The 1,153,433-nt window shown below is 38.6% G+C and overlaps 3 protein-coding genes across 5 annotated transcripts; 2 read left to right on the top strand and 1 right to left on the bottom strand.

Annotated features, from left to right (window-relative positions):
• The first annotated feature begins 14,278 nt into the window (after positions 1-14,278).
• On the top strand, positions 14,279-182,709 carry LOC134535042 (uncharacterized). The gene is made up of 105 exons (XM_063373878.1): positions 14,279-14,738; positions 18,389-18,774; positions 20,895-21,050; positions 21,427-21,726; positions 22,855-23,038; positions 25,307-25,460; positions 26,785-26,866; positions 29,258-29,438; positions 31,090-31,297; positions 34,198-34,481; positions 35,979-36,169; positions 40,751-40,918; positions 42,965-43,108; positions 44,452-44,533; positions 45,487-45,980; positions 46,275-46,430; positions 47,615-47,914; positions 49,965-50,148; positions 51,291-51,447; positions 53,316-53,397; positions 54,157-54,373; positions 58,392-58,883; positions 59,998-60,188; positions 60,886-61,053; positions 61,135-61,278; positions 61,372-61,450; positions 61,860-62,353; positions 65,807-65,962; positions 67,543-67,842; positions 68,372-68,555; positions 70,742-70,898; positions 80,081-80,162; positions 80,930-81,146; positions 82,251-82,742; positions 84,005-84,195; positions 85,816-85,983; positions 86,974-87,117; positions 87,206-87,287; positions 89,317-89,810; positions 92,145-92,300; positions 92,965-93,264; positions 93,923-94,106; positions 96,670-96,826; positions 97,180-97,261; positions 97,929-98,145; positions 100,275-100,766; positions 101,984-102,174; positions 102,847-103,014; positions 103,850-103,993; positions 105,581-105,662; positions 107,748-108,241; positions 108,824-108,979; positions 109,562-109,861; positions 110,451-110,634; positions 111,741-111,897; positions 112,260-112,341; positions 113,490-113,670; positions 114,129-114,336; positions 118,666-118,949; positions 120,815-121,005; positions 121,503-121,670; positions 123,135-123,278; positions 124,183-124,261; positions 124,836-125,078; positions 125,862-126,145; positions 127,458-127,613; positions 128,696-128,995; positions 129,960-130,143; positions 131,208-131,364; positions 132,577-132,658; positions 134,256-134,436; positions 135,120-135,327; positions 136,101-136,384; positions 138,186-138,376; positions 139,202-139,369; positions 141,828-141,971; positions 142,239-142,317; positions 143,225-143,534; positions 144,701-144,884; positions 145,788-145,943; positions 146,580-146,879; positions 148,017-148,200; positions 149,349-149,505; positions 150,796-150,877; positions 151,273-151,441; positions 152,449-152,644; positions 154,200-154,486; positions 155,804-155,994; positions 156,974-157,141; positions 160,219-160,362; positions 162,873-162,954; positions 164,134-164,639; positions 165,424-165,582; positions 166,832-167,131; positions 167,755-167,938; positions 169,191-169,347; positions 170,785-170,866; positions 174,567-174,735; positions 175,142-175,346; positions 175,983-176,266; positions 177,642-177,829; positions 178,437-178,604; positions 179,501-179,644; positions 180,151-180,229; positions 181,897-182,709. Exons 1-105 carry the CDS (start codon positions 14,628-14,630, stop codon positions 182,269-182,271), a joined length of 21,528 nt encoding a protein of 7,175 aa, XP_063229948.1. The 5' UTR covers positions 14,279-14,627; the 3' UTR covers positions 182,272-182,709.
• A 5,995-nt stretch (positions 182,710-188,704) lies between these two features.
• LOC134535044 (aminopeptidase N-like) lies at positions 188,705-225,442 on the top strand. The gene is made up of 16 exons (XM_063373880.1): positions 188,705-188,853; positions 191,995-192,226; positions 195,508-195,728; positions 198,663-198,821; positions 200,008-200,301; positions 202,906-203,089; positions 204,998-205,151; positions 209,389-209,470; positions 212,233-212,416; positions 217,538-217,736; positions 219,064-219,341; positions 220,323-220,519; positions 222,914-223,081; positions 223,823-223,966; positions 224,291-224,369; positions 225,140-225,442. Exons 2-16 carry the CDS (start codon positions 191,996-191,998, stop codon positions 225,365-225,367), a joined length of 2,802 nt encoding a protein of 933 aa, XP_063229950.1. The 5' UTR covers positions 188,705-188,853; position 191,995; the 3' UTR covers positions 225,368-225,442.
• Positions 225,443-230,523: 5,081 nt separating this feature from the next.
• Positions 230,524-924,156, bottom strand: LOC134535045 (CUGBP Elav-like family member 4). Of its 3 annotated transcripts, XM_063373881.1 has the most exons (13): positions 923,557-924,156; positions 435,997-436,045; positions 386,125-386,256; positions 328,393-328,472; positions 262,417-262,560; positions 259,304-259,442; positions 257,532-257,687; positions 253,789-253,863; positions 249,340-249,438; positions 246,742-246,819; positions 243,741-243,899; positions 242,970-243,130; positions 230,526-233,541 (listed from the first exon to the last, which is right to left on the bottom strand). In XM_063373881.1, exons 2-12 carry the CDS (start codon positions 436,043-436,045, stop codon positions 243,003-243,005), a joined length of 1,239 nt encoding a protein of 412 aa, XP_063229951.1. In that variant the 5' UTR covers positions 923,557-924,156; the 3' UTR covers positions 230,526-233,541; positions 242,970-243,002. The 3 variants fall into 3 exon arrangements, with proteins under 3 accessions (XP_063229953.1, XP_063229952.1, XP_063229951.1); XM_063373883.1 differs by lacking the exons at positions 246,742-246,819; positions 253,789-253,863 and having other exon boundaries at positions 230,524-233,541; XM_063373882.1 differs by lacking the exons at positions 253,789-253,863; positions 923,557-924,156 and having other exon boundaries at positions 230,524-233,541; positions 257,532-257,699; positions 259,304-259,433.
• Positions 924,157-1,153,433: the final 229,277 nt, after the last annotated feature.

Consider the following 1,153,433-nt stretch of genomic DNA (forward strand, 5'->3'; position numbering starts at 1 on the left):
GTGATTTATACTGTTGCAAATTAGATGCTAAATATCCATGATCAGGGTACTTTCGCAAGAAAAAAATATAGTATGTTCGCTCATTAAACTGCATTGAGGTATGCCTGCTCTAGGTTTTGTTCTATTTGGATTCAGGACGCGTTTGTTTCCGCACTGGATGACTATAATCGGTGTGCTGACGGTAATCATGTACCTGAAACAAAACAAGTTTTAGCACACGGCTGTTCTGGAAATATCTTTGCAAACAGTACACATGGGTCAGCTCACGATAAAATTAAAATTTCATTTAAACGTGGGTACAGTAGCATACGTGCTGGCCTGTTCCGAAATAATGAATCTGACATAGCAAGTTTGTTTATTGGTCACTTTCTTGTCCAGCTTCAACCAAGTTGGATTTCTCCGATGTTAAGAACTAAGTAAGTGTTCTCAATTGACTGGAAGTTCTGTGAACTCCTCACAAGTGATCGTAATCTAAATCGAGCGTGTGTGAAACTTGAAGAGCAAATATTATTTCTTTTACTAAGTAACTGATGTGTAACATTTTAGTTTCCGGTATTCGGCATTTGGTGGGAGTCATTTCGTGAATGGAACGGAAGTCGCATGGAACGGAAATATGTAACCATGGTGCTGCCAACTGTGGCGGATAGCTCAAACCATAGTTCACACAAAGCCAAAAGGAAACTTTATACTATTACCTGTTCAATGAATTTTAACAAGGTGGACAGTATTTAAAAAATATAGGGGAGGACGGGGCAAGTTGGCGATGTTAAGAGTTCACCATTTTTTATAATTTTAATTTTGGAAATACGATTTCCTTCTTTCCAGACACTATTAGAATAGTCTTTTGTCGTGGTGTAACTACATGAAAAAATCTATATTTCTATATTATATCAAAAATTCTGCCCTTTTAAAAATATAATGCAAACATGCCATCTTGCCCCGTTACCGGGGCAAGATGACTTTGACTACGGGGTAAGATGACATTTTTGACACAAGTTTAAACATATTTATTCTTAGAATGCAAACTACTGTAAACTAACTAATTTAACATTGTTACATGCGTTTTTAAATATAAGGCATGTTATTAAAGGCTTGGTTTGTTGAAAATTACAATTAATAGTTAACTTACATAACTAATTCAGATTTGGTGTTTTATAAACAATAATCGCACACAAATTTTCCTCCTTCAAAGTTCGAGCAGTCCTCGTGCCACCATGTGTGGCATTAGCAACACTCGATCCAGTCTTCTGATGGAGGATTGACATAAATCTCATCACACACTGGACACTGCACTTCGGATATTTGAGCTGAAGTCATGCCTGTCGAAAGTTGGAGCTTCTTGGATTTTTCTCGAGAATCGAGCTTCAGTTTCTTAGTAACAGTTCCTTTTTTGGCTTCTCTAGACTCTTGTCTTTGTTGCTTCAAACGTTCTTGTTCTATCCTCTGAGCTCTCCTCTGAACCAGAATCGCTTTCATGGGTGAGCTTGTGATGACACTTGCATTTTGCTTATGAGATTATAAAGCTCAGAAAATCAAACAAAAGTTATAAAAGAGTTGTATGTGGATACCACAAAAACCGTATAAAGCACTTGGGGCAAGATGACGAGTCGTCATCTTGCCCCAGTCAACTTGCCCCGATCAGCAATGTTATTAGTATTGGATTTTTTCGCTAGGAAAAAAATAAAAGGTTAACAATATATAGTGGTTAAGAAAAGTATATAGTCTAAGGTAATAATGTGTGGCATTGAATATCCAAATATCTTACCTGTTTGTCCATGAGATATTACTTCGAAGTTCTTGAAAATTGCAATACGTCAGACCAAATGTACGAACATCATCTAACAAACAACTAAATGGTGGCAGCGGCTTCACTGTGCGATTCTTTAGTGCCCACCAGTGTGGAGCGCTAGTAGTGTCTGTTAGGTGGTGCTATCTAGTGCCATGACGTGGAAATAAGTCATTTGTCATCTTGCCCCGCTCGTCAACTTGCCCCGTCCTCCCCTATATTCTTGAAAATCAGGTACAAAGCTGGAGTTTAGTATTTATTAAAAGTCTTATTTTCGCTTTGATCGGAGCCGTTTTATTATACCTATAGATTAAAATTTCGGTCTCAATAGTCAACGTGGCTGCTCTGCGGAGAATAATTCTAGCGGTGGGTGCGGAAAGTACGTGTGATTCGTGTCCAGAACTTCAGTTGAAAACAAAATTCACCTATAGGCCTATTTATCACGCTCGGCTTTATTTTAAAGGATTCAAAGTTAAGTTTCGTTTCCATGTTACGTATTATAAGTGTGTACTTCCAACATGAGAACACATGGATGTTCGTTACCGAGGTTAGATGTTACACGTCTCTGGCGAATATTAAAATAATCATTTACGTGTTTTTGACGTGACAACGTCTAATAAATCGATGAACGCCGGCTGCACGCACGAAAAAGGATGAATCTTTGTCCCGTTACGCTTTGTCCCGTTACGCTCATCGTACGCTTGCGCCGTATCTATCTCTCTTCCACTCGATTGGAACAACCATCGATTTGACTTTTTCGAGGCACATTAAACTTGAAACACTCCCATTCGTTTCCTACTATTCCTATCATCGTCCTATCCTTAACAGATTAGCTAACACAGATTGGAAGAAGTTAAATAGCAAACATATATAAAAGTGATAGTTAAAATAATCTCTACGTTAAAGTAATAAACATATTTGAATTAATGAGTGCAAATAAAAGTAAATTTATCAATTAAATTATTCTAGATTTAATTTCACTCCTTTGTATCCATACAAAATAGTGATAATTCAAAAAATGTTTCAATTTTATTCATAAAAGTATTCAATCATTTCATCAATGTTTTGTTATGACGTTGTCACGTTAAACTATCGTCCGTAAACCGACTTTACAGACAACCAATTTTTTTTTAAATATTTTTTTAAGTAATTATTTGTCCACGATACACGTAATCGTAAGGCACAGAGGAGGTACGCTCTTAGAAATTAAAGTAGATTCACGGTTTTTACGATGAAGAATTCACCACGTGCAAACCAAGAGTTTTTCATAATTTCAGGTAACTGAATATTCGTGAAAACTATGTCGCGTGTGGAATTCTGAGTTCTGTTCATGGGTTACGAGCACACGTAGAAGTAATAAGAGAGTTGTTTTTTTTTACAGGAGTCCTTACAAGTTTTTGGATGTTTTGATATTTTAACCACCATTATTCTTGTGGAGCCATGTTCGAAGTAAGTAAACATAGCACCCGTTATTTAACAAGACACCAGGTACATTTACGAAGATCCCTAGGCAATTTTCAACCAACGTTTTCATAAATTTAATGGGGGGGGCGGATTTTTTTTTTTAACATTGTGTCACTCATTCGTCCTCCGAGTTGTTAACAACGGTCTTACCTGTTATCTACATACACGGAGGGGGTTATTTTTCGGATTACCCGGTAGGATTACGCAGCCCGCCAGATAACAGTTATACTGCCCCTTGTTCAGGTACCGTTAGAGAGCTCGGGTCTATATATACTTGGAGAGTTCTTTGCTATTGTTCTGCCGATCCGGCCTTTAGGGTAGGGGTGCGTGGGTGACTGTCGGCGCACATGAGACCGCTTCGCAAACAGTGACATCTCAAGGTAAGGTGTTCCACTTGGTACTCTCACCTTCTGAAGCAAAACAGAAGTCATGTTTTTTTTGACGTGACAACGTCTAATAAATCGATGAGCGCCGAATGCACGCACGAAAGAGTGTCCCGTTACGCGCATTGTCCCGTTACGGTGTGTCCCGTTACGCTCATTGTACGCTTGCGCCGCATCTATCTCTCTTCCACTCGATTGGAATAACCATCGATTTGACTTTTTTGAGGCACATTAAACTTGAAACACTCCCATTCGTTTCCTACTTTTCCTATCATCGTCCTATCCTTAACAGAATAGCTAACACAGATTGGAAGAAGTTTAATAGCAAACATGTATAAAAGTAATAGTTAAAATAGTCTCTTCGTTAAAGTAATAAACATATTTGAATTAATGAGTGCAAATAAAAGTAAATTTATCAATTAAATTGTAGATTTCATTTCACTCCTTCTTTGTATCCGTAAAAAATAGTGATAAATCAATAAAAATGATTCAATTTTATTTATAAAATTATGCAATCATTTCATTAATGTTTTGTTATGACGTTGTCACGTTAAACTATCGTCCGTAAACTGACTTTACAGAAAACCAATATTTTTTTAAAATTAAAATGCAACCGTGGCATCACCAATATGAATCAGCACATGTTAAAAGGTCCTCACTCCGAGAAACCCAGTTTTGAGAAAAAGAAAACGAATAAATCTGTCTCCAAGCAATCCTTTTTAACGTACGTTAAGAATTTCACCTAGCTAACATTAGCTAACCCGCGCGTGTGACTTAATCCCTTTAAGCATGGATCGTTGAAGCTATCCTATAACTTGCTTAACTCACTTTGCAAATTTTTTTGTGACTGAGGCCCTTTTTGCATGTGCCGATTCAATTTTGTTTTACATTTTTAAGGAGAAATTAAGCACTTAAAAAAAATACTCGCTTTGTGAAGTATGAACCAAACAACATTTTCAACTTGGAAGAGTTGGAAAAAAAAATCTATACAAATATAAACTCTACCGTAGTAAACCTTTGCATGAACTAAATCAAAACTCATATAAAAAATAAATACACAGAAATATTGTGCGTTAGTTAAACTAGTTGCGTAGAATAACCTCCCAATTCTTTGTATATGAAATCTTCTAAATTAATTTTTTTTGTGAACTTTTAGTAACTTTTTATTAAATGAACGATTCGTACTGCCATAATGACCTAACAATAAATGAACAAACAATTAAACGATTGACCGTTAACTTGCAGCATAAACACATTAAACCACTTGAAGTATTGTACTTGAAGTAATGTGAATAGCACTGATTACACTTTGTCAAAATCAGATAAGAGTTTTATTTTGTAATTAAATATAATATATTTTGTACATTCATGGATGTAATACAAATGTATGAAGGTACTGCCCTAGAGGGAATGGATTTTAAAGGCATAAGATAACCTTAGTTAGAATTTACTTAGTGATTTCTCAAGGCCAGACTTTCAAAGAATATTATTTGGCCAATGTTTCAGTTTTTCAGCCCTGACTAAGCCGTTTCTTTAAAGAAGCTAACTACGTAGTACATACATACGAGCCGGGTAACATTGATACAATTTACTCCACACACCAATGCTTATAATTATTTTATTATATTTTGCTTGAATATTTAATGATAGTAGATGGAATTATTATTTTATATGAAGGCGGTTTCTTTCGACCTCCGATTGGCTATAAAGAAGGACAAATTTACATAACATAATTATTTTATCACCAAAAGTACAGCAGGTTCATACTTATTTGTTTAAATAATCGCCAAAACGATCGAGGCATTTGCCAAATCGAAACACAAGTTTCTCGATGCCTTCTTCGAAGAAATCAGTCGCCATTGAATAGAGATATAGGACCAGCGCCTGGATCTCCTCCTCCTTCACGACGCCACTGTGAGGCGGGTGGACTACCATTGCGGCGCATTCTGCCCCCGACATTCGCAAATCTTTCGATAATTCTTGGCGCGGGAGCACAATCCCCAAGCAAACCACACGATGGAATGCCACCCTTCCTGCACGGTTGATACCAAGGGCTTGCGCCAGCTTTTTGAAGATAAACTATTTACCGAGGGGCTACAATTTCCGAGCGTTACGAAAATTCAGATCGCACGAGAGGAATAGTTAGGTGCGTGGTGGGGGAACCGGTAAGAGCAGGAGAGTGAGTCAGCGGCGACGCCACTCCAACGCACGCGCTAGCGGTCGAATGGGAAGTTGCTAAAAAGGGGAGGGGGGTGGACAGGTACCTACGTAGCGGAGCATGCTATATGCTAATTGTAACGGCCGGAAGGGGAGATGGCAGGGAAGAGGTAGAAGTGACGCAGCAGTGATGCTATGGAATTCTCGTAAAGCTGCTTATGATTGTGTACTTCTCTTTTTCTTTTTTCATTTGAGCTCGTACCCGAATATTTACTATTCTCAATTATTATCTCTTGTCCAATTAAATAAAAAATACCAATAATTTATCTCTGTCTGTACCTAATAAACAAGAAGTTTCACTTCTGTCGCACGTGGACTCCACGTGGACACCGACGCACCTGTAAAGTAACACCTACGTCGTTAAATTGCAGACTCATATTCATTGCATTACGTAAACATAATTTATTCGGATTTCAACAACGCTGGACTCATAAAGACCGCAGGATTTCGCGGCCGTTTTCTGGAGTTGCTGGACTTCGACCCTGGACACAAGCGAATCCAACGCTAAATTCATCTTTAGTGTTATTAACCTTTGAACTTTCGACAAATAAATAAATTACTAGGGACCGGAAAAAATCGCGGGTTTAATGGCCTGTAGGATGAACTCCATAGTTCTACGTACACTCGGTCAAATGCCACTCATTCATTGGCTGCTGTCTTGTGAAACATCCCAACGTAGCAGCCTGTGATTCGATACAGCTTTGGTTGGGTGTTTCTCATTGGCTCAGAGTCATCCAGGTAAGCTGTGAGCCAATAGCAGAGGCAGCACTGAGGCATAACTATTTGTATTTTAGCCTATCGCGAAATGAATTCGCGATTTTTTCCGGTCTCTATATACTACCAAAACCATTGGTAAAAATTTAAGTTCATGGTTGGCTTAAACATGATTATTTGAAGTTTTTTTTTAATATTTCCCGGATTCTCCTTTTCTCTGGGGGATTTTATAGCATTAGGGCCCCGCAAAAGTAAACGGCCTAGGGACCCATATCTAGTTACACATCATGATTAGGAAAATATTCTTAGGCCTGAGACACACGTTGGTCCTTCCGTAACAAGAAATCCTCCTACACATATAGTACCCGTCAGTACCCGGACCGCTACGAAATTCGTGCATTAAGTTCTTGTCCTTAAGCATTTTGTAAAATCGTTTGTAATACTTATTTTTTTTTACTTTTCTGTTTACAAAACATGTTAAAAATACAAATTGTAATAATTGGTTTATGTCTTTCGAGGTTGTGCAGGATTTAGATGTGCACATTTTGTTATGAGGAGAAATGTGTACACACAATAAATGTCCTGGTATCTTAGCATTATGGTTTTTAAATTACCTTGGATTTGTATACATTTTATAGACAAATGAAAACAAATAATGGAAAATATTGCATATTTTATGTTAACAATTCTGAAATCAAATTATGAAGAAACTTCGGCCTTGAATTTGCCCAAAATTGTAAAATATATATTTTTTAAGAAACTGAATCAGCATGACGGAGTTTGGTACGCTCTCTTGAGTCGGAAAGAAACCAAGAACACCGATTACCCAACCTCACTGGCTTAGTTTGTACGGAAATTATACGTTGTTCAATTTTGGCAAATTTAAGTCTGCTCTTTCTTAAAACACTTATTTAAAAGAAATTTAAAAAAAGAAGCTGCTTCCAACTTTTTTCCTTCTTTGTTTTCATTTTTCTATAAAGTGCATATCAACAAATAACTAATATTGCGTATTATTAATATGCCAGCACATTTTTATATCGTCACATTTTTATTTTCAATGCTTCAAATTTTACTTTTAAACAACCTTTGAAGTTTCATACATTGTTAACTTATAACATATTAATTTTTTTACTGTTTTGAAGAAAAAAACCGCGGAAAAAAAATGTTACAAAAGATTTCACAAAATGTTTAAGAATATGAAAGTTTTGTCCGAATTTCGTAAGGGTACTGTATTACATTTCAGCTGGCTGTAAGCTTGGTTAGGGGAAATAACGTGAGAAAGATTTGCTCCAAATGAGCACTGTTCCTAAAATAATTCCTTTAAGCGTCATGTGCCTTGTGGTGTGTATGTGTGTGTGTGTGTAGGTTCACCAGCAGGATGTCGTGGTCCTTTGGGCTACTCCTGCGGACACCGATCCTCATCCTGGTCTCAGCCTGCGTGGCTACGGAAGGACTCGACAAAGACTTCATCAGGTACGAGTCGCCGAACTTCACCAACCGTCGCACTGAAATATGACGCGATTGCAAGCTGAGCTACTGACAGGCCCTCGTGCGGTCCCTAAAAAAAGGAGGGGGGGGGGGGGGTTGTCTGTAAAGTCGGTTTACGGACGATAATTTTACGTGATAACGTCATAATAAAACATTAATGCAAAATTGCATAATTTTTAATTTTCAAATATCATTTACTGTTTTTTGCAAATTTAATTTAAATATTTTTTTAATTTAATCACGAACAGTTAGTTATAAAAGCCCGCCTTAACCTGTTTGATATTATAGAAGATTTTCTCGTACGGTGGTTGGCCGGTTCTTGCACGCTCGGCTCAGGCGGAACGTGACATTTTTTTCGTGCGTGCAGCCGGCGTTCATCGATTTATAAGACAATATAACGTCAAAAAAATTGCTTGTGCCAAAACAAGCCGAATTAATTTGTTCACTTTCGCAAACGAAATGATTTAAATAATATTTTTATAGGATGTCCCAAAATTCCCGCAAGATTTGCAAGCAGTCATATATAACGAAATTAGCACAAGAATATGACCAGTTAAATTTTTCACTCTTGTAGAGCACGAACGCACAGGTACATAACCTTATACTATATACTTTATTGATCAATAAAATCTTTAAATTTTTAATCAAAACCTGTGTTTCCTATTTAATGTCTTAAAAAACTAACTTGAATGGATATTTTGATTCGAATTAATATTTAAAAAAATAATAAAGAAAAAACTATTATTAATATGTACATCAAATATCACAGAGAAAAGTGGTTACCCAACCAGCGATAAGTCCATAATTTTACTTGAAAAATATGAGACTTTCTTATTTTTTGATTGCGTTTACTTAGCTTCTGTTACAGATCAGTGGAGTTATATGAGAACTAAAGCCTTTCGTTGTGAAATTTAATATCAATCAGTGGAATTCATTGAAAAATCAGTAAAAATCCACTGAAATTTAGTCACTAAATTTATTGGGTAAGATTGCAGTTTCAATTGATTATGCATTTAAAGTGATCTAATTTGAAGCAAATGGAATGCTCCAAATATAGGGAGTATTTTCTCATTCATAGGATGAACTTATTTTTAAATTTATTGTGGCCAAATTTATTTCATTTATATTAGGCCACGTTTCGAGTTAACTAAATATTTGAAGTTGTGTACGATGATTATTTAAAGAGGTTGATATTATTGTTTTCAGATGAGTGTAAATATAATTATCATATGTACCTAGCTGTTGCCTGTATCTTTCAGGGCCAAAACCTGTGTTGTGTCAAGATAGTGTACAGTAAATATTAAAATATCTAATTGTTTAAAGTGGGACTTGCCCTTGTTAAAGAAAATAATGGGCGTGTGCAGAAAAGTTTCTTTATCTGGAGGCTCCCAAAAAATTGTAAAAAATTTAATTTACTTGATAATTTTTGTAATGTAAACGTCATTATTATCGAAAAATAAATAACTAACAAAAACTCAATTTGTATGTGTCTCATCGGAAAATGTTGTGATGATGTGGGAGTAGAATTGTAAAATTAACTTTCTTTATGGGCATCTCGTTAGCTTTAATAGGATTGTGAATTTTAATATGAAAACGTCAACATAGCAAACGTATTTTATTTTTTTGCAGAAATGACGACTTCCCTAACTCTGACTATAAAGAATGGAATACAGTGAGTGAAGTTGAAACTGAAACCAAAGAGGTAAGTTCACTAAATTCTTATCTTCATGCAAGCATTATAATTTTTTCCTATATAATTTTTCGTTACTTTTGGATGCAGAAAGTACCACGCAAATTAAATCGCACGACAAATTTATTCAGATTTGAATTTGCCTGAAGATGCAAGCATTCATAAAAGAATGGCGTTTAAAATAATTCATGATTTCTGGCATTAGTGCTGTCCTTGTATCGATTAACTCTGTTGCCAAATATACACCAGCATCCAGCAAGCAAAAAGGTTTAAGAAAAAACTTTGTAACATAATGCAAATTTTTTTTGTAAATGTACCTTACACATTGTATTTTGTAAAGTATTTTTCTTTGTAGTATTTCATCAAGAGCATCATGTGATAATATTAATTATTTAGTTTTAAAGGTGCGGTAAATGAAAGTCGCCATTTTGTTTTCATCTGTTATTCTCAACAATTTTTTATAATATTTAATTTTGTTTTGCTCTTTAATTGAAAATTGAATGCCTTGTTATAAATAGGGACAGACTGCTACTAATAGTTTCTCCTTATAAATGTTTGGTCCTTAACATATAATTTTTTTATCAGAATGACTATTGTGATAATACTGTCATTAGTCACTAGTTTATGGTCTTAAAAAAATCCACGAACGATAAAAATTAAACACAATAAAACTAATATTTAAAAATGGTATACCTAATTAAAAATTATTATGAGTAGAGTTTCCGTTTGTATGTTTCTTATAAAAAAATATACAATTATTTTGCTTAAATCTCGATGAAATTTTGCACACTTGACATTCGAAACACGAGGATGGGTCACTGTCTATGTGATATTTCGAGAAACCCACCCCTTAAAACAAATTTTCATTATTTATGATGGAATTTCACCCATTGTATTTTTGACACTTTCTTCGTCTCAGTGGTTACATTGTGGTGGCATTGTTGATGCCTTCTGCGTATCCATGGCAACGGCTTTAACGAAGGCAATGGCGTACCCACGAGGAGGGGCGTGTGTAATGAATGAGCAGTGCGTGTGTTTTCTTCCATGCAGACTACCGTAGCGAAAGCACTAGTACTCCAATTTGTCAGGGATGTATCTGTGTTAGCGAGGCGGGATGATAAGCGCGACGCTCGCTGGTGCTTCTAGCGCGGTGTCGCCTCTGGACCGGCGCGCAGTCTTCTCGTCGTCACAGGACAACTGTGAAATTTGAGCGGTGACCGTAACATTATATGACAGAGAAATGAAGATAAAGGTTTCGTGCACGTGCTTTCACGAATCTGTACCGGTTTTTTTTTCCAGCCTAAGCCATTTTTAACTCTTCTAAAAACACAGTTTAAAAACATAACCCGGTACTACTAGCTCGCTGTAGGAAAGGTTTTGATGGAGATAAAAAAACTGACGAAAACTAGCTTCTACTGCGCAGCTTAGGTTGCCCCCTCCCTTCTTTGCGACAGAGAATTTCCGTCACTCCCCTCTCTGTCGCAAAGAAGGAAGTGGGGAACCTAAGCTGCGCAGTAGAAGCTAGTTTTCGTCAGTTTTTTTTTATCTCCATTAAAACCTTTCCTACAGCGAGTCAGTAGTAACAAAACTACTTATAGTCCCTCAGCGTATTATAAAATGCTTTTCATAAACAGTCCCCTCTCGGATACCTTGAGTAGTGTTCAAATTTCGTGCCCAGGTAGGCGGGGCCCTTTAACGAACCGCGTAGTACCAACCTGGCAACAATGGTAGCCATTCGCTCAGTGCTGCGATCCAACAAGGAGTTTTGGCGCACCGAGTGTTTTTGTGGGGAGTCTTGTGGTTGCACTGCGTCGGGGGACATCCCGTCCCGAGTCAGCACTGCCGCCACCGCAGCAGAACTAAACCCCCGTATCTTTCGTTATCATTGCTTCGCACGCGCTGCGACTGCAGGTCTGGCCCTTGGGGTCGAGAGACCTAATATTCACTAACCCCGAGGCAGACACACCACCCCCTCCTCCGAAACGAAAAATAAAGCTACGGCCACACAGGCAGGGTGTACTTTCGTACTAGATCTAGTACTTTTTATAATTTTTTTAGTGCTCTAGTACTTTTAGCTCAGATCTAGTACTTTTTCTTCTTTTTTTAATATAATAATATTACAGTAACTCCAATATGTTTTATTATTAAGCGTAATTATTTTAAAAACTTTGGAATGTATGTGTGTGTGGTGTGTGATATTTAAGTTCGAGCATTGCAATGTCATAATAACTTCCTAAATAGTTAAAACCATAACAAATTATAATTTACTACTTTTTTTTTAATCTAGTACTTTTTTCTTGCCTAAGTTGATACGAAATATTTTTTCCTTGTGGACACCCTGCACAGGGCGCTATGCTCGCTATGTTCGCGATGTTCGCTACGCGAGTAAAATTCGGCCATCTGCATCTTAAGTGTCACCTGCCACACAAAGCTGTGTTCGCTATGTTCGCTATGTTGGCGACGTCGCCAGGTGTTTGGTTCTCGGCTATTGTTCTAAAACGTCGCTGACTTAAACAGAAACAAAAAAAAAAAAAAAACACCCGTTTCCGCGCGGAATTTTGCTGCACTTCTGCATTTGCTTTTTATGAAGTTTAAATTATCTCAGTATTGTGTTTTAAATTGTCGAGTCGACGGAAAAGTTAATTAAAAGATTCCAAAATTATTCATGTTTATGTTTATGAAATAAAGCCATGGAAGAATATATAAGACCGGATATGCAGGACAATGTCTGGTATTTTATTCCAAGGGAATATTATCAAACTCAGTTGAATTTATCCTGAAATAATCCAAAAATTTGGTTTCATCCTCACAAGCAACTGACTCCTCAAATTATGAAACCCTTCAAATTATCTTGTTTTTCATATTAAATACATGAGCTCTTTTTTATGACAGCCGGCAGAATATGATCATCGTTGGTATCATCACTCGAATCCCACGGTGAAATAAAATGCTCTATTTAAAGGAAGGAAAGAAAAAAACATTAAACAGGAGATTTGGTGTTCTTCAAAAAAATCAGTACGAAAACCTATCCGGGAAATGTATCCCTATAAAAAATGAAACACTGTACTGAAATGTAAACCGACAGTAACGATAGATAAACTATGAGCGAACTTAAAACGCCGGCAGCGCTACGGAAACAATTGAACGCAAGCGGCTCGATTAGTGCCGGATTACAAATTGTGCCGAACTATATAATGTTATTGTAAAAAAATTGAACTAGTTTATAATTATTTTAAATTATAATTTTTGTAAAATCCGTTTTTTTTTTCGGAAAGGGGAAAGAAAGTTTTCGTACATCTATGCGATATTAATAAAATTAAAGTTTTGTAATTTTAGGTTATTGACGTATATGACGTATAATATTTAAACTCGTTTAAGGAGTATTAAAAGTCTTGAGAAATTCCATTATTTATTTCTAATTATTATAGTTAGATCAGCTGTATTTAAAATACTCTAAAATCCTGGAAATGTATCTCTTTTTAAATTCCGATTGAGGATTTTGGAAATGTTCGATACTGATCGGGGGTCAATGAATATTAGGCTTCACGCTGCAGCTCTTAGGATGCTGGGTCAGTTCGTCACTGTGCGCCAGAAGATACAGTCACTAACATCTTCTAACATCTTACAGCAGCGCGGCCATTTTAGCTTATTTCTCGCTAGTTCTAGCGTATTCTAAAATGAAATTGTTTGGCAGAGTAATATATTTTTCTTAGTGGGCGGCGGAATTTTTGGTTGATTTTTATTTAAAGACATTTTCGGACCTACTTTTGAAGGAACAGACTAGCATTTACCTATGTAAGTAGCAAACATTTTATTTTATATATTTGTGATATTTTAACTATAAATAAAATTCCGTTGGCGTAACCTTTAGCGAGTAACGCAGTTTCCATTGTTGTCAAGCGGAATTTTAGCCGAATTGGTGAAAAAGTGTACATCGTATTTTGAGTTCAGAAATTCGCAACCCACAGTGGATGGTAAGTTATTTAACGGCTGTGTCCGTTAATTGTTGATCGCCGATGCATCGTCCGTGATCGTCGGCAATAATGGAACGATGAGAAATAAACAGCTGTGTCTGCTCATTAATTAATTTCTAAACACTTCGGTAGTGCTTTACGTTCATAAGAATAAAAAAATCCTTAAATTAATAATTTTATATCTCTGATTTTTATTCTCCAATAGGAGAAGTATTAAAATGTAATTAAAATATTTAATATGTAGTAAATAGTTACTTCAAAATAGATACCTGACCTGAGTTTATTAGCAATAACTTTTATTTAGAGGAATGTTTGGTTACTTTATACTGAAATACGTGAGAAATTTTTATATTTAATGTAGTCCTACTCTGCGATCCAACAAGGAAGTTTTAAGACAACAAAATTGAATGGCAAGCCATAACTTTCACTGACGCTACACAACTTCCGTAGTGCCATTGTTCTAGCCTCGCACGTGTTAAAGTTAAAGCTCCCATTCTAGTCTCGCACAGGGTGCTGCTTACAATACCAGTAGTGCCAATTGTTTATTCTGTGATACGTACGTGATAGTGCTTGGCAGCGACTAGCGTTGGCAGAACAATAGTTGTCGTTACTTGTAACGTCGTGTCAGTGAAATGTATATTTCGGTTTTCGGTAGCCACCTAGAGAATATTAATAGCAAAGCACTGCCAATGTACTCCAATAATTGTTTTGTTTGTACCAACATAAATATAGGAGTCATTGGAGCAAGTAGTAAGTAGAACGTTTTTGTTTATAATTCAAATTGCATAGAAAAAATTTAAGAACTCGTGAAACTTTATTAAATTGGACAAAAACTCACAAACGATAAATATTATTTTTTTGTTATAAAAAATTAAAACACGTGTTACGCGCTTCGAAACTTGTAGAGCCCGATGGAGAAATGTGCAATCTGCATTAAAACGCAAATAACGGTGGCAACGCCTCAAATCCAAGAGAAAAACTGCCATTTAAAAATCATAGAAGGGGGATCCCGACAGGACATGGTTGTTATTGTTTATGATTTGATATTAACATGTTTGTTAAAATAATGTAAGAATATTGCGTGGGTTGCTCTCTGCTTTCATTTTCACAATGACTTTGTTATAACAAGTAGATATTAGTGGTAGAAAATTTAAGACTTCTGTTGTCAAGCAACCCACAATTTTTTTTAAATTAAAATTAGTTTTGTTTATTACTTGATTCTTATTTTTACCTTACTGAATATTTTCGTCATACTGATTTGTAGTTAATTCTGTCGTTGAACAAATTACTTACATTTAAAGATTATCTTTTACTTTTTAGTTCACACAAAAATTTAAGCATGTTTTTTTAGTTTTAAATATATAATTGTATTTGTTATATTTAATTAATATTGAATTAAATTTATTTTAAATTCCTTGAAAGGCTCTACAAAATCAATTTTAAAAGTCCCTAAAATTTCAGGGGCATGGATATATAAAAAAAAAAGCATGATTATTGCCCATATAATGAAAGCAGTGTTTTTTTTTGCCCCTATGCCCCTTTAACCCCTTCTCTCTTTGGGTCATAGACTTGAAATTATTTTATTGTCATCAGAATTACAAATACTTACAAAGTTTTAAATTGTTACAACAATTAGAAGTAGGTTAAAATCAACTTACAAGATTGGATTACATAGTCAGTTACGAGTGAAGTTAATGAACATTTGTTAAAAAGTTTTTTATACAATGAATTAGTAATTTTAGATTTCAGGAGCTTTTCTTTGTAAGATAAAATAATTTATTTTGAGTACGTACTTATTAGGTACTGATATTGTTTGATTTTCTAGTAAAGACAGAAAGTAGGATGTTGTATGCCTTTCATTTGAAAATGTTGAGAACCAAAATAACTAAAGGAATAAAAATAATATCTTTTGGCACAGCCTACAGGCGTAGATAGATTTCGAAGTACCTATTTGTTCTGGATATATTTTGGAAACTTATAAAATTTTGGAACATTTTAATAAACTTAATGTACATAACCTCTTCATGTTCTCCAATATTATAAAATGAATAATTAAACATTTTCTCATTTTCCATGCATATTATAAACGTTTATAACTCAATACATCCAGCATTGAATAGCTTAGAACGAATTACATATTATCTTTGAATATATATACTGTATAGAAGTCGCCAGCCCAGGTTAAAATTTCTAATATGGTTTTGAGGTAGTTGGTTAATTCACCGCCGCAATCGCCACCATCTCTAGGGCATCAACTTGTGGTGGTCCCTAGCGGACAAGTGTCGAACTCTTCAAACACCCCTTCCCCTCCCGTTGAACGATCTTGAGCTGCAGTGAATGATAGGTGGGGGGTGCGGGGAATGACAGCGGGCGACAGTGCTGCGCTCTAACGTGTAAATAACAACTAAGACGATACAGGGCGTTACGGCAGCGCCCTGCAGCGGTGACGTTCCCAAGCTGCTCATCATACGCTCCTGAAAAACGTAGAGTAAATCCTATCCACTCGCGACTTCTATACAGTAGCCTATATATAGGTATTCAAAGATATTATGCCAACTAAGGTATTATTCAATTTTTTTGACCTTCAAGAACTATTTTTCATCCTTTGCCCTAAAAATGTGGTCATATGAAAATTTGCTTTGGACAAAGGCTTAAGATAATAATAATAATAATAATAATAATAATAATAATAATAATAAGATGATTTACTATAAATTTGGATGGATTTGATACTAAGAAAGTTTTGATTTTTTTTTTTTTTTACTTTCAACCCTTGTTTTTACAGTAATAATTTGTTTCATCAATAACTGTTTCTGCCAAAGTTTTAGATGAATTTTAGTATTCATACACTAAATCATAATGAATTTTATAGTATAGTACTTTTAAACATTGTTATTTCCACCCCTTGCAATAATGGTTGGTTAGATTAAAAATTATTTTTATCAAAGTTTTAGACAATATTTAGATAGTTAAACAAAAATAAGAATGGAAAAATAGCTACATTTTAGTGAAGTTTTATATTTTCTTATTCCAACCCTAGGTTTTTCTTATTCCTTGTAATAATTGTTTGTATTATCAAAAACTGTTTCAGGCAAAAGTTTTAAATAAAAACTATAAGATTTACACACAATTTGAATGGATTTTATGGTGTGCTTACTAAGAAAGTTATGAAAATATTTTTGTATTTTAATTCCTTTTTATCCACCCTTTGCGGTGGTTGGTTGTATCAGAAATTGTTTCAGACAAATGTTTTAGGTAATATTTGTAGGGTTTGCAAAAAATGTTAACGGATTTGATAGTGTGCCTACTAACGGAGTTATGAAGTTTTTTGTTATTCAACCTCTGTTTATTCCACCCCTTGCAGTAATGATAGATCGTATAGAAAATTATTTTAGATGAAAGTTGTAGATAATAATTCATTGTTTTTCAATAAATTTTAACAAATTTGATAGTGGTATGGAAATTATGAATTTAGTTTTAATTGTACCCCTGTTTTTTTTAACCCCTGCAGCAATGGATTATCTTATCAAAAAAATTTTCAGATAAAAGTAGTTAAAAATTATAAGATTTACAAACAATTTGAACGTATTTGATGGTGTAATGAAAAGGTAGTTATGAATTTGTATTTGTATTTTAACCCCTCTTTATCCACCTATTGCAGCAATAATTACTTGTACAAAATTTGTTTCAGACAAAATTTTAGATAATATTTATAAGGTTTACAAACAATATGAATGGATTCAATATTGTAATTACTAAGGGAGTTATTAAATTTTTGTCTTAAACAGCCTGTTATTTTCCACCCCTTGGTAAGTCTTAACAAAAATGTAGTTATACAAAAATTTTTGGTATCATCCCTACGAGATATAATACGCTCAAACGAATGTGATATTCATCATATTATAGGAGTTATATTACCTATAGAGATTTTTCTGTTTTTTGAAAAAACCTTCCCCAGTTCTACCCCTTTGATGGGTATTGCCCATCAAAAACTCGACTGAGATTTTCATTAATTATATTTTATGTATCAGTTTGGAAGTGATTTGTGAAAAATTACGGCAGTTATCGTATTCCCTATGTATATAAACTTTTGAGTTGACGATGGTTTTGGGATCTGTAGACCATGAAATGAAAAACCATATAAAATTTTTCGGGAAGTCGCACCATGGTAACGGTTACAAGAGGTAGTAGTATGTAAACGTACTTCCAACAAGATGTTAAAGAGTGTGGAGCCGTGAAGCTGACTGCCATCTTGGATTATGACATCACAGCCACTGCCTTGGTGTCATAATTATCAACAAATTTCTCAAATGCTAACCAAAAAAATTCTCAAAATGACTAAAAATTGCTCTAAGATTTAAGCTTTTAAGGCAAATTGCCCTCGTTTTCCTAAAAAAAAAAAAATTCAAGAGGGGCAAATGTCCCTAAAGATGTTTAAATTCTTCATTTATATTCGTATAGCAAGCATCTGAAGGGGACCTTTGACCTTTAATATGACACCTAGACTGAAATATGATACCGTGAGTGTAATTTGATACCTCGATGATGTTTTCAAAACGGAAATAAAAAAAATATTAAAAAAATAAACAAAAAAAATGATCTTGTTGTTTGGTCTGCCTGTTTGTCAGCCTGCAGTCTGTCAGTTGTCCGCCAGTGACTTGTGGTGCCGCAGGCGGGCGATCCGGGGAGGCTGCCGACGACTCTGCTGCCGGAGCGGTACGCCATCTGGCTGGTCCCGCACCTGGACGATGGCTCGTTCCTGCTCGACGGCTCAGTGGCCGTCACCTTCCGCGCCACCGCCGCGGCCAGCAACATCACCCTGCACGCCGAGGACATGGCGATCACCGACGGCTCCGTCAGCGTGGTCGCGGAGGGCGGTTCCGCGGTGGCCCTGGACGGGTGGGAGCTGGACGGCCCGAACCGGTTCCTGGTCGTCAAGCTGGGCGAGCGACTGTCCGCGAACCAGCGGTACACGCTGAGCCTCAACTACACCGGCAACCTCAGGGACGGCATGAACGGCTTCTACCGCTCGTACTACTACCAGGGTGCCGAGAAGAGGTAACTAATCCGCTCTCCTACATCCTTGCCTGCAGGAGGTCTACGAGCAGAGACATGTGTATTTTACTGGAAAATTTTATTTTGGACCTAAACACTGAAGTCTAAATTAACTTGTAATTTTCAAATATGTTATGTTTAATTATTCTGTTATATCAATCTACTTACGGTAAATTCAGCACTTCCTGTGGCCATGACACCCATGGCCTGGCCCAGTCCCTTCCGTTTGCCAAGCGGGGTAGGATGCAATTAATTTTATTATTGTTAATGATCATTAGAGGTGTTATTGTGTTATATAAACATCTATGTTGTGACTAAAAATAGCCAAGCCATGTTGAACATTTTCCTACAAATAGTAACAGCAAGAATAGTACATAATTTGTTAAGAAATGTTTTTTTTTTTGTGCAAAATGCATGTATATCATTCTTAAGGTATAGGTTTTGAGCACTATGGCATTGCCTCTTCATTTTGATGCTCGTGCAATTTTTTTTTTCATCTGCGATGCCTCACCACATTTCACTGAAGGTGTGCTACATCCACCTATACCATTTACAGAATGTTATTATGAATCTATTTTGTACACTTTATAACTTTGTAATAAATTAAACAATTATTAATTTTTTTTAGACAGCCATAAAGGTTTTTAAATGATTTCCATAATTAGTCACCGTAATAAATTTATTTGAAATTTTAAAATCAATTGTTTTCCACTGAAATTCTGTTAATCCTTTGGTGTCCCAGCAAGGCAGCAACATTAACATTTAATAGCAGATGAGGTGTAAAATTACAATAGGAATTTTCATTTTTTATTTTTTGTTACCCACTAAAAAAATAATAGAAAATTTGATATGTCAAAAATTATATAACATCACAAATTTTTTAATTCCTGATATTCATTGCTTTATGATTTTTCATTATTCTGTCACAGATCGCACTACCCATTCCATACGAAGAGCACAATCCAGGCCCCATAAACAGGTCTTTATTTCTTGTTCCACCTTTTTCGTTGTTACATTAACATCGTTTGCACCAGTTAATTAGAAAAAGTTTTAATTCTGTAGATACTCTTCGAAAAATGGTTTCGTTTCAATGTCAATTTTTTTTTAGTTTATTTAATTGCTCGTTTGTTTGCAAGTTTCTCTAAAGTGACTTAAAATACGTTTCGGAACGAGTAAGCGGAATAAAAAATACAACGGATACATAAAAAGCAAATTTGATGGTAGGCATCCACAAAATTATTTTCCTTACCCAATTTTTTTATGGACACTATAATTTGTAGACTTATTTGGTAAGTGTTTAGATCTTTTGCTTCTTACCATGGTGATCTTGTTTCAATTTTTTGGTGGGGTCGAACATGGAATATTTTGCAAGTGAGAAACTTGCTCGACCTTGTCATGGGCTTATGGTTTTCCTTTGGTTACTCCCATTGCTTTTACCCATACATTCCTTCCGTGCTCCTTTCTCGTCTTATCACCCATCGTTCTCTCTAATGACTTTGATGGCAGCGAGTCAAGCCCATTCATTTCATCTCTTTTCCTTACCTATTTATGTAGTAGGACTGTGTGAAGCTTCAACTATGACTAAGCAAATCAGTCGAAGCTCTTTTCAATATTGGATTTGACTTTGCCAGGAAATTTCCTATTCATTTTATTTTAAGCTTTGGTTGTGATGCAAAGCTTCAAGTCTGATGTGGAACTTCGCATTTGTTGCAGAGTTTTAAAATATTCAAAGCTGAAGGTTCACTCGTGAAAATATTTTTTTTTGTGTAAAAAAAAAAGCACTCCATTTACTTTTATGAATGCTTAATATTAATATTATACACGGTTATTTTATAATTTTTATTTAATGATGTTATATATAGGCCCCAATTGGTTTAGCATATAATCAGTTCAAACACTGTTAAAACTATAATTATTATTACTTCAATCCTGACTTTGTAGATATTTTAAGCATTCAATTTGATATTCACTCCTCATCAAAAATATAGTATTCACACAGGCCTATTATGTAGCCTGCTTTATGCCTTGGGATTTTAAAACTTTATCCCACCTGTATGGCTCAGCTCAGATAAAATCTGTTACGTAAACAATCAAGTGTCTCAATAGAGCATTAATACTTCCAGGTGGCTCGCTGCAACTCAGTTCCAGTCGACCGCCGCTAGGAAGGCCTTTCCCTGCTTCGACGAGCCTGGCTTCAAGGCAAAGTTCCAGGTCAACATCGCCCGTGATTCCCAGAGAACATCGCTGTCCAACATGCCCGTGCTGGAGACAGTATATGAGTGAGTTACACTCTTCGCTTTGACCATTTGTGTCATTTAGAAATACAGTAAATCCCTGTTGAAAAGTTTCTCAAAGCACTCGGCAAAGCATTGCCAAGGATTTTATTTTCTTGCTTTTTTAAAGCACTCATTCATGGTTTCACATTTGTTGTTTTTTCCATTTTACTGTTATTTGCATCAATTTTTATTGAACTACTGTGAAGTGCAAAAAAAAATTTAATTCTATGCTTAATTTCTATTTTGAAAATATTTGATATTCCTGAATTATTTTATATTGATTTGAAATTAGATTTGCTTGGAAAAAAAAGAGGATTCGCAAAACTCTAGTGAGTGGAACGTGTGCTGTACCTGAAGCCAGGATGTGGCATCTTTGCAGCTCGGGCCTGAACCTGACGTGGGACCGCTTCGAGGAGACGCCGATGCCGATGGCGACCTACCTGGTGGCCTTCCTGGTGTCGGACTTTGCCAGCGTGACCTCGGCAGATGGCCGGCTCAGGACGTGGCAGCGAGGCGACGCCGTGCGCCAGGGCGACTACAGCGCGACGTTCAGCCCCGACGTCCTGGCGGTGCTGGAGAACCTCACCGGGGTGGACTACTTCCTGCCCAAGCTGGACCAGGCGGCCGTCCCTGACTTCGCCGCCGGGGCCATGGAGAACTGGGGGCTCGTCAAGTACAGGTGCTTCAAGGGAGGGCCCTGCCTACCCGGGAACACACACGGTGTGCAGAGCCTCAGTAACGACCGCAACATTTGAAAATTTGCTTAATACCCGAGTGGGGTCTGTCACGAAAACCATTTAAGAATATGCTGATGCGTTCTATTTCCGGATTCAGTTTTTAAACTGTATTTTTAGGAGAGTAAAAAAAGGGCCAAAACATGTAAATTTTCCGAATATATTTTAGGAATGGGAAATCCAGTACAGATCTGTGTTAACACTCAAGGGACTTGCATCACATCATCATCTTCATTTTTCCATCATATAATGTTACCGCTCAAATCTCATAGTTTCCCTATGCACCAGTCCACAGCTTTGCGCTTATAGACGATCCCGCGCTAGAAGTATAAGCAAGCATCGAACTTATCATTCCGCCTCACTAACACAAATTTACTCCTCACTAGATGGGCTCCTTATATGTTCTCCCATTGGTCACTTCAAAGATTGATAGCAACAAATTCAAACCCTTTACTACACCTTGTAAACAGACTTTATCTGGTTGGCTGAGGTTATTATTCTTGTTTGAGACCTAAACTCTCTTGTGCCTGATATAACTCAACATCTATGCCTGCAAGGCAATCAGTATAAACCCATTTCAAAGATAATTTTAATATCCTGATTTGAAATAAATTAAAATTTGGGTATAGAAAGAATTTTTGTTCATTTTCTGTCCAAAACTATTCAGGAACCGAGAAAAAATTTGTTTTGTGATGAAACAATTCTTACTAGAGCATGCAGTGAAGCACTACAATTCTGATTGTAACCGGCCAACTTGTAAAAAGAAAAATTTTTCAAGCTTAAAGATCTGTACCCTTGCATCTGTTACATGAAACCGCGAAATAATAAGTACAATTTTAATCTTTCTGTAATGTCACATTGTAATTTTAATATCCCGTAGAAAAAATAGTATCAAAATTTAGTAGTCATTGCTTTTCACTGAGAGATTTTGACGTGGATAGAACCAAACAATTAATTAGCTGGTGTGTTAACATATAATTCTATAAAGGCAGTATTATTTCGGGGATTGGACTAGACAGCTTTCAGCCAAGTAGAAATGCACTGTGCAAACTCTTTGTTTCCCTCGTCTCCAGGGAGCGCAACTTGCTGTTCGACGAAGGGAGCTCGACGTCGTCCAACAAGCAGAGGATAGCCGAGGTGATCGCCCACGAGCTGGCGCACATGTGGTTCGGCAACCTGGTGACCCCGGCCTGGTGGTCGTACCTCTGGCTCAGCGAGGGCTTCGCCACCTTCTTCCAGTACTTCGGCGCGGCCCAGGTCAGCTACTCACGAGTTTCACTGTCTTTTCTGATGTGGTCGGTCCAAAGACCTTCTTCCAGTACTTCGCCACGGCCCAGGTTAGCAACTCACTAGTTTCACGGTCTTTTCTGAGGTGTTCGGACCAAAGATCAATTTTTTTTGGAACACCTGCCTGTTTTCCAATTTTTCATTTGATCTCTTCAGTTGTAAGTAGCTGTTGCAGGATTTGTCTTGCGTTATTTGTATCTCTTCCCTAAACCTTTGATAGTTGTGTGCAGCTGACATTTGTGCATAAACACACATGCCCTGTGTCTGTCATCCTTATCTTCACTTTAACTCTCTAAACACATCGTTTTTAACTTAAATTTGTCAAAACTATTTTTTGCACATTCTTGCCGATTAAGTTACGCCCACTGTAGTAACTAAAGGTTTTACAAAGTACCGTATTTACCCGAATATAATGCGATGGCTTTTACCAATACTGCTAAACCTAAAAGTAATGGTTGCATTTATGATCGCAAATTGTATCTTGAGGTTGAAAGATGTCAGTTCACAGCGAAAGGAACAGCTTAGTTGAAAAACCACACGCTCTGTCTCGCATCTGGATCACTTAAGCCACTTTTAGACTGCTGGTGTATAACTGAGCCTTGGAAGTGGGAAGAGGGAAGTCAGCAGGCATGACATGAGACAAGATAGCACTTTGGAATTCAGTTGCTAGCCGCTGCACCCCTCTCCCTCTCTTACACGCAACCTTCCTGGTGACCACCATGTAGCACGGCAAACTATGCTGTCAGATGAATGACTTATGAATAGAGACCTGCAAAATTCGCTTTTTCATTCGGTGATAGGCTAGAATTCAAACACATATACCTCTTAGATAATTTTGCTATTGGCTTACTGTTCATCTGGACGAATATCAACCAGTTATAAACCCTCAACCAAAGAAGGATCGAATCACAGACAAACCAGCTGAGACGACTTACAAGTCGGCAGCCAATGAACTTGCGTTATTTGCCCGAGTGTACAGGAGTATGTGCAGTCTATCCTGAAGGCCATCGAAACCGCGAATTTTGCAGGTCTCTACTTATGAATTACAGCCATGAAACTTGTAACGTTGCCAGGCCCTGCCCTCCCCTAGCTTTTACAAGTATTTGTTAAAAGAATAAATATTGTTTTTTATCTGTACTGCAGTAGATCAGCTGATTATATAGCCTTCAGGGTCGTAGTGACCTAGTTTTTGATACTTGTATCTTCTTATTTGTAATATTCTTGTAACTAACCTTTGATATTTAACTATTGTATTTTATTTAGAAAAGCCTCTTTAACATGTTTCTACTGACTTTCACTTGGTTGGCTGGGTTATTGTTTATGTAAGAGAGTTTTTTAATATTTTCTTTTCTTTAAATAGTTGCTTTTAAAATATATAAATTTTATTACTTATGTGGTTCGTGGTGTCTAGAACGTAAGACTGCGCTATGGGTAGAAAGACAATAATTTATCGCATCCTGTGTATGAGAGAGACAGATGTGAGCAGAGACTGTGGGAATATCTGACACACACACTTTAAACTAGAATTTGTATGACCCATACATGTGGCGTAGGTCCGGGTGGTCCACTGGCCCACCGGCATTTCTTTCCCGTGTATCTGCGTACCTAGACTACACAGTCACTAGCGGCATTATTTCGAGAAGTAACTGAACAGTGAGTAGCGTGCGGCGAAAGTGAGTGTTTCCTGCCGGATATAGCATGTAAACAACATGTAATAATTTTGTTGTTGAGAAGAATAAAAATGGAAATATATTTTGAATGTTTTCATTTGATAATTATCATTAATAGTTTCCAGTCAAGTAACAGTCATAAATAGAATTTTACACCCCACTACCTGGTAACAGTCATCGAGAGATTTTCCAAGGGTTTTATTTTGTGTAAGGAACAGTCGTTGTCTTAGCCGGGTACGATTGTGACCTGTTACAAACTCTTTTTCTTTATAATTGCAGTCTGTTTGTTCCTTCTAATTGTCACTTGCTGTTTCATTAAAGGCTATGAAAAAAAAAAATCTTCTGATGGAAAGTGACACCAGAAAAGCTGTTAGTAAATATGGTATAAATTTACCAATTTAAATGCTTTATAATTTCTTTGTGTTTGAATTGTGATTTTTACTCCATAAACTAATAATCAAAAATTTTGGGGGTCACATTACATTCAGAGTCACAGTATTGTAGATTAAATACGGTAGTTCAGTGTCTGTACTGAAACCATTAAGCTGAGTTCACTTGGTACTTGCAGGTTGAGCCTGAGATGAGATTGGATGAACAGTTCTTGCTGCTGCAACACCACACAGCACTCCAGACTGATGCTGTTCTGTCGACCCATTCTATTACCAAGGTGGTGTCCTCTTCAGAACTTGGCACCATCATATCACGGATAGTGTATAATAAAGGTAATGAATCGATATATATATAATTGGGTATTGGTAGGTATGTATGTATGTATGACATTGATAAACTCCGACACCGTTTGACCGATCTCCATGAAAGTTGGCACATCAAAGTGTGTTTTCATGGAGAAGGTTTTTAATACCATCCAATTTTTTTGTAACTCGCCGCTAGATAGCGCAACAGTGCATCAGCTTCTACACAGTTCAACCTATCACCATGAAAATTAGTATACATACATATTTTAACACGGAGAATATTTTTGCGATATCCATTTTTCTATAACCAGCCATTAGATGGCACTGCAATGCATCAACTTCTACACTGTTCAACTGATCACCAAGGGTGAACAGAAAAATCATAGGTCACGGATATTCTAAACAGCAATTGTGTGTCATTTCTCTATGTCCACCACACTGTCATATAGCACTATCCATTTTTGCTTTAACTCGCGGACAATATATCACCCTGTGTTCAGCAGGGGCAACACCTGGTTCTGCAGCTAGTAGTATTATAATGAGCAAACTAATGTGTACATCGTGCTATCTAGTGCTGCTTTTTTAGCCATATATATGTGCGCGCGTGTGTGTATACCCTTAATAAATTTTACATTTATGCGGAGAGAATATTTCTTAACTAAACTATTCTTACATCTCATGCATTTACAAAACTAATTAGTTTATTCTATAAAATTAAACTAGACATATCTTCAAGCAGCATGTGTGTTAGATCAAGCAATTCTGTCGTCTGTTTTAGATATTGTCAGAGCAATGGTTTTTATTTTTCATACTTTAATATGTACCTTTTATAGAATGTGTAAATGGTTTCTTTCAGTATTATTAATGTTAAGTAAATTTTATTCCAGAAATAAAAATATGTAGTATGTGTTAAGTTGCATTCAAAAATACATAACTTATTTTATTATACTCAGTGAACTGCTTTAAATTGCTATCTTCAGTACACTTAATTTACTTAAAATGAAATAGTTTATGAAAATTTCATAAATTAATATTTTAAAAAAAAAATTAAGGTGTGTCTATAACTTTCACTAAAAACAATACAGGCATTTTAACATGCTCAACGTATAAAATATTTATAGATTTTCGTGCTAGTTTACAATCTGTGTTACAAAAAATATATATGATGAACACTGGGCAAAATAAGTTGTTTTCTATCGACTTAGCTCAACTTTAAGAATTGCAAAAAAAAAAAAAAAAAAAAAAGCTCAGTCAAGTTTTCTGTTTTTTGTTAATTGAGAAATAAGGTTTAGTGTAATTTTTAGTGTCTCCTCTTCGATTATACTGATTTATTATCTTTCTCTGGTTACAGCTGCATCAGTCATTCGTATGGCGCAACACTTCCTAACCACTAGTGTCTTCTATGCTGGCTTGAACAGATACCTCACAGAACGGTAGGTATTTGTAAACTATGAGTAACAAAAATAAAGATGAGATCAGGCTTTTGCTGCCATTTTCGTAGTAGTCTAGTCTATCAGGTTGAAGCTGCATATTGGTTGCTTGCTGCAACGTTCGGCAAAATTTTGGTACTGCCATAATGTGGCTTCAACGTTTGGGGAAAGGCTACCAAAAAATAAAATAACCATATAGTTTATTAGCCTAGTCAAACACTTTAGTAAAGATGTCGTCAAGCACATAATGTTTTTAATACACATAATTTTTTTTGGAAAGGTTTGTTCATTAGAAGAAAACATATTAATTTTAAAAAAAGAGCAAAAATATTATTTTGTAAAGTAAAACGGACACGTATCGTTTTAAATTTCGTGACAAAATACTATAAAGCATATGGTACTCTCTTATTTAATCAAAGAGTGTACGCAAATTTCATTTCTGGGTGGTTGAGGGGGGGCACAGTACCATTTTGCCCGTTGTTTGAATTCAAATATTTCCCATATGTTGGTTGGTGCTAATGATAGATACAGTAAACTCCCGGTATATCGCGCCCCGATTGATCGCGGAATCGGGTATATCGCGGGTCAAACCATGTCCCCCAGTCAGAAATGAATAATAATAATGGAATAAATGGTTGACAGCCGATTAGGATAATTTTGCGTTGTAACTAACAAACTAAGCATCGGGCAGAAAAAAGTCTAGGCGTAGAAAATGTCCGCAGTAAAATTCTAAACAAGATATCTCCGTACATTATTCCTCTATCTTGTAGGGTTTTCAAATTATGGTCCAATCCAGCCCAGTGATATTTTCTGAAACACTAGTTCTTAACGTCGCTTTATCTCACAAATGAAGCATCGGACAGGGGACCTGATAAAGCCCACCGTCCAGCGACATTATCCAGCGTGACTCGGCTGGGGATTGATGTTGGATAGGCTTGGTTGTCGGCAAGCGCTGGGTAGGGAGAGGCGAGCCGAGAATATGGAGAGAGGTAGAGATTATAGCGGGCAGAAACAAGACGAGGGGGAGTGGGGGAGGGAATGTGTTCACGCAGCACACAGGCAGAGCATGAGTCACTTGACTGAGCAGCGTCCCTGCGTACAAGGCAAAATCAGGTAGTCCGGTGTTTAAAATTCCACTCCAGAATCTTAATTGGTACTTTACTGGACATCTGTATATAAATGTTTTGTTACAACTTAAACCTACAGACGTAATATTATTGGGTAATTCATTGTATTATACAAGTTCATCTTTTTACTTTGGTATAATGTTTTAACATTTAATAGTAAAGTAAATCGGCTAGCGTATTTTTAATCTTTGCCCAGGAATTCCCAGTGGTCCAATATTTACGTGAACCATACTGTACCACTTTTGCCGTGAGGTAGTAAACAAGTCCCGGAAATGTTTATGTGTAGCGGTCTCCCGACCTTTAAACAGTGGCTGGGGAATATAACACTTGCCGATCCGAGCCACACACACTCAGCAACTCGACTCAGCTTTTGGTGAAATAAGTAAAGACAAAGTTTAACACGGTTTTTAATACGGCGTCACTGATTGCGCTAAAATTAAATTGGCACAATTTTTGTTTCCCACATGTGACCATTTATAATTTACTGTAAGCATGGATAATAAAGTTTAACCACTTGACACGATAGACGATTCTTTATTTTTTATTGTACGAATGCTAGAATCGTTTTTCACGTATCTGCTGCATACTTCTGCAAAAGACACGCTATCTGTAAGTACGTAAATCTAGAATTTTTATTTTGTCAATCAAACTCGGTACTTTGCGATTCATATTCGGTTTGAAGTATCACTACGGCCTTTCTTTTTAGAAGACTTTGACCACAGAATCGTGTGTAACCGCACACACTGCACTTACTTTGTTACGGACACTGACGAAGCAGATACTGTGGCTAACACTACGAGACTGGCAGCAGCTTGTGTGCCGCACGTGTATGGCGGCGTGTGGCGCGCTCGTAGGCCGTGCGACAAACTGTGCGCGGCACGCGGAAAAATAAAAACAATTCAACATTTAATATTTATCTTTAAAATTTATTATTTTTATTTTGTCACCCGTGTTTAGTGGAAACTGCGGATGCAAAGTCCGCACAAAGGCGGGGCCGTCTATACTGTGCGTGCTTGCCGACCTATTAGAACACAGGCGGTGTTTTATGCCTTTTGACCTTGGTCACATCGAAACATCGCGGTTATGCAACAACGCGGGTAAAAGTTATGTCCCCCGACAACCGCGTTAAATAGGGAGTGTACTGTATATATATTTGGGGAGGGGGGGGGGGGACATGTTTTATGCGTATAACCCTGTATTTAGTTATCATGTGATTTTCTTATTATTATAATCAGATCTGACCGGAATTTGGTCTGTTGACCGGCAGGGGCAACGGGACGGTGGTCCCTGGAGACCTGTTCGCGGCCCTGCAAGAAGCATACTCTCAGCAGTCCGAGGGAGAGCGGGTGGACGTCGCCCATGTGCTGGACTCGTGGACCAGTCAGCCGGGCTACCCGGTCCTCACCGTCACCAGGGACTACGCCGCCGGCTCGGCCAACATCAGCCAGGTGCTCGGTCTGCCTTCGTCGTCTTCCCGGCGTTCAGTCTCGCCAGCACCAGTGGCGGATCCAGGATTTTGGTTTGGGAGGGGCTTTACCCAGCTGAGGCTAGGTTTTATCAAGGGAAACACTAAAACAATAGTGGACCCAGATGCTTTTGGAGGGGGCTTGAGCCCCTTAGCCCCCCCCCTCTGGATCCGCTACTGGCAAGCACTAGCAGTCTTTTATGAAAACTGATTCAGTGTAGCCCTGAAAAACATTTGTGCCCGCCATTAAAGTTCCGTAACTGTTTGGCTGGCATGTTGCAAGTATAAAATAAATTTTAAAAAATTAAATAAGTGAAATGTATCTGGAATGATGGCACTAAATGTACTGTTAAAATTGCTTTCAAACAATGGATGATTCTGCAAGTTTTCAAAAACTTAACAGTGGTAACTAATTTTATCTTGATCATTGCTTAGGCAAATGTAATTACAGTTAAAACTTGTTTATCCAAACTAACTTGGACCAAATCCGGACAGTCACTTTATTTTAATAATAAGCAAAATAAATTTTTTTAAATAAGCAGACTTACCGTTTACTACTAACACTATCATCTAAGAGTTTTATTTAAAATTCCTCTGTTATAACCTCCTCCTGATTTATAGTCCCTTCTACAAGTGATAGATACAAGCATTTTTTTTGGGAAGGGATTTAAAGATAATAATAATTTTTATCATGAAAACACTTTGGTCAACAACATCATTTTCAACGTGCTTCACTGCCCTTGTGGTTTGTGATTGCCTTCAGTCATTAATATTTAGTGTAACTGGTTAGAGTTATGGTTTGTGTGTAATTTAAACTAGAACAACCTACTTAAGATTATTACGGATAGATGAAGTAAGCTTCCCTTTAAAATTGTGAATTACTGTTAAACAGCATGATGCATCTCATGACTGCAAATGTAAAGTAGGACGTAGAAACCCTGTCCATTCTTAAATGAAGTACATTATCTTAGGTAGTAGAGTGTTCTAAATGATGCTCCCATAGTTCACCGTGTCTCATCACACTTATCATGCCACTCTGTTTGACCTTGGCATAGCACTAGTCGTTAGCAGGGTTGCCAAAAGAAGGGGTTTTTTTTTGGGGGAGGGGGGGGAGGCACAGGGGGACAATACGCAAGACCAGGGCACCAGGAAGGTCAAATTATGTTTAGATATTTTTTTAATGCATGAATTTTCCCTGAAAGCAGGATGATAATTACAAGTCATTTGCTGATATAAATCATGTGAAACCTTATGCAGTACTCATAGATAATAGATAACGTTTACAATTATGGCCATTGATAACATTTATAATCTTTAGATTTATTTTTAAATTTTGGGTTTAGAAAATGGCCCATTAGAAACTGAGAGGGGGACCCAAAAATTAATTGCCCACGGATGTGTCTCTGATGGCCCTGGTCATTAGCATTAGCCACTGTGCACAGAGTACATCCAGACCGCCAGTGATGAAACTCTGTTGTTCAGCTTCACCAGTGTGTATTCTCTGGTTCATGATGGATAGTTTTTTTTTCACTGCTGATCCTGTCAAACTTACACACTGTAACAGGTAGCTGATGGTGGCGAACTTTGTGAATACCGATGCGTTTCATAACAAAAGAAAAATTTGCTTGTTTCAGAAACGATTCCTCCTGTGGAGTGAAGAAGCAGCAGCTGATGGCACCGACTACAAGTGGTGGATTCCCATCACCTACACCACGCAACGAAGCATTAACTTCACGAGCACGGTCCCTCGGACTTGGCTGAACGGCACAGACAAGTGGAAGGTCATAGCCAGTTTGGGGGCTTTGCGCAGCCAGTGGGTCATATTCAACTTACAAGAGACAGGTTTGTGTATGCAAGGACTAACAAAGCTATGAATCATAACATAAAAATGACAGCAATCAGTAAATATAGCTAAGTTCTAATTTTGTATATGGATAGACTCATAGGGTTTAAAATTATTTTGTTGTGTAACAGGTTATTAATGGTTTTTTTTCTCACCATGGAGGAATTTACGTTAATGAATAACACATTAGATGTATACGAAACTTTGGAAAGTCTTAAGTCGATTCAAGGATTTATTTTCTTCGACTGACTGCTTTTTACACCTGAACCATAACAAACTCTGTTTGTTCCACATGGCAAATCCGAATTAACAAATTACTAGTGATGTGTAAATTAATGATTAGTAGTTTGAGAAAATATAAGATGATTTAACTCTATACTTGCACACTGTTTTATGCATTACTAGAACACAATCTTCAGCAGGGATTTAAAAAAAACACATCGACAGAAAAAGTGAAAAATTAGAAAGTGTTTCTAAATTTTCGCAACCACCTGTTCGTACTGAAAAGCAATAAATGTAATGTGATAAACTTTAAAATTCATGTAAATATTAATCTTGGTATTGCACAGACGTAAGTATACAAACTTTACTAAAATTGTAGGACTACTTGTTAGTGAAATTTAGTTACTGCACATCCCACTGGAGCACTATTGTAATTACCATGTTTTACCACATAATCATCGCATGCGCATAATCATTGCACTTTTATTTAATGTCATCAAAATTTGGAGAAAATAAATTATTGCATAAACGTTGCATGATGTTTTTGGTCCCACTGTTAGACTCCAAGAGCTATGTGTAGATTTCCCGTATAAAACAATTTATTATAAAGTTGAAATCTAATATTTGTTTGTATATTACCGCTTACTTATTTCATTATCAGAAATATTAAGTTGTCTGATGTGTAAATATTCTTTTAAAGACTTTTCAAACTTTATAACCTTTATCTGTTCATCTTTGTCGCTGCTGTGTACCGCTTATTAAAATGTAGCCAGCGCTAGTTGACATCATTCATGTTTGGTTATGTTGATTCCCGTATAGAGCGCGCGTACATACTCAAATATCGGTAGGGTTCTGTGAATATTCGAAATTTCCGAATTCGAGTTCGAATTTTTTGATATTCGATTCGTCAATTCGAATCGAATTCATTTTACAATAATTCGACTTGCAAAATCTGGTCCGGATACACTAATATAAGACATCCCCCCCCTCGCCCCCAATGTTTTAAAGTAATGTAAAAAGACAATTACATCTTTCACTTACAAAAATTATACAGCGAAACCCCTTATTTACGTTACGGTTATTTACGTTTTCCCGTTATTTGAACCATTTTATTTCTGTCCCGTTTTAACCTCATTTGATGTAATGCAATAAATTCCCGTTGTTTACAACGCGCCTATTGCTTTACGCAGTTTACGCCGTTCGTTCTGATAAAACTGCATACTAACTTAATTAATCATATTACAAAGTAAATCGTGTTTAAAAAACGTTTTTAAAAGTTATAAACTTCATCTTTAACGTCTCGGGAGTCGCTTTATACCGCTTATAAAACGTAAGCAGCGCCAGTTTGGTTGTGTTGATTCCTATATTCCTGTATAGAGTGCACGCACGTAGTCGAAGATCGATATCGATAGCTCGCAGACTGCATGCACGCACCTATTGCTTTACGCAGTTTACGCCGTTCGTTCTGATAAAACTCCATACTAACTTAAATAATCATATTACAAAGTAATCTGATGTGTAAATCGTATTTTAAAGACTTTTTTAAAAGTAATAAACTTCATCTTTGACGTTTCGGGAGTCGCTTTATACCGCTTATAAAACGTAAGCAGCGCCAGCTTGGTTGTGTTGATTCCTGTATTCCCGTATAGAGTGCGAGCACGTAGTCGAAGATCAATATTGATAGCTCTCAGACTGCATGCTCGCGCGCGCTCTGTTAGGAACGATCATTATGCGTACAGTTACAAATCACGTTCTTGTTACGGGTTAATTTTTTTTTTACGTTGAATAAAATAGTTTTATTGCATCACTCATTATCATTAATTTAAATTATTTGGCGTGCTCTCGCAAAGTCTACGTTTTATTTTTTAAATAAACGCACTTTCCATGAACAGGTTTTGTTTTTATGGATTATTTTACATGTTTTTTTTTTGCATAATAGTAGCATCCACGGTCTCACCCCTAATTTTCAAACTTGATTTTAGAATAAAATGTGCGATGCTTAAGTGATAAAAATGGTAAATTTGTTATTTTTTTTTGTACAACTTCCTTATGCTGTGATATTTTTATTAATATTTTTATCCTTGAAAGTCAAACATGCTAAATAAGGTAAACTGTGATACTTTTTATGGTCTTCCCTTTATTTTCACTTTCCCGCTTTTTTTTTTTTTCAATTTTCTTTTTATATTCTCAAATTCGATTCGAAAAAAATTCGAAACTCGTGAATTTTTTTGAAATTCGATTCATAAGGAAAAATTACACGTTGTAGATGTCTAAATATCGGTATGGATAACTTGCCATTTGCATGCAACATGCGCAATATATCTAGTGCCAAATTAACTACGTTTGATATTCCGCACTCTTTCGTGGTAAGTGTATACTACGACACTAGTTATGCGTTAGTTCCGGCTTATGTTCGGGTTACAGATTTTTTTTTTAAATTTAAATTTTAAGAAAGTTTTTTGTTGCATGGCTTATTAATTTAAATTGTTTGGCATACTTTTGTATACTCTACTTTTTAAATAAACATACTTTGCTTGAATAGGTTTTGTTTTTATGTATACTTACCTAGAAAAAAAAGTTTTTTTTTTCGTAAAAAATCGCACCTTTACTTTTCTAACTTTATTTTAGTATAAAATGTGCGACGATTATGCGATAAAACACGGTATTTGATCCGAAGGCTTCTACCGCGTGAACTACGACGCGGAGAACTGGCGCCTGCTGGCCAGCTACCTCGACTCGGAGTACTTGGACGAGATCCACGTCCTGAACCGCGCCCAGCTGCTGGACGACGCCCTCAACCTGGCCCGCGCCGGCCAGCTCGAGTACAGCGTGGCGCTGCCGCTCACGCGCTACCTCGCCAGGGAGACCGACTACATCGCCTGGTACCCGGCCCTCGCCGCCCTGTCCTTCCTCGACCAGAGGCTCCGCGGCCTGGGGGAGTACCCCCACCACGTCTTCCAGGTGATGCTCGCAACTACCGTTTACACTCCCATATCCACTGGTCACAAAAGAAACAATTTTGATAACCCTCCTTAACTCTGGGAGAGTACCCCTACCATATCCATCTTACAGGTGATGCTCGGAACTACCATCCACTTCCATATCAACTATTCACAACAGAAACAATTTTGATAACCCTCCTTAACTCTGGGACAGTACCTCTACCATATCCATCTTACAGGTGATGCTCGGAACTACCATCCACTTCCATATCCACTATTCACAAAAGAAACAATTTAGATAACCCTCCTTAACTCTGGGAGAGTACCCCTACCATATCTATCTTGCAGGTGATGCTCGGAACTACCATCCACTATTCACAAAAGAAACAATTTAGATAACCCTCCTTAACTCTGGGAGAGTACCCCTACCATATCTATCTTGCAGGTGATGCTCGGAACTACCATCCACTTCCATATCCACTATTCACAAAAGAAACAATTTTGATAACCCTCCTGAATACTGGGAGAGTATCCCTACCATGTATTCCAGGTGATTCTCGCAACTACCATGAAGTTTCAGGGGATAGCCCTCTGGAATCCCATTGCACCTGTTAAGATCTGTCATATCCACTTCAGGTACGTACTCACAATACCGCAGCGGTCTGCCGGACTGGCTGGTAGAGCTTAAACTTTCTCTGGCAATTAACCTGGCTAGCGCATGCCGTGCTGTGTCGTCCTGCGCTGAAACATTCAAGAGTGTTACTTAAAGTGCTTTTACCTGCATATTTGTTCTCCCTGCTGGACTGAGAGCTGTTTTGTAAGGCCGGCCTAGTGGTTTTTATCATTTATCGAACAGCATAGGAAATGACTCGGCACCTGAACAAAGGTTTTGCAAAATTGAAACACCAAGAATTTAAAATTACTGAAATATTATTGAAGAAAATTAGATTCATATTTTATGTTTTAAATTTTACCGATACCAGCACTGAATGAAAGCTAATTTATTTTTCTTTTACATATTTTATTTTCAATGTTTTGATTATTTAGTATTAATTTTATTCCTGGTAATTGTAAGTTTATCATTGCCCTGTATTCTGCTGCTACTAATTGCTTAATGTAACGGCTATATCGGCTGATTCAAATGGGCACACCACTATCTCTACCATAGCTGATAATCAGTGAGGGCTCCTGAATAATTTAGCACTAATCAGTCTTTCCTAGGAGCTTGTATTAACGGTGTGAAAATGAGAAACTGTAAACACTAACAATAATAATCTTTGAATGGCCCTAAGAAACAAAATCTAGCTAATTTATGTAAAACACACAGTTAAAAATTTAATTAACCTCCAATTGTGTGCCTTTTGTGGTGGGAGTCACAATCTACTAGTACCACAAATTTAATTTTTCCGGAGCAGTTTTTAGATGGTAGTATTGATAGTTTTTATTTGAGATTAACTCAAATGGTGTTAAATAACCGGGTGAAAAAAAAATCCGAACCATGCTTGTTTGCTTGCAGACGTACATGCTGAAACTTCTCGACCCGCTGTACAAGTCCCTGGGTTTCGAAGAACGGCAAGGCGATGATCACGTGACGAAGCTGCTGAGGAACTTGGTGCTCTCGTGGGAGTGCAACTATGGACAACGGGACTGTGTGTCCAAATCCACAGAATTGTTCAATAACTTCATGAACAATGCTACAGGGTCCAGGTAAGTCAGAACTTGTTTTTTTTTTTCGTACTAGTGGACACCAAACAAAAGGATAATCAAATGTTGCCTAGTTGAAAGTATAAAAAACATGGTGATTTTTGAGTGGGTTACTTGTTGGCGACAGGTGTGGCTTAAATGTTCAATTTGTCTTAGATTTTAGTGGGAGTTCATCTGTTAAAATAAAGTTTTACAATTATAGTATTATAAGAACCATTTGAAATTTTTGACTGCACATGAGACAGCATTTGTAAGTCAATTATTTTACAAAACATGTTGAAATCAGTTCTCTAGTCTGACACGTGCATTAAGACCGGAGTGGACCTGACTCGCGTGAGGGAGAAGGCGACTGTCCACTGAGGTGTCCTAGCTGTGGCCAGTTGTAGTTATCCCGACAGAGGACAGCAGGTCTACGGGAAGGTTGCATGGTGCTTCTAAAATAGCCTCTTGACACCGTTGGCAACCCTTTGCCTCCTCGTGGCACCTGTGGTGTGTGCTGGAAAGGGCTCTGTCGAGGTGCACCTCAGCCTTCGAACCTCCTCGGTGGGTTTGGAAGAGGTAGGTAGGCATCCTACGTGCCTCAGCCTTTGCGTCATCTAGCATGTGATCGTTTAGAGTAAAGTCATATTAACTGGCTATTTTAGGTTTTATTGTGTATATAGCTCTCATACAAATGAGTTACAGTAATTCTAAATACAGTAGAATCTCCTTATAGCGAGCACGGTAATAGCGAGAACACGGCTATAACGAGGTATTTTTGAGGAATTTACGGCGTGATCGCTTGAAGCGCGCTTTTGTTATTTGTCTGCTTTATCTCCACCCATCTCGCTCGCCACTAGACATCTTGCCGTTGACGCCTGTCACATTCTTCAGCCGTGCAGTCGCCACCTAAGTGCGTGGCTTTAAAAATAGAATCCTATCCTTTCTTTCTTTTATCAAACTTCCGGTAGTTATCTGTGCCGTGTGTAGACAAAGTTTGAGATTGGAACAGAAACAATGTAAGAAAGTATTTTTTTACAAATTAGTAATATGTATGTTTTTGTTTTTATAATCGCGTATATTTTCACGTTTTTTTTTTTTGTTATCTTAAAAGAGATAATATTAAAAAGCCGCTCTAATGAGATTTAATTGTTTCTTGGTTAACAAAAACTATTAATTGTTTATATTCTATTTATTATTATTTACGCGACGTCATACTGCACGCGTAGTACGCAATAAGACTGGATTCGTTGCTGCAACATAACATAGCAAATTATGCGGTATCAGAAGTAACGAGTAACGTAACGATAGTAACGAGTACTAATTGTTATATTAACGAATACATACGGGTACGCATTTTTTCGTTACTTTTACACCTCTAGTACGCACTACCGCATTTATTTCCGAATCGGTAGGACAGTTTTCACTTTTGTTTCGGTCAGTTGTTGGGGTATTTGTCCGGGAAAGGGGTGGTGATGGTTTGAGTTTAATCCCAAATTTATTTTCTAAAAAAGTTGACAGGTTTCTTTAAATGAAAAAAAGTATAGTTTTCCAGCGACTATTTCATTTGAGGCGTACGTGCGTTGCCGCAGCCGTACTCCTGCTTTTTTGTAAGGAATTAAATAGTCGCGCTACACTAGCACCACCTTTTAGCAACATCCCGAACCAACATGGCCACCAGCAGACAGCCCGCGCCGTCAATAGATAGCAGGACAATGCTGCGTCGGCCGCGGGCTATGCTATTCTTACGTGGCGTGGTAGGGTATTCTGGTTATTTTGACGCAATCGGTGATCGCATCCGTTCTTATGGGGTATCGTTTTAAAGAGAATTCACTCATCTGCTCACAGAAATTAAGATTTCGTTAATATAACCTGTTATTTTCCAATTATACAGGTTTAAACACAATTTTATGCTATTTTCGGTTAATTTTTATTTTTTGGGGGCCAAAATCTGTCCAATTCGGTTATAGTGAGGACACGGTTATTAGAGCTGGGCCGATCACCTATTTTGCCGATCATGCCGATGCCGATCATCTGCTGCCGATCTTGCCGATCTTCTGAGCCGATTAGAGCCTTTCAAGTACCTCTGATTACACGTTGCTTTTGACGGATCACTATAAGCGGTGAAGTATTCCCAGACAAAACTACTTTTCATTGACATGATTACTTAAAAATCACGACATAAATTTCACGGACTAGCGATTATACAGGTAAGCCCAGAAGGTCTTGTCAAGCTTCTCAGACACCAGCGTGCAGCTGGGTTAAGGCCAAGGTCATGTGACGTAACATCTCCCGAGGCTTACTGCGCCTTGGCAGCAGATGGATAAAAATAGTAAACTCCCCATTATTCGTGTTCATTGGGACCCGCCGATGCCCGGATAATTGAAATTCTGTAAAAAAAAATAAATAATAAACCCGGATAATCGGTTAACGGTAAGGGCCGCCTTCGAATTGTTGTCTCGGCTTAAAAAAATACGGCACTGCCTAGCCATTAGTTCACTGTCATTTACAGCAGCCGAAGAGAGAAAGATAAGATCGTGCTGACCTTGTACACATAAATTTTGGGTAGCTCCCCACCCCCCTCCACCCCTTCGACCAGCCGAATGCCAGACAGACACGTCACTCGCCAGGCGCCTGCCGTGCGTTGGCGGGCGGAAAGTAACTCAGCAGCACGTGAAACAACATTCGAACAAACGGGAGACCGGAAGCAGAAGTCAGGACATCTCCCTCAAGTTTAAAGAGTGACAAATGTGACAGTTGAAAAAGGGGGGGGGGGGGGGGGGGGGGGGGGGGGCGACACAAAGGGTCGGTACAAACAGCGTTGCAGATTTTGGCGGCCCACGCGATGGCTTGCATTGTTTGCCGGCCGCCGGCCCGCGTGACGTTAATTTTAAGCGCTGACAATTTTAGCTTCTCTTTTTTTTCTGCACTTTTAAATCGTCCCGGATTATCCGATTCCCGTATTAGCGCGTCACGGTGTAAGGAGGTTCTACTGTGGGAAACAAAACTCTTCATCAACCAGGTTTTTATACAAAAGAAAGTTAAGCTCTATTTCCCGCTAAACAGGATAAGAATATTAATTTCGCTAAACAAAACTTTCAATAGGCCATATTTAGCGAGAAAAAACTAAATAGATGAATTCCCGAAGAGTAGTTGTTTACTAACCACAAAACTACTAGCGCCATTAATCCGTACGAATTCCGTCGCGCGACGCGCGTCACTCTAATCTCTGGCGTAACATAACCAACCTAAACAACAGTCGCCATTCGCCATTCCGGTAATATTAACCGTAAATGGTAAACCAATACATAGTTTTCGGTTCGTAAATGATAAATGACTTTGCAAATAGTATAATGGAAAATTATTTTACCGAAAGTACCGTAAATATACGTGGAAATTGATACTTAGGTATGTAACTGTTCAATGTTTATAAAACTTACGGTATTTGTTTACTTTATTGGTATATTTTTTTCGTGTGTGGTTAGTTTGAAATTATTAAATCCTATTATTTTTTGATGAATAATCAAATTTTCTTCCCGAAAAGTACCGTAAACAAACATGGAAAGTTGTTAGGTATAGGTAATTATTCAATGTTATAAGTTTGCAGTAGGAGACCAATGATCGGCTCAAATAATCGGCTACGTTTTGCCGATCATTATGATCGGCAAAATTAACAAAATCGGCCGATTATTACGATCGGGGATCGGCATCGGCCCGGCTCTAACGGTTATAGCGAGGATCAAACCCGGAACCGTGACACCTCGCTATAACGGGACTCTAGTGTACAATTAAAAAGGCATGAAAAGGCGTAACTGCATGGAATTGATATTTACTGAGGTCCAGAACACCCTGTTACCGTGACCAAGTTCAGAGATCATCGAATTCGAAACAATATGTTGGTAAACGTGGTTAAGAAATATTTATGTGAAACATCATACCACTCCAAGTAGACTCCGAAGAAAGACGAAAATGATTAGGAGAAGATTAAACTGCAGATGGAAATGGATCAGTTATGAATAATTTGATGTCCTTGGTGTGCGATGAGCATCCTACCTCAGGTGGCAATCATAAGAGATTGGGCGGAGTGCAGAACACAATAGTATTTTTTAAGGTGTCCGGCCACTGAAACTCGTGCTGAGGGTGTAACTAAATAAACCCTTCAATAAAAACCTAAAAATTAAATATAGAACCGGTTACAATAATGCACTAAAAGGATGTCCTCATGAATTCTTTAAATTTAATGTGTCATGCTGTTTCCCCTCTAATGCACAACTTCCATTTTCTGTATTCATCTGAATGCTGGACAGATCTGTTTTGAAAATAACCTCGAGGGAAGCAGTAGTACAAAGTCTTTTTGTTCACTGCATCTTTTACTCTTCTGGAAAGGAGGAGGGGGCAGCACATGCCCCTGTGACAGACACCCCCCCCCCCTCCTTTTTTTTTTCCTCCTCTGGATCCACCCCTGGTGTGATGCATGAAGATTTTTAGTGTCATGCAATTTATGGGTGTGAAATGTGATACGTGAATGTGGTGACAAGGGAGGTGTGTGTGATTTGTGGTGCAAGGAAAGTGACGACGTGCGTTGTGTGACCTATGACTGTGCAGTGTTCCGCCGGACCTGAGGTCGGTGGTGTACTGCGCCGGTCTGCGTCATGGCGGGGAGCGGGAGTGGCAGTTCCTGTGGGACCGCCTGGCGAGCACCCGGGTCGCCACGGAGGAGGGCCTCATCATGACGGCGCTGGGCTGCACCCGGAATGAGACTCTCGCTCACAGGCGAGTGGAATATTGTCCTGCATCGCAGAATTGGGAGTTGCTTCTGCACACATTGCTAAAATGCTTTTAATTCCCAGTAAACATTTTCTTTATTGTAGGTAATGGTATTATCACCATACAAAAGGTTTTGAGCAGTCCTAACAGGATTTTCTAGATTCTGAATTAATAAGATCATCGTTAAGGGGGCCCGCTTTTGCTTCTAAAATTGTGACTGTTAAGGGTGGTTGATAACCATAAGCTTTACAACTATGTTTTTTTGAAAACTTTCTATATATTTTTAAAGTTTTCTGCTCATTGTATGCGTATAGGCCCAAATATGGCCAGTATACAACATACAAGCAACCTATCCAGAGATGACTTGTGACGCGCAAAACTCTCAGGCTGTGTGTGCCCCAGCTGTGTTTTTCCGCGGGCCCTCCTTGTGAATCCTACAGATTTGCACCCATGCTTGCTGAGATCGATAATCCTCATGAATGCTCATGGTAGAATCAAGAGGCATTCTCTTGTCACACTCCAGACCTCCCTGGCTAGTGCAAAATTCGGCTTGAAGTGGACATTCGTAAACACTTGCATGAATAAGTTGGGTGCTGAAAAATCAAGTTAGTTCCAAAGAAATTGTTACTGTTATCGATTTGTTATTAAAATAATGTCTCTCAGACACTGTTGGATTTGTAAATAGTGCATACCCTAGATTTAAATTAACTAATCCAAAGTGTTGGATACTTGCAAAATTCAAATATGGCACCATTTTGCTGCCATTAACTCAAGCGATCCTGGTGGCCACCAGGAAAGACTCAGTGGTTCATCTGGTACTGGCGTCATCGGACGTCCGGCTATCGTTTTTTAATTTTATGTTATCTGGTAACAGTTTCAGTACGAAACAGACACAAACTGATATTAAAGTATTTTTATTCATAGTCGTAGAAGTTTCACAGTCATTGTGCAAGCCATCTTGTGACCACCCAAACAATTATATGCAAGATTTACAAACACAACCAAATATTGAACATTTCAGTTCAAGCCTTGTGCTTTAACTACTCAATCGCCCAGTAGTCAAACTCCTCACCTACCACTTGAATACCAAGTCAGTCTATCTACCAAGGCTCTTTGCCAGTGCCCTGACAACTCGAGGGAAGGGACAGGTAAAATGGTCTGGTGACCTGGGTTCAACTCTTGCGCCTTGCCTGATTATTCAGTGACATTGATACGCTCAGAAAAACAGTCCACTGCGGATCCACCACCATAGTTTCCACATCCTAAACGCTTCGGCAGTACAGTAGTCATTTCTGAAGATAGGGTGGTCGGTAAGGAACACTATAACAGTACACTACAACACGCGCATGGTCGGCGGAACCTCTGTAGCTGCAGCTACCTCTCGCATCGTCTCTTCCCTGCTCCTACCCTGCCTGGCATTATGCCCTATGGCGACCAGAGTGAGGGGAGTGAAGAGATGGGAAGCCCTCCAAGCCTGGTTGGCCAAAGAGTAAAGCCCTGTCCACATGAGAACCAAGAACGGGGCCAGCAGCATCCCTGCAGCCTTTGAGGCCCCTTTCGAGTCACCCCAGCAACATGGAGGTCGAAAAAAAGACTCCACCTCCTGTCTGGTGCGAGTTCACATGGATCCCCGTGCCAGTATCCCGACTACCACCGACTCCGCCACAAAGCTACCCGGAGGTCCGGTAGGCCGGTGATATTGCCCAGGTACCCAGGCCTACTAGAGAAGGCTGACACAAGGGCCCGCCCTTGTGATGCGGTTGAAACCCACGCCATCCAAGAGGCCACCGGAGCCACCAGCTCAACCGACAAAACCGCGAGCCGCGGCCTGGGACGAGAGCTTCTACCCGGCCCGTGCCCTGACAGGCCAGTTTCCAGAGCCCCAGCCCCCAGGTCAGAGGAACTGGACCTTTTGAGCCTGCCACCCAGCTGTCCTCTGGCAGCACAGGACAAAATAAAGGTCGCCTGACCGCCGCTTCATCCTCAGGTGGGGTGACGAGGAAGGAGACACATCTTTTATGTGTTACGTGGTTGATTTTATGGTTTTTACAGGTACTTGGCGAAGACTATAGAGTCAGACTCAGGAATCAGAGCACAAGACATTTCCAGTGTTGTTCCTGCCGTGCTGAGTCAGCCCAGTGGTGTGGATTTCACCATCAGCTACCTTGCCAGCTTTTATACAAGGATAATGCAATAGTAAGCACTGTATTTTTATCGTATTATTGAGGCATTAGTGCCATTATAAATTTGTCACTGTTATCTTATCACCACTAAAGAGCCTACAAATTCACAATAGTTTGATAACAATTCAGCCATCGTACTTTCTTCTACTTATGTGATAGCAGAATGTCATAAATTTCTAATCATTTAAGAAGTGTTTAAGCCAGGGACAGTAAATGAACAACCAAGGACACAAATTCAAAAAAGAGAAAATTTAATCAATGTCGGATTCATTAAACAAGTGTCTATTTATTGAGTATGTGTAGGATGTAGTAAAAAATAACATGAACATTTTAGGATCAATAAATTTACTACTCATAAACACCACCTTACTTACAGTGGTATCACATGTTTGCACATGTGATAGTTGACCATTTAACTAAAGGTTTTGTTGAATATGATGTATGATAAAGGTCGAAACAAACATAATACTTTGTATCTTTGGATAATAAAAATGTGAAGCATTACAGTCATATGCCTGGAATTGCCCTTCCGGTCACCTGTTATTGCGTGGTTCAGTAACAAAGAAATTATGAGTGTAGAAACACTATTTATTTTTTTAAGAATACCGCATGTAATGCAGAAGCATTACCCCTGCGTTTAGGTCGCTTCTATAATTTTGAACCCAATAAATCTAACTTTCTCACCACAAAGGTCACCTTCGAACTCAACAAAGAAATTCCTGTTTAAAGGTTGGCTTGCCAAACCGACTTGCAGAGCTCTGGGTGTTAAGACACCATTTAAAAACAGCTCAAGATTTCATAATAGTGTGAATATGAATAGCATTTAAGAGCCATTGCACTTGTCTATAAAAAGTTTTGTTTTAAGGGTTTGAGTTTAATGCATAATTTTTGAAAAAGACTAAAACAGGGGTTTTTACTGGCGTTTTTAGGTATTAAAAATTCTTAACATGGAATTGAAAGTCGCATAGAGGCGTATTAATAAACCTGAAGACTGCAGGTCAGCTTGGTGCCTAGCGCGAAGCTAGTGTTACCCAATAGCGTCTCTCCGCTTTTAGAGTTCATGCGCCCTGCAAGACGGACCCTTAAGATGCACTTTAATTTAAAAATTACAAAAAAGGTGCTCTGTAGAATGGAATAAATTTGGCAAGTGGAAGAAGCCGTTGATTGTAACATGGAACCCATATTCAGAGTACAAGGTCAAAAACATTTGTGCATCTTAAAATTGAGTAAATCCAGTATGTTCTTCGGAACTCTTGCTAGAAGTCAATCTAATAATAAAAATTTACTACAAGGTTTTTCAGAAACACTTTTACAAAAATGTGTATTTATAATGTTTATAAATATTTCTGTTCACAGCAATAACAACTCGACTGGATCGGTCAGCTCTTTAATATCACAAATAGCTAACTATGTGACCACAGCAGAGCAACTGCAAAAGGTAAGACCACAATTTAAACTGCATTACCATGCCTGGTTATAAAATTTTTTTTTAAATTTTAGTAAGTTAATAATGGTCAGTCTTTCAAAATTTAAAATTTCTATTAACACTCTAGCCAATGCTTATAACAAAGAAAATAAAGGATTTGATCAAAATTGTAAATTTAATGAATAATGAAATTTTTGATCGAAACAAACTAAGCAATACAAAAGCTTGATCACTTTAACTGCAGAAAATCATATTTATCAAAAACTGTCTTTGTTATTTGGGCTAATTTGAAACAAAAGACATTACAAAATGAGGATGGTAATGTGGTATTCATTTGATTTGATAGTGTATTGATTTGATTTAACAGTGTATTGATTTTTAAATTTTTATATATTTGAACATGTCATATTTAAAACAAGTAACTGATTTTGCTAAGAACTTAAATGTTTAAAATTATTCATTTTTTGCTTGATCTTTTATATATTACCACTATCACATATCTCTTTGTCTTATTCATTTTGACTTTTATATAGACAGATTTTTACTAGATATTTTTTGAACATATGCTTTAATTTCTACCACTGACAAAACACTTTGCAAACCATGTAACATATATTTATTTTTGCCTTGAGTTTTCACATAACAAATAGAACACTTCATCCAGTAATGATATGGGATCGCTAGTTGTATGATCATTGTGAGAAATGTATCCACTAGATAATTTTATTGAAATTTTCTTCCTCTCCAGTGCAGACCATCACTATGCCTTTGAATAATGTATTTTCGTGTTACCTTTCATGGGATGATGGATTTACATGGGTCTTTATTTCACAATTCCGTCAATCAGTACATATGCTGCACTCTCAGGTGTCACATAGGTACCTAGGTAATGCTGCATTTTTTTTTGCATTTCAGTTTATGAATTTAACATTTTTTTAAATTGGCATTTCAATGACTGTTCACAGCTGAAGGAGGTAGTCGCCAACATCACGGCCGACATCGGCTCCAACACCCTCCTCAGCAGCCTGCAGTCGGCCGAGACAAACCTCCAGTGGCTGCAGACCCACGGAGCCGCGGTGTCCGACTGGGTGAAGCAGCAGGACTACCGACTGCCCACCAGCATCCTGCCCGAGCACTACCACGTGGTCCTGAGGCCGAACCTGGACGACGGCACCTTCCAGTTCGAGGGCCGCGTCAACATAACCTTCGTGGTGACCGGCAACACGGACCGCATCACGCTGCACGCGCACGACCTGGAGATAGAGGAGGACACCATATCCGTGGGCGTGGGCGTCGCCGCGGTGACCATGGACCCGGTGCGACAGTTCCTGGACATCAAGCTGGAGCAGGAGCTGGTGGCGGGGAGACGCTACCGACTCCACATGTTCTACAAGGGCTACCACCGCGAGGACTTGGCTGGTTTCTACCGTTCCTATTACTTCAAGAATGGTGTGAAGAGGTAAACAACTTAACAGCAAAAATATACGAATGAATCTTTACGAATGAGAAATGTGGTTGTTTTTGCTTGTGACTGGTTCTGGTTGTTTTCCTCAAAGTATTTCAGTTTTCTCTACCAAAGAATTCTACGTTTCTGGAATACTATAAAATGTGAGCCCCAGACGGAAGTTTACAACTAGTGAATTATGCCTCAACTTTCATCTAACAGGGATGATGGTTATCATAACATGATGCTTCACTGACCTGATCTTATTTCAGTAGGAAACATGCCGATGTTAAACATTATCTTTTCCAGGTGGCTCGCATCCACTCAGTTCTCACAGACCAGTGCCAGAAGAGCGTTCCCTTGTTTCGATGAACCTGGCTTAAAGGCAAAGTTCAAGATCGTCATAGGACGGACAGCAGACAGACATTCCTTGAGCAACATGCCGCTTGAGTTTTCCGAAAATGAGTGAGTACTGCAAAGCTTTTTCTATTGAATTTTTTTCCTTCAGTTGTTTGCAAAATGGGTTCATAACCTGAGAAGAATTCAAATGTAACTTCTAAGAAAGTACAGTAGTAGTTGAAAATTTAATTTATTTGTTAAATTTGTGGCTCTTTATCCTACAAGATTTTTCTTTAAGTTATTTCTTTTTTTTTTCTTCATTATATTGCTTTACCATCTACTTTTTGTCTGTTTTGTTGTTGTAAATTTTTATTTATTAATATTTGATTAGACCTTCATAGCACTTTTTGTTGCAATACCAATTTCATAAAGACAAGTTTTCATTGTTTTATTTTTAGGCTGATATAAATTTTTAAATAAGAGATTTGTTTATTCATAAATATTGCATATTTCATACAAATATGTCACTTAAATGTTTCATAATACTTAATTCGCCAGATCAGTTTATTGGGACTGACACATGATGCTCTTTCACTATATAATAAATTGTAATTAGCATTTCTAACTACTCGGAACAATAAAAATAAATCTGCAAGTAATTGTGTGTTTGAAAAATGTATCAATGCCGTAATGTAATAAATGAGTTAATAATAACAGTTAAAGTTCAAAAAAAGTAAAAAAAAAATTAAATTTGCTTAGTATATTAATTTGGTACAACCTTCATGCTAAATATGTTACATTCCTCGAGTTTAATATGTTAAAAGAATACAGTTTTTGTGATTTAAGTTAAATTTTTGATTAAATATGCTGATTATTTCATGATTTAATTTGCATTGCGGTGCTTTGCAGTGTATTGACTTGCATTTCTGTGTTATTTTAGTTTTATCGCAATTCACCATTTAATCTTGTCCTTACAAATTCAGTGTGAGGTGTCCAGAGTTTTAACCCCGGGTGGAATATGAATATATGTAGTTATTGACCCCCTGATTAGCCTACTGGCATAAAAATGTAGTGAATATTCCTAATAACAGTAGTTTAAGATACATTTAGTTATACTATTAGATTTGCGTAGCTTTTATAATTTATGTTACTAGATATCGCTTTTCTTATTTTAAGTATAGTGGATTTTTTTTTGGGCTGCATTTTTCAATCCAAATAATTATATGACACAACGAACACTTGAAATAAAATAATAATTTAATAATTTGATCCAAATTGATTTTAAGAAAACAATTTTTTGAATGTTCCAGCGAGTACGAGAGCATAGTGTGGGACCACTTTGAAGAGACGCCCATGCCTCTGTCCACGTACCTGGTTGGGTTCGTGGTGTCGGACTTTGTCAACGTGAGCTCGGGCGACGGCTTCCACCGCACGTGGCAGCGGCCGGATGCGGTTGGCCAGGCCGCGTACAGCGTGGGGCTGGCTCCCAGGATCATGGCCGCCCTCGAGAGCTACACCGGCCTCGACTACTTCCTGCCCAAGCTGGACCAGGTGGCCGTGCCGGACTTCTTCTTCGGCGCGATGGAGAACTGGGGGCTCGTCACCTACAGGTGACGCCTGCAAATGCTCTCTTCACTTGAATTTTTAATGAATCTGGCTTCTTTCTAATTCGTTTATGACCTTAAGAATTAGGGATGTGCGAATCCTTAATTTTCAGTTCGGTTCGAATCCAATTCGAATTCCTGGCAATATTTGAGATATGAATCCGATTCCGAATATTAAGCACAGAATAATTAAAAATAACTGATTAATTTAAATATAATGTGTGTGCTCTTTTTTCTAACTGTAACTACTGGCAATTATTTACTACACTGAGATTGAAATGTTTATAGTTATGTAAACTTAATTAATAATAAACACTTTAAAATATGAAAACCAAAACATATTCGATTCTCCAACTCAATCGTAATAAACTGCACGCCACAGGGAAATCTCAGTTTTATAAACGTTTCAGCAAACAAAATTTTTTTTTCTCTAATAAATAGCCAAGACATTTTTTTTCTTGTAGGTATGTAATTGTTTTTAGTTTATAGTTTGCTATACGACGAAATTCGTAATTATAGTTTTAAGCCCTCAAAATCTCGAAATTCTTTTAATGTCACAATGTTAATTATTTAATTTACATATCTTTCTTTGATACATCAAATTATAAATACTTATGTAATAGTAGCCTAATTTTATTTTTCACTGCTAGTATTTTTGAGCCGTATTAAATTAATTTAAACTTTTGTGAATATTCGTAATACTGTTCGAATCCATGTATGTACGATTCCGGGTTCGGGTAATTGTGGATTCGAACCGTACCCGAAAATATCGGGTACTCGCACATCCCTATTAAGAATCTTGTGGGCAGCGAGTTCATTAGACATGTTGACGTACAGCAGCACAAACCAAGGGATTTGGGAAATAAATCGGCTGTCGTACGTGCTAACCAAGCAAGCAAAAGTTGGAATAGTGATTTCAAGCTTAACTATAAGTTTACTGAGTCCAAGTCAATGCAAGAGTTGTCCAAACTTATCTTATAACGTTATAACTAAGTTGACATAGCAAACTTAATGTTTGATGCTTTTACACACGATTTTAAATAAATCATAATATGGCTATACTTAATTGTTTGTAATTTTTTACTACTAAAAAAAATCCTTTTTAATGGTTTTATGAACTGAAAAACTTTTCTTTATATCAGTGGCAGCTAGTAAAAGTACAAAAAAATGTATTTTTTACCATTTTTTTAATATACTTTCTTGTGTAGTATTAGTCTTCAGACTATTTATTTTTAGTATATTTTAATATTAGTAATTTTTTTTCAACACCCTTGAAAAACTCAGGTTTCTATGGTTTTGGGAAAACCTAACTTTTATTGATTTAATGGATGATACACTAAAAATTAAGAGTTTTGAAGAAAAAGGCTGAATACTTACGGTTACATAATCAAAAACTGTTTACCACATGATTTTATGCTTTGCGTACATGCTACGACTGACATAAAAATTGGCCTTTAAGTTCATATGAACCATTAAATGAGAATTTGCTTGGTAAAAAAAAAGCTTTCATAAACAATTATATTTAAAATTATATGCAAAACACAAAAATTTAGCTGCAAAATAGTTCAAGACACTACCACCTTAAACTCGTTTTTCGCAAGCCAATATGTTAATAAGCTGCAGCTTCACTCGCCATGTTGGATTATTGCCTTTTTCATGCCATTTTTTTTTGTCTAGGATAATTTCTTCAAATTCTCCCTCGTATAAAAATTGATTTTATGTTACAAGCTATCTGCTATTTCAAAAAAAAAAATTGAGGCAAATATTCATAAGCATTAAATAATTTTGCCTCACTAATTTGATTGCTTTTTCTCATTAGACGTCATTTTCTGAGTTCCTGCAGCTAGGGAATGCTCGCGAATGTACTTCTGTGGTCCCATATTCAAAACATTTCTTGTTAGCTGTGTGGAATCCAACATGACAGACAACGCTGAGCATTTAAGAGCCGGAACTTGTTACGTCTTATAGCCACTGTGCAGGGAGACCGGGAGTCCTTAGCCTTTTTGGGTCGCAGGAAAACCATCCCACCCCTCACCGTGTTTGGTTTGCCGCGCAGGGAGCGAGCACTCCTCGTGGAGGAGGGCGTGACGCCGTCGAGCTACAAGCAGGCCGTGGCGACGGTGATGGCGCACGAGTTGGCGCACATGTGGTTCGGCAACCTGGTCACCCCCGCCTGGTGGGAGCACACCTGGCTCAAGGAGGGCTTCGCCCGCTTCTTCGAGTTCTTCGCCGCAGCGGAGGTGAGGCGGGGGCCCCTGCTCCCCGGAACACTTGTGGGCAGTGTGCGTTTTGTGAACCGTTCTACGTGGGCCGAGGTGGTTGAGTGGCCACACCACTTACTCCTCACCACGGCAGTCCGAGTTTGATTCACAGGGGAGTCACATCCAGATTTTTCACTAGTGGTAAATGTTTCGAACATTGCCATGAGTCTGCTCCTTTTTTTTTTATTGTTATTCATTGTAATATGCACAAAGACAAAGACAACCATAAAAAAAAACAGATATACAATCCACATAGGATAGAAAAAACTATGGACAGACACAATGATATTAGCATTTTAAAACAAAAGAATTGAAAGGTTAATATATGATCATCTGTTAGGAATGTGGCTTGAATAGAATTGATAATAATGTTAATATTTGAGCGAGTTAATTAATGTCCAAAAAAAAATGTTTTTATTCATTGTATTGTTGAGTTCGAAAACTTAAGGTTTATTAAAATAAAAATTTTCTCACGGTATTCCTGTTTTTCCCCGCCAACAAATTCCGTCGATATTTCATACCCACCTGATCCCAACTCACACATTCCGCAGGTTGGCAGGAACGTCAGGTCTGCTGTTCCTCTGAGAGGGCAGCTGTCTCCTACTAGTGTTAGCCACATGCCATCCATGTAGACCTGCCCTTAGTGCGAAACTAAAAGTGCCGTATTTACTCGGTTTAAAAACTGGTGTAAGTTATGTTAGGTATTGACAATATAACTCACTTTATGACGTGTATTTAAAATGAGTACATTACTAAAGCACACTTTTTTATTTAATATTTACATGAAATCAATTACCCATGCTTATTATCACTTTACTGTCTGCACATTCCCAATATACTGTTATGTCATAAACTGGAAATCAATAGTGAGTCATTTTCTACATTCACACCGGCATCCGAAAATTGGATATTTGTAACGTAATATATTGAAAACTAACGTGTGTACAGAAATAAAATTTACTGTTGTGGTATTATATAAGGTAACTATTTAAATTACAGTGGCTAGAAAAAAAAATTAAATTTTTTTGAAAGATCAGAAACACCTTTCCCTTCATGTTTTCCATGACAAGTAAGTAATGCTGTTCAGAAGTTGTAATTTTTTCCATTCCTATTTTTCGCAGGTCGAGCGGACTTGGCAGCTGGAAGAGCAGTTTGTTCCGTTACAAGTTCAGACAGCTCTGTCCGCAGACGCTTTAGAATCTGCGCACCCGCTCAGCAATCACGTTGACACGCCATCTTCAATAAGGGAAATGTTTGGCACAATCAGCTACAATAAAGGTAGATGATGCTCGAAAAGAAGTTACAGATGTGTCTAATCAGTAGAAACAAGTTTATATGGAGAATTGCAATAAAACCTAAATAACACCTATAATATATATAAAATATTATTTTTTCAGTTGCATTTCGGTTACCTAGTGTACTGACTTGCTTATAGGTGTTATTTAGGTTTTATTGCAATTCACCATATAATCTTGTTTCTACTGATATATATATATATATACACACACACACAAAACACTAACTCAATTCACAAAACTGTTTTCTTTTAATATAGTAAATTTAAAGAATGTAATTTATTCAGCATTTACGAAAATGTGTTTACTAAATAGATCGCAAAATTTTAAAACATTTTTTTATTTTGCAGCTATTTTTAGTAACTCATTTTTACATTATGACATTGGTACGTTTTCAAAACACTCAAATACTTTGTTTTAATTGTTTCAAGTAGTTAGCCATGCTTATTACGAATCAATATATTGTAATTATTACAAAAGTGTATCATATATTGATCAAAATAGCACAGTTATAGTAAAATAAAAAACATTTAAACATTGATGTGTAATATTGGTTTAATATTATGCTAGCTTTATGAACAAACAAATTGCATAAAATATAAAATTTATAACACCAAAATCTCTTGCTTTCAAAACGAATTTGGCCTAAAAATAAAACCTTAAAATATTGTCTCCATTAATAAAGTAGTGGTCTTTGTCATGCCATTTTATAGTTGTTGTTTTTAAAAATGTTTTGCTTGGTTTTCTTGAAGAATTGAATGGTGAAAAAATCAGAATAAATCAGAGGTGGATCCAGAGAGGGTTATGAAGGCATGCACCTCCTTCTTCTCTCTCCCCCCCCCCCCCCCACCTCACTATCACTGTTTTCCCAACAACCCCAATCCCCAGAGGAATAAGATATTTATCCACTGGGTGAATTGACTTCTGATGTCAATTTTTAAAACTATTATTTTAATTTTAAGTACCTATGAAAGATAGCTGTCTGGATCTAATTAATATCTAGGTTAAGTTGTTAGTACTTATTTTTAAGTCAGTTAAGCTCAATATTTGGAAATCTTTGAACTGTTATTTTGTTGTATGATTTATTGACATCCTTATCTATTTTTATTTAAAGATTTGTTAACTTGTAAAGGGTGTTCATTTGGCTGTCTAAGCAGTCACACATTAACATTTTTTTAATATGTCTGAAGGAGCTTCACCCTTCACCCCAACAGATGTCAACCCTGTACCCACATGTGCAGCAAACATTCGCTTAACATCAAAAGGGACATTGTATCGAGATAGAGACAAGATGTTAGTGTTTTATTTTTTAGTCCAATTTTGTGTTTAAAACAGAATATGTCGGTGTTATTGTTTTTATTTGTATAAATACTGTTTTGTAATACTTACTCCACCAAAATAGTGTACATATTTGTATTCTGTATTTTTCTGATGATATAATTTCTAACGAATTAGTCTTAAACAGATGTGGTTTAAAAGTGATTCAATAAGAGATGCACAATAAAATATTAAATTAATTTTCCTGACCTATGCACTTTGGTACAATTTTTGTCTGGAAATAATGACATTCCTTGAATTTCAAACATTAAAAGATTACTTTTTTCATTTCAATTAAGTTTTAGTTAAATGGAGGTTAATTCCATGATATAACTTACATTTTGGAGCTGCTATGGTGTATTAACTTCCATTTCGGTGTTATGTTGTGTATTGACATGATTTTATTCATTATTTTGGTTTTATTGCAATTCATCATATAATCTTGCCCCTACGTATTGATGCTATCATAAAAGCAAAACATTAAGCTTAAGACAATAATTTTGGATATTAATTTATAATTTTTGTTTGTTACAGGAGCATCTATAATAAGAATGATGGAGCATTTTCTAACAAAAGAAACATTCAGCCGAGGACTGAGGAAATATCTTTCACGACAGTTAGTGTTTTTAAATTTATCTAACTAGAAAATCTACACACTAGGAATGAATAAAGTTATTGTTAAATAACCTCCTGAGTAAAATTTAAGAAACCACTTGTTTAGTAAGATTTTAAATTCATTAATTTTTTTTCAGTGATTGTGATTGTGTAATTCAGGCCTGCCGATTCCCTTAAGTGGATTCCTTGATTTTAAAAAGCCATCACGGATATTTACAAATGCAATTTCCATCATACCTGCACATACTTCATCATTTGTTAAACAAATATTGTAAATGGCGGAGAAACACAGCATAGTTTTCCTTTTGTTTATGTGCGTATTTCTCAACAAAACTTTACCATTGCACAAGATGGCAACTTCTTTGAATAAGGTGCAGAACTTTAGCAGGTTTTACCTAGCAAAAAATGTATATAACTTAGAAAGTGATGCAATGCCTTAAGAATATTTCAAAAAATTTGCTTCACTATGTAATGTTCATTGCAATCTTTGTTTGCCAGATAAATGCTACTGGTACTCTGCTATTTGCAAAACAACACGAATGTGCCAAATTCGTAAATAAATATTTTTTTCTTTAAATTATTATGTCATGGTTACTCGCTGGATAATGCGGACAGCATAACTTCTTTAGCTTAATTTGTAAATATACCTTCATTAAAAAATGAAATTTGCAAATGGAATAAAGCATTTCAGACTAATTGGTTTTTGTTTGTTACCTCATTTAAGATGAAAATAAACTACAATTTGTGACCGATGTTTCAGTGGAAACAGTACTGCAGTGCCTGATAATTTGTTCGCCGCCCTCCAAGAACAGTATGACGAAGACACGCAGAATGGAACCCAGTACGGTCAATATACCTCGGGCAGAATTTTGCCGATATTTGTGAAAACAATCATGGACACATGGATTTTGCAGAAAGGGTATCCTGTAATCACAGTGACCAGAAGCTATACTGCAACAACAGCCACTGTCACCCAGGTAAAGTTACATCACATAACTGCCAGTGAAGGTATTAGAAAACTTAAATATTGTATGACGTGAAATTCAACAAAATAACAACGTATATGTTTAATGAAAAAATTTTAAAATACTTAATTGCTACGGACACGTTTCTATGGTGGATTGCGATAAAACTGAACTAACACCTGAAATTCAAGTTAATACTCCACAAAGCACAGAAATACAATTAAAATTATGAAAATAATTAGCATTTTCAATCAAAACTTAACTGTAATTGATTAATACCTAAGTAGTTTTTAATAATTAAAATCAATGAAAGTAATTTATATAGTATGATGTTTGTACCACAATTTAATATACAAAATTTTTAATATTGCAACAGTTATCAGTTACTAACTTTTACATTAAGACCTTTGAAAATTTTTCAAACACGGAAATACTTAACAAATTTATTTATTTTATTCCAAAAAGATAGACATGCTACAAATAATATTGAAAAAGTGCATCATGTATCTATCAAATTGACACTTTTTTGGAGAAATTAGTACTATGGAACATTTAAGTATCATATTTGTTCAGTAATATGCTATCTGTTTTAATAATCAGATCAAAATAAAAACAATTCCAAAATTAAAATTAAAAACAAAATTGGCATGAAATGGAAACTGTAAAATCTCATCTCATTATTTATTACGTATTAAGATAGTCTAAGTAAACATGTATATAAAATTAACTTCTGAAAAAAACAAAAGATTAAAATCTCCACATGTCATATGAGATGATTTACAAGAAAAATATTCTAATGAGTAAGTTATTTTGCACCAAACTGCATTTTTATCACTCACAAAAAGTTTTAAATTCTTGAAATATATTTGATTTAACCAATAATTGATTTATGTTATCAAAAAATGCCTATACAAAAAATTAAATTATTGTATAGTTATGTTTTCCATAGTTAAAGTTTGTGAAGTGTTTTTAACTTTTTAACGTAAAATCAGCCCATTCCTGAAAATACTAGATCTATTACGCAATATGCTTAAAGTTCTTTCTGTGTATAAAAAATGTGTTGAAATGGAAATAATGATGTGCAAAATACATCAAAAATGATCTGTGATATTTATGTATATATTTACCTTTTTCAACAGGTAATGGTGATTAAAGCCTTTTTTTTTTCTTCAAAGTACAACATATAACTAGTTCGTACACTGCTTCTATGAAAAATTTATATTGGTATTTAGTTTATTTTAATTAAATCTGGTACTAAACTACAGGAAAGCTTCACTATAAAGAACATGAAGGGACCAAAAAATAGCTGAGTTTGTTATACTGAAGTTCTTTATACTGAAACATAACCATTGTTATAAATATGTATACCGATAAAAACATGAAACACCTTAAGTGTACTAAGGTTCAGTAGCTGTCATAGGCGTGCGCAGGACTTCAGTATTGGTGGTGCCAGATTACACAACAGCCCTGTCATTCACGGACCCCGAGCCTAAAGCGGGTGGGTCCGGGGGTCCTCCCCCGGAAAAATTTGTATTTTATAGCGCAAAATGATGCTATTTAAGGTGTTTCCGAACAAAATCATTAAATACGCAGATGTAAAAATTTTAACATTTTTTATGACAAATTATGGCTTTGAACGTTGTAATCACCAGGAAAACTACTAAACTATTTACAGTTTTAAGCTTTGTTAAGCCATAAAGTAAATTGCAGAAATTGTTTGCATGGAATTCATGCTGGTGGCTTTGAAATACCGTACTTATATGTTTTCTGAAGACGCCAAATAAATGCTAGAAAAAACATTCTCAAATGTTAAGTTTTAAAATCAACAAATGAAGGGAGTTTTTGTAACATACCTAAAATATGCAAGATATTAAAATAATAACAATACACAAATAAGAGTGGGCAAAAGTTTTAACTTTTGGAATACAACAAAAACTCTCTTTTTTTAAATAAACCCTGGCGGACGGCGGCTATTATTCCGTGCGCCTGCCGAGTGAACAGTGGACACCGAGCGCGCATTCTATGTAATTCGAGGAGAACTATGAGAAGTATTTACATTTCAGAAGTTTCGTAGCCGCGCAGCCGCGGCCCGCGTGTACAACACAAGTAATTGCAACTGGCTTGTTTCCGTTAGTATCTTTGAATATATTCAAAGGTTAGTATAGTTGGTTCGATTGATAATTGATATACTGATAGTGTTATGAGCACATATCTGTAACTCTACACGATTGGAAAACATATTTTTTTTGGAAATAATACGGATTTTTGTAAGTATGTAGGTATTATTTGTGCTTGTAAAAAACAAAATAACGTAAATCCTAATGGTGGTGCCAAGGCACCTGTGGCACCTACCGTGCGCACGCCTATGGTAGCTGTCATTAGTCTATGGCCGCTTGAAGAACCTGTTCACATACTCTCTGCTGATGCTTTATCTATGGTCAGTAGACACGTTGTAGGCAGAGCTGCCAACCTCAAATCACACCCATCGGTAATGACAATTATATGAAAAAGTATGTGTAAATCATGCACGATAAATTTTTCCTGAGGAATTATGACACACACAAGATAAAACAAGGACAAGAATATGCAAAAAAAAAAATATAGGCCTATGTATAAGAATACAATGAAAATTAATGAATCAAAGAAAAAAAAACTATTTAAACTATACAATCATCTGAATATGTAATATTGTCAATAATTTTACAGGAAATTTTCAACCTTGCAATTCAAAGTATTCAAAGTTATACTTTTGAACAACTGTCTTTTTATTTGCTTCTTTTATCCTGGTTGGATAAGAACTGTCTTATAAACAAACAACAGAAGACAAACAAAAGAACTTGTAAACAATAACTCTGCGTTCGTTACTTTCGTTTCTTCAGATGTAGCGAAAAAACTATGATATGGATTTATTGCTCTTCATGACTATAAAAAGATCCGCATGTTTCTTTGATTCAATATGCCGTCTACAGTCATCCCTTCCACCATGTGCAATCGAAAAGTCACACGTGCATACATTAAAATAGCGTGGTGTTCCAAAACATTTGAAGACAAGCATGGCCATTCTTTTGAATAGTTAGGTCTTAGGTCGAAAGTTTTGAAGAATTGCGTTCTTTTCTTTCTCCCCCAGATACACTTTTGTTTTGTCACACGCTTCATTTCTACAACCAGCACTGAAGAACACAACACTATTGAAAAACGTAAAAAATTTCACGTCTGTAGACACGACAAAAACCCTATGATGAAAAAAAAATGACTATCAAAAAATAAATTAAAACAACACAGGTTAGCCAAAGTACCGTACAAACATTATCGTGATGTAAGTAGCCAACAAACGAAAAGTCCGAGAATATGTACTAGTTGTATCGTACAACGGACGTAATACCATCCCATTATTATTTCAAAACATGAGAATTATCTACTTATTTCGACAGTACATGCTACATGCGGACACATACTAGTTCCGTTATTTGCGCAAACACGTGATGTATTCGAACTGCGTTCACGAAACAGCGCAGCAGAAACTGAATTTTTTCCGTTACCGTGCAGCACAAAGCCTTGTTTCCGTAATAAACCAGCGATGTTCCGTAATTCCGTAATTCGGTGTTAAATCCGTAATAATTACAGAAAATCCGTGATGGTTGGCAGCTCTGTAGTAGGTAATGTTTTTGTTTACGTACACGCTGTTACGTTTGAATAAGAAAATTAGAAATAAAGTACAAGTTTTTGGATGTAATTTTTTTCAAAATTTGCCTCAAGTTTGTTCGTTCAAGTGAATATTTTTGTTTCAGGAAGAAACAGACAGTCGTAAAATTCGTTAAGATGAAATAAAATTCAAGGTTATTATATACGTTTTTGGCGGGACCAAACAATGAGTTCGGTTAAGTGAAGTGTTCGTTTAACTGAAGTTCGTTGTACTGGTGCTTTCCTGTAGTTACATATAAACAAATACATCATTACATCAGTTGTGATGTAGTGAGATGACCTTCAAGTGATTTGAGTTTTTTTCATTCCATGATCAAACTGTTCACAGAGTCGCTTCCTTCTGCGGCGGGACGCGGGCAGCAGCGACACGCGCACGTACCGCTGGTGGGTGCCCCTGACCTACACCACGCAGGCCAGCCCCAACTTCACCTCCACCACCGCCGACCACTGGCTCACCGGCCTGCAGGTCAGTAGCTGGACCATCAGCCTGGCCGCCAGCCCCGCCCAGTGGGTCCTCTTCAACATCCAGCAGACGGGCTTCTACCGCGTCAACTACGACGCCCGCAACTGGGCGCTGCTGTCCGACTACCTGCGCTCCGAGTACCACGACGAGATCCACGTGCTGAACCGCGCTCAGCTGCTGGACGATGCCTTCGCGCTGGCTCGGGCCGGGAGCCTGGACTACGGCACGGCGCTCCGGCTGTCCCGGTACCTCGCCTTCGAGACGGAGTACGTGCCTTGGGCCGCCGCCCTCGGTGCCTTCAGCTACATCGACCGCCGGATGATGGGGCTGGGAGAGTACGAACATCACGTCTTCAAGGTGAGGATTATATTGGTATTCAAAAAATTAAAAATTGTTTTTTAAGCCTAATGACATGTAACATACAGAATAAACAGTGGAAATACAGCTCCAGAAGGTATAGCCCAAAGTTAATTAACTATTGGTGTATTTATTGACTAGTATTTACACTTGTTCCTAAATTATAACAATTTTAATGACTATCCACAAAACTTATCTCACTTTAATACATCCACTATTTACTCTCCCCATTGGAGCCTATCTCAGCAGTGGCTCTCTGTACTGTTCATGTATTACCATTGTACCTCGGTCCTAACCCACTGCTTTTCACTCCTCACTCGTCTGCCGTTCCAGATGCTTCACACACGAAGCTCGTTGCTCGTTCCCTGATATCGCTCGCTAAGGGGCTTACTCACCCTTTTCCCTTCACCGCAGCTTGTGGGTCGGCCTCGCCTTTTATACCTCTCCTGTCCTTTTTTAGGCCAAATTCATTTTTAAAAGAGGAGATTTCTGTATTATTGTTTTTTATGATTTCTCTTTATTTATAATGACATATTATTCAACAAATATGAGACTTAAATGTTTCATGATTCTTTATTTACCAAAGCAGTCATTTTGACTGATATATGATGGACTGATGTAGTATAATAATTTTTAATAAGCATGTCTAACTACTCGAAACTAGAAAATAAAATTGGCAAGTATCCGTGTATTTGGAAAATGTGTTAACGTCGTAATGTAGAAATGAGTTAATAATAACAGTTGCAAGGGGAAAAAAAGGAAATTTTTCAGACATATTCAGAACAAATATTTTGGTACAAATATCATGCTAAATTAATTACATTAATTGAATATAATGAAATAAAATATTACGTTTTTGTGATTTGGGTTAAGTTTTTATGAAAAATTCTGAATAATTTCATGATTCTGTTGCATTTTCACCCTTTATGGTGTGCATTTAGTTGCATTTCGGTGTTATATTGTGTATAAACATGCTTTTTCCTGTTATTTCAGTTTTATCCCAACTCACAATATGATCTTTCCCTTGTTGATGACTCTATAAACAGCTTGGAGTATACAACTTTTAAGTCTTTATGAGGAGAATGAGAAGAGTGTCAATGCGTGTGTTTTGCAGAGCTACGTGCTGAAACTCCTGGAGAACGTGTTCGCCTCCCTGGGGCTGGAGGAGCGGTCCGAGGACACCCACGTCACCCGACTGCACAGGAACCTGATAGCCTCCTGGGCCTGCAACTACGGAGTCAAGAGCTGCACTGACATGGCGAGGAGCGAGTTCGCCAAGCTCATGGCCGACCCGGACAACTACATGTGAGTGTGGTGTGACAACTCAGTTCTCTGTATACGGCATTTGGTAGGAGTAACTTTGTGAGTTGCGACGTAATTCTCATGGAACCAGGGTGCTGCCTTCTGTGGCATACGGCGTGAACCATAGTTAACAAACGAAATCGTTATAGTATTAACTGTTTGGTGAATTTTAACAATTTGGGCAGTATTTTAATAAAAATTCTTCAAAAATCAGGTTACGGGAGCAGCTGCTCACACCAGCACGATTCATTCACCGTACTTACGTTTGTGACAAGCCTGTACCTCCGCCGTGGAACTCTCTCACTAACTATTTGCAAGCGACTACATGTGAAATTCAAAGTCCCGACCTAGTGACCTCGATCACAAGTAAACAATTTATGAACAACTAACAAACTGAACAGAGACGAAGGAGGGTTAATTAAGTTTTTGCAGTTGCATTTATGCCCTCCAGAGGCGCTATCGCACATTATTATGAATTAAGGACAACACACAGGTTATTACTAAGTCGGTGGCGAAAATTTTTAAACCTAAAATTTCTCAGGACCACTTAGCTTGTTTTCATGAAAAAAAAGTCCAAGCTTTCATATTATATACAAGATTCGAACCATGGAAGAACTCATGTTTGAAGTTAACACCAGAATGACAGCACTGCCTCAAAAAAAAAGTAACTCAAAATATTTATATATTTTTTCTATTTCAGAGTGAATGCTGACTTGAAGACTGTGATCTATTGCAATGGACTCCGCTATGGCGGTGAAGCCGAGTTCAACTTCCTGTGGAATCGCTATCTAACACACAACGTGAATTCTGAACAAGTTCTTATTCTAGGAGTGATGGGTTGTACCAGAAATGAAACGCTTGCACACGGGTAAAAAAAAAATTTAACTAAGACAGGTGTATTGTTATTTAAGGCTGAATCAGCTTCCTAACTAGTTTTCTTTTCCCACAGCTTCCTGAGGACATCACTGTCAAATGAATCCAACATCAGACAACATGACCAGTCGTTAGTGTATTCATCCGTTCACAATAATTTTTACGGAGTTGACTTCACAATCAACTTCTTACGAGACAACTACCAGGAAATAATACATTCGTAAGTTTACAATAATTTGGTATTAACTCATTGGTAACATAATAGACAGTTCAATACAATAATTTTTTCGTGTATCTTTGTTTTATTTCACAGAAACAATTCCGTCAATACCATTTCTTCAGTGGTATCTGGTATTGCTGGTGCAATATACTCAGAGGAGCAACTGTCTAAAGTAAGTTATTACATAATTAAATTAATTACCAAAGTATCCTCTGATCGATAAAAGTATACTTTTTTTACCTGATAATCTTCAAATTTACAGCAGTAATGATTATCAAGTTTATAGATGTGACATATAGTAGCATAGTAGGAAATAATTAATAAAACAAAAAACAGTAACTAAGGGGATGCCCAAATGAATATCATGTTGTCCAGATGTTCAACTATCAGTAATCAATAGGATCCAAAGCAAATTCAAAAGTGCAGTTATACATAATGTTCTGAGTAACTGTTTTAAAATTAAAATTTCAGTCTAACTGACGCTTTTATTTTAAAACAAAAGACGTCTGATTCATGACAATCTTTTTTTTTTCTTAGATATTCGTGATTGCAAAATAAATTCACACTTTATATTCTTGCAGCTGAAGGAGGTAGTCGCCAACATCACGGCCGACATCGGCTCCGACACCCTCCTCAGCAGCCTGCAGTCGGCCGAGACAAACCTCCAGTGGCTGCAGACCCACGGAGCCGCGGTGTCCGACTGGGTGAAGCAGCAGGACTACCGACTGCCCACCAGCATCCTGCCCGAGCACTACCACGTGGTCCTGAGGCCGAACCTGGACGACGGCACCTTCCAGTTCGAGGGCCGCGTCAACATAACCTTCGTGGTGACCGGCAACACGGACCGCATCACGCTGCACGCGCACAACCTGGAGATAGAGGAGGACACCATATCCGTGGGCGTGGGCGTCGCCGCGGTGACCATGGACCCGGTGCGACAGTTCCTGGACATCAAGCTGGAGCAGGAGCTGGTGGCGGGGAGACGTTACCAGCTGTACATGTCTTATAAAGGGTACCACCGCGAGGACATGAATGGATTCTATCGGACGTACTACTACAAGAATGGTGTGAAGAGGTATGATGATTTGTTTATTTGGTACTGTTCCGTTCATATTGCACTTTTTCTTCTACATTATTTTGCTAGATAATACAGTGAAACCCCTTATTTACATTACCGTTATTTACGTTTTCCCGTTATTTGCACTATATTCTTCAGGTCCCGTTTGGTTCCCATTTAATCCAATACAATACTTTCACGTGAATTACGTCTCAAAAATCGAATCCATCCCGCTATTTACGTCACGTAACAACCATAGTAGGCTTAAAAACATAGTGAAAAACGTAACTTTTATAGTCGGCAGTGAACATTTTAAATCGCAAAATAAACATATTTTATAACATGTAAAGTTGCTTTTATTTCTAAACATATAATAATTCAAGTCTAGGCGTGTAAAAGTCCGAGTAATTATAGCAGGAGACAATCTAAAATGTACTAGGGAAAAACGTAAACTCACGAATGTATAAACGTTCTGCTACTATATTTATGTCACAACTTAGCCGAAATACTGGTACGAGACATAAACTTCACTAGATAAAATGAGCGGAGTCTTTGTAACTGTTTTAAACATATTTTATAATTTCAGAAATATTGTACAGTTGACGCATATTTTTTAAACTAACCATTTATTTCTGAGGATCTAAATAATTAATTTTTGGTATCAAGACATCAAGATGAACGTAAATTTGAACACGTCACGGAAGCGAGAAATCTGGTGCGTATACCAAGAAACTGGTACACGGGAGATGGAGCTTATATTTTTTTCCGCTAAGCTCGCATCTATTGGCTGGCTGCTGATGGAACGTCACGAGTCTGGGCGGAGCTTTGAGTGAGTTATACTGCGCATGCGCAGCTCAGAGAACAGACGCCGTGCCGTAACAACAGCTGATCGAGTACAATGACCATTCTCCGCGCACGGCGCGCTATTGACAGTAAATTTCCAATTTGCGGCCTTCTTTTTTTTTTTTTTTTTTTTTAATTTTTTTTACTGTGGTGTAATGCGTATGTGTAATGTAGCCCGTATTTGTTATGAACGCTGCAGGATGCGAATGTATTCAAATTAACTTTAACGTATTTCTTACTTTTCCCTTTATTTACACTTTCCCGCTTTTTACACTTTTTTACGTTGTCCCCATGAAAAGTGCAAATAAGGGGTTTTGCTGTATGTTATAAGTACAGTAAAATCCCGCCGATGTGACCCCCCTCTGATGAGTCCATTCCGTTTATACAACCGTTTTTTGAGAAACCGTGAAAAATTTAAACAGAGAAAGTCGAAAATTTGAGGAAAATCGGCTGAAAAACATGTCTGTTACACTTTGTTGGGCGCTATGTGTTCACGTTTATTTTGGTGGGAGCTGTACTATAAACAGGCATACAAAAGACGGCTAAAAATAGATATCACCCCTCTAGACTGTCCACGCGGCAGTGTCTAGCCGAGCTCTGCGCATCCACTATCTCACGAAAAGCCATCTCAGCTGTCATGTTATCTTACCCGCCCGGCGGCTAGATGTCATACGTGACATGACGCGACGCGACGCTTACCTCTCCCATCCCCTGCTAATTCTTCAAGGCTCATCTCTCCCAGAGCCACAAACCATGAAATACACCCCCCCCCCCCCCCTCTTCCTTTACCAACTAACATTTCAACACATTCCCTCCCTTATCTCAACCTTCTGCGTGAGAAACTGTCAACATCCTCCTCCCCTCCCACACCGCGTGCGACAAAAGCCAGGTTGTATAGTCCATTTTAGGTAAAATAAATATTTTTATGGGCTTATATGACTGTCGTTCGCCGTTAATAAATACTTTATAAGTTTACGTTATTATGTTACAATTTGTTTATTAGTCACACAGCAGTTTCTGCTGAAAAATCAGTAATACCTCAAATTTTATTGAATAGAAAAATTTAGCAGGGCCGTAAATATATTTATTTTACTGCATAGTTACTTTTCCATCTGCATTCCAATGTGTTTTTTTTTCTTTTCTTTTTTTTACGCTGAAAAGGGACGTGGAAAAGATAATTGCTTGAGCTGTCAAAATAAACATCGCTGACGGCAAGGGCGGGAGCGCATCCTGTCGGTCTGTCGCTGTGATTATCTACTCCAAAAACATGTCACTGCATTTCAGGATAGCATTGTTCTTATATCTTTCGTTTATAGCCGAATGTTTTCTACCTGATCCACACAAGTTCCTTCGCCACGTTTTGAACGAAATTAACAACCAGCCGGCTAGCATAGCCGAACTCGCGTGACGCGAATTCATTTAGCGCAAGTATTTTATGTATTTGGATATTTGGGGGGGGGGAGGGGGGGGGGTGGTGTGTGTGTGTAAAAATTGGCCCGAATTCTCTATTGCGACCATTCCGTTTATAACTCCGTTTTTCCGGGAACCATGAGGGGTCGCATCAGCGGGATTCTACTGTAGGTGAATTGTGAATTTCACATTTCCATCTATAGAGGAAAGTTGGGAAAATAATTTTGATATAGATTGTAAAAATTTGCAGTGAAACTTATTTACCGTGTTTTATCGCACAATCATCACACTGTTTTTTTTAATTAAATGTACTTTCCATGCGATATGTTTTATTATTACGAATAACTTAAAAAAAACATGCTTTTCTTGCATAAAAATCGCGTCTTTACTTTACAAACTTGATGTGTGTGAAATTATGCGATAAAACATGGTAGTAGCTAATGGAATGGTTTTCTTTATTTGTTAAGCCTACTAATTTGAATTTGACATTGCATTTTATTTCCTTAGTTCATTTTAATTTGTGAGAAACATGTCATTTCGTACATAAAATAGTCTACTAGATTTTGAAATGAATAAATTTTTGCAGTTTAACAACTTGTTATTCATATTAGATAAATATTTAATCTATTAATACTGTGAAGCATTCATAACATCACAAAATATTATGAAATATTTTTGAAGTTATTTATGTAGTATTTTTTTAATTATCTTGTAGTTTTAGCTATCTAAGCATTTATAATTTGAAAACAGAATGTATTGTGGTATTTCTACTAAGGTAAAATATATTTGAAACTCTTTGCTTGAACTATGTGTAATTGTTAATTTTCAAATTCATTTTTTTAATTTGTGGTTCAGGAATTTTTTGAATTTCTCTTATTTGTCGTTGCCAGTCATCATACATTTTTCCCAAATGTGTCTTATTGTGTTTTACTAATTTTAGGTAGATTTAGAATAAATACTACTTATTTGTTTTTGCAAAATTGCAATTAGTATTTTCTGAAAATGCAATTTCTAAGTGGTAATCCCACTTGGTCAGTTCAGGTGGAAGATATTCACAGTGAAGAAAGTGTATACAGTTATAATGATGTGGTGCCAGTTTATGTATGCATGTGATTTATCAACAAACTTAAGGAATTTTTTTTCCCACCCTACAGTACTCGTAAAAAAACTGTCTGGGTTTCAATAGCACCAAATGGTTGTTTTTCATTGCATCATCAGGTGGTTAGCCTCGACCCAGTTTCAACCAACAAGTGCTAGGAGAGCATTCCCTTGCTTCGATGAGCCTGGATACAAAGCCAAATTCAAGATAACCATAGGAAGGACAGAAGACAGACACGCGCTGAGCAACATGCCTCTGGAATCGTCCGATTACGAGTAAGCCAGCAAAATTATTAATAAATCTCTTAAAAATTTTTAGGTCCTTATAGTTACCAGCATACTCTTCTTTGTAACCATCATTAATCATTCAACATAAAAATGAATGGTTTGTATGTAAATTAAGTGTTGCAATTTATCCTGCATTATGATAAGAGTATGATAATGAGTAAATAACAACACATCATGTACAGTAAATACATATTCAGATTGCTTTCTTTCAGTAGAAAAGAGAATTTAAGCCAATAAAACAATAAAGGATAATAAAATTTTAGACAATGTTTATTTTTGTTTTAGCCAGAAAATATCTTCAACTGTGATTGCTAGAAAATTATGGATAAAAGATTTATTTGCAGGAAGCATCATACTTAAGTCCCTACATATATCCAGAACCTACCTTTTGATTACAATCCTTTTAGTACTCTAAATTCTTTGTATAATTCCCTGCAATAACATTTCTCAAAATATCCTACTAATAGCCTTTGCACATGAACATTATTGGTACCATTGTCATAAAAAAGTAACAAAATAAATGCCTATTGTTTACCGTCCATATAGCTGAAAATGATGGCCACGCGCACGTTAAGTGAAAATAAATTAACAGTGAATGACGAATAAACTTGGCCAGTGTACCTTAGTTACTGTAAATGACCTGATACACATTAGGAAACTTAAATATTACGGCACAGCTGCTTGACGTGCCAAGCATAACCCTTACAATAGGGTACAAAAACTCTTTATTATTGTTGTACCAGGCATATAAATCATAGTATCAGGGATATGCTGAGTTTCATGGATTTATAAAAGATTCTAGCTATGATTACATTGTACCACACAACATTTTTTCCCAATAAAATTCATACATGTTTTCCAATATTTTGGGTCAATATTTTTTTTTTCTATCATAGAAGGCAATCACTGAAAATCGTGTTACATTAATTATTGTTCTGGGAATAAATATTGAGTGGTTGTTTTGTTGATTCTTTGATTAGAACGTAAGTGTTCCTCACAACAATCAGGATGTTTTCGAGCAAGTAATGGGTAATGAACTAATGATTACTGTTGAAAAATGTAATTTTTTCTGTATTTGTTTTTTTGATTTAGTGGTTATCAAGCAGGAAAATCTCATAACTCGAAACATATTAAAAAAAGGTGTTATAGTTGATATTATTCTGACACTTGAAGGGGAAAACATCTTACGCCATGTTGTCTTAAACAGGTTTAACAGTATTGTTGTGGTGAGTGCAACATGTCTATCTCCAAATCACAAAGTCACATAAAGATACATGTTTCAAATGTGTCAGCAAATTTGTCATGTAAAATATGTTTATTTTCTGAGTTAAAAAAAAAATTATTTTTGTACTTAGTCAAACATTGTTTATTCCCAGTAAATATAATTAATTTTTGTACAGATTTTTTTTTTATATTGAGACCTTAGAAAGGTCATTTACATTGGATAGATCAATTGCGCAATCATTAGGTTTTGATAATAATTATTTATTTTTGTTATTTTTATTTGATTTTTATTTTTAGTTTTAGATAGGAGATACATGTTTTTTGTGGTTTGATGTATGTTTCAGCGAGCACGATAACGTAACATGGGACCACTTCCAAGAGACGCCCATGCCGATGTCGACGTACCTGGTGGCGTTCGTGGTGTCGGACTTCAGCAACCTGAGCTCCAGCGACGGCTTCCACAAGACCTGGCAGCGGTCGGACGCCGTTGGCCAGGCGCGCTACAGCGTGGACTTCGCAGCCAAGGCCTTGACTGCCCTGGAGAACTACACCGGGGTGGACTACTTCCTGCCCAAGATGGACCAGGTGGCCGTCCCTGACTTCTCGGCCGGAGCCATGGAGAACTGGGGGCTCGTCACCTACAGGTGAGAAGCACGATTTTAAACTTACAGCACGGTTCATCTCGGTGTGGAATAAGCATGCCTGATTACTGCAAGACCACAGAGGCCTCTTAATGCATTAAGTGCATTGACCCTAATTTATCAACTGCAAGTCAAATTTAAAAAAAAATTTTGTTCCTGAAACCTCAGTAATTTCAACTTAAACATAGGTAGCTTTACCTATGTTCGTGTTGACAAAATTTTAGAAGTACTGTTAGATCTTAATTGTTTATTGGCACTCACTTTAGTTTTATTAAATTTATTTTCATTGTAAATGTTAGCATACCTTGTGAGTGGAATGCTTTAAATATGTGGTTTTCATTCATATATTACAAAATACACCTTAAAATATTGCAGTATGATCATAGTTGCGACCCATGAAGAGTAAGAGTGCCGAACAGCAGACTGAAACATTGCGCCCATATCACGTATGAGAATTGTCATGAAAGTGTTGAATCCTTGTGTACCTTCAGTTACACCTCTGTAGCAGATGTTCGGCTGTGCTTGTTCCCAGGGAGCGGATGATTCTCCTGGAAGAAGGAGTGACGCCGTCGAACTACAGGCAGAGCATCGCCACGATAATCACCCACGAGTTCGCGCACATGTGGTTCGGGAACCTGGTCAGCCCCACGTGGTGGGAGCACTCCTGGCTCAACGAGGGCTTCGCGCAGTTCTTCATGTTTTTCACCACCGCTCAGGTGAAGTGTGTCTGCGCTAGCCTCAAAGCTCTTGGAATCTACCTTCAGAAAACTTATTGCAGGCAACAGCAAAAACTACGGCAGTGTCTTAAAAATTATATTAGTAATAAGCAACATGTTTCCTAACATTTGGTTACAATAAGTGTTTCCGTTTAATGAAATTCCCATTTATAACTTGTATAACAAAGTATGCATATCTACACAGTTTTTTTTTGTAAAATTTTGGACAGAAGTGACAAGTTTCAAGGTCAACAAATGTTCAAAAAGTGAGTTTAAATTACACCCGCCCTTTGAAGTAATGCTCTAATTCGTCCCAAGAAAATAGACCACTAATCAGATACATTTTTGCCATAAGAGTGCATGTTAATCAAAATAATTGGTTTTCCAGCTATTGAAATCTGTTTACTGCCATATTACATATTTAAAAGAACAAAGAAAACATGTAAATTACATTTTGAGCATAAACACTTTAAAAGAAATACTATATAAAAATCACAGGCAGTATAATTGACCTGTATGCAGCCTAACAAATCTCACATATCCTTATTAAGCACAACATGTTTAAGTTACAAAATAATAGTATTATTAAAATGAAAAATCTTTTTTGTTGTTATTTCAAATTAGATAAATTAAATTTTACATTTTCTATTAACAAAATGCTTTCTTAATCTGGAAATGTAATTGGCGATTGTTGTTTATCAAATGTATGTCTGCCAACTTTGCTTATTGGTGTGCCACTTTCCCCCCCCCCCCTCTCCTCCTCTCCCTCAATCCCTCTCCACTGTTCACATATTTATGACCTTTCCAATTCCCACTTAGGAACAAGACAAAGAAGACTGCTATTTTTTATACCCTTGTTTCCCTTACCTCCATTGAATTTTATTTTTTTTACCCATCGTTTAGCCACGGAGAGAGAAGAGGCGGCAAGGCTACGCTTTGTCAGTCCCATCTATAAAAAATAGCATGCCTGTTACCGTGTGGCTGGAGGAATATAAAAGGAGCTCTTACAAACACCAGCGATAGCTGTAGTTTTGTCACGGTATGTTCAGTTCAAAGAGTGGGAAATCTCGTTCAGAAACAATGATGATTGGGCATAGTTGCATGAACACCTGTCAAGATAGACACGTTAATTGTGTGGGTGCCAGTTCACGGGACATTTACAACAAATAGAGGGAGGGAGTACGGTCAACATTGCCACATGCCCTCACACCGTGCACACATACACAAACACTTTTGCTCTCTCTCTCTCTCTCTCTGTCTGGTTTATTTTTTGATTTTCCCCCTCCTCGTCTTGCCTTCGCAGTGCATCAGTGCTGCGACTGGTCAGGTGGCAGACACAGCACACATAAAATAACTGTGCTGTTCACGGAGCTTCACACGTTAGCTGAGATATTTTGATTAAATAATTTATACTTACTCTTGAAATTATATCTATTAAAAAAACATTATAGGTTAGTTATTTATGCACATATGCTACGACTCAGTACAATTTTTTATTATTTAATCCAAAGTAAAATATTTGCATGTGGGTTGCAGTAAATATTTTAAATAAAAAATGTGTCCTATGCACGGGTAAATACGTTATTTGCAAAATATTTAAGATATATAATTTGGTGTGACATTGTGACACCTAATGATAATTTTTTTTAAAATATTTTGCAATATAGTTTGTTTCTCTCTAAGATGAACAAATTTAAATATAACACTAAGACCTAACTTTTTAAGTTTTCTCATAGTACTCCATTTTAACCTCCACTACCATCATTACTCTGCTGTCCCTTCTTCAAATCTCATTATCATATAGTGCCCTTCTAAGAACGACATGTAGATCAGTTGCCTCTACTATGTCTTCATTTATGTTAATCCTAATTGACCTACATAGAGATGTTCTTTTTACATTTAGTGATATTGAAACTAAACATATCCATATTATCTTTTGTCCATGTTCCATACATGAATATTTTTTCCTATCAAACAGTTTAAAACTCTAAATACAATACAATATTTTCAGGGCATAGCTCCATTTTCTTGATAATGTTATAGTGGAATATCACTACTAAGTACCTCACTTTTTAATATTTCTCACTTTTAAGTATATAATTTTGCATTTATTAACATTGCAATATAAAGTTCTTTCATTATTAAGTATGTTGTAGTGAGATTTCACTGTATTGCTTTTTGTTTAGATTGAACCTACATGGCAGATAGACTACTTGTTTCTAGTTAACCAGTTGCATGGAGCTTTATCTGTGGATTCTTTGGAATCTTCGCACCCCCTAACAACACATGTTGACACACCATCTTCAATAAGTGCGATATTCAGCACAATAATCTACAGCAAAGGTAAGAAAGTACCTTCAACTTCTACAAATAAGAACGTTTTCACAAGTAGTATGTGATGTTTAGACTAAGCGAATCAGTCGATGCTCTTATTAGTATTCAATTTTAGGAAATTTTCGCTGTCCATTTTATTTGAAGGTTCGGTTGTGATGTAAAGCTTTGCGTCTGATGTGAAGCTTCGTATCTGTTGCAAAGCTTTAAAACATCAAAGGCCTAATATTTGCTCAAGAAAGTATTTAGTTTTTTCTTCTCTTTTTTTTGTGTTGTATATGTTCTGCTTGAATAATGTTGGTTACTTAAAAAATCAAAAGAAGGTGCTCCGTTTGCTTTTATGAATGCTCAGTATTAATACTATGCATGGTTATTTTATAATTTTATAGAAAGATGTTATATTTAGGGCCCAATTGGTTAACAACTTAATTAATTCAAACATTACACACTTAAAGTAAATATTTTATTAAAAAAAAAGTGTTATTAGCCGAGAATAATACTCCCAATTCGATTCAACTTTGCGAATATTTTAAACATTCAATTTGGAAATTTAGCTGTGCAGCAAAAAACTATGCATTTGCACGGGCTTAGTATTGCCATGGTACATTTTTCAGTTTTGAGAAATTAACACATGTCAAAAGTGTGCCTAAATAAACTTATAAGAACACATAACCAGGAAACCATCAGTCTGACTGAGTCTCGTTAATGTAGTGGGGTAGTACAGAGTTCAAAGGATTTTATTTAACCAGCAGAAGTTAGCAAGATAATCAAGATGAAAGAAAGTGTTGTAACTGAAGCACTATTGTCGTGGTAGGCACCCCCTGTGTCACACCATCACAAGTTAGACACCCGTCTGGGAACAGCCTTCCTCAAATTATTATTTTGCGCGCTGCTCCAATAAACGAGTGCCCCAAAATTCTTAAGTAAATTATTCAAAGACCTTTTGGAAAAGGAAGAGAACAGAGTAATAGTATTTAAAACGAAAAACACGTAATTACTTGCAATGCCAACAACTTTAATGGGACTACTTGCGCATGAACATGGCAGGCAATTTAATTGAAAACAAAATCTCAAAAAGATTACAATAATGCCTATAACCTTTTGCCCTATAGTGCTACAGAGGCCTTTAATAGAGCCACGTTTTAGTATATACCAATAAATAAATACCGTAATAAAATCAAACATTGATGACAAGCAGCTCCAAAAATATATATATATATATGTATATAAATAATGAATTACAATTCTTTTTAAATAAAAGTTAATAAAAATAAATGTCACTCTAAAATGTCTTAATTACACCCGGGTGATTTTTAATTTACGACGCTTCGCGGCAAGCATGATACAAAGTTCGTTAAAAATGGGTACCACGATGGAACATACACTCGAAGTTGTGATCAGGGTCTTTAGGCGGAAGTTATTTTTCGGATTATTCACTCTTATTTCTTGGCCAAGTCTAAATCAACGCCCCGGGGTTACAGGGGCAAGGGTTCGGAGCTGGAATCACTTACTTGGATGAACGATGTACGTCGAATCACACCCCGGACCTCCTGGCCCGGAGTTTAGCGGGCTGTAATTTAGCAGAGGTGCTAAATGCTTCATATTAACTCGGCATTCAACGGAAAATGTAGCGTTAACTCTTCTTCTTCTTGGCAGCACCCGTGACAACGTAAGTATTTCCCAATGCTCAATACACGTCAGCTGATTTTATTTAAAAAGTATTCGCGAGTCCGCGCCGGCCCAATACCACAAGCCATCATCGCGCTCGTAACGCCCGAAGCGCATACGCGTCACCCGGCGATCAGCTGACGAGTCCCGCACAGCTCATTCTGGCCACCTGACGTATTTCCCCCACCACCTTATAGTCTTGGAACAGTCCATTTGCATGCTCACAGCGGGGAAGCGTCGCACACAGTATTTTAATTAAAAGTCCAAAACGTTATTATTAAATATTAAGAAACTAAACCATTAACGTAAAAAATAACATAATATAAAAACATATTTAAAAATAAGATTTACAAAACATATAACAAACCAATACTTTCTTTAAAAAAAAAGAAAGGGGCAAATATTAAAACTAAAATAACGTAACAGCCATAATTCAAAATTACTTAAAATAAATATAAAATCAAGTGGCCATGCCGCCTATGGCCACAAATCTCCCCGGCCAAAAAAAAATCTGAAAATTGTAACTAAAATACATAATCTTACAGCTACCTAAGTTCCACATAAGTCTTGAACACTTAAAGCAACATATAATAAGGCAAGTATGAAAATTAGAGTTCGAAAGGAGAGTATTAGAAATAGTCTCAAGGCACATTTAGTATGCTTCACAAGATAGAACAACACGTAATTAAAACACACTCGTGGAACAGGTACAACTATGGTAAACTTAAATCAGTAAACTAAATAGAAATTTAATAAAATTTTCCAAAACTTACATACTCATTTCCTTTTACCACAAAATTTCTTAAGATGCGTAATATGTGCTTTTCGCACTCTAAACTTATTTCCTACTTCTTCAAGCAACACTGTTGCTGGACCTAGAAATTTCTTAATAATAAACGGCCCCCCATATGGACTTTGTAACTTAGCGGCACGGAATTTGGCTTTGTTGCTCTGCCAAAATTGACGGCATACTACTTCTTGACCCACAGTGAAAGGATTGGGTAGCCGGTCTTTGTCATATTGAGACTTCATTTTAAGCCTCACTTTATCCAAATTTGCAGCAACTTGGTCCCACAGCTGCTCTAATTTTCGGGGGCTGTGTATAAGCAAATTATCGGATTCCAACCCCCAAATATTTAACAATGGATGGCATAACTCGCGTCCTATAAATACATGCCCGGGGGTAACTCCTGTGGCACCATGCCTGGTCGTATTAAAAGCCAAGTTTAAAAAAGGTAAATATTCATCCCACTTGCGTTGATCGCGTTGGTGAAAAATGGTTAGGGCAACTTTAACGTTTTTGTTTACTCTTTCTACCAAGTTCGGGTTTGGGAAATATGGACTAGTATTAATATGCTTTATGCCCCAGCTTAAACACATACGATTAAAGGTTTCACTATTAAAGTAACTAGCATTATCCGAAATTAGTTGCTCTGGGGCCCCGAATAAACTCCACACTTTTTCCACCAAATTCTTCACCACTTGAGCACTTTTCATATCGCGCATGGCCAAAAATATACAAAATTTACTAAGACCATCTACCAGAATAAGTAAGCAATTATTCCCTTTCATAGACCTGGGTAAGGGACCAAAAACGTCAATAAACGCCCTTTCCCATGGTCGAGTAATTTTCTCCACAGAGTATTTTCCCACTTTAGTGTTACGTGGCTGTTTGGCCAACTGGCAAAGTTCGCATTGTCTCACATACTGCTCCACGTCAGACCAATAAAATTTGGCCGAAATTTTTTCAAAAGTCTTTTCAATACCCCCATGAGCCCCTACTACTGAGTCATGAAAATATCTAATGACCATATTAATTAATCCTCTCGGCACATATACTAACCTTTTTCCATTTTTTACTAAATACACTTTATCTTTAATTACCTGAAAATCTTGAAATTTAGGTTCATGAATACCCGCTCGGATATCCCTAATTTCCGGGTCCTTGCTTTGCCATTCCTTCAAATCTACAAAACATTCGGGAAATTCGCCCAACACGTTACAAACTACCAAATCCTCAGCTTCACTACTCGCATCTAAATCATCCGCCTCACTATATTCTTTCTCAGCCTCAAAATCTTGAGGGTCATACATTCTGGATAACGCGTCGGCAACATCATTTTCACTACCTTTTACGTGTCTGATTTGGAACTTAAAACGGGTTAGGCGCATTATCCATCGCCCTATTTTCCCTAATTGGCGGGGGTGGGAAAATAACCATGTGAGCGCCTGGTTGTCGGTACAAAGCTCGAACTCGGCATGTTCCAAAAAATTTTCAAAACGTTCTACAGCGAAAATACAGGCCAAAGCCTCTTTCTCATAAACGCTATATTTACGTTCATGCCGATTAAGGGTACGACTGACGTACATCACCGGTTGCGACCCTTTAGGACCTTCCTGTAATAACACCCCGCCCAATGCTAAACTAGACGCATCCACCTGCACAATAAATTTTTTGTCAAAGTCTGGCAACGAGAGTATAGGTGGTTCCGAAAGGGCTTTCTTCAGTTCCTTAAATGCTCTATCTTGCTCCTCTCCCCATGTAAAAGCTACACCTTTTTTCTTGAGATGATTTAAAGATGCACAAATTTCCGCATAATTCGGAATAAATCTACTAAAAATCCCTACCATTCCCAAGAAACGCATAACCCCTTTTACGTTCTTAGGGGGGGGAAAACGCACGATCGGTGCCACTTTCAAGGGGTCCAGTTCTAACTTCCCATTTCCTACCACAAACCCGAGAAAATGTATTTGGTTTTTGGCCCAACAAACTTTGTCAGGATTAATGGTAAATCCCGCAGATCGTAATTTCTCTAACACTACCCTCACGTGTTCAACATGCTCCTCTAAAGACTCCGAATAGATACAGATATCATCAAGAAAACTAAGCACAAATTTAAACTGCTCTTCATTCAAAATTTTTCCCAGAATACGTGAAAGGCATTGTGCACCAAAATTTACCCCAAAGGGGACTCGTTTCCACTCGTAATGACCCCAGGGGGTGACAAACCCCGTGTACTTACGACTGGATTCGTGCAACATACACTGGTGGAAAGCGGAATTCAGGTCCAAAATCGTAAAAAATTTAGCCTTACTCAAATATTGCAATAGAACTTCTATTTTCGGCATGGGATGGGGATCTAATAGCACCTTCTGGTTCAAAAATCTATAGTCCAGCACAAGCCTGTATTCCCCTGGCCTTTTCTTCTTTACTAAAAATGCGGGAGAGGCATATGGTGAGTCAGAATGCGTAATAATGTCCTGTTCGAGTAAATCTCGAATAATACCCTTAAATGCCTTCATTTTCGGGGGAGCACACTGGTATGGGGCACATTTTATTGGCACTTCATCGTTTACTTTAATGACATATGGGGCCAACTCACACTTCCCTATCCGAGTAGTAATAACATCCTTAAATTCCTCTATTACCTGCTGTATCTTGTCTGCCTCTCTTTCACTTAACCTTTCCCGTGCTTCTTCTATCCCCCCACACACCATCTTTTTTTTCTTAGGTTTTTCTAGCATTATTTGATGCCGAGGTTCAAAACCAAAATTCAATTTTCTCTGTTTACAATCAATAATAGCCTTAGTGTCGCTCAGGAAATCCATACCTAAAATTAAATCAAATATCAAATTAGGTATCACGTAAAATTTTCGATCCCATGAAAATTTTTCAACTTTTATGTGCAAAATAACGCTTGATTTACTTTCGTATATCTTACCGTCCGCCAGTTGAATTTTGAAGTAACAGGGGTTCACTTTTCCCTTCCCTAATCCTTTTTTTATTTTCATGCATTCATCCGCAAATTTTTGATTCACAAAACTTTGACTGGCTCCCGTATCAATTAGGCTAGTAACCTTCCTATCACCCACTTCAACCTTCATACAAAAATTATTGATATTTCGCATTACCATTAATCTGTGTTTTTCTTTAAACCTATATTTCTTATCACGCGATTTTAATCTACACCAGCACGCGAGATGTCCCTCTTGCCCACAATACCCACATTTAATAATTTTCAATTTCTCGTGACATTCTCTCGCTAAGTGTCCTAACTCATCACACTTAAAGCATTTAACATTTTTTTTATAACTATTCCTATTGCCTCCATCCCTGGGCCTTCCATCTCTCTGGTTACAATTCCGGCTTAAATGCCCAAATTTCTCACAAGAAAAACATACCTTATTCTCAACCTTTGCTCCCTGACGCGGCATTAAATTACCCGCATCATTTTTATTGTCTTTAAGTATACAACATTTAATAAAATCTTTTTTTCTTTCCCTTAACTCGTAACCCGGAACCTTCTTCTCGTGTTTACATTGCCGCACATAATGCCCTGGGGCATGGCATCGGTAACATGTTCGCGTAATTACCTTTTTCTGAAAATCCACCCTCTCGGGCTCAGCAGTATCAGTTTTTATACCCTGAACACTATCTCTCTTATTATCAAAGCGCGCGGTCCTTTCGTACTCTACCCGCGCGAACATTAAATTATCAACTTTCACGCCCCACTCTAATAATTCACCTACCCTTTCTGGTCTCTTTAGGAATGAACACTCCCTACGAACTTCGGGATTCATATTCTCCAAAATTAGACTCACTACTTCTCCCTCCAAAAAATGATCTTCAAAAATTTTCGCATATTGCAAAATTTCATGCACGTAACTGCCCATTGACTCATCTCTTCTTTGAAACCGATTCACATATTGATGGATTATCCCGTATTTAACCCGTCTAAGACACAGGTTATCCCAAAGTAAACCCTTAACCTTTTTCCAATCTAAATTTTCCGCGAGTCCGCGCGCGATAATAGTCCGTCCCACACCTGTGCATTTACCAACTATGCATTTAAAAAGGCTGGTCGCGCTCGTAAAAATGCGCAATTGCAACAATTCCTCTACGCTTTTACAAAATTCTAGCAATTCCATGGGACCACCCTTCTGCAAAAGAGGCAAAGAATCAATCTCTTTGATTAATTGGTTAGCTTCTATTTGGCTCACCACATCCCTTTCATCTGTGCAAACAGGCTGAATATTATCGCGTCCCCCATCTGAATTTTCTTTTATAATTTCTATTAATTTAAGTCGTAGTATCTCTATGTCATCATCGTCTTCGACCACTACTCCTGCCGCTTCTAAGTTAGCCATAATTCCGCCCCGCTCAAGTTCATATACCCAATTTACCGCCATGCTCAAACACAAAATAGTCGCAAATACTATTAGAAATCTGCTCTTCCCAGCAGAGTGGCGCACTTTGTCGTGGTAGGCACCCCCTGTGTCACACCACCACAAGTTAGACACCCGTCTGGGAACAGCCTTCCTCAAATTATTATTTTGCGCGCTGCTCCAATAAACAAGTGCCCCAAAATTCTTAAGTAAATTATTCAAAGACCTTTTGGAAAAGGAAGAGAACAGAGTAATAGTATTTAAAACGAAAAACACGTAATTACTTGCAATGCCAACAACTTTAATGGGACTACTTGTGCATGAACATGGCAGGCAATTTAATTGAAAACAAAATCTCAAAAAGATTACAATAATGCCTATAACCTTTTGCCCTATAGTGCTACAGAGGCCTTTAATAGAGCCACGTTTTAGTATATACCAATAAATAAATACCGTAATAAAATCAAACATTGATGACAAGCAGCTCCAAAAATATATATATATATGTATATAAATAATGAATTACAATTCTTTTTAAATAAAAGTTAATAAAAATAAATGTCACTCTAAAATGTCTTAATTACACCCGGGTGATTTTTAATTTACGACGCTTCGCGGCAAGCATGATACAAAGTTCGTTAAAAATGGGTACCACGATGGAACATACACTCGAAGTTGTGATCAGGGTCTTTAGGCGGAAGTTATTTTTCGGATTATTCACTCTTATTTCTTGGCCAAGTCTAAATCAACGCCCCGGGGTTACAGGGGCAAGGGTTCGGAGCTGGAATCACTTACTTGGATGAATGATGTACGTCAAATCACACCCCGGACCTCCTGGCCCGGAGTTTAGCGGGCTGTAATTTAGCAGAGGTGCTAAATGCTTCATATTAACTCGGCATTCAACGGAAAATGTAGCGTGAACTCTTCTTCTTCTTGGCAGCACCCGTGACAACGTAAGTATTTCCCAATGCTCAATACACGTCAGCTGATTTTATTTAAAAAGTATTCGCGAGTCCGCGCCGGCCCAATACCACAAGCCATCATCGCGCTCGTAACGCCCGAAGCGCATACGCGTCACCCGGCGATCAGCTGACGAGTCCCGCACAGCTCATTCTGGCCACCTGACGTATTTCCCCCACCACCTTATAGTCTTGGAACAGTCCATTTGCATGCTCACAGCGGGGAAGCGTCGCACACAGTATTTTAATTAAAAGTCCAAAACGTTATTATTAAATATTAAGAAACTAAACCATTAACGTAAAAAATAACATAATATAAAAACATATTTAAAAATAAGATTTACAAAACATATAACAAACCAATACTTTCTTTAAAAAAAAAGAAAGGGGCAAATATTAAAACTAAAATAACGTAACAGCCATAATTCAAAATTACTTAAAATAAATATAAAATCAAGTGGCCATGCCGCCTATGGCCACACTATTTATCTAGCATCATACGGAAAGGATCCTGACTGCCGCACCACAGGCTCCTTGTCCGAATCTCGTGATACGAGTGGTCGCTCCTAGTCTCAAAAGTGACATGAAAATGTAACTTCAGTGCTGCAAGTAAAGGTAACACGTGACCATGACCCATGAGTTATAACTAGGAACAAGATTATTTGGTGGATTGCGGTAAAACCGAAAAGTGTGCCAATACACCATGTAACGCAGAAATGCAAGTTAATATACCATTTAGCACTGAAGTGCAACTAAAATTGTAAAATTTATCAGCATTATTAATAAAAATTTTACTCAAATAACAAAAACATAATCTTTTCATATAATAAATTCATTTATTGTTATTTAGCAGTAAGTTTGAATCAAAATGAATGTACTAAGTGGACTGGAATTTTTTTTTTTTAATCTGGCAATTGTTGTAAGTAACTCACTTTTAATTTTTTTTTTCTTTAGTACCTTTTTCAAACACACAAATACTTACAAATTTATTTTTATTAGTTCAATATTACTATTAAATATTATTAATTTGTTTAATAATATGCTACATTCATGAATCAACCGAATTTACAAAAATTAATATAAATATTAACACCGAAATCTCCTGTTTTAAAAACATAATTAACCTTAAAGTAAAACCACATAATCTTGTTTGTAGTTATACCTTGTCTTTGCCCTATTATTGTAGGCTTGACTGTTGCCAATGAAGGATAGAGAGAAACAGTCACTAGATGGTATAGATGCAGTTCATTCACGGGGAGAAGAAAGAAGATGGTAGTGAAAAAGCAACATTTGGATGTGTCCACGTATTATTAGATTCTAGTTATGAATTCTCTTTTGCTTTAGGTAATGCCTTATTCATACTACTTACGAATGTAGGCAAATAATTCAATTTTTTTCCAGGGGCATCTGTCATAAGAATGATGGAGCATTTCTTAACCAAAGATACTTTTCGCAGGGGCTTGAACAGATATTTAAAACAAAAGTAAGTACAAATGTTATTATTCATCACATTTTCAATTTTCTTTTTCTAAGGAGTATGTTTGAAAAATATTGCAGAATTGCACAAGGACCTGGTTCATTAAATTGATGTAAGGCTTGGTCTTATATGACCATGATAATTTTTTACATTTTGTGGCCATAACTATTATTCAAGGGCTATTTCTAAAATTTTAACTCAATACCTTCAGTGGTGGGTAAAAGGATTTATTGGGGTGGGAAGGTGTAAAAAATTTTAACGAACTTTGAACACAAGTATTAAAAAAAAACTTACATTACTATTCAACACTAACATATAGGCCTGTAATAAGAAGCTGTAAGCGACGCGCTTCTCACACTGTAACATACTGTCTTCTCTGATATTTTCTTATTTTGCATGTTTTTCATAACTTTATAACACCCCTATCCCCTTCCTCCCTCCACCACTGAATACCACTATTTCATTTGTTGTTCTGTCATTAATATTTTCAACAGTTATTTGCTAAGTATAATATAATATAATAATTATTAAAACCTTGTGTGATTTGTATACCCATTCATTACATTGCACTAAATGAATCTCTGGTGAAAATATTTGTGAGAGAAAAATAATTTCAAAGGGAGTTACCATGAAAGAATTTCAGTTTTAGCCCCTTAACTAATAATAAAGACAAGAAAATGAAAAATTTAACTTGGTGTGTGAAACTGAGCCTTGATACTTTCAAGTAAACTAAAGGAAAAAAATTAACTAACAAACACTGCATAACATTTCAGCGCCAACAGTACGACGGTTCCGGACTATCTCTTTTCGGCCTTGCAAGAGCAATACGATGAAGACACTCAGATGGAAACAGAGGCTGGCCTGAATACCACTCACAGAAATTTGCCAATATTCTTGAAAACGATCATGGACACGTGGACATTACAGAAGGGCTATCCTGTTGTTACAGTAACAAGGAATTATGCTGCACGAACTGCCACAGTAACTCAGGTTGGTTGTTATATTATAAGGATATGCACCTTCTAGTATTGTTTATTTAAATGCTGATATATTTTAGAATAGAAAATTTGCTTTCCAGATCAATTTATATATTGGTTTTTATTACGATAAACATACCTGTCCACCATTTTTTTCTATGTATATCACTTCATTTACAGGTACTTACAATTCATAGCACAAGTGTTTACCATCCAACTATGGAAAACAAAAATTACCTATCTCGACTTTCGGCATCTCTCAATTATAAACACACATTATGCAAAGGGGCTTATTGGAGAATGGCTTACAAACCGTTTTGTTTGAACAACCTGGAAAATTTGAAAAACACTCATTACAGATTTATGACTTCTTTCTTCAGTGGGTGATACCACACAACCCTAGTACACTGAAGTTGCTTGGTCGTATTGAGATAGTATTTTAATTACTGAAGGGCTGTACGAGTGATTCTTTAAGGACATAATAGTACTCACTACTATAATGCAATCATTATTTAAAATAAGACAAAAACAATTCTTTTTAAGCTTTGCATTTGTTTGAAAACAGGCAGTAAAATAAAATCACTGAGTGAGAAATGATTATAAAATAAAAATATATGCAACGAAACCTAACAATAATTTTCTGTTGACAATAGGTTAATTCTATTTTAATTGTTTATTTTCAATGAATATAAGTAATTTTTTTTTTTTTCATTTAGGAGCATACTCAATAAAATTTATTAATTTTTATGTCAAGAAAGTATTGTATAGGTTATATATGGAAGTTATTGATTTCCTTTGTTACCAATGAAATACTTTTTCATAGCTAGCACAAAACTAAGACAAATAATAAAGATGTAGTTCATCATATATTTAACAGTACATACAAATTTATCACTTTATCTAGAGAAAATTTTGTATTTCTCAGATTTCATTGGTAGGTTTTCTAAAATATTTTCAATTCTTTTCAGAACATAGTTCTTTATGGAATGTAAGGGTTATGCCTATGAGTATGCAGGTACAAAATATACAAGTGTTTAAAGAATTTTTTATGTAATTAAGGTTGTGCTCACATAAATTTGGCGTAAAAAATGTTTTCACATGGCCATGTGATCCACAGAGTCGCTTCCTGCTGCGGCGGGACGCGAGCAGCAGCGACACACGCACGTACCGCTGGTGGGTGCCCCTGACCTACACCACGCAGGCCAGCCCCAACTTCACCTCCACCACCGCCGACCACTGGCTCACCGGCCTGCAGGTCAGTAGCTGGACCATCAGCCTGGCCGCCAGCCCCGCCCAGTGGGTCCTCTTCAACATCCAGCAGACGGGCTTCTACCGCGTCAACTACGACGCCCGCAACTGGGCGCTGCTGTCCGACTACCTGCGCTCCGAGTACCACGACGAGATCCACGTGCTGAACCGCGCCCAGCTGCTGGACGACGCCTTCGCGCTGGCTCGGGCCGGGAGCCTGGACTACGGCACGGCGCTCCGGCTGTCCCGGTACCTCACCTTCGAGACGGAGTACGTGCCTTGGGCCGCTGCCCTCGGTGCCTTCAGCTACATCGACCGCCGGATGATGGGGCTGGGAGAGTACGAACATCACGTCTTCAAGGTGAGTTATAATAATTTTCAGTACCTTCATTATGATTGGTCTTCTTTTAAATTCTTTATTATTCTAGTAAAACTTGCTCTTAAGATTTTTAGTAAATTTAGAAATTTAGACATTATTTAGTCAGAAGAGTAAAATCCTGGGTAATAATGTATCTTTCCAAAAATTATATAGATTCCCTAAGTAGGAAAACTTTGATTCAAAAACAAATTCTTCTCAAATAATATTTACTTAATATAATTCAGGTTTAACTACACATTTATGGGAATTTTTTATTCAGTATTTTTTAATGACAATGGATTTTTTTTGTATTCAAAATGTCTCACTTCATCTGTGCTGGTGGACGTAGCTTTATTAATCGAAAGAGACTTGAACATCTCTGAAATGATTGTAACATATTATCATTCTGTTAATCCAAAATTTTTCATTCTTATCCACAGAGTCATAGAAGTGTAAAATAATAATAAGGTATAACAATAATTTTCAAATCTTTTGCTCACAATGCACATAAACATACACGTGGCCTGTCGGGTACCAAATAATAACTCATCTTTTCTTTGTAGTTAATCAACTCAAAGATACTGTACTACCTGAGTCTAAGTGAAGTTTTCAGGCTCATAAGAGAAAATGGAGATAGCAACAACTCTCCCATTCATGTCGGAAGTGTCATCGTCCTCGTATGCAAGACACTGAAATTACGTTCTATCCTTTTCACCATCCACAAGGAAGCCATTGTAGGTTTCAACACAATTTTTGCAAGGAAACAATTTGTGGAATTTTTGAAGCAAAACTTCTTTGGGGTAAAATTTCAAAGCTGATTATTAATGCAACGTTTTCGTGGAACATTGCTGTGAAATGTTTCCGACGCAAAAAGGACGGAGATTGGGCTGCGGACGGTGCAGAGAACTTGTCGAGCCCCTATGCCTTGAGCAAGCTCCAATTGGCGGCGTGCAGCTCAGGTTGAACCCTGCCATGCTGCAGGGATAGGCGGGTCACGGCGGTAGGGACCCGCCTGCGCATGATGCCATCCGACTTGTTTGGGCCGCGGGCAACAGTACAGGGTTTGGGCTTATTTTTGAAGTGAGTAATAATTTGGTTAATTCGTGTTTGTTTAGAAAATTGGCTTATTACTCTCTTTCTCTCTCTATATCTGCCATTTTAGCCCTTACGATATACTTACGAGTCGAGGTTTGAATCGTCAAAGAAGTTTCACTTCTATCACCTGCACTGAGATACATGCGCTACTTATATTTTTGTGTTTGCAGAGCTACGTGCTGAAACTCCTGGAGAAGGTGTTCGCCTCCCTGGGGCTGGAGGAGCGGTCCGAGGACACCCACGTCACCCGACTGCACAGGAACCTGATAGCCTCCTGGGCCTGCAACTACGGAGTCAAGAGCTGCACTGACATGGCGAGGAGCGAGTTCGCCAAGCTCATGGCCGACCCGGACAACTACACGTAAGGCACTGAGATTGTTAGCATTGAAATTGAGCATTTTCTTTCAAGAGCCATTTTTTTAAGTTCTTTATTCAACTCATAGGCTCTCCATTCCCAGTTGAAACTACCATTTTGTAAGGGAGCCGGTGTCGATGGTATCTAGGTCAGAGCAGCCAACATACAACTCGGTGTTCGTGGATTCAAGTCCCACTTCGGTAATGGTAGTATCAGGAATGTACGCAAAATTTCATTTGAGGGTGTAGGGGGATTGAATCTCTTTGCCACCTGTTTGCTTTTATATAATTTGTATTTGTTTGTGGGAATGATAATTTTATAAGAATTTGGGGAGGGTAGGTGATATCCGTCCCCCAAATCACCCCTGCACATACCCTTGAGTAGTACAGTGAAGGGTGTTATAATTCTATGTTTTGGCACGTTCTGTAACTTATTAATTTATTTATTTATTTATATTTGTACAATGCTTAACAAGTGTGCAAAAATAAGAACAAATACATTCACATAAAGACAAAACAGTGCACAAAAAATAATACACAAAATAAGACTGCAGGCACCACCCGCAGGTGGACAGCACGTACAGGGCTGGCACCATAAGCATGCAGTAATCCAGTGCCACTTGAGCAGCTTGCGTTCAGATTTTTTTTTCGGGTGGATGCCAACTGTTGACCTCGGCCCCCAGGTCACATGATGGTGCTACTGACGTTTTTAGTTCACCCAGTGTTTTTCATTACTGATGGTTTTCATTTCACTAAAGCGTTTCCTTCATTATTATGGGTTAAATGTCGCAATCAACATTTTCAACTTTGGTATTACTGTTAAAATTATATTGCTATTCAGTAATGATTATAAAAGTCTTTAACTCTGTGTGGTACATATTTTTAAAGTGAAACTTCGTTTGGCGCGAGGAGAGTAAAATTTAGAGGCCGCATTTACGCAACGTTTTCGTGAAACAACGATGTGAAAAGGACAGAGAATAGGTACTTGTTTCTAATCATTCTGTAAAACAGCATTTCTGTATTTTAAGTAGTTTACCAATTATTAACAGTTTTATGATTTAGTTTGGTTGCATTTAAAATAGGTTGGCTATGTTTAAAATATTGTAAACAACATGTGAATGGTTGCTTACGTATCTTTCATATTTTAGTTACCATAACTTAGAATATAAATTTTAGTGTAAATATCAAGAAATTAAACTCAAAAATTTAACTGATATTTTGGCTATAATTTTTTTCAATTTTATCCTTAAAATACTTTCCTTAAATCCTATTAATACTATTAGGTTTTTTTTAGAAAATTGTCTTCTTTCTCTCGGCCATTTACCCCTTACGATATACTTACGAGTAGAGGTTTTAATTGCCAAAGATGTTTCCCTTCTATCGCGTGTACTGAGTTACACACATTCTTATTTTAATTTTTACTTCCATATTTAAATAAAATTTCGATAAAATGGGAAAATAAAATTTCAGTTAAATGGGAAAATAAATATGTGTATTTTAACATGAGAGATAATGTTACTTTAACTCTATGGCAACAGCAGCTAGTTATTGTAAAGAATCTGAGATACTGAAAAAATGTTAAAAACGCCATCAATAGAGACTAAACAAAATGTGTTTTTTGCTCCAGTATTAATCCAGACCTGAAGACAGTAATTTACTGCAATGGCCTTCGATATGGTGGAGAAGCGGAGTTCGACTTCCTATGGAATCGCTACTTAACTCACAACGTGAACACGGAACAGATTCTGATACTGGGAGTTATGGGTTGTACCAGGAACGAGACGCTAGCTCACAGGTGTGTATAATACCATATGCAGTGTTGTGTCTGTTGAACTTTAGTCCTCAAAAAAATTCCCTTGTATTTTATATTATGTGTGTACATTGGATGAAACATTTTGGATCATATATGCAACAAATTCTTAGCATTGTGTTGAAGCTGCTTATGAGAGCAGTACAAATATGTATAATTATAACCTATGTGAGATCAGCAATTTAATTATAGCATCTTAGTTGTTCAAGTACTGTGGGTTGTATTGACAGGTAAATTGTTTCATACCTAGAGATACAAAAATAATTTCATCACTACACAAGGTATTTTTTTTCCTCCTTTATTCCTTAGTAACACAGAAAAGTAGGTTTTAAGATAGTAACCCACAAAGAAATTTATCACTTTAACTGCAATTATTTCCCTGATTTGAAAAAAAAATTATCTTCCTGTTGTTTATTTTTCTAAAGTATTATAGAAAAATTCCAAACAGTTTTTATTGAGTACCTTTTAATATGTACTCAAATATTGTTCTTTTGAACACCACTTCCTTATTCCATTATTATTTGGGATGTGTTATTGGGCTTCAAATAAGTCATTTGTTATTTAAAATAGTGCTCTCCTTTTAATTTTAATCTTCAGCTCTTTAGCTTAATTTTAGTTTATAATTTTATATTTTATGTCAAGTTCGATTTGTTCTAATATGTCTAGCTGTCAATGCCATCCAATAGTAAAACCATTTTTTATAATAGTTTATACAGTGACTGATTATGTCCATGTCATGATATAAACTATTGTAGCAGCTTATACAAAAGTGATATTTTCATAACGTTATTCCTTTAATTTTTATTTTCTGATAAATTACTCATAATTGTTATGTTTAACTACTTCCAAGAATGTGCAACAAACACATATGATTTGCCTGAATCTGAAATTTTTTTTTACTTTCTTAAAACGTTAATCAAAATGAGCTATTAGTTATTTTAGAGTTTTATGAAAATGAATTTATTATATTTTCAGGCATTTGCAAAGGACGATATCAAACGACTCATACATCAGAAGTCAAGATATGTCAACAGTTTATCCATCTGTCTACAACAACCATTATGGAGTGAACTACACTATTAGATTCCTGAGTGAAAACTATAATGAAATAATTGAATTGTAAGTGAATTTTATTTTAATATTTTAATAATGTTAGTAATGTTTTTCTTTACTGGGTATTATTATGTAAGTTTTTTCTTTCTTTCAGCAACAACAACTCAACAGCCTCCTTATCTTCAATTGTATCTGGAATTGCAGGAGCCATTTATTCAGAGCAACAGCTGGATTTGGTAAGTTTGATTACTTTAAGTGATAAACCTGAAAGAATTACCAGAATAAAAATGAAAGTAAGTGCGGTCTGTCACAGTATTGCTTTTGTTTAGCAATAATTTTTTTAAATGTTGAATTGCTTGCTAATGCAGATGAAGTAATATTTGATTGTGCACATTTATGAAGATTGCGGTTGCCAGTTATTCTTTTTTTTAATGTCATGACTTACAAATGTAAGCAAAATTTCAAATAGTTTCATACAGTCTAACATTGAACTTTAACTATCGGTACATATTATTGTATTGCAGTATTTTATATAAATAGACAAAATATCTTAAATACTGGCATTTTCAGGCAATATTGTATTGGTTTTATTCTCCAATATCAACACTGTAAAGTCTAGAGAAGGTTTGTAGCGTTTAAACTGCGGTGTTTCATAATTTCACATAGTGATGGCCCGATATCCAAAAACCCGATACCGATACCAATTCCGATATTCCCAAATTTTACCGATCCGATACCCGATATCCGATATTCCGATAATAGGCCTATCTCATTTCTAACACTGATTCTATAAAATTGTGGTTCTGGAGTATTGTTAGAGACAATAATGAAAAATGTTAAATATTAATAAAACATACTTATGTGAATGTATATTATTTTTATTAATTGTAAAATATTGTAAATTCACATTAAATGTAAGCTAATAATGAAATTATTATAATGGCCTACAAATAAGCTCACTAAATTCAAGGTCAAAAATTAAATTATTTTTCAAGGCCAGATAAAGCAATATTCTGGTGTAGGTATTACCTACAGTATGCAAAAAATATATTGTAACTACATACAAGGAAACAAATTTCAGATTTTTGTGGAGAAATGTTAGCATTTGAATGTGTTCAGGTGAAAGGCGATTCCGTTTTTTGGTACAAATTCCACCTGCAGAGCTAAATAATCTTTCAGAATGAAATCTTGTAGCTGTCCGGTATTAGTCTCTAGTGTAATTTTTATAATGTATGAATCACGAGTCACTGCATGTACTTAGTCCAGTGTCTCAACTGTAATCTATAAAATATACCGTCCGAAAAACATCAAACTTTTGTACCCTTTGTAAAATTTCATCATGGTAAACGACACGCTAGAAAGGAAGGTCTTCAATTAGCAAATTTTGTGACAATTGTTCAAGTTTATCACTCCATTTATTGGTGCGAAAACACGTTAGAAATATGTGAAAAGTAATACAACTTTGAAACGTACTGCAGAGTTTATAAAAACCACACATCTTTATTTATGTGGTTGACAATGCACTCAATATAGCCAACATAAAACCTTTGCTGCAACTTACCCTACTTAAACACATTTCATATTTTAGCTTTTGTAAAACTTACGTAACGTCTTTGTATAGAACAGCAGTTGGCGACCAGGAAACGACACGGAAAGAAAATGCCTGTTATCAAGCAGCAACTTTATTCTTCTTCATGTTTACTTATAGCTACACCACTTATTAAATTAAATATCGTAATTATTTTCATTTATGTTTTCTATTTCTGTACACTTAGTGAACTTCGAAAATTCATCAAGCGAAAACATTTTGCGAATATCTGAAACGAATAAATATGCACTAATGACTGGGATTTGTGTACACATGGAAGAATTGTACCATCGGGATGCATTGCAGTCTCAGAAAGAAAAAATAGGCTTGAAATCTTGAAATTGTTTCTGTGGAAAATATGCTTGGAATTACTAGGTAATATGGTGATGGTGTCGTGAAAAAAGGTAAATTACGCCCGCGGAAAATAAGCTTGGAATTACGGTTAAGGTTATGTGAGAAGTATTATTGGCGAGAGCAAACATCGGTTACCAAAATATCGGAAGTATTTACCGATGTCCGATATTGAAAAATGTGCCGATATCACCGATCTCCGATATCGAATATCGGGCCATCACTAATTTCACATTCAAATAACTTGTTCTATGGGGTCAATTTTATAGGATTAAAGGATATTTTAAAAGCACACAGTCATCAAATTTAACTTTAATTTCTTGCAGCTGAAGGAAGTAGTCGCCAACATCACGGCCGACATCGGCTCCAACACCCTCCTCAGCAGCCTGCAGTCGGCCGAGACAAACCTCCAGTGGCTGCAGACCCACGGAGCCGCGGTGTCCGACTGGGTGAAGCAGCAGGACTACCGACTGCCCACCAGCATCGTGCCCGAGCACTACCACGTGGTCCTGAGGCCGAACCTGGACGACGGCACCTTCCAGTTCGAGGGCCGCGTCAACATAACCTTCGTGGTGACCGGCAACACGGACCGCATCACGCTGCACGCGCACGACCTGGAGATAGAGGAGGACACCATATCCGTGGGCGTGGGCGTCGCCGCGGTGACCATGGACCCGGTGCGACAGTTCCTGGACATCAAGCTGGAGCAGGAGCTGGTGGCGGGGAGTCGTTACCAGCTGTACATGTCTTATAAAGGGTACCACCGCGAGGACATGAATGGTTTCAGTAGATCCTACTACTACAAGAATGGAACAAAGAGGTATTAGCATGTAAAACTAGTATTAATACTCATTGCCCGTAAACTAAACAATTATACTGATATTCAACCAGTTTTTAGGCAAACAGTAGAATCCCGCCTTTGCGACCCCCCCTCTGATGCGTCCATTCCGTTTATACAACCGTTTTTTGAGAAACCGTGAAAAATTTGAGCAGAGAAAGTCGACAATTTGAGTAAAATCGGCTGAAAAACAAGTCTGTTACACTTTGTTAGGCGCTGTGTGTTCACGTTTATCTTGGCGAGCGCTGTACTGTAAGCAGGCAGGCATACAAAAGACGGCTAAAAATAGATACCACCCCTCTAGACTGTCCACGCGGCAGTGTCTAGCCGAGCTCGGCACGTCCACTGTCGCACGAAAAGCCACTGCGGTAGCTTCTGCGAGAGCATAAGAAACTTGTCCGGCCAGGCTGGCGGTAGCGGCGGCTTGACGTCATATGTGACGTGACGCTTACCTCTCCCATCCCCTGCTAATATTTCAAGGCCCATCCCTCCCAGAGCCACAAACCATGTAAAAACATACCCCCCCCCCCCCCCCCCCTTTTCCAACTAACATTTCAACACATTCCCTCCCTTATTACAACCTTCTGCGTGAGAAACTGTCAGCATCCTCCTTTCCCACACCGCGTGCGGCAACATTCCAACGTGTTTATGTTTCTGTTTTTTTTGTACGCTGTGAAGGGACGTGGAAAAGATAATTGCTTGAATTGTCAAAATAAACATCGCTGACGGCAAGGGTGGAAGCGCATCCCGGTCTGTCGCTGTGATTATCAACTCTAAAATAAAAACATGTCACAGCATTTCAGGATAGCATTATTCTTATATCTTTCGTTTATAGCCGAATGTTTTCTACCTGATCTACACAAGCTCCTTCGCCACGTTTTGAACGAAAATAACCACCAGCCGGCTAGCATAGCCGAACTCTCGCGTGACGCAAATTCACTTTATTATTTGGTGGGGGGGGGGGGGGGAATTGGCCCGATTTCTCTATTGTGACCATTCCGTTTATAAGTCCGTTTTTCCGGAAACCGTGAGGGGTCGCATCAGCGGGATTCTACTGTATGTTTATTATTAAGTTGATTGTTAGATACATATATATATATATATGTAGATTGAAGGATACATACATTAATTTTTTGTCAAACAATAATTGTATGAGAAGTTAATAAATTTTTGCTTCATTTATAGTATGTTTTTGACAATTAGCAGCATTTTTCTGTGATATTTTATTTGTGGATAACAGGTTTTATTTCTTAAATGTGATAGTTATCCTGTAATTGCTTTCGCACTTCTATGTAATGAAGTAAACATAAACAGCCTTGCTTCTGGGAGTAACAGGTTCGTGGCACCAATATGTATTATTTTTGGTAACATTTAAGCCATTTGGGTAATGTTGTGCAAATATGCAACAGTATTATCATTATGTAAAAGGCAGTTTTTTTTATATTTTTATTTTAAAAGAAGTTTTATTGTGGAAGGGAGTAAAACCAAAATGTTCTCTTCTAATGTATATCCAAGTGTCAAAATGAAGAAAGAGAACCCTAAAATAAATATAAATGTGAAACTTGGAATAAAATAGTGAATTTGAGTGTAAAGCAGTCTCGAACTTAAGACAACCTTTTGTAAAACACTTTTGAGTATAATGCAACCTTGATTGTAAGTTGATTTTAATTAAAGGATATGTAAGACAACTGGTAGTTCAGAAAATGACTACAAAGTTAGTTGAAAATCTGTGTGGCCAAGCTCACATTAAAAATAATGTTTAGTTTTTATTTAGGTCTCTTGACTTATTTTTATTTATTTATTTTTGCATCAATAAATTCTATGAGTATTTAATTTGCATTTTTTTATCATTTGTAAGTTTTTTTAGTTTACATAGTGGTAAATATTGTTTTCTTAATACATTACATGTACTTTTAAAAGAAAAAATTCATTTTCATTTCATTTTCACAAAAGTCTTCTATCATTTCATTTTAGTTTCATTAAAGAGTATTACAATAGTACAACCTTACATTTGAAAATTATGTTTATTAACTTTTATAGTTTTTGTCATCATTGGAAAATAAAATAAATGCTCTAATTTGTCTAATTGAATTAAGTTAAATAAAATTATTAGTAACTTTTTAAACAATATTGCAGCTCTCGGTCATTTAAACAAAATATACATTTTTGGATATGCTGTGTAGCACATAGGCCTTATGTATAGGTCTTAGTATTTATCAAACTAAATTTCTTTTAAGACTTGTCAATAAATTTATTTCTCATTCCTTAGTTACATAAGTTTTGTTAAAAAATGTTTTTCTCATTTCTTATTCATAGGTGGCTCGCTTCTACTAAATTTGAACCTACACATGCTAGACGAGCCTTCCCTTGTTTCGATGAACCAGCAATGAAGGCAAAGTTCAAGATGATAATTGGAAGGACAGCAGATAGGCATTCACTGAGTAATATGCCTTTAGAATATTCTGAATATGAGTGAGTACAGCATTTGTAACGTTTCTCATCACATTTCAGAGTTTTCAAAGGAATTTTTGTGTCGTGTGGTCTGGCACTTAAGTTAAACAAATCTGTTGATGGAAGAAACAAAATCTGTTAGTAAAACATAAGTTGGATCATTCAGAAATTTAAGGTTTAGAGTGTTGGTTCTCTTTGCTTTTTTTTGTAACAACTTTTTGTAGATTAATATTTGTTAAATGTTTTAATAGTAAATTTTTCAAGTAGTGATATTTTTTTCTGGTTTGAATTTTAATTTTAAAATGTATCAGGGTTTTTTTGTTATTTAACTATGTGGTTTTAAACTTAAATGAAACTTTCAGATTCACTCTGGTACTGGGTGGTGTTTTTGAGGTTTTTGCCAAGCGGCGACAGTTGTGGTGCAGCGTTAAGGCACACGCATGGCGACAAGTAGAACAGTCAGAGTCAAAGTCACAAGAGTAGCGCGAGCGCTCGCGGAGTGTGGATGTGTGTGCGAGAGTGTGTGTGTGTTTTTTTTTCAATAAACCCTCATCATTATTTGACAGAATTCATTGGAAGGTGTCAGAAGCAAAAGTTTGACAGTGAGACAGGGCCTTTACATTTTAAGTTGACCAACAGACAGTTTTTTTGAAGGTAAACGATATCCCACCTGGTTTTGTTGCAGTGAGTACGATGATGTGGTGTGGGATTACTTCCAAGAGACGCCAATGCCCATGTCCACGTACCTACTGGCGTTTGTAGTTTCGGACTTTGAAAACATGAGCTCCAGCGATGGGTTCTTCAGCACCTGGCAGCGGGCAGACGCCACTGCTCAGGCCCGGTACAGCGTGGATGTGAGTCCGAGGATCATGTCGGCTCTGGAAGAGTACACAGGGCTTGACTACTTCCTGCCGAAGATGGACCAGGTGGCTGTTCCAGACTTCCAGTCGGGAGCTATGGAGAACTGGGGGCTTGTCACCTACAGGTAAATTTCGTATCGTTGCCCCTTAGATGGTATTCATTTGTGTTTTCTGTTCAGTATGATGTTTAACAATGTTTGTTTTAATTTATATATATATATATTTATATATATATATATATATATATATATAGTGACAGTGTAATATATATATAGTAGTTTATATATATGTGTATAGTGTAAACATGAATTACTGGTTAATCCAAGTATAGTGTGGACGGAGAAATGCTTATCTGTACTTCTGATTTTGTTGGAGATTATTACTCAATATGTTCTTTGCAAAATGGGATAATTTGTATTTTTTTAGGTAATTTTCTTACATTTAATAATAATTGTAGATCAATATATTTTAAACCAAGATATAAAGTAAAATATTATTGGTGACATATGTATTTATATACTAATTTAGGCTTCATTATTATAGGGCTCTTGTATTTAGAAATTGGAGGGATACTATTAACTTTCTTAAACAATTGGCTTATTATATCTCTGACATGAATAGAAAGCCTTAAGATTTTTAATTCTGTTTGTTATACAATTATCAATTATTTAAACACAAAAACAAAGTCTAAAAATATCACAGTAGTTAACTGGTATGAATAATTACAAATTGAAGAAAATATCAACAGTCAATTCCTTGTATTGTGTGTGATTTGTCTGATAGGGAAATTTATCTGCTGTACGAAGACCTGGTATCACGGATTGTAGACAAAGTGAATATCATGACTATCATTACCCACGAATTCGCACACATGTGGTTTGGTAATCTAGTCAGCCCAAAGTGGTGGAGTTGCATCTGGCTGAACGAGGGTTTCGCCCAATACTTCCAGTACTTTGCAGCATCGAAAGTAAGTACAGATTGTTAGATTTTTTTTACCCTAAAACAATGTAAACATACTGATACACCAATTTAAACAGTATAAACAGAAAATATTTTAATAATAGACATACCATGTTTTATTGCATAATCGTTGCACATTTTATACTAAAATCAAGTTTGAAAAGTGGGGTGCGATTTTTAAGCGAGAAAAACATTTGAGGTAAATTACTCATGAAAACAAAACCTATTCATGGAAAGTACCGTATTCACTCGCGTAATGTCCGCCCTCGCATAATGTCCGCACCCTTTATTTATATATCCTTAAAAGAAAAAATTAAAAATTCGCATAATGTCCGCACCAGTCGTCTACGGCGGGCAACACAACTTTGGCCACCCCTAAAGGACGCAGTACGAATGGAAAGTTGACGACTCTGTAAACAAAGCCGTGACCTTCAGCTGTCCTTTCTCTTCTGTCCTGAAAGGGTGGGGAAATTCGTTGAACTGAACAAAGCACGGTAACGGTAAACACAGCTGACCAACACGCACGCAAGTTCAAGGCATGAGTTTCGCGTCGAGTTTTGTAGTGTAGAGTACAGAATGGGTAAATATAAATCCTTCACTGCGCGGTTTAAATTAAGAGTTGTTCGTTATGCTGACGAGCATGGGAACAGGGCTGCTGAAAGGGAGTTTGAAGTGCACGAAAAAAGTGTTCGTCAGTGGCGGAAAATAAAAGAACAGTTGCAGTCAACAAATGCAACACGGTGTGCGTTTCGCGGACCCAAGGCTGGGAAGTTCCCAGAACTTGAAGTTAAAGTTTTAAACTATATACCTGAATTAAGAAGTAATGCCTGTGCTGTTTCGTATGAAATGGTTCAAGTAAAGGCACGGGGGAAAAAATTAACATCACATTTGCTGACATGGATCAGTCTTGTTTTCTGTTGAGGTAAGACACGCAGCGCAACGTAAAAGAAACGTAAAAGAAACGTCAACTTTAATTAGTGTGTACCCTGTTTTACGTGTCAGGACAGAACAGAACCCCTCTTTTGGAATCCCTCCCTCGGCCATTCTCACGCTCTAAATGTTTCCTTTCCCTTCCTCCTTCTCTACGTCACGAAGGCCATCAGTTGCCGGGTGGGAGGGGGGGAGTACAGTGCGCAGCAGATGTGGAACTGGTGAGTCACTGCGCTGTTGCCAGCTCGCTGGTTCCCTACGCGCCGCACGTAAGGATATGGTACGGCTAAAATATTGCAGCCGTGCCGTTAATAGCCGTTTTAATCCATCACATATTAATCACATTAATAAGGCACACGTAACCACAGTTATTTCAGTGTAGCGCGTAATTTTTTTTAATGTTCCAGCGGGTGCGAGACAGTTACCGGTGGCAATTACAGCAAAGTAAACATGGTCTAAGCCGGGTTGTTTGCAAGCGATCCCGCAGCAATATTCTTTTAAAATACGTAGCTAGTTAAATCCAAATTGATTTTAGATACGTTTTGTGCCTTTTTAGTAATAATTAAGACACAAAATTTTGTATTTTTGTTTTTCCTCGCATAATGTCCGCACCCCATTTTTTTGGCCAAAAAAGTGGTCAAATTACTGCGGACATTACGCGAGTGATTACGGTATGTTTAATTAAAAAGTAGAGTATACAAAAGCATGCCAAACAATTTAAATTAATAAGTCATGCAACAATAGCATATTTTATTGAACTTTAAATATAAAAAAATGGAAACTGTAACCCAAAATGTGAGCCGTAAATAACGCATAACTATCATAGTTCACACTAACCACGAAGGAGTGCAGACTATCAAATGTAGTTTACTTGGCACTAGACAGAACGCGTGTTTTGCATGCAGTTTGCGAGCTATCAATATCTATATTCTGCTACGCGCGCGCACTCTATACGGGTATCAACGTCACCAAACATGAATTATGCCAACTAGCGCTGGCTAGATTTTTATATGTGGCACACAGCGGCAACGAAGACAAACAGATAAAGGTTATAACATTTGAAAACTTCTTTAAAAAGAAAATTTACACATCGGAAAACTTTGTATATCTTTTAATTAAATAAGTAAGCAGTAATATCAGAACGAATGATAGAATTCAACTTAAAAATACATTGTTTTATAAGAGAATAGAAGTTCATGGGCAAGTCTTGCATGAAAAAAAAATTAAGTAAAACTTATTTAGAAAATGACAGGACCAAAACATTTGATTATATTGAATGAGAAACTGTATTTTGCTGGTATATCTTAAACGAGTTTTACTGTAATAGTAATTACTGTATTTTCCCATTATAAATACCAAACTATCTGACAGAAACTTGAAAACTGATTGCTGTTGCTCAGTGCTTTATTCTGTCATGTTAACTACCTATACAAAGCACTCAGAATCTAACAGCGGGACCATAACCATCATGTGACTACTATATGAGAATTTCTTTCCAAATTTTGAGACCCTAAAATAACAGTGCAACAATTATGCGATGAAACACAGTGTATAATCAAAAGGATTGATCTGTGTAGTATTAACATAAAGTTAGCTCATGTAAATGCTATCATTCATTAATGGATCATTTTTGGTTTCAGGTTGAACCATCGTGGAGACTGGATGAATTATTTGTCCTGGAGCAAACGCATACTGCCTTGCAGTACGATTCATTGGAGTCCTCTCATCCTATGACTTTTGATGTGGATACGCCAACAGCTATTAGAGCAATGTTCAGCACTGTCAGTTACAATAAAGGTACCCACTATTCAGTTCAAAACTCTTAGGTCATGTATTGTACTAACTTAGTTGTTAAATTATTGTCTCAGTGGTGTTCAGGAAGTCAAAATATTTTGATTTTATTTATGGTTGTAAAACCATCACGTTTTACAATGCCTTCAATAAGATATTGACTAATTAATTTTTTTTTTGTGTCTGAAATGAGTAAAATGCTTATCAAGCTTGGATGGAATATTACTGAAAGAGCTTGTTTTGAAGAAAGCTGTAAATTAATTTACCACAAAGCAAAACTAGTCAAAGCTTGTGTGTAACTATTTTACATAGTATGTACAGTTTCATCCAAATAAATAAGAATTTTTTTTTCTTTCCAGGAGCATCTATAATTCGGATGATGGACCACTTCTTAACATCCAGTACATTACAGCTTGCTCTTCATCGTTACCTTGTGAACTAGTAAGTTTGTTAGAATAAAATTGTATGTTTGCAAAATAAAACATAGGCCACTAGGTAGCTAATTCAAACAAATAATTAAACATGTACAGTAACTTAAGTAATAAACAGGCTCGTACTTTTAGAGCGACCACACAGAAAGTTAGGTTAAGCGAATCTGTTTATTCGTTGCTGTGACAAAATTTATTTGCTTTGTAAAATATTTCAGTTAATAAGATTTTGTGGTGAAATCTAGTTGTATTCATTCATGCAAGTTAATATGTTGAGGAACAGCAAAAACAGTATAAGGCTTTAGATCGTCACATAAATATTTGACCTCAGTGGCGTAGCCAGGATTTGTGTATGGGGGGTGTTAAGAAGCATGCCCCCCCCCCCTCCCCTCCCATCTGTATTAAAGCGGGTGGTGGGGGGGGTCCTCCCCCGGGGAAATTTGGATTTTAAGGTGTAAAATATTGCTATTTTAGCAGTTTTCGGTACTTAAATTTAAATATTGTAATGGTAAAAATTTTATTAATTTTTAATATGAAATTTGTTTGAGTGATGAATAAGAAATTTAAATAAAGATTTGTTGGTAAAGGGGGTGGGGGGGGTTAACACCCCCCCCCCCCCCCCCGGCTACGCCCCTGTTTGACCTTAAAGATGAGAAACGGTCTTGGCAAATGTGGTGCAGTGGGAACGCGTCGGCCGAGCCCGATAACCTCTTCGAAGCCATCCAGCAGCAGTATGACGAGGATGTGAGCAAGGAGGCACTGGCCGGTCTGGACACAGCGCACAGGAACCTGCCGATATTCGTCAAGACGATCATGGACACTTGGACTCTGCAGAAAGGTTACCCCGTCATCACCGTGACAAGGAGCTATACAGCGACTACAGCCACAATCACGCAGGTTGGTGCCGATGTGAGAAGTCATATTTCTATCACTTTTAAAACAGTGTCCTAAAAGATACGTTTCTGTAACTTAAATACTGCTTGACGTTAATGAATTCCTTTATCAGTGAAATAACATTGTTAGTTGCATAAATTTTTCGTTTCGAAACAATTAATTATATTTTAGTTATAATTTAAAAATATTTAAAACAAAAAATGGAATTGTATTATGTAACTACGGGCAATTCCAATTTTATTTGTAGTATGTTCTTATGGGTATTATAATTATGTACTTAACTGTTAAAAATAATTTTGTTAAAACAATTATTGTACCTAAATGTTTATTCTTTCTATGTAAAATACAACTGAATAATACGTATTATTTACTAAATTGGATACAAAAATGTTATATTTAAAATAAAAAAAACGCTTTTATAAGTGTTATACACTAAAAAGTTCATATGTTATAGTTTTAAAATATCCTCTTTAGTCAGTAACGGACTATAAAAAAAAAGGCAGTTTACTAGAAGCCATTGAAAAGATCCACTATCCACTTCCTGGCTGCATCATCAAATCAGGTCGATGGTACCAAATTGTTGTATTGTCATCCGGATTACATATACAGTAGAATCTCGTTATAGCGAGCACGGTAATAGCGAGAACACGGCTATAACGAGGTATTTTTGAGGAATTTACGGCGTGGTCGCTTGAAGCGCGCTTTTGTTATTTGTCTGCTTTATCTCCACCCCTCTCGCTCACCACTAGACATCTTGCCATTGACGCCTGTCACATTCTTCAGCCGTGCAGTCGCCACCTAAGTGCGTGGCTTTAAAAATAGAATCCCATCCTTTCTTTCTTTTATGAAACTTCCGTTAGTTATCTGTGCCGTGTGTAGACAAAGTTTGAGATTGGAACAGAAACAACGTAAGAAAGTATTATTTACAAATTAGAAATATGTATGATTTTGTTTTTATAATCGCGTATTTTCACGTTTTTTTGGTTGTTATCTTAAAAGAGATAATATTAAAAAGCCGCTCTAATGAGATTTAATTGTTTCTTGGTTAACAAAAACTATTAATTATCAAATATTGTTAATTGTTTATATTCTATTTATTATTATTTACGCGACGTCATACTGTACGCGTACGCAATACGACTGGATTCGTTGCTGCAACATAACATAGCATGTTATGCGGTATCAGAAGTAACGAGTAACGTAACGATAGTAACGAGTACTAATTGTTATAGTAACGATTACATACGGGTACACATTTTTTCGTTACTTTTACACCTCTAGTAGGCACTACCGTATTTTTATTTCCGAATCGCTAGGGCAGTTTTCTTGTAACTTTTGTTTCGGTCAATTGTTGTGGTATCTGTCCGGGAAAGGGGTGGTGATGGTTTGAGTTTAATCCCAAATTTATTTTCTAAAAAAGTTGACAGGTTTCTTTAAATGAAAAAAGTATAGTTTTCCAGCGACTATTACGTTTGAGGCGTACGTGCGTTGCCGCAGCCGCACTCCTGCTTTTTTGTAAGGAATTAAATCGTCGCGCTACACTAGCACCACTTGTTAGCAACATCCCGAACCAACATGGCCGCTAGCAGACAGCCCGCGTCAATAGATAGCAGGACAATGCTGTGTCGGCCGCGGGCCAAGATGCTATACTTACGTGGCGTGGCAGGGTATTCTCTCTGGTTATTTTGACGCAATCGGTGATCGCATCCGTACTTATGGGGTATCGTTTTAAAGAGAATTCACACATCTGCTCACAGAAATTAAGATTTCGTTAATATTACCTGTTATTTTCCAATTATACAGGTTTAAACACAATTTTTATGCTATTTTCGGTTAATTTTTATTTTTTGGGGGCCAAAATTTGTCCAATTCGGTTATAGCGAGGACACGGTTATAGCGAGGATCAAGCCCGGAACCGTGACACCTCGCTATAATGGGACTCTAGTGTACGTTCAAAGTTTCAAATGAAAGTGACAATTATAAGTAGGTTAAAAATCTACTTCCAAGAATAGTTTACATAGTTACAAGTGAAGCTAATAAAAGTATGTTAATGATACATAGCCATTATTTTTGTAGTGAAAAGAGGGAACCTGTTGGATTGAATACTATGATACCCGTTTATTTCTTCACAGAGTCGCTTCCTGCTGCGACGGGACGCGAACAGCAGCGACACGCGCACGTACCGCTGGTGGGTGCCCCTGACCTACACCACGCAGGCCAGCCCCAACTTCACCTCCACCACCGCCGACCACTGGCTCACCGGCCTGCAGGTCAGTAGCTGGACCATCAGCCTGGCCGCCAGCCCCGCCCAGTGGGTCCTCTTCAACATCCAGCAGACTGGCTTCTACCGCGTCAACTACGACGCCCGCAACTGGGCGCTGCTGTCCGACTACCTGCGCTCCGAGTACTACGACAAGATCCACGTGCTGAACCGCGCCCAGCTGCTGGACGACGCCTTCGCGCTGGCTCGGGCCGGGAGCCTGGACTACGGCACGGCGCTCCGGCTGTCCCGGTACCTCGCCTTCGAGACGGAGTACGTGCCTTGGGCCGCCGCCCTCGGTGCCTTCAGCTACATCGACCGCCGGATGATGGGGCTGGGAGAGTACGAACATCACGTCTTCAAGGTGAACTTCTTTTTGCACTCGTTGTGATCTTCTATTTTCATATCCTGTGGGGAAAAAAAGCCACTTAGTTATTCAGATTTTAGTCATACCTTATGCTTCTTACTGCTTCATTTTTTAGAGTGTAATAGTAAAACTAGAAAGGGTCTTCTCTCTGCAGTGTACAAATTGAACCTACCTGCTTCCAGTAATATTAAAATAGTATTAGATTATAGTAGAAATTTATACATTACTTTAAATTAGAGCTGTACTGATAGGAATCGGCAGAAGCTGATTTTGACAATATTTAGTTGAATCGGCATTTCTGCCGATTCATGAAAGGCTTGTTAATTTTTGGCCAATATTATTAAAAGTAGAAAGTGCCTGTCACATAACCAAAAAATCCACCAATAACATTTTCAATTTTCATTCTACTACATACTTTGAACTCGCATTATTTCTTTGCTACGTGAGCCAACCATACATATCAAACTTAAACATCCTATGTTTTAATAATGTTCTTGTATGTAATACATTGTAAATAAATATATCACCAGCACGGTAAAGTTAGATAGAACAAAAACTTGCTTTAGTTAGAGCATGGCTACCACTACAAGCAACGTAAAATACAAACTGTTTAAACTGCACAGAAATGTTCGTAAAATCATGATGGAAACATTTTTGCATTAACTTTTTTAAATTGAATAAAAAATAATAACCAAATAATATAGGTCTTCACATAACGTAAATTACTTTTACTGTTTCTCGTGCAAAGCGGTCACATGAAACATATTTCCGTAGAAGTGTTTGGTACTGTAAATTTTTACCACTGCACGCTTTAAGATGGTGTTGGAATTCCTGTTCTTGAATTGTAAACTTGTACAGAGTCTCGCAGTTTTGCACATTTAAATTCAGTTTTTTTTAAATTTATATATTTAATTTCTATTATTAAATAATCATTTTTGTATAGTTACATAATTTAATTTTACAACTGCTGTTAGTAAATTCACGTTTCTATAAGCAACTAACGGGTCGTCAAAAAACAAATGAAAACAAGCTGAAAATAAGAGTTAAAAAAAGAATATATGAATAAAGTGGTTGTTTAACCCACTTTTATCAACTTTCATTCTACTTTGCATCTCTAATGTTAATAGTTACAAAGAAATATTTCCCAGTTTCTTTCAATTACAGCACGGGAGAGTTTTCCCCAAACACACACGGGCTCTCAATGCATGTTGCAGGAGTACGTCCTTGGTTTAATGGAGAACGTCTACTCGGAGCTGGGATTCGAAGAGCTGGCCTTCGATGACTACACCACCAGGCTGCTGAGGAGTGCCATCCTGGGGTGGCAGTGCAGCTACGGGGTGAAAACCTGCACCGAACGAGCTAGAAGTGAATTTGCGGCATTCATGTCCAATCCAAACATGCACCAGTAGGTAGCCTCTGTTCAAATAAATGTTTGTAATGAAAATAATCAGCTAGTGGCAAAAAGGGTATATAGTCAAACCATAATAATACAAACCTGAAGGGATCATAATTTTGGTACTTTGCAATAACGAAGTTTGAATTAACTATACTATTATAAAATTGTATTACATTTTGTATATAATTTTTGATCAAATTCAAATATAGTTAAAAAATATTGTTCTCATTTAGTACAAGCATAACACACCTTTAAAAAAAGTAGAATATGCTCCAATGTAATGTACATACATTTTTATACATACAGCACAATTATTTTTATTTTTTTATTGATTTTTTTTTATTTTAATAATTGTACAATACAATTTTAGGATGGCTACCCCTGTGGGTCATAGAAATATTTTTACTGTATTACTTTTTAAAGGATTTAAGACAGATGAATAAAGGAAAAGTTTAAAAAACTTCCTTCTTCCGGTGCCTGGCCACATGCACTGACCATATCTATTGTGTTCTTGTTCTGTTTTTGTTCAAGCTTTTTTTTTTCTTTTCTGTTTATTGTATTTTGGTTTTTTTCGTGCCCGCCATTAAAGTGTCACAGCTGTCGGTCGGCATGTCACAAATCTAAAATGAATAAATAAAAATGAAATAAATATAATTACTCTTTTTTTTATATTGTACACAGCATACCACCGGATCTGAAACTAGTGGTGTACTGCAACGCCCTTCGATACGGTGGCGAAGAGGAGTTCAACTTCTTGTGGGATCACTTTGTCACCCACAATGTGAACACAGAGCAGATCCTCATTCTTAGAGTTCTCGGCTGCACCAGAAATGAAACTTTGGCCCACAGGTAAATTAATTTTTTTGATGACAATTTCATAAAGATGTCTGAACTTTATTGGTGTGTAAATTATGGGTAGGGAGAACATTTTGGGTGAGTTACAATAAACCTAAAAAAACATCAAAATGTCGCTGAAAATAAATACTGGTTCTTTTATTTTTCATTTTTATTGGTTGTCCTTCCTGTATGAGTGGAGAAACATTTTCCCAAAGTACTTTATGACTGTGGGCCAAGGCATGTTTGGCAAAACCAGATCTTTAAGTTTTGCCCTTTATATTGTGTGTCTCTGTGTTGTCGTTGTGTGGTCCACATTATCTGTTTATCGCTGTATTGTCCAAGGTCTTTTTTTGCCTTTCTTTACTGTTCTTCTTGCTACTTGTCTTTTAGCCCACTGTGTTCATCTGTGCTGCAATAGTTTTTTGACTTACTCCTTTCACTGAATTTTCTGTGCTGCATTTATATTTAATTTTTTTTTTACCTTTGCTGTTTTTAGCTGTTTTCTTTGTTTTTGCATGTTCGTCTGTTTTTAAATCTTTTTTTGTTATCAAGGTTTTTTTTTATAACATACAGTGTAACCAAAAATTGCATATGTCCAAAAATAACATCTTGAATAAATGTCATGTTTTTATAATAAATCTGCAAAATAATTCTTAATAGAAAATATTTTTAAAACTTATGAAGTAAAGTAACCATTAACTTTTTATTTACATTGTATATTGTGTTGTATTAATCAAGAAATTAATACCTACTCTTCGTACAAAAATTATGAAAATGCATACAAAATACATGTAGTTTTAGTTCCGATTCACCACCAAGCCTCACCATTGTGTCTGTTGCATTCTAGGTTTATGAGGAACACCATTAAGAACGACTCTTTCATCAGGGCTCACGACATGACCAGGGTTTACCCATCTGTGTACGACAATCCTTATGGTGTTGACTTTGCCATCAACTTTCTGTCTAAGAACTACCATGAAATATTGGCTTTGTAAGTATGTTTCCAGCATAAGAACTTGTTGTCAACAAAGTTCTATGTTGAAGCATAAAAAAAATTGTTTATTAGGGTAGTTCTAGACAAAGAATAAACTTTATTATTATTAGCAAGCTGTACCCTTCACACAAAATTAAATATAAAGTCCAGATAATTTGTACAGTAAACTCTCGATTATCCGGGCCTGGATTATCCAGTTTTCGGGTTATCCGTGCGACCCTTCAGACACCCCCCCCCCCCCCCTCCCCCCCCCCCCCCCCCCCCCCGCCACCCTCACCCGTCAATTTGTCACACTTTAAACCAAAAAGGAATGCCTTGACTGCTGCTTCCGGCTCAACTCCCCCCCCCCCCCCCCTTTTTTTTTTTTTTTCATTTTCTTTTCAAGCGTTCTTTTCACAGCGCCCCCGCCGCGCTATAAAAAAAAAAGTCCCTCTACCTCTTTTACCATCCCACACTCCTGACGGCTGGAAGAGGCATTTTTCACGCAGTTATTTACATCAGTTCTCCCAGGCACATTTGTTTTTGTAATCATGTCTGGTAAAAGGAAACGTAAAGTGCTAACAATAGCAGAGAAGTTAGAAGTTGTGGACAGGTTAAAAAAAATTAGAAACTGCAGCGAAATTAGCACAGGAATATGAAATTGGAATATAAACCGTGCGAGACATTAATAAAAGCGAAGAAAAACTTTTGCAGTTTGCTAGTAGATCAGACAGTGTGGCAGGGGCTTCTAAACGTAAAAGCATGAAAACATCGACCCACGCAGATGTTGACAATGCTTTGTATGTTTGGTTTAGGTCGTTAAAAGGGTGGAGGGAGATGCTGAGTTGGGACTGCCGCCGCTCTCCCTCCCGTAGCAATAAAGGTGACAGGTGAAGGATGGCGGCAACACAGTGCCAGCATTGTTTACGGTCCATTAAGCTGGGACACGGTATACAAAACCTTTGCTTGTACTCATAGAATTCTACTGAAGAGACACCCTTTTGCCAGTAAATACACCAATTTTAAGTGGTGAAACGGATTATCCGTTTTTTTTTATGGGCATTCAATTATCCGGGCATCCGAAGGTCCCAATTAACACTGATAATCGAGAGTTTACTGTATTTGTTTTCATATATTTAGACTCAAACTTAACCATAATCAAATTTCCAATTTAAAAAATAAAAGAGGATAGAATTTTTCTTCCTTTTACAGAAAAGTATACATACTACCAACAGAAGAAATTTTGAAATGTTTCTTAAGGAATGCAAATTTGATCATTACAAAATACTATGTTCTAAAAGTGAATCATAGTGATATTAACTTTATAGTTTAGGATAAAATGACTGAAGGAACTGGTTCTCAACCTCTAGATTTAAAAAATATATATATTTCGTTATATTTTGCAAAAGAATCTACACCAAAATAACTGAAATTGCTTTGTAATATGATCATGGGAACTTAACGATTTATTTGAAAATTGAATAAAAATTTCCAGTTTAAGATTGCAAAATTTGAAAAAAAAAATTTTATAAATGTTAAGTAATAAAGTCAGTTTATTATTGTATGCACGCTAAACTTGAATGTCATATTTTGCTTTTGTTCCAGCAATAATGACCAGTCAAGTGCTCTTGCTACTGTCATCTCTGGTATAGCAGGATCAATCTATTCTCAAGAACAGCTGAACAAGGTGCATATATTTAAATAGAGAACAGATCTCTGTATGATGAGAAAGCTAACCTCAGAACAATGAAAAGTATTAATGCATAAATACAATAATCACACATGATTGAAACTATTTTACTACAAAACTTGCTGAAAAGAGTTCAGTTAATGGACATTTGTCACCACTTATTTAACTACATAACCATGGAAGTAACTAGAATAGTTTCCACCCGGGGCAAGAACTCATCTTGGTGTCCTCCTCTTACCCCCACTCCCTTTTTTCTTACAAACCATTCAAACCAAAACTTTTGCCGACAACACCTTGTATTGCCACCACTTTTCCAAATATTTTTATTTAACTTAGATGGTAAATAAATGTATATTTATTTGAAGCCATTTCATTTGTTATATATCGCAAGTTGGATTGTACTCGTAAATACAAGTTTTTAAATATTTGACTATATTCATGTTGTATGTTATCTTTCAGTACAAATAATTGTGTGTATCTGCCCTCTAATATTTTTTTTTTTTTTTTTTTTTTGTGTTATAACAGTACGATATTCAAGTAAATAAAACTTACTCTGGCAGTGTAGCACCCTCCCCAAATGCAACGCCCGGGGCGCAAGCCCGTCTGCCCCCAACCTGCCCCTCCTCTAGTTATGTCCCTGTACATAACCATTATAGATTAATTAGAAAACTCGTGATGCTTACTGTCTTTGAGGTGGGATACATAGGGGGAGGGAAAGTCTGGAGTTGGCTGATAGTGAGTGGGAATGAATGAAGTGGTTGGGATTGCTCCGAACAGATACCAGCTAGCGTGTCAGATGTGAAGAACTGCGCGCGCTGTCCCACGGCGAGGATTCTCCGGGTGTTGGCCCTTCAGAACGCCGTTAGCCACACATCACTGAAGTGCAACCAGCAGTGAGCCTTGCAGTCGAACCATCTGGGTTGGAAGTCACACACACACGCTGTCCTTTTGCCTGCGGTGGCTGCTGTGGCCGGAGGGAAGGGGGCGTTGATGGCCAGGTCGACCATCAACCGCACAGACTTTCGACTGGTGATCAGTCCATTGTCACAGCAGCACTTCATAACAATTTTAGTGGCTCTGAGGGAACAAAGAGTATTGATGTAACACTTTTGTATTTTAATTTAATTAAATCGGAGGGTGCTACCAAATAAAGAAAGTCAGGCAAAATAAATATTTTTTTTTAACATTACACATACTTAATGCCATGAAAATTTCGCGAAAAGATCCTGATAGTAGCTGGAAGTTAAAACACTGTAGCATCGTCTGTGTTTCGTGATTGGGTGAGTTACTTTGAGGTGCATGTCGATTGTTACAACAACCAATCACACCAATTCAGTGCGGAAGCAAACCCGTCCTTAGTGGTTCGTGCAAACAAGGCAACGACTTCTCTCACAGACGGCCGCCAATCACCAGGAAGAAACCGCGGGTGTGGGTATACCTTGTTGCAGTCTAGTAGGCGTTCAGATTTTTTCGCGAAAATTTCCTGCCCCTACACATACTGTTACAAACACAGACAGGACCGCGACGCGCGCCAGGTTCAGAGCTGACTGGCGGCCCGGCACGGTCACGTGCGGTCCGCTGACGTGAGGTGTGCCGCGCACGCCTGGCCGGTTTACAAGGGTCGTCGCTACCCCACTTCCCCCCACCGCTCCCCACGCCTGCCTTGGTGCCGTTATCCATCACTGAGCAACCTTGGGAATTCCGCAGGCTGTCAAAACTTGCCTAACTAAGTTAAAGTAATCATCACTAAATAATGGGTTTTTCTCATTAAACTCCAACCACTTAGGTCTAATTTTTGGCTCCTCCCACAGTTAAAGTCATTTCATTATTTCTCCTGTTTCTAGCTGTAGCCAGATCATAAGAGAAGCACAGCAGTATAGTTGCTTAAAATATACTTTTTAACACCGGATCAGTTAGCAGATTCCAAAGATTTATAATGTCACAGTCTTAGAAAAATAGGACGCAAAATATTCACAGTATTCAAATTATTTTAAAGCCAAATATATATTTGTTAGCATTATTTGTGTTTCAGTTTTTGAATTAATCATCATTATAAATTGGCATTTCAATGACTGTTCATAGTTGAAGGAGGTAGTCGCCAACATCACGGCCGACATCGGCTCCGACACCCTCCTCAGCAGCCTGCAGTCGGCCGAGACAAACCTCCAGTGGCTGCAGACCCACGGAGCCGCGGTGTCCGACTGGCTGAAGCAGCAGGACTACCGACTGCCCACCAGCATCCTGCCCGAGCACTACCACGTGGTCCTGAGGCCGAACCTGGACGACGGCACCTTCCAGTTCGAGGGCCGCGTCAACATAACCTTCGTGGTGACCGGCAACACGGACCGCATCACGCTGCACGCGCACGACCTGGAGATAGAGGAGGACACCATATCCGTGGGCGTGGGCGTCGCCGCGGTGACCATGGACCCGGTGCGACAGTTCCTGGACATCAAGCTGGAGCAGGAACTGGTGGCGGGGAGACGCTACCGACTCCACATGTTCTACAAGGGCTACCACCGCGAGGACATGAATGGTTTCTACCGGACGTACTACTACAAGAATGGTGTGAAGAGGTACATATTGCTGTTGTGAATGTATAATTGATTTATTCCTTAACATTTCTTACCATGTGACAATTTCTCAATTATCTTCACATATAAGGTGTGTGTCACTATTATGTGTCATTAGAATCGAAAGTACCTAATCACTTTAATGCTACAATTATTGTCTGAAATGAATACTGGTGGATAAACAAATTAACATATTGGGACCTTGATTAGAATCAAAAGTACCTAATCACTTTAATGCTACAATTATTGTCTGAAATGAATACTGGTGGATAAACAAATTAACATATTGGGACCTTGAAAAGTATAGTTGGCTTCAAATCACTGGAGTTTTGCATACACTAAACATATCTCTTTCTACTTGTGCAGTTGTAAGGTACATACTTTTCTCTGTCTTAGCCTTTATTCAGAACTAAAACTTTGTGTTGTTTCTTTCAGTCAAATAACTATATAATATTATAATAGTATTTATTCTTGACTCTAAATATTAAAAAAAAAAATTTCATGAATGTGTTTTAAGATGATTATTTTTTTTATAGGAGTTTCATGAAAATATTTTTATTTATTTATTTTTTTTTTTTTTTTTAGATGGCTAGCATCAACTCAGTTTCAGACTACATCTGCCCGGCGAGCATTCCCCTGTTTCGATGAACCAGGATTGAAGGCAAAGTTTAAAATCATCATAGGAAGAACAGCAGACAGGCATTCCTTGTCAAACATGCCACTGGAATCGTCTCTGCATGAGTAAGTTTGAATAATTTGTTTGTTTATATATATATATATTTATTTATATTTATATTTATATATATATATTTATATTATGTTGTTCATACAAGCAATCATGGGCGTAGCCCAGGGGGCCATGGGGACGCACAATTATCATATTTTTATGAATTGCGGAGAGACCATATTTAAAAGTTGCAAGTATGTTTCTTCATCTTTGTGTAAATAAGTGTGACAGTCTTTTAGGTACTCTTGCAGTTCATCAACTGATGATGTTTTCTCTCGAAAATTTTCAATGTTCTAAAGCTCTAAACTTTAAATCTGTAGTCAGTCTATTTTATTTGCTGGAAGCTGAAACCCATTTCCCTGTAGCTAAAATTTTTATAGTTGTATATTTAATGAGACAATAGGCTGCAAACAAGAAACTTTAATTTAGTTTGGTTCTTTCGTAGCTACAGTTTTTATATTTAAGTGATTGCAAACGTAGTAATTAGGGTAGTTTTTTTTCAAATGTGGTTAATTAAGTTGTTGGTATAAGCATGACTGTAAAAGATTTTAAGATATTTATTTGTTCCAAAACTAAAAATATTTGACTTGTTGCAGTGAGTACGATGACGTGGTGTGGGACTTCTTCCAAGAGACACCAATGCCGATATCCACATACTTGGTGGCGTTCGTGGTATCGGACTTCAGCAACCTGAGCTCCAGCGACGGCTTCTACAAGACCTGGCAGCGGTCGGACGCGACGGAGCAGGCCCGGTACAGCATAGACGTCAGCCCGAAGATCATGGCCGCACTGGAGAACTACACCGGGGTGGACTACTTCCTGCCCAAGATGGACCAGGTGGCCGTCCCTGACTTCTCGGCCGGAGCCATGGAGAACTGGGGGCTCGTCACCTACAGGTGCATGCTTAGCACTTGACAATACAAAGAAAATGAGCCAGGTTAATTGTGCTGAGAAAAAAGAAAAAGAAGAATAAAACATTTTTTATGCTATTGGAATTAGTGGTATAGTTTTAATCTGTTTCAAGAATAGTGAACATTGAATAGCTTCAGTCTGGATAACTCTTTTTAGAAAAAAATTTTAATTGAAACAGGTTGGATAACATTTCAGTAAAAGTAACTCATGTAAAATAATTTGAAAAAATTGGAACAAATTATATTTTTGGTTTAATAGGGTTTTTCATTGTACGATTATACAAAAAGCGTTCAAATTAAGAGACTCTTTAAGATTATAGCAGACTCCAAATCATTTGAGCACTGTCTCAGTTTTCGTAATTTTTATTCATGTTGAGATCAAACCCATATTTCTAGCCTTATGAGCAATCATGGCTACTGAGGACCCAGGGGAAATAAAAATATTATTTTAGTGGATGGACAAGATAGTGGATGAAATGAAAGGTCGTAATAACCAACGCAATCCTTTTACTAACTGATTATTCGCCGTGTGAGTGACGCGCTGAGGACGTGTTTCTCTGCGTCGTGCACCCAGGGAGCGGATGATCCTGCTGCAAGAGGGCGTGTCCACGAGCTCCGTCCGGCAGACCATCGCCACCGTCATCGCCCACGAGTTCGCGCACATGTGGTTCGGGAACCTGGTCAGCCCCGCGTGGTGGAGCTACACCTGGCTCAACGAGGGCTTCGCGCGATACTTCGAGTTCTTCGCTGCCCACTGGGTACCTATCACCTGGTCTTTCTCCTGAACAGGAGAAAGAAAGGCTGGATGCTGGAAAAAAAAAATATTAGGGTTAAACAACATTCAATTTTTATTTAACCTAAATAAATATTTTAAAATAGCTTCTGTAACCAGGTTTGCTAGAATCCCATTTGCTCTTACAATCATTTTAATAGTTCAATAAATAAAAAATAAATATAAAAATAAAGTCTTGTTAGAAAAAAATAATCAGTCAAATTTTCAATACTTGCTTTAACTTGCTTACAATTAATTGTCTCCTGTGATTTGGCGATCAGAAGGTAACTCAACAACCCAGTTTGAGATCTATGAAATTCTCTGTCATATCAGATTTTGAATCCAGTCATTTCAGTCGGGCACTCTTGACACTTACCACAAATGGTCTTTGATCGTCAGATCACTTGCCTATGTTCAGTGCTAATAAGAGTTTGATAATTAGCTGGTTTAACCCGATTTTTTCTTTTTGTGTGTGACACAGTTGATGGGTGTGAGTTGGTGGGTTTTCTTGGGATTCTCCCATGTTCTTCACCAGTTCATTCTGTCACTGCTTCATACAGTTTACTTCACTTCTCATCTGTTTCTAATGATCTCAGTGTGAGCGACTCATTAAGCTGGAATTTATTTTATTTTATTTATTTATTTATTTATTTATTTATTTATTTATTTATTTACAATTGTTACATGCACATTAACACTCCTTGAAGAGATTGCAAGGGTGTGCACGAAACATACAAAACATACAAGAAACAAAACAATGTTATAATTAAGTTCAATACTCAAAGGATGCAACAAACAATGGACACACACTCAATTCAACGTTCATTAAATCAAACTTATAAAGATTTATAAAATCAGGAAACTATAAAATTTGATGGAGAATATAATAGATTTATACAATTTATAACACATAGAGAGGAAATGATATAGACTGAGATTACACTAATTATGGAAAAATACCTACATGTACTCGCTAATTAATTTTATTCCCAAAAAAAAATTTAATTAGGTAGTACATGTAGGTATTTCCAAGTCGTCAATTCCGCTTTTTATGAAATGTTTTGAGAGACATCTGACATGCACCGTTTTCAGGTTGAAAACACCTGGGATCTGGATGACCAGTTTGTTGTTCGTCAAGTCCACACTGCCCTGTCCACCGACTCCTCGGGCACGGCTCACTCTCTGACAGTCGACGTGGGCAGTCCTTCTTCGATCAGCTCAATATTCAGCACCATCACGTATAATAAGGGTGAGTTTTCTTCCCCTTTTCCCTTTTCCCGTTGTTGCCTTTTTTTTTCCTTTTTTTTTTTTTTTCCTTTTTTCCTTTTCCTGTAGTCAATTCATTCTGAGAGGAAGTATTTAGGCTTCCCGTTGACAAGTTTTTTTTTTTTTTTTTTTTTTACATTTTACGACAAATGCCACAGCAGTATGATTAAGGATTGATATATTTCAACTTAACATTTTTATTGTACACCCTAGAATATACCTGGATCATCTACCTAGAAATTATTCCTCCTTATGTTGCATTGTCGAGTCATGCAAACCTACCAAATAAAATTGAACGTGCTTGTAACTAAAGTTGTTTTTGTTCGTGACACTTTTGTGCTTTAGGCGCATCTGTGATCAGGATGATGGAGCACTTCATGACTCACGAAACATTCCGAAGGGGACTTAACCAATATCTAACGACATTGTAAGTATAATTCATTTATTTGCACAATGTTACCTAAAAATTTTAGTATACTATATATTTTCTTACTTAATGATTGTTTTAAACCATCAATTATGTTTTTGTGATGTGTTAAAATAAATTACAGTAATGTTTTTGTTTCTAAAATTAATTTTAATGAAATATGTAGTTGTAATCACTTATCTTGGCCATCAAATTCTTTAATTATGTTGTAAATGTAAATGTATTACGGTGTGGGTTTCAAACATTTGGTATTTCTGTGTTTTATCGAATTGTGCTTGTGCAGTAATATATGTAATATTTCTATAATTTATGCAGTTAACAACATTTTTAAAGGGACAATTATAATGCTGTATAACCATAAAATATTGTAATACGTATCATAGAATGATACTTGGAAAACCAGGAAATTTTTAAAAATAATATTTATTTCTGTTTGGTGGGAGGATATTGGTGATAGTATATTTTTTATTTACTTGTTTGCTTAAGGATATGCAATGAAATTATTTTTTTTAACCTGAAATAAAATGTAATCTAATCAGCACTGATGTCAGTGGGTAAAAATGAATGGAAAGATTTTATTACATAGACCTTTCATACATACAGGTGAAACTAAAAAAAAGGCATGGTAAAATTACAGTGCTTACTGGCTTTATTTTATAGAAGCCTTTCTTGGTGCTTGTATGCTTGAAGAATGTGAATAGTGAAGTGTTTGGCAGAAAAGACTAGCTATCATCCTCCAGTATGTCAGATAATTTAGAAATGATACCAAACTTGAACAAGAAGTTGGCTCAAGCCTTTAAGTCCCAACAATTATATAAATTATACTTAATAACATTTCTGGTGCCCTTTTATGTACTCAGTTTGCAACTAGATGCTATTACGAAACTCTTTGCTGGTTTGCTTATGAGCTGGTAATGATGCATATTGGTATATGCTAGACTCTTTAAAGTCACATGCTTTTGCTCAGAAATGCATTAGATAACATTCACAAGACTTTGGAGAGTTGTTATTATTAACCGTTTGACACAGACTTTTGGCTCAGGATTTTAGTCACAACAAAGGTTGGAAGCAAGCCATTTGATTGCACGAGTGTGTTGCCTTACGATGGCGATTGGACCGTGTGATTGTTGATATCGCTGTTCCTCCAGCGGTAACGGCACCGCGGATCCGAGCGGCCTGTTCTCCGTCCTGGACGAGGAGTACCTCCGGGACTTCCCGGACCGGACAGTCAGCGTGGGGGAGGTGATGGACACCTGGACCCTGCAGAGCGGGTACCCGCTGGTCACCGTCACCCGGAACTACACCACGGGGGCGGTCACCGTCACCCAGGTGCGTGGTAGCAGTCTGAATGACACCAACAGTACGTCACATTAGCATTGCCTTTAGGCGCCAAATGTGATGCCCTTCTCATTAACAGTTAACCTGTAAATGCACACTGAGACAGAAATATTTCATATCCCACAAATCTTTTTACTAATGATTGTGCCTCCTCAATTGGTGTCAGAAAGACATTGTCTATAATAAATGCTTTGAGGTTCATGTTACATGTAAATATGTGGTTGATATGCAGTCAGTCTCCTTTAAGTACTCCAAAATGGTATGCTTCATGTTGAATTTTCATCCCTGAAAATATTTAATCCCAAAACCCATTTTTCTGCTTTTTCACGGCCGTAAAATTTTAATTAATGCTTATTTATGTTTCTGATTACACTTTCTGGAATAGAAGAATTCATGATTTAAGAATGATTCTGAACGTAAAGTACCTGTGGAGGTTCTTTTGCACACAGGAACAGTTCCTGCTGCAAAGAAGTTCTGACACTGCCGATGTGAGTAGTCGTAAGTGGTGGGTGCCACTGACATACACTTCTCGCCTCGAGGCGGACTTCTCGGACACGACAACGCGGGCATGGATGGCACCTTCGCAGACAAACATCAGTGTTACAGATCTGGTGGCGAGAAGCGGAGACTGGGTCATCTTCAATTTACAAGAGATTGGTGAGTCATGGGGATCCAGTGGCACTGATGTTGTTCATGTGGCTTTGCAAAGCCTTAGAACTAATTGTCCTGATTGCATTGGTCCAAACAACTTGGTTATGGATTCAATACTGCTTAATCATTACTTGTTTTAACATCCTTGTCATTTCAGAATTAATCTTTAGCAAGTTGTGTATTACTGTATGTAATACAAGAGCTTGTTGGTATGTATTTGAATGTTTAGAGAGCAAATCTTTGGGCAAACATTTTATAATGTGAAAGGCAATTTTATTAGAAATACGTTATGTAGTACATATCTTACAAATACCCTTAGCAGTTACTAAATCCCTTTCACCATCTTTTCAAACTTTTTGTCACAGGAAGAAGTGATATCTAATACTTGTGTTTCATATAGGGATGGGGCGACCGAATCCAATATCCGCCGAATCCGCCGAATCCTAGGGATTCGAAGCTTCGGCGGGTCTGATATAGGATTCGTCAAAGGATTCAGTTTTTTACTATTTACGGGGAAAAAATACAGTAAAACTCGCTTACGAGGTCCCGCATGGTAAGTTTTTCCGTATATAGCGTTTAAATTGCCCGAGGTCTCATCATTTACGCCATTAAATGTGTAATATAAAGTCCGTAAATATTTTTTCTGAAACTTCCTGTCTCAAATAATGGCACACGTAAATATGAAGAAAAGACAAATGAACAACAACATACAAAGAAATATGAATGATGTACCATAACTACAGTACAAACCCAATAGTTATTTTAAGATAATTACCATAAAAAGAACAAGATTCGTTGTAGAATACCATAATTATTACAGAAGCATGATAGCTACCATATTTGCACTATAGTTACCATAACAACTGAGATGTATATTTACCGTGATAGTAATGTATTATTTATTTATGACACATTAAATTAAAGAACATTGTTGAAAAAAAAAAAAAAAAGATGTTAAACTTTTATATGTACGGTTGGCACATGTTGCTAAGAAATAATGCGATCTGAAAGAATGCAGTACTACTACGAAAAGTGAAAATGGTACTCGTGGATTTTTAGGTTATGGCAGTCTCTTTCGTTTTTCAGTAATATCGGCTGAAAATTAACAAGCGTACTGTATCGGAAGTCGGCAGAAAAGCCGATTCAACTAAATATTGGCAAAAATCGGCTTCTTCAATACAGCTCTACATTTAATGACATGAGTAAACATATTTCAGACTTCAAGATATTGAAAAAGACTTTAATTTCCATTTAGGTTTATTGTGTATGTTTTTTTTGGCAAATGTAAGTAAAATGCTTTTATTTTTATTACTTTCAATTAATTAAACTTTAATGACCCGTTACAGATATTTATGACACTAATTTTGAGGTTAAGCAATTTTACTAAAGCATTCCAGCCAAGCAGGTTGCCAGCGAGAGACGCTTCTCTTTTGCTGGAAACACTATCTCCAATCATTGAGCTAATTTAACTCCTGAACGTGCAGAACAAATTATTGTTCTGCATGATAGATTAAAGAACAGAATTTAATACTCTGTGACAATCTCTCTCAGAATTATTGTGCTGAAAAGTAGAAATGTTGAAACAATGTGAATTTACTTTTCAAACATGATTTTTGGTGCTAAGTTTGTTGAAGCTCAGTAAGGACTCTAGAAAAATTGACAAGGATGAAATTTTTCCAAAGATATGTTACATTTACACAAACATTAACTTGGTTATGTTAGTTGGATGATATCAGTTACTAATGAACCAATGGAAACAGGTAAGATTCAATGGAAAAAAATGTTATTTTTTTCTAGCAGTGCAAAATGTAAACACACTCTGTAAATAGTTACCCAAAATTAATAAGCCCACTTCATTTTAATATTTTATTCAAACATTATACTAAGTTTAAGATGAAAATAATTTCCCAAAAGTGTAACTGTACCACAAAAGCTCGAGCTCGGCTCGAAGTAAAATTCTTAGGCTCGCAGACCTCTAGCTTATTTATAGAAAAAATCCTAACCGCTAATCTGTACTAAAACTGAAATTTCTCAAGAAAAAATTTTTGTCTTTATATACACTTATACCAGAAATGTACCAAACTACATGTGATAAAGTCAAGGGACTTTTAGTGCAAGCAGAATACATCTCACTTACATTAGATATGTGGACATCATCTATTAAAAGATTCGGGTTTGGGTTCGAGATTCGGCAATTCCAGTCGAGGATTTGAGTTAGGATTCGGATTTGAGGAAATCAGGATTCGCCCCATCCCTAGTTTCATATTTTGCTATTTTACCTGCCTGTTTATAAATACAGTAGAATCTCGCCGATGCGACCCCCCTCTGATTCGCCATTCCGTTTATACGACCGTTTTTTGAGAAACCGTGGATAATTTGAGCAGACAAAGTCGAAAATTTGAGTAAAATCGGCTGAAAAACAAGTCTGTTACACTTTGTTGGGTGCTATGTGTTCACGTTTATCTTGGCGAGAGCTGGACTGTCAACGCGGCAGTGTCTAGCCAAGCTCGGCGCGTTCACTATCGCACGAAAAGCCGTCTCAGATGTCATGTTATCTTACCCGCCCGCACGAAAAGCCGCTGTGGTAGCTTTTACGAAGCGTAAGAAACTCCTCCGGCCAGCATCCTCCTCCCCTCCCACACCGCGTGTGACAAAAGACAGGTTGTATAGTCCATTCTCGGTAAAATAAATATTTTTATAGGCTTATACGACTGTCCTTCGCCGTTAATAAATTCTTTGTAAGTTTAAGTTATTATGATACAATTTGTTTATTAGTCACACAGCAGTTTCTGCTGAAAAATCACTAATACCTCAAATTTTATTGAATAGAAAAATTTAGCAGGGCCGTAAATATATTTATTTTACTGCATAGTTACTTTTCCATCTGCATTCCAACATGTTTTTCTTCTTCTTTTTTTACGCTGCGAAGGGACGTGGGAAAGATAATTGCGTGAGCTGTCAAAATAAACATCGCTGACGGCAAGGGCGGGAGCGCATCCTGTCGGTCTGTCGCTGTGATTATCTACTCCAAAAACATATCACAGCATTTCAGGATAGCATTGTTCTTATATTGTTCGTTTATAGCCGAATGTTTTCTACCTTATCCACACAAGTTCCTTCGCCACGTTTTGAACGAAAATAACCACCAGCAGGCTAGCATAGCTGAACTCACGTGACACAAATTCACTTAGCGCAAGTATTTATCGGAACCCATATTGTTCGGGGTATGCGAGTCCGAGGTGTAATATGAATTTAAAAAGTCTTTTTTACACCATAGACTATTTGAATATGAAATCTATGCGAACAAAGCCGATTTTTTATGTATTTGTATTATTTTTTTGGGGTGGGGGAGGGGGGGGGGTAAAAACTGGCCCGAATTCTCTATTGCAACCATTCTGTTTATAAGTCCGTTTTTCCGGAAACCGTGAGGGGTCGCATCAGCGGGATTCTGTATATGTGTGTATTCATAAATTTATTCTGATTTGCCTGTGTAGTCGCTTGCAGTAACATTCCTGTGTTACGCTCTTTCAGGTACCTAAAATTACTTTCTTTTAGTTGAAACTTACATATCATAGGTAGGGACAAGTTTTTATGGTTTAATTTATAGGATGATTTCATTTTTAGAAAAATAGATTTCAGTGTTTTTTTTTATACATTGTTTTTATGTCTTAAAAATTTGTATTTTCCAACAAAATTAAACTAAAATATTTCTTACTACTTATTTTACCAAAATAGTCTTATTTTGATTGATACCTGATGCACTTTTACTATGGAATTATTAGTAATAAGCATGTTTAGCACAAAACTACTCAGAAAAATATAAATTAATCTGAAATTTTTTGTGTGTTTGAAACATGTACCATCATTTATGTAAAAGTATGTTACTAATGAAAGACATGCAAGTTCAGACAATTTAATATTAATTTTTTTACAACCTTATTTTAGTACAAAATTCATGCTAAATAAATTACATTCAATGATTTTACCATGATAAAACATTACTTTGTTTTTGTAATTTCAGCTTTGTCAAATTTGCATATAGATATCATGTTTCTAGTTACATTTTGGTGCTGAATGGAGTATTAAATTGCATTTTGTTGTTGTATGTTGTATCGGCATGCTTCGCAGTGTTATTTTGGTTGTATCGCAATTCATCATATAATCTTGTTACTAAATATAAGATGTTATAAAAAAATGAACGGTTAACCCAAGCTTTGTAATATTTACTTACACGTGTTCATACACTACTTCTACACGATGGCCGGTGCCTTACAAGTTAGAAGTGCGGCAGACCATACGTTCGTACATAACCGAGGGTTATAAAAATGCCTGCAGGGTTCTACCGGGTGAACTACGACAGCCGCAACTGGGAGCTGATAGCCCGGCACCTGGACTCGGACGGCTACGAGGACATCCACCTGCTGAACAGGGCCCAGCTGATGGACGACGCCTTCAGCCTGGCGCGCGCGGGCGTGGTCGGCTACCCGGTGGCCCTCGCGCTGACCCGCTACCTGGCCCGGGAGGTGGACTACGTCCCCTGGATGTCCGCGCTGTCCGCCTTCAACTTCCTGGACCGGAGGCTGCGGGGTCGCTCCCAGTACGACCACGAAGCCTTACAGGTACAGGGCACACCAGTTCCCGCCCGTGTTCCTGTGATTTTTAGTAGTACCGTAAAACGGGGTGAATAGAAACAGTCTGCTAAGAAGGTATTTATGAATAAAACCATTAATTTTTAATCCTTATATTTTTAAAGTAATTTGCCAACATTGTTAAGAATGATTTTTCATTGAAGATTTAGTTTTTATGAATCTCTAAATGGACAGTTTCTTTTCACCCCGCTGTTTCTATTCACCCCGTTTTACGGTACTAATTTCTGATTTTCATACCATTTTCTGAGAAAAGGCAGTGTTTGATTTGCATGTTGCACGGTTTTCCACAGAGGCTTAAGGGGATTGGGACCTCCAAGATTATAGTGGACTCCAAACCACCTGGTTGGGATCAAACCCACGACCTCTCCATATGAGCTGTGACACGTTAAAAATCGCAGCCACCGAGGACCCCCCCCAAAGGCAGAATAAGTTCACTCTCAACTCGATGTGTTCAACCCAAACTGTAATGTGTGATCCTTGTTCGGTTCACTTGTGTTACCTCATTTTTATCTTCAATCGTTTAAAGAATTACGGCAAAGCCGCCTTATTTACACATACTATGGGGACTAAAGAAAAAAAATGTAAATTGAAGGAAAATGCTTTGTATTAAAGAAAAATTTAACGTATTCAGTAAAATACCGATATAACGAACTTCACATTAACGAAAATATCACTCTAACGAATAATTTGAAATTCCCCTCCAATGACTGTATACATACAAGGTTAAAATATTTCAAATTTACGAAATAGATTTTTGTTACAACGAAAGCATTTTACCAGTTTACTTCGTCAATATCATGCGCATTTACCGAATATTTAGTCTATGCGTCAAAATATTTAATTACTGTCATTCTCTTGGCATAATTTCAATGATTCAAGCATTCAACGGCTTTATTTTGTTGTCTATTTACATTGAAAACGGCATTGCAAAGTTTGATGTGCATTTGTTTTCTTTTTTTCTACCCAAGATATGGCCAACTGCTTTTACTCACGGCCATAGACTTAAAAAAATACACTACTAGTAGTAGGAACTGTATGTTTAGATGTGCGCACTTCACTTATTTTATTTGTGGCGAGATATGGCCAACGGTTTTTCCATAGCGGCAACATTTATGAAAAACTTACACAAAGTTAACTCACTGGAAAACTAGATGCCGCTAAAACTGAAAAAATAGCTGAAAATGCAAAATACGAAATTTTCTTGTTCTAATAAATTTAGCAGTATGCCACCGCTTACTTTTTTTATCTTTACTTTAAAAGGAAAAATTGTGCAGACTCTAAATATTTGTATATTTTACAGCCTGTTTTTAGACCACTTTTTCGGTTTTCCTTAATTTTAAAAACTTAAAATAAAATACTTATGAATATTTTTTCTACAATATTAATCTGAGAGATGATATCTGTTTTAAAACTGCAGCAAACAAGCCAAGTACCAAATTTTTATCTGAAAAATTGTAGAAGATGTTGAAAACACTTATTAACCTGCAATTCCCTATCAAGTCGCTGGACCAGGGACGGCCTTAAGAGCTGTCTACAGACACTGCTTGGAAAATAGAAATGAAACCAGCTGTGAAATTTTTTTTTTAATCTTAAAATCGAAAACTTATCCAGTTTCACCTTTAGTAAAATCGAGGGAGAGAGCAATGTCTACTGTTCTTGTTTTCACTATGCTTCAAGTGGTGTAGGAGCTACGTGAAGTTTCTTTTTTATGATAACTTATGGAACTGCAAATTAGATCGGGACTGATGGATGTCATTCTTTTGGCAGAGCTACCTGCTGGGACTTAATGGAACTGCAAATTAGATCGGGACTGATGGATGTCATTCTTTCGGCAGAGCTATGTGCTGGGACTCATGGAGAAGGTGTACCAGGCAGTCGGGCTGAGGGAACTGCCCTCGGACAGCCACCCCGCCAGGCTCCACCGCAACCAGATACTCACCTGGGCGTGCCGATACGGCGAGCGGGAGTGCCTGAGCATGGCTGCGTCGCACTTCTCCCTCCTCATGGCCGACCCCGACAACTACCTGTGAGCCGCAACTTTATTTTTATGTAAAACATCATCTTGTAATGCAACCGCCACAATTTTTCGTTTCATTTCCTGTCGTTGGTTTTTTAGGAGATTTCTCGGTGGTATTTCTCATGCTTTTTTTTTACGATCTGACAGTGTCACAAGACCGTCACATATTCTCTGTTGTTATTTCTTTGGTGCCACACCATTGTTTCCTTCAATTACCGCAAAAAAAAAGTAATGTGAATGAATTTCTTCCGGTCATCTCCATGTTCGTAACATTTATTCCTCAAAGTAATATTACATCCATATAAAAAAGATTTCTTCATTCAATTTAAAAATTTAATTTTAATTTAACTTAAAAAAAAGTTTATTTGTCTATTCTTTTCAATGTAAATGCTGTTTGAAATATACTTATTCGACAATAAATTATGAATTTGGTGATAAAATTACTTCAATTTTTAACTGTATTCTTATCCATGCTATGTGCATTAAGTTTACGTTGTTATTTGCAGGGTACCTCCTGATCTGAAGAGCGTGGTATATTGTAATGCCCTTCGACACGGTGGTGAAGAAGAGTTTAACTTCTTATGGAATCGCTACCTCACTCACAACGTCAACTCGGAACAGATACTTATCCTAGGACTCATGGGATGTACGAGAAATGAGACTCTTGCCCATAGGTATGTAGGGAAGCTTTGCCATTTTTGGTTGAATGTGTCAAAAAATTACTTTATATTTCAAATAAAACAAACATAAAATAGTTTTTTATTATTATTATTATTATTTTTATTTTAAATGTTTTCCCTATACATGACCTGTGTGAATACTAGATTTTTGATGCATTTGTAATGTTTGAACTGATTTATTAAACATCATCCAATAAAAATATATAATAACCATAATATTAGCTGCGGAGAGCCTTCTTTTGTTATTTTTAAGTAACCAACTTCATTAAAGCAAAGCATGCACAATAAAAAAAAAATTTAATGAGTGATTCTTAAGCTTTCATTTTTATAAAACTTTGCAACAAATGCAAAGCTTCACATCAGATGAGAAGCTTTGCATCACAACCGAAGCTTCAAACAAACTGAATAGCAAATTTTCTGGTGAAGTCAAATTGAATATTTAAAAGCGCTTCGATTGATTCGCTTAGACTAAGCTTTGCTCAGGCCTAGTGTCGGATATCTACCTCTTTAAAATTTTGTCATTGGATTTTTTTGTGACATTTTTTTTTTTTCATAAATTATATGTTGTTTAACAAAGGCATGTTGTCAAATAAATATGAAAGCTACATATTGTCAAGTAACAATTTCATATCACAGTCCCTGCCTATAACTTCAGTAAATTATTATTATTTTTTTTTTTTTTGCAAATGAGAGGTAATAAAATGGTTGTTACTATTATTTAAGCTGTATTCTTTTAAATTTGTTTCAATAGCTCCCTTGTATTTTATGGTTCATTCCAGATTTTGTACTAAGTTTATTTGAGAGTTGTAAAATGTCATAAGAAATCAAAATTTGGACAACATGTGTGAATTTTCCCGCTTGTAGATAACACGTAGTAAATATATAAGAACAAATTTTATGAAAAATAGAAAGTGCAATTACAGGAATAGCCCTTGAAATAAATTAGTCATAAAAATGAAATAATTAATGTAACTTTCGATATTGAGTGTTTATGTATATTTATAAGGTAATAAGCAGCTAGGTGTTCCTTAAGGTTAAAAATTGCTTCTTCCACTGTCACTTGAAAATTAGTTCATATTTATACAGTGGAGTCATGCTTATTAGAACTTATTGGGCCTTAAACCTGTTCAAATTACCATATTTTCAGATTAGCTAAATGATTGCAAAGTTTTTTTATTATTATGTATATTTCTTTCCACTCTTATCTTGTTCAGATTATCTTGATTCCACTGTATTATTGATTTACTTTGGTGTTTATTTTTCATTCATTAAACCAGAGATTTACTCTGAATTTAATTTTTGTATATAATCATGTGCTCATTAAATACAGTAACATAACAGGTTTAAAGTAACAAATCATCACCTTACAGGTAATAGGTTATGTGAATTTTTTGTTGGTTTTGAAGATGCCTCTACACAGAAGTGTTTGTTAAGCCGGGCTATATTTGGTTATTGCAGGTTTTTAAGGCTGCTCATCACTGAAGACAATGGGATCAGATCGCAAGATTTATCAAGCGTTACCAGCTCGGTTGTCAACAACCACTACGGTGTGGACTTTGCCATTAGTTACTTGAATAACAGCTTCCGAGATATAATCCAATTGTAAGTATCTGCGCAGACCGGTGTGTTACCTGATCTAGTAGTAATGCACCCTAAATAATGAAGTGAATGTTGTCCTAAGCGTGGACCAAGCGTAGGTTTTTGGGGGAGAAGGTTTTAAGTGGATTGACCAGATGGTTTTAGGTGGTAGTTTTAAATGGGGGGGTGGGGGTAAGAGTTTTTGAAATGTAATTGCTCCTTATGCTGTTTTGATGCATTTCTGATGTCTAGGTAAAGCATTTTATATTATATCTCCAGTTGTTTTAATTTCCTTGGATTATGCAATTGGGGTAGGGGATGGGGGTGGCATCCATTGCCCCTCCTCTAGAAACGCCATTGAGCTATCTCATGAATATCAACTGACTCAGTCAACAAGCTGTTTATCCCTGTGTTACTAATTTTGTAAGCAGCAATCTCGTATTCAAAAGTAAGCATCTGAATACAAAAGGGATCAACATGAATATAAATTTATAACATGTTTTTTGTATGTACTTAATATGAAGAACAATGGAAATTGTATAAATATATGCTACATGCATATCAAAAATATTTGCCAATGGAAATATTTGTAAGCCATACGCTCTTCCTTATAAAAATAGTTAATTATACTCTCATAAGTTTGTAAATACATGCAGTAATTATTTCCTGGGAATTGGAGTTTAAAATATGCAGACATTTCTTCCCCCGCCTCCTCCCCCCCCCCCCCCTCACCCATCTCCAACCAAAATAAGCTTTTTATTTAAACACTTCTAATTATTTATATATTAATTAAACACAACATTCCTAGTACTAAATAAAAAAAATGCAGTTATGATTTTAATAAAATTAAAATGTTCCCAAGTAAATGAAGTAAATATGTCTAATGAAAAATCAAACATTTAATTTTAACATTGTTTTTCTTTTTTAGCGGTAATTCTACTAATGGTGTTACAAGCCTAATATCATCAATTTCTGGAGCTATTTCTTCTGAAGAGCAATTGAATAAGGTAATACTACAACATATTTCAATTAAAATTCCTCAGAAATTAATTATTCGAATAGTTCAGGATATGATGGTATGTTTTCTAGATAAATATAACTTTTGCAAACTTAAATTAAGTCCCAGTTTGCTAAAATTCAATTTAACAGATAGTTTTACAAACATTTTTTTTATTATTATTGAAAAATTGACAATTGGATGTGAAGTGTTATTATGAATGGTTATTGAAGTGTTATTATGCAAACATTATGTGTACTTACATATCAATATGTATAAATGTGATATGTTATTCTGAAAGATTTGTATTAAAATGGAAAAAGGTAATATAAATTAATATGTCTTACTTTTAAGTGTATCAATTCTGTGATGAAATCAAACTTTTGGGTATGCCCCCAAAATGTTTGAAATGGGATAGTGAAAGATAATTGTACATAAAATAATTCAAGGATTTTTTTTTAATTTCATAAGTATTATCGTACTCAGAAGTCTACAAGTGGCACAACAATTCACAAAAAAATTAAAATTATAAGCTGGAAGTTTTAGAGCAGACTCACTCACACTGTACATATATGCTCTCCCAGCTGAGGCAGTTCATCGACGCGAACTCGGCGGAGCTCGGCGCCGGAGCCACGGCAACCGCACAGAGCAGCGTCGCCTCTGCAGAGCGGAACCTCCGGTGGCTGTCCGCCCACGGGGACACCGTCGTCGACTGGCTGAAGCAGCAGGACTACCGCCTGCCGACCGCGGTGGTGCCGGAGAGCTACGTCATCCACCTGGTGCCGCAGCTCGACTCGGGGGACTTCACCTTCGCCGGCCGGGTGCAGGCGAGTGCAGTAGCGGATCCAAGAGGGGGGGTTGGGGGCTAAGGGGCTCAAGCCCCCTCCCAAAAGCATCTGGGTCCACTATTGTTTTAGATTTTGCCTTGATAAAGCCTAGCCTCAGCCGGGTCAAGCCCCTCCCAAAAACAAAATCCTGGATCCGCCACTGGGCAAGTGGCTCGTGATTCGCTCCAGATACAGTCTAGTTTCAACTCGTGTTATTCACTTGTTTTTAATTATTTACGATTGCCACGTACCTATTCGGCGATAAGCAAAACACATTTTCAGCGAATTTCCACTCAATTATGGCACATTTATTTACGTTTACAATTGTTTATGTATTTTTTAAGGAGCAAGCAGGGTGTCCACAGTTAGTACTTTCGTACTAGATCTAGTACTTTTATAAGTTTTTACAGATCTAGTACTTTTTTCTTTCATATAATATTATTACAGTAACTCCAATATGTTTTATTATTAAGCGTAATTATTTTTAAAAACCATGGAATGTATGTGTGTGTTTGGTGTGATATATTTAAGTTAGAGCATTGCAATGTCATAATAACTTCCTAAATTGTTAAAACCATAACAAATTATAATTTAGTACTTTTTTTTTTTTTTTTCAAATCTTGTACTTTTTTCTCGCCTAAGTTGGTACGAAATATTTTTTTCCTTGTGCACACCCTGGGAGCAAGTTCCAATGTTTATAGTGTCATTGATAAGGTGTTGTTTCTTTTTATTATTTATTTATATATAAAAATTAGATTAACCCAGTCCAACCCTGGCCCGCAGGTGACGGTGCGTGCTGAAGAGGCGACCTCGAGAGTGGTCCTTCACGTGGATGACATCCTCGTCAACGAGACCAGCGTGGCGGTGGTGGCGGAAGGCGTCGACGGGGCGCCCGTGGCACTGGCCGGCCAGCTGCGCGACCCCCTGCGACACTTCTACGTTGTCCTCCTGTCCGAGGAGCTGGTCGCGGGGCGGAAGTACGTCGTCAGCATGGAGTACCAGGGCTTCCTCAGGGATGATATGTACGGCTTCTACAGGAGCTCGTACCGACGAGGGAACGAGACGAGGTGTGTATGTGTGTCCCGGCGCTGTGTTTATTTTAATCTATCTTGGCTTGTTAGTACACAGACAAGTCACTCTGCATTCCAGGAAACATCTTAGTGGTTTAGTGAGCTGATAGCTGGTAGGCTTCTCCGAATCCTGTTTTTTTTTTTTTCCTAAAAAAATATAAAATTATTTACAAGTATCAAACATTTTTCTAATCTAATTTCATCACACAGTGAATACAGAATATCAAGAAAAATTTATTCAAAATACAGTAAAATAAAAAAGGGAAATAATATTTATAGGACCATAAAAGAGAGGTGTAAAATGAGAGAAAATAGAGAAATGTGGAAGTGCATTTTCTTAAACCAGTAAAATTTTAGGTATGAATTTTATTTTGTTATCAACAGATAATATACATAAAAATAATGTATGTATAGGCAGAACAAATCCAGATATCTCAATAAATCATCTTAACTTTATGCATGTTACATTTTTATTTTTAATTCTTTTATTTTAATGAGTCCCACTTAGTGCATATATTGTTAAACAATTATTAAAAAAAAAATCTATTTGATTTGAAATTTTGAATTGAATATTAAACTATTTGCGAATAGTAATTTTTTTTTGCATACCCTTAACAGCCGGGGGAAGAGAGAAAGAATAGGAACAGATGTTATTGAACCAAAAATAACTTAATAATATATATTAGTATCATAATTTATTGCAGCCTTTAAATCACAGTTTTTGATTTCTTTATTTAGTCATTAGTGTGTTTTTTTGTTTGTTTTTTCATTTACAATTTTGCAGGTAGTTTGACCCACTATCCTTAATTATTATCTGTCTTTCCATGACTGTTAATCTTCAGCTGCCTTCTATTTAATACCTTCAGCCTTCATATCCTTTTTTACCTCATTATTTCATCTAGTAGGTATTTTTCCATTGGTATTTGTTTTCTTTTTGCTTGTTTCTGGTAATTATACATTGATTGTTTGTATGAAAGTGTGCAAATATCTTTGCAACCTGTTTCAAGCTAGCATGAATTTATAATTGTGAAGGTGGGGGAGGCACACAGAGCACATATGACCAACTTTAACTTTCAAGATTTCCGGTATATTTTTAGACTCAAGGGAGTTGAGATTTGGGATTGGGATGGTGACAAAAGAGAAGGAGGTTGTCGTATGCTTTAACTCAGGAGCAATAAAGCTCGTAGTTTTGGTAGAAACATGGTGGGTTTTGGGGAAATTACGTCCACTTGGACATTTATACTCTTCGTAATTCAAATGGCCTGTGCTTTACCATCAGGTAATATCTAAATTTGTGTTCGGTTTTCAGGTGGCTGGCGTCAACGCACTTCCAGGCGACGCAGGCTCGCAGGGCGTTCCCGTGCTTCGATGAGCCGGCGCTCAAGGCCACGTTCCAGATCAACGTGGCGAGGACGGCCGACCGGCACACTCTCTCCAACATGCCGGTGGAACGCGTCGAGGAGGAGTGAGTGATTAAGAAGTCAAGGACTTAAGAGGAATGATATAGGAAAGTTTCTCCCTCTCCCTCTCTCTGTGTCTCTCTCACCCCACTCCTCCCTCCTACCCCGCCTCCCCCAAAATCAAACAATCCTGAATGAAGGTACCCTTTTTTTTTTTGTAGCCACATGTCAAAAACTTGCTATCTCCATCCAACTAATTTGTTTTATTTGTCCAAAATTTATTTATTCCATACAGTAGTAGAGTCTCAATTAACTGAGTAAATTTAGACTGTGAGACAATCTTGAATACGCAAATTCTCAACCAACATAGATATTATAACAAAATAGTTTTGGTTTTTCAGTTAGCCCAGTGGTATCATTTTTGAGGATTATATTTTTCCAGATTTTCTTCAGTGTAGATTCTTTCATGTCACTCCATGATTTCTCCAATCAGTAAATGGCATTAGTATTGAGTTTAATATTTTTTAGACTTTCAACATCAGGTAGTTAATTTTCTGGGTCCTCAAAAAAATGTTTCAACAGTCTTTGCCGGTAATGGCCCAAATTTAAAAAATGTATTTTTTTTTGGTTTCGCTAAAAATATTTTTAAATTTTACGGAGTTAATGACCCCGCCTCCCCGGGCATACACACAGTGTGCAGAGCTTTAGTGAAAAATCATGCAATTTGAAAACTGCTGAAGATATCAGACTGTTGTCTGTTTACGAAAAGCATTTACATATGTATACGCTAAGGGTGGATAGTAGTTCTTGAACTGTATTTATGTAAGATGTAAGATGGCTGAAACGCATGTTTTCAGATTAAGTTTTAGGCATGAAAGCACTCAAGGGTCTTACATTACACCTTTATCATCATTTCTCCATCATTTAATGTAATTCTTACAGCCCAAATCTCGTAGTTGCCCTATGCATGATGAGAAGACAGTGCGCCAGTCCAGAGTATTCTGCTTAGAGGTAATACCACGCGAGCGTCTCACCTATCATCGTGCCTCATAACACAAATGGTGGTTTATGTAAATGTTTTATGATGTGCTGAAAGAAACACACGTCCTTGATGTGAACCATGTAAACGTTCCCCCCTCGCCCGCAGCTCCGAGCTGGGGCTGACGTGGGACCGCTTCGAGCGCACCCCGATGCCCATGTCGACGTACCTGGTGGCGCTCGTGGTGTCGGACTTCGAGAACGAGACGGCGGCGGGCGGCTTCTTCCGCACGTGGCAGCGGGGGGCGGTTAAGGCCCAGGCCCGCTACAGCGTCGAGGTCAGCCCGAGCATCATGGCTGCACTGGAGAGCTACACCGGCCTCGACTACTTCCTGCCCAAGCTGGACCAGGTGGCCGTGCCGGACTTCCGCGCCGGCGCCATGGAGAACTGGGGGCTCGTCACCTACAGGTGGGTGCAGTGCGTCGTTCACAGGGAAGGAAGAGGATTTCGTTGGTTAGTTTACAGTCCACTGCTTGCTCTTTGTGTGCGTGATGCTGGTATCACAATAGCGTGACAACGCAATGTGAAGATGACAATGCAATTATTGTGAACAAATGGCTTTCACCAGTGTGACACCCTATAATAAATGATTGTATGCAAAGTGTTTCTTGCTGTTACATAAGCACCAAACGTACGACAGCCATCAGTGCGTGGTGGTTCTTTTAATCAATACGTTTGAAAGAAAAATGCTTCGTTCAAATCTAACATTCGTTGGTGAAAATCACTGTGCATTAACACATTTCAGAGATTTCACAAATAAACAAACCCTTAAAAGTACAAAAATAATACTGTATTTACTCGCTATGTGTCACACATTTTATGCTAGTTTTTTGTTTGATAACATGTGCTGCGACCCTTATGTGAATTATTTTTCTTTCTTTTGTAAAAAAAAAAAAAAAAATTTGCATTGTGTGATTGAACATGTGTGGAATTAACTAGCCTGTGCTGGTTTTTAATAAATATGATTAAAGTACGTATGTAATAACAGTTTCTTATGTGTATTAAAAGATGTATTGTTAATGCCAGTGGTTTCAAGTAGAGGTTATATTTATAGCAGTTTAAAACAAATAATGCATTTAATATTTTTTTTTCTTTCTGGTTGACCTATGGAAACATGAATTGTCAGTTGTGAACTTTACTTTTTAATAATTTTTTACCTAATTCAAACAGGATTTGTCAAATCTTTCTGCTTGTTAAAGTTTGTGAATGAACTAATTTTTCAGATTACTCATAATTTGTTAATCTAGCATATGCTATCATTATAATAATAGCCTTTAATAATGCATGATCATGTAAATCAGGTCTTGAAATGAAACTCTTTAAATAAAACTGAGCTTACCGATAAGTTTTAAGTGAGGTGATTATGCTACAGGGAGCAGAACATTCTGTTCGTCGATGGGGTGACGCCGTCAAGTTACAAGCAAGGCATAGCGAACGTGATCGCGCACGAGTTTGCCCACAAATGGTTTGGCAACTTGGTTAGTCCCGCGTGGTGGAGCTATCTTTGGCTGAACGAAGGATTCGCAAGATACTTCCAGTACTTCACATCGGCTGAGGTAATGTGTACAAAATGGGAAATATGATTTTTGGTAAATTAAAATCTGCATATTTACCTAAACTGGGACATAATTTTTCACTATTTTATTTTCAAGCACGGGCTCTCATTAAACTTCCTTGTTTTACTTGATTTATTATTACATAACTACATTTTAATGACAATATTTTGAATGCAGTAAAAAAAAATTTGTTATAAAATTTATTCAATGTCAAATTACCTGGTTAACTTTACTACTGAAACTTAAATTAACTAGAGTTGTAGTGTTTTTTCTGGTTATCATATGAGTTGTGCTATCAAATTTAAAATGTTTAAGTTTTTAACTAACATAATCTAACAGTAGTTTTATCCTAAAAAAAAAATTTGTGGTGTCCCACTTTTTTTACTTTCTAAAGTGTGTTTTTGAAACAGCATATCAAAACTTAACAGAACGTTTCATTAATTATACGTTCATGTAGTATTAAAGATGTAAATGTGGCGGTAACATAATTTCCTAGGTGCTTCTGCTAGGAATGTGTTTTTTTTTTTTTTTGTCACACCGTGTACAACCTGGGTCACTTACAAGCATGGTGATAAAGGGCATAGGCAGGGAGGGGCAGTTTTGCTCCCCCCCCCCCTCCTCCCTAGAGTCATATATTTATTTATTGCATGTGGGATCCCTGACGCAGTACTTCCACTTATTGCGGATTTTGACGTCCAATCACGGAACTATGGAGTATTATCTATTCATTACAAAAACCGAGAAACTTGAACATGTCTCAAAATCAGCGTTTCATACGATAAATATCGCTCTCTCTTGTAATAAGAAAGTAAGTAATTAAAATTAATATGAATCCTGAAACTTATTTCATATCTCTTAAGTGGTTTGCAAACCTGTGTAATTTTTAAAGTTACTTGACGGATGGATTATCTCGTCACCGTATTAAAGTGGTGTTAATAATTCTTTTAGACTCGGGTATCTGGCATAAACTTCATTAGTGCTTGTTGACCTCTTTTTTGATTTGCGTTGGATGTGGCCGGAGGTTGGCAGCACAAGCTGACGACGAACGTGCTCCCCGAGCGCAGGTGAACCCCTCGTGGAGGCTGGACGAGCAGTTCGTGACGGCCGTCCACCAGGCCGCCCTGTCGTCCGACTCTCTGGCCAGCACGCACGCCCTCTCGGCAGACGTGGGCTCTCCCTCCGAGATACGGACGCTCTTCTCGACCGTTTCCTACAGCAAAGGTTGGCGGCCTTGATTTATTTTCTTTTTTTTTTTAATTTTTTAAATTTGCAAGCTTTGTACATGCGAGCCTGATCTTTTAATAGTGGAACAGATTCTGTACCTGTCTGGGCTCAGTCGACAAAATGGACTGCATAATTACTATTAATAATCACAAACTTTCTGCTGTCGCGCACGGCCGACCTACCGAAACGAAAACAAAATGAGATCGAACTGGTCACAAGATGGCGTGGGAGCAGCAGCGTCATGATTCCAACGCTGCAGGCGGGAAATTCAAATTCAACATTTACACCCGGCCTGAACAGTACCACTAACAAAGAAATCCATGCAGCCAGCAATGCAAAATATATGACACTAAGAAATAAAAAAAATAGTACGACAGTTACTCATCTGCTATAACTGTTGCAAATTACCCATACAATATTTTTACAATTAAATAACTATCAACGACGCTGTAAATATTTTGCCACAATATTACTAGTACAGGTTTGCTAAAGTTGGCGCAAACAGGGAAAAGTTAGTGAATTTTAAGAATTTACTTGAAGTTACATGTTAACTGGTAGACTTGAGTAGGGATATTTTTAAAGTACTTTTTTTTACAGACTCTTACTTATAAATAACATGATAATTTTATCAAACAGTTTAAAATTAGTGGCTCCAAATAAATAAATAAATAAATAAATGAGTATAAAATGTGTGAAATTGTCATATTGTAATTATCATGGCTAACTATCCAATCAGCAGTCAGTCATATTAAACGAATGGCCTCTTTGTTTTCATATCAAAAAGAGTTGTAAATAAAATTTATTACAGAAAAATGGGACTCATTATAAATGCAGTGTACACTTTTAGGGAAAATGTATCAACTGATGTTTTGATGTTATGCAAACTGCAAAATACAAATCACAAATGTGATATTGTTTTATAATTCAGAGTTTTATTTTAACAATCCGACACTGAGCTGCAGTAAATTCAACACACCATTTAGATGTAACCTGATTTTACACTTTTTGAGAAGATTTTTATAACTCTAACTTGCTTCTATTGGCTCTATTTTTTATTTATCTACATCTTAACATAACTAAATGTGGTCTCAAGAAATTGTTATATTGTATTATGTACTTTTAATACTGGCATCTGAGTGTTTAAGGCTCAGTAAACACTGAGAAGTCCAGTCAAATAGTTCCGTTACACTATAAACTCTTACTTTTTAGGTGCTGCTGTGATACGAATGACAAAGCATTTTCTCTCTGATGAGACATTCCAGCAAGGATTACAAGATTATTTAAAAAACCAGTAAGTGTATTAAACTTAATCACTCTACTTTAGCACAATAAGTAACAGCATTCTTAACAAACACCACAAAGGTATTAAAACTATTATGTGTTTTTCATTTTTTAGTTGGATTTTCTATAAAAGCAAGTGTTTTAGTTTTTTAAACTATTATTTACTTTTCATTTTTTAGTTGGTTTTTTTTTTATTACATCAATTTATTATTAAAGTGAGTTTGAGTAGATATTGGCGGCTTTTAAAATATATATTCGATAAAGCATGTTGAAGAACTATAGTACACAATATTTTCAATATCCTACTATGAAAATCAATGATTTTCAATAAAATTGAGAAGTCATTGATGTTTATTCAAAGTCAGTAACTTATCCGAGAAATGAGCAATATGGATGCCTGCTGCCTCCCTTGGATGAGATTGCCGGTTCTCAGGTTTCCTACCCGAAAATTTCATCTTATTCAAAGTCAGTAACTTATCCGAGAAATGAGCAATATGGACGCCTGCTGCCTCCCTTGGATGAGATTGCCGGTTCTCAGGTTTCCTCTCCGAAAATTTCATCTTATTCAAAGTCGGTAACTTATCCGAGAAATAGGTGATCGGCGCGCCTGGTAGTTTCCCTTCTTGGTCTTGGCGCAAAGACACTAGTTACCAGTTTTAGGAAAACAAAAAATCGCTAATCCTGATTATCCTAGTAAGGATAACGGGTCTGTTTAAAATATTTAATTGTCATCGGTCCTTGATAAGTACGCCAAATGTCGAGTTAATCCGACGTTTTGAAGGGGGTCAAAATCATGTTCAAAGTTTCTGTTACATACTAACATACATACGTATGAAGCTTATAAAAGCGTGTTAAAAACCAGTAAGTGTATTAAACTTAATCACTCTACTTTAGGACAATAAGTAATAGCATTCTTAACAAACACCACAAAGGTATTGAATTAATGTGGTTAATTTTTCCTCTCTAAAGATCATGTAGTTCAAAAGTTAAAATAATATGTATTATTATTATTATTATTATTATTATTATTATTATTATTATTATTATATTGACTTAGATTTCAGTGTCAGCCAAATTATAGTCAGTGACCTCTTAGACAATGCAGATAACACCAAGCAGCCAGCCACTTTAACACTGGAAAAAATGTAAGACATTATTCTACTTTCACAGATTGAAACTAAACTTATACAAGTGAAATTAATTCAAATAACTTATTTCCAAATTACTAAAATGGAACATTAGTTTTTAAAAAAAAATTGTACCATTTTTATTGAAAATAAATTACTTTTATTTAGGACCCCAAACTTAAAAAGTTTTTTTTTCTTATCACAAAGATTTCACTTTTATGAAGTTAATATTCCTGGGCCTCTTCAGAAAGGTTTAGACAGGGTTGTACTGTAATATAAATAACAAAGAAAATCATTTCTATCTTAAAAAAAAACATGGTTGTTACCAGTAAAACACAGGTGAAAGGCAATATACACGTTCGTGTGTCAGACCAAAGGATCTGGACCAAGGAGTTCTAAGGCAGCCTCATTTTTTCAAAAGTTCACTGTCGTCCACCGAGGACCATCAACGGCGCTGAACCTCGGTTCGTGTTGCGACAGGGGCAATTCGTCCGCCTCTCCCGACCACCTCTTCCGCGCCCTGCACGGCCGCTACAACGCGAGCGTGGAGTTCCCCGAGGTGGACGTGAAGGACGTTCTGGACAGCTGGAGCCTCCAGAAGGGCTACCCGCTCATCACCGTGACCAGGGACTACAACTACCGCAGTGCCACCGTCACGCAGGTCAGTCCTCGGGGTGTCCCCCCTCTGCCGTGGATCCGTAAGTTGTGAAGCGGGTTCAGGAAATGAAGTTTATCACAATTTTATCCGGTGTGAGTTGCAAATGGGACGAGGAAGGTTTCAGCACCCCCCACCTCCACCCCACCCCACCTCCTCAACCTTGGACTCACCGCTGCATTCGTAAACACTGTACAGAGAAGTGTTTTAAATGCAGATAAAAGTGAGAATTTTTTGGTGGTGATAATTAATTTCTTTGTGAGCCCGAGACAGTAAGTAACTCCCAAACAAAAGTTTAACCAACAGTTGCGTAAAAGTTCAGAATAATACTGTCACCGATGAGTTTTAAATACTTGCTTTGTGGTTGCCAAAAAAAATACCTATGTTTTAAGTGTTAAGTGCTACCCTAATGATTTATACTGAAAATTGATCGAAAAGTAGCTGTACTCCACAATGACTAGGAACAAGATAAAACGTAAATAACACCGTAAAGCATGTAAATACATCATATAACAAACAATATGCGTGTAAATACACCATTTAGCACTGAAATGTAACTAAAAACCTTAAAATCAATCAGCAATTTGACAGAAACTTAATCCAAATTACTAAGATGTTATCTTTTTAATATTGTTTTTACAAGTTTTTTTTTTGCCCCGCATTTTTGGAATCCACGTGCTTGTCGGCAGGCCCGTTTCTTCCTGTGGAGCGACGAGCGGTCGGAGGACGTGGAGACGTACCGGTGGTGGGTGCCCCTCACGTTCACGTCTCGGTCCGCCGCCGGCTTCAACTCGACTGCGACGAGGGTCTGGCTCAGGGGGACGCAGACCAGGAGCATGATCAGCGACATCGGCGCGGAGGCGGGCGAGTGGCTCATCTTCAACATCCAGCAGACAGGTGTGTGTGTCTGGGAGTACTGCCGCTCACTACGGATTATCAGATTTAGACGTCCGTTTACGGAACTATGGAGTGTTTTGTACTTATTACAGAAACAGAGAAAATTAAGGACGTCTCGAAATCAGCATTTCGTACCATAAATATTGCGAGTGTATTATTCTGATAAGCAGGCAAATCTTTTGTGAAGTAATTAACATAAATAAGAATCCTGAAACTTATTTTAGATTATTAAATCTGCAGTTTCTGTATGGAAGTAATATTAATAGGAACCTGAAAAAAGCGAGGTTATGTTTCTCAAAAGCAGTGTTAATTTTCACGAAATTCGCATTGTAATGTATTTTGCATCAATTTTTTAGGACACCAAAGTGTGAAAAAAAAGTTTTACATTATGTTTATTTGTGTCTGATTAGAAAAAAAAATGTGTAATTTTATTTTCACCTGCTAAATAACACAGTCCTTCTATTACTGTTGCCCAGTATATTTTGCACTTTTTAGTATTTAATTATGCAATATATAATTAAAATAACATTGCGTATTGATGTTAAAAACTTAGTTTGTGAAACAAATATTCAAACAGGTTAAAAGTTTCAATGCCATTCATTGTTAATATCTTTTACTTCTTGTGCATTATTTTTATTTCCAAACTTGATACCCAGATTTTGTAGTGAGGGGTGGGTTACATTTTTTTAATTTTTTATTTATTTATTGGAATTTTGGATTCAAGAAAATTGGAATCCCACAAAGGAAATAATTTTTTATTTTTCTTACGGCAGGGTTCTACCGGGTGAACTACGACCTCGCGAACTGGCGGCTGATCTCGGAGCAGCTGAGCGGGGACCAGTGGCACGCCATCCCTCCGGTGAGCAGGGCCCAGCTGCTGGACGACGGCCTGAACCTGGCGAGGGCCGGCCTCCTGGACTACGAGGTGGCCCTGAACCTCACCACCTACCTCTCCCGGGAGACCGACTACGTGCCCTGGTACTCCGCGCTCTCCGCCTTCACCTTCCTGGACGCCCGGCTGAGGGGCCTAGGGGTGACCGAGCATGGCTACTTCAAGGTAAACCGATGAGCTACAATGCTTTCCACTTTACGTTTTTTTTCTCATTTCAATGTGCTTTTACATATTTGGGATGGTGTTTTTTTTGTATGCTGGCTAGAAGTGAAGCAATGAAAAACATTTGCCTATGAGTAGGCCTGTGCGAATACTAGTTTTTTGATGCAAAGCGATTATCAATTCAAATGTTTGAAATATTCGCGAAGTTGAATCGAATTGCGAATATTGTTTTCAGTGAAGCTCTATTACCCTTATTTTTATAAAATACAGGCTTGAAGTAAAAAAAAAAATTGTTCAACATTTGTAATCTTTGATCTGATTATGTGATAAACCAATTAAACCCTATATATAACATCATTCAATAAAAATTATAAAACAATTATGCACTACATTAATATTGAGCATTCATAAAAGCATATAGAAGGCCACCTTTTGATTTTTTAAGTAACCAACTTTATTCAAGCAAAACATATACAATAGCAAAAAATACCAAATATTTTCATGAGTTAATCTTTGGCTTCCAATATTTCAAAGTTACAAATAAAACTAATAGTAAATTTCCTGGTGATTACAAATCCAATGTTAAACAGCATTGATTTATTTGCTTAGTTGAAGCTTCGCACAGGTCTTCCTATGAAACAATAAGCTAAATAAATGTTTAATAATTCTGCACTTTGAATTCTGTGCTTCGAACCGTGCTCCAATGATCTTATTCCATGAATGCTCTTTGGATCATTGCTCTCAACGTTGTGTCAACGTGGGACTACTATACATAATTCGCTCACGTGAACTGAAGGGCATACATTTTTTTATCTCCGACAACAGGAGTGTCGAAGAAATGTTTGTTGAGTTTTTATTGTTTCTCGTCGAGCAAATTATTAATGCGGTTGCCACGGGATAGCACCACATGCAGCCACTGCCTCGTTTTTTAATAAATACTGAAAACACATACTGATGTTTACAACTTATCACAAATCAAAGCAGTCTGACATATTAATAGGTTTTGACTAGAAAAATCCTTTTTTTAATATGGGAAATAATTGTGAAAAAATAAAAACGTTTTATTAAAGCATTTTAAACAAGCATTTAAAAAAATTAAAATATGTGCATTTCACATGAGAAGTGGTTGTAACACTAGAATAAGTAGCATTTTTGTATTATATGATGTAAAACTTTGTAAATAATGCTCTAATATTAAAGTCTGATTAAAATAACCTGCATAAAGTTCGTAAAAATTCCGGACATGACTGCTCACGCAGTGTTTATCCAAATTCACTGTCCATGGACCACCCCAAATGTTGGTTCATTTCGAAGTTTCCAATGATCTTAGCCCGGCACTCAAAACAGAATGACGCAACAGAAAACCACTGATCCGACCAGTTTATGAAACGAGATCACGCTTGAACTCGGATGGTGCAGCGTCATTTAGGTAGCAATTTGAATAGCATGTGTACTTCTTGCAATGGCGTTTTGGGTTCCAATACCAGTGGTGTCGAGGGTCAAAACTTCACAATTGAATTAATTTTACGTTACCGATAGCCTGTACAGTTCCTTGTAGCACTTTTGTCCCTCACACCACATCACTGTTTCCAAAACATTCTCACCACTCTGTCTTTGCAACTTCTGTGTGTCTTATCATATTTGTTCGTTGGAGCAATGACCCCCACCTCTGTAGCCTCTCAATTCAGAGTTTCTGGTTTTTTGTCTCTCTCATATTGAATTTACTTACCTGCCTGAAGCACGTAGTGTACTAGCTTGCGATCGTAAGCAAGATGAGACACCGGTGATCTGTGTGCGACGGCAGAGCTACGTGACCGAGCTGCTGCGGAAGGTGTATGCCTCCGTCGGCCTGGAGGCAGACGGCACGGACGGTCACGTGACACGGCTGCACAGGAACCAGGTGCTCACCTGGCTGTGCTACTACGAGGAGCCGGCCTGCGCGCTCATGGCGAGGAGCGAGCTGCAGAAGCTCGTCCAGAGCCCCGAAACCTACAAGTGAGTTCTTCGCATCTCAAAGTTCCCTCATTTTCCTCCTCGCCGCGTGCTGTGCTTCTCCGGACTGGCGACCCAGGTCTTTGTGTTTGCACATTACCTCTGAGCTGGCTCTCACGGTTTGTTAGGAATCAGCGAGCATACAATAAATATTCTATGTTTGTGAATAACTTGGTATTAAATTCAATATTTCAAATCAAATATTTTTTTTATTGTTTTTTTACCAATAGATATAGCAATTGGAATCCATTGACACAAAAAAATTAATTTTGACAAATTAAAACATATTTGAAGCTAAGAAGAATATACGTAATTTTTTTTATTTGAAAAAATAATCTGGGATTATGATTAAAACATAGTCATAATACTATATTTTTATGATTATATCAATCAGTTGAATAAAAAAAATTCACTAACTTAAAATTGTACTAGTTAAATAAATAATTAAATAATTAAATAAATAATTCAATTATTGAATTGCCCAGTTTTTTAGTTTCTTGCATCTTACATAACGCTGTTATTGTCTCATATATTTTTCTCTTTGTCATTGTAATGTTTTCTGCATAAAATTTTTAGGACACCTTAAGTGTGAAAAAAAAAATGTTTTGCACAATGTTTATTTACATTTGATTAGAAAAATATGTAAATTTTTTGAATAATTAAATATTTGATTTTAAATTTGATCAAATAAAAAAAGAAACAGGATACCCAGAAGCGTGCGAGTTAATGAATGCTCAATAATGTAAATGTTGGGAGGTCTCATAGTTTTTAAACTTTCTAGCCATATGGCATAAATTAATTTTGTGGTCTCGTGTGTTTCTGGTCCAGTGTGGATCCCGACCTCAAAAGCGTGGTGTACTGCCACGGACTGCGCCAGGGAGGAGAGCCGGAGTGGAACTTCCTGTGGGACCGCTTCCTGAACTACGACGTGAGCAGCGAGCAGGCACTCATCCTCCGAGCGCTGGGGTGCACCAGCAACCAGACTCTAGCCAACAGGCGAGTACACGTGTGCTTCGACTGGTTGTTAAAGTCGATAGTACGTTGTGTGTGCAATCATGTTCACATTTTTGTCTTTTCGCACAATTTTGTGAGCATGTGTGTGCATTTTTGTGTACATGCATGTGTTTTTTGGGTGTGTTTTTGTATGTGTGCACATGTGTTTTTGTGTGCACACACTTGTATGTGTGTGCACATGTGTGTGTGTGTTTGTGCTCTCTCAAGACTGCCTCACAACACCATCCTAACTGTGGTTCTCTGAAGATGCGCTGCCTGTGGCTTCATGTGTAGAGGCAAAGCGGTGGTGATAATGCATCTGTTCTAATTTTCAGATTCCTGAAAGTTACTGGTAAAGTGTATGCAAAAAAATTTTTTAAGTTATACTTCTTTAGGCATGTTATAAAAAAACTATTGGAGTGAATTTATATGATGCTCACGCAGCATGCAACAAAATTTGACAGGACGGAAAAAGGCTACAAACAAAAATTATATATGTGCTTTTAAATCTTGTACTTGAATACTGATCCATATATTTAATACTGGTCCATATAATTAAAAACATTTTTTTTATTGTGAATATTAGTGATAGAAATTCTGTTAATAAACTTTTTCGAGTGTATGTTTATAAGTGAAGTTATGTTCCCTTATGTGTTTTTTTTTGCGTTATTATTATTTCATTATTATTTTGTAAATAATTAAAATTTATATTGATTATTTTACTAAAATTATTATTAATTTAATCATGTGTTAATATTAATATTGAGTGCTGAGTATTTATTTAAATTATTTAATTTGTTGAATTTCTACTTTACCAACTGTTAATAATATCACTCCAGTCCTTTTATTATTTGATTTATACTAATTATTCTAATGCAAAATTAAAAGGTAATTCTTTTATACACCAAGTAAGTAAAACTTCTAACATGTGTACATAAGTACACATACCCATTTTATTTATACCCTAGACCAGTGGTTCTCAAAGTGTCCGCCAGGGTGCACTGGTGTACCCTAGAATATTTACAGTTTGCGCTCTGTGGTATTCCAGAGAATAAAGAGTTTAAAATAATAATAAATATAATTACTCTATTATACCCTTTCATTATGAATATACCACATTTTTTTATGTTATGTGCTATTTGAATGACTCTTACATGTTTTGCTCGAACACTGATTTAGTTCAGTACAGCGCTGTAGTTGCTCTTTACTGTTTGTAAACAAGCCTGAATATACGTAAAGTAATTTTTTTTTAATATGTATATTAATAATACAGTAGAACCCTGTTATAATGTTTTTCAAGGGAGCACAAGAAAAAAACATTATAAGCAGGAAAACGTTATAAGCAGGAAATCTCAATTTAGCACTTAACAATGTTCGAGCTTTGTACCAATGGACTCACAAAGCTATGTAAACAACTTTAATGTTAAAACCAAAGATAGTATACTTGATACATGAATTTTCTGAAACAAGCCAACAATTTTTCAACTTTGTCTTGTTCCCTGGTTAAATTTTGTTTGTCTTTAAAGATACACTGCCACATTTTTTGTAAAATTGTCTCACGATTTGTGATGACAACATTAAGAGTGAGAATGTCTACTCCTTCGCCACCTGAAAATGTTTAATTTTGGGATTCCTACGTATGAATGAAAAAAAATATATATATATTTGTAAGCAAAAGAAAACACTTATAGTTATGCCCTCGCTCAATGGTTGGCAACTTAAATATTGTAGGACTATGTACGTGCATCTGAATACCCACTGGAATGGCAAGGAAGAGAAGAGTTGACTAAGGATGCCAACTGACACGTAACTATAAACATTGTGTACCTTCAGTATATTGCATAAAATTGTATTTTAACAAACTTCATGTATTGTATGGCAGTGATTGTAAACATATATAAAGAAAAAATTTTATCGTAAGTGTTGGAATAATTTGGTTTTAAAACATTTTTCCCCCATTTAATGAATGAGAAAGCAAACATTATAAGCAGGAAATTACACTATTTATGAACATTATAAGCAGGAAATAAATACATTGTCCTTATGGGGGAAATATTGGGACTTTAAAAATATGACATTATAAGCAGGAAAACATTATATGCAGGAACATTATAACAGGGTTCTACTGTAATAACATATTTAACAGAAATTCGCCTACAATCATCTGTAGCATTTTACATGTGCCTCGACTTCAAACATTTTGAGAACCACTGCCCTAGACCCTTAAGTCACGTACATCTTCCGCCATTTTCGTCTTGAGACATTCTGTATGTAAATACAACACTAAACAGCAAAGTTACCTTGGAAATGAACCCTAGATTCAAACAGCATATTGGTTATTCAGAAACTCTGTTAGTATCTTGCTTCTGTCTTTTGAATTAGTGTATTGTTCTTAAATACCTTGTGCTCGTTAATGAAGAATTGCATATCATGTTTCCTTAAGGGGCAAAATATTTTGCAGGTATCTGAGGAAAACCATCACAGCTGACGCAGGCATAAGATCACAGGATTTGTCAACTATATTTCCTGCAGTGTACGGCAATTACTGGGGTGTGGACTTTGCCATTGAATTTGTGAAGGAGAACTACGAGGAGATAATAGCTTTGTAAGTATCTTTTATTAATAAACCATCATGCACTGACATGGCATCTGTTCCTGACGAGTCTTTAAGCAACTTGTCATTTCTTGTAACAAGGCAACAAAGAGCTAGTAACACAACACACGTTAAGGCAGTTTCAGATATGTCTGTATTATTTTGTTCCCATCTAAATCCAACTGGCTGATCAGTAGTGAATCAAGACAAAAAGTTATTTTTTGTACTCGTGAACTTAAGTGAAGGTGTTAATGCTTTTATTTTTTTATTTCTTTTCAGCAACAATAATACATCTTCTGTGATCAGCTTGGTATCAGGCATAGCTAGTGCAGTCTCAACTCAAACTCAACTCAACCAGGTGAGGACAAACATCTTCTATGGCAACCATTTTATAAGTTAATGCTTCAAGGTCCCAACAATTTAGGAAGTTCTTTCTTAATAGTTGAGCCCACGACTTTGTTTTGTGTGAAAGTGTGTGCCTCCTGTGGGAGCATTGTAACTTATTGGAATGAAAAATTACCAAAAATTTATTCATGTCATATTTTAGTATTATTAGAGAAAGATTTTATGGTTTTATTTTTAGGCCAATTTCATTTTTAAAAGAGGAAATTTATGTATTATTGTTATATGGTGTAATGACATGCCTTTCTGTGTTATTTTGGCTTAAAAGCGATTCTTCGCTTAATCTTGTCTCTAATTATCATGCTAAATTCTAACAAAATCCATTTTTTTTTGCATAATACTATAACAAATTATATAGACAAAACTTTTTTAAATTATCATTTTTGTACCACTTCTTAAGGCACAGTCTCACAGGCCATGTTAATTGTTTCCATTATTTCGTCTTTTTTTTTTATCTTAAGGCTATTATAAAAAATTTTAATCAATATCTCCCTTGCTTTTGTTGCTCAGCCACAAATATTTTCAACAGATATTCACCTAGTGTGATATGAGTGTAAAAATGTGTGCAAATGAAGATAATTAAAAATACTTGCACCCATGATATTACTTTTTAGCGAACTTCTGTTGATATTTGTGGCGAAACAACAACTTCGAGGGAGGTATGAAGTTAAATATTTTGGAAATAGCCCTTAAATAAAAGTAACACCAAATTTAAAATATACTTCATTATTTTAATATTATATATGCATGACAGAAGATTTTAGTTGTTCTGTATTGAGGTCTTTAAGATCTTGTGCGAAGGTTAGGTTGTGATACTCTGTTCCGACGGAAGAACTAATCGGGGGATATATTGTCCTGAACAGTTGCGGCAGCTCCTTGCTGAGCTGGGGCGGGGAACAGATAGCTCGACCTTGAGGTCCGCGGAGAGGAACCTCGCCTGGCTGTCTACGCACGGCCCCGCCGTGTCGGCCTGGCTGAAGAGGCGCTGGTACCGCCTGCCGGGCGACGTGCGGCCCGTGCGCTACGTCCTGGCGCTGGCCCCGCGGCTCGAGGGGGACTTCACGTTCGCCGGCCGGGCGGAGGTCACTCTCAACGCCACTCGGCCGACGTCCTCGGTCACACTCCACGCCAACGACCTGCTCGTCAGCAGTGTCCACGTGCAATCAGCAGAGGGTGAGTTCGAGGTCCTCGACATGCTTCGTCAGTGATCCTCAATCCTTATGATCTATAACTTCAGGTTTCCTGTGTACAGCAAAGTCCCGCTAATCCGGACTAGATGGCACTGGACATTGTCCAGATACCCAAAGTCCGGACTAAACTGAATTTGCCTTAAAAAGCACGTAATAAAGTTTTAGGTAGGTAAAACTATAATGATTTATTTTTTATTTCCCATAAATACAACTTTTGCTACAGCTTAATTTTATTTTAATACTGCTGTATACATCGACATAAGTTTTTAACCTATGAACTAATGTAGAACAAACAAAACAAAAAAAAAATGTTTCATACAATCCAGACTAACCAATGTCCAGATGAGCGTGGTCTGGATTAGCGGTACTTCATTAAATTAATCCACATTTATAAATAAAAACAACTCAAATCAAAAAAAAATCTAATCTTTTAATGCAGTCAATTCAATATATTTTATTTATTTAGTAGGTAATTGGTATTAAAATATATGTGCTATAAAGATTGAATAAATTTCTTCTTTTTTTATTATCTTGCAACTGTTGTTAGTAACTCAGTTTTACATTATGATGGTACATTTTCCAAACACACCAATACTTGAACATGCATATTAAAAATTATTATATTGTAAAAGTGCATTATTTGTTTAATAATATGCTATAGTTATAAATAAACAGAATTCATAAAAAAAAAATAAACAACATTGAAGTCTCCTGGTTTTTAAAAACAAAATTAGCATAAAAATAAAACAATATTATCTTATACCTATATGGATAGCATTCTATGGTTTGGGATATTCTATAAACAGGCACCATTCAACTGCTTGTACTCAAGAGTGCAAGTGTTGTGATGTCAGGTCGCATTATTGTGCATGCAGGCTTTTTTTAGAGTTTATCATTTCTTCAGTTTTCATTTCAGTACAGTGTTTCTTGTTATTAAGCGGGTTACATTCCACATTTCACTTTCTCACATTTCCGCCCGTTAAATCTGTAGTGATGTTCGGTAATCGGAAGAATCAATATTTCAGCGTAGCCATAGTCCCTGATGTGCCGGGTTGGAAACATTTCTCTGTATTTATAGTTCCTTCATTTGTTACGTTACTTAGTCGGCAGCTCCTGCCTTGCGGTGATGAGTTTGCCCGTGCCCTCCAGGCGGAGGTGACCTGGAAGTCCTCCAGTACACCCTGGAGCCTGCACGCCACTTCCTGGTGATCTCCCTGGCAGAGGAGTTGTCTGTCGGGCAGCTGTACACAGTCAGCGTGAACTACACCGGCCACTTGAGGGACGACATGAACGGCTTCTACCGGAGTTACTACAGCCGCAACGGCGAGAAGAGGTATTGAGACTGCGAGTCCTCCGCACAAACACACGTTGCACTAGAAAAGGGTCTAGTGAAAATGGGATCAATTTAACAATTTAAATAACTTTCACTTTAATTGTGATTTCCAATCCATAAAGTCTTTTTTCGTAAACTTATTATTAAAAATTTTGGGGTCGCATTATAATAATAGTTGCATTATTTTTCGGTAAATATGGCAAGCACAGTAGAACCTTGATTAACCGGGTTAATGGGGAGGGGGGGGGGAAGGTCAGCATGGATAAGCGAAAATCACGGCTGGTCAAATTCATATGTATTTAGGCTATACAATACAGCAAAATTTCGTAATTTATTCAAAACAAATGTACAAGTATTACTGACACTAATTTTTTATTTTTTTTTCCAGAATATGTATGAATGATATTATTTGTAATGACCTAAAAGACACAGTTTTACTTCTTCCCTAATGAATTACACATCATGGGCTAGGATCCCTCCCCCCCCCCCTCCCCCCCCCCAAATCCACAAAACAAAAATATGTTTGATTTTTAATTGAGAACCCGGTTAATCAATGCCCGGTTAATCGGGTCACGGACAATGAAAGTTCTACTGTAGTTAAAACTCTAAATGATATAACAAATATAATGAAACTGTTTGCTGTCCTTAACAGGTTATGTACGAATGACTAAGATTTAAATTTGTTTTTAGTTATTTTTTTCATAATAAATTTCTACACTCAAAGCAATCCTACTATAGTTGTGTATATTTGTTTTAAAATAATTTCATAGGAAGCATATTTTGCATATGTTTGATTAAATTGTTACAAAGGCCACTGTGAGTTCAATTTTTTATTACACTGTTACTGATTATACACTCAAGAGTGTTCGCAGAAGGTATACTTTTTCCTATGTTTGCACATAGGTGGCTGGCTACGACGCAGTTCCAGCCGACCAGTGCGAGAAGGGCATTCCCTTGCCTTGACGAACCTGGATTCAAGGCAACCTTCAAAATAAGCATCGCCAGAAGTGCAGACAGGCACGCCTTATCAAACATGCCAGTATCAAACTCAGAATACGAGTAAGTTTGTGAGTCCTACACCTGTGTCTTTAATTGTAAGGCAACAGTTTTGACATTTTTCAGAAACCCCTGGTTAGATTATCAAAGCTCACTCTCCAGCATTGCATAATTAATGAGAATCAATGACGATAAGATTAACGAGATTATTTGGGATGAAACAGTGAAATACAATCCTGGCATAGGGGCATTCAAATGTTTTCAGTATTTTCCTTTACAGTAACTATTGAGGTGTATGTGCTTACTGAAATACAAAATATACTAAACAAACATTTTTCTGGATCCTGGCTATTTAAAAAAAATTAAACACTTAATTAAAATTTTATTTTGAAAAAAAAATTGAGAGTTTTGACCAATTATTTTTAAGTTATAAAAATACCAAAATTCTGCTTTATGAACTGTTACTATTAGAGTTATACTTCTGTCTCTATAATTAATTAATTAATTGTCCTGGATATAGTCTGCGACAAACTTTTGAACTATTGTCAAAATTGTCAGTTGTGAAAACATGTGGAATTATTATCCTCCTCCCCCATTTTTTTTTTACAGTCTATCTATGTGTGAACAGTCTTTAAAGTTTCTGTGCGTAACCACCCAATGTGGAAAGCTATAACTATCTCTTTACTTTTTCACTTCCAGCGATACTCTGGACCTCACGTGGGATCATTTCGAGGAGACGCCCATGCCCATGTCAACCTACTTGGTGGCGTTCGTGGTGTCGGACTTCAGCAACCTGAGCTCCAGCGACGGCTTCTACAAGACCTGGCAGCGGTCGGACGCGACGGAGCAGGCCCGGTACAGCATAGACGTCAGCCCGAGGATCATGGCCGCACTGGAGAACTACACCGGGGTGGACTACTTCCTGCCCAAGATGGACCAGGTGGCCGTCCCTGACTTCTCGGCCGGAGCCATGGAGAACTGGGGACTCGTCACCTACAGGTGATTGCAGGATGGCTTTGTTTTTAGAGAAGTACTCACGATACTACTCGACATGTTTGAGGTGAAGAAAACGAAGAGTGAAGCTAGTTTTTGAGCGCAATATAGGCGTCACTCTCATTCAACATCTTGCATGAGCCGTAATATATGGAACGCTATGTCATCTTGGAGATCGTATAGCCACAGTAGTAGGGGGAGCACGCCGGTTCTGGGACACTATAAACAAACGACAGGTGCTTGTCTGAGCACGTGGGGGGGCGTGGCACCACGTGGTCGGGTGGGCGTTGCCGGGAGCCACGTGGAGGGGTCCGCAGGGGGTGGTTGACGTCACGTGGAGGGGTGTGTGTGTGTGTGTATGTTTCTAAATGAGGAAGGCAGGTAGCGCTAGTGTCGCGCGCCGGAATTATTTTTACAAGTATAAAAATGTGAGGGCGGGCGACGGTTGGATTCTAACCTTCGTTTCTGGATCATTAGTCCGTCACGCTAACCACAGGACCACGAGACCATGTTGGAGAAAATAATTTCAGATGTTGTATATATGCTTATAAAATATTTTTTTTAAAGAGAAGGTATATTTTTTATAGTGCTAAGCGTGAAATTTAAAAACGGGCGGCAGCCATGTTTATTTTTTTATAGTGTTAAGCGGTAAATTTAAACAAGGCGCATCGGCTGCTATGCGGCCGCCATGTTAATTTTTTTATAGTGTCCCAGAACTGGCGTGCTCCCCCTACTCACAGTACCAAATCACCTGGGTTACCTTTTATTTATGTTTAACCACAAACCTTTCCACGTTATTTTCAAGTTATCAAGTTAATACATGAAAACCCCCAATTTTGTCAGGTAAAGTCTGATGAATGTTAAGATAAAAATTTATCTCTTGTGGCTCAAAATTAGTAAAAAAATTTTTTGGGAAAAGAATGTTGAGGTATTTATTATCGCTTGTTCATCACAGTGGAGGCTTCAAGAGTGCAATTATGTTTGAGTGAAAAATTTTAGGATGAATGTAAGTTGTATTGAAATGCATGCCACTTTATGAAAATTTAAGTTACAGTAAATCAATTATTCAATTATCAATTATTATTGCCATTGGTGTAACCGGGCTCAAGAGATGCTTGCTTATTTGGAGCTGTGGGTCTGCAGGGAGCGGTACATACTTCACGTGGACGGTGTGTCGAGCACGGAGAGCAAGCAGAGGACAGCGGACATCATATCGCACGAGTTCGCGCACCAGTGGTTCGGCAACCTGGTCAGCCCCAAGTGGTGGGGGGACACCTGGCTCAACGAGGGCTTCGGCCGGTACTTCCAGTACTTCACCCCTGCCCAGGTAGCACCCTCCCCCCCCCCCCCTCCGCCCGCGCTGATCGCAGTTGCTTTGGAAATTGTTGATCATTTAACTCCTTCGCAATTGCTGCGTTGACTTGCTCGTAACAGGACTGGAAAGCGCACATTACAAGTTGGAATGGGCCGATTCTACATTTATTCGATTCCGATTCCATTTTGTGTTCTTGTGAAATTCCTCTTCCCTGCCATGCTCTTTAAAAGTCCGGTTTGTTGTGTTTCACTTGATTTACGTGCCTTGGAACGTTTACATTAACATTAAAACATCAGCTGATCACGAGATATTTTCTGTTTATCATGATTAAAATTTACCATGGATTTGATAAACAAAACCTATTGGGTTCACTGCAAATGAAACATCAACACGAACGTAAAAACAGTGCATTTTTAACACAATATTTTTTATACACAGTCAGCTGCTACATGCTATGAACAAACAATAAATCTTGTGCATTTAATTTTATGACTTTATATATGCATAAATTCAATTTTAACCAATTCTATTAAGCAAAAAATATAATATAACGAGAAATTAGCTTTTGCATACAAAAGACTAGAAAAATAAAACTATTATGTTTATGAAAAACACAGTAGGCCAGCCTGCTTTTACTTCTACATGGCATCATGATTGCTTGCCATCGTTGGAAGTTAACATTATTATGTTTACGATTGAAGAGAAAAGTTACATTCAGTTTGTATTTATGAAATTAAATTAGACAATTGAAATGAGATTACACTGTATTCCCGCAAGTACAGAAATACAAATTTACCTGGTTAGTACAGTGTTATGGATTGTAGGTGATTGCAACTGTAATCTTACCTTCAAATAATTTACCCCATCATTTGTACATTGGTGCTAGGCGAGTAGCGCGAACATTGTTAGCTAACTGGCCGGAATGCATGGTAATTGTGGCAAAAAAAAAATCTCTTTGATTTATGTGAATCTATTTTACACATAAATTATCGACAGTTACTTACGACCTATCATTCTGAATATGATATGTTTCCTTGCGTGCTCGATTCCTTGCAGCTTGTTGCGAATTGACGGTTCTGACTCCAGAATCGATGGAATCGAAGCATCGTAGAATCGGCATGCCGCTCCCCAGTTACAAGTGAATGTGTGTTTTTGACCAGGTGGAGCCCAGCTGGAGGTACGACGAACAGTTCGTGGTGAGGCAGTTGCACGCGGCCCTGGTGTCCGACTCTTTGCGGACCTCGCACCCCATGTCGCACGAAGCTTCATCACCTTCCGAGGTGTCCGCCATGTTCAGCACCATCTCGTACGCCAAAGGTAACCCTTCGCCCACGAGCCGTATCCAACTAACTTACCGATAATCACAAGTGGCGTTCCAAGAATTTGTTTTGGGATGGGGTGGAGTAATTTTTTGCTGTCCCGCGCAAAGGTGATTTGAGAATTAAAAATACGGGCAAGTCTTTCAGTACTCACCGATGATGTCTTAAAAATCTAAACCTCGGTAATGAGCAAGCTCATGTGTTCTCATGTTGTTCATATTGCAAATAAACTTATAATATACAAAACTCAGACACAAATTTCAATGTATAACTCTTTAAAATAATTCTGATTGTGATAAATAAACTGATAAATAAAATTGTATCCATTCAAATACCAAAATTTCTGGATGCGAATCTCACACATTCCTACTTCCTGCGCCCGCCACTAGAATTCACTGCCTGAATTGTACACGTTGCATGCCACCATCATCTGCAGATGGCCTCACTGGAAAAAAAATGGAAATTTTACTATTATTAACTGCTCCTATAAAATCCCAGCTTTGGACCTGATTTTCAACAAGGAATTTTATAACGACTTTGGCACAGTGATTGCATTTCCGTTTATTCGACTTCTGTTCCATTCACAAACTTACTTCTACCAAATGCCGAGTATCGAGAGCTAAAGTGTTAACACATCTAAAATTTCAAGTGAAATTTTTTTGCACCCGGTAGAGTCAGTCGTAATGAAAAACGAAATTGGCAATGTTCAAGCGTGGGGCCCTTGATTTAGGAGAGGGGGGAGGTTGATGGAGAATTACGAAAGTAGTGTGTCAGACAACCGTAACTCTTTGCACATTTTTCATTACTTTGTTTGTTACAATTTGGAACCTTCAATCTGTAATTTATGGAAGACAAGTTCATGTATAATTTAGCTATCTATTTACTTGTCTAGAACACAAATGGCACTAGCAGTGTTCGGTGACATATTTGCTTTATAGCACCTCACCTATACACTTTTCAACTTGTACACTTTTACACTTGTTTAAAATTTGTGTGTATCCTACAATTTTTTTTTTCCCTCCAATATTTGTGATGTTTCACTTCTAACACGCATGGTGGCCAATCAACCATATCTTTTAAATGCGGAATTATTTGCTGGATTTTCCTTACGTGATTGTGCAAACAGGCATATGGAATTTCTTCACATTGTTCATAATTTCTGCAGTCAAAAGAATGTTATTTTTTGTTCACTTTATTTGCAGTTTTTTCGCTGATGTGCATTTAGAATTGTTTGATTGAACTAGCAATATTTTGATTTTAATAGAGGAGTTTTTTTTTTTTTTCACAGGGGCATCTGTGATTAGAATGGCCAAACATTTCTTAGGAGAATCAGCTTTCCGCAATGGCTTGAGACGATATCTGGTTATGCAGTAAGTTTTTTAATGTGATTGTTTGCTAAACTCATCCTCATTCACAAACCATAACGATTCATGTAGCGTTTGAACAATATTGTACTATAATGCATGCCTGTAAAGCACTGATGAATTTTTTTTTCACCACTCATTAGAGTATTTTAACATTTAAATTTTGTATATGTAAATTTAAAAAAAATAATTACCTGGTGTTCAAAAACTTATGAGTTACCTACTTCCTTTTTTTTGTTGTGTCTCACATAATATTTAAAATATGCGGTTTCCAGTCACACCATCACACAGAAAAAATTTCATTTTTCATTTGATTTGAGTCACAAGTAATTAATTGATTCAACTTGGTTGTGGAGGAGTTTCACTTGTCTTATTTTTATTTTTATTTCTTCCACCCCCAGTGGTAACGGAACCACAGAGCCGGACTACCTGTTCGCTGCATTGCAAGCGGAGTACAGCGGGTCCGACGTGAACGTCAAGACTGTGCTAGACTCTTGGGTGCATCAGGTCGGCTATCCCCTGGTCACAGTGACCAGGAACTACACCAGCGGCAGGCTCACCGTGACACAGGTGAAAACCAGTTGGTTTATTGGCATTGCCACTCAAATCTATGACTAGAGCCACGGAAATTTCGCGGATTCATTTAGTCGCAAGCTAGAATGCAAACCTCCACACTGTCACACTGTGTTCATGATTGGACCACAGTTATCTGGACACGCCCCTCTACGACCGTGAGCCAACTATGTCCAACTAGGAGAGAAGGAAGCGAATCAGGTAGTGCCAAATAACAAGGATAAAAGTGTTCTCGCTAAGAAATCAACCAATGGGAAAGTAAACATGGGTCGAGCACACCTATAACTTTGAATTCTATCCTGAGGCCAGAGGAATCCGCGAAATTTCCGGGACTCTATCTATGACCATGAAGAAAGAAAGCTTTAATCGGAGAAGCAAAGCCATGAATTCGGTTTCAAGGATCACGTGCGAGAACAGAAAATTAAAGTTTGAAGGTTTTTTACCTATTTCGTTTCTTGGCAGTTACCACATCAAAACCGTTGGTTATAACGATGCTCGAGTAGACACAAAATTCAGTAACCATCAATCATTGTTATCAATAACATTGGTTTTTTAATAAGTCTTACAACACATCCTTACCAAAAATACATCATATTATATTGCATGTCCACAACTGGTGGTTTCAGCATGAATTTTAGCTGGATATTTTATTTAGATTATTACATTAACTTAAACTAATTACCCCTAATTTTTTTTCTGTAATAACTTAGGTTTTTATTTGTGCCTGCTTGAATTTTTTGCATATCAAAATAATATTGCTCTGTAACAAAATGTTTGTTTGAAATGATTGTCTCACATATTTGTTTGACCATATATTATTTTGTTGAGACAAACTGACATTTCTTTCGGTGATCCTGGATCATTCACTTGGGAGACAATGTTCATGATTTTCGCTTCGCTCGCTGTATAATAATAATCCGTTTGGACGGGGAAAAATGATTTTGTTCGTTGGCTTTTGAGGTCACCCACCGTCCTCTCCAGCAATACTTCCCGTGCTTGTCCAGGAACGATTCATCTCGGACGGCAGCGCATCGAGCGACTACAGCTTGTGGTGGGTGCCGCTGACCTACACCACCCGCGGCGAGGCAGACTTCAGCGACACGGCCACCAAGCTCTGGCTGACCAGTTCCGTGCCCAGCGTCGAGCTGGCCAACTTCACCGCCTCGTCGGACTGGGTGCTCTTCAACGTGCAGCAAACCGGTGAGTGCGTCCCTGCTCCGGCCGCGCTCCGTCCTTGGATTAACAGCGTGGTAGACCCCCTGTTGCATTTAACGCATGGTCCTTACATTGGTGTATGGTTCGCTCGTGGAATTGTGAATGTCAGCTGATCCAAACAATGACACAACATGAGTATGTATGCAAATTTATTTTTACCCACTACATATTTAAATTATTTCATCCCTAAACGATGGTAGCTGCTAATCTTTGATATTTTTTCTTTAAGATTGTTATGTAATATCTGTGATGTGCTAATGCTATTGTTTCCCCTTGGCATTAAAAGAATTACTTTAATGAACAGTAGTGATGGGCCAAAATCAAATTTTCTCAAATCCAAATCTCGAATTTGGATCCCAAAGAGTATCTCGAATGTACAATCCAAATGTAGGTTTCAAGGGACAAAAATAAAATAATGCACAGTAAATAAAAATGTTAACTATGGTGTTGAAACATTCAACCCCTTAAATTGTTGTTTTACAAAGTAAGTTTCCAGAATCAATACATAATGTTATTTTATTTATGTGATTACATGTTACATTACAATATCATGGAGGATGTTAACATGATAGGTTTGAAAAAAAATAATTGATCTAGTAATCTTCAGAGGTTATCACTGGTGAATTTTTTAATTTACTATATTTTCCTCTAATATTTTTCATCAAAATTTTTTTTTTTTTCCCCCCTCAAATATTGAATGTTTCAAAAACTAAGCATTTTATGATATTTGAGGATTTAAGGATTTGATAGTCCTATCCCTAATTAAAATTTAATCTTGGATAGGATTGAAAGGTGGTATTAATTAAAAATATTATGTTGGACGTACAACGTCGCTAGTTTGTGCAATATGCTATGAGTAGAGGCAAGATTATATGGTGAATTACAATAAAACAGAAATAACAGGGATATTCCGTCAATACACCGCCAAAAACCGAAATAGAAGTCAATCACACCGCATAACACTGAAATGCAAAGAAGTTCACCTCAATTACCTCTTTATAGCCTTTATAATATACATTTCATTTCATAAATCTTTACATTTTTATTTAAAAACCTAATATATACTAAATAAAAACATTACTTTTTTCTATCTCCAGTATTTGCAAAGAAAAGTAAGTTTTGTTAATAAAAGCTATGTATAGCTAAATCCATACAGCCAAGGGTAAAAAACCTGCAAAGAAAAATCACAAACATTTCATATTGATATTTTTTATTATTGAATTATTTCTTTGCAGATTTTTTTAACTTACTCGCATCAATATATGTAGTATGGTTTAGTGTACACATTTTAAGTGTCTTACCCCTAATTATTGAAACAGTAGATCAAAGTAATTGTGCTTGATTATTAATATAATTACATTAATTTAACGTTAAATTTTGAATGATAATAAAGAAGAAATCCACTTTTTTTAATAACAAATTTTGCGTTTCCATAGGACCATAAAATCTTGGTTGAAGCTTTGTGGTCTTATCAACATCTGGTGCATGCGTTGTCCTCGTATTCACTTCATCTGTATGACGCGTGGGCCTCTGTCCCCAGGCTTCTACCGCGTGAACTACGACGACACCAACTGGGGGCTGCTGGCGCGGCAGCTGGGCTCTGACGGAGGGCTGGCGGCCGTGCACCCGGTGAACCGGGCTCAGCTGCTGGACGACGCCTTCGCGCTGGCCCGCGCCGGCGTCCTCGGCTACCCGGTGGCACTGGCGCTGACCAAGTACCTCGCCCGCGAGACGGACTACGTGCCGTGGTACGCGGCCCTGGGCGCGCTGTCGCACCTTGATGCCCGGCTGCAGGGCGCCAGGGAGCACGAGTACCACATCTTCAAGGTACCTGCAGTCGGTCCTTGTTTTATCAAACATTTTTGGAAGCACAACTTGAATTACGCCTTCATGTGATGAGGTGGCCATCCTGGTTTCCATTTTTTTTTGGATTCCTAAAATTACTCCAGCAAAATGCTGACCTGGGGTTACTTTCCACAGGTTAATACAGTTAAAGGTCTTTAATCCACCATGTTTGGGACCATGTCCATGCCTAACACGGGATTTTGGCAGATTATTGAACTTAAGTATTATTTTAACTGGAATACCAATTCAGAAAAAGTGAAAAGTAACAAGTAGTAACTACAAACTATTGAGTGACCTAAAAATGGTGGCAGCGCAGTAATTTCAAACTGTCAGTAGGCCTGTGTGAAGCTTTAGCTGAGCGAATCAATCAAAGCTCTTTTTAATATTCAATTTGACTTCGCCAGGAAATTTGCTATTCGTTTTATTTGAAGTATTGAAAGTGATGCAAAGCCTTGCATCTGATGTGAAGTTTTGCATTTGTTGCAAAGCTTTAAAATATTGGAAGCTTGCTCATGAAAAAATATTTAGTTTTTTTTATATGTGTTGCTTGAATAAAGTTGGTTACTTAAAAAAAATTTAAAATGTGGCACCCCATTTGCTTTTATGAATGTTCTATATTAATATTATGCATGGTTATTTTAAACCTTGTATTGAATTATGCTATACATACGGCCCAATTGATTAATAACTTAACCAGTTCAAACATTACAAATGTTAAATAATATTTTTTTTTACTTCAGTACTGTACTTTATGTTAATAAAAATGTAATCCAGCTTTGCCGAGAACAATATTCGCAATTTAATTAGACTTCGCCAACAATTTGAACATTTGATTAGATATTCGCTAGTATTCTAGTATTCACTCAGGTCTACCTGGTGGCCAGAGTCAATAGCCGGAATCCACATGATATTTGAATACGAGTGACTTCACTGGTGCGGGATAAAAGAATGTGGCAAACCATAGAATGCCAGATGAATGACCTTTCACAGTAGTTTCCAAACCCCAGGGTTAGGCAGAGACTATCCTGTTCTTAGGAGATTAGGAGACAAGAGTATGACACTATGGGGAGTTTGGTTCCCTTCTGGTTACCAAGCCAGTAAAATATTTTCTTTAGAGTGCAATCAAAGAAGTCTGGGAATCAATGTCGTAGTTCTTGGTCGAGTCCTTCTCTCAATTCGTGTTGTTTCGTGGTTCCGATTTAAGTAATATTGATGTTGACATGACTAACTCAGTGTGGTGTAAGATTTGTGCCCGACATGTTGTCCCATGACTGACTGAGGAATGGCAACGTCCTGCAGACGTACGTGATGGGCCTGCTTCGGAGGGTCGTAGACGAGGTCGGGTTCGAGACAAGGCCAGCGGACGGACACGTGACCAAACTGCTGCGGGGCCTGGTGATGAAGTGGGCGTGCAGCCTCGGGGACCAGAGCTGCGTCGGCAACGCCACGAGGCAGCTGGCGGGCCACATGTCGGACCCCGCCAACAACAGGTGAGACTGTCTGTTCGCACTGTGGCTGAGAAGGAAGGTTCATCCAGGTGTGGGGGACCCGGACGCAGTCCTGGTTCAATTCCTGGAGAATCCCTCTCAGTGAGTTGCTAATTGGAAAATGTGGCAGGTGTGGATTTTACTGTGGTACTTCTCTCTCCCTGCCTGACACAGTCTGTCACATAGCCATTCTCATTTCAAACAACAATATTTATCCTCAGAACTTGCCGAAGTTTATAGATCTTTCTTTCCTTCATTTTATTCTCTTCATCCATGGTTAGATATGATGTGTAGATGCCTATTCATAACAAAAAAATTGTATCATTTACTTCATTGTTTTTTTTTTTTCTCCCATTCTTGAGAGGGAGACTTCTAAACTTAGATGCAAAACTGATAATTCAATAAATTTTGTATTCAACTATTATAATTGTGCCAACATAAACCAAAATATATCAAAAAGATGTTCTCTTACAGTGAAAATCTGAATCGTACATACCCTGTTTCATCGCAAAATTGTCACACATTTTACGGCAGCACCGTGGTGGTTGCAAAATTCCGTGGCATTCACAAAATTACTCCCACCAGATCAGTGGCATAGCCAGGATATGTGTATGGGGGGTGTTAAGAAGCATGGCCTCCCCCCCCCCCCCCCGTATTAAAGCGGGGGGTCCGGGGGGTTCTCCCCAAGGAAAATTTGGATTCTAAGGTGTAAAATAGTGCTATTTTAGCAGTTTTTGGTACTTAAATCTTAAATATTGTAATGGTAAAAAATTTTTATTAATTTTAATATGAAATTTGTTTGAGTGAAAAATTAGAAATTAATTAAAGATTTGGTGCTAAGGAAGGGGGGGGAGTGTTTGAACCCCTAAACTCCCCCCCTCCCCCCCCGGCTGCGCCCCTGCACCAGATGCTGAACGCCGAGAAGGAAACTGGACGGGGCCCTCCGTGGTGCCAGGCCTCGACGGGAGTGTTCTGCCGGCAGGATCGACCCGGACGTGGCAGGGGCGGTGTACTGCACGGGGCTGCGGCTCGGCGGGGCGGCCGAGTGGGACTTCCTGTGGCGGAAGTACCTGGGGAGCGGCGTGTCCACGGAGCAGGTGCTCTTGCTGGAGAGCCTCGGCTGCACGGACGTCCAGAGCCTCGCCCACAGGTGACGCCCCTCTGCGTTGTTATCTCTGGAAGATTTGTGCAACGGGAGTGCGTGACTTGATGTAAGCTTTAGGACATACGCCATTGCTTAGCACGTGCATGTCTGTATAAAAAAAATAACTTAAAAAAAAAAAATACAGACAAAAAACACAAATTAAGCAAAAAAATTGCTGTTGTCAGGATTTAATGCCACACAATACTCCACAACAGGAATATGGTCAACAAACAAAGAAAAACAAAGAAAAATGGAGTAACAGAACGAAAAAACCCCCACAAATGATGACAGCACAAAAATACCGAACCCAAAAAATTCAACACAACAGTTAAAACGAGACAAAAACACAGCAAAACAAAAAGAGGAAACAAACACAATAGTTTTCCAAAAAAAAAAAACGGAAAAAGCCCCACAAATGATGACAGCACAAAAATATTGAACCCAAAAAAATTCAGCACAGCAGTCAAAACGAGACAAAAACACGACCAAACGAAAAGACAAAACAAACACAACAGTTTTCTAAAACAGAAACAAGTGACGTTTCGGGAACTGCTATCTGCTCCCGTCATCAGGCAGAGACGCACATGGTACGGAAACACAGGTGCGACTCTTTGTGTTGGTCGGACTGCCCGTTCTCCCACGTCACAGCGTTTTCCAGATTGTAGTTTCACCTATTGCTTTTCAGTTTTGAATTTGGGGGAAAAAATTTTAGTAGATTAAATAATATTTTTAAAAAATACACTTGCTTACAAATAATCTAATGTATGTACTTCTTGAGAATCTGTTTGTCACGTGATTATACATCTTTAAACATAGTTTATAAGCTAATTATTTTACAAGTTGCAATTCATCAAATTGTACGTAGCCAGTGTTTTTATTTATAAAAATAATTTTTGCATTGTTGTAAAATTTAATAAAATTTCCGACATGTTGCTAAAGTGTGTATGTACGTACATTTAGTTTTCTTGCAAGGTTTTTTCGTTATTAATTTGGGGATTTATATTTGACTTACATTCGGGACAATACTATTCTTAGAGACATGATTTTATTTAGTGGTGCACCGATTCGGATACCGATGAATCGTAATCTGCGATTATGGGTACTTACCGATTAATCGTAAGCGGCGATTATCTTAACGATAACTTTGCCGATTATTTACGTCCCGGCGTAAAGTAGGTTTTTACCGTGTACTATTTTGTTACACATTTTAGGACGAAATACGGTAATATTTGTATATATTACAAAATTCATCTAACTCCGTCATATCATAATTACAGATATTTCGTTAAGTTTAATAAATCTCATTGCCTCTAACAATAAAAAATAAATTTTTCCTACACGTTTATTTACATTTTGTCTTTTGTTCTGTCTTTTGTTTAGTGGCCTTGTACACTACCTATAGCCAGAGACATAAAATAGATGGCACGCAATCAAAATACCACAAACAGTTGCAGTGGATTCTATGACAATCGATCTTTTCGAGTCGTAGTAGCGGTTAAAAATCGTGGTCCCGATACCTTCTAGTTTTTATCACTGCGTTTTACAAACTCGTTATGGGCGTCTTTGGTAACATTATCCGTTTGTTATTTGTATGTGACGTGAAAAGTGAAAAAGTATTTATAATTTTATATATTCAGTCAACATAAATAAAATCACATGTGCTAGAATTGGTTTTTAGTCATTTTTATATAATTATAGTGAGATGGTGAGTAGGGAGAAAAAAAAGTGAAGTGTGGAAACATGTTTCTATAAACTCAAGTGAACAAAATAAAGCAGCATGTTTACATTGTTAAACGGTAATTTCTTGATGCAACCTTATGTGATAGTCAATAATAATGCTAGTTTTCCACAACAAAAACTTACCCATTGTAAATTACAATTATTAGACTGTAGTTCAAGTTGTTTACAATAACAAATATAAATAGAAGTAATTTAATTTACACTTTGCAATGACTTAATAGTGTATTTTATATATTTTTATACTGTTATTATAACCGTATTCTCAATTTTACCTAATCTTGTTATTAAATTCACATGGGAATAAAAATTTTTGCGTGCATTATTACACTTAAAAAAATTTCTTCATTATAATCAGTAACTGAATCGGTATCTGCCGATTATTGCTCTCATAATCGGTAATTGAATCGGTAATCTGTAAAGTCATATCGGTGCACCACTAATTTTATTGTTTTTTGTTTAGGCCAATTTTGTTTTTAAAATGAGAGGATTCCGTATTATTTTTATATATTATATGAAATACATATTTACTTCATAAACGCAGTGTGTTATTCAACAACCTTAGACATAATTTAATACTTAAACCACAATACATTATTTTAACTGTAATTTGAATAGTAAAATAACATTGGTAGTGAGCATTTGTAGCACAGAATTAGGTAGCTCAATAAAAATTATTATTCAAGCATTTATGTGTTTGAAAAATGTACGAAATGCCAAAAACATAAAAATAAGTTAATAAAAGTTTACGACATTAAACAAAATATTGCTTATTTTTCCTCTTCATTCGGTTCATAAATTTTGGTACATACTTCATTATGAATTACATTATTATACTGTTACTGTCAAAACAACTGGAACTGAAGACTATCTATTAAGTCTGATAAAATTTGGCCACGGGAAATCTTAAACCCTTGAAGCATGTAGTTCGATAATGCTTATTTTTATTCATTTGTAATCAAGTATTTATCACAGCATTATTATTTTAACGTAATAATGCATACTCATTATTTAAGGTTTTTCAGAAAATGATATAAGTCACAATGTGAGTATGAGTTACGAGATTCGAATAAGTAAGCAATTCTAATTGGTCTGGAATCTGAAAGTATAAATGAGAATTATTTAAGAGCAGTGTAAAATTTCTGGCACAGTGTTGCACCTCACAAAAAATTTAACAAATTCTAAACCAAAATATAAACATATGTTTCGATAAAAATTAATCTTAGATGGCAGAGAATTATCCTCAGCGACTTTCAGTAATGTTAATGTTTTAGAGAGGAAAGTAACATAGTGGGAGAAAACCTTTTTGTGGCTCATGTACTGACGGGGTTTCTTCTCCCGACCAGGTATCTGAACTTGACGATCACCGCTGAAAGTGGCATCCGCCAACAGGACATCTCTCTGGTGACTTCCTCGGTGCTCAGCAACCCTGCAGGCGTGGACTTTGCCATCTCCTACCTGACTCTGCACTTCCAGGACATGGCGGACTAGTGAGTGGACCTGCTGACACTTAATTTCAGCTCGTAAATTATGGTGTTGAACACTGGTTTTAGAATCATATATGCCGTCAATATCATCACAACTGCTTTATCATTGCAACTGCAAAATATATTTATGTGTCTTTTAAGAAATTTTTATATTATTTTAAGGTTACTGAAAAATTAAATAATTAGGTAAACATATTATCACAATCATCATCCAAAAACTTAGATTTACTATTTTTTTCCAGCTAGAACTTAAAATAAGTTTCTCTGCTAATGTGTTGAGGGTATGTACTTAACTTAGGCCTATAAACCTAGGTACTAGTATATAACATCAAACATTCTTTCAGTTGCTTAAATCTGGTACTGTAAAATTTACATAATTTTTGTTTCAAAATCTTGTTTAAGCTTTAGTTTCATGTTGAAACAATTAAGACGATAGAGCCATATTGGTCTCCAAATGACATAGGAATTGGCTCATGTGTTTGGCCAGAGTCGAGATCTAATCTTCAACTAACGTCACATAGGATGAAGCCTCAGCTATCACTGCTGTGGCCTAACTGGAGATGGGGAAAACTCTTAAAAGTCTGGTTATCCAAAAATTAAAGCTTCAGAAAACTTCATAAAACTAGTTGTCCCTAATAGGCTGGTGCTACTCTCAGATAACCTAAACAACCACATGATTGGGGCTACAAATTTCGCAGTTTCTTATGTTTTTAAAAAAAAAAAAAAATCAAACACACAAGTTTCCAAAAGCTAAACAAAATAATCTATACTCGCTTGTACATACTTGCAGCTTTCCAAAATATTTATTAGTAAAACAGAAAGCAGCATAATTTTAATATGTACAAAATGGCATCTGACAACATCAAAACCTGAGCCCATTTCCTATGTAAAAATATTTATACTTAAAATATTACTTAAAATATATACTTAAAATATATACTTAAAATATAAAAATATTTATTTTTATACGATGCTAAGCGTCTTGCCGTAACGACATAAAACTATATTCATGCCAAGTCTTTACAACACAAGAATACACACATATAAATCCTGAAAAAAATTCATTACAAAAGTTATTATACAAAGTTGTGTGTCGTACTGAGTGGTACTAACTTTTTCAACATTCCATTAATAAAGTGCTACACATGTCCGCAAAGAAACTTAACTTTATCTGGATTCCATGATTTCTCAAATAAAAGTAAATGATCTACAAGTCCAAAGCCTCTCTTTGGGTGTGGTCCCATTTGACTCGCACGTCACTAGTCCAGCTGTGCAGGCGATGACGTCAGTCCTCGTGCACTTTCCTACGTCGCATATTTTTAGCCTCGTCGTCAACCATAAAACAAACTAGGTCGGGAAATCACCTCATCAATAAATGGCAGCACCTACTTGCTTTTTCATTGGCTGCAAATATTTCTACACCCAGTTACCTAGAAATAACTTTGGCTGTTTCGTAAAAGGAGGAAACACTGTCTTTTTGGGTAGCTACAAAAAGTCTTCAGCAACTTACCACTGAAATTTCCAGATAATTCTTGGGCCTAAAATATTTGCCTGAAATTATATATTAACATATAAAGTAGTTCTATGATTCAAAAAATTAATGCACAAAAATAAAGAATTTAAAATTGAATCAATAGGCACAGAATATCAGTTATTTGTCCAACTGCCTGCTTAACTTCAACAAAAGAAAAAGAATGTTTTCTTGAAAAGTTACTTGGCACCAAATTACTAAGGTGGTAAATTGTTCGTTCATTTTGGCCACAAACTGCCACATGCACACACCATGACTGCTGATGTTCTTGTAGGAGCCAGCCACGGTGTTGGTTGTTGTATGTGCCGTCATTATGTCCATTATGCCTTCACGTGTCGCCGTGCAGCCATGAGAACCACCTTGCTTGCGTCGCAGAACCAGTCGCTCGGCGCGTCTTAAATATACTCTTCAGCCGCGGAGGCCGATTCTTCCACGAAGCCTCTTCGACAGCAGCGCCCCACATGCAAGTGGCGTGAAACAAACTAAAACCTCGCACTAGCCGACAAAGATACTTCACTTGTCTCTGTAGTACAAACTAAACTGTCATCCTGGTTAAAATTTAAATATAACAAAATAATACATTATATTTATTGTGTAAATAAACATAAAAACAGTAGCAAAATTAACAGAACAAAAAGATTTTAAATACTGTAAATTCATCAATAAAAATATATCAGCGTTGCTAACCACTGCAAAAAAGCACTCAATTATAAACAAAGTAACTGGTAGGTTACACCGCCACCGAGAATCTAATAAGAAATAATGTTGTTGCTCCCAAAGTTCTTACTAAAACAGTTTCTTGTTTACTTATGATTATTTATTAATATATTTATGATATCAATTAGGAAATAATGTTTTGCATTTGATTTTTAGGTTTGTCGAAGTGTATGCCACTTGATTCAATGAGCACTAATCTCTGTTTAGATGTATTAAAGATATTTTGCTAAATGTTAATTTTTGTGAATTTGTGTTTTCTCAATAGTAACAACGGGTCGTACAACACAGTTCTAAGGCTCATATCTAGCATATCAGCAGCACTTCACTCACAAGATCAACACAATAAGGTAAAAAAAAAAAAAAAAACATAACTCTTTGACATCTCTCTTGAGCCCTCTAATCTAAAAATAATTTTTTGGGTCTAGTACTCAAGATGTACATGTAAAAATTTTTGAGAGCAAAAACCACGATAAAAAAAGGAAACATGATTAATTTTAAATTATTACAACTTAAATGTCATAGTCATCTGTATATTGCCTTTTATTGTAATGTTCATTGAAAATTATTTTGTGTCAATTGGTGATAGTAAGTGTTCAAAGGCACTTGACAATGTGGCAAAGTCAATTGATGTATGTAGTATATTTACAATGTAGAGTACAGAATGATGAATAGGCCATTTGAAGATTCATGAGCTATAAGATCTGATGAAGACTAAATTAAAATGCAGCTGATGAATGGGAGTGTAAACTGAAGCAGATCAGTTTAAAAGTATTCAGATTTAGGAACTATGGTTGAAACAAACTTGCTGCTTAATGGTGTTGAGAATCATATTTGATGCAGAACAGTCAATTAGTTTAAAGTTTGTAGCAATAAATGAAGAGATATGCAATCAATAGTTTCTTTATTTATTTTTGATAATTATTGCAACTCTGCATTTGTGAATTTATATGTCTTGGAGAGTCAGTTTATAGCAGGCCAAGTGATGGGAACATTGTACAGGTATAGTGGCACTCGTGCACAGGGGCGCAACTAAATTTTAAAATGGGGGGCAATATACCTTTTTATAAAGAATCATGTATCCCCCCCCTATTGAAGTTGGGGGTCCGGGAGTCCTCCCCCGGGAAAATTTGTATTTCAAGGTGGAAAATGGTGCTATTTAAGCAGTTTTATTATCTAAAAATTGATTACACAGCACTTTCTTTGCCCCCCGTTTGCCCCCACTTCAAGGTTTCAGAGGGGGGGGGGGGGCAAAATACCCTTGCCCGCCCCGCCCCCCCCACCTGTTGTTGCGCCCCTGCTCGTGCAGAGTAGCTGATGAGTCATAGGACAAAATTTTATGGTTTTAATGTTTTTTTTATTATTATTTGTAGACATCTTAGCTCTTGCTGTACAGCATTTGTTAGGAGTAGTTTTGTGAATGGAATATATACACACACACATCAGTGTTATTTTGGTTTAAGCCAATGATATCCTTTGTGGTTTACGTCATTTTATTTTCTCAGAATTGGCTCTGTGATTTTTTTCAGCTGAGAGAGTTCGTGGAGAGTCACCAGGAACTCCTCGGCACATCGGCCTCGACGGCGCTGAGCTCCGCCGAGGGCAACCTCCGGTGGCTGTCGACGCACGGCCCGACGGTCGTCTCCTGGCTGCAGGAGCAGAGCTACCGCCTCCCGACGTCCCTGCGGCCGGAAACGTATGTCATCCGTCTGGCGCCTGACTTCGCCACCTTCACCTTCGCCGGCGAGGTCACCGTCACCCTGGCGGTCGTCGAGGCCACCGACCGCATCGTACTGCACGCCAACGACCTGTCCGTGGACCGCGGGAGCATCGCGCTGTCGTCCCTGTCCGGCGGCTCCGGCGCGGGTGTCGTCGACGTGGTCGAGGACAGTCGCCGTCACTTCCTGATCGTCAGGCTGAACCGCAGCCTGGCGGCGGGCGAGCGACTAGACCTCAGCATCAGCTACACCGGCCACATGAGGGACGACATGTACGGCTTCTACAGGAGCTACTACCACCTGAACGGCCAGAGACGGTGAGGTTATGACTCAATTGGCTGAACGTATCTGTTAACAGAAGCTCTATGACGATTCCTCGACCTTCATGACTTCATACAAATGTGTTCAAATTCGTATGTAAACGTATGTAAATATATAAAAAATAATGTTTTCATCAGCCTAATAAAATATTTTGCAAATTTATATCCCCATGTAAAAAAATTGTGACAACCAAATATGATAAAAACATTCTTTAAACTGTAATATACAACTTTTTATTAGCTGCATATAGTTTACATCATTCATTCTAATATTATCTTTAAAAAAAATACATAAATATATTTAATCTCGCAAACACAGTTTTTATGCTTAAATCTTACTAAGTTTCTGGCTACAATTGAATTACTGTCCTTTGAAATAACCATTCTTATTGTTTTGGTACATGTACATACATAATATATTGCTGTCAAATCAAGAAAATGATTTATTTTTCCCGGTCTTGTTTCCGCTGTTTCTCAGCAAATTAACGGGTACCAAGAACTGCAAACATAAACCCAGTACCGCTTGTTCCAAAGAAAGCTTGACATCTAAACCTTCCCCTCCCTCCCCCTCATTCAGCCCTTTTTTGTCCCTTTTTTCATGCGCCGATTTTTATCTGTTTACGATGACATCATTGTGTGCACTAGCCGCTTGCAAATAGTGGTTCTGTCCATTGCTAAGGAGATTCGGTGCAAAATAAATACAAATGCCCAACGTACTTACAAAATGACATGTTTAATTCGTTGTAGGTTTTGTGGAACGTGTTATGTGTGCGTGTTGCAGGTGGATAGGGAGCACACAGTTCCAGCCCACTCACGCGCGGCGTGCGTTCCCGTGCTTCGACGAGCCAGCTTTCAAGGCCAAGTTCAACTTCAGCATATCCGTGCCCGCAGGTTACCATGCCCTGTTCAACACCAAGAGTCTAGGCTCGGATGAATCTGAGTAAGTTCGCGTTTCTTCTTAACTGCTTGCTAACGTAATTTGTACATGAACAATTTTAACAGCTTATCAAATGCAATATATTTCACAGTTTTATTTTGTGTCTTATTTAATCGGTTAGTTACAAGTCAACTAACTTCCAAGTCTTTTAGCACAATTGAAATGTCAGTCTTTTATTCTTACATGTAGTAATTAAAAACTTTAATATGTAGGTATTTCCTTTCTTTAATTTTTCAATATTTTATATAGTGTTCAACATTCTAATATACTTTTTTTTTTTGCACTTCTTTGAGACCTAGTGTCCACTAGTTCACCTTTTATTATGCCTGTTGGTCTTTTATTGTATTTAAATTTCCCTAGGTTTCACGTAATTTTAAATTTGTATTTTTTTACATGGATTTTTTTTTTATTTAAATTTTTCCATGTTAGGTAGTTGCAATTTGCCTTGGTGATTTTTTGTTTAAGTTAGTCCAACAGGCAAAAAGTTTTTGGAATGATCCAGTAGGTTATTTATGTGAAAGTAATGTAATTTATATTTCAGTGTTGTGAACTTTAGGAACTATAAGTATTTTCATAAATAGTAATTTTTATAGTTACATGTTTTTATAAGAACTTTTAGCTTGATTATATGTTGGACTTGAATTTGATTGTGATGGATAGTGACATATGAAGGTGCTGGGGAAAGAGGCCAGCGAGGGGAGGGAGGGTTGTAACAGAGCGGTGGATGCGGAAACGTGTATGTGGCGGACGGATGAACTATGCCGCCGTCAAATAGCTGATAGGCAGGCCTATGTGTGATAATTCAATTAACAGGTATTTTCACATGAACTGTTTTCGTGAGCATAACCGTAGGTGAATGGGATCTGCGCATATTGCTGTGGATTTTCTTAGCTAAAGACTTGTACTTTCTTTCCTATTAGGTAAACACAAGCAATATAAAAAAAAAAATATATTAAAAATATTGACCAGATCTTCCCGCGTGTCTGGGCTCCGAGGACTTTTGCCCTCCCTTCTCCCCCCCCCCTTCCCACTTCTACCCATTCAAAGGCCCTCACTGCTGTGCAGGAACTCTGCTAGTGATGGAAAGTGAGAGTTGCAATCCGTATTCTGGTTTCTCATCCTCCATTTTGAACGTCTCAGGTTCCTCCGTGTAACATCTCTTTTGGGATATACTCTGGTGTACTCTGGTCTTCGTCACCTGGCAGAGCTAGGGCGAGGAAGGGTGGTGACAGGCCGCGCCCGTGCCGTGCAGGATCTCCGCCGACGGCAGGAGGTGGGAGCGCTTCGAGCAGACGCCGCTCATGTCCACGTACCTGGTGGCCTTCGTGGTGTCGGACTTCGTGGAGCGCAGCAACGCGGCCGGCAACGTGTCGGCGTGGCAGCGGGCCGACGCCGCCCGCCAGGCGCAGTACGCGGTGAACGTGACGCAGCCGATAGTGAGCGCCATGGAGCGGCTGGTGGGGCATGACTACCAGCTCGGCAAGCTGGACCAGGCGGCCATCCCGGACTTCTCGGCGGGCGCCATGGAGAACTGGGGGCTCGTCACCTACAGGTGGGGGCTCGTCCTTCAAGTACAGTGCATTCACATTACCTATGTTTGTACATTACACTGATGTTTATGGTATTACTCTTCAGAAATATTGATGGCCAGCCTCTACCATACATCGAAAAATTAAGTTTCACTGGATGATACGATCAGTGGCGTAGCCAGGATTTGTGTATGGGGGGGTGTTAAGAAGCATGGCCCCCGCGTTGTATTAAAGTGGGGGGGTCCGGGGGTCCTCCCCTGGGAAAATTTTGATTTTAAGGTGTAAAATAGTGCTATTTTAGCAGTTTTCGGTTCTTAAATTTAAATATTGTAATGGTAAAAATTTCAATATGAAATTTGTTTGAGTGATGAATAAGAAATTAATTAAATATTTGGTGCTAGAGGGGGGGGTTGAACCCCTAACCCCCCCCCCTAACCCCCCTGGGTACGCCCCTGGATACCATGTGTTTATCCAGTGCTGATATTTTTCGTCTTCCCCTATCTATCTCTTCCAGATACATCATTGTACAACCTCATTTTCATAATTTTTTTTGAATACGGCTTGTATATTGTTAAACTATCACATTTCAGTAAAGTAAAAGGGAGGGAAGGAAAAGGTACAATCATGATTACTCTGTTTTGAAAAGGGAACGCCTGATCCTGTGGGACGAGGAGGTATCGACGACAGCAGACAAGAGGAGCATCGCGACCGTTATAAGCCACGAGGTTGCCCACATGTGGTTCGGGAACGCAGTCACGTTGCTCTGGTGGTCCTACACGTGGCTCAACGAAGGGTTCGCTACCTACTTCCAGACTTTCGCCACTACGCTGGTGAGCGCAAGCGTGTGGTGGTCTCGGTCCTTTGTCTTGCCTTGCGCGGGTGTACTTTTGTCTGAAATGTTTTTAATCATTCTGATTCTTGCCGCTTGCCGATCATAGGATGTGTATACCAGGTACAGTAATTTTAAGTAAAAGTCAAGAACATTTTAAAAATGAAATATTAGCCTTTATTATTACCAGTGGATCAGAGAGCTGCACTTGTATTTTGGTCTAGTAAATTCATTTATGTTGTACATGTAAAAACATATGCAATCACAGAGATCTATTTTTTATATTTAAATTTATCTTTGTATGAAGATAATATCCCTGGAAAAATTTTCTAATGTTCATAACCATTTGTTTAGTATAAAATATTTAATGCATTTTAAAATTATATTAACTTTTTTGTAATTTTAGATGCATAAATTTAAAAATAGTGGATGTTAATTAAGTCCGATTATCCATGTTTCCACGCTGTCTTTCTCCAGATTTACCTGTTTGCTGTTAGTTTCACATTCAATCAATACATAATACAGGCAAAGGCTGGCAAAATTAGGGAAGGAGTAATTTCTGTAGTAAAATACATTTACGGTAGTCCTGCTTATCCAGATGACCCCTCTCATCCTGATATGTGGTTAATCCGGATGGGATTTTGAAAAAAAAATTGAATCACACAGATATTTTGTTTTGTTAATCCTACATCAATGTGTTAGTTAAAAATTTAGGATTCCTTATACAAAAGTATAACAACTAAAATTAAACTGTAAGAATAGTTGTATTGTAGTACATGCATTTTAACCAATTTCTGTTTAATCCGTACTTTCGGTGGTTCGGGCAGGATTCGATTCCATATAGTCCATGTTAGCGGGACTTTACTGTATTTAACTGTTCCATTTCGTGTATCCTAATTTATCCCCTTGATATGATAGGCTGATGGTACGATCGTGTATACATTGATTCTGTGGTACATGATGCTTGCTGTTTTAATTAAGAATGTAAAAATATCCTGCCCAAACAAAAGCCTCGAATATCACCTACAATATAAACAAATAATGTCAGGTCTTGTGGAAATTCTTTCTTTTGTGTTCAAAAACAAGTTTTTGTCATGTCCAAGATAGTTGACATGTTAAATTAAAACACCAAGTATCAAGTACCACAGGATTAATGTAGACAGGGTCATGCTATCAGGATGAAGGGATAAACTTGGATACATAATTTTTAATTGCCAAATGACTTGATCTCTTTTATTGTCTCCGATGATTAGGTGGAGACTGACTGGAGACTTGACGAGCAGTTCGTCATCCTGCACCACCAGGCGGCTCTGGCGTCCGATGCCCGCGAGACTTCTCGCCCGATGATCTACGACGTCAGCACTCCATCGCAGATTGCTTCTGTGTTCGACTTTGTCAGCTACGCCAAAGGTGACTGTCTGATGCTTGGTGATTGTCTCATGCCTACTTTTCGCGAATGTTTAATAGCACTGTACTTTATTTAAAAGCCAGAACCTGTCAAAACTCACAATTTTGTTTTAATTCTTGAATGAATATTAGTATCAAAATTAAACTTTATCAATGCTCTAAAATACAGTAGATTCCCAATTATTTGGGTGCAGGTTATCCATTTTTTTGGGTTAACCGGGCCATATTTCACTTTCATAAACAATGAAAACAAAAATAATTTTTTTTCTATTAATACACAATGGCAACAGTACTTGTTCTCTTACCTCAATAGCTATTATTTTTTTTATTGCATAATTATTTCCGACGATGCCCAATTGTTCAGCAAACGTTTATATTCTGCCATCCTGCATGTCAGCAGCAGCTCTAGAGAGAAAAGCCAGATACTTTCAGGGCTAGTTAACCTTGCACCACTAGGATGCGCTAGTGGAAAATCATAGCAAACAACTAGTCGGGAATCATGTTAACAGGTTGTATAATCTTTCTAATAATAGAAAACGTTGAGTTTTATTATTTTTAAATTCTTATTAGAACTGAAATATATCTCGTATATTAATAACATTATTATTTTGTAACTCAGAAACGTTGATAGCACCTACATAGGAAAAAAAAATGTTTTCCCAAACCATATTATTATGTAAACAATGCGGTACGTGAATTTTTAAATTAATTTTAGGTTGTTTAATCTCTAAATGTTATTCAACACATATTTAAATGTATTTATACATTATATACATAGATATTAGTAATGTAAATTAATTATTAATTTTAATGGGAGTAATGTCTTGATTAATATGGTCATCAGCAAGCTGTTTGGAAAACAAATTATTTTAATAAAATACTCTTTTATGGAAAAAACTTACTTGACAAGCGCTCTGTTTTACTGGAACGAATTAGGGTGTTACAATATTGTCTAAATAGTTGGGATAAAAAAATTTAAATAAATTTTTTATATTGCTTTAACTGTATTTTTTGGTTATCCGTGTCATTATCCCAGATAATCGGGAGTCTACTGTACTCTAAAATAGATTTAAATGTTAATGATTTACCATTTGTAAATGTTACAATTTAAAATAAATATTGAGGATTATAAATGTGATCAGGTAGTGTTTTTGTTAATTCACCCTTTGCTATTACTTAAATAAAATATTATCTATATGCATAATAATATTAGTTGAGATCTCTGTTTTTTATATTGTTTTGTGTCTACATTTTAAACAACTCACTTTGTTCTCAGTGATTTTTTTTTTTAGTTTAAACAATTTGCTTTTACAAAAGTTACAGGTAACTGATAATCTTGGACTTCTTTATAAGTTTCATTCCTGGTTAACAATTTTTTGGATCATTTTGTGGAGGAACGGCCAAATACAGCAATGGTTTTTTTTTGTACTATTTATTCAGCGGCATCCGTGATCAGGATGATGGAGCACTTCCTCACACGAGATGTGTTTCTGAAAGGCCTGCACAACTACCTTGGGACGCAGTAAGTTGCACCTGTGTTTTCATACCATGTGCGTCTCTCCTGAGGACGGGAGCAGATAGCAGTTCCCGAAACGTCGCTTGTTTCTCTTTTGAAAAACTATTGTGTTTGTTTCGTCTTTTCGTTTTGTCGTGTTTTTGTCTCGTTTCAACTGTTGTGCTGATTTTTTTTTTTTGTTCAATATTTTTGTGCTGTCATCATTTGTGGGGGTTTTTATCATTCTTTTCTGTTTTGGAAAACTATTGTGTTTGTTTCGTCTTTTCGTTTTGTTGTCTTTGTCTCGTTTCAACTGTTGTGCTAAATTTTTTTTGGGTTCAATATTTTTGTGTCGTCATCATGTGGGGGGGGTGGGGGGGGGGGGGTGTTTCGTTCTCATAGTATATTTTTATTTGTTTTTCTTTGTTTGTTGACCATATTCCTGTAACGAAATATTTTGTGGTGTTTATATCCTGTTGACAACAGAAATTTTTGCTTAGTTTGTGTTTTTTGTCTTTTGGGTATTTTTATTTATTTATTTATTTATTTATTTTCATTTTTTTAGTTTTCTTCTACAGAAAAAGTGCTTAGCAATGTCCAAAAACTTACATCAAGTCATGCACTCCCATTGCACAAATCTTTCAAAGATAATAGCAGTAAGTGTTGCCATTATAAAAAGCTATTTTACAAAATGTACATTGATTGACAATAACTTAATTGTTTTATAATTTTCTGCTTTTTCAGAAACAATAGAGGATAATGGATTTAGTTGGCAAGATTTGACCCATCCCTTTAAGATGGATGTTGGGTTTGGTGTTTTAAAGAAATACTGTGAAACCTCGTTAATACGATATTGGTTAATCCAAAACCCTTGTTATTGCAAACCTATTTAAATCCCCGGAAACATGAATAGGATGTTCAGTATTAATTTGTTTGTATATTACGAAATACCAGAATAATATGGAATTCAAAGTTCCATTGTGACTCAAAACTAGTTTTGTTAATATGTAAGACCTGATAATACAAAACGTTAAAGTGAAACCCCACATTTGCATTCTCGGTAATTACGTTTCCTGCAATTAATGGCAATTTTTTAGGTCCCATTTACGTGTCATTAAATGCAATACAGTATGTTCCCTCAAATTATACCACGAAAATTACTTTCTTCCTGCTAATCACGTCTCGTTTACTACGTAAAAACCTGGTTTTTATTTACGTAGAACTCAGTTGAGATTTTCTCACACAATACAATTTCCCATCAAAAATGATGAAATGTTTTGATCCTGCCATTTTCTCTGTAATATGTACTATGTACGTTATTATTCCTGATGTTGAAGTTGCTCAAAAACTTAGTTTCTAGTTAAAACTGGGTTTTTCCTTCTCTCTCTCTTTCTTTCAGACACATTTTCAATTATCTGTTCCGTCGCTCCAGTGAGCACTGTTTGGCATCATGTATGGTTAGGTTGATGCCTGTATAGAGTGTGTGCACGTAGTTGAGTAATGATATTGATATCTCACCAATTGCATTCCGTTCATGGACTCTGTCTCTTGCTTTCGTGGATAAGTGTGTACTACGACGATACTTATCGGTACACTATGTTAGTTCTGTGTCACATTTTGGTCATGGTTTTTGTTGTCATTTTGTTTTAAGTTGATACAAAAATTTTTGGTTCATAATATTTATTTACTAGTTATAGAGGATCAACTAAAATTGAGATTAAATGCAAAAGTAAATTGTTTGTATTATGTGTAACTTCTCGTTCAAAAACTTTACAAACACCTAAATTTTTTGTACGTGCTTTTTGAACCATGTAATTCAAATAAAATTATATAATTTAATCATAAATAAATTTAAACTTTTTGTGGTTATTTCTTATTTGTGTCCTGTATTTTGGGCATGGCTTGAGTATTGATGATATATTAGAGGAGTTTAGGAGTTTTCCTCAATTTACACTTTCCTGCAATACAGACACTGAAATTGGACAAAGCCACACAACTGTTCAAAGCAAACCAAATCGTTAATTTCTTTTAGCCAAATATTCTTAGTGATCTATTAGCTATGTAATAAGGTGTAGAAACATACCATTAAAAATTGTAAATTATTTAGTGTTAACTTTTACTTAAGAGTATGCACTTATGCAGGTTTGTAGTACGTAGTACAATATAAATTCACATATTTTTATTTTGTTTTGGCAATATGTGCAAATTATGTATGTGCAACGTGGGAATGTATTGTTATTACAAACCTTGTTATTACAAAGTGGTTAAATTTCTATCCAGTCAGGTTTGTATTAATGAGGTTTCACTTTAGGAATATGATTTGATAAATGTGTGATTATTGTAGATAATAAACATATTTTGCAGTTTTTATACCTATTTTTCCATAGCCTAATTTGTAATAATACAGTAGAACCCCTGTCATACACTTTTCAACGGAGGGCACAAAAATGGTGTATGATGCGGGAAAGTGTATGAAAAGGGAATGGCAATAATAAAAAAAAATTTCAATCTAGCATACCAGCCCAATGTCAGATTAAACTTAAATACATAATGTGTAAATAATTGCATCATATTAATGAAAGATATGAATTCATCATTATATATACATATAATAAAACTACCAGAAATGTAAAATACAGTCCATAATCAAGTAAAGCAGTCCTTTCTTGGAGAGGGGAAAGGTCACCAAGCCTAAATTAGAAATAAAAAAATTAGGCTATTGTAAAAAGAAAAACAGAAATTTTTGCTGGTTTGTTTCATTTTACAAACAACTTTATGCAACAGAAACAATTTTCAATAAAATTTTAACTTGAGAAACGTAAAATATAAAACAATCCAATCGTAAGAAAACAATAACAAACAAGTATATTCAGTTCAAAGATTAATGAATGCACAAAATATGAGATCCGTGCCTTGGTAAATCGCGTGCACCATTTTCATAATCATTCGCGCCACTAGTCTCGCTTGGTGCTGGCCATAGATGCTAATAGCGAAGTGCACAGTCTTTCCGATACTATCCATATCTATGGTGCGATAAAGTTATTTTCTTACGTTTGCAAAGGTAAACAATGAACGTTTTTCAAAATAAAAGCATTAAAACGTAATTTATCAGGAGGAATATAACAAAAAAATTTGTGAATTTTAGGACTTTTCCGCTTCGTAAAAACGTATGAAACGGGAAATTAAAGATTTTATAAGTGTATGTTCCGGGAAAGTAAACCATTGTAAATATAGAACTTTCGGCGGGACCAAAATTAATCGGCGTATGACACGGGAAAATGTATGAAACGGGAACGTATCATCGAGGTTCTACTGTATATTTGTGTTACGATCTGCAAACCACAAATGTGACAACATTAAAACAATTATTATACTTGTTGGTTTGTAAATTGTTTAAACCTTAACTTTGACTCTAGTGGTGTATCCCCACTCCTGTTTTTACCTGTATCCAGTTAGTGCGTGTATGTCGCCGCCATTGCCGTTTGTGCAATGTATACCATTTGTAGTTAAATACAATCAGTATTTAATTGATCAACACATTATTATCTAAACTGCATATGTCCAACAATACGGTACTTAAACTTAATTACAGGGCAACACTGATACTGTAAGTATAGTTTTTCTTACAGTTTTGGGCCATTTCAAAAATCTGAAGGTGTTTTGTTGAAATTCAGTGTATCACAAGTAGTGGCTGTGCATGTACCAATCAATATTAATTTTTTTCCAGCGCTTACGGCAACACGGAGCCTGACGACTTGTACTCCGCCCTGCAGAACGCCAGCAACTCGACTGAGGTCAGCGTGAAGACAGTGATGGACACCTGGACCACCCAGATAGGCTACCCTCTCGTCACAGTCACCCGGGACTACAGCACGGGGGTGGTCACTGTCGAGCAGGTGAGAGCTAATCCACTCTCGATCCCACATTATCTCCGCCTTCTTCGAGCACACAATCGTGGCTGCTTTTCCCAAAATGTGCCTTCTTTTTTTTTTTAACACAGTCATTATTCCAACAAACTTAAACACCACTTGTAAAATTCTAAGTTCTTCAGCATATATTTTTTTTGTAACAATTACTACCTGATAATTTAAAGTATGCAGTTGGCTGTGATTGATAGCACAGCTGAAAAAAAATGTAATTAGTTATTACTTGCACTGGCTTGAAGATTAAATTTCTTGAATTCGTAAACTATTCGAGTGAGAGTTTAATTGATAATTTCTTGAAAATACTAAAATATTTTCCATTGTAATTGTGGACCAGTCAAGCGCAGAGTAACAAGTGAGTGTTATTCCTCCTCCCCAGGAACACTTCCTGCTACGAAGGAGCTCGTCCCTCGCTGACGGCCATGATTACAAATGGTGGATCCCACTAAGCTGCACGAACAGGACAATTGCCAACTTTGCCGACACCGCCCCGATTACGTGGCTCCCCGCGGACCGCTCCCAGATCTCCGTGAGTGGTGTCGCTGCCCCTGGAGACTGGCTCATCTTCAACCTGCAAGAAACAGGCGAGTGAAGGAAATATTCATTTAAAAGTACTGCTGAATGCTGAGACCATGAAAAAGCCTGTCCTTGTAACTGGCTATTAGAAGAAAAAAAAGTTTCTAGATATTATTTAACATTATTGACTAGTATAAATATTTTTCGTACCCAAATCTTATTTATGATTACATTTCACTCATTTCATAAAATTGCCTATATTCTCTTAGTAAATTCTTTAGACTTTGTGAACTAGGTGGCAATTAAGTGTGTGAAATTTCATGACTAGTACTGTTTGCCTATGCTTATTCAGAAATTTCAGTAAAGTTCTGGAATCAAATGAAGAGTATTTGAAAATCATCAGTGTTTAAAAGTATTTTTTGGTGATGGACGTTCAAATATATGCAAATAATAAGACAAGCAATTAATAATTTTATTATTATTTTTATGTCAACTATTTTCAGTGCCAGTTCGCTAAGGCAGCACATTCGAGTCATTAAAGTTGGACCCGACAATCAACAGTTCTATTCACCTTGTGAACACAAAGGCATTACCAGTGGGTACAGAATTCATAATCTTGTGGGTCATGTTTTCCTACAACTTATTTCCGCGCAAAAACTGTGTTACGTTGAAAATTGTAACTTTAATATTTGACATGTGCTCAGGCTACTACCGGGTGAACTACGACCTGGCGAACTGGCGGCTGATCACGGAGCAGCTGAGCGGGGACCAGTGGGACGCCATCCCTCCGGTGAGCAGGGCCCAGCTGCTGGACGACGGCCTGAACCTGGCGAGGGCCGGCCTCCTGGACTACGAGGTGGCCCTGAACCTCACCACCTACCTCTCCCGGGAGACCGACTACGTGCCCTGGTACTCCGCGCTCTTCGCCTTCACCTTCCTGGACGCCCGGCTGAGGGGCGCTGCCCCCCAGGACTACCAGCTCTTCACGGTACCTACTCGACAATGAACTTGTCTCTGCTATGTTTTATATTAAAAATACAGTAAACATTTTCACTGTAAGGGTCACCCTGGAACATGGGTCACACCATAAATCTGTCTCCAGTAGAATACAACTGAAGTCTCATGGTCTGTGTCTCAGCTTGTTTGGCACGGGTTCTTCGGGTTCTTCATTTCTCCTCTTTTCATCCTTTAAGGCCTAAGAAAATACTATTTTTTTATACTTGTGTTTCTCTTCCCGCCTATTGGATTTTTCTTTTTTTTTTACCCGTCTACCCTTCCACAAGAGAGAGAAGAGGGCACGCTGCTCAATTTCGGAGTGTTGCAGTAGAAAGCGTGGGAAATCCCACGCCAAAAACAATGTTTGGATACAGTTGAGTCGCAAAAACCTGTGGAGACAGACACGTGATGATTGGGTACGCTGCCAGTTCACTGGCATTTACAACGATGAGAGAGGGAGGGAGAACCATACACACTGCTGCATGGCCACGTGAACTCACTGACTCCCTCCACTTTCTCACTCCCTGCCTGGTTTATTTTTAGGTTTTCACCTCTTGCAGAGCACCAGCCCTGCGGCAGACAGCCACGTCATTTACCAGCAGCCGGCACATGGCCACAGTTCATGATATTTAACACATAGTACATACATTTTGGTATTAACTCCATTCTAAACAATTAATTAAAAGGTTAGGTTTTTGTAATCCAAATAGAGTTAAATACGCTGATAAATTAATTTTATGGTATTTTGTTTCCTTTGGTTTTTATGGTCTAATTTCGGATTTATCGCAATTCACCATATAATCTTGCCCCCAACAAGTTAAAATGTGTTAATAATAAGACAAAAACAACATATGTGTGTGTGTGTTTATATATGTTCCTGAAATAGTTAAACATTTTTTTTTATTTAATGAAATGTGTAATTACGGTTTTTATAATTTTCTTTAGTTATTTTTAGATTCTTGTAATTCATACTGTATGTAAGGAATTTGGCATCTAGCAGTCAAAGGGTAATTTTCTCTCATGATTTAGTTTTTATTATGCACTTATTGCCATTTCCATAATCTAAGTACCAAGTGTCAGATGTTTTCTTCAACTAATGCTAAGATGTTAGGTTACAATTGAGTATCGAGAAAGTCAAACTACCTGACTCGAAACCGCTCGTAGCATGCCGCTTCTTTGATCACCATTGTGTTTCTGCTATGTGATTTTGAATCAGTTCTATCAGGAGGTCCTTTCAGTATCAGCAATTATGTGATGAGAGTGTGAATGTAAAATCCAGCACGACACAGTTCTTCAAGTGAAAGTGTCTCCCAGTGTAGGGTGAGAGGTGTTGTTTGCACGTGGCTGCGGTGTTGTGTTCTTGGCAGAACTACGTCCTCCGGCTGGTCGAGAGCAGCTACAGCTCCCTGGGCTTCGCCGAGGGTCCGGCCGACCACCACACCGCCAAGCTGCTCCGGGCCCTGGTCCTGGGCTGGGCCTGCGACCTGGGCCTGGAGAGCTGCGTCTCCTGGGCGAGGCAGCAGCTGGCTCTGCAGATGGGCAACGCGTCACACACGTGAGGCTCCGGCTCCCTGAATACCAGTAGGGACAAAAGTGTTGGGGAAACGTCTCAGTTGTGGTTAGAATCATAAGTTGAAATTTTAAAATTATTATACTCAACTTTGCTACAGGCTTTTAAAACTTATCTAAAATAAAACCAAAAGTTTTGAGATATCCAGACTCTGAATTACCTGAGGGTCTTGGGTGACTCTGATAAGCTCATGAGTTCAAACCCAACACTTCGGCATGCTCAAATTTACGAGCACTGAGTGGTTTGAAGACCACTATAATCTTGTAGGTCCTCTTGCCTTAAGCCTCGCAAATAAATAAATTAAAAAAAATTTATTGTTCAATTAGGTGTTCTTCTATTTTAAAGTACTTTTTAAAAAAAACAGTAAGCATTAACCATAAATATGAAGCAGTTTTACTTTTTTTTTGAAAATGCTTGCTTGGTTTCCAGCTGCTTCCGATCATTCACACTGCGTCAAGAGTAAAATGTTTTCGCTTGGAGAGTCACGAAGAAAATGAGTGCCTAGTCCTGTAGGTTGTTTTCCTTGGACATCCTGGTGAGTACGAGGTCACTCTTTTTTTTTTTTTTTTTTTTTTTCCTTCCTTCCCCCCAGGATCTTGCCGGACGTGAGCAGGGTAGCGTACTGCACGGCCCTCAGGCACGGCGGAGTCGATGAGTGGAACCACTTGTGGCGTCGCTACGAGGCGTCCAACTCCGGCACGGAGCAAGTCCTGCTCATCAGTGTGTTGGGCTGCACCACCAACGAGGTGATCATAAACAGGTACGTACTGCATGCGAGTTATTTTCCAAGTTCGCAATTTCAATGAACCTCATTCATTACCTATATCATCATAAATTTACGCGGTACTTTTTAATGCAGTTCCTGAAATTTTAAGCATCTTGCTTTTGTATAGTTTAGCAACAAGTTACCATTTGTGCTGTTTCTACTGTGTTATTGTTAGGGACAAGATTATATGATGCATTGTTATAAAGCCAAAATAACGCCGAAAAGCTTGTCAATACACCGAAATTCAAGTTAATACACCATAAAGCAACATAAAAATCATGAAATTAATCAGAACTCAACTTAGATTCCAAATAACTTAATCTTTTAAATGTTAAGTTCATTGAATGTAAATTATTTCACAAAGAAAACTACCGAAAAGTATGTAATAAATTGATTATGGGGGAAAAAAGTGACTTAAGTTTTACATTATGCCGTTCGTACATTTTACAAACGCACAAATACTTGCCGATTTATTTTTATTGTTCCCAGTCATAGACATGCTTATTACAAATTATTATATTGTAAAAGTGCATCATGTATCAATCAAAATGACACTGTTTTGGTGAAGTAAGTATCATTGAACAAGTAAATGTCATATTTGTTGTAAATTTTTCTATCTTATGAATAAACAGAGTTTATAAAAATTAAGAACAATAAAACCAAAAAAAAAAATGGGATTGGGCTAAAAATAAAACCATAAAATCTGCCCTCTTCGTTTTATAATTCATGTTATTTAAACTAACTTGATCCTCTAAAAACATATATTATACCAAAATGTATATAAATTCAGGCCTTTTTTTTTTTTTTTTTTCAGTTGTTTATAGATTTAATTTCTGCAATGTCAACAGTGTTTTTCCCCATGTGTGACGTATTTTTGTGCATGGTCGCAGATACCTGAGCCGCTCTATCAGCGAGAACTCTGGAATACGCAGGCAGGATGCTGCCAGTGTTTTTTCGGCAGTTTACAGCAACCCAGGAGGGCTGGACATTGCCCTTAACTTCCTCATGAACAACTACAAGAGTATTTCAGAATTGTAAGAACCATAGTACATAATGAACACTTTCAATCATGCTGAACTATCACATTAGACCAAAAATGTTTTGCTTGGAAATTTAAAAAAAAAAAATTGCAAAGCCTTATTTTAACCATCAACATACATACCAAGTTTCATAGCTTTAGTTAATATTCTATTAAAATAATAATTTATGCTTCATCTAAAATATTTATGTTTTCTTGATTTAAAAATCTGAACATAATCTTTTTGATGATGATGTAGTTCACACTGTTGTGACATAATTTTTTTTTTTTAATTTAATTTGTATTTAATGTGTATTTGTAAAAACAAAATCTTCTTTTTTTTATATATGTGTGTGTGTGTGTGTTTTTTTTTCTTCTTCTGGATACTATAAATGTCCAACTTGTTTCATTTACCAACGGCCAACGCCATACAAAAATTTTATCTTCCTCTTTAACACGTCCTTCGTTTTAAGTGTGGCAGTACATGTTATTACTTGTGAGCGTGCATTTGTGTTTTTTCAGCTATGGTGGCATGAACTCTATCGGGAATATTTTGACGGGAATCGCTGCACAGCTGTCAAAAAGAGAACAGGCAGATGCGGTAAGCAACTACCATAATGTTTTTTTGTTCCATTATCAGTGTACATAAAAAAAAATTAAAACAAAAGCTATTTTATAGCATGTGTAAAAAAAAGTTAGAAAGCTATAATTTTTTAGATGCAAACATTTTATGTTCCATTACACTACTTTATTTCCTTATATATTACTGATTACTAGGGTTGGGCCAATCAAATCCTTATATCCTCAAATACTATTAAAAATTCTTATTATTCAATGGATTCAATATTCGAGGAAAAAGATTTTAAAAAATATCAAAAGGAAATAGAGTAAATTTAAAAATTTGACACCGATAACCTTTGATCATGTCAAATTTTTTCTTCATACAATATGTACTGAGTTGAAACTGAAATTGTGAAGCAACCATTTAAAGAGTAGAATGTTTCAGTGTCATCGATAATATTTTTAATTTATTGTTCATTATTTTATTTTTACCTTTGACACCTAGATATGGATTCGAATGGTATATTCACGTACTGTCTGAGATTCAAATTCGAGGTTCGGATTCAAGAAAATTGTGATTCAACCCATCAGTACATCATATCATGGTGTCATCGCCTCAGACACATTGAGACCATTTGCAGTTTCTGTAGAAAGCCAGGCCACTAGAGTGTGCACGTGTTACAGAAAGACGTGTGTGATTACACAAAGTCATAGTACGAAGGTGAGCAGTTGCAGTCAGGATATACAACATACACCACGCGTCTGAAAATAAATTACCTCATTTTTTTGACTAAATTTTAACTATGGTTGTATAGCCACAGCAGTTTAGTGGGGATCTGAGTTTTATTCCCTGGAATTTTCGCAAGTGTGAAACGTGGCTGTGGCGAGTTTTCTTGGGGTTCTCCCATTTGTTCCATCGATGCTCCATTAGCATCACATCTCCCCTCATCATCTTTAATGACATCAATGTCAACTAGATGTTAAACTCAAACCATTTCATTTAAATTAAGTATGGCCACGAACCCTGCACAGAGATTAGGCGATGTTGGTTTGCTACCAAAAAATACATTTCAAAATACTGTAGTTGTTGGAAACAAAAACTCTGTCAAAGTCATAAAATTTAATATTGGCAGAATATAATAATGTTTTAATAAAATAAAAAAAATTAATGTAACCAACTTGGCGTAAAGCCTGTTGTTAAGACAAATGACAAGATCTTGACTCAAAAACAACTTTGTCAAAGCAAAATTATTTTTTTTTATTTACAGTGATTTAATTGGGTGAATCAAATATTATTTTTTTAAGAATCCTGAATGGGTAGGGATCCTCCGGTGACATTAATCGCTGTGGCTTGCATGACCACAATTAATTACTTCCAAAGTGGTCAAGTGGGTTGTTTATCTTCAGTAATCTTGCGAGGTCTTGACACCTCAAGTTTCTGTGCATGATAGCGAAACAGTAAAGCTCATTGGGAGGGAATTTTTTAAGTTTTCATTTGTTTTCTCCTCGGTTGTTAAAATCTCTCGCCTCCCACCAAGTCAGCCCGAATTCGATTCCTGCGGGTCAAACTCAAATTTTTTTCCTCCGGAGATCCTTACATACCTTAGACACTGTTTCCATTCTTGTCTCGACACTCCCTGTTGCTTTAAACAACCCCTATGTGGACGAGGCTTTGAACCGTAGTTGATCATTGGCTCGTTTCCGCAGCTGAAGCGGTTCGTGGAAGCGAACGGGGAGGACCTGGGGACGGCCCTCGACTCGTCGCGGCGGGCGCTGGAGTCTGTGGAGGAGAACCTGGCGTGGCTCGCCACGCACGGCGAGGACATCTTCAGCTGGCTGCGGCACGAGGAGTCGATTAGTACCACGACGACATCGACTACGACAACCACCACTCCATCCACCACGACATTGACTACGACTTCGACAACCACCTCGACATCGACTACGACTTCGACAACCACCACGACCACGCCTACCGCCCCCAGCACCACCGCCCCGTCAGCGGGCAGCCGGGTCACGGTGAGCCGCGTCTTGCTGAGCATCCCCTTCGCAGCTGCGCTCGTCAGGTTGGCAGCGCTGTGAGCATCCACGCTGGCTCGCACGATTCGCAGACAGGCGGCGTCACACACGACCTTCCTCATCCGACTTATGGTCGGCCGATAGAAATAACAAAATCAGTCAATATAAAAAAATATTACACGTGTATATGTTACAGTACTATCCAGAAAAAATAATAAGTGGTTTGACACAATAAATATGCTACTTAAGAACTTTCAAACACTATCTGTTTTGAAGCCCAGCTGTACTAAACTCCGTAAGATATTGTAACCTAAACAATGTGCCAAGCTGCCAACTACCTATTCTGTGTTTCTGTATGTGCATGAGAGTGTTAAGTGCAACAGTCATTTTGTACTTTCTTTGTAATTACTATTGCAAACGTTAAATTTTGTACAAAATAAAATGTTATATTTTTGTATTTTGTGTGTGTTCAAAGTAGAAATAAAATATTTATGAGTGTTATAATTGATTCCATAGAGTATGTTATGTACAAAAACCAAATTTTAGTATTTTTGCTACTTGAGAAAGACTGTTTTAATGTATAGTTGACACATTTTGTCAAATGTATGATTTATTTTGCTACCGATCTTCATTGTGTAGTAACTGCACAAAAACTTTACATTTGATTAGACATTTATGTTTTTACAGTGGCCCACATCACCGTATTCTCAAACCACTAATAAAATATCTCGCCACAGCAGAATAATTTTGCTGAGTTAAAATTAGTAAATTAGAATTTTCTGCTAACTAGCAAATGTAACATCATGTCTCATATTTTTACTTATAATTGTATTGGTCAGGATTACAATTTCCTCCTTTTTCTTACATTTCAAGTGCTTTCTCTATTATTTGCCATCTAATACTTAAAATGGTTACGCAATATCGTAGCGGTTTTCCTAAACTGATGTGACAGATCTACCAATATTTCCACCGATAAAGGAGCTAAAAAAATAATGCATACATATTTTAGGTGTAAGACAAGCTAATTACATCTGAATGGAAATGTATCATAAACACAATTGCAAACAAACCTAATTTAGGTAGTGCTAACTTCAAAAAAAAATTTCTGTTGCAAAAAAAAACTTGAGTACAAACACAGTACTAAATATTTGAACATCGATGAAAAATACAATAACCAAACACATGGCTAGCAGACTCCTGGAGCGAGTTGAGGCCGTATTCCTGCGTAGTGTGTCATCTCACTCATCTCCACAAGTAATTACCTACATCGGTTGCAGATGGTTTTAGGAAAAGTTGTGTTTTATATCCCTGGTCAAGGTTTTTTTTTTTAATTTTTTTTTAAACACCTCATTGGCGCTTTGAAACAGTGGTTAGGCCTCTCACTCCCACGCGCCACAACCAATTATCATCACATTTTGCAAGCCCAGTAATTACAAAACCAAAATTCAAAACCGACAAATGCGCACTATCTTCCAAGGCTGATGCACACTCTCTGCGTAATCAATCTACAAACTCTGGCAATTGGAGCACAGGGCAGGCATTACGACTGAAGCAGCTCACACTGGGATTGAAACCAGTTTTTTTTTTTTTTTCAAATTTCATCTCATTTATTTCCTCCCTCTTCTTTATTCATCGCATTGCCCTCGGCAGTGTGTGGGTTCGAGTCCGCATCGCGATCCTGCCAATAGAAACGAAATTTAACAACAATTTAGAAGTAATTTCAGTATCATCTTTTTTACATACATCCACACATAAACCCCATTTCACAACCAGAGTTAAGAGGTAGTGGGCCGCATTCTGCGGCCTGGAACTCTTCGCGGGACCTTGGTTCGATGCTCGGCTCTGGCACACGGACCATGAGGCCCACAGTAAATGTGATGACAATACAGTTTGCGGCACACTGTCGCAGTGTTGTCTGATCCAGCAAACAGTCTGAGCCCTGATAATCAACTGGATATTCTAAGATTCGAGATCGGCAAGATTTGTATTACAAATACTAGCAGTTATGATGTAAAGAATAAAGCTCTAATGGTATCAATATTAGTGGGTGAAAGCTATCAGTGATATCTTTTCAACATCATTCAACCCAGAAAAATGTCTCATCAATCATAAAAAGCAGTATGTTCTAGATAATTATACCTGTCAAGGCTCTCAAGCACTGATAACATAACAACCCAGCATTTGTGCTGTGATAAGAGAGGCTGTTATTAATCTTATTGCTAGTGTTGATACGTTAGTTTGTTTTTCACATTGATTGAATATCAGACTTTAAAATGTGCCGAATTACAATTGTTATTAAAATAATAATAAAAAAATCTTATGTGATTTAGATAACTGGTGAACCAGTTTACAAAACTATCAGGTTAACTCTAAGGTATTAAGTTATCAAAATACTGTATTGTCAGAGGTTCTTTATATGTATGCAAAATTTCAACACATTCAGATTTGGAAAAGTGGGTAAGAATTGAATGGAAAGTTTTAATTCCGACATATAGGTCAAGCTAATAAAAGCGTGTTAAAAAAAAGAGTAATTTGTTGAGCTTAGTCTACTGAGGAAACCAGCTTACTTTTAGCACAACTCCTCTTCTGTTCTAAAGAAGAATAGAGGAAGCTTGAATCTAAGCATCAGAATATCTAGAGTGATTATCACCCATTGTGATATCCTTGCTAAAATATGTGGATATTTCTATCATACCTACTACTTACAGACTCTAGAATATTTTGTAAGAGTGTTGCATCTAAACAAATCCTACCTATTTAAACACACATTTTAAAATGTGTTACTGATACTTAATTTGCATTTGTAATCTAAGTTCTCATGTGTAAAGAACATTAAATTGGCATAAAACAGAATTATTTGACAGGTTTTCCTATGTGCTTTTTACGATTGGTTGGTTTTTTTTTTTATTGTTCAAAACAAACTCTTGATAGATTTCCCCATGGCTGAACCATGGTTTCAAAGAATAGACGCTGTTGTGTCACAATGAAGTTACCAAGTTGCTTAACACAAATACTTATATAATGGATAAAGCTGAACCATTTTAAAACTGGCTTTGTGCTTATGGCCTTCAGAGCGTTGGCTCACAAGGTTCTCGCGTGCATTAAACAATGGCAGTGCATACGTTGAAGTCATTTCAAGACAACAGTTACTTACATGTGTTAATTATAGTCACTGAGCCCTCTTTACACACTGCATTAGATAAGTTGCTGCAGTGACTGTGGTGAAGCTAAAGTTGAGTTGTTTAATTCCTGTCTTCAGTTCTTCCAGACCATTGTGCCAGGCTAAAGTACAGGTAGCCAATGTATTAATTTATGAGACTGGAAAACACAGTGACATTAGCTAATATGGAAGTGTCGCTGGCAATCATACTTGCATCAAGTGTCAGAATGAACTAAACACAAGTTAGGAAGATTTAAATTATGGTTAACCAAGGACGATAGTATTTTTTAAAAGAATGAAGGGGAAAAACTTCTCATTTCTAAGGAATTAAATTGTAAACTTTAATGTATTTTTAATAAATAATTCTTTTGATTATAATTTGGTGATATAGGCTACCTTTACAGCTAAAATATGCAAAAACACAATGACATTATGAAAAATTTACAACAGCATAGGTAAAGAAAATTTTAATGCACAGGAAAGTCTACATTTAAAAAAAAACTAAACCCATATAGTTAATGATTTAAAATAAAAAATTTATCTCGGACCAGCATGGAGATTTGAACTGCCGTCACCCGGCCTCTGTGGAAGGCCCGGGAGGTACCTGATGGGCGCTATGGGCTGCTGTTGTCCGGGGGGGCGCCAGGCTAGTGGGACGCTAGGCCGTTGATGGTGGGTCGTGGGTCCTCTGCCCCCGCATGCCCCGCCAGGTACGCGGCTTGAAGTCTACCCTGAAATCCCCTGAGGCCGCTCGGCTGTGTGGAGGACGGGGTGGCGCGAAATGATCGTAAGCGACACCGGTTATGTTGATTTGCGTTTAATTAACGGATTTCTCTCCGGTGGTGCGCATGGGTGCCTACTCAGTACTCCCGATGCGTACTCTACGCGGTGGCAGAACCGCTACAAACACTATGCGAATGCGCTATGCGGCGTCTGAGCCGTTGTACAGTTAGGCATTAACATACGTTGATTACAGAACAAAACATGACACTAATATGACACGATGAATTCGTCGCGGCAGTCTCGCGGGGCGCGATTACGAGTCCTCTGGAGACGGCCAGTACCGAACGTTAACTTTCTGTGTTCGGGGGCTCAGTGAGCGTGGCCCCAGGGACGTCGGAACGTTTTCATGATTGTGGGGGGGGGGGGGGGCGAAAAGATGTATCATACTTACCTCAGTCCTAGAGCGGGGGGTCCGGGGGCCCTCCCCCGGAAAAATTTGTAATTTTAGATGCAAAATTGTGCTTTTTAATGAGTTTCCGAACCAAAAAATTAAATATACCATTCCAGGAATTTTATGACGTAGTATGTATTAAATACTACTCTGACAGTAGATGTAGTACAATTTAAATACAACACCATCTAGGAATTTGCAATCATTTTACAGTACATTGACAATCATAAATTTGGTTTTCTAATCAATGTGATCACCAATGCAACGTTTCCAACTACTGGTTTCTGAAAAATACTACTATGACCAAACATTTATTCTGGGAAAAGGAGAGGGGCGAAATGCTACTCTCGCACCCCCCCCCCCCCCCCCCCCCCCCATGCATAAAGGCACGGGGGCGACTCGCCCCTGCTGCCCCCCCCCCCCCCTGTTCCGACGTCCCTGCGTGGCCCTAAGTTACACCTTACACTTACTTGAGGTTGCAGCCGGCACGCGTATGAGCCGCGGTCTTGCGAAAGCGCGTTGGCTGGAGTCGGTCAGTGCCGTACGTGGCGTGGTCCGCGACGCGCTGCGGAACCACTAAGGAAAACGGTCGGGATAAGCCCGAGTCCGCAAAATACACGCTGAGTCGACGTGAGCAGCAATGAAGTAAAAAGAAAAGGTTTAGATATTAAAGAGACTACAGAATGAACGATCGGTGGAACAAAGTGAAAGGCTGCTCACGGACACACGTCTTGGCCCGGCGCGGAGTGGTTGGAGACTGCCGAACATGGCCGCATCGCAACGGAGGGAAACTTTCACCTCCTTTGTGAGTCGGCGCCAAAAACTTATATTAACTTAATTTATTCTATTATAAGCTAAAAACACGTTCCAGGTGCCCAATTAAAAGGTATCACCTGGTGATTGGGTGCTTAAGGTTTAACAATGGTTTTAGAGTATTTAATTATTTGAATTGTGGCATCAAGTTGGCGACTGTAAATTTATTCACATATTGTCTCACTGTGAATTGTTTTAGTGGGATTTCTCCTAATCCGACTTGATCATTATCACGGGCACTTTAATAAGGGCCAGTTGCCACGGTGAAAATTAATGAGGTTCGTTGTCCGCTCCGGGCGTGCGGTGCTCGCACGGAGTGGCTACGAAGCACTTGTTTAATGCCTGCGCATTAATAATTATGTCCTAGTGTCTCGTACTTAATTGTTTTATGGGTTCGAGCCCCCGGGGTTCCGTGCCCTTAAGTTTCTTTGAGTCTATTGGGGTCACGCCCGAGGCGCTCGCCTGACTCATTCCCGCTGGACTAGGGGTGCGCTCCGAAAATGGGATCGGGTACTAGCGGTGCTGAGCACGGGCTTAGAGGCCATGGTCGGGACGACGTCAAACTAGCTCATTTAAGTGTTCTTATGTTGCAAATACACTTAGAATTCGAAATTCGGTAACTAAATTTAACGTAGTATTCTTTAAAATCATGCCAAGTGGTAATAAATATCAGCAAATTGGTTTTTTCAACTACGTTTCTGGACGCGAATCACGCTTAGTTTCCACACCCGCCGCTAGAATTCGCTGCTGGAGCAGCTACGTAATTTTAACTATATAATGAAACGGCTCCGATATGAGCGGGGAAAAAAAAATTGAAAAAATACTAAACCTCGGCTTTGGACCTAATTTCCGACAAGTAATTTTATTAAAATACTGTCGATCTTTTTTAAAAATGCAGTAAACAGTTAATACTATAACGATTCCCTTTGCTTTAGTGAACGTTTGGTTCGCGCCATCCGCCACAGATGGCAGCACCGTGATTGTTACACATTTCCGTTCCTTGACTTCCTTCGCATTCACGAAATTACTCCTACCAAATTTCGTATACCGAGAGCTAAGATATTACACATCAAAAAAATAGTTATAACAAACGCTGCGTAACAACGATAGTCACGAACAAGATGTATCATATGTTACTTTAAATTTCATTTATCTTCCCCGCTAATGCATGATATCGAAAGGGTGAGGGGTGGGGGAAAATTCTACTCCGTCACTGTCATTATTTCCCGCGATAGTTTTTTTTTTCTCGAATGAGTGACGTGATCGTCAAACATCCAGCTCATGCGAGATAACTTGTTTGCCGCGCTAAGTCTTCGGTGTTAAGAGATATCTTTATAGAGGCCCAATTAAGATTTGCAAGAGAGACGGCTCCGGTGAGCTGTCATTGGCACAGTCGGCCCGTGATTCCACCCGCTTTAGTCGCTTGGCGTTCCTGCAGGTCGTCAGAGGTGGGGCGAGAGTGAAGCAAACCCTCGTCGGACACATCGGCATCCGGAAGGTTCGTTCTTTTTGATGTTTCTTGCGATGGGGGAAGATTGTGCCTGGTGACGTGAGCAGATGTCCGTTCCCGAAACGTCACAACTGTTTTGTCTTAGGTAGCCAGCTGTGTTCGTCTGTGCTGCACGGAATGTCTGTTTAGTGTCATTGCTGTGCGTCGCTGTGCTGTCCATTTTATCCGTTTAGTATCACTGTTGAGTCCGCCTGTCTGTGGCTGTGTTGTGCAAGGTAGTTGGCTGTCCGTGATGCGAATTTCTCGTCTGTACTGTGGTATTTTTTTTCGACTGATTCCTTCCATGGTATTCTCTGTGCAGTTGGTTAACTTTTGACATCGCCTGCGATTTTTGCGTGTTCTCTCGCTCGCTCTCTCTCTCTCTTTTTGTGTGTGTTGTTCAGTTTTTAAAGTGAAAACTTCTTTAGCCGCGTTGAGCGATTTACGGGTTCACGTCTCCGACATGCTAGTGACGTGTTGCGCCAGACTGGCGACGCGCAACGGCCTGTGTACGTGTATAGGCCTACGCATACATATACTTACACTAATACATCGTATATACTCGACTGTAGCATGTTCTTGTTGGACTCTTTTTCGGTGGGTAAAATCTTGTGAGTTCGCGTCACCGACATACTGTAGCAGCAGTAAGTGAAGTTAAATTGACCGCATGAAAAGTTTTATTTGTGTATACCCAGTGAACACATGACCTGGGTCTGACATCACTGTTAAGTCATAGCTAGGTAAAGAATTTTTACTTAATTTTGACATACCACTGACATCTGTTGTGACTTAGAAATGATGTAAGGATAAATTACATCATGCTGACAATACCAAAATCATTTTCTTACGTATATTTGACGTAGACGTGATGTCATATAACATATTTTAAAACAAAGTTTTAAGTTTTCACTTTTGCCGACAGTCCCCATGACTGGCTATTATTTTTTGTCCGTTATTGAAGTTTCTCTACATACACTGTAAAAAAAAATTCTTTGTACTTTTACAAGAAAAGTCATTGGAAACTAATTTGCCAACGATATCGCTTGTAAAATTGTAAGGCACAGCCTTGTTCTCCATTGTACAAGTGATATCGTTGACAACTGTGTTTGCAAGGATTTTCCTTGTAAAAAGTATAAATATTTTTACAGTGTAAACCAGCAATGACGGATGCAAAATAAAAACATGTTTTAATAAATCCGGAAGGTTCTTAGATGGTCACGAGCGCTTGCGCGTCTCGCTAGCAAGTCGAGGCATCCGGACTATCGTCGATTCAAGTGCAGCTCTCGGACTGCAACTCGTAACTAAACGAGACACATCACAATCTGTAGCCTATGTGCCTTGAATGTTTCTTACAATAGGGAAGATTTATTTAAGATGTTTTATGACGTATAGTGTAACCAGCAATTTAAAATGAAACATCTTAAAATATAATATGTGTGTAGAACGCAGGTCGACTCTTTAATACGCACTGGTTTAAATTGAAAGATTATTAAACATTCAAATAAAATAAAAAAGTAACAAAGTCTTCTACTTGAGAAATTTGCAGGGAAAAAATAGTCGACGGAATAATTCACTTGAAGCATCATTTGTGAACCCTAATAATAATTTTAACTGAGTGAGGATTTTCATTTTCACTTAATGTGGATGTACTCTAGTTATCAAATAAGAAACTTTGTCAGTTTGTACTGTGTAGTCGCTGCGATACATTCTATATTCCAAGTACCTATGTAGACCTTAGTGAAGCTAGAATCCTTGTAGAACCATAGGGAGAAACGGCGATAGTGTAAAAAAAGTGTATAAAAAGACTTTGCACCAATCAAAGATCAGTTTAGCTGTTTATTCGAAGTACTTTGTAATTTTGTTTCTTTATGTGCTAAGATATATTTAAGTATGTGTGTTTTGTGTTCTGCCATTTTTTTATTCCTTCTCTTTTGTGACAAACAGAAACGGCCACATACATTAGGGGCCCGCCCAAATGTACCACATACCAGAGCCTAAGAAGAAACCACGCAAGGGTTAAGGCCTTAAGGCCCCTCCACACCTTTCAATCCAACCCGATCCGATGGCCTAAATGTAGGATGAAAATGGCAAATTGTGTAGCGTGTACGTTGATCGTCCTAACAAAAATAGAAGTTAAAATCCGATTTAGAAAGATCGGACGGTCTTTCGCATCTGACTATGGGGACGTTTGAAGGAACAACAATTTTATAATAGCAACACCAATTTTTGTTTCTACAAAATGGAGTCATTACGAGTGTTTGATCAGGACTGGAGTCGCAGTGGCACTGACTAATGACAAGATCGGAAGAAAGAAATAGTAGAGGGTGACTAACGAACACCCTTCCTAAATTGCAGATCGGATTGGACTGGAAGAAGTGTAAGGCCCGTGACTAACTCACTCACTAAACAGCTCCGTTCACACACGCCGAGTTTACTAAATTTATCGTGAGGCAGGCCACGCACTGAGGAAAAGTTTTAAATGAATTAAGTTTCGTGAAACTTTAATTTCATTTAACCATTCAATGCAAACACCAAAATATCACGAAACCAAACTTTCACATAATTTCTCGACCAAGGTTTAATATTTCTAATTACGCTTGTTATGTAATTTTTTATGAAAATTCCAAATAAAACTGGGTATCATTGACATTTTTTCCATTAGTATTAATGTATTTCGGTGTGTTTAATTTGTAGTACTTTATGGTATTAACTGTTAAGTGATTTTTAACAAGATGGGTAGTTTTATAGTAAAATTCACTATCGAAAATCAAATATTTTCAGGTTTTTTTTGCAGTAAACGGAGCTCCTTCAGCAGCGAATTATAGCGGAAACTATGTGTGATTCGTGTCACGAAATGTAGTTGGAAACACAATTTTTTGTTATATATTTATCATGCTCAGAATTATTTTAAAGAATTATACGTGTCCGAGGTTAGATGTCCTCACATCTGTAGCGAGTACTGAAAGACTCTCTCGCATATTGTTCAGTGTGCGGCCCGCCTCACTCTATTAAAATACTGGCATAGTATTGCTTTTGGAAAGGCTAGTGCAGTGCAATCGACGGAGCGCGTCAAACGGGACAGATGCAAGTGGAACTCCTTCCAGCGAGCCTTGCCCCCACGTCAGTCCCACCGGGCAAGTGTGTCCACAGGATGGCCCTGGCCTGGACTCTGGTGGCGGCGTGCCTGCTGGCATCGTCCGCCGTCCCCCAGTCGACGGACTCCCCGGGCTACCGCCTGCCCCGCTCCGTGGTGCCGGAGCGCTACCAGCTCTACCTGGTGCCCTTCCATCCGCAGCAGTTCGCGTTCACGGGCAACGTCACCATCTCCGTGACCGCCGCTGAAGTCACCGACAACATCACCTTGCACGCCAACTACCTGCAGGTACTCACGGGGGAGAAACTCTTTAATGCCGAGACGGATACCTAGGCCGGTATTCCAAGACACAAAAATAAGATTTTAAATATGCTACACCTGTACACTAATCGTATTCCTAGTGCACGATATGACATGGCCAGTCTCTTATTTTTTAAGCAACGGATTTTGGTGTTCTGTCCGGGGCCGATTGATTGCCCTAATTCCGCGAATGAGCTGAGCTCGCTTTTTCGTTAATTGGCGGAACTGCATCTGGTGCCATTAACACAGATATATTTATTTTTATGAACATCGGGGGACATACCAAACATATTGGTGTGTGTTAATTGCAACTTTATGAAAGCGAAACTATCCTGGAATACCTACATTTTGTACATAACAAGAAATAATCGTGACTTTAAAAGTATTTGAGAAAATTAGTAAGGTGGTTCCATTATTGTGCGACGGGCATGGGCACGGACTGCTTTCTCTAGGAATTTTGCGGTAACAATTATTGTATCGATGGTTGCAAAACGTCCTCTTGGATGCGTTGAAACGAGTTTATTAACCCTGTGCAGGGCACCAATTTTTTTTTAAAACTGTCGCCAATTTGTTTCATTACAGGGATTTGGATATGTTTTGTATACGGTTGTATCCTAATAAGACAATGCTTATTCGCTACCTTACCAAACATCTTGGAATACCACCCCTAGTTTTTTTTTAAAAGTAGTTTTGGGGCCCGACCGCTAGATAGTAGCTTTCATAATATTTTACTAACATACCTACCTTAATTGTAAGAAGTAATTCATATGCTACTATCGGAGATTAGGAAAGGATACAAATGGAGCATTTGAAGGTCAGGTTCGGACAGAAACTGTACAGTCAAAAGGTTCAGACACGACGTCACACGTGGAAAAGTGACAAGTAAGCACTTCACATTAATCACATGAGTCTAGCATGTGCTGAGTTTTTTACATGCAAATTTATCCTTGCAGGACCAACATATACAACCTGGCAGGGGCGCGAATATGTTGGATTCGTAAGGTTGGCCCCATGGAGTTGAGGGGAGTGGTCAGAGAGTTACGCACGAGTCGTCTCTGGATAGGATGCTTCTATATTGTATACTGCCAATATTTTGGCCTATTTGAATGCAATAAACTGAAAACCTTAAAATATATAGAAAGTTTTCTGTAAAACGTGGTTTTGAAGTTTACGTTTACTAACCCTGTTTCAAAGCAGCGACTTTGCAAGTGCAACAGCGTGGTTCGGAGGTGTTTGGGGAGAGGCTATGCCGAGAGACTGAGGTCCGTTCTACAATGACCTTAAACGGAGGCGAATGCTGCAGGGGCAGGGGAAGGTGATGTTGGCAGCTCTGGACTACCTACTGCTCGCTCTGCACTGTGTCCCGCGGTTTCAACAGCCCAGGCCAGACCTTCTCCGCCGGTCCCATTATGGTCGAGGAACGAGGAGGGGGACGTTCTGCTGGTGTGCAGGCGGTAGCTTGTCAGATTGGCCATGGTTGTTCTGCACCGCATGACCCGTGCTTCCCCTGGCCCCGGCTGGCACCATTGCTTGAGTCCCTGCTGGTTTAGGAACTGACATTTTGGCATGTTACTTTTGCTTAAATGTCACCGAGTAGCGAGTAGCCTTGCGGCCCGGGGGGGGGGGGGGGCTGTTGCCGATCCCCTACCCCCCTCGTACCCACCCACTATAGACCACAGGGGACCTGCACTGAGCTGGCTCGCTCACTGTTCGCGTGTTGGCAGAGCCTGAGTCTGAACCCTGCTCGAGGTGCCGAGGACACTGTTTGTAATTTGCTGTGTGACCATCGCACAAGCAGAATTTTGGCGCAGGCCACAGTGACATGCGCCCCCCTACACTTCACACAGTGTGCAAGCCACTTGAAAATGTTTTGAAGTGCTCATAGTGTTGGCATCTATGGCACTGGGCAATCTGTGGGATCCTCGGACGGTGAATGTTGAACATAACTGCACATCGGTGCCTGGGGCCAGGTGCAGTATGTAGACTGGAGTAGGCAGAAAATGCTGTTGGTTAGAGGCACCCTATTTGCGCACCTATGTGATCTACTCGCATGTGATGGCTGGTATTTTTTCGTCTATAAAGGCCTGGAGGAACTCATATGCTTTCACACAGGGCGGGACCTCGCGGACACAGACCAACACCAACTTCTCTTTGTCGGTGCTGTGCCAGTGCTCCGCGTAGTCCGATCTGCGCTCTAAGTTTCTTATTTCCTTAAATTCCTGAACTGTCTTAAATTTTAACCGCAGCATTCGGCCCCGGGTATACCCGATAGTGTAGTCTGCTCTACACTTCTCCTTGCATACTTGGTCAAACTACAGGTACAGTTAGGTAACCTGCTCTACCATCTCGTATCACCAGCGATGTAGCATGCTGGGGTTTGTCTCGTTCGGGGCTGGAACAATGTTAGTTGTCTCGCCCACAGTCATTTCCCCTCTTATTTTTCCTTTTTTTGACGAGGATGTACTCTCTATTGTCATCAGACGCATTGCCCTGCAGATCTAATCTGACTGGAGGGGGTGGGGTTGCTCCCCTCACGACACCCCAGGAGAGCTGGTGGTGCTGGTCACTGACAAACTCTCCGCTGGCAGGCCGAGGAGGAAGGATTGAGTTGCATTGGCAGGTTGGGATTTAACCAACCTCCCAGGTCCGTTCGATGAGGCGAGGGTTGAAGGCCCTGGCTCTGAGGGGAGCTTAACTGTACCTTCCGCAAGGATTACGGATGGGGTGAGTTATGATGAGAGGAAGAAACCTCTTTTTCTGCATTTACAGAGACCGCCTGTTCCATGGGAGGGGTGGAGGTGGCAAACGGTGGGCTGGCACTTGGTAGAGGTGCGGTGAGAGCCGCACTTAGGCGTGACTGTTCGTTCTCACTCTGGGACCAAGTGGAGACATCAAGCATGTGCAGTTCCTCTTACTCTTCGTCCGTGGCTCTATCAATGAACCCACTCGAGTCTCTGAGAAGACTCACCGCTCGGAATGTCTTGCCCTTGTCACACATCCGGCTGAGATCCTTTCACACAAACACCCCGGTCGGAGGGGGGTGCCATGCCGCGGGGCTACAACTGCGGGCCCCGCTGTGCACGCCTGACTAACCCCTTAAGACCGTGCTCTGCTCACTGGTGGTTTGGGAAGGGGAAATGGCTGGCCACCTCTACACTCCCTCATGTACCTGGCTGATCCTTCGGGCGCGGAGCTCGTGTAAAATAGCGACCTGCTAGCCCGAGCGCTGGACAGGAACTGTCCCTCATGTACACGCCCTCGATGTGCAGGTGACCAGGACAGTGGTGAGGACTACAACGGCGCCGGTGCGCGAGCTGGGCGTGGTGAGCACCCAGTTCAGCGGCGACACACGCAACCTGCTCGTACTGCGGCTGAACGAGAACCTGGCTCGGGGTGCGCGGTACGAGCTGGTCTTCGAGTTCACCGGCGAGCTGCGCGACGACATGTACGGCTTCTACCGGAGCTCGTACACCGCCGACAACCAGACCAGGTCTCTCTCGTCCGGCACGCTTTCTTCATTTGCATGTCTTCCTGGACAGTGGCGGATCCAGGATTTTGGTTTGGGAGGGGGCTTGACCCAGCTGAGGCTAGGCTTCATCAAGGCAAACACTAATACAATAGTGGACCCAGATGCTTTTGGAGGGGGCTTGAGACCCTCAGCCCCCACTCTGGATCCGCTACTGTTCCTGGATATGTTACCTGGACACACGTATGGCAGGGTTGGCTCCAGGATTATTTTTTGGGTAGGCCTGGACTGTACCGCAGGGGCTCACGTATAGTTTTGGGAGTCCAAGCTTTAACATGGGGTCTGGCCCCAATATCAGAAGGTGGTCCGGGGAATTTTTTAAATACAGTTGCAAAATGGTAAGTTTTGTGGCAGACTTCCCTCAGAAGGTCAGATGATTACTTCTTGTAATGAAAATATGAATTTACTTTTCTTATAGTTTTCAAAATAAACCGAATATTTAATATGATTTTTTTTAAAAAGGTCTTATTTCCAATTTTGAAATTTTTGGAGTGTCCGGGCCTGTTCGGTCTACCCTCTGGAGCCGCCACTGACATACAGTGTGCAGAACTTCAGAAATATAAATGTCAGCGAGTGTTCCAGTACTCGTCAGAGATGTGTAACATTTGACCTTGGTATCGAGCCAATTCATGTGTTTTCATGTTGCAAATAGCCTTATAATACGAAACTCGGGACAATATATTTAATGTAGAATTTTTTTTTAATAATGCTGTTTGCTATAATTGGACGCAAATCGAGTTTTTAGCTAAATTTCGGGACTTTAAAAAAAATACTAAACCCCAGCCTGCCAAAATCTGTATACTGAGAGTTGATGTTTTACACATCAAAAATAAACCAGCCAATTTGAAAACTGTTCAAGCTATGCGAGCATTTAGGGATACACTGAGGGCGGATGAGTTTTGTTTCCAGATTTTTTTGAAAATGTATTTTTATAATGTTAAAAATAGTTTAATTGTGTGTTTTCAGGATAATTTTTAGGCATGAAAATTCCGATAGAGATATTTGAAAGCACCCAAGGTACTTGCATGACATCTTTATGTGTATTTCTCCAATATCTCAAATCTCATAGTTGCACTACGCACGACGAGAAGACTGCATACCACTCCACCGCCTCGCACTAGAGGCGACACCGCGCGGCGCTTCACTAATTTTAATACATGAATTACACAAGGAATGACATAACGCAAAAAAAAAAAAAAAAAAATTGGTTGCCTGTAAAGTCGGTTTACGGACGATAGTTTAACGTGACAACGTCATAACAAAACATTGATGAAATTATTGCATACTTTATGAATAGAATTGAATCTTTTTTTATTTTAATAATGAAAGAATAAATACTTGAAATTATACTAGTAATCAGATTTTTAAAATGCAAGAATAATTAACCTTTATTGCTGAAATTGTTGTTGTAATAAGCAATGAAAACCACATTAACTTTTCACTTCACTTTATAAACAGTCGAGTGGAAGAGAGATAGATGTGGCGCAAGCGTACAATGAGCGTAACAGGACACAGCGTAACGGAACAATGTGCGTAACGGGACACTTTTTCGTGCGTGCAGACGGCGTTCATCGATTTATTAGACGTCACATAAAAAAAATCACAGTCGTTTATAGAGAACACAATGTGCAAGACATCGCCAATTCTAAAATTCGAAATTGTAAAACAGTAGAAATCAATTTTCTTCCCCATGGCTTCAGTTGATAATAATTCGTGTTGATCAAGAGGACACACAAAAAAGTCATTAATTTTATTCAAAATGTTAATTTCTTTTACAGTATGGAAGTATCATACCTATATAAAAAATTTTACATGAGTTTCGGTGGGAAAGGGTGTGGGGCGAAATGTAATTTCTGCCTTCACACACAGAGATCACTGTTTATTGATGAGAAAAAAAAATCTTGAGCTCGTTGCTCAAGACAGATGATTTTTAATGGATTGCTTAGGGTTTGGAGGGGGGGGGGGGGAAAGAGAGAGAGAGCTCTCGTAGCTGATAGTGTCCATGATATCTCGCATCAGTCAGGGTTTTCAAAGTGAATGTACCTATACTCTGTTCAGGATAAGGTGTCGATTTTTTTGACATTTTTTGACAGGTGCTCAAGCGAACATTAAGACATTGACAGATAAAAATTCTTATTAAATCGACAAAATAATTAATAAGCTATCGTTAAGCTACATGAAAGTGTTTTTTTTTATTACATCACAATATTCAGCGTAAATTTTTATCGTGTTTGCTGAAGTACCTGTCAAAAAAGTCTCGAACTCTTTACAAACTTGTGGCAGAGATATTAAACTAGGCCAGTCAAGAAAGAAGTAACTTATTTTAACTGGTTTTAATATTTAAAGTTATTTTATGATGACACTGTTTAAAAAAAATTAAATAACCTAAATGTTGAACAAATATATCAAAAAATTAATTGAATGAAAAGTATATATTTAATAACTTATCCAAATTCTTATTTGTCTCTGTGCTTATAAAAAATTAAGGAAATGGAAATAGTGGTACAGGAAGACATTTATTCAACTCTGATGCAAATTTTATAAACTAAAAAAGAAATACAATACACAAAGAAGTAAAAAAAAACTTTTGAAAGTCTGTTAATATATTGGTATGCACTATGCAAAAAATGCAGTGTGTCTCACATGAAAGAGGAGACATTAAGAAACACATGTTTGTATTTGAAACGAAAAATAATTAATACATAATTTCTAGAAAACCAATAATTACTTAATTACTTTTTAATTTAGTAAATAAGTAGAATTTCCATTGTAATTTAAAAAAAATACCCAAAAATTACCCGTACAAAATTTGTTGTCCATTTTTTGCAGGGCTTGCAAAGTATAAGCGCTGCTCAGATCGTGAGTTGTGTTAATGATGATTGTTATATCTTTCTGCAGGATGCTGGCGGCCACCCAGTTCGAGTCCACCCACGCCCGGAGAGCGTTTCCCTGCTTCGACGAGCCGGCCTTCAAGGCCACGTTCAAGATAAACATAGCGAGGACCAGCAACATGACTGCGCTGTCCAACATGCCGCTGGCGTCCACGTCGCTGCCAGAGTAAGTTCTTACTTTGCGCGTCAGCAGCTATCACTGGGCAAGTTTGTGCACTGGCATTGCCGAGACTCGTCAACCTTCGTTCCACAAGTCCAAGGCTGGGTTTATAAACTATGCAAGGAACACAATGATGCAACAGCACAACACGCAACCAACCTAAGAAAATAACAGTTGATTATAACGCACACTATTTGCAGGACTTCACCAACCCTATAACTTACAATTTTAAAAATCAGAAAACATTTTTTTTATCCATGATTATTTTTATAGTCCATATTTATCACGAAAACAAAAGAAATTGATAACTTTATTTTAAAGCTAATTTTCTAGCAATGTATGAAAGTTTAAAAAGTGTAAAAATGATGTATACCGATAGTAAAAATCATAGTGGGTTTGGGTTTCTATGCACATGTCTAAACATTTAAAAATTTTCGGAATAATTCTCTTCAAATTTGGCTGTCGAAAACCTAAGCAAAATTGAAATTAATTTGGAAGTTGAACAATTCTTGCATTGTGCTATTGCAAATTGCATAGTTATCTTAAATATTATTTCTGAACATTTTGCATAGTTTATAAACTAGGCCTTACAGTCGAACCACCTCGAGCAATAACGAGTCTTTGCGTTTCCACGGAGCGAGGTGTGACACAATTTCAGACTGAGTTCGCCAGACCACATTGTGTGGGAGATTATGTTTTCGTTGGTTGCGGACCATTGAGCCCCTTGTTGATTCACTCGGCTGCATTTGTGCAGGTTATCATGGTAAATGGGCCGCCGACTGTGAAAAAGAAGAGAAGAGGGGGGATAAAGCCTAAAATACCTTGTCCCTGGTTGAGTTTCAAAATAATTTTTATGCGTGAGGTTACTGTGATAGGGTAAAAATTACAACTGTATGATTGGAAACCTTAGACATTATGTGATATATACAGATAACATTTACAATTATTGCCAGTGAAGTTTACAATCTTCCAATTTTTATAAATGTATGGTTTTAAAAGTGGTACCTATATTAAGTAATAAGGTAGGGGTGAAAAATATTTACTTCTGGGCCCTTTGTTTTGTTTGATGGCCCTGGCATTTACTTGTTTCCTATCATAGTTATTTATGTTAGTAGCTGGAGATAGCATGTTCTGCACCACACGCACTGTAGAATACCTCCGATGAATGGAAGCCTCGTCTCTCTTCCCACAGCGCGAGCCTGGGCAACCGGGTGTGGGACAGTTTCAATGAGACAGTCAAGATGTCCACCTACCTGGTCGCCTTCGTGGTCGCAGACTTCCGGTCACTGAGCAATGGCAGCTTCGCGACGTGGGCACGCCCTGAGGCCGTGAGCCTGGGCGCTTACAGCCAGTTGGTCGGCCCACAGTCCCTCGAAGTGCTTAAGAACTACACTGGTATCGCGTATGCCCTGCCCAAGTTGGATCAAGTGGCGCTGCCCGACTTTGCCGCAGGCGCCATGGAGAACTGGGGGCTCGTCACATACAGGTGCGCAGGACTATTGTTTCGCTTATCTAAACACAATTCATTCAACCATTTTAGAATTAACTAGCTATTGTTCGTAGGCAATGAATGAATTAATTAATGGATATATTCCCACTCTGCTGTACGCCAAGTTATATTGGGAGTGTATCAGGAAAACTAAGTTCCTCAACTTAAGGTTTTAGTAACATACTTATTATAAGAAAGAAATTTTTAAAATTATTGTAAAAAATGGCATTATTTTAGTTAAATATAAGCAGGGGGTGGCCATATCTGCACGATTACAAGGTGTGTAAAGTCTTCTTTTCCCCTCTCTAGTAAATTGAGCATCATGTTCGTTGGATGTCCAAAACATTGGCTAAAATGTAGCATTAAGGAAACAAATTGTAAATGACTTTATTTCAAGAATATCAAATTTTTTAACATTGGAGATTCTAATTATAACTTACTAATAATCATTATAAGTTATTAATTAAACAAATTATAGCACTAATTTGGGCAGAACAGTATTGTGAAGGTGAAATTAATAAACATACATTAAAAAAAAAGCTTTTACCATTGAATAAAATTTAAATTTCAGTTTTTTTTCCAACAGCAACTGACCCCTAATACAACCCTTAAGGGCGTGCCTCCCATTTCAGGTCATGATTTTATATTTATATTAATCACTGATCAACTTTCAGACTTTTTCAATTGTTTAACTTTCACGAAATGAAAAATTTATACAGCACATACTTTTTGCATAATTAGCTGCCAAAGTTATATTTTTAACGTCTTTGGGTTGTACAAATAAGAAGAATTTAATTTATTGCAGAACTGAAACTTTTTAGGTTTAACTGCAATTCCACTGGCTACTTCATAATATGGTTTTTATTTCTATCCCAAAAATTTCTTGGCTGTCATAATCGTTACAAATTTGAGAACTTTGAAATGCCAGGTAAAATTAATTAATATTTTCTGAAAGAAATTCAAACCATTTCTTGAAGTGGCCAGTGGCATTGCAGTTAAACCTAAAAAGTTTTAGTTCTGCATTAAATAAAAATTCTGCTTATTTGTTCAACCCAAAAATGTTAAAAATGTAACTTTGGAGGTTCATTATGCAAAAAGTATGCGCTGTATTTATTTTTCATTTCGTGAAAGTTAAACAATTGAAAAAGTCTACAAGTTTATCTGTAATTACTGTAAATATAAAATCTTGACCTAAAATGGGAGGAACCCCCTTAACACTAAAGTTTATGTTATGAAAATACTGTATTGTCAGAGGTTCTTTATCAGTTTGTCAAATTTCATCACATTCGGACGTCGAAATGTGGTTAAAAATAGAGCGGAAAATAGTCTATCAATACAAACAGGTGAAGCTAATAAAATCGTGGTAAAAAGTGGCTCAAACGTTGTCCCAGCCTGCCGTATCAGGACATTTCCTAAATCTATTATTTTAAGTAATGAAGACATTTTTATATGCGACAATGCAATAGTCATAGAGTAGATAAAGTAGTATTAGCCATGGGGTGGAAGCTTTATAGGAATAACCTTTGTTTATTTTAGCTTTACTGTACTTCCGCTATTAGCGCTGCTGTGCCTTATTTTGAATTTGAACTAACATTTTTGTTTTGTTTTAAATTTTTCGCGCCATTTGTAACCTACTATGATTGTTTATATGTAAAAAACAAATGTATAATTAGATTTTATAAGTTGTTTCTGATGTAAATTAATTTTAATCTCGATATTATTTGTTAATTGCTACCGAATATATGCGATCATTAATTTAACATGATTGAGAAACATTTCGTGTACTCGCTGTTCTGAACAGTCAACATAACCTCAATTCGTTTTCGAATACCTATTAACAATGAGATTAGACGAATTACAAGGAAAGTGACTTACTTTATCATATTTTCCATGATAATGTTAAGATGTGCATTCACACAAAATGTAAAAATGACAAGGATTTAACTGGAGAGTTGCGATGTATCAACGTCTTCAGGTCTGGCTCATTCTCGATGGAACTGAGACTTTCACCCTCGACTGTGTCCCCTGAAAGTTTTAATACGGTCTACGGTACATTTTCTGTAGTTTAATACTGTTAATAACATCTTTAAGGACGGTATTGTATTTACATGATGAATTTTCTTGACCCATACTGCGGTTTATATACTATAATTTAGAATTTCGTTACAGGAAAATTCTATTTCATGTCCTCAGTTATGTAGTGAAAATGGGAAAGTTTACATTGTCGTTCATTCTTAGAGTTCTCTCCTCCAAGCCAGGAGAACATTTAGGCCACTCAATGACATCAAGAATGGCTATGTTTGATTATCCCACACATTTCCCCCTGTCAAAGATCCCTGATCGTCCAAGCGCTGTGGCTGTATGCAACTTTATAATCATGTCTTGTTCAGTAATTGTTCAGTGGAGTCTGGAGTCTGTAGGTTAAGTCGAGACGATGACTCATCGGAGCGTAACGAAAATTGCAACGCTCAGGAGTGAAGTGCTCGATGGTGGATAGGAAATATTACTCTTGGGCAAGTATTAGTGAAGCGATGCATTAACCATATTCCTGCTATCGGTGTAAGTTGTTTGTTTGGTATAACTGTCTCTTCTGGGCGGCAGGGAGACGAACCTGCTCTACGACAACTCGTCCTCCACGACGGCCAACAAGCAGAGCATAGCTGCGGTGGTGGCCCACGAGCTGACGCACCAGTGGTTCGGCAACTTGGTCACCATGGAGTGGTGGCGCTACACCTGGCTCAACGAGGGCTTCGCGCGCTTCTTCCAGTACTACATCGTCGACAAGGTACCGCCCCCGGCGAGTCTCAGTCTCTGACCGCAGTTCTGGTCGTAGGAAGGCGCTGTGACAGTACCAGGTGGGATCTGCTCGTATCATCTCTCTTTTATCTTCACGTGTATGAACCAAGTAGAGATATCTTGGTGATTCTAACCCACAACAAATTAATTAATTTTGACGTGATAACGTCTTATAAATCGATGAACGCCGGCTGCACGCACAAAAAATTTGTCACGTTCCGTCTGAGCCGAGCGTGCAAGAACCGGCCAACCACCGTGCGAGAAAATCTTCTATAATATCAAACAGGTTAAGGCGGGATTTTAAACTAATTGTTCGTGATTATTTATATTTAAACAAATTATTTAAATTAAATTTGCAAAAACTGTAAATAATAATTGAAAATTAAAAAGTATGCAATTTTGCATCAATGTTTTCTTATGACGTTATCACGTAAAATTATTTTCCGTAAACCGACTTTACAGACTTCCCCCCCCCCCCATTTTTTTCTTTCAAATTACTATAATATTACCTATTTAAATTAAAGGGGAGACATATTTTAGTGGTTGTAATTTTATAAATTTATCTGTTATAAAATTTAGTTGGCATTTTAAATTTGCATGGTATTTTGGATTTTGTTAGTCAAAACTAATTATTAGGTATATATTTATGTTAATATACATTATAAGAGTAATACCAGAAAGGTGTTGTCAAAATCAATTTGTATGCAACCAATTATTTCTTCAAGGGGTGGGAAAATTATAGGGATTGAATGATAAATATTGTTATCTCCATTTTGGGGCACAGCATCATATCCATTCAAATTTAGTGTAAATCTTCTAAATATTATGTAGGTGCCAAAATGGTTTGTCTGAAACATTTTTCGATGCCTACAACCCATAGTGTATAGGGCGAATATATGGTTTATTACTTAGATTATGGGACGAAATGGGTATATTATAGCTACGGGTGTTTTCACTAATGGCATAGCATAGAAGAGAACCTTCCTGCACTTGGACAATTTGAAGCTCATTATTATTGAGAATATTTTTACAAATTCTACGAAAATACTGGATGCGTTGAAATAAAACATTTTTATAAATGGTCCAGATGTTTTCAGAATGTTCAAAAAGAAATAGGAAGTTATAAAGTCTACCTCCACCTGTAGGTTGTGCCTAATGAGATTTTTTTATTTTAATTGTATTTGATATTTCATAATATATTAACAAATAGGATATATATACACTAGCTGATGACCCCAAGCTGTGCTATGGAAGTCTACAGGCAGAACCCACTCGCACCTTCTTGGGAGTTTATTTCCATAGAATCCATTCTAATTCAATTTTTTAGGGGGTGGGAGGGGACACCACCTGGAGGGTTTACCGCACATCATAGTTTCTCAGAAATTATGGTAAATTACAATTTTTGATTGTGCTGCTCTTTATTACTCATTCCAAAAAGCAGCAGTAATGTAAGGAGGTGCCATTTTCTTGCATATCCCGAGTGCTGTCGTGTGTGGTATTTGAAGTATTTGATATTCGAGGAAAAATGTTAAAGGAAATTAAGTAAATTAAAAAATTAAACACTGTTGACCAACTCAAGTTTACTAGGTCAATTTTTTTCATATTTATCCTGTTACCATTGGCCAAGATATTGTAATGTTAACATATACAATTTCAATATGTTTTTATTCTGGATACTTTTTGTGAGACAACCATTTGAAGGGTAGAATGTTTCAACGTCGTGGTTAAAAAATTTTTATTTTTGACCCTTGACATCTAGATTCGGTTTCGGGGGGGTATACTTGAGGTACCTATCCTCTGGGATTCGAGTTTGAGAAAATTGTGAAAAATAATGTAGGTACTGCGCAGTGGTTGTTTTTGAAGGTGTTGATAGGACAGTGGACGTGAATTTCCGCAGATTGAGGCGACTTGGCGGATGATGGACCAGCTGCTACTGGTGCAGCAGTCTGTGTTCGAGACGGACTCTCTGGCCGCCGCCGCGTCCTTGGACAGCGACTGCAACACCCCTGGCGAGATCAGCGCCAAGTTCGGCGTCATCTCCTACAACAAAGGTGAGACGCACCGCACGCAGTACGCCTGGAAGCCTGCCAACAGCTGGATTTATTCTTCCGCAGGACACCAGAGAGTGGTCAAGATTATCTTAATATATATAAATCCAGTGTCCTGATGTTTGTTTCCAGTGAACTCTTCACCAAGTCAACCGATTTCGATGAAAATTGGCATTTATGTGTAATTTTTTTCCAACTTGAGAGATAGGATAGTTTTTATTTCCATTAATGGTCTTAATAATGAATAATAAATATTCCGATCGCCATGGGTAAACAAAAAATCATAGATCATAAACATTCAAACAGTAATTGTGTGACATTTCTCTAAGTCCAACACACTGTCATATAGCGCTATCCAGTTTGCTTTAACTCGCAGACAATAAAGCTCCATGTGTTTAGCCCGGGCAATGCAACTAGTATACATATACATTACTAGCTAATGGCCTGAAGCTTCGCACACGCAATTTCAGATTGTCGATATTTTATATTTATTAGAAAACTATGTAATTCCAAACGTTTTTCATTTGTGTATAAAATGTAATTTATAACATAACCATTGAATAATAACATTTTCTCAAATGGTAATATTTTGTATAGATTAATTATACAATTATATACCCACAAATTTAATGTATTCAAGTACAGTATGTATTTTGCTTGATGAAATTACACTTATCTCCTTTTCACTTTTATGAGGTAGCCAATTTTTTTTAAAAAATTGTGTAATGCGAGCATTTTACATTTTAATTAAAAACACGTCATCTTTACAATTTTTGGTCATAGATATCTATGCTCGGAATAAACAAATAATTTCACATTATTGCAGGAAAAAATGAATTATTGAATGAAAAAAATAGATAGTCAATGTAGTGTAAGTACATTCAAGTTGCTTTCAATAAATGTTTGCAGGGCTAGATTTTAAGGAATATTTTAACCTGCCCAACGGACAGGTGTAATCGAAAATTTGCCTGTCCGCCATCCAATTTGCCTGTCCGCTGTTTTACCCAAATAAAAAAATTTTCAAAGTCGCTGAAAAAGTGAGAATAAAAGATTTTTGCTATATTTTGCACCTATTTTTATCACACACTTAACATCCTTATTTAATTATCATTTTCAGACGAGTCTCTGTCTGAGTCACTGCACGAATTACTTTGCTGATTCTCTCTTGAACATCTTCGATAAGGAGGCTGAAAGGGTTGCCGTTTTCTCTGAACATTATGATACCAGAGATTTATTGCTGGTGCTGGATCAAACTCACTTTCAGAAGGTGACTGTATTTGAACATGCATGAGGGCAGACAGTGTGTCATCATTTAGACAGTTTCGCCAGTCTGTCTTTATAGACTTCAGTCTTTACAGACTTGAGCAGCCCGTAACAAAAACTGATCCAGATGATTTTGAATGCGTTTCGCAGACTTTGCAAAACATTTGTTTTGTTTCTGTGTCGTAACGAAGCCAAAGAAACTCGGAACACCAAGACGTTAAAAAGTTACGGGACCGGGCGATTTTGTCATATTTAACATTATATTCTGACTTGTCCTAGTCCGTTTTTGTTTTCTTTTCTGGTGGTTTTGAAGCACCAGTAATGAATTTCCACATTGTGTAACGCAGTTAATTAAATACTTAAACAATTGCTGTGACAAGATAAACTGTAAAAGATTACCGTGTCCTCTGTAAACAAGTAATGTTTATTTTTTGATGCAACAGTTGACAGGCGAATTTTCAAGCAGTCGCAGTCACTGCGGCCACTGTCAGCTGTATCTGGAGTACGCCGTGAAATGTTAACCACGCGAAAACGCTTTTCTGTTAACAAACTATGTTAAAGTAGAGCAAGGAATTAGTAAAGTCGCGATTTATAAAGACAATAAATTTAAAAAATTATATCTTGAAAGTATACAACGGTAAATTACGTAATTGTTGGCTGCACTGGAACGAAATTAATATTAAAACATGGCAACAAAAACAATCATCATCGGTGTGAGACGTTTAGCATCTCTAGCATACGAATACGACTATGTTAGTGAATCATGACGTGAACGTAAGATTTTAAGAATTATGATTCAGAAGATTTCAGCACGGTTTGTACATAACCTACTTTTTTTCCCCGCGGTAAACAATAGCCAGAGTTGTCCGTCACAAAAGAGCAGCCATTATTGTTTATTTATAGATATTGTCAAATACGTTTTATTTGCGGTCGCGGTCGCATAAATGTTATTAATCACCTCTGCTGCATTAGTGCGTGCGAATAACCTCGGCGTCACAAGTTGCACCTGTCCACCGGACAGTTGCCTTTTTTATTTTGCCTGCCCGGACGAGATTTTGCCTGTCCCGGGCAGGCGGACAGGCGCTAAAATCGAGCCCTGAATGTTTGTATTTTGCTTATCAAGAAATATGTCGTACCCCACCCCTCCTCTTATTACCACATTTAAAAGGCCTTTTTAATAGCTGAAATCATGTGAATAGGTTTATCTTAGGATCTAGAATCGCACTAAGGGCTTTTTTTTAATGTCAGTTTTAAATGTTTTACATCTAGTTAAAGCCAAAACTCGGTAATTTCTGATTTAAAATTTAGGATAAATTGATGAATGTCATCTGACATGTATGTTTTAAGATCAGTTTAACAATGACATTTTCTTTACTAGAAAATTACCTCAAATATGAAATCCTAAACCCATAAAACGTAGGTAACATGAGTATATAGGTTTATCGTAGGTTATAGATAAGTACAAAAAGGGATATTTTGTGCCTTATGTACAGAATGTCCCATAACTCAACATCAACTTGATAACAGTTGATAGGTCAGTGAAATACGATACTGAATAAAAAAAAAATTCAAAAAGTTTCGAGTTTTTTTTAAAAGTTTTTAAATCCTCAACCTGCACCAAATTATTAGATTCTGTAAATATTTTTGCTACACAATCATAAATAACTCTACTATTGATAACAAAATATCAAACATTTAATACTTTTAGTGGGTAAAAGTTATTTGCAAGAATTATGTGGAAAAAATAATTTTCAGATCAGTTTGTCTAGTTATACTGTAAAAAAAAATTACTTTGCTGACTTAGCAAGTTATTTAAAAAGATGACTAAAATCTCCTATGCATGTTTAGAAGACTGTGCACCAGTCTACAACCTTGTGCTAGAAGCACCAGCGAGCATCGCATTTCCTTGGAGTAATTTCGTGAACATGGAACATATAAGTCAAGGAATGGAAATGTGATATTAAAGCAACATTAATCCGTATATAGTCACTTTCTTAAACATAAGGGGACATGCCAAACATATTGGTGTGCCTAATGAAACTTTATGGTCATAAAACTTACTTGGAATATATATTTGGTAAACTAATATTGTCGTAGTAAAAATGAATCAAGTTTTTAAAAATTGTAAGAAAATGAGATTACAATTAATAATACATATTCTCCTTCTAATATCCAAACAGGATTAGTAGCACAGCGATAGAGCAAATGCTTGTTAACCTTGAGTTTCATAGTTCAAATCCCTTTACTGGATTATTTTGAATTTTTTTAATAAAATTATAATATGATAATATTTTATAAAGTTGAATCAGCTCAATAAGGTATACAGACTGATTTCAATCGTTTGAGTTAAAAAACATATACTTAGTGTTATAATGATATATTTTAAATCGTTTCATATTAATATTTCAGTACTGCCATAAAAGTATAATTTCAAACATGTGTGGAAACCTTATAGTATTATGTGTTTGGTGAATTTTAACCAAATGGACAGTATTTTAATGAAATGCTGTGTCGAAAATCAGTCCAAAGCCGGAGTTTTATCGGAGCCATTTATAATAGTTTAAAATTTCTTAGTGTTTCATGATGCTTTGCTACATATCTTCTTTTGATAGTGGCAAGCAACGTTAAAGATTCAGGCAGTGAATTATAGCAGCGGGCGCAGATTGTATGCGTGTGAATTGCATCCAGAAATTTTGGTAGGTATGTATTTGTAAAGCGACTATTTTATTTATCACACTCTGCACTATTTTAAAGAATTCTGTGGTAAATTTCGTGTCACAAGTTTATTTGCAACATTAGCAGCATGAGAACATATAAGTTTGCTCGTTACCAAGGTTAGATGATTACACATCATTGGCAAGTACTGAAAGACTCTCACTTTTTTTTTTCTATGACAACCAGTATAAATCAGCAATCGTATGACCATGAATTATTTTCAATCAATGCTTTATTTACAGTTAAATTTTTCCTGTTACAGGCGCTTCTGTGATCCGCATGATGCAGAACGCGCTCACTGAAGACACCTTCAGGAAAGGGATACAAACTTACCTGAACTCACGGTGAGTTTTGTATTTGTATGCATAATTGTATAGAAATGCATATACTTTTTAACTTATTAAATGAATTCGGTTCTTCAAAAAGTACTCAACGTTCACAGTAAATGACGTTTCTCCTCAATGTTGACGAAGACGTGAAACTACATTTCATTTTATCAATCGTTTGGTTCATGATGGTGTAACTATAGGACTTATGGGGAGGGGGAGGATATAAACCGAAAGACTGAATTTTGATTTCAATAATTTCCAGTTTTTAAAAAATTGGCTTCTTTAAAGCATAGTTATATAATTGAATGGAATGTCTGAAGTCAATAATGACATTGCTGCTACAAATAGTTCATCCTGTAAAGCCATTGGCATTTAGTATAAAATAAATTTTCAGGGAGGACTAACCCTGAAGATAATAATTTTGTCAGAAGACACTATTTTATGGTTAGGGCCTGGAAAATTTCGGTGTTTTCAGTATGCAAAAAGCGGTACTTTCAAATTAGAAAAGCGGTGGTTTAAAGTCGGTATTTTCGTTATGCAATGGAAATTTTACCGGTATTTTAAATGTTGACTAAATTGTGCAGTTATTGAATATAATAGTTTATATATTTAATAAACAATCCATGTATACTAGGAATAGGCTAATATGCATAATAACAGCCAATTAAATCCAAAACAGTTACACAAAACAGACACGTTGCTATAGATGTTTGCAACTACAAATTTTCTTTTTTTTTTTTGGCTGCCAATGCCACATGCTTAGCTGACTTTAGGTGTTTGTCAATGAAATCTTTTCTATCCCATGAAACTTTACATGTTGCAAAATTTGCACATCACTGTGCTATTGTCAGTACAATAAAACCCATGTTTCTGACTGATATGCTCGTATTTAATGGAGTGGAGGAACACGGGGTTGCCACTTGAACAAACCCCAGCGCACAAATGAGAAGAAACTTAGTGTGAACTATACCCCAGATCAATTTTGAGCATCAAAACCATACACGAACACGGCTTATGTAAAAATAAGGTAATTATGCTGAAACACAAGACTTGGGTTAAAGGATACTTTAACCTTGTGTGGATCAAGTAGAAAACATTTGGCTATAAACAAAAGAAATAAGAACAATGCTATCCTGAAATGCTGTGTCATGTTTTTGGAGTAGATAATCACAACAACAGACCAACAGGATGCGCTCCCGCCCTTGCTCAAGCAATTATCTTTTCCGGTCCCTTCGCATCGTAAAAAAAAAAAAAAAGAGAAATAAAAACACGCTGACAGTTTCTCACGCAGAAGGTTGAAATAAGGGAGGGAATGTGTTGAAATGTTAGTTGGAAGGAGGGGGGGGGGGAAATTGTTTTTACATGGTTTGTGGCTCAGGGAGGGATGAGCCTTGAAGAATTAGCAGGGGATGGGAGAGGCAAGCGTCGCGTCACGTCACGTATGACGTCAAGCCGCCGTGCGGGTAAGATAACATGACAGCTGAGACGGCTTTTCGTGCGATAGTGGAGGCGCCGAGCTCGTCTAGACACTGCCGCGTGGCCAGTCTAGAGGGGTGGTATCTATTTTTAGAAGTCTTTTGTATGCCTGGCTGCTTACAGTACAGCTCTCGCCAAGATAAACGTGAACACATAGAGCCCAACAAAGTGTAACAGACTTGTTTTTCAGCCGATTTTACTCAAATTTTCGACTTTCTCTGCTCAAATTTTTCATGTTTTCTCAAAAAACGGTCATATAAACGGAATGGACGCATCAGAGGGGGCTCGCATCGGCGGGATTCTACTGTAATGGTACTTTTCGGGGATATATTCGCAGTGTAATATAGAAATGTTGTGGTTTTCGCGAATGTACTTACTTTTCGCGTTTTCATGCGAAATTCGCGCGAATTTTCGCAAAATTCCAGGCCCTAGTTATGGTCTATAAATATTTCTTAACCGTGTGATCTATGCTTTAACAAAAACATGATTTCAATATTTAACAATGAAAAAATGTTGACACAATTACTACCCCTCCCACTTAAAGCAGTTAAGATAAATTATTATGCCATTAGACAAACAAATTAACGTCAAAGGGTTATTCATTTACTACTCTTTATCCAAATTGGTAAATATTTCCATAATACGCATTTGAGCTATTTTTAAGCTTTAGTAATAGTAATACAATTTAGAGATAATCAATTAATTTGACCCACATAAGTGGTACATGTTTTTTCAATTGTTGTTCCAAGCAAGAAGAGACAGCAGCATCTTTCACATCTTTAAAATTTCTTGTTTCTCACCTCTCTTGATGCAAGCGTATTTGTGTTAATGAGGTGGGATGACAAGTGTGATGCTTGCTGGTGATTATAGTGCGTTATCGCCTCTTTAAGTGCATGGCTGAAGACTAGTGTGTAAGTCTTTTAGTCAGGCATAGACCAACTCTGGCGTTTGAATTGTGACCATCACATAGAAATGAAGGTACTAAATGTAATTCAAGTCCCTCGAATGTTTTCAGGATTTTGTACCGGATATTTCATGACCGAAATTATTCTGAAAACACATGTTTTAGCCACTTTCACTCTTATGAATAAAAATTTTATTAAAAAAAAAAAAAATTCACAAAAAGAACTTCTGATACGCCCTCAGCTTATTCCTTAAATGCTTATTGTCCCATTCGGATATCTTGGAAGTTGAAAAATCGTCTGAAGCTATGCATGCCATGTAGGCGGGGGGCTCGAAGGTAGTCCTTGTGATGTTCTCGTGTGGAAAGTTGCGTCAGGGTGATGCATGCCTTGTCGCAGGCGTTTCGACACGGCCGCGCCGAGCCATCTGTACGCTGCCCTGCAGACGCACGCGGCGGCGGACGGCCGGCTGCCCGGGAACTCCACCGTCGAGGGTATGTTCGGCCGGTGGGCGTCGCAGGCTGGCTACCCGGTCCTCAGGGTCGACCGTCACTACGACAATGGCAGCGCCACCGTCTCGCAGGTGGGGTGAGGCCTCGAGCCTGAAGGTTCCGTACAGGCTCCGCTAGAAGCTCACAGCCGAGCCTCCGTGGCAGCAAGTATGGGTGTTTCTATGGAAGAAACTATATCACACGTAGAATTTTGACTGGTTTTGGCCTAGCTTGTTTATTGCATAAACGTGGATGTTTTTTCATAATTGTTGTATGTATAATGCTGTAAGTAAACCATGTGTTCACTCCATTTCAAAACAATAATAAAAAAACCTTCAATCCTTCCAAAAAAAAAAATTGCCATTTTTAAAACTAGGGGCACACCACCATTTCATTCTGATTGAATAAAATCTTCTATCTTTTGCGAAACCTTTCACAGAAATTTGAAAAAAGACTGATTACAAAATCTTCCATGAAAACAGCCAGTGCTCTGCTAATTCTTCCATAGAACCATCCATACTTGCTGCCATGTAAAACCTTCCGAGGAAAATTCCATCGTGTGATAGGGGCTTTAGTGATTAACATCAGTTGTACAATTTGTAACATTTACTCGTAGTTAATCGTTGGGGACTGAAAAATTCTGTTTCGATGACCTCCACGATTCTCGATGTACTCGGGCAAATTAGACCCGCTGATTGGCTAATAACATGAGACACCTGTTAACTGGGATGCTTGTGGTTCAATATGGCTTTTGTTGGGATTTTTTAATTGGCTCGGAGACCTTCAAGTAAACCATAGTCTAATCAATGAAGCATTATGAAGATACACAAATTTTGGATTCTAGCCCAACGTGAAATCAATCTGCAAATTCTTCTGGTCTCTATCTATAGTATTCATTTATACAGTGAGTGGCTATATTCCCCTTCCTCCCCCAAGCTATGAAAAATTTTCAAAATATAAAAAATATAGTATGTTACTGTGTGAGAAGACATGTCACTTACGGCTACTACTGTAGGCCCATATGTCACATAATAGTAATGTGAGTTTTTTGAATACATATGTTCAAATTTAAATCAAAGAATTAAATTTTTAACTTGTGTTTATATTAATATTTTATACTAGGTGTTGGATTTGTGAATAGTGCTTACCCTAGATTTATGTTAACTAATCCAAGTGTTGGACGCTTCAAATTCGAATATGGCGCCATTTTGCTGCCATTAACTCAAGCGATCCTGGTGGCCATCAGGAAAGACTCAGTGGTTCATCTCGTACCGGCGTCATCGGACGTCCGGCTATCGTTTTTGACTTTTACGTTATCTGGTAACAGTTTCAGTACGAAACATCCGGCCCGGAGGACCAAATGATTCGTACTGAAACTGTTACCAGATAACGTAAAAGTCAAAAACGATAGCCGGACGTCCGATGACGCCGGGTACCAGATGAACCACTGAGTCTTTCCTGGTGGCCACCAGGATTGCTTGAGTTAATGGCAGCAAAATGGCGCCATATTCGAATTTGAAGCATCCAACACTTGGATTAGTTAACATAAATCTAGGGTAAGCACTATTTACAAATCCAACTTACCTTTCAAGGAGCCTTCACCTCATTTTGAGGAATCACGTGTTCAAGCACTCAAGCGTTTTCACTACCTTGAACGCAAGATGAACAAAAACCCTCATTTTAAGGCATCCTATGTAGAATTTATGTCAGATTACGTTGACCAGGGTCATATGTCAATGGTTCAAGAACCCCAGTTGACTACACCGTCGTTTTATATTCCTCATCACGGAGTTTTGAAACCAGACAGTAGTACAACAAAGTTACGTGTGGTCTTTGATGCATCGGCCAAGGACAGCAAAGGAACTTCTCTGAATGATCAATTACTTACGGGACCCAAACTGCAGAGAGACATAGCTGACGTTATTCTCTCATTTCGAGATCATGCAGTTGCATTTACTGCTGACATACGACAGCTGTACCGTCAGATTCTAGTTCAAGAGGAATTCCGCGATTGTCAACGAATTCTGTGGCGACCGTCTGATGATGATCCAGTTTGTGAGTACAGGCTCAACACTGTGACCTATGGCGTGTCATCTGCACCCTACCTTGCTATCCGTACACTCCATCAACTGGCTGCAGATGAGAAAGATAGATTCCCTCGGGCATCATCAGTCCTCCTAAAGGACACGTATGTTGATGATGTAACTGGAGCACCCAATGCACGTGAGGCTATCTCATTGCAAAGAGAGTTAATTGACCTCCTCAAGGCTGGCGGTTTTCAGTTGCGAAAATTTGCCAGTAATGATTTATCTTTGCTCTCTTAGCTTTCCGAAGACTTGGTGCAGGGCAGCAAGGCTCTCCCCTTGGACAGCACTTGTTGACTTCCCACCGTCAAAATATTGGGTCTGCAGTGGCAATCTGAAGTGGATGCTTTCGCTTACAATGTTCAACCTACTTCCTCGACAGCTACGAAGCGGAGCATACTGTCCGACTTGGCGCGAATATTTGACCCTCTAGGTTGGCTGTCACCTGTGGTCCTGCTTGCAAAATGCCTCATTCAGCACTTGTGGATTCGATGCATAGATTGGGATGACCCTCCTCCTGCCGACATCCTTGCAACGTGGCAGCGGTTCCAGCGAGAGCTTCCTATTCTGGCTAGCATCACTATTTCAAGATTTGTCCCAGTGACCCAAAGAGAACTCTTACTAGAGATCCATGGATTCTCTGATAGTTCGGAGCAAGGTTATGCGGCAGTTGTTTATCTCAGAGCCACTTCACCTGATGGCTCAGTATCTGTATACCTTCTGGTTGGAAGGTCAAAGGTAGCCCCAATTAAAAGAGTGTCATTGCCTCGCCTGGAACTCTGTGGTGCTTTGCTGCTTGCTCGCACAATGCATAGAATCTTGCAAAATTATGGACCTCATGTGAACCTAGACCAAATATTTGCCTGGACAGACTCTACAGTTGTCCTCCACTGGATCCGTGGATCACCCCATAAATGGAAAACTTTTGTTGCAAATCATGTCGGCCAAATCCATGACCTTGTCCCAGCAAAGCACTGGAATCATGTGTTGTCAGACAGCAACCCGGCTGATTGTGCCTCTAGGGACTTGTTTCCAAGTGAGATAGCTGACCACTCGCTTTGGTGGACCGGTCCATCATAGCTGTATAAGCCACCAGAGGAATGGCCACAACTCACCGGCTTGATGGACAGCATGGATGAAACAGTGATGGAACAACGGATCTTTACCTTGCATAGTGTCAACCCTCTGGCAGACACTACGTTGCTGGAAAGGTTCTCATCTTTAAGCAAGGTCAAACGCATTACTGCCTATTGTCTTCGCTTTGTGCAACGTTTGCGCTTCAAGAAACTTCCCCCCCGTAGTCCACCAGATGCTAATGAGCTTAAAGATGCCATGATGGTATGGGTTCGTTTAGCCCAGGCTTCAGCATTCGCATCTGATATCAAAGCTCTGCAAGCTAACCAACCATATCGGGGTCCACTCTTCAAGATGTCTCCCTTCTTGGATCCTGCTGGCACCCTCAGGGTGGGCGGACGTTTGGAACTATCAGACTTGGCTTACAAACAACGACATCCAATTCTACTGCCCAAGCACCACAGATTGACAGACCTTGTAATTGACCACCTTCACATCCATCTGATGCACTGTGGTCTCACCATACTACAGTCTGCTGTGCAACGTGACTTCTGGATTGCAGGTGCTCGGGGCCTCATTCCTCAACGGCTGAAGAAGTGTACTTTATGCTTTCGAGTTCGTCCTGTACCTCGAAACCCACCCATGGGTAATCTTCCAGTCGATCGTGTCACACAGGCCAAGCCATTTCTCAAGACAGGAGTCGACTATGCTGGACCCTTTAAAATCACCATGTCCCGACTGCGGAAGGCCCGCATCCAGGATGCCTACTTGTGCCTGTTTGTATGCTTCGCCACCAAGGCAATCCACTTGGAGCTGGCCTCTGATCTGACGACAGATGCTTTCATAGCTGCCTTTCGCCGTTTCTTGTCTCGTCGGGGGCGATGCTCTGACCTTCACAGTGATTGCGGGACTAACTTTGTCGGTGCCAGTCGCTTGTTGACTGGACTAAGAGCCTTCATGTCAAGCAAGGATACACATGACTTCTTTGCTCAGTCGCTGGTTGAATGCCAAGTTACCTGGCATTTCAATCCCCCATGAGCACCACATTTCGGAGGCCTGTGGGAGGCAGGAGTAAAGTCTGTGAAGTCTCTCCTCATAAAGAGTGTAGGTGCTCAGGTACTCACTTATGAGGAATTATACACTCTCATGACACAAGTGGAGGCCATTCTCAACTCACGGCCTCTGTGTGCTCTCTCAAATAATCCAAACGACATGGCTGCTCTGACACCCAGTCATATTCTAGTCTTGGGGCCTCCTGCACTAGTGCCCGAACAAGATTTGTCCCACCTCAAGCTAAATCGTTTGTCTCGATGGAAACTCATCCAGCAGGCGCATCAGTCATTCTGGAAGCGCTGGCACCAGGATTATCTACAACAGCTGCAGCAACGACCCAAGAGCCTAACTGACCAAGACATCATCAGTGTTGGCACCTTGGTTCTCATCAAAGATCCAAATCTACCACCACTGTCCTGGAAGCTAGGCCGTATTGTGAAGACTTTTCCTGGCTCAGATGGTGTAGTGAGAGTGGCTGAGGTGAAGACCCAACAAGGCACCTTTCTGCGGCCTGTGGTGAAGCTGTGCCCGTTGCCCGCCCAATAAATGTTTAAAATATGCATTTTGGTGGGCGGATGTTGGATTTGTAAATAGTGCTTACCCTAGATTTATGTTAACTAATCCAAGTGTTGGACGCTTCAAATTCGAATATGGCGCCATTTTGCTGCCATTAACTCAAGCGATCCTGGTGGCCACCAGGTAAGACTCAGTGGTTCATCTAGTACCGGCGTCATCGGACGTCCGGCTATCGTTTTTGACTTTTACGTTATCTGGTAACAGTTTCAGTACGAAACACTATGTATTAAAATGTTTTAATTTGATTGAATTTATACTTTACTTAACGTATTTATAATATCACTCCTGTCCTTTTATTATTTTATTTATATTAATTATTTGCTTGCAAAATTAAAGTAAGGTTTTTATTATGCTAATTAAGTATAACTTCTAATTTTTGTACTTAATTACACTCTCCTATTTTTTTTATAAATTTTGTGTTTACAGATGAGGTTCTTCCTGACCAATGGCACGGTCGCCAGAGAGAGGTGGTCAGTTCCTCTCTCGTGGACCAGCCAGTCAAATGCTCCCGCGGGATTTGCGAACACGACGCCCTCCGCCTGGATCTTGGACAGCCAGTCCAGCATCCAGCTGCAACAAGTGGCGGCCAGCGACGACTGGGTGATATTCAACAACCAGGAGTCAGGTGCGGGATCAAACTGCGTAATGACTAATAACAACAAAACTGACTGTTGTCAAGTACTCAAGTCCTACCTTTTCAAAATTCAATTATTGCACTCTTCGCTATTGCATGATAACTTTTCTGCTTCATACTGCTAATCTATTGAGGGAAATACTAGTGATATTCATGCTTGAAGAATATAAGTTTTTGACTTTAAAAGTTGCGTACCCAGAATCAAAACCGTAAAGTCCAAAGAAGAACAGTGTTACTAAGCAACCGGCCTGAATCCCTCCTGGAACGACGAATGATGTCGCTCGTGTCCTTTGCACGCTTATTACGTCAGTGAGTCTGAAAGCTTATGTCCATTTCCTTCGCTACGCAATGCAATCTGGAGGTCAGTGTGTTTCTGTGGGTGTTAGGTCCAAGAGCGCACGCAAAATTTCATTTAAGTGGAGGGAGTTGGGGGCGATGGAACTTTTCGCCTGTGTTGGATTTCACATTCTTTCCTATTTTTTTTTTGTGAATGATAGATTTTCTGTGGATTGAAGGGGATACATCCCCACTCTCACCCCCCCTTACATATGTCCCTGGTTAGGGCATCTAAAAATAGCACCAAAGGTTCAGTTCCAGCAGTCGAGTCGAGATCTTGATTCCAAAACTAATTTATATTGTTACGCTGGCCGCCAGCTGCCATGGAGTCTTCTCACCCCCCAGCGAGGGAGGTGTGTGTGTCGCCTGGCCATTAGCGGCGTGTCAGTCACAGCCTCCCTCCACGCACCCACTGCATCAGTCATGGAGCCCGGCCAGTAGGGCCTTGGACGCCGTGAGGTCCGGAGAATTCTGGGGCCGTCGTCGGGGTTGGATGAGGTGTGCGCCTTCAGGTCAGGGACACTCACGACACCAAACATGGCATCTGGGTGTTTCCACGCCTGGATTCAGCGGGCAGGACTGTGTGTAGTTGTGTAGCTGGTAATGCAGTCCTCGCCCACAGGCTACTACGACGAGGAGAACTGGCGGGTCAACCCTTATCTTGTTAAGGGAAGTATTATTCCTTCACCCACGGCAGGACTGGGTGTAGCTGGTAACTCAGTCCTCGCCCACAGGCTACTACCGGGTGAACTACGACGAGGAGAACTGGCGGGTCAACCCTTATCTTGTTGAGGGCAGTATTATTCCTTCACCCACGGCAGGACTGGGTGTAGCTGGCAATGCAGTCCTCGCCCACAGGCTACTACCGGATGAACTACGACGAGGAGAACTGGTGGGTCAACCATTATCTGGTTGAGGGCAGTATTATTCCTGCACCCACGGCAGGACTGGGTGTAGCTGGCAATGCAGTGCTCGCCCACAGGCTACTACCGGGTGAACTACGACGAGGAGAACTGGCGCAGGATCGCCGCGCACCTCGGAGGGGATGGTCACCAGAGCATCCACGTGCTGAACCGAGCCCAGCTGCTGGACGACAGCCTGAACCTGGCGAGGGCCGGCCTCCTCGACTACAAGCTCGCCCTGGACGTGACCCGGTACCTGTCCAGGGAGACGGACTACCTGCCCTGGACCTCGGCCCTCAACAACTTGGCCTTCATTGACAGGAGGCTCGTGGGTAGCGAGGCCCATGGGTCCTTCAAGGTTGGTAGCCTTGCATGTCATCAAACCACCAAGATATTAGGCTAAGGAGGTGTGTCAAGTATATACACTTAAGACCAAGGGAAAGGTTTAAGATTGATGAAGTAGTGGCAGAAAATCAAGAGATATTACATTACCTTCTTTGTTTTCTAAATCATTATATGTTCCGACAAAGCTCGGCTCTATAGGGGGTCATTAGGGACGATAGCACCTCTCAAGCCCAAAGTTTACTATAATTTAATTTTGAGTGATCTAATTTTGTTTACCTACATTTGCTAAACATTTTTCCATTAAAAGTTATATGATGCTACCTTTTTTGGCATGCTCTGTTGCCAGGTGCGGGCCATAGAGCGCAAAGGTCGGACACAACTTTGGAATGTAATGAAAATTAGTTTAATGTATCGGAAAATTGAATTTCGTAAGGTAAAATCAGGAAATAATTGTTGATAAACAACATTGGGTTTTCAGCATTGCACATACTTTAATGGTATGCCTTTTTTTTAATAGTGACTGATAGTTTCTCCTGTGAGATAATTGTTGGTGTTTATAATTTAATTATTTTTTATGGTGTCAATGACTACAACTGTAATTATACTGTCAGTAAACACAATTTTACAGTCTTAAAAAAATAATTATATGAAAACTTACGTTCGTATACAGAATAAGCTTTTAATTTTAACGACCCGTGTTGTGTCAGTCTGGCGAAAACCCGGTGGCAAGAATTGCCCCTACTTTCCTGAACTGTGTTACACTCCATTCCCCTATCATTCTCACAACCATTGTATTCCTTCCCCTTCGCTCCTTGAAGACCGGCCTAGAATTCTCCCACCTACTTCTAGGCATCCCCATGGCAACTCACTTTCCTCCAATGCGCTATTATGAATCAGTAGGTTCAAAAACTGTTACTGTAATTATTTTTTTCAGTTGAGCACCCAGCTGTAGATATAGCGCCGAGCTGCCACTCTGTATCTTCACTGCCCGCAGTCGTACGTGCTGGGGCTGCTGCGGCCTCTGTACGACTCGGTGGGATTCGAGGAGGGTGCGGGCGACCCCCACGTGACCGTGCTGACCCGGGGCCACGCGCTGACCTGGACCTGCAGGCTGGGGCTGGACGACTGCGTGCGGCGGGCCAGGGACTCCTTCGGCGCCTGGGCCAACTCCACCAGGCCCGCGGAGACCACGTGAGACGCCAGCTTAGGCCCCATTCCACAGAGACGGATCTGCTGCTTCCACAGTGCATGGAAACCTAACAAATGGCAGCCAATGAGATGGCATTTCAAGGTCACGGAATAATGATTTAATAAAAAAAAATGGGGGGGTGGGTATTATCGCCACACTACCGTAATTTTTTTTTTGCGCGTGAAAACGTCTCTCGTGGACCATCAGGTATGATTTAAGGAAAATAAATAACTCACCTGTTATGAATGTATTTATTTATAACTTTTCCGGTTAATCTTAAAAATTATATTTTACTTTTATAAGTGTAAATAAATATTTAATAAATTTTCATCTTAGCCTCTGTTGTGGCCGACACAATATGTATCTCTACAACAGCGCCCAACGCTCACCCGTTCGATTCAGCACCAACTGGCCTGAGCGCTTGAGCCCTGCCCCGCTGCCTTTGGTGCAGAATTATTTGAAACAAACAATTTGAGAAAGCACAACTTTTCACTCTTCAACTTACAATTTTACTGCCTAGCAAACCTTTCGGAGCACCTCAATATCCACACGACGAGACACAAATTACTTGTGTAACCTTTTCCGTTGCGAAGTTATTACTAATACTTTGGTCGCTTATAGTTAATTTTGAGGATCTTTTTCAACCCCTCTTCCCTGCTCAGTGGCGTAAGTGCACGAACAGGCAATGTACAGTGGTCCATTTTCAGAATGTATACAACGCTGGGTGACAACCCTTCCGGTCACGAAATATATTACAATTTTTTGGCGACAACAAAAGCGTTTCATTGCAAACTCTGGCAGGACCTTAGTATGGAAGCCTTTTTAAAAAAGTTTTCATGTTAATTATGCATAGAGAACATACCACAGGCAGAATTTGCATATGGAACAAAAATTAACCACAAAGCAGTAATGGTACACTAGATATTCATGTATTTAAAATAATTTTTAAAGTTTTTAGAACATAAACATGGCCAAATACTCGGCTTCTATTGGTTGCATGGAGTAACGTAAAGGGAAGAGCTCAGCATTGACAAGCTAATTCGTACGGGTCCGTCTCTGTACTATTGTAGAAATTCTCTTCCATGAGATCAGTCTCATTGTAGAACGGGCCTTAGGGATGTGTAACATATGAGCTCTCTGTACTGCGTTTGATAGGAGTCATTTCGTGAATGTGTAACCACGAACTGAAGTTCACAAAGCCAAATGGAAACTTTATAACTATAACCAGATTTTTCGCCTATATTGGAGCTGTTTTATTATATAGTTGAATATTTTGCTCTGCAAAAATGAAAGATTGTGTAGTTGACGTAGCTGATCCCACAGTGAATTCTAGCGGCGGGTGCAGAACTAGGTGAGATTCGCGTCCAGAAATTTAGTTGGAAACAATTTGCGTTTATTTATCATGCTCAGGATTGTTTTAAAGAATACCATAATAAATTTTGTGTCAGAGTGTCTTCATTTTGCAAATACACTTATAATAAAATGTATGAATTTACTCAATACAGATGTTGGATGTTACACATCTTTGAAGGGTTCTGAAAAACTTTACCAAGGTCGTATGCTCCTGTATACATTAATCCTGTCGAAAGATCCTGAGAATACCAAAAATATCACAATACAAATAAATTATACTAGGTATTGTGGATTTTTATTTTGTATTCAACTTACAATCATAATATATAAATACAACTGCATAAAACTGGAAAAAAATGTACATTGAAAATTGTCAAAACAAAAATACCCTTTTCGTTTATGGTAAATGCACTAACGCGATAGGATCAGGCGCTGCGTAACATGTCTCCTGTTTTATCGTTCTACTACAATATGTATTTGGTTGGGCTCTCCACAAAGTTCACAGTGTGTTGTGGCGAAATAATGTATGGCCCATGGTATGTAAAACTTGTCATTTGGTTTCAGGGTAATGTCGTGTTATACGATACATATTAAGTAACTAGCACTCTCTTTAAAAAAGTAGTCAGTTTAACATTGATAATTGCTACTTCAATAACTTTTTACATGAATTTACTAATAGATGTTGGAAACTATATTCCAGAGGATTAACTTTCTCTTGTTCATTTACTGTACTGACTGACTACTTGTGCAGGGGTAATTTGTAATATTTGAACAATATCACACATAACTGATTAATTATTATTTTTTTAGTTAACTTGAAAGCATGAAGCCATTTCATTTAATTATTTAAGCTGAATTTGAAAACTAGTTTCATCAAGTGACACTGATGTCAAGTGTATGTGTTCAACAAAATGTTTAGTTTTTTGAACTGGGAATAGCATATAGATATACTGCTAGCTAATTGTCATTGTTTTGGAGAATATATAGTTAAACTAATCTTTTATGGACACAGTGTATAATGGAATTATTTTGTTTTATTTTAGAATCTCTGCCAATCTGAAGAGTGTGGTTTACTGCACAGCAGTGGCAAACGGCGGAGAGAAAGAGTGGAATTTCTTGTGGGAGAGATACACCAATGCCGAACTTGCTGCAGAAAAGGCTCTCATCTTAACAGCTCTTGGTTGCTCCAAAACCACATCCACTTTGAACTCGTAAGTGAAGTGCCGCAGACAAAGAATTTGGAGGATATGTAAAAAAAAAATTGTATATACTGTGCTTTTTAATATGGAACCATAGTTTGATGAAATTTTTCAATTTAGGATAATCTTAAGATTTAAATGAAAGTTATATTCATAAAGAGAATTGCGGATTCTGCCACTGCAGAATACAAGTAATATTAGGTTCAAGATTATATGGTGAATTGCGATAAAACCGAAAAGCATATGAATACACAAAATGCAACAAAAAAAAATCGGCATATTCAATTAAAACTCCTCAGATTAAAAAAAAAAAAAAAATCTTATAACATACTAAATAGAATAGATGGAAAATAATTAGCATGGAGTTAGTCCCAAAATGTATATACTAAATAGATTGGGGAAAAAATGTTGCTAATTTCTACATTACAAACGCACATATACTTGCATTGTTCCCAGTAGTTGGACATGCTTATTAAAAATTATTTTATTGTAAAAGTCAATCATGCATCAGTTGAAATGGCACTATTTTCTTAAGTATCATTGAACAAGTGTCGTATTAGCACCATTTTCAACAATCTTTATGAATAAAGAGTTCACAAAAAACACTATTTGGCCTTAAAATAAAACCATAAAATTTGGTCTCTAGTTATAATGTAGAAAATTTTCTTGATTAAAAAAAAAAAAAAAAGGGATAATTGTTTTTGATACCGCCTCACAAAATGCAACTTGAAACAGTTGTCTTGTTCTTCTCAGGTACTTGCAGAAGTCAATCACAGAGAACTCTGGAATCAGGAAACAAGACGCGGCCAGTGTGTACTCGGCGGTCTACAGCAACATGGAGGGGATTGACGTCGCCCTGGACTTCTTGGTTCAACACTTTGGGAATATATCGAGATAGTGAGTGAAAAGAAACCTTTCAGCTGCAGTGGTCAAAAAAGGTTTCCATGGCTACCGAACTTAACTGACGTAGCACACACGGAAATTTCCATAATAACTAGGCAACATTTAGTAGAATACTACTAACCATCAGTCTTTTAAGTTGTCCATATAATTTGAAATTGAAAAATGTTTCAGAGTGAACAATATACATTAAAATATTTATCAATGCTGAAAGTTTGGGGTACAGCATTTAAATGACAGTAATCACCATGTCTTATCATACTGAAAGTGCCATTTACAGTATACATGGCACAGCAATAAATTACGTATTTGTTGTTTCAGCTACGGAGGCATGAGTGCGGTGTCGAACAGCCTCACGGGGATCGCAAGCAGGCTGACAACCGAACAGCAAGTTATGAAGGTGACCAGCAAACAACCAATTATCAAAAAATTAGTTAGTAGTAGTTTGACCCAAGTTCAGGGTGATGACACTAAAGATCTACACAGAAACAGTGGCATAACTTAAGTTTCTGCAGTAGAAGTAAAAATACAGACAACATTATGAATGGATTTTTTTTCTCCCAGCGATTTGTCTTTACGAAAGAGCAGGGGGCAAAATCCCCACGGCCCCGGGTCGAGCCTCGAAATGTTTTCCTGATAGGGTGAAAATTACAAGTAAAATGTTTAATGAATTTATTGGAAACTTTACATTTAAATGCGGTGATAGTAACCTTTACAGTCTATAATGGTAGGGTTTGAAAAGATGTACATTTGGTGATGGCCCTGGACACCTCAAGAAATAAAAATTCCCACAAAGAGAAATAATATTTCAACTGCTTACTTATCCAGACAACAATAGTCTTTTAAGGCTGGCTTGAGGAAAAGTAAACTATTTCTCCATGTGATTAACCTGAAAAGCTTTTGCTTGGATACTATCCTGCGTAAAGCAACAACTGTTGTACCAATACTACATTTCAAATAATGTTAAAAAAACTGAATCTCGTAAAGGAGGGGGGGAACTAGCTAAGATGTACAACATTTGAAACATGTTTATAATTTTTCAAGAGTAGGTGAAGACCACTGAAAGTTTATCAGTCGGTGAGTAATACTTGGCTACACTTGCCACAGTGGTGTGTCGTGTCATACCTAGCCTGCCTAAACATCTCAACATTTCACTCCTCTGTGTTTTAGCTGGAAGAGTTTGTCACCCAGAATGAGGCACTTCTCGACTCTGCAGCGACTGCAGGGAAAAGTGCCGTGGAGACTGCGAGAGCAAACCTCAAGTGGAAGAATGGCAACTACGAAACAATCCAGGAGTGGCTCCGCAAGAACACACCCGTGCCAACAAGCGCAGCTAACTACCGTTTCACACTGACAACTACCTCTCTGCTATGTGTTCTAGTGTGTGCAATAATGTAAGCAAAAGTAATAGATATTTAATTGTTTGTATAGGGGCGATCCTCTTTAACAGGAATAAATATATATCAATATAAATGCATCTTTATTCAAACCGCAAGCAACAATAGTAGTATTGTGTTGTTACTTCTAACTGTACTCGCCAATTAATGAAAAGAAATAAACAAATTACACTAAGTAGAAATAATATCAAAAACTTGGGATTAGTAGACACTTTACAAAACATAATCTGGAACATTTTACAGGGCGGTGGTAGTATTGAAATACTAAGGTCAGCAATATGAGTTGCCACTCAAAGAAACTTCTAAACAATATATAAGAATTCTAAAAAATAGCTAGTTCTGATTTTACAGAAATACAGTACTGGCTAAATAAATGTGTGTATGTTGCTAATACCAGTAGAACTCAGTCATAATATAATATGTAATCTTAAGATGAACACAACAAATGTTCATTTTTCCAGTCAAGCTGAATAATAAACTGTTCTGCTGCAATGTCAAAAGGTACATCAGCTAGTACAAAAATTCAACAATTTTGATAAATACCTGTAGTATAAAGAAACCTTGGGGGAAAGCACAAAAAATTGCAAACCTGAGCCTACTAATTATTTGTAAGACACATAAAAATTAGTTTCAGCGATTGTTATATCATCAGTCTCATCAAAACACTGCTATGGTCCTATGCTCATTAGACTTGGCAGCAATGTTATAACGAACAGGTTAGCAAAGCGCAGTGAAACTGTTACATTCATACAGTAATGGGCAATTTATATTAAAATTTATATTAAAACCTTAAAAAAAAAAGTTAATTTGGTTAGTTTAGGAGATATGATCACACTGGAAGGAAACATGCATTGGGTTCCAAGAAGAAATGAACATTAACATACAACTGATTTCTTTAACTTTATTTTTTTAATTCTGTTATAAAGTTTTTCTTTTGTTCTGCTGAACAATAATTTTGATCCACTGTACCTTCCATGCCAAAATCACATAAATTTTCTCCTTAATGCATAAAGTAGTTCTCTTGAGAGGAAACTCAAAACGGGCTTGGGGGAGGGGGGGAATATACACTGGGTGCCAATCGAAAATTTATCTGCAGCAGCAAGAAAGAGCGATGCAGAGGATAAAGCATTGTTCAGCAGGCGCAAAAGAAACTCCCTCTCCTCGTCAAGTAAATAAACCAAATGCTCAACGCGCATCTAGACATAACCTGTTGCTGCTTTGCAAAAGTCTGATTACAAAACATACGGACTGAAGAGGCAGCCGGCTAGATGCACGTCTTTACCTAAGTTACGCTAGGCATCAACAATTTCAGTGTATTCCCTAGCATATAATATGTATATTAATAATGAATGATAATAAATATATAAATTATGCTATGATTATGATGGCTACCTATTTGTGAATTTTGTTCCTATCAGCTTTTTTTATATATATTTATATATTTTATATAAGTTTTAACAGACTCGAAAGAAAACAACAGGAAGCAAAGGGACGAGTCAGTACCTTGCGTATGATGAGGATGACCAAGAGCATACAATGTGAACGAACAGAAAAGCACCCTAATGTAGGGCATAATATGTAAATGCAACTCCAAAATAAGTGCTGTGTAACGGCAGATCCTGAACTAAGTGCAGAATTGCACACCCATTTCTATCATTACAACTGAAAACCTCCCAGAACTAGCAGATTTTTAATTCCCTTTTAAGTCCGAGAACAAACTGTTATGAAGTAATGTATTTGAGAGTGTCAAGTATCTTGAATACCAGCTGTAACTTTCTTTCCGAGTAAAATATTGTGAAAAATATAAATTGCCTAGAATTACTACACTGCAAAAATCTATACACTAAATCAGTACTAAACTTGTGCATTATCAACTGTAATTTAAACAATAACTGCATGTATCACAACTTTGCCAACAATACAAGATCACCGTTATCAGTATATTAACAAAGAACTATCTGCAGTAACATTAGACACCACTCATTCACTGTTAGATAAAAAATATTGAGTAATTCTGTCTTAGGTTAAATCTCACAGGTGCCAGAATACCAGAATGGCACAGATATAAACATCTTTCAATACACTGCAGTATGCAATAACTTAGTAAGCTTTTAAAACACTTGGTCACCCACATCATAAAATTAATAGTAATGCTAATATGTGTATATATAAAATTGCAATTTATAATAAATAACCTGTCCCCTCAATAATCAATTATTCACTGTAGTAATACACAAAAGCCCATTTTCTAACTGCAACTACAGTAGCACTGATAAACTTAAACCTTTGTCTGTTTACCACACTATGTGAAGTTACATACTTTATATACATTCTCAAGAACACTTAAGTTCCCAATTCAAGTGATGTGTTGAGGTTAGAGTCTAAACTATTTCAAAAACTTTCATTAGCTATTAAACAATCTTAATACAAAAACAAAATTAAATTTTTACATAAACAAACACGTTTATAAAAAAATGTGATTTATAAAACTATTACAACTGGAACACGGAGTGCAAGATATTTTTTGTCTTAATAATATTATTAAAAATAAAATCTCTTTTTAAAAATCAGTGAAATCAGGATAAAAAGTTATTAGAATAAATTATATTCCAAACCAAATACATTTTTCATTTATAAAAAAACTAAAGTATAGAAATCTTAATATCTCATTACTGTCTTTATCACTAAAGCACGTGCTTGTAACATTTCTACACTCCATCCTCAACAAACACCACCAGAATTGCTTCCCCGAGTGTGGGCTAAACACACAACCCTAAATATGAGTTTCAAAAATACTGCATTTCCTAAAAAAAAATCATTCTAAATTTGCCAAGAGGTGAAAAAGTTTTCACTGTCATATTATTGCAGTCTTAAGGAAATATAACTCAGAAAACATCAAGAGAAAAAAATTTTTTAGGTACATCTAAAACCACAAATATTTTAGGAAACCCAATTAAATAAAACCAAGTTCTTTGGTCCCAAAGACAATGTTACTTTCAATAAATATGAGATGTTCTATGCCGTTAATTTGCAAATATCTGTGCTGCATTTTCACCTCTTAACAAATGAGAGAACATGTTCTTGTATGTTCTTGCCTTGTTACACAGTCAGCAAGAACATATCAACACACGTGTGTACACTGTGTAGTTTTCACAAATTAACCATCAACAAATAGCAAAATGAAGGAACAGGCTACATAATGAGCTCTTGAAGTAGGTCACGTCAAGTACGATGTCTCACTAAATTAACTTCAGAAACTTCACTACGTACTGTATACAAACAGTCCGAATTCCACATTTACTCCTCAAATGTGTGTCTGCACAAAATAAATAAATAAATAAAAAAAACAATTTTAATTTAATGATTTTTAGTTTTTGGCACTTGTCTGCATGGTGCCCAAAATGGAATTTGATTAAAATACTTTTTTGTTTCCAGAGCACATTCACGTAACTTAAACCAAATGCTTGTAAGTCTTTCGAGTGCACATTATTTCGGATACTGAACTTTTAAAACCAATCATGGACTTGACTCAATTAGAATGTGCTCTATGTCTTCAGAGTTTAGTTTATCATATTAGAATTACATGTATAACTTTTCAAATATTTGGGATCTGCGATCAAGAATAATATATTTTCACTACACTGTGACTTCTTCAAAATACATTACAAAGTGGAGTTGTTATAAATGATGTAATTATTTAGACACATTATTAATATTATAAATCGTAATGTACATAGCATGGATGGCAAGTTCACAATAAAATTTTAATGGCTCAAGGTGGTGAAAACATTAGTGTTTTTTTTTCTAATAACTGACAAAATTGTTAAAAATATGAAAATGTTTGCCTGCACATGCTGCGAAACATTGCTCTGCATCAAAGCAATGTGGTTTGACGAACTGCAAAAATCAGTTTGGGCTTTGAAACCAAGTTGCGCGTAACCCAGCAACATTGCGATCAAGAGCAGAATATTTATCATGGTCGGCACATCCATTGTATGTAGCATTCAACATGACAGTACAGTAACCTTTAGCACGAAAAATAACCTTAAAAATACTCTTATTTTTTTTATAAAAGTTTTGTTCTTTCCTCCCCAAAAAATTGTTCAGCACAGTTCACTGACATAGCAGGTCCTTTTTTTTCTCTTAAGTTAAAAAGTGAGCACTAACTTCTTTAAGAGTTGTGAAAAATCTATTAAGAGAGTACACCAAAGTTTTTTCTGCTCCATTTTTTTTTGTTCCACAGAAAAACATTTACACAAATAATTGAAAAAACATACCCTGTATCCAAGAATCACGTCTTTTCAGTTTTATTTTCTTATATGGGGGGAGTGTGTTGTGTGAGTATCGACAAATGTGGATCTGCTAATCTTGCTTCCTGCGATAACCCCCATGCACAATCCGGATCATTGCAGTACCTTGTTATTACAGTAGTACGTAATAAGTTCTGTGTGCAAAACAGCTCTACACGAAAGGCAGCGCTTTAATTGAACTGTTGAGAAAGTGGAAACAGTACATTGTTTGTGTACATGTACAGTATCAGAAGAAATACACAATGGCACACAAAATGTACCTACTTAAAACTTGGGCACAGAATCTTCTAGTGGTGGTAGAAGTAAATCAGTGACACATTGTTTAAAGCACTTAAAGAGACAAAAACTAAATATGTATCAATAATAAATCTTTGAGATTCATTCTAGACAGCCTCTATGCATATGAACATGAAATTATAAATATTCATACAAACAGTTGTCATCTTGCTATCACAATACCAGATTGACCAGGAACTTAAATAAATATGAAAATTTTCTAATTAAATTACATTATTTACACTATTTTGATTTGGAAGATGACTAGATCATTATAAAAAGTGCTGGAAACTAGGTAAATAAGTCACACAATCACTGATACAAACTTGTATGCTGTAACTATCAAACTTGAAATATAAGAACAGTAAGCATAAATTTTCTAAAAAATACTAAACATTGTATTAAAATATTTCTGTTAAATTCCACATATGTGATGTTTTAAGAGATTTATATAGACCAAACAGAAAAAAAAATTAAGTACATAAAAGCTTTATATACATTTGGTAAAGATTGACAATAATTTTGCTTAAGGCATAGGAATGTATTCCAATGCACAAAATCAGAATGCATAAATTTATATAAAAAAATTCAAACAAAAAATTAAATTTTAAAGAATAAACAAGTACAGAGTGTTTTCAAAAGCAGTGTTAACTATTAAATTTCACCAAAAACAACACACACAACTTTCCAAGTAAAAAATTACTGAACAAGAACTTATCGAAATTGTGACCAGTTTAACAAAATACTTTTTGACATATTCCACTAAATAAATTAGGTTTAAATGAGTTAAGATTATCATAAACTCTACTACCCACATTCATGTACTGAAACATTTACTTTACTTCCCTCTCAATAAATTACTATAAATAAAAATAAACATAGCTAATTATATTTATTTAAAATAATTATTTTTCTATTAAATATATAACAAAGTCAAACTACTGTTCAAGATGTGTTTGGCTTATATTGCACACAATAGTTATATGCTGATGGTTTATTTCGCAATACGTCAGTGGCAGCTACTAGCAAATACAAAATAAATAAAAAATACAAAAAACTTTTTAGACCTCTATTTTCCCACTAATTTGGTTATTCGATTATCCTGTTACCCCTGTATATCTCATTTTATACTCTACAAATTATCATATGCCTACATTATCTACAAACTATGTTATTCACTCTACAACTCTGCATTTGTCAAGAGCATATAACAAATTTTTGACTAGAGTCATTAAAACCTAATTTCAACAGCACTGACTAGTTATAATTTATTCTAAGATCTCTGCTCCCAATCTAGGTCTGAAGATGATGACTAGACATTTAGTAATTCACTTCAAAGAGTACTTTAGTTTCAATATCACTGTATATACACGAGATTGGAGCCATGCACTTCTTCACTTGCCATAGCAGAGTAACAATTAACAAAATGGCAGGTGTTACGTCAGTACGTTTTTGTTACAAACCAATTTCCTGTCACATAAAAAAAAAGAGAGCAACATTATTGTCTTCCCACTCCCGCACCTTAGCAGTGAAGCAATACGACGGACATTAAGTAAAATAATAATACCATGCATGTTAAAGAACTCTTGATCAAAATGATTTCTTCAGCACTATCACGGACCATCATGGCAAATGCAGTAGCATAGGGTTGGAATGTGTCGAAGCAATGGATATTAAGAAAAACAACACTGTACATTTGCCAACAAAATGAACATCTCATGCTATTTCAAAAGTGGAAGAAACAAGATAAATACCAAATATGGATAGTATCACAAACATGACTCGCAACGCATGCACTGACTTGTCTCGTATAGCTCACCTTCAGCGCCTAGACTGGAAACTTAAAACAAATTAAATAAGGAAGTAAAACTAACTTTAGTGTGTATCACCAAATATGTAAAACACAACAAAATTTCAAATAACCACAGCTTTTTTTCACCGACATTTTCCTTAAAGTATTTTTTTTTTAATGAGCAAACTATAGTACTAAGATAAAACTGTGGCTACATTAAAATGCCCTGAAAATTAGACTGTACATGTAATAAAATTACCTTTTAAAGTTGGTTTATTTTGTTGAAACAGTTATTCTAATGGTATTCAAGAAGGTCTTACACTTTTCCTTCTGTACACATGGGCATTCGTCTACAAACTAACTACCGTACGTGTCTCATGTTAAGTTAATGTCTCTACATGTTGGTACTTTGTTTGAATAATATTCACTAAAACTGTGGTAGAAATATTATATTACTGATTACTCTTCAAATACTTCTTTGATATAAATATTAAGGATTATAGCATACTTCATCTTAGTTTACATCATCGAAGTACATTTAAAAGGGACACTGGATCGGGGTTCAAACAGTTAATACTTGTGCAAGTAGTATGGCTGCTTATTGGTTCTTGGTCTCCAAGCAACTCCCACACCAGCTTTTAAACATCAAAAAACTTGTTCTCGAGTAAAAGGCATGTGCAGGTATCGAGTATTGATAGTCCAGAAAAGAGAAAGACAAGTGAATTCTCTCAACAGCACAAATTTTCGGCAATAAAAATAAATCCTACATTTATAATAATAATAATAATTATTATATTCAATTTTTCATCTCAACTAGGTACAGAAGTAAAATTTCAGACGCTACCAACCAACACACAAAAATGACACCTATAGTTAATTTATCATTATTCTCGACAACAATGATCTTCCGTCAACTTTATATATGCACGTATGTACGAACAGACAGACAAACGAGAAGACAATAAACGGCCTGTACAAGTTTACACATTATACTTTTTTTTTATTCACAGCCCAAGTAGAATTTTTTTTTCGAGCAGTAAACCTACAATCTGTTAACATAAGCTGGGGTGAGTTCGAGAAATTTCAAAATTGACATTTGCTCTGCCCGGCTGGGTTCCCGTCACGTGCGTTTCCACAAACAAGCGTGTGGCCGCGCTGGTTAGTCATGTTAGTCTGCTCCTGTGCATTAGTGCCTGTCAACTCTGAAACTACTTGAATCTCTGATCTGATAGCATATGTATTTATATGTTGACGGAGACCAAGAACTTTAAACAGTACTGTTAAATAGCCACGCTCAATACCTTAATAGCTAAGCAAAAAACTTGTTACTTCCGACTCTTCATCGAGGATAATCATCTTTAAATCTTATTATAATAAATACCCATAAGTTATAAGGTAATAATAATTGTATATAATAATATGATAAGAATATTAAGCTTCTGTTTTCAAACTAACATCTACACTATGTATTTATCTTTACCCTAGAATACTACTAAGTTATTCTCATTTCTCTGTGAGGGCGCACCTCGGAAATCCACCGTCCACTATTCATGGTTGATTAATACTTGTCACCAGGAAGTTTAAAGAATGGTTCACTTTCTCTTCTCGTCGTTAAACCCCATCCTCACAAATTCTTGTGCGCGCTTAACGAAGAAGAACTCCAGTGGAAATCAGGGGGAATCCCAGCAGAACTTTAAATAGTGACTTCTTATTTATTTTTGGATTATATAGTCGTCTTCCAGTCAAAGATCCCGTCATGACCAAACCCTCCATCAAACACCCTGGACAGCTGAAATTCTTTAACAAAGAAAATACAACAACTTAGTCAAAAAACTCCATTTATATCTGCAGCACTAGCAAAAGTTTGTGACACTTTTTCCCTAACCAAAACATTAAAAATAATTTAAAGCTAAACTCTACGTACGTTAATAAAATGGCCAAAACTAGGGGAAAAAAAATTTTAAACCAAGGCTAACATAAACCTTCATGTTACTAATTTTGACATACTGTATTTTTCAGCATATAAAATGAGAATTTTATGTAAGTTTGAAGAGCTCAAAGCTGCACATAAATGTTTGTCTTAATGTACTTAAGTTACTACTGCAAAGAATCCACACAGTGCTGCTGTTACATGGATTCTGAATATGGTAAGAAAGAAGATCAGGAAGTAGTATTTTTAGACTGACATCAACACACAGCATGATTCTGCTTCTAACTCTTGTATCCACGCTTACTACCTCAGTCAGCGGTGTTTGTTATTTATATGCCGCACATTAATTAATTATGTCTATTTTTCTAGCAATTTGAAAACTGCAGGGCCAAAATTTCTAGGCAATGACCCATTTTATCTGTACCCTTCTTTCTCTATCTCTGCTGCAAAGTCCTAGATTCATATCTGAGAACGATCAAAAGAAAAGAAGTCTCAAACTCATGTTTTTATTGCACATGGATAAATAAGTATGTGCTGCTGCTAAGGACTAGAGGAAGTAGCTTCATGTCTTATATAAAGATGAGTTTTATTTTCTAAGCTTTATTAACTTGTCTTATTTGATACACAGAAAACTACAGTATGTATTTCAAATCAAACAACAAAATGAAGAGTGGCCAAAATTTTTAGCACATTTCACTCTTATGTATGAACATATGCTTACATTTTTGTGTAATTTAGGCATGGATATTAATAAGTGTAAATAAATATGTATGCAAACTTTGTTCACTCTTACCCAACATACAGTATAAACAAACACTTTTGTACCACTGCACGACATGAGCTCAATGCATCCTGCATGCCTACGCACTATTTAACAACCGATTAATAATCCGTATTATATAAAAATATTATGGGTAACTTTAAATAGGAAAAATTTGTTTCTGTAGAACATGTGTAATAATTTTGCTCACTTAATCACCTCAATAACACTGTTGGAACCATAGCAAATGGCACTGTACATCTTCAGTTTAGAACAATAATATCACATAGTATTCATGCCAGTTGTACAGAAGAAATTTAATGTATTTTATCACACTAAAGAGAATTTAGTAGCTTATTATTATTCTTTAATAGGCTAAATTATTGTTCATTGTAATGTTGATTGTTGCGTATAGAGAAAGGGCACTATGTTTTAATAATAAGTTTATCTACATTAGGAGATTAATTATATTATATGTTTTTTTTGCATGTTAATATGGTAAAATGTTATGTTGAAAACTTGTCAACGAACATCCGGTCAGCCATGCTGAATTGTGTCATCAGTAGTGATCAAGTATTTGCACGTGCAAGGATTAAATATCATGACCATTAAACCCAACAGTGAATAAATATTGTATAATAGTTTGAAAACCCTGTCTCAGAAGGTAATGTTATGTAAAATTTGTATGTCTTAAGTAAGCTATCGGAAATGTGATGCAAAAGTAGGACCCTACCCTCCCTCCTTTTATGAGAATTTGTTGTGAAGAATAAATTGTATGTTTGGGTCATTCAGATGGATCAGCTGATATATAGCTTAAAAGTCATAGTGACCTAGTTTACATACTTGTCCATTATCATTATTAATATTCTTGTAATTAATGTTGGTATTTAATTTATAAAAGCCTTCAAACTATGTTTTTAATGGTTTTCATTTAGCTGATAGGGTATTACCTATTTGCATTTATGCATTTTGTCAGGATTTTCTTTACTTTCAATATTGCTTTTATGCATATATTTTACATTTTTTTATATGTTTCTAGAATATTGTGTATTATTTTGGTTTGTACCATAGCGACCTCGGGACCTATTTGCGAGATGTGATTTGTGTGATGATTCCGAACTTCACAAAAATAAAACTATGATTATAACCTTCAATTAAATTAACATACAGTTTTATGTATGATTTATAGACCCCGAAAAATGGTAAAGCGCGAAATTCACGAAATAACGCGAAAGTTTTTACTTTTTTTCTGTTTATGTAAAGCAGATTTGCATTAATGATTTAATAACATGTACAAGCAAACAAGGACCTTTTTCTTGTGATCTTGTACTTGTGTACTACGGTAAACAACCAATAATAGCTTAGCTTATCTCAGGTATTTGTTGACATCGAGAGTCAGGTAACAATGAACAAAGTTTGGAAATGTGTAAGTTTTTTTGTATGTATAAACATATTTACATACCTACCCCAAACACTAAAAGTTTTTATGAAAAAAATTCATGAAACAACATTGCCATAAAGAAACAGAGTACACGTCAAATTTTCTTTTCTTTCAATATCACCCACAGATCTGTACGCTCTATGATTACAAACATCATATGGAACAAGTTGATGATGACGTGCGATACAGTGAAATGAGAATGAAAACAGCCACGTACACACAAACAGAAAACAAACAAGTTACGTCAGTAAGCACAAAGCTGCAACCGAAGCATTCCACAGAGACAACGGAACAGCTGAAAAATTTTTTTTTTTTAGCCAGTTCATTATCGTAACATGTACCTGTACTGATTCTACAACAGAACAAGCATACCTTTGTCCATTCCCACCACTGCTAGCAAGTCTCACCGAGATGCAACCACCCACAAAACCATTTCAAACTAAGAAAAAGTAGTTTTATATACTGAATTGAATTGCCTAGATCCATAACTTCCAATGCAAAAATTTTTTTAGTTACAAACGTCTTTTATTTTTTTCCTGGCAAAGTGTATGCCTGCCTTGTGATGTTTTGAAATGTGTGAGAGGATTCACTTCACCCTAGCGGGAAGTCAACAAACATTCTGCACCGAGTGGACGCGGAACGGGAAGTGGACGGACCAGGAAGTAAACACCAGCCTCAACCACAAAAAAATTACGAGCCACTCAAAATACCATGGATCCCCCCCCCCCCCCCCCCCCGCCACCCAACCCTAAGTAAAACATTTGTTGGCTTGGCAAAACCAACTGTTCTGACTGTTTTATTTTAGGTAAGCGTGACTTGACCCAGAATGAAACGAGTGCAGGAAATTATTATTTTGGATAGCAATGCTATGACAAAAAATAGAATTTAAGTTTTAAAAGCTTTTGCAAGACTAAATACTCTTAAACCTTTTTCAGAAATAAACAAAACTTTTAAGTACGAGGGAGAAAAACCATTACGAATATCAAATGGAACACAAATAAAACAAAATTTTTAATTATAATTTTTCTAACACAACTTCAACAACTAAATATAGATAAGTTTGCTAAAATATTAGAAGGTTGGATTGTAATAATTGTACATAGCTCATTGATGTTTATCACAAACTGCTAGACCTGTGCAAATACTTGTTTTTGATGTGAAGCAAATATCTAAATCAAATGTTTCAAATATTCACAAACTGTGAATACTGTGCTTGGCAAAGCTGTGTTACACTTATTTTATAAAATATAGGATGAGGTAAAATAAAAAATAAAAATTTTTAACGTTTGTAATGTTTGAACTGATGAAGCGATTAACCAATTGGGGCCTACATATAACATCATTCAATAAAAATTATTAAATAACCATGCATATCTTAACATTGAGAATTCATAAAGGCAAACTGAGTGCCACATGTTGATTTTTTTAAGAAACAAACTTTATTAAAACTAAACATATACAAAAAAAAAAAAAAAACTAAATATTTTCATGAACAAATCTTTGATGTTTTACATAAAGCTTCACATCAGACGCAAAGCTTTACTTCAAATAAAATGAATAAAAAATTTCCTGGTGAAGTCAAATCGAATATTAAAAAAAAAACTTAAATTGATTCACTCTATTCCAAGCTTCGCACAGGCCTACAAACTGTCCAGTTAAAAATAGAAATTAAATATTTTGAGAATTTCCATTGAATAGGTTCAACTTTGTTATTTTGAATGTAGTACTGAAGTCTTCTGTAGTAACACGCAGAAGACATTCTACACATAAGTTATTTACTGAGTAAGCATTTCTGCTTAAGGACTCAAATCAGTTAGCGAAGCTGCCATGAAACCCAGTACGCAGGATTCCTCCAAACTCAATTTTGCTTGAAATATAATAAATAAAAAATTTACCACGATTGTTAATTTCATCAAAACAAACACTTTCCCAACATAACCGATGTGACTGAAGCTGGTAGCTGTACGTGTTAAGTATAGCGTTACGGAAACACTGACCTGCCAAAACTAAGTGAATAAACACAGCACTGCTAAACAAGAGCCCCAATTCGCCAAAAAATAAAAAAATAAAAAAATAAATTATAACAAGTATAAATTGCAATTACAAAATAATTTTAGAGGCACAGTGACACACACACAAATAACGCAGGTATCCGTAACAGTTGCAGCTAAGTAGGTACGAAACTATAGCAGACTTGTTTGAACACCAACGCCCATTTCCCCATCGGTAAGCATCACAGGACTATCATACAGGCAACACTAAGGTACAAGTAAAGAGTGAAAGTCCATTTGTGGACACTTTTTTTTTATTCCACTCTCACATCCATTAGCTAAGGGAACACTCATCTAAACGGTTAGTTACAACAGTTTCTGATCCTAGCATACATCTAAACCCTTCTCACACCACACAAAAGCATCCTAGCTAATTCTGCAACTATTCCACGACCAAAACAACTCCGAAACACAAAAACAAAGAATCAATAAAAAAATACACAGTAAAATTAGATAATGGGCATTGGTGGAAACAAGCAACTTAAAACACACAATAATGAACATTTATGTTTCCTTATGTGTGTGATGGTCAACTAAAAATTTTTTTTTACTACTATTGAACATACCCAATATCACAAAAAGTGTGAAATAAGATACGGTACATATTGAGACACAAACTATGAGTACGTGAACCTTACACGCAACATGTGCTTTTGGCTCATCATTCAACACGGGGGAAAAAAAACCTACATCACTCGAATCAGCGACATCTCAGCACCAATGAAATAAAAAAAAAAGAAAAATAAAAATAAATATATATATATATCTATATAGGTAGAAAACTAAGACGAAGATGAGACTTGACAACAGTTTGACAACGAACATCGGAAGTGGAGAAAACTTACTGAGTGCTGTTCAGTTTACGAGTAAGGGAGGCAAGCGGGGGGCGCCTGCTTTGTGATTGGACAATCACAGTCACGTCGTGCGTGCAAACGTGGCAGCTTAGTTTCCATGACACTGAGGGGAATGGTGGGAAACAGCAGATGTTAAGGATGCAGTTCACATCACAAGACACAAGAGACAATCTGCTTCAAACAAGTTCATCCAAGTTTTTACATCATGTACTAGGAAACAGTTCAAACATGAGAAATAATTTTCAATGTGGGTTCTCCTCACCTTTTAAACTTTTAAGTATTAGAAAAAATTTCTTTGTAGTAAAACACGATTCTGAGCCAAATTATAATTCTCAATTTCGAAAGTTTTTTCATACAAAATGTAACTATAAAACCTTTAATAAAAAATGGCAATCATATCAAAATAGATTATACTCAGGCACTCACATAGTTTACAAGAGATATTAAATTATTCAGAAGCAGTACTTTTTATATATACAGATAAATTAATTGCAGTAAAATCAGCCTGATATTGCAAAAAATGACAGTATATTTATAATTAAGGTATGTCACAGATCATTAAAATAAAATTCAGTTGTTCTTTCTGCTGACCAAAGCACACCTAATTTCAGTGAATTATTTTAAAACAACTTATGAAACCAATTCATTTCAGATCACTTAGTTGAAATTCAAACAAACATTGCCTCACCACTATGTCCAAGACCATCACTCTTCATTTCCAACACAAAACGTAAATCTGAGGACTGAATGTAAGCTTTTAAGACTTTCAAGAAACTAAAGTGGGCAATGAAACTATACTAAAACCCATAAATAAAAAGAAATGAAATTTGAAGCAGGCCCCAGAGAAAATCACAACCAAATGGAAACCAGATTTTCAACCAATCGTGAATAGAGAGGGGCATAAAATACCTATAACTGATGTAAGCAGAAAAAAATTCTGATTTTGATGGGCAATAACTAGATAAATATTCAAGAATTTCTAACTACTACATAACTCATATTTCAAATTCAGATATATATTTTCAGTCACACTACTAACATCTTACAATCGCTGTGCTAAAAACACTTAAAAAACAAAATTGTAAATGGAGATGGCATATTACGACATACGTAAATTAATATGCATGACATGGCATGACCTGCTTAACCCTGCTAATTCAATTAACACCAGGTCCACATTGAAAATTTTGTAAGTTTTTAACTAACATAACTTTGATTAAGAAAATAGAAAGTTAAAACGTAAACTGTTTGAAGCAGATGTCAATGCTGGAGGTGAAAAGACACTTCACAGGATAAATAAAATATTTCACCAAGTAGCAGATACGGAGTCACAAAAATTACACACCTCCCAAAATTTATTCTTAAAACTATTTTGGTGCGTATCCAGCACAGCACTTGAAAACATCACATTAGCTGAATAAAGGGCAGATCACATTAATGTTTAATTGCCAGCAAATAAACCATTAAAGTACATTATTGTAGTAACATGTTAAGTCTTGGTTTCTGGCAAGTTAAAAATAAAAAAATTACCTTAAAATATGACATCAAAAGTATAAAAACCTAAGTTAACATAACACTCCCATTTACTTGTTGGGAGAAAAAAAACACGCCAATATTTTGATGGCAACATACTAAATATAAGCATATCTTACAACACGTAACTTTAAAACTCAAAATGCTGGTAATTCAGGAAATGCAGCATTAATTTCATTTATTTTTGCTAAAAATATATAATCACTGCAGTCTAAGTAAGTTTTTTTTCCTGTTCAATTTGGCAAGTCTAAAATACTTGTGTTTGACATTTTAGTCAGTCATAATAATGTGCCCTTAATTAGTAGTGAAAGTAAGTTTAAACACAAATTATGAAGACCTCAATTAGTTATTTATTATTGATTCTCAACAAGAAAATAAGTATCAATAGAGGCTTTACAAGTACATTAGAGCACAACTGGTCAGTATTGCTCATGTTATATGCCCGGCTAATTGTAAAAAAAAATAAAAAATAAAAATAAAAAAAATTACCAGTGTATGTGAAACTGCCACTATATAACTCAAGAACTTTTTTTTTCTAAATTTATTGGGATTTCATCTTTCTTAAACCAAAAAAAAAAAAAAAAAAAAAAAAAGTTTGAATATAATTATAAATTTTTTTTAAGTAAATGATCCTCATCCATCATCAATGACCAACTTTTTCCTATCAATAACATAACATTTCGCCTAGGAAAAAAAAATTGATACATTGCCATCAGAATATTTACTTATGTATAAAAAAAAATTATAAAAAATACTTTTTTAGATTCAAGACTCAGTTTACACAGTCCCGGCAAAGCCTTCCTTCAAGTGTAGTTAAATAAAAAATAAGTATCTTGTATATTTACTAACAAAAATTCAGGATTTAAAATAAAATACTATTCAAACCACTTGTCTGCCACTCAACCAGCACTGCTCATTTATGAGTACGAACCATTGTAAAAATATTTGACGTTATATTGCAGTTTCAATTTTTATAGATATATGATAACTTTTGTTATCTAGATTTCTCATAACTATACAATATAATTTGCTGGGGACAACCTGTAATCATGTGGGTGTTTTACATGAAAACCTATTATCAGACTTTGCATGGATGACGTGGACAATGTTTTTGCAACAGCATGAGGCTTCATGTACAGGTACCTTTCTAGACAGTCCGTGCTCCATCCTCCATTTACACCCTACAATATGTTTAATACCGAGAGTATTCCTCTCAGATGAAATTACAGCCAAAATTGGCACCACATAACTACTGCACATAGAATGTTTAAATATATATGCGTGCTCATAAAAACAATTTTAATAAAATATCTTCACTAATACACAACCTATCCCTCACCTAGAACCACTTCAGATTGTGCAAATTCATTTAGCGCGATTTTAATTTTACTGCCCCAGTCTCATATAGCACGTATGTAAACTTCAGTTAGCACGAAGTCGAGCACGATGGCACAAAGTCTGTTTCAACTGTAAACAACACATGTGCCGTGGGATACAGTTAGCCAAACAAGGGGGGGAAGAGATCCGCGCACAGGTCTGTCTACACTATCGGCTGTTGTACAAACATCAGCTATGGCAAGTTAAATTCCGGCCATGGAGTGTAAAGGACCAAGTGTTTTTACGTCCGCGCGAATGCCACCGTGCCGTACCGATATCGCCTGGCCACAGACCGGGCAGTGAACTCAGTCTAGCCAATGGCAGGAAATTCACTCAAACAAAAGCAACATCTGCCCATTCAGCTGCCGGTAACTGTACGTGCTTGATCACTCATAATTCATCGTGTTCAAGTATTTGAGACAAAACTAGAAGTATTACGGCGTGCAGATTGTCATGAAGGCCACGCTTATGTTGTTGCACTTTAGTTTTAAGCAAGTTAACTGTGCACATAATCATACGAAATAAGGACTCTTACCAAAAGTTTATATAAGTCTGATGCTGTTGGTTGTACTAGCGGGAATATATTTGACATTAGATACCGGAAAAAAAATGAACAGATGATTCACATGGAAAAGCTTGTTAAATGAATGTTGCAATGAAAAAAATAATCATTGGCCTGACAGGATTGGTGTGAACCAGGTGGTGATACAGTAATGGTGTGACATATTTATTGTTGAGTGTTAAGTCTACGCAGTTATATTACGTAAAGTATATATTCTTACACAATTTTGGAACACATTAAATAAATTAGCCTTGTTATTTATGGAAACTAATGCTTCAGAATACGCGATTTCAAATAACATGAGAATTTTTAGGAACGAATTAGTCGTACTAAGTGAGGGATAGGTGTACTGTGTAACTAAAAAAACATAAAACCATAAAAAATAATTTCTGGCATACTCAGTAATTAATAATTAATGATAAAGAATCCTAATAATAAATGTTTGTGGCGAAAAGAAATTTGCAGAAGATCAAGATTACAAATGTGTTTTTGCACAAAGGTTAACCTAGAAAATTACGTTATTTAATATGGATTACCCAAACATTATTATTTTTTTTCATCACAATGATCTTGACTGCAAATGTAGTTGCATAGTTCCAATAAAGAATATTGCATATTAATTTAATGTAAGTACATCATTTCTACGTTATATGTTAACTTGTGAAAAGATGGAAAGTTTTGCTGGTGGTAAATGCGGCGGACAGAAGGCCAACGTACCGGGTAGCGTCAGTTCCTAAATTACAGAAGAGGTTAGTACGGGCGATTGGCGTCCTTCGGCCTCTTCAGTTGGACCTTTAGCCGCTTCATGCCGATCTGGAATCCGTTCATGGCCTGGATTGCGGCCTGGGCACTCGCTGGGTTGTCGAATGACACGAATCCTGCGCAGGAAAACTTACGTCAGCTGGAGATATCATGACCGAGTGATTAAGAACTGTTTAGACTTACAGACAGAAATGTGTAGCAAAATTAGGAAATGCCTTAAAACAGAAACATTTATGTGCATGCTCGTATTTCACACTTCATTGAATTACTTATACAATAAACAATTCTATTTTCTTTATTTTACATTTTGCCCCTGTACTCTCTAGAAAAGTACACCAGAATCCTGACATAAGGTTCTGGCTTACAACATACTTCTGTTCGATACACTATCATTTTACAATCCTAACATTTCCTTCATAAGAGAAAGAAATTTTCCCTTTGCATTACATTTCATGTTTTAATATTCCCTGCTTCTAATATAGTAAATAAAAGGTTTTAATTGTAGTAATGTTATTTATCGTTAATATACTGATCTTTTTTTTTCCTGGGATTTGGATGGACCTTCATTAAAGAAACATTACAGTCATCAAAATTGAATTTGGCAAAAAAAAAAAAAGTGGTTTTTGGAATTATTTGGAATTTTTAATTCTGGCTAAGTAATCATGATCCAACATGTTGACTTAAAGTAAACATATAAAAAATAAAAACATTAACAAGGAACTTTACCGAAACATTTGCTCTGGTTAGTGGCTCGGTCAATGAACACCTTGGAGCTGATGACGTTTCCGAACGGCAGAAACATCTGCATCAGTTCAGCGTCGCCAAACTCTTGAGGTAAGTGGTAAATGAACAGGTTGCATCCTTCTGGGCCCGAGATCGAGCAACCTCAAACACACAGAGCTCACACTATAGCCTCTGGACGCTTTCGGCGAGGCTTTGCAGAGCACAAACACAACAGAGAATAATTCCCCCCCCCCCCCCTCCACCCCCAAGTGCTGCAAAAAGTATGTCTTAATGGTGAACAATAAAGCTATGAGCTGGATCAAGCTTAAATGGACATTTTTAAGACACATTCTCAGTATTAAGATTTCTGAATCCTTTTAACACCTGCCAATAACATTACTGTGAGCCTAGTCATGAATGTACGCTTTCCTTCACCTTGGGCAGAAATTGTGATATTCGCCCCTTCCCTACAGCTTAAAAAAATTACCATACCTGGCATAATTTGTTTTGTACCCATGTACAATATTAATGACAAAATTTGCTGAGCTTCATTTCTCCTTGCTTGAGGTCTCTTCCTGTTTTCAGCTACGATTGATTGTTTTGACATAATGGTGATAATAAAACCTAGATTAAATTCCGACTAGCAATTCCAGTAACGCATGTGCGGCACACGGTCGCACGGAGTATGATGTCTGAACTCAGAATAACCTATCGCTACACTGGAAATGGAATGGAAGTTGATGAACGAAGTGTAACACAATAGCAATATAAACCTGTACGTATATAGTCACTTTCGTACACACTAGGCAACAACCAAACGTTTTAATGTGCCAAATGAAACTTTATATGAAACTACCCTGGAATATGTATGGCAAACTAAAACAGTCATCACAAGATTTAAAAAAACAAAGGAAAACTGGAATTATAATAACTACATATAAAAGAGGCTTAATAATACAACGGCAGAGCACGCGCTTAGTATCCTCAAGGGGCATCGTTTGAATCTCGTCGCTGGAAAGATATGTATAGTATATATTTTTTTTACATTATTAAAAACACTACAAAATAATAATAATGTTGAATCAGATCAATAAGGTTAAGGTTTGTTTGTAGGCAACAGCGTGGTAGTGTTACCTTGCCTGTAGCTGCAAACCCCTGACTCCATCCATACAATCTAGCTTTCAGTGTTCAAGGTGACACAGATCCAGTTACTAAACCAACACCTGTCCAAACTTTTAAATTTATATATATGCACACAATAATTTTCAATAGTCAGTATGAAAACCTTTTTTCCTGAATTTCACTGAAAATATATATGGTGCATTCCCTATTTTTTAAAAAAAAATTAAATACCATTGCATTTTCTTCAGCATTTAACAATCTAAAAAGACAATTGTAAAGATATTGCTCACATAATATAATTAATATCTAACTGTTCACTGTGCAAGTTTTATGCAGTAATTTAATAATATAATCTAAACACACGACTAAGTATGTACGTATGTTTGCGTGACACACAAATCAGAAAATCATGTAGTTTCTGCATACACAGAACAAAGCATCTAATATTTATAATTGCAACAATTATGCCATACTTTTTATCTGCTAAAATGTATACCAGAAACAAAATAAAAATGCAATAAAGAAGAAACGGCAAAACAACTTTATGTTTATATTTGGCGGCTCTAGAGGATCAACACTATTTACAAACACATAAATTAGTAAATTAAAATTGTTACTGACACACAGAGGGAAACATGATGAAAGAATAATAATATTAACACTAATAAACCAACCAGATAGAAATTAAAACCCATCACAAGGAACTGTCCAAATCCGCTGCACATTCCCACTGGCAACAGATCGTTGCAATATTCGTGGAAGGATAAAAACACAAACACACACATGTTTTTAAAAAATAATAATGAAAAGTGCTGTAGACATTCACAAAAACTGCAATGAAATAAACAGCAACAGAAACCAAATATTTCAAATAAAAAAATAAGAATCAAGACACAGACAAAAATAACAATGCAATGCAGTATGCACCACAAGACAGGGAAAAAATAATTAATCTTATTATATTTATAAACACCCAGCTTAACTGTCTCTTGTTTAGTACACACCTGAGCGATACAGCCAGCGCGTGCTAGATTAAACCACGGAGGTCCGTACACAGAAGTTAGACCAGGGCTTGCCAAAGAACATAAATACGGAGGCCGCGCATCTCGCAGCGACCCCGAAACCACGTCACGGATAAATTTTCAGGCAAAGCACGCCCAAAACTTTTGTGTACGTACCTCCGCCACACTTCTCAAAACTAAGCCCAAACAAATAAAACTTTTGTCAACGCTTGTTTACTCCCCTACACAACAATTTTAACACACTAAAGGTTTACCTGGGTGCAAAAAACAATGGCAAGAGGCAAGCGAGCTGTTGGATGAAAGATGAATACAAATAAATGGATTCTCAGTGCATAGTTTTGAAATAACAAACTGAATAATTGAAATTTTTGATTTATGTAAAAAAAAAACTGTTTGTTGGTATTGGTATATTTTATTGCAATGAAAGGGAAGATGACAATTTCTTTCATTAATAAAATAAAAATCACATTTGTTGACAATGATGGTTTTTAAGAACATTTACTTATAGTAAATAAAACCACTGCCAACTAAAATATTTACACTAAAAACTGCATTTAAAAATAAATGTGTTAGTGACAGTTGCACTATCGCATGCAGCATCAGAACATGTTATAATTTTTCTTTAACATCAGCACAAAAAGTGTACTTGCATTTATACCACAAGATTTAGGTGAACTATAATTTATATGGCTCGTATGGAATCCTTGACGTTTCAACAGGTACGGGTCTACATAGAAAGCATTTACGGGAGAACGCCCTTGGAAAGGACAGGAGTACGGAAACGGCGGGAGTTTTTGCACCCATGCTGAGTGTTCAGCGTTAAGTTAAGGCGTTAAAAGAGTATTATGGTAGCTGCTTACCTTCCCTTTGCGTAGGGGGGACGGTGGACATCGGTTGGGGAATGGCCTGTGGAAACTGGCTGTATACCGCGGGGTAAGCTGCCAGAGAACATACCAACATAACCACCGTGTTCATTAGCAAGGACATGTCAAATTAGGAGGGAAGTTGGCTTTGGGGCAGCAGGAATTTAAAGTTCAAGTAAAAAAAAAATATGTTTTTTTATAAAGTTTATGAGGAGCAGCAGTATGCCAATCAACATGAACAAGATAACAAGGTGCCATCAAAAGCTTTGAAATTCTTCTGCAAGTTAATGTTATTAAAAAAAAATTACAAAATTTGTAGGAAACAAAAAAAATTCATCATATGTTGTGTTTTCGGAAGGAAATATGTGTATATTAAAAATTAATAGTAGAGGTGTGACTTTTCATCCTTTGAAAACTATAAATACAATGATTCTACATTGACTTAATAGTGTCGAGTATTGTTCTAAACCTTCAACATTTAGGTCGTGCTGGAAGATTCAACATGCATAAATTTGGAAACTCTATGGAACTTACTATTTTGTATCGTTTTATTTTTATTGTATGCATCATTTTTGTGTAAATATTTATTTTAATACAATTATTAGTCTTCTGCGAATACTGTTCCTTTATTCGAATTGAATTTCCGAATATTTACAAATATCAAATATTTGTGTGATCAAATTTTAACATCCAGTGGAAATTTTTGTTTTGCACTTCACAGGAGGCAATGAAAAATTTATCCAAAATACAGAAAAATAAAAAAAGAGATATTCATCGAAGGATTACACGAGGTGTAAAATATAGGAAATTTAAAAATAAAAAAAAACCTGGCAATTCATTTTCTCAATGTTAAAAGTTTCTCACTGATTTTTAAATTTATTTTGTGATACTTAAAAGCATGGCACATTCAAAGTACTAAAACAAAATAAACTGTCTCCCATCAGCTTTTAAAATGCACAAGTTTATAACAGACTTGCCAATACTGTCACTTCTAACATAAAATAAAAAATATAAGTTCCTTACTTGAACTCTTAAAAGTACAGCATATAAAGTAAAGTTATGTTTACTACCTAATTTCCAATATTTAATAATAGATTTTCCAATTACCGATTTTAATAATAAAATTCATACATGTTAAATATTTTTCGTGTTGAGAAAAATTCTGCAGAGGTTTTTCTGTACATATTTTTGTATTTTGGTGACTGATAAGAAGTGCCTGATAGCTTTTATGCACTGCATCTTGTTCATGTAGATAGCTGCAAGATACGTAAGAAAGGATTCACATTATACTGCAAACATGTGGCTGGGATGGGTGAGATAGTGTGCTTTTATTTGAATTAGCTTTTCAACATTAATTATTTAAGTGACAACAATTACAAAGAGTGTCTGGTGTGTTTAACTAAGACTTTTTTATCAGATATTATTTTTTTGTTTAATAATTATACCTTATACAGAAGCACTTGAAGATAGTTTAATTTATGTTTATTACGATAGTAATCAAAAGAGAAGAAGCAAAGCAAAATGCTGATTAAGGCAAGCTTACCAACAAGCATGCATATTACACTCAGACCAGCTAACCAAAACATGCTAGATCGGTTCTAGCAAACACCAAGTAGACACACCAAAAATTAACAGCAGATAACAGTTGAGTTCAGCTAGTTTTACAAACTTTTAATGAATCTCACATATATATTAAATTACTGCAAAATTTCTTCATGTACCAACTAGCTTTCTTAAAGGAAAATTAGTTAGCCCAGTGGCTGCTAACTAAAAAGTCTGCAACGGTGATTTCCTTAAACTGTTACTCAATGAAGAAGTTTCCAAACAAACATAAATAAAAGGTATTCAAATAAGTATTTTGTTAGTTTGCCAAAAAATTTTGTGAATATATTAGAAATATCCGAGTTAATAACATCTAGAAACAATACATTATATATGCTGTTATTATCCAGGAAACAAAAATGTTTTAAAAATTTGATTTGAAACCCTTCCCTATCCATTTAACCAGGTATACTAAACTCTACGCATCGAAAATTACCAATCCGAACAGATAGAAACAAACCATCCCCATGTTAATTCAACAACCACTGAGCAACATCAAAAAGCAGGACAAAAACAACACAAGAAGTGAAGTTCGCGTATTACCAAACAAAGCATGCATCAATTATTAATAAGCAAAAATCACCGTCAGAAAAGTATCTATGAAGCAAAGGCCGGACACAGTGAACACACATGCAGCAAACAAATAACACGTCAATAGGGACTAGGATGTCCTAGGTACAGAAGACAAACAGCAAGTTTTTTAAGGCCAAGTTCACGTTAGACCAGGAGGCACACGTTTTGTATCGCCAGCACCTTAACCACAAAAAAGAAAAAAAAAGTGAATCTCAACAAAATTGCATACTGTAAAATAATTACTGAAACAAATAATTAAACGAACTTCCCGTTACGATTAATATTTCTTTCAGCCGAGTGGTTTCGCACCATCTTGTAGCTGGCTATTTGAAATGGTGAAGTGCAGCGGGGGTCCAACGTGAACGGCCGTGAACGCGGGAGAGAGCGAGAGAAGAACGCGTAGGGAGCAGCCAGACTTACCGACACCCGGGTACGGCTGCATGCCGGGGTACCCAGCGTGCTGAAGGGCCGCCTCCCCATTGGGCAGGCCCTGGGCTGGAATCGATAAGTGAAGGCCATCTATACATGAAAGTTACAAAAAATCCTTAGACCAGCTTGAAAGGTTTCCACACAGTCAAAAGTCATGATAAATAATCATAAATCTACAATGCTGATAATTACAAGTCGACGCACAAGAAGAATTATCCAATCCCACAAAAAAAAAAATAAAGTTTGGGATTTAGATTATATGGTATTGAAATTTTTTTTTAAAAGATACTGATTACATTGGAGGCTCATAACTACAATGGTTCTAACTCAAAGCTCATTAATTATATGAATCATGTGTCATGTCATAAATCATGCATGAAAAACTGCATGTTATCAGTCCACATGATTTGTTGAGGACGTAAAACAAAAGACAAAACAAGTTACCTTTAAAAATACATGTCAATTTTGCATGAAAAATTTTCCATTTAAATAAATGGTACAATATATAGACTACTAAAAAGTGTATACATACACTTATTACAACAGCTAGACCAAAATCACAACTCATCCCTTCAAAAAATTCAAAAAGCATAATTTTATATGCTATAGATTCACAAACAACATGCATGGTATTTATGCAGTGACAAAATAAATAAAACTTATTAATGTTAGCATGTAATTTTTCTGCAATAAGAAATAAATTAGAATGCAAAGTTTAACATGTGGAAGGTTAAATTACCGCATGCCCAATGTGAGAGTAGAAATTCCAGAAACGATGAACAAAAAAGTAAAAATAAATAATTATTAAAGTTCTGACACAGTCAAAAGCACTTACAAAATAATGAGAAAGAGATAAAGACATATGCTGCTATAAACATAGCTGGGTGATAAAGGGGCACAAATAAAATGACTGTCACAAGAAAATGAAGATAATTTTTTTTTTTTTTGGTTGATCAAGGTAGCTCAAATGTAGCACTAAAGATTGAAGAAACTGAATGAAGTTTCAAAAGTAAGCTCATGAGAGAATGGTAGAATTTGGTAAGCAAAGTCAATTATTTGAGTCCAAAAAACTTAAGAAAACACATGGATGCACACAAATATTTATTTACTATGATTGCCTTAGATATTGTCATTAAATTTTCATAGTGAAAAGAAACTGTGAGTACAAATAACTGCTCAAAACTTATTAGAATGTGTTCTTTTTAGCACAACAATTTAGATTAGAGTTTACTTTATCATGCTCACCATATAATCAAAATATCAGGGTTAAATTCCTGTGGGTGCCAAAAGGTAATTAAAAAAGGGTTGAGCATAAGCCACTCCTTAAAAGCCTTCTAAGAAATTTAAGGAGTAATCTTGGCTTGGGTGTGTTTGCGAGGTTGTTTACTAGGAAGCGTCAGTTCTACTTTCATCCGGTCCTCCATTTGGGTCTCAGTTACACATACATATCTTGGCTTCTGGGTTGAAGCGACATGCGTAGATTATCGCTTCCAGATATTTTGAGATACTTTGTGGCAGCTTTTTTCCAGGGTGGACTGGAAGTTATATATTTTTGTAAAATGATTAAGAAACAAACCATTCTTTTTATTTTTTATATTCTGGCATAATTAGTAGACAAGATTTTATGGTTTCATTTTTAGTCCAAATTCAGTGGATTTCTGTGTTATTGTTTTTATTTTTATAAAAGATTCTTTTTTTTAATATTTACTCCACCAGAATAGAAGTAAAAGTAGAACTGATATGCTGTATTTTTACAATTAAATAATGTGTAATATATTGGTCTTCAACAGATACATTCAGAACAATGAAAATAAATTAGCGAGCATTTGTGGTTTAAAAGTGATTCAATAAGACATGCACAATAAACCTAATTAATTTAATTTTCCCAATCAATGCACTTTGGTACAATTTTTTGCCCGAAAATAACTACATTCCTTGAATTTCAAACATTAAAGATTAAATGATTACATTTTTTCATGATTTGAATTAAGATTTATTTAAATGAAAAAGGGGGAGCCACATTATCTTACAAATTTTCTTTAATTTTAGAATGACCCTCATATATGCTTTCTTTAGACCACATATAGTATAATTTCATTTAATAGTTTACAATTTGAAATAAATTAATGAATTATCTCACAAAAAAAAGCCACTGAAAATGCACTAGCCACATTCTATACATTCTTGGGACTAAGATTAACTTCTGCTGTAATAATGCAGAGAACCGGAGGAATCAAGAACTCAGCCGACCCATCACTTTGAAAACATACGTAACAAACGTGCTCTCACTATTACAATCTCCATGCACATACATACTGTAGCAGCATACATAAGGTATGAAGGTATGCACAACAAATACCCAGCCAAGAAATTAGGTTCATCCAAAAAGGAAAATGGATACCACTGAATAAAATTTTCAGAAAAAAAAATTATATATTATCAAGCAGTATGCATCTTTACGTCAATATGTGCAATTATGCCCTAGGTCTTATTTTTGATGTGTAAACATATCTTAGCTCTTGGTATAAGGCATTCGATAGGAGTAATTTAGTGAAGATGGAATGGAAGTTGATGAACGGAAATGTGACATAAAGATGGTGGACCCACGTGTAGCAACATAAACCCGTATATAATCACTTTTGTAAACATTAGAGTACATAAAAAATGTATTGGTGTGCAAAGAAAAAACCTTTATGATAGTGAAACTACCCTGGAATATATTTGGTAAACTAAATTAGTCAGACTAAAAAGTACATAATCACAAGTTTTAAAATACCTCAGAAAAATGACATTACAGTGACTATAATTCTAAATTGCCAACTGGCTTAGTACACAGTAGGTGTTACAAAAACCAAATAGAACAAATATTGACATAGGGCATAAGTTAAATTCATAGCAATTGTGCATGGTGGTTATAACAGTTGGCATTAATTTCAAGAGCACTTTAAGAAAGACGATTCCAAACCTCGCTCGCACAAACACAATAATCCAAAAGATTGGTCCACTCCAGCAAGCATGTTAAAAAAAGCACTAATGGTGGGTATCAGATAGTCGATCCACCCATTTGAAATCCATGCAATAACAATCAAATAATATGGCAGGCTTTCATGGTATCTGTCTATGAAGACCAGTTTTTTGAGCTTCAGTCCCATCAAAGTCGAAACATTTCATTGGACGAAAAGGAAAATGTGACATGGGACAAAAAAAGTTGAGTTTAACAACAAATGTTATATAATAACATACAAAAGCAGTTTGTAAAGAAATCCAGTTATAGATTAAATGAAAACTAGTTTCCAGATATAAACAAAATGCCTAATTTTGTATATAGAGAATGTATTGAGGCTGCAAAAATTGAAGTGACAAACTAATAAAAAGGGCATTGCTTTGTGCACTACACTTCACTAAAACGGTTAATGTAAAAAAAATGGTTTTACAGGCAAGAAGTACTATAATGTAAAGAACATAATGTAAGAATCCAAAGTTGGAAACATTTCTAAAAATAATGCACAAATGTATTCGGCAAAAAATTGTGATTACAGAATGAAAATGCAAAGTCATTCATGTATATATACTATCAATGTACATATTTTATATGAAACAAAACAGAAATAAATAAGAGACCAAATTAAATAATTTTAAAATACCTCAACAAGAATGACAAACGAAAATTAAACGTGATTTCACAAGCAAGCTTGGCCACAGTGAAATTTCAATTAATTGTGATTATAAAATACCAATCCTTTTATTTGAGAACATCTTTTAGTCGGGGTCACCTTATAATCAAGAGTCTCACATTAGAGTTCATCAACAATTGAAGTAGTCTTATAATGAAAGTATTCTTATGTTCGAGGTAGCTTTACATTTGAGAGCAATTAGGTCATCCTAAACTCATAAGTATGTTACATGGGAAAATTCTATACAACTTTATGAATATTATTGTTTTTTCTTCGAAGAAAAATCATTCATTTCTTGCAATCAAAATATTCATTTACCTAGAAACATTTTCTTTCATCCACTTTCATAAAGAGAATTTATGAAAACTTAAAATTAATGTTTCCAACTTTCCTATTTTGATTCTAATACAACCTTAAAAATCACACACTTCCATCACCAAGTAAGGTCAATTCCCATGGACATAATTCTGCAGTACTACAACTTGGATTTGCCCTACCGGTATGTACCTTCAGAAATGGACCTCAAAATGTTTCAAATGACCAATAACAGATGCTATCATGAAGCCCATAATCACATTTTTCTGAGCAAATTTACTCAAACTAACCGTTTCACTTTTTTTTAACAAATTTTATATTTCCTGTTAAAATTTACATGAAAATGAAATGGATGGATCAGCTACTGCCACCAGCTATTTACATTTTGAGTTAACTTGGGCAAACATCATTAAATAGCTCACTAACTTACTACAATAATCTGTATTATTACCCTGAATAAGGGAAAGATAATGGTTCTCATGTTCTAGACGTAGGCTTGTAGAGGGGAATCCGTGAACCTCCAGCACTGTCCAACGTGCCAAAAATCCAAATTCAGACTGTACAACATACTCACAGATTACTAGTAACAAACATGAGAATCATTATATACCAACATATAAACAAAATCACCGGAGAGACAATGCGATGCTCTTAATTGCATTCATACATTAATAATGTATTTCTACAAGAGTATATAAATCTCTACTGTTTCATGAAAATAAGTACACCAAAAACAAACGAATGTAAAACAAGCTACACAAACAGGAATTAAGTGTGAACATAAACTAGTGGAATAATTTTTTTTTTTAAAACCTCAATAATCAAAATGCTACTGATTTTTATATTTTTACAAGCATGCATTCAAGAATTTTAAGAAGAAAAAATTAATTTTTTATGTATAGTAAAATTTAATGGCAAATTGTAAATATACTATTATGCAATGAGGTCATGATTTGCTTATAGGCTGTGGAACATACAGTTTGAAACATTTAATCATAATCATGATTTCTTAAATCAGTTGATGTAAATGTTGAAATAATATTGGTATACATAGAACAATTCATGCCACCCACCAGTAATACCAATTTATTTGCACCAAAAAAAAAAAAACAGTTTTTCCCACATTGTCATTATGAACTTAAATTCATGCCAGCAAAAAGGTAAAAATGGTTTTTATTTGTATAACTGTGATTTTATGTGCACACAACACATGTTTGTATGACTGACACAATTTAATAATGATATTCTAATATAGGTAACAAGAAGCATTATCAAACAAGATCTGAATTCACATGTAATCAAAAAGCACACAGATAATTACATTAAATCTGGGGGGGAAAAAAATAATTAAAATAAAAAAAATAATAACTAAGGCTTTTTGAACCCTTGCTAATGTGGCTTAAGTAAGAGAAAACTAGAATGAGTTTTCATTTTATAAGTAAGATAAATAAGAATATTATTACACATTCATAAATCTTCAAACTAATGGTATAATGCAATCACATACTGTCTATATATAAAAAAAAGGAGTAATCTGAGTTTGTAGAGCGATAAAAGGTAGGATAATTAGGAAATAATTTAGGAAAAAATAAACAAAGCATTCCTAAATAAAATTGTTCAACAACTACTAAACGGTTGCATAAATTGACAGTACATCACAAAAACCTTAATTTTTTATTAACAGATATAAGTGAATAAATATTGGTGTATGACAAATTTTATCATAAAAAATTCAACAAATTCCATATGAAACTACAAAACAGGAAACAGTCTTTGCATGACAAGAATCAAAAATTAAATACTATCTTTTAAACGCAAGTAAAAAAAAGTAAATTAAAATACACAAAAAACCACCACAAATTACTGCCATGCATTGCCATTATGTATAATATATGAAAATGAATGAAGATAAAAAAAACCATGAAATGATTAAAAAGTATAAAAAAGAACCTAACAGACACAATGTTAAAAAGGGGCTTCACAATCCTTCTGATACAAAGATAATTCATGGGGAGTTTACCATTCAACAATATATTTCAGAACAAACATCAACTATATGGCTTTCTTTTTTGTGTGGGTTGTAAATTTTACATCCAAATGTGTAGTGGCTGAAGAGGTAAAATATTAGTGGGAGTAGAAAGTATTACCACCTGAATTCACAAAGGATAATAAAACAAATGACTTTTGTTTAGTAATGGAAAATAAATTTAATTTATTATAGATAAGCCATCATTTACTTTTATGTAAAAAAAAAAAAATTATCCTTACAGGGTATTAAATTTGTTTAATGTTTATTTTGATATTGTATGTAGTTCTATAAACATAAAAATTTGCATCAATGTGAAACATTGTTTTCTTTCTTGGTTTTTTCATTAAAATTTGTTGTTATTACTTCCTAAATGTTATAATTACACATTAATTATTTGTGAAGCTCTTTTTTTTGTTATTCATAACCCAAATTAAATTGTACATTCTGAAATACTAAAATCAAATTCTTACTTGCAACTTCTACCTCTCGAGCAGGCATAGAAGTTGTATTTATAACCATTTGTAGAACAATGATTTAGTTGCAGAACTGGAGTATCGCTTCAGGTAATAAGAATTATTATTTGGTTGCAGAAACTGTAGAAGGCACAGCCTAAACAAAAACAGCCAATGTACTCTTGAACTACTGCCTTATAGTTTTAAGTGAAAACCAGTATGCTGACATAGTTCATATAATTTAGGTGCTCAGTATTAAAATGTTTGATTTGTCTCAAAACTTTTTAAGGAATGTCAAAATATGTTTGAAGCCAAACAGAGCCGTAGCTAGGATTTTTTAATGGATGCATTTATAACCATTATGTATGTATTTTTCTCTTTATAATTGAATTTCAAAAAAAAAATTGACTTACAAACTTAAATCTAAGGGAATAGTAGACTATTATAACTCCAATGTTTACCCATATAAGTTTATGTAATGAATTTGCTTGAGCCAAGAAAACTGAATATTATATTTAAATAAATTTATTGATTTTAATACTTTGTTTTAAGTAAATTGTTTAATGATTTCATTTAAACTAGTTATTATGTTATTTAATACATTAAACAGACATATCAAGTTCGAGGCATGTCTAGCTAAGTAGCTGCAATATTTTTATTCTGTCTTAACCTCCCCCTCCCCCCCAACCGTTTAAATCCCAGAAGACCCCCCCAAACCTGCCCTCATACATTTCTGAGCCAAAGCTATGATTAAAAATTGCTACCTGTGATGGCGAAATGGCAATGCCTGTTCTCAAACAGTTCATTAATAATTGCTGACCCTTTCTGTTGGTTGGCAAAACCCATCACTGGTATGTATTTGGTTTCTTGCCAGATGATTGTAAATTCATAGCAATAATAGCCACAAAAGGTACTTCGTACGCAATACGAGCACAAGTGTAATGAACAAAACATGAGTTAGAATTCAGGGTGTCTGCAAAAATTAAATATTAATAACTCTGATCTTACCCCACAAATAGAAAGAGACAATAACTGTTTTTAAACTTCAGAAAATATTTTTGAGGAGTTACAATAAAATGCAGTGCATAGTGCAAACTGTATTTCAGATAAAAGTATAAATGAAGCTAAGGAAGCAACTTTTCTATGCTCTGAGTTTTTTTGGGTTGCAAGTGATTTTTGTGAACTTGTATACACACTGATAAAACTCTTATATTTATATGAATAGTAATCAATTGTGAAATATTACAGATTATTTTAAGTGTGGTATTTTTTTTTTTTATAATTATTATTTCAACCAATAAATCATAAGTATTTTCAAAAAAAGTTGGCTTTTATCCATGCTAGAACTCCTGATGTCATTCAAAATATTATTTATGGATATAAATAAAAATTGTAGTTTTTAAGAATTTTTGAGTGTTTGTTTATTTTTCCATCTGCTAGAATAGTCATAGTCTGCTCTGCTGAGTTTTATTTAGTCATTTTGCTCCTACTTTCTTACTTGTACCAACCAAAACAAAAATAATTTCAAAGTAACCTTATGCAGAACTTAAAAAATAAATAAATAAATAAATAAATAAATAAATAAATATGAACTATGAACAATGAACAATGCAGTCAATTCTCTCCCACCTTGCAGGCTGCTCAGGTCTCGGCTCCGACATCAAATTCAGCCCAGCGTGTGCGACAGTTTGGAAAGATGCAGCCCATACTTACGTGCAGGATACGTCTGAGGGATGCCGTTTGTGTAGACGGATGGATCCGATCCTGCCGGCTGTCCGTTGGGTGTCTGGGCAGCCATGTTGAAGTTTGGCATCGTGGGTGAAGGCAGGCTAGGAATGGCACCATTTACAGGCTGACCTGAACCAGTACCTAAAATGAGAGCTGATTAGTTGAGATAGCATTACAATTGTATCATAGAAAGGCAAAGTACATCATCCACATGTTACACACATTATGGAATTACTCTTAAGCATGACGTGGGTTCGGTTCATGGGAAACGTGGCAGACTTTGCAGTGAGTTAGTGAGTTTTATGGAGGTACTCCCATTTCTCCTACCCAAATATTACACTGATGCTCTATTCTTATGTCATCCCCTCTAATGACTGCGAAATTGAAGACATAATTCATTATTTGGAAATATATTTACAGAGGTTAAAATACGAAAATACGTACTTTAAGACCCCTCCTTACCACAGAGCTATGCATATCAAATTTCTCAGTTCGGTGAGCTCTTCTAATACACAAAAATGAAAACACATATTCAAATCGAGAAATGCTATAGCTTACATGAAAAAAAAAATAGCATGAAGATCAAGTTGTGTATCATTAAAATTAAGTGGAAAAAAGTAACTAAAATTTATTTGTTGATTATTTTTAGTTCTGTCACCTAATTATAAATACACAGTCAAATTATGCTTAAAAACACCACGTGTAAGACTGATACTAATGTACGTAAATTTGTTAGTAAAGTTTCTAACAGGTTTATGCTGTTAACATAGCCTATGTGTGCCAAATATCAGCCAAATCCATTCAGCCATTTTTGCATGATTGAGTAACAAATATCCAAACATACAAATTTTTGCATTAATACTGTAAGTAGGATTAGCCTACATGTGTTTTAATTTTTAACAATGATAAAGACGAAATCCACTATTTTTAATGACAAAATCCACTTTTTCATAACACCATAAAATCATGGTTATATCAATGAACAGTTGTGGGGATGGGTTGCAACTCTACCATAAGGGCATCTTCAAGCTCTACACAAGTTGTGGGAGGTGCTGGTTCAGCTGCAATGTGTTGTGTATGGGAACGAAACTCATTTACGAAACTCATTTTCGGGACATTAGACGCTGCTTGTTGCTCATGCTGCAGAAAAAACTTCTTGTCTGATACCCTGATTCTTTTGACCAGTGTATTTTTTCATAGATACCATCGTAACTACCGCATAGCCAAAAAACCAAATGGGTAGGCCTAGATGATGAAATCAGTGGCAGACCCAGCCTTGAGTTTTGGGAAGGTGACCAGAAGGTTCTGGGTAATTTTGAATACCTCCCAATTAAGTACCTATGAAGTAAGAAATTTTTAATAATTACTCCGATGGTGGTTTGTGGCCTGGAGAAGATTATATTGTCCCTTAAGGAACAACATTGCCTATGTGACAAAAAGCAAATTTTTCAGGACACCTAAAAAAAAAAAAAAAAAAAAAAAAAAAAAAAAAACCTTGCCAATTATAACAAAAAAAAAATGTAGTGTTTGTTTTACATATTTAATCGATAGAAAGCGCTCAATAACGTTGTAAGAAGACAGATGCTAAATGCATGTTTCCATGGAGAAACAAAAAAATAAATGTTAATAAGTCACGTAGGCGGCGTTGTTTCTTAAGCAACGATATATCTCCGTTTGTTGTTTTGAGGTCCGATGGGGTCATGTGATATTCTACCGCCCCTCCCGCAGGACGGCCGCTGAACGAAACGGAGCCTCACCTGAAGTGGGCGGGACGACCGGGTTGGCCATGCCGTTGAGGGTGGCGTGCGGGATCTGCGTGGCCAGGGCGGCCATGGGGTTGATGTACGTGCCCTGAGCGGTCGCTGCGGCCATCAGCGCTGCCTGTTGCTGCATTACCTGGCCGCAAAGCACGGGGGGCGCGGGGACGGGAGCAGGCAGGGCAAGGACCACACAGATCAAACAACCAGATCAGAAACTTTACGAGGACGGCACCATCGCAAAACACACACACACACAAACGATAATTATAGATTCATTACTAAACCTAAGGGTAAAATTCTCGCATTGCGGCTTTCCCGTAATTAGAACTAGAAAAATACATTTTTTTTTAACGCCAAAGATGCGCCTCTGTTTACCCTCTAAACAGCCTTCCTTAATTCTTACTGGTTTTTGAAAAGTTAGAAGTTACCGTTTGTAGGTCATATGCAGTGCGTATGGCATATGTGCCATATTGTGCTTTAATTGCGTAGTCGATCTTGTGATTTTCCATACATAAGAATGTATATATCTTTGAAGCGCCGTTATGTACAATTGAACATAACAGGAATTTTCATTGCGAGTATGAAATATAATTTTTATAATTTAAGTTATGTGCTATCGCGTATAACAAGTCAGCACTTCGCACCTCCATACTGCTAAAAAAAAAAAGGGATGCTTGGGTTTGGATGCACAATAGGGAATCAAATTTTTTTTCAGTTATTATTTATGTTAAATTGCGTTACAATATCCAAATAAAAAATATACTCATTTTATGTATGGAAAATCACTGGGTTGGCAACAAAATCAAACCACAACATTGTGTAGCATAGGCTACATGTGACCTAAAACCTGTAATTTCTCAGAAAATAGTAGGAATTAAGAAACGCTGCTTACAGGGTAAATAGAGGAATGTATTTAGTCTACAAAAAACATATTTTCCTTATTTTATTTTTTTATTTACAGAAAAGCCGCGACGTAAGAAAATTACGCCTAGTGGGACAATATTAAGGCTTTGCAGGTAAATTCTAAATGGTTATTTCCTTAGTTCCAAACTATGGTAAATACCTATATGAAATATGTATTAATGATATGCTCATTAAGTTGTCACAGTTAATGTACTTAAACCTTAAAATTCTGCAAGTTGACTACTGATTCTCATACCTTATGTAGGTAACAACCTAACATAAACATAATTTGGTGATTCATGTAATTACAAGTAAATAGGCTACTTTAAACACGAGGAGCAGACAATGCTAACAGGATTCATTTTGTAAGCAACTATTATGCCTATCATAGTACCTAAGTGTAGTTTGAAACAAACAAATATAACCCAAAAGTAATATGTAACCTTTACAAATCTTGTGGCCTAAGATTGAGGGGGGGGGGGGGGAATTTGAATTGTAACCAACCGGTTATTATTTTAGTTTTAGAGTAGTTAATGATTGTTTTTTTTTACTAAAAAACAAAAACTTACCTCCACTAAAAAGTACATATCATACATGTGTTCATTATATATAGACGTAAATTGATATCGACTCATATCTTGACCAACTAAAAAAAGTTTCTATTTCCTAGTAATGGTATCACCTGTTGCATTAACAAATTAATAACTCAAGTGTGACTGTTGTCAAGTGTTGAATGTGGATTGACCGTATTGAATTCAAACAATACAAAGAGAGGCAAATGTAGCGCCTACAGTGTGTGCGCTTGGTGAACACAAAAATTCCTTTACAGTTTACACACAGACGAAACCATAATATTTTTCAGTTTTTAACGCAAAAAGTTATTCGGAAGTATCGCCTAATATGTTAACGTTAAAAATATTTTTTTTTTATGTTGACTTTAAAGCCACTGAAACCAGTAAAATATTCAAACACCTTTAATCTTCAGTATTATTAAAAGGATCAGAATAAATGTAAATATTTAAATTGATCAGACGGTGCTTGGCCACTGTATTGGTATCACTGAACCAATTACGTATGGTTTCACATTTGACCGAGCCAATCGCATACGCGATTAGATTAGTCCTCTTGTCGTGGCTGGTTTTAATTTGTGTGAGTTTGTTGGTGGTGAATTAGAAGTTATTACTGACGTGATTTTTTTTGTTTAATTAATTCAGATATTAGGATAAAATATTGTAGTATATATATAAAAAAAGAGACACGTATACAGCGCATTCTAGCGGCATCGCCTGATCCTACGGCGTTAGCGTATTTTCGGAGTTTTCTTTTCTTAGTTGAGCATTATAGGAAAATAACTATTCCATCAAGTTTTACGGGATTACTTACGAATCCAGCGGTTTAAATAATTAGTCTCCAACGTTCGCCAGGTTAAAAGGCCCCGAATTTCCTATATTGCTCTAATACAATATTTGTAAGGATCTTTTCCTATCTATATGAAGTTTATCTCACATCTGAAAGTTTTTATGTAACAATAAACAAATAAACTTAAGCGATTTCAGAAGTAAGCTAGTAATGACTGGGCGAGACACATTCTTCTGAAGAACATACATGTTTTGGCTTCTGGCAAATTATGATTAAAAGTTTCGTTTATCAATAATTATTAGGGAGATGAGTTAGGTATGCAACGAGTAGTTATGCATGTAAAAGTGATAAGTTTATTGTGGTTGTCACAATACACATAAACCACACCCAGCCGGAGAAAGTTTTCACAAGTACAAGAACTCGGGAGCTTAGAGACAAGACAAGAGACCTTATCTTTTTTTTCCCTTCAATTTTTAGTCATTTTGAACGAGCCATCCACTCATCCTTTATTGACTTATTTATATTTGTTCATAATAAAGTTTCGTTAACTAATTTTAAGACAATATAAATTTATATTATTGCCTTAACCAGGAATAGAACCCATAACTCCAAAAGCCAAAATGCATCAAATTGCGCTATGGAGTTCGTCAGACTCATGTGGTCACAATTAATGATCTAATTTAAATCTGCTTATACATTATTTGAGTTAATATCTAATCTATGTCAAAACTAGTGAAAATAAATCATAGTACAAGTAAGAGAAGTTTTTTTTTAATACCGTGTAGCCTACATTTTCACCATTATAATAAGGATGAAGTATGTCTATTCCCTGTTTTGCATTCTGTTACCTGTGCATAAGCGCCGTATGCCCCAAACTGGTTGAAAACGAATGGGTTGAGTAGACTCATGTTTCCAGCCATCTGTTGCATTCGACGGATTTGACGTTCCTTTTCTGTGTCGGCAAACTTTACTACTAAGCTGGAAGAAGCTCCCTGTAAAAAATAAAGTAAAGCAACGTTTTAAATTGCGACACTCAATCACTCTGATACAATGCAGAATAAATACCACAGCAATAGACTGATATCTAATAGTACAAAACTTCAGTAGGTACATATAGTAATTTCTATACATATTTCTTATGCAAAAATTAGCACACGTGTTGAAAAAGCTTCTGCGTAAATAGGACGTTCACGTATAGGTGGAAAGTTTTCTAACGAATTACGTATAATAGACCAGGGCTGAAGCCTTTGAAAATTGTAAAAAGTAAAAAAAAAATAATAATAATAATAATAGTAGGAAGGAAGAGAATATAACAAAAATGAAAGGAAAAATAATTTACGGGCGATCTGATGTCGGGAAGTGGAAGGGGGTGAGTTTTTAAGAGGCCGTGTCAGTAAATGTTTATTTCCAATATTCTGCCCTAGAAGTTCTCTCTTTTAACAGTGAGATTTAGTGGCTTTTTCAACCGAAGGAACTGTAGCCGCAGCGCGTGAAAATGCCACTATACCCTCATCACAGGATTAGTGGGAAGGTTGACAGCTCCAGCTTACTCGACGAAAAATAGCTGGTTCCTCGACAATCTGAGAGGATGGCAATCTGACCGGCGGCTCACTAGGAAATTGCGGATGCAGGGATTCAGAGTCAAGAAACCTCACATTTACAACTGTAGTATCAGTCGTATCTAAAAAGTTAATACTTTAAAAGTATCGGAATACAATTAATCTTCAAACATGTGGTAATTATTCTTTATCTGTATGTAATATTCCGCGAAAAATAATGTTAGTTGACATAAAAAAAGTATACTAAAATCATGTAACGTTATAAAAGGATAATAACAAATTCATATGCTTAGATATTGCATATGCATTACACACAATCTAAATACAATCTCACTTAAGTCAGACTACCTCATTTTTTACAATGCACCATCATTCAGTTTAACAGAGGTAGGAGAACCTCTTATGGATGTTGTTTCAAAGATTTAATATTTACAAATATCACTATTTATCTTATTACGGTATGTATCTTTATGAATACGAATTTACAAAAAAAAAATATTGAATTGATTACATACACAAGACTAAAACACTCATAAAACTTAATTTTATATATTGCTGTAGCATATTAGAAGACGAAATAACTCACAAGACTAACATTAAAAGGGCTGCATTACAAATTTACTTTACAGAGGAGAAAATATCCTTTAAAGATATTTCATTACCTCATTGATTATGTAATACTGTCGTTAATGTGATCGTAGATATAAATTATTAAAATATATATTCCATTAGGTTTATGTAAATATTTAGAAAACGTCATTGCTTATAGATGCTCATTATTTAAATAATAAAGAATCTTTTACTTTTATGTAGTGAACAAACAAAATACTTATAAGTTAATAAGAATTAGCTTAGTTGAGTAACATCTTAATTTGTATTGAATTCCATGTACATATCGAAAATCATGTACAATGAATGCAACTGATTGAATTCAATAAATATTTGATCTTGTGAAACGGCCATAATGGTGATGTAGATAATTATAGATGATCACCTGCATCGTGAGAGTCCGTATAAAGCCTATTACAATTATATAAGTATAAATTAAAATGCTTTTAAAATAGACATGTGTAATATTATTAAAACGTGTTTAAGTAAGATCACCAAAAAAATGAAAATCCTTCAACAGTAAGTTATGTTTTATAAGATTTCAACAAAACACACATACAATAAGAGAATACTAATCATGCCATATAATTCAACACAAAATACACATTCCAGTAGGTGCTACGTAAAAATAACTTCTATTTTTATGCTGATAACTCTGCATTGTTTTATATATATCATTTCTAACTTTTAATATTCTCTACACATTAACTGAAATTACTTATTTACAGAGTCTTAGCAAATGCTGGTCTGTACCACATACAGTTCGTACGATATCTCTACATGAAACACATACAGTTCATTATTAGTAATTTCAATTATATTTCCATCAACATAATGAAATTAGTATAGGGCCTAGGTTGTTCACTGTTAATTGAGTACTTCTGAAGTATTTTAATTGTAAGTTAACATACATACCAAATGCTATTCTTCCAGTAAAGTTCCAAAGAAGACAAAAAGATAATATAAGTATCTATGTAGTACCATATTTTAAACCCCTATTAAATGAATAATAACAATCTCTTTTCTGGACTATTAAGTAATATTTTTATTACTGTTATTTGTAATTTAAATAAAATGACAACTAACAAATTAGTAAAATATATACTTACGTGCGATATAGTGTGACATTTGTACTTGGACGGCAAACGAATATAATAAAATGTCTATGAAAATGTTAACTTTATTATCTTTGAAAGATTTGTGCAATGGGAGTGCATGACTTGATGTAAGCTTTTGTACATACACCATTGCTAAGCACATGTATGTCTGTAGAAGAAAACTATAAAAAAAACCAATAGACAAAAACACAAATTAAGCAAAAAATTGCTGTTGTCAACAGGATATAAACACCACATAATATTCCATAACAGGAATATGGTCAACAAACAAAGAAAAATGGACTAACAGGATGACAAAACCCCCACAAATTATGACAGCACAAAAATATTGAACTGAAAAAAAATTCAGCACAACAGCTGAAATGAAACAAAAACTCGACAAAACGAAAAGATGAAACAAACACAATAGTTTTCCAAAACAGAAGAGAACGACAAAAAAAAACCCACAAATGATGACAGCACAAAAAAATATTGAACCAAAAAAAAAAATCAGCACAACAGTTGAAACGAGACAAAAACACGACAAAACGAAAAGACGAAACAAACACGGCAGTTTTCCAAAACAGAAACAAGCGACGTTTCGGGAAATTCTATCTACTCCTGTCCTCAGGCAGAGATGCACATGGTACGAAACTTTTTTTTTCTTGTTTTACGAAACCTGTGTTCTTGATAAACGACGGTTTTTCCCTGTATAAAAAAACACCATTATTATATATCTTTCCGATGACAAACAAAAAAGTTGTATGGTCGCGAATAATACATTCGTATGGCGTCACAACAGCGGAATATTCCCTTAGCATAAATGTGTGAAGTCTGTGGCACTTGTGAAGTAAACCTTCGCTCGAACATAAAAACAAATGAACGAACAGTTTTTTTTTGGGGGGGGGGGGGGGGGGATGTGTAGTCCGAGACCCCTGGGGTGGTTGAAGAGTGACAGGTCGGTCGCCAGACCAGGTAGTAAAAGCTCAGGGGCTGAGGATAGAAAAGGCCTATCTCCAAATTATTAAGTATAAATGTTGTCATGTAATAGTTAAAGACTTGATTACACCCAGGTTTATAAACCCATCATGATCATGAAGATACTGATCGGAAGATAATGTGCAATACATTTCAATGGCGTTTTCAGTTTTTGCTAAATAATTATAGATGTAAGCAAAATTTCAATGTATCTGGACAAATCAAAATACTGATAATATTATTTTCATCACAGAAATAATATATGATATGATAACTAAATTTGATAAAAGCAGTTATGTTAAATGTATTGTATACTTTCAGTAGGCAAAATTTCCGGCCCCTACCACTTATAGACTTTGAGAAAGACTGCCTTATAAAATAACATTGATATAGATAGGAGCGCAAATTTGTGACACGGCCTCTTAAGGGTAAAAAATTGTTTATCTCGATTTCCGGCAAAACTAAAAGTCCTATGTAAAAAAATTAAACAGCAAAGTTTTAGGTAATAAAAACATCTACAAATTTTGTATTTACACGTTTTCCACATAACCTCAAAATTTATATGAAAAATTCAAATAACCAAGTTTTTTGTTTTTTTATTTTTATCTTTTACAAAAAAAGTTTTTTCACTAAATTAGGTGAAAACCTACCTTTTTATGTCCCAAACCCACTGTAAATTTTTTGATTTAAAAATATATATTTTTACCTTATTTTGACTTAATATCGAAAAAGCACCCTAATTTTCAATCAAAAATTCTCACGTCAAAATATCAGCTTTTTTTAAAAAGTCGATGGGCTTTTTTTTCGTTGAAATCTCTACTTTCTGATGGTGTAAAAAATAACATTAATATGGTAAATGTTCTCAGAAAATGCAAAAAACGAAAATTCTCGAATCCGATTTTTTTTTTAAAATCATTAGGTACAATATTGAGCTATTTATTAAAATTTACACTTTAATTACTTGAAAAACGTAAGGTTCCATTTGAAATTGATAAAAAATATTACAAATCCGTAAAACATAAAGATTGCGAAAATAGTTCTCTATATTAAAGATTGGATTTAAAGGGGATTTCATCTTAAAAATGTGACTGCGATTTTTTTTCAGTAAAAAAGTTGATATATTAAATTCTTATTGCAGAAATGCAACGATATTTTTGAAGGATTCATATTTGAAAATATTATACGTGAAAAATAGATATTTTACATTTCCAGAAACTGGCTTGAGAAAATAAATGTCATGGAATATTTGAATTTAATTGATTCAAAAGGACCAAAAGATCAATATCCACAACAATGACAGTTTTATTAGTATATCTGGCAATTTATATCGAGGTCTTAATTATGCTAGCATCAGCATTTTATTCTGCTTATTTACAGGAAAATCCTTGTGACTGTAATCTTTTCATTAAAGTTTTTATTATTTATTCCTTGTTTTTCTCGTTAAATAAAAATTTTTCTTGCAAAAATGGTATTTTTGTATGGTTTTGATAATTGAACTCTGAAATATTGTCTGAGGTTTTTCTACAACTACGTTCTCCTCTTTTAGTTGTATTAGCTGCTGGTACTGTTGTCACAATAACTGATTTTTTTAATTTCGGGTACCCATCAAACACAATATAGCTGCTTGCTGCGTAATGTTTTTCTACGTAGCGAAAATATTTATTCATGATCTCTTCCACCGTTTCATTTTTCTGCCAAATTACTTTGTGCAGTAAAAATCCACCGTCGACGACATGCACAATGAATTTCTTCAATCATAATTTAATAAATCAACTTTTTTACTGGAAAAAAATTGCAGCAGTCACATTTTTTTTAGATGAAATCCCCTTTAAATTATATCTTTAATATTTTCGCAATCTATATGTTTTATGGATTTTTAATATTTTTTTTTTTCAATTTCAAATGGAATCTTTCGTGTTTCGCGTAATTAAAGTGAAAATTTTAATAAATAGCTCAAAATTGTACATAATGATTTTTTTAAAAAAATTCGGATTCGAGTTTTTTTTTTTCCTTTAATTTTCTGAGAACATTTACCGTATTAATGTTATTTTTTTACACCATCAGAAAGTAGAGATTTCCACGAACAAAAAGCCCACCGACTTTTTAAAAAAGCTGATATTTTGAAGTGAGAATTTTCGATTGAAAATTAGGGTGCTTTTTCGATATTACGTCAAAATAAATATTTTAAATCAAAAAATTTGCAGTGTGTTTGGGACATAAAAAGGTAGGTTTTCACCAAATTTCGTGAAATATTTTTTTTTTGTAAAAGATAAAAAAAACCTCGGTTATTTGAATTTTTCACATAAATTTTGAGGTTATGTGAAGAACGAGTAAATACAAAATTTTTAGATGTTTTTATTACCTAAAACTTTGCTCTTTAACTTTTTTTTCCATAGGACTTGTAGTTCTGCCGGAAATCGAGATAAACCGTTTTTTACCCTTATAAACTCACCCCCTTCCACTTACCGACCTCAGATCGCCAGTAAATTATTTTTCCTTTCCTTTTCCAACGGGTTTCATCCTACTATTGTTTATTTTTTGGTTTCAAAAATTATCGACCCTGGTCTATAAGTAACTCGTACAACATCTATTTGTTGCGTTGAAGCCCTAACGATTCCTAATGAATGACTGGTAATTCCCTATAGTGTTTTCAAATGGCTACTCATTAATAACACTTTACAAAGAGAAAAACAGTGAGCTGACATTCGACAAACCTAACATTAAATTTGACTAAAGTACAACTTCTTTTTGGTCCTGTATTAAATTTTATAAATTGGGATTTTTTTTCCTTCTAATAACTGCATCATATTACAAAATAAATTCAAGCAATAGTGATAGGCTGGCATGGTTAAATGCAGTGTAAAGAAAGTTGTAGCGTGTGTAATATATTCATTTAGCAGTATTATTTACACATTAACAATTGCCTTAGAGCTAAATGTAACTTAAACGTTACTGACGTATTGTTTAATAACTTTGCAATTTTAAAGTGTTTCAAAACACTGTGAAACGTCATTGGTATTTAATAACAACAAATTTCCCAAACCCAAACCACCAACTTTATAATTCTTGCGAATTATGATTGAATATCTAACGTATGCTGTCATTTGGCAAGGCTTACTATATGTTAAATTTTGTTTCTTCTCTGCACCCACGTAGGTATAAAAAAACTGGGGCAAAACATGAATTTATTCTAATCGAATAAAATTGGGCCTCGACATTAATTACTTCATCTAAAAAAAACTGACGCGTGGTTCCCCCTCTCTTTTCTATCAAAAACTACTCACCATTCTTTTTTTGTTTTACTCCTCTCCCATGCTCCGATTTTCTCGCCTATCCCATCGCATCGCACATCTTTTAAACAACGGATTCGTTTCCCTCCCGGCAACTGACAAATTAGCGTCAATTTTTCCCTCCATTTGTTTCTGTTCTGGTACGGCTATCTACCCTTGGACTTCTCTCTTCCACCTTTCGCTCTTCTTCCATTCTTCGCCACCCTCGGTTTGAGAAGATTGGGGGCGAACTCTATGCGCTTTCCTAACTATACTCGGCACTGGGTAATTTATTAACCGAACTGGGGATTCTTCCAAATATTCTTGTAGAACAATATAGGACAGCAAGAAAAAAAAAAAGCCATGTTTAAGCAGCGCACGGTCTACGTCTACGTTAGAGCATTTCATAAACAACTTAAAAAAATGCATTATAAATTTTGGGCTTACACTATTCATAAGCCTATAAGTTACTCCTTCACTCAACGAAGCACATTTGGCATTGTGGTAAGATGCGTGACTGCAAGTTAAACGAACGTGGGTTCAAATCCCATCGTCGACAATATTTTTTTTTTCCTACGCCCATATTCCTTTATAAGTCCAAAAATCAAATAACTTTACACATTTCAGCCCCATTGATTTGGATAAGTTTGAACTGATCAAACTATTATAAATAACAATAGTTTGATCAGTTCAAACGGTTAGGATAGCTTCATTAAAAATCCTGTTAATGATTGGTTATTTTTGAACTAGCGACAAAAAAAAACACTAACGGTTTTTTTTCGGAACAGGTTTCACGAAATCATTGACTAACAAAAAAAAAAGTTTACTAAAATTCAGTTTTAAAGTTAAAATATGTTACAATTTTTAAAAATTGTATAATCTCTGTCCCTTTGTTGTCACTTTTAAAGCTACGTCATTCATCATGATCTTTAAGTAAAAATATTTTTTGTAGATTGCGAAAACCTATTTCGATTATGAATATACACTGTTTTCATACAAATGTATGGAGGTAAATTTATTATGCTACGACAATAAGTTTTCAAACGACGAAAGATAATCTGTGTCGAGATTTCACATTGTAATACCATTGAATATGTATATGCATATTCAGTGGTAATACACGGGAATTTTAATTTCGGAGCGTTCTTCAGGCGGAGTCGCTAGGAGCGCTGCTGTTGGCTGTCTCCAGCACAGGTTTCTCCAAACACACATACACATTCACTCTCATCGAACCACGGTCTAAGAAGGGGAGGTCTGGACACTCGCCAGATAAAAGTGACCACTTACTGTCTCCATAGTTCGTTCGACGTCCGCTATTCAACTCGAGCGCTAGGTGTCTTGCGGTGGAAATATATCACTAGACGTTATGATGAATTTGTCAATTCTCGTGAAAAACAAACAATAGGTAAATAATATACGATACAACGATAGTTTAAAATCATCGCCGGAGGACGCACAGTAACGTGATAATCGGGCATAGGGCCACGTTTCCGCAACCTAATATGATAATATCTATAAAACTTAAAAAAATACACTCGTTTAAAAAGGTAATTCTAGGCAAATTACTGGAAATATCGCAATGCCGTTTTGCAGAATGATCAGGAATCATGTAAGGAAGTAAAAATAAGTTTTTTTTACTTTTTTTATTTCCATGGTGGCCCTCTACTCCATAATTACAAACGTAGAGAGTTACGACAGTATTTGATGCACTGCAATGAATTTTAATATAATTACACTATATTTTAACATTTAAAATTAAAGGCTGAATCAAATTACATAACTTGGCTGATTTACGTATTTGAATAACAATACCAAACCTGCATTTACAATACATTATTTTCTACACAAATAAGTGCCATCGTCAATGTTTTGTCTCTGATATCAAGGGTTGACGCTTCACATAGTAGAGACGTATTTTTTTTTTTACATTGGAATTACAATATTCAAATAAAAAATATATACGTTTTTATATGTTGTCGAAAACAAACAACACGCACATACACAGCAAGCAAAAACAATGTCGCGACTGCATGAATGCACAGGTATTGTAATGTAAATTACAAACGGCGATTACTCCTAAACGAGTTGGAATACCGTATCTGCACCTTTTTGAAAAAACAAAGGAAAGTTTAGAGCACTGAATAAAAGTATTTTGGGATTTTTATAATTTTTTTAAGGAAGAGACCGCACTCGTTTGGCAAATTTTGTATTTTAATAAAAAATTGTGTATTGTCAAACTACTTACAAACAGGTATTATCAGGGTTGTGCTGGTCATTAATAAAATTCGACATCATACATACATTTTTAAAAAAGTCGGTCCTATACAAAAATAAGTAATCTTTAGACTACATTCATACAAATAATAAAATTTAACTTACTATTCCAATGACGTTTCCGAAATGATCTTTGTGTTCCTTTTTTTGTGAGAATGTCGTCTTCCACAAAATGTTTTTCGCATACATAATGGGATCTTTTAAGTACAAACTTGTCTCGTGGAATTGCTTTCTGCCACAATTGCCTAACATTGTCATCATTGGGAACTCGGAATATTGCAACTTTCTCGTCCGACTTTGTTTGATAATTTGTTTTGCAATGGTTTTACAATGGTTAGGCATTTTCACAATTAAAATAATATACGCTTATTCTCTTTACTAACAATCAATGCTCCTTGCTCACAATGAAGTTCCTGGGTTCCCGCCAATGTCAATGTGGAAACTATACTTCATAACCTAATTTACCTAATTTATGAAATAATTCCAAAAATTATAAAACATAAACACATCCAATCTAATACTGTATCGATATCTGGAGATTAATGCATTTTTAACATTTAAATGAAAATTTAAATGATTATTATGTTGAGTTGTTCATAACAACAAAGCTTAAAATACCACCGCAGAACAACTAGCGCTACAGGTCAGATGGTGGAGCGGAGCGGAACTACGGAGACATTAGGTGTGCCACTTTTGCATGCTGGCCTGGTTGGGGAGTGTCCAGACCTTCCCTTCTTAAACCGTGCATCGAACGAACCACAGCAAGGTTTTTTTTTTTTTTTTTCCTGATAATAGCCCCAGTGAAAATGTCTGTGTCTGTTAGCCGATGTTATGGGATGATCTTCACATTCGAATAATTACGAATGAAATAAGATTCATACCAAGAGAGAATTGTGTGTATGTTTGGAAGGGGGGAACGGAATCTGAACGTAAACTGATGATGAGAGAAACAGAGCGCGAAAGCTTCGTGGCTCCGAAAATAAGTGTCATGGCGGTAGAGCAGTGGGGGGGGGGGGGGGGGGGGGGGTGTCACGTTTATGACGTTACGAGTTCAAATACGTAAACAACACGACTAGTGGAATAAATTATGTACCAAGTAAAAAAAAAAAAAAAATATAGCGTGTCCGTTGGAACAAAGTCTGAAAACTAACCCACGTCACATTGTTTATGACACACGAGTTCTCCGGTATATTGGCAATGTTGGAACTATGCGCAAACAATAATCATTCTATATAAAATTTAGTATGGTAATCGAACCAAAGTGAGGTCACCAAGGGCGTCGATTTATAAATTAAAAAGGCCAACAAATACTTACATAAATATTAATAAACAATTTAAATACCTCAGCAAAATGAAACCTATCACACAACTTTTAAAATGAAATATACTTAACTTTATAGTTTTTTTTTTCATTGCTACATTGCTGATGACGTGTAATAGAATATTCAGCCACATAGGTGAGCTATTGAAGTCAAAATGATAACGACCCCCACAACCTATTCCATCAGGATAGGAAAAAAAACTGGTTTAATTTTTTTTTGTAATAAAGCTAATTCCTTTGTGCTGTGTCGATGAACTTAATGGAGCGTGTTTTCATGCGTAATATGGATTTTTTTTTTCTCTTTTGAATGATCTTTTTTTCTAGGGCCCTGACACACTGTCGAATTTTCGCTTCCAACACGTTGTGTCAAATAAATTTTTAGAGTTATGGCGTCACCGAAAACGTTCATTAGCGCAGCCATGTTTGTTTGTTTGTTTGTTTGTTTGTTTGACAAGTTGACGACTTGAGTTTCCATCAAATATGTTGTATGCGATAGGCCAACAGGGCCGGTGCAAGGTAAATTGGCGCCCTAGGCGAAAAACCTTAATGCCCCCCCCAGCCGGACACCAAAAAAAAAAAATTTCCTTGCCTCAAAATACATCACGTACGCCTAATATTTTGTCAACAATCAAATGTAAGCAGGCTTGTATTTTTTTTTCTTTTTTACTTATTACAAATCATAAACAGGTCACCGTGGACTTTAAATAATTACTTATATCAATATAAACATTCCAAACTGTTACAAAAATCCATTTCAATCTAGTTTCAATAATCGTTAAACATATTATATCAGCTGTTATGTGTCGTGCTGCGCCGCCCCCAGCTACTAGGCGCCCTAGGCGGTTGCCTAGTTCGCCTATATGGACGCGCCGGCTCTGTAGGCCAATCAAAATCGTGCCTAGCGGAAACGGAAATGACATCCGTTTCCGTCACAACGATTCTTTAAGATGGCGAAGATCACACGCGCGATTAATGTGAAATAACTGAAATAATGTTAAATTGGATGTCGTATGCGAAATAATTTTTTGTCTAAAAAATCACTGAACATTAATTTTATTATGTTACGAATAAGAAATTCATGCAAGACAGCTCAGACAAAAAATAAACTTTGATAGTGTGACATGATTTAAAACACATTTGAGGTTATCTGTCCAAATATATAGAAAAATACAGAGAAAATTTTGAGCCATTTTCTGTCCATTTCTACCCTTTCAACAATACTGTCAAATATATTGGAGACAAATTTTTGAATGCCAACCGTTTTTTATGTAGTGTTGAAACAATTAATGATAGATTTTCAAATAAAATTATTTGATATGAAATCAAAAAAAAAATACTTTCTAAGTAAAAAAAAATTGTAATTTCTTTGTGGGGATTAGAACACAGGCTTTCGACCGCACGTGAACCGATATAAGTAAACACGTTCAGTTAAACAGTAATGTGGTTTGCATGTAACTTATCTACACAAATAAAATAAAATTGCTGCAATTGATGTCATGAAAATAAAATATGGCAAAACTCCGCAACCCCGGAGAAACCTTTGAGACGGCTCTCGCATGAGCAGCACCAAAGAAACGTGCTCCTCATCCGAGAGCCGTCTCAGAGGTTTTTTGCGACCACCCAACCGACTCCTTAGTGGCCTGACTTGTAACTTGTTAGTGATTGAATTCCTCTCGGATAAATGCGCCCATCTGTCTGAGAAAAATTCCGCCTTGTAGAAGCCGGGGCGCGAACCCGGGTCCTACGAGTCACAAGGCAGGCGCTCTACCCCAGAGCCAGAAGGTAGAGCGGTGACACGCAGTCTTCTTAACGCTAATACGGTGTTATGCTCAATGCGTTCAACACAGTTTATTTAGTTTGTCACTTACACATGCTTACACTGGGGTCCACCCCTGACAAATCTCAAATTAAATTTAATATTAGCCTACTTTCTAAGGTCCTCATTACCTACAGTACAAATTTTATAACTCATACCTACTTCATCTATTTTAAGTAGGTAGTTATGGTATGTTAACAAATTTTTAATTTATATCAATGAATTACACAGCCGTCAAGCCCCTCCCAAATCAAAATCATGGATCCTCCACTGTTTGCATTTGCCAGTTTATTTGGAATGTAGGGAATATGTAATCCAAGACTGCCAAATAAAACATATACAGGTCAAGGAAAGTTAGGTTGTTAAAATAATTATAGAATTCAGAAGAAGAAATTAATTCAGTAAAACAAAACAGACAAGGGCAAGCTAGTATAAAAGTTTTTAAAGATATTTATTATTTCAGTGCTTGTATTGACTTTAGACTGCGTTTTTGCATATTATTTCTCTCTCTAAAAGTTCTGTATACTCTAACGTGTTCAAGGTTTATTAAAGTTTTTTGCTATATGAATATACAAAGAAAATAATCAATTCTTCGTTCTGTGACAGAAGAATATCCTAAATGAACGAAAAAATCTATACAATTTTTAAATCTGGGGATTTTATCAGCACTTTTTTTTTTAATAATTTATTTAGTTTGGATGACGAATTGGCTAACCGCTGTCCAGTTAGTAAAACTTTTGTGTAGTTTTGAAAAATTAATGAAAATTAATGATAGATTTCCACAAAAAAATTAATTAATATGAAATCACAAAAATACTTTTTAAGTGTAAAAATTTGTCATGCCTTCGTAGGGATTCGAAAACACGCTTTCACTACATGTGAAGTGATAGAGTAAACACGTTCAGTTAAACAGTAACGTGCTTGAAATTTGCTTTGCATTAAAACCACAAAATAAAAAAAGTTTCAGTGAAAACAAATATTATAATTGGGACAATATAGGAAAGTCGTGATATACACGCGAGACAAGTGATGAACCTGGCGACGTGGAATGAAAATACGTAACTTGAAAGCAATGCAGTAAATTGTCCTGCGCTTCGCCAATTATAATTGGCAGAGTTTCCCGTATTGTCGTTTTACGATAACTGGTGAAAATAAAACAGTGTGCATCTTATCTACAATAATAAAATAGAAAGAATTTGTCTGTTTTTAGCGTAGCGTGGAGATGAAAAGGCCTAAAGCCGTGAAAATTGTAAACAACGTTGATTCTCCAGTGAGTTGCACATGTTGCTGTAGACGCTATATTGTTAGATATGATCTAATAACATAAACAACCCTACACGTTATTAAATCACTCACTGACTGATATATACTAATTCTAACCCACTTCCAGATGAACAAAAAACTTGAAAAGTGTAGTCTGTAACAGACGGAAAAATTCCACAATGTTGTTTTATTTTTATTTCTATAGCTCCATATAAATATCCAAAAAAGCGACGCGTAAATATTCACACGTTCTTTTATATTTTTAAATACTGAGTGACAGCTAGAACAAAAAATTAGGACGCTTGTGGCTGTTGTAGTCAAAAATTTTATGTATCAAAACGTATTATGACACTTAAGAAACTTAAACAAATAATATGTAATAGTATATATTTCTTAAACTACATTGTTAAAAAAACAATACTAAGTTATATAATAAATAGTAAAAAAAAATTGTAAGTGACGGGATTCGATCCTAATAACCACGAAAGATCAGCCAGTCACTTCACCGGCTGAATACACAAAACATAAAAATCGAATAAAATATTGCGTTATTGTTGTAATCTCATTAGTATCATAAAATTTCTTGCTTGTCCGATTTGTGTGCCATTGGCATAACACAATTTAATGATTCCAGATGCCCATTAAGTAAGTTAATAAAAGTTAATTTGTTCATCTATGTACATATATGTATAAATATATTTATGCATATACACAGCCAGATGTGCGATTCACTGACTCACTAAATCATCTATACAAATTCTAACCCACTTCCACACGAGCTAGCAACTCAAAATTTCAAAAGTAACCGAGGGAAAATTGCGAACAGTTAAAATTCTTAATTAAAAATTTAAAACCCGATAAAAATTAAAAACTATTAAAAATCTACCAAGCCAGGTGATTGTACTATTTTTATATAAAAATCGTCATGGAAACACCTTGTTATATATTATATGAAATCGTCCAAACGTAGCCACGAATAATTGTTATAAACACGTTTATTTACAAAAAAACGCTATAATATCTTATCGACGACAAACTTACTGACAAAAAATACTATAATATCACTAACCAGCGAATATTTGCGACACCGTTCCGTTTTTCATGCTTGTTTTCAATTTTCCCACGCTTGTTTGTTTTCAGTTCTCACGATGTGGCCCATGTTTGTTTATTTGTAAGCCATGGCCATAGATTACAACACCACGTGAAGACAGACAAAAACTTTGCGCTCTTCTATGAGCGATATATCGTTTGCCGCGGGAAAAAAAACAGATTAAAGTTGAATGTTTGTGCGTTAAGTATTACAAATCTAACATGCGTGTTTCTATGATACTTACGTTGCTACTGAAAGCGTGCATGGATTTAGGTTAAGGTTAATTTGACATGAGGAATCAGCACACTAAAACCAATTATATTGCTATGGCAATTCAGGGAAGTCGGTCAAAGGAACGGGAGACACATTATACAGCGCATTCTTGCGGTAGCGCTTGGCCCTACGGCCTTAGCGCATTTGGAAAAATGGGTATTATGGCCATTTAGAATGAAAGTTTGGTTGTACCAATTACGATGTTGCTATCAGGTCGAATTCGTATTTGAAGTCTGAGTGTGGTGTCATTAATCATACCATACGTTTACATGAACACCGGGGGACTTATCAAGCATATCGGTGTTCCAAATAAATCTTTGCGATAGCAAAACATTTCTGGAATACATTTAATGAACTTAAATAGTCACAAAAAAGAAATAGTCGTAACTTTTTTTAATACGTCATAATTCTAAGATTACAACATTGATAACACAATATTTGAAGTTTGGCGTATTTAGCCTTGCGGCAAAGTGAGTGACTGCTTTTTCGTGTTTGTTAGGATCGAATACCGTCAGTTAAAATTTTTATTTTTAACAACATAGTTTAAGAAAATTATACTAATGCTTGTAATTTCTTTAGGTTCCTTAAGTTGGTTGGATTATTTTACACTAGGTAATCATAAAACATTTATTTTTTACTTATAATAAAAATAAATCTTAGAAACAACATCGAAGTGATTGATTGGATATATGTAAATATATGTATCGATTTGAAACTTTGCAAGGATCTGTATCCCCGATGACAAAACAATAATTTCATGACTGACCCTAAGAGAAAAAGGGGGAGAGACATAGGGGCAAAAAAAAAAAAAAACACTACTTTCGTGCTTGGGTATAAACAACGCTTTTTGTATATACATGATTTCGGGGAATGGTGGGAAATTTACCCGAATTGGACTGCCTCCCTCAAGGTAAAAAAAAAGGGGGGGGGGAAGTCGGCCAAAACCACAATATTTCAAAAATTTCAAAAATTGATTCTCTTTCGATGTTTCCGAGCCATTCGGGGTCCTCAACCTTCTCCTCCCCCCCCCCCCCCTCCAAAGGGGAGAGATCATTTGCCTCCGATATTTTGAAAATCGGGACAATTGACAATAAACGTACGTTAAATTTTACGTGCTTCTGGGGACTTCGGATCTCATTTGGAAACTGCCTGCGAAATTTTCAAGACTGAAAATTTATTTTTTAGTGCATTTCGAGGAATTTATAAATAATATAATTCACTTGAAACTAACTATGTAATCAAAACTTGAAATTTGATTTTTACTTAATTCTAACTGTCGTATCGATTTGAAACTTTGCAAGTATATGTAATCCGGGTGACAATACAATAATGTCATGCTATAACCTGAAGAGATAATGAGAGAGGGTCTCAGTGGGGCAAACAACTACTACTTTCTTTCTATGGGCAATATAATGCTTTTTGTATATCCATAATGCAAATTTGCCCGAGGGTAGGCTGCCCTTCTACCCCTCCCCTCCACTTCCCAGAAGGTAAAATCTCAAAATTCCTAAATCGATTCTTTTTAATTTTGGATTGTTCCCCCTACTCCGGGGGATGGGTCCTAGCCCTTTTCAACGAAATATTCTTTTTCTCAAAAATATTACTAATTGGGTCACTCTTTTGGAGAAACATATCACAAAACATATAACGATTATCATAGAGTAATATTGTTTTCCATAGAAGAATGATTAGTCTATCAGTATCAGTATGCTCTTTGTAATTTTTAGTTATATCCATGCTTCTGATGACACAAATTGATGCTGTGATGCATTCCGAGGCATTTATAAATATTAAATTATGAAATAAAAAGTAAAAAATAAATAATATTATAAAAAAAACAAAAATACATCCTTTCTATTTTGTATGAATGAAAAAGTAAAAATTATCTTTATGTTTAAGTAAATAAAACACTGTGTAACATAATTTTTTAATAATCTTAAAATAAGAATCGAGTAATAAACAAAACCATTAATTTTAATGTAAAAAAGCGTGGGGTGTTTGATATAAGATATTTTAATTTTTTTACCACTAATGGCTATTCTTTAGGACAGAGTCACTATGAAAATGAAAGACGAGAGCAGCACCACACGCTTTTATTTCATTAAAATAAATTGTTTTGTTTATTACTTGATTATTATTTTTAATTTATTACAAAATTACGTCATACAGAGTTGTAGTTAGCCTAATTCTTTCGCGCTTCAACAAATTACTTAAGATTAAAGTGTGTATATATATGTGTATATAATATATTATATGTGTATATATGTATATATGTAGTACATACAACATAGAAAGCGTGTTTTTTTTAGTTTTTAAAAATATAATTATATTTTATACAAATTTACAGTTTAGTTCCGAGTGTAATGAAATTTTGTATACTTACTTTCAAAACAAGAAAAATGTCACTGTCTACATATGATTTCTAAAAACCACCCCCACATTCCGTTCCCACAAAATGGTATTTTTGAGTTCCTCTCATTTTTATTTATGACTGCTTAACAACATTGTGATATTTCAGATAGTTTATTTTACCAATAGTTCACGTTTATGAACATTTAGTTAGGTTAGCTACATTGAAAATGCTGTAAATAATTATTGTGGTAAATCGTAGGTTAGTTTAATTTAGCGTCATTAAAATTACTTAACGGTGTTTCTCGAGACGGTAATACTCAAAAATACCCTTATAGTAGTTTAATATTAGCATTTTTCTAGGAAATTAACTATTTTATCATGTTTCACAGAATCAGTTACGAAATAAATATATATCATATTTTAAGTTTCATTGTTAAAAATTGTATGATCTCTGTTCCTTTGTTGTCACTTTTAAAGTTAGGTCACTTTTCATGATCTCCAAGTCAATAAATTTTTGTAGATTTGCGAAAACTTGTTTCGATTATTAATAAACGGTTTTAACAGAAATGTATGGAGCAAGAATTCATTTTTCAACAAGTTTTCAAATGACGAGAGAAAATCTGTGTCGAGATTGCCCATTGTAATATACGGGTATTTGAATTTCACGAACTTTTCAGGCTCAGCCATATGTACGTTGGTAATACCTTATAGTCAGCTACTTGGATGCAGGGTAATTTTTCCAATTTTCAAACGAATGTTGGAAATATTTTCCATGCTTGACTTAATGGTAGTCCTATACAAATTAATGAGATCTACAATTTCTGTACCATTGTGAACTATAGTAGCATCAATGGTTATAATCAAATATTTAATTATATAAATATATTTAGTGTTTTTTTTTACAGATTTTTAAATTTTTTCCATGCTTATGCGGCACTTACAATCATCAAATTTAGCATATTTTTGGCATCTGTCCTATAAACGTGTACATTAATCATTTTTATTTATTTTCATAAATATTTAAAATACACAATACATTTATTTTTCCTCTAAATATATAGTTACAGACCCCAGGGCGGTTGGGGGGGGGGGGGGGGTTTAAGTCCCCAGCCAACGAAAGCGAATCTATATATAAAACTCCATATGGAATTTGGGGGCGAAGTCCTTCTGAGGGAATTCCTCCCTAGGGGAATTTTTAAGGGAAAAGACTTCAACAGATGGAAGATTGGGAGGGAATCCTTTCGAGGGGATATTTGGGGGCGCGAAGCCCCCAATGGGAGGCGAAGCTCCCCTAGGTGAATGTTGAGGGCGAATTTGGGGACCAAGATACTAGCAAGTGGATGATGTTTGGTGATGAAGCCCCCAGTTGTATCATCCTGGGGGGGGGGGGGGACGAAGCCACCAAGGGGAGGGGGTTAGGGGCAAATATATACATATACACGTACATGAAATATGAGAACGTTTCGCTTTGAGTGGCACTGAAAAGAAGCGCTGCAATATATATATATATATATATATATATATATATATATATATGCACACACACACTCTCTCTCTCTCTCAAATGAAACGGGAGCTGTTATCTGCGTTTCGCTTCGGTAGTGGGTTCAAAATGGAAGCACCGCTGGACTTACATTAGGAGAGGGGGGGGGGTATCCGGTGGAGGGGGTTAACACTTTTATTCTTAACAAATAGACACTTATCTTCAAAACGTGGATTGGACCCCCCCCCCCTCCCCCACCGAAGCTAAAGTGATTGCAGTAACGCACGGGGCCCATCAATCCGTCCCTCGTTTGCAGCTCGTGGTTTAAAAATAGAGAGTTGGGGGTGGGGGGTTGTGTAGGTGGGGGGGGGGGAGGTGGTCCGTCATGCCTTTCGTGGGAGGGAAGGGAGGGGGGGGGGGTGGAGGACGTGATATGCCCTGGCTTCTACAATTCTACAAAGGAAACTCGCGCGCATGAAAGGAGCCGAGTATTTTTCCACCCGAACTCCATTTACTTTGAAAGAGGAATATAGAGTGAAGCCGCCCTACCTCCCCTGCCCCCTCCAACTAGGGTTGGGGGCAGGACAGAGCTGCAGGGTTCGCCCGCGGAAGAGTTTGAAGGGGGTTGGAGGGGGGGGGGGGGAGGGAAGCATGAAAAAGAGGGTGGGGGGGAGAGGGGTTTTGAAAATGTCGGGCCCAGGGAAGCTGGACTATCACATCAAAGGGGAGTGCACGTGAAATATGAATGTAACGAGATCACGCACTTTTTTTTTCCAGCAAAAAAAAAAAAACCTCCATTCCCGCGCGCAAAATGAAATTGGTATCACTCCCAGCTCTTTTCTCCTCCCCCCCCCCCCCCCCCAGGGCTTTTTCCTCACCCCCCCCCCTCTTCATCCTCCCTCTTACCGGGCCCAACTGAGTCTGAAATAATATTAATAATAATATTAGCGTGTACGCGGCGGAAATAGGAGAGCATTGAAATAAAAAAAGAGGTGAGAAGGGGAGGGGGGGGGGGGGTAGGAGTCGTACTGCCTAAGCTCTCGGCGGGCACCGATGATGTAATTCTGTCGGCGAACGCTCTGGATGTTGTTAAGTGTGCGTCGTAATTTGGCTCAATTGTCTCGTCGTGGAGTTGAAGTCACGTAATAACTGCGTATACAGGATGAGGAGGGAGGGGGACAGCTACTGCCCCTTCCGAAGTGGAAGAAATTAAAATAAGGAGCAAGAAGCTGTGGTAATAATCCTCAAAACTATTGTTCAGTACATTTTTTTAAATAAATTATATTGTTTATTTTGTTATTGTATTTTAACACTGTAAAAATAAGTGTAAATTAAAACATTTAGTTTTAATGAATTTTTTTACTTTTATTTGTCGTGTGATTAAAAAAATATAGTTAATGTCGTTTTTTACAAATTAATTGTGTAAACTTACCACTACAACATGTAAATCAACCTTATTTTTTCTATTAGTTTTCCACCAACATCCTTGTAAAAGTACACCAAAAAGAAGTAAAATAACATGTGGTGTGATATCACACGGACGCGACGTGGTGTGTGTAATTTTGCACAAACATTATGTATTTTTAAACACTACCAGATGTGTAAATTTTTATAATCTATATCCCTGTGTGCCTATCAAATTTGGTATAAAAATACACAATTACCGTGTTAACCAACGATTATTCTGGTAGTTTTCCACCAGAAAGTTACCCCAAAATGAGTTGAAGTAACACGTTATGTTGTCATAAAATTACACCAACGTGATGTGTGTAAATTTTACACAAACTGTACGCATTTTAAAACACAAGTAGATGAGCAGAATTACTAACTTGTATCCCTGTGTGCCTATCATTGAACATTCCTTGTGAAAAAAAATTTGCCTGTGTGTCGTGTAACGTTTTCACGGGCCTTAATAAGTTTGAATTAAAAAATGAAGGTAGTTAACGACACGCGAAGCGACCAAAAAATATCTCGTCTTCAGCTTGGAAATGCAGGCAGGAGTCGACGGACACGGAAACTCGCCGGCGACTGTTTTCAAGTGGCGTCACGTCTCTCCCGCGCAATTTGCGTCGTTTTCCATCGTCGCTCCGTGTTAAGGGGGGGGGGGGGGCAGACGCATACCATTTCTCTCCTTCCCCCCCCCCCTTCCCCCACTGCTCCAAGTCCTGGCGCAGGATGCGTTATTAACGGCGTAATGGCGACGGGAGTCCTTTGTCGCGGTGAGTAAGGACCAGTCGCGACAGGTGTAGCCCGCGGGCAGAAGTGGACTATATGACCTCCTCCCACCAGCGTTTGTTGGGCGTACCGTAATTCCGGTACCCGTGCCATCGCTAATCCTCGTGATTCGCAAAACATTACATTATTTGAATCTAAAAAAAAAAAAAAATTAAATTAAATTTTTTAATTTAGTAAAATAATCCAGATAAATTTTAATTAATAATGAAAATTAATAAATAATTTATTTTTTATTCTAATTTATTAACTTCAATTATGTATTTAATAATTATTTATAATGCAAGTAAATAATACGTACCGGAAACTAACCTCACAAACACTCCCTGCCGACGACAATGGAAGCTTACAAGCAAACTGACATCGTTTATACATCCGGGAGCATAACCTCACTTATGTAAATACACTTGAAGAAAGTTTATAAACACAATTTCTTTAACCGAAAATAAAAATAAATAAATATTAAAAATAATATATTGACCAGTACTGAATATAAATCACTTAAGTATATGATTTGAAAGCACATATATAATTTTTATTTGTATGCAGCCATTTTTCACCCTGTGGAAATTTCGTTGCATGGTGCGCGCGCATCTTAAAAATTCACTCATCAATTTTTCATAACGCGCCCTAAAGAAGTATAACTCAAAATACAGTATGATCATAACATGGATAAAATTATACAAGCGGAAACATGTACACTTCTCCGATACCGCATATTGAGTTTTGAAACGCAATTTCCTTTTACAAACCTTGGATGTGAAAGTAGTTTTACAGTGTGGTGGATCGGAGGTGATTTTTTTTTTTTTTTTACTTTTTGATAAAATTTATATCAATTAAAATGTGCTTAAATGTATAAGCAAAATGTTGGTACAGTTTAAATTAATCTTATTCGAATCAAAGTGTGAATTATGAATTTTTGAAAAAATTTCCTTCCGACGTACTCTATCACCGATTTACCTCATTTTACCCTATGATATGTTTTGTAAGAAATGGTTACCAGTATTTCAGTTAGTGACTACAATTTTTTTTTACACAAACTAGGGCCTAAGTCAATTTAAATTTTTTAATTTTAGTTTTAAATTTTTTTTAGGCATACTTTTTCATTGGTAGCAATTAAACTCTATAGTGTATACCAAGATTACTACTGGATTAGAGCAAATCAAAAATGAAATTATTTCCTTGCCAACGTAAAAAAATTAATGCGGCGTATCATGTCGACAGTGATCGTAGTCTGGCCGCAAAAAGGCAGTTGGGGTCATTAATTCTCGCTGGGGTGAGATTTCCGGAGAAAGGAGTTGGGAAAGAGGGGGAAACATATATGCCTGGGGGAAATTATTATTTTTTTGCTAGTCCCTCACCGCATCACTTAATATAGAATTTTTCAAACCCCAAAATAAAAAAAACGACTCAAAAGACTGAAAAAAAATTTTATCTGTGCGTATCGCAAAAGGCGGTGTCACGCTGTGTATTTCTGCCGTCACGACTAAAACTTCTGCACAGTTTTTAAGGCCGATTGTAGTTATTTCGACAGATTTTCTTCAAGTGCACAATGTAGTTCTCTCAAGAATGCACCAAGTGAAGTTATGAAAAAAAAAAACCGAACATGTAAACAACTGATCTGTAAGAAATCACCGAGTAGAAGCTGGCAACCACTCAGGCTCAAACGCATAGCCTGACAACCACGATCGTGCACAGATTCTTGTTTACGGGAGAGAGAGAGAGAGAGAGAGAGAGAGAGAGAGAGAGAGAGAGAGAGAGAGGATAGAACCACTTTGCCTACTGTTTGCTTTCAAATACTTTCCATTTATTGGTGGGGATGATATATTTTGTAGGATTTCGTGGGGATGGGGGAATATTATATCCTCTCCCCCCACCGCCACCCTTGCGTACGCCCTTGCTGACACCGGTATAACTTGCCATGTTTCCAATTAATTGTACTAGCTATCGACTTGTAATTTTTGTCCTGATTTTTGAACTCCAGGACTGGGGGGCTGGCTGTTCTTGTCTGGCTTCGGCATCTCGACGCGCACAGGAGCATGGGTGTTGCAAAACCTTTTGAGCGCGTCGAGACACTGCTGCTCCGTTATTCCTGAATATCGTGGCAAATCATGATAATAGGTGAAGCATCTCTTGCAGACAAAATACAACACGTGAGCGAGTCTTTCAGTACTCGCCAGTGATGTGTGAACGTCTGGCCTCGGTAACGTAGAAAATTCACGCGTTCTCATGTTGTTCGTGTTGCGAATTCAACTTGTTTCCAGGCGGCAAGAACTCGCGACTCAGGCTTCACCAACGGAGCGAGGTGGCGTCAACAGCGGGGCGCTGGAACTTCCAGAATTCCCGCGCGGGAGGACGATACAGGACTCGCTTCGAGTGATTGTAGCCCATCCTGTCAACGACATAGCTCGCCCAGTCTCCTTTGACACGTGAAATTAGGTCGAGACGGAATTTGAAAAAAAAAAAACAAGTTATTTAAAAAAATTGGTTGCCTGTAAAGGCGGTTTACGGACGATAGTTTAAAGTGACAACGTCATAACAAAACATTGATGAAATGATTGTATACTTTATGAATAAAATTGAATTATTTTTATTTTAATAATAAAATAATAAATACTTGAAATTATACTAGTAATCAGATTTTTAAAATGCAAGAATAATTAACCTTTATTGCCGAAATTTTTGTTGTAATAAGCAATGAAAACCACATTAACTTTTCACTTCACTTTATAAACAGTCGAGTGGAAGATAGATAGATGCGGCGCAAGCGTACAATGAGCGTAACGGGACACAGCGTAACGGAACAATGTGCGTAACGGGACACTTTTTCGTGCGTGCAGCCGGCGTTCATCGATTTATTAGACGTTGTCACGTTAAAAGATCGCATACTTCCAAGGTCATTCCCAAATGTATGAATGTATGTATGTATATATATTAGGGTTCGTAGGTTGGGCTGCGTTCAGGTCATAGATTGTAACGACGTTTTGCTCTACGTTTGAGCAGGCATCTTCAGGCTGTCCCTACCATTCCTCACCCTCGGGCGTCAAGCTAGTTTATGGGATGGTTATGATCGCCTATGCTATTTCCTCACTTCAACCACTTGGGGCGAGGAAGAGGGGGAGAGAGAGAGAGAGAGATAGGGAGAGATAGAAAGAAAGAATAAAAAAGGGGGGAGGGGTTTACGCACGCCAATGCACAGGAACCAAATTTTTAAATTCTAGTTTTTTTGAATTTATTTGTTTGCGTGCAGTTCGTCTGTACGTGTTGCCTTAAAAACCAAAAATAAAAATAAAAACTAAGCACTGCATCATTGCATTTAATTTACAGTTGTAACTTATGATATGTTTAAAGTAAAGTAGCTATTAATTTATGTATCGTGAACTTTTTCAACATGTTCTTTAGTGAGAAAATTCTTCAAATGCGAACTCACCATGCAATTAGCTTAAGGTTTTTTTTAAGTGCTCACTCACACATAATTTAAGATTTCTACGTTAGAATGTTGGTAATAATGTTATGTTTTTTTACAAAAAAATCCCCAACTTAAAATAAAAAACAAATAATCATACATATTATGTATTTATAGACTATTTTAGGAAATTTACTTTCTTGAAATTTTATTGTAAACATAATCTCTTCTTTAGCTTTCTTTTAAACTTAATTGTGTTATATATATGTTTGTATTAATATTTATTTAGATATATGCTAGTACAATCAACTATCATTTTAAAAGCGCAATAATAGTCTAAATGTTTGGGAAATTTATGTTGGACTTCTTTTAGATTGTTTAATAGCATAAAAAGGTTTTAACACCTTTTTATAAGCGAGTTGTTATGGTCCTGTGCTTAGCATACGCCCGACTTTAAATTGGCAAGAGCGCGTTCGATATTCTGCCCAGATGGGATATAGCGTTTTATGTCTTTCCCTCGTAAAACTGCCGTATATCCGTGAAAAAATACCAGCGAAACGCTCGGAGATGAATGGAACGCAATATCCTGGCTGTGGATGGAAAACTGCTGGTTTCCCAACCAGAAGAAGAACCATCATACCCATTCATGTGGCAGTAAACATTTTTTTTTTTCATTTTCAGGTCTTCTTTAGGCCTGCAAATACGCGTAGCACGAATATTAATAAACACACATTTTATGACCTTTCCATTCTTTAGATCAATGAAGGTCCTCCGTGGCATTAAGCTTCAAACGCAAGGAAGACATTAACTTTTTAAACTCCTGGTAATCAACGCAGTGTTTGCCTTATTTAATTTCAGTCTAAGCGTATTATGTGGGGGAGGGGAAGGGGGGGGGGGGGCGCTTGGCAAGCTACAGGTCCTACCAAAAGTTTAATACCATCACAATATTTAACAGGCTATGATAACGTTTAGGTTATATAGTTATGGTAGAATCACTTTTCAATTGTATTAATCTTAAAATCATCAATTAAAACATAATTAACTAAATAATTCACAATTTTAATCCAATTTTGTACAATCATCTACAGTAGAAACTGTTTTTTAAAAGTTTTTAAAGACTGGATTTTATATATTTGTACAAATCTTTACAGATAGTAAAAAAAATCATTTTGTAAAAATACTGTGAGGTGCTTTTAAAACTGTAACCAGTAAAGAGTATTAACTTACACGAATAGCAGTTCAGAGAAATATTTCTTATCGCCTTTATGTTTTTTTCTTTTTATAAAATTTGCTAACTAGGAGTCAAAAGCCATTAAATAGTAGTATTTGAAAGAATCGATTAATACAGGAACTTTAGAGCAAAATATTATTATGATTATTAAATTACATAATGGCCTTAAACTTCAGGTTGGACCTGTATTTTCAAGTGTGCCAAGCTCATACGCAGTTGAACGCTCAGCATTTTCCTCTGATATGAGCATTGGTTAACAGGCATCTGCGTGATGTGATGTGGAAGGTTTTAATGTTATGTTTCTGGGAAAATGCTTGCAGTCCACACAACGAGAATATTGCCGGAAGTAGCTATAAAGTAGTAAAATTTCTCGCGTAAGGAGATGACGCAGTGGTCAGACACTAAACTCGCGATTCGACACACACACCCAGATTTAGGTTTTCCAGGGGAATAAAACATGAAATAACATTGGGTATTTTTACGTTCTTGGAATGGTTCCTGCAGTTAGGGAGATAGATACACCACTGCTAGTTTTCATTGTATGTCATTGAGGAAAACTAAAGATTGGACAAAAAAAATGAATACACAAAGACGAAGGAAAAATATGACACAATAAGCCGATATCAAATGTTATATGTAAAGACAGCACAGAGAATTCGGTGGAAGGAGTTAATAAGAAAAATATCACGACACAGGCAAATAAAGTCGGCTGACAACGACGAGACAGTTGCAGAAAAAAAAAAACAGAAAATACGGGAAAAAACCATAAACCTGGGACTACACAGCTATTGCCAGAGGAACCCAACGACGATAGCAAAAACAGACATCTGGACAAGCCACCGACAATACGGCGATGAAAGTGCATACCCAGAGATGAAATTAAACAGGTATACTGACGACAGCACAAACACTGTAGGCTCCCTGAGACAAAAAAAAAACATTTGCGACGTGTCGGGAACTGAGATCCGCTCCAGTAATCGAGTAACAGGCGATTTGCCTAAAGGCGGTTTGCCTAAACATGAATTCGTTACGGTGATTTGCCTAAAGTAATTTCGCCTATACGTTTTGCCTAACATCGAATTGCCTAACGGCTATTTGCCTAAAGGCGATTTGCCTAACGGCGTTACACTAACGGAGTTCTGCCTGACGGCGATTTGCCTAACGGCATTTTGCCTAACTCTGATTTGCCAAACGGCGTTTTGCCTAACGGCGATTTGCCTAACGGCGTTTTGCCTAACGGCGTTTTGCCTATCAGCAGTTTGAATAACGGTGATTTGCCTAACCGTGATATGCCTAACGGCGTTTTGCCTAACGCCGAATTGTCTAATGGCGTTTTGGCTAAAAGGGGAAAAACGTTTTGCCTAACGGCGAATTGCCTAATGGCGATTAGCCTAACGGCGTTTTCCATAACGGCGTTATTCCTAACGGCGTTTTGCCTAACGGCGTTTTGCCTGACAGCGTTTTGCCTGACTCCTATTTGGCCAACGGCGTTTTGCCTAACGGCGATTTTCCTAACGGCGTTATACCTAACGGCGTTTTGCCTAACGGCGTTTTGCTAAACTGCGTTTTGCCTACAATTAGGCAAAACGCCTTTAGGCAAAACGACACATGCCCCAGTAATTAGTAAAAAAAACTGACTGTATCGTCGTTGTCAGCCCACTATGTTGGGCTTCGCTGCGATATTGTTCTCATTTCTTCAACAGAATTCTCTGTGATGCCTTTGACATTTAACATTTGAAATGGATCGACATTTGCTTGTATTCATCTGTGTGTTCGTGTATTCATCTTTCTTTGGTCGTTCTTTGGTTGTTCTCATTGACGTTTGTTCGAAATAATTATTCAAATCGTAGGGGGTTTCTTTATATCCCAAAATATTAAATGTAAATTCCTCCGACAATCCGCACCGCGACGCTTCTACAAGTCGCTTGTGGCAGTTTTGCTCTGATGTCCTCGCGACATCATTTCCTCGACGGAGACATTGTCTACTTTATCACCTCCCCCTCTTTTGCCCGCCGCCTCCTCTTCATCTCATTTATCATTCCCACACCGCCCCCAAGGGGGACCTGGGGGCTGGCAGGGTCGCGTGTCACTTGTTAGCGGACGCCTTGGGGGGAGGGGGAAGCGACTTTTCGCTGTTTCTCAGGAACGAAGGTCGCGAGGCAGTTCCCCAGGTTCCTGCTCGCCTGTTCCGGAACACCAGGGTTTTCGCAAGAAAGCTAGGCTGAAACACCCGGAGCTGCCCGGACTCAAGGCGGATGGATAGGAGTGACTTCTGGAGGAGGGGGGAGGGGCACACCGGTAGTTTGGATCCACTATAATACCTGTAGATTACTTCAGATAATAAAAAAAAATAGCTAGACATGGGGAGTAGTATAGAAAAGGGGCTACTGGGACACGGGTTCTGGGTGTGGTGTTGTCCGCCATCTTGGATTGTGTCATCACGGCGGCCATCTTGGATGACCTTGACCTTTAAACTTTGACCTTGACCTTCAATATTAGCCAAAATTTAGTTAAAATCGCAAAAATTAGCCAAAAATCGCCAAATTCTTCATTTTTCATGGAAAAATATCCCGCCAAAAATTCTCAAAAATTTCCACAATTCAAAAATAAGGATTTCGAAAAACCTCAAAATACCTTTTGCCTTAGAAAGAACACAATGTCCTAAAAACGGCTTAAGAATCCATGTCTAAAGCCTCCGATAAGCCATTTCTAGGAATAAGGTTACCATGACCACCATTTTGAATGACGTCACCGTTGCAATTTCCGTTACGGTCGCCATCATGTCAGACCTATAGGTCATGTATTCACGTGGGCAAATTAACTTCACTTACTGCTACTGCAGCCATGTCGGTGATGCGAACTCACAAGATTTTACCCATTAAAAAAAAAAGAGTCCAACACGTACATGATACAGTCGAGTATATACAATGTATAAGTGTATATATGCGTATACATGTACACAGGCCGCTGCTGCGATTCGCCAGTCTGGCGCAACACGTCACTATCATGTCGGTGACGCTAACCCATAAGTTTTGCCACGTATCAAAAATCGCTCAACGCGGCTAAAGTAGTTTTCACTTCAAAAAGTGAGCGAGTCTTTCAGTGTAAACATCTTACCTCGGTAACGAGCAGATTCATGGGTTTCAAATAAATAAACTTTCCCACGAGGAATTTTTATCGAAATACTGTCCATTTGTTAAATTCCTCATTAAACATACGTTCTCCCTCACACGTTAGAAGTTATACTTCTGTGGAATCACTAAAGCATTGACCGGAAACATTTTAAAACACATATTATAACACTAAGTATACGTTTTGTTTCACCCCCCCCCCCCCCCTGTACGACTGAAATAGCCTGTAAATGATCACTACAAACAAACCTTAACCTTATCGAGCTGATTCAACATTATTATCTAGTGCAAATTTTTACCATTCTAGGGGGGGGGGGGGCATTTCTCCCGTTCCCCCCTCTGAATCCGTCTATGTATACAGTTTTTGATGTGTAACATCTTTGCTCACGGTTTCCGGCATTTGGTTAGGAGTATTACGTGAACGGAACGGAAATGTGCAACCACGATGCTGCTATATGCAGCGGATGGCGCGAACCAAAATTCACAAAGCCAAAGGGAAACTGATTTTTTTACAAGGTATTTTATTAAAATACTGCCCGTCTTGTTTAAAAATTCATTGAACATTTTAAAATGTCGTATATCGAGAACTAAGATGTTACACATCAAAATGTATTATAAAACTGCGATATCTCTTACAATCAACACTTAAGTAAGTTCGCCACTGGTTGTCGCACACATTCCAGTGAAAGTCACCATTTAGCAGTCTCGGATTCAAACGAAGCACGACGAAAAGAACGCAAGCCGAGAGCATATCCGCGCGCGTAAACGCAACTGGGGCAGCCGATTCACGTGATCGCTTTGCTCCTTTGTCTCCGCTACTAAGGGCGCGGTTACACGGGACCCTGAACAACTTCAGGTGAACATGTTTAAGTAAACACGTTTACAAACGCGAAAGTGTACGGTTACACTGTAGTTGCTGAAAAGTGTGTTTAGCTCTAATACCGATTGTCTACTGTCAACGAATGACTGTGTTGTTGATCTCTATTTTGTAATTGTATCCAGAAAACGCGTGATTTTCTCACTTGTTTATACAGCATTATCAGCACAAATGGAATGTGTTTTATATTGCTCAATATTTTTTTTTTACAAATCGGGAATTCAAACAACATGCACAGTAAAATTTTTAAACTTATTTATTATTATTTTTTGAGCGAGAGTACCCATCTCAGTTTTAAGAAAATTAGGATCAATTAATATATATATATATATATATATATATATATAATTATCTGTTGATTTTTTTTGTTGCATTCGGTAAAATATTACTCGAACTTGTGCCAGAAACACTTTCCATCTTGAATTTCTGCAAAGGACTGTTTATATTATAAACAGCAAATCAGAGGCTAATGTAGAAGATATGTCGATCTGAACTACTTTGCCAACCTGTTTAAGTTAAATGGGAAATGGCCTCGAACGAAACATGTTCAGACTGTGTGTAACCGCACTCAACAGCTGAACATGTTCACCTGAAGTAGTTCAGACTCCCGTGTAACCGCGCCCTAAGTCTGTGGCGTGTAACACGAATTGAGTATGGCAGTTCTCGAGAGCAGTAGTGGCGGTTCCCATTGCCCAAATGTGACCTTGAGATAACGCACGATATTTTTGACATGACAACGTCTAATAAATCGATGAACGCCGGCTGCACGCACGAAAAAGGATGACTCATTGTCCCATTACGCTATTTGTCCCGTTATGCACTTTGTCCCGTTACGCTCATTGTACGCTTGCGGCGCATCTATCTCTCTTCCACTCGATTGGAACAACCATCCATTTGACTTTTTCGAGGCGCATTAAACTTGAAACGCTCCCATTGGTTTCCTACTTTTCCTATCATCGTCCTATCCTTAACAGAATAACACAGATTGGAAGAAGTTAAATAGCAAACATGTATAAAAGTTATAGTTAAAATAATCTCTTCGTTAAAGTAATAAACATATTGAATTAATGAGTGCAAATAAAAGTAAATTTATCAAAAAAATGTAGATTTAATTTCACTCCTTCTTTGTATCCATACAAAATAGTGATAATTCAATAAAAATGATTCAATTTTATTCATAAAAAGTATGCAATCACTTCATCAATGTTTTGTTATGACGTTGTCACGTTAAACTATCGTCCGTGAACCGACTTTACTGACAACCGATTTTTTTTCTTATATTTTCTGATGGTTTCTGATAGTTTTAGGATCGTGTCGCGACCCACAGTTTTGGAACCGCTGGTCAAAATTAACCTGTTGCGGCATGCCATTGAAACTGTGACATTCTCTTGTGGACACCCTGTGTAACGTGACAGATGGTTTGTTTGCACACTTGGCTTGCGACGGTCGATCTGCCTGCCTGTCGCATGCGAGGCCCTGATTGGTTCGTGGTCTTTCGCCTGCGCGCGGAACGACACAGTCCCGCCCGCCTAGCAGCTCCGCGCCTCGCTTACACCAGCCAGGCACCTAGCAACGCAAATTAATGCCCGCCGCGAGGGACGGAGTAATTTAAACGGGAGCCGGGAAGCGACGCGGAAGAAACAAAACACTTTGGCCCTAAACCGCGCGCACCTTCTCTACCCCGTTGCTAGGGGAGGTCCCCTCCCCCACCACTCCGACCACCCTACACCACCCGGCGACCAAAATTTCCTAGACAGGGGTGTACAAGAGAGTTTGCCTTCCTGCCTCACCGGCACAGTTCACGCTACCGTAGAAAAAAAAATTGGTTGTCTGTAAAGTCGGTTTACGGACGATAGTTTAACGTGACAACGTCATAACAAAACATTGATTAAATGATTGCATACTTTTATGAATAAAATTGTATCATTTTTATTTAATTATCACTATTTTGTATGGATACAAAGGAGTGAAATGAAATCTATAATTAAATTGATAAATTTACTTTTATTTGCACTCATTAATTCAAACATGTTTATTACTTTAACGAAGAGATTATTTTAACTATAACTTTTATACATGTTTGCTATTTAACTTCTTCCAATCTGTGTTATTCTCTGTTAAGGATAGGACGATGATAGGAAAAGTAGGAAACGAATGGGAGTGTTTCAAGTTTAATGTGCCTCGAAAAAGTCAAGTCGATGGTTGTTCCAATCGAGTGGAAGAGAGATAGATGCGGCGCAAGCGTACAATGAGCGTAACGGGACACCGCGTAACGGGTTAATGTGCGTAACGGGACAATGAGCCATCCTTTTTCGTGCGTGCAGCCGGCGTTCATCGATTTATTAGACGTTGTCACGTCAAAAAAACTTTTGGACCACCTCAGGTCCCACTAAAGGTTTAAGTCTATAAGCATGGCTAAGAAAAAGTATCGTGTGCGTGTGTTTCAGTTCTCGCCGGTGATGTGTAAACATCCAACCTCGGTTATGATCCACTTCATGGGCTGCAAATAAGCTTTTCCCACGAGAAATTTGATCGAAATACTTTCCTTCTTGTTAAAATTCACTAAACATAAGTCCCCCCTCACACGTTAGAAGTTATACTTCTATGGCATTACAGAAAGTTTTGACAGGAAAAATTTTAAAACTCATATTATAATACTAAGTATATGTTCTTCTTTCACATACGACTGAAATCAGTCGGTGAATGATCACTACAAACAAACCTTAACCTTATCGAGCTGATTAAACATTATTATATTATAATGTTATTAAAAGAAGTAAAAAAATCCACAGACGAAATTCGAACCACGTCGCTTGAGATTCTCAAGCGAATGCTTTGCCGCTCTTCTACCGAGCCCGTTCGCACATTGCAAGGAGAATATGATTATATTTATTGCAATACCAGTTTCCTTACGTATTTAAAAACTTAAGATGATCGTTATTTGATTATTTTATTTTACAAATTATATCCCGGGGTTGTTTTATCATAATAAAGTTTCATTTGGAACTCTAATACGTTTGGTATGTACCCTAATGTTTACGAAAGTGACTATTTACGGGCTTATGTTTCTACACGTGTGTCTGCCATCTGTGTGTCACATTTCCGTTCATAGACTTACGTTCAATTTTCACGAAATTACTCCTACCAAATGTCACATACTGTCAGTTGGGGTAACATTGGCCCTTTGAGGGTAACTTTGGCCCAAGACAAAAAAAAATGTTAAACCATGTTACAACTCTTCAAAATATTTATTAGATGTGATGATACATATGTTACATATGTTACATATGTATCATCACATCTAATAAATATTTGGAAGAGTTGTAACATGGTTTAACATTTCTTTTGTCTTGGGCCAAAGTTACCCTCAAAGGGCCAATGTTACCCCAACTGACGGTACTGAGAGCTAAAAAGATGTTCACACATCAAACGTCATCTTATGGTTGTAACACTAATTAATTTTGATAACTCTTAAAATTCTCAAATAATACAGAGTTGAATAACCAATTAATCGGGCACAAATGGTGACGACGCGTTTAATGAAATCCTTGTGGTCTTCCTACAAGGGTCACGCGAGACTTACAATCTCTAACGGCATGACAAGCTATCGGGACCGGCTGTACAATTGAGCACTGTAGCATCGTCTGTGTTTAGTGATTGGTTTGAGTTTCTTTCAAGCGCATGTTCACTGTCGACACACGAATATCACTGCAATTTAAAGCTAAAAAAAATTGTCATGAACGGCCTGGCCAAAACAAAGAAATTGCTTCTATTGCAGACGGCCACCAATCACAAGGAAGAAACTGCTGGCGCTGGCATGACGTATCGTAGTCAATTCCGCCTTCAGAATTCTTTTTTTCCTTCGGAAAGTTCCCGGCCCTGCCAAATTCTTAAGGACCCCGCTTACCTGGGCACGCATACGGGTGAAGAACTCAAGAAGAAAAAAATAACTACGTGATTTGAAAAACTGCTCAAGACATCAGAGTGATGTGTGTTTTCGAATGATTAAGCTGATTTCGTTTTCTAACTGTAGTTTTAAAAGTTTGAAAATGGCTAAAACGCGTGTTTTAAAAAAAAATTAGGCATGAAACTACTGTTTAGGGTTATTGGAAGCGCTCAAAGAACTTGTGATACGTCTTTATCCTCATTTATACGACAAACGATGTTTATTCAACACTCAAATCTTACAATTGTTCCTGTGCACGACGAGAAGACTGCGCGTCATGTCATGTCATGGCATGTCATTTCGTCATGTCATGACACCAGCTAGCGTCGCACTTATCGTCTCCCGCCTCGCCGACACAGATACACCCTTGACTGGGGGGGGGGGGGGGGTGTTTGTTCTCGTCGACAGGCGAGTTCGCAAGAGACGGAAGCACACAAACCGAGAAGGCGACTCCAATAACAGCCGAGACTGCTTTCTACCCGGATTCGAGCGAGGAATCCAGTTTGAAACGTCGCTCTGCGAACACTCTTAGGGATCCACACATAACTTAGAAACACAAAACTTAGAACAGTCATTACTTAGGACTCCCGAAAAAATTCCACATAACTTAGAAATGTCATAAGTTAGAACAATCCCAACTTAGAAACTTTGTAACTTAGTAACACACATCTTAGAAATGTCATAAGTTATAAACAGGTAACTTAAAAACACACAACACTGAACCACATAACTTAGAAACACAGTACTTAGAACTATCACAAATTAGAAACACACAACTTAGTACTGTCATAACTTATAAACACGTAACTTAGAAACACACTACTTAGAATAGGCGTAACTTAGAAAATTCTAACTTGTGTGTTTCTAAGTTCCATGACAGCAACCCACACTCTTCGACCAGAGATAAGATATGTAATAGAGTACAGTTGTAAGATGGACTGGGATGTAGGATCCCGAACTAGAATTGGCACTAAACACTGCCAGATATTTAATGGGATCGAAAGAGAAAAAAATATCACAATTTTAAATGTAATCTCACACATTGTGTTTAGAGAAACATGTAAATTAATAACGTAGAAGAATAAGAAACACAGACATTTTTGGCCGAGAAGGTATTAGAAAACGTTTTAGGGGCTTTAATTTTACTTTGATCACCATAATTTTTTTTAAAAAAATATGTACTGGAATGATATAGAGTCATTTGTTCTATGTAGTTCCTAAAACCGTACGTAAAATAAGCCACACAATAATTTTCAACTTGAACAATCTCTTGTTTATTCCTGAGCAACGTCTGTGATAGCTCTGTTATTTAACCATGTATCAAAAAAAAAATAATAGGACTTATTTGCGACAGGGTCTAACTATTATGAATCTACAATTTTAACCTACTAATCTTCGTTCCTAGTATTTTATTTACGTAAATGAATCCAATTCAAACAATTTCCCTCCCCCATTTCCAACTGTGTGCTACGTAATTTTCTCAAGCGTACCTAAACAATACTACTGAGACAGAAATAATCGGTCACTCTTTCGACAGTTACTATAGCAGTAGATTTCTTGTACTGCCGACCAGATTTTACCCAAAGATGCTCAGTTGTTGAGCATGAAAAACGACTGCATCTCTTCGCTGTGCCGTAACTCCGAACTCGTGATAAGAGACTACAGCCATGCGCGCGGAAGCCACCCGGATCCATAATACGCATGACAGAAAAAACAAAATTACTCCAGGATTTTTTTTATTGACTTGATTTTTATACCCAAATAAAAAAACGGTTCGGTTATAAAAAAAAAATTCTGTCCTACTTTTCCGTCTCTACGCAAAACCTTCACATCCCGGATTCCCATCTCTTTATTATTATTTTTTTTCCAGAATTTCTTTGTCCATATTCCAGTTTTATGTAACGCTTAATGCCCTGTGTTTTTACGCGGGGTGGGTGTTGGGTTTGGAGGAGGGGGTGGGGGAAGGGCGTGGCCTGGAGTGAAAGTAGAAAGGGGGGGGGAAAGAGAGACAGAAGCGTCTAGAACGGACCCTCAGGGTTCGCGATTAAAGCCAGCGGGGTTATTTTACAACGTGGCGTAGGCATTAACCTGATTCTGGAGTCTCTTTCGGGGAAGGAGGGAGTGATGCTTGCGGAAAGGTGGGGGGGGGGGGGGGGTGGGGGGGCAGAGAGGGGGTGTAAACCCGGCAGTGGAACCCGATCTTTTAATTGGACGCTGGTGACTGCAGGAGAAGGGGAACGGTGGGGGTTGAGTTGAAGAGGGGCGGAAATGAAGCGCTTTACTGTTCCGCCGCGATTCGCATTTCTGCGGTGGAATACGAAACTGGGGGTTGTTGTTGGGGTTTCTGAAATGACGGGGGGGGGGGGGGGGGAGGGGTTGAGGTCGTTTCGCCATCCAACCGCCGATGCTCGGGGGTACAGAAATTATTTTTTCCTACGGCCAAAAATAAAACCGGCTTGCCATGACGGGAGGGCAAAAAAAAAAAAAGAGGGGATATAAATTATTACCCCCCCTCCTACCCCCCAAAAGTACGAGACCGGAATGTAAATCCACTTTACGATAGTGATCGAGCCCGAGGGTCGTAAGGATGATTTTTATCAGTCGCTTCTGGGAATTTTATGCCTTTATTAAATTGGCGCGTATGTTGATGTTACGAGTTCTGCGAATTTATCATCATGCTAAAAAAACGTGTTCCAGTGGGTATTTCCAAGTTTATAACGTATTTCATAGTGGAAAATACCTGCGAGCTTCTTTCTGCCGACTATTTGCAGATTTTTAATCCCTTCCACAGTAAAGCATATGAGCTTTACTACAAAAAAATACTTGGGGGGGGGGGGGGGGGTGAAAGAGAGTAAATAACGAATAATAGCAATAATCTATATTCGTTTTCCCTCGCCGTGCTAGATAGCGAATGAGAGAAATAATATTGGACTCGAATTTGGGAGGATTCAAGTTTCGAATGATGGTCCACCCAATCAAATGCACCATACTTATTTCATATGCCTTACAGATACCAAACCTATTAGATTTAAGACCCTAATAGCTTCTGCACGTAAACATCAATTTATATTTTAAAAAAGCATATATATATATTCTTACATATATTATTAATCTTCTGAGGGTTAGTCTCAATTGGATGCTAATGTCGTACTCCATAAAAATTAATTCCCAAGAAGTCTGTAAAGTCGGTTTACGGACGATAATTTTACGTGATAACGTCATAAGAAAACATTGATGAAAAATTGCATACTTTTTAATTTTCAAAAATTATTTACAGTTTTGGCAAATTTAATTTCAATAATTAGTTTAAATATAATCACGAAAAATTAGTTAAAAAGCCCGCCTTAACCTGTTTGATATTATGGAAGATTTTCTCGCACGGTGGTTGGCCGGTTCTTGCACGCTCAGCTCAGGCGGAACGTGACACTTTTTCGTGCGTGCAGCCGGCGTTCGTCGATTTATAAGACGTTATCACGTCAAAAACCTGTGATATGTAAATTGACATGTTCTTGTGACGTTGTCGACGCTGTGTAAATTTATGCGTTCGGTTCGGCAGTGAAAGTTGGCAAGCAGGTCTCTGCTGCGCCATCTGACCGTCTCACACGTCATATTTGTTATTAATGCAAACGTATCACGACAGCTCTTTCGAGCAGGTCGTTTATCGGCAGATATCGTCCCCTCGTATTTACTAAATATATTTTTTCCCCCAAGATTTAAAATGCCACTCAAATGATCATACAATTATGAACATCAGTGGGACCTTTTTTTTTTTTATGAAAAGCCTTCATTTCACAGACGAGAGAGCCAAAACCGAAGTTCCCCGAAGTTCATACTCGCTTTGTTTTATCCGTATCTTTTTAATGTAGCTATCGTAACCAAATAAACCGTCCAAAATGTTTTAAAGTATTTATAATGTAGCTAACCTAACCTAATTGACAAAACAACCCGAAGATGCACGATCGGGCGTTTGGCTCTCTCGTCTGTGAAAAGAAGGCTTCCCGCACAGAAAAATGTTTTTTTTTTTTTTTTTTAATATAAAATAATCCTTTGAATCAGTTGCCAAGAAACAGTTTGTAATACTACAATAAACACGTGAATATTTTAATTTGGCTTATATTGAATACGTTTTCCGAGATACTACGGAGTATTTCTTACGAAAATTGGCACATAATTTTATATTTGAATTTATTGATGTTTCATTCAAGCTTGAATTTTTTTTTAACCATGGGAAAAGGTAATCGAATATTAAACTATTTGTATTTATTTTGTTTTTATTATGCTTATTAATGTGCGTAGTTAATACTGAAAAAAACTATTAATGGAAACTGTTTATAAATAAATTAAAGTGATGGAGTTACTGGGACGATACAAAGTAGCTATACAAGCCCAGGTGAGAATGCGAACCCAGTGTTACCGCGAACACTATTTTGTAGCGGCATAATTTTGTAGTGGCACGAAAATAACATTACCAACATGGCGTGCACGACTGAACCTTAACCAATAAACGAAGGTTTTTTGACGTGACAACGTCTAATAAATCGATGAACGCCGGATGCACACACGAAAAAGTGTCCCGTAACGCACATTGTCCCGTCACGCTGTGTCCCGTTACGCTCATTGTACGCTTGCGCCGCATCTATCTCTTTTCCACTCGATTGGAACAACCATCGATTTGACTTTTTCATAGCACATTAAACTTGAAACATTCCCATTCGTTTCCTACTTGTCCTATCGTCGTCCTATCCTTAACAGAATAACACAGATTGGAAGAAGTTAAATAGGAAACATGTATAAAAGTTACAGTTAAAATAATCTCTTCGTTTAAGTAATAAACATATTTGAATTAATGAGTGAAAATAAAAGTAAAATTATCAATTAAATTGTAGATTTCATTTCAGTCCTTCTTTGTATCCATACAAAATAGTGACAATTCAATAAAAATGATTCAATTTTATTCATAAAAGTATGCAATCATTTCATCAATGTTTCATTATGACGTTATCACGTTAAACTATCGTCCGTAAACCGACTTTACAGACAACCAATTTTTTTTTCTCCATAGAATGTCTACTGTAAATCCTGTTTCGTGACAGAAAGGAAACTTTTATCCCCGGAAGTGCTCGCAAATGCTGGAGGAAAGAAGGGGGGGGGGGGGGGGGGGGAGAGATAAAAATGGAGACTAAATAAAATTTGACGAATAGGAAATGGAGACGGCGCGAGGAAGCAGGAGCACAAGTAAGAAAAGGTGTGAAAGGCAAATTGAATGAGACGCAAAAGGAGAGGAAATAATCGAAACAAAGGGGATTCCTGGGAGAAGAAATGGAGTCGCAGCGCAAGGCACACGATGTTTTCTTATTATGGATAATTTTTTTGTCTTCATCACTCACTGATACTTAATATTTTTTTTTGGTCAGCTCTTCGATAACCATTTTTCTTCTTGATGCGATTTTTGTATTCGGGATTAGTAACTTCCCACAAACATGATGCCGCGTGAGAATTTTATTTTTAATGTTAGTAAAGATATTTTAATAATGTAGGTTTTATGACCGAAACCATTAAAAAAACACATTAGATGCTATTAGAGCCTCTGGTAAAATGCGTATAATGGTTCCGCGCTCTAAATTTAAATTAAGTTGTTAGTACACACATCACGTATGAAGGTAGCCAAAAAACTGATATAATCTTATAGGTAAGCAAAGTTATTTTTAATAATGTTTTTTGACAGTAACCATGAAAAAAACATACTTGAGTCTAGTTGAGCCTCCAAAAGCAACACTTTCTCTGCAGACCACACCTTTCTAAGAAAAAAAGGGGGTGTCTGTAAAGTCGGTTTACGGACGATAATTTTGCGTGATAACGTCATAAGTAAACATTGATGAATAATTGCATACTTTTTAATTTTCAAATATTATTTACAGTTTTTGAAAAATTAATTTCAATAAATTGTTCAAATATAATCACGAAAAATTAGTTAAAAAGCCCGCCTTAACCTGTTTGATATTATAGACGATTATCTCGCACGGTGGTTAGCCGGTTCTTGCACGCTCGGCTCAGACGGAACGTGAAACTTTTTCGTGCGTGCAGCCGGCGTTCGTCGATTATAAGACGTTATCACGTAAAATTATCGCCCGTAAACCGATTTTACAGACAACCCCCCCCCCCTTTTTTTTTAGTAATTTAAATCAATCTCGGCGGTGTATATTTTGAATCAAGGTTTCACTTACATAATAATGTACACTGTTCTACCCAGAATGTGGAGTTTATACACTTTGGCGAACAGATTTTAAGTGAAATAGTCCATTGCACTTGACCAATCTGAAACTGAAGAAAAAAAAAAGAAGTTATTTAAATATAAAGTGGCGTGGTGTTACTTAGAAGCACGGGAGGCAGGAGGCGTCGAACGACTCGCTGTTCGTTACAGGATATCTCTCTCTCTCTCTCTCTCTCTCTCTCTCTCTCTCTCTCTCTCTCTCTCTCTCTCCGCTTACCCCCAGAAGAGTTTAGAGTTTACACGAAGAAAGTTCGCCTCGATCAGGAATTGTTTGCCTTCGTTTCCGCGAGCCCGTAAACACTTAACAAACTTTTAATCGAACTTGAAATTCACTTTGGCCTGAAATGAACGTAGGAGAAGGTTTGGGGAGGGGGGAGGGGGGGTTGGAGGGAGGGATGTGGAGCGGAAGGAGAAAAAAAGTGCAAAGGGGGGGGGGGGGGGGGGGGAAAGAGGTGGCCGAGAGGAAATTCGGAGTGCTATTGGTTTTCCCACCTTAATCTTCGCAAGAGCCAAGAGTGACCGGGGCTCGTTAGTAATACGAATTCGCCGTCCCAGAAGTTGCTGCCGGCTGATTGGTGGACCTCATTCTCAACAGAGGCGAAGCATGTCTGGAAAACTCTCCCTTACCCCCCCCCCCTTTTTTTTTCACCACACACAGATTCCGAGGCCGGGTAAGGGGGGGGGGGGGTCAAAGATTTGAACACCATTCGTTAAGGGCCCCGCCTACCCGGGCACAAACAACGGTGTGCAGAATTTCAGAAAAAAAAATCACGTATTTTTAAAACACCAGCTCTAGATATCCGAGTGTTGTCTTTTTACGAAATCATTAAAGAAGTCTCTGAACACGGTTGAGTAGTTATGTTTCCGTGCAGTATTATTTTTTAAACGTTTTTTTAGAAGAGTGAAAAATGGTTAAAACGCATGTTTTCAGAATGTTATTCAAGCCATGAAACTCTCGGCACAGAATCTCGAAAGCACCCAAGGGACTTGCACACGCCTTTATCTTAAAAAGAAAAAAAAAAGAAAAATCTGCAGCGTACTGACTCTTCACTGACGTTTTTCCGAGATCTAGGAGTGGGGTGCAAAATACTCTTCTCTCCTCCACCGCTATGAAGCGCCTTTACTTGCGGAGCGCTGCACTTTCCATTACGCTCGAATGAGTCATCGCCCCGAATTCACCCCTAACGGCTGTTAAAGAAGTTTCACTTAAAAAAAATCAAGACGGCACGGAGACGTCTAATCTTCCTGGACGCGGTATAGGAAGAGCTGGAGGATTGAGCGAATATGAGGCCGCGCGACCCGCGACCTTAAGAACAATGTGCCTCTTCCCCCCTCCGTCGACATTGAGGGGGTGAGGGAGGGGAACCTCATTCAGCGTGGGATGTGGAACGGGGGTGGAAAGGGGGGGGGGGGACGCGACGTGACGTGGTGAACCCCCCGCCTGCGGGGGGGGGGGGGGAGCGCCCCATTTAGCAGGTGTCAGATGCAGCACCCTGGCACAATGAGGCGGCTTGCCCCCACACCCCACCACCTCATACATCCCCCCCCCCCTCACTAAGCAGCACCTAGTCCCGCCTGCACCGGAGGTAAACCGACCACGCGACACGCTTCTTTACAGCCGTAGGCTAGGACCAGTCGATGACGTCACCAATGGCGTCATGAAAACTACGTAGCGGAAAGTGTTCCGATGAGGAGGAGAAGACAAGTGATGTAAACTGCGTTGCTGTTTGGCGCCATGTTTGTTCCGCGTGCACGTCTGTGGCGACCAGGACTGTGCGAATACTAGTTTTTTTTTAATGCAAAGCGAAGGGGACGCACCACAACGCCGAAATACCACAACGCCGAAATGCTAAATTGACCACAACGCCGACAGCTAGAAAACCCGCTGTGTTCCACAACGCCGAAATACACTAACGCCGATAAAAGTCATTGCAGGACTGCCACAAAGGTTACGTTAGGTTAGACTAGTTTAGGTTAGACTAGGTTAGGTTAGACTAGGTTAGGTTAGACTAGGTTAGGTTAGGCTAGGTTAGGTTAGGCTAGGCTAGGTTAAGTTAGGTTAGGTAAGGTAAGGTTAGGTTTGATTGTGGTATTTCGGCGTTAAGGTACATTTAAGAAACACACACAAATTCATTCAGTTGTTATTTCGGCGTTGTGGTACACAGCAGTTTTCTAGCTGTCGGCGTTGTGGTCAATTTTGACTTTGGCGTTATGGTATTTCGGCGTTGTGGTAACGACCCCAAATCGAATTTTTAAAAGTAGAATCATATTGCGAATATTGTTCTCTTTATTTAACTTACTTTTTTTTTTTTTATAAAATACAGGATTGAAGTAAACATAATATATCGTTTGACGATTGTAATGTTCGAACTGACTAAGCGATTTACTAAATGGGCCCCATGTATAACGTCGTTCAATGTTGAGTGCATAAAAGCAAACGTAGTGGTACCTTTTGATTTTATTTTTAAGTAACCAACTTTATTCGAGCAAAAATATTTTTTTTTTCATTAGCCTAATCTCAGGCTTTCAATGTTTTGAAGCTGTGCAACAAAGGCGAAGCCTCACATCGGACTCGAAGCTTTGCATCACAGACTTAGTTTCAAAGAAAACGAATAACCATTTTCCTGGCGAAGTCAAAACGAATATTTTTAAAAAGAGCTTCGATTGATTCGCTTAGTCGAAGCTTCGCAACAGGCCTAGTGGCGACACAAAGCAATATTGGGATTGGGGCTGCGGATCCATCAATAATTGCACGCTACACGCATTGTTTATTCAGCTAACACCAACGACTTTCAAGTGACGATGCTGTAGCTGTCTAGCTACTCGCCAAATACACAGATGGCAGCAGCAGCAGCGCCGCTAGTGAGCTGACGGGAAGCTAAACTTCTAGCGCGCGTGACGGTCGCGCCATTACGAGTTCTTTATTTATGTGTTACATATTAGATCTTGGTATGCGGCATTTGGGGGGAGTAATTTCGGTAATGCGACGGAAGTTAAAGAACGGAAATGTGTAACAACCTGTGGTGGATGGCGCGAACAAAAGTTCACAAAGCCAAAATAAAACTTTATAGTATTAACTTTTTAATGAATATTAACAAGATGGACAGTATAATAATAAAAAAAATTTCTTGAAAAATCAGGTCCAAAGCAGGGGTTCATTATTTTTTTTTTTTCCGGTTTTATCGGAGCCTTTTCATTAGATCGATTCAAATTTCTTTCTGCTAATCAAAAGAAGAGTCAGCTGCCCGCTTTACTTGTCTGCACTGCAGGTAGCCGCGCTTCCAGGCGCAGTTCAAAAGACTGGCTGCTGCTTGCTGGACTGTCATTGAAGATGTTGCCGCGGTCGCTTTGTGGGTGACTACGGACGCTCCGTCGCCAATCTGGAGAGGCACTGAAGACTGCCCTTTTAAACTTGGTTTGATTTCCAGGCTGCGAACTTGTATGCAGAGGGGTTAAAGGAACTGGTGCAGCGTTACGAAAGTTTTTAGAACTGCATGACAATTATGTGGAAAAGTCGGTATCCCATATGGTGGCCTCCAGCGGAACAGAAAAAAAAGCTTATATCTCGGAAAATTTAGCTCCAAACGAAAAACTGTGAACATCTTCCCTTTATTAGAAATCTAAGTTTGTGTAACTGGGAATCATTTGATATTTTTAATTATGTACTTATACCCTTTCCAAAATTTTTGTTTTTATTTTTTAATATGCTTATATATTTGAAATTTATAATTTTACTAAAAAACTGTTTGTATTTTTGTATTTTATGTATATATATGTTTGTTTGTATACCCGAAAGTTTTTTTTGGCAGATTTGCTGTATTGTAGTAACGCCCTTTTGAATTTTTGTATTATATTCTTCTTTTGTGGTCACTTAATTTCTTGCAGGTAAAATCTTTGGTAAATAGCACAGATGTACTTTGTATACAATTTTTTTAAATATTTTTTATCATTTCATATATAATAAATAATTTTAATTTGCACAATATTAAAATTAATTTAATTTTTAATACAAATTTCGTGTTTATTAAAGTGTTTGTTATATTAATCTTTTTTCAGCCATAGGCACTTTACATCTTAATAGTTCCCAAATAATTAAAATAGCAAGAAAACATGTTTCAAGAAAAATATGCTACAACTCATTAGCAAGAAGAAAAAAATATTTTTAGAAAAGTATTTTCGGAATTTTTTTTCTACACATCTCCAACTTTTTTTTAGATTTTGTTAATAAATAAATAATAAATTCATTGAATGAATCGCTAGGTCACTGTAATCAAAACAAACAAAACCGTTGTCACTGTGGTTGGAATATAAAACATAAAATTCGCAGAATATAACATAAATAAAATTATTTAAATTCTTTTATATTTCATCTGGCAAAATTTCTTTAAGTTTCAGTGTCGAACGCTTGTTCAGTGCACATTAATTTTTTATTAAAATTTCCAAGGGACTAAGTGTGGCTACAACATAATCATTATTAGGTCTTTACGGTGATATTAACATTGATATATGAATAACCATGTAGTAAAAACTTTTACACATAAATTATGTAACGCGGATGTTTAGAAAATGCTGAAATAAATAAGATGACGGAGAATAAATCTCCTACTGGACATTTTAAGGTTAGTAACTAAATGACAACATGTTTAGTTGTAAAGTTTATTTACTCTGTGGAATTAATGTGCTTTAAATGCTAAGTGAAACGTGTTTCTCGTGCGAATCACATTTCTGCCATTGCCAGCGAAACTGGAGCGTTTGCACTGAAAAAAAAATTATGTCACGGAAATATCGTTTTTATTTCATTTTTTTTTAAATATTGTCACTCGCTTCCGGCGCGTGCGTTCGGCTCTTGGGCCCGACACAGTAATCCAATCACGCCTGTCAGATCCACCGTCGCACGCTTGATCGAGTTATCAGCGATGCATCGGCGCCGGGACGCGAAAGAAGCGCTTTTGACGTCACGCGCGCGCGGCGGAGGGCGAAGCATCAATTACACTGAGCTATATTCTCCTCGGCGAAAAGGAAAAAAAAAAGAGAGAATAAAAAAACTCCGGAACATTTAAGCGCGTCATCAACACGTTCAACAATAGCTCGACAAATAAAATTAGCTGATTTTCTCACTACAGGTTACATTTTTTAACGTGACGTCTAATAAATAGACGAACGCCGGCTGCACGCACGAAAAAGGATGACTCATTGTCCCGTTACTCAAATTGTCCCGTTACGCTCATTGTACGCTTGCGCCGCATCTATCTCTCTTCCACTCGATTGGAACAACCATCAATTTGACTTTTTCGAGGCACATAATGAGTGCAAATAAAAGTAAATTTATCAATGAAATTGTAAATTTCATTTCACTCCTTCTTTGTATCCATACAAAATAGTGATAATTCAATAAAAATGATTCAATTTTATTCATAAATGTTTTGTTATGACTATGACGTTGTCACGTTAAACTATCGTCCGTAAAGCGACTTTACAGACAACCAATTTTTTTTTTATCGGCGAATGACATTGCTTAATTTTACGTTCTTTGAACTGAGCTTGCTATTGGGAAAAATTGATTTAAGACGTTCTCTGGGACATATGCAATTGCTGTATGACGTAAGAGACCACAACTGTATTCGTAAATGCTGTCATCGCTGTTTTATCCAGAATATACGTTTTGTAACATCACTTGGATCGCCTGTACGTCTCTGTGTTTTCATTGTGTTGTTCACATTATTTGTTTAGTATCATCGTTCAGTTCATCTATTTGTCGCTGTGTTTTACAAGATGGTTTTTCGCCTTTTTTTAACTGTTATTTTTGAAACTGTCTCGTCTTTGTAAGCTCAGTGTGTCCGTCTGTGTTGTAATATTTTTTTGAATAATTCCTCCCAAGGAATTTTATGTGCAGTGTTAACGTTTGACATCAGTTTATTTTGGTTTGTTTCCTTGTGTTTGGATATTTATTATTTGGACAGTCATTTAATCAATATTATTGTTTATTTCTTCGAAACCTAAACGACAAATGAAAAAAAAAACAACAGCAATGACATGCGAGTAGCGAGGAAAGTAGACCAGTTACCAACTCTACTAGCTGGAGAAAAAGCCAGCAACGAGTTAAGGGCCGTGCCTAGTCTGGGGTGCATCTGTATCAATGAGGCGGGATGATAAGCGCGACGCTCGCTGGTGCTTCTAGCGCGGTGTCGCCTCTGGACTGGCGCGCAGTCTTCTCGTCGTGCGTTACGGCAACTATGACGTTTGAGCGGTGACGGAGGAATTATAAGATAAAGGTGTAATGCAAGTCCCTTGAGTGCTTTGAAGGATCTTGTGCCGGTTATTTTATGCCTAAATATTAATCTGAAGACACGCCTTTTAGCCATTTTTAACTCTTTTAAAAATACTTTTTAAACACTTAAACCGGACACCAAAATACCTATCGGCCCTCAGAGAACACTCTGTCTTGTGTGCTCGGGTGGACGGGGGAAGGGGGGGGGGCTTTGAACGAGTCGGCATGATCGTCTGATCGGTAGAACAGCCGACCAACTCTGCTCATCAAGAGCGGGCGACAGACGGTGACTTGCGCCGTTGTTGCGCGCCGGGGACTCGGGAAAGCAATTATTAACCCACATTGTCGGGCGCTCGCTCATTATTGATGAGGCCCATTCCCGCGTAATTATTGTTGTCAGTGGCACGCACCTTCAGTCGCAGCCCTTAATTTGGCTGCGCGAGAGGTCGACGAGAGGGGTTGAGGGTCCCCCCCCTCCCCTTTTTCTTTGTGCGACGAAAACCCGACAGTTCCGGCACAATGCCGCCACGCCGCCAGACACATTATGTTAAAATATCAATTACCGTGACGCGACTGTCCTTTTGCGCCTCTTTTCCCCGCGAGAACAACTGAAACGTCCAGGCCACACGGGGCCGTTTCAGCGCTTGTCCCCTCGCGCGCTCAACGCATCGCTGCTTTCCCGCGCAAATTAAAATACGGAAATAATTTTAATACAAAGAAATTTATAATTTCTCGCGAGCCTTCAACAAAACTGCTGTCATTTGCAACGAGAGGAGCAGGCGAAAGAGAAAAATTTTTTTCCCCCCATCTTTTCCCTCCTGCGAACACAAATGAACGTATTTAACAAAAAAAAAATTTAAGCTTTGTGCTAACGTTCTCTAAAGCCTGGACTGATTAATTATAGCCAGCACCATACAATTCCTACCCTACCCGGAAAAAAAATCCGGCTGCGATCTGTATTTTTTTAAATATTTATAAAAAATTGTTATTTTAAACGGGAGTCGCAGTCACCCACAGTTTGGCAAAAAATAAATAAATAAACAATCCCAGATCAAGATCAAGTGAAGCTAATGCTACTTCCTGATTCCTCGTGTTGTGAAGGCCGTTTATTTTTTTATTTTTGCACTATCCCGCATTTAATGTGCTCCACATCGCGAACGGCCACACACATCACCACAAAAAAAAAACTTTAATGGCTACGCTTGGAGGATACACGTAAGCTTAAATCAATTTTGCTGCCACGTGATATATTGTCGTGTCGAAAGCTAGGCCTAACTGTTCTAAGGGCATAGAATATGATGCAAAATGTTAAAAATATAACTTCAAAACATACATTTAAAAATTCTACCTGAAAGCTTTCAGCTACAGATATAATATACATATATAAGTGAAAATTATTACTTTATGAATTACCTACTTGTAAATGACGTTATAAAGCAACAACATCTATGTGGTCAAGTGTAGGACAAGGTGACACATCTTAACTTCGCCACTTAAACTAAGACAATGAAATAAACGAAATAAATAACATTCAGTGTTTGCTTTAACTACTTCAGCTTCAAATTAAAAGCAGTTAACGACGTTTCCATAAACCAGACCTTTTCTAAATACCATTTTATCAATCCACATTTGAAACAAGATTTCTCTTAGTTTACGCTGTAGTAAAATATTATCTGTGATGATGCCAAATATTTCTTTGTATCGTATTGCTTATTTAGTTGGCATTTGAGATTTTTTTAAATTTTTTTGCATGAAATCTGCTTAAAAGTACAGTAAAACATCGTTAATTCTGGCCCTCGTGATAGAATTATGGTAATAAAATGTATTTTTTTGGGGGTTTAAGAAAGCGTAACAGCTGACAAACATCATGGCTCCAGCTGAGATATTGATGATTAAGCATTGCGTCACCGTGCTTAATTCAAACGCCATACGTGTGCGAAACACAAGAAATTGGACGAATTCTTTGTTTAGAAACGATGTGAAAAGTTATATTTTTTTAATGTATTATAAAAAATATAGGGCATTTATATAGCTAAGGTATTTTTGTTACAAAACTTTTTTTAATCGTAATAAACGGCAAGTCTGCTTATTTAAGGATTTTGTTTTGCTTTTTACCCATATTACCCGGATAATTCGTATTTCCGATTGTCCGGATTGCCTTTGGTCCAAGTTAGTCGGGATGAACGAGGTTTAACTGAGCCGTGAAAAATTTTGAGTGTTTTGACACGAAAATAAATTATTGCAACATAAAAATGGAATTTAAAAGTGGGAAACTTGTCTTGTCCCCTTCAAACACAAAGAGAAATCATTCTGCAACTTGCAGAAATAAACGCAACGAATATTTCCTCGCTCTTTTGGCGTTTCACAGCTTGAAATAAACGTGATTTCAGTTGGACTTCAAAGGAAGAGAGAAACTTTTGCAGTAGCCATGCAGAACGTTTTCCGTAAATTTTCCACCTAGTGTTCCTTTTGGTTGTCTCTAGAACCCCAAACCATCGTCAGTACAGAGGTTTATATATATATATATATATATATATATATATATATATATATATATATATATATACTATGTATCTATAAGCTTTCTACATACTTATGTATTACTTTCTTTTTTTTTGGATGATTGCCACAATTTAGCACATACAGCTTCCAGACTGATGCTAGTAAGGAGAAGTCCACTTATTCGCAAAAGCCTGACTTAAACACTCACGAGCCAAAAAAAAAAAAAAAGGATCATCGGAGTTATAAAGAATCTTTAATTACAACTTGATAAGGAAGCGGTGCGGAGTGGGGGAGACCGCGAGAAGGGAAGATTGTAGGACAGGGAGGTGGATCGGGGGAACTACTAGGCAAAGGGGGGGAGGGGGGTGGCAGTTACTTCCAGGACAGGCGCACGCATTCCGCTGAGCAAGCGGACTTTAAGTCTCTTGTCTCTGGCTTATCTCCGGGGACGCTGAGAATGAATAATTCCCATGGAAATTACACCCTTCTCGGCGTCCCGTACAACCCCCACTTCCCCTTTTCCCCCTTCAAAAACAGGCGGGAAGGGGGGGGGAAGTAGCGGCAACGCAACACCCAATTAATTTCCTGTTATCGCCCAGAGGGGCTTTGCGAAGGCGCGCGTGCTACGCCCTCTCTTGGGGCAATAATTCTGGAAATCTCACCCTTCTCCCCCCCCCCCCCGTAAAGGGGAGGGGGAGGGGGGTTAGGTAGGCTTCCGCCACCGAAACTCCTTACGCGGTTTTGTCTGGGGGGCCGCGCGCGCGAGAGAGAAGGGGGCAAAAACCCAGAAAACACCGCGTGGTTTATTGGACTGTTGGGGGATGTTTAGGTGTTGCCTTCCCCCTCCCCTCCCCACTTTCCACGCCGAACACAATTCCGAACTCTACACTCCCTTACAGAATCTCCGACAACCATCACAGAATCTTTCTTCTTGCCTCTCCCACCCCCCCCCCCCCCCCAAACACTTTCGTAGTTCTTGAACTGACGCAGAAAAAAAAAATATATATATACACACACACACACACCTCTTTTCTCAACCTTTCCCTTCCCTTTCCCGTAAAAAAAACTCGCTGACAAAGAAGAATGGCGAGGAAATTTTCGCAGCGATGCGGTCATTTCGTGTTGGGAGGAAAGTTCTGGCGTGAGGTCGGCTTAAGAATTAATTTCACAGCCATTCGAGAAGAGGCTTTGTAACTCCCAACCCCTCCACACCAACCTACCGCGAAACTCCAACCAAAACCCTCCAGCCAGACACATCCTCATGTTCGCAACTTGGAATGCACTTCGGTTGCCAACCCCACGCCATTTTTCTTCCAGCACTCCTCTCTCTCTCTCTCTCTCTCTCTCTCTCTCTCTCTCTCTCTCTCTCTCTGTCTCTGTCTCTGTCTCTCTCCATCCACTCACACTTCCACAAATGGAATATTTTTTCTTGTGGGGTTGTTTTACCCGCCTCAGGTACACTAGGATGACTCGAAATTCCACTACCGTCAAATATAACCCTTCTCCATCCCTATTCTCTGGAAAAGCATTTAATTTTCTTCAAACAACCCGTCTCTAGAGGCGTCCAACTGGTACATATGTATTTTACTTGAATGAACGAAACAAACTTTGCTTGACACTTATGAAAGATCATTCATTAGAGATCAGAAAATGTTTCCATGTTTTTCTTCTTTTTTTTTCTTCGAAATAGGCTGAAATTCGAAAACTTTTACCTTTTGAGCCGTTTCATAGGTGAACGGCACTACGTGGAGGATTATGAGCCAATGATAAACCATAAAACAAAGAAGTAACAAATCGCGTGTAAAACAAATTAATCTGATCGCTCCGGAAGAATTCGCGAATTCATTTCGCGATAGGCTAAGATACAAATAGTTATACCTCAGTGCTGCCTCTGTTATTGGTTCACAACTGTACGTATAACTATGGAGTTCATCCTACAGGTCATTGAACCCGCGAATTTTTCCGGTCCCTACTCATTAGACTGCGGTAAGGTATGCCCGCGCTAGCGGTTGTTCCTTTGTGATTGGCGGCCGTATGCAAGAGAAGCCATTGCCGTATATTCGGTCGGGCCAATCAGGATGCGGGTGCGAACAACACGTATGATTTGCGTCAAGAAATGAAGTTGAAAACACAATTTGCGTATATTAAAAGTATTTTGTAACATGAGAACACATGGATTTGCTCGTTACCGAGTTGAGATGTTTACACATCACTAGATACCGGAAAAATTTGCGGGTTCAATGACCTCCAGGATAGACTCCAATATCACACTCGGGCAAATGCCAACTGTTCATTGGCTGCTGACTTGTGAATCGTCTCGACTGGGTGGCCTGATATTCGACACTTCTATGAGTGAGGGTCTCTAATTGGCTCTGAGTCCTCCAGATTAACAGTGAACCAATGACAGAAGCAGCACTAAGATATAATTATTTGAATTTTAGCATAACACGAAATGAACCCGCGAATTTTTCAGGTCCCTACACATCACTGGCGAGTATCGAAAGACTCGTTCACGTTTTTTTTACGGCGATAGTTAATATTTTTTTTTTGTTTGTTGCACAACCATTACATGTTTTGCCAGTTACGTCACCAGGAATTATTACAAAAAACCTGCTGAACCAGGCAAGTACCAGCAACCAAAATTGTTAAATATTTATTTTTGAATGGTCTCGCGATTAAAGTTCATGGAACTGTGTTTCCAAAACTGGTAATGTGTGATGCAAGCAACGAAAAGATCGATAAACACTCTGTTGAATTATGTCTTCACACAAAATCTGAGACCGAGTTATGAAAAAAAAGTGAGCGATTATTTCAGTACTCGCCAGAGATCTGCAAACATCTAACCTCGGCAATGAGCAAATTATTTTATTTTCATGTTGCAAATAAACTTATAATACAAAACACGGACACGAAAGTTAACGTAGAATTCTTTGAAATAATGTCGAGCGTGATAAACTGATAATAAAATATTCGCCCTTCAAAAACCTTGATTTATGCTGCGTGAATCGTAAACTTTGCTTTCCACCATTACTGAGAAAACGATTTGAAAAAAAAATGAACCCCGGTTTTGGACCTGATTTTAAACAAGGAAATTAATTAAAACCTGCCCATATAGTAAAAAAAATCACTAAACAGTTAATACTAAAAAGTTTCCACACTCGTTAGAAGTATTACTTCTATGGCACTACTAAAATATTAACGTGAAACATTTTAAAACACATATTATAGCATTAAGTATATGATTGTATATTAGTTTTTGTTTAAACGACTGAAATTAGTCTATAAATACTTTATAAAAAAATAACGTTTTTTGGGCTGACTCAACATTATTATATAATATTTTTATATTATAATGTAATTAAATAAGTTTAAAAAAATTTCCATCACGAGATTTGAACCATTGCCTCTTGAGATTACCAATCGCGCGCTCTACCGCTGTGTTTGTAAGCCTCTTACGAATTTGGAAGGAGAATATTTACTATACTTATTGAAATGCCAGATTTTTTTTTTAGGTATTTTAAATCTTTTGATTACTTTTTACTATGACTATTTTAAGTTTACCAAATATATTCCAGGGTAATATCACTACCATAAAAGTTTCATTGGGCACACCAATACGTTTGGAATGTCCCCCAAAGTTTACGAATGTGACTTTATACGGGTTTACGATGCTAGACGCGGGTCCGCCAACTTTGCGACACATTTCCGTACATCGACTTACATTCTCACGGAATCACTCCTGCCAAAAGCTTTATATCGCCGCCAGTTGGTCATCGGGATTGAAAGAGAGAGTGAGTGTGTTGGCGTGTGCGTGTGTAAGAGAGAGAGATAGGTAGAGAGAGGGAGAGAGAGAATATATGGGCATAGCTGTGGACACAAGAGTCGGCCGACTTAGATAGATAACAGCCAAGTTTTTATGCGTTGTTCCGATTCGCCCTTTCAGCACAAACTGTCCTTTCGAAGTTTGGAAAGGACTTTGACATACGAGCGTCGGGAAGCGACGAAAGAGGACAGGAAGCAGACGAAAGAAGCAGAACGCTCGAATGAGGTAGAGGCAGGGGGGAAAGGGAATAAAAAAAAAAGGCCACACAAATCTTAATTCCACTCTATCTTGAAACCGAACTCCGTAAAGCCGTAAATTTTGGGCTCCGGTAACAGTTATCAGCAGTCGAGATTCAAAGTCAAACAAATTACAGGGAACAAGTTTTTTCTTTTCCTTTCTTCCCTGCGCTTTTGTTTCAACTACTTTTTTTTTCTTCTCCTCGAAGCAAGGTACGTAAAATATGGAGCTACTTGAAATACAGCCAGCTTTTTTTAATTTGTACATTTATCAATCCGTTCTGTATTTCGTCCATCCCAGACTGATTGCACTTTAAAGTTGGAAACGGTGAAAATTGCTACTGGTAAATCAATCACTAACAACTATACAAATTGGAAATAAAAAAAAACACGGAAGGTTTACTGATTATTATTACGAGTGATTTAAGAAATGCGAAGAAATTATAATTAATAATTAATTTATTACTAAATTTTGAACACGTTTATTACCCAAGATCAAATCATTACAATTATATGATAAACCAGAGAGTTTGTACGTCTGTCTTTCGCTTAACGCAGACACGGAAAGGCTTATATAGCATCGCTGACTATCAATCGATAGGTTGACGGATCAAATCCCGGCGGCTGAAATTTTTTTTGTACTTGTAAAAATAAATACGGCACGCACGACACTTCAAAATTAATAAATATATTTGAGTTAATGAATGCAAATAAAAGTAAATTTATTAATTAAATTGTAGATTTCATTTCACTCCTTCTTTGTATCCATACACAATAGTGATAATTCAATAAAAATGATTCAATTTTATTCATAAAAGTATGCAGAGGTATATTTTATCATACAAAAGATAGAAAAATTTCTTCCTCAAAGAATATAATATTTTTAATGCCTAAATGTTTTGGTTGCAAAAACCTATTACGGTATCAGGCCGAATATATTTCATTTTCTTCTGGACCAATCATTTCATCAATGTTTTGTTATGACGTTGTCACGTTAAACTATCGTCCGTAAACCGACTTTCCAGACAACCAATTTTTTACTAGTTTACATTTCTATATGGTTACTGTACAGCGGGACTGTAAGTTTGTTTGCAGGAAATCAACTAAAAAATTACCAGTCCAGTTTTCAAATTATATTTCACTGTTATGAAATTACATAATTCATGCTGAACGAACAACATAAGAACACATATATTTGTTCGTTACCGAGGTTAGATGTTACTGACGAAACTACAGTAAACTCGAGGAATAACATCACGTAAGTGTTAAGAAGACTTATAGTATCTGCTCTACCACTCTGGTTCTGGGGTAGAGCGCCTGCCTTGTGACTTGTAGGACCCGGGTTCGCGCCCCGGCTCCTCCAAGGCGGATTGCCCAGACAAAATGGTGGCATTTTCTCTGGTAGGAATACAATCCCTTGTAACAAGTCAGGCTACCAAAGAAACGGTGGGTGGAACAGAAAAAAACCTTCCAGGTGGCTTCCAAATGGGGAGCCCGTTTCTTTTCTTGGGCTCCCCATGCGGTGGCCATTCCGGGGGTTTCTCCGGGGGAACGGAGTTTTGCAAATATATATATTTTTTTTAGTTTTGTAGCGTTTTAGTTTTAAGTAACTGTAGCATTATCATTCCTCCATGTTATAAAAATAGTTCAAATAAACATTTATTTTTGCTTTTGTACATAATATATTTGAATTAAGCGTGTGTCAGTGAGTGGTTGTATACCTATGTTCAACCATTTATCGGTATATATTTTCTTGAAGTAAAATTTTTAATTTTAGTCAATAACCTTTGTTATGTAATATTTTAGAAGTTTTAATATTTATAGGTACATTATCTTTATTCCTAAAAATATTATTTCTGTAAAACCACATAGTTTTCAATCAGGAAGATCGTCTTTAATAAACGTTTTTTTTATGTGTGTGTACCAGTATGAATACAGATGTAAATAAAATATTCTAATTATTTCATCATGAGCAAAGCATTTGATACTTTCCAACATAATCTTATGAATAAAAAATTATCAATTTTAGGCCTCGCCAAGCAATGCGTGGTATGTATGTTTTAATTATCTTACAAATAGACGCTTTTCAGTTAAATTTGCAAATGCAATTTCAAGGTGTTCCGCAAAGTAGTAGTTTATCTCAACTTCTCTTTAATATTTAATAAATGATATTCCAGCTGTAATCAGAATTGATGATGAAAAAAAAAATTGGTAAATATATTAAATTTGTGAAACTATTCAGGCAGCTGTCCGGATCCGATTTTCAAGTTAACAAATGTCTCTGAATTACGATAACATTTATTGTATAACCTTAAGTAAAAAAAAATTGGTTGTCTGTAAAGTCGGTTTACGGACGATAGTTTAACGTGACAACGTCTTAACAAAACATTGATGAAATGATTGCATACTTTTATGAATAAAATTGAATCATTTTTATTTTAATAATAAAAGAATAAATACTTGAAATTATACTAGTAATCAGATTTTTAAAATGCAAGAATAATTAACCTTTATTACAGAAATTGTTGTTGTAATAAGCAATGAAAACCACATTAACTTTTCGTTTAAATATAATTATGAACAAGTTTTCATATAAATAAAATGTAATCAAATATCTAACATAACCTATTATTACTGCACTCGCCGACAGATGCTACTATCATAAAAGAATAAATACTTGAAATTATACTAGTAATCAGATTTTTAAAATTTAAGGATAATTAATCTTTATTGCCGAAATTGTTGTAATAAGCAATCAAAACCACAGATTAAAATTCGTCGAGAATATTTTATGCTTTTACGACTTCCAGTGCTCAAAATTATATGTAATTGTGGCCCCGGGCACGAAATTTTATTTATAATTCATTAATAACAACGCCCATCGCGATAAACAAAGGAAAATATGTATTAACGAGTGCCTGGTTCCCGCGGCAGCTGATAGAGAGCACGATTCGTTCAGTTCGCGTCCGTCACCGTAGATAGCAGCACCGTAGGGGAATAATATTATTTCGATTTTATAACAAATACGCATCCCAAATACACCAAACTTAATTATAATGTGTTACAATATTTTTTAAAACATCGTGCAAAAGATCCCGGGTGAATTTGAATTATGTGTAACTGTAAAACGTATTTGAAAATTCAACATTACTTTTAAATAACCGTACCGATTGTGCTGAAAATCGGTGGACGATCGTTAAATTATATAATATTAATAATTCGAACGACGAAAACATGATTGAAAAGTCAAATCGATTGTTGTTCCAATCGAGTGGAAGAGCGATACGGCGCATGCGTACGATGAGCGTAACGGGACACATCCGTAGTGGAACAATGTGCGTTACGGGACACTTTTTCGTGCGTGCAGCCGGCGTTCATCGATTTATTAGACGTTGCCACGTCAAAAAAAAGTTAATTACAACCCTTTCTCGATGTCTACAGTCTTCTTAGAAGGTAAAGCGAGTCCTTTGCATGACTTGAAATGTTTATTCAGGGCATCTCCATATGACAGTTGATTAGCCAGCCACGTCCAGTTGTTGGCAAGGCACTTCCATTGAGTTGTCACGCTAACACGACCTGAGTGAAATATTTTTGACGTGACAACGTCTAATAAATCGATAAACGCCGGCTGCACGCACCATAAAGTGTCCCGTAACGCACATTTTCCCGTTATGCTGTGTCCCGTTACGCTCATTGTACGCTTGCGCAGCATCTATCTCTCTTCCACTCGATTGGAACAACCATCGATTTGACTTTTTCGAGGCACATTAAACCTGACACACTCCCATTCGTTTCCTACTTTTACTATCATCGTCCTATCAACAGAATAACACAGATTGGAAGAAGTTAAATAGCAAACATGTATAAAAGTTATGGTTAAAGTAATAAACATATTTGAATTAATGAGTGAAAATAAAAGTAAATTTATCAATTAAATTGTAGATTTCATTTCACTCCTTCTTTGTATCCATACAAAATAGTGATAATTCAATAAAAATTATTCAATTTTATTCATAAAAGTATGCGATCATTTCATCAATGTTTTGTTATGACGTTGTCACGTTAAACCATCGTCCGTATACCGACTTTACAGACAACCAATTTTTTATAAATTTTTGCTTATTAACGTTGTTTTTCACCCTTCACTAGTCCGTGCGAGTCTTAAAGTAAAGTAACATACATGAGACTCTTGTTGCCATGTTCGTTACAATTGTAAAATTATATTTGAATCATTATTCGTTGCCTACAACAGTCGAGTGTGGCCGTTAACATAGCTGTTTTCAAAACCCGCCATCTACACCAATAAAAAAAAATGTTCGTTCAAAATCTGAAACCTCTGAAAGTTCTTCACTCATTTTTCTGAAATTTTGAAACAACGTTGCATTCGAATACGCGCGTGTTTTCATGTAACTATTTCGTACCTGTGTTAGGTAAAATTATAGGTAACAATATAGAGTTATAGAAAGAGGAATATATATGTTTAGAGAGGTAGATAGAGGGAGATATACAGATATATTTACATAGAGAGATGTTGAGAGATATGGATAGGGAGATAGACTGAGATATAGATAGAAACATAGATACATATAAGATTTAAAAAAGAGAGATAGAGTGATTTGTAGAGATATGGATATAAATAGATATATGGATAGAGTAGAGTAAGGGATATATAGATTTTTTTTTTAATATAGAGAAAAAAAAAGTAATATTAAAGAGAGATAGAGAACAAGATACAAAAAAAAAATGAAAGAGGCATAGCAACGCATGCCGGGAACTAGCTAGTTCTTAATGTAAACATATATTTTTTTGTTTCATAAGATGGTTCCACTTAGATATAGTAGTTTTTATTTGGGGCGCGGTAGGGGCGCACCAATTAAACGTGGCAGTGGCGTACACATGAGGAGGGGCAGTGGTGTACCCACAAGGAGGATCACAGGTGGACTTAAGTAACTTAGCAGTAACTTACTAACTAACCACATTACATACTTACGAATATAAAAAAGGTTTTCAACAGCTAACATATTTGCACAGAGTTAGGTATTGTAACAGATCTATGGATATTTCGCCCCATCCCCGCATACTGAGCAGACCGAGAGTGGTCCATATGACACAGGCACATCAGCTACGCAATAAGATTCAGTCATTGAATATACTTATACATTATATATATATATATATATATATATATATATATATTCAATGGTTCAGTCAATGCCCAGGCCGCATACTAACCTTTGGGGAGTGCTTTTAATAAAGTATAATTTAAGCTACTCAACAACGCCAAAACTTAATATCTAACTATCGAAACCAAAACTGGAGGTAGGGTGCTTCCACAGTACGAGGCCTGTCACAGCAATGATGTCAATATAATTTTGCAGCCCACCCTGCAGAGGTTCTAGTCTCACTGATAAACCTTTCTAAATGATTTTCGGTTATTTTTTTTCTTCACAACCTTTATTTTTATCCGCATTTCTGACAACAACGTGTCCGCTTCACGCGAAAAGTGCGAAAACAAAAATAAAGTGTTTCATAATGAACTTAATCTGTTTTCGTTCAACCAATCATTCGCAAATAATTCCTTGGGTTCGAAAAAAAAACAGTCGTAAATCAACTCGTTTACGTGATAGTGCCAACATCTCTTCTTCACCAACATATTTGTTCATCACACCTCTCAGTTCAAGAGGCGTACTTGAAAGGATATATAAAAACCAATTCTTAGACACTCTTTTGTAACCTATATTTAGGGGCATGCAGATTTCGCGAAAAGATCTGAACACTTATTGGACTGCAACAAGGTATACCCGCGCCTGTGGTTTCTTCCTTGTGATTGGCGGCCGTCTGCGAGAGAAGTCGTTGCCTTATTTGACCGAGCCACTGAGGACGCGTTTACTTCCGCACTGAATCACTGTGATTGGTGTTACAGTCGATATGTACCTGGAAGAAACTCGCCCAATCACGAAACACAGACGATGCTACAGTGTTTTGACTTTCATCTAGTCCCGAAATCTTTTCGCGAAATCAGCATGCCCCTACCTATATTGAATAAAGACTACATGCACATGACTTAAATTAAAATCCTTCATCCCTCAAACGTCCACTTATACACGGTGGACAAAATCAGCACATTGAGGATATGGGTTTTCCAATTATCTCAAGTACGTCTTTCATTATTTTCCTTTATTTTTTTTCCCTAACAGTGAAGCAAAAAACTTCCGGTTGTTCTGTATTTTCTGTTGGGGGAGGTGGGGGGGGGGGGGGAAGATGAACTGAGAAAAGAGTTTCTCGGGTTTCAGAACGGACGTGGGAAAACTTTAGGAGTCTCTCTCACCCCCCCCCCCCCCTTACCCGGCGGAGAAATGCCTGTCCGTCTCTGCAGAAAATTCAAAGCCCACTTTACATAAGGTAATCGACCCGTAATGTTATTCTATGGTAATCGTTTCCCCTTGCGCCCCTGGGCCGCCCGGGGCTTGTTGATGAGGGGAGGTGGGGGTGGTGGACTGGTGCAGGTGTACGCGGGGGCTAGGAACTCGTGTTGTGCTGTTATTTCAAGCGGAACCTAGTTTGCGCACGGCAGGGAGCGGCTATGCAGATGAATGTTGATCCAGTCATTAGTGCTGGGGGAGTTACGTCCTTTTCCCCCCACCTTCCTCCCACCCCCATCCTGGCCCTGTGGCACTCTCCTCCCCTGCTCCACCCCGCAGCGGGTCGGGTAGTTCTCACCGGCGCCGCCAGGTGCGCGGTTGTTCTCGTCTTTCTGTTCGGGAACCCCAGGGACTAAATTCCCTAGGGGGGGGGATATTTTTGTCTGATCCCCTCCCTCACCCTATTACTCAGTGCAATGTAGGGGAGGACGGGGCAAGTTGACGAGCGGGGCAAGATGACGAATGACTTATTTCCACGTCATGGCACTAGATAGCACCACCTAACAGACACTACTAGCGCTCCACACTGGTGGGCACTAAAGAATCGCACAGTGAAGCCGCTGCCACCATTTAGTTGTTTGTTAGATGATGTTCGTACATTTGGTCTGACGTATTGTAATTTTCAAGAACTTCGAAGTAATATCTCATGGACAAACAGGTAAGATATTTGGATATTCAATGTCACACGTTATTACCTTAGACTATATACTTTTCTTAACCACTATATATTGTTAACCTTTTATTTTTTTTCCTAGCGAAAAAATCCAATACTAATAACATTTCTGATCGGGGCAAGTTGACTGGGGCAAGATGACGACTCGTCATCTTGCCCCAAATGCTTTATACGGTTTTTGTGGTATCCACATACAACTCTTTTATAACTTTTGTTTGATTTTCTGAGCTTTATAATCTCATAAGCAAAATGCAAGTGTCATCACAAGCTCACCCATGAAAGCGATTCTGGTTCAGAGGAGAGCTCAGAGGATAGAACAAGAACGTTTGAAGCAACAAAGACAAGAGTCTAGAGAAGCCAAAAAAGGAACTGTTACTAAGAAACTGAAGCTCGATTCTCGAGAAAAATCCAAGAAGCTCCAACTTTCGACAGGCATGACTTCAGCTCAAATATCCGAAGTGCAGTGTCCCGTGTGTGATGAGATTTATGTCAATCCTCCATCAGAAGACTGGATCGAGTGTTGCAAATGCCACACATGGTGGCACGAGGACTGCTCGAACTTTGAAGGAGGAAAATTTGTGTGCGATTATTGTTTATAAAACACCAACTCTGAATTAGTTATGTAAGTTAACTATTAATTGTAATTTTCAACAAACCAAGCCTTTAATAACATGCCTTATATGAAAAAACGCATGTAACAATGTTAAATTAGTTAGTTTACAGTAGTTTGCATTCTAAGAATAAATATGTTTAAACTTGTGTCAAAAATGTCATCTTACCCCGTAGTCAAAGTCATCTTGCCCCGGTAACGGGGCAAGATGGCACATTTGCATTATATTTTTAAAAGGGCAGAATTTTTGAGATAATATTTAAATATAGATTTTTTTCATGTAGTTACACCACGACAAAAGACTATTCTAATAGTGTCTGGAAAGAAGGAAATCGTATTTCCAAAATTAAAATTATAAAAAATGGTGAACTCTTAACATCGCCAACTTGCCCCGTCCTCCCCTACACAACTTCCCAAAATCCAAAATTAAAACTAAAAAAATCTGAAATGTGTAAACGTTACGGTGGCCATTACTATAAACGTTACCTGTATGTATCGCATCAGCTAGAGACCGGAAAAATTCGCGGATTCATTTCGTCATAGGCTGAAATTCAAACATGTGTATGATTCTGCTGGTTCTGCTATTGGCTCTAAGGTTTAACTGGAGCTCTCTGGGCCAATGCGAGACTATCGACCAAAGAAGCGTCGAATCACAAGCTACCCAGTGGAGACGACTCACAATTTAGTAGCCAATGAACACGGGTGTTGACTTGAGAAGTGCAGAGGATAATGGAGGCTATCCTAGAGGTCATTGAATCCGCGAATTTTTCCGGTCCCTACGCATCACTTGTGTGCAGGAACCTAAATTGTAAGATTGGTAAGAGGGTACCGGGGAAATTCCTCAGGGGGGAAAAGGTGTGTGTGTGTGTGTGTGTGTGTGGCTGGGGGGGGGGGGGGGGCGCTGCCCGAGAGTTGTTCGCGCGGGTTTTAACCGACACAAGTCATCTGTGGACAGTGCGCGGGATTCGCACATCGGCCATCTTTGCACATCTCCTCGCCGCCCGATGGATCCCGCACTCCCTCTGAAACATGGGGTTTTGTTGGGCCACGCACGTTGTACACTGCCCATACGATGGTCAATATTCATGAAAACAGAATTTTTTTTTTAATATACAGAAGGTTTTCCCATTAAACGTAGTTCTGACGTTTACGTCTATCAACCCCGTTTCGCCGTCAACGATGTCGCGAGCGTAAGCGGACACCCTAACTCCCGTGGAAATTTACGCCCACGCTTGTAAGTTTTCCTATAAATTTTTACTAACTACTAGCTGCAGTACCCGACGTTGCCCGGGCTGAACACATGTTGATGATATATTGTCCGCGAGTTAAAGCTGAATGGGATAGCGCTGTATGCGCTATATGGTGGACGTAGAGAAAATGACACAAAATTGCTGTTTGTATGCCTACGACCTATGACTTTCTGTTTACCCATGGCGATCGGTTGCCACGGTGTAGTTTATGCGCTTCAGTGCCATCTAGTGGCGTGTTATAGCAAACTGGATATCGCGAAAATAATACTCCGTGTTCAAATATCTATGTATACCAATTTCCATGGCGATCGGTTGATGCGCTGCAGCGTCGTCTAGCGGCAAGTTACAAAAAATTGGATAGCACGAGAACGTTCTCCACGAAAAAAAAAAAAACACTTCGGTGTGCCAACTTTTATGGCGATCGCCCAAACTATGTCGGAGTTTATAAATTACATACATTCCAATATTCTTTTTTTTTATATATAGGGCCTATATAGATACACTTGTAATTTTCGTCATATCAGGGTAAACCCAAGCATTAAAAAAATTCCAGAAACTTAACCCCCACCACACGACGACTATTTTACTCAAGTGGGAAACGTTACGGACGTTGCTGCAAGCCGGTAGAGTTTCTCCGTAAACGCTAATTCCTCATTCCGTCGTATCTCACCGTATCTAATGACCCAGTTGTCATAATTTATTCCAGTCTGTCCTTAAATATTTTTTAAACCCCTAAGAGATACCCGCCTTAGCGAAGAATCGAAGCTTGTACCTCCGGTTTTGACCTTTGAGCCGCAGAAAACTTTTATATTATTATATTTACAATATTAAAGACGTGAATGGTGTGGTTAATACATTCATTAAAATTTATGTTAATGCAATAAATTTGCTACCGTTGTGTGTGACGTTGAAGTTCACTATGCACATAACAAAGAAAATAACAACAAAAAATCAAACAATTAAATGAAGCATTGAATATAAATCTACTAAGTAATATTTATATTCAGTTCTCATAGTCAATTTTACATCATATTTTTGTCATTTCTCAGTTAACTTCTATCACCTAACTCTTTTCGATAAATGTGCAAAAATTTATCACTTAAAAAAAATTGTGATAACGTTGAACATTTAATGGAAGAACATATGCAACTGAATGATGCATTTCCCCACGATTATTTGCATTGGAAACTGTCAAATTAATTGAATGGTAATTTTTCCAACAATATTATTCGGAAAAATTACCGGAAATTTCTTACACTTAACGTTATATAAATCAAGATAGCTTCCAAAATACGCCACACGTGCCGAGGACTATGCATCCATACTTTGACGTCGTAACAAAAAAAAAGTGGGAGTAGTTTTCAGAGGCTTCTCTTCTATTGGCTAACCTCGCATTGAAGACGAAAGAGGGGAAGGGGGAAGGAAGGTGTGCGTTTACAGCCCTTATAACCCTTGAGAACAGGAATCTTCCATCGTCGGAAGACCTCGGTGTTACTTTACACCCCTGAGAGGTTTCTTGTTATTTTACGCCCCGGGAGGAGAAATACAGAAGGATGCTCACGTAGGGGAGGGATGGAATAAAAAAAATGTTTGAGTAGACGACGTCTGCTTTTCACTTTGTTGGGTGGGAGATACCCTCAAAAACCCAAAGACCTGCAGTGAATGAGCTGATCGTGGGCATGTGGACACAGGCGGCGAAGTCTGGCGGGGAAGTGATAAACCACACACCGTCTGTGCAAGATAGCCGGCAGAGGTCTACAAAGTAGGCAGTCATTTTTTTTATTTCATCACAAAATCCAGCGGGTACTTCGCACCATGCGGCGATTTTCTTCAAAAGTCAGTCTTCACAATGTTATTTTATAGCTTTGTATCACGTTATTCTGGCTTCCATGAGATTTTCTTTAAATTTAGTAACGGGATATAACTAAAATGGTATGAATTAAAATTGATTTTTTTTAAATGTCTGTGAAAAATAAAACACTCATAACTTACTGAAATTTATTGCATTCGTACTAATATGAATATATATTTTTTTCCGTAGTGTTTTATTTTAAACAGCAATATGTTAAAAAATGAAATAACTTGTCCTTTACTAAGCGGTTGTCAATTGGCATGGATGTAAAGACCGGCTAAATTTTGCCAAGTTGTGAACATATATTGTCAGACGTGATTTCCAATTGTTCAGTATAACCTACCTGTACCGCAGTATATTTGCGAATACTTGTATTAAACTTTCATAAGAATTGAAAAAAAAACTTTTGTTTTGCTAAAATGCATTACTTAGACACAATTAATGCTATATAACATCGGTTTTTTTTTAAGCGAAGGAGAAATATATCACGTGTTAAATATTTGGCTTCGGTAGGAATTGAGCGTTGTTTGCGTTTTCGGGCGGTCAGGGCTTATTTGCTTCAGAGGAAAAACTTATTCGTCATTGTATTCAAACGGAAGACACACTTCTGTGTCTTGTGTTTTAACTGCATCTCGTTGCGGCCTGTGGAGTCTCCAGCAGAAATGCCCGAAGACCCCAAAGACTATAAAGTGACTTCGAACAATTCGGCGACGGACCTGCTACTCATGAATATTCAAACCCCTACAGGGCCAATTTATTTCCCCTTCAGTTGTTTGGAGGGTTGTTCATAAAATGAAAGTATTGTTTACTATTGGATTAGCTATTGCACACGGATTTTTTTTTGTGTACGTCTACAGAAAAAAAAAACGAAAAAGCGTCATGGGGACTGTCGACAGAAATGAAAACTTAAAACATTGTTTTTAAATGTGTAATATGACATCATTTACACGTCAAATGTACGTAAGAAAATGATTTTGGTATTATATCACTAGCATGTTGGTGACGCGAACTCATAAGTTTTGCCCCTACCAATAATAACTTTAAAACTAGAAGAATTGAAGTTTTTTTCATTGAAATAATAAAAAAATTATCAACTAAAATCTACAAATAATCAACATTATTTATAATAAATAAATAACCTGACATTTTAAGAAATTTACATCGTAAATAAATAAACAAAAGAATAAACTTCAACTTAACTACCTACTAAAAAATATACAAAACTCGCAATATGTACCACACAATAACGTTAAAATTTCCTTGGAAAATAAAGATAAAATTTAAAACTTGTACCTTTGAAAATAGAATAAATTAAGTTTTATCCTTGAAATACAAAAAAATTAACACGTCACGTGACCATGTCGATGATGACTTACATGAATTTACTCCCTATCCAAACCTTCCTATAGAAGTTTTCAATTCAAAAATTCCTTTTAGAAACCAATTGCCAAGAAATATACTGTAATACTATAAAGAAAATTTATTGTAAATTTGTACAACACATGGAAACGGTTATTTTTTTATTTATGAAATACGCTTTAAGAGACAATACTGCGTATTGATTACGAAAATTGGCGCATAACTTTAAATTTTAATTGATATTTCATCCAGACATATTTTTTTTTTTAAAAAAAAACCACAGAATAGACAATCGAATATTCAATCTTTGGACTTTATTTTGTTCTATTATGCTTATTAATGTGCGCAGTTGATACTGAAACGTTATTTAGGGAGTGGTTTACAAATAACTAAAAAAAACTGGAGGTACTGGGAAAACACAAATCATAAACGTCTGGGTAAGAATACGAACCAAGTATTGCTGCGAACACTATTTTGTAGTGATACAGTTGTTTTCATGTAAATTTACAAACAAATTTAAAAATATCTGTAATTTTACACTAATAATTCTGTGCCGTTTACAAAAAAAATTTACAGTGCGGACGCTTATGGTTTTATAAGGTACAATCCAGCAAGTCTAAACATCCTGTTATCGACTCTTGACTATCGTTTTTTTTAAACATGAACTTTACCTGTCCCACACTGATTTAAAAAGATGTCACATTAATACAAAGCAGTTGAATGATTTAGCTGAATAACACTAATGGCTCAGTTAATGAGAAAATATTATCAAAAACTGGTATGACAATACCTGCTTTCAGGTTAGTCAAATATGGAAATATTTTATATTTGACTTTAAGTTATCACAATGGTTATTTTTATAAAAGTTATTAAATCCGACAGTTCTTTTTGATCACGAAAGACAGTACTTTTTAAATAGCAAAAAAAATTAATTAACTGATTTTAACTTACTTATTGGACCTACTACGATGTTTAAAAAGCAGCAATTTTTTTTTGTAAATTGCTCATTGTATTAGTTTCATAATTTCGGGTCAAGAATAAAAAAAACACATCTTTTTGAATAATTAGTTGCACCAAAATGTTCTTAGCTCTAATAGAGAGTTGCACCAAAGTGTTCTTAGCTCTAATAGAGAGTTGCGCTAAAGTGTTCTTAGCTCTAATAGAGAGTTGCACCAAAGTGTTCTTAGCTCTAATAAAGAGTTGCGTTAATGTGTTCTTAGCTCTAATAGAGAGTTGCACCAAAGTGTTCTTAGATCTAATTGAGAGTAGCACCAAAGTTTTCTTAGCTCTAATAAAGAGTTGCACCAAAGTGTTCTTAGCTCTAACAAATGTCTGTAATCAAGTGACTTACCGGCATAGTTTGGCTGCCGTGCAGACTATTAATCGCTGCTTGGGCCTCCTGATGCGAACTGAACTTTACGAAAGCACAGCCTGGAAAAAAATATAAACAAATGACAATCTGCAATACTAGCACTATGTGTATAAACTAAGTGTGGTGAATTCACATGCCAAAATAAGTTTAATTATATATTTTTATTCCCTTGTGAAAAAAAACTTTTTAACAAAATATGGTTACTAACAATAAATTGCATTTCTTAAAAAAAATATTACTAGAGATAAGTTCAATTTTAATATACCCCTAAATTTAATATATATATATATATTTCAAGCTGTTTTGGACTTTTAGTTGTACGAGGCGTGTCCGGAAAGTAAATAACGCTTGGTAATTAAAAAAAAAATAACTCATGAAAACAGTTTTATTGTAAGTTTCCGTTTACTACATATTCAAATAACATTTTCACATAGTCGCCATTCATTTCAAAGCAATTTTCCCAACGCTCTACCAATTTATTTAACCCCTCTGCAAATAAGTTCGCCGCCTGGAAATCAAACCAATTGACAATCGTAATTTTCAACGTTTTGCTGTAATTGTTGACTCTCGTTTCATTAAATCAAACAAAATAAATCCCTTTTCGTAAAAAAAAAACCCGGCAGCCTTCATTTTTCGTCTTGAGTACGGAGATTGTTTAATCTTTTTCCGATGCTTACTGAGCGCCTGTACCTAGGCTACACGCATTGCGTATTCGAAGTCCATGATGCCTATGGCCGAGGCGTCCATTCCATTACCAGGCGGGACTTCATAAAGAATAAATTGGGGTTGACACCCTCTTTCACAGTTTATTAGAAATAATGTGCTTTAAAACATTTCTTCCCCACCAGCAACAAGAATCATTAGAATGTATGATCTTCTAATAACAAATGTAGAGTTGTCATAACTAGTGCACAGGTTAGCCATTTGCAAGATAATAGATATATTTTTAAAATTGATAGATGCGTACTCATTCCATACAGGTAAGCAGCCATATTTGCTATATTTGCTGTATTGCATGACGGAACGATTCATAAAATTCTGCTGGAAAATATGATTCCTCGAAAAATATTTGAAAAAATTTAAATAAATAGAAAAACCTATGATTAAAAATGACAGTAAATTAATTTCCAGTAAATTACAATGATATAATATGTCAGACAAAAATTATAGTTAAGAACATTTTTATGGCCTTTAGCAAACCGCAGATTACATGTAGAACACACCAGGAGCAAAAATTAACAACGAAAAGTAACACTGAATTCTCCTGCTGTGAAATATCCTTAGGAATTGAAATTAAACAAGAATGATAAAGTTAAAATTATTTATTAAATTATTTTGAACCATTCAAAGTAAAGCTGTTTATTTTCTTTTCAATCCGATCGTGATCATAGCTTGAAAGGTAATATTCGTTTTGCTTAGTCATTAAATCCTAAAGGCCAATTCGTAGTTCGTTTTGAAGGCAGATGATGTGAGGTGCAGAGATTATTTTTCTAAGATTACTGCCGGTGATAATTTCTTAAGAAAATTGGCGCATAATTGTATACATTGATTATGATATTTCATTCAATCAAAAAAAAAATTTAAACCGTCGAAAAGATAATCGAACACTCGACAACTTGACTTAATTTTGTTTTATCGTGCTTGTCGTGTGCGCAGTTGATACCGTAAAGCTATTCAGGATACCGTTTAAAAATAACTTTAACTAATAGATGTACTGGGCCGACACAAAGCATAAATGCCCGGGTAAGAATAAGAACCCAGTATTACTGCGAACACTATTTTGTAGTGACAGGTTATTTTTTTTTTTTGTAATTGTACAAATATATGTAATTTTACACGAATATTTCTGTTCCATTTACAAAACAAAATTCGGAGTCACTTACATGTTTAATTGCGTAAATCGCTTGACAACCCCTTTATCCGACGTCCCCCCCCCCCTCTCCCAGTTCATTCAAACCACTGGCCGTTACCTGCCTAGAGAATGAGAAGGTTGACAAAAGGGAGGGAGAGGGGGTGTTCCTCAGGTTGCCTCATTAGCCACATTGTTCTACTTCACCATTCACGTCATCCTAATAATAATGCTTAGCCTCCTCCAATGGCAGGTGGGTTATTAATCACGAGACGAGAGGCAGCGATAGAATTACGGCCTTCCACCCCCTCCCCCCTCTCACCCCCTTTCAAACCCCGAACCTAAATGCCGCCCTTCGCCGACCATAGGCCCCTAAGGGTTTGTTTCTATATGTAGAAGGGGAAGGGGGGTCGCTATGAATATGCACGGGGCAAGCCACGGGAATTTGGGCGCTAAGGGGATGAAGTAGATGCGACCATCTTCCGAAATTCTTCGGGAATTTTACTAAAACAGACTTGTTTTACGGCATGCTGGTAAATTGGTAGGCAGCTTGCCTGAAAAAAAAAGCGTGATATCTCTATTAAAAATATGTCGATGCACGTGTGATTATTATTTTTGTTTTAAATTGAGCTTTAAGCCTCGTCAACAGTGAAGGTCATCAGAAATAACCGGCGATGACTTTTTGTCAGGAAACATCCCAGTACGTATTTGCCTTGTCTGAGTTGGGAAAACTTGATCTGTATTTTCAGCCCAGGTCCCCCAGAAGCCGTATAGGTGCTTCAAAGATACTGGAAACAAAAACGCATAGCAACGTGGATGTATAATATTTGAGCGATAAAAAATGTGTAAAATTATTTATCCTAATTGTTGTAACGACCAATAATACATAAATACATAATTATTACCATATTTACGTATTTGTTGGCTCCAGCACGCTAAACACAGGAAAATAAATTGCTAATTTTTTGACGTGAGCATTCGCAGATGACGTAATAGAAGAGACCTGTAAAATTCGCGATTTCAAATCCCTAAAGGATAGACTCCATGATCCTCTATGCACTCTTGCAAATTACATCTGCTGATTGGTTACCGACTCGTAACACCTGTTGACTGGAATGATCGTGATTCGCTAATTCTTCTGTTAAAATTTTTTTTCATTGAGCCCAGAATCCTTCAGATAAACTGTGGCCCAATCAATGAAGCAAAATAATGTCAAAAGTATTTGGACTCTATCCTATCGCGAAATGAATCCGCGAATTTTACAAGTCTCTACATATTAGATAAACTCGGCAGCAACTTTTGACTTCGACAAATGCCTAAAGCTACGTGTATGGTGTTGATCACAAAAAAAAAACCATGAGCCAGTCTTTCAGTACTAGCCAGCAAAGAGTAAACATCTAACATCGGTAACGAGCAAATACATGTGTTCTCATGTTGCAAATAAGCTTATTAAACGAAATTCGGACCAAAATGTGACATAAAATCCTTCAAAAAAATGGCAAGCGTGATAAATATACGCAAATTACCTTTTCAATTACATTTCTGGTCACAAAATCGCGCGTACTTTCTGCAATTTGCAGCAAAACCGGGTGAACAGGGAAGTGGAAGTAAGAAGAGTGTTTATGCTGTAGGCTTTCGTTTCGTTCATATGCGCCCATATTATCCTAGTGGATTCATGTTTAAAGCAAATTTACCAAAGATTCCTTTGGACACCAGGTGCCAAGAAATATTTCTGTGATGCTACAAGAACGATATTGTAACTGTGTACAGCACATGAATATGGTTATTTTTTTAATATACGAAATACGTTTTTCGAGTTAATGCTGAGTATTTATTACTAAAATCGGCACATAAATTTACATTTTTATTTATGTTTCGTTCAATTATAATTAACTTTGTGACATTATTTTGTTGTATCATGCTTATTATGTGCGGAGTTTTTACTGAAAAAAGCAATTCGGGAACGGTTTACAAGTAACTTTAACTATTGGAAGGTACTGTAGTAAATATCCGGGGGGGAAATTTCCGAACCCAGTATTACTGTGAACACGTTTTTGTAGTGATGTAGTTGTTTTCATGTATATGTACAAAATTTACAAATATCTGTAATTTTATAATAAAATAAAAAATAAAAAATTAAAGTGCAGCGTTTTTTCCGTAAATTTTTTAACACTTTACCTTTCTACCTTTTGCGTGTCTTTTCCAAGTGTGTCGGTTGTTAACAGAACATCCTTTGATTGCCCAGGGTTTTAGCTCATGCACTGATATGAATCGGAGAACCATAACCCCCGCCGTTAATGGCACAAAGGTTAAACAGACGTGTGCAGATGAAAGGTTTCCCCCCCCCCTTCCCTTACCCCACACATTATCAGGCGCAGCTTCGCGGGCGAGGATGAAGGAAACGTTACAAACAGAAGCTTTAACGAGAAAACTTCCCCCGCCCATCCTGCAACAAAACGACCTGTATCGTTTTAACGCTGGCTCCAGTAAGGAAGGGGGGGGGGGGGGGTATTAACGAAGCGAAATTCCGTGTAACTGCGCCCATGTTCTCCAACTGACGAGTGCATATCAGCTGCGGAGAAAGAGAGACGGAGAGAGGGGGGAGGGTTGTAAAAAGGTGGGGGGGGGGGGCACCCTTCAAGAGCGCACAAAGGCAGGCGACCGGTGAGAGCATGCGCGCGCAGGGACTACACCAGATTATGCTCGTGGGTCACTAATTGGTTGCCATGTACGTCCTTGTTAGTATCATAAGGCCTGCTTTTCCCCCCACCCCCACCACCCTTTCCACCCCTCGTTACCCGGCTACGAACTCCACCCCTCTTTCCTCGGGGTCTAAACCCCCTCTCTCGCCCAAACTTCTGGGAGAGAAACCTCTTTGTCGGAGCATGGAAAGCCCTCAATTAGGGAAAGGATTTTGTCGACAGCCCTTCAGGGAGAGAGAGAGAGAGAGAGAGAGAGAGAAAGCACGAAAACGGGGATAGGAGAGAGATTGTGAAGGCGTGGGTGGGTTTTTGAGGAGGGATGGGGTATGGATGGAGAGTGAAGTATAATTCTGACGCGAATATCCGCCCGGCGCAAACATGTCGATACTCCCCTGTTGTAGACGTCGCGTCCGACGAGAAACGGATCCGCAGCAGACGTCCATTGTTGTCCACAATAATTGCGGGATTAACGTTACATTTTGTCCGTCATCCCCTCTCTACCTCCCATATTCCTCTTCCGTCGGCGGGGGTCCTGCGCAGAGGCCAGGCCCCGATGACCAATCGGGAGGGGCGAGACAAGCTACTTTGCTTCCTCCTCGAGAAGGGCGGAGCGAAAGAGAGGGAGAGAGAGAGAGATAATGACATATATATTCGGCTTTAACGTTTTGTCCGCAGGGTTTTAAAAAATATTTCGACAGTGGCTCGCTAATTCTGCTGCTCAATGGCCCTGCTCGGGGCAGTAATCTGCTTCGAGTGACGCAAGGCACGAGGAGGAAGAGGAACGTAAGGGGGAAAAAGGAAAAAAAGGGGGGGGGGAGGTAGTATTTTCAGCCCAGGGGATGTGAGCGAGTCCCCTTCGCAAAGGTTTTAGTCCCAGACCAGCGTCCTTCTGAAGGAAAACGCAGAACTCCACCCTCGAGAGCAGGAATATTTTTGCAGATCCCTCAATGGGATGACGTTCATGATAAGAGGCGGGAGAGAGAGAGAGAGAGAGAGAGAGAGAGAGAGAGAGAGAGAGAGAGAGAGAGAGAGAGAGAGAGAGAGAGAGAGAGAGAGAGAGATTATCGTTGAAAATGGTTCCGAATAGTGCTCGTATGCGCAGATATTCGGGTGCAGGTACTTACCAGGTATGTTTTTTTTATGAAGGTACCAGAATTATATATATATATATATATATATACATACCAGGCATTACTAACCGCAAGTACTCTTTTTCTTTCTCGAACTCACAATAAAAAATAAAGCAGGACGATCTTCTGCAAGCTGTACTACTTCAGAAATCGAAAATCCCACGCCTCTTCGAGTCCAGCAACAGGATGGTTCCACGAAATTCGGTAACCGCGTTTGAAATTTTTCTCCTTTGTTGATAAAATCTCCTTGAAGATTTCCCCCCGGGAGGATTTTCAGAGCATGTCGGGGAAATCTCACTGTGACGCGATCGTGTATAGAAGAAGACGAACTGTGCAAAAAATATCATGAGATATGTTCTATAAAAGAACGTAATCCTCGTCAGAGTATTGTCTTTAATGCAATTTGGCACAGGAATTACTGTATAAGAAATCGTTTAAACCAGACGTTCCTTGTAATAGGTAAGTTATTATTTTGATCGTACTGACTCTTAAAATTATTATTTTTTAAAAACCTTGCAAAAGCAAACCTATAAACTTACTAAACCAAGTGTTTTATTTAATTTTCCACACTCACTAACTATGTACTACTTGGTGTGTATACATAATCACATTCATTCTCTATTTATTTTTATGTAATCTTTTAAAATTTGTATTGTCTCGAAACAATAAGAAGCTACTTTTGCATTTTAATGTTTGATAAGAGTTTGATCTAATCCACTTTTAACTGTGATTATCCTTGGGGTGACAAAATAAGCTCGTGTTTTATGCTTTGTTACGTTAGACGCTACACAGAAAAAAATGTTCTTTTACAAAAGCTTCCTTTGTAAACCTGTTGCCAAGAAATAGTTAGCAATACTGCGAGAAATATATTAGAACTTTGCACAATAGTTGTTTTTGCATATATTAAATACGTTTTTCAAGCTAACGCTGCGTATTTCCTACGCAAATTGGCGCATGATTTTATATTTCGTTTGATATTTCATTCGAGCTAATAATTTTTTTAAGCCACGGAAAATATATTTAAGTATTCAACCATTAGACTTTATTTTGTTGTAATCATGCTTATCATGTGCGCGGTTGATAGTGGAAAGCTATTCAGGGAAGGAATGGGACAACTAAAAAGCATAAATACCCAGGTAATAACCCGAACCCAGTATTACTGCGAACAATATTTTGTACGATCCACTGTTGCGCTTTGTGCTAGAGCCCTGAGAGTTCAAAATCGCAATCCTGAGACGACAAAACAAAACAAAAAAAAAAGGAAAAAAAAAGCCAAGGTACACTGTAAATATTTTTTAAATGGAACAGAAAAAATAATGGAAAATGTCATATATATATATACAGATATATATGTGCGTATATATATATGTGTATATATATATATATATATATATTTATAGAATGTATCAAAATTCATGTAAAAAATTCGTACATTTTCATGAAAACAACTGTTTACAGTAACAGTGCGCGAGGAGGGGAAGGGAGGGGGAGATGTTTGGCACACTGGCGACTATCAAAACTTGCCAGAGTGCCACCCACCTTTTTTTTTATTTTTTAAATAGCACCGTGGTAGAGTTCGTGCTTGGTTACCTCAAGGTGCATGGATAAAATCTTATCCTTGGAATATTTTTTTTACTTTTTAATAACATTATAATATAATAATTTTATATAATCATGTTTAATCAGCTCAATAATGTTAAAATTTTGTTGTAGAAAGTATAGACTGATTTCAATCGTTTGAAAAACAAACATATACCTAGTGTTTTAATATGTGTTTTATAATGATCCAGGTTAATAGAAGTATAGTTATCTTTTAACCTGTGTGGAAACTTTTTACTATTAACTGTTTAATGAATTAAAAAAAAAAACATAGGCGGTGTTTTAAAAGAATTCTTTGTAAAAATTATGGTTTAAAACCCGGGGTTTTGTCGGAGCCGTTTATAATAGTATAATATATACGACTGTTTCGTGCTACTTATTATTGCTGGTGGCAACCGGGGACGCCCCACAACGCCGAAATGCCAAATTGACCACAACGCCGACATCTAGAAAACTTATGTGTACCACAACGCCGAAACATTTCATTGCAGGACTGCCACAAAGGTTAGGTTAGGTTAGACTAGTTTAGGTTAGACTAGGTTAGGTTAGACTAGGTTAGGTTAGACTACGTTAGGTTAGGATAGGTTAGGCTAGGCTAGACTAGAATAGGCTAGGTTAAGTTAGGTTAGGTTATATTACGCTAGGTTAGGTTAGGTTAGGTTAGGTAAGGTTAGGTTTGATTGTGGTATTTCGGCGTTAAGGTATATTTAAGAAACACACACAAATTCATTCAGTTGTTATTTCGGCGTTGTGGTACACAGCAGTTTTCTAGCGGTCGGCGTTGTGGTCAATTTTGACATTCGGCGTTATGGTATTTCGGCGTTGTGGTAACGACCCGTAGCAACCGACGTTTACGATTCAGGCAGCGAATTCTAGCGGTGGGCGCAGCAAGTTATTGTGTGTGATTCGCATCCAGAATTGTGGTTTTTTGTAAAAGACTATTTTTTTAATCAGCTCGGCACTATTTTAAGGAATTGTACGTTAAAATATCGCGTCCGAGCGACATATTATAAGTTTATTTGCAACATGTACAACGTAAGATCAAATGAGTTTGCTCGTTACTGTGGTTTGATGTGTACACAAAACTGGCAATTACTAAATTACTACTGACTCGCTCACATTATTTTTCTCAGAACGTCTATAGCATTTGTTTGTTTGTCACTAATATCTCCCACAGATGTTCATTTAGTGTAATATGGGTGTAAAAAGACTCGCAAGTCTTTGTAATTATCATCACTTGCGCGACCTTTTTGCACCCATGATATCACAAAGTTAATATTTGTTGAAACTGTAACAGAACTACAATTGCAAGGAAGGTAGCGAGTTAAAATTGTAGAGAAATCCATTGAAAGAGTAATGACAAAAAAAAAAAAAAAACCAACGAAAAATTCAACATGTCGTGTGAGACCAAACCACCTGCCCAAAGCGAACAAAAGCAGCACCGTGATATCACCCTTATGACACAATCTTCATATGGATTTTTTTTCCCCTTTTTAAACAATATTATTTGTTTGATTTTAAATCCCTCCATCAGTTCTTCCGCAGCCTTCATCTTAGAGTTTCTTTGGCTAATCTTTTATAAGATCCTATTTCTTGTGAAGATCTGGGATGATGGAACTTAACCCTTTAATTCTTTCCTATGGTGCTCATTTTATTCGAGGAGTTATACCGGAACAAAAAAAAGTGCGTGTACTTATGTACGCATGTTAGAAGTTATAATTACTTGGCGTAGTAAAAAAACTAAAAGTAATTTTTAATACAATTAATTTTGTGCCGAATCAGTGCTACTTTAGGCACGATTTTTTTTATTTTCTTAGTTTTACAAAATTTTAAATTTTTTTATAACTTTAATTTTACACTTTCGCCCGCTGCTTTCGCCCCATCCAAACTTGTTCGGTCGAGTGTACCGGCAGGTTACCTTGTTGAGTAGCATAGTGCTCTCACCGCCGTTTCCCACCAAATTTGCTGGGTCTAGCCGACTACAGGGCTATCATCAGCAACGGTATCCACTGGCCGTCGCGTTTCGTCACGAGTTTAGCGCTACGCGTGACGAAAGTAGCCGCCCTAAGCTTCCCATGGTCACCTCCACCCCTTCTCGGAGGTGTGCTGAAGTTTGCGGTCTCTAACACGTTTTGGTGTCCTTTTTTCAAGCTCCGCCGCACGTCCCGACGCCTGGCCGGCGAAGTCTCCCAGGGCAGGTCATTCACCGGACATACCCCCCACCCCATCCTGGTCCACAGCGGTCATCGGCCAGCCGCGGCAATGTCCCCTCTCAAGGCCAAAATCCCCCCCCCCACTTGCAAAATGGCGGCCATCAAGTGCCGCGATGGTCTCTGCGAGACTCCGACCTGCATGCCCACACCATCTATCGGCGAAAGGACGAACCAGCTGAGAGCGAGAGCACACTACTGACCACCCTATCCCCTCCAGGAGAAACAGTCGACCTCACACTCAGTCGATAGGTCGCTGGAGCCCTTTTTTTTTCTTTCGGAGCCCTTCGGAGCACTTCGGGTTTCCCGATCCCCTCCTCCAGAGGAACAGACGACCGGACTTAATTTTAAGTTAGCGTCCCGGCGCCTTTTTCAGGGACTTTGAGGGCAGCTCTCGTCCAGCGCGCATCTTTGCAACAGGTCGCAGTAACGACCAGCAGCTATCGTGATCCGCTTTCGGCAATAATGTAGTTGCTTCTGAGCCAGGCCATGTCGCCTAGATTTTTTTTTAGTTTTTCTTAGTAGCTGCCCAAATAGTTAATTTAACTTTAGTTTTTTTTTGGTTTTCGCCATAACTATTTCTTCTATGGCTACCGCGAGCTCCCGCGCCGCGCGTTCCCGGATCACCCCCAGGGACAGCCACTATCTACTTCACCCTGCCAGCTAAGGTAAGCTGCACTTCGTCCCACACAAACCTGTTAGGTTGCCTTTTTTTTTGGGCTTAACTTCGCCCGTCATAAACTGCCTGCTAACCAAGCTAATCCAGGTGGATTATTGGTTACAGGCAGGGTTCCAGAATCCCAGAGGGTTCCAGAATCCCAGAGTACTTCAAGGACCCCAGACCAGTTCAAGATGGCGGCCCAGTTCCGGCGCCACATTTTGCACCTCAACATGTAACTCGTGAGCCTCTATAACGGAGTCTCCCTCCATCTTTCGGCACCCCTCAAAAAGAAGTGAAGAACAGTTTATAACTCCGCCAGTTTTAGGACGTTTTCCATATTATGATAAAATATTGTATTTTAAACACATATATTTGTTTTATGAGCCTGCGAGCTCAATGTTCCTAAACAGTTGAACTTAGCATAGTATGAAATGGTGTTCCCCCCCCCCCCGGCCCCTCTTTCTTCTTTTTTTATTCGTTAGTTACTCAATGTAATGTATCAAAAATAAGAATCTGACATTGTTAGCAGTTTTGTTTGTAATGGCTGTAATGCCGTAAGATATTTTCTAATGTAAGAAACCTATCAATGAAAATATACTAAACTACTAATCAACAGTAAAAGCCTCTAATGAAACCAAACCATACGAGTGTTTTCATTTGCTGCTACTTGAAACCACAATCCACGTAACCTTTCCTACTGTCAGGGAGGTTAATTTTAAATTGTGTTTGTAAGTGGGCTGTGCCCCTCTGGCAAGTTCTTTTAGATAATTAGCCTGACGCTTCCACCGGACATTTATTATCAATAATTATGGTTTTGTTTTGAGCACAGCACCACGGTTACAATTTATACAAATAAAATAATAAAAGGACTGAGGTGATAGTATAAGCACGGTTTTTTAAGAATAAATTCAACGAATTTTAAAAATAAATAACTAAATAATTAGTATTCAATTTTACTATATTTACTGTATAAAATAAACTATTTAATTTAGTAAAATAATCGAGATATATTTTAATTAGTAAAGAAATTTAAAAAAAATGCTGAATATTTATTGTAATTGATTTATTTTAATTATTTATTATATAATACTTTAATAATTTATAATGCAAGTAAATTATAATTAACCTTAAAAAATACTCCCATAATAAACAGCCAGGAGACTTTCCGTAGATACTTTCTGCCAGCAACAATGGAAACTTACAAGCAACCTTACAAGCTTACAAGAATGGTTATACGAAAGGGAAAATTTCCTCACTCATATAAATACACTTGAAAATAATTATAAACACAATTTCAATCACTAATGTTCACAATAAATAAATGTTTTTTTTAACGATATGGCCCATTAACGATATGGTACATTATCAATCACTGAAGTACCAGATTAAAATAACACACATACATATAATTTTATTTGTATGTAGCCCTTTTTTGACGTGTCAACGTCTAATAAATCGATGAACGCCGACTGTACGCACGAAAAAGGATGACTCATTGTCCCGTTAGGCCTACGCACATTGTCCCATTACGTTTTGTCCCGTTACGGTCATTGTATGCTTGCGCCGTATCTATCTCTCTTCCACTATATTGGAACAACCATAGATTTGACTTTTTCGAGGCACATTAAACTTGAAACACTCCTATTCGTTTCCTACTTTTCCTATCATCGTCCTATCCTTAACAGAATAACACAGATTGGAAGAAGTTAAATAGCAAACATGTGTAAAAGTTATAGTTAAAATAATCTGTTCGTTAAAGTAATAAACATATTTGAATTAATGAGTGCAAATAAAAGTAAATTTATCAATTAAATTGTATATTTCATTTCATTCCTTCTTTGTATCCATACAAAATAGTGATAATTCAATAAAAATGAATCAATTTTATTCATAAAAGTATGCAATCATTTCATCAATGTTTTGTTATGACGTTGTCACGTTAAACTATCGTCCGTAAACCGACTTTACAGACAAAATTTTTTTTTTCCACCCTGTCATTTTTTCCCCCCATATTTTGTAAATTTCGTTTCATGCTGCGCGCGCATATCAAAAATCGACTTTTATCATATTTTCATAACGCTCCTAAATGAGTATAACTTCAAAAAATGGCTTGTTTGTTCGTGGCGCGCGCGCGTACATAGGCTCGCAAGTTTACGTGAAGCCCTTTGCTTGTGTACGCCAGCGTATTTTACAATTGAAATCCATGAGATTTAATTCCCGGGGTGAGATTATTTTTCAAACATAATCCTCACGTAACCCGCAGCAGCACTCTCGGCTGCAAGATAATCTTCAATCACGATTCGCGGTTACGGCCGGTCGTTTACCAAACCATACACAGAGGAGGAAGGGGGTTGGGGAAATTAATAGTTTTTTTTTTTACGTCGCGGAAGCTTTGTCAGCGCTCGACGCAATAACCCGCACCGATGAATCCACTAGAACATACACAGAGAGAGGCATTGCGGCATTCCCTGGGATATGCGGACGCCGCAATCGTTTCGGCAAAATGTTAATAACTTAATGCCGTCAAGCCCGAACGCGCGATTTTCACGAGCGTGCGCATGATCGATAGAGGTAAGGGTGGGAAAGAGAGACGGGTAGAGGTAGAAGGGGGGAGATTTTGGAAATGTGGAGGGGGAAAAGGGAGGGGGGGGCTAGAGCCCGACGGGCTTTACAACGTAATCACCGGGCTTCGGAGTCCTTTCACCCGCGACGGGCTTTGGGTTCCCGCACGCAAAAATAAACTCTTCGAGGTGGGGAAGGGGGGGTGAGAAGGGGTAGGCGAGGTTTTGGCGGGGATTTAGCTCATCATCTCCTCCGCCCCCGAATGAAACTACAATCAAGGCCGGTCTCTCTGTGTGTGTGAGCGAGAGGGCGGTACTGAAAGCGCGTCGCCACGTTGTAATCCCACTAATTTCAATCCAATCGCGCGACTAGGGCGCTGCAGGTGGAAATAGGGGAAGGGGGGGAGGGGGGGTGGGATCGCACAGAATGACGAGCGCTAGGATTGGCTGCCCACGGGACAGGTATATACACCCGCCAGTCCTCGGGGTCTGGTCGATTTTGGAGGAGTAACTAATCGTATGTCCCCGACCTGACAACTCAAAATCTCTTCCCCCCCACCCCTCACCCCCCTCAACCATAAAGGTTGAAGGACCGGTGTGGAGCCTCAGGGGTTGAATTAATCGGTCCCCCAATTCCCACCCCTTATCGACTCCAACGGGTCCCTGATATCTCTCTTGGATCTTCCTCTAATCCCTGCCTTTTATATCAAAAGGCTTACGGCCTGCCCGCCCACATCCCTCCCACCCCTCCTCTTCTTCCTCGAGGAGGACTTAAGACATGCAGATTGGCAATCAAGAAGCACTAATACCTTCTCCTTTCAGTCCCAAGAAGGATAAGAGCAGGGCCAGGGGTTGGAGAGGAACGAGTAGGGGGGCGAGGTACAGCCAGCGTTCCACCCAGCCTCCTCTCTCTCTCTCTCTCTCTCCTGCTCTACCCATCCACTTCTGTCTTGCCCCGGCCGGATTGCACAACCCCTCCACTCCAACGACGCGCATGCTGCCCACCTCTTCGCGTCTCCGTGACCACTAATTTCCGCCATAACCGCCAGATGTCGCCGGCGAGCCGTGTTTAATCTGCCCGGCCGAAGGGCGTGAGGGAGGGAGGGAGGTTGTTAAAAGTGGAGTGATTTAAGAGCGGGCGCTAAGCCTTCGCCCTGGAGGATCCGACGACACCGCAACTTGGAACTGCCGGTGGAGTGGCTGGGGGTTATGCCTCCTAACCCCCCCCCCCCCACACACCCCTCCACCACCGACCCTGTTCAGGACCGCGAGTACGAGCGGAGGTCAACAACCATTAAGGGCCTCGCTGGGTTAAACCGCGGGGGAAGAGGGGCGGAAGGGGGGAGGGGGTGTGACGGACGATCGATGGGCGCCCCGATGGGAGGGCCATCGCCGAGTTGAAGAGCACACCCCCCCCCCCCCCGCCCCCAACCCTCCCACAGCAACTCCCACGACTCCCCTCTCGCAAATTAATACCGGCTCCAAACCGTACCTGTTTGCGACGATAATCTGCAGAGTGTCTCTCCCCCCACCCGCCCCAAACCACCCACGCGCACACACGTGCTCGGGAAACGGTTGTTCCGAGCCGTGACCGAGACTTTACTCGTATAACGATTCGCTCTTGAAATACCCCCCCCCCCCCCCACCCCGCCCACCACATTTCCACGGGGGATGAAGAAACCCTCCGTACGTTAACTGCGTGGTGATTCCGCACGCTTCGAACGACCAGCTCTTTTCGCTCTTTCAGAGAAACTTCCGAACGTGATCTTGGAGATTCGCGGCGTGTCAATCTTTCGCGCAAAGAAATCGAATCCATTTTTTTGTGTTGAAAAACACTGTGGCATCGTGTGTGTGTTTCGTGATTTGGTCGAGTTTATTTCACACTGTGATTTTTATTTTGTAAATGGAACATAAATATTCACGTAAAATTACGGAGTATCTACATTAACATGAAAACATATTCATCAGCACAAAGTAGTAGTGTTCCCAGTTGTACAGGACATTTACGCTTTTCCGTTGTCCCAGTAGGTACCTCCATTAGTAAAAAGTTATTTGTAAAGCGTTCCCTGGATAACTTTCCAGTATTAACAGCGCACATCAATGAGCATGATAAAACAAAATAAAGTCCAATTCGTTGAATATTCTATTATATTTTCCATAGTTCAGAAATACTCAGTATTATCTCGAAAAACGTACTTGATATATACAAAAATAATCACAGCAGTATCTTTATTGTAGTATTACAAACTGTTTGTTGGCAACTGGTTTTCCTAAAGGATTTCTTTTTTGTAAAAGAACATAAAAAAATTTCTTTGTGGGGACCGGGCACACTGATTGAGTTCCAAAATTTTTGGTATTAACCTGATAGGACGAACATTACTACTCTTTTGCTGATATTATTCATAGGGAACCTTACATATGATGCGATTCGCACGGATCTCTTTCACAGTTGTGACCATCCACAGTAACGTTTACAGACTTTAGAAATTTTTTTTCAATTGTGGGGTTCTGGTAAGGCCTGAAAAATATTATTTGCCACCGGCCCTTGATTTCTCTGGGTGGCCCTGACAGAATGCGCTGCTGATTGGTCCGGCGAATAAGGGTGCGGCTTCTCCTGCAGACGTCCGCCAATCACAACGAAGAAAGCTTTGGCTCGGGCAACTATCATCGCAGTCTAACGGGCGATGCACAGAAAAAAACATTTTCTGTAACTTTTCCAAAAAAATTCCTTCGGAAACCAGTTGCCAAGAAATAGTTTTGTAATACCACAAGGAAAATATTGTAACTTCATAAGGACACATGGCTATGGTTATTTTGGCGTATATGAAATTAATCTCTTTGCACGAGAGTGGTTGAACGCCCAAGTTCCTGACCGTTGGAATGGTCGTAACGGTCGAGATGACAGAGGTATTTTTCGCTGGCCTCCACGTTCACCTGACATAACGCCATGCGATTTTTTTTTCTTTCCTGTGGGGCTTAATAAAATATCGTGTCTACGTTCCTCCGCGAACTAATGATTTGCCAGAGTTGAGACAGAATTGAAGAGGCTATTGCTTCCATTGTTATTCCGGACGTGTTAACCAAAGTGTGGGAAGAATTGGACTTTAAGGTTGGCTGTGTGCCGCATAACTAAAGGTGCATATATTGATAATTTGTATGAAAAACACTTAAGTTGGTTTACCTTCAATTTGATGTATGATTTTTTTTGTAAATAGTTTAAATTAAACTGTTATAATATTCCACTGATTCTGGGACCTTCTTTTATGGATACCCTTTACTTAACATCGAATCATCCAAAATCAGGTTGTCCTCAGTTTCAGTGGGGAGATGAAAGGAAATGCTCAAGAGTTCTCATACACTGCACTCACCGCGGAAGGCTGGGTCTTCCTTCGACGTCTCTTCCGGAATTCCATTACGCACCGACGCATTTCCGGCAGAGCTTTAAAATCTTATTAAGTAACCACTCTTGGCTGAAAGATTCGAAGCTCTCTTTTCAAGAAAAGAACCTAAAGTGGCACTTAACTTTATTTTGAAAAGTTCCAGTCGCTTCCAACACCAGGTGGTCACGTGAGTGTACATTTATATGAAAACTAAGCCTATACCCTGGAGGGATTCTACAGTTGAAACCGCTCAAGATTATTCCCAAACAATTTAATCTCTTGGTTAACGGCGGACTAAGTTGTGCGATCAGAAACCGATCGCAAAAATCACAAAGACTTGCGAATTTTATGTTAATACTTACATCTCAGTCACCTTATTTGTTTTTTATTTTCTTCTAATTTTTATTCCCTTTCAAACAATTTCCAAGTATTACTATTTTTTCTACCCATTCGGTTATTTATTGCATTATTGCATCTGTTTTTTCTTCTACATAACAACACACTAATAGTGAACTAGATCATACAACCAAGCTTCCCATTAAAATAATTGTCCCACGATCGCTTAATGGCTTATTAAACATTATCCATCGACTTAGGGTTCGATCTGAAATACTTCCTCTGTTATTTGCAATAAACCGGTTGATCAGCTCCAACTCCAAGGGCGTATACCAACTTTGTGAAGCACCTTAGACCATGTCATGATGCGTTTTTTAAACTTAATATTTTCGTGACCAACCAGCAGCCTTATCGGTAATTCAGACTCACCTTGCACACAGAAATATTTTGTTTTCTGTACTTTTACAAAAGATTCCTTTGGAAATCAGTTGCCTAGAAATAGAACAATAGAAAAGAAAAGAACAATATTGTAACTCGGTACAACGCATGGTTATGGTTATTTTTGCATATATGAAATACTTTTTTTCGAGACAATACTGAGTATTTCTTACGAAAAATTGGCATATAAAAATGATTTTTTTAATTTGATTTTTCATTTAAACATAATTTTTTTAAACCGCGGAAAAGATAATCCAATATTCAATAATTTGACCATATTCTGTTATATCATGATTATTATGTGCGCAATTAATACTGAAAAGCTTTTCAGGGAATGGTTTACAAATAACTTTAACTGTATGAGGTACTGGGACAACACAAACCATAAATACCCTGTTAAGAATCCAAATCCAGTATTACTGCGAAGCCATACTTTGTAGTGACACAGTTGAATTCATATAAATGTACAAATTTACAAATATCTGTAATTTTTAATGAATATTTCTGTTCCAGTTACAAAAAAAAATGACAGTGTATGAATGTTAGCCCGAAGAGCGGTTTATTCGTAATCGCCGCTGGAATCTGTCATAGTATAATAAATACCCTTAAGGTGGAGTTACGTGCTTAATAATACATATTCAGCTGAACACTGGTGAGAACTAACGTTACAGTGGCAACACATGCCAAATACGTCTCCAGATCAAAACGGAAATGATGAAAAGGCATTGGGGGGAAGAGGGTGGGGGTAATTTCTCGGAATTCAAACTTTTCAAATTGAACAATTCAAAAATACACAATAAAAAACTAAGAAAGAAAATTAATTTTAAATGGAAAATGAATTATCATGTAAAATTACAGATATCTGTAAATTTTTACCATTTACATGAAAACAAATGTATCAATACAAAATAGTGGTCGCAGTAATACTGGGATCAGATTCTTAACCTTGCATTAATGCTTTGTGTTGTCCCAGTTACGTATATTACTTAAAAGTAATATGTAAAACGTTTCCTGAATAGCTTTCCAGTACTAATTGCGCACATAATAATCATTATATAATAGAATATAGTAAAATTATTGAATATTGGTTTATATTTTCCACGGTAAAAAAAAATGTTTGAATGAAAAATAAATTAAAATATAAATTTTATATGCCATTTTTTGTAAGAAATGCACTGTATTATCTCGAAAAACGTATTTCATATATGTAAACATAACATCAATGAAGGGTAAAAGTTACAATATCTTTCATGTAGTATTACAAACTATTTCATGGCAACTGTTTTCCAAATGAATATTTTGTAAACGTACAGAAAAAAAATACTTTTTCTATGTACTAAGTGTTCTATTTGTGTTGGTGTGTGTCCAAAAAAAATTGCATTTTTGGCTGTGTACATAATATATTTACAGACAATTGTTCGTTGTTCGCTTCTATGCACTCACAATACCATTCCATAAAATCTCTTACGCTAGGACATGCATTTTCCGCGAAAATATTTCGAGACTACCCGAGCACAGCATCGCCTGTGTCTTGTGATTGGTCGAGTTTCTTTCAAGTTCATTGTTGGTGCACGAATCACAGCGCGGAAGTTTACGCGTCCTGAATGGACCGGCGAAATAAGGCAAATGCGTCTCTTGCAGACGGTCACCATTCACAAGAAAGAAACCGCTGACGTGGGCATACCTTATTTCAGTCCAATGAGCTTTCAGGCTCTTTTTTTTATTATTCTTTCGCGAAAAAAAACTACATGACCCTACTCTATTGTCAATGGAATTTTTGTTCCGTTTTGTGCTCATTTGCGCTCCGATTCGGCGACCCTCGATGAATAATTAAGAATTACGTCACACGCAAACAAGAGAGAGAGAGAGAGAGAGTGAGAGAGAGAGTGAAGACACTTCGTTGCCCTGAGCGGTGTCTAATTTCGAACTTTTAAAAAAATAGGGGGCGTGCTTCTGAATTGTCGTTCATCGTGTAGTTTTAAAAGCTGCGTTTGGGGGTGTAGTGTAATTGACGAGAACTTTGTCTTCACGTCGGGTTAAGGAGGGAGGAAGGAAGGAAAGGAAGGGTGGAAAAGACTGCAGGGGGGAAATTGATGAGGAAGATTGGGTTGGGGGGGGGGAGGAAGTGACCCTGTTTTGTTTGCAGAACTGCCGTGAATGAGAAAAGTTCGCCCCGAAGGCTCGAGGAGGGGGGTGGGGGGAAGGAAAAAAGTCTGTGTGCAGTTGGTAGCACTGGAAGCTATCCCCTTCCCCCGACCAACCCCTGGGGCTATACAACAAACAGCACTTCAATTAGCGGGGATCTACATTGGCCAGGAGGCTACGACACGGCGTATTAAAAAAAAAAGAACACAGTGAATTTATTTTTTAAAACCCCACGAAGCGGCATTGAATCTTTTCTTCATCTTGCAACGAAAAGTAAGAGGGCCAATAAAATGAATATTCATCTTGTTAAATTATGTCACGAGGGAAAGAGAGAGAGAGAGAGAGAGAGGAGGTAAACTTATATATTTAATTTCACGTTCGTGAGACTCTTCACTGCTATGGTTTGTCAACTCTAAAGCAGAACACGTTTCAAAATGTACTTCTGATTGACACACCACTGCAAATATGTCAAAATTACAGATTTTTTATTTATACGTATTATTTAATGATTACTATTCGGCCTCATTTAGACGAATTTTGTCAAAGACAAAGCATTTTAAAGCTCGGTTTCACACGAAATGTTGATTTTTTTTTTTTTTCGTTCTTTCGTCGTTACTTTTATTTCTAAAGTTTTAACTAGATACCTCCCTCGCGTTTGTTGTTCTGCAACGAATATTTTCAACGTACATTCTTTTAGCGTAATATCATGGGTTGTAAAATGGCACGCAAGTATTCGTAATTATCATGACTTGCGCGACTTCGTCCTCAAGGCAATGGCTATTGCATTGTTGATGATTTCTGCGACTCCAGGCAACGGCCATTGCATCGTTGATGCTTTATTCGTCTCCATGGTAACAGCTAATGCATTGTTGATGGTTTCTGTGTCTCCTGGCAACGACCATTGCATCTTTGATGCTTTATTCGTCTCCATGGTAACGGCTAATGCATTGTTGATGGTTTCTGTGTCTCCTGGAAACGACCATTGGATCTTTTGATACTTTATTCTTCTCAATGGAAACATCTATTGCATTTATTACCCTTCAATTTCAAGAAAGTACAGTCCCATCCAACTTGCATTAGCTGTGAATATCACTTTGTGTGGCTGATGTTATCTTGGAAACGCAATGTTTTTCTCATGGGACAACTATGCGTGATTTGCTTGTTATTGGGCATGCCAGATATATTTTTCCATTGCGCTCCATATAGATAAACAAAAAACGAGTACATGCAACCTTTGCCAAAAAAATATATATTAAAATGAGCGGTTATTTCAGTACTCGGCAATGATATTTAATATCTAACCTCGGTAATGAGCGAATTTATGTGTTATCATGTTGCAAATACACTTATAATACGAAATCGGACACGAAATTAAACGTAGCGTTCTTAAAAATAATGCCAAGCATGATAAATATATAGGCAAATTGTGTTTTCAACACATTTATTGACGCGAATAACACGTAGTTTCCGCACCCACCGCTAGAATTCGCTGCTGCAGCAGTTACGCTGACTATCGCATCATTCGCTTTTCAGAGCGAAATTTTAAAATGTATAATGAAACGGCTCCGATAAAAGCGAAAAAAAAAAAAGGATGAAAAAAATACTAATCCCCGGATTAGGACCAGATTTTCGGCAGTTAATGTTATTATCATACTGCTCATCTTGTTAAAATTAATCAAACAGTTAATACTGTAACGTTTATATTTGTCTTTGTAAACTTTGGTTCGCGCCATCCACCACAGATGGCAGGACAGTGGTTACACATTTCCGTTCCATTCGACTTCCGTTCCATTTACGAAATTACTCCTACCAAATGCCGTATACCGAGAGCTAATATGTTACACATTAAAAAAAGAATTTTTGTTTTGTTGTATGCTTTCTGTCAAAAGTGATTAGTTGGAAAAATATTTCATTCGCATCGCGTGCATAGCATAGAGCCCATCACACTGTTGTGGTTCCATCATTACTTAGACTGCTATTTTTTTTTAAAGATGGAACAGTAAATTTCATTTAAAATTACAGATATTTGTTTCACTACAAAATAATGTTCGCAGCAATACTGGGTTCGGGTACTCGCCAAGGTTTTTAGATTTGCATTTTCCCAGTACTTCGTATAGTTAAAGTTATTTGTAAACCATTCCTTGAATAACTTTCCAGTAATAACTGCGCACATAACAAGCGCCATACAACAAAACAGTCAAATTGTCGAATATTTGATTGTCTTTTGCATGGCCTAAAAAATCATGCTTGAATGAAACATCAATTAAAATATAAAATTATGCGTCAATTTTCGTTAGAAATACTTAGATTGATCTCGAAAACCGTGTTTCAAATGTTCAAAAATAAACATAGCCATGTGTTGTAAAAAGTTACAAACAATTATTTTTTGTAGCATTACAAACTATTTCTTGGAAACTGATTTCCAAAGGAATTTTCTGTAATAGTACAGAAAAATAGTTTTGTGCGCACAAAGAATAAGCTTTAAAATGTTAAGAAAATATTTAAAAAGTTTTCTAAGTCCACAGCATACTAATTATTTCTGTTTGCCCTTTTTTATTTTTTAAACGGCACATAGTGACCACCTTTATATTTCCGTTCATCTGAATTTTTTTTTTTTTAAAGTTCCAATAACTAACCGTAGTTTGTAACTTTGTGTTTAACGGAACGCGCGGTGTGTAGCCATGAAAAAGACGCTGTCAGTCGCTGCTAAAACGGAAAGGCATTTTTTCCCCTCTTGTAAAGTTGTCAGTTCTGTCTAAAGACGTCATGTTTAATACAGGAAACTAACGTTAACGAGATCCCCCCTTACAGTTTTTTCACCCCTTTTATATATATTTTTTTGAATAGCCGCTGCCTTTCCGAAAGAGAAGCCGGTAAATAAGGCGTCTTCAACTTTTAATAAGGTTCATCGAGCAGCGCATCCACGAGATAAAATATAAAGAACTTTCCAGATGAAAAGCTCCTGGTTTAAACTTCTCGTTAGGATTTTTTTTTTTTTTTTTTTTTAAAGATTCTCAGGTTTTGCAACTGTGTGCTATTCAGTAACGCAAAAAAAAACTTAGTCAAAACGCAGACATTCTGAACGTGGCGAAAAAATATGAGTACTAGAATATTTTGGCGATGTATTGTAATCAGACCGTAGCTTTGTTTCAAAATATAACTAAAATATTATTTTTACATGGCTCTACTCTTGTCAATAGGGAAGTAAGTCATTGTAGGCGGAGACACACAGTACAAATCAGAGGAAGGAAACGACAATGCACTAAGGATGGTGAGAAACGATCTTAGCAATCCCCAGAAGTGCTTTCGGAATGCTATGGCAGGGAAGAGAAAAAAAAGGGGCGGGAATTAGAATCAAAAATTTAAACACAAATTTTCTGGAAATACCAGACGAGTGTCTTAATCGCTACGCCAAATCGTTACGTAACCAAGGGTATGTTGGAATTATTAACTGACAAGTATTTATTTCCTACGTGTCAAACGGCTGGAAAATTCTGCCGAGTACGTGCTACATTTACGTTAAATTAGGTGCAGTTATTATTTATTTTTGAAAAACTAACATTTTTCATGTTTTTCGTCTTCGTTGCAGTACTAGTCTTAGGCTTCTTTAAATCACGTGTTGACGTTAACGCTTGCTTGTGTGTTGATGTGTTAATGTGGGGTGATAAAGGTGAAAACGTGTCGTATTGTGTGTCGATAACTGTTGATTTGTAGGAGAACGCTGCGATTCTCCTGGCGTTCTTTCATTTACGCGTTTGCATGCGGGAACGATATTGGTAGCTGTGGTGGTTTTATTTTCAATGCATTCATGACACTCATTATTAAATTCCCTGAATTTATAGTATTCAGAGGCGGTATTCCCAAAACACAAGGCCGTATTCCGAGAGCTGAGATGTTTGCACGTCAAAAAAAAGTCTCATTTGAACCAATGCAGTTTGAAAAACGCAGCGCTAGAGGAAAAAGAAACGCGAGCATGAACGTGTGAAGAAAAGTGGTCTTGGGTTGGCTGTCATTCGAGTTTATGAAGTGTCCCACGAAGTTAATGTGTAAAAATGCAGTGCCTGAGAGGTCAAACTTCGCACTTGGGTTGGGGGGGGGGGGGGGTGGTGGTGAAGGGCGGGAGTGATTATCCAAATGAGAAACCGAAGACGCGTGCATTAATCTTTCGGAGACTCTCGAGAGGGTTAATGATGTTTGAACTCAAACGACGCTGCTTGCTTAGCCGAGCCCCCCCCCCCCCCCCCTCACACGCTTGCTTCTATGAGGGAGAGGAGAGGGGGGGAAGGAGCAAACAAAATATTATTCGCTCTAACAAAGAACTCATGAAATTGCCCAGACTTTCTGCTCGCGAGTCATGTGCTGCCATAAACAATTGTTTGCTACATTAGTGAATTTCCCTACTATAAATACTATTTGTATAAAACGAAATATTTCTCAACAGTATGAGCTTGATTTAAAAAAAAAAATGAATTTTACACAAATTTACCCCATCTTACCCTATCTAATGATTGAAACAACATTCTTCATGAGTGTAGGCGACTATAGAAATAAACGGTTGGCGAGTGGTAAATAATGTATATTTGTGGTATATATAACTGGTATATAACGTATATTTTATATATTGTATAAAAATTATATAATCAATATATTTCTTTTTCATATTTATTTAATTTTTTTGAACTCGTATTCAGGGGAAATATATATATTTTTTTGTAACGAGAAATCTGTCTAAACTAGGTTTAAAACCTTAGTGAACAAAAAAATGTTCCGAACTTAGTTGTTTTACAGACTGTTTTATATGGGAAAAAATGTTTATTGCGCAGGTTATTTTTAAAATTTTTTTAAAGAAACCAAGCTTGCGGAAAAGTCGGAACATATTTTGACGAATCAAAAAGTTTTATTTGAGTGCATATTAAGACAGTGAATCGATCGATGTTATCAAATACCACTCAAACAATTCATTCTTTTTATTTTGCATTATGTTAAAAAAATAAAAATAAGGTTGACAATCGATTTTTTCAATACATTCTATCTTCACACACTTTTTATCGCGTTATTTCGTTTGTAACTTCAGAGATGGCAGTGTAGTCGGTGATCGTATGTGAGTAAAGAAAAAAACTTTGTTTGATACGGCATAGATGGCAGTGTGGTCGTTGGTTGTATGCGAATACAAAAAAACTTCGTTTGTAGGTTTATAGATGGCAATGAAGTCGGTGATTGAATGCGGGTACACAAAAACTTCGCTTGTAGATTTATAAATGGCAATGTAGTCGATGATTGTATGCAAATAAAAAAAAATTCGGTGGTATATTCATAAATGGCAATGTAGTCGGTGATTGTATACGGGTACAGAAAAAAGTCATTTGTAGATTCAGAGATGGCAGTTGGTGGGTGATTGTATGCGGATACAAATAATTTCGTTCGTACGTTTATATATGCCAGTGTAGTCCGTGATTGTATGGGGGTACAGAAAAAAAGGGGGTTGGCTGTAAAGTCGGGTTACTGACGATAATTTTACGTGATAACGTCATAAGAAAACATTGATGAAAAATTGCATACTTTCTAATTGTCAAATATTATTTATAGTTTTTGCAAATTTAATTTGAATAATTTGTTTAAATATAATCGCGAACAATTAGTTATAGAAATAAACTGAAATCAAATCACTGTCAATAAATTGTTAATTTCAAATGACGAAATTGGACAAATAAATCAATTTTTTTTTAAATTGCTGCTTTTAGAAAGCCCGCCGTAACCTGTTTGATATTATAGAAGATTTTCTCGCACGGTGGTTGGCCGGTTCTTGCACGCTCGGCTCAGGCGGAACGTGACAATGAATCATACTTTTTCGTGCATGCAGCCGGCGTTCGTCGATTTATAAGACGTTATCACGTCAAAAAACATTTTCCAGTCTTGGTTCTGCATCGAGACAGAAGTGTGGCGATGGAGCTTTATAATATGGGAAAAGAACACTGCTTAATGGTGGCGTGGTCCTATTGACTTGATGTGAGTTTTTGGACATACGCCATTGCTAAGAACTTTTTCTGTTGAAGAAAACTAAAAAATAAAAATAAATAAATAAAAATACCCAAAAGACAAAAAACACAAATTAAGCAAAAAATTGCGACGCACCTGCGTTTTCGTACCATGTGCGTCTCTGCCTGAGGACGGGAGCAGATAGCTGTTCCCGATACGTCGCTTGTTTCTGTTTTTGAAAAACTATTGTGTTTGTTTCGTCTTTTCGTTTTGTCGCGTTTTTGTCTCGTTGTAACTGTTGTGCTGAATTATTTTGGGTTCAATATTTTTGTGCTGTCATCATTTGTGTTTTTTTTTATCGTTCTATTCTGTTTTGGAAAATTATTGTGTTGTTTCGTCTTTTCGTTTTGTCGTGTTTTTGTCTCGTTTCAACTGTTGTCCTGAATTTTTTTTTTTTCAATTTTTTTGTGTCGTCATCATTGTGTTTTTTTTTCGTGTTCTTAGTACATTTTTCTTTGTTTTTCTTTGTTTGTTGACCATATTCCTGTTACGGAATATTATGTGGTGTTTATATCCTGTTGAAAACAGCAATTTTTTGCTTAATTTATGTTTTTTGTCTTGTGGGTATTTTTATTTATTTATTTTTATTTTTTATTTTTCTTCAACAGAAAAAGTTTTCAGCAATGACGTATGTCCAAAAACTCACATCAAGTCATGCACTCCCATTGCACAAATCTTTCAAAGATAATGTGGTCCTATTGATTTAGCAACTTCTCGATCATCCGCTCGGCCGAGGGGAGCCCAACATTCTGACTACAGGACTAAATTATTTTTTCAGCAGATGGAGACAACAATATGACTGATGATCTACCGCCTATCGGTCAAACGTTTTTAGATCTACTGAGACTGCCCAGGTAATTTAAATTTTTGAAGTGTAACATCTTAGCTCTCGGTATACACCAGTTGGTATGACTAATGGTGAATGCAACGGAAGCCGCAGGGAACGGAAGTTCATAACCATTGCGCTGCCATCTGTGGCGGCTGACGCGAAACAAAGTACACAAAGGCAAAATGTTTAATGAATTTTAACAAAATAGGCACAGTAATTTAATAAAATTCCTAGTCGAAAATTATGTCCAGAGCTCGGGTTTAGTATTTTTTTTTTTCAAGCCTTTTTCGCTTTTATCGGAGCCGTTTAATTGCGTAGTTTGAAATTTCTGTCTGCAAATGGAATGATTCGATATTCTACGTAGCTGCTCCGGGAGCGAATTCTAGTGGCGAGTGCAGAAACTATGTGTGATTTGCGTCCAGAAAAGTAGCTGATAGCACAATTTGCGCATATTTATCACGCTTGGCATTATTTTAAACAATTCTACGTTGAATGTCGTGTTCGTGTTTCGTATTATAAGTGTATTTGCAACAATTGGATAGAGAGGGGTTGTCTCGTTTGTCTGTTTGCTGCTTACACACTGTAATTTTATTTTTAATGAAACATAAATATTCTTGTAAAATTACAATTTTTTTGAATTTGTACATTTACACGAAAACAACTGTATAACTACAAAATAGTGGTCTTAATGATACTGGGTTCGGATTCTTACCTGAACATTTATTTTTCGTGTTTTCCTAGTACCTATATTACTTAAAGATATTTGTAAAACGTTCCCTGAATATATATTCAGCATGAACTTTGCACATTAATAAGCATAATAAAACAAAATATATAAAAATTATTGAATATTCTATTATATTTTTTGTGGTTGTTTTTGTATGAAGAATCAATTAAAACATAAATTTATGCGCCAATTTTCGTACGAAGTAGCCTACTCAGTATTATCTCCAAAAATATATTTCATGCATGCCATGTGTTGTACAAATTTACAATATCCTTATTGTAGTAATACAAGCTATTTTCTGGAAACTAGTTTCCAAGGGAATGTTTAGTAAAAGTACATAAGTTCCCCCCCCCCCCCCCCGTCCACTGAATAATTGTGAGTGTGAGGGGAGGGGAGGGGAGGAGGGAAACTTGAAAAAAAATATTTTCTGAACGCGAGTCACCCAATAACAACTTCATTAACGACCTCCTGGAAACGATATAAGTGCAGAAATGCGGAGGTTTGTTTTGAGTTGCTAAGTCCAGTTTGTAAAATACGGTGTTTTTGTAACAACCAAGGTGAAGAGGAACGGTTGAGGTGTCCAGAAGAAGTCAAGAAGAGCAAAGCACATTTCTTACGGTTGTTTCAAATTAAAAAAATTTTTTGGCAAGCAAATTATGTTTTTTTTCCGTTTCTGTAAGTTACCATTCTTTTTTATCACTAACCTTCACGATATCATTGAATATGTATAATGTACATTATATGACAGTAGATAACGAGCAAGATGGTACATATCGTCATTGAATATATATATAATGTACATTATATATATATATAATGTACATTATATATATATATATAATGTACATTATATATATATATATTCAATGACGATATGTAACTTCTTGCTCGCTATCTACTGCCGAGTGTCCATACCTCGCTTCCAGCCGAAAATCTGCTGTGAAACACAAGACCTCGAGAATAATAAAAGAAAAAAAGGGGGGGGGGGGACTTTAAAATCTTGCTTACGGATGCAAATACGTAACGAGATGAAGTCTTTTCACGAAGTATACAACGGCTAGAGTTGGCTCTCGCGACGAGACGGGGGAGACGGCTTCAAAACAGCAGAAACCGTGGGGGGCCAAAAAAAAAAACCGTGGTGGGGAAGGAGTGTCGTGTGCTAGCCGCCCCTGGGTGAAAAAGGGGGGGGGGGGAGAAGATAAAAGGAGGGGAGGGAGGGAAATGTGCAACGAACGTTCCTGCAGTCATCGCCCCATTTCTCCCCTCACCTAATTCCTCCATCTAGCTCCTTCCCCTTTTCTTTCCACCGTATTTAAACTTTAATTAAATATGGAGAAGACGAGATGGAGTGAGAGAGAGAGAGAGAGAGAGAGAGAGATGGCGGAGTGAAGGGTGTGGGAGATATTAGAGAAGGTAGAGAGTAAAGGGAGGGGGGTAAAGAAAGTAATTTTCAGGCAGCGCGTCGAGTTATTTAATTAGTAGAGATTGTGTAGCCGAGCGGGTGCCCTCCACTTCTTCAGATCGCCGTTATGAATGTCTGGCGGCCGCTTAAAACATGGACACCCCTTGCCTTGCAGCGGCGCGGGCGCAGGTTTTTTTTTTATACGCACGTACCAGCAGGGGTAATACAAGGTCACGTGGCTAGCGTCTCCCGCAAACATTTCCTCCAGGAGAAGGGGAGAAGAGGGGGAATGAAAAAAAAAATAACCCTCTCAACAACACCATCTCGCAGCTGTTTTATAGCACGAGCACACTCGCTGAATAAGACATGCGCCCCAGATAACGACAGACGCAGAACAGCCTTGGGAAGGGGGGGGGGGGGGGAAGGACTTTTGCGTTTATTAGCCTCGGGTGAGAAACATCGCCTTAAAGAGTTGGAGTCAAGTCGCGAAGGCAACAGCACAGCGGCGTAGAACAGCTTACGTAGCGGCGTAGAACAGCTTACGGTCTTACGGCAGCTCATCATTATACCCATCCATCCACGAGCAGCTTACGCAAGAGTTTAAAATGGGACTAGTTACTTAATCTCACTCGATTACAACTCGAAACAACTACAGTCCAAAAAAAAAAAAAACTCGAATTGGCAATTTTTTTTGGTCCATCCTGTGGTGATCCCATGTGGGAATGCATAGTTAAAGCAAAAAAATCAATAGTCTGTACGAAATAAGGCTCATAAATATGCTTCGTTTAGCAAAAAAAAAAAAAAAACCATTGCTCACATATTTTCAGCAAAAATAACCGTCCTTCGCAGTATTTTAAATAAAAGTAACCAATGTAAATAATATTTTAAGAAAAAAATTACTATTATTCTTAGTAATTGTAATTTTTTATTTATATGTTTCTTTGATAGCAGTAATACATATGTATTTAGGAGAGGATGATGGAAGGAAGTACATAAACAAATAAAAACAAAAAAGAATAAATGTTCTGTTTTCTTTTCTCAAACAAAATCACCATTTAAAAATTTATCTATGCGTATACATTCAAGTTCTAAAAGTCAACTGCTCGCTTAGATTTTTATTTACTTAAAAAAAATATAAAGCAAACCTGCTCATAAAAATAATAATTATACAGGAACCCCCTCTTTCACAAAATCGAGGCTACGGCACTGTATTTGCATTCCTGAAAATCTGGGTTTCTATTTCGGCTTTCGGTTTTCCCTGGTGTCCTGGAGCCATCGCAAGAAGTCGCGGATGATTTTTTTTTCACCAAAAACTCTTAATTCGTGCCGTGCAAGCAGGAGCGACTCCAGGCTCTACACTTAGCACCTGCAATATCAGCATTTCTTAAGATGGACTAGCAAAACCATCGTTGAAATTTAAGTTCCATGTTGGCTTCAAAACACTTTAAAAAGTTTGTTTTTATTCATATTTACTAGTAAATGCCCGGCATGCGTTGCGATGCCTCAATCAAAATTTTTTTTTGTAATTTGTTTGAAGTAGGTACACATGTACAAAGAATCTCTCTAACTCTCCCTCCCTAATTCTCTATCACTCAATCTCTCTATGTAAATCTCTATCTACATATACATCTACATGTCTCTATCGCTCTTTATCTCTCTCCTATATATACATCTATATCTATGTATCTCTTTATATATTTATATTTGTCACACTATAGCAAATAAAAAAAAATATGTTTATACCTATCTAAATTTTTATCTAACCTTTCACCTGTCACAGGTGTGACATTTGTATATAAAAACACGCGGTATTCGAATCCAACGTTGTATCAAAATTTCAAAGAAATCGGTGAAGAACTTTCTGAGATTTAAGATTTTGAATGAAAGAACTTTAAATTATTACTTATATAAATTTTTGGCATTAAATGGATGTGTGAGTGTGTATGAGAATGGCATTATGATAAGTTTACGTTTTTTTCTATTTAAAACAACATTTAATATAATTTAAATTATTATGTGATTACATATTTATATTCTGTATTTATAACGAAATCATATTTTGTGATTTGTTTTTCATTAAATTTAATTTTTTATGCTTCATACATTATTTCATATGGTTTATGGTTTTACTAAACTTGGATGTTGAATTGGTGGATGATTTATCCATCAGTAATTGTTGTAACATGTAATTGGTTAGTGTGTAATTATATGTTTGATTTCAACATATAACGTATTATGCGTTGTTTATGTCTCGTGGTCCATTGTGAGAAAAGACGAACATGCCCTAAACTGCGTTAAACTGGAGTCGAAATAAATAAATAAATAAAATTAAATTTGTTACATGCCAACAACAGCCGAGGGCCTTTGCAGTGGTGGTAACGACACATGCAAACAAGTACAATATGGTTACTGCAAATATGTGGACAACCCCCCCCCCCCCTCCTTTGTCGTCAAAAGCAGGTAAGCTCAACCTGAGGGTAATTCGCAGTAAATGGGCACTTCCACAATTGGCCAATACACGAAAGTAGAGTGTGTGACATGCTTGCAGTGAATAAGAGCAAACACAAAAATTACCAAATATAAGGATGTAATAGAGCACATTAACAATAAAAAAGAGTATAACATTAAAATAACAAGAATAATTTCATAATTTTCTAGGGGAAATGGCTGTATCATCACCCCCTGGCTCATTAGCATACTCAAAAGGACAGATTACGTGTTACCTGAGTTGAAAGTGTAAAGACTGTGCTGGTGTATGTTACCTTTTGATGGTATTATAATTTTTGAATTATTGTTTTATATATTAAATCACGTCGCTAATGCTTATGGAGTTGAATGTAAAGGACATATTGTCTGCGGTATTTCATTTATTAAGTCAAAACATAAAGCTCAAAGAAAAACATTTTTAAAAAAATTGTTTGTAGTGTATTTATTTACATGACATGATTCGAGTATAAATACCCTAAAAGCTAATAATAAAATAAAGAGAGAGATTTGTTACGTTTTTACAGTCATAACAAAGTCGTAATAATTCCTTGATAGGAATCACATGTAAATAAACCTACGGAGACGGTATGAAAGAGTTTATACAAATGTAAATTATTAATTAACTAAAAGCCAAAGTACCTTCATGCATCAATATATTCTATGGCCTGGACTGAACGTATTAACCATAAATAAAACTTCGTGTGGGAAACTGTAGCATTCTCGCCTTTTCAGACGTATAAAGACAAAGCATGACAAACACGTTGTCATTGCACTTACACTCTAGCTAATAAAGGCATACTTTGAAACGTAGCATTATCGTCGCAGTCATGTTGTATTCTTAATGGAATAAATAAAGCTGACGTGAACCCAAACTCTATGTTCGACTTTACTCGTCATGTTAGATGTTTCATTTCCGTAACATTGTTATAAATATAAGCGTTGTGAATTACATTTTTAATATATTTTTTGCTAGATACAATGTTGATGTTGCAAATACGTCATTAAGATTAGGAGTTTAGGCTTACTAAAAACACCATACTATAGTAACTCACCGGCCATTCACTTTGTAGCTATAAAGCTGGACAATGGACATATTTTGACTTATCAAGTCACATACTACAAAGTTTTATTCGTCAAAATCTGAAATTAATTTAAAGAAAAACCTAGAAAATTTAACAGCTCGGGTGAAAATAAGTCGTAAATGAAATGTCAAGACATGAAAGTACTATTTGCATGTATAAAAACAATATTGTGCGTGAATTTTTATTTTACTAAAACGATTTTATTAACTCGCTTAAATTTTGCAATCGATTATAAACTAAATTATCGATGAGTTAGAGACTTTAAACTTTGAATATAGCTCAAAACTGGATGAAAATACAATATTTAATAGCTTTTTTTTAATTTGTTTGTTTGTTACAAATCTGTTTTTCTTTAGCAAAACCCCTCAGATTCGTGGCATTAGGCTACGAGAAAACCAATACAGTGTTGCGAGATGCATAACACAGCGCTCACAGGCGGTGCCTATTTCGTGCATACAGGCCAAAGAGAAATTACGGTCGTGTAGTAGGGACTGGGAACTTCTACTTGGCAAGACCCGTCCGCTTAGCGAAGCTCGCAGCGACTAGCGAACTAACGGTGCTGATAACAGTTTAGTTTATAACTTCGTCAATAGATGGCATTGCATTGATTTAGACGCGCACTGTCTTTTGGTGCGTCCGTCATGGCTTGTCTCCTTACTATTATCTATTGCAAGCGCCGCTCATTTTTAGTTTTAAATCTTACAATTATTTTTATCTGTATTTAAAATTCACTATCACAAATTTTCATTACAATCTGTATGGGATTGGGAAAAAAATCAGACACATTACGTGCGCTAAAAATTAAATTAATTGCAAAATTTCAAACACACAGACTAAAATGCAGAAAATAATAATTATTAAAAATTATATTTTTAAAATCCACCATTTTTAAAATGGATTAAAATGTATAAAATAATTTCTCCTAGCCCCGTAAAGATTTATAACCCCCTCCTGAATGTCCTAAAAAATCTGAGATTGTTTATTTTTAAATCCTATGAATTAAATTCTAAGTTTTAAAACGAAAACCGTGGGGCGCATGCAATAAACAATTGATGCTTGAACAGTTCACTAACAATTTTATTGCAATGATAAATGACATGATCGGTTTTTGAGTTTTTTCAGCGACAGCTACTCCCAATATACTTACTATTACCGTTCGCATACGCCCCACATTTTTCGTTTTAAAACTTACAAATTATTTCATAGGTGTTAAAAAATCACCAATCACAAATTTAAAGGACAATCTGTGTGGGGTTATAAATATTTACTGGGCTATGAATTTTTTCATATTATTTTTTTAAATTTAATTATTATATATACATTTCATACAAGAAACCTTTCCTCCACACTCATATTGTGAACATTTTAAATTTAAATTAGCATTGGTTAATTTAAAAAAAATTTAAATTAAATATAGGGAACGTTGAAAAGACTTGTTCCCCTTTTTAACGCTAAGCTCGGAAACTCAGGCAACAGAGTTAAGGAAATAGACCAAACCCCCTTTACTTCGGAGCGGACTAAAACGCAGGGAAAAGGTGAGGTTGTTAAGGGGGATGTAGGTGAAAAAGGGTGAGAAGGGGAGGGGGGGGGGGTGAGGGAAGCGGAATTACACGACGTAAGTAAATAATGAACTCGATGGGAAGTAAAGCGTATTCTGCATCGCCGTGCTCTGCTTCGCAAAGACCCCGAGGTGTTCCGGGGGATGTTGGTGAGGGGAGGCGTGGTGGAAGCTCTCTCTCTCTCTCTCTCTCTCTCTCTCTCTCTCTCTCTCTCTCTCTCCCCCCACTCCTCAACCAGCCAACGTGATCCCGGGCCCACCGCTGGCTCCGAAGCTTTGGATTCAATACACGTTGCGAGGTAACAGACGTCAGGAGCACTCCTCGAAGCCGGAAACAGGGCCCTCGCTGTTTCAAAAATCCAATTAAAACTGCCCCCCCCCCACCCCCCTTATTTCCCACCACCACTCCTTTACCAAACCTAACCCGAGCAGACATATCTGCTTAACTCGCGATCCCCCCATTCACCCCCTCCTCCCTCAGCAAACCCCTGCCCCCACACACGCGGCGTGGCTAGCGCCAGTGTCTGGGAGGGTCGAGAGAGAGAGAGAGAGGAAAACATACGACGCACTCACAAACCGAGTTGCGTTTAGGCCCGTTCTACAATGGCGCGGCACAACGGAGACGGATCTCCCCGAACATTTTATCCGTCGCGTCTGCTGCCCCCACAATGCCCACGGAAACGAAACAAATAGCAAACCAATGAGACTGCATTTAAAGTTTACAAAACATTAATTTAATTTCTAAAAAAAAAAAAAAAACTACAGGGTGTCCATAAAATCCCGTTACCATTACACGCTGTTACTACAACCAAACGGGAAGAGATAAAAGGTTGTGGTTTTTACTAAAATGCTGGGGAAGGTCCGTAGGTTTTTGTATGTAACAGCTTTTCTTTTGTTTCAGGAATGACACATCATGGCAACACCACAACAGAAAGCTCAGTGTGTGATATGTGGTATGCGGAGACCCAGTCGCCGATCACAGTGCAAAGACGTTATCGGCGTTAAGGATAGGACGATGATAGGAAAAGTAGGAAACGAATGGGAGTGTTTCAAGTTTAATGGGCCTCGAAAAAGTCAAATCGATTGTTGTTCCAATTGAGTGGAAGAGAGATAGATGCGGCGCAAGCGTACAATGAGCGCAACGGGACACAGTGTAACGGGACAATGTGCGTAGCAAGGGAGATCCTAGCACGTGTCGATTTGAACACAAATAAAATAAAAATAAAATACAAAGTAACAATGGAACACTAGAAAGTCTCAAAACTCAAAAACAATTTTTAACGTATTTTTTCAACATAAACAAACATGGCTACCAGCACAGCCTCCGTCGCACGGAGCAAAGTAAACGGAAACGATTCAGCATCGCCGAGCTAATCCGTACGGGACCGCGTGCCATTGTAGAAAAAAAAAAATTCTTTCCGTGAGATCCGTCTCCGTTTACGTGTCATTGCAGAACGGACCTAAGTCTTTGCTGTTGTCGAGTCTTGGCTGGGCGTAGTAGTCTCAACGTGGAACTCACCAAAACAGTTTTCTGTAAACTGAAGCCAAATTAAAATAAGTCTCTAATGCCTAATTTAAAGATAATTTTCTTTACTGAAAACTATGGCTTAATCTGGTATGGTCTTAGTTAAAACAAAGAGACTATTATGCAATTGAATGTAAGTCGTGCGTAAAGGTGGGTGTTTTAAGTTAGTTTTGAAGTGATACTCTTTTGGGCGCAATGGGAGTCAAATTTCAAGGCCGAATTTTAATGCAACGTTTTCGTGAAACATTAGAAACGATTTCTGACGCTAAACGGTTGCGGACGGTGCAGAGAACTGGGCGGGCCGCGGGCTCCATGTGGCGGCGTGCGGCTCAGGTTGAACCCCGCCATGCTGCAGGGATAGGCGGGTCGCGGCGGTAGGGACCCGCCTGCGCCTGACGCCACACCGACTAGCTGGCGTCTAGTGAGGGAGTGTCTGGGCAGAGGGCAACACGACGGGGCTTGAGGTTTTTGTGCACCACCGCACCGGCCATCTTCACAAGAAAAATAGTTTTCTTTTAAGTACGTATTATTTTAATTACTTGTGTAAATCAGTAGACAATTGTTAAACAGTGTTGTATGAGTATTTTAGCTGTGTAAATAAATATATTTTTTTTTTTTTGCTGGTATAATGCTTCACGCTTTAGTTTGACAGGGTAATTATTTGTCACGTATTATTACTTGATTAACTCTATCACACACCGTATTATAATTATGAGCCAACGAGCGTGTAAATATGTTGAGTCCAACTAAGAATAAGCTAGTTCAAAAAAAATGTTTAAACAAATTCCGTGCGTAGAATATTTTTTTTTTTATTTTCTCTTTGTGACAATATGGTTATAACGTAAAGAATTGCTGTGATGAAGGTCCGTGCCGTTTAGTTTTCACGTCGCGGAGCGGCGGACTCATTGTTCATTCATTCGCGGGCAGAACATTATCAGTGCCTATGAATACATTTGCAGTATGTCTATGTAGCCTATTGGCAAAATCTGTTGCACTATAACTCAATGATAAGGTGATATTTGCATAACTACAAAATCACTCTAGAAAAATTCTCGATCACATCTAATATATACATAATAAAAAAATTAAATTAAAAAAATTATTTATTATAATCAATACTAGCTTTCATATTTACGAAAAAATTGTTTATGTTCTGAGTATTTCAACAGTGAGTACTATTTATTGTTAATTAATCAATATTGATTGATCAATAATCATTGATATCCTGACCTGTTATTTTGAAGTGAGTGAACTTTTTTGTTAATTCGTGTGTATTTATTTATTTCTGTTTGAAACAAATTAATAATTGCAAAAAAGTTAGGATTCATAAAAAAAAACTTGACTGATAGCTAAGATATGTGTTAGCACATAAAAAAAGGTGATGTCGAAAAACCAAAATAAACCCAACAAAATCAACTCGGGGCGTGAGACCCGAGCCTTAAAAATCCCGCACGCCCTCGCTTGGGTTAACGGAACAAACCACCCCCCCCCCCTCTGCGACAAAGCAGCAACGTGTCCCAGCAACGTGTTGCAATCGAATTCCTCTTCCTTACCTTCCCCATCTCTCCCAAATGAAGGATGCCTCCAAGGCATATATCGTGGGCTTAGTGGAAAAAGTTGGTAAGTCCGCTTTTACGTGAAAATGAGTTAACTTCACAGACGAAGTTGTAAGGGCACAATATCTTCGCCAAAAAAAAATCGTTTGGAAGTCCAAATAATGAATGATTGTGAACGTTTTCTTCTAGCTTTATTTCGGCGCAAGTCCATTATAACGCTATTCTGGGCAAGCAAAACTTGGTAATTGAACTAACAGTCTTTTTTCCAGAAATTGGACTTACCGACTTTTTTCCACTAAGCCCACGATATATATATATATCCACTTGTAAACATGACGGTACAGGGGAAAACGCGCGAGCGAACAGCGAAGTTGACAAATTCTCGCCCGACGGGCGAAGGGGCATCAATCGGGGTACAAAAAAGGCGTGCGGGGGTTTGGTTGGTGGAGGGGGTGGAGGAGGGGGGAAGGGGAGGGGAGGAGGACAGCAGATCGTCCTGAGAGACTCGTGATCAATCAGCGCGCGCCCCCGTCACACAGGGTCCTTGGTACGATCCCGTCGGGAGCAGAGGAGCAGACAGGAAAACGGCGCATCCCCCACATCGGGATCCGAAAAGGAACGAGAATAATAATAATAATAAAAAGAGATCGGGGGTGGAATGGGGCCAGAGTTGATCAGGAGAAAACGCCGACGCGGGGAGAAGATCGTCCCACGTCCGATCCATCATCCACCTCCGGAGAGGACTGCTCAGTCTCTGGGCACAAGTGCCTTTTTTGTTCTCTCGACGCGCTACCGTGGGATACCATCTCACCCGCGTCTTTCCGGGGGAGCTTCAAGGCAGATCGTAAGAACCCCCCCCCCCCCACCCCCCCACACACACACTTCTCTGTTTGCACACGTACACGCCAAAAAAAAACTGCTCATCCCAAATTTTTTTTGAATTTTGGAATCCCAAGCAGCACCTTGAGTACGTTCCTCGAATCCGAATCTAGGCCTCAAGGGCCAAAAATAAACTAATGTACAAGAAATAGAAAAATATTTATTAACTACGATGTTGTAACAGTCAACCCTTTAAATGTTCGTTCCACAAACTAAGTTTCAAGAATCAAAACATACTGTAATTTTATGTTAATTCCGTGGGGGAATAGTAGGCTAAAAGGATTGGTATGAAGAAAAAAGTTTATCTAGTAAACTTCAGTGGTTATCAGTGTTGACTTTTTTTAATTTACTTTATTTCCTCTAATATTTTTCGAATATAGAATCCTTCGAATACTAAGGATGTGATGGTATTTGAGGGTTTGAGAATTTGATTGGCCAATCCCTATGTATATTATATATAAGTATATAATTTAATTTATGTCTTGATAAACCACAGTGTTAGCAGGGAACTTAATTTTGTTTCGAAGGTCAAGAGCGCAAAATTTCATCGAGATCGGAGTAAAACTGTAGAATTATATAATAAAGAAACACCAAAAAACAAGCAATCAATTCTACAAACAAACAAACCTACTAACAAGGAAACGAAAATTCTGTTTTATACAGATAATATGACCTATGGAAACTATCCTTGACAAAACGCTATGAAACTTTGAAACTTGCAGAGTGTGAAAGTTTTCCTACCACTTAATTGTTTGTACTTATAGATTAAGTCACTGCTGAATTGATTGTAAGTTACTTTTTGTTTTATTTCCTAGGGGAGCCAGTTAAGCTTATGCCATAATAATTTTACTTGGCACGTTGTTCTGTGTGGAATGGGCCGTTATTGCACGAGCATCATTACAGAGAATTTTGTAATGAGGGGAAGAAGAGGTGGTTAAGGGTGGAGGAAGATGGTTATCGTGAAGGGTTCTGCCGTCACGTGGTGTAGGGTTGCTATTGTGCAGGGGGAAGAGGGAGACAGAGAAGGAGATAGAGGGATCGACAGAGAGAGAGAGAGAGAGAGAGAGAGAGAGAGAGGAAAACGTATATCGCAGCCGGTGTCTAAAGCCGGTCACAGCACACAAACAAAAAAAAATAACAAAACAGATAAAAGGGGGGAAAAAACACGGAACTAAACGATGCAAAACTCGTCAAAAGGCTTATTTCAAAATAGTTTACTTGTAGTAAAATAAAATTTAAAAAAAATGTTCTAATTACAATTCAAGAAAAAATTTAAATTGTGCTTACTGACAAGTTAGTACAAAAATATGGTTTGTGGATTCTTCATGAATATCATTTACGTCTGTATAGAACTGCCGAGTCATCTTTAACTAATTTATTTGAAAACATTACTGTCAGTTTTCGTAAAACATTGAAAATAATATTCAGAAACAGTATTTTGTGGGTTGTTTATTTATTGTTGTATGCTAAAATAATCTTATTTTATGCTCAAAAATTTTGAATATTTGTGTTAGGTACTTTCCAAATTAACACCGTACTTCAGCAAATTAAATTACATATGTTTGTAAATTTGTACATTTACATCAAAGCAACTGTATCGATACAAAAAACAAATATTCGCAGTAATACTGGGTTCGGATTATTACTAAGAATGTATGCTTCGTGTTGCCCCAGTACCTACACTAGTTAAAGTTTTTTGTAAACCGTTCCCTGAATATCTTTCCAGTATTACCTGCGCACATTAATAAGCAAAATTCAAAAAAATTGAAGTACAGTTGTTGAATATTATATAATCTTTTGCATGGTCTAAAACAATCATGCTCGAATGAAACATAAAATTAAAACATAAAATTATGCGCCAATATTCGTAAGAAATATATTTAGTATTATCTCGAAAAACGTGTTTCAAGTGTAAGAAAATAACCATAGGCATGTGTTGTACAAATTTTACAATACGTTTCTTGTAGTATTACAAACCATTTCTTGGCAATTTTTTTCCAACGGATTCTTTTTGTATGAGTACAGAAAATTTTTTAACGTGCGTGTAATAGGGATATTTACTCCCAAATGGGAAGTTTTCAATTACCGTTCCGCAAATATGTCTATCTGGTTGGTGGTTGTGACGTATGGTGTTCGTGAGTTCGATACCGACGTTACGTATAACTGAACTCATGAGTTTCGGGTCGGTTCTCAAGTTTCGGTGTCGCTCACCGTGTTGATATTTTCGTTTTTTGACGTGACAACGTCTAATAAATCGATGAACGCCAGCTGCACGCACGAAAAAGTGTCCCGTTACGCGCATTGTCCCGTTTCGCTGTGTCCCGTTACGCTCATTGTACGCTTGCGCCGCATCTATCTCTCTTCCACTCGATTGGAACAACCATCGATTTGACTTTTTCGAGGCACATTAAATTAGAAACACTCCTATTCGTTTCCTACTTCTCCTATCATCGTCCTATCTTTAACCGAATAACACAGATTGGAAGAAGTTAAATAGCAAACATGTATAAAAGATATAGTTAAAATAATCTCTTCGTTAAAGTAATAAACATATTTGAATTAATGAGTGCAAATAAAAGTAAATTTATCAATTAAATTGTAGGTTTCATTTCACTCCTTTTTTGTATCCATACAAAATAGTGATAATTCAATAAAAATGATTCAATTTTATTCATAAAAGTATGCAATCATTTCATCAATGTTTTGTTATGACGTTGTCACGTTAAACTATCGTCCGTAAAGCGACTTTACAGACAACCAATTTTTTTTTATGTGCAACATCTTAGCTCTCCGTACACGGCATTTCGTAGGAGAAGAGTAATTTCGTGAATGTAACGGGAAGTCTCCTGGAACGGAAATCTGTAACAACTGTGCTGCCATCTTGCGATGGATGGCGCGAATCCAAAGTTCACAAATCCAAAGCCGAGGTTAAGAAATTTTTTTCAACTCTTTTTTTTTTTCAGCTTTTATCAGTGCAGTTTCATTATATAAGTATATAGTTTAACCTTGCGCTCTGCAAATCGAATGATTCAATATTCGACGTAGCTGCTCCGGCAGCAAATTATAGCGGCGAGTGCGTAAATTATTTGTCATTCATATCAATAAAAATCTTCGAAAACACAATTTGCGTATATTTATCGCGCTCGGCGTTATTTTAAAAGAATTCTACGTTAAATTTCGTGTCCGTGTTTCGTATTATGAAAGACTAGCTCAGAATTATTTTCTAATTTATTTTTTTAAGTGATATTTCTAAAATTAGAACTAGTTTCCTTGAATTTGTTGTTCTGTCCCAAAACATTTACACCAGATATTCATTTAGTGTAATTTAATGGGTGTTTTTAACGTTACGCAAGCTATGATACTGTAGTTACGAAGACCTGAGCGTCTCTTTACATTCATGACATTTTACTAAGTGAATGTCAGTTAGAAAATATTTGTGGTGAAACGACAAATGCAAGGGTTGAATTGATAGAGACCTGTAAAATTCGCTATTTAAAATCACTAAAGAATAGACTCCATGATACTCTACGCACTCGTGCAAATTACATCTGCTGATTGGTTACCGACTCGTAACACCTGTTGACTGGAATGATCGTGATTCGCTAATTCTTCTGTTAAAGATTTTTCATTGGCCCAGAGTCCTTCAGATAAACTGTGGCCCAATCACTGAAGCAAAATAATGTCAAAAGTATCCTATCGCGAAATGAATCCGCGAATTTTACAGGTCTCTAGGAATTGAGTTAAAACTTTTGGAAATAGCCCTTAAATAAAAGCGATAACGTAAAAATATAATTTTGGCGTGTCAGACCAAGCCCTTAAGAGAATAGCAGTGTATAACAGTGAAACGTAAAACCATAGCAAAACATTTTTTTCCCAGGCAATTAACGCAGCTCTTAAATACAGCATGTCCACAAAAGAATGTCGCAGTTATAAAATCAAACAGTTCTTTTTCGCTGGCCTCCACGTTCACCTGACATAACGCCATGGGAATTTTTCCTTTGGGGCTTTATAAAAGATCGTGTCTACGTTCCGCCGCTACCTAATGATTTCCCAGAGTCGATGAGGCTATTGCTTCCATCACTCCGGATTTATTAACCAAAGTGTGGGGAGAATTTGACTTTAGGTTGGATGTGTGCCGTATAACTAAAGGTGCTCATACTGTACCTTTGTATAAAAAAACTAGGTTAGTTAACTTTCAATTTGATGTATGATTTGTTGTACATGGTCTAAATTAAACTGTTATAATATACCATTGAAACCGGGACATTATTTTATGGACAGCCTTCATCCATTCCCCTGATGGTATAAATGATTGCCAGAAATCAACTTAAACAAGCACTTATAAAAAAGTGAAATTAAAAGAGGAATGTGTTTTAAACAAACTCAAAACGATCGTACGCACCAGATTTTTCTCTACGCTGAGTCACAGATTTTTTTTGTAATTGCGTCTGCATATTATTCTATTAATTTTAAAATATATTTTAATACGATGACTTCAGTTTTTAACAACTGTACTTGGATACACATTAGTAGTCGGTATGTAAAATCCTTCACATCCTTAACGGCCTCAACCACAAAGGACACTTAATATTCAACAAAGATGTAGAGTATTTATTTATTCGTCTTATTTTTACATGTTAAGGCGTGGAAATCGCCTTGCCTTACAAAAATAACTATTTATATAACTTTTACAAATAAAAATAAACTTTAAATATAAAAACAAAGAAGTAATCCCTTAAAAAAAGTAACAAAGAAAATAGCTCACACCTAAACTACGGAAAGAAATGTAAAATTAATTAATCAAAAATTTTCAATATGAGCTCTTAAATGGTGGTATGATTTCTTACAGATAAAAAGTACACAGATTACATATAAAACTTAAAAAAAAGATAAACAAACAAAAAGAAACACTTTAATTTACGAAAAAAAATAAACATTACGTAAACAACAACTTTATTATTTAAAAAACTAAAAACTATTCATTATGTAATCATACATATTAGGCTAACTAATTTATTACATAAAATGTATAGGCAAACCATATAAACACTCACACTCGTTTCTGAATTTTCTTAAAAATAATAAAAAGAAAGGACCACATTCACTATAGTACGCCTGAGGTATTAATGTTATGGTTCTTAGCATGCGGTAAGTCACTTACACTTTCGGTACATTTCAGTGCTAAGGTATATATATATATATATATATATATATATATATATATATATATAATATATTCAGGATTAGTCAATGTGTCCAGTGCGTTATAATTTCTATGAAAAGTTTATCTGGACGGCCACTGGCATAGAAACTCTCCATAAGTGAAGCGGCGCGGTAAAAAAAAAAAAAAAAACAAAACAAAGCAAAATTTATCCTCCCCGTTTGCGGTATGAAATAATTACTTCCCTGTCATGAACGAAGCTCACTTTGACGCAACAAAACAGCTCAAGGGATTAAATAAAATTTACATTTTTTTTCCTCCCCTGGCGTAGCTTCAAGCTGGACGGCGGATATACATAATGATAAAAAAAAAAAGATTTTGAAAATAAAAAGTTCATGAAACCCGTGTGGTTCTTGGCTCAAATAAAATTGCGGAATTATCTTCCCCCTCTTCACCGCGAAACACTTTCCCCCCCATCAAACAGAATATCAGCCGATGTGGGATTTTTGAACCTCGAGTGTGGAGTTGCTGATAAAGGGATCTCTTCGCGATATTCAAGAGGAGACTTGTTTTTTTTTTTTTTTTGTTAAATGGTCGTGGTTCGAACCCCTCTTGCCCTCCTCGCGTACCCGGCCCGGAATGGCGGATAAGCTGCGCGCAACTTCCAGTGGTCACTGCACTCTGTTGGGTCCCGTGGACTCAACCGCCGCGCCGGTGAAGCAGACGTCACAAGCCAGCATAGGAAGGGGGGGGGGGGGCTGAATTGTATCCCTTCGGAAAAAGAGTACCTCTCATACTTTTGGTGGCGGTAGTGTATCTGGCTAGAAACTGGGAAAGGTACCCTTTCAGATTCCTTAAAATGTTTCTGTTTTTAATGCAAAAATGCACTGGAATGGTATCTTCTCGGAAAGGGTACCTTTCAGGATTTTGCTCTTTCATAGTCCAATCAAAGGTCATAACTTAAGAATTGAGAAAGTATTAGTTTTATTTTACATTTCATCTGAAGTAGTTTTGAATCATGTCGTAAGTAACGGATTCATAGGTTAAGATCATAAGCAATATAAAAAAAATACTTAAAAAATATTGTGGACGGTTGGTTGGAGTATGGCTACATTAAAAATACTATGAAATCATGTGATACCTTTCCAGTGCATATTTGCATTAAAACAGAAAAGTTTTAAGAAATAGGAAAGGGTACCCTTTCCAGTTTCTACCCAGCTACACTACCGCCACAAAAAGTATGAAAGGTACCCTTTCCGAGGGGATACAATTGTATCGTCTCAAGCAGGAGAGTGAGTCAGCAGCGATGTCACTCCAACGCTAGCGGCCTATAGGGAAGACGGAAAGAGGGGAAGGGGAATATGTACATAGTGTAGCATGCTACATGCTAGTTGTAACGACCGGAAGAAGAGACGCCAGGGGAGAGGTAGAAACGACGCAGCAGTGATGCTACGGAATTCTATTAACGCTGCTTGTGTTTGTCCACTCCTCAGTTTCCGTAACGGCTAACGATTGACCCTACCACAATTCTTTTGTTTAATATAAATAATCTACAAAATATTTATTCCTGTGTAACAAATAAAGTTGACTTCAAGTATCAATTAGAGACCTGAAAAATTCGCGGATTCATTTCGTGTTATGCTAAAATTCAAATAATTATACCTTAGTGCTGCTTCTGCCATTGGTTCACTGTTAATCTGGAGGACTGAGGGCCAATTAGAGACCCTCACTCATAGAAGTGTCGAATCACAGGCCACCCAGTCGAGACGACTCACAAGTCAGCAGCCAATGGACAGTTGGCATTTGCCCGAGTGTGTAGAGTATATTGGAGTCTATCCTGAAGGTCATTGAACCCGCGAATTTCCAGGTCTCTAAGTATCATTCATGTTTTATGTGAATAGTGCGATTTAAAATGTAAAAAAAGACATGGATTTAAGAGGTTAGCTTCATAAATGTAATTTATTTTTGGTATGTGAAACACTGGTGATCTGAAATGTCAGAAGGACTTGTGGGATAGAATTTATAAGTGTAATTCATGTATTGCTGAGGTATTGATGTTATATGGTTTATACCATGCTGTAAGTCAGTCGGTAAATTTCCGTGCTAAAGTATGTATATATAATATATATATAGCGGCCGACGGGTATAAAATAACCCCCACCCCTTTTTACGTTTTTCGAATGACTAGCAGAAGCTCACGAGCGGAGACATCGCTACCGCCTACGTCATTACGCTGTCCGACCGCTGCCCGCTACGTACCTTAGGGAATTTTGGAAGGGTCACTTTTCACGTAGCGGTTGGTGATGCGATTTTTTTTGACGTAAGAAACGTAACGGTAAAGGCACGAGTGGTAGCGTAAGCAGTATTGGGCACGGGCAGCTAAACCAACCACATACTTTGAGTTATGACAATTTTCCGTATGTATTAGAGTTTTCGGTTGATTGCATGCAATTTAGTAAAAAAAAAAGGGGGGGGGGGGTTGGGGAGGAATTATACAACATGCACGCACCCTATCCGGAGGTGACTTGTGTCCGCTATCCCCAAGTGCAAAACTCTCCCTTAAACCCCCCCCCCCCCCCCTTGACAATCGTACAGATTTGCGCCCCTGCCAGTCGCTACTCAGGCAGTAAAGAGAAAACAACTAGTTTCTTCTTTGTACATGTCACAGTAGTTAACACAACGACCATTGATTTTTAAAAAAAAAAAAAGTTGTCTAAAGCTAGAGCTGTGCCCCATCAAACAAACAAACAAACAAACAAATTAAAAGCAAAATACATACCGCGAGTCAAGGTAGCTTATTTAGGAAAAAACAAAAAATAAATAAATAAATAAAATGGCCAGAGGACCAGTGGCTGAAAAAAATTACTCTCATCCCCCCCCCCCCCAAAAAAAAACAACCTTGTAATTCGTAGCTGTCATTGCGGCAAAGCGCAAAGGAATTATAGATATGCCGGGTGAGGAAGTGAGGATGTGGGAAGGGGGAGAGGGGGAAGCGCTCTGAGAACTCGCGTGGGCACATGATGCTCGACAGTAAATTAATCAGCGTTCCGGTCGGGCGCTTAGCGTCGGACGGACTGACGTACGGACGGACGTACGGACGTACGGACGCCTCCGCCGGCGCAGGTGCGGCGCACAAAGCTGCCTTCCCCGCCCGGAGCTGCCATTTTTAATTATGCCAAACGGAGAGCGCCCCGCCCCCCCCTTTTATGCAGGATTTCATTTCGCGCCACGGACGGGAGTACAGTGGATGCGCGCTCGGTGTTGGCAGCTGGTGGGGGTTGGAGGGGGTTGGGAAAGGAGGGGGGGGGGGGGGGTGGAACACGCACATATCACGTACGTATTATATCATTCAGCTGGAGTGCGGAGTACTCCATGTTCGAATGGTTTTTTTTTTTTTTTTTTTTTTTTTCCACGGTGGAACCGGGGGAGCTCTGACAAATTGGCTAGGATTACCGGCCGGCTCCTATTACATCTGTAAATGGCTATTAAACGGGCAGAAAGCGTATTAACGTGAGGGTGGTGGTGGGGAATCGATTCTCGTATTAGCGTTGTACGCTCTGTCCGACTGCCCTCAACTCCCCCTTCCCCCCACCCCTTCAACCCAACCCTTAACACTCCAAGCAAAACCCGCTAGTTACCGTCGTTTCCCCCCCCCCAACCCCGCGCGCAGCGGGAAACGCACCATGAATGGGCGGGTGATCCCTCCTCCCTCTGGGAAGAATGCAATTAATTAATTCCGACCAGAATTCCCGGCGGGGGTTAAAAAAAAAAAAATTTACCGGCATAATTGCGTATTCGTACATTTTAATTAGCGCTACAGCAGGGCACGAAATTGGTGAAAATCCAGAGTTGGTCGGTGAACAAGTGTCCAAGTGTCCAAGCTCCCTCTCAACGTCACCTTAAGGGGCCCGCCTCGTCAGGGGTGTATGTGTGTTAGTGAGGCGGGATGATAAGCGCGACAATCGCTGGTGCTTCCAGCGCGGTATAGCCTCTAAGCGCAAGTCTCTGAACTGGCGCGCATTCGTCTCGTCGTCACAGGATAACTGTGAAATTTGAACGGTGACCGTAACATTATATGGCGGAGAAATGAAGATAAAGGTGTTATGCAAGCCCCTTAAGTTCTTTCAAAAATCTGTACTGATTGTTTTATGCCTAAAAATTACTCTGAAAACACGCGTTTTAGGCATTTTAACGCTTATAAAAATACAGTTTAAAAACTTAACCCGAAATTAAAAGTACTTTTCGGTCCTCAGCGAACGCTTAAATGCTATTCGTAAATAGGCCCCACTCCGATATCTTGAGTAGTTTTGAAATCGCGTTGTTTTTCCTGAAGCTCTGCACACCGTATGTGTGCCCAGGTAGGCGGGCCCCTTAAGAGCCCCGTCTAGCCAGGGGTGCGTGTGTGTGTCAGCGAGGCGGGACGATAAGCGCGACGCTCGCTGGTGCTTCTAGCGCGGTGTCTTCAAACCCCGCCAAAACCACCCAACTACTCACAGCACCTCAGGGCCACCAAACATCCACCATTGAAACCTGATATCTCTATCTTCACAACTAGAGGTTAGTGGGGCCGGGAAATCCGCGGCCTGGAACTCTACGCGCGGGCCCGCGGTTCGATGCCCGGATCTTGCACTCGGACCTTCGAGGCCCGCAATGGGCTGTGATGACAGCACAGTTGCAGCTCAGCCTGCGGCGGTGTTGCCTGATGGAGCAACACGTCTGAGCCTCTCTGAACTGGCGCGCAGTCTTCTCGTCGTGCACGGGGACCGCTACGAGATAGAAGCGAAGACATGAATATGAATGTGTAATGCAAGTCCTTTCAATGCTTTCAAGAAGTATTGCACCGTGAGACTTCTCGCCAAACAATAATAATTCTTAAAAAAAAACACGCGTTTTTTTTAGCCATTTTCATTCCTCTAAAATTACACTTTGAAAACGAAGTGCGGAACCTGAACTGCCTACTCATTCACCCTCAGCGCATTCTAAAATGTTTTTTGACGTGACAACGTCTAATAAATCGATGAACGCAGGCTGCACGAACGAAAAAGTGTCCCGTTACGCTGTGTCCCGTTACGCTCATTGTACGCTTGCGCCGCATCTATCTCTATTCCACTCGATTGGAACAACCATCGATTTTACTTTTTCGAGGCACATTAAACTTGAAACACTCCCATTCGTTTCCTACTTTTCCTATCATCGTCCTATCCTTAACAGAGTAACACAGATTGGAAGAAGTTAAATAGCAAACATGTATAAAAGTTATAGTTAAAATAATTTCTTCGTTAAAGTAATAAACATATTTGAATTAATGAGTGCAAATAAAAGTAAATTTATCAATTAAATTGTAGGTTTCATTTCACTCCTTTTTTGTATCCATACAAAATAGTGATAATTCAATAAAAATGATTCAATTTTATTCATAAAAGTACGCAATCATTTCATCAATGTTTTGTTATGACGTTGTCACGTTAAACTATCGTCCGTAAACCGACTTTACAGACAACCAATTTTTTTTTCCTCCGTAAACAGACACCACTCGGATAACTCGAGCAGTTTTCAAGTCGCGTGTGTTTCTTTCGAAGCTACGCAGACTGTGTGTATGTGCCCGGGTGGGCGCACACTTTAAGCCCCATCACACGACCACGCGTATCAGCGTTCGAGATGCTGTCCTAACTTACAAACACACAACTCATGAACACACAACTTAGAAACACGTAAAATAGAATTTTTCTAAGTTATGGCAGTTTCAAGTTATAACGTTTCTAAGTCGTGTGTTTCGGCGTTGCGTGTTTCTAAGTTATGACAGTTAAAGCAGTATTCCAAGTTGAGACGTTTCTAAGGTTTCTAAGTTGCTTGTCTCAGCGTTGTATATTACTGAGTCACGTATTTCTAAGTTATGACATTTATAAGTTGTGTGTCTCTAAGTTATGACAGTTATAAGTTGTGTTTTTCTGAATTATGGCAGTTACAAGTTGTGTGTTTCTAAGTAATGATCGGTTCTGTGAGCCTGGGTAAGTCTGATAGACGTTGAAGGGGGCGGAAGCAGGGAGGGGACACAACTGCACATGACAACCCTAGATCGGCGGTGGTTGAGCGGGGACTCCATCCCCACCCTGCTTCCCCTCACCCGCCCCTCTCTCGCCGGTGACCTTTCCTCGACACCTAAGAAACAAAGCCCCGAGACACACGAACCGGCAAAAATAATTAAATTCCACTTTGCGTCGGGACGAAGACGTTGGGGGAAAGGTCGGTGTAGGGGGAGGGGGGTAGTGTTGGGCGAACTTGCGGCGGGAAGGGGTTGAAAGAAAGTCTTCTTTTCATACCCAGCCCACCCCGGACCAAACCTCAACACTTCCCCTTCTGCAGACACCACCTCCCTCCCCTTCTACATTTTCCACAGTTAATCAGATTTCCCATCTTGAAACATTAATAGAATTTCGCTCGTCGGAGATTCGGGTCGCAACGTTCAGGCGGAAAAGAGGCTTTGAAAGGCTTGCAGATGTGCTGGCGCCTTTCTACCCCATACCCTCCCCCCCCCCCTTTCCCTCAAAATCCGACCCAATCTTTTCCACTCCTCCATCCCCTACACCAGTCAACCAGAACCCCAGAAAGGCTTTCTTTTATTCCCATTGCAATTTTCACGGGCTCTCTCCACGTCGAACGCTTTCATTAATTATAAATAATTCTACACTATTCCCCCCCCCCCCCCACTTTTATTCTCACTCTCTTTCTCTTCCGTCAAATTGAATAATTTTCCACTTTCGAGTCATAAGCTGCGGGAAGTGGGAATTCTGTTAAATGTATTCAAAGCGAAGTTGTAATTCGTTAAAATTTTTGGTGCCGGAGGAGTTGGGAGGGGCATGCGCTTTTGTTCGCGACTCCAACTGTAAATTGGGTCTGCAGGGCCCCGAAACACCTGGCAATGAAGTTCAAGAGATTTCTCAGTGCAAAAGAAACGTGTTTATTTATTTTTTGACAGAACTTTTTTTTCCTGAAGCATAGTGCAAAAAAAAATTCCCACGTATCATTTATTGAAAGCAAGAAATTTAATCGCATAAAGTAAAAAAAAAACACGCATTAAGGTAACGATGCATGTAAAATAATTTATGTACGAGATGAGTACAGCTTGCAATCCGATGCCAGAATTGAATTTGAGATAAGGTTTGCATGAAATAACCGCACAGTAACTCCGAGGAAAATAAGAAAACAACGTGGTTTTGTGAAACTTGTGTTCTCAAAATTAATAAATTCCTGAATGGCCTTGATCAATAAGGCACCACAAAAAATTGGAACAAGACAAGGCATGACTTGCATTATCTACTAGCTATACGCGGCCCAGTATGACTTTGAAGGTGTTGTATTATGCCTTCTGTGTATGACCGTTAATCACACAATTGGAGTCACGTTTGAGTTTACTAAATAACTTATCGCCTTCAATTATTACTTTATACAGGTCAACATCTAACGATATATGTCCGTCATGTGAACCAGGAGTGATTCCTGAACAACTGCAGATTTCCCATCATTTAAAAACGATAAAATTATTGCAGATGTTATAACCTCGTCAGACGAAGCTCATTTGAAAATAAAAATTTCGCAAGTGGGACAAGATGAATCAAGCACAAAAAAAATTGATTTGTATGTACACAAATTTCCAAGCTTAAGATTAAAATTCCTGCCGTAAGTGTGTGTATTAGGCTATCTTCCATTTTTCGGTCCTCTTTCATTACGTCTAAAGTTCCATTATAATTCCATCATTCCTCATAGTCTATAAGGACCACATTTTCTACGGATCGTTAAGCAAAAATTCACTCCTTTAAAAATATTTTTACGCAAAACGAAACGAAAAATTTCCCTTCGGTGCATTCGAAATAAACCTGAAATATTTTGTATTGGTGCCTGTCCTTCTGAACTGTGTAAAAATTCCTAAGAATACCAAAAACTTAAAACAATAGCTGTAATAAGTCAAGAATTTAAAACCTATTTGAATTTTTAATCATTGTTTAAATTTATTTGATAAGAGCCACATTTATATCACCAAGCTGGCGCACGTGTAGAACAAATTAATTTGAATATTTATTTTAGAATCGTTTGTACTTGATCGAATGAATACTTCACTACATGCCTTTGCATAAAATATTGTTCTGAGTGCAGCAGAGAAAATTTCTAAACTGATTAAGAACGAAATAGCGTTAAGGTTATTCGTGCTCTTTTAAGCTAATGAGACAATGTTTTTATCAAGCGAGGGGGGGGGGATGAGAGGAAAACATACATACAATGTAAAATTTAATTTCGAAATGAAATAAGCTTGTTTTCATTTACACAAAAAGTCCAACTAAAACAGTGTGAAAATTTTTAAATAGCATTGAAGTTTAGGAAAGGTAACCTTAATTGAAAAGCATCACCCATACTACGCATATTAATCAAGAACTCACTCAAACGTTCCATATTTGGTAGTTAGTTTTGAAAGAGTATTATTAATACCAGCGAACCAGTTGGTTTTCTGACATACGAAAGTTCTATCATGATGTATAAGTCCATAATTTCTCACTGACTTGACTACCTTTAAAACTGTTTGAGGTCAAACGATTTTACCTACTGCAAAACCTATAATTGACATTAAATTATTTTACTTGTATTGTAAAAAAGAATTGGCAGTTTTTGCACTAAATTCGAATATGCGGGAACACAAACTGTTTAACATGGCTTTATCAACTCATTTCCTTGGAGTGAATGAGGTGAGTCGACATTAAAATACGTTTAAAAGGTGCGTACAATCAAGCATATTTTTTTATTCAACTTTTTTTTTGTATTAAAATATTTGCCCTTGCATAATCATACCACGTTGTAATTGGTGCAAGCGCTTCTGTTTTCAGAACATGTAAGTGAAATGAGTGACAGGGAATGTCTACGACCAGAAAAATTACTTGTTCTTGAAGGGTGATCTAAACGTGTTGGTTTTTTGGATTTATTTAAGAGATATTCCTGCGATGGTTTTCTTGCATTTGTTAGGTGACAAATTATCTCACCGGATTTCAACTATAAGTCATTTTCCAGCTGTAAAAGTTTAGGCGATTATCATTATGAAAACTTGCGTGAAATTTTACCGCAATAAGACAAGGATAAGTAAATGTCTGCTGAGAAAATTTGTCAGGAAATTTAAGTCGCAAGAGCGCTACCATGATAAATTGACACGGAAAAAGCCCTCATTTAAGAGTAATGACAAGAAAATGAGATAAAAAGAATGGTATGAGACCGAGCCTTGAGTAATTTCTATATCCAACATTTAAATAAAATATGTATAAATAAAACAATTGTAATTTCCGTTTGTTCAAAATCTTTAATCTCCAAAGGTTCTTAACCGATTGCTTTGGAAATTTTGACATAAAGTTACATTTGAATACGTCCGTGTTTTTACAAACCTATGTCACACCTGTAACAGGTAAAGAAATACATAGATAAAAAAATAAATAGGTAAAAATATATATAAACTAGCTAAACCCGGCCACGCTTTGCTGTGGCACAGTTTAATATTAATTCATTGTTTAATTTAATATTTTACTGTGCATGGCTGTGGAATGTAATAGAAGAAATAAAAATGTGTTTAGCTTAAATATTTTTATTGTAAAGCTAATGGAAGGACTACATTCCTTGTTTTCCCATTTTTTGCATAAACATATAGATCAGATGGTTTACCGACTCTGGAGCACCCAACATATAACTGTCCATGAGAGAAGCATTCATTTTCTAAATTCAAACCGCACACTTGCAAAGATTGTCCTTGTGCTTTATTGATGGTCATAGCGAACGCAAGGCGTATTGGAAATTGAAGTCGTTTGAACTCGAACGCCATATCTGTCGGAATAAGTGGCATTCGTGGAAGTAATACGTCTTCACCTTTATGAAGTCCAATCAAAATTGTTGCTTCAATAAGATTATCCATTAATTTTTTAACTACTAATCGTGTACCATTACATAATTTAGGCTGACAGATATTTCGAAGCAATATAATTGGCACACCAATTTTCAAATTCAAAATATGTGGTGGTAATCCTGGAACATCGAGTGAATTGAGAAATTCCGTTGGAAAGTTCACTGCTTCATTTTGGTGCACTACTGAATCAATAGATTTGTATGTCATTGTTTCACCTTCGATTCTGTTTATAATACTATTGTTCATATCGTGTACGTCAACATTTTTAGCCGCTAGAATGGCTCTTTCGCTCAACCATGCATGATTTTTGAATTTTGTTTCGATGTTTTGGAATACCTTGTCTACTAATTCCTCTTTTGAATCTACGATGTTGCATAAATCAGATGATAAGCTGATTTTTCCTGTTTCTGGATTTGTAGGTACAGTGCCGTTACCAACTTCAATTAATTGTCTTGAAAATATGACTGCTGTTGGATCGTTCTGAAGTTTAACTCGCATATTCGTGGTTAAATGCATTGTACGAAATGTATTTTTTAATTTAAACGTATTTTTATCAATAGAGTCGAAAGAATATACTTTCAAATTAAATAAAGTTTTTTATTCTTTCTTGAAATATATATATATATATATATATATATATATACATATTTGTGTAAATTATAGTCGTCAAGGCACAATGGTCGAGTAGCCTGATGTGCTTGAACTTCGACAATATGGTACAGCATCGTCGAGCGTGGTCACAACTAAGTTGGTTGACCATGATATTTAGTTATAGAAACTTTTTTTTCCGACTTTTCCGGTGGGTTTTCCCAAACTTTTATTTCATATAAACACTCTTCTGTTAAGATGCAATGTTCTGTAAAAATTTCAATCCAAACCATCGTATACTTTCCGAGTTTTGCGGCCAAATACATACGGAAGCTAAATTTTTATATATATAGATGAATGTTTGAGTGTTCGTCTTCCGTCTTGTAAAGATAAATATATAGTTAGGAAGATATAGACTTAGAGATAAATAGAGAGATAGAGCGATGGATATAGGTACTTATATAGATATATAGAGACATATAGAGGTAGAGAGTTAGATTGATATGGAGAGATACGGATATATATAGGGAAAAAATTAGAGAGATGTAGAGAGATTTTTAATTATGTAGAGAAATATAGTGAGATTTATAGAGGTATACATTTAGAGATAGAGAGATGCTCACACTACTTCAAACAAACTGAAAGAGGCATAGCAACGCATGCCGGGCAATAGCTAGTCTACTAAATAAAACTCTTAACACTGACTAACAGACATACAGACAACGCACAGCCTAAACCGGTGGATAAATAGACTTGAAATTTGGAGCAAATATTCCTTGAATACCTTCATGGTGCACTAAGGAGGGATTTATCTGAAGTTCCATCCCTAAAGGGGTGCAAAGGGGTGGTATATACATTATATAAATACCACTCTATGACACACTCATCACGAATTCTTAGGAACTATAAGACATACAGACTTGAAATTTGTCCATGTATATTCCTTTTGCTACGTATACATTCGCTAAAAAAAATAAATAAAAAAATAAATTTACGGAAATCAGCTCCCAAGGAGGGTTGCGGAGGCGTGAAAGATTAAATTTTCCTTTTTTTTCTTTCAATGTTATTGCATTGTTGGTGCTTTCTTCGTCTCCATGACAACGGCTATGGCATTGTTGATGCCTTCTGCGTCTCCTGGCGACGTTACAATAATTTACTCACTTTCAGATCTTAATCAGCTCCCAAGGAGCGATCCGAGGGGGGAAGGGGGGGGGGGGGGTTAAAATTTCACGTATTTCAACATTAAGTTCTACAAAATTTTGCGGGACGTTAAAGATTAAAAAAAAAATCGTTCTTCAAGTTTACGTCCTACTCACTTGAAACTCGGCAGCGACGTTCCTTATATTTGACAGCCATCAACAGAGAACGAGGTTATCCGAAAAATCAGCTCCCACGGGCGATTTAGCCCGGGCAGCTCTAGTCCGATTAAAACGTTTTGTTAATCTTGAGTTCATTATTAATAGAGTCCGGGGTTTTATGAGCTAACGAACTTGAAATCAAAACGTCAGCGCTGGATGCACGGACCCGAGCCAGTAACCTCAGGAGCCGCGTCACCACAGCCGTGTCTTACAAGTTGACAACAAGCTGGAGAGGCAATGCCTGTCCCGACCGTGTGGACGCGCAGAGCTTTCCAATGCCTCGTCAGGGGCGTACGTGTGTCAGCGAGGCGGGATGATAAGCGCGACGCTCGCTGGTGCTTCTAGCGCGGTGTCGCCTCTGAGCTGGCGCGCAGTCTTCTCGTCGTGCACAGGATAACTGTGAAATCTGAGCGGTGACCGTAACATTACATAGCCGAGAAATGTAATGCAAGTTCCTTAAGTGCTTTCAAGAATCTGTACTGGTTGTTTTACGTCTAAAAAATTACTCTGAAATCATGCGTTGTAGACATTTCAACTCTTCTATCAATACAGTTTAAAAACTTAATCCAAAATAAAAAGAACTTTTCGGCCCTCAGCGTACCCTTTAAATGCTTTTCGTAAGCAGACCCCACTCGGGTATCTTGTGTAGTTTTGAAATCGCGTTGTTTTTCCTGAAGCTCTGCACACCGCGTGTGTGCCCGCGGGTGGGTGGGGGCCTTAAAGTTATCGCGGTTTTTTTTGAAGGATATTCGTTTGACGTTAAGGCTTGTGTTACTTACCGGCGCCTCGTGGCAACTTCAGAAAACGAGGAGAGGGTGAAACGTGTCTTCGCTAGGCCCGTGGAGGTGCCTATTTTTTAAGACGTCTTCGATGCCCGTGCATTAACAAACCTCCCCTCTCTCCCGTACGTACCTTGGCCTCGGAGGCGCGTATTGAATATCTCCCCGCGAGCCAAGTTTTGATAAAGCCCGGGTCTTTTGCCCGTGGAAAGCCTCAGCCCCCAACAAACCCATCTCCTCACACCCCCAAACAACCACCCCCCTTCACCCCTTACCCCCCTCGCTCGGTCACGAGTGTGTGCGCTCTCCTAGTTGCTTACTTTAATTATACTTTCCCCGCTCCGGGAGGAGGCGGCGGCCGGTGGGAGGGAGACACTCGATGAACGCGATGAATAAGGGAGGTTGGGTTGAGAAGAGTGAGAAGGGGGGTAGGGGTGAGACGAGAACAGGAGGTGAGCGTCTGATAAACAATGGCGGAGAGAAACTTCTCTCAACGCCCTGCTCAATTTTGGTTTTTGTTCTCCGGCGGCGCTCTCGCGAGGGTTGGAAAAGGGGGGTTGTTGAGTAAAGAAGTGAAGGGTGAAAATAAAGGGTGGAGGGGGGGGGGAAACTGTGAGAACCCGATTACGAGCGATACTGCTTCAACCTCTCCTCCTCCCCCCTACACACACCATTTCCCCCCCCCCCTCCAAAACCACGCCATCAAGCCGCGGGGAACGTTACACACACACCAAACAAGAGTCCCGAACTTTCCCTCGGCACTCCAGACCGAACAGCGCTCGCCTGGAACCGCACAGCCGGATGGTGTTGGGTTGGTTGGAGGGGGGGAAGGGATTCGGTTGCATCGCCGGGTGTGAGTTTCGTTCCCCGCTGTCGCGCGCACGCTACGATTGAGAAATTTCGATCCATCGCCGTTTTTTTTTGTTTTGTTTTACCCCACTGGCTTTTCAAAGAAAGAATTCACCTCAAATAAACTAAGAGTTCATCGTAATTTCAGACAACTGTGTCTTCTTCGTACAAACAACGCCAATACTTCAACTTCCGCGAACAAATTTACTATGCAACGTATGTTAATGCGCTCTGTTTGCGATGTGTGATACCAAGTTATATGGACACACAAAATTCGCTTTTTTTATTGTTAAAACACTATACACGCGACATTAGTATTAAAATTATTTCAGTTTTTTTTTACCTCTATAACTTCTTAAATCTTTTGTGTATCCTTCAAGAGTCGATGAGACTTTTTTTTGGCATTCGTTTCTACCAGTTTTTGAATGTTTTGATCATATGCGCTAAAATTATGTCTTTTTATTTGTGTTCAAAGTAAGTGAACTTAGTATCCGTTGATTCACGAAGATAACGAACGATAATTGTATGAAGATCCCTGGATAGTTTGTAACCAGCGTTCGTCGTAAATTCAGGAGAACATTTTTAACAGTGCATGCAAAATGGTCATGCGGAACACATCATGCGCGTATTTCACTGTGTAAAAATAAATGTTGGTTTTATTCCTAAACGTGTAATGCAAGTTTATTTTTTCATAGAAAGTTTACCATTCACATATGGTATATCTCATATGCATTCAGCATTATCTTAAATAAATATTGGATACATGCTACTGATTCACGTACGCGTCAACTGGCTGTGGTATTCGGCTTCGCTTGGGTTTATGAAGATTTTTAATAGAGCACGTTTTCAATTAATAATGACAATGAAAAACTGGTATCTGAATTAATTTCAAGTACAAAATGACGTTTCTGCACCTAGATCTCAAATTAAAATTTATATAACCAGTGCGGTGTCGATATGATATCAAAGAGAGTTGAATAGAGACTTAGTTAAGATCATTAATATATGATACTTTGCGATATATATGGGTCATATATTACAAACTTTACAAATAGCTTTATTCAAACGTACGTATGTACTATGTTCCGGCATGACATTTTTTGTTATATCTATAACGGTTTGTTCAGCGTTAAGTCTTTTTGGTCTTTTTGTCTGGTGTAAGGAAAAAAACATATTTCCAGCGAAAATATCTTTTCAAACTAAATTATAACCTGTATACATTTGGAATAATGTAGCTTTGTGATATACATATATGTATTTAAATCGGTCCAGAAGCTTTTATGTTTACTTCTTACAAACCAACATAGAATATAAACATAATATCTCTTTGTGATATTTTTACAGGTAACTTGCATAGCATGTTTAGGAGTTTTAGAGTGCAACCTGCATTTCGGTAGAGTATTGAAACGAAAACAGACCAATGCCATTGTAAACAATTTTTTGAATTTACAATGACAATGCATATATCACTGTGTAGATGGCAGGAAGTTTATTTGTAGATGACAGGAAGTTTATTATGAATAGTTTTTTTTATCGTGTAACTGATTATTATTTGCTACTTAATAAAAATGAATGTTTTTCTTTCCTAAGGTTGTCTTCAGCTTGAATTATTATAACACATACCACTCATTTCAAATATAAATAATGTTTATTTTTCCAGTTTTTGTGACTTGATGTAAGCTTTTGGACATACGCCATTGCTATGTACATGTATGTCTGTAGAAGAAAACTACAAAAAAAAAACACAAATGACAAAAACCAAAAATTAAGCAAAAAATTGCTGCTGTCAGGATATAAACACCACACAATACTCCACAACAGGAATATGGTCAGTTTTTGTGTGCAGAAAAACTGTGGCGCAAGTTGTAACTTTGTCTCCCCCCGGTTCACAAGCCCGGCTGTGGAACTGGTGCACTCAGAAGCTACTTTAATGCTGGTTCAACTCATCCTTACCTTTGCTGGTGCCGTCGGGTCCTCGGAGAATGGTGCACTCCTCTATTGTTCCGAAAGGTGCGAACAATTGTCTGACATCTTCTTCTGTCTGTTGCTTACTGAGCATTCCCACAAACAGCTTTCTGTCTTCTGCTGGAGGCGTCGAGGCAAGGCCGCGTCCAAAGGGATTGGAAAAAAAAAGAAAGAAAAGAACAGGAGCAGTTAGTATCCGCTGCACGCGATGATGATTTAATTTTTTTTGAAGTTAATATGCTGGCGGTCTAGGAGAAGAACCCAGTCTATCTGCAAAGCAAGAAAAAAAAATCGTCCAAGAAATACTAGCTGAGTTAAAAAAAAGTTAAAAAAATAACAGCACTTCGAATAAAACACGTGCCAAACCAGGCTCTAACAGAACGCTGACATTTTTTTACTGAATTCTCCTCTTAAACGGTTTCCAAACAAATTGCCAAAAAATTTTCTCAAGTGTAAAGCGCCAATTCAAAGCATCTTTTAAAAAAAGTAGGTTTGCTTGTTCAGCTGAATTTACTGCAACATAGAAAAGTTAAAGTTTTTATTGTATTAGATATAGAATTGGCTAGGGTGGCGTTTTACTGCTTAAATTTTTTTTAAGTACTTTGAAAACTAGTACAGATCCAGTAAACAAAGAAACTGCGGCAATATGAAAATAAAAAAAAACTTGTGCACTAACACTGATAAACGGCTAGCATGCATCACTACACTGAACACTTCTACGGTAAAATTTGTGAGGCATGAGATCCAAGAAAAAAAACACATGGAGTCAACATGCAGTTACACAATAGCACATCGTAAGTGGTTATGAATTTCGTTTAGATTCCATTAATGAATTTAACTTGAGTACACGTATAACATACTATAATCGCACTAGAAATTTTAACATCAGAATTATATGATAATAGTTAATAGTCTTTTTAAATACTACAAAATAATGTGTGATTGATAGTAAGATGTAACAAAGCATGGCACAAAAATATAGAATTGTTCTACAACTCTACCAGTGCATTTAAATGTGGCGAGTTTGGACATATCTCTGTAAAATATCGCTTTTAGGTCTTAGTTTTTGGGATCGGAGTTCTGCACAAAAAAGTTATTGAATTTAATAAAATTAACCTTTAAAAATGTATGGATTGGAAGCAGCAACCAACAGAAAGAGGTCTTAATTTAATAACGCCCTCCCATGAACTAATCACATTCCTTGCATACTTATCACCTCATTTTCACATCCTATTAGTGTGAAGTAATATTACTTATCGTAAGGTGAAGATCTCTTGAAAATTGGTTTTGGTGCTTCAGTTCCTGCAGCAAAAAGTTTTACAGTATCGATATGCTTGTTGGAACATTTAGTGTGAAACATTTTCTGTTGGAATACTGCAATTTACAAGAATCAAAGTTTTTTTTCCTGACGACTGTGTTTTGAATTGTTTTAGATAATATGGTAAGACACTTGAATAGTAAGATGATGTGTTTCGTTATTATTGACCAAGATGCTGTAACTCATACGGTACGAAAGTGTTAGCTGAGAAAACTTAAGTTAATTTGTTTGTTTTATTGCTTTACTTCTGAGCACCAACGTAGAAAATAGACCAACGCACACGCGAATCAGAATTTAGATTTACCAGCAGCAACACGTGGTTCAAATTCCGCACAACTCACTCACGAAATATCCGTAACCCACAGCACGCAAACATTTTTTAAAGTCTTGTTGTGATTCTTCAGCTGCTGCCTTCACAAGGTCAAGTGTACGGAAATACTCTATTCTCGCGAGTATCATCAGGCACACTTTAGATTACGTGCCGTATTTTCACTACCGTATAGATTTTTTTCTCTTTTTTTTTTTTTTTTTTGAGATTTATCATACTGGATCATACTCCGAGTCCACGGATTGAGCTCTGTTTAATTTTTCCAAGCGAACTGACGCTGCTTGAGTACCTACAATAGATACAGGGCCACTTGTGGTTTCAGGTTTTAACTGCACGCGACGCAGTAACAAGGAGGGGGGGGGGAAGTGGAGGGGTTGACAACATACGTAGGTCCGAACATCTGCAGAAGATCTCGGCCGAGGGCTGGCTCAGACTTGTTGCTCGATCAGGCAACACCGCCGCAGGGTAAGCTGCAACTGTACCGTCATCACAGCCATTGCGCGCCTCGAAGGTCCGGATGAAAGATCCGGGCATCGAACCGCGGGGGCCCCGCGTAGAGTTCCAGGCCACGGATTGCCCGCCCCACTACCTCTAGTTGCGAAAATAGATATCAAGTTTTAATGGTGATGTAGATAACGGATGTTTGGTGACCCTGAGGGGTTTGTGAGTTGGGTTTTTTTGGCCGGGGTTGCAGTCAGGACTCGAACCCGTGCTGTGCTGAGGGCGGTTTCAGGAGCACGGTGGGAGAATGTGTGTTAGTGTGATTGGAAGGTCTCGTTCCTCGTCCGGAAAACTCCCCCCCCCCCCCTCGGAGGTTCAGGGATCTCCTCGTGGGGCGAAGCAACAGGTCCCTTCTCTCTTCCGCGCAAGAGCCACAGGTCTCCGTCGGCGCCCCCCCCCCCCCCCCCCCCCCCACCTTTAACCTCCCGAACCCTTCTCTCACCGCTGATTAATCGCCGCATCGTGCGCTCCAGATATTCGCGTCCGCAGGAGACTACCTCTATTTTTTTAATGACGTGATAACGTCTTATAAATCGATGAGCGCCGGCTGCACGCACGAAAAAAATTGTCACGTTCCGCCTGAGCCTGGCGTGCAAGAATTGGCCAAACCACCGTGTGAGAAAATCTTCTATAATATCAAACAGGTTAAGGCGGGCTTTTTAACTAATTGTTAGAGACCGGAAAAATTCGCGAATTCATTTCGCGATAGGCTAAAATACAAATAGTTATACCTCAGTGCTGCCTCTGCTATTGGCTCACAACTCACCTGGATGACTCTGGGGCAATGAGAAACACCCAACCAAAGCTTTATCGAATCACAGGCTGTTTCGTTGTGACGTCTCACAAGACAGGAGCCAATGAGTGGGTGGCATTTGACCGAGTGTACGTAGAACTATGAAGTTCATCCTACAGGTCATTGAACGCGCGATTTTTTCCGGTCCCTACTAATAGTTCGTGATTATATTTAAACAAATTATTTAAATTAAATTTGCAAAAAACTGTAAATAATAATTGAAAATTAAAGAGTATGCAATTTTTCATCAATGTTATCTTACGACGCTATCACGTAAAAATTATCGTCCGTAAACCGACTTTACAGACAACCCACTTTTTTAACTTATTTATTTCATCGAGATGCTTCGTGTTTCGTCGACGACTAGGTGATTGAAAGACTGTAGCGCTCACGACGCAGAGGAAGAAATCTGACACAGCCAAGATTGTCGTCCTGCCGCGGGCTAAAATGGTGGCAAAGAAGACTCCAAGCACATATATACATCTGCTCCGCGCCGAAGATTGGGCTGCAGTGCCGTGCGTGACCTCGTCAACAACCGATGATTCAAGACCGGATATTTTTTTTTTTTTTGCGGTTTCGGTGACCTACAGGTAGAGACCCGGAAATTTCGCGGATTCATTTAGTCGCAAGCTAGAATGCAAACCTCCACACTCTCGCACTGTGTTCATGATTGGCACGCAGTTGTTTGGACACGCCCCTATACGACCGTGAGCCAATGATGCCCATATAGGAGAGAAGTAAGCGTATCAGGTAGTGCCAAATAACAAGGATAAAAATGTTCTCTCTAAGAAATCAACCAATGGGAAAGTAAACATGGGTCGAGCACACCTATAACTTTGAATTATATCCTGAGGCCAGAAGAATCCGCGAAATTTCCGGGTCTCTACCTACAGGATAGACTCGATTATCCTTTTTCAATACCCGCGCAAACGTCACTCGTTCGTTGGCTGCTGACGTCTCAACTGGGTTTCTCGTGCTTCGATAATTCTTTGACTGAGCGCCTCTCATTGGACGCGAGCACTCCAGATGAATTGCGAGCCAATGGCACGAGGATCGCAAAAAACTTTTAGCCTGACGCTAAATCAAAAATATCATATCATCTTTGAAAGATTTGTGCAAATGGGAGTGCATGACTTGATGTAAGCTTTTGGACATAACGCCATTGCTAAGCACATGAATGTATGTCTGTAGAAGAAAACTAAAAAAACCATAAGACAAAAAAACACAAATTTATCGAAAATTGCTGTTGTCAACATGAATATGGTCAACAAACAAAGAAAAACAAAACTATTGTGTTTGTTGTGTTTTTGTCTCGTTTCAACTGTTGTACTGAATTTTTTTTTTTGGTGTTCAATTCATCATTTGTGTTTTTTCTTCGTTCTCTTAGTCCATTTTTCTTTGTTTTTTTTTGTTTGTTGACCATATTCCTGTTATGGAATATTATGTGGTGTATTTATACTGTTGACAACAGCAATTAATTTTTTAATTTATTTTTTGTCTTTTGGTTTTTTTGTAGTTTTCTTATACAGACATACATGTGATTAGCAATGGCGTATGTCCAAAAGCTTACATCAAATCAAAAATATCAGCATAAAATCGTTTTTATGTTAAGCTTTGAAATGTTAAAAAAAATATGTTCACAATATTCTAAACCGTATTATTTATTATTGATAGCGTAACTAAATTTATTAAATATTTCAAGGCTGATTAGGTGCCTCATTTTGAAGACATTAGAAAAATAAATCATCATCGACTCTTAGCCATTGAGAAGAATGTCTTTATTCCACGATTCATTCGAGAAGCCTGGTAAACATCGTCAAAATATTATTTTTAAGTAGTTACTTTCCTCCCTCCCCTTCAAAGCCTTCACATAATTTTTTTTGGGAGCAATTTATATTTTAAATACCAGAGGCACGAGCAACAAGCGATACAAGTACAAACATAGAGACATGCAAAATTCGCGGATTCATTTCGCGATAGGCTAGCATCAAAACAACTATACCTTCGTACCACTTCTGCGATTGGCCCACATTTTATCCAGGTAACTGTGAGCCAATGGGAAACACTAAACCAAGAAAGTGCCGAATTACGGACAGCCTAGTTGAGACGTCTCACGCGTCAGTAGCCAATCAACAGGTGTCATTTCCGCGAGTATTTAAAGGACTGTGGAGTCTATCCTAGAAGTCAATGAATCCGCGAATTTTGCATGTCACAATATGGAAGCCTTTAGTGAAGACCATGTCACAACGCCAAACTTTCGCTTCTAACACCTTCTAACGATGCTAAACGATTATGACGACACCGAAGACGTCATTGCGCATCGATTTTTTTTTGACGAGTTGAATGTTTGACCGAATTAGCCACTCATAACTGGCTTACTGACTCTTTAAAATGTTGAAGGATACACGAGAGATTTAAGAAGTTATGAAAATAAAAAAAATAAAAATAATTTTAATACTAACGTCGCGTGTAGAAAAAGCAAATTTTGTGTGTATAACTTGGTATCACACATCACAAACAAGTTGACTATGCAACGTACGTATGCTAACACGATATAAAACTAGAATTGTTTTAAAAATTAAGGAATGCTAAAACTAATTAGTAAAATTTTTATATACAGCAATATGATAAATTATGTAAATTTGAAGAAAAAAAACTTAAAAGTAGGAAAGTTTAAGCTATCTCAGTTAAATATAATTTTTTTATAGTTTTAAAGGTTTTAAAACATATTTGAGAATATCTGCCCAACTTTATTTGTTGTGAAACGTACCAGGAATTATTATTTTTTTGTAAATGGTACAGAAATAACTTATTAATGTAAACTTAAGACATTCGTGAATTTGTACATTTACATTAAAAAAAAACTGTACCACTAAAGAATAGTGCTAGCAGTTATACTGGGTTCGGATTCTTACCCGGCCATTTATGATTTTTGTTGTTCCAGTACATCCACTAGTTAAAAGTTATTCGTAAACCGTTCCCTGCACACATGATGAGCATAGTAAACAAAATAAATCCAAATTATTGAATCTTAGATTAATTATTTTCCATAGTTTTAAAAAATGAAGCATTAAAACAAATATAATATTTCGCAGTACAATTTTCGTAAGAAATACTCGGTATTGGTTTGAAAAAAAAAACGTATTTCATATATGCAAAAATAACCGTAGCCACGTGTTGTACAAAATTACTACGAAAAATCTGACATGACAGTTTTACAAGGCTTTAGTGTCGTACCCCGGAGAGCAACAGAATTTATAATCAAACCGCGTTTCCTACCTGTAGCGTTACAATCGGCTGCAATGTTCTCTCCTGCTTTTACTCCCCTCTTTGTTTCCAGACTAGCCCCCCCCCCCCCCCCATCAGTCTAGCACCTTCACAGCCAGGGCGTCGTTTGTACGTCTCTCTCTCTCTCTCTCTCTCTCTCTCTCTCTCTCTCCCGTGGGTTCGCGCCGACCATTACTCCGGAACCCGCAAACCCATTTCGCATCACTCTCCCCGTTCCGTCGCAGCCCCGGGCGAATATTAAAATTAAAGTTGTTCCATGGGCTGGCTCGCGAACCGTTACAAGAGCAGCGATTACTCTCGCGTCCGAGAGGATGTTTGCGAGAGAGAGAGAGAGAGAGAGAGAGAGAGAGGAGGGTGTGGAGCGGGGAAGTGAGAGAGCGTGGAAAGGGTCGGAAGAATAATGGGACAATGGTCGCAACCCCCCCCCCCCCCTTCACGGGTTAGAGATGGGAGCAGGGGAGCCAACAAGGAAGTTTGATGGAGCGTGCCTGGGGGAGGGGGAAGAGGAAAGAGCTTGCAAGTTTCTACACCGTCAAAAAAAATAATTTTTTTTTTTGTAAATATAACAGAAATATTTTAACTGAAATTACAGATATTTGTAAATTTGTTCATTTATTACATGAAAACAACAACTGATTCAATACGAAATATCGTTCGCAGTAACACTGGGTTCGGATTTCTTACCCGGGCATTATTAATGCTTTGTGTTTTCCAAGTTCCTCCAATAATTGAAGTTATTTGTGAACCGTTTTCTGGATGGCTTTAAAACTAAAAAAAAAAAAGGTCAAATGGTTGAATATTAGATTAACTTTTCCATGGTTTAAAAAAAATATATATATATATATACTTGAATGCGCCAAGTTTCTTACGACATACTCAGTATTTCATGGCTGACATCTGCTACAGCTTCTCACACCGACTGCGGACCCAGTAGGCCCCAACATGTAGCCTACTACTCCGAGGGTGAACGAAAAAGTAAATATTTTAAGTTTCAATTTCAGTCTTGTCCTTGCGTGTTACTGAGACCCTCAATCATGCTACCGTATGCAAATTCATTTACTGACAGATGTTCCTAGTTTTTTTTTTTTTTTTTTTTTTAGGAATCGGATCTGCTTCTTTCGTCACTTTTTTAATATTAAAATATTATAACCCTGAGGGCTTGCTGGTAAAAATATTTTCGTTCAGAAGTAAAGGCCCCTGATGATCAGACGACATGCATAATAATTTGGCAAATAATAACGAACAAATTTTTGGTAAGTATTTTCAACATCACTTTTTCACTGTCGCCTGACCTCGTGGCCAAAATGTATTCGTTGTCCCCAGTGGACGCGCTGTCCGTACTATTTTCAAAACTCTTTCGTTAAGGGGGTGCCTCCCATTTCAGGTCAAGATTTTATATTTATAGTAATTACAGATAAACTTGTAGACTTTTTCAATTTTTTAACATTCACGAAATGAAATATATATACAGCGCATACTTTTTGCATAATTAGCTGCCAAAGTTACATTTTTAACGTTTTTGGGTTGTACAAATAAGGAGAATTTAATTTATTTCCGAACTGAATCTTTGTAGGTTTAACTGCAATGCCACTGGCTACTTCAAGAAATGGTTTGAATTTCTTTCAGATAGTATTAATTTATTTTACCTGGCATTTCCAAATTCTCAAAATTGTTACGATTTCGACAGCCAATAAACATGAAATCAGTTTCTGTGATGGAAATGAAAACCATATCATGAAGTAGCCAGTGGCATTGCAGTTAAACCTAAAAGGTTTCAGTTGTACAATAAATTAAATTCTCCTTATTTGTACAACCCAAAAACGTTAAAAATTTAACTTTGGCAGCTAATTATGCAAAAAGTATGCGCTGTATATATTTTTCATTTCGTGAAAGTTAAACAATTGAAAAAGTCCTAAAGTTGATCAGTGATTAATATAAATATAGAATCATGACCTGTAATGGGAGGCACGCCCTTAAGAGCCCTATTTCCATAGAAGGTTTCGCTCCCGGTTATCGGCTTTAAATGATGAATGCCGCCGCCCCGTGGAAATACAATTACGAGATGATTAGAAAAAAAATGATAGCGCGACGTGCGCGCCCTGGCGCGGGAGAATCACGCCTGCCAGCGTGCCACACTCCATCACTCCTGTTCGGCGGTCCGATGGATCGTGCGCCGTTTGATGCGGCCATTGGGAATCATTAAACGCTGCCCGAACTTCATGTGTTGCTTGGTATGTATGCGTATACATATGCATAACACAGTACATACACAAAAAAAAAAGGGAGTTGTCTGTAAAGTCTGTTTACGGACGATAACTTTACGTGATAACGTCATAAGAAAAACATTGATGAAAAATTGCATACTTTTTAATTTTCAAATATTATTCACAGGTTTTGCAAATTTAATTTAAATAATTTGTTTAAATATAATCACGAACAATTAGTTATAGAAATAAACTGAAATAAAATCAATGTCAATGAATTGTTATTTTGAAATGACGAAATTGGACAAATAAATAATATATATTTTTTTTAAATTGCTGCTTTTAAAAAGCTCGCCTTAACCTGTGGTTGGCCGGTTGTTGCACGCTCGGCTCAGGCGGAACGTGACAATGAGTCATGCTTTTTCATGCGTGCAGCCGGCGTCCATCGATTTATAAGACGTTATCACATCAAAAAATGAAATAAAAGAGAAAAGCTTATGTATACCTCGCGCGGTAAGAAAAATTACTGAAATTTCAAGCCTGAGTGAATATTTTTTTTGCATATGTTTTTTTACTTCCGAAAATGAATAAGAAACAAGGCCTGGACTTAAACGTGGTACCTTTAATAAGAATTAACCCTACTAAATATGGAGGCCACTCCCCTTCGGTATGAAACTTTCAAATAAACCTTGGTTTAAGGAATTACAAGACATATATATTTTTCCCCGTAGCATTTTACTTCGTATCAATTTGAGATCCATACTAGTACAATACTAGCTCGATTTATCTCCATAATTTTTTATCGAAAATATTAATGTCCGTTATTTTGGAAAGCTTTACAAAATCATGCAAAATATTCCTAGATGATACTCGGAACACAAACTTCATTTTAAAAGGATTTTTTTTACAACTACTGAATGTATCAAATATAATCATCTCCACTTCTAAGTGTTCATTTTGTAAACTGCATTTAGAGCAGTTAACTTCAAACTACCAAGTTTTTGCACAAGTTCTCAGGAAAATTTAGATAGCCACATACAACACTAAAATGAACAACAAAATTTTACGTTCTAGTGAAAGACGGTGAAACGTTTATATTGGAATTACATCGTGTATTCGCTGAACAAGTTTAAAACAAGAAAATATCTTCATGAGCCAAATACTCATGAGTAAAGAAGATTAGTTACATCGTAATATGGGAATATATTCGATATTTGATGTCCAAATCTTATTTATAATATTTAGAATGCATTGAGCTATAAAATAGTTAGTATTTTATATATTTATTCAAAAAAAATTTAAATTTTATCTCGTGTTAACCATATTATTAACTGTTTGTTCCTGACAAAAAGATTTATAGTTTTTTTTATTAGTTTTAATTAAATCATATAACTTCGGTAATTATATCACGCAATGTTTATAAAATTATATTTACATTGATTCTTTGATCTCATGCTGATAGCCTTAAATTTGATTAATTTTGGTATACAGTTTATGTTGAACAAAAACAACCAATATAACAGCTAAGCTTTCTGCTGTGGGTGATTAGTGCACAGCAAAAAAAAAAAAAAACAGTTACTCACGAATAAGAATGAAAAAATACAAGACGACAATCACAGCCAATTCTAAATCTCAAAAAAAAAAAAAAAATAACACAAGACACTTGTATAAAAACAACAGCGATTGCAATAAAAATAAAACAACGTGTTGGCTGCAAAGACACAATTAGGGTTTTTTTTTTATTTTTTTTGAACGGCGCACGATAGAAATGCTAATTCCTGGAAGATGTGAAACTTGGAAAGACTCATTTCACGTGATCTGGCGAGTGGTTCTGTGTGCGTGTGTGAGCTGCGACGCCATTGGGCAAGAGAAGCCGGCAAAGTCCCCGCCCTCCAGCTCGGATGAGAACCAATGGCTATGAGTCGCCAGGTAACGTGGAATGAGTTTATACGGGACACACCCGCACCCTTGATGCACCTTGGCAGCCAAAAAGTTGTCAGTGACTAAGAAACAAACAACACAACGAACGAGCGGAGAATGCGAGCTTGATTACATTTTTTTTTCTGGGACACAAAAAAAACGAACAAAGTATTATAAAATATATGTATATGCACAATGTATAGAAGAGACAACGTAAAAATGATCCACTAAGTCCACATTCACGCACAACATTTCTAAAGACGCACGACACTGTTAGAGAACATTGGAATTCCAGACTGGAAACAGGGAAGGGTGAAGTAGAATTTGAGGGGATGAAGTGCTCAGGACGCGCACATTGTTTAGTCCCGACGTCATCGAAAGATGACCTAAAGCTCTGTTTCTATTTACAGTGATAACTTAACCTATCACTACTTATGTTTTCAAAGGTCTACTGGAGCCCGTGTAGAATTAATGCACCTCCGTCGTTCGACAGAACATAGCTAGCTAAAAAGTCTTGGGCAAATTATTTTTATAAAGAGATAACTATAAGCGTGTAGCTATTAATATTTTATCAACTATAATGGATGCATCAACGTAAGTGAGCTTACTGATCATAGAAATTGCAGGAACTTCTGGGAAATGTGCTTACTTTATAGCTACTGTTTTTTTTTAAAAAAAAACCTTCCTTTACACACTTATAATTATCTCAGACCTACGGCCTTAACAGTGGTTCAGAAAGTAGCTATATTAGATTCTAAAATCATAAATTTTACAATTGTATGTCACAATTCGAGGGGGCAAAATAATTCAACGTAACTCTCATCAATTAATTTATAAAAATTTGGTTGTTAAGTATATTAAATGTGCTTTATTTTATAGGGAAAAAATGTATGTATTTTTTTTTGCTAGTCGAAATACACAAATTTCTACTTGACTAATTTAATTGTTCTTACGTCCTAAGAGTTTATTTTCAATAATTACAAGTGTAACGTTCTTAACAAACGGAAATCCTCGAAAGCATGTTTTGTAGCTAGGCAGCACCGCTGTAAGTATGACGTGTATCACAAAAATCTAACGAACAGTATGAATCGGCACATGCTAAAAGGGCCTCGATCACAAAAAAAAAAAAGTGGCAAAGTGAATTAAGCATTCTATAGGATATCTTCAACTGTCTATACTGAAAGGGATTGGGTCACACGCGCGGGTTAGCTAATTTTAGTAGCTAGGTGAAATTCTTTTAAACGTAGGCTAAAAAGAGTTTGCTTGGAGACATGATTTAATTAGTTTTTTTTTGTCAAAACTTGTGTTGCTTGGACGTGAGGGCCCTTTTAGCACGTGCCGATTCAGTTGTTGTCGGACACGAAAATAGTCACGAGGATAGTCATGCGGAACACCACGTGGTCCTATGACCTTGAGTGACCCGCTCTCGTCGGGGACAGTCGGAACTATACAAGGTTCGCGCGACCATCAGGGTGAGGAAGAGGGGAGGGTTGGGGGAAAGCGGAGAAGGGGGGGCGTACGGAGCTAGCTATCTCCTGGAAGCGGAAGTTACCTTCTGTTGTTTTAGTTGTCTCCTACTTCCAGAAGATGCCGTTGCCGCTCCCGATCCCCCATCATGCACTCTGCAATAAGAACAGAAAAAAGATGGCGGCTGCGGAGTGAGAAAAGAAATAAAAGAGGAAAAATAATTTCTCTTTTTTTTTCTCTTTCTTGTTCACACAGGTAACCCAGGCGAGAATCAGGGCCTGTAGAACAGGGGAAAATTCTTCTTTTTTTTTCGGGTACAAAATTACACAACTTTATTTATTAATTTTTTTCTAATGAGAAAAAAACTAAAAAAAAGGATGGCTTCATGTTGATTTCCGGATTTCGTGGTGCTCGTTTGTTCCTGTAAATAAAAACGGCAAAATATTTGAGACTTGTGAAACACATTTTTTCGTCAAAAGCTTATGTTTACAGTACTTAATATCTAACTCTTAACTTAAACATCTTGGCCAATGAAGTGGCATTTGCACAATTTACTCCGAAACGAAGAAAAAAATCGCTGAGTTTTACGGGGTTGTGATTTCAGATAATTATATTTATATTTTATGTTGGTTTAGAAATCTTAACTGTTTGGAACTGGTTTACGATGATAAAAAAACAACTAAAAAATGGGTGCGTGTACTTATGTACGCGCGTAAGAAGTTATACTTCTTTGGCATCATTAAAAACTAGTTTTTAATTACATGCAAATAATTAATTACAATAAAATAATAAAAGGGCTTGGAAAAGATATTCAACACAGTCAATAAAGTTCAGTTTAAATTTGAAAAATTAAATAAATAAAATTTAGAGAATAATAAATATGTATGGCATAATTTGTACTAAATATTATAAGATTCTTAAATTTAATATTTATTATTGATTATTTAATATTTTAAAAGAAATTAAATAAATTTAATAATAAATTCAAAAACTTAATTTAAGTTTATTATTATTTTTTTTAATATTTCTTATTTTCTTAATTTAATATTCACTTTTCATTTTTATCAAAAAGTTTTCATTAAATTTGTTCATTAATTTTTATAAAAATTTATTATTTATTCAATTTAATAATAAATATTAAAAAATAATATTTATATTTGATGTTCGATTTAAATTTTTATCACAAATTTTTATTAAATGTTTATTAAATTTAATTCTTTATTTTGTAAAATTAAATAACCAATAATAAATATTTAACATGAATAATTTAATAATATTTAGTATTAATTATATTAAATAATAATATCTTAATTTATATCAATAAATATATCCATACGGATAGTAAATCTCAATTATATTGTAGCACTTGAAAAAGTATAAAGGCACAATTTTTTTTACTAATATTTACGAATAGTAAATAATATTAATCAAAATATTCAATTTAAATCACTACTGAATATAATTTATTAGCACATATATAATTCGCACTTGTATGAAACTAAAACACGTGTTGTGAATGTAGAAACTATAAACATGTGGATAAAAATATTATAAATATGAAAACAGTGATCAGAGGCGACGAGCGTGCCAACATGCGCGACTAATAGAGGTTCTATTTCTATTTTGTTGGTAGCTTTTTTTCGAGACTTAAATGGCGCTTTAGCGGGCAGCTTCAACCTGTTAATTTTTTGTTACAGTGATGCGCGCGCATCTTAAAATTTCACTCTCAAAATTTTTTCTTAACGCGCCTAAAGAAGTATAACTTCAAAAATTAAGTTTAGTTTGTAGCTCAGCTTAAGTCGACAGAATTATTGACGAAATAAATTGTGAAACTTGTGACGAATTTTTTCAAGGTAATTTTTAATACCGTACTTTGTTAGGGTATGTATGTGGCTTAAAGAAACGGATTTATTAATATTTTTTTATCGATACTATACAAACTTTGAAATACACTTAAAGTAACTTAGCATTCACAAAATTGGTTATAACTTAATCATAACGAAAGAAAAATATTTTTACCAAATTATTTTGGCAAATATTTGTCAAATCACTGATTTATAAAGATGTGCCGTATACCAAGAACTAAAAAAAAAAAAAAAAAGGCGGTGGGGGGACAGGAAGTTAAAAATGTTATGGAGTAGTCACAGCGCTGATTGGGAATGTAAAATAAAATATCCAAGCAAACATTTTTTCGCGCAGAACCCGTTAGCGAAACTAATGTAAATTACGTAACAATAAACTCATTGCTAGCTGCAATCTCAGTTAATCCATAAAATATAAAAATATATACAACTGATTAGGCATGAAATCATGGTCGTCAGATACCTCGAAACAGAGCCATAGTCATATTATCTTGCGCTGGCTGTTATTACAAGGCATTTATAACTAGAAAAGTTTCCTCATTAAGCAAAAAAAAAAAAACAATTTAGAGTGTCGAAAATATTCGAAACCCTCTAAATGAAAAAAAAAAGAGAAAGTACACATTTGTTTTGGTACATATTCAATAAAAAAAGAGAAAATAAACTTGATGCTTTGAAAGTTTTCATTTAAAATCTTCAATATTACTACTTAACATTTATTTTTCCGCCTCAAAAAAAAAGAGATAAATAACAAACATACTTCAAATAGAACGTAAGTTCTCAAGAAGAAATAATTAGTCAAGTAAAAAAGTAATTAAAAACTTTGTGAAGGGCTTTACGAAAAAAAAAAAAATTGTTATAAAAATCAGCTGGAGCAGCATCTAAGTATAAATTACTCTCATTACAGCAGACACGAGTAATGGGATACTACTTTTAAGAAGAAGAAAAAAAAGTGATACTTTCATTAAGCCCTCTGGAGTCGGGAGTTCCCCAAAGTTTCGAGAGCTACGTGCAGCGCGCGTGTCATGTGCAAGAAGGTTCTACAGTAGCCTATCTCACAGGCTGTTTCTTTAAGGAGCACATATTTCGCTAGGGTTGTTGGGGGGGGGGGGGAGACTGAAAGGTGGAAGAGCTCCTAGGAAGGTAGATGGGTAGACACGGGGGGGGGGGGGGGGTGGGGGTGAGGAAAAGTATGCCGGAAGATTCCGGAAAGATACAGCGGCCTATTATTCCCCGTCGGGGGTTGCAAAGTGAAGAGAGGTAGGCAATATAACGGCACGACATTATTAACACGGACCGTCGCAAAAAAAAAAAAAAAAAAAGAACTCCTGTTCGCCCGAAATGCGGCGAGGCATCACGCTTGGGCACTCAACCGGGGTTGTTAATTAAGTGGCGATCACGCCTACCAACGTGTGTAAGCGGTGGGAAATAACGAAGCACTTCTCAAACAACTGTGTTGTTGCCACGAATTCCATACAGAACCAGCGATTTATTATACGTTAAATCTCACAAATTTCACGTCGTTTACGAAGAAAAGGAAGCATTTGTAGGCATTTATTTTACATCCCAATAAAAAAAACATACATATGAACTAAGATTATTTTTAGTGTCTATCTACCGTATTTTGAAAAGCCAAGAAAAATTCAAGTGAAAGAAATATTACGTAAGATTAACTGTTTCGAAAAAAAAAATTACATGGTAAGATATTTTCAAATTCGAGAAAAGGAATTACAATGTTATTGAGACAAGTCAGTGATAAGTAAATATTAAAATAATATTTTTTTTCCATATGGTTAAAGAAACATGCATGAATATCTTATTTTATAATTTGAGAACTATGGCCATCATTTATAATTGATCAAAAAATGGTAATTTTTTTAACGTCCGTAAAGAACTGATATAAGGTGACTGTTGTCGACTGCTTCAATAATAATTTTTTGATGTGCCATGCAAAATAATAATTTTTTCCTTGCTAAGAACCGAACTTCTTCATCTAGTTGTAGAACACAATCCTTATTATCTATCGTTTTCTTCTTTACTTTGCTTTCGTTTTCCCTTCACAAATGGGAATCGTTTGTACTGTGATATTTTTCTTACTAATTCCTTTCACAGAATTCTTTGTGATATTCATACATTTTAACTTCTGATATCGGCCGATTTTTGGCTGGTTTAATGTGTGTTTGTGTATTTCACTTATTTGCCCGTAGTTGAGGTTTTTCTGTGACATACAGTGTAAGCCAGCAATTGCGTATGTACAAACAAAAAAAAAATCAATAATTTTTAAGTGCTCAGTTCAGCCTCGACGTAGTGAAATGTACTTGACATTCAAAGAAGATACGCACCGATGGTCCTACGCTGTTAGAAATTACAGTAAATTTATGGACTTTTTAATGGAAAATTAACCTCAAATAAACGAAGATAGCTAAATTTTCGTACTTATAAACTACGCCGCTTAAAACTTCAGGGTTTTGTGTTTATTTGTAAACAAGGTAAACACTCACGCAGGAGGTAAAAGTAAGGCAGTTTTTGCTGTAGTTTCAACTGGTTTTTGAATGTTTCGTTGATAAAAATAAGTTTACTAGAGTTCATTCGTGTTGAAAGAAAGTGAACTCAACAGCCGCAAACTTACAAAAGTAACCGTAAATTTGTGAAGTAAAAGATGGACATTTTTAAAAATTGTAAACAATCATGCCAAGATTAAAACTGTTCATGGTTTTCTCCAGCGAGAGTAAAATTCTGCTGTTATCTTCTCGACCTGTTCATCAACACGTGAGGATGTTCACTGAGTCTTTCACATCCACCACTGCAAAACACTGTCTAGTGTTTTTCCACGTCAGGAAAATAAATCCCCGCTAACATTGGTAACGTACATTTAACTACATTTTTTTTAAATAAATTACGTCCTAATTGCAGCAGACATTTACATCGTTCACTAAAATCTTCCAATACTCTTGGACCAAGACAAATTTAAACCAATTAAGTTTTGATTTCGTTTGAGATTAGCTCAAGATTTTACTAAAGAGAAGGAAGTATAATACATCAATTTGAAAAAAAAATATCAATTAAGAATACAGAAGATAGGAATTAATAAAAACGTAGCGTAACATTTCCACACTTTCGTCTCTTGATGAATAATTTCAAGCCTACAAAGCTTGCAATGGGTCATTCTTGGTGAGCTAAAAAGATGGAGCCATGTTAAACTTAGAAGCGTGTTTCTGAATGATAAATAACAAGCAAGCACCAGATGTTAGCGAAACTGGCCCAACATTTATTAAAACTTTGTGTCTGTTCCATCTTTCCCTCTCCTCTGCCTGCTATGTATTGTTCCACGTTTATTTATCACGCTCGTTAGCTGTTAGCAGGATAAAACGGAGGAAGAAAATCTTGGTAACTTTGCATATTCCATTACATAAAATCCCCGGTGCCATTTCTCGAGAGAGAATGATTTTCAAAGGAATTGTAAGTTTTTATGTTACTTTCATAACACTGAATGAACATGATTACACTAAATTAAAATGTCACCCACGATTGAAAGTATTAAGAATGTCACGATCATGTTTTTTTTAATTAAAAAAAATCTTAAATAAATGTTATTTTATAGCAAGCTAAATATTTTATAGTAATTTTTATTTAGCGTATGTGTACGTGTACGTGTGTGTGTACAGTTTATATTGAATGAAAGAAAAAAAAGAAACAATTAGTATACATTTTATGACGAAAATGTTTATAGTAATTATAAGGACAAGGAATATTATGACATGTACGTTAAAATGAATGTGTTTACAAACGATTTTGCTCTACTTCAAGTAGCCTATGTTTCATTATATCCCGCATAAGTATTATACTTATCACTCCCCACCTGCACCGATACATACAGTTATTCCTACTTGAGTTTGTCGCTGGTTGTATTTTATCTTCTTCCTTTTACCTATTTTCGATTCAAGAATAACATCTCCAAGTTTGTATACATGCTTCTGAAACACGCATGTATACAGGATGTTTCCAAAGAACAGCTACATCACCTGGCAGGTGATTCCTCAAGAGAAATTAAGAAGTAAACTAATTTTCTATTTTTTTTTCGTAATATAATTCCCATGATAGTTATGTAAGGCTTAATTCAAAACATTAAAAATAATACTGGAAACCATCAGCACCTAAGTGACAATTTGACTAACAATGCTTCTTGTAACATAGAGATTACTTGATAAGTTATGGTTAAGAATATTATTTCCCCTTTAGTTAGAAAATAAGGGGTGGCCACACTTTTTTTTTCTCACACGCTAATACATTACACTGAGCTGTAATATAATTTTTTTAAACATTTAAGTATTGACCATTAGTTACACTTTCCTGTAAGCCGTTTTCACGAAATGGCGTGCATGTTACAGCCAGAGGAAACTTTTTTTATATATAATCCTGGGTACTTTCTTTTACAAATGCTTGCAAGCGTCTCCAATATTCGAGGTAGGAAACGTGGATCCAAGAAATCTGAGGCCAACTCCATCGCACCACACACTTACCTCAAAGCTAACCAGTTTGCCGGGATGTTGGTAGCGGTGAATATTCACCGGCCCAGAACAACAGCGATGGTCGTGAATACTGGAAACGAATTCATCACACGAAAGTGGCAAGCGTTTCTTGCAACTATCGTTTTAAAATGTGACTCCGCAAGAGAGCTGAGCGTGTTTGGCCGTTTTGCCAGACGATTCAAACTTCGCAATAACTGCTTACCCGAATGTTCCAACAAGACGACCTATTTTCTTGACGCGCAAACATCTTAGCTCTTGGTACACGGAATTTGGTAGGAGTAATTTCGTGAAAAATGGAACGTAAGTCGATGTGTAGCAAACGTAAACCCGTATATAGTCATTTTCGCCAAAAATTAGGTTACACGAATGAAACTTTATGATAGTGAAACTACCCTGGAATTTATTTATAATTATAGCGTGTTGAAGTTTTAGCTCGTGTGTTTGTTACCAACGATGTTGTTCTGTGTGTATACCAAGCTTTTCAAGGTAGGCCTAACCTGCAATTAAACATATCCTTCTTTCATTCTTTTTTTTTGTATCACAAGTCAAATTCATTTATTATTTTAGAATCTGGTATTGATTTACATGTATGGTTTATTATTTCACACTTACTTGACATTTATTTGCATGATAAATACTGTGCTTTAAAAATTTTCGCTATACAAATATTATATGATTTTTTTTTTTTCGCCGACCATTATACAAATTGCCCACACCAAAGCACCAAATCATCGTAGCTGTCCCGAAACTACTTGTAGCTCATCAATTGCACTAATATTACTTTTTGTTCTTTTAAGTTACCCTGTCTACACCAGCGCACGAAATGCATCATAATTGTTCCGAAACCACCCGAAGCGCATCAAATGCACTGATTTTGAGAAAACTTGTAGGACATAAGTAAAAATTAGCCTAACCTACCTGGGTGATGTTTACACATCACTAGTACTGAAATACTCGCTCACATTTGTTTTTGCTAGCTTCCAATTATTTGCAGAAGGTAATTCTAATAAAAAAATCCATTACAGCTGAGTATTATGAATTTGAATGCGAAAATAAAAAGAGGTTTGGCATCCACATTTTGTTACCGAAGGGAAACGATATTGTCAATCACATTTCTTACAAGTGTACTGACTTGGTTAAAACATAAATCATCAGGCGATCTGTTGTTCATGTGCTAGCAGTTTCCAAGGTTTCTTTAAAAACTAAAGTGTCCTAAAATTATATTTTTATGGTCTCATACTTACCGTAAAGATTATTTAAGGGGAAAAAATTAAATAATAGGCTAACTTATTTTCTCGTAAGAAATCACTTGCCATGCATTGTCTGCTATGACCGGAAACACATAATGTTAGTTTAATTTTTATATAAAATAACATACATCTATTTCAAAAAGCCAAACCAGAGGCCTTATTTTTTTAAAGCGTTAAAAATAGTAATCGGGGGCATGCAATACCAATAACTAGGGACACCTGTATTTCGCGATTTCATTTCGTCAAGGTATTTCACAAAATACTGTAGCTTTTCTCCTGTGGTTGTTGGCTGAGGTCGGTGAGAGGTGTCGTCCCGCTCTTGACGGGGCCGATGAGAATGTGGTCACCGTACTGCTGCACCCTCACAATTTGCCATTACTAGGGCCATGCTTATTTCGCGAAAAGATTCAGAGACTAGCTGAAAGTTAAAACACTGTAGCATCGTCTGTGTTTCGTGATTGGGTGAGTTTCTTTCAAGTACATGACGATTGTTAGAACACCAATCACAGGAATTCATTGCGGAACCAAATGCGTCCTGAGTGGCTCAGCCAAATAAGGCAACTACTTCTCTCGCAGACGACCGCCGATCACAAGGAATAAACCGCTGGTGCGCGTATACGTTGTTGCAGTCTAGTAGGCGTTCTGATTTATTCGCGAAAAATGCCTGCCCCTAGCCATGACTCTTAGAAAAAAAAACTACAGTGATTTGTGAAATACCCTTGACACGAAATGTATTCGCGAAATGCAGGTGTCGCTACCACTAACGGTTTGCACAAACGTCGCAGCGATTTCAACTAACGACACTGACGCGTCGCAACAAGAGACGCAGCCCGCGATATCTTCCCGCCGCTACTCCCAGGCGGAGGTTGAACAATTCGCACGCGACCAATCAAGACGGCGAACAATTAACGGCATCTAGGGGTTGGCGCAGCTTCCGCGCAACAGAAACACGAGCGGGTCTCAAACTTCGGATCGTGACGCGGAGTCGGAAGAATAAGAAGTAGTGGTAGGGTTTAGGAGGGGTTGGGGGTGGTAGTTATCAAAGCTCGTGAACCATCTTCCTTCCCCAAACCCAACTCTTCACCGGAGACGTGAAATACTAATTAGTAAATTAGAAGACCCCCCCCCCCCCGGGGAACGCAAGAAAATTAACTTAATGAGACCTTGGAGCTGCCAACACCGCGACATATATTCGACTCGTCCATAACCCAACCCCCTTCGTTCATCATTTTCCTCCGGACTCTCCCGTTTGTCTCTCTCTCTCTCTCTCTCTCCATTCTTTTCCACGAGGGAGGAACAATGTAAATATTAAAAAAAAAATTCCCCTTCTCGTTTTTCCCACCCACGCTTTCTCGTCTCCAAACGCCATCAACCTCCTTCTTCCGCGAGGTCGCCGAAACGAGAAGCGGAATTCCAAATGAACATTCTTGGAGGAACGCTTCTGGGAACTGCCAGTCGGCAACTCGTCTGATGAACTTGTAATTCGCGGAACCGCGCGACCGTTGCGACACTACGCCGTCGCCCCCGCGTCAGTCTGCCTCTCCGGGGCTGCTTCCAGCAGGGCTGCAACTGTCCGCGCGCGGTTTTCTCCCCGGCTTCCCGTCACCCCACTGCTCGGCTTACGAGAGACAGAAAAAAAAAAATTCCCCTCCGGATCGCAAGTTGGTCCGCGTTCGAACAGAAACTTCCGGAAGCTCTCTCTCACTCTCTCTCTGTCTAAGGCTCCATATCACTCGCCATCTTGATAATTTTTTTTGACGTGACAACGTCTAATAAATCGATGAACGCCGGCTGCACGCATGAAAAAGTGTCCCGTAACGCACATTGACCTGTTACGCTGTGTCCCGCTACCCTCATTGTACGCTTGCGCCGCATCTATCTCTCTTCCACTCGATTGGAACAACCATCGATTTGACTTTTTCGAGGCACATTAAACTTGAAACGCTCCCATTCGTTTCCTACTTTTCCTATCATCGTCCTATCCTTAACAGAATAACACAGAGTGGAAGAAGTTAAATAGCAAACATGTATAAAAGTTGTAGTTAAAATAATCTCTTCGTTAAAGTAATAAACATATTGGAATTAATGAGTGAAAATAAAAGTAAATTTATCAATCAAATTGTATATTTCATTTCACTCCTTCTTTGTATCCATACAAAACAGTGATAATTCAATAAAAATGATTCAATTTTATTCATAAAAGTATGCAATAATTTCTTCAATGTTTTGTTATGACGTCACGTTAAACTATCGTCCGTAAACCGACTTTACAGACAACCAATTTTTTGTGGAAATTTTTTTTTTTTGTTTATTCGTCATATTGTTTATTGCATGGCCATTTCTGGAATTCAAACTAGATACCTCCCTTGCATTTGGTCGTTCCGCCACAAAATGTTCCCAACAGATATTCGATTAGTTGTAATGCAATGAGCCTTGCGCGTCGTTTCATAACAATTACACGCACTAAGTGAATATCTGTTGGAAATATTCGTGGCGGGACAAAAAAAATTCAAGGGAAGCATCAAGTTGAAAGTTTAGAAATTGCCTTTAAATAAAAGCAATACGAAAAACGAAAAAAAATTAAAGCTTGCGTGTGAGACCGAGCCTTAAGAATATTTTAAAAAGGTTTTGTATATAAATATTTTTAAAGAAGAATAGATAAGTTTTTTTACATGTATTGTCCAACTGTGTAAAGACAAAGAAAATGGAATACTTTCCGGACTTTTTACAAAAAGCATAAAGCATATTTCTGGAAAAAATATTTGCAAAAAAGAATCATAACATTCAGTGCTCATAGAGTGAATCAATCGTAGAAATTGTAATTAAAAGGAACTAATGACGTGGAAATGCGAATTTACAACTTTAGAGAGGGAAGCCTAGCCTTAAGATATACTTTCAGTTCCTTACGTTGATTTTCGCAGCTTATTAAAAAAAACAGCATTGACGTGGACATACCGATTTGCACCAATGCCTCGATCATGAACAACTTCGTAACTATTGGTAACTTGAATGTGAATCTATGCCAGCGATTCTTGTGCAACTTCTTTGTCTGAGAAAAACCACATCCAATGGCTGCCGTATGAACACAAAGCAACTCGTAGACACAGGTTAACGATTTTACTTTACAGCCCCATTGATCTGTTCTTATCTACAGGACGTTTCACTTTTTATGTATATTTTTTCTGTCTCTCTATTCGGTGACCTCCCGACTTTCGAAGTGGAAATTCATCCTGCCGTTAGGTATACTCTGGATGGTATTCCAAGACATAAAAATAAGGGCTTAGGTGTTGAATATGCTACACCTGTACCCTAAACCGTATTCCTATTGCACGATGGGACATGGCCAGGCTCTTATTTTTAGGGACGGGTTTTGATTTCCTATCCGTTGGCGATCTGTTGCCCAAATTCCGCGCATGCGCAGAGCTCACTTCTCTCTTCGATTTCGTCCAGAAGACGGATCCGCGTCTGCACCATTACTCCTATAAAGCAACTTTTGTGATCATCGGAGGACGTACCAAAAAGGTTTTGGTGCCCCAAATGAATCTCAATGGCAGCTAAACTATCCCGGGATACATTTTGCACACTTTAGTGGTCATAACAAGAAAATGATAGCAAATATTAAAAAAAAACGTACGTGAGAAAATTTAAAGGCGGTTCTTTTTTTGTGTGTTTTTTGGTGCTGCTATCTCTAGGATCTTTTTTGCCGTTGACAATTGTGTCGATGGTTACGAAACGCCCGCTAGAATGCGTTGAAACCAATTTCTAGCCTCGCACAGGTCACCGAGTATTAAAACAGTGGACGATTTGCTTCCTCACTGGGGTACGGTTCAGACAAGTTTATGAAATACGGCCCGCGAGTTAGGTTACGATTGTGTCCCAACAAGGCAGTGCCTTACCCGAACGCCTTGGAACACCGCCCTCTGTGCCCGTGATAGCTGGTTCCTAGGCGCTGATTGGGCGAGGCAGAGTCGTCAGTTACATCGTAATCCTCGGCACGTGATCACTCAAGCCAGGGGACGGTCGCGCATCACGTGACTCGGAGTTGACGGGCTCACTGAGACGCCTCCACTGCCCAAGTGACGACTGAATGTTCTTCCTGTACCATAGCCAGCGGGACCCGGTCGGGAAAGCTGTTTACCCTCTAGCCTGTGACCTATAATTAGAGACCGGAAAAATTCGCGAATTTATTTCACGATAAGCTAAAATACAAATAGTTATACCTCAGTGCTGCCTCTGCTATTGGCTCAATATGTATTCACCTGGACGACTCTGGGCCAATGAGAAACACCCGACCAAAGATTTATCGAATCACAGGCTGCTATACGCTGGGACGTCTCACAAGACAGCAGCCAATGAGTGGGTGACATTTGACCTAATGTACGTAGAACTATGGAGTTCATCATAGAGGTCATTGAACCCGCGAATTTTTCCGGTCCCTAATTATAGTTCACAGGTGCCATCAGGAAAGCCCGCAGCAATCTAGGTGTTTCCGTCGTTGAAATAACCCATGTCACACAACCTTACCTACCAAGGGCTAATCCAGGGGAGTATGACAGCGAACAACATTAATTTCTGAAAAATGTATTGACAGGTTTGTTGCTGGGTATTTCGACACTATGAAAGAAAGTAATTACTAAATTAGAACACTGCAAGTACGTGAAGACGTAAAAAACTACAAACCCTAGACTATCTCATAAATTTAAAAATCTTGCAGAAAATATTTTCCCCTTACGTTTTATACGCTTACGACGTCTGAGTACCTACTGCGGGTAAGATCTGTATGAAATACATTGCTGAACTGATGAAAATGCAGTACCAGAATTAAGATACTTAAAAAAATTAGTTTATTAAATGGTTATTTTTGATGATATTTGTATCGACTTCTTTGGTAACGCGGTCTGAATTACAATGAATGTAATTTGTTAGATTAACAAACACATTCATTAGAGTTAAAAAAAAAAATTGGTTGTCTGTAAAGTCGGTTTACGGACGATAGTTTAACGTGACAACGTCATAACAAAACATTGATGAAATGATTGCATACTTTTACGAATAAACTTGAATCATTTTTATCGAATTATCACTATTTTTTATAGATACAAAGAAGGAGTGAAATGAAATCTACAATTTAATTGATAAATTTACTTTTATTTGCACTCATTAATTCAAATATGTTTATTACTTTAACGAACAGATTATTTTAACTATAATTTTTATGCATGTTTGCTATTTAACTTCTTCCAATCTGTGTTATTCTGTTAAGAATAGGACGATGATAGGAAAAGTAGGAAACGAATGGGAGTGTTTCAAGTTTAATGTGCCTCGAAAAAGTAAAATCGATGGTTGTTCCAATCGAGTGGAAGAGAGATAGATGCGGCGCAACCGTCCAATGAGCGTAACGGGACACAGCGTAACGGGACAATGTGCGTTACGGGACACTTTTTCGTGCGTGCAGCCGACGTTCATCGATTTATTAGACGTCACGTCAAAAAATGCTTACGGGTGCGTATCCGCCACGCGCGTTATAAGTGAAACATTACAGATAGCGGTAGAAGAATTTATAAGAATGTGTGAAGATATGCGAGTGAGCAATTATTCAAGTTTGTAAGCAGGCAAGTGTGTACTCCTGATCATGGCCTCCACAATCGATAACAGGCCCTGGAGCCAGGATCGGAGACGCCCCCCCCCCCCCTTCCCACCGCAATTTTACAGTCACGTGCTACATTATAATTGCATGGTTATTTCATACTTACACTCTTTTTATAATGTTATTTAATCTGAAAATACAGGGTATTATTAAGGTTACTACTTTATAAATCCAAAACTAAGCTTTATTTATAAAATTATTTTTACTTTAAAATAACCACAGCGAGTGTGCATATTTATTTCGCACACTGAGATACAAATAAACGGGGCTGTACCCGGGTCCTGGACACAGGGGTCCACCCAGCCCCACATTTGTGGGGGCCATGCTCCTGATTGTTACACTTTGCGTCAACTACGATTTCCGTTAACTGGACTCAACCTACAGTTCGTACAGAAGTTTCACTTCAAAAATAGATTAGATTTATTTTGAAATCAAACTAATGGTCATTTTTTTTTTTTTTTAATTTTCAACAGTATTTTGGAATCACGGTCGCCGTCACCGTTTTGAGCTTCCCTGCGCGTGCGCGCGAACAAAGCGGAACGACTTCTCGCGACTCGGTGCGCCGGTGCGCCGGTGCGCCGACCGGGAGAGGATTACAAGCCCGCGCGATAGCGGGTCGGTCCCGCGGTGTCGGCTATCAGCTGTCGGGGCTGATAGATGTTCTCCTCGCTCCGCTGCCCCCCCCCCCCCCCCCCCCCCCCCCCCCCCGATACGACGCGATCCCCCCCTCCTCCGCCCCTTACTCTCTTCCACGTCTACCGCAACTAACCACCTTCCTCATTCTTCGCCACTCAACCCAAAACCCTTTTTCTTTTTTTTTTCTTCTACTTCTTTCTCCCCTCGCGAGTTTCACCTCCGCGCCGGATGGGGGCATAGGGAACCAGAAGGGGGGTGGCAGAATAAAACATTGCCTCCTTCACATATATATGAAACTTATTTCCCGCCGGGGAGAAATTGAAGAGGGCAAAAAAATAAAACGCGGGTGTTGGGGTGGTGTTGGGAGGGAAGAGTTGTTCACGCGAAGTTGGAAAAGTGCGGTTCTCAAAAGGGGAGCCTTGTGACAGATTTCCGAAACGGGAAAAAAAAAAAAAAAAAAAAAGATTTATGTAGAACCACGTTGCTAACCACCGAACAGTTGAAAAAGAGTTTACGCGACCTGTATAAATATATAATATATTACATGCATAAAGGAAATAATCATCTTTAAAAAAATCTGGTAAAGTTCTCTAACATGTACTGGCATATATTACCCCAAAAATTGGGTAAACATATTTCAAATGTACCTATCCATGTTATCTCTCCTGCATTTGCTTGAAAAAAAAAAACCATTGGAAACAGACCAAATTTTATATTTCCACGTAATTTTTGTTATTTTAATAACTTCAAATACTAGTTTAGGAACTTACGTAGTTTTTTTTACATTGCATGCTTGCAAATATGGAAAAATATCAGTCACTGTAAAAACTGTTCCGAGCTGGACTTTTTGCCTTGTCGAGACAGCAACGAAAGGATTTTTCGAATATTAATGGTTCTCAGAAGCAAAACTTCTCCTATATTAGAATAAATATTGCAGTACTTGAATAAAAAGAGCATACTTCCACATAGTAGAGTATAAGTTAATCGGTGCCAGATAAATAACAAATTACACTTAAACGAGGAACCAGAAGAACGTGCTGAGACCAACAAACTAAGGTATTCTGTGACGAAAACATAATAATAATAATAATAATAATCATCATCATCATCAGAGAGCTGAAAGCAGTTTAGAGGGAAATCAAAGGAGTTGCCTTTTATCATTAGTAGCTGCCTTTATATAAAATCAGGGATTTATTCCTGTTGTTGCATTTCAGGTGTACCATACGTGTAAATAATTTCCTTTTATTTGGCCTTTTTAGTGTTAGTGAATTAGGTTTGCTGTTAGGTCTGTGGTCTTAAAGTTTATAACTCAATTGTAGTCCTGTCTTTCTTATGTTTGTTTTTTCATGTCAGGCTCGCGAAAAAAAAAAGTATAGTTTACATCCTCTCTGAACCTTAGTATTTCCACCAAATTTGAAGGATTACCTTATAATGTAGTATGATAACTGCACTATTAAATTTAAAATAAACATGACAATTTAGTATTTCAGCATGTGACGAATTTTGAGGTCATCGGAATGAAAGTTTCTTCCCTGATTTGTGAAACAACGTTTGTCTTAAGTACTTTTGTCCTAAAGGTTGTCAAAGCTGTTTGAAACAAATATTTTAAGGAAAAATGTCGTTTGGGACAAACCATTTTAAGGAAAAAATTAATTTAAGGACAAAGGAATCCAAAGGCAAATGTCTTTAATGGGAAACGATATTAAAGGCCAAATGTTTTAAGGACAAACGACTTTAAAGGCATATAGCAATAAGGGAAAAATAAATTACGGGCGAAATAATTTAAGAGTAAACTTCTTTAAAGGCAAACGCCTCAGCAGTCTCTTCTAGGGATTAGCGTGCTGAGGTTCTAAGAAAGCATACAATGATCGGCCCTGCCGCCATCTTGGGTAACTTTATCTACATGCCGTTATTTTGGTTTTAAAGACATAATAAAAAAAGTTTTCTACATCACGAGCGTTGCATTTTAAGTTGTTGCCATTTTCGCCAACATATATATGCTACAAATTAAGAAAATATTGGGTAAGTATTCATGACTAAAACTTTCTGTTTAGACTAATTGCGCCGTCGTAACTCACTAGACGTTGTATTTCCTGTGTTGTCCACCACCGGGGTAACGCTTTGAAACTTCAGTCTGTAATTCCATTATAGAAATATATCTTATTGAAAATTACGCAATCAATTATAAAAATGGGGTGTGGCTGTGTCATGGGCACGGTTGTGTGTGGTACTTGAATAAGTGTACGTAACAGTCAATATTTTATATACAAAATTTTTGATTTTTCTTTTGATTATATATATATTTATAACACCATATATATATATATTTATTCACTGTAACTATTTTTCACAAATGTATTTATATCTGCAATCGATAGATTCTGACGAGAGCTGACGATTGAAACTCAAACGAACGTCTTAGCACCTCCGAGTCAAAGGTTATACTAAATGATAAATCTGGAAACGCAGCAAAAATGACCTCAAAAACGGCGGCTCTTCCCCCTACAACCGCTCGCGATGCGTCACAGTCCTCACTCAGCGTAACGAATTCTTTGACCCTTTTAGCTATCCAGTGGTGTGATTCAATTTCGGATGGCGATGATAGATATGTAGCTGCAAAACACCAAACTGTATCCCCCGATTTTGTTATCATTGGTTTTTTTTTAAATTGCTTCCCACTGTGGAAGCAATATTAAAGACGTGTTCACGTCAGAAAGACGTCCGCAGCGCGCGTGCTGGCTACAGTTTGACGACGTGGGGGCCGTTACAAACTTGTTCCCCGTCTTCTCCGACTGCTAGGGGGGGGGGGGAGAGGACCGGAGGACATAAAAATGGCCGACTACCTCACACGGAACTTTTCCCCTCGAAACTCCATCTCCTCCGTCTTGCCGCGAGAGGAAGAGACGGGGCCCGGGCTGCTGATAAGGGCGGGAGGTTGTTCTTCATTGTCCGGCCGCGCGGCTATTAAGACGCCTCGGAGACTCATCAATCCGATCCCCCCCCCCCCCCCCCTTTTCCACGCGCGCCCTTGGGTCTGAGGGTGCAGTGGCTAGGAAGGAAGGAAGGGGGGGAGGAGCAGAGAACAGAACAGCTGGGTTCGTCGCTCCCGGGGTCGTGGCTCGGCTATCAACCAGGAACACTCCTTCGTCGAACACCCCCCCCCCCCCCCTCCTCACAAACCAAAACTCAGACTAGAAAAGTCCGACGGCGAAATGTCCGCTGCCTAGCGCGGTCTTGCCGATGTGAAAGCACCATCGGTAGTCGATCGGACACAAGCGATCCGCGTACGCTTCGTGGCAAAAAAAAAAAAAAAAATTAAAAAAAGTGAGCAAGAATTTTAGTACCTACTCGCCAGCGATATGTATAATCCAAACCCCGGTGAACGAGCCAAATTTACGTGTTCTCTCACTCTTTGCAAATACGCCTGCAATACCAAACTCTGACACGGAAATTATACATTACAATTTATTTGAAATAATGCCGAGCGTGATTAGATTGGCTATACGGAAATTGATTTTTTTCAAGTAAATTTGTATAAGTTACGCGAACCACGCGTGGTTTCCGCATCCGCCGCTAGAATTCGCAGCTGCAGCAGCTGCGTCCACTTATTGAATCATTCCATTCGCAGAATAGTGAATTTTATTAGAATACTACCCATCTTTTTAAAATTCATTAAACAGTTAATAAAATAAAATTTACCTTTGGCTTTGTTAACTTTGTATCGCACTAACTGCCATAGATAGCAGCACCGTCTGTTACACATAGCCGTTCATTTACTTCCGTTGTATTCGCGCAATTACTCCAACCAAATGCCGTACACCGAGAATTAAGATGTTAAACATCAAAAAGATTTTGCTAATTTGTCACGTGGTCGAAATGTTTAAATATCAGCGACCTATCATTATTCATTGCGATGTTGATTCGGCAGGAATGGAAATGGAAAAAAAAATCCTATTCTTCACGGTCTCTGGGAACAATTAAAACAAATTGCGGTGTCTATCTTTAGGTAGATTTCGAAGAAATACTACCGATGAAAAATCTCAGTCAAGTTCGTTAATGGGCAAAATCAGACTAAGAGGGTCGATGTGAGGATGCTTTTTCAAAAAACTAAAAAACACTATAACTCCCTTATCATGAGAGAAATTGCATTAGTCTAAACTTAACTAAGAGTTGTAACCAAAATTTCTGTATGAAACAATTTTTAATACAGCCAACCATTACTGCACGGGGTAAAAACACAGGGATTTAGGGACAAAGAAATAACTTCATAAATCCCTTATTAGGCCAAGTGTCAAATATATTTAATATTTATTTTAACCTTATAAATATCATCGGAAAAGTTTGTCTGAAACAAATTTTGACGTGCCTAACTGTTACTTCAAGGGGTATAAAAATAAGAGATGAAAGAAAAAAAAATCATATGACCATTAGTGATGGGCTAAATATCAAATCAGCTTAAAATTACTGTTAACCTTCCAAATATGTTTCAGAATAAAAATGAACTTAAAAATCTAACTGCACCTGAATGTAGAGCTTAAAGGGATTTTTTTTGAACATCGGTGCCTAAACATAAAAGTAATACAGCATGGATAGTAAAAATTTTATAAATTTTACATCTGCTGCAAATACTCGCATGTATTTGTTTTATTTACTTGGGATTGAAGGAATTCGCGTCATGCATTGTCCCAAGCTTTCTGTTAAAGTATTTACTTAGTGACTTGCAACGAATGCCTGATTAAAGTCTTGGTTCAAACTTAAGTGATGTTTATGCAGCAAGCACCTCTTGATGTGAGTAGGTAAATTATTTGATGGTGTATTGCGATAAAAACTAAATACCCCAGTAAAGCATATTAAAACACTATGTAACACCGAAATGAAACTGAATAATAAAATCAATCACAATTTTAGCAGCACTTAATGCAAATAATAAATTTGCATAGTTTAGTAGTATATTAAAATAAATTTATGTCATTTATTTCTCATGAAATCTGTATCAAAAATACTAACCAAACGGATAAGAAAGAATTAATTTTACTTTGTTTAGTCTCTAGATATATAGTTAAATCATTTTTACATTTCCGTATAAAAATGTTTGCCGATTCACTCTCTACTTCCCTAGACAATCTTATTATCAAAAAAAAATTCACTACGTATCTGAATTGAAATTGTAGGTACTATTTTAATGAAACAAGCAGCTATTAAGATACAATTTACCGGTTACGTATTTTTAATAATGGTACTATATATTTATGAATAAGAAGAATTTCATGTTTTAAGAATTTTAAACTATTATATATATATATATATTTTTCAAATTCTCAGAAAAGTTTTGTTACACGAACAAAAAAAAACGGAATGTACCATAGATAGAGACCTGTAAAATTCGCGATTTCAAATCCCTAAAGGATAGACTCCATGATCCTCTATGCACTCGCGCAAATTACATCTGCTGATTGGTTACCGACTCGTAACACCTGTTGACTGGAATGATCGTGATTCGCTAATTCTTCTGTTAAAGATTTTTCATTGGCCCAGAGTCCTTCAGATAAACTGTGGCCCAATCACTGAAGCAAAAATAATGTCAAAAGTATATTTGGACTCTATCCTATCGCGAAACGAATCCGCGAATTATACAGGTCTCTAACCATAGGCTTGCGAGGAAAAATAACGCAAAAAAAAAAAAAGCTATGAAAATAACTGTCCACGTCTGTCAGATATCATCCCAACCCCCCATCAAATTTCAAACGTTAAGTGCGACCATCGATTCCGCAGCCTTTACGCTCCTCGAGGGAGGAATTAATTTAATTTAATCTGGAGGGTTCTATTTTTTTTTTTTACGGCCACAGGGAGGCAGCCCTCGGAGTTTTTATCGCCGCCCGCACGCGACTCGTGATATCGGCCAGTATAGCGCGCTGCGTCCTGTGGAGCGGTTATGCCGGCGGTATCAGGTTGTCCCGGAAGAGTTATACGACCTCGGGCGGACGAGAAGATGTTTAAGGGCGCGCGTCTCCCCCCCCCCCCCCCCCCCCCCCCGCGAAATGACTCGTCGAAGCGACGCCGACGGTTGGAAGCGGCCAGTGGGAGAGGGGAGGGAGGGCCGTCGTCCGTAAAACCCACGCAGCCAGTAACACGTGCCTTTATTAAATTAATTTCCAATGCTGCCGCCGTAAAAGAAAAAAAAAAAACCTTGAAAGACGCATCGGAGGATATTGAAAGTTTTTTTTTGACGTGAATACGTCTTATAAATCCGGGTGCCAGTTTGAAAAGTGGAGTGATACGAAAATATAGTTTTTTGAAACACTATAAATATTAAATTGGGATTATTACAGTCTAGTTGCGCATATATATCGGTAGGGTAAGGGATTACGCTACGCATACGTAGGGGGCACGCATATTTCGCAAAAAAAGATTCCGAGACAAGCTGAAAGTCAGAATAATTTTCATTCATGAAACATTCAGTACAGATTCTTGGGAGCACTCAAACCTCAACCTTCGTAATCACTAGGGACCGGAAAAATTCGCGGGTTCAATGACCTCTAGCATGAACTCCATAGTTATACGTACACTCGGTCAAATGTCACCCACTCATTGGCTGCTGTCTTGTGAGGCGTCCCAACGTAGCAGCCTGTGATTCGATAAAGCTTTGGTCGGGTGTTTCTCATTGGCCCAGAGTCATTCAGGTGAGTTGTGAGCCAATAGCAGAGGCAGCACTGAAGTATAACTATTTGTATTTTAGCCTATCGCGAAATGAATTCGCGAATTTTTCCGGTCTCTAGTGATAGTTGTGCCGGTATTCTCGTCATTTGCCCGCCGACTAACAATCAATTGTGTTCCGACCATTTTAATGCAATTATTGGTTTGTTTTTCAGGGTATTTTTTCACCCACGCGGTTTCGCACGGAAACCCCGGGACCAAACTGGGATCCGAGCCAATAGCGTTACCCACTCCTCGCCTATGTTTACGAGTATAAATCGCCATTTCATAATATTTTCGTTAAATTTTGTTATTGAATTGTTTAAATAGTGCGTGTAGTATTGGCACGCGGTATAAAATTGTTCGTTATAGTTCATGGTTCTGATGGCTTGAATGAGCAAACCAGTCCACCTGAACGTTGGAAATATTTTATCTAATGATGATGCCGGGACACAGCTGCTGCTATCTAGCAGGTGTACTCGCAAGTTTACTAGCGTACGTCAGTAAATTCCGATTTTAAGTGTTTAGTTAATGTTATCGCTCACAGGTGGTGCGCTGGTCTATCACTGAAACGTGGCGAACACTTCAAGAGTCGAATAGTTTAACATTGGCATGGATCCTACTGTGAGACTATTGAACTGATCGCCAAAGTTGCCGGGTTGTTCTTTGCCTTAGCATTTAGGCACTTATTCCCCGGACTACAAGAAGGCATGAATCCGTGGTGAAGTCATTGTCATTGGCTGAAAAGCTGAATTCCCGCCCCATAACATAAACCCCCCCCCCCCCTAAAAGGTGTTGGGGTGAGAGGTGAAAATGTCCCTGTTGGCTTCCCAGAAAAGTGACGTATTCGAGGGTGAGGGCTGCCTCTGTGTCTATTGGCTCATCCGAATAGTGGGTGTGTCTTTGAAACCGTGGCGAACAGTTTAACCGTCTAACAGTTGATACCGGCCCCGCCTATGAACCAAAGACACTCTTGACACGTGCGCTTGAGGCTTCAGCAAACACAGCCAACAAGGATGCTGATGCATTTAGTGTTCAGTACAGGTAAAGATAAAATTGTAAGCAATGCATCGATCCAAGGGAAAGGTTTTATGCGAAGACATAATTACATGCAGTGAATTAAAAAAAAATTTATTTAGGTAAAAAAGAATGGTTAATTCACTGTTTATTTTGCAAGGTGTGAAAAAAGTAGCCTACATTTTGTTTCACGCAAAAAAAAAATTGCTTTTCCAACAAAAAAATAAATATTTTCTTTATGTTATTCAATGAAAATAAACCAATTACTAGGGACCGGAAAAATTCGCGGGTTCAATGATCTGTGGGATGAACTCCACTCGGTCAAATGCCAACCACTCATTGGCTGCTGTCTTGTGAGACGTTCCAGTGTAGCAGCCTGTGATTCGATAAAGCTTTGGTTGGGTGTTTCTCATAGGCCCAATAGCAAAGGCAGCACTGAGGTATAACGATTTGTATTTTAGCCTATCGCGAAATGAATTCGCGAATATTTCCGGTCTCTACCAATTACTAGAGACATGCAAAATTCGCGGATTCATATCGCGATAGGCTAGCATCAAAACAACTATACCTTCGTACTGCTTCTGCGATTGGCCCACATTTTATCCGGGGAACTGTGAGCCAATGGGAAACACTAAACCAAAAAAGTGCCGAATTACGGACAGCCTAGTTGAGACGTCTCACACGTCAGTAGCCAATGAACAGGTGTCATTTCCGCGAGTATTTAAAGGACTGTGGAGTCTATCCTAGAGGTCAATGAATCCGCGAATTTTGCAGGTCTCTACCAATTACTTGTCTATACCGAACAAAACCTCCTCCTCTGTTTGTAACTGTTGATATTTTGCAGAACTGAGAACGCGTGGGACCCCCTTGAAACTTGGGCCAAGGGCGGAGAGCATGCATTACTCCCTCCTGTCCACGTCTCCCTGGACGGTCCCGATAATAATCGTTAATCCATCGGCCCGCAGGGTCGCTGGCCCAGAAAGTCTCCCGACGGCGAACTCCAGAGGATCCGCGACCCCCCTCACCCATCCTTTATTTTTTTGTCTTAGTATTCCGGCGGGCCGCCGCGCTTAACGAGATACGAAAGAAATTTGCATGCGAAATGGGGCGTCCCGGCGGTAGGTGAAAAGGGCTGGGGGTTTGCACGAGAGAGAAGGGGGGGGGGAAGTGAAAGACTGATGGGAGGCCCACGTGAGAGGGGGTATGGGTTAAGGGAAAGGGTGGGGGGAGGAAACCAACGGGAGCCATTAGTGAAATTAAAGAAAACGAAGAAGGAGGGGGAAAAAACCGCGGGAAATTTGTTTCGGCGGCGGGCGAAACACCTTCGTCAGCAGCGCCACGGTGAAATTTTTTTTTCTTCCATCCCTTATTTTCCGGAAAAAAGGGTGGTTGCTCTTAAAAACACCTCTCTCTTCCCCCCCCCCCCCCGCTCACCCCCTTTTTTCCCCCCGCGCAACGACTCTCCATGCGCCATTACGGTGCGATAATTGGTTGTCGGCTCTGAGGCTACAGCTGGTAACGTTCTCCTTGTAACTCGAAGGACAGATTATAAAATTTTCGTTCATGACTTGTGGGATCTCTAGCCGCGACCAGTTCGGGCATGTCACCGACGTTCCGTCGTTGCATACGCCGTCATCAGGGTGGCATCATACACTGAAGATGGCGACTGAAATGTCGACCGAAACGTCGGCGAAACCTTCGACCTCGACGCGGATGAAACCCACAAAAACCAAGAAACTCCTTAAAATGGCCGCGAAGGCCTACTATCATAACTAGAGACCGGAAAAATTCGCGAATTAATTTCGCGATAGGCTAAAATACAAATAGTTATACCTCACTGCTGCCTAAGCTATTGGATCAAACCTCACCTGGATGACTCTGGGCCAATGAGAAACACCCGACCAAAGCTTTATCGAATCTCAGGCTGCTACGTTGGGACGTCTCACAAGACAGCAGCCAATGAGTGGGTGAAATTTGACCGAGAGTACGCAGAACTATGGAGTTCATCCTGCAGGTCATTGAACTCGCGAATTTCCCCTGTCCCTAATCATTACTCACTCGTCCTGTCGCCGTTATACGTGTGTTGACTCTCGGCAGATTGCGAGGCAATACTTCCACACTATAATTCCACTGTCGCGTCAGTCATCCCCTTATCTCATAGCTAGAGATAGGAAAAATTCGCGGGTTCATTTCGCGATAGGCTAGAATCCAAGTACGTGTAACATATTGCCGCTTCAGTGATTGGAACACAGTTTGCCTGAAGGACTGTGAGCCAATGAATGACCCTCAACGTAAGAAGTATCGAATCATAAGCATCCCAGTTAGCAGGTGTCACGAGTCAGTAGCCAATGAGCTGGTGTAATATTCCCGCGTACATAGAGGATCATGGAGTCCATCCTAGAGGTCATTCAAACCGCGAATTTTTCCAGTCCCTACTCATAGCTGTGGCAGATACAGGCATTCGTGGTTGCAAATGAACTTATAATACGAAACTCGGACTCGAAATTCAACTTATAATCCTGTCAAGGGAGATAATTATACATATACACAAATTGTGTTTTCGACTGCATTTCTGGGCGCGAATCACACGTAGTTCCCGCACCCGCCGCTAGAATTCGCTACCGGAGCAGCTACGTCGACTATCGTATCATACGATTTGCAGAGCGAAAGCTTAAACTATACAATGAAACGGCTCCGATAAAACTGAAAAAGAATTTAAGTACCGTACTAAACCACGGCTTTAAGACCTGATTATCGAACAAGGAATTTAATTTTAAAAAACTGTCCATCTTGTTAAAGTTTATTAAAAATGTTAATACTTTGAAGTTTTACTTTGGCTTTGTGAAACTTTGGTTTCGCGCCATCTGCCACAGATGGCAGCATAATGGTTGGGCACTTCCGTTCCATTAATGAAATTACAACTACAAAATGCCGTATACCGAGAGTTTAGATGTTTAAACCTTATAAAAATTTGAACACGTGTATTTTTTAAAAAAATATTTATACTTTTAATTTGACACTGACACACACTGACATATGTGCCCACAGAAGTAGCCGTAAGCAAGGCGACTTCTCAAGCAGTTGGGATTGCAGTTATACTGTAACAGCTCGCTTTGAATCATCCAAAGTAACATACAGTCTTCACTGATCACACTAATATATTGCAAATTTTGTCCCAACTTCGGCTGAGAGGGATGTATGTAGTTGATTTTTTTTTAAATTGATCTGCTTATCTCTTTGACAACTACGGTGTAAAGTTTTAAATATATTCGTTAAGTTGCACGGTATTTGTTTTCAAACAAATGTTGAAATTTTAGAATATCAACCTACATTATAAATCTTTATGGGGTCAGAGGAAATTTATTTTATTCCTTTTAGTTCTTTTTAAAAAGTTGTTTTTATTTTTTAATATATACATTTTATTTGATTATTATTTATTATTTTATGTCTCAGATGATTTGTATGATAAATGAGTGAACATTACTTCGAGGACTAAGAAAATTTTCAACAAAAAAAAAAAAAAAAAGAAAAAATGTTTGCCAGTAGAACTTTTTCTTAAGATTTTACAATTCCGCACGTCCATTTTTTTTTAAGACGTGAATTAATGAATACATTACGCTGAATGACATGGAAATCCGCCTCCACAGCTCTTGTGCAATCACCCGGAAAACATCATTGAATTGTTAATTGTGCCTTTATTTAATGTACGGGAACAAAATGTATATTTTATTTTTTTTCACGCATTACGGAATGTTTCGTTAAGACCCAGCCCCCATTCACCCTTCGAATATAATTTGGCACGCGATTATCCTAAATGCGGCACCCACACACGTACAAATAACTGAGAGTGAAGGGGAATTCACAACAAAAAAAAATGAATTTTTTTTGAAGGAGGGGGGGGGGGGGGGGGGGTTAGGTAGGTCGGTCCGTTATTTTGGCGAAATGTAGCGAAATGAGAGATAAACCAACGCGAGAGAGACGGGATATTAAATACCCCGTGGCTCCAGAAAGACCAATCAATCATCAAGGTGAGGAGGGGAGGGTTTTCAGGATTACCGAATTTCCACCCCCCCCCCCCCCCTCCCAACTAGAATATCCACGCGAAACAAAAAACAAACAAAAATATATATATAGTAATCGGACTGCAAGGTCCCTTTTCACTAATCATACATCGCTGACACAACCTCCTACCCACAACACCCCCTCCCCCCACTTCCCAACATGGGGGTCCAACAGTCCCAAAAACCTGTCTCCTGCTCCGAACAATGGCGTCATTGTGAACACTGTCACACGAAGAACTTTTTTCCAGAAGGCGGGTCGCGTTCACAATGCTCCTGGCTGGGGGAATTACGAGGCGAAGATAGGATCGTGTACGGAATGGAGGGAGTGGGGGACTTATCTCCCCTTTCGGCTGACAAGAGTGTGTGGGGGAGGGGGAAATGGGGTGTTTTTTTTTTTGTTGTCCTGTGGAGTGGTTGGGTCGTGTAGTCTTTGCAGACAAACCTCCCCATTGTTTCAAAACAAATGTTTCGTCACCCCGCCGCAAACGGAGAATGGGGAGGGGTAGTGTTGTGGCAAGGAAGTGGGAGTGGGGGGGGGGGGGAGGAAGAAAAACCTACCCCCTCCCCTACACCTATCATGCGGGTCGTGAGAATCAATATCGGTTGTAGCGACAAGGCCGGCCCGGGAAACGTGGGGGCGGAAAGAGGAAGAAGAGCAAAGGGTGTGAGGAAGGGGTAAGGGGGGTGGGATTGTTTAATTTGATAGGCCGTAATTAACGAGGACAACGTGTTACGCTTTGCTCTCCCGAGGAGGGGTGGGGGGGGGGGAGAGAAACAAAAGACGCGAGGAGGGAGTGTGAAGAGAAGGGAAGAAGGACAGGAAGACGAAAAGGGAATGGTTTTGTACGTTTGCGGGAAAAGAGGGAAACACTATAAAAGGGTGAAACTGGATGGGAAGGGGGGTTGGGTGGGGGGGGGGGGGGGGGAGACACTCGCATTTTGATTTACGCCTCGGGAGCTCTGACGGTTCAGGTTTCCCGCGGGGCATTAACTGGCCCGCGCCATCTTGATTGATGCGCCTACCCCCCCCCCCCCCACCCCACCGCTGTAGGGGCGACGGCGGTTATTAATTATTCATTTCTGCGGCCCCAGGACTCGCCGCCGTCATGGTCTGTTCGTGGTCAGGGGCCGGACGACCAGAAGAGTGAAGAGAGAGACAGGAACAGAAAGACGCCATATTGGTTTCAACATTTTCCTTTTTTTTTATGCCACGAAAATATCGTATCGTCAGAGACCTGAAAAAAATTCGCAGATTCATTTCGTGCTATGCTAAAATTCAAATAATTTTACCCAAGTGCTGCTTCTGCCATTGGTTCACTGTTAATCTGGAGGAATGAGGGCCAATTAGAGACCCTCACTCGTAGAAGTGTCGAATCACAGGCCACCCAGTCGAGACGACTCACAAGTCAGCAGCCAATGAACCGTTGGCATTTGCCCGTGTGTGCAGATGATATTGGAGTCTATCCTGAAGGTCAATGAACCCGCGAATTTTTTCGGTCTCTAACTATCGTTTATTACTAAGGGCGGAGATGCGACACTAAGCGAAAATTTTCAAACCCCCATAGCAAATTGTCTCTTGACATATTTCTATTGAAATTATTTACAAAAATTAAATTCACTATTTGTGGCTCGGTTCGCGCCCGCCAAATCGCGGGATAGAGATTTACATTTTATAAACTTAAATGCACGCGATTTAGTCAATTTTTATTGATAGAACTTTCAAATAAATGTCACGTTGTAGATATTTAAAGCACACAGATCGCTTCATGAACCAATTTTTATTTTTATTTTTATGTTTGATAATGCGTAGTTTAGATTACGTTTCGTAGCAATATTCAGGCAGTATATTCTACCATCTAAAGCACCACATAGCGACCTTGGTCATATATTAAGGGAAGCCTTCTTTTCACAGACGAGAGAGCCAAAACCCGAAGTTCTCCGAAGTTCTTGCTTTTTTCCCCCGCATCTTTAATGTAGCTATCCTAACCAAATCGACAGTCCACAATGTTTTAAAGAATTTATAATGTAGCTAACCTAACCTAATTGACCATTAGTATCCTTTTATCAACACCGCCATATTTATTTACAGTGAAGGAAAAAAAAAACCGAAGATGCACGATCGGGCGTTTGGCTCTCTCGTCTGTGAAAAGAACGCTTTCCATATCTTAATCATAACAAAAGATAGCGGTGACCGCACAGTATCTCTTTAAATGTACAAGCAAAAACTAATTTTAAAAATTTAATTTTTTTAAGCACCTTCATATGGGAAGCTATTTACAGCATCCAGACACTATTAACATCCGGCATTCCAATAAATGATACGCCATGCTTTGAAAACAAAACGAAATAAAATAGTTATAGACTAAAAATTGTTGCAACCATGATATTCGTCTTTCTTTTCCTGACACTCCCTTTTAAGGAGTGGAGAGAAATAAAAATATGCTATATTTGACTAAACTGATTTTAGCTTGAAAATGAATTAGCATTAATGTTGTATGATAATGAGTACATTTGTAATAGTAAAAACGTCAATCTAGTATAGTCATAGAAAATCCATTAAAATGCACTCTCCACCTTCATGAAGGAAACATTTCAGTGATAACAAAATAACAAATTGGAACCTCAAAACTCTTAAATCCAAGAGGGCGTTTTTCAGTGACTTTCTCTTCCAAAGAAGATGAATCGCGGTTTGAAAAAAAAAGTTTTGGATTTTCAAATTGCATCTGTTTAGTGCCAGTGTTTGACAAACTATCGTCGGAATTCTAGCATGCAGGTCAGTATTTTCTTTTTCCATCTCGTAGACTACACACTGTAGATTCTTTTTTTTTTGTAAATTGCACATAAATATTTATGTAAAATAACATATGTTTGTAAATTAATACTTTTACATGAAAACAACTGTATCACTACAATATAGTGTTCGTAGTAATACTGGGTTCAGATTCTTACCCGGGCTTTTTTGCTTTGTGTTAACCGGTTCCTGAATATTTTTTTTCAGTATATACTGCGCACATAATAAGCATGATACAACAAAATTAAGTAAAACTCTTAAATATTCGAATTATCTTTTCCATTGTTTGGAAAAAAAGTATACTTGAATGAAACATCAATTTATACGTCACATTTTCGTAGAAAATACTCAGTATTAATAATAATAATAATAATAATAATAATAATAATAATAATAATAATAATAAACAAGTATTTCATGTTTGCAAAAAGCACGGGAATTTTTTTTCTGTGCACGTCATTGGAGCAGGAATGTGTGTTGCAAGTCAAAGGAGGCTGGTGAAGAAACTATCCCAGTCTACAGTTACGCCGCCAAGCTGTGTCTCAGAGTCGCGGTAGATCCTGACCGCCCCCGTTTACTGTCTGCATCGAAACTATCGCGAAACTACCAAAAAAAAAAAAAAACACTTATCCAGTTATTTTTTTTTTAATTTTCGAAGTTTGTACCACGGAACACTTGTTAGAAAATTACAGAAAATTCACGGATTTTTTTTTTTCAACGGAGAAATCAACTCAAAATGAACGAATAGTTCTTCATAATTTCAAATAACTGAATCTTCGTAGGAACTACGCCGTATTTTAACTTCCCCGGTGTGTATATTTCTTTCTAAACGTCTGATACTTCGCGAAATATCACTGGCTGAAATTCACAGAAAGATTTCAATAATTGTGAACCAATTCCGCACAGGTCGTACGCACGGTCTGCTACGCACTTGCTTACTCTTATTTTTTGACGTGACAACGTCTAATAATTTTGTGAACGCCGGCTGCACGCACGAAAAAGTGTCCCGTTACTCACATTGTTCCGTTACGCTGTGTCCCGTTACGCTCATTGTACGCTTGCGCCGCACCGACAGAAAAGTGAAAACTTAAAACTTAGTTTATAAATGTGTAATATGAAATAATTTCTACGTCACATGTACGTAAGAAAATGAATCTGATTACTAGTAAAATTTCAAGTATTTATTCTTTTATTATAAAAAAAGTAGCATCTGTCGGCGAGTGCAGTAATAATAGGTTATGTTAGATATTTGATTACAGTTTATTTATATGAAAACTTGTTCATAATTATATTTTAACTTTATAGCTAAACGCCAGTTTTTAAAATTAATTACAAGTCATTTACACGTGAACTGTTTTGTAGACTGTTTATAAAGTGAAGTGAAAAGTTAATGTGGTTTTCATTGCTTATTACAACAACAATTTCGACAATAAAGGTTAATTATTCTTGCATTTTAAAAATCTGATTACTAGTATAATTTCAAGTGATTATTCTTTTATTATTAAAATAAAAATGATTCAATTTCATTCATAAAAGTATGCAATCATTTATTTCATCAATGTTTTGTCATGACGTTGTCACGTTAAACCATCGTCCGTAAACCGACTTTACAGACAACCAATTTTTTTTACGTATATCGGCGAGAAGGCAGTGGGTCAGGACGAGGATAATTGAGGAGTGTTTGTGGGAAACGGTATAAGTGCCAAAAAGTAACATTTTGAGGTTTATCATTGAAATAATTGTATGTTCTGTTACTAATACCATGTTTAAATTTTTTTGTAATAGTTTTTGTCACAGGAATAATCCGGAAATATATATGTACTGCAGCATTTGGTATATAAAATTACTTTTGACACGTTTTTTTCATTTCCTGAGAAACTTACTATTTAGCACTTATACCGTTTCCCACAAACACTCCTCAATTGGTGGTGTTTGAGGGGTGTGGGGGAGGGGGAAGGTACAGTCGGCACAAAGTACGAGAGGACAGAGAGTAGGGGTCGTGGGTGACCCACATGAGTGCAAGCCTAATGTAATGAGCCGGGCCACACCCTTGTGTACTGTGGTGGCAGTAACCATAAGTCACTGGCCGGGCCTCTCTCCGCCCCCCCTATTGGGCGAGCATCCCCTCCCCCAACACACACACACTCCCCCCCCCCCCCCCCTTGCAATACTCCTAGCGAATCGAGGCTCCCATGCTGCCGGTACGGGATTAATACGAGACCTGAAAACTTCTCGGATTCGTTCCGTAATACGCTAGCATTCGAATACTTATATACCTGTGTGCTGCCTCTGCCTTTGTTTAGCTGTTAATCGGAAGAACTTAGGGCTAGGGGGCAGGCATTTTTCGCGAAAATATCTGCACACCTATTAGAAGAGACCCAAAAAATTCGGGGGTTCATTTCGTGTTATGCTAAAATTCAAATAATTCTACCTTAGTGCTGCTTCTGTCATTGGTTCACTGTTAATCTGGAGGACTGAGGGCCAATTAGAGACCCTCACTCATAGAAGTGTCGAATCACAGGCCACCCAGTCGAGACGACTGACAAGTCAGCAGCCAATGAACAGTTGGCATTTGCCCGAGTGTGTAGAGGATATTGGAGTCTATCCTGGAGGTAATTGAACTCGCGAATTTTTCAGGTATCTACGTATTATATACCTGAACCACATCTCACGTTGAAAAAAAAAACACCGTGTGTCTATACTGAATGATTTAACTACATTTACATGAAAACAACTATATCATAATGAAATAGTGTTCGCAGTAATGGGTTCGGATTCTTGACCGGGAAATTATACTTTGTGTTGTCCCAGCACCTCCAATAGTCAAAAGTTATTTGTAAACCGTACCCTGAATAGCTTTCCAAAAATAACTGCGCTTATCATAAGCATGATTATGCGCTAATTTTAGTAAAAAAATGCATAGTATTATCTCGAGAGAGAAAAAAAAAACGTACATCTTATATGCAAAAATAACCGTAGAAATCTGTCATACTAAGTTACAATATCTTACAACACAAACTATAAATTTCTTGGTAAATGGTTTCCAAAGGAACCTTTTGTGAAAGTAAAAGAAAATATTTCTTTCCCCTGTGCACTGACAACGAATGTGTAATTGTGTCAATTTATTTAGTAAAAACGTTTGAAATTAATCAACTACATTTCTTATGTTGGTAAAAAACAAGCTATACCCTGAAATTGCGCGAGCGAAACTGCGAGTTATTAAATAGTTAACTATTCATTATTATTTTCTGTTTCTAACCATTACGCGAGTACACGTATTATGGCAAAATTAATGTTATTTGGAACAAAAAAAAAAAATTATAATTCACGTAGCAATATAAAAAAAATTCCTGGCTAAATGAAACGTTGTTGACATCAATACCAATAATTCAGTTTTCAGTAAACTTGCATCTGTTTCCTACAATAACATTCGCAAAAAGCCAATTGAAAATCAAACCATTTTTTACAAAAAAAAATTCCGTGTAGCGAAACTTGACGGGTGGCTTCCGGATGCCTGCTGGAAGCTATTCCTGTATGTAGGCCGCGCGACACGCGAAGGTCGACTCTATGGTTTCCGTCACCGCACTGCTCTTCCGCCGCCAGACTGTTTGTAAACACCGGCTCGCCGAACGGAGGAGATGGAGGAGGGGGGGGGGGGACGTGACCTGAAGTCGCTCACACGCGACATCCGGCGTGTGGACGTCTTAGATTTACTACTGACTCGCTGTAGGAAAGGTTTTGATGGAGATCAAAAACTGACGAAAACTAGCTTTTACTGCGCAGCTTAGGTTTCCCTCCCTTCCTTCTTTGCGACAGAGAGGGGAGTGACGGAAATTCTCTGTCGCAAAGAAGGGGAGGGGGGGAACAAAAACTGCGCAGTAGAAGCTAGTTTACGTCAGTTTTTAATCTCCATCAAAACCTTTCCTACAGCGAGCCAGTAGTACGCAGTTGCGATTTTCGTTGAGCAACAGAACGGAAGTCACCAGAGGAAAGTAAAACGTGTAACCGACGGTGCTGCCGTATGTGGCGGTCGGCACGATACATAGTTCACAAAGCCAAAGGAAAAAAATAATAGCATTTAATTGTTTAATGAATTTTAACACGATGGAAAGCATTTTCTTTTATTTTATTTTTTTTTGCTTTTATCAGAGAGGTTTTTTTTACATAGTTTAAAATTTAGTTCTCCAAATTAAATTATTCGTAGGGACCGGAAAAATTCGCGGGTTCAATGACCTGTAGGATGAACTCCATAGTTCTTCGTACACTCATTCAAATGTCACCCACTCATTGGCTGCTGTCTTGTGAGACGTCCCAACGTAGGAGGCTGTGATTCGATACAGCTTTGGTTGGGTGTTTCTCATTGGCCCAGATTCATCCAGGAGAGTTGTGAGCCAATAGGAGAGGCAGCACTGAGGTATAACTATTTGTATTTTAGCCTATCGCGAAATGAATTCGCGAATTTTTCCGGTCTCTAATTATTCGATAGTGGACGTAGCTGCTCCGGCAATGAATTCTAGCGGCGGCGGGTGCGGGAACTACATCAGCATTATTTCGAAAAATTCTACGGTTTCCGAGGTTAGATGTTACACGTCTCTGGTGAGAACTGAAAGACTCGCTATTTTTTTAAACAACTAAAACTAGGGACACCTGTATTTCGCGAATACATTTCACGTCAAGGTATTTTACAAAACACTGTAGCTTTTTCTAAGAGTCATGTCAAATTGTGAGGTTGCAGCAGTACGGTGACCACATTCTCATTGGCCCCGTCAAGAGCGGGACGACACCTCTCACCGACCTCAGCCAATAACCACAGGAGAAAAACTACAGTATTTTGTGAAATACCTCGACACGAAATGTATTCGCGAAATACAGGTGTCCCTAACTAAAAAGTAGATCATTAAGGTGGAATTTTATCTAACACTGCTTAAAATATCACGTATGGTTTACACATTTAGGTGATACATAAGCGGTATGCGAATTATTTAACATCAGAGCATGCCACACTTCCGAAATTTTCATTCCTAACTTGTAAAATTAACCTTAACCTAAATTCATGCAATCTTTCAGTAGCAATGTTAACATCATAGAAAAACACGTGTTATATTTGTTAGAAGCTGTAATAGCTGAGGACATCCTGTTTTTCAATACCCTTCTCTAACAAACAATACATCTCTCACAAAAGAGAACAAAGTTTTTTTTCTGTCTTCAGGTGCTACTTTAGTCTATGCCTATTGCTTACAAATTAACTAACATTGGTACGATCGTGAAAACAAGCGCGAAATATAGTTTTCCGAAAATGCGCTGGTTAGTGATATTATAGTGTTTGGCTGTCCATAAGATATAGGGTTTTTTCGTCAATAAACGTGTTTATAGCAATTATTCGTGGCTATATCGTTTAGACGATCTACCGTCACCTCAAACAATGAATGGCCTTGCCATGACGATTCTACTATAACGTTATTGCGATGGCCTGGCTTGATAGATTTTATGGTTTTTAATTTATTTGGGGTGGGGAGGGGGTCAGGGTGAAATTAGATGTTTTCAGAATTTTCCCGTCGGTTACGGGTCGGGATTCAGGCCAGCAAATTACAGTTTTGAAATCAAATAATTGTCGTAGTTTTCGAGTGAGACTATTTTTTTAATTGTTAAATTCCCACCTGTATTGTGTTTAAAATTTTTTGCTACGTAATCATAAAAAACCTTTTCTTTTAATAACAACAAATAAATAAAACATACTGTCATTTTAGTAAAAAAAAAATATTTAAAATATTAATTAGGAAAAAATGTTTAATTTGGGTAAAATTGACTAGTCATGCCCAAAAAAAAGAACCTAATTTCATAACTTAACAAGTTATTTGAAACGTTGGCTAATCAAAGCAAATATATATTAAGCAACACCATGTGGACATGATTAAAAAAAAACTTGCTATATTTAGCCATTTATTTGTATTATATATGTATATTATGTCCGTGCTATTATCTCAATACATATATATTTTTTAATTAAAATGCAATCTCATTGGTAGAGACCGGAAAAATTCGCGCTTTCGGTGACCTCTAGGATAGACTAGATACTCAGGCAAATGCCACCTGCTCATTGGCTATTGACTCGTGACACCTGTCGACTGGGACGCTTGCGATTCGATACTTTTTTTGGATGAAGGTTTCCCATTGGCTCAAAGTCCTTCAGATAAACTGTAAGCCAATCACAGAAGCAATATAAAGGTACAGTTGTTTGTATTCTAGCATATCGTGAAATGAATCCGCGATAGGGACCTGAAAAATTCGCGGGTTCAATGACCTCTAGCATGAACTTCATAGTTCTACGTACACTCTTTCCAATGTCACCCACTCATTGGCTGCTGTCTTGTGAGACGTCCCAACGTAGCAGTCTTTGATTTAATGCTGCTTTAGTTGAGTTTTTCTCATTGGCCCAGAGTCATCCAGGTGAGTTGTGAGCCAATAGCAGAGGCAGCACTGAGGTATAACTATTTGAATTCTAGCCTATCGCGAAATGAATCCGCGAATTTTTCCGGTCTCTACTCATTAGTAGAGACATGCAAAATTCGCGGATTCATTTTGTGATAGGCTAGCATCAAAACAATTATACCTTCTTACCGCTTCTGCGATTGGCCCACATTTTATCCGGGGAACTGTGAGCCAATGGGAAACACTAAACCAAGAAAGTGCCGAATTACGGACAGCCTAGTTGAGACGTCTCACGCGTCAGTAGCCAATGAACAGGTGTCATATTTCCGCCAGCATTTAAAGGACTGTGGAGTCTATCTTAGAGGTCAATGAATCCGCGAAATTTGCAGGTCTCTACTCATTGGTTGCCATTTGTTTCGTTGCAGGAAGCAGCAGACGCGATAGTGTAATGTTCCGGGAGACGCCGCCGTCTCCGTTTACGTGATCCGTCCCCGGTCACGCGCCGGTGAAGAACACGGGCCTTAAGAAGGAGTAGCTAGGCGAGATCCCCGGGGGAATGGATAGATAGCGCGCGCGTCGCGCGAACCGGGGAAGGCCAGGTGCTGACGTCGGTGTCACGTGACGACAGGCTCCCGAAAGGGCATCCGGGGGGGGGGGGGGAGGAAGGTAAGAGAGAGGGGGGAAAACCTTCCCCCTCCCCCCTCTCTCTCTCCCCCACCTAAAAAAAACCACGGGCCTATCGCTGTTTGCCCGGCCAGTCACGTGGGCTCAGCACGCGACGCCCACCAGCTGCACATTACGCGGCCCGATATATCCGAGAAGGGGGAGGGAGGAAGGGGAGAACAGAGAGTGTGAGAGAGAGAGAGAGAACGCAGCCCTAATTAATTACGGCTGGAAACGTGCAAACACCTTCCTTTCGCCGATGCTCGGTTCCTGATAACGCTACCCAACGACTCGTAAATATTCATCCGGCGCGAGGGGGGAAACACTTCAATTACAGGGAATAATAATTACTTTGTTTTTTTTTTCTTCTTCTCTCATTGCAGCCGACGACTGATAGTCAAAGGAACCTTTTTTCCCCTCTGAAATAAAAAAAAATGTGTTGCGTGTTTTTTTGTGTATCATATTATCATCTGAAATTTTTACATTATAAGTAATAATGGTATACGTATCCTTCTGCCACTGTGTTATGTAAAAAAAACTTCATGTTGTGGTCAAGTATTTGTAAATAAACATCATTTATACATAAGTGACAGCTGAGAACCGTTAAATTCGATAATGTTACAAACCTCAGATTAAACACGTGTGTGAAATTTAAAACCAAGTTACAGTTATTTTCAATTTAAAATCCGTATTTTTTTATATGACATCGGGAGGATGACATATTTTATCAGGTAAAATTTATAAATTTAAACTCAGGAGTTGAAAAGTTAAATTGCTCAAAATAAAATTTGAAATTTTCGTGTAAATTAACAGAAATTTTGATTTATACACATTACTTACTCCGTCTTAAAATAAAAGTTAGGATCTTCGTTAGAATCCCCCCCCCCCCTTTTTTTTGAAAAGACTCAAGTTAGCCGAAGTACTTATTCAGTGTACATGTAACATAGAGAAATGTGAATGCAAGCCCTGCGCCATTAATATTTATAGAGTATTGCGCCTTACAGTGTTGCACTTTTGACGAATTAAGTTTCTTTGTTTAAAGCTAGATTTATGATTAAAGGTGCAAAAATTTATTCTAACTTTTTAAAAAAAATCAATACACAAGCATAAAATTAAATAGAATAATATCCTTTTACCGTAAACATAAGAGATACACATAATTTAGTTTCCCACTTAACATTCACACATCTCCAACTTCACACTGAAGCACTAATTTTCACATCGTAAATAATATATATTTTTAATTAGCTTCCTAATGTCATTACACCCTTGAAACATAGTATTTACATGACAATTAGCGAACAAGCTTGCCCAAATAAGCGTATATTCCAGTATAAATTATTTTAATGCTAAGTTACTTTAGGCTATTTTTTTTAAATTTAGATATTTAAAACTCGAAAATTTATGTTTATAAAAAACTAAGGCCGTGTTTATACAAGAGTAAAAATTTTCACGATATTTGCTATACATAGCAGTTGTGTGTTCTTCATACTTTTAAAATTTCTTCACGTTGAAGTGGTGTCGTGTGAATAGTATTTATTAATTAAGATGTTGGATTAAAATGTCATACTCGGTTAGACTGAAGCTGTCCTAGAATACAAAATAAATCAAAATTAAAACGCGGAATTTCCGAAACCGCAAACCGTATATGCTACTCTAAAGTAAACATTGTAACTTCACTGGAATGCCGCTTACAATAGTATATAAGCAAGTCTTACGTAGGCCAAGGTTTTTAGGACGGTATAAAAAAGTGTTTAACTCCACTAACAATTAAATATCGGACGGATTCAAAAATAAACCAGCTATGATCGCTTTTATAGCATGTTGTGGTTTCATCTTCGAGATTTAGGTTCCCATAAAGTTACTTAATAGATATTAATATTTCTGGGAGATGGGAAATAGCAAAAACTCCCAAAAAACCAAAACTATTGATTGTTTCCATTTTATAACATCTGTTTCAATAGTTTACTTTTAAAAATTTCTAAAATAAAGGGGGGGGGGGGATGTCTGTAAAGTCGGTTTACGGAAGATAAGTTTACGTGATAACGTCATAAGAAAACATTGATGAAAAATTGCATACTTTTTAATTTTAAAATATTATTTACAGTGTTTGCAAATTTAATTTAAATAATTTTTTTAATATAATCACTAACAATTAGTTAAAAAGCCCGCCTTAACCTGTTTCACATTATAGAAGATTTTCTCGCACGGTGGTTGGCCGGTTCTTGCACGCTCGGCTCAGGCGGAACGTGACAATTTTTCGTGCGTGCAGCAGGTGTTCATCGATTTATAAGACGTTATCACGTCAAAAAAATATTTATTTCAGGTTGATAAACTGACAGAAAACAGTTTTGTGAGTGCGGTTCCAGACTTTTGATTTGTGAACGCTAAGTTATCACCACTACCCACTCTTAGGAGGGTAAGAGAACAGCAATGAAGTAGTTTGTTGAAGCAGCTTAGCCTTACCTCCGCGGTTTTCACTGTCCGCAGGCTTCACTTGGATAGGACGGTTCATCTGCAACACAAGTAACACGACAAAATCAGCAACGTGATTCACTAATTTCACTCACACTAATATACATCTTTGAGGTTACACTTCCCTTGGGTGCGTTACGAAATGGCGGTGAAAGTGAATTTTTATATGAGGCGCACGCGCGACATGACAAATTAATTTATTAACAGGATGAGAAAAAACAATGGCAGCAGTTAAGTTTTTATGGAATGATAGTCGTTTAGGTTAGGCCAAGTCAGATCTAACCTTATCCAACCTAGTTATGTATGTATATTGATAAAAACAAAAACAAAGAAGAAGAAAATAGCATCTAGGCTGCTTATTTTACTACCGAACCATGCAATTTCTCTTCCGGTAAATTTGTAGAAGATATTTTGGCGTGTAAAAGGAACATAATTTTTTCCCGCGCGTTTTTCGAAAGCAAACTTTTGGGATTGTTCAGGTAATGTCCAGTAGATAGAATGAATCTTAGGCTGGAAGAAAGAGGAAGAGAGGAAGAGGGAGAGAAAGATAAAGAGGTTATCATTTTTTGTTGGCGCGCGCAAAGCTTTATACAGTCTTGTCTTACGTGTGGGTGTTCATTTACCTAGGAACTTCCATGGAAGTTGTCTATCTGAGGAAGAAATGTGATAAAAAAAGCCTTTCAAATCAAGTGTGTGGGAACTTGTGTTGTATATGCTCACGGATTTTTCGATCTTTTTTTTTTTTGGTTGTCAATACGAGCTTTTGAATTGTACCTAATTAACTAAATGTCTAAACCATTTTTGCGTACATTTAGTGTATTGCTATGCGAGTATGTTTACGAAGTGAACTTGCAAGACGCGGTGTTATTCCGTCGTACAGCAAGACACTGTGTCTCTCGCAGTGTTGAATATTCAAACGAGACAATGAATGGCCGGGTGATGGGATTGGGAAGGGAATGGAAGGGAAGATGGGGGGGGGGGGGGGAAGTCAGCGAATCACGAGTTGTAGTTCGCATTTGGCAAAGGATATTCCAGTGGCCGGGCAGACGTCGGAGGTTCATAAGCGGATTGTGAGAGTTTGTGAGCGTGTGTGTGTGTGTGTGTGTGTCAGGAGGGGTTACAAAGGAGGGGATTTACGTACACGTTACTTACTAATCACGACCTAGCAAGACAAAAAAAAAAGAAGAAGAGGGATGTAAATTAAAGGTGCGTTCATGGATAACTGATCCCATCAGGTTGCGTGATCGCACCCTTTGGAGTAAAATAAAATAAAAAGTTCTCTCGGAACTTTGAATGTGCTCATCCTTTTTTTCCCCCAGACCTGAAAGCGACTCATTTTGTTTCGTTGATATTAAAATTTATAAACGAAATTTTAGGTTGCGTAACGCGCCGTTTCCCATTTGAGGTAGGCCAAACCCAGTCTCTAAATTGCCCATGCAATAATCTCTTCCCGCGGACTCAGATTTATGCGAACAGTTTAGAAACCAAGTGGTTTGGAGACCTTCGCAAGAGTGAAGTTTTTTTCGACAGATTCGTGTGAGGCATCAAGCTGTTTCGGCAAGAAAATTATTCCCTTACACGAAATAAATAATACCCCGATTTCCAAATAACTAGGCTGTTCATCTACGTACCAGCATTTTTGTCTAAGAAGTTATTGAAAGAATTTTAAGCTGCAAAACTGGAAAAGTGGTAAATTTAAAATTCAGGAAAAGAAGAATTTTTGTGTGTGATAATGCTTTAAAAACCTGCAAAACTTGTTATTATTTGGCTTTGTTCTGTATCACAAAAAAAAAATGTTTCTATCATTCGCTGGCTCCCAGTCATTAGCTCACGAGTTATTTTACACTCTCTGAAGGGAATTAGAAACCCGTGACAAACATAAAAAAATTCTGAACTATTCATGTTCAAACAAGATATATATATATATATATATATATATATATATATATATATATTGTCAGGGGTGTATGTGTTTTAGTGAGGAGGGGTGATAAGTGCGACGCTCGCTGGTGCTTCTAGCGCGGTGTAGCCTCTAAGCGCAAGGCTGTGAACTGGCACGCAGTATTTTAGTCATCACATGATAACTGTGAAATATGAGCGGTGACCATAAAATTATATTGCATAGAAATGAAGATAAAGGTGTATTACAAGTCCCTTAAGTGCTTTCAAGAATCTGTACCAGTTGTTTTACGCCTAAAAATGCCCTGAATATATGCGTTTTAGCCATTTTAAACTCTTTTAAAAATACAGTTTAAAAGCATATTCCTGGATCAAAAGTACTTTTCGGTCCTTAGCGAACTCTTAAAGGCTTTTCGTAAGCAGACCCCACTCGGATATCTTGAGTAGTTTTGAAATCGCGTTGTTTTTCCTGAAGCTCTCCACACCGCGTGTGTGTCCGGGCGACTTTTGACTGCTTTTATGTAACGGTAAATATATCTGAAAATAAACGTAGTGACGAAATCGAAATGACGTTGAGAAAGAACTTCGAGGGCTTTTTCCAAAATTGCATTACATTCGATGATGTATCGCTAGGGACAGGAAAAATTCGCGAGTTCAATGACCTCCAGGATGAACTCCATAGTTCTACGTACACTCGGTAAAATGCCACCCACTCATTGGCTGCTGTCTTGTGAGACGTACCAACGTAGCAGCCTGTGATTCGATAAAGCTTTGGTTGGGTGTTTCTCATTGGCCCAGATTCATCCAGGTGAGTTGTGAGCCAATGACAGAGGCAGCACTGAGGTATAACTATTTGTACTTTAACCTATCGCGAAATGGATTCGCGAATTTTTCCGGTCTCTATGTATCGGTTCGTGTTTCCAGACGTGAGTTCGAGTTGCTTGGCGCTTAGCACGCTGTCGCACGCACGAGGACGCGACGCGACGCGCAAGCAATTGTTCCCGCGGGCCTTATCTAATTGAAAATATCTATCAGCGGGCAGTTCGCGTCCCGGCGACAAATGCCCGCCTAATCCAACCGCGCGCCGGCCGGGTTCCGATAGCGGCGCGACAAAGGAGGGGATGTTCCGAATTGCGCGCGTCGCGTCCGTGTTGGAACTGTCGTGGGGGCGGAAGGGGGGGGGGGTAGGGGATGATACTGCCACCCCCTTCCTGCTTCTCACACTCCCCCCCCCCCCGGCCACATCATCACCCCTAAATCCTTCCTGGTTCCCTAATCGCTGGGTTGCCAATCTAATTTACTGATAAGGCGTCGGGGACAAAAGCTACAGGACGGTGCAAGCGATCCGCCCAGCTCGCTACTAGCCGTTCGGCAGACATCGTTTCTCTTTCGATAACAGGTGCATGTATCTCGACTAAAAATGCTTCCTGTGACTAGAAACTTCCTCCAATACCTCCCCTCTCATGTGTCATCTAATTCATTATACTCGTTATATCGTATTCGCTACTAGTCGTTCAGCAGATATTGTCTATCTTTCGAAAACAGGTGCATGTATCTCGACTAAAATGTTTCCTGTGACCATAAACTTCCTCCACGCCTCCCCTTTCACGTGTAAACTAATTTATTAAATTCGTTGTATTATATCCGCTACTAGCCGTTCAGCAGGCATCGTCTCTCTTTCGAAAACAGTGCATGTATCTCGACTAAAAATACTTCTTGTGACTAGAAACTTCCTCCACTCCTCCCCTTTCATGTGTCAACTACTTCATTATATTCGTAATGTTGTAAAAACAATTTTTTTTCATAAGATTTCCACATTCGGAAACAATATTTACAAATGCAATATTTATAAGATACTTTTATGGTGTAAACATAGCTATTTGATCCCCCAAAACATGATACCATAGTTTCCATTATTCACCTATTAGGCATTAGTATTTAATACGATATTTATCTAGTACAAAAAAAACACTTTTTTTTCAATAAGACGAAATAACTCGTTCGTGTCTAAAGATGTGTGTGAAAATTGGGCTGACGGTAGATATGCGCCTGAAAACAAAACCCAGCCAACCACGAAGCACAAGACAAACGCTACAAAGTTTTTCAACACACAGCTGGTCTGGAAATATTTTCGTGAGAAAAATTAAAAAAAAAAAAAAAAAAGGATCCCACTGACCGGTGGTGGGTACTGATTGGCGTAAAATAGACTACATTAAAAATAAAAATAATAATTTGTACCCAAGTGCACTATGTCTGCTGGCCACTCGGCTCAGAAACTGCCTACGGACGTCATTAAGGACTTTTATGAAGGAGGGTGCCTGCGAGGGGAGGGGTGGGGGGAGAAGCAGCATGAATAACAAAGCGCTCGTAATAGAATGAGTCATCGCGCGAACTCACTCCCCCCTCCCTCCTTTTTCCTCCTTCTCCTCTTTTTTCCCCCCATTTCCTTCTCCAGCAACTAATGGTAGCCCTACTTGGTTAAAAAAAAAAAAAAAAGCCGTTCATGGTGACAGTCCAATTCCTCCATTATTGTTTTCCCCCCTTTCGGTAGCTGAAACTAAAAAAAAAAAAAAATCTTTTAATTTTTTCATTCATATCCTTTAATGCATTGCGTTAAGCTTTACGAGTTTTCACCTTTTTTTTTTAGCTGATAATATATATATATATATATATATATATATATTCCGTTACTTGAACGGCAGGACTCTTGGTGAGGTTTAGTATTTAACGGCTGTTGATTCCATTTCTCGTGATTTCTCGACACGTGCCTTGGTTTTTAAGGCAAAGAAGTGGCAATTTCAGAACCTCAGGAGCAGGCGCGGATCCAAGGGGGGGCGATAGGGGCGATCGCCCCCCCCCCCCCCCTTCACCCAGGGAAGCAAAATCGATGATTTAGCCAAATACATAAAGACCCGCGCAATGTCTTACATGAAACCGAAATATTGATAGCTGTGTGCCACATTGACACAGAGTAACTTCACTCTGGGCATGTTTCCTTCATCCTTCAATTTTTCAGCTGTCCTGAGCTTAAGGGACACGACGGCGTTTTGTATTTCCGAACATCTTTTCTGAAAGAAGCTCAGTCTTTAGAGTGTGTCGCATCTTGGAAAGATGCTGAAAGTGCTGCAAAAGCAAAGACTTTTTTGACTGCACTTTGTGAGAGTGAATTTATTGTCACAGTCATCTGCTTATCTGATATGCTGGGAGACACTCTTCCTTTGAGTAGACTATATCAGAAGACTTCAATAGACCTTAAGGTTGCCCAAGTTATTCTGGCAGATACTCTTTCTGTTCTAAATACAAAACTTACACAGTGCGAAGAGCTATTTTCTCTACTTTTCAACGAAGCTGATGGTCTTGCTCAGGAGCTTGGTGTAGATTTAACTATACCTCGACTTGTGAAAAGACAAACACACAGACAAAATTACCCATCAACGAACCCTGTTGAATATTTCCGAAGAGCTGTATTCATTCCCATTCTGGAGCACATTGTCGAAGATTTAAAACATCGGTTTTCGGAAGAAACGCAACAGCTTCACAGTCTGTAAGCTTTGTTACCAACTTCCTCTTCTAGTCAAGTAAATGTCAAAAAAAATTTCTACAAATTATGGCTCTCTCCTTGGAGTTAATGGGCTAGAATATGTGGAAAGACAACTTAATACCAAGGTTCGATCATGGGAGGCGAAGTGAACCCGTGAGAAAGAAATTAACAATACAATACCCTCCACAGCTCTCGATGTTCTCGCTTCTTGTGACGAGGAGTTGTATACAGGCATCTACATTCTCCTGAAAATCTTAGTCACCTTATCCGTAAGTGTCGCATCGGCAGAGAGAACATTTCGAGATTGAGAAGACTAGACGTGGTTAAGATCTACCACAAAGGATGACAGGCTGACCGGACTTGCATTATTGCATATCCATTATGGCTGCGAGATTGATAAAGAAAAAGTCATTGATCGCTTTGCAAGCAAGAGAACCCGCAGGATGTAATTCATTCTATGATGGAGAAAAACTGTTGTTTTGCAACTTCTAGTTATGCAAAATCATTATATGTAAATAACATTTTAATTTTAGTTATTACTACACATGTTATGCCCATTCTTTAATTATTGTATTTTATTTATTATTTTCTGAAAACTTTATCATTTACCAAAACTAATCTTCTGTGAAAATTTTTACCGACTATACCAAAAGTGTATTTGACATTTTAAGCACAAAATTGCTATAAAAAACATAATTTTGCATGCGAAATCTATAGTTTTTCCGTGGGGTGGACCCCCGGACTCTCCCATTTTAAATACTTTTGAAACCTGCATTCGCCCCTACCGACATCAAACGCTGGATCCGCCCCTGCTCAGGAGCCACAGAAATCTTACCTTCGTCACTGGACATGGGCTATGTACGTGCGTTTTAGTGGCTCTAGACCCCAAATAAATAATTGGTTTAGAACTATTTTCTTGGAAAATTTAAAAAATAATCTCACAAAAACAACATTTAAAATTTCCCAAATCCAAAAAAAAAAAAAAAACCTCAGGTTTGTGGGATTTTGGGAAACCAATTTTTTTTTATTGGATTATGAATGACTAGCTGCCCGACCCGGCTTCGCACGGCTATACAAATGGAAAAAAATTAAGCCACATCTCCCATTTACAGTACTGGTAAATAATAAAAAATTCAGTGAAAATTTATTACAATGCTGTATAATGTACCGGAGAGAAAATGAATAGCACCGATGGTTTCCCGACTCGTGCACGCAACGTACAACTGATGTACCCGTACTTCGCTACGGCAGTATACAGACAGATCACTCTTGCGTCGCTCATTATACATGCCCCTCCTTGTAGGTACGCCACTGCCACGCGATGCCCGTTGCCATGGAGACGCAGAAGGCATGAACAATGCAAAATCCTGTTCTCATGCAGACAAAGTACCCACTGTTGCCTGGTTTTAACCACCCATGGAATCTAGTTTTCGGAAAATGTCATCCTGCGTAACATAAGGAACATTACTGTGAAGTTTCAAGTCTGATATATATATATATATACTTGAAAAAAGGGGCAATTTTTGATATTTAAAGTACCCGAAAAATTTCAACGGCGATGAGGACTGCACTAACAATGAAATAGTCGTTGCCATAGAGAGGAATGAAGCATCAACAAAGCAACAGCCGTTGCCATGGTGATTTCCTACTAAAAACGGGAAATTATGATATATTACGCCCCTGAAACTCCCCTTGGGATCGGATTTCCGCAGAATCCGTTCTTAGTGAGCGTCTACATCACAAAATGAGTAACAAAGCTAAATTTCAAGTCAATCGGGTGTATAGTTTTAGAGATCTCGTGATGAGTGGGTCAGTGAGTGATATTTCGCTTATATATATATATATATATATATCCTTGTCAGAATTGTAACGGGAGAGGAAAATTATTGATGGTCCGAAAAATGAAAGTTAATTAATAATAATAATAAAAATAATTCTAGTAAAAGAAAAATCAAATAAACACAGAGAGAGGAAAAAAAACAATAGTTTAGGTTTGCGATTTAAAGTGATAAAAAGTATTTAAATACTAATTGAACTCTTATGAGGGTACTGATTGCTTCGTTGTTAATATCACACGGGTGTTTTTTACTTGTATGGGAAAATTAAGAATTATATGGCATCTAGTGCGTGGCAGCAATGTTAATAGGCAATAGGAAATAAACTTCTAGCGCCTGCGGCATTATCAACACACACTTCGTACGTGTACTGCATGTTGTATCTAACCCCCTCCAACGCATTTGATTCTAAATTGTACTTTTAGTAAGGATCCCTAATGTTATCGATAATATAATATAGCCTATAGCCTTCCTCGATAAATGTACTATCCAACACTGAAAGAATTTTTCAAATCGGAACAGTGGTTCCTGAGATTAGCGCGTTCAAACAAACCAACAAACAAACCAATTCTTCAGCTTTAAAATATTAGTATAGATATACAGTACATAAAATAAGGCAAAACATATAAATACAAAGGGTATACACAAACGATTAATTTCAAACTGTACATAACACGATGCTTTAATTGTAAGTTCATACTAGGGTTGGCATAATATTTGTCCTTTAATTTTCTAAAAAAAAAATACATTAAATAAATACGTATTAAATTTTATCATCATTATTATAAACAACTTAAGATGGTTGTCTCTTGAATTTATTCAAAACTATCTAATGCTCGGTACGCGTTGCTATAGGTACCTCTTTCATATTTTTTTTTTTGTAATTTGTTTGAAATAGGTACACATAGACAAAGGATCTCTAAGCTCTCTTTCCCTCTCTGGCTCTCTATATATGTCTCTATAAATCTCACTATATTTCACTATATATATCTCGATATCTCTATGCATCTCTATACATATCTCTCCATATCACCCTATCTCTCTGTGTATCAATGTTTCTACCTATGTCTCAATCAATCTCCGTATCTATATCTCTATATTACTCTCTCTATATTTCTATCATTGTATGTCTATAACTTCTAATTTATATATTTATATTTAAAAATGAGAAGACAAACACGCGTTCATTTATATATTAATATTTTTATATATCTTTTTACCTGTCACAAGTGTGATGTAAGGATATACAAAAGAGCGCGAATTCAAATGCAACACTGTGTAAAAAAGTCAAAGCGATCGGCGAAGAACTTTCGGAGTTTTTATTGACGTGACAACGTCTAATAAATCGATAAACGCCGGCTGCACGCACGAAAAAGTGTCCCATTACGAACATTGTCCCGTTACGCTGTGTCCCGTTACGCTCATTGTACGCTTGCGCCGCATCTATCTGTCTTCCACTCGATTGGAACGACCATCGATTTGACTTTTTCGAGGCACATTAAACTTGAAACACTCCCATTCGTTTCCTACTTTTCCTATCCTTAACAGAATAACACAGATTGGAAGAAGTTAAATAGCAAACATGTATAAAAGTTATAGTTAAAATAATCTCTACGTTAAAGTAATAAACATATTTGAATCAATGAGTGCAAATGAAAGTAAATTTATCAATTAAATTGTAGATATAATTTCACTATGTTCTTTGTATCCATAAAAAAATAGTGATAATTCAATCAAATTAATGATTCAATTTTATTAATAAAAGTATGCAATCATTTCATCAATGTTTTGTTATGACGTTGTCACGTTAAAATATCGTCCGTAAACCGACTTTGCAGACAACCATTTTTTTTTTTTTTTTTTTTTTTTTTTTAAGATTTTGAACGAACTAACATTTATGTTTGTATGAACGACGAGCAGAGATACAGGATGAATGCAAGCTGAACGTTCAAGCTGAGCCACACAACACGGGACGCGGGCTTGTGGATACGAGGCTCCTGAGTGAACGCTCAGTAGGCCAGCTACGCGACGCGCCCGACAGCTGTGTCAACGGCCAGGCGATAAACACGAGCATCTGTTACTAGCTGCGTCCGGTCGGCCGCGGCGGTCTGGACGCTTTTCGAGCCTGCGCACAGCGGGTTGTCTGTAAAGTCGGTTTACGGACGATAATTTTACGTGGAAACGTCACAAGAAAACATTGATGAATAATTCCTAGGGCCCGGGAAAAATCCGCGGGTTCAACGACCTCCAGGACGAACTCCATAGTTCCACGTACACTCGGTCAAATGCCACCCACTCATTGGCTGCTGTGTTTTGAGACGTCCCAACGTAGCAGCCTGTGATTCGATAAAGCTTTGGTCGGGTGTTTCTCATCGGCCCAGCGTCAACCAGGTGAGTTGTGAGCCAATAGCAGAGGCAGCACTGAGGTATAAATATTTGTATTTTAGCCTGAAGCGAAATGAATTTGCGAAATTTTCCGGTCTCTAGTCATAAGTAGAGACATGCAAAATTCGCGGATTCATTTCGCGATAGGCTAGCATCAAAACAACTATACCTTCGTACCGCTTCTGCGATTGGCCCACATTTTATCCGGGGAACTGTGAGCCAATGGGAAACACTAAACCAAGAAAGTGCCGAATTACGGACAGCCTAGTTGAGACGTCTCACGCGTCAGTAGCCAATGAACAGGTGTCATTTCCGAGAGTATTTAAAGGACTGTGGATTCTATCCTAGAGGTCAATGAATCCGCGAATTTTGCAGGTCTCTAGTCATAAGTAGAGACCTGCAAAATTCGCGGTTTCGATGGCCTTCAGGATGGACTGCACATACCCTTGTACACTCGGGAAAATAACGCAAGTTCATTGGCTGCCGACTTGTAAATTGTCTCAGCTGGTTTGTCTGTGATTCGATCCTTCTTTGGTTGAGGGTTATTAACTGGTCGAGATTCGTCCAGATGAACAGTAAGCCAATAGCAAAATTATCTAAGATGTATATGTGTTTGAATTCTAGCCTATCACCGAATGAATCCGCGAATTTTGCAGGTCTCTAGTCATAAGAAAACATTGATGAATAATTGCATACTTACTTTTTAATTTTCAAATATTATTTACAGTTTTTGTAAATTTAATTTGAATAATTTGTTTAAATATAATCACGAAAAATTAGTTTAAAATGCCCGCCTTAACCTGTTTGATATTATAGAAGATTTTCTCGCACGGTTGGTTGTCCGGTTGTTGCACGCTCGGCTCAGGCGGAACGTGACAATTTTTCGTGCGTGCAGCCGGTGTTCATCGGTTTTTTAAGAATTTATCACGTCAAAAAAAAATTCTCTGCTTTAACAGAAGATTACAGTATTGCAACTTTGTACAAACACATGGCTATGGTCATTTTTGCGTACATCCAAACAATGCGTGATCTTACGGAAAATGGACGCGTAAATTTACCTCCATGGTGATGTGGAAAGCTGTGTTATTTAATTTTTTAACTCGTGTAAATTTATAAGACCCTAAGTGGTTATCTGTGTGCGTTCATTTCGTAAAATTCATTCATGGTAAGAAATTAGGCAGCTAGACAACAAAATTTAATATTTCACTCGCTTGGCATGTACTTTATGCCACGCGAAGCGGGCGGGGGACACCTAGTATTATTAATTTATATTAAAAATTTAATTCACAATACATACTCACGTTTAATTTTATTTAATACGAATTTAAAACAATAACTAATAATACATTAACGATACCACATTTCCAAACAAATTATGTACACAGATAAAATAAAAAGTCTTGTAACATGTAAATAAAATGATAAAAAAGATTTCGATGTTTCGGACATAAAAAAATTGAATTAAAAGATGACGTTATTACTGATTGACTGTCTCTCTTCTCCCAGTCTTTAACCTTCCCCTCCCAATATCATAAAAAAATGGAGCTACTAGCACCAGTCTAATTAATAAAAAAGTGACATATTTTGGAGACTCATTTATCGTATAGCTTTTTTGTTGGCGTCTACTGAATTATTAAATTTAATTCTTAAATAAGTTAACCTATGTAACATTTTAATACTATTTGGTGATATTTTTTTGTGTTACCAAAGCTCATCCTGTTTTTAGAAGAAAATTGAATCTTTCAAGGTCATTGGGAAAAATCGTGGTTTTAATGAAAAGTAGGAAAGACTCCAAATGCTAAGTGTATGTGGTCCAGTGTTTACAGTCTGATCGTTGGGTGCTGACTTGAGGATCTGTACTAGGTGGGCGTCATTCACTACATATTTCGACTACTTTTTTTCTTCTTGTTATTGACACGTAACAAGCTATACCTACTGTACGCCAATTTAAAACACATCGCGAAAAAAATTAATGCGGGGCCACAAGGCATGCTAGAAGCAAATATTGAATCTTCAATAATCCACTCAAACTAAAAACCAAAAAATTTAATATTTTTTTAGCGAAAAAACTAAACAATAAAGTACACACTGAAGGTCCGCACTGGAAGCTCACAATCGTAACAAACACGGCGATAAAAAAAATTGCAAAAAGTCTTAAAATGGTTGTTTTACTCTCTGCTTTATTAGGTACCTAATTACCATCCCACTTCCCTGCTACTCTCCACCATCGAGCGCCCCAATACTGTGCGTTGCACTTTTCGTTACGCTCTACGAGTCACTGGCTGTAAAGAAGTTTCACTTCAAAAAGGTGAAAGTATTTGAACTTAAGCCTGCCGGGAATTGAAACATCGTGAATGTCTATACCAACCCGACACCGAGGCTGTCACGATAGATTAAATAAGGGTCAATTTTTTTTCCTTTTTTTTTTTTAATGGAAGTGGCCTTACGCCACAAACCCCCTCCCATACTTTACCTTTTCCCCTAAACATAATTAAACATTTTCTCTTTTACAAAAGATTCCTTTGGAAACAACTTGCCAAGTTATAGTTTGTAATACAACGATAAATATATTGTAACTTTGTATAACCCATAGCTAGGGGCATGCAGATTTCGCGAAAAGATCTGAACACTTATTAGACTGCAACAAGGTATACCAGCACCTGTGGTTTCTTCCTTGTGATTGGCGGCCGTCTGCGAGAGAAGTCGTTGCCTTATTTGACCGAGCCACTCAGGACGCGTTTGCTTCCGCACTGGATTATCGTGATTGGTGTTGTGACGAAATACGTGTACCTGAAAGAAACTTACCGAATCACGAAACACAGATGATTCTACAGTGTTTTAACTTTCAGCTAGTCTCGAAATCTTTTCGTGAAATCTGTATGCCCCTACCCATAGCTATGGTTATTTTTGCACATTTATTTTAACGTTGGAAAATAGAAATCAAATATTCAATAGATGGACTTCATTTAGTTTTATTGTGCTTATTGATGTGCGCATTTAACGCTTGAAAGCTATTCAGGGAACGGTTTCTCTGCGTCAACAAACGGAGGTGCTGTGACATCACAAAGCATGAATGCCCGGGTTAATAATCTGAACGTATTAATCCAGCGAAACACTATTTTGTGGTGACGGAAGTTGTTTCATACGTAGAACATGTACAAACGTACAAATGTCTGTAATTTTACGTGAATATTTCTGTTTTATTTACAAAAAAAAAAAAATGTGTACCCGGTCAAGCAGCGAAAACTCTTCGCTTGGGGGCTCGAAATCTAATTCCGTGTGACGCGGAACTCGAATTCTGAAATGAGGGGGTTTGTCGGGAAAGGGTCGGGAAAGGGTTGGTGAGGGGGGGGGGGGGAGGAGGAGGGGAGAGGGGTTGGCGAGCGCCACAATATTGGCGCTAATTAAGGCGCCTCGCTAGACGGTGCGTGCGTAGCTCCACGCTGGGGTGGAAGGTGGGTGGGGGTGGGGGTTCATGCGACGACCGTATTAGCGCCGCGACGCGTCCAATCAGCGGGCCATTCTTGAGCGACGGACACGACTTCCCGCGTGTTCGCGAAGCACGGTCTGAACCCAACCCACGCGGCTCAGTGGCTGTACCAAAGGCGGGGGACTGCGATTGTGCGTTGATCCTGGACGGACGCTAGCACCATCAGTCCAGCTCCCAGTTCGGACTGGGCTGAAGCGGGGACGCACCACAACGCCGAAATACCACAACGCCGACAGCTAGAAAACTGCTGTGTACCACAACGCCGAAATACACTGACGCCGAAAAATGTCATTGCAGGACTGCCACAAAGGTTAGGTTAGGTTAGACTAGGTTAGGTTAGACTAGGTTAAGTTAGACTAGGTTAGGTTAGGTTAGGTTAAGCTAGGCTAGGATAGGCTAGGTTAAATTAGGTTAGGTTATATTACGCTAGGTTAGGTAAGGTTAGGTTTGATTGTGGTATTTCGGCGTTAAGGTACATTTAAGAAACACACACAAATTCATTCAGTTGTTATTTCGGCGTTGTGTGGTACACATCAGTTTTCTAGCTGTCGGCGTTGTGGTCAATTTTGACATTCGGCGTTATGGTATTTCTGCGTTGTGGTAACGACCCAGCTGAAGCCTTCCCCAAACACACCACGATCACTCATGCGATTGCTGCTGCTGTTGGAGGTATCGTTCCAACGTAGAATATGTCGTTTCATCTTTGAATGTTGCAATTGCAGTTGCATTTTAACTTGAAAAATGGGGGAAAATAGCAAAAAAAAAAAAAACTAACTAAATAGTAGGTATAAACAAAGACACTCAGCTGATGGACTGATTGTTTGTACTGACAGTATGGACTGGCGAAACGTTTTTTCCGCACACGGGAGTTCGAACTGAGTGCTCTAGAGTCCACAGTCCGATTTGACGGGAAGCTATCAGTTCGCCAGTCCATCATTTCCGACTGATCAGTTCGAACTGACAGTTGTAACTGATCGTGTGTGAAGGGAGGGGGTGGGTCCCTTTCAGGGTTTAATTCAGTTGATTTGATTCAATGAATTCTTGAGATATTAATGCTGATTCTTCTTGGGCCATGTTTACTTACAAACCACGCAAGAAATGCTATCGCACCAGAAACGCAAGACGCGAAAAGTTCAAAGACGAATTATTCGAACACCAGTTTATATATTAAAAAAAACGCGAGACGTAAAAACGCAACGAAACGCAAACCTCTGTCATCTTTCAATTTCTTACGTTATGGCTTACGTTTATGCTTTCTATATTTTAAATGAAGTATTTAGAAAAACCTCTTTAAGATGCACACGCTTTCTAAATATAAGGGCACAATTTTTTTTTAATATTGTAGTTATATTCCGTTTTTTCTTGTTAAACTTACGCAAAGTTTTACAAATCGCACTTAAAAAAATTAGTAATCTCATATTTTTTTATTAGAAGCTTGGGGAAGAATATTGTATTATACTTTTTTTTTAAATTTCAAGTTTTAGTGTTGGTGACGTCATGCACCATTCGATATTTCTAAACGATCGTGATTTTCTAGCGTTGGTTGCATGTCGTCATGTTCCGTTGTTGCGTTGTTATGTTCCTCGCCTAGTTTATACAGCCTGTCTTAAGAGTACTGCTTTGTTTGATATTTCATAAATATTTTAGTGCTGAGCACCTGCGTGAGGTGTCGGACATTAAATTTAATATTTCGGATCAACGTAAATTTGATGGTCATGGAGACTTGTTTTTTTCTTAGTGAGCATAGCCCCGCCATTCAATTTAAGTGGATACGTTACGCCTGTGGTCGTTCACTCCTTCCAAGGACGTGATAACGCGCGACCCCACGACTTTTATCTTGCAGTCCATTCAACTCTTAATGGGAACACTTTTGAATTCAACCTTTAAAAAAAACTCATTACCCGTAAAACGGGAACGAAATAATTTGATCACGCTCTGAATAGGTTGGCAGCATTTAAAAAAAAATGCACAAAGGTTTGTGGTTGAAACTTTTGAATTGTATGATTATTTGATTTTCTTTCGTGTAAATCGGAGTAACTTATATTTCCCGCGATAGATTCAATCTTATCTTTTCCAACAAAGTAAAATTTTCACGCCATTCGACGAATGCATACAGATAAAAAGGCTAGTGAAAACCGGTGTTTAAGTGCTTCGCGGAAGGATAAGTAGATCTCATGCATGGTCCCCATAAAGTTTAATTTAAGCTATAGTTCTTGTAACCATTGCATTCGCTTCATTGCATATTGCACTGAATTGCATATCACATCAGCTATAGTAACTATTACATACGCATCATCGCTAGAAACCTGCAAAATTCGCGGATTCATTTCGTGATATGCTACAATTCAAATAATTATACTTTAGCGCTGCTTCTGTCATTGGTTCACTGTTAATCTGGAGGACTGAGAGCCAATTAGAGACCCTCGCTCAAAGAAGTGTCGAATCACAGACACTCAGTCGAGACGACTCACAAGTCAGCAGCCAATGAACAAGTGGCATTTGCCCGAGTGTGTAGAGTGTAGTAGAGTCTATCCTGGAGGTCATTAATTCCGCGAATTTTGCTGGTCTCTAATCATCGCTAGAGTGATGGAATTTTCGCGAATTCATTTAGTCGCAAGCTAAAATGCAAACTTTCACACTCTCGCTCTGTGTTCATGATTGGACCGCAGTTGTTTGGACATGCCCCTCTACGACCGTGAGCCAACGATGTCCAGCTAGGAGAGAAGTAGGCTAAGCGAATCAGGTAGTGCCAAATAACAAGGATAAAAATGTTCTCGCTAAGAAATCAACCAATGGGAAAGTAAACATGGGTCGAGCACACCTATAACTTTGAATTCTATCCTGAGGCCAGAAGAATACGCGTAATTTCCGGGACTCTAATCATCGCATATTGCATTTGCTATTGAAAGTAGGTATTATTTACATACGCGTTGTTGCATATTGCACTGCATTTGGATATTACATCAGCTATAGTAACTATCACATACGCTTCATTGCATATAGCACTGCATTATATACTTCATCAGGTGTAGTAACCATTACATATGCATCATAGCATTTTGCACTACATTGCATATTGAATTTGCTATAGCAAGTATCGCATACGCGGTATTGCATATTTCACTGCACTGAACATTACATCAGCTATATTAACTATTGCATAGGCTTAAGTAAGAACTGTCAGGATGAATTTCAAAGTACTTTGATTTTACTTAGACTATTGTTAGTAGGACGTTGCCAGCAGCCAGTGAGTTTTCTCGGGGTGTTCCCGCTTCCCACACGCATTTATTTCGTCAAAGCTCCGTAATAACATCATCACCCTTGATCGAACTTACTGTTCCAGATTTCAAACGAGACGCTAAGCCTTGATTCAGTCACTCGTTCATTTGCAAACTGAGGCCATTCCAGTACTACCATGCATGTCCCACCTTAAGTTTAAGAACTCCAGTAAACTGCAAATAGTGCTTTGTTTCTTCACTATTCTGGCTGAAAATAAATATTAATAATTTTTCCAATCAGTAGTAGATGATAATATAAAAAACAAAATTTTAAAATCATTAAAAATCTTTGCTGTAGTTGTTAAAATAATGCCCAACTTGTTAAAATTCAATAAAAAGTTAATACTTAAAAGATTCCCTTTGTCTCTATGAACGTTGGTTCGCACCCATCCGCCACAGATGACACCACCGTGGTTACTCATTTCCGTTCCACGCGACTTCCGTTCCATTCACGAAATTACTCCCACCAAATGCCATATACCTGAGCTAAGTAAAATGTTGACACATCCAAAAATCGTAATGAGCTATCGACGCCGCAATGGTTTCAGATCGTGCTGTCATTGCTTTGTAAAAATTTCAAGAATAATTTTTCTAACAAAAGTTTAAAACCAAAACATTAAGGGTAGCAGTCACTAGGCCGAAAGTCATTTGGCCGAAATTTCGGCCTAGTGCCTGTTGCCAGAGTTAAGACATATTCCCAGTGATATAAAATTTCGAATTTTCGACCGACTGCCTGTCGGCCTAGTGACTGTCGGCCTAGTGATTTTCGGCCTACTGCCGCGGCCCCAACATTAATGCGTTAACTCAACAAGTGGTCTTAAATTTTGGGCTGGACCTTTATGTCTGATTCGTGGTCCATACGTAGCTCGCAGCTCGAGCTATTTGCAGCAATTTCACTTGTTTGTTTTGTGTCAAGGCTGAGCGTCACACAACGGGAGCGGCTCTGCAAACACGGGATTAATATTTTTTTGCTCCCCCCTCCCTTCTCCTCATCCCCTGGCTATAATAAAAAGCTGGCGTGTACTCAGACTCGTTCGAATAAAAAAAAATTTAAACTAACCCAACCAATTTTTTTTTTCCATCCAGCCTAATATCTCATTATAGCGCAAAGTCGTAGGGTTGCTAATGCACATGGGGTAGTCGGGGATTATCGCGCGTGTTTTCGATGACTAACCTTGGCTGACTGGGAGGACAGCGCGCAGTGTTGCCAAATGTGCCGAAGAAAACCGAGCGTAAAGTAAACCGGTGTCGTGGTACACCTGACGTACACGCAATCAACCCAAACATTGGCACGGCAAACTTGAGCGAATCAGCATTTGTAATTACGTGTGTGTATGCATGTATGTGAGTTTGTCCGACGATAACTTTCGAACGGTTGATTGGATCTTCATGTATTTAGATAGTTAGGCATGATCTTATATTAGCTAAAACGGTCAAGATTTGGTGTAAAAAAATGGGGGGGGGGGGGGTTGTGCAAAGGTTCAATTTCATTTAATCAGGTTAAGTGGAATATCCTATGATCGTTATTTGTAGTTTTAAGAAATTTTTTTTAACAGTTAGCATTATATTTTTAGTTATAATAAGCCTAAATATAGTCATCATTTCAATTATACCTACCCTGAAAACGACGCAAAATGGGGTTACAAATTTTTCAAAGGTATTACATCTAGAACAGCAAATACATAGAACAACAACCTTGGACAACTACGTCAACAAACGGACGAACACAGGGATGAATCTGAAAATATAATCTGGGTAACACAACGACCACAACAGGCTCTCTTAAGACAAAAAAAAAAATTGTGACGTTTCGGGAACTTAAATCCGCCCCAATCGTCATCAGGCACAGACAGACACAAAAAATTGCAGCTTACAGGATTTCATGACCAGTTACAAAAGTCACGTCTGCAAGCTCACAGTGACGGCTAGAGACCTCGGTGGTTGTTGTCGCTGACGTCACACTCATGAGCGTGAGGGTCGTGGGTTCGATCCCAAATGCCAACTCGTCTAACATTTATGAGCCTCGAGCCGTTATCGAGTCGCGCGAAGACCACTGTTATCGAGTCTCTCAAAGCCCACTGTTATCGAGTCGCTCGAAGCCCACTATTATCATGTATCTCGAATCCCATTGCTATAATGTCACTGGAAGCCCACTATTACCATGTCGCTCGAATCCCATTGTTATCATGTCACTCGAAGCCCACTGTTATCATGACGCCCGAAACCCACTGTTATCATGTCGCTCGAAGCCCACTGTTATCGAGTCGCTCGAAGCCCACTATTATCATGTATCTCGAATCCCATTGTTATCATGTCACTCGAAGCCCACTATTACCATGTCGCTCGAATCCCATTGTTATCATGTCACTCGAAGCCCACTGTTATCATGACGCCCGAAACCCACTGTTATCATGTCGCTCGAAGCCCACTGTTATCGAGTCGCTCGAAGCCCACTATTATCATGTATCTCGAATCCCATTGCTATCATGTTGCTCGAAGACCACTGTTATCATGTCGCTCGAATCCCATTGTTATCATGTCACTCGAAGCCCACTATTACCATGTCGCTCGAATCCCATTGTTATCATGTCACTCGAAGCCCACTATTACCATGTCGCTCGAATCCCATTGTTATCATGTCACTCGAAGCCCACTGTTATCATGACGCCCGAAACCCACTGTTATCATGTCGCTCGAAGCCCACTGTTATCGAGTCGCTCGAAGCCCTCTGATATCTAGTCGCTCGAAGCCCACTGTTATCATGACGTCCCATCGTCTTCAGGAGGCGACTACACTAATTATTATTTTTCTATAATTTCGTGTCTTCGCTTATGATTTCAATTAATTTAATAATAAAGTCTACGTCATTTATATGAGTGTTTTACACAATTTTTAATTTTTTTTCATTACTTTTGGTTAAAAACTATTTCTTTAAAGTTTATACTACAAGTCTCTTGCGTTAATTGTTCTGGAAGAAATCTTTACAAAATATATTTAATTAAGTTTTATTAAAAGGGTGTAAACAGTAGCACTAATGCCAATTTTACAGCAATAATATAACACCTGCTGAAAATATTTATGCTTGAACAAGTATAGTGTTAAATTTACATATATAGCCTATTACTAATATTAATGACAAGAAATGAAAATATATACAGAGCGTGTGAGACTCCACCTTAAATAGACAGATTTTATTACAATTTAATTCTAGTATATACTGAGAGCATGTAAACATGTGGCATAAAGTTTAGAATTAATAGAAATTAATGCATAAATACTAAAAAAAAAACAGATATTTTTTCTCCACATTCTAAAACAAAAAATATTACGTTCCAAATATTCTGGGAAAATGAAATTTGTATACATATGTGAATGAATTACTAAAAAAAAAAAGTTTCATGACCAAAACTTATTTGCATATGGCCAATTCAAAATTTTATTCCACATGCATGAATTGTCTGAGTAAGAGCTACATTTGAAATTTAAATCAGTCTTTAAAATATTCATTATAAAATGAGTTATTAATATTGGTCGATTAAATTAGTTTTAAACACCTTAAAGTAATAGTTGTTATATGAATTCAGTTTGAATCTTAAATTTGATTAGAAAAATTACAGAAGCACAATAAAAGATCGTGTTTATGCAAAAATGAGTTAACTAACAAAATAAAAATTGATATAGCGGTGTAGGTATACTAAGCAGAAATTATTTTTTGTGACATCTTGCGCCAAACATTCAACCAACTGCCATAGTACCAGCCATCGTGTGTTCAGCTTTGAGCTCAATTTTCTCAGTTCTAAATATCTGTGGGTTGAACTATTTTCACCTAACCGACCAATTAAAGAATCTACCCTCCTAAAACCGTGTTCGTGTGACGTATATCCCTAAATATAGGCTACATTTTTTTTTACCCCCGCAGTTTTGTGTTCAGTCATGTGCTCGCGAGCCTAAATCTGCACTCATCCGTCCGTCAATCACATGGCCTGTAGCCAGATGGCCCAAAAATTCCAGTCGTCAACCCGTGAAACCTTGCCAAGTTTTAACTTGCTACTGACGGACGGATGAAATTATAACCTCAGAAATGTCCGAAACTGTCTTTATTTTGAATTTTTTTTGTTTAGCTGCTTCCATATTAAGTTATTTTTTTTTAACTTGCCTATGAACCGGTTTTACGCTTGATATTTGAAACAAAATTCGTCTGAGGCACACAAGTAATTAATTATGAACGGTAGCTCAAACTTTACAAGATAAATTTTCTCAGAAATGTTAGCCTTAGTGGTAAGTTGGCAGGATACAAGAAGAGAAATACAGCATGTCCATAAAAGAATGTCTCAATTTAAATGGTATATTATAACAGTTTGATTTAGATACACTTTGGTTAACACGCCCGGAGCGATGAAAGCCTTTTCAATTCCGTCTCTCAACTCTGCCAAATCATTAGTAGAGACCTGCAAAATTCGCGGATTCATTCGGTGATAGGCTAGAATTCAAACACAGATACATCTTAGATAATTTTGCTATTGGCGTACTGTTCATCTGGACGAATCTCAACCAGTTATAAACCCTCAACCAAAGAAGGATCGAATCACAGACAAACCAGCTGAGACGACTCACAAGTCGGCAGCCAATCAACTTTCGTTATTTGCCCGAGTGTACAGGGGTATGTGCAGTCTATCCTGAAGGCCATCGAAACCGCGAATTTTGCAGGTCTCTAGTCATTAGGTAGCGGCGGAACGTAGCACGATCTTTTATGAAACCTCCGAAGGAAGAAAAAAAGTCGCATGGCGTTATTATATCAGGTGAACGTGGAGGCCAGCGATAAAGAGCTCTATCGTCTCGACCATCACGACCAATCCAAAGGTCCAGGGACTTCGACGTTCAACCACTCTCGTACAAAAGAAACACACGGTGAACTAAAAGCACCTAGCAAATTCCAGAACACAAAAGGTTTTACGCCCACGAGTCGCCATTTTGCGAAGGTGGCGAGAAAAAAACAAAAGCAGAACTCGTGCATGCGCTTATCTAAAACTGTTTTTGACGTGACGTCTAATAAATCGATGAACGCCGGCTGCACGCACGAAAAAGTTTCCCGTTACGCACATTGTTCCGTTATGCGGTGTCCCGTTACGCTCATTGTACGCTTGCGCCGCATCTATCTCTCTCTCTCTTACACTCGACTGTTCATAAAGTGAAGTGGAAAGTTAATGTGGTTTTCATTGATTATTACAACAACAATTTCGGCAATAAAGGTTAATTATTCTTGCATTTTAAAAATCTGATTACTAGTATAATTTCAAGTATTTATTCTTTTATTATTAAAATAAAAATGATTCAATTTTATTCATAAAAGTATGCAATCATTTCATCAATGTTTTGTTATGACGCTGTCACGTTAAACTATCGTCCGTAAACCGACTTTACAGACAACCAATTTTTCTTTTTAGTTACTCTTTAATTGTGACCTTGAACCAACATTATACAACGCTTGCAGTTGAAACTAAAAGTGGGTCATTCCTTTTTATAAAAAAAAAAAATGCTGCATTATGGACGGGACGAGCGGACGACTGTGAATCGTCCGCTCTTGTCGACGGGACGGACGGAAGCGACGGATAATAATTGCGAGTCCAGTAACATCCTCACGCGCGCACGACTGCAGTAACTCTGGCAACACCGCCTCTGCGTCTGCGAGTCGCGTGCACGTGGCAGCTGCTTTGTCATCCTCCCCCCCCCTCCACCCTTCCCCTCCGCCTAGCAACCAACAGCGCTTTTATACGTGCTGCAGTCGGACCGTGATCGGAAGTGGAAAAGGGGAGGGGGGGGGGGGAGGGACAAAAACAGCTGGCCGAGCCCTGAAGGGGTTGCGTCGCCCGGGTGAAAGGGGAGGGGGTGGGAAAAGTGAATGAGATAGCCGCAGGGAGCACGCGCGAGCAGTCATGCACGACCCCCCTCCCCCCTTCCCGGTGGCATGGTGAGGGGTGAGGATGGGGGGAGGTCGGTGTCCAGTAGCATTATTCCCCTTGTGATTCAAACTAGCAGCGCATTTCTGGATTCCCGTGAGCCTTAACACTCATCCATTTACTAATGGAACAGAAGGAAAAAAAAATCCAGTGTTTTACATAAATATGAAGGTTCTTAATTTTTTTTTTGATGTGTAAAAATATCTCTGCTCTCGGTCTTACGGGCATTTGCTAGGAGAAATTTCGTGAAAACTGAAGGGAAGTGTCATGGAACGGAAATGTGTAACTGCCATCTGTGGCGATTGGCGTGAACCAAAGTTTACAAAGACCAAAGGCAAACTTTGTAGTTTAAAGAATTTTAACAAGATATGCAGTGTTTGAATAAAATTCCATGTCAAATGTCAAGTATTTTTAGTTTTTACCTGAGCCGTTTATTATATAGTTCAAAATCTAATCGACGTAGATGCCCCGGCAGCGAATTCTAGCGGTGGGAGCGGAAATTACGTGTGATTCGCGTCATGAAATGTAGTTGAAAACACATTTTTCGTATATTTATCACGATAGACATTATTTTAAAGAATTCTAGGCTGCATTTAGTGTCTGAGTTTCATACTATGTGTGTAGGCTATTTGCAACATGCGAACACATGAATTTGTTTTTTACCGAAGTTAGACGTTCCACAGGTCTGACGAGAATTGAAAAACTCGCTTACGTTTTTTTAAAAAGTTGTAAATTATATATATATATATATATATATATATACACACACACATCATTTCTGGTTGTCAGTAAAGTTATTTGCGTCCGAAAACACAAAAACAAAATATGCTATATTGACCACGGGTAAATAACAAAAATAACGCACTGTTTCTCGGTAATGCAAAAAAAAAAAAAAACGTATTAATTTAAAAACCATACGACGAAGTTGAAAAACTTGTCACTGTAGTAAAATGAAAACATTGAAATAACTGGTTGTAACCCCCACATTTTCCATATATTATATTTTCACCTAGGACGCAACTGCAACCCAGAAGCAAAGCAACTTGTGTGACATTAAGTTGAAAATAAATAATATTTACGCCTGGCAGTTTTCTCGCTCGTTATTCAAAAACTACGTCTTATTTCACCTTCCTTGGTGCAGAACTTGGCAAGAATGTGACAGCCAACCAAACCACAGGAATCAGTTGGGAAGGAATTGGGGGGGGGGGGGGGGAAATGGGGTTAGGTTTGTACTGCAAGGTACCAACTACGTGCTCTCTTGTCTGTTAGGCAGTTTGTCCCCAGTTCGACACCTGTTTCCGGTGAGAGGGGGTGTTCACCCCCTCCCCCTTACACCCCTGGAGTATGCGGGCCCTGTGTTTCCCAGCAGGCCGCTAGAGAGGGCGAAACAAGGGTGGCCAAGTATTGCACGCAAAAAAAAAAAAACATCCGCCGGAAACATTCTCATTGAAACGTTTCCCCACATTTGATCACGACGTTCACAAAGCAAATCATATTTCGTGTAACTTTCATGTACCCATCTTCAGTATGAACATGCGCCGTTTAGTTTTCCTACACAAAAATTTACTCAGAATACGAGGGTGAAAAATTACTACCAGGTGTACAAAAGTTAAGTGCCAGAATTAAGCCACGCAGACATATTTTGTACGTAGGCTACACTGTTCATTTTTTGTATCCTTCCTAAAACAATAATGTAAATTATTAATCAACTGGTTAGTTGTAAGGTGCCTATAACGCCCGTAGAAAAAAATTTAGAATACAACAAAAACTTTAATTTAATTTAAACGGAATAGTTATTAAATATTCAATTTATTATAATATTATACAAATTAATATTATGTTTGGTATAAATATGATTTCATTAAAAATATAGTTGTCAAAAAAAGTTTTCAATGAACTACATTGGGTGTTAATCGTCGCTGGTCATTCAATAATCTTCCTTTTGTGGATTCTATTCAATATACCTATTGGTAGAGACCTGAAAAATTCTCGGATTCATTTCGTGTTATGCTAAAATTCAAATTCAAGTGCTGCTTCTGCCATTGGTTCACTGTTAATCTGGAGGACTGAGGGCCAATTAGAGACCATCATTCATAGAAGTGTCGAATCACAGGCCACCCAGTCGAGACGACTCACAAGTCAGCAGCCAATGAACAGTTGGCATTTGCCCGAGTGTGCAGAGGATATTGGAGTCTATCCTGAAGGTCAATGAAACCGCGAATTTTTCTGGTCTCTACCTATTGGCAGTGCGATTCGTACGAAGATGGCCAATTAAATAGATTTATCAACAGCATTAGCATGATACAATTTATAAATATCGCGATAAATTAAATTCTAACATTAGCGCTGCAAAATTGACACAACAGTAGTTGGTAGATTCATATTTACAAGTGGAGGCCAACAACTTAAATTATTTTTAACACATATACGCGGGCAAAACGTGGCAGACCAAGCAACGGCTCGCTACTTTGTCACTGAAAAATGCTGAAACTATCGGCATTATCAAAATAAGACGCTATGTCACCATGCATATTATCTTTGCACCATAGACTAGGCAACAATGCTAGGAAGAACAGTTTAGCAAAAAACAATGAAAATGTTACACTGTAAGCGCATGAAAACAGAATTAATACAGCGTTACAGAGTCAGTCAGTGAGGCAGTGAAGTGTGTATTTATATTATTTATATGAGAATAATTTACTACATAGGGTATAATATGATACAATTAGCTACTATGAATTTAATTTTTTTTAATCTTAAACAAATGTACGATAAAATGTATTCAAAGGAACTGTCTTTGCCTAAGTACGTGTCAATAATTTTGGAACCATGCTTCTAAACGTTTCGAAAAAAAATAATTGAAGTGAATGTTTAGATATTTCATTGGGTAGAATTCATATTATCAACACTCCACGTACCTACTCATATTATCAATAAAACCTCCGGAAGACATACCCGGTATAAAATAGCCACCAGTGAATTTTGCAGAAAATTCGAACCAATTTTTTTTATATATAATAGCACCTGACTGGAAAAATAAGAGAGAGAGAATGAGTGAGAAGTTAGGTTGAATTCCTCACCACTACTGATATTTCTGAAACACATCTCCCTTAACAAAAAAAAAAACCTAGCTTAGTCCAACTGTCTCATTAACCTTTTGGAAAATCATGTGGATAGATTGCAGTAAAATGTTGATCTGTTTTAAGTGTAGACTGAAAGTAGTCTACGCGTGGAGTGTCAATTGTAGAGGTTTTGAACTTTTTTGTTTTTGTTTTTAAGGAGAAGCCACATAGAAAACTAGGCTATGTTCGCTAAGTATGCTGTGCTATGTATGCCATGTGGCCAGACACATTAGTCTAGTTCGCGTTTATTCGAGTGATGAATCCGACGATTATGATTTTCTGCTGTCTTTCACCGTATGTAAACACGAAAAAGAAACGAGTTCTTGAAATTAATCTAACAAGTAAAGAAACTGAAGGTTTTCATCATTTGGGAAAAATTAGTTGCGTGTGAAGCCAAAATTCATGGATTATTTCAGATGGCATTACCTTGAAATCAAATCTCACAGGCATTGTCCTGCATATCCTGCCTTTTGTACTCTTCCCTCGATTCGTACCATTAACATGGATATTTTCGTTATTATTTAATTAAACTTTCCGTCGACATGACTATTTAAAGGGGTGGTTCACAAATGGGAAACAATAATGGTGTTTTTCGTTTGAAAGTAAAAAGAATGTTAATTAATTTAATAAGAAATAAAATTCATATACTGGAAGAAAAAAACTTCGTAGACTTTTAAGATGTATCATATTTATGTGATACTCTCTTCCAAATCGTAGAAATTTTTTTTTAATAAACATGACTGTATTAGGTCCACGAAGTGACAGTAATTTACGGACGAGGAGTGCAATTATTGCGTGATGACTGAAATCAAAGTTTTAAACAATACTGGGACAAAAAACCTTCGTAAGAAGTAAACGCAGAAGTACAGCCCAATTCCGCGCGAAAAAAAAAAATGTTGGTTTCATTATCTGCACATGCGCGAAGTCAGCGACGTTTTATAAAAAAAAAACAGCCGAGAACCAAACACCCGGTGACAGCTGAGATGCAGCAGGCTGTATGTCACTCGCTTAGGGAACATCTCGAACACAGCAGAACAAGGCACTCTGTGTGACCGAAATTAAACTGTAGAAGGTTTGTTAGTCTCGTGTACAGAGGTGCCCTCGGTTGCTTACTTAAATCTTTCACGGGGACATACCACTCGGTGAAGCTGAACCAAGAAATTAATATCCACCAGTTTAAGGTCTCAAAAGTGCCGCGGGGAAAGCCAACAATGTAACTGATTTCTAAGTTACTGTTTTTTCAAAAGATAATTCCAAACATACGCAAGTGGAAGTGACCAGCCAAGCACAACTGTATATAGATCCAGTAAAAAAAAAATAACGTACGAATTAAAAAAAAATCCTGTTACAAAACATCTGAACAGAACGTAATCACGTAAAATTGAGGTCCAACTTACAATACAATTGTTACTCGACGTTTACGCTGTCAGATGACAAAGATGCGGCCTGTGGCATATTTACTGTTTCTATGCCGTCCATTGTCTTGCCTACGATACACTTAATACGGTGGTAACAAGTGCCAATGACGCATAATTAGTTCTTGCCAAAATATCACAGCCAAATAAATTCTTCCTGTGATTCTATTGGTGTTGACATAAACGGGTTATATGTGCTAAAAGGGCTGAATAATTCACAGTCTGTCCACTATTTATAATACTAGTTACTTTAAATACGTAAGGATTTACAAACATGCTCGATAAAAATAACTGCATACTCTCAACATGAAACAAATTTCTGTAAACGCTGAGAACCTTTGATAAATGTTGTTGACTGACGTACCCACAGAACACCACAAGATTCACGCACGCATTTGAAAGCTACCCTTCCTTCTAGCTAATTCATATTTCACATCACAGGATGTATTCAATGCAACTGTAAAACACGCATTCATTGACTTCCGAAAATACTACTGAAACCGCAGCGAAACATATATTAATTATGATTTCACCTGCTCAAATTGCATGCATTACAGCAAAGCATTGGCCTAATATTTAAAGTATAAGGCCTACTCAGTACAACAAAATTTACTTACATTGCAGCCGAATGGCGCCGATTGGTCGACTCCGACGACGTACACCATAACAAAAAAGTACTAGTCCAACGATGCTAACAATTGTTTTTCTCCTACCCTAAATCATATACGAACAGGACACGTTAATTCGCTTGTCCAGCTGTCGTAACGTAAATTCATAAAATCTTAATAGTATTAATATTAATTAACTAAACGGTTAACAATCGCTGAAAACCTTTTTGGTAACGTAATCCGGTAACAAGCGTAAAAGAACGTTTTCGGTAACGGAAGGAAACTTTGACGCGCGCGCGCGCAGAGCCACCTAGCGTCCGTTACGGCAGCTAGCTGCACGCGCTCTGAGCCTGTCTCCCTCCACCCTTCCTCTTTCCATGACATTGTTTTTTTTATTTAAAAAAAAAAAGAAGGTTCCACTCCTCTCGCTTCCACGCGCCCTCCTCCAACCCCCCTTCCCAGTTCACGCGCCATCTCTCTCTCTCTCTTTTTCTACGGTTCTCCCCTCTCTCTTTCCCCCTCCCTCCGGGGCTAACTCAACGCGCGCGAGGACAGGGGGGGCTGCAAACCAATCAAAAACAGCGCGCGAGTAGTTCCTCACTCACATCCTGCCCGCGCTAGCAGCGCTAAAGTGGGACAACTCGCCGGGTAGATGACCTGCGTGATGTTGGATCATTTAGGGGCGACAGAGTTGTCGGACCGAAATACGCCATCTTGGTTTGAACAGAATATATATTTTTTTTATTTTATTTTGCCAACCAAATTTTTCAGTAATTAAATATCTTAAAATCGGCTTTATTCAACCACAGTATTTATTGTAATGGAATTACTGAAGTTAATGGTGGCTGGCTGTTAAAAAAATAGTTTACTTAATGAAGTCATTAGCGTTTAGCGTGTGATATCAGCCTTAAAAAAAGAAGTATAACTTTCAACATAAAAGAAAGGTAATATATATATTTTTGCAATTTATATGGTGTTTCCCTGTTCCAATCTCTTCCCCTAAAGTAGACCGTGTTAAAAAAATATGTAAACAACGTAACTGTCAGCGCCTTCATTGGAATACCATTGTTTGGTTTTTCATAAACGGCAAGGAAAATTAGATAGCTGAATCCATAGGATTTTTATAAACTTTAATTATGGAACCAGGACACAAACAAAAAACACTTTCATAATTACAGGTGGATAAAAAAAAAGGTGTTTGGGGTGTTTGTTTGGCATATTCACAAAATTGAAAAAATAAATAATATGTAGTAGCAGCTTTCACAGCCTGTTATTATACTCTAAATAATAACAGTGCAATGTAAAGTTAAACTAAAGGAAACAAAGCTAATAAAGTGGACACTATCATTGATGCTTGAGTTTATGCTAAGGCATTAACGACAATTCCCTAAGGCTCATATACCCTCAAGTTCACATTAGTTCATTAGTTTTATAAGAGTCTATTTTAAGTCTTTTACTAGAAGACACTTTTGCTTGCTCATTATTTCCAGTGGAGTGAAATGGTCGTTTTTTAAGTACTCGTCAAAGTGGAATGGGATACATAATCAGAGCAGTATTAGTCTTAAAACCACGCTACTGTCTTGAATTTAAAATATTTCATCAGTTGATTAATGGGGAGTCAAAAGATATAGATACCATGAAACGAATGAACAGAAAAATATTTTCACTTAAAGTTACTATTTAGTATGATGATTTTATCTGCAGAACTACCACACACTTGAAAAAGCTACTTCCCCCCCCCCCCCCCCCCCCCCCCCCCCCCCGTTTACGAAGCCTTAGTTTTTGTTTGTAATTCATAGAGCCTCATTCATCCGTTCTCAAAGTCCGGCCCATTCGAAATTAGTAGTCAAAACCGGTTGCAGGGCTAGCCTAGCCGGCAATGAACTTTGAAGCACCGTTTAGCTACACAATCAAGGGTTAAGAACAGTTGAATCAAAGGGATCGTGACCTTGTTCACGCCTACATCAAAACATAAGTTAGTTAATCCCCTGCCGGAGATTTGTGTAGTGAATGCTGTGTTTACAAGTCAAACAATAGAATTAAAATAGTTTCTTTTTGTTTCATTAAATAAAAACATCACAGTAGAATAAATTCATTTTTGTTTTAATTTTTCTGACTTTATTACGAGGATTGATAAACTTGAATGTTATCTACATATACACGTATGATTTCATGTTATCGCTTGGAGTAATATTGTTTTATATTGTTGGTCATTGCGATTCTTTATCGACCCGAAGGTTCATCAGTTTTAATTAAATAATAAGCTTTCCGAAGACAGCACCGTGCCTCGTAATGATTAGTTAAAAGTAAAATGATGATTATTTTAAAGATAGCAACAAAACGAAACTGTAGCGACCACAAAGAATGGTTATAATTTGGTGGCAGGATAGATGAGAGCTACAAAAGAACAGTCGCTACCTCCGCGGCAAAAAACATTTCATTGGCGAAAATGATATTCCATTATCACAGGCCTCCACCGGATAAGCTGCATATTCGTATATTCGATAGCTTGCGCGTTATAATATTCCTAGAAAAATGGCGGCAACAGGTTTTTTTTTTCGTTTATGGAAAACGAGGGAGAGGGGAAGGATAAATGAATATTAGTACATAAAAACATACGTGAGAGAGTCTTTTAGTACTCTCCAGTGATGTGTAACATCTAACCTCGTTAACAAGCAAATTCGTTTGTTCTCATTTTGAAAATACACTTATAATACGAAAATCTTACACGAATTCTAACGTATAATTCTTTACAATAAAGCCGATTGTGATAAATTTACACAAATGTTGTGTTAAACTACATTTATGGACGCGAATCACACGTAGTTTCCGCACCCGCCGCTAGAATTCGTTGCCGGAGCAGCTACGTCGAATATTCAATCATTTGATCAGCAGATCGAAATGTCAAAAATGTTTAAAGAAATGACTCTGATACAGCTGAATAAAGACTTGTAAAAAAAATACTAAAACCCAGCTTTGGACATGATTTTCGACAAGGAATGTTTATCAAAATACTGCCCTTGTCAAAATTCACTAAACATTTGAAACTATTACGTTTCCCTTCGAATTTGTGAACTTTGGTTCGTACCATCCAACAAAATGCCGAGCTAAGGTGTTACAAATATAAAAAAAATACACCAACAACAAGGGGTTTGAACAGTTACACTATCGTTCTCTACATTCCTCACTTCCTGTGTGGTTTTTAGTTCCGGGTGGTGTAACACTCACCTTGCATCGCCCAAAACAACGTACAGCTGTCATCTAAATCTTGTTTTTTTTTTATATAACTTCGGATTGTAGCTCGTCTGCACCGCTTTCCCCGAGCTTAACGAGTCTCGAACTCGGGATTCGCGAGCCACCATCGTAACGTTGATCTCAGCGAATGTTTATGTGCTGATTAACGCTGGAAAACCCTCGCCGGCCAGGGATTAAGGGTGTGCCAGCACGTGGTTGTTTCCGCCAGGTAGATGTAGATGCGTCATCGCTCGAAAGGGGGAGGGTTTGAAAAGGGAGGGGGGGTGGCGGGAGGTTCGAAGGCGGGTAAGAGGTGGAGGCAGACCTCGCGGGGGGCGTAATGACGCCTGTGCACATGCGCCGAAACGAGGGTAAAAGTAGGGGAGGAACAGGAGGGGGGGAGAAGTTTTACCCCCTCTCTCCGCCCCTTTTGTAGTAACCCGGCCGCTGACTCGCACTAAAAACCAGGTCAACCGACCTCCTAAAGGGGGGAGGGGGGGGGAAGGGGTTGGTCGATGCTGGCGGGTCGTGGGAGGGGTTGAAGGAGGGGGAGGTGGCCGCCGCGAGACGCCATTGGTCGGCGCGGAGCAAGCGTCTTGCGCCGGCGAATCGGCCAGAGGTCACGTGTCTTCCCCACAGCGGGCGTTGCGGGAAGGTGCGGCATGGAATATACATATATATATTAAAGAGAAAAGGGGGGGGGGGGGGGGGCGCGTAGAGGAGGAGAATCCGTCGCGGGGTAGCGTGTGCGATGCCATTAGCCCCTGGCGTCGTGACGGGTATGCAATGTGCAATGCGTCCTCGTCTCGCTCGTGGGGGTCTTACGAATCCCACACTACAGCGGCGCCATCCGCGGGCATAAGACCCCGCACTCGTGACGTCAACACACAACTTTTACTTATTTTTAACCATCAAAACCCCGACGTTAAACCCGTCTGGCCCGAGCTAAATCGCAGACATTGCAACCTTCCTTTCTTGCCCAAACCACTCTATCCGTGTTTCAAATGGCTTCGTAGTTGCTGGGAATTTGGAAATTACGGGTTGGGCCATATTAAGATGGATTAGGCCTCGCCATTTTGCAACTTTAAAATATTTTGATACCGCTGGCAATAAAGATGACATGGCAAAGGACTTAGCTTTGCCTACTCGTTGAAGTCAACACTTATGAACTGGTGTGGTTATCACATCATGACAGTTGTAGTCGCCCTCGTGGGGAAAAAAGGTAATCAAGCCTGTTAGTAAATACGTAGGGGCAGGCACTTTTCGCAAATAAATCTGAACGCCTACTAGACTGCAACAAGGTATACGCGCACCAGCGGCTTCTTCCTTGCGATTGGCGGCCGTCTGCGAGAGAATTCGTTGCCTTATCTGAACGAGCCACTCAGGACGAATTTGGTTCCGCAATGAATTACTGTGATTGGCGTTTTAACAATCGTGATGTACCTGAAAGAAACTCGCCCAATCACGAAACACAGACGATGCTACAGTGTTTTAACTTTCAGCTAGTCTCTGAATCTTTTCGCGAAATATTCACGGCCCTGTAACTAAGTAGTTCCAAAAAAGGTATAGAAGGTCTTGAATATAATTTAGGCCTTGATATGCCAGAAATTGGGATGAATAGGTAAAATACAATAATTACAGCTGAAAGATGGATAAATCCAAGGGGCCGCCTAGCTGGCCAAACGGCATACAGAGCTCTAGCGTCAAACCGACATTTAGGCCTACAAACCGCTCAATATATCTTGAAAATGTCTGGATTACGAGCTAATGCACTTGCATATATAAGTTACGTTACATGGTTTCGTCTTTCACATGCATTTTTTTTTAAAATGAAAATGGTTAAACGGGTATTTTCAACCACGTGTTAGTAGTAACGTAATATTCTCAACACAGTTCTGTGAGTGGTATACGGAAGTGCAGCAAACCTTTATATTTTATATTACAGTTTAAAATGATAGGATCACCGCTTTGTGTCCCATGGAGGCGCGTTACCGACATGAAGGCTGCACGCCCGTATGTTAGGGGCGAAGAGGCGTGTGATTCGTGGGTCAGTGTCGACCTTAGCGCCCAGCTAGGTGGCCCCCTTAATGCGTAACACTACAAGACGTCATGTCGCTCAACCAGTGAAGAACAGAAATGCAGGCAGCCATTATTGATTGAAGATGTCTCACACATCCAGACACTTCTCTAAGTACTGAACCTTCGAAATTTTTGAGTCCCTATACTAGTTCATATTGGTTAGTCCCTATACTAGCAAATATTTGTTAGTCCATGTGTTAGCTCACATTTGCTAGACTCTATATTAACTCAAATTGGTTAGTCCCTATATAAGCTCATATTTGTTAGTCCCTATACTAGCAAATATTTGTTAGTCCATGTGTTAGCTCACATTTGCTAGACTCTATATTAACTCAAATTGGTTAGTCCCTATATTAGCTCATATTTGTTAGTCCCTATGCTAGTTCATATTTGTCAGTCCCATTACTAGCTCATATTTTAGTTGGTTACAGTATTTTAATGTTATTGTCTTCCAAACGTACCATGCATTGTACTTTGTAGTCCTACAAAGCCCCTGAAATATGATCGCGAACAAATTGGAAACCATAAAGTGCATTCGTCCGATAAAAATCGTGCTAGTGTCCTAAAGTTGTTTACAGAACACTTATTGCAAGTACAAAAACTAATCCCGTCCATTTATTGTGCTTCATACCTTTATGCACTTTTCCCATTAATAATATTTTACTTAGGCAGTTGTTCCTCTAACAAATTTTTTTTTTTGAAATAACGAGAGAAAAAAGTAAAGTACTTTTTTTTCGGTAACTGGTGTTTAATGTCCCATTTTAATTTTAAATTAATTAATTTTACTTAGGTGTCTGAATTCGCATTTAGGACAAATATTAAAAGCCTCTTTAAAGAGAAGTAAGTAAAGTTCTAAGCAAAAAATCTTTGCAGGTTAATCATACCGAGAAACACTTTACTTTGCCTCAATTCACGACTGTTCCAGCTGGCCTTAAAACATTTCGATTACATTTCTAACCGTTTTTGAACCTGCTGTTAAGGAACCTAAAACCACTACGAGACATGAGAGGGAACTGAATATTTTAAAGGATTTTTATGGCTTAGTTCATGGAGATGGAAGTGTATTATACTAGCTTGACTGAAAGTATGCTGTTATGTAATTTTATTTTTGTTTTGTTTTCAAGTTCCCACGATCATAGCGAAAATTTTGAAACGAAACTTAAGGTTAACAATAAAGTACTGACACTGCACCTTACTACAGCAAAGTGGTTGGATCAATTGGGGTATCCATCTTCCTTTTCGCCTTTTTTTTTATGTTTTCCGCCCTTAATGGGAAAATATCTCCTCATCTGAAATTATCTACGATGGCAAAATATGTGAAATAAAATGCTTACTGCGTTTGTGAATTGTTCTAATCCAAGCGAACTGTTGTCTAGGGTGACTAGACATAACTAAAATAGAAGAATACTGTATCCTTCAACATTTTATGCAGTGAGATATTGCACCACTTTTGCAAGTTATTGTTTCAAAACAAGTGATTAAAAAGGTTTTTTAATACAGGTACAACTTTTTTTGAGGTACTCGCTAATTTATGCTTACTTTTCGTCAAAAACTTAAATACTACAGCACTTGCTTCCGCATATATAGGCCTATATACCTATACTGTATTAGCTGTGCATATTTAAGAGCAGTTTCTTAATACATTTACATGACAAAATCTTTTAAATGAGAGAATAAATATTTTGGGTGTTTTATTGCTAAAAATAATTGTTCTGAGAAAAAAATGAAGTTTTATACTGTGAGTAAATCAGCATATGAATTGTTTTACCGTATAAGCATTTTTTATTCTTCTGTTATCGTCTCTAGTGAATATCTCTCTCACACACGCACACAAACATTGAATTATCTCCGAAATACAGTATCACCTAGTCCAACACTTGTGCAGATATTTTTTAATAATGAAGAATGCATTATTTCTTTGTATATTTAGGTATCACGTGAATGAAAATATTTTACGATTAAAGCTACGCGATATACTTCATCTTAGATTATATCAGGGTATTTCGGAAGAAACTTTGAATATTTTTTAAAATATTTGTCTGTATTAAAACACGAAATTTCGGAATGTACCTAGTATTTATTGCTTACAAAATATAGTTTCAGCTATAATAAATTTGTATTTTTCGATTGTACGTAGCGATTTATCCTCGAAATGTGAAATAATAAACTGTAAAAGCGGTAACGGCTGTAATACCGGAAGATTTGCGATCTTCGAAAGCGAGGCAGGCTTACTAAGTCACTTCCGCTCCAAGAAGGAAGATGTAAATATAGAAGCCCGGACCAAATCCAACGGCTGCGAGAGAGTAAACAATTTTCCGCGTTTTATGGCGCGCTTATTTCATCCGCGCTTATCTCAACGCGGTATATCAACAGCAACTTGCGCCTTAAAAAAAAATAAAAAAAATACCTTTCTGATATATCTCCCGCGACGGAATCTATCCGCGGAATTAAAACTTCCGGGCCAAGTTTACCACCGGCGAGAGCTTTCTCAGAACCCTCGAGGTTCTCGGATAAAATCTTTACGTATGGGCCGGGTGGCCTGATGTGATATGGCGGCAAGAGTTTTTGAATCCTCCACGGCGCAGACTCCTTGCGATGTGGCCGGTTTTTCCCCTCGGGACCTCGAATACCACGGACAGGGAAAGCCTGTGTATTATTGTGAAGGGGTTCGCCATCGATCTACGTTCACAGAGAAAGTGGGGAGAGGGGGGGGGTGAAGGAGGGAGTCCCCCCCCCCCAACACCCTATCCGCTGGATCGTCGAAGAACGTAGGGTGTCTGGACGGGAAAGGGGGCGGGAAATTGATTGGTGGAGAGGAAAGAAATGACAAGGCCAGAGAGAGAGAGAGAGAGAATTGGAATTGATAAGCAATGGAAACAAAAGAGAGAAAGATACAGTGGAGCGAAAGTCTTTTTTCCCCCTTCTCTCTTTTCTCTGGCGGCAGGGGTGAGCTAGTCGTTGGAAAAAAAGGTATGGCCTCGCGGGGGTTGGGTGGAATAGGAATAATTGATAATTAAGGTGCGGGGAGCAGAAGGGAGGGAGAGAGAGGCGATAAATTATGGACAAAGAGTAGGAGGATGCACGGGCCGAAGGGCGGTACAGGAATCACCGAATCGGGGCAGGATAAAAGAGAAAAGTGCCGCATCGTTGGGGGGGTGGATTTGGAAAAGTGGTGGAGAGAAGTTGAAGGCGAAAGCGTGCGTGTATGTGTGTGCATGTGTGCGGATGAACGGGTCTGAGTGACAGGAACGTAGGCTTGGCAGAGAGCTGAGAGTAAATAAAAAATAAATAGTTGAAAAAAAAAAAAACCTTAATGCGAAACGAAAACAGGGACACCCGATTAACAGCGGAACTAACGAACCGTGCAAACATATCTTGGAAGTCGAATTCAATATACTTCTAATCGTCGTATCGATTTGAAACTTTACAAGTATATGCAATACGGATGACCCGCACCAAGTGTAACGTATGGGACTCGTTAAAACATACTAAAATGAGCCAAAAACTCGAGAGATTTACTAGTATCAGATCAGTTCGATGGTACATTAAAGGGTCCGTCAAAGTAACTATAAGCTGGCACAAAGAAAGGCACGTTTCTGATAAACCTCTATTTCTTATAGAGACACCATAGGCGTGCGCACGGTAGGTGCCACAGGTGCCTTGGCACCACCATTAGGGTTAACGTTATTTGTTTTTTACAAGCAGAAATAATACATACTTACAAAAATCCGTATTATTTCCAAAAAAAATATGTTTTTCAATCGTGTCGAGTTACAGATATGTGCTCATAACACTATCAGTATATCAATTATCAATCGAACCAACTATACACACGGAAACAAGCCAGGTGCAATTACTTGTGTTGTACACGCGGGCCGCGGCTACGAAACTTCTGAAATGTAAATACTTCTCCTAGTTCTCCTAGAATTACATAGAATGCGCTCTTGGTGTCCACTGTTCACTCCACTCGGCAGGCGCACGGAATAATAGCCGCCGTCCGCCTGGGTTTATTTAAAAAAAGAGAGAGAGTTTAGTTAGTTAAAAGGATAGGCTTACTCGATGACATATGCAGTCGCCGACAAAACATTTTTGTTGTATTCCAAAAGTTAAAACTTTTGCCCACTCTTATTTGTGTATTTTTATTATTTTAATATTTTACATTTTTAAGGTATGTTACAAAATCTCCCTTGATTTGTTGATTTTAAATCTTATCATTTGAGAATGTTTTTTTTTCTAGCATTTATTTGGATTCTTCAGAAAACATGTAAGTACGGTTTTTCAAAGCTACTAGCATGAATTCCGTGCAAACAATTTGTGCAATTTACTTTATGGCTCAACAAAGCTTAAAACTGTAAATAGTTTAGTAGTTTTCCTGGTGATTATAACGTTCAAAGCCATAATTTGTCATAAAAAAATGTTAAAATTTTTACATCTGTGTACTTAATGTTTTTGTTCGGAAGCACCTTAAATAGCACCATTTTGCGCTTTCAAATCCAAGTTTTTCCGGGGGAGGACCCCCGGACCCCCCGCTTTATGCTCGGGTCCGTGAATGACAGGGCTCTTTTGTAATCTGGCACCACCACTACTGAAGTCCTGCGCACGCCTATGAGAGACACGGAAATTTCGCAGATTCGTCTGGCTTCAGAGTAGAATGTAAGGTAATAGGTGTGCTCGACCCATGTTTACTTTCCCATTGGTTGATATCTTAGCGAGGGTATGTTTATCCTTGTTAATCGGCACTACCCGATTCGCTTACTTCTCTCCTAGCTGGGCGTCGTTGGCTCACGGTCTCGGAGGGGCGTGTCCAAGTAACTGCGGGCCAATCATGAACACAGTGCGAGAGTGTGAAGGTTTGCATTCTAACTTGCGACTAAATGAATGCGCGAAATTTCCGTGTCTCTACTTATAAATCTATGCTGATCATAGCACAGACGGCATTTCCTGCCGGACATTTTGCTCGTACCTATTTCCACGCGGGCTTTGCTTTGCAATGCGGTACGTTTTAAAAGCGTTGACGCGCAATCACTTATCGAACAGAGCGCTGAGAAATTTTACGTAGTTCATTCAGGTGGAAGCCGTGTGTCTTATCACATAACTCAACTATTGTTCCAAATATTTTTGTTACTTAAGAAATAACATGTATTTTAGATTTCCACCATCCAGGCCATTTCCTACAGTCATCGATTTCAATTAAGGCACCCACATAGTCAAGAGTGTTTTCGGTTCAGTGAGGCGGGATGTTAAGTGCGACGCTCGCTGGGGCTTCTAGCGCGGTATGACACTTATGCACAAGGCTCTGAACTGGCGGGCAGTCTTCTCGTCGTGCATAGGCCAAGTGTGATATTGGAACATTAACTGTGACATTTTCATATGGCAGAGAGATGAAGATAAAGATGTAACGAAAGTCCCTTGAGTGCTTTATAGAATATTTTTAAGATGTTTAATTCCCAAAACAAGCGGTTTAGCATTTTTCGTTCTCATAAAAATACAGTTTAAAATTTAAATTTGGTAACAGACCTAATCATCCGTCCTCAGCGTATTCTTAAATGATTTTCCGTAAAAAGACACAACTCGGATATCTTGAGAAATTTTCAAAGCACGTGGTTTTTTTTCTGAAACTCTACACACTGTGTGTGTATGTGTGTGCCCAGGTAGACAAATAATGAGACTTTCGTGTGCAGCAACACGCAAGGCTCAAATACTGTTGGAGAACCATGCGTCTAAGCTACACACTGTTCAAGGAAACGAGTCCTCTTTATTTTATTCCCACACGTGTTTCAGCGAGCATAATTATGATTTCGACAACTGAAATTTCTTATGTATTAAACAAATCAGACGCAGAATCGTGTATCATTAAACAAGATAATAATTTTGCCCATTTTTTTTTGTTTAATGATTGAACGTCTGCTGAAGCGATCGTCAAAAATGCAGTGTTATCCTTCGCACCTTGATCCTACTGGCAAGACGGCGGGGGAACACTGTATAGGTGTTGACTGGAAAAATTCGCGGGTTCAATGACCTGTAGGATGAACTCCATAGTTCTACGTACACTCGGTCAAATGCCACCCACTCATTGGCTGCTGTCTTGTGAGACGTTCCAGCGTTAGCAGCCTGTGATTCGATAAAGCTTTGGTTGGGTGTTTCTCATTGGCCCAGAGTCATCCAGGTGAGATGTGAACCAATAGAAGAGGCATCACTGAGGTATAACGCTTTGTATTTTAGCATATCGCGAAATGAATTCGCGAATTTTTCCGGTCTCTATGTATAGGATAAGCTGTTTCGATATGTGATCAACGGCGGTGCCGAAATACATTAAAAAAAAAAAAAAAATTTTATCTTGTGATTCAATGGGGTGAAATGAGATAATTAATGCGCGTGCAGTGCATTACCATTTGCATAACCATGTCCCAGGCGCATGCGAATACAAAACTTCATTAAGCATTTTCATTTGTGGGAATCCGAGGGGTTGACGGAGGAGGAAAAGGGGGGGGGGGGTAAATGGATGTGGGATGAGATGCCGAGGGGATAGAGAACAATGTTTTACAATTCCTCGTCGGATTTTTTGTAGTGGGGGGTGGAGGGGAGGGGGGGAAGCGCGGAAATGAAAATAATAACAGTAACGAATTGAGGAGAGGAAGATAGATAGATAGAGAGAGAGAGAGAGAGAATGAGAGAGAGAAATATAGGTGCTTGCTCCCCGTACGTCTGGTTTTGTGACGGGGCAACACACGACGTAACTTCATTACGGGGACAACCAGGTGGTGGGTGTTGTTGGGGCGGGCGGGGGGGGGGGGGGGGGTCACGTCCCGAGAGATACTCGCCGCACGCGCTGAACTCTCTCAGCTCTCAGACGGGGTGCGGCCAAGCTACAAAACATCCCTGCATTCAGAGCGACGCTGCTTTGTTTCCTGCCCTGGGGGGGGGGGGGGGGGGGCAAGCGGTTAGGACGGCTGCTCTGAACGCCGCCTAAGCGTACGTTGCGGCGCTGATGCATCGCAGGCGATTATTATTAATTTTTTTTTTGTAAATGGATCACACGCACACACACACACACACACACATATATATATACATACATAAATATATATATTCACGTAAATTTACAGACATTTGTAAATTTGTACATTTACGCGAGAAACCCCCCCCCCCCCCCCCCCCCCCCCCCCCCATCATTGCAAAAAACGGTGACCGCAGCAACACTGGGTTCGGGTTCTCACCAGGGAATTCATGCTCTGTGTTGCTAGCATTGACCTGAATAGCTTTCCAGCATTAACCGCGCACTTTAATAAGCACAACAAAACAAGATCAAAGTCCGATGATCCGATATTCGATTATCTTTACCAAGGTTTAGAAAAAATTATGCTGGAATGAAACATCAATTAAAATAAGATAATATGCTCCAATACACGGTATTATTTCGAAAAAAAAAATGTATTTCATACTGCAAGTATAAAAATAAATACATTTCTTATAAAGAAATAATCATGTGTTGTACAAACGTAGAATAACTTTCTTGTAGTATTTTACAAACTATTTCTTGGACAACTGGTATCCAAAGGTTTATTTTGAAAAAGTACAGAAAATATTTTTTTGTGTTTAGCGCACAGGTCCCTACATCTCTTAGCAAATGCAGCCACAATGAAAAGGACACCTTCCTTAGGGATAGATGATGACCCATTACTTCTACTACCACCACTATATATTTACAATTGCTCGTTCTACAGTGCACTTAGCCATTTAGAGTCGTGATATCTACGGAGATTCACCAAAACGTAAACAAAGACAAAATGTTAAATTTAATTTAAAAAATTTAATGCAGTGTTGAGGTCATAAAATGCTTAGCTATTAAATATATATATATATATTAATTCTGAATGATTATAAATACTTTGAGTTTAAATGCAGTTATAAGTTTAAGTTCACTCGCTTGTAATACTTTCATTAACTTTTTTCCTTCGTCTCTGTTTAATTTAGTTATGTACACTATTTACGTCTTTAAAAAAAATTATACCGAAACACTAAAGTAATATTATTTAAAAACTAAATAAAACACTATTTCGAAGCTAGTGCATTGAGGGACGCATCATTGGACAAGAGTGTTGCATCGCTAAGAATCTCGAGATTAGTGGACGCATGTAGGAATGCATGAACGTTCCATGAGTAGAGACCGGAAAAATTTGCGAATTCATTTCGCGATAGGCTAAAATACAAATAGTTATACCTCAGTACTGCCTCTGCTATTGGCTCACAACTAACCTGGATGACTCCGGGCCAATGAGAAACACCCGACCAAAGATAAATCGAATCACAGGCTGCTACGTTGGGACGTCTCACAAGACAGCAGCCAATGAGTGGATGACATTTGACCGAGTGTACATATGTATAACTATGGGGTTCATCCTACAGGTCATTGAACCCGCGAATTTTTTCCGGTCCCTACCCATGAGATGTGATTGGGAAGCTCCGTAAAGATTCCCTGGTCAGTCACGTTGCACTTTCAGTGGATCCTTCAGCTGAGGGATCTAACTCGGCTACCGACGCGGGTTTGTGTAAAAAGCCTCGTGGTGACGTGTGCCATCGGAGTCATCGGGGACGGCCAGAGCGCGAGTCCACAGCTGCCAGCGGCCTGAGGTGCGACGTCAACTACCCCAAAGGGGCTGAGGGCAGTCCGGGGCCCAAACTACCGCCCTGTCCGGGTCTCTTGGGCCCATGGCCTCACACATTCGATGACGGTTCCTGGACCCAGGATCGGAGACGGCTTCCCCTCCCCCTTCAATTTTACAGTCACGTGCTACATTATAATTACCTGGTTATTTCTCACCTACAACTCTTTTTAGAATGTCATTTAACCTGAAAATACAGGGTGTAGTAATGGTTACTATTTTATAAGTCCAAACTAAGCTTTACTTATGAAATTATTTTACTTTAAAATAACCGCAGCGAGTATGGATATGTATTTCAAAAACTGGTATAAAGATAAACAGGGCTGGACACGGGCCCTGGACCCAGGGGTCCACCCAGCCCCGCCCTTGTGGGGGCCATGCTTGGGCCTGCCACACACCATCAGCCCGAACTGAACTGTAGGAAAACCTGCCGTGTGTGAGCGAGGGCGGTGGACAGATAAGTCGGAACTGATGGACTTCTTTATAAATTCTGACGGCGGGCTCGAGAGAGAGAGAGAGAGAGAGAGAGAGAGAGAGAGAGAGAGAGAAAGAGACCTCTCAGTCCGAACTGCCGAGCGCGGGAACAACATCTCGCCAGTCCAAAACTGACAGTCCATCAGCTGAGTGTCGTGGCAGACCTCTCTTTGGTTTTTTTTTAGCTCTTTTTTTATTTTTTTTACAACTAAAAAAAAAAATTCAAACTGCAACATCCAAAATTTTCTTCCGCATTCTTCGATGGAACGGTACCTCCAAACAGCAACCACAGGACTTACACCTCGCGCAGGGAAAGGCTTCAGCTGACAGTCCATCAGACTGTCAGTCCGGGCCTTTGAATATATATACTGTATAGAAGTCGCCAGCCCAGGTTAAAATTTCTAATACGGTTTTGAGGTAGTTGGTTAATTCACCGCCGCAATCGCCACCATCTCTAGGGCATCGACTTGTGGTGGTCCCTAGCGGACAAGTGTCGAACTCTTCAAACACCCCTTCCCCTCCTGTGGAACGACGTTGAGCTGCAGTGAATGATGGATGAGGGGTGCGGGGAATGACAGCAGGCGACAGCGCTGCGCTCTAACGTGTAAATAACAACTACGACGATACAGGGCGTTACGGCAGCGCACTGCAGCGGTGAAGTTCCCAAGCTGCTCCTCATACGCTTCTGAAAAACGTAGAGTGAATCCTATCCACTCGCGACTTCTATACAGTATATATATATTCAAAGGTCCGGGCTGAGCAGTCCTGAACCTGGTAGCTGGACTGGTCGTTGTGTGTGTGTCCGTGCCGCAGGTTTTCGGCAGCGGACGGACAACCCGCGGACGGCCTTTTTGCCGCCGTCGCGAGGGGGCATTGTGGGGTTCGGAGAACCTGTTCCTTTCCGCCCTGCCTTTTCCCAGAGGGTCAACTCCAACCCTTTCCCTTTCCTTTTTTCAGCAGGCAGCTGTGCATACGGATTGTCTGGCTCACTGTCTGTCTGTATGTCTGCTGCGCCTTTTTGTTAAACGCATCGCCTGATCGCGGGCTTTGCAGTTGTACAGTTTCGCTGGGCTTAGCAGGAGTTAACTCTTTTGATTTGTACCATAATGGAGGGGGGGAGCGCGCCCCTTATGTTGTGGAACAAAGGGATGGGGGATGTTAAAAATTCTCAAAAGACTTACAAAAATTGTTCAAGAAATTAAATACAACTTGGCAACTATGCAAAATTGATTCAAATTCAATTTTTTTTTTTAAAATAATACAGCTTTGAACATTTCTATGAATGCTGTATTTCGTATCAATTTTTGGACTTCAGTGCTGTAGTCATACTCTGCCAGCTACAGCTACGCACTGATTTTATTTCTAATTCAGAAATTTACCAAGTATGAATTTATTTATGAATATCCTGAAGTTATTTGTTATATAATTTTTTTTAACTATTTATGTGATAAATTCAGTTGAAACACTAGCTCATTTGGATGAAAGAGGATGATTTGTATGGAGTTAATCTAGATCCAGAGAGGTATATTCCTATGCGTGAAGCATACCACGATTACTGTCTATGACACTAAACCCCCGTATATGTACTAATAGTTCAAAGCTTAATATAACTAATGTGGCTACAACAGACGTTAGTGACGTAAGACGAATGAATCAGAAAATTCGAGAGGGAATACACGACTTATTTACAATTGTATAAATGTACGTAATTGTACACATGCTTAAACATTTTTTTGGGCATTATGATATATATATTTTTTTTAACTGCGAAGAAAAGGTCTCATTCAGCAAGTTCCAAGTTCCATTACAAGTTGGTATCTTGCACCTACACGTAGATAAACTAAATATTTTACATGCAAAAACACATGTTTTCTATTTTCTTTCGTGTAACAAACGGAGTCTTAAACAGACGCGTGGAATATCGATGCGCAGCTTTCTTTGACTTTCGTTTTGGGAGACCTACCGGCTTCCGATGAAGCAAGAAGTTGGAATTTGGTCGATGTTAACGCGGTGGCGTTCTAGCATATATTACGTCTTCCACAACTCACAATGTGGTTAGAGACGTCGTTTGCATGCGTCGAAGTATTTTATTAACGTGCTATTGGAACGTTAAATCCACAGTAGACGGAGCACTTGCACTATTCGGTCATTGCAGATGCTTCTACATCAAAAATATACTTTAAAAAAAATATTGTAACTGAGTCGTGTCTGTACATGAAATAAAACATAAAAAAAATATTGTTATGGTACTTTATAAGAAACTAGCTGCCCGACCCGGCTTCGCACGGTTGTATTAATGAGGGGAAAAATGAGACCAAATCTCTTATTTACAGTTATAATAAATGAAATAAAATTAAAATTAATTAATTTTGACAAAAACTTAATACAACAATACACGCAACGTTGTCATGGAGACGAAGTACCCACTGTTTCCCGGGCTTAAACACCAATCAACATTGATAATCAGTTTTTTATTAATTATAAATTATTAAGACCATTAATCGAAATAAAAACCATCCTATCTCTCAAATTGGAAAAAATTACACATAAATGCCAATTTTCATCGAAATCGGTTGACTTGGTGAAGAGTTCACTGGAAACAAACATCAGGACACTGGATTTATATATATTTATGCTGTTAAAATGTAGCTTATATGACACGTTCGTAGATTTACCATAGCAGCGCCATCTATTGATTACTTACTCAACCCAGTCGAAAGGTATCGACATCTGTTAGAATCATTTGGAGTTAACAGATAATTGTGACTGTCAAATAATAACAGACAAATAAATAGCAATAAATTAAAATTGCGACTATAATTTGAGATTTAAACTATCCTATCTCTCAAGTTGGATCGAACTGCACATGGTGTGCGAATTTTATTATAATCGGTTAAGTGGTTTAGGAGTCCATTGAGGACAAACATTGTGACACGAGATTTATATATATTAAGATTATACAATAGCCAAAACAACAAAATAATTGTTCCCATCAAAACAAAAAAAAACCTTTTATTATGCAAGCATCGCTTGGATCCACTAATAGTAGTAGGTAACTGCTCTCTGATGATGGCGACTGCAATGTCGAACCGAAACGTCGGTGAATTATTCGCCAAGGACGCGGCTACAACCCAGAAGCCAAGCTACTTCAGACAATGGCCGTGAAAGCCTGCGAACATTATTTAATACTGCGTTACACACAAATCTGTAATTAGTAAGAGGACAGACAAATTTAGAAGTATTTGATTTCTAATAGGCTTGAGTTCAAAATATTTTAAATTCAACTTCAAGTTGATTGATTACGATTTTCTCGAACATGTATGGCTTGCAAATTATATATTTGTATTTTTGACGTGGCAACGTCTAATAAATCGATGAACGCCGGCTGCACGCACGAAAAAGTTTCCCGTTACGCACATAGTTCCGTTAGACTGTGTCCCGTTGCGCTCATTGTATGCTTGTGCCACATCTATCTCTCTTCCACTCGATTGGTCTATGCGTCCGAGAAGAAGAAAGACAGCGGCAGCACACAACTTACATCTACCCGTGAACTGTTTCGTCGACTGGTTATAAAGTGAAGTGAAAAGTTAATGTGGTTTTCATTGCTTATTACAACAACAATTTCGGCAATAAAGGTTAATTATTCTTTCATTTTAAAAATCTGATTACTAGTATAATTTTTAATATATTTAGTCTTTTATTATTAAAATAAAAATGATTCAATTTTATTCATAAAAGTATGCAATCATTTCATCAATGTTTCGTTATGACGTTGTCACGTTAAACTATCGTCCGTAAACCGACTTTACAGACAACCAATTTTTTTTTTGAAAGGTAGAGTAAAAGACTGGCGTACCCTCGAGCCGTATGGAAGACGTTTCATCGCATGCACGCTGGTCTCAAAGAGCAACTTTATTGCCCGATAGCTGATACAGAATACCGATACTCGCGAACAACACCACACACACACTTCGATTGCGCGCAGCCGATATCGGGGGGGAAGCCGAAACTTTCTCCCGGCATGCAAGCCGCTTACACTCGGTGACTTTCGTCGGCTGTGCTGAGCCGTTTCAAGCACACGCAAAGCCAATGGCGGCTTCAGGATGACTTTTCGGGAGTTGCTATCGCACAAAGAAAGGTCGTAGTTGCAAAAAAATGAAAGTGGTCAGATATTGGCCTTGGAATATTATTTACAAATTACAGGTTTCAAATACAGAACCTTGGTAGCTCCATGCAACTTTTCATGAGATAGAAGTTTAACATATGAAATTAAATATTTAAGTAAACATAAATATTCACTAATCAATAAATTTGGTCTCGGGAGGGGCTATCGCCCCCACCGCCCCCCTTCTGGAGCCACGCTTGACGCAAGCGCCATGTGTACACAACACACCTCGTTTAATTTCAGTCGCGTATTTAGCACGCGCTTCTTGCAGCCGAGAGAAACGCACATCTTCTCGAGGGTGCAATGTCCCGTTCCAGCTCGTTATTTGATATTTACGTTCCACATTTCCATGACTTACTGAACTTTCACAAGACGAAAAAAAAAGTACCTATATGTACATCACATATTTGTTTTATAATTATCTGGTAAAATTGCATGTTTAACTTTTTTTTTTTGCACAATATGAATAAGGAGAATGAAATGGAATATAAAACTGGAACGCTTTAGGTTTCAAGTCAATTTTACTGGCTGCTATGTGATATGGTTTGAATTCTATCAGAAATAAAAATTAATTTTATCCGGCTTTTTAAAATCATCAAATTTTTTTATGATTTCAAAACGCTGAGTAAAATTAAATAAATTTTTCTGAAAATTTCAAATTATACCATTTAGTAGCCACCAGCATGCCTTTAAACCATAAATGTAACTACAGTCATTTATTCCATTTGGATCTCCTATTCCATACTACACAAAATCGTTAAAAATGCAAATTTATGCATTGTATATATACATTTTGTTTAAGTTCGTCCAATCAAAAAGTCTACAAGTTCAACCGTGTGGAAAGTAAACATAAAATGATCACCTGGAACTGGACATACACCTTTAACATGTCTGGCAAAATGGAGACTAGTTTTAAATTTGGGAAATTTATTATTAATTCTGCTTCGCATTAAAATTTTTATTAAAAGAAAATTCTAGTATATATGGTGAAAAGAACATCATATTTCTCCTAAAAAAGTATATCGAATGTGTATTTTTGTTATTGGCACGAATCAGTATAGCCTTCTCTTTCAGGACTTGTTGAATCCATTCAAGGTTGGTAGTTTTGTCATTCGCTTTCACATACAATACTTCCAAAGCGCCTTGTGTTTAATTAAGAATAGGCATTAAAAAAGCGTACGTGGGATTAGTAGATTTTTTTTACTAAGAACCGTTTGTAAGTATTTAGAGCAGCCTTATCTATATTTATGAAAATTTTCGAATACTATAGACGTAAACACCTCGACACTGAAATGCGAGCTCAAGTGGGAAAAGGTTCAAATTTTGTTATAACAGGTTTATAAGTTATAATTATATTTTTAATTATGTCAGTTACATTGTTTGGTAAAAATAAATTCAACTATCACTTAGTCACGTTTTAAAAATTGTCCGAAATATTAGCGTTTGAAAAAATATATATTTCCGTGCCCTACTAACGTAAAATTGGCAAACTATTTGTTTTTCTGTTGAAATTATTTTGCACATTGGCTTTTATTTAGAATTTTTCGGAATTAAAAATTGTTTTTAACCAGTTACTTAATGATCGTTTGCGCTTAAAAGCGCAATTACATGCATATTTAAAGGCAGTAAATTTATAAAAAAAAAACTGTTTTTCTTTGGATTTTTATTATATATATATATATATATATACACACACACACACACACACAAGCAGACCCGGCCACGCATTGCTGTGGCTGAGTGATTTAGAAAGGATTTAAAAGGACTTACAAATTTTTTAACATGAAATAAAATTTGATGAACTCTGATTCTCTAGCTAATATTATTTGTTTTATTATTATATTATTATATCTGTAGATTGACAGCTGAAGATTGATATCAATAATTGTAAACACGTGAGAATAAAATCAAAAATAATACAAAAAAACGAGGTTACGTAGTACATTGATCAACGAAAATATGCACAACATGGAGAAAAATAAAATTTGAATTGAAACGTAGCGCCATCTATGAGATATTTATGTCAGACAGTACAACAGTTGTCTGTAAAAAAAACTGATTTAAGGCGCCATCTGTTTGAGACTTATGAAACTTACAATTAATAACACCAATCAACATTGATAATCAGTTTATTATTAATTATAAATTATTAAGACCATTAATCGAAATAAAAACTACCCTATCTCTCAAGTTGGAAAAAATTACACATAAAATGCCAATTTTCATCGAAATCGGTTGACTTGGTGAAGAGTTCACTGGAAACAAACATCAGGACACTGGATATATATATATATATATATATATATATATATATATATATATATATATATATATATCACGATCATTCCAAACAAACCCTCATTTGCAACGACGTCCGAATGTCAAAGGCGGTGATTTCAGCGACCCAGATTTCCCTCGGGAACAGGGTACCTAACCCCTCTCCCCCCATTTCAACCCCTGCCAGCTACTCCCCACCCCATCAGCACGGATATTCAGGGGCGCGCGGGAGGCCTCCTTTGTAATCGGATTTCCGCCGGTAGTAAATTTCGCGTTTTGCACGTCGCATCCGACGGTCGGACGCGAGCGCGATGCGATTACCACGCGTGTGACGTCAGAGCATCGTGACAACACCTAAGGTGTAAGGACACTTTCACCTTTTTATTCCCTATTTACGACACGTCACTAAGACCTTCGCGGACTTTCTATTCGTCAGACGACTTAATTCTAAACTTCGCGAATTAAAAATTTTGTTTTAGTGAAATATCTTTACTGAGGGGGGCTAACATTTTCGAGCGTTTCGAAAATTCCGACCGCACGAGGGGAATGATTGGGTCCGTGGTGGGAGAACTGGAAGAAGAGGCGGCAGGGAAGATGTGGAAATGTCGCAGCATATTTGTACATTTGCATACTTGCATTCCTTCGCACTTCGCAATAGCATAATTTAGCGCTCGCGTACGTACGTACGTACACACACACACACACACACACACACACACACACACACACACACACATATACATGCGAACACCTCATCCAAGGAGAATTAAGTTTCCTATACCTAATATCATAACAAGAAAGAAGTTTCTCTTCTGTCACCCGTAGACTCCACGCTCATATATATATATATATATATATATATATATATATATATATATATATATATATGTAAAGACAAGTATTAGTAAGTAAATGACTAGATGATTAATTTTGAACGAACAGGGCTAAAATTTCATTTTCCAGATTATTTGGGAACTTTTTTTTGATGTGACAACGTCTAATAAATCGATGAACGCCGGCTGCACGCACGAAAAAGTGTCCCGTTACGCACATTGTTCCGTTATGCTGTGTCCCGTTACGCTCATTGTTCCGTTACTCTGTGTCCCGTTACGCTCATTGTACGCTTGCGCCGCATCTATCTCTCTTCCACTCGATTGGCCTATACGTCCGAGGAGAAGAAAAACCGCGGCAGCACACAACTTACATCTACACGTGAACTGTTTCGTCGACTGGTTATAAAGTGAAGTGAAAAGTTAATGTGGTTTTCATTGCTTATTAAAACAACAATTTCGGTAATAAAGGTTAATAATTCTTGCATTTTAAAAATCTGATTACTATTATAATTTCATATTCTTTTATTATTAGAATAAAAATGATTCAATTTTATTCATAAAAGTATGCAATCATTTAATCAATGTTTTGTTATGCTGTTGTCACGTTAAACTATCGTCCGTAAACCGACTTTACAGACACCAATTTTTTTTTTCTGCGGTACAAACTAAAGGAGGGGGGTGGGGCCACCTACTCGGACGCAAGAAAATTGTACAGATCTTCAGAAGAAATTAAGCGATCTGAAAACGTTTCAATTCATCCGAGTTTACGAAAAACATTTTAGAGTACACTGAGAGCGGATGAGTAGTTATGTTTCCGTAATTCATTTTTTTAAACTGTATCTTTTAGGAAAGTGATAATGGTTTCAACACGTGTTTTCAGAATAACTGTTAGGCACAGATTCTTGAAAGCACTCAAGGAACTTGCATTACACCTCTTGTCTTCATTTTACCCTTCCAAATCTCATAGTTGTTCTATAAAGATTGCAAGCCGGTACAAAGCCCTTGCGTTTAGAAGCGACACCAGTAGACTGCATCCGTGAGAAGCCGAAGCAAGTCGCTACTGCTACATAATACATACATCATTGCTATATAATACATAAGTACTTCATTACTTCATGAATATTTTAATTACCAAATAATTTTTACGAATCAAATTTTCAAAACTAAGTTCTACTGTAGACTCGATACAGTAGTTATTTTGTTTCAACTAATTTCTGAATTACCATTTTTTTTAATTTAAAAAAAAAACTTTACATCGCTTAGTGATTTTTCACTGAGATCTTACAGTCAAAAACTGTATTTTGAGATTTGATGATGTGAGACTCCTTTTGCAAACCCCCCTCCTTCCGTCAAAATTCTTCGAACAATGGTATATATATAAAAAAAAAAAATTTGAAGGACAGAAGAGAAAAAATATATATATATATATATATAGTCGAACTGAAATGTGACCAATTAAATGTGACGAACGTGATAGCGTGCAAAGGGGCTTCATTAAGGGGAGAGGCCATAGTTAACGAACCCGCAATCGAGCAGTGACCACGAAACACTACCCCCTCCCCCCTCCAAACCTCCGGCAACACGTGGTCTCTCGGCGCTGCAGGGCTTTAACGATACAGCGATACAGAGGTCGGTCTGGGACAACCGTCGCCGCTGTGCCGCAGTCGAATGGGGCACTGGCGTCTCTCTCCCCCCCTCCTCCTTCGCACACAGCTGTTCCGACTGCGAGAGAGACTGGTCACTCCCCCCCCCCCCCCGCATCACCTGTCAGCTCGGACTGTTTGGTCCGAGCTGAGCACCTGGACTGATAGTTTAGGGACTGGAAAAACTCGCGGGTTCAATGACCTCCAGGCTAGACTCCACGATCCTGTACACACTCGGGCAAACGTCGCCTGTTCATTTGCTGCTGACTTGTGAGGCGTCTCAATTGGGAGACTCGTGATTCGATACTGCTTTGACTGAGGGTCTATAATTAGGGACACCTGTATTTCGCGAATACATTCCGTGTCAAGGTATTTTACATAACACTGTAGATTTTTCTTGTAATTATCGGCTGTGGTTGGTGAAGGCTGATTTTCCGCACTTGACGGGGCCAATGAGGACGTAGTTACCGTACTGCTGCACGCCCGCAATTCGCCAAACCTCTAAGAAAAAAAGCTACAGTTATGTGTGCAATAGCCTGGCACGAGATGTATTCGCGAAATAAAGGTGTCCTTATCTATAATTGGCCCACAGTCCTCCAGGTTTAACAGCGAACCAATGGCAGAAGTTGCGTAAAAAATACAATTGTTTGCATTCTAGCATATCGCGCAATGAATCCGCGAATTTTTCCGGGTTCTACTGATAGTGCGTGCAGAGAGGGCCCTCATTTCAATCCAGACTGTCAGTTCGGACTGAGCAGTGCGGACTGAGCAGTGCGGACTGAGCAGTGCGGACTGAGCAGTGCGGACTGAGCAGTGCGGACTGAGCAGTGCGGACTGAGCAGTGCGGACTGAGCAGTGCGGACTGAGCAGTGCGGACTGAGCAGTGCGGACTGAGCAGTGCGGACTGAGCAGTGCGGACTGGGGAGCTGGCCTCATAGTTAGAGACCGGAAAAATTCGCGGGTTCAGTGACCTCCAGGATAGAATCCAATATCCTCTACACACTCGGGCAAATGCCAACTGCTCATTGGCTGCTGACTTGTGAGTGGCCTGTGATTCGACACTTCTATGAGTGAGGGTCTCTAATTGGCCCTCAGTCCTCCAGATTAACAGTGAACCAATGACAGAAGCAGCACTAAGGTATAATTATTGAGAATTTTTAGCATAAACACGAAATGAACCCGCGAAATTTTTCAGGTCTCTACTTATCGTGTGTGTGTGTGAGGGGGGCCCTTACGGGTGGGTGTGAAACACAAAAAAAAAATGTAACCAGGCCGTACAGAAGGGGTGGTGGAAAAAGGGGGGGGGAGTACGTGTGCGTGACGCTCACACGCACCCACATGCGTGCCGAAGGTTCCGGCCGAGCCGCTGCGTGACCGCTAACGACCACCTCCCCAGCTGTCGTCCGGCGGAGCGCCTCCATCTGTCCCGGCCGCCGCTCTGGTCGCTGCATCGCGGGGTCACTCCGCTACGAGACCCAGACCCAAGTCATGGCGCTCCGCGATCGATTACTAGAGAACCTGCAAAATTCGCGGATTCATTCCGTGATAGTCTGGAATTCAAACACATATACCTCTTAGATAATTTTGCTATTGGCTTACTGTTCATCTGGACGAATCTCAACCAGTTATAAATAGAGACCGGAAAAAATTCGCGAGGTTCAATGACCTTCAGGATGGACTCCAATATCCTCTGCACACTCGGGCAAATGCCAACTGTTCATTAGCTGCTGACTTTAGAGTCGTCTCGACTGGGTGGCCTGTGATTCGACACTTTTATAAGTGAGGGTCTCTAATTGGCCCTCAGTCCTCCAGATTAACAGTGAACCAATGGCAGAAGCAGCACTAAGGTATAATTAATTGAATTTTAGCATAACACGAAATGAATCCGCGAATTTTTCAGGTCTCTAGTTATAAACCCTCAACGAAAGAAGGATCGAATCACAGACGAACCAGCTGAGACGACTTACAAGTCGGCAGCCAATGAACTTGCGTTATTTGCCCGAGTGCACAGGGGTATGTGCAGTCTATCCTGAAGGCCATCGAAACCGCGAATTTTGCAGGTCTCTATGACGATTACGGTTCCTGGACCCAGGATCGGAGTCGCCCCCCCCTAACCCACACACACACACAATTTTACAGTCATGTGCTACATTATAACTGCATGGTTATTTCCTAACTACGCTCTTTTTAGAATGTTATTTAACCTGAAAATACAGGGTAAAATTATGGTTACTATTATGTAAGTACAAACCAAGCTTTATTTAAAAAAATATTTTTACTTTAAAATAACCGCAGCGAGTATCCATATTTATTTCACACACTGAGATAAAAATAAACGGGCCCAGGACCCACGGGTCCACCCATCCCCACCCTTGTGTATTCCTGCTTCCATAAAAATAAAGTCCCATTTCTATGGTATATTATAACATTTTAATTTAGACTATTTACAACAAATCATACATCAAATTGAAGGTTAAACACTCTCGTTTTTTTTTTCCCTTACAAAAGTTCAATACGTGCACAATTAGTTATATACGGTAGGTACACATTAAAACTTGAAGTCCAATTCTTCCCGCACTTTGGTTAACACGCTCGGAGTTAGTTTTGTGTTATCATAATTAGGCAACGGCGGAACGTAGACACGATCTTTTATAAAGCCCCAAAGGAAAAAAAAAACATCTTAGCATGGCGTTATGTCAGGCGAACGTGGAGGCCAGCGAAAAAAGAGCTCTGTCGTCTCGAACCATTACGACCAATCCCACGGTCATAGGGACTTGGACGGTCAACCATTCTAATACAAAGAGATTCCAATCGGGAGGGGCCCCATCCTGTTGTCAAATATAGTTTAAAGTTTCACTCTCAACTATTTGGGGAAAGAGTAATTATTTCACGCTGCAAGAGAGAAAACAACAAATAAGTAGGGGCAGGCAATTTTCGTGAATAAATCTGAACACCCATTAGACTGCAACAATGTATACCCGCACCAGCGGTTTCTTCCTTCTGATTGGCGACCGTCTAGCGAGAGAAATCGTTGCCTTTTTTGACTGAGCCACTCAGGACGCGTTTGCTTTCGCACTGAATTACTCTGATTGGTGTTGTATCAATCGACATATGCCTGAAAGAAATTTACCCAATCACAAAATACAGAAGGTGCTACAGTGTTTTAACTGTCATCTAGTCTCGAAATCCTTTCGCGAAATCTGCATGTCCCTAGAGAAATAGTAATTATTTCGCGCTGCAAGCGAGAAAACAACATATGAGTATTTGTGCATGCGCTTAACTAAAACTGTATGAGTTACACTACATATAATTGTGATCTTGAACCAACACTCTACACCGCTTACAGTTGATACTATTAAACTGCATAGCTGGAACTTTATTTTATGAATATAGCTACTGTATTTAATCAATTTTATTTGGAGCTTCCCTTGGTCGACAGTGATAACTTCGGCTGGTCGCACGCGATTGGTACATTACTTCTTCGCTTTTTTCGGTGCTGGCTCAGGGTCTTCAAGAGCACTTAAGTCCAATCATAAACGCGAATCAGTCTACTTTCACGTCTACTTTGTTACTCAACGAATCCGCTACATGATAGTGGTTCTGCTGTATTATTATCTAAAAAAATAATTTTTTTAACGTTCCTAAGTGAATATTTGGCGTAATTATAGTTACGTTCTTGCTAACCTATTAAAAAAAAAATTATGTGAACATTAAGTGAAACATTTTCATATATGATCCGGATATCATCCGGTCAACAGGATCAACCAGGGCCGGATAAACGTAGTTTTACTGTGTTCGGCGAAAATAGGCACAATAAAAATGTATTACGAAACAGGTTAACGTTCCCATAAAGATACAAATTTAAAAAAAAAATGGCAGCCCTTCAGAAGATCGGAGGAGATATATTTTTTTTTCCACCCTGCGCCGACGGTAATTGAGTAACACCTATGCTGGGTGGACGACCTTGATTTCTAACGGCGCGCAGGTGTTTTTTTTTTTTTTTTTACCGATACCAGATAATTCATTTTTGCACTGCGCAGATGATCCCGTCGAGCCTAATTGGAATCGCTGACCGTAATTCAATTATGTCAATATTAGTTATTTGTAATTAACTTGATTCGCCGCAACGAGGCCTCCGGTGGAGTGTAAAACGTCCGACCGTCCCCCTTCCCCCCTTCCCCCCTCCCTCTCCGCAAAGCAACCAACCCCCCTCCCCACCTCGGCCCTTCGCCATCCGAGCTCTCTGCAAAAATCCCGGCGCGCAATATTTGATCGTTATAGCGGTCGAAAACGAGGAATGATGACTGAAGCGCTCGTTTTCGATGTTCGGACCCGTTACCGGCGCGAAACTGAAAGTTGATGTACGGCCGCACTCTGTCGTCACAACGTGCGACGAACAACTGCCTAAATGCGTGGTCTTTTTTTTTTCGCTCGAAGATAACTTTAGACGGAAACACACTCAATTATATAAATATTTAATAATATTTTCGACGTGATAACGTCTTATAAATCGATGAACGCCGGCTGCACGCACGAAAATTTGTCACGTTCCGCCTGAGCCGAGCGTGCAAGAACCGGCCAACCACCGTGCGAGAAAATCTTCTATAATATCAAACAGGTTAAGGCGGGTTTTTTAAAACTAATCGTTCGTGATTATATTTAAACAAATTATTTAAATTATATTTGAGAAAACTGTAAATAATATTTGAAAATTAAAAAGTGTGCAATTTTTCATCAATGTTTTCTTATGACGTTATCACGTAAAATTATCGTCCGTAAATCGACTTTACAGACAACCACCTTTTCACTTACATCGTAGTAACTTTCTCTCTTCCTCACACAAATGCACATAGTACATATGTATGCCCTAATTAACACTAAACTGACAACTATAAAAGACTGGATTTATATTTAAGCAGCGGAGTAACGGTACAGGTTACGAACAAGGCCCAACCAATAGGTAGATGCCAGAGTCAACATAAAATACCCAAATTATTATTGCTTTATAAATTGAGAGTTAAGTGTAAAAGTTTGTTTGAAGAAACTCATACTGAGATACGGTATTACGTACCTACGGTACAGGATCATTGTAACAATTTATATTTCTCTGAATGATGTTAAAGGCGGATTTTCTAAAATAACGCGAAAATTTGCTAAATTTTTATTTACTTAAACAATTTCCCAGCAGCACTTAAAATTAACTCCAGAAGCCATCTGCCTAGCAGCATAATAAAAACAGAAACGTGGATAATTAAGGATTAAATTCCATTTGATTAAATTTTTAGAGATTAATTTTGAAATGACAGTAGTCAAGGTGAAGTTTTAAAAAGCAGCATTCCAGATGTAAATTCCTAGATAAGTGCCTACGTTGTCTTTTTGCAAAAATAGTCTTTTCCAAGACTCAAGTGTTCTTTTATCTTCTTTTATCTGTGCAGATATATATAGGTATATATACACACACAACCTTCACACTCCCCTCTTTAATTTTTTTCTTTAAGCTTTTTTTCTCTCGTCTTTCTTTCAGAGATAATTATCTATCCGCAATTCCGCCGCAAACTTTCAGCAGTCAGCAATCTTTAATTGCGTTTTCTTGCCCTCTGCCAGCTTAACAATAAGCGCACACGAGTTAAAATGATACCGTTATATTACATGTAAATTACTTGGCCTGAAATTAATTTTTTTTAACTGCGCATTTCGAGAGAGAGAGAGAGAGAGAGAGAGAGAGAGAGAGAGAGAGAGAAAATCAACGCTAAAGCTTCGTCGTGGCAAATACAAACGAAACGAGAAAGAGACCAGTAAAATTTTTTTTTTTTTACTATAAGACTCGAGCAAAGTAAAGATCAGTACCTACTCCAGTTAAATTAATTTAAAATACAGCGCTTTTAATTAAATTATATTTATAAATGAACTATATAATATTAACCTACCTTTTAAAATTGATCGTATTTAAAAGTATAAAACGGAACACTTTATTATAGTCTGGGAAGTTAATTGAAATGAAAATTCATAATGACATAGAAAACCACACAAACAAAACCTGTTATTATACAGCGATTTAATCATATTAGTCGGGGGACTTTTTATTTGGTAAATAATAGGCACTTCGTAAATTACATATTACATGATAGGTAGTTGTGAAAGATTGACTATCACAATTAACAAAAAAACCTTTTCGAATTAATCGTTAGTGAGTATTAATACAAATAAAATGTTTACATTAGATCATCACGTTTGTATATAAAAAGTGAAAAATAAAATGGAATCTTTTTTTTTTTTAGGAATTTATGTTTTTTTTATAATCGATGAAAACAATTTTTAGAGAGTCTAAATATCAAATAGAAAATAAATCCAGGTAAAATGATTAACTTTTGACTCGTCTCCAGCTGAAGATCAATTTCTGCCTCCTTCCAGCGGCATCTTCTGTGGATAGCGCACAGCAAAGTGCATTTTCTCAGCCACTTTATTTCTCCTCTCGGCGAGTAGTCAAAATTTAATGCCCGGGGAACAGACTCCGTGGGGCGAAATTGCGGGCAGCTAGAACTCGGTTTGAGGAGAGAGAGAGAGAGAGAGAGAAAAGACGAGGGGGAGGCAAGAGAGGAGAGAAATCATGTTTCTCCGAGAGGAAGAGGACAAGGCACAGGGTGACGTCGAACTGGTCCAGAGAAGCTGGGGAGGCTGGGCTTCTATCTGCGCCTATGCTATAACCCTAGTATTTGCCGCTCCCCCAGGGGTATGGATCGGAGGGGTGGTTAGGGCCCTGGTGGGAGGGGAAGGTGAGGGGGGAGGGGTGTAAAGGGGGGTGGGAGGAGGGATGAGTCGAAGCAAAAGTCTGGGCAAACGAGATAAGCCAATCCCAGCTGCAAACTCCTACCACCCATCGTCTTAAACCTCCTCCTTCCCCCCTTCCACACTCTCTCCACGACGAATTCCTAACCCCTCGGAAAATCGTCTTCTTATGAAAACACACTTTGAGAAATGAAAAAAAAAAAAGGTTCTCTTTCGTTGGGTTTGGAAGGGGTGGAGGAAGGGGGGGGGGAGAAGGCAGCGGGGAAGGGAGGTATTCGAATTATGGGGTTTTTATTTTGTGTACTCAGTACTTCAGAAACGCGCGACAACGTTCTACGTCTCTACCCCCCTCCCCTCCCTCCCCCAGCCTCTACGTCGTGCTTCGCGTCGGATGAAATTGATTTACATACGGCGAACATGGGTGAATTCCCTCGCGAGTGTAGGAATGACGAGAAAGAAATGAATTTATGCTACAGTCTAGAAGAGAGAGAGAGAGAGAGAGAGAGAGAGAAGAAAAAAAAGAGGCGGGAGGAATCACATGTTCCGTAAAACGAAAGCTTTCCTTCGGCAAAGCCCTGGAGGCGAAATAAGAACCCAGTTGACAAGTGACGTGAGAACCGATGCAAAAAAAAATAAAGTTTCTAAGGTATTCACTGGTATGACAGATCAATTTTTTTTTGTTGGCCAATAATAAAACGGTGAATTTTTTTTTTTAAAGTAAAGAATCTTATCCTGTCTACAAAGAAAACATTTTTCTGTACTTTTACAAAGGATTCCTTTGGAAAGCAGTTACCAAGGAATAGTTTGTAACACTATAAGGATATGCCAATATCCTGTTTTAAGGGAGGGGAAAGGTGGTCGGGTTGATTTCTGAAACCTCATTTGAACAGGAAGAGGGGGTGGCTATTTTGAAATCAGATAAGCAGTAAATTTGTTCTCGTTTCTAACATTAATTGTGCTTAATTTTATTTGTATGTACCAACGTTATGCTTTGAGGCAGTGACCTTATACATTTTCCTAAATTATAAGTTGAACATTAATTTTCATTCTAATTTAAATGTCATTTTTATCTTAGTGTGTTGAAAGGGTGGTGGGTTGGGTTTTCGACATTTCCCTATTTTCTAAATCAGTTTTAGACAGTATTTTTCCCCTTAATTTAAACGCAAAGTGTGCTAAATATCATCAAAATGTACAAATTTAGGTTTTAGGAGTGAGAAAAGGGGATGGGTGTGTTTTTTTTATTTAATGTAGAAAGTTACGCATTTATTTTAGAAAACAATTATAGACAGTAATTTTACTCTAATTTTGAATGCAAAGTGAACACAATTTGATAAATTAGAGTTGAAATTCTGTTTTTAGGGGCGGGAACGAGGGATGCGGGCGGTTTTTCGAAATCTCATTAAGAAAGTGACCTTCCTCGTGTTTCTGAGGTCAAGTGTGCAAAGTTTCAACTCAATCGGATGAATGCTGCGTGAACGCGTAGAAAAAAAAAAGAAGAACACAAATTCATTTTGACGTGAAGTCTAATAAATCGATGAACGCCGGCTGCACGCACGAAAAAGTGTCCCGTAACGCACATTGTCCCCTTACGCTGTGTCCCTATACGCTCTACGCTTGCGCCGCATCTATCTTTCTTCCACTCGATTGGAACAACCATCGATTTGACTTTTTCAAGGCACATTAAACTTGAAACACTCCCATTCGTTCCCTACTTTTCCTATCGTCGTCCTATCCTTAACAGAATAACACAGGTCGGAAGAAGTTAAATAGCAAACATGTATAAAAGTTATAGTTAAAATAATCTCTTCGTTAATGCAATAAACATATTTGAATTAATGAGTGCAAATAAAAGTAAATTTATCAATTAAATTGTAGATTTCATTTCACTCCTTCTTTGTATCCATACAAAATAGAGATAATTCAATAAAAGTGAATCAATTTTATTCATAAAAGTATGCAATCATTTGATCAATGTTTTGTAATGACGTTGTCACGTTAAACTATCGTCCGTAAACCGACTTTACAGACAACCAATTTTTTATATTAAAGATTAAAAAATAATCGCTATTAAAAAAGGGTAAAATGCTTACCCCTGACAGAGCTAGACATCCCTATCTGCATTACCGGACTGCTTTGTAAGGTTTCCGAATTCTCTTGTTTGAAGGCGCATTAACTCACGCCTGAGATTTTATCTATTACGGCTAAATCCCAGCATGCGTTGCAATGCCTCGATTAATTTTTTTGTAACTGGTTTCATCTAGATATACATAAACAAAGCATCTCTATCTATCACTATATGTATATCTCTATATCTCTTTCTACACAAATGTATACCTCTCTCTATTTGTCCCTCTATGTATGTCTCTTACTAAGTATCTATATCACTATATCTCTCTCATCTATACACCTATATATACCTCTATATCTCTATATATGTCAAACTATAAAATGAAAATATGTTTTTACCTATCAATATTTTCATCCATCTTTTAACCTGCCACACGTGTAACATGGTTATACAAAAACAAGCGCGTATTTTAATGAAACGTTGCGTAACATTTAAAAGCATTCGGTGAAGAACTTTAGGAGATTTAACATTTTTGAACGGACGAACAATTGCATTTTAATTGAAATAGATCACATGATTACGCTCCAGACAAATCCCACAGGAACCGTGGATTTTTTTCGGGATAAAAAAAGTAGCCTATGTCAATCTACGGCCAATAAACTATATATATGTAAAAAAAAAAATCATGTCGATCCGTCGCTCCGTTTCTTCGTGAAAGAAGGATAAATTACCAAACGAAATTTTGTAGGTATAATAATAGTAAGGATGATAAAAAAAAAATGCTGAGTTCACACTCAGATCGTAACAATTTTTTTTTTTTTTTTTAAGAAATAAACTTTCAAACCAGTGTTAACTATGTGGTTAAGAAAGTAAGTTAATGGATGGGATGGATTAAACTACGGTGGTCTTAAAGGTTCGCTTACGTAACGGGAGAACTGAAGTTCAAAGGGATGTTGCAAGTTTCCTGTCTCATCACGAAATTGGCCTCGCGAGGCGTCCGAGAGAGTTGGCGGGGCGAGATACGAGCCCGGGGAAGTTCTCGTGAGCTCAGGACGAGTTACCCTCGCAAGTTCCCTCTCACAGCTGCGGGGTATATCGTTCCCCTCTCTCCCCGACCCACCTACCCCCCCCCCCCCCTCCTGGTCAGTTGATGCCCCGCGGCCGGACACGTGAAACCATCTTTTCACAGACGAGAGAGCCAAACGCCCGATCGTGCATCTTCGGTTTTTTTTTTTTTTTTTTTGGTTCATTGTAAATAAATATGGCGGTGTTGATAAAAAGGAAAGACCATAAACAAGGCAACGGTATTTATTTGTACGCCGCCATATTTTTCGTTTGCCGTGTGTCCGTGAATGTTTATTTTTGGACAACTCATGATAACCAATGGTCAATCAGGTTAGGTTAGCTACATTATAAATACTTTAAAACATTGTTTGACGGTTGATTTGGTTAGGATAGCTACATTAAAGATACCGTGAAATCATGTAAACGGTTTCCTAGCGCTGGATAGCTACATATTAAAAATATATATTTGCTAAGCAACCATAAAATGATTTTAAAGTATTTTTAAATGTAACTATACTTACCTAATACAACCAACCATCCACAATGTTTTAAAGTATTTATAATGTAGCGAACCTATCCTAATCGACCGCAAAATTTAATGCCACACCGGTTTATATCTACAAGTTGTTTCGGGCCGAAGCCCTTCCTAGCCTCACCACCTCCTCCTCCTGGGACTGAACCCGTTAGAGTGTACCAGGAGCACTACTTTTTCTCTTCATCCAGATGTCAACTGGTGGTTTGATGGCATCTGGACTATTGACCTCAGTTGTACCATATGCCAATTTTAGAATGGTGTGTACCATTCTTTTGCCTCAACCAGAAACCACTTATCCATTCTGTTTGAGCCGCCGCGCCTGCAGCCAGAATATAGCATTGTCATATTATAAGATTTCCTTGTCCTTTTGCATCCATGCATAAAATACACGACGGCTGATGTTAAAACACTACGGTCATTCCTTGTGGGATCTCTTGCATGCCATTGCTCCGGGACCGGTTTATACAATGAGATAGAACGGAAAAAAATAATGGGTGCGTGTACTTAGGTACGCGCGTGAGAAGTTATACTTCTTTGGCATCATTAAAAAAATAGTTTTTAATTGCATGCAAATAATTCTCCATGGTAGCGTTATTCTCCATGGTAACGTTAAACGTTTAACGCAACCTTGTCGGAAGTCGCATTAGAAGTATAACTTTTAAAAAAAAGCGAGCATGAACTTCGGGGAACTTCGGGTGCGGCTCTCTCGTCTGTGACTCTCACCTGTCCGCGACAGCAGCGCGCCTGGCGGCGGGCAGGGGCCCCACCGAGGAACACGATCCTCCCGTTGCCCTGGCGACGGCCCGGGAGTGACAGGGGTAGGGGAGGTAGGCACGGACAGAGTCGGCGCGGGAGGGGAGGAAATGCCTCGATTTTATTTTCCTAACCTAAATTAAAACTAAGTGTGTTGGGGAGGGTTCCGGGTTAGGGAGGGAGACTAAGTGCGCCTCAGGCCGAAGCCCATACGCTCTAATCAGGGGCGCAACAACTAAATTTTCAAAGGGGGGGGGGCAATATACCTTTTTATAAAAAATCATCGATCCCCCCCTATTGAAGTGGAGGGGTCCGAAGGTCCTCCCCCGGGAAAATTTATATTTCAAGGTGGAAAATGGTGCTATTTAAGCAGTTTTATTATCTAAAAATTAATTACACAACACTTTCTTGGCCCCTGTTTGCCCCCACTTCAAGGTTTCAGAAGGGGGGGGGGCAAAATACCCTTGCCCCCCCCCCCTGTTGTTGCGCCTCTGGCTATAATCATGCAGGGTATTAGCCATGCAGGGAGAGGGTCGCATGCATCATGTGCTAGGAGGGGGATTGGCCAGCCATGGCTGCGATTGGCGCCATGACTAACTCCCGTCACTGACTATACTATACTGAAACTAGATAAGTTGAGCCCAGGTAAAACCTGCATAGACACAGGGGAAACCCTGGGCTCTGACATGCGGGATGCAAAATTTCATGCATACAGCAGGAGGCTTACGGGAAAACAGAAGAATGGATCTGGAAGAAGAGTTGGACAGAGTAGAAAAGAGTCTACCATGCGTGGGGGGGGGGGGGGGGGGGGGGGCAGAAGGCCTCGCCTCACACGGTGACTAGCAAACACGGACAAGTCAGGGAAATTTCACGGAATTCCTAACGTAGTCAAACAATACTTTTAATGTAGCTATATTTGAACTGACCATTTTTTTTTAAAAGCACGAACGTTAATGTGGAAAAAAAAAAAGAAAATATTATGTGAGCTGTCTTTCAGTACTCGCCATTGATGCGTAAGCATCTAGCCTCGGTCAATGCGCGCCGTCGAAAGTGCTGATTATTCGCAAAAAAGGAATGACAGGGAAAAATTCTTTCTTTGTCATCACTTGGATACAGATTGGGAAGGGCGGAAGAAAGGATGTGTACATGGAACTGGTACAAAAGAAATATCTCTCTCTGCTATTAGGCCAAAAATTTAATTTTTGATGTGTAACATCTTAGCTTTCGGTATACGGCATTTGGTGGGCGTAATCCCGTGAATGCGACGGAAGTTAAGGAACTGAAATGTGTAACAATCTGTGGTGGATGATGCTAACAAAAATTAAAAAAAAAAAAGCGAAACATCATTGTATTAACTGTTTGATGAATTTAAACAGGATGGGAAATATTTAATATATTTCCTTGTCGCAAATCGGCCACAAGGTCGGGGTTTAGAATGTTTTCAAGTCTGTTCAATTTTAACAAAGCAGTTTTATTGCATATATTTTTTTTTAATTTTCGCTCTGAAATTCCAATGATTCTACAGTCAAACGTAGCTACTTCCAGCTAGTTGCGGAAACCACGGGTAATTCGCGTCCATAAACGCAGTCAAAAACACAATTTACATATAGTAGTATCATTTTGAATAATTCTACGTTAAATTGCGTGTACGAGTTTCGTATCACTAAGTGTATTTTGCAACACGAGAACATGCGAATTTTCTCGTTACCTAGGTCAGATGTTACACATCCCTGGCGAGTAGTGAGGGACTCGCTCAATTTTTTTTTGCAGTGTGCATTGCTTGGCTTCTGCAAGCCGACCGATTATTTTTTCCCGCGACCCTCATCAACCTTCGTAAAAAAAAAAGGGAAGAAAACATGACTGTACACCGACTCCCCCCTACCCCCTGTCCTTATGTCTGCAGGAACGCGCCCCTGCGTGTTTCGGGATTGGAAAAAAAATGTGGGAAGGGGGGAAAAGGATCTCTCAGCCCTCTCATAGTTTCTCCCCTTTCAACTCAGTCAAGGGACCGGACCCAGGAGCCGAACCTGCCCGAGTGAAAACGAAACCAATTATCCCCGATTTCGGAACCGCCCCCAACTACTACACGCCGTATCGCCCCTAGCTCTGCCCCATCCAGAAACCCACCCTTTCTCTCCTTTTGTACTTCCCTGCGCGAGCCATCAAACTCGGCAATGCAGCGCTTGGAAATACATCTCCTCCCTTCACCCCCACCCCCTCCTGGCAAGCGGCCTCTGCTGACGATTGGTAGTTTCAGCGTGGGTCCGTCGGCACGGTGCATACAGCTCAGTTTCAGCACGTACGACCTCCGTCCCTCGCCCTAACAGCCACAGGCAGTGTGTGATCCCACAGTAACTACGGCAATGATGCCGTCGACCAGCTGTGCCTAACGCAGTCTTTACGCTTTTTTTTTTTTTTTTTTTTTTTAATATTCGTGCGTTGGAAAGAGCAGCGCTGTGTGGTGCTAGGTTTTTTGTCCCCAAAATAAATACATCGGAGTCCAGATAATCCCGAAATTGCAATGGACCGCAAATTTCGGACCAATGAATTGTTCGGATTAAGCGAATTAAATCTTAGAATTAACTTAAATTACGCGTGATTACATGGGTACGTATTATAAAGCGTGATTTCGCGGTTTTATTTCATAAGGTCGGTTAAACGTAACCAAATCTCCGGAAGAAATGGGTGATATAAGAGCGGAAAGCTGCCCAGTACAGAAGTGTAAGTTTTTTCCAACAATAGGTGATTACATGCCAGTACATTCTTCAACAGTGAATTTTCTTTGCAATTTTAGAAATTTACTTTATACGTATTATTTAGTACCAATGTGGTTTTATTTTAACCTTACTTTTATTTTTTTACTTTCGGTTTCGGATTAAGCGGATTTTCGGATTAACGAAGTTCGGATGACCAGGAATCCCCTGTATGTATTGTATAACGCGAAGTTTATCTACTCGGAAGTTGAAATACGGTGAATTTTCTACAAAGATTCAGATATTTGAAATTGCGAAGATTTCTTCGTTTGTTTCAGTTAAATTACTTCTTCGAAATGTCCGTAAATATACTGTAAAGTTCTAACAGTGAGGGTCTGGGGTTACGATGATGGAGGAGTTAGCCAATGCGCCAGTCCATGCAATGGCTGTGCCAATCCCCGATCAAAGCACAAGTCGCATTCGACGCTTCTTGCACGGTATGGGAGTCTTTCCCTGAGCCAGAACCCTCGCAACCCAAGACACTCAGAATACGTCAAGTGCGGTTCCTGACCAAAGGCCAAAGCTAGTCTTCGTCCGTGAAAATCCCTTTGTCGACGAGCCTTATTTGGTGGCGAAGTTATGACTATAACGCCTCTTCTTACACCCAACCTCATTTCCTACTATTACGTCATAAATTTGAATTTGTCCAAAAAATTAGCATAACATATACAAAATAGATGATAAAATAGCAAGTAAGATATAAATAATCAGAATTAAGCTTAAACTAGGTAATTGTTCAAAGTTAATGGTTAAAATATTACAAAATTTAACCAAATATATAATTTACCTACAGGTAACTACAAATGAAGCGCATCCATACACGTGCGTTACCAAAACAAGATAATCAAAAGTAGCCACATAAAAGGAATGTTATCAATAAATGATTTTCATTAAAATTCTGCGCTGACATGTGAAAAAAAGTGCACGTAATTTATCTGTTAAATATTAAAGAGCATTGACCTTAAATTCTTAAGGAGAACATATTGAGCAACTCTAAACTTAAGTACTAAATATATCACCGGCCAATTGTTATTTCCAGATATTGTAAATGATTATCCTGCAACACTAACATTAGCAAACAATTCTATAATGGCGTGTGAGTGCCTTACACACACAGATTCAAGCAGCAGGCGAGTCTAGTTAAATCATTTTTTTTAATTGATTGGTTATCGGCTTCCGCCCACAACCAGCACTAGATGCCTTTTCTTAGTCGAAGCCTTTTATTATTATATCATCAATAAAATATCCGTACGTAGATTAACCCCCATGCCTTGTCCGTGAATCGAACCCAGAACCCCCTCGCACCGTAAGCCGTTGTGCGTCCGACTACGCTACGTAGGTCGGCTCTAGTTAAGTGGGTGCCTTCCATTTCAGGTCACGATTTTATATTTATATTAATCACTGATACACTTTTAGACTTTTTCAATGGTTTGACTTTCACGAAATGAAAAATTTATACATACAGCGCATACTTTTTTTGCACAATTAGCTGCCAAATTTACATTTTTAACGTTTTTTAATTTATTGCAGCACTGAAACTTTTTAGGTTTAGCTAAAATGCCACTGGCTACTTCAAGAAATGGTTTGAATTTCTTTCAGAAAATATAAATTAATTTTTACCTGGCATTTAAAAATTCTCAAATTCGTTACGATTTAGACAGCCAAGAAACATGAAAAGAGTTTCAATGATAGAAATGCAATCCATATCATGAAGTAGCCAGTGGCATTGCAGTTGAACCTAAAAAAGATTCAGTTCTGCAATAAATTAAATTCTCCCTATTTGTACAACCCAAAAACCGTCCAAAAATGTAACTTTGGCAGATAATTATGCAAAAAAGTATGCGCTGATATATATTTTTCATTCCGTGAAAGTTAAACGTTTGAAAAAGTCTACAAGTTCATCTGCAATTACTGTAAATATAAAATCTTGACCTGAAATGGGAGGCACCCGCCTTAATTCAGACTGGCAAGGAAATTAACTCGGGTGCTATTATCTTTGAAAGATTTGTGCAATGGGAGTGCATGACTTGATGTAAGCTTTTGGACATACGCCATTGCTAAGAACATGTATGTCTGTAGAAGAAAACTACAAAAAACACAAAAGACAAAAACGCAAATTAAGCAAAAATTGCTGTTGTCAACAGGATATAAACACCACATAATATTCCATAATAGGAATGTGGTGTTTATATCCTGTTGACAACAGCAATTTTTTGCTATATTGTGTTATTGTCTTTTTGTGTTTTTTGTAGTTTTCTTCTACAGACATACATGTTCTTAGCAATGGCGTACGTACAAAAGCTTACATCAAGTCAAACTCGGGTGCTGCCTCGGTGCGAGCTATGGAGGGGTAGGAGTGCAAAGGGGGGGGGGAGATGTGTGGTTGGAAGGGAGGGAATGAGGGGCTGGGGAGGGGGTGTCGGAACGTGCCCGCTGACCGCCGGGTAGATCCTCACGCCTCACGACCTCCCCCCCTCCCCTCCTACGTGCCGTAGTCAGTCCGCAGCCCCTCCACCCCCCTAGGCCCTAGAGCTGACGGCGACCAGGACAGCTCGCTTGTCCGCCGCGCGCGACCAACTCGACCCAGGGAACTTTAAACGAGCGTCGCGGCGTCGCACGTTTCCGACGCTGACCTCACTCCCGGCCCCGTCCGAAACCCCTGGTCCGGCAGGTCCACAAGAGCCCGTCCACAACAGTCCGAACCTGTGCGTGGTCCGTGTCCTTATCCGAATTTGGGTGACGTCACAATGTCTCACCGAAAACTGCTTCGTCCACAATATTGCGATGTCCGATGTCCGAATGTATTGATTTCTAAAGTTGTCACCAGAGCGCAGTAAATGTGCCAAACCAAATGTTTTTGTTTATTGTTTTGATGCTTTGTAGTTTGAGATTGAACTTATGAAAGTTATGTAAGTTATAAGTGACTAACAACACCTTCAATTTCCTTCAGTAATAAAAACAAACACCACGTTTTCAAATGGGAACCGGAAATTCGAATATCGCGAGTGTTCTGTCCTTTTTTTTCTGTGTCCGAAGTACACAGGTTGGGACAAAAAGTTCAAATTGACGAATGTCTTCGGACCAGGTAGGTTCGGACCTTCGCCCACTTGACGCATGACGGCAGAGGGTCACGTGGACCAATCAGCGACGAGTGTCCTTCGGACACAGTTTAGGACATTGCTATTGTAGACGGGCCATAAGTGCCGGTATCCACGAGCGAAGTTCATTTCCTAGTTTCCGTCTCAACAGTTTCTCTATTCCTCTTTCATTGTGAATCATGTCACCATTCGGTTCACGATTCATTTAGTAATTAATTTCATATATATATTTTTTTAGTTATTATCACTAGAGACCCGGAAAATTCGCGGGTTCAATGACCTTCAGGATGGACTCCAATATCCTCTACACACTCGGGCAAATGCCAACTGCTCATTGGCTGCTGACTTGTGAGTGGCCTGTGATTCGACACTTCTATGAGTGAGGGTCTCTAATTGGCCCTCAGTCCTCCAGATTAACAGTGAACCAATGGCAGAAGCAGCACTAAGGTATAATTAATTGAATTTTAGCATAACACGAAATGAACCCGCGAATTTCCCGGGTCTCTAATTATCACTAGAGACCTGCAAATTTCGCGGTTTCGATGGCCTTCAGGATAGACTGCACATACCCCTGTACACCCGCGCAAATAACGCAAGTTCATCGGCTGCCGACTTGTAAGTCGTCTCAGCTGGTTTGTCTGTGATTCGATCCTTCTTTGGTTAAGGGTTTATTATAACTGGTTGAGAGATTCGTCCAGATGAACAGTAAGCCAATAGCAAAATTATCTAAGAGGTATATGTGTTTGAATTCTAACATAACACCGAATGAATCCGCGAATTTAGCAGGTCTCTAATGATCACACGAAAAGGTGGAGAAAACTGCAAAAACCCTGTGAAAACCCAATGGTTAGAGACCGGAAAAATTCGCGGATTCATTTCACGATATGCTAGAATGCAAATAATTGTATTTTTATGCAACTTCTGTCATTGGTTCGCTGTTAACCTGGAGGACTGTGGGCCAATTATAGACCCTCAGTCAAAGCAGTTTCGAATCACGAGTCTCCCAATTGAGACGCCTCACAAGTCAGCAGCCAATGAACAGGCGACGTTTGCCTGAGTGTGCACAGGATCGTGGAGTCTACCCTGGAGGTCATTGAACCCGCGAATTTTTCCAGTCCCTACCAATGGTCTGGCGTGTTTACCACTTGTGAAAATCTGGGTGAGACTCGGCCGAGAATCCAACCCAGATTGTCTCGGTGGGATGCAAGTGTTATGACAGTCCCTTGAAGATCAGGAAACAGGATGTTTAATAGAGGAACCGTATCATATTGATATTTTTTATACTAATTGATGCACTAGTTTGAATTATAAAACTAGTAAAGTGCAGGTTATTTTGATGTTCTATATATTTTTTTGTTGTATCATTAGAGGCAGAAATGATATTTTGTTAATTTCCATTGACCGTTACGCCTCTTAACGCCCGAGTAACCACCGGCTGACCTCAAGTCTGTAAACGTTACCGGCGCGCGAGGAAGGAGGCGGGCAGAAAAAAGAGCTTAGCTTTATAAGTGTAATTTATTCTTGGTATGTGAACACTGTAATTTGAATTGTCGAAAGAACTTATAGACTTGTGAGATGGAAATATAAGTGCAATTTGTGTTCAATTGGAGTGTTTTTTTTTTTTTTAATTTGAGATATTACCCGCATTCTTACTAATTCTCAATTATTATTGTTCGGTTCAATAAAAAAAATAATAACTTATATCCATCTATGTCTAATAAGCAAGAAAATCCACTTCTGTCAGCGTGGAAACACGCACATACTATTTATAGTTGTAACCATGCACTTAGGTCAATTCACAGGCTCTCTGGTTTGTCTGAGGGTTGAGCGCCTTGAGATACTCTTAGGACATTGCTTCCTCTGAGTCAACAGCAGGTTAGCCGTTAGCCGAGCTGTTTAGAGGGAGTGAGTGGTAATGATTAGAGCCACGGAATTTTCGCGCATTCATTTAGTCGCAAGCTAGAATGCAAACCTCCGCACTGTCGCACTGTGTTCGTGATTGGATCGCAATTATCTGGACACGCCCCTCTACGACCGTCAGCCAACGATGTCCAGCTAGGAGAGAAGTAAGCGAATCAGGTAGTGCCAAATAACAAGGATAAAAATGTTCTCGCTAAGAAATCAACCAATGGGAAAGTAAACATGGGTCGATCTTACCTATAACTTTGAATTCTATCCTGAGGCCAGAGGAATCCGCGAAATTTCCGGGACTCTAGTAATGATGCTGTGATGCCTCTCGCTGTAGCTCTTCTCCAAACACCTCCGAGTCGCGCTGAAATGGCGCATCCACTTCCCTATGGCTAGAGACCTGAAAAATTCGCGGATTCAATTCGTGAAACGCTACAATTCAAATAATTATACCTTAGTGCTGCTTATGTCATTGGTTCACTGTTAATCTGGAGGAATGAGGGCCAATTAGAGACCCTCACTCATAGAAGTGTCGAATCACAGGCCACCCAGTCGAGACGACTCACAAGTCAGCAGCCAATGAACAGTTGGCATTTGCCCGAGTGTGTAGACGATAGTGAAGTCTATCCTGGAGGTCATTGAACCCGCGAATTTTTCCGGTCTCTACCTGTGGCTCTAGGGATCTCGTGTTGGGGAATATCCTGTCCACACGAGGGCGTAGTTGTCATTCCAAATCCAGAACGTTTAAACAAAAGATGCAGCTGCAGCTGAACAATCTGCAGCCGCCGGGGGAATCTGGAAGAATACTGACTGCTCACCACGTAGTTTCTTCGGCGTTGACGACGTAGGTGTTTAATTATTACTGTCACCAGAACGTTTTCCAAAACGGCGATTTTTTTACAAGATAGTTGCAACAAGATTAGTGACTCGGCTAATCTGGTCGTAAATTGAAAATAAAACCTCACAAATATCACATACCATCAAACATTTCAAGTGCTATATGCGATTAAGAGGGTGGCATAGCATATAAATTTTAGGCGAAGTTCAAGGACACAGTGGAAAAATCCGAAGAATAAAAATAATATCTTTTGAAACTTATATGAGATACAATTTTGTGGACTGGTCTGACTTATCCTTAGGGATTGAGCTAGATTAGCAAATATAAAATCTACGTAAATTTTCGTAAGAAATCACCTCGCAAAAATATTTCGGGCGAGTTTCCGGAAAAAATAAATCCTGTATACGTGCATACCTTTTATATCGTCTGAGTATGCGTATCTAATATAGCCTACAGCCGATACGAAATATCGGCAAATAATCAAGGTTTCAGTATCGGAAGTATCGGCGAGAATGATTTCCAATACTTCTACTTCCCGCATTATGTTAATTCAGCTATGCCCGATTGTTTACTGAGGGTTCCGATAAATAGGTGTTTCATATTAACCAATACGTATTATAAATTGTTTGTATTAACTTTATGAATTTTAAATGTTCTACTGAGTTAAAAAATATATTATATAAATGACGTTAATTGTTGTATCGGCAGAAGAGTAATGGAATATGTGACATTCGCAAAACTGATTCATCTGTCTGTTTAATTGTGTCTATGCGAAAGTGTTTCTGATACGAGAACACTTTAATTTAAATGTGCTATTTGCTGAATTAATCACACTATCTTGTTACTTAAATTACGTGGTTGATAGCCATAAAATGATGAACTGGAGTAAACAATAAGGTTTCCGTTCGTTTTAAAGAGGCGCGAAAATTAAAAAATAATCCCGTCTTTTTTCTGCCACTTGAGTATGCAAGCGTTGATTTGATTGTAATAAACTGACACTAGTGGTGGTAGTTTAATGAAATAAAAATTTACAACAAACTGCGACCGATGCAATAATGTTTTATGGCTCAAATTTTACTGTTTAGATAAATACACTTTTAAACCATTAAAAAATATTTTTTATAAATTATGCAAGTTAATATTATGAAAATTTAAGTGGCAAGAAAAATAACCGTTAACATGATCTTAGGCAAGGACAAACTAGGAGAAAAAACTTATAGTTTAAAAAACTAAAAAAAAACAAGCTTTTATCGTTGAATGAAATAAAAATTAAAAAAATAAATTTAAATTTAAGTATTTTGTACAACAGCAAAATAATACTTCACAACGTTTCCAAGGTGGGTTAAGGAAGCGTTAAAGATTTTGGTGTTTTAGCCCAGCCCCCGGCACATTTTCCACCATATCCCAACCTACTGAATCGGAAACACTCCAAATCAGAAATAAATAAATTTTTAAAATGTTCGGAATTTAGGGTCATTAAACCCGCCCTTCTGCGAGGGCGAAAAAGTCAAACCCCTTAACCTGACCTTGGAAACACTCTAAATATAAAATAATATATTTAAAAAAATTCAAAACTTAAGGGTCTTGCTCCCTTCCCCCTTTTTTTCAGGACACATTTTGCGCAATAACCCAACCTTTTGGATCGTAAACACTCAAAATCGAAAAAAAAGCATTGACTTTTAAAAATTCTATATTTTGGGTATTTAATTTCTCTCTCTCTTCCCCCCCCCCCCCCCCCCAGGACGCAGTTGACCCCGGGGCAAATTCTCACCATCCAACACGACCTTATGGATACACATAAAGCATTGTTATTACCTATAGCTCGAAATTTGTGGTTTTTTGACCCTTTGACCCTCACTCCTAGTTAATTATATGATCTTAAGTTTTAAAAATTATTTAATTGTCAGAGGTTCTTTATATGCAGGCAAATTTTCAAAACATTCGGACGTTGAAAAGTGGGTAAAAATTGAATGGAAATATTTTATTACATAACCCATTCGTACATACATACAGGTAAAACTAATAAAAGCGTGGTGAAAAAAAAAGCACGGCTTATAAGAAAGAAACCTGAGCCAGTCTAGTGTGATATACTCGCCCCGACAACTTGTGAAACGTGACATTCTGCTCGGGGACAACCAGGCTCGGCGCGCCTTACCGCGTTCTTGCGCGGCGGGCGTCGTGCAAAACGAGTGGGCCGGGTGAGTTGTGGGGGGGGGGGGAAATACCCCAGGAAAGGTCGCCCCACTGATGCCTATAACGCACTGAAACTTTAAACACTTTTCTTGCCAGACAAGCACGCCGGGTCTGGCTCCGATGGCATAGAAAAAAAAGGGAGGGGGTGGGGGGAGAAGACATCGGCTTTCGGTCGGAGGGTGGAAGGGGAGAAAAAAAAAACGTGACCGATCCTACAACTCGAGGGATTTTCCTTCGACCCCGCTCCCCTCCCTTTCCCACCACCCTTCTTCAGCAAACGCACTTCCCGTAAAGCACAAATTTCCCCAGATAACACACTCCCTCGAAAAACTTTCCTTTCTTCCCGGCGCGTCCGCTACCCTCCTCCACAAACTACTTTCCCACCTTCATCTTACTTCTGGAAACCTCCCAAGCCCCATTTCATCCTTCTTTTGTTTTTTCCCCCCTTACCCTCCCTTCCTCGTCCCTCCCCACCCTCCCCCGACCACAGGCCATACTTCTTCGCGAACCTCTTACGGAGGTACATATTCCCTTGTCCATGGAATCGCACTTCGCCTTCTCGTACAATTTTTTTTTTCTTTCGGGAATTCATCCATCATACGGCGGCGCCCCAACCCAGAAGTTTTCCGAGTTTGTGAGGAAAATACGGAAAACGGTGGTCGAGAAAATGGGGAGAGGTGGAGTGCTGACCGTACACTCCGTGGTATAGGAACCTCGGGAGCTCCGTGGACGTATCTGAGGGTTGGCGGAGATCATACCCTCCTCCTTTTTTACTCGCGGAATGCGATTCTCGACGTCCCCGCTTTCATTTTAAGTGTAACGCATTCCCTACATTAATTTATCGAAACCCGGCTAGCATAAAGGCGAGAAGCCGGGATCGCCTCGTGTTGGCACACAAACACAACTTCACCCCCTTCCACAAATTACGGTCGAAAAGAGGAGGGGTTGGGGAAAGGGGTAAATTAGGTACCGGATTTCCGTCCTTCTTGTAAATCCTCGCAATCTCCAGGACACCATTACCTCCTCCCCTTTATTCACGCTGCTGGGGCTCTCTTGGGAACGGGCGTTTGTAGAGCAGCGAGGTCATGACGAGGTTGCAGGCAGCAACCGCCCCAGGAAGAAGAAGTAATTGCGCTCCGGTAAGGCTGCGGCAAACTACCTTCGAGAAGTTGCAGGTACGTCCGCCGGGTCGTTACCACAACGCCGATCGTACAATAACGGCGAATACCATAACGCCGAATGCCAAATTGACCGCAACGCCGACAGCTAGAAAACTGCTGTGTACCACAACGCCGAAATACAGTAACGCCGAAAAAGGTTGCCACAGGAGCAAAATGAAAAACAACTGAATGAATTTGTGTTTGTTTCTTAAATGTATCTTAACGCCGAAATACCACAACCTAACCTAACCTAGGCTAGCCTAACCTAACCTTACCTAACCTAACCTTTGTGACAGTCCTGCAATGACATTTTACGGCGTTAATATATTTCGGCGTTGTGGTAATTCGGTGTTGTGGTACACAACAGTTTTCTAGCTGTCGGCGTTGTAGTCAATTTGGCATTCGGCGTTATGGTTTTCGGCGTTATTGTACGTTCGGCGTTGTGGTATTTCAGCGTAGTGGTGCGTCCCCCGTCCGCCTCTTGTCGCGATTTTTTTTGAATGGAAGTTCATCGCATTCCTCCATCCCTAGTCGTTATACGTACTGTTACCGAGTGGAAAACCATATTCGAAAATAATAGCTTATTAATTAAATACAGTTTTACTTATTAACTACTATTTACAATATTGCTTCAAATATGTGTGTCCCCATAATCACTTCCCCATAACCACTCTTTCGTTCAGTCCACAGTTTACTCTAACAACTGGAGCTCGGCTCGACCGTGGCTCTCACGACTGCTCGTCTCTTACCACTCACCTCTGTCCCAACACGCTGCATCGCACCACTCACTCGTCCGTAGCTCACACAACACAGTCCCTGTGGCTCATCAAGGCGTCACTCGCCCTCTTCACTTCACCTCCTCTGAGGCTGGCGTCGCCGTTTATTCACACTCCTCAGCACCAAGCGCGGCTCCAGAGGAAGGGCGCAAGGGGTGACAGCCCCTTCCGAGCCCAAAATTTTACTTCTTATTTCTTCGTAGGGAATATTAATGTTAACTTAAATACTTTCGTTAATGTGCTAAACTCTTCTTTCAATATAAATCTGTACGAAAATACTAAATTTCAGTATTTGAGACCATGTATTTTGTGAATATCCCAAGGGCAATGTCATAATTATTAACTGCATCCTCCTGTGTGTGAGAGCCCTGACCGAGAGCTCTTCCTGGAGTCGCCTTTGATCAGTACCCTTTTCCGGAATGGTCTCGCACCCTTTCCTCTCAACCGTCGCATCACATCAGGGTCGACTCGACACCCGACGTTCCCAGAACAACGACGTCCTATTTACGCCACTCCGGGGAGGGCCGCAGAATCCTCCAGAGGGACTCTGAGGGTTCGACGACAAAGCGCGGGTACGGAAACTTTATGTGATTTCTCGTCAAGAAATTTTTCACGCTACGAGTTACTTTAAAGAATTCTACGTTAAATTTCGTGTGCGAGTTTTGTATTACAAGAGTATCTGCAACGTGAGAACACGTGAAGTTACTTGTTACCATTTTACTCTCTACATAACTCCGCATGCGTGGCTTAAGGTATTTCGAGACACGGAACTCGCGAAGGAACACTGCAGGAAGCGAGCGAGAGACACGGAACTCGCGAAAAGAGGACTGCTTGAAGCGGGCGAGAGACAGCCGCGGCGGAGGGAAGAAGACAGTCGCCCGGGAAGAAGAGAGTCGCGTCCACAAATCTCAATCAAGTGCTCGGCGCATCCCCTGTGAAACTCGCCACCTTCCCCTCCTCCCCCCTCCTTCTTCACCGTGTACCCATCCTTCCGGGAACCTTCCTGGCGGCTCCCCCATGAATAACATTACGTCACCTCATTCCCCCTTCCCCGCCGTCGGGTCGAAGGGGCAACTCATCCCCGACGACTGGCGACTGGAAGGGGGGGTAGAAAAAATATACCCGAGGGAATTGCAGGGGGGGGGGGGCATGAGATCTCTGAGAAGTTGTGCGCAGTCCGCCCCTGGAAGGGATGACCCTGTCCAGTTGTGGAATGTGCTGTCTCTCTGCCCTGGATCTCTTCGTGGTTCTTTACTCGCCTGAACACGACCACGCTCGCGAGGCCAATACCGCGCTGTTCTCGGGTTCGCAAAGGCTCATGATAAACTGAGCCAGTCGTCACAAAATACCAAAATCCAAAAATAGCAGAAGGCTGCTGGAAAAATTTTCCAGTGAATGTGACGAAAGTTTGTTGTGCCCTAGGTGAGCCCCGTTTTTCTTCTAGCGCTCGTCTTGTGATTATTAGAGACCTGCAAAATTCGCGGTTTCGATGGCCTTCAGGATAGACTGCACATACCCCTGTACACTCGGGCAAATAACGCAAGTTCATTGGCTGCCGACTTGTAAGTCGTCTCAGCTGGTTTGTCTGTGATTCGATCCTTCTTTGGTTGAGGGTTTATAACTGGTTGAGATTCGTCCAGATGAACAGTAAGCCAATAGAAAAATTATCTAAGAGGTATATGTGTTTGTATTCTAGCCTATCACCGAATGAATCCGCGAATTTTGGAGGTCTCTAGTGATTATTTGATAAGATCTCTAACACGACGCCTGCGTGGTTTGTTACTCGCAATTCTTGCGCGCAAAGTGAACAGTCTAACAGCCAGATGAGCAACGATTCTACAAAGAAAAATAAAACGTTCCTATGTATTGTCAACATCCGGAGAAGACGCTGTACCGAAAGGCGGCCATTGTAGTGATGACATGGAACAGAGTTTATTTTATGTCCCTTTTCAATGATTTTCTTTTGGAGTACGATTTGATCGTGTTGTTAATTGGTTTGTTTACCTATGTATAATACCTGTGAAGAACGATTAGTAATGTCAGATTTATCTGTTCCAGTGCCGTATCAAAGTATCACCCGGTATACGCTTTCGAGGCCTTGAAGTATTGAATGAAGGATGGATGACTGCCACTTGTTTATTATTGTTAACTGGTTCATTATAATTTTTAATGAATGCTGTGTTAATAAGTTACGGCGACGCCTTCCAGGTTATTTACGCTGCCGTCTGGCACCCCAGTGGTAACAAGTTACTAAAAGTAAGGAAAATGGAGCACTGGTGAAGAAAGCCACTAACAAGTCCCGAAAAAAAATAGTTGTAAGCCATTAAAATTTAAAACATAAACATTACGGAAAGATCTTTTATTTGAGCAATGATCACATAGCTTTAAAAAATCATATTAACTGTAACTTTATTGTTATAAAAAATACAAATCACAATGGCAATTTCTTTTTTCATCTCAAGCCACTATTTATAACCCAGACATTTGGAATTATCTAATTAATATAAACAACTAAAATTTAATTCTATAATTTATCTAACAGTCATAATCGATATTGATCGAAATACTATGAAAAAACGTTCTATAAAGTACTTACAATGGAACATCTAATATAGGCATCATATTTGTTGAGAACAGTGGGACGCTAAATTAAAAAAATATATATTTTTAGGGTAAAATTAATAATTTATATATTTTTTTCTCTGAGTTTGATTTGTTTTAATATGCCTTTTAGATTTTTTCTGTTTCATTGGTTCGTCCAAGTGTTTTTTGTACATGCTCATCTTTAGTTTCGGGTTGCTCATTGTATTCTCTTGTTGTTAAATCTTTGACAAGGTTTTGTAATAGTTTAGCCTTATTTTATATATATATTTTTTTAATTTTGCTGAATGCTTTATTTAATATTGATCTCTGCAATTTATTCGAAGGCTGTTTTACTGTTAACGTTTTTTTAATGTTTGCATTATTTTGTCAATTGTTTTTATTTTTTGTTTTGTAACATTTTTATGATTTTTCGTTGACAAATTGCAATCACAAACTTGAAGACACTTGAAAAAAACACAAAGCAAGTCGTCTAAGTTAGGGAAATGTTATTTTTTGGATTTTTGTATAAATTCTATGAAATGTCTTGACATTAAATTCAGAATTATTTTTAACATTTGTAAATATTGTGAATTGGAAAATTTTTTCAGTATTGATCACCCAAATAACTACGAATGTCAAAACATTGAAATATTCTCACTTTAGCACTGACTAAGAATAAAAGTAACATTTTAAAACACTATAAGAATTATCTTGAAAGCAAATGTTACTTTTAGAGTGTTAAGATACTGTCATAATGAATGAAGTCAATCCCCGACAACCATGGGCAAGATTTTATTCTAGCTCAAAAAAGTAGGCTTGGTCAGAGGAGGAGGAGGAAGAAGAAGAAGAAGAAGTTAAGAAGATACGGAGCGAGAGCAAGAGAGAGAGAGAGAGATAAAAAAAATTGTTCGTTGGAGCAGGACACGAGAAAAAGAAAATAAATAAGCTAAGTTCAGAATTTCTTTTACCCTGATCCAAATGAAGTTGTCAGATGTAATATTCTAGGAAAATGGAAGATGCTGTATAGAGTATTACCGCGGCAAGGAGGGGTTGGGGGGGGGGGGGACAGAGAGAACCAGGGTAGAAGGATGTTGGTGTGGGGGGAGGGGGGGTTCAAGGAAGAACCAGAGTAAAAGGAGCGGGCATTAAAATATAATTTCAAGTCACTCATACTTACCTGCTCAGCAGCGAGCCTTGAAGAATAACCTGTCCCTTCGCCGGGATGGTGTAGAGGGGGGAGAAAGGAACGCTCATGCTTGTTAACGTCGCTGGGAATTCCTGCTTCGCGAATTTTCTGACGTCGTTTATTCAGAGAGACGGGACAAACTTCTCGCTGAGTTGGAAGGGGGGGGGGGAGAGATTTATTTGTTTGTTTTTTTATGTGCTGGTACGCGCATCTTACGTTATGTGAAGCCGGCGTAACCGAACATCGTGACACGCAAAATGTTCGCGTCCGCAACCGATTTCCGCTCTCATCGTCCCACTGCGTCTCGCTTGAAACGGAACTGATAAACTCGCCTGAAAAAAAAAGAAGGAACCATTTGACCGCGTATCACCGGAGTCTTGAATATCATGGCGCAGACCTCCTCGGAAGTTCGCCGAATAATAGCTTGGCTTCCTGGATGTAGCCGTGTCCTAAAGCGAAATAATTCACCGACGTTTCGGTCAACATTGCAGTCGGCATCATCAGGGAGCAGTTACCGAAACGTCGCGTCGGTGAATTATTCACCTAGGACACGGCTACAACCCAGAAGCCAAGCTACTTCAGACAATGGCCGTGAAAGCCTGCGAGCATTATTCACCAAATAATAGGTACATTGGTATATTCTTTAGTTGATTTGATTTTTCGACGGAGTTATTTTTTTTTTATTTCTAAAGGATTTTACACGCAGTATGTTACTATTTTACTTAGCATTTTTAAAAGTGAAAATTCAATTATTTTTCTCAGGGACTTTCAGCCCGGGTGCTGGTGGCCTCCCTTGGTCACAAGAACGTATACTGTCTGCCTACGAGGTCAGATACCGCACCTCCAGTTCATCGCCCTGAATAAAATACGAGTGTCATTAAAACATAAGCCAGAACATGTTTATACAGATTTATCAGTGATTTACGAAAGTACAATTGAAATGCATTATTTTCCTACACAGTTTTCTTCAACAGAAGTACACTTTCTCCATCAAATAGGAATATTACAGATCTCTTCTTTAAAATAATAATATAAAAAAATAAAACTGAATAAAAATTACAAATTAATTACTCCTAGCCCTGTATGCGTGATATAGGCACCACCTACAAGTACTCCGTTATGCATCCCGCAATACTGTACTGTTTCTTTTCGTAGCCTAATGCCACGAATGCGGGAGCATAGCTAAACAAAAACAAACCTATTTGCAATGAACGGACACACAAGCAAACTGAAAAGAAAGCGTGTTTGTATTGCATTTTCATCCATTTATGAGCAAAGTTTCAAGACTCTAGTTCATCGGAATGTTAGTTTATAATCGATTGCAAAATTTGTACCGAACAGAAAAACATAAAACTTCGTGAGTTAATAAAAACGCTTTAAAAATAAAATTGACACCCCAGTAGCAAATTGCATATGCACTATTTAACCCCCAGCATCGTCTTAAAATATTTCTCCTCCTGATGCCTCACTTAAGCGGACCAAACATGTGGTAGTCACGTGGCCAGTACATTGTCTTCATTGACGCTGGTCAATATTTTTTTTTTACTGGAACATAAGTGAAATGACCCGTCAGGATGCTCGGAATTATAACAAAAAAAAAGCAAGTCAGAGGAAAGCTCGCGCCGAAAGGAATCCAAAAAGTCTAAAAAAGCTCCAGTTCCGAGCGAATGCGAGATATTAGTCAGCATCGAGAAAAAAAAAAGAGATCGATAGTTAATTCACATATTAATACGAAACACTCGTTATGATGTTATCCCGATGTTTTCACGAAACAAATTCAAGGCACGGACAAAACTGCGCCTTCTTTCTGATATTTTTTTTAAACTGTGCACACGCATGTGGTCGGTGGCGTCTTTCCTCGGAGAGGGGGGAGAGGGGAGGGCAAGCGTGCCCCCAATGTGAGTTTGGAGGCAAGCGTGCCTCCAATGTGAGTCTGGGGGCAAGCGTGCCTCAAATGTGAGTCTGGAGGCAAGCGTGCCTCAAATGTGAGTTTGGAGGCAAGCGTGCCACCAATGTGAGTCTGGAGGCAAGCGTGCCTCCAATGTGAGTCTGGGGGCAAGCGTGCCTCAAATGTGAGTCTGGAGGCAAGCGTGCCACCAATGTGAGTCTGGAGGCAAGCGTGCCTCCAATGTGAGTCTGGAGGCAAGCGTGCCACCAATGTGAGTCTGGAGGCAAGCGTGCCTCCAATGTGTGTCTGGGGGCAAGCGTGACTCAAATGTGAGTCTGGAGGCAAGCGTGCCTCCAATGTGAGTCTGGGGGCAAGCGTGCCTCAAATGTGAGTCTGGAGGCAAGCGTGCCTCAAATGTGAGTCTGGAGGCAAGCGTGCCACCAATGTGAGTCTGGAGGCAAGCGTGCCTCCAATGTGAGTCTGGGGGCAAGCGTGCCTCAAATGTGAGTCTGGAGGCAAGCGTGCCTCAAATGTGAGTCTGGAGGCAAGCGTGCCTCCAATGTGAGTCTGGGGGCAAGCGTGCCTCAAATGTGAGTCTGGAGGCAAGCGTGCCTCCAATGTGAGTCTGGGGGCAAGCGTGCCTCAAATGTGAGTCTGGAGGCAAGCGTGCCACCAATGTGAGTCTGGAGGCAAGCGTGCCTCCAATGTGTGTCTGGGGGCAAGCGTGCCTCCAATGTGTGTCTGGAGGCCACTTGGCCACCAAGGCCGTAGTTGCGTCTGTAACTGGCGTGGCGAGGGTCAACGTGCCGTTAAAGGGAGAATAGGGGGGGGGGGGAGACCGGCGGCTCGTTACTCTAATGGCCGCAACAAGTCGCGACTAACCTCGGCGCAGCGCCTAGGCCGGGTGTCTCTCTCTCTCTCTCTCTCTCTCTCTCTCTCACACACACACACACACACGAAGAAATGGAAGGAAGGAGGGAGAGGCCACAGGATGATAAAACACTGCAAGGACGGCCGCCAGGGAGCCGAACACGCAATAATGCAAATGGAATGAAAATGCCGCCAGACCCCACAGATAGTTTCCCCAATAACTCCTTCGTTTCCCCCCCCCCCTCCCTTTGACAGATTACTCATTCGCTCACTATGGTAGTCTTATGTCATGCGCAGGGTTTTACCAGTGTATTTGTGTCGGTAACTTTCTGTTTCATGGTTATTTTTGAGCACTTAATACAAAAAAAAAAAACGCTTGGTTAGATTTCCATCCAGGAAAATTCCATCATTGATTACTTTGAATACCAGCCAATGTGTGAGTTGGTGAATTCAAATACTGACTAAAACAAACCTGTTTAGGTTTTATTTTTTTGGATAGTGGTTTTAAAAATGTATATATATAAGTTCGTGTTTTAGTATGAAACCGTGCGGTTAATATGCATTTTCATTTTCTCTGCCAATAGTTTATTCTTCTCTCACACATCAATAATGACTATCTCAGCTTTTGCGATTGTGAGTTTGTCGGTTGAGATTCTTCTCAAAACCCCCCCCCCCCCCCCCCCCCCTTTTTCGCCCTCTGAACGCCTTACGTAATTCATGGACGCCCCCTCATTCTGACCAACACATTCCCATCGCAGACCGGTTCAGACAGGTCGCGACAGGTTCAGACAGGTCGCGACAGGTTCAGACAGGTCTCGACAGGTCTCCCGCGCAGGTCGCGACAGGTAGGCGCTGGGCCGCCACAGCCACAGCCACAGCAGTGGTGGCAGCGGGGTTGTGTTGATCAAAGGAAGCTGTCCTGTGGGTCGTGTAAGGGAGGGGGGGGGGGGGTGGGGTTAGGCGGGTGAGGGAGCAGCTACCGTGGAAGCCAGAGGTGAGGGTGTCTCGTATCTTTCCCTAGCACTCTCGGGGCCTCCTCCTGCTCGCCCCTCGTCCAAAAACCTCCCCCCCCCCAATCCCCCACGGAATTTTCAACACCCCTTCACTAATTTCTCAGGTTGATGAGCAGGAAAAGCGATCTGACCCGCTGAAGCAGATGGTCAATGTCTATATCCAGGATTGCGGGGACTATGAACACAGGAAAGTTTTCCCGTGGCCTATCTCCCTCGATCCCCTTCCCTTTTTGTTTTTTCGGTATCCTGCATTAAAAAAAAAAAGATATGCGTTCGTCGACTTGTGAAAAACCTTCTCTCTCTCTCTCTACTGGTTATTTTTTTTTTCTTTTTTCTTTGCACGGCGAAAAGCAGAATGATAGAGTAAAAAAAAAAAATTATCACGCATCGCAGGTTTCTCTTCACTTGAGTGTCTAATTAAAAAGTTTCCCGTCTATTCCGATTCCCCTCCCTTTTTCCCCGGTATCACTCCTGCGATTTTGTCACTTCGGTCAAGAAGGATGATGAGGGGGAGGGGGGAAGTAAGCCTTTACCCATTCCCCTTGCGTATTGGAGCGCGAACTTTCTGATTATGACGACGGCGCACCCTGGAAGTTGACGACTGGACCGGCGACCAATTTGAACGCCGTCTTGGCTGATCATGAGAAGAAAAAAAAAGGCCTGTGGGTGTTGGTAAAACCTTACTGACGAACAGTACTAGCTCAATTATGTTGAACCCCAATAATGTTTACAGACACTGGGAAGTACAAGAGCACGGGGTAAAAAAAAAAAAAAAAAAAAAAAAAACTCTGAAGTGCACACACACACTGATTCCAAAACTTCCGATGTGAATGTTCCAAAAAATATTTCTACTCCAGAGAATCGCAGGGAGAGATGAGCTGTGGAATTAATGCTCGGAACATATCTCGTCGACATTGGTCATTAGTTAATGTGCAGGACTGCCGACAGAAGTGAAAACTTAAAACTTTGGAATAACTCGGTTCTATTTTTGAATTTTAAAATTAATTAAAGTCTGAATAATTAAAATTTCATAATTTGTGAATTGAAATAATTAACATTAATCTGGTTTTTACATCGATTGGCACTCAGAACAATAATTTTATACATTTTCATATAATTTATGTATTAATCAAAACATATGATGAGCTACAAAAGCCTAGTACGTTTTATCAATACAACGTAATTAAAATAATTAGTATACAATTATATTATTAATTATTTGTATTTGTATGTATTTATTTAGATGTTAAGGAACTTTATTTTCATTGTTAGCATCATTATCAACGATAAGTTCAACAATACTTAGATAATTTGTACTTTCATAAATTCTAAAAAATATATGCTTTAGGCTTATGGTAACTGAAATAAGAAAAAAAAAGTTTGATTGGAATTTGTGTATGTATCGTTTTATATTTTGTAAATCAGAATTTTATTTAAATTTATTTTTATTTTTTTTAATTAAATAATAATAAATAACTAAATAACAAAGGAATCGAGTATTGTTATTATAGTAATTATTTATGAAATCATAATTATCATTAAATAATAAATATATACTAAAATAATTCAATGTGACTCAAATACGGAAAACGATTCGGATGTTGCAGTAAGTCTATGGGGCAGTCCCCCCCCCCTCTCCACTAATGCGTTCCATCACTGAAAAATCTTCTATTTTAATTCATGCAGCATTAAAACCGTTTTTGTATCTACATTTTAGACTAGATTTAAAAGTGAACTGACTGTTAAAATTTTTAAACTTACATTTACAAAGAGAACACTGGTTACAAATGATCCAGCGATATATATGTTAATCTATCGTTATCTCCGTATATCTGCGGGTAAAGTTTACTTACTTACAACATGAACCCACGAGAAAATTCTTAGTACCTATACACGCTAAACATTCAGAAAACTTCTGTAAAGACGACTGCAAAAACACATACGTGCGTCTTCCAAGTGTCTATTTTCGCTGTTTATAACGAAGGAAAAAAAAAACTAACAAACTCGGGATTGGAAATACTGTGCAATTTCTCCAAAGCGCCAGTTATCTGAAATCGCGAAGAACTGTTCGTTTATTTGAGTTGAATTCGTCATTGAAAAGACCGTACATTTACTGTAGTTTCCAACAGTGCTCTTGCTGTATGAATCAGACTACTAGCTCCTCCTTAATAAGGGGCCCGCCACGTCAGGGGTGTATGTGTGTTAGTGAGGCGGGATGATAAGCGCGACGCTCGCCGGTGCTTATAGCGCTGTGTCGCCTCTAAGCGTAAGACTCTGAACTGACGCGCAGTCTTCTCATCGTCACAGGACAACTGCGAAATTTGAGGGGTGACCATAACATTAGATATATGGCGGAGAAATGAAGATAAAGGTGTAATGCAAGTCCCTTAAGTGCTTTCAAGAACCTGTACCGGTTGTTTTACGCCTAAAAATTACTCTGAAAACATGCGTTTTAGCCATTTTAACTCTTCTAAAAATACAGTTTAAAAACTTAATCCGAAATCAAAAGTACTTTTCGGCCCTCAGAGAACTTTTTAATGCTTTTCGTAAACAGACCCCACTCGGATATCTCGAGTAGTTTTGATATCGCGTTGTTTTTCCCTGAAGCTCTGCGCACCGTATGTGTGCCCGGGTAGGCGGGGGCCTTAAGAGGCCACTACAGTGTTTCGGGGGCACTACGCAACCCGCGTTAACCTCATAAAATTCAATGCTATTTTAATTTTGCTTATAACTAATTAACTAATATATATTTCTAAATGATGCTTGTTTGATATGTAAGACAACGATGCTCTTATCAAAGCCCCTTTCTTCAAAAACGTGCATAAATTATGGTTCAAACCTAGACAATACACTTATGCATATTAGTAAAGATTAGTATAAAACCATAATTTATGCACGTTTTTGAAGAAAGGGGCTTTGATAAGAGCATCGTTGTCTTACATATCAAGCAAGCATCATTTCGAAATCTATATTAGTTAATTATTATTTATAAGCAAAATTAAAATAGCATTGAATCTTATGAGGTTAACGCGGGTTGCGTAGTGCCACTGAAACACTGGAGTGGCCTCTTAAACCTTGGAATCACACCCAAGGATCGCCTGGATCTCGTGTACTGTCCCATCCATCCAACTTGATTCCTGCTCCCCGCCATCTCCCGACATCGCTGCAGCCGAATAACGGAGCTGGTTGCTCGATGACGTGAACGCACCAAACGCTCGAGTCCCTCGACTGTCGGAAGCGGAACCTCCCGACAGCTCGACAGACCGCAACCAGGAGGACTCTCTTCCTCGTGGTCGGCCGCCGTCTGCCGTGGGAAGCCTTCGCACTCGTCCGCGCAGCCAACGACTGTGGATAACTCAACCAATCAAGAAAACACAGAAAATAATAACCACGTGCTAATAACGAACTCGATCACTTCACGAACAGAAACTGCAATTAATAAATAAGGGACCGGAAAAATTCGCGGATTCAACGACCTCTAGGATAGCCCCCAATATCCTCTGCACATCTCAAGTAAAACACGCGTGTTCATTGGGTACTAAATTGTGAGGCGTCTCCACTGGGTAGCTTTTGATTCGACGCTTCTTCGGTCGATGGTTTCTCATTGGGCCCGGAGAGCTCCAGTTAAACTGCGAGCCAATAGCAGAACCAGCAGAATTGTACACATGTTTGAATTTCAGCCTATCACGAAATGAATCCGCGAATTTTTCCGGTCTCTATTAATAAACTATGAAGTTATTTGCGATGTTTCTTCAAAGCTCGTCTCAAGGAAAGGCGGAGGGGCTCAGAACGTACCTCCCCCCCCCCCCAAAAAAAAAGGAGCTCTTGCAGGTCGTAAGTAATTAGCTTCGCGAACGAGGACGGTCGCCGATGTCGAAACTCTTGCGCCCGACCCGAGGCCACGTCAGGGCGGAGGGGGGGTGGAGAAGTGTGGTGTGGGGATGGGGGGGGGAGGCACCCCAATTAGCGGTAGTGCGAGCGCCCTTTAGGGGACGCTGCGCGTCGTGGAAAAACTCGACTCCACCTCCGCCTCCCCCCCCCCCTGTACGCCTAGCGCGCACGGATTAATTGAAGCGTCTTCAATTATTGAAACAGTCGCTGCAGCGTGGCTCCCCAGGGAGGAGATGCGGGGGGGGGGGGGAAGTAGCGATGAAGAGAAGGGGAGGAGGGTGGAAGGGAGAGTGGAATGCCCGAGTCGTCAGCTTCGACTGACCGGTCTACGTTTCCCCGGGGGAAATCTCCCCTCCACTCCCCTCCCGGCCAGTCCTATCAACCCCCCCTTCCTCCCTTCACCAAGTTGCGGGGGTCGCCTTCCTGGCTTCTCTCTGAAACACCGCGACCTTACTTGCGGGGGGCAGCAGCAGCAGCAGCAGCAGCAGGGACGAGCGGTGGCGCGGCGTAGCGGCCGCGTCGGTAAACTCTCGCGTGGAAGCGATATTGACACAAGTGGCGAGTCTCTCTTCTCTGTACGTCCCTTCCCTTCCTGGGCGAGGGGGGTGGGGGGTACTCGTGGCCGGCGTACTTGCCGCTGGGGCCTTGAGGCAACACGGGCCTTCCTCCTTTCCCCCCCTCCCCCACCGGCACGCTGCTCTGGCACGGCCAGTCTATTCACGGCACAAAGCGAGATCGCCGGCTGGCTCGTTTGCACCTAACTCACCTCCACGTACGTAGCGTGCACTGCCCATTTAGCGAAATTGAACCCCATCCGTTTTCACTCACCGATGACGAATCACGGTGGCTACATACTTCCAAATTACATAACTAGGGACACCTGTATTTCGCGATTTCATTCCATGTCAAGGTATTTCACAAAACACTGTAGCTTTTTTCTAAGAGTCGTGGCAAATTGTGAGGGTGCAGCAGTACGGTGACCACATTCTCATTGGCCCCGTCAAGAGCGGGACGACACCTCTCACCGACCTCAGCCAATAACCACAGGAGAAAAGCTACAGTATTTTGTGAAATACCTCGACACGAAATGTATTCGGGAAATACAGGTGTCCCTATACATAACTGATATAATTTGCGAGTATATTATTTCATGGTGACGGGCTGAATTCCGATTTTCTCGAATTCGAATCCCAAAGAGCACCTCGAATATATTAATAACCCTTCGAATCCGAACCTAGGACGCAAGAATTAAAATAATGTTAAATACGGTGTTGAAAAATTCATCCATTAAAATTTTTGTTTCATAAAATAAGTTTCTAGGATCAATGCATTTTGAAATTTTATTCATGTAATATATGTAAAAATTGCAATATCTTGGAGAATGTTAACAGGATAGCCATGAAGAAAAATACTGACGTAGTAAACTTCAGAAGGTTATCACTGTTGAATATTTTATTTTTCTTCAGTTTCTGCAGTATTTTTCTTCGATTTTTTTTCCTAGAATATAGAATCCTTTAAAAACTAAGGATATGATGATATTCAAGGATATTTTTTTGGCCCATCCCTATTATTTTGTTAACCGGTAACAGTAAGATTGAAATGATTTTCTACAAAACTTCCTTTGCAAAACCCACGTCATCGAGCAAGCTCAGTTACCTTTATTATCTATGTCACTTCCGTTACCATGTAATGACGGTCATCGCTCAACTTAACACTACCTGTTGGGAAAATGTTTCACTTCACTGTTCCAGGAAATGTTCGGTTGCTCCAAAAACTTTATTTGTGGATATCGATGTTTTCACTGGGGTGAATAAGGACACACAGTTCAGAATGAAAAACTGATCAGCCTTAGTTTCCATAGTAATCCTTTTAGACGAGCAAAGGGATGACTTGTAACTTCTCCCTTCAATATTCGACAGAATGCATTGTAATTTGTAGATGCTTACGACTAGCTTATATAATCTTATTAAAATTCCTGACTGTAAATCGGTTGCGTAGCGTAGCGGATAGGGCGTAAGAATAGCAAGCTCTAGGTACTAGGTTCGGATCCCGAAAGTTCCGAGATTCCATCTTTTTTTTTTGTATTTGTGTCATATTAAATTATTTTATTATATATTATAAATTTAATAATAATTTCATAAATAATAATAACAACACTCGAGAGTCATTTTTTATTTATTTATTATTTTATTGAAAACATATAAATAGATTTTTAAAAAATATTTGAAAGCGACATGTAGTCGCCGCTAGCCAGCTACATTGAAACCGTTTATGGTGGTTATGGTGTCGTTCGTGCTCGGATCTGTCGTGATTCCTGCAAGCCGACCGCGACCAGACGAAGTGGCAGTAATTGGCGGCGCGGGCCGGACGCTCGCTAACAGGATCGGGCCATGTGCCCACGGATTTAAGCCGGATTTAAGCCCCGCCCTCACGGTGGCATTAATCGTAAACGATAACAGGTGAGTGCCGCGCGCGCCTGTGTTAAGGGGGTGCCTTCCCATTTCAGATCATGATTTTATTATATCTACATTAATCACTGATCAACTTTTAGACTTTTTCAATTGTTTAACTTTCACGAAATGAAAAATATATACAGCGCATACTTTTTGTATAATTAGCTGCCAAAGTTAAATTTTTTTAACGTTTTTTGGGTTGTACAAATAGGGAGAATTTAATCAATTGCAGAACTGAAACTTTTTAGGTTTAACTGAAATGCCACTTGCTACTTCATGATATGGTTTGCATTTCCTATCACAAATATTCATTTCATGTTTATTGGCTGTCAAGATCCTAATAAATTTGATAATTTTGAAATGCCAGGTAAAATTAATTAACATTTTCTGAATATATTATGCCTACTAAGGTAGTTATGCCATTATTTTTTTACCTTAAAACATTACTTTCATCCCTTGCACTAATGGTTTGTTACATAAAATTTACTTTAGACAAAAGTTTTCAACAATAAGTAAAAAGTTAAAAATAAAAATAAATTCGATAAAGTACATGGAAGGGAAGTTTTATTTATTTTCTTATTCCAACCCCTTAACTGAGTGAGGCAGGGTGCAGGGATGGGTAGCCTCAACCTCTGGTCATAGCCGAAGCTTTAACACCTTTCCCGATTGCGTATTCTGCTTATCCATATACGCGCCCATGGGGGTCCCAGAACGGCATGGCCTTAGGGCTACGTTCGCCGGGTAACCAAAGAAAAAAAGGGGGAAAACCCCTTGCATGTGGTCTACGAAATTTCTAACAGTGTACTTTCAGGCAATTTACTTAGATACTACCACTCTCTTGCATTTGTTGTTCTTTCACAAATATTTACTGACGAAAGTAGCACAAGTCTAATAATCACACACACTTGCGCCACTTATTACACTAATTATTTAAAATTTAGTACATCTGTAAAAAAATTTTTTTTTGTCAGAACAAAAAAATCAAGAGATAAATGTTTTTACATTTACAGAAATTTCCCATGTATCCCATATAACAAAAAAAATACGAAGAAAAAAATTAATATGTTGATTGAGACCTTCTTACCTTTAAGGGATGAATACATAAAAATTTCCTAGTAGAATAGTCGATGCAGTTTTCCGTGAAAGGACAAGTCCCTTTAAGTCTTTCCTTACAGCCATGTGGCTCTTAAGAGGTTTGTGGCGCTATTCTTGGCCAAAATGTAAATATAGTACGTTGCTTAGCCAGCCAACTGCTGGCTACACTTTAATTTTTTTTTGTTTATAACTGGAACTTATAGCTATTTGTCAATTTGTACAGTTACATGAAAACAACTGCATCACTACAAAATAGTGTTTGCAGTAATACTACTGAGTTCGGATTCTTACCTGGGAATTAATGCTTTGTGTTGTCCCAGTACCGCCAATAGTTCAAGTTATTTGTAATCCGTTCACTGAATATATTTCCAACGTTAAATGCAAACATTAATAAGTATGATACAACCAAATAAAGTCACATTGTTGAAATCTCGATTATCTTTTCAATGGTTTAAAAAAATTCTCGAATGGAACATCAGTTAAAATACAAAATTATGCGCAAATTTTCGTAAGAAATACTGGGTATTATCTCTAAAAGTATACTTCATATATGAAAAAATATAGTTACAAAGTTACAATATATTTCATGTAGTATTACAAACTATTTCTTGACAACTGATTTTCAAAGGATTTTTTTTTTTTGTAAAATAACAGAAAATTTTCATTCTGTGTACGCCATTTGATGTTTATCCATGACTGTCGATTAGTACAAAATTTAAAAAAAAATCTTCTGAAAAAAAGTGAAATATTTGTAAACACAAAAAAAAATTGACTGACAAAAAATTATCTTTTTGTGTGCTACAAAAGGTTGTGTTAGCCTCCAAATAATTCGGATATCCTTTCATTACTGGTTTCCCACTGGATGCAGCTTCATAATTAAGGGATCCTCTGTTAAGTCTACATCGACAAAGGACTCGTATTTGCTGTTTGGAAACAGCGTGGCTTCAGAACGACGAGCAAGGGTGAATGTCCTGTTCCAGATCATATTCTGTATTTACGTTACAAATGGTTAAACTTATCGACTTTTTGCGTTGCTGGACTTTCTCAAAATGAAAGTATATATTGCATACTTTTCGCATAATAAGCTGGCAAAGTTGCATTTTTTTAACGTGTTTGTGCAGGATGGATAAAGGAAAATTAAATGGAATATAAACCTGGGACATTTTAGGCATTTCACTGGCTTCTATGTGACATGGTTTAATTTATTTAGTAATATATATATTTTTTATTTTTCATGGACTTTAAAAACTGTCAGAAGTTTAATGATTTTAAAATGCTAAATAAAAAATAAATAAAAAATAATAATTTTATACCATAGCATGCAGTAGCCGCCAACATTGCATTTTATCACAAAATATTTTCCATTATATATTACATTTAGATTCCTCCTTATCCATACTGCACAAAAACGTTAGAAATGCAACTTTTCCAGCTAATTATGCAAAAAAACAGAATGCAGCATATTTAATTTTAATTTTGTTGAAGTTCGGCCATCAAAACGTCTACAAGCTTAGCCGTGTTTGACGTAAAAAAAAACAACAACAAAATAAAGACCTGTAGCGGGACACACGCCCTTATCGCCGACAGTAATACCAACGTCTCGGAGAAACTGCGGCCTGCCCCTCTCTCTCTCTCTCTCTCTCTCTCTCTCTCTCTCTCTCGACGTGGAACCTGCGCCGCGGTAAGGGGAAAGTCAGGGGTGTGGGAGGAGGGGAAAGTGTTTTATGAGTTTCCGCAAGTCTCCACACCCTTCCCCCTCCCTTCTTTGCCCCTTATTTGAAACGGTCTTGTTTTATGACGACAAAATGAAACGAGTTTTGAGCTGGCTGGTGGGGGGTGGGGACAGATATTACCCAGGTTCCTCCGAGCACAAAAGCGCAGAGGCGGTCGAATGGGGGAGGATCGAGAGAGAGAGAGAGAGAGAGAGAGAGAGAGAGAGAGATGGTTGAATGGTAATAAGAAAGGGTAGGGGAATGGGGATTTTTGGCCACTCGGACGTCTGGGCGGGTACTAGAAGGGGACAGGCACGTCTTATGGAGGGTGGAAACACTTGTCCACCTGGTTTCAGCGAGGGAATATCTCGTCTGCGGTGGACAAAAGTATTGCGTCCTAGCACGGGCCGTCCGCCTCAAGCCATAACCAAATATTGTAGCAGGACAATATAGGAAAGTCGCCGAGAAAAAAAAACGGGAGACACGTCACGCAGCGCATTCTAGCGGCAGCGCCTGATCCTACGAGCGTTAGCGCATTTGTAGGGCCATGAAAATTTCGTGAAAAGATCCCGAGAGTAGCTGGAAGTTAAAACACTGTAGCATCGTCTGTGTTTCGTGATTGGGTGAGTTGCTTTGAGGTGCATGTCGATTGTTACAACAACCAATCACACTAATTCAGTGTGGAAGCAAACTCGTCCTCAGTGGCTCGTGCAAACAAGGCAACGACTTCTCTCGCAGACGGCCGCCAATCACAAGGAAGAAACCGCTGGTGTGGGTATACCTTGTTGCAGTCTAGTAGGCGTTCAGATTTTTTTCGCGAAAATTTCCTGCCCCTACGCATTTGTGATAATGATATTTTGGCAATTTTGAATGTACGTTTTTTTCCCTCCCAGTTTCATGCAGTTTATGGCTGGAAAAGATCGTCTAATGCTTGGTTCCAATAATAACGATGTCGCTAACTGCTGAAAGTCGTTTTTGAAGGTAAACTTATTTAGGCGCGTTGATGTCGATGTTTGCGTGTGGCGGCATTAATTTATAATATATATTAATTACATAATTACTGGGGGGCAAATCAGGCTTACCGGCGTGATAGCAAAAATCTCGTGGAATAATTTTTTTTAAGATTTTAACAGTCACACAAAAAATTGTAACAACTTTAAAAATTCATTATAATTTTGGTATTGCAATATCAATAATCCATTTTTTTAAAACTATACTTTCGGATAGGTGTATTTTTTGCTTCGCGGTATTATGCCTGACCAATAATTAGAAGAATGTGAGATAAAATCTCGTCCACTTCTTTTTTGTTTGTTTTACATTTTCTTATACTACTCATTAGCCTACATGTTAACACCGCAATTAAAAAAATATTATTACTCGATATTTGTTACAGAAAGTGTTACGATATTGACATCCCAACTCCTTCCCTATCCCTTTCCTTCCAGTGGAAACACTGGAGATGTCATAACCTGAAGTTAAGCCATTCCAAATGGTACCATTACATTCTGTGTCAGAAGCTCAACCCATTACAATATTTCAGCGATGACACCAATTATAAAATATTTATTTTATGTCAGCAAAATTATGTCAGAAAATTATTAAGTAATTTTTTCCCCCATCCATCCTACTAGCCTAGTATTTCTACCAACACGACTTTAAAATTTGTTATAGTTGGGTGCATTGCTAACTGATGCAACTTAACCGTGAAAGCGTTGATAAAAATATAAATGTAGGTACAAACACAGGTTTCCAAAGGCAAGTTAAAAAAAAAAAACCACGTATTTTTTTTTAGCACTGGTACGTTTCAATACACACAGCTCTAAACGGATGCAGCGCATGTTAATAACTTCCCGTCATTTAAATTTTCAGAATTTAAATACCTTGTTTACACATTATTTCTGGGGCAATCTTCTTTCACCGAAGCATACAATTATTAAAAAAAAAAAAAATTGTTAAAACACCGGAATCACAAACAGAGCGCGCTGCGTGGTAATTATGCGAATTTATTTGCATTGGATTACTTGAGCCCGAACAAATTTTCCGTGCGAATTAATTCCCGCGGGATGGTGGGGGAAAAAAGGGGGTAGGGGTGGGGGAATTAACCGCGGCGATGCATCGGAGCGCGCGCGCGCACGACGCATCTAGCGGCGAGAAAAACCGCTGAAGAGAGGAACACGTGTGGACGGATTAACATAACATTTGTTCGAGAAAAACCAGCTTTTGTTTGCAGGCGTGAGTGTCCGGCCCGCAGCGCTCGGTGAAACACGGCATTCCCCCTCCCCCCCTTTCAACAACCCTCTCCCCTCCTCATCCGAGCGAGCGTTGTCAGCTCCCACCGTTCCGTTTCCTGCACGGATCACACGAGAGTGCACTAGCGTCGGCGCTTCACTGCTACACAGTAATTTCATTTTTTTTTTACAATAGGAACAGAAATATTCACGTAAAATTTACAGATATTTGCATATTCGTGCATTTACACGGTGTCGCTACAATTAAACGTTTCGCGGTAATACCGAGTTCGGTTTGTCACCAGGGAATTTATGCTTTAGACCTATATTGCCCCAGTACCTCAAAATAGTTAAAAAATATTTTTTTCAAACCGCACATACTAAGCATGACACAACAAATAAAGTATTATTGTTTGAATATTCGATTATATTATGCTATATTGAAAAATCAATACAAATTATAAATTATCGTAAGAATTATTCATAAAACCTTGTTTCATGAATGCAAAAATTTACAATATCGTTCTTTCAATATTACAAACTATTTCTTGGCAACTGGTTTTTAATGGGATCATTTTGTAAAAAAAAAACAACAGAAAATTACCCATGTTTCTTGACGACTGGGTCACGTGTTCTTTCCAAGTTTGTGATTGGGTTATAGTACTTGGGGTAGTATCAAGCAACACACAGTCCAGTAGCGGAGGCTATCAGTTTGTATGCTGGGAACAGATATGTTAATGTAAAATTTGCACATTTACATGAAAACAACTGCATCACTATAAACTAGTGTTCGCCAGCAACACCGAATTCGGATTCTTACCCGGGCATTTTTCGCTTCGAGTTGTCCCAAGTACATGCATTAGTTAAAAGTTATTTGTAAAACCGTTACATGAATAGCTCTCCAGTATTAACTGCGCGCATTAATAAGCATGATACAACAAAAAAATCAACATGTCGGCTATTCGATTATCTTTTACGTGGCTTTTAAAAATTATTTTACGCTCGAATGAAACATCGATTAAAATATATAATTATGCAGCAATTTTTGTATAAGAAATACTCGGTATTATCTCGTTAACCTGTGCTTCATCTCGTCTGTAAAAGAATAGAAATAAAATATATTATTTTCTGTGCACCAAAATTTTGCAGCCCGGTCCAACGTCTAATAGAAACGCCCGTTTTCTCAGGTCCCTGGTGACAGGTATTTAGTGCTGGCCGTGGTAGAAAGCTTTGGACACCCTGTATACCAGCACACGCCACGGTCTCCTGGTCAGGTGTATTGTCTGTCGGAGAAAAGGGAGAGGGGGGGGGAGCGGCTTTGTGTGAGACAGAAAAAAAGGTGGTTGGGGAGGGGGGAGTGAGGGAGCGAATCGAAACGCAGCGTGTCGTTAATTGCACTGCAGTCCCCTTTCCCCTACTACTTCCACACATCCCCTCCCCTTTTCGAAACCCAACTCTTCTCCCCCCCCCCCCCCCCGGCGGGCTATCTCTCGCCTCAGTTACCTTTCCCTTTGACTCGCCGCGGCTCTATTAATCACGGACGTAATGTAACCTCTTCCACATTAGGCGCCGGTCGCTGGGTCGCGCGGTATTAAAATTTGCGGACGCGTTCTCCCCCCCCCCCCCCCCACTCGCCCCTGCCAACCCTTCAACGAAACCAACCCTCGCTCACTTGAAAAGGCCCCGCCGGAACGTCTGTTAATATCCTTGACGTCCAACTGCCCGGAAACATATTATTCATGGCATGTTGATGAAAATTCCGGAGTTGTAGATATATATTTTTTTTGTTGCTTGTTGTTGGGGCGAGGAAGCCGGCAGCAAACGCTGTCTCTGTCTAGCGGTCGCGTTTAGCATCTACACGCGGGGTCGTTGGCATTGGTTTTGTAAAGAAGGAGGGTTGGAGGGAGGGGAGGGGAAATGGACGCCACAACCACTGCGTTCAGAACGCCCCGCTCGTCACATGTTGATTGGCCCCCTACAACCCCCCCCCCCCCCCTAAACCAAATTCTCCCTCACGTCTGACGAGTGCTGCCGCCTGGCGAGTGGTTCCCGAAGCTAGGTCCGACCATAATGTTGCCACGCGTGGCTACTTCTTGCTCATCGCAAAACTAAACCAACTGTTTGAACAAAAAAAAGAAGTGAGAGTACATATGTAAGCGGTTAGAAGTTATACTTACTTGGCGTTAAATACTTTTTTTGCATGCAAACAATAATTTAAATAAAATAATGAAGGTACTGGAGCGATTTTATAAATATGATTGGTAAATTATAAATTCAATTAAATTTTAAAAAAATAAATAAATACTACGTATTAAAATTAATATAAACACTTGTTAAAAATTAATTATTAAATTTTGTAACAGAATTGAGATAAATTTTAATTAATTATTAAAATTATTAAATTTATTTAATATCTTATTCGTTTCTCACACAGAGTACGAACTCGATTGGTGATGTTCCTCCACATGTGCCGATGGGGACGCCTGCAGCGGCTTCATCCGCAACACAGCACAACAGTTGTGTGTTGCGGGTTGCCCTTCGCGTTCGTCACAGGCGGTAGCCACATCTTAGCTGCGCTTTGAAATAGGCAAATTTCGGTGGTCGTTACACATCATAATTTTATTTTTACATTTAACATGTTTAGACTTGTAGGCATTTTCATTTTTCAAATTTCAACAAAATTTAAAAAAAATGTATTGCATACTTTTTTTGCATAATTAGCTGGTAAAGTTGAATTATTAAAACTCATGTGCAGAATGGATAAGGAGAAACAAATACGACAATTAAATGAATTTTTTTTGGGTTAAAGGCTATGCTGGTGGCATTTATTAAATTTTATTTACCTTTTAAAAATAATAAAAAAATTCTGAGGATTATGAAAGACAAGCTAAAATTAAAAAAAAAAAAATCTGAAAGAAATCAAATCATATCGCATAAAAGCCATTGAAATTGTCTTTAAAACTGAAAAGTTCCAGTTTTATATTCCATTTTATTCTCCTTATCCATACTGCAATATAAAAACGAATAAAAAAATATTGTTTAAAAATTTTATGCGATAAACATTTTTTCCATTAAGTGAAAGTTCAGCCACTGAAAACGTCGAACGTAAAAATAAAATAATGACTTGTAACGGGATATACCTCTACCCTTAAGCAAGAACGACTTCCCCTCTACTTTTATATCGTCCCTTCGAAACAATGTCTGTGGATTCGTGACACCCCAGTGTCTCAACGCGTATGGGAGGTGAGTACAGTTGGTTCACTCGCCTCCTGACAAGGTGATCGGGAACAGACTTCTAGCAGAGAGAGAGAAGGGGGGGGGGGACCCGAATTTTCCCTGCAAACTGTGGAGGTGGCGCAGAAGATACAAACGGACAGTGGATGACGTCGCGGCCGTCAGCTCTCCCGACCACCACCCAGGCAGGGCCGTATTTACGCGCAGGCTGTCTAGGCTGTAGCCTATGGGCCCGCACCACAAATGGGGGCCCCGCACCACACGACACGAAAAAAAAAAATTATACTGCGATGCGGATCTTCTTATATTCTTAAAATACGCGTCGACATAGTGTCCAGTTTTTTTTTGTGTGGATTAATTGCGCCGAACTAAACTCTTCTGCATAAATAATTTTCAATGATTTTCGTGTCACTTAATTCCTTAACCTCCAAATACTTTTTTTGGTTGAATTGTCTAGTTTAATAATAAACTTTTTTTTTTAAAAATAGAAAATGGATCAAAAATATGAGTTTTGTAGGTCAGTTAAAATAAACTACCCTCCCAGACCCAGGCAAGAGGCACCCACTGTTTCACTGGAAGGGGATACTCAATATACCGCCCCCCCTTACCCTTAGAGAGGGCCCACACCACAGACTCAGCCTAGGGGCCCACATGCAGTAGATCCGGCCCTGCACCGAGGTGACTACAGAGGCAGCATCGACCCCCGGGCGTTACGGAACCCGCCTTGCGTCAGCGAGGCGGTACGTCAAGCGCGACGCTCGCTAGTGCTTCTAGCGCAACAACACTCTGAAACGACGCGCAGTTTTCTCGTCGTGGCTACACTGTGAAAAATAATTTGTACTTTCCGCAAGGGAAAATCCTTGGAAACACACTTTCCATAGAGGTCGCTTGTAAAACGGCAAGGCAGACCTTTGCGAAATCGCCAATGGTACAAAACTCTCTGCCTTGCGATTTTACAAATGATATCGTTGGGAACTGAGTTTTTCCGAGGACTTTCCTTGTAAAAATAAAAATAAAAATTACACTGTAGAGCTAAAATGATATTTGAAAGTTAACAATACAGAATGTTCCACAATTATCTTTCCAACTCTGATCGCATGCAAGTCAGAAATGGGTATGGATAGAAAGGTGCAGTTTATGGCGTAATATTCACACATACAAAAAATATTTTGTTTATCCCTTTCCTGCCTGGCGGTACTTGTGAGTTCCACAATGTTTGAAGCCCCATAGAAATAGTGTGTGCATGTTTGAAACCACATGCTGCCTGTCGGGACCTCTGGGTCTCTGTATAGCTCCGCTCTGCCAGTTGAAGAAGTTCGATTGACAGCCGAGAGGTTGCAGCACTAAAACGGATGCGCTGCACCAGTCTGGAGCGTCCTTTTTTGGTTCGTTGAGCTGGACATATGATAAATGACTGTCAGGACTTAAAAGTCGCATCATTAAAAAATATATTAAATATAAATAAAAAAATTTGGAAAAAATTAGGGTCTCCTTTTATGCCTACTTAAATATAAAAATAAAATAAAAATTACAAAATTCAATTTTTTTACATTTCTAGGCAGGAAAGGGTTATACCAACAGTTAGGAGGTTGAGGCACAGACGAAAATGGCCACCCCCAGGAGTGGCACAGTGCGTGGAATGGTGGATAGAGACCAAATATGCCACCCAGGTCCAGCGAAACTCCCGGACACGTTACAGACGCACCCCCCCCCCCCCTCCCAAGGCATAATGAAACCGGAAGCGTCATGAAGACAACGGGTTCTGGACAAGTTGCAGCTGCTACGTGAGTTTTAAAATCTGATGACAGGCCACAGTGCAAAGATTTTTGCAACTGAGTTTCTGATTCGCATCGACAGGATCCAGGCTTCCTGACAAAAGTGATGAGGGGGGAGGGGAAGGGTGCTTCGTTAAAAAAAAACACAGGGTTTCAGTTAGTTAACATCAGCTCGTGACGTGCTTTGCAAATCCCTCTCAGCGCTGCAAGCCTGGGTTCGTTGCCTGGTAGGTATGTCAATAAGACAAAATGGTTGACGGAGGAGGGGGATCCGAAGGGGGGAAAAAATTGGGTCGGGGAGGGGGGTTGTGTGTGGGCTGTGTGTTCCCCCGAACAAATTTCGCCCGCTAATTACGGCCTCATTAGCGGGGGGGTTCCAGCGGCAATTCGCGGGGCAAGCGCAAAGCGGGCCCTCGCAAATCGGCGATTATCACGGCCGACATCACACACTATCATTATGAACTTTGATGACAACGTACCCCCGAGGGTAAAAAAGGAAAATAATTTGGGTTGAGGGGTGGAGAGAGAGAGTGGGAAGGTGGATTGCCGGACGATATTCCCGGATGAGTTCACCGTGTAGGACCACGGTTTCGATTTTTTTTTAACTTTACTGTTGGGCGGTTGAAGGTCGGACTAGCGCAAACAGTTGCTATTGGGTTTGTCCGCCAGAGACGGTGCGTGATTAACAGAAAGAGATACAGGAAGGGGAGGGGGGGATAGAACACTGCAATTTGTTTCAAAGGGCATCATAGGAAAAAAAAAAAACCTTTTTTACAGTAGTTTCAATCAAGTTTGGAAGTTTCTCGTTTTGAGTAGTAAGGGTTAAATTTAACATTGAACATGTGACGAACGAAAAAAAAAACAAAAAAAAAAGGCATACAAGACTTCGTAGGAGCAAAAAAAGTTGTATATGTATTAATTAAATCTCTGCATTTGCATAACATTCTCAGCACCAATCGGTAACGAGTAAAAAAAAATAGTATTTTATTTTTATAAATTTACTTTTTTTGTGTCCGCCCGCTTGGTCTAGTGGCTAGCGTATCTGCGGGTGGGTCAGGGGAGGGGGAAAAGGGGTTCGTGATGTTACTTTCACATTCATCCCGCGGAAGGTAATGTTAAACCATCGCAGAATCATATTGTCACGGCTGTCATCACCGCGTTGTTGCCTGTGCTCATTCAGTAATGTGTAAAAATTCTCATCGTCCTCAAATTTGTTTAAAATGTTTTCAGTCACTATAAATACAAATTTAAGGTTTGCTTTAAAATTTGAGTATATTGCAAACTTTCGCGGGAAATGTCTGAAAATATTTTTTTTTTCCTTTGCTTTCGAGGTTAAGCTGCGTCACTCTGTATTGCAGCAGGCATCTTAAAGTTTGAGAATTAATCGACATCTTGGAGCTCTTTGGGCTGTGTGTGAACTTGCCAATGGGTTTTCTTTATGTAACCAATCACGAGATGCTTACAATTGTTAGTTATAGAGACAGATAGTCAGAGTTAGTGTATTGGTCATTCATGTATCTGTTTCATTAGCTGTTGTTGTTGGGCAATTTGAGCTTATACCCTGTGTGGCTATTCTTCTCCTGTTTTCTGCTGGCTGTTATTTTTGTATTTTCCCGGATCGTATATTCACCTTGTAACAGTCTTCTCTATTGATGTTGTTTGAGTGTTTTATATATATTTGTATGGCTTCTCTGGCTGTCCTGTCCCCGTAATTCTGGTATTGGCTTTGTTTAAATTTGTTTAAATAATTACTGTGCTAGTAGTAAATGAATGCTCAGCTATGCTCGATTGAATCGCTCTGTCACTTAAAAAATGCAAAAAAAAAAAAAAGTGTTTACTAGAAGTAGTAAAAGTATAGAGCTCAAGGGGTCAGGAAGCCTTTTTTTATCTCTCCCGTACGAAAAAAAATTCTATGCCACACAATATTCGACGAGTTTTACAATTTCGCCTGCTGCTGGGAAATACGTCCCTTGGATCGCTTTGGCCCGCACGCGACCCGCACCTTGACGCGAAACCATAATGAAAACAAAAAAAAAAGTCGCGGAAAGGAATAATAATAATAATAATAATAATAATGATAAAAAGTCGCGTCGGGCAATCAAGTTGTAAAACTTGTCCATCCCTCGGATAGGACCGGGAAGGGGTGGGTTAATGGTAGGCTATGGAGGGGGGGGGGGGAAACCACTTCTCGGGAGCGCTGTAAAGTAAATAAAAGCAAAGCGTTAAAAGAAAAAAAAATCTGCAGAAATCACCAACGCGGAAAATAAACAAGACAAAAATGCGAGCGGAAGGGGTTTGCGACGGCTAAGGGGTTTCGGAAAAGGGGTGGTTGGTTGTTTAGCGGGAGGGGGGGGGGGTGGTTTTCGGGCGAGGGTGGCCAGGAAATGGGTTTGAGAACAGGAGAGGTGAAGAGGGGTAAAAAAAAAAAAAAAAAAAACGGGGAACGGGGCGCGCGGGACATTTCAGAGCAGGGAAGTTGAAAGCACTGTAATACGCTGAAATGTGTCAGCTGCGCTTCAGTAGGGCGTAGTTTGCCTTTGATCACGCGGAGTAAGAGGCGCCGAGAGCTATAATGGGGCCCGGGGAGCGAGGGAGGAAGGGAGGGGGGTAAGGCTGTGAGACCGCTCCAGAGACAGTAATTTCCTCAGGAGAAAGTGTGTAGGGGGTGGGGGAGGTAGTAAGGGGGGGAAGGCTGCGACAGCACATGCCGCCAGACGCAACGGCACCCGCTGTAGGTAGGGACGCTCCCAGGGGAAATATCTTAGAGATGTGTGCATTTCGCCGCTCGCACCACTCTTCCCCTCCCCTCCCCTCCCGCTCCTTCTCCTGTCAGCGGGATACCAACCCATGAGCTCCGCGATCGAGTCCCAGTCGCTTCGGGGATTTTTTTTTTTTCCACTCGCGATGAATTTTCCTTTTCGTTTGTTTATTATTTTTTTTTTAAGGTGCAATTCCTATGCAGCGTCATTCACTGTCCGGTCGTGATACTGAAAGAACGAGTGAACACAGTATTTTTAAAATGCTAGAAAAAGTGGGAGATAAAGAAATTATACTGTGAACAACACTATTTTTTCTCTCCATAAAATAACATAATTTCATTTATTTTTTAAAATATTAATACATAAGTAAAAAATAAATAAATATTTTCAAAATATTCAGGGATCGGTTTTTTTTTCTTCCTTTTGAATAACAAAGGGTGCTTGTAAAACAAAATGAGGAAATATTGAGCAGAGAAATCTTCTTTGAGAAGAGGGTTGTACGGAACGGATCGTAAATTTGTTTTCGTCCTTTGGAATAAAGTAAAATGAATTATGGACGCTACGAGTATATTTCAAAGACAATACGTTAGGGGGAAAAAAAACTTAAGTTCAGAATTACGTTTTCCGTCTTAAAAATTTAACTTGCTCTTAGAAAGCTTTTCATTCTGCACAAAAAAATATATCATTTTCTTTGACATGAAAACATTTCACCGCTTAAACACTTATCATTCCTTTTTAAATTGCAAGAAATCCGTCGATCTATAGAACTTAATATAATAGTTGAAAAGTTGAACGTTTTATGTGAGTACTTTAATTTGACATTAAAAATTCTACCATTTTCGGCTTAGATTGATTTGAATGAACGCATTTTTTTGATTAACTTAGATTTTAATATAAGATTTACATAAGCTTAAAAAATTCTTCTCACACTAACTTCCAATTTACCACTGAACTATTTGAAGTAGAAAAAAAAATTGAAGGCATTTCTGGTAAACATTAATAGACGAGTTCAAGAGTGCATTTTCGATGCTGGAGATAGTTCAAGATAAGAGTTAGCAAATACATACCATTGAAATATTTATATGCAACATTTTAATTCGTTCTATGTGTAATATATGAAATAAAACAGATACACTTACGTCAAGTATGAAATCGACCGACATACGTCCGTCACAGGTTCACTACGACAAAATAAGTTGAAAATATCTAAAGAATTAGGGTCTTAAGTGCTTCCCAAGACTGGTCTTTGAAACCGAGCTGAACTACATTTTAATAGTGTTTGCACAATGTTTACTTAAACAAATTTCAACAAGCACCGCAAAGTTTGTCGCTGTCATAAAAAGATTTCATTGAAATAATTGGGGGTAGCAACGCCACCAAGAAATGTTCAGGGGAGGGCCAAATTAAAATTTCAAATGCAATTTTAGTACATTTACAATTGACATATTTAGTACATTTTATTCGTAGTTCAAAAAGTCCTGTTTTCCATATAACTGGAGTAAAATAATACCTTAGTATGATTGATAAACTATGATGAGGAATTATGAGAACATTTGAATATTATTCAGGTCTTAAGGGAGGTTCATGTGCTATACCACTTTTCCTTTTTTTGGACACGCCAATGAACACCAAACGAAAATATGTGGAAAAAATATGTGCATAAACGCACATAAAATGGAGGGTTTTTTTTTGGGGGGGGGGGGGGGGGGGGGTTCAGCCACGGATCAAGAGATTACATCTTTGGCATGCGGTCTAGAAATTATTTAGCTCATTTTCCTTTTATATAGCCGACTAGCGTGATAGATCTATATATAAAAAAAGATTTAATAAGCCCAATAAAGCGCGTGGAGACGATTATGGGCCGCGTATCGACAGCTGCGTGATGGATGCGTGGTGCGAGTGTGGAGCGGTCGCCCCGCAGAAGAAAAATAAAACCGCGTGCGAGCAGGGCGCTTAGCGGGAACGTGAGGCGACACGGCACAAACAGCTGAGCTGCTATGCGGCGCGGGTACGCGAGAAGTACGTATAGTGCGAACTGTGCAATCGCGAACGAGGAGAGGGGAAGGCGTGCTCCCCCCTCTATCTCTCTCTCTCTCCCCCTCCCCCTTCCATTGGACACGACTGCACCTTCCCCTACAGCCGACACCGCCTGTTTACCGTCGTGCAGGGGTTGCATATCCATCGCGGGGCGCCATTGAAAAGACCTCACGCTCCGTTTCACCTTTCCACAACCCCCTCCATTTGCAATGCGCTTCTGGTTTTGACAGCTGTCAACGCTGTTAACAAGTAGAAGAGCGCCGCCCACTCACTCTTTCACCCTCCTGTAGAAACCTCTTCATCCCCCCCCCCCCCCCCAACAGCTGTTCGACCCAACGCAACCTACGGGGGTCCGTGTTGTTCAACCACAATTTTTTTTTCTTTTTCCTCTTGCGTGAACTTTTCCTTGACCACGTGGGTCTTTTTGGACAATCCGTCCCTTCCCTCATCCACCTGGGCTGTTTCATCCTTGACGTCCTGGAAGAAGTGATGCACAGTTACGTGCTCTAGTCCCGAGGCCCTGTCACGTGGCCAAAATACCCGCGAGCCAACACCTTCCTGTTAATGTTGGGTCGGTTCGTGACGTCACCGAAAAAACGTCACTAATCGCAGCCACGTTCGTCCGACAAGCTGATTGAACTTGGAGCGTCCTCAAATATTTTGCGGTATAGTACGGGTTCTAAAATACGCTGGATGTTGGATGCTATCGGCCGATCGAAATCTTTCCCAGAGAAAACGGAAATGACAAATGTTTCAAATCAAAACGATTCTTTGAAACGGCGAAGAACAAATAGACGATTAAAGAAATTATAAATGTGATATAACTAAAACAATGCTTATACAAATGTATGAGAAATTTTATGTTATTGTATGTTCAAAAGTAAAGTTTATGTTGCTATAACTGTTAAATATATCTCTGAGCCTTTATTTCATTACGTAAATAATAAGATTGTGAATTAAATCCATACACGTTCAAGAAAAATAAAAATTGCACAAATATAATAACAAGTTAAAATTGCCATCGATGCATTATTTAATTTCAAAATTGAGATTAAAATTGAAAAATAATGGGATAGCTCAGACCAAAAAAAAATTAATTTTGATTAGTGTGACATGATTTAAAACATATTTGAAGTTATCCAAATTTATTTGATGGAGTAAATTGGAAGCTATTTTTCGTCCATTACTACTCTTTCAACTCTGTTGTCAAATATATTGGAGACAAATATTTTAAAGTGTAACAGGGCCTAACCAATATATATATATATATATATATATATATATATATATATATACTAGCTGCCCGACCCGGCTTCGCACGGTTGTATTAATGGGGGAGGAAATGAGACCAAATCTCTTATTTACAGTTATAATAAATGAAATAAAATGAAAATTAATTAATTTTGACAAAAACTTAATACATTGCTTTGTAATGTACCAAAGAAAAAACGAATAGCACCGATGGTTTCCCGACTCTCGAGCACGCAACGTTGTCATGGAGACGAAGTACCCATTGTTTCCCGGGCTTAAACACCAATCAACATGGATAATCAGTTTATTATTAATTATAAATTATTAAGACCATTAATCGAAATAAAAACTATCCTATCTCTCAAGTTGGATCGAACTGCACATGGTGTGCGAATTTTATTATAATCGGTTAAGTGGTTTAGGAGTCCATTGAGGACAAACATTGTGACACGAGATTTATATATATTAAGTATATATATATATATATATATATATAAAGGAAGCTGACTCTTTTCATAACATGTAAATAAAAGGAGTTCAATTCTTACACGGTAAAAAGGTTCTGGAATCATCCTGGAACTGTAACTATAAGGATTATTTTACCTCTAGGATTTCGTGGCCATTGTCTGACGTGACATCTTTGCCTTTCGAGGTTGAGGTACTCGGGTACCGACGTTTCGTTCTGCATTGCGAGGTGTGCTGCCAACGCAGAGTGAAATGTGCGTACAGTGGTAAGCACTAAGACGCGGTTCAACCTTCAAAGTTTCTTACGATGCTGTTCCATTTAAAATAATTTAAACGTGTCTGTTTTACTAGTACATTAACAATAGCTAGAGCCACGGAATTTTCGCAGATTCATTTAGTCGCAAACTAGAATGCAAACCTCCACACTGTCGCACTGTGTTCATGATTGGACCGCAGTTATCTGGACACGCCCCTCTAAGACCGTGAGCCAACGATGTCCAGCTAGGAGAGAAGTAAGCGAATCGGGTAGTGCCAAATAACAAGGATAAAAATGTTCTCGCTGAGAAATCAACCAATGTGAAAGTAAATATGGGTCGAGTACACCTATAACTTTGAATTCTATCCTGAGGCCAGAGGAATCCGCGAAATTTCCGGGACTCTAAATAGGATGTTGGTATGTATGTATGACGTTGATAAATTCCGACACCGTTTGACCGATCTCCATGAAAGTTGGCACATCGAAGTGTTTTTTTTTCATGGAGAATGTTTTTTTGCTATCCATTTTGCTATAGCTCTCCACTAGATGGCGCTGCAGCGCATCAACTTAATAAGCCGTTCAACCGATCGCCACGGGTAAACAGAAAATCATAAGACCATGGACATACAAACAGCAATTGCGTGTCTTTTCTCCATGTCCACCACACTGTCATATAGCGCTATCCATTTTTGCTTTCACTCGCGGACAATATATCACCCTGTGTTCAGCCCGGGCAAACGTTGGGTTCTGCAAATGGTGTAATATATGATTTAACTATTCAGCTGGAAAATACTGTGTAGTCAAACCTCTTGCCTCTAGGTTATTTGTCACATTCTCGCGTGTGTTGTTAGAAGAGACCGGAAAAATTGGCGGATTCATTTCGCGGTAGGCTAGACTCCAAACTCGTTTACCTTCATTCTGAGTCAGTGATCGGAACACCGTTTACCTGAAGGACTCTGAGCCAGTGAAAAACCTTCAACAAAAGAAGTATCAAGTTACAAGCACCCCAGGTAACACGTGTCACGAGTCATTATCCAATGAGCAGGAGTCTATCCTACAGATAATTGAAATCGCGAATTTTTCCAGTCTCTAGTTGTTATTATGGAGCTGTCCGGAGTTAGTCTGCAGTGTGCTCGGTAGTGGTAGCAGCGGCGGGCCCGTACAGCATCCTGCAGCGCCCAGACAGAGTCCCCTCGTCACCCATAGATCAATACAGGACGAAGGGCGACGGAGGGAGGGTACGGATGGTCGGAGGGAGGGGGGAGACTACCCCCACCCCCACCCCCTCCTCCTTCCACGCTGGGCGTGGCGGGCCGGAGTGGAAAGTAGGCGGAGGGGGAGGGTGGGGGGAAGCCTGGTCGGGCCGCGTCACACGGGCCCGACACCCGCCGCTCCGAGATGACAAACATGCTCCTCGATCACGTAGCCGGGGTGATTAACCCCCTCCCACACACCCCCGAAACACCCCCTCCCCCCCCCCCCCCCCCCCGGCCGAGTATTCCTTCCACGCCAGACCGCCCACGCATCGACCCAGTCGCGTCGCTCGTAGCGGCGACGAAGGGGGGGAAAAAAATATTCGAATTATTTAAATAATCGATTATATGAATCGATTCATTCCACAGCAAATAAATCGATTTTAATTTTGTCCATGCACATGATAACGGATTTTTTTTTTTACGCGAAACGTTTTAGCTCTCGGTATACGGCTTGGGAGCAATTTCTTGAATGGAACGGAAGTTCACGAATGCAAATGGAAACTTTATAGTATTTAACGGTTTAGTGAATCTTAACGAGATGGGCAGTGTTTAAATAAAATTTACTCGTCGAAAATCAGGTCCAAGGACGGGGGTTTAGTATTTTTACATGTCTTTTATTTCGATTTTATCGGAGCCGTTTCATTCTGTAGCCTAAAATTTCGTTCTGAAAATAGAATGATTCTGTAATCGACGTAGCTGCTCCGGCAACGAATTCTACGTTGAATTTCGTGTCCAAGTTTCGAATTACAAGCGTATTTGAACATTAAAAGGCATGTATTGGCTCGTTACCGAAGTTAGATGTTACACATCACTGGCGAGTACTAAAAAAAACCTTTAACATTTTTAATAATATTATTTTCATTGCCCATTCGAGAACCAATTAAGTTATACTCATATGTAATAAGTACTAAGCCTATATCTCTGAGTAATTTTATCATGCCATAGTTGCTGCACGCTATCATTTTTTTTTCAATGATTAAATGTTAGGCTGCACGAGAAATACTTTTTATGGGGAACTATAAAAACTAATTATACATGAATCTTAGCACAAGAACACATATATATTCTTTCTTTAAGGATCTATACGTAGTTTTCAGAGAAAAATATTAACGAATCGATTATTTATTTCTTCAATCGCTGCCTAGAAATTTCGCCATTCGAACACACTCGTATTGCCGTGTTGACGAAGGTTGGGCCCACCACACGCGAAAGGTGTGCAGACCCTTTGGAAATCCATCCATTTTTTAAAAGAAAATATCTGCTGCGTATTTTTTTTTTGTTGGCTCTCTTGTCGCTGAGCTCGCTAAAAAAAATTACGGAGGTGAGGATTAAGGGGGCAATTCTAACCCCTTCCTTTCACCGTCTAATCTGGTGTAACTATGAACACCAAAAGAAATATGACCCCACTGCCCACTATATATACACTAATTTTTGAGATTCCGTCATCTTAAGCCCGTCAATAACCATGTGACGTAAAATCCCCACCTGTAATTTTCTAATGCATATTCTAGTAGCATTTGAGATAAGCAGAGACCTGCAAAATTCGCGGTTTCGATGGCTTTCAGGATAGACTGCACATACCCCCGTACACTCGGGCAAATAACGCAAGTTTATTGGCTGCCGACTTGTAAGTCGTCTCAGCTGGTTTGTCTGTGATTCGTGATTCGATCCTTCTTTGGTTGAGGGTTTATAACTGGTTGAGATTCGTCCAGATGAACAGTAAGCCAATAGCAAAATTATCCAAGAGGTATATGTGTTTGAATTCTAGCCTATCGCCGAATGAATCCGCGAATTTTGCAGGTCTCTAGCGATAAGATAACACGTGTTAACGAGGGCCAGTTTCTTAAAGGTTCTGTCCCACTAGCGAGTATTTGTATGCATCGTTGACAGTCTTTTTCATAAGAAATCACTGATTCGTGCATTATTCGCAATCTTTTTTCGTACAAAATAAAAAAAAAATAAAAGCTTTTGACGAGCATCAATATTACCCCTCTTAAGGAATCGAAGTGGGAATAATCTTGCATTCAAACATTTTAGACAATTACCATTATTTTTCCTTTATTTTTTTAACCATAGCCTCGGTTAAGCACAGCAAATAATTAAATGGAAAAGCTGAAGATAATATAGTACCTGGCTGCTACATAAGGTTTCTCCTGTGAAGTCGTTTGCGTTTAGTATATTACATTCTGTAACAGTACGGTAAATATACATTTTTTATGGTATTTGAAAATCTCTTAAAGTGTGATCTCATCTTAAAAAAGGCAAAATTTTACAATAATGAGTTAAAAAAAAATCATGGGCATAGAAACTGTTTAAACAAAAATGGCCTGCCTTGGTTTCAGTCTCTCCCCAATTAATCATAGCGAGAACAGATATTTTTACACAGCTCTATATTATTTACGAAACTGGCCTTATGTACATTATCACGTAATAATATATGTCACAAACTTTCTAACGGTAAAGTTATGGATTAACCTCTAAAGTTTCATATTTGAGCGCAAAACGACGAAGAGACTGCAGTCCAGTTCAGTGGTTCGTTTGTAAGTGTGATGTGGTGCTACATTTACGTGAAATAGTCACCTTTACTCACGTCATACGCGATTGCTTCAATCCCGAATAATTGCACTGTAAAAATAAATAGTATAATAATCTATAATTTCTTTTAAACAAATTGCCAAAATATTTTCTTGTAAGTCCACCAATCTAAATCGCATAAAACCTTTATGTGCGATGCCAAAAAACTAATGATTTATCTCAAATTTGTGATAAATGTTTATTTGCAGCAAAAATGTTGGTCTTCGCAGCTTTGATCACAATATATTCTTGTAAAATGTACGCAATTATTATTTTACTGCGTACTGACCAACCACTTTCGCTTGTGCACGAAAAATATTTCCAAACATTAGAAGGCACATAATCTGAAATCTGCTTAAAGTAAACGTGTGGTGACATTTCACTATCCTTTATTTAAGATAAGAGAGTGAAACCAAAGCTTTATTGAAGTTATACATCTTTAGGCGCATTATGAAAAAATTATGAGAGTGAAATTTTAATATGCGCGCACATCACTGTAACACAAAATTAACAGGTTGAAGCTGCCCGCTAAACCGCTCATTAAGTCTCGAAAAAAAGCTACCAACAAAATAGAAATAGAACCTCTATTAGTCGTGCATGTTGGTACGCTCGTCGCCTCTGATCACTGTTTTCATATTTATAATATTTATCCACATGTTTCTAGTTTCTACATTCACAACACATGTTTTAGTTTCATACAAGTGCGAATTATATATGTGCTAATAAATTATATTCAGTAGTAATTTAAATTGAATATTTTGATTAATATTATTTACTATTATGAAAACTTTAAGTAAAAAAAATTGTGCCTTTATACTTTTTCAAGTGCTCCAATATAATTATGGTTAACTATCCGTATGTATTATTTATTGATATAAATTAAATTATTATTTAATATAATGAATACAAAATATTATTAAATTATTAATTTTAAATATTTATTATTTGTTATTTAATATTTACAAAATATAGAAATCAATTTAATAAAATATTTAATAAAAAAATTGTGATAATAATTAAAATCGGACATCAAATTAAAATATTAATTTTTAATATTTATTATTAAGTTGAATAATTAATAAATATTTATAAAAACAAATGAATAAATTTAATGAAAACTTTTAGAAAAAATGAAAAGTGAATATTAAATTAAGAAAATAATAAATATTTAAAAATGAATAAACTTAAATTAAATTTTTGAATTTATTATTAAATTAATTTATTTTCTTTTAAAATAATGACTAATCAATAATAAATATTTAAAATTAAGAATATTATTATATTTAGTACAAATTATGACATATTATTGAATTTTTCAAATTTAAACTGAACTTTATTGACTGTGTTAACTATCTTTTTCCAGCCCTTTTATTATTTAATTGTAATTAATTATTTGCATGTAATTAAAAACTATTTTTTAATGATGCCAAAGAAGTATAACTTGTCACGCGCGTACATAAGTACACGCACCCATTTTTTTTTTCTGTAGCTCTAGTATGGGCCACAAAACAAATTTGTCACCGGGAATTTTTTTTTGTTGTAAATAAATGATCAATAAACGAGTTTTATTTAGAAGATCGGATGTAGAATATATTACGATATAAAAACCAAAAATAATAAATCATAAATATAAATATACTACAGCGTACTGGGGATTTGGACACTGCTGAGAGCCAAAGCAATTTAACAAGTTCGCTCATTCAACCGGGGAAGACGGAATGAAGGCAGGCCTTAATTAACTTGGCGAGGGAAATAAAGAAACACTTCCGCAGCCTTAAGAGGTGGAATTGAATGGAGCACGGCGTGAATAGACCGCGACATAAAGAAAGGCGCCTATTGCCTGCAGCTTCAAAACTGTTGGGTCTGATATGGTTTGGTTCACGGGAAATGACTACGGCAAAGAGGCCTTTAAAAGAAATGGCGCCGTAAGAAGGTCAATTAAGGATATATACATATACATATAATATGCATGTTTTTATTTTGTTGGTGTAGCATTTCTTTGATAATAAATTATGCACGTCTCAATCCACTCTTAATAAACATTTTAATTACATCACTGATTAAATCCCATTCCATAATAAATAACTAAATTACCTTGCCGTAACTATTTATTTTAAAACGTTGAAAAACATGTTATTAATGCATGAAGTGCTAGGTATTTCTCAAATTTGTTATTATTATTTTTGATCTTTTGGGTATTTTTAATTTTTTTATAAAACTGGAAAACAACTAATATAAATGTACGCCGAGATCTAACGCAGTTAAAGTATTCTTTGAGTCGCATGTTTACTTACATTGCACGACTATTTAGCACAATAAGGTTCAACAATCAAGTTTTACTTACAACAAGACAGTTAAGTAGGCTATAGTCATCGTAGTAAGTTGGCATGATGCTTAAAGTAGAACAAATAAAATTTCGTTTCATTTACTGGTAATACTTTAATTTTATGCTTTTTACTATCGAGTTCATTTCAAAGCTATTAAAAATCTTCTTACTTTAGCCGGGGCATGTATTTTTTTTTTGCACGAAATAATCCGATAGCTCATTTGACTGCAATACCGCATGTCCGTGATAGCGATTGTAGAGACCTGCAAAATTCGCGGTTTCGATGGCCTTCAGGATAGACTGCACATACCCTTGTACGCTCAGGCAAATAACGCAAGATCATTGGCTGCCGACTTGTAAGTCGTCTCAGCTGGTTTGTCTGTGATTCGATCCTTCTTTGGTCGAGGGTTTATAACTAGGGACCGGAAAAATTCGCGGGTTCAATGACCTCTAGCATGAACTCCATAGTTATACGTACACTCGGTCATATGTCACCCACTCATTGGCTGCTGTCTTGTGAGGCGTCCCAACGTAGCAGCCTGTGATTCGATAAAGCTTTGGTCGGGTGTTTCTCATTGGCCCAGAGTCATTCAGGTGAGTTGTGAGCCAATAGCAGAGGCAGCACTGAAGTATAACTATTTGTATTTTAGCCTATCGCGAAATGAATTCGCGAATTTTTCCGGTCTCTATTTATAACTGGTTGAGATTCGTCCAGATGAACAGTAAGCGAATAGCAAAATTATCTAAGAGTTATATGTGTTTGAATTCTAGCCTATCACCGAATGAATCCGCGAATTTTTCAGGTCTCTAGCGATTGATTTCTTATAATTGACGGCCGTCTGCAAGAGAAGCCGTTGCCCTGTTTGACTGGGCCATTCAGGACGCGTTTGCCTCCGCACTGGATGGCTCTGATTGGTGTGCTAAGACCGCAGACATGCACCTGAAATAAACCCAGCCAACCACGAAACACAGACAATATCACAAAGTTTTAACACACAGATAAAATGGTCTGAAAATATTTTTGCGAAACAAAGTTCATGGTCCTAAGCTATGGTTGTTTTCACTTAAGGTCCTATCACACGATGGAAGTTTCCTAGGAAGGTCTTCCGTGGCAGTAGGTACGGATGGTTATGTGTAGAGACCGGAAAAATTCGCGGATTCATTTCGTCATAGGCTGAAATTCAAACATGTGTATGATTCTGCTGGTTATGCTATTGGCTCTAAGGTTTAACTGGAGCTCTCTGGGCCAATGCGAGACTATCGACCAAAGAAGCGTCGAATCACAAGCTACCCAGTGGAGACGACTCACAATTTAGTAGCCAATGAACACGGGTGTTGACTTGAGAAGTGCAGAGGATAATGGAGGCTATCCTAGAGGTCATTGAATCCGCGAATTTTTCCGGTCCCTAGTTATGTGGAAGAGTTAGCAGAGCGCTGGCCGTTTACATGGAATTTTTTTTTATCGATTGTGTTCGAATTTCTGTGCAAGTTTTTGTAGAAGGTGGAAATTTTACCCAATCAGAATGAAGTAGAGGTGTGCCCCTAGTGTAATTTATTTAGGAGGGTTTGAAGTTTTCTTTATTGTTGATTTGAAACGCTGAGAAATTGTGGTCTGTTGAAGCAGTTGCAGTATTATGCAACGATTATGAGAAACAACCATGTTTATACAATACAAAAAACAAAGTATTATCTATCTTGGCAAAACCATTCGCAAAAAGATATGCCAATACCAGTCACTATGATACGCGTGATAGTTTCTTCCATAGAAACATGAAAGCTTGGCTGGCAGTTTTGCTAGCGGAGCCTGTATAAAACCTTCCATCGCGTGATACAGGCTTTACCAAATACTTGCCAGAGTGACTTCTACTCGTGAACGGACACCCAAACCAGCAGAGATTTTTAGGGTCGGAATTTGCCATGGCCTGTATAGAAAGTAACCAAACCAGCTTTTGCCTGGGGTGATTTGGGTAAACCATGGGGAAAAAAAAAGAAAAAAAAAACAGAAATTAAGTATCGCCGGCCCAGGATTCGAAACCAAGTTCTATAAATCTTAGTTTGTGTTCGTTTAGACGATGAAGTAGCAGAATGTCTTCTGCTGCTGACTAAATTTGAAGTATGTCTGTGGCGGTTGCCCCTTCAGAGCTGCCGAAGTCTTGGGTGGCCCACCTTTATATTTAGGGCAGTTTGACCTAGACCCTTTAAGAGAAAGGACCAGTGTAGGGTGGGGGTGAAGGAAAGGATGGAGGGTGGGGGGGAAGGATATCCGGCAAAGGGCACAGGATGTGGACGTGCTAGAAGGCGACAGGGAGGATATTGGCACAGGCGTTCTCGGTGACGTCGCTTTTCACCTCTCTCTCTCTCTCTCTCTCTCTCTCTCTCTCACCCTCTGCCTCTCCCCCGCCGGGTCCTTCACCCACTGTCCGGAAGTGGGCACGAGCGAACTGAGACAAAGAAAAGAGGAAAGAGAGGTAGAAAGATTCATCGGGGAACATTTGATGATCGACTGCACCGAACACGTTGCCGAACTTTCGTCTGGTCTCTCCTTCTTTTCGAGATGCAGTTCGGCGCAAGCGTCGCACCTAAAGTTCAAGAAGTTCAAGGCCACGATGTATGTCGCATGCACAGATAGTGCGTGAGCACTAATAGGCCCAGTGGTTAGAGAGCTCCACACAGGTGGGAAACCGGTTCTGTGTTGGATTCCCGAAGGGCTAATTTTTTTTGGAGTGAAATGTACTTAAAGCTGGTAGGATCAGTCAAGGTAACGACTCTTCAAAACTTAAAAATGACTGAAAGGGCAACGCCCAGAAGTAAGGTGCTCAAAGGCGGATAGAGAGACACGGATGGAGAATAACAAATAATGTGTAATTTTTGTTTGTTAATGGATTATAAATATGTATGTAAAATTACAGATATTTGTACATTTACATAAAAACTACTGCATCACTGCAAAATAGTGTTCGCAGTAATAATTGGTTCGTATTCTTACCCAGAAATTTATGCTTTGTGTTGTCCCAGTACCTCCAGTAGTTAAAGTTATTTGTAAGCCGTTCACAGAGTAGTTCCCAGCAACAACTGCGCGCATTAACTAGCAAAATAAAACAAAAAAGGCCATTTATTAAATATTAGATTATCTTATCTATGTATACGACACTACGACACATGGAATCCAACCCCGTGTGCAATTAAATACGACTATGTTGAAAAATACCAGTATTGCGACAAATACTGAACCTAAATACAATATTCTTGAGATAAAGAATTAAAGAAACAGAATGAGCCATGGTATAACCATTACATTATTGCCCTGAACTATACTCAATATACTGAATTTCTAAAAATTTCAGGTTTTCGTTTGCTTTCTTTATGCTGGTATTCATGATTCCAACCGCAAAGGTTCCTTTGGTTTGTACAAACCCTTTTCAGTTTTTACCAACAATACGCACAATATTTTCCTACAAAAAAAAACTTGAATGTGCAACCTCAGATTTTCGACGTGACAAAGACCTTGAAAGTTTTTTTATTTATTTTTGTGCTATTGTACATTGGGATGGCATTTTTACAATTTTTGACGGAAAATGACTGTGGAACATTATGTAATACCTTGTTTATATCACCAGCATTATTTTTTTTCATTTTGATTTGTAAACATAATAACTCTCGGTATTTGGTAGGAGTAATTTCGTGAATGGAAGGGAAGTCGCATGGAACGGAAATGTGTAACCATGGTGCTGCCATCTTTGTCGAATGGCGCTAACCAAAGTTCATAGAGACAAAGCGAAACTTTGTAGTGTTTAATGTCTAATGAATTTTAACAAGACAGGCAGTATTTAAAAAAAAAATCCTTGTCGAAAATCAAGTTTAAAGCCTGTGTTCATAATTTTTACAAGTCTTTTTCGCTTTCATCGGAGCCGTTTCATTATATAGTTTAACCTTTTGTCTGCAAATCGAATGATTCTATAGTCGACGTAGCTGCTCCGGCAGCGTATTCTAGCGGCAGTGGTGGTAACCTACGTGTGATTCGCGTCCAGAAATGTAGTTTAAAACACAACTTCCGTATGTTTTTCACGCTCGGAATTATTTTAAAGAATTATACGTTACATTTCATTGGCCGAGTTTCGTGTTACAGGAGATATATATATATATATATATTGCAATGTGAGAACACGTGAATTTGCTCGTTAATGAGGTTAGTCGTTTACACACCACCGACGATTATTGAAAAACACTCGCTCGCATTTATTTTGCAAACATTCAGCAGACAATCTTCCTGCTCTGAGACTACACGTGTCCCTGTAGAGCTGAATTCCTGCTCCGGAAAGTTTACCGGTCGCGCGAATGTTGTTAAGGCTATACCACGATTAATGCTGGAGGAGGTTTTTTATTTTTATTTAGGAAACACATACACAAATCTCTCTCTGTCTCTCTTCCTTTCTGTCTATCTTTGGTTCTCTCTCGTCCCGTCCCGCTTTTTTCTCCAACAAGGGATTCTCAAGTCTTTTGGCGCAACCTGACGTCGCAACCCTGTCAAAATTCTCGGCATTTCTCGTCCCTCCACGTTCCCCTACCACCATTACGACCTTCTCCCGCTCCAGAAAGAAAACAATTCCAGCCCCCCCCCCCCCTTTCGGGAGGTTCTGGCGGGAATTGCGGGGGGGTGGAATTTAAAAGGGGGGGGGGAGGGTGTCGGACCGAAACGCGGGAATATGACGTGCTCTGAGCCGCGGAAGAATTAGAGACGGGGCGCCTAGCGGCACGCCGCACCTTAATCTTCAACAGAGACAAATGGAGGACGTCACTCATGCCCCCCGGCAGTGACGAATATTTTTTTTTTGTTCTTCTTCCAACCCCTTTTTCTTAAAAACACCCCCCCCCCCCCCCCGCGGGTCACAGGTCCCCAGACCCCAAAGAATTACAGCCGAAGTGGAACCGCCGGGTGGAGAGAAAACAAGGGTGGTGGTTGGAGGGGATAAACGGATGTAAAAGAAGGCTAGAGCTGTCGTGTTTCTTTTTTTTTTTTACGTCGGCGGATAGGGAACGGAAGTCTCGATGTGCTTGTCTTACTTCCGCCTGAGAAATATTAGGCCATTACTCACGACAAAATGTGAAATCCGAAAAAAAATTTTTTTAGAAAACATTACATATATAGGTATATATATTTTACTTGTTTGGCTTTCACGTCTGAATTTACGAGACGAATATGCAGAACCATGCGAGGAATTTGTTTCCGGAAAAAACAAAATAAAGAATTCCAAGGGAAAAAAATATATTCCATGTTTTCAATTGGTAACATAAAATCAAAGAAGCATGAATCACAAAATGCTTAACAAGTTCACAAACTTACTTAGAAGAAAAAAAAGCTTCACGGTCCATTTTCACAAACTAAAGGCGCGAAAGAAAATTAATTAATTTACATAAGATTTATTACCATTCCTCCCTAATCAATACCAAAACTCTTACGAATACTGTGATAATTACACATCATATCAGAATAATATGAAATGTGTTTACAGTCGAACGATTCAGTTGAACTGTCCCAAATGACTTAAGTAACAAAGTGAACGTGCTTTTATTTTTACAACTTAATGTGAAATAATGACATATTAAATATTTTGATAAAATTACTAGCAGTAGAGCCTTTATACAACGCTTAATATAGAACATTCAATGCAGTTTTTAGTATATTTTTAATTCATTTATCCACGATTTCAAATAACTCCATGTTCGTGCCCGATTACCCGAGTTACAGTGGACTCTTATCACACAACGGACTGTCACTCGAGACACCATCTAAGTTATCGTCAAACGGTTATACACAAATGCCATGTTGGCTACAACTCATTTCACTGCGTACTGTGTAATCAACAATGTCAGTAGACGGGACAGAGTCCACGACAAGACCCAGCTGCATCAATAGGGCCATGCAGATTTCGCGAAAAGATTTAAGACCAACCAAAAGTTAAAAAAACACTGTAGCATCGTCTGTGTTTCGTGATTGGTGCGAGTTTCTCCCAGGTACATATCGATTGTTAACAACACCAATCACAGTGATTCAGTGCTGGAAGCAAACGCGTCTTGAATGGCTCTACCAAATATGGCAACGAATTCTCTCACGGACGGACGCCAATCACAAGGAAGAAACCACAGGTTCGGGTATACCTTGTTGCAGCCTAACTGGTGTGCAGATCTTTTCGCGAAAAATGCCTGTCCTTACGCATCAACAAACAACCGTTACACTTTGAGACAAGATGTAACGTTGACGTTACTCTGACTTGTATTTGTGGTAGAAAAAAATTAATGTACAGAATTGCAAAAAAAAAAAAAAAAAAATGTTCAGCTGAATTTAAATTTTAGTATTTATGAATGAGAGATTCAACCACTTGGATTGACATCAAGATGAGTGCTACTGTTCGCAGTTGTAACTTAAAGGGTTACATTTCCGGTGAAACTTTCCTCGACAGCAAAAAAAAAAAAAAAAAAGTACGCATGTTTTTTTGACATTCTCTGCCTCCCGTTGAATTCACGCAGAAGAGTTACCGGATATTCCGAATCGTTTTTTTTTTTTTTTAAGTGAAAACTTCTTTAGCCGCGTTGAGCCATTTTTGGTAGGGGCAAAACTTGTGGGCAAGCGTCACCGACATGCTAGTGGCGTCTTGCGCCAGACTGGCCACAGCGGCCTGTGTACATACATGTATACGCATATATACATTAATACATTGTATATACTCGACTGTATCATGTGCGTGTTGGACTCTTTTTGGATGGGTAAAATCGTGTGAGTGCGCATCACCGACGTGCTAGTGATATAATACCAAAATCATATTCTTACGTAGGCCTACATTTGACGTAGAAATGGAAATGATGTCATATCACACATTTAAAAACAATGTTTTAAGTTTTCACTTCAGTCGACATTCCCCATGGTTTTTTTTATTTTTTTTTTATTTTTGCAAATGAAACGTTGTCGTCTTCGCGGGACGAGACGTGAAGCATCTCAACGTAACGTAACGTAACGTAACGTAACGTAACGTAACGAGCTCTCTGCGGTCGTGAGTCCTTTACCGTTGGGCTGATCGATCTGCTGACGCATTCTCTCCCAACATCGTATCTTATCTCACTTTGCACGCCCTGCGCCCCTTCCGCTAACAACCCGAATGACGTAATAATCTACGCCACCCTCCTCCCCCTATTCCTCCTCCACCTCCGATGTCCGGTAATTACAGGAGGCGGAAATGGTCAGCGTCCGCCTAATTAAAGGAAAGGATAGGGAGGGCCCTTACCGCTGGCCGCAAGAAACTACCCTTCGACCCTTATCTCCTCTCCTACCCCCCTCGCCCCTTCCTCGTCTTCGCTAATTGCAAGAAGTATTCGTCCCCCGCAAAGGGCGGAGGGCCCTTCTTTGCAAACTCCGCGGAACCTCAACCCTTTTGTGCCCCTCGCTGCATGGAGAGAATGGGGCCCGTCCCATACCGCCTGCAATCAAAATAATTTATTTGCCCCCAGGAAACTTCCCCCCTCCCCTCACCCCTTCTCACTACCCCGTTTTATCTCCTCGAACTACAGTTCTTGCAAAGAAAACATCTTAAGTGTTATGGGAACGGTCACCATTAAAAGTTTTTCCCCCTTTTCAAGGGAAATGGGAAAGGGGTTAGCCTTTTAGAATATAGCATCCGTTCTTGCAGCTTTAACTATATATACGTACCTCATTCCAAATGAAATATATAGGAAGTCCGGGAGGTGAGTTCTTTAAAACTCTTTGTGCAGTTGGTCGCTGCAGTGAATGGCTAGGGTATCTGAAGAAAAATTTACAATCAGAAATAGCATAATGCAATGAAATTGAAAAACATCTTTGAAAAAAAAAAAAACTTCCGAACTGTCTGCCATTAAACATCTGATCTGTATACGTATGTATGTGTATGTTTATGTGTATGTGGATTTTTAATGCAGCATTTTCTACAGCGTGTACATGTAGAAGCTGTTTCATTACTTTCGTTTAACACAACATCACTAGTATTTTAGAATTTATGTGTGGAATATTGAAAGCTAAAAAACAAAACAAAAAAAAATCACTTCGATAGAAAAGTAACGAAAGTTTTCGCTATTTATTATGTTAACTTGTTAGGATAAAAATCATAGAAATTTATTGATGAAGTTGTTTATTTAAGTTTTCAGCACTAAAATAGTGCAAGGGAAACTGCTGTTCGTGATGTATAACCAATTTACATTTATTCCTCGCAATCACGTAGAAAATATACATGTTATATACGTATGATTTTTAATTAATAATAAGAGAACAAATTATTATTTTACTTTAAAAGTTCACAAAAAATTGGTTTGCCATTTAAAAAGGCTAAAATTGTTTTCAAGAAAATACGATTGAAATGGTTATTTAATATAGTTTGACAATTGTGAAAAAACTACGTGTTAATTACACATTCGGTTTGAAGATAATTCCAAACAAATAACAATTTGTTAATGTTTAAATTGTGTATTTGAAAACGTTTTGTGTTTCATGATCGATCTTATGTACCTTCCTGTAACTTTAACTAGACGCACGAATCCAATTGAAAAATAGGTTCTACAGTCTTTTTTCACAAGGCCTTTAAAACATAATTTTACACTTAAGATATTTTAGCATATTTTTTTTCCACACTGTTTCATTATCGCAGTAATTGACGAGTATTAATATATATTTCTTTAAAAACCAAAATCCCAAAATTTAGAAGAGGCAAGTGCTTCGCACTGCGTCATGGCAGCTGCAGGTACACAAAAAAAATGTTTCTGAACATTTACAAAAGATTGCGTTGGAAACCAGTTGCCAAGAAATAGTTTGTTATAAACATGGCTATGGTTATTTTTGCATATATGAAGTGCGTTTTTCGAAATAATACTGAGTATTTTATTACGAATATTGATAAATAATTTTTTTTTAAATTGATGTTTCATTCAAGCATAATTTTTTTTTAAACCATGGAAATGATAATCGAATAGTCAATATGTGCGCAGTTAATATCGGGAAATCTATCCAGGGAACGGATACAATTTGAACTATTGGAGGTACTGGGACAACACAAAGCATAAATGCCCTGGTAAGAATATGAACCCGGTATTACAATGTTGTAGTGTTGCAGTTGTTTTAACGTAAATGTACGAATCTACACATCTATCTGAAATTTTAATTTTTATGGAAATTTATGTTTTATTTGCAAAAAAAAAAATCCAGTCTCAGTGTTTAGAGTCAGCTGTGCTTCGAAGGGGACCGACGTGATTCTAAAGCGTGTGTCCTTTGAGGGGGGGGGGGGGTGGAAATGAAAGGGGGCAGGGTTGAATGCTCTCGAAGTCTTCTGCAGTGGGCAGGTCATTAGGGCGATCAGTATTGTTGACCTTGGGAGACGGATTAAGGAGCGGCCCCTGTAATGACTGCGTCGAGACAAGGAACGGCGGAGCGGGAAAAATGGAATTTGATTGGCGGCGTCGAGGGAGCGCTAAAAAAAGGGGGGGTGGGGTGGGGGGTGGGGTGAGCGGGGTAAAGGGGGTACAGGAGGGTTAAAGACTGCCTCTAAGAAGTGCGAGTCCTGGCCTGCCAGGGGCAGGATGAAAAAGGAAGGCGTGGGAAATAACAAGAGAGGCGGAAGGAAAGGAAATCCCCCCCCCCCAAAAAAAAAATTCCTACTTCGAACGAACCAACAAAAGCTCGGTGGCCCTGGCCAAAATGGGCTTTCAGACAATGGAACCCCCCTTCCCTCCAACCGTCACCATCAAGATTTTTTTTTAATAACCTCATTATAAATTTTCAGCACGCTGACTTCGTTCAGTCAACACTCGGGGACTGGCCTTTTTATTATTTTTTTTCGTAGCAAAATTTATCCTCGACATGTTTAAAACAAACACTAACAAGCGTGTCGGCTGGAAAGTATAGAGTACAACCAATCAGTGTTGAATCCGTTTAAGTTACAAAAATTTCAATCCTCTGATAGTGTATCGTGACTGCAAACAGGAAAAAAAAAAAAAAACTGGTCTTAACGTTTCCAAAGAGGGCAGGAGTTGGATTCCCCGATGTTAAGTTTTCCACGGGTTTTTCCCCCCGAGTCATTTCAATGGAATTTCCAGGATGTTTCCCTGGTTAAAAGATATGTCCCTTTGAACAACAATTTAGTGTCAGATCGCCGTCGACGTAGGTCCACGTTTCGCCTGGAAGACTCTGGACCAATGACACACCCTCGGGCAAAGAAGTGTAGAAATCACGGGCAACCCAGCCAATACAACTATTGACTCAACAACCAATGAACAGGGGATGCTACATGCTCAGCATGTAGAGGACAGTGCGTCTTTTCTAGAGGACACTGAACTCCGCGAATTTTTCCGGTCCATATAAATAGACCTAATAAAAAAGTAAAGACGAAAAAATATATTTAAAAAAAAAAAATCAGCGTGACGTGTGACATCGAGCCCTAAGATATAAAATATTTCTTTGGAAAAAAGTTGCCAAGAAATAGATTGTACTACTAAAAGAAACATATTGTAATTTTGCACAACACACGGTTATGGTTATTTTTGCATGTATGAAATACTTTTGTAGAGATAACATTGAGTAGCTACTCCTTACGGAAATCGGTGCATATTTTAGATTTAAATTATGTTTCATTCAAGCATGGTTCATTTAAACCATTCAAAAAGATAATCGAATATTACCTCCTTCGACTTTATTTTGTTGCATCATGCTTGTTAATGTGCGCAGTTGGCACTGGAACGGGAACCGTTTACAAATAACTTCAACTGAGTTATCGGAGGTGTGCTGGAACGACACAAAAGCGTAAACGACCCGGGGGAGTGAGAATTGCGGACACTTGTTTTCGCAAGCGACAGAGTTGTTACAAATATCTGTAATTTTGCGTGGATGTTCCTGTTCCATTCACTTTCGACGGGAGACCGATCCCCCCCCCCCCCTTCCCCATCCTCCCTCACTTCTCACAGCTTCTGGCCCTTTTCGGCGCTCGAGAGGATGAGAGACGGAGAGAAAGAGAGAGAGAGAGGGAGAGAGAAACTGGCAGAAGGAGACGGGTGTAGTCGGAGGCTGCCAAGTCGGCAACTGGTTGCCGCGACGCAAGTGGCGGTGGTTATATATATATATATTTTTTTTTTTCCTCCCCGCAACCCTGCCAACAACCTCCCTCCCACCCCCCTTCTCCTACCGGGACCCCGACAATGCAGACCTGTTGCTCGCGCGTCCTAGCCGCTGTCGGAGGAATGATTTATGCAGCGCCGGAGTTTCCGGGGTCGGTCATCACCGGAGCAGCCAGTCCGGGCGCGGACCGAGAGCAACGCAAGCGGCCCCGTGAGGCGGGGCCGATAAGGGCGACGCTCGCCGATGCTTCCAGCGCGGTGTCGCCTCTCTGGACCGGCGCGCAGGTCTTCTCGTCGCGCACGGGAGCAACTATGAGGTTTATATACGGCGAAGAACGGAAGATAAAAAGGTTTAATGCAAGACCCTCGAGTGCTTTTAAGAATATATACCTATAAATTATTCTCTAAAAAAACAGTTTTTAAAGATTTTGAACTCTTCCTTAAAATACAATTTAAAAAATAAATACGGAAAACTAACTACTCAACCACCCCTGGCTTATCCTTAATCTTAAATGATTTTCGTTAATTCGGATACGTTAAGCAGTTTTTCAAATCACGTGGTTTCTTCCGAAGCTCTTAACATCGTACGTGAGCTCGACACTATGTTGGCTGTTGGCAAAATCGGTGATATCGGTGATATCGGCGATCTAAGCAACTTGGCAACATTTCCTGTCAAGTCGTGTCTTACAATTACAGGGCACCTACATTATGTTTAAGTTATTTGTTTTTCCAAAAAAAGGTTTTCGAAGTTTCCATCCATCTTTCATGTGGAGTGGGTAGTATGTAGATTGCTTTCATAACACTACGTTGGTGGGTCACCACTGCTCTACCTATAAACTGACAGGAAGGGCATAACCACATCGCTGTTGAATTGCTTTAGAGTTTTACCGTTCAGGCTGGAATGCGCATAAATTTATGCACAGAAAACATTATTTTGTACTTTTACAAAAAAATTCCTTTGGAAACCGGCTTACAAAGAAATATTTTGTAACACTACAAGAAAACTACTGTAAATTGTTACAACTCATTGTAAGTATGTTAAATTTGTATGAATGAAATATGTTTTTGGAAACAATACTAAATATTTATTGTCGCGGTTACAAAAATTTTAGCATAATTTTAAATTTAGATTTTGACGTGACAACGTCCATTAAATCGATGAACGCCGGCTGCACGCACGAAAAAGTGTCCCGTTACGCAAATTATACCATTACGCTCATTGTTCTGGAACATCTAACACCATGAAATTGCATTTGCGAATTTGACTGCAAAGCGTCTATTTGTAAGATAATTAAAACATATATACCACACATTGCTTGACAAGGCCTAAAATTGACAATTTTTTAATCATAAGATTATGTTGGAAAGTATCAAAGGCTTTGCTCATGTTGAAATAAATAGAATATTTTATTTACATCTGGATTTATACTGGTACACACACATAAATATAAAAAAAGCGTGTGTTAATGACGATATTCCTGAATGAAAACTATGTGGTTTTACAGAAATAATATTTCTAGGAATAAAATTCATGATCCTATAAACAAAGGTTTCTGACTAGAATTTAACCGTCAATAATACTTCAAGAAAATATATACCGATAAATGGTTGAACACACAACCACTCACTGACTGATGCACACTTAATTAAAATATGTTTGTACAAAAGCAACTTTTTTTAATATTTGAATGTTTGTTTGAGCTTAATTTATAACATGTTGGAATGATAATTCTACAGTTAATAAAAACAAACAACGCTACAAAAATAAAATAAAAATATTTTTTCAAAACTCCGTTCCCCCGGAGAAACCCCCGGAATGGCCACCGCATGGGGAGCCCAAGAAAAGAAACGGGCTCCCCATTTGGAAGCCACCTGGAAGGTTTTTTTCTGTTCCACCCACCGTTTCTTTGGTAGCCTGACATGTTACAAGGGATTGTATTCCTACCAGAGAAAATGCCACCATTTCGTCTGGGCAATCCGCCTTGGAGGAGCCGGGGCGCGAACCCGGGTCCTACAAGTCACAAGGCAGGCGCTCTACCCCAGAACCAGAGTGGTAGAGCGGATATTAGCAGTCTTCTTAACACTGACATGATGTTATTCCATAAGTACTGTAGTTTCGTGTGTCATTAACACGTGCAGTACGATCTAACCTTGGTAACGAACAAATTTATGTGTTCTTATGTTGTTCGTTCAGCATGAATGATGTAATTTCATAACAGTGAAATATAATTTGTGTAACTAGTCTGGTAATTTTTTTAGTTGTTTTCCTGCAAACAAACTTACAATCCCGCTTTACAAAAAAAAATGGGTGCTTGTACTAATGTACGCGCGTGAGAAGTTATACTTCTTTGGCATCATTAAATAATAGTTTTTAATTGCATGCAAATAATTAATTACAATAAAATAATAAAAGGGCTGTAAAAAGATAGTCAACACAGTCAATAAAGTTCAATTTAAATTTGAAAAATTAAATAAATAAAATTTAGAGAATAATAAATATATATTAGATAATTTGTACTAAATATTATAAGATTCATTATTTTAAATATTTATTATTGATTATTTTAAAAGAAAGAAATATTTAATAATAAATTCAAAAATTTAATTTAAGTTTATTCATTTTTTAAATATTTATTATTTTCTTAATTTAATATTCACTTTTCATTTTTATCTAAAAGTTTTCATTAAATTTGTTCATTTATTTTTATAAATATTTATTTTTTATTCAGTCATAAAAAAATATTAAAATTAATATTTTAATTTGATGTTCGATTTTAATTTTGATCAAAAATTTTTATTAAATGTTTTATAAATTAATTTCTGTATTTTGTAAATATTAAATAACGAATAATAAGTATTTAACATTAATAATATTTAGTATTAATTATATTAAATAATAATATTTTAATTTATATAAATAAATAAAACATACAGATAGTTAACCTCAATTATATTGGAGCACTTGAAAAAGTTATAAAGGCACAAATTTTTTACTGATATTTACGAATAGTAAATAATATTAATCAAAATATTCAATTTAAATCACTACTGAATATAATTTATTAGCACATATATAATTCTCACTTGTATGAAACTAAAACACGTGTTGTAAATGAAGAAAATAGAAACATGTGGATGAATATTATAAATATGAAAACTGTAATCAGATTCGACTAATAAAGGTTCTATTCTATTTTGTTGGTAGCTTTTTTTCGAGACTTAATGAGCGTTTTAGGGGGCAGTTTCAACCTGTTAATTTTGTGTTACAGTGATGCGCGCGCATCTTAAAAATTCACTCTCATCATTTTTTCATAACGCGCCTAAAGAAGTTTAACTTCAAAAAAAGTAAAAAAAAAAAAACCTACTGCCGAGATTTGAACTACGACCCGTCAGCGTATTTACCGCGCAGTAAAACCACTGCTCTGACAGAAGGTTACAAGGAAATTGTGTATAATATTTTATGTAATACCAAAATAATGTGTTTTTTTTTAAACCTTGGAATTTACTCTTTACTATAACTATTTTAGTTTACCAAAATAATATCCATGGTATTTCACTATCATAAAGTTTAATTTGGCACACCAATACATTTGGTATGTCCCCTAATGTGGGTTAATGTTAATACACGTGGGTCCGCCATCTTCCTGTGAAAATGTTGTCACATGTTGCGCGCGCAGCTTCAACCTGTTAATTTTGTGTTACAGTGATGCGCGCGCATCTTAAAATTTCACTCTCATCATTTTTTTCATAACGCGCCTAAAGAAGTATAACTTCAATAATTATATAGAAATATAGACTAGTAAAAACATATGTAAGAGCTTGCACTGTCAATGGTAAAGGTATTTAGAAATAAAATTTATATATTAAAAGAGTGTTTTTAGTTAAAATATGCGTGTGCTTACAAGCATGAAGATATCGTATAAACATTTTATTTATTTGGTTTTAAAGCCACAGAAAAGTTAACTTTTTTATATTACTTTGAGCTTTCTTTTGTTTTATCGTGCTTAACATGCACAGCTAATCCCTGGAAAGCTATTCAAACAACTGTTTACAAATAACTAAATATTGGAGGTACTGGGGCAATGGTAACACTATTTTGTAGTGATACAATTATTTTCATGTAAATGAACAAATTAACCAATTGTTAAGGTTACATGAATGTTTATGTTCCATTTACAAAGAAAATTTATGGTGAACAACGGCAAACAGAATAAATTAACGATGAAACTTAACAGATAAAAATTGAAAAAAAAAAAAACGGATATACAGAGATGCACAGGTGAACCCAGCGATGTGAAGAAACAGTGATGACAGCACAGACAAACACCGTAAGCAACAGTTGAGAGAAAAAACAGATATTTTGAAAACCACAACGATGATATCGCAGACTAACACAGTATATGATTATTAAGAGAACAGTTGCGACGTTTCGGGAAAGAGATCTTAAGGCACAAACAGACTGATGTTTGTCATGACATACAGTTTAATTAGTAATGGCGTTTGTCCGAAACTACATCTTGAATTAATTTACCTATTGTTTAAAATGTTGTTTGTAAGTGGAAATTTTATTTAATGAACCATACTTAATTTGTTTATATTCACATAGACTCTGACTTTATTTAAACCGGTGTTTTTTTTCTTTTATTTGTATATTTGTTTACACTTCTGTTAACAAGGCACAGGTATTAGTGCAGAAAACGCTTATTCAAAAGAGGAACTTGTTTCTGTAACAATAAGTGTCAAGAGCGTATTAAAAAAAGGGGGGTGCCAGATTTATTTAGACAAAGAATTTTATTTTACAAAAATTACAATGGCAGAAATTTCAAAAAGTACTTAGAGGATCGTCAACCAACCTAAAAATGTATTTTCCATATTATCATTGTCCTCCCCTTCCTTCGAGATTATCATTGTCCTCCCCTTCCACAAATACTGTCTACACCCATGGTAAATGTGTACACAAAATCACATGTAGTTACACGCACACGGAGTGCCTGTTAGTGTCTTGTATACTATAGTCCCTGCAGGCATGGAGTGCCTGCTAGTGACTTGTATGCTGTAGTCCCTGCAGGTACGGAGTGCCTGCTATTGACTTGTATGTTGTAGTCCCTGCAGGCATGGAGTTCCTGCTAGTGTAAGTGGGATATCTGCAGGTAATTCCGACATAAGATCGGCATTTGCATGTTTGTAGGGTCTACACTGTCATTTGTAACTTACTTAATGTCGTGCCCACCTAAAAATGTTCCCAACCTGTTGGTGGGCATGTTAAAAATATAAATTAATTAATTATTGCTACACTTTGTTTCTTCATGACACGCTGTTTTATATTTATTTTTCTTTATTGTGTGCGTACGTGCCTTTCAAAAAAAAAAACACAACGCATTCCAATCGAGAATATTTTGCTGAAGTTTTCGTCTCGACGTTCGAGGGAAAGGAAAAAAAAAGCGCGTCCAGGGTCGGGTAACAAGAGGGGAAGGGGGGGGGGAAGGGAAAAGGAACCGGAGGAAATACGAACGGAATAAGTAAATTCCCGAAGACAAATGGGAGCGTGGAAAGTTAACCGCATTTAAATGGCATCACAAGCCGACCACCTGTTGGCGAGTTAACAAGTGCGCGGGCCCGCTCGGGTCCGAAGGAGGAGAGACTCCGGGCACACGGCCAGGAAGAAGAGTGAGAGAGAAGGAACGGAGGAGTGAGGGGAAAAGGAAAAGAAGGATAGGGGGAAAAAAAATTCCCACAGGAAGCGAAGACAAAGAAATGAATAGCATCAAGGGGGGGTTGCGTCGTCGAGAGGGTCGGTCGGAGTTACGAAAAATGGGTTTGGGTTTCTGCGAGGCAAGGAAAAGGGGTGGTTATTTTTTTTCCCCTTCACATGACGTGGTGAGAGGGGATAAGGGATGGAAAAGCGTGGGGGGAGGGGAGGGGGTGGAGCAGGAGGAAAGGGAGGCTATCGTCCCGTGCGTGCCTGGAATGCGGCCAGCCCGAAACGGAAGGGGGAGAAAGGTTTTGAATTATAGAAGGGTGGTTTGGCCCCCTAGCGAACGGGGGCCGGGTGTAGACAGCGATTCGTGATTTGTATCCTCGCGATAAAATGGTACGTGCGTGAGGTTAACGTGTTGGAAGGGGTAAAACGCGCCCCCCCCCCCCCCCCCCATCAACACGGAGGACTGTGTATGCTGTCCGCGAGCTGCTATTGGCTTACAAGGTTAGGCGGGTAGACGGGTTCCGCTGTGGACAAAGCAAAGAGGGTTTAGGGATCGGGAAAGGGGGGGGGGAGGCGTGTGATTCTATGTCAACACTATCGTGTAGAGCGACAGGGTTATCCATGTCACAAACGGCGTGGACTGCACATGCGCGTGTTGGCTTGCTTTCGCGGCCCGATGTGATACATAGCGGTAATCAGCTTGTTTAGTATATATCCCTGTGCATGGGCGGTGATCCGTGGGGGGGGGAGGGGGGGGGGTTAGGGGTCAGAACCCCTGGAATTTTATAAGTCCCTTACTGAAGGGACCCGCTTGCGATTTTAAAATCGTTATTGTTAAACGGGGTTGATAGACGTAAACGTGAAAACAATGTCCTATGTATGGGAAATGCTCTGTTCCTTTATAAAGTTTTTCTGCTCTTTGCATGCATGCAGGTCAACATTTGGACAGCATACAATATACAAGCACCGTTTTCAGAGATGACTTGCGTCGGGTTGTACCCACGCGCAAGTACCGCCAATTTACCCTGCCAAAGGGTGGGTGTGTAATAAAGATAAATTGTATGCGTGCATGAGTGCGTTTTCTCGAAAAAAATAAAATTTCCTTTCAATATATGAAGGGGTGTCATGAGAGAAAAAAAATACTTTGTACTTTATCTATGACATCCCATGTTAATTAGTCTGCACAATTAATAACATTTTAAGGTATTAATTATGACAAAATAACGGTTTCAGAAACATGAATTTAGTACTGCGTGTGTCTAAAATGTCTTTTAAACCTTTCGCCGAGAGAGATTTATGTTACATACTGCCCCGTTATCATTCAGACAATGCTTTTAAACACTGCTTAAACGTGGGATATTCATCAACTGGAGCCCCGCTTGAAACGCCACCTCATTATTACGAAATTGATCGTCGACTGTTTGTTCGATTTGAGCTTAGGTTTGGCCCTCAAAAAGCCCTCGGGGCCCCAAAATCCATCATACCCCGGGGGAAAACGGTCCTGTATTTTGCATCTGTGAGAGGGTCAGACTCACGATAGAGTACCGTCGGTCCTCCAAGCTGGCATTCATATCAGGACCCATGTCACTCTAATCATTCATCATGCCTGTTTTTTTCCACACATACAAACACACACACAAAGCACGCATGACAGGCGCAGAAGCGAGCGTAACATATTTGGACATCGGAATCGTATTCGAAGTGACGTGCAAAGCTGACACTTCTGTATTGCAAATTTCAACCTGAATGTAATTCACTAGTTGACCCGCCGCGTCCCCGCCCGTGAAACGATCTACTAATGTGGCGAACATTAATATTTAATAAGTGAGTACCCGTAAGTATCGAGTACTCGGAAGTGTCCGGTGTTTTCATAATTTATAAACACCAAACACCTGCTGCCCATGACCAGAGAATTTGTTTATAAACAATGTTGACAGTTTTTTGATCTTCTAATGACACAACACAAACAGATTTTGTTTAGAAGTCACAAGATAAAGGGCTACATATAGCTGTCCATAAAAAAACTAAAGCTCTCGACGCTCAAAACTTTTCCAGCAACATTGACCTGGGAATGAAAGTCGTAATTTGCTCGAGAGGTATTATAAGTAACTCTTTTTTTTCCTGTTGGTTTTTTTTTTCTTGGACGTACAAATCTGCAATGCATTAATTTGTTGTTATCAGTAGGGGCATTTGTTTTATCGTGAAAAAGATTTCGAGACTATAGCTTAGAGACAAAAAACACTGTAGCATCGAATGTGTTTCGTGATTGCTTGAGATTCTAGGAGGTACGTTTGAACTGTTGTGACACGAATCGCATCCAACGCAAACGCTTCCTGAATGGCCTTTGTCAAGTAAGGTTATTACTTCTCTTGCAGACGGCCGCCAATCGCAAAGAAGAAACCTAATGTGCGTGTTCAGATATTTTTCCGAGAAAAAAAGAAACAAACATTTTCCTACGTGCCAGTCATGTATAAGTCAGCCTAATCGCTCCAAAACCGTCATTTTGCGACTCTACTATCTTTAATTTTAATACGAATACACATATTACAAGCATGAATATCCCTGAAGAAAACTATAAATGATGGCAAGACCCCATGAGAATCCACTGAATCGTTTAGAAGAAGTAAGCGAACAAACAGACACGAACAGCAACTTTTTTCTTTATACTATTTTGATAGAAGATTAATACGAGACAATACACAAGAACGATATCATGGACGTTCACTACGTAAACTTTTGTAAATGAGTCACAAGTTCGTTAATGTGTTAATGTTTTAAGTTGTCCAGTTTTAAGCATACGTATGTTTAAAGCACAGTAGAGAGTCATTCGTAAATTCAATGAATCTACGAAAAGTTGACTAGAGAGTTTTAAAATAACTGCCTAAAAGTCTTGTTTTCCATATGATATTTACCTCTTTTTTATAAAAGGAATTTGCGTTAGACTATAACACCGTATTTGATATAAATAATTATTTTTACAGTCACTTTAATAGTTTAATAGTTTGAGTGATTGACCTGGATCATCCTGGAATTAGTTATGGAAGAAAAACCTCAAGAGCACAAAAACAAGGTTTTATAATTTGAATTTTAGCATACGGGTACAAGTATTTAGTGTCAGTCAAATATCACGTAAAAAGGTTTTTTTTTTTCCTGCAGAAGCTTATGCAAAGTTGTCGGGCTTATACCTAAAATTTTATTCTGGCAAGGAAACTTACATTTAAATAAAATGAAACAACCGCTTTTAACGGGCCGTTTTATCACGAAAGGAAAAGTTACGGCATATCAGCGGACGTTATTAAGTTTAAACGTTCAAGCAATTTCTTTAGGTCCCGGTTGTATAAGTTAATTAAATAAAATAAATAATACACTTTCGTAGAATTTATTCACAATATATATTACCACTCAACTTATCATAGTTATAGCAAACACACTAGAGATCAAGGTATATAGATAGGTTTGGCAACTTCCTATCCTTTGCCGCGGTGGTCTGCGAACTAACGGCGCTAGTAGTAGTGGAACCCTTCATTAACACTGTGTTAAATGGGAGCTTCGTTTAAAATATATCATTTGGTATTCCGTCTCCATTTTTTAAATTTTTTCCCAGATTACTATTTTTTTTGGTGATTGGTAAATTCCTAATCTGTACAAATGCCTTAATCTTTTTCATTCTTTTTGGAGATAATAGCTTGGTTTCTATGCTAATATATTGCGTGGTAGTTTGTATTTACGGAGTGCTACGATCAATACGGGCAGGAGGAATAAATGTGATTTCTCTAATGGACATTATGTTTAGGCATGAAAAAAAAGACTAACATTGTCGTAAAGCGACGGACTGAAAATGTTCATGTCTAACGGAAGAATTTTAAGATGGCAGCAAAACCGAACGAACCCAAATACCGGCGTACACAAATACTAAGGCTCTTTACACATTCCAACGTGTTATCAGTGTTGATGTTTTTGATTTACCTACTTTATTTCCTCCTATATTTTCCTTGGAATCTTTTCTTTTTTCTCGAATATCGAGTCCTTTGAATACTAAGAATTTGATTAATTAGATTTGAGGATTAGATTTGGCGCATCGCTACTATATACAAATTGTATATATGATTACATATAATTAGAGACCGGAAAAATTCGCGGATTCATTTCGTGATAGGCTGAAATTCAAACATGTCTACAATTCTGCTGGTTCTGCTATTGGCTCGCAGGTTAACTGGAGCTCTCTGGGCCAATGAGAGACTATCGACCAAAGAAGCGTCGATTCACAATCTACCCAGTGGACACGCCTCACAATTTAGTACCCCAATGAACACGCGTGTTTACTTGAGAAATGCAGAGGATAATGGTGGCTATCCGAGAGGTCATTGAATCCGCGAATTTTTCCGGTCCCTATATATATATATATATATATATATATATATATATATATATATATATATATATGTGTGTGTGTGTGTGTGTGTGCACACATATACCAGCTAGTTGGGTTGGAAGGAAGGTTGTTGGTACAATGCTCCAATAAAATTGCAGGCCTCTCTCTTCTTCCCCCTTTTCCAAAAAAAAAAACAAAAAACTTTCGGGCCACTGTCACGATTAATTTGCATAGTCCGCCCGCGGTCACGGGACAGAGAGAGAGCCCGATTCGCAAACGTGATTATGCCGTTTGGAAGGGTCGGAGAAAGGGGAAAAAAAGGAGGAGGGTGTGTGTGTGTGTGTGTGTTGGTTGATGGTGATATACTTTATTCATGCCCACTTTCCGCCGCTCAAAGGTGCGTCGGCCATTGGTCGACCGGCGCGCTGGTGCATTCTCCCGGCAGGAGCGATGGCAACAACACTACAGGACAGCACCGCGCTCAAGATGGCCCATTGGCGAGTCCCCAAGAGTTCCGCCCGCCAAGCCGGGCTCTGTGTCGCCGCTAATTATTTACACAAAATTTTACACTACAGAACTTATTGAAATACAAATAATAACAACTAGAGACCGGAAAAAAATTCGCGAATTCATTTCGCGACAGGCTAAAATACAAATAGTTATTACCTCAGTGCTGCCTCTGCTATTGGCTCACAACTCACCTGGATGACTTCTGGGCCAATGAGATACACCCCACCAAAGCTTTATCGAATCACAGGCTGCTACGTTGGGACGTCTCGCAAGACAGCAGCCAATGAGTGGGTGACATTTGACCGAGTGTACGTAGAACTATGGAGTTCATCCTGGAGGTCATTTGACCCGCGAATTTTTTCCGGTCTCTAACAATAACAAACCTCTGTTTGTCTGAATTAGCTTGGTTTATGGGTTTTAGCCCTGTCCTAGACGAATAATTCACCGACGTTTCGGTCGATATTACAGTCGCCATCATCAGGGAGCAGTTACCTACCGAGTTACAGTAGGTCACGTCAAAATCAAACGGTATTTTTGGGACTTTTTTCGAATCAAAATTTTATTTTTTCTATATTAAATAAGGAGTTAAAACTTGGGATTCAAACGCCATGTTTGATATATATATATATATATATATATATATATATATATATATATATATATATATATATAACTTGCAATGCCAGGCTTTCACGAAAAAAAATTACGAAATGGGACTGTATTATTTAATTTGCAGGCATTTTCCAGCTGCGTAAACTTAGAAAATGACTCTTAGCGTGTGAACTCAACGTAGTCGTTATGAATATTTGCTGACTACCAAATAGCAGGTAGCATGAAGTTTATCTGGCGACGACAACTGGTACAAAACAACACATTAATGAACGCTTATAAAGTATAAAATCCTAAAATCCGTATTTTTCATAGGTAAATACATATTGGCATGCAAAAGCAATAAGTAAACATAGCGCCTGAAGCCAAAGCAAAATGCGATTTTCGGACCAATATATATATAAAAAAAAAGAATGACTTTCGGAAATGACGTGTAAATTTCCACACACCATATGTGTTTTCTTAACGGTACCCCAGAGCTATAGGACACCATGTTACAAAATTTTAACTTTTTCAGTAGATCAGGTTTTCGATCCTACTTTATGAAACTTTTTTCGCATTATTCTTAAACTTCTTTATTCGGCTAAAGTAAAATTTCCAAGATAACAGTTAAGTGTTTCTGTTTGATTTGTACTTTTTTTGTTGGGGGGGGGAGGGGGGGGTGGAGGGGAGGGGAGAGGTGAGGATATTGTTGTGGGCCTTCAGTATGTAAAAATTGCACTTCAGGACACAACGGTTTGAGTGCTCTATACCAGTACACAAGAGTAGACCACGGACGTGGTGAAAACTACATTTCATCAAAAAAAATGGACATGAAGTTATCCCATGTATTATCATCACTATAAAATGAACGAATGTTTGGATTAAGTTGATGAGTGAGCTGTCAGCTTCACCACAAGTGAAGCTCGTCGGTAGGAGACATACACGTGTTATGTTCGTCGTCAAGGCGGGTGAGGGGGGGGGGGGGGGGGTGAAAGTTACGCGACCACTTTACGGAACACGAGTGTCAACAGCGCGACGTGGAGAGAAACACTGAGCAGTGATATCCTCGCCTGCCGCTGGTCCTGAGAAGTTTCCAAGGTTTTCGAGTACCTCCTAACACAACCACTCCACCACCCTTGAACGAAAGAGTTTCGCGAAAAGGATAAAGTAACCATATTTTTCCTTACCGCAGAAACAAAAAAAAAAAAAAAAAAAGAGGAAAGGAAAAGATTGCGCCACAAAGCGAAAGCGCGGAAGGAAATATGAAAGAAGAGGAGAAACAGAGAAGTTTGAAGGAAAATGTGTGACACGCGTAGCTACTGGTTGCCCCCCGCGCGCCTGAAGCAGAGGAACGCGGTGTGTTCACAGGGTGAGCAAAGAGGGTTTATTCCGAGTGCTGCTGGACAGGCAGGGCTGTGCTTGCAAGCTTGGAACGTCTTTCAGTACTCGCTACTAGATGTGTAAATATCCAACATCGGCAACGAGAAAATTGAAGTGTCCTCGTGTTGGAAATAAACTTATAATACGAAATCGGGCACGAAACTTAACGTAGAATATTCATTGAAATAATGCCGAGCGTGATAAACATATACGTTAATAGTGCTTTCAAACTAAATTTCTTGACGCAAATCACACGTAGTTTCCGCACCCGCCACTAGGACTCGTTGCCGGGGCGGGTACGTCGATTATTGAATCAGTCGTTTGCAGAGCGAATTTTTAAACTTTATAATGAAACGGATCCGATGAAAACGAAAACGACTTAAAAAAAAAAATACTAAACTCCGGCTTTGGACCTGATCTTAAAACAAGGATTTTTATTGGAAAACTGCCACCAGATTTTTTTTTTTTAAATTCACTAAACAGTTAATATTTCAAAGTTCTCTTTATCTGTGTGGACTTTGATTTGCGCCATCCGCAACGTTGTTGTAGGTTACTGTCCATTATGAGAAACACCCGCTGTGTTTAAGTGTTTTGCATTTTTGTACGTTCACTCTTACGGGTACGGCGCTTTATGGATCTTTAACTTCCTCGAATTTCAGTTTTGTGAAATGTGCGTCCGTGAGCTACAACAAATCATAACCTCGCTCGACATTCGTGTTTTTGTTTTGCTGCGGCAGAAACGCTTTAGCCGCCGCTGAAGAACATTTGCAAAAATTCTAGATGCTTAGGCGCATTTTTTTAAATTACTTTAGTTTCGAAAATAACTCGTCACGAGTGTGTTCATGGAAGATATGTCTAAGTGTAAGGAAATAAAACTGTCTACACAGTAAAATACCGCACGAGATATACATGCATGATCACCTTTTATAAGCGCGAACTTACAGTTTAATATCATACCTTTTGTTGTGTAACATCTCAGCTCTCGGTATACGGTATTTAGCAGGAGTAATTCCACGAATGTAACGGAAGTCGCATGAAGCGGCAATGTGTAACAACGGTTCACAAAGGCAAAGGGAAACTTTATAATATTAACTGTTTAATGAATTTTTAACCAGATGGGCAGTATTTTACTTAAAAATCCTTGTCGAAATCTAGGTAAAAAAAAAAAACGGATTTAGTAATTTTTTTTAAAGTGTACTCGCTTTTACTGGAGCCGTATCATTGTATAGTTTCACCTTTTGCTCTGCAGATTGAATGATTTTATAATCGACGTAGCTGCTCCGGCAACGAATTCTAGCGGCGAGTGCGGAAACTTCGTGTTATTCACGTCAATGCATGTAGTTGGTAACAGTGTGCATATATGTATCACTCCATGTACTATTTTAAAGTATTTTACGTTAAATTTCGTGTCCGAGTTTTGTATTATAAGTGTATTTGAAACATGAAGGCACATGCATTTGCGCAATTTGCCCGATACCGAGGTTAGATTTTACACATATCTGGCGAGTACTGAAAGACTCGCTAAAAAAAAATTTATTTTTAGAATAGACTACGGATGACTACGGATTTTCACCTATTTCGGTTTAGCATTGCAACTTTTAGCTGGAGGCAAAATTCATACAAGCTACGTGACTATCCTTTCAGAATAGTTGGGTTTCAGTGAAGCTTACTTTCATCGAGAATAAATGACATTTTAAAGAATGTTGATTGTGGATGCAAACTTCCTAAGCTGGAATTACCACACTGATCACAAACTCGGTTCAAATAATTAACAATGGAAAGGTCGACCCCATTAAAGAAAGGGAAAAAACTGAAAAGTTTTAATTAACGATGGGCGGGGTAGTCAATGACATGGATTTTTTTAAGCCGTACAAAAATAACATAAAATAATTGATGAAAAAAAAATCCACGCCAAACAAACGAAAGATAAAAAATGTTGCAAACTTTATATGGAACTTGAAATCATGATAAACTTTCCTTGTAATTTATTTCCGCAGGAAAAAAAACGATATTCCGATTCCTTTAATGAGCAACCTGAAATGCTTTTTTTGTTTTTTACACAGAAAGAATCTATTATTAAAACCTCAATAGCAAAATTATGACCTGCAGTAATACAGCCAGGGGTTCAAAATTTGAAGGAAAGAAATATTTCAACACAATTACCACATAATTGTATTAATATGTAAGGGCACAGCAAAAAGATGAACACGACAGCAAAAAAAAAAAATGAAGTCAGTATTTAGTAAATAGTTAATGCGCTAGAAAATATAAAAAAACTAAATATTCATTAAAAATTCTATAGAAAAAATAATTCAAAAATTAATTTGGTAATCAAAACATTTGTATTTTAACATTTAAATGTTTTTTAAGGTGGGGAAGGCCTCCTCCTATATGGGAAAACACACGCCATGTGCAAAGTATCAGTACAAAACACGCTATTCAAAAACTGCCCACGGTATCGGAGTGGTGTCTGTTTACGAAAAGCGTTCAAAATAATCTGAGGGCGGTTGAGAAGTAAAATTTCCTTTTTTTTAAATAAAGTTTAAGGAGAGTGGAAAAAAGGGTTTTGAACGCGTGTTTTCAGAATAAACTTTTTAGGCACGAAACTCCAAGTGGAAATTCTTGAAAGCGCTAAAGGGACTTGCACTACATCTTTATGTACATATCTCCACCATTTAATGTTATGTTCTCCTCTCAAATTTCGTAGTTGCCCTTCTCGCGAAGATAAGACTGCCAGTGGCGGATCTAGACTTCGCGAAGTGGTGGGGTATTTACTTTTGCGGAGTCCTAATATTTGGAAGAGGTGCCGGGGTACCTAGGTGTTTAGGTTCCCTTCCATCAGAAAAATAAATAAAAATTTCTTAATTTTTTTTTTTAAATTCAAACGTGACCTTAAATTTTGATGATGGTTTTACTAGTATGTTTAGATAAATTTTTATGTTCTTTCCTCATAAATTACACTCGAGCAAATTCTATAAATGCCGAAAATAAAATTCTGGTGAAATCGCGTCATATATGAGAAAATAAAACCTTTTGAATTTTTTTAAAAGGCAAAACCATGAAAAGTGATTTTAAATTGAAAAGATTGTTGGCTAGTAAGTACTTTTAAAATACGTGATAATAAACTTTTTTTTATCTTTTTTTCTCTTTAATGTCCTAATTTTCACAGAAAACTAGACGAACAATGAAAGTAAAAACAGAATTATGAAAAGGGCGCTTAGAGCCGACATCGCTCTATAAGCACCAGCGAGCGTCGCACTTAACGACCCCGCGTCACTGACACAGATACGCCCCTGAATAGTCGGGCCGCTCGAGTGTCGTTGTCACCTCGCCTCCCACTAAAGCGATCAGGGTTCGAACCCCTGGAGGGAGCCTCACCTGGAATTTTCAAAAGCGGGAAAACGTGGCGGACGTCGCCGTGAGCCAGCTAAAATTTTTCCCGGGTTCTTCATTTTCCCGTCGACGCTGCGTCATCACCTCAGAGGTCCACATCAGATGCATTCACTTTACGAACCGCGGATATCGGGTTCTGCGTAGCTGCTGTGCATGCTACCACCAATCCCAAACTGTCTGGAAATTTATTTCACCTCGTATCTACGAAGGACAAAGGGTAAAAATTATGTAGATACACAGGTATCTTCCGAAATTTTCGAGCTTACATTTTTACTTACTTTAAAACAAAAACTCACAAAAGAAATTTAAAAAAAATAACTGTTAAGAAACGTTCGAAAACCTTGTGAAACATAACAGTACGAACAAACACACATTTTGTCTTCTACAAACAGAACAAAATGCTGGGTAGTTTCTACGAAGACAGTTATCTGGAAAAAACGAAGGCTTATTATTCGCTGAAAAGTCCTGAAAATGTATTGAAATTTCTAAGATTGTATGATAGGCGAGATGACTTTTTTTTTTTACCAGAGGTAGTGGTTATTTATTACATAGCCGCAGTTGGAGCAAAAGTTGCCGTTGCATCCTCACCAACACCACCAACAACAACAACAACAACGAAACAGCGTTTTTTTTTAATGACTTTCGGCCGCGCGGAATCCGCGCATCTCGTCGCGCGCCAACTAACGGTTCCGCATGCAAATCATTCCGAATCTGCATTCAAATGACGCGCGCTGGAACGGCGCCCTGCGGTGGCTAGACGCGGTCTGCGGTCGAGATTGTTAGGGAGGGGGCGTTTATTAGTCCGCGCGACGCCGACTCCGATGGTCTGATTCAACAGCCAAACCTCTTTTTTTTTTTTTTTTTTTGCGTGGAATAAAGATTGGTAGAGAAACACTTACACACACATAAAGATACACATATATACACATACAAAAACATATACACACAGTGATTCTGAATTTTATGAGTACATTTCGACTGCAGGTTCTTCCCGACAAAAAATAAGTTGAAAACATATATACATGACCTACGGTCTATAAAGTTCTTCACAAGTCTGGTGTACATGTTTTGGAGATGGAGCTGAACTATTTTTTATGAAATTATCTTTGAAAGATTTGTGCAATGGGAGTGCATGACTTGATGTAAGCTTTTGGACATACGCCACTGCTTAGCACATGTATGTCTGTAGAAGAAAACTACAAAAAAACACAAATGACAAAAACACAAATAAAGCAAAAAATTTCTGTTTGTCAGGATTTAACACCACACAATACTCCACAACAGGAATATGGTCAACTAACAAAGAAATACAAAGAAAAATGGACTAACAGAACGAAAAAAAAAAAAAAACCACAAATGATTATAGCAAAAAAAAAATATCGAACCCAAAAAATTCAGCACAACAGTTGAAACGAGACAAAAACACAGCAAAACGAAAAGACGAAACAAACACAATAGTTTTCCAAAAACAAAAGAGAAACGAAAAATCCCCCACAAATGATGACAGCACAAAAATATTGCACCCAAAAAAATTCAGCACAACAGTCAAAACGAGACAAAAACACGACAAAACGAAAAGACGAAACAAACACAACAGTTTTCTAAAAAAGAAAATTTTGTGTTTTTTTTGTAGTTTTCTTCTACAGACATACATGTGCTTAGCAATGTCGTATGTCCAAAAGCTTACATCAAGTTATTTTTTATGAAGAAAGTAGGTAGTACTTAAGATGGAACACCGACACAAAAATAAAATCATGCGGAAAAATAAAGTTTCAAACTCCCAACTGTTTCAAATGAAATTATTTTGCGACAGCAACGAATTTCGCGGTGGTTGTATATAGAAAATGTATCCAGTTGAACATGAACCAGACGCTCAGTTGCTATGTATATATATATACACACACACACATGCAATGACGTACATAGTGCCTGCCGTACAGACGGCCGGAATTGAAAGGAATCTTTCGTGATAAAACGGTTTGTCGCGAAGGTTTAGTGCTTGCCGGCGGGGTGACGTGAGGGTTGGGGGGGGGGGGGGAAGGGGAAGAAAACGAGCACAGAAAGGATATACGCGAGAAATACAGGACACGGAGGAATGGGCGATCGAGGAAAGGGAGTCTGTGGAGTGGAATGAAAGGTGCGCCGTGTATACCTATATCTCGCTCTCGGAAAGGGTTGTCGCGCTAACCATAAAACACGGCGAATAAAGAAATAGGGGTTTGCGGGGGAAGGAAGGATATATAAATGGCGAATGGACCAAGAGAAAAGAATGTAAGAAGTGGTGGAAGGTTTGGGACACGAGGCAGGGTGCGGAGGAAGGGGAAAATAACCCCTCCCCCCCCCCCCCCACAATGATCCCCAAAGGCATTTCGTGGATAAAAATCCAAAAAAAAAATAAAAATATGAGCTGAATAATGCCAGCGTCCGAGCGTCTCCGAGTTAACGACTTTCGAACAGAAAAAGCACTCACAGTTATGACTTTGCTAAACCAATTTCATCGCGCGGAAGGACTTAAAACGCATAAGAGAAACAATGTCCGGTAATTGATAGTCGTGTGTGGAAATAGAGCACGTATAGGCTATAACATACTCAGATGAAGATTAATACTGCAAGAAATTCCGTGGTTTGTTATATTAAAAGTGTACCCAGTCGTTTCAGTGAAGCACTTTAAGGCTCAAATATTTTGCAAACATTTACTCAGGCTAAATAAGTAGCTATCTAACTTGAACATACCGTTTTATCTTGAAAACTAATAGCAGATTAAAAAAAGTGAACATTTCTGAGACTTATATAATGATACCACTGTAAAATTAATGAAGGAAACGATTCGCATAACCTAAGGGTGTAAAAATGTTGCTAAATATAAAGCTTGCTTCATATATTTTTTTTTAAATGACGTATCACGCTGTAAAAATATTTCTTCCCAACGTTCCTAAATATCTTATGAATGTTACTAAATTTTAAGAGTACCAAATACATTTCCCGTGTATTCATAGTATCAAAACTATACACAAATTAAATGCAAGGAAAATGTATTGCATTTCCAATTGAAAATTTCCCATTCAATGTATAGGGAAATAACTTCATTAAATGTTTAGGAACGTTACCAAAAGTTTTTATTTTTTTTTTACATTGGACGCAAATTTTTTTGAAGTTACGTAACACATCTGGCGTAAGTGTACTTACTTATTTATAGGATGTTCTATATATAATTTCATGGGATGAAAATGATCATGAGGTATAATAATTTAATTTGACACAAATCATGATTTTAAGACCAACGACATTAAGTTCAGTACAAAAAAATGTTACGAAAATCAACTTTAGTTTAAGAAACACGATTTAAGGCCAAACATAATTTGAGGAAGTTGGTGGATACAGGGGGTGACTATCCATGGACGAATTACTACATGGATCATGCATGTAGGCGCTGTTTTTACCAGCTGAGGATAAGCGAATGGTTTGTGGGGCAGCCAGAAACATCGGTTGAAGTGAAGTGTTAGCATTGTGGTAACCGTTTCATAGGACTGTACCTCAAGAGCAGTGCTTGCGTTCAGTGACGGTAATTCTGATTAGTACTAATTAAACAACATCAGGCGTGATAAACAGGCTCCGATTTTCAGCATCTGGCTCTCCGAGCAGATACCTAATTATCTTAATCTTTAGCTACCTCCGTTCCTTTTCCAGTCACCACAAAAACATCACGGCATTTTTCAAATTCTAGCTTATACATTTTTTTTTTAAACAGTACATTATGCAACAAAATACCAAGGTTTTTCAAAAACATAGCCGTCTTGTCTTTTTTTTTCATCATGTAAATTTAATAAATGTTGGTCGCAGTTGTATACGGCTGTTAAAACTACCGTAATTAAAACATGAGTATTAATATACTGTTTATTGTTAAACAAGTTTTGAATCTATTTATAACGTATTTGGTTTAGGGTTAATATTTTTTTTACGTTAAAATTTTTTTTACAGTCTCTCAAAAAATTTTTTGTTCAATTTTTTCCGCACCTCAAGATCTCTTGCCCCCTCGAAACCTGGCGCTCTGTGAAAACGCGTCGGCGCCAGGACCGGTCAAACATCACTTCCACATCACCTTAAGCGTTGCGATGTTATAAATATACTTCAACCATGTTACAGAATGCCATGACATGACTCTTATTAATTTCGTTGGCGGATCTGATAGTCGCGGTACATTTGGCATAGCAAAAGTAGCCGATGAACAACATAAAGTGACTTGTTCGCGTAGAAATTCGCGAAGTGTATTGCCGGCTGACGACTTGGGCACTAGGGTGGTCGGTATTATAGGGTGGTCTGTGAAATGAGGTGGTCTCTACCATGGGGTGGTCGGTTCTATGGGGTGGTCGGTGCTACGGGGTGGTCGGTACTATGAGGTGATCAGTGTAATGGATTGGTCGGTGTAATGGAGTGGTTGGTACTATGGGATGGTCGGTGCCATGGGGTAGTCGGTGTCATAGTGTGGACGGTGCCATGGGGTTGTCGATGCCATGGGGTGTTCAGTGATATGGGGTAGTCGGTACTATGAGGTTGTCGGTGCTATGGGGTAGTAAATACTATGGGATAGTCGGTGCTATGGGGTAGTAGGTACTATGTGGTATTCGGTGCTATGGGTTGGTCGGTGCTATGGGGTGGTCGGTGCTATGGGGTAGTCAGTACTATAGGGTGTTCGGTGATATGGGGTGGTTGGTACTCTGGTGTGGTTGGTACTATGGGGTGGTCGGTGCTATGGGGTGGTCGGTACTCACGTCATGTGAAGGGTGCTCGACTGGCCATGGCAGCAGGTACCACATGGGGAGCTGCGCCGAGGAGTGTGGTACTTACCTGCGAACAAGCGGGTACGCACATCTCTAACACGATCATCACAGCTCAGCACTCTTAAAATACTACACTCCCAAGTAGACTGCAAACTTATTTAAGAGGGTAAGTCTCCTAAATTATATCTTGCTACATACAAAAGTGACGTTGGAACGGTTAATACAAAACTGTATACTACATACATGATTTCATGCTTTCAGTAAGCCTGCATTATAGGACTGAAACAAAAATACGTTAAATGACAAATTTATTTTTTTAAAAATAATGATGAAGAGCTAAAAATTGTTAAGTTAAAAATTTAATTAAAATGAAGGGAAAATCATTGAGGGATATGTCTCTTAAGTCACAGATGTCGTTAGAGACGAAAGAAAGTGACAGGACGCAGGTGAAGCATCGACGGAATGAACGGCCAGGAAGGAACAGGAGTTACCGCGAGGTAACCTGGCCGGAGTACGGCAACGTCCGTCAAGTCTCCCACTCTCCGGGAATCGAACCCGATGGGTGGAAGGGCGAGCGTGCCGCCACGAAACTTAATGGTTGGGGGGGGGGGGGGGAGGGAGGCAACTGGAAGTAGTTACACATTTGGTGAATCTGGTACCGGGTACTAGGACGTGGAGCGCGGTGCAGGTAAATCACCGACCAGTATTTTGGATTTATAACGTCTCAACATCCAAAATTTCCACAAAAGTCCTGAAAAAAGACTTGCAATTTTCTTAAAATTTGAAGAGGCTGCGCCATCTTCATGAGGTCGTGCGCACTGATTAAAAAAAATAATAAATAAAATTTTTTTTTTACCAATTTCGAGGGAAGATTTCCCGTTTTAATCCACAAAAATGTTGTATTCTTGAAATGTCTCCAAAGGGGCACAAATTTTTCAATCTAATGGCATCCATTAAGCTTTCGGAGGGGATTTCGACCTTGACCTTAAACCACGTCCTTGAAATGTGATTCCTTGTGTGTAATTTGACACATGGTTTCAAAATTTTTACCTTAAAATTAAAATATATATAAAAAGTATTTTTAATAAACATTTAAACTTTAAAAATTAGTTAGGTGAAAAATTCTTCGCCAAAGAATTCGGCTAATGTGTTCGATCCCGGCAAAATCTGTTTAATAAAATATTAATAAAAATCATAAAATTTTATTAAAATATTTGATTGAAAACTGCACTTACATCATTCATTTCGGAGTCCTCGGTTTAATTCCCAGTGAGTAGGACAAGTAAAAAATATTCACATTATTGTCTCCACACTATCTACCAGGCGGCTGACCCCACTCGACTACTAATACCAAAGCATATATTATTTCCGCCATTACGACGTCTCGGCACCATCTTGGATGTCGCCATGTTGGATTCGCTTATCGTCTGATAGAGTGTACTATTCAGAAGGATCCGGGGTGTATGGTGTAAGTCGAAAATTTTTGCAGCTCTGAGTTAGTTGCGTATATAACCTTTGAAACGTTCAGATTAATTATTTTTTTTTTTTGGTATGGCAAACTCACATCTGCAAATGTTTTGACCTAACAACCACTATGTTCCGCAGTCTCTCGTACAGAGAACTGTACAGTCTCTTCTGCCGGACACTGAACCTGCCGTTTTTCCTTGGTACCACAGGAGGGGTAGTGGTGGTAGCCGCAAAGCTCATGAGTTTTCCACGGTAGGGCGATACTGCGGTCAAATAAAATTTTAAAACTTCACAGTCTAGTTCCCCAACTTCCGTGCCGCCGGTTCATCATATTGCCATCCGGGGCAGTAAGCGTGGGCGAGGCCAGAAACCGAAGTTTCTACAACTCGCTAAGTGCATAGTAATTCAGGTGCACCCCACACTGGTGAAGAATCATTTGAATAGACGGCGGGGGTGCGTGTCTTGTGGGATAGGTTTGGCACACGGGCCAGTGTGTGCGCTAGTAGGTTGTGTAATGCTATAAAAGTTACGTGGCTGGCACGAATTCTAATTTCTGAGACTCCAAGATAACTATTAAATTCGTGTGGTATAAAACTCGAAACTAGAAATTTATTTATGCTTATTTTTATTCTTGACTTTAACTAATAACCACGTTAAGGATTTTTTAAAATTTAAAATATTTTTTTTAAAATGAATAGGTCGAAATAAACTTCTGAAGACATTTCACGCACAAAACTGAATTTTTTTTGCCTGACTCTTTTAGAAGACCATCGAATTATTTCTCGTGGAGAAATAATAACGTGCGAAAGTTATTATTTTTATTTCCTCTTCTACTGTTTAGTTTTTTTTTTTTTTAGCTTTAGTACAGTTATTTTTTTTTTTTCAACATATTCACCGCAACCCAACTGATATTTTCGAGCGAACGTATCAGGTTGAAAACGTAGAGCTAATTCGTCCGTGACTTGAGGGGGAAAAAACTTAGTTTCCGAGATTGTTTTTTTTATTTTTTGTTATGTTCATGCTGGCGAGACGCTTAGGGCGGGCGGTACGGTTCGTTCCGTTCCTTGTTTTTCCCCGTCGGCGAGAGGAATACTCGCGGTAATTGAGTGCGCGCCGCGCGCAAGACTCGGATCTCGCGTCGCAGGAAAGCGACGAGGCGACGGAGGGTTGAAAAGGGTGGATGTCGGGGAGGGTGGGGTGTTCCATCCCCGCAGCTGTGGGGAAGGGAGGGGGTGTAGGAGAGACGAGACATTCTCCCCCCCTCGATGAGCAATTTGAGGGCGCTCCGTTCCCCCCCCCCCCCCCCCCGTGGGTCGGGTTTCTCTCGCGGGGAATCCCGGGCGCAAAAACCATCCGAGCGAAAACGCACCTTTGATGTCGGTTGGGACGAAGATGGTTCCCGGGGGGGTTGGGGGGGGGGGGAAGGGAGAGTGGGGAAAAGAGAGATCGGAGGGAACTTTATTTGCATCGTCGTGGCAGCGCTCGCGGGGAAATGTGCCCTTCCCCCCCCCCCCTCTCACTCTTCGTACCCCTATCTCTCCTTATTGAACCAGTATCGTACCAACCTTTCCAGCGACACGTTTTGATTTTTGTATTAAATTTTTATTTTTTTTTATAATTTCTATTGGTTTCTGAAGTGAACTGACAAAATGGACGATAGAAAAGGTTTGGTTGCCGTAATGTTGATGTTAGATGAAGCTGGTGTGTTAATTCCACTATTTCCTTCAATTTTTTTGACTAACTATTATCTTGACGCATTTCTTCATTCAATGGCGGTATTTCGTACATAATACTGTGTACACTATATATATATATATATATAAGTACAAACAAACTGAGAAGTGTCACGGCCACTGTCAGAGCAACATCTGAGTCAGTCGGTTTTCTGTCGCGCATCCCAGGTCCGGTTCAGACCCGTTTCAAACTCGTTTGATACCGGTTCAAACCTATTTCAGATCGGTTCAAACCAGTTTCAAACCCGTTCAATACCGGTTCAAACCCGCTTCAAAACGGTTCAAACTCGTTTAATACAGGTTCAAACCAGTTTAATACCGGTTCAAACCCATTTCAAACCGTTTCAAACCGGTTTGGTGCGCCTTCACTCTGTCCAACTTGGTACGTCCTCACACTGTCCAACTTGCTGTGCAGAACTACATATTGTTGTCCCGCGGTTGGCGCTTGATTACGGCCGAGATGGTAAACCAGAAGTTCAGCCAACTCTGGTGCGGTGCGGTTAACCTGTCACCGCACACTATCAAACCCCAGCCCAACTCTGTCTGCCATCCGACCAAGTTGGATGAAACGACGAACAAAGTTGGGTATTGGGGCGGTAAGGGGGGGGGGGGGCTTTTACTAACTGCCTCGCTCAGCTCCAGACTGAGAGACCCTAAGAGCGATCTGAGGTCGATTTCCGCCGAACTTCCGGCGCTCTGCTTGGAACGCGTTGGCGTCTCGCTTATAGCGCCAGAGGGGATCGGTGTCATAGAGTCGGTACTGGGTAGAGAGTAGCGTGCGTTTTCAGCCATAAGGTGTTGGCGTCGTACGGTCGGTACTGTGTATAGAGAAGAGCATGCGTATGTCACTAGAAAGGGTTAGCGTCGTAAAGTCCTTACTGGGTAGATAGTAGCGTGCGTATGACGCAAAAGAAGGTTGGGGTCATAGAGTCGGTACTGGGTAGAGAGTAGTGTGCGTATACCACCAGAAGGGGGTTTGCGTCGTAGAGTCGGTATTGGGTATAGAGTGAATGCTAAAATCGTGAGGATACGCATTTTGTTGTCCTCGATGCTAAACGACTCTTTCGTCGCCAATACTGTTGAAAATAAGTAACAAGTCGTCTCAGTTATATAAAAACAAAAGTTTTGATGATTTATAAGAAGAGTTTATTTTATATATATATTTACAAATCCAAAATGATTTTTTTCCCACTTCCTGCCCTCCAAGAGGGCTTTCAAGTAGTTAAGCGTTTTAACGAGTGGTTAGGTAACGTTTTATACATTACAAATGCTGTGATATCGAAAGAATGGTTGCTTGTATTACGTAAGTAAAAGTTTAGATACTTAAAATACTGTAATGATTAGATAGTTTAGGTAAGTTGCACTACAAATACTGTAAAAACGTTTGTATACGGTTAAATAAACGTTTCCTTGCTGACACACATAGCTATATTTATTTTTTGTAAAACCCAATTTTTTTGTTTTAAAAAAAATTAAATTTTTCCTTTTTGTGCCAGCGAATGATATTTTTTTTTGGTTGAGACAAATTTTGCTTAAAACAGAATATATTCTTCATATTTATTGTGCCTTTTTAACAAACACATATTTTGTTGGAGTGAAAAAAACTTTTTTTTTCGATTGTGAGGAAAAGTAGTAGAGACCAAACTTTTGCATAAATATGGCGGACACACGGTTTGGTCACGCGCGCTGCCTTCTGGGAATTGGTGCAACATTCCTCCCTCCTCCCCTCCCTTCTTCTTCCTCCGTCCCCCCCCCCCCCTCAACACTCTGGCTCCACGGAACGTGCTCTGTACCTCGCGGAGTGGATCTGGTGCTCGCGTTAGACTTCAATCGGTGGTTCGCTAATGCCTACTTCGTGCAGATCAGGTTAAAAAAAAAAAAAAAAGGAGATGAATCCGCCTAGATAAACCAAGTGTACCTACTTATTTTACAAAACTTCGATACGTGTAACTGTAGTTTTGGTTTTCATCAGCAATCTAAAAATCTAACAGTTAGAGACTACCACAATTACGAGATATTCCGTTGGAAAACTGTTTAAAGCATGAAAAATTAGAACTTTATTTAAATCAACTTTCAATTAATCACAGCATATTTAACAGATTTTTTATATTGAAGCGAAAACAAAAAAAAAATTACTGGCTAATATTTGTGTCAAATATTTTTTTTTGAGCAAATGACTGCATTGCAGTAAACCTTCAAACCGAAAAGAAGTGAGAAATAATGACTTAAAGTTCTTCCCCAAAACTCAGTTGTAATAGAATGCATCAGGATTTGAAAAGTTGGACTCGTGTGTATAATCCTGAGGAAAATTTACGCTGAAAACTGCTGGGAATGTCCTGGAATCAGAAGGAAAACAAAATTTACAAATATGGTATTTTTCCATTCATACTTACAGGAACTTGGTGAATACATCACAAATTAAATAAAGGAACAAAAAAGTTTTGTTTTTACAGAAGTGGAAATACTGTTAGGTGGTTCCTTTTACAAGTACATACATATTGTGTTTCCGTACGTTTTTTTTTTTTTTTTCGCTTTTGTTTGTACTTTCACTCCGCTATGGCTACGTTTCGGTTTCAGAGTACACAATAGTAAGGAAAATTTACATTTAACTTAAAACTTGACACAAAAACTATATGACGATGTTGGCATTGCAAATTATTCCAAGTAAACGCAACGCAATAAGATACCGCAAGTCCATAAGCATACCCTTTTCACCCACGCTGTCTGTGATGAACTATGCATTTACGTGTTGCTCAAAGAGAGTAAACAATCAATAGCAGTCAGGAATGGGTAGGTAGAGACCAGAGCCACCCCCTTAAAGCCTTTTTTTCAATATTAATACAACTCATTAAACAGAATAAATGATTCGATATATGATTCAATTTATGTCCAATAAATATGAAAAATTAGAGAGTAGCCTTCCATTTAAACATGCATTAGATATCACTTCATTTGAATGATTTTAGGATTTAGAAAAAAACACACAAGGTTCCTTATATAACTTCAAATTTTTATTTAAAATCATTATATTAAAAATAATCAGAAAGAGGACCCCATGCTTATCTGGTGATATTTCCACCACCCTTCTACCCCCCATTTTTTCCTTACAAACTATATGATGGATTCATTCGACCCACCTATTGCACAAATCCTGGCTACGCTCATGTAGACATTACGTGGTACTGAGGGTCTTGTTTGACAAACTCACCGAACGGGTTTAATTAGTTGACTTATGTATTTTGGTGGTCGCGAGCTGAATTGTTGCCGTCGGCAGTAAGGGCAATTTTCCCGAAATGCTGTCCGCCTCCTTTATGGACAGACTCTGCTGCAACAGTTCCTAACTACGTAATCCTATTTCCCACTTCTTAAACGTAACTGTAGGTTCCACGTATGAAACTAAACAGAATTATAAAATAATTCAGAATTCCAAAAAGCAATGTACTAACGAAAAGAGAAAAACCGTCTCAGGAAAAAGTTGAGTTTAGAGATTTTTTTTAATAATTGCGTTTACCCTGATAGAATTAAAACTACAATAGAATTAATAGCAAATATTACGAGCAGTGTAATAGTACAGATCACATTTACAGTTATGGCCTCAGTAGCGTTTACAGTCTCTAGAAATTTTATTGATGGTTCTTTAAAACGTTGTGCATTAAAAATTATTGGAGGAGCCTGACAAAATATTTGCCTTCCCCCCTCCCCTCCTTGGTTTCTCTCGATGGCCCTCAGTCCGTGTTGATGACGCTAGAGGGCTCACGCCGAAACGGGAGTGGAAGTTCCAACTTACATTTCTCTCCGCGTTTCAAATCTCGCAAAACGCCTGGAGCAATAATTTCTGTTAAGTTGTCTACTCTCTCTTTCTCTCTCTCTCTCCGCCGTAAGAAGTTGACTGATGCATTTAATTGTATGCCACTAGACAGGGGATCCTGAAAACTCAGATATGAGAGAGAAGGGTGGGTGTAGAGAGAGAGAGAGAGAGAGAGAGAAAGGGAGAGTGAAGTCTTAATCGCAAATGTAACAGGAGACGTTTTCTATTTACGAAATAGCGCCTTCGAGGGGAAAACTTTGCTGCATTGTTTGTCTTAATCAGGTTTTGCGGGGAAAGGGAAAATGGGGGTGAGAAAGAATGAAGTGGGGGGGGGTTGAGGGGGGGGGGGGAGGAATTAAGAAAAGGAAAGAAAAAGAAACAGTTTTGCGAAATTGGCGGGTTTAAACAACAATTACATCGCGCGGTGTCAGGAACTCCTGGCAAAGTTACACTGGCGGCGGAAGACATCACCTCTTCCCCCCCCCCCCCCCAAAAAAAACTTGCCTGGGCGTGGGGGGGGGGGGGGGAGTGTGGTAGAGTGGTGAGCGTTAAATATCTCACATTAAGATTGTTGTCTGTTTCAGGAGTGGTGACTGAGGGTCGCGCTAAATGAATCCTGCCTTTATTTTGCAGCCGAGAAGAAAGTTCCTCGTTTTAACACCCGCGCGAACTTGTGAGTTAGAAAAAGGGAGGAGGGGAGGGGGGGTTGAGAGGCAGCTGTGAGTTTCAAGTGATATCCCGCACAACCAGGCTCACGCACGGAGGAACAGTAACTTATTAAAATCAAACCTTGATTGAATGGGGGAAAAAAGCACGCGACACTCGTCAAATCACCACCGAGCTGTACACTATATAATAATCCATGGTAAAAAGAAAGCAAAAACCGATAAATTTCATTAATGATTTTAAAAAAATGTGTTTCGATTTGCGTAAAAATTTATCTTATCATTTAATATTTGTTTTGTTAAATGATGTGTTGTGAAACAAGTACTTGTAATACTCACACAAAAGGAATATTGAATAATTTCGTTTTGCTGAAATCTCATTATGGGATTAATTCTCACAGTATATACATCAAGTCCGTCGTAAGTGACCTCGTTATCAATGAAAATTAAAACATTGGTGTTAGCAAATTTGTTCGGTGTCGGACTCGTGTGTAATTCATTCTCATATTTTTTATAATGCGCCAAAAATCGTATTACTTAAAAAAAGTAACATTCACTTAAATATATTTTCTTGTCCGTCTCTCTCTCTCTCTCTCTCTCTCTGACAGTGCACGGCAAAGCAAACGGCAAATTTACAGACTTCACCGAACGTTTGTGAAGATAGCAAACCTGGCGCTGATGCGGACAAAAAAAAAACAGGAATCACTCGGCTTCAGCCGAAATAATGGTGTTTGCATGCCATCATGATCACCCCCGCACTTAATGACATCTTTCCCAGTTGTATTTGCGCTGCGTGTGTGTGTGTGTGTCTTCCATACATGTATTCTGTTTCATTACGAGACCCTTCATTACTCTTCCGACCCCCCCTCCCCCTTTCCCAGCTATCGGCACTGTCGGCACCGCAAACGTAATTACCGACATGAAGTCGTGTAAATGATGCAGTGTTTTTTTATTTTTTGTTTTTGGGAACTCCAATGGTTTGTTTTGTCGTCGGCTAATTACAGCCACTTAATAAAGCGCGCAGTTATGGTCGCGGACAGCCTGCGCTCTGTAATTACCACTCGACCCCTGTTGGGGGTCTCCCGACAGCAATGCACTTGTGTCGTGCAAGTTGCGTTCCCGCTACGCTACAGGCGCACAAGGCGAAGTAAACACAGTCAATTACATACTACCAACTATCTTATGATACAAATCCTAGAACATATTACTGTGTGTGTGAAGTTATGTCAGTTTGAATGCTAGTTATTTTATCCTTTATTTATTTTTGAACTGACTTTGATAAATTTATGGAATACTTATATGTAGCCCATATATTTAATTAAATAGTGCGTTACTTATAAATCCGTAAAAATAACGGTTCCTTATGGGATAGCAAACTAAAATCAATTAAAAGAAAGTGAGCGAATAGTTATTTATTTACAATTATCCACATACAAATTTTTTTCGTACCATTATAAGGAGATTAACATTAGGTTTTGACAGAGCTGAGTGCATTAGAACTCTTTGCGATGAAATTGAAATATGGTCCGGCAATGTTGGGTACCAAAGCTAGCTGAGTTAACGTATATTTTTTTACGTTACGCTGTGTCGAACAAAAAACAAATAGTTATGAAAGTAAGTTTTTGACTTATTAAAGACATATAAATAAGCAAATAATATAATTTCCTTGTTTAAGTTAACAGTTTAATTAAAGTTAAGTTAACTCTTTTTATTCTTTCGATATTTCGAAAACAGTGTACTAGAAAGCATTGCTAATACTTTGGAAAAGTAACAGTTATGAAAAATGTCTACAAATGATTGAAACTTAACGCATTATATCGTAAATTTTTGTTAATTTATTTTCTATGCTCTGAAAGCTATTACTCTAACTGTTATTAAATAAGTCTCTTAAAACATGGTTCGGCTGTTTCGATGTATTTTTTATTTAACCGTACCCTTCCTCGCTGCAATTTCTTTTTTGAAATTTTTTTAATGCGTGCGTAATTTTGTAATTTATTTCTTTAAAAGAAGGGACGAACAAAAAGCGTTGACGTTTGAAAAATAAACGATAACCTCGTTAAAAGGAAAATGAGATCTTTGACGTTATCCATCCTTTGGCAAGCAATATGAAAAATGTCAGACGAGAGAAACGAATAACAAGAAATTAAATTGCCAATACGTCGTATTTTCGAATTCCGGCATTTGCAGTGTTGTAATATCCCTTTATTTGTCTGCCAAAATTGTAAACCTGCTAAAAAGCATTTTGTCAGAATGCTTCATTCAAATATTTTATAATATGCGACGTTATTCGTTATACTCTTACATTTACGGCCTTAGAAAAAAATTTATATTCTTTATTTCAGTTTGTTTATAGCGTTTACTAAGCCACGTAGACTTAAGTGCTACGTTTAAGCATGAATTAAAATGGATTTTTGGTTCAAACATAGGCTTGTTTTTTATAAGAGTGTTTTTTATTTCTCAAAAGGGTTTTAAGCTTCTCTACATATTCTTAGTGCCACTATCACCATACCACTTACTGTGAATATCGGTGAGACTAAACCACCAAGTTTTTTCCTTCTATTGTAAACTGTGAGTCAAAATGGTTTCTACATTTTGTAAAGTGGAAACAGCAGGCATTGTTTCGTATCAATGAAAATTAAAGCAAAAGTAGCGTAAATCGTTGAAAATAATATTGATATTTTTCTAGTGGCTACGTTAGTGTGCGCAACTTTACTATATAGAGTTTGTTAAATAATACTGCATATTCGCAAGCATCACCATAGACAAAGTGTAAATAAAACAATGGATGCGTGCTCGCTTGAACACTTAAATAATCCACTTGCAACGATAAAACACAATGGAGGTTTTTACTTTACGTTCAAAATTGCAACAAAGAATACGACGTAAAAACTTACAAAGAGTCTTAAAGTCGCCTGACTCTCTACTCATGCGTTATTTCCTCCCCCTTGTCCACAATCAAGCGTCTTAATAATAAGCGTTGGAATTTTCGATGCGCTCTGATGATTAAACAACTAAATAAAAAAAAATTAATTAATAGGTACTACAAAAGTTTTTAGCGAAAAAATAATTAATTACAGAAGTTTATAAAGCAAGTGTTTTGCGTTCACGATAATTTTATTCAGCTAAAAAAATAATAATATGATCATGTATTTCAGTATTCGCCAATGATATGTAACATTTACCTCGGCAACGAGCAAATTTGCGTGTTCTCGCATTACAAATACACTTATAATACGAAATTCGGAAACCAAATTTAACGTAAAATTCTTTCAGAGTAATGCTGAGCGTGATAAACGTACACGCAAATTGTGTTATTAGTTTCCGCACCCGCCGCTAGAATTCGCTGCCGGAGCAGCCACGGCGGCTATTGGAATCATTTGATGAGCAGACCGAAAATGTTAAAACTGTATAATGAAACGGCTCCGATAAAATTTAAAAAAAAAATTCAAAGCAGTCATGAGGACTGCCGACAGAATTGAAAACATTTTCGCATTTTTACGAAAAAAAAATATTATCACACAACAAATTTGTTTTATCACGTTAGTAAAATAACTCCTAAATTACTATAAAATACGCATTGCATAGTATTTGTACGTATTAAAATAATAAATGATGTTCTTAATTTTTAGGTTATATTGCTACAAAGACTCCGTTTTCTGCGTTATTCAAACTATATATCTATATGAGAATATTAATTTATTTTATACTCATGTTTTTCTGTCCAGTAATCGTATACTAAAGATTTAAAAGCGCAATAAGTTATACTAATAAGGAACAGATAGTGTTATCGTTAACACGTCACTTGACCATGTCGATGACGACGACACATGAATTTACTCCCTATCCAAACCTTCCCATAGAAGTTTTCACTTCAAAAACTAAATTTCGGCTATGAACATGATTTTCAACAAAAGGAATTTTTTTTTGACGTGACAACGTCTAATAAATCGATGAACGCCGGCTGCACGCATGAAAAAGTGTCCCGTTACGCACATTGTTCCGTTACGCACATTGTTCCGTTACTCTGTGTCCCGTTACGCTCATTGTACGCTTGCACCGCATCTATCTCTCTTCCACTCGACTGTTTATAAAATGAAGTGAAAAGTAAATGTGGTTTTCATTGCTTATTACAACAATTTCGGCAATAAAGGTTAATTATGCTTGCATTTTAATAATCTGATTACTAGTATAATTTCAAGTATTTATTCTTTTATTATCAAAATAAAAATGATTCCATTTTATTCATAAAGTATGCAATCATTTCATCAATGTTTTTTTTTATGACGTTGTCAAGTGAAACCATCGTCCGTAAACAGACTTTACTGACAGCCAATTTTTTTTTTTTTTTATTAAAATACTGCCCTTCTGGGTTCTGTGAACTTAAAAAAAATTTTTTTCGCCATCCGCCACAGACGGCGGCGTCGCGGTTGAAAAATTTTTCCGTTTCCGCGCGACTTCCGTTCCTGTCGCGGTGGTCGCAGCGACCGAGCGCCCGGCACAGAGAGACTAGAAGTGTGTACAGGTCACAAGCTGCGACGGATTCGCTGGACCGTCTTCCGCCCCTGTGTCGGGGACAGGGACGACGAGCTTCCGGCGAGGCGACAAAAGACTGCGCGCGCGGGTCCGCAGGGCGGGGCTGAAGGGCGGGGCGGGATAATTAAACCGTTATTATTCGCGCCGTTCCTCCCAGCGGGCGGGAGCCAGCCGGAGGGGGAATAATTAACGTGATTCCAGACGTGTCGGCTCCGGCTGCGACGGGCGGGGGAACGACTGCGTGGCGCGACAAAGAGATTCACACACACACGTATTGAGGTTAAATTGAAAAAAAAAAAAAAAAAAATCGAGACAGCTCAAAAATATCAGCAGCAGCTGGACAAAATTGCCGACGGCGAAAGCACGAAAGAGACAACGTTCGGGCGAATAGCTTTCTTCCTGTCTGAAACATGTATCTCCGGATCTGTGCCTCCCGTAGGCACAGCCACAAAATTGCAACTTCAAGGGAGAACTTTAACTTTTACTAATTTTTTTGTGTTTCATCGCTAGAAATAAAAAGTTGCGTTACGAAACTTCAACACACAATTCATAGACTTATTTACTAGAGGAAAAATTTATTTTCAAGATAAAAGTATGTTTTCATTTTTAAGCAAATTATTTCTGCAAAATACGTTCCCATGGGGTTTAATGTAACATTAGGAACATATCGTAGAATTACAAGTCTGTACGTCGCGACGTACAGAACTGGTGATAAGTGAGTTAGTGAGTGTTATTTCGTTTGTATGTAGAGAGATTGGAATAAAATTGATTTTACAGTCGTTTAAAATAGATTCGCTTGAAGTTGTCGCTAAAACGTAAAAGTTTAAGTTGTGTGCGACAAGTGTAGGTACTTGGTACACCTTTAAAAATCAAGGATCGGGAACATAACCAAAGTTGCAACTAAGATTGGGCCATATAATCAAAGTCTTGCAACTATCATGTTTTGTCAACATAATCTCACTGATAACAGTTATATATTTATATATAAGTTATATAGTGTTAACTCAGTAGGTGAAGAACTAGAACTTTACAACTTTCTAGAAGAATTATTAGTTCATTCGTAAGCTTGTAATTGTGACCGATCTATATTTTTTTAGGCCGTTAGAAAATTATTAATAAACAACAAGTGTCAGCTTCAAGGTTGTAAGCTAAACCTGTTGATGAACAGCGATTTTTTTTTAAATTAGCTTACAAGTAAGTAAAATTGTAAAAAAAAAAAAAAATTTTATACAAGTTCACGATTGAAATTTTCCACAAACTTGAAAAAAAAAACTTCAATTACAGTTTATAAAAAAATTTGTCTTTTTTTTTTTAAATTGAAAGGTTTCTCGTCTATCGGACGAGAGAGAAAAAAAAACCCATTCGAGTCGGGTTAAGGTGGCCGATGTACGTACAGGTGGATTCGGACACTTTCCAGGGAGCTGTTCAGAACACGCCTCGCCACGTACTGATTTATTTTCTTTTTTTTTTTTTTTTACCCCCTCGTGGTGTTGCGAGGACTTTTCCCTTTGACGCAGGAAGAGGAAGCCCGCCCCTCCTCCCCCACCCCTCCTCCCCCCCGCGGCGACAAACAAGAGGACGGACTCCACCCGTCGGCTTCGGCGATGTTCGAACTCCCGACAATGAGGCCGTCGCGGTGCTGGGTCTGTTTTGTTTACCGGCAGTACGGTTTGGTGGTGAGGGGGTGTGGGGAGTACACAGAAGGATGGCGAGGGGGGGAGAGAGGGATACGAGGGGGTGGTTTTCTCGCCAGAAAGCGACAAGGGTCCTGGCCGGTCGTGTGTAATTGCGTTCGGCCCCGGCGAAACTTCCCTCGCTTTTCAGCGTTTGCGCCTAGAAAGGGGGGGGGGGGGGTGTCGCACGACAGCGCGTAGAGAAAGGGTCGGGTTTTCCCGTCGAGGGAGAGCGTATGCATGAAGTCGACTCCATTACAACTGGCCCTTCCTGGGGGCCTCGCGGGCACAGCCACAGCGAGATAGACAGTGCCCGGTCAGAATGGGGAGGACGAGCGACTCTTGGAAGAAACAGAAGAAAATAATGGGGCGCGGCTGAGTCGCGGACGCGGCGGTGTGTTGTACGCGAATACGTGTACGTAACCTACAATTTTTTTTGGTTGTTCTGCACATTTATTTTATGTAATGAGTAGAGACCGGAAAAATTCGCTGTTTCAATGACCTCTAGGATAGACTCCATGATACTCTATGTACTGGGACAAATTGCACCTGATAATTGGATACTGACTCGTGACACGCGTCGACTGGGATGATTGTGATTTGATACGTCTTTTGTTGAAGGTTTTTCATTGGCTTAGAGTCCTTCAGATAAACGGTGGTCCAATCGCTGACTCAGCATAAAGGTGTACGAGTTTGGAGTCTAGCCTATCGCGAAATGAACCCGCGAATTTTTCCGGTCTCTAGTAACGAGGTTTGGAACTTCTTTACCACTTAACCTTTAAACACACTAAAGTTTACAAAGTACTAAGTGTAAATAACTCAAAACGCCCAGCATGCGTTTCAATGCCTCATTCAAATTCGTTTGTAATTTGTTTGAAGTAGGTACACAGATACAAAGCATCTATCTTCTCTAATTATGAATCATTCCATCTCTCCCCCTCTCTATGTAAATCTCTATATCGCTCTATATCTCTATCTGCATACATCTTTATATCTCCCTATTTCTATCTCTACCCCTCTTTAAATAACTATTTCCCTCTATATCTCGCTTTCTCTCTTCTCTATATACCTATATCTATAGCTCTCTATATATCTCTCTATATATCTCGATATAACTATATATCTCCTTATCTCTCTATTTAATTCTCTATGCCTCTCTATAACTCTCTATTTTTTCCTATACCCCATATATATTTTTATCTTACTATATGTCCTTACTTTTTCGCTACTACTCTATCTTTACATCTCTTTATATTTATATTACTCTATCTGTATCACTCTATCTCTCTATCTCTTTTATATTTAATCAATATAATTCTGTCATGAGTGCGCACTCATAAATAGAAAACACACAAACTGCTGCTAAACTATATTAAATTCACACATTTTGTTGAAACGATTCGCGCGCCGAATATTTTAAAATTGTTTTACTAATTCAGAAACCTTTGCGGCCATGCACAGAACAAGTCACAAAAGTTTAATCGCAATCGGATAAATTGTTTAGGAACGCATAAGTGACACAAAAAAAACACATTAATTTTTACATATATAGATGAAAACACCTTTGAGTACGACACGAACTAAAAAAACATGTAAAAGTGAGTAAAAATACCATAAAATATTATATCAAAATTAATTTTTTTTTTTCATGATTTGTAATATCGAGAAAAAAAGATAAAATTTGTGAAATGCCAATTTTTTTTTTTTTTCCTTTCCAAGACTTAAAGAAATTTTCCCCGTTGTCTGAGACTTCTCCCGCCATCACTGTTTCAAGATCAAGAGAGAAGGCTTTCCGCGGGGGGCGAAGAAATTGGCAAGGAAAAACTTCCCTCCTTGAGCCCGGAAGACTCTTAAGGGTTATTTTTTTTTTTATCAACCTCCTCCTCCTCCCCCTACCCCCCGGGTCAACGAGCTTCGGGCCGGGTCCCCAGCTCCCCGAAGCCATTTTCCTCCTAAGTATTTCAGCGCCGCCATCACTTATGCAGCACCAGCGGCCGTGGGCTGGGCCGTGCCGAAGCGTTCCCCCGGGACCCACTGCCCCTACCCCCCCCTCCCCTACCTTCACACACCGGCTCACCTGTTGAATGGGGGAGGCGCGGCTCCGGGCATTATCACTGCGGCTTCGGGGCCGATAAACTGGCCCTGCTCGGCCTGTGGTAGCAGGAGGGGGGGGGACGGGGGACTGGTCTCGCCGTCCGGGGGTTGTGGTCTGTGTCAGATCCAAGCCCTGCTCGCCTCAATCGTCCTGGTGTGTCTGTCGCGCACCCGTTGTGATTCATTCGACTCAAACTGAACGATATTCGAAAGACAAAAAAAAAAAAAAAAATGCACTGAGAGAAAGGTTTGTTTGCCTCAACAAAATATATGTTTGTATGTGGCGAAATAAATATGTTTTGTTAATTCAAACAAATATTTTGTAGTAGGAAAGATTCTGTCGACCCCAACAAAATGATGTTGTCAACTCAAATGTATGTTTGGTTAGGTGTAACAAATAATTTTTGTTTCTTACCGAGTTTGGTTAAGCTAACAAAATATATTTTTTTCCACCAAGTAAATATTTGTTTCGCCATATATAAACAAATGTTTGTTTGATTCAAACAAACCTTTTTCTCAGTGTGGGTTGTCTGTAAAGTCGGTTTACGGACGATAACTTTACGTGATAACGTCATTAAAAAGCATTGATGAAAAATTGCATACTTTTTAGTTTTCAAATATTATTTACAGTTTTTTTGCAAATTCAATTTAAATAATTCGTTTAAATATAATCACGAACGAACAATTAGTTAAAAAGCGCGCCTTAACCTGTTTGATATTATAGAAGATTTTTCTCGCACGGTGGTTGGCCGGTTCTTGCACGCTCGGCTCAGGCGGAAAGTGACAATTTTTTCGTGCGTGCAGCCGGCGTTCATCGATTTACAAGACGTTATCACGTCAATAAAAATTAAAAAAAAAAAAATAGTTCAGAGGGTCGGTATTCCAAGACATTCGGGATAAGGCAGCGAATAACTGTAGGGGCACGCATATTTTTAGCGAAAAGATTTCCGAGAACTCGCTGAAAGTTAGAAGACTGTCTCGTGATCGGGGCGAGTTTCTTTCAGGCGCATGTCTGAGTGTTACGACACCAATCATGGAGATTCAAACGCGAGCCGAGTGGCCCGTTCAGATAAAGGCGACGACTTCTCTCGCAGACGGCCGTCCAATCACGAGGAAGGAAACCGCTGGTGCGGGTATGCCTCGTTGCAAATCTAATGGCTAGAGACCTGCAAAATTCGCGGATTCATTCGGTGATAGGCTAGAATTCAAACACATATACCTGTTAGATAATTTTGCTATTGGCTTACTGTTCATCTGGAAGAATGTCAACCAGTTATAAACCCTCAAACAAAAAATGATCGAATCACAGACAAACCAGCTGAGACGACTTACAAGACGGCAGCCAATGAACTTGCGTTATTTGTCCGAGTGTACAGGGGTATGTGCAGTCCATCCTGAAGGCCATCGAGACCGCGAATTTTGCAATGGCCGTTGAGATTTTTTTTTTTGCGAAAATTCCTGCCCCTACGAATAAGCACTACCTTTTTGGGGTATAACCTAACTCGTGGACCGTATTCCATAACGTGTCCGAACGCAATCCCTGCTAGGTAACGAAAAAAAGCGACCGTCTTAATGAACCGAGACTTGTACAAGGCTAGAAACTGATTTCGATGCTTCTCAGATGGAGTTTGGCAACAATCGATACATTTGCTACGCCAAATTTTTTCCTGCAGATAGCAGCACTATCGCGCGAATTAAATGGCGTAATTTTAACGTGTACTATTAAAGTTGCGATTACTTGTTTAATGATGATTAAAGTGTACAAAATGTATCCCAGGACAGTTTCGCTATTATAAATTTTCATTCGGCACATCAACGCGTTTGGTACGGACCCCTGATGATCACAAAAATGACTATGTACGAGTTAATGGCGCCAGATGTAGTTCAACCATTTGGACGAAATCAAAACGAGAAAGTGAGCTCTGCGCATGGGCGGAATATGGACAACAGAACGTCAACGGATAGGACACCGAAATCCGTTGCCTATTGTGCTCTTAGAACATAGTTAGAGTACTGATATAGCATATTAAACACCTAAACCCTTATTTTTGAGTCTTGGATTACTTGCCTAGGTGTTGAATGCGCTACACCGGTACCCTAACCGTATTCCTAGTGCACGATAGTACACGGCCAGTCCCTTATTTTTATGGAACGGATTTTTTGGTGTCCTATCCAAGACCTGTCTGCTGCCAAAACCTTCATACGAATCGCACAGCCAATACGATTACCATCATGGTGCGTACTGAATATAATCCACAGCAAGGAAGATTATTGAATGGCCATAGACAATTAACATGCAATGTAGTTTTTCAAGAGGTTCTTCATTAAATACATTTTTTATCAAATATATTTTATCCTTTCATTTATATACAAGATAAATAATTTTCATTTGCATAATATAAAAAAATGAATTTTCAGTAAATATTTTGAGAATAGTAATTTAAACAACTGGTGAAAAAATAAACACCATAACCGCACACAACGAAGAACATTGTAAATAATTTGGGTCGTAGCACAATAACTACCTTTAGATATAAATCTCTGCTAGAAGCTTGATTGAACAATATTTATTTGAACCAAAAACTTTAATTTCTTTATTGATGACTTTTGGGCTATTTTTTTCTCTTACTCATGTTTGTTATTAGCCTGTGTGGATCTCAACCTGAGATAACACTTACCATCGACTTTCAGTAAGATTTTAGTCTAAAATACAAAATAAATAAATAATGTTGGATATTTATTATGAGAAACCAGAAGTATGAAATGGTCGAATGAAAGTATCAACTAATCGTTAGAAAAGTGCTAGCGATTACCGAACTAAAATTGATGATAAACTGTGATGTTGCTCGTGGTGTTCGTTAATTGCAACGACAAACGTAGATGGGTTAATGTTTTGTCGGAGAACTGAAAATAAAAAAAAAACGCCGATGAGTCGCCGGGTTCAGTACTCCGACTATAGGATGACGTGGACTCACTTTCGCGATAACTTCATCTGGTGCACGTCGCGTCGCGTCGCGCGAGCGAAACGTCGCGGGTGGGTGGTGTAGGGGGGGGGGGGGGGTCGGAGAGGCTGCATTGTTTTATCAACTTGAAAGTGAAACATATTTCGGCGAGAAGGTGAAATGGACGCAATAAAAAGAGTTCCATTTTCAGGAAATCGCGGATGCGAAAAAACATAGGGGGGGGGGGGGGGGGACGGGACAGAGCTACATCGTACAGACCGGGACAGAATATTGCTTTGATACGAGAGATCAAAGCGGAACTCTTTTGACTCGCGAGTCCGCTCCGCTGATGGAAAATACTCGACAATGCAATATTCGCCAATTTCGGAGTTCCAAGCGCGAACTCGTTTGGCATTGTCAGAGAGAGAGAGAGAGAGAGAGAGAGAGAGAGAGACAGACAGAGAGAGAGAGAGAAAGTGACATACATACAGAACGAAACTAAAACACAACGCATAAAATATTTCCACATTCTCGACGAACTATGTAAAAAATTAGATTTTACATTTTTATTCTTGCATGGAGGCAGCGAGAAAAAAAAAACTAAATCAGCACACCACAAGTATTCCGTTGTATTTTTCTTTTTTATTTGCGCCTTGGTTCCTGATTTCTAAATGCATTTCGAAATGGGCCTCCAGCCAAAAAAAAAAAAAACGTTGGTCAAACCTAATTTCTTTTGAGTATTAGTTTCCTCAACAAGATACTCTGTAGTCAAAATTTATATTGGACTTGCTAGCATTCGCGACTCGTGGCAACACTCAGTGAAACGCTGCAATTTATATTTATACAGTATGCTCAAGGTAAATCACTTTTTTGAAAAATAATTAAAATAATGTAAATAATGAGTAAACAGTTTATATTAGGTATTGGTATATTTTCCTTTTATCTAATATTTTTTTAAGTCTATTGGTAATTTAAAAACTCTTTTCATTTTTAAATTTATTTTGTGTAAAAAATGTTATTTTGAAAGTTAAATAATTTCTAATCATTTTTCCTGAACAAGTAAAAGTGCTGAGAAGTGTGGTTAAGATTAATTACAGGATATTATATATATTTTAACAAAACTCTAAACTATACTGAATATCATTTTAAAAACTTACTTCAATTGTACTCTGTTTCCGCACTACACATATACTTTAACACGTGAAATTTTTGCGTCATTCTTTCCAATTATAATGTGTAATTTTTTTTAAATTGTTGCAGTGTGTTATTTTTCGATTTAATACAATTGCTTGGACATAGCCATTGCAGCATTGAACAGTTTGTCACTGAAAAAAAATTGCAAAAAAAAAAAAAAAAAAAAAAAAAGAAGCCCCGAACCCAAAGATGAAACTAAACAGGTATTATGGACGACACCACGACGACACCAGTAAATAGTTTTATTGTGATGTCTGATATTTTTTTACAGTTTGTCTGTGTTCGTCTGTGCTGTGGTTGTTTAGTTTCATCGTTGGGCCCATCTGTTTTCTGTGTTGTCCAAGGTTTATTTTTGCATTCTTGAATTTTCCGTGACAATCAGTGCAAAGCTGCAATGGAGTATATCAAAAATTTCCCCACTGAACGAATCATTTAAAGAACGTGTATTTTTTTTTTTGTTGTAAAATAACGTTATTTTCCTTAGATTTAGTACTATGCAATTTTTTTTTTCAGTATAGTTTATTTCAGTCCGGAATCCGAATTCCCTCTTATTCGGGCGAAATTTATTCCGTGTTAACTGCAGGGTGCTTCGTGCACAAGTTACGGCCCGACTGAAATTTCCGCGCCAGACAAAAGGCGGGCCCTCCAAGGCCCGGAGGGGGTTGGGAAGGGGAAGACTGTAGGGTGAAGGGGGGATGGGGGAGCAGAAGGAAGGGATGGGAAGAGGAGAGACGAGCAGATCCTTAATTCAGGCGGCGACGAAGACTCGAGGCGACATGCTCCGAGCGACGCGACGGCAGAGGCGCGCGCGACCACAAAGCGTCGCTAACGTTCCGTCCCAGGGCGTCTTCACGCCGCCCCCCCCCCCTTTTCACCCCTCCTTCTCCACAAACCTTTTCCGTCTCCCCTTTTTTCCCCCGTTTGATCCCTGGAGCTGAAACATTCATTTCCATCCTTCGCACTCCGCATTTTCGGGTGAAGCGCCGTCGCGGTAGAAAGGGTTTCGTGAGAGGCGTGGCTGGTAGACTTGGGGAAAGGAGGGAGTGGGGGGGGGGGGGGGGGAAAGAGAGAACTCAAGTTGCCGACGATAATCCTCACTTCTTTATTTCTTCCCTTCGTCCTCCTCCCGCCTCGTTCTTGCTGCATGGGTGGCGGACCTCCCGGTAATGGGCCGATAATGGAAGGCAAGGGCAACGAAACGGGATAGACATTCTCCGACTCTAGAACCCTTCCCTTCCCCTTTACCCCCTTCCCTAACACTCCTCATTCCCACCCTGAATTACGCTCGGGTCACTGGCTACACCCAAATTACCTCGACATTCTTCGACCCGCCAACACTCCCCCCCCCCCTCCTCGAGAAACCAACTCAAAGCCCCGCAAGCTTTAAAGGCTCGGTGTCACGTGCCATTATTTTATTTCTTCTTCGTACTTTCGACGTTACTTTCTTTTTTTTTTCCATTTATAAAATTGTTAACTACTTACCTCGCTCCCTTGCAATAATTTTTTTTTTTAAGTTCTGCCACAAATATTTTCAATTGAAGTTCACCTAGAGCATTTTCATAAGATTGTACGGCTCTACTACTCACAGCGTTGCCACGGCACGAAAAATAAATAAATCAGATCTCATCAGCCGCTTGGAACAGTACGAAAGAGAAAAAAAATAATTCAAATTTGACATTTCACCATAAGTGAACTTATGCAAAAAAAAATTTGCAAAATAAATTTTCGGTCGAATGACTTTCGGTCTAGTGCCCGCTACCCAAAACGAACGAAGACCCACGAGAGAAACGCCCCGTCTGTTGCTCGGAGCACACGTCTGCCCCTGAGGGCCGTCATCGTCCTGCATCACGAAACACGGGCATATATATTATATATAGTATATATACTATAAATATTATATATATTTCCCCCGAAACGGGTAACTCGGAGGACGTGGTTCCATCCGACACCACCCAGGCCCGACGGCTACGAGACTTTCAGGGACTTATTCTTCATTCATTCATTCATCCATCCATTCGTTCATTCATCCACCCGCTGAACTGAAACGAAGACGTCCGAGCAGTCTTGCGGAATCACGTATGACCCTCCGCGACTGGTCATAACTCGTGATCCTGTCCCGTCAGGTGGTGATGGGGGTGGTGGTAGGGGGGAAAGGAAGGGGTGGCATTACGTAGCATCCTCCCTCCCCCCCACGCCACAACTGAGGGGCTGATTGATCAGCTAATTGCGATGCCAACTGTGCACTCCGGGTGGCTTGGCAAAGGGAGTGGGGGTGCTTAGAGAGATTAGCGGCTTGACACTATGGCGAGGGAGGCGGAGGGGAGCTGGGTGGTGGGTAGCTGGTATAACTGGTAGGCCTGACCACAGAATGGGTGCAGGGAGTAGGTAAAGGGGGTTAGTGCGTGTCCCCCCCCCCCCCCCTGCGCGAAGACGGCAGGGGTGCCAACTTGCCTGCCGTTAATTACCAGGAGACCTGGACAATGGAGAGCAGGTTATTTGAGCGCGCGTGTTCGGGATGGCGTCGTTAACGGCGGATGCCTCCAACCCCATCACGTGTCTGCGCCATCTCTCGTCGGCGTCTTCGCGCGAGTCAACGTGTGTGTGTGTGTGTGTGTGTGTGTGTGTGTGTGTGTGTGTGTGGTGCGTGCAACTGTCCTGGAGACTCGAACTGCTCTTGCTGTGCGCTGGGTGAGATAAACCTCTCTTCCCATTGAAAATTAAATAAAAAATTTGGTAATAATGTGCTAGCATTATATACATATACCTATAGGGACGTTTAATATATCGCGAAACGATTTCGGTACTAGCTGTGCACACACACACTCCCAAACACCAACACAGCCACACACACCCACACACACACATATATATATATATATATATATATATATATATATATATATATATATATATATATATATATATAGTAGCTGAAGTACCTGATGTTGGCGTTGCTAGGGCTAAACCCCTCTGGGAGCCGATTATTGTAAAACTTCGCTCTCAGTTCATGCCGATGTAATCAATGGAACATACCTGCCGATTTTCAAGTCTGTATAACATATAGTAATCAAAAAATGTGAGTTTTGTTGTTTAACGTCCCCGCAACTTCTTGGTAGCTGATTTTCGTAATATATATATAAGTAAAGGGGTAGTTGTTTTTCTCAGTTTCCGCCACAATCACTCACCGACTTCCAAGCGTGATTGTGGTGGTAGATAACCCTTGGTCTACAAACGATTCTAAGAGGGTTTGGTGGAAGTTGCTGGACGACTTATTTTTGCTTTTATTATATTTAAATTTAATCTCCGACCACATTCTCCTCATGTTCTCCATGGCAACGTCTGTTGCATTGTTGATGCCTCTTAGCGAATTATTCAGTTCAGTAAATGCGTCAGGAATGCCGTTGCACTGTCGCAAACTGAAGGCTGGCCTGTAGATGATTTTGCTACGGCACGTAATGACTGCATTAAACGTCTGCAGAATAACATCATCGAAACGAGCACAATAGATGGCAAAGAAAAAAAAAGATAAATATATCCATACCTTTAATTAAAACGGAATGGCCTAAATTTCACGTGAAATGGTTTAAAGTTGGACAATAAACAAACATTAAAATATTAACGCATAAATTTAATATCACAATGCATTCTTACCCATGCAACGGCCGGGTATTGCAGCTAGGTATTGTGAGTTAAATAAATGCGGACAATGCATGCAATTAGAGAACTGATGAATCTAATATTTCTTCCTGTTATCTTAGTTCTAAGGAACCTTTTTTGTTTTGTTTTGTGAGTTGGTTTTCGAAATTCTTTTTTGTTTCTTTCTTCTCGTTCGAGGCGCGGCAGTGGCGTACTCATGAGGAGGGGCAAGTGTAACGAACAGTGGTAGAGTGTTCTGCCTGTGGACAACCATAGTACGTCTCAAAGTATTGTACAAAATATTATTGTAATAATATAATCTAAAAAATTAAATTAATTTTAAAAAAAATAGCCATAAAGGTCACACATTTCGCCATACAATCCCCCTCACTGTAAATCGAAGATCATAATACACAGTATGACAATAAAATAATGTTCCAGTTATGAAATTTAATAGCATACAACTTTAAGCATTGCAGTGTGTTGGCTCAAGGTCGTAACTCAAACAGTTTGAGATAAGCGCATGCGCGAATACTGCTTTGTTGTTTTACTCGCTTGCCGCGCGAAAGAATGGCTCTTTCCAAAAATTAGTAGAGCGTGAAACTGTAAACTTTATTTTGTAACAGGATGGAGCCCCTCCCCCGTTGGAATCTCTTTACACAAAGGTGGTTGAACGTTGAAGTCCCTGACCGTTGCATTGGTCGTAATGGTCGAGACGACATAGCTCTTTTTTTAGCTGGCCTCCTCGTTCACCTGACATAACGTTATGCGATTTTTTTTTTGGGTCTTTAAAAAGATCGTGTCTAAGTTTCGCCGCTACCTAATGATTTTCCAGAGTTGAGACACAGAATTGTAGAGGCTGTTTCTTCCACTATCCGGACTTGTTAACCAAAGTGTGTGAAGTATTGGACTGTAGGTTTGGCGTGTGTCGTATAACTAAAGGTGCACATATTGAACATTTGTAAGACAAAATAGGTTAGTTTATCTTCAATTTGATGTATGATTTGTTTTAAACTGTCTAAATTAAGCTGTTATAATTAACTCTTCAACTGGGACATTCTGTTATTGACACACTGCATAATATTACCAGGGCAACGCCGAGTATTGCAGCTAGTAACATAATTTCCGAAACCTCTTCAGTAGACCTATAGACCTGTGAGCGAGACACCATATCACGCATTTCCACCGTAGATTGATCATAGATGTTCTAACAAACACGTTTCACGTATGCCTAGTAAATAAGCACCAAGGTTCTCGTACCAAAAAAAAAAAATTAGCTCGACTACACATTTTTCAACTTGTAAACAAAACTCAACTTGTACATTAAAACTGCTTTAAAACTTATCATTTTCAAATTACTTTGACGTTTCATCACTACGAACAAAATCTAAATATCCAACATCAATAAAACATGGTTTACAAAAATTTTAAATATCATTTCTCATTTTCAGACTCGGGAATAACTTTTTTTTTTCCTTCCCATACACAGAGATAGTATAACTTGGGAAAGGTTCGGAGTCACCCAAACACGCTCTATAACAATTCACCGAATTGAAAACGAACTTCTTTTTTTTCCCGTGCAGACATGCATATACACTTGTTACCTTATGAAACGACACTCACGAAGGCTTAAATAAAAACAACAGAAAATTCCCCCAGGGTACACTACGAAAAAAACGTAACTGGCCCGGGGGGGGGGGGGGGGTGTGGATAAGTTAGCGTCGAATGTTGAATTCCCGTTTCACACACGCATTTTATTTATTTTTATCTTCAGTTACCCCTACCCCCTCTCTTTTTTTGCCTTCTTCGCCGTTCACCCCTTTTTTCATCCACCACTATTTATTTTTTCTTTTCTTTTTCCCGTTCTACCTCCCCTCTTCCAAGGTCCCCGCCGGAGCTGGAAGACGGCTTGGAAGCTGTCCCCAGGCCGCAGTAAACGGGAGGACCCGGTCGCCATCTTGGAACGGTTGAGTGTAGGACGGTCGTCGCCGGAGAAGGAGAGGGAAGGGGGCTTGTGGTAACGCGACTCGGAGGACCCGTTGGGCCCGGGTCGTTTAGCGAGGGGCTGCCATTGATGGCTGTGCGTTTTGCGCTAGAGAGAGTGAGGGGGGGGGTTGCCGGGGAAGGGGGGTTTCCGCACTTGTCGCCCTCGAGTGCCCATGCAAGCGAGGCGCCCCCCCCCCCCCCCCCACCCGAACCAACCCCTTGTCGCTGCCTCTGGTCGAAGACTACTATGGTCCATCCGCGTTAATCGCCACTTTCCTCCCTCTTTTTTTTCTTCTTCTCCGGGATCCGCCTTCTTTAAAAAAGAAATCCGTGTGTGCTCCAGTCCGGCGGCGGAGCAGTCCGCTGACTGCACGGGCTGGCTTCCTTGCCAGACGTGACGTAACTTGTCCGCGGTTTGTCATACACCGATCCCTTCAGTGGCGTAGACAGAGTCGGGGACGGTGGGGACCCATGAGCACCTCACGCAGAAAAAAAAATCTGTGATTTTACAACAGCAAAAAAATATTCCTTTGTAAACCAGTTGCCAAGAAAGCTATTGCAATTTTGTACAACACATGTCTATGGTTATTTTTATTTTTCATATTTATTTATGTACGGCTCGGATTCGATACTAACTAGTACCAATTTTTTCCCTTACATTTTCATTTACCTTTATTTCTTGCAATATTAAATAATTTATTGAACAGTTTAATTACACGATTGGTAGAGGTTTTGAACAAAATAAACATTTACAAAAATTCTTGCAAGTACATATCTACTCTGCCTTTTATTTATTTTCAGATTTTTTCTCTCTTCATTTTCTTACAAAATAATACGTGTCGTAAGTTTTTATGACAAATTACTGCAGGCACTTGGCCAGACTCTGTTCTCAACTGTAGAGACTGTTATGAACCGTAGGAAAAAAAAAGTATAGTAATGGCCGACTATAGGATCAGGGCCACGTACTCTGAAGACACTAAAGAAATAAAGAAAAAGGATGAAATCATGTTATTAGGACATGCGTCTAATTACTACACAACGCCATTGACTTACTAAAAAGGGAAAAAATTAGGTTTTAAAGATTTTTTTTTCTCCCATCCTAGGACCCACTGAGTAGAGATGCTTCAGGACGTCGAAAGGGGCACCTACCTGCTACTACTCACACAGTTTAAGCCAAATCGGTGAGCTCTGATTCCGACCCACCCCTTATTAGATTAAAAACAATTACTGGATTAAAAATAAGTAATATTAAAAAAATGGCAACTTGGTTGAAAATTAAAATGTATAGCAAACGAATATTCTATATTAAAATCAGCACTTTACATTTAAAAACATAGATTTCTTATAGGAGATACCATTTTTTTTTTGGATCCGCATTCTTAACGCTCCAACTTCAAAGCCGACGGAGAATGAAAATAAGTAATGGCCAGACCTGTTCTCCACGTCCGTGGAACCATTGAATATCATATACAAATCGAAACGAATGAGAGAGAGAAATAATACAGTGCGCGACCTCGAGACAAGCGATGCTATAGCGCTCTCGCGTGGGAGTTTGGAACCACAAGTACCTTCTTTTTTGAAAGAAGAGCCGTCTAGCGCGGGGGAGCTTTGCAACTACTTCAGTTTTGGATCCGAAAATTGGCAATACGTATGGGCATGAAGATTTCGCGAAAAAATTCTGAGACTATATGAAAGTTAAAACACAGTAGCATCGTCTGTGTTTCGTGATTGGGCGAGTTTCTCTCAGGTACATATCGATTATAACAACACCGATCGCAGTGATTCATCGCGGAAGTAAACGCGTCCTGAGTGGCCCCGGTCAAACAAGGCAACGACTTCTCTCGCCAGACGGCCGCCAATCACAAGGAAGAAACCACAGCTGCGGGTAAGTATACCTTGTTGCAGTCTAATAAGTGTTCAGATCTTTTCGCGAAAAATGCCTGCCACTAGCAATACATTATTATTAGAGACCCGGAAAATTCGCGGGTGCATTTCGTGTTATGCTGAAATTCAAATAATTATACCGTATTGCTGCTTCTGTCATTGGTTCACTGTTAATCTGGAGGACTGAGGGCCAATTAGAGACCCTCACTCATAGAAGTGTCGAATCACAGGTAACCCAGTCGAGACGACTCACAAGTCAGCAGCCAATGAACAGTTGGCATTTGCCCGAGTGTGTGGAGGATATTGGAGTCTATCCTGGAGGTCATTGAACCCGCGAATTTTCCGGGTCTCTAATTATTATATATATTCAATGGCGGTACGGAGCTCAAGGATCTGGGGAGACGGGTTGTTTTGCTTCGCGTCGCCGGTCGAAGCCGATCACTAGCGGACAACGAGCCCAACCAGCGCCGAAGGATGGAGGAGGTTGGTAAGGGGGGGGGGCGGGTATGGGTGAATCGGAAAACCGAATTTTCGATTCGGCTGTTTAGTTCATTACTCGCGCTCGGCGAAACACGGGAAAGGAGGGGGGGGGGGGGGGTTCCGGCCGCCGGCGATGCGTGTAGTTGTCTGAGCGCTAACCGACCGCGACGGACAGCGGGGTGGTATTTTACCGGGGGGGTTGAGGGGGGGGGGGAGGGAGGTGGCAGTAACCCGCGAGGTTGGCAGCAGCAGCCCCAATGACAAGGCCACGAGCAGCCAGGGCCGACAACATTGTAAACTATTGCGGCGTGCACCGCCCGTGTTCCCGAGCGAGTAGGAGGGGAGGGGGAGGGAAAAGGACATACGGAATCCATTACTAGTTTGGATGCGTTTCCATTTGAATTGATTGGAACGTGAACGAAGAGGGAGGGGGGAAGCCCGGGAGGGGGGGGAATGGTGGAAGGGGTGGGGGGGGGGGGACGGACTGCCAAACCATCGATTGCACGCGAGATATGCGCAGGCGACCAGCTTCCAATAGCGTCTTTGCGCCTGGGGACCCGAGACCAAATGCATGAAAACTTTAAGAGGGATGGACAAACACCATATCACGCTATCTTATAGATTAAACCTTCTGTATGACTATAGGCTAAAACTTTTTGATTTTCCATCATCGGGAATTTTCCTTCTTTTAGTCAGGGACTACCGTTGTAGTCATTCCAACATACTGAAGCCAAATGATTCTCACAGAAGAAAATATATTTCCGAGACAATTTCATATTTAAAGCATTGCAGTACGTAATATGTAATACCTTAACGAATAAACTTTTAATTAAAAAATGTAATGACCTTAACCGTTTAATTCCAGAATATGGTTTTGAGGTTTTCATCCTGTTAACACTTATTTTTGGTTCGCTATTAAATAATTTTATCTTGAAGGCATGTTTTTAACATACTTTCCATAATCTTGTCACCAGATGTCAGAAGTTTCATCACTACGGACCTAGCAAGTTTCGGTCAAACTGCCACTACTTAGTCTTTAAGATAGGGAAATAGATCGTTAAATTTGTTTGAAAAACTGAAGTCCACGTAGCCTATTTGAGTGAGGGTCTTCTGATATTTCTGGACAGATTCTTAATGATGATTGTGGTAAAAAAAATATAACATTTTTACCATATTTCCACATAATTACCAAACACGTGCAATAATGTAGATCTCCAGATATTAATAAAATACTTGTCACTGAGATCGCGACTGCAAACAGTTCATCTGCGATTGTAGTGCAACATATATTTTGAAAATAATAACCAAATCATCTTCTAAAGCTTGGCGAATGAGTGGGAATTTTTTGAAACCGCTTGTAATAAATCTTCCGTGCTTTTTTGTTTGACATGACACACGACTTAGTTTCGGTTACTTGTTGAAGTCAAAACTTGTGAACTGGTGCGATAGTTGCAGTCGTCCGCCGTGAAAAAATAAGTTATTTCCTCAAGGCGCTTACAGAGTAGAGCCTTGTTGGTAAATATGTGGTTGCAACAAGGTAGAGAAAGTCTGGGAGATGCCAGAATTGGAATGAATAGTTCAAAAAATATATCCAAGACGGCGGAGGCCTCATCCACTTTAATAGTACCTTTGAATATATATATTGTATAGAAGTCGCGAGTGGATAGGTTTTACTCTACGTTTTTCAGAAGCGTATGATGAGCAGCTTGGGAACTCCACCGCTGCAGTGCGCTGCCGTAACGCCCTGTATCGTCTTAGTTGTTATCTATACGTTAGAGCGCAACACTGTCGCCCGCTGTCATTCCCCGCACCCCCCCCCCCCCCCCACCAATCATTCACTGCAGCTCAAGGTCGTTCAACGGGAGGGGGAAGGGGTGTTTGAAGAGTTCGACGCTTGTCCGCTAGGGACCACCACAAGTCGATGCCCTAGAGATGGTGGCGATTGCGGCGGTAAATTAACCAACTACCTCAAAACCGAATTAGAAATTTTAACCTGGGCTGGCGACTTCTATACAGTATATATATTCAAAGATAGTACGCCGTGGACGGATGAGTATAGTTAGTTTCCGTTTCCTCATTTACTGTTCGAAATGTAGGTTTTTTTTTTTTTTTTGTGAAGAACGAAAACTGCTGGTAACAAAAAAATCGTGTTGACGGGTGTAGGCTACATCCCTGGTAGAGATTCTTGAAAGCACTCGAGGGTGTTGAATTGCACCTGGATCTCGTCAATTATCTGCCACTTCTCATTCAAATGTCATAGTTTGTTGTCATTTGCACTGGAAGCACCAGCGAGAATCGCCCCCTGGCCAGACGGGCCCACTTATCCCATGAGGCGATTCGGAGGGAAGGGTTGAAGATGACTGTTCGTAGTTTCGCAAGGAGGAGGGTTGGGGGAGAGGATGAGTGTATTTCGCAACGTTGCCGCCCCGGCAAGCAAAAGGGGGAGGGGGGTAGGGGCTGTGAAGTCGGCCTATCTCGCCAACGAGCGCATGCGCGGAGTGTGTTTGTACACCTCTCTCTCTCTCTCTCTCTCTCTATCCTCCAGCCGGCGCGCGGGAACGCAGCTAACTCACTTAGCGTCCCCAGAAACTTGCGTAATAGCGGGCGACGAGGCGTAATTCCATCGCTGGTGACGTCACTCCGGGGACAATCCCCCCGCCAGGTGGAGCTGTGCAGGCCGGGCCGGCGGACAAAGAACAGGCGAGCAGGCAGAAGAGGAACGATGATCCTTCTGTGAATGATTCGTGCATGGTAGAAGGGGATGGATTTTGATTTAAAACGATCTCTTGGACGTACGCCATTGAATATTTTGCACTGTCTGTCACGGGGGAAAAAAACGGGGGGGGGGGGGGGATGTGTGTTTGTCTGTAAAGTCGGTTCACGGACGATAATTTTACGTGAAAACGTCATAAGAAAACATTGATGAAAAATTGCATACTTTTTTTTAATTTTCAAATATCATTTACAGTTTTTTTTTTAACAAATTTAATTTAAATAATTTGTTCAAACATAATCACGAACAATTAGTTTTAGAAATAAATTGTTTATTCGAAATGACGAAATTGGACAAATAAATCAATTTTTTTTTAATATTTGCTGCTTCTAAAAAGCCCGCGTTAACCTGTTTGATATTTATAGAAGATTTTCTTGCACGGTGGTTGGCCGGTGCTTGCATGCTCGGCTCAGACGGAACGTGACAATGAATCATGCTTTTTCGTGAGTGCAGCCGGCGTTCATCGATTTATAAGACGTTATCACGTCAAAAATTGCAAGAACGCAAACAAAGAAATAAAAAATTGAAAACATGGATCCACAGAGAATAGGCCTTAATAGGCCTTAATAGGCCTGTCAAACAGGTATTATGGATAAGGACCGGAAAAATTCGCGAGTTCAAAGACCTGTAGGATGAACTCCATAGTTCTACGTACACTCGGTCAAATGCCACCCACTCATTGGCTGCTGTCTTGTGAGACGTTCCAGCATAGCAGCCTGTGATTCGATAAAGCTTTGGTTGGGTGTTTCTCATTGGCCCAGAGTCATCCAGGTGAGTTGTGCACCAATAACAGAGGCAGCACTGAGGTATAACGATTTGTATTTTAGCCTATCGTGAAATGAATTCGCGAATTTTTCCGGTCTATAATTATGGACAACACAACAGCTGGTCGTCTGCACTGTCGTCGCTGTGTTGTCTTTAATTCCTGTTTAGGTTCGGCAATGGCTTTATCTTTTTAGCATGAGCTTCTCGCACACGACGTCACAGTCACGCCACAGGGATAATGTCGCCACTCAAAAACAGTAACATAACTTGAAATTTATTCCCCCAAATGAATCATTTCAGCAACTGTAAGTGTTAAAATTGTCTTGTTAAACTCTAAATACTGTAAAACGATCGTTAAAATCTTTTTGGTGATAAATCTTCACATTAACATTTCTTTTTTCATTCTGAGGACGCCTGGTTATTTCTAGGGAATGATGAAATTTTTTTTTGTCTGCCTGAACGCGTACATTGAAAACACATATTGTTTCTAGGCGGGTATGCACTCGGTTCTTATATTTAAGTGTAAACGAGCTTTGAGCTAACCTCCAAACGAGACTAAACAAGCAGTGAACGGCATCTTACGTTACCGACGTTTTTTTTTCCGGCTGCAGTGTCTTCGTCGTGACGTCATGAGGGTGACGAGACCTCCCTTCGTTCCACCATAGGTCATTTCTCTTCCAAACAAGTACCTATTGACACACGTTATTACGATGTTTGTCGCATAGTGCATAAAACAACAAGAATTTTCTCTATTAGTTTTGAAAAACCTACAGAAAACAATATTTATTTTTAAAAAAATGTTTTCATGAACTCAGCATTATAAAACGTACCGTTAATGATTTACGTACAAATGTTTAGGTACCGGCATATAATTTTTTTTTCCTGTTATTAAACAGAATAACAAATTTCACACGACTGAAACAGTTTTTAGACATATTTTAAGTCAAAATTGTTTACAGAAATAGGAAACTGTAGCATTTGAACCAAGACACTTTAAAATAAGGCAGGGAATTTTCAAAAAAATAATATCACATTTGTGGGTGAAAAATAATTTGTTTAAGATATATTTATGACAAAAATCAACACTTTTTGAAATATATTTGTTCGAAATAATGATTTATTAAAAGCTGTTGGACAATGTTATTTTAGTATGCTGGGTTGTTTGAATTCTCGAGTAATATTTTATAAATGTAATTTTAAGGTTTAATATACTTTACGATTTTACTATAGTAAAAATAAACCTTTAAATTTGAAAAGGGTTAAATATGTTTTATCCCATACGACTTGTTCTTACGGTAGTTTCTTCCTATAAATTAAATGTTTTCAACGTTATAAAGGAAACAACGTTCTCTCATAAAAAAAACTTGACAAACTTTCTTTTTGTTGGATCGGAGCTAAAGATTTGATTGGAAGCAGCCTCTTCGATGAAGTAAGTTTTTTTTTTCTCTGGAGAAAACATTGCTTCTTTCTTTTAACCTTCCCTTTTTTTTTTATCTTTCTTTCTCCGAACACTTAAAATGTCGAGGCAACAGTCTGCGAAATAAAATACAACCCCTTCCAGCACCACCAATTTTTTTTTTCTTTATCTCCCAATCCTCGCCCCTCTTTCTCTCTCTCTCTCTCTCTCTCTCTCTCTCTCTCTCTCTCTTACACACACTACAGATAAAATTCGAGAGAGATGAGTCAACGACCCGTTAGAACGCGCGCCAGGCCCTCGGCAGTTCATCGACGAGAGTCGTCGTCGTCGTCGACGCTGCGTGCTATCGATTGTCATCTCGAAAATGGAACTTTTATATTTCTCCGTTCGTTCGCCGCCCGCCCTTCGCCCTGCCCGTCTTCTCCCCCCTCCCCTTGCCCTCTTCTCCCACGAGCCGTCTCAGGTCACGTGGGACACAGAGTGTTCCATAACCCAACTTCAAGCCGAGAATAGTTTACTGACCCAGTCAAATTACGGCTCTTAATTTAAAAAAAAAAACTAATATTTTTAATGTTTTTTTAAATATTTTTTCAATCCACTCCCTGCACTAAAATTTGTTGATACGAAATCATAATTAAACGAACTATTGATTACAATTCAAAATATTAAAAAAAAATTCTATTCGTTTAGGAAAAAAAAATATTTAGAAGACATGTGCGGAAACAAATTTTAATAATAAAAGTTTGACTCTTCATACTGTAAGAAACATACTTTCCCAACATGGAAAGTTATTTGAAAGGGATAGATAATTGCAGCTAGTAAAATTGTAAGTTAGCACCTTTTCTTCCCAGTTTATAAATTGTTGCAAATATTTTTCCCCCCAACGTATAGCATATTTTATTTTGATTTTGTTTAATCATTGATAGGTTTATTTATGATTGGGTAGAAAAACATTATTTTCACAGTTCTAATAATTTGGCATAGTGTAGGGATTTAAAAACTAAAAAAAATGTATATAACATAAAACTACGTTACTTTTAGAATTTTTTAAACCTTAAAACCAGAAATAATGGGTATAATAATACGGATTTATTTTCAGGCCAATTTCGTTTATAAAACAGGATATTTCGTTGTTATTGATATTATTTTTTTATTAAATCAGTTTCTTAAAAAAGATACCATATTACTGATCAAATATGACACATAATGATCCTCGTCATTTTGACTGACACATGATGCACTTTTACAATATAATGATTTGTAACAATGATATCTAACTATTCAGAACACATTAAATAAATATGTTAAGTACTTTTTCGTTTGAAAAATTGTACTAACGAAGTAATGTGAAATGAGTAACTAATAACAGTTGAAAGATTAAAAAGAAGTAAAACATTTTTGAAATTTTCTTTTAATAAAATGTGGTACAAATTGCATGATGAATACATTACTTCCAATTAATTATGTACTTAAAAAGATTACGTATTTGCCATGATTATAATTTAATTTAATTGCATTTCAGCTTTTTGTAGAATATTAACTTGAATTACGTTGTAATATGGTGTTGTACCGACGTGGTTTTCAGTTTTATTTAGGTTTTATAGCAATTCACCAAGTAATGTTATCCCTAATAATGTTCTCAGGCTTTCACGGCTGGCTTCTGGGTTGTAGCCGTGTCCTTGGCAAATAATTCACCAACGTTTCGGTCGACATTGCAGTCACCATCATCAGGGAGCAGTTACCTACTGAGTAGTAGGTGACTGCTCCCTGATGATGGCGACTGCAATGTCGACCGTAACGTCAATGTCGTCCATACCAATATTCGTCTGTCGTTCTCGCTCGGACGTTGCGTTGTGGGACAGCCTGTACACATGGAATATGCCGAGGTGCATGTCCTGACGAAACACCCGCTGCCGACTGTACCTCGCCGGTCAATAACACTTAGGCGATTACAGGACCGGAGATTTGTCCGCGTGCAAGGACTCCCCCCACCCTCCCACCCACCCACAACTAGTGGAGGCCTCGAGTTGTTCGCTCGCCCGACCAGAAGTATGAAATAAAGTGCGGGCGAGGGACAGAACAAGGGTTGAGGGGAAGGGGGAAGGGGTGACTAAAGAAGAAGAAGAGAGCAGCAGTGCTTGGGCAGTGAGAACTTTGGGGCTAACAATATATATATACGATTTCCTTCTTTTATTTAGAGACATCTCCGGTGAAATGAAAGGGGCGAGGAAAAAGAAGAAAAAAAAATCCCGAATCATGGCTTGGTAAATGCTTTAACTTACCTCCTTCTTCTAATTAGAAGTAGCGCATTACGCTGCGGCGTTTGATTTGTATTTTTGTAGAAAATAAGTTGTTGCATATAGCTATCATTAAATTTCATTTATTAGTAGTAGCAGGCATGGAAATTTTTCGATACAGACAAGTGACTATTTTGTTCAGATCAGTTTTCTACATTTGCATCATTATATAAATTTAGGAATACTTAAATGTTGTAACACACTTTGGAAAGCGAGTCTTTTGGCAATTGCAAACACTTAAAATGGTAAATTTGAAAATAACTACCAAGAATAATGAATAGATCTATGATATATACAGTGCAATAATAAAAAAAAATATGTCACGTTCTTTTATCGGTACTGGTGACAAATTGTATCGAAAATAAATATCCTCACCATACGCATTGCCTGTCATGTTGGTCATAGGATTATAATTATATATTTTCATGGTGCAGAAAATTGTTATGTTAATTTGGTATCCTTGTTTCACGTCGTAAATGTGCATAAGTTGTTTTGAAATTCGTGGTACCGTACATGCGTTAGGGTGTGAAAGAACAGAACTTAGTTATCACCATTCACCACTAAACATATGCTCGTAACTAAACTAGTGAAGCGCTTTTAGAGGGCGGCACGTGCTGTGTTATGAAATGGTGAGAAACAAGCAGAAAAATGTGGAATGACAGGGCACCGATGAAAAAAAAAACCTTTGGTTGATGTCAACATCTTAACTTTCAGTGTACGCCATTTGGTAGGAGTAATTTCGTGAATGGAAGGGAAGTCACACGGAACAGAAATATGTAATGTAAACACGGTGCTACCATCTGTGAAAGTCTCATAAATCGCCAAGAGATGGCGAATTCGCGTGATTCATCCGTATATATTAACTTTCACGAACATCAGAGGATGTACTAAGCGTATTCTGCCAAACAAAATTTTATAAAAGTACAATTATCATTTCATATTTAATGTTAAAATTTATAGTAATAAAAATAAAATAAAATACTTGGTAAGATTCCTGCAAACACACTATTGTTTTTTCTACGATTGAGTTTACCCTAAAAAAAAACAGAACTCGGATGTCGAAATACGACCTAGTTTCTACGAGGATTCGATTATATGAAGTTACGAATTCTTCGTTTAATTTACGTTGAAAAATTCGTAAATATGGTGTTATTTCCAAGATTGTATTTATAAACAAAATTAAAAAAAAAAAGGGTGCGTATACTTATGTACGCATATTAAAAATTATACTAACTTGAGTAGTAAAAAATCTTACATTTATTTTGTATGCAAACAATTTAAAAAATAAATAAATAAAAGGCCTGGAGTGATGAGTGATATTATAAATAAGATTGTAAAGTATAATTTTTAAAAATAATTTTTAAAATATTCAAGATTAAATTAAATTAATAATGAAAATAAATATTTGTGCTGAATTTTTTTAAATTTATTAGTTTAATTTCGCAACTAAATAATAATGATAAAAAATAATGCAAATAAATTATACATACGGAAACATAACCTCACTTACACAAAAATACATGAAAAGTTTATAAACAAATTTTATAACACTAGCATTCACAATAAATAAACGTTTTTAATTACATAGACAAGTATTCAATATCAATTACTAAAGTATAAGATTTAAAAGCACGTACATAATTTTTTTTTGTATGTGATTGTTTCATCCTGTGAAAATTTTGGTTGCGCATCGTAAAAATTCACTCGATCGTCAATTTTTCGTAACGCGCCCAAAAAAAACGTAACTTAAAAAAAAAATGAACTTGGGACCAGCTGATGAAGCCAGTGTTGAGCCTTGTCCGACTCTACACACACAGAGAGAGAAGCCTGCGACAGGGAGTTTTCTGTTCCGACCCAAGCCTGCGCGCAGGACTGTGCCGTTGTCTGCGCAGCCCACAGACAGCCTCTCCTCCGCGCCTCGTGCCCGTAATGGAAAGAACGGTAATCCCGCCCTACTGTACCAAGGGGCCGCCCGACTACTTACCCGGACGGCTAAAAGCACAGCGCGAGAGACCGATAAAAAGCCAATTCATGTGTCGGGGGCCCACCCCTCGTGTACTTTATATATATTTTTTTTTTACTTGGAAGGGGGGGGGGGGGTTGTTTTGTTTTCTTTCTGGAACATTTGCCTAAGCTTAAAAGCTGCCCGGTCTCGCAAAGATTAATGAGTAGGCTAAAGCCGATGCCCCATCAAAGCATAATTACTACCACTTCGCTCTGCAAATGGGTTTGCTACGTGTCCTGAAAGTACGGCGACTGTTCTGCTTGGACGCCAAGTGCTCTGAGCTAGAAAAGCTAGCGAATTTCTCATTCTACTGGAGATTGCATCGGTAAGTTACCTGCTTGAATGTGAACCATATGGACACGCCTTAATTGTTGATTGCATAATGCCTTTAAACTAATCCTCTTGAACATGTAATTTTTTTTGCGTGAATTTTTGCTAACGTCAACAGTTGTGCAGCACGTATTATTTTTTTAATTATAATTCTTTAGGCGCGTTATGAAAAAAAAAAATGAGCGTGAATTTTTACGAATAGCGCCCACCATGCAACGAAATTTTTACAGGACGAAAAAATGGCTACATACAAAAAATGATAAATGTGCTTTTAAATCTTATACTTTATTGACTGATATTGAATGCAGGTCCATATCATTAAAAACATTTATTTATTAATAAAATTAGTGATATAATTATTTAAGTGTATTTATATGATTTAGGTTATGTTACTGTGTTAATAATGTATTTTCATTATAAATTATTCAATAAATAATTAATATTAATAAATTAGAATGGGCTTTCGGCATACATATTGATTTTTATTACATTATTTAAATTAATAACGATTATTTTAACAAATTAAATACCAACCGTATTTATAATATAATTCCATCATTTTTATAATTTGGTTTTTATTAATTATTTTTATGCAAAATTAAAGTTAGTTAATGTTGTACACCGAGTAAGTATAACTTCTAACGCACGTAAATAAATACAAGCACCCATTTTTGTTTTGTATAGTGACAGGTGTTTAGAATAGTCTAGAATGTCATGAGAATAATGTGCAAAAAATGTCATTTTTATTTATTTATTTATTTCCGGAGTACCTTAATTTGTTTCAGTCTTTTACGAACTGAAACTTTTGTTGCACTATTAAATGAGCGATTTACAACTAACAAGGAAAATTAGAATTGTTTCCTACACCGTCATACATTCGGAAATACACAATCTGGTGTAACTGTTCTGGTTCGAGGCGTAACGTAAAATCTACCGTAGGTGACTAGTTATTCCGCGGTCTATTTGCGATGCAGTAGAGCGCCATCATCATTGCATGAACGCAGGCCGGAATCCAATTTGCGGAAGAGCTATGCCGGCAGAATAATTTTTCCTCCACAACGCAAGCTGTGAGAGGGGTTGCAACAAGTTGCCAGTACGAACGGTACACTCCGAAGAAGAAGTTTTGATGAGAGGAGTGTCTTTTTTTTTTTTTCCAGGCGTTACACGGAAAACGTTTTCACTCACTTTTGAGCCAAAGCAATTATTGTTCCACGGTTCTTTGATTCCCATCCGCAATTCAAGTACAAAATTGTAGTTAAACCCAATCAATCATGAGCATAACAAGCACGCTTTAAAAACCCTAACAGCGATGAACGAAAATTGTAAAATTTTAAGGGTGCTTGTCCATTTAATTGGCACTGCAGAATATTTAGTTGAACGAAAATAAAAAAAAGTTGTTTTTAACAGTGATGGGTCGAATCCCAATTTTCTCGAATCTAAATTTTTAGTTCGAATCCTAAAAAAAGGTATATCGAAAATACCCCTCGAATCCGAACCTAGTTCTCAAGGATCAAAAACAAAATAATGCAAAAGAATTTAAAATATAAACTTTGAAGTTGAAAACTTCAGTACTTTAAATGATTTGCAGAATCAATATACATTATAATTGTATTTATATATTACACTTTAAAACCACAATGTCTTGCGGAATGGTAGCATGATAGGTATGAAGAAAGAATTTGACGTAGTAAACTATCCCAAGTTTTTTTTTAGTTTTGGTTTTCTGTCTCCTATTTCACCACGTCGAGACTGGAGCAGAATAAAAAAAAAAGAAAAGGGGTGGGGTGGGGCAGACGAATAACGAGCCAGAAACACAAGTTGTGTCGCGTTTGAGCGCGATTGTCTCCAGCACGAAGCAATCTGTCTCCGAAGGGCAGGTCATCTTTACTCGCCTATATTCCACACTCCCAAAGGGAGAAAGGAGGGGGGGGGGGACCCGTGGCTGTGTGAGGGCGAGTGGGGGGGAGGGGGGTAGAAAAAAGCGACCCGGGGGAAGGGTGAAAAGGGGGGGGGGGGGAAGAACCTGACCAAGTATTGATCCGATGGCCTGGACTGGTTACCCTCACCCCTGACAACTCCCCTTTCCCCCCACGCCTCTCTCCCGCCTGCAAGCGAGTGTAGGGGAGTTGTGGGGGAGGGGGGAGGGGGGAAGGCATCCCCGACACCGGAGCGAACACACCGAGCGACGCAAACATATTTACACAGCGGTGACGGCAGAAGGGGTTGGATGGATCCGCACCCCCTACCCCCCTTCTCTTCAACCTCTAAACACTCATCCCCCCCCCTCCCCTGACTCGCGACGTCAGCAACCAGCCCTTCGGAACCAGCACATCTCGGAACGTCCCGTTCGCTGAAAGAAACTGGCCCGCCCCGCGTTCAAGTGACGCTTCCAGCGAGGAATGAAGTTAACCTCCCTTCCCCATTCCTCCACCAACTCAACCCCACCACAGTGTTATTCCGCGCAACTGTTCTCCCGCGCACAGGCCAATGCCGACTCAAAAGATACCCTCGTCTTCGAATGTGATTTGCTGACGTGGAAAGAGCGATCATTCCTCTTCCCCCCTCCCCCTCATCTACTTTCTGCAAGGAAAGGCAACGGTTGGTTTTCTCTTCGGGCGGTTATCCTCGATACTTTAGGCAGATGCATTGTACCTACTTCACTGCCCTGCCAGTCCGAAGCCTTTGAAGAAATTCGGAAGGGGTTCGATTGAAGAAGTATACCACAGCACTACTTAAACATTTACTGTTGTTGACATTGAAGATACTATCGATAGACGACATAAAAGAATTACATTTATAGAAAAGTTCACTTTTCACCAATTTTCTTTTCTGTCTAGTGATAACGTATGGGTAATTTAGGGTGATGGTTCTTGAAAGGGTTTGTTACTTACACCTCCCCCCTCCCCCATTTTATAATTATTTTGTTTCTTTTCTTATTTTGCCACAACACTGTGATGCGTTTAAACAATCTTTAATTCACCACTATATAGGTAAATAACATTTCTTATGTAACCATACTAAAAGCTTTTATCCTCCTGTTTCTCATTTAGACCATTGACTTCTCAACACTGTTTCCAGTCATTCATCCATGTCCTTCAACTGTCCTCTTTCTCTTTCTCTCTCTTCTTTTCTTATAGTCTGCAATACATCACTACTTTTATTTATCTACTGTCCATTACTCGTGGTTTTCGCATGTACGCATCGTCGCAACCTACTTCCTTCAGTTCGTCTAACTATATCGAAAATTTTCTAAATTAATTTGTTTCCGTATCACCTTGTTCATTATTCTCTTTCTTCTCGATTTTCTCTCAAACCTTCGATACATTGGCGGTAAATCCTGAGATATAAATAACTGTCCAATAAAAACCCTTAGAAAATTATTTAGAGAGGTCTTGGAGTAAATCTGAAAGATACGTTCTTGAAGCAGTGCCATTATTTTTACACAAATTTATTACTAAATATAGTCGTTATACTATCCATGCCAATTTCTTGAAAAATATGATAAAATCAATTAATTATATACGTGTCCAACCAAAAATTATGTGTCAGTTCGATTTAACATTATTAAAGTTCGGATATGAAATTGTATCCTCAAGTTTGGGTCGTGCAAAGAAAAATGCTTTTATGTCATTTTAATGAAACTATTTGGTTTTCTTAAAGCAGTATCTAGGGGCTGGCATTTTTTTTTTTTCGCGAAAAGATCCGAACGCCCATGCCATTAGATTTCAATGCGGTATGCCTGCGCCATCAGTTTCTTCCGTGCAAATGGCGGCCTTCTGCGAGAGAAGCCATTGCCTTATTTGACAGCACCGCTCAGGACGCGTTTGCTACCACACTGAGTAACTGCAATCGATGATTTAATGCAGTTTTTTTTGGACATGCACCATTACAGTTTTTTACTGTTTGTCATGAAAAAATTCCGAAAATAATAATAATAAAAAAATTTAAATGACAAACAGTGCAAAACTGTAATAGCGTAGGTATGTCCAAAAAAAAAAACAGCGTTAAATCAAAATCCCCAGTGAATCATTTAAAGAACGTACTGTGATTGGTGTTCTAACAGGAGACATGTATCTGAAACAGTTCACCCAATTACGAAACACAAAACGAATGATAGTTTTTTTTTTTTTTTTTTTTTTTTTTTTTAACTCTCGGCTACAGTTTCGAAATATTTTTCGCGGGAAAAAGACACATCCCTTGCAATATCACGTGTCCTTCACCTGTTGGTGGGGAGAATAACGGTTTAGGGAAGGCTGCAGTTCGAATGGGACTGTGCTGTATGCGGCGGGAGTGAGCTATAAGGGTGATATTACGCCAGCTGGCCTCTCTGCTCGAAGCAGCGAGTGTGCCGTCTACCGACCTCTGTGAGTTTGGCAGCGGCGAACATTTGATTTCACGGCCAGTGATAAGGACCATCTGCATCTGCCGCAGCTGCATCTTGCTCTGCTGAGTCATACCAGCTGCACTGGAACCGTTCTGTAGCCTTTAAAGCACTCGTAAGAATATATTTTTGAAGTTTTTCCTTTAAACATTTTTTATGGCAACTATACGAATAAGAATAGTTAATTTGATATTAGTTTAAAATGAACCCAACTGAAAAAGTGTTGAAAAAAAAATTAAACTTTTATTGCGTATCTTTGTAGTTACTGGAATTTCTCTGTAGCTTTAAAATAGTGACGAATCTCACTAATACAACTTAAAAAAATAGCACACGCAATATTCATTTTATTAATTACATCATATTCGTTTGATGTTGAGCATTATACAGCATGTTTTTGAATTTAAGTGGTGAGTCTTTTTAAAAATGTAGAGGCAAACATTTTGCTTGAGGATTTTTGTTCACACTGAACGCACAGATAAGCTCCTTAGGGTAATTTTTTCCAAACAATAGTAATTTTGAAGACATATTTCTTTGAAGTTTTAAATAAACAATAGTTAGTCTATTTTAAAACCATATTTACCTTCACAGCGTCTTGAGAACACTGCAGTAGTCCAACATTTCTATTTGATTAGCTCTATACTTGCGAACCTGTCACTTACCAAGTGCTTAAACTTAGATTGGGAATTTAATTTAAGAAATAATAAAAGCTTTTTTAAAAAGCGATTTTGTGATTTATAAAGTGTAGTTACACCATCGGGCTTTAAGTAATTACAGAGAAGAGATTGATCTAATGATCCAAATATTTTAACTGCATGGTTTATTTACCCCTTCTTCAATTTAACATATATACATATATATAAATATATACATATATAATGTAATCTTGCGGCATAAAAGTCATAACATTTTCTTTTATTTAAATTTATATTGTGCACATTAAACTGAAAAATTGATTTGGGGAAGGAGGGATATAATTCATCCGTGAAAATAATTTGGAAATAAATATTTGTGGTCTATATGATAGCAAAGGCAAACAAGGTAATTTCTAGGTTCATTTCGTTCGTTTTATTTGCCTATCAGATCGAACAGCAAATTAATTACTTCAGAACATAAATTCGGCCTGATCGCGATTACGCGGTTACCGAAAGGAGTTCAGATAAAGAAAATAAGTGGGGGGGGAGGGGAATGGGGGGGGGGGGATATAAAACTGTTGGGCGTTGCGCGTGTCGTGTTTACCGCCAGTCGCGTGCGCAGCGCGGCGAGTGTTTGATAAATGCGCTCGGCAATAAAGCGTTTTGTTCTGGCCCGGAAGTTGCGAGTCTGTTATCGTTTCTGGCGCGAGATGCAGAGATTCGAGCGGAAATATAACAACCCCAGAGGGGCTTTAATACACGCGCTGTGGGGGAGAACCACCTGTTGGATGCGCCTAATAATGTATGGGCAGAGACCCCCCCCCCCCCCTCGCGCCGCCGAAAACGTGCAAACACTGCATAAAGTTTTAATTACAAGCCTCGGCGGGTTGATAGGCCGTTAAATACCGGAGCGGGCGGGGGGAAAAAAATTATTGGACGGTGAAGAAGGTTATTTTGGACGCAAATATTAATGCACGCTGAATTTAAACACAGTTTCAAACAATTACAACTTCAGCGCTAAATCCTTTATGGATGTTTAAGATTAATATTCGATGATTTTTTATTTAAAAAAAAAAATCAAAGTTTATGTAACTATACAATTACTATAACCTTTAAATACGTGATAAGCCAAACCACAAGGTTAACTATGCATTGTTAGCGCAGGATTTTTTTTGTTCACAGCTTACTAAAAGGTTACAAGTGGTTTTTTTGTTTAACTTAAGAGTGACAGATTAAATTTATCTAAGATTTTATTCTACAACATATAAAGACAAACGTTATCTTATATGTATAAATACACACCCACTTATATATATATATATATATATATATATATATATATATATATATACACACAACAAATTAACTTCTGGTGACATTTACCTTAAAAACATTTAAAAATTACAGAAGACTTTTATCTTGACAAAACGTAAGAATTTATTTAATACGAAATATTTGTTTCAACAACTGTAAAATACAACACTAAACAAGTTACCAAAATTGTTATTCCTATCATAATGAAAATGGTAAACAATACGTGAAAACAATTAAGTTAAAAAATAAACCAAGCACAGAAAGGCTGCTTATTTTAAATGGTTGGTTTCTCAAAATAAAGAAACTTAAACTAATACAATACGTGTTGATGTGATTCCTTAGATATTTATGTCGGTGGCTAAAATTAAATCGTGACGAAAAGGAAGTTACGTGGGCAAATGAGATTGTCGGTAGAATATGGCGGATAAGGAAATGTAATTATGCGCCACTGCATAATCAAAAGTTGGTCGTGGAGTAGTAGTCTTTTATCCTGGCGAGTGATCAATGAACAGACAGAGAAGAAGACCAAACGCGAATAAGATGAAAAATAATAAGGATGTTCTTTTGTCCGCTTGACTGATAACGTTGGAAATTGACTGGATTCCCTTCGTCTCATAATACCGGAGTAGACAGAGAGGAAAAAAGAGTGGAAAAAAGAGAAAACGCGAATATAAATGACTTTTACAAGCCCTTTTATGGTCCGCTGTCAAAAGGATGGGGGAGGGGGGAAAATTTCAGTAATAACCAGAAGACTTGCATAGAGCGAAGCTGTAGAGAATATTACGTACTAATTGGATTTTACGTGCATTTTACTTTTCTTGTCAGTGGTATTAAAAAAAGAACAAAAACCTCAAATTTTAATAAGTAAGTCTACGTAACTACGATGTTAACGGACAGCTGTAAACTTGGCCAAAGTCGTCCAAACATTCGTCGTGATGATATGTAGCTGCATAAGGACATGGGATTTTGCTTTCAGTTGAAAGAAACTGAGGCCATTTTGGAACACTTTATTGGAATGTCCATTTGTTTTGACTCAGCGACTGGTTACATACACGTGTCCTGGACTTGTTCCGATCGGTGTTATTTTTGATTCAAACTAAATAGGTATTTCCAAGTAGACTCAAAACCTAATTTATCCGGACTGACTGGGACCAAAGGCAATTCGGTTGTAATCCAGGTAATGTGGGTAAGAAGCAAAACGAACCCCTTAAATAAGCAGATTTACTGCTTATAACGATAACAAAACTAAGTTTCCTAACAAAAAATACCTAGTGCACATTTAACTTAACAAAGAGCATTTTATTACCATTAACTCTACACTTTACGTACGTTGAATCAAACCAAAAAGTGAATATTTGGCGTACTTGAAGTTACGTTTTTGCTACATAGTTAAAAAAAAATTATCATGTGAACATGACATAAAATGTCTACAAATCTCTGGATTATCCACAGGTCCGGATAATCGAGGCCCGGATAAACAAGGCTTTACTGTATTTCAGAACGACATAACTTCTAAGCTAGCTTGTGATTGGCTGGTTTAACGTCAACGAACCATAGTTAAAAAGGTGCCTGTAGTGAATCGTGCATATCTATAGAAATAAACAGGTAATTATAATCTAAGAACTGATTTGTTTTACGCAAGTGAATGACAATAAAAAAATAATTATGTGGTATTATAGCATTAAGCATTAAATGAAAGATGCACCATTTTTAAACCCTGAAATATAAAAATAAAAATTTCGATCTATTTGAGCTGTTATTTCCCTTTAGCCTAAAGAGCACTTTCTTTTCAAACATGTACTTTTTTTAATATGTCTACATAAACATATTCACTTAAGTTAGTTTAGCTGCACCGTGTAACCGTGATCTATGTTAGTAAGTAAACGTAAGCTGATTCGCGTTTTTATTTTTAACTCTATGCCTACTGTCCCTTCTATTTTTCTTTTATTCCGCAACGTGTTTAAATTAACACAGATCGAAGTCTTACACAATATATTTATTTTTCCGTAAGGTTAAGCTAGCACAGCTACGTAACTATCTAGGGCTATAAATCTAAACGCGAGGAAAGCAAACAGGAATGAAATTATGAACACCCGTTCACTGATCGAGGCTATTAAAATGTTCTCACTTGAATACAAGTCTTAGATACCGTGTACATGACTTTGCTTGGAACCAGATCCTATTTCAAGAGATACGCAGTTTTACGCCACTAAAGTTTAATTGGGGGGCTTAACTTGTGGCCCGATTTATTCCCTTCTCCTCCCTCGAAAAGTTTTGTTTAAAAAACCTTAACTTTATTTAAAACTTTCAACCTCAATGAAATGCGAACCTTTGAAACAGGGGATTAAAGTCCTCTCGAAGCAATTCTTGCTCCTATCCGTTCGCACACACATACAATTTTTCTCTCTTCATCCCTTTAATGACCACGATTCCACCCCTACAAAAAAAAAATAGTTTCCAATTTGGCCTGGAACCATTCAGCTGTTTTCTTCGGCTCCCGATCTTTTTATCCAAACAAACCTTTTCAGATGGCCAGAGCGGCCGAACTACTTCAAACGCGACCGTGCCCATCAATGGGGTTCTTTTCATAAGAGTTCCCCCCCCCCCCACAACCCCCCTCCCTTTACGCCATTCCAGTGCCCCACGCGATTCCGCGCTATTTTCATTACATTGTGCCGCGGACGCAGTAGTCAAATGCGCCCCTACCGCGGGCCAATGGGGATGCCGTTTGCTTGCCTGGAGGGCGCTTCAAAATACTGTTTGACTGTGGGAGTGAATTCCCTTGTAACCTTCCCCCACCCCCCTTTTCCAAACCTCTTTCTTTCTTGCAATTTTACCCCCCCCCCCCCCCCCCCAATCCCTTTCAGCATGGGGTCGACCCACAAAGCGATGGCTGACCGAGATAAATTTAATTAATTTTTTTATAGAAGGCGGAGGGAGAAATGACGGACGTTACGAGAGGCGAGCTGAAAAATGAAACACCAACGAAATTAACCAACTCTTTTCTCCCTCCCTTTTATATTTCGACTAATTTTAGGCCACCGAGTTGCTTCATCTGACAACGGTGGACGTAACAAAAGTCGTACGAAGTAACAACCCAAGTTTATTCTAAAAAATTCATTGTTTTATCATATCTCGTCTTTGCAAAGGCCGAATTTTTGATCTCGTCTGTCAAGTGGGACGAAACAAAATAAAATTTAAGATTCTAGATACCTTCTCAATTTCCCAAAATTGCTGCGCCACAGATTAAAAAAAAATATCCCTTGGAAATTAAAATAATTAGAATTTTTCGTTTTTCGTCTTTACTTTGTGCCATAGAATACCAAACACACATAAAAAGACCAACATGGGGAATTGTGTTGGGTAAAAGGGGGGGGGGGGGGGGAGGGCGCTAGAGTGCGTGGTCTCCAGAAGCTTTAAAAATGAAGCTACGCAGATAGAGACATAGGTAGGGTCATGCATATTTCACGGAAAAAAAAATCCGAGACTAGATGAAAGTTCAAACACTGTAAGTACCATCGTCTGTGTTTCGTAATAAGCTGAGTTTCTCTCAGATATATGACTACTGTTACAACACCAATCACAGAAATTCATTGCGCAAGCCACGTGTCCTGGGTGCTTTGGTCAAGTAAGGCAACGACTTCTCTCGCAGACGGCCGCCAATCACAAGGAAGACACCGCTAGTGCGGGTATGCCTTGTTGCAGTTACTTATATAGGCGTTCAGATTTCATTTTTTTTTCGAAAAAAAAAATGCCTGCCCTTAAGCTTAGGTAATTTTTAAAATACACAATTATTTATAGCACATGAAATTATGCGTTGAAAATACATACTTATTCCCTAGTGTCCAAATAATTCTAATAAATAAATTATAGGTTCATAATAATTAAAATGTAAGCGATTCGAGCTCATCTAAATACCTACAAAATACTTGTTCAGAATCAATTTTTATCCAATAAGACAAATAGCGATTGTGCTTCTATCCTGAGAGTGAGGAGTGGGGCGCTCAATAATCCCCCCCCCCCCAATTGAGCGCCACACTCCTCAGCGTTGCACTTTCTGTCATGCTCTGAGAAATTTTTCACTTGGCGATATGTGTGAGACAAATTTCGAAACGGTCCTCTTATGAAATTATGTATTCCTGGGTTTGCTTGCAACCGACCCCGAGTCGAATTTCGGGAAAATCGCAATAGCATATCATCCGCACTAATTTAAACACCTTTTAGGACTGTATTCCAAGACGTACGGTAAAGATAGCGAATAATAAGGCACTGCCCTTGTTGGAACACAACCGTAACCTAAGTCGCGGGCCGTATTCCAGAACGTGTCCAAAACCGAATCCCTGGAAAGAATAAAATCGGGAGCTGTTTTAACAAACGGTGCCCTGCGCGAGGCAAGAAACAGGTTTCAACGCATTATAAGTGGACGTTTTGAAACTATCGATACAACTTTTGCGGAAAAAAAAAAAAAAAAACTAATAGATAGTAGCACCGTCGTACTAATTTAATGGTGTGATTCTAATTTTCTCAAGTACTTTTTTAAGTCGCGATTATTTCTTGTTGTAACCATTCTAGTTTACAGAATGTATTCTAGGATAGTTTCGCTAACAGAAAGTTTCATTTGGCACACCACCACGCTTGGTACGTCCCCTGATGATCACAAAAGTGACTATATACGAGTTAACACCTGTCAGACGCGGGTCCGCCATCAGGATGAAATAAACGAACAAGTGTTCTCTAAGCACTTTGAACACGCGCAGAATTTGGCCAACAAATCGGCAACGGATAAGACACCAAAATCCGTTGCCTAAAAACAAGGAACTGGCCGTGTCCTATCGTGCACTAGGAATACGTTTAGGGTGTAGCATATTCAACACCTATACCCTTATTTTTATGTTTTGGAATACCGGACTTAGGCTCTATACAAGGATTGGAAATTGGATTTTTTTTTGGGCCACAGGACTTAATTGAAGAAGGGAGGGAGCAGATTATCTACACAACATCGTTCAAGAAATGTGAATTTTTTTTAACTGCAAAGTAATTGACGAGCCAAGCAACAGTGGGTATGAGATATGTATTTATGGAAAGGGATGCTGAGGGGTGAAATTTGGTAGGCATTGCAAACATTCGCACTGTGAAACTAGAGGACCATTTGTACCAGGTCCTTGTTTCTTCCCGGTGAATACGAGAGGGTACAATGATGACACTTACTGTAACAAAAAAAAATTAGTAATTTTACGTTATCTGTATGTGGCAGCAGACCTTCCACTAATGTTGTAAACCTACACATAAACTTTGTCTTTAAACCTTGGGTGCAACATAAATAATATTAAAATTTTAAAATAACAATAGCTATTATACGGTAAAGCTGTCATAACTGTTGGTTTTTATTTCTCAGCTGTATATAAATTTCATGTGCAATTAATGTTTAAATCTACCACAACTACCGATGAATCGAACATCTATATCATCGTGCAGACTACCTAATAATTATAGAGTTAAGTGATTCTAAAAAGCATAGTGACTTATTCAACTAGTAACATACACACAGTTAGCCTATCTAAATTTAAAAATATTTTGCCGATATGAGTATTTATTTATGCAGATACTTGGTTATTATAAAATTACTTTGACGAATACATGGTATGCACGTTTAAAAATAAACAATTGTTGAAAAACTCATAATGAATTGATTTAGGTAAATTGAAGGACATAAATTATAAACACTTTTCGTATGCGTATTTTCACATATGCCTAGAAATGTGAAATTTTCACACTTTATATTCTGTAATTAAAGATGTACATTCTTGCGATAAGATGTCTAGAAATTTTGGTATAAAGAGTTACACACATACTGTAATTTTACAATAAAACGCGCCAAAATGATATATAACCTAATATTTATGCATGCATTTTAAAAATGTATTTTAATTTGAACCCTGGATCATAGAATTTCTTCTTTTCTTCCAAGTTTTATTCAGAACGCGAGAGGTTGATCAACATGTGGCAGGCGAACGTGGAAAAAGTTATATTTTGAGTTAATCCGAGCTCAATCAAGAGTAACATGTCAGTTATGACGCATTTCGTGTTAATACTGCCGAAGCACTTTTTATAAAATATAATTTGCCAGTTATATGATTATAAAATCTATTTTAAAAATGAATAATACTTAAGTATATTTCATTTTTTCGTGCGACACTGCTACGAAAAATGTCGTGTGTGAAAACATTAACTAGCTTCCAAGGTCATTTAAAAGAGATAATTATAGAATAGCTGTTGGTTAACTGGGTCTTTAATTCTTAGAAAAGCAGCAAAAAGTATTTCGTCAAAAGATTCAATACCCGTGAATCAACTTAACTATCTAGGCTAGTCATAACTTTTTATAATAGTCAAATAATAATTAATATAAAGGTTGGTCAGGTTTAGTAAGCTAGAATAATTATACGTAACATTTTTTTATATTTTTAATTTGAAGAAAAAAACTATCAAGTTTTTAGTCATGCAGCTAACCTTACTTCAGCTTTTAGCTATTGCTCGAGACTGTCACCTATGCTAAAGGAATTCCCCAACGGGAGGTAAAGATGTATCGCTTTTCCAAACGCCGACGCATAGGCCCCTAAGGGTCCCACCTCACCAGAATTTCCCCCCATTCACACACGCACGCACTGCGAGCTGGCCAACTTCTCGAGGCAAATTGATAATCGATACGAGCAATCGATCACTGGAAGAAATAAGTGTGCGGAGGATCGGTAGGCTGGGTCGGCGAGGGGTGGAGATGTTCGTCTCTCTCTCTCTCTCTCTCTCTCTCTCTCTCTCTCTTCCTGCCGGCAGAATGACGGGCCAAGACGCAGGTGGCAACACGCGCGTATTCGACGCTCATTAATAATGAATGAGCTTCGAAGGAAGGGTTTGGGGGGGGGGGTATTGGGTTCTAAGGGGGAAGGGGTGCGAGAAGAAGGGGGTTTTCGGAGGCCCGTTCCGCCACAATGAGACGCTAGCATGCATCATTCATGAGAAGCTAAGTACAGGAATTAGGAGCAAGACGTTATTTCACGAAGGAGAAGAAACGTTGAGGAAGGAGAGGGGGAGGGGGGGAAGGAAGACGGGAGGTAAACAGCAAAGATATTCCGGGACGGGCGGCTGTCCTTTTCACTTTCGTCGCTACAGCGAAAATGTTTTACGCCGACGGCGGAAAAGGACATACGAGCCCGGAATATAAAAAAAAACTCTTGCACCAACACACTTCTTTTTTTTTACCAAGATGAATTATTTTCATAATATTTTTTTTATGAAGCGTAGACACGGTTGATAATTTAAGACTTTTTTTAAATTACAGAATTATTGGTTAGTTACCACAGAGATAAAGCTAATACCTGCGTGAGTATAAAGTAATAAACATATAACACTGAGTTTAGTGAAGGAAGTATATGGTGTGAAATATATATATTGGCATCCACGCATTTAATAGATACATATTTTGTATTTCTACCCTTAAGTGTTTCTTTATAAATTTATATAGTTTAAATATAGTTTGGTACCGCGAGGTAGGGACATTATTAGGGGCAGGAAATTTTCGCGCAAAAATCTGAACGCCTACTAGACTGCAACAAGGTATACCCACACCAGCGGTTTCTTCCTTGTGATTGGCGGACGTCTGCGAGAGAGGTCGTTGCCTTGTTTGCACGAGCCACTAAGGACGAGTTTGCTTCCACACTGAATTAGTGTGATTGGTTGTTGTAACAATCGACATGCACCTCAAAGTAACTCACCCAATCACGAAACACAGACGATGCTACAGTGTTTTAACTTCCAGCTACTCTCGGGATCTTTTCACGAAATTTTCATGGCCCTAAACATTATATTATTTAGAGACCCGTGAATTTCGCGGATTCAATGACCTCCAGGATTGACTCCAATATCCTCTACACACTCGGGCAAATGCCAACTGTTCATTGGCTGTTGACTTGTGAGTCGTCTCGACTGGGTGGCCTGTGATTCGACTTTTCTATGAGTGAGGGTCTCTAATTGGCCCTCAGTCCTCCAGATTAACAGAGAACCAATGGCGGAAGCAGCACTAAGGTATAATTATTTGAATTTTAGCATAACGCGAAACGAATCCGCGAAATTCACGGGTCTCTAATTATATTTGTTTGGGCCCGGTGGGCATGCTACGGTGACGTCATGAGTCGACGCTGGCGCTGCGAGGTGGCAGCGAGCGAGGAACTCTGCAAGGCGGTACCACGTGAGGCGCGGGTGAGAGAGGAGAGTTGAGGGAGACGGTGGTTTGTGCGCGTCCAACATGGACGACACATGGACGACACATGGACGACACATGGACGACACACGGACGACACACGGACGCAATGCACTATTGAGCACGAAGAGCGGGAATGTGTGGCGACTGAGCGTTGGGCCACACCCGTCAAGGGGCCCGCCTCGTCAGGGGTGTATGTGTGTGTCAGCGAGGCGCGATGATAAGCGCGACGCTCGCTGGTGCTTCTAGCGCGGTGTCTCCTCCGGACTGGCGCGAAGTCTTCTCGTCGTGCACAGGATAACTGTGAAATTTGAGCGGTGACCGTAACATTATATTGCGGAGAAATGAAGATAAAAGGTGTAATGCAAGTCTCTTGAGTGCTTTCAAGAATCTGTATCTGGTTTTTTTACACCTAAAAATTACCCTGAAAACATGCGTTTTAGCCATTTTAACTCTTCTACAAATAAGTATAAATGCTTAATCCTGATTCAAACACAAACTTTTCGGCCCTGAGCGAACTCTTATATGCTTTTCGTAAGCAGACCCCACTCGGATATCTTGAGTAGTTTAGAAATTTGGTTGTTTTTCCTGAAGCTCTGCGCACCGTGTGTGTGCCCGTGTAGGCGGGGACCTTAACCCGGGACTATTCCAAAATTAGTATTTTTTTAATTTTTTAATCAACTTCAGGTACGGATGTGTGCGTATGTTTGTATGATTTGCAAATAATTTTTTTTCACAAGTTAATCTGATTAAAATGTATAATTAAATAATGATTTTTTTTAAGTTTTTTAAGTAATACTGTGTAATTAACAAACGTTTTAAATTTTTTTGTAAATTGCAGTTTTCGTACTTGTATATCTGTTTTGTTTAATTTTATATTTATACCGTGTAATTTTTTTCTATTAGAAATAAGACTATCATTTAAGAGAACATGTTGAAATATTATTTAATAATATTTTTTTTCCGTGGTTTAAGAGTGGCCTATTTTCTTTATTCAGTCACTTTTAAAATTTATCCCTTATTTGTTTATCCATTTAATGTTTATTTTTATTTGTAAATTTAATATTCATTTTAAGTATGTGGTGATCATGCGGTGTCCATGCTTTAACTTACGCCACATGTAAAAATAAGGCGAATAAATAAATAAAATCGCCGGCGAACACCCAGCGAAGTGGAGCAGAGGAAAGCTAGACTATTAACGGCCCTGTCGACCAGACATGAATCAAGTGGTTGGTGAGATACCGCCACTCTTCAAATAAGTCTAGTGTGTTGTGCCAGACGCATCAGAGATGCATAATGAACCCAAGACAGTTATATTTCCCGAGTGAACTGAGCGCATGAATCGAAAACTAAAAGATAACACTATCTTTTGGCCCAACCGGTACTGACATCATCAATACTCTGCGCAAAGTTAAAGACGGCTATTAAATGAACTCTAAAGTAATTTATTTTAAAGATTTTTCCAGTAATGCATATCATTATAATTTTTAATTTTGCAAAGATATTAGTAATAAAAATATTTTTCTTGCACCCACCGATTTATATATATATATATAAACGACTTTGTCATAGCTATTGAAAAAATGCGAGCCTTAAAAATACGAGACCAATAGGACCGAAGACCCCAGTAGCAAATAAACACAATGTTCATAATCAAATGATATAATATTTTATTTTGTATGAATAGTTCAAATAAAAAATCGGATTACCTTTACTGTAATTACTTACAGAACCAATCTGTATTTGCTGAATATATATTTTAAAAATTAGAATATCATATAGTTAATGCCTCAAAAATAAATCGACTCTTATTAAAAAAAAAGTACTGTCAAACTCAGCGGGAACTTAAACTTACATAGTTTATTATAATGATTAAGTGTTTTAAAATTACAGAGTTTAAGATCAATTCTTAACGCTTGCAAAATGATTAAAACTTTTAAATGAAGAAATGTATCATTCGTACTGTCCACATAAACTTATCACATTTTTTTTATAAAAGATATGACTTACAAAAGACAGGAACATTTTATTAAAAAAAAAAAAAAAAAATTGGAGTAAAATAAAATTCCTCGCTAATTTAAATGACTGAAATTTGTCTTACTTTAAATATTATTATCTACGTACCCATTTCTCGACCCGACCTCCTCTTTTTATCCGTGACCCTTAAATTTCAAAGAATCTAATATCTCGACCGTCCTTACACTCCTCGCTTCCTTTCTTCATTTTATCTTCATATTCATCTTCACTCCTCTCGCCCTTCCCCCCCCCCCCCCTCCTCTTCCGACCTCGGCCGAGGGAAAAAAAGGTCTCGCATAATCGTCGCGCGCCCCGCTCATGCACCCTCTCGCAATAATTCCCATTTTTATGACATTATTATAGTCATAAACAAGGTCGTCCCCGGGGAAACTGGTGAAAGAGTGGGGGGGGGGGGGGGGTTGGGGGGAGGAAAACTTCTGCGCATGCGCGCGGGGTCGCCCTGTTTTACGGTCGCGAGAGAAGGAAGGTCCGAAGGACGAGGACGCACCCACGCACGCACACACACACACATACTAGACAAGGGAGGTGGGTGGGGCGGAAGGACTCTTAAGGACCACGTGGCATGGTTTCATGTTGCGTGGTAAGAGGTGTGTGGTGGATGGTGGTGGTGGTGAAGGGGTTGGGAAAGGTTGTAACTTTGGCGGCGACGTTGCATCTCCGGGAGCGTAAAAAAAAAAACACCCCCCCTCCCCATCATTCAACCCTCCAATCCATAACGTTTACACAACATAACCTTCCTGGCACCAAATAACACCTCCCCCCCCCCCTTTTATTCTCCCCCGGGGCTTGTATTAATCCCCATAGCGTCCAAGGACTCAAAACGCCCCGCACATAAAAAAAGAAGGGAGAAAGCCCCATAATTTCGGCCACTGCAGAATTTTTATTTCGACCTCATTCGAGCCGATGTTGGGAAAATATCGTCACCGAAAAAAAAATACTTGCCGAATAACATCCTCATTGTTATACTTCAAACCATTATAAAAAAAACATATACGACGATTTATACAATGCTGTAAAAGCAAACTGCGTCCATGATATTGAATAACACATGCTTATGTACTCAAGGTACACATGTATATAACAAACTACGCTTGTAAATAGTGATGGCATATGCAACCAAAACATTAAAGCATTTGTTATAGAAACAAGACACCTAAGCTAAGTGTGTCGATGATCACTTTAAAGTACCTATAATAATTTAGATTTTAGCTATACGTATAGTTCTCAGTAACACTGCCATTGTAGCAACGGGCGTATTAGCTCGTGCATTGTGAACTTATATAGGTAAGGTTTAAATGAAATATTCATACATTTATAACCTGAAAAAAAATTCGTCCTAGCAGGTGCATAATTCGGTTATTAATATTTATTTTGGATACGTTGAAATGAAAATTGTTCGTGTGTGTTGAAATTTTTTATTGCAACGAATTCGTCCCATGAAAATAAACGAAAGATTTATTTCCCCTGTTTACATTCCACATAGCAGATTTGGATTAAAAAAATATTTGCATGAAAAATTGCATGCGAACATGTGTAGAAACTCTCATAGATTTCCATATACACGCCAAGAGAGATTGATGTAAAAAACAGCAATAAGATTTTGAATAATTTTTTTATGTTTGCTTATTCGTATCATTATTTTCTTCACTGAGAGATTATTAAAAAAAACAAATAGAGAAGTTAAGGGATTTATGATAATCGTAAAATAAACGGCAGAATTTGTTTATTTATGTACTAGCTAAATGCCTCGTTTGAGCTCAGAATTTCTTTGGCTGCATCAATTATTTCAACTAGTGTGAAACTAGTTACGGATAGTATACTCGTTGGTATAAACTGATTATCAATTTCCAAGGTACACATATAAAATATCAGCTAATCATGGCACATGGTAACAGCAATTACACTGTGTCCAGAGCCTTCCTCTTGCTTACATACCTCTCTGTCTGTTAATTCTTACTTAACTGGCGCACTATCGCATCAGCCTGTTTCGAAAAATAAAAGAACCATGGTAACAAAATAAATAAATTCAAAAGAAAAATTACGTGGACACCAACTTACGAATCCAAAAACAAATACACGTATGTCGAGCAACACTTAAATAATACGTAAAACCACACAAAAACGTAACCACACAAGTAAAAACTAATCTTAAAAGCCTTATGCATTATAAAGCAAACACATCATCAGAAAACCACGAAACAGGGTAAATTATGATCATAAAGGATTTGGTAAACACATGAATACTAATACTCAGAAGTAATAAATAGCTGCTATTAAATCATATCAGAAAAACTCTAACCATACTACTTTATACGATCTGAAAAAATAATAAATTTTTAATTAAACCTTATCTAACAAGTAGGGAGGGCAGTAGTCTAGGTTGCTACAGTCTGATTTAGATACGCGCGTATTTTGAAGATAGGCACTATGGTCACAACCACCTCTATGACGAGCGTCAAAGAAAACATTCAAACGGATTATTTATAACAACTTTCGTGATCATAGCGTGTAGTAGGAACTAGTGCACTAATGCTGAGCTCAAGAGGTAAAAAGATTTAAATTTGAATTTAAATCTTCTAAAAATTTACCACATATAAAGTAAAGTTTTCTTTCTCGTAGCTCTTAGGGTTTGTCTCTCTCATAAATATGTGTGTATATATACACACGAGAGAGAGAGAGAGAGAGAGAGAGAGAGAGAGAGAGAGAGAGAGAGAGAGAGAATGCATTTTGTAAAATTATTATAACGGTCAGTTTTAGTAACGACTATTTATTTTACAATGATGCAGGCTGTTTTTTAATTAAAAATTAAAACTAAAGTCCATGAGAATTTAAAAAAAATAAAGAACAGCAAACACTTTAATTAACAAATGAGAATTAACAAACAAAGAAATTTATTTTAATACTTTATTGTAGTTTGTCATATAAACGTTTTTTTTTTATTTATTCACCGTATTCATCGTACGGTTTAAATTCTTTCTAAAATTAGGGATTCCATATACATGAAATTTTTTCTACAAAACATTAGTTTATACAAAGCTTACGAAATGCATGAACCAAAACAGACATAAATTTTTTTTCCAAGAATCTTAAAAAGATGTTTGTTTGAATGAAATTGTTTGAATTACATATTTAAATTTGTTGTATATAGAAAGAAAATATTTTTGTTATAAAAAATTTATTTCGCACGCAAAATATATTTTTTTTTTTCGATTGGCTTCTTTTCTGTGCTTCACTATAACATGAAATTACTTTTACTTTTCCTTTTTTTTTTTTTTTTTACCGAAAGTGAAAAGTGCAATCCATTAAAATGCTGGCTGAACGTTAGAAAATAATAATAATAATAAAAAAGGGTATTGTTGAGTTCACGTTTCTCCGTAACTAAGCAACATCTTGCTCAGCCGAAAGTAAAAATATCACTCTTGTTTTTATTTGCGCACGTTTAATTTAAATAAAAGCGGTTGGCTGATGACATTCTTCAGGGGACGTAAACCCGCCAGGGGGTAGTAAACCAACGTCATCAACGTAAAACTTCATCCCCGACGGGAAGGGGGGGGGGAGAGGGGGTGGAAAGCTGCCGACTGTAATCCTGGGAATTGGGACTTCTTTGAGCCTTGCGGAAAGGACGGGACTTTGCGTGGGGGGGGGGGGGGGGGGGGCTGAATAACGTGGGAAGGGGGCAGGAAGACAGTCAGCAAAGAGAGTCGGTGGTTTTTCGTGCCACAACTACCCCCTTTCACACACCGAGGGCAGAAGTCACGCCCGCCCTTCGACCCGAGAAAAACTTTAAGACCCTTCTGTCATCTGCTAAGGGTTGGAAAAGAGGTTGGGGGGGGGGGGGAAGGTTCTCATTGTGGGGACCACGTGAATACCGCATCCTGTTTTTTTCCCACCCACTTTCCCCCTTTTTTTCCCAGTCACTTGCTACGTAGTTCATATCCGTGGGAAAGTTTCATCTCTGAAAAAAAAAAAATTCAGGGAGCCAAGAGTGTCGCAGTTTAAATTTTTTTGGTTGAAACACCTGCCAACTTCACAGCGCCGAATTAACGGTACGTTATCCAGTGCAGGGCGTTGGTGTTCATTGTGTGCTCTTTCGAACATAATTTTGCATTCATTCTTTCGAAGCAGAGTCGACATTAAGCAGAGGGTGAGTTCGGTGCTAAGACAACCTGGCTTTTATCATGGAGGTGAGGCAAAGGCTATGATGAAGCTGAGGTGGATTGCACGAAAATGAAGTCTAACAAATGTGGTTCATTGCAGCACCGTAAGGTGTCGTTATCCATCTTTTCCCCCCCGCCTGACAAGTTAAAATTGCACACAAGTTAGATTAAAAATTAATAACGTTTTGAAAATTTTTCGTGTGTATATGTTTCATGTAGGTGAAGGGGAAAAAGTGGAATGTCTTTTTTTTTCAATTTGCACACATTTATTAATGAATTATTTAAACGTCTGAAGTTTAATAAAGGAAAGAGAAAATGTAAGTCTAATGTTTGCTTGGTTACATTGAAAATGAGTAAGAAATTTTCTTTGTACAAAGAATATGAGTGGAAGTTAATACGTATTTAATACTGCAAACGGTATTGCACGAAAAATATTCAACAAAGATGTCGTTCCATTACCTAAACCTTAAAATAGCTTTTACCTACATACTTTTCAATATGTGGCGTAGAATGAAACTGTGTCACTTCTGAAACCTCATAAGGAGAAAGATTAAAATAAATAATATCTAAAGCAGGAAATAAATCATCAACATCGCAAAATTTTGCATTAAAAGCAAAACGCTGTAGGAAAATTCTTATAAATGTTCGTTCATGTCCTTTATACTATCACGTTTTCGAATTGAAATTTATGATTATTTAACAATATCACTCAGTAGAAAAGTATATTTGAAGATAATTTATACATCTGCTTTACGTTGATAATGATTAAAAAGCCATTTACAACCCTGATCCAGATTATAAAACAAGGAGTGGGTACCATATCACACGTGTCCCGCCAAAGGATGCGACCTTGTCATCATTCAATGAGCATTCTTAAAATGCTCTATCTAGACTGAAATTAATCCATGAATAATTTTGGCTCTAATAATCCCTTCCATATATTTCCTACTTAATATTATAAATGTGAAAGTGTGTTTGTTTGTTCTTTCACGCAGCAACGGAGCAACGGATCGACATATTATTTTGCATATATATATATATATATATATATATATATATATATAGTTTATGGGTCGGAGAGTGACATAGACTACATATAATTATGAAATTCCTTCACTAAGGCAATTAAAAACGGGTAGGTCATGGACACACAAACATTGAGTTTGTGACATTTCTCTACGTCCGCCGCACGGTCATATATATAGTAAGGTCTGGCAACTTCCTATCCTTCAGTTTGGCGAAAGCTCGCGGCTGGTAGCGAACTAAAGGCGCTAGTAACACATTAGTTTAGAATTTCGTCAATAGATGGCGTTGCCTTGAATTTTGTAACGCTCCATCGTTTGGTGCGTCCATCACGTCTTGCCTTCACACGAAATGAAGCTGAAGGTTTGGCGTCCAGGTGAAAATTCCCCGTTTTCCAAGTCTATGGTCCTGCAGGCTTGAAACTCGGCAGTGATGTTCCTGATGATGTTATGACGTGTTTAGCCCGGGGCGACGCCGGTGTACTTCAGCCAGTATTTCATACAAACAAGCAACTGCAGAATTTCGAACTTTGAGCCGACATCACCGGCGAAGGAACATAGCGCGCGGGAAGATCCCTCCAACAGTTGTGGGGGCACCACACACCCCCGCGAATACGTGAAAGCTTTCGTCTGTTCGCGTCACGTCGGGATGCAACTTGCTTCCCTCCCTCCCTCCCTCCCTCCCTCAAGGTTAGACCTCGCAGCAAGCAGCCTTCCGCTCGGAAACTCCCACCACCTGCGGTCCTGCGGCTCTGTTGTCATAAATTAATTATTAAGCACCTCCGCGCTCTCTGCTCCAGGCTGTGGAGAAGGGGGGGGGGCAGGGGGGCAAGCAAAGTGGGCCGGCGACATCTGCAAGTGGAACCACACCACTCTTGTCTACCTCCTTCTCTCTCAGGGCGGATTATTCACTGCAAACATTTGTACATTTTGAAAAAAATATAGTTCAAAACAATGAAGTGCAATCGCATGTTTAGACATGAATAGAACTGCTGTCGATTGGGCTAGTGACACTTTACAGTCACCAATTGATATCTTGGAAACCAATTTTAAATAATAAAGAAGCTTTTGGTGTTAAACTTTTGTTAAGTACTGTAACTATATGACTATTGCCAGGGTCGCAACCAGAGGGGGACAGAAGGGGATCATGTTCGGGCACCCCATTTGAGGGGGGAGGGGCGTAAACTGGCAAAGTAATTTTTAATATAGATATTTACCTAAATATCGTAGTGTTATAAAACAAACAAAAAATGTTGAAGGGTAGATGACTGAATTATTTGTATTGAAAGATGCATACGTGTACATCGTCAAATATTAACAAAAAAACTGTATTTTTCGCGTACTATCCAACTTGCGATGTATTAAAAATGAAATGACTGCAAATCAATTTATTTATATAACATATAAGTTGAATAAAAAATATTTGGAATAGTGTAATTGATATGTGGTGGCGATATGAGGTGTTGTCGGGAAAAGTTTTGGTTTGGTTGGTTTGATAAAAAAAGGGGAGGGAGTGGTGCCAAGATGAGTTATTGGCCAGGATGGAAACTATGCTAGTTACGACCCTGATCATTGCTTTGTTATAATTGGTTTATCTATAAATTGATATTTATTTCTAGCTGCAGTAAATGATCTTGTAATACAAACATTTCTTTATAGACCTAGTAGCTGACTTTGTCAATAAGAAAGTTGTTGCAATGTTTGAACGACAACGCAAACTTGCTTTTTAAAATAAGCATACCACTTGCAGTGACTCATTTTTAAACCAAATTAATTTTTTGTTGCAAAGAAAATGTTGTTCTATATATGTGATGAAAACATTAGGTTTTCAATGCTGCGATATGTAATCACTCATCTGAAATATAACTTATTGTCTTAATAACTTAACTAGATAAGCATTTGGACCGGGAAAAAGTTTGGTAAGTTAATTTTTGATATAAATTTCAGCAATAAGTTCATTTACTTTTTTTTTTGAGAAAATTATTATTATTAGCAGTAAATGTATGACAGCTATTTATTCAGTAACTTAAAACAATCAAAACGTAACTAAAGAATGGATGCGTCGACTAATGAAAAACTGCAAAAAAAAAAAACCTCTGAATTATTTGTCACAATACGTCTGCGGAAAGTTCTTGGCGTTTTCGGGATATTTTCGTTACAAACGAAACGATTGTTTCAAGCAGGGAGACAGTGGCGTGTGAAGTAATACAACGCGCACTTTTATTTCCCTTCTCCCATCCCGGTGTCCCGGGAAAAAAAAAAACTTCCGCGGCGCAGAAGATGGGTAATTTTGAAAGGAAACAACGAGAAAAAAAAAAACGTTCGAGGGAGCCTCGGAACTTTAAATACTTGAAATGAAGACGGGAGATAATGATTTTAACAAAGAGACGTGAAACGTCGAGGAACGGCGCGACAGAAAAGTCGAGACTGCTAGAGGAAAGAGGGAGCGGGAGAAATATCGCTTTTCATGGGCGCGTACTTTGACTGCAAAGACCGGGAAGTGAAAGAAGGGGGGAGGGGGGGGAAGGGCTGCAGAGCAAATGAATATAGTAAAAAAAAAGAGGCTTGTAAATCGCTTACGAAAAAGCGAAACAAGGTTCACTTCGCGTTAGGTAACAAAGAAAATGCGAGGACGAATGGATGGCGAGGTTGCGCACGGGTAGGGAAGAAATGTGGTGAAGGCGGGGGATTGGGGAGGGGGGGGATAATGTTCCGTTCTGCAGAGACATCAGAAGATCTGATATTTGAGAGGCTGCACTGGACCGCAGTGATTCTCGGCTCGGCCGAAGAGAGGGAGAGGGGGGGGGGGGTGGAAGTGCAGAGAACGAAAGGGGGGAAAGTTGCCGGCTCGTTAGCTATGCGGAACGCGTCTGCGATTCATTCCTCCCCCCCCCCCCTTGCCACCGCAGTCGCTCGCGAGTTGGCCTCGACGCTATGGAACTTCTAAGGCCCCGCCCTACTGCTTGCCGAGCCGTGAACTAGGGACGTCTTCAGCGCGAACAAGTGAGCCCTGTTTAGAGTTTAGAACCTCTCCCCCCCCCTTACCCCCATCACCTTCTGCCTCCTCAACCATCGTTTCAGCATTCCTCAGCGAACTGTCGCGGTACACTCCCTCAACATTTCCCAGTCGAAGAATAACTCGAAGGTAGTCGAGTGTGTATAAGATGGAGAGGAAAAAAAAAAACCCAGCTGAAGTGTGTTTGAGTTAAAGGAAACGGTAGACACAATATCTGTGATGAAGCTATAATTTGCAAATCCAAATTTTAAAAAAAAAAATTAATGTTTTCAGTTTGGGTGCAAGTTTTTCCGGTGAGAAATTATGGACACAAGTCATTGCACTGAATTTCCAATTTGCCAGAAAAACCAAGACAAAAGACAAAAGGCACGCCAAGGTTAGCTTCTGTCAAAATCATAAACGAGTATTTACATTCTTTATAGATCTTCAACGAAGACATTAAATCAGTAGAAACCAAATGAAACCACTGAAACGACGGACAAACATACTTAAAGCAGGTAGACAGCTCTGGCAGACACAACTACTAAGTCAGCACAGGTGAAACAGTTGCAACATTTCGGCAACTGAGATCTGTTCCCATCATGAGGTACCAGCAAGCTAAAAAGTGCCCAAATTTCATGAAATGCCTAAGACTCGCACAAGTGAACTCGTCAGAATATCTTTGGCAAAAGTTATTACTCAATGTTTTAGAATAAAAATGGGCGAAAGGACCAAGCCTCGATGATTTGGAGGGGGGAAAAAAAGTGATACGTGCAAGGACGAAAAAAAAATTCGCTGTTACGGTGACCTTTATGAGGGACTCCACAATCCTTCACCTAATCGAGAAAATTGTACAGACTTACTCGAGAAATGTCTTAACTAGGTAGTTCTACTGTTTTATACAGAAAGTAGAGGAACGGATGCAAGAAAAATATTTAAGGGACGTTAAAAAAGCTTAAAATAAAATAAGAAAATGACCATTAGAGAATAAAGACTAAAGCAAATGTCTTGGACGTGGTTGGTTGTATTGGCTACCAAATTAAGTGCTTTTTTTTTTTTGGCGTAAGTTAAGATTTATTTAGTTTACAAGCGCGAACCTCATTAGTCGATGGATGTCTCTCTCTTTCTCTCTCTCTCTCTACCTCCCTCCCCATTCCACCCACCCCTTCGAGGCATAGAAGCCGGCGTTCTATTCCTTTACTAACGAGCGAGGAAAGTAATTTCCACCAAGCAGCTTCTTGTTTCGACTCAGTCCTTGGGCGTGGGGGTATGTGACTGTTTTAATCATGAGCGAAGTAGTAATTATCCTAATAATGGGAACATGGATCAAATCAATATAAAATATAAGTAAAAAAACAAGAAAAAATTTCAAATTTCCATGAGACTTAGACCTAGTTTTTAAAATTAGTTTTGGGCCCTCCCGCTTTTTTATTAACTTTCATAATATATTACTAACATAACTATATACTGATTGTGAGAAATAATGTACAAGCTATAACCAGTGAGAATTAATTGTCGTTATTTTGCCATCAACATATTTTGTGGTATGGCATACCTGAAATATTGCATCTCATACTAATTTATATAGAACATGCTTTTTTTTATCACAGAACAGCACAAAGTGTTTCTCGCACAGATTAAATCTCTTCCTGGACCATCCTTCATGTCCTGTATCGAACCTGCCTACTTAATGCTTGCACTATTTAACCCTGCATGAATGAGCACGTGGTTTTCCCTGTATCTATCGAGGTTTTACCTGGACCCAACTGAACTATTTATAGTCTAGTACAAAGACAGGGGAGTTAGACATAGCATCAATTGCTGCCATGGTTGGCCAATCACCGAACAAAGCACAAGATGCATGCTATCCTTTCTGCATGGCTTAAACCCAGCATGATTAGGCGTAAATGCTTCGGCCTGGATCCCTCCGAACAAAAAAAATTAATTTTAGTTATGTTACCAAGCAATTTGTCAAGAAGTTAAATCAACATATTAAACCTACCAATTTTGGATTTGAACTTCACGTACGAGTTTTTTTTTTGCTAGTTTTTATGGGCCTACCCAACAGATATCGTCACATGTCGCGTAAAACATGCTTTCAGTTTCCACTGTAAGAGACGCTCTTCTATATCTCCCTCATTGTTCTATGGGTAAGGCTTCTGTGTGAGCAGGTTCACTTTTTTGGAACGTAAACTATCTTTCTTTGAGCGGAGAGTGCACACGGCACGGGGACACAACTTTCCGAAACCATCCCGAAGAGAACACTGCAAAACTGCAGAGCTTGTTTTCTGTATTTTTGCCAACCTTTCCTGATGGGGTGGGGGGTTTGGTTTCGGCGTGTCTCGCGGGGGATTGGAGGGGGGTAGAGGGATGAGGTTGCAGCGTGGAGAGAAAAAAGTGTGACGGGAAAAGGAAACGCAGGGAGAAGGAAGATGCCAGTTGTTCGCACGCCATCCCGTAAAGCCTTCTTTTGCCCCCCGACACGTACATGTATACACACTCCTTCCCACCGGCCGACGTGCGCGGGATAGAACAAGACAGGCCGTTATGACTCCTAGTAAATTTTATTTCCAGCCTGACAGAAGACACGGTCTTGGGGGCTTTATTGGAGGTTTGGAGAATACGTAGTAACGGGAGGCTGAAGGAGGGACGAATCCAAAGAGATGAGACAGAAGTCTGACCCTGCGGTCTCCCCTGCACTCGCCAAAATACATTTTCCATCCTTTCCATTTCTTTTTTCTCTCTCTCGTCACCCCAAGTCAGCCTTCTCGCACCTACTTCCTTTCCTTCTTCGTTGATTTTTTGGGAGGGTGGGAGGAGGAGGAGGGAGGAAAGAGAGAGATAGGTACACACTATGTCGAAAAAAATTAATTACAACCTTGTTATGTTGTTCTGCCCTCGGCCACAGGTGCGCCACAGGAACTGGAGTTCATGACCAGCACGCTGGGGGTTCCTGGAGCTAGAGACCCCAGCATGGCCGGTGGCTCTCTAGCACCGAGTACACACCCGAGCCAATCAGACCTTGTCCAATCTTTGAGAAAACCTGCAGCCCTAGCATCCTTGAAATGAAACCAGCAATTCTGAGGCAAAACACAGTCGTTCTAGGTTTCGAAATTTTACTATTAGATACTAGCGTCCTAAATTCTCTCCGCAATACCATATTAAAAATTACTACCCACATTCTGATTTAGATATCAACCACTATACCGAAACTACCTTCTTGAAATGTGTTGCCAAGGTATCTACATATATTTGAGATGCTAGAGACATGCTTAAGCACATATTATAAATGCAAATTTGAATTTTAATGAATATTGATGGATAATGTTGTCTAAAGATGTATTTAGAAAGTGGTAATTCATTAAACTGTTTCAGTCACAAGAAAGTGTACCTCACTTTTATGTTTCACACAGTACATGTTAATTTCAAGCGAATCATAAACATCACATAGCACAGCGACACAGTGTTCTTGTTGGCCCAGTAAATCGCTGGAGAAGAGCGCTTATGACGGAGCAAGACCAATGAAAAGAGACCCTGAATTTCCGCGGTATGTTTGACTACCAGGCGACTTTCCACAGACATATGCACTTTGGAAAATTATGAACTGTTCAATCCCTACATCTTGTGTTAATAGCTGAAGGGAACTTGCAAAACGCGAAAGCTAGATGATCACCACTGAGCATATCAAATCATTCGAGGAAAAGAAACAGACTTTTGGAGGGCATCCTTGTGGTGTATTTACTGCGCACATTGACAAGCATAATAAAACAAAACAGAGTCGAATTATTGAATATTTGATTATCTTTTCTCCACGGTTTAAAAAATTACACTTAAATGAAAACAAAATTATGCGACAATTTTCGTAATAAATACTACTCAGTATTCTCTCAAACGTATTTCATACGTACAAAAATGGCCATAGTCATGTGCTGTACGAAGTTATAATGTATTTGTCGGCAGCTTGTTTTCAAGGGGGAATATTTTGTAAAAGTAAAGATTTTTTTTTTTTTGTTTCTGTGTGTATGATGCCACATTGGCGTTCGCGTTCTTTCCTCTCGGAGCTGGTGTGGCTAGAAAAAAAAAAGAATGAAAAGGAAGGAAAGAGCTTGGGGTGAGCGGAGGGGAAATCGTACGGCGCAGACGAGTGTTTTTTTCTTCCTCAGGCATCATCATTCTCAGTCGGCGGCAGGTAGCCCGCTGTAGCAGCCCCCGGGCGGCGCTCCGCGATCAGTCACCGTCACGCAGGGATGCCAACTGCTGCATTGTGGCGTGGTTGGTGAGACGAGGGGGGAAAAACAAACTTCCCCGTTTCCTCCGCTGTTTTCTGGCTTTGTTCGTTTCCCCGCCGGCGCGGGCGCATTCTCCGCCCAGTTGCCTCGGAGCGAACACACCACGAGCTGAGCACTACTGACGAATGAATTAGTTGGTTGAAACAACCCTTCAACAACTGCTGATCAATCCCACAGTATCATTGCTGCTGTAACATATTTGACCCCCCTACCCCCCACCACAATTACAGCCGGACAAGCGACGGCGGATTGTATTTCCAAGTAGTCCACAAACAACACTGACTTGCACACGTTACTGTAAGCATATATCTCTCGTACAAAACCTGACATGACTGTTTCGTGTATTTAAAAAAAAATAAACCTTTCCTATATGACGTGTTTGAACTAAAACGCCAAACAATCGATTTAATAACTTATTATTTACAAAAAAATAAATAAAACTAAAAATCGAAATATGATACGTTCAGGTTTATTTTGGTCTAGCAAAATGATAACTTAAATTTCTATGTGTAAATGTTGTAGTTCTAGAAGTCTACTGTTCCCTGAAATTTGAGACTTACATTAATTTAGGATTAATTTGTAAAGAAAATTACTCATGAAAAATGATAACATGGGTCAAAATCCTAGCTATGGGCCCAGGCGCGGTTGGGTTGGAGGGGGAAGGGGGGAAAGTAATTGCCAGGCACTGACTGTTAAATAATTGCCGCCTCCTGATGGATTAATTTACTAAGTTTTTTGCAGTTATTTTTATCTTGCAGTGATAAAACAAATGTACTTTCTGCTAGACCAATTCTTTAGTGCAGAATTTAAATGTATAAATTTTTTTTAATTACTTAAGTTTCTTTTAGTTTATGGAAAGATTAAAGTGTAAAATTAATGTATAAGCATCATGGAAGAATACAGATTGTTAGAGATTACTCTATGTTTACCAAACCGAAATGTTTTTTTTTACTATCTTATTACTTTATTTCTTGCAAGTAATATGTCTTATAGTACAACAAAATGTTATTTCTAATCCTAGAGCTAACTACCAGGAAGGCAGATCATCAAGACACATAGTTATTGAAGGCTGGGGATTTATCAAGGAAACTTTTTTCTTTCTTGAAAATGTTCCGGACGGACAAAACTGAATATAGAAGATTATCACGTAAACAACATTAATACCAACAGACTGGGACTTCAAGAGGTATGTAATCCGTAGAAAACGATAGTTGAAGAAATGGAAATCTAAAAGCACACATTTTGAGTAGGGGGAGCCAGAGAGTTCTGACCCTCTGCTCGAGACAAAATTAGATCTAGCCAGTAACCTCTTAATTTTTTACTCGTTTGTGCCTGTAGATTGAAATACTCAGAGTTATTTTAACCGAAAAAGTTAGTGCACCAAAGCGTTGAAAGATTTCCACACTTGTTCGCAATGTTTCATCGGGTTGGCTGCAGAATAATTTACGTCCGCCCCTTCCTTTTTTTCGGCAGGTGATATTTCTCCTGCCTTTTCGACGGGCAGGGTGCAAGTAGTCAGCGGGAAAGGAAAGGAAAGGAGGCAAGATCCAAACTTGCGGCTTCACCCTCGCCAAGACGCCCATCCAATCACACCTCTTTGTATTTTTAAGACTCGCATATCCAATAACCATTCGGAGGATCCAATTTCTTTCGGTTCTCATTTATTCTCGTTTCCTCCTTCACGTAATTTTTTTTTCCTTCTCTCTACCCCCACGCGCTTCTCGCGCCGACGAACCTTCTTCATGCATTCTCTTTTCGCCCTCTTGTTCCTCACATCCCGGTATTAGCCGACCATTCAAAGCGCTGGGGGGTTTGCAGGACGTGGGCTGAGAAGGGGGGTGGGGTCGCCTCCGAGGCTGGCCTACAGGGGGGTGGATCGGGGTTGGGATTCCCTAGTAATCAACTCTCAGGAGCTCATGTTCCACCACCGGGTACAGTAGTCTGCTTCCGGTATCCGAACATGCCTCCCCCTCTCTTCCCCTTTCGGGGGTTGTCAACCCCTTGCTGAGCCATAAGATTAGGCCTACATTCTCTCCCCTCAGCCGACCCCGTGGCCTGGTTGGTTGGTGGGAAGGATTCTGTGTAAGACATGGATGTTCGTGGAAATTTTTAATCCGTTATTAAGTATGTTTAAGGTTGACACGCTTTCCACCAATTAATTTTATCGGAATAAAATAGGAAGGAGTTAATAAAAATAACAATTCTTTAGACCCTTATGCTTGCACAAATACTAATAAATGAACTGGAGCAATACGTAAGGTACAGCAAACATATCAGTCGGCAGTCGTTTTTGTTCTTCTCTATTCTGTACAGCTTTCGATACAAGTAATTATTAAATGCAAATATTCTTTAAATATGTAGTTCACAAAGCAAGGGCGTCCAGAAAATCCTACAAAAGAGAACTTCTTACTTTTCACTGATATCTTCAGTTCATAAATAATTGTCACTGACCAAAAACCTGCAATTTTTCCATAGAAAACATTTAACGCCATCTTTTATGCTACTACTTAACACTTCTATAGTCACAACATACTTACAGTTTATTCAATGTTGGGACAAAATTGTTTACACAGTAACAAAAAAATGAGATCATTAACCAAATTGGAGTTATTACAGCACACATCTAATCCATAAACACAAGGCATAAAATTGAAATATGTTAAAAAAAAATACTTGGTACGAAAACATTGTAACAAACAAAGACTGAACCCAAATACACTATGCTTGACACATTAAATGAGTTAGCGATACAGTCGGAGCTTTTGTCTATCATCACCATAGCCATAGCCATAGCCATAACCATCATCACCAGCACCATATCAAACACCATCGTCACCATCATCATCTCATCATCATCCCATCAGCTCTTCATCATCATCTCATCATCATATCATAAACATCATATCATCATCTCATCATCTCTTCATCATCTCAATATCTCATGATCTCTTCATCATCAACATCTCATCATCATAATCTCATTATCTCATAATCTATTCATCATCAACATCTCATCATCATATCATCATCGTTATCTCATCATCATCTCATCATCAACTGCATCCAGCCTATGACAGGGTCAACTAACTAAAATTCCTCCATCTTCCTCTGTCCCTCCACCATTCCTCATCCTTAACTTTATTCCAGTCTTCTCCTCTCTCCTGCAGCCTTTTAACTATCTGCTCTTCCCATCTCCTCCCTGGTCTTCCTGGAACCTTCTTTTAGTGTACTTTAACTCCATCAACTTTACAAGCAGCCTCTATTTTCCCATTCTCTAGGCATGGCCATGCCAATTCATTTTTGCTTTTTCAATATCTCATTCAATTCCTTTACTCCTGCTCTTGCTTGTACAATCTCATACCAGATCCAGTCACGCCTTATTTTGTCTAAAATTTCATGTAAATTCCTTGACTTGACATATTTTCCCTCGACCATTGACCGGATTATTTTTCTCTTTCCAGATATTCAATATTTCCTTAAAATTACAGGTTTTCGTTTGTTTTCCCTGATAGTGGACATCCCGCTAAGCACATCTTAATATTTGTGCCGCAAGGCATAGCTCTTTCTCTCTGATGTACCTAATAGCCCATGAAATCAATTCCACAGAGGGGATATGAGTGCGTGTACTCACTGCGATAGAGCATAGAAAGGTCGTGTCTTTTGATATTCCCTAATATGTACCTATATTTTTCTTGACACTTTTAAAACCCAAATTAATAAAAAAAAATTTTTTTAAAACCTATTTTAAAAATTATTATTAATAATAAACACATACTACCCAAGTGTCATCAGCATTAAAATGGCTCACGATCAAATATCAACTATAGCAATTCAGGAAGCACACCCTACACAGCCAAGGTTATAAAAAAGGCATGTAAAATACACATAATCTCACTAGACAGCTGCTATTCTGCTAAAGGCGCAACTATGTAGGATTTGCAAGGGGCGCCCGTTGAAAAAGGTAAAGAGGGGGGGGGGGGGGGGGGCGCACGGCCCGATAGTTTTAAACGACAAATGTCATCTCTGTATAGGGTGCTTGTATGTTGAATACTTCTCTTATTTTCTGATTCTGTAAACGTAAACGGCTTCTTAAATCCAGGATTGAGGAACGGGCCCCCCTGCCCCCCGCCTTATCAACTCCCATGATCCTGGTAATTGCGATTGCAACCTCTTTCGAAACTTCGGATGGTCGTACTTGAATTCAAAACGTCACCTAGGGAATTCTCAATAAAAACCTTGCGATGCTATCACTTATATCCAAAGTGCATAAAGGTCAATGGTGAAAGTTATTCTCACTGGCCTCGCAGAGAAAACTTTCGGAATCGTTCTAAATTTCTTGGAGGTTGCGAACCATTTTGCAGGAGCTCCAATAGAACTAAATAAGGTTTTGATGATATATTTTTTTTCTCCCACCCCGTGTCCAAAGCTTTCTGGACCTCGGAACACACAAGTCTGCCTCGGGCGTATCTGCAGGGGTGTGAGCTGAGGACGGAGGGGGTGGTTGGGAAGGGGTGGAAGGCTTTACGCGTGTCCGTCCATCCGAGGACCCGGGGAGTGTTTGAAGCGCAATAAACCATCGGCCGTCGACACGAGAAGGGGAGGATCTGCAGGTGTTGGTGAAGAGGGTGAGGCGTGGGGATGCTACAACCCCCTTACCCATCCAAACTAACACCCCCACCTCCCCCCCCCCCATAGCCCCTCCCAGGCTCGGTCCATATGACAGGGACAGATAAGCCGCGTGATCAAATATACATCTTCGGATGGACTCTCACCCTCTGCCTGCTCCCCCCCCCCCCCGTGTATCACCGCCAGGCACGATCCAATTTCGATGGGAACCCCCTGTTCGGGTAGTCGTGAGGGTGGGGGGGGGGGGTAGGGGATTAGCCAGCGGCGCTGCAGTTGGTGGAGCGAGAGTGAAGGGGCTGAAAAAGAAAAAAAAACCGACCAGCTCATTCCGTGCCGACACTAGAAGGCTAGGGTTCGCCGAACCCCGATCTATCCCCGGGACACATCCGATGTTCGCCAATACATGCTCACACATTTCAGATTGTTTCATGTTGCTTGCTTAACGCAAAAAATCATTAGTTTTGATATCGACCAACTGGACGAGTGAAAACCTACCTTTATCCCCCTGAAGGAAGGGAGTAAAAGACGATTTTTGCGAAAATTTTAATTCATTTTTTTGAATTATTTATTTAAGTGTTTCAAATAACAAACCTTACATTTTTGTTACGATCAGCTAGTGAACGGTAAATTTAAACTCCAATAAAAAAATTTAAAGTCAGGGGTTGTGTATTAAATTATGTTTTAAAGTTGCAATTAAGTTTATTTCTGAATAACACGCTAGACAATAAATACACTCCAACAATTTTTAAGACAAATGGTACCTGGATTAGTCCTTTGATTAAAAAAATTACTTAAGTGAGCAAAATATGTGGCCTATTTTTAAATATATTTTCATTTCGTTATATCTATTGAAAACACAGATGTTATGTAATGGAACTAAAACACTATGTAAAATCAGTAGCCCTACATGGTAAGAATGCTGCATAATTGTCATGTCAACTTTTTCCACAATTTATATACTAATATTAATTTTTATAATGTTATGGTAAGTAATAAATATTTATACTACTTCACTATATCGTTTGATTGTTTGTTTAGTTTAGTTTTTTCCAAATGTTGTCATTTTACATTAAAAGCTCTCATCACCGACACCAGAAATGAAATTTTTTTTTTACCGTGAAAAAGAATCAGCAGTTGCGTTTGATTCCTCCGCGACATGTACTTTAAGAAAGGCGTAAACACGGCAATGGGGGAAAAAAAATTTTCTCCCTCGTAAATGGGGCTGCAGGTTTCTTTCGGCTTCGCGAGCCAATATACGTGCGTCGACTTCCCCCCCCCCCCCCCGACCCACCGTCCACTCTCTACACCGTACTTCCATTCCTTCAAAAAAAAAAATTCAAATTCGTAACTGTCTTCATTTCCTTTCCCCGGGGGGCTTTCGCGTCACCCCCTGGAATTGGTCGGGCTTGTGGGATGGGGAGGGGAAGAAGACAGACAGAGAGAGAGAGAGAGAGAGAGAGAGAGAAATTCTCCTCCTTCCTTACCCGGACCTTCATCTCACTTTCTATTTACTCTTCCCCTCGTGCGCGCCCTCCAATCTTCATTTGCATTTATCCTATTGTTCCATGTTTCCCCCATCTCTCCCCCGTCTTCCCCTTCCTTCTTTTATTTTTCGCGCGCACCTCTTCTTCTTTGTTCATTTGTATTCCGGAGGCGGCCGGCCGTTGCACAAAGCGCGGCGTAGATGTGTGCCAATTTAAGTGGGTTTGCGTGCTTCCTACGGCGTGGGGAAGGGGGGGGGGGGTGCACGCGGCCCCAACTACATCCCCACTCCCAAACCTTTTAGGCCCCTGCTCGTGACCAAGCCGAAACACTTTCCCCTTAACTTTCTCTCCCGCGCCGGACAGCGCGCGCGGCCTTTTATCCGGACCAGTGAAATATATCGAATTTTTTTCAGCGTCCGATCTCGGACCGTTGTGTGTGTCCGTTTCACCAGCCGCGTTCGCTAATGAACGACCCTCTCGTTAATGCACCTGTCGGCAAACCCTCCTCCCCCCCCCCCCTCCCCACCGCCAACACAACCCTTCCACCAGACACAAGCTCTAGCGCGGAGAGCGCTTCTCGGCCGTAACGAGATTTAAAACGGACCAGCGCGTTGGAACGCCTGATGTTCGCCGACTGCCCTTCTCCGCAGATGCACTTCTCGGTAGCCAACAGGTAATGCCGTGCGCGACGAAAAAAAAAAAAAAAATGGTTGTCTGTAAAGTCGGTTTACGGACGATAGTTTAACGTGCCAACGTAATAACAAAACTTTGATGAAATGATTGCATAGTTTTACGAATAAAATCTAATCAATTTTATTGAATTATCACTATTTTGTATGGATACAAAGAAGGAGTGAAATGAAATCTACAATTTAATTGATAAATTTACTTTTATTTGCACTCATTAATTCAAATATGTTTATTACTTTAACGAAGAGATTATTTTAACTATAACTTTTATACATGTATGCTATTTAACTTCTTCCAATCTGTGTTATTCTGTTAAGGATAGGACGATGATGGGAAAAGTAGGAAACGAATGGGAGTGTTTAAAGTTTAATGTGCCTCGAAAAAGTCGAATCGATGGTTGTTCCAATCGAGTGGAAGAGAGATAGATGCTGCGCAAGCGTACAATGAGCGTAACGGGACACAGCGTGACGGGACAATGTGCGTTACGGGACACTTTTTCGTGCGTGCAGCCGGCGTTCATCGTTTTATTAGACGTTGTCACGTCAAAAAGGCGTTAACGCATAAAAAAAAATACGGCGATGCTGTTTGAAAGTTTCCCGCCGCCTCGTTCGTTACAGTTGTGAGCTTCCGGTGCGAACTTTCATTTTGTAATGTATAAGCTATCGAATTAATTGCCGCAAACAAAACAGACGCTAGTAGCATCGCCTGATTTCATTTTTTTTTGTACTATAGCACACTTGATTTACTTGCGCACTAGGGCGTAATTAGCCAAAAACGGAAAGGAAGGCATTAAAAAAATAATAAAATTCAAACTCTTTCTATTGGCTGGGCAAAATCCTGAAAAATCTATAATTCTCACCAAAGAATGTAAATAATTTGAAAGCAAAAAAGCGGGATCATTGGTTCTCTCACCCCTCCTTCACCCCTTTTTTGAAATTCTGTGTACGCTCATGCGACAGATGTGTGCTTGAGATCATGCGTACCTACTTCATCCATCCTTGTGACATACTTCACGAAAACTGGAAAGGTTTAATTTTTGGCCTTTTCAAACGGCACCAGCCCGCCGACATTTTGCTTGCATTAATTTTTTTTACATCAAATAATTTTTTTTTTAAAAAAAAGCAATGTTTTACTGAAATATTTCAATTTTATAATTTCAATAGTGTTCAAAGAATTTAACGCAATTAAAGTTATGATTATATCTTTTTTTCGTAGTCGTATGTCCATGTATTTGTTAATATTTCTTTAAATTTTTTTTAAATATTTATATAAAGGCAAAATGATTTCCGAGCGTTAAATTACATAAATATTATATGAAATATGAACTTTATATTTTTGCGTAATGAGGTTTCATTAACTTGAAGTAGGCTAGAAGTACACATATTTGTTTATTTACTCGTATGTACACAGTTCGGACCGACCTTTTAATGTCACTTTATGGCGAGTACGTATAATTATAGGCTTATACTATACGCTGAGTCGAACACGGCCTTATTCTCAAGTTCTGTTTAAACATACGTATTAAATTTGTTTAGTAATATTAAAGATGTTAAATCATCTGCAAAAAAATCATGTTACCGTATATTTAACAAGTAAAATATTTGTGATTGATCATAGTCCCTACTTTTTTTAATAAACATAATTATTTTCAAAACCAATCTGTAGATTATTTTAAAATAACGTTAAATTGCTTACATCTCTGTAATTATTTTAATATATGGTATGAATATCTACCAGGCAGTTAATTTCATTATGATATTAGTAAAGGCTAAAAGAAGTATAGACTACATCTCTAGAGACGGCACAAAATACTTTTTTTTTTTTTGTATTTTAACAAAAGATTCTTGCGAAAATTGGTGCATAATTTTATATTTTAACTGATATTACATAAAGTACATGTTTTTTTACAACCGTGGAAAAGATAACCCAATATTCTACAATTTGACTTTATTTTGTTGCATCATTATTATTATGTGCGCAGTTAATACTGAAAAGCTATTCGGGGAATTTACAAACAAATTTAACCATTGGAGGTATTGGGACAACACGAACCATAAGAATCCGAACCCAGTATTACTGCGAACACTATATTGTAGTGATACAGTAGGTTTCGTGTAAATGTATAAATTTCTATTCTACTCACACAAAAAAATGGGATGTGGCTTTGTCATGGACACTGCCGTGTGTTGTACGTGAATACGTGTACTTAACAGGTAATATTTTCTATACAAAATATAAAATAAGCTATATTTTATTATAAAACCATATATTTATATTCACTCTAACTACTTTACACTAATGTTTCATACATGAAATCGATAGATTTTGACGAGAGCTGACGATTGAAATTCAAACGAACGTCGTAGCTTCTCCGAGTCGAAAGGTACACCAAATGGAAATCTCTAAACGCAGCAAATGACCTCAAAATGGCGGCCCTACTCCCTCCACCGCGCGCGATGCGCTACAGTCCTCACTTAGCGTAGCGAATTCTTCGATCCTTTAGCTATCCGGTGGTGTAGTTAAATTTCGGATGGAGATGATAGATATGCAGCTGCAACACCAAACTGTATCCCCCCGATTTTGTTATCATTCGTTTTTTTGAATTGCCTGCCACTGCGGAAGCAATTTTTAAAGACGTATTCACGTCAAAAAAATTACAGTGTACCAAAGATGGCGGGTGAACAGGCGTTTAAACAGACCTGTAAACGAAGCTCGCGAATATTCGCCTCGCCCTGCTAAGCTGAAGGATGCACCGCGAAGGAAAGAAACCGAGGTTTTTCGCATGTTTAAATTAAGACGACGCGACGTCTTGCCTCGAGGTTTTTTTTTTTTTATTTCCAACCCCTTCTTTTGTGGAAGAAGCTTCTTTGCAATCAAGTTCCTATGTAAATTCTATTTCCCGGTAATCCATTGGAGATGGCTGAGCGGCGCGGATCGGACCCGCGCCGGAGAAGAAGAGGGATGATGGGGGGGGGGGGGGGGGGGGGGGGGGGGGAATAAGGGATGTTCAAGGAGGGAGAAGAAATGCGCTGTGACAGAGGCTGGAGGAACCGGGTGATTGGCGCAGAAGGAAGGAAATGGAAGCGTCTTCTCGTGGCGCGGGATGTCTGGAGGAGGAGGGAGGGGAAATCAGGTAATAAAGGGATTTTGGCAAAGAAAGAGCCTACGCATACCTCGGCACGTGGGGCCTACGTATCGCGTGAATTATTTATATGATAGTTACTGCGCATAGGCCTATTTCACTACTATGTGCCTTTTGGTGAGATTAAATTATTTCATTACATTTTTTTTTGGTACTCTGAAAAAAAAAAAGACACTACGATACTCGTTAAGATTTTAGAAGATCTAATTTACCAACTAAAACAAAACCTTTAAAATAATACATTAAGTCATTTCAAAATTGGCTATTTGGTTATCTTTTTGCAGCGAAAAAAAAAAATTTTTTTAACAACATGAGCTCACATTTGTTAAATTCTATAAACAACGCATTTATTATTATAGTACATGCGACACGACCCACTTTAACTGTTTCGCCAAATTTGGAACCAGCAGTGGTTTCTGGTAAACCGAAATTCCCAAACGCCAAACCCCCCCCCCCCCCCCCCAACATGTTAGATCGAAAGAACCTTCGCGTGTTATCTATGTAAATTAGACGGATATGTTATTTACAAGAAGTACCGTGGCGTTATTTGTTTGCTTTGTGGCAAACCATCCGAAGAGCCTCCCCAAAGAGAACTCCGTTGCAAACATCGCGGTGTTGACTGTACAAAGGTCTCTCCGCCGCGAGTGTAAAGGACGATGGAGTGAGAAACGATGAAGAGGGGGAGGGGGGAAGCAATTTTCGCACCTACGCGACGGAATTCAACGTAAATCTCTGGGCGCTAATAAGATTAAAAACCAGGCGTGCGCCGTTCGCCGCAAGCCCGCGTCCATCTTGGTTAAGAGGCGGTAGGTAGGTAGTTGCAAAAGGGCCGGCGTTGTAAGGGATGGTTTTGCGGCGAAAGGGGTGGAATTAAAGGTGCGGAGAGGATGAGGGAGGGAGGGAGGGGGAGAGAACCACCACCCATCCCCTCTCTTCCAGGTCTTCCGCACCTCCGAACAGTTTGCGTAACAGCCGCGGCGGCGGAAGAATAGGCAAAGCGGGAAGGGATGAAAGAGGAAGGGACGAAGCTGATTATGTCAAGACTGATGAGTTCTCGCGGTTTGAGCCTAGCGCGGCCAGGTGATCAATCTCTCTGGAGGGGTGGGTGTTAGGTGTTAGTGTGTGTGTTTAGGGGCGAAGTCGTGCGCATGCGCGAACACGATCTCAAGTGCGGTCGCCACCCCTCCCCAACCCAGTCCCCTTCCTACACCCCAGCAAAGGGAAACAAGGAACTACCTACGACCCCCCCCCCCCCCCTGGAAGCGTCACGTGACCAGAACTGATGGATTAATAACTGGGCACGCTCCACCTAGCCCCCCCCCCCCTCCCACGATGTTGCGTCTCTTCACCCCCCCCCCCTTACACAACAAACCCTTCACAAACCTCAAACAGCGCAGTGCCAACAGCCCTCCATAGTTGCGGAGGCGCAGTCATTACTCACGAGAGCGCACCGCCATTTGTTAGCGGCGGGAGAGACGTCACGTGACAGACACAAGAGGGGTTGTGGGGGGGGAGGGGGGTGACGCTACGCAAACACCGGTCCCCGGTCGGTTGACTTCGAAACTTGGCAACACTGCGGGCGGCGACAACCCCGCGCGTGCGTCATACACGATGGCGATACAAATATAAACCACTTTTACAGCATACTTAAAACGGCCCAAGCCGTCAACTTGAGTTCACTTCGTACTTTATGGACCTTCAAAATGTTAACTTATAAAAGTTGTGGCAATATGTAATTAAAAAAGAATATTTTTCTGCACCTCACAGAATAGGGCACACATACTTTGCATCTTAATTTCGAATTTTTAATAATGATTTTTATTAATGTCATTAGATGTTTAGTTTTTTTAATTAATGCATTACAAAAAAAAAAAAAGAGAATTTTGACAGCAAATATCATGAATGTGTAGATACTTTTAACCTGGAGAGTTTCACTTATGAACGTTGTTAAACTGTTAAAAATTACACTTTTATTTTGAGATTTTTTTTTTTAATTTCTCGAAAGTAGAACCTCTTTAAAAAATGTTCACAAGAGTATCTACGAACTGACCCAAGGAATTGGTTTGAACAATAATTGCACTCCTGTAGACTCGTCGCTGAATGTCCGATAGTTGCTCGCGGCGTTACCAAAACACTGCACGTTGGTTTTTATATTGCGTGCATAGGGGACGGTGCATGGATGTGCGTGCTAGTGTCACCCCTATGTGCTTCTAAGAAAGAGCGAATATAATGTTAAGTAGGCGTTTGCTATAGACCGATACGACAACAATCAAACATCATTTACTATTACAGGTTATCCAGCTTCAGGAAAAAAAAAACCCAGATAAAACATGAAATTTTCAGAAAAATCACAAAGGAGTAGTTAAATGAAAAATATGTTGAGCGGAAAAAAATCAAAATGGATGGCTGGACAAAGACTCAGTAACTTTGCTTATGCTTATTGTTAGAGACCTGCAAAATTCGCGGATTCAATGACCTCCAGGATAGACTACTACACTCTACACACTCGGGCAAATGCCAACTGTTCATTGGCTGCTGACTTGTGAGTCGTCTCGACTGGGTGGCCTGTGATTCGACACTTCTATGAGTGAGGGTCTCTAATTGGCTCTCATTACTCCAGATTAACAGTGAACCAATTACAGAAGCAGCGCTAAGGTATAATTATTTGAATTGTATCACGTCACGAAATGAATCCGCGAATTTTGCAGGTCTCTACTTATTGTGTTTGTTTTCAGTCTTCGTTATGCTGCAATATTGTTGTGCCAATTTTTTTTTTTTTTATCGCAGTTGTATATTTTGGCCTGCAAGACGGGATTCCATTTGTAATGTTATCAGCTTATCACTATTTGCATAATTCCAAGGTAGTTTTGGTTACTGCGTCAATATTTTTATTACGACATTAACGATTCCGTAAGTACGTTGTGACTGAGGCAGTGTTAGAAAATAGCAGGGTAATAACATGCGAGCTGGTGTTTCAGTACTCGCCAGAGATGTGTAGCGTTAACGAGCAGATTCATGTGATCTCATGTTGCAAATACACTTAGAGTACGAAATTAGGACAAGAAATTTTACGTAGAATTCTTTAAAATAATGCCGAGCGTGATAAATATACGAAAATAGTGTTTTAGACTAAATTTCTGGACGCTAATCACACGTAGTTTCCACACCCGCCGCAATAACTCGCTGCCGGACCCCATTTTTTGACAATGATTTTTTATTAAAATACTGCCTATCTTGTTAAAATTAATTAAACAGTTAATACTCTATTTCTTTGGCTTTGTGAACTTTGGCTCGCAGTATCCGCCCCAGGTGGCAGCAACCGTGGTTACACATTTGCATTCCATGCGACTTCCGTTCCATTTACGATGTTACATCTACGGAAATGCCTAGAGACCGAAAAAATTCGCGGATTCATTTCGCCATGGGCTAAAATTCAAATAGTTATACCTCAGTGCTACCTCTGCTATTGGCTCACCACTCACCTGGATGACTCTGGGCCAATGAGAAACACCCAAACAAAGCTGTAACGAATCACATGCTGCTCCGTTGGGATGTCTCACAAGACAGCCAGCAGCCAATTGAGTGGGTGACATTTGACCGAGTGTACGTGGAACAATGGAGTTCATCCTACAGGTCTTTGAACCCGCGAATTTTTCCGGTCCCTAGAAATGCCGCATACCGTAGGCTAAGATGTTGCACATCAAACAAAATATTCGTTGTTCTCAAGAAATATTAAATAATTGGTTCGGTGGAAAACGTTACACAATATCAAAGTCATAGAATTGTAATAAAGAGTAAGGAAAATCGTAAACAATTAAAGTATGCACCGAAAAAAAAAACACATGTAATTAAATCCTCACAAGGAACGAAAACAGTTTTTTTCAATATATATGTTTTGTGTTAGTAAAATGAAAAAAAAAAGATGGAGAATGGTTATAACAAATTACGATTCTAGAGCGCAGCAGTCTCGCAAAAGCAACGGAAGTGATATATATATATTTTTTTTACCCTGAAAGGGAAGAGACGGTGCCATGGAAAAATGAATGGAATGAAAAATCAACACGTGGAGGCAAGTCTGCGCGCGCGCTTACGCTCACAGAGACCCACCCCTCCCCACTCCTTCAACTGAGCTATCAAATACCGGCGTAAGGCAGCCAGGAACATAGCGAGTGGTGAGCAAATGTTGGATTTGCGCGCGTAAGAGCTGTGAGGATTGGGCTGGCTGTTCCTACAGGGTAAGAAGGGGGTGGGGGAGAGTTTTTTTCGGATGTCAAGCGGATAAGAGACAGGATTTTTTTTTTGAGGATTTAAGGGATACTTCCAGCCATCCCATCCTCCTCCCCTCCCCCCCCCCCCCCAAATCCTCCAAAACCAAACAGAGACGCGCAGACGACGGCAAACATTCCGCGTGGATATCGGGCGGAAACGCACATCGCCGCTACCCGCGTAGCGAGAAAAGCGCCCCCTCGCAGTCCAGATGGAATCTCTCTGGCTGAGTGCGGATAAAAATAAGTAAGGAGGAAATGTGGCCATTCTGATATCAGGCTTTATTCCTCGTCATTTCCTTTCCTTTCCACCCCTCCACCCCCCAACAAACCCACCACCAATTCCGCTTCTTTTTTTTTTTTTCTCTCTCGCGGCCCTGTTGGAAATGTGTCCACGGTGAGAAAGAGGGAGAGGGTGCAAGGATTTTGTCACCTGTAAGTGACAGGCTTCATGTTTTCCCCCCCTCCTTTCCCCCTTCCAAAAAAAAAAAAGACCTCACCAAATCTCCGGCAACATCCCCACCCTTTTCTGATCTACATGGTTAGGGGGAGAGGGGGGGGGGGGCAGAAATTGAAACCGCCCCCTTCCCCTTCAACATCATGCCTTAGTTACGCTCGCGGACTTTTTTTTTTTGCAAGTTTCTCTCGGGGTACTCTTCTCAAGGCCTGCCCATGCCAGCTGTGCCGACCTTCGGGTCTTTTAGCGTCGCTCCTTTTTTTTTTAAATATACGCTTCGAGGAGGAGAACCCCCCCCCCCCCCATTTACCCGGGTAGAATATTACGCGATTATGAAACTGCCTAACCGCATCGCCCCCTCCCTTCCATTTCCATAAAAAAAAAAACGCTCTCAAATCATTTCCGCTCGCGATGGCTTGCGTCTTTTGGCTTGAGAGTTCTTCGAAGTTGTTGCTTGCTCTCCCGCTGGATGCCGCATTCCCGCGGCTATCAAACCACTACCCGTGATACGGCGCATGCTTACACTGTCTTGCTCGAGACTGATCTACTTTCAGAATCCATCCGCAACACGCCTAAGTGGAATTTCCACGGCCTAGTTACCTGAAAGCATGCGTCAAGAGAAGCAAAGCTGTGGACATAATGGAAATGTAAAAGTTTTTTTGGCAATCGCGCTTAATAAAGTTGTAATTTATACACACGAAAAGAAAAAAAAAACATTTACACTATAGATTTTTCCATGAAAAGTTTAGTCGGATATGCCATCCACCTAACTGGGTTTACTTTGTGTAAATAGTACTGCACTAGATTCAAATTTTTGAAATAATTTTATTCGAATACTCTCTGAAGTAAGATTTCAGAAAATCCCTGGTCGTATGTAACAGAACGTGCACAGCGATGAGGGCACATTTGTAATAATACTTTCGACAATCACTGCATAGTACCGAACTGAAGAGATTTTGGCTAAAACAACCGTAGTACCAAAAATTAAACACTGCGTTATTTTGGTCCATCCTGTGGTATTCGTGGTGGGAATGCATCTGTTAACGCAAACACAACCATGGTCTGTACCAATCGAGGGTCTGAAACGTGGTTCGTTCAGGAAAAAAATAACTATTGTCCACATATTTACAGCAAAAACAAACACTGTCTATATATTTTTTTCCAAAACAACAATTTCCCACATATTCTCAGCCAAAACAACCGTTGTATACAATATTTTAAACAAAAAATAACTATTTCCCTTAGCAATGATAATTTTTTTAAATATATAGGCTATAAGTATAGCTATCATATACATGTTGCCATCCCATGTCCTTGACACGTATGTTGTTAACTCATTGGTTTTCAACTGCTTTTCTGTATCAATAAACAATCAATAACGATTAATATTTAATTTTTTTACACTCAAGACGAATTTTGTTTTTGGCAAAAACAACCGTAGTCCAGAATTAAAAAAAGGTTTCAAGCCCAATGGTACAACTATATTCGCTTACTAATGCTGATCAAAACATCAAGTAGGAGAAATAAAATGTTACATATGTTACTGTTCAAGTTTCACGTGGCTGAAGTAGAAAAAACATTTTTGTTCGCTTTTCCTGCAAAAAATTTCATTTTTGGACTGTGGTTGATTCTTCAGTAGTTACTCGACGTATTTGCCATCGAGACGAAACAAGCAAACGCGAATACGGGTCTAGAACGTGTTGGGGCGAAATGATCCGGCGATGGCTCGCCGATGCCTTCTGCAGCACCCACACCGGAACAAAGAGGGGAAAATGGCAAAGGGGGGAGGGTGGATGTGTGCGCCTGTATCTCTCCAGCCATAAGGCTCTAAACCACCGAGCGAAACTCGGCGACGTGGTCCGATGCGATTATTTCCAAATACAACAAAAAAAAAAATCCCCCCCCCTTCCAGGTTACTTCAAACACAGGCCGAGCCGGGGTTGGGGGTGTGCTCGCTCTGAAATCTCCCCATCCGACGTCTCTCAAACCCAACACGTTTCCTCTCCCGTCGAGAGCGGGGGAGTTTGCGAAGGGCGATGGGGAGGGGGGGGGGGGGGGGTGGGGTGTTTGTCGGTTGGAAAAGTGTAGCAGGGGGGAGGGGAAGAGAAGGGTTTTCGGCAGGGGCGCATGCGCCGTGGTCCCTAAATCCTGTTAAGGGCTGAGTGCGCGCGCAAAGTTTGCACAGGGCGTCACATCGAGTTTGGGGTAGCGCGGAGACGTGCCCACGGGGCGACCGATGGGATTTCCGGCGTCGGGCGAATTCGCTCGGCCGGGGGGGGGGGGGGGGGGGGGGGAGGGGCACTCAGCGACGGTGGCGGCGCCCGTGGCGAAGCCCTGAAACTCGTGCCTACAGCGTTCTCTCTTCCACCGCCCTCTTCCGAAACGGTTTAATTTTTTACAATGTGGTACCTACGTTTATGTTTCAAAAATTCCAAGCTCGGCTATGGTTAAAAATTTTTTTTTGAAATACTCTAACAGCTGCGGTATTTCTAATGCACTGCAAATGTAATTTAGATTGGAGAAAATCCTGCAGCAAAGATATTTATTAAATTTATGTATTCCTTACCAATACTGCATAAAAATGTAAAAAAAAATAATAGTTCTGCCAGCTAATTATGAAAAAAACATTTTATTCATCTATAAATTTTTTTTAAGTTCAGCCACACAAAATGTTTAAAAGTTTAACCGTGTTAAACGTAAAAAATAAAATAATGATCTTGGAACGGGGCATACACCCTTAAGGCAGTATTATTTCTGCGTGAATAATATTATTGCTCTTGACAGCAAACGAAACGTACACGAACTGACATCATTCTGAATTTCGAAACACCTATAATGAAAGTTAGGTGTCGGCTGTATACAAATGATAACGATCTGTATAATGTCAGCTCTTGAGTGAAACCACTGCTGGAGCTCGGAGAACGAACACTTGAGGTGTGGGCGTCGGCGAAAGGAAAATTGTGATAGCTATGATAAACATTGCACCGCGGAAGCACTGGAGGTTTTCAATTGAATAGAATTATGGGTTGAAGATCAAGATATGAGCAACCTTCCCCTTGGCTTTTCCCTGCTCTGTAATTTTCAATGGAAAATAAATAATGGGAACGGTCCCTTCAAGAGAGATAATGCCACATCTCAGGAACTGAAGGAAAAACAGAACGAAAGTAAAAATATTGGTTTACAATCTGAGATTTTTTTTGTTTAACATTCTAAATAAAAATAAAAAAACTGTGGGATAAGATTAAATGTGAAAATTGTAGCAATTCATGAAAAATGAAATATTTTACAAAAATTAATTTCATAAAAAATGTCCGTTCGGAAATTTAGGCCTTGCCGTGTAAACGTGTTGAAGAGTGATAAGTGTCCTTGAAATTATTTGGCTCGTTTAGAATCATTAGTGCCAAGCTCATCCAAAAATGTTGACGAATAACGTGACAGAGCCGCGGAGTGTGACACTTCAGGGATGACACGGAAACAGTGTCACGTCACTGGGAACGTCGCAAGTGGAAGTTCGAGATCACCAAAACGAGAACGCTATGGGCGTCACAATTGTATTATAAGTGTATTTGCAACATGAGAACATACAAATTTGCTTGTTACCGAGGTTAAATATTAAAAATCTCTGGCGTGTACTAAAAAACTTTCTCACAATATTGTTCCTCGTCATTGCTTTAAAGTATGACAATTTAATAAAAAAAAGTTACACGGTATCTTTCTTGCATATGCTACAAATATTTTTTCATCTACTACTTACTAGGTGCAATATAAAAGGTGCGCAAGTGATAATAATAATTCGCACATAGCGCGAATTTTACACCCATATGACAACTAGGAAATATCCATTAAAAGTATTTCTGGCGGAACAACATATGCACGAAATGGAACAGTGTTAAATTTACAGAACTATCCCTTACCTAATAGTTATGACAATAAAATGAAAGAAAAAATCAACAGAGCGAGTGAATTTCACTCGTATATAATCTAAGTTCACAGTTTTGAATCCACTGAAACCACACACACACACACACACACACACACTCACTCGACAATCCCAAATCACCTGACCATCACACCATTGCTCTTAAATTCTCATCAGAAACTCGCTCTCAGTACTACTCTTTCTTGAATTGGGAAACGTCGCAAGTCGAAGTTCGAGATCACCAAAACGAGAAAGTTACGGGCGTCACAATTGCATCCGTAACACACTAAGCGACTCGATGTTGCGTAACTGAAAAAAAAAATCTACAGCCAAAGTAGAACTAATCACTGCCGGAAAATAATTCCATTGGAATCCTTGGGAGGAGGGAAGGGGGTGGCACCCCTTGTTTTATTTTAATATTTGAGATAGGTTTTTTGAGGTAGTTTTTATTACTTTGTTAACTTAAAAACTATCTAAAACCTTAGTGTTCCATCTTTAATACTATCTCTATTATTTACAATAAACTAGTTGTATGGCTTCGACTTCAAAGTTTAGTAGCTCTTCAGATCATAAGTTTCTGTACAAGTTTTCAACATTTTATTTTTTTTTATTGTAATGTACACTGACCTGAAGTTTTAGAACAACGTCAGACTCATTTTATAAGGTTTTAAATTTGTGTCGCGAAAAAAAAAAAAAAAATATGTACAGTGAACCCCGCGTCTTCGTTTGGGGTAGTGTATGCGAAAGCCAAAAAAAAAAACCCCGGCTGGCCAAAAACAAAAAAAAAATTTAGAGGATGCGATACATCAGCGAGCGCATTCACCCCCACGGCGTATTTTCCGCAGGTAATTTGCGAGGTACTTTAGGCAATGCCCCCTGGGGGTGATGGGGGGGGGGGGGGGGTGGTTTGGGACGGAAAGGGGTGTAAACGGCTCACGGGAGTAACGAAGGGTAGCGCCTCGCCGGGGCTGTGTGCTTCCGCCCCCTGGAGGTATCAGGCCGTCCGCTGAGATTGCGCGATAATTCTTCGCTCCCTGCGATTAAAAGTTTCCTCCCCTTCTTTTTTTTTATTCAACCCCTCCCCCCCTCCTCCTTCAACCCGCGTGTGTCGGCCGACCATTATATAGGTCCGGCCCGCCGCGCGAGAGCGATTTGTATTAACCGCGACGTAAATTTCTACGTTTGGGAAATTTTCCAGGAGGGATTTGAGTTGGGTGGGTTGAGAAGGGGGGGTAGGGAGGGGTTTGGCGGCTTCGCCTAAATCACGGACGTGGGCGATGGACGACGCCCCCCAGTTCCTCCCTCGGAACTGGAGAGTTATCGCGACGGCGAAGGAGGGGGCGTTCCCTTGCATAAAGATGCCCCGCGCAGGACCAACCAACCCCCTCAACCCCTGCCCACCAAACCCTTCCACACCTTGATGGCCGGCGATACGTCGATAACCGGTCGCGGTGCATTCGCGATCAAATCCGAACACGCATTTTTTCCATTCTTTTGCTACTATGTAGTTCGGCTTTTTCCATGTGTTACGCCTTAAGGGTAAGTAATTTATAGAGACCTGCAAAATTTGCGGGTTCGTTCGGTGATAAGGCTAGAATTCAAACACATGTACCTCTTAGATAATTTTGCTATTGGCTTACTGTTCATCTGGATGAATCTCAACCAGTTATAAACCCTCGACCAAAAGAAGGATCGAATCACAGACAAACCAGTTGAGACGACTTACAAGTCGGCACAGCCAATGAACTTGCGTTATTTGCCCGAGTGTACAGGGGTATGTGCAGTCTATCCTGAAGGCCATCGAAACCGCGAATTTTGCAGCTACTGGCTACTTCATTATATGGTTTGCATTCCTATCACAAAAACTCATATTCGTGTTTCTTGGCTGTCAAAATAGTAAGAAATTTGAGAATTTTTGAAATGCCATGTAAAATTGATTAATGTTTTCTGAAAAATATTAAAACCATTTCTTGAAGTAGCCAGTGGCATTGCAGTTAAACCTAAAAAGTTTCAGTTCTGCAAAAAATTAAATTCTCCTTATTTGTACAACACAAAAGCATTAAAAATGTAACTTTGGCAGCTAATTATGCAAAACGTATGCGCTGTATAAATTTTTTCATTTCGTGAAAGTTAAACAATTGAAAAAGTCTAAAAGTTGATGAGTAATTAATATAAATTTAAAATCATGACCTGAAATGGGAGGCACCCCTTTAACTGCACACATAATAATTTCGTGCCAGATTTTTTGTATGAAATAGTCAGTATTATCTCGTAAAACGTATTAAACACGTGAACAAATAACTATAACCATGTATTCTATACGTTACAATATATTTCTTGTAGTTTAGAGAAATAAATTAATACTTGGCAAATGGTTTCCGTAAGAATATATTGTGAAAGTACAGAAAAAAAAAAACAGTTTTTTTTTTTTAAATTGAAAACTTCTATGGGAAGGTTTGGATAGCGAGTAAATTCATGTAAGTCGTCATCGACATGGTCACGTGACGTGTTAACGATAACACTATATCTGTTCCTTATTAGTATAACTTATTGCGCTTTTAAATCATAAGTATACGATTACTGTGCAGTAGAAAGTGAGTATAAAATATACTTATTAATATTCTCATATAGATATATAGTTTGAATAACGAAGAAAACGGAGTCTTTGTAGCAATATAACCTAAAAAATTAAGAAAATAAGTTTTTTACCTACAATTACTATGCAATTCGTATTTTATAGTAATTTAGGAGTTATTTTACTAACGTGATAAAACAAATTTGTTGTGTAATAAAATTTTTTCGTAAAAATTGCGAAAAGGTTTTCAATTCTGTGGACAGTCCTCATGACTGCTTTGAATTTTTTTTTTTCCAACGGCAGGCAATGATAGCTGCGAGGCGGGGAGTTCCCCGCAGGTCGCAGCTATCATTTTTTTTTCTCCCCTCCTCCTCGCCGTAAGTTTGGCAACAGCGGCGAGCCGCAGATGGCCCGGGAGGGAGAGGGGGTGTAGGCCTAGAGGTCGGGGGTCTGCGGTCCGGCCCACCCCCCTCCTCCCCGCTTCGTGGCCCGGGTCCCACCAATTAAGATATCCCCCGAGGGGGGCGGGTTTATCAAGATTTAAACAGTGTAATCTGCCCCACCCCCCTCCTTCCCCCACCACCCTCTGGGCTTCACCTTCAGCAAGCTGGCCCCGCGAGCAACAGGTTTTCCGAGTGCTGATAACGGGACGCCGCGAATTTAAGTGAGAGGCAGTCTGAATTATTTTTTAGTTTTTTTTTTTTAAATTACAAAAGTTAAGTACCTGTTTTTTATTTTTCCTAGGAGAAATATTATTCCCAGCTTCCTATATAGGTATAGCAGGAGCAAATTAAAAATCAAAATAGTAAAACTCTCAAAATTGACATTTACTTCTGTATTAAAAATAAAAGAATCCGTTTGCTGTTTGATGTGTGACGTCTCAGCTCTCGGTACACGGCATTTGGTGGGAGTAATTTCGTGAATGCGACGGAAGTTACGTGGAACGGAAACGTGTAACCCCACGGTGCTGCCATCTGTGGCGGATGACGTGAACCAATATAAAAAAAACAAGGGAAAACTTCATAATATTAACTATTTACTGAATTTTAACAAGCTGGACAGCATTAAAAAAAATCCTTGTCGAATATCACAAATAGATTTCGCATTTATCGGAGCCGTTTCATTACATAGTTTTAGGCATAATTAAATGTCGCTCTACAAATAGATTGAGTGAATTGTCTACGCAGCTGCTACGGCAGCGAAATCTAGTGGCAGGTGTGGAAACTACGTCTCTTATTTCCGTCAAGAAATATAGTTGAAAACACAATTTTCGTATATATTTACCATGTTTTGCATTATTTCAAAGAATTATACGTTAAAATTGTGTCCGTGCTTCGCATTGTAAGTGTATTTGTAGCATGAGAGCACATGAATTTTAGATACACATTTTCTTCTATTCTTTTATAGTTTCTCTGTAGTTAAAAATATTTGAGAAAATTTTGTCTAGTTATTAATGATCATTTTTTTCATTCATAACTTTATGAATATGCCTAACATTCATGATTTTCAAAAATGATTTCTAAAGAATTAGGTATTCAAGTTAGAATGAATTACGTTTAGCGGAACTAAATTTATAAATAAATTTTGCTTGGTTAAGTCTTAAAATTAAAACACGTACCTGCATCTCAGCCAACGTCAGACCGCACGGCGAACATAGCGACTCGAACGAGCGGGCAGCAAATTGTCATCTCGCCGAGACTGCGGTGCAGATCTGCCCTATGGGGGAAGGGGAGGGGATGTGGGACGGGGATTGGCTGGAACCGGGGGTGGAGGACGTGGCTCTGAAATATTCACCGGCTAATCACACGGTGGAATAATCCACGGCGAATAACAAACGTCTCGGCGGAACGCAAATCCACTTCCAGTTCCAACGTGTGTGTGTGTGTTTGTGTTTGTGTTTACACTGGCGGCAGATCGCAAAACGCTATCAAGCACCCAGGTAGGGGAGAAATTAGTAGTGTGGGGGGGAAGGGGGTTGTTACCCGTTCAAAGGCGAGCGTATTCACACACACACACACGACCCGGTGAAGATGGCAATCCGCGCGGACTTTCCCCGAAACATCCCCAGGAACACCCGGGTGACGTTCCACCTAGAAACTTCTCCCCGGCGGAACCCCGGGTACCAAACATCGTGAAGTATTCATCGGCCGTTGAAAGAGGGACAGAGGCTGCAAAGGGGGGGGGGGAGGGAAAGCCGAGAGACGGAATCGCTAACCAGAGGCGGCAGACACGGAATCCCTAACCACTTCTGAAGCGATTTCACCAGAAACGTCGGGAATGGGAGGGTTGGGATTTTGGGCGAGGGAAGTGGGCGGGTTTCCGGGGATGTTGCGGGAGAAGAACTTGAAAGGTTGTGTTGCTTCTCTCTCTCTCTCTCTTTTTCTCTTTCTCTCTGCCTGGGAAGGGCGCTTCCACATACATGACCCGCCGCCGACGAAACCTTGGAACGACAGCGGGACGCCTGGTTAATTATGCCCCAGATATGCGGCGGGAGTCCACACTCGTCCACACTCGTCCACACTCGTCCACACTTGGGTTTACCGCCCCTGCGAGCTTCATCGCTCCGCTTAGCTCACCATCTTCCTCTCTCTCTCTCTCTCTCTCTCTAACTCTCTCTTGAAATCCCAGGGCGCTCTTCCTCACACCTTTTCAGAGGGTCTAGGACCGGTATTCCAAGACACAAAACCAAGGTTACGTGTTGAATATGCAACACCCGTACCCCGACCGTATTTATGGTGCACGATAGGACACGGCCAGTTCCTTGTTTGCAAGAAACGGATTTTTGGTGTCCTGGCCTTGACGTATCTCTTGCCCGAATTCCGCGCATGCGCAGAGCTCACCTTTTTCGTCGATTTCCACCAGATGGCGGACCCGCGTCTGGCACCATTGACTCGTATATAATAAATTTCGTGAACATAGAGGGACGTACCAAACGTATTGGTGTGCGAAATAAAACGTTTTAGTACTCATAACAAGAAATAATCACAACTTAAAAAAACACTTGTAAAATTAGAATACGTTTCGCCAATTAATTTCGTGTGACGGTGCTGCTATCTCTACTATTCTTTCCGTAACAATTGTATCGATGGTTTCCAAACGTCTGCTAGCATGCGTTGAAACCAGTTTCTAGCCTCAGGTAGGTTTTATAAACGTTTAAGATAAAATTTTCCGGTTTAATCACATCATTATACGTGGCAATGAAATCTTTTAAAGATTCTTTTTTTGTAATACGAAATTATGAATTAAAATAGGTGTTTACCAGCACATTAAATTACAAAATAATTAAAATTATTTTCATTTTCCCATTAATGCTCTTATTTTTGACAGAACACTAGACAAACAAACAAATGGTTGCATGTACTTATGTACGCACGTTAGAAGTTATACTTTACTGGTGTAAGAAAAGTTTGATTTTAATTTTGAATGCAAATAATTAATATAAATAATTAATAAAAGGACCGGAGATATATAAATACGGTTGGTAAGGTATAAATGCAATCAAATGAAAAAAATTAAATAAATACTCAATATTCAATATTAATATAAACACGTGCAACAAAATTATTATTTCAGCTAGTAAAATAAACGAGATAAATTTCAATTAATAAGGAAAATCAATTAATATACTGAAATTTTATTATAACTTATTAATTTTATATTAAATAATAACTTAATTAAATTATAATTTAAAATGTATGTTAACTACGGTAATTTACTTGAAAATACAGTGGAAAAATTTTATAAAAACAATTTTATATAACTAATATGCACAATAAATACAGGTTTTATTTAATGATATGGACAAGTATTCAATATCGATCACTGAAGTAGGTATAATATATAAAAGCACATGTATAATTTTTTATTTGTATGTAGCTCTTTTTTTTTGTATGTGGAATTTTTTTTCTCCGTGTATACTTAAGTTCTCATATCATTAATTTTTTTTTTACCATTGAAGTTGAGTTTCACTATACATTTGAAATAAATTTAGACTATTTAGCATATATAAGGGTTTCTACAAGTCACAAATGTCATAAAAAAAGTAAGGAAACTAGAGGAATGGTTATGAAAGATGAGAAAAAGTCCTGAAATTAACATTAGTGATGCTGGAAGACATGACACTTTATTCCCCATGGTGCGGGCGCATCGTGAAAAAAAAAAATTCACTCTAGTCATTTTTTTTCCTCTTCATAACGCGCCAAAAATAAGTAGGTATGTACAACTTCGATAAATATAAACGGAGAGCCCCACCCTGGATGATGATGATGATGATGATGATTGTGGAGATCTCGGCCGAGATCTTTGGACGAGACATGGGCGGTTTCTGCTCGCGAGGCTGGCGCCGCCGAGGAACTGCAGCGCGCTTTGGGAAACACGAATGTGAAAATAATATGCTTTGGGAAGTTCCCCGCTCCCTCAAGTTTGCTCCGGCGCCGGCGGCCTGGCGCCCCTGAGGAGAGTGCTAGGAAGAAGGGGGGGGGGGGGGGGGTAGAGGAGGGAAAGTTTGCAGATAAAATCCGAATCACTCAGGTAAACATGAAGCTGCGGGTCGTCTTCTTATTCTAGTCTAGATACGCCGTGCGCGCGCTCTCTCTCTCTCTCTCTTTGCCGGAGGCTCGCGGTCCGCTACTTCCAATCCTACTTCTAACTAGTACGTTGCCCCCGTCTGGCTCATCATTTTACTATCCTTCACTAGAGCGGTTTTTACAAACAATTAAAAAAATTTATATATTATATATATTCTTATCGTCAACTAGTTTCAAGCTCAAATTTTCCTTAACCATCCACGTTTTTCCGATTGAAAACAAAGAATCTCTGGTCGTTGAGGGGTTAAAGAAAACGTTGCTATTTTATTCGAAATACAAAAAATTTCATCAAGTTTTGGGAGTCAAAATGGTTTTTTGTTTTTACTTTTTCCTTTAAATAGCTTCTTCCCCCCCCTCCTCCCACGTACATAGTCTATTATCAATTTTACAGTTCGAGAATTTAATGGCTGCAAAGTAAATAATTTCGGATTAAAGATTACAACTGATTTCATTGTTTCCCCTGCTGTTTTAGTATTTTCCTTGCCATCTTTTTTTATGTTTTCAGCTAACGCTTTTATATTCCATGACTTTTCCGGGTTTCCAATTCAAAGCAAAACCTGTTGTAGCCCTAATAATTAACTGTAAAATGCTCATATTGAACATTTACTCAGCCTGTAAATAAAAGATACCAAGAAAATCGGTAAGATTGAGGATTTTAATTTTCTAGGTAAAAATTAAATTCTGCTGGTTTCTTTACAAAAAATTATTTTTGTCACAATTTATATAATTTATAAAAAACAAAACTAGATAGTAATTAGCATATCTAAATAGTCATAGTGTTATGATTGTATTGTTTTATAAACCATGTAAATAATTTGATTTTATCAAGGTGTCAAAAATACTTAAGGACTTTACTAATAATTTAAAGTGAAACAAAATTTATTTAGAGAAGTCATTATTGTATTATGAAGTAGCCAACATCATTGGTTTTACCTCTGAAAATTTCTACTTCTGTAATACAATTAGTTATATTCTTGGGTATGGGGTATATTGATATAATGTTCTTGAATTATTTATGGAGGTTTGGGACATTATTTAATCCTTACTTACCACGGGATGTTGTTTTGAGGCCAAGGAGTCGTTGAATAGTATCTTTGAAAGTTTTCGCTCGCAACCCTTAACGTTTCTCCTTTACCCTCAGAATTCTCTACCCTTTTCCCCCCACTTCCTCATAAATTAATACTTGTTTCCTCTCCAAGCAAGTTGTCTGAAGTTGCGATCAATATTTATCATCAGTTTTGGCTCTTCAAATATTTCTGTGGTCCAGCAACATCCTTTAAAATGTTAGTTTTGAAATTTATTTATTTTTATCCCAAATTGTTAAACAAAGAAGACATTTCGAACTCTTTAATTACTTTTGTGTTCTATGAGAAACAATCTACGAGCTATAACCTGGTCGTGACAACTAGACTCATTTGTCAACTGTCTCATATAGTAATCTGGCTTTTGACAAAATGAAAGTTTTATTTATTCGTTTTGTGACTCTTCGTGAGAAACTTCTAACGAGATGTCATAAAAATGTTCCGAAGTTCACTTCGCCGGCTTCTTCGAGTTTTTTCCATGACTTGTCTGAAATTCGAACATTTCTCAAACATTTTACAAAATGTCTGTTTTTCCTTCCGCCAATGATGTTCTGTTGACAGTGTTTCTATACATCTTTATGCGATGGTCGATGTTCGCAAAGAAACATCACGTGATGCTTTGCAATTGGCAGACTGTAAATGGGCACCACCTTTGAATAACTGTCAAATTTGAGTAAGGTTACATGGCACAGGACCATTCCTCTATCCCAGCTTATTGCTATCCCTGTATTTCCAGACTCGATGAGCTGTAGGCACACAATTTTGGTTTCTTCGAAATTTTATTTTTCTCAGGAAGATAAGCAGCTGTAAACATCTTTGGAACACCTATGTACTTAACCATATCTCTTCGCGGCTTACCATTTGCTTGAACCTGTGCGTGTATGTGTGAGTGAATGGTTTTAATGTAATACTACTTATTATTATCATGTTATGGCAACACTGGAATTTTTTTTCCAGCACGCGTATGCCCTTGCCTAATTTTTAGTTACCTATAAATTAGGATTTTGGTTCAATATTTTAATGATTACCTCTTATCTTTGAACAATTAGTTCAAGCTTAAGTTGGATTAGGCCCAACCATCTTACAATTCCAAACATATTGGTACTACTTTCAATATAGCTTTCATGTAATTATTTTTTTATTTGTCATGGCATTTAGACTTAGCTTTTGCTACTTGTTGAAGTCAACACTTTTTAACTGGTGTGATCATCCCGAGATTTTTTAGTAAATATGTGGTTGCAAAAAGGTATATCAGGTCTGGGAGATATGATTTATCACTTGAAATGCCAAAAATTGGGATTAAAAGATCAAAATTAGAATTATAGAAAGAAGATGGAAGAATTCAAAGATGGTGGGGCCTGATTCTTCGTTAAATCTGCTTTTTATATTATTACCTTTATATTATTCTTATGTTATGCTAATTTTTTTTTTTAAATATTTCAATGCATGATGTAATCGCAGAACACGTGGTTAGGTGTAAAGAAACACAGACGAGCGACTTTTGCACCAGTAAAGACGATAATGAATAGTATTATCTTTGAAATATTTGTGCAATGGGAGTGCATGACTTGATGTAAGCTTTTAGACATACGCCATTGCTAAGCACATGTATGTCTTTAGACATATGTATGTCTTTTCGTTATGTTGTGTTTTTGTCTCGTTTCAACTGTTGTGCTGAATTTTTTGGGGGTTCAATTCATAATTTGTGTTTTGTTTTTTTCGTTCTCTTAGTCCATTTTTCTTTGTTTTTCTTTGTTTGTTGACCATATTCCTGTCATGGAATATTATGTGGTGTATATATCCTGTTGACAACAGCAATTTTTCCTTAATTTGTGTTTTTTGTCTTTTGGTTTTTTGTATTTTTCTTCTACAGACATAAATTTGCTTAGCAATGGCGTATGTCCAAAATCTTACATCAAGATAATGATAGTGGTAAAAGAAATAGAAATATTTCGCTATGTAAAATGGACCGTGCTGAAAATTAAAGTTATCCTAGTCCAGACCGATCGTCTGGAAGGAGAGGTGAATGGAGTTTGTGAGATGGATACACACAAACACACACACACACACACACACTCCCTCCCCTGGTGGTTTCCAGACCGAAGCCTCAGCACCATCGCGCGCCTCTTCGCCCGCTGCAGGCAGACGCTCGTCAAACACTCCTCGGGGGTGCCGCCGTGAGGGGTTGGGGGAGCCACGCGGGGTGGTTTCGGAGACTCAAAAGCAGCAGTAGGCGGTGCCTAACCTCCGCACCGCAGAGGCCCTAGCACCCTCCCCCTCTTCCCCCCCTCCCTTGCCTAACCGGAGTCTGCATTAATATTAACGGACCTGCGGAGCAGACGGCACCGCAAAGCGGCCGACGAGAGGTGCAACAGTGAGAGAGAGAGAGAGAGAGAGAGACCTGTGTGTCGCGAGCACATGTCTGCGCGGTTCCCGCGTGCAGTGGCCATGCGGGGCGTTAAACCCATCCCCTACCCCTCCCTCCTCCCCGCCAAAACCCAAACCAAATTCCATTTCAAAAGTCTTTATATGTAGGCCTACTTCCCAACTGCGTAGACCCAGTCAATAAAATATTTACGTGACAATGACGCAATAAGAAAGGCAACAATATTTTAATTATACACCTGGTGCAAAAAAAATAAATAGATAAATATGCTGAAAATGTATGCAGCGTAACCTTTAATGAAATAAAAAATGACAGGAAAATACAGTAAGCCGTAATGTAGGGTCTTGTGCTCTTGCGCGTCACTGCAGTGTCTCTAGAAGTATCTAGAAGAACTATTGGTCACTAGAGGTATTGACCACCTCCATATATACTCTCCAGTAACATTAATACATGATCGTGAAATGTGCTCCAGAGACGTGCACGCGAGGAAAAATTGGAAGTAAATTGGTTCTGTTTATGTTTCGGAGGACATGTTTAGGGGGGAGGCTCAGTCATTAACGAGCGATGTCGAATATTCATGTCAACAGCCAGCTCCATCGTTGCTGACATTACATTTTTAAAAAAAAATCTCGTTTCAGGTATCAGCGCAGAGGTAGGTAAATAACGTCGGCTTAAATAACGCAAAAAAAAATAATAAATATTGAAACCCCGCTGTGTAATGTTGAGTATCATGTTCGACGAAGGAAAAAAAATGAAACATAACCGCTGAAAGTGAACACCTACTTTTATTTACAACGTTGGCTGCACTGCAAAATCCCCGGATATCCCAGGCGCCGCTGTAGCGGGGACGTTTGCAACAAAAGGTTGGCAACCGGTGCTCGCCGTAAACAATGTCCACGATTGGAGGGGAGGGATTCAGGATGAAGAGGAGGGGAGCAGGTGTGGAAAAAGTGGGGGGGGGGGGGGCGGTAAGCTGCCCCTCGGTGCGTGCGTTCTGGTCGGACACGCTGCTAGCCCCAGGGGCTTTGCACCGCGCCGAAGCAAACGGTTTTTTTTTACAACCACCTTCAGTTGCAGCTCGACCTCGCCGATAAAAGTGTTTAAGGGCGCTGCTTTGCCGAGCACGTGATGTTTCCCCGGCGACGCACTAAAGTGCACTCTTTTCTTCCACGCCGCTAGATCCTTGTGCAGCCAAGTGAGAATTGTTTCAATCGAGCATTTTAATTGTTCATTCACAAATACGTTTACTTTATATTGTACGCAAAATTGTACATACCTACTATTATTTTCGACGTGATAACGTCTTATAAATCGATGGACGCCGGCTGCACGCACGAAAAAGCATTACCCATTGTCACGATCCGCCTGAGCCGAGCGTGCAAGCGAGAGCGCGGAACAAGCGATAGAGAGGCACGATCGGCTTGTGACGCATCTATCTCTCTTCCACTCCATCGGCCGATGCGTCCGAGTAGAAGAGAGACAGCGGCAGCACACAACCTACACGTGAACTGTTTTGTCAACTGTTTATAAAGGACGTTATCACGTAAAACTACCGTCCGTAAACCGACTTTACAGACAACCACCATTTTTTTTTTACTTCTCATGTCTCAACGGGCAGGTTCGTCAATGAACAAAATATTACTGATAGTCGTAGAAGTTAATGAACAGTCTGCAATAAAGCATTGGAAGCTATTAACTGTACACAGAGACCATTAACCAATGAATAGTTTCTAATATTGCAAGAAGGATATTGTAACTTTGTACAACACATGGTTATAGTTATTTATACAATCTGGAAGAACGCTTTTTGAGATAATATTGAGAATTTCTTACGAAAGTTGGCACAATTTTTATAATTTAGTTGAGGTTTCAATCAAAAATATTTTTTTTAAACCAACGGAAAAGATAATAGAATATAGTACAAAGATTTGACTTTATTCTGTTGTATCATGCTTATTAATGTACGCAGTTAATCATGGAAAGCTATTCAGGGAACGGTTTTGCAAATAACTTTAACTATTGAAGGTACTGGGTCAACGCAAACCATAAATGCCCGGGTAAGAATCAGAACCCAGTAGTACGGCGAACCCTATTTTGTACTGATACAGTTTTTTTCATGCCAATATACAAATTGGCAAATATCTGAAAAGTTAATTAACATTTCTGATCCAATTACAAAAAAAAATTCAGTGTACGTACACTAAATACCATGGTTAGTTAATCATCACCAATGAATGACTTGTGCTTCGTAAAAATTAAAGAACTTAAAGAGAACTATAAAAGCTTAAAAAATATACTTCAATATACAATAATGGGGTCACGTGAAGAGGAAAAACCAATTCTACAGTATGAAATCAACGGAGCTAAATATTTTCGAAGCTATCAAGCGAGTACCCTAAATACATAGATTCATCTAACAAATAAACCAGGATTGTCATCAAATTTTAAAAAGCTCGCAAAACTGTATAATTTCCATCATCAGGACTGTTATCCTTATTTTAGAAACGATTGTTAGGAATAAAAAAAGGCAAATCAAAACGACGTGGATTAATTTCCCATAACATCACATACTTCACAATCCTTTGCCAATTTATAGCGCACGAGGATACCTATACGCCAAACTAAATAAATCATTAGGATGTAAACTAGATGAACCTTGCGCAACAATTTAAATGTCATTAGCGTTTCAGCAAATGTCGGCGCAACTGGACAGAAACCATCCTCACCGAGCTAAAAATAGACTGCAGAGAGAGAGACAGGAACGAGAGAAAAGAGTTCATTATATTTCACTCCACCCCACCGCTCATCTGTTTTCATTCAGATTTGAATACCGAATTCGAGCACGAATAAAAAAAAAAAAAGTAACCTGATTTCGTGAGCCAGTATGCGCGTACATTGTACGTCGCGGTTTTTATGCTATTGTTGTCACTACACAGACTATTCATGTACATATCGAGCTGGAACACGTCGTATACACACTAGGAAGGGGTTCACTGTGTCTGACTACCACTTGGACGCTCTTAAACTGGAGTTATTTTAATATATTAACCTCAATAACAGTAAAATAACAGTTTTTTTACTATTCAGGTTGGGTTTCACACGGCCTGAAGAATTATTTTTATTTTATACAATTATTTGTCGGCATACGGCATTTGGTAGGAGTAATTTCGTGAAAGAAGCGGAAGTCAGGTCCAAAGCCAGGTTATAGTATTTTTTTCCCAAGTCTTTTTAGCTTTTTATTGAAGCCGTTACATTATACGGTTTAAAATTACGGTCGGAAAATGGAATTATTAAATTGTCGACGTAGCTGTTCAGACAGCGAATTCTAGCGGCGTGTGCGGAAACTGTGTGTAATTCGCGTTCAGGAATAAAGGTAAAAACAAAAGTTGCGTATACTTATCACACTTGTATCTTTTTTAAGTATAACCTATAAGTTAAATTTCTTGTCGAAATTCGTATAGTAAGTGTATTTGCAACACGAGAACACAAAAATTTGCTTGTTACCGAGGTTAAATATTAAAAATCTCTGGCGTGTGCTAAAAAACTTGCTCACATTTTTTCCCCTCGTAATTGCTTTTAAGTATGACTTTAAATTAAAGAATTTAACCTGGTATCTTTTTTGCATATGTGACAAATATTTTTCAGCTAATAATTACTTAATGCAATGTAAAATGTGCGCAAGTGACAATAATTACGCACACAGCGCGAATTTTACAACAATATTACAATTAGTAAATATCCATTAAAAGTATTTCCGACGGAACAACATATGCACGAAATGGAACAGTGTTAAATTTACATAAATATGCCTTACCTAATAGTTATGATGATAAAATGAAAGAAAAAAATTAACAGATTTTGTGAATTTCACTCGTATTTAATCTATGTTCACAGTAGTTGAATTCACTGAAACCACACACACACACACTGACTCGTCAATCTCAAATCACATGACCATCACACCATTGCACTTAAATTCTCATCCGAAACTTGCTCTCTCAGTACTACTCTTTCTTGAAATGGGTCTTTCAGGTTGTGTATCAATTAAAATATCCTATGACGCCAGTTCGAAAATTCATTGGACTGCAAATTCTCGGACTTGATAAACGGCACCAACCCTCGCTGCAAGACACGGTTTACTGTGTCAGCTCCGAAGGATTTGTGCCTCTTGAAACACACCTGTGAGATACGATATTTTGGTGTTGAATTTTGGAGTTGCAACGCCGTGCTCCGGACCGGTTTAACGTATTTGAAAACATATTTTTTTTTGCACACATTAACAGTAAAATAACTCTGAAAGTAAACGCCCGAGTTAAAAAAATAATGATAAAAAATAAAAAACATTAATAATCTAGTATTTGAAAAAGGTAGCCAAAATGTTTCTAGTTGTTAATTTTTAATTTTTTGTACTCCTTAATTTTTATACGTATTTTTATAATGTTAGTACGGCACCAACTACCAGATTATTGCCTTCTGTAGTGGAAGCGTGATGGAGGGATGGGAAGAGGGCTGCGTCGCGAATTTGCTCGCAATCTAAATTTTGGCTTGCACCTGGGATGGCGCTACGATGTCTCAACGAAACACGTGGCTGTAGAACATTTTCAAATTTCGAAAGATTCCTTTGGATACCATTTGCCAAGAAATAGTTTTGTAATACTACGAGAAATACATTATAATTTCGTACATCACATGACTATGGTTGTTCTTGCATAGATGAAAAACATTTATTTTTGTAGGTGATACTCAGAGTTTTTTTTTTACAAAATTCGGCGCATAATTGATATATTTTTATGTTTAATTCAAACATTTTTTTAAAACCATTTAAAGGGTAATCGAATATTCAATTTTTGGACTTTATTCCCATTATTACTGCCGTCGTGATACAGTTGTTTTCATGTAAATGTAATTTTATCATGAAAATGTCTGTTCAATCAAAAAAAAAAAGTATTATATAGTTTATGTTTTCAGCGTTATGTAGCTTACCTATGTCTAGTTTAGGCGGCGCCCTCCCTATTGGCAGCGGTAACGTAAGCGGGAAGTCGCAGCACTGACTGACTGATAGAAACACGGTGTTTTTGGCTTGCAAGCACAGGGAAAAGATAGACATGCACACTGGGTGATGGCAACGATGTTAAGAAGTAACGCAGTTTAGGAGGAAAAAAAAACAAATAATCGTCTAGAATTACAAAAGAGGACTTGGCTTGCGGAAGCCCCCCCCCCCCCCCCCCCCCCCCCCAATGTTTCACTCGAGGGCTCGGGCCGTTCACGGAAGAAAGAGAAGGGGGTAGGAGACCAGGAGGGGTGGGTTTCTGGAAAATAACTGACGAAATGAGAGGAAATTTCACCGCATGCACACAAACGCTTGGCTTGGCAAGCCACCCCCCTCAATCCTCTACACCCCTTTACCAGGGGTGCCCCATTCTCACCATCGCTTTGCTTTGTTCCTTCCCTTTCCCTTGTTTTAAACCCCCTACTGCCCTCTCCTCTTTTCCACCTCCATCGCGATTTTCATTTCTGTTTTCCCCGGAAAGACTGTAATGGGTTTGCGTGCGTGAAGAGTGCGGGCGAGGGAAGAATATAAGAACGAAAGTGGAATTGGGGAAAGAAAACAAGGCACGGCGAAAGGGGACAGGGGGGAAAAATTGTTGGGAGTTTTCATTTTCATTCTCTGTAACTGCGGGACTTTTGTTCTGTTGCATGCCCAAAGTCGTATTTTCTGGGTGCATATGTTTTTTTTTTTGTGACGCGGGGAGGTTTTTATTCCCAGCTAGTCCTTTTCAGAACAGCTCCCCTATTTGCATCCCCGGACGCGGAAAAAATTCGTGGCAAGAGAAATATCATCTATGAAACTGCACACGTTGTCGGCGGCTGTACATTCCCCTCCCCTCCCCCCCCCCCCCTTTCATTATTTTTGAGTCCAGAATTTTATTAGTTCTCTTGTGGAGATCTTGCAGATTTTGTGTTCACGTGTCGTATCAAATATTTGTAAAAAAAAAAAAAAAAAAAAAATCATGAAATGTTTTTTAACTTCGTAGATTTCAGCTTGTGTTAAAGTTAAATAATAGCAAACGTGTAAAATAGCGTAACTTTAATTTTGTTCCACAAATTGTGCTCACAAAAAAGTTGTAAATTTTACATCACAATTAGAGTGTACGCACGGATTGGGGTTAAATTAAACGAACGATAGCGATGTTCTGACTTGGAAACCAACTTGAAACCTTCAAGATGCTCATCGATCAATTGAGCACATCAGGAAACACCATAACCTCAGCAGTTTTGTACCCTTCCGCGAAATGTCTCTTCACATCACCAAATCAACAAATAAATAAAAGGTAAGCTGTCGGGTGTTAGCCATCTGCGTTTACATATACGTATATAGAGTAGGGTGTTAGAAAACCCTGTCATGAAGCCAAAATATTATCATGGAAATATTAAAATTATATATTATTTATATTTTTGTATTCTTGATGTAGTTTCCAGGAAACTACTCTTATTTTTAAATGTTTTCTCCGTTAATTTGGTATATTTTTAGGTAATTCTTTTTTTAAAGACCTCATCGAAAGCTAAATACTTATTATATTTATTGGTTATTGTAAAGGAAAATACAACTTTAAACCTATGTCGTAAGAAATCAAATATTAATTCATATGTGCTTTACTCTCGGTTTAGTTTTTAAAAAATGAAATTTTGCCCCCGAAAAGGGTGATGATGGTTATTACTGGTCTAAAGCATAAAATTCCAAAGCATTTGCCATGCTTGTACGGTGAAACATACGCAGGAACTACGATAAAACAAAAAAAAAAACTGCGTGGAAATACAACAACCCAAAATGGCGGATGGAGCAGAGCCTTAATATTTAATGGTAAAAACTCATCCCTTGAAGTATCTACTTCCAGAAGAGCAACCACTGGGACGTTGTCTCGTCTAGACTTTCACCTAACGCCAAGACCGCAAATGGTTGTAAAAGGGTGGGGGGTGGGTGGTTTGGAAGGAACACGAGCGAAAAAAAAAAAATGCCATTTCGCGCGCGTGACAAGGCGTCGCTGAAGGAGTGGGTGAGTTGGGGTAGGGGGCTGTAGCAATCTAGAAAAGTGCCAACCCTCCATCTCTCTTCCCCTCTACCCCCCCTTCAAGCAGAGCGCCATCAAAAGGATCTAAGATGGCCTCCGCCGGCCAGCCCAGGACGATAATGTCCGACGGTGGTACCCCCTCCACTGTCCATTGAGGGGTGGGGGCGAGGTTCGCTTCTGTTCCGTACATCCAGCTCTCCCTCAATGCTCATAATCCCCGGCTCATTTGCGCGTATGGCAGCGCCACCGGTTTTCTTCCGCGCCCTCCAAAACCGCCGCAAACAGCTCCCTGGCGCTGCTTCTAAATGGTTTGGTTCCCTTATTTCCTCCCCCCCCCTCTTCCCAAGTCATTTGCCCTAATTCGGCCCTGCGATTACAGCGCGCCACACCCTAGGAGCGAAAAACATCCCACTCCTCACCAATTTTTTTTCTCCTCCTTTGCCATCGCACTCCGTCGCGAGAACGAACAAAAGATGAGAAGGAGGGAAAAAAAATAAACGGTAGGGGATGAGAAATGAAGTCGTTAAGGCGATGCTCGGTGCGCCTCAACCAAAGTCTTTGCTGGCGTGTGAACGACGAGGGTGGAGGATGGGAGGGGGAAGTTATTTTTAATCATCTTGCAGCCGCAACGTAGTTAAGGGGATGGCGCAAAAAAAAAAAAAAATAAACACTTCGCTAAGCCGGTTACGCTCAGGCGATATGCCTGCAGTTTTCCTACCGCTGTTGTAAACACAAGAACCTTAAAGGGGGAGAGATGGGGCAGAGAAAGACGCCATCTTAGTTGAAACAGTTTGAATACCGTACCAATGGTAAGTATGTAATTTAGTGGAATGCCTAATATTAATAGAGATTGATTGCTACAAATTGCTATCACTGTGAAGTAATAAGAGTTTATAATTTAATTTAATTTTTCAGAAATAAATTTGACTGTACTAATAGTGTCAATGTACCAAATTTTACAGTATTCAAAAATTAATTAATTTGTTATCTCTGCCAGAACATAGGAAATTTTTTTTTCAATTTTGAACTTTTAGTAATGGTTACGGCATATTGTGTCTTTCAGTTCCCATATCAACGCTCTTAAGGTTGATATTCCCAAGACACAAAAATAAGGGTTTAGGTGTTGAATATATGCCACACCTGTACCCTAACCGTATTCCTAGTGCTTCTTTAGGACACGGCCAGTCCCTTATTTTTAGGAAACGGATTTCGGTGTCCCATCCGTGATCCGCAGGGCTCATTTTTTGACGTGATAACGTCTAACAAATCGATGAACGCCGGCTGCACACACGAAAAAGGATGACTCATTGTCCCGTTACGCACATTGTCCCGTTACGCTCATTGTACGCTTGCTCCGCATCTATCTCTCTTCCACTCGATTGGAACAACCATCGATTTGACTAATTCGAGGCACATTAAACTTGAAACACTCCCATTCGTTTCCTACTTTTCCTATCATCATCCTATCCTTAACAGAATAACACAGATTGGAAGAAGTTTAATAGCAAACATGTATAAAAGTTATAGTTAAAATAATCTCTTCGTTAAAGTAATAAACATATTTGAATTAATGAGTGCAAATTAAATTAAATTAATCAATTAAATTGTAGATTTCATTTCACTCGTACTTTGTATCCATACAAAATAGTGATAATTCAATAAAAATGATTTAATTTTATTCATAAAAGTATGCAATCATTTCACCAATGTTTTTTCGGTGATTTTGGTCCAGATGGCGGGTAAGGAATGAAAGCAAGCGAGCGAGGGCCGAGCGTATAGAAACGACCATTAACTATCGACGAGACTTTACGTCCGTATTCATTCCACGAGTCAATCATTAATTAATAAATTAATTAATGCATTCATTTACATGGTCCTCCACGGGAGAGTGAGGGGGGTGAGTAGGGGGGAGGGGGTACAGCTGCTCACGTGCCGCCCTGGTCCGCGCGTGCCTCCATTATCCCGCGTCCGTCGGCGTCTCTTCTCATCGGCCCGCGTCCCCGGAGAGTCACCCTCTCTCTCCCTCTCTCCCCCTCTCTCACTCTCTCACCCTCCCCACGTGACGCAGTGGATTGGCAGCGCGGGCTCGCGGGTGATCGATCAGCGGGAGTGACGCCACAATGGACCAGCGCCCGGGTGTGTGTGGGGGGGGGGGGGAAGGCTTTGCGGGGGTGAATCGGGCGCCGGTTTTGGTGGTTAGGGGGGGGGGGACACGGCCACCCCCCCCCACCCTGACACCTCGGGGTGACGCGTCCAGATGCGGGCGTCAGGCGTCTCAACCTTCTTTCCTCAGTTTCGACACGTCTTCCTTTCCCGCGCCAAACGAGGTGGCGTAAGTGGTGTGTGTCTGTATATATCTCTCTCACACACACACACATATATATATATATACATTGACGAAAATCTGTAGGGTTCCCCGGCAAGGGGGGGGGGATATAGTTTTATCATCCCCATTTGACAGTTACTATTTTTGCAAGTGCAAGCGGGGCCCCTCACAGAGAAAGGCTATCAAATATTGTTTATGCCCTGTGATGTAGAAATAACTGACATTCAAAACCTTTACCGAAAAACATGTTTTAATAAAAATAAAACCTAAATGACGGGCGCTGAAATTTTTTTTTTTCAAACATCTACTATGTAATCGAAGATGTGTAGCTAGACCTTTAGGAAAAATTTCAATCGACTATATTGTTTAAGTATTGTATAACTAGTAATGTAATTTAGGAAACGTTAATGCGACTGTAAAGCACGTTGTCTCTGGTAGCATATTTTATGAACTACCGATTACCTGATGCATTTCACAGATTCTAACAGTCTCTTAACAGGCCTGTTTCAAGCGCCTAGCTCGTAGGTGCCAAAAGGCAAGTGAAGTGCGAGTCACTGACACCCTTAGAGCTTCTAGCAAGTGCCCGCCTTCAGATATCTCGATAATCGCTACGTACCGTATATTATTTTTTCCCGCTAACCTAACATATTCTAAATGTATTGGGTTGGGTAAGGTATATGGTTTTAGGAGAACTTCCATGTGTGTACGCCTTATCACGCCGGATTTCAACCACTCAGCGTGTGCTTTAGTCGGGGATTGGCCAGCCATGGCAACGATTGATGCCATGGCTAACTTCCATATCTTGATTGTAGACTATAGTCAGTTAAGGAGCCCGTCTAATCAAAGGCGTATCTGTGTCAGCGAGGCGGGATGATAAGCGCGACGCTCGCCGGTGCTTCTAGCGCGGTGTCTCCTCTGAACTGGCGCGCAGTCTTCTCGTCTTGTATATGGAAACTCATGATATTTGAGAGGTAACCCTAATATAAGATGGTGGAGAACTTTCAATTATCTGTACCGGGCGTATTTGGTATATACAAGCATTATTAAAAAAAAACACGCTTTTTAGCTTGTTTCATGATCATAAAAATACAGTTTAAAAACGAAAACGATGGAGAAAAAAAAACCTACACGTCCACCGTCTGCGCATTCATAAATTATTATTAATTTTTTAAACAGGCAGCGCTCGGTTATTTCGAGCAGTTTTTTCAATCTCGTGGTTTCTACTGAAGCTCTCCACACCATCTAATGTGCGCTGTTAGGCGGGGCCAGGTGGAGTGGATAGGACCATGGTACTTCTCGCGAAAATAATTCCAGATCAGTAGGGGCAGGCATTTTTCGTGAAAAACATCTGAACGGCTATCAGATTACAACAAGGCATACCCGCACCAGCGGTTTCATCCTTGTGATTGGCGGCCGTCTGCGAGACAAGTCGGTGCCTTATTTGACTGGACCACTCATCTCCCGTTTGCCTCCGCACCGAATCACCGTGATTGGTGACGTAGAACTCAGACGTGTACCTGAAAGAAACTCACCAAATCACGAAACACAGACGATGCTACAGTGTTTGGACTTTCTGCTTGTCTCGGAATCTTTTCGCGAAATACGCGTGCCCCCTACAGATCAGCTGATGATTGATAAAACTTTGCATTACCGCCTGTGTTTTGGTGTGTCGGCTGGGTTTATTTCAAGGTCCCGTCTACCGTCAGCGCACCAATCACAGCCAACCGGCGAGGAAGCACACCTGAAGATCGGGACGACAATGGCTTCTCTCGCAGACGCGGTCGCCAATCACAAGGAAACAATCCCTAGCAGGGGCATACCTTATTGCTAGAGACCTGTAAAATTCGCGATTTCAATTCCCTAAAGGAGAGACTCCATGATCCTCTATGCACTCGTGCAAATTACATCTGCTGATTGGTTACCGACTCGTAACACCTGTTGACTGGAATGATCGTGATTCGCTAATTCTTCTGTTAAAGATTTTTCATTGGCCCAGAGTCCTTCGGATAAACTGTGGCCCAATCACTGAAGCAAAATAATGTCAAAAGTATTTGGACTCTATCCTACCGCGAAATGAATCGGCGAATTTTACAGGTCTCTACTTATTGATAGAGACCTGAAAAATTCGCGCATTCATTTTATGATAGGCTAGAATCCAAAACGTTTTGCATTTTTGCCGCTTCGGTGATTGGGCCACGGTATATCTGAAGGACTTTGGGCCAATGAAAAAAATGTAAACAAGAGAAGTAGCGAATCACGAGCATCCCAGTTAACAGGTGCTGCGAGTCGGTGACCAATGAGCAGATGCAATCCGCCCGAGTGCATAGAAGATCACGGAGTCCATCCTATAGGTCATTTAAATCGCGAATTTTTCCGGTCTCTACTTATTGCAGTCTAATGAGCTGATCAGGTAGATATTTTTTTTTTTCTCGCGGAAAATACATTGCCCCTAGGAATGGAGCTTCTTTCCCCCCTCTACCCCCTTAACACACCTACACTTCACCTGCACTCCTTAACTGGAGAAGCGTTTCCCGTCGACGGGATCCAATATTGCCATCGGCGACGGCGGCGGCAGTGGGTCCGGGAGGATTGAGTGGGGTGGAGGGGGAGGTACACTCCAGCCCGAGGAGCTGAAACACTTGGGGGAAAGTGATGGTGTCTACGGGGGGGGGGAGGGAGGGTTTGCCTGTACCAGGGTCGCGTGACGTCAAACCTAACCCCTCCCCTCCGCCATCGGCAGCCTAACCACGACGAAGGGGAGGAGGGGCCGTCTTTCGCCCCGGCGTTTCGCGCCATTTAATTAGGAAGAAGGTAGGGTTGGGGCGGGGCCTCGCTCGCGCGAGAGGGCAAACTTCGACAAGCTCCAGGGGTGGTGGGGGGGTGGATGAGGAGGAAAGGGGAAAGGTTAAAAGGGTTAAGGACGGTTCGAAAGCGCTCCTTTCGTGCTCGCTTCTTCGACCCCGACCACCCCCTCCCATCCCCCAACCCGACGGGGCACCCGCCCCCCTCTTAAAATCACGCAAATAAGAACACGGTGACCTAACCCCGGGACGAAGGGTGAGTGCCCCTCGCTAGTTGCGAAAACACGAGCTCCGAAGAATCTCCGAGGAAACCCGAGGCGTGGGCGTAACTTGAGCGCGCAAAGCCGATATGCTGCTAATCTCAGCTGAGCTCTCGGTACTGAACCTTGATCGCAAGTTTCCGCTGTTACAAGAACCAGGGCTTCTAATAATAATCTTATCTGAAAAAAAAGAAAAAAAATTGACTGTACAAAGCTGGGTAGAATTTTTTTTTACTACGACTTAATAAAAGACATCTGCTCGTTTCGTTTATAATCTCAATGTTATAATCTTAGCCTGTTTTATATGGTTTCCATCATGTTTCGCAATATATAAATTTCTCAACAGTGGAAAGCAATATGATAATTTTAATAAAAAAAAACAGGGTGGTTATGTAAATGTAAGTACTTATTGTAAAACTGTTGCTGCTATTATTTTGTTGAAATTATGATTTCGTGGTATTAGATAGTGGTTACAATTTTTGGACTATTGGTTACTTGAAGTGTTAAAGGTTTTTTTTTTGGATTGAACATTGCTGAAATAATAAGGCATTACTTGGAATTGAAGCCTAAGAATGTCTCCTAGGGATAGGGTCAGGAGAAGATAACGATATACGGACTTGAAATCCGTCTATGATATTGATAGTGGCGCACAATGGATTCTGATGTCATTCAATTTCAGTGTGCACTCCTAGTCACTTAAGTTATTTCACCTCTATGTTGCAGTTACAACTGTGATATTATTAGATATGTCTGCATCCATATAAGAAATACTAGTCACGAAATACAATGATGTGTATTCGCAAGGGATGAGAGCTAATCGCGAACACATTAATGCCATGAGAATAATATTTTACGTTACTATTTTGATTCAAGGTAAATATATTTCTACAAGTGTGGGCTCCAAGGAACATTAGTCTCATAAATCACGAGTCATGCGAAACGTATAAAACAAACGACATACCATATCAGCGTGATCCTTAAGGCTACGCAGTCTACGAGGACGCATATATACAAATAATTTGTTATAAAGTAAGAGCACTTCGAAAAAGAGAGACTAGTTATTCTTAATACGCATGTGCATCCTATAGCTTTTTAAAATACTTTCTAAAGTATAACCAAAATATAAAATACATTACGAGACGAAATACGAGTTGAGAAGCAATGTGAGTTAACATTTAAGTAAGCCTATGCTGACTAAATAAATTTTTTTTAATAAACTTCCACGACTTAAGTGACCTTGAGTTTTAAATTTATCTTTTTTCTCTCATAATCTATCATTGCCTAAAAATGTAGGTGTTTGTCAAACATTGTCTCTTTTCTTTTACAATAGTAGCTTGCTAGTCATTGTTAATACAACTTGATTCTCCCCACCCCGCCCTTTTTAAAAAGTCAAAAATCATTTCTAGAGTTACTATATAAATTGTGTATTTAAGGATGAATCATGTTTATAATTACATAATATTCCAAGAAAAATATATGCGGTTTTGTAATACATTTTAATGAACATCCATGTAAGACAATTTCTTTGTGTAAAGGTATAAAAAAAAGCGCAGACGATAAAAACAGAAAAAATAATGCAATAAATTCATTTTTTTGATACAATCCTTATTCACATTTAAAAATGCTCTCATACAGAAATTCTAAAAATCAAATCATGTCGGAAAAGGAGATTGCGGTTTCGTAAGCATTATACGTGTAAAAGCAAACTGTTGGTTTTGCTGGTCAAGCAGCAATGTGTGCATTTCACTTGTTAAGTCAACGTTGGCTTAAACGTGTTTCTTGTGTTATAGGCTGTTCGTTAATTAAATTTAAAGCGGGCTGATTGCGAGTAATACCAAACGAACCGCGTTTCGGGATAAAGCTTTCATCCGGACGAAACAAAAATTTCCACAATGCGAAACCTTTTGTTCTGAAAAAAAAAAAAAAAACTAAACTGCGTGCCACGAATAATTACGGTTTTGTGTGTATTTAATGTGCAGTGATAGATAGTACAAGCCAACTTACTTTTCGGAATCAAGTGAAAGTTAAGCGCATTGTACCAAAAAACAGCGATAAAAGGGCTGTCCCCCCGCAAAAAAAAAAGACACAAGCTCTACGGACTGGAATATCGCTGCGAACACAGTTTGTTTATTTCTCGTTTAACCCCTAATATTGAATAAAATACATTCCACGAATTATCTGAAGAATAATGGCGTATGAATTTCAAAAAAAAAAAATTGGTAGAAAAAGCTAAGGGCCCAATGGTTCGTGCAGGATTAATATCAGTACAATTTTTATTTTGCCCACGGGATCTGAAGTGTATTTTTTTTTTTTAGATTCGCCCAGGAAATACGGGGTTCGAAGAAAGTTGGGAGGGTTTATTGATGTGTGAGCAGGAATCGTCCAGGCTTCCGCTCGGTTGGGAAGAGAGTGTCGCGGAAGAGAACGACATCGGACTCGTCGGCCGAGAGTTAGTCTCCTGTGAAGAACTGCGAGAGGATCTAGGTAGACGGTCATGGCGGGTGGTTGGGAGGAGAAAGAGAGAAGGGGGTATTTGACTGTCCAGTAGCTAGCCGGTGATGTGGAAACAACTTCCCCCTCCCGGCGAGAAGACGGTTTAAGAAGTGTCAATAGAGGGGGGAGGGAAATATAGTGTGAGTTTGGGTGAAGTGTAGTGGGGGAGGGGAAAGAAGGGAAACGGCTATTCCGTTCACTCCACTACAAAGAAAAATAACTCGTGGCAGAAGTTGTAATGACGCGAAAGAGAAGGGGAAAGAGGAGTTTGTGGTGGGGATAGAGGAGGGGGGGGGGGGTTGAAAGAGGTAGCAGTCTTCCTCAAGCCATTCCAATATATCATATTACCTATGACCCAAGCGCGTGTGTGTGTGTGTAGCGAAGGGAGGGAAGAATGGAAGGACCATTCCGTTTCAATTCCAAGTTCGGCGGACAGCGACTCGTTGTCGACGGCAAGAGGTAGAGAAACCCCCCCCCCCTTTTTCCCCAAACCCCCTTTTTCGTCCTACACCCCTCATCCTACCGGCAAGAAACTTCTTGTTAAGTTCGCGGGGCGGGGGGGGGGGGGGGGAATGTTTGGGAGGGTAGAGGGTGGGGGGAGAAAACTGTCTTACCGAACTCCCGGACCCCCTTATTTCAGGTCCTTCCCTTCCCTTCCCTACACGGTCCATTCCAATAAAATATCACGAGCGGAAGTCCCCCGCACCCTTGGCGGGAGATTGGCCCACACCTCTCCCTCCCCCCACCACTCTATGCTCGACCAACTGCACACGCGAATGCGTCTTCATTAAAGGGGGGTGGTAGGTGCCCCGGTGATTTTGAAGAAGGGAGGGAAGGGGGTGACCGCCATCTTAGTTCGCGTGTTGCGTTGTTGTGATTGACCGTCAATCCTTCAGGGAGCCTTCTTCCAACCTCCCCTCCCCACCACACATCTTACGCCCTCCTGCACAGAGTATAATGAAAGGTGACGATGATTCCCCCCCCCCCTTCATTACATGGTTACGCAATACCGTCGATTTGTATGTAAAACCACCTCCACTAACGACACAATACCTAAATAAAATAAAAAATCTCGATAACTTACATACGCATCATTCAAAATTTAATTTTTTACTTTTAACGTTTGTGGTTTTACGACAATCAGCAAATAATAAAAAATTAAACCAAAGAAGTAGTTTAAAAAATAATTTTACTATAAAAACATCCATTGGGATTCGAAAATGAATTTCGTATAAAATATCTTAGCAAGCTGACGGGTCGTGTTATCTTAACTTTACAATTTACGAAATATATCTGAAACTGATTTTTTTATTATACATTTAACGATATAAAAAGAACTGTAAGAAAGTTTTAAGTTCATGCTGATGCCATTTTCTGTACATCCTTCCAGAAAAGTTACCGACAGTTAATTTCTACAGAAATAGCAAATTAATTGTAAAATCATCATAAGTAGCCCGTGCAGCGTGGCAAACCTGGGCTTGCATTCAGTAAAGAATCCGGGTACAAGGACCGAGTTATGCTCTTCTTACTTCCGGAAGGTACTGCGAATTTTCCCAAAACAATAAAAGAAAATAGATAAATGACAATACACGAAAAGCATGATGTAGATGACTAATTACAGCCCAATATGGATTTAGTCCCTTTAGAAACTTTTTTCATAAATGCAACCACAATGTAACAGATATTAAAAATAAATATTACATATGTACGGCTGTCAATATCTCTTATGGATTCGTTAAAATTAATATCTTTTACACGGATATAAAATTTAATTTTTACAGAAATGTAGTGAAGTACAGATAGATACATAAGCTTACTCATAAAATAAATGATTGCAGATGAACATGCTTGATTCAAGCTACAAAATTCAATCGGATGAAACAATGCAATAAACAGGTGAAAAAAATGCTATAAACGGGAGTTTTTTTTTAAACAGCAAAAAAAAACTTATTTTGTGAGAGATTTTATCGTCTGCAGAAGTAAAAGAGTTCGTGTTGGTGGTATTGTTCCCAACCTCTGCCACCAAAAATTTGAAATGCTCGTCGATATGTTTGGTGGGGCTTTGTGCTCCCAAAGCTGCGTTCTTTCAAGGGAGGTTGTAAAGGGTACGAGAATTTTCCGATAGGGACATTTCCTTGGCGCCCTTTTGGACTTGAATAGACTCCTAAGCATTTGGGTCAAAAGGGGTGTTCAGTGAGGGAGGCAGGGAGGGAGGGGGGCCAAGAAGAAGAAGAAGAAAGTCAAACTCCGATTTGGGAACGTTCTCATCCGCAAATTGCTGGCAGAAACTTGACTTCTTCACCTTTTTAACTTCTTCAACCCGGGGCCAGCGAGGATGTTACTCGGTGGGTTGTGGAGGGGGAAGGGGGGGGGGTTGTGTAGAAGGTCGGGTTGGGGGGAAAGGGCGGGAAACCAGCGATGAAGGGGGGTGGATGGAAAGGGACGGTGGAAGTTGTATTCGAGAGGTTCGCTGTTGAAGTACCTGGTCCAGCATCGTCCGTGTATGGCTCTACACCCCCCCCACCTTTTTTCCTTTCTCAAGATATCCCCTTCTGGTCCAGCGAACTGCTATGGAGTACATCTGGGAGTCGCTCTCTTTTCGACCGGACCGTGGAAGGGGGGGGAGGAGGAGGATGTAGGGGCAGGAATATAAAGAATTCGACCCTCTGAGTAGATTTTCCCGTGGCGCGGCTCGTGCAGAGTTGCTGGGAGACACGAAGGGGCATTTGGCACGGGACACTTCTTCCGGGGAAACTCACGGGTGGAAGCACCACCGCTCCGCGGTTGTACCGCAGCCAGCTGCGCGCAGTAGGTACACAATGGGGCGTCCAACCTCGAAGGACTCGCGGGACCGAAATGAAACACGCGACCTTTTTTTTTTTTTTTTTGTCAGATTCTCTCCCCCGGCGTGGTGCGACGTGGCTACCGCACGGAAGGCAATTTTTATCTGTACTTTTACAAAAGATTCCTTTGGAAAACAAGTTGCCAAGAAATAGTTTGTAACGGATGCTACAAGAAAGATACTGTAACAGCTATGGTTTATTTTTGCACGTATGAAATTCAGGAGCGCAAATCTGTAGGACTCGCCGAGGGAGGCAGGGGCACGGAAAATTCTGGGGTTTTTTTGGGAAGAGGAGGGGGGGGGGGAAACACACGTCCCGAAAGATTGCGCGTGGGTTTTAACCGACGTAAGTAATCTCTGGATAGGGTGCTCGCATTTTGTAGGTATACTGCCAATATTTTTGGCCTATATGCGCGCAATTAGCAGGAAACTTAAAAAAAAAAAAAATATTCGGAAAGTTTCCCACAAGACATATAATTTCGACGTCTCGCAGTCACGAATTTGAAAGCGCAAGAGTGGCCCCTAAGTGGGAGGCTTCTTCACTCCAAGAACGAAAACAAGAGCACCCCCAGAAAATCCGCCGTACGGTTGTCCAGTTGGGCTCGTGGACATGTGATACAAGATACGACTTCTGAACCGACTGCGTATTTCTTGCGGTGTCGAGTCAACTAGGTCAATATGTACGTGTATGTGAATTTGTAAAGTGTAGAATCGTGCTTAAAGTAACGACAGTAAACTTATTACTCGACTCTCCTGCTGTCAGCTGCAATTTCAAGTTCAATTATTTAAAAATAAGCAATTAAAAGTTGTGATCGCAAGATTTCGGCGGGTAAATTCTCGGAATTCTCACGCGAATATTCAAATATTGGCTTTTATTTATGGTTTAGGGACGAAACAGGAACTGAAAAGACGGGTATTCTTCCATAGAGAAGCAGCCCTTGTTAAAAAAAAAAAAATAAAATTGTTTCTGTTTATGAATAAATCAGGGGGAAATTTTTCTCGTATCCAAAACTCTCCCGCCGTAGGCTAAAAATGTTCTCAACAGTTAATTTTTTTTCAAGCTTCTCCATTATTAATTACTGCTTTGTTCTGGGATCCTGTGAACTGCTACTGTGCCTCGGGTATGGACGATGCCGGTGCATTTAGAAATCAGCGAATAAATTCTAAAAATAAATTCCCTCCCCCCCCCCCCCCTCGAGCTTCGCTGTGTGAAAATCGTTATTTACGAAAACATCAAGCCTGAGTTCTTCATTTGTTCACTTACAAATGTTATGAATATTCTGAACGTGGCGGTTAAATTAATTTTTATTCGGGGAAAAACTGTAGAAAATGTTTGAATTCCACTATGATGAAAAATATATTTAGTTCCTTGAAAAGTATAAAATAATTCATTTTTTCAAATATCGTCTGGTTTCAAAACGCAGATACATGATACAGCATTGACTGCTGATTTGCTCCGAAAATGAGCGGTCAGATCTGTGGCACTGAACGTTGGTAAACACCTAAAGATCTTAAACTTACTCATTTAAGGTTAATAAGATCACTATAACTATATATGTGCAAATTAGTATTAATTTTTTGGACTAAAAGTTGGTTTTAAAATATTTAAAATAGATTATGAACGGTATTTTACATAATTCATAAAGAGATGTAATACTTTTGCTAACAAGTAATTTGAAATATACATTAATTTTATTTCTAAACTTCTATTTGCTTTTATTTTTTGCAAGAAAACTGCATTCAATTATTTTTTTAAATATATTCAAATGCAAAAAATGTATTGATTTATTCATACACATATTAAGGTGGTATATTTCATAAATTCAAAAATTCCATTCATAGAAATTATAGTCATTTTAAGATACATACAGAATGTCCCATAACTCAACATCAATCCAAGAACAGTCCATAAAACAATCAATCACCTGTGTGGATTAAAACCCTTTGTTTCATAGTGGTATTTCTATGATACCACTTTATAAATATGTTACTATTTGCAATGTTCCAGTGTTATTGCCGAAATACCTCGCGTGAGTAAGCCTTGTGCTGCTATCTGGCGATCCTAACAAGAACAAGCAAAATTGGTTGCTTTCATTTTTCCTTAAAAAGTTACAAAATAGATTCTTATTTATTTTTAATATATTTCTGTGTGCCTAAAAGGGTTTATATATATATATATATATCAATAATTCGAAAAAGTCGCAGTTTTCGAGTGTAGGCATTTCTTCGAATGTTTTAAAATTCCCATACGGCACAAAATTATTAGATACTGTTACTAAAATTTTAGCTAAGCAATCAGAAATAACGCTTCTATTTATTGCATTACAAAAACAAATTAAAATTCTATCTTCATATTCGGGTGGAAATTCTTGGTGCGACTTATGTGGCAAATTTTTTTAATCGGGTAACTTTGACTGTTTACACTTTAAAAATATTGCTTTGCTAACCTAGCAAGTTAATTGCTTTAGTTATCCATCCATCCAAATTACTTGCTAAGTTAGGAAAGTAATTTTATTTTACAATATGACTAATCAAATTTACCTGTTTAAAATTTTGTTTTCCGCACTAATCTTCCAAATATTTCCCCCCTCAAGTATAGCATTTTTTGATTTTATTTTGAATTTTTTCAATAGTGGAGGTATTTAAGCATAAGTAGCAAAAATTGTAAGTCGCAGTATCTTATAATTTGGTGCCGTATTGGTATTTAAAACCTTTATAAAAATGCCCATAACTCGAATTCTAACAAGAATTTTTAATATTGGTTTTATGTCTCAGAATGGTAATTCGCTGTTCTTGGAATGATTCATGCAATGGTTTATTTTTATTTAATACAATTCTTTGGACATACGCCATTGCAATTTTGCACTGTTTGTCGAAGAAAAAAAATTCAAGAATGCAAAATAAGAAACCCTGAATAACAAAGCGAACAGATGGATCCAATTGTGTAACTACGCATGTATTAAGGAAAGCACAACGATGGCAACATAGACAATACATTAAAATTTTCAATATCAGACAGCAAAAGAACTTCGTTGAAAGAATGTAGTCATGAAAAAAATAACAGACGAACACAGTAGACTAACAACGACGAGACCGTCCAGCAATAACACAGTTAAAAGCAGACAGACAACAAACTTGGACGACAGATAACAAACTTGAATAACACAACAAACATACGAATTCAGCAACGAAAATGAACAGGTATTAAGGACAAAACAACGACAAAAGCACCGACGAACACAGCAGGCCTAGTGTCCAGTTCCCGAAAAGTTGCGAATGTTTTGTAATGAGTGCTGTCGGTGCTGTCGTCATTGTGCTGTCATCACCAGTTTATTTCCTTCGTTGAGTTCGCATGTTTACTTGTTTGTACAGGTTTCTTTTCCGTCTGAATTTACTGTTTTTGTTGAGACTGTCTTGTCGTTGTTAGCCCACTGTGCTCGTCTGTGATGTTATTTTTTTCGTGACTAAATTCCTTCCACGAGCTTTATGTGCTGTCTGATATTTAAATTTTGACATTGTTTATATGTGGTATCGTCTTCGTGTTGTCTATAATACTATTAAGTTTCATAGTTGTATTCATCTGTTCGCTAAGTTATCCAGATATTCTTATTTTGCTTTCTTGAATTTTTTTTTTTTTTCATGATCAGTAGTGTAAACTTGCAACTGCGTGTGTCCCAAGAAATGTATTAAATCGTTATTCACTGGTATATAAACTGTTCTCGGATTGCCGCAATATGAGAAGTGCTACTTTAAATTATGGATATAAATTGAATTCGATGAAACACATAGCTAGGTACAATAGCATAAGAGATAATGTTTAAGAAATAATTATAAGTTTCCATCAGTTTAATGTCATGGTTATGATGTTTTAGACACGTCATGACACCATTCAAGGCACTGAATCCAAAAAAAAAAAACTGAACTTTACTCTTAGCTGGATTAAACCGTGTGACATACCTTAAGTGGCCAGGGCTGTATCTGTGTTAGTGAGGCAGATGATAAAGCGCGACCCTCGCTGGTGTTTCTAGCGCGGTATCGCCTCTAAGCACAAGGCTGTGAACTTGCTCCCATTCTTCTCGTCGTGCATGGGACAACCATGAAATTTGAGTGGTGGCTGTAACATTAGATTGAGGGGGGAATGAAGATAAAGGTGTAAATGCCAAGTCCTTAAAGTGATTTCACGAATCTGCACTGGTTGTATTATGCCTAGGGACACCTGTATTTCGCGAATACATTTCGTCTCAATGTATTTCACAAAATACTGTAGCTTTTTGTAAGAGTCGTGTTCATGGCAAATTGTGAGGGTGCAGCAGTACGGTGACCACATTCTCATTGGCCCCGTCAAGAGCGGGACAACACCTCTCACCGACCTCAGCCAATAAACACAGGAGAAAAGGTACAGTATTTTGTGAAATACCTTGACACGAAATGTATTCGCGAAATACAGGTGCCCCTAATTATGCCTAAAGAATCTCCAAAAACACGCGTTTCGGCGATTTTAATTCTTCTAAAAATAAAACAAGTTGAATACTTAATCCGGAAACAAAACTACTTATCAGCCCTCAGAGCGATTGCTTAAATGCTTTTTTTTGTAAACAGTCTCCACTCGGATATCTCGAGTGGTTTTCAAATCGCACGGGGGTTTTCCTGCCCGGGATGGACGGGGGACGCTTTAAGGAAATATTTGAACTCGGCCAGACGAGGAGAGGAAGCGAGAAGAGGAAATGTCGGGGCGCAGTCGGACGGACGGAGGGGGCGAGCTGGTGTCGACCCCATCCCCGGCGACAATGCCACAGCAGGTTGGCCAGGGGATGTTGGAAAGTCTGGGGGGAAAGACCGTCCTCCCAAGTCTCTGAATACCGGACGGCGGACGGGAACCCAGTCACGGGACGCTGACCTCTCATCGCCGACACAGCCCTCGGCCAGGGGGTCGCTGAATGGTCTCTCCGACACCCCCCTCACCACTCAACCTCCTCCCACACACACACCTTTATCCAACTCCCGCTTTCACCGAGGGTCGTGAAAGGCCGACGCAGAGTTCGGCCGGCGACTGCAGATGGACGAACGTCGAAGAGGAAAACCAGGAAGGGGGATGAGAGACAGAGAAATAGAGAGAGAGAGAGAGTTGAGAGATGGTCCAAGTTGACACTGGGGCGTGGGACACAAGGGCTTCAATATGTGACCGCTGGACCCAAGTTCCCTGCTGAGTACTGAAAGGTGTGATCCCCCTATAGGGTCTTCTGCCAGCGAGGCGAAATGTTCGAGTTACAATCTTAATTTCAGTGTGAATTAACATCGGTTTCGGTAATTTCATCGATAATATTCTTAGCAATGCCCCAGTCACAGAGTCTGTGCATGAATAGACTATTTTTTTTTGTTTTAACTTTAGCTTAAAGCCCGCGCCTACCCGGGCACACACACGGTGTGCATATCTTCAGAAGAAACACCACATGATTAAAAAATTACTAAAGATATCCGAGTGGTCTCTGGTTACGAAAAGAAATCATAAATACGCTGAGGGCGGATGGGTTATTATGTTTCCGTATTCAGTTTTTAAACTGTTTTATTTTTTGACGTGACAACGTCTATTAAATCGATGAACGCCGGCTGCACGCACGAAAAAGTGTCCCGTTACGCACATTGTTCCGTTACGCTGTGTCCCGTCACGCATATTGTTCCGTTACGCTGTGTCCCGTTACGCTCATTGAACGCTTGTGCCGCATCTATTTATCTTCCACTCGACTGTTTATAAAGTGAAGTGAAAAGTTAATGTGGTTTCATTGCTTATTACAACAACAATTTCGGCAATAAAGGTTAATTATTCTTGCATTTTAAAAATCTGATTACTATAATTTCAAGTATTTATTCTTTTTTATTAAAATAAAAATGATTCAATTTTATTCATAAAGTATGCAATCATTTCATCAATGTTTTGTTATGACGTTGTCACGTTAAACTACCGTCCGTAAACCGACTTTACAGACAACCAAATTTTTTTTAAGAAGAGTTTTTAGGAATCGGTACAGATTCTTTAAAGTAACTTAAGGGTCTTGCATCACATATTTATCTTCAATTTTCCGCCATTTAATGTTACGGTAGTCATTAAAACCTCGTGGCTGCCCCATGCACGACGAGAAGACTGCGCGCCAGTCTTAACGCGCAGAGGCCACACCGCGCTAGAAGCACCAGCGTCGAGGCGGCCTCATTAACGTCAATGGCAAGTTTTTCGGGAAACCATCTCCGTGTATTTTCCTGGAGTTATTCCGGGAAACCATTCGTCCTTTGTAGAGCGAGTCATGTTTCACCGCTGCGCCAACTCAACCCTGTGGTCGCACCGAAGCAACGAAACAGAAACCCGCTGAAACACTGCGTAACGGGTCTGTGCTCGCGAAGTGAGTTTCATCAAAGGGTTGTGATCGAACCTTGCCAAAAAAGATCGCGTATCTTTTGTGATCATGACAAACAGAGGACACCAGCACGCGAAATGAAGTTTGGATATGCTTCATCTCACACACCAAGATATTATTTTTTTTTTCATTTTCTCGTATTTACTAATATTTAAGGGCGCCATATGGTCGGGGTGTATGTGTGTTATTGAGGCTGGATGATAAGCGCGACGCTCCCTGGTGTTTATAGCGCGGTATCGCCTCTAAGCGCAAGGCTCTGAACTGGCACGCAGTCTTCTCGCCGTCACAGGAAAAAGTGTGAAATTTGATCGGTGACCGTAACATTATCGGAAATGAAGATGAAGACGTAATGCATGTCCCTAAGTGCTTTCAAGAATCTGTAATGGTTGTTTTACGCCTAAAAAAAATAATACTCCGAAAACACTCCTTTTTAGCCATTTTCACTCTTCTAAAAACACGGTTTAAAAACGTAATCCAAATTAAATAGTACCTTTCGGCCCTTCGAGAATTCTCAAATGCTTTTCGTAAACAGACCCCACTCGGATATCTTGAGTAGGTTTGTAATCGTTTTTTTTCCTGAAGCTCTACACACTGTGTGTGTGCCCGGGTGGGCGGGGACTATTTCTGAAATTTCAAAACGATTCCTTCCTTGCATTTTTTGCTGTCATAAATACTTTTTACACATATCCATTGAGCGTAAAAGAATATGTGTGAAATTTCACGCAAGTGTTCGTAATTATTACCATTTGCGCAACGTTTTACATCCGTTATATTTAATATATTTATTGATTTTCTATTGAAAATTTTAGTGAAAGAACAACAAATGCAGAGGAGTTATATTTTTATACTTTTAAAAATGTCTTTTTAATACTTGTAATGAGGAACAAATTAAAATAGGAAAACCGAAATTTTGAACTATAGAGTGAAACGGCTCCGATAAAAGCGAAGAAGATTTGAAAAAAATACCAAACCCATGCTTTAGACCTGCTTTTTGCCAAGGAATTTTATTAAAATACTCCACATCTTGTTAAAATGTCATTAAAAAGTAATAATTTAACATTTTCTTTTGTGAGTGTGAAGTGTGGTGGCCGGACGCGAATCACACATATGTAGTTACCGCAACTGCCTCTTGAATTCGTTGCTGGAGCAGCTGCGTCGACTATCGAATCATTCGATTAGCAGAGAAAAAAAAATTAAACTGTACAATGAAACGGCTCCGAAAAAAACCGAAAAAAATACTAAACCCCCTTTTTGGGCCTGATTTTCGACAAAATTTTTTATTAAAATATTACCCATAAAGTTAAAGTTCATTAAACAGTTAGTACTATTGAGTTTACTTTTGTGTTTGTGAACTTTGGTTCGCGCCATCCGCCACAGATGGCAGCACCGTGGTTACACATTTCCGTTCCGTGTGACTTCCGTCACATTCACGAAATTATTCGTACCAAATGCCATATACCGGGAGCTAAGATTTCACACGATAAATAAAAAAAAAATCAACGCGGCGTTTGAGTTCGAAATCAAAACTTTCTGTTTTTTTTTTTTTTTTTTTTAACTTGGCAATGTTGTAAAGTATTTTTTATATTCTAAATTACGGAATAATGGGTCGACTCCCTTACGTGAAGGAACTCTAGTCACATAACAGTATCATGGCTACATCGTGAATCTTCTCTTCCATGTTTTACGACGGGTACGTAGGCACGACCAGATATTTTTTTCCCCCCCTTCCAGTCGCGAGTCGCTGAGTCACATGACCTGCCAGGTGGCTTCTGGGGGTGCGGGCCGGGACCACTTTTCCTGGACCACTGAGCTGTGACCGCGGGGGGCGATCATATTTCACCCTCTAACGAGGAAGCATCCCTTAAACTCGTTCCTCGACGTGCCAGCGACCGGAGAATCTCATCATCCTTGATTCCTCGTATCAGCATGACTCTGCAGAGTTCTTTCCCCCTCGCCCTGCAAAAAAAAAAAAAAAAAAACCCAGCTGCTGAGGAAAAAAATTATTTTTTGCAAAGTTGCATTTCCACTGTGGTGGATAAAAATTTCTCTGAACTCCCCCCCCCCCCCCCCCCCCCCCGCGACGAGGGATATGCTACTTCTGCTGTCGCAGGCAGAGTGCCGGTGTCCAAGTATTCCTTTTTTTTTTTTTACTTTTCCCCATTTCCAAATTAATCCTCTGCAGGTCTGTCGAGGGGACCAGTGAAACATTTACGGACGAAGTAGCACAAATTCGCGAAGAAAAGATGCACACGCTCACGGCTTCCTTCACAGTCCCATAAACTCTTGGACGAGAGGCAAATACTTACCGAAATAACGTCAAAATGAATAGAGCCTAAGCTTGAAGACAGGAGAGAAAAATTTATTTTAAAGGTGCTCATAGAATTGAAAGACCCGTCGGGTTTTCTGGTGAAAGGAGGAGAAGACATTTATAATTTCAATTTTTTTTTTTCAGGGACGACGGATACCGAGGGCGTGTTGGACGTAGACGCGAATGAGTAGAGAAGGAGTAGCAAAATATAATCGAGACATTCCTTGGAAGACAACCTGAGTAGACGGGACTTTCTTTCCTGGAAGTCTCAGGAATTTTGTAGACTTCAGATCCGCTAGAGTATTTATTTTATCTTAAAAAAACCTTATTTTTAAGTCACCAAACGATTGGCTAACTTCAGCCAGTGTACACTGTGTAAAAAGTCAGATGTTGCTGACCGATTCAGTGATCAAAAAGGCCTCTAATTATATATTCTAAAAAAGACTCTAAGTTAAAATGGTTAAATATTTTAAAGATGAAAAAAAATCTCCCCCCCCCCCTAAAGTCTGGGCCAACGCACAGAAATTTCCAATAACACAGAGAAGGCTTTTTTGTATTTTTTCGAGATTTTTTTAATAAAAAATAATGATTAAAATGTCTTAATTTGTTTATGTTATTTTTAAAAAAAAACTGGGAGCGAGATATTTTATTTTATTTTTGTATTCTTTGAGAAGTTAAGTTGATATCAGGCTGTCTATATTTCCAGTTCAAGTGCGTGACAAGTAAAGATAACTTTATTCATTTACGAGCTCATGTTGTGTTGCATACCACAGATAAAATATTCGCACACTAGTTTAAATGTCGTCCCGGTTCCTTGGAAGCAGTCATTTGTGTAAAAAAAAATATGCTGATGTATTCAGAACCACGTTTATAGCTTGATATCTTCGCAGAACTTAATCACCAGCAAGGAAAAATTAGGCGAACCTGGCACCAGCGATTTATAGAACTGTGCCCAAGAATATTTTTAAGGTTTCGTCATTCCGTACTTCGAAGATGCAATGATATTGTTTTTGAATATGGTGTTTAATGTGAAGATAGGAATGCCTTATAAAATGTTGGTGTTACGAATTAACATAACCAAGAAGCATGCTCTCAAGAAACTTTTCTCGTCTTATTAATGATTTTCCTAGTTGTTTTTAACATCTGAATGCATTTGTAGTTGACTATTTGAAGAACTGAGATAGAAGATGGTTTTGTAATCAGTCACTAGGTCCCAGATTAATATTTGCATATCTCTACATTCCCATTCCTGTACACTGCGCGTAACGTCTCCATGACGTTAGTGCATTTTTTTATTAAAAGTGTTATAATTTTATTAGTTTTTTAATTAATTTTATAATTTTTACAGATTTTATAGCATAAAAAATATGGATTTTCAAGATGGCTGCCGTAAAGAAAATTGAAACATCATGTAACAATTAAAAATGGAGACCATTGCATTATAATTGTCAAGGTCATGCATGACCTCAGCAGCTTATGGCGGCTTGTATATGCGGACTCTAAGCCGATTTGCGGAATGTTTGAGCTGTTGACATTTTTTGAGGACTAAAACAAGAAATTCTCCTTCAAAGCGGAAATGTTTCTATTAAAATAATAACATTTCTGTTTTTACGATTTTTTTAAATTTTTTTGGCGGAATTTTTTTCCGAAAAGGGAAATTTTGGTACATTTTGAGATATTTTTGGCAATTTTTATCCAATTTTGAAGGTAAAATTTAAATTTAAAATGTCAAAGGTCAAGGTCTTCCTGATGGCCACCGTGACGTCACGATCCAATATGGCGTCGAAGGTCTTCAATCCACACCCTGAACCCTGTAGCCGGACCTACTATTATATACTATTAATGTTATCAACTTAATAGTATTTACTTTTTTTTGAAACATCATCGCCATTTTATTTTCATATAAAGTTCGAGTAGTTCGCAGTTTGTAACATTATATACCTACCGAAATATTGGCACTTGTATTTTACACTGCGTTCCACTTCAATTATCAGGCTACTAAATACTTGTGGGCTATAAAAAAAATTACACCTTTACTTAAAGTCTAAATCCTTTAACCTAGATCTAATAGCAAACGCTATCACAACTGTTAGATATTCCGAGGTCTTCACTTACAAATGACCGCCCAGTTGAGTAAGCAACGTCGTATAGCCTATTTGTCACTTGCACAGCCCCTGTGTACCATGCATAATAGGAGTCCTGACAGGGATTGTATGTACCGAGTCACATCAGAGTATTGGCCAAATATGGAATGGTGTGTACCTTTGGGAATTCAGCCATTGCTTCAGTTCAACTAACAGTTATTGCATCATGCAATGACTGACGCATGTTCACAGCATTGTAAAAAGTTCAGATACTAGGCCTTTGTCCAATGAATTCGAGTGCCAACCAATCAAAATCCTCTTTTATTTGAATCACTGAAATCGTGGTGATTACTGAAGTGAAAGAATACTGTGAATCCTATTAAGACAATTTACGTATCTGCAGTGAAATTCAAAAAGTTTTCCACTAGCATTTCTAAGAATACCAAATTTCTTATGAAATAAATTTGCTAACTTAGCTGCGTTTTCAGTGGTCCAAATTTAGGCGTTTTGCAGAATCACGAAGTTCCTACTAAAATATAGAAGTTATTGTTGTGGAAATGTGGGTCTCTGCGTTAAAAAATTTGGATTACTGGCGTATCTCCACCATACTATATTGCTTCCACAATTTTTATGGTGCAATGTAATTATTTTTGTAAATGAAACTGAAATAATCATGTGAAATTACAGATATTTTTAATGTCGTACATTTACATGAAAGCAAATGTACCGCTACAAAAATAAATGGTTGCAACATTACTAAGTTCGGATTCTTGCCCAAAAATTTATATTTTGTGCTGTCCCATTAGTTAAAGTTAATTAAAAACTATTTCCAGAAATTTATTTATTTTTATGACTGTTTGGCATTATTAATGGGTATAGCCTACGCCTTTTCTTAAAATGAACCATGTGACATAAACAAAGTATAATAAGTTATATCTAGGAATCAAACTTGAAATTGCATTCTAACAAATTACAAATTACAGCAATTACTGATGAATCAGATACCAATTAACATTCACGTTTAGTTATAGCATTAACCATCTAAAATATTGTGTATGTATAAAAATTATAAAATGTTATTAAATATATTAAATATTGTTTTAAATATATTTTATTTAAATATTATTACAATTCTTACTAAGATACTGTCAATCTCTCACACACCCAGAAACACATTCATTCCTTTTTCCCTTGATTACGTGTCTGTGAGTTTAGAGAACCTATTTTTGCATAATTTTTTTTTAAATATTAGTAGACCGTTTGTGTCTTTAATTTATGTCGAAGGTGCTCCAAAGGTGAGAGTACCTGAGAATGATTTCGCATTTGTTTTGTTTTTATGGATGGGTATTAAAAGTTTACTATTGGATTTTGAACACTCCCCCAAATAAAGTAAATTTATTGAACATTTAATTAACTTTTTCCTATGGTTTAAAAAAAATGCACAATTTGTATAAAACTGTTCGAAATTTTCAATAATGCAACAATTTTCTTTCAGCGTGACAAGAAATATTAGGCATTGTGTCCAAAAAAAAAAAAGTATCTCACACATGCGAAAAATAACCACAGGGCATGTGTCGTACAAAGTTAGACAATTTAGACAATATTTTCTTTGTAGTATTACACTTTTTTTTCCAAGCCAACTGGTTTCCAAAGGAATGATTTGTTAAAACATAAAAATATTTAAATGTGTGATGAGTAGACAGGGCATTGGTTGTTCATGCTTCTAGCATAGGGTGACCAAATCATAAACATGAAAAAACGGGACACATCCAAGGAGGGTTTGGGGGCGATACCCTCCAGCTAAAGGGGGGTCCGAGGCGCCTCCATCGTGACGTAATCATTGAAACATGCTCTTTTTTTGCTAATTTGAGACCTATAATTCTTTTTCAATTTACCTATGAATATGTAATTTAATTTAAATTGTGAGGCGTATAATAAACAAAAACAATAATTTTGCAGTGAACACTTATTTATTATAAGTATGTCTGGCATACTTAAAAACATAATTAAACGAGGTAACTAAAATGGGTGAGTTCAACTGTCGAGAAGATGGGAAGACGGCGCGAGGAGAGGCGCGACAAAAGTGTATCATCAACCCAACGTAAACACGGGACATTTAGGCGTCCCGGAATACTTTTTCGGGACCCCGTGTACGATCGTTAAAAAAACGGGACAATCCCGTTTTTACGGAACTTTTGGTCACCCTATTCTAGCATGCCACGCAGTCAGCCCCATGCCCCCGCGAATCCCCGCCTCAGGCATTGGGATCATTCAAACTTCGCGCCGTGACCCGAACATCTATGTACTTCTCCCGTGTGTCGTCGGAACTGGCACGAGACAAAAGGGTTTTGAGGGGAGCCGGGGATGGAACGGGAGGGGGTGGGGGAGGGGGAGAGAGAACCTGCGAACCTTCAACGGCCATCCTTCAACTTCGCGGCGCATCCCTTCCGAGGACAGGCCGGTGGAAAAGGGGGGGGGGGGGGGTAGTTCCCGAGGGATTATATGATGCCCCATGCGCAGCCCGTGGGACGTCGTTCGTCGTCGGAGGCCCCCGCCGACGGGTGCGGGGGATGGGAGGAACATAATAAGAAGCCCCTGGGAGTCGGGGCCTCAAGTCATGGGGGGGGGGGGGGGGGGGTGGAGGGGTTTGGGGGGACGGTCGCCTGGGGGCCCCTTTCTCCGATGAAAGGCCAGGAAGATGGAGATCCCCTATCCCTCCCCTCCCCCCCCCCTCCAGCAGCGTGCTGCGCGGGAGGGACGACTAGGACTACATAAATCTGCAGCGGCGCCGAGAAGGGTGTAGGTGGGGTCAGTAGGAAAAGGGGGAGGGGAGAAGGGAAGAATTGGAGAGGGGGTTGTACCCAGTTTCAAATGGTAAGCCCTCGTTCGGCACGCGCCCACCCGTCTCCAGCGGACCACATCGCTTTGCGAAGGAACAAACAATGGACCGACGATAACGGAGATCGGTCAAGTAAGCTAATCCAATTTTTTTTGACGCGATAACGTCTTGTAAAATCGATGAACGCCGGCTGCACGCACGAAAAATTGTCACGTTCCGCCTGAGCCGAGCGTGCAACAAAACGGGCCAACCACCGAGCGAGAAAATCTTCTTTAATATCAAACAGGTTAAGGCGGCCTTTTTAACTAATTATTGTTTGTGATTATATTTAAACAAATTATTTAAATAAAATTTGCAAAACTTTAAATAATATTTGAAAATTAAAAAGTATGCAATTTTTCATAAATGTTATCTTATGACATCACGTAAAATTATCGTCCGTAAACCGACTTTACAGACAACCCCCTTTTCTTCTTTTTAATCTCTCTTTCCAATAGCAGATTCTTATGGATAAACAATATTGAATATCTTTAGAAGTTAAAAGTCCATGAAATTTCCAGCTGTGCAGGAAAATAAATACAGTCTTGGAGTGTAGAACATAACCACGACGTAATTCGCAAACAAAATGTAAGGTTGGAATTTATGGAAACTATAAAAAAGAGTTGATGGTTTTTGAATTTTTTTTATTATTCATAATCAACATCCCAATTTTTAATAATTTTTTTTTACACAATACAATTTTAACGCAGTTTTGACCTGCTGTGAAAAAGGAAAAGAGAAAATTTCCGTACTGGTGTAGATGGCCAGCCCACTGGGTGTTGTGGCTACGGTGTCTACCTGGTGGACCAAGGGTAGGGTGTTCTTTAAACCTTCTTCTTCCTGAGCCTGTGACAGGGTGTTTGTGATGTCCCTTTCACCTTCACCCCGCGGAAGCTAACGGTACGCCCCTGTGCTCGCGACACCCATAATTGGGTAAAACAACCTGTCATCGTCAATCGGATACATCACAATGTTTAAGTAATCAAAAGATTTTACTGTCAAATAAGTTTTATTGCAATCCGTTAAGTAGTCTTTGACTGATGCCGTATTAAACCGACAAACGGGGAAAACTTTTGGAAGTTATCGAATATGGGATTACTGTAGTTCATTACTTTTCTTTCTATAAATCATTGCAACGTACATACGTTTTTCAACTGAACGGCTAAATTATTAGTTTAGATTTTGGGTTTCCGATTTCAAAGCGTGTCTAATGCGCAAAAATATATATATTTACACAAGTTTATCAAACTTTAATATGCTCGAAAGTTAGCTACGTTCCTTTTCTTTTGACTAGAAAATAAATCAAGCGTGGTTAGAGGATGAGGATTCTTTTAAAACTTATTACGTGGCGTAAGGAGCTTTAGAGGTTCGGAAGTTTTTCTTCAACGAGAAATAACAGACTGCATTGAAAGTTATGTAAGCAATACAGAAGATGCAGAAAAAGGGAGGAGAGGAAATGTCAAGATTGTCCTGCTTTCTTGGCCCCCATCTTCCCAGAGCAGATGAAGAGGGTTTTTTTTTTTACAAAATGTTGATAGGTATTCGGAAAAGGGGTAATACGGGGGGGGGGGGGAAGAGATTATGAAAAGGAAAGGGTTGGCAGGAGAGAAAGAGAAAGAGAGAAACGGAAGAAAATTGCACTCATTAAGAGCAAGTTTGTTCGTTGTTCCGGCTGAAAGGAGCGTTTCAAAGAAAATAAGGAAGGTTGTCTTGTGCCTTGGGGGGGAGGGGGGGGGGGTTGATTTTTTTTTTTCGGGGCGACGGAAAAGGAGAAAAAAAAAAAGTCTGGGGGGAGCGGAGTTTCTGAAGCTCGGGGGCTGCGTGAGAGTTGAAGACGAGAGGAGAGAAGAAAGTGGAAGGGAACCTGCTCCAACTGCTGCACAGGACGCACGTGAAAATGCACGTGAAAAAAAAAAAAAGACGCAAGAATAATCACGTCCACATAATTCCTTCCATTCTTGTTCGACGAGACTCTTTTTTTTTCCTGCGAACCTAGAATAGTTTCATCAGGTACATATATGTGCAGACATTGCCGTTGACGGCGTTCCGTCAGAGTTGACCAAAAATTTAGAAAATTCACTGAGAAATTATTATTTTTTTAATGATTCTAAAAGGGAAGAAATTTAGTTTCACAAAGGTTAAGGAACGTGAATATGTAATAAATGAATAAAAATAAAGTATACAAATCAAAACATCGGAAATTAATTGGTATTCAATACATTCTCGCCATTTTAAATTTAACTGGCTTGGCTGGATGTCCAAAAAAAAAAAAAAAAAAAGTTCGTTGACTTTAAACCGCCAGAGAGAGAAACTTCAGCGCTGTTCAAGCTGTCTCGAGATGCCTTAACGTAAGCAGCAGAGCAGAAAGGTAGGTTATACCAAACCCTCTCTCCATTAAAAAATAAAAAATAAAAAAATTATATACTCGAGTGAGTTGGTACGCGAAATTAGCCGGAAGGCTTTTTTTTTTTTTGGTTGCCTTTTCCCAGCCACGGTGGGATTTTTTTTTTTATGTAAGCGCGCGGGCAGAAGACGGGAAAGAAACCGGTGCTGTGACGTCATCCCGTCTCGTCTCAAAAGAACGAGTCTTTCCGCCCGAGGGAACTCGCTAATATTTTCATAATGAGATCGTGTTTGGGGATGTATGAACAGCAGAAGACTGCAGGCAAAAGGGCTGTAGGGACCGTCACGAGAAGAGAACACGTTGGGGAAGGGGAGATAGGAGAGATTGTAGCAGGGTCACAAACGTTACTAAAATAAAATACCCTATTCGCAATCACCTCACTTGGAGAGTGCAAAACATGTTTTTTTCTTCTCCCTCTGGGCTCGTTGTAGCTTCCACATCGCGCATGTAAAACAATATAACGAGTGAAACAAAAGGAGGCACGTGTTCGCTCTTTTTTTTTTTATGCTTTTTCCAGATGACAAAGCTCGTGTTAATTTTTTTTTGCATATGTGTGTACTGTTTGTGGAAGAGTGGGGGTGGATTATACTAAGCCACGCCACGTATACAGCACTGAAAATGTTTTCTACATGATGGGGTAATAATCTATATATGTCTCAATATTGAACAAATGCTAGAGCGTTATTTTTCTAAAAAAATAAAAATAAAAATTGCAAAAAAAAAATTCTGATACGGAAATGTAACTCTAGTAACTTGTATAGTCTTCAAATTACTAGAGCTTAGCGATGTGAAAACAAAAATTCACTTTGTCATTGGCAACATTTTAATTGGCATTTTTTATCATTACCTTTCTGAACTCACTCACGCCACGGGATTTCTCTTTGTTATACAATTTTATACAAAAACTAGCTTAAGTACCCTGCGTTGCCTGGGCGCAACCACCCTTGGAAGCCGATTCTCAGTTAGTAGCCTTGTAAAATAAGGAACATCTCTGCCGGGTTTTAATTCTGTAGGACATATATTTAAAAAAAAATTGTAATATTTTTACATCCCCGCAAAAATTTTAACTGAGATGAAAAATCCATCAACAATGCAATAGTTGTTCCCGCGATGATTTTTTTTTTACCAAAAAAAGGGGATGTCTCTTCATACATACTTTACCCCCTATTTTCACTTCTTTAGGGATGGAATTACAAAAAATCCCACCCTAGTGCACCCCTAGAGTACTATATAAATATTTACTGAAAATTAAAAATCTCCAGGTCCACTGGTTTAGGCTGTGCGTTGTCTGTTAGTCAGTGTTAGAGTTTTATTAAGTATATGCAACAACAAAAATAAAAAAAAGAATAAACACGTGTCAGATGAGAGATCTGTAAACTATAGTGACACATATTTTCAACTGAAGATGTCTTCGTTTACTTTAATTTTCTCTGAAGTATCAAAATAAGATGAACTTAATTTTAAATATTTTATTTTGCTTTGAGCAATCAACTGGACGCAATTAATTAATGCCTAGCGCCGTGCAACAATACCCCAAAATTGTCTTTAAGGGTGGTGAAGGAGGGTTGTAAAACAATTTGGAATTTAAATGACTGAAAAATAAGGCCACATCTTTTTACTACATTTCAGAAAATTGCTTCCGTTTCTTCAGCGTGTAGGGCTTCGAAAGAGTTTTTAAATCAGTTTTTAGTAAATAAGTTATTTTCAGCCTCCAAAGAGCTGAAAATAAATATTTTAATGGAGATTTTAGAACAGCTTTCCCCCCAAAACCAAAATTCAATCCCTTTTGTCAGTTAGTAATACTATTCAAAGACCATAAAAATTAACGTATAAATTTAACAACGAAATGCCTCATTTTTAAATTTACCTTATCAAGCTTGCTGAAGCTTCATTATCTCATTTTATGAAAAAAATTAAAATGATCACACAAGCAAGCCCTTCTACAAGACCATTAATTTTCTTTTTCTGTTATTGGTATGCCTGTGATGAAGATCTTGTTGACCGTATTAAATTAGATAAAAATCATTCTGTTTAAATTTTGAAAAGTCTAATTAGTGAAATAATGGGGCCCATACTTCGCTGACTCGAGTCGGGCAAAATTCAGTGGTTTTGCTCGATACCAACGCAAGAGCACGTATGCTTGACAAAGTAATGAAAACAAGTAGTGTTCATTGTTTGTTTTCAAAGGACCTCCCCCCCCCCCCCCCCCCCACACACACACACACCAAAAGCCGGAGGTTTGGGAAAACATTTATTTTTAATGATAGAGCTGGTAAAGCGCGGGGGCCAAAGACTGATTCCAACCCTGCGGGACCAAAACGGCTGAAACTGTTGACGAAAAGAGGGGGGAAATTTGTTGATGTGGGGAGGGGAAGTTTGTTGACGCAGAGACGAAGGTCCCGCTTATTTCCCATGGAAATTAAAGTAAACAAAAATACCAGATTAAATTTTTAGGGATCTATCAAGTGAGGGTGGTTTCGGAGGGCTGGCGCATTAAAATTTTTTGACAGGCCAATGCGATTCATATGCTAATCTGCTGAAATATAAAATATTCAGGAGGGAGGACTGTTTGCGCCATTTCGAAATCGTTTATTACTTCTGGCCAGCGAATCAAGAGAATGATATATTGTGTGCGGTAAATTAGCTTATATTTAAAAAGGAATCCATTAACACGAAAAAAATTAAATTATGATTTTTTACGATATTTTTGTTGCGTATTTGTTGGTAATGAAATGTGTTCAAAGACAGCACATTGTTTTTTCCTTTTTTTACTGAAGAGGATACTTTTTTATCCACAATTAAAATAAAGGTCTTAGTAAACCGTTAAAAAAAACAAATGAATAACTTATCTCTTATTTACTATTGAATAGTTATGAGATTTATCGGATAAAGTGAAAAAAAAGAAAGGAGTTGCTTGTATAGTAGATGACTGAATCACGTGTTTTTTTTTCCTTCCCGCATATCTTGATTGTAAGATGCAAGTAAATATGATTTAATTAGGTATAAAAACTGAAATTGTAATATCCATGCCTTGTCATGATAGAAGTAATTTTAAAACTACAGTAGAACCTTAATCAACCGGGAAATGGAAGGGGAAGGGGGGAGGTCAGCGCGGATAAGCGAAAGTCACGGATAATCGAAATCAAATGTATTTAGGTTATACAATACCGCAAAATTACGTAAGTAATTTATACAAAACAAATGTACAAGTATTACTGACACTAATTATTATTAATTTTTTAATGTGTATGAATGAAATTATTTGTAATGGCCTAAAAGACACAGTTTCAATTAAAAGTATGAATTATATTTACAACTTGATATGCAAATACTTTTGACACCACCAACGAGGTGACTTTCTCTTTTTTTTTTTGTTTTAAGCGAGAGGTATATAAAATTTAAGGCGAGAGGTGTATAAAAATGAAGGCGACCGCTGCTATTTAATCTGCGCTCATAGCTACTGAGACGTGATTTAACGAATAACTTGCCCTGAATCAAAAAGCAATCTTGAAAATGTGTACATACGTATGTACTAGTTACGTTTCAATAAAGTAGTCTATTTTTTTAATGCGCAGTTTCCAGTTTTACTCCTTTCTTGTCCCTTCCCTAATGAATTACACTTCACGGGCTTTGTTTTACCCCCGAAATAATATGTTTAATTTTTTAATTGAGAACTCGGTTAACCTAACGGCCGGTTAAGAGTGGTCACGGTTAATCGAGGTTCTACCGTACGGAAAAAAAATTTAATTTTAAATATAATCAACTGGACACCAATTAATTACTGCCTAGTGCCATGCAGGCAATGTCCCACAATAAATGTCTTTAAAGGGGGGAGTTGGGGGAGGGGGAGGATTGTAAAACTATTTCGAAATTAAATTTACAGTCTTGTAACGTTTGTGACCGAAAAAAAAAATAAGGTCAACGTCTTTGTTTTACTAGATTTTTTTTAAAGGGTCACGGTTAATCAGAGGTTCAACTGAAACGGGGAAAAAAAATTTAGTTTACGAAAGAAAGAAGAAAAACAAAATGGCGAGTTGGTACTCAAGATGGCGGGTCTGAGCAGCGGAGCAGGGCCGCCATCTTGGGTCGCCGCGCGCGCAGGTGGCCGCGTGTGTGTGTTGTGGCGGGAGGGGTGTGTTGTCGTGAGTGCATGCCGACTCCCTTCACACCCTCATCACCCCCCCCCCCCCCCTCGTGAAGCGAGCCCGCAACAGGCTGATGCAGTCGCCTTGTCGCCGGCAGGAAGTGGGTTAATGGCATCAGGAGTTCCGCTCGAGCTCCGACCCCGCCCTCGTCCACTTACGGCGAGGGGGGGGGGGGAGAGAGAGAGAGAGGTTGGCTGCTGTACATACGAGCAAGCGACATCATACCGCACATCGATATATCGATATACATATATGTGAGCGAGTCTTTTAGTGCTCGACGGAGATGATGGTCCAACATCTAAACATACGGTTACGAGTTAATCCGTGTCTTCTAATATTCACACGAAATTTTAACGTAAAACATTTTCGAAGTAAAGCCGACCGTGATATATATATATATATACATACACACACACACACGAAAAATAGCTGCCGGAGCAGCTACGTCGACTATCGAATCGTTCCGTTTGGCAGATCCAAATTTTAAACAATATTATAATGAAACGGCTCCTGATAGAAGCGAATTTTTTTGATTTTCGACATGTTTATTAAAATACTGCCCATCTTATTTAAATTCACAAAAAAAAAAACAGTTAATGCTGTAAAGTTTCCCTTTGGCTTTGTGAACTTTGGTTTCTGCCATCCACCACAGATGGCAGCACCGTGGTTGTTACACATTTCCGTTCCATGCGATTTCAACACCATAAAAAAAATGTTCTTTTCAGAAAGAGAATTCTTTAGCACTTAAAGTTGCCAAAATATTCCGCCGTAAGTTTTTTGATCGTACGCAGAATATCATTTGAAAAAAAAAAGGGGGGGGAATGGGGATATAATCAATTTTCTCGCGGTTTTCTTACCAATACTTTCCATTTGTTACTGGGAATGATAATTTATTTTAGGATTTCTCTGGTAATTCTGATTTTAAATCAATGTACATTTTTTTAAAAAAACAATGCTGTGGGTCAAGCAAAAATTAAGCTGTGACCACCACGTTTATCAATGTTTGGTTGGAAGTTTACAGTACTTGCCTCTTCAGTTCATCAAATAGTAAGAAATATTACACACAGAAAATATCTTCTGTACTTCTAAAAAATATTATTTTGGAAACCGTTTGCGAAGAGATGGTTTGTAATACTACAAGAAAGATGCTGTAACTTTGTATCTACATGGTTATTTTTGCATACATGAAATATTTTTTTTTTCGAGATAATACTGAATATTTGTTACAAAAAGCATATTTTTTATCCATGGAAATGATGATCGTATATTTAATAGTTTTTCTTTATTTTGTTGAATCATATTTATTATGTGCGCAGTTAATACATGAAAGCTATTTAGGAAATGGTTTACAATATTTTTAACTATTGGAGATTCTGGGACAACACAAAGCATAAATGCCCGGGTAAGAATCCGAACCCAGTATTACTGCCATCACTATTTTGTAGTGATACAGTTGTTTTCATGTAAATTTACATATTTACGAATATATGTAATTTTACATATTTATTTCTGTTACATTTACTATATATATTAAATAAAACAGTAATAAATATGCAAATTTGCATATATACATTTAATTTAACATATTTATTTCTGTTCTATTTACTATATATATATAGTAAATAGAACAGTAATAAATATGTAAAATTACATATATATGTACAGTGCATAGGAATATATCGTCCAGTCATTTCTGTACTATTTAAAGTTTTGGTTTATGCATGGTCAGGATGTATTCAGGTCACGAAAGTCAATATATAAATTAACGAAACTGAAGAACTGGTCACGAAATACACTAAAATAAAAGTCCCGAAACAAACAATAACCGTGCTAGAAGTCACAAATATTTTATTTGTAGCAACGTTTTGCGTACTTTCATTTTTTGGTATGGCACCTCAATTTAGTTAAAAATTATCCATTTTTTGCTATGTAGAAATTCACTCAAAAAAAGGTTTTAGCTTTCTAACATAAATATCTGCACCATCCCGTTAATAGTAAATATATTTCTAATTATGTTTACTTCTGCGTATTGTAAATAAAAATAACCCGGTGATGATTTTATTGAGGGGTCCTGTAAATGACCCAAGTTTGGTTCACCAGGGATTTAAAAACATCATGCTAATGCACAGTGCTAGTTTAGGCCCATAAATTAAATTAAATTATTAACATTACAAATTTGGGAGTTCCCACATTAACGAATTTACAAGAAAAGTGATGGCAATTAGTTCCAAACAATCATCGTTATGACTATATATTTTTTGTATAGTGCATCCCGTGCCATCGAAGCCCATTTGCGTTAACGAAAAAAAAAAATTGCTCAAGGAGATCAATTCATATACAGATGTCTCATTTCTTTATGATCAAACATGTGAATTTACGTGTACAGTTCCAAAGAAACAAACAAAAAAAAATCTTCTATGTAGCTAATCTTTCGAAAACTCTTTATTTTTTTCAAGAGATATTTCACATTTTGGATATCTTTTCCAACTACACTGTAAACTTTTTTTTTTTTTTTGGGAAAAGGAAGAAAAATATTCATGCAAAAATGTGAGATATTTGTAAATTGGTACGTTTGCATGAGAGCAACTGTATCACTAAAAATAGTGTTCTTATACTTGGGTCGGATTGCTTTCTGTTGTCCCAGTACCTCCAAGAGTTACATTTATTTGTAAACCGTTTCCTATCCTGTATCAACTGCGCACGTTCATAAGCCAAGTAAAACTAAAAAAAAAAGTCAAATTACTTAATATTCTATTATCCTTTCAATTGTTAAAAAAAAAAAACTATTGCTTAGTAATATGTCGAAAAACGTATTTCATCTATGCAGAAATGTACAAAATAACAAAAGCTTTCTTGCGGTAGTACAATCTATTTCGTGGCAGCTGGTACTCTGGCTGCGTCATTAAAGGAGCGTTATATTTCCTTTGAGGTGATCTTATTTTTGATCCTAGTAGTCAGTTTGAAGGTGATGCGTAGGGACCGGAAAATTTCGCGGGTTCAATAACCTGTAGGATGAACTCCATAGTTCTCGTACACTCGGGCAGATGTCACCCACTCATTGACTGCTGTCTCGTGAGACGTCCTAACGTAGCAGCCTGTGATTCGATGAAGCTTTGGTCGGGGTGTTTCTCATTGGCCCAGAGTCGTCCAGGTGAGTTGTGAGCCAATAACAGAGGCAGCACTGAGGTATAACTATTTTTATTTTAAGCCTATCGCGAAAATTAATTCGCGATTTTTTTTTTCCTGTCTCCAGTGATGCGGTGTTCCTGAGGCGGTGTCACCTGAGAGAGTGTCGCCGGAGATAACTGGCGAGGCACGTCACGTGGTCAGATGACACAATGAGCCCCTCGCGGGGAGTGATGGAGGGGGGGAGTCCAGGGGTGTTCGTGGTGCTGCTCCGAGGGACAGTAATTGCGAGGGTTGGGGATTGTCACGGCGGGGAACGGGGGGGTGGACCGACACCCACCTCCACTCACACCCCCCTACTGCCAACATCCTCCCACCCCCCACCCCCTCACTCCCCTAGCTCCCGTGATGGCGCCAGAATCCCGGGAGCTTTGTGAGTGCCCTGCACAATGGACCACGCCTCGGCACGCTCCCTCCTCCCCCCCCCCCCGGCCTCACACACCTTTTTTTTTTTTTCACCCCCGAAAACACTCAATAGCTCTTGATGCTGTCGGCTCCGCCACCCCTCCCCTCGCCCTCCCGTGTCGTCAATGGCGCTACGCCTACTCCCCCCCCCCCTCCTCCCCTCTTCAAACGACTTTTAAGGCTGGTGCAGAGGTGGACAACCCCCTATCCCCCAAACCCCTCCCCACTTTTCAACCCCCATCCGCGCCAACCTGGATCGAAATCGCAGTCCGCGTTTCGCGACTTCATCGGGGATTATTCATCTCCTGCGGGAAGCTGGCGGGTGGACCGTACCGAAGTCATATCGCCGAGAGACGTAGACGAGACCAGTCCCTGAACTATAGAAAAAAATATTATTCCCGCACTGTAGATTGATCAGAAATATTTACGCATAAAATTAATTAAAGATATTTGTAAACTTGTACGCATCTACGCGAAAACAACGGTATCACTAGATTTTTTTAGTGTTCGCAGTAATACTCGGTTCGGATTATTACCCGGGCATTTATGCTTTGTGTTGTCCCAGTATCTCAGTTGATTTTTGTTTGTAATCCGTTCCCTGAATAGCTTTCCAGTTACTAACTGCGCACATCTATAAGCCCGATTCAACAAAATAAAAACCCAGTTATTGAATATTCGATTATATTTTCCATAGTTTAAAAAAATATATGCTCTAATGAAACATCAATTAAAATAGAAAATTAGGCGCTAATTTTGGTAAGATTACTCAGTATTAACTCGACATACGTATTTTATTTATGAAAAAATAACCATATGTGTTGTACAAAATTCCAATAATTTTCTTGCAGTACTACAAACCTTTCATTGGCAACTGGTTTCCAATGGAATCTTTTGTGAAAGTACTGAAATTTATTTTCTGTGTAGGTAATTTTTCGACTTTCAACAGCATTCACACCTGAATGTGCAACACAGCTCCCTACCTTGAGCAAGAGGAAGGAAGTTTTAAGGGTCCCGAATTCGAGCCGGTATTTCCTCGTTACTTCACTGCGAGGAATTTTTGGCACATTTCCCATGCATTGGATTGTTTCCCATACAAATGTAGGAGGGAAAACCATTCATGGATTCATGGCGAATTCCCGTACAATTGGGTTGTTCAATAACTCCCATTACATGTTAAGGTAAGTGGCCCAAGAAATTATTCAGTAAGATGTCCGACAGCCTGATGTCATGACCATTTGACCAACTTGTTGGATATTCTTGAAATAAATGAACCAAAAACACATAAAGAACTGTGTGCTTTACTACAGTACTCCTAAAATGGAACCGTAGAGATATGACTGCAGACCAATTAAAAAATTCTTCATTTATACGGCGATATTTTAAACTTTTGACTTGAACCGGGGTGTTTTCGGACTACTCTAGTTTGCCCAACTTCACCATTGATTCATTCTCGTCGCGTCTCTAATGATGACCCCGATGTCATTCAAAACACACCGATATGAAATTTCGTCACTCCCATGTTACAACACGGGCCTGAACGTCGGTGAAGCAGCTTGAATCGTTTATGGCAATAAAAAAAAAAACTATAAATTCTTCTGACTGAATACAATTCTTTGAACACACGCATTTGCAGTTGTGCAATTTTTTTTTCGTGGAAAATTTTAAGAAAATAAAAAAATAATAAAAAAGTATAAAAATTAATGTTTTTGTGTCAGTCTTCTCTATGCGTTCGCGCATAGGTCATCCGATTGCGTTGAAATTTTGAACACAGTTGTTGTTGGCAATGCGATAGTTCTTGACATAGTGCCATCAATGTACAATAAGCGGTGCGCGTATCGTACAGTTTACTGTGTTTTGTACGTGTAACAGTGTACAGTAAACGTACAATGTACCATCAAAACATACAATAGATGGAGAGCGTGTTGTACCGGATAGTTAACAGTAAGTAATTAATGTCAATTAGGCTACTCTTTTCTATGGTCAGAATAATAAATGAAAAAAGAAGAATTTTAACTTAATGAATAAAAATTTTTCTTATATTTATTTCGTACATGCAAATGTGTCTGATTTGGATATGAGTAGGCCTACTTATTCAAATAAATTACAAGAGTCACTGCTAGTAAAAAATAAAAATGGAAACAAATACTCACAGAGAACAAGCCTAAATCAGCTTATGTCAAACTTTAAATAACAGACAGCACAGAGAATCCCGGAGAACGAATTTAGTCACGAACATTTAATCGCCAAGACGAACACAGTGGGCTAACATTGTAGAGAGAGTTTCAACAAGGAAAAATAAATGCAGACAGACAAAAACCCTAGAAAACACAGCAAACAGACGAACACAACGTTGAAAATAAAAGGTATTATAGACAACACCAGACGACAGCATACAGTAGGCTTCTCATGACAAAACAGTACAAATTTTACGACGTTTAGAAGCAAAGCTACTCTCCATTTTTATTTATTTTCAGCAAAATTTTGACTGTCGTGTTGAGTTTGTAATAGGACTTGACGAAAATGCTGTTATTTTTCACACCCCTAGACACAGTAAGAGTCACCCTCCCAGCAGAGCTGTAAGGGGCGAGGGAGAAATAAAGATGGGGGGGGGGGGGGAGGGGGGTTGTCGAGGCCGGCGTTGATAGACGACCAGAGAAAGCTCCAATCTACCCCTATTGGCTCCCCGGCAAGGGGTCAAATGGGTCACACGTGGAAGGGGAATCACGTGTGTGTGTGTCTGGGAGAGGGGGGAGGAAAGGGGTTGAGCGAAGCTGAGAGCGAGCGCCCGCGTGAGAAAGAGAGAGAGAGATAGAAACGGACAAGACATTTGTTCACCACTTGTGCGAAAATAACGAATTTAAAAAAAAAGGTTTCGTATCCGAATCTGCAAGTGTATACGTTTTTACGCCAGTGCGACGCAGCCGTACAGAGTGGTCGAAGGGGAAGGGGGGTAAATTTAAGCATAGCGACATCCACGGGAGGGGTCGGAAGAGGGGGGGAAATGGCAGTAGGGAATAAAAAGTGGGGGGAGGGGAGAGGTGCCTAGGATGCACTAGAAGCACCAGGAGAAGGGGTGGAGGGGGAAAGGAAGGTAATTAAGTTCAATCAACCGACTAGCATCAGCTCCATTAGGCAAGTGGCGCTCCTCTCTCTCTCTCTCTCTCTCTCTCTCTCTCTCTATGCTTCACACACGCACGCACGCACGCCTACACACACTGTGAGAGGCACGTGGTGCCCGCTCATGTTTGTTAATATGCACGGCGTGTTTTCACATTCCCCCGCCGCGAGCAGGGACACGGCCAGGGATAAAAGGACCGGCACTGCTCTCTGGCGGAGTCTTGAATAACAATGCGATTAGCACAGCCATGTGGCGAGGCCCCGCGCGCGAGAGAGAACTTCCCTTTTTTGAACAGCGCAGATAAAAATATTTTAAAAAATGAGGGTGGTTTTATATCCGAATATATTATAAACAATCTGTTGTCCTTTAAGCATATGAATACGTTGAATTTTATTTTTTTCCCCCACCACAATTTTCTAACTTAACCGAAATATTGACGTGTAACATCTAGGCTAAGCTCTCGGTATACGGCATTTTGGCATCAGTAGTTTCTGTGAATGGGAAGGAAATACAGTATGTCAGTACGGTGCTGCCATGTGTGGCAGTGTTTTAATAAATTTACCTTTGACGGTAATCAAGTCCAAACCCGGTTTTTAATATTTTTTTAAATTTTTTTTTGCTTTTGCAGAATCCATTTTATGACATAGTTTGACATTTCGCTCTGCAAATTGAATGATTCGATAGTCGAAGTAGCTGCTCCAGCAGCGAATTCTAGCGACCGGTGCGGAAACTACGTGTGATTCATATGAAGTAATGAAGCGTTGAAAAAATTTTGCGCCTATTTATCAGGCTCGGCGTTATTTTAAAGAATTCTACGTTAAATTTTGTGTCCAAGTTTCGTATGATAAGTGTAATTGCATCATGAGAAGATATGAATTTGCTCGTTACCGTGGTTAGATGTTTACTCATCTATGGCGAGTACTGAGACTCGAACACAATTTTTTTTTTTTGTATTTACGGTTCTTGTTTCAACTCTCTCGTCATTGTAAGCACATTGTATTCGTTGTTGCTGTCATATTTGCTGATGAAATTCCTTCTACGGAATGTGGTCTTAGCAGGTCACGTTTTATATCAGCTGATATTGGCTTGTTCTCAGGGTGAAACGCCCGCTAGACTGCAATAAGGTATATGTCTGTGCCAGAGCTATTTCTTCCTTGCTATTGGCAGCTTTCTGCAAAAGAAGCCATTGCCTTATTTGACCGGGACACTCAGAACGCGTTTGCTTCCGCACTGAATTAATGTGATTGGTAGAGACCTGCAAAATTCAAGGTTTCGATGGCCTTCAGGATGGACTGCACATACCCCTGTACACTCGGGCAAATAACGCAAGTTCATTGGCTGCCGACTTGTAAGTCGTCTCAGCTGGTTTGTATGTGATTCGATACTTCTTTGGTTGAGGGTTTATAACTGGTTGAGATTCGTCCAGATGAACAGTAAGTCAATAGCAAAATTATCTAAGAGGTATATGTGTTTGAATTCTAGCCTATCACCGAATGAATCCGCGAATTTTGCAGGTCTCTAGTGACTGGTGAAAGAAACTCAATCCTGAAACACAGGCGATGCTAAAGCGTTTTTACTCTCAGCTAGTCTCGAAATCTTTTCGCGAAAAATACATGCTCCTATGTATATTAATCTTGGTATCCTCTTTCGACGCGCAAACCAGAATTTGCATACGTCGAAGATGTTACGCTATAAATTAATCATCACCAAAGCAGGAATAATTTTTTCATAACATTACATTTTAAAGTGGTTTGAAGTATTTAGGCGTAAATGTTAGCCTCGTCCCAGTGATTATCACGTAAATAGCAGTATAAACACTGATTTTCAGTATCCCTCGGAAACAGTTTGTTCAGTTCCATGGAGTGCAAGATAATGCTTCTTTCGATACATTGTTTCAGACAAATAAAGGCGGAAAAAGAAAAACCTTTCACAAGCGACTCACAATGGAGAAAAATTCGTTATCCAGCCGGAATGCATGGCTGTTTCGTTTTGTGCTCGCCTCTCTTCCAGTGCGTCAGAGTCGGGCCACGGATAAACTCACCCCTCTCCTCCTTTCATTCAAATACACGAATAGTGAATAATACCTACCTACAAAGCAATATTTTTCTGTCCTTACCGGATCCGTCCTGTCAGCTGGATGACTGCAGTTCTGAGAGGCGTGGGGTGTGAGGCTACACCCAATCCCAACTCGGCGTGGGAAGGGGTGGCGGGGGGTAACGGTGGGGTGTGGGGTTGGGAGGGGGGGTGCAAAATGGCACCTCATTCGCATGCAAATAACGGCGAAGACAGACGCGGTGACGCGCGAGACTTGTGATGCATAGCCGAGGGGTTGTGGAAGGGGTTGGACAGGGGGAGAGAGAGGGGGGGGGGGGGGTGTTGATGGGTGGTTGTTTGTATGTATGTTATATATGCATTCCCGCACCACATCCATCCCCTCTTACCCGCTCCATGCTCCAAACAACAGTTCGTGGTTCAGGCTTGCGTCTACCTGGCTCTGTTTAATACATAAAGTTCTGGATTATCTGAACATTAGGAATCAGCTTCGTTCATCTACGTTAAAGTTAAGTTTACTTTTTTTCTAAGTTTGATTCAACTTAAATTAAAAATGATAATATCTGCAGGACTGTTAGTATTTGATCAGCAAGTTATATCAACTCCACACTGAGAAGCCGTAGATAATAATCGCTAGTAGACCTGCATTACACTGTCTACATCAGGGCCTTCTGTTTTGAGGTTGTCATGTTCTTTCAAAACTTGATATAAGCGTTGCATTTTCGAAACTGGTTCCATCACAACACAACAAATATTGTTTCTGTTCTTTTTTCAAGAACTACGTACATTTAAACGCTGTTTACTTTGAACTTTGCTACCTAAACGTTTTTTGTTGTAATTTGTAACAAGAAAAACAAAAAGTACTAAATTACTAAACATTACTATAAAATATGTTTTTTTAATAAACGTGTATTTTAGTTGCTAAGTAATTAATACAATGATAAGGTAATAAAAAAACTGGAGGGATACTTCCGAATGTAATATCTGGGGTGGTTATTTACAAATAGCTGTAATTTTATATGAATATTTCTGTTTCATTTACAAAAAAAAACGCAGTGTACTATGGCAACACCGACCAATTTGGTATGGGGAGCCCTTGCGGATGCAGCTAAATGTTGATCTCATATAACACCTATTTATTTAATTTTTTATTAAATTTATTTTCATTCAGTTTATTTAATATTAAAAAAACGTAACTTACACATAACCTGTGATTGTGCTGTATAAGCATTGACACTCAAGCCCTTAAGAATCGCAAATGTATGTGCAATGTTTTCAGCCATCGTGTCACTTGACAAAAGCACGGTTGCAGTTGCCGTTATGTGAGCTTACGTCGAGAACTGAGTCCAGTTTTCGAAGCTTCGCTTCTGACGCAGGTCACGGCCGCGCGCCCATGATATTTTTTTTTTTAAGTTAAAAAAAAATACTTTGGTCCGAGTATTCAGACGTAAATAACGGCTCTGATCACAATCGGAGCTCGTCCATTCCGCAGAAGCAGGGGCGACTCTTTGAGTGCGTTTGGTCGTGGTACATCCGCAGCGCTGGGACCGTGTAAACTGGGATTTCGTTTCCCCTCCCTCCCCTCGTATGCCGGGACGGCATGGAGATTTGGAAGCGTGCAGGGAAAAGACCGTTATCGCGGATTTCTGGCCCGCTCCCCTCTCTTATCGCCCTGAATACTGCAGGCTATGAATACTGGACCCCGGGAGTAAATTGAAATTGCAGACACTGAAGCCGTAGGTAGGCAGGGAGGGTGGAATCACGATGGGGTCATGGGGAGGAAAGGTTGGCGCTAGGGTAGGAGGGGGGGGGGTGGACCCCGAATGGAAGGGTGTGACGGGGCTGAGGGGGTTGGCTGCGGCAAATGATGGTGGAGGTTGAAGTTAAAGCGCGAGGGATGGCCAGAAAGAGAATGGATGGATGGGCATTATTTGCCTATGGATGAGATTCGAATTGGTTAAGATCCGTACACCGAAGCTAACAATAAAAAAAAATACGGGCTGCAAAATTACAACACTGCAGGAACTTAGCGCCAGCTTCCTATAGACTGTTCCGAAAACATTACCACCGGATTGGGCTGCGCGTAAGTTATATTCATTATATTTTACTTTATGCCTTGATTAACGTGACTATTTCGCATTTACCAGAACTTCGGTTGTATTAAAAAATTTAATTTTTTTCAAAAATTTATAGGTATTAATTATTTTTTTTAGCTCGAAATATTAATGGATATGTTTTTCTATGATAATTAAATATATTTTATTTGCTGCGTTAATAACCAGAAACTTATTTTTGCAGAAAGTGTGTTATCTAGTTTCAGCTTAATTAAATAGGTACCGTAACTTACAAGTAATTGTATCTGTAAGTTCAATTTTAAAGATTTATATTAACATGCGTTTTCATATTTGCTACATAAACAATTTTTAAATCTTTAAACTAAACCAAGTGTTACGTTTTATATCTTACGTTTTAACACCATAGAAACGAGCATGCTCATTGGACATCATCCAGTCAGATTTTTTCTGTGTGGTGCTCGTGCTTTTCGTAATAAACTAAAAATTTCACCCTGAATGCGTCTTAAGAAGTACTTAAAACGTTAAAAAAATACTAAAATATGGTAAGATTGGATAAAACCGTTTACGATAACATTTAACTTTGCATTGATATGTTTGGTTGCCGTTATCCAGCCTATAGACTTTAAAGCATTCGCCGCCATCATTATTTTACTTAACTACGAGGTACCGAAGAATTTTCAAACTAAGCATATCAAGAACCAGACTCTAAATGAGTACTTGGACAGAAATAAGTGAAGGATTTATATTAAATATATTTAAATAGACTGTTTAAACTCGTTTCTCGTAACAACGGCACAAAAAATATGACACCAGGCCAATTCAAATTCCTTTAGACAACGAATTTAATAAAAATACTCTAACAGTTGGTAAAATCACATAAAAAATCTGTCATGAACACGTTTTACTCTTCATAGCGGACATGTTTGCCGCGGCTGAACGTTGATTTGCAACAGAGTCACACAAATGATTGACGACATGTAAAAACACCAATTCCAAAAGTAAAAATTGCTAAGCATCGGATCGAAGCCAAATTCCAACAGAAGGCATAGAACATTATTCCAAAGTTTTCTTCTTACGTACGTGGTGGTCACGCAATAATTTTTTTTTTCAGTCAACTAATAATTTGTTACCATTACTGACATTCGTTTGCAACTATTATGGCTTACAAATAAAGAGAATTTTCTCCTGTTTGATTTTTTTTACTACCAGTGTTAATATCGTGACAAAAACTAATTTTTCTTAATTAGCGTCTAACTAGAATTTCGTCAGAAATATTTTTTCCTTTACGTCAGATAAATACGGAAAAACATCAGTAGCCAAGAGAAAAGTTAATTATGCATGTTAATACTTGAAACAACTATTTTACAATAATTCATCAAAATAATAATTATTAAAAGTTTTTAAAGATTTCTGCCAGTTTGCATCAAAAATTTGATTTTGTATATGATTTAATAGTTTACATTCTTAATTTAGCATTAAAATGTACATTTTTTGACCAATAAAAACAAGGTCTAAAAAGGGAAGACGTAGTAAAAATTTACCATTTAATAATTACAATTAATGGGTGCTGATATGTCTCAGGTAATTTAATGATGTTTGGAACCTTGTTTATTGATTCATTTTTGTATGAATTCACCAAAAATTAAAAAAAAAAAAAACTAACGGATCATGACCTTTTAACCGGGGCCCGATTTTCATCAGCTGCCCAGTTGTGGGTGCTTCCGGAAAACTAGAAAGATATCGGAAAAGTCCGCCATGTTTCTCAAATTGGAAAAAAAAAAAGACTCGAAAACGGACAACTATTTGTCGTTGGGGAGAGGATTGGCGGAAGATTCGCCAATATTCATGGGCGATAAGGTCTCTGCGGGAGGTATAAATACGTACCACGCACCCCTAAGGGGTGTCGAGGGGACAGTCCGTGGAACAGACATTAAATCCGGGCTACCGGAACTAGCCCTCATGTTTTTGCAACAGGAGCACGCGGGTCACTTACGGAACCCCCCCCCCCTTTTTTTTTTTTTTCAACCGACTCCTTTTTTCATCCTTTCGCCACTTTTCACCGGGCCGCTTCGCACAAAACGTTCTCACGCGATGATAAAAAAAAAAGGGGGGTGTATATATATTTTTTCCCCCAACTCTCTTTTTCCCCCCTTCATACCCCGAATCGTAAAAACAAATCCTCTCTTCCGTATTACCCGACGCTCTGCATAAAACATGGCGTGTATTAGGTATGCCAGGAGGCCTATGCAGAACACCGATAACATTTGCGCGTTGCCCCGGGCAACAGTGGCGTACGACGTGACGCGCTGCCGGACAAGCCTGCAATTTGTGTGTGTGTGTGTGTTGGGGGGGGGGGGGAGGGGGTTGCGGCCCCACTACAACGGAAATACAACACAAGTGTGCCTGAAAGGTACGGTCAATGTAACACATGTAGCTGTGGAATAAAAAAATATTGGAAACCGATATAAAATTTCAAAGAGTGGATCATGACAAACGAAGTATCCTTATTATCAGCACTACTAAAAAAAAAAAAAACTTTTTTACTAGAAAAAAATACGAGAGAGACCAGAAATTTTTATCTGTCAAAAACAGTTTATTTGTTGCCTTTCAAAGTACAAACATTTGTAACATCGACAAAAATTGTGGCTATAATTTATGAACTGTTTCCAAAAAAAAAAAAAAAAAAAAAAAAAAAAATCCAAATATTTAACTTCACATGTGATATATATATAAAGTGTGAACGAGTCTTTCACTACTCTCCAGGAACACATTTGAATTCAAAATTTAATCATCTAGTTTGGTAACTAAAATTTGGTCAATTTACCGCTATTTTCCAGGTTTTAGACATTTTAAAAATCACCTTGTGATTTACCTATTCTCCAGATCTTTCCTGTCTGTAGAAACCCTCTGGCCAAAAAATGGTAAGAGCTTAACTCACATTTCGCGGACTTAGATACCGGTCTGACCGTTCTTGTCTCCATTTTTACCTCCTTGCCCGACTTGTCCGATATTTTTACCTCCTCTCCCGATATCTTTACCACCTCGCTCGTTTTTTTTTTTACTTCTTTGTCCGATCGCTTTACCTCCTTGACCGAGGTTTTTATCGCCTTGTCCGATATTTATACCTCTTTTCCCGACGTTTTTACCGCCTTTTCCAACATTTTGACCTTCTTGCCCGAAGATTTTACCTCACCAAGATTTTACCTCATTTCCCGATGTTATTACCTCCTTGCCCGATGTCTTATCGTGTATAATGACCTCACTCTAAACGAGACGATAAGTACAATAATAAAAACAACAAGTGCGCTAAGATTAATGTGCATGCTAATGAGTTTTATTATGATTTGTTACCGGAATGAACACGATAGAGGAGAAATGGAAGGTAATGACAAGCCATGTTAAGACCTCCGCCAACCGGGGCACATATAGCCTACAGTATGCAGAAATTCAGAAGAAACAAAGCGATTTAAAAAACTGCTCAACATATCCGAGTGGTGTCTGTTTAAGAAAATCATTTAAGGACACGCTGATGGTAGACGGGTGGTTCTGTTTACTTATAATTGTTAGGAAAATGAAAATGATTCAAAACGCGCCTTTTTCAAGTTAACTGTGGACATAAAACTCCCGGTGAAGATTCTTGCAAGCATCCCAGAGCCTTACAATACATACACCTTCATATTTATTTATCTGCCTTATAATGTAATGAATGGCCTTGCAAGGCCTTGCAGCTACGTCGACCATTGAATCATTTTATTTGCAGAACGAAAGGTTCCGATAAAAGCAAAAAAAGACTCCAATAAACAAGCTAAACCCCGGCTTTGGACCTGATTTTCTACAAGGAATTGTTTTTTTTTTAATACTGCCTATTTTGTTAAAATTGACTAAACACTTAATACTAGAGAATTTTTTCCTTTGTCTTTGTGAACTTTGGTTCGTGGCATTCGCCACAGATGGAATCGCTTGTAGTTTGTTACACATTACCGTTCCTTGACTTCCGTTGCATTCGCGAAATTACTCCCACCAAATGCTGTGCACGGAGAACCAAGTTGTTACACATGAAAAAGAAAAAAAACACTGACGAAACATTTGAGCGTCGCAGCTAATCTTCGCGGGACCCGTAACTCATGCAAATCACCTGTCGCGTTGTTCTCCCCATCGTGCGGGGCGTCAACCGTTTTACGACGAGCACCTGATTTCCATGCGGAGTTCCCGACGGCATTTATTTTACGACGCGCTTAACAGACGCGTAAATTCTGATCGGGAGCCACACCACGTCGTAAATTCGCCCGAGTTTTCGTGCATTGCTAACATGAATTTGAGATCATATATATATAAAAAAAACCATCACACTGGATTAGTATGGCTTTTAATTTTCAGCAGACACAATTTGATACGTATAAAATCTTTAAATATGCCCCAGTAAGAATAATAATAAAATCACGAATATTGTCAAAGAATTTTTAATATAATTTTTTTAAAAAATTATGTTTATAAATTTTTTAAATTTTCAAAATTCGCCCCATGCTGTGTATGTTTCTGAGCGAGGGCATGGATTCTGCGAGGGGTGGGGGGCAGGAGGGCCCCGATCCCTTTGAAATATTAAGAAGCCCCTCACTAAGGGAATCCACTTGAGCTTGCAAATACTTGACTGTGAAACGGGGTTGATAAACGTAATAGTCTAATCTATGTTTAATGGAAAAAAGTTCTGTATATTTTAAAAGTTTTCTGGTTATTGCATGCATATAGACCAACATATTGGCAATAAACAACATGCGAGCACCGTAACCAGAGATGATTTGAGTCGGTTAAAAACCCACGCGCATAATCTCGCCCCCTCCCCCCACCCCTCTATGAGAATCCTACAGATCTGCGCCCCTGTTTGTGTGTTCTTTGAGTGTGTTTGTATGTCTTTGTGTAAGTTCGTGTGTAACTCGGGTGTGTTTGCGTGTGTTCGGACGTGACAGTGTAAAATATTTAAGTTTTGTTTTTTTGTGTTGCCAACCAGTTTCCAGCCGGGTATCCGTGACTTGGTGCCGTGTTAACTCAAGGCGAGGGATCACGTCTTGGTCGCAGGGTTTCGCCGGGAGGCGCCGCAGCCCTGGCCGAGAGCTGGCGGACAGAAACCTGCGCCGAAACACTCCTCTCGTGTTTATTGAGACAGGACAAACATCGGCTCGGACTCCGGCGGCGCCCGACTGAATGCTGGGAACGACCCTCTCCCCCCCAACGTTTCCCCACCCTTTGAAACACGACCCCTTCCCTTCCCCCCCCCCCCACCCCGGGCAATGGGCATCGCGGAGGCCGGGCGTCCTAGAAGACGTGTTCCGTCCGGTTAAATCTGACGGAACATGGGGGTAATTGGAATAGTTCGGAACAGCAAACCACGCGCGCGCGCGCACACACAGGGCTGCTTACCCTGCCCCGTCTACCCCCGTCTTCCCCCACCCACTCCCACCCTTTTCCCATTTACCCTTCTTAACCTCGTCGTCCAAACTCCTGGGCTGGCCGCTTCATTTCAGGGAAGCCCGAGGCACCCCTTTGCTGCTCCGCTTCAACCCCCTCCTCCCGACACACACACCCCTGCGGCGCACACAGACACGTGACATCTTACGCGTCGACGTAGAACCGAGGGAGGATCCGACCAGGCGGAGCGCATTAAAGACACGCCCTTGTCTCCGGGGGATTCGGACCAGACATTCTCACTGGACGTCCGTAATTCTCCCCTTCCCCTCGAACCCTGTAACTCCTCTCTTCAACTACACCGTCCTCTTTCCCGTCCTTCCGAGTCCCTTTTGCGCATCAGATCCGTGGTCGGCTATGCGAATAAGAGAACCTCCAGATGACGAACCGACCTTCCTCCTCCCCTCTATCACTCTCTTTCTTTCTCCCTCGCTCGCTCGCATACTCCCCTCGATTTTGGTCCTGACCTTATATGTAGTCCCGCTAGTAAAGATCGACAGAACGTGCGAATCCCAGTCTGTCCGTCTCTGTCCGTCTGTCTGTCCGTCTCTCTCTGCAGTCGGCTTTGCTACGGAGCACATGATTTTTGACCTCGAAAATTGCATTTCACCTGAAGATTATCTGCTGCTTTCGAACAGTCCTGCGCCACTTGTGTGGAAGTAATGTGGGGGAAATAATTCAAGGATTTCAACCGGCACTACACCGTAACGATGACAAGAGAATTTCACGTGAATCTTTCGCTGGCTGGAACTGAACCCATCACTTCCTGGGCTTCGGGTGAGTAAGAAACACAAATTGCCATCATTTCAATTCGTATCTGGTTCAGAAATGAATGGCATTCAAGGTATCAACCTAGCTGCAGTATACGATATTTAAGTCTGCTGGTTTGGCGCATTAGGATCGATGTTTGGTGATCTGCTTGCCCCTACGGGACTTAGGGTGGTGTTCCAAGACGTCCGGGTGAGGTAACGAATAGGCACTGCAATGTTGGGTTACAACCGTAACTTGACTCGCGGGCCGTATTCCAGAACGTATCCAAACCGAATTCCCGATAAGGTAACAGAACGGAAACTTAATTAATAAAAGGTGCCCTGCAGTCTAACGTTGAAACCATCGATGCAATTTTAACGGCGAAAATCCTAGAGATAGCAACACCATCGCACAAAAATGGAACCTTATACCTAATTTTCCTCAAGTACTTTTCAAATGGCGATTTTATCTTGTTATGACCATTAAAGTGGACAAAATGTAATCCAGGATAGTTTCGCTATCATAGAGTTTGATTTGGCATGCCAATACGGTTCGCACGTCCCCCGATGTTCACGAAAGTGACTATACACGAGTCAATGGCGCCAGACGCGGGTCCGCCATCTGGACGAAATCGTTATAAAAAGTGAGCTCTGCGCATGCGTGGAAGTTTAAGCAACATATATGTCACGGATAGGACACAAAAAAATTGTTCTCTTGAAATAAGGCACTGGCCGTGTCCTATCTAAGGGTTTGGGAGCGGTTTTGTGCACTAGGAACACGGTTAGGGTACAAGTTTAGCATATTAAACACCTAAAACCATCATTTTTGTGACTTGGAATACAGGCTTTAAAAATTCAGACCTCCTTACTTACGACTTTAACAATGCAGATTAAGACGTGATATGTGTCCACCTTATAATTTTATTACTTTGTAGGAGAATATTTACAGACATTTACAAGCTTTAATGGGGGAGGGGGACAATTATTATTTCGAAACATAACGCGAGAACACCGTACTATAGCATTTCGAAATAGGCTGTTTGTTAGGACACCGATCATAAATCTCGGGCAATTTACCAAACTTCGCGTTAACACCTGAAGTCCTGCTCATACACTTACCAGCCTACTGGGACGGCGAAACACCGGGCCGTCTCTCTCAAAGGTGATCGAAATTCGTGTCTGCTCTGCAAAATAGCCAGAGCTCTAAACGTCCTGTTGAATTCGAACACAGCTCAAGAATGTAGTTCTGCACAACACGATTGTAGGACACTTGTACGAGTGGCGTATTGCACGGTGTATTCACACAGTATATTTATTATTATTTTTTGGTTACGCTTTGAAAATAATTCACTAAATGAAACAGCAAAATTCAGCTCTCACAAATACAAGCTTGCGTGTGAGTGCATCTAGACGCTTTAATGTACTTACGTGTGGTATTTTGACACTAAAGTAAAATTTGTAAAACTTGACAAATAATAATAAAAAATAAATAAAAAATAACGTAAGACCTCTTATATTAGTTTTTATAAAGTTGAAAGTAAAAAAAGTAATATATTTAAATGCATGTTTAAGTGTAACGTTGTTCAAAAAAAATATATATATGTAAATAAAGACAAAAATTAATTTAATTTTTCAAGAATAAAGTACAAGTGCAAAGGTTACAACAGTTTATTGATGAAACATCTTGATCATTTATATTAACGAGGCGAATAAATTGAAATATATATATATATATATATATATATATATATATATATTTGAAAAAACATCGCCACAACATTGCAAACCCCAGAGGACCGCTAAACCCGCGCGCGAACAAAGAGAGTGACTAATGCTCTCTCTCTCTCTCTCTCTCTCTCCTCCTCCCCCCTCCCGCTCCCACATCCCTGCCGGAGCGACACAGTTCGCAGATGTAATCCCAACCCCGCGGCTGCAACTCATTAGACGGGGTGCTGCATGCTTGTACGTCTCCAGACGCCTCGTCTCGCGGGGAAAGGAAGGGGGGTGGTAGGGGTTGGGTGGTTAACAATACGGAACACACTGTGTGTGGGGTCGAGACACTGCGAGTTGGCGTGAACGTGGCGAGGGAGGACTCAATAATTCAAACGCAGCGAGGCACAGCGCTGCGTACCGTCGCAGCGTCTCTCGCTGGGGTTCGCGTGTGAGGGAGATACATACTGTCGGAAAAGGTATTGAGGCCCCCCCGCCCACCCGGGCACACACGCGGTGCGCAGAGCTTCAGGAAATCAACCCGATTTCAAAACTACTCAACACATCCGATTGGGGTCTCCTTACGAAAAGCATTAAAGAGTTCGCTGAGGGCCGAAAAGTACTTTTTATTTCGGATTAAGTTTTTAAACTGTATTTCTAAAGAAGTTAAAATGGCTAAAAACGCGTGTTTTCAGAGTCATTTTTAGGCGCAAAACAACCGGTACAGATTCTTGAAAGCACTTAAGGAACTTGCATCACACCTTTATCTTAATTTCTCCGCAATATGATGTTACGGTCACCGCTCAAATTTCACTGTTATCATGTGACTACGAGAAGACTGCGCGACAATTCAGAGTCTTGCGCTTAGGGACTATACCGCGCTAGAAGCACCAGCGAGCGTCGCGCTTATCATCCCGCCTCACTAACACATACACCCGTGACGAGGCGGGCCCTTTTAAATGGGGAGGAAGCGTGGAGTTACAATCGCCGACATAGCAACAGCAGATTACCAGCTCGTCCTCTCTGTCGCAGTGCACGAAAAACATTGGTTTTTGCACTTTAACAAAAGATCACTTTGGAAACCATTTGCCAAGAAATAATTTGTAATACTACAAGAACATCACAGTAAAATTTTTACAACATATTGTTATGGTTGTTTTTTGCTCAAATGAAATATGTTTTATTGGAAACAATACTGAATATTTCTGGTCACGCTTGCTAAAATCGGCGAATAATTTTAAATTTTCCTAATAAATGTTTAATCACCTTTCAGACCACGGAAAATTTAATCGAATATTTACGATCTGGGATTAATTTTGATTTTAATTATCATGCCTTTTGATATGAGCAGTTAATACTGGAAAGTAATTCAGAGGACTAGGACAACATAAAGCATAAATTCATGAGCGAGAATCCGAACACGGTATAATGGGAATTTAATTAATTTTATTAGCTATACAGTTGCTTTCACGTAAATTGACAAATTTACAAATATCTAAACTTTTTCACGATCATTGAAGTTTCATTTACAAAAAAAAGGGGGTTATCTGTAAAGTCGGTTAACGGACGATAATTTTACGTGATAACGTCATAAGAAAACATTGATGAAAAATTGCATACTTTTTAATTTTAAAATATTATTTACAGTTTTTGCAAATTTAATTTAAATAATTTGTTTAAATATAATCACGAACAATTAATTATAGAAATAAACTGAAATCAAATCAATGTCAATAAATTGTTAATTTGAAATGACGAAATTGGACAAATAAAACCAATTTTTTCAATAGCTGCTTTTAAAATGTCCGCAACCTGTTTGATATTATAGAAGATTTTCTCGCACGGTGGTTGGCCGGTTCTTGCACGCTCGGCTCAGGCGGAACGTGACAATTTGTCATGCTTTTTCGTGCGTGCAGCCGGCGTTCATCGATTTATACGACGTTACCACGTCAAAAATAATCACAGTGTTGTGAAGTTTACTTTTGAACACATCTGCAGCTATAGGAGTATAAAACGAGCAGATCCCAGACTATACCAGGACAATGTGTTTAGGTATAACACTAAATTGTTGCAGTCCGTCCACTTGGTGTAGATAGAGGCTAGCGGGTCTGACTGGTGGGGGAAAATGGCCCGGGTTCGACTCCCGGCCGTGGAAGGGGATTTTCCAAACATTCTCCCTGGATTCAGGACGTATTTGTGACGATCCTTTCGCCTTCTGTCTCGCTTAAGGCAATGTCATTCCAACCAAAAAATCATCCTACCTTGTCGCGCACAGGAACGTCACACCTTGCATAACCTTGGCGACGCCTATGATCGCGACCTGGGTGAGACGACTCATCAACAATTCGTCACAAGATTATTTATTTTAAAATGTAAATTTATTTTGTTGCGGCATTCATTCATATCAATAAATAATTATTCAGTATACTGATTTTTGATACGAGGATATTTCTTGCACGTAACACGGATTCAAAAACTGACGAAACTAAAATAATGAAAAGAGAGAATAAAATAATTCATAAAACGCTCAGATAAAAATAATAATTACAATACATACGCTTTTAATTCATTTAAATTCGAATCCTTTTTCCCTGATTTTTTTTTTAACGTAAATCAGATTATAGGTAGGTAGCTACATGAAATTTTACAATATAAAAATATTAATTTTTTTTTGTATTCAGAATTTAGAATAAAATACACTTAAATTGAACAAACAGAAAAAAAAAATTAAACTCATTTTACTAATACTTGATATTGAAGGAAAATACACATTAATAGATTTATATCTTCAGCTATATATAGTTCTGCAGTAGGCCTACTTTTGTGGATTTTTCTGTCTGTTTCTGTGGCAAACCTTCTCCTCCAGCGACACAACGCTAGTCACGTGTTCATGGCTCCAGATCTGCAAGTGAATCCCCTCCGCCGCCACGTGGAATCGCACGAGCAGAAACGAGGCTAGCTCGCGACGGAGATGACCTTGGTTCGACAGCACCGCCTTGGTTGCGCCTCGAGGCATCTCGTCCTGTTCCGGAGGAAGCCTCAAGGTGTTGACGGGTTTTCAAAGTGCCGAGTTCGGGTCAAATTAAATGAGTCTTTTAAAGGCTTGGCCACACACACACGCCATTTTACTGTTCTCGATATTTTTTTTTTCTTCGCCATTACTTTCTCATTTAACGGCTATTTCTAACATTTCGACTCATTTATCTTCCTTGCATTTGTTCTGCCACAACGACACATATTGACTTATTGTAATATTATGGGCGTAAGAAGGCGCGCAAGATATGATAGTTCCGAATACTTGCGCGCCTATTTAGTCTATGCTCATGATATTACACTAAGTTAATTAATATTGATAATATCAGTGACAAAACAATGAACTGAAGGGAGAACCTCCCTTGAATATAACATTTCAAGTGGAAATTTTACAAATAACCCTTAAAAAATATAAATGACAAAAAAATCTAACAATATACATGACGGGCGAGATTATCCGTAGAACATACAATGAGGATTTAAACTTAATTTTTTAAACATTTTTTTTCATACAAGAGTTATATTGCAATATTATTTGTTCTATACATTTTGTGATATGTCTTTAAAACTAAGATTTTTCATTCAGTAGGAAAAAAAAATCATAATATTTTTAAGCCGTTGTAAAGGCCGAAGAAATGTGATTTTAAATTAATGAAAGGGTAGCAAGAGTTGAAGAAAATTCGCTGCAACGGTTCCAATGCTTTCCTGGCCTCAACAAACACTTAAACTCAACGTCTGAACATACATAATAAATATTTTTTTTTCTAAATGGAACATAAAAATTCATGAAAAATTACATATATTTGTAAATGTTTACATATACATTAAAGCAACTGCATCACCACAAAATTGTGTTTACATTTATACTGGGCTCAGATTCTTATACAGGCATTTATGCTTTGTGTTATCCCAGTAAATCCAATAGTTAAAAATTATTTTTAAACCGTTCTCTGAAAATATTTCCAGTATTAACTGCGCACATTAATTAGCACGATAAAAAAAGTCAAATTGTTCAATATTCTATAATATTTCCATGGTTTGGAAGAAAAAAAATCGCATGAATGAAACATTTCCGTAAGAAATATTTCAGTATTTTCTAAAAAAAAAAAACGTATTTCACATATGCAAAAAATAACCTTATAGCAGTGTGTCGTAAAAAGTTACAATATCCTTCTTGTTATATTGGAAAACTATTCCTTGGCAACTGGCTTCCAAAGGAATCTTTTGCAAAGATACGGAAGAATTTTTTTCCTGTGTTCTTGCAGTTGTAGTAGCTTCTCTCGGATCGCAGTGCGCAAGGTCTTGGACCATTACGTCTGACTCGTCAAGGTAGGAGAGAGAGAGAGAGAGAGAGAGAGAGAGAGAGAGAGAGAGAGAGAGAGAGAGAAAGAGAGAGAGAGAAGAGAGGTCTCAGGTGCTAAGTACGTTCCGCGCATTTCACGCCGTCTCCAAGTCTTCAGCACCTGATTTTCAATTCGGCATCGTCTTACCCCTCGTTTGATACTCCTTCTCTCTTCCTCAGGGTGGGTTCTGCAGACACTCACGCCTTTCGCACGATCGGAAGGGCCTTAAGGGACGAGGAGACCAGCTGGGGCCTTGAAGAAGTGCGCCAGGTTTTTTTATTATTATTATCCTTTTTTTTCCCCCCGTTTCCTCGTCTCTTCTCCAGAGCGACGGTCGACAAAGGAGGAAGAGTGACAGAGTAACGAGGGAGATGTACCTAGTAAAGATATTAGCTTCTTTTGTCTGCACTTCGTCCCTTAATGATACCGTAAGTCTGCAGGTGCCTGCGAAATCTTCACGTTTCATCCGAATAGGGTGTCGAATAAATATAAAGACACGGACGATGCAGTAACCCTGAACCTGCTGTTTCAACTGCGTGATTTTAATTTTAATTAAAAATGTACTTTAAATTTTTGAATTGCCTTCTACAATCAAATGCCGATTCGTTTGAAGTCGACTGCGAAAATAATCAGACTTTACTCATTGTAGAGGTTTTGAAACATGAATAATTTGTTATATGAGAACGAGAAACAAATTACATTTTTATTGCTTGAGAAAATTTGTATGTATAATTTCTAATAATCATTAACGAAGGTTCGCTTAGTGTCTCATTTATAATAGTTACATTATTTTCAGCATTATACGAGGGACCCTTTAAAATTCATATAATAGTGGTCAATCCTTGTATGTAAAATCCTAATACACAGAAAAAAAATTTCTATACTTTTACAAACTCCTTTACAAATTCCTTTAGAAACAGTTTGTAATAGTACAAGAAACATTGTAACTTTATACAACACATGGATGCATTTTTTCATATATGAAATACAATTTTCAAGATAATACTAAGTATTTATTACAAAAAATAGGTCATAATTTTATATTTATATTGAAGTTTCAGTCAAGCATCGTTTTTTAAACCATGGAAAAGTTAATCGAATATTCAAAAACTTGACTTTGTTTTATCATGCTTATTATGTGCGTAGTTAAAAATGGTAAGTTATTCAGGGAATGGTTTACAAATAACTTTAAATATTGGAGGTACTGGGACAACACAAAGCATAAATTCCCGGGTATGAATGAAAAACCAGTAATACCGGGAACCCTATTTTGTAGTGATACAGTTTTTTTTCATGTCACTGTACAAATTTACAAATATCTGTTATTTGACATGAATATTTCTGTTCCATTTACAAAAAAGAAATTACAGTGTAGGCAAAAATTTAATGTGTCTCAAAAAATAATTGTATGAAGTAATTCAAGCAGAAATTTGTTATTCAACTTGGAATTTAGTTTTCAGGCGGTTTCGTCGGTCCAACAAAACGACCATTACATTTCATGGAATTAAACCGTATTGGTTTCGCTGCATTACTCGCTCTGTCCGAATGACACTGACAGCAGTTGTCAATTTTATTGCAATAAGTTACAAAAGCGTGGTTATCTATTGTTTTCTCAGATAAATCCTCTATGTATGCTGAATACACCAAATGGTGAGGTGCCCAACGACTTATTTAAGTCCTGCACTTGCATTCAAATGCCAAGCAAGTAGGTTAGCCGTTAAAGACTGGAATTATACAGCTTTGAGTCTGAACTCGACTGACTAACAATGGTCGCAGGTTCATCACAAGGTAAGTTGAAAACATCTATATGACTTATGCTCTAAATATCTTCCAAAGGATGGTATAAGTTTTTTTTTCAAGTTGGAGCTTAACAACATTTTTTATTATAAATAACAGAAAAAGTATTTGAGGTGAAAGACTGAGCTTATGGATACTGTTTAACTGAATAACGTTCTACAACCATCGAGAATTTTGTTGCTGACGCAAAATCATTTCTTTGAAATAATCAGGGGGCAACACCTTTATTTTTCACTTTTCTGGCGGGTTACTAGTCCAAATTATTTCAATTATTTAATTTTACGACGGCGATAAGATTCGCAACGGTTGTAGAAATTTAATTCAGTCGAATAAAATCCATACGCTCAGCCTTTTTTTAAATCTTGAATACTTTCTCTGTTATTTACAACAAAAAATGTTGTTAGACCACAACTTAAAAGACGTATAGCAGTCTTGGGAAGCACTTTGGACCATGAGTAGGGATTTTTTTTTCCAGCTTATCTTTTCGTCGTTAACCTGCAGCGGAAATCTGTCAGTGGAATTATGACTAGAGCCACGGAATTTTCGCGCATTCATTTCGTCGCAAGCTAGAATGCAAACCTCCACATTGTCGCACTGTGTTCATGATTGGACCACAGTTATATGGACACGCCCCTCTACGACCGTGAGCCAACGATGTCCAGCTAGGAGAGAAGTAAGTGAATCAGGTAGTGCCAAATAACAAGGATAAAAATGTTCTCGCTAAGAAATCAACCAATGGTAAAGTAAATATGGGTCGAGCACACCTATAACTTTGTATTCTATCATGAGGCCAGAGGAATCCGCGAAATTTCCGGGACTATAATTATGACTCGCGCTATATAGGACGTGCCTGTCGGTTTCACGCGCACAAGAGAAAGAGAGAGAGAGAGTATTTATGCATGTGGATCTCGTTCAGGGATAGCAGCTTCTAGCCGCGCAGAATTCCAGAGTTCCACCCGTTGAATACTGTATCGGAGGGTTACTTGCAGCGAAGGTTGATATCAGTTCCAGGTCAATCGATCCAGGAGGAGGTGTTGGGGGGGGGGGGGGGAGGGAGGAAGGGGGCAGGGGGAGTTAAAGGGCTCAATGGAACAATATAGTTAAAATTCTATCCGCTCTCTAAAACGTTTTGTGCGGGTGGCATCCGTGATAGGCCCGGAAGCGCGAAGACGGGGAAGTCTTGGACTTTTTGCCGATTCCCGCAAAAAAAAAATGGGAGTTGGAAGGTGGTCGTAATACGTAAGATCATGTGTGTGTGTGTACCTTTAAAAGAAAATGTTTCTCACGACATGCTTGCCAACCCTCTTTTTTTTTCCCCCGCATCACTTCCGCACGAGTCTCGCACCCAGTTTAGAAACGCGTCCCCTTTCGCGCATACGTATGTCGACTTGTGGAGGGATTTGGGGGGGGGGGGGGGGGGGGGGGAAGAAGCAAGGGCGAGAGGAGGGAATCCGAGCACGGAAGAAAAATCGCTTTCCGATATCGAGTTCGCATTTGCGACGACCGACGTCGTGTCTGCGTGCGGTCACCCTCGAGAGGCCGGCTTGGAGCCGCGGGAGATGTTCTGGGGCGCGCGCAACTTCCAAATAAAACTACAAATTATGGTTAATTAGTGGCCTATTTTATTTTATTTTTTTACGTGACAACGTCTAATAAATCGATGAACCCCAAGCTGCACGCACGAAAAAGTGTCCCGTTACGCACATTGTCCCGTTACGATGTGTCCCGTTACGCTCATTGTACGCTTGCGCCGCATCTATCTCTCTTCCACTCGATTGGAACAACCATCGATTCGACTTTTTCGAGGCACATTAAACTTGAAACACTCCCATTCGTTTCCTACTTTTCCTGTCATCGTCCTATCCTTAACAGAATAACACAGATTGGAAGAAGTTAAATAGCAAGCATGTACAAAAGTTATAGTTATAATAATCTGTTCGTTAAAGCAATATACATATTTGTATTAATGAGTGCAAATAAAAGTAAATTTATCAATTAAATTGTAGATTTCATTTCACTCCTTCTTTGTATCCATACAAAATAGTGATAATTCAATAAAAATTATTAATTTTTTTTCATAAAAGTATGCAATCATTTCATCAATGTTTTGTTATGACGTCACGTTAAACTATCGTCCGTAAACCGACTTTACAGACAAACCAATTTTTCTTACAAATGTTCAAATGTGCATATTTAGTATTACGGCACACGTTCAACCTAAAGTTCAATTGTTCCCAAGTTTTTTTTAACACGTCCGGAGTCATGGAAGAAACGGCCTCTGCAATTCAATGTGTCTAAACTCTGTCAAATCCTTAGGTAGCGGCGGAACGTAGACGTGATCTTTCAAAAATCCCCAAAAGGAAAAAAAAAAACTATCGCGTAGCTTTATGCCAGTTGAACGTAGAGGCCAGCGAAAAAAGAATTTCACAAAGCTGCAAAGCTCTGCCTTGCAGTCTTACTAGTAGTCATATCGTTGGCAACTGCACTGTTTTTACATAACAGAAAATTTACGGACTTTTCAACTAAGAATCCAACTCAAACTAACGAAGAGTTGTTCGTAGTTTCAAATAACTTATTCTTCGTGGAAACTACGCCGTATTTCGAATTCATAGTTGTGTGTTTCGCTCCAACCAAACACACGTTGACAAAACAAGTAGCCTTGTAATCTTATAACATAATGCTGCTGGAGCAGTTGGAGCCCCAGAGAGAAAATTCCGCCGAAGACAGATGCAGCAATTGGAGCCTTGTAGACTTGTAGCTTCGTAGTCAAGTATACTCATGTAGACATGTAGTCCTGGTAGTCTCGTATCTTCGTAGCCGCCTAGTCTTGTAGTCAAATAGACTTAACCATTTATTTCTCAATTGAGTTGTTAATATACTGCCAAGAATATTTTTTTTGGGGGGAGATTTATGTTCAAAATGAGCGAACTCGTAGAGTCCGTGAATTTACGAAGATCCTTGGATAATTTTTAACCAGCTGTCTTCGGAAATTGAAGGTGGAAATGTTTAACAATGTGGGTTTCCGAGGATTTTCCTTGTAAAAAAGCACTATATAGGTACATACATACACACATATATACATATATATGTATGTATATGTATATATGTATATACAGTATATATGTATATACAGTATATATATATCGTGGGCTTAGTGGAAAAAGTCAGTAAGTCCAATTTCTAGAAAAAGACTGTTAGTTCACTTACCAAGTTTTGCTTGCCTAGAATAGCGTTATAATGGACTTGCCGAAATAAAGCTAGGAGAAAACGTCCACAATCATTCATTATTTGGACTTCCAAACGTTTTCTTGGCGGAGATATCGCCCTTACAACTTCATCTGCGAAGTTGACTCATTTTCACAAAAAAAAAAAAAAAAAAAAAAAAGTGGACTAGCAACTTTTTTCCACTGAGCCCACGACATGACAGTGTGGAGCCGCCCCTGCTCGTGACCTTCTTGCACGCTGGGATCCCGGCCGTCGGCGAAGTGGCGAAGAGGGCTCCCCCGGCGGCGGGCAAGAGAGGCGGGAATGGTCCTCCCCAGAGGGCGTGGGTCGTGCACGAGGGCGCTACTCCTCGCCGCTCCCGGGGGTTCAGCGCCTATCTGCCCGTCTCGCCCCCGGCGCGGCGCGGCGCTGGTGGTGACGGCGCGGGCAACCTTCGTCTGTTCGGTTTTTATCGGCGCGTCGCGTCTCCCCTTTTGTCTGCGGGCCGGCGGGTTTTTGGAGGCGCGCGCGCGCCCCCCTCTTTTCCCCCCCTCGCTCAACCACCCTCCTTCGACCCCTCTCTCCACCCCCCCAACCCTTTTTAACAACACCCACGACGCTTTCGAGTTTCGACCACGAGTCCCGGAGGGGTGTCGTATCTCGGACCCACTGCCTTGGTTGGGGTGTGGGGGGGGGGGGGGGAGAGAGAAGGGGTTATGTTGGTCGTTCGCCTTTCTCCACCTCCCCCCCCCCCCTCCACCAACCCACCACCTTTCCATATCATCCTTTCTCCTCGCACACACACACCATGTGGCTCGGGATTGCTCATAGAGACTCCTCATTCCTCGCAATTGTCTCGATCCCCTATCTTCTCTTCCTTTTGTTTCATCTCTTCATCCAGGAGACACCAAAATTGTAATATTTTCATTTTTTTTTTCTCTCTCGCCGTGGATTTCTGGAGATGAAAGTTTCGCTCACGTGAAGGAAGCTTGTGATCACAGGCACGACTCATATCATGAGCACTTTTTCGTCATCCTGCTGTAATCTTGGAGGTCCCTTTGCCTCAAAAGTTCCTGTGCGTAGCCGTGCGACATCAGATCTTGTCTTCACCTGCATTCCAAGTCGAGGAACTAACGGTTGGTACACTCTTGAGGTTGAACTGCAATCTAAATGCCTTGAATAGCAAGGTAATGCTTCAACGAAGCATACAATGTGCGCTCATATTATCACCTTGTCGATGCTGAAGGCAGGCACTTGATCCTAGTTGGTAAAACTACGATCACTATTCCTCACTACCGGAGCTAGTGAGAATAACTTGATACCCAGCTGGGAGAAGCGTCAAAGTGTTGTTGATAAAAATCAAACAAACTTGAAAATCCCCGGATCATTTAAAGCACTGTTTCAACAATGGGATGTTCTCGAAAGGTATTAAACAAAAATGATGAAGGTGAGAAATCAGGTCAACAGTGTTAAACTTTATAACGTAAACTTTATTCACCAATCAAAAATAACACATTGTGTATGGGTATTCAAAATACAACACAGCGAGTTATGGTTTATTTGGTTAATAAAGTTAACGTCACATAGTTTCAACACTTCTGATATGATTAATCGCCTTCATCAACTTTATTTTATAACCTTTAACACTTTACTTTCGAGTACATCCCGTTTTTGGGATAGTGCTTTTGATTTTGATTGTTACGTGGACTTTTACAGTTTTGTTAATTTTTATTAGTACCATTTTGAAACACTTTGACTCTGGTTACAGCTGCACTAACTCAGGTAGTGAGGAGTAGTGACCATAAAATATAAAATAATAAAGACCGATATCATGGGTTTCGAAGGAAAAATAAGTATTGGTGTCTCTTCCCTAATTAATAACTTCCGGTTTGGTGGCTACGCATTGCTAGTTTTGTATGAATTTCCAGGTGTTGTTAAGCTGGACAGATGTAATTGTCATGCCGCACAATCATAAAAGGCCTCATTCGATATGACTGATTAAGTCAGATCATGACTTTAAGACGATATTATTTAAGCATGGCTTAGAAAAAAAATGGCTCTCTGGAATTTTTTGAAATGCGATTTTAGATTTTCTCCCACGGATCGCGCACACAATGTTAAAAACTGGTTTGTGCTCAAATAATTCACGAAAATGAAAGATAATTTGCTGGATCATAGATAAAAAGTCTCATCGAACGTATTAAATATCATAAATATTTCGAAGCATAAGCTAGCATTTTAAGTAGCCTAAAGAATATAATAAAAAATATTAAAAAGTTTTCAGGTGATTACATTATTATCTTAAATCTTTTATTATATTTACTTTTTTTCTCTCTTTTAGTTCCCTATATTCTTGAATGTAAGACAGAAAAACCCATAAGTTATAATTTGACCGGAAAAACTATACTAGAAAAAGCCGTTATGTAATTTAAAAAAGGTAATATGTCTTACGAAAATTATTTATTGTATTTTTTGTCCTTACCTCGAAGTTTGATCACAATAGAAGATGATACAACCACAAGAAAAATCTTCCGTTTATGGAGGTACTCACCTGAAACAAAAGAAAATTCATTATATAGGTACACCTGATCACTGAAAATAAGTAGACAAGATAAAATCTAAATTTTCATACAGTTAGCAATCAATTCAAAATGTCAGAATGGAGAAAGGTGGTCAATAATTTTCTAGAATCAGGATCGTGTCTGGGGCCAAGGTTAAAAATTAAGGTCAAAAGTCAAGGATAACCATGATGGCGGCAGACGTCACAAATCTAATATGATGGTCAGCTCCGGCTGCATAGCTCGGCCAACTGTGTTGCTATAATGTCAGGAAAACTATCATGCACAAAAAATACGTTGAGCATAATTTTGTTTTAGCAACCGCTTAAAATATATACAACAGCAAATCATCTTTGTGATCAAATGCAAACATCCGGGTTTTGTAAATTTCCTATTGCAAACCCCGGAGATGTAAATTAAACACACAGACAGCTATATACAAACCAGCAGCATTTATTTTTATCATGCCAACGACAGGCTAATTGAGTCGAGATTATTAAAGAAAATGTGCCGATCGTGTAGGCATATGCGAGTACACAGAAGAGAAACAATATTTTCTTCTCGTTCGAATACATCCACCTTCATTCCGCTGACTCTGGATGTTTTCGCGAAGGACGTGCGTTGTTTTTTAAAACATGGCGGGGATGGGTGCCCATGGGTAATTTACATGCTGATCAGGGGGTAATTTAGGTCGGGGTATGAAGTATGCTGGCTGAGTTTCCCAGGCGCGATATCAACCATCGTGCGCTATCCACGAAGAAGTACGTGAGCAAGTTTGAAGACACGGGATAAGAGGGGGAAAGTATATATAAATAAATAAATATATATTTATATATAAGTAGAAAGATGAGAGGGTAGAAACCCCTGGAGGGTACAGTGGGTGGTGAATGGTCCAGACAGTGCATTACCTTACAAATAGTTTACTCAGCCGATGCCCAGATGAGGGGTGGAAACAAAAAGAGGAGAGTAAAAGAAGGGGCCGAAAGAGAAAAAGAGTTGGGGTTTTTTTTTTTTCCTAACCTAAGTTAAAACTAAGTGTGTAAGGGAGGGGTCTAGGTAGGGAAGACTCTAAGTGCGTCTCAGGGCAAGCCCTATACGCTCTAAACATGCGGGTTTTTAACCATGCAGAAAAGGTCACGTGCATCATGTGCTAGGAGGGGATTGGCCAGCCATGGCAGACGTTTTCGCCATGACTAACTCCCCTCACTCTTAATTCTAGACTAAAACTAGATAAGTTGGGCCCAGGTAAAACCTCCATAGACAGAGGGAAAACCCTGGGCACATACATGCGGGATGCAAAGGTCATGCATTATTACAAGCAGGTGGATTACAGGAATAGAAGGATGGTCCTGGAAGAAGAGTGGGGCGTGGTAGAAGTTCTACTATGCAAGGGGTGGGGCACTTGGACTTTTAGTCCGCATTGGTTTGGTCAGGTCTGGTCTTTTTGGGGGCGGCTTATGCCGTTTCCCGTCGTGCTGCCAGTTAGCACTCATTGTGGCTGTGTAATATGATCGTGTAAGTGGGGCGGTCGCGTACTGTGGCGTCGGACTAGACTCCAGAGTGGTGACATAGCTTCAGGTCGACCTGTCGCCAGTAAAAGGCTGTCGGTCAGTTAGAGAAATTGCCACCATCTGTCATTGAAAAGTCCTAGCTGCAGTACTACGCTGTGTGAGCTGCGGTCGCGAGCAGGGCATCGAGCCAGACTCCAGAATGGTGACATAGCTTCAGGTCGACCTGTTGCCAGCAAAAGGCAGTCGGTCAGTTAGAGAAATTGCCACCTTCTGTCATTGAAAGACTCTAGCCTAGCATCTACGCTATTAATCTTCGAAGGATAATTTACTTATTCCATTAGGGCCCCGCTGGGCCAAAGCACGACTATTTGATTCGCCTGATAGTTTGTGTTGTGCAGTGTGTAGTGGGATGATGTGTGCTTATATATAATTGGGGCCTAATATTAACTTAACTTAATATTAACTTAATGTACGTGAGCTGCCAGCTTGTGTGCGTACGCTCCGCGCGCGTGTTATCGCGCTCGGAGCAGGGGGAGGGGGCGCGCTGATTGGTCCGCGGGCTGCCGGCCAATCAGAGAGCAGTCCCGCCGCGTCCGCGTCTACGGCGGGCGGTGTGACAGGATAGATTTTGGGCGTTTATATTTCTCATTAATGTCTGGATCATAATTTCCTAATGTAGAAATATGTGGGTTTAAACTATTTGCGCATTTATCGTAAAAAGTTTGTGTAGTTCTGATGTAGAAGTCTTGTAAGGTTTCCGACTTCGTTTCACGATGCAAGGCTGCTACAGCACAATACACTGGGGCGTCTGTAACTGCCCGAATACATTTGTTTTGTACTCGTTGTAGCTTTATTAAGTGCGATTTCGCAGCAGTTGGGGGGAAAGCCCCCCAAAGAAAGGGAGACAGGTGCCTGGAGGCTACAGTTGGCGACGGAGACGGTAATGAAAATATCATTGAAATGCAAAGTGTATCCTCCAGCACTGATGCATGCAAACATCCCTCCTCCCACCTTCCTTGCCTCAATCCTCTATGCGTGAGACGCTCACTCGAAGAAGGAATAACTGGCACGTTACTTCCTTAGAAAGGGTTTTCTTCACCCACATCGGGCGATGGTTGTAACAATACCACTGGCGTAAGGCCAGATTTTTAGAGAACCTCTTAACATATACTAATTTAGTAATTATGAAATAACCAAGTGAGGGTCAATTGATTTGCTGCAGCCTGTGATCTCCAAGATGATGTTAACTACATTAGCTCTGAGCATAAAAATTCAACATTAGAACACACATTTATTTTTTTTTAAATTTTGATAGTAAAATTTTAACAAAATATCCTGCCACATCAGTATGGATCCAGATAACTTAATCACGTCAATTATGAGTATTGAATTTTAATGCAATATTCTACATTTATTTTATTTGTAAAATAATCCATACAGAAAACGGTTTTCCAGTGAACATTGTCTTTCTTGTAAGGGTGTAGCCGTACCAACAACTTTATTTCTCCTGTTTATCCCCTATATAAATACATAAGTAATATACTATATAATTAATTTTTTATATTACGAAGTTTTTTTTAAATTCGCAGATAAACTTCCTGCTGAGAAAGTGATAAACCTAAAAGATTTTATCAGTTGATGATGGCTGCGAGGTCCCAAACACATATGTTATGGCAAAAGAGAGTCGAGTGCTCAAACATGTGGATAATCAGCTGGCAGTACCTATATCACTTTGCATGGAGAAAAAAGAGCGAGAGAGAGAGATATATATATCCGGTGGAGTATAGTGACTGAAGGTGTAGGAGTACCAATGTAATATTTATATTCAAGTAATTCACTCTGGAGCCAGACAACCCCTCAAGTGCTCGTATCCCGAATTGGAGATGCATGAATTCTGATGGCTGGACAAGACAGCCGTCTCGAACGAGAGACATGCAGGAAGGGGTAGGGGTGGGGGGGGGGGGGGGTAGGTGGAGGAGTGGGAGAGATCAAACTTTATCACGTTCGGCAACACAAAAAAAGGAGTGGGAGCTCCTCTAGTTATGTCCCTGTCCGGAGGAAAAGTTTCCCTTGACGAGCGCCCTGGTTTGACAGCGCTCAAGGGGAGGAAGAAAAAAAAGTTACGAACGCTCGTATGATAAACGTCAGTTTTTTTTATTATTTTATTTTATTTATTTCTCCTTTCTTTCCCGACGCGGCGGGAAAACAACATCGGGCGAGCAGCCGCGTCGTATCTGGGGTCCTCGGGGAGACGACCCGTATGGACACCCGACGTGATCTCTTTCTTCTTGGGAGGATGCCTCTGGAACCGCCTCGTCGACGATGGCAGAGAGAGAGAGAGAGAGAGAGAGAGAGAGAGAGAGAGAGAGTCTGCCTAAGGGGTTGAGGGACGAAGGAAAGGCCAGTATCGACTCTTACACTGCCTCTGCCCCGGCTTCCTCCCCCCCCCCCCCCCCCATTTCCACTCACAAATGCTTCGGGTCTTTTCACGGGGATTACCATCAGGAGAGCTGTCTCCTGGGAGGTGCGACTGGAAGATGATGGACGGTCGAGATCCGAAACAGAAAAAATTTTTTGTCGGCCGACGCGACGACTCGTCTCGCGGGGTGGAGGAGGTGCGGCGGGCCTTGGCGACGCGGGACATCCGGTGTGAACCGGCGAAACTGGGTCCGCACACGGTGCAGCACTCTTGGCGCGAAAAAAAAAAAAAAATATCGCAATAGTTTAACTCTTTCAGTCACACTTTGTCCATTTCTAAGATTAGATATATTATTTTAATTTTGATTAATAATGATGGATTACACATTTTAAGTTGTAATAATCTTAAGCCTTAATTGTAATATTACTGTATGTTATTATATTATAATTATATTATTTATTCATTTCTTAGCCATCAAATATTACGTTACTAGAATGTACACCATGACCCACACATTCAAAGTTTGATAAACACTTTGTATCATTGAGAGGTGAATTGTCCAGTGTAAGAATATAGGTACTGGAAGGGTTAACAGCAAAACTCGGTTCGCAACTGCACATGTTTCGAGTTCTTCCATTTTTTCTGACTTAGGAATTATTTTTAATCCCTAAAAAAACCATATAAAAATTCTAAACATTATTTCAAATGTCTTTGGTATTTTTCGATATGGTTTTTACGTTACACACAATATTCAAATCTAAAAGTTAAAAATTTTGTAGTGAATTAAATTTAAAAAAAAGATATTTAATATTTTTGACACGATTCCATCTTGTATTCAAGCCTCCGCGTTTTAAATATTACACATATAACGAAATATCAACACATGCTGTTTGCTGCCAGCTCTGGCAGGATGAATATATAAAATAATGTCCAATTTTCAATAGTATATTATAACAGTTTAATTTAGACAATTTACCACAAATCTAAATCAAATTGAATGTAATAAAACCTATTTTCTCTTACAAATGTCCAATATGTGCACTTTTAGTTATAAGGCACACATCCAACCTAAAAGTATAATTCTTCGCACACTTTGGTTAACACGTTTGGAGTAATGGAAGCAAATAGCCTGTTCAATCGTGTGTCCCAAATCTGGCACACCATTAGGTAGCGGCGGAACGTAGACACGATCTCTTATAAACCCCCAGAGGAAGAAATCGCCAGATGAACGTGGAGGCCAGCGAAAAAGAGCTCTGTCGTCTCGACCATTACGACCAATCTAACGATCAGGGACTTGGACGTTCAACCACTCTCGTGCAGATTCCAATGGGAAGGGGATTCCGTCCTGTCGCCAAATAAAGTTTACAAATTTCACCCTCTACTAATTGGGGGAAGAGCCATCTTCCAACATAGGTGGCGCTGCAAGAGAGAAAACAACAAAGCGGTATACAAATCTGTTTTAGTTACTTTTTAATTGTGACCGTGACTCAACTTTCTACAACGCTTACAGTCGATACTATAAAAATGTACACCTGGGGCATTCTTTTACGGACAGACTGTTTAAATTACATGTCGTTACACGAGCAAACGTGTAGAAGATCTTTTTATATGTACGTAAAAAAAAAAGATATTAAACGCGTGCAGAGAAGACTAGGGGATGCAAGTGAGTAGGCAGGAGCCTCTAAATAAAGGTCACCAAAGACAAAGCATGTCTTGAGGAATGCTGCGAGGAGACGACAACACCCCCCCCCCCCTCTTCCCCCTAGCAACAACGCCCGCCTCTGCCTGTTGCCCCCAATTCATCCGCGGAGTTAATCGCGTTAAAAACTTTGACCGGGTTTAATGGTGGGCTTCCCCTTCTTCCCTCCATCCGCTCTCTCTCCCTCTCTCTCTTTCTCTTTCTCTCTCCCGGACACAATTCATTGTCCCTCACTCTATTTTCCTGTCCGCCTCGCCGCTCCTCGCCCAGGAATTTTTGTTGACAGCGACCCCCGGCGCAGTTAATAAAGATGGCAACTGAATTCCACGCCCCAAGGCTCCGTGGTTCGTAATGAAGTGAGGTGGCGCGACCCCCCCCCCCCCCCCCACCCCACCCCGCAACCATTTTTTCAACCCCTCCCCCGCGAAAACAATTTTCGGTGGTAGGGGCTGACGGGCGTGGGCCACTGTTGGAAAAGGGGGGGGAAAAGGGGGGGGGGGGAGGTGATGAAAGGGACGAGAGGAGTTGTGAAATGCCCCCGCGTTCATATACTTGCTCGTGCAAAAAAAAAATTCTCTCCAAAATTATAAACGAAAGGGGCGAAGGGGAGGAAGAGGTTGCGAGAAAGGAAGAGGAAGTTATGAAAAGGGTTGGCTTTGAATGGCTGAAGGGTGAAAAGAGAACGGATAAAATTTAGGTGCGCATTTTTAGAAAGAATTGTCGGGGGGGGGGGGGGGGGGGGGGGAGAGGAGCAGGTATGAGCGGTGTGCCCTGAGTACAGTGCTTGTACCGGGCAAAAAAAAAATTCCCTCGCTTGACATTTTATTAGCAGCGTGTTTGAATGCCGAGCTTGTCGTGGTTGAGACGAATGTTGAGCAGGGTTGAGCGGCTCAACAGCTCGCGAATCTGCAACGGAACAAAAAAAAAATCCCGCGAGACGAGAAAGAACGCGACGCGTGACTGTTCGTCGAAGAGGTGTGACGAGTTGAATGTCTATGATTTGAACCGAGCTAGGAACTATCAGGAGATGGCACGCTATGAACCGTTCAAGGTCATAATTTTTATATTTACGTTCCGCAATGTTAAACTAAACTTTCATAAGATTAAATAAAATATTTATTTTTATAGCATCCTTTATGCATAATTAGCTGGCAAAATTTTCATTTTGAACGTATTTGTGCAGTATGGATAAGGAGAACGAAATATAAAAAAAAACTGATATTTTTTTAAAGGATTAAATCATTTTTTCTGGCTGCTTTGTAAAATAAATTAATTTTTATTTGTTTATTATATCTGCTTATTTAAAACTATCAGGATAAATAAAATTACATAAATTTTTCTGAAATCATTTAAACCATACCATGCATTAGCCACCACCATTGGGTTCTAGTTATCCATACTCCACAAAAATATCAAAAATTTATCTTTGCAAGCTATTTATGCAAAAAATTTATGTACTACATATACATTTTTTCCTTCATTTTTTTGAAGCTCAGCCACTCAAAAAGTGTACAAATTTAACCACTTTAAACGTAAAAAAATAATAACCTGGAACGGGAGCATACACCCTTAACTTTGTTGAAGTCACTTTATACCTCACTATCCCCATATTGAAACACCCAAAAAAAAATCGTGCAAATAATGCTGAAACCATGCCTGATCATGGTTATTAAGAATGAGTAGAGACCGGAAAAATTCGCGGTTTCATTTCGCGAAAGGCTAGAATCCAAATGCGCTCAACTTTTTGCTGCTTCAGTGATTGGACTACACTTGGCCTGGAGGACTCTGAGCCAATGAATAACCCTCACCGAAATAAGTATCGAATCACAAACATTCCAGTCAACAGGTTTCACGAGTCATTAGCCAATAAACAGGTGTAATTTTCCCGAACACATAAAGGATCGTGAAGTCTACCCTAGAGGTCACTGAAACCGCGAATTATTGCAGTTCCTAAGAATGAGATATGATTTCCGTCGCTAAACACAATCACTAACACTAGATACTATCCTTCAGAATGGTTTCCGAAATTGGGCAAAAGTGCTACGCAATGTCAGAACGTATGTGTATGTAAGAGCATCGAACCCAACTTAATGTTCATTTAAATGTTGCAACTTGACTACAGATCGCAATAAAATAAAAGTGAGCGCGAGTCTATTAGTACTCGCAAGCGATGTGCAAACATCTGACTTCATCAGTCACGAGAAAATTAATGTGCTCTCATATTTTTCGTGCTGCAAATAAACTTATAATATTAAACTCTGACACAAAATTAAAAGTAGAGTTCTTTAAAAAAAATGCTAAGCGTCATAAATATACTGAAAGTTAAAATATTCGCTTTTCAAGAAACACAATTTCTGAACGCGAGTCACGCGTAATTCCAGCGCCCACCGCTAGAATTCGCTGCCTGAATCGTAAACGTTGCTTGCCACCATCTCACGCAGATAGCTGCACGAAACAACCGGAAATGTTAAAACTATTATAAATGAATTAGATAAAAGCGAAAAAGACATGAAAAAAAAAATCCCGACTTTGGTTCTGATTTTCGACAAGGAATTTTATTGAAACACTGCCCATCGTGATAAAATTCACTATACAGGTAACATTATAAAGTATCCGCACACGATAAAGTTATAATTTGATGGCATTACAAAATATTAATCTGATACATTTTAAAATACATATTATAACACTCAAGAGATTTTTTTTTTTTTGTTTTCGTTTAAACGACTGAAATCATCTTTAAATATTTCCAAAAACAATCCTTAACCTTATTGTGCAGATTCAGCATTATTATAATATGATGTTATAATGTTATTGAAAAAGTAAAAATATATATATATTTAGGGTGACAAAATATGAACCACGTCCCTTTAGGGCGCTCTACCGCTGTGTGCTAATAAGCCTATTACGAATTTAGAAGAATAATATGTACTATCGTCGTTCTTCGACTTCCGTTCCATTTTCATGAAATTACTCCTACTAAGTGCCCTATACCGAGAGCTAATAAGTTAACACATCAACGTAAAATTCAAACTGTCGCGTTGCGAATTAGCATCCAATAAATGCAGTAAGTAGGTGTGTCCTTTTTTTCTTTTGTTTCTAATTTAATGTAATTGGTGGACTTCAACAGGGTCCAGCTTAGGCAAATATATTTAATTATTATGGTTAAACAAAATCAATTTATTGAACACTAACATTTTTCTTAAATTTAATAGACTTAAAAGTAGTTGCTTGGATGCTTACTACTTACCAGCATACCAAAGTATACATTGGTACCATTGCCTACCGGGGCAGCTTGTATTAAAAAATTCCCTTAAATTAATTAGTCACACACATCCAAGCTAGTCACGAATACGCAACTAACTATTTATCTACCAATGTTAAAGTTTAAATTTTCAAAGAAATTGGACAATTGAATAGTTTCGAAAAAAAAAACTGAGAAAGAAGCTAAGTCTCTTAAATATACCCCTCCCCCGTCCTTTTCTCTCATTAAAAAAATAATGCCAACAGTGGGTTATTTTCAAAATAATAATTCATTTCCAGACAAAATATTACGCTTTTTCACCCGACAGCCCGTAAATTTTCTTTGGTTAAACAATCATGTACATGAAGGATTGATGTAAATGAATATTTTATCAATAGGCAATTTTTTTTTTCACCCTTGAAAGAATTATGGACTTTAATCATCAAATAACAGGCGTTGACGTTTAAATTATATATATATGTTTATCTTTTTTTTAAAACAAAATAAAGTGAGTTCTGAAACCACTAAAAGGGTGGGGGGGGGGGGGGATCTTATCTTCCAAACCGCCAGGTAGCGCTGTGAGGGCATATTGAACGAGGCAGCCGACTCGGTCGATGCCCGCACGTTTCGAAGCGACAGGCCCCCGGCGATGATTGACGGCAGTGAAAGCACGGGAGCCTAGCGGAACTATTTTCACGAGCGGAGGCGAAAAAATTTCCGCGGGCAGTGACGTCGTGACACTTCAACGTCGGAGGGGGGGGGGGGGGGAAGGGCCAGAAACCGCTGAAGGCGGTGTTAAATAATTCAGACGCGCTTCTGTGGTAATGGTTCAGAATTCGGGAGAAGGGGGGGGGGGACGTTGTTGTAGACGGTGCGAGGATCGGGAGTGGGGGAAGGGAAACAATTTTTTATTTATCTTTTCATTGGAAGGCGACTTCACGCTGCCGGACATTTCCACTTAGCGATGGAAATCGCCAGCGGAGAGAAAACACGACGACGCCCAAACTCTTCACGAACCACGTGGCATTTCTGATGGCCGCAAAGGAAGCGTGTGCGCCTTTCGTGAAACTTTTATCGTGATCGATTGCCGGGGCCTCCCTTTCCAACACCCCCCCCCCCCCACCACCCCACCCCCTCCCTCCGACAACCTTAACCCTTTTCCCGCACCTTCCGTCGTGGCTTTGTTGCGGCCGACCACCTCCCCTCTTGATGTAAGTTGTTGGACATACGCCATTGCTAAGAACTTTTTCTGTTGAAGAAAAACTAATAAATAAAATAAATAAATAAAAATACCCAAAAAATACAAAAAAAAACACACAAAATTAAGCAAACAATTGCTGTTGTCAACAAGGATATGAACACCACAAAATATTCCGAAACAGGAATATGGTCAACAAACAAAGAAAAATGTACTATGAGAACGAGAAAAAAAAACCACAAATGATGACAACACAAAAATATAGAACCCAAAATAATTCAGCACAACAGTTGAAACGAGACAAAAACACGACAAAACGAAAATACAAACAAACATAATAGTTTTACCAAAACAGAAACAAGCGACGTTTCGGGAACTGCTATCTGCTCCCGTCCTCAGGCAGAGACGCACATGGTACGGAAACACAGGTGCGACTCTGACGCGCGGTCCCCAAGTCCTGGTCTGCCATTGGCCGTCCGGATGCAAACCCACCTTCCGAGCTGACCTCGACGCTCACTTTTCCCCCTTCTTTCCCCGCGGGGCCCATCATGTCTTCTCGACACTTAACTACGGCGCTTACAGTGCGTGACCTGTTTCCCGAACACACTTGAATCCTTTCAGGAAAGAAGGCGTTGGTTACTTGCCCCAATATGTCAGTTCGAAAAATAAAATCGTTCGGACAATTATTTTTTTAATGCTTAATATTTTGCGTTTGTTGACAGCAAATGATTTCTAAATACGGATCCCAAATATTGACGATAGATGGAACTTTACTAAATTTAACTGATAAAATAATCACTCTGAAGTATTTTTTTTTTTAGTAGAAATTGTTTCAAAAGGAAAGAAAACACCTAGGATACATTACAGTCTATAACCACCATATTGCAAGCTCTCAAATATCACTTATATCAGTATCATAACCCATTGTATCTATAACCTGCTTGCTATATTCCTACAGAACAACTTGGAAGGCAGGAGTCAAAAATAACTGCTTCCTATCACTAAAATAAATCATCGCTTTAGAAATTCATGGTTGGACGCAGCACAAAAAAGTGACTGCGCGCAAGTGAAGAAGGGGGCGGGGGAATTTGTAAAAACGCTTCTGAAGTTTTCCAGTGATACACTTATACTTTCATAAGTAGGATCCTACATGTGCTGTGATTGAGTGAAAAAAATCTACAACTACACAAAATATGTGCACTTAAAAGTACCTATTTCTTGGGAGATATTCGTTTTCGAATTCCGTGTTCTCATTTATTTTCTCTTACAAAATGTCACTGTCACTGTTCAAATAGTGAAATCGTTTCATAATTTATAAGAATAAAATATAGATTCCTGTAAGTCGTTTTGCATTTATTTTCAAAAATCAGGTGGTCAAAAGAAAATTGTAATAAATTATATATTGTTTTGAATTTCGTGCAATACAATACACTTTTCAGTGTTAATTGATATGAAATATATCTTTAGCTATTAAATGGTACAATAACATTATTGTCACCCCTTTCCATTATGTAATCCTGGTTTTAATGATAACGAAAATGATTCACCAGTGTTAGTATTATCCGAAATACAAGTAGTTACTTGGTTTTGAACACATCACTGGACAAGGTCTACTGAAACCATTTAATTTAAACTGCAGGAAAACTTTATACCATTTCCTCCAAATGCTTAAAGGTCCTGTTACACTGACAAATATTTGACTTAAACATATATCTGGCAGTATAGTAGTAGTATTGGACGGAAAATAACTGCCAATTTTCTACACCAAATAAATATGAACAGGTAACCACCAATATGGTTTAAATCATATTACACTATCAAAGAATTTAATTTTCGTCTGGGCTATCTCAAACATTTCAATTTTGAAATGAATTAATGCATCTCAGTGCTGGATGCAATTTTAAAATTGTTATAGTTTTGCATTTTTTTAAAATTTTTTTGAAAAGTTATAAATTTAAAATTAAATGTTTGTTATATATTAAAATACATGTCCAGTGATTTTTTTAAACTATAGGATCATAATTTTTATTTTTAACATTCGTCTAATAAAAATTATATCAATTATTTCACTTGTATAACCTCTTTAATCACCGATGTGTTCTCGGCCATTTTACAGAACCGCTGTGTCCGAAACGGATGTAATTCTAATTTCCGCCAGGCACAATTTTTTACTGGCGGATTACATCCAGCGTCCAACACATGTTTTAAAACCCGTCCCACGTGAAAAAAATATTTGGTGGAATCCCAAGTCGTCCGAATTGTGAAGCATACGCGGCTGCTTTGAGGGACAGTTTTCCGGTGACACAAATTATTTCAAGGTGTTGGGAGCGGACATTTGATAGAGCGACAGAGCCTCTTCGCGCGCAGCCAGGTGACCGTTGAAGACCTTGAAAAAAAAAAAATTGGTCGTCTGTAAAGTCAGTTTACGGACGATAGTTTAACGTGACAACGTCATAACAAAACGTTGATGAAATGATTGCATAATTTTATGAATAAAATTGAATAATTTTTATTGAATTATCACTATTTTGTATGGATACAAACAAGGAGTGAAATGAAATCTACAATTAAATTGATAAATTTACTTTTGTTTGCACTCATTAATTAAAATATGTTTATTACTTTAACAAAGAGATTATTTTACCATAACTTTTATACATGTTTGCTATTTAACTTCTTCCAGTCTGTGTTATTCTGTTGATGATAGGAAAAGTAGGAAACGAAAGGGAGTGTTTCAAGTTTAATGTGCCTCGAAAAAGTCAAATCGTATGTTGTTCCAATCGAGTGGAAGAGAGATAGATGCGGCGCAAGCGTACAATGAGCGTAACGGGACAATGTGCGTAACGGGACACATTTCGTGTGTGCAGCCGGCGTTCATCGATTTATTAGACGTTGTCACGTCAAAATACTTCCACTCCGCCCTACTGCACCGCCCGTCGTCAACGACGACGCGAATCCAGTTTTGCGAACAAACAGCCCGTCCGAAGTGCGGACAGACGTGCTTGGGAAATGGGGTTTGGCTAGGGGTGGCGGTGTGTGGAAGGGGAGGGGGCGAAAGGGGTTTCGAAGGCCTCGGGTTCGGTCGGACGGGCGCGAAACGTCGTTAATAATTCAGAAAGTATCGACGAGGGCCGCGGCGTGAAAAAAAGTGTCGGCTGCCAGAAGCAGACAATAACGCCCCTTCCATTTCATCCCCGCTGGAAATATAGGAGTAGGGGGAGGGGAGGACAATTCTGGACACGTGTGCTATCGGGGTTGGGGTGAGGATTTTTTTTTTTTTTTTTTAAGTGAAGGGAGGGGTATTTTGGAAGAGAGGGGGTGAAAGGGGAAGTGTTGGTAGATTGGGTTCAATGTTTGCTCGACTCTCTCTCTCTCTCTCTCTCTCTCCCTCCCTCTCTTTACAAACTACGGCGGACGCTCGTCCAAATCGTACAATCGCGAAACACGCGTGACCAGTAACTCCTCACCCCCCCCCCCCCCCCCCATCCACCACCTGTCACGCCAACTGTCAGGCAGTTTGTCACGCGCTTCACACGACACGAGTCCCAAGGCGTTTCGCGCGGCGTCCTTAAGATTGCAATGGGCATTCACTCTCTCTTGCCAATGCGCGGTATCTGCCAATACCGCTGTCCTTGTTTCAGTGTGCTCTGTTTATAGTTAAGAAAGTTTTTTAATGTATTAATGTATATGAGATAAAAAACTATTTTAAAGAGAAAAATTTAAATGAGATTATTGTAAATATATTTTTTGTTGTACTTCATTAAGAGCATCATATGATAATATTAAATTCTCTCTCTTCAAAAAAACATTGTGAGAAAGAAGCCATATTCGTTTCCACCATTTTTGTCATCTTTTTTTAATATCTTCCAATATTAACATTTTTTAGCTATGAAATAGGCCTACCATAGAAATTAACTAACGGAATGCCTTGTTATTCAAAGTTACCGACTGCTACACATAGTTTCTTCTGTAAATTGATAATTGCTGTTTGTAATCGATATATTTTTATTTACTAATGTACCCCTTGAACTTTAATAAATCAACAAATTATTAAAATTTAAAATATACAAAAACTTGTCATAATTATCGACAGTATACGAAATAATAATGTTAAAAAGGCGGGAGGTATTAATCTGACAAACAGTGGATGCCATTTTCTCTGCACTGCGATCTGAAAGTGAGACAGACGATAGTTGCGATCATAGCGGGTAGCAAAACCTTCTCCTCTTCACACTTCCCCATGCTTCTATCTTCTTCACGTGACCTTCGACCCGCAACTCAAAGACAAGGCATGGCTGATGCCGAATTGATAGGAATGGTCATTTATGTTTTTGACTCAAACGTGTGTTATGTTCAATATTTCACTTCAGGATAGTGAATTAATACTTTAAAAAAATGATTCTTCAATGAAATATGTACTGTTCGCTTGGTTTATGTATTTTTAAAGAAAGAGTCGTTGTAAAAGTACTTAAATATATTAAGTTAAAGGTAATCGAAACGCACACATTAAAAATAACTAGACTTGCGTTGATGTATTTGCCATACAATGGCGAAATACCGAAAGTACATCTAAAAACAAGTCTTACAAAAATGTTTGATTAATGAGGATTAAGAATTATTTCCTCTCAGTGCCTATGAGACTGCACTAAGTATAACAAGGCATGTGATTTATGTTTTGTCATGCCTAAACAACTGTACAAATATTTCAAACTGAAATTATAGTGTAATATTGAAAAATCTTCAATATGCAAGGAGAATTATTTTCCTTAAAGGTGGAAAAATAGGAACCGAAATACGTAACTTAGTTTCAACAGTTCTCATGGAATTAATATTTATATTGTATCATTTTCCAAATGTGACTTCATTAAAGTATGTGCATAATTTCATGGAATGTCTGGGTTTTGTCTGTGAAGTTATTGGTGTTTAACATTGAATTTTTTATTTTGCAAATTACTACAACTGTAATAATACTGTCAAAAGACAGTATGGGCGTTATTCCAAGACATTTGGGTAAGGTAGCAAATAAGCACTTCATTTTTTGGGATACAACTGTAACCTAACTCGTAAACCGTATTCCAGAATGTGTCCAAACCCAATCCCTGTTAGGTAACGAAAAGGCAACATTTTTAATAAAATGTGCCCTGCACGAGGCTAGAAACGGATTTCAACGCATTCTAGCCTACGTTTCGCAACCATCGATACATTAGCTACGGCAAATAAAAGACAGATAGCAGCACTATCTCGCGAATTTTAATTTTTTCAAGTACTTTTAAATTTCCTATTATGTCTTGTTATGGCCATTCAAGTGTACAAAATGTATTAAGGAATAGTTTCGCTGCCACAAAGTTTCATTTGGCACACCAAAACGCTTGGTTGTACAAGAGATAATGGCGCCAGATGCGATTCAGCCATCTGAAAGACATAAACAAAAAAGTGAGGTGTGCGCATTTGCGTAATTATAACAGAACGACAATGGAAAGAACACCAAAATCGGTTTTATAAAAATAAGGGACTGGCTGTGTCCTATCGTGCACAAGGAATACAGTTAGGGTACAGTTGTCGCATATTCAACACCTAGATCGGCATTCCAATACAAAAATTTGGGTTCATAAGAACACATAAATTTGTTCGTTACCAAGGTTAGATGTTACTGCACGTACTGACGTGTTAATAACACACGAAACTACAGTAAACTCGTGGAATAACATCATGTCAGTGTTAAGAAGACTGCAAGTATCCGCTCTACCACTCTGGTTCTGGGGTAGGGCGCCTGCCTTGTGACTTGTAGGACCCGGGTTCGCGCCCCGGTTCCTCCAAGGCGGATTGCCCAGACGAAATGGTGGCATTTTCTCTGGTAGGAATACAATCCCTTGTAACAAGTCAGGCTACCAAAGAAACGGTGGGTGGAACAGAAAAAAACCTTCCAGGTGGCTTCCAAATGGGGAGCCCGTTTCTTTTCTTGGGCTCCCCATGCGGTGGCCATTCCGGGGGTTTCTCCGGGGGAACGGAGTTTTACAAATTTTTTTTTTTGTTTTGTAGCGTTTTTGTTTTTACTAACTGTAGGATTATCATTCCAACATGTTATAAATAAAGATCAAACAAACATTTTGCTTGAACATAAAATATTTTTATTAAATGTGTATCAGTCAGTAAGTGTGGTTGTATACCTATGTTGTGTGTTCAACCATTTATCGGTATATATTTTCTTGAAGTATTATTGACAGTTAAATTTTAGTCATAAACTAATGCCTTTGTTATGTAGTATTTTAGAAGTTTACGAGGAAAACATTTTTATAGGCACATGAATTTTATTCCTAAATATATTATTTCTGAAAAACCACATCGTCTTCAATCTGTAAGATCCAAAAATATAAAAAAATTGGCTGTCTGTAAAGTTGGTTTACGGACGATAGTTTAACGTGACGTCATAACAAAACAGTGATGAAATATTGCATACTTTTATGAATCTAATTGAATCATTTTTATTTTAATAATAAAAGAATAAATACTAGTAATCAGATTTTTAAAATGCAAGAATAATAAAACTTTATTGGCGAAATTGTTGTTATAATAAGCAATGAAAACCACATTAACATTTGACTTCACTTTATAAACAGTCGACGAAACAGTTCACGTGTATATGACTTGTAATTAATTTTAAAAACTGGCGTTTAGCTATAAAGTTTAAATATAATTATGAACAAGTTTTCATATAGATAAACTGTAATCAAATATCTATCATCAATTATATAAATCACCATAATTTTTTAGTCAATTGTAACATAACCTATTATTAGTGCACTCGCCGACAGATGCTACTTTTTTAATAATAAAATAATTAATACTTGAAATTATACTAGTAATCAGATTTTTTAAATGCAAGGATAATTAACCTTTATTGACGAAATTGTTGTTTTACTTCACTTTATAAACAGTCGACGAAAAAGTTAACTTGTAGATGTAAGTTGTGTGCTGCCGCTGTCTTTCTTCTCCTCGGACGCATAGGCCAATCGAGTGGAAGAGAGATAGATGCAGCGCAAGCGTACAATGAGCGTAACGGGACACAACGTAACGGAACAATGAGCGTAACGGAAAAATGTGCGTAACGGTACACTTTTTCGTGCGTGCAGCCGGCGTTCATCGATTTACTAGACGTTGTCACGTCAAAAATACAATACTTTTTTTTTTTATCAAACTTACTGGTTAGGTTTTATATAAGTATTTTGAAAAATAATTGTAGTTGCCGGACTAACAGAATCAAGGTAGGCGCAAGCCTCGGTTTCCCTGGACTGCGTGTAGATTTCCTGAATATTTTACATCGCTACAGTGAATGTTTGTAAGCGAGTTCATTCAGTTAATAGACCTCAAAAAAATCAAACCTTAGTCTATTTGTCACACCTGAGCATCACTGTACCTTAAACTGTGGTAAGGTAATGAATGTACCAGGCGCCCAACCACATAGTAAAACAATTAGTTTCACTACCACATAACTTGTCATCTCATAGCAGAGAGTAGTCACACGAGGCACAAACTGATTTATATATATACACATTCGTTTTCTGCAATTTAATAATACTCTGCTTTCCAGTCTCACACATTTTTTAGCCTTTCACGTTTCGTCGAGGGATGAACCGCCGAATATATCTTCGTCGAAGTAACCTTTAAAACAGAGACTGGTTTATTATTTTCGTAAACGTGCGCAGCTGATATTCTCATATTTTTTGACATATGAATGCGTGCGCGCTGCATCCCCCCCCCCCCAACCAACTCCCTTTATTTCCCTCGTGACGTAGCGATTGAATGATGTGTTCCCGAGTCGGGTACAAAGGTTGACGACTGTTGCATTCGACCTCAATTTCGAACATGAATAACACGGAATAACGTAAAAAAAAAAAACTTATGGCATTTGGTGGGATCATAAACTTGGAACTGAATTATAGAATATTGAATATATATATTTGTGTCGTTTATCACACATGCTGATTTTCTCTTTTCGAAGAGAATAAACTCGTCTGTTAGAAAAATGCCAACTGTAAGTACTCAATTGCATTAATATTTCAGGCTCTATTCGAATACGTAACAAAGACTATTCAGTCATGTATGAAACTGATCTGCGAGTGATTGTGCAATGGTTTCGCCAGGTCTTCCGAATACTTTTTTTTAAAATGTAAACTAACACACAATTTTTTTTAAGCATTCAATGATAGAAATAGTCTACTCGCAGGCAACATTAACTAATGTGTAAAGAAGTATGTCGAACCTACATCGCATGATCCTATAGTTAATGAAACAATTCCTACACTATACTGTTAAATATTTCCCTGGTGGAAACATGTCGCTCCACACAATTCTGGATTTCATAGATTAGTTAGTGTGCATGACATGTGAATTATATATTTTAGCGAACAAAGCCTTATTTTAAGATATTACGAGGTGTATCGAAAAAAAAATTACATTTTGGCTTATTGGTATAGCTCTGTATGTGAGCTCTCAATACATAGGCTACACCCTCAATATACATTCGGGCTTAATACATAGTATTTAACTATAATGAGTTGGTATTTAAAGTACTGGGTTTTACTATGCAGGGTGAGACATATGTGTTACAATATCATCAGAATAGGTAAATAGAAATAAGAATTTTTAAAAAAGTATATTTTAAATGTAGCTTTTGCGGGATTGAAAGTCGCTTGTTATTTATTTCCGATGGTTATCTGACTGTGTTTAAAGAGAGTGCATTTTTAAATCTAAGTGCTACCACTAATTATTTTTTATATAAGTGTATGATTTTAATTTGTTGTTTAGTGATGTAAAATATTTGTGTTTTATCATTTATTAAATTGAGAAACTAGTTAACTCCAGGAATATGAATTAATTTTATTTAATAAACTTATAACGTTTTTTCTACATACATATTTCCCTTTTCTTTCCCTAAACTGTAAATAGTTTTCAATGTGATGTTAGTACTGTTTCAAAAACTCAAAATGATGTACTTATGTGTAAATATTTTTCTATGTAAAGAGATTTGGCAAGTCAAAGAGGAAATTCTGCGCCATTGTGTTTCCCTTCATGGGTCAGGTGTCTTTGTTAACTCGAGATGTGTATGCTGGGAGAAGACGCACGACTCTCACCCTAATTGAGAGAAGCAATGTTAGCTCCTTCCTCGTCTATACTCCCTGTGTTTGCATGAGGAGGTAGCGTCTCCCTGCATGGCTTGTTGCTTACGTGGTAGTTCTTGAGAAATATCCAGTGTGTTTTTCATTTGATACAATTATTTTGAAAACATTAATTTAAGGGTATTTTCACTTCCCTAAATTCAGAGTTTAAGGGGGTTCCCCTCGTAGTCAAAGATGTATATGTGTTTGAGTGAACGGGCTGTTAAGTGCGACGATTATTGATGCTTCTAGTGCAGTATCTCCACTGGGTAAGATCTTCTCATTATGCCTAGGAGAAGTATTAAGTTTGAGTGGTAGGCACGGTATAAATGCAATGCCCTCTTAGTGGCATCAAGAACCTATGCTGGATATATCTGTCATGCTGTGTAAAAATTCACCTGAAAACAATCATATTAGCTTTATTCACTCTCCTAAAAAATACAGTCTAAAAATAAACACGGGAACAGAACTATCCCATCTACCCTCTGTGTATTCTTAAATTATTTCCGTAATCAGACACCTTTGGGATATCTTGAGCAGTCTTGACTTTTCGCAATTCAAGTACTTTTATCTCATTCGTATCGACATCTCGAGTGTAGGGGGTACTCACATCCCTTATTTAGGTTTATATGTTCCCGCTCCTGCATTGTTAATACTATGCTTATATTGTTTTCACCCCTTTTAAAGTCTTTTTTTTACCTCTTCATAACGTTTACCTCATGAAAAAATAACACTTATAATACGAAACTCGGACTCTGAATTTAGCACAGACTTCTTTACAATAATGCCGGACATTATAAATATAGGCTAATTGTGTTTTAAATTATATTTCTGAACGTGAATCACACGTAGTTTCCGCACCTGCCACTAGAATTCACTGCTGGAACAGCTACGTCGACCACAGAATCATTCCAATTGCAGAGCGAAATTTTAAATCGAATAATGAAACGGCTCCGATTAAAGCGAAAAAAAAAAGAGACTTGAATAAATTTTAAAAGCCCGGCTCTGAACCTTATTTTCGACCAGGAATTTCATTAAAAAACTGCCCATATTGTTAAAAAAAATTCACTAAACAGTTGATACTATAACGTTTCCCTCTGGCCATCCGCCACAGATAGCAACACCGTCTGTTGACTTCCGTGGCATTCACGAAGTTGCTCCGCTTAAATGCCGCTTACCGTGACCTGAGATGTTCCGCGTCGAGAAAAAACAGATTAAAATTACTTACGAAACTCTCACTGACACAGTCAATGGCGGCTTCAGGATGAATTTTCGGGAGGGGCTATCGCACAAAGAAAGGTCGTAGTTGAAAAAAAAAAAAATGAAAGTGGTCGGATATTGGCATTGGAATATTATTTTCAAATTACAGGTTTCAAATGAGTCGTGTATTTCCAAAACTGACCATCTCCCTCAGAACAGTTTTGCGAGAAATCGAGGAAAACTGTTTACTCAATTCAATGATGTGGCATTCAAGACGGTTTATTAAATAAATATGGCCGGTTTTTGTAATTAACTGCTCCTTATTCGCTGTGGGTTACCATGGAATTTGATTTTCTAGAACAAAACCCTTTTTTTTTTTTTTTTGTGTAGATGGCCGGTTTTGGAAATACACGACTCAAATACAGAACCTTAGTAGCTCCATGCAACTTTCGATGAGATAAAAGTTTAACATTAATATACACAAATCAATAAAATTGGTATCGGGAGGGGCTATCGCCCTTCTGGAGCCGCCCTTGGACACAGGGTAGAGAGCGGGTGTGCAGTAAATGAACCGCCGTTCTCACTGAGCGGACGGAGAACGGGGAGAGGTCTCCAGACCAGTCCATGAGGCCCTGTTCCGGACTACCGCGTCACCTAGGTCCATCGGTGATGACGTCACGGGTCGCACGAGGGGCAAACAAGCGCAAAGAACCTAGAACAACCGACGCGGACGAAGTTACAGAAGAGAGGAGACCGGACCTTCTTTCGGCGGGAACTAATGTTCTCGTGTTCTCGTGTTCCCCAGTCTCTCGTCCAGAAGCAATCGCCGGCACTGCTTAACCGACGGGAAGAGCAGACCCCTTAATTAAAAAAAAAAAAAAAAAATCGCTCACGACGGGAAAGCTTATTGCGCTGTAGTCCACGTGATAAGGGTTGAAAAAAAGGGGTGGTTTGTTAGGCGTCACCGTGTAGGTTGGAAGGAAGAAAGGGTTCCTGTTCCGAGACCAAAAAAAAAGGAAACGAGTGGAGGGGGGTGAAAAAAAATTAACGATGAAATAGACTGAAAATGAAGAGGGGTTGAAAAAGGGGTAAGGGGGGGCACACACATCCTTCCTATTTCTGCAGCCAATACGGGGCAATTACAGCGCCCGCCAGACCGTATAAACTACAAACCACCCTCTCTCCCCTCCAATTCCCCCTTTACCCAATAAAACAGAACACACGAATTTTCAGGGGTTTCACGGGGGGATGGGAAGGGGGTGTAGAGAGGGGAAGGGGAGAAGGAGTAAAGGGAACCTGAAGGGCTTGGAACATGAACTGATACGTGATGTGTGTTCGCTCTCACCCCCTCACATCCCCTATTCCCTTATGGAAATATCTCCCCACCCCCCTCACCAACTCACTGGAACAGCATCAGTACTCCGTGATTAAAATTTGCTTGCGATGAATCCGTAGCTGATTTGAGGGTTGTAACGCGGTTAGTAAAAAAAATTAAAAAAACTAAACACACAACGTCACAAAAAAAGGAAAATATTGCTCACGGTCACTTTCAGAAGGTAATACATAATACAGGAATGCTAAGGTATGTCAATAAAAGTGAATAATACCTGTAATACATTTTCATGTTTACAGATTGAATGTACTTATAATTTTTTGTTCGATTGTAAAGAGAAAATCATATATTTATGTGCATTAGATTGCTAATGATTTCAATGCGGTATTTATTGTTTGTTGGTTGTTTTTTTTTGTGACTGCTCCTTGGTTTATTGGGGTAAGAATTCATTTCTGAAATGGTTGCAAAATCGACTGAATCATACAACCTTCCTTTATAATACCATTTTTTTAACGTCATTTTTAAATTGTATGCGTTGAAAGTAAAACAATTAAAACAGGAATACCCGTTAGGGACTCGAACCTCGGTACTGTGTATGGCAATTTCAGAGTCTTGCCGCTCCTCCACGCCTGCTCTGGTTTCACGTGCTATCCACAGATGAGGAGCGCCTACGAGGTTCCTCCAAAAACACTTGAAACTGATACCGGACGGCTCCATACTAACAAATCAGCCGAGAGTGTGGAAAATAACCTGGCGGCAAGTTGCGTGACTACAAAAATAATTTACATTTGTTAAACAAGCTATTATGTAATATATGTTATACTACAAAGAAATTTGTAGCTTTGAAGAATTTTTTCTTTTATTTCTATTAATATTTTTTAAGAGAAAAGAAAGTAGTTTTAGTTGTAATAATTTTGGCACAATTTGTATTAACCGAAGAGCCTACATTGTTCATGCTGGGCATAAGGTCTACCATTTATAGGACTTAAGTGGCAACAACGCCAGGTTTTTACTCAAAACTCGTGGAGCTGTCTGGTATTAGTCTTCTAGGGCGGTTTTCCAAGACGTTGGGGTGAGGTAGCAAATAAGCAATGGCCATTTTAGGGCACAACCGTAACCAACTCGCGGGCCGTATTACAGAACGCGTCCATAATTAATCCCAGTAAAGGAACAGATCGGCAGCGGTTTTAATAAACTGTGCCCTGCGCGAGGCTAGAAACTGGTTCCAAAGGCATTAAAGCAAACGTTTCGCATTAATCGATACAATTATTGTTACGGCAAAAATCCAAGAGATGGCAATAGGTATCATCGCAAAATATTGGAACCACCTTTCTAATTTCCTCGAGTAATTTTTGAGTTGGGTTTATTTCTTTGTTATAAACATTAAAGTGCACAAAATATTTTCCGGGATGGTTTTGCTATTAAAGTGTATCATTTGGCACACCAACAAGCTTGGTTCGTCCCACGATGATCACAAAGCGACTATACACGAGTCAATGGCGCCAGACGCGGGTCCACGGTCTGGACGAAATCAACGAAAAATTGAGCCCCGCGCATGCGTGGAATTTGGGCAACAGATAGGTCACGGGTAGGACACCGAAATCCGTTCCCTAAAAAATAAGTAACTAGCCGTGTCCTATCGTGCACTAAGAATACGGTTAGGGTTCAGGTGTGGTATATTCAACACTTCAACCCTTATTTTTGTGTCATAAAACACCGGCCCCGATGTATCTGGTTCTGCCTGTTCTACCTCCAAAAGCCCACTACACCCATTAGTAGAGACCGGAAAAATTCGCGATTTCAAATCCCTAAAGGATAGACTCCATGACCCTCTATGCACTCGTGCAAATTACATCTGCTGATTGGTTACCGACTCGTAACACCTGTTGACTGGAATGATCGTGATTCGCTAATTCTTCTGTTAAAGATTTTTCATTGGCCCAGAGTCCTTCAGATAAACTGTGGCCCAATCACTGAAGCATAATAATGTCAAAAGTATTTGGACTCTATCCTATCGCGAAATGAATCCGCGAATTTTACAGGTCTCTACCCATTAGTTTTATCACCTTCATATGGGTACAACCTTATTACATAGGTACATGCGTATCCCTCATCCCCAATAATCTTTATCGTGATCAATCACACAAAAAAACTGTGACTAATTAAAAGCTTGACAGTTCTCAGAAATAGCACGAATGGTCTGCGTGTCATTCTGCCGCTGTTGCTCACAGAGTTTGCAGAAGAAATTCACGCGATTGTAATAATTGATTGTAAACCAACATCACGCGTCGCTTCACTAACGCAATGAGTCGCAAGTGACAGTTGTCGAATCGCAGACAAGTGACATGACACAAATTGCACCCAGTTTCAACTTGGCTGCCAACACTGAGTTTTTGAGGTCAACATCAAACGGCTGAGAGCGACTTCCTTTGATCGCAATGCCACAAACGTATGCAGCAGATAATTTACTTATTTGTTCCAGCATTGATTTGCGTATGCATGCATAGACACTAACACTGAAGAGAAATATTTCTTTTATAAGCTATAAGAATACACTGATACATAGCTGCGTAATGTAATCACCAAACAGAGTTATTGGTAAGACTGTATTAATACAAAATACATTAAAATAAGGGAAATATCTCTGTCAATCCACCAGGAAAAAGACGAACTATATATATTTTTTCACATAATGGCAGGGGTTCAAAAATATGCGCCGCACCTTTTTATATTCCACAACAGTCTCTTGTTCGATCATGAATTTCTCTAATAATAAAAACATTACTTTCGTGCTATACCTACTGTTTATATAAGTTAATTCATTTCCTTGTTGCCTGCTACCAGGCCTTGATATATATATTTACTAGTTATCTGAAAGGCACCAAAGGATTGCGTTGGAAATTAATTAATTAATATAATAAACACTTGAATTTAATATACACGCAGTATTGATTAAAATTCAATTTCTTTTAGTATTGTGCAAATGAAAATATTTCTGATATATATGATAAAAAAATTATTTAAAGAAATGTTTTAAATGAAGAACTTATGTAAACACTACATTGAATGTTAGTCTTCTCCGATCATTCACACCGCCAATTTTTTGTATTGGAATTTCAATGAAATATAACTAAACAATTATATTTACGTATTTCAAGGTACTGCGAATTAATACAGTATTTTCTGGTGGTAGATTAAATTTTTTATTTGCTCCGTTTAAATATATATATATTATATATATACATAAATTAAAAAAGGTCAATGTGGAAATAAATAGAAGTTTCCTTAATTTTATTACGAAATATTCGAAGTAATTAATTAATATATTTAAAAAAAACTTAACGAAGACTTATGCAATATTTAAAGAAATAAAGCAGTTAGTGTAATACTGCATTTGTTGGATAATATTTCCCAGATATCGAAAAGTGTCATCCTGCATCAATTACTACGAACGTATTTCTTTTCCTTCTGCGGAGAACGTGGGTTTTATCGCCACGCCGGCTGTTGCCCCCGAGGGCATGATTGGTGAAATCGCAATCATGCCATTACGAAAAAAAAAAAAAAACAACAACAACAGCGACACGTGTTTCGGTAATGCTCCCGATGTGACAGCAGTTGGCATCACGTGCTACCCGTAAAAAAAAAAAAATTAAAAAAAAATAGAGGTGGCGCGTGAAAAGCACGACGACGGAACAATTGCGTCCTCGATTTGCAACCGTATGTTCCATCGACGATACCCCTCCTCCCTTCACAATGGGACTGGGGGCTGATGGCGAAGCGTTGTTTTCCCCCCTCTTCTTCCTCCTCTCCCCCCCCCCCAGGGGCGCTAGCCCGGATGTCACGTGACGGTGCGGTCGGTCACACCGGACGTGACAGGAAGCCACCGCACAACCGCTGATCCGCTGCATCCGACGGATTCCCCAAACGGCACTGGCGCCAATTTCGTCCGCGTTCAATACCAGGCCAGGACCAATTAAATTGAAAGAAAAAGAGGTCAATTAACTATATATATGTACATATATACATATATATATAAGCATGAAGTTAGAGTAAAGAGAACGATTTTTTTGTTCGAGAGTTTGTGAAAATGTTCATTATTTCAATTTGGGTTTTAAATTTTTTTTTTTTCAGAATTGTTATTTTATATATATTATATTATTATTTTATATATTATATTATCTTTTATATATTATATTATATTAAAATAACAATTCTAAAAATAAATTTTTTAAAACCTAAGTTGAAATAATGAACATTTTCACAATCTCTGGAACAAAAAAAACCGTTCGCTTTACTCTCTCTAGCTTCATGTTTATTTATTAATTTCGATACTACATTATAAGCTTGATTCGTATCACACATATGTTAAGTTCTTAACAATAAAATTTGAAATCTGGAAATACGTATGTACATTATTAGCAAGCACCATTTCGGGTTTAAGTCTTAAAATTTACTTAGATGTAAAAAAAAAAATTGTATGCACCTTTCTGATAAACCTCTTTTTTTTAACGTGATTTTCGATACATTCAGTAAAAAAAATCATAAGAATTATTTTATGAAAAAAATATATACCTACATCTTGAGTAATAATTTTTTTGTCGTCTTTGAAGGCGAAACCCTCCCTTCCCCGAACACAGACAATATTTCCCACTACTCGGGCCTCGTCTGGGTGGTTTGAAGTGAACCCCCCCCCCCCTTCCTCCCGCCAGTCCCTAGTCTATAGTCTTCGCTCGCTCGTCAGGGGCTGCAATTATGCCGGCACAAAGGAAGAGGTCTGGAAGAAGGAAGTCCCGCCGTCACCGGGAGTTGTTATGGAAATAACAAACAGCTCGCCGGTCTCGCAAAAGGGGCGCCAGGCAGAGCTGCGGATTGGGGTTGGAGGAGGGAATAAGGGTGGGGGTGGAGGAGGGGAATAACTGTTTACGGTGGGGGGGGGAGGAGGGGTAGAAGAGTAACAGACCTGAAGCGAGGACGAGAGTTAGTCTCGGGGAGGTGCAGACGAACACTCCTATCGCTCATGAATATTTAGGGATTGGCTGGGTAGAGGGGGTAAAATAGACGCAGACGATGAACGGCGACTCCAGAGGGCCTGAGGTTCGAACAACCTTCGCTGTCGGAAGACACTCGAACTCCCAATTTAGAGAAGGACACGGCAAATGTATCGATCCTTTTTTGGTAACAGGTAGTGATTTTTTTTTTAATGCCGAAACTTTGGCAATCGTTAAGTTTTACACATATGATTTTTTTTTTCCGGAATTGATTGAATCGAATAATCCCAGTTTAATTTTATTTTAAATATATGTTTTTTAGTGAAATGAATTTAAACTCATTTAAGTTCTGGCTGTGTGCGCTAGGTTCACCCATTTTCTTTACGTTGTAGATATTTTCCAATAGTTTCACACAGGGCCGCAACTAGAGTCTCTGGCACCCGGGGCATGAATGGATTCATGCGCCCCCCCCCCCCCTCCTTTTTTTTTGCACATGCCACACCAATAAAGCGGGGGGTCCGGGGGCCCTCCCAAGGAAAAATGGTGCTATTTAAGCATTTTACATACCTACATGAAACAGTTTCTGTGCTATTGTAACTTCCATGCATGAACCCACTATGTCCATAAAGTAGTCCGTATAATCACTACACTTGTTCATTAAATTGTCGTCATAAAAGTTTTCTAAAGATTCAAATTCAACTTGCAAGACCTTTTTGCAGCAAATATTTTGATGATATCATCATAGCAAATAGAGGATGCTCTCTTGTGTTCTATGGAAATAATGCTCAAATTCGACAGTCTGTCTTGCCTCATACTATTTCTTAAATAATTTTTTACAATAATTTTCAATTTGCTGAAACTTCTTTCGCCGGAAGAAATTGTTACAGGAAGAGTAAGAAATATCTTAAGGGCTGTGGTCAGGTTTGGATATCCTTCTTCAAGTCTGTGTTAGTTAATGAGCTTCAAGAGGGTCGCTGCAGATGCTGTTTTCATAGTGTCATCAACTGCCAAGGTGTGATGTTTAAAACTTTCCATTTCTTGAACTATTTCTTCTCTATTGATGTCATCTTTGTATATGTTTCAGACAACCATTTGGCTGCAGTCTTCAAATCTTTAACTTCCATTTTGTAGATGTTATTCCCATTTAAAAAGCTAAACTTGTCATTAATTGCTTGAAGAGCCTGAAACCGGGATTTTAAGGGATTTACTATTCCATCAATGATATCTAACAAAGCTATTCTAAACAGATCGTGCTCTGATAAGTTGGAAATTTCATCTTCGCAGCATTCGTCAAACATTTTATTCTGTTTTCTTTTCCTTTTTTCTTTAAAATCAGCAGGTACATTGTTGTTCTCAGCAATCTGCTCATGTCTGTGGATGAGATGATAGAAAAGCTCAAAAGCTGCAGTGTTCAAAAATCAAAATACATAATTGACAACCGGAGTCGGGTGATGTAGCAATATTATACATCAATTATCATCACACAAGACATTAAAATGTAGAAATATACGTATAATTTTATTCAACATACCTTTGTTGCAGCCTAGCTCAGATAACCATGACGACATAAAACATGATGATAGATGTGCTGCTTTGTTTCGTTCTTTGGTTTTCTTTCTGTTTTCAGATCCCGAAGGTTTCTTTGACATTTTAATCAATTAGCAATTAATTGCTCTAAACTAATTTACCACAAAAAAAAACTGCTAACTCTTGATCAACACAACCACAACACAACCAATTATAGCCACGGTCTTATAAATATAAAAACTGGAAACACTACACACACACGTCGACGCCACTCCGGACAGCTGAGCTCTGAGTGCTGTATGGCCCAGGCGTCACGCTACCCCGACGAGTAGCTCGAGTATCGCCTGCGGTGCGCCACTGCTTCCTCACAGCCAGTGCTACCACCCTCTCTGACAACATTCTACTGTATTCGTATAGAGGACGCATTACAACTTTCTACCTTCTCCCTTTACTATTTTTTATGTTAATGACGAACTTTACATTTTTCTCAGAGTATTTTAAAATAAATATGCTGAGATGTTATATTGTAAATCAGATTAGACATTCCTGGCATGCAAGTTAAAATTTTTTTTACCAGTTACCAGTTGTAGTAGGAATTACAATGCAAGCGATTTCGGCGCCCCCACAGCTTTGCGCCTGGGGCGTATGCCCCGCTTGCTCCCCCCTAGTTGCGGCCCTGGTTTCACAGATTTACTAAACACGTGTTTCGTAATTTATGTCATCTTTCATAATTATTTATTTAGTTTGTAACAAAATTATGAGTATTGTCTGACATATCGTTTGCTTTAATTTTTATTATTTGAAGTAGAAAAAAATTATCTAAGGGAAAGTAAATAAACCTCAAATGTATCGACACGTTTTATTCAATACTATTACAAATATTTAAAAAAATATATTTTCAAACTCACGTGATAAAATTATCGATACGATATTGATACCAAGTTCTTGCCTCGAATAGAGTAAACAAGAAGATTCCCTACTTCAACTTCTGGGGACAGGTGCATCGGGGATTCGGTGATCGCCCTACTGAGTCCGGGCGCGGCCAAAATAAGGGTAGATTTTGGTTTGAGTGCTATTAGTTAGTTTCTGATCAGCCCATTGCTTGGACTAAATTATTGCCAAAAAACGGCATTTTTTTTTTAAACCAAATCTGCTTACGGTACCAGCAACAGTGTGATGCCTACACATAAAATTTGAACAATAAGTGTATTATAACAGTTGCATGTGTTGCAGCAACGGCTATAACTTGATGTAAGCTTTTGGACATACGCCATTGCTAAAGCACATGTATGTCTGTAGAAGAAAACTACAAAAAACACAAATGACAAAAACACAAATTGAGCAAAACATTGCTGTCAACAGGATATAAACACCACATAATATTCCATAACAGGAATATGGTCAACAAACAAAGAAAAACAAAGAAAAATGGACTAACAGAACGAAAAAAAAAAACCACAAATGATGACAGCACAAAAATATTGAACCCAAAATTAATCAGCATAACAGTTGAAACGAGACAAAAACACAACAAAAAAACGAAAAAGCGAAACAAACTTAATAGTTAAAAAAAGACAGAAGAGAACGAAAAAACCCCACAAATGATAACAGCACAAAAATAATAAACCCAAAAAAAAATTCAGCACAACATTTGAAACGAGACAAACACAATAGTTTTCTAAAACAGAAACAAGTGACGTTTCGAGAACTGCTATCTGCTCCCGTCCTCAAGCAGAGACGCACATGGAACGAAAACACATCCTTGTGATTGGTCTGTCGTCTGCGAGAGAAGTCGTTGCCTTTACTTGACCGAGCCACTCAGGACGCTTTTGCTTCCGCAACTGATTTACTGTGATTGGTATTGTAACACTCGACATGCGTATCTGAAAGAAAACTCGCCCGATCACGAAAACACAAGACGATGCTACAGTGTTCTGACTTTCAAGCTTGTTCTCGGAATCTTTATCGCGAAATTTCGCGTCGCCCCCCCCCCCCCCCATACTCAAGGTGTATCCACCGTTCGAAAAATTCCCGGAATATGGCAACGTGGACGTCGTTTCGAGACGCCAAAATGCGACAGCAAGTTCGGCGAGGTCGACGAAGTGGGAGATGACCTGTGGAGAGGAGGGGGGGGGGTGAAGGTCAAACTCCGCTCATTACCTCGCCGTTCGAGACAGGTGCCGAGACCTGAGCATGGCCTCATGCTGCGCGCATTCGCGGGGGAGGGGGGGGGGGGGAGCTCAGACATCCGCAGCACTCCATCTCCGGGGCCTTGAAGGAGCAGGAAAGACAGCCCCCCTCCACCCGCCTTCACCCCATGGCTACAGCCCTCGTCGCTCAAGTCTCCAGAATGATCCGAGACCGAAGGCTTCAAGGGAGCCGAGATGGAGAAGGAGCAGGAGGAGGTGGGGAAGGGGCGGGGCACCCGCACCAGAAACTTCACCCCTCGAGGAAGCAGGAAATTGATTTCAAACATCCACGTCATACAAAACTTTCATCAGCGGACAAGGCATCGAAGGAAGAAGGGGGGGGGGGGAGGGTGGATTGGGGGAAGGGGGGGAAGCCTTCGTGGTAAAGGGGGCTGATGGTAGTTGGCGGGAGGCGGGAGGCCCTTCAACGGCGTGCAGAATGGGCTTCAAATGAATCCGTTAAAGAAGCTGTCGATGGGTGGTTGGGGGGTTGGGGAGGGTATGAGGAGGAAGTTGTGACGAGGCCTGCTTTTGGCAGGGTCGGGGCGGGTCTTTTCGCCCACGTGGCAACGCAAAAAAAAAAAAAAATATATATATATATATTTATACCTCGGAGGCAATAAGACACTACGTCACATTAACGATATTCGTTTAATGAGAGCAGTTTAAAGAATTTTAAAAAGTATCTACCTACTTAAAATATGTAAATTTTTGACACCTGTAGATCTTAGTGTTGCATGCCACAAGAAAGAACGTCAAACGGTGGTCAAGTTTATTGTAAGAGTGCATTTTGCCCAAAAGTGGTCATAGGCGCGCGCGCGCGCGCACATACACACACACACACACATATATATATACATATATACATATATATATATATATATATATACATATACATATATACATATATATATATATATATATATATATATACATATATATATATATATATATATATATATAAGGAAGGATACCTTATTGCGATATCAGTGGTTGTTGGGAGACGCTGTGCGCTGTTGAATGACTGAAGGGGAGAGTAATGGCTGTCGGTGGTGGGGGGGAGAGAGGGGGAAAGCAGGCTGAAGAATGTCACGTGGCGAGATGAACGCGCCTGGAATCCCAAAGGTTATTTAGCGACGAGGAAGAAATTTTGATGAAATTCCTATACACACGATGGGTTCTGGGGGAGGGGGAGGTGAGGAGGGTGTGCGGGCGCAAACATCGCGCTGGAATCGGAGGGCGGTGGGGGGGGGGGGGGGTGGCGAGTGGTCCAGCGATGGAGTGAGTCATCCACGGAGTCACGCGGCGCCCTAGTCATGGCGGCCACGCTAAGAAATAAAAATAAACATACCTATAAAAGGCCTGCGAAACAGTTTTGTAACTAATCACCCCTAATAGCTTTAACCAAAATTTCAGAAAAAGGCAACAAGGAAATCCTTGATATTTAACGTTACTTTGTGTTGCTAGGATAATTTCATCTAATGTAATACTCACCTGATTTCATACAATTTCTTGGACGCACGAAATTGAAGTCATGGACTGTTTGTCAAGGCGAATATTCAAAATTGCAAATAAAAAAACAACAGAAAACAAGTTTAAATCAGCTGATGTGGAACAGAAAACCTAAACAACGACGACAGCACAAAATAACACATTCAAAGAACTGTTCACATTATTTATATTAGTTGGGAAGGCATAATTTTAGTAAAATATAAATTATTTTTTTAACGACACTCATAAACCGACGCAGGAGTGTTTGAAGCAGTGAGTTTTCCATTCTGCACGAATCCAAATAATGAGGATAGGGCACTAAATGATTAGTCGCAGTTTCTGAGGGAAACGCTAAGGACGAAAATGCCTCGCTTTTCCACAGGAACCTTCACCCTTGCGAAACACGATCGGCCGTGCATGACGCTCGTAATCTGCAACAGGACTCTGTGCGGCTTCAGTAGCTCTTACCGCTGCGACTGTTGACACCTGGAAATCACAATCGATTTTCAGCGATGTAACGAATGTCGATCTTTAGGCATTCGCGAATGCGATTGCGAATATTCGGTTTTCGAATCCTGGGTTGGCGCGACTGTCGCTCGTCCTAGCGTCGCCCGCCGGTACTACCAGTGAAGCCACTGCACGTCTATCACCGTTTGCATCTTATTCCGGGAATTTCCGAACTAATCCGGAATAAGCCGATCATTTGTTTGTTTGTTTGTTAAACTACACATCGAAAACAGGAACAAGATAATTTTGAGGTTGGAGTGTGATTAGTGATTAGTGAAGACGAGTTAATCAATTTCTAGTGAAATATGCAGTTTTTTGTACACTTTCCAACGCTGAACAAGCTAGATGTTAAATTAAAGCCTGATAAAATATATAACTGCACGGTTACCAAGGCAAATAAAATGAACTTATTTTATTTTTAAAAAAAGGAGCCATAAAACCTTTTTGATAAAAATGCTAAGAAATTCATATTTTTGTCTTAATTAATATTATTATCACATCTACAAAATTATTATTTTTTCCTGAATTTGCGAATGCGATTGCGAATGTTAAGAAATATGCAAATATTCGTTAAATCACGTATCCAAAAAAATTCAATTTAAGTGATTTTTAACAGCGGTTTTAAAATCATCAACTGTTATATCGCATATGCCCGGGGCACTGAATATCAGTACACTCCACCGATTACGCACCAATAAAGATAACTTCCAGGAATTTCAGTGAACAGCATTTTGAAAGAATACGCGGACAAAGATGTTGCTGGTGAAATGTATTAAAAGTAAATTACTACCGAAGGATATTCGTTGGCATGGGTTTCAAGTCACGCCCGTGACATAAGCGCAATAAGTTATATTTTTTCCACCGGAATGTACTATATAATAAGAACTGTTATACTTGTATATTTACAAAAAAAAATTTAAACGGAAATTTAAAAAAAAATCCTTTGTAATATGACAAAAAAAGTTATAGTTTAAGTACTGCGCGCTAATGCTTTGCCTTCTTGTAAAATTATTCACCGATATTAATAAACAAAACTTGCAAAAATTAATTTAATAACAATATAAAATAATACATCTTTTTGATACACATGAAATTGCTATAAACGTTAGCGAAGAAAATATGTTTTTAGCCCAGACAGTATTCCCCATGAAGCAAAAAAAATCTTCCTCTTCCTCCACCCCCCCCCCCCCCCTGTTTGCCCCACTATCTTTTCCATCCTTCTTTTCGCCTTATTAAACTCCGGGCGCCTAGCCAAAAATTCAAAATCAAATTACACACGTATTTCTTCCTTCCCTTATCACTCCCTCCCGTATTCCTCCTGCGCCCTTCCGTCCTTATCCTTCCGGCTTTATGTACGTCCTCTTCCTCTTCCGCAACCGTTCGCGAACAAGATCAAATCATAATAAAACCCAAGTAATGGAAAGAAATAGGAGAAGGATTTTTGTGGCTTGCATAAAAAAGGCAAGTCGCCGAGGAAAGTTGAGGACTTTCAGTTGTGTGTGTGTGCGTGAGAGAGAGAGAGAGATAGTTGGTGTATGTGTGTGTGTGCGCGCAAAAGATAGATAGAGAGAGAGGAATAAAATTACCTGCGGCGAGTTTGGAAGCGGGCTGCCGAGAAAGTTTCCTAGCAGCGCAGGTGCTAGCGATAGCGAGTGCTTTCGGGGGCGAAAGAAAGAAGCTTATAACAGCCACAGAAATACGAGTCAGCAACAAACGGGACTGAAAAAAAAAAAATTATATCCCACCTGGAGCAGTCCCTTGTTTCCCAAAGGCATGTTTTCGAAAGCATTGCAGAAATAAAAATCACGTGCGCTTAGATGGCGCAATGCCGAGTCAGGAGACTCTGTACAAAATTTATTTATTTATTTATTTATTGCCTTATTTTAAGTGGTGAAGTTAAGGGGTACCGCCTTGCCTTACACTTAACCACATGACATGTTTACTATCTAGGTACACGCAAAATAAACTTGATAAATATTATGACCTATTGAAAAATTTGAAAGCAAACATCCGAATTGGCCACTCTGTTGAGTTTTATGCGTATTTCCGCTGTAATTTGGCAAACTGTCAAAGATTAGGCATGCTTTTTTAATTTTTTTAAATAAATACAATTTATCTATTTTAATATGCTTATAAATGCTAGATTAAACAAAAAAATATTTTTAGTTTTTTTCATTACATTCAAACGTAAATTCACTCGTTACAGTGATAGTCGGTCGAACTGACTTGTGTGACAAAATACCGTCAGATTTTAATCGCTGATAACTACGAGACTGATAATGCATCAACAATGAATCCACTACGGATACATCATGTCTGTACGTGTTTCTCGCGTAGTATTAGTTGTGCCTGTGACGTCATCACACCAGTGTATGCGCATGCGTGTTCGTCACGATTGATAATTAGAACACATATTAATGCGAAACGCTTTTATGATTTCATCCCGACGTTTTCAAGAAAAATCTACGGCATGGACCCGAAATGCGACTTTCTTAATTTTTCTCTCTCCTGTGGCATTGATAGCGCACAGGGCCGATTGGTGATTACCTTTAGATCTCAAAGCATTTTTGTGGGACTACATGTTTGCAGCCATAAGGACGCAAAAATAAGAAAATATGGGGGCCATACAGAATCATTAAGAAAATAGTCGACTTAAAAAAAATTGTACACAAAGTACATACATAGCTTTTTATTCGAAATAAATTTCAATAAAGTTCAAAAGTTAACTTGTGTAAGATTTTTGTTGGCAGGGCCATGCAATTTTCGCGGAAAGATTTCAAGAGTGGATGTGCTTTTAAAACTCTCCAGAATCACCTTGGGTGTTTCGTGACTGGTTGAGGCACATGTCCGCTGTTTAGTATCACCAATCACAGAAAGTTTTGTGCCAGGCCAAAAAAAAAAAAAAACAATAAGCAATGAGCTCTCTGATTTTTTTTGCAAGAAATACCTCTCCCTATTCATTATTATTTTTTTATTTAATGGACCAGGTGCGTGTTGAAATAATATTTCTTTTATTTTTGCGTGATATGTGTTTGAAATAACAGGCATGTTTTTTACATGCCCGGAAGAAAAAGGGCGCATATTCCGATTTAACGGCGGCGACATAAAGCGCGAGACGCGACAGTGAAGGAGCGAACACAGGGTGCGCGAAATAAAAGTAAACACACAGACACACCACATGCACAGGGTCCCGATATAAAAATGTATGTATGTATGAAATTCGAAGGGCCCCACGTGACGTAAAGTATGCTTCTCCTGCCGAACGCAGCGCTGACAAACACACAAACCGTCCCGGGAAAGCCGTAAATTTTACCGCCTCGGAATTCGTTACCTTGAGAGATTTCATCCCTTCTGCTACCATATTTATCTTTTTTTTTCTTTCTTTCTGGCATCGCATAGGATAGCGAAAAGAAACTGGAGACCTGTATTTTACCAGCCGCCAATAAGACGAGAAGCGAGTTGTTTCTATTTTTCCTCAACACACAAAGGCTTATTTTTTTACAACTTACCAAATTTGTGGTTAGTGTATAAAATATAAGAATTTCAAAATAAAACCTTTAGTTCTCTACACACACAATCCTAAATATTTCTCATTCTTCTGCTGAAAACTTATACATCAAACACACATAAGTTATTTATTTATTGATTTTTTTTTAAATTTGACGATCTGACCATTCCTTGAAATTTTTTGTTTATGTCAGTGATGTTTAAGTTACGGAGCTTCTTCTGGCTAATAATAATTGTAAATTATTGAAGTGAAACATCTTTGCTGAGGGGACTACAATTTTCGAGCATTACGAAAATTCCGATCGCATGAGGGGAGTGGTTAGGGGCGAGGTGGGGGAACCGGTAGAGCAGGAGAGTGTGTCAGCGACGGCGTCACTCCAACGCATGCGCTGACGGTCGAACGGGAGGTTGCGAAGAGGGGAGAGGGATATGTACCTAGCGTAGCATGCAATATGCTAGTTGTAACGGCCGGAAGGGGAGACGGCAGGGGAGAGGTAGAATTGACGTGGCAGTGATGCTACAGAATTATAGTAATGCTGTTTGTGATTGTCTACTATATTTTCTCATTTGAGATCATGCCCGAATTTTTATTATTCTCAATTATTATCTCTTGTTCAATAAAAAATGCTAATAATTTATCTCTATTAATTGCTAATAAGGAGGAAGTTTACTTCAGCCACGCGTGAGTGGACTCCACGCAAACATTTTTTCAAACGTCGCATTTCATTTATAAATAGACACTCTTTAATTTAGCTGTTTTTGGCGCAAACTTTTGTTGTTGCACTGGTTTGGAGTATTTTTTTGGTTTATTTTAATTAGTATGCATTTGACATGCCGTTATAACTTGAGTTATATTATGGACCATGTATCGGTTTAGAGTCATATTGCACATTGTATTTCAGATTTTAACACCGGGGGGCAAACTGGTACAAATTACCTTTTTAATGAAGAATCTCATCTGGTGTGTGTATATATATGTATTAAGTATTTCACCATATCCTTAAACAATACAGGAATACTAATGCAGTTATAAAATGACGTTAATGAATACTGTAAGAACATGTTATTTAAACAAGGTACAGAACATATTGTTTATGGTAATTTAACTATTTCTTAAATTTTTATAACATTTTAGTTTTGGAGAAACCCTGATGTGTATAGTCAAACTTTCTAGATTTGATTCTCGGAATATTAAATTTTTAGGAAATGGGTCTTCAGGGTTAAAATTATGTGTTGTGTGTGTAATCGCTTCAACTTCGAAATGCGTAAGTGAAATATGGACACAATCATCTTGACCATTCTTAGCTGGTCACATCATGACAATAATATCCTTGTAAAAAAATTGAGAATCCTAACTTTTTTTTCACTTTGGGAAAGTCCTATCTTCACTTTCAGAATGACTGGGCAAGAAATGTTACCGCCAACTTGTAGCTTTGCTTGCTATAAAGTTTTTTTTTAATTCAGTAAAAATCTCTTCGTGAATTCCATTACTATCATTTGAGCGACCCGATTCGCAAAAATCGTTTAAGGGCTTGATTAAACAGCAATTTGGCTTTGCTGATCCTACACTCCAATACCCAGCATCCAATGTGGAAATTTTAATTTCCTTTTCAGAACGTCTGTAAATGATCGTCGTAGATTACTGATACGTGTTGCGTGGCGAATATGATCTTCGAACAGTGCAAGTAATATTTTTAATTATTTAACATGTATCCAAAATATTTAATTTTATGTAAATATTTGTTCCTTTTAAGTGGTAAATAAACATTTTCAGAGCTTTCATTTAGCTAGTGGCATACATGAACATTCTTGTGATTGAATTTCTGAATTTATTCCCTTCAAATATTATCACTCAGATATTTTTTCTCGAACATTAAATCATCTTTTGAATGCTTAAAAATTGGAAAGTACTTTATGATCGGATTGGCCGTTTCTTAATCATTATGAAAGTGACAGAAGATGGTGCTCGGAAATAAAATGGTAAAAAAACAAACTGTCTTTTACGTTTCTTCTTCCAATTTCCGTCAGTGTTTCTAGCCCACATCTGGCAGAGACCGGAAATAAAAGAAGGTGGGAAATAGTTGATGGTGGGTGGGAAAACTCGTGGCTGTGGAAAAAAAAAAAAGACGGCGGGGAAAGAGTGTTAAAAGAAAGCGAGGGAAAAAAAAATTTCGCGGTTTGCTCGTTTCTCATCAGAGACTGAAACATGATAAGGGGTTTGGATGGGTGTATGAGGGGGAGGGGGGACGCGAAGAGACCATTTGTTTCTGTTCGCCGGGACTCCTAACGACCCCTGGCCGCCTCTGCAACCACTGCGGCGTTCGAGTCCTCCGGGCTGCCCTCCCGAGCTGGCGGCGTAGCAACGACCTGCCTCTGATACCGCTAGCCGACAAGCAGGAGAAATCCTTTCACTGGAGCCGATCTCGGCTGTGGATTATTTTTTTTTGTAACCTAATTTGCTTTATTTGAAGAGATCTGGTCGATTGCCATGAAACTCAGTGCCGAAAAGTAGATTTTTTTTTTAAATTTTTGAAATGTTGTAAAGCCCATACATATCAAGTAAAATATACTACGATTTACGTATGTTAAGAAAATGTTTTTTTTTTATTTAGGAGAAAAAAAATGTAAAAGCTATAAATGCATTTCAATAAACAATAATTTTTAATTTTTTCTCAATTATATTTTTCAAACTACCTTACTAACAAGAGCGAGTTTATAATCAATGAGTTGTCTGAAAACATTAGTAGGTAAAGCAAAACAAGAAAATTTTATTTGCATATATTATCAATATTTTTTAAAGTGTTAAAGCGGATAAAAAATCTTATATCTTAGAGTTAGTCGACAAAATTTAGGTTCTTTGCTTTGTATAATTACTGTAGGCACATGTTGTTTTGTTACGACGGTGCCGGATTTAAGGTCGTTCCGAGTTATTGGATCGGAACAACGAAGAACCTTTAGTTTATTTAGGGGTGCATCCTCGGTCTAAAAGTCCATTAAACTTGCACCAGGCCGGGACTCGGCAGTTCTCCGTGTGGCGTGTGGCGGTGACCCCCAACTCGCAGCCGCTGTAGAAGGAGCAGTTATTTTCCTTCGTCCCGCCTGCAGTGTCGCAGAGGTTCCGTCGCGTGATGAAGGGGCAGGGGAGGAAATGGCTTGGATTGAGGGGGGGTTATGGGTGGGGGGGGAGAGACCGAGTTGTCTGGGGGCTTCCGCGAGGATGCGGCCGTCATTAAAGCGACACAAAGCAACGTCGCCCCCCCTCCTTTTTTCATCTGCGCGCCTCTCTTCCCCGTCTTAGCTCCTCTTCCCCCTTACCTACCTTCCCCACTCTCTCCCCCCACACCCACCATCTTCATCATCATCATCATCATCATCATCATCTCCCGAGCCCCGTCTCTCACGCGCCGCTGAGTTATGCCGCTGCGCCTCCTGGGAAATTCGCCCGCGCGGTCGTCTTTCTCGAGTGCCGGGAGTGGACCTTTTTGGCCAGGAGGAGGTGGACTGCGTGTTGTCCCTGGTCTCGGGTCACCAGGAGGTCATAGGGCCAGTGAAACTACGGTGGAGGTTAAAAAATTGGTTGTCTGTAAAGTCGGTTTACAGACGATCCTTTAATGTGACAACGTCATAACAAAACATTGATGAAATGATTGCATACTTTTATGAATAAAATTGAATCATTTTTATTTTAATAATAAAAGAATAAATACTATAATTATACTAGTGATCAGATTTTTAAAATGCAAGAATAATTAACCTTTATTGCCGAAATTGTGGTTGTAATAAGCAATGAAAACCACATTAAATTTTCACTTCACTTTATAAACAGTCGACGAAACAGTTCCCTTGTAGATGAGTTGTAATTAATATCAATAACTGGCGTTTAGCGATAAAGTTTAAATATAATTATGAACAATTTTTCATATTGATAAACTGTAATAAAATATCAATCATCAATTATATGAATCACCATAATTTTTCAGTCAATTGTAACATAACCAATTATTACTGCACTCGCCGACAGCGTAACGGAACACAGCGTAACGGAACAATGAGCGTAACGGGACACAGCGTAACGGAACAATGGGCGTAACGGGATACAGCGTAACGGAACAATGGGCGTAACGGGACACTTTTTCGTGCGTGCAGCCGGCGTTCATCGATTTATTAGACGTTGCCACGTCAAAAAATTTGCTGAATGAATAGAGACTGGAAAAATTCGCGCTTTGTTTGACCTCTAGGATAGACTACACAATCCCCTACACACTCGGGCAAACGCCACCAGCTCATTGGCCACTGACTCATGACACCTTTCAACTGGGACGCTTGCGATTCGATACTTAGTTGGTTGAAGGTTTTTCAATGGCTCAAAGTCCTTCAGATAAACTGTGAACCAATCAGTGAAGCAATTTAGAGACACATTTGTTTGTATTTTATCATATCGTGAAATAAATCAGCGAATTTTTCCAGTCTCTTATGAATGGGTTATTGCTAGGGGAAGGCGTTTTTCGCGGGGGAAAAAAAATCGTAACGGCTATTATATTGCAACAAGGCATACCCGCACCAGCGTTATCTTCCTTGTGATTTGACGGTCGTCTGCGAGAGAAGTCGTTGCCTTACTTGACCGAGCCACTCAGCTAGCGTTTGCTTCAGCACTGAATTACTGTGATTGGTGTTGTAAAAATCAACATGTGCCTGAAAGGAACTCACCCGATCACGAAACACAGACGAATACAGTGTTTTGACTTTCAGCTATCCTTGGAATATTTTCGCGAAATATGCGTGCGTGCTCCTAGTTATTGATATATACCGTCTCATGCTTGGATTACATTAGCCTACAGTACATGGCTTACGTCACGCGCACTGTTTCCAGATCTCTAACACTTTACGAATGATCTCAAGACTTTGTGCTTCTTTTGGAATTCTGAAGTGACGAGAAGCATTTTAAAAATCCATACTTTTATTTATAATGTTTTATATTATTATAAAACTGTTGCAAATTGCCTCTTTTTTAAAACTTAAAACAATAAATAATTGGCAACAGCGTACTCAGAAACGATAGCGCTTACGGCATTTGGATTGTGTTAGAAAAAGAGAGCAATCGTCCATTTACTTCCACGATGCAATCTTAGAGTGGGACGCTCTATAGGAACCGAAAAAAAAATTTGGAATTTACATTGCCCATAGGCAAATATCACTTGTTCACTGTCTAATGACTTTTGAGTCAATTCGATAACTTACAACTGTATTATTTATGGTAAGGGCGGGGAGTCAATTATATATATATATATATATATATACACACACGCACACACTAGCGACCCGCCCCGGCTTCGCACGGGTGCAATGCTGATATACTAAATATAGCCTACTACAGAATGTCTTCATATACCGGCCCCCCGGCCGGTACCGCCGCAACCGCTATGTCCCTGCATTTTAAACCTGTAATATCTTCGAAAATATTAATTTAAATTACATGGCCATATTGATCTTTATTAAATGCACAATGTATTTAAGGTACTTAATTGGATTAATGCTGTATTGCTTAAAATCGCTTCGTAAATGAGCCATTATTTCTCGTAAAAAGTAAAGGATAAAAAATGGTTATTGTGGGTTTTCCCTAAGAGATAGACATATACCATCGCGGACATTTTTGTAGATCTTTTTAAGGCGTACAATACTGTAGACCATTATTTTGATCCATCTCGTAGGGTTCAGCCAGCGTTTGCAATGTAAGCGCAAAAAAATGTGTTTATTTACGACATCACAGTAGAAACCTTTAAAATTATCAGTGTTTCTCTACTATTTTATGCATGTATTATAATATAAACCTTCCTCTTTAATCACACTATCTATTAAAAAACCCGCATCAAAATCCGTTGCATATTTTTAAAGATCTAAGCATACATAGGGACAGACAAGACAGCGGGAAGCGTCTTTGTTTTATACTATGTAGTGATGTATTACAAATGGATTAGTGAGCAGGTTTGCATATAGTTTCGCAATTATTCGGATCGTGCATAATGTTCAGGAAATAAAACTCTCAAAGTCAAATTATTTAATTGATAATTATATTTTACGGTGCCACAATTGAAATTATGATGTTGTTCAGTTAAGTTTTTTCAAGAGTTTTGTGCTTTGCATCTTGACTTGATATATACATAAGTTTGATAAATATTTTAATTATTAATTACTAACACCTCTACATGTAGACTAAACATGGGAACCAAGCAAGGTGGTGGGACGAAAAAAGGCGGGACTCGCATTTGTGAGAACTTATATTCGAATTTCTTTCCATCTATTCATATTTTGGTTTCCCAACGGCTTTCCCGAAACCAGTACATGCAAACACTGTGGATGGTTTCTTAACTTAGAAAAATTCAAGGCTGTTCCTTCTTCGATTTCCATGAGTAGTATACATAGTGTTTATGCGTCTCCAATGAATTCACTCTTAACAGGTTGAACAAGACAACTAATGGCCAGTTGCATTATTAAGAGTTCGGGTGTGATATCGAGTCATTAGCTGGCTTGATCATCGTTCGACCACATTTTATATTACAACAATGCGTTTTGAGCGATGAACGAAGATCATTTGGAACTTCGATGTGAACAGACTCTCGAATAAGTTCATGGACAATGATCTCAGATAGACACTGCGCCAGCAGACATGGCCGGCGTTTTCACGGTCTTTATCCACGTAAATTTAATCAGACGTACATATTAGAGTATTATTAACAAAATTTAATGTCATTTATATTATTTTAGTCTTTTCACGCGAAATACTCATATTGTAAATGTACGAAATGCTTGTTATTTTAGTTTTAATGTTGCAGTATTTTATTCGTCATGATTACTTTCTACATTAAATTTAACCTTTTTTAAAGTCAAAACTTATTCATGATTCCAAATGCTTCGTTTTGTATTAAATTATAAGTACCAGTATGAGTTTCCATCTTTATTCAAAAGATGAGGCAGCGACTACATGTGGTGCTTTATTGTGGCATTCGCCCCAAACCATTTGCTCGCCACGTCACACTCGATTGTAGCGAATCCATGTCGTTCCTGTCCCACCAATAGAAATTGCACCTAACATTTCGCCCGACATTTATGATGCCTGGTGTCACGGACTGGATGTGCACGAGCTATTACTAGAGACAGGAAAAATTCGCGGGTTCAATGACCTCTAGGATAGCCTACAAAATCCTCTGTACATTCAGGCAAATGTCAACTGTTCATTGGATGATTATTTGTGAGTCGTCTCGACTGGGTAGCCTGTGATTCGATACTTCCATGGTTGAACGTCTCTAATTGGCCCACTGTCCTCCATATTAAAAGTGAACCAATGGCAGAAGCAGCACAAATGTATAATTGTTTGAATGTTAGTATATCACGAAATGAATCCGCGAATTTTTCCGGTCTCTGGCTATTACGGTCCACGCGAACCAAGATAGTGTAGCGCCCGGTGATGTGTGTTGGCGCATCGTTCAGAGGATGGATCGTCCTCGGGCTGAGATCTTTGGATCGGCGGATCGAAGATCAGAGAGCCGTGATAACTGCGTGATCGCCTGATCCGGCGGCGGGTGACGTTGGCCAGGGTTCAGAATCGGACGTCGTGTGGCTGGGTGCGTGGTTTTCCTTCGTCGGCGCAGAGGAGAGAGAGCAGGCAAGTTTCCCGCCGGTGAATAATCGCGAAAACCCCGCGGGGTGAAAATTCCCCCCCAAGCGGCACGAAGCACCGGCGGTGAAGACAAGGAAGGGTGGTTGGGGGAGGAGAGCAGGGGTTGGCGGGTGACGAAGGAGTGATTAAGGGGGTGGGGGGGAGGGGTGTAGAGGAGGGGGGAAAGGGGCGCGATCCCGTGACGCCTTGTCTCGGCGGATTAATGACTCCGGGCGTGAAATATTAAACCTACAGGCGCCCCCGCTAACTGGATTACCGGGCTTGTCGGCGCAAGGGCGGCGGATCCTCAGTCTGTTTGGTGGAGGCGCCTGGTACGAGGACAATGCCAATGAGGGGAGGGAGGGGTGGGGTGGCGGGGGAATAAGAATGGCACCCACTTCGCCGGCGACCAAAAACTTTAAATTTGTTTCAAAGTAACTTTCAAAACAACACCGAAAACGCCTGGCAATTTGGTTGCTTACGAGAAAAAAAAGTGAAACATCAGCTGTGGGCTATTTTTATATATGTATATTTATATATAAACACCGAAAATTATTTGCATTCGAACGAAAAATAAAGAATAGTCACTTATTAATATATTTATATATATTATTTATATATAACTTGTGCGTATACGGATTTTAGGTTTATTTTCATTATTATAAAAATGGCGATGTCTAGCGTCTTTAATTAATTACATGAATTGGCCAACTTAATTTTATTAATGAAGGAGGATAACGTTGTAATTTTTAAAAGGTGTAAGGTCATAAAAGGTATTATTCATTATTAGCATTTTTTTCATTCTTAGCTGCATTTTTTCCTTAATTGAATAAACAAACAAATGTGTCATTAAATTGGACGATTTTTAAATGACGCGTAATTTTCATGGTTATAACTTCGAGGAAGAAGTTGTAATTTTGTTTGGGTCTTATTTTGTAGTTAATAATCACGTGTTGGGTGTTGTCGGCGTTGTTTTGAATCATCCGGTGTATTGTCTTACAGGCAAGCTACTCCGCGGAAGAATGTCCGAAACACCAATTAGTAGGGGCAGGCATTTTTCGCGATAAAATATGAACGCCTATTAGACCGCAACTAGGTATACTCGCACAAGCGGTTTCTCCCTTGTGATTAGAAGCCGTCTGTGGGAGAAACCATTGCATTGTTTGACCGACCCACTCATAACGCGTTTGCTTCCGCACTGAATTACTGTGATTGGTGTTGTAATAATCGACATGTACCTGAGAGAAACTCACCCAATCACGAAACACAGACGATGCTACAGTGTTATAACTCTTACCAAGTTTCGGAATCTTTTCGCGAAATATGTATGCCCCTACCAATTAGGGACAAAAATAGACACGTGTCCACATAGGCCTCTGAAACCATTCGGAAATAACGCCGATTCGACAATTTTTTAACAAAAGAGCACGTAGCTCACTGTTCGGTAGACGATGACGTATCGAAACCACTACGTCACGTAATCAGCGCCGTGATTTATACGATTGTCAGCGGCGTCGCGGAGGCGTCCGAGGCGATCAATACGGATGCGCGCGCTGACACGTGACAGCGACGGATGGAAGCGGCGTCCGCGCTCGGTGACGTGTCTATATTTCCAGCAGCTCCGCTTCCAGCATCCACGGTCATGGACCACGCGGTTCCATGCGATCAAACCCGCGAAGATGCTCTTTCGTGTGTTTTGCCATCTTCGATTTAATATTAATATCTTAACTCTCGGCACACGGCATTTTATGCGAGTAATAAAGTGAAAATGGAACGGAAGTTGGTTAACTGAAATGTGTCACATAGATGGCGGTTCCATTCGTAGAAACATGAACCCGTACATAATCACTTTCGTAAACATATTTTTCATAACGATTTTGGGCTTTTAACATTGCATGTTTACATATTTTTTGATAACTGAATGTTTTAGTTGCAGATTTTTAACTTACAATTATCAATACATGTAGTAGTATTGTTCAATGTACACATTTTAAGTTGCTTACAACAAGCAGTTGATCAATGTAATTGTGCTTGAATGTACTTATCATTACTTGTGTTATAATTTTTAATGACGATAAAGTTGGAACACACTATTTTTAATGAAGAAATTTACTTTTTTATAACACCATAAAATCTTAGCTCTACTCATTCGTGAACTTTCTTTGAATGGTTCTTGAAGTGGAGGAGATTGTTATGAAATATTCATTATAACGTACTGTGACCTAGCTGGGGACGAGGAAAACTCGTAAGATCCCTTTCTTTTTTTCTTTAAAAAATTTAATACTCATAAATAGGGCACGCATATTTCGCGAAAATATTCCGAGACGAGCTGAAAGTTAAAACACTGTAGCATCGTCTGTGTTTCGTGACTGGGCGAGTTTATTTCAGGCACATGTCGATTGTTGCAAAAATAATCACAGTAATTTACTGCGGAAGCAAACGCGTTCTGAGTGGCTCGGTAAAACAAGGCAAATACTTTTCTCGCAGACGACCGCCAATCGCAAGGAGGAAACCATTTGTGTGGGTACACTTTGTTGCAGTCTAATAGGCGTTGCGATTTTTTTTTGGCGTAAAATGCCTGCCCCTACTCATAGAGAGAAAAAAAAATCGCGGATTCATTTCACGATATGCTAGAATCCAAACAACTGTACATTTATATTGCTTCTGTGATTGGCTTACAGTTTATCTGAATGACGTTTAGCCAATGGGAAACCTTCAACCCAAAAAGTATCGAATCGCAAGCGTCCCAGTTGACAAGTGTCACGAGTCAATAGCCAATGAGCATGTAGAGGGTCGTGGAGTCTATCCTAGAGGTCATCGAAAGCGTGAATTTTTACAGTCACTACTCATAAAACTTTTGAAAAACCATTCGCCCCAAATGCACTTCATTTATTTCTCTGTCACAGCCTTGATCTTAGAGGCGACACCGCGCTAGGAGGCACCGGCCACTGTCGCACTTATCACCCCGCCTGGCCAACACGAGCACAGCGTGATTCAGGGCGCCGACGTGCGGAATGCAGTGGTAAGCCGCTCTGCTCGGGGTGTGTCGGCGAGAGGGAGGGTGCGAGGGAGGGAGGGAGGGATAAACCCCTCGGCCCGTCGAAGCAGACTGCCGCCCGCCATTAGCGCGCTCAGGGAGCGGCGAGACGAGCTAATCGCGGCTTCGGGCCGGAGAATGGGCTAGTTGTTAGCGGTTATGACTACAGGATAAGGTTTTGTTACGCTCTGGCCGCGAAGGGATCGGCGCTGGAATAAGGCTGCTTTCTCAATTAAAAAGAAAAAAATATATATTGTGAGCGCGACGTTTTCAATACTCGCCAGATATGTGTTAACACCTAACCTCGGTAAGGAGCAAATTCATTTATTCTAATTATATTAATGTTGCAAATAAACTTATACAAAGTACGAAACTCGTACACGAAATTCAAAGAAGACATTTTTCTGTAGTTTTTTTTAGTATTTATTAGAAATATAACATTTTTTTTTACTTTATTACTTAAAATTTAAATATTTTCATAATGGCGGCCAAGATAGCTGACAAGTTGGCGGACTTCAAATAGTTGATGATCTAATGATTGACACTACTGCACTCTAGTGTATAAAATAAATCAATATGGAGGCAAAGAGCTTAAATTGACGGAAAAGATGGCGAATCCAAGATGGCAGGTATGACCTCATTATGTGGAAGTAATATATGCCTTGATAGCAGTTGTAGGAAGGTCAGTCTGATTGAGGATAAAAATGAGGAAGATTGTTGACTTCTTTTATGTGTGCATCCGCTGGAAATAGAACCAATAACTTAAAAATATTAAGTAATTAAATAATTTTTTGTATTTTTTAGATTATTAAATTAAAATTTAAAAAAAACTCAATTTTATGGTCAAGGTCAAGGAATTGAACTCTGTTAGGCCCCTCTCTGAAGAAAATTGCCCTTCTCTGGGGAAAACGGACCCCCTCTGAGAAAATTTGACGGTTCTGGAAATGTTCTATAAAGATGGGATTTTTTCCTCGAAATAGGGTCATGTTTAATCATTTTGATTTTTTTAACAGTTTTTAAGTAATTTTGAGGAAATTTGACACCAAAAATTGTCATAGTTCGTCACCACGGCACCACACCCTGAACCCTGTTTCTGGACACACCAAACTACACTACTACCTATCGGCTGATTTTTAACTTGTTTTCTCATGACAAAACAGTGTAACAAGCAATGGCATGTGTCCAAAATTACATCATTCAAACGAACGTATAAAGTCATTTAGTGCGTTATCTGCGAAGTTTCACTTGCAGCGACCGCGGCGGAAATGCAAAAAAACATTTTTGTTTTCAGCATCACGAGTGATATCGCGCCCGTGGGGATCAAAGTCAACCAGACCCCCGCGAGTGCTGGGTGTGACTGAAGGGTGGAGGGGGAGGGTGGGAGGAGTAAGGAAGTGGCGGTGGTGGTGGTAGGTAGTGAAGGGGTATATAAACGGCGCAGCCCCGGGGGGCTAAAGGTCTCATATTCTCCGACTACAGAGGAGCGATCACAAACTCCCCGGGTCCGTGAGCGGACCACCTGGGTGGAAGGAGGTTTGTCTTCGACCCCCACCAAACCTCCCACCCGGGTGTGTGCGCGCGTGTGTGTGTGTGGTCCACCGCGAGGGAGGGGCCAAAGCGCTGATACCACCTATCAATATACAATACAGCCCGCGGCCCAGCTGTTGACATTATACATGTGACGGGGGCGACCTCCCCTCGGTTAGGGGAGGGAGGCAAGGAGGGAAGGTCTATCTGTCAGGCGCAGCTGATGAGCGGCGCGGCGCGTCCGCCGAGGTAATTACGCGGCGCGTACAGTCGGCGGGCGGTGACGGCGGAGCCCCTTTTTGCCCGGGACGCGGCGGTACAGTCGCTTCAGCTGCAGGAGTCGTGTAAATTACAGGGAGTTGAGTTAGGACCACTTTGACACCGCTGTTTTGATTTCAAAATATCTGCATCATTTGTTGATGGGAATGATTAATTGTTTGTTTTTTTGTTTACTACACCCCCCCTCCACAACCATGAGTGTACCACTATTCAGCTGCTCACCTAAGATTGAGTCGACATCGACGATTAGAGGTGATGACGAGTGCATGAAGCACTGACGGAATGAAAAGTCTGTGTGAAAAAAGGGAGTACCCAGAGAAAAAACACACCACTAGACAGGAAACGCCTGCAATTTTTCCCTACTTGAGTTGATTCAAGTACGCGCAACCAAAATAAAAAAAGTTACAGAATGTGTTTGTTACGCTAGGTTGGGACACTGGAATCCCAGTATTGAAAGCTCGGGATAGAATCATAAGTCTTTCTGTTTGATATGATTTCCCGAAATCACGCCGTGGAAATCCTGGGATTCTAATGGCCTCGATTTTCACGACACGCCAACACCCCCAATATCCCCTCCCCCCGGTTACAATCAAAATCATATGAAAATATTAATACAAAACAAGCCAAAAAATAAGTGAATAAAACAATCGAAAACACAAATATAGGAAAACGTTCTTTGGGAAAGAAAGATTAAATATATATATTTTTTTTACACATACCATTGCTGGTTACATTGTAAGATATGCCATAATAAATCTCAATAACAGAAAAAAATAATGAATATGCAAAGACAAAGAAAAAAGCCAGAATCAGCCAACTAAAAAATTTAAACACATAGCACAGAAATTTCCGTGGGAGTAATCAGAAAAAAAATAATTACAGCACAGAAGAAAAACATTGGACAACACAGAACACGCAGACTAACAGATGAAACCAACGATGATACTAAACAGATAATGTGAACAACACAACGACAACACAGAGACGCAAATATGAACCCAGTGATGTGAGAAAACAAATATTATGGACACCACAACGATGACAGCACAGACGAACACCGAAGGTTTCATGACACAAGTTGCAACATTTAGGGAACTGAGATCTTTTCCCTTCGTCAGGCACAAAAACTGTACAATGTAGAAGTAAAAGAAATAAAAATACCCGACCAATACCAACTCCTGCGTTTACAAACAGTGTATTTGCTTTTCAATAAAACTGATTAAATATCCTTAGTCTTAAGTCACGGTGACACAAGCGGGCAGAATGTATAAGTTCTTGTGCTCTGCACAGTATCCAGGGAAAATAAATTTCAAAATAGGCTTTAAGGCTGAAATAAAATGTGCATCCTGGAACTAAGTCGTGGGAAGGATACGAAAAAGAGACTGTATATTAATGATCGTCGTAATAAAAATAAATCTTGTTGACCGTTAAAAATAGGTTTTACCTAAATGTGTAAAGATTTCACTCAAAAAAAATACTGACATACGTTTTGAGAATGCGTTCTCGCACATGAAAGAAAATAAATCAATTTTTTTCACAAGACAATGAGTGTTCATAGTAATTAACCTATGCTTAGCAAAGTCACGGTGACACACATTCTCTAGTCTGGACGTGAAAAACAGATTTAAATCGAAGCCTGCTGCTGCAAACTACGAGCTTCTAGCGACGCGAAACTCGTAACAAAAACAAAAACAAAAAAAGAAGAGAAACCACGTGTTTTTCGAGTTTTGTTATTTATGTGACTCTCGCCGTTGCTTCTCGCTTAACTTCTGTGCAGTTTAGCCGGATCGACAAAAACCTCGGTTGCCCAGAGAAAGAGAGAGAGGGAGGGAGGGAGAGAAACAGAGAGAGAGAGTGAGACAGCAGATGTTTTTGCAGAGCGAAAGCAATCGGATTAATGTTGCTGAAGGAGTAGGACGGAGGTAGCATGTAGCGGAGCGGGTAGCCTGTTTGACCACACGGGCGCTGTTGTTGCATACCATCCAGGCGCCGTTGTATATCACCTCCACTCCCCTTTCGCTCCCGCGTTATCCTTCATCGCCGGGATTTTCGCTGGTGGAGAAGTGGAGGGGTGAGATTAGTGGGGTGGAGTGAGGTGGGGGGGAAAAGATGGTGTAACTGTGGTGGGGAGAGGAAGGGAGGGGGAGTTTGGGTTGAGGCGGGGATGGGGAGGAGCAGACGCAAGTTGTCGGCTGTCGAATTAAGGCGCGCAGCTGTTGACGTGACTGGGCTGGCGGCCCATTAAACCGCGCTGCGTGCCGGGGGAAAGAGGGGGGGGGGGGGTGGATGGTGGTTGGAGGGGGGGAAGGGGAGTTTTGGAGGAGGTGATTATTCTAATGGGGCGGGCAGGTGGTGACAAAACTCCCGCTCGTGGCGGCGAGGCGAACATGATTGCGTTAGGCGACGCCCCGTCACGTCGCGGGCAACTTTGTTACTACCAGCCCCGTCTTGGGGGGGGGGGGGAGATGAGGGAGGGGATGGGTGGTTTGACGGGTGCCTCGTCGGAACCACCCCCTTCTCAACCCCCCTCCCCCTCCTGCCCACACCGACAAACTCTTCTCGCTGGAGTGTCGTCGCAAACACACAAACACAGGCCTCGCGCGCGCCTGGCGGCGGTCGTTCCAAACACACGGTCTTCGAGCCTCCTTGTCTTGGATGCACATTCGAGATAATCGTGACGCGCAACGACATTCTCCCATCCAACTATACGTAATGGAATACAATTCATTTCTTTCTTTTTTTCTACGTAAACGTCTTAGCTCTCAGCATAAGAACCTTGCCAGGAGTAATTTTTCGTTAGAACGGAACGGAAGTCGAAGAACGGAAATGTGTAAGCAAGATGGCGGACACACGTGCAGAAACATAAACTCGTATGTAATCACTTTTGTAAATATTATGGGACATACCAAACGTATTATAGCTTTCATGGTAAAAAGTAAATTCGTGTTTAAAAATACCTAATAAAACTGGCATTACATATTCTCCTTAATTTGCGACAGGCTTAGTAGCACGTCGGTATAGCGCGCGCTAGATGACATAAAGGAACTTAGTTCAAATCTAGTCAATGAAAAAACATTTTGTTTTCTTGGGTGAAGAATGAAAGAAGAAATAAAAGTTCTTTAAAAACATTCCTCCATAATTGAAATCCCTACTTCTCCCTGACTCATCGCCAGTTCTCTGGAACAGTGTATAAGATCTACAAACTGGAAATCCGGCAGGTATGTATGTACCGTATGCTACACGAGCACCCACTAACAACTACCTTAGCGGAAATAAACTACCCAAGGGGGGGGGGGGGGGGTGAACGCGATTGGGTTGAGAAATTCTTAAAATCCGATGAAGTTTATTTTATCCATGTAACGAGCGATGCTAGTGTTCTGCCTATAGACTGCCTCATATTGAAAGCACAGGCACACCAGCCAGTAGGTGAATACAATAAGTAGGCTTATCTCCTAGTGTTCCGTTAAAAATACGTGGTTCGTGTTTATTTTTGTAAAAAAAAAAAAAATTGCTCGTGTTATATAACATTGACGGGACACTGTAAACTGGTTGTTATTCAAATTTACATTCGGTCCATCCCGTGTTTCAACTGTAGGGACAAACCTAACTTACCTTCCTCATGCACAGAAAATTTCTTAAATATTTTGGTGGCAGCAAAATGGCCAATCGCTTTTGTGAGTGTGTGTGTTTGCTTCCTGTCCATTGGACTACAAGGTACGTGATGACGTCATTCTGGGACCTGAAGTACCAGAGGACCCACCACTCAGCGTTGATCCACGGCATATGATGTCGGTCCCAGTAACTTCAGGCTTTTGTGGAAATCCAGAAAACCTTTTCAGTCTTCATGCGTATATTTTTTTATCAAGTCATTGCGTTTTTTCAAACCAAGATGGCTTCTGAACCAAAATTTACCTTGAATTCAGCGTTAGATATACATATGTTGCAACAGCTAATTAAAAATTATTGTAATGGTTAACTTCAAAAATGTAATTTAATTTTCCATTAAAATGAAAATTAAACGCAAGATTTTTATATAAAACAAGTGTTTCATTTAATTGTCCATACAAAAAGAATCTTGTAATTTTTACGCACGACAAAAATTTTTTAGACGTAAGTTCATTCGAATAGAAAATGTGATTCGCAAATGTATCTCTTAGCAAAAGAACAAAACCGAATGGAAAAAAAACAGACAAACAACAGAACAGCAAAGTAATCCATTTCGAGTAACAGTTCAACAAAGTTTGGTGTCCGTTCGGAAAGACGTTCCAAACTTTGTTTACTGCTCCACACGCCCGTGGATAACCGTAACGAAGGAAAGCATTTCACGGCGAAAGCTGAGATTTTGGCGTCCGTAAAATTGGACGACCTCTGTCCTTAAACCACACACAGTACCTACCGTGAGTACGCCGTGAAAGTTCCGAATCGTCGAACGAGAACATGCACAAGCCAAACCAAACGTCTAGGACAGGAAAAACTTTGACCACAAAATCTCTCCATGTTACGACTGAGATAAGAAACGCCGGTGATGAATCGATTTCCGTGGGTCGCAGCGGAGAAAGAAAACATTTCATCAATTTGTTTTTTTGTTTGTTCTTGTAAAAGAAGGACGAGGAAACTGCAAATATACCATTGATTTATTATTGTACAGAACCTTAAAGTGTCATACATATCAATATAAAATGTGAGACAAAATTTTATTTTAAACATTTTATAATAGTAAAAAATATTTAAGTAAGTTTTATTAAGATAGACAAGTATAGTTGTCACTGACAGGAAGTTTATTTTCCACAAGAAGTGTCACCCAATTTTTATTAAAATTTTTAATAAAAATATTATCATCAGTTCGTAGCCCCCACGCGCATTAGTTCTGAAACTTCATACATTATGAGATAAGAAGTACATACAAAATATGTACACAAATATTTTGTAGCCATACGGTAGTACATGCGAGTGTAAGAGTATAAGAATGTAAGTATGCGAGCAAGCAAATACCTATGCAAATGTGCTATAAACGCGAACATGGCATCGAACTCTGCTTTCGAGAACGTAGCTCTATAAAATGATAATATAGTATATGATTTCGCCTTCAAATAAATTTCACAATTATGTTTCACGACGATTGTGTTAGACATGGCAAAGAAAACAACTTTGCGAAGAGACTTACACAAATGTATGTCTGTGCATTTCGATGTTTTCGTTATTCCCTCTCCCTTTCTGTCATTGAGCACACCAATTCCGGGCGTTGCACTCTTCCGTATTACTGACGTGATAACGTCTTATAAATCGATGAACGCCGGCTGCACGCACAAAAAAGTTTCACGTTCCGCCTGAGCCGAGCGTGCAAGAACCGGCCAACTACCGTGCGACAAAATCTTCTATAATATCAAACAGGTTAAGGTTGGCTTTTGAACTAATTGTTCGCGATTATATTTAAACAAATTATTTAAATTAAATATTGAAAAAAAACTGTAAATAATATTTAAAAAATAAAAAAGTATGCAATTTTTCATCAATGTTTTCTCATGACGTTATCACGTAAAATTATCGTCCGTAAACCGACTTTACAGACAAACCCCCTTTTTTTTTTATCTTCGCTCTGGTCTGAATTTACTCTGCCGGCAGGAAAAAAAAAAGTCACACTTTAAGAAGCGATGATCTGACATGGCGGTCGGGTCCGAGACCTGAGGCCAAGATGCAAAACACTTGCGCAATCGCGTTGGCCATTCAGCTCCGGAGAGAGAGAGCCAGATCGCCGTTTCCGTCGCTAATTCCCCTTAAATCGAATCACGGGAAAAGTGTGGAGGGAGGAGTGGATGGGGGGGGGGGGGGAGGGTTGTCCATGGATCAAACGGGCCCTTCCGGAGTTTCATGCCAACTTGGGAAGACTACCAACCGCGCCGAGTGAAAAAATTAAAAAAAGATAAGGAGCGGAAGAAAGTGGTGGGGTAGTGTGGCCCTCCTCCTACTCTCGCGATATTGATTATGATAAAAGGGCCGCCCGTCCCTGGCCTCGTCGAAACTTTGTTAAACATTTCCTGGAGGAAATAGAGCCATCGCTTAATGGGGGAGGACGCAACCTCTAACCCCCTCCCTTCCCCTACTACCCCGCGCCCGACGGGTGCCGACGGTCTAATGGCGCCGGCAGTTCGCTAAGTGGGTTAGAAGCGAAGAGGACACAGCGGCGCTGCTCCCGAACAATACTCGAGTTGGTGGTGTGTGTGCGCGCGTGTGTGTGTGTGCGCGCGAGTGTCTGGGGCAGGGGAGACTGGGAGCTCAGCATTGTGTAGTCGAAGCTCTCATTTCCCAACGCGCGCGCTTGCTTGCCACGGAGCGGTCGCTAGGCAACTAACCAATCACATCACGTTAACCACGAGACAATCAAAACTTCTTCATTTTTTTTTAAGCGTAACATCATTTAACTCTCGGTGTACGGCACTTAGCGGGAGTGATTTCGTGGACGGAACCGGAAGTGTCTTGTGGAAACGGAAATGCGTGCGTTAACCACGGCGCTTGCCGTCTGTGGGAGGATTGGGCGCGAACCAAATTTCACGAAACCAAAGTGAAACTTTATATAAGTCCATAGTTTTTTTTTGTGTCGAAAATCGGAGCCGTTTTGTAATATAGTTTAAAATTTCGCTCTGCAAATCGAATGGTTCTGTAGTCGACGCAGCTGCTACGGCCGCAGATTCTAGCGGCGGGTGCGGAAACTACGTGTGACTCGCTTCAATAAATGTAGTTGAAAATACATTTTTCGTAATTATTTATGAGTAGGGGCAGGCATTTTCGCGAAAAGATCTGCACACCTATTAGACTGCAACAAGGTATACCCGCACCTGTGGTTTCTTCCTTGTGACTGGCGGCCGTCTGCGAGAGAAGTCGTTGCCTTATTTGGCCGAGCCATTCAAGACGCGTTTGCTTCCGCACTGGATCACTGTGATTGGTGTTGTTACAATCGATATTTATCTGGGAGAAACTCACCCAATCACGAAACACAGACGATGCTACAGTGTTTTAACATTCAGCTAGTCTCAAAATCTTTTCGCGAAATCTACATGACCCTATTTATGACACTCGGCATTATTTCAAATAATTCTACGTTAAATTTCATGTCCGAGTTTCGTATTATAAAGTGTACTTGCAACATGAGAACCAGTGAATTCGCTCGTTACCGTGGCGAGAACTGAAAGACTCAATCTGTTTTTAAAAAATTTAATTGATTGTGGTTACTAACTGAAATTATATTATGAGGAAAGGTTGATTTGGATGTGAAAAGTTACAAAAGTTCTAAACCTTATTTTACCACCAAAACTCGCCACACACACTGGTATAAACCTAGAATCTTTGGCAACAAAATTGGGGCCTTAACAGACTGCACTGTGGAGGTCAGCTTACATAAATTTTGATCATATAATATTATTTTATAGGCACTTAAATTAACAGTTTATAAAATTTATATTCTTTTGAGATGACAATGGATAACGTCTGTAATTTTTGCAAGTGCACCAGTGACCGAATTCAACTTTTTTTTTTGTAAATTCATGTCAACCTTTGGCATAGCTGACACGCTTGTGATGTGAGCGACACGGTAAAATCTAAACTTAAAGAGTGAATCACATAATCCCTTCTGTGACGCACTGGAACTAGATAGTGGATGTTATCATAATTTTTTGCAACTATTTTAAGTGTGGTGGTGTGTGTTTATTGTTTGTATACAATTTTGGAGGAATGTGATTTTAAAATTTCCAATTTATTTTACATAAGTTTTATTTTATTTTTCTCTCTTGACTTTTTTTTTTGTTGGAACATTCGAAATGTTGTCATCAATCAGACAGAACCCCTATCACTACTACCAAGGCAAATTTTATCTACACAATGTGACGTCATGACAGCCGTCAAAGTGCATTTTCAGATAACTGGGTCTTCGTAGAAACAGAGCCGTATTTTGACTTCCGAGTTCTGATTTTCGGAATAAACGCAGGCGTGGATGAAATAATTATGATTTTTTGCAGGAGTCTTAACCAGTTTTTGAATGATTTATTTGAATACGGAGATTATTTTTGTACCCACAAATTTACTAACTTACGACATATTTACGAAGATCTCTGGGTAATTTCTAGCCAATATCCTTTGTAAATTTAACGTGAAAACTTTTATTAGTCAAAACATGTCGAGGATTACACATGTTTTTTTTAATTAATTTTATACTTGCTGGTAATTTTTTTTATTTAGTCCTTATTGTATTTTATATTTGTTGAAATTAAATAGGTCGTTTAAATTAATAAAAATAAATAAATGAACATGACCAACCCACACGTTCGCAAGATTCTTCGCTGTTCTTCTTTCGCGGAGCTGAAACGCACTTTTCTTCCGCTGTATGCGTCTCTTACCCCTCGGAGAACCCGAAAGAAGAAGGGGGAAAAAATGGCACGGGAGAAGCGAAAAAGGGGAACGACGTGTATGAAAAAAAAAAAAAAAAAGGTGCATTCCAATCTTGTCGAGATACGCCCTTTTGTAGCGGCGGGACATCAGGACAGATGAGGACCCAACCCTGCCTGCGTCTCTTCTTCTCCTTCGAGAGCGCTCCTCGGGAGCGGACAAAAGAGATTCGTCATGTTCCGCTCTTCCGCGCCTCGCCGCGCTTCGTCGCGCACGCCGCGAATCACTCTCGAGAGAAGAGAGGAGAGAGAGAGAGAGAGAGAGAGGCGGATAAGGAGAGAGTCGGGAATTTGAAAAGGCCCAAAAGGAAAAGCCGCTGCGTGCGAGGTGGTGCCGACAGTTCCTCGGGCGCCTCCGTGCTGTACAATTCACTTGCTTTAAGCACGACTACCACAAGAATAACCTTGGTATTCGAAACAGAACTTTCAAAAAAACTGGTTAAGTCTCGTGCGAAAAAAAAAACACAATTATTTCCTCCACGTCTGTGTCCATACCGAAAAAAACAGAACTCGAAAGTCAAAATACGGCTCTGTTTCTACGAAGACCTAGTTATCTGAAAATTGCACTATGATTATAGACCGGAAAAATTCGCGAATTCATTTCGCGATAGGCTGAAATACAAATCGTTATACCTCAGTGCTGCCTCTGCTATTGGTTCACAACTCACCTGGATGACTCTGGGCCAATGAGAAACACCCGACCAAAGCTTTATCGAATCACAGGCTGGTACGTTGGAACGTCTCACAAGACAGCAGCCAATGAGTGGGTGGCATTTGACCGAGTGTACGTAGAACTATGGAGTTCATCCTACAGGTCATTGAACCCGCGAATTTTTCCGGTCTTTAACTGTGATGACTGCCATGACTTAATAATGTGTAGATAATATATGCATTTGGTAGTAGCGGTAGGGAATCAGCCTGGTTGAAGACATTATTATTAATAAAGTACCTGTCACCAATTTAATCGATAATGGAGTCACTGGCGTAGGCCTACTTATGTACTTGCATCTTTGTGACCTTTGAGGAGGTTTTCAGGACTAGCTTTTAGTAAAAATTTGACGACAGTCTGTTGCCTAACCAGCCAACTGTTGTCATAACATTTTTAGATTTATATGTGGCTATCAAATGATCAACGTATGGCCAGTTTAACCATCCTGCTCTTAGATCCATCCGCGATACAATGATCTTGGCACAAGATGATCTGAGGATCATTCCTCTAAACGTTGCGCTAACACATACTGGGACTACATGATCTTCGTTCGCGTGAACTAATGATTATCCTAATGATTGATAGAAATTAATTATTGGTAACTAGCAGAAAAAAGCCCTTGTACAAATTGTTTTGTTATAGGTTTACACCACAGAACCATCACTGAACAAAAAGTATCGTTACTGATGAACGTTGAATGCACGATATCAAATAATTTCAAGGCACTGATTTCAAAGGAATAAATGGTTAAAGGGGCCTCTCCATTGTTCAATTCCAGATATTTTGATACCGCTTACAATACAGGGTTCCTTGATAATAATTTTTTTTTTTGGTTTGATATAACATCCAACATAGGACTTATCTTTGGCTACTTGTTGAACACAAAACTGGTGAATTGGTGAGGTTATCATGACAGCTGTATTCACACGCGTGAAAAAAGTGAATTATTTCCTCGCAGCGCTCATAGACTAGAGCCTGTTAGTAAATATGTGGTTGCAACAAGGTATAGAAGATCTGGGAGAAATGATTCAAATGGCAAAAATTGGGATAAATACGTAGATAAAAATTTTCAATTACAACAAATGATGGAAAAATCCAAGATAGCGGGGCCTGATTCCCCTTAAGATTATAAAATTTAAACTGACTGAGGTTAAACGTTGACAACGTTTTGAAACTTTTCTTTTTGCAATGAATCAATCAATTTAAACGCTCTCACGATTACAGCCCTTCCCTATTTTTTTTTTATATTCTCCCTCTACACACCCATTTCGCGAACGTTCTGTTAAATCCATGTCTACAGGCTACAAACAATTCCCCTGCCACCCCCCCCCCCCAGAACACCCCTTGAAAGCGCTGTCAAACCCCATCACAGAAATTGACACTTTTATTATTATTTTTTGCAGTCGGATTCAAACGCTTCAAACTCCCCTGCCCCCCCTTTTCCCACCCGAGCCGACCCGGGCGCTTATGGAACTGTAACGGCGTGTTCGCAGCGACTCTGGCTGGTTTGTAACAATTACCACGGCGTGACGAGCTACGGGCTGGCAGCGTTGTTTCATAGCCGGGGAGAGTGTGGGTAGGGACGAAGGGGGGAACTACCCCCACCCCCCTCCACCCACGATCTCTCTTTCCTCGATTGCCGAGTTGTGAGTGAGTTTCGGTGTAGCGTTTCAGCATACCTACCTCTCTCGCTCCTGACAAAGCCAACAATTTCTAAACCACCCCCCCCCCTTTCCCCTTACTCACCAACAACACAGCGCAAGTCCCCCCCAAGCTCAACTCTTTCATAACTTAACCGTTTTATGTTCAAAACCCGGAGCAGTCACTAGCGGTTACATCGCCCCGCCATTTAAGATTCAACGGGTTTATCCGAACGTAAAAAAAAATAAAATAAAAAATAAAACGGGGGTCATGGACGAGGAACTAAACCGCCACCGGCATTGCTGCTGTTGTTTTCACAAAAAAAAATTATCTCTTCTAAAAATTTTACCGTATCTGAAATTCACTTTTTAAAAAAATATATCAACTAGCTAAAGTGTTTTTTGATTTCGAGTAAAAGGACGATTTACCTTGCTGCAGAGAACAGAATTTGAAGTTTCATTCTCGTTAAACTAAACCTGACGCCGAATTTGTGAAATTCTTGAAATAGTTATTTATTATAATATAATAAATAAATAAGATTATGTAGTAGTATTGGTGATAAGTGGATGTTGTTTTTTTAAATGGAAGCTCACATTATATTGGTTGCACTTGGTTGTGAAAACAAATTGTGGTTATATTGTTATATCTCCGACTCCCATCATCGTTGCGAGATAAAATATGTCAACATTTTAAGTCTAATCATAAGCTTTTTAACACAAAAAGTTTCATCAAACTCGATTTAGTAGTATTTGTGCGAAACTCGAACAAAAAACCCAACAAATATTTAAAAATATATTTATAAATTTAGTTAAAATATAATTCAATTAAAAACTATATTAATTTAAACTATTTTTAAACTCAGTAAAAATATTTTCTTTATTATGATAGCAAATTTATATGGATTAAATGCGTGTTTCATGCTGAAAAATGTTTCAATAAATTTGAGTTCTTATTGTATTAATATATACATTATGATACTTATTTACCCTTATCAAGCATGGTGGAGTGACACTTCCAAAACAATTTGACGACGGTGAGGTAAAAAATTACTCCAACTACGTCACAGTATGCCACATTAAGACAATTTCCAACGCCTGGTACACCTAGAAAGTAAAAACATCTGCCACTTGACCTAAAATTCCTTTAAAGTCTGTGTCAAGAAACTTATCTCAAACTTCCCAGTGCCTAAAAGCGGTACCGGTAGTACCTATTTTCCAAATGTCACTTACAAAGCAACACACACGTTGAAAATCAAACGAATTTGCTTGCAAACACTGCTGATAGAGCAACAGTGGCAGAAGGGTCATTAGTATTACTCAGAGTACGAGACAACTTACATGACACAGGATACAACCTACTGACCGACAAGACACCAAACCTGAAGCAGTTTTTCGGTAGTAAAATCTAACTTCAGCGGGAGTCTTTTCCCCCTTCAATTCGTTTGACCGACGGCAGTTTTTTTTTAAAGTGAGCTTGAACGACTGAAATCAGTCTGTAAATACTTCTTAGAAACTAAAACCTTTTAACATTTATTTAGCCGATCAAACATGGCGTCGGATATATGTAGGCTGACATTTCAATGCTAACTAATGATTGTAAAATTTTTTTTTCCATGAAGATGAATTATAACGTAAAGTATTAAAGGATATAATAATGTTCGCAGGCTTTCGCGGCCATTGTCTGAAGTAGCTTGGCTTCTGGGTTGTAGCCGCGTCCTTGGCGAAAATTCACCAACGTTTCGGTCAACATTGCAGTGGCCATCATCAGGGAGCAGTTACCTACAGTAGGTAGCTGCTCCCTGATGATGGCGACTGCAATGTTGACTGAAACGTCGTGTGAATTATTCGGCGAGGACACGGCTGAAACCCAGAAGCCAAGCTATACTATTAAAGGATAGTTGTACTATTATGAGGTTTTACTTCTTAGTGTGTTCTCGAGGTTTCCGAGGCTTCCGCAGGTGGCAGCACCGCTGTTCGTGTTCGTGCCGTCCACAAAGTCACGCCTGCCGAACGCCGCGTGTGCCGAGAGCCGGGGGTCTGAGGTGCACACAAGCAGAGAAGCCTTAAGATGCACATCAAAATCTGTCCCTGCCCGAACACGCCCGAATATTCACCTTCGGCCAACCTCGGGATTTGTTTTTTTTTATTTTTGCGCAGGAAAAAAATGAATTCAAATATGGTCGGTTAGGTTAGCTACATGGGCGGTTAGATAGGTTAGTATAGCTACATTAAAACAGACAGAGAAATGTAAATATATTTATGAATAAACCCGAGGTTGGCCGAAGGTGAACATTCGGGCGTGTTCGGGCAGGGACAGAACTTGATGTACCTACATCTTAGGTCTTCCCCACACTAGCAACTGGCCTACAGGGATGGCGCGAGGGGGTGGTCTTCTCGCCGGCAGAGGTGACCCTCCCTGGGGGGGGGGGTGGTCCCGGGAGGGAGGGGGGGGGACTCCAGAGGCGAACCAGGAGGTGGGGGGCCGCCACACACCGTGAGAACACGGCAGCAGTGTAATAACACCCGGGCTAATCCCCACAGGAATTAGCGTGGGGGGGAAGTGGGTTGCGTGTGTGGGGAAGGCCTTTGTGGGACGCGCAGTTTCCACGGAGAATCGCGGGGCGGAGAGAGAGAGAGAGAGAGAGAGAGAGAGAGAGAGAAGGGGGGTTGGAGAACGCCAGGCGTCATCACGACGAGAGAGAGATAGAGACCGAGAGCAGCCTCCATTGTTGCAGGTCCGGGAGACAAGCCCTACACAGTTTGCCGCCAGGGGACTCGTATACGGAGCACACGACCTGCCCGTCTGCGAGTTACGCCCTGGAGACAGAATGAAAGACAAGCTATAACGAACACAGCTACTCCTAATGTCGTTCAGTCCTAAATTCGTCTGTACTAAAACTTTAGTGTAAAAAAAATGTGTCGAGCCTACACAGTTGTTCGTCCCAAAGTCGTTGGTCTTAGCGTCAATTTAACCACATATATTACAATTCAAAAACGTATTCTACGAATCATATTTAAAAAAAATACTTATTAACCCAAGGAACTTACTTAATTTTTAATAAGAATGTTTGATATTAAAATATTGTATATTAGAGCTGCAATAAATTAAATTATGTTGCTCATAACTGTCATACACGGCATAGACAGAACATAAATTTACCCATTTCTTATTTTGACAAAACAGTTTTACAGAAATATTTATAATATTTGCTTCTAAATTATTCATACTGAAAAATAAAACGAAAAATTAATTTCGTTTAAAAATATGTCAATCTTTGACTTAATTATTTAACCGATGAAGAGATTTATTTAATATTTAAGTAAGATTTGGTATACTGTTGTAACTTATGTACTTGTTCTTTTCCCTTTAAATAATAGTTTTTTTCTCGTCAATATATAGATTTTTTTTGAAACAATGTACTTTTTCGTGTATTTTAATTAATTGTAATTTTGGAATTTAAACTTAATTAAAACTTATGTAAGGTTTTTAAATTTAAATTTAATTATATTTCAATTGTTAATTTTTTTAAGTGTTTACTTTAGTCAAAATACCGCAAGTAGATTAAAGTGACTAGCTGCACTCATGCACAAGCTTGCTTTTGTGAGTGCTAAAATTTCCTGTTTGATTTAGTGAATTGTAGTTAAAGAGTAAAAAAAAAATTATCATATTTTTAAATGGAGGTCAAAGGCTTTTAGGATAAACGACGCAGCCCTCTTTCAACGCCATTGAACCGCCGAACCTCTGTAACACTATTACTGGCCATAAAATAATTATAATTATCCGGAAGCTCGTGCAGATAGGGTCTTGTGTTCTGGAAATAATGTTTTTTTTTCTTCTCTTATTTTGTCAAATTATTATTATTATATAGACGCCTGGTGTTTCCTTTGAAATTTTTCCTCCAATTATTTGTGTTAAACCGGTTTAAATGAAATTTCTTGCGTGTATGCCTTTTAGAAAGTTAGTTGTTCACTGTCGATACTATCTGTTTCATTGAAACGTCAAGATTTATGAGGGAAAAACTTAAATGAAATAAAATATCTGTCAAGTCATTTTCTTAAAAAAAATTGTTTTTTGTTACGAATTTCGAAAGTACTTTGGGGTAGAATCACTATCGGTATTTTATCTATTTTTTTAATTATTTAAATTATTACGAATCATGTACACGTTAAACAGTGTTCAACGTAAATACAGACATAATAATTACTTAGAACGGAAAAAACTCCCTTGCTTACATTGCATGCTAGGGAACGTTAGTATTATTATGAGTAACAAATTAGCTCTCGGTAAACGGCAATTCAGGAGTAATTTATTGAATGCGACGGAATTCAAGGAACGGGAACATGTAACAACCACGGTGATACCACCTGGGATGAATGGCACGATACAAAGTTCACAAAGCCAAAGGGAATCTTTATAGTATCATCTGTTTAGTAAATGTCAAAAAAAATTAGGCTGTGTTTTTAATAAGATTCCTTGTCGAAATCAGACTCAAAGCCGGGGTTTAGTTTTTTTTTTTTTTTTTTTTTTTTTTTTTTTTTTTTTTTTTTTTTTTTTTTTTTTGCATTTTCCACGTATTCTAGCGGCGGGTGCGGAAACTACGCGTGATTCGCATCCTTAAATGTAGTTGAAAAAAACACTACTTGCGTGTATTCAACGCGCTCGGCATTATTTTTTGAAGTATTCAACGTTAAATTTCGTGTCCGAGTTTCGTATTGCAGGTGTGTTTGCAACCACGAGGTCCTGTGAATTGGCTCCTTAACCGAGGTTAGATGTCACACATCTCTGGTGAGTGCTGCCGGAATCTCCCGCCTATCTATTTTTTTTTCCGACCGAGCGGAAGAAGAAAACAAGACGCCGCCTCCGGTGGAGGTCGACCGGAGGACCACCGGTGGCACGGGGGAGGGGGGGGGGGGTGCTGCGAGGACCCTCAGCCCCTCAGGAGGACGAAGGACGAAGGACGAAGGAAGACACATCCTGCCCGGGACCCCCACGAGCAAGGAAGTCGCTTCCGCGATGATTCCCCGCTCACACTTAACTTTAAAGTAGGAAATATAACTTCCAAAAGGGAAGGGGGAGGTGGGTTGGTAAGGACACCCCCCCCCCCACTTCACCCTTTTTCCTTTTCCCGTTCCTCCACAGTCCATATAACACGTCCTGCAGTTTTCCCAGCCCAAAGGGAGAAAGAGGAGAAAGTGCAAGGGCAAATGAGGAGGAGGAAGGAAGGACCCTCCATTATTAAAAAGGCTTTTTCCTCCCATCACCGCCTCGTGTACTTCAACTTTTCTTTCTTCTGTCCTGAGTGTGTTCTTATGTCAGCTATGTTCCCCTCCCCCCCCCTTCCATGATTCATTTTTTTTCCTTACCCTCCCCTCAGAAGTGATCTATTTCCGAATAAAGCAGCGTAATGTCCTGGTGAAAGTTCGGAGTCATATCTTTTAATACAACTGTCAAGTTATTTGATGGGATTCTGTGTTCCTCGCATTTAAATTAAAATTAACGCAAGAAAAAAAGTTTGCGACCTTTTTTTTTCTCTCCTGGGCCAACGTTTGGCCTTTAATTCTACACGCAGTTTTAATTGTTCACGTGAACATGCTTAAAATGTTTTCTATCAAATTTGGGTTGTGTACAAAATGTCTTAATATAATTTCAAAATGACGTGTACACACAGGGACCAGATATGAACAGACCATGAAATGAAATTGAGCTAAGTCGCCAAGAATCCATATTAAATACGAAGGGCTGTTAAAACGGTAAAAAATAAGGGTTGTAGAAAAGTGTAATTTATAGTATTTCATTAATTGTATGTAAAGTGAAAACACAATTTCGTATGCACATTATTTTAAACAGGGCTTCTATAAAATAAAATTTTACCATATCATGCAAAACCGGGGCTAGAAATACAATATGTTCGACATATAAGTATAGAGTAAACGAAAGCAAAAAAAAAAAAATGTTTTCAAAAATAACCGCCGGTGTTTTTGGTAGATTACGAAATATGAAGAATACTCAACATTTATAAATATATATATATATATATATATATATACACACACACACACACACACACACACACACACACACACTGAATTGTAACACCCATACGTGTCAAATTAATTTTACGCAGTGTTTTTCTTAGAATTTAGGTTAAATTTATTTTAAATTTCGTTTAAAATAGTTGTAAAATGAAGGCAGGTGTTTAAATATTTCATTGTATTAAAATTATGTTAAAGAAGTTAAATTTTGGTTTGAATCTTTAGCCATTTTATCAGAAGGTCTTCCACTTGAAATTTAACTTCAACGTCATTAAAGGCCACTTAGTTAAATGATATACTTAAGTCAAGTTTCCCTTTCATTTAATTATGAGGCTGATAGTACAACCTTTGAAATTTGTGTCTAGCAGAATTTATCGCATTTATATTTGTACATAATTAAAAAAAACTGTTATTGTTTATTTTTAAAAGATATAACGATAATGAAATATTAAATGCAATTTTTTGCTCGATGCATACTAACCTAAGCCTCACCCGTAAACATAAGTTGATGATTAGAGTATTAAATAGTTATTACCAAAAATACTGATTAGGACATATAATAAACTAACAGATTACGGATTATAAAATTACTAGCTGCCCGACCCGACTTCGCACGGCTATACAAATGGAAAAAAATTAAGCCACATCTCCCATTTACAGTAATGGTAAATAATAAAAAATCAGTGAAAATTTATTACAATGCTGTATATAATGTACTGGAGAGAAAATGAATAGCACCGATGGTTTCCCTACTCGTGCACGCAACGTACAACTGATGTACCCGTACTTCGGTACGGCAGTCTACAGGCAGATCACTCTTGCGCCGCTCATTATACATGCCCCTCCTTGTGGGTACGCCACTGCCGCGCGATGCCCGTTGCCATGGAGACGCAGAAGGCATGAACAATGCAAAATCCTGTTCTCATGCAGACAAAGTACCCACTGTTGCCTGGTTTTAACTACCCATGGGATCTAATTTTCGGAAAATGTCATCCTGCGTAACATAAGGAACATTACTGTGAAGTTTCAAGTCTGTAAAATATATATACTTAAAAATAAGGGCAATTTTTGATATTTAAATTACCCGCAAAATTTAAACGGTGATGACTGTACTAACAATGAAATAGTCGTTGCCATAGAGACGAATGAAGTATCAACAAAGCAACAGCCATTGCCATGGTGATTTCCTACCCTAAAACTGAAATTTGGATATATTACGCCCCCGAAACTCCCCTTGGGATCGGATTTCCGCAGAATCCGTTCTTAGTGAGCATCTACATCACAAAATGAGTAACTATGCTAAATTTCAAGTCAATCGGGTGTATAGTTTTAGAGATCTCGTGATGAGTGAGTCAGTGAGTGGTATTTCGCTTATATATATATATATATATATATATATATATATATACATATACACACACATACATACACACACACACACAAGTCGTTGTCAGAATTGTAACGGGAGAGGAAAATTATTGATGGTCCGAAAAATGAAAATTAATTAAAAATAATAAAAATATTTCTAGTAAAAGAAAAAAAACAAATTAAACATAAAGAGAGGAAAAAAACAATAGTTTTGGTTTGCGATTTAAAGTGATAAAAAGTATTAAAATACTAATTGAACACTTATGAGGGTACTGATTGCTTCGTTGTTAAAATAACACGGGTGTTTTTTACTTGTATGGGAAAATTAAGAATGATAAGGCATCTTGTGCGTGGCAACAATGTTAATAGGCAATAGGAAATAAACTTCTAGCGCCTGCGGCATTGTCAACACACACTTCGTACGTGTACTGCATGTTTTATCTAACCCCCTCAAACGGATTTGATTCCAAATTGGACTTTTAGTAAGGATCCCCAATGTTATTGATAATATAATATAGCCTATAGCCTTCCTCGATAAATGTACTATCCAAAACCGAAATAATTTTTCAAATCGGACCAGTGGTTCCTGAGATTAGCGCGATAAAACAAACAAACAAACAAACAAACAAACAAACTCTTCAGCTTTATAATATTAGTATAGATATGTGCCAAGGTGGCTTTATATACATATATTATTTCATCGAAAAAGTTTTGTAAAGGCAGAACAACTTCCGAAATATTTCACTAAATAATGTAAAATTTCTTACGACGATAATAGAATCAATGCATTTTAATGCTTAGGCTGTAGTTCATTCTCCCTACAAAAAAAATTAAACAATGTTGGACTACCTGAAGCACGAAACAGATATAAATCGACGTTCCATAAATCCGAAACAGTCACCTCTACAACGCATGCTGCGCGTAACAAAGTAAAGTATAAAAAATTTTTTTTAACAGTTAGTTATGATCAGGTTTTTACGTCCTTTCAGCTTTAAGTGGGCCTATTAGCTCAGGTCATATCGTGTATGTGCAGGTATTTTTTTTTCCCCCCTTCAGTTTTACGCGCGGTTTAAGGGCGCGTTAAAAAAAAAACAAAAAAAAAACAACAAAGATGTACACGGGAGAAAGATTATTACAGGAGAGTGAGAAGGAGGGGGGAGGGGGCGTGGCTGCCGAGGGTGATGGCCGTATACGAAGACGGGGTCGTAGAAAAAACCCCGGTGGTGTTGGGGGGGGGGGGGGGGTCGTATGATCGCAGGAGGTTTCCATCCGCGCCCCATAACACCGCCGGTTAACAGCCGTCGTTACGAGCAGCACCGCCCGGTCTGGCGGGCCTGCTCTCTGTCCGCTGCGCCCTTCTTACACGACAACCTCCAAGCCCTGCCGAACCACGAACCACGTGGAGACGGACAACTCAAATATCAACCTTTTAAAAAAAAATTTTTAAAAGTGAAAACTCTGTATAGTCACTTTCTTGGACATCAGGGGACGTACCAAACGTGTTGGTGTGCCAATTGAAACTTAATGATTGAGAAACTATCCTAGAATATATTTTGTACGCTTTAATGGGCACAACAAGAAATAATCGCACCTTAATAACTATTTGAAAATATTAGTTAAACGGTTCTTTTTTTTTTTTGCGATGGTGTTACCTTTGAATATATATACTGTATAGAAGTCGCCAGCCCAGGTTAAAACTTCTAATACGGTTTTGAGGTAGTTGGTTAATTCACCGCCGCAATCGCCACCATCTCTAGGGCATCAACTTGTGGTGGTCCCTAGCGGACAAGTGTCGAACTCTTCAAACACCCCTTCCCCCTCCCCCTGAACGAACTTGAGCTGCAGTGAATGATAGGTGGGGGGTGCGGGGAATGACAGCGGGCGACAGGGCTGCGCTCTAACGTGTAAATAACAACTAAGACGATACAGGGCGTTACGGCAGCGCACTGCAGCGGTGAAGTTCCCAAGCTGCTCATCTTACGCTTTTGAAAAACGTAGAGTAAATCCTATCCACTCGCGACTTCTATACAGTATATATATTCAAAGGTGCTACTATCTCTGGTATTTTTTTTTTTTTTGCGTAACGATTGTATCGACGGTTGTGGAACGTCTGCTAGAATGTTTGCGCACTAGTTTCTAGCCTCGCGGAGGGCACCTTTTATTAAAAACGCTCAACCGATTGTGATTTCCTTCACTGGATATTCGGTTTTTGGAAACGCTCTGGAATACGGGCCCGCTGGTTAGGATACGGTTGTGCTCATTCGCTACCACCTTACCCGAACGTCTTGCAACACCGGACCTTAGTTTTAGCAAGGTGAGGAGAAAAAAAAAAGACAGTTTCCCTGATGTCACTGTAAAACCCATCACTTTCCCCCGAGACGCATGAGGGGTCTTTCTTCTCTTAGCTCCGTCTTGCGCTCTTGTCTTCAAGCCGGTGGAGGGTCTTAGGGGTGAATTTTGGCGGTGAGGAGGGGGGATGAAAACGCGCCTCGAGAGTTTTATATTTAATTCACGGACCGCTCACCCCGGCCTTGAGGAGAACTTCGACGGCGCTCCTAAAAGGCGCCTAGGGGTTGTCTACAAGGGTGGGAGGGGGGGAGAGGGCATGCATGGGAGTGGGGAAAGGGGGTGGGGTGGGGGGTTGAAAGTGGAGTCGTCCCTGCCCGAGTCAAATCCTTAATCCCCGCGGCAGAACCAGCCGCACGAGGATTAACGCGTCGCTTCCGAGAAGGGCCACTTTGCCATCTGGCTCAGTTTAAGTTGTGGGAGAAAAGCAGGAGGAAAAAAAATAGGTAGGGGGTGGAAGGGAGACGAAGCTTACGGCATTTTAATTATTTATTTGCTTCCCGCTGCCCCTCACTCTATTTCTTTTTTTTTTTTTGTTCCTTTCCTTTCTTTACAGCCCCTCGCCCGTTTGGCTTTTTCAACTTCGCTTCCTGGTAAGCTCGCTTTACCCACTTTACGTGGTTCCCTCGAGATTTCTTTTTTTTTTTTTTTTTTTCAGAGCAGCCTTACAGCTGGTGGTCTCGTACTCAGAGGCTGGAAGAGGATAAATGGGAATATAAAACAACAAAAAAATATATATACAAACAAAATTTACGTTATTTTACCTGGACATTCCTCAAGGAAAGCATTCATTTAATTTTCAAAAGATTGGGCTTCTACGTTGAGATAAAAAATAATAATTACTAAGAAATTACAGCTACCTAACCAAACACTAAACTTTTCACACACACAAAAAAAATTTTTTCTAGATGTTTCTAGCACTTAAATGGAAATAATCAGTTTATCAATCGAAACATTAATTGTATTTCATAAACCTTGGCTTCGCATGTCATGATGAATTATTTTTTTCGTTTTTTTTCTATTTCTCATTAAATTAAAGGGCAATTAATATAAGTATATTTTTTAACATTAAGAAGTGGTTTCGGATGAACACCATTGCTTGTCACAGTGTAGGTTGTAAAAAAACCTGAAAACAAGCAAAAAAAAATCTGAGAGCAAAAAATTAAGAAGTCCCCCGAGTGCTTACAAGAATCTGCACCGGATGTTTCGCGCCTAACTTTTATCCAGAAAACACGCGTTTATATCATTTCCCCTCTTACAAAAAAAAAAAAAGAAAAAAGAAAACACAAATTGGAAACAACAAACGGAAACGAAACCTCTCATTCACCCTCAATATATCCTTAAATTATTTTCAAAAATTAGACATTATTCGGATTACTTGAGCAGTTTGAAAAACGCATGGTTTTTCATGAAGATCTGCGCTCAGTGTGTGTGCCCAGGCAGGCGAGGGCATTAAACTTCCTCATACTCACATGAATGCGAGATTCCGTTTACTCCAGCAAGCATGATCTGTCGACTGAAATGCTAAAACTTCTCGCTGGCGTTCAAAAACCAGATACAGTGATTGTCCTTTTACCTTCATACTGACGAAGGCAATAGCGGAAAACCACAGAATAATCTTTCCCGCGTGGTCTCAGCCGTATCCCTCAACTAAGGTATTTATTAAAAGTGCATCGTAGTGGAAGCGGCCATCTTTGCGTTCCTTCCGAATCCTCAAAAGTGAGAATTGTCCACTAAAGTCGAGATTTCAAGGGATGCGACATTCGCATCCAATGATGCGTCCCTGCGTTCATTGTCTTCGGTTTGTATATAATATTACTTAGCATTTACTGCATAAGATTTTGTTTGAAAACGTCATAAGGATAAGTGATATCTAAAATAGAGACAAATACAGACGTTGGTAAAATTTGTCGAAAGGCGAACTTAAAATTGTACACTTTTGGAAGATACAGTAAGTTTACGGACTTTTCAACGAGGAAATTATTTGAAATTAAAAAAAAAAAACGAAGTTATCTTTGTAATTTCAGGTAACTGATTTTTCGTAAAAAAAAAAAAAAAAAACTATGCCATATCCTGAATTTTGAGTTCCGTACTTCGCTGCAAACAAGGCTAACAGGTAAGTGTACGGAAGAAGGGCGTTCTTGGTGTTAGCTTGACAAGTATTTGAATATTTTTTGTTGTACACCGAGATTTACTGACCGAGGCTTCAAATAAAACGAATTGCAGATTTCCTGGCTAAGTAAAATCGAATATTAAAAAAAAAATAAAGAGCTTCGATTTGGTCTCTTAATCGAAGCTTCACACGGGCCTACGCGTGTCTGTGCAGCTGCCAGTGAAGAGGGCAGCGGGCGGGAGAGGAACCCACTCGAGGTCGACGCGCAAAACCTTGTCTCGATTGTGTGCCGCCCTTCTCTCGATTGCGCCCGCCCTTCTCTCGATTGCGCTCGGCAGCACTCGAGAGGACAGCCGAGCGAGCGGGCCAAGTAATTCCGCGAGAAGTGTTGCAGACGCCGGGGAGATGTGAAGGGAAGGGTGATGGGGGGCGGGGGTTGGGGGAGAAGCCAATAATCTTCAGAGGTTCCGAACCAGGCACTCGAGAGCAGATTGATGCGCTCCAGCGGACCATGACGCTAGGGGATGACTGCTTCGACTATTGGCAGCGCCCCGCGCGCGCCGGCGGGGAACTTCCGAACTGCGAGGAACTACGCGCTCTGGCTCTGAAGGCGTGTTATGCAATGACTAGAGATCCTGTAAAATTCTCGGATTCATTTCCCGATAGGATAGAGTCCAAATACTTTTGACAAAATTTTTCTTCAGTGATTGGGCCACAGTTTATCTGAAAGACTCTGTGCCAATGAAAAAAAATCTTTACCAGAAGAATTAGCGAATCACGATCATTCCAGTCAACAGGTGTTACGAGTCGGTAACCAATCAGCAGATGTAATTTGCACGAGTGCGTAGAGGATCATGGAGTCTATCCTTTAGGGATTTGAGATCGCGAATTTTACAGGTCTCTAGCAATGACACGTAAAACGGTTTACGGTCCTACAAGATATTTAATTTTCATCACCCGTCTGACGCTTCTAAAATGCACTAAAGCGAAACAAACGGCAGTCAATCAGGTTGATATTACGAAAAAAATTTAATTAAATTGAAAGAAACTCAGTCAGGATTTGAATTGTGCTAAAAAAAGAAACCCGTCAAATTATGATAGAACACCAGATGCCCATGTAGTTCAAACAATTATTCACATACGTACCACCGTAAACCGACATGGTTACCACCGCGGCCAAATATACTCGGCTTCTTATTGGTCGTCGCACGTAGTCACGTAGACGGAAGAGGAGCTCATCCGTACGGGTTTTGCGTCTGCATGCGTGCCATTGCAGACACTCTTTTCCGTGAGATCCGTATCCGTTAACGTGATTCGTTTTTTGGTTCCCGTGTCGTTTCAGAACGGAGCCTTATCCGCGCCGTGCGTTCGGTTCGACCACGCCAAGGTTGACGACAGCGTTTCTCTCGCATTGAAAAGCTGCACGCGTGCTCAATACATGCACCTTAAAGAATCCTGGTTTAAAATTAACCAGGGAGCTAGCTCATCCGTCAACTTACGGCTATATTCGTAGATTTGCAGATACTGTGTTCATTCTCCTTGTGCATGATCCAACGGGAATAAATTTGGAATAGTAACGAAACATTCCCCCTTCAGCTTTGCGTATTTCTTCCGCGAGTGTGTTTTACCTTGTTTACAACGAAACACGTAGTTTACTCCAGTCCATTCTTCGATTGAAAGGCAGTACAATTCACGCCGAAGGTATGCGTTCTGCCTCACTCTCCTGGTCATGTAAATACCTCCATACGAGCCCGAATAAGTATGCAATTACTGGCGTGCATTTGCGTATTCTTAATGGAACATATGAACAGCAATCCTATTACTATTCGAATATTTAATTCAAATTTTTTTGCGAATACGGTGATTGTGCACAAGCGTCTGTAGCTACTCCATGCTAATGAAGATATCATATAATTTTTTTTTCTCGGCGTCATGAAGCTGCGACAGGGATTTTTTTTTTGGCGCACCCCTGCGTCAAAGCGAGGCAACGTGAGTGATGAATCCGTATCCTTTCCTCCTTCTCCCCTCCCCCCCTTGCCAGCTACCCGCACCCTTCCCCCCTTGCCGAGATGAAGTCAAATTTCCATTTTGTTACCTCCGCGGCTTTAACGATGCGCCCTTGTGTCGGCCCCGGTTCTTAAGTCACAAACCCCCCACCCCTCTACCACCCCTTCTCTTCACCTCCTCGTCCTTAACCCCCCCCCTCCCTTTCCCTTCACTTCCACAGACCCCTCCAGTGCCTCCTCTTTTCTGCGCCTCCAGGGATCTACTTAGCTCCCCCCCTGTACCCCCTAACCCCTGCGGAGCCACTTGGGAGGGGGAGGGGGGGAGAGACGCGCCGGCCTTATTCAATTTACATGTAAATGCCGACATGTACTGAGTGCAGGCGCACTCGTGTGTGCGTGCGTGTGTGTGTGTGTACAGCACAATCTTCTCCGACCGGCTTCCAGACTTACTGGCCGTTATGAAAACATTGCCCTCCCCCCTTCACAACCCCCGCCACATACGAGGATGCCAATCCACTTCCACCTGGTCGCCACGGGGATTTCTTTCTTTCTTTTTTATCGGGGTCTGGATGAACACCGCGGAAGAATGATCATCATAGTTATATTTTTATACATGAAAGTTCAATTCTACCCACGATTTGGTTGGTATAAGTCCTGAGTTATGAAAGAAAACAGCCTCTTAAATTCTATGCCTATAAACTCTGGCAAAATCATTTTGATGGCGGTGGAACGTAGGAATAAAATCACGTGTCGTTATGCCAGTTGAACGCGGAGGCCAGCGAAAAAAAACAAGAGCTCTGTCGTTACGATTAATCCAACGGTCATGGGACTTAAGAACGTTCAACCACTCTCGTACAAAGAGTTTCCGATGGGGAGGTTGAAATCGCGTTCAGGAGTCACCAATTTGCGATGGGTGGCGCTGCGAGCGAGAAAACAGCAAAGCAGTAGTCGCGCATGCGATTATCTAATAAAACTGTTTGATTTACTCTTTAGTTGGGTCCTTGAACAAGAACTCTGCAACGCTTACAAGTTGATGCTATTAAAGTTTATAACTGGGTCATTCTATTGTGTACAGAACTTTTTTTTTATCTGTGTATATATAGTTTTTCTCCGGGTATTCTCGCAGTATCACAGAAATATTTACGTGCAAGCACAGCGTTGTTCGAGTATCCAGTCTAGTTCGACTGCTGATCCCCTGAAACAGCGGCCACGAGCGGCACATCAAAAGGTTTCACGCAGGCCAGGCACGTAGAATACTGGAGTGGGATGCAGCATTGAAAATATTTACGCGCACTTCATTAAGTCCACCCCCCCCCCCCCACCCCTATTTCCCTCCTCCAACAACATGCTTGCTCGATTCTACAACTGCTCGCTTTTGTTGAAAGTGGAACGTCAATCATTCAATCGCCTAATGGAATGTTTACCTTCGAAGTCGTTTATGCATGCCCGTTCGTAGCAGCGAAATGTCTGAAGTGATTCAATCGAAAAAAAAAAAAAACTTTCCTCGTTCAAATAAGCACACTAATAAATATACAAAAACTTCCATAATATACCTATAGTTGGAGCTTTCAAACAAGCATCGTCTACGATATGGATACGTTTCATGGAAAACGTGATCGGCAATAGAGGTGAAGTAAATATACACGAATGTTTTTTTATATTTTTTTTCTTTCTCCAAAAGATCTTATTCCAGATCGGGCCATCCTTGGAGGAATTTACTTCTTTCATTCGATAATGGAACGTATTTTTTTTATTTTTTTTTTTTGGTGTGCACAACATTTTTTTTTTGCATAATGGAGCTTGTCCTTCCAAAAACACTTTGGGCAGGAAAATACGAGCCACAATGTAGGATATGGAAAGCAAATACGCGCGTGTTTGTATGCACTGATGAAGAGGAAAATATGTGTGTGTGTGTGTTAGGGGGGGGGGGGGTTGGCATAAACCATCGGGGGATCTGTATGGAGCCCAGAGCCCGGGGCAAGGACGAAGAGGGAGTAGGGGGGGGGGGAGGAGGACGAGATATTGAAGTGGGGAGAAAAGGGCTCTTGAATAATATGAAGTGGGTAGGGGCCGTGCGCGTTTTGGTGATCATCCCACTCTGAAAATAAACACAAAATACGCCACTCAAAAGTTCCCCATGGCAGCTACAAAACAATTTGAAAACACGAAAACAACACGATATTATAGAATATTTGGAAATACCACTCACGTATCAAAACAATTTCAAGTGAACCCTTTTTTTTTTTTAGTACAGGAGAAGGCTTATAACAACAAAGGAAAATTAGTTAGTAAGCATGCACGCTTATATAAATAAAACGTGATTGTTTACTCTCTTCATTGATGTTCATTATTTTTTTTACCCAATAAACCAAAAATTTATTGAAGATGTAGATATTATAAAACAGAAAAAAAAGGTTGGTTGTTTAAACTAAGTAGGTAGGTAGTATTCGTATTTAGTGTGTGGTTTAAGAATCCTTTTTTTATGAATTTTATTTTCCGAAAGTACTTTTTTTTTATAAAATCAAGTTATGGCAGATTTAAACTCAAGGAATGTATGATTATATAAAAGGTTAATTAAACTTACCCAATCTTGCTTTCTGAGTTTTCGCTTATGAACAGGAATAAGTCGTAGGACCGGCGACCTAATGGCTAATACTTGCCAATTATTCACAGGTTCTAAGTAATGTAGTCAGTTAATTATTAATTTCCGTTGTATGGAGTCTCAAGTGGGTTGCTTAAAGTCCTCCAGAGTTTATCGGGTGAAATCAGGGCCAATATTGAAAAATAGTACATTCGTTTGGTTTTTGAAAGTTTATCCTGAAGCCGAAGAAATTTTTTTCTAGTCTCTCATTGTAATTGTCATACGTTATCTATTAACAGTAAAAAAAAAAAGCTTGAAGCGCCTAGTAAGCGTCTTGGAGGTTAAGGTTGGTAGACCTGGAGTGGTTGCCAGTTTATACACGGTGATTTCTTCTAGACAACTTGTTTACATTTTCGATTCTAATAAATTTTCTTAGAGCATTCTTAAAATACCGGAATTATGCACTGTAAGAGAGGTTACAAATTATATTTAGATTAAAAAATATTTATATAGCACGATGGACCTACTGAGCTTTATACTGTTTCACGGCCTCGACACCGGAGTGCGAAGAGAGATAATTGTTATTTTTATTTATTAAAATAATTAAAAATTCTATCTGATAAAGTATAAAAAAATTGTGGCGTGATCACTGGCCACAAGTGAACATGTAAAATAATAGCTTGAGACAAGTTATTCCGTGTCCTGTCTTTTACATGACGCATTTGGTGTATCGCCTGCTTCAGAAAAGCGGCGTAAAAAATATTCAGCTAAAAAAAGAGTAATACTTATAAAATTAACTGCAAAAATCAATAACTCTTTTCCAACACAAATAAATAAATTATAGACAAATAAAATAAAATAAATATGGAAGAGTCAATTGTTACGAAAACTGAGGAGTAGACAAACACAAGCAGCGTTAATAGAATTTCGTAGCATCACTGCTGTGTCATTTCTACATCTCCCCTGGCGTCTACACTTCCGGCCCTTTACAACTAACATATAGCATACTCCGCTACGTACCTATACCCCCTTTTGTCACCTTCCGATCTGACCGCTAGCTAATGCGTTGGAGTGGCGTCGCCGCTGACGCACTCTCATGCTCTTACCGGTTCCCCCACCCCGTAACTAACTATTTACCACGTGCGTTTGGAATTTTCATAACGCTCGAAAATTATAGCCCCCGTCAGAAAATAAGTTTCACTTAAGTAATTTTAAAACAAATTTAAAGCCCTGCGTAAGTTTTAGCTGCAGCAACAGAGAAAGGCGTAGCGTGTGTGTGCGAGACACCTGTCCGAGCTGTTTCAAGCAATCCGCCGCGCGCACTAAAGCGGCCGGTGACCCGCCTGACTCGCAGACTCGAAGACTCGAAGACCCGAAGACTCGAAGACTCGCAAACTCGAAGACTCTTTGAAAGATTTGTGCAATGGGAGTGCATGATTTGATGTTATCATTTGGTCATACGCAATTGCTAAGCACATTTTCTGTAGAAGAAAACTAAAAAAATACCCAAAAGAAAAAAAAACACAAATAAAGAAAAAAAACACAAATAAAGAAAAAAAACAGCAATTTTTTGCTTTATTTGTGTTTTATTCTTTTGGGTATTTTTCAGTTTTCTTCTACAGAAAAAGTGCTTAGCAATGGCGTATGTCCTAAAAATTACATCAAATCACTCGAAGACTCGTAGACTCGCAGACTCGACGACTCGCAGGCTCGAAGACTCGACGACTCGCAGGCTCGAAGACTCGACGACTCGCAGGCTCGAAGACTCGACGACTCGCAGGCTCGAAGACTCGACGACTCGCAGGCTCGAAGACTCGACGACTCGCAGGCTCGAAGACTTGACGACTCGCAGGCTCGAAGACTCGACGACTCGCAGGCTCGAAGACTCACGGACTCGGAGGCGAGGATGTCCGTAGCTGCTGCTCCCTGGATCCGTGCTCGGAGGGTAGCTGCTGTGAGCCCGGGGCTGTCACCGTGAAGGGGTGGGGGTGGGGGGGTGCAGCTCGCAAATCCACCCCGGGAGCCCGCCCCGGTCCGGACAAGTGTCACCTCCCCTCGCCGGAGACGCAACCGCGGAACCAATCAGGTCCGAGGATCTTCCTTCGTGTCCGCCACCCTCGGGCAGCCTGAGTTTTTTTTTTATATTTTTCCGTTCGTCCTGTGGCACAACCACACATCCCCCACCGCGTTCGTACTTTCCAGGTGTTATCATCTTCCAATCGTCATTTCCCCACATGCCCACGAATTGTTTTGAAACCTTGGCAGCAGGAATACAACAGAGAAAACGATAATAATGAAAACAAAACAAAATATGGGTGCGCGTTTGAAATCACACTCACTTGGCGTAACTAAAAACTAACTTTAATTTTGCATGCAAATAATGGATAGCAATAAAATGCTACGACTAGGATGAAATTATAAATACGGTTGGTAAAGTATTAACTAAAATTAAATATTTAAAAAATAATTAAATACTCAGAACTTAGTATTATTATAAGCAAAAGTTTAAAATTAAGTCAATTTAGTAAAATAATTGAGATAAATTTTAATTAATAATTAAAATCAATAAAAATGCTTAATGTGTATTATATTAATTAATTAGAATAATTTGATAAATAATAACGTAATAATTTATGACGCAAATAAATTATACAAACGGGAAAATAACTTCCATTATATAAATAAACACTTAAATAATTTATAAACACAAATACTATAGCTAATATTCTATATAAATAAATCATGTTATATACCAGTATTCAATATCATTCAGTAAAATATAAGATTTAAAAGCACATCTTTTTTTATATTTATGCAGCCTTTTGTTTTGTATATAGCCTTATTTTGTGTATAATTTCGTATGTATCCTTTTTTATGTTTTTTTGTAAGTATTTTTTTTCATCCTGTGTAAATATCGTTGCATGGTGTGCACGCATCGTTAAAATTTACTTTCATCATTTTTTCATAACGTGTCTAAAGTATAAATTAAATAACTACAACACATAATGAACAAGTAGCCTACTAATAACAAATTAGCGCGAAATAAACGCTGACAAATCAGAAAAATAAGACTGGCACTGCAAAGCACGTAACACTAACGAGCCGATGAACTAAACATTACAAACATGGTTAACACTTATTAGACAAAATACAAACGACATTTCTATGAAACAAATTCAGGGGCTGAAGATATTATTACAAATTCTAACACAAAAGAAATATGGAAAATTTAAGCTAAAATTAAAGTTATGTATGAACAGAAAATTAATTTTTTTTTCAAGATTTATCTTATTACTATTTTTGCGGTACGGAACTCTCATTTTTATTTAAATAAATACTAAGACTGAATACAATATCATTATTCTTTTTTAAGGTGCATAGAAAATTTTGATTAAAAAATAGTACAGTATTTGATTTTCGTGCGATATTTATACCAATGCCAGTATGCACTAGCAATCTTTCAATTGTTAACATATTTACGTCACCGAAAACTGAGATTTTTTCTGCATCTTCAATTTTTCCAATATTGTTCTGATTTGTTTTATACCGACAGTCCATTTGTTGCGTTTAAAATACGGGTCCCAACAATACGATTTTTAGTAACATAAAATATAGTATATGCTCAGAAGTAACACCTAACCGGAGACATAAGGTATATTATCAGTGGAAGAAAAAGTTGTTCACTTATTCCTGTAGTATGAACAACACTAACTCCCTGTACTTGAAATGTGTGCGTGCACAGATAATTGATTTAAGTCTGATACAGCTAAAACATAAAGTTTAAATCTATATTTAATAAAATAAATTGACAGGAGTATTAAGATAATTAAAAAATTAAAATTCAATGAAATTGACCTTTATCCTGGAATGTTTCAGATATATTTGTAACATTAATTTATCATTTGATATCGGCCACCAAATTTTTTTTTTAAATTGGGACACAGAAAATATTTATTTTTAAAAATGTAGAAAATATTTTAAAAAAACGTATTTTATGTTTATAAATAGGTACACGACACCTAATTTAGTTTCTAAAAATGTTTACCATTTAAATTATGAGATAGGCGCATAAAACTTACAAGGGAACTGGAAATATGTTCACGTCTCCCCTACCCCTATTTTTTTGCAATACTTGGACAACGACAAAATTTTGTGTGGTGCCTTTCTAATATAATATTTCTTTAGTATACGCTACTCCTCATATTAAATGAAACCACGTTACATGAACCAAAATTTTGTACCTACGATCCTTCGAAACTCAACATACATGAACAGTAATTATTAGGGATGTATAAATAGTCTGTGTCATGTGACACTTATCTCGAATTTGACATTTCTCAAACTGTCACTGGCAATCACACGAACAATGGCAGAAGGATACGCAGAGCAGTCGTGCCATTTTTGGTAACTGTCAAATTTCAGACCAGTTAACATGACACACAGGTAATCATATCACATAATCGGCAACTTCAACGCACAAAAACTATTACAAGTTAAGCCTTTATCACGGAATTGTTCCTCGGTCCATTCTCATTTATTTTTTATCAGTGCAAGCAGTCGTAATCAAACAATGTTAAATGAAGGTAAAGACAATTAAAGCATCTCCATAATGTACCGTGTTTTTTTTGTAAATGAAAAAGAAATATGAATATCAAATTACAGATATGTGTAAATTAGTAAATTTACATGAAATCAACTGTATCACTTCAAAATAGCGTTCACAGTTATACTGGGTTTGGATCTTTAACCGGGAAATATTGCTGTGTGTTGTCCTAGTACCTCCAATAGTTAAAGCTATTTTATTTCCCAGAATAGGTTCCCAATATTAACTGCGCACATAATAAGCACCACACAACAAAAAATTGTTAAATTGTTGAATAATCGTTTATCTTTTCCACGGTTGAAAAAAAATATTTTGCTTGAATGAAACAACCAGTATGCGGCAATTTTTCGTAAGAAATACTCAATGTTATCTCGGGGAAAACGTGTTTCATGAATGCGAAACCAACAACAGCAATGCGTAGTACAAATGTTAACAATTATTTTTTCTCGTAGCAATTCAAACTGTTCCTTTGGCAGCTGGTTCCCCAAAGGAATCTTCGGTAAGAGCACAGAAAATGTTTGACATGACAACGTCTAATAAAACAATGAACGCTGGCTGCACGCACTAAAGTGTCCCGTTATGCACATTGTCCCGTTACGCTGTGAACCGTTACGCTCAATGTACGCTTGCGCCGCATCTATCTCGCTTCCACTCGATTGGAACAACCATCGATTTGACGTTTTCGAGGCACATTTAACTTGAAACACTCCCATTCGTTTCCCACTTTTCCGTCCTATCCTTAACAGAATAACACAGATTGTAAGAAGTTAAATAGCAAACATGTATAAAAGTTATAGTTATAGTAATCTCTTCGTTAAAGTAATAAACATATTTGAATTAATGAGTGCAAATAAAAGTAGGCCTAAATTTATCAATTAAATTGTAGATTTCATTTCACTCCTTCTTTGTATCCATACAAAATAGTGATAATTCTATAAAAATTATTCTCAAATTTATACATAAAAGTATGCAATCATTTCATCAATGTTTTATCATGACTTTTTCACGTTAAACTATCGTCCGTAAACCGACTTTACACACAACCAATTTTTTTTTCTGCGTGACGAACTGGAGGTGGTGCGGTAAAGTCCCGGTTCACACGCTGAATGCAGTTGGCGATCGTCCGGCAACAGCGCGCAGACTATACAACCCCCCCCTCCCCCCCGCACCTTGATCAACCTTACTTCAGTCCAACTGCCCCCCTCCCCTTATCCGTCCTCGTCTCCCGACAAAGCCCCTGATTGGCTCCTCAATATTGCACCTGGCGCTGATGGCGACGGGCACACCTGAAGTTCCCCGGCGTCGATTAACCAAACTCGGAGGGTCTAGCCCCTCCCGAAGGGGGGGGGAGGGGGTTGAGGGCGAAGGACCACGTGGTCGTGACGTGACATGCCTTTGAGGCGGGCCAATAGTTCCGCGAACCTCCTCCGCAACCCTGAAGAAGAGGGGGGAGGGGACGGTGGACGGAATTAATTGGTGCCCGACAGCGAATCGCCACAGGAACAATTTTCTCCCCCCCTTCCTTACCCCACCTACATCTCCTTTTGAATCACTGGCGCGCTTGCCCCTCGGATTTGCTGCCGGACACTTTTTTTTTGCAAAATGAGCCTGAGTTGGAAACTATGTATTTCGAGGCAATATCGTCATTTCAACGCATTCCTTTGGAATTTCTGACGTGGTTTTCTCACCTCGGCGTATTTCCATTCGGTCATTCCGAAACTAGTTTTGTGTCGCGAAGAAACAATTTTTATGCACAGTCCTGCACACTTAAAATTCTAACCAAATAACCTCGAATACGAGATAAGTAATAACTGGTGTCACAACAGCAAGACAAGCGAGATGTGACCAACGCGACGAAAACACAAATCGCATTCGACACATCTGTAACGCCAAAGTGACAACAACTGATGGAAGTGAGAGGTTTTCTGATAAGAAATATTTATATAATTTTTTATCACTTTGCGGGGACAATGTTAAAACAGTAGTGTCAAAATTATATTTCCGATTATTGAATAATAAGCATATTGGTGATACTTGCGATTTTTGTTTGATACCTTGGTAATAATTTCTTTTATTAATCACTTTTTTAAAGGCTTGTTTCTTATAAATATGATTGAAATTTTTGACATGCATTAGTTCACACTCAACAATTTTTTCCTTCAAATAAATGTTAAATTTGTTTCCAACATGGTTATCTTAAAAAACGCACATTAAATTAAAAAAAAAAAAAATATTGATTTAGACATACTGGTTTATTAATTATCCTTGCATATGCTCATGATATTTTGCTATATCATCACGTCGTTGATTAATTTGGTCAAGAGTAGGCAGGTCAACTTGAAATTCGTTTTATGTGATGATCGCGTACGCAATAACCTTGACAGCCGATGCGCCTGGTAGATCGGATCACCGCAACCCGCACTACGGGACTGTTTTGCGGCACGGCGGCATAGCATCCAGAAGGCGAAGTCTGTCGACTTGGCGCTTACAGTAAATTAAATGTGGAGTGCGAATAAGTATTCTTCATAAACATCACAGATTTATATCCCTTGTATTTTAAGGACCTAATGTTACGCGATAAGCTATGCTGTGTAATTCATAGCAAAAATAATTATAGTACGTGAATATAATTTGAAAATTAAAGTAAATTGTGCAATGTAGTGCAGTGTCTAAGGGGCTCGCCTAGTCAGGGGTGTATCTGTTTTCTAACACGGTATCGCCTCTAAACTGCAGTCTTATCGTCGTGCACTGGGCAATTATCTGGGCGGCCAACGTAACTTTTTTTATGGCGGAGAAATTGAGATAAATGTGTAATGAAAGCTGTATCAAGAATCTGTACCGGGCGTTTCATATCTAAAAAAAAAATATGACAACAAGCGTTTTAGCCCTCTGCACTCTCATTAAGATACAGTCTAAAAACTAAAACACGACAACAGTCTTGAATGATATTTGTAAACAGACACCACTCGGATATCCTGAGCAGTTTCTAAATCGAGTGATTGTTTCTGAAGCTCTGCACGTCGTATATGTGTCCGTGTAGGCAGGGGCCTTAACACTCTCATTCCAGGGGACTCGGGTTCAAATCATTGTCCATCCGTTCCTGTTTTTTGTTTCCTATTGTTTCCTTGAATCACTCCGGACCTAGCTGGGATTATTCCCAACAATAAGCCATGTCCGATTATCCTCCAATTTTCCTAGCAGTGTATAATGACCTATATTTCGACTAAACGATAAACCAAAGTTAAATAAAAGAGAGAGAAAGGCGCCGTTCGGTTTTACGACATGGATTTTTCGTGAAAACTTCTTTCTGACTTGCATTCTCAACAATTCCGAGCATATTTTAGTGTTAACTGAAAAAAAAAAAAATATTTTTTTAATATTTCGTAATTTTTTAATCAAATACCAATTTTCACTTATGTCATGGCGAATATTTTTATTGTCTCACTTCGGCTTGCTCTGTAAGCTCTTCACGAGGACACCCGAATCCATGTTCTTTATAAACGCGTTTCCACGCTTCACGCATTCACAACTTCACAAAAACTTAATTCGTAACAATCACACTGGTACGATGACGTAACAGGCATAACAAACACTGCGAGACTTACGCGTACAGACATGCTATCCGTTGTGATCTCAAACATTGTTGAAGCATTATTAGCGATTAAAATCTGACGGTATTCTGTCACACAAGAAAGTTCGACCGACTATCACTGTAACAAGCGAATAGACGTTTTCACGTCAAAATTATAGCAGGACCATGAAACGAAATTAATCAAACGTTATTGTAAGACACAGGAATATCCCACTGTTATGTTTAACTTCCTTCTATTTTCCCTCAAACACAATTAAATTCTTCTTGAAAAATATAGTTGTGAAAAAGATTTGTACAACCGGCAGTCGAAAGCAATTACACACACGTGACCACCGTTTGACTTTCTTTCTAGTGACATACCACACTAAGCTCTAAGAGATATTAAGAACGCACATATTTCGGGTTTAAAATATTTGAGTACATATAGAGGTGAGGCACTATTTAAAACTTTTAAACTGCTCACTTGAAAAATTTTGCTTTTTGTGACATGGTGATTTTCGCCTCCAAAGTACAGATATAGTATATAAAACGGCTTGCCACAAGAATTAAAGCCCGACGACTCGTCAACAGATAGACGTTGCGGAGCGATGAGATGAGATGAGATGAGAAGTTAGGGGTCGTTACCACAACGCCGAAATACCACAACGCCGAACGTACAATAACGCCGAATACCATAACTACGAATGCCAAATTGACCACAACGCCGACAACTAGAAAACTGCTGTGTACCACAACGCCGAAATACATTAATGCCACAGGAGCAAAATGAAAAACAACGGAATGAATTTGTGTGCTAACCTTACCTAACCTAACCTTTGTGGCATCCTACAATGACATTTTTCGGGGTTAATGTATTTCGGCGTTGTGGTAATTCGGCGTTGTGGTACACAATAGTTTTCTAGCTGTCGGCGTTGTGGTCAATTTGGCATTTCGGCGTTATGGTATTCGGCGTTATTGTACGTTCAGCGTTGTGGTGCGTCCACAGAAGTTAGTCTTAACGGAATGAAAGGGCGGAGGAAAGCAGTATTGCGCTGATAAAACTTTGCAGCTTGTGGCACGTACGCCTCGTAACGAACTTGCTGAAAAATTCTGATTTTTGAAGTAGCAATTCTTTAAGCGCGTTATAAAAAAAATTATGAGAGTGAATTTTTACGATGCGCCCACACCATGCAACGAAATTTTCCACAGGATGAAAAAAAGGTTACATACAAAAATAGGTGACATAAAAAAAATTATGTATGTCATTTAAATCTTACATTTTATTTATATTGAATACTAGTGCATTTAATTAAGAACATTTATTTACTGTTAAAATATTAGTGGTATAAATTGTGTTTATAATATTTTCAAGCATACTTTAAAATGTATTTACATATGAAAGGTTATGTTTCACTTAATAAAGTTATTTTGCATTATAAATTATTACACTTATACTTAATAAATAATACAAATTAATAAATTTAACATATTTATTGATTTTCATCTTCGATTAAAATTTATCTATATAATTTTAATAAATTAAATTTATTTTATAGACGTACATATTTATATCGAATACTGAGTATTTATTTAATTTTTTTTAATTTAAATGATTTCACACTTTCACAACCTTATTTATAATATAACTCCAGGACTTACTTTTTAAACTTTATTCTATTAATTATTTTCCATGCAAAATTAAAGTAATATAACTTCTAACGCACGTACATACGTACACGCAACCCATTATTTTGTCATCCCGCCGGAAATAACTCCGTATCCCTCCGCGCGATGTATGTAACACCAATACTGGAATCATGGCGCATTGATATGTAATTAACAACAAGGCAATTCTATTCTATGTACAGTACCAAACCCTCAAAAAAAATTCCGGTATGTCTTTATGAGCGATCAACAGATATTACGGTAAAAAAAATAAAGTGCAGCAAAAGATAAATTACCCACCACCCTAGCCACCGAGTCAACTAATTTGCAGGATCATTATACAGTCGTTGCGAAAATTTTTTTCCCCCTGAACTGATTGGTTGTGGGCTCTTTCCGCCATCAAAGTGTGCAGGGAGACCAGATGTGAAGTTAATGAAAACGCAAGGACGAAATGTTTTACTCGAAAACGAGGGCTCTAAATCAAAGCGGCCGTAAATTGAATCCCCCCTAATTATGTGTGCGTGTGTGAAACGTTTCCCCATCCAGCATAATGTCATAATAAGTGTCGAATGTTAGTGTTTGTGTGCCAGCTAACAACGTCAAATAATTGCGAACTGCAAATTAACGAACTGAACTTACTTAACTTCCGAACATAATTAAGTATCTTTCACCTAGAACATCAAAAGGAAGTTTCAGTGTTTCGTTTTTTTTCTGTTAGACCGATGTTAATTACAAAACGATGAGAGAGAAAATCACATGGCCATTAGTTATAATTATATATGTTTATTTATACATAATATTTTTGCGAAGTAAACGAATGTTAAGAAACATAATTGCATTTAATTATGCTTTATTGCTTTTTTAATGAGGACAGTCGGAAAATTTATTAACACTTAGTCACACACAAAAAAAGTTCAGTATTATTTTTACTTTCTTAAAGAGTAACAAATTTTATATGGAAAATTACATTCAAGCAGGAGATTCTGTACTAATTTTTTTCGTTGGAAAATATCCAACACGTAATATTCTCATATTAAGAAGAAAAAGTTAAGTTTTATTACTGTGGTAGGCCTACGTAACGGAAGCGATAAAATGTATTGTGTGTTTTACAAATGAAATGTTTTTTTTTTAGAAATGCTGAACTTTTTTTTGCATAATTGTAAAGTAATAATGATAATTAATATTTGACTTAACTAAATTTAAAATAATTAAAAAATGCATGTTTAAAAAGAGATAAGTATAAAATATTTTAAAAAATTGAATTGTTTTATATTGTCGTTTTTGAACATAAAATATTTTAAGTAGTCTTTGCTTACCTTAATCACCAAAAATGTTCATAAGGTTTATATTTTCAAAGATAAGGCGTGCCCAGAACAAATCAATTTGAAATTGATATTGGGCTTTTACATAGGTTTTATTTACGAAATACATGAATCATCATCTTTAAATATCTTAAAGGAATGACACCTAAACTAAGGCTTAGTCTCACATACAATGTTGTTTATTTTTTTTTTGTTTCTTCTTCGTTACTTTTTTTAAGGGTTATTATATATTAAAATTTTAACTTCATGCTTCCATGTTGTACTGTCACAAATATAAGTCAATTGTAACATAACCTATTATTACTGCACTCGCCGACAGCGTAACGGAACAATGAGCGTAACGGGACACAGCGTAACAAAACAATGAGCGTAACGGAACTATGTGCGTAACGGGACACTTTTTCTTGCGTGCGCCGATTTATTAGACGTTGTCACGTCAAAAAAATTGTAGTTTTCCATTACGGCACTTTTCCTCCTGTTTTGACAGAGGCGACGGAAAATGTGCCATAACTTAAACGGACAAAGGGGGATTCTGCCATACATTCTATGGAATGAGGAAAACGGCATTACTCGTAAAATCGTAATGGAACTAGCTTCATAGAATTTACATTTTTTCACACTGGAATAATTAAAATAATTGTAGATCATTATGTAATGAGTGCAAATCCAATGCAAATATTCAAGGGTTTTCTTATGTAATGTTTTCATTATTACTAAGGTTTTAATATCCATATTAATTTATTTAAAGTCTATAAGATGATTTTTAAATGTTGAAATGTGAGGAAAATATTTATGTGTAGTGTAGAAGGTACAGGCGCTCTAGGGGAGACACAGGCTCGTACATCGAATGTCGGTGGGCTTTGCACAGACTTGCAGTCTTTTAAAAATAAACTCTGCTGAAATTTCAGTATTAGGAAATAAAAAATATTAATATGCATAATATATATTATTCTGTTTCATTAAAACTGTCGGATCAAATTGAAATTCAGTTTTTTGTGCCTTACAGCACCTTTAAATGAATTATGACACATAAAATAACAACATTAACACAAGACATACACTATACATATCAATAACTTTGCGACAAAACACGAAGCAGCACAACACACAGATAGATAAAGATTGATAAAGTTCATGTTAACTAATTGGTTGCTTTGGTTTACACAAAAATCTTAAACAGAAACTAAAATGGTGTATACAAAATATATATGTAGATTACAAAAGTTTAAAAAAACACTTTTAGCAATGAATTTTTCTAGATTATTCAAAAAGAGTTATAATTTTTTACACATTTTATAGTTACTAATGGTTTTAAAGGTGTCACTAATTCTTTAATTGCAATTTGGAATCCTTAATCCAACAGCGTCTAATAAATATAAATAGTCTATATAGGAATGTAGCATATTTAAAATAATTTAAAAGCCTGAAATTTTAGAACATATTTCTGCATACTTTCAACGCTTTTCTAATTAAAATTAAATGTAATAAGCCCTAAAGATTTTCATGTGTTGCTAGATGTTGGTGGAAAAGAAGCTTGGCATCCAATATAACTCGAAGGTCTTTAAAGAGGACACCACGTTTAATGGCATTACTTACTATAAGATAATTCTGATTAATTGAATTTTTTTACTACATGTTATTCAATTAATGCTATCGTAATTTAGGGACTTTGTTAACTTGGAACAGCTGAAATATCTTCACAAAAATATTTCCTTTTTTTTCCATCAGCATCTTTTCTTGGTCAATTCTGATTACAGGTGTAATATCACATATTAAATATTAAAAAGTAGTTGAGATTAACTACTACTTTGCGGAACACCTAATACCATGACATTGCATTTGCAAATTTGACTGCAAAGCGTCTATTTGTAAGATGATTAAAACAAATGGAATATTATATTTATATCTGGATGTTATACTGGCGCGCGCGCACACACACACACACATATATATATATATATAATATTGTGTGTGTGAAAGACGATCTTCCTGATTGAAAACTATTTGGTTTATCAGAAATAATATTTTTTTTTGTCAAAAACGTCTAAAATACTACATAACAGAGTCAATAGTTTGTGACTAAAAAATAAAAAAAAAATGTTTGTTTGAGCTTTATTTATAACATTTTGGAATGATAATGCTACAGTTAATAAAAACTAAAACGCTACAATACTAAAAAAAAAAAAAAATTGCAAAACTCCGTTCCCCCGGAGAAACCCCCGGAATGGCCACCGCATGGGGAGCCCGAGAAAAGAAACGGGCTCCCCATTTGGAAGCCACCTGGAAGGTTTTTTTCTGTTCCACCCACCGTTTCTTTGGTAGCCTGACTTGTTACAAGGGATTGTATTCCTACCAGAGAAAATGCCACCATTTTATCTGGGCAATCCGCCTTGGAGGAGCCGGGGCGCGAACCCGGGTCCTACAAGTCACAAGGCAGGCGCTCTACCCCCAGAACCAGAGTGGTAGAGCGGATATTAGCAGTCTTCTTAACACTTACGTGATGTTATTCCACGAGTTTACTGTAGTTTCGTGTGTCAACAACACGTGCAGTAACATCTAACCTCGGTAACGAAAAAATTTATGTGTTCTTACGTTGTTCTTTCAGCATGAATTATGCAATTTCATAAGAGTGAAATATAATTTGTATAAATATTCTGGCAATTTTTTAGTTCATTTTCTGCAAACAAACTTACAGTTCCGCTGTACAATAATTATATAGAAATATAGACTAGTAAAAAAATATGTAAGAGCTTGCACTGTCGATGGTAAAGTTATTTGTTGTATAAGTGCGCACGCATGACACAATTTATTTAAATATAAAATAGAGACATATATATATATTGGATAGAGAGAGAAGTTGAGACAGAGTGAGGTATAGAGAATGAAATGGGTTAGATAAAGAGATATATAGATGTATAGAGCTATATAGAGATTTATATTGTATAGAAGAGATTTAGATAGTGGGAGGTATATATGTACATATAAATAGAGATACATAGATACATAAATAGATGTCGGTAGAGATAAATATATATTTAGAGAGATGGATAGATTATTTGTATATGTGTAACTACTTCAAACATATTGCAAAACAAAACTGAATGAGGCATTGCAATTCAAGCTGAGCATTAGATAGATAATGGACTCTTTTCAATATTAGTAATCTGTTATTTTTCAGTTTTTTTCTATAGTGCTTTATAGAGTCTAGAGTACATACGGACCATCAATTTTTAGATGTATATAGGTAAATAACTATACACTGGCAGAACAACTACTATCGGGATCTGAAAGTGATATAAATTATTTTGCACACTTGACATTCAATTTAAGAAGACAATTACTAACTACATCTGATTTCGAAAAAGGTCCCCTTCACTTTGTTTTCAGCCCGGGCAACGCCGGGTACTGCAGCTAGTCTAACATAAAAGTAAGAGTGCTAAATATTAAGAATTAACATAATAGTGTTTTATTGCCTGTTTTTAATCAACGAACATTCACGATACACGGAGTGTTGATTTTTTTTTGTTTTTAGTCTAAACAAAGCTTCTTAAAATGTGTCGTTGATATTTGAAGTCTACAACCCAAATATAAAAGAAATCGAACATTTATTTGTATCAGCGATGTTTGATTGCAAACCGGTGAGAAATATTTTTTTTTTTTTTACAATTTGTTAAGTGAAAGTGCTGATTTTATTTTACTGACGGGGTGTACTTATTTTTAAGGCAACGAGGAGGTACTTATTCAAAATATATACCTGATGGTTGATGCAGTATGTCAGAACAAATACTGCAAGATGAAGTTATCAATAATTAATATTATAAAACGCAACAAATGTCCTCTATACTATAGTTGAACACGTTGAGTCAGTTACAGGCAGAAATTAGGTAGCCATGATTAATGTGAAAATATGTGGTCTTTTACGTATTTCTTTCAAGTAAGGTAGTGGTGAACCAATTTATTATATATATATATATATATATATATATATATATATATATACGCGACTGATCTTGAACTGTGGGCAACTAATCTAATTGAATATTACTCTAACCTCTTCTCACATATTCTCTCCCTCGTGCTGGGGCGAATACACACACCGACTTAAGTTATCCCCTTAGGCACGAGGCATCAATAAACAGTATTAATTAGTTCCGGAACCATGCGCTAACAACCCCTGAGCTGGCAGTGGGTCGGAGGATGAGACACGTCAAAGAGGTACAGTCCGCGCGCCTGAAGCGTGCTACCGAGTCGTGAAATATCACCGCGCTTCAATCAATCTGTTTGTTGTATCAATCACGTCACTGGAGCCCCGAACCTGATTTCTTCACATCGGGAAGATATACTTACAACTAGCGTTTAGGATTGTCTAAAAGTTGAAGTTCGCTAGGTAATAAGGGTATGGTTAGAAAATTGGCAAAGTAATCCACGTGTATTAAGATAATTTTCTTAAAATGAATTTTTTCAACAATTTAATGGTAACTTTCTTCGCTGTTTTGAATTTTTTGTGAATATACTTTACTTTTTATGAAATAGTTTTTTTTTTGCCTCTCCGTAGATACATGATCCTGAGCTTTCTGAACTTGGTTTTTTTTTCCTTCTGTTAAGTTTGTTTTCATAGCTAACCTCATGTTTAAGCATCCTTTTCTTTTAATTATTTGATATATTTTTTCTTCATTAAATTTGTTTTGAAATGAGTGTTATTTTTCTAATCAACAATATTTTATACCCATATGAATACTTTATCTTATTCTATATTAATTTTGTTTATAATAGATTGATTTTGTTCAAATTTGAATCACTTTTTTCAAATTTTTTATTCTACGCCACTTTATTTATTTTGATATCCCTACACTCATTTTGTATAAATTATATAGATTTTGTTAGAACCTTATTCATTTTGTGTTTTATTAATTATTTTCATATAATGGATTTAGTTTTACTGTAGATCGGTTTATTTTTTACTAAACTGATTATGTTTACGTTTGATTTATATATTTTTTTTTGTTTAATAATTTTGGTTTCTACATAATTTTTCTTTGTTTTCGTTTGACTGCTAAGTAGGAACTTTATTGTTTAAGAAGTTTTTTGGTCATAGGCCATTGCTGTTTACACTGTATGTCATAAAAAAATTGAATAACGTTTGAAAATATGAAAATGCAACACACAGAAAAACAGGCTAAAATCAGCAGATGTTAAAAATTACAAACATTAAGAGCACAGAAAAAAATTACGGGGAAGGAAATAGTAAAAAACATTATTACGGCACGGAAGGACACAGGGGGCTAAAAAATGACGGGACAGGAGCAACAATGACGGTAAAATGAGACAGCAAAACTACTTTTTACAACACAACGATAAACAGATAACGTGAACAACACGACGACAAAAACACACAGACGCACAGGCAAACCCTGTGATGTGACACTGTCTCGTCGTTTTTACCCCACTGTGTCAGTCTGTCCTGTGATATTTGAAAAGAATTATTCTTACCACGGAATTTTCTGTGCTAAAGTTGTTATTTTAGCTGGGTTTAGCTCGTTTTCCGTGTGTTGTCCGTTATGGAGTTTCCTAATGACAGTCAGTGCTCCTTCCTCCATCGCAAGAATTACGCAAAGAACCTTCGTTGGTTTTGACTGGTGGCCTGCGCAGGGGACGCACCACAACGCCGAAATACCACAACGCCGAACGTACAATAGCGCCGAAAACCATAACGCCGAATACCATATTGACTACTACGCTTACAGCTAGAAAACTGCTGTGTACCACAACGCCGAAATACATTAACGCCGAAAAATGTCATTGCAGGACTGCCACAAAGGTTAGGTTAGGTAAGGTAAGGTTAGGTTAGGTTAGGCTAGGTTAAGCTAGCCTAGGTTGGGTTGTGGTACATTTCTCGGCGTTACTGTATTTCGACGTTGTGGCACACAGCAGTTTTCTAGCTGTCGGGCGATGCGGTCGATTTGGCATTCGGCGTTATGGTATTCGGCGTTGTTGTACGTTCGGCGTTGTGGTAACGACCCGCCTGTGCACTGCAGGGACCCGGAGACAAAGGGAAGGCAGAAGAAGACCAGGCAGGAGTCGATCCCGCGGGACGGCTGGTGGTGTCAGCGGGGAGTGTGATGAAGGAGGGTGGGTGGAAGGGGGATGCGAGGGCGTCGGTCGACGTAACGTCGTGTCGCGCATCGCGGGGTCTGTCTGCGGCGCCAGGCGTCGCCTCCCTATCCCCTCCCCTAAAGGGTCCGCCCTCACACAGACCGCAGGTCGCTCCGAGAAACAAACGTAATGAAATAAAACAGCGCTCCGCGGCACTTGTCGGCAGCTTTCTGCCCTCACTCCCCTCTCTTCCCCGCCGCCTTCCCCCCCCCCCCCAAACTCCCAGGAGAGAATTTTCCCGACCACTGGAGGAGGAGGAGGGGGGTAGGAACTTGTCGCCGTCCAGAGACGCGTAAGCTTTCCGGAACTCGGTTAGAGGGCGGCGGACTCGCGTACACACACGTCATGGGCTTTTTTTAAATTTTTTTTTTTGGTTCGATCTGCGCCAGGGAGGGGGTGGGGGGTGAGGATAATAGAAAAAAATACCTCGTTTTATCTTTCTTGTGTTTGTTTAATCAGTATTAATTTATTGAATTTTATTTCAGGTCCAGGTGCAGCTAATAATTAAGTGGATGATGAATTACAATATTATTTGAATGTATGGATTTGAACAAGAATATGTCTAATGAAGGTGGATTTAATAGTAAATTTAATAATAGTAGTGTTAGTTTGATTTTAGCTCTAGAAAAAATAAAGAAAAAAAAATATCAAAACCAATATTACAGCTTCTGAAGTCATGCTTCTTTAGGCGCGGCGTTATGAAAAATAAATGAATAGAGTGAATTTTTTCGATGCGCGTGCACCACGCAAAGAAATTTTCCTGGGATGAAAAAAAAGCTGCATACAAATAAACATTGTGTATATGCTTTTAAATCATGCACTTTAGTAATTGTGTGTATAAACTTTTTAAAGTGTGTATATATATAAAAGTGGGTTTAGGTTCTTGTATGTATAATTTATTTTATTGTAAGTTAGTAAATTATTATTTAATAAATAATTTAAATTAATAATTTATAACACACATTAAGTATGATTAATTTATTATTATTTATTAAAATTTATCTCGATTGTGTTATTAAATTCAAGAATTAATTTTATACATGTGTTCTTATTAATATTGAAGACTAAGTTTTTTTTAAATTTTTTTTAAATAGATTGAATATATACTTTTCCTGCCGTTTTAATGACATCACTCCAAAAATTGTTTTTAATTTTTTTTTAAATTTAAACTATTTTTATGAAATACACACACTGAAATAAATAACTATAAGAATCATACACCTGTAACTTATAAGCAAATTAATTACTGTTCTGTTACTGCATCAGTGTGTATAATATTGGACGATGTTCTGTTACAGAATATTTTCAATAAATAAAACTTTGTCAAATGTATATGAATTTGGTCATAACAATATAAATTTAAATTGTGTGTAAGTATTGCTACCGCATTAGTTGACGCTTCTCGTTTCCAAGGCCTTACAGTAAATCATTCTTTAAAAATCGTAAGTATGTATTTGTTGGCAGTATTGTCTTCAATAGTTTTAAGTAAATTGCAATGAATATGATATATACTTGTTTGAATTCCATTATTTTATAAATTAGTAAACATTGAAGGGTTATTTGTAGATTTTTAAGTCCCGAATTAAACCCGTTATTTGGATGACAGTGAAAGTGTATTTTACTGTCATGAATCGATCTAATCGATCCGGTATACCGCAGTTTGCAAGTAAATGTAGGTTTGGTTGAGCTCAGCGTAAGCACATAATAAAAATACGCCTTTAATAAGGAAAATATAGTTTTACAGCTGTTTATTACGTGTTTGATTAATTTTGACTTTTAGTGTTTACGAGCTAGTATTCTCACACAATTAAACGGCAACTTGGTTGGAAACGATTCCCCGTAGCTATTAATAATTTAATGCCACATTCACTATTCTACCATTCGGAGCTGTTTATGTGTGTGCCTGGAGCAGTCTTAACGAATCGCTCGAACTAAATCTGAGAACTGCTGTGCTGGTAGGAATCCTAACATAGAATTCTACTTCGCTGATGATGAAAACACAGCATTTTTAGTCATCGTTGGTATTGATAGTTTGGTTCGTTTTAGGTTGTGACTGCACAAGGATACTAAATTATGAAAATAACTTTATTTAACAATGCCAGAAAATGTCAAATATAGTTCTGCAACGCTCACTTTAATTTGGCCAATCATTTGTAAACCAATATTAAGAATATTAAAGAAAAGTTCGTTCTGCCAACCTTTTATTTAAATAAAAATATGTAGATAAAAAATCAAACCAAAAGAAAAGAAAATTTAAACAAATCAACTAACAGTTTAAATTATATCAGAAACAAAACAGACACTTAATACGAATTAAATAGAACGTTTTAGCCTTTTTCTTTAAAAAAAAATGAAGAAAAACTTTCTGACTGCACATTAAGCACTCCTTTCTTAATGTTAATGCGTTACTCTAAAACAGGCTGGACAGGGTTACAAAACTTAAATTTTATCTTGCCTGTAATTTTGGAATCGATGTACCTTTCATGTCTGAAGTCAAAATTATGCTGTAAACATGGAACATGATGTATTATTTTGAGACAAAGTGCAAGACATAAATATATATAAAAAAACTGCCCACTTTGTTGTAAAATGACTCGATATTGCCCCGAACTCGCCTGTAGAAATAGGTGGTACCTACAAACGTGATGTTCACGCAGCACTAACTTTCACCGTGTATCGCGTATCATGCGCTACATTTATCACTATCCGCGAATTTCATTTTTTCAACATAACGCGTAGCCTGCTAGGACGGCATTGCGTCTTTAATCCCCTCGCGCGGCTCGTAAGAAAACTTTCCATTAACGGAACCCTTAACAGCCGAACTCACGCGCCGTCTGGTGCGGCCATTCTGTAGTGAACTCAGAAGGGCGCCCATGAGTAGGACAAGGTGGGGGGGAGGGGAGGGAGGAGAGGCGCGAGGCTAGCGCGAAAACAGCTCGGATATGACGTCACTAAACCAGGAACTGGCGTCGTAAAGGAAAGCAGCTCGTTTATAAGGACGGTCGAGCCGATATCAGCGACACTAGCGGAGGGGTTTTCAAAGATAAACTTGCCCGGGGTCGTTTCGTAATGTTGGCGGGGTATGGTTGGGAGAGAAGAAAAGTGAGGGGAGGGGTGTATATTACTTCCACTCAATAGATTTTCAGTCCGGGTGATGTGCGAACTCCTTGTAAGCTCACGATGCTTTCAGGATATAACAGGAGCATATTACTTCCCCTCCCCTCTCTCTCACCACTCTCTCTCTCTCTCTCGCTCTCTCTCACTCTATCAGAGGCACCATGAAAAGACTTTGAAAAGGACACTGCTGTTTTATCCATGCTAGAACGTGTGGATGCCAGTTGGTTCCATCCTTATCAGCGTGCTTCTTACGTCACTGAACTTCCGGCCCAGTCTCGTGGACAGACTGCTTTGTGGGATTGGAAGAATTGCTCGGAAACGGAAGATTTCGCGGACTCGTTTACACGACAGGACGAAATTTAATCACCCAGCACTTCCGCTCTGAATTTTTTTTTTGAACCACAGTTATTCTAGAAGACTCTAAGCCAGTGAGAAATCATACAGTTGAGGTGTCACCGAATCACGGCAGACAATTTGCGACATCTCCAAAGTTACCTGTCAATGAGGTGGTGACGTATTTCGGAGTCAAGAACGTAGCCGCAGTATTTTGTTTCGGGGAAAAAATATTGTTTGTCACTGCTCGCCAAATACTTGTAGAATAACTTAATTATGTTTAGGTCATGCATGTTAACATAACAGCTTGAAAGTTAGTACTTTATTAATAACATAGGATGAAGAACTATTATTATAAAAATAATTTTGATGCACGACTGCAAAATCTAAATGTAACCCATATCCAATATCTATGGTTCCCCCCCACTCAAAACTATATAATTGGCCTGAGTATGAGTATAATATTAATGCGTTGTACAAAACAATGAATACGCACATATTTCGGGTCCCAAGGCATTGGTGTGCAAATGCTGCACAAGCTGATGTTTTATTAGCGCGTGATGCACATAGCTAAAGGAATAACGGTAAAAAATGTAAAAATGATGTGTCACGCAAGTCCTAACTTCTTGTAAATAGATTGGCCTCTGATTTTAAGGTGGACCAGGTTGAAAAAAAAAGTTCTGTACCTGAGGCATAGGACACTATGTCAAATAAATCATATTTTTCATGAGAGCAGTTCAAGAATTTTCAAAAGTACCTCTCGTTTTTACTCAACTATTTTCAATGTAAAACTGTGAAAAGTAATACACAGGATTAAAACAAAAAATATTTTTAATGGAAAAAAAATTTTATTTTCGTGTGAAACGTTTATTTTAACTCGGTTATTTTAACTCGGTTATTTTAACTCGGTTGAACACTATTTTACAATTTTAAAAACCTTTTTCCGTTATCAAAAATATTTTTTTTTCCAATCCAAATTAAAACTTTACCTCCGAATATGTTAAGCACATTTTAATATCCAAGAAGTTTTAAAGTTGAAATGAAATTAAAATTAAAATAAAATAAAAACATTTAGAGATGAATAGTTGATTTTCTAGGAAAAGAAGACATTGAACTATTCAACTCCAAAGACAGAAATTCGAAAAGAGAAATATATAACAAGAACGCCAAAAGAGAGAGAGAGAAAAAAAAGTTTTGTGTAGGAAGAAGTTGACGATTTCTCTCGCCCACGGCAGTACACACTCAAGAAATTGGGAACATTTTCAGAATATTCCTCGTCTTATACTTCCAACCGCAGCCCCTCCTTAAAGCGAGCCAATACCCTTGTCTCATCCCTATTGCCGAGGGGATTTCGCGATCGCCTGTAGCGGTTACGTCGACGAGCATTTCCGATATTGTTCCGCCTTCGCCCCCTCCCCTTTCCAATCTCCTCGCGCACACACGCTTATTTCCACACCCTCTTCGCCATCTTTCCACGCCGCAGTATTTTCTCAAGCTATGGCTGTTATTTTCCCTTCATCTCCCTCTCTCTTTCTCTCCCTTCTTCTTCCACGAACCCCGGGCATCTTTCCTCTCTCCCGCCCTGTCACTTCAATTATTCGACCAAAATGATGAGAGGAGATTCGATGGTATCGATTACTACCACAGGGGTGTATAGATTGAAACCCCCACATACTCACTCTAACTTGTAAGACATGCCTGTGGGTCATGCGTCGTTCTGCCACCCCCCACCAATCTCTTCCCTGTTCCCAACCCCTTGCTGTGCAGCCGCACATTAATATTGGATGACTCTCCCACCCCTCTTCAACCCTCAAGAAACTTACCACCCCCTCACCACCTCTTACACCCCTACGTACCGCCCGCCCCTGCAGTCACAATGGCAATAAATCTGCGCGACAGAATAAAAAAAATGTTTGCTCCCAAAAAATTAAATTTACGACCGAGAATTTTTTTTTTATTTCGACAGTTCCGGGATAAATATGGTCTCGGTACCGAGAAACATGCTTCCGCCCTCTTGGAAATAACATTCCGATAGTCGCAGGAAAAGAGAATAAAAAAATACAACTGCGCCATGTGCTAACCAATCACGGGGAGAACTTTCTGAATTTCAATAAGTCTGAAGCAGCGTGTATTTGCATTTAGTTCGAGTCGTCTGTCTCTCCGCCGTTGCCGTCGAGTTATTGGGAAAATGTCGTCTCCCGAAGTTATGAAAAACACATTCCCACGACTACTTGATCGTATCAGACGTAAGGTGTCCTAAAAAAAAATTCTTCGCTTACAATGAATTATGTGTTAATATCTTTCAAAAAAACTCGCGTATGTACATAATCTTTCATTCTCGGACCACAGCAACCAGATTTTTTTTTAAAGTCAAGGCGTATGCGTCTCGTTTACATCGAAAATTGTATTATGATTTCATCATGAAAAACAAAAGGGGAAAACATTTTTTCAATAAAATTTCCAATTGTGTGTTTTTATGTATATATCAGTAATAAAAGTTATATTTTAAAATGATTATATACAAACTTTAGCTTACCTTTAAAAATGTGAAAAAAATTACTTCATAAAGCCACGGCAGAAAGCTAAATAATTATGTGAAATTAGATAAAAAGTATCAACTTCATAAAACTCTAACACTGAACGAAACGCACACCCTAAAACGGTTGACCTAGAGACTTTAAATTTGGAGACAATATTCCTCGAGTATTCTAGAGGTGTCTTATAAATGATTTTTTTTGGAATTATATACCTAAAGGGGTGGTAAGTTTTTATGGAGAAACCTTTTTTTTAGACAATATGATGAAAATTTGTAAATATACTCTTCAAAAGAAATAAAATAACGTGTTTCATTATTTTTAAAATTAAAAATCGGAATTGGGGGTTTCGGGGACGTTAGAGATCAAAAATCTCGTTTTTGGTCGTTGCATTGTTGACGCATACTTCGTCTCCGTGGCAACGACTATTGCGTTGTTGAAGCTTTCTTCGTCTCTGTTAAAACCAAGTGGGGGAGCGTTAAAGATCTAATTTCCTTTATTCTCTTGTAAGTGTCTTGCAGACTTGAAACTCGGCTGTGATGTTGCATTACAAAGCCATCAAGTGAGGACTAGGTTTTTCTAAAATTTGCTTCCAGTTGTGGGGTTCAGCCCGGGCAACGCAGGGTAGTTTGCAATAAATTTCTACTGTAGGATTGAAAGTTAATTCTTTTTTTAAAATCGGTTTGTTGATGATGATACTGGTAATGATTATGGTCAAAACCAGCTACTTAGCGGATTTGTTGCTCATGGTCGAGCAATGACCAAGCTCGACTAGATGAAAGTGGTGATTACTGTTAGCTGTTAACTGCTCATTTCGGCAAGGATCGCCGATTCGATCACACCCCTTGGAGCTTCGAGTATTCATTAAGCACAGAATCGGCACCCAAGTAGTTTGCAGCCCACTAATAACCTTAGTCTCCTTGCGACAAGTAACATTGCCATTCATTATCAAACTAGACTGCACAGTTCTGCAGGAGTTTGCAATCAAATTTTCTCAGCGTTGTTCCCCCTTCTCTTACACACATACATTGAAGGGCACGCGGGAGAAAACTTATCGTCACGAAGGGGAATCAAAGCCGGGACATTGGTAACCTATTTAGAATTCTGGACACTGGACCAAACGATTACACATTTGCAGGGTCATCGAGGGAAACCAAAGGCCCGTGGGAAAATAATTTCGTCAAGTCCCCCTACCTAATTACTTAAAAGTACAATTTTCAAAACATCTATTTACTGTAAACGTTACTGAGGCCACAACTGCAACCGTGATCTTTTATTTCGCATTACTTGCAAGGTTTCCAATGAGTTAAATTATCAATAGACTTGTAAGTTTCGCCCTATCGGGGAGAAACTACGAATCTAAAATTTTAAAAAATCTGAGTAAATATGTCAATACTCGCCACAGATTTGTAACATATAACCTCGGTAACAGGCCAATTAATGTGTTCTCATGTTGCAAATACACTTATAATACGAAACTCGAACACGAATTAACGTAGAGTTATTTAAAATAAAGCTGATCGTGATAAATATACCCAAACTGTTTTTTTTTTTCACGTACATTTCTGGAAGAAAATCACACGTAGTTTTCAAACCCGCCGCTAGAATTCGTTGCTGAAGCAGCTACGTCGACTACCGAATCATTCCATTTGCAGAACGAAATGTTAAACTATACTATGGAAACAACTGCGATAAAATCGAAAAGACTTGAGAAAAAATAATACACCCCGGCTTTAGACCTGATTTTCGACAAGAAATTATATTAAAATACTGTCCATTTCGTTAAAATTATTTAAAAATTTGATACTTCAAAGTTTCCTTTTTGTATTTGTAAGCTTTGGTTCGCGCCATCCGCCACAGATGGCAGCAAAGTTTGGTCATACATTTTCGTTCCATTCACGAAATTGCTCCCACAAAAATGCCGTTACTCCGAGAGCTGCTGAAGATGTTACACGTAAAATAAAAAAAAAAATAAAAAAAATCTCAACAGAAGTTCCTTCCCTGTTTCAAAATTGTGTTCTGTAGCGCGGACAGCCGGCACCGCAATCCCTGGCGACCGCAGGTACGTGAGTTGACCGCCAGGGCGCTTCCAAGGGCGAGCTCAGGCGACGGGGCGCCTGTAGTCCCGACGCACTCCCTTCCACACCCCTTCCACAGCACCCACGTGGTAATGGAGGGGAAGGGGGGATGCGGGTCAAGCACGGGGATCGCGACGCCGAGCACGTCTGCGCATGACGGCTAACACAAACTCGGCACGCGCCCACTCCGGCTGGAATCCGCAATGAACCCCGCCCCGCCCCGCCCCGCCCTAGCCTTTCCGTCGCCGCCCGCACGCCTGGTGCAAGGACCAGGGACCCACGCGGGGTTCGGCGGCTGCCCGGCGCGGCGCCTTGGTGCAAGGACCAGAACGGAGGCCGTCGTAACTGTGGACGGCACTGCGATTCCACTGTGGTAGGTGGAGTAGGGGGCCGGAGGTGGTGCATAAGCTGTGATGGGTAGCCTCAGCCTCTTTGCATAGCCAAAAGCTCTAACGCTCTTCCTGGTTGCGTATGCGGCGTAACCGCATCCATGCCCATGGGAGCCCCAGCCTGGACATCCTTATAGGATATGAAGGCTGGGTTATCAAAAATGGAGGAGAGATCCTCAAAACTTGTGGTAAACCCGATGTTTCATACAGCAACAGCGAAAATTAACGTAGTTTTTAAACAGGCGTATCTGTATTTTAAATATAATGATATTTGATTGGCCAATCCAATCCTCGAATCCTGAAATACCATCGAGACCTTAGTATTCGAAGGATTCGATATTCGAAAAAAATGGTTTAAAAAAAAATTAGACGAAATAAAGTTTAAAAAAAAACACTGAATACCTCTGAAGTTTACTAGGTCAATTTTTTTTCCTTCATACGCATTCTGTTATCATTTCCCAAGATGTACTTTTAGCATGCACTATATAAATACAATTACAATATTTATTGATTTTGGAAATTTTGTTTGACAAACATTTAAAAGGTTGAATGTCTCAACACTTTAGTTAATATTATGAATTTCTTCGGAGTTATTTTATTTTTGACTCTTGAGACCATGATTCGTATTCAAGGGGTACCTTCGAGGTACTCTTTGGGATTCGAATTCGAGATTCGGATTCGAGAAAATTTTGGGTTCAACCCATCACTTATATTAATTATTATTTTTTAAGAAAGTAAATAAATAATGTATTATATATACTCTAGAGCTTTATCATAAAATTCGTGCAAAAAACAATAAAAAGAAACATTACAATAGTTAACAGTAATTCTGTGTGGACAGCAATGACTTCATTGGTTTGTTTGTAAAACTGGACAAGTCTTACTTTGTAGACATATCGCTCTGTTAATGACTCCTCTTCCACTTTTAAGGGAGACACACAGATTTAAGTCACAACCATAATGGATCTTTAAGATATTACTAATAAATTCTAACTTTACAATACACAGCACTAGACTTAATGACGTAACTGAACACAATGAATGGACTGCTGTAATTATTTCAACTCTAACACAAACAAGAACTTAAAAACCAATTCCGCTTTTAGAATAGTTGTAACTGGAATAATAGTAACAGCGGAAACGCTCTAAGCATTTCTAAAAAAAAATTATATATAGCACCAAATGTTATACGTCTTAATTAACAGAAGAGTTTGAAAATTTGTAATGCCGTCCTCTAAGATCTTTTTAATTGCTAAATTGTCAACAGTATTTTATTTTTGTATTTTAGGAAACTAGGAATTTGCTCACGATATGGCAAAAACCAAGAAAAGATTAAGGACTGTTGTTGGAATGTGACTGTTTACAATATTGTTGAATTAAAGTCATTTTTAAAAAAATGCATTCTCAAACCGAGATTTCAATAGGGAAAAATTGTTATTACAGCCAACACTGAAAACTACTAGACACTTCACTAAATAAATATAGTTTAAAAAACTAAAGAAACATGCTTTTAAAGATTATCAAACTAAAAAGGAAAAAATAATTTTAAAATTTAATTTATGACAATAGTATATAAGCAATACTAGTATAAATGAGAAAAAAGCTTGAGGCGCTTTGTGCCATATTTTTTGTATATTAAGCGCCCCATGCTTTTTTCTCATTTATACTAGTATTGCTTATATACTATTGTCATAAATTAAATTTTAAAATTATTTTTTCCTTTTTAGTTTGATAATCTTTAAAAGCATGTTTCTTTAGTTTTTTAAACTATATTTATTTTTAACTTTTTAGTTTGATATTCTTTAAAAGCATGTTTTTTTAGTTTTTTAAACTATATTTATTTTTAACTTTTTAGTTTGATATTCTTTAAAAGCATGTTTTTTTTTAGTTTTTTAAACTATATTTATGTATAATTATCATAGGGAAGTGAGTTACCGACACTACCTATTACCATCTGAGATAACTATTTGGAGTTGCAACGTCACAAAGAAATAGTAAAGTCTCTCCGAAACATTTACAGTTAGATGTATGGATATAATCTTAGAATTTACCGAAAAAAAAAATTTTTTTTTTTCGACGTGGCCGGGAGTAGAGCCCACGATCACTGAATCCGAAAGCTGACTCCACAGAAATCGCGCGCCTTAGACCACTCGGCTAACGAACGTAATGAAATTGGTGGGACACTTTACAGTGATGGGCCACTCACTCTTAGTCGAAAGAGTTACAGACGGACAGACAAACAACATACAGGTGAAGCTAATATAAAGCATGTAACATGTAACATGTAAAAATAGTTAAGCAAGCTGAAAGGCTAGCACAGAGGAAGGAACAATTGAAACTGGTAAAAGTATGTGCTTTGCAAGAAAAGAAAACTTAGTCGAAAGAGTTACAGACGGACAGACAAACATACAGGTGAAGCTAATATAAAGCATGTAAAAATTGTGTGATTGTTTGAACAGAGTTAAATTAAAAACAACTACCTATGTAAGATGGCGTCAATTTACATCAGTTTACAAAGCCCAAGGGAAATCCTATAGTATTATTAAATGTTTAATGAATTTTAACAAGATCAAGATGAGCAGTATTTTAATAAAATTCATCTTCGCGAAAATGGTCCAAGCCAGGGTTGAACATTTTTTCAAGTCTTTTTCGCTCTTATCGGAACCGTTTCATTACGTAGTTTAAAATTTTTGTCTGCAAAGGGAATGATTCTATAGTCGACGTAGCTTCTCCGGGCAGCGAATTCTAGCGGCTGAAGTGGAAACTAAATGTGATTCGCGTCCATAATATGTATTCAAAAACACAATTTTCGTACATTTATCATGCTTGGAATTATTTTAAAAGAATTATAATTTTTTTTCTTCGTTAAATTTCGTGTCGAAGTATCGTATAATACGTGTGTTTGAAACATGGGAACGCATGAAGTCGCTCTCGTTTCCGAGGTTTGGATGTTACACATCTCTGGTGAGAATCGAAAGACCCGCTCGTTTTTTTTTTCCGTGACCTGCATGCAACACGGATGTCTGCGATGGCCACACTGTGGTACGTCACGGAACGGGAGCCCTGGAAAACCCGAACCACCTGGGACGGGAAATGCGCCTGCTAATGAACAAACGCAACGGGTTGTAAATCCAGGTTTTGCCGCGCCACAGAGTCTCTCTCTCTGTCTTCCGCCACTGTTCGACACGTTCCGAAACGCGCCCCGGAGCTAATGATGACGTACGCGTGATTCTTCCACCCCGCGTCCGGATCCGACACCGGAGCTGCGTGATTCGCCGGCAGAACCACCCCCGAAGTCGAGTCACGCAAAAACCACGATCACGCGTGCCTTCCTTCACGTGTTCTTCTCCGACGCACACTCGCCCTTTTCCTCGAGTCAACCAAATGTTAAGGCGCAAGTTTTATGCCTTCCACGTTGTAACGCATTACCACGCATTCAATGTAAGTAAAACATGTCCATAAAAAACATGGTCCCTGTTATAAATTTTTAACAGTTTCAACTGTAAGCGTTGTGGAGTTTTGGTTTAAGGCCACAATTAAAGAGTAAATATTTTTTTTTTTTGATAAGCGCATGCGCGAGAACTGCTTTGTCGTTTTTTTTTTCTCCTGTGCGTAAAGTGGTTTGTGTTCTGCAATTTTCTAAGAGTGAATCTGTGATTTCAGACCTCCCTACTCGAATTTCTTTGTAAAGAGAGTGGTTGAAAGTTGGATTGGTCGTAGTGGTCGAGACGAGACAGATATGTTTTTTTTTCGCTGGCCTCCACGTTAACCTAATATAACGACAAGCTATATTTTTTTTTTTTGGCTTTATAAAAGATCGTGTCTACGTTCCGCCGCTACCTAATAATGATTTGCCAGAGTTGAGAAACAGGATTGAAGAGGTTATTTCTTCCATTATTCCGGACGTGTTGCCCAAGGTTTGGGAAGAATCGGACTTAAGGTTGGATGAGTGCCTTATAACTAAATGTGTACAAATTGGACATTTGTAAGAAATAAAATTAAGTTTAGTTTTTCTCCAATCTGATGTATGATTTGTGGTAATTAGTCTAGATAAAACTGTTACAACATTCAATTTAAACTATGACATTCTTTTATGAACATTCTGTATTTGTACTCAGTCGTATAAATTTCCAGGAAATTGTTAATATCTAACAAAATTCCACCTGCATCCGCAATAGTACATTGTTCATGATAGTTCCACCGGTACAGTAGTTCAATATTGGGGACAGATATATTTTACAGTGGAGAGTTCGTTACTTAAAATTCAGACATAGTGCCGGTGTAAATAATGTTTGAATAACTTCAATATATTTTCAATTTTGCTATAGGATGAAGCTTCCTACTATTGCTGATGCCCGGAGATATTCGGATTTATTATGTACATAAACAGCACTGGATGAAACACAACTGCTATAAAATAATACAACTTACATAAATAAGTTTGAAATTGTTTGTTAAAATATACCTAAATCTGACGAATCCACTAAATTTACCAAGCTTGAATTCAGTCATCAAAATCCGCTTAACATAGATGGAATGTCAGACAGGAGAGACGATTTTAAGCTAGGCTTATTCTGAGGCGAGCCTTCTTTACAGTTGTTATTACATAGGCCAGCTAAATAATATGTTCTTTAAAGGCTGTAAAAAAAAAGTCTAGAAATGGCTCTGTAAGTGTAACAACTAGTTTTGGGCTATCTGTGCCTTGTTATTTAAATGGGAAGGTGTAACGAAACGCCGGTTAACTATAACAACATGACTTCAATTCTACCTAAAAAAAAATGGAGCAAGACATCGCGCTGATGGTAATCCCTGTTTGGCTTTCCTGATTTCGGTATTAATAGCTTTCTTTAATCACTCCAGGAATTTCTTGGAATTTTTCCTTATTAAACTCTTAACTGTCATAAATTCCACGGCAGATCTATGTATTGCAATTTTTTTTTTTGATGTATGTATATCAAGAATGAAGGTTTTTTTTTTTTTAATTTTAAGAATTCCAAATCATGACAGCCAAAATTGCATAGAACGAATGAGTGAAGCTAAGAGTCTCATGGAAATCGAGCTCATTCAAGACGGATCAAGGTTAAAAACAGCGAGGAAACAAACATTTGAAAAATCTCTTCGTCCGAAGCCAGGACTAGTGCGCAAGTTCAGAGAACCGTTCGCGGGTCGCAAAACTTGGATGCTTCTTCCATGACCACCGTTCCATCTTCGGGTGTCACTGTTCCTAAGTGGCCGAGCTGTAAAACAAGAATTTTCAAGTTAAAATTTAAAAAAAAAAAAAATTAAAAAGTTTAAAAGTTAGACCCGAAAAAAAACAAAAAAACAAGATTACTGTGGGAAAGCTTGGGGGTAAAGTTCAGGTAATTTAAAGTGTTTATTCCCGTGCGTGATTTGTACCGTGTATATTTCCCCCCCCCCCCCTCCACACTGGTTCTTCTTCACCCAGAAGGCGAAGCCTTCAGCGGTCTGGCCTTTCGCGCTTCGGCGCGGGATAAGCTCGTCCGCTTTCCTACAACCATCCCTCTCCCACATATTTTCCTCTCGCTTCTCCCCCACACTCGCTGTTTCTCCTCCGTACGTGGCCGGAATGCCCGCGAGGGCCAGGGTCGCTGGGTTGTGACACCTTGGCGGCCGCCGAGGCGTGGCCTACCCCCCCCCCCCCCCCCCCTCGCTGTGACCCCCGGGGGACCGAATACCCTGGCCGATATTAACCGCTGCTCTCCCGCGGGGAACTGGGTTATTAACTCCGAGCGACATCCAACCCCCACCCTTCCCTCTTCCTTTACCACCTCCTCCCCCTTCCTTTTCCCTGCTGCAACGCGCACTCGCCGCCATCTTTGCCTTTCCTTCTTCAGGCGGCGTTCGTTCCAGTGGGTGACCACGTCCGCAGGACTACATGATTCGTTCCCCCCCCCCCCCCCCCACCATTCAGTTACATAATTGCTACGCCATATTATAAACCAAAATCATTGCGCAAAGTGCAGATCTTTAAATGATTCATTTAATGATTTCATACTTTTTTTTTTAAAGTTTTGCACTGTTTGTCTTGGAGATAAAAAATTTTCAAGGCTACAAAATAAAATAAAAATTAAAACATAAAATCATATAGAACAAGCCTTAATCAGCTGATGCCGAACAGTTAGACCCAACGATGAAACTGAATAGTTAGGTATAAAGTATGGGTAATACAATCACGATAGCATAGACGAACACAGTGTTTTTTTTTTTTTTTTTCATTCTTGAATGTTTTACCGTGACAAATAGTGCAAAACTGTAATGGCGCATGTCCAAACAAAAAAAATATTATAAAATCGGTTTTCATTGTGGAACAAGTTTTAATTGACTTTTTTGTTTTATGAAGGGACTATTTTTTAACGGTGGAAAATCTAATCCGTTATAACAAATAATAACACGACGTTATCAAGCAAAATTTCTGCAATGTTTTTTTTTTTTTTTTTTTGGGCGGAACAATATGGTGATGACGAGGTTAAAAATAATTGACTTCAACTACGTCACAGCATGCCGTCTCCCTTACAGTCCCTACCTTCATGTATAATTCCGCGGAGGAGCAACGACGAGACAGCGAAAGGCTCACACACTAGTCTATGTAATCAAAACAAAAACAAGCGCACTCTCTCACGTTGTCAAGGTTAGGAAATCTTCAAGCACAATATCGTGTGGTCTAGTTGAGATTCGGCCAGTGCTTGGTGTTTCGTTTCCATTTCAATTAACATCAATACCGCACAAAATGCAATCAATGCATTTAAAGATTGCATTATGAATACTTGAGTCACTTTTTAACATTATTAGATAACACTATGTAAATTTATGGTAATTAAATTTGGAACGAAAAATGGGCGTAGATCCCGGGGGCCGGGGAGGCGAATGCGTGACTGTGACACAGATTTTATGTCCAAACTATGTCTTATTTTAAAGTTTTGTGCTTATTTCATGCATGCAGGTCAAAATATGGGCAGTATACAACACACAAGCACCGTATACAGAGATGAATTTTGTCGGTTATATGTCGTTGATCCTATCTATCTGAGATATTGTACCTGTGTCAGAGAATTTCAGTCACCATCGATTTTAAGACCATGAAATATTAACCGGTTGATCTTTTTTTTTTTTTCAATCGGTAAAATATTATAAGTAATTTTGCCGGGAACATTATCTATCTTGCGCTTTCTTTTTTTTTTTTTACAAGGTACTAATTACACTCTCAACACTCATCGGCCAATCAGAGGCTCGTGCAGAAGATATGTCGTTCCGAAATACTTTTGCCGTCCTGTCCAGGCCGAGCGAGGAATGGAAGTGAATGGGAGTGAATTCGCATGGGACGGAAATGCGCAACCACGGTACTGCCATCTGTGGCAAAGATCACAAAGCCAACGAATAACTTCATATTATCAACAACTTAATTAGTTACAACAAGATGGGCAGCATTTTCTATATTCCTTGTAGAAAATCAAGTCCAAAGCTGGGGTTTATTTGTATTTTTTTCGCTTTTATCGCAGCCGTTTCATTATATAGTTCCAAAATTTCGTTCTCTTCTGACACAATTGTTCGATATTTCGCGAAACACGTGTAGCCGCTCGCATAAGTTGGACATGCTTGCCTGAAGTAGTTCAGAGTCCCGTCACCCTGGTGATGTACTTATGTAAAGTGGAAGGGAGACCTAAGATGCACATTAAGTTCCGCCTTTCCCGATTACACCCGAACAATTCACCTTCGGCCATCTTCGGGATATGTTTTATTTTTGCGCAGGAAAAATGAATTCAAATATTAAAAGTGGTCGGTTAGGTTAGCTACATTAAAACACTATGGATGGTTAGTTAGGTTAGTATAGCTACATTAAAATAAACAGAGAAATATAAATATATATAAACAAACCCGAGGTTGGCCGAAGGTGAATTGTTCGGGTGTAATCGGGAATGGCAGAAATTTATGTGCATCTTAGGCTTCCCAAAGTGGAAGAGGGGGGAGGGGTGTAAATGACAGCGATGGGATGGGAAGGGAAGGGGAGACGTCCCGCGCTGACAGCATGCTGTCGGCGGCCGACTCGAGTGATTGTCCCCGCTGGAACCGAACCCAGGACCCTCGGGGCACGAGACCTCGACAAGACCCGCGCATTACTGGACATCCAGGGCTGTCAACCGACGGGAACTTGACATGAACGTGACGTCGACACGCTGAAACGCGGTTCGTCACTGCGAATCACTTAACCTTCTCCCGGCTTACCTTAAAGCAATTCCATGTGCGCATGTCTCTTAGTACATACACCAGAGATGTGTTCTCATGTTGAAAATACACTTATAATACGGAAACTCGGACACAAAATTTAACGTAGAATTTTTTTTAAAAATTAATGCTAAAGGTGAAATATATACATATATACAACCAAATTATGTTTTCAGCTACATTTCTTGACGCAAATCACACGTAAGTTTCCGCAACCACCACTGTAATTCTTTGCCGGAACAGCTACGTTGAACAAAATTTCGTCCACGGAATTCTTGCCTGTCTGATAAGTATTTAAAGTTGAATGTGTTATTCGTCGTTGTGTTGTGTATTTGCAACATGAGGACACTTGAATTAGCTCGTTACCCAAGTTAAGTTTTACACATCTCTGTACTGAAAGACACGCTCACGTATTTTTTCTCGTTATTATCTTAGTTACGGGATATTTCTTAAAAAAAACAAAAAAAAAAAAAAAACATTTTAACACAATACCTCCATTGCATTTGGTTTTTGTTTTTGTCACTAGCATTTTCAACAGATATTTCAAAAATATAATAAAATGGGCGTAAAATGTCACGAAAGTAATTATAATTACGATAATTTTCGTGTCTTTTTACAACCATTGTATTACACTTAGTGAATATCTGTTGAATATATTTGTGAGAGAACATTAAATACAATTGAGGTACTGTGTTTCATGTGTCAGTTTTAGCCCTTGAATAATAGTTATGGCAAAAAAAGGAAAAAAATTTCCAACATGGCGTGTGAAAGTGAGCTTTTAGGCGGCCACCTTTACCTACATCCTTTTGAAATGAATACACGAAATGCAATCACGGGGCGAAAGATTTTCCGTCAGAAAGTTTATTTCTGAAATGTTTAATTAACCGTGAACCATTTATGGAACCTCAAAACTTGGAAGTTTTCCTTCCAAAGAATTCTTTGCCCTATTGGAATTGCCGGGAGGGTTTGTAAAGGGGAATACGTGAAGGCAGGGGGGGGGGGGGGTTAGGAGTTGGTGGTTGGGGGTTGGGGAGGGGGTTTGCTTGCGCTAGTCCCTTCAACCGGCGGTCCCAGTATCTGCCGGCGACAGCCTGCAGTCTCGCAAGAGCCTTGCCAACAGAGCATTGCCTCCCTACCCCTACCAGTCTTTACAACACCCCCCCCCCTCCCTCCTTTACCCCTCTCTCGCATCGTCCCCTCCTCAGCTTCCCTCGTCCCGCCACCTCATTCCAAGTTTGCGCAAACTTTGGTTTCGTTCATTACCATAGCTGCAATTAAATATCGCGCAGGGGTTTCGCTGGGTTGTTTGCTGACACGGGACGTGGAGGGGGAATCGACAGAGTCCTGTCTGTGATTGGACGCAAGGGTGCGGCGAGTGATTTTTTTTTTATTTTGACAAAGAAAAAAAAAATATTTTTTTTTATAAGATCACGTTGAGTATTCTGGACGTAACTATGTGTGTATTTTCTCGACGCGCAGAAAAGTTTCTAATGATTTTCACTTTTGAAAAGTCAAATTTGGGGTCAAGATCAAAGTCACCCAATATGGTGGCCTCGATGGTTCAAATCCAAGATGGCGGATCAAAGATGGCGGATGGCCCCATCACTCCGATTCCTGATCCCTGGCGCAGGAAGCCCGTAATATCACTACTAATGGGGTATAACACCCTTATTTTCCATTTTTTTCCTTACGCGCATTGTTACCCCCAATTATTTCAAGGAAATTATTTTACGCAAGAGCCAAATTTTGCAGTGGTTATATAAATTATTTCTATTAAACATAAACCAGACGTTTTGTCTTCCTTCTTAAATACTTTACTATTTGCAATAAAAATTTTGTCCAGCTCCAACGTGAAAGGTCTATATCAGTCTTGAGGTATGTTTTATATTATTAATTCGTCTTATGTTTCCAACTTATTTTTTCTCAATGAATTTGTAGCGGAAGTTTGTTGGTCTAATTGTGACTCATTCTGTACACAGAGCAGTGACGATAATGTTTATTTGGCGTTTGCTATTTTGTTTTTGTCAAAGAACTTTCACAATGCAAGCCATTCATACAAAAAGTTTAATCAAGCTGTCAGTAAAATATCCATTTTCAAGTATGATACGTGAAATTAAAATTTTTTGACAACGTTCACGGCAAAACACTTTGGTGCCCTGTTTAGATACTTTCATTTCATTTGGTCGATAATGCCTTACACCAAAAACAAACATTTCTTTGAGACGGGTAACAAACATTAATTTAGATTTTTATTTAATATTTCCAATTATTTGTGATAACGTTACGTATATAGAGAAAATGTGACATTATTTACAAAATGAGGTTTCGTTGTATTTAATTAATTTTTCCTACCTGAAGATAACAAATAAAGGTGTTGGCCTACTTCGATATCGTATTCTGTAAAGACAAATTAACAAATTTCGGTATCTTCGTGTGAACGCATGTCCCGACATGCGTAGATGTTGAGCCGTGTATTTCTACTTTAGCTTAGTTCATTTTACCAGTGCCAAGAACTATTAGTGAAACTAACTAGCCGATTCTTACATGCTAAAGAAAAATTATAGTGACATCATGAATATGCGATGTAGCTTAAAACCACTTAAAATTCTCTCACTGTTTACAACACTTAATGGCCAAGTAAAAGTATATATATATTAATAAAAACTTTGATAAGTACAAATTTGAATATTAACAGAAATGAATGTTTTTAAGAATCAAAAATATATTAATTTCAAATTAAAAGCACTTCAAACCCACATAGAATATTTGTAACTGTTTTTAAGGTCAGTTATCTGTAATATTATTTACGTATTTGGAATTATTTTTGTGTTCGCATATTTTTATAAACTAAAGCACGCTCTTCAAAGTTTATTACAACGCACATTTTCTGGTCCTTATGTCTTTTCTCTCTTTTTAAGTCAAAAAAATAGTTACAAAATTATAAAACTTATTAAAATATTAAAAAATTAGATTATTAAATATTTTCTAATTGATTTATAATTTATAATTTTAAAGTACCAACAATTTATGATAATGTGACACAATAAACCGTAACAGCCCCTAGAAGTTCTTCACTAAAAGATGCAGTTATTAGTTTTCCGATGAACGGTAGCGTAGTTTCGGTTATTGGAACGATGACTAAAAATTCGTTTTGTCGACAGAATATTTCAACGCAAATAGATATAAATTCAATTTTCATTATTGAGGACGATCAACCGACGTTTGGGAAAGGTTGCGGGGGAGGGGGGGAGGTGGTTGGTCGATGGAGGGGGAGAGGGGGGGTGGTTTGGAAGGGATGTATTTGATGAAACCATGACGGCGGCCCACAAAACTGAATTGCACGAGGAATTTTGCGCCATTATTTCTGGTCCCCTTCATTTAAGTGGCAAATAATATATGAAACACAATTTGTAACGGAACATTACGTTCGCCCAACCCAATAATGGCGACAGTAAAATTTCTGCTCGGATGATTAAAAACGAATAAATCAACATTTGACCGCGATGCAAATCATCGCGAGGCGTGGGAGGGGGGAAAGGGGGGGGGGCGCTTGGCACGGCACAAAGGGCGCCGCAATTACGACTTTCGCTTGATATAATCAGCGACGCGAAATTGCGAATATGCAGCGGGCAACAGTTTTGATGTCCGGATTTTATGGTCAGGAGAACCTGGCCAGGGATGCTTAAAAAAAAAAAAAAAAAAAAAAATATTAGGAGCGGAGAGCTGGGTGAGTGGAGGAGCATAAATTAAACTCTCTTCACGGTCCCAATTTAAAACACGAACGCAGCAAAAAGAAATAATCATATCAGCAGTAGCGGAAAAAAACCTACAGTCAGAATAACCAGAATAACAGAATAAAAACATGTTTAATTTACTTTTTTTTTATGTTCAAACAATCCCTATCGTGTCCACAACAATTTTTTTTTCTGCCACCATGATATGATGAATGTGACATTTTATTTACGCGTGCTCGTGATATGTTCAAAATTTCTATAAAAAAAATTTTTCGTATGTATGTATGTATACACACTTACACGTTCAAAGAATAACGGGAATTTTGAAATTTGCGGGTTGTATAAGTACGGCTCTCGCAGAATTTTCGTTGTTGTGTTGGTAAATATGTTTCTTCCCGTCGCACTCAGGCATTCCGCAGAAAGGCGTATTTGAAGCTGAGTGTTTCTGTTACAAAAAAAAATTATCTAACATTTTTTTCAACCTTTTCACACTATGAACCATTCTTATAACAATATTTAATCCAAAATTCTCTGATCTTAAAAAAAATTAAAATAACAAATGATCGATGGTACCAAAACACATAAACCTTTTTTTGAAAGTCAATTGTAACTCCGTACAAATGTACTACGGACCAAAAATCGAATCATTTAAATAACTGAGGTCGTTAACTTTAAAAAATATGAACATATTCGACACTTTCTTTGAAAGTTTGACGAGGACTCTTTAAATGCTTGATGACTTCACAGAGCCGAAATGTCTTCTTTGCAGAACGCTAGTAATTTATTTTTCTGGAACAATTGCGTGTGATATCCACCTAGATGATGAATGTCAAGCCATCACTATCAGCTGTGAATAAAGGTAAGCACGCTAACTTGTGTGAAACTCGTTTGGTAGACGTAATGAAATGATGATCTTAGACCTGCCGTTATACAGCATGGTGGTGAAAGTTGATGCTATCTGCTTCTGTGTCGAGGCTACTTCATGTAAATGATAATGTGTGCGACGTTTGTTTCAGCATGTATTGTTGCAGACATCTGCGAGGGTGACTAACAACTCGAGGTGCCCGCCCAGTCAGTGTGAGATACGACGATAAGTACGACGCTTGCTGGTGCTTCTAGCGCGGTGTCGCCTCTAAGTGCAAGGCTCCGAACTGTCGCGACAATCATCTTCTCGTCGTGCATAGGACAACCGTGAAATTTGCGTGGTTCATTGAGTAGTACTTTAAAAATCTGAACACACGTGAATTTATCAATTTTCACTTCTTTTAAAAAAAAATACTTTTTTTTTAAAAAAATACGGAAACATACCACTCATAAACCTTTTGTTAAATATTTTTCCCCTTAAATTTCCGAAGAACACTAGTTTATAAATTATCCAGGGATCTTAAATTTACGGTTTACCCTAGAAAATTTACGGTACCGAGCTAACGTATTTTTAACATTAATCAGCATTAATAATATTATTGTATTAACAAAACATAGGGATTATTGTTGAATATACAGTAAAAAAAAAATTCTCTTCTTCCTTCCACGCTTGTGTTTATCCTGTTTACAACGAAACACTCAACTTGAAGTTAGAATCAGGCGTTGTTTATACAAAGACCTGTTTATCTGAGACTACGAAGAACTCTTCATTTAAGGTTCATTCTTCTTTGACAAAATCCGTAAATATACTGTAACTTCTAACAGAATATTCTAAAGTGGTGTTCGTAAACAGAGACCTTTACTGATGTCTCAAGCAGTTTTCAAATCACGTAGTTTTTTCCCCTGAAGCTGTGCACACCATATGTTGAGTGTCCGGGTGTGTGGGGAGCTTAAGGGTGGTAAACTATCACAGTACTTAACATATCGCCACTCAGCCGAGCTTTGATTCTTCCCCGTGGGCAGCTTTTGTTGGAGGAGGGTCTGACCAGTCAGGATGAATTTGCCAAGTTGGTGCAGCAGCTTTCGGTTGTGGCTAATTCTTGGTTGGCGGCCGTCCATAATAATTATTGCGAAACAACAAACACCTTCATTTATACGGACTTTGCTTCAACTCAGAATAAAATACTCTGGTCTCGAAATCCTACGATCTAAACAGTAAATGTTGGTTTGTAAGACACGTTTTTTTTTTTTTTTTTTTTTTTTAAGCTAAAATAACTATTGGTGAGCTGTATTCAGGTTTTTCTTGGGCTACAGGGGTGATATTATCTAAGACCATGGAAAAAAAAAAAGATTGCTGTGATTTCAAAGAAATGGTTTACAATGTCGAAAAGGGTGTGGCTCATAAGGCTCAAAGTCACGCGGTTATACAGACAGGTGACGGGACCTATTAGACAATAGTGGACTACTTACCACATGGAAGGAAAATCTTTGAATTAAAAAACTGAAGTCATGCTGAGCGATGGTAGGCTATGTGGACAACACTTCATTTTATATTTTTGGGCTCGTGTTGTTTGTACAGTTTTAAAATTCATATTTGCCTTTGAAAGTTGCAAAAAAGATGGGTTCTCCCGCAGCTAATATTTATATCGCCTATATATAACTTTTTTTTGCTCGTGTCAGATTTCGCGCTCTGTATCTGACGGGTGAGTTTCCGGAGAATGATATGTTGGCGGGAGAAGGAAAAAAAAAAGGGGGGGGTGGGGGAAGGAGGGGAGGAGTTTTATAAAGCACTTCTCGCTGAAAGAGAGAAGCAGATGAGGCGACGGCACTTTTCGAACGTTTTCGCATTAGCTCATTTTCCTCTCGGCGTGACGGACTAGAAAATGGCTTTGGATTCTCGACGCCCCAGGAAAACGGGCGGGCGTGGTGGAAGCGAGCAGGAAAACAGAATGGAAAATGTACATGTTGTGGGGCGGTGCGGAAGAATGGAAAAGGGGTGAAGAGGGGCAGGGGAAGTTGGGGGGAGTGAAGTACTAATAAAAAGAGGAATCTCACTCGGTTTTTTGAGGAAGGAGGAAAGGGGGTGGGGGGGTGGGATAGGATTTAGATTGGATGCGCTTCAGCGCGAGTGGCAAGCAGGCAGTTTTAAATATTTAGCAGTTCCGTTAATGCTACATAACTTCTTCGCGTTGCCGCGCCGAACTCCATTAATCTCGCAGTTTAAGCACGAACCTTTTAATCTCTCTCTCTCCCGCCATTCCCCCCCCCCCTCCCCCATCCTCACCTTACTGGGCAAACTTTGCTCGTCGACCGATGGCGATGTTGGCGAAATAGCAAACTTTCTCATTACCGTTTGTGAAATTATTTTTACCTCCGAATCCAGCGTGCCTGTTGCCCTTAAGTTATTCGCACTTGAATAGTCATGCAACTGCCTACAACCACTACACACTGTGTGAAATTTGGCTTCGCCTGGTTGCTACGGAATCACGGGCGTGACTCTTCACGCTAGAATAAACATTTACAGGTAAAAGATGCAGCCAAACTAATTACACTCACTTCAGCAAAAATACATTGTTTTCAAAGACAGATTTAATTTTTTTACTGACTAATAGTTAAAGTGAATTCAGCTTAATATTAAGTGGCCGGTCATGTTTTTAAAAGTCAAAAATGCATCTCTTTATATATGTAATATCTTATAGCAATTTTTGAATTTATACTTCTGTACAAATAATGCGAGTGAATTTTTACGATGCGCACGCACCATGCAACAAAATTTTCACAGGAAAAAAAAACTTCGTAAAAAAAGCAACATAAAATAAAAATTATATATGGACTTTTAAAATTTTGTACTTAAGTTACTGATATTAAATATTGGTCCATATAATTAAAAACATTTATTTATTGTGAATGTTAGTGATAAAAATAATGTGTTTATAAACTTTTTCAAGTGTATGTATTTACAAAATAAAGGTTTTGTTCCCATATGTATAAATATTTTGCATTAAAAAGTATAAATATTACATTATTATTTAATAAGTAATTATATTTAATAAATTTCAGAACACATTCATCGTATTTATATATTTTCATTGTTAATTAAATTTTATCTCAATTATTTTACTAAATTAAATAATAAATTTTAGATACTGTTTATATTAATTATTGATTCCTAAGTATTTGCTTTAATTTTTAATTTAATAGAATTTATGCATTACAACCGTATAAATAAATTAATAATATTAATTCAGTCATTTTATTATTTTATTGCTATTAATTATTTGCATGCAAAATTAGTTACGTTCTTACTACTCCAAGTAAGTAAAGCTTCTAACGAGCGTAGGTACATAAGTACACGCACACATTTAAAAAAAAATATATAGCTAACATTTAGGTACAGAATAATTTTTTTTTAGTAAACTACATAATTTTAGCTATTTCCCTTTAGTGTTTTATGCAGACCAGTCTCTCGTCAGACATCGACATTTTGGCAAGATAGAAAAACTGAAATTTCAGGGACTATGCCGTCCTAGATAGTAAGGAAGTTTCTGCTTGATTGGCTGAAGTTTTTTTCCAGTGGTTTGTAACTTCCATCTTGACCGACTGGGCGTGATGGCTGACAGTGTGGAAATCTGGTGATTAAATGAATCTCAAGAAATGAAAGCCCAATTCAAAATGTCTGTGCCAATCAGGAACTGTATATTCTCTTTCGCCAGCTTGGTTTGGGTTTGAAGCTCAGACTATAGGGTCCTACGCATCTACCATGTTAGTTCTGTATTAAGGTTTTGATTTTTCTTTAATTTTTTGGGTGAATGTTTTAAAAACACTGGGAATAAAATTCTACATGTTTTATAATTTCAATAACAAATAGTCAAAACGAATTTTCTGCTTATATTTGATTTAGATTTAAATGGTCAAAGACGTATTTTGGTGATTATATGCCAGCCCATATTACCATACTGTAATTGTTATTCACCATCTGAAATTTTAATACAACACAACATGGGTTTTCTAACAAAGATTATATAGCTTAATAGTTACAAAATGTCTTTAGTTTTAACTACTTGTCAAATCTTACATAAAATGTAGGCTTATGTTATTTAAAAAAAAAACAGCATGTGTGGTGTGTTAAATGGTCTAACTTATATTTGGTACAATTTAAGTGATTTTGTTTTGTATCAAGTAACAATGAGCATTAGACAGTGGTCAGGTCAAAGCTTTACAGGAATATGCTATAGTTTCAATTACGTGCATAGTGTTTTTTCGATACAAATAAAATGAACAGAAATAAAAAAAAATTGTTTAGTATGTAGTGTTATTTCAAAATTCATGAAGTATATATCGCTAAGGGACTTTGAAAATACTTAAACAAAAAAAAATCCGTTTAACATTCCACGTGAAAGATGGGCGTGCTCTGCCAGCGATCACTTTTTCCCCTCCCTTTCTAGCGACAAAATCCGTCGGCCAGCAGTTAATCATTCTCTAATAAAGACACGTATGGATTAGCCCATTCGGCCGCTTTCCACCCACCGCTTGCAAAATGAGAAGGAACCGGCGGATGAAAAAAAAAAAGAGGAGGAGGAGGGGAGTAATGGAAGGTGAAACAGGGGGGTTGTTAAGGGTAGGTGGGGGGGGGGGGGTTGAGGACTAAGCGCTAGGTGCGTGCACAAAAACCAAATTTCCTGTTGGAAGCCGTGTTATGTATGTCGCGCCATTAAGCTAGAGTAGCTCACTTTATCATAACCGTCTGGCTGGATGGTGGGAGAAGGTAGGGAGGGGGAGGGGAGAAAGGGATGAAAGGGAGAAGGAGGGGGGGGGGTGGTTTAGGCCAGGGTCAGGAAAAAATATATATATATATTGTCGGTGCGAGCGGGAATTCTAGGGTCGTGTGCGCTTTGGCGGGAAACGACGTCCATAGATGCATGTGTGGGTGAACTTTAAGGTGGCAGAGGAGTAGACGCAGAGCGATATAGTTTTCTTCCGGTGGGGGGGAGGGGAAGATGGAAGGGGGTAGGATCCCGTGACCAGTTAAAATTGAAGGGCGAAGGCCAAGGGCGAGATTATAGACAGCAGGCACCCTCTTGGTAAGGGGCGAAAGTTTAAACACCTTAACGAGAAATGCTTGTGTCGTTAGTTCCGTCGTTTAGGGGCATCGGCACGGCTGCGTACAAGGACTTATAACAAGAGAGATAGAGAGAGAGAGAGGGAGAGAGGAAAATAAAGGATATCAGGGCAGGATGCACTTTGAAGAATGTCGACAGGATTCTCCTTTTCAGGTAGATTTTGATGATAGGCTACTCTTTCCCGTCGTTGCCAGAAAATTACTACCTAATATTTCGTTGCGTGGTCTTTAACACCTGACAACAAAACAACCATTAACTTAAAAAATTGTGTTTTTCTGTGTATATATAAATCATTAACAAGGAAACCACTAAATAAATTCAGCATGGCGTGTGAAGCTCAGCCTTAACTTTATGGTATTTTCCCAGCTAAGTATACATTTTGTACGGTCTCGCTTTGAAACTATTTCTTAACAAAAAAATCTTTAGTTTATTTTTAAGTGAAGAAAAATTTGAAGCCAGTGAAAAGCCGCCAGGGGAATTTTTTTATATCCCTGGATCCTCCCGAAGTCGAGACATGACCTCGGAATCGTAGGATCTAGGACCCGCATCCTCTTCACCCATGTGGCACGCGTAAATCTAAACCTTTTACCGCGCGGTTTACGACGGCGGTCGCGGGTATTGATAAAACGCGTCCTCTCTCTCTCTCTCTCTCTCTCTCTCCCCCCCCCCCCCCCCGACATACACCGGATGGAAACATGGGCGAGCATAACCCACGTCGATTTTCCCCGAGCGACGCTCCAAGCGTCGTCTGGCACCAGGGTTTGGAGGGGGGGAGGGCGCTTTAGTTTTATTCCCAGATGCTGGAAGCAGGGAGACGCCTTTTTTCTCGAGAACCGCCCGTAACCTATCTCAGCGCCGGAGTGCATAAGTGTTCGCTCGTAGTTTTCTGGCGGGGGGGGGGGGGGGGGGAGGGGGTTGGTCGTGACGGGCAGGCTCTGTACTAGAGTGACTGCAGCGAGGCATGGCTTCAAGGGGGATATAAGGTTGGGGTTTGTATTTCACGATCAATACCCTGGGAGCAGGTATTTCAGTAGCAGGTCCCCGCGAATGCAGGTTTGGTGAGAAAGGAAAATAAAATCTGCAGCACCTGATGACCCCTTCACTGCCTACCCTCCTCTCTCCAATCAGTGAACCCACCACCCCTCAGAAAAATTAAAAAAAAAAAAATACGACTCGATTGATAACAGAAAATAATCCACTCCAAATACTCACCTGACATTCGAATCCTGTTCATTTATCTACACAAACGTACTACTTTAAATTTTTAGTCCAACTGTTGTATTGTGTGCAAATTTTCAGAAAAATTTACAACTCTTAAAAATCATATAAAACCATAGCATTGATTAATAACTTTTGAATACGTCAATAAGTAAAAAAATCCCATTTTTCGAAATTTCGGACTCCACGTTTTATCACATCATCCAAAGCAAAACACTCCTAACATTCGCCCTCCTTAAATTTATAAACGGCGTGTCCCCAACCACACCAACTCTTTGTCTAAAATTTTCCCCTACCAAAGCGCCTCGTAGACAGGACAGACAGGCTCGTGTTCCAATTGGCTGAAGCACCGAGTGCACTCGTAATGAGGGCACGCGCAGCAATAGCTCGTCACCGGGGTTTCCTACGGCAACCAAGTTTGGAAAGTTTACTGGCACCCGAACGGATAACCCCAGGCAGTGCTACATTATCTTTTCGTTATTTTCTAACCACCTACTATGAATGCTTTTTTTTTTTTGACGTGACAACGTCTAATAAATCGATGAACGCCGGCTGCACGCACGAAAAAGTGTCCCGTGACGCACATTGTCCCGTTACGCTCATTGTACGCTTGCGCCGCATCTATCTCTCTTCCACTCGATTGGAAAAAAAACATCGATTTGACTTTTTCGAGGCGCATTAAACTTGAAACACTCCCATTCGTTTCCTACTTTTCCTATCATCGTCATATCCTTAACAGAATAACACCGCTTGGAAGAAGTTAAATAGTAAACATGTATAAAAGTTATAGTTAAAATAATCTCTTCGTTTAAGTAATAAACATATTTGAATTAATGAGTGCAAATAAAAGTAAATTTATCAAATAAATTGTAGATTTTATTTCACTCCTTCCTTTTATCCATACAAAATTGTGATAATTCAATAAAAATGATTCAATTTTATTCTTGAAAGTATGCAATCATTTCATCAATGTTTTGTTATGATGTTGTCACGTTAAACTATCGTCCGTAAACCGACTTTACAGACACCCATTTTTTTATATTTTAATATAACAAATATAGTTTTACACTTGATAATAACTTTTAAACTAAACCCTAATTAAAAATGATTAATAGTGCTTCCTTTTTTTCATTTCTTTCATAGATGAGGTTTTCTTGTTTCGACTAAAGAGTTTATTGTTATATCAGGTACTGATTCTGAAATTCTACGATGTAACCAGCCTATCTTTTTTTTTAAACCTATTTTTATCTGCTCTAGTGCCCAACTAAACACCAAAAAAATATTTTTTTTTTGACTTTGGCATAACCGAACTGATTTTCTGTGAGGGGGTGCGTGTGACTTGCTCACTGATGGTCGTGGGTTCCGAACTTCGAGGTTGCATTACTTCATTTCATCAGACAGAGTTGCTCAGTCGCCACTCCAGGCGAATTCTTACTTGTGAAAGTCTTCTGTTTTCTCCTTCGTTAGTTTCTATTATTCGTTGTTTTTTTCTCTGTGGACACGGTTAGTGTCTTTTTTTTTGTGTTACTGTAGCTGATTCGTTCTTCGCTTTTTTTATTGTTTTTGTCAAAGTTTCTGTTATCACGGTCATTATTTATTGAATCTAGTGCTGTTCTTTCCTCGTTTCCATTTTATTTAAAAAACAATAATATTTTATAATTTACCTTTAACTACCATAAAAATTATTCGTCTATTGTGTATTTATTTTCATCTTTTTGTTTCCTACGACGCGACGGATGTTTGACTGGTATAGTCTTTCTTAAATCCAATTGTATCGTTTCGTTTTTCCTTGTGAGAGTTGTCATTTGCAATGCCCTGTGTTGTCCGTTAGTTTTTTTGAAAAATCATATCAGGCAATGGAAATGGTTCATTGAAATATACGTGAACTTTTCAGACATTCATCAGCGTCGGCTGGAGTATGATTTCACGACAAAAAATATTATTATAAATTTGTTTGCCACCTCGACTATGTAGCAAATTGTATTGTTAAATGTATGCTTAGCGATACGATTCTGGGTGTTCTTTTTTATGTGTAACATGTGAGCTCTCGGTTTACGGCATTTGGTACGTGTAATATCGTGAATGTAACGTATGTCGCATGAAACGGAATTGTGTAACCACGGTGCTGCCATCTGTGGCGGATGTTGCGAACCAAAGTTCAGTAACCAAAAGGAAACTATATAGTATTAATTGTTTAATGATTTTAACAAGACGGACAGTGTTCCAATAATATTTATTTTCTAAAATCAGGTCCAAGGCCGGGGTTTAGTATCTTTTCAATCACTTTCGCTTTTATCGCAGCCGTTTCATTGTATAGTTTGACATAGTGGTCTACAAATGGAATGGATTCTATAGTCTGCGTAGCTGCTCCGGCAGCGAAATCTAACGACGGGTGCGGAAACTACGTGTGATTCGCGTTCATAAATTTACTTGAAAACACAATTTTAATGTATTTATCACATTCGGCATTATTTTTGACGTGACAACGTCTAATAAATCTTTGAACACCGGCTGCACGCACGAAAAAGTGTCCCGTTACGCACATTGTCTCGTTACGCTGTGTCCCGTTACGCTCATTGTACGCTTGCGCTGCATCTATCTCTCTTCCACTCGATTGGAACAACCATCGATTTGACTTTTTCGAGGCACATTTAACTTGAAACACCCCCATTCGTTTCCTACTTTTCCTATCATCGTCCTATCCTTAATAGAATAACACAGATTGGAAGAAGTTAAATAGCAAAATTGTATAAAAGTTATAGTTAAAATATTCTGTTCGTTAAAGTAATAAACATATTTGAATTAATGAGTGGAATTGTAGATTTTATTTCACTCCTTTGTATCCATACAAAATAGTGATAATTCAATAAAAATGATTCAATTTTATTCATAAAAGTATGCAATCATTTCATCAATGTTTTGTAATGACGTTGTCACGTTAAACCATCGTCCGTAAACCGACTTTACAGACAACCAATTTTTTTTATAAAGAATATCAGGTTAAATTGCGTGTCCGGGTTTCGTATTGCGAGTGTGCTTGCCACTTGGGAACACGTGAATTCGCTCGTTTGCCGAGGTTAGATGTTACGCATCTCCGGCGCTCACACTCCAGCTACCATCTCCCTGCATTGCGCCAGAGCTACTGCCGTCACGTGAGTCGAAAGAACAGCCCGTGCGGAAACCGAGGACGTCATCAGAAATTCCTCCCCCCTGGATGGCCGACCCCCGGCTTAATTATATGGCAACGGCCTTTCGTCCGCGGATGGAAGGCGTCGATTGCACGGCAGAAACGTTGAAAAAAAAAAACACTGGCAGGCTATGATGCTCTATGCGTTTGCCAGTCGGCGTGAGAGGTTGATGGCGCGAAGATTATGTCGCAGACAGAGAGAGAGAGAGAGAGACAGAGAGAAGGGGGGGGGGGGGAACAACGGCTGGACGCAATAAGTCCCTGTCAGGGTCGGTGGCAGAGAGAATTGGTCGCGTGTTATTTTGACGGGTTACTTTTACTGTTTTCGGAAACGCTCGAATGGCTTTGGTTTGTTGCTGGTGCACGATTAAGGTCTCCATCCCTCTCATCCATCTACTACTCCCCCCCCCCCCCCCCCTTCTTCAACACGCTGGATCCGGACCGAACGGTTATTTCGAAAATACCTTTTTTTTCCTCCCCCGGCTAATCCCTGTTTGACTGACGGATTGACGTGCTTTTAGGGGACAGGGACGGCACAGCTAGGAAATTGTTAATCCCTCTAATTGAAACTGATACGCGGCGGGGACCATCTTCGCATTGCGTTCAGGGTAGGGGGAAGAGAACGAGTGGGGATTTTGGGATTTTTATCCGTCGGAACGCAAATCGGGACACAACCAAGCACCCCTTTCTACCTTCTCTCTCTATCTCTCATTTTTCCCCCTCTCCCTTTCCGCAAACATTTTTTTTCTCCCTCTCTTCGCCCGAGAACTCCGTGCGCGAGGGGTCGTTACGTTTTACAACTGATTATATTTGCCGATCCATCGACGTGTGTCGGTGTTACTGCTGATTGATAGCTCAACCATTCGGCGCGAGCGCCATTTTACGATTAATATCCAGCGCAGGACGAGAGCCGCCCAAGTCGCTCTCCCTCGGGCGAGCGACAGAGAGAGATAGAGCAAGGCGAGTGGGACATCTAGTATATCGTCCCATCTATTTGAAACGACTTTACAAATTTACACGGCTATGGATCTGACGCTAGATTTCAAAATCTTCTACAGTCGTGAGAATGGTCTGCTTGTGATTATTGGCTTTTTACTTTGAGACACGAATGTGTTCTCAACATTACTTTTGTGACAGAGATTTTATAAGTATAATTTTTCGTGGCGTTTTTCAACTATCCGAATCTTGTGACCGAAAAACATTTAAAAAATAATATTTCTGTAATGAAAAATAAAAGTATAAATGAGATTTTACCCGCGATAAAATTCTGTCCTGCAGTTTGTTTCATTATTTTAGACAGGTCGCCAAAGATAACAATCGTTATTTAGCCGTCGTTTTTCGACTCCAGTACGGAGATTAGTAAATAGGTTTTCCGGAGATGTTTACTGAGCGCCTGTACTCAGTCTACACGCATTGCGTCTTCGAAGTCCATGATGCCTATGGCCAAGGCATCCGTTTCACACTCAGGCGGTGAACTTCTACGCAGAGGGGGTTAAAAAAAATTAATGCAGCGTTACGGAAAAAAAAAGAATTGAATGGCGATTATTTGAAAATGTGACGCAGATATGTAGTAAAATAAAACTGTGAATTAAAAACTTTTCTCATGAGTTATTATTCTTTTTAAATAACAAACGGATCTTGGTTTACGAATATCCCTCGTATATCTGTTTTTTTTTAATGTAAATGTTCGGACGTTCAAATTCTGAAATCTCCGAAAGTTCTTCACCGATCGTTTTTAATTTTTGACACAACGTTGTATTTAAATACGTGTGTTTTTTTATTATATATCTGTGTCACACCTGCAATACATAAAAAATATAAAAAAAATTCATAGATTTTTAATATTTTCACTGCTATAGAGTGACATATATACATATGAGAGAGGCAGAGAAATATACGGAGATATATACAGAGATTTTATAAAGAGATTAATATGTATAAAGAGAAATTTAATAGAGAAAGAGAATTAGAGAATTAGAGATAGAGAGATGATTTGTGTATGCGTAACCACTCCAAAAAATTTGAAAAAAAAAAAAAAATCGACCGAGGCATTGCAACACTATCCGGCCATTAACTAGTTGTTAATGGAATTAATTGAAAACATTACAATTAATCACGTTTAGAGTTCCGGCCACAATAACGGATTGAAAAGTTGTATCTATTAAGTAGTAGGGAGGAGGGGGATCAGGGCAAAAAAAAAAATGATTTTCCCCCAGCTCTTGGCTTCTATCGACAGCCCTGACGTTACTGGCCGGACATCAGAGTGCTCTGCCGCTGATTGCTCACCCGTTGCACGAGGTGGCAATGGACAAGGCGGAGGGGGGAGGGAGGGGCGGTTGACCCCTGACCCCCTTGGGCGCGTGTTCCCACCTGAAGCTGGTCACGCGCAGATAACACCCCCCCCCCCTTAACCTTCCACCCTCGACCGCTGTCAATCAATCTCTCGAAACCGCCAGCGCGCGAACGGCTCGAGCACATATAACACTCTCTCCTCTCCTCAGCGGCTGCCAATCATGCTCGTGTTTCGAACCCCCCGCACACTCCCCCTTTTACCCCCCACCCTGGATGATCCCTTCGGAGACCGGGCTTCATCGCGCGTTATCGGCCGCCGGCACACCTCCCGTCGACAGAACTGTCCGCGCCACTGGATGCGAGCGACGCCTCGCGCGTTGCAAGCGAAACTTCGCAGATATCGTCTGTAGAGCCAACCGTCAGCTCGCTAACGGCACTTCGCGCAGCTGGTCTTAAAGCACAACTGGTGTAATGTCACTTTGTGTTGTTTGTTTTTAGTTAGAGATTGTATCTTGTTCAGAAGGAAAAAAAAATGGTTCTGTTAACTGCACAAACGGTGTAAGTTGTAGTTCACCTACAAACTGCAAATGTAGCAACAAATTTTTTCGCAGTCAATGGCTCAATCTACAACAATAATAATAATAAACATTAAATATCTCCAAACAAATATAATGTGAGTTGCACCACTTGAGATTTAAGGGGTGTGTGTATATGTATGTATATATATATATACATGCACACACGTGAGAGATTTTTTTTCCAAACGCTGATAGGTTATAAAGAACGACAAATTTACATACCATAAGGATAATAATTTTACTACCAAAAGTACAACAGGGTCTTGGTAGTTTTTTTCTTTCACATAGTCGCCAAAACGGTCGAGGCATTTGTCGTACCGAAATACAAGCTTCTCGATGCTTTTTTTACATGCTTTATATTAGCTTCACCTGTATGTTTGTCTGTCCGTCTGTAACTCTTTCGACTAAGAGTGAGTGGCTCATCACAATTTCATTACGTTCGTTAGCCGAGCGGTCTAAGGAGCGCGACTTCTGTGATGTCAGCTTTCGGATTCAGCGATCGTGGGTTCTACTCCCAGCCACGCCGAAAAAAAAAATATTTTTTTTTTCTCGGTAAATTCTAAGATTATATCCATACATTAACTGTAAATAATTCGGAGAGACTTTACCATTTCTTTGTGACGTTGCAACTCCAAATAGTTATCTCAGATGGTAATAGGTAGTGTCGGTAACTCATTTCCCTATGATAATTATACATAAATATAGTTTAAAAAACTAAAAAAAACATGCTTTTAAAGAATATCAAACTAAAAAGTTAAAAATAAATATAGTTTAAAAAACTAAAGAAACATGCTTTTAAAGATTATCAAACTAAAAAGTTAAAAATAATTTTAAAATTTAATTTATGACAATAGTATATAAGCAATACTAGTATAAATGAGAAATGAGCATGGGGCGCTTAATATACAAAAAATATGGCACAAAGCGCCTCAAGCTTTTTTCTCATTTATACTATTGTCATAAATTAAATTTTAAAATTATTTTTAACTTTTAGTTTGATAATCTTTAAAAGCATGTTTCTTTAGTTTTTTAAACTATATTTTTTTCGTAAGAAGTTAGCTGTCCGTGAATAGAGATACAGGGCCAGCGATTGGATCTATCTCTCTCCTACGACGCCGCTGTGAGGCGGGTGGACTAATAGTGCGGCGTATTCCGACCCACTGTTCGCAAATATTGCTATAATTCTTTACGCGGAAGTATATATACGATATTGTAAGGTGCCTAGGTGCTCGTTGAAAAATTATGAACAAAAAAATACACTTTTTTTAATATACATAAATTTTTTTGTTAAAAATTCAATTTCTTTTAATATTGTGAAAATGAAAATTATTTCTGATATTTTTTTACATAAATAAATAATTTAAAAAATGTCATTTGCACAGTATTAAAAAAATGAAATTTTTAATAAATATTTCGAGTATATTAAATGAAAATGTCAAAATCATCATTTCGCAACGGGCGCCTTTCAAATAGTCGGAAAATAATAAGTCATGCTCAAACATAGTTGAACCTGCAGGCGGTTTTAATTCACATACCCAGCTGTTCCCGAATCCCTCGTTTGGCTGAGGTCAGCTTACAAAATTATAGCCACAAAAATGCTCTTCAAACATGAAATAAAAAATATACCTGCAATTTTTTTACTGTATAAAACTTACTTAAATGACATATTAAAATACAAACCTATGCACTTAGTGAAGAATGTAATGTGCATTTTTACAATATATTCCGATACCAATAACTGTATTTAATATGTGTAAGCTAGATCGGAATCACTGAAGTGAGTGCCTCAAAAAAAAAACATTGAACTTGCATTCTAAAAAAAAAGTATTCAAATGTATTTATACTTTTTTTGCTCACTTCTCTTTTTTCACACAAAGGAACAATTAATTTTAGTCTGAATGCTTTCTCGCGAGCTCAGCAAAGTAGCTTTAATTTAAATTCGGGGAAGGGATTTTTTTTACTTCTCTCTCTCTCTCTCTCTCTCTCTCTCTCTCTCTTGGTTTCTGATTTATGGCCACACCGCAGCCACAGGCATCAGCTGCCGCGAAACAGAACGGACGGCTAAACTTCCTCGTTTCTCTTTTTCGCCCGAAACCCCTCCTCCAACCCCTCTCACTCCTCCATATTTCCAGTTCTTAATATCGCATTTAAGGTAGAAAAGGGCCACTGTGTATCTCTCTCTCTTGCACACACAGCTCCAACGAGGTGCGCGCTGAAATTTGTGGGCGCTGTTGCAGATCAGATTTGTGAAACATTTTCCACTAGAACTTTCACACTACCAAACGGAGAAGGATATTTGTACTTAAAGTTACCACAAACTTAATAAAAGATTATATTTTGTGGTATATGAAGGATTCATTTAAAAAAAAATGATGTTCAGTTTATCTAACTATTAGTTATTGTTTAATAGGTTCTACTTACTTCAAACAAAGCACCCAAAGAAATCAGCAGTCACGGGAACTTACCTGAAACAAAAGAGAATTATTTAAGTACAAAATGTGTTAAAAATAAGGTAATATAAATAATATATGAAAAAAATTATTCCATATAAATATATAATTTTACTGCTAAGTAAACAAAATCTTTGACAATGAATTAGTTGGTTGCATTCGTAACGAAATGATAAAATAAGCATTCACGTCGCACGCAAACAAAGGAAAGATCTTTGAAGAGAAACTTCTTTGGGCTCGATGAGAATAAAATTTGAAGGCCGAATTCTGATTGAACGTTTTCGTGAAACTCTGTTGTGAAAATTCGGGCGTGAAAAGGAGAGAAAATAGGTACTTGGCCTAGACATATAAAGAAAGCACTATGCTATATACGTTGTTGGGCTCGTTTTAGTTCTCCTCTTTGTGTGTTGATTCGTCTCCCGCCAAAAAAAAAAAAAACCAAAGAGATAGATGAACGAAACAATAAGATAGTGTGCGCATGCAATTGTTTGAAAAATAGATACAGGTATCCTATACAATCAGCTGTTAAGGCCTTGCATTTTATATTTGATACCAGCGCGCTCACGTTCCTCCTTGTTCAACCAGCAGCGTAGAGAGCGCTGTTGAGACAGTCCCTGTATTTCCCGCATAGATAGCGCTACCTGTTATGAATTTCATATTTTGTTCTGAGATTTGGCGTGTTCCAAATGGCAGAATTTTGTGGAGAAATAGTAACAAGCACAGTTTATTTTATGGTTTGAGTATTTCAACAATTTCAATCAAATTTCTAATCAATACAAAAAAGGAAAAATATTAGGATTCTTAAATACATGAAAAATAAATGGAAACAAAAAAAAACGCACAGTGTATTTTTAGAAAAAAGTCTTCTTTCTCTCTCAATTTCTACCTTTCTCTCTTTGCCATTTTACACCTTACGATGTACTAACGAGTTGAGGTTTGAATTGCCGAAGAAGTTTTAATTCTAATACGTATACTGAATTACACGCGTTATTTAATATTATTATTATTATTATAAACATTCGTGTACTATATTCAACAAGTTATACTCCTTTTTGAAGTAAATCTTATTTTTAAAAACGTCATTGCAGTAAGTGTGCCACGAGGCTGCGCACAAAGGCTTCGTCGAATCTTTCAGTCGGCGGATTCTAAGCTGTTACCGCTGCCTGTGATGTAAAGGGCCCCCCGGATGCGGTGTGTTATCCGAGAATAGACTATTATCTCCATTCAAGGATCCGGCGGGGCTCTGCGCATCTCGGATGGCAATAAGCTACACACGGAACAGGTACAGTCTGCGGAAGTAATACAGAAGGGAGGGAGGGATAGGCGCAGTGAAACATTGTAAAGGGGAGCCGCGCAATGCGTTTAGTGTACATCTCCAGGGGGCAAGACGCAAACCACATCTTCCCATTAAACAACACGTGTTCCAGCTAAACTGCCGAGCTTAGCAGCGAGTGGTTTGTTCGCATTGCGCACACGAACACGCGCGCACACACACACGCACGCACGTTACGGATTTGCGGTAAGCGATGAGGATGAGGGAGTGAGGGGGGAGGGAGTGCGAAAAGGGGGGTTGAAAGGGGGTTTTCGGGAGGGGGGAGAGAGGGTAGAGGGAAAGCGCCCGTCGCTCGAAAGGGCTAAGGGCATGTCTCTCATTTGCATTAATACGGCATTACGCTCCAGACTCAAACACTCCGGAATTAAACGGTTTCGCCTCCGTGACGTCGAAAAGGCTAGTGACGTCATGACGCAGGAACGTGTTTCCACGCAATTTGACCTTGAGAGTTTACGAAATTATTTACACGCAAAGCTACTCCTTGTAAGCTCTCTCTCATGCTGATTCGTCATCATTTAAGTTGTTTCTTTTTGTTTAAATTAAATTTTACAATTTGGCTAACGCACTAATTTAAACTATCTATGTATCCTTCCGCTACGTATGTCTTCTTATATTAATTTGTTGTTACAATTGATAAATACAAATACAAAATATTTAATTTTCCTTCATATAACTCCCGTGGCAATAAAGATAAGACAAACTATTTATTTTACAACTTTTCACATCTCACAACCAATATGATATTAATATATGTAATATACTAATATTATTTATATATTAATATATTATATATAAAAATATGTAATTTACTAATGTTATTCTAAATTTTAGATAGCATGCACTGATATTTTACAAAGGTTGATTCAGTATATTTTCACTACCGTAAATGCATTGCACTTGTTTAGCACGACACAAACGCGAAAACTTTAGGACTTATGCTCGATTTCAAATTATGATATCACAAATCCTTTTTTTACTCAATTGATTTGCTTGGCAAAAAAATCAATCAAATATAACAAGTCTTCTCAATAGTCTAACGAAGTGAAAACCAGTTATTAAAAAAAATGAAAATTTTAGACACACATTTTGCTTGCGTAAAAAGTAGATTGAATTTGCTATGTTCCATATATAAGTCAAATGACGAACATATATATTATTTTACAGCGATATTTGTTACAATAATTAGGTGAATATATTTTCCTAAAGAAAACTATTTTTTTTCATTGCACCTTAAATACGCCAAACGTATAAATACTCGAAATATATAGTCATTTATTTAATATGTCTGCAACAAACATTGTCAAAAGCCAACCAGTTTAAAGTACACGTCCTTTTAAGATAGGTAGATATTACATGGTTCTTCAGCATTTTTTAAGCTAAGACAGTGTATTGTGGTCATGTTTGAAGAGACTCTTTAATCGAAATAATTACTTGTTTTAGAAAATAATATAAAGCTAGATATTTTAAATGAATTTATTTACAAGTTTTAAATGCTAAAAGAGTATAAAGTGCAAAAAAATTATTGTGGTATTCATGTGGAAATCTTAATTCCTTCCTTTAAAGTGCCTGCAAGCATACAACCTAGTTCTTCAATCTGAAAATATTTTTACAAACCAGTCGCATTGTAAAAATAAGTGTCGGAAAAGGGAGAGTGGGTGAAAGAGATTGGGTAAAGGGGTTGAGGTGGAAGTAGAACATTTTTTTTTTAACTTTTTTTTTTGTTTCATCACGTGCAACGACGCTAAAAACCCGGAACAAAATAGGTTTTCATTCGCATTTATCAACGGGGCCCCTTTTTACGCTCGCAGCTGTTTTTACGACGTTTCCGAGCATGCGCGGACTCGGGGAAAAAAGGGCGAGCGAAGAGAGAGGGGTGAAATTCACGATACGGTTCGTCGCCAAAAAAAAAAAGCGCATTTTCGAATAACATTTTAATCTGGGAGCTAGTTTTTACCGGATGCTCGGCGAATGCTTGCCAGAGTGGATACCGGCGGCAGAGTTGCCGCTGCGTGTAGTTTTGGCAGCGTGTAGGCCAGGCGGGAAAGGGATGAGGAGGAGGGGGAGAGGGGAATGAATTCCCGGCGCGAGCGAACCAAAAGAGGGACTCGTTCAGCTTCAGAGCTTCAGAAACCGGGTGGGGGGGGGGGGAGAAGGTTGTTTCGGATGTGACGTGTTACGGCCGCGCGCAGCGAACATGGTCCACTCTTCGACACAGGAGTGGGGGCGACTCTTGTAGTGGCAAGCAGTGTGAGAACAGCGAGTAGGTATTTTTTTTATTTGGTACGATGTCCCCCCTTTCGAACGGTTAAGTATCCTTTCCATTATTTCGTGTGTTTTGTTTTTTGCCTCAATACCTATTAAAAAGAAAAAAAATCATAAAATAACCATCGTTAAAATTGTTTATAAAGTATTGTACAAATTTCATTCGCAATTAATTAAAGTGTTTTTTTTTCTTCAGAAATTAAAAAAAAAAGAATCTTTACGTAGACCCTAGCATGACCTAAGAGCATGTATCGTGTTTTAAATCAACAGTTTGTGTGTAGCCTTTGACACGTTTGTACGTAATGTTTTGTAAATCATTGATTGATCATTAAAAAGTTGGCTCGGGGTTTCTATGATTGTGGGAAAACAAAAAAAAAATTATTTATTTATTATTGCTATACAAAAATTAATTAACATATGTAAAAGGTAACCGAGAAACTGTATCTAACACACTTAAAAGCTCTTACTTCATGCTACGGTTGACATTAAAATTGGCTTTCAAGTTTTCCGAAAAAAAAAAAAAAACATTAAATAATTTTTATAAACTTTCAACGATAGCTACGCTTTGAATTTATTTAAGGTAACAACAACGTAGTTATGGAAGCGACATAATTTGGGATACCGAACCCCATTACCTCCCCCCACACACACTCCCCAATCCACCCCTGCGACCTGTGTGGGACAGTCTCTCTGGGGTAAGTGGAGCTTCAACGGGGCGAAAATTGCGTTCTTTCTGCCCGGCGCTTTTGATCCCTCCTCCTTCCACACACACACTACTTCGCGCGCACCCACTTTAATCAATCTTGCTTTAGCGCGCTCTCTCAGGTTCTCACCCTCTTCTTTATCTTTATCCGTCTCCCTTGTCCACTCCTCGGTCCTTTGTGTTGCGCTCGTCCCGTCGAAGACGCCAGCGCCGTCCGAGACGCAGGGGCGTAAGTAGAGACCGGAAAAATTCGGGGATTCAGTTCGCGATATGCTAGAATGCAAATAATTATGTTTTTATGCAACTTCTGCCATTGGTTCGCTGTTTACCTGGAGGACTGTGGTCCAATTATAGACCCTCAGTCAAAGCAGTATCGAATCACGAGTCTCCCAATTGAGACGCCTCACAATTCAGCAGCCGATGAACAGGGGACGTTTGCTCGAGTGTGCACAGGATCGTGGAGTCTAGCCTGGAGGTCATTGAACCCGCGAATTTTTCCAGTCCTTAGGCATAAGTAGTCCCGCGCCTCAGACCTTTCGTGGTTGCGTCGACGAGCGAAGATACGTACGTCCCCCGGAGCGCGTTGCTCGAGCTCTCCGCTGCGAGATGGAAACAGCCGAGACTTATCCAAACAAGGAGGGGGGGGGGGTAAATTCACTCACTGGAAGCAATTATGAACCGCTTTGACTTGAATAACAAATCTCCAGCAGGCGAGACGTCTTGGTAACGCAATGCAAACCTTGGATATCGTGACGCATTGGAAATTCACGTGTGTGCGACGTTTCGAAACCTCGGTATTCGCGTGTTCTCACGCTGCAAATACACTTATAAGTAATACGAATTTAAGGAATGCCCAGCTTGATAAGCTTACGGGAATAGTGTTTGAAACTACATTTACAGACGCTAATCACCTGCAGTTTCCGCACCCGTCGCTAGAATTCACTGCCGGAGCAGCTACGTCAAAAAAACGAATCATTCGATTTGCAGACCGAAATTTTAAACTACATAATAAAACGGCTCCGATAAAAGCGAAGAATAATGGACAAAACAATAAAACCACGAATTTCGACAAGGATATACATATATAATATATTTAATAAGGCCCAAATTGTAAAAATTTCTAAGCTGTTAATAATGCAAAGTTTCCCCGTTGACTTTGTGAACTTTGATTCGTGCCATCCGCCACAGCTGACAGCGCCATTTTTTTTTTACACATTTCCGTTTATTGACTTCCGTCGCTTTCACGAAATTAGCCTACTCCCACCAAATAACGTATACCGAAAGCTAAGATGTTTCACATTTAAAAAATAATTAAAAAATAACCAGAATGAAGTTTAAAAAGGTTAAACCTGTATAGTTAATTTACAAATTTATAAAAAAAAAATTATCTTCATTGTTTCGTAATGAAAAAAAAAACATGATCTGTTTCTCGTCGACACCACGGATATTCCGCGGTGATTACTCCGAGTACAAACGCAATTCTCGCGTCTCGGTCGGATTGCGGACGCGGACAGAATTGCTGTGTACATGATTCATGACGTGTTGTCAGCAGGGAAGGTATGTCTAAAAAAAAAAAAAAAAAAAGACCAGACCAGGGTTTGGGTGTGTCATGTCCACGCTGGGAGACGGGAATAAAAAAACATCATACAGCATAGACTCCCAACCACTATGCCGTGAAACATCTGAAGTGTGGTGCAAAACACTGGTCAGTACAAATAACTATCATGCATGGATATATTATGCATTCCACACACAATTTTTAGTAACACTCATTCAAACCTGCAGTACTTCATGTTTATTGCTAACGTTATAGATTTTTAAAATCCATAAAAATAATTTTTAAACAATCAATGTGCTAAATCAATCGCATAAAAATATATATGAAGTGTGTTCCATATTTCAGAAATCTATTTCCGATATCCTAAATAGGTTTGGTAACTCTGGCCTATATATTTTCCGTAAGCCAACCTGCTGTTGTGTAAAGGCTGCTACGAAGCATTCTCATAACATTCCCGTATATTATGCAGAATCTTTATTATTAATATTTTTGTAATAATTATTTTAGGATAAATAATTTTCACAAAATTGTTAAAGTTATTTTACTTCGTTTTCATCAAAATTTAACCAACTTGTTAGTTTTTTCCCCCTCGGGTCATTTTGTTGATCAATATCGATGAAATTAAATTCTAACATTGTGTGATTTCACAATACCAAGGAGAAAAACACTTACTTTGGAGCTATTTTCAAGTTAAGATTATAAGGCATAGTTAATTTAAAACTTGCAGGGTATGTGTCGTAATAATTAAAAACTGTGGTTGAAATGTCTCTGTTTTTGAACGACACTTATATATTTTATTTATTTTTTTATGGCACACGAAACGCTACGATTCAGTCAAACGACCGGTCGAAAAAAACATTTGTCCGGAAAAATAGGACAAAAAATAATGAACCACTGTAGCAACAAGATTAAAATTTCATTAGAGATGAATTTTGCGAGAGTATTTTTTTTTTGGCATCAGAGAGGAATCAAGTTTCTCTTTTACATGAAAATAAAATATCACAATGAAAAGTTAAATAAATGGCAGCAAATGGCGACTACAGTGTTAAAATTGATAGTCCTTCATACGAGACGCGTTCCCGGTACAAATTGGGCCCTCCTTTTTTTTTATAATACAAATGGCTAGCAGGACGATACATCAACGTATTTCTTTTTTTTTTTTTTTAACTCCCCCTGGTTAACCCACGGCTACAAATTTTCGTTAAATGTGCAAAAATGTCTCGCAGGATCAGCATCGAGCAAGGATTTATTGGGCACCCCTGCGCTGCCTCAAGAGGAGGGATAGAGGGAGGGGATGAGAAGGCAAGGGGGGTGGTACACTTTTAATACCGCCGCACGCGCGCTGGGCCGTATATCAGTGTCGGGGGACGAGGGCACCTCGGAGAGAGACCTATTTCGGTTTGTTTAGAGAACATCCAGCCAAAGATTAATGTTGCCCGCGTGGAACTTCCGCCCCTAGGTGCAAGGGAACATGGATCCGTGGGGGGGGGGGGGGGGGGGGTTTGGATCGCAGCTAGTGCGCCCTGGATTATGTCTGCTCCCCCACCCCTTCCCACCCACTTTCCCCCCCCCACCCCCAACACACACACACACACACACTCAACCACCTTCTCCAATTCCCTTGCGCAAACAAGGTGAGTCTCTTCTGCAATCAACAGTGCCGCGGTGCTCAAAAAAAAATGGTCTTTACCTTACAGATTGGAATTTCATATTTCCTTGATACATTATTTTTTTTAAAACTTTTTTTTCAACCTGGAGAGACACTAGTTTGTTGTTGTCGTTTTAATTACTGGCAAAAATATTTGAATAATTTATTTTGGTTGCATTTCCATCGTTAACACTTTCGGGACTATCTTTGTACGTAATACCTTCATTTTCCTACTATTCTGAGGTTGGCTGTGGAATGTATGACTAAAAAACTATTAAAAATATTCTAATATGTAGTATATTAATATGTTGGAATGATGATAAATTGATTAACATTGAAATTTAAAAAAAAAAGTGAAAAATATCAGACAAGCATATTAGACACTTCATATTTCGCTAGTGTTGGAAAGGGATAATAGATGCACGAAGATTTCACGAATTAACATTTTAGCAAAGAATTATTTAAGCAAATATACTTCTGCTTGCTTTTATTTATTGGCTAGCTGGAGAACCCGGCGTTGTCAGGCCTTACCCCGTCGTGAAGACACTTCTCTTAATAAAATTAAGATTTTTCAAATACAATAGTGCAATAGCCGCTGCCGCGGTGACAAAGAAAGGGTCAAAATTAAATTTTGTAGTAACTAATTACTGTTAAAAACTGAAATTTTTTAATTTTTTTACGCCCCGTAAATACCTTTGGAAGCTGATTTTCATAAAATCCGTTCTTAGCCTAAGACGGTCTTATAGTTCCAGTAAATATTTTCTAAGAGTGTGTCAGTGAGTAGTATTAACTTATATATATATATAATATTATATATATAGTCATCTTCGCACAGTTCAACATTGGTTTACGATTTTAAATTAGAAGTATCAAATTTAGCTAATGCAAACAATGAATGTACGTTTGAGTACAAACAATACCCCGCAAATGCTCGTTTTTGGTCAATAAATATAAAATGGTAATTTTTCGATGAACTGTACTAATCTTAGAAGACTCTTAAAACTTTAAATTTAATATATTTAAACCGATATTGATGAAATATAGCATATACGTTGCCCCAAGCTACGCTCAAGTTACTGATGAAACCCCATGAAAATTCATTCTATTAGTTTTAAAGATTAGCGTGTTTAAACATACAGACAGACAAAAGTTTTCAAAATTGTTCATATTACATACTGTAACACACCCTACATCACACGTAATGAGTTTTTTTTTTCAAATATTTTTAATGTACAGAGACGACGGTTCTATAGTTTTATTATAGTACAGATGGAATTACAGGTCCCTTCATTTGCATAAAAGACGCCTATCAACACTGTAAGGAATTGTTCGAAATTTACCTTTCCTCTGTGTCAACGTGATTACAAATTATAATGGGTAAAGTTATTTCTCGTAAAACGTAACTCATTCATTTAATTTCCCTATACAGTCTACGTGCTGGATCGTTGCTAGTATGACAAGCCTTTTTACCCTCTGACCTTGTTATGGGCCAAATAGAATCCTACAGGGACTCTTAAGGGAGCGAGAAAAAATTAATACGTGAAATGACAGTGACTTTAACAATTCGCTGACAAAGAATTTTTTTTTTTAATTTGGGAGAGATACTTACAAGAAATAAAACTTTCCGGACTAAACGAAAATGTCAATTGTTACTCAATAAAATAATTTCAATTATATTTTTTAGAAATCAACCCAAATGTTTTCATAAAAAATTGTATAACATAAATCTATTAAATATTTACTGATATATTTAAAACCAATAATTCCATACAAGAAAAAATATTGTGCCTGAACATATGAATGCCACAAAATATGACAGAAAATTCGAGATTCATTTGAAGTTATGTTGATCATAAAGTTACCTTTACGTTTCCATTTGTTGATTTCTTTGGAATGAGTTTCAGGGACCCTTGCGGTGTCTTTTTCTATAAGTGGTTCTAAGCAAGCACGCCGACAGACTTGGGGCCAAATCACTTAAGGAACAGAAAGTCTTTTAAAGTTACAATGAATTTATAATTGTTTCACCTAAACAATTACAAAATAAACATTACGAGTTCCAGGAAAATAAATATTTACCATTCTTAAATTCCTATTAAGCCCACGTGTACGTATAGTCAGTTGCGATACAAATTTATTTAAAGGTAGAACTGAAACCTTTCATTTTTTTATTTAATAGAGCTGCGATTTTAGGGTAAGAAAATAATTTTTTTAACATAATTTAATTTAGCCGTGTGTATGCGTGAAACATGTTAAAGGGGTGCCTCCCATTTCAGGTCATGATTTTATATTTATGACTTTTTCAATTGTTTAACATTCACGAAATGAAAAATATATACAGCGTATACTTTTTGCATAATTAGCTGCCAAAGTTACATTTTTAACGTTATTGGTTTGTACAAATAAGGAGAATTTAATTAATTACAGAACTGAAACTTTTTAGTTTTAACTGCAATGCCACTGGCTATTTCAAGAAATGGTTTGAATTTCTTTCAGAAAATATTAATTAATTTTAAATGGCATTTCAAAATTCTCAAATTTGTTACGATTTTGACAGCCAAGGAACATGAAATAAGTTTTTGTGATAGAAATGCAAACCATATCATGAAGTAGTCAGTGGCATTGCAGTTAAACCTAAAAAAAAAAAAAAAAATAAATAAAAAAAAATCAGTTCTGCAATAAATTAAATTCTCCTTATTTGTACAACCCAAAAACGTTAAGAATGTAACTTTGGCAGCTACTTATGCAAAAAAAGTATGCGCTGTACATATTTTCCATTTCGTGAAAGTTAAACAATTGAAAAAGTCTATGGGTTAATCTGTAATTACTGTAAATATATAATCTTGACCTGGAATGGGAGGCACCCCCTTAATATTCGTGAGCTCGGGTGTGTTCGGTCGAAGGCTTGGGTGATGAGGGAGGAGCAGGGGTAGGGGGAAAAGGGCGGAACTTGCCGAAGACAAATGGGGGAGTTTTCAGGGGTCGCCCGAGCGTTGGGGGCGCAGGTGTAGCTACGCCCTGCAAACTGAACCACCCACCCCTCCTTCACCCCTTTACGGAACTTGGCAAGTAAAGACGGAAGGTCGGTTTGTTTTGAAGGCCACTAGAGAGGGAAGCTTGGATGCGAATGGGCGGAGGAAACAGACAATAGTGGCTGTTTGTGGAGGGGGGAAGCGGCGGGGCAGAAGAGAGGAGAAGCATCGGGAAAGGGAAAAAGGGGGGGGGGGGGGGTGAGATGGGGCATGGCACATAACGGAAGACTAAGAAGGGGCCAGGACCCCTGGCAGGGTAGGCTTTGTCGTAATTAAAATGTCTTCTGCGTTTCGCAACAAAGCGTGGGTGCTTAACTATAAGGGGGAGGGTGGGGTAGAGCGGGATGGGACCCAACTATGACAAATTGATCAGCTCTTCCTTTTCACCTGATTCCTGTAAATCCCCCCCTCCCTTCTCCAGTTTTCACCCTTTGTTCCTGGCCGTCTTCTTCCCGTCTTCCCACTCCACTTCCATTATCGCCCACCTTTCTCTCTCTCTATCTCTCTCGCTGGCGTAATTACGAAATTGCTTCCAATTGCTCCTCCAGGATCAGCGAATGTTTACATGCGACGGCAGCTTAAAAACAAATAACGCAATGCTGCAACTACTGCTTCCAACAGTTGCCTGGTTCTTCGAGTGCAAGATTCGTGTCATCTTGCACATTTCTTTCCTTTTTTGAACTGTTGGTATTTAAATTGCCACTGTTCAAATTTAAGTAACAAAGCTTGTGATCAGTTATTAGATGTAAGAGAGCTGGCGAAACTAATTTACAGGAATACCCGTTAAAACAAAGTAATTTCATAAAATAAAATAATCAACGTGTGGGATTGAGTCTTACATTTTTCTATAAGGTTTATTTTTTCTATCGAAACTCGTGCACAGTGGTTGTGTAACCCTACCATAAAGTATCAATTATAAAGTACGAGATTTAAGGTTACTCACAGGTGATTTAAATTCTGTGTGAGTGAGCGAATCTCAGCAATTATTGATTATACATGACGAGTACAAAATCTTTACCACATTCACATGTTTCACGCCAAAATTAAGTCAAAATAATGTTTTTTTACAAAAATGTTATTTTCATACCTGAAATTTTATTCCTGATGAGTTAGGTTTTTTTTTATTATTTAATGGCCTCGTTTACTTAAATTTTTTGTATGCCATAATAGTTTTCAATTGTAGAAAAAAAAATTAAATCTTTGAAGCAATCTTTTACAAGCGTTTTTTTTAGACCCGTTGGTCAGCATGAAGAGTGTGTGAGGTGAGATGATATGGGGTGTGGAGCAGAGACGGAATGAATTGATGGGGGGGGGGGGAGTACCCGAGGAAACAAACATGCAACGGCAACGTATCCAACTTGCGATAATCCGTGTTCAATTCCGCCGGGAATCGATCTCCGATCCTCTTTTGGATCCTCGGGCGAAATATGCCTGATCAGCTCTGTTATGAGTAGAGACCTGCAAAAATCGCGGTTTCGATGGCCTTCAGGATAGACTGCACATACCCCTGTACACTCGGGCAAATAACGCAAGTTCATTGGCTTCCGACTTGTTAGTCGTCTCAGCTGGTTTGTCGGTTATTCGATCCTTCTTTGGTTGAGGGTTTATAACTGGTTGAGATTCGTCCAGATGAACAGTAAGCCAATAGCAAAATTATCTAAGAGGTATCTGTGTTTGAATTCTAGCCTATCACCGAATGAATCCGCGAATTTTGCAGGTCTCTAGTTATGAGTAACATAGTGCCATTGAACAACCTTGGTGCATTCAGGTCACCCATCAGTAGAGACCGGAAAAATTCGCGGATTCATTTCGTGATATATTAACATTCAAACAATTATACCTTTGTGATGCTTCTGCCATTGGTTCACTTTTAATCTGGAGGACTGTGGGCCAATTAGAGACGCTCAACCATGGAAGTATCGAATCACAGGCCACCCAGTCGAGACGACTCACAAATAATCATCCAATTAGCAGGTGACATTTGCCTGAATGTACAGAGGATTTTGTAGGCTATCCTAGAGGTCATTGAACCCGCGAGTTTTCCTGTCTCTACCCATCACTAGGGCCATGAAAATTTCGCGAAAAGATCCCGAGAGTAGCTGGAAGTTAAAACACTGTAGCATCGTCTGTGTTTCGTGATTGGGTGAGTTACTTTGAGGTGCATGTCGATTGTTACAACAACCAATCACACTAATTCAGTGTGGAAGCAAACTCGTCCTTAGTGGCTCGTGCAAACTAGGCAACGACTAAACTCGCAGACGGCCGCCAATCACAAGGAAGAAACCGCTGGTGTGGGTATACCTTGTTGCAGTCTAGTAGGCGTTCAGAATTTTTCGCGAAAATTTCCTGCCCCTACCCATCAGTACGACAGGCGCACCGTCCTTCCGCTCCAACTTATGGAACGGAACTCCCGATAACTATAACGAGTTTAAAAATTAAACAGGCCATGTAGTTGCGTCATCATTTGTCATCACTGAGTCAAGTAGATGAGTAGATGGTATACTTTGCCAGGTAAAGAAGTACACAGCTTGACTTCTGGGTTGTGAAGCCGCGTCCTTGGCGAAAAATTCACCGAGACGTTTCGGTCGACATTGCAGTCGCCATCATCAGGGAGCAGTTGCCTACACTTGACCTAATGTAGGTAACTGCTTCCCTGATGATTGGCGACTGCAATGTCAACCGAAACGTCGGTTAACTATTCGCCAAGGACGCGGCTGCGACCCAGGAGCCAAGCTACTTAAAATCGCATCACAGTCTGACGTCATAAAACGAGGTGAGATATCCCAAGTGTAGAAAAATGGGCCCTGCAGTGCCGGCGTCAGTTAACGAGGGGGGGGGGGGGGCGGCGCAGAGCCCACAGCGGGCATCGCCGACCGCTACGGCCTGCGGTGGGGTCACGAACAAACCTTGCTTTTGGAATGGTGGTGTACTGCGGGAGGGGCGGGGATGGGTGGAGTGGAGTGGGGGGAGTGGTCGGCGGGATCGCATTACAACCACCGCAGCGACGAGGGATCGTCGACACGTCCTCCGTGATGGAGGGAGGGAGGGAGGGAGGGTGTTGTCGGACCCGAGCGAGCGTGCCTGGTTGCACAGTTCACCTCTGCATGCACGCCTAGAGAGGAGGGGGGGGGGGGGGGGTGGGACTCCCTCACACTTTGCTGAGATCCTTTCCTTGAAAAAAGAAATACAACAAAAAATAGCCAGTGATGGGGACTGTCAACAGAAGTGAAAACTTAAAACTTTTTATTTTCAAATGTGTAATATGACATCATTTCTACGTCAAATGTACGTAAGAAAATGATACTAGTATTATATCAGTACGATGTCAGCATGATATCATTTATCCTTACATCATTTTTGAGTCACAACAGATGTCAGTGGTATGTGCCTAGGGCCTACTACCTCGAGATTTGGACCACAAACCTATTCGTGGCGGCTTATATTCCGAAGAGATTCAGCTTACATTGTATCCCGATACGTACGTGGTGGAGAAAATTATAAAATGTAGAAATGGACGATCCTACATCAAGTGGTGGGGCTTTCCAACACGATTTAATTCGTAGGTAGCGGATGCAGAAATCGAGAAACCCTTAAGACTTTAGTAATTCGTCTGTGTTTTTTTTTAACTTGTAGTAGTGTAGAATTTATGTATGTAATAAAATTATTGTTTTTTAAAAGAACTTGTGGTGTTTTCTTTCTCGAAACCTGTCGCTTTTGTGGTATTTTAAATTAAATTACTTATTTTTGTGCATCTCCCAACCATCGATTCAATCTGTTATTTAATGAGTGATTTTTTCGATGAATATTAGAATTCTTTCCAAATTTATGGGTCCACAAATACAAATTTCCAAGATGGCGGTCATAACAGCTTACTGAAGGCTGGTAGTAGAGGATTTTAAGTCTCTTTTAGGATTTTGAACATGATTTATTGAAATTATTATTTTTTACATAAAATTTAACATTATTGCATTGATCAAGTATCAAACCAAGGACAGGAACCGATCGAATCAATTTGTAAATGGATTGTTATTTTTTTGTGTTTTTTGGAATTTTTCCCGAATTTCTAGCTAAATAATTACAAAATTCCAAGATGGCGTCTAAATGACAAGATTGCGGGTGTCACATTAATATTAAATGATTACTGCACTCTAGCGGGTAAGAATTAAACTGACATGGCATCAGCGCTCTGTAGCAGACGAAAACAACATGGTGGCCTCCACCGGACAAAGACAAGATGGCGGATGTGACGTCATAACAGCTGACGATATATACCTTGGTATTAGTGGTGTGAGGTTAGTCTGCCAACAGCTACCGTGGAGGAAGGATCGGTTGATGATTTTTTTTTCTTTTTGACCTCGCCGGGTTTAAACCGAGGACTCGGAGCTCCATTGCGTAAAAGTACATTTAATTTTGTGAAATATTTTTAATTTAATTTTTATTATATAGTTCGATTATTTTTTTTTTTTATAAATTTTAAAAATATTCCCGATTTTCTAACATAACAATTACGGTTTTTCAAGATGGCGGTCGTAACGGAAATTGCAACGGTGACGTCATCATTAAATATGGCGGTCATAACCCTAGATGACGTCAGAGGCTTTAGACATGGATGCTTAAGCCTCTTTTAGGAATTTGGGTTCTTTCTAAGACAAAAAGTATTTTGAGGTTTTCTAAATCCTAATTTTTGAATTGTGGATTATTTTGTAAATTTTTGGCGGAATCTTTTTCCAAAAAAAAAAAAAAATGCAATTTTGGCGACTTTTGAGGAATTTTGGGCAAATTGTAAAATTTTGAGGGTCAAGGTCAAAGTTCAAGGTCATCCAATATGGCCGCCGTGACGTCATCGGAGATGTAAACTCCAAGCCAGCAGAAGCCGCCTCACACCACACCCAGAACCCAGTGCCAGCATGCTCTATTCTATACTACTATTAATAATCTGCAAGTTTTTACAATTACAAAAATTATAATTCTTAAAATGTAGAAGGGCTTGGGGAATGTTAAAAAAAAACACTTAAATGAAATAAAATATTCTTAAATAATCCTAGTGATTTATTGTAATGACATGAAAAAGTTAATACCTAATATCATTATTTTGCCCAAAATAATTTATAATGTTATTCATGTTTTATGATATTATTTAAAAACAATTTTTACGTCAGAATCATGGTGGGAGACTAATCATTAATTACTGAAACCTTAATGCAATTTTTCTAGGGATGTGACACTCATACACTATCCAGTGTTCAAACTCAGGTATGCTGTACACTACAGAAGCTGGTAGGATCTATTCTAATGGAGCTTTGTTGTGCACATAGAACAATGCGTAATTATTGCTTCAAAAAATCGCTAATTGTTTCCCATGACGGGCAAGATGAGAAACATCCTATTTACTATAGATTTTTGCGATATTATTTGAAAAAATATTGTCGTTTACTTAAATTTATATTGTTTAGTATCATCTCTTTAAATATATTGAACAACTCAAACAGTCTGCTTTTAAATTTCTTGACTTCACCAGCAAGTTTGTGTTTCCTGCCACTGAACACAGATGATATGCCTATTTTTTTAACCGTGTGTTTCCAGACAGCCTGGAAGGGGAAAAAAATATGTTTAAGGAAATACAAAAATTGTGAGAAAACTTGCCGAGAATTTTCAAAACTTGGTACTCTGCACATGAAACATTTAGGTATGATATTTTGGAAATTTAACCTGGATCACCGCAGTACTGCAATTTATTCTATAACTGAGAGATTCAATTCCTCTCTGTCCTCCTGGATAGTATAATTTGTTCCCCTTTCTCCCGAGATAAGTCGTGGTGAGCTACACAAAACCAAAAACTTAGTTTAAAGTATAATGGTATCTCTAGCTGATTCTCACCAACACCTGGCTCATTTCAGCTGGGCTTTTGTCTTTGGCTTCCACGAAGACCTTATTTCCATCGCCAAGTTCAACTTCGGAGTCCCAGACAGATTCAGATTCCGCAAAACCAAAACATGCTGCAACTTGACACAAAGTTGGTCTGCTATCACCGCCCTTCCCTTTCCTCCCTTCTCTCCTGCCATGCGACAAGTTGCCGGCTTAAGATATATTCTGTTAGAATTGAAAATTAAGTTGAAGACCAGTCTTGACGATAACAAAAACTTCAATAGCTTAGACTTCCAAAAACAAGGGTCGAACATCTTACTTTCTCAGTCATGAAACATTATAGTGACACAACAATACAAACTAGACCCACATATTAAGCAGAACACACCAATTACTTCATTGGAAAGATTAAATACAGATTTCAGTTGTTTACTGCTCACTGAATAATATAAGTACGTGTAATCTTGTTAAAAAAGAACATTAAAAATTTTAATAGCCTAAAGGAACTTTGCATTTCAATTAACATCGTTACCACTTAGGTAAATAACTAAAATCTAAGGTTTATGGCACTCACTCAAATGAATCCATGTTTATTATAAGAATTTCTGCGAGTTATTTAAGTTTAGTTTATTCAATTATCAATAATTATTCTGCATACTATTACTCTTTATTCTCTAAGCGCTGGCTTCAAAATTTATTATTACCAATTTTTACTACACTGATAATATATTTATTGTTTTTAAAACTGCCCTTCAAAGAAAAGTTTTACTCCTGAAACTAAATTTTCACACTAAATCAATAAGTGAACGTAATTAGCGAAACTTGTGCTATTGAATTTTTTAATTACATTTTTGTTCTTTGATTTCTGGTTTACAAGTGCGTGTTAATCTTATAAATAAGTTATTTACACACACGCTCTTTAATCTAAATTGTTATTGTTGGATTGAAAAGCGGTAGCATAAGTGTTTAAGTTAAATCATCAATTGAATCGTCACGTACTTTTCCGACCCGTTTGATCTCCTACGTGACCTGCGTTTTAAGAGTTTCCAAGGAGAGTTCGTGAGCAATTTCTGGAGCCGCTTACTGTCAAAGCAGAGTGCCAGTATTGTCGCAGCCATATCAATGCGCTAGAATACCGGCTGTTTGAAACCTGGGTGGCTTTTCGGTGATGGTGCCAGGAATAAAAAAAAAAACCTTTACGAGCGCCGGTGACCATCTTGGAGGGCTGTCCTAGCGCCGGTGCTCAGAACAGCCGTCCTGATGGGCGGGCAATAAGGAAGTGATGGCTGGCGTGTGACGTCAATACCTGGAGGGACCCCCCCCCCCCTCCCCCTTGAGCTGAGTGGGGTGAGGGGGTTGGTGAAACCTCCCTGGGAGAACACTCCGACACGGCTCTTGGTATTTATGAAGCGCCCCCCCCCCCCTCCCCCCCCACACACACACACCACGGTCGAGGATAAACAGACCTCAACTGCAAGCACCGCAAGGGTCAACGGATGGACAGGAACCACGAAGTGTCTCTCTCTCTATCTCTTTCTTCCTTTTTGCGGGATTACGTCATCGGGATCCCAACAACTCTCATGCTCTTTCATGGATCTCTTGCAAAAAAAAAAAAGCCAAGGACCATTTCCTAGGGTCATAGTTCTCCCAGAGTGAAATAGCCGACGGGTCCATTGCATGACGAGAGGACATTGATGCCTCGTGGAAGGATTTCGTGTCTAAGTACAGTCCCGGAGCAGTCGTGTCCTTGCATTGCCTTCATGAGAAAAATAAAAACTTGTATCGTTTAATGAACTAAGAATTAAAAAAAAAATAATGTTTTTGTCCAACGGCCGAATAATGCACCACAACTCTGCATAACTGAAAGCATGGGGTGCTAGATATCATTTGTTTTAAACTTTCTCACAATCTTTTTAGAATGTAGTCCTTACGAAAATTAATATATGAAATTAATAAAAATATGAACTTTAACTTTAAAAATAGTAATGTGGTGTTTGTTTAAGTTTGTCTGAAATTTTTTTTATGTGTAATTACAAAATGATTCGTAATAGATTTTCTTTCACTAATTTTAGGATACGATAATTTTTAGGATATATTCATTTCGAAAATTTTTGAATAATAGTCATTAAGAAAATTACTATATAAACCTAATAACAATAATAAACTTAAAATTAGTAATGGGATGCTGAAGATCATTTGTCTTAAATTTTCTATTTATAATCTTAGTAGGCTATATATAGTCATTACGTAAATGAAAGAAGAATGCACCCCTAGCTTTTAGTTATACATAGTTGTGGTGCCTTATTCAGCTGTTTGACAAAAAATAAATTTAATTTTTTTATATTTTTATCACATTCGACGATAAAAGTTTTTTTAAATTTTTTAAACTATAAGATTTTTTATTATTATTACTTATGTAACTGCATGTTTATTGTTTGTTTAATCTATTGTTAACAGTTAAAAATATTTATCCAGTGCATGTATAAATAATTTTGATATTTCTGGACAGTGTATCAATAACAGGAAATTTTATACGGTACCTTTTTTACCTCATCAGAAACAATTTGTGTGGTTCTGGCCTTGAAAAGACTATGTACCTACCGCTCAGTTTATTTCAATTAAAGCATAGTCGTTTTTAAGAATACATACCTATTTGAAAGAGTTGGCAGTCAATTTGAAAATTATTTGTTCTAATCGAATGTAAACCGAATTCACTAACACTTTGGCTCTAAACAAAATTATCACCAGCTAACTTCTTATATTTCCCAAACTAAGGAACTCCGTTATTTAATTTACAAAATGGGAACATCTACAATTCAGCTAGCCTATGAAAAAAAAAAATTATATCTGATATAAACAAGATATATGTAATATTCTTGGTCACTGATATTTTACTATAGTCTCAGCCTCTTCCAGGAAGTCTAATGCACACATTACATGTTGGCGTTAGGTCTTACTTCGGCAGTGAGCTTTAGACGTGACAACGTCTAATAAATCGATGAACGCCGGCTGCACACGCGAAAAAGTATCCCGTTACGTACATTGTTCCGTTACGCTGTGTCCCGTTACGCTCATTGTTCCGTTACGCTGTGTTCCGTTACGCTGTCGGTGAGTGCAGTAATAATAGGTTATGTTATAATTGACTAAACAATTATTATGGTGATTCTTATTATTGATGATAGATATTTGATTACAGTTTATTTATATGAAAACTTGTTCATAATAACATTTAAACTTTATAGCTAAACGCCAGTTTTTAAAATTAATTACAAGTCATCTAGACGTGAATTGTTTCGTCGACTGTTTATAAAGTGAAATGAAAAGTTAATGTGGTTTTCATTCCTTATTACAGCAACAATTTCAGCAATAAAGGTTAATTATTTTTGCATTTTAAAAATCTGATTACTAGTATAATTTCAAGTATGTATTATTTTATTATTAAAATAAAAATGATTCAATTTTATTCATAAACGTATGCAATCATTTCATCAATGTTTTGTTATGATGTTGTCACTTTAAACTATCGTCGGTAAACCGACTTTACAGACAACCAATTTTGTCGACGTGCTTTTTGTCTGTAGCATAGCGTGTCGCTGTTCACACGCACGAACTGCCTGTCCGTCAACCCACTCGGCGAGGCACCCAGGCCACTACATCACGCGCTCACACTCATATGGCCACAACTAGGTAGTTAAAAATTTAACACGGAAACAGTTTTCACAACAACCAAAAAAAAAAAATAAATTCAGACAAACAGCTTTAGGAAGGAAACTGGATTAAAGAACTCTTCCAATCATTGTATTGATTATAAATTTTTCTATTTTGGAATTAGTTTTAACAAGGGCACACTGAACACACACTCTTCGAGTTTTTTTTTGTGTGTGTGTGTGTGTGGGGGGGGGGGGGGGGGGTTGTCTATGTGTATTTACTACATCGCCAGTAACAATGCTGTTCGAGAGACTAATCTTTTTTTTTATTTTTTTTTTTTTTTTCAAATTTTCTCGTTGATTCAGGAAGGGGTTATGTCGTCACTGGTAGTGCAAACACGACACATGTGTTAGTGCTGTTTGTGGGGGGGGGGGGAAAGGATTTGAGTTTCAGGGAATAGGAGGTGGTTTTTGACGATGGGGAGGGCGTGTAAAGGGGAGGGGGGGGGGGTGTTTCTACGCCAGAGGCGCAGTTAAACCCTCCCGTGGAGCGCCCATGAAAAAAAAAAACAACACATCCCGGGTTGCAAGCCATTGTGTGTCGCTGACCCACATTTGCGATAACAATATCCGACACGACAACACCTTTCACACACGCGCGACTATAGCACCGGGACGAGTCCCCCCCACACCCCGCCCCCTTACCATCGTGAACCAATTCCAGCAACCCCCCCCCCCCCCCATCTCCTTCCTCTTTTCTTCTTCCACCGCCCGGCCCCCATCGGGCTCGACGGAAACTACTGCGTTCATTCCCCTCCCCCCCCGGCCCCCCCTTCCCCGCGAATATCTCCTGTTCCCTTCCGCTGAAGCAATCCTCTCGCCAACGTGCATGCACGCAAAAAGCGTATTTTTTTTTTTTGGGCGCGCGAACAGGGGTTTGGAGCGGGGGGGGGGGGGGGGGGGGGAGGGAAGAGACCTGCATTACAGACGAGCGATAAAAATGATGTTTACATATTCCCGCGCGCTACGAGCGAGAGACTTTACGGCCGTCCCGCTGCGTGGTGCGTTGCCGCTACAGTGGAAATAGGGACGAGTTTGCTGTGGTTGTATCGTCACCGAATTTCGAGGACGAGGGCTGCGGAAAAGCACGAGCATCGTATTTTTTTTTTTATGTCGTTTCGAAACATTCGCCGTTGTTTGCACCGCCTGCGGCAAAACGCCAGGGGGAAAAAAAAAAAACCTTACCTTCCCAAAGGCGTAGGGTATAAGCAATTGTTTGGACTTGTAGCGGCGATGTGGGCGCGTTAGCTCCCGTGGAAGCGTTGTCTCTGGCCAGGGTGGTCCCGAACGCCGTGTATCGCACTACTAACATCAACGAACGTGTTCGTCGACCCCGAGCCTATACGGGCATATCGGAACACTTTTATTTTTTGTAACCGAACCTATTGAAAAGTTTTAACTAGCGGCAACAGAATATAAGTATTTTGACTCAAATATTGGCCTCTTTCATCACATAGTTTTTTTTAAATTTTAATATTTATTATTTGAATTTTAAAAAAAAGTTGTTCCATAATTAAAAACATAGCGAGTGACCATGCAGATGGTAAAACAACAAATTTACATTTTAATTCTTTTCTTATTCTAACATGTATGGCAGCAAAATTTGCGAAAAGATATAATTCAATTTTCATACGAGTTAAAAATCAGTTTTTCTAGTTCTTAGATACAAAAAAAAATATAGTTCCTTAAATGCAGTAGCCAAACATGGCAAGTAAGAACGATTAATTAATATATGAAAGGCAATACATTTATATTATCATTGGTATACAATTGTGCTGCTGTGTATTTGAACTACGATTATTTTTAAACATAATTTTTTAAAAGACCGTTTTCCTCAAAATAAATATTTTTAACGCTATATTATTAATTTTAAAAACATTTTATTAAAGCCCTTCATCAGTGAAAATGAAATATTTACTACAAATGAAACATAGAATCCAGACTAATTTATTGCATATTAGATTTTGGATTTATTATTTGAATATTTTTATAAGATTTAGGATAGCTTTGTGAGGACCAATGAAATGAGATGATTTTTGAATTGATACTTCTTTAGGCGCGTTATGAAAAAATTACGAGAGTGAATATTTGAGACAATGCAATGCGCCATGCAACGAAATTATCACAGGATGAAACAAAAAAGCTACATTAAAAAATCTACATACAAATAAAATTGATATAGGCCTACGTGCTTTTAAATCTTATACTTCAGTAAATGATATTGATTACGGGTCCATACATAAAAAATATTTATTGTGAATATTAGTTTTAGAAATATATTTATAAAGTTTTTCAAGTGTTTTTATACTAACGAGATTATGTTCTCCTGTGTATAATTTACTTGGATTATAAATATACATCATTATTTAATTAATAATAAAAATTAATAGATTAGAATAAACATTTATCATATTTAATGATTTTCATTTTTAATTTAATTTATCTAGATTATCTTACAAAACTAAATAATTAATTATATATACGTGTTTATATTAATATTCAATAAATAGTTCTAAGTTAATTTTGCAATTTGTTTAAAGGCATACTTTACCAATCGTATTTATATCACTTCTGTTTCTAATAATTTTACTTCTATTAATTATCTGAATGCACAATAAAAGTTATTATTTTTTTTTACTGCGCCGAGTAAGTATATCTTCTAACGCACCCATTATTTTTTTTTTTTCGAGGCCGATGTTTTTGCTACCGGCAGTAGAATCGACCCCCTGGCGGGCGGCCATTTTGTGCTCGAGCGACAACGAGCCACGAGGCATCGCGGGAAATTGACGTCGCCGCCGTCATCATCCTCATAACAGTAACCAAATCAGCCTCCCTGGGCGAGGCTGTCCTCCCTCTTCTCTTCCCCCCTCCCTCTTCCCCCTTCACTCGTCGACGAGCCGACAAGGGTCGCGGGTTGCTGGCATTACGGGGTAAGGTCACGGGGTCGTCTCCGGAAGGTCGCCCGGGAGGGAGGATGGGGGGGGGGGGTCCCCCCTGGAGTCGCCCCCTCCCCCTTTCCCATCCCAGGGAAGAAGCGACGGGCGCCATGTTCCCGAGGGAAAGTTCACGAGATTGCTGTCGGCCACTTCTACAGTAGTCCGTCCGCGGCGGACCAGACCGCGGCCGACTTGGAAATTTTATCAAAGTCCGGGAGAAAATTTCCCGATCGGAAAATGTGTTCACCAAAAATCACATACATAATCGTAATACGAATATTTTAAATTCGTATTTTTATATTTTAGAAAAGAAAAGAAAAATTGTTTGACAGTTAAAAAGTTTTAATAATGGCCATTTTTATAATTAGTAGTTGTTTGTATTAGCTTATATATATATATATATATACACACACACACATATATAAATAATTCTTCGGGTCTGAAATGCGCGTTAACGGGATATTCACGTTTCAATAATATTAATATCACGGCAATTTTCGCAACACAGAGATGTGCATTTGCAATTTCGAGATGGACAGAGTAATAGTAAATCCAGGCGGTGATGATTAGTTCACCAGGGAAAAGTTCAAAAAAGCGTATGGAACTTCCACAATCCGTCCGAAACACAACTTGAAACCAGTGATGGTTAGAATCCCAATTTTCTCGAATCCGCATCTCGAATTCGAATCCTCAAAGAGTAGGTACGTCGAATATGACCCTTTAATCTGAATTTACACTGTTAGAAATTTCAGTAAATTTACTCTTCACTAGAAATAAAATAACACTTGTTTCACTATGTTTGAAAAATTCTTCTCCTAATATGGAAAAAAAAGGCGAGGGGGGGGGGGGGGGGGGGAGAAATAGTTCAAAGACATTAAAAAGCAAAATTTCCGTTTTAGTCTAAAATCCCCATTGCAACTGCTGTTGCATTGATGATGCTTCCTTCGTCTCCATGGCAATGGCTATTGCATTGTTGATGCATTCTTCGTCTCAGTTATTATTTCGCTCCGTTATACCTATACACGTGAGAATTTCACTTTTCAACGAAGAGTGCGCGTGCAATTAACAGAGGACTCTTCGTACTTTCAGATAACCAATTATCTTCGCATAAACTACGCTGGATTCCCACTTCCGAGTTTAGTGTTCCGTTGTATAAACAAGGTAAAAAAAATTGCACGTAAAAAAATGTGTTTCCGATTTGACAAGAATTTGAACGTTTGATAACAACTTCGAAAATATCCGCGAATTCACAAAAGATCCTCTGGATAATTTGTGACCAGTTTTCTTCGTAAATTCCATTTTGAAAATTGTTGAAAAGGAAGTTCACGAGTGCATAGCTATGCAGCTCAGTTCCGTCGGGTCATTTTGGATCCAGATCCTCAAAAGTCATGGTAACGTAGAATGATTCGCGTTTTACAAAAAATAAATTCACGGCAAAAAAAAAAAAGATTTTGACGTGACAACGTCTAATATATCGATGAACGCCGGCTGCACGGACGAAAAAGTGACCCGTTACGCACATTGTTCCGTTACGCTGTGTACCGTTACGCTCATTGTACGCTTGCGCCGCATCTATCTCTTTTCCACTCGACTGTTTATAAAGTGAAGTGAAAAGATAATGTGGTTTTCATTGCTTATTACAACAACAATTTCGGCATTAAAGGTTAATTATTCTTGCATTTTAAAAATCTGATTACTAGTATAATTTCAAGTATTTATTCTTTTATCATTAAAATAAAAATGATTCAATTTTATTCATAAAAGTATGCAATCATTTCATCAATGTTGTGTTATGACGTTGTCACGTTAAACTATCGTCCGCAAACCGACTTTACAGACACCCAATTTTTTTTATTATTTAAATAAATTGTCTCGTAGCGAATGCTGCATCACTTTCAACGTGTATACATTACGACAGTGGAAAGGAAACTTTGCCCGACATCTGATGAATGTGCAAAACCCACGGCCTTGAGCCAGAGGGAATAACTCAAGAACGCCCGAGAACTTGGAGAGCAGTTCGCGAAATTTTACATGTGTACAAATGTACAGCAGAGTAACGAGCATACGGAGTTCACGCAGCATAAAGCATCATTTGCAAACCAAATGCCTGACAAAAAAAAATTACCCGAGTTTTTCTTTTCTTTTTTTTTTTGGAACGGAGAACGTTTGGGAAGGTAAGGGGGATGGGGGGAGGTGGAGAAAAAAAATACATTTAAATTTCGTATCCCAGAACAGATTTTTCTTCCGTCTTCCTCTTTTTCTCTTTCTCTCAGTATATATATATATATATATATATATATGTCTTTGCCTTGTTTCCGTCTCTATCTCTCTCTCTCTCTCTCTCTCTCTCTCTCTCGCGTTCGCGCTCCGTCTTAAAGGCGACGGACGAGGGAGCGAACGAAGGAAGGAAAGCGCGCCACGGGGAATCAGGGAAATATGGCGGAGCGAGAGAGGAGAGGCGGAAATATGCGACGAGAGACGAGTAATTGCTACGCAACCTCTTCTCCCCTTCCCCAACGCTCAGCTTTTCGATTCACGCTTTCCACCCCCTTTCTCCCTCTCCCCTTCCCCCCCCCCCCCCCCTCAGTCAATCTATTTCCCTTCCTTGCTTCGCTCGCTTCGCTAGCAGTGGGGCTGGTATTTTGAATGTGAAATTCGCGACAAAGAAGTAGCCTGGTTGGTAAGGGGGGGGGGGGGGGGGAGGTAGGATCCCGGGGACGCCCAGGGAAGAAACTGTAACCAGGGGAAGAGTTGTCATCGCGGCCAATTATGCTTGCTCCACCTACCCCCACCCCCGCCTCTCCCGGGTCCATCCCCCTCTCAAAACCCCCCTTCCTCAACAGACCTCGTCTCGTCACATCAAAGACAACAAGGGCTAATGATGCCGTCACGGTACCTGTGAATGTTCTCGTTATCAGCAAAAGCCCAGCAACATTCCCCTCCCCTCCCCCTTTCCAGACAAGCTCAACTCCTCTTGCTTTCTGTAACCCCAGAGCTTACGCCACAACCCCCCGCCCCATTTTACCCAATCCACCCCCTTCCATAACTACAAAAAAAATAAAACTTTGTCCACGCCCCCGGTCAGAGGAACACGTCATCCTTACCAGGGTGTGTGTGTGTGTGTGTGTGTGTGTGTGTGCGCGTGAAAGTGCCACGAAAACCCTTCATCACGGAGGGGGATGTTACAAGTCGCTTTCTAACGTGTGCTCCCGCCTTTTTTTTTCTCTCTCTCTCTCTCTCTCTTCGGAATATTCGCATGCCTGCATGCTCGTTACCAATAAACACCCCGGCGCTCTCTTTGAGCACCTAAGGGCGCAGACACGGCATTTCCTCGACCTGCCGTCTATCTACTTAAAAAAAAAAAGGGTTGTCTGTAAAGTCGGTTCACGGACGATAGTTTAACGTGACAACATCATAACAAAACATTGATGAAATGATTGCATACTTTTATGAATAAAATTTAATAATTTTTATTGAATTGTTGTCACTATTTTGTATGGATACAAAGGAGTGAAATAAAATCTACAATTTAATTGATGAATTTACTTTTATTTGCTCTCATTACTTTAAATTGTTTATTACTTTAACGAAGAGATTATTATAACTATAACTTTTATACATGTTTGCTATTTAACCTCTTCCAATCTGTGTTATTCTGTTAAGGATAGGACGATGCTAGGAAAAGTAGGAAACGAATGGGAGTGTTTCAAGTTTAATGTGCCTCGAAAAAGTCAAATCGATGGTGTTTCCAATCGAGTGGAAGAGAGATAGATGCGGCGCAAGCGTACAATGAGCGTAACGGGACACAGCTTAACGGGACAATGTGCGTAACGGGACACTTTTTTGTGCGTGCAGCCGGCGTTCATAGATTTATTAGACGTTGTCACGTCAAAAACAGCACCGTCATAACTGACAGACTGACCGACAACGCACACCTGCGGGTGTACAAGCATGACATTTTGCATATGAGTTCCTCATATGATGTACGTGAGCACTATGAAAAATATTATTTTTTGAAAATTCATCCCCTAAGGGGGTTAAATCGGGGATGAACATTTGTATGGAAGTTGGTCATTTTTTAAAATTAGAAATATGTTAATCTGTGATCGGGCTTCTATTTATAAATGCAAGTCAGTTGTACCAGCGTTTTTCTAGTAATTCAACAAATTGAGGATCAAATACTTTCCCGTTGGACACACGGTCAGCCTATACATATAAAACAGTACTCTTACTGACTGTCTAAGAGACAAACAACGCTGTACCTAGAGATTTAAAATTCGGAGAAAACATTTTTTGAATACCCTAGAGTGTATTTGAGAAGGCTATTTTGAAACTTCATCCCTAAAGAAGTGTAAAGGGGTGGTAGGTTTGTATGAAGAAATTTTTTTTTTAAGTTACGATGATGAAATTTTACAAATATACTTTTAAAAAGAAATAAAATAGTATTTTTTTTAATGTCAACTGTTATATGCGTGCAGCCAAAAGTTGGTTGCCAGATTATGTGGTCCTATACTTTACTTCTCCGTGTAAACACATTAATTTGATTATAGTGTGTGGGCATCAAATAATGTATGAATACAAATACAATGTGTATGTCAATCTGTGCCAACTTTTGTGGTACTGTAATACCTATACAGACCTTGTGCATGTACATTTGCATAAACATACGCACATTTGTTAATTCACTACGCGTCAGTAACAGACTTAGTAACTGAGTGAAATAAGTAATGACTGAGGATTTCAAAAGAATGATAGCAACAGTGTGTTGTAACAAATTTTAATCCAACGTTATGTCTGGTTTGTAACAGGAAAGACTGCAAGATTCACAAATTATCTCGAGCTAGAGAACATACAAAACACTAGTATTCAATAGGCAGTCACAAATGAAAACTTTATTACAGTATTCATTAAATTTGCAAAAATACTTGAACACGGTTAATCTGGACTGTACCAGACTGTATCTTGCTAATTTTCTGGATGTATGTAGAGCACGTTTCATTTACAATAGTCTTTAAAATATACTTTAAAAACACAGGTTTTATATTTTTCACTCAGTATCAAATAGTTACGTGATTAAGCACGCAATTAATTTTATTTTAAGGGTAAATTTTGTCCGTCTAGTTAGTTAATCAGAGAACATTAGGGCTTAATCAACAGGACCTCTGAGATCGAGAGTGATTTGACTTGTATTCAGTTTTATAAAATAGTTCACTTCTAACATCACTACCGACTGTTTGAAAACGTAGACAAACTTACGTTCAGAAGTATTCAACTAAAGTTTAAGTCACTGTTATAATGTCATTTACGCCCTCGAAGTCATAAAGTTCTCGACCATAGGATGTGTAACGCAGGAGTTCGTCAGAAGTTACTACGTACTCATTATTCCTTAAGAAAACTACCACGCTCAATTCCGTAGGGAATTGCCCTGTTGTTTTGTTTATCATAATTATCAGTTTCTGTTAACCATCATTAATGCAATGGATGCTTAAGGGCTCCGCCTACCCGGACACACATACGGTGTGCAGAGCTTTAGTAAAAAACAACGCGATTTCAAAACTACTCAAGATATCCGAGTGGGGTACCTGTTTACGAAAAACATTTTAGAGTTCGCTGAGGGCTGAAAAGTACTTTTGATTTCGGATTAAGTTTTTAAACTGTAGTTTTAGAAGAGTTAAAATGGTTAAAACGCATGTTTTCAGAGTAATTTTTAGGCGTTAAACAACCAGTACAGATTTTTAAAGCACTTAAGGGACTTGCATTACGCCTTTATCATCATTTCTCCATAATATAATGTTTCGCTCACCGCTCAAATTTCACAGTTATCCTGTGACTACGAGAAGACTGCGCGTCAGTTCAGAGTCTTGCGCTTAGAGGCGATACCGCGCTAGAAGCACCAACGATCGTCGCGCTTATCATCCCGCCTCACCAACACATTTACACCCCTGACGAGGCGGGCCCCTTAACATGGCCAGCTAAGACCACTGGTTTATCTTCAGATGGCGTAGTTACATATTTTTAATACGGCCTCTAATCACATAAAAACATCTTAAGTAAAAACGTTTAAATTTGCCATAAGATGTGAAGTTGCTTTCTGATTGGCTGGATGCTACGCTAACTGTCACCAGACGTAGCAGACCAGAAATCTTGTATAGCCTATAGCTCATTGTTGGAGTCATAATACATATTATTGACTTGTAGAGGGGTATAGACAATTGGGTTGCAACAGAAGATGTGTAACCATAGAGTCTTCAGGTCCATAGATGTGTTTACTCTCTTGTGCAAAACAATACTGTTAAATGTCAATATTAAAAAAAAAGGTTTGAATGCTACAACTGTGTCCGTTTCGGCAAAACGTGTTTCATTTTTGTTGAACATTAATTTCCTTAAAAAGGGGGGAGGGGGTTAGGGAGGCTTAAATATCAAAATTCGCGTTTTTGGTTCAAAATCCCCATGACAACGAATTTTGCACTGTTGATGTTTCCTTCATCTCCTATTGATACAGTCTTCGTGACCGTTGGAAGAAAAAAAAATTGTGTGGCGTTAAAGATGAAAAATTCGCTTTTTGACGTGACAACGTCTAATAAATCGATGAACGCCAGCTGCACGCACAAAAAAGTGCCCCGTTACGCACATTGTCCCGTTACGCTGTGTCCCGTTTCGCTCATTGTATGCTTGCGCTGCATCTATCTCTCTTCCACTCGATTAAAACATCCATCGATTTGACGTTTTCGAGGCACATTAAACTTGAAACACTCCCATTCGTTTCCTTCATTTCCTATCATCGTCCTATCCTTAACAGAATAACTCAGATTGGAAGAAGTTAAATAGCAAACATGCATAAAAGTTATAGTTAAAATAATCTCTTCGTTAAAGTAATAAACATATTTGAATTAATGAGTGCAAATAAAAGTAAATTTATCAATTAAATTGTAGATTTCATTTCACTCCTTTGTATCCATACAAAAAGGTGATAATTCAATAAAAATTATTCAATTTTATTCATAAAAGTATGCAATGATTTCATAAATGTTTTGTTATGACGTTGTCACGTTAAACTATCGTCCGTAAACCAACTTTACATACAACCAATTTTTTCAAGTTAATTTACTACAGACTTTAAACTCGGCAGAGGTGTTTTTACATTACATGGCCATCACTAAGGACGAAGTTTTTTCGAAAAATCATCTCCCAAGGGTGGTTTAGCCAGGGCAACGCCGGCAGTGTCTGTGCGACATTATTATTTGGTTATAATGGTAACTTATTAATCAGAATAGACCATTAAATCAGTCAACTTGGATATAATGGTAACTAATTAATCCAAATAGGCTATGAAAGCAGTCAACTTGGTTATAATGGTAACTAATTAATCAGAATGGACCATGAACGCAGTCAACTACTTGTTTGTATGGCATTATCGATTAAAAAACTTTCAAACGAGATGATTAAAGGCATATATCTTCAAATAATTGTTGCGAGCGAGGCACTAATGGATAACACAAAGTAAACAACCATGATCGACTGGTCTTAAAGGTGAAGAATCATTTATTACTGTCCTATAATTTCATGATTTTGCATTTTGCTCACCATTTTAAGTAAATCCATAATACTACCGTAGTTATTTATTTCTTAAAGGTTTTTCTCAGTTAGAACAGCCCTTATTTAATCGATATTTTTTTCTCAAACTACTTAAATGCAAATATTATACTTCAATTCTACATACTTAAGATATCATTCCAGACCGGCGCACGATACGCCCAAACTGTAATTTTTTTCTTCTTCTTTGTAAATGGAACAGAAACATTAATGCAAGATCACAGATATTCACTTGTGTGGAAACAACTTTATCACTACAAAACAGTGTTCACAGTAACACTGGGTTCGGATTCTTACCAGGGCGTTTGTGCTTGGTGTTGGCCCAGTACCTCCAATAGTTGAAATAGCTTAAAATAATAAAGTAAAATCATTGAATATTCGATAATCTTTCCCGTGCTTGAATGAAACGTCGGTTAAAATATAAAATTATGCGTCAATTTTCGTAAGATATAAGCAGTATTATCACGGGAAAAAAAAGTGGTTCTCTATAAAGTAGGTTTACGGACGATAGTTTAAAGTAACGTCATAACAAAACATTGATGAAATGATTGCATACTTTTATGGATAAAATTGAATCATTTTTATTGAATTATCACTATTTTGTATGGATACAAAGAAGGAGTGAAATGAAATATACAATTTAATTGATAAATTTACTTTTATTTGCTCTCATTAATTCAAATATGTTTATTAATTTAATGAACAGATTATTTTAACTATAACTTTTATACATGTTTGCTATTTTACTTCTTCCAATCTGTGTTATTCTGTTGATAGGACGATGATAGAAAAAGTAGGGAACGAATGGGAGTGTTTCAACTTTAATGTGCCTCGAAAAAGTCAAATCGATGGTTGTTGCAATCGAGTGGAAGAGAGATAGATGCGGCGCAAGTGTACAATGAGCGTAACGGGACACAGCATAACGGGACAATGTGCGTAACGGGACACTTTTTCGTGAGTGCAGCCGGCGTTTATCGATTTAATAGACGTCACGTCAAAAAATATATGTTTTTTTCTTGTAGTGTTACAAACTATCTCTTGGCAACTGGTTTCCGAAGGACTCCTTTACGGGAGGAAAAGTACTTTACCGCCCGTGCAGGCTAGCAAACGGGACGAGGAGGTGACGAAGCCCGTGTCTCGGAAGACACCCGCGCAGTGGCGTGTGACGACACTCGCCGCGGGGAGGGGGGGTTCGCTACGCTCGCCAGATTTACGGTCGCAATATTCCCCGCGGGCCCGCCATATATCGCCAGCAGCCGACCGCGCCGGTTTGTAAGTTAGGAGAAGGGGGGAGGAGGGGTGGCAGAGGGGCGTGTGAGGGGGTGTGGGGGTAGTGGATATGGCTGCAAGGGTCGGGAGGTGTTTGTCAACTGCATCTGACAGCCCATCCAGCTTCAAAACAACTGCCTTTCCCTTCCCCTCACCAACACCCCGCGCATTAACAACGGCCGACCCAACCACACCTCCCCGGGAGAGTCACCCTCCGATCCCCGTCTCCAGCAGAGAGGTCCCTCAGACAGACACTCGTGGCGACAGGCGGCAGTTTGTTATCGCACCCTCGCGTTGCGCGCCGTCGACCTGCTTAGCGTGGGAGAGAAGGGTCTTAAGGGGGTGGTACCTACCCTTACAACTTTTCTCGAATGATTTTACATTAATTTTCTTTTGTATAGCCATCTGTTTGGACTTGTGTGTGACTGGACTTGTGATGTTTTTTCAATTTGTGTAAATATGTTAGGACTTTGAGACATTCCTTATATCAAGACTGTGTTTGAACTCCCGCGCGACTAGTTGCCGGCACTGCCAGCTAGTGGCAGGACCAAATGTTTTGACTGTGGACTGATAACACCATCTTCCTGACGGAACGACTTACCGCGGCGGCGCGATAACAAAGACTGACTAGTTGCCGGCACCGCCAGCTAGTGGCGCTACCGCAGCCAGTAGCGCGGGAGTTCAAACACAGTCTTGATATAAGAAATGTCTCAAAGTCCTAACATATTTACACAAATTGAAAAACATCACAAGTCCAATCATACACAAGTCCAAACACCATCGTTAGTTGTTTATAAAAAAAGTATTTTATCAGATTAGTTTATACCATTTTATGATTAAAGATAATGTAATATGCAGTTTGGAAAACAGTTTTTTTTTGTATTATACAGTCATTCCAAAAACGCAACGTCAAGCCGCGAACAATTTATAGGCCAGTAAATTACGGTTATCAAACAAACAAACAAAAATATCCAAAATTAAAAAAAGGAGCGTATTTTTCGAGTTATTGCCATTATACAATTTTTTTTAAGTCCACGCCCTACACCAAATTATTAGATACTATAAATAAGAATTTTCGCTGCGTAATCATATTTGACAGTACTATTAATAACAATTCAAAATAATAGCTCACATGCTATACTTTTAGGAGGAAAAAAATATTTGAAAGACTTACGTGGCAAAAAATTTCATCGGGTAAATATTAATAGCGATTCTGTAAAAAAAAAAAAAAAAAAAAAATTACTTTGCTAACGGGAAATTTAATTTGAAAAGTTAGCAAAGTAATTTTTTTAAGATTTAATAATTAAAATTACACCATTAAAAATTATTGTTGCATGAGAGGTGCAAAGTTATTTTTAACACGCTTTTATTAGCTTTATACGTATGTATGTTAGTATGTAACGGAAAATTTTAACATGATTTTGACCCCCTTCAAAACGTCGGATTAACTCGAAAATTGGCATACCTATCAAGGACCGAGGCAAATTCAATATTTTAAACAGTTAGGCCCGTTATCCTTACTAGGATAATCAGGATTAGTGATTTTTTTTGTTTTCCTAAAACTGGTACCTAGTGTCTTTGCGCTAAGACCAAGAAGGGAAACTACCAGGCGCGCCGATCACCTATTTCTCAGATAAGTTACCGACTTAGAATAAGATGAAATTTTCGGAGAGGGAATCTGAGAACCGGCTATCTCATCCAAGGTAGGCATTAGGCGCCCAAATTGCTCATTTCTCGGATAAGTTACTGACTTAGAATAAACATCAATGACTTCCCAATTTTATTGAAAATCATTGATTTTCATAGTAGGATATTGAAAATATTGTGTACTATAGTTCTTCAACACGCTATATGGAATATATATTTTAAAAGCAGCCAATATCTACTCAAACTCGCTTTAATAGTAAATTGATGTAATAAAGAAAACCCAACTAAAAAATTAAAAATAAATAATGGTTTTAATAATTAAGAAAACACGCTTTTATAGAAAATCCGACTAAAAATGAAAAATAAATAACAGTTTAAAAAACTAAAAAAAACATGCTTTTATTGAAAATCCAAATAAAAAATAGAAAATAATTTTTTATAAATTTGAATTAAGAATAGTGTAAAAAAATGTATTTTATTGTAAAAAAGCATAGGGTGCATAGTGTCAATAGTTATTAATATTTTATTTTACAGATATGAGTAGAAGGATTATTATTTTTATAATATCTTAAAAGGGGTAAGTAGGTATTCCAAATTATTTTGCTTCTATTATTTCGAGTTTCTGCGCATAATTAAAAAAAATTCGTAATATAACCATATTTCATTGTTTATAAAAATAATTTTATACTAAACATGCATTTATTAAATTGTTGCTGTTAAATTAATGGAAAATTTTTATGTCAGACCTGGTCTGTAATAAAGGCATGGAATCATGTGGTTTACAGTTTTGGATTATTCTTTCGTATACTTACCCTTCATCTTGTATTTATTTATTTTCAGTAAGTCTATCATTAATCTATAAAAATCCGTGTTTCCTAAGAACCTAGAAACCTGAGTTTTTCAGGGTTTTAGAAAAAACTAATTTTTATTGATTTAATGAATCATAGCACATTCTAAATATAAACCAATAGAAGACGAAGATCACATACTAACGGTTAATCTAAAACTGTCCACCACATGATTTCATTATTTAATTACTTGCTAGAACTACATCAAATGTTGCTATTAAAAACCACGAAATAATAATTTTTTAGTATAAAACACATTGTGTAAACAATTAAATATGGTTATATTAAGAAATTTTCTAAACTTTTTGGCAGAACCAAAATATTTTACGATACTAACCCTTAAAGTAGGTAGAATGCAATGCCTTTATGGCAGTATTATTAGTTAATAAACTTCGTAATCTTTCGCAGCCATTACCTTGGAAGACAGATTTCAACAGATCCTGCCTATCAGTAAGCATGACCTACCCAGGAATTAACATCCAATTAATTTATTGTTACATGCAGGACTTTGCAGTCCGCAGTCCACAGCTCCGCTGACAAGGTTGTGACGTCATAAAGTAATACATACCTCTTCCAATGTTTCTCCTCTAAATGGACTATATTTGTGTTGAATTTTTAGTTTTTTCAACAGAACGTAAATTTCGAAGTTTCGGAGATAATGCGCCGCGCTCTTGATTTCAAGCAAAATATTATTTTATGAATTGCAATTCTTTGAAACTTTTTAATAATGTTTTTAGGTTCCAATTGCGTGAAGATTACATTTTTCTCAGTTAAGAACTCCGACTTAGTACAATCTTGGAGCAATCGTTTATTTTTTTAAACTAAATCCAAACTTTATTTCTGTTACATTTATATTCATCGCTTTAAACTGTCTAAACTTAAAAAACAAAAATATTCTGCAGTTTACAGATTGCTTCTTTTTGTAGAAATTTTTTTGTTTGTAATTTTTCATACTGATGTTCTTAGGTATATCTCATTAAATATTTTTGGTTCATTGTGGATTTTTAAAATGGTTATAAACACAGAGAAATTTTCGAGATAGGCTGTTTTTGCTTTCCAGCAATCTTCAGATACTTCCATCTTTACACTGTGCCTGAAAAGAAGGAGTCTTGTGCCATACTGAATAGCTTCTCTGCTTCAACCATGAATACAAACCCTCCCTCCCTGGGTAAAACTCACACTGGGGTGGGAAGTGGCAAAGCATTTTCCCTTTTCACGTCGCAAGTGCCGACAGGCAGGCATCACACTCTTAAGTTTGACTTCAACACTTGACGAGCATTGCTAATAAAGTGCCAAAGGTTTTTGCACTTTGCAAAGCAGAGTTTACTGTAAGATATTTCTGGTCTCACAAATTAACAAAAAAAAAAATTATATGAGACAAGGCTGATTGCTCGCTATATTTTTTTTTTTCGTTGATGTTGCTTAAGAAATTATTGTCAAAGAACATGCAAGAAAGCTTTATATTGTTCTGGATCGTGGTGATAACATGAATAATAGCAAAGGGTAGCAACAATTTTTTTTTTTCAAATCACAACTATTTTAAGAAAAACTCAAGTATGGCTTGTTCTGGAATTATAATTTCAGCTGAGGCCGTGCCTGAGAGAAAATCAAAGATGGGAGTGATTCACCGCCGTTCAGTAATATTTAAATTCAAGGAAACACATACTATGTCATACAAAAATCTTATGATAAGCATCTATATACATTAAACTGATATTATTAATTCACTTAAACCTGTGTTAAAAATGTTACTTAACTATGTTTCTTGAACCTACACGCATAGGATTCTTCATATTAGCTTAAATTCTGAAACTAAATACAGAAATTAATTAACAATATAAAAAAAAATTATAATAATAATCCCTTATAAAGGAAGATAAATGAGACAAATACATTATATATTGTTAAATTCACACATTAATACATCATTTGTTTACTACGGGAATAGCTGTATCACGGATTACAATATACGCAAGGGATTATTTCTCTAATTATTTTAATTTTTTTAAAAAACATCAACTAACGTTCGTTTTTTTTTTTTTTTTTTTTTTTTTTAGCCCTAGCCGAACGCCAATTTAGGGGTGTGAATTCTTTGTGAAGTCATGCATACAAAGAAACACATCTGATCCAATGCAATGACACATCATTGCAGTACAATTTTCATCACGAGTGATCGAAACAGAGTTTTAAAATGTAATACTCTCATAACACATACGGAACTCTACCGCTTCTCTGTTATTTCCTTCGACGTCACACTTGTTCTGAGCTAATTGAATGATGTCACGAGAGTAACATTCGCTATGTATTTATCAATGCAGATTAATTTTGTAAATTGAAATATAGCAAAAATATACTTGCTAAAGACTATGATAAAAAAATTTTTTAATTCAAGCAGTTTCAGATACCGTTAGATTTTTTATTTTTTTTAATTTTGAAGATAATAATTTGACATTTGACAGTTTATTTTAAGGACTCTGGGCCAATGAAAAATCTTCAACAGAAGAATTACGAGTCGGTAACCAATCAGCAGATGTAATTTGCACGAGTGCATAGAGGATCATGGAGTCTATCCTTTAGGGATTTGAAATCGCGAATTTTAAGAGATTAACCGGCGTCAAAGGTTTTTAGTATTAGGCAGGGGCGAAAATACGTACGATTTCCAGGGATAAGGGGGAGGAAAAACGTTTATCATTCCCGTTTCACAATCACAAATTTACAAGCAGAATTGGGCACCATAGATGGGCTTTTTAATTCCAGGGTGGCCGGCACCCCTTGCACCCCTTGGGATTTACGATTATTGTATTTGGACGTGGCTAATCAAAACTGAAGTAAAGAGGAAACTAAATAAGGAATACAAAATAAAAATATATATATATGATTTCAACTTGGGTAAATTAAAAAACAAAGAGTTTTGTTATTAAATATGGCTAAGTGTTGGATAGTGCATACTTCCTTTGCCTGAGCGATTGCAGTTTTTTTTGTACTAGTTAAAAGCCTGCTAGAGTGCCCGATTTGAGCTTTTGAATTGCCTTGACTGCCTAGTTTCTACAACACATTATCCGTAAAACATTTTTGCATGTTTAATATCCTGCTTTTACACCCATTCACAGATTTCGACTTTAAATATTAGCAGCTTTTAACCAACGAAAACATTTTGCTATTACGGTTAAATTTTGTAAATAAGTACGACCATACAATTCAATAAAGCTTAACAAACTATACAGTTATAGAATTTTTTAAAAACCTTGTTATAAAGAAAAATGACTATACATAGATAGTCATTTAATTATGTTTTAAGATTTATACATTCTGAAAAAAAAAGTGGAATAATGTCACGACATGTTCACTTTATTTTTATGCTATACAAATATTTTCTTCCCCTTTACGCTAACTTAATTTTATTGTTCCATAAATGATGTGAGAATGAACGGTTCATTCTTCAATTGCACCATTTCTTCTACGGCAATGAACCATGCTTTAATCGAAATAAATTTGAAATACTGTAATTTGCAACTGCGAATTTGAAACAGATATTTCAAAATATGGATGTTAAAAGAATATATGAATTTGTAAGAACGGTATAAAAAATAATTGAACGCCGATTATTATATATGAACAGCAGATACCTAATAAAGTTTGTTTGGGATACTTAAATTTATTATATAAGTCCAGGAAATACGCGTTGCCTAAATGAAAGATTACAATCGAAATTAATGTTTTACGCAATTTTTATACTCCGCGAAAACGTTTCTCAAATAACTGTAGGCTACATACTAATACGATAATAATGTAATTGTACTGAGATTTCCATTTTACTTACGAAGTATTTAATATAATCAAAAACATGAATGTTTAAGTTATTTGGTTGAATTTTTGCTTGATGGCAATGTTAAACGTGATTTATCTTAACTTTAAAGTAAGTATGTTAACGTGAGCGATAATCTGCCATTTTTTAATGAACACTATTTTTCGTGAAACAAATAGTTATAAAAGTGCAGTTGTGACGGACAAACAATATTTTACGAAGTTTATGAAAATTTATTAACTATGTGAAAATTAATATACGGAGACCACATATTTCACGTAACGTTATTTAAAATCTATTAAATAGTTTGTGCTTAGCCGAAATTTCTGATACTAAGATTCAACTGACAGGTAAGTCTGCATAAACATATACTAATTAAGCATTTTGCTACATTTAAGTGTATTTTTTATGTGACGAAAGTTGAAATTTTTTTTTATAAATTTCAATTATAAAAGCGATATTTCAAACATACACTGAAAAAATTTATTCAACCTAATCCCAGTTTTTTGAGAAAATAGTTCGTTTTTATTCGAGAGAGCGCGTGTGCAGTATTTAAATAATGGCATTTTTGTTATTTAACTGCAACTTATATTTTTCCATTCATAAATAGCAGTGATAAATATGTGCTTTATAAAGATACTAGCTTAAGTTGCAGACTTAAAACGATTTGAAGAGGCTTCTTTCAGTGCGATATTTATATAGTGAAAGAAATATACCTATAGAGATTTAAATTTATAGAACTTATTGTAGAAAAACTGTGACATTTTGATTTTTAACGCTTTCGGAACCCCCTTTAGGAGCTGATGTTCGGAAAACCTCGGTATCAGGTGGTGTCTATGTAATATAAGGAACACTGGTGCTGAATTTCGAGTCATTAGAACATATATTTGAAAGACGGGAAATTTTTAATCTTTAGTGCCCACCAACCCGCCTTGGTAGCTGATTAAGTGAGTAAAAAATCAAAATGTTAAAAACGTCGCCCGGAGACGCAGAAGGCATCAACAATGCAATGGAATTGAAAAGTAGGGAAATTTTGATCTTTACCGCCCACGCAACCCTCCACTGGGAACTGATTTTCGTAACCTTTTTTTTTTTTGCAGCAAAAGGAATATGTGAGCAAGCCCGTGGGTCTTGTAGCTCCTGAGAATTCGCGATGATTGAGTCAGTGAGTTGTATTTTGCTTCATAGAAAATTTACAACCTCTTTTCACTCCTTTAGGGATGGAATTTCCACAAATCCCTCCTTAGTGCACCACCAGGGTACTCAGGGGCAGTTTTCTCAAAATTTCAAATCTCTAGGTCCATCGGTTTAAGCTGTGTGTTGTATGTCAGTCAGTAATTCATTCAGTCACGGTACTGTTTTATAGGTATATATGATTTTATTTAAGTTTAAAAAATATTCAAGGAAATATTAAAAATAGGTATAAAAACTTTCAGTAGATATTATTACAGAATATTAACCATCAAATTCGAGCTTCACTATGCAGCAATAGAGCTTGAATTATTGGGCATGTTGATCTTTATAGTCTTAAGATTATCTTAAATTAGGTAAATTTTTCCCTGAAGATTGTGGATAAAATTGTCAAAGGTTTTTTTTTAAATTCTTAAAAAAAAACATTTCTCTCGTGTTTTGTTTCATTAAACACCGATGTAAAAAAATGTTCCGCTTTCGGAAGAGATAAGCGCGTGGCTAATTTTTAAGTAAATTTGTTTGCGCTCACGGACATTGCTCACATGTTCGTCAGATCCTGTGGGACGGCGTGTGATATGCAGACCTGCGTGACCTCTTGAATTACAGCGACGCGTTTAGCCGAGCCGCTGATTGCTCAAATCTCCTCGCCGCATCAGCTCGGCGTATAGCGCTTATGCGCAAATGGCTACACCCACACACGCACACACGCACACGCATGCCTGGATTTGCAAACGGGGCAACCGGGCATTTGCCCAGAGCAACAAGTTTTGAGGGTTTGGAAAATTTGAGGAGGATTTGAATTTTATATACTTGTTATATTTTTATTTTCATCTATAGCCTAAAACTTGTTACATTTTCAAGGGTGTTTAAAATAAAAATAAATAAATAACGCCTGGGTATTTGTTTTTGAAAACCTTCACATAAAACAGATTATTTTTTGACAATTTTTTAAAAATTAAATCAGTTTCCATAGAATACTGTCATTGGTAGAGACAAGGGGAAATGTTAATTTAAACCAATTATTGCAATGCGCTGAAAAATACTAGTCCATAAACCAAATACTTTTGAAATATATTGTTTAACGAATTTTAAATCTGACTCATGTTTTACTATGGTAGTTACTACAACTGCAACAACAATTTATTAAATTTAAATAAGAAAAAAGACACATAGCCTATTTCTTTAAGAAAGCCTTAGTATTTAGTTGCATAACGTGCTGTTTTAAAAGTAATAATATATAAGATTGATTATTTAAAAAAATTTTTTTTGGGAAACTGATAAGGGAAGGGCGTGGCAAAAGAATATCTGCCTGACATAGCATCGCTGTCTACATGGGTCGCTTTAGCTCAGTTGCTTCAAACCTTCGTGATCATACCTTCTTTGTGTTTCATGTATTAATGGTTTGCAAGTCTCGGCAGAAAGGTAAACCAAACACACACAACACGTGCATTGTAAATAAACTGATTGTTATATTTCTGCGAGACATGCCTTAAATGCACACCTACATAGTAAAGCCTGTTTGTAAAGTTTCCAAAATGAAATCAATGAAATGAATATGATTTTGTAGTAACTAGGTACATAAAATTTTCGTGTTCACCTTATGATTTTGCGTAGATAAAACGGCGGGTTTACATGGACGGCTCATTCCTCTTCGTAACTGAGACAGAAAATTTTTATTTCGCCGTTACTTTCGACCACATCCTATTGGGTTTATTATGAAGCCAGAAGTGAGATTATGCGCGTTATAATTTATTTTCATACTGGCTGAAGTACCCGTGATTCGCTACAGCAGTCCACAGGCAGACACATTCGCGCTGCTCGTTACAAATGCCCCTTCTATTTGCCATGGATACGCAGAAGGAATAAACGACGCAAAAGCTCATTGCCATGGAGACTAAGAAAGCATCAAAAATGCAAAAGCTTGTTACCATGGATAAAACAATGCAATAGCAAAATATAGAATTTCAGAAGTAATTTCAGAAGTAATAGTTATAATTGCTCTCTAGCTATATCCCACAGTAACCGTGCATTTTTCCCGGGATAAAAAGTAGCATTCTACGGCCCATAAACTACTTATCTCTATAGGAAAAAAAATTGTCCATCCATTGGTGCGTGAAAGAAGCACAAACAAACAAATTCAACAAACATACTTTCGTATTTATAATATTAGTAATGATAATATATTTTTTTTCTCAAATCCTTTTGAAGTGAATTTACATTAGTAAAATTAAGTTGGTGTGTAGTTAAAATCAGCCCAGACCATCGCCTTTATTTGCGCCGATCGAGAAAGCCACCCTAGCGATAACGGAAACAAAGACATCAGAACATCAGACGTAACGGAAAAAAAAATTAAATTTCGTGAGCAGTAATTTCATGTCCCGTCACAATACGCGATACCACTATTATTCGTTGGCTTATCATCTCAAATTTCCCTCATTCATTTTCGATTGCTTTATATTTTTTTTCCCTCGGTAGTTATTTGTTGGCTAACGCACAGGGGGTAGCGGGGAAAAAAAGTTTTTTTTTTTTGGTTCCTGGCGAAGTGAGAATCACCGCCATATTTCCCGCTGAAATTTTAATGCCCAGATATTTACCGCTCGTCGGGCCTCTAAACAAGGGCCGGCGGGAAGAAAATGCGATAACGGCCGCCAGGAAGTTGTCGACTATTTCGTCGACGGGTTTGGGTGGGGGTGGAGGTGTGAGGAAGGGTTGTGTGAGCTCCAGGGGCGATTATTTGGTGAATATTTAACGAGACGGTGCTAGCCACCGGGACTGGTGATTGCGTTAGCGATGTGTGAGGGGGTGGGTGTTGTGTAGGAGGGGGTTGGGAGGGGATGCAGGAGGTGCCACACGCGCGACCATAAAGCAGGCACACGCAACGTAACGCACGCGTCGCACGCGGGAAACAACGTCGGAAGGGTCGTAAATCTTCCCCGGCGCGCGACCCCGCCTCGCCGACCAGGTTGACGTCACCGCCGACACAAACGCGTTGTGGGACAGCGGGGAAGGGAAGAGGTGGGGTGGATACAGATGTGGCTATTAGGCCGCCCGCCCGCGCGAGGTATGCGAGATGTTTCGTCGCGGTGGTCAACGAGGGTGGGGTGAAAACAAAAAAAAAATGTGCGAGCGAGTGTTTCAGAATGCCCGCCAGTGATGTGTGAAACATCTAACCCTCTTAAACGAGCGAATCCACGAGCAAAACACACTAATAATACACGAAATTCGTACACGAAATTTTAACGTAAGGAATAATTTAAAACAGTGCCGAGCGTGACAAATGAATTACTATAACGTAAAGTGAGAAAATAACAATTATTTAGTATCCCACAGTCCAAACCATTAATGTTTTTTTTTTCATACGTAAGTATTAGTCACAACTTATTAATTTGTGTTTAACACGTCAATTGAAATGATTAGAACAACTCCAACTATATTATGTAAGTATCCTATATTTTTTTCCAACACACAGAAAGTTCCACTTTAATACTTAATTGTGTTAAGGAGATCTAATATTTACCTATCAAAAATAGTTTTCCACCACCTTGACGTCTGTACAAGCATGTGAAAAAATAGTTTACTGCGAACAGTAAGTAGAAATACAAAATTATTTTACCTTTTGATAAAGATTTTTCACTCATTAAATACCTATATAACAAAAAATAAAATAAACAGATAGTTTGTGTCTCAATTTTCTTACTACGCACTTAAGCTAAAAATATGTATACTTAGGTATGGCTATTGAAATTTGCTGTAGCTAATTTTTACGGTCTGAAATACATTTTGTAAATAGGGTAATTACGTTATTATTTCATGATTGATAGGAGTTTTTGTTTAAGATATTTAGGATCACAATATGTTATAACTTTTTATTTCTTATTTTTAATTTTTTTTAAAAAACGAAAACCATTAGTTTGAAGGAATTTAATGCAACGTAAATTAATTTCAGTTCCGTAAGAAATTAAATCTGTAGTTAGGAATAACAAACCAGAGAAAAGGGGACGATACACTTAATTTGATAGCTAGGTATTGTAGCCTACCTACTGTCTCCATGAACACGACAACCATAGAGAAGAGAGATGAAGAAAGCTCTTCCTATCACCGGGACTAGGAAAAAATATTATTTTGTTTTTGTATGAGATAAATTTTTTTGGGGCCCAACAACCAGGCACTATTCGTCGCTCTTTAGTCAGAAACTCAAGGAAGCTCATAAGGGTGAAGCCAGCGCACGCATCTAGGGCCACCGAAGTCTTTACGCCCAATACAGAATTTCTGTCACATTTTTGTCACATTTGTGTCATTTCTGTGACATTTGTGACACATTAAGAGTTATCCCACAATTAAACTTTTCGCAAAATTAGACATAGGCTTGACGCATAAGCCAGAAATACTGCACTTAAAAAAATTTAGTCATTCTGATGTTAGAAGAACACAGTTTAGTGAATAGTAGAGGAATATTATAAGTATAATGATTTATGAACGTTCACAGTTTCTTAAATCCTTTTGAAAGCTAGATATCACAGCAAAAAATTAGATAGGAACACATATATTCGTGGTAAAAAAAATATTTTGTTCTACCAACTTCACCAGATCTTCAATTGTTCTGAGTAATGAAACGAATTATTATTTTACAAAATTGACGCACTTATGATTAAACTTATGGTCCAAATGGATAGCCAAACGTTTCCGCCAAAATTTGGTATTTAGAACAAAAACTTTACCTGGAATATTGAGTAATATTTATTTTTTATTTTACTTCGGTCAATAACCAAGGTCGTCAAAGACATTGTTACAAAAAAATATACACATTTTAAAGGATTTGTGGAATGAGTAAGTGGAAATATGTATTTGCCTTCTGCAGGGGTTGGCAACCCGCGGCTACTTCCACGGGATGTTGCGGCTCTACGACTCACTTACTGCCACAGCACAAAAAAAAAAAAAAGACGAACGAAACCAAACGGCCCAATCACAAGGCATGTCCTCAACTTGGGTGCTGCATTTACCATCGCACGCCCGCCCCCGCATTCCCCCAGGGGCTATTTAATTTTAATTATTAATTAATTAAAATAATTTAGAGGTTCCTGTTGTATCAGTAGAGCTCTACTAATGACTACCATATTTTTTTTTACATTTACGTGTTTTTTATCCTTAAATAACCATATAAATTTTTAAGACTGTGTTGAATTCGCGAATAAAATATTTCGATTTTATATACTTTTATCACCTTAAAATTCCACGTAGATGCAGAGAAAACACAAGCAGCGGCTCTCTAAAAAAAATGGTAGAATCTGTTTACTTAACATTTGGCTAATTTCACCCGTAAGTCCGCCGACCCCTGGCCTCAGTGATTAAGAGGAAACCTTGTGAGCATAATTCTGTACGGTTGCAATGAAATCGCAATGTAATAAAGTTTGTATGTATGCTGCTCGTTAAATTCTTTTTTTTTTACTGTACATAAGCTTCTTGTACCTAAAATAATTATAAAAACTTAAATTTAAGACACCGTTACTTCCACAAAAATAATTTAGCAATTTAGATATCAAATTTAACATGAACAAGTGCTTTTTAAAATTCTAACTACACTCGGGAAAGTCAAGCAGTTAAAAAATTTATAAAGCCCATTTTAGGATGTAGGGCTAAGATAGAAACTGAAAGAAGCAATACTTACTGCTAAAACCTTTTTAAGGTCATAACAATATTCAAACTTAAAGCAAATAAATCCTGCTTTAGTGCTTTATAAAATAACACAGGTTATTAGATTTTCCGATATTTTAAATGAGTATTTCATAAATCGTTTTTACAGATATTTAGTAATTCTTTAAGATGTACAGGATAAACTATTTGATGCTATTAATCATTGTGATTTTAATGTTAATCATTAACGTATAAGACTATTCCTGAACGAGGTTAAGCTATGCAATGATAAACTAAAAATAACTTATTATCACATAATATTCATACCTAACATCGCATATTTCAGTTTCTATCGCACCCTCTTAACGAAATATCTGCACACTGTTTGGCAGCTTTGGTAAGTGGGCAGACACCTTAATTCACATAAGCGAATTTAGTAGGTACAATTATTTTGCGTTTAGTGACCTTTTTAATGAGCCATTATTGAGTTTTATGTTCATAAACCTTCAGCACTATATCTAAACAACATTTCTTTGGGCACAGCTTTCATTATGCTTGTGTCGAAAAAAATATTCTATAGAATGTAATTTGATTATAATAGCCAGTAAAGAAAATCATTGGACATTTTGTATAACATAAAGTCTTGGAACTAGAACATATTTTTAAAATGTTCTGCTATACTAGGTAGGGGCATGCACATTTCGCGAAAAGATTCTAAGAGTAGCTGAAAGTTAAAATACTGTAGCATCGTCTGTGTTTCGTGATTGGGTGAGTTTCTTTCAGGTGCATGTTCAGTGTTACAACACCAATGACAGTAATTCAGAGCGGAAGCAAACGCGTGCTGAGTGGCTCGGTCAAACAAGGCAACGACTTCTCTCGCAGACGGCAGCCAATCACAAGGAATTAACCACTGCTGCGGGTATACCTTGTTGCAGTCTAATAGACGTTCAGATTTTTTCGTGAAAAATGCCAGCCCCTACTTATAGGATGTGTAACAGGCAATGAACTCTTTCATTTATCTACAATAAACCGGAAGTGACTGTAAAAAAAAAATATATTTCAAAACTTTTGAACTTAATTTAAAATGAGTAGACTATTGGTTAGCTTTAGACACAAAATTTGAAATCGTATAAACCAAAGTATATGCGTTTAATTTATCAGTAAACGAGTTAAAACCAATCATTGATGGTAATTTATGAAGCAGTTTTAAAAGTAGAGTAGTTGATTGCCACTGACTTGATTTAATTTTAATTATTTTCTTTCAACGGGCCCGCCTGTCTGTTGAGAAGTTTCGCTTTTAAAAGTTGCAAAATACATGTTTATTATGGAAACTACTAAAAGTATGGGAACCTGTTATAGAAATAAATAATAAGACAAGCTTTGGAGTACATACTTTAAAAGCCCTTCTATATAGCCAGACGGAAATTTTCATCTTAGCGGTGTTACCTAAAAACTTTAAAGTGTACATAATTTAAGATGTTTGCACTGCACTTTAATAAAAAAAATTTAAACGATAAACTGATGGAGCCACTGCTTATGGGTCAAATTTAACTGGCCTATTGGTTTGAATTTTGGGCATCTTTGCTGTTTCTAAAGAAGTATATAGCAGTAAAATTTATGGAAACACAGGAAACGATAATGAAATTGGTTAACATAAGGCAAATAGCCGGGATTTTTTAAATTTAAATACTTTGCCTAGCTGGATCAGTATTTAACAGATAACGTGTTGGATGAATCCAGTACAGAAATCAACAACTAAACGTAACATGCAAAGCTTGTGTTATGAACCTTTCAAAGAAATTACAATAGCACAAAACATAACGAGGTCCGAATTAAAAACAAATGTAAGCGGGTGAAGTAGAAACTTATGGTCCCATAGTTGCACGTAGCGCCGCGATAAGATCAATAGCTCATTTCTCGTTCAAGCGATTGGGCCATTTAAGCCCGTGCGGATATCGCTATTAGCGCACCAATACTTCTACAAATAATTACCTGCAGAAACGTGATATAGTTCTCTGAATGATTCTTGCAATTTAAAATATGGATCTTAAATAATTTCCTGGACATACGCAATGACCAGTGTTACCGTGGTTGTCACGGAAAAACCTGGAGAATGGACAATAAAGAAGAATACAGAAACACGCGGAGAACAAAACTAATAGTCTGTTGTAAGATATTTAAGGCCTTCACAGCACAGACAAATCCGTGGAAGGAATTTATTAGGAAGAAATTACAGCACAGATGGACACAGTATAGGCTGATAATGACGAGATAGTTGCAACAAGAAACGATAATACGCACAAGCGCTATGTTATCCAACATTTTTATTTTGTCTGTACCTATAAACTGTTCATGTTACAACTGTCTGTTCGTTGTCAGTTCACAACAGCCATCCGTGCAGTTGATTTTTTTTTTTCCAGTCTAAAACCCCATGCATAGGATTCTCTGTTCCGTCAAGGAATTCAACATTTGACATCAGCTGATAGGTATTAGTTTTTTCTCCGTGTGTTGCGCTCATGTATCTATCTCTGTTGTCTACCTTGGAGTATTTCTATGGTAACCAGTGTAGACCGACACTTGCGTTGGCCACAAGAGGGACCCATACGCCTTAACCGAATACATGTTCGCCTCTTGTGTTTGGGAAGGCAACAACACAGCTCTTTAGCGATAAGTTTTGAAAAAGATGTGCATTGGTCATGATTCAAGCAAGCAATCAAGAAAGATTTGGTCGTTTCGAATGGGGAATGTAGATTCATCTTTAAATATTATTTTTAGGAATAAACACAATATTTAATTAGTTCATTATTTATTGTAGCAGCAATATTTAGGAGTGCATAATTTCCTTGTTTTCCGTATTTTCTTTAGTTCATTCATCAACTATTGTCAATGTGTAGTTAATGTTAAAAAAAAAATTTAAGAATTAAAAAAAGTTTGAATACCAACTATCTTTCTCTCTCTAAATATATTATATATATGTATATAAATCTCACACAACTTCAGTGGAATACATGTTAACCTGGTTTAAGATGCGAAAATTCAGAAGGTATTCGACGGGTAATTTCTTGGTACTCCACTATCTCTTTAAGGGTATTGCCTACGTGAACACCCAGCCATGCGACGGGATAAGGCTCTTCATGCCGGACATTATCAGACGCGATACTGTCACAATATCACTTTCAACCACAATTCGCACCGTACATCGCAATTGTAAGAACATGACAATAGCAGAATAAAAGTATAAAAACTTTATGATTCTAGGTTTTTAAACAGCAAACAACATGGCCTACGAACAAATTTAAAACGCGTAGCCTAACTGCAATAAAATTTTCATGCGTTTTTCTTTCAAATTCTTATTATTCCAATTGCAATAACCTGTGCAGATTATGTGAAAATGATATTGTAAATAATTAATCGCACTCTGAAACCATTTGACATGTAAAACCTTAATTCGGCGGACGACTAGGTCTTCGGGCAGACAACACCCTTAAAGTTAGCTCTCACATGCTATGACTTTAGTTAATTTTCTTCCTAATTCTACTGGGTATTGAATGGTTCTCCTAAATTTTATGTTTCGTTCAAAAGTTTATCTCCAGAAATTTACTGTTTTTTTTTGCAGCGGTAAAATATCACTCACGCATTAATAGAGTGACATTTTACAACGTGCAAGTAATGCTAAGTAAGTAGGTATCAGACGATGAAAACTGGTGAACAAACAACAAATTCAGAATTCAGGTTTCCTATGTTCGTGATCAATCTGTAGGAATAGCCATTAAATTATCTTAATGAAAAAGTGACTTTATATCGGCTTTAATATTAGTTTAACTACTATTTATGTAAAATTAAACCGATACTTCTCTTGCATTGGTTGTTCTGTCGTTAATATATTCATCAAGTGTAATATAATGGGTGGTAAAGTCCGCGTAAGTGTTCATAATTATTACTATTATTACCTGCGTGACTTTTTACTCCCATTAGGTATAGGTATTACTTTTAATGAATATCTGTTGAAAACGTGTGTGACAAAACAACGATTGCAAGAGAGGTACCGCGTTAAAGTTTACTGGAAAATCCTGTAATTAATAGTAATGACTATAAAGTGAATGTCAATTACATTCCTGACAAGTGAGACCGAGATTTATGGGGACTTACACCTATCCTAAATTATTTTGCTTCTAATATTTTGTGTTTTTGCACATTATTTTTAATAAATTATTGATATGAACATATTTAATTATTTATAAAAAGACTTTAACTACTAAACAAGTCCTTATTTAATGGTTTTGTGAGCTTAAAAGCAAATTTGTATCAGTCCTAGCATGTAGGTGTGGTATACAATTTTTGATTAACACTTTAATTTTAGTATAGCTATCATTCATAAATAAATAGAAACTAGGTTTTCCCAAAACTATATTAACCAATGTTTTTCAGGGTTTTATGAAAACCAACTTTTTATTGATTTATGAATGACAGATTAAAATAAAGTGTTTGAATACGAGGCTACGTAAGAACGGTAAATCAAGAGCTGTTAGTACAGTACATGATTACGTGCTACAACTGACCTAAAAATATTGCCTTTAACTTCACAATAACTATTAAAAATGACTCTTTTTTGGACAAACATCATATTTATGACAAGTTGATAATGTTTTTTTTAATGATTTTATTTTAAAATCATGTACAGAGACGCGAAATATTCGAAAGAAAAATAATTTGGGATATCACCACCTCAAAGAGTGTTCGACCAAATACTCTTGAGACCAACACAGGACAGCTCCAATGTTTTTGTTTGAAAACCTGGCGTCGTTCTCACGTCAGCCCGTCAGATGGCAGACGGTATTCTCGCTATGAACACTGTAGCTGTTTAATATATACACATGGCACCAACATTACAATGAAAATAACTCAGAAAATTTTATTTAAAAATTACACAGATTTATGTGGGGGAATGAAACCTTCAAAACTTAAAATTTCTAAAAAAATAAGTGAATCGTTTGATACCAGAAAATTTTTAAACGGTTAATCTATAAAATATTTCTGCAGTCTCACCTCTTGCCGCTAGGTTATTTTTTTTCACGCTGTCGCTTGTGTTGTTAGTAGTCTATAAAGTCGTCCGGTGTTGGTCTCTCAGCGTGTTTGGTTCGACTCCCCTGAGCGGGCGACGGGAGATTTTACCTGATTCCCAGGAAGTGCATAGAAGAGCCCACGCAGCTGCAGCTGGCGTCGCTTCTTCCCCTCCGCCCCGCGAGACTGTCCCGCGAGCTGGTGCGTGCGCGGCCCGCTAGAGGCGCTGCTGTCGCGTGACGTAACGGACTACACGGCAGCGGGGCTACCCCCCTTTTCGGGAGCTACTTGCGCGACTGTACCAGACGGAAAATAACTACTATAGTCTGCAACTACTCTCCTACTGAATTTTTAACAAATCCTCTAACTTACAACGCTGGACTACAAATTTACGTGTTTCATAAGAGGATTGTATAATATGATAACCCTTATATCATGACGCTAATATATATTTTTTTTCTTTCGCGAATTTACCAGATATGTGGACACAATAACTGGGAGATAAAATACACGCGCTAAAATAAATAAAACAATTTGTTAACAACTTGATCAAACAGGCAGACGGCAACTTAGGAAAGTTGGTCCTCCCTCCCCAAAGAAAGGTCAGTGGTTTCCGATCGGAAGCCGCAGGTTTTGTGCTCCCGGAAACTTGTTTGTTCCGTCGCCCTTTAAGACCCCCGGTCCGCGAGAGTTGGCGCGCGTTGCCTGACTGCTAGGCGCAGCTAGCAACAGGCTGGCGTGCATCCTCCGGCGAGGGAGGGGAAGCTGTTCGCCCGAGGGGAGGGAGAGGAAGGGGAGGCTCGGTGGGCGTGGCCTGCGCGACCCCCCCCAGCAGTCCGACTTAGGCGAGGGGTGGGGAGGGGTCGCGCGGGGCGCGGGTGACGTCACGCCACGTGACGTAGGCGGGGACACGCATGCGCCTGCGCCGCGGCTGGCGCGCCAGATTGGTTGTCATGGCGACTCCCGCCCACCGTATTGCCCGAGTGGGTGGGCTCCCAGCTTAAAAACACAACGCCGTCAAGAGGAGGGAGGGGAGGAGATGGAGTGGGTAGGAGGGGGGGGGGGGGGGGGCGAGCTCCGAGCAGGGGCGGGGTGGATCCTTTTTTGAAAATCCGCGTTGCCCCTGGCAACAGTTGTGTATACACGCGCCTGCACCGGAGGCGGAAAATAATAACAATAATATTAACCTGGCTGCGGAGGCTTATTGTGGCAGAAGACTCGCTAAACACGTTGCTGCGCGTATCGTGTTGCTTGCGAGGCGCTCTGGAATATAAATCATTAACCAACACTCTTGCCAAACGGTAAACAATATTCTGTTTTATCTACATAATAAGTTTTTGGCAATTTTTTATTTTTTGCCGTCTTAGCCATTTCATCATGCGTGCGTATAAACTATTGTAGCTCAACGATAGTTTTTTCATTAAACCATAAAAATAGCCAGCACCTGAGTTTGTTTAAGAAATTCGATCTGTCGCTACCTCTTGGGAGGTTGATTTTGTTGACTAACTCTCCGATGTTGCATGGATAGAATAACAGAGTTAATTATACCGCGTATATAGCAGTCCGTGTGTATCTCGTCTGTATAAAGCTTCACGGTTCTCATTTCCCACAAATTTGTATAAATAGCCAAATAATATTTTTGACATGCAAAATATGAAGTCCAGAAAATATTTTTATAAGTTAAAAATAATCAATACTTTACACTTAGTCTACGCCAAAATAAAACGTTTAAATTACCAAATCTGTAATAAATAATAACTAAATTTTGCATTTTCACACAGTTAAGCTTTTACTGCATACAAAAACGTTAGGCAGAGGCATTATTCAAAAGGCACTGTAAAATGAAGTATTGTGACTTCAAATAAAATAATTATTTTAAAATCCACTATAACATACTATATTTAGGTAACGAAAAAAAAAACAACTTTTGGTACACCAGAATAAAAGGTTATAAGCGATCACCAATAATTTGAATATACTACCTAATTTTTCTTTGTAGGTCAAAAAATAGATCTTCATAAAACCTATGTATTGCTTGGTAATAATAATTGGTGTCAAAAACAAAACTGATATTTTGTTTCCTTAGTGGCTTTTTACAATTAATATGGTAAGTTGCTTGGGATAAACAAAAGGTGTCCATAATAGTAGACTAGGCATTTCACATCTTTACTAATAAATTTAACAAGCTAAGTTCTACTAACTACATTATAGACTACTTATAGGCTCCACATAAAACCCTATTATTTGTCGGTCCCCAAGCATTTATCTCGAGCTAGGAAAAAGATTAGGCCTATGACGAAAGGGAGCTATGGCTTATAAATTCCCTATTATCGATTTAATAAGAAGAGGGCTACAAATCCCCCTTTAAAACTACATACTGATAAAAATGTTACGGACTAGTACTTGAAAGTTCTTGCATATTTATTCAAGACATTTGTAAACATTTTTATATACTTACAGCTGCCAACCAAAACGAATCAACATTAACTGCATCAAGATAATATTTTTATAGTTTTCTAATGTGAAATACCTTTACTTACATATTTTACATTCCTTCATTACTCGTTTGACTTGTGGTTTGCGAATCAAACAGCTTCAAATCTCAATCTTAAGTTAGTGTACACACGTAAAGAATTAAGGAGTATAGTCAGATTGAACGTAAAGTTATCACCAGCTTTAAGATGATAAATCTTAGCATTTATAATATATATAATATATAATATAATATATCTCCTAACCTATTAAAAGTAAATGAATTCGGGTAGGGTTTAAAAAATATATTTATTGCAGGCCTACCAAACCATACCTATGCATATTGATAATATTTAATAAAAAAAACAGCAGTTTTACTCAGTAAAAAGTAAAGTCAAGACAATCTGGTATTTAGTAAAAGCATTAGAGCCAAGTGCCAAGTGTCCCTACTCTATTAGAACATTTAGGCATCATTAAGCTATTTCTGAAATTGAAAAACCACTTATAATTAATTGTGCTTGCAAGCACTGGAAATTAAATTTAGATTAATTGATTTTATTTCTTCGGGTATGTTTACGTATATCATTTTTTAATATTTACATAACCAAACATCTATTGAAACCGTATACTTAAAGCATGATTTTTATTACATTTGGCATTAATATACAGGTGGTAGTATCATTTCTCAAAGTCAAGCCGAGATTATTTGATAGTCCAAAAAACTACGATTATGAATTTAAAAAAAAGGATAGTTTTCGAGTTATAGCCATTCATTCAAAATATATAAATATATTTAAATGTAAATATTTATAAAAATAATGCACCAAGTAATTAGATTCGGTGTTTTCAAATGTTTGCTACGCAAACATAAACAGCTGTACTGTTGATACAGTACGGATGATTGATTTGTTTGAAAAATAAAATCAAAATTCTATACTTTCAGGGAGAAAATATTTATTTGGAAAATTTCAATGGCCAACAATTTTAATCTTGTAAGTATGACTCATCATGCTGTAAAAAAATACTACTTAGCAAGTTATTTTAAAAGATGACTAATTAAAGCAAATAACATTTTAAGTTATCAAAGTAATTTTTATTTTTCAGGGTGAATAATCAAAGTTAACCGATTCAAAATTGTGGCTGCATAAGTAGTGCAAAGAATATTTTTGTTCCCCAAAAGTACACTTCTAAAAAAATGTTGTAAAAATTACAAGGAATTGGTTTGTATTTCACCATCCCTTGTAAAAGTAAATCAGTAGCGTGTCTTGTAATATAATCTGCTTGTAAAATTACAGGAACGTAGCTTGTAACGCAACAAAATAAACCCTTGTATAAACACGTAGTCACCGACAGTTTCAGCAGGTCGTGTAGCTGTGGCATCTCGTAAAAGCTGATTTTTGCACGATACTAATAATAAAGCTCCCCAGAATCTATGAGCATGCTTTGACACCATATATTTCTTAATGTTATCCTTACTTCTCAACTGATGGTTTTGCTTTGTGGCTAAGGTCTCTGATTTGCAAACTTTGCATACGAAACAGCTTCCCTCGATTTGTAAAGACCCACTGCGATAATGATTATTTATTGTCATATTTAAAAACTTAACATGTAATATACATACAACAATATGGCAACGTAAATCCACCTGAATAACATCAAAATACAAAATATAATTTGCAATTTGGTATAAAGCTCTGCCTTGTAGTTTTACAAGTGATATCGCTGGCAACTGAGTTTCCAAGGATTTTCCTTGTAAAAAGTTGAAACAATTATGTTTTTCTGTGTATAGCATGTTTTATTTTATTTTGAATTGTTGACAATAGTAGGGTTAGATATGATTGCCAAGCAAACATTTTTAGTCACAATATTATATAATGTTTGAAAAAATTCCTATAGCCTAACTCTAAAACTATGACACTTATAAATTTTGGTTTTCTGATTCAGAACCGTTATTATTTAACGTATCAACTGGTCTCGGGTTTTCGCTAAGTTATTGTACATCATGTTAATACGAAAACATAAATTTCTCTAAAAAAAAAATCTACCCAATAAAAATTTGTTCAGTCATCGGAGATCTACAGAACAGCTAGTTAAACATACCGTGAAAGAGTGCATTCTCAAGTTATAATGTAACAGCATATCACATGTACAAGTTTTATCCCTATATCTTACGTGATTTTAAGTTCGTAAGTGAATCCAAAACTTGCATTATTTAACTATTAGGTAGATTCCATATAAAAATACTACCTATTGTTGGCCGTTACCATGGTGCGACTTTCGGAAAAAATTTATGTAGGCCTATACTTATAGTTTTTCATTTCATGGTCCATAGACACCAAAACCGTCAACTAAAAAAAAAAAAACAGATATCACAATTTTGTGATAACTGTCGCAATTTTCCACAAATTACTTCCAACATGATACATAAAAACTAGTAGTGGAAAATCTCGGTCGAGCTCGTAAATTGGCAATATCAGACCAAATGGGTAGAGAGGGGATGGTTGGTTGAAAAACAGATAAATCGCTGTTACTCCCATAATGTGGAAAATATCAAATCCGTTTGAACGTATAATATATTATATTCTGTCTGAATAAGTTTTTGATAACTTCAACCACAACTGAAAGGGGTTGAAAAAAAAAAACAAGAGTTGGAGGACAAAAAAAATCATAACTTCCTTCATAGAAACATCTAATTCGTGCAAAAGTTGTATTAATTTTATCATTTTTATCTAGAACTTTTGTGTGAAACAACTTTGGACTAGACTAGACGAACCATTGCTAAGGGGTTTAAAAAATAAGGAGTAAATTTTAAATATCATAACGCCCTTAGTAGGTACACTATCGAATCCATTCTGATTTTTGTTTAACTGTCTAAATATTGACTAAAACATTTTTTTGTTTACCCAACCACTATAAAAGGGGTGTAAATAACAATGTTTCAAAGTAAAATATAAACATTAACTTTTTTTAATAGGTATACTACCATATCTATTATAAATAAGTGTATGAATCCTTAAATTTATCTAAAACTTTGGCTGAAACATTTTTTGATGAAATGAATTAATACCGTAAAGTCAAGGGTTGAAATTAAAAAAAAAAATCGAAACTTTCTATGTACCTATTAAAATCTATTGAATTTATTTATACCACCTTAATATTATCTTAAATCTTGGTGCAAAGTAAATTTTTATACGACCACGTAATTGGTGTAAGGGATATAAATTGAGTTTGAAGGTAAAAAAAAATTGAGTAGGGCCTAATTACCTTAAAAGGCATATAATATGAAATTCGTTCTAAGCTATTCAATTATGCGTTCTAAACTATTCAATGCTGGATACATTGAGTTAATAATATTTGTAAATTTCATAAATTGAGCAAATATTTAATCGATAATTTTGTAATATTTGAGATACTAAATATATTATGTACATTAAGTTCTTAAAATTTTCCAGAAGCTTAAAGAAGTTTCCAAAATATTGCCAGAATAAATAGGTAATTCATAATCCATTTACGCCTTTTTTAAATTTACAATTATACATACTAACAGAGGCAAAAAAGTTTATACATTTTTGTGCTTAAGACTTTGTTAACATGTAGAGAAGCCTATAAATGAAAAATTATTAGTTTAACTAATGCAAGTTTTTCAAATTTATTCCCAAACCGTCAATCATGTTTAACATAAAATAATATACGGATTACATGCTATTACATTTTATAACAAGAGATATTGTAATTTCATGGTGCATTTGTTTAACTAGCGCTATAGCGTCCACAGTTAAATATGTAGATTTTGACACCTGGCAACTGTTAATTCGCTGGCTGCCTTATCTGTTGGAATTCACTCATTCATAAAATTGACTACGCTTGATTCAGTAGCTGAGTAACTGAAGGTAATCAATTCTCGCCGAGTAGAATAAATTTCATGCGAAGTTACAGACAGCTAGGTTACACAAAGAACATTTAAAAATTTAAAATTCCTGCTAGCTATATTCAAATGCATTTTAAGTCTGAATCCCACTGACAAATTTCAGCACCAGTTTATAAGTTAAAAATATGTCTACTTACAAATTAAGATCTAAAGTTCTTCACAAGGTTTCTGTACGTATTTGAAGTTGGAGCTGAACTTGTTTATTACAAAAAATATATTCCTATATATATATTGTATGTAACTAAGAGAGTATAAATAAATTTTAGTTGATTTATCTTCTAAAACCACAACAAAACAATTTGCTGTCGTAAAATTATTTCATTGAAACGATTCATTTATCAGTGATAAGTTTATTTAGTTTTTTCTTTGGTCTTGAAAGCTTAGTTTCAGCGGTAAAAGATAAGGAAACTTTTATTTTTGGTGTTGAATAAATGTATTCGGGTTGAATCATGTTATTAGGGCCCTGCATTCTTCATTAAATATTCATAACGCTCATTCGACTTCAATAAGGCATACCCGCACAAATTGTTATCTTCCTTGTAACTGACCGTATACAAGAGAATTAATGGCCTTATTTGACCAGGCCATTTAGGACGCGTTTTCTTCCTGATTGGAGGGCTATGATTTGTGTAGCATAAGTAACCATGTACCTACCTGAAAGGAACTCAACAAATCACGAAACCTAGACGATGTTTTATTTTTTTTTTTAACTTTCAGCTAGACTCTAAATATTTTCACAAATAATACATGCCACTAAATATTATTTGTAGGTATGTAGTATCCGTCGGTATTAACTTAGTTGCTTGTTTTTAGATGATATTGTTCACGGTATTCCAATTTGTAAACTGTATATATTTCTTTCTTCTTTCGTGGCATTTGCAAGCAAAATTTATTCTGAAAAATTCTGTGAATGTTTACGTAACACATAGTCTACTTAAGTTAATTACTTTATTAGACCACAATTTTTTAAATTATCTATTGTTTATATTTAAAAACCTGTAATTAGAGGACAACCATTACCTAATGAAAAAAGCTTTTAACTATGATACTAACCATTAAAAACAGTGATTGTGCCCTTCCACAGAAACAATGATTAAGCATTAGTAACAACATAAAATATTCCAGCTTCAGAATCATAACGAAAAATAATTAATTTATTTTTTTCACTTATGGTCTAAAATGTTTCACAAAGCTGTAATTCTTTTTTGAATTTAGTGTTTAACATTTAATTTATTGAGAAACAAAGTTTTTAAGACGAGACACAAAGCACTTAGTAAATATTTAAATGAACAAATTTCTTCAACCACAGCAATTCTCGTTGCTCTCATAAAACACGCATTGCTGTGGTTTTTCATTAAAAACAATATCCAAACGCGTATTTTAGTCTTCAATAACTCTTAAAACGATAAGTTTTATAATTGTTTTATTGGTTTTGAACTTACAGAGAAGTTAGCTGACTGAATTTAGACTTATTCTCTATGATCTTTAACTAAGACATGTCACTGAATAAGAATTTGATATTTTTCTTGGTGATGAGCAAAATTTTTAATTATATAATTTATTATAGCTTATAATATTTTAAGAGATGTGCGATACATTTTGTATGTTTTTTCATTTTTGTGAGTGACAATAATAATTAAGTATAACGAATGAAGTTTTTTTACAAATGCCATTAATTTAACGTACCACGTTTACATTTAATGAGACTTTTATGTGGATTATAGGGTTTAAAACTGAAAAAAAAAACTATAAAGCACCTTGCTACATAATTGATTACCGAAACGACCAGCTCATATTTGAGCCAGTGTGTTATAATACTCCAAACTTGATTAATTATCTTATCCCGTGTATTACCTGGGATGGCGATTGAAACGCGGGATACTGTTCCATCTCATTGTCCTCAATACTCCCAGTGACACGTGGAGTCCACGTGGGATTAGCAGCAGTAGCGAACACGGTATGACGCGTGTGCTGTTAACACGTGACACATTTCTCGCATGGGTTCATTTACGCTTGGTGAAAATATCATTCTATCAACTCCAACTGAATTTTTTTTGAAGCTTCAGCTTATTCGTAAGCTTTCTGCAAGCGCCAACTATCATACGTATGTTTTCATAATAACATAATTTGGTGAATACATTAGACATGATTGTTGTAAAACAGCGTTAAATTCTAATTTTTTTTTGTTACGTTCCTAAATATTAACGTAAGTTTTTGACCAATAATTTGGGGTACTGGTATTTTATATGACTCGATTTCATCATTGTGCATCTGTTTAACAAAAAGTTAAAAGGGAAAAAATGTTCGTTGATTTTCCATTCAGGTTTATGGGATTATTTTCAGCACATGTTTAGGAACAATACAAAATATTTTTCACAGTGCAGGTACAGGTGATATATTTTATGAACTTTTTTACGTTATGTATAAAACTTACGTTCTTATTTTAATTCTGGTGGCTAATTACTTCAGTGAGTGGTTCTTGCGTATTAATAACATTTATTTTCAATTAACTATGACACAAGCAAAGGCGCAATTTGCGGCGAAAGGGTTTCGAAAGTAGGTGGTAACCTACATTCGTCATTTTACTAGGCTGTCTAGGCCTGTATGCATCTAATAAGTGGAAAAATTCAGTAATATTCTAAACATCTTTCTTAAAACATACCTATGTTTGGTGTTATTATCAGGTTTATTATCCCTGTTTCACAGATACGTTTGCCTCAGCTGTAAAGGGCTTTTTAATACCAGGGGGGGAGGTAATTTGCTTCCCCCTTTTTTTCCTCTTCGCCAATGGTCACATCACTTACACTTACCATCGGTTCTAACTGAAAACCTATTGAACTATTTATGCTCTGAACACTGGCACCTCCTAGCCGAATTAAATGGCAAGATAAAATTGTAACAATTGATTAACAAAGCGTCAGTAGTTCCTGCGAAATGGTAAACAGCTACCAATGTGACATAAACCTTACGAACTTTATCAGTAAGTGGCTTTTACGGGGGGAGGCTGAATTGTATCCCCTTGGAAAGGGTACCTTTCATACTTTTGGTGGCGGTAGTGTAGCTTGGTAGAAACTGGAAAGTTAACCTTTCCTATTTCTTATAATGTTTCGGTTTTATGCAAATATGGTCTGGAAAGGTATCCCCTCGGAAAGGGTACCTTTTCAGGATTTTCTGTACAATGACACAGCAGAAAATAAACTGGAAAGGTACCCTTTCAAAATTTTGCTCTTTCATAGCCCAATCAAAGTCATAACTTAAGAATTAAGAAAGTATTTTTTTACATTTCATTTGAAGTAGTTTTCAATCATGCCGTAAGTAACGATTCGTAGGTTAATATCATAAAAATATAAAAAAATACTTAAAAATATTGTGGACGGTTGATTGGGTTAGTATAGCTACATTAAAATACTATGAAATCATGTGATACCTTTCCAGTGCATATTTGCATTAAAACCGAAAAAATTTAAGAAATCGGAAAGGGTACCTTTCCAGTTTCTACCCAGCTACACTACCGCCACCAAAAGTATGAAAGGTACTCTTTCCGAGGGGATACAATTCTCTCGTCCTGTTTTCACAGGCTGGGTCTTTATTTAGTTGTAAGGGACTATATCTCCAGTCTAAAACTATTCATCTACGATGTCCATTGGGGATACGTTTATAATACTTGAAATTGTTAGTCACGAGTAGAAGGTCATGCGTTTTACTATATTGTAATTATTTATCTTTAAATTCTGTTACGAAGCTACCTTAAAACTCAACACACACTAGCAATATCCGTAACAAGTGCAACACTTCTAGGCCACACGATTCTGCACAAAGGCTTGAGGTAACTAACTGATATCCTGGGATTCATTACAGTGGGCTCTGAACCATTTTGTTACCCAAACCGTTGCTCGTGAATTCAGTAATGGCCCTCTCGCCATTTAAGTACAGTTCTTCAAAGATCGTGGTTTAGAAATAGGTACTATTTGAGAGTATTATTTTCGTCGACCGAATAGTCGGTTCGACCAGAACCTACAAACGAAGCCACGACAGAAAATGGCCGCAACATCTTTGCGATCCTTAAAAGACTATTATTTCACATAAATCAAGGATAAGTATAAAAAAAATTCAAAATTGGTCAAATTGAACTATAAAATGTTGTGGTAATTATTTTTTCATGCCAAAGTCGATGTCATTTGAGTTAATAAGTTTACCGTTAAAGTTTCAAGTAAGCTAGAGTGCGCAGTTATGTGAAACACATGCGGTGCAGATGTGCGATAGTCCCCCCCCCTCCCCATAGGACGATAGCCCTTCTCGCCGGAGCACCGCGCTACCTCGCTCGCTCTAGTGCTGCAGGTTGAGAACGCGCGGGGGGTTGCTACAAGTATCGCGGTAACCATGGCGACCGGACGTCGACAAGAGGCCCTTCTCGCCGGAGCACCGCGCTACCTCGCTCGCTCTAGCGCTGCAGGTAGACGGCGCGCGGGGGTTGCTGCAAGTATCGCGGTAACCATGGCGACCGGACGTCGACAAGAGGCCCTTCTCGCCGGAGCACCGCGCTATCTCGCTCACTCTAGCGCTGCAGGTTGACGGCGCGCGCGGGTTGCTGCAAGTATCGCGGTAACCATGGCGACCGGACGTCGACAAGAGGCCCTTCTCGCCGGAGCACCACGCTACCTCGCTCGCTCTAGCGCTGCAGGTTGACGGCGCGCGGGGGTTGCTGCAAGTATCGCGGTAACCATCGCGACCGGACGTCGACAAGAGGCCCTTCTCGCCGGAGCACCGCGCTACCTCACTCGCTCTAGCACTGCAGATTGACGGCGCGCGGGGGTTGCTGCAAGTATCGCGGTAACCATGGCGACCGGACGTCGACAAGAGGCCCTTCTCGCCGGAGCACCGCGCTACCTCACTCGCTCTAGCGCTGCAGGTTGACGGCGCGCGGGGGTTGCTGCAAGTATCGCGGTAACCATGGCGACCGGACGTCGACAAGAGGCCCTTCTCGCCGGAGCACCGCGCTACCTCACTCGCTCTAGCACTGCAGATTGACGGCGCGCGGGGGTTGCTGCAAGTATCGCGGTAACCATGGCGACCGGACGTCGACAAGAGGCCCTTCTCGCCGGAGCACCGCGCTACCTCACTCGCTCTAGCACTGCAGATTGACGGCGCGCGGGGGTTGCTGCAAGTATCGCGGTAACCATGGCGACCGGACGTCGACAAGAGGCCCTTCTCGCCGGAGCACCGCGCTACCTCACTCGCTCTAGCGCTGCAGGTTGACGGCGCGCGAGGGTTGCTGCAAGTATCGCGGTAACCATGGCGACCGGACGTCGACAAGAGGCCCTTCTCGCCGGAGCACCGCGCTACCTCACTCGCTCTAGCACTGCAGATTGACGGCGCGCGGGGGTTGCTGCAAGTATCGCGGTAACCATGGCGACCGGACGTCGACAAGAGGCCCTTCTCGCCGGAGCACCGCGCTACCTCACTCGCTCTAGCGCTGCAGGTTGACGGCGCGCGGGGGTTGCTGCAAGTATCGCGGTAACCATGGCGACCGGACGTCGACAAGAGGCCCTTCTCGCCGGAGCACCGCGCTACCTCACTCGCTCTAGCACTGCAGATTGACGGCGCGCGGGGGTTGCTGCAAGTATCGCGGTAACCATGGCGACCGGACGTCGACAAGAGGCCCTTCTCGCCGGAGCACCGCGCTACCTCACTCGCTCTAGCACTGCAGATTGACGGCGCGCGGGGGTTGCTGCAAGTATCGCGGTAACCATGGCGACCGGACGTCGACAAGAGGCCCTTCTCGCCGGAGCACCGCGCTACCTCACTCGCTCTAGCGCTGCAGGTTGACGGCGCGCGAGGGTTGCTGCAAGTATCGCGGTAACCATGGCGACCGGACGTCGACAAGAGGCCCTTCTCGCCGGAGCACCGCGCTACCTCACTCGCTCTAGCACTGCAGATTGACGGCGCGCGGGGGTTGCTGCAAGTATCGCGGTAACCATGGCGACCGGACGTCGACAAGAGGCCCTTCTCGCCGGAGCACCGCGCTACCTCACTCGCTCTAGCGCTGCAGGTTGACGGCGCGCGGGGGTTGCTGCAAGTATCGCGGTAACCATGGCGACCGGACGTCGACAAGAGGCCCTTCTCGCCGGAGCACCGCGCTACCTCACTCGCTCTAGCACTGCAGATTGACGGCGCGCGGGGGTTGCTGCAAGTATCGCGGTAACCATGGCGACCGGACGTCGACAAGAGGCCCTTCTCGCCGGAGCACCGCGCTACCTCGCTCGCTCTAGTGCTGCAGGTTGACGACGCGCGGGGGGTTGCTGCAAGTATCGCGGTAACCATGGCGACCGGACGTCGACAAGAGGCCCTTCTCGCCGGAGCACCGCGCTACCTCGCTCGCTCTAGTGCTGCAGGTTGACGACGCGCGGGGGGTTGCTGCAAGTATCGCGGTAACCATGGCGACCGGACGTCGACAAGAGGCCCTTCTCGCCGGAGCACCGCGCTACCTCGCTCGCTCTAGTGCTGCAGGTTGACGACGCGCGGGGGGTTTCTGCAAGTATCGCGGTAACCATGGCGACCGGACGTCGACAAGAGGCCCTTCTCGCCGGAGCACCGCGCTACCTCGCTCGCTCTAGTGCTGCAGGTTGACGACGCGCGGGGGGTTGCTGCAAGTATCGCGGTAACCATGGCGACCGGACGTCGACAAGAGGCCCTTCTCGCCGGAGCACCGCGCTACCTCGCTCGCTCTAGTTCTGCAGGTTGACGACGCGCGGGGGGTTGCTGCAAGTATCGCGGTAACCATGGCGACCGGACGTCGACAAGAGGCCCTTCTCGCCGGAGCACCGCGCTACCTCGCTCGCTCTAGTGCTGCAGGTTGACGACGCGCGGGGGGTTGCTGCAAGTATCGCGGTAACCATGGCGACCGGACGTCGACAAGAGGCCCTTCTCGTCGGAGCACCGCGCTACCTCGCTCGCTCTAGTGCTGCAGGTTGACGACGCGTGGGGGGTTGCTGCAAGTATCGCGGTAACCATGGCGACCGGACGTCGACAAGAGGCCCTTCTCGCCGGAGCACCGCGCTACCTCGCTCGCTCTAGTGCTGCAGGTTGACGACGCGCGGGGGGTTGCTGCAAGTATTGCGGTAACCATGGCGACCGGACGTCGACAAGAGGCCCTTCTCGCCGGAGCACCGCGCTACCTCGCTCGCTCTAGTGCTGCAGGTTGACGACGCGCGGGGGGTTGCTGCAAGTATCGCGGTAACCATGGCGACCGGACGTCGACAAGAGGCCCTTCTCGCCGGAGCACCGCGCTACCTCGCTCGCTCTAGTGCTGCAGGTTGACGACGCGCGGGGGGTTGCTGCAAGTATCGCGGTAACCATGGCGACCGGACGTCGACAAGAGGCCCTTCTCGCCGGAGCACCGCGCTACCTCGCTCGCTCTAGCGCTGCAGGTTGACGACGCGCGGGGGTTGCTGCAAGTATCGCGGTAACCATGGCGACCGGACGTCAACAAGAGGCCATTCCCGCCGACCCGCTCGCGCGGAATTTTCACCGCATCACGCTAACTGGCAAATATTTGTCACCGAGAACGTGATCGCATGGACAGATTGCAGAGCGTTGCAACTACCGCATTTAGGCTACGATTTAATGCTTCTAAAAAAAATATTAAAATGCATAATTAAAAAAATATGAAATTAACTAATAAGTAAACACTGAAGAACTTCCAGGGCACACGTACGTATCTGCAGAGCTCCAGAAAATGAACCACGCTATTTCCAACTGCTCTAGATATCCGAGTGATGTCCGTTTTTCGAAAGGCATGTAAGAATGCGCTGAGAAAAGTGTAAATGGCTTCAGAGTAATTTTAAGGCATGAAACATCCGGTGCAATTTTTTTAAAGCACTCGTGCAGCTTGTATAACATGTTAATATTCATTTCCAAGCCTAAAAATGTTATGGTCACCTATCAAATCTCATATTTGTCCTATGCACGAAGAGAAGACTGAGCACCAGTTCACGTCCTTGCGTTTAGAGGCGACACCGCGCTAAAAGCACCAGCGAGCGTCGCACTTATCATCCCACCTCACTTAAATAGATATACCTTTGACTAGTTGACAGGGAGGTCATCATAAATGGAAACACGCCTCACCAACTTTGGATACTAAATGATGTGATAGCTACGTCCCCTGTAAATGGAACAGTGATATTCATGTAAAATTACAGATATTTGTACATTTGTACATTTACCTAGCTTTATCACTACAAAATAGTGTTCGAAGTTATACTGGGTTCAGATTTTTACCCAGGCATTTATGCTTTGTGTTGTCCCAGTAACTCCAATAGTTAAAAGTTCTTTGTAAACTGTTTCCTGAATTGGATTCCAGTTATGACTGCGCACATAATAAGCATAATACAACAAAATAAAGTACAACTATGAAATATTGATTAAATTTTCCATGATTTGAAAAATTATGCTTGCATGAAAAATCAATTACAAATACATTTAAGTGCTAATTTTTGTAAGAAATCTTAGTAGATATTATCTCAAAAAATGTATTTGATATATGCAAAAATAACCATAGCCATTTGTGTTAAAAATTTACAATATCTTTCTTGTAGTATAACAAACTATATCTTGGCAACTGGGTTCAAAATAATCTTTTATAAAAGTACAGTTTTTATCTTTGTAACCATTTTTCTCGGAATGATATCGGGAAAGCATGAGAAAAGAGATTTATAATAACCGGACAGGTATTCTTCTTACCCGAGCCAGCCGAAATGCTTGTTGAATCATTGCTTGATCTCTTTCTTTCTCTTTTTTCATTAGTGTTATTCCGAGCGCAAAATAACAAACGGAAAAAGAGGAGAATTGCAATATTTTAAGATCTAAACTGGCACCAGAAAGAAAAGTAGCTTGGTTAAAATGTTCACGCTACTCCTTTTCAAATAGTTCTGAATACGCGAGTGGTTGCTCTACTCTTGGCTAAAATAATAATAATGTTAATTTAAAATTATTACAAAAAAAGTCAGAACCGTTGTAACCATAGTGAACTTACAGAGAATAGTTTCGCCGTAGTCCAGTCGTTTGAGGAAAAAAAAGGAGGGGGGATGTTAGAGATTCAATATTTCAAAATTTCTTATTCTCGAGCATATTGGAATCCTGACTTAATCTCAGGGCGTGTCCTCTCAAGACGTGGCGGTTGGCCGTTACATACTGGGGCAGTCGCTTCCTTGACGATGGCGACTGCAATGCCAACCGCAACGTCGGAGAGTTCAATCTTCCACTTCGACACGGTCTCACACCTCAAGCTCAACAAATTACAGACGTCGCCGTATGATAATATTGCCGATACGTTGACAACAAAAGTAGATTTTTTCGTGTGCACACTCTCTCAACAGAATTGGTTGTTGAACCTGGTGGCCAGAATCGCTAAATGTCACGCTCGTGCATTTTTGAGGTGTCGATGTCCTAAGATGTGCTACAGAATGACTTGGGACTGAGCTCCAAGTTTGGGCACAACTAGATTTGTATCGAATGTCATCGTCTGCTCTTCTTTCTGAAAGATCAAATTTTTAATCACAACCAAAACCAACATGTCAACGTTTCAGGAAGCATTGAGTTTCTTTCTTACACCTTCATTAAAGTCTCTTGACACAACTGCCATTAATAATCTTTCACTTACTTGTGTTCACATTAACTGTCATCAGTTGCGTGAACATGATGATTATTATTTCAGATACAAATAAATACACGCAAGAATGTTATGTTAATTGTGTGCAAATTTGAACTCATTATGTGTACATAAAGAGCAGTTTACAATGAAAAACTAACAATTGTAATAATTTGGTTTTTATAATACACACATTTAAATATAGCATGGTAAAGCATTGAATAAAACATCTAGTGATGAACATGTTTCTAAAAATGTTAATGATTTTTAATGTTATATTTACAAAAAAATTAAAAATTCTTCCTCTACATGTTAATTAGCCTAATACCAACATTTGTAAATATACTTTAAAACCAGTAAATTAATTGAACACGAAGGTTTAAGTAGCATTTCAAGACAAAAATGTATCAATTTTATCTTATAATGATTTCAAATACTTGAGCAAGTACTGCAGCCTCAAAATTTAAGGTATATAACGAGGTAAGGAGAAACATTTGTATATTCCTCCGCATAGTGATTAAATGTACAATATTTTACTAGTATGTTTGCAAGAAAAAGGATTTTGACTACTATTTTTTTTAAGACTTGCCAACATTACGTTAAAAATATATAAGGCTATGCTGTGTTATCAAAGCATATATTAGGGCTAATTGGTGCTTATAAAAAAGTGTGTTGTTAGCATAACGAATAAAGATCGGAAATGACGGACAGCTAGAAAATTAAACATCTACAATATGGAAAAAATTGGTTGTCTGTAAAGTTGGTATACAGACGATAGTTTAACGTGACAACGTCATAACAAAACATTTATGAAATGATTGCATACTTTTATGAATAAAATTGAATAATTTTTATTGAAATATCACTATTTTTTATGAATACAAAGAAGGAGTGAAATGGAATCTACAATTTAATTCAAATTAATTAAACTATGTTTATTACTTCAACGAAGAGATTATTTTAACTATAACTTTTATACATGTTTGCTATTTAACTTCTTCCAATCTGTGTTATTCTGTTAAGGATAGGACGATGATAGGAAAAGTAGGAAACGAATGGGAGTGTTTCAAGTTTAATGTGCCTCGAAAAAGTCAAATCGATGGTTGTTTCAATCGAGTGGAAGAGAGATAGATGCGGCGCAAGCGTACAATGAGCGTAACGGGACACAGCGAAACGGGACAATGTGTGTAACGGGACACGTTTTCGTGCGTGCAACCGGCGTTCATCGTTTTATTAGACGTTGTCACGTCAAAACTTCACATCAAATCAGCTTGAATTTTGTCATCTGTTTGTTCGTCTCGAGGCGCGCGTACCACCTCAGAGATCGAGGGTTGTGTGAATGCATCAGCGAAAGCTCGGAGCCCGAAACGCCGAGAAGTTCATTCCGGGCAAAGTGCCGCTTGCAGACCTGCCGTGAAGAGCGGAACAGGAAATGAATAAATAACCGCGTCTAAGGCGATTACGGGACTTCTCTACCTCGCTATTGACTCATTAATACAAAGAGCAAAGTCTTCGCCCATCGAACTCAGTTTAATTTCTAGCCCGAGCCTGGCTTCCATTAACGTGGGGTTAGTACTTTCTATACTTGGCGAGACGCGACGGCAAACGAACATGAGACATGGAAGAGAGACAGTGATTTGAATGAGTTTAATATTAATTTGATTCTTTTGGGACCGTGTGTAAGGTCACGAAACGTTTCAGATACCTATTTTGTTTTTAGGTGTCTGCACTGCAAAAATAGTTGAGGATATCATAAATGATTAAACTTACCTGAAACTTTAAAACAAAATTAAGGTATATTGATAACAACGTTTTCATTAGTATTAAAAAAATAAACGGTCTTTAGTGGTTGATTTACTACGTACTCTTCTTACTTATATCAATCTACTGAAATGTAGGCGACCACTTGAGCTTATTTTCCCACCTGCTGTGTTCTGTACGCCACTTTTACACGTATTCGCCAGAGCTAATTTGCTTCGGCGGAGAGGGTAGCAACGCGAGAAGCGTGCTTGTTGAGAGGAGTGGGGGGGGGAGAGGGGGTAGTTAAGTGGGGCAAAAGGTAGGGGGAAGGGGTTCGGCGTCATGCGCAGCTATACAGGAAAGAAGAAATAAGCATCTCCGGTGAAGTTTCAGGGGGCGATGGGTTAGGGGAGGAGGGGGAAGTTGGGCTTTATTTATCGGGGAGTTCGCGGACCGCAAGACAACTCTAAATTAGCAATTACCGTCGGCGCGAATTGCCTCCCCCCTCTTCCCCCCCCCCCTACGGCCCCCCCCCCCCCTCTTAAAACCCGAATCCCTCGCCCAGACGCGCCGACCTGGTTGTGCAACTTTCAAACCGCGCGCGAGAGGCGTGGAAACACCTGTTCTTTCTCGGAGATTGATGGCGGCGCCTGCCGTTGAGACGTTGCGAATATCGTTTCGCCATTCAACCACCCCCCCCCCCCAACCACCTTTTCCGAACCACCTCCTCCTTCAACACCCTTCCTTCCTTTCGAACGCAACATTCTTTAGCGCGAACCGCCGAGAGACAAAAGCCAGACAACTGCCGCTTCAACGCCGCTGAGATGTACGACGTTGCACTACCCGCTACACCTGGCGGCTGTATGTAGAGCCGCATACACTTCCCCCTCGGCAACGTTGTTACTCGACGTATAGCGGAGAGCGTGCTTAAAATTTATGCGCCAGTAATTTTCTGAAACAAAGAGCTGCGTTCTCCCTCACTGGTGCAAGATATTGCCATAGCACGTCAGGAAATCTCCCTCAATATGTAAGTAATCGCTAGAGACCTGCAATATTCGCGGTTTCGATGGCCTTCAGGATAGACTGCACATACCCCTGTACACTCGGGCCAATAACGCAAGATCATTGGCTGCCGACTTGTAAGTCGTCTCAGCTGGTTTGTCTGTGATTCGATCCTTCTTTGGTTGAGGGCTTATAACTGGTTGAGATTCGTTCAGATGAACAGTAAGCCAATAGCAAAATTATCTAAGAGGTGTATGTTTTTGAATTCTAGCCTATCACCGAATGAATCCGCGAATTTTGCAGGTCTCTAGTAATCGCATTTTTTTTATGTGTGGCATATTTGGTAGTAGTGATTTCTGGAACGCAACGGAAGTCGTATGGAACGGAAATGCCTAACCACGGTACTGCCATCTGTGGGTGGATGGCGCATACCAAAGTTCACAAAGCCAAAGGGAAACTTTTTGTATTAACGGCTTAATGAATTTTTTAACAAGATAGCGGTAATTTAAAAAGAATCCTTGTCGAAAATTAGGTCCAATGCCGGGGTTTAGTATCTACTTATTGAATTATTATTCTCTTTTATCGGAGCCATTTCTTTATCTAGTTTTAAATATCGGTTTGCTAATAAAATTATTTGATAGTCGACGTGGTTGTTTTGGCAGCGAATTCTAGCAACGGCTGCGAAAACTACGCGTGATTCGCGCCCAGAAATGTAGATAAAAATACAATTTGCGTATATTTCTCACTCTCAGCATAATTTTTTTTAATGCAACTTTAACATAAATGTCCGAGTTGCGTATTATAAGTGTGCTTGCAGCATTAGAGCACATGAATTTGCTCATTACCAAGGTACCTGTATCCGAGTGGCGTCTGAAGAAATGCATTTAAGAATACTGAGGGCGAATGAGTAGTTCTGTTCCCGCATTTAATTTTTTAACTGTATTTTAGAAGGGTTAAAATGCCTAAAACACGTGTTTTAAGAAATATTTTTGGGGCATCAAACTCTTGGCAAAAATTCTTCAAAGCACTCAAGGAATTTACATTACACTTTTATCTTCATTTCTCCACCATATATTGTAATGGTTAAAACTCAAATCTCACTCAAATTTCATAGATGCCCTATGTATGACGAGAAGACTGTGCGATAGTCTACTATAGCTATTTGATAATTTATGTAGAAATTTGGTTCATGTCACAAAATAGCTTCTGTGGCTTTTATTTTAACCAAAAAATGTTCAGGTCTGTAATCAGTAGAAATCTCATTTGCTGGCCGAAGTTAATTAAAGCGTCCCGTCGCAAAGTGATATGTGCCAAAAGACAAGTTGAAATGGAAGAAAACAAAATTAAGGATTTTTTTTGACACTGAAATCGTTCTGCCCAAGAACTATCCGATTATGAAAGATAATTTAAATATGCATTGTCTATTTATATATAAACGTGAAATAGCCTATCACTATTTGCTCTTTCATCAGAGCCGTTAAGTTTTAAAATTTCCCGTTTTCCCAACCGACTTGCATCCGCTTTGAGTATCAAAAAGACGCAGAGGCTATCACTGTGTGCGTCAGGTATTAACTTGGAAACGCCATGTATTTTTTTTTTTCACATAAAAAAACTACTTTGGCTAGCCCAAGAGATTCGGCACGCCGGATAGTTCGCTTGTTTACACTATAGATGGAAAAGCGATAAACATCGTGTACGCTCAAGCTTTGCAATATAACGTTGAGAATATGTATATATTTGTTTGCTTCTTTACTATCTGAATAATATCTAGTGTCTACATGGAATCTATAAAAAAATTTAAAAAAATCCCCATCCTACTAAAGGTGGGACTCCTTTGACGCGACCGACTACCTGCGACCGGCTACCGGCGACATGCGACCGGCTACCGGCGACCGGAGACCTGCGACATGCGACCGGCTACCGGCGACCTGCGACCTGCGACATGCAACCGGCTACCGGCGAACGGCGACCGGCGACCTGCGACCGATGATAGGCGACCAATCGCCAGTCGCCAGTCACTGGGACAGTGTTTCCTCTGAAACGAATTGCAATCGTCATTCGTCTGCGTTTCCAGTGTTTCTTTTTTTCCTTTTGTGATATAATGAACAATGACACTTAATAAAAGATTTAAGTTTGAATGTGTTTGTATGTGCTGTCGTCGTTGTGTCGTCTATTTAGGTAAATCTTTGGGTTTATCTGTTCAACATACTGATTTAGGCTTGTTCTCTGTGGCTTTATGTTTTCATATAGGTATATTTTTTACTTCTTAATTTACGTTCTTGAAATTTTCAATGACAAACAGTACAAAACTGCAATGGCCCATATCAAAGAAATTGTATTAAATCAAAGTATGTAAGCGTATTTAGCTGTGGCATAGACCTAGAAAATTCGAGATGGTGGAGACATGTATATTCAAACGAGAAAGTTTTCATTCTTACTTTCTCACTTCCTACAGCCCACACTTATAAATAAGATGCATTGCAGCTTTAAGATCAGGAGTGTACAGCAAAATAAATCCTACTTGATCATATAGATACTGATAACATGAGTGTATCATTAAATATATGGTTTTAAAAATAAAAATAAAAATAATGGGATTTATTTTTTTGCTCCGCACAAGAGCGTGACAGCCAGGCTCAGCATAGCTAGGTACCGTCAGCGAAAAACACCCTTAAGTTTAAGCAATTTCGTGCGTTTCTTTGTGAGCGCAGCTGAAACACCCCCCCCCCCCCCCAACCCAAAAGAAAAATTCAACCCCCTATCGTCCCACGGAACCTGGGCTGTTTGTTTCGCAGCTTGTCAAGGCAACGTGGACCTCCCCCCCCCCTTCCCCTTTTACGCTTCAACGGGCAGTAGAAGGGTTTTGGAAAATATAAAAAAAGGAGGGGGGTACAGGGAGACAGTTGGGCTTTATGAAAAAAAAAAGAGGTGAAAATGTAATTCGTGTCGACGACGACGTAAAAGCGAGGTTATTTCGCGGATCAACGGTATGGCAATTTTTCCCCCCCTGCCCTACACTCCTGCGGGGATGCATGGGAACGGGGGGGGGGGAAAAAAAGCCGTATTTTGGCCGATGGGGAAAGAGGGGTTGGGGGGGGGGTGGTGTTTGGACTTGCTACCGGTGCGGTGTCGTTTCTGGCGAAAACAACGGCTAATTGTGTTTGCGACCCGAGGCGGGGGCTGACTCGCCGCTGACGGGAGCGACGGCGAGTTGAGAGAGAGAGAGAGAGAGAGAGAGAGAGAGAGAGAGAGGAGTTGAAGAGGAGCGTGTTTCCGTTACGTCATCGGCGTCGACGAGCAAAAAGGCCCGGCGCGAGAGTGATTCAGAGTGAGGACAGTTGCGGCAGAAAACCTCTTTCTGGTGTTCCGTCCACGCACTACGTGTCTCTCTGCTCCTGGGGGGAAAGTGTAACTGCCACCCCATCTTCCTTTTTTCCGGCCCTCCCGGTTTGAAAGCAAGATCGCCCACACATTTCGCCCGCAGACACAAACAAGTTAAAAATATATATATACATATATCTCCTCTGACCGTAAGTTACACGTAAAAAAAAAAAACATAATAAAGGAGCTATCCCGACCAAAGGTGTTTTTTTTTTGCTTACTTTTGGCCCATCGGCGTTGAATTTCCTGGAAATCTCGTTCCCTCTGTGGCTATAGCGAACCGATACTCATGCTCGAAAAATAGAAGCAACAGTTTGCGACTGTATTTCTAGTATAGGGCAGAGTTAACATTGTACGGTGTCCTTTTAAAAACTTAAATATAAACAATCTTGAGAGGATCTGTTAAGATACAACTAGGACTAAAAAAAATCATTTTCGGCAGAGCCTACAGGCGTAGGTAGATAATATAATTATATTTATATATTATAATATAATATAAATATTATAATGATAATATAAATACATTTAATTCTACTTGATATTTAAAAGTTCTCAAATTTGTAAGGATTTTGACAGTCAAGCAACATAAAATGAGCTTTTTTGTGATATAAAATGCAAATCAGCAGCATTGCAGTTAACCCTATACCTAATGTTTCAGTTCTGTAACGTCATTAAATTCTCCTGGTTTATAGGGCCACCAAAAACGCAAAGAATGTAATATTTTGGCAGCTTACAATGCAAAAAAGTATGGAATGTAAGTAAGCTTACATTTTTTTTTATTTCGTGAAAATTGAAACCATTTTAAAAGTGTACAAGTTGATGTGTGATCACTGCAAATGTAAGATCATGACCTGGTGTGGGAGGCACCCTCTTTAGCGGAAAGCACACCACCGCAATGAGGCGTCTCACCCACCTGGAATAGCTCATAAATAAAAGCAGTGAATAATGAGCTCGCGCACACGGGTCCTCGTCCACCAGCAGTTTTACAGGATCACGGGGGGAGGGGGGGGGAAGTCCCTTAAATAACGACTGGGCGGTGAGGGGGGTGGGAAGTGGGGAAATTTTTGTTTTGAAACGTGAGCCCGGTGAGCTGAGGAAACTTTCTGACGCTCCCCCCAAGCGAAAATTTTCAAACCAATTTGTTCAGGTGCGCGAGACTCGGGGAGTTTCGGAACGGAGCGAAGGAATGAATTTCGCCCCCACGGGAGGTGGAGGGGGGGGGGGGAGAGAGAAGGAAGTTGAGAGGATGGAGTCAGTCGGGGTTAAGGCGGGTCGCGAGAGAGAGGAATGGGCGAAACGTTGATTTATAATGTCCTCGGAGTGAGTACGACTGGATCGCAGGGCGATGCATCACACGCACCGAAACACACACACTCTCTCTCGCGCGCGCACGCTCACCAACACACACAAACACAAACATTACTACCCCCTCCCCAAACCAACCACCCTTACCCTTCTAGGCCAAGACAGCTCAGAAGAACGAGTTTAGTTGGTGGGGAGATAAAACAGGAACAGCCAGGGCGTTCACGAAACTTCCTCCCCGTACATAATCACAAGTGGGATATATCATGGGATTCTGCGGAAACTTTTCAGGGCCAGAGGTCATAAAAGGTCTAGCCGGTCGCTACATTTGTCTGCCGCAGGGAAATAATGGTGAAATTCGCCATCTCTAGGATTGCAAGACCTGATTCTCATGAGCCAGCGAAGTTGAAACGCCATACGAATAAAGGAATAAACAGATAGAAGTGATTAAATATTAATATGGCTCGTAAAACTTTACAAGTTATCGAACATCACCTTTATGTAAGTCATTAGTGCATAGGGCATACTACTGATATTATTTGCTCCTAACCTTTTTTGATGCGTGTGTCGATATTAATCTAAACAACTTATATCCTGAAAATGTTTGGGTTGACTGAATGATATTAATACATCTTGTTTTTACTTGTGGCAAAGAGTTTTACTTTTGCATTTTCATAAACGTAAAAGATTATTTTATGTGTGACAGATTATTTTGAGTATAATTTTTAAACATTTATGTTTTTTCATTATCCATATTGTATAATATAATTTCAAGTAACACAATCACTTCGTTTTCTAAAAGGTACATTGGAGGCGAGTTTAACAATAAATTTGGTTCAAGCGAAGAAATATGACTGAAATATAACATTTATGTATAATATTCATTTTAAGTGACGTGCCTGCATCGCAAAACAAATTATATGACGTGTTACAATTAATTTTTTTTTATTTATTATTCCAGAGTATGGAAAATTTTAACTTTTTGATATCGGAGAGATTATTTTATAAATCAAAATACTCATGTGCAATTGTTGAAACTGAACACACTTTAAGACTATGTCTGTTTCTTTAAGGGCCTATAAAGTTTATATTGGCTGATTGTGGCTTGTTTTCTGTTTGTTTTTGTATTTATGTTCCTTTATCCATTCTTCGGGTTTTTTCAATGACAAAGAATTTAAATGAAGCTTGCTACAATTTTGCAGACTTGTTGTGGCAAGATTACTGTGAGTTTTCCTTGGAAGGCTTGCTGAGAACTTCACATGTGGAGGCTATTTAGCTTAAATCAAGCTAGGTGCAATCTATAAAGCCTTACCATAACAAACTTGTTGCAAGCTTGATGACTTGTCGTTGCAAGACTTATATTCAGAGTCAAATACAAGCGTACTGTAGGCTTACTTGCAATGGAAATGGGAGGGGGTGTTTGGGCTGGAACTACAGAGAACAACTTCGCAGCGGCAGTTTTAAGACTGTCTCCAGTAAAAATAAGTTGGTCTCAAGATTATCCTTTTGAACCTCTCATATCTAAAGATTGGCAGAGTAAACAGAGCTGCAATGTTTCATTTTCCAGTTCGTGGTGTTCTGTACAAATTGTAAACACATTACCCAAAGATCGTAACTCTGAAGAAAAAAAAAAGAAAGAAGACTTCTCAAATAACCACCAAGAGATCAAGTTTGTTTACCCTGTGAAATTTAAAACTCTCTTCGGTCGCGAATTTTTCTGGAAGTGCATTTAATGAATAACTGAATACCGTAAACGCAAACTCCTGCATTAAAAAAAAAAACACTTTTCACTGCATCGGCAAACCCGAGGATACATTTTCTTAGAACTTATAAACAAGCTTCCATCCAGCGATGTATAAAATTCCAAAAATTAACATCATATTTCTTCGCGAAGTTAAGAAAACATTTTTTTTTTGCCAAAGCAAATATTATAATGTAACTACACTTTCCTTTTTGATCGAACCTGTTTGGCGGAAAGTTGACTTACCGTCACATCGAATGTCACAATAAGACGCACATTTCAAACTCTCGCTTCTATTGGTCTTGTGCTAACAAGACTCTTATTTACACGTATTCGATATTCATTTTATTTTCCTTAAGATACGTTTCATTTTATCAGATTCTTTCGTTAAGTCATCTTAGTATCAAGTTACATCTTTAAGATTAAAGCAGAATTTCTTAACTTTTTTCTTACTTTCAGACAAAGTTTACATAATTACAGATAAATGAAGTCTTATTACTCAATATTGGATACAAAATTTTACTTGCAACTGTTTAAATGGCAATATATGTGCCATTATCCTCTTGAATTTCTTTTACTTGCATCTTTTTAATTACATGTTTCCTTGTGAAATCGGTAGCCCCCCGAAATAAGAATTAAATTGTAATGGGAAAAATTGTACTGACTAAGATTGTAAAGTCTTTCTTTATTGACACTTTATACAAGAGCTTTTTTAAATTCTGTGAAATTTCATCAAAAAACATTGACGGATTGGCGAAAATCCTTCAAAAACATATATATTTTAGTGAACATGTTTGAAAGAAACTATCCATTATCAATTTATGAAAGTGAATCGTCAGCAATACACAGCTACTTAATAAAACAATTTTATCGAGCAGAATTTCCCTAGTTTTAAACGCTAACGACGTAGTGTAGTTTAAGAAAGATTCTGGGCGATGATTGGTATATAGTAATATAAATTTTGAATATGCACAGTTACAGATCGTTGCTGGTAGGATGTGACCTGAATTTCCTCGAACAAGTGTCAGACCCTTATTTCTTTCGAACAAAGCACTTTTGACGTGACGTCTAATAAATCGATGAACGCCGGCTGCACGCACGAAAAAGTGTCCCGTAACGCTCATTGTTCCGTTACGCTGTTGGCGGGTGCAGTAATAATAGGTTATGTTACAATTGACTAAAAAATTATGGTGATTAAAGTAATTGATAATAGATATTTGATTCCAGTTTATTTATATGAAAACTTGTTCATAATTATATTTAAATTTTATAGCTAAACGCCTGTTTTTAAAATTAATTACAAGTCATCTACACGTGAACTGTTTCGTCGAATGTTTATAAAGTGAAGTGAAAAGTTAATGTGGTTTTCATTGTTTATTACAACAACAATTTTGGCAATAAAGGTTAATTATTCTTGCATTTTAAAAATCTGATTACTAGTTTAATTTCAAGTATTTATTATTTTATTATTAAAATAAAAAGTATTCAATTTTATTCATAAAAGTATGCAATAATTTCATCAATGTTTTGTTATGACGTTGTCACGTTAAACTATCGTCCGTAAGCCGACTTTACAGACAGCCAATTTTTTTTTCTAGTGTTGAAAGTGGAAACTGTTCGTCCACGGTCATGTTCGCCAGCACAGAGTTCAAAAACATATCAGCTGGTCGTCTAGAGTGACCCGGAAAATTCGCGGGTTCATTTCGTGTTATGCTAAAATTCAAATAATTATACCTTAGTGCTGCTTCTGTCATTGGTTCACAGTTAATCTGGAGGACTGAGGGCCAATTAGAGACCCTCACTCATAGAAGTGTCGAATCACAGGCCACCCAGTCGAGACGACTCACAAGTCAGCAGCCAATGAACAGTTGGCATTTGCCCGAGTGTGTAGAGGATATTGGAGTCTATTCTGGAGGTCATTGAACCCGCGAATTTTCCGGGTCTCTAGTCATCACTAGGGCACCGCGCGAATGGCGAGGCAAGAGTCCCAACCTACGGGCGTGACAAAAAGAAATAAATAATTTACTAACCATGCACATCACCTTATATTTCGACAGCCTGTCTCATCTTCAGTATGACGTCTCTGTAAGCCAGAATGTGAATAGAAATGCAACCTCAAACTACATCCCAAACAACCCACATAACTATAATTTGTCAGGAGATTCTTACGGTATTTTTTTTTTAAAAAAAATGACGCGATTTGGGTTCAAGAATTAATCGAACGGCATGGATGTCATTCCTGGAATTTCAAAATGTTTTGAAAGAGAAATAAACGATGGTGTAAGGATTCGAAATGTACACACGAACTGTCTGACGAGGAAAGACTGACAGGGGAGTACTGAGGAAATAGCGAAGGGGTCGTTCAACTGCTGGTGAACGGGGGGGAGGGTGGTTGCTAAGTCTGGAAGCCCCTCGGGGGGAAGGGGGGGAGGGGGATAACTTCAAGCAGGAGCAAAGCCAGGGTTTGAATCGTGCCTGGGAAGAGCGGGCGAGGAGTTCAAGGAGCGAAGGACGGACCTATTAAACGACTTCATCAAATCTTCCCTGCACTAACGCCCCATTCACTGAGATAAGTTGTAAACCGGGGAAGGTGGGGAAGGGGGGGTGGGGTAATGAGCAGTTACCAGGGAGTGATAGCAGACGTGCTTCTCCTCCCTCGTCCCTCCCACTACCCATCCATCTACATGGGGGATAAAGTCTATATAGGGGTTAAACTAGAGAAGTTCGATAACTATAGAGCAAGACTTAGCGAGGTTGCTCCCTGCCACTACTCCGCTTATCTCAAACCGATTGTGGACTCTTGCTTGATCGATCATGAAGGAAAAAAATCAACCAGGAGAAGCACTAAAACTACAGGCAAAAAAAAAATCACCAAAAAAATTTGTTTTTGCAGGCAAATTTTTGGTCAAATGAAAATGATCGTTGAGTTGCTATGCTCAGTGTCTTTTTTTAAAAGCCCTATTTGGTTATAAATGTAATCTTATTTCACAAATAAATAATGATAATATTTTTAAGCCATTAAAAGAAGTGTACCTATGTATTGTCTAATTATATTTCACCTGTTTTTACGGTAATCAATTCCTTTGTACAAACATGTAAACTTTAGTTATTTAAAACTAAAATAATAAATGTGAGTAATCTTAACAAGAATTAACAGCAGCCTTTTAATAGTGCTGATACATAATTATATATGTTCTAGTATTATTTAATTTATTTTGATATACTTTTTTCATAATTTCTGTTTAGTAACACACTATAGTGTAACACAATAAATAGTTATATATTGTAATTCTCTAAATAAAATTATGTATTTCAATATTTAATATTTTTTTACCCAAATGTTTTATAAAACAATAAGATGCATATCTATCCAAAAGTCAACAAAATTTGAGGTAAAACTGAATAACTTTAATGTTCATTTTTTCCACACTTAAGTGAAAAATCTAAATACTGCTGAGTTCATATGTGCATTAAAAAATATGTTTCAAGGGAAATGAATTTAATTACCAAAGAACAGTAAGGACATAATAAAAGCAGATTTAAAATCACTTTGTATTATAACCACGTTTAAAGAATAGTTTTTATGTTAAGTCTGCTAAGTACATGACTAATGGTGTTGATTTTGCTAGAAAATAATTCTTCACGTCATTAGCTTCACACGTAATGGATTTTAATAATTTATACGATTTTAAAATTGATTCTTTATTAATAAAACATTATAGGTAGTCTTCTCTTGACTTGCCATTTAAATTATAGTTACAAAGTAAATTTACGAAATGGTCCAAACACGATCTATAAATGACGAGGTACAGTCCTCTTTGTAATAATGGAGAAATGGCAGTGTAGGATAAGCTACCAAACAAAGAATTTTTTTTAAAAATTAACTGCCCTTCATTAATCTCTGCAGAAGTAAGATTATAAAAATAGTGTTTGTAAAAACAAAAAGAAATATTTTCAATTAAAGGCACTTAAAGAAAATTCTTTCTCCGGGTTTATAATTGTATTGCAGAATTTAACCTGCTGATATGCTAGCATCACTTTTGCATCCTTCCACAGCGCTCTAAAGCTGCCACAATGTAAAACTCCTAACTTTGTTTTCAGTAGCAAACATCTTTGTGGGTTATAATGATATTACCTACTTTTAATGCAACCACGAAACGTTTGCGAAAGGATGGATTTTTACAATCAAATTTTTTTTTTTCGCCGAAGTATCAAAAGAAGTTAATTTTTAGAACGACTGTAACTTTGAAATGGACAATTATTTTAATTCGCAGCATGTTCCGCTGTCACATGCCGGTAATTTGGTTACATTGTACTAATTACCTTTAAAATAATATACTTACGAACGAACACATTTTTCTGAGGGCTAGGGATTATTTTTTTTGAGGATTCACGCAATAAAATGTTTTGTTATAGCAACAAGAAATATGTATTAAATTTGAATTGAGAGAAAAATCATTTATTCGCGTTCATGATTCTGGGTCACTAAAACTTTACTGTTTCTCCACAGAAAAAAAAATTGTTCACGCAAATTGTTCACGCAAATTCTTGTAGAATTTTAAAATTTTAATTGAGTTTTCAAAGAGGAGCACTCTACAAAGTTGATGTTTCATATTTTACCTTGGACCACAATTTTGTATGTTTGTGTGTGTGTGTGTGTATATATATATATATATATATATATATATATATATATATAAATTTCTATTCTAGAAAATACAAGCTGTTGAGACAAGATGCCGAATATAGTTTAAGTCCTCGATTGAGGTGCAATTCGCCATCTTTGCTGACTTGCCTTCCTTTGAAACTCTACAGAAATGTAAGAAGTATTTCCTTTTTTATTTATTTATTTTGGCATTGTAGAGGGGTTGAACAGCCAACAGCTGCGAGGAGAAATTCCCGCCCCCTCCCGCCAAACTTCTTTCCAACCCACTTTCTCTCATTGCTTTTTTCGGAACGATATTCAGCCCACTTCAACCCAACACCACCTCTTTTTCACCCCCTCCTTACTCCTTTTTGAACCTTTTCTCTCCCTGCCACGAACAGCCGTCACATGTTACGAGAACGTTTTGTTTCGTTCCCTACAGTTGCGGCGAGACAAAGAGAAGGGGGGGGGGGGGGGGGGGAATAGAGATATACGTCCGCTCAAAAACCTCGGAACAGCTCGTGTTGAACCAACTGGGCTGAGTTAGCAGAATTTGAAAAAAATATTTTTAACCGGAATGAAAGAGAGGTAACGGGATTTTTTTAATGGTTGAAATCTTGTTTGTAATCGTGTGATGCTATTTTTTAAACTCTAAACACAACGGTAAACAAATTTTAAATTGTAATTGAATTGTTGCGTGAATGGATCGAACGGAAATGGGTAACCACACATGCTGCAATCTGGGGCGTATGGCGCGATACCAATTTCACAAAGACAAAGGGGGAACTTTATAGTAATAACTGTTTAGTGAATTCAAACAAGAAAGGGCAGTTTATAAAAACATCCCGTGTCGAAAAACAGGTCCAAAGCCGAGGTTTAGTATTTTCTCAAGTCTTTTCCTTTTTTTTTAACGGAGCCGTTCCTTATATAATTTTAAAGTATACAAATGGAATGATTCGATATTCGACTTACTCTTCCGGCAGCGAATTCTAGCGGCGGGTGCGGAAACAACGTGAGATTTGCGTCCAGAAATTTAGTTTAAAACATCATTTGCGTGTGTTTATGACGCTCGACATTAATTTATAGAATTCTACGTTAAATTTCGTGTCCGAGTTTCGTATTATAAGTGTATTTACTCATTCGCTCACATTTTGCTGTTTTTTCTTCTTACGTGGTTTCATGTATAAGTAAGAAAAAGTATTGGTTGAGTATTTTAGAAGAGGACAGTGGAACAGGTGTTTGAAGAACGAGTGATTGAGTATATACTGGACAGAGTGACAACATCCTACCTAAAGGGGGTGAGGAAAGTGTCTATCAGTGACGTTGAAGAACCTAATCTAGGTGGGTTTTTTGTCGCATTGCACTCTATTTACCAAGTCTTCTTTTCACACTTGTACCAGGAGGGCCGTCTTTAAATGACTCACCCAGTATTTCGCAGCAGATAAAAATAACTGCTTTAAAATGATTAGACAGTGAAATGAACCAAAAAAATCGACTTCGGTCGTTATTCAAAGACACACAAATAAGGGTTTAGTTTTTGAATATGTCACAGCTGTAACCTAACCGTATTCCTAGGGCACGATAGTACACGGCCACTACCTTATATTTAGGGAATGGATTTTTGTGTCCTATCTGTGGCCGTTCTGTTTTTCAAATTCCGCGCATGCGTAGAGCTCACTTTTTTGATGATTTGGTCCAGATGGTGGACCCGCGTCTGACGCCAATAACTCGAATATAAATACTTTTGAGATCATCGGGAGACGTACCAAGCGTGTTGGTGTGCCAAAATAAACTTTATGATACCGAAACTATCCTGAAATACATTTTTTTTTACATTTTAATGTTCATAAAAATAAATAATCTCAACATTTAAAGTACTTGTGATGATTAGAAAAGCAGTTAATTTTTTTTCGGTGGTGCTGCTATCTCTAGTATTTTTGCCGAAACAATTGTATCGATGGTTGCAAAACGTCCACTAGAATGCGTTGAAATCAGTTTCTAGCCTCGTGCAGAGCACCGTTTATTAAAACGGTTGTCGATATTTTTCCTTACTGGGATACGGTTTGGACACTTTGTGGATGGAATACGGTCTGCGAGTTAGGATACGGTTGTATCCCAACCTGCAGTGCTTATTCGCTGCCTTACCTGAACGTCTTGGAATACCGTCCTTAGTATCTATTAAACACAGTTTTTTTTTGTTTTTTTTGAAGAAAAGGCCAATGATCTCTACTGAGAGGATCATTTCATCTCAAAGATCATTTTTTTGTTAAAGGAAATTCATCCGAGCCGAAAATTATGTACAACTAAAATAATTCTACAGTTGTATTTGAAAATTCATTTTGTTCAGATTGAAAAAAAAAAAAAAAATTACTCTAAAATATTTGTCGAAACGAACGCTGTTTATTATTATTGACAAAATGAAACAATTATTTCGTTAAGGCAAACAAACTTTATTAGATTATATTTAGTAATGATAATTTTATTTAGAAAATTTCAGACTAAACTTAAAATTCAAGAAAGAGATTAGTAAATTTAAAATAACCGTTCTCACATAATAATGAAATTTCAACATGGCATGTGGGATTTAAATCAAAGGTCCTCGCCATCTTGGATTTATCTTTCATTTTGCTATAATTCTAAATTTTTGCTATTTATCCCGATTTTTGGTACGTCAACGCATTCATATCTTCCAAACCTTCTATATATTTTTTTGCAACCACGTATTTACTAAGAGGATCTAAGTACGTAAGCGCTGCGAGAAAATAATTTATTATTTCACTCAGGCACTCACACCAAGAGTTGACTTAAATAAAGCAAACAAAGATGAGTCTTATGCCATGTCAAACAAAAACAAATGGGGTGTGGCTGTGTCATGGACACGGCCGTGTGTTGTACGTGAATACGTGTACGTAACAGGTAATATTTTCTATACAAAATATAAAATACGTTATTTTTTAATTTTAACAACATATATATTCACTGTAACTATTTTATACTAATTTTTTATACATGCAATCGATAGATTTTGACGAGAGCTGACGATTGAAACTCAAACGAACGTCGTAGCTTCTCCGAGTCAAAAGTTATACTAAATGCAAATCTTGAAACGCACCAAAATGAGTTTAAAATGGCGACGCTTCTCCCTCCACCGCACGCTATGCGTCACAGTCCTCACTTAGCGTAAGAAATTCTTTGATCCTGTAGCTATCCAGTGATGTAATTAAATTTTGGATGGAGGTGATAGATATGTAGCTGCAACACCAAACTATATCCTCCGACTTTATATATATATTTTTTTTTAATTGCCTCCCACTGTGGAAGAAGTTTTAAAGACGTATTAACTTCAAAAAAAAAAACCTAGAATGAAAGATTTATTGCAAAGCGGTATCAAAAATGTTTGAAATTGCAAGATGGTGAGGCCTTAACACACTCCCCTTCCCCATCAAGTAGCTGCGCCGAGACACGTGACGTCGCGCGGACGACTCGAGAAACTGTTTTTCCGACGCTTTGGGTTCGGATGGTTCGAAGAGTGTTCTCGGATGACGGGGGCCTCCCTGTCTCTCGAGACCACCAGCTTGTTCGGAGCGCGTCTCGAGGCGTCTCGCCCGAACCCCTTCCCCCCCCCCCCTTCCCCTAATTCCTCCAGGGAGGAGCGGAGGGAACCACACATAACTTAGAAAGTCACAACTTAGAACTGTCATAACTGAGAAAACTTGGAAAAATCCACGTAACTTAGAAACACACAACTTAGAAAGATCATAACTTAGAAACACACAACGCAGAACCACACAACTTAGAAACGTCGTAACGTAGAAAGTCACAACTTAGAACTATCATAACATAGAAACACACAACTTAGAACTGTCATAACTTAGAAACACGTAACGCAGAACCACACAACTTAGAAACGTCGTAACGTAGAAAGTCACAACTTAGAACTATCATAACTTAGAAATACACAACTTAGAACTGTCATAACTTAGAAACACGTAACTTAGAAACACGCAACGCAGAACCACACAACTTAGAAACGTCATAACGTAGAAAGTCACAACTTATAACTATCACAAGTTAGAAACACACAACTTAGAACGATCATAACTTAGAAACACGTAACTTAGAAACACGCAACGCAGAACCACACAACTTAGAAACGTCGTAACGTAGAAAGTCACAACTTAGAACTATCACAAGTTAGAAACACACAACTTAGAACTGTCTTAACTTAGAAACACGCAACTTAGAAACACGCAACGCAGAACCACACAACTTAGAAACGTCATAACGTAGAAAGTCATAACTTAGAACCATCATATCTTAGACAATTCTAAGTTATGTGTTTCTAAGTTGTGTGTTTCTAAGTTATGACAGCACCCCAGGAGTGGAGAGGCCTCGTCGGCGCACTCAGCCCCGCTGCACGGCTACTCGCTGCAAGGGGGGTGGGGGGGTTTGTAAGCTAATAAGGCAAGCTACCCGCCCCGCTGGCTCAAAAACCATACACACACACATTCACGGTGCGCGGCGGGCGGGGAGTGGCTTCGGCGCAAGTTGAGTATCGAGAGCGGGTAAGCGCTCGCCTGACTGGGTGCAAGAGCGGCTCATGGCAAGAGCAACCTGCCGCCAAATTCACGATATCATTTATATATATATATATATATATATAAAAAGGCTCGAACACAGAAAAGTTAGTCTTTCTGTACTCGCCAGTGATGTGTAAGATCTTACCTCGGTAACGAGCGAATTCTCGCAAATACACTTATAATGCAAAATTTCGGATATGAATTTGAAAAAAAAAATGCCAAGCGTGGTGTTTTCAAGTAGCCAACATTTCTGGACGCGAATCACGCATGCTTCTCACGCCCGCCGCTAGAATTCGCTGCAGGAATAGTATAAGTGGCTTTTCCACCATCGCGCGCAGAGAGCAGCACGTTCGTTACATCGACTTTAGAAACGTTCGATTACCTGACTTCCTGTTACACATTTCCGACCCATTTACGAAATTACTCCCACGAAATTACGTATACCGGGAGCTATTAAATTACAAAATGAAAAAAAAAAATTGTAACGTTACCAAAAAAGATTTTTTAGGAACCAATTGTGAAAATACAATATTTTTTTAAAAGTACAAGAAAATTCTGTAAATTCTTCGGCATATTTTGTGGGGGGAAAAAAAGACAATTCTAAATTAATACAAAGAATTTTGTATGGTTGAAGTAACCTGTTATCACTTGGGAACTAGAATAATGGAACATCTTATGTGAAATTAACTGCAGATAATGTTTTATAATGTTCCAGAAGATGGTTCGAACATTTTTTTTTTGTACATTGACGTAAGAGGAATTTTAATAACATTCTATTCATACGTACTAAGTCAAGGGAGCTAACATATTAGTCATATGCTGGGGTTTATAGGCGAAAAGCACACAAATTACAAACAACTGACTGGGTCATGTGTACCATGTAGTGCCATCTATCTGCAGTGGCTTCAACTTCCCGAGGTAATTGACCATGGTATGAGCGCTTACAGAAGTTATCGGTATCAATACAAATACTTATTTTTGAAATATTACAGTTTTTTTTCGATGTGTCACATCTTAACTCTAGGTAAACGGCATTTGGTAGGAGTGGTTTCGTAAATGGAACGGAAGTTTGTAGCATGGAACGGAAATGTGTAACCACGGTGCTGCCATCTGTGGCGGATGGCGCAATCCAAATTTCACAAGGACAAAATATAAACTTTATTGTATTAACGGTTTAATTAATTTTAACAAGATGGGCAATATTTTAATAAAATTCTTTTTAGAAAATCAGGTCTAAAGCCGGGATTTAGTATTTTTTTTAAAGTCTTTTTCGCTTTTTATCGGAGCCGTTTCATTATATAGTTTACCATTTCGGTCTGCCAATAAATTGACTGAATAGTCGACTTAGCTGCTCTGGCAACGAATTATAATGGCGGTTGCGGAAACTGTTAGATGTTACACACTTCCGGCGAATGCTGAAAGAATCGCTCAATTTTTTTTATTTGTATCTGTACAGGAGGCCCGGGTTTACAAAACAATTATTTTTGAATCTTACAAACATTTGTACTTTTACAGAAAATATTTTAATACAACAAATTTTTTTTCTGTGAATGTCAAATAGGAACTTAAAACTAGAGGAATGTGAATCGTACATGCATGGTAATCAATATATCCAAATTTAACCTTCCAAAGAAATCATGGTGAATTACAAAAAAAAAAAAAAAAAAAAAAAACTGGGACTAGAAAACGACTCAGCTTCATATTGTTATTATTATAATTCTGAAATGGAAGTCCATCCTTTCCGCTGATTTGGGCTCCGTTTTTAAATGGCACGGAAGATATTTGCTCAGACGCTCAATTCTGTTTTCGTTGTGTTTTTAAAACACATTAAAAACGGAATAATTCCAGCGCATTTCCCGGCGATGCAATATACAATATGTAATTCACAAATATACGACGTCAAGGTAAAAAAAAAGACTTGGAATTGGGATTGAACGAATTCCTTATCTTTGAACTTAATGAGATTTGAAACGGAGAAAGACAGCGTTGCAGAAACTCAGATCTTGAAAAAGGAACCGCTCGCGGGAGGGGGGGGGGGGAAGACTTGTAGTGCAAAGTTTGAAAGAAAAGCATGCTAAAAATGTGTTCGGTGGCGCTCCGACAAAGTTTCCATAAGCAATAAGGAAGTCATTGAAGTAATATCCGAGCGGCGACCAAGACTCAGAGGAAGGTGTTTTTCAGAAGTTTTTTTTAAACGCGCGTGGGATTACAACCCAGGTTATCGCGTTGCGTAGTTACAAAATTATTTATAAATATGAACGTAATACGGTTCTTCTTCCTCGGGGCTTAATTAAGTTCCCCCCTCCCCTTTTTCCTCCCGTCTTCTCCTCCTTGTGCTGGTCTTCGGGGCAGGCGAGAATCTGGTGTAGGATGAAATGGGGAAGTTTTCGGGCAGGGTCGGGACTGTGGAGGGGTGGAGGGGGTGTATATTTCAGGGTATGAGATGGGGTGTGTGACGGAGGTGGGTGGATAGCATCTAGGAGTAATCTGACCCCGTAAGAATAATAAATGTATGGAGATTACGACTAATGTTTTCTTCTCGGGAGTAACGGCGGAGCCAATAAGGCGATCACGGGAGAGGGGAGCTGGAAAGGTTTGCTCGTTACCTGTTCGCAACCCCTACCTTTCTACCCCACGTATATAACAAACCACCCCCTACCACCCACTTTCTTTGCCCCTTTTTTTCGCGAAGAGAAAGAAGATTCCAGGAAGGGGCAGCAATACCTAATATCCCTAACCCCCCACCCTTCCCCATAAAAACTCCATAATTTTACCCTTTTCCACTCCCTTTACATCCCCTGTGATGGATTGATGAGCTTATCCGGGCGTGGGATTAGTGCAGCCTCGTGCATTTTGCGGAAAGGGAGGGGGTTGGTTGCGGAGCACCCCCAACCCCCCTTCCCCTCCCCCCCCCCTTCTCCCACGGGTTTCAGCGACACGATAAAAATTGATAGACTTTGAAAGTTTCGTGAAAAAAAAAGAGGGGGGGGGGGGGGCAGGTCGCGGGAAATGATGGACGAGCGCGCATCTCGCAATGCTAATAACTGGAGCGTCGCTTGCGCACATGACGCTTTGGCCCTGTGGCCCACCGCTTGTGTGTGCCTGGGCGATCACAAAATCGTTTATATATATTTACTAAATATATATATACATATATATTTTTTTATTCAGTACTTTAATTTTACACGTTTAACCTTCTAGCTATTCGCATATATTATCTATATTTAAAAAAATAGTTTTTGAAGTGAAACTTATTTACTGAGGATTCAACAATTTTCTAGCGTTACGAAAATTCCGATGGCACGAGGGGAATAGTTAGGTACGTGGTGGGGGAACCGGTGACAGCAGGATAGTGCGTCAGCGGCGACGCCACTCCAACGCATGCGCTAGCTGTCGAATGGGAAGGTGAAAAGGGAAGGGAGAGGTACGTAGCGGAGCATGCTATATGCTACTTGTAACGGCTGGAAGTAAAGACGGCAGGGGAGATGTAGAAATGACGTAGAAGTGATGCTACGAAATCGTCGTAAAACTACTTGCGTTTGTCTACTCCTCAGTTTTCGTAACGGCTAACGATTAACGCTACCATACTTCTTATATTTTATTTAAAATATTTACAATTTATTTATTAGTGTGGAAAAGGGTTACTTATTTGTGCAATTAACTTTATAAGCAAAATTAATTTATATGTGGATAGTTTGATCGAAAATGAAAATAATTTATCTCTATATATACCTAAAAAAAAAAAAAAAAAACAAGATGACTCACTTCTGCCGTGCGTTAACTCCACGCACACAATTTTTTTTATGAAGATGACAGAAAAAAATCTCTATTCGGACCACTGCTAGGTTTTTCTGTCAGCAACGTATTTGTTTGAAATATACTTTAACAGCAAAATCAAGCTTAGTGTCATCAAAAATTTTGTAACAATTTATTATTGGTGAAGTAAGTCACTTTTCTCATATAGTGTACAATTTTTTTTAAGGCGTTACTGTCCAAATTTCTACAAACACCAAACATATAAATCTTCAATAAAATATTTATTAACGTGTAACAAAATACGGTATTTTAAGGAATGAAATCTAGGCTGTCGAGGAATAAAGGAGATATTACAATGTTAATTATTAAAATAAATTATATCAGTACAAATACGGTACGGTACAGTTGAAATTGTTCGAATCCGTAACTTAATAAGTAATTCATAATGGCATTTCATTGATATCTACTGACCAAATTTTCCAAACTTTACTTATGTTTCTTTACCCTGAAAACATTTCGTGTTTTAACAATACTATTAATTTAAAATTATATGAAAATGCAGAATATATTTTTTAACTTGGTCGTCAAATCTCAATAGACCAGAACAAGACTAATATTTAAAAAAAAAATGTGAGCTAGCTTTTCAGTAGGCTACTCGGCCAGAGATGTAGTAACATATGACCTCATTCATGTTTCTCATGTTGCAAATATACTTATAATACTAAACTCGGACATGGAATTTAATGTAGAAATCTTTAAATTAATGCCTAGCGTGATAAAAATGCGCAAATTGTGTTTTCAACTACTTTTCTGGGCGCAAATTACACGTGGTTTAGGTACCCACCGCTAGAATTCGCTGCCGAACCAGCTACGTCAACTTTCTAATTATTTGTTTTGCAGACCGAAATTTTAAACTAGATAATGAAACGGTTGCAATTAAATATAAATGACTTGGAAAAAGTACTAAACCCTGGATGTGGAACTGTTTAGACAAGGGATTTTATTAAAATTCATTAAACGGTTATTACTATAAAGTTTCCCTTTGTCTTTGTGAACTTTGGTTCTCATCCGCCACAGATAGCAGCACTGTGTTTGTTGCTGCAGATTTACGTTCCTTGACTCCTGTCGCATTCACGTAATTATTTACACCAAATGCTGTATACCGAGAGCTAAGATATTACAATTATATATATATATATATATATATATATATATATATATATATATATATGTTTGTGTGTATATTCATTATCATTAATTCCTTTTCCACACAACATTCCAGAACAGATTCATCAGACTGTGTGTATGTATTGACCTAGTTCTGTGTGTCCATGTATAATGACCTCGCTCTAGACTAGAAGTTAAATATCTACAATGAAATAACAAATGTAATGATACCTATTTGAAATTTTTAACAACTTCATATGTTTTCGGAATAAAAAATAATTTAAAAAATATTCGCGAGGTATTGAATGAATGGTGAGTAATTACATATAACAATAAAAACCTATTAAAATGGTCTCTGAGTATACGATCTAAGAAAGAAACGTTATATTGGATTCCTTGGTTTTTCAAAAATAGTCAAAATCAAAACATTTTAACGTTTCTTGAATAAGGTATAAATTAATTTAATACTTCAAACGTTTCTTGAATTACAGTATGCGTACTTCATGATTTAATATAATTTATATTCAAGCAAATTTTCAAAATTTTAAATGCACTAAAGTGTATTAAACTGGTTAAGGGCCATCAAATGTGTGTTAGATAATACACGACCAGTCACAAAAGCAGCAACAAAATAATGTGATTTAATTTAAAAAAAAAATTTGGATGTACGCCATTGCAGTTGTGCACAATTTGTCATAGCAAAAATAAATATTGCAAAATTAGAAAAATAAATGAGAACATAAACCCACAAGGAACAAACCTAAATCAGTCTGTGCCTGATGTCGGTAACAGATGCTAGTTCCCGAAACGTCACAAATGTTTTAGGAAATATACTGCTTTCGTCCTTGCGTCATTGTGTTTTCCGTAATACCCGTTTAGGTTCATCATGGGACCTTCTGTCCAACATCAACTGATGTAGGCTTTTTCTCTGTGTGTTTGTTTTTCATTTTATTTATTATTTCGTATTCTTGATTTTTTTTTCCCATTAAAAACAGTGGAAAAAATTAATGGCGGTATGCCAAAAAAGATGTTATTAAAACCGAATTCCCCATTGCACGAATCATTAAAAAAAAAACGTAAATTAACGCTAATTCCGCGTTACGCTAATCCGAGCAGCACCAAGTTGCTTGAAGAAAACACTTTTATATTGGTACGTGCGTACGAACGCTAAGTTCGCAAATAAAAATAATCTCACGTGCGGCCGTTTTTTAACCTCTCAAGTTTTTAATAAATAGACCCCGAGACTTGGTTCGCGCGGACGTGTGGTCACGTCTGCGGGTAAAATTTCCCTTCTTTTTCTCTCCCTGCCCCACCCCCTCCCACCCCCTTCGCCGGCGAAAGAGACGTGCGGAGAAGAAAACAGCGTTCCCTGGCCGTTATCTTGCGACCCTTTTTTGGAATCCCGTGGTTTGTGCTCAGGAAACTGTGTGGACCAGCGTACACGAGAATGTTTGTTGGATTGTTTTACGAAAAAAAGGGGGGGTGAGGTGGAGACACTTCCATTCTTCCAACCCCCACCCTCCCCCGGCTTTTTTTCCACATCAAAAACCCCTCTGGACAGTTAAGACACTACGTGACAGAGAATTTTAATCCACAACGCGTGCACTGACCGCGCCACTTGATTGCCAGTGTCGGAACGTTTCCCCAGTTAAGCGATATGGAGAGCAGACCTGCATCTTGGAATACCGTCCGTGTGTGCGAGCGAGATAACAGTTGTTAAGTTGGCGGTCTTGAAAAAAAAAAGCATATCCCTGGGATTAGTTTTACTCTTTGGAGAATGAAGACGACCAAAAATTGGTTGCATTGTTCTTATGTAGGCGCGTTAGAATTTATACTTACATGGCGTAATAAAAAAAAATAGCTTTAGTTTTGCTTGCAAATAATTAGTATAAATACATTAATAAAAGGACTGGGGTGATATTACAAATACTGTTGGCAAAGTTTAAATTTAATCAAATTAAATAAATGAATACTCTGTATTCAATATTAATATAAGTGTATACATTTATTATTTAATTTTGTAAAATAATCTAGATTAAATTTAAATAGTAATGAAAATCAATATATATAGGTAAATGTTTATTCAAATTTATAAATTTTTATTACCCATTATATTAAAATGTAATTATTTATAATGGAAATAAATTATACATACGGGAACATAACATCACTTATATACTCTTGAAAAAGTTTATAAACACCGTTTCCACCAAAGATGTTGACAATAAATAATTTTATTAAATTATATATATCAGTATTCAATATCAATCACTAAAGTATACGATTTAAAAGCACATTCCTAATTTTTATATGTATTTAGCCTTGTTTTTATTCTGCGTTAATATCGTTGCATAGTGCTCGCGCATAGTAAACATTTTTTTATAAAGTGCCTAAAGAATATAAATTATAAAATTATCCTGGAGTAACGTCCATAGACAAATCGCTCGTGTTAGAGTCGTCAAGCAAATGAAGAGTTCCACCCTTTCCTTTTGAAAACGTTTTTGCTCTTTATAGAATTAAAATCCCTAATGTGATGGGAAATACTGGCATATCGTCATCTCTTATCTCTTTCATAAACAACAAAGTGCTAGAGTTAAGACTGTAATTTGCTAATGAAGCCCAGATTATTTGTGACAATCTACTTAAAACGTGGCAATCGTGTTAAATTGAATTGACTTGCTATAACAATGTATATATAATGAAAAAAATAACAAGACGAAAGAAAATAACGATTTATATAATGAACACAGATGAAGCATTAAATGCCTCCATTACTAGCTCGGCATATTGAGTTTATCTGAGAACTAGGTTGTTCCACTACAGCTAAATAATAAAAAAAGGTTGTAGAGAGCATATTAACTAAGAAAAAATAAAACTTACCCAACATAAAATTAATTTGAACATGTAGAAAAATTGAAAGAAATTAAAGAAAATGTTTTAGAAAAAAATTTCGTTCAGTTACAATTTTCATAGAAGTGAAACACTCCTCATCATCTCCCAGAATTATAGTAAATAGACGCTTTTGAAGTTGGGTGTTACATATGAATGCTGAAAAATCGTGACCAGTCAACGATCAACAAAGTTGGTGGCCAAGTTGAAGTAAATAAATAAACAATTTTCAATTACAATTAGGCATAGTTAAAAGAACATTATAGGTATACAAAACCTGGTGACGTTAGACTTAATTTCATCGTCAAGTGTCTATGTCGAATATGCACCTTTTGGGGAGGTGAAATGAACGATGGAGGATGAAAGAGCATAAAAAAAAATGGTTATAAAAACGATTTGGGGTACGCAAGACTTGAATAATTTAGCCCTGAAATTGAATGAAATGTAGTCACTTTTTGTTACAAATCTTAGTTGGATTTTCCTCACTGTATTGTTTCGTTGTTTCACTGCTTCCTCTTTGCGCTTCTCTTCGCTATTTTGCATGCAAGAAAAACTCCCCTTAGGTTAATCGAGACAACACAAACTTTACTGCGTACCTGTTTACGTTCCCACATTTTACAAAAAAATATTAAATTAAATTCCACTTCGAACGCCCCGACATTTACATACCAGGCGATGGGGAACTCGTTAATAACGAAGTGAAACAGGGTAGTCCGCATTCATTAGAACTGCTTTTATGTTTTAATGTTTCTAACCGTTTTAATGCTTAAGCAAAGGTTGATACGAATTTAATTTGGCTATTATTTTGGCATATTTACTCTCAAACCACATATTTAATTTTTTCTCATTGCATGTTTAGCAATGAACAAAAGATTGGGGCCTTACAAAGTTACACATATTAAAACAAAATAATTTTTAGTTAAATATGTGTTGACACACGTGTATATATAGGCATAGATTTATACTGTAACATATAATTATATTATAAGACCTACAAACTTGAAACACTAGCCAGTTATGCTACATTTAATTTATTAACATTCAATTAAGAACTGATTTTACGGAAATCAACTCCCAAGAGGATGAACGGAATCGGGTTAGGGAATTTTCCAAATTCAATTCAGTTTAATTAAATATATAACGAAAAATGCGAGCGTGTTCTGCCTGCAGAAATACGTAGGGAAGCACCCGAAGGCCTTAATCAGATAATACATGTATAGAAATGCCACAGTCACTATTTCCCGTGAAGCGACGATAGTAGAAAAAAAAACTTAAGTTAAACACGAGGTTTGAAGTAAGAGAACGTAAATAAAGTTAATGTATCCATGGGATTATTTGAGTGCTATTCTACAACGGCATGCTATGTTTCCCAGATAGTAAAATAGGCTTGAATAATGCTTGAATCAAGATTGCCGTGGTTAAGAATGTGTTAGCTTGATTCAAAATAACTATTTACACATGACAAGCTTGAAGCAAAAATAAAGACTTTCTGAAGGAAAAAAAAAGGGGTTCGACATCTTATCATAGTTACGCATACTTTTTTTTTATTTTTTATTTATTTTTTTTAACCAGGAGGGAATTTTTCCCGAGCGTCTTGCTCAAGTTTTTTTTTGTTCCGGTTTGCGCAAACGTTGGCAGCTTTGAAGTAGGGTTTACCTGCCGGGCTGCGCGCGTGCGCCAACACGCGAAGCCGGATCCACCGGGCTTGTTTGTGTTGTGTTGTGAGCGCGTGTGAGCGCGTGTGTGTGTGTCTGTGTCGGAGGCCGCGGCTCACTCCGAGGCGACAGGACCGCGTTGCTGGGCCAGTGGCGTTGTTGATGAACGCCGAAGGGAGGGTTCGCGGCCCGACCAACGGGAGGTAGGGGTTGATGGAGAAAGGGAGTGGTGGGGGGGAGGCGAAGAGGGAGGATTCACTTCGCTCAAAGACGCCTCGGCTGACAGGCCATTTTCCGGCACGGCGCGTCCTTTGGCCGCGTGAAAGACGGCCCAGCTGGGCCGGGTGCTGCGGCGAGTGTGGAGGGGGGGGGGATATCTGCGGGATGGAAATATCTCGTAATTTGGCGCGGTTATCTGTGGCGCGAGGCGAGAGGGAAGGACGGTCCAAAAGGAGTTGGGGGAGGGGGGGGTTGTTTTGAGCTCCCGGGGATGAGGGAAAAGGCCATGGCTGCTAAAACAAGCGGAAGGAGGAAGATCAACCCACCCCTACTGTCTAGGACACCACACGAACCCCCTAAAGACCGAACGTGGAGGAAACCCCCCCCCCTTCCCACCCCCCTTTGTTTGCGTTACCTGCACACGCGTGTTGACGTCATCAGCCCCCCCCCCCCCTGGTCGCTGGGCCGTGCTGGGCGCGAGATCCGCTCTGTCTCAATTACACCCCTCCCCCCCCCCCCCCCCCGCCACTCTCTACTCCCCCCCAATCCCCTCTCTCGGGACACCTACTCCCCAAAATTGCATCGCCGGAACACACAGACAAAAGTCTAACTTACGAGCGCGATAAATCGCAATTATTTGTTCCCATTCGATAAGCGTTGTTCAAGAACCTGCACTTAACCACTACCCATCGACTGTGTATTCTATAAGCGTTGGTATTTAATGGGAGAAACAATTGATATTTGTTTATGTACATAAGTTAAGAGGTTGCACGACAGAAGGGAAATATATTTCAATAATTTCACTCTACTTGAAACTTTGAAATTTTTTTTTTTCGCTTGTATATATTTTTGAAAAGAAGAATACTTTTACTCTGTTCTCCTATTGCAACAAAGTTCAACGATGACTGTAATGAATACAATGAAAATAGGAAATGAATGTTTGTAAAAAAAAAAATGTATAATGGGTACAAAGAAAAATTCTTGGAAAATAAGAAAGTTGTTAAAGTATTAATTGTTCTAGCCTTTGAGAGCGAAAAACTAAAGATTATTTTTAAACTTAACGAAGATTATGGTAACGTACAAAGTACTGAGAATCGTGGAAAACTCGTGTTCGTTGGAAAAATGTTGTCTTACTATATTAAATGAGATCAGCCATTAATTGTTAATTACTATAAATTGCGGCCAAGAAAATAGTGGAGCATTTAGAAATCCAAAACCTGTATTCGTTAATATATTTTCAAATAATATTTAATCACCACATTTATTTACATGTGACGTTAAATTTATTAAAAAAAAAGAAATAGTAGTGTATAAATTGCACCAACTATATTTTCCGGAGTGTAGTTGTTAAAAATGGTTGCAGATACATTAATAACTTTTAAATGAGCATTTAAATATATTTTAAAGTAACTATTATTTTCATGAACAGTGCTGCCAATTGCATTTATGCAAACAATAAATAACAAATAATGCAAAGTTGATAAAGTTGACGCGAAATATTATGCACTACAAGATAATTTCACACCCACTCCTATTCTGCAACGAGAAAATCAATCCCTTAATTAATTTAAAAATTAATAATGATTGCCAGAAAATATAAAATACGTTTCAGAACATGTTACCATGTTAATATAATAGGTTTATACTTATAATATACGAGTAGACATTGGAAATTTTGCGGGTTCATTGACCAATAGGGTGGACTTCACAACCCTTTGCATGCACACTCGGGAAAATGCTGATTTGTGAACTGTCTCCACCGGGCAGCCTGTGATTGGATACTTTTTTTTGGCTCAGGGTTCGTCATTGGCCCAGAGCCCTTCAGATTAGCCGTGAGCCAACAGCAGAAGAAGCACGAATGTATAGTTATTGGAATTTTAGCGTATCACGCAGTTAATCCTCGAATTAATCCGGTCTCGATACTATATGAGCCATATATAAGGTAGATTTAAAGTACTAAAGGCTGATGCACAATTTTATTGCACACACATCATTGAGTTTCTCTGTTTCCGTTAAAAATAAATAAATAATACGTAACTTAGTAACTAGTACGTCAGTAATCATTACGGAAATTCTGCAATACTTGGCAACATTGCATTAAGTAAAAAGAAGAGCGCGTGTATCTCCATGCACGTGATAAAAGTAAAACTTATTTGGTTATTCAAACCTACATTGTAAGTATATCGTTAGGGGTTAACATGCAGAGAGAGAGAGAGAGAGAGAGACAGAGAGAGAGAGAGAGAGAGAAAGAAAGAGAAAGAAGACAATTTTCTAAAAATAACGCAGCTTTTTTTAAATTTCGTTTATTTTCTAAGTACTTAAAAACCCTAAACTTATTTTTTATATTCATTATAAATTTTGTTTAAATAAAACGAATTAATAAATATGAACTAAAAAATTTATTACTCATTTAAAATAACTGATCAGGATATAAATAAATATTGATCATTCAGCAATGATTAACAAACACTGCTGAAATACACGTAAATTAAAAAAAAATAAAAATTGGTTGTCTGTAAAGTCGGTTTACGGACGATAGTTTAACGTGACAACGTCATAACAAAACATTGTTGAAATTATTGATCCAGAAGAAAAGGAAATATCATATTCGGCCTGAGACTGAGCCATATTTTTTTTGCAACCAAACCATTTAGGCATTTAAAATATTAAATTCTTTGAGGAAGAATTTTTTTTTAATTTTTCTAACTTTTGTATGATAAAATCTACCTCTGCATACTTTTATGAATAAAATTGAATCATTTTTATTGAATTATCACTATTTTGTATGGATACAAAGGAGTGAAATGAAATGTACAATTTAATTAATAAATTTACTTTTATTTGCATTCATTAATTCAAATATATTTATTACTTCTGAAATGTTGCGTGCGCCGTATTTATTTTTACAAGTACAAAAAAATGTCGCAGCAGCTGGGATTCGAACGCACAACCTATGATTAAGAAGTAAGTGATTCTGACCGCAAGACCACGAGGCCATAACTAACATAGAATTGTTTCAGACGGTAAATAAGTATTTTTAAAAATTTTGTTCACGGTAGGAGAATAATATTATTTGGTTTTTATAACACGATTTTATAACAAATACGCATCCCAAATACACCAAACTTATTTATAATGTGTTACAATATTTTTTAATCCATTGTGCAAAAAGATCCCGGGTGTAATTTGAATTATTATGTGTAACTGTAAAACACCATTGTTGGTCCAAAACGTATTTGAATATTCAACATTACTTTTAAATAACCGTACCGATTGTGCTGAAAATCGGTAGACGATCGTTAAATTACATAATATTAATAATTCAAACGACGAAAATATGATTGAAAAGTCAAATCGATGGTTATTCCAATAGAGTGTAAGAGAGATTCCACGCATGCGTACAATGAACATGAAGAGAGATGCCACGCATGCGTACATTGAACAAATTGGGCACATCCGTAGTGGGACATCCGTAGTGGGACACTTTTTCGTGCGTGCAGCCGGCGTTCATCGATTTATTAGACGTTATCACGTCAAAAAATGCGTGTTACTGTTTATTAAAACAATTTTACCCTTTGAAACAAACAAGATCTCTGAACGAAAAATGGAATTCATAACAGGTAGCTCTATTTATGTGGGAAATGCAGGGACTATCTCAAAAGCGCTCTCTGCGCTGCTAGTTGAACAAGGAGGATCACGAGCGCGCTGGTAGCAAGGCATTCACAGCTGACTGTAAGATACCTACTTCTATTATTTGATTTTAAAACAAGCGCATGCGCACACTCTCCGTCTTATCCTTTCGTTCATACATCCCTCTCGGTTCAATTTCTTTGGGCGGGAGGACGAATCATTGCACAGAGAGTAGAACGAAAACGAGCCCAGCAACGTATATAGTTCAGAGCTCTCTTCATATATTTTTGGCCAAGTACCTATTCTCTGTCCTTTTTCGGGTCGGAAACGTTTTAACAGCAATGTTCCAACGAAAGCTTCACATTAAATTTCGGCCTTGAAATTTTACTCTCATCGCGCCCAAAAAAATAAAATTCAGTTTAAAAAATAATATGTTCGTGGTCGTTGGCAATCCTTCGTGTGATCAATGAAGGGGGAAATTTTTCTACATTTCGAAACGACCGTTAAATGTCGGCCGGCTCTGGCCTGGCGCATGACCGCGGGAAGCGGAAAGCATCCGCACCGCGCCGAAATGAGCCGCTCATAAATCGCATAACCGCCAGCTAGCAGCCCCCGCGTTCCCTGCCTGCGCGGGATATCTGTTGGCAAAAGGGGTTAAGCTTGTTTACCTTCGTCATCCGCTTCGTTTCCGTGCCCCCCCCCCCCCCCTGCTCACTCTCTTTCTCTCTCTCTCTCTCTCTCTCTCTCTCTCTCGCGGGGCCCGGGCAGAGATATCGCATTGCGGAACGCCTTAGGGGCAACGCGCGCGCGCAACGCATTTCCATATTGGTAACTCCACACTCACTTCGCCTCACCCCCCCCCCCCCTTCCCTTCTTTACCCAATTCCCCCGTACGGGGGCCTGAAACTGAAGGTAGGATCCAAACTTTCGCGGCGAGATGTTCCCCTAGATTTTCCCGAAGTTTCTCCGGCCCACTATATCAGTGATCTCATTTCTCCCCCAAACCCCCCCCCCCCCCCCCTCCACACCGTCCCTCTTTTCCCTCCACGCCGAAAACTATTTCTACTTTGCGTTCGCCCCAGCTCTCCGCTGCCAAAATATCCGTTCCCCTTCTCTCTCTTTCTCTCTCTCTCTCTCTCTCTCTCTCTCTCGTTCTTAGACATCCCCCTTCCCCTTTCACAAACCCAGCCACCAACAAGGTAACAAAACTCGGGAAAACTTAGAAACAGCTATCCTTGGATCGGGTAAACAAAACCATTAAAAGGAAGAAAACAAGGCCACATGAAAAACAAATATTTTTTTTTTTGTACATGTAGCTGAGATACGAATTTCTGGATACATCTGCGATAGCAATTCCGGACTTCAAAAAAAAAGAGACGCTAAAAATGTTTTCGAGTTTTATGAAGACGACCGGTTCATTTTTGTTTTTTTACCCACACATTAATGGCTTTACATACTGGCCATATTATTCTGGCGTGTAATAAAATGTCGTGTTTTCAGAACACTTCGATTTACAATGTTTGCCGATTGTTTTATGAAATGTTTGGCTAGAGTGGTCATTTATAAAGTGCTGTGGCATTGCTTTTTTTTCAGCTCAACCGAACTGTGGCAGTTTTTAATTCCTTAGCAGGAGGTTTTAGAGAAAAAGTTTACTGATTTGTACCACACGCTTTGTTGATTTTATATCGTGGTAAGCAATATTTTGCTAACTCAATTCTGCGTTAAGAAATATATAATATAAGGCATGTTGTTCAATACTATTATCTTTCGCTGAAACAAACATATTTTTTTTGTTGTTTAGCTATAAATATTTTTAAGTAGGTATAACTAAGTTATTTTTGTACCCAAACAATATTTACAAATTATAACATATAAATGTTACAGTAATTTTCGTTAAAAAAGTGTGCTAAGGAAGAATAAATACCACAAAATACATTCATTTCTAACGTTATAAAAATAATTGAATTAACGAATATGAGGCTTTTATTTTTAAAGCAGATCAAGTATTGGTATTATATATTTTATCTCTTTTATCTTTGTTGGCCTCAGCGGGGTGATACATATGCGATCACAATCACAATGGATGTGTTCAATGTGTTCATTAAAATCTATATCTCGTTAATTTTTAATTAGGCTATAGCATCTCCTGTGCGTTATGCGAGTCAGAGAGAAGGTTTCTTGTGTTTGCCAAGAATTCATGCGTGATTCCTATCCGTGTTCATTACGATTACAATTTCCGCCAACAAACGCTAATTGAAGCAGGTGTCTACACACATATCCGCTAGACAACAATAGTTCTGACAGCCCATTCGCCCAAATCAAGGTACCAACACTGCAAAAACGGACGTTGCAAACCTTTTTGATGAAAAAAAAAAATTGGATTGTCATTATATTTAAGTCATGCGATAGAAATTGAGAGAAATAATTATCTTCACTATGATAACTTACTTCTGCTACTTTTAATGTAAATATTATAGATAATCATATATGTTCGATACACTAAGGTTTTGGGATTTGGTCTGCTACAGACCATTTTTTTGAGTACTATGTGTAGTTAAATTTAGAAAATTAGACGAACATACAAATTAATGGTAAAATTCCTCAAATGTATTTCTTTGGAAATTCCGCAAGTCGTTATTCGTGATTTATGATAATGTTTTAACGTTGGAAAATTACAGTTTTTAGTTTAAATATTAAGTTTTTTTTTTCACGTGTTTCCATGTTGGCATAGTTCTTGGGCATTGTAAATTGCACTCAAAATATTTGATTACGTAAAAGAGAGCGCAAATAAAAATTTAATTAACCGTAACTACTGTTAAAGCAATAAGTTCAATCTTTAAGTTGATAACACTCATTTTGTGGTATTTGAAAACTGAAACTCATAGTATTCTATCAGCAAAATTATTTTCAAGAAGTTATTTTGTTAGCGTGTTATAAAATAAAAACCAGAAATTTTTGCGGAGTATTTTAAAAAATTCAATCTTCTGAACTTTCCAAAACAACACTATTATCTTTTAAACGAGATTTTTTTGCGTCAGTTGTATACTCAGAAAATGACTTCATTTTAGACTTCCCTGGAGATTAATTAACCACTAACTATTTAGCGTTTAATTTCAGTACAAATAAATATAATTTCAAAAACACTGTCTTTTTAATAAAGATTATATATATTTTGTCTATTTGCTCAAATACCTTCATTTTAATAAAATTTCACTATTGTAAAACAAAATTATGTCTGTAACTTTTTTTTTTTTAATTATGCTACAAATGTTTCATTCTGACAGTATGTATGACCACGCCCTTCAGATATCTTACATTTTTGAAAGAAAAAAATGTTTCCGGATCAAATCATGCAAATATTTTTGGATATTAAGGGGGATACATTGCTTTTGATCAAAAGGTTGTGAAATTCAATAAGTTTGTAACACCGTTGAAGTCGCTGACAGTTGAGAGATTAATTTTGAACTGGTAATTATACATCATCGCAAAGAAAGTTCTTCCGGGCCTGGAAGCACGCAACCACGGACATGTGATGTGGCTTCGAGGGTAAAAAGATGACGTCACGTTGTTAATCCTTGAAAAAAGGAGGGGGGGAGGGAAAGATGAGGCAGCGTACAAGGTCTGGGCGCTGTACCGCCCGCGGGGCTGCGCTGACCCCTGAGAAGCGAGGCAACCCGCACAGCTCGTACGCGCGGCGGGTCGGTCGGCGCCGACGTTCGCAGGCGCCCGCGAGGCCGGAGGTCCCAGCCAGCGCACTGCTGCAGGGCAGACGGAGCTACTCCGCGATGATGGAGATCCCTCAAGTCATTTCTACCAACTCATCTAGACATTAACCCTAGGGTGCGTTGCTTGGGATTACAGTAAACTTAAAAGTTTTTCAACTGTTAATAATGACAATTAAAAATATTTTTATAGAGTACATCCTTTATGGAATGTAAGCGTTGTAGAATGTTGGTTTAAGGTCACAATTAAAGAGTAACTGAAACCGTTTTAGATAACCGCATGCGAGAATACAGCTTTGTTGTTTACTCGCTTGCAATGCGAAATAATAGCTATTTCCCCAATGACTAGAGGTGAATTCATAGACTATATTTGGCAACAGTATGGAGCTTCTCCCCATTGGAATCTCTTTGCACGAGAGTGGTTGAACGTCCAAGTCCCTGACCGTTGGATTGGCCGTGATGGTCGAGACGACAGAGCTCTTTTTCGCTGGCCTCCAAGTTCACCTGACATAACGCCATGCGATTTATTTTTCCTTTGGGTATTTATAAAAGATCGAGTCTACGTTCAACCACTACCTTAATGATTAGCCAGAGTTGAGACAGAATTGAAGAGGCTGTTGCTTCCATTACTCCGGAAGTGTTAATCAAAGTGTGGGAAGAATTGGAATTTAGGTTGGATGTGTGCCGTATAACTAAAAGTGCACATATTGAACATTAGTATAAAAAAACTATATTACTTTACCTTCAGTTTGATTCATTGATTTGATGTATTCAAAATCGTAATTGTAAAAGAAAAAAAACCAAAATCAAATAGGAAGAACTAAAATAAATTAAGGAATGCTCCTTAATTTCTCAAAATGTTTTTGTAAAGTTACGAAGCTATTAACCTTTACTTCTTCGTAATTTTTGAGAAAAAATTTTAACTGTGAAAAATGTATTTGGATTATACTGTGCCATGATTAAAATTATTCACTTTAGAAAAAACAGCCTTTTAAAATATAAATAAATTCAAGCAAAGCTTACTTTAGTGAACAAAGTATTTAATTTAATGACGACCGTGCTAGCCAACTTACGATGCCATTCTCGGAGCGTCAGCAAATGTTTACTGATCACGGCTTTTTTTTGGGGGGGGGGGGGGGGAGCGCATGGTGTTAAGAAGCCCCTCACTGCAAATTTGTGACTGTGAAATGGGATTGATACAAGTCAAACTTAAAAATTAGGTTTTATTGAAAACTTTATTTTGTGTTTATTAAAGTTTATTGCGTATTGCACGCTTGTAAGCCAAAATATGGGCAGAATACAACATACAAGCTCCCTATTCAGATATGGCGTGTGTAGGTTAAAACCCAAAGATTGTGAATCCAATAGATTTGCGCCCTTAAGTGAGCCAAAATTTCGTTTTGGTTGAATGTTAGGACGCCCGCCAAGAACGCCTAGGAAGTTTTCTCTGTGGTTTCTGTCACAAAAGATGGCCTCTGTACACGGAAACTAAGCCTCTCTTCCAACAAACACTCCCGCACCCCCCCCCCCCCCCCCCCCCCGCAACATCAACAGGCGCCACTCAGAGATGTCATTAGGCGATATGAAAAGGGAATGCTCGTGCGGAAACGACCCTATAAGCGACGAGATCTGCACGCGCGCAGGAATGCAAGGGCCGCCCCCCAGTAATAAGCTTTTCCTCGATCATCGCGCAGATCGCCGTTAAGATTGGGCGAGGTCGTAAGAAGCGCTGCGATGGACTCTGGAGTAGGCGTCTCGTGGATCTGCCGGGACTTTGCCCCTCAGGGAGAGTGGGGGGGGGGGGGGTAGGGGGGAGTGTTCGTCTCATCCGACAGCGGCGAAGAGAACAAGACTGCACGCTGCCATCGACAGCGCGCAGACGTCCGATGGTTTGTACCCTCGCTAGCTCGATGACGCGGCAGAAACGTTAAATGATGAAGCTTTTGATGTGTAAACAACCTGATGGTGTACGTAACCTTTGTTTATTCGCGCCTTTATTTAATAATGGTTTCCTCAACACTAAAATGTTATACAAGTATAAATAACATTATTAAAAATATATATATTTATAACCAAGCTCTGAATATGAATGACATTCTCGTGTTGGTAAATATTTTTTTGAAATGCACGCGATGTTTTGCAAGCGGCAGAAATATTTTTTAACTAAGTACAACTGATAATTTTTCCCGACAGAATAAAATACTGAACTTTAATTTCAAGAAATTTATTTCAACAATTGAAGAAAATGCGTAAAATTTTAGTTAAAACTTTATATTTAGGTAGTCATTTTTTATTTATTTTTAGTTTTGGTGTTCTAAGGCTCAAGAATGTTTCGTCCGAAATCCTTAGGACCATAAGTTTTAGCAATTAATATTTTTTTTTATAAAATTTACTATTTCAGATTCTGAGTTAATTAAGTTATTTTCGTCTTAGTTTGGTTCATGGTCAATTATTATACAAAATGTTTCCAAACTCGAATAAAACTGGAGATTTAAGTCGAAGACAAATAACGAAACATTATTTCTTCTTGGGAGAACACAACATCTAAAGTCTCGGGATACGGTATTTGATAAAAAGTGATTTCGTGAATGGAACGGAAATGTGTAACCACGCGGTTCTGCCATCTGTAGCGGATGGCGCGAATAAATGTACATAGAGACAAAATGAATTTTAACAATATAAGCGGTATGTTATAATAATTACTTTTCGAAAATCAGGTCCAAAGACGGGGTTTAGTATTCTTTCAAGTCTTTTTCTCTTTTATCGGAGCCGTGTCATATTTTGGTCTGCAAATGGAACGATCCGATAAGTCGACGTAGCTGCTCCGGCAGCAAATTCCAGCAGTTGTTGCAGTAACTACGTGTGATCCGTGAAAAGAAATGTAGTTGAAAACGCGATTTTCGTACATGTATTTTATCACGCTTGACATAATTTGAAAGACTTCTTCGTTTGATTTCTTGTCCGAGTTTTTTATTATAAGAATATTTTCAACATGAGATTACATGAATTTGCTTGTTACCGAGGTTATATGTTTACACATCACTGGCGAGTACTAAAATTACTTTATGTACACATCTGCAATGTCTGAAATTACATTAAAATTATGGACATTTCAACTAGGAATGCTCCTGAAATAACGGGATCCTTGCAGAAACCATGCCATGTTCCGAGTTCTCAGTTCTGTCGCGAACAGCTTTCACGGAAACGTGGAAGGGATGAGAATTTTTCAGTCAAATACAAGTTTTTACGTGTATCTTAGTTTGATGTTCCAAAGATTATTCTCGTAAATTCATTTTCAAATATTCGTGAATTTAAGAAGAAAATCCCTGGATGATATGTAACAACTGCCTTTCATAATTCAAGGTGCTTATTTTTATTCGTTCGATTGTTTTTTTTTGCACTGAAGGCATTAAATTTGTATAGATTTTTTTATTGACGTGACAACGTCTAATAAATCGATGAACGCCGGCTGCACTCACGAAAAAGGATAACTCATTGTTCCGTTACGTACATTGTCCCGTTACGCTCATTTTACACTTGCGCTGCATCTATCTCTCTTACACTCGATTGGAACAACCATCGATTTGACTTTTTTGAGTCACATTACACTTGAAACACTCCCATTCGTTTCCTACTTTTCCTATCATCGTCCTTTCCTTAACAGAATAAAACAGATTGAAAGAAGTTAAATAGCAAACATGTATAAAAGTTATAGTTAAAATAATCTGTTCGTTAAAGTAATAAACATATTTGAATTAATGAGTGCAAATAAAAGTAAATTTATCAATTAAATTGTAGATTATATTTCACTCCTTTGTATCCATGCAAAATAGTGATAGTTCAATAAAAATGGTTCAAGTTTATTCATAAAAGTATGAAATAATTTCATCAATGTTTTGTTTTGACGTTGTCACGTTTAACTATCGTCCGTAAACCGACTTTACAGTCAATCATTTTTTATTTATTTATGAAAGTGTTGCAAATAACTAAGACGTAATAACTTACTGGAAAATATGCCTTTTTTTTTTTTTTTTTCTTGCTGTGTGAGTTTATTATAACGAAGTGTGTACGAAAGGACTCGGGGGCCCCTTTCAGACGAGGTGGCTCGGTTGATTCGACCAAGTTGCCCGGTTGACTCCCAAACTGGTTGACCGCCGTGTGAAGACTCTCTTCGGGCTGGTTTCACACCAGGCAACTTCCCAGCGGGAGGTCTATTTATACCATAGAGCACCCGGTGAGCTGGCTTTTTGCAGCGGTAGGCGACGGAAGCATGGCAGGGATTCTCGGCACAAGAAAACAATGGAATCGAGCAAATATAAATCTTGTATCTAAGTGCCACTCGTTACTCGCTACGGCAGACAGCTTACTTCAAGTACTTTACAGAGAAAAGGAAGAAGGGGGGAAAAAAAATAACAGAGGTTTCTCGAAAGCAAAGCAGCTTTAGGTAGCAGGTAGGTAGGTAGGTAGGTAGGTATCGGCAGAAAATCTGTAAGAGTAAAATAATTAGACCAAGGAAGAAGATGCGAGAACATCGATATGACGTCTCTTGAATATAATTCTTTGATGTCTACAGTCCTTCAAAAGGAGCCTGGAATTAACATTATTTCGACTTATTTATGTCGTTTTCTGACTTTGGGTTCGTATAAAAATCTCGGAGTAACATGAAGTGCTTGTTAAATTCAGATGTCTGACAGGAGCTTACGTGATGTTTTGAATTTCCCTCCTCGCTTAATACAGCATAAAAATTATTTTCAAAACAGAAATAACGGCTACCTTCCATGATAATGCATCACTTCAAATAATATTATCGAATACTCGTCACTTTGCAAGACATGGCGGTATAAAAGCTATTCTTTCAAAATAATTTACGTTTTACGATTTAACTATGTTTTATTTCTTTAAATAAAAAAAATTGTGAGAATGTTAATATAAAAAGATACTGTTGGTGTAAGTGAAACAGAGCGAAATGTAGTTAAATAATTAAATTTAAATTCGTTAGAGAAGGCTGAAAATAAAAATAAAAAATAAAAATTAACTAAAATATGATGACCAAATCAGAAGAAATATAAGAAGAGAAGACATACTTGTTGGGGCATGGTTAAAATAGTTTTTGTGTCTTTGACTAAGAATATAAGAGGAAAATAAAGGCTTAGAATTGTAGCGCTAAAAAATACTAGGATAAGTAAAACATTTGATAGTATGTATAGTAAGCAGCTGAAAACCTTAGTATAATTTTGTATTCAAAATTTGTTATAACACAAGCACAGGGGAAGAAGGCATAGAGAGATCCTCAACATTTCCTATAATGTATAATAATTATACGTATATAGGCAGGACTCTTACTATCTTGAGCAGTTTATTCTTTTAATTAAAAAATGAAATTTTTTACAGATATTTATGAAAAATTTTAAATGTGTCTGGTTTCGGATGTTATGATAGAGTAAAAATGTGTTTCTGTTGCCTTGATGACATTGTGGTAAGGTACGAGCTAAGACAATAAGCTTTTACGTCACCTCCTGATAGGATTTTTATTGTTATTTAATAAAACAAAGAAATATATCGTAACTATCCGGGTGCTCGATGGGGTTCAACACAGCATAATCTCAGGAACCATCCCACTTCTCTCAGCGGATTGCTTGAAAATAATGGGGAAAGGTCCAGAAGTCTCGAGAAAGCTTGAAGGTATCAGTCAGGTAATTCCCTGAGGGATATTTATGCCATCATTTTGGTGTTCTGCAACTCTCAAAATCCTGCACCTCTTGAATAATTTGATCGGTATCAGTGTTTTTTCTTCTAGTTTCAAAAAAAAATATATCTCAAAAGTATTTTATCCACATTTTTGATGACTAACCAAAACCGCTGATAACTTACATACTAATATACAAAATCCTAAACACGAATTTCACTTTCTATCCCTATTCAACCCCTTGAGGGTTTAAGTTTCAAAAATCCTTTCTTAGTGCTCGCCTACGTTATATAAGGAACTCCTATGCCAAATATCATGCTTCTAGACCTACCGGTTCAAAGTTGCGCGTTGTGTACTGAGTCATATGTTTATAACCCAGTACTTTCATTTTCGTCTTGCAGGCGTCCGATACGCAGCCGTTGTCCCGACAGAGCGCTTCGCCCAGGCGTCAAGTGTAACTCATCCTGCGACAAGGCCATCGGCAAAGGCATCACCACGTGATGCTAACTGGCCAGGGGTGTGGTGTGGGTTGGGGGGGGGGGGGTCGTGTCAGTGGACCGGCCACACGGGTTGGTCGAGGGAGAAGGGAGGAAGGGTGGGTGTGTGGGCGGGCAATAATCTGATGTGCCCATGTACTTACACTGATGACGGGTCCCTGGATCCGCGCACATCCAATTTAATTATATCGCCTAATTCGGTGTGTGGGAACGAAAACACAGCGAAGCGCGGAGCTGCAGGCAGGGTAAACAGTGGGTCGGAAGGGGTTTTAGGGGTGTTTGGAATTGGGGGTGGGGGGTTGTGGACCGACTGCCCGTTGGTTGACAGAGGGAAGGCCGATCGTTGTTCCTGCGTTGGTACGTCTGCCGTGGCTGCTAGGGGTGGAGGGGGGTGGGGTGAAGGCTGAGGAATTAAGGGGAGGGTTGTGAGGCAACGAACGATAATCACCACACTTTAAAGGGCCCTGCGCGCCATTTCTTGTAATCATGCCATGTTGCAGTAAGTTTTATTGCGGGGAAGAGGAGGACTTCGCACTGCGAATGAACTTTGTGGCTGGGGGAAGGGGGTTAGTTCAGAGAATGGCATACTTAAATCCTCTACTAACTTAAAATAATACATCTGGTTGAACAATTGTAAGTACTTTCCTCTTATCCACGTTAGTATAACCAACTGGGAATCTCCAAATGTTGGCAAACGGGATGAAAACTTGCAAATCGCAATGATACGCAGACTACATCGAAAATGAAACCTTCCAATGTTAAATAGGAATTCCGACCACATGGAAACTAACAAACGCAATCTTGCCCGCATCCTTTCAGTTATGTTTTTGTCCGATATTAATTTTTTTAAATTGTAGATTCACTGGAAAAATAACTTCTTGAGTGGTTCACAGTCCATAATGATAAGTAGCATTTTGTTGTTTCTAAGGGACAAAAAAAAAATTCACATACCTGAATTTTTTTTTCTACAGATTTCCAGAATGCCATAATTTTCCGCCTTGAAAAGAAAACACCAGAGTATTGTAAACGAAGTAAAATATTAGAATACTTTAAAATTGTTTTTGTTTTTAAAGACCTTGGTCACTGGAAACAAATAGTAAAAAACGATCACAAAGAAAGTGCTAATTATATTTATATTTTAAATAAAAATTAAGTGATATACTTGAAATTTTTTTTAAATAAAATTTTCCCATTACGAATATAATACCTTTAATTTTAAGACGTGTAAATTAATATTTCTGTCACAAAGTTGAATAAATAGAAATTTAAAAAAATAACATAATATTCTAGTATAGCTATTCTGTAAAAAAAACAACAATAAATTTTGTTTGATAACCATATATTTAAGATTTAAAAATAATATTTAAAAATGCATATCATACTATCTACCTTCATTTTTAATTATTACTATATATATCTCCATTTTTAAAAGCATGATTCCTGTCTCATATTTACATTTATAAGAAAGCGTATCTTTTTTCTTTAATAGTTACTCAAAAAGGACCGATCCTAAAACTACCCCATGTATGGTCGCTAATAAAATAATTGTATTTATAACAGGCATTGGTTTAAAACATCTGAAATTACTTAAAATAAATAAAATTACGTTTTCCCTATTTTCTTACCTATTCAGATTTTCTACAATTTCGTTACACCTATAAAAAAATTAATTAAATCAAAGTAAAAATGCGTAAATTTATAGATTTTCAGTATTTTAATTTTACTTATTACAAACAAATGCTTATTGAAAGTAAGATCACGCAAAAAAATTAAAATACTGATTGTCTATTTTAGGAAAGAAGCACGTCACAATTAACAAGTAAGCATTAAAACTGTTCGTTTCCACAATAACATATAAAGAGTTTAATAAATTTTGATTAAATTTTGAAAAATACAAAATAAAATCACGTGGTATACCATTTATTACAGCTTTTTGGTTATTTTGTTTTATTATTTTGTAAACATACGGGTTTAAATTGAAGAGAATTATAATTTCTTTTCAACTCTATGTTATGAAAAATGGTGAAAATGGCATACAAAACTTAACTCACATTTATCAATCTATGTAATAATTTTATAGAAAGAAATATTTTTTTTCCCCGTGCCTGGTATTAAGTCTGAAGAAACAAACAATTTTTTTTATACCTACATCTAGGTCTGAAGTTTTTTTAATTTTCTTATATTGGTTGAGTGTTGAAAGTGTTTAATCTCTTATTCATCCTCAAACATTGTCCTTGTGTTAAGATGCAATGGAACGGTCATCTTTATCAAATACCATCGCCATGGTTTTGATCGCCATGGCCTATAATTCCGTCTAGCGGACTTTTACAGCCTTTTTACGCCAAAATCGAATTGTGCCTGCCAAGCAGCGAGTTTTCGAGCTGAACATCGTATTTTGCCTCCCAGTTACGACCTAGTCCTTTTTTTTTTGAAGCAACGCAAATACATAAAACTCTTAGCCCGCGTTGTACGAGAGCATTTCCCGACGCCATAATCGTCTCCCTTCACCCCACGCCCCCTCCCCCCCCCCCAACTCATGTAACCCGTCCCGAAAAAGGAGACTCCATTACACGCCAATAAAGTCCAAAGTGCCATAAAATTGTAATTACAGCCGGATCACAATAAACTCTAATGTCGAGGCAAATGGCTATTAAACTTTTCGTTTCACTCGGGGGGTTGTAATTCAAAGTCCAAGATTGCTAGCTCGTACAACATACAAGTAATGCGTTAAATAAAATATAACATTTTTTTTTTATTGGCGATAATTCCAACATGTTAAAATATGAGAGACGTTATCCGTTAGCGATTACTGCGACTTTGCAAATTTATAGTTTCCTGAACTCAATATCCGCATCTTTCAACGAGCTTATAGTCTAAAAGTGTATTTGTGTACATACAGTTTGTAATTTTCACGAGCTTCAAAACTGTTTGGCGCGTAGCATGCTAAATTAAGCTTGTTAATCTCCAGACACATAAGGTGAAAGCATTTGAGTAATCTAAGCTAGTTCGCTGAAAAAAAATTGCCTTTTTTTTTTAAATATGTTGAAACTTTAAATTTAATACACAGCAATGAGCCATTAAAAAAATATATTTATTTAAGTTTTCAACGGAAAAATACATGCGAGGAAATTCATAAGAGACCTACCACGTCTGCCGTTTGTCAATGAAGGTATTGAGTAAGAGGTGGAACTAAAATTTATTAATATTTCAGTGAATAACTGCAACCTGAAGTGCGTAGACACCAATGACAAGAAGCCTCGCGCTGGGGGTAGAATTACAGCCGCACCCCTTCCTCCAGACAATGTTGGGCTCCGTCAGTTTCGCCAACTTTCAACGAGATGGAAATGGCGCCCACGCGTCAACTCCCCCTTCCCGCGGGAGAATTATAAATGGTTGTTGGGCTTACGTTTAAGCCCTTCTTTCATTCCCAGGTCGGCTCGGCTAGCTGGCAAGGGCAGACGAGGACGAGAATGGCGGTGGGGAAACGGGACGGTGGAGGGGGGGGGGGGGAGGCTTGGAGCAACAGTTAGCAAGCAGGGAGCGTTACAAAACCTAGACGATCCTGTTGCGTTCTTCTATGGAACGGTCGTGTTCCTTCCTTTTCCTTTTTTTTCCGTGCATTCCTCAGACATTTTCCAACTCTCTCTCTCTCTCTCTCTCTTTCTTTCTCGCCACGCTTCAATTCTTCTTGCGTTCCTCCGTTATTTTCCTTTGCTGCGACGTAATGATTTCTGTCTCCCTCCTTCCCCGCCCCCCCTTTTCCAAGCAACACCGTGGCGCGGCCAAATAACGGGTAGAAAGAAGCGTTGGCAGTTTTCCAAAGTGGAGAAACAAAATTGATGAGGGGAGAAACAGCTAAATCCCACGAACTGGTGTTTTTTTTCTCTCTCTCTCTCTCTCACTGTGAAACTTCTTCTGAGGGCTCTTGGAGAGGAAATTATGAGAGCGGGAGCGAGAGGAAAATGAAACATATGCCAACTGTTGATTGGCTCCGCTAACAAAACGCCTGGCATAAGAAAAAAAAAAGAGGTTGGCGGCTGTCTGCTTCTCACATAATGAATATCTTAGCTGCCCAGAAGGAAGTCGGGGGAAACAGTTCGTAGTGAATATTCAACGATGTTATTTCAGACGTGTTTGCGCAACAGGCTCGAAAGATTTAAAGGTTGGTTTAGTTGACAAAAGAAAAAAATATTGTGTCGGGTAGGATTTTTATTTTCAATGAAATTTTCGTGTTCTTTAATAATTATCAATAATTATAAAGGAAGTAATAGATACATATCAGCAGGAGCCACGATTGTTTCGGGCGTACCTGCGAATCGTCTCAAACTAAAAGCCATTTAAGTTCGAAAACGTGATCTTTAGAAGACTTAAATTCCAAACGCAACTCAGCTTTTTTCAGGCCACAAAGAAGTTGCCGGCAGGACTCCGGCATTTCAGTAGACAACAATTTTGAATCCCGTTTGGCCCCTTTTGATTTTTAGGATCTCCGCGGCACTCGATTTTACTCCAAGCAAATTATGGATTTTTTTTACAATATTCTACGGTCGAGTATTTCCCTGACATATTAATAAAATGTGCTTCCGTCTATAAATGACTCCCACATTGACAAGACCACAAGTCCAGTGAAGGAAAAAAAGTAATCAGATATACTGTAGTTTTAAGTTACTTATAGCGATACATTATTTGCTTCATGCTCCATCCCCAATACTAGTAATGCACTTAACTGCTATAAAGTTTTTAATCGCGCTTTAATATAAATTAATAACTCTAAATCAATTAATATATATAAGAGTAAAGGGATTTTTTTGTTAATTCTCTTTCTCTTTTTACACACCTGCAAGTCCGCACTAGACGGCTGCGTTATGTTCACTGCCATTTCATTTATTGTTCCAAAGACACGGGTTCTGTTGTCCACTTTAATAAACACGAACCTAATTGAATTATTTTGCTAGTTTTTGTTGTTAGCGTTACGTTCACACACCATCATGGCCTTAAAAATTAACGTGATTCAACTTCAATAAGGTTCCAGTTTAAAAAGGTCCCCCTTATTTTCTGTTGATTACAGATAAGGGATATGAAAATTTATGAAATAAAAAAGCCATATAAAAGTGCAGTTCGAGTCCACGCCGTAGATTTTTTTATGAAAATGTCTGCTTGCGTTTTCTATAATTCCGAGCATATTTACGAGTCAAATGAGACGGCAGCTTTTAATTATTTTGTAACAATCACGCGCATGCGCGTAAACTGATGCGATGACGTCACAGGCAAAACAAACAGTGCGCGACAAACATGCACAGACATTATGTATCCGTTGTGCGCTCAACCATTGTTAACGGATTATTAGTTTCGTAGTTATTAGCGATCCAAATCAAACGGTATTTTTTTCACACACGAAAGTTCGACCGATTATTACTGTGACGAGCTACTAGACGTTTTCACGTCAAAAAAAAAATCTACTCTATGCCGCTAATGAACCGGTAACATGTTATCTCCACGCAAAGCAAGCAAACATCCAGCGAAGAAAATAAATTAAAAACGTGAGCTGTAGTGGGGAAAAAAATTTAATAGCGTAAAAAAAATAAATATCTCACATGTGAACTGCGCGCATACAGGGACTAGTAACCTTTGTGTGTTGTCAGCGAGAGAATTGTAAATAAGACCACGAGTTGGCAAACATAACCTCGTCCTTGTATTTTTCTTCGCACTGTGATGCTGTGTATTTTATTTTCATGTCCTCTCACTTTTTTTTTGGTTCGTTATTTGATAAAAGTTTTTTTTTTCTGACACGGAGAAACGTATCATGTGTAAATTACAGCAACGCCAGAGTTTGTTTACATCTGACAAACATTCAACGGACCCAGTACTTGGTTTAAAGCTGTATTTGTAAAGTGCAAACTGACAAAAATGTGTTTTTTAAGTAAATATTTTTTTTTCAGCCAGTAGGTTAGGTTCAGGTGATGACGCCATCAGAACGTAAATAAAATGTAACGCTCAGTGGGTGACACTGAATTCTGGTAGGTTTGCGGAGATAAACTCAGGGAATTAAACTAATACAAAAAATGTAACTTTTTCAGACATGTTCTATCAAACTTAACTGTTTCGAAGTGATTCCCCATGTTTCTTTTTGTTTAAATAAGGATTATAAAAACTAAAAATGTAAAGGAGGTCCGTTTAAGAGATTGTACGTTTGTCTCGCATGCAGGATTCTACATCGGGGCGAGTGATGAAATTAATAATAATAATAATAATAATAATAAAAACAAGGTAAGGGAAGAGAACAGCGGACAAAGGGAACTAAAGTTTGGAAGAATGTCGTTCATTTCCAACCGGCGCTAAAGTATCGCCTGCTTTCTCCCACCCCAAACCCCCGCCTCCCCCTCTTCACCCCTCCTCCCAACCACCACAGTATGGTTTTCACCCCCCATGAATCTTTCGTCTGGCTGTCCCCTCCCGCCATAATCCCAATTGACCATTTGAAAATCAGGGTGCGAAAGAGTTATGGCATCGTTTCCCGCACACTCGTCTACAACCTCCGTTCCAGAATTCGCGATTTCACGTATGTACCTATATACGTATATACGAACATGGTTTATATACAGTCAGTGACGTCATAGAAACCTGTGCAGGAGAGTGGACGAGAAAATCCCAGTGATGCTCGTAATTTCGTTTCATGGAAGGAACCTCAAAATAATCTCTTCTCTGATCCACTTAACAGGGCAGAAAATTAAAAAAAAAAATATATGCGCACTGTAAAATAATAAATATTTAACAGTCCTGCCCAAATAGATTTAACAAGCCGTGCGCTGATACAGGTTTTTTTACACGTGCAATTCTTGAAAACCAGATTCCTCAACCTTTCGCGATATTGTTTCCTTAAAAGCCATATTTCGTATTGAGAGTAGAAAAACGTTACTATGTAAGGAAAAAAAAAAAACAAACAAGAAAATTGTTACTTTATGGTCGTGTTTCAAAGTGTGGCCGGCAGAGCCACATTTTTACTTGTAATTTATTTTTGTTGCTGGTCTCTAGTTTTATATGGTTTTTTATTTCACGTATTTTTTACGCCTTTTTTAATTAATGTTAATCTATCTGTAAATTTTTTAAATTATATTTGTTTCCGTTAATTAGTTATACGCCGTTTGGTAGCTATCGATTATGAGTTTAAGAACATCGATTGTGTTTCACGTAAATACCACTTGGCGAGCGCCCGGCGGTTGGCTGATGACGTCAGACATTCGGCTTGCCGGGAAGAAAAAATCAGCTGGGCCGAGAGAGTTTGTGCCGAGCGACCGTCGAGGACAGAGCCATGTGACGGCGCGGACTGGTGTGCCGGACGGCAACGGGCGACGAAGAGTATTGGGATGGAGGCTCCACGCTGGGTGACAGGGCAAATGGATTGCCCTGTGATACAGAAGAAATCAAGGTAAAGAGAGGCCGCAATTTTGATTTTTACCCTCGTGGTGCTGCACTGGTTTTTGGCAAACCTAGTGAACTGTGTATTTTCCCATACTAAATTTTATTTGGACGGAACTTTTATTAGCCAGTTTGGTGAAGAGGCCCATTTGTTTCACACGTTGTTCCAGTGTGGGATTTTTTAAAAAAGGTCGCCCGTTTGCCTGTAGTTGTAATAAAAGTATAAGTTTGGAAGAAACGAACATTTTGCAATTTGTTTTTGAGAGTTTGTCTTCGGAATTGGCATACTTAAAGTTGCATTTAGCTAATATATCAGCTTGTGCAGTATTATTAAAAGTATGTGATCGGTATTGGACTACATGCGCAGCCTGATGTTGGTTGGTGCGGCCATTCTACGTTTTTATGAAATCATTGGCAAGTTAATAAAGAAGTAAGACTTTGTTTGAAGTATATGATAAAAACTTCGGTGGTAACATAGTTATGTTACGTGAAGAGTTTTTGCTACATTTCCCTTAAAAAAAAAATAAGATAATTTTTTTTTTGGTCATCGTTCACGCCTTTGTGAATTCGTACCTATGGCCCGGCGTGGCATTAGACTCTGGAGTTGGTGAGGAAGGTCAGGAAGCCAGCGCACGCCTAGGATATTAACTTTGTTTTTTTTTTTTGGCAAGTCTTTAGCAACGAACATCTGAAGAAAGACTAAACCGTTGATTGAGAGTTTAAGAACTTTATTTAAATAAATTTTTTGTACTTCAGTTTTATTATTGTAGAATTTTTTATATATTTGTATTGATTGTCTTGTTTGATTTTTGGTATTAGGGCAGTCAGTATATTTTGATATTTTATAGTGGCCACGCCTCACGCCCTTATATATTTTTATACTTGTTGTTATCAGTATTTATATTTTTACGATTTTTTAAAGGTTATTGTTAGTATCGCAAATGGGTATAAGATGCTGCCATTATTAACGTCAGCTTTTGTAACTAAGCTTGTATGGTTATGTATAGTAAAAATTATTTTTGCAAATTTCTATTTTTTAATAACATACGTCCAAAGTCTTGCCTCTTGTTTGTTTAATGGTTACTCTGCTATTATATCCTTTGAAATTTTTGGCCTGACCCCTGGGCAGTGGTGTGGGGAATTTATATTGTTTAGCTTTTTATGCCTGGTTTTAATAATTATTTTTTCCCTTCGCGCCCAGAGTGAGTCGGGGACGCAACCCCTCTTCCAATTAAGGAGGAAGAAGGGTTACAAAAGATTTGTTACCTTTCAACATAGAAAAAATACTTATTAGTAACTATAAAACAACACAGTATTTGATTATTTTCCTCTGTAGCATTTTTTTTCTTCTCTTTGTCAATTTATTCCTGTAGCTGATTGGTTAAATGAACATATCACGTGCCTGATGACATGGCAGAGATTGGCTGCAATAGTTCGTTAAAGCGCAGCCTCGACCACGTTCTCTTATATGCACTCTAAGGCCCGTTCTACAATGACACTTAAACGGAGACAGATCTCACACATCAGAGTTTCTACAATGACACGGAGACGGACCCGTACGTATCAGCTCGGCAATGCTGAGCTCTTCCGTTTACGTTGCTCCGTGCGACCAGTAGAAGCCGAGTACTTGGCTGCCGTGGTAGCCATGTTTGTTTATGTTCTAAATACGTTAAAATGGTTTCAAGTACAATAATATCTAGTGATCTATATTATTATTTATTTGTGATTTATTTTTATCATATATGTTAATTGTTCACGTGCGATGATCATAATACATATTTTTAACTGGAATTAATATTTCGCAACCTTGAAATGAAATTTCGGTTGGTTGACCTTTTTTTTTACGTTTCCGTGCGTTGCGGAAGCAGCAGACGTGATGGTGAAATGTTCCGGGAGATCCGTCTCCGTTTACGTAACATTGTGTGTAACGGGCCTGAACCTGGACTACTGCGTAGAGGACTTGGTCAGTGTTGGTGGTCACCAAGACGTTGACCTTACCCCTCCCCACGTGTCGTGCCGCTCTCCTGGGATGCATGGGTCTGTACAGGGGGAGGGAGGGAGGGGGTGGCCAGGCGACCCAGTCGCTCGGACCAGAAACGCATTCGCAATCCGTGTTTACGGCGCAATAAAGTCCAGGCGTGGCGAAAAAACTCTTCTGAGAGCAGCGGTCACGCATTTCTAAAGTCGTAGACGTACGCCGTTTTCGAGTTTCGCACTTTACAGTCCTCAGTGATAACTAGGCTAAGTTAAGTGTCGCTAGATGTAGGGAACATAAAAGTAAAAAAAAAAAAAAAAATTGTTCTTGAAAAGCATGTGAAAGGCAAAAATACCTTAAAGTCAAGTCACCGGCTGCTATTTAAAATAATTGCTATGCAGATAACATTTAAGCTGATTGGCTTAAAATAACTTGAATTTTCGAAACCTTATTCGTAAAGAAGTATCAGCAAATTATTGCGTCAGTTAGCCATTTTGAAATATCATTTCAGCAAAATTATACTTGTCTCAACTTTTACGTGCAATTTTGTGTTATGAACGTTTCGATGGGTATGAAAGTTTGTACATACTACAAATTGTATATACCACTAAAGCACGAAACATTTAAACTTCAAATAAGTCACTATTTGTTCAGCTGGTTTTTTACTTTGACTTATTTTTAGAAATGTTTATACATAGAACTTATCTTCTTTCTTCCCTGGTATGAATGGAAGGAATATTTACCAATAAAATTTTAAGCACGTTCTGTTAGGATTCATTCTCAAAGGCCTGACCATAGAAAAAGGAGGGAAATGTAGAAGTGCAACTCTTACAGTGGAAACTGAAACCAAGTTTAGCTCGACATGCAACGCTATCTGTTACGTTGGCCAATAACTACTACCAAAAAAAACTTAGTTTTATAGTGATAATTTAACTACTTGACGATTCGTTGTTCAGTAGAAGTGATCTAAACTATGCAAAATAAACACTTAATACCGTCGTGTAATTAAAAAAAAAGCATTTATTACACAAATGAGTAGGAAATGCAGGATTTCTGGTATACACATCAGAAAATATTTGGCAACCAAAATAATATTAAAATTAATTAACAAGCGCATGTGCCCAAAACTACTTCAAAAATTGTGTTTCAGTCTCGGCAAAAGAGTTTCTCCCCCATAGGCCTGCTTTCAGAGTTGCTGATGGTCCAATTTGAATGTCATAAGGGATTGCTCCCCCTTTTGGTTTTTTAACCCAGCCCTCCATAGCATAAGCCCTACCGGTCGGGGGCCCCCATTGGCGAGGATAAGGAATACGCCTTATACGCGAATCGGGAAATGTGTTAAGAGCTTCAGCTACGGCCAGAGGCTAGGACAACCCATCCCAGCATAGATGCTGATGGTCAGTTATTACAGTCTATCGCCGGCAACTTATCCCCTCCCATGTGTGCGCCCTCGTAGGGTAGAATGAGAACCAGGGATCACTCTCCCCCCTTTTTGATCAGGAAGGTGTTAAGAGCTACGGCTATGACCAACGGCCAGGGACACCCATTCGAGCATGCTGGTGGTCAGTACACTGTCGCAACTGTGGCTCCGCGCGTGTTGACTGGTTGCAGCGCCAAGTGTCTCGCGCCTGCAGCGAGTTTTTCCCGGGGGAGACGCGATGGTCCACGTTGCGAGTTGGGCGAGAGAAATACTGCCAGCTGCCCGGAACCAATCACTGCGGGGGAACGACACCGTGGGAAAGGGGAGGGGGGTGGAGTGGAGGACGATGATGCGAACGCTTGCGTCGGGAAGTGGGGGAAAAACACCCATCACCCCCTCCCCCAAAAAGAGAGTGCAGAGCGCGAGGGAAGAGACGCGGAAGGTAACAAGTGGCTGGAGCAGGAATATTCTCAGGAGCGGCAGATGGTGCCCGTGGCTGTGAAAAGGGGTTCCCCTGCAGAGAGAGAGCGAGCGAGAGAGAGAGAGAGAGAGAGCCGGGAAGTGAACGTCCCGATGAAATCTGGCCAACTTACAGACGGGGGCAGGTTTTATGGGCCCAGTTTTACAGCCTGCGCAGAAGGGCTTGCGAGGGAGGTAGCGGTAGGTTAGTCAGGGGGAGGGGCGGAGGTATGAAGGGCGAAGGGTCCTGGTAGCTATTCCAGACCTGCTGTCAATAAGACCATCCCTCCTCCCACCCCCTAACCACCCCCGCGTGGTGGAATTTACAGCCTCTTGGCAACAGATGTCATCGGGAGGGGCAGGCACAGGGGGGGAGGGTTGTCACCTTCACTGGAGCGCCACCCGCTGGGTCTTAAGCTGAGGATACTGTGTGCAGGTTTCATCCAGGACTAGATCCTTGCAATCGGGACAAGACATTCAGGAACAGTAAAACCTCGTTTATCCGGTCCGCGTTCATCCGGATCTCTAGATACTCCGGATCAGATTAGTAGATACTTTATTTAACGTTCACATAAAAATTGAAAATTAAATTTCTCATCTTTGCAAAAAAAAAAGACGCTTAGCACACTATAATGTACCTGACCATGCTTCATTCAAACGCCATACATTTTTTTTAAAGAAGACATTTTGACGAATTTTTTGTTTAAAAATGATGTAAATTTATTTTTTATATTTTTAATTATCTGTAAACAAATTAGACCATGTATACGAAGACACTTTGTTACACAACATAGTTTTTTATCGTTGTATCCGGTAAGTCAGCTAATTAAAAACATATATATTTCGCTTATTTCCCATTTAACATTGTTTATCCGGAATTTCGATTGTCCGGATTCCCTTTGATCCCCGTTAGTCCGGATGACAGGTTTAACTGTACTTTATTGCAGTTATGTAAAACAGATTAAGCAAATGTACTTTACTAATTTGCATAGAACCATTAAAAATATTGAACATGCTAAATGCAGCTATCCCTATGTGACCACGACTTTGTCTGGGAATCAGGTGCACTGACCATTACAAACCCCTCCCACCATTCGTACATCAGTTCAGTTTACGAGTTATTTGAAAATGCGTAGTTTTTGAACAAATCATAACGAGTACTTGTAACGTCCTGCAATACATTGGCATATTGGTGTAGACATCCTACAGAGGGTTTCTTTCTTAATGGACCAGCACTGGGATCAATGCTGGTAGGCAAATAGAATATCCACGTTCTTGAAATGATTCATGCAATGAGGTATTATGATTTAATACAATTTATTGGACATACGCGATTGCAGTTTTGCACTGTTGGTCACGAAAAAAAAATTAAGAACGCTAATTAAAAAAAAAAATTGGTTGTCTGTAAAGTCGGTTTACGGACGATAGTTTAACGTGACAACGTCATAACAAAACATTTATGAAATGATTGCATAATTTTATGAATAAAATGAAATCATTTTTATTGAATTATCACTATTTTGTATGGATACAAAGAAGGAGTGAAATGAAATCTACAATTTAATTGATAAATTTACTTTTATTTGCACTCATTAATTCAGATATGTTTATTACTTTAACGAAGAGATTATTTTAAATATAACTTTTATACATGTTTCCTATTTAACTTCTTCCAATCTGTGTTATTCTGTTACGGATAGGACGATGATAGGAAAAGCAGGAAACGAAAGGGAGTGTTTCAAGTTTAATGTGCCTCGAAAAAGTCAAATCGATTGTTGTTCCAATCGAGTGAAAGAGAGATAGATGCGGCGCAAGTGTACAATGAGCGTAACGGGACAATGTGCGTAACGGGACAATGTGCGTAACGGTACAATGAGTTATTCTGTTTCGTGCGCGCAGCCGGCGTTCATCGATTTATTAGACGTTGTTACGTCAAAAAATCAAAATATAAACCCACAGTCTGTTTGTGCCTGATGATGGGAACAGGCACCAGTTCCCGTAAACGTCGCAACTGTTTTGTCATAGGAAACCTACTGTGTTCGTCGTTGTTGCCGCCGTTTTGTTGTCCATAATATCTGTTTATCTTCATCGTTGTGTTCATACAGCTATTTGCTGCATTTTTCCAGGTTTTGTTGTCTTCCTGCATTTACTGTTGTTGAAACTGTCTCGTCGTTTGTTAGCCCAATGTGATCATCTCTGCTGTCGTTTGTTGTGTTGTCCATAATACCTGTTTAGGTACATCGTTTGGTTTATCTGTTTGACTGATTTAGACTAGTTCTCCGTGGGTTTATGTTTCCAATATTTATTTCTTAGTTTTGCGTTCTTGAAATTTTTTTTCCGTGACAGTGCAAAACTGCAATGGCGTATGTCCAATAAATTGTAATTAAATCGAATATCCACGATCGTACACGCGCTTCGGGAACCAGTCAGCGATGGCCAGGCAGCGTACGTCTTGCTTCACGCCTTCCCGGACACAACCACGCTCTGCTCGGCATCCAGGGGAAAGGACTGGAGGCTGGAGGCTGGAGGCAGCGCGCCGAAGCCAGTGAAAAGCCACTTGTTCCCGAGGCCCCGTGGCGCGACGCACAGCTGATTGCGCGGCGGGGTTAGCAATCTAATCATCGTGACCCCCCGGGGGTTGTTTCGGGGGGTGGGATGGATGGGGGTGGAAAAGGGGGGAAAAGTGCTCCTAGCTTCACCCCCTTTTCCGATCCAACACTCCATCCGTCTTCATCCGTGACCTCGCCTTGGCGCACAATGTGAGCTCCTTGAGGGGGGGGGGAGAGGGGTAGAGACGGTCGCGAGAAGAAAATCAAAGTCCCTCCTCCCTTTCTCTAACCCCTTCCTCCTTGGGGGGAAGGGGAGGGGGTAGCTCTTGAAGCAGAGCGCGCGTAACACGACCTTAAACCCAAGCAGCGACAAGATTTCAACCCCTTTCTCCCATCCCTGGTGTCACCTAACCCTAACCCCCCTTCGCTTCCTCCGGGTGCTTTCAACGTTCCTACCTCTCCCCGCCGCTACTTCTCTCCTTCGCACCATTTCCTGCGAGGTGCCTCCAGGGGGTAATTCGACTCTCGGCACGTTTTCCGAAAACAGTCCCGCAGCTGAGCTGGGAATTGATTTGCCGCCGAGGTTGCCTGGCACAGGGGAAAAGGGTGGGGGAGTGAGGGTGTTCATGTGTGTGTGTATGTCGAGGAGGGGGGCGAAGGAGCGTGAGGAATCGAGAAGTAAGAAAAAGGCGGGAAACAGCGCGCGTCGCTCTGCAGATGAGGAGACGCCGAGCAGGTGTTGGGAGACTCGATCCAACCCCCCACGGTTGAGTGTCCACTCCTTCATCCACCTTTCCACCCTTTTTCCCCCTCGCGTCATTCCCCCGTCGTCGCTCGAGTGGCGGGGCGACGCTAATAACGCCCCGGAGACGGATGTTCCTCTCCCCCCCCCCCCCCCCCCCCCCCCCCCGACTGCTGGCCCGACGTGATCTCGCCTCCTGAGGACCGCCCGAAGGTCGAGACGTTGCCCGAAGGAGCTCACTCACGGGCGGCGTGCTCGTCGGAACGAGAGCTGGTGCCTCGGTCCACGTCCCAGCTCGGCGATCCAGAACTGCAACCCCCTCCCGCGGGCGACGGGACGCAAACCCTCGTCCATTTCGTCACTTCCACCCACTCTGCATCTCCCGCACCAAAACGTCTTTTCGTCCGTGCACATCATGAAAACTTAATTCAAGTACATCAGAACCTTTTTTTTTGGAATCAACGACGATTCGGTCGAAATTTGCAGTCGCCATCATAAGGGAGAAGTGGGGACACACCACAATGCCGAAATACTACAACGCCGAACGTACAATAACGCCGAAAACCATAACGCCGAATGCCAAATTGACTACAACGCCGACAGCTAGAAAACTGCTATGTACCACAACGCCGAAATACATTAATGCCGAAAAATGTCATTGCAGGACTGCCACAAAGGTTAGGTTAGGTTAGGCTAGATTAGGCTAGCCTAGGCTAGATTAGGTACACAAATTCATTCAGTTGTTTTTCATTTTGCTCCTGTGGCCCCCCCTCCCCGCAGCAACATTTTTCGGTGTTACTGTATTTCGGCGTTGTGGTACCCAGCAGTTTTCTAGCTGTCGACGTTGCGGTCAATTTGGCATTCGGCGTTATTGTACGTTCGGCGTTGTGGTAACGACCCGGGAGAAGTTACCTACCTTCCTCAGTAGGTAACTGCTCCCTGATGATGGCGACTGCAATGTCGACCAAAATGTAGGTGAATTATTCGCCAAGGACGCAGCTACAACCCAGAAGCCAAGCTACTTCAGACAATGGCCGTGAAAGCCTGACAACATTATTTTGGGATCAACTTTTCTGACCATTATAACTGCCAACAACTTGCATCAATGTGGGATTCGTGCCCCTACCTCATCAGGGTTGAAGAACGCGTCCCTTCGCCTTTTCGCCTACGGTTGTTCGGATTATTTTCAGTCGTTTGACCAGCAGTCGAATCTGCTACGTCACACGAGATAATGCTCATTGGCAAGTTTTTTTTCTCCCCCCCCCCCCCCCCCCCCCGGCACTGGTCAGCATGAGGTCCGCGGAGTGGTGGGAGCGATGGAAGAATTCTCGTGAACGTGTAGGGGCGATCCGCGCAGACTTCGGGGTCATATCTTCTCTTGCAGCTGGTCCAATGGGAGGGAATCATGTCGCTCTGCTCTCATTCAAGTCCGGGCGCTTTCGCCGAAGAGCTCGGGCGGAAATAAACCCCGCGCTGGATCTCTAGAAAGCTCGAGAGAGGTCGGGGGGATCCGAGAGTCGCACTGCTGAGATCGCGTTCGTCTGCTGGGAGGAGGCTTGGGTGCGCGCGCATGCATGCATGCTCGCTCCAGGGGGGGGGGGGGCGGGGTAGAAAGAGGAGTACTACTTGTTGCCAGGCAGCCAGCTCGCGGCAGTTGTCGGCGAGGGGAAACTACAAAGGGGAGGGGATGACGCTTCCCCCGTCGAGCACCTCGGTGGTTGGGTGTTGGGGAGGGGGGAGGGGTTCTCCAAGACTTGAACACACGTCTTCATTTCCTGTCTCGAGACGTCTACTGCTGCTGTCGTCGACGACTCTTGCGCATCTTCCCCACACCATCCCACCACTTTTCAGAAGCATGCGTTCCTCTTAGACATTCGAGTTCCGAAGAGTGGGCCCCACTTGGGCAAGCTTTGGATGTGTGGTGTCGGTAGTATTACATGTGGGAAAACATGGTGCACAGAGAGATATCGTACACAAGAACAAGAGTACAGGGCGATTTGACGTTCCAAAACTTTTTTGCCAAAATTTTTTTATTTACTCGTACTTTAAAACCGTTTAACAATTCCGGAGATTAAAACTGTAAATGAATAAATGTGTAAATTTCTTTGTTAATGTGGAAGCATATAATAAATTTCAGTTTGCCTTTTAACGTGATGGGTTTTGAGCCACTGGCACTTTAATTATTTTTGTATTTTATTTTCTGTGTAGATTATTGATGTGATTTTAATGAAAGCATCAAAATATAACTGCGTTTTAAATTTCATCAACATGTGCATTTGTATCTCTTGACCCACAGCAGTAATATTTAGGTACGTGGCTCAAAGTTACAAGAAGTAGATCATAAGCAGAACTTAAAACAGTCAATTTTTTACATTAACTGAAAATTCCATGTTTTTTCGTGGCTAAAAGCATTTCAATACATGCTGGAAAAAAAATGTTACATTGACAAAATAACTGTTTAATTTGTTACAGTAATAGCAACCAAAATAAAAGAAACTATTTGGTCTGAAGATAATTCCATTAATTATTTTACCTTGGAGAAGGTTTTTTAAATACGGGTGATAATAAATATCAAGTTTCAGTTAATTTTCAATGGTATATGATAATGATAAGGAAATATCATGCTGCTTTATTTAAATAACCAAAAAAATGTAACTGGGAATGAATGAACATATTCATTGTATTATGTATACATTAATTCAAGTTTTCAACAAACTAAGAATGGTTATTCCATATCTTAACGTCTTGTTAAACGCGCAATGTTTAAATTAATATCAGGTGGATGATGTTGCTTTTTGGCTATGTATTTGTAAGACTCAGTTTTGGGGCTAAAACAGCTTATAATTACAATGCTGCACGCCATAGACACATCTATACTACTTGTTACCAAGCCCGTCAACATTAATTTCGACTCTCTGTGGAACGATTCACACTACGATGAATGTAGTACACTTTCGCGGGGTCGAATTTCAGATTAACCACAACGTCCGTGTCGAATTGCTTCTCTCGGGATTCCCCCCCCCCCCCCTTCCCATGTTTGGTTTTAAACCTTTTGCATAAATCAAACTGGTTTAGGGGGCTCTAGACTAGAGTAGACAAGATTTGTGTTCGCGGTTCACGACACAGGACCTCTCTTCGCCCACGCCCGGCAGCAACAAGACTTATTCTCTATAGCTCGCACCTGAACTTAGAGTTTTGCGATTCCGTCTTCCTTCCTGACCTCCGCATCGACCAATCCTCCCCCCTCTTCCACCTGGTTCCACCTATACACCCCCCCCCCCCCCCCGCAACCACTTCTTGGCCTCCTTCTTCTGGCTCTGGCGCGCAGCCGCAGACAATACCTCGAACAACGTCCAAACGCAATAAATTCCCCGGGTCTTATAACCCTCGCCGTCTCCCTAATCATACCAAACCAAGATAGATCGTGAAGGCAACTTTCTGGCGGGATCACGACGGAGGCAGAACGAGATAAGTGCCCTGCTGCGGTGCTAAAAGCAGTGCTGTTGCAAACTTTTTGTGGGGGTGATGGAAGTAAAATTTCAAAGCCGACTTTTAATGCAACGTTTTCGTGAAACATTGTGATTTTTTTTCCTAACCTAACTAAAAACTAAGTGTGTTTGGGAGGGGTCTTGGTTAGGGAGGGACCTAAGTGCGTCTCAGGCCGAAGCCTATGCGCCTAGTCATGCTGGGATTAACCATGCAGGGAGAGGGTCGCATGCATCATGTGCTAGGAGGGGATTGGCCAGCCATGGCAGCGATTGTTGCCATGACTAACTCCCCTCACTCTTATCTCTAGTCTAAACTACTAGGTAAGTTGGGCCCAGGTAAAACCTGCATAGACACAGGGAAAACCCTGGGCACTTTCATGCGGGATGCAAGTTTGCATGCATTAAATGTAGGAAAGTACAGGAGACAGAGGTTGGTCTGGATGAAGAGTTGGTAAAGAGTCTATTTCTGGCGCTAAACGGTTGCGGACGGTGCAGAGAACTTGGCGAGCCACTGGCTCCACGTGGCGGCGTGCGGCTCAGGTTGAACCCCGCCATGCTGCAGGGATAGGCGGGTCGCGGCGGTAGGGACCCGCCTGCGCCTGACGCCACCCCGACTTGCTGGCGTCTAGTAAGGGAGTATCTGGGCAGAGGGCAACACAACGGGGTTTGAGGTTATTGTGCACCGCGCCACTGGCCGTATTCACAAGAAAATAGTGTTCTTTTAAGAACGTATTATTTTAATTACTTGTGTAAATCAGTATTTTTTAAACAGTTTTATAAGAGTATTGTTTCAGCTGTGTGACTAAATATTTTTTGCTTGTGTAATGCTTTTCACGCTTTAGTTTGACAGGGTATTATTATTTCATTAACTAAATCACACAACGTATTATAATTATGAGCCCACGAGCGTGTAAATATTTTGAGTCCAACTAATAATAAGATGATTTTAAAAAAGTTTTAAACAGATCCTGTGCTTGGAATATTAATTCTTTTATTTTCACTTTGTGACAATGTGGTTATAATGTAAAGAATTGCTGTGATGAAGGTCCATGCCGTTTAGTTTTCGCGTCGCGGAGCGGCGGACATGTTTTTCATTGTTCATTCATTCGCGGGCAGAACATTATCAATGCCCATGAATTCATTGAGGTGTGTCTACGTAGCCTATTGGCAAAATCTGTTGCACTATAACCTAATTATAAGGTGATATTTGCAGAAAAACAAAATCAGTCTAGAAAATGCTCGATCAAATTTAATCTATGTATAATATAAAATTAAATTGAAAACTAATTTATTATAATCAATCCTAGCTTTAATATTTACGAAAAAAAATATTTATTATGTGAGTATATCAGCTGTGAGTAATTTTTATAGTTAATTAACGATTATTGATTTATTAAAAAATAATTATTGATATCCTGAGCAGTTTTCTTTAATGAGTTTTAATTTTAATTCATGTTTATTTAGAAACTAATTGTCTTCTTTCTCTTTCGTTCTCGCGCTGCCGTTTTACCCCTTAAGATTTACTTACGAATCGATGTTTGAACTGCCAAAGAAGATTCACTTTTATCACGTATGCTGAGTTAAACGCGCTCTTTTTTTTTTAAACAAGGGCAAGAATGGGAGTATTCTACAGCGAGGCCTACTCCAAATCCGGTCTATTGGTATATTCAATTTGTTCGACCGAATTAAAAAAAAATTGTATACGCATGCAGATGTGTCAAAAATTATATTGCATTAATTTAACTTTTTTTTTTGTAATTTCTTTTCTTGATTGTCGCGACTTTACACACAAATGCCATGATTTCCATGCTGGCTATGGGCCCCATACAAGAGGTTCCACAAGATTTAAAATTTGGGACTTGGATCACTCCTGCCGAGATTCCGACCCTTCGCGCAGCCGTAAATTACAATTCGCGCTCGAAATTGTTCTGCTTGCTTCCCAGATGCTTCGAGTTTAGGTTGCGAACGAATCGTTTAAGCCGTTTGGCACGTTAATGTTATTCACAAATTAGAGATAACACCTGTTTTAAATAGCAGCCAAATTTAAGGAATAACATGAATATATTTGTTTACTTTACGTGAATTATGATAGTACTTCGGGTTTGCTATAAGTAAACTCATCCATTTATTTTTTAGGGTTAAATCGTTGATAGACTATGTTCAATTTTTGTTTAATGTAGTAAATAGTAAACACGACAGTCAATAGTGTCATGAGTATACAAGGTGCGACGACACGTAGCAGACCAGTGGCCTCAGATAGCCAGCCCACTGGTCCGTTAGCCCACGCGTTGGGCGTGTTACATTATCGCTACACGCCTAATCCGATTAGCAGCGGCACCTCACTACCCCCTTCCTCCTTGATTACCCCTTCATAGCACTTTATCATTGAATTCTCTGCGGCTCTGGAGGAGTCGACACGTGCCCAGAGCCCCACCTGCATGAAGTGGCGTAACTAGAACGACATTGTTCTGGAAGCTTCGGGTGTCAAGTCGACCCTGATGACGCGACACTTCGAAGAGGTGCGAGAACGTTCCAGAAGGGGACTGAGAGGTATAGATACGGTGAAGCCAGCCTCTGAGGCAGTGAAGTGAAGAGGGTGAGTGACACCTCGGTGAGCGAATACTCTGCAAAAAACATGTATAGTACGAAATTTGGGCACAAAATTTAACTATAGTTCTTTTAAACAATGTCGAGAGTGATAAATATAAGCAAATTGTGTTTCCAACTACATATTTCTTGACGCGAAACACACCCGCTGCTGGAATTCGCTGCCAGAGCAGGTACGTCAACTTTTGAATAATTTGATTAGCAGACCGAAATTTTTAAACTATATAATAAGACGGCTCCAATCAAAGCTAAAAAAAGACTTTAAAAAAATGATATGCTTAAGGTATGAATATTATTTTCGACAAGGAATTTTATTGAAATACTGCCCATTTTGTTAAAATTCATTAAAGTTCATTAACACTTCAAAGTTTCCTTTGACATTGTAAACTTTGGTGCGCGAATATTAATCACAAACAGTTTTCACACCCGTCGCTAGAATTCGTTGCAAGATCAGCTACGTCAACGTCCGAAATTTTAAAATATAGCTACAATGAAATAGCTCCCAGAAAAAAAACTCGAAAAATTACTAAACCCCGGATTTGGGCTTGATTTTCGCAAAGAAACTGTATTAAAACACGTTCAATCTTGTTACAATTAATTAAACAGTTAGTACTGAAAAGTTACCATTTGTCGTTGTGAACTTTGGTTCGCGCCATCGGCCACAGGTGGCAGCACCGTGGCTACACGTCACTATCCGTTCCTTGTTTCCCGTCGAGCAGTTACGAAGTATGTAAATCCCACCAAATTCCCAGATACCGTGACAAAATATGTTGCACATAAAAATGGGGGTTGTCTGTAAAGTCGGTTTACGGACGATAATTTTACGTGATAACGTCATAATATTAAATTGTTGCTTTTAAAAAGCCCGCCTGAACCTGTTTGATATGATAGAACATTTTCTCGCACGGTGGATAGCCGGTTCTTGCACGCTGGGCTCAGGCGGAACGTGACAATGAGTCATGCTTTTTTCGTGCGTGCAGCCGACGTTCATCGATTTATAAGATGTTATCACGTCAAAAAAACATAGGAGTCAGGATCCAGCTGGGGTTCTAACTACGTCGCAAGCGCATAAGCCGCCAACTTCCCCTTCTAACACCTCTCCCCTCCCCCCCCCCCTCACAAATCATGGAGCATAACCCAGGTAGGGAGCCTGTTACAGCGGTCCTGGGAGTTGTCAAACACACCGCACTTGGACCGCAGATCGTGGCGCAAACTTCGACTCGCCTCCCCCTTTCTCCCCCCCTTTCTCCCCTTCCTCGTGCACAAGTCGGCTGTTCCGGCTCAGTTGAAAAGCTTTGTTTCAGAAACAACTTAAATCACCGAACCCTTCGTTTTCAGGACGTACAGAAAAAAAAACTACACTAATTGTTTTATAATTGTTTCCAGAACATTTTTAATACATTTTTAAAGTATTCTTCAACAAAATTGCATTTTAACTGTGCCTATTTTATAAGAAAATAATATTTCCAGGTTAGTTTTTATAAATTATCATATGCTATTTACTTATATTGTTTCTGAAGTAAACAGGTTTTTCCTACCAACTAATTCAATTATACTTATTTGGAATTAAATTAAACCACAATTTTATTCAAAGCAATAAACTTTATGCTATGTCTGTTGCGTAAGTACAATAAATTGCACATTATATTACTTAAATAACATAATATATAAAAAACATTTACATTTTTACAGTGTTCCTTCAGTGAGTTTAATGTCAGTCGAAAGTACCATGGCAGATGTAGGTAATTCTGTATTTAACTGTTTAGTGAAGAAACTACATAACTCTATGACTTTGGTTGTATCTGCGATGAATGAAGGTTTTTCATGATAATCCAAAGTTGGGTGTCCATTATGTTGCGAACGACCGTAACGTAGCCCCCCCCCCCCCCCCTCGATAGCGTGACCAAAATGCCCATGTGTGGACGGGACCAGTTGCAGCAGCGTTGCGTGTCGAAACTCGACACGAAGATACGCAACGGGTGTCATTGGTCTGTCTTTCGCCCGTCGCATCAAAGGAAGTCACGGCTCGACGAAAGAAAAAGTGCGGACGGGCGGCTGCGTCGTTCTTCTACATTTTTACGTCCCGGTATTCCGTCGGGTGCATTCTAGTAAAGTTCTCGTACAGTCCCACTCACTGCCTGTAACTTCAAATCAGCCAACAAACTCAAACCACCGTACAGATTCCTGCTTGTAAATAATTTTGACATCGGCCAACGAGGTGAATTTCTCTTCTGGTCTTGTTTTAAGCGTGAGGTGTATAAAAATGTAGTAGGCGGTCGCTCCAAGTTTACCTGCGATCGTGGCTACTGATGAACTGTCATTCTGGTGTGTTTTCGGAAAGTAAAACAATTTAAAAAAAATTAAATACGGATAAGCTGTAAAGGATGAACGACACGAGTATTCCAACATCGTTGCACCACGTCGCGCCACGTGGTTGTACGTGAAGATGCCCACGCAACAGATACAAAATCAACATACGGATGCCCCACCCTTGGAGCTGCGAGCGAACGGGGGGTTGAGTGATGTTTCTTCAGTTTTTTTGAAACTGTGCGCCTGTTATTTACATGGGGTTGAATTCGTGTGCTCGGCTCGAGAAACAGGGGTCGAAAACAGTGACTTGTGTTGTTTTCCGAAATAACCGATTCGATCTCTCACGCGCCCTTCCTTCCCCCCACCCCCCCCCCCCCCCCCGATCCATCAACCCAACATCACTACGTCCTCCTGCACCACAAAGTCCCGGTGCTCTGGCGCCGGCGAGCTTCGTCGGTCTGTCACCGCCGCGCCTCAAAGGACGGGGCGTCCCCCCCCCGCTCCCCCTTTGACGACTATTGTTGTTGGCGTCGGGGCTCGGGCGAAGCGCTCTCAGCGGTCGAAGCCGGTCCCGCTCCCCGCAAATTAAGGCAGACGTGCCCCACAGTAATTGGCTCTGCGAACTCTTGGCCCTGTGTTCCGAAACTAACGGCTCTCGCGCTCACAATCGATCTATGTATCTCCCCCCTTGCGATTCCTTTTCGCATCCATCCATTCTCGTCGTTCATCGATACACACACACACACACACACACAGGCACAAAAAAAAATATTTAATGCAGTTATTATTTCAGTATTTATTCACATATTCTATGCTCGATTGTGACTGGCTGGTTTAACTTCAACAAGCAATAGCTAAAAAGATGGCCGAAGCAAAAAAAGTGCACACTGTTAAATATTTTCCAGAGGTCTTCGCAAATTTACAGTTATATCTTCGTAATTGTGTGGACACAGATTTTAACTTTCTTTTAACATTAATCCAAAAGAATGTTTTCGATACATTAACAAAACATTCAAGGGCAAGAACACTTAATTGGTCCCACTTGTGTGTTTACCTTTGTTTACATGCAACGGGGAAGTCAAAGCACGGCGTAGTTCCCACTAAGATTCAGTTATTTGAAATCATGAAGATCTCTTCGCTCATCTGAGTTAAATTATTGCGTTCAAAATTCCGCAAATTTACTGAAGTTTATAACATTGCAGCCACATTAAATGTATAACATATGGACTGATTTGGTTTGCGTAAGAGAATGACGAAACCAAATAATTAAATCATGTGATAGATTTAAGCATGCAATCAGATATCCATTGTTATAAGCACTGCAATAGATTCTATAAGTAAACAACATATTCCCGTAGAACCTGACAAACACTTTTTTTTTAATAAATTAAAAAAATATTATAAACTTAAGATTTTGAAATAAATAAACTAAAGTCACGTAAAATACAAATATTGTCCATAACAATGCCAACCTGAAAATTTAAAGGCAAAAAAAAATTTAAAAGCTAAAATAAAATTGTAAAATACAAAACATTGAAAAAATAACCACTTTTGAAAATAAGGCTTACAATATAAAAATTGAAAAAATATTTTTTAAAAGGCAGGGGAACCAACTCAAGTCTTTTAAATGGTCCGTGCGTGGAGCAAGCGAAGAAGCAAGCCACACTCTTTCTTCTCAGTCACTTGGACTTTGTTTACTGAGCCGTGTTATTCGTGCTCTTAGCAAGTTGGCGCAAGGTGGAGCAGTCATCGTCAAACAGATCCTTTTGTCTCGCTCTCCCCGTGTCTACCTCCCCCCCCCCCCTCCTGGGGGGATGGGGGGGGGGGAGGACATCTGCCCGAAGACTCGGGACCGCTAGGGACATGCCGTGGGTAATCAAATGTTCGTTTGGTTTTGCCCCGAGGGATGCGCACCTTTGTGTCTGCACGGGAATCGCAGTTTAGTTATGGTCTTCGTGGACGTGATTCAGCTCGATGATTGGGAAAGTTTCGGAACGATATCGCGGCGGTGATTTCTGTTTGCGAGTGCCGGGGTAGGACGGGACAAACGCGCCAAATGAAGGACAGAGAGACTAAAACCATGGGATGGAAGTTATATTAAAATTTTTGCACGGAAATAAATGTCGTGTTTAAAGCCGGGAACCGTGGTAAATGAAACTGACTAGACTATAAAAGGGAATATTTTTGATGAGATGACAAATAATCCTTACGAAAAATAAAAGTTTTAATCAACTTTAATAAACAAAAACCCAATACCAAAGGTTTTATTTAAAAAATTTTAGTTTGTAATTATTTTTGCCACAGTAGGTTGAAAGACACGAAATTATTCCAACCCTTAAGCTAAAATATATATATATATATATATATTTTAACATGGCTTTATTATTTTCAGGTTATTCGCCATTAAAAAAACATAATTATTTTTTCACCAGATGTCAGAGCAAGACATTTACGCCTGCAAAAAAAGAAGACTGTTGTACTAAGAGTGTACTAACCACCAGAAAATACATGGAAGTAAAATATTTACCCTAGCACTATAAACTGGTTTTAAAATCTAGTTTATATGTGGCCTCACTCTTTGACAGTGATTCAGTCTGATAAGGATGAAAGCTGTATTTTAGATATCCCGCAATATTGTATGCGTACCAGTGTTAAGAGAAATTATGTTATGTATATGTCAGCTATTTACATTAAAGTTTTTTTTCAACGTTGTTTGAATTAAAATACTATGAAATTGTTACAAGAATAATTTTGAGAAGTAGTAAATTTTCCAAAGGCGTAGATGTATTTTCACTCCGTGGTATGTTATTTTACAAATAATATCAGTTATTAAATGTTTAGTAAATTTACACAAACAATAAATTTATGTAGAATTATACTTATTCCAGAATTGTGTTAGCTTTTTGTAGTATAAGCCATTAGATGTACGTTGTTTGCTATAAGTTATATTTCATTTTATCACCATTTAATTATTAATAATACACTTCTATTAAACAATATAAAATAGTGGAGTATAGAAATTATAGCCTATGGAATCATAATCTAACTTTATGACGTATTGAACATTTTATTCACAAATAATGAAATAATGGAAATAATACTAGCATAACGAAGTGTTTAACTAGTGCTGCATAAAATTTAATTAGACTTTTCCAATATTAATACATATTTTGGGATATTGTTGATTGACGTCAACTCATTCTGATAATTATTATGCAATTTTACAATGAAGTGTTTAAAAAAAATATACTTTAGTAATATATTATATAACTATGATTAATTTAAGATCACTAGTAGGTATGTTTTTAATACACGCACAAATGCGGAATTAAATTTTTAAATGTTACTAAAGATGTATTATTGTGTCATTCAACCGATTTTTGCAGTAGCTGTATTTCAGTTTTGTATTAACATTTCTGTAAATTTACACAATTAGTACTTGAGATTAAAAACACATGACAAAAAGTTAAAAATAAGTTAACATTCAATATATATTTTAAGATTTTTTACACGAATAATATATCATTGCAAAGTTAACAAATAATAGTTTTCATATTAAATTTTACTATAGGCCAAGGTTATGTTTTGATGAGTTTAAATGTGTAACTTCAGGGGGAGTGGGAACAGGGACGTTTTGTAATTTGAGCCACCTCAGATTGACCTGTTGAAAAATACAACAATTATTATCTACACATAATTTTAAAAGAGTTTTTGTAACAAAATAGCTCATTTCATTTAACAAAGCCTGAATACATATTTTATCTGTGAACCGATAAATAGGAAAAGGCTAATCTACTTTTTACTTTTTGATTTTAAGGTCATTTGGGGCTAGCAAATTCCCTTGGGAAATTAGACGCCAGATCAATATTTCGTTTGGAGTTTTCGCCAGGAATTGTTACTGGCAAACGGAGAAACAAAAAAAAAAAAATAATTTTGCAGTTTTCTTTTTTTTTAACATTTTGGGCGTGAAGAGGTAAACGAAAGTGATTCAAAATCTCTCTCCCCTCCCCCCCCCCCCCCCTTCCGTGGGGCTGGATGGACGGATGTTTACCACGGAAGTGACGCATGTTGGCGGCGCTCGTTGCGAAAGCAGCGCGTCATGTGGGACCACCAATCAACGCGTGCGGGAAGTTGGCATTCGTGTCCTGACTGTCTCTCTCGCTTCCCATCCACACCCACCACTTCTCTCTCTCTCCCCACCCCCCCCCCCCCCCCCCCTTCACCCAGAGCACGTGTATTTTGGTGGGTGAGCAGCTCGGAAATTACGATGTTTTTTTTTTTTAACGTTGCAGTGGGTTATGTATGTGTGATGTAGGCATAGTTGTTGCATTGCGGATCAAAGAAACCCCCCCCCCCTAGTTCCATCCATACAGCGCGATAAGAATTCTAATTGCTCCCCCCCCCCCCCCCTGATTATTGATACTATACATTACTCTTCGTAACAAGCACTCACACAAAAATTGAAAACTGGAAAAGACGCACAGGGAAAGATAAATTCATTGACTATGAATTGGTGATAGAGAGCTTGATCTATAATAACATGCTTTCTCATTTTACAATATAGTGAGTTTAGGGGGCTGTAGACTATTCCAAGGCGTTCGGGTGAGAGGCAGCGAACAAGCACTGCCTTGTTGGGACACGACCGTAACCTAACTCGCGGGCCGTATTCCAGAACGTGTCCAAAAGGAATCTCACCAAGAAAACAGTTCGGCAACCGTTTCAATAAACAGCTGCACATCGCAGAACGAGTAAGCTACTCGTGTGATGTCATGGCAGCCATATTCGATACGCCAACTTAGATTTTCGTGGAGTTTGCTGGAGTGTTATATCGCAACATTGGTAATTTTTGCCGTGACAACGTCTAATAAATCGATGACCGCCGGCTGCACGCACGAAAAAGTGTCCCGTTACGCACATTGTCCCGTTACATTGTGTCCCGTTACGCTCATTGTACGCTTGCGCCGCATCTATCTCTCTTCCACTCGAACGGAACAATCATCGATTAACCTTTTTCGAGGCACATTAAACTTGAAACACTCCCATTCGTTGCCTACTTTTACTTTTCCTATCATCGTCCTATCCTTAACAGAATAACACAGATTGTAAGAAGTTAAATAGCAAACATGTATAAAAGTTATAGTTAAAATAATCTCTTCGTTAAAGTAATAAACATATTTGAATTAATGAGTGCAAATAAAATTAAATTTATCAATTAAATTGTAGATTTCATTTCACTCCTTCCTTGTATCCATACAAAATAGTGATAATTCAATAAAAATGATTCAAGTTTATTCATAAAAGTATGCAATCATTTCATCAATGTTTGGTTATGACGTTGTCACGTTAAACTATCGTCCGTAAACCGACTTTACAGACAACCATTTTTTTTAGCCAATAAAGTGCAGTAGCATCAATCAACAGATCGTCAGCTATTGTAGCTCCAGCTTTTCAGCCATCTTGGCCGCGTAGGCCGACAATTTGCAAGTCCTCGAGTGTCTTTTGGGAAGCAGGCACTAGGGCTAGTGTCTTTCGGTTCGACATTAATTAGGACTTGGCATTGGCTATTATTTGATGAAGTCAACACTTGCGAACTAGCGTGACTATCACGATAGTTTTAAGTCGAACGCGCGAATTATTTCCTCGCGGCACTTACAGACTAGTCTGTTGGTGGTAAACGTGTGGTTGCAACAAGGTTCAGAAGGTCTGGGAGATATGATTAGAGACCGGAAAAATTCGCGGATTCATTTCACGATATGATAGAATCCAAACAACTGTACCTTTATATTGCTTCTCTGATTGGCTCACAATTTATCTGAAGGACTTTGAGCCAATGAAAAACCTTTAACCAAAAAAGGATCGAATCAACAAGCATCCCAGTTGACACTTGTCACGAGTCGGTAACCAATGAGCAGGTGGCATTTGCCTGAGTATGTAGGGGATTGTGGAGTCTATCCTTAGAGGTCATCCAAAGCGCGAATTTTTCCAGTCTCTAGATATGATTCATGTCTTGAGATGCAAAAAAAAAAATTGTGGATGATTGGTAAAATATTTGAAATCAGGGCCAAGAAAGATTGAAAAATGCAGAGATGACCGGGACATGAACCCCTTCAACTAGTTCGGGTTTGTTCCACGTGCAGACGACAGCGCGCGGGGAAACGTGGATACGTCCCCGAGCGAGGGGCCCATTTCCGGGCCGGAGCCCACCAAATTTCCCTTCCACAGGTGCGGACTTCCCTTCCCCCCCCCCTTCCCCGCCCTTCGCCGCCCTTCCTCGCCCCGTGCTCCAGAGGGAAAGTCCCGGTGCAACGCCCTTCCCGTTGACCCTTCCGACGTGCCAAATACCCCCCCCCCACCCCCTCTCAAAATAAGCGAACAATTTCAATTCTAGCCTCGCCCGACACAATCCGCGGATCGCGCGCCCGCCGGTGATTGGTGGTCTCGCGGCACGCGACCGTCACGTGACTCGAACGTCAGAGGGAGGTGAGCGGGAGGGGAGGATGGAGGTACAGTGCCTAACAAAAGTTTAAGACCGCACAGGCTTATTTTAAATAAAATTATCCAATTTTTTTTTGTTATATTTTGTGAATAGAAAAGACATAGGCCTATATCCATTTAAAAAAAAAACATTGCAATACGAAATAAGGTTTTCCACATTTTATTTTTAATTTTCGATACTTATTACAAAAACAAAATTTTTAATTATCAAAAATGTTGTAAATATTAAATTAAATATTTGGTTGACTTCAGTATTAATTTTTTTCCCAGTATTTTAAAATATGTAAAATATTTTGGAAAAAATAAAAACGTTCAAAAAATTTGTTTACATATATATATATATTTTTTACTTTTTGAAAAATATAAGTAAAAAAAACAATTAAATGTTTTTACAGGTTTTAATGTAAATATAAATATTGTCGATAAAGCTAGCGAACCGTATAGGCACCAATCAATAGCTTGTACAACAAGCTATAAAATTGTATCCATAAAGTCTCACTAGCTTCCTCTACAACATTCCCGCTGCAGTACGAGTCATCTACGTATTTTCTATGTAGAAAAAATTATAGCATAATGGAAATCGTGTCCTTAATCTCTTTAAAAGTTATGCAATGTAAAAAAATGAATCATTTTCATTAATATAATCTGATTTGATTTGTTACAAATTCATACATTGGATCTGTATGATATGCAAGCACACTGGCCACTCCAACAGAAACTCGAACAACGAATGTGAAAACTTTTGAAGTTTATTAAAAATGACGTTCCTTTACTTCTTAATACTTTTCAGAGTATTTTCTTCAGTGAGAGTAATATTTAAAAAAAAAAAAGTTGTCATATAAAGACAATTGAACACGTCTCTTCTACCCACTGGCCGTGGTTATCTTTCTTGAGACACATTTCTAGGTTATGATTTTGAGCGCGTGCCTAACATCTCCATTGACATTATCTATGCAATGTTTCTGTTTGGCCAAGAGGTTTGCAGTCATTCCGATGTGCGAAGAATGAGAATTTCAAAGGTATTCTTGAAATAAAATTATTTTACATTAACGTTACGTTCTTTTACATCATTGAATGTTTCACAGTGAGGCTGGAAAAATTAAATTGAGCAATGTACGGATGCTATTCTAAGACACGCTTTAAATATATATTTTCTATTTGTCCGATTGCGTTGGACACAAGACCAAAATCAATTTTAAAATCTGACAATTTTTATTTTTCTTATTATTTATTAAAGAAACCCTTAAAGAGGTGCACGAGAAGAATGTTTTCGTACACGACACTCCCTTAATCGTTTAAACAAACCTTTAAAAAAAAAAATGTTTCTTTCATAATTTTGCTATTGTATTTTACTAGAGTAAAGCTTCTTTTTTTTTTTTTTTTTTTTTTTTTTACCGATATATTCCATTGCCACGGAAGCTAAAAGTCATCGAAGCGACGACTTCGTGTGCTGGGGCCTAATCTTATTGAGAGGGTTTAAGTTTCGTCGGCACACACATCAAAGTATTTACGCACGCAAACGAGACTGTCAGCTTATATAGGTATATATGAATAAGTATGCCCTCGCTATGTCTTTCCCTTTACGCCTAGTTGCAGCAGCTGTTAAGACCAGTTCGCCAGCTGGCAGCAGTGGCGGAGCGTCTTCGCGATGGTGGTCGTGAAGACAAAAGAGGAAGTCGGCCTTCCGCGGGAAGTCAGTTAAGGCGGGGAAGCTATGGAGGCGGTGAATTGGGAACGGGTTGTCGGTCGTAGGGACGAAGCCTTGGGAAAAGGTGAAAGGAGGGGGGTGGGTGTAGAGGGAGGAGGAACCGACGAAGATTTTCCGAGCACTGCTGCCGGGAGGGGGTAAGGGCCGGTGAATGTTTTATGTGCTCAATATCCTCTAGAGATTCCGCGCCTCCTTTTCCTAGGGGGGATTCCAACTAAAAGCCCCCACGAGCCCTCCCTACCCTTTACCCTTCCGCGCCCCTTCCCCCCAAACAACACATGCGCCTCAATTCCTCTTTCTTACCTGTGTAAGAGTTTTATACGATCCCGGCGACTTTATTTGGCCGAAAGTAACTGGAAAATAGGATGACTGCAGTGCTACCAACGCCGCGGCGTTGGCTGGGGCGCTGTTTCGGCCGCAGAACAGGCGAAAACGGCAGAAGCGGAACAGCGCCGTGTTGTGCTTCGACGCGGGCGTGTACTTTTCGCCCTTGTGTCTTTTTAAGTGTCCGTTCTATGGCAGTTGAAGACGTTTACTTACTTTAATTTCCTGCTTTGAAACATAACAAATAAATAATACATTAAAAAAATATTTACATATTGTCTATTTGTAAAACAGCCGTTGTCTATTAATCAATAATTTATTAAATTTTTATAAAACCTGTATTAGATAATTCATTTGAAGACTAAAAATATTTGTTTGAAAAAAAAATTAGTTTTAAAGAGTTAAATTTTCAAACAAAATAGCCTACTCTATTTTTAATTGTTGATAACTTAGGCATTTTGTTATTGAAACCGATTATTTTTTGTTTGATAATAATTGTCAACAAACGGAATATTAAAAAAGCTATTTATTATTTTATAGTTTTATGTAACAAATACGTTAGCAACGTGATAACAGACCAACCTGAAGTTAGTTTGACATGCAGCAAAAAAAAAAATGCTCAACGATTTGAAATTAGCTAATTTTCAAGCAAATTTTTCTAAAAAAAAAAAAAAAAAGTGTTAAAAATAAACCAAATTGTTTTAATTTGATGTTACCGAACCAATTAACCGTGAAAGCTCAATGAAGTGAACTGCCATAACAAAATCTTATTTTTTTTACAGTGAATCAGTAACATGGTTTGAAAATGGACGAATGCAAACAAAGTGAACTAAACGTATGTACCAACTCCAGCGTGGTCAGAACGTAACCGCAGCCTCGTCACACACACACACACACACACACACACTCCTCGAGAGGACCCCCGAGTTAACAAACAAACCGCAAATCAAACCGCGTGTCACGCGGTAAAATGTCACGGCACTGCGCGCACGCGCGCGTAAGGAACACACACGCGCGAGAGGGTTCGCGACGTTCGCAAACATCGCAAAACAACCGACACCGGCGTGGGTTTCCAAGAACCGAAATCAAACACCACCAGAGCCCGCTTCAGCAAGCCTTCCCCAGGAGGTCGACTGCTGCGCTCCAACGGCACGGCGGAAAACACGAAGCGTGGGATGAAATAAAACGCTTGAATGAATAACGGCTTGAAACCTCGTATCCCCAAGGACCGATGTCTACATCGCTATACTTACACGATTCAAACGAGAGAAAAACAAAAGTACTCACTCGCCAGAGATGTGTGACATCTAACATCAATCAACAAGCTAACTCACGTGTTATCGTGTTGCAAAGACACTTTTAATACGGAAATATAACACGAAATTCAACACAGAATTCTTTACAATAATGCCGAGGGAGTTGAATATACGAAAACTGTGTTTTCAACTACATTTCTTTGACGCGAATCACAAACGTAGTTTCCGCACCCGCCGCTACAATATTCGTTGCCGAAGCAGCTTCTTCGACAATTGAATCATTCGATTTGCCGAGCGAAAGGTTTAACTATATAATAAAAATGGCTCCGATGAAAGCGAAAAAAAGACTTGAAGACATGCGAAACTCCGGCATCGGACCTGATTTTCGACAAGGAATTTTATTGAAATAGTGTTCATCTTGTTGAAATTTGTTGAACAGTTAACACTATAAAGTTTCTTGTTGTGTTTGTGAACTTTGGTTCGCACATATACCACAGATGGCAGCACCGTAGTTACACATTTCCGTTCCAATCGACTTCTGTTCCATTCACGAAATTACTTCTACCTAATGCCGTAACCAAAAGCTAAGATGTCGCACATGAATAAAAAAATATATATATTTTACAAATTATAACTGAATGATTATCATATGTTCTTTTAAGTATAAACATAATGGAATTTTTTTAAACAGAATTTCAATCCATGCTTTGTGAATGATAATTATTATAATAGTATGCCCGGCCGTTTAGCATCTGTCTATTAACCTCCTCGTGGCAGTTTTAAGAAATAACACTTATAATCACAAGGTTTTTTTTTAGTTTGCAAGCATTTAATTTTCAAAGCCAAATATGGCTGAATCCAAACGATCAGCAGCTGCATTACTGATGTTGGATAGTCACATGCATGTGAGTGCGTGTAGAAACATTTACATTCATTCACTCACCCTCCAAGATTCCGGTTCCTGATCTCCGATTGGAGCTCATTTCCGAAATGAGGTTTCATGGGATACCAATGAAGCTCTAGGTTGAGGAAAGAAAGTTTTGGAGTTACCCGGAAAAAAATATCCACGCCTTCGTGGTAACGGCCACCACGTTTTCCAATTGTGAAACACATATTAATTTTTTCAACACTGTCGGGAATATAACGCTAATCGCCTTGGAGGATGACGAGTGATGTTACACTCTAGCACTTATAGTACTAGTTCTAGCACTTCTAGTTCGACCCGGTGACCACAGTTCACCGCCGATGAACTTGGAACAACTCAGCTGGCAGAGTCGTTGTTGATGAATTAACCGCGACGCATGAAGGATAAAGACGCAAAATGGTTTTAATGAGAAGAACTTCTAGCGCATACACTGTCGCAGGGAACTCTCAAATAAACAAAGTCGGACGAGAATTGTTTTTATCGTTTGTTCGCCAGCCACCCTTCAAATCCTCTCGACCGGGTCCACACCCCTTCCCCTGCAATGACGACTGGCAGTCACTAGACCGAAAGTCATTTGATAGTCAAAAGTCAAATGAGTTTCCGTCTAGTGCCTTTCAGTTTGGTGCCGTTCGTAAAATGCTTGTTGCCAGTGTTAAAAAAAATATCCCAGCTAGATAAATTTTCGAATTTTCGGTCTAGTATCTTTCGGTCAAATGACTTACGGTCCAGTATCTTTCGGTCAAATGACTTACGGCCTAGTGAGTTTCGGCCAAATGACTTTCGGTCTAGTGATTTTCGGCCTACTGCCGCGTCCCCCGCCATGACCACATCCTGCCTGTAGTCACTGCCAACAACCACAACATTTGTTACGTATACGCAACGCTTAAGTTTTTCATTCTGTCAGAAAGCAACAACCAAGCCGTAGAAAAAGACAAGAGTTATATTTGTTTGGAAATGAGCTTGGGCAAAAATGCAATAATGGAAGAGTGGCAGGACCCCGTGCTGGCCAATTATATTTTTTATGGTCATAATGGAGAAAAAAAAGAATATTCGCATTTAATTTAGTCAATACCTTTCAATTTCAACATGTATTACGTGTTTTCATGTAATAATAAAAACATTAAAATATTTTATTGCCTCATATGTATAATAATGCGATTTAATCGGAATTTGATCGTTAGCATTAGTGGAACTAATCCGAATATAGTATTTCTATAAACAACTTGAAAATGTCTTAATTTAGTTTTCAAGAGTTGATTTAAAAAAAAAAAAAAGATTCCATGCGTTTCGATCATGGGGGGCTGTTCCATTCGAGGTAAGGCCCCTCTCCGCAGTTCCAGGGCCGCCACGTCACGAACTCCTAAACCGCGATATACAGCGGCAAAAGTACGGATGCGCAGATGGAAAAGGTACGGCTCAGGCGATTAAACGAGTCGAAGTTAACAGGGCGACTGCAGACCCTGACAAGAGTGAGAGAAAGAGAGAGAGAGAGAGAGAGAGTGAGAGACACGCAGGGAACCCGAGGGAGGGTGAGAAAGTTTTTTTAAAAAGTTGGGTACAAGGACCGCGGGGGGTTTGGGTCGACACCGGCGCGCGACGTGGGTACGTAGGTGGTTGAGGGGAAGCGACGCGACGGCCGCACAAAGACCAGACCCCGGTCACGCGCGTCGGAGGAGGACCTGTGCAGGGCTGGTTAAAGGTAAATTGGCGCCCTAGGCGAAAAACCTTAATGCCGACCCCCCCCCCCCCCCTGGACACCCCAAAAACATTTTTCCTTGCCTCAAAATACATCACGTTAGCCTAAGATTTTGTCAACAATAAAATGTAAGCAGGCTTGTGTTTTTTTTTTTTTAATTTTTTACTTATAAGGGCCTACTATTACAAATCATAAACAGGTCACCGTGGACTTTAAATAATTGCTTATATCAATATAAACATTCCAAAGTGTTACAAAAATCCATTTTCATCTAGTTTCAATAATAGTTAAACATATTATATCAGCTGTTATGTGTCGTGCTACGCCGCCCCCAGCTACTAGGCGCCCTAGGCGGTTGCCTAGTTTGCCTGTATGGACGCGCCGGCCCTGGACCTGTGCGAAAAGGGGGTTTGCAAAATGGGCAGCGTCGTGGGGTCTCGCGGCGGGCCCCCCTGTTTGTGCGTCGCTCCCTCAGCAGCGTCTGCCAGGGAGGTGCTCCCCGCGGGTAGACACGGTGAGTGGCTCCCGGGTTCGGGGGCGTGACAACAACAACTTCCTCCGGCTTGCTCTAGCGTCCAGACGTCCGTCCGTCGCGCGGGCAAACAACGAACGAACGCGGACGGGTCGCGGTCGCCGGGGCGAAACAACCCCCGCGCCGCGCTTTGTTTGGACGGGGAAGAGCATCCACTCCCCCATTCCCCCCCCCCCCCCCGCAGGGGAGGAGGAGGAGGAGGAGAGGGGGGGTTTGCACGCGCGGGATCTGTCGTCGGGGCCTCGTTCGGTGATTGTGTTTGTCCCCCTCGCTCCCTGACTGACCTTCCCAGACGGTCCGCGGCAAACCAAACATCGCCACCCCCTTCCTCCCCTCCTCCCCTCCCGCGTAGACTCTGACGTGGCTGGGACGGCTCGCGGCTTGGCGCTGATCACCCTGGGTCTCCTCGCATCGCTAATGACGTGCACGCAGCAGAAGCGCCGTTATTTGCCTTTTAACCCCACCGTGCCTAGGGAGTTCGATAACCCTGATATAGCTGGCACAATATTTGCTCAGAATCTGAGCGCAGATGAAGTCTCACTGGAGGAGTTCAGAGCTGGTTTCATGGTGCGAACAAGACGCGGCAGAAAGGATAATAAAGAAACAGTGCACCTTGTCATTGAATGCACACCTAAAATAAGGAATATCTTGCTAAGCAGAACACATATGTATATTGGTTTTTCTGCATGTAAAATTAGGGATTTTGTGTCAATAACTAGATGTTTCAACTGTCAGAATTACGGACACCCCGCACATAAATGTAAAAGCAAAACTATCTGCTCTATATGTGGACTTGATGGGCATAAGTATACAGAATGTAGTAAGAAAAATGAAGGAAATAAGTGTGCAAATTGCAGACGAGAGAATAAACCACACGAGCATAGGGTAGATAGCACTGATTGCCCTGCCTATAAGAGAGCTTACGAAAGAGAAATAGAAAGAACTAATTATGGTGAAATATGAAAATAACATAAAAATAGGGCAACTAAACGCACAACGTTCAGCTGTTGTCAGTGCTGAATTAAATAAGATTGCAGAAAAAATGAAGCTTGATGTGATCTTATTACAAGAACCCTATGTATTACGTGGGCAAGTTGCAGGAATCCATGGTTTAATATATGCAATAGGAGATAATCCGAAATCGGCAATTTGGATTAGAAATGAAACTCTAACTACGATGTTACTCTCCGGCATTTCTAATGAACATCATGTTTGCATGATCATGCAGATGAGGATGATGAAAATATACGTTATCTCATCCTATTTTCAATTCTCAGATCCTATTGAAGTACATATTGATAAGCTTAATTCAATATTGGATACAATTGGACATGAAAATATAATAATTGGTGCAGACACAAATGCAAAATCTTCTTTTTGGAATTCACCAGTGAATGACGAAAAAGGTGAGATCATGAACGATTTTATCATGGAAAGAGATCTATATGTTATTAATGATGATCCATTAACAGGAATATATCTATCACCAGCAACTAATACTGAGACTTTCATTGATGTGACATTGACTGATAACAACATGAAAGAAAGAGTCAATGAATGGAAGATTCATCTGGACAGTTCAAGTGACCACAGATTGATGACTTATGAAATCCAATTGCAAAGAACTGAGATGCCTCCCATAATAATAAGTCCACGGTACATACATAAGAACGCGGATTGGAAGAAGTTTGATGAATTAATAACAAGCAAAATAAATGAATTATCACATGAAGAAGATGTATATAACTCCGCAGAAGCACTCGCCATGAGATTAACAATTATATTACAGAATATCTGTGAGAAATGCTTTAGGAAACAAACGAAAATTATTCCTGGAAATCCCTGGTGGGATGTTGAATTAGAAGAAACTAGAAGAGATCTGGAAAGACTAAGAAGAATCATGAAGAGAGCGGCAAATGGATTTTATAAACTTTTAATTTTACAACAGTACAGAATAAGGAGAAAGAAATATAAGAAAGATATTTTATTAAAGAAGAAGGTATACTGGGAAAAACTTGTCCTTAACAAGGGGAATATGGACCCTTGGGGATATGTGTACAAGGTGATGGCTGGCAAAGTACGAAGTTCTTTTGAAATCCCTGGGATGATGATGGCAAATAGACAAATTACTGACATTACAGAAAATTTGGAAACTATTCTACATGATTTACTACCTAATGACAACCCAGATGAAGATACGAATATTCAAAAGATGAAGAGAGAAGCGATGAAAGAACTGCCTGATACAGAAGACACAGTTTCTTTCACCATCCAAGAGCTTGACAAGATCATTAAAGAGTTAAAACCACGAAAAGCACCAGGTAAAGATAATATAACAACTGAGTTAATTTGGCGAGCTTACCCTCGAATCAAGGAAGTACTGTTACATCTGTATAATTTATGCTTATCTTCAGGAACATTTCCAAAAATATGGAAGGAAGGAGTTCTCAAAATCATATACAAGGGAAATGCTAAGGACCCGAAATTAACTAAGTCATACCGGCCTTTAACTATGCTGCCTAACATGGGAAAAATTTATGAGCGGCTCATTAATGCAAGACTAACAGCTTATTTGGAAGTAATACAGGGAATAGATAAACAGCAGTATGGCTTCAGAAGAGGGTATAGTACAGAAAAAGCGCTATACGATGTAAATCAATATATTAAAAACCTACAAGAAAAATATGTGCTTGGAGTGACGATAGATATAGCAGGAGCATTCGACCACGCTTGGTGGCCTCAAGTATTATGGCGCTTAAAGAATCTTAACACACCTAAGAACCTGTATGCCGCCATAAGGGGCTTTCTGCAAGATAGAAAGTGTGAATGTCGATTGGGCCACATAGTTGTGGAAAAGAAGCTCTCCATGGGCTGTCCTCAGGGTTCAGTCCTTGGTCCGCTACTATGGAATATAATATTTGATGAGCTTCTGAAAATTGAGTTACCAGTAAATAACATTATATATGGCTATGCAGATGATGGCTTGCTCATTATACCCGCTACTTCACGCTACGAATTAGAGCAGACAGCAGAAATTATTCTACGCTCTATCAACACCTGGGCAAGCAGTGTCCGACTTCTTATATCATCTGAAAAAACTGAAGGCGTATTACTAAAGGGAAAATTACATAAAGACAGACCACCTTTAATAAGATTTCAAGAACGAATAGTGAAGATAAAACAAAAAGTTAAGTATCTAGGGGTACAAATCACAACGGGAACAGGATACCAAGAACACATACAAGAAGCATCACAAAAGGCCCTACTGTTAATGCAAAAAATAAGGAGTCATAAACCTACAAATGTAGGATTGAGCACTAATACTATGACAACACTGTACAATGGAGTATACCTGGGCATACTTACCTATGCTTGCTCAGTCTGGTATGAACTACTACGCAATTCACATGTAAGAAGAAGGTTAAACTCATCCCAACGAACAGCTCTAATTGCTGTAACAAAAAGCTACAGAACTACGTCTTTAGAAGCACTGCAGGTTATCGCTGGAGCCTTACCTATAGACCTACTAATACAAGAAAGAGCAAAAGTTGTGATATTAAAGATGAACAAGGAATACACTGCTTCAAAATATCGCAGAATCCACATAGAAAATATTGAAATCTGGCAAGAAAGGTGGCGAAACTCTGACAAGGGAAGGCATACACACAATATATTCCCTTCAATAGAAGAACGGATGAAATTTTCATGGATAAGTACTGACCACTACACTTCACAATTCCTAACAGGTCACGGGAATTTTAAACACAAATTAAACTCTTTTAACTTAGTGGAAAGCCCTATGTGCCCTGTGTGCATGGAAGAAGACACAGTAGAGCATGTTCTAAATGATTGCGTTAAAATAGAAGACATACGAAACAAGTACACAAGGAAGATGGCTATGGAGGATGTTGATATTAAGGATATTAATCAAATTGTGAGAGATAAGAAGACTTATGACATATGGAGAAATTACACCTTTGAAGTATCCAAGAGACTGGAGCGTTTCGATAGTTGGATGCACGAACAATCTCTGATGGAAGATCTGCTTTCCGATACGGAATAACTTACTACAGAAAAATAAAATAACTCTTTGAATCTCCTACACAAGTTTCTTTGGCTGTTCTTCTTGTGTATAGTGTAATCGAACAGCCGGAATATTATATCAAATTAGATAAATGAACTGAAAAGAATTAATTAAGAATAAGAGAATTAAAAATATACACCAGATCTCTCTTTGAAAATAAGAATAAGAATTATGACAGAATAACGCCCTGGAAACCTGTATAAGCAAGCTAAAAGGATATGAATTATTATATAATATAAACTGTATTATATTATATAATATATATATATGTGTGTTAAAAATATAATCATGTGTGCAATAAATATAAATAAACTACTCTTGCAAACCTTATAAAAAGGATTATATCCAGAGTAGTCTTTAAGTAAACATACATAATCTATAATATGATTATTTTCTATAAAGCTACAAGATAATCTGTGTGATGTCTGGTGGTTGTGGGGGAGGGGGGGAGGGTGTTGCAGAGCAGCTAGGCAGTCGTGTCGCACAGCCCGAGCACGGCAGGAAAATAATAAATATATTACAAGAATGGTATCTGAACACCAAAGATGTAACACACACACACACACACACCAACACACACATATATACAAACTGAAAAAAAAACACGTTTTTATCCGTTACACACTAAAAACGTTTAGTTCCACTATACCACCTCCTGGCTGGCAAACATCCGATCAGTTCGATGCTACCAAATTATTGTATTGTCATCCGGATTACCTACATGCACTTGAAAAAAGATTCAAACCGATGCGACAGTTAGAAATAGGTTAAAGTAGACTTTCTTAATTGGTTTACATAGTTCGTTAGTTACTACAAGTGAAGCTAAAATAAGTGTTTTAAACAAAACGCACGATAAAAATTAAATAATAATTAAAACTTGTTTCAATATTTGTTTAGGATAAAATGCATCAATTTTTTTACAAACAACATGTTGATTACGTTTGTGTTAGCCAAATAAAAAAAATTCCCAGCCACTTTTTAAAATTTTTATATAATCATTAACAGGCGTAAGAACCGATGAAAGTTCACAATTGGCATACCCCATAATAATTGCCAAACGATCAATGATATTCGTTCATCGAAATAATAACAATGCATTTATTTTGACTTGTATCAATTAACAGATAGCTTGCATTTCAAGCGATTGAAAGGTTTATCAACCCAGAACCAGATACTGATTGACAATTGACAATGATCTATACAATAAGATTTTCTTGGTTCACAAACGTTTTCTATGCGAGGATTAATATTGTAAAATATTGCTGATATATATAATTAAGGATCAAGAAAAATTGCAAAAAATAATAACTGAAAATTATTTCTTCAGTATATTTTTTAAATTTTCTTGCCAAACATCCTTTAGTAAATAAACAGACAATGTGAAATTATATATATGAAGCTGACTTTTTAAGTTTTATCGTATCGAAAATTACTGAAAAGACGATTCTCACTAGCAAGAACTAGAAAAATATTTTCACCCTAATGGTAACTCAAACTACATTTTCTAAACTTCTACATTAAAACTACGACTCCCCATGCAGCATATTTATTCTTTATGACATAGAAATAATTAAATACTTATGATTAGCAACCACAGTTATTTAAAATATCATAATTTCAAAAATTATTAATTAAAGTATTTCTTAAGACTTGACCTCTACACCAATAATGGAGTGTTCAATTTCAATTTATTTTTGTTATATATAAACTCTTAATCCAATATTCAATTTGAATACAGTTTTTTTTGTTTGTTTATCGTAATTTATTGTTTTGAAATTTTTTCTTAGTGAAAAAAAAACGGCTAGTAGAACTAAACATTTTATAGAAAAACAAGATGGTTGAGTCTGAGAGAAAGAGTATACTATAACGTTTTTATATTGACTGTTTGTTTTTTTGACGTGACAACGTCAAATAAATCGATGAACGCCGGCTGCACGCAAGAAAAAGTGTCCCGTTACGCACATTGTTCCGTTACACTGTGTCCCGTTACACTCATTGTACGCTTGCGCCGCATCTATCTCTCTTCCACTCGACTGTTTATAAAGTGAAGTGAAAAGTTAATGTGGTTTTCATTGCTTTTTACAACAACAATTTCGGCAATAAAGGTTAATTATTCTTGCATTTTAAAAATCTGATTACTAGTATAATTTCAAGTATTTATTATTTTATTATTAAAATAAAAATGATACAATTTTATTCATAAAGTATGCAATCATTTCATCAATGTTTTGTTATGATGTTGTCACTTTAAACTATCGTCCGTAAACCGACTTCAAAGACAAACAATTTTTTACTAAAATAAAAATTCATTCGGTATTGCGTAGAGAAAAGAATGTATTTCGTACCAAGATGCCTGGACTTTGTTCTGATTCCTTGTTCTGTGTTTGTGATTAGCTCGTGGGCCTCGTGAAGACCGCTTTCCGACCCTGTCCCTTACGGCAACCTCCGACGGAACCCGTCCGGGGACGCACCACAACGCCGAACGTACAATAACGCCGAATGCCAAATTGACTACAACGCCGACAGATAGAAAACTGCTGTGTACCATAGCGCCGAAATACATTAACGCCGAAAAATGTCATTGCAGGACTGCCACAAAGGTTAGGTTAGGTAAGGTAAGGTTAGCACACAAATTCATTCAGTTGTTTTTTCATTTTTCTCCTGCGCCCCCCCCCCCCCCCCCACCATCCCCGCAGCAACATTTTTCGGCGTTACTGTATTTCGGCGTTGTGGTACACAGCAGTTTTCTAGCTGTCGGCGTTGCGGTCAATTTGGCATTCGGCGTTATGGTCTTCGGCGTTATTGTACGTTCGGCGTTGTGGTAACGACCCAACTCGTTCCCTTCAACCAGATACTTGTCTCCGGCGAGACTGGCGGCGCGGCGTCAGCCTCGTCAATACTCGGCGCCGGAGCGCTGCTTTACCGAGCCCAGACACCCCCGGACCCCCCCGTCAAACCACCCCGGCTCATTCCAAACTCGACAAAACAAACAACAAACTTCCAGCCTGCCTTAATCCGCGGACTAATGCCGGGGGCCTACCCCCCCCCCCCCCCTCCCAAGGGTCTGACAGCCGCGGTCAAGACCTCCGAGGCGAGATTACGTGGAGGCTTCACCGGGGGTTCCCAGGGAGACCCGCTCTGCTGAAACCTCCTTGGATCAGCCGGCGGAGACACGAACGACGGACCCTGGCTTGAGCGCAACCGTGATCCGTGGTGCCGGGGGGGGGGAGGGGGGGAAGGGCTTAAGTGAAGGCATTACAACAATAAATACTCGACAGGCCTGTTTTTATGGGAGTCTGAGGGGAGTGGAATGAAATTCTAAATCCCACACTCCCTCCCCCCCCCCCCCCCCCCCCTTTTCCAAAGCTTCACAGTATATCGGCTGGTATAATTAATTAAACTAACACATTGGTTTTGAATATTCACGCAATTATTTTATTGATGAATCGCAACCATACATTTATTTTAAAAATTATTAATCGAAGTATTTCTTAAGTCTCGGACCTCTACACCGATGATGGAGTGTTCCATTTTCATTTATTTTTGGTCTATAACCTTTCAGTCCAATTTTTTTTTATTTAAATACAGTTTTTTTTGTGTTTGTATCGTAATTTATTGTTCTGAAAAAATTTCTTTAGTGAAAAAACAGCTAAAAGATAAAAAATTTTAATACAACTTTTAGATGGTTCAGCCTGAGTATAAGAATATATTTAAACTTTTTAATTGGATTTTTTTCTAAAATCAAATTCATTATTACGTAGGGAAAATATGAATTTTATACAAGTTGACGGGAATTTATTCAGATATGTATATACTATGCATAATTACGAAAAAAAATAATTGAAAGAGGCATAGCCACACATGCCGGGCACTAGCAATTATAGGATATATTCTTTCACTATAAATATTTGTTTTTTTCTTTAAGGAAACAAAAATTATTTGGCACTAGAGCGCATTTAAATATCATCAAGGAAGTAAGTTCTTTTCCGTCAGAAAATTCATGAATAGTTGGGACGTTTCTTTAAGCATTCGTGCGCAAACTTATTGGTAACAAAGATAACACGTAGCTTACGTATGTTTTGTATCATTGTAGCAATTAAGCAATATGCCTTTATTAATTTTTGTTTACTAGGTATTAAATTAAGACTATTAATGTTGACTTTTTTCTGATTATCTTTATTCAAGAATGTATTTCAACACTGTGAAACTAGTTTCAAAACGCAGTGATTGTTTTGGGTAAATATGACTTTTTTCACTAACTAATTATAACCAACTCCCAACATATACCTACTGTAAATTTCTTAAAACTAGAGTGATGATTATTTTTTTACCTAAATAGGCTACATAAGTCACGTAAAATCTGTAACACTCCACCTTATAATCTACTAAGTACAGCAGACTAACTCATTTTTAGTGACATGCTAATCAGCGCTGTTTAAATAACTGTAAATATAAACAAAACTGTTTAAACACCATCAAAAAAAAAAAAAGGAAAAATCTAAGAAAGGCAGCAATTGTTAATGGGTTTTAATAAATATTTCTTGTCTATATTCGAACGCTCATACTTAGTATTACTGATGTTTGGCGATACATATTTACATTCGATGAACAATAAAATCATAGGGAAATTGTGATGTTAATATTAATCATAAGGATTTGGTTTTCAAATTAGTCATAAGAATTACATAACTAAAGATAATTTACAGTTTTTAATCAACACACAAAAACGTTAATAAGAAAATAGCAGCAATTTTTAAAGATATATTTAAATATTTTATGTGACAGAATACAGCCATTTGTGTTAACGCGAAAAATATAATTTGCTGCTTGTTTCTTCCTTAATTTTTCATCAGGGACGATGGCAAAAGAGAGAAATTCACTTGATCTTACGTAAAGTGTACGCACTACCATGCAGGTCAGTAAATTGAAAGCCCAGGAAGTGCCAATCAAAACCCCAAATGAACTTGGTAGGCTCAGAAAATAAATATAATTAATTCCTCGCTGCGAATTTTCTTACATAGCGATGGGAAGGGTACCGAGTCAATTAACAGCAGTTTCCGTGTTTCAAGACCAGAACATTTGGGGGCGCGAGGCGCCGTGGACGCCCTTAAGGGCCATTCCTGTAGGGAGACGGGGATGTATATTCGCCTCTCCGCGCCGCCGCTCAGCGAGAATAACTCCCGGGCAATCAGCGGAAGTTACGCCGCCGAACCGGGATCGCGGGTAGGAAGAGAAGGTAAATGAGAAGGAGGGGGGGTGGTGATCAAACTCGGAACCGAATACTTCTGTTTCCCCTTCCTGGGTGAACGCAGGAGAGTTCTGAAAGAGCTGGATGATGAGAGGGGAGGGGGGTACAGTTTATTTTATTGTAATTAGAACCATCGAGGAAGTTGGTGGAGGTTACAAGGGGGGAAGCCCCCAGCTTACAATCCCACCCCCCTTTTTTTTTCCCCCGGCGTCTGCCCACCACCTTTTATTTTCTTCCACCCCCTCAGGCAGTAATTCTATCGGAGCCCTGTCTTTCGCTTCCAACCCCCTCATCTCTTTTTTTTTTTTACCGTTTGGCCGCAAAGCTCCGATTCCTATTTTCCGAACCCCCCTTCTCTTCGCCCGGAAAAAACCCTTTACACCAGCGGGCAAACATTCGACCATGGCACGATTGAAGCCGTTGGTGGTGGCAAAGGGTGAGACGGGGCGAGGTCGTAACTTGCCCAAGGGTGGTCGGACCCCTCGCCTCCCCCCCCCCCCCTAGCTGACCACTTCCCCCCCTGCTTCTGTCCCCACCTGGCTTAACGACGGTCTGGTCGGAAGCTCTCGCGCGACCGGTGGACGCTCCTCCGGCACACGTCAAAAAAAACCGGCTTGCTTCGCTTACATAGAAAATAAATAAACAATACAGAGGCCCGGCGAGGTCAAAGCAGGAGTCTGGTAAAAACGGGAAGCCTTCTTTTCACAGACGAGAGAGCCAAACCTCATTTCGGGCATCTTCGGTTTTTTTTTTTTGACGTGACAACGTCTAATAAATCGATGAACGCCGGGCTGCACGCAGGAAAAAGGATAACTCATTGTCCCGTTACGCACATTGTCCCGTTACGCTCATTGTACGCTTGCGCCGAATCTATCTCTCTTCCACTCGATTGGAACAACCATCGATTTGACTTTTTCGGGGCACATTAAACTTGAAACACTCCCATTCGTTTCCTACTTTTCCTATCATCGTCCTATCCTAAACAGAATAACACAGATTGGAAGAAGTTAAATAGCAAACATGTATAAAAGTTATAGTTAAAATAATCTGTTCGTTAAAGTAATAAACATATTTGAATTAATTAGTGCAAATAAGAGTAAATTTATAAATTAAATTGTAGATTTAATTTCACTCCTTCTTTTTATCCATACAAAATAGTGATAATTCAATTAAAATGATTCAATTTTATTCATAAAGTATGCAATCATTTCATCAATGTTTTGTTATGACGTTGTCACGTTAAACTATCGTCCGTAAACCGACTTTACAGACAACCAATTGTTTTTTATTATAATAAATCGGATAATTCCGTTCACAGTAGTGTTTTTAAGCTTCAGAATGATGAGTGTAATATGCGATTGACGTACCTGCAGTCTCAAGGTCTCGCCACAACCAATGGCACTGTGTTGTCGTAGAAATTCAAGTGGAACAAACATGGTGCCAAACAGCGATGCGGTTAAACCACTCTGTTCTGATCGTTGCATGTACTTTCCATAAGACTTTGAATTTATTTTTAGTTACGCCTCTGACTTAAAATTTTCACTACTTGCATTTAAGAAGGTTCAACTAACAATATAGGAAAAAAATCACAATTGTTTACTATTAATTGCATTAGGTTCGTTTGGGTGGTTAGAACCCTCGCCTCCCACCAAGGTGACCGAAGGTTCGATTCCCGGCGGGCTCGAACAAGCATTTTCGCAAGTGGTAAACGTGATGGTAGGTTTTCTCGGAGTACTCCCCATTAAATTCCGTAGCTGCTCCATAACTAGAGACCTGAAAAATTCGCGGGTTCATTTCGTGCTATGCTAAAATGCAAATAATTATACCTCAGTGCGGCTTCTGTCATTGGTTCACTGTTAATCTGGAGGACTGAGGGCCAATTAGAGACCCTCACTCATAGAAGTGTCGAATAACAGGTTACCCGGTCGAGACGACTCACAAGTCAGCAGCCAATGTACAGTTGGCATTTGCCCGAGTGTTTAGAGGATATTGGAGTCTATCCTGAAGTTCATTGAACCCGCGAATTTTTCCGGTCTCTATCCATAACACATCTCATTTCAGGATAGCCGAAACGACAGTTTCTGTCCATTGGTCAGGGGGAGACGGCTCCTATGAATGTAAGTAGTTCGCATAGACCCGGTGAACTACGTGTTAATTTCTTCACTTGCATTACGGTTGACAAACCACAGTGAACTGGTTGATTCGACCGCCCTGCGCAGCTGCTGCCTCAGTGATCGCAACAGACTTCTGCCGCGCAGTGATCAACGACGCATACACCAACTTCCCCGTCTATAATTCGCAGGTGGATAATTAGCATCGAAGACGTGGCACACACGTTAAGTCGGATGAGCCGCCCCAGTTTCACCTCCTTGTGCTGCCTTACGAGTGACAGCTAATTAATCGACGAAATCGTCCGCACGCTACAAGGAACACGATCGTGATTGCCATGTCGTGGCGGTAAATGACTAGAGTCAACAGTCGGAACAACAACACGAGAATAGAGGAAGCACGCAGCTGTCGACAGGTAAAGTATCAATAATATTTAACCTTTATGATGGGACAGAAATATTCATGAAAACAACCGTATCACACTATTTTGTAGTGAAGCTGGATTTCGGATTCTTGTCCGGGAGTTTATGCTTCTTGTTATCCCGGTACCTCCGTTAGTTAAAGTTATTTGAAACCGTTCTCTGAATAGTTTTCCGTTATTTAACTGCGCTTTTAATAAGCACGATGCAAAAAAAAGTCAATGTAAGGTCTTGTGTGGACCTAGTTTTTCGTTTGTGAAGCCCCACCCGGTAGGTCCCTGCACGCCATTGGCTGGCGATGCAAAACTGTGGCGTCGGCGAAGTGGCGGGGGAGGTGGGTCCTTGGGAGAGAGTGTGTGGAGAAGAGAGCCGAGAGAGGAGGACTCGTGGTGTACCCACGGTGGCACGACACGCGCGATGCTCACTGTACAGTAGTGAAGTGAATAAAGGGACTGGAAACGCGCCGTGCATCTATGTGATTTCATTCGTTTCGGTAGCTCCCGATAACTAGCACACCCCACTCCCTTTTCCCAGTGAAGTTGGGAAGGGGGGGGGGGGCGGGGGCGGCAAACAAGGGCCGGTAGCATTGTGTTGAGGCACAGTGACCAGGAACCGACAACGGCATTGAAGATCAGCAGTTACATCAATTTGTTTAATACTCGATTACGTCGGAAAAAAAAATGTATTTCATATATACAAAAATAACCATAGCCACGTGCTACACGAATTGACAATATCTTTATTGTAGTATTATTAAAAACTATTTTTTTGCTAACTGGTTTCCAAAGGAATCTTTTTTTATTATTGCATGCTTGACTGTAAGTATTTTTATAAATCCTTTAACTAAGTGTTTCGTGACAAGACAAAGTACACATTTCTTTAAAATCCTTAGGTCACAGTTGAATTGAACAGATTTTATATGCTAACATTTCAAAATTAATGTAGAGTGGCGTTCGGCTATACATTTAGGGTTTACAGAAACTAAACAACATTTTTTTTTTGTTATTTTCTCATGAAAATATTTTTAATGAAAGATATATTGTTCTAATCTTTGTATCGACACTACAATAGTAAAAATAATCATTTCACAAACCTCGTTAAACCAGAATTATAATTTTTAAAAAGTCATCACAAAAAAGGTGTGAAAATTTTGATAATTTCAAATAACAGAATCGCGACAGAATGATTTTTTCGGATCCTGAAGAAGGGTAGTATAGGATGTTAACAGGCTACAATATGTTCTAGAGCCTAGCGAATAAGTTACAATTTCTTTCACAACAAGTCAATTGTTAAAAGTTTCGCTGACTAAAAAAATTTATGTGTTTGCCACAGGGACTATAATGCTAGTAAATGAATTGTTACTGACATTTGTGCAGATAGGCCTAGAAGTAGACATGATATCTAGATTTATTAAGCAAAATTGTCTTGATTCTCCTCATGAATTATTATTGTGGTATAATTATTGATTCAAGTTAATATAACTTTTCTAATTACCTTTAAAAAATTTAATTTTATTTCTTAAAGATACGAGAAACACATTTATTTTATATACGAAGCTTGTGATTTCATTCAATTATTTGCGGATTTAAATATTATTCATTCAAAATTCCAGAATGTTTAGACATTTTTTACGCACCTGATAATGGCACTAAGTGGGACTTGCTGAAAATAGAGCCCTACTCAGCACATAAACCTTAATAAGTCTTGTACCAGCGGATTTGATGAACACATATTCTTGAATGGAGGTGTTACGTCATACGAGCAGAGCAGCCCAATTAGGACGCGGTCAGGTAACGTTATCCCCACCCACAGCTTTACCCACCCCTACTAGGGGGGGATGAGGGATGTCGGCTCCACGAATACACCCTTCTGGCAGTGATATCCCCTCGTTACGCCCATCAGTCGTCGAGTACTGTGCGGGCCATGTTATTTCCAACAACCACCCCCGGTCCCTCCCTCCACCCCTTTCCTGGCATCGCACGTGACGTGTGCTCATTATTTGAGCCCTGCTTCCGGGGTTTGTACCACTTGTTTGTTGACTTCCGCGAATTCGCCGCCACCTATAGGCGAGCAACTTGCACCGAAGCCGTAAGTTACAACTGCCTCAGCCTGGTTGGCTATGTGACTGACAGTAGCTTTTTTTTTTATTCTGCCTTTTTTTTAATTTTTCAGCTTTTGGATTTGATTCTTGGTTGTTTTGGATCCGGTATTTTACCGGTATATTTTTTTTTTCACCCTCCGAGTATCTGGGACGTGTGTACTCGAAGGGTGTGAACCACGTAGGACCCCCCACACTACACAGCATGGGCATGTCCAAATATCTGCGGTCCAATCACGAAGACTGTTCGAGGAAGCGAAGGTTTGCGTCCTGGCCGGCTGCCAAGTGAATCCGCGAAATTTTTTTTGCCTACCATAATCGACGCTCCAAGACAGAGGCCACCCCCAAGAAACCGACATACCTACTCTTTCAAAGTTACTGAGCAGAGTCCGGTCGCGTTGAAATGATGAAAATCCTGGGATGCATCAGCAGTACGCTCGCTCTCTAAGTTGACGGCACTATGTTCTCCCCCCCCCCTCCTCCTCCCTTTTTCGGTCCCTTTCCTCCCCCTCCTCCTTTATCACCCCCTACCCTTATTACTCCCCCGCCACTCTGGTCCAGCGAACTGAGGAACACGATTTGTAATAAATAACGCACCGCTGCCCTTTGAAACCGAACTGATGAGAGTTGCAGAAGGGTTGGTGGGGTGGCGGGCTGGTTTGGGGGGGGGGGGGGAGAGTAGCAGACAGAACTATCTGTGTCTGTCACCACTCCCACGCGGTTGGTAGTGCCGACCCGCCCCTAGGCCCTCCGAGGCCTGTGATCTACCCTTCCGTTATATCTCTACACCGCACACACGCGTGCTCATATGTACACGGAAAAAAATTATATTCCATATATATATATATATATATATAATCATCGAAATATTACTTGCGAAAAAAAATATTCACCGGAGGGAATTTTTTTTCAAAATGTGCATTGCTCTTTTATTGTGAATTCATTTTTTATATAACTTTATGGCATGTTGTAATCATCTAAACTTATTGAGTTTTTTTTCTTCATATTTTGTATGAGTCTTTGGCGTGATAGATTTATATTACATAGGCCTATATAATAAATCTTTTTTTTTAATTGCAGCTACAGAGTTTTAAGATACTTTAGGTTTAGAAGATTAAATATGTTATGTTTCAATGCGATAAGTTTCTAACACATGGTAATAAAAAAATCAAATCTTATTGTTTTATTCCAAAAATAAATTTGTAAAATGCTTTGTAGTTATAAATTAAAAGAAAAATAATTTTGCAAATTTAGTTAAATAAGCTGATTTATTTTAACTGATCCACCCTCAGCCTTGATATACCTACATGGTTTTTACTCTGTGAGAACAGTAGGAATTTAACTGGTTTTCATTTGATATAAATATTTCCTTTTACAATGCATGAAACTTCACGAACGCTAAAGTTTGGAACTAACTTATAAAATAAAACCATGAATGAAACACGTTAGTATTTTCCTTCTAGAAGAAAGAGAGCGTTCAAGAGAATTTTCATAATTTAGTTTGAATATGTAGTTTGCAATAAAATAATCGAGCAAAGAATTCAGATTGCGTTTAGCGCCCATATATTTTTTGTCCTTCCAACTATTTCAGACAGCTCCTAACAATAGCCCCGCTACGAAAAATTTCAGTAGTTTTGAAAGTGAAAGGAAACGTTTGAGAAGACGTAAAAAGAAAAAGCCCTAAGATTTTATTGCACTTTTACCTCTCCTCCCCCTTCGCCAATCGGTCCTTCATTTCTATTCCGACTGAAATTTCTGGCAGTTTACAACTATTGATGCAAGGATAAACTCATTTTGCGAAATCACTTTTTTTTACGGCTCTAAACGTCATTTGGCGTCATGTCATTTTACATATTCCAAGAAAAGTCCCTGCGTCTCTAAAACATTCTATTCTGATGCTGGGGGCTGGAGGACTAACGACTTGGCCCTAGTTTCCACAAACAAACATCATTCCCCATCGTGCTTCGCAGAGCTCGAAAAGAAAGGGGGGGAAAATATTCATTTCCCCTTCGGGTTCTTTCATACCGCTGTTTAGAACCAGCGCGAGCTGATACTATTACGTACTAAACCGAGCTGATCCTTACTTATAGTTGTTTATTTGTTTTTATTTGTCATGAGTACCATTTTATAAGTTTTGTATCAGGCAATACTTTTAGATGTCTTCTACAGGGTGACCATAAAAGAATATTCCAGTTTCAATGATATATTATAACAGTTTAATTTAGACTATTTACAAAAAAAAATATGCATCAAATTTAAGGTAAACTAACCTTTTTCTTATAACTTTTCAATATGTGCACCTTTATTTATACGGCACACACACAACATAAAGTCCATTTCTTCCCACATTTTGGTTTAAAAAATCCCGGAGTAATGGAACTCTGGAAAATCATTAGGTTTCAGCAGAACGTAGACGCGATTTTTTATAAAGTTCAAAAGGGGAATAAAAATGAACTTTGGCCGCTACGGAGGGCGTGGTCTTGTGGTTTTTTTGAGGAGTTATGGTTGGTGGATCTGGAGGACTCCGGGTCTGTGTGACAGGAAGGGAAAAATACCAGGGAACTGATTACTGACACGAAGGCGTAAGTACGGGTGCGGCTTTCGAAGGGTCAGCAACCGCTGAGTTTTTTTTTTTAATTAGCTTCTAGGGCCAGAAGCGTTAACGACTAACCCCGGAGTTATCTCGGGCACGAGTTGGATTGAAACACGTACTGAACAAAGTCCATCCTGTATTTTCGGCAGAATACTAACCTCAATTTAGTGATTAATATTTTTTTAATTCTTCATTAATTTTAACCTTGTGCCAAAAAAAATGTTTAAAGAGTGGCCATCTTTTGATTCAGTTTTTTTGTTTTATTTAATGATCTCGGAAGAGTGGCCTCGTGTCTTTTACCCTGAGTAAACCCGGAGAAAGGTCAAAAAAAAAATTGTTCAAAATTCGTAACTGCCGTAACTCATCGAGAAGGGCAGGTTATTAATTTCCATAAGGATTGAGTACTAAGCTTCATTTTCATGCGATAAGTAAATACCTATATGGAACCGTTCCGTAAAAAAAATGAAATAAAATATAATATATAAAAAAAACGTTATATTTCGAGCCCTCCCGTCGATGTCCACAGAGCAGTTATGCTTGTTCGGAAGTAGAGAGACGCTTGCCACGCTGTACCCAATTACTTACGTGCGACTGGAGAATCCAGGCAGGCCGTGCCTTTAACGACCCTCGCTGCTACCCTGGTTATATCCGACAGTCAAACTTTCACCGTTTCGTGTAGGGCCAAGGGAGTTGGAAAGGGGTTTGGTTTGGCGAGTTGGAGGGGGTTATGGGGGGGGGGGGGGGTGGATGTCACGACCGTTCGAGCTCTGTTAGGACGGATCACTGTTAAGACTTCCCGTCCGGGCAAACTCCCCCCCCCCCCCCCTGAAAAGTCGTAAAGAAAAGTAATAGATTTTATATAGTCCTAGTTCCTTCCCTGCGTTTTTATTGAATCTCGAATTTCCAGACTTAATGGTCTCCTCCTCCCCCCCCCCCTCCTTTCCCACAATCCACCTTCTTCTACCCTTTTCCCTTATTCCCTCCCCCCATGGGCGAAAGGATGTAAGGAAGATGATGAAAACTTTCCTTGGAAGTTTTCCAAGTTTGTAACGCCGAACGTGGATAGGTTTTCGTTAGGGACTTGGTGGGTTTTAAAGGGTCGTGGAAGGAAAATGTGGGAAGAAGGGGGGGGAGGGGGGGGGGGAGGGGGGGAGCATCCAAGTGTGGGGTCGTAGCTCGTAACTTGCGAGTTACTAAAGATGGCGTATATGAGGAGGTTCCATAGCTGCGAAAGTAACGCGCGAAGGCTATGTGAATTTCGGCTCGGCTCCGTATATTTATATATTCTCCTGTAAAACAGGAAGAAAAAAAAGGCCGGCTAGGTCTATACGCAAGGTGATGACGAGACAAACAGCGTTATCTAGAACGCCGTATACATATTTCATGGCCTGAAGACGTCCTTCATCACCCACAGGGAGAAAGTTTAGAAACAAAAAAAAAGGGGTATAAGAACGAAGGAAATGACGAAGGTTGTAAGAAAAAAAATACACATACGTATGCACAGAGTAACGCAATGAAGTCGTAGGCTTCAACTTGTAAAAAAATAATGTTTGGCTCGAATATTGCGAAACGAGAACTCGTCGTGAAATATTTATGAATAAAAATGTGTTTTGTCGAAATACAAGATATTTGGTAATTCGTGCAATTCCGACATAAAACAAACATAAATTTTCAGCACTAATCAGCTGCCCCGTCAAGACTTCTGTTTCGATGCAGGAGAAAGCAGTATTTTGTGTTTTTTAATTCGCCATGTTTTTTTTTTTAATGGGCTATCCAAATATGATAATTCTATACGGTGTTGTTTGTTACCTGGGAATGACCACTAGTTACCAAAATGTATCATTTAGGTTAAAGAAACAAACAAAAAAAACATTATTTTGATTTTCAAGATATTCCTGTGAATTATTCCATGTTATTGCAATCAGTGTTTCTGACATAACTTTGCAAGCTTCATGTAAAATTTCAGAGCTGGTTTTATCATGTTATAAGCCTAATTACCTGGCGTTTCCTGGGTTAAATTACACTTCGGAGCTGATTTTCGGGAAACCATGTTCTCAGTTAATGGCTATGTAATATATGGAACATCACTGCTGAATTTCCAAGTCTTTAGAACGTATACTTGAAAGACGGAAAACTTTTAATCTTTAACGCCGCCGAAACTCACCTTGGTAGCTGATTAAGAAATGAAAGTGAGTAAAAAATTAAAATGTAAAAGACGTGGCCAGGAGAATGGAGAAGGCATGAAAAATGCAACAGTCGTTGCCATGCAGACGAATAAAGCACCAAAAATGCAATAGCTTTACAAAAATGGGAAATTTTGAAATTTTTTTTTTACCGCCCCCGCAACCCTCCTCTTGGTAGCTGATTTTCGCAAATTTCTCCAAGCGAATGACTACGTAGCAAAAGGTGGTTTGGGCTGTGCGTTGTCTGTAAGCCAGTGTTAAGAGTTTCATTAAGTAGATTGATACTCGATTTCAAGAGACCGGAAAAGTTCGCGGATTTATTTCACGATATGATAAAATTCAAACAACTGTATCTTTATATTGCTTCTCTGATTGATTCACAGTTTATCTGAAGGACTTTGAGCCATTGAAAAACCTTCAACCAACTAAGTATCGAATCGCAAGCGTCCCAGTTGACAGGTGTCACGGGTCAGTGGCCAATGAGCAGGTGGCGTTTGCCCCGAGTGTGTAGGGAGGGGATTGTGGAGTCTATCCTAGAGGTCAAACAAAGCGCGAATTTTTTCCAGTCTCTATTGATTACACATTAACGTTAGTTGTGCCTCTCTCCGCGGTACAAAGTATTTCTTCATGAAATTATCGAATAAGCAAAAAAACACATAACATAAACATGAAACGTCCAGCGAGGCAGATCCTGATGCAGACTGGGTATTCGTAATGGTTGGGTTGAAAAAGGAGAAAAAAAGGTGTTGGGGGGGAGGGGGGGAGTAATGTTATGCAGTGGTGAAGGTCACTGTTTGAGACCAACCGGCGCGTGATCTGAAGCCCGACATAGCGCGCGCTCGGCAGATGGGTCGCGTGGTTCGAATTCCATCACGATATTCACCTGCTCATGCGCGCGTAATTGATAGGGGCCTTTGACGAGCACTGCTGATTGCGTCAGTGAGAGACTCCGGGGCGCATTTGACCGGGAGTCATGCGTGCGTCCGGCCACGCCACAAAATAAAGCAATCCCAGCAAAGCTGCAAAACACTAATTATTCACGAAATGCATTTGCAATTAGGTTCGGAGCTCGGCATTGATTCCTGGGGCAACCTTCTCTACCGCAAAACATTAAAAACCTTCGATTTTTTTATCACGTAAATTTGTCTCCTATTGTGACGATTTGGAAGTAATTACATCTTCAAAAACCCCTGGTTGTTAAGAGCGTCTAAGCTAATTAATACAATTTTGACCTTACGCCTCGTTCACAGCATGGTCGTTATAACATGTAACACACAAATGCACGGAATATTGACATTAGTACAGGAATCGGTCATGGCCAATAGCAGGGGAACATAGAGCATATTTATTAGTTCTCGGTGTCTATAAACAATTTGCACCATTAGATTTCGGGCGTGACCTCCTGTTCCAAGCTGGTTTGATCATTGATCGACCACATTTTCTGTAGCACCTTTGTGTTGCGAGCGTTCAGCGTATGGTTTTGAATTCCGTGTATTCCCTATTCACGGTGTCTATAAACAATTTTTGACGTGACATCTAATAAATCGATGATTGCCGGCTGCACGCACGAAAAAGTGTCCTGTAACGCACATTCTCCCACTACGATGTGTCCGGTTACGCTAATTGTACGCTTGCGCCGCATCTCTCTTCCACTCGATTGGAACAACCATCGATTTGACTTTTCAATCATGTTTTCGTCGTTTGAATTATTAATATTATGTAATTAAACGATCGTTCGCCGATTTTCAGCACAATCTGTACGGTAATTCAAAAGTAATGTTGAATTTTCAAATACGTTTTTGTACGAAAAATGGTGATTTACAGTTACACATAATAATTCAAATTACACCCGGGATCTTTTGAAAAATGTTTTAAAAAATATTGTAACACATTATAAATAAGTTTGGTGTACTTGGGATGCGTATTTGTTATAAAATCGTATTATAAAAACCAAATAATATTATTCCCCTACGGTGCTGCCATCTGCGGTGACGGACGCGAACCGAACGAATCGCGCTATCTACCGCGTCCGCGGCAACCAGGCACTCGTTAATACATATTTTCCTTTGTTTATCGCGAGGGGCGTTATTATTAATGAATTATAAATAAAATTTCGTGCCCGGGGCCACAATTGCATATCATTTTGAGCACTGGAAGATATAAAAACGTAAAATATTCTCGACGAATTTTAATATCGGCCCCAGCGCACCACGAGCGTCTGGGTTGGAGATTAAAGACGAAATTCTTTCTTAAACTTACTAATACTTATTTTATTTTCTGCAAGGGAATTTTTATTTAATTCTACGTTTAATTTCACGACGAACAAACTTCGTCGTTAAATGTGTTCAATTGCGAAAAAGCGTAAAACATTCTTGAAGATCTTGAAGTTAAATAGCAAACATGTATAAAAGTTATAGTTAAAATAATCTCTTCGTTAAAGTAATAAACATATTTGAATTAGTGAGTGCAAATAAAAGTAAATTTATCAATTAAATTGTAGATTTAATTTCACTCTTTTTTATCCATACAAAATAGTGATAATTCAATAAAAATGATTCAATTTTATTCATAAAATTATGCAATCATTTCATCAATGTTTTGTTATGTCGTCACGTTAAACTATCACCCGTAAACCGACTTTACAGACAACCAATTTTTTTATTGGTCACGTATTAATGAAAGCATTCGATGTATTACAGTTTTTTTTGGGATCATGCGAGCTTAACAAGGGTTTGGGAGCACTTAGTCAATGTGAAGCAAGAGCCTTAATGTTTATTTATGTTTGTTATCGAGAGTTTAATGCCGCTTACTTTATTGAATGAAATTGTGTTTGTGGCTCAACGCATAACTCACCCAGTTGTCTGGATAGGCACACAATGTAGTTGAAACAATGTACAAAATGTATGGGAGACATGATTTATGCTTTGGCATGCCAAAAATTGCGTATTATTAGAGGAAAATTAGAATTATAACAAAAAGATAACAAAAGCCAAGATTATGTCACCAAATCCCACTTTAAGAAATTTTGAAACTAGCGTGTGTTGCAATATCGAAGCACGCGACTCTCAAACATTGTAGGGCGGTGCATAAGCCTTAGTTGCTGTGGCACAGTAGTCATATACTGAACTTACGTTTCAGAGGTCTGGGTTCAAACCTTTGTCCAGTCATTGTGATTTAAATTTCACACCGTTTCCGTTACAGGCGAACACACTGATGGGTCCTGGCTTTAGGCAACTGCTTATTCCTTCCCTAATATCCCTCCTCTGTGCGCTGTTTCTTTACCTAATGACCTTGCTTTTGATAATTCGTAAAATTAAACTTAGTTATAAAATTATTTCCATTAATATAAGTTAAGGTTTCGCTTGATTTTTCGTGCAGAGTAGACCCCTACTTAAATAAACTTCGGCATGTATAAATTTAAAAAAATATTGCACACATGCTTATAGTTCCAGAAATTTTACAACCTCTAAAATTAGAAAAAAAGAACATTTAGGATTGCGCAACGCGCCACATTGCAGAGAAAAGCTTCAGATGACAGGTATTTGTAAATAATATAGTCAGCCCAGAAAGATTGGACTACGATTTGGGGCTCATAAAATTTTAGAAATAGTTGTTACTCAATTACAACCTTTTTAAGTAATCGCTCTATTTGACCATATCTGACCTTACAGTCTGTAACCATGTTCAATGCTATTCTATAAATGGTCCCATTTTTTAACCTACGCAAAAAATCCACTTGCTTCAACAGAATATTTTAAAGTTATTCGGTACACTGGTGTACTTCAGTTATAAATGTTTAATGTTGAATGAGAGATATTCCAGATGAAGGGGGTTCTTACATCTTAAACCTAGGCGACTTTCTAAAGTGGGTAATCTAATCATTTTTGATGCGTAAACATCTTAGCTCTCGGTATACGGCATTTGGTAGGAGTAATTTCGTGAAAATGAAACGGAAGTCGATTAACGAAAATGTGAAACAAAGATGGCGCACGCAGCAACATAAACGCGTATAAAGTCACTTTCGTAAACATTAGGGAACATACCAAACTTATTTGTGGGCCAAATTAACCATTATAATTATGAAACTACCTTGGAATAAAATTGGAATCCAAAATGGTCATACTAAAAAGTAATTTCGCATTTTAAAATACGCAAGAAACTGGCACTACAATAATTTTAATGCACTTGCTTATAACCCGTGGCTTCGCTCATGAAAACATCAGAATATGCTGATATTCCACCACTGCACCGTTATACCTTATGGCTCTGAGGTAGAGCGTCTGAACTGTGACTTGTAGGACCCGGGTTCGCGGCTCGGCTACTCCAAGGCGGACTGTCTCAGGCAGATGGTAGCATTTGTCTGATTGGAATGCAATCCCTCGCAACAAGTCAGGCTACCAAAGAGACAGTGGGTGGAAACAAAAAGAAACACATTCAAAGATGGCTTCCGAATGTGGAGCCCGTTTCTTTGCTAGAGCTCCTCGTGCGGAGGCCATCCGGGAGTTTTTCTCCGGGGTCGTGGAGTTTGACAAAAAAATATTCGGTTGTTAGTTATATCAAACGTGAAAAATATCTTAAAATATTTTATTTTGTACAAAAAATATTTTAAAACCTACATTTCACACTTGAGAAAATCCGGGTTAGATTCCGCAAGGTAAAAAGAAAAACAATCACTAATGACTGAAATTGAGGTTAGTCGTTATGAAAATGAAACAAGAGAGAACCCCACGCTTTTATCTCATTACAATTAATTTGTTTTGTTTATTACTTGATCCTTATTTTTGCTTATTAAAAATGTACGTTATACCTACTTGGTTCATTCCGTAGCTTTAAATATAAGTTTTACTCTTTAGTTGGTTAAAAAAATTAAAGCGTGTATTCTAAAAACATAATTCCATTAGTTATTTTATATTGAATTTTTTTTATAAATACTTGTAAATGCACCACAAAATCAATATTCAGAGTCCCGAAATTTTCGAAGGCAATTGACAAACACAACAATAACCCCCCCCCCCCCCCCCCCCCCCTTCCCAACACTGAGAGGGTTACATGGTGCATGTGAGACCTCAGGAGTACGTCAAAAATCAACGTACTTCAATTTTGCTGACTTCCGAAGAACCGGAGACAAACAACCTCCCCTCCTGGAAAAGGGGGGAGGGATCCAGCCCGGGGAACATTTTTCACCGTGCCCTGGCCCCTTGGAACGGAATCACTCCAAATCGAAAACGAATTTATTTTTTAAATTTTCAAGAAGTTGAACTTCTTTTCGGGGGAGGGGGGGGGGGGGGCAGTCAAGCACAGGACAAATTTTCCACCATGCTTTGGCCTCACGGATACAAAAAAAAAAGCATGGTTATTACATATAGCTCGAAAATAGTGATTTTTCGCTCAATAAGATTAAGTAAAATTTTTTTTTGTTAAGTATTAACTGTTTGATGAATTTCAACAAGATGGTTAATATTTTGATACAATTCCTTGATGTATATTTTTTTGCTACATCAACAGCATGAGAACACACGAATTTACTCGTTGCCGATATTAGATGTTTAAACATCACTGACGAGTACTGAAAGACTCGGTCACATTTTTATTAATGAAAAAGTTCAACATTAATTAAATTTTTCTCAGGCGCAATTAAAAAAGCGTCACATAGTCGATCACCAGCGTGCAATGGTCCCTGGTCTTTGGATCACGGGATATTCGACATTTTTGAAGCGCCCGTGTCTTGCCAACTGAAAACTCTTAGTAAAAACATCTGACCGAATTATGCATGACGCGCAGAAAAACGTGAAACTTGGCATCAACCAACGAACACATGATGTCGACTTGATCACGAACAGGTTTGGAAAGTGCAGCAGCGAATGCTGCATGTCCCAACAACGATCACTCTGATAATACACAAGCACTCGACACACGAATTTCTAACTACAAATGTAATATGTAGGGGCATGCAGATTTCGCGAAAAGATTTCGAGACTAGATGAAAGTTTAAACGCTGTAGCATCGTCTGTGTTTCGTGATTGGGTGAGTTTCTCCCAGGTACTTTTCGATTGCAACACCAATCACAGTGATTCAGTGCGGAAGTAAACGCGTCCTGATTGGACAACGACTTCTCTCGCAGACGGCCGCCAATCACAAGGAAGAAACCACAGGTGCGGTTACACCTTGTTGGATTCTAATAAGTGCTCATATCTTTTCGCGAAAAATTCTTGCCCCTAGTAAAAAGTAATTTCCGTGAAACTCCTAACACATTGGTACCCAGCACGTGTTATACAATTGAAACAACCGAAGACGACTTTCCATAATTTGTTTTATTTTGTGTCCAGGAACTTGAACTGAATAAGTAAACAAACATCCTGAAGAAAAGAATATATCATCTTAACATAAGTTACTTTAGTTTAAGAAAATTTATAGGTCAGCAGGAACTAAAATCCATGGACTCCTGCTTACTCCTGCAAGAGGCAGGCGGATGTCCGAAACGTTCGGTGTGTCTCATCTGGCATGCAGATAGATTTCGAATCAAATCGACAAAGCTGTTGTTTTATTTTCCCTACCCCGTCTGTGACGGGCATGCAGAGTGTAAAAAGGACCTTGCTGTTTGAAGCCAGGAAGCCAGGGCGAACTTACACGGCGCAGTGCTACACCGCCCGCGGCATGACAGAGAGAAGGAAAAAAAAAAAAGTCCCAAAAGAGTGTTTGATGAAGGTGGAACACGGAGGAGGAAAAGTATAAAAAAATAATGGGGGGAGGTTAATTTCTTTCCTGCCGGCGCCTAGAGAGAGAGAAAGAGACACACCCAGCGGGCAGTGGGCTTCGCCTAATGAAAATTCCCGCACGTATCACGATACGTGTTTTCATGAAACTCTGTCCGCTGTCCTCACCAACCCCCCCTTCCCCCCCCCCACCCCCACGGTCTGCGAGACCAGCCCCCCCCCCCCAACCCCCCCGGTGGATTAATGTTGTTTCGGAGATCTGCGCTCCATCGGAAAATGATGTCCCTGACACAGGGTAGCAATTTTTTTTTCTTTCGGGGTCGCATCTCCACGCATTCACGTGTCAGCCTATCACGATCCTCTCCCAAACATTGCTACTCATTTCTTGCCAACCTTTCCGGTATCTTTTTTTTTTTTTCATTTCATCTGCTCGTACCCCCACGGGTTGGAGAGATTTTTTTTTTTCTGTGGAGCGGACGAAAAACGCGAAGCTGCGTCGAGTGTTCAGGGGTATTGGTCGAACGCACGACGGGTAAAGGAGAGTGGTTTGCCGGAAGGGTTTCGATTTTTTTTTGGGGGGGGGGGGGGAGAGGAGGTGGGGACGGAGAATTTTAAAAACGAGCTCCTGTCGAGTTCCGGTTTCGAAGGCGCTGACGTATCAGCGTGGGAAATCGCATCATATCAACTCGCATGCCCGTGTGTTCGTCGGCGAGAGAATGGTTCCAGGGGTTTTCGGGAGAAAGAGAAGGGGGTGGGGGGTGAGGAAAGAGAGCAAGCTCACAAAAGGATGCGACATCCTTCGCACCCACACATCGTCACATCAAACACGCGGATCCTACCTAATCCTTTCGCCCGTCTGTGGGAGACGGCGATTCACGTTTCTCAGCCACAATCGCCGACTAGGTAATTAATTAATTAGTTAAATTATTTATTTATCGACTTTATTGGTGGCGAACTTAAAGCGATACGTCCTTACTTACACTTGCCCACGTTAAACATTTATCTACTTTTCTCTCCGTCAAAATTGCACATTAGAAATAAAATTATAAATCGTAGCAAAATAAATACTTTATATAAAACACACTTCTATGTAAACTAAAATATACAAAGATAAAATTGGCATACACGCCTGCTGAGTCATTAGTTGACAATATGATGTAATATTACATTAATACCATTCTCCCACACATTAACAGACACAGTCTTACAGTAGGTAAGCCGCGGAGTGGTCATGCAGAGTAAGTGTTCCAGAGATGTTGCTTCAGTCTGCGTTTGAGGGTAGCTAGGTTATTAGATTACTTTGTGTCTTGCTCCAGTTCGTTTCAGAGTATGGATGTTTTGAAATTAAAAAAAAAATAGGGGAGGAGAAGGGAGAGAGAATGGCGGATGAAAGATACTACAATATAAATTCATATCTTGTTCGTCTATGATCGATGAGAATAAAAGCTTACTTGAAAACCACATCCAATGCAAGAAAATTTAAAATTTAAAATTTTTTTACTGGCTTTATTACTTGATGACATCTACATGAGATACATTAGGCTATGTTTTAAGTAATTGTTGACAACAGATAATTTTAAATTCTTGTTTCAGTTTAAACATTTTTCTGTTTTCGATTCATAACATTTCCTGAGCCGAAAAAAATTCATAAAACGTTAATACTTATTTTCACAATAATTTACTTCCCTCATTTTCCATAACAGAAACAAATAACAGAACATAACATAAAAGAAAATAACAGATACATAACAGAACAAATACAAGAAACAAACTAAAGTTCTTAAAACAATTTAAAGTCAACTGCAACGAGCTAATTTGTTTATGCCTACTTTAGTTCCGTTTTAAACACTACGTCTTATTTTGATTATAAACTTTGATTTTCAGTTATTTTAATTTAGTGACGGATTAATACAGCTTTTACTTATGGTTATTGATGAACATATATGTTACACAAAAAAAGAGCTCATAATTCTCACAAACAGATAGTAAAACGTTTTACAACCGATTACTGAGGCGATCCTGTCAATAAATGTACAAAAAAAAACTAATAACCTATTTTATTAGTTGTGCTGAAAATCTACTAGATATGACTTGCATTGAATATCATGTTACACTGGAAAACTAGTTTAATTTAATTTTCTAAATAAAAAAAAATTGGTTGTCTGTAAAGTTGGTTTACGAACGATAGTTTAACGTGACAACGTCATAACAAAACATTGATGAAATTATTGCATTCTTTTATGAATAAAATTGAATCAGATTTATTGAGTTATCACTATTTTGTATGGATACAAAGAAGGAGTGACATTAAATCTACAATTTAATTGATAAATTTACTTTTATTCGCACTCATTAATTCAAATATGTTTATTACTTTAACGAAGAGATTATTTTAACTATAACTTTTATACATGTTTGCTATTTAACTTCTTCCAAACTGTGTTATTTTGTTAAGGATAGGACGATGATAGGAAAAGTAGGAAACGAATGGGAGTGTTTCAAGTTTAATGTGCCTCGAAAAAGTCAAATCGATGGTTGTTCCAATCGAGTGGAAGAGAGATAGATGCGGCGCAAGCGTACAATGAGCGTAACGGGACACAGCGTAACGGGACACTTTTTTCGTGTGTGCAGCCAGCGTTCATCGATTTGTTAGACGTTGTGACGTCAATAATAATAAAATAAATAATAATAAATCTTTATATATATATTTCTTGTGTGCGTGTAGTATGTCACTGAACTCCTAGACGGCTGGACCGATTTTGATGAAATTTTTTGTGTGAGTTCACGGGGATTCGAGGATGGTTTAGATTCACAATTGGATATTTTATCTCGATTCTGAGTTAAGAAAAAACTAAAAAAACACGCTTTAAAAGCAAAAAATCTAAGCATTGTTGATAATTAGCCTCCATGGCAACGGGCTTTTGCATTGTTGTTGCCTTCTGCGTAACCATGGGAAAGGTTTTTGGTAACGGCAGTGGCGTACCCAAGAGGAAAGGTATGTTTAATGAGAAGATACAAAATGTCCAGCGTAGAAATACTTACCGCCATATCCATATCTCACAAAAAGTACATTTGGGCAGGACAATGTCTGTCGGGTCCGCTAGAAAGATATATAGAGAGATAGTATAAATAGAAAGATAGAGTTATAGAGAATTAGAGAGATAAAGAGAGATGCTTAGTATACGTTTAAAAAAATTGATTGAGGCATTGCAACGCATGCCGGGCATTATCTAGGAATAATATAAAACTGTTTGTAGTGCCTTCTCAACTTGAATCTTCCCCGCGGTGTAGGCCCGAGATAGCATAGAAGAAGTAGACGTTCCGGGTTAAAATGGCATCCGACTCTTCCCTGCTCAATGTGTCGTGATGGGAACGCGGGAAAGCAGTTTTCAACTTCTGGGTTGGGTATTATAATTTTGCCCCCTCCTTCCCAACCCCCTCACCCTCCCCCCCACCATGCATTGCCCTTTCTCTGCCTGGCGAGCACTTCCGCAAGTCCGAAGCCCTCCGCGGAACTACTGGTTCCCTCCCCCACCGTCGCATCAAGACTCTGGATGAAAAGTTTGTCGTGACGGCGGTGCCGGCTTGGAATAAAGTGTCTCCTGAGGCATCGTTATCGCTAATAGGCACTTCCGGACGGGGCCGAAAACCACCCTGCGTCCTTTGCCTTCCCCACCCCCTACCCCCCCCCCCCCTTTTACAACTTTCCCACCCCCCTTCCCTTCTCCTATTCCACCCACTCGGACGGCGCCGCCGTGGTCGCCTCGACCCTCGTCCGAAGGGGCAGGTTTACCAGGGTTTCCGTGGAGGGATGCTAGGAGGGGCTGGGGGGTGGTATGGAGTTACGGAGACACCATTTGTGTGGAGATTCCCCGGTACTTGTGCGGCGATCTGTGTTGAGTTGGCGAGGACTGGGGGTTCTAGCGAGGAGGTGGGAGGGGAAAATTGCGCACCATCGCATCGTCTGCAACATGACTTCAACGAGCTCCCTCGCTGTTTCTTCGGGCCCTACCCCTTCCTTACGCCCCTCCTACGGACCGATGTCTTCAGCTGCCATCTCCCCCCCCCCCCCCACCTAGGCTGGGGTGGTCATCCACGGCGCATCTGCCGCGTGGTCGGGCACTCGGACGACGACAGTCTTCGGATAATGGGGTTCCAGTGGGGTGGAAGGGGGGTGGGGGGTGTGGCACGTTGAATATAATTCAATTGTCCGGCGGGCGCCCGGCATCGCTTCATCGAGACACGATGGAAGCATCCGCCTTGCGCGCAGAGGAAATTTTTAGGTCAGAGCGAACAACTTGTGGTCGCAACACTTAAAAGTCTTGTTAACCCTTAAAACTGACACGAGCAAAAAAAAAAAAATGCCGCGAAGTGGAGTCACTATAATTTCACAAGATAAATTTCACTTCAGTGTAGATTCAACTAGCCCACGTATAGTTACAGATCGGGGGGAAAAAAAATTCTCTGATTCATTTTCGCTGTTCATGTCATTGGTAGAGACATGCGAAATTCGCGGATTCGTTTCGCGATAGGCTAGCATCAAAACAACTATACCTTCGTACGGCTTCTGCGATTGGCCCACATTTTATCCGGGGAACTGTGAGCCAATGGGAAACACTAAAACAAGAAAGTGCCGAATTACGGACAGCCTAGTTGAGACGTCTCACGCGTCAGTAGCCAATGAACAGGTGTCATTTCCGCGAGTATTTAAAGGACTGTGGAGTCTATCCTATAGGTCAATGAATCCGCGAATTTTGATGGTCTCTAGTCATTTGCCATCAAATCAACTGAAGGACTGTAAACCAACAAGAAACCCCCCTCAACAAAAGATGTATCAAATCGCAGTTTACCTAGTTGTGATCTCTTTCCGTTCGAAAAGCCAGTGAACAGGTGACTATTGGCCAAGCATGCAAGGGTCTGTGGAGTCTATCCTGGAGGGCATTCAAATTGCGAATTTACCCAATACTCGCATATAATCAAGTCTTCTTAGAATTATCAGTGGTCAGATCCCAGTGATTGGCTAACCACTTCTTCTCCTTATTTTTAACTGGCTCAGGGTTGTAAAGAGATTGTAAAAATCACTGTAGCCCAATAATCAACGTAAAATTGATTTGTATTCGCTCCAAATCTACTTTTCATCCCAATGAATCTGCGCTAAGATCATGGCTCTATAGTTATTATGCAGGTTTTTGATAAATTGTTGGAATTGTTGCCTCTCCAACTCTTGTGCTCCATAAAAACCATTTCTAGTGTTCCCGTCCGCTTTCGGCAGAGATCTGGCAACACTGCACTTTTTTTTTTCTTCGGATAAACGGCTCAGAGTGCGTGTAGGAAAGCGATCTATCTCTTTTCGATCGTCTTTCGCCTGGTGTCCGACCGGAAAAAATCAATGCCTTTTTTGTTTTTGAAAGTAGACGGTAATTGTGGTATGATGATGGATATGGGACCTAAAATTGTAGCTTTTACTCCCGATGAGAGAGCTGTTACAGCTGTTATTTTTGATTTGGTAAAAATAATAAAGGAGTATTTGCAAAAAAAAATTAAATTTTGTAAACAAGTATTAAGCAAGTGTTTAAGAATTGCTTTTGAAAAATGATAATTTTTTTCAAGGGCTTGATCTCGATACATATCAAACGTGTCTGTCAATTTTAGATTATAAGATGTTATATTCTCGGAACTGGAATTTCATTAACCAAACCTTTGAAGAAATCAAAATCCTCGTCAATAGGATTCCGGAATTCCTCCTAATCTTTTGCCATCTCAATACAATACTTACGGGCGAAACTATTTTTAACTCGCACCAGTTTTAATTCAAAATGGATTGGTCATAATATTCAAATTACAGTTCTTCTGCGCGGCAAAAAAATGTTTTATGGAATTCACAAGCACATACGAAAACCTTTTATGTGAAAAATTATGTATAAAAAAAGTCAAATGTTGAACTTCAGACCTCGTCACTTTCAGTCAGTCAACCAACGAAAGACATCTCTGCGGAGAAGTTTCTTTTGCAATTTAATTTCCGCTCCACGCGTCTCCCGTTCCATTCACCGTTCCGTACACCGACAGCTAAGATGTTACACATCATAAATAGAGACCGGAAAAATTCTTGGGTTAAATGACCTCCAGGATAGACTCCAATATCCTCTGCACACTCGGGCAAATGCCATCTGTTCATTGGTTGCTGACTTGTGAGTCGTCTCGACTGGATGGCCTGTGATTCGACACTTTTATGAGTGAGGGTCTCTTATTGGCCCTCAGTCCACCAGATTAACAGTGAACCAATTGCAGAAGCAGCACTAGGGTATAATTATTTGAATTTTAGCATAACACGAAACGAACCCGCGAATTTTTCAGGCCTCTTATCATAAATTATTACTTTTTTTTTAATATTCCATTGACTTTCGTTCAAGAGATCATTATAGGTCAATGATTTATATTTCAATTAAGAATGTCAGTGGTAGTTAAACATAAACCTAGTTGTAAAAGGCTTCGTTAATATGTAAGTAAATTAACATAATACAATGAATTTTTTCTTGATACACAACTGGCCACAGAATAGATCTCGTGGTATCTGAGAGTCCGCTGGACTCGGATCCCTGGCTCGTGGGAGACATGGTCGGTTGTTGTCCTGGTCTCGAGAGGGCGTCATCATCGCTGGGGCGATGCAGATGGGCCGGAGTGGCGACCGACCATAACTTCCCCAGCACATGGGTGCTCTTCCTCGTCATGTGACCGGCATAAGAAAACTTTTGCCGGCCGCTGGAAAGCACAGGGTAGTAAGGGGGGGGTTGCCCCCTCGATTACCGGACACCAGAGAGAGAGTATATCCCGAACAATCCCCCCTCCCTCCCGCCCTAATGAGATCGGACAGCCCGCTTTCCATACGACAGTGTCATCATTCCAGCATCACCCGAGGTCCTTTTTTTTTTTTTTTTTTACCCTCATGCACCCTTCACTGAGTGCATACTAACATCGCGAGTCGTCTTCCGCTTGGATGGGAACACACACTCGTTGTCTCAACTCGTTACGGGATTCAAGATATTTCGTAGAACTTGGATTTCATTGAAGATATTTCTGAAACTTTTGAAACTCATGCAATATGCTTATTATTATTTTTGACGTGACAAAGTCTAATAAATCGATGAACGCCAGCTGCACGCACGAAAATGTGTCCCGTTACGCTGTGTCCCGTTACGCTCATTGTACGCTTGCGCCGCATCTCTCTTCCACTCGACTGTTTATAAAATGAAGTGAAAAATTAATGTGGTTTTCATTGCTTATTACAACAACAATTTCGGCAATAAAGATTAAATTATTCTTGCATTTTAAAAATCTGATTACTAGTATAATTTCAAGTATTTTTTATTTATTATTAAAATAAAAATGTTTCAATTTTATTCATTAAGTATGCAATGATTTAATCAATGTTTTGTTATGACGTTGTCACGTTAAACTATCGTCCGTAAACCGAATTTAAAGACAAACAATTTTTTTTTATGTGAGCTAGTCTCTCAGTACTCGCCAGAGATGTATACACGAGATTTAACGCAGACTTCCTTAAAATAATGCTCAAGTGTGATAAAAGAAAATACTCAAATGGTTTTCAACTAAATTTCAGGACGCGAATCACGCGTACTTTACGCACCCGCCGTAAGAATTCGATGCCGGAGCAGCTACGTTTACTATTCAATCATTCCATTTGAAGACCGAAATTTTTATCAATATAATTAAACGGCTCCATAAAAGCGAAGAAATACTCGAATAAAATACAAAATCCCAGATTTGGGCATGATTTTTCGACCAGGAATTTTATTGAAAAACTGCCCTTTTTTTCCAAAGTCATTGAACAGTTAATACCTTTAAGTTTCCCTTTGGCTTTGTGGACTGGTCGATGCCATCCACCACACATGGCAGTAGCGTAGCTACACATTTCCGTTCCACGCGTCTTTCGTTCCATTCACCAATTCGTCCAATGAGAGCTAAGATGTTACACATCATAAATTATTGTTTTTTTAATATTCTATTGACTTTCGTTCAAGAGATAAATATAAGCCTATGACTTATATTTCAATTAATTGTCAGTAGTAGTCAAGTCTTCGTAAATATGTGAGTAAATCTATAACTTACCACAATAAAATTTAACTTGATACACAACCGATAAAAGAATAGATCTCGTGGTATCTGATATTCCACTAGACACAGCATTTTAGTATATTTCTCCGATGATTCAAATATAAAATTAGATTTCTGTTGCACGTTTGACACATTGGATTAACACAAAAAACCATTTTTTCCAGTTTCAAGGTTCAATTGTTTTGAAGTCTATCATAGCAACATATAGGATTTATATCTGTGGAAAATATTTTGTATGCAAATGTATTAACCCTTTCAGTCTATTTGATCACTGTAGTGGACATAATGGTCAAAGTGTACACTTTAGTGGCTATGAGATGGATGTTAAATCTCTAGCAATTACAGTTTTTGATTTTTTTTTATCTATTATCAACTTTTTTGATAATTTTAGTTTTCATATTAAACTTTTTTATTTTTAAAATTCATAGCACATTTCTTAATACGACTGGTAAGCCACAGAACACACAATAATGGGCACTGCACGAGAATATTTGAAGTCTGCACCTCTAGTTACAATTTGGCATTGATGCCAAAAATGGTGGACGATTCATATCTCCAGTCAGTTTAAACCTACTAAGATTTTAATTACATGACAAAATTACAAAAAAAAACTTTAGTTCATGTATCAAACATGAAAATTATATTTAAAGAAATGATGAAATGTAACTGAAAGGGTTAAAAGAATTTTAATTATAAACCATCTGCACTTCCTAATATGCTAGAATGATTCTTATGAATATCAATAATTTTTACCAAAATTGTAGAAAACTTTCTCTTTTCTTGTAATTTATTTATTATTTGACAGTTATATTATAAAAAATTATATAAAATATATATATGTAATTTTTTTCGAAAGGTCAATGTGTAGAGACCTGTAAATTTCGCGATTTCAAATCCCTAAAGGATAGACTCCATGATCCTCTATGCACTCGTGCAAATTACATCTGCTGATTGGTTACCGACTCATAACACCTGTTGACTGGAATGATCGTGATTCGCTAATTCTTCTGTTAAAGATTATTCATTGGCCCAGAGTCCTTCAGATAAACTGTGGCCCAATCACTGAAGCAAAATAATGTCAAAATTATTTGGACTATCCTATCGCGAAATGAATCCGCGAATTTAACAGGTCTTTATCAATGTGTAACGTAAAGACAATTTAAGAGTAGCTTACTTCACATTAGACTGTCTTGCGAATGACACAAGTGTATATGTGTGTGTATTCAAAAGTGGTGTATTTGTGTTAGTGAAGCGAGGTGATAAGTGCAACGCTCTCTGGTGCTTTTAGGGCAAAGCTGTGAACTGGCGCGCAGTCTTCTTATCGTGCATAGGACAACTATGAGATCAGAGTGGTAACCATAACATTATATGGCGGAGAAATAAAGATAGTATTATACATGGAAGTCCCTTGAGTGAATTCAATTATGTGTACCGGATGATTTACGACAAAAGTTATTTTGAAGAAGAAAAAACTTTAAAGCCATTTTCACTCCTTTAAAAGTACAATTTAAAAAGTAGTACGAAAACAGACATAAAAAATCCACCATAAACGTATTATAAAATGCTTTTCACAAACAGGCACCACTCGGATATCTTGAGCAGTATTTAAATCGCGTGGTTTTTTTTCTGAAGCTCTGCACTCCTTTGTGTGTGCTCAAGTAGGCGCGGCCCTTAAGATACACGTATGTCGTACCTACAACAGAACGCGTTACCTTTGTATTCACCATTTAGACAGTTTGTTTGGTAACATCGCATTTTAATATTATTAATATTCTACAGAACAATTTATAGCTATAGATAACCCAATATTTTTTTTAAAAAATTCATTTTGTGTTTATTAGAAAACCTGTACGCCTTGCAATCGACATAGTTACAGCTATCTGAAAGGAACATTATGAAATATTTATAATTACTTTTTTTTTTACCTTGCTAGGTGCGTTCGTGACAAAAATCGCCAGGAATCATTTTTTTTTCCAGCTGTGAAACGCGCGTATTATTTAATTCTGCATTCTCGTTTTGCCTGGCAAAAAAAAAATAATAAAATAATAATCACATTGCGAGCAAAGCCGAAGTATTTAATAACTCTGAGGGAGAGAAAGTTGCGAGAAAATTAAGAGGTGGTAATCATGTTTTCATTCATATTAATGTTCGTGTTTGCCGAATGCCAGCTGACGGTCACCGGGGTGGGGGGGGGGGGAGGGGGGGGGGTTGCCGTTGAGTGCGAGCCCGCAAATGCATGCGGAAGCACAGAAAGAAACAGCCGCAAGGAGGGCCGACGAGAGAGAGAGAGAGAGAGAGAGACAAGTGCTGACGGAGGCTCAAGTCGCAGCCGGCAGATCCCGAAGAGCGAGGCTCCGTCACGCCCTGCGAAGGAAAAAGGGACACTGCATATTCAACACGAGCGCGGACTGGGAGACCCAGCCACGGAGCGCCGAAGACGGCGGCGATGGACTCTTTCGTCGCCGTCACACCTCCCTACCCCCCCCCCCCTCCAAATCCCCCGTCAAGTTGTTTCGCCATCTGAGATCTGGTTCAATTAGGCCTACGCAAGGACGGTCCGCTGAATTCACACGAAGAAAAAAATCAACCAGTAAAGCAATTCCTGAATGTGCGAAGAAAAAAAAAACAAATCCGTGGCAAACGTGAAAAAAACGAATGCTAAATCCTCGGCGAGATTCTGTCGGAAAAGAAACTGTTGGAAAAAGAATTTCGGAAATAAAAAAAAGGCTGTCAGAAAATTTGCTTTTGGAAAAGTTTACCGTCGGGGAAAAATACTGTTAAAAAAGGAATTTCGGAAATCCTAAATGCTGTTTGGGAAAGTGGCTTTCGTGAAATATGGCTGCCAGGAACGAGACTGTCAGGAAATAAGCTGTCGGAAAAGGCGCTGCCAAGTAATAATCACTTAAGCGGAAATTATTTAAATGTTTCTGATACAAACTAATCAAATACTCTGTTTATGTGTTTATATCTGCGATGGTAAAATAAGATGTTCATTAACGTTTGCCCTCTGTGTGTGTGTGTGTGTGAGAGAGAGAGAGAGAGAGAGAGAGAGATAAGTGGGGGAGGGGAAGGGAAAGTCAACACGGGTGACGAATTCTGTTCTGCGTTTCACGGGATGTATACACTAAAGTACTGGATGCATTTATTTATTTCCTCCCGTTAGAAATTTACTCATTTTTTAAGTAAAGTGCACGAACCCATCGAGCGTTATGTTCGATGACGCTGCTTTCCCTAACACGCCCGCCGCTGGCATCGCGTTCAAGCAATGTAAATGCTGTCCCGACCTCCCAGCCGTGTTGATACACGTCTCTGAAGGAGTGTGCAGCGGTGAAACCGCGTCCATGTTTTAAACGCTTGAGTTATTGCAGGATAAACACCCCCAAGCACCGCAGCTAGGGCCAAGGCCTCCCCCCCCCCCTCCCTCGCCACAGGTGGAATGTTTATCCACGGGGAATATTCGCATCCATGGCGCACGCAGCGAAAACAAGTCCGCACTCCTGCGCGCGCTAGTGTATTTTTTTTGTCACTCTAATTCCGAGCGTAAACGTTGGCAGCAGTGCTTTATTATCGCCGGCGTGGGAGATGGAGCGCGGCGCATTGACGGAGGGACCTCTCTTATCTCTCGACTCGCTCCACGAGGAGTGAGAGTGTGAGAGTAGGATAGAGGATGAGTGTGAGAGTGAGGGGATCAATGAGAGGGAGAGAGAGCGAGAAGACCAATGAGGGAGGGAGAGAGAGCGAGAAGACCAATGAGAGAGGGAGAGAGAGTGAGAGAGCCAGTGAGAGTGTGTGAGAGTAGGATGGAGGGTGAGTGAGAGTGAGAGGTTCAATGAGATAGGGATAGACTGAGGACCAGTCAATGAGAGAGGGAGATAGTGAAGATCAGTGAGAGTGTGTGGCAGTAGGACAGAGAGTGAGTGTGTGAGAGAGACAGGACCAATGAGAGAGGGAGAGAGAGTGAGAAGACCGATGAGAGAGGGAGATATAAAGTGAGAATACCAATGAGAGAGTGATAGAGAGTAAGAAGACCAATGATATAGTGTGTGAGAGTAAGCTAGTTGGTGAGTTAGTATGTGAGAGAGTGAGAGGACTAATGAGAGAGAGTGAGAAATTGTCACCTGGAAGCATCCCTGCCACAAATTAAATTAGGTATTCAATTCAGCTTATATAATATTAATAACTATCTCACCACACAAAGCTTAGCTCCTGGCAATATGTTAAATTGTCAAGAAAGTATGTGATGAATTCCAAAAATTAAAAAGTAAAGTAATTTTTTTCCACGCAGTTAAAAATCGGGTCTTTATAAGAATTCGATTATTACAAAAACATCCAGGGTAGAATTTTGAAATTTAAAACACATATACCTGTTTATTTTAAAAGTAGTTAAAGGTTGCTAGTTATTTATTTAATTTTAAAGTGTATGCCGAAATAAGTATATTAAAGAAGTGAAAATAATCGAAAACTACCAAGTATTAACAGCTTTTCATGCCATATCAATTTTTATAGTTTAAAATGGTAAATTTGTATCCGTTAGAACAGAGATCCACCATTAAGAGTGTTAGAAACATCAAATATAGTGTATGTTAACAGTGTTATTTCAGATGTTTGTGATTTCCAAATATATATTATATACCGACCGCCAATGACATCACAAGGAAACCTTTTGGTACCGGACAGTCGCATTTATATTCAGGCAATCAATCAAATTGTTTACCATGTTTTAACAAATTATTAATTTTTTTAAAATCAAATATTAGAAAATTGTTATGGCAGAAAATATGTTGGAACCAAAAAGGCGACTTTTGGTTGTAAAACCCTCATTCACTTTTTCAAATCTATTATATAATGCAATTTTGAAACCCATATAAAAAAACCGCCTTTTTATTGTTCATTGTGCCATCTTCAACATTTCCGTAAAGCATTACAACGAGTATTTAAAAGTGTTGGTCTACATATTCATCACCATATTTTCGGAATGGTGTGAGAAATCAAATTTATACAAACATTTAAGGGTAGTCTGGCTGTTTTATCTAGCCCATGTTAAATATGCAATGTTTGTGTTCCATTATATCTGAAGCTATTAAACATAGAACCTCTAGGTTCCAAAAGTGTTATCTTGTATGAGTTTTTATTATACTGTACTAATCATTTTAGGGTGATTTGGAGAACGTTATTAAAATTTTTAAAAATTCTATAAATTGTAATAAAATCCTTTTTTTAAAATCAAATAGTTCGTTAAAAACACATCACAATTATTCTAGTACAGCAATTTCATAATTGCTATTTTAGCTTTTCTATACATATGAGGTTTTTAGTTTTAATAGTTATTGAGATAATGGGTTCAATAAACAAACAAATGATGAACTCCAGAAATGAAATTTAAAGTTGGAAATGGTCTATGAATCAACCAAATTTTAAGTAAACCTTGATATTTTTTAGTATAATAAATTTTGTTATATTTTTTATTGCCAGGTATCCTGAAAAATCTTTACTCATTATTATTTATTTTTTAAATAAAAAAATATATACATTTATAAACTCTAGCATAAATGCAAACCAGTTTTTAATATTAGTTTGCAGCCTCGACTGAAGCAGTGTTCATCGTAGCTTTTGTAACCGTTTCCACAGCAGTTCACGTAACTTCTGTGTACTAATTCATCCTAGAAGGGGGCTGCGGTATATCCCAGATTACATACAATAGTTTTGCTGCTGAATGCCTCTTCCAATATTTTCCATGCCATAAGCGTATCTAACACTGATGTCTAAAAAAGGATTACTAAAATAGCGGTTCTCACGCATAACTATGTTTGAAATTGAAGTCAATATCATTAGCAGATTTCGACTATTTTACTTTTTGTACATAGAGACATACAAACTTTTTTAACGTTGGATTTGCTTTACGTATTTAGATAGCTTACTGAAGTAATAAATTACTTGAATTAATTCTAAAATCACAGATAGACACTCTGATTTTATTTATTTGTATAAATATATCATTTCATGCAACTATCTAATGAACTGCATCCTCTCTCGCAATAATTACCTTGAATAAAAATTTCTTGGTATTTAAGCACATTAACTTAATACTTACCATAACGGCTCATCGAGTTTATCACTTACCTGAAACAAAAAATAAATTTTCTGATTTAATATCAAAATCCTTTCAATAGCTTTAAATATTTATCATTTGTTAAAAATATATATATTTAACATATTTAGCACAAACATTACCGTTAGGAGAATGGTAAGAGAATTTTTTTTTTCTTTCGTTACAAAAAAACTCACAGTTCTCAGAATATTTCGTAATAAATTGTAATCATAATTTAATTTTATTTACAAAAGAGACACTTATCCAAAATAAGTTTAAGTAAGTTTATGGTGGAACAACAAGTCTTCAAATATTAGCAGAATTTTTTACTCATCGAAGTTAAATAAAATTATCTGAAATAAATAAAACTGTAATTAAGTAGCCAGCAGCTTTCAATTTTTTTTCTAGGAAGTTTGAAGTCTGCGCTCCATTCAGTTTACGTCCAGGATAAGACATTAAAAATTCTGAATTGAAACTGTTTAATATAATTCGCGGGTTCAATGACCTGCCGGATGAACTCCATAGTTCTACGTACACTCGGTCAAATGTCAACCACTCATTGGCTGCTGTCTTGTGAGACGTCCCAGCGTAGCAGCCTGTGATTCGATAAAGCTTTGGATGGGTGTTTCTCATTGGTCCAGCGTCATCCAGGTGAGTTGTGAGCCAATAGCAGAGGCAGCACTGAGGTATAACTACTTGTATTTTAGCCTATCGCGAAATGAATTCGCGAATTTTTCCGGTCTCTATGCATTAGTGTATATATGCGTGTACATGTGGAGCCGTGGGCCGAGCTGAGAGAACTCCTCCGCCAGGTGCCAGCACCGTCGCTGGCCCCGCGAGGCTTGCAGGGGTGGCGGGGGGCCGGGGGTGTAATCCTCTTAGCCGGCGGGTCTCTCGTCCTCTTAAGGAGACCCGGTCACGAAGGCGAATGAGTGTCTTTTGGAGAGAACGTCCGTACTTTTGGGTCGGTCAGTCGGTTCTTAAGAAGTCGGCTTCTCCCAAATGATCCCGGGACGAATTACGAATCGGCGAGAGCTCTTTCTCTCTCGGGTTGCACGGCATCCGCGCGGTAGGGGTGATTTCGTGAACGGATCGGAACGGAAGTCGCGTGACGGAACGAAAACGTGTAACCACGGTGCGTCTGTGGCGTGCGGCCGCGAACCAAAGTTCAACAAGACAAAAGGGAAACTTTACAGTTCCAAAACTTTTAATGAATTTGAACAAGAATGCGTAGTGTTTCAATAAATTGCCTCGTCGAAAATCAGGTCCGAACCCGGGTTTTAGTGTTGTTTCAAGCTTTTTTTTTTCTTCGCTTTTATCGGAGTCGTTTCATTATATAGTTTAAAAATTTCTGTCTACAGATCGAATGATCCGATAGTTGACGTAGTTGCTCCGGAAGCGAATCATAGCCGCTGGTGTGGATACTACTCTGTGCAGTTCCCGTGAAGAAATAATGTAGATGAAAATACGATTTCCTCGGCATTATTTAAAAGAAACCTACGTAGAATTTCGTGACCAAGTTTCGTATTATATGTGTATTTATTTTCAACGTGAAACCACATGGAATTTGCTCGTTAGCGAGGTTAGATGTTACACGTCTCTGGCTGATGGTACTGAAAGAATCGCTCACATTAACTTTTTTTTATTAATCGGCTTCACTTGCGAGAGCGTAAAATTTTGGATTGCGAATTTAATTATGAATGCCTGCGTAAGAATTCATCTTTTAAAGTAAATTTAAATCCTGCAGCCTGTTGTTTGTCAATATTTCATTTAATTCGATTTTTTTCTGTTCTGAAAATGTAAATAACCATACGAAGGTGGCATAAGGTTCTTTAGGAAAATTGTTATGTTAATTTATTAAATGTTTTTGTAGATGAAAAACCTCTTTATTGTTAAGTATAAAAATAATATTTTTTGAGGGTTAGTCATAATTTTCTCACACGCGACCGTATAAATATTTATCCCAGTATCTTAGTATTTACTTTCGTCATGATGTTTCATATGTCCTGTATAGCATGACGTCGTTTTTTCACACATTTCGATGTTTTCCTTGCAGCAGTAACATGTAAAAATAACGTATACTCCGTGCATGTTATAACCATGCAAGGGAAAAAAACTCGGCGCTCAATATGTCTACTATTTGTTTAGGATTCTTGTAGAACGCAGTGTTTGAAGATAAAATATGGTAAGGCCATCGTAAATCTCAAATATTCTTTTTTCAAAAAAATAATAATAATAGTACATACAGTTTATAACGTGTCATATTTATAACTTATTATGCTCACGATAATATTGTAAGTTGCAGTAACGTCGTATTGTATTTTAAAAAATCCGGATTTAAATAATGCAATCGTGTGCACTGTTATATTTTTTTATGCAATTTTTGTTATAAGAGATGAGCTCTGGTATATTTCAATTCAAATCACAGAAATTAAGGAATATAGGTTTTATATATATACATACACGATCACGATATGTTCAAGAACATATGGTGCAGTTGTCGTAAGAAGTTGGTACCTTTAGTCCCGTACTCGTATCCTGTTCAAACTATCTTGATTACGTGTTCCCCCCCCCCCCCCAAAAAAAAATGTTTCCCAGAATAATTTCAGGCAAATGCTTGGATGGTTCCTTGCTGTAGGTCATGGGTGAATACTTTCTTCAACATTCCTGATGTCAACGAGAAGATAAGTACAAAAAAATATAAAAATATAATATTGGTTTTTGGCCGCCACGCGCGTTCGAATAAAAACTTTACAGACATAAATATGGGGATGTAAAAGAATGTGTAAGTATGCGGATGCGCAAGTATGTGGCTACACAAGGGCACAAATGTGCAAGTGTGCTCAAAAATAAAGAAAAATCCCTTTCGGCATACCTACATGCTTTGGTAGATTTCGAAGTACCTATTTCGTCTAGAAATATTTTTGAAACTTCTATAAAATTCTGGAAAATTTTAAGAACTTCATCTACATAACATATTTATGTTTTCCAGAAATACAACATTATGGATGAACATTTCCTCATTTTTCCGTGGAGCGAAAATACTATGAATGTTTTTAACTCAATGCATTCAGGATTGAATAGCTTAGAAAGATTTTTCAAATATGCCTACTAAGGTAGTGGTAAATATTTGTGGCCTTCAAACACTATTTTTTATCCATTTCCCTAAAACGAGTGGTTGGGGGGGGGGGGGGTTATAAATATTTGCTTAGGACCAAGGCTGAGGATAATATTAAAATTGCTTAAAATAAATTCGAACACATTTGATAGTAAGGAAGTATGAACTTTTTTATTACAACATCCCCCCTCAATTATTTGGTTACTTAAAATAATTGTTTCAGCCAAATCTTAAGCAAAAGTTTTCGATCAAATTTTTATAGATTGTATAATTTACCTAATAAACGAGTTATGATTTTTTTTCTTAAAACCCCTTTTTAAACCACCCTTTGCAGCAATGCTTGTAATGCATTTTTACGTAATTTTGACATCATGCTGACATCATACTGATATAATAACCAGAATCATTTTCTTACGTACATTTGACGTAAAAATGATGTCATATTACACATTCAAAAACCAAAGTTTTAAGTTTTCACTTCTGTCGACAGTCTCCATGACTGCCTTTTTTTTTTTTTTTTGCAACGATCTCTTATATTTTCGGAGAACTGACAGCAATTAAAAAGGAGGGGGAGGGGGGGTGAGGAACTGAAATAACTGGTCGAAAAAAAAAAACTGAGCTGCGGCGCTACAATATCGGTGAACTGGCAGTTGAACTGCGGGCTTGCGTGTGTGCGGAGGAGCTTTTGCTATCGTTTTGCGTCCAGGCCGGCTCGGCTCGGAGCCCGATGCCCGCGTCCCGTGGGGTTGGGGGGGAGCGGTGGAGCGGTGGAGGGGGTTTCAGACGAGTATTGATGACCCAACGACAGGCGTCGATCCGTCCGACGACGGGGGCAGGAGCGCACGCGGGGAACAGAGGCGGCGGCGCTTGCGGCTGTGGCGAGTGGTTCGGCGGGAAGGAGAGGGGGGGGGGGGGTTTGGGCGCGAAGGGAGGGTGGTGGATGTTTGGAGGGTTAGCCGCACGCACCTCCGGTGATTGGTCCATTCCGAACTCGCGTGAAATTAGGCAATTTCCTTGTCGCGGCGCGCGCAGCCGGGCCTCCCCGCGCGCAGAGTTCAATTACGCGGCCGTCTGGGTTCCGAACCATTGAGGGAGGGGGTTTAAGGGGTTGGAGAACCCGGGGCTGTATATGGATGACGGTATCGCCCATCCCGACGGGCAACATTGTCTCTCTCTCTCTCTCTATCTCGGCGTCTCTGGCTTCCCGTCGAAGAAGGATCCGAGTCATTGGAGGAGACGAGCCCATCAGGTCCAGGAGAGCCGCCCATCAGTTTACGAAGACGATCGGTCGCGGTAAAATCTCTCTCCTGCAACCCCCGTACCCCCTCCCCGGTCCCGGCCTAGACAATGACCGCCCCTCCTCTCCTCTTTCCTCCAAGCCCCGCTGTTTCGGCGAACCCAACCAGAGATTGCTGGCGTCGTTCTCTTTGGGGCGGCGGTGATTGCGTGACGGTCTCTTGTTTTTTTTTCCCTCTCTCTCTTTCTCTAGGAGTAGACCCGCGCGCTCACGTAAGGCAATTCCACTCTAGTCCATTTGCCTTTTTTGCTCAATAAATCTGGCACAAAAAGGCCAGACACCTGTGGTTATTTTTATTTTTATTTTTTTTTTTATTTTTCAAAACCACTTTGTTGAGTAGTCACTGGAGCTGGTGTTTCGCGACAACAACAATTTTTCCACACCAAGACTGTTTACAGACAAATGGACGTCTACAAATTGTTTATAGTTTATTATTAGAGACCCGAAAATTTTGCAGATTCGTAAGGCTCCAGAGTAGAATTTAAGGTAGTAGGTGTGTTCAACGCATGTTTGCTTTCCCATTTGTTGATATCTTAGCGAGAGCATGTTTATCCTCGTTAATCGGCACTACCCGATTCTCCTTCTTCTCTCCTAGCCGGGCGTCGTTGGCTCACGGTCTTTAGAGGGGCGTGTCCAAGGTAACTGCGGTCCAATCATGAACACAGTGCGAGAGTGTGAAGGTTTGCATTCTAACTTGCGACTAAATGAATGCGCGAAATTTCCGTGTCTCTATTTATTATGTCTAGCAAAATTTACCACAGTCTGTTGGACAGCACAGTGGATGGGGTGGTTGTGGCACGTTTTCAAGTTTGTTGGTGTTGATGATCGAGTTTACACTTCGTATTCATTTTTCCATGTTCATTGGATTAACACTGCTTCAATCTGACTTCTTGTTAAGATCGGTTCATCTGAAACTGTGTTGGTAGGAAAACAAGATAGCACATGTAGACATGAACAATCATTAAGGTGACTCCCCACGAACGTTTCTTTCTGAATACGAAAGGCTAAATAAAATTGTCCTGGTCTAAAATCACTCTTTTTTTCTCTGCAATGTTGCAAATTGGCCGCGAAAGCATCGCATTGTACTGGACAGCAGGGAAATAAAAGTTATTCAACTCGGCCCGTCCATCTCAATTATTATTTCACTAGGATTAACTTGTTTGTGCCTATGTCCTAGCATTAATAAAATCCTAGCCTCGCAATAACATTCAAGTACTTCCTCCGTCAACTAAGTATGGTTCAAGTTTTTGGTTCTAGATAATACAAAAAAAATATTGCCTTGAAATATATATTTTTTTAAGGTTGTGAATGCGTGACTGATATCCCTGCCAAGATCGGCGAGTGAAGGTGAAATACGACAATTTGTTTCGTTTTTTAATATCACAACTTATCACGTTGGGCTGAGTGTACGAGAATTCTCTCCGGGGGAAAAAATAAAGAAGAAGCAGTAATTTATTTATCGTGTTATCTGAAGGAGGTAGTTTGCACGGCATGGTATAGCGTGCGACGAAGGGAGTGAGTGGATGGTGTTTGGTGAGGAAGTGAGAAAGGTGTCTCATCCGAAGCATGGCGACGAGAAAAATTCCTCACCCAGTGTCACTCCGGAAGGAGTTTGTAAGTGTGAGAGTGCGTCTTCTGATGTGTTCGGGGGATGGGAGGAGGATGATGGGTAGTAAACGGGTTTATAAGAGAACCCTCGAAGAATATAGTGTCTAGAAAAAAAGAGGTTGAAAGCGGGGAGAGGGTTAAAGATAAGGAAAGCGTAGTGTTGCGCGATGACGTATAGTGATAAAAAAAAAGGCGCTAGCAGATTTGGCAAGAGCTTCAGAGCGACACGTGACACAGAAAACGGGACACGAAGGATTGTTGGACCAATATCGCGAGTGTGTGTCCACCCTGTGATGAACTTAGTTTCGAGATGTTGAACTTAGGTTCGAGAATTAATTATTTGTGCATTTATAAACATAAACGATGTGCTGCGTTAGTAATAATTTTAAATAAAGTCTTTAAACTTATGTTCACATAAGTTATTGAAAATCGCAACAATATTACTATTATATAAAATATGACCAAAACATATTTTATTACATTACCCTATATTATACAAAGGGTCCATTAATGAACCTTCCGGTTTAAATGGTATATTATAACAGTTTAATTTAGACTATTTACAACAAATTATGCATCAAATTGAAGATAAACTAACTTATTTTTACTCACATATACATATTTAATATGTGCAAATTCAGTTTTACGTCACACATCCAACCTAAAATTCAATTATTACAACCATTTGGTTAACACGTCCAGAGCAATGGAAGCAACAGGCTCTTCAATTATTCTATGTCTCATCTCTGCGAATTATTAGTTAGCAGTGGAATGTAGACACGATCATTTATATAGACACAAGCGAAAAACAAATGTTTATCGTTGGTGTCCATACGCGACAGTAGTTCTTGCTTGTTATATTAATAATATTAACATAATTCTCTTTGGCTGAGGTCGCAGATCCAATATATATATATATATATATATATATATATATATATATATATATATATATATATATATATATATGCAGTCAAGTATGCGAGCGCTAAATTATGCTATTTCGCAAGCATGTAAGTATGCAAGCATGCAGGTGTGCAATTATGCTGCGTCATTTCTAGATCTCTCCTGCCGTCACTTCCTCCACCGGTTCCCCCACCACGTACCTATTCCCCTCATGCGATCAGAATTTTCGTGACGCTCGAAAATTGTAGCCCCCTCAGCAAATAAGTTCACTTCAAAAATTGCATGGCGTTATGTCAGGTGAACGTGGATACCAGCGAAAAAGAGCTCTGTCGTTTTTCAATTTTAAAAGTTTCATTTCCATGTTAAATAAGAATAATTATGTGGGTTATACTAACGTTTAACGAAATTAAAAATATTTCAACTCACGAGGTTATTAATATAATATATTTTATTTCTACTGCATTAGCCCAAGCCCGAATTGTTTTGCCTTGTAAATACGGTGCATACATATATGCAGAAGTTTTGGTCACAAATGCTGACGATAACAATTTTTTTTACAAGTTTACAATTCCTTATTTACTTTTTCCTGTTAGTTTGATTAAATTCAAGTAACCCCACTATTTTTCACAGGTTACATAAATGTAAAATTAAATAACCTTTAAAATAATCACTAAATAATGATTGAACATAAAGAAAAATAATGTATAAATACAAAAAAAAAATATTTGAAGATCTTAAAAGTTAAAAAAAAAAAAATACAAAGGTTTTTATAACTGAACATTGCATTGTTATTTATTTCACGAAGTATTTGACTTAAAATGATTTTTTTTGTCTCGTCATTGGTATCAGTGTTGTAAACTGTAGGTTTTTTTTTTTAAGTTTAAAATCGTGATACTATTTCTCTCGATTTCCGATTTATTAACTTTGCGTTTCCAAGGCGTTTGTTACTACCTAATTTTCTGAGGTTCGCTTGAAAAACGGCCGGATCAGCACTATGACGTCACAACTACCGATCCTTTACGGGACTCTTGACGAGAGAGATGTTGTTAAGCTCAGGTGTTAACAACTCTCATTCTCACGGTGTACAAACTTTGTGCGGTTCATGCGGACAAACCTCACCAACCCTCGCTATTTAATTCATCATTGAATGAAGCTCGCTGAAAGAAACTGGTTGTCTGACGTGAAACGCAAACAGGGTTCGGAAATAACGAAAACTTTTTTAGAGGCCGCTATCCCCTCCCATTGAAAAATCTAATAAAATTAAAATAATTTATGCAACATGTAAAGGAGAGCAAAAATATTAAAAAAAAATTTTACTATCATTAAATACAATAATTGTTATTTTTGCTTAAAATACTGTCGGCAATATTCGTTATTCTTGCCGAACGCACTAAAATTTTTAGCCTCCTGCCGTACATACTATGGTTGTTTTTTGCTTTAACAATTGGTTCTACGACTTCACACAAGGCATCACCACAGGATCTACCAAAAAAACATAACAAAAAAAACGAACATTTAAATTTTTTTGCCAAAAAGCTCTCTTCAGTAGTAACGGGGGCGCTGATGAACGACTGCGTCCGCCATTGCTGCCAAACACAAATAAATAAATAAATAAATAAATAAAAAGTTAAATTCTTCTCTTCCCCGCCTCATACGCGAAACGTGGTTCGGACGTTAATGTGTCAATTAAGCAGCGGCGAGCTGGAAAGTGGAGGGATTTTGTTTTGTTTACATGACGAGCGTGTTTACAAGCGCCACCCCCCCCCCCCTCCTCATCACCCTACCCACCCGAAAACCGCGCGCGACCCCGCGCCGGAAGCGACACACGCGACGCGAAACTGTGTTCCCGCTGGCACGTCGTTAAGGAGGGGGGGGGGGGGGGGGGAGGTGGTGAGGCCAACCCTGATACTCGGCCGCCAGCCCGATATGGGGTCGACGAGGTTAACGTTTTTTGGAGTATCTACAGGCGGAGGAAGGGGAGGGGGGTGAGGTTTTTTTTGGTGAGACGAACAGTGGGGGAGGGGACAATCAGGAATGGGGGGGGGGGGGGGTGAAGGTGACGGGAGACGAATGGACGCGTCGGTGTCAATTTTTTTCCCACCCTCTCACTCTCTCTCTCTTTCTCCAGTGGTGGCCATCCGTCATTTATTTCAATTAATGTGCTCGTTTGGAAACGGGATTTTCCCCCGTTGTGTGTGTGTTTGGTTTAAGGGGGGAGGGGGGGGGTTGAAGCCCTTCTCTTTCGTGTTTACGGGGACAAACTAGCGATAAGAGTGATGGCGCGTGGCCTGGAAATGAAGTTATAACCCGTCCCCGTGATCAATAACAATAAAGTTGCTTGTGTGTCACTCCGTTTATGCCGTCCCCGTCCCCCTTCCACACCCCACCACCACCCGTCCAACCAATCCAAAACCAGGCCCAGGCCGCGACCAACCGATACTTTCCCTTCTCGCGGACCGCGCTCGCGTTAATCGCGACGGACGCTGGGCCAATTTCGGTTTAGGGGGGGGGAGGGGGCCTTGTTTATTCCAACCTCGAACATTCGCAAAGAGCTTGAAGGCTCGGTCATATATTACAAGGCCATGTTGATTTTTTTTTTAACACGCTTTTATTATTAGCTTCACTTGTAACTTAACTATATGTAATTAATTCTCGAATTTCGACTTTTTGTCCCTACATATACCTAACTGTCGCATCGATTTGAAACTTTGCAAGTGTATGTAATCCGGATTACATTTTTTTTATGTTTCATAACTATAAACTGAAAACAGAAGGAGGAGAGTCTAAGGGTAAAAAAAAAAATTCTTATGAGGTATGGGCAAAAAAAAACATACTTTCGAGCTGCAGACAATAACCATGCCTTTTGTTTATCCATGAGGCCACGGCATGGTGGGAAATTTGCACGGAGGTCTTAACCCCCCCCCCCCCCCCCCAATTCTCCTCAGGAGGTCAACAAATAAATATTATTTTGTAAATATATATATTTTTACATTGTAGTTAATGAAATAATGAAACAATAAAAGAGTACTTTTTATTTTTATGTTTATTTTGCCAGTGATTTTATTTAAGGGCTATTTATAAAATTTTAACTCAACGTCTCCCTTGCATTTTTTGTTCTTCCACAAATCATTTCAATAGATATTCACTTAGTGTGAAATCATGGGTGTAAAAAGGCACGCATGTCTTCGCAATTATCATCACACCTGCGACCTTTTACACCCATGACTAGAGACCTGAAAAATTCGTGGATTCATTTCGTGATATACTACAATTCAAATAATTATACCTTAGCGCTGCTTCTGCAATTGGTTCACTGTTAATCTGGAGGACTGAGGGCCAATTAGAGACTCTCACTCATAGAAGTGTCGAATCACAGGCCACTCAGTCGAGACGATTCACAAGTCAGCAGCCAATGAACAGTTGGCATTTTCCCGAGTGTGTAGAGTTAAGTAGAGTTTATCCTGGAGGTCATTAAATCTGCGAATTTTGCAGGTCTATACCCATGACATTGCACTAAGTGAATATCTGCTGAAAAATATTTGTGGCAGAAGAACTACTACAAATTCAAGGAAGGTATCGTGTTTAATTTTTGAAAGAGCGTTTTAAGTTTAATTGTGAAGAAAAAAATTAAAATAATAATAATAATCAACGCGGTGTGTGAGTCCGAGTCTTAAAGCGAAGTGAATGGACTTGAAAGACCCCAATTAGATTTCAATAGGTTCTATGCCATAATAGGATTCCATGGTTTAATTTTCAATATTTTTTCTTGTAGTTAAGGAATAATAAATAATTTTTGCAATGCCTGAAGATTAAAAGTGACTAGCTATTACAGATAGTTACAACTGTGAAGTCAGTGACGTTTAGTATTGTTACGAACGTACCGGGAGCACATCGCAAAGGGAAAATTATATTTTTAAAAAGTATCTAAAAGTTAATGTTATAATTTCAATGAATTACCAAATAATAAATGTCATGCAGTCAATAAAGTAACGTTAGACTGCTTAAAGCGGATAATGGTTTTAACTGAGACGGTCCTTTATTCCCTACATTTATTTAATCATAAAAATGTTTAACATTTACCTTATTTTATAAGCTCGTAAATAAAAAGAGTTTACTAGTGCAATGATTAAAAAAATATACCTTAATATGTATGAATGATACTCAGAATGCTAGATTATAAATATTTACAAAAAAAATCAATTTTGTGATATGTTTTTTTATAACATCAAAAAAATGTACACATGCAAAATAAAACTACAAAAAAAGAACTGCCGAATTTAGAACTCCGATAAAATAATTTATCAATCGATTTGAAGTTAATTCCAGTCTAATTTTCCCTACAGTCGACATAGCGTAAAGTCTAAGTAACAAGTATATAAAAATACACTATTTAAATGTTCAATATATGGATTTCGCTTAACAAATCACCGTGCTTGCTGTCTGTGGGTCGTATTGGCTCGAGCAAGGAAGATAATATAACACAATATTATAATTCTAAACCAAAATATATATTTATTCGCTATAATATGGTTTACACCTCCTCCAATTTCCTTAGCATGTGTTGTGTATGCTTCATTACAAATTTAAATTTTGAAGTGAAAACTTCTTTAGTCGCGTTGAGCGATTTTTGGTAGGGGCAAAACTTATGGGTTCGCGTCACCGACATGCTAGTCACGGATTGCGCCAGACTGGCGAATCGCAGCGGCCTGTGTACATGTATAAGCGTATATACACTAATACATAAATTGTATTTACTCGACTGTATCATGTGCGTGTTGGACTCTTTTTTTTTTTTTTTTTTTGGATGGGTAAAATCTTGTGAGTTCGCATCACCGACATGCTGTAGTAGCAGTAAGTGAAGTTCATTTGATCACGTGAATACATGACCTAGATCTGACATCACTGGTAAGTCATAGCTAGGTAATGAATTTTTACGTAATTTTTACATACCACTGACATCTGTTGTGACTAGAAAAATGATGTAAGGATAAATGATATCATGCTGACATCGTACTGATATAATACCAATATCATTTTCTTACGTACATTTTACGTAGAAGTGATGTCATATTACACATTTAAAAACAAAGTTTTCACTTCTGATGAAAATTTTCATGACTGGCTTATTTTTTTTTTTTTTTTTTTTGTTAACTAACGTTTACGACTCCAGCAAATGTACAAGGCAGTTCATTCATGATTTCGGCAGTTGAAATCGAGGCTACTTCAACACCAAGAAGATGTCGCAGCACGAGCCAAAATTTTCGCGAATTGGGCGCCATCTTGGATGAGCGTGCTCGTACGTCAACGGTAGGTTTCTGCCGGTGCTGCTATAATTATTAATTTTTTTTTTGTCGTTGTAGGTATTTTGTCCCCGCGGAAGAACGAGAGAAGAAGGAATGAGTGAGGACCGCTGTCCTCCACACGCGGAAGGGGGGGGGGGGAGGGGAGGGGGAAACGAAGAAGAACAAGGTGCGTGACAAAATAAAGGACGCGGCCTACACACGGAGGCGGACAGAGTGTAAGGAAGAAGAATCACCGGCGACCCGATGGTAACATAATTTAAGTGCAAAGTACATTTCTCCCCAACTACCCCCCCCCCCCTCACCCTCTCCCTTCACCCAGCGCGCCGTGCCGTCTCCTGACACACACACACACACACACACACACACACACACACACACACACGTACGTATGAGATCTCCCTCCTCCAAAGAGTGCGAGAGGGGAAAGTTGGTTCCCGTCTTCGCGCGAACTTGCAGGGCGCCTCGTACATCACCGCCGGCGACCCAACGTCTCCACTCCCCCCCCCCCCTCTCCCCCTTTTATTTTACTCCTTTCCCCCCTCCCCTTTCCACACCCACTCCCCTCCAACGATATGTCCGCAACTCCCAAGCTAGTCCACGTGTCGCTCGACCAGAGCTCTTTCTGGTCCTTCCGTCCATAGAACAAGGATATAAGAAGTGCGTCTCTCACAATGCTTGGTGCGACATGTGGCGCTATCTGTTGGGTGGGCCCGTAACTACCAGCAAAAAAAACTCGGACAGGATGTTCAATTTTTTTTTTTAATTTAGGTGGTCCCCCTCAGGGAGTCCCTCCTGCCAAAAAAAATTGCCCTTTATTGGGTACAAAAATACATCATGGAAGGCCACACTAGACAAAAGTTGAGAAAAATGTGGTAATTACAATATTTACATCATTACTTGAGTGGTTACAAACTCCTTCCAACTCATATAGTCCTTGGAAGTCAGGTATGCTGTGAGGGGCCTCAGTTGTTGCGGTGGTGTGGATTGGTGCTGGAGGCACTTGACGAATAATAACATATTAAAGAGATTTAAACTGAGAGAAAAAGACAATGCCGTTTTGTAGTAAAGCATTTTCTATATAAATGAGAAGCAGATGGAAAAGTTTCTGGTATGCAATACCACAAAATATGCGGCTACCAAATTAAATTGAATTACTTTGCCCTGGTTTTTTGGCCTGATGCATTACTTGTCACAATCAATTTAGTTATTTTAAATAAATATATATAGACAATCGCAAGCACACGTGGTCCGAAAAGTAATTGTTTGCGTTTCTGCCACGCGCGTTTCACGTGAAACTTCGCACTTCAAAAAACCACTTGAGCGATTAAACTAAACATTGAAGTACAGAGTGAAGGTTCACATTGTATGGGCGACGAAAAACTCGCAGAGTCCTACAGTTGTCGGACTCTCTAACTTAATCCGTTTTTTCCTCTTACCCCTCTCGGCCATCGAGCGCCCCACTCACTGGAGTTGCTGTTTACGTTACGTTCTGATGAATCAACTTCTCAAACTTCCTGTAGGGTTTTACTTTTGAAATACTATGTAGTGTCGCTGCAAAGTTAACTCATTGCTTCTCACATCATATTGGGTATTTTGAGTGGGACTGCAGATAGGTTGTTCACTTTGCCCAGCTGTGTAATCTTGGCGGCCAACATAACTTAAAGAATATTATGAATGGTTTTCCGAATGATAAATATGATATAGTGTAAAGAGTTTATCTGGCAATGAAACTTAAAAAAAAAAAAAAAAAACATAATGTGCAAATGCGTTTATAGCGAACAATATTTAGGAACTGCCGTAAAACAAATATAATAAGCAGCATTGAAATAACACATTATAAAAAAACTTTTTTCAAGCTGTCAGTATCATGCGATATTGTGATTTTAAAAAAAACAAGTGGCTTCAAGTCTTATCAAAATTGATAGGAAATAATTCTAACTTTATTTGCAAAACATTTATATTTTTCCCTCCAAATGTCTTATCTTGTATTGTCATTGTGATTCGACATGTCTCTATGCAATATAGAATATTGACACAAATTTATCAGAATTAAATTTGTTTTATTGTAGTTTTTTTTAACATTCTTACAAAAATTCAAACAGATTCACTTTATCTTCACAAAGAAACAGGATTTTTCTGTATTTCGAAATTTGGCTTTTTTCAGTAGTAAAAGTTTAGCATCTTATGAAATATAGTACAACGTTACTTCTCAAACATCTCAAGAGTTAAGGATTCACTGTATAATTGAACGTATGGTGGGAAGTAACACATCATCTACATTTAGTACAAAATATGACCGAAAATGTAACCAAATGACCAATTTTAACTGACACATGACATTGTAGATAAGAAGGTGCTATAAGCAAATGTCTGCAATAAACCTAAGAAACCAATTTTTAATGCGATGATTTTAACTAAATAACTATCGTTGTGCATAGCTAATTTAAATTTTAGATATTTGGTTTTGAAGTGTTGGTATACTATATATGGTAGGAAAACACAACAGTTGAAGTTGCATCCAAAAATATTTTTTACTTACGATGTTTGTCAAAGTAATAAAGAAAATTCCTTTTATCACAGAGTTTTTTGAGGTAATATCTTTAAAAAAACTGGGGGGGGGGGGGGGCGTAACTGTGTACCACCCATCTACATTTTATAAAAGGAAATTAAAGGGAGTTAAATGAATGGAAATAAGAGCGGGGGAAAAAATTTGCGCAAAAGAATAAATTTTCCTTTTTATAGCTCGACTCAATATCTGCAAAGTATGCGCGCATTGTGATCGCTACGTGAACGACACGTGATTTCTTTCTTCTTTTTTTTTTTAACGAGTCTATTGCTTCAGTGCTCGGACAGAGATGCCAACCGCACGGCCTCACAGAACAACCCGCTTCTTTGTTTTCGGACGAGGGTCGTGGCGAAGGTATTCGGAATATGCGGGACTCCACCGAGCAGGTTCCAGAGGCCTGGCTGGAAGTTTGCTGGAGCGGGGAGAGAGGGGTGGCAGTTCGGAGCGAGACGAAACGTGAACGAATGGAAACAAAGGAGGGCCTGGGGTGGTGGTAGGGGGTTTGGGGGTGGAGACATCGGACCGGACTTTTGTTTTCCCGGAGTTTAATAAAACTGACCGCTCGCAGTTCGAAGCGCGGGCCACGATAATAGCCCCGCCCCCCCCCCCACCCCCTTCTAGAACCACCAGGGGACTCGTAATGAAATTCTGGCTCTGCGGTCGAGTCCCTAGCGTTTGGCTAGGTGACAAGTGATGGTCTGTCCGGGGGTTGAAGGGGGGGGGGGGGGGGAAGTGAGTCTGTGAACTGTTGGTGGGGGGCCGAAATGTGATTTACAACACCCGCCGCAAGGCCAAGTATTGCGACCGAACGTCGGATATTTCTACCCAGCCCGTAGTCCAAATTAGGAGCACGTAATTTGAGGTACTGGAAGAACAAGGTCAATTTTATTATACCTAACGATAAAACTTAAATTTATACCACAAAAAAAATATGAATTGTTATCTGCGTGTAAAGTTATTCAGAAACTTTCTTAGCAGTGAAAATTTTTTGTTGTTTACGGAAAAAATAAAGTAAAAATAAATAAAGTAAAATTTTGGGTACGAAACCCTAAAACTTAAGCAACGTATCAAGCATAGTGGTAAAGGAAGTAAGGAAGTCAGTAAAATTAATAAATATGTTTTCAGCTTTAGGGATGGTGAACATAATATTGTGCATAAATGAAACAACATATCTATTCTACTAATATTATAAAGCTGAAGAGTTTGTTTGTTTGTTTGAACGCGCTAATCTCAGGAACCACTGGTCTGATTTGAAAAATTCTTTCAGTGTTGGATAGTACATTTATCCAGAAAGGCTATAGGCTATATTATATTATCAATAACATTAGGGATCCTTACTAAAAGTCCAATTTAGAATCAAATGCGTTGGAGGGGGTTAGATACAACATGCAGTACACGTACGAAGTGTGTGTTGACAATGCCGCAGGTGCTAGAAGTTTATTTCCTATTGCCTATTAACATTGTTGCCACGCACTAGATGCCTTATCATTCTTAATTTTCCCATACAAGTAAAAAAGACCCGTGTGATATTAACAACGAAGCCATCAGTACCCTCATAAGAGTTCAATTAGTGTTTCAATCCCTACTTTTTATCACTTTAAATCGCAAACCTAAACAGTTGTTTTTTTCCCTCTCTCTGTGTTTAATTTTTTTTTGCCCTTTTTTCAAGTATATATATATTTTACAGACTGGAAACTTCACAGTAATGTTCCTTATGCTACGCAGGATGACATTTAGATCCCATGGGTGGTTAAAACCAGGCAACAGTGGGTACTTTGTCTGCATGAGAACAGGATTTTGCATTGTTAATGCCTTCTGCGTCTCCATGGCAACGGGCATCGCGCGGCAGTGGCGTACCCACAAGGAGGGGCATGTATAATGAGTGGCGCAAGAGTGATCTGCCTGTAGACTGCCATAGCGAAGTACGGGTACATCAGTTGTACGTTGCGTGCACGAGTCGGGAAACCATCGGTGCTATTCATTTTCTCTCCGGTACGTTATACAGCATTGTAATAAATTTTCACTGAATTTTTTTTTATTTACCGGTACTGTAAATGGGAGATGTGGGTAAATTTTTTTCCATTAATATAACCGTGCGAAGCCGAGTCGGGCAGCTAGTTGTTAATAATTCACTGATCTACGCTTAAAGGGAAAATATTATAATTTTTTATTATTGAAATCAAATGATTATTAACGTCATACGGAGAAAATTTTTTCTTAATATGTTGTTAAATTTTAGTTTTTCCCCACACATTGTAAATTAATAACATATTACAGAAAAAAAGCGATATTTAACGTTCATTAAACAAAAAAGAAAAAGTTTAAATTTAGCAAATATATGAATATTAAAAATAACAATATTGAATAGTTAGCTTTTACATAAATATAGTGCTAAGAATTATAGATTATTTTTAAAACTTCCAGTATTTCACTATGTGGTGAAAATTCACCAAAAACGGTCCCGTAACTTTAATTGTGCTGCTTGACTCATCAAAAAAACAGATGTTATTTCTCGTATTTATTAGGTAATAAAGTAGACTTGAAGCACGAATGCATCCACATTACTTTAATGAATAAACCACAGTTGTTCCTGAACAAATTATAAAGAAGTCTTAACTCACCAATCCTGAGCATCCAAACCCAATGGACAGAACTTCACTAAACATGACAAGAATACTACTAAAAGGAGTAGTGTACTAAATAATTTTGCTTCTATAAATTCTAGTTTTTCTGTTTCAATGATGTTTAACGCTAATTAATTGCTCATAGCTATCATGTTTGTTTATCAAGGTCGCAAATGTACAATTTTTCCTAGCGAATTACTTAAAAATTTTAAACACATTTATAGCATGTTAGCCTCAATAAAGCTACGACTAGTTTTGCTATCCAACTGCTAACCAGTTGACTACAACTTCGCAACAGATACTCATTTCGTAGATTAATAGCTCCATGTAATCGCCGGAAAAGCATGATGCACTACTTCGTGTATAAGTGTTCGTTCTTCTCCAAGCAGGAAGTATGTTACTAAAGGCGGTATTCCAAGACATCCGCGTAAGGTAGCGTACAAGCAATGCCTTGTTGGGATACAACCGTAACCTAATTCGCGGACCGTATTCCAGAAAGTGTCCAAACCCAATCCCAATAAGGAGACAGATCGGCCGTCGTTTGAATAAACGGTGCCCTGCGCGAGGCTAGAAACTGGTTACAACGCATGTTAGTGGATGTTTCACAACCATCGATACAATGGTTACTACAAAACTACTAGAGATTGCAACACCATCGCACAAAAATTCAACCGCCTTTCTAATTTTCTCAAGTACTTTTTAAGTTGCCGTTATTTCTTATTGCGACAATTAAAGTGTACAAAATAGATTCTAGGATAGTTTTACTAAAATTGAGTTTCATTTGTCACACCAACACGCTTGGTACGTCCCCCGATGATCACAAAAATGACTATACACGAGTTAATGGCGCCAGACGCGGGTCCATCATCTGAACTAAATCAACGGAGAGAGAAAAAAAATGAGCTCCACGCATGCGCGGGATTCGGGCAACACATAGGTCAAGGATAGGATACCGAAATCCGTTTCCTAAAAACAAGGGACTGGCCGTGAACTGCCATGCTACTAGGAACGCCGTTAGGGAACAGGCGTGGCGTGTTCAGCACCTGAATGGCGACCTTAAAGCGTGTGACCGTAACTCCGCCTGGGTATCGCCGCCGAAATCCAATTTCACACTCCATTTATGCCCTCGCGTTCACCGCGCGCAAACATGTTCTCGGCGAGTGACGCTCCTTGAATTTGTTGGTGGGGGGGGGGGGGTGGGGGGGGGGAAGGGAAATCATTACGGACTGCGGGTATGCTCTCGCTGGAAATGAAAATTTTCCCCCTCCCTTTTTCGCAGTCTGGCGTGTAGTTCAACAAACCTCTTCGCATCGCCAACGCTGAGATAAAAATATTTGATATCTATCTTGTCAGGGGTTTTATGTTTTTTTCGTTATCAGTTAAACTTCTTTGCAGACAGCAGGAGAAGTTTTTAGACGAATGACATTATCAGAGCAAGCTCGGATCTTCAACGGGGAAGGGGGGGGGGAGTTTAACGGTCTGGAAGAGAGTCATGTAAACTGCATTACTGTTTTGCCGCCGTGTTTTCATCCATTTTGCGATCCTACGGCGACACCAAGATTAGCGAGACTTTTAGGGTTCGAGTGACGTCAACTGCACGGAGTTAGTAGGGGCCTAACTGTCAGGAGACAGCATGCTGTGATGTCGTTGAAGTCACTTTTCAACCTCGACCTCACCATATTTTTCCGCCAAAAACATGGCGGGAATGGTGTTTGATAAGTTCAGGGGAAGCCTTTTTTTCACAGACGAGAGAGCCAAACGCACGATCGTGCAATTTTTGTTCATTGTAAATAAATATGGCGGTGTTGATGAAAGGATACTAATGGTCAATTAGGTTAGGTTAGCTACATTATAAATACTTTAAAACATTGTGGACGGTTGATTTGGTTAGGATAGCTACATTAAAGATATTGTGAAATTATGTAAACGGTTTCCTAGCGCTGGATAGCTACATATTAAAAAGTTATTTGCTAAGCAACCATAAAATGATTTTACAGTATTTTTAATATAGCTATACTTACCTAATATAACCAACCATCCACAATGTTTTAAAGTATTTAAAATTTAGCTAACCTATCATATGCTTCTTTTGACTCAAAAAAACCAGATACCGTTTTATCTTAATTTACTGAATAATTCTTTAAATTACTTCTTGCTAATTTTAAGAATGACATCTCATAAGTTAAACCCGCGCATCTGGAGAATAAATGCCCGCGAATTTTTTTTCTCCCCCAAATAAATACAAATGTTGTGGTACGGGAAAAAAAAAGCTAGCATAAACTTCGGGGAACTTCGGTTGTGGCTCTCTCGTCTGTGAAATGAAGGCTTCCCTAAGTTTAGATGATAGTTGGTAAGCAAGAATCAGAATCTTCTACGTTAAAAAACAATCACTTTTTTTTTAACTTTTTCCACAGCGCGATGTTTCGGGCGTCTTACAAATATGGCGCAAAAATAAACTAAAAAAAAAAAACGGCTTTACACATTTAACAATTAAAAATGCAAACGTGTTCACCCCGTGGTCAATTGCGCATAACACCAATAGAAACTGAATTCGCACGTTCGTAAAAATTTTAAAAACACATAACCTCTAAAATCTACTGTATTACAATTAACACTTGTACACCTCGAGTCGAAAATTATTGTATCATATTATAGCTATCAAGTTACTCTCCGAAAACACAGATGGTAGCAGTAGCGCTGTCTGCAGCGCCGTTAGCGAGCTGAAGAAGAACTACAACCAAGTCTGTGAAGTTTCGCTTCTGTAAAGATTCTTATTCCTGAGATTTTTTTTTAGACCAGATAAAATATATGCAGATGCCGTATTTTTGAAATTAAAATTATGTGTCTCGTTTGAAGCCCATACTTCAGGAATATATTTGAAGAAATCAACCAAACAATAAATGACGATTTTTTTTCGTTACTAGTAATATTATGCTCTGAAAAATAATTGCCATGTGCAAGACATATCGAGGGTTGTGGTCTAACAAAATTATTATTTTTGTTTTAATTTATACTTCCTTAGGCACGTTATGAAAAAAATTAACGAGTGAATTTTAACTATGCGCGCACACCATGCAACGAAATTTTCAAAGGATGATAAAAAGGCTACATACAAATAAAAATTAATTGTGCTTTTAAATCTTATATTTTAGTGATTCATATTGAAAACGGGTCCATATCATTTAAAACTTGTATTTATTGTGAATATCAGTGATATAAATAGTGTTTATCACCGTTTTCAAGAGTATTTTAAATGTTATGTTCCCGTATGTAAGATTTATTTCCATTATAAAATGTACATTATTACATTATTTATACAATTATTAAAAAAACACATTAAAATAAACATTCAGCATATTTCTTGTTTTATGTTATAATTAAAATTTATCTCGATTATTTACTAAATTAAATAATTTTATACACGTGTTTATATTAATAATAAATATTAAGTTGATTGACTTTATACTTTACAAACTGTATTTTTAGCACCACTCCAGTCTTTTTATAATTTTATTTCTATTAATTATTTTCATGCAAAATTAAAGTTAGTTTTTTATTACGCCTAGTAATTGTAACTTCTAACGCGAAATCTTTTTTTTATTGGCTAAACACTGGCTCTATATATATATATATATATATATATATTTATTTATTTATTTATTTATATATGCACACACTAAGTCTTTTGATCCGAACGCTAGGTTTGAAACACGCCGCAGACATCAAACTAAATTCGAAATTGTATAGCTTTTAACAGTTTTTTACAATTTATTTTTAAAATAATTTTTTGTAGCTAAGGGCAAAGAGCAAACTGGTGTCAAAAATATTGACAGTTAATTAAACTCTTATTAAACTTGTGATGATTCTTAAAAATGAAATTTACTATATTATCAGACAACTCAACGCTTTTCTTCATAAATAACCATTTTATTAAATATAATTTGTTTGCGTATTTAACAGAATAGTACTGAAAGACAGAGACATTCTAGGAGAAAATATTTTTTTCGGATGATCACTTTCAAATGTTTATTCCATTTAATTACGTTCTAAGCCAATAAAAGTGAAACATTTTAAGGCGTTTGCATATTATATTGTTATTTGTTTCCAGAATTGATTTTTCATTGAATCAGCTTCGATGAATCATCTGTATTATTTTTTTGTAGATGAACAAATAAATGTGCTTTCTTAGTATTTTTGTTGGTAAAAGAATGTTTGCAATATAACGTTCACCAATGAAATATATTCCAGATAAATTTCGTAACCAATTGATTTAGTCCTACCGCAATTTTAGGTGAAAATACAAAAAAAAAAAAGTACTACAATGAACTACAAAACTTATTCCGCAAAGCTGATAAAATGCTTCTTTATGTAAAATAAAATTACCATGCAGAAAACCATTAAAATATCTGTTCGAATATTTTTGTGTGGTAAATATAAAAGTGTAATTAATGTTTAAATTATAATGAACCAAACCCAAAAGGCATGCTCAATTTCGGAGCAACGTATCGTTAAATCGTTTGTTAGAATATTTTTGTGTGGTGAATAGAACAGTGTAATTAATGTTTAAATTATAATTAATGAAGCCCAGAAGGCATGCTCTATTTCTGAGCAACGAATAGTTAAATCGTTTTAACTAAAGAAATTAAAACCTTCCAGATTTTTTCAAAATGTGCTCAAAAATCTAACGCGGCGGTATTCCTGTCGCTTAAGCGCCTCCTGCTCCCAGGCCTGCCTCGTTATACAGGGACTTCAGGCAGATGTTTTATCTCCTTGCGGCGGTGTATCGCGCAGATGACGTCATTCTCATTTCCCACGATACCTGGCCCCGGGGCTCGTGACAAATGACACTCGCCCGCTCGCGACCTCCCATTTTTCACTTCCGCTTCCGCCCGCTTCACCCCCTCCCCCGAAACCTCCCCCTGCCGCCATCTTCTCCTGTTCTTCCGTCGCAGCCACTTCCTGGCCTGTAACTTCGACCCCATCCTTTCTGTGTGTCTTCTTGCATGCCGAGCATTTTGGATACGAAATTTCAGCGCAATGTTTTTCAGTTGGTGGACGTTATTTTGCATGCTTTCCTCTACCAAGAAAAATAGGGAGGGGGGAATTTCTTTCAGCGGCACTGATTCAATGCGAATACGTTCCAAGAAACGCAAGGGAAAAAAATATATATATTTATTTGTTGGTGGCGCGCGTCTTATTTACTAAACCTCAAGGAAGCGTCATCGTGTGCTTCAGAGAACTCTCCGTCCCCCCTCCACCCCTTTGCCATCCTTCATCCCCTTCAGGACTCGTTTCTGAAGGCACAAAAGCGCGCGTTCATCCCGCGGGGGTTCAGAGACGACTCGGGGTACCGGAAGTCGGGGAAGGTAGGAGGGGTTTGGGTGGGATAAAGGTAGGGGTGGAAGGGGGATGCTCTATCCTGACCGCTGACGATAACGAGGTCCCAGTGCTTGTAACGTAGGCGGGTTTTGTAAAGGAGGAGGAGAAAAGGTTAAAAGGGGGTCGGGGGGGGAGGGTGATGTCGCGCGAATCACAGAATTTATTAGCGCGTACTTCCGCCCAGTCGCCGAATCAGTTTCGGGCCGGCTGGCTCGATATAATTGTGGGGGAAGTTGCTCATAGGGAGGGGTGTGGTGGGGGGGGGGAACCGAATTGGGAGGGGGTGGGGGCGGGGGTATGGCCTCCATGGCGTCTCGCTGGTAAACAACCTTCCTTTGTGGATATACCGCACTTTTGTCGGGTCCGTTGCGTGCTCAAGATTTAAAAAAAAATGGGTACGCGGAGTTAGAAGTAATACTTACATGGCGTATTTGCGTGTGAATTAATAGATATAAAATTATTAAAGGACTGGAGTTATATTATAAACATTTTTTTTTTCAATATAGGCCAATGTCCAGTATTCAAAATTAATATAATCACTTGTGGAAAATTAATTACTCAATTTAATAAAATAAATCTCGATAAATTATGATTAATCATAAAAATCAATAAATATGCTGTATGTTTATTCTAATTTCACTAATTTTAATTAATTATTAAAAAGTAATATAATAATTTACCATGCAAATAAATTATAAGCACGTGAACATAACTCCACAAACACTCCCATATATAAGCGGCCAGGAGGCTACACAGACTCCCCCTGGCAGCGACAATGGAAGCTCACAAGCAACCTGATATCATTATACATTCGGGAACATAGCCCAAATACATTAAAAAAAACACTTGAAAAAGTTTATAAATAATTTGTATCACTAGTATTCAAAATAAATACATGTTTTAATGATAGGGACCAGTGTTTAGTATCATCACTATAGTACAAGATTTAAAAGCACAGATATCATTTTTATTTGTATGTAGTCTTTTTTTTTTTACCCTGTGAAAATTTCGTTGCATGGTGCGCGCGAACTTTAAAAATTATCTTTCGTAATTTTATCATAACGCGTCTAAATAAGTGTGTAACTGCAATTATCTTGGAGTTTTCACGTCGCATGCTACTCTAACGGGGACTATGTACAACTCGCCATGCTGCAATTCAAAAATATTTTGATACCATTTGCAATAAAGATTCCGTACTAAATTTTTTTTGGCCGAAATTGGCATAGGACTTAGCTTTGACTACTTTTTGAAGTCAACGCTTGTAAACTGGTGTGATGATTTTGATGGCAGTTGTAGTCGCCGGTGTGAAATATTAAGTTATTTTCTTGCCGCTCTTACATTAAAGACTAGAGCATGTTAGTAAAATGCGCGGTTGCAACAAGGTAGAGAAGGTCTGGGAGATATTTTTTTTATACTTTTGAATGCCCAAAATAGGATGAATGTTTCAAAATTATAATCATGGCCAAAAATTGGAAATTCAAAAGGTTTTCCGAGAGTGCAGCGGCTACTGAGCCACACGATTCACAGCTCAAAAATCGAGTAACACCAAAATTCAGGCTATGATTTTATGACTTGATGTAAGCTTTTGGACATACGCCATTGCTAAGCACACGAAAGTCTGTAGAAGAAAACTACAAAATACCAAAAGACAAAAATACACTAAATAAGCAAAAATTGCTGTTGTCAACAGGATATATACTTACACCACATAATATTCCATAACAGGAATATGGTCAACAAACAAGAAAAACAAAGGAAAATGGACTAACAGATGATTTTATGTCTGTATTTTACCTTTATTATTCCGTCCGTGAAAAAAATAATAATTACTAGTGTTTTTTTTAACGTGTGATTCAGTGAAACTTTATGGAAAATATGTTGCAACTACGTCAATCGAATATGTGAATTACTACCATTTACAACAGGGACTGAAGTTCTCTTTTTTTATTTAGTGATTTCAACTGATTTTCCCATTAGTTTCTCAATTTTTAGCACAGGTTAACAGTAAATGACACTGACCTACCAGCCAGCAATATCTAGATGACGGGATTTAAAAATACAATACATACCTATATTTTCACAGACTCATATTTAGAGTAGGTAGATAAAGAGTGCATGGGTTACACAGAGAATAATTTACTGGCACCTAGATATTTGATAAAAAGGGTAAAAATAAAAATAAAAAATAAGAACTCACAACTGATGTTCATAATAATATCAGTCGAGTGTTACACTCTTTTAAAAACTGTTATAGTTTGTTAATATATATTCATAAGGTTAATTAAGTTGTGTTAATATTCAACAGTGTATTGAAAACCGGTGAATGGAATAATTTCAGCCTCTGCAAACGCAGCAAAATGAAGACACGCGAGATGTTAGTATATCAGAGTAAAAACGATCTCGAGGTAGAAGAGAAAGTTTCGAAGTAAAGAAAAAAGAACAGAAGAAAATAGGAAATAAAATTTTTTTTTTCCCCAACTCATCCTTTCTCAGCTCAAGTTGGTGTTGTCTGTGTCGGGACTGTACGACAACACGAGAGAAAGAAAACATTCGGTGTATGGCAGGAAAGAGCCCTTAGTTTGTTTTCTGTTTGCCCTCGAGTTGTAAGTAGAACACACACACAGAAGAGTGGAAACTCTGCTCGCGATACTCCTAGCAAGATACAACAAACAATTATTTCCGCTACAGAGCTTCCTGTTCGCAAGAACATGGGGTAGAAATGAAACTGTGTTTTTTTATATAGAGAATATGAACATCTTGTATTTTTGCTTCGTTAAATTTTCCACGCATTTTTTAACATGTTTAATATTTTATATATATTTTTTTAATTTGTTATCTAAAAGAAAGCTGCATCTCAGCTTGAAAAAAATACGGGCGCGTATGTAGATAAACTTCAAAGATAGAGGTGTAGTTGAGTATAAGACTGTGTGCATGTATGCGAATGAGGTCAGTAAGTTTACATGAATATGTAGAAGTGTGCAGATATGTTAAGTGTGAAATTGTGCGAAGTATGCTAGTAGGCAAATGTACGTATACTTGCGCATTTGCGCAAGTATACAAGCACGCAAGTGTGCTATGTTACAGAACATGCCATCAAGTTTCCCACTCGCAGCCATCGATGTTTACGATTCTGAGCGTTTCACTTTTAGTTGCTACCAGAATATTAAAACACTTTCGTTACGCTCCGATGACGTCACTGCCTTGACTTACCCTACCGGTATAAAAAGGTTTCATTGCGAAAACAGGTGAAAAAACAGCGAAACGATAGATTAATGACTGTGATAAAATTCACTAAAAATACTGTTCACTTTTTAATAGTTGGGGCATCGAACTAAGTCCTATGTTTTTGCAGGCCGCACATGACAGGAACACCGCACTGCTTTAATGACGTATAGGCGATATTGCATGAACGACACGGTAGGCGTCATCCTTAAGTTAAATATAACCAATAATATTAAAACTGCGCCCAGTGCTGTTTGCTTAATAGTAAACACATAACGGCAAGAATCTATAAAGAACTGGGGAGCCACCTGCACCGCCAACTCACCAGAATCGTTGACTTACGTCTATTCTTTTAGATAACTACTTCAGATACTAAAAAACTTAAAATATCGCATGGTATCCCTTATAATGCATTTGGAAAATCGTTTACAAGAATGTTGGTAGGACTACTGTGAGAGAGAGAAGTTTTCTTCTGTGGCAGTCTGGCGGTTTGCTGGGTTCGAACCACTAGCAATCAGAATGCACGTCAGGTATGCTGACCGCATGATGAAAAATGTTCCATGGGGGAACTGACCAGAATATATTTGCAGGTATACTTCACATACCTCGGTAATTGCTGTTATTGTACCTAATCAGAGTAGTGGTTCTCTTGAAATATACGGCCTTTTTAAAATCACGGTTGATAGCTTTGTGTTTCACTTCCATTATCATTCTACGATTCGCTTTGATATAATCATGTATTATTTGCTGTTCAAACCACAGCTTCCATTTGATTTACTCTGATTCACGATAAGTTTAATTTTTTCAGCTCACACGTTTAACGAAGTAACACATGTTCTACGAATGCTTATTATACGTCAAATAAAACAGTGTTTAATAAAATACCCTAAATAACATCAAATTAATTTAAAAATATATTACATTTTTCAGCTCCATGTTGCATAGGTTTGTTTTGTACAAGCGAAACACATACCTCGCTATCTGGTACATCTAATGAATAATATTGATGCGTAGATTTTGAATTTTATTTCGTAACAAAGTATACTTAAAAACTAATACGTTTAATATACTTTGTTGATTTATCTACAGACACACCCTAAACAATTAATGAACACGGAGAAGTAATGTATACCCAAAAATGTATAATCGTATCCAAACGACCTTAATATTAATCCAGTGACCAATCAAATTAAAGTGACTTAATTGCCTATATCACGGTTGAGGTAGGCCTGAAGCGAAATAAATGCACAAAATAATCGCTGCTCTGATAATGCAGTATCGCTCTACATTCATTTTCCTAAACTGTTGCTGTGTCTCTTCCGTCTTTGACTCCCCGTCTGTCGGACTTCCATGCTAAGGGAAGTGTTAATTCGAACTGCACAACAAAAAAAGGCTTGTGGACTTTTACAAAAGATTCCTTTGGAAATGGAATCCAGTTTCCAAGAAATAGTTCGTAATACCTACTACAAGAAAGATATAGTAACTTATACAACAAATGGCATTATTTCATTTTTGTAATTAAATACGTTTTTCGAGATAATAGATACTGAGGATTTCCTACGAGAATCGGACCATACTTTTATATTTTACTTGAGGTTTCATTTAAGCATGATTCTTTTTTCAACCATCAAAAGGATAATGGAATATTCAACATTTTGACTTCATTGTGTTGCGTAGTGCTTTTTATGTACGCAGTTAACAACGGAAAGCTCTTTAAGGAATGGTTTAGAAATAACTTTCAAACTATTGGGGTTACTGGGACAACACAATGCATCAATGTTCGGGTAAGAATCTAAACTCGTTTTTTTATTGATACCGTTATTTTCATATAAAATGTACAAATTTACAAGTATCTGTAATTTTAAATGAATATTTCTGTTCCAATTACAAATGAAAAATTACAGTGTATGGTAGCTCGCTTGCTTTTCTTATTGTGTAATTAATGAGTTTGTTTTCCAATTAAATTTTCATTAAAATGTGTTATTTACCGTGCTTATTGTCCCTAAAATAACATGTTTAATGAATAATATATTTACACTTTGGTTAGGAACTAAGTAAAAAATAAATTGTTTATACTTCCCACATCCCGGGTATTATATCATTGCTGAAAGAATTTTCGCATACACTGTACGCTAAATCGGTAAGCACTTTAACAGTTGTAACGTAAGTTTTGTTACATTTTATTGATTTGTAACCCTCAGGTAAACGGCATCAAACATTCGTAATATATAAAAGCACATTTTCTGTTAACTATGAGGGTGCTTCCTCAAATAACTTTTATTAAGGGAAAGGAATGTTTTTATGAGTACTATAATAGAGTTAAGAACTCCAAAGAATAAAAATGTTTGCCCTGAATTACAGTTTGAAATTTTTTTCTCGGTATTTTGCATAACTACCGTCCATAAAAATGTTTTTTTTTTTCCAGGGAAAATAAGGGATTTTGCTAAGCTGTAATTGGCATGTGTCAGCTATACCAAAAAATAACTTACATAAGCAATCAATTGCTGGCTTATTTCGGGAGGTTTTTCCAACAGCATGTGTACATACAATAGCTGTTTTGTAAAAAAAAAAGTGCTGGGAAAGGGGGGGGGGGGGGTAGCTGAGTTGCTTCGCGGATCATTCGGAACCAACCGAGCGGCGCGCTGACGGGCAAGCGGGAGCCAATGAATGCCATCGCTGCAGATCTTTAAATTTTCGAATCTTCACCAGACATCCCGTTCCTGTTTGTTCAGGAAACTAGAGGGAAGACCCGGCGCTCCGGTTTTGCGGGTTTCGGTATTTATTACAACGGATATTACGATACTGTGTTAAAACATCTTTTTTTAACTTTTTCAAAACATGTGGTGGAATAAAAAAAAGAAAACATTTTCTTTTTAAATAAATAAGAAATCACACGTCCTTTCTGCACGATGGAACTTCTTAGCAAATAACCAAGCAGATAACATTTCAAATATGGTATTGTTGAATTATCATTTTTAAAACTTTTTTGAAATTCAACATCTTCTGGAAAGTTTTTAAATTATGTAGAGTAAATATAAAAAATGTAAGTATTTTCAATGTTAATGCTTGATGCTTAGCCTATGTACAACATTAACGTGTCAACGAAACAAGTCATTTATTTTTTCAACAAAACAAACTTACATTTAAATAAAAAATATAATAATTGTATATTACAGGTGTGCCAACATAAATCAATTTACGGCGCGCTCCACTGACTTACCAGCCGAGTCGCTGAGCTGCATCACGGCGCAAGAGATTTAGAAGAAGAAAAAACCGTATATGACGGAGGAAAAAAAAGGGGGGATGTGTAAATAAATTCACTTATAGAATCCTCGATACCTCACTCGGCCACACAAGGGATATGTTCTGCGCAGCCGTTCGCAAAAAAAAAAAAAAAACAAACAAACCTGTAAAAGCAATTCGACTAATGCACGACCGGTTCGCGAAACACTGAACGCCATCTTCTTCCACCTCACGGCGCATGCGGTATTTACTGCCCCGTTGCGGAGGGGGGGAGGGATGATCTGCATATATTGCGTCTCACACGCTTAAGCCGACAAGCAAAAAAAAAACAACCCATTTATAAATGGGGCGGGGGCGGGTTTCTGTCAAGGAAAAATACCTATGGTGGCTGAGGGGAGAAAAAAAAAGGGGGGGGGGGCCGGAAAACTTTTCCCATTTTCTGCGATCGTTCCTCCCGCGCAAACAAGTCGTGCTTTAAAATACTGGCCCGGTTAGCTCGCTTCGTGCCCCATGACTAGCATCGCCGTGAAAATCTAAAATGCCGCGCAGTTCCCTCCTCGGGGGAACAAGCGACCATGCGCCTCGTCAAACATCAGCTCATCGCGACCAGTTCGCGTCGAGGCGGACACTCGCGACTCCTTGCGGGAACAGATTTCATCCCAACCCCGAAACATTTGAACCCTTTTTATCTGCTGGGAAATAAATATCTACACTGGCGAAGGGCAGTGTATCTTGCAACGTCTTTCAGTTGAGTGCTGCTGTTTTCAAATTTTCGGTTTTATCAACTTGTCTAAAATACGAAATAATATTGTTACGATCTACAGTGTTCGTAAAGGATAGCTCAATTAAAGATTTTATTACACACGCAGTCTTATTTATTGCCACTATTTACATTACTAGCAAATAATCTAAAAATGTCAATTAATCAATTGTACTTAAAAATGTTGCTACCTCAGTCACTCGTTTTCACACACCGCACACCTCGCTGGGCCGCACCTCTGGCGCAACTCTCGCCGCAGCACCCTTCGTGGTCCTCCGTCGCCGCACTCCGCCGCCACCGTCGCACTTCCCCTTCGCCGAGATCCCACTCGACGCCTCGCTCGGAACTTCGCTCGGAACTCCGCGACACTATCGCCCGGAACTGAACTCTTCGCCCTGGAACCTTCGTCCAGGGACTTAGCCGCTCTATCGCCCTGGAAACTCCGCCGCGGGAAAGCTCCCGACTTCACTGGACTGACTCACACACTGGCCTGGAACCTTCGTCCAAGAACTTCGCCACTCTGCCTCACCCGCGGCACTATCGCCCGGGAAACTCCGCCGCGGGAAAGCTCCCGACTTCACTGGACTGACTCACACACTGGCCTGGAACCTTCGTCCAAGAACTTCGCCACTCTGCCTCACCCGCGGCACTATCGCCCTGGAAACTCCGCCGCGGGAAAGCTCCCGACTTCACTGGACTGACTCACACACTGGCCTGGAACCTTCGTCCAAGAACTTCGCCACTCTGCCTCACCCGCGGCACTATCGCCCTGGAAACTCCGCCGCGGGAAAGCTCCCGACTTCACTGGACTGACTCACACACTGGCCTGGAACCTTCGTCCAAGAACTTCGCCACTCTGCCTCACCCGCGGCACTATCGCCCTGGAAACTCCGCCGCGGGAAAGCTCCCGACTTCACTGGACTGACTCACACACTGGCCTGGAACCTTCGTCCAAGAACTTCGCCACTCTGCCTCACCCGCGGCACTATCGCCCTGGAAACTCCGCCGCGGGAAAGCTCCCGACTTCACTGGACTGACTCACACACTGGCCTGGAACCTTCGTCCAAGAACTTCGCCACTCTGCCTCACCCGCGGCACTATCGCCCGGGAAACTCCGCCGCGGGAAAGCTCCCGACTTCACTGGACTGACTCACACACTGGCCTGGAACCTTCGTCCAAGAACTTCGCCACTCTGCCTCACCCGCGGCACTATCGCCCTGGAAACTCCGCCGCGGGAAAGCTCCCGACTTCACTGGACTGACTCACACACTGGCCTGGAACCTTCGTCCAAGAACTTCGCCACTCTGCCTCACCCGCGGCACTATCGCCCTGGAAACTCCGCCGCGGGAAAGCTCCCGACTTCACTGGACTGACTCACACACTGGCCTGGAACCTTCGTCCAAGAACTTCGCCACTCTGCCTCACCCGCGGCACTATCGCCCTGGAAACTCCGCCGCGGGAAAGCTCCCGACTTCACTGGACTGACTCACACACTGGCCTGGAACCTTCGTCCAAGAACTTCGCCACTCTGCCTCACCCGCGGCACTATCGCCCGGGAAACTCCGCCGCGGGAAAGCTCCCGACTTCACTGGACTGACTCACACACTGGCCTGGAACCTTCGTCCAAGAACTTCGCCACTCTGCCTCACCCGCGGCACTATCGCCCTGGAAACTCCGCCGCGGGAAAGCTCCCGACTTCACTGGACTGACTCACACACTGGCCTGGAACCTTCGTCCAAGAACTTCGCCACTCTGCCTCACCCGCGGCACTATCGCCCTGGAAACTCCGCCGCGGGAAAGCTCCCGACTTCACTGGACTGACTCACACACTGGCCTGGAACCTTCGTCGAAGAACTTCGCCACTCTGCCTCACCCGCGGCACTATCGCCCTGGAAACTCCGCCGCGGGAAAGCTCCCGACTTCACTGGACTGACTCACACACTGGCCTGGAACCTTCGTCCAAGAACTTCGCCACTCTGCCTCACCCGCGGCACTATCGCCCTGGAAACTCCGCCGCGGGAAAGCTCCCGACTTCACTGGACTGACTCACACACTGGCCTGGAACCTTCGTCCAAGAACTTCGCCACTCTGCCTCACCCGCGGCACTATCGCCCTGGAAACTCCGCCGCGGGAAAGCTCCCGACTTCACTGGACTGACTCACACACTGGCCTGGAACCTTCGTCCAAGAACTTCGCCACTCTGCCTCACCCGCGGCACTATCGCCCGGGAAACTCCGCCGCGGGAAAACTCCCGGCTGAACTCTGACTCTCAACTCTCCCCGAGGGCGGCATCCCGGGCTCATATATAGGCCCAGAAACCTTCCAGAACTCCCGAGCGCGGCTGGGGCCAGTCGCGTCATTCCGCGCCGACCCGACGGCAGAAATCTCTCGAAACACGTGTCGGCGGCTCGCGTAACTCCGCAGCTGTGAGGTGTAAGGTGTCTATCAGCGCCGCGCGGGAAGTGGTTGGGAAGGAGGGGGGAAAGCGACAATCCTCTTGTAATCTTCCAGGCGCGCGCGGCGTATCTCATGTTGCGGCAGCCGCCAGCCAGCTCTGCACCTGCACGTGTCGCGGCCTTGCTCACGTTCGTAACAATATTATTTCATTACTAATAATATAATGAATATGTCGTTTACTAAGTAAAGAGCAATTTAAGGAAAATCTAAAAAAAAAATCCTCTTTCAATAATTTTGCATTTATCAAATTAACTAATCATTAACAAATATAGTATCAAGGCTTGTATATGCTGAAGTTTTATCTAATGTTTTATCATCAGAAAGGTGTTAACGGTAGAATATCGGTAGTTGGAAAAATTTGCCTGAAAAACGTGTCGCATTATGTAAAAAAATATCTTTATGTTGAATCGTCAACTTTAAAATGAAATGTATATGGCGTACTTTTATTATAATTAACTGGCAAAGTTGCATTTTTAACGTTTCTTTTGCAGTATGGATATGGAGAATGAAATAGAATATACAACTGGAACTTATTAAGTCAACTTTGCTAGCTGCTGTGTGAAGTGGTTTAATTTCTTTTAAAAAAAAAATGGTTTTTCCAAACCTTTTAGAATTTTAATAATTATTATAATTTTTAAAAGGCAAAATAAAATAATTTTTTTCTGAAAGAACTCAAGATATATTATGCAGTAGCAAAAAGCATTGCCTTAAAACACACACACACAAAAGTTCAGTTATTTATGGAATTTTGATCTCCTTATCCACGCTGGACATTTATGTTAAAAATTCCACTTTTACAGTTAATTATGCAAAAACGTTATGAGCAGTATATATATTTTTTTTCATTTTGTTGAAGATTGGCCACTCAAAAAGTCTGTAAGTTTAACCTTGTTTCAACGTAAACATAAAATAGTGACCTGTAACGGGACATACACCATGAAGCGCGAGAAGAAAAAAAATACAGAATCATCGCCAATTACAGCTCGCAGCAATTCGCGAACAATCCACCGGGAAATGGGAGCTAGACTTCCTGAACGCTAACTTCTCAACAGTGACCAACCCAGTCACAACTACCCCCTCCCTACCCTCACACTCCCCCACCCCCTCCAGCCAGCACCTAACACCCCCCCCCCCCCCCGGCCGAGTTCTACTTCCCCCTTGCCCAGGAGGTCGACGCCGCCCCTAACCTAATTAAATTTTAATCAAAGATGATTCACGTATCTAATCGGAGCATAAAATACTCCGGCAAAGGAGCATCGCAACAATGTGCTCATGGACTTCATTAAACCTAATTAATACGACATGCTTCTAGGGGGAGGATTCCCTACCAACATCTCCCCTCCCTCCCTTTTTCACCTAGTTTCGGGGTGGACAAAAATACCCCTGGGTTGTATGAGCGGAAAGGAGGGGGGGAGACACGAGCAGGGTTGGGGCTGTTCCGAGAGGGTAGCAGAAGCGGATGAGCTAATTAAATTTGTAACTCGGAATCCGTCCATAGTTTAGCTAGCGGCAATAATTACCGGGGACACATGGTACTGCCTCCGGGATAGGAGGAAAAAAAAATAAACACCGTCCGTGGGAAAAGGGAGGGGGAAGAGGAGAAGGAAGATACACAGAGAAAGAGAGAGAGAGAGAGAGAGAGAGAGAGAAGGAAAAGGAGGAGCTGTGGTGAGGGTTAGACGTGACTACGAACCGTGCCAATTATAACTTAATTTGTTAATTAAAGTACGATGTCGGATATTGGGCGCGCGACAGTAGCCTTTTTCTAGGGACGGATTAAGGGGGGTTGGGTCGTCTTACCTCGTGAACTGGCGATAAGGGTGCGTCTAAATTACAAATAACAAAAATTCTTATACAGCAGGTATTTTTTTAATAAGACGTGGGCGTAGCTGCGGTGGTGGTAGAAGATTGCGCGATCCTTGGAAAACAGCTTGTTATGGTCGCTTTGTGACAACAACGGTTCGAGCGATTCTCGGAATACTCCCTATTATCCAGTATCCTTGGAATGCTTCTGTTCGCAGGAAAATATTCCGCATTGGGATTTTTCCCTCTCTTCGTTTTTCCTTTGAAATCTAAGGAACTTCACTAATTTTATCGTGACAATAATTAAGGTATGCATTTGCATCACGTGCCTAATATAAGCAGCGCCTAATTAAATTCTTGGAGATCTCTAGCCATAGTTTCTTAGACGATGTTATTTACCTTTCATGAATTTTTCCCGTTTTTTTACCAGTTGCAAGAATCAAAGTAATTTTCAAAGCTTTATTCGTTTAAAATTAATGCTTCATGTCTGCGTGAATGTTCACAAAATAATTATTTATAGCAATGACTTAAGGAAGTATGGCCTGTTTAAGGTCATTATTTTTTATTAACTTTCCACATGGTTAAACCTGCTGACTCTTTGAGTGGCTCAACTTTCACAAAATGAAAAATAATATATAAAGAGCATATTTTGTTGCATAATTAGCTGCCAAAGTAGCATTTTTATCTTTTTTGTACAGTATAGATTAGAAGAATAAAATGCAATCTAAAACTGTAACTTTTTAGCTTTAAAGTCAATTTGACCGGCAACTATGACAAATGGTTTAATTTCTTTCAGGAAAAAAAATCATTTTAGCTAGACTTTAAAATCCTTAGAATTTTTATATTTTTAAAAGGATAAATCAAATAAAATATTTTTTTCCAAAGGGGTTTAAACCATACCAGCTAGTAGTTACCAGCATTTCTTTTAAACCCAAACCATTTCTGTTATTTATTCCCTTGGTTTTCCTTATTTATACTGCGCAAAAATTTGTTAAATTCAAGATTGCCATCTTACAATGCAGAAGGTATGCACTATATATATACACACACATTTTATTTATGTTCGGCTACTCAAGGAGTCTACAAATTTAACCGTGTTAAAATTAAATATAAAATAATTACCTGGAACGGGACATATTAACTCTGCGACAGAATGCATTTCGAGGAGCTGAAACAGTACCTACTAGTTAAAACATCCATGTTTGTTTGGAAACAGAAGCGGAGATGATCCCGTTAAAAGGCTTGACGTCTCTTTTATTAATAAGCTTGAGCTTATATTTGGGGATTATAGTGAACACAAACTGACAACACTCAAATTTGGCCTTACTGTACTGAGTAAGCAGAAATTTGTGTTAAAAAATCGTAACATTTATCACAAACAATTTTACATACAGATATTTTAATACGAAAAAAATGAAACACTATTGAAGAAATTGTTATATAAAAAACTTGTTTTACTGTTGTGGAAAATTTTCTGCTAAAAACATTTTAACACATTGAAAGCTAATCAAAATATACAGGCATAATTCGTAAATTTCTAGGCATAATTTTAACTGGTGGCGGGGGATGCCAAGATGAGCAATTTTTGTCCAGGAACAAATGTCCTGGCACGTAACTGTTCAAAGTTACAGGCGCAAATCTGATAATCGTGTGCGATACGCGCCATTCCATTGGCTGAGAGGACGCGCGATCGTAGCGCCGTAGCGTGTCTTCTTCAAGCACTAAGTGGGGAGGCAGCCGCAACCATTTAGGCCCTTTCTGCAGTGGCACGAACACGGAGACGGATCTTGTAAAGCCCAGTGGTAATTAACAAGCTTGACAGAGATTTCCCATCACCATATTTTATATACCTATCAGTATCTAAGTAATTCGTGGAAAATAACGGCAGTTTTAAGTGCACATAAAAATAGATTATATATACACACACACATTTTAGTTGAGATGGTTTTAGGATCTATGGACCATGAAACGATAAAATGCGAAGGAATTTAACGGGGCTAACACCATGGACTACAATAGGCAGTCTTTCTTCGAAATTTACCTTAATGCACATACTTTCAACGTCACATTTTAATCTCAAAATTAGCGAAAATGGAAGGATTATTTCGAATGAACGAATGTACGAAAACAAATTTCGATCCCCCACTATGTAAGGCAAATTTTTAGGGTTATGACAATGACAGCCAAAAGCATTTCCCAGAACCCTAATTCATGGAAATCCTGATTTGTTTTTAGTGTGCATAGATTTTATTTCCCGGCATAATGTTTTCTGTTATTACTTCAGATAAAAAATAATTAGAGCCATGCATATTTACCGTAAAGATTCCGAGACTAGTTATAAATTAAAACACCGTAGCACCGTCTGTGTTTCGTGATTGGGTGAATTTCTTTCAGGCACACGTCGATTGATACAACACCAATCAGAGTAATTCAGTGCGAAAGCAAACTCGTCCTGAGTGGCTCAGTCAAAAAAGGCAACGATTTTTCTCGCTAGACTGTCGCCAATCTCAAGGAAGAAATCGCTGGTGCGGGTATAGGCTACCTTTTTGCAGTCTTATGGGTGTTCAGATTTATTCGCGAAAAATGCCTGCCCCTAAAAATAATTACCTTTATTTTCTGACTCCAAGTTAGACTCCATGAATGTATGCATGTTTAATTCGATATCCTGTGTTGATTGGTCGCTGGAAATTTCTTCTTCCCAGCGTGTAGACCATGTTTTGGTCTGTTTTTACATACTATACATTTTTTTTTTGTGCTTTATGTTCTGGCTAACAGCTTGACACTAATTACTGACCCCCACCGCGATGAGTACCGTACCAGATAGGTTTATAAGTCAAGAAACAACGAATTTGGCAAGTCTTTATCTATTTATGGTGGCATATTTAGGTTCCACCCGATGGAAAGTTTAAAATACTCTCGTTCATAACATATTGCTAGCTTCTGACCCAACTCCTCTGCCGAAGATATGCTTCGTCACGCTTAGTCACGAACTCAGGGCCAGTTAATGGATCGCATGCGTAAGCCCAACCAGAAATAATTTTCTTTATTTTTTAAATTTAATTTTTTTCTTTTTTGCCTTGGAAAGTTTTGAAGTCGTCGTTTCTTTGCCCCTTTTGTTTTACTCTAATATTTACCCGTTTTCCGAGCACAAAATATTCTCTCACTGCAAACTTGAAACAACAAAGAGCAAACAAAGAGTGGGACGGAAGCTCATGAGAGTAAATTCGGTTCGTGGGTGGCGGATGCAATAAAGGGGGAAGGACGGTGGAAGGAATGGCTAGAGGAGGCGGTGGGAGAGGAGGAAAATGGGAGGAAACTGCGTATAGAAAAGGAGGCCATGCTTGCACTTCAACAACTAAAACTTCGATTCTTAATCTCGTTGAAAGCTTTTCAAACCTCCTTCCACTGTTGGTTCTCGTGCCCTTACCCTCCCCCTCCCCCTTATTCACCACGTCTTATACGCCCCTTTATATTTCCTTTTGCCCCTCCTCCTTCATCACTCTCGCTCTCTCTCTCTCTCTCTCTCTTTATTCGCGCAAATGTTTGTGCAAGACGCTCTCTGTGCTGGCGGCGCCGTAGCGCTAACAGCGGCGGGCTTACGCATGCGCAAAGTAATTGGTTAGCGTTTTGTGGAGCTGCAGACAGAGATAAAAAAAAAATTTGTTTCTTAGTTCACGCTTGCATTCTCCCCATGCCCACAACGCAACGTAGAACCAATTTAAATCCAAACCAATGTGTAATTACTATCAGTTTAAAAAATATATATAAATTACTAGCTGTCCGACCCGGCTTCGCACGGTTGTATTAATGAGGGAAAAATTGAGACCAAATCTCTTATTTACAGTTATAATAAATGAAATAAAATTAAAATTAATTAATTTTGACAAAAACTTAATACAACAATACACGCAACGTTGTCATAGAGACGAAGTACCCACTTATAAATTATTAAGACCATTAATCGAAATAAAAACCATCCTATCTCTCAAGTTGGATCGAACTGCACATGGTGTGCGAATTTTATTATAATCGGTTAAGTGGTTTAGGAGTCCATTGAGGACAAACATTGTGACACGAGATTTATATATATTAAGAAGATAAGTATAATTTGACAGCAATCTGTAGCCATTACGTTTGATACCTTTGTTAGATGGGGAAAAAAAGGTTATGCGAATGCTTTTTTTGTATGGTTACTGAGCAATGTACAATTTAAGACAACGTGATATTCAGAGTATATCAAAATGAGTAAGGTAACTTTATGGTTTATTTTATATACATTATGTGTTTTTCGTTAAGGAAATCAGAGTAAATTTTGGTATTAACAGATTAGACGCTGTGTTAGAGTTAGACGTTTTAAATCAGCGTTACATTCACGTCCTATAGAGTATGGTGTTCCTGTATATGTTTCCGAAAGTAATTTATTACAATATTTATTACATTATTATTAATACACAGTCAAATTTGCATCAAATTTTTATATGTTATTTGCTGAACGAGAACTTGTTAAGAAAATCTCCACCAAATAGGAAACTAAAAATTGTAGTCAGGACTTGTGTAAAACATTTTTTAACTTCGTGATATTACTATAACTTCGCATGAAGATATTTATGCAAATTTAATATTATGTCTAATTAATAATTTTATTTTTCAAATAAGCCAAATAAAAAAAAACATAAATATAATTTTATGAAATATTCAGCATTAATTTAAAGAGTGATGAGTATCATTTATTCTCAACCTGGAATCTGTTTAGTTCTCCGTGTGGGTAGGTTTTGAAATGTTAAAAATGCTACTAGCATATCAACTTAAGTAAATTTTGAATGAAAAATTAAAAACTTCTTCTAAAATTGTTATTCGGGTAGTTTTCTCCTGTATGAAGACGCGGAAATTCGTCAGTGTTAGCTTAATTTAGCAGCATCACAATTTATACACATGCTTTTTGAATTTAATTAAGCGTGTTAACGTAGGGTGTAGGATAATACCTAAAAAGGTATTGACCGTAGGAGTGATTTTATGTAAGTACAATTTCACCAACGCTATCCTTACCTACACATGAAAACTACAGAAATTTCTGGACCAGTAACAGATGTTATACGTCTCATTTGAACACAAAGTACTAACTTAACGTAACTTAAAACTAATTAGAGCAATAAACACTCTCAGTTACAAGCGAACTATCATAACTGCATATTGTCATTTCTGATCTTCAGAGACCTTCAGACCCAGTGGTCTTTTTTTAAATAGTCTCACTACTTGCCACTGTTCTGAAGTTACCCGCAGCGAACCCATCTTATATTAAAACTGTGAAATACATAAGAAAGTGTTGTGTTATTTGGAATAGTATCTTAACTACAAACATAATTTTTTTTATTTACTGTATGTGCCCGACCTATCCCCTTCATAGTGTCAAGATAGTTTGTAACAAAAGCAATAAAAATCATTTGTTTTCATTTTATAACAGATTATTTTATGAATAGTTGTCAAATAGTATCTCGTATTATATTATTAAACAAAGGGAAATAGAGAATAATAAGTTTTGTGTACTTGTTATATGTATGAGCATGCCCACACAAGGTGTATAGCTCTGTATGATTTTACAATGCAAATAGTAGCTAAATAAAATTGTTTACTTTATACTTGTTCTTCAGCCTATAATTTTTTAAGTATTTGGTTTTCCTGGATACATTTTATGAATTCATAAGCCACACCTTTCCTTTTAGCGCACATTTTTCTACATCCTGCCTCACATAAATAATAGTTTTTCTGTTCACTACAAAGAGTAGTGGTGATGATAATATAAAAACAACAAAGAAGCAGTACATTGCAATAGGTCATATTTTGTCTTATCAAATATGAACTTTTGATCATAGATTTATTCAGAAAAAATATAATGTAGAGTCAATGAATTAGCACCATGACAGCAAACAGTTAATATTTTTACGCATAAAAATACACAGGAAGGCGCAAATAAAAAATCTGATACTGACGAGGACAATTTCCTAGCCAACTGCAAGAACAACGCGAACAATATTAAAATAGAATTATACAATTTTTCCGTTTGGTTTTGCATTTTTCAACTCTAGTTTTAATTTATATTTAAAATTAGAGATCTCAGGTTTTTTTTAATGTGTAGAGAGTTGAAACACGCAACGCACCTGTACAATTTTTAATAAATATGTATGGATAATAAAGGAAACAATTTTTTGGTCCTCGTATTTCTTTACACAAATAGCAGAGACAAAGTTACAAATAAATAAACCTGCTCAGTAACATGCATCCACGCTCTTAAAATAATATAATAATTTTTAATTTATCCTCGCATTACCAAAGAGACCTGATTTTTTTTTATTTAGGAAATATGAATAAGAGACAAAAACAAACGAAATACTTTTAATAAAAACACATGGTTTTCCAAATGAAAGCATATCTTTGAGCTGTGGTAATATGAGTTTTCTGTGAGGGTAATAAAGTCACTACGGCTTAAAACTACTCGTACACATTTGTTATATTACAAGAGAGAACAAACCGACATCACAAAAATATGTAAAAAAAATATGTTGTAAGTATTTTTATATGCTTAATTAGTTTTATGTAATCAGAATTCAATTTTATTACAGCAAACAAATATGTATAAAGTTTTAATGAAATCCTTTTCGGTGCTGCATGATTCTCCAGCCTAGTAAAACATCATATTCTACCAAAAGCTTAGTGATCACAAGAGGATATTACAAAACCGCTGGATTTTAAATTAATTAATCTTTGAACTGAGTACACAAAAGCCTCAAGTACTTCAATTGACTTCGGGAGGGGGAATAGGGTGGGTTAAGAAAAAAAATTTAATGTCCGAGCAGTTGAAAGTAAACGAAACGCACAGTAGGGAGAATGCCAGAGGAAAAGGGGGGGGGGGGGGCAAAAAAAAGGTCAGGTTTGTTTGCTGAAAGAAGTCTTTTGTCGAAAAGTGAAGGGAGGAAAAAAGGGCCGGGGGAGGAGGGGAAAGGCGCAAATATAGCCCAGCCTTCATCCCCTAATTACTCTGCCGCGGCCTTTTATCCTATGGTCCTCTTGCTTCGGGTCTGTAGTGGAAGGAAAGGCGACTCTTTGGCTACGGGTTCGGACCCGAGGGGTGGAAAAGGGAGGGAGGGCAGTGACCAGATTTTTCTTCGGGCGTAATCGGGCGAGAATTCGAGTCAAAATTTGATTACGAAACAAGAATGGGAGTTAGTGCCCGCTTGGTCGGGGGCCCGTAAAAGGTCCGGTTTGTAAGAGGGGTGGGGCGAAGAGGTAAGGGAAGGGGATTAATTTTCTGGTCAAACTGCCACGACTTTAGCCACCCGGAGAGCGAAGAGGTGTTCTCTAGCGCAACTTCCATTTACTTAGGGAAAAGCAAGAGGAAAAAAAAATAAGGGGGGGGGGGGGGGATAAATAAAGGACATTTAACTCACGTGGCAGTGGTGGACTTAAAATTTTTTTTCTCCTTCGCGAGTTCGCCTTGTCCGCTTCGACCAAATCTTTTTTTTTTTCGGTTCGCTCTTCGTCGTACGTGCGGGTTGCCTATCGGACAAGGGTCTCCTTGCAGGGCTGCCTACACTATAGGCGACCTCTCCTCCTTAATTCCTTCCCTTCTAGGCCTTAGACACGACGGCAATGTACCCTCCTTCAAGGACGCGGAGGGGTTGGAAAGTCGAAGGACTTTCGCTCGGTGGGATACGGAACGTCTTCCCCTCAACTCGAGGTCAGAGATCAGCGTACATACACTATGACGGAATTTGTATCATTTCCCCGAATGTGGCCGAGCAAATAATTAGCATAGTGCAGTGGAACAAGTTTTTGGTTGGAGAGCAAAACTACGGGAAAAAAAGGTGGGCTGGAATCTAAATTTCAAACAGATTTCTTAACCGCAGCGTTAAAAATTTTAATATTAAATTCATGAGAAATATTTACCTTTCAAAATAGTTTCCTACAAGATGTGGTACATTAGGTGTGCGATTCCGGGTCACATACGACTGGGTTATTATATGTAAAAGTCTTTCTCATTGAACTGTTCTCAAAATTGACAGTTTTCAAAAGTTTTACCAGTGTTAGCCATTTGTGCTGCTTGTCTAGACATGAACTTTTACTATCTAACGTATGAACCACCAATTTTGAAACATAATATGCATAAATTATTATGTAGGAGAAAACGATAAAATCAAAATATTTAATACCCCACAATAATAATTATTTATACAATAATAAGCCGGACGTTATATTTCAAAACCTATAAAATTTTCAATTTAAGGATGGTAAAACATCAATTTAAGAACATAATAGTCTTATTTGAAATAAAGGTTGGACCAGAAGGAAGTAATTTTTCCCCAAACAAAAAAAAATTCTTGCTATGTACATTGAAGTTTACAAAATGTATTCCAGTATAGTTTCGGTAACAGAAAGTTTCATTTGGCATACCAACACGCATGGTACGTCCCCCGATGATCACAAAAAATGACTATACACGATTCAACGGCGCCAGACGCGGGTCCCGCCATCTGGACGAATTCAACCAAAATCCGTGAGCTCTGCGCATGCGCGGAAGTTTGGGCGACAGATGGGTCGCGGCTAGGGCACCAAATTCCGTCTCCCTAGAAATAGAGGACTGGCCGTGTCCTAAACAAGCCCTAGGAATACGGTTAGGGTACAGGTGTGGCATATATTTAACACCTAAAACCCTTATTTTTTTTTGTGTCTCGTAATACTGGCCACCAGGTCGCAGACACGGGAAGGACGTAGCGTCACGGGAAATCGACGGCCTAGAATCCCGGATGTCCATGGTGGGTACCGGAAACGACCCAGCTCGCGGGGCAGGAAGTGAGTCGCTCCCGCGGGGAGTTAGTTTCGCGTGCAGAAGTAGTGGTGGAGGAGGATGGTGGGAACTGGATGAGGAGGAGAGGAGGGGGAATTAAGGAAGTGTAACTGCCCGGAGAGACAGAGCGATGCCGCTTCATCCCGCGACGATAATTATTGTCCTCGCAATGCGAGCGACCGTAACGTTGTCTTGCTACCATCAGGGCATCTCCTCTCCCCCCCCCCCTAGGGACTTTACGAGCGTCTTTGTTCAGCGTGCACAGGGCCTCCAATTTTGCTAACGTCCCCCTCCTCTCCCCCCCCCCCCACGCCCTCCCCCGCGCAGAAATGGCGTTCTTAAAACTTTACGTCGGGGTCGTAAAAGCAACCTTTACTTCGTCTCCCCTCTACACCCCCTCTCCATTCCTTCCCACGCCCCCCGCACCACACCGGCAAGGCCTGATGGGCGCCGGACATCGTAGCAACTGCTTTGATCAATTAACGTTTTCATTACGGCGCGGTTTCGGGTTCGAAAAAGGGCTAAATCCCTCTCCTTAATGGGTCTCCGGGCCCTGTTGAGAGAACTCAACCTCACCCCCCCCCCCCCCCCAACACCGTGGGGCTGTTTGGCTTAAGAGCTTGTGCCAGCTAATCGTTCCGCGTCAAAATGGCTTTTAATTTCCGCTACAACCCAGTACAAAAAGTATGAGATAAATATTATTACAATCAAACCTACTGAGTTCATATTAAAATAAAACGCATTCACAAAATTATGTTTTACCAACACTTAAAAAATAAATCGCACAGAAATGAAGAAAATCTCAAGTGGAAAAATTATTTATCATGAAGAATGTTGATACGTGTGTCTAAATAATAATTTAGTGTAGTATTTTTGCACATAAGGAATTTTCATGTTTACTTAATACATTACACAATTCTATTACAAAGGAATTTACAAAAACTGTAAGGTTTTGATTACAAAAAAAGAAAAGAATGGACCTAAAGAAAGCACGTGAATTTTTTTACAGTCTTTAATTATGCCAAATAAAATCACCAAGTTAAATTATAAAAATTAAATTAAAGCACCAAAATAAATAACAATTGACATCGTTGGCAACTAGGTTTTGCAAGGATATTCCTTGTCAATGTACAACAAATGTTTTGAGCGAAGAGTCCTTCAGACAAACCAGAAGAAGAGGCAATGGAAATTATTTTTTTTTTTAAATTTTAGCCTGTAGCGGAAACAACGCGTGATAATATTTTCTGGTACATTATTGTTTAAAATACACAGTGTTTTATTTATAAATTATATATTAGGCTTAAGAAAATTGTTCCTCTTCGTGAATGTTTATTTCGGGTTATCGGGTTATCACCAGTCGTAGTTTATTTTTTAAGTTCTAACCACATAACTTAATACCCAATAACTTATAAAATGCATTATTGCAGGTATCTAAGTCATGACAGCGGTCCTAGTTGAAGGTGACGCGTGCTCCGTGTAGCGCCATGTTTTTTTTTTTTTTTTTTTTTTTTTTTTTTTTTTTTTTTTTTTTTTGTTATGTGGCCTCCAACTTTTCGCCAACAGCCAAAGGGTCATTGTTATTCAGTGTGAATCTCAATTTCAAGTCGTTATCAAATATCAGAATATATATGGTACACCCATGCCTTACCCGGGACTCGAACCCAGGACCCCTCGCACCGTAAGCCGGTGTGTAGCGCCATGTTTCTGCGCATGCGCGGGTTTCTCGCATGTGCACTCGCACGAGAGGCACACGCCGATTGGTTGAGGTCGGTAGAAAAGCATGCGCAGTGAGGGAGGGTGAGAGAGTTTGGTGTTGGAGGCGGAAGGGGGGGGGGGGGGAGAGATTTCGCGTTTCGCCCGGCCGCCACCAGGGGCAAACGGCGGCGCTGCAGGCGCGCAGCGACGGGAAGCAATCACATTAGGGGCGGGGGTCCGGCTCAAACTGTACCATCCCCTCCCCCCCTACTACCCCCCTTTACCAACCAACCCCTGTTACCTTCCCTCCTACTCCCCCCCACCCCCCCCTCCAGAAACAAATCCCACCAGATCGTTTTTTAATTGCGCCTCTGATCCTCTCTTTCAATGAGCTGATGCCGGCAGGTATTTGCTTGCTTTGTGTGCGCGGCATGGGTATTAGCTCGTAATCCCTCCAAACCATCCCCCCCTCCCCTTCCCCTCCCGCCGCCGCCGACACACGTAAAGCTACCCCTCGCCTTTCTCTCGGTACCCTCCCGTCGTTTCCGTTCCTTGCGGACAACACAATGCCGAGGTGAAATGCGTCAGAACGTCGCGCTGCGACGACTGGTAGGGGGGTGTCTTTGTCCTGAACTGACTGACCGTCAAAAGCAGCTAGCTACCTGCAGGGCGTGTTTTCCGAGGGACAAAACAACTCGGCTAAGGGTGAATTAGGCCCCGCCATCTTGAGTTTTTCCCATAATATTTTTTCCCCCCTTCTAATTACACATTTTTAACAATTTATCTCGATTTAGGGCATGTCGTGTCTTAAATCGTATCTCCCAGATATTCTATGCCCTTTTTTTTTGTTTGTTTTGCAACCGCATATTTACTATCAGTCTCCGGTCTTTGAGCGCCGCGAGGAAATAACTTATTATTTCACGTGGGGCGACCACAACTGCCATGATAAACCACATCAGTTCACCAGAGTTGACTTCAACAAGCAGCCAAATAAGCTAAGTCCTTTGCCATGCCAAATCAAAAACTTCAGCACGCAGTATTATTGCAAGCAGTAGCTATTATAATATTTGGAATTGCAAGATGAAGAGAGGCCTAAGCCCTCTTGAATCGGGAGAAGAAATAACTGGAACGGTCTGTATATTTAGCGGCAATTTTTAAGAATTACAAAAAAAAAAAAAAAAAAAAAAAACCTAAAGTAGCTTGGCTTCTGGGTTGTAGCCGTGTCCTTGTCAAATAATTGGTGAATTATTCGCCAAGGAGAGACGGCTACAACCCAGAAGCCAAGCTACTTCAGACAATGGCCGTGAAAGCCTGCGAACATTATTAAAAAAAAAAAACCTAAATTTGGAAAATTACCGATCCCTTCAGAAGATGTTCGGTGGTTGAGGAAGCTATATGAATCAAGAATGGCTAGAGTTATCCCCCCAATAGATGTGATAGAGGGGTAAAGGAAAGAGAAAGAAATTTATGCGGAATGATTTGCGACGCAAGCAAAAATTGTTACCTGAGGAAAACCTGTGAACAGTCTTATCTCCTCGTCGACGTCAATTTCATAAGAGACGGGTAACTCGCGACGCAGACCAGGTAATAAATGCAATGAAAGGAGTCGGTCGTGGCTTAAAGCAAAGAACCATTCCCGAATTTGCTCTGGACGACGTCGGGGAAACATGGAAAACAGATATCAGAATCGCCGGTCCTCGATTCGAACCAGGGATCCTATGGACCGTATCTTACAATGCTTCAAGAAATGGGAGGGTACATGTAGGGGACGCACCACAACGCCGAAATACCACAACGCCTAACGTACAATAACGCCGAAAACCATACCGCCGAATGCCAAATTGACAACACCGACAGATAGAAAACTGATGTGTACCGCAACGCCGAAATACATTAACGCCGAAAAATGTCACAAAGGTTAGGTTAGGTTAGGCTAGGTTAGGCTAGCCTAGGTTAGGTTAAGTACACAAATTCATTCAGTTGTTTTTCTTTTTGCTCCTGTGCCGCCCCCCCCCCCCCCCCCCCCCCCGCAGCAACATTTTTCGGCGTTACTGTATTTCAGCGTTGTGGTACACAGCAGTTTTCTAGCTGTCGGCGTTGCGGTCAATTTGGCATTCGGCGTTATGGTATTCGGCGTTAGTGGTATTTCGGCGTTGTGGTAACGACCCGTACATGTACAGAAAAAAAAATCTAGTAGCACAATTGATATCAAATATTTTTTTTTGTTTGGTTTTGCACTCGATCGGAACGCCTTACAAATGTATGGTTTTGACTTGCCAAAGACACACATAAGGGCGCACAGGATCAGACAAGTTGCGACGAGACATGGCGCGACGCCACGCGATGCCTCGCGACATCTCTACGCCGTGTTTTCGCTACGTTGTTTCTTCCCACGTTCTTGAAATCAAGTTGTTGTTGTGATACTCCTTCAAAGATAAATTTAAAAAAAAAAAAACTATGTCTTTCCTGTATCTACTAAACAGACTAATGTGATCTACATCCAGCTAAATAATGAGGAAAGTTCAATTAAATCAAGTTAATGTTCGCTCAAATTAAATTAAGACAAAAAAACAGTCTTTATGTAGTCAAATATATATGCAGATTATGGCATGCCTATGTGGAATTTTTTTTTGCGCATGCGCAGAACACGGCAGACTTCAGACAGTCTGCTCGCGACGAAGTTGGAGCAATCATCCGATGTTGTCGCCTCGTGTCGGGTCGTTACCACAACGCCGAAATACCACAACACGGAACGTACAATAACGCCGAATGCCAAATTGACCGCGACGCCGACAGCTAGAAAACTGCTGTGTACCCCAACGCCGAAATACAGTAACACCGAACAATGTTGTTGCGGGGAGGGGGAGGGGGCACAGGAGCAAAATGAAAAACAATGAATGAATTTGTGTGCTAACCTTACCTAACCTAACATTTGTGGCAGTCCTGCAATGACATTTTTCGGCGTTAATGTATTTCGGCGTTGTGGTAATTCGGCGTTGTGGTACACAGCAGTTTTCTAGCTGTCGGCGTTGTAGTCAATTTGGCATTCGGCGTTATGGTTTTCGGCGTTATTGTACGTTCGGCGTTGTGGTTCGTCCCCCCTCGTGTCTGATCTTGACAGTTTTTTCGTGTCGCGTCTGATTCTGTATGGTCGACCACTGTCAGACAAAATGTCGGATGAGAGGGATGACTGGGGACGCACCACAACGCCGAAATACCACAACGCCGAACGTACAATAACGCCGAATACCATAACGCCGAATTCCAAATTGACCACAACGCCGACGACCCGAAAACTGCTGTGTACCACAACGCCGAATGACCACAACGCCGAAATACATTAACGCCGAAAAATTTCATTGCAGTACTGCCACAAAAACAAACTCAGAAGAAAGTCACTAAATATACTGAAAGAGAATTTAAATGTACAAAAACGCCGAAATACCATAACGCCGAATTCCACCAACGAATCTACAATATGACCATAACGCCGAAACCATTATATGACCATAAGGCCGAAACCATTATATGACCATAACGCCGAAACCTCAATGTGACCATAACGCCGAAATTCTAATATGACCATAACGCCGAAACCATAACGTGTTGCCTACCTGCCAGGCATTGAAATGCTGTATTCGTAAGATAAGCGCACTCTCTTGCAACTGTGAAGCTAAAAATTATACACTTTCTTATTTTTTATAGGGCAAATGGAACATTGATCGAAATAAAATATATTTTTTAAATAATAATTTTTTTTTTTTTACAATTCAAGGTCAGGTTTAATGTTTTTTATTTCGAAAATGCGACGTTTTTACAAGGGTTTCAAGAAGAGTAGGCGGCCTTTGAAATGTCAGCTCCTTAGAGTTGATTTGAGGAAATAAATTAAATATGAAGTAGCGCCGGGAATTATGGGCAGGATAAACACGAGATCCCGAAAAAAAATTGCCAACTTTCGTTGAAAATCTGGAAGTAAATTGGACCCGGATCGCTTTGGTGAGAGGCTAATGCTGTAGCTAACCTCCATTCTCGCAGGTACTAATATATTATTCGATTCTGAATTACGTAGTTATAACAAAAATGATATGGTTACCGCTTAAAGTCCCGTAGGTACACGCTGCACAATGAAAACGCTGCATGCTCGTTCAATTGCTTGTACGTGAAGGGCGACTCAGAGTTGGAGGCACCGTGGATAAGGACGGTATATAGATTTAGTGTCTCATTCACACAAGTAACCTATGAGTGGACGAGCGTCTTAAACATTTGTCTCAATAAGTGTAGTAGTTTGTAGTTCGTAATTTACACATAAAGTATTTATTTAAAATGTACGCTTTTTGCAAATAGAGCACCACTTGTCTGCAAAAAAAGTATTATACCATTTTAGGCTATTTTCATAACAATATTTACAATTCTTTAGGTGCATAAATTTAAACACTATTTGATTCATTGTTATAAAATAATGTAGATAGGCTATACATAATTGTATAATAGTGTAGAAATAATAAGAGATTCTTTAATACCAATAAGCCTACTATATTTTCTTTAAAAAAATTATAACTACTGTAAAACTACCTGGCATTTCCCTAAGGAGCTCGCCTACATGTGCCTAAACTGCACTGTAGCATGTCAGAGTAATTTTTTTACAGATTTAGTTAAGTGTCTTTATGCTGTTTATCTACGAAAAAACCCACACTTCTTTCAAGAAAACAGGCGCAATATAAAAACCTTTACTTCGCGTCTAAATAGCCAAAAATGGGGTGTTTAGGGTGCTATTTCAGAAAATTTACTATCTGGATACAAATGAAACTACTTAAGGGCGTTGCAATAGGCGGGCCCCTTAAATGCGTTCAAGTGTGAAAAATTCACAGTTTGATGTTTATTATAAATAACGTTAATTCTGTATACATTAGTTGTAAGCACAGTTTGCATATTTTTGTCAAAACAGCTTGTTAAACACTAAATATGCATGTTACAGGAGCATACAATCAGTAAAAAAAATATTAAATTATTCAGAATGAAATTACGTGCGATAGACAATATGCTGAAATATACCCATAACAATATAATTTCTTTATTTTTTTATAATTGCTGCGTTTTCGAAATTTTTTGTAAAATACGAGGTTCTTCTGGTATTCATATGATAGCTATCTTTGGGTTATTATATCCAGTTACGTGAAGTTATTTAAGGTGGTCGTTTAGACCGGCCGCTATAAATACTGTGCAGAGCTTCAGCAGTTCACGTATCACACAAGTGTACCGCGTTTGTGCTCGGCACTTGCTACCAATACCACTTAACATATGTTACACGTGTTCCTAGACCATTGCCTGCTTATACAATCCTTTATATAAATAACCTCTTTTGGAAACTTAAAATGGCTAAAATGGTTATTTTCACAGTCAATTTTAGGTTTGAAAATACAGTTTCACTGACTTGAAAATGGTTTAGGAACGTACAACAAACCTTCATATTTAATATTTCGTCATAAAATGATAGGATACCCACTGAAATTGCCTTAGAGGGGAGTCTTCGACAATGTTGCTGCATGTCAGAAGACCGCCTGGCGGATATAGGCGTTAGGACCTTGATGCGCGTGACTGTATCGCTCTTAGCTGTCCTGCCCTTCCCACGCCTCGAACATTAAAAAAATACCCGCTGTCAGGCGGCCACCTTAAATCGTTGCGCAATATTTAGGATTCCTGCGTACAACTGTTAGTTCATTTTCAAGGTAGGCCGTTCACGGTAAAGTTGACACTTTGAAAATAACTTATATTTGAATAACAACCAAGATTATATTTCGTGGAGGTTTCGAACATATAATTTTTGTTGGGTTGAAAAAACAGACTATCTTGAATAGAAAAATATAAATATTTAGCATAAATGAGTAGTGAAAGGATACAAATTGATCGAGAGAAAAAAGTAACCAGGTGCTCAGAAGTGTTAAATTTACCGTGAACAGTCTTCAGTTTAATTAGTATATGGAATATATATATATGTATGTACATATATACATACATATATATTTTTTGGCTTGTACAGGACCCTAACGGCAATATCCCTGTGCTTATGGCGTACTTCTGCTGATAAGTATTCATGCCTACCTGGCATGAGAAAGTCTAAGGCAGTCACTTTTATGATTTTGTGTATATATATCGCTACTCCAACACCTGATTTTACAGTGATTCAATCTCATTTATGAACGTCTTTAAAAGCGCAGAGGGCATGCTAACGTTCCTTACACTGGACACATTTAAAATACACTTTCATTTTGTTGATATGTTATTTAAAAATCAATGCTCAAACGATACAATTACATAAATGTTACAAATACACAAAAACACTCCTAAGTGGCAGACTTAGTGCTAATATAAAAAATTACAATTCTATTACGTTCATGTACACTCACACCCACAATTATACAGATCTGAATAAACATTTTGCGGAATTTCAGTGTCATCCCCTCAGCCATGGGATGACTAATCTGATGTCGGTAAACTGTTCCAAGCTTATGACGCGACAGTAGTTGATGACTTTGAATATAAATTAGTCTTGCATAGTGGTATTAACCATCTATTGTCACTTTAAGAGCGGTGTTTACAAGGTGATAATAATTCAAATATGAAAATCAATTTTTTTTTACGTTACCAAGGGTGGAAGAATTTAGTAGTTTAGCGCCAGTGGTATGACAGATCACAACCAGCATTCGGTAATTGCGTAAATCTGTGTGTATTATCATCTATAGTCTGTAATATCCCACACATCGTTGACTCACTACTAAATGAACGTTTATAATAGTAGTTATAGTACTTAGTAGTTGATGGTAGACGTTGTTTGTTTACAATGTGGGACGTGTACCACCTCCTCCCCCACACTTAGGTCCCTAAACAGGTTTATGGTAGTGTGAGGATGGTTCAACCAAATATTTTAGAAGAAAAATATAGGAAAGTCGTCAAAAAAACGGGCGACACATTCAGCAGCGCATTCTGGCGGCCTAGCCTGGACCTACGTTGTAAGCGCATTTGAGACAATGTTATTTTGATAATTTTGAATGGACGTTTTTTCCTTGTTTTCTCCTGTTTGAGTTATTTATAATGACTGGGAAAGTTTGTGCAATGTTTGGTTGCAATAATTACGATGTATCTAGCTGTTAGAAGTTGTTTTTTTAGTTTTCCGAAGGCTGAAACTATAGCCAAATATCTTAATAGGAACTACAATATTTGCTATAGCCATGTTTACTTGTGTATGGTTTACATCAAATATTCCTTTTCCACTGTTTAAAAATGATAGTGCCTTATTGGAAACAATGATACATATTTCAACATTCAATGTTTTGAAATATTTTTTTTAACCTATGTTTAATAGAATTTTGTTTTTAAATTTTCATTGTATATTTTTAAATATCTTCAAATTCTTATTTTTGCACTCCTCTCATTATGCTGAATGACTTAGTTGTCACTGTAGTATTTCAAGCAGTTTACCAAAATTATTGATTTCAAAAGTTTTATGTTTAATTTTCAACATAAAAATAATGTAAATTAGTTTTAAGTATTTGGTTATGTTAAATAAATTTAATTGAGCTAATTTTTTTTAGTGTTTGGTTGACTTCAATTAGCAACATACTTAATTGTTGTGGTCATTTTTAATTTTGGTTCGGGACAAGTCATATTCAATTTTTAAGTTGTTTTTTTTTTTACTTAAGGCAGTTCTTCGAGGAAATTTTTTTTTCAACTTTCACGGAATATTTATAAAATATGTGATTTACATGTAAGTATGTTAAATATACAACACCTACAGAAACTAAATTACGATTCATGCTGTATTGTAAGTTCAGATTTTGCTTGACTTCATGTCGCACAATTGATTGTTTTTCTCACGCTATTTTAAAACATTTTGTTCCAAGAGGTAATAAAAATTTGAAATATTACAGCAAAATGCATTCATACCTTTGCCGACAAATATTTGGTTTAGTATCTATTTAACTGCAAATTTTAAAAGCACACATCATTTTAACCTTCTACCTTTTTGTAATTTAGGCCTAATCACTGTTATTTAATCTAATAAATTCAAATTTAAAGCTGTGCTTATTATGAGTAATTTTCGCACTCTATTTCTAATCTAAAAAGTTATTGCTCTATAGCATTTAAATATTTCCTACAGTTTTACGTCTCCGCGACGAGATGATTGCGCACACACCTTACACATCAGACAGAGACTGCTGGGAGGAATCATCAAGCATGGCATTTGTTAAGGAACCGTCCCATTATGCGCCTGGAGTGATATAGAGAAATAATGGAAAACCGAAATTAATATGACCGAAACGGGGATGAAAACCGAACTCCTTTTGAGTGCAAGTTCACTCCTAGAAGGGTAAAATATGCACAAGACTTATACAGTTATACATAGATATACTAGGTCCAAATCGTGGTCCCCCCCCCGCCCAAAAAAATCTAAATCCGTTCTTGGCTGCTTACTCACTTATACAGCAGTATTTGTTTTCGGACACCAATAAACAGCAGCTTACCAATAGCCTGGCCTATTAAAACTGCCTGAAAAAAAATTAAATATAGACAAATAAGATAAATATAGCTAAAGGTTAGTTGTTATAAATCAAATTAAAATTCAGTCCAGAGGCAGTTTTTCTAACACTGGAAAGTAAGTCACATTGCACTGATATTCTAGGAAGTTTTCAGTAGTTGTTCTTATAATTCTGAGCTGTATGTTAACAAAAACATGGCATAGAAGTACACAACAATGAAGTCCTTTATTTTTAAAGCATACATTAGTAAATGTGAGGTTTATAGTACCTACTTAATCGACATAATCAGCGCCAATAAAGATAAAACGGGGTGGGAATTTAACAATGGTGGATCATAAGGGTGGCAGACGTGGGAGTATCTCGATTAAAACTACCGACCACCGGCAATGTACGCCACTATCTCTTGTTGGAAATTCCGATGTCCACCCCACCGCAAGTCGAACCCAGATTACCTTGGATGGAGGCTGATTTGTCAATTGCAGAACCACCAAATATTCTTCAGGTGTTAGTACTATAACTGAATTAAATGCACCAATTAAAGTAAATTTATAAAAGCCTAATCAAATTAACATCATAAGAATTTTACAATAAACTAAAGGAAATATTATTTAATGTAAGTACAATATGTATAACATGCATTGAAAAATATTGCACTGTTAAAATGCTATCATTAAAACATTTTCTAAAAAGCTATAACATGTCTACATGTCCGCAACATATTCGCTATTTTCTAACGTATGTTTAATAATAGTTAGATATACTAATTGTACGACCGTAATGCTTTTGCGACACATTCTTTGCCTTTATCACTTCTGACTGACTGGCAGGATTTTATTTATATTAGTACGGCCAGAAAATAAAAATAAATTTTAGCGTTATTGCTTTTACAGGATCACTATGCACGATAGCTGCACTCTCAAGTTTCGACTTCTGAGCATACGTTTTCTTCTTGGGACAGTACGATTGTTTACTTCACCCCATTGTTGTAACAGAACTATTAAGACATCTTAGGCCCATTCTACAATGACACAGATACGGAGACGAATCCCACGGAACAGAGCTTCTACAAGAGCACGCAGACGGAGACGGACCCGCATGGACCAGTTCAGCAATGCTGAGCTCTTCCGTTTATGTTGCTCCGTTCGACCAATATGAGCACGTTATTTTTTCACTGCTTTTCTCAAGCTACGTTTGTGTTTTCATTCCTACAACTGAAAATTGATTTATTTTTGTTAAATTAATATATTTTTATTTGACAGAAACAAAATGGAAACAAGTGTTTGTATTCTTTGCGTGTTTTTCTTCGTGACGAATTTTAACGAACTGCTGATTTTCATGGTTAAAATATTTACTATATATATGACAAGATGGAGAAAAACTTTAAAAGGAAATGTTTAAACGTAAGGCGAGGATAGTTATGCCTTCCATTATATCGGAATTCCTTTCCAAATGGCTATTTCTATATTTCCAGATATACTACCGTACATATAATACAAGGATTTAGAAAGTAATTAATTTGATACTCTTAGTTTTATGTGACGTCACGCTTGCTATTTACTGGCTGTTTTTCTTACGGGTCTGTGTAATTGTAGAAAGAGAAAAATACGGACGGAACGGAACAACGATCCGTTTTCGTTTTCGGTCCCGTCTGTTCTGTTACCGTTGCATTGTAGAACAGGCCTTACTAGAAAAACGTAACGATTTTTCACTATACGCACAGTAATTACTGCATCACGGCAACGTATATTTATGGCAAACCCAATAGAATATCTGACCTACGCTTTCGAACTGAACATACATATATTTAGTTTACATAAATATTCACACTGTCGACTACGAAGTTGTCACGTTTTGTGTTCTGGACTTTCCGGCGCTCTTCGTTGACTTGGAAAAGAACAGACGAGTAAGTGACAACAGCGCGCCTTCCTTAGCACACTGGCCGCTCCAAGCACCTCCTAGCAGAGCACTCCACGCATTCTAGCGGGCTCTTCGGAAGCAACGTTTACCCTCGCGGTATAGAGAATAGTTTGTTCTTGAGCTCATGCACAAACCAATTACCTTTCTTGAACGCAGTAAACGTACGAACAGGACCTAACTCTAGCTTTATCAGTTTACATACATGCTATTTTACAAATTCGTTGCTACGCTTTAATAAGATAAATTTATAATTAGGTGCATAAAATTTACAGTAGCCAAGTAAATAATATTTAATTTATTATTTATTGCAATCACACTAAATTATATCTATGCTAGGCTCAAGATAAAGCCCCTGGGAATGAAAAAAAACAGCAAAATACGTTCGCTAATTATACTTTAGTAAAATCTGTAACATAAATACGAATGGTGCAAGATAAAATTTTTAGGTATAATATGCTTATTTTTTTATTTTGTTAAACACATTTATATCGCAGTTAAGTACGCATTTGCGGCTAGAACAAGATTTATTCTTAACATGAAAAAATTCAGAAACCCCTGCGATATGTAAGGAATTTATGAAATGTAATTTTCAAGACCCTAAAACGCCCGAATATCTCAACCGCGCCATTTCAGTATTAGCCTTTCGGGAAACCATTGAAAACCGGAATCAATGTTTAAAAGTTTGACATTGTTTGGTACAAATATAAAACTACAACTATTATTGCGTCCAAACCACCTTAATACAATGCATAATTATTTTATGTAGTCATCTTGCAAGACTTAAATGTTTTCCAAGCGTTTGAATAGCTACTTCAGTTATATTTGTACCTCCACAGTGCACAATGAAACTTAGGCATGGGGGATAATAATGATACATGGAAGTGAGTTTAAATGCTATAGTGAAATGATAACGAAGCAGTAACTGAGGAGACAGATCGAGAGGAATGATTTTATAAATCACTATTGCGATCACCAAGTATCCGGGGCTACTAATTTTCGCTAACAATTCATATAACTGACAATTATAATTTATTTTAATTAATTGTGCCACTTTACAACTACAGATAAGATTCTAAACTTTGCTGCTTTCGTTATAAATAAAATAAGTTTCCAAATACTGCGTTTAGGTTCCTGGCTGGTAGGCAACACGCTTGGGATTCAGCGCTGTGGTCAAATACGGATTCGGCGTTGTGGTCAAGTATGGATTCGGCGTTATGGTCAATTTGGATTTCGGCGTTATCGTCAACTTTGAATTCGGCGTTATTGTCAATTACCGATTCGGCGTTATGGTATTCGGCGTTGTGGTATTTCGGCGTTAAGGTACTTTTAAGAAACACACATAAATTCATTAAGTTGTTTTCAGTTTGCTCATGTGGCACTCCCGAAGCAACATTTTTCGGCGTTGTGGTCATTCGGCGTTGTGGTCATTCGGCGTTGTGGTACACAGCAGTTTTCGGGTCGTCGGCGTTGTGGTCAATTTGGAATTCGGCGTTATGGTATTCGGCGTTATTGTACGTTCGGCGTTGTGGTATTTCGGCGTTGTGGTAACGACCCGGGATGACTGAATGAAAATAAAATCAAAATATTATGTTGAACATGTTGGTATGAAACGTATTGCGTTATAGCAAAATACACGCGAATTGATTTTCATCCGAATTGTGTGCGGAGATACGGAGCAAAAATACACCAAGACGCGAAAAGTGAGAGTTCGTAAAATTTAGAAGGGACTCTCGTACTCCCATGGTCTACTTTCTGCTTTCCCCTTCGTCCAGTTCGCGATCACGGGACCGGAAGCGGCGCTTTGATGTGGCTTCCGGCGTCGCGCTGCGTCGACGCGAAACCCCCCGGAGCGCGCCGCGGCGGCCCGAATTATGTTAATTACTGTTTGCTTGCCCCCTCCCCCTTTTCCAGGCTTCTATCATCAGTCCTCCCCTCCCTCCCTTCCCTCTGTTACACCCCTAACCCACCCCGCTCACCCATCGCCAACGGTCCACCTAGCCGCCGGGGCATATCAAGAACTCAAACACGCAAATATTTGCGAATCAAACAGACGCGATCTGCTCGGTCCGAACGTTATTACCCTGGCCTGGGAGGCTGTGGGAACAGCTCGCTGGAGCGAATCCATCGTGCGTGGAAGAGAGGGGCTGGAGGCTGGGCGAAAACGCGCAGTGTCTTAGCGGCCCGCGCAAACACAGACACGTACTTCAGGGCGTTCCGCGTGTGTTCTCTTTCATGGCCTTCCACAAACGGAAACTTCCCTTTTTTAATATTTTTTGAAGTGAAAACTTCTATAGGAAGGTTTGGATAGGGAGTGAATTCATGTAAGTCGTCATCGACATTGACACGTGAGGTGTTAATTTTTTTTATATTTCAAGGATAAAACTTAATTTATTCTTTTTTTAAAGATGCAAGTTTTTAATTTTATCTTTATTTCTCAAGGAAAAATTATCGTTATTGTGTGGTACATCTTCAGCCTCGTTGAGCAATTTTTGCTAGGTGCAAAACTTACGGGTTCGCGTCACCGACATGCTAGCGACGTGTTACGCCAGACTGGCGAATCGCAGCGGCCTGTGTACATGTATACGCATATATACACTAATATATTGTATGTACTCGACTGTATCATGTGCGTGTTGGACTCTTTTTACATGCTTTATATTAGCTTCACCTTTATGTTTGTCTGTCCGTCTGTAACTCTGTCTGTCCGTCTGTAACTCTTTCGACTAAGAGTGAGTGACTCATCACTGTAAAATGTCCCACCCATTTCATTACGATCGTTAGCCGAGCGGTCTAAGGCGCGCGACTTCTGTGACGTCAGCTTTAGGAATCAACGATCGTGGGTTCTACTCCCGGCCACGCCGAAAAAAAAATGTTTTTTTTTCCCCCGGTAAATTCTAATATTATATCCATACATCTAACTGCAAATGATTCGTAGAGACTTTACCCTTTCATTGTGACGTTGCAACTCCAAATAGTTATCTCAGATGGTAATAGGTAGTGTCGGTAACTCATTTCCCTATGATAATTATACATAAATATAGTTTAAAAAACTAAACAAACATGCTTTTAAAGAATATCAAACTAAAAAGTTAAAAATAAATATAGTTTAAAAAACTAAAAAACATGCTTTTAAAGAATATCAAACTAAAAAGTTAAAAATAAATATAGTTTAAAAAACTAAAGAAACATGCTTTTAAAGATTATCAAACTAAAAAGTAAAAAATAATTTTAAAATTAAATTTATGACAATAGTATTTAAGCAATACTAGTACAAATGAGAAAAAAGCATGGGGCGCTTAATATTCAAAAAATTTGCCACAAAGCGCCTCACGCTTTTTTCTCATTTATACTAGTATTGCTTATATACTATTGTCATAAATTTAATTTTAAAAATATTGTTTACTTTTTAGTTTGATAATCTTTAAAAGCATGTTTCTTTAGTTTTTTAAACTATATTTATTTTGTATTGGTAAAATCTTGTGAGCTCGCATCACCGACATGCTGTAGTAGCAGTAAGTGAAGTTAATTTGACCACGTGAATACATGACCTAGGTCTGACATCACTGGTAAGTCATAGCTAGGTAATGAATTTTTACGTAATTTTTACATACCACTGACATCTGTTGTGACTAAAAAATGATGTAAGGATGAATTATATCATGCTGACATCGTACTGATAAAATACCAAAATCATTTTTTTTTACGTACATTTGACGTATAAATGATGTCATATTACACATTTAAAAACAAAGTTTTAAGTTTTCACTTCTGTTGACAGTCCTCATGACTGGCTATATATGTTTTTTATGTGTTAAACATCTAAGCTTTCTGTATACGGCATTTGGTAGGAGTTATCTCGCAATTCTATGTAAGGTTGTTATGTTCTGTACATAGGTACATGAATTGTTTCAACTGTCTCGTCGTTATCAGCTCACTGTGATCGTCTGTGCTGTAATTTTTTTTCTGACTTAATTCATTCCAAATAAATTATCTGTTCAGTACAAACATGTAACATTTGGTATCAGCTTATATTGTCTAGTTTTCCAAGTTTTTATGTGTATTAAACTTTTACTGTCCATTCTTGAGGCTTCTTTCTGTGCGAACCAGCGTAAACCAGCATCTGCGGAATGTTCATGAAATTATTTTCAGTCGCCAATGGGTTTTGGAATGCTGCTTAAAAAAAAGACACGGAATATTTTTGAAGTTACTTATACGTAAAAGTTTTGAAAAAAAATTATGAGAGTGAATTTTTACGATGCGCGCGAATCATGAATTGAAATGTTTACTGGAAGATGGCGGACCCGCGTGTAGCAACTTAAACCCGTATATGACCACTTTCGCAAAAATTAGGGTACATACCTAACGTATTGGTGTGCCAAATTTAACTTTATGATAGTAAAATTACAAAGGAATATATTTGGTAACATAAAATAGATGTACTAAAAATAATCTCAAGTTTTCAAAAACCTAAGTAATCTGGCCATACAATGATTATATTAAATATTCTCCTCGAAATGTGTAAACGGGACCAGTGACAAAAAGGTTAAGCGCGCGCTTCCTTTGTTTATCGCGAGGGGCGTTATTATTAATGAATTATAAATAAAATTTTGTGGCCGGGGCCACAATTGCATATCATTTTGAGCACTGGAAGACATAAAAACAAAAATATTCTCGACGGATTTTAATCTCTGGTTTTCATTGCTTCTCTTCCACTCGATTGGAACAACCATCGATTTGACTTTTCAATCATATTTTCGTCGTTTGAATTATTAATATTATGTAATTTAACGATCGTACACCGATTTTCAGCACAATCGGTACGGTTATTTAAAAGTAATGTTGAATATTCAAATACGTTTGTTATTAAATTCTATGTTTAATTTCACGACGAACAAACTTCGTCGTTAAATGTGTAATTGCGAAAAAGCGTAAAACATTCTCAACGATCTTGAAGTGAGTATAAACATGGCGGCCGACTAGCAGCCGACTATATATTTTTAATTTCCCGCCTACCACTATAAGAAATAAACATGGCGGACTACATACGTTTTCAAAACTTCCACAACACAAAACAAATTTTTTATAAATACATATACCATCTGAAACAATACTTTTAAATATGTATGGCCTTGTGGCCGTGTGGTTAGCATTGCTGACTACCAATCTAAAGAATGACGAATCGAATGCCAGCCACTGCGATACCTTAATTTTTGTACTTGTAAATATAAATACGGCGAGCGCGAAACTACAAAAGTAATAAATATATTTGAATTAATGAATGCAAATAAAAGTAAGTTTATCAATTAAATTGTAGAATTCATTCCACTCCATCTTTGTATCCATACAAAATAGTGATAATTTAATAAAAATGATTCAATTTTATTCATGAAAGTATGCAGAGGTAGATTTTATTATACAAATGATAAAAAATTTTTAAAAAAAATATTTCTCAAAGAATATAATATTTTCAGTGTTGTTAAAAGTACTCGGAAAAAGTAATTGGGCTCAATTACAATTACTGTGGTGATAATGTAACTAATTACAAGTAAAAATTACTTTATATAGAAGTAATCAGTAAAATTACAATTACAATTACAATTACTTTCCGCTACCATTTTAAAACTAACCTACGATTCAATTTTTTTTACACTTTGTTACGTTAATAAACATACATACATATATGTTTTGTTAAAAAAAGATTTCATGTAATGATTAAATTTATTATCTTTAATTAATTGAATAATATTTGAGGACAAATTTGCTTGAATAACATCAAAAAACTTCATACAAGTAGCTACTTGTAATAAAAGTAACACTCTTTAAATTTTGAAATTGACCTTACAAAACAATTGCATTTTAAAGTTCTCATCAGAAAGATTCCCTCTCTTGATGGCAAAAACATCTTTACCAACACTAAAAAGACGCTCAACGGGAGCACTTGACGGTAGCGATGTGTTAAATTTTAAAAATGCAGATTTTAGGATAGGGTAATGTTGGAGACACTGCAAGTCACTATGGATCTTCATTTTTGATCATATATGTTGTGCATACGATCGTAGCACTACAAGCGTAAAATTATAAACTTTACTAATACAAAAATTGTATGATCTTGTTCTTAATTGTATTCATTATACTTCCGAGAATAAAAGTAACGGCAAGTAAATATAAAGTATCGATTACCTTAATGTATCGATTACATTTAATGTTATGTATTCCGATTACAAGTACGAATTACATTTTTTAAATGTAATTCGTTACAAGTATAAATTACTTGAAAAGTAATCGTTACAAGTAATCCGATTACTTGTAATTCGTTACTTAACAACACTGAATATTTTTAATGCCTAAATGGTTTGGTTGCAAAAACCTATTACGGCTCAGTCTCAGGCCGAATATGATATTTCATTTTCTTCTGGATCAATCATTTTATCAATGTTTTGTTATGACGTTGTCACGTTAAACTATCGTCCGTAAACCGACTTTACAGACAACCAATTTTATTTTAGTGGTCATACATTACTTTTACACAAATTTCAGCCGAGATGGGCTTGAAACAATTTTCGATAAGATAACAGAGTCTTTCTCACTTGCATTTAGTTTTTCAATGCACTCTAAATAGTAAACTATTTAAATATTTGAATTTTCGAAATAGTTTGCCTGGAATTTTGATAAACCTTCTCCAACTGAATCCAATAGATACAGCAAACCACAAAATAAAGTATAATTTCTGATGTGTATACATAAGTACTCGCACAATTCACGTGCAACATGCAAAAAAAAATTGGCACGAAGAACAAAGGCTACATGCAAATAAATACCTTACATAAGGTTTTAAATCTTAAGTAATTGGTACTGAATACTGTTCCATATAATTATGAAATGCATATTTATATATTGTGAATATTGGTGAGATAAAGTTTGTTTATAAACTTTTTCAAGCGTGCATATATGTAAGTGGGTATTTTGCAGTATGTATAATTTGTTTGCATTATAAATTATTAAATTAATTTTTAATAAATAATTAAAACTAATAAATTTGAATGAACATTCGGTTCATTTATGGATTTTCAATGCTAATTAAAATTTATTATTATTAATATACGAAACTAAATGTTTAATTTTATATACATGTTTACCTTAAAAATTTAATTCTAGGAATTAGAATTTTTTTTTAATTTGATGGAATTAATACTTACCAACCGTATTTTTATTTATCACTCCAGTCCGTTTATTTTTTTATTTCTATTAATTATTTGCAAGTAACACTAAAGTTAGTTTTTTTTTTTTAAATTAAGCTAAAAGGGTATAAATTTCTAGTTTGCGTACATAAGTACTCGCACCAATTTTTTTTATAATCATAATTATCTGTGCCAGAACTGTGTGATGGAAGTGCCAAAAAAAGGAAAGATAAAAGGCAGCGCGGCGGGACTTCAGACGCCGCGACCTGCTGTGATACGAGCCTAAGGGGGAGGGAAGGGTTTAGCTGGAGGGGGGGGGGCAGGAAGGGGGGTCGTGGAAGGGCTGCACAGGATGTGCTGCTCGACGCAGCGGAAATTGCAAGTCGGGTGGCCGCGACGCGCCGCCCATCACCCGAGATGAAATAAAGGGGGGGGGGGGGAGGGGGGAGTTGCTTGTTCAGCGGTTACTTTTTTTTTTTTTTTTTCCCCTTGTGACAAATCCCAGTTTAACTCCAAGAGACGGAGAGAGTTCCGCTAAGAACATCCGCCGCCCGTTCGCTACACGTCGGATCGTTACGAGTTTTAACGAACCCCCTTCCCCCTTTCTTATCGGTAAAAAGAAAAAAAAAGTGAGCTAGCTTTTCAGTACTCGGCCAGGGATGTGTAACATCTAACCTCGGTAACGAGCAAAATTTCACGTTCCCCCCCCCCCCCCCCCCCCACGTTGCAAACACACTTATAAAACGAAACTCGGAAATCTTCAAAATAATGCTGCAAATTGTGTTTTCAACTATACATTTCCTGACGCGAATAACACGTAGTTTACGCACCCGCCGCTAGAATTCGCTGCCGGAGACGTTAAGTTCCAGTACTGAATCGTTCGATTTGCAGAGCGAAATTTTCGAAATATATAAATGAAACGGCTCCGATAAAAGCGTTAAAGACTTGAAAAAAATACTGAACCCCGGAGTTTGGATCTGATTTTCGACAAGGAATGCTATTGAAATACTGCCCCCTTTTTTTTAATTCATTAAAAATTAATACTCTAAAGTTTACTTTTGTATTTGTAAACATTGTTTCGCAACTTCCTTCACAGATGGCAGCACCATGGTTGTTACACATTTCCTTTACTTTACTTCCGCTGCATTTACGAAATTACTCCTACCAAATGCCGTATACCAAGAGTTAAGAAGTTAAAAAAAAATTATGGCCGACCAATTGTGCCGAACTCTGCAGTGTAGTGGGCAGCATGCCAACTCGCTACTCCTGGGGCAGTGGGTTTGAGTCCCGACACAGGCAGGGATTCGTCGGCAGCCTAGATTACCAAAGCGTCGCCAACTACGGGACTGAATTACGCGCCCAGTCGCTACCCGACTGGTTGAGGGTCAACAAATTTTAGTCAGCTTTTCGTAACGTGGAATCATCTTAAATCAACTTATTCATCATGCGAACCAATATAAAATCGTAAATCGGAAAAAAAATTACATACGCTTAAGGACAATAACTGTGGCAGCCATACTATTTAGTAGATTGCTCTTTAGAGTTAAATGCTCCCAAATAACACACAAATTTAATTACTACGTTGTTTCTACATGTTGAACCTGGGTCATGTTATGGTTGGATACTTTAACTTAATTAAGTATCCATTAATTCACATACGGTGTTCAGTTTAGGAACATTATTATTAGTAACTTTATTGCTATAAAATTAATTTTGGTAAAGATCGCAATCCCCCCGAATCCAATAAACTTCTTTAATTTATGTGCTCAATGAAATTAATTTTCACGAAAAAACTTGTTTATAATGGAAAAACTTTAAATATATTATTTGGTTTTTAAAAATAAAACAAAATATAGAAGTTAATTTTTGGGTAGATAGAATGTTTTCCAAACACAATGTCTCTAAAATAAATTAACATTTCCAAAATCACTTAGTTAGAGGTCTGTTTAATTAAATAACAACGATCTTTAAGTAAAATTACAGCATAAAAATTAAATATGATAAATTTTTTGTCGTAAAGTATTTTAAGATTTTTTCCCTCTCTTTTTAAGCTTAAAAATGTATTTACATCGTTTTGTTGTTTTGTGTATTTCCTAGTGTCATTAATATTTGGTAAGTGTTTGGTCTTAATGATACAAACTGATAATTCAAATAATAAACAACATATAATTTCTAAGGCTCTGAATGAAGTTACATGCTGAGCAGAAATTTTACTAAATTTAATTAAAAATATATCTAAATAATATGTAACCTACCCTTTTTTTATTTTATGTAGGGCCTACTCTGTAATTTTCTTAGTCAGTTTTATAAGGGAATAAAAATAATCTACAGGCAAATTAAAAAAATTATATGTAACAAAATTACTTACAAAGTGACATAATATTTTATGAAATGAAACGAAATTTCACTTGAAATGAAAGTCGGTGCCTGCCACAGCTTTCTGTGTTCAAGGGACACGAAAAAAAAAAATACCGGACAGGAGATAATTTATATTACATGTCTATTTCCGTTGAGGTGGGTTAAAACTTTTTTTTAATATTAATTTTGGGGCGAAAAACAGTCCAATATTTCAACTTAGTTGTTTTCGACTTCATACTCTTTTATTTAGTTTTTTTTTCATATGCATGGTACCGTAGTAAATTAAACGTCACTTGTGCTGTAAATTAAATCTCCGTTTTCTGTTGCAATATTAAAAAAAAAAAGTTGCAGAGTATTACAAAGTGAATATCCAACGCTTAAAAAGAAAAAAAAAAGGAAAGGTTTTTTTTTTCAAGTCGCAGTTCCTTTGAAGAAGAATTGTTATAAAAGACGCAACGCGCGCACATCGTAGTCAAGGAACAAAAGTTTTGTTTTTGTTTTATTCCTGGCGTTTCACTTTTTACAAATAATAATAATAATAATAATAATAATAATAATAATAAGAGGAAAATGTTTGAAACACTGATAGTCAATTAGTTCCAGTCGGATGAATTTTGTATGTGTGTCTCCCGTCTCTGCTTTGTGTTCGTGCACAATTCCAGGGAAACCCCCCCCCCCCCCCCCACCACCAACCCACCCCCCGGCTCGTCCAGGAACTGATATAACGCACGCTCGGACGGCGATACCTGGCTATATTGGCCGCGCGCGCGGCGCACACAGCTAGCTTCCTCACTCGCCCACGCGGGGCGCTGCTCTTTGAAGTGAGGAAAAGGGGGCGGGGGAAAGGTGGTGCAAATAACGGAGAAAGGGAGGGAGCGGGAGAAAAATTCGTGTGAGTGTGTGTGAGAGAGAGGGGAGGAGTGTAGAGGGACACACACGCGTCACTCGCCTCAAACGAACGGTGAAATACATATCAGTTCCTCCCCCGCTTTCAGTTTACTGCCCCGGGAAGGAGGGAGGGGGAGGGGGGGGGTTAAATATGCCAAGGAAAGGGCTTCCTATTTAAAAGTTAACAGGCCACGCCGAGTTGCGAAACGGGCTCGCTTGCCCCCCCCCCCCCCCTCCTCACCTTGCGGGTGTCATCGAGATGGCTTCCGCAGGAGCGGAGCTACGAGAACAACCCCTTAAATAATAGTAATAATAATAATATTTACGGCCGGTCTGAAAAAATAACAAGAAAATAAAAAAAAAAAGCTTCATGGGGCAAACATCTGCAGGTGTGCCAGAAGGCAGACATACTCGCGCTAACTTCCTCTTTCATCGACGGGGGGGTTGCGGTCCGCACCCGGAGGCTGTCCGGGGAACAGGGGTGGTCCGGGGTGTGTCCGTCCGTGTCCGCCGAGCACCTGCGGAGCTTCGGCGGCCGAAGCCTCGCCGCAGCCGCCCCCGAGCGCGCTTTGGCGGGGGCGGGGGCGGGGGCGGGGTGGACCCACAGCCCCTCGCGCGCGGCCGCCGCCGCTGCTGCTTGCTGTCTGAAAGGGAAGCCCCGGCAGCGCCAACCCGGACACAGAGCCAACTACGGCCAACGCACGTCTGTTCACAAACCGAGCTAGCCGTCAGGAGCCCGTTGCCAGCCGAAACGTGCGCGCCCTTTTTTTTTCCGGGGGGGGAACTTGTAAGCCATCTCCCGGGAACGTATAGAACAAACGCAGCACGATCTCAAGTTTAATTTGTTGATGTGAAACAACGTGTTCTTTTTTGGAAATGCGCCATTCGGAGGTTGTTACACTTTTATGTCACAAGGAAATCGCAATAACGGCAAAAAAAAAAGTTGAATACGCAAGCACTTGGAAGACAGTCAAAAAAATGCAACCGGTGTTAAAAGTTAAATGCGAAGACCGCAAAGAGAATTCCGTGTAAGGAATTAAAAAAAAAAAAGAATATCACAGCACAGTCGAACACAGTGGTCCGACAACGACGAGACGGTTGGAGCAAGAATTGTAAATAAAAGACAAAAAATCTTATCTTGGACAACACAGCGACGTACAGGCGAACCCAATCACGTGATTTAAAGAGATTTTCCGGACAAGACAACGACGAGAGCACAGGCGGAAACAGTAGGCTCAATTAAAAAAAAAAAAAACAGTCGCGACGTTTCGGGAACTGAGATCTCTTCCTGTCACCAGACACAAACAGACTGTTGTCAAAAATATTTTAAGATAAAGGAAATTCAGAGTAATAATTTAGTCAGTAGACAAAAAAAAATCAAATTAGGAACTATCAAGGAACCCAAATACGTATCTCGCGTTTATTAGAAAAAGTTTTTAAGTCCAGTTTCTTGAAATGGGGTGTTATTCATATTTAGGGTAAAAAAATTGTTTTTGCTAAGAGCTGAGCAAATGCATTATGGCTATTTTACATCTTAATGAATTTAGCTGGTACTGATTGTCTCTTCGTTCATAGCAAAATACTTGCACCTATTTCTGTTAATTACCAACCGTTATTTTTTCAGTAAATCCCAGATACACATTAAGCAATCGAACAACTCTAGACATATAACAAAAACTACACCATTAGAATCAAAGACGACACAAAGATAGCGAAAGAAAACACACCGCTTTGAAGACAAGCAGAAACTGCACATCCTTTCAATATTTTGTTCGTAAGGGTAGTAAGAAAATTTAAATACGTGTAAACACCGACCTTATGGCACGATTGCTTCCTCCAAACTCGCGGTATAACTATACAAGTCGGCAGACACGTAATCATTAAATTCATAAACCTGAGGATGAATTGACATTTGTCTTGACACACGAAACTACGTAATTTATTTTACAACCATAGATAAACTATTTCCGTTAGCTATACGGCTAGTGTACCTACAGTTATTCATCGAGCACTATATTATTTTCTAAGAGCTTCCTGTAATTTTTATAGCCGTCGAGGTTGCTTCCGTTAGTTGATACAAGACATGGAGAAATAAATCCTCCAGAGTTTCAGAAACACCGACGTTGAAGTTTATTTATTTTGAAAACCTCTACCTTCAGAAAATAATTTAACCAGCATTTTCTCCCTTCCGAGTAATGTTTACGTAGAGAAATTTGTGTTTGCTGAAGATATGAAATTTTGTTCTTTATATCGTTACGTTCAATAACAAGATGATTTTTTTTTCTTTTTCCTTTTCATCTCCGACTCTTGCTCAAATTATTCGCCTTATGGAATAACCGCAAAACCACGGAGATCAGATATTGAAATTGGCTAATATTTCCAGTCCTTTGTCTGACGGATGCGGTCCCTCAAGGCCTCGTGGATGAGACGTAAGGGGCGTGGGATGATGAGAAGGGGTGAAGGAGGGGGAGGAGTAGCGAGGAGAAATTGCTCTACGACCGCAAGGAATGTTTCATTTCGTTATCTCAAATCAACTCCAATAACTTTGGACTTGTTTGAGGGCTGCGCGCTGGAGGGGAACGTCAAGGATAAAAGAGAAAAAAAAAGAAATACAAATATAGGATTATTTGCATCCACCCTGACGTGGTCGAGCAACACGGTTATGAAATTTGCCCCTTGTAACATGTAACTATCCTTACTGAAACCATGTATCCGGGAACAGTACGCGTGAGTACATGTTAAACGCGGTAAAAAAAAAAAAAAAATAAATAAATAAAAAAAAAATACGATTTCCAAAAAAATTCTTTGAAAATATATAATATTATCTTCAATGTTCATTGTTTTGATATTTTTTTTTCACTTTAAAGTTTTAAAGTGTAGCTAATGCAATCCTTAAAAATAAGTTTAAAGAGATTTTGGACAACCCGCCACGAGGTAAACAAATATGTCTTACTTGCAGCTCCTTAAATGTGTTAGTGTCTCTGGTAAATATTAAAATTTAAAAAAAAAACGTAGCTTGGTAAGTGTGTATTTTTTTTCCATCGAGATAGATACTGATAATTTTTTTTACTTCCCAAATAATTAGAGGATAAATAAATATATATTTTATATGTCGCTTGATTTAATCTGGTCTTTTGTAACGATAAACGTTTTTCATCTCATACTTCTCGGTGTGGATGACGAGAATAAGAATATTGTCTAACAATTAAGTCTTAAGCATGTATCTAATTAATAAATGTTTTTATGGCGTAACGAGGAGATGAAACATCTTAGAGACGTATAATTCAGTACAAACATTCCCTAAATGATTTTTTTAAAATTAGATTTATGTTTCTTAAAATTTAAATTTCATGATTGTCTCCACTTCTAAACAAAACCAAATTACGATTGTAGTTAAATTATATACACCTCGAAGTCGTGAAAAAAAAAAATTAAGTCAATCCTGAATTTCTAAAAATAAAATTATAAATTTAAATTTTTTAGTAATTTTTAAGTTATTTTTTTTAAACCTTCCCTCCGTCACCGTGCGTTATTCTATATTAAAGTGCATCCGCACATTTACAACCGGAAGGTTTTAAAACAATTATAGAATATAAAAGAGATGCCTGGCCTTCTTTTAAAACAAGAATGGTCAACTTTATTAGAAACCATTCTATAACATTTTTTTATTTAAAATCTCATGCATGTAAATGCAATATAAATATTTCGGTTTGCTTTCGATGAAACGCTAGTATGGCCGTCAGTTATAATTATATAGATGTTAGCCATGCTAAAAATTGAAAAAAGAAAGACGTAATAACTAGAGACCTGCAAAAATTCGCGGATTCATTAACCTGTAGGATATACTCCACATTCCTTTAAATAATCGCGGAAATGACACCTGTTCATTGGCTACTGACACGTGAGACGTCTCAACTAGGCTGTCCGTAATTCGGCACTTTCTTGGTTTAGTGTTTCCCATTGGCTCACAGTTCCCCGGATAAAATGTGGGCCAATCGCAGAAGCGGTACCGAAGGTATAGTTGTTTTGATGCTAGCCTATCACGAAATGAATCAGCGAATTTTGCATGTCTCTAGATTACTAATAACAGGTGAAATCACACATGTGAAAGTGTACCCAAGTAGGTTAATATTTTTTGGAGCTTAGTTCTATAAGGTTTCCGTTTTGCTCTACTCCGTGTGGAACGACACGACGAAATCGTAAATAGAATCTACTTCTTGCGGGCCCCATCGGGTCTCATATTTTGTCGTTATGACGTCACCGCGACCGTAGGCTCGTCGGGCCTGTCATGTCTTCGTGTCGTGACCGTCATAACATTGTGATTCCAGTTTCAGACATAAAACCTTGTAAACATAGAATGAACATCTCCTTGGAATATTTTTAACTGTTCCTGCTGCCTTTTGTGGTTGTCCTTTTCTCTCTCTCTCTCTCTCTCTCTCTCACTCTCTCTCTGTTATGAGGTGCGTTAGTACTTCATGTACCTAAATAGACGTCGAACAACATCACAAGCTTCTACCATCAATGCGTTGTGTTTCATTATTTTATTTCGTTGCCGCAGCGTCCTGTTTAATTTTTTTTGCCTTCGTCTGTAGCAATACTTTGTTTTAATTAATTCTATTGTTCGTATGGCACAGCAGGAAAAAAAAATAATGTTATCGCAAGGAACATAAAAAGTTTGGAAGGATTGTTTATGTTTTCAACAAGACTTAAAAAATGTAGCATAGAAAAGCGCATTTACTTTTGTGGTAAATATTTAAAAAATATATATTTTACAAACAGGAGGTATCTATAAAATGGTAACATATTAAAAAATTGGCTTACAATTTTTTTGTTATTTTCCATTACGAAATGTAAAACACTGTCATCTCGTACATACATCATTAACAAATTATAGTTATAACTCAATTATTTTAATATGAAAATTTCAATTAACTAATTAGCGTGATATAATTTATTTTAGAGTGCGTGGCGATGTTTTTTGTAATAATAAATCCTTTTAACATCTTTAAAAAGTCACTGCCCGAATCAAGCTGGCATTGCAAGGCTTATATATAAGTAGTAATAACATATAGAAAATATAATAATTAAAAATACCAAAAAAATGCTGACTAGAAAATCACTGACCAGCCATAAAATCATTAACGGCGAATGAAATTTGCTGTTAAAAACTAAGACACATTTTTAACAGAATAAAAAAAATTCTTGCACAGTGCAATATTATTAGATTATTGACATAAACAATATGATAAGGATGGGAAACAAAGAAAACAACACCTTGGCTGGAAAATCAAGCGGAACAAATCAATAATTATATGTAAACTGAACATAACTCAATGCTGCGATAGTACTATCAATTCAAATAATTTCCTTTAAAAATAGCCTAATATGGTATGGTTTTATTTTTAAATAATTTTTTTCCATCATTAATTTGAGACAGTTATCAATCAATATTTCAATATTTTTCACTTGCGCAAATAGTTTTCAAGCGATTGTATGAAAATAAACGATATTTGTTTTCCTTACTCGAAACATAACAATAGAACCCTTTCAACATCTGTCCGGAGGTGAGCTACTGCCTAGGTGCTCTGCGGAGCATTAGAGCTGAGTAGCGGGAGACCCCTTGAATGTAGGCAACACTCCGTACTGCTTGTACGACGTATTGCCTGCTCACAGGCGCTCTCGCGCCGCGCTGAAGTGTCGCTCCCCGGCATTTCAATGGCGTCAGTCGCGCGCTTCAAGAGGAGGATCGCGCACGCTTCGTTAGCCGTGCTTTTGCCGCGGCTCATGTGTTCTAGCTTACGGATTCCGTGAAAGTGGCAACACGTCGCACCTTTTTTTTTTATTCATTCCAAAATGCAAAGCTTCTGATTTATTTTTAATGAAGTACAGTACACACCTTTCTTTATTACTATATGAGATCAACTGCCAGGTTTATCACAAAAAAAAGGTTTGAATGTGTGTATATATATATATAAGAATAAAAAACATATTATATGAAGGTATAAAATATTTTTTTATTACATTTAACACACTATTACAGGTTTTCATTTTTGTACTTGAAGTAATTTTTTTAAAATCTATGATGCAAGGAACGTTTTAACTGAGGGTTTAAATCACCTCCCAAGTTGAGCAATGTAATTTTTATTTCAATACTTTTAGTGTATGCATTTCTTTGCATTTAATGATCGAAATATTGAACGTTTATTTCTAACTGCAAGAATTCAGACAAAATACTTGCATTTAACATTTTTTTTTACTAAATACGTAATGGCCACGCTCTTCAATGCATACAATTTTGACTAATATTTTTTTTTCATTTATAAATATATATAATTTAATTTATATCGGCGCAAAGGAAAAAAAAAACAAACAAATAATTAAAAATGGTAGGTGAAACCAAGACGAAAGCTGATTTCCCGCAAAAAGAATTTCGATCTTGCAAACATGTGGAGAACCAGCGGTACAGCTGCAACTGAAGGCTAAGTCACGACAGTGCCTATCACGGTACGTACTCTCGCACACCCTGTACACACAGCCCGTGCCGCGCCAACAGCTGGCTCCTCTCTTGCGCCCCGCGGGGATGGATGGTGGAGTGAGGAAGGGGAGGGGGGCAGATTCCCGCTCCATTGATTTTCTCGCAGGATGCGGCGGAGGGGCCGGCAAGTTAATTACTGGTAAAATATCTTTGTTTATTAACTCGCGGTGCGCGCGAGGGAGAAAAGTAGGCTGGGGCGCGTTGGGGAGATGGTTGGGGAGGGGACGTGGGTGAAAGAGGATGTCTGGTGGGAGGGAATGCTTGGCATGCGGGGGGCGTTAACTTTCAGAAGCAAACTCCGCGTGGTGCCAGCCACTCTATCTCCCCATATCTCTCTTTCTCTCTCTGCAGTTGAGATCACTTTACAATGCTCATATACGTAACACGAGTATTAATCATCACTCGTTAGAAAAATAATAGTTACTGAATCTTTAGTTGCGTTGTTGATGGTTGAAGAACATGAAATATTTTATGGTTTTTTAGAAACGAAAATTTTAATGTACAATTCTCCCTGGTTTGCATGTGGAAATATATACATGTGTGTGAGCGATTCTTTCAGTACCCTTTCTTGGATTTGTGAAAATAATGTGTTTTCAAAAGTATTTAAACCTGAAAATATTAAATTCCTATATACTTAAAAGGCTTCATAAAAAAGTGTGTAATTTTTAATTGACGTATCGGCAGCCACGGGGCCTCGCTACGTCTAATTGCTCGATGACACCACAATTGCAAAAGGAGCCAACATGACTTACAATAGCAATGAAGTAAAACCAATCTCTTCCTGATCAATACACTTCCCGCTACGACCCGAGCGTTACACTTCGTTACGCTCTGATGATGTCTGTATCTCAACTACTACTGCTTGTAAAATAGTCACACTTAAAAAGAAAAACACGAATAAACAACCGAAATAAGCAACTACTATTATTATCAATATTTTTTTTTCAGTAAGCGTTGCAATATTGTAGTACGTTATATTTTGAATTTTTTTCCCCCCTGTTTACAAGTTACATTTACTTAACTTCAAATTTTCATACATGGGCGTGACGTGATTGTCTTTCGTTACCTTTAACGAAAAAAAAAAAAAAAAAGATCTATGTGCAATTGTTGTGTCAGCGCCATGCCTTCTCCGCACGATCTTACAGCCAAGGAAGAGATAATGCAGCCGTGATCGAGCTGTTGGCTATAACACAAAACTCAATTAAAAGCGGATGTTTGACGAGTTATTATAAACTTCCATCGCCGGAGTTTACACCTCCGACGGCTTCGGGATTTTCGAAGTAACGACTAAGCCGCACACACTCAAGAGACCCCCAAAGCCTCGTGAGCTTCCATCAATCGCTGAGCACAATTGTTGTACCGCGCAGAAGGGGGGGGGGGGAAAGGGTATTTTCGCAGGGAGTGAGCTCTGGCTGGTGGGATCCAGCCGCCCCAAACTGGTTCGTGCTTTGTGCTCGCGTTACTAGGAGACGAGATCACAAGAGGTGCGCGCTGCCAGTTACTAGGGACAACCACTTGCCAATTTGTGTGGGGAAGGAGGGGGGGGGACGTACGTTTCTGTTTCCCCAGCTTTGCCCAAGATCCCTCCCGCAAACACACAGCCACTTCCTGCTTTGCACTCACTTCCTCCAATCCCCCCTCCCCCTTCCCCACAACCGAAGGCACACACCAAACTCAACAACAACCACCCACCCCTCGTTTTTTTTTTTTTTACAGTCTGCCGGATTAACTCGAATCTGCTTTCCCGTCGACGACCAGATTTCTCGTTACCGCCCCTCCCCGCGTCCATTCAATCAACAAATTGTGTTCCAAAGAACCATATTCCAAGGTGCTTCTTTGACGTGAATTCGATGAAATGTTTGTTTCGTTCGTTTGGCGACACGAAAACAGGATACAATGAAACGCCCACTACGGCCGAACCATGTAAACACTTGAGGGTAATAATAGATAATGCGTAATAGGCGCGACCAGCGCTCAGTCGCAAGCGAGCTAAAAACCAAAATACTTGAGTGATTTTCTCCAAACAAATGTTATTCTTTAATTTAGAGTGTATACTACATTCTGCAAAAAAAAAAAAAAAAAAAAGTACTTCAATATTTCGTGTAAAATTATTTTTTTTTTACGCAAGCAGCAAGAAAATAATGCCCAAAACCAAAAGTGAATAAATCGAAGAAGCAACGAGTGACACCCATTTCTACCCGGCCACCCAGACTTTCCGATGCGGAGAGATGTCGGCTGTATTGATTAAGAAAGAAAGAAACCCAGGGAAATGCAACGGAGCGCGCGACTAAATACGATGCCTCGAGCTGCAGCCGTCTACATAGGCCCAACTTGACGATAACGCATCGAATATAAAGTCATTGAACAGGGACGACCCAGAGGAAACATATTTATTCCATACATTCCTTAAAAAAAAATTCCTCACTATCCTGTTTGGAACTTGAATAGAATTCACGAGAAAAACCTAGTGGCAGTTCTACCCATCATATTTTTTTTTGAAAGAGCTTCATGACCTTCATGCTCGACCTAGGCAACGTGGAGATATAACTGTTACTATATCATTAATGATCTTTTTTATTAATATTGTTACGAACGCAGACAGGACCGCGACGCGCGCCAGGTTCGGAGCTGGCTGGCGGTACCGCACGGCCACTGAAGCCACGCGCCGTCCACTGACGTAAGGCATGCCACGTGTGCCTCGTCGGATTGCAAGGGACTTCGCTACCACCTCCCTCCCCCCCCCCCCTTCCGAATCCCTCCCACAGTCACGCCTCAGGTCATTATCAACGACCTGTTTACCGGCCTGGGAATTCTGCGGTTGTCCCGAGGCCGCCACGTGGAGTGGCGTGAATAAACACCGCCTTTCTGGACGTTTCCGGGCCTTGGGGTCGGCCCCAAAGTGACGCTACATTTCGAACCCCGATAGTCGGTTCCAGAAAGTCTGCCATGGGTATAAAAGCAGCGATGCCGACCTCCGCGAGAGTCCCGAGCGAAGAGCGAAGAGCGGAGCAGCGGAGAGAGTGTCTCCCCCCTCGGGGAGTGATACTAGCGATACCCGTGCGATCAGCGAGACGTGAAGAGAGCAAGTGGCCGTTGCCGAGCGAATCGGACCTATCGGCAGGCGGGTGAAGGCCTGGTGAGCAAGTCAGGTGCAGCGAACGGTTTTTGATAACTGTGCTAAGGCGCGGCGTGGTTGAGTGTGCGAAAAGGAAGCGAACAGAGGCATACAGAAGAGCGAGCCACTGTCGAGCCAAGCTCCAGTGGAAAGTATAAACGTTTCAATGACCAGTGTAAGACTAATATTTATGGACAGAGATCTTGAGTGCTTTAATTAAATTTATGGTTTAGACATTTTTAATATATAAAACTGAACCAATTAATTGGACTGTACTTTATGGACCCAGTTTTCTCCCCACATTAAACTTGTAACAATATGGATCGTTATTTGTATATTATCTTTCTCCTCTAGAAGCAAATATGTACCTGAAGAAAAAAAATACACCACGAATTTTTTACCAAAAGCAATTCGATAGTGTATATTGTTTGAAAATAAACAATGAGTACAGTGATTCTAGTTATAACTGGCCAGTTACTGACCCTTTCATGAACTGCTTTAAATTATGTCACAAATTTTATGGATAATTTTGAAATATAACTATGCAAAATTGAATTAGTTGTGTAGACAGCTGTTTAAGAGGAGGTGTTTATAAATAGTTTCATTGTCACATTAAGAGAAAATTTAGAGGAATAGATTACATCCGCTTCAGTGAGAAAATCCTGTGCCATTTTTCATCAAATAACCTACTACTGTTTTACATGTGGTGATGGAATGTTTCAGCATTATTGCAAACTACTTTCTTTTTAACAACTGATACACTTAACTTTTTATTGAACCTAAATATGGTTTTCTGTGACGAGAATAAACTTTGCTCATGATTTTCGTTGAACCTGAAAGAAACTTTTTCGAAAATAATGTAAAAGCACATTAGGCCACACACACATATATATATATATAATTTTTAATGAAAATCATGTCAAAATCTGTATGGTCAGACCATTTAGTTTTTGTTAAATTAACACATGATTAGTGGTTAGGTTCACTCGAGTCTTTATCAATTGAAGCGTTACATTTATAATCAAAGAACTTGATCGCTGTAAAACACACTAAAAAAATAGTTCAATAGCATTGTTTTAATTTGTGGGATATAACTGAGCATTATTTTTGTAGTAGATATTCAAAGAATGCAAAAAAAAAAATTTAGCAAAGAGCTACATCTTTGTATTAGACCACATTTATCACACTTCACTCAGATCTTTAGTTCACTCCCATTTCATCTCATTCTAATAATATCACTTTTTTTCTAATGCGTCAAAAGGGTATCCCAAAGTTTTAATTGTGCACCAATTGTGAGGTAAAGTGTTGTTAACAAAAAATAGAGTGACAGCTGACAGTTCAGGGATATTATGCTATTCAGTACATATATCCTTAAACTGTATACTTACTTTGAGAATCAAAAAGAAATTTACAATTTAAAATTAAAAATACGGGTTTTCTATGAACATTACTTCTTGTGCGAAATTTGGAACATCCTATAGAAAAAAAATAAAAGCCAAGCAAAAAAAATAACACGTGAAGCAATCATCGCATCTCAGACCGCTTGGAAGAGAGTCTGGAACGAACTGCCAATAAAATGTAACACCCACCATTTACCGGCGCCAGACTGAGCTGCCAAAAGATGCAATCGTCTGGTCGAACGGTTGAAGGGCGAAAAGATCAGGAAATAACGACAGAAATGAAGCTAATGTGGCACTTACTGCTTCAGGCGAGGATATACTTTCTGAGATGCAGCTTTGCGAAAGCGGTTCACGGTTTCCGTGTGCTTTCATTGGAGCAAAGAAAATTATTCGATGTGTAACATATTAGCTCTCGGTACACGGAATCTGGTCGGGGTAATTTTAAAAATGCGACGGAAGTCAAAGAACGGAAATGTGTAACAAACACTGTGCTGCCATCTGTGGCAGACGACACGAATCAAAGTTCACAAAGACAAAGGGAAACTTTAAAGTTTTAACTTTTGAATTAATTTTAACAAGATTGGCAGTATTTTAACAAAATAACTGTTCAAAAATCAGGTCCCAAACCGGGATTTAGTAATTATGTCAGGCCATTTTTTTTTTTCGCTTTCATCGGTATAACGTTTCATTATACAGGTATATGTTAAATCAAAATTATTCAAAAGTTGACGTAGGAGCTCCGGCGGCGAGTTCTAACGGCAGTTGCGAAAACTACGTTTGATTCTCGTCGAGAAATTAAGTTGGAAATACAATTTGAGTACATATTTATCATGCTCAGCATTATTTCAAAGAATTCTCCGTTATATTTCGAGTGAGAGTTTTGTGTTGTAAGTGTATTTGCAACATGAGAAACACGGATTTACGTGTTACCCGAAGTTGCATGTTACAAATCACTTGTGAGAATTGAAAGACTCGCTCACAACCATTTTATTATTATTATTATTATTATTTTAGTATTGGCACTGCAGAATCAAAAAAAAATATTAATATTGTCTAAGATGTACTTATATTTCAATGTATAGTACAAATTATATATTTTACGATTTGTTGTAAGCTTTTGGACATACGCAATTGCTAAGTACATGTATGTCTATAGAAGAAAACTACAAAAAACACAAAAGACAAAAACACAAATTAAGCAAAAAATTGCTGTTGTCAAAATGATATAAACACCACATAATATTCCATAACAGGAATATGGCCAACAAACAAAGTAAAACAAAGAAAAATGGACTAACAGAACGAAAAAAAAATTAATTTGTGTTTTGTCTTTTGGTTTTTTTTTCTACAGACATACATGTGCTTACCAATGGCGTATGTCCAAACGCTTACATCAAGTCATGCACTCCAACTGCACAAATCTTTCAAAGATTATATATTTCATGTTTGTAAGAATAGATCTTAGAACACTTGACGGATTGGGAAAAACGAATCTAGTCATTGGGGTTGAAATTTTTTTGTATAAAGAACATTCTTGTGGGATAATTGATAAAGGTACAGTTAAAAAAATTTAAAAAAATGTTAGCGTGAAGTCAATGATTCAACACACGGTTCTAATATATGTCAAGGCTTCTCCTTAGCAAATAAATGCTGCGTGAGTATCGTTCGCCCCGAGAACAGCTACAGGCTCTCGGGCTGTTGTTTTTTTTTTTTCTGGTCCTCCGCGGAGCGACTTACGTGAAAAGTGGAAGGAGGGGGGGGGGGGGGGAGAGGAAGTCTCGGTTTAGCGCGAAATGGCCCGTATCACGTCACGTCGTGTATCGAGAACCACTCTTCTCACAGCCTGCCTGCCCGTCGCTACGAGACGACGGCCTCCTGGGAAGTGTGGAGGAGGGGGATGGGGGGAGGTTGGAAACAGGAGACCATCGTCGGATTAGGGTTGGGGGGGGGGGATGAGGGTTGCGAGAGTTTCCATGGCGACAAGACATCCACAGGTAGGCTGGCCCCTCCGCTGTTGCTACCTGGGTAACGCACTCCCGCCCACCCTCTTCCCCCTCCCTCCCCTACTATCATCCTCCTCCTCCTTCTTCTTCTTCTTCCCCTTTGCGAGCGACGGACGAGAGGCTACACGCAAACACGTTATTTGTCATATTCCATCTGTGTCTTTCCGCATCTGGCTCCCCTTTTTCGCTCTCGGGCTTTACCCTTCCGAGAACATTTCTCTTTCTATTTTTTTTTTGTACCTCGCGCACCGATGAAAAGGTCCCGCCGACCGGTAAACAGACTTTATTTCGTTTGCCCCGCCGTGCGTTTGGAATCAGATACGAAGCGGGCGAGATGACGTCGTGGCGCCCCCTCCTCCTCCTCCCCCCCCCCCCCCCCCGCCCCACCTTGACCGATGTATTCAGGAGTCCAGTTCCCTGTGAACGGCGACACCGGACCGCTACGCGCTGGGGGTTTTCAGAACTGTCGCGGTGCTCGGGACTTTGTCGGCCCGGTGGGAGGGGAGGGGGGGGGGGGTAGCGTACATGCGCGACCGAGTAGGGCCCTGAAGTCGACACAAAGCAGACGGCAGCAGAGAAAATATATAAAAATATAAAAATTTATTAAAATCGTATACTTTTTTTATTTACATTTTTGCATTTTTGTCTCTGTCAAAGGAAAGCTGACGGAGTTGGATTTTTTTTTTTTTAACACAGCAAAAAAATCTGCTACTTTCGCAAGGTATTTTGATGGACGAGATAAGATGAACTTCTATTTTTTTTTTTTCGAGTCCTCGCTCGCTGCATGATAAACTTCCGTATTCATCCTCACACTGCACACGTTTAGACTGGAGATTTCAAGCTGGACTTTATGGCAAGTTCCATAAATGGAAGGAAGATTACTATTTCAAATGAAAAGAATTAACTTTTGCTTAATCTTTGATCACGACATTGATTTTTGCTAATTCAGAAAATCGTACTTTGCGTAATAAAAAAAAACTTTAATTTTGCATGCAAATTATTAATAGAAATAAAAGAAAAGGACTTGAGTGATATTATAAATAAGATTTGTAAACTATAAATTCAATCAACTTAAAAAAAATTACTCTGTATTTAATATGAATAAAAAACATATATAAAATTATTTTTTTAATTTAAAAAAATAATATAAACGAAATTGGATTAATAATGAAAAGCAGAAAATATGCTGAATTATTAATTGTATTTATTAAATAGTAATGTAATAATTTATAATTTACAATGTAAATAAATAATACACACAGGCACATAAACACAATTATTTAAATACACCTAGAAAAGAAAATTCAAAAATTATAAAACACAATTTCTATCACTAACATTCACAATAAATAAATGACTGTAATTATATGAACCAGTATTCAATATCGATATTAGTATAAAATGGCCGAGTCTGGCCACATTATATTCATATGGGACTACGATTTTCATGGTGGCTTGCCAATCGTAAGGATTCGGCCATGTTCGGTGGTTTCCACCACTCGTTGCTTAAGATCAGAACCTCTGGCAAATTAAGGTAAACTCTACTAAATCAGAAGCTATAGTTTTTACGCGTAAACCTCTCCCGCCACTCGAAGATAGACCACGACTAACACTTTTCAATGAGCAAATTCCTCACAAAAATGTTTTTAAATATTTAGGCGTGCACATGGATAGGAAACTACTATGGCGCGATCACATAGAGGCGAAAAGAAAAACAGCTTTCACTAGGCTCATGGCCCTCTACCCCGTCATGAGCAGACGTTTAGGTAGCTCTGTTAAAAACGGAATAATAATTTATAACGCAATAATAAAACCAATAATCACGTATGCAGCGCCGGTGTGGGCAACAGCAGCGGAATCTCACTTAATCAAGCTACAGAGAATTCAGAATAAGAGTATTCGTATTGCGACAGATGCGCCTGTGTATTGCCCCGTAAGGGCTATGCACAGAGAGCTCAAACTCGAACTTTTAAAACATTATTATTTCCGAACTGCGCAAAAATTCTATGATAAATTTGCCATAAGCAGAAACCCATATATTTCATCACTGGGCGAACAAGATCCAGAGTTGCATGGAAAATATAAAATGCCAAATTCAATCTTGGCTCACAGACCTCCGTAGTGTGCTGTGGCTGGCTGAGCGATCGGCCAATCAGTCTCCCGCGAGTTGAAACTTAAATTATAGACATTAATGAAATAATTTGCTAATTCAAAATGGTCCGAAGCACGCAGGTGTAGGTTTGGCTGCCGGGAGTTCCACTGCCTGTGCTGTTAGGGCTGACTCCCTATGTCCGATGGGCATGGCCCGCCTGGCAGGCTTCACCTCCAGTGCCGGTTGTGTTTCCGAAAGACATGGGATTTTGAATTGCAAGCTTGCAACAAATACCAAAATGCGAATAGGTCTTGACTTAATTCACCTGTAACTTTATACACCGACAGTTCCTCTATATTTAACTAGTAGTATAGTAGTAGATATTAGAGATTTGTAAATTAGTAATAAATCCTAGATAATAAGTAATAGTCATAAAATATATATATTTCTAAAATAGTAAATGAAAAAAACTAAAAAAAATAATAAAATAAAAATAATAAAAATAATATTTATAGTTAATATTTTAGTTTTATCTTAGGCTGGGGACACACTATCCGTTTTCCCGGGACCCGCATGTCCGCATCCCATTTTCCGGGATGACCTGCGCCCGACTACACTTTCCCGCTCGCCAGGACCAGTTGAAACTCAGAATTCAAAAAGTGCATTCGACATGTTTACAAAGCTCGCAGTTGTTTAAAAAGGTGCTCAACAAAAACAAAGGTTCTTTTAAATTTTAACAAAAATTATTTACCTTTACATGTTACATTCATTGCAATGTTCGCAAGTAATTTTATTTTATAATCCATAGTTTTCGTATATTCGTAGGTCAATGTAGGGGTTAAACTATAGAAATGAAGATGTTAAGATTGAAAGTGTACTAGGATACTGAATGATAACTTTGTTATGATTTGTTTTAAATAAAACTGAACTAATAACATAATGTTTGCCTAATTGAGTTGCACCTGTATCTGTATTTCGACGCGCAATTATATAAAAACTACGGAACGTATGTTTTAATTCCAGGAATATCTTTGTAGTTTAATGCATGAAAATGTGTTTGGTAAAAAATATAACATTATGAAATATTTTTGGTTGAAAGCACACTTAAATGTAATATTTAATAATTTTGTTTGGTATTTTTACCTGAATTTGCAAGCAGATTGTATAGTTATGATTTACTTTTGTCATGCAAGAAAAACATAAACACAGTTTTATTAAGTATGTTAATAATTTACCATGAATTAATTTTTCCACGTATTGTCATAATTTAATAAACAAACAAGAAATATTGAAACACAACATGTAAGTTAATGCTGTAAATATAGCAAATGAGACTTAACTTCATCCATTTAATTTAACTAATTGCTCGAACAATGTTCTAATAGAGTCGGTGTTAGTGAAAAAGCAGTATCTTTAATAAGAAATTAATGCATATCTACACTTTTAAAAAATTCTAATGCTCAATGAATAAATGTATGATGTGAAACATTTTTTTTACATTCGGCCTATCTGAAACATCGTTTTTTACAATTTATTAAGTTAAGTAATTGAACTTAAATCGGGAAACATAATCAACTAAAAACAATGTATAGCATACTTAGCGGGCTTCACGCCTCGATACATCGTGGTAATTCTCAAAATGATGTGGCGTGATCTCTAAAAAGTATTGAAAACGAAAATGAGAATTCACAAAATGGGATTCGAACCAGCATCCTCCATAATGCAAAGAAAAATTTTATAGTTGTACCATCTCGTTCTGTCAAACGAATATTTCATTAACAAATAATAAATATATGCACGTGCCTTGTTGCTTTTCTTGTGGTCCCAATTCATCCCACGTTACACACAATCATTTTCCTATCTTTTCCCAACTTTTTTCTCGCTCATTTCGGTCCATATAATTTTTGGATGCCATGTCCCAGACACCGGTATGGTATAAAACGATCAGTATCAAACATGGTCTCCTCGAGCTACGGACTACAAGCGAAACGGGACACGCACGACCGGACAGTGTAGCCTCACCCACTGGAATGCGTGTGTTCTTGTCTCCCGTCCCTTCATCCCGGCGACGGGACGACCGACAGCATGTTCCCGGCGCTTCCCTGTACTACCTGTTTTCAAGGACAGTGTGGCCTCCCCCATTAAAAGCAACAGTACATGAGCTTCCCGCTTAGAAGGACCTGGAAAACGGGTCCCGGGAAAACGGATAGTGTGTCCCCAGCCTTAAGCACTGCACGTCCATCCCTGAGTTGGGTGTTCGCATATTTCGTAACGAAATGCCTAGTTTGTAAGTCATTTATCTGTTTTCTGTCTTAGTTTCTTAGTTTTTTAGGTGCTGACTGGCGGCGGAGTGAGTGGTCAGTGCAACCACTCACCACCAGAGGCGTTTGCGTCCCTGGTCACTAAATCCAGTACTGGACAATTAGCAAGGCGGACCACGAGTCCAAGTGCCCAACCCCCGCATGGTAGACTCTTTTCTACTCTGTCCAACACTTCATCCAGACCATCCTCTGTCTCCTGTAAATTCCTACACGTAATGCATGCCAATTGGCATCCCGCATGAATGTGCCCAGGGTTTTCCCTGTGTCTATGCAGGTTTTACCTGGGCCCAACATATCTCTAGTTATAGTCTAGATTTAAGAGTGAGGGGAGTTAGTCATGGCGCCAATCGCTGCCATGGCTGGCCAATCCCCTCCTAGCACATGATGCATGCGACCCTCTCCTTGCATGGCTAATCCCAGCATGACTAAGGCGTAAAGGCTTCGGCCTGAGACGCACTTAGGTCCCTCCCTAACCAAGACACCTCCCAAACACACTTAGTTTTAGTTAGGTTAGAAATTAAAAATCTGACCGATGGTTCGCTAGTTGTGCTGGTGTCGCCTGCGATTCGCACTTTCGTCGTGTATGGTCATAATTTTTAGTCATAATTATTTATTTTTCTCGGTATTGGCTACTTCTTCTGTAAAAAAAATCGTTTTATGTTAGTTCTTATGAAGGTTCCTTAAAATGTTTAAAGAAGTTACAAATACTTCGTGGGTGGGCGGAGTCGATCTCACGGCCTCATAATTGCTTTGACCGCTGGGCTGTTTTTTCATCTTTTAATTTTTATTAATGTTTGGCTGGCTAGAGATCTTTCATCGCCAACCAGCCAACCCCCCCCCCCCCCCCAACCACTTTAATTACTTATTATTTCTTATAGTGCAACAGTTTTAGTGTGACAGTTTTATTGACTTTAACAAATCGGTGACTAATTAAAACGTTTACAAATTTACACCCATGCCTCACCCGGGACCCGAACCCAGAGCCCCTCGCACCGTAAGCCAATGTGCATCCGACAACGCTATGGAGGTCGTCTATACTGGACCTATCATGTCTAAGAATGGATTATAAGTGTATACTAGGAGTATACAAACTGAATGTACCTCGCCGCCGATTACGTGCCTGGCTACTGAATAATGCCTAACTACCAACTGGACGCGTCTTGCCGCCTACTGGACGTGCGTGCCTGGCCGTATATAATAGGCTCACGGACTGAATGTGCCTAAACACATAATGAATGTGCCTGGATACTGAATAGACATGCTTGGTTAATCAACTGTTAGGTTTAACTGGCCTGAAAACACATGTCAAGGCATGCAAAGGACTCGCTTCGCCTACTGTGGACACTGCAGATATCAATAAAAGCTATTAATTTCCTTGTTTGTACTTGTAGAATTTATTTGATAATTTTTTATTTGAATCTGTCACTATTTTAACTAAATTAATATTTTTTACCTGAAATTATATTTTTTTTGCATCAAGCAAAGAACGAAACAAGGACATAAATAAATCAAATCAAATATTATTTTAAAAAATATTTTTTTATGAATATTGGAATTTTCCCGAATTCCTAGCTTAATTACAGAATATCAATACGACGACACTCTAGCAGGTAAAAATTAAACTAATATGAATGCAGCGCAATCTATAAAATGGTGTATGTAATAATTTGCACTAGCGCTCCTTGTAAGTATCGATGACTGAAAACAAGATGGCGGCAGTGCCCTCTAGCTGACCATGTGTGTTAACTAGCGCTCCTGATAGCAACTATTGAACATAAAGATGGCGACACTGCCCGCTAGCAGATATTGCTGTTATTCCTTCAAATTAAAAAAAAAAATACAATTCCCAATATGTATATTATTTTAATATACCTTTTTTTTTAATCTCTGTTTGGTGTATTTCTCGATGACCGTGCGTTAAAAAGCGAATGTTTTCCAATTCAGAGGTCCGAGCTATCAAAGATCGAAATTACCTTTATATACACTATTATTTTAGCATCTGATAACTTCCTTCTTTGCGTCTAAATAGGCCCCCAAACTGTTTGATAGCAATAAAATAATAGGAATGTAGGCCAATAAATATCAAATTTAGGGTAGAAGAGACTAATTCTTATACTATTTTTTAATGATCCCTGTAATAAGGCAGACTGATTTAAATAATTATTTTGGACATACCCATTTCTAGTTTGCACTGTAAGTCATAGTGAAAACCCAAAGAACGGGCAAATGAAGATGAAGACACAAACACTTATTCATTTTGAGTACTAAATGAGGAGTTAATGAGTAAGATTGAAAGAGCAATAAAATAAAGAAGTTTGTCCATCAAAAATACGGCATGATTTGATTCAATGAATTTATTTTATGATAAAATTTTGCCACGTGTAAAAAGCACAAAATTACATGTCAATCATTACTGCCTTTTATTATAATTTTTATTTGTAATTACAATAAAACATATGTTTTAAAATTTTCGTTTCAGTATCACGTGATTGATGTTTTTCGGTAGGATTCAAGTTAAATCGGTTTAGATGTAATTTTTTTTCCAACTGTAGGCTTGGCCAGGTTATTCTGTAAAACTTAATTACCTTTTGTCTCTAAAAAAAGAAACAAGCAAACGATTTTTTTTACCCCTGAATTTTTGTTTTCCCCGCGTGCCACGGACTAATATCACCGCCAAACCACGTGCGCACATTCCCACACACGCGCGCGGGGGAAATTAATTTCCCCTCGCTGTCAGCGCTTCTGTTTACCTTCACCTTAATATATCATTAGCAACTGCAGACCGTGTGTTTGTGATGTATCAGATAATGCAAACAGGGAACTGGGCCGCGTCGCGGATTATTACAGGAAAAGGCTGTTATTTTTAGCTCTCAGTGCAAATAACCCCGACAGGCGTCCCGAGTTCTGAAATAAATGAAAAAAGTTTTTTTTTTAGATATCAGAATAAGAAAAAATTGATCACGTCACAAGTCGTTTTTCACACAGACCTGGGAGGTTCGCGGCATGAACCAACTCTTGGAAACTTCGCTGCAAGCTCATTTTAGGCTGCTTTGAAAGCTTTCCGCCACCTATCAAAACTTATCATCGTCACTGCAGTTGAATACGTGCGTCAATCGTTTGAGAATGTGAAATATTCACTCTATAAAAAATTTACTACGCTGGTAATTGTTTTTTTTTAAATGGAACATATATATTTGTACATTTGTATATTTACATTTAAAAAAAACTGTGTATCAGTACTAAATAGTTTTCGCAATAATACTGGGTTCGGATTGTTACCTGGAAATTCGTGTTTTTGTGTTGTCCCACCTCCAATTGTTAAAAGTTATTTGTAAAATGTTCCCTGGATTGATTTCCAGTATTAACTGCGCACATCAATAAATGTGATACAACCAAATAAGGTCCCGTTGTTTACTATTAGTTTAACTTTTCCATGGTGTAAAAATATATAATATGCTTGTTTTAAACATCAATTAAAATATAAAACTAAGCGCCAATTTTTGTAAAAAAAAATACTCAGAGTTATCTCAAGAAACGTAATTCACATATGATAAATAAGCATAGCCATGTGTGGTATGAAGTTACAACATATTTCTTGTAGAATTATAAAATATTTTAGAAGCTGGTTTCCAAAGGAATTTTTCGTTAAGTACGATAACATATTTGTGAGTGTACATTCAGCTGTATAACGTGCGCTCAGATACATTTTATTATATCATACACCGTTAAAAACTGCAGTAAATTCGGAGACTTTTCAAAGAAAAATTTACATTAAATAAACGAAGAATTTTATGTAATTCCAGATAACTGGATTGTCATATAATCTATGCTGGATTCCAACTTCAGAGTTATGTGCTCTGTCTTTAACAGGGTAAACGTACGTGTTAAAGAAATTAGTGTGACATGTTTTATTTTCAATTAAATGATATGCTTGTGAGTTCATGCTACAATAATCAAACTAAGTTTATTATTTTACGAATATATTCTTTAAGATTTTATTTCCTTTGTTATTTTATTCTCAATTCGAATTATGTATTATTTATAAAAATATCTTGGTGAAGGCTCAGCCACAATATCCACGTTTTGCATTTTAAACTGAGTTCATATATATATGCTATAAAGAAAACATTCAGACGCGTCGTATCCATGCAGCACAGCACGTGCTAAAGTTGTTCTGAGACCAAGAAAACAAAATAACTATTTTTACCCGTTTAAATCGCTAAACATTAATGAAATACATTTTTTTACCCAGAGTTCTATGAATTTTTCTGCTAAATAAATTTAAATTTCCAGTAATAATGGTACACGAGTAAACAAATTAGAAGATGAACATATAATTTCTTGTCATAGAGAAAAATATGGTTAAATTATTTATGGAAAAAAAAATGTTTGTATTTAACCTAACCAACGCAGTCCTGACCATTTTTTTTAGTAATAAAAGTAATAATGTGGTACACACAAATATTCACTCAATTCCAAGGAACCACTTTTACTAAATTTTAAATTCTGATTTTTCAGCGGCAAGTAACTTTTTTTTAAAAAATGTACTTAGGACATTAAATGATTTCCTACTTCATTTCGCATTAGAGACAGCCACTCTGCAGCTGGTAACCGCTCTATGTTTGATGTATTCTTATCTCGTGGATCGAGCTCGGAGTGAACGGGGCACTCGAGAGCTCAGGCTGAAAGGAGGTATGCCTGCAGCCGGGGGGGGGGGGGAGGGGGGGAAATTGGGGGGGAGGGGTGTACCAGCCGTGATACATTCTTGAAACTGCAACAACTCCCAGACGTTAAATATTTAATTCCGTAGCGCTGCCGCCAAAGGGCGGAGCCCTGCGTGGGATTAAATCGCGCTCCAGAAGGAGCCGTATGGAAAGTTCGCCGGCAAATAAGGTTAAGGAATTTCCCCGAGTTCGCATTACCGTACCGTACGTAGGTGCTTCATTAGAGGAAACTTCTCAAAACAAATTTGTTTTTTATTGCATGCACTTTATTTTCTCAGAGCATCATAAGAGATCACCAACGCTTCAGTCGTCAAAGAAAGTAACACTCAATTATTTGATTTGCAACTATAAAGTACAAGCGAAAACGAAAAAAAAAATTTCTTAAATTAAAAATTCATTACAGAATAAATTATCATGCACGGTGTATATTAAATCAAAATGATTTAATTTTAATTATTTCACCGTAAAGTTTTGGTTATTTCTTTTTGTAGTTAATTATTTCGATTTTACAGGCGTACGAATTTTTATAAACCATATTTCTGTAGTTTTTCATGCAATAAAACAAATTACCATACAAACAATACAATATGCGAGTCTAAGACACTTTAAATTAAAACCAATGTAACTTTCTTAAGTCTGTAGTCTTACATATACAATTTTTTTTTAAATTTATATTGTATTTGTGAGGCAATATGCACTATCCAGCTATTATCGTTGAATAAACTGTAATTATATATAATGTTTTGAATGCTTTATGTATATGTTATGATTTCTACTTTTCGTAAGTTTAAAGTGGTCAGACTGCCCGCAGCCAATACATTATTGTTCTACAAGCGACCAAATACACATCAAGAACCAGGCAAGACAAATATGGACGCGTCGGTTCGATAACAGCATAGTTAAGCTGGACTCACAATCATCCTTATCATTCGTATCATTTTCTCGTAATGTTTCCCTTGTGCATCTTCAGCCGATGCCAGGACTTTTTACATAAACTCTTTATAAAAACTCAGTAATAATTTTAAAAAAATTCCGTGGAAATAATTTTTTTTATATAAATACAACTAATTTAATTTTTTTTTTTTTTCAGTAATATAAATATATTATAATTTTTAGTTGAGTTATTTGGTAATTTTGTACTTTGGTTCATTTACTTTACTAACTGCAGGATCACGAAAATTATTATAATTATACTTATCTCATTTACTGTTTACAAAACTAGCACAAATTTTATCATTAACATATCACACCTTCAACCCATCAACTTTCTTTCATTATGTATGTTATTGGTCTTGTCATACTATAATTCGCACATTATCATGTCCTGGTTCGCGCTAAGAGAATTTATGTTACTTAATGCAAAAAAAATATTTATCTAATCTAAAACATAACCACACGCCTGCCTCTTGAACCTACGAAACGAGGTAAAAAAAAATCCCTAAACAATCAGTTCGGGGGAGGGGGGGGGGGGGAGTGATGGGATAACTTAACCCCCCCCCCCTTTTTTTCCCCAAAAAAAAATCATATAAACTATCATTCCCACTAAAGATATGAAACAAAATTTCAAAGCAAAGACCGGCAAAAATGGTTTCATTCCCCTCCTTTTTTTTTTTATTCCGGCCTCCTTTTAAACGAAATCAAATTCTGTGTACGCTCCTGGTGAATCCAAATTTTCCACCCAAGGTGGTCGGGGGCTACAGTCCGCCCGGCGTGGGCAGAAGAACCGTTCTAATCGATACAGGCCAACGATGAAGTCTCTTTTGCCACCGTATCGCCCACCGCCTCTTCTGAAAACACTCCCAGAGGAGGACGATAGAGCTCCCGCGGCGCATAAACACAACGTAAACAACGCTCCGGGAAGGGGGGAAGTGGGGGGTTTTGCGCCGGTGCAAAGTATGGGGTAACGTTAAGGGTGGACGCGCGCTCACACACATACGCCCCTGTGCCCGTCACGAGTCCCGCGCCGGGTGCCCCCCATTTGCATGGTAATTGAAAAGTTGGACGTTCCTCCTCCCCTCCCCAACACTCAACCCTCCCACCACTACAGACGCCTTCCCAAAACAGGAGCGCGAGGGTGTTTTGAATACGATGTCAACTACCTGCCCTCCGCCACGCCCGGCCCCGGCCAATCAACGCGTGGCGCGGGGCGCCCTTTGAACCCTCGTCGCCGGCGGGGAAGACCCTCATTTCCCGCCGTGTCGCGGCCCGGAGTCGAGGCAGGGGGGTCAGCCGTCGCGTGCAATGTCTGCTCAGGGTCAGGTCTTCTTATTCGCGGTCTGATCCACTCCAGCGTTTGGCACACTCAGGGTCTGATCCATCCGATGTCATGGTCCGCTCGCGGTTTGGTACTCTCAGGGTCTGGTACTGTCAGGGTCTCGTACTCTATGTCTGGTACACTCTGGATCTGGTCCGCTCAGGGTCTGGTTCTTTGGGGGTTTTTGGTTCGTTAAGGGTTTGATCCACTCAGGGACTGGTCCGCTCACGGTTTGGTACGCTTAGGATCTCGTCCGCTCAGGGTCTGTTACTCTTGGGGTCTGGTCCACTCAGGGTTAATTCCGCTCAGGGTCTCGTACTCTCTATGTCTGGTACACTCTGGATCTGGTCCGCTCAGGGTCTGGTTCTTTGGGGGTTTTGGTTCGTTCAGGGTTTGATCCACTCAGGGACTGGTCCGCTCACGGTTTGGTACACCGCGGGTCCGGTCCAATCAATGTCTAGTCCGCTCAGGGTCTGGTCCACTCCGGGTGTGGTACGCTCAAGTATTGGTCCGCTCAGGGTGTAAACCGTTCAGAGTCTGGTCCACTCAGGATATATTACACTCAGGGTTTTGTCCACACTGGGTATATTCCACTCAGGGTCTGGTCCACTCAAGGTGGGGTGAGCTCAGGGACCGATCTCATAATTATTTCGAAAATACCGCATCAAAATTTACTTTACAGGTAGGTGAAAGCTTTCATATACAGCACGAGTCAGAAACAATCGGATTTGATCCTGTTGAAATCCTGAATATTTCCATTATCTTGCAAAATAATGAAACATTTTTTTTTTTGAATTTTTTTAAAAACATTAGTGCTACTGTGCCGCCCTTATAATTATTCTGAAAAGCATTAATTTTGCTGCTGTTACTAACAGCTAGTGAAAACATCTTGCCTGGAATTGTTCTGTACGCGTTCTGTGCAATTGGTGATTTTTGAAAGATAGATATGGCAATAAGAGTGGTCGTTTCAATGCCAGATTTGCAAATCCTGAAATATCTTTCTTAGTCTTCTTTTCTGTTCACACCTTAAGATAAAGACTTCACACATGATCGGATGTTCGGATGTTTCTTACAAATTATATTTTTTATGTTCTATAAAGTTTGCATAGTATTTAAACGATTTTACCACCAAGGAAATAACTTTCAAACTAATACAAGGATTAAAAATATCAATTTAAAGTTACAAACATTAAAAAAAATCTCTTTGTTCGTATGACATCTGTAGAAAATTAGAGCATGTTCCTGAAAGGTTGCAACAACGTGTTCCAAACGATAAGTGTGTGTGGTCTACCTACTCCCGGGAATTCATGTAAATATAATAGCTTTTGGCTTTGTTTACGTAACAAGAACATGAAGTGTAAAGTCAAGAGAAGCTGGTGAAAAATGTTTACAAATAACCTTCCCTCTGAAACCAGTAGTATTTTTTTTGTAGAAAGAATGTACTTTATTCTCCGTATGCCAACATCAACTATGAAATAATAATACTCCGAAACAAGTCATCAATTTAATTTCCGTTCGCGACGTCCCTGAGTCAACAGTAAACGTTTTCCGGCAGCAAACAGAAATTTTGGAAATGAAAACATAATCTACCGGGGGACTAGAAAAGCGGGTAGAAAAGTAAAAAACACACACACACACACAAGCAGTGGGAAAACACGTGCAGCGACACAGGAGTGGTTCTGAATGGAGCAGAAGTGATTTCCGGGAAAAGGGGAGAGGTGAGGTAGCAGGAAACCGAGTGGAAAAAAAAAAATGTTTTTCGACTGGCAAATTGTCTTCCAATTAGTTCATACTTTTGTGTTACTGGTGCAACTGGTGAATTGAGGGGGGGGGGGGGTGCTGAGCGTAGCAAATTAATTAAGAACCGCTTTTGTTTTCGCAGCGCCGCAGCTGGTGGAAAAATTAAAAAAAGAGGGAGTATTGGTTTATGTTGGCCGGGCATCGTCCACATGTTTGGAGAAGGTTTGTTGGGTGAGGGGGGGGGGGGAGCGGGGAAGGTAGGACGCATGGAGTGAGTTTGAGAGCGTGCGGGTATGCGTCACGTGTGTTAGAACATCGAATGCGAACATGGTAGGGATAAACTTTCACTGTCGTACGGATCTCAAGCTTTCGCGACCGTTGTCTTAACTTGCTTGGCTTCTGGTTTCCAGCAGCTTCGAAGGCGAATATTTCACCGTCGTTTCGGTAACATTTCAGTCACCATCTTCAGGGTAGCAGTCATCTACCGGGAAGATAACTGCTATCCTGAAGATGGTGACTTCAAAGTCGACCGAAACACAACGAATCTTGGCCTACGATGCGGCTTTTAACCTGAAGACAAAGCAACTTCAGTTTGTTGTCAAGTAGGTGGCACGATTTTCTTATCCATTAAGTTTATTTTTATACTTTTTTAAATTTGAAAACGCATATGCACTTTCCTTTGGCCAACAATTGGTGTCTGGATGCATAATATTTTGATCCATCACGATTGTTTTTTTTTTGTGGATAACTTAAACGTGTTTCGATGAATTGGCTCAATGGTTGGAGATTATCGGGTAGGGATTATTCACTCGAGGGAGATTTCCTTCCTGAGTGCGGTACCGGCTGACGTATTGTCCATCCACATGTAAGTATAATGCTTAAGGCAATGGTAAAGCCGAGATCACACAGAAATCTATGCTATGTTTGCGATGTTCACTAGATGTTTGCGATGTCCGCTATGTTCGCTGCGCCAGGCGGCCAGACAGGACAGTCCAGTTCGAGATGTCGGAGAGACGCATGCCGTGGGATTCGAGTGACGATTCCGACGGTGATAATATTCTTATGTTTCTGACAGTATGTGCACGTAAAAAGAGATGGGTCCTTGAATTTTATATAAAAAAAAACAAAATAACTTGAAGAACTTCATTTGATGAAGCAGTTGTTATTGGGGACGAAACCAAATTTATGTATCATTTCATGATAAATTCAACTCAGTTTGATAGCATCCTCTTGGAATCAAATCCCAGGCATTGTCCTGCCTTCTATATATTCTTCCATAGATTTATTCCATAATCACGGATATTTTCGTAATCTTTCAATAAACAGTTCCGTCGACTTGACTATTTAAAGCACAATGCTGAGACAAATTAAACTTTAAAAAAAACCCTCAGAAGTACGGCACAATTCCGCGCGGAAATAGATGTTTTTTTTGTTTATCTGCGCATGCGCGAAGTCAGCGACGATTTAGAAGAAAAAAAATAGCCGAGAACCAAAACACCTGGCGACGTCGCCAACACAGCGAACATAGCGAACAGAGCGTGGTGTGGCCAGTGACACCTGAGATGCAGCTGGCTGTGTTTTACTCGCGTGGCGAACATCGCGAACATAGCGAACAGAGCGTGGTGTGGCCAGTGACACCTGAGATGCAGCTGGCTGTGTTTTACTCGCGTGGCGAACATCGTGAACTTAGCGAACAGAGCGTGGTGTATGGCCAGTGACATCTGAGATGCAGCTGGCTGTGTTTTACTCGCGTGGCGAACATCGCGAACATAGCGAACAGAGCGTGGTGTGGCCAGTGGCACCTGAGATGCAGCTGGCTCCGTTTTACTCGCGTGGCGAACATCGTGAACATAGCGAACAGAGCGTGGTGTATGGCCAGTGACACCTGAGATGCAGCTGGCTGTGTTTTACTCGCGTGGCGAACATCGCGAACATAGCGAACAGAGCGTGGTGTATGGCCAGTGACATCTGAGATGCAGCTGGCTGTGTTTTACTCGTGTGGCGAACATCGCGAATATAGCGAACAGAGCGTGGTGTGGCCAGTGACACCTGAGATGCAGCTGGCTGTGTTTTACTCGCGTGGCGAACATCGCGAACATAGCGAACAGAGCGTGGTGTATGGCCAGTGACACCTGAGATGCAGCTGGCTGTGTTTTACTCGCGTGGCGAACATCGCTAACATAGCGAACGGAGCGTGGTGTATGGCCAGTGACATCTGAGATGCAGCTGGCTGTGTTTTACTCGTGTGGCGAACATCGCGAATATAGCGAACAGAGCGTGGTGTGGCCAGTGACACCTGAGATGCAGCTGGCTGTGTTTTACTCGCGTGGCGAACATCGTGAACATAGCGAACAGAGCGTGGTGTATGGCCAGTGACACCTGAGATGCAGCTGGCTGTGTTTTACTCGCGTGGCGAACATCGCTAACATAGCGAACGGAGCGTGGTGTATGGCCAGTGACATCTGAGATGCAGCTGGCTGTGTTTTACTCGTGTGGCGAACATCGCGAATATAGCGAACAGAGCGTGGTGTGGCCAGTGACACCTGAGATGCAGCTGGCTGTGTTTTACTCGCGTGGCGAACATCGTGAACATAGCGAACAGAGCGTGGTGTATGGCCAGTGACACCTGAGATGCAGCTGGCTGTGTTTTACTCGCGTGGCGAACATCGCGAACATAGCGAACAGAGCGTGGTGTGGCCAGTGGCACCTGAGATGCAGCTGGCTGTGTTTTACTCGCGTGGCCAACATCGCGAACATAGCGAACAGAGCGTGGTGTATGGCCAGTGACACCTGAGATGCAGCTGGCTGTGTTTTACTCGTGTGGCGAACATCGCGAACATAGCGAACAGAGCGTGGTGTATGGCCAGTGACATCTGAGATGCAGCTGGCTGTGTTTTACTCGTGTGGCGAACATCGCGAATATAGCGAACAGAGCGTGGTGTGGCCAGTGACACCTGAGATGCAGCTGGCTGTGTTTTACTCGCGTGGCGAACATCGCGAACATAGCGAACAGAGCGTGGTGTATGGCCAGTGACACCTGAGATGCAGCTGGCTGTGTTTTACTCGCGTGGCGAACATCGCGAACATAGCGAACAGAGCGTGGTGTATGGCCAGTGACATCTGAGATGCAGCTGGCTGTGTTTTACTCGTGTTGCGAACATCGCGAATATAGCGAACAGAGCGTGGTGTTGCCAGTGACACCTGAGATGCAGCTGGCTGTGTTTTACTCGCGTGGCGAACATCGCGAACACAGCGAGAACAGCGCCCCCTGTGGCCGTGGCTTGAGTCACAGCTGGATCATACCACCGCTTAAGCTGCAGGTGTGACGCAGTTTCCAACCCAATGCAATTAGCACCAGGACTCATGACAGTCACTTAGATAAATTTACGACTGGCGAAGACAGAGCATGTGTCTTTTCACGCTGGCCTCACATCCAGGGTAGAAACAGGTCGACATATACTAGTTGTGCAACGAAAGAAGATGAGAGAGTTGAATTTTTGAGTTAAAATAAATGCTTGTTTAACAGTGTTGAACAGATATTACATTTAAGATAACTTTCACACAAGGACGTCATATAAAAAAAATTATTAACCAAAAATAGGTTTTGTTTTAATAGCCAAATGTTGAAGTAATACAGCCATTATTCAAAAATTTTCGCTACATAAATTGGTTAATATATTTAATATGATATAAGTTATGTCTGGCAAGTATAAAATATTCGTTTGTTTCAAAATGCTAACCAATCTTTCTCTTTCAAAAATTTACCTAAGCAAGAATTTCAAGGCAAAATTTTAAGTCTGTTAAAAAAAATGTTTTTGTTGGAAAACACATATTGCATCTATTGCAGACATTAAGGCAGAGAAAACCCTGTATAAGCTGTTGTCTGGGTTTGCATTATAAGTTACTGGCGCTACACAAGTATTGCAATTGCACGCTGACTTCAGGGTTGCGTGAAAGAGGTATATGTTGGGGGGGGGGGGGGGGGTTGATTACGGAAAATAAAATGGAAATAAAGCTGGATGCAAGGATACAAAAATTTAATTTACCAAGAAACAATATAATTGATTATGATGAACGAACAAGTTGCGATGAAATGTAATTTTGAGTATAGGCTCTAGGTAAACTTTACTGGTAAAATTAAGGTGGCTATTATACAACAGTATGTTTTAGCTACAGCTTGGTAAATATGTAATTTGCAATTTGTATGAAAATAAACATTTGAGGTTTTATAATAAAATGAAAATATGCACGTTTAGTCCATTCTGAAATTATTAAAAATTACATTTTGCAAAAAAATCACCATTACTATTATTAAAACGATGACTAACAGAAATTAAAATGTTAGTCAATAAGAAAGCAAAAGTGCATTTCATCGAGGTCTGAAATTAGGAGTATAAAATTCATTGTATACCTATCAGAAGCGATGGTAACCTTAGCTGTAAGAATCTAATGATTAAAATTTGCGTGAATAAAGCCAACATTTTAAAATTGAAATAACTTTTTTTCCTAAGTCCGCAATTTTACTTTTGATTTCAAATTTAATTCTGGCTTGGACGGGGTTTAAAGGGTCCAGAATAGACAATTGTTTATGAAACACTTGGAGGAATAAAATTTTTCGTAAATTTTCAAACTTTTAATTATTTATGGAACTTTTTTTTTATCTATGAATATCTTAAATAAAACCACCATTAAAATTATGTTACCAAACAACCAACATATGTGAAATAAAGTATACAACCAACATATGTGAAATAAAGTATAATTAAGTTCAGTACTTGTATTATCACTGCATTTCAGTTATTCATTGCATAATAGAAGATACCGAACAAATTGGATTCTAACTACATTGTTTCTTAATTAATAAATAACCTTGGGTCACGTGGT

This window comes from Bacillus rossius, chromosome 8 (assembly GCF_032445375.1).
Source record: "Bacillus rossius redtenbacheri isolate Brsri chromosome 8, Brsri_v3, whole genome shotgun sequence".
NCBI lineage: Eukaryota > Metazoa > Arthropoda > Insecta > Phasmatodea > Bacillidae > Bacillus > Bacillus rossius.

What these genes read in the sequence shown, in the direction of transcription:
- LOC134535042 (XM_063373878.1), top strand. Translation starts at nt 14,628, where the DNA reads ATGGAGAAATGTGCAATCTGCATTAAAACGCAAATAACGGTGGCAACG. An exon ending in TATAATGAAATAATTGAATT is followed by an intron (nt 87,118 to 87,205) that starts GTAAGTGAATTT and finishes TCTTTCTTTCAG; the next exon opens with CAACAACAACTCAACAGCCT. An exon ending in GTGGAACGCGTCGAGGAGGA is followed by an intron (nt 127,614 to 128,695) that starts GTGAGTGATTAA and finishes CCTCGCCCGCAG; the next exon opens with CTCCGAGCTGGGGCTGACGT.
- LOC134535045 (XM_063373881.1), bottom strand. Translation starts at nt 436,045, where the DNA reads ATGAACCGTCCTATCCAAGTGAAGCCTGCGGACAGTGAAAACCGCGGA. An exon ending in CCCTCAGACGTATCCTGCAC is followed by an intron (nt 253,864 to 257,531) that starts GTAAGTATGGGC and finishes CACGTTGGACAG; the next exon opens with TGCTGGAGGTTCACGGATTC. An exon ending in GCAGCCGTACCCGGGTGTCG is followed by an intron (nt 246,820 to 249,339) that starts GTAAGTCTGGCT and finishes GTTCTCTGGCAG; the next exon opens with CTTACCCCGCGGTATACAGC.
- LOC134535044 (XM_063373880.1), top strand. Translation starts at nt 191,996, where the DNA reads ATGGCCCTGGCCTGGACTCTGGTGGCGGCGTGCCTGCTGGCATCGTCC. An exon ending in TGGGGGCTCGTCACATACAG is followed by an intron (nt 200,302 to 202,905) that starts GTGCGCAGGACT and finishes TCTGGGCGGCAG; the next exon opens with GGAGACGAACCTGCTCTACG. An exon ending in GCAGCGCCACCGTCTCGCAG is followed by an intron (nt 212,417 to 217,537) that starts GTGGGGTGAGGC and finishes TTGTGTTTACAG; the next exon opens with ATGAGGTTCTTCCTGACCAA.